At 44.5% G+C, this 1,107,387-nt stretch overlaps 16 protein-coding genes and 3 long non-coding RNA genes across 44 annotated transcripts; 7 read left to right on the top strand and 12 right to left on the bottom strand.

The window, feature by feature from the left end:
* Window positions 1–2,307: 2,307 nt before the first annotated feature.
* cdc27 (cell division cycle 27) lies at window positions 2,308–85,396 on the bottom strand. Its single transcript, XM_069905237.1, has 19 exons — window positions 85,223–85,396; window positions 76,203–76,278; window positions 70,460–70,607; window positions 68,922–69,047; window positions 63,529–63,626; window positions 63,282–63,436; window positions 58,100–58,317; window positions 57,141–57,252; window positions 56,884–56,999; window positions 53,877–53,985; window positions 45,980–46,184; window positions 44,972–45,144; window positions 37,483–37,635; window positions 33,583–33,791; window positions 23,941–24,058; window positions 15,679–15,807; window positions 15,345–15,419; window positions 5,267–5,447; window positions 2,308–3,255 (listed from the first exon to the last, which is right to left on the bottom strand). The coding sequence occupies exons 1-19, from the start codon at window positions 85,247–85,249 to the stop codon at window positions 3,164–3,166; spliced, it is 2,520 nt and encodes an 839-aa protein (XP_069761338.1). The 5' UTR covers window positions 85,250–85,396; the 3' UTR covers window positions 2,308–3,163.
* Window positions 85,397–97,581: 12,185 nt separating this feature from the next.
* Window positions 97,582–253,388, top strand: kansl1b (KAT8 regulatory NSL complex subunit 1b). 3 transcript variants are annotated; one of them, XM_069905226.1, is made up of 17 exons: window positions 97,582–97,831; window positions 98,852–98,965; window positions 148,546–149,902; window positions 178,464–178,605; window positions 181,153–181,311; window positions 186,478–186,587; window positions 198,341–198,536; window positions 218,263–218,428; window positions 227,746–227,928; window positions 229,610–229,756; window positions 233,747–233,895; window positions 241,848–241,969; window positions 244,602–244,668; window positions 244,760–244,878; window positions 246,449–246,671; window positions 249,281–249,446; window positions 252,215–253,388. In XM_069905226.1, the coding sequence occupies exons 3-17, from the start codon at window positions 148,620–148,622 to the stop codon at window positions 252,319–252,321; spliced, it is 3,339 nt and encodes a 1,112-aa protein (XP_069761327.1). In that variant the 5' UTR covers window positions 97,582–97,831; window positions 98,852–98,965; window positions 148,546–148,619; the 3' UTR covers window positions 252,322–253,388. The 3 variants fall into 3 exon arrangements, with proteins under 3 accessions (XP_069761327.1, XP_069761330.1, XP_069761329.1); XM_069905229.1 differs by having other exon boundaries at window positions 252,137–252,308; XM_069905228.1 differs by lacking the exons at window positions 97,582–97,831; window positions 98,852–98,965 and adding an exon at window positions 133,363–133,452.
* Window positions 253,389–263,393: 10,005 nt separating this feature from the next.
* Window positions 263,394–335,006, bottom strand: maptb (microtubule-associated protein tau b). Its single transcript, XM_069905245.1, has 11 exons — window positions 334,779–335,006; window positions 316,353–316,421; window positions 312,036–312,071; window positions 297,984–298,051; window positions 297,630–297,812; window positions 296,504–296,630; window positions 295,123–295,397; window positions 289,316–289,408; window positions 284,865–284,946; window positions 280,220–280,332; window positions 263,394–279,346 (listed from the first exon to the last, which is right to left on the bottom strand). The coding sequence occupies exons 1-11, from the start codon at window positions 334,873–334,875 to the stop codon at window positions 279,131–279,133; spliced, it is 1,359 nt and encodes a 452-aa protein (XP_069761346.1). The 5' UTR covers window positions 334,876–335,006; the 3' UTR covers window positions 263,394–279,130.
* A 447-nt stretch (window positions 335,007–335,453) lies between these two features.
* On the top strand, window positions 335,454–441,311 carry LOC138746797 (uncharacterized). 4 transcript variants are annotated; one of them, XR_011347122.1, is made up of 7 exons: window positions 335,454–335,614; window positions 346,654–346,767; window positions 361,043–361,187; window positions 392,747–392,922; window positions 418,372–418,568; window positions 421,164–421,363; window positions 439,999–441,311. It is a non-coding gene; the product is annotated as an uncharacterized lncRNA (long non-coding RNA). The 4 variants fall into 4 exon arrangements; XR_011347124.1 differs by lacking the exon at window positions 418,372–418,568 and adding an exon at window positions 420,954–421,089 and having other exon boundaries at window positions 335,455–335,614; XR_011347123.1 differs by lacking the exon at window positions 418,372–418,568 and adding an exon at window positions 420,950–421,089 and having other exon boundaries at window positions 335,455–335,614.
* LOC138746798 (uncharacterized) lies at window positions 349,431–356,433 on the bottom strand. Its single transcript, XR_011347125.1, has 2 exons — window positions 356,242–356,433; window positions 349,431–350,458 (listed from the first exon to the last, which is right to left on the bottom strand). It is a non-coding gene; the product is annotated as an uncharacterized lncRNA (long non-coding RNA).
* On the bottom strand, window positions 388,075–400,316 carry myl4 (myosin, light chain 4, alkali; atrial, embryonic). The gene is made up of 7 exons (XM_069905255.1): window positions 400,157–400,316; window positions 398,288–398,315; window positions 397,216–397,365; window positions 396,696–396,869; window positions 394,714–394,791; window positions 392,705–392,746; window positions 388,075–388,328 (listed from the first exon to the last, which is right to left on the bottom strand). The coding sequence occupies exons 1-6, from the start codon at window positions 400,268–400,270 to the stop codon at window positions 392,718–392,720; spliced, it is 573 nt and encodes a 190-aa protein (XP_069761356.1). The 5' UTR covers window positions 400,271–400,316; the 3' UTR covers window positions 388,075–388,328; window positions 392,705–392,717.
* strada (STE20 related adaptor alpha) lies at window positions 407,376–451,322 on the bottom strand. Of its 4 annotated transcripts, none has more exons than XM_069905246.1 (13): window positions 451,223–451,322; window positions 448,808–448,863; window positions 447,802–447,859; window positions 441,021–441,049; window positions 438,764–438,866; window positions 434,942–435,063; window positions 433,656–433,764; window positions 422,396–422,519; window positions 419,174–419,345; window positions 417,581–417,685; window positions 413,831–414,072; window positions 408,646–408,688; window positions 407,376–408,120 (listed from the first exon to the last, which is right to left on the bottom strand). In XM_069905246.1, the coding sequence occupies exons 2-13, from the start codon at window positions 448,817–448,819 to the stop codon at window positions 407,968–407,970; spliced, it is 1,272 nt and encodes a 423-aa protein (XP_069761347.1). In that variant the 5' UTR covers window positions 448,820–448,863; window positions 451,223–451,322; the 3' UTR covers window positions 407,376–407,967. The 4 variants fall into 4 exon arrangements, with proteins under 4 accessions (XP_069761347.1, XP_069761350.1, XP_069761348.1 ...); XM_069905247.1 differs by lacking the exon at window positions 407,376–408,120 and adding an exon at window positions 408,127–408,484; XM_069905249.1 differs by lacking the exon at window positions 408,646–408,688 and having other exon boundaries at window positions 408,032–408,120.
* An 86-nt stretch (window positions 451,323–451,408) lies between these two features.
* On the top strand, window positions 451,409–576,205 carry ddx42 (DEAD (Asp-Glu-Ala-Asp) box helicase 42). 5 transcript variants are annotated; one of them, XM_069905234.1, is made up of 20 exons: window positions 451,584–451,803; window positions 453,072–453,299; window positions 462,126–462,285; window positions 471,718–471,779; window positions 473,483–473,519; window positions 476,235–476,381; window positions 477,591–477,695; window positions 481,274–481,393; window positions 483,658–483,834; window positions 488,132–488,260; window positions 489,691–489,790; window positions 491,203–491,250; window positions 493,003–493,100; window positions 496,206–496,482; window positions 499,499–499,600; window positions 501,093–501,217; window positions 501,777–501,887; window positions 502,981–503,079; window positions 550,011–550,080; window positions 576,036–576,205. In XM_069905234.1, the coding sequence occupies exons 2-20, from the start codon at window positions 453,079–453,081 to the stop codon at window positions 576,188–576,190; spliced, it is 2,343 nt and encodes a 780-aa protein (XP_069761335.1). In that variant the 5' UTR covers window positions 451,584–451,803; window positions 453,072–453,078; the 3' UTR covers window positions 576,191–576,205. The 5 variants fall into 5 exon arrangements, with proteins under 5 accessions (XP_069761332.1, XP_069761335.1, XP_069761336.1 ...); XM_069905231.1 differs by lacking the exons at window positions 451,584–451,803; window positions 550,011–550,080; window positions 576,036–576,205 and adding exons at window positions 451,409–451,568; window positions 505,482–506,976; XM_069905235.1 differs by lacking the exons at window positions 550,011–550,080; window positions 576,036–576,205 and adding an exon at window positions 531,884–532,961 and having other exon boundaries at window positions 451,586–451,803.
* LOC138746791 (parathyroid hormone/parathyroid hormone-related peptide receptor-like) lies at window positions 521,578–544,175 on the bottom strand. Of its 6 annotated transcripts, none has more exons than XM_069905238.1 (13): window positions 543,802–544,175; window positions 541,829–541,939; window positions 540,556–540,677; window positions 539,639–539,733; window positions 537,502–537,682; window positions 536,870–537,023; window positions 536,458–536,518; window positions 534,439–534,505; window positions 533,917–534,011; window positions 533,468–533,609; window positions 533,012–533,047; window positions 527,242–527,283; window positions 521,578–521,964 (listed from the first exon to the last, which is right to left on the bottom strand). In XM_069905238.1, exons 1-13 carry the CDS (start codon window positions 543,872–543,874, stop codon window positions 521,641–521,643), a joined length of 1,503 nt encoding a protein of 500 aa, XP_069761339.1. In that variant the 5' UTR covers window positions 543,875–544,175; the 3' UTR covers window positions 521,578–521,640. The 6 variants fall into 6 exon arrangements, with proteins under 6 accessions (XP_069761339.1, XP_069761344.1, XP_069761340.1 ...); XM_069905243.1 differs by lacking the exon at window positions 543,802–544,175 and adding an exon at window positions 542,890–543,155; XM_069905239.1 differs by lacking the exon at window positions 533,012–533,047.
* Window positions 576,206–580,417: 4,212 nt separating the features above from the next.
* LOC138746794 (aquaporin-5-like) lies at window positions 580,418–613,431 on the top strand. 4 transcript variants are annotated; one of them, XM_069905251.1, is made up of 5 exons: window positions 580,418–580,925; window positions 589,912–590,073; window positions 590,745–590,861; window positions 608,634–608,765; window positions 612,168–613,431. In XM_069905251.1, the coding sequence occupies exons 1-5, from the start codon at window positions 580,560–580,562 to the stop codon at window positions 612,168–612,170; spliced, it is 780 nt and encodes a 259-aa protein (XP_069761352.1). In that variant the 5' UTR covers window positions 580,418–580,559; the 3' UTR covers window positions 612,171–613,431. The 4 variants fall into 4 exon arrangements, with proteins under 4 accessions (XP_069761352.1, XP_069761355.1, XP_069761354.1 ...); XM_069905254.1 differs by lacking the exon at window positions 608,634–608,765; XM_069905253.1 differs by lacking the exon at window positions 612,168–613,431 and having other exon boundaries at window positions 590,781–590,861; window positions 608,634–611,554.
* Window positions 613,432–616,259: 2,828 nt separating this feature from the next.
* kcnh6a (potassium voltage-gated channel, subfamily H (eag-related), member 6a) lies at window positions 616,260–679,217 on the bottom strand. Its single transcript, XM_069905236.1, has 12 exons — window positions 678,972–679,217; window positions 676,855–677,069; window positions 643,960–644,385; window positions 635,378–635,777; window positions 630,800–630,999; window positions 628,592–628,844; window positions 624,509–624,702; window positions 623,723–623,822; window positions 620,761–621,003; window positions 619,147–619,330; window positions 617,890–618,091; window positions 616,260–617,464 (listed from the first exon to the last, which is right to left on the bottom strand). The coding sequence occupies exons 1-12, from the start codon at window positions 679,129–679,131 to the stop codon at window positions 617,195–617,197; spliced, it is 2,847 nt and encodes a 948-aa protein (XP_069761337.1). The 5' UTR covers window positions 679,132–679,217; the 3' UTR covers window positions 616,260–617,194.
* An 86-nt stretch (window positions 679,218–679,303) lies between these two features.
* On the bottom strand, window positions 679,304–723,019 carry LOC138746796 (voltage-gated inwardly rectifying potassium channel KCNH6). Its single transcript, XM_069905256.1, has 5 exons — window positions 722,744–723,019; window positions 696,359–696,589; window positions 692,671–692,721; window positions 680,987–681,141; window positions 679,304–679,387 (listed from the first exon to the last, which is right to left on the bottom strand). Exons 1-4 carry the CDS (start codon window positions 722,817–722,819, stop codon window positions 681,053–681,055), a joined length of 447 nt encoding a protein of 148 aa, XP_069761357.1. The 5' UTR covers window positions 722,820–723,019; the 3' UTR covers window positions 679,304–679,387; window positions 680,987–681,052.
* On the top strand, window positions 706,673–733,092 carry LOC138746799 (uncharacterized). The gene is made up of 3 exons (XR_011347126.1): window positions 706,673–706,841; window positions 716,355–716,482; window positions 732,778–733,092. It is a non-coding gene; the product is annotated as an uncharacterized lncRNA (long non-coding RNA).
* A 16,556-nt stretch (window positions 733,093–749,648) lies between these two features.
* On the bottom strand, window positions 749,649–772,080 carry gfap (glial fibrillary acidic protein). 2 transcript variants are annotated; one of them, XM_069906638.1, is made up of 10 exons: window positions 771,961–772,080; window positions 767,991–768,401; window positions 764,170–764,230; window positions 760,815–760,910; window positions 760,185–760,346; window positions 756,975–757,100; window positions 755,176–755,396; window positions 754,422–754,465; window positions 750,754–750,839; window positions 749,649–749,850 (listed from the first exon to the last, which is right to left on the bottom strand). In XM_069906638.1, exons 1-10 carry the CDS (start codon window positions 772,041–772,043, stop codon window positions 749,809–749,811), a joined length of 1,332 nt encoding a protein of 443 aa, XP_069762739.1. In that variant the 5' UTR covers window positions 772,044–772,080; the 3' UTR covers window positions 749,649–749,808. The 2 variants fall into 2 exon arrangements, with proteins under 2 accessions (XP_069762739.1, XP_069762740.1); XM_069906639.1 differs by lacking the exon at window positions 750,754–750,839 and having other exon boundaries at window positions 749,795–749,850.
* A 74,406-nt stretch (window positions 772,081–846,486) lies between these two features.
* Window positions 846,487–849,579, top strand: c1ql1l2 (complement component 1, q subcomponent-like 1-like 2). Its single transcript, XM_069906633.1, has 2 exons — window positions 846,487–847,047; window positions 849,400–849,579. Exons 1-2 carry the CDS (start codon window positions 846,493–846,495, stop codon window positions 849,577–849,579), a joined length of 735 nt encoding a protein of 244 aa, XP_069762734.1. The 5' UTR covers window positions 846,487–846,492.
* A 74,379-nt stretch (window positions 849,580–923,958) lies between these two features.
* Window positions 923,959–948,543, bottom strand: dcakd (dephospho-CoA kinase domain containing). 3 transcript variants are annotated; one of them, XM_069905194.1, is made up of 5 exons: window positions 947,948–948,543; window positions 939,436–939,551; window positions 934,385–934,588; window positions 927,458–927,545; window positions 923,959–925,215 (listed from the first exon to the last, which is right to left on the bottom strand). In XM_069905194.1, exons 2-5 carry the CDS (start codon window positions 939,545–939,547, stop codon window positions 924,930–924,932), a joined length of 690 nt encoding a protein of 229 aa, XP_069761295.1. In that variant the 5' UTR covers window positions 939,548–939,551; window positions 947,948–948,543; the 3' UTR covers window positions 923,959–924,929. The 3 variants fall into 3 exon arrangements, with proteins under 3 accessions (XP_069761295.1, XP_069761294.1, XP_069761296.1); XM_069905193.1 differs by having other exon boundaries at window positions 948,247–948,543; XM_069905195.1 differs by having other exon boundaries at window positions 948,300–948,543.
* LOC138746774 (glycylpeptide N-tetradecanoyltransferase 1-like) lies at window positions 948,096–1,005,462 on the top strand. Its single transcript, XM_069905192.1, has 12 exons — window positions 948,096–948,772; window positions 976,903–977,005; window positions 978,881–979,025; window positions 982,411–982,529; window positions 985,245–985,336; window positions 990,240–990,356; window positions 992,445–992,615; window positions 993,573–993,681; window positions 995,054–995,224; window positions 998,275–998,442; window positions 1,002,412–1,002,549; window positions 1,003,915–1,005,462. The coding sequence occupies exons 1-12, from the start codon at window positions 948,675–948,677 to the stop codon at window positions 1,003,933–1,003,935; spliced, it is 1,452 nt and encodes a 483-aa protein (XP_069761293.1). The 5' UTR covers window positions 948,096–948,674; the 3' UTR covers window positions 1,003,936–1,005,462.
* A 12,132-nt stretch (window positions 1,005,463–1,017,594) lies between these two features.
* Window positions 1,017,595–1,062,506, bottom strand: LOC138746769 (1-phosphatidylinositol 4,5-bisphosphate phosphodiesterase delta-3-like). 3 transcript variants are annotated; one of them, XM_069905169.1, is made up of 15 exons: window positions 1,062,097–1,062,502; window positions 1,054,505–1,054,654; window positions 1,053,953–1,054,181; window positions 1,050,526–1,050,655; window positions 1,046,036–1,046,261; window positions 1,042,253–1,042,454; window positions 1,036,518–1,036,662; window positions 1,035,894–1,036,046; window positions 1,032,811–1,032,942; window positions 1,031,118–1,031,262; window positions 1,030,088–1,030,204; window positions 1,028,182–1,028,360; window positions 1,022,475–1,022,610; window positions 1,020,851–1,021,000; window positions 1,017,595–1,020,329 (listed from the first exon to the last, which is right to left on the bottom strand). In XM_069905169.1, exons 1-15 carry the CDS (start codon window positions 1,062,455–1,062,457, stop codon window positions 1,020,214–1,020,216), a joined length of 2,571 nt encoding a protein of 856 aa, XP_069761270.1. In that variant the 5' UTR covers window positions 1,062,458–1,062,502; the 3' UTR covers window positions 1,017,595–1,020,213. The 3 variants fall into 3 exon arrangements, with proteins under 3 accessions (XP_069761270.1, XP_069761272.1, XP_069761271.1); XM_069905171.1 differs by having other exon boundaries at window positions 1,062,093–1,062,268; XM_069905170.1 differs by lacking the exon at window positions 1,032,811–1,032,942 and having other exon boundaries at window positions 1,062,097–1,062,506.
* A 13,370-nt stretch (window positions 1,062,507–1,075,876) lies between these two features.
* On the bottom strand, window positions 1,075,877–1,106,407 carry dcaf7 (ddb1 and cul4 associated factor 7). Its single transcript, XM_069905167.1, has 6 exons — window positions 1,105,934–1,106,407; window positions 1,102,126–1,102,237; window positions 1,097,546–1,097,664; window positions 1,092,739–1,092,948; window positions 1,084,400–1,084,517; window positions 1,075,877–1,082,451 (listed from the first exon to the last, which is right to left on the bottom strand). Exons 1-6 carry the CDS (start codon window positions 1,106,228–1,106,230, stop codon window positions 1,082,279–1,082,281), a joined length of 1,029 nt encoding a protein of 342 aa, XP_069761268.1. The 5' UTR covers window positions 1,106,231–1,106,407; the 3' UTR covers window positions 1,075,877–1,082,278.
* Between the last annotated feature and the right edge of the window lie 980 nt (window positions 1,106,408–1,107,387).

Below are 1,107,387 nucleotides of genomic sequence, written 5' to 3'. Positions count from 1 at the left end.
GCCGGTGACTTATCAATCCAGCACTTTCTCTTTCTTAACCTCAACATGCTCCAGAACGTATACTGACCTTACATTGACCAAGGTCCCTCAAACTGGTGAATACTAAAGAAAGTATTCATTTAGGACCTCCCTGACCTCCTCTTCCTCCAAGTACATAACATCTTTTATCTGCTCCTTGATGTCCCGAGGGCTATTGGAGGTCCTATGGACAACTCCCAGCACAGTGATAGCTCCCTTTCCTATTTCTGACTTCCAACCCCTGACTCAGTGGACCCTCTCTCTAAAACATGTGAGACTATCCCTCACCAGTTTTGCTACTCTCCCACTCCCTTCTCTTACCTCCCATATTGTTTCTGCCTTGCACCAGCCAGGCCTCTATCACAACCACGTCATTGTAATTCAACATACTGATCCATATTTGAAGTTCATCTCCCTTGTACCTAATACCTCTTGCATTGATTTAAACACATTTATGCTTTCTCCACTGCCTGTCCCTCCTCACAATGTGACGACATAGTGCATCAACCTTTCCACCCTCTTCTAGTCTCTGCCCTATCATTTGTTTCCCATCCCCCTGCCAAGCTAGTTTAAACCCTCCCCAAAAGCTCCAGCAAACCTACCCACCAGGATATTGGTGCCCTTCCAGTTCAGATGCAACCTGTCCTGAACAGAATGATCCCGAAACCTTGCTCCTTGCACTAATTATACAGCCTCACATCCATCTGCCCCATCATTCTATTCTATTCTTACTCTCACTGGCAAGTGGTACAGGCAGCTGTCCTGAGATTGACACCCTTGAGGTCCTGTTTTTCAGCTCCCTATATTCTTTCTCCAGGACCTCATCCATTTTCTTACCTATATTGTTGATACCAATATGTACCACGACTTCTGGCTGCTCACCTTCCCTTTGCAGGACACCACGTACCTGATCTGAGACGTCCCTGGACCCTGGCACCTGGGAGGCAACAAACCATCTCTTTCATGTCCATAGAGTCTCCTGTCTGTCCCTCTAACTATTAAAGACCCTCTCAACACCGCTGTCCTTTTCTCCCTCCTTCCCCTTCTGAGTCACAGGGCCAGGCTCCGTCCCAGAAATCTGGTCACTGTGGCTTTGCCCTGCTAGATTGTGTCGTTTCTTCCCCCCCCCCCCCCCAAAATGTATTCATCATTAAGGGTCCTGCCTGCTTGCTTGTTTTTCCCTTCCCTCTCCCGAGTCACCCAGCTGCTGGCCTCCTGCAGCTTTGGTGTGACTGCCTCCCAGTTGGTCCAATCTATAAACTCATTGAGCTGCAGCTCCACTTCCCAAACATCCCGACGCACGTCTTGCAGACGTAGCTGCTAGGGAGATGGGATATCCCTGAATTCCCACATCTCATGACGTACATGCCATTCTGACTGATGAACTTCGGCTCTAATTCAAGGTCAAAGAAAACAAACTCTCCAGTATCTTGCCTTGATTTCCACCTCTTATTGCTGAAGCCTCAACTCCCCACTATCTCTGGCCCACTCACTCCTGCAATAACCATCCTGCTCTTGCTCTAACTCCTGTTCACTGAGAAAGCTGGAGGAGTAGGACCAAAGGGGCTCATCTGTGCTGCCATCTGCTGCTTTCTGAGAAACATCAATAACATTTATTCGGCACCATGAATACATCTCCATGTAACTGAACAGTAGGTGCACCAAATAAATGTGACAATTAAATGTAAAATTTTTAAATTCAGAGATGCAGGAACATTAACAGGCCCTTCCAGCCCATGAGCCCACACTGCTCAAATACATCAATTAACCCATAGTACATTTTAGCGAGTGGGAGCAAAGAGGAGCCCCCGGGGAAAACCCACGCAGTCGTGGGGATTATGTACAAACTCCTTACAGACACTGGAATTTGAACCCATCACTGGCGCTGGAACCACGTCGTGCTAACCATGCCGCCTGAAAGGCAAAAGGAAAGAGGGAGTCTGGGGACAATTCTGCTTGGACTGAGAAAGTCTGTTGACCTGAAGATGGCAAATGGCCAACACCCACATGTGAGCAGACATGGAAACAGCCTCAAGTCTGGCTCCAATACACAGTTAATGAATGGGTGAGATAAAAGACAGATAATGTCCCGTGGTGACTCGACAAGGAAAACAGCAGCTTGCCCAGAACTCATCCTTGCAGGCTTGTGTCTTTATCACCCATTCCCATTTTCCACACCATCATGTTTGGTGTTACCAGCATCAGGCAGATTTGATGGACTTACTATGGAATAATTCTACAATTTCTGCTTGTTGACGAGGCAGCAAAAGCATCAGCAACATCAGCTGCTACAAGGTTTTCAAAGTATTTTATTTTGGATTTTTTTCACATCATTAAACTGAGTTGCAAATATATTAACCAAAAGACTTTTTCTAAGACTGTACAAATATCTGAAATTAAAAAGGGATAAGCCACAGAAAATATTCACTTAAGACACCATGTTACAGTTTTAAATGAAAATTGAAATTAAAAAATAGACCAGATTCCACCCCCCCACGTGCACATCCACACAGACAGACCCATTCGCTCATGCCTCTGCTGTCTGCACAAAGCGGTGGGAGGCTCCTGGTTTCAGGGAGACCGTCATCAGCAGGTGCCTTTTGACAGAAAGGCTGCACTGCTCGCTGGTGAAACAGACAGGAGAGGGGGAAGACTCCATTCGCAGCAAATGAATGCCCCAAGGCCGTCTATGAGCCACCGCGAGCATGATGGCTGCTATTTGGACCACCTGTACCTTCTGCTGGTTAATCACTGAGGTCACACCAGCCACTGGACTTTCTCTCCTTACCCCCCTTGCATGATGCGAAGAACAGCAGCAGAATTGTGTTTTGTTTGTGACAGTCACATTTTGCAGAAGTAGTAGAGGGAGAGGGAAGTATGCAAGTTCACATTCACATCATTTATAACAATTACATTTAAAAACAAAAGCCCCCTGTTCAACACAAATATCGCTGAGGCTGGAAACGAAAAGTTCTTGAGGATGGGTTTCCTTGGGACCCAGTGGTAGGTCTCTCCAGCCCTACGTTTACATGTTGGCAAACTGCATCAGACCAAATGCTCAAAGCAGAAGTACAGAGAGAATGAGAGGGGGAAGGCAGGGAGTAGCAGCTCTCGCTCCAGAACCATGGCTTGGCCGCCATGGCATTTACAAATTGAAGCTCTCGTCACTCTCGGCTGCATGTAGCTGGGTGTCATCAGCATCAGTCATACTGCTCTCCTGCGATTCATCTGTTCCAGCTGCAAAAACACCAGCCTTGCAGTTATTTACAAAGCCTGCAATCGTTTAGACACACAAACAAACAAGCCTGAATCGAGAGCAGGAAGAAAAGCTGAAACAGAAAGGTGGAATGCCCTTCAAATAAAGGCCAAATAACCAAAGAGCAATTTCATAAGGTGAAAGGAAACGTGAAGGACAGGTGTCCTGACACAAACCTGCTCCGATGATCGCCTCATCACCTTTCCCTGCACCTTGGGGACCTCTCCACTTCCTGCCGCTCCCACCTTGAGGGAGAGAGTTCCCCAGGGAGAAATCTTCATCCCATCTCCATCTTAACTTGGTAAACCCTTTCTTGGAAATCAGAAGTTAATCAGGAGCCACACAGAGCAGCCTATCTGGCACCAATGTGAAGACAGTTGCTGAAAGCAGTGAGCTATTGACACGAGGAGCCTTTTGTGGATGATAACAAGCATTGCTACATGTTCCCCTCAGCACGAGTTAAACCTCGGAAATCAATGACTCCACATGGCAGCAGTAATGTGGGCTTTACCATTCACTTTCCTTTCACCTTGATTCCACTGCTGATCAACTCCGGTCCTGTGTTTCAAAGGTGCTTCACATTGCTGTCCCACACTTTAAGATCTAGTCCCGAATCATCCCGATCAGGGTCTGTCTCTGTACTTGCTACATCAAGCTGTCTTGCACAGAGAAAGCCTAACCATTAATGTAACAATGATGTTTGACATACATCTCTTTTCCCCCCCCCTCCCCCACCCCCGCCACTTCCAAGCTTGCATCAAATGGGTTCAGACGCACTTTACATCTTCACACCTTGGGACGGACAGATAGACCATGCAGAGTTGGTAATATATTTAACAGGTTCATCCATCATGCCAGAATTGGTGGATCAAATGAACAGTGAGGAAAGCAGTCAAGATTGAGACCAACTGGGAAAGTGGGCCAAGGAACAGATTTTAACTCTGTCAAGTTAAACTAGAGCAGACTACACAGGATGACAAGAGTGTCAGAGAAGAGAGTTGACAGGGATACGAGCCCAATTCAGGCAAACAGGACGAACTCAGGTCGAGACTTCTTGCTATGGCTGTTGGGGCCCCAGGTCCTGTGTTCATGCTTTGCCCCACAGTCAGGCAGCCCCACTGATTAATACAATTCCCACTGTCCATTCACTACTCATTAATTATCCAACTAATCCTGCCGTGAAAATATTCAATGCCTCGGCTTCCTTTGTCCTGTGAGGAAGAATGTTGTAGGAGCTTCTCATTCTTCCAAAATATTTCACAATTTTAAAAGGGTCTCCTTTTTTCTTGAAAGAAAAATTGTTCCAAATCCATCCTGGGTTATCCCTTCTCACTCCTGAAGTTCCAGGAGGCCAGGTTACCCTGTGCAACCTTCCCTCGTAACATAAAGACCCACTTCAAGGCCTGGTTCTGGAATGCTCTGAATTGCTTTAAACAGAAACATCTGTCCTTAAATGAGACCAATGACAACACCCTGTCCTGCATTCTATTCTCCAGCAATAATGGAGAACATTTATGCCCCAGCTAACATTTCTTCCTATCTCAATTCCATCCTTTCTTCCCTGATCCACTCCCTTCATGACCCTGTGGTCTATTCACTCGTCCCAACAGGATCACATTTCCCATTGTGAGCCTGAGAGCACTCCCTTGGACACAGGTCCAGCAGGTTCCCTCCACCCACACACCATCTGTCACGCATCTCAACCTCTCCTCCTTGAATGATTTCTCCAGATCAAAGGGAACTTGCACAAGCTAACCCAAGATAAATTTAAAAAGACTCAAAGTAGAATATCAAATGGCATCTCAGGCACCAGTGCCTCTGATGCTGGAGAGGAGCTATGGTCAATTACTGAATAATGACAGCCACAGAAAGGCTTCTGGATAGAGCAACTCGTTCTGCTGCAGTGACGACAATGGACATTAAAATGCAGGATATATTAATTTTTTGTCTGCTTGTGATTATGCATTTAGAGCAGGCATTCACAACACTGACCTGTGTCATACTGGTAACCCTCACTGTGTTGTCCGTCATGTGTCACAGGCTCCTCATCATCTGGTAAATAACGCTTGTCAATCGCCTCTTTGATCTGGTTGTTAGCTCCCTTTGGGTCAAGATCCATGGCCCAGGAGAAATTCATCAAGGCCAGGTGTGTCTGCCCTAATTTCTTGTAAACCTGAGGATTAAAAATAGCAGTTTTGCTTTTAAGATGAGAAAAAAATGTTACTATTGTCCAAATACTTTTCTTGGGTTAGAAACGCTGGTCTACCTTCATCTTTGTGGTGTTAAGCAGGATACCAACAGAAATATGAAGGCAAAATAAAACTAAATGACACAGTACCCGAACAAATTTTTTTTTTAATTTTTAAATTTTTTTATTTTTCACACCGTAAATCACATTAGCCATGATATACACTATTTCTTTTTCACACATGTACAGTGACTTTTTCTCCCCCCCCCCCCCCCTTTCCTCCCAAGCCACCCCCCCACCCCCACCTCTCATCCATTTTAGGTATACAATCTAGGTTGCATTAAGCCAGTCAGACAATGTTGTCATTCAACAAAATTACACCAGAAATTCTACTGAGACCATTCTTTTCTTTCCTTCTCCTTCCATCAACTTAGGTAATGTTTGTCCCCAGTAGGTTTTCGCTATTGTATTTAATGTAAGGCTCCTATACTTGTTCGAATATTTCAATATTATTTCTTAACCTATATGTTATTTTTTCTAATGGAATACATTTATTCATTTAAATTTAGTAGTTTCTTCCTTTTTAATTTGGTTATGTATTCCATTAATATTTAAAGACATATAGTTCAGCGTAGCCCTTTTATATTTTGTTTATCTTCTCTTTCCGTTTTTCCATCATTACCTTTCCTCCTTTTCCATTTCTGTTTTCTTATTTTCAACTCTTTATAAGACAACATTCCTACAACATCCAACATTTTCCTTATTCTCCTATTTCTATCTTATTTATCCCCAATCTCCCCTTCACCTCCTGAGTTGTCCTTTATCCCTTGTCAGACAACCACATCTCCCCTCTCCATTTGGATTTGCGAATCCACTCGCAAGCGTCAACTGATTTTGCAGTGACCGCTATTTCCCCCCACCCCGCCTCCCCTAGAAAAGATTTCACTTTTCATATGTCACAAAGGTCACTCTTTTAATTCCCTCCTTATTCTCTCTATTCCATTACCTTCCCTTATTAATTCTTGTCTATACTATCTATATTTTCCTCTAAGTACAGATACATTCATGTATGCTCATTGTCTCTATTCACTCTTATACCTCTTTACCCGCATACATATCAATCGTGATCATTTTTACTCTCATTACCCGTCTTCATCCCTCAGTCTATTTTTGTCTTTACCCACATACATATCAATCGTGATCATTTTAACTCTCATTACCCATCTTCCTCCCTCAGTCTATTTTTGTAATTGTTCTGCAAATTTTCGTGCTTCTTCTGGATCCGAGAATAGTCTGTTTTGTTGTCCTGGAATAAATATTTTCAATACCGCTGGATGCTTTAGTATAAATTTATACCCTTTCTTCCATAAAATCGCCTTTGCTGTATTGAACTCTTTTCTCTTCTTTAGGAGTTCAAAACTTATATCTGGATAAATGAAGATTTTTTGTCCTTTATACTCCAGTGGTTTGTTGCCCTCTCTTACTTTTTCCATTGTCTTCTCCAGTACCTTTTCTCTTGTAGTATATCTTAGGAATTTTACTACAATAGATCTTGGTTTTTGTTGTGGTTGTGGTTTAGAGGCCAATACTCTATGTGCCCTTTCTATTTCCATTTCTTGCTGTAGTTCTGGACATCCTAGGGTCTTAGGGATCCACTCTTTTATAAACTCCCTCATATTCTTGCCTTCTTCATCTTCCTTAAGGCCCACTATCTTTATGTTATTTCTTCTGCTATAATTTTCCATTGTATCTATTTTTTGAGCTAGTAGTTCTTGTGTCTCTTTAGTTTTTTTATTAGATTCCTCCAATTTCTTTTTTAAGTCTTCTACCTCCATTTCTGCTGCTACTGCCCGCTCTTCCATCTTGTCCATTTTCTTTCCCATTTCTGTTAAGGTCATCTCCATTTTATTTATTTTCTCTTCTGTGTTGTTTATGCTTTTTCTTAAATCCTTAAATTCCTGTGTTTGCCATTCTTTAAATGTCTCCATGTATCCTTTAATAAGAGCAAGTATATCCTTTATCTTGCCTTTCTTTTCTTCTTCTATTTCCCTGTACTCTTCCTCTTCCTCTTCTTCTTCCTCTGGGTTGGCCATCTGTTGTTTCTTTGTTGCCCTTTCCTCCTCTTCTTTCTTGTTTCCATTGTCTTCTGTGGTCTCTTCTTGCTGCAGGTGTTCTGCAGCTGTCGTTGCCGGCTGTGGAGATCGACTCCCCAGCTGGTCCCCCCTCCCGTCGGTGTGTTTTTTTCATTCGCATCGCGCACTTTTACTCGGCTCTGCGAGCCATTTTTGTAGTCCATTATTTACCGACCTGAGGGAGCGGGTTTCTCTCTCCGCAGCGGGCCTCTTCGGACAGGTAAGGCCTACACCTTTTTCCTCCTTTGTCTTCTCACCGTTGCTTTCGATTTTTCTTTTTTTGTCGCCATCTTCTTTCCACCTTTATACTCACTTTTCTGTAACTTTTATTTCTGTGCCTTTGTGTTTTCCTTTGTTTTTCCCGACTTTTCTGGAGAGGGCTGGAGTTCACCGTCCGGCCACTACTCCATCACGTGACTCCTCCCGTACCCGAACAAAATTAAAGAAACTTTTCCATTACCAATGTTTACACTTTAGTCAACAGGAAGTGAAAAGGAATTGCATCATGCAGAATTTAAAATAAAATCAAGGATTTCAATTATCCACATGAATGCAGGGAAAAGAATAGTTAAGAACTTTAGACCATTCCTGGCCAGTAAGCAAGGGTTAGCACCAGAAGGAGAAGGGAATCACCTTGCTGCAAACAGAGACTCAACAAGGGCAAGACTGGCAACTTAATGTTCCCAGCACAGAGGCAAAGTGGTGGGGGGGGGGGCAATGAGATAGCCAAGAGGAAGACACCTTCCAATATCGTTCAAGGAGACCATCACTGCAGCATCAAGGGAGGATTCCGCCCACCAGACCCATGCCCATTTGTATTCCCCCAACTTACACATTGAGCCCATAGCCTCTGTGTCTGAATGGTTCAAGGGCTTGTCTGGTCAATTCTCAAATGCTGCCAGAATCTCTGCTTCCACCACTCTCTCCAGCAGTGGAGGAACCAGGCACTCACTACTCTCTGGGCATCCTTCAATCCTCTTTCAATCTCTTCTCTTTCTCCACCTCCACCCCCCCCCCCGCCCCACCCCATGAAGCCCAAATCTCAGTCCTTTTGGCTCCCTTTGATGGTGGCGGAAGATTGCCGCCATCTTCCCGATCTGCACTCGTAAATTTTGAGTCCAAAATGAGACTGTAGGGGTAGAGTTTAGAAATAATATGGGGTGACCAACTTGTTGTGAGTACAGGGCCCTCAACAGTTGGCTGCAGACAGAAAAGTAGATACTTAGGCAATTCACAAGGGGCTTCAATAGGAGAAGATTTCAACTTTTCTGTCATTGATTAGGGCCACCTTAATGTGAAAGAATTGGATGGGGTAGAGTAAAGTGCAGCAGGGTTAGTTAGAGCAGCAAGACAAGTGTCACAGTTGGCACAATGCCTTCACAGCGTCAACAACCAGGTAAGGAGTTGTATCTGCGTGGTTTTCCTCTGGGTGCCCCAGAGGGTTAGAAGATTAATTGGTCACATTGAGTAGCACGACCTCATGGGTGGTAAGGGCCCGATACCATGCTGCATCACAGTCAGCCCAACAAGGGGGATCATCCCACGGATGAAGAGTCAGCAGAAGAGCACTGTTGAGAGAGTGGCCAAAACTAAGTATCAAGGTAGTTACAGAAAGGAATAAGGGGTGCCCCAAAATTTGAGTTGGGGGGGGGGGGGAATGGTGGGTGGGTGCCAATTTCTACTGATACCGTCAGAAATAGACTGGGAATAGGCAAATCCTCATTCTGGATGCAAGAGTCTTTTCAAGTCAAATGGAGAGAGTTTGGGGCCAACACATTCCTATCAAGGAATGATGTAGTAGAGAGATGGAAGTCTTTTAAAGATCAGATTTTGAGAGTGCAAAAGCTTTATGTTCCTGTTAGGTTAAAACGAGGGGCAAAAGGTTGGAGAGAGCCGTGGTTTTCAAGGAATATTGGAAACTTGGTTCGAAGAAAAAGGGAGGCATACATTAGATATAAGAAGCATGGAGTTAAGGAGATGTTTAAACGATACACTGAATGCAAGAGGAATCTTAAGAGAGGAATTAAGAAAGCTAAAAGAAGGTACGAGGAAACTATGGCAAGCAGGGTGAAAACTAATCCAAAAGAGTTCTACAAATATGTTAATGGTAAAAGGAAAGCTAGAGACAAAATTGGTCCCTTAGAGAATCAGAGCGGAAAACTGTGTGTGGAGCCTAGAGAAATGGGGGGGATATTGAACAGTTTCTTTTCTTCGGTATTCACTAAGGAGAAGGATATTGGGAGATGTGAGATAAAAAAAAGCAAATTGGGTAAATATGGGGAATATAGAGATTACAAAAGATTAGTTTTAGGGCTTTTGAAGAATATAAAGGTGGATAAGTCTCCGGGACCAGACGGGATCTTCCCCAGGTCATTGAGAGAAGTGAAGGAGGAAATAGCAGAGGCTCTGGCGGTAATTTTCCAAATGTCATTAGATATGGGGATAGTGCCGGAGGATTGGCGCATTGCGCATGTGGTTCCGTTATTTAAAAAGGGTTCAAGGAGGAAGCCTGGCAACTATCGGCCTGTAAGTTTGACGTCTGTGGTAGGTAAATTAATGGAGAAAATTCTTAGAGATAGTACTTATAAACATCTGGATAGACAGGGTCTGATCAGGAGCACTCAACATGGATTTGTGGGAGGAAGGTCATGTTTGACCAATCTGATTGAATTTTTTGAAGAGGTGACTAGGAATGTGGATGAGGGTAGCGCAGTGGATGTTGTCTATATGGACTTCAGTAAGGCCTTCGATAAGGTACCAGATGGAAGGTTAGTTAAGAAGGTGCAGTCTTTAGGTATAAATTTTGAGATAGTCAAATGGATTGAACATTGGCTGAAAGGGAGAGGCCAGAGAGTGGTAGTGGATAATTGTCTGTCAGGTTGGAGGCCGGTGACCAGTGGTGTGCCTCAAGGATCTGTATTGGGCCCATTGTTGTTCGTTATATACTTTAATGATCTAGATGATGGGGTGGTAAATTGGATTAGTAAATATGCAGACGATACTAAGATAGGTGGAATAGTGGATAATGAAGAAGGTTTTCAAGGATTGCAGAGGGATTTGGGCTGCTTAAAAAAGTGGGCTGAAAAATGGCAGATGGAATTTAATGCTGATAAGTGTGAGGTGCTTCATTTTGGTAAGAAGAATCAGAACAGGACATACGTGGTAAATGGGAGAGCATTGATGAATACAGAAGAGCAGAAAGATTTAGGAGTAACGGTACATCGTTCCCTGAAGGTAGAAACTCACGTGAATAGGGTGGTGAAGAAGGCTTTTAGTATGCTGGCCTTTATCAATCATTGCGTGGAATATAAGAGTTTGGAGGTGATGTTGAGACTGTATAAGACGTTGGTGCGGCCTAATTTGGAGTTCTGTGTGCAGTTCTGGTCGCCTAATTATAGGAAGGATATAAACAGAGTGGAGAGAGTGCAGAGAAGGTTTACCAGAATGTTACCTGGGTTTAAGTATTTAGAGTATAGGGAGAGATTGGACAGATTAGGTTTTTATTCTTTGGAGCGTAGAAGGTTGAGAGGGGATTTGATAGAAGTATTTAAGATTATGAAAGGGATAGACAGAGTGGATGTGGATAGACTATTTCTGTTAAGAGGAGGAAAGATTAAAACAAGAGGACATGAGTTAAGAATTAAAGGGCAGAGGTTTAGAGGTAACATGAGGGGGAACTTCTTTACTCAGAGAGTGGTAGACGTGTGGAATGAGCTTCCGGGAGAAATAGTGGCGGCGGAGTCAATTGTATTATTTAAGAAAAGGTTGGACAGGTATATGGATGAGAAGAAGATGGAGGGTTATGGGCATTGTGCAGGGAGGTGGGACTAGAGAGGGGTGTTTGGTTCGGTGCAGACTAGAAGGGCCTAATGGCCTGTTTCCGTGCTGTAAATTGTTATGTTTTTATTATATGTTAAGGTGAAGGAAGGACTGACTGACAGTCCAGGGAACCCTGAACATCAAAGATGGAGAATTTAACAAAGAAGAATCCAGAAGACACGAGAGTATAAGGGGAGGGATAAAGAAAGTAGGAGGGAGAGGGAAGCCATAACATATTAGTGGCAGATAAGCAAGTGCCTGGACATTTCACAAGTACAGGTATTACTAAAAGAGTAACCAATGGGGTCTAAAGGTGGTGCCAGAGGTGGTAACAATCTGAAATTCATACCTTTCATTTGTGTTCATTAGGAGAAAGATGTGATAGTTGGCAATTTGAATTGGGAGAATGAATTTTCAGAACACACCAATATTAAGACGCACCATATCCTGACAAGGAGGGGATGAATTAGTCTGGCAGAGGGTGTGATTACAGGTAGTACTGTCGCAGGTGAGAAAGCAGAGGCAAATTTAGATGTTAAAGTGAATGAGTTCAGTACACAGTTCCAGTAACTAAGACAGTGTGGGAGTCAGAGACTGGACAGCATTTACCAAGAAGCCTGGCAGGCAAGGTGGACAAACTCTAAATCTGGAGGGCATAGATCAATGAGAGAAGGGAAAGCTTTAAAGAGGAACATTTTTACACAGAAGGTGACAAGTTTATAGAATGAGCAGCCAGAGGAATATAAACATGGAATATTTCAGCACAGTACAGGCCCTTCAGCCCATGATGTGCCAACCAATATCAATCTACTCAACCATCTAAACCTTCCCCACCTCACGCACATAACCCTCTATTTTCCTTGCATCCACGTGTCTGTCCGTCACCACCTCTGGCAATGCATACCAGGCACCCACTACTCTGTAAAAATAAAAAAAACCCTGACATCTCTCCTAAACTTTACTCCCCTCTCACCTCCACATGTCTTCTCGTGTTCGTTACACTCACCCTGAGAAAAAGGTGTGACTGTCCACCCTATCTGGGTCTCTCAGAATTTTACATCTACAAGTCACCTCTCATTCTTTTTCACTCCAAAGCGAAAAGTTCTGTTAACCTTGCCTCATAAGACACATTCTCCAACCCAGGCCACATCCTGATAAATCTCCTCTGCACCCTCCCCAAAGCTTCCACATTCTTCCTGTAATGAGGCAACCAGAACTGAACAAAATACCCCCAAGTGTGGTCAAAATGGTCTTTTATAAAGCTGCAATATTACCTCATGGCTCTTGAACTCAATCCCCTGACTAATGAATGCCAGCGTCCCAGAATGGTCGAGGTGGGGAGAATCAAGGTTTAAAATACAGTTATTATGGATACAGGGTTCAGAGGAACAAGGGTCAAGACCAAGCAATGGGACTGTCTTATGTGGGCTACTTGGTCAAATGAGTGGGCCGACAGTCCCATTTCCATACGGTGACTCTGGTCAGACCACAACTGGAATATTGTGTGCAGTTCTGGTTGCCACTCGATGGGAAGGATGTAAATGGACTGGAGAGAGTGTGGAGGATTTTCACCACTATGTTACCTGGATGAAATGATCCAATTACGAGGAGAGACTACAGACATTAGGTGTGTTTCCCTTGAAGCAGCGCAGGATGATAGAGGTAGACAAATGTTTCTCCCATGCAGAAAAGTGCCAAAGGCCAAAGGTGAGGAGAGGGAGCTCAGAATCAGAATTTATTGTCATGAACAAGTCATAAAATTCTGTTTTGTGGCAGCATCACAGGGCAAACATTCATATTATAACCATCTTATGACATTTCACTATAAATAAAAATAAATAGTCGTGCCTGAAAAGTAAGGCAGTGTCTTTGGCTCATTGATTATTCAGGAATCTGATGCCAGCAGGGAAGAAGCTGTTGCTGTGCCATTGAGTGCTCGACTTTAGGCTCCCATACCATTTTTCCCCAATGGTAGCAGAGTGAAGAGGGCATGGCCTAGGTAGTGGTGTGTTTGAGGATTGAGGTTGGTTTTTCTTAAAGACACCACCTCATATAGATGTCCTCGGTGAAGTGAAGTCTGGTGCCTGTGATGTGGCAGGCCGAGTTGACAACCCTCTGGAGTTTATTCTTGTTCTGAGAGTTGGCGCCTTCATAATAGACAGTGATGCATCCAGCCAGAATGCTCTCTACAGTACACCTGTAGAAGTTTTCAAGAGTTTTTGGTGACATACCAAATCTCCTCAGACACCTCACAAAGTATTGCCAATGGCCGTATGTATGAATTACTGTTTTTGAGTTGATCCAACACTGGAGTGGAGAGCCTGTGATATTGCATCTGCTGTTGAGTGATTGTGACGATTGGGGAATTGCAGTGGGTCCAGATCTTTGCTTAGGTAGGTTTTAATTCTGGTCATGACCAGCCTCCCAAAGCATTTCATTACAGTAGAAGTTAGTGCTACTGGGTGATCGTCGTTGAGGCAGCTCACTCTACTCTTCTTGGGTTCCAGGATGATTGATGCCCCTCTCACCATTACTTTCTAGTTTTGGGGTCACCCATGAGGAAAAATGCTGACTTGATCTATGCCCCTCATGATATGCACCTCCATAAAGCTCCTCCTCCAGCCTCCTATGCTCCAGGGAAAAAGTAATGGTAATGCCTAATAAGGAAACAAAACCACCCGAGACAAAAAAATCTTGTGCCTTGATGACATGTTGAATAAAATAATTGGGAACAAAAATGATAATGAGTTTACAATGTTCAGATGCACCAGCATTTTTATTACTGCAGCTCAGTACTTTGTTTAAAAACAAAAGCATAAATTAAACTAGATTCAAATATGAGAATAAACACAAAAGATGGTAGATAATAAATATTCAGTCTCCTTAGTACATAAAAAGTGACTTGCAACAGTCCTCTCGTGGTGTCCGAGGAGTTCCTGATTAGTGTAACAAGGGGAGGTTCAAGAGCTAAAAGGTGTTAGACAATTCTGCAGGCCACATGAACACATAAATTGAAAGGATGCAAGAAAACAGAAAGATATACAAAGGTGAGAGACTGCAAAAATAGAACACTGGAAGAGCTCAGCGGATCATGCAGCATCTATGTATGCAGAAGAAGCATGTCGACATTTTGGGCATCTGCCTATTGTCCTCCCTCCAACTGGTTCCACCTAGCACCTTCTAGCCTCTGACCCACCCTGCTTTATACTGTTATTCTGGCATTCTATTCTTCCCTTTCAGTCCTGATAAAGGATCCAGGCCCAAAATGTCAAGCGTTTTTAGGGTAGTGGTTACCGTGACCCTATTACAGCTCCAAAAACTGGGTTCAAATCCAGCATTGTCTGTAAAGAGTCGTTCTCTCCTTGTCTGTGTGGGTTTCCTCCAGGTGCTCCTGTTTCCTCCCACATTACAAAAACGTACAGCGTTAATAGGTTAATTGGTCTTACAGGTGTATTTGGGAAGTGCAGGCTCATGTGCCAGAAGAGGAGGTGGTGGTGCTGAGAGGGAGGGCGATGGTGGCGCTGGGGTGGGGGAGGGCGGTGGCAGCGCTGAGTGGGAGGACGGTGACGCCAGTCAACATGGCCACGGAGGCCAGCTATCCCAAGAACGCCTTGTCGTTGTTTATGTTGCTCACTACGGTCACCCAAATCTGGGCAGAAAATTACTGCACTGGCTTCTTCATTAAACATTGCAGCAGACTGAATAATAACAAGACTGAATGTTCCGAACATCCCCTTTTCTTTCAATGCCCCCTTGGATCTTTCCACTGCCCATGGGGAGCAGCAGCACCCACTTTGGGAATCACTAATCTAAGTCATTGTAGCAAATGAAGATTGCTTCTCAAAATCACAAACAACTATTTCCATCACAGACACAGAAGTACTGGTTGTCAGGACTGCCGTTGTATGCTGATGGGAATCAAATATCTTACCTTTCCTATTAGAAAATAAACCAGTGACTCTTTGGGAACGATTTGCTTCAGTTCTTCAAGCTCCTGCAAAGCTGCCTGATGAAAACAAGACGATAGACATCAGTGGGTATTGAAGCCATGACTACTGTGCACAAGAGTGAAGACAAGACTGCAAATGCTGGATCCTAGAACAGTGGCTGGAGGAACATTGGGCCAGGCAGCATTTGTGGAATCAAAGAAGACATGGTTTTGACCCGAAACATGGAATGTTGTTCCCCTCCCTGCAAGCTGCCTGACCCAGAGTCCACGAACCATTGGTTCTGCAGTGCCATGCACAACACCCAACAGCACTTACCTTGTACTTCTCATTTGCAAACAAAATTGAGGCGCGGTGGAATTTGCATAAGGGGTTTTTTGGATCTATACTTATGGCTTTATTTAGTGTTTCAAGGGCACTCTCGGATTTCTTTAATGCATGTTGGACCTGGAAAATAAACCACATGACCATCAATTAGCTTCATAAACCAATAATCAGCAACAAATCAGGTTCAGAATGCTAAACATTTCCATTGAAAACCAGCATCCATCAGTCAGCCTTTTTCAACAGGAACCACCACCTCGTTCCACAATCTGACCACAGGCAAACAGTCCAGATAAAGGGTCCATGACCGACCAATTCTGCTGTTAATGGGGCTGCCATCATCTCAGCCTATGTAATTGCTCATCATATTCAAAAGGTTTTATGACACTGGGGTCCAGAATAAATGTAACATCTTCCTTTAAAAGTGAATGTGTAATAGCTCCATTTTTCAATCCTAAAAACAAACTGCTGGAGTGATGTGCCAGATAATGAAGAGATCAAAGGCAGTATATAGTTAAACACATATCATGGCTTCAAGTAGCGAATCGAGCTGGACATTTCTGTCTGGGGTGCCAGCTCTTATTACAGAAGTAACACTTGCCAGATGTTTTTCCCTTCATTCCCCTTGGGGTTCCAGCACTCATGGGTGTTTTCTGTTTCCAGAATTTCACTGGATTGCATAGCATGGAGGTACTCACGGGATCAGACAGCATTTCCCTCTTAAACATACTCCAACACTTCCTGTACTTATCAAGGGACTTCCCTTGCATTAAAGTAAGCATAGTTGAGCTAACCAATCTCCCGCACTCCCCAACCTGCCCTGTCCACTCGATTTACTAATCTACTCCATACCTTCCACACTTTCAAGTCAATCTTCCCATCTGCCACATTGCGATGAGTTTTCCACTTTGCTAAATTAGTTTAAATCCTCCCAAGCTGCACGAGCAATACTCTCAGAATGAGTGAAAGGTCCCACCAATCCCAGAAGCGATTTTAATCATCCAAGTACCTGAAGCCTTTTCTCCTGCACCAGCAGGTCAGCCACACATTAATCTGCCTGTCCAGAATATCACATGTGGACCAATCCCAGGTTGATAACCTAAGGAGTCCTTCTTTTCCTCCCTCTCCTACCCATGTCGTTGGTATCCACATGGTTTGTGATGAATGGCTGTTCTCCCTTCCCTTTCTGCACCTGATCTTGGTAACAGGAAGGAAACAGATCATTCTGGAAAAACACAAAAATACTGGAGGAACTCAGTAGTTCACGTAGAACCCATAGGAGGTAAAGATAAATAAACAATATTTCAGGCCTAAGCCCTTCTTTGTAGATATATAAACAATGTTTTTTGTATTTTCTCTACAATAACAGCGTCTGCAAACTTGCATGTTTCACTGCATTCGGTTGCTCCATTGTGAAATCTCTTCAAGGGATGCCTACCCTGAAGAAGTTCTCCTCTTTTTACTGCTCCCCCTCTGTACTCCACACTGCTCCTAAGCTATGGCCTTTTTCCTGTTGGCTTGTGCTTCTCTGTCAGCCTTTTCATTCAGGCACCTGCCTTCTTGTTGCACATACCTTGAAGAGCTGAGGCCTGAAATGTCAGTTATATATCTTTACCTCCTATAGACACTGAAGGACCAGCTAGTTCCTCCAGCATTTTGGTGTTTTTCACAATCACAGCATCTGCAGACTTTTGTGTTTCAGACCATTCTAGATTCTGACGAAGCAACAGTGATGGCCGCCTGTTCCCTTCAAAACCCTCTGGTGTGAAGAATCGACATGGCACAAGTGGTGGATATCAAGCCCACACTGGCAGTCTGTAGAGCAATTTATTCACTCCCAATAAACTACTAGTCATTGAGCTATAAGGCACAGAATCCTGCCCTCAACCAAGAAGTAAAGCCAACCATAAAGCTCTTGTAAACATTTCCATCAGCTCTCCACTGATTCTCCCACCAACCAGCACCCTGGCAATATACAGTGGCTGACCACACAGCTCAAAATTGAGTAGGAAACCAGAACCCCAACCAGTTCCAGAAAACATGTACATTCCACATAAGATTGAACCTGGGTCACTGAAACAGGGAGAAACATAATAGGATGCAGATGCTGTGATTGTAGAAAACACACCAAAATGCTGGAGAAACTCAGCTGGTCTCAGAATTCAAACAATAGGGGAGGAATCCAGACCAACAAAAGGTGTTATAAGGAACTAGGTGGAATTTATCACGTCTATGAGAAGAGCCAGGGAATGGAGAGACGATAGGGGAAGAACAGGGTTGGGTGGGTGGTTTTAACTAAAGCCAGAGAAGTCTATATTAATGGAAGGTGCCCAGTTGGAAGATGAGGAGTTGTTCCTCCAATTTGCGGGTGGTCTCAGTCTGGCAGTACACGAGACCATGGAGAGACATGTTGGTGAGGGAATGGGATGGAGAGTCAAAACGGTGGACACTGGAAGATCTTCACTATTATGGCGGACAGGCCCAAGGTGCTCAAAGTGAACTCCCAGTCTGCGTCCAGTCTCTCTGATGTAGAGGAGACCACAGCGGGAGAACCGGATACAGTAGATGACCCCTGCAGATTCACAAGAGAAGTGTTGTTTCACTTGGAAGGATTATTTTGGGCCCGACTGTCTGGATGCCTCCCCCATTGTTTCTCCATTTTCTATTTTTTTTCTTGAAGAAGGGCTCAGGCCCGAAATGTTGGCAACATCTTGGTTTCCTATAGATATTGAAAAGACCAGCTGAGAGCCTCCAGCATTTTGGTGTGTTCACTGAAACACAGAGTCCTTGAAATCTCTCAAATGCCATCCAATTCCTTTCAACAAAGAACAGTATAGCACAGGAAGAGGCCATTCAGCCCACAGGATGGTTTCCAACTGAACTGGAGGGGGACTATAACATCCTTGCAGGTAGGTTTGCTTGTGCTGCGCTGTGGGGGGGGTGGAGGGGGAGGTTTGATCTAGATTGGCAGGGGATGGGAACTAGAGTGTTAGAGTAAATAGTGAGGTGGAGGAGGATAAAGGTTATGCGAGGGAAGTCAAAGGTTTGTATCTGATAGAAATATTCTCAGGTGTATTTATTTCAATACAAGGAATATTGTCAGAAAGGCAGACACGCTTAGGGCATGGATTAGTACGTGGGATTACCACATTATTGCTATTAGTAAGACTTGGTTGCAGGACTGGCAGCTCAATGTTCCAGGGTTCTGTTGTTTCAGATGTGATAGAGGAGGAGGGATGAAAGGGGGAGGAGTGGCATTGCTAGTCAGAGAAAATATCACAGCTGTGCTTAGACAGGACAGCCCTGATGGCTTGTCTACAGAGGCCATATGGGTAGAGCTGAGGAACGGGAAAAGAGTGATCACACTGATAGGATTGTATTATAGACCGCCCAATAGAATTGAAAGAGCAAATCTGTAGAGAGATAGTAGAAACAGAAAGTTGTGATAGTAGGAGATTTTAACTTTCCACATATTGACTGGGACTCCTGTACTGTAAAAGGGGTGAATGGCTTGGAGTTTGTCAAAGGTGTTCAGGAAAGTTTTCTAAATCAATATATAGAGGTACTCGATGCAATACTTGATCTCCTATTAGGGAACTAGACAGTGGTATGTGTAGGCGAACATTTTTGGTCCAGCAACCATAATATCATGAGTTTCAAGTTGATTATGAATAAGGATAAGGTCTGGTCCTTGAGATTCCAAATTGGAGAAAGGTCAATTTTGTGGAAATGAGGAAGTATCTAGGAAGAGTAGATTGGGATAAGTTGTTATCTGGCAAGGATGTGCTCAGTAAGTGGAAGGCCTTCAAAATGCAGATTTTGCATGTTCCTGTCAGGATTAACGGCAAAATTAACAGGCAGAGTGAACCTGGTAAAGAGGAAGAGAGATGTGTATAGCAGGTATAGGTAACTCAGAGCAAATGAGGTACTATGAGAAAATGTAAGAAAATATTTAAGGAGGAAATCAGGAAGGAAAAAGATGAGGTTGCTTTGGCAGATAATGTGAAGGTAAACCCGAAGGGTTTCCACAAGTATGTTAAGAGTAAAAGGATATCTCAGGGACAAAATTGGTCCCCGAGAAGATCAGAGTGGTCGTCTATGTGTGGAGCCTAACGAGATGGGTTTTTTTTGTATCAGTATTTTCTCAGGAAACTGGAATGGTGTATAAGGAAGGAAGGGAAACAAGCAGTAGTGACATGGAACATATAGATTAAAGAGGAGGAGGTGCTTGCTGCCTTACAGCCAATAAAGGTAGATAAATTCCCCAGGCCTAACATGATATTCCTTTGGACCTTGAGGGAGACTAGTGTAGAAGTTGCAGGGGCCCTGTCAGAAATATTTAAAATGTCCTTAGCCACAGGTGAGGTTTTGGTGTTGTTCCATTGTTTAAAAAAGTAGTGGGTAAATTATTGGAGGATGTTCTGAGAGAAAGGATATACAAGTATTTGGACAGCCAAAGGCTAATTAAGGATAAGTAGCATGGTTTTGTGTAGGGTAGATAATTATTAATGAATCTTAGTGTTTTTCGAGGAGATTACCAAGAAAGTAGATGAAGGACAGGCTGTGAATGTTGTCTACATGGACTTCAGTAAGGGCTTTGACAAGGTCCTATATGGGATGTTTGTTCAGCAAGTTCAGACACTAGATATCCATGGAGAAGATGTAAACGAGATTCAAAATTTGCTGAATGGGAGAAGATAGTGTGTGATAGTGGATAATTGCTTCTCAGACTGGAGACCTGTGATTAGTGCTATGCCTCAGAGATCGGTGGTGGGACCATTGTTGTCTATATCAAAGATCTGGATGATAATGTGGGAAATTAGATCAGCAAGTCTGCTGATGACACTAAATCTCCTTTCACACTGGCACCTGTCACAGTAATTGATGGCCAAACTACCAGTTAAGGACCCAGTGTGAAAGCTCTCTAATCGGCTTAGTAGTAGAATCATATGTAGGTAGGTAGTATCATCCCCGGCATCTTATTATGCCTGTGTGCCGATTAGCCCAGAGTGAAAGGGACATAGGGTCTCCTGGGATACAGTAGTGACATGTTGATTTTTTTGCACGTGTGTAAGAATGTGAAAGAAACAAAGATTAAAAAGGTATGAACTTTGCCGACCTACATAAACCTTTATAAACGTCTAAAGGACCATGGGAAAGTCGCAGCAGGAAAGAGTGATTGTGGATCTGCCCTCCCAGAATTCTGTGTGGCAAGAGAATTCCCTCCAAGAGTGCTGCATGAGTGCTATGTGCATGCAGCCTTTTCCCTGCCACATGGAATTCTGGGAGAGAATGTTTCCCATGGTCTTTATAAATTGTGTGATATTTCCACTAGAACTTTCCCACGGTCTTTATAAATTGTGTGGCTATACTTTCCCACAGTATTTTATAAAATTATAAAGGTTTATATTGGTCGGCTCAACAACAGGGGCTGAAGGGCTCGTACTGTGTTACACATAAAGCTAAATTATATTATAATGAGGCATGATTAATTTTGTTCAAATACGAGATCATAGTACATTGATCAGGATTTAGGGCAGATCCACCATCGCTCAATACATCATTCAGATGTCACTGGTGGAGGATAGAATCCCCTATCCCTGGGGATGCCTTGTGATGAGTGTGAAAGGACATAGAGAACTGGTTAACAGCTGACCAATGAGAAAGGCAAAAACGGCTTCCTTAACTGGTTCACTGAACAGCCAATCTATTGGTTAGCCAGTGTGAAAAGGGCTTAAAATTGGAGGCGTTGTGGACAGTGAGGAAGGCTTTCAAAGTTTGCAGAGGAATCTGGACCAACTGGAAAAATGGGCCAGAAAATGGCAGATGGAATTCTATGCAGACAATTGTGAGGTGTTGCAGTTAGGAAGGAAAAAACCAAGGTAGAATATACATAGTAAATGGTAGGGCAATAAGGAGTGAGGAGGAACAAAGGGATCTGGGAATACAGATACATAATTCCCTGAAAGTGGTGTTACATGTAGAGAGGGTTGTAAAGAAAGCTTTTGGCATCTTGATCTTCATAAACCAAAGTATTGAGTACATGAATTGGGATGTTATGGTGAGATTGTACAAGACATTGGTGAAGCCAAATTTGGAGCATTTTGTGCAGTTGTGGTTGCCTAACTACAGGATGGATATCAGTAAGATCAAGAGAGCGCAGAGAAGATTCACTAGGATGTTGCCGGGACTTCAGGAGTTGAGTTTCAGGGAAAGGTTAAGCAGGTTGAGACTTTATTCCTTGGAGCGTAAAAGAATGAGGGGAGATATAATAGAGGTATACAAAATTATGAGAGGTTTCAACAAAGTAAATATGAGTAGGCTCTTTCCATTTAGATTGGGAGAGATAAGTACAAGAGGACATGGCTTTAGGGTGAAAAGTTTAGGGGGAACATTTGGTTTTGAAAATTTTATTTTTAATTTGTATCAATACGTACATATAATTCTTCATCATATACAATGTAATAAAAATGATACAAAATTATATATATATTTTTTATTTTTATTCCCCTCCACCTTTTCCCACAAAGAAAAAGAAAGAAAAAAGAAAAAAAAACACCTGAATTTATTTATCATTCACTATCATATATTCTATCCTGTACATATTAATTGGGAGGAGTTGGAGGTTATGGACGATGTGGATGAACTCTTACTGACAAAATCCATATATGGTTTCCAAATCATGTAAAAATTCTCAAGTTGATTCCTTAAATTATAAGTAATCTTTTTACAATGGTATACAATTTTGAATTTCCATATGCCACCTATCCAACCTTATAAAATGATCTGTCTTCCATGTTACTGCCATACATTTCCGTGCCATCGCTATTGCTACACTCAAAATTTTTTGTTGATATTTGTCTAACTTCAATTTAGTATCAGTGTTACATAAATCACCAAGCAAAAATATTCTGGGATCTTTTGGTATCTGTATCTTCATAATTTGTCCCAATAATATATTCGTCTTTCCAAAATTTTTCCACTTTTTTCATAAGACCAAACTGCATGTTATAAGGTTCCTGTTTCTTTGTTACATCTGAAACATTTGTCAGAACAATTTGAATTGAGTCCATGTAATTTATACGGAGTGTAGTATAATTGGTGTGTAAAAAAAATTATATTGTACCACTTGATATCTAACATTCATTGTATTGGTTACATTCTGGCACAACCTTGACCAGGCCTCATCATGAATTTGTATATTTAAATCTTTTTCCCTTTCCATTTTACTTAAATAGTTCCTTTTTCAGCATTGTGTCTTGTAATTGTATATATACATATTAGTAATAAATTTCTCAATAAATGTAAAAATTATTAAATTCTCAAATTGGCTCTGTTCCGGAAGTCTAAAAAACTAAGGAAACAAGTGTGGAACAAGCTGCCATCTGACATGGTAAATGCGGCTCATTCTTACATTTTAACAATAAATTGGATAGATACTTGGATGGGAGAGGTTTGGAAGGTTATGGAATGGGTGCAGGTCAGTGTGATTAGTGGAATGATGTTTTGGCACAGACTAGAAGGGCTGAATGGCTAGTTTTCTATGGTTTCTAGGAGGGGTCCCAGAACAGATGTTTGTGAAACCCTATTACTCAGTGAACGCCAGGCAGCACACGTTCACCTACTCGGACTCTCTGCTTTCTGCAGGCAAGCTGATTCTGAATTCACACAGACATCCCGTGCCTCATGACTTTCTGAACGAATCTATCATGAGGAACCCTGTCAAATGCCTTACTAAAATTCATAATGACCGCATCTAGCACCCTACCTTCATCAATTTCTCTTGTCACTTTCTCAAAAGACTCAATTAGGCTTGTGAGGCATGACCTGCCCTTCACAAAACCACGCTGACAATCCCTGAGAAGTCTCTGCTTCCCTAAATGCTTGTAAATCCTGACCTTATGAATCCTCTCCAATAGTTTGTACACCACTGACATAAGACTCACTGGTCTATAATTCCCAGGATTCTCCCCCTCAACTTTTTTTCAAAACAAGGAGACTACATTTGTCATTCTACAATGCCTCCCCTGTGGCCAGGGAGGATGCAAAGATCATTGCCATCACCCAACAATTCTTTGTGATCCTATTTTTGCCAAAACAATTGTATAAATTCCACCAATGTTTTCTTGGTGTGGTCAACAATGTTCTAATTGAATAGGTCAATGTTATAAGACTAGCTTCAAAACAGCACAAGGTGGCAGTACAATAGTTAGGAGAACTTACACAAACAAGATACTTTGTTTTATGTTTACTTACCACACCGATGTGACACAACAACACAGAACTTTGGGGGTTGATATTAAGAGCCTTTCTGAAATGAATTTCTGCCAGGTTGAACTTCTCCTGTTTGTAGTAGATCATCCCCAAACCATACCTGCAAGGAAACAAGAGTTCACTGGTTCAGAGGACATAACTGAGTTGGAAAACAGCTCCTGGGTTTGTTGTTCATTTACTCTGTACAAGTTTATGGTTTTAAAAGTTTGGCTAACCTGAACTGCACAATTAGTGGTTAAAGCCCTCAACGCTCAATCTCATTTCAAAACCAGTGATCATCTCTTCATTCAGGCAAGTGAAAGAAACTGGACGTTGAAGGCAACACTTCTAATTTCACTTGGTACCCAGCACCAGCAACCAGGGTCCAAATAGATAGAAATAGATTCAGATTTATTGTCAAGAGTAGATGCATGACAACACATATAACCCTGAGATTCCTTTTTCCTGCGGGCACGGCTAAATTAGCACTAATTGATAGTGCAAAAAATAAACGGTACACCGCATAAACAGAATCAAATAAAAGAACTATAAACAGATAACGAATGCAAACACTGACTGTGCAATGCAGAGAGTACAAATAAAATCAACCAATAAAGTGCACAAGTAAGAATCCTGAAATAAGTCTCTGATCGACTTTGTCGTTGAGGAGTCTGATGGTGGAGAGGTAGCAGCTGTTCCTGAACCTGTGGTGTGATTCTTGTAGCACCTAGACCTCTTTCCTGATAGCAGCAACAAGAACAGAGGGTGTGCTGGGTGATGTGTGTCCTTGCCGATTGTTGTTGCTCTCCGACAGCAGTGTTCCCTGTAGATGTACTCGATGGTGGGGAGTGTTTGCCTGCGATGTCCTGGGCTGTGTCCACTACTTTTTGGTGGTCTTTACACCCAGGGGTATTGGTGTCCCCATACCAGACCTTGATGCAGCCGATCAGCACACTTTCCACCATGTGTCTGTAGAAATTTGCCAGAGTTTCTCATGTCATACTGAACCTCCACAACCTCCTGCGTAAGTAGAAGTGCTGACATGCTTTCTTCACGATGACATTGGTGTGTAGGGTCCAGGAAAGGTCCTCTAAGGTAGTGACTCCTAAGAACCCAAATTTGCTCACCTTCTCCACCTCTGATTCCCCAATGATCACTGGATTGTAAACCTCTTCCCTGGCTGATGCATCCTGTCAGTATGCTTTTGAAGGTTGTTGATGGACAGGGGAAACATGCCAACCTTCCAGCCATCAATGTGCTTTCTTGATCATCGCATCAACATCACATTATTGAAGATATTTATTGGAGAGTCAGAGTCTGACTGCATGGAAACTGGCTCAGCTTGTCCATGCCAAACAACTCTCTTGTTTTAGTTCCACTTTCCCACATTGAGCCTATTTCTCTCCAATCCCCTCCTGTCCATATGATCCAAATGTTTTGTTAAAGGAAGCAGGCATCTGTATTGTAGAGGGTCATAGCTTGTCACGTGACACCACTGCCCATTACCTGGTTGGAAGACATACCACCTGCCAATCAAGGTTTGGCCCCACCCCACCCATCAGTGCATTCCTGACCATTGACCTCTTTAAGTACCCTTGTACTTGGCCTTAGGCCATTGGCTTTTGTAATCAATTTGATCTTGCTGGCACCGAGCCATTGGACCCTTATAGATTACCTGGGCTGCACTCCCCAGTCCTCCAGTACTATAAAGGGCACCATGTGTTGCTTGCCTCATCCTCTTTGGTGTCTCCGAGAGACCACCTTGGTTCACTCTAGAGCACACATGTCAAACTCAGGCCCGCGGGCCAAATTTGCCCATGATATAATTATATTTGGCCCACAAGATCATATCAAATATGTATTAGAGCTGGTCCGCTGGCCGCCGCCCCAGTATAGCGCATGCACAGGTAATACTACAAATCCCAGAATGCTTTGCAAATGCATTGGCGCCGGCCCGTCAGCTCGTTAATCGTCCCCACCTCCTCTCTTTACTTTCATCAGCATCTGCGACGTGTCGCCCAACTCACACGGAATAAACCCCTTACGAAAAATGGCCAAACGAAAGACAGAAACCAGGACCTTTCAAGACAGGTGGGAGGGAGACGATATGTTCATCATTTTAAAAGACAAACCTGTTTGTCATTGAAGCAAGTTGTTATTTTTTTGACTTGTTGGCTTGTGAAAAAAAAAACATTTAAATGGAGCTTATGCTTCTTCTGGAAAGAGTTTAACCAAAACCATTATTGAACATTTATTTTAACAAGAAAAAGTTTAACGTTACATATGTTGAAAGAAGAGAAAACATGCAGATGTTGTTGAAAATTTTCAATAAATATTTAGTTTGGCCCACGACTTAGTCCAAGTTTTTAATTTTGGCCCTCTCTGAATTTGAGTCTGACACCCCTGCTCTAGAGTGAGTACCATGAAACAACGCTGGAGAACTTCTTGGCAAGGTAAAGGGTTGGGAGCTTCTTAGTTAAGTGTCCTGCACTCACAACAGCGACCCTGCCTCTACTGCTGTCTGGCAGCTCATTCCATGTGCCAACCACCCTGAATGAAGAATTGTCCCCTCACCCCCTTTTAAATCCCAGCCCCTCACCTTAAAGTCAGATTCCCTGCACTCCAAGATTCAGATCGTCACGTCTCACCTGATCTATGGCCTCATTATTTGATAAACATCAGTAAAACACTCAGAAAATCAGGCCCAGTTTTTCCAGTTTCTCATGATAACTAAACTTGCCAAATCCCTGCAACAACTTTGTAAACTTCTTAGAACCACAGAAAATTACAGCATGGAAACAGGCCTCTTTGGCCCTTCGAGTCAGTGTCGAACCATTTTTTTTCTTAGTCCCACAGACCTGCATCGAGTCCAAAGTCCTGCTTACCCCTCCAATCACTTGATATAGATATCCCAAATATCTCTTAAATGTTAAAATTGAACCTGCATTCACCACTTCAGCTAGAAGCTCATTCCAAACCCCAACCACTCCCTGTGTGAAGAAGTTCCCCCTAAACATTTCCCCTTTCACCCTTAACCATATCCTCTGGTTTGTATCTCACCTACTTTCAGTGGAAATGGCCTTTCTAAATTTACTCTGTCTATCCTCCTCATAATTGTAAATACCTCATAACATAACAATTTACAGCACGGAAACAGGCCATTAGGCCCTTCTCGTCCGCACCGAACCAAACACCCCTCTCTAGTCCCACCTCCCTGCACAATGCCCATAACCCTCCATCTTCTTCTCATCCATATACCTGTCCAACCTTTTCTTAAATAATACAATTGACTCCGCCGCCACTATTTCTCCCGGAAGCTCATTCCACACGTCTACCACTCTCTGAGTAAAGAAGTTCCCCCTCATGTTACCTCTAAACCTCTGCCCCTTAATTCTTAACTCATGTCCTCTTGTTTTAATCTTTCCTCCTCTTAACGGAAATAGTCTATCCACATCCACTCTGTCTATCCCTTTCATAATCTTAAATACTTCTATCAAATCCCCTCTCAACCTTCTACGCTCCAAAGAATAAAGACCTAATCTGTCCAATCTCTCCCTATACTCTAGATGCTTAAACCCAGGTAACATTCTGGTAAACCTTCTCTGCACTCTCTCCACTCTGTTTATATCCTTCCTATAATTAGGCGACCAGAACTGCACACAGAACTCCAAATGAGGCCGCACCAACGTCTTATACAGTCTCAACATCACCTCCCAACTCCTATATTCCATGCAATGATTGATAAAGGCCAGCATACTAAAAGCCTTCTTCACCACCCTATTCACGTGAGTTTCTACCTTCAGGGAACGATGTACCGTTACTCCTAAATCTTTCTGCTCTTCTGTATTCATCAATGCTCTCCCATTTACCACGTTTGTCCTGTTCTGATTCTTCTTACCAAAATGAAGCACCTCACACTTATCAGCATTAAATTCCATCTGCCATTTTTCAGCCCACTTTTCTAAGCAGCCCAAATCCCTCTGCAATCCTTGAAAACCTTCTTCATTATCCACTATTCCACCTATCTTAGTATCGTCTGCATATTTACTAATCCAATTTACCACCCCATCATCTAGATCATTAATGTATATAACGAACAACAATGGGCCCAATACAGATCCTTGAAGCACACCACTGGTCACCGGCCTCCAACCTGACAGACAATTATCCACTACCACTCTCTGGCCTCTCCCTTTCAGCCAATGTTCAATCCATTTGACTATCTTAAAATTTATACCTAAAGACTGCACCTTCTTAACTAACCTTCCATGTGGTACCTTATCGAAGGCCTTACTGAAGTCCATATAGACAACATCCACTGCTCTACCCTCATCCACATTCCTAGTCACCTCTTCAAAAAATTCAATCAGATTGGTCAAACATATACGTGCTCTCATAAAAAAAAATACGTGCTCTCATTTCCAAAAAAGGGTTATATATCAGGCTTGTATCGTATTTTGTTGGAATGTGAAAGTAAAATAGATTGGGATAAAGATAAAATGAAATGGGAAAAAGATTTAAGCTTAACAATAACTGAAGAAGATTGGTCTGAAATTTGTCGTAACAGTGTTCGAAAATTGATCAATGCTAGATTGGCGATGATCAATTATAGTTTTGTACATCAATTATATTTAACACCCGAAAAATTTTAAAAAATTGGTTTTAGTAAGTCAGATCTTTGTTTTCGTTGTGATCAGATTTCTGGTACTTTTTTACATGCTGTTTGGTTGTGTGATCGGTTACAACAATTTTGGAAAGGTATTCAATCTGTATTTAATAATCTATATAATCTTCATATTGTATTAGACCCTGATATATTTTTATTAGGGAATATGCAACCGTTGATTGATTTAGAATTAGATAATTACCAGATTTCTTTTATTTATTTAGCGTTGGCAGTGGCTAAGAAATGTACAGTGATTACTTGGAAGAATAGAAATGTATTGTCTTTAGATAGGTGGTATTTAGAGATGAAGTTTTGTTTGGTCATGGAAAAAATATCATTTTCTATACAAGATAAGATGTCTTTTTATGAGTTAAAGTGGACTCCAGTTATTGATTATATACAATGTAAATAAGTTTGAATTAATTTTTTTCCATTTTTTTTATTTTTATTTTTAAAAACTTTTTATTTATATATATATTTTTTTCTATACATACGTTTTTTTTTCTTTCCTTTTTTTAGTTTTTTTTATTAGTTGGCTTTTATTCGTTTTAAGTTTTTTTTTGTTTGTTTTTGTTTTTTTATATATAGTTTTATATAATAAAAATTTTGTGGACTAATAATTAATACTTAATTAATATTTTTTTAATATATATTGATTTTCTTTTTAAGATTTTTAAAAAATTTTTTTTTCTCTTATTATAGTAACTATTAATTCTTCACTCTTTATTGTGGGGGTGGGGAGGGGGGGTTTAAGGGTTAAAAATAGTTTCTTTTCTTTTAGTCTTAGTTTTTAGTTGTCAGGGGGAGATTTTGAGATTGGTATTGTATTAATTATGTTACTTTGTATTTGTATTACTTCATTTTGTATTTTTTTTTGAATGTGAATTACTGACTTTCTTTATATGTTAAAATTAATAAATAAAGTTTCAAAAAAAAAAAAAAAAATTGGTCAAACATGACCTTCCTCCCATAAATCCATGTTGAGTGCTCCTGATCAGACCCTGTCTATCCAGATGTTTATAAGTACTATCTCTAAAAATTTTCTCCATTAATTTACCTACCACAGACGTCAAACTTACAGGCCGATAGTTGCCAGGCTTCCTCCTTAAACCCTTTTTAAATAACGGAACCACATGCGCAATGCGCCAATCCTCCGGCACTATCCCCATATCGATCAAATCTCTCCTCATTCTTCTACATCCCAGAGAATAAAGTCTTAACCAGTTTAAATTTTCCTTGTAACTCAGTTCCACAAGTCCGGGCAACATCCTAGTAAATCTTCTCTGCACTCTTTCTAAAATTTCACCAACATTTGTAACAGCTGCATTGCGAGGACCTAGCTTTTATCCTCCATTACCTTGAATATTCTCCGTGCTGGTGGCTCATCAACAACTGAAAGAGAGTTGTCAGGAAAACACAGGCAAAACCAGGACCCTGAACAGGGATTGCATGTTTAGCAACTGCCCAAACAAATGGTTCTTTAGCCAACACATATTCCAAAATGTTTTCTCTCACCTTTCCTTGCATTGCTATTTCAAGAGTCTTGTTGGTTTTCTCAGTGACTTTGTTATAACTACAAATTAGTTTCTGTATTTGATAGCTGATAGAATATTTGTTGGAATTCATGCTAAAATAGTTTTCAGAATGGTGCAATTCCCCCATTTTTAATAGGATATCATTTCTTATGTAAGGAAGACTGCCAAGTTCTACAGGGAGCAGAGTATTGTGGTGTGTGGAAACAATCTCCACTCTTAATTCCCTTGTAGTGATTCACCTTCCCAAATGCAATATCCTGGTTTAACATCCAACTTCCCACTTTTCTGCCCTACTGATCAGTTCATATTATACTATTAAACTTAAAAGCTTTCCTCCTTGATATCAACCATTGATGAAATGGAAAATTTAGACTTTGCAAATGCTGAACTGACATTGCTCAAAACACATGATCCAGGGATTGGACCAAACATATTTGGAATGCAAGTTATTTTCCTGTCTTTACAGCTCAACTCCCATACTTCAAGTCCTATGATAAGGCCTCAATTTCATTAAACAATATTTCCTCCATTTCTATCCAATATTTAATCTCTAATTTCCTGTGAAAGTCATCCCACACCTCACCCATCACCATCAGCAGCTGCTTTCCCAATCCATTCTCAGAACAATTGTTGCTACTTTAGTCAATGCAAACTTACTATCCTCCTTTAACATGTGGAGCTCCTTACCACTGGAGGCTGCTGGGATGTTCTTTAGATATATAGAGTTAGTTGTGGCTTGATTGGTGAAAGGGTTGAATGGGAATGGAAAGACAACAAGAAGAGGGGACTGAAGATGCATAGCTAGCCATGAATGTATTGTATTATGGAACACGCTCAAAGGGCTGAATGGCCTATTCTCGAGGTTTCCATGAAATTCATTGTGCCATTTTTCTTGAAAAACATTGGCTAATTTGTTAGTTCTTACTAATTTACACTTTCCCTTCAGATTTATAAAGTTGTTATCAAAGTTTGCATCTTTTATGCCTGTCATAACTATAATATTCCAAAAGACTCTACACTTGAAGTAGTCACTGTTGCAAAGTAGGAAATGTGACAGCCAATTTCTCTGCAACTGCCAGATAATGCTGAATGATCCAAATGGCTGCCACACCACTCAATAGGAGTCTTTGGCTTAGCTCATCGTCCTCAAGTTCTGTGCAGTGGACATTCCAAGCAAGGCTGCCGCTGCAGAGATTCACCTGCAGCAAGTGGAACAGCAAGGGGAGGATCAAATCGATTCATTGCCCTGCTGGCCACAGAATGTGTCCATCAGCTTCAGGACTTGGCCAGTGTCAGGACTACCGAGATCCTCCTGGTGATGGACAATGAAGTCCCCATCCATCACAAGTTCCATGCCCTTGTAACATAGTGCTTCTTCCCAATGCTAATCAACATGGAACATTAGGGCGAAGGGAGCACAGCTGTTGGTGATCAGGAGGTGATTTCCTTGCTCACATTTAGTGGCCAGAAATAGTGCCACGAGTACACCCTGGATGCACATGTCATTGTGTCACCTCCTGGTGGTACCCAAAGTAGAATGGTTCAATTCCACAAGAATGCCCAACTTATCTATGGACAGCGTTCAAACTTGAACCAACAATGTAATGTTCCAAGGACAAGTTGAGATTAAATAGGGTCAACGGCAGATTGATGAAACATGCAAATGTAATGGTTTGATTGAAACAAAAACAAGTAGTTCATTCAGATGGCAGCGAACAATCACCAGAACGTTGCTGTGGGTTCAAAAATCACAGGTTGGCTCCTCCAGAAAGGCCAGTAGTTCAGCAATTATCTTCCCTTCAGGAACCCGTGGCATTCCTTCTATTATTAATTAATAATAGTAGTTCTATTGTGTTGCATTAGGTGATTAAGGAACTTTGTCCTTTTAAAATGCTTTTTTAAAAATTATTAAGAGAAAGCCGGAATGTGTTTGAATACTGCAAGAAACCAAACTTTTTTTCTATTGCCTCTTCCAGTTGTGTAAATAAAAAGCAGATTATTTAACGGGGATCAAGAAGTGTGGACTTCATTAAAATTCACTGAGTAACATCCAAGGCATGGGATTGCATCCAAAAAGATTCATTGTGCAGTTCATGATTCCCTTAACCGTGCATTTCTGCAAACAAGAGGTTACAGGTGCTGGAATGTGAAGCAAATAAAACAACCTGCTCGAGGAGCACAGCAGATCAAGCAGCATTCGTGGGAGAAAAACAACGGTCGGCATTTTGGGTTGAAACCTTTCTCCAAGACAGTAATAAACTACTTGACTTTCAGGTAACCCAGATCTCCCATGAGAGAAACCAAACTATCCCTTTCAAAGTGCTTCCACAATGCAGCTTCATCTCAGAAACAACTCCCCCTAAATCTGTAAAACTGTAACTGTGATCTAAATCTACCTTAAACACATTGTGCCCTATACATGGGGAAGTAATTGAACACTGGACCCTGAAATAAAGGATTCCAAGAGGTAAAACAGGCATCAGAGGCCAGCTCCAATTATTGTAAAAGGGCCTTGAGAAATTGTACAGTATGCTTCACATTACTTGAAACACAAACCAGAAAGGAATAAGTGACTATTTTACACGTTTACAAACAAAGCAAGTCTGAATGGAAAGATAGAACAAAAACTATAAACATAAAATATGGAGGATAACTCTATCTCACTGATGTGGTAATTCCCAAAATAAGCTATAAAAAATATAACATTATTAGATGGGAGGACTTTAAAAAGGAAATCTGTTTTTGCAGGTTAAAGCATGCAGAGGTACAAAATAAAATTGCTGTCAGCAGCAAAACAATGAACAAATTAGAGTTCTCTAAGACAAATATAAAGAAAACCATGTTCATTGCAAGTGGGTGGAATATATTACCAAGAGAGTTAAAACTCTGGTCAGAAAGTTATACTTTAATTAATCAAATTATCCAAACCAGTGTGTGGTATGGTGAGTGTGGCAATTAGTGCAATGCTATTACAGCACCAACGACCAGAGTTTGAATCACCATCACATTAACCACATGAGTTTCCTCTGGGGTCCCGGTTTCCTCCCACTTCCAAAAATGTGCAGGATTAGTGGGTTAATTTGGATGGCACAGGCTCGTGGACTGGAAAGGTCTGTTATCTCTAAATTATTCTTAAAATAAACAGGTCCATATTAAAGCTAAATTTAACTGAAAAATGTTTATTATTTAAGTTGGTAAACCAAGAGATGCCTTTCAATGTATCAAACTATTTGTTGCAAAATATTTTTGCCCATTTTATCATTGTTTCAATCAAAACTTTAAAATACTAAACTATCATTAAACATGTGGCACACGTGATTTCAGTCAGGATGAGAGACACAAGTCTGACCCAAAGCAGGAAAGCTTTCTCCGCTATTGACAGCGTTACCTGTTGTGTGAAACCAAAACCCACTGTACTCCCAGACATCACCCATTTGTGCTTACCATGCATTGTAGTGCTGAGAGTTTACACGAATCGCATTCCTGAAACAGGCTAGTGCTTTGTCCAACTCTTCCGTCAACACAAATTCGTGACCAAGCAGCGTGTATGCATAAGCAAAGTTTGGATCTACTTGAATAGCTCTCTGGAAGAACTTGATGGCTATATCGTGCTCTCGCTGTAAACTGAAGCAGTTCCCAGCCGCACACCAAGCCTGTTAGGAGGAAGAGAAAAGTTCAGCCCAACACTGGCAGCAATTAGTCCATTAAGATGTATGATAATACACACAAAAAACCAACAAGCTGGCAAAGAAATGAAATCTTTACCTACTGGAGCAATACACCCAAGTGCTGGAGGATCTCAGCTGGTTTTTGGGATTTTCTTTCAGCTGGTTATGCAGCCACCCCGGAAAGCAATCGACAGTCAATGTTTCAGGTCTGAGCCCCTCTTCAGGAATGTCAGGACAATGAGGGAGAGCAAGAGGATCGAAGTACAGGCTTATAGTGAATGGTTGCTACCGGTGAGAGGGGGAAGAAAGGAAAGGGGCTGAGAGAGATGCTAAAGATAGGAGGAAGGGAAGGATGGAGGAAAGTAGGTGTGAGAAAGAGACAAAGGAGTCGGGGGGTGAGGGGGTTACCGGAAATTGGTTGGAGACTGCCAAGACAGAGTACCATAAGATAAAGGAGCAGATGTAGGCCATTCAGCCCACTCTGCCATTCCATCAAGAGCTGATAGTCCCCTCCTTTCTCCCCATAATCTTTGATTCCCTGACTATTCAGATAGCTATCAATCTCTGCCAATAAATACATCTACCAACTTGACCTCCACAGCTGCCTGCCCATGGTATCAGATTTACCATTCTCTGACTAAAGAAATTCCACTAAATCGGTTTTAAATGGGCTCTCTTCAATCCTGAAGTTCTGCCCTCCTGTGCTCGACTCCCCTACCACGGGAAACTATTTTGCCACGTCTCCTCTGTCCAGGCCTTTCAACTTGTCAAATGCTTTTAAGAGGACCCCTTACATTCTTCTGAACGCTAAGGAGTACAGTCCAAGAGTGTCAAATATTCCTCATATGCTGGTCTCTTCACTCCAGGAATCGATCTTGTGACTCTTCTTTGAACCTGCTTAATGCCAGCATATCCTTTCTTAAAAAAAAGTGCCCAGACTTGTACCCTGTGCTCCGTGAGGCCTCATCAATGCCAAATAAAATCTATTTTGTTCAACTGTGAATAATGTAAGCATTGATAAAATTATTATAGGAGAAAAGAAGGAAAAAGAATTGTAAACCACTTTTTTTATATAAAAAGAAATTTTATAACTTCATTGAAAATAATTTATAATTTAATCTTTTCTATCCTCAAAGACCTCCACCACCCAGATGACACCCTCTTTACTCTGCTACCATCAGGAAAAAGGTTCAGGAGCCTGAAGCTGAGCACTTAGCGGCACAAGCACAGCTTCTTCCCCTCTGCCATCAGATTCCTGAATAATCAATGAATCAAAGACACTGCCTGACTTTTGTGTGTGTACTATTATTAATTTTTTTTATTATTGTGAGATGTTTTATAATATAAATATTTGCAATATGATGCTACCGCAAAACACCGAATTTTGTGACTTGTTTATGACAATAAATTCTGATTCTGAGTTGAACAATTTATACTCAGCACATCACTCAGTGTCTTTAGGTAGCAAAGGGATATCACCAATTTTTCATGCCTGAGCCCTTTGTCAAGGCACAAGAAGAAAGCTGGCAGGTGCCTGAGTAAAAAAATGAGGGGAGAGCACAGGCCAACAGGCAAGAGGGCAGGAGGATAGAAGAAAAAGCTGAGAAGTGACGGGGAGGGGGCGTTGCTCTCTCAATGGAGAGAGAAGGGGTGGAAAGTTGGAGGAATGGTGAGAGACAGAGAGACAAAATAAATTGATACTAATACCGTCTGGTTGGAGAGTGCCCAGATGGAATATTAGGTGTTCCTCCAATGTGCTAGTTGCCTCGTTTTGGCAGTGCATGAGGCCAAGGACACACATATTGATGTGGGAATAGGCTGCGAAGTGGAAACAGTTGGCCACTGGGAGATCCCCATTACTGCAGCAGACAGACCTTCGCGTTGTCACATTGTGCATCTGATCATTTTGAGGTTTTCCAAATTAACAACTCTTTTAATAGAGTATACCTCCATGTGTTGAGGAGCATAAACCGACCAGTTATGTAAGATGGTCAGCTTAAAATCCAATTGGAAATTCGGAAGGAATTTCTTCACCTTGCTGTGCATGTCACAAAACACCATGCAAAGTAGCAAAATTATCATGGGTTTCTCAGTCTATGATAAGTGAAATAAATTAACAGCCAAAGCAAACTGAAGGTTGTTTGACAGTGGAAACAAAGAATAAACAAAGGGCTTATGAGAATAAACAGTCACAGAACTGGAAAATTTAAAGAACTAAAAGCTGAAATCTCCTAGACCAAATAAATGATCTCTCCTAAACATTTTAAAAGAGGCAGCTGGAGAGATTGTGGAACTTGAGAAGATCAATAACATTGCCACAAAGTCTAAAGAGGTTCCAATAGATGAGAAGATAGAAAATTTAAGATTTACATTCAAGGCAGAATATAGGCTCCTATAAACTTTATTTCAATTGTTTGAAAAATTCTCAGCAGTTCCATTAAGATAACTGTGTTAGTGTTCAGGAAATATCCAGGTAACAGATCTGACATATGGAAATCAACTGGTGCACAGTGGAAAGCCACTCCATCTGGAAAAAAAACCTTTTACCATTACCCTCTGCTTCTATTATGAAGCTAATTTTCTCCCCATTCGGTTGTCTCATCATGGATCCCATGTGATCGAACCTTCCAGAGCAACCTACCGTGCAGAATCTTGCAAAAAATCTGTATGTACAATATTTAGAGCTCTGCCATCAGGAAGTAAAAAGGCTGAAACAGTAAGTAATGAGGAAGGCAAGCTGCATGCTGGCACGAGTATCAACATTTTGAATTTTGAAGAGACAGCTCCTGGAGTATGGCATGCAGTTTTGGTCTCTTTGATCAAGGAGGAAGTTACCCTGGATATGTAGAGATGGTGAAACTTGAGAAGATCAATAACAAAAACAAAATGATCCAGATTACAGTGCTGACATTGCCATCTCCTCTCCAGCCACTCAAAGGAGTTCAACTTCAGGATAAGAGGTCAACCAACATGGCATAAGTGCAGAAGAAACTTCTTCACTCAAGGTCACTGAATCTTTAGAATTCTTCACCATAAAATGGCATGAATGTTGGACTGTATTCAAGGATGAGATCAATATATCGATCACATTATCTAGGGATTAGATGGGAATGTGGATTTCTGAATAGAGATCAACAATGATCTTTTCCATCGGGTTCAAATTCATTATCATCCTACTGTACATATACAGCATTTCTATGGACTGCAATGCACACACATACATAGCACATGAACACATTCATACATTGAGATTTAATACCAAATCAATGTATGCAAGTATGTAGGAATGATCAACTTGATTACAGTCCACTGCTCACAAGGGCATCATAATTTGCGCAGCTGTTAGTGCAACTCTATTACATCACCAGTGACCCAGGTCCCAATCCAGCACTGACTGTAAGAAGTTTGTATGTTATCCCCGTAATCACATGGGTTTCCTGAGTGCTCTGGCTTCATCCCGTCCTCCAAAATTGCCAGGAGTTTGTTGGTTAATTGGAGTATTTTGTACTGTGCTGTATGTTTTTTTTAAAAATCTCACAGCCTGCTGAATAAAAACTATTTCCCACCTTGGCAGTCATGATTTTAATGCTCTTATATCTCCTTCCTGATGGTAGGACATCAAAACCTGAAAAAACCTCCAAAGAAATGCCCATGAAGAAATTGTAAAACAACTCACTTCTGGTGTATTTTTATCCATCTCAGTCAGATCCTTAGAGAGGAGAGAGAGTGACACATCCTTCTGCAGATGCCACAATGTGGTGGAATAAATCTCCATGCCTTCCACTCGATAGCTTTCGATACGCCTAACCTCTGAAAATATCCTCTCTGCCTAGAACAAGAAACATTTTTGATTTAGAGTGAAGCTAATAAGGTAATGAATCGATTGAATCAATCGAGTGACGAAGGTTAAGATTCGAGAGATAACAAGGGCTGGATAAGTGTGGCTCAGAAGGAGCTGATCTTCGGCTCCTGCTGGCTCGCTAATAACATGGGACTCTTCGCTGGATGTTAAATGCAACTATGAAATTACATCACTGCTTTAAAAGTAACACAGGAGGCTGCAGATGGAGGAATCTGAAGGTAAGCACCATGTGCTGGAGGAATGCAATGGGTGGAGAAAACGATCAACTTTCAAGCTGAAACTCTTCAAGAGCTGATGAAGAGTTTGCCTCAAAACAAACAATTATTTTCCCCCACTGAATCTGCTCGATCTGCTGAGTTCCTCCAGTAGATGGTGGCTGAGTGATTTTAACAAGTTTTTCAAGGCTAAACCTCACTCGAGCTGCATTTCTTAAAAAAAACCTGTGTGATAAAAGCTCGAGTAAAATTCTGTCAATTCTTTTTTCTTCAACTGAGCTTGTTGGAAGGAAAGGGAAGTGGCAAGGTGACAAAATACGAATTTACTTAGAAAGTAAAAGCAATGCTCGAGAAACTCAGTAAGTAGGTGTATTTTATGTAGCAAAGCTAACCAACGTTTTGGGTTGGAGCCCTTCATCAAGGTAGAGTAAAATGTAGGCAGGTGTCTGATTCGGAGGCTGCCTACACTTTGTTCATACCTTGATCAAGCCCACAATGTTGGTTATGTATCATTATCATTGCTATATAAAGTACATTGACCTGCTGAGTTTGGAAGTCTGCAGTCACCATGGTTGAAGTAAAAATACAATGCTGGAGAAACTCAGCAGGTCAAACACTGTTCTTTGTAGCATGGTCGCAAAGGCAGGAGATAATAGGTAAAGAAGGGAGGGAGGGCACAGCAGCAAGCAAGGGGAGAAGGGATGGCAAGATGAATAGAGAGGGAAGGGATAGAGAGCTGACAGGAGGAAGGGAAGGGAGGGGGAAAGGAGAGCAGGTTAGCAGAAACTGGAAAAGTTGATGTTAATGCTATCCAGCTGGAGAGTGCCCAGACAGAAAATCAGGGGGTGTTCCTCCAATTTAAGGGTGGTCTTGGTGGGATAGTACATGAGACCATGAACAGACATGTGAGTATGGGAATGGGTCACAGAACTGAAATGGTTGGCCACTAGGAGGTCCCCGTCACTAATGCGTAGAGAGCAAGTGTGCTCAGTGAAGTGATCTCCCAGTCTGAGCCCAGTCTCTCCAATGTAGAGACGACCACAAAGGGAGCACCGGATACAATAAATGCAGATCTACTGTGTTACTGTGTCTGCAGACTTCTACGTTTTACTCCAATTTAATTAGAAATATTACTTAAATTCAAGACAAATTATTGTTCTTTCTGAAAAATCACAATCTACAAATCCATTTAGACATTCAATTGTTGAACTAGAATAAGACTGAATTAGCTGCATATCAAAATGAAGGATCATTTTCATCTGCAATCTTTGCAGTCAGTTTGAAATGCTGCATGACAAACCCAAGGACTGCAAAGAAGGGAAATTTGAGCTAATAATTAGAAGCTGGTCAGCCATTCTCCATGGAGGGAAATAGACAGTCAACATTTCTCCACATCTTTGCTCAACAAATGGTTTCCACATTGAGTGGAAAAATGGGACTTCCGTTTAAGGTGTGATATGGAGTAGATGTCTCTATCACAGCTCCATACCATCAGTATTCTTTTTCCCATTTCCGTTTTAAAATTTTTTTTTCGAAGTGGTGTCGAATTGCATATTCTCTGTTTGAGATAGATACAAGAACTGGAAAGATTGGTAAAAGCAGAAAAAATGGAAAGAAACAAGAAACTCTGGCTAATCCACAGCAAACCCAATTGCTGAGGGCTCCTCCGAAGTACTTAAGCAAACCAAAGAATTCATCGATGCAGGATTTAAACGTCTAGATGATAGGCTTTTGGCAGTGGAAAATAGACTTGTACCTCGGTATTTGACCTCGGTAGAATCTACTTTAAAGAATCTGAACAATTGGGTCTGCCACCTGGAAGACAACAATGAGAGACTAATGGCAAGAATTATCGATTTGCGACAGAACCTGCGTATTACATACTTGGCTGAAGATATTGAAACTAGTATGCTTACTACATTTTTCTCTGATTTGTTGGTAATGGTGTTTGGGGATGAGATGTTTCAGACACCACTGGAGCTTAACAGAGCGCATAGTTCATTATTGCCCAAGCCTAAATTGGGGCAAAAACCACACTCAGTGGTTATACACCTACACTGCTTTCAAACGAAGGAACTGTTCATCTGTGAAGCCCATTGTAAAGATGCACTGGCAAACAATTTAGATTTGGGGAAGATTACCCTCCCGGTCATGAAGCAACAGGCCATCTACAGGGAAGTTATGACAGAGTTATACAAGCATGGGTATAAGCCTTCACTGATGTTCCCAGCACATCTTTGCATCTCTCTTCCCAGTCGTTACAAGAAATGGTTTTATTCAATGAAGGATGCCCAGGAGTATATTTATAAACTTCCTGTTCCAATTCCTTAATGACATTCTCTCTTTTTTCTGTTGAATGGCTGTTTTGCACCGATGATTAAATTTTAATATTAAACATTCATTCATTTGTTTTTAAGGCTTTCACAGGGAAAGCATTGATATTGCAAGCTGATTTAATTTGGAGTGGTTGAGGAAAAAGAATTTGACACACTTTGTATTTACGGTTAAGATTGTTCTATCTAAATGGGATAGTAATATTTTTAATACCTTGAAACATATGAGAAGTGTTTCTTTTTTTTGACATTTATTGTGATTTAGACTAAACACAGCTTCTTTTGGTCTGGTATGAACAGTTACGAGGGTAATATTAATTATTTTGCTTTAGAGAAGGAATATCTAATTGCTACTGGAAGATAGTGGGTTTCTAGAATTAATAAGTGCACTGTTGGTCTATTCGGCAGCCTTAGGGGGTGGGACGGGAAAAGAAAAGGGGCGAGTTCATGGATCTTCTGCATTGCCATGGTACCTTTTTTTTTTGGGTTCCAGCTTAGGAAGGTGTTCTCTCTGGTTTAATAAGGTCTTCAGCTGCCTGGAGATCGTTATTCATACGATACAAACTCAGCTCTACACATGTGAAATGGAATCTCTGAAATTAGTTTTACTGTTAGTATTTACTTTTTATAACTGAATGACCATGGCTAATCCTATTAAGTTCCAGAGTTAGAATGTGAAAGGCCTAAATCAGAGGTTTTCAAACTGCCCCCAAAACTCGCATTCCACTTTAAGTAATCTTTTTGCCAAAACTGTGCTCTGTGATCAGTAAGGGATTGTTTAAGGTGGTATGTGAGTGGAAAGAAAAAGGTTTGAAAACCAGTTTTAATTGTCCCTAATTGACTCGTTATGTGCATGGTTTCATAACTCCAAAGGAAATGGGCCAATGACAATTTTTCTCAACCAAAATATTTCAGTAACAATTGGTTCAAGAGAAGTGGTTCTCAACCTTCTCTTTCCACTCACATACCACCTTAAATAATCCCTTACGAAGCACAGAGCACTTAAAGCAGAGGAAATGCTTAAGGTGGAGTACGAGTTTAGGGGGGCAATGTGAAAACCACTATCCTAAATCATCCAGTAAAACAAAGGAAAATGGCTTCACATTTAAAACTTAAAGCTGCGATTATATATATATAAATTTTTTTTTATTTTCTTTTGTTTGTTTTTTTTTTTACACAGGAGACACATATGCGTGGCAGTGCTATTTCGTACCTGATGTTGTGGTGGAAAGTGCAGCAATATCATTTTTCCTTTCAAGCTAAATCTAGAGGGGTATCAATCCTTATTAATCAGAATATTCCTTTTAGTATACATAATGTTACTTTGGATTCTAACAGTCGTTATTGTTTCAAGGAAATTACTTGATAAAATGGTGGTTTTCGCAAATGTTTATACTCCCAATGTTGATGATCCGGGAGTTTTTGGAAAAAAATTTCTATTTCCTTGCCAGATTTAAGTTTATATTCACTTATTCTAGGCAGGGATTTCAACTGCTGGTTGGACCCATCCTAGATCATTCATCTTCTAACCCGGCTACATTAAACAAATCTGTCTCATTGATACATTATTTTCGATCAGATTATGGCATTTCAGATGTCCGGCTTTTTTTTTTAAATCCTACTAATGGAAAGTATTCTTTCCCCCTCCCAAGTTCATCACACTTACTCATGTATTGATTACTTTTTTTTAAAAAAGCGATAATCTTTTAATTCCATGAACTCACTCTTGTGAATACCACAGTATTGTAATATCTGATCAAGCCCCTGTTCAATATCAATGATTCTTCCGAATTTTACTCAAGGTAAAAATACACTTGTGCTTTAATTCAATATTATTATCAGATAAGGATAAACATCAGATAAACAGGGTAAGATTCCAGATTCATTTAATGAGGCTTGCATATCTTTAATTGTGAAGAAAGGTAAAGACACAACTGAATGGTCTTCCTATCAACCGATTTATTTACTGAATGTTGATGCTAAAATTTTGGCTAAAACTTTAGCCAATAGGATGGAATGTATTTTAATGTCAGTTATTTCTGAAGATCAGACAGGGTTTATTAAAAACCGATATTCCTATTTTAATACATTCCGCTTAATGAATATTATATACTTGCCCTCTGGGAAAACACCTGAATGTATTCGTTCTTTAGATGCAAAAAAAGCTTTTGATCAAATAGAATGGGCATATAGATTTACAACCCTTGAGATTTTTTATTTTGGTTCAGATTTGTCATGATCGTATTGAATGGCGGAACAGGCTCGATGGGCCATTTTTGGCCTACTCCTGTTCCTACTTCCTATGTTCCTATTTTATTACATGGGTTAAATTATCGAACTTACGACCATTCACCACAATTCTTACTAATCTCAGCCTTTTAATTTGCAACGTTGCACTCATCAAGAATGCCTGTTAAGTCATTTATTTGATCTGGTGATTGAACCATTGGCAATTGTATTTCGTGAGTGTTAGGATAACTTAAAGATACGGAGAAAAGGGATTGAACACAAGGTCTCCCTTTATGCAGAAGATTTTTACTTTTCGTTTCTGATCCAGTTGCCTCCCTCCCCCATATGATTCATTACTTTCACAATTCAGTCAATTTTCAGGGTATAAACTGAACGTGCATAAAAGTGAACTTCTTCCATTGAGTTCTTCTGCAGCATTGTATGATGGTTCTCCTTTTAAGATAGGTAAATTGACTTTTAACTATCTTGGTATTACAATTACAAAGAATCATAAACATCTTTTTTTAAGGAGAATTATCTTAAACAAGTGAAGCATTCTTTGACCCAATGGTCACATATGTCTACAATTTTAGTTGGCTGTATAAATTCCATTAAAATGAATATTTTACCTAAATTTTTATATCTTTGTCCAATCTGTTCCAATTTTTGATCCTAAATCACTTTTTGACTTATTTGACTCAGCTACATGGTATTACATATAGAAGGGTAAACACCCTTGCCTTAATAAAGTTCTTCTACAGAGATCTAAGAGATGGTGGTATGGCTCTGCCTAACTTTAGATCTTACTATTGGGCGGTCATTATATGAAGTCTTATGTTTTGGTCCTGTTTTCCTAATCATTGTGACCGCCCATTACCAGTATCAATGGAGCTGAATTCTCCCCAAAACTTTTCTAATTTAGCACTCTGGACTCTTCTTTGTCTTTGGTTCAGGGTCAGACTGCTTCTTTTGCCTCCCTTTTGATGAGGCATGCAATTTTACTACTCATGATCAGTGGTTACTTGACAACATGTCTTCTTTGAATATGGAAAAGGTTAGTCATTTAAGCTGCTTTCAGGTGCTCGGACGCAGATAATGTGCCAGCAGATGTGGCTGGGAAAGTGCAGCTGGGACGTTCAGGTGGCCGCGGAGAAGATGCCTTTCTGTCACCTGAACGTGCCAGCGAAAAGAGAGCTGGGTCTGAGCGAACATCAGCTCCTATGGACTGCGGCCGTAGACCCACTGCTACTTTCAGATGCAACGGGGGGGATTCTCAGAGCCGGAGATTATACCTACAGGAGGAGGATTAGGTAAATGCTCCTCCTTGCCGGCTTCCCCACTTTCAGGTGGCCACCCAAAAGCCACATTGGAGTACAATAGGTGGCATTACATTGCGGTATTTTGGCCATCTGAAAGTGCCTTTAGTTAATAATTCAGATACAAGATTTCAGACATTATGGGAGTCATTTATGACTCATTTCCTTAATTTATAATTTCACTTCAATGTACTGGTAATTACAATGTCTGACTCGTATCTTTTCCATTTTCACATTTTTTTTTTTTTACATGCGTTTTTCTTTTATTACTAATCAGATATAGCATTTGGCAACACTGTTAGGCAGCGGGTTCAGTTTTTCTCCTCTTTATTTTATTCTTCCTTACTTCATTTTTTTCTTTATACTTTTTGTTATTAGCTTTTTAATATAAAAATATACACCACTTGGAATACAAATTATGGATATGATTTACAACATTTATACTTTTGATATATTGAATATTTTATTAATTTTTTGTAACCATCCTTATAATTTCATTGAATTGTATTATTCGTACAAGTTCTTCATTAAAATCAATAAAAATATTTTTAAAAGATAGATAGTGGAAAAATGAAAAGGAATCTTTGGCAAATACCCACAACACAGATGTTCTTAAAGGTTGCAATAAGTTTTATTCTTGAAATACCATCCATCATTCTGGTTAATAATGCATGAGAATGATGTGATTCCAATTTAGCAATGGAGCATCATGGCCTGGTTAATAATTTGAGTGCTCAGAAATGCAGAAAATGATAAAAGGTGGCAAAACTACCCATCCATCATAGCACCAACCTCCCATCCAATTGAGACACATGAGATGTTGATTCAAAAACCAGTCAACATCACAAAAGATCCCCATCACAATCACATTACGACAGGCAGTATGGAAGCCTGTACTCTGATACTTCTCTGTTGTAGAACAATATTTTTCTTCCCCATTCTTGAACCTCCCTGTCCTCCCATAACCTTAAACTACTCATCAATTGGCCAAAGACCTATTGAAAAGCCACCATTTCCTACATATTTGTGAATATTTGTCTACCCTTTAAAATCTATCATCTCTTTACCATCCTGTTGTTGGTACAAACTGGTGTGACTGCAACAAGAATTTCAATGAATCTGCATATTGCACAACAAAAGATCCCCATCACAATCACATTACGACAGGCATATGACAACAAACACTCTCTGAATTCAGCCAGCCACTTACCTGCATATATTCGGCCAGCTCAAAATGAGCTCTTCCTATTTGACACAGTACCCAACCAGTATTGTAGTGATGTGAAGGCAACTGACTCAGGATACCGATTGCTTCCTTACAGCTGTAAGAACAAAGTGCCAAATATCCTTTGCCCATCTCACGCAGAAGGTTCATCAGTCCATCTGATAGTGTAAAATACATTTTTTTTTTAAAAAAGGATATTTTATTGGATCACTGGAAACCCATCCAGCCCCACTGCATTGAAAATCACAACACAACCATGCCAACAGAGTTACTTGAGTAGAAACCTGAATAACCCTAACCCTTCCCAAACACATCGCCAATACATCCAACACAAAGATCAAATGTAATGAATTGAATTTGGACAACAGAATCAGATGAATTTGTACCAGAATTGCTACTTGCTACTTGTGCTTTGACAATGTAAATCCTCAACAATAAAAAGCCCTCCATACCTATTCTATAGTTTGCTTTTGACTTCAGCATCACTTTCAAAAAAAGCTTAAAAAAAACTGCACATCATGTCTTGAAATACACTCAGTGACTGAGCCACCAACATCCCTCTGGTGATAAATTCTGAAGAGTCACTGTTCTTTGTAAGAAGAAATTAAACTGTCAATCCCTTTTTTTGAGTTTGTGTAGCTGCATTGGACATGTAATCATTTGTTTCTGTAAGGCTGATCAATATCAAGAGATTCATTAAATCAGGAACAGGTAGTTGAGGGACTGCCATACGACTGATCCTTATCTAGTGATAGGTTGCACAAATTTAAATGACCATAAATCAAAGGATTAAAGACATCACATCGCCAGATTGAACAACATTCTTATTGTGTACAAGGAGGCATTTGGCCTCTCGTGCCGATCAGCTCTTCAATCAACCCTATTCCATCATTTCCCTGTAATCCATTTCCTCATGCACAGATTGAATCGCCACTGCCCACCTACACAATGAGAAATTCATTACCAGCAGTGCTCTCCTGATATAAAGCTTACCTGCAGCTGCCTTCTGGATGTTAAAGGCCTGTACTTGTGGCGTGATGGAGGAGATTTTGCCTTCAGGAATGACAGAGTCCAGCTTGCTGATTTCTAGGCTGTCGTTGAGATTTGGCTGTGTGATGCCTCCTTTACTGCTTTTGTTTTTTGGCTTTCTGTTGGGAATTTTAGGTGGAAACTTCATCTTCAGCTTCTTGCTATTCTCCTGTTTTAAGGCAAACACACATCTCAGGACACACGTTGGAAGTTGAAATCCACCACATAAATTAACAGAAGTAATAAAACCTCTGATTTAACTACCATTATAAATTCCATTCAAGATGATGAAAGCTGAAATTACAAAGCTGGCAGTACCTAATGTATTGGGGGTCGGGAGTGGGGTGGGGGGGGTGGGGTTGGGCAGAGGAGGTGGCAGATCTGATAAAGATGATCCAGGATAGAAGTAAGAAATAATCTTGACAAAGAAAATAAAGAAACAGAATCCATTGGGATGAAGAACAGAAATCAAGGGACTAAAAATACCAGTAGCACTAGATGACGGGCCCCATTCAAGCAACTGTACTGTTCAAGAGAATAAGAGGTTAAAAATAAAACAGCTTTGCCACACAAAAGGTTTTTCATTAACCATGGGAGACTTGAATGTTCACATCTTCAAGCACATCAAATTAACAAAGACAGGAGCACCCATTCACAATAATGTCTCAGAACAAAATGTAGCAAATCCAAACAATATATTTTACGTTCATCATATGCAATAACACACAATTAACAAGTCAATTCATAGGAAAAGAACATACAAAGAGAAATGGGGAAAACCTAATGTTTGTTATTCTCAGATTAAATCTGGCTCTAACTTTGGGTACAAAACATCAAACTTATTTCAAGGCAATTATACTGTGGTGAAGAAACAACCATTAGATGCAGAAAAATGCAAAACTAAAAAAAATACAAAAACAGGACAAGCAGAATCTGAAGAGAAACAGAGTCAAGGACATGAGAGCACAACTTCAGGATATTTCAGAAAAGAGGGTTAAGCAAAGAAATGAACAAAGTGTCTCTAGTTGTATCAGATGATACAGTTGTGCTGTTCCATGGTTCCAGCAACCTTTGATTGTCCTGACCCTAGACATGGTTTGGAGCTTGTACATTAATCCTGATGACCAGATGTTCAGCTTCCTCCCACATCCCATTGGTTAACTGGCTGGTGTAAAAATGCAATTGATGGAAATGCTGTGCCAAACTTCCACAGACTCAAGGAGCCAAATGATCACAAAGTCCAAAAATAGTAATTAAAGGATGTATGGTAAAAGTAATACAAATACCACAAACATAATGAAAATATAAAAAACTACAGATGGGAGAAAGCTGAAATGAAAACACTGGAAACACTCAACAGATCAGGTAATATCTGTGGAAAGACACTGTTAACACTTCAGGTTTGGGACCTGCAGCATTTTCAATCCATAAACAATTGGGGGAACTCACTGGGTCAAACAACATCCATGGGTAGTAATGGTCAGTCAACGTTTGAACACTTCATCAAGACCATAACAGACAAGACAACCTTGCCAGTCAAAGATGTCTTCCTACCAGACAGACTCAATATCTACGCACAGTTCAAAGAGAAGAGGCTGACTCCGAAGAAAGCTCCATGTCCCCCTGATGAATGGGCCCGCTGCAGAGCTGCAGAAGAGGTGAGGAAAAATCTATCCAAGATGAACCCTCACAAGGAAGTGGGACCAGACATCATACCTGGTTGGGTACTGAAGGACAGTGCAGATCAACTGACAGAGGTCCTTATGGACAAAATTAAACATCATTGCAACAGTCCGTCGATCCCATGGGTTTCAAGACAGCCACCATCATCCCAGTAACAAAGAGGTTGTCAGCAACAGGTCTCATTGACCAGGACCCAGTGGCACTGACTGCCACCATTATGAAATGCTTTGAACATCTGTTGGTCAGAAAGTCCAGAATCCAATTACAGAGGGATGAGTTGTTACCAAGATGACAAAGTTTGGAGGGAATCACAGTATTGAATGTTGAATTAAAGTCAATGAACAGCATTCTGACATAAGAATTGGAGCTGTCCAAGTGGGTCAAGGCAGAGTAAAGTGTTGTGGCATCCTCAGTCAACCTGTTGGTACAGTAGGCAAATTGATGAGAGTCCAGTGTGGAACTATTTTATTTAAAATGGAAAGATTCTAACCATCACTTTGACTCAAATTATGTCATGTTTAAGTTTAGAAAAGTTAGGAGTGTACATTTGATACTTCTGTTAAATTTGAAGAGCATTGGTGACCTTTTATAAATTATTTCCACATGACTTAGTCAGTACAACTATTTTCCCTTCCAAATGATATTTAATTTTATTTCTTTTCCCTTTGTTGGTGAAGACTGGATGATTAATTTTTATTAATAAATTTAAATTCTCAGGATAGGCTGCCCAGTATTTTTCTCTTTTTTTGAGATTAGGTGGGGGGTTTTTATATAATACATTTGTTTCAGTTTTTGAAGATTTCAGTTTGAGATGAGAACATATTTGTTAATTGTCGTGTAACACAATGTTATATACCAGCGTGTCATGTAGTGATACTTTTCCCTTGATGATGTACTCCCATTCTCATGTATTGCTTACCTATAATATAATTAATAAAAAGATTGAAAGAGTCCAAGGCAAATGGAAAACAGAGCTCCAGATGTGATAAAACCCATCTCTCAAAGCACTTTGCACTGATGGGCTGAGTGCAACTGGATAGAAGTCATTCAGACTCATGTGGAGGGACCCTTCAGCACTAGCACAATGATGTCAACCTTGAAACTCAGCCTGGGCCAGGGACAGATTGAAAATGTCCTGGAAGACACCATCCAATTGCTCTGCAGACTCCAAACACACGGCCAGGTATAGCACCTGGACCAGCTGCCTTCCGTACATTCACCCTACTCAGGAGAGGAAGCACAGTAGGAGGCAGTTTATAGTTTGTAATTATCTGTATGCCATGTCACATGTACAAGGGGTATGAAGAGTTGAAATGCTCTTTGGGGTATTATACACACCCACACACCACACACCCCACACCCCACACCCCACACCCACACCCACACCCACACCCACACCCACACCCACGTATGTATTTGTAATTAAACAATTCACATGCAAATAAAGGGTATTTGTGTACAAATTAAAGGGTATTTGTGTACATTTTGGTTTGACCATGGAGCAATTACAGGAATTTTTATACATAGTCCCTTCATTTCAGGGCACCATAATATTTGGAACATAGTAATGGAATGTACATTGAAGTTGTCATCTTTAGTACTTTGTGGCATATCCCTTTCATGCAATGACTGCTTGAATTCAGTGATTCATAGACCTCCAGGTGCTGAGCATCTTCTCTGGAGATGCTCTGCCAGGCCTCTACTGTGGCTATCTTCAGTTCCTGCTGGTTTTGGGGACTGGTCCCCTCAAGTTTTCTCTTCAGTATATAGAAGGCATGCTTAATTTGATTTAGATTGGGTGACCGACTTGGTCATTCAAAAATTTTTCAATTTTTAGCTTTGAAACACTCCTTTTTGGAACAAGATTGTTACTTCATCCTTCCTCATTGCTCAAAAGCCAATGTACCTGTTCTTGAGTTTGGTCCTCAACATCATGCAAAGAATGCACTTGAGGCATTCTTCTACAGCACCAGTACTCACTTGGTTTGCCCAATCTATATTGTATAAGTCATCCATAATTACAGTCATACCCTGATTTCATGCATCTGTAAAGAATTATGGGAAGGGGCCTTCTGCTGCAGTAAGTAGGCAGTAAGTTAAGCAGTCCACAGCTGCAGAGAATAGCATGACTAGAAGGGGATGGCATATCAGAAAGCTGCTGGGAAGGTTACAATAGTAAATCACAGAAACTGCAAAGGACAAAGTCGACAAAAATGTTAGATTGCCAAAGTAAAAAAACATTTAAAACGACATTCAAAATTGCGCATAGGCTCCTATCTAAAGGACTATAGAAGCTGAGCAAGAATACTGTGTACTTTGAGTGAGGTTCCGTGCAGGGTACGAGTTACATTGTTTATGCTTTCTTTGTTATCCTACTCCCACTAGCGTAATACAATAAAGAAGTGATTGTATGTTCTTTGGTTCTGCTGCCGTTTGTTTTATTAGAGCACAGGTCAACTTAAACATTGGTGAAATTGGCAGGATCTCGTTGGGGCACCTGGGAACCTCCAGACTGAATAAGTGACAGACTGCGTTTGGGAGGCCGAAGGGAGAAGTAAAGGTGCCTTCAGATGGAGTAGTGGCTGGTCGAATGGAACCAGCCCTCTCCAGAGAAAAGAAAAATAAAAGTTTGAAAAAAGAGCTCAATAAACATAAAATACAGGAAGAGAAAGAGAAAGTTACAGAGAAGAAACAGAAGATGGCACCCAAAAGAGAAAAAGTAAGAATAAAAGAGAAAAGGGAAGAAGGAAAATCACTGGAGAAGAAAGAAGAAGGCCTTACCTGCACGTCGGAGCAGAGAGCCACTGTGGAGAAGAGGGGCCGAGCTCCGATGTTGGTGAGTCCACAGAGGAGTGGTGTCCTCCTGACCGGCATACTTCAAAAATGGCTCTCAGAGCCAAGAAGAGGTGTGCAACTGCGCAGTGTGCAAGTAAAAGAAAAGGTTAACGTCGGTGGAGGAGGACTCAGCTGAGGAGCAGCCAGCTGAGAGACGCCCAGTATCGGGGCGTTCGGCTGGGGGAAGCAAACAAGAAAGAAGAAGAGTGGTGAGAAAGAGAATGAAGGGCGGGAAGATGATGAGCGGCAACGGGTCAACCGGCGGCCGGGGGGCCCAGCAGCGGATCGACCGGTGGCCGGGGGGCCCAGCAGCAAGATTCCTGACATGAGCCAAGAGGGACCGTATCACCCCTATTCTGGCCTCCCTTCACTGGCTGCCAGAATGGCTCAGAATACATTTTAAAGTTCTCCAGTTTGTTTACAAACCCATTAATAGACTAGCCCCTCCTACATCACCGATCTCCTAACACTCTATTCCACCTCTCAGATTTAGGGCGCTTGGCTGTTCTGCGCTCAAATCGCAAACTCAGGGGAGATCGCACCTTTGCGATAGCAGCTCCCAAACTGTGGAACAATATTTCTCCTTCCATCAAATCAGCCCCTTCCTTGAACTCTTAAATCCCAGTTGAAGTTGTATTTTTTACTGCAAGTGTTTTGAAGTGACTGTTACCATGTTGTATGTACAATTTGGAACTTCTGGTACTTATTTTATACAGCAATTTAAATAGCTGTTTAAGTTGACATGTAATTTATGATCCGTACAGCACTTTGGTCAATGCGAGTTGTTTAAATGTGATATATATGTAAATATAAACTAAACTACACTACAAAGAAGGGGTGCACCCAAGAATTGGGAGGTTTCAAAAGCTGAATGTGAATAGGATGATAACCAAGAAAAGAATCACAGAAATATTGAGGCTCCCGAGCAGTGCCAATTGATCAATATAATGGCTAAATATCATAAGAACGATAATGACTCCAGGGACCTGATGTCAGACATGGAGACCCTATTCTTGCAGAATGATGAGGAATCAGAAAATTCTTTGTGGGCAAGACCACTCCCATATCCATCTCAGCTGTCACAACCCCACCACAGCCACCAGCCCCCCAAGACCCAGTACAAATATCCAGGCCCTGCCTCTCGCTAGTTCTGATGAAGGAGGAGTAGCTGAACGTGTAAAAACGAAGCCCAGATCTACCAGAAGGTTGTAATGTGACTGAAATAAAGAGGGCCTCTGCTTCACTAGAGCTTTGTAGAATTAAATTGGCAGATTAAGTAAGATCCAAGGTTGACAACTGATTCAACCTAAAAGCCAATTCATGCAGCACCTTTACAGCTATTGGACATTAAAGCATCAGTCAATAAATGATGTTCCACTCCTTCAGCAGTTACAGTCCCATTTGCAGACTCAGCAAAATTCAGAACAAAGAGAATAGGAAGAGAAAAATTGTGCACTAAAAGAGCAGCTGAAATCAGGGCAGCATTACTGAGAAAGAGCACAGCACGTAGCTAATGTAGCAAACTTCGACAGATATGTTGTGCAAAATGTGTGGACTGACTGCATTTTGTCTTGGTAGGGGGCACTAATAGACCTGAGCAGAAAGCCCTGCAAAAGGTAGTGGACACAGCTCAGTACATCACAGGCAAAACGCTCCCCACCAATGAGAAAACCTGCCACCAGGGAGCAGCAACAATTATCAAGGATTCACACCACCCAGGACATGCTGTTCTCGCTGCTGCCATCAGGAAAGAGGTAGGAGGTGCCGCAAAATTTGTACCACCAGGTTTAGGAACAGTTACTACCGCCCACAATGAGACATCGAAACAGCCAAACTCAGGCTCATTTAAGCATTCTGACTTTGCACATTAATTATTACCAAATACTTTTTGCATAGTTTGTTTAAATTTCTCTCTTTGTTTGCAGATCTTTTCTTGAGTACAATTTTTTGCAATAAGCAGAAATTCTGCCTGGCCCACAAGAAAAAAAGAATCTCAGGGTTGGACACGAAGCCATGTGTATACTCTGACAATATATCTGAATGATGAACTCCTAGTTAAATGTCATCTCCTCTTATCAGTCCAAATGTTCGGGATTTTATGAAGGCCCCAAAACAACACATTTTGCTTCTTAGTGTTTCTTCGCTCCAGCCCTATTGCTTCTGTATTCCCAAATATTGCAGCTCCGAGATGCTATGCTCACATCCAAACATGTTCGCAACCCACTCATGCAACCTCTCCAGATTTTAACCACCGAGTGGTTAAACTGTCTCCCTTCACCTGAGCTCCTCTTGTTGTGAACATCTCTGGCATGCCCAAACCTTTCCCCTCATCAATGTGGTCAACTTTCTATACCTCATTGAAGTACCCCTTCAGTCTTTTCCACTCCAAGATAAACAACCTCTTGTAATGTAATGCATCAGGCATTGTTTCAACACATTACAAAACCTACCCTTAAGGACACCAATTTAGATGAGTATCTAAATTAGTGACAAATTATGCCAAGAGTAACAAGTTAGGATTAATAACGTGTGAGAGTTAAGGATCCTCTAGATCACAACATAATCCATGCAGTTTGTAGACAAACACCTTGGGAACCAATATCAGTGCCTTCAACTTAAATAAAGGCAATTACAAAGAAGGAAGTGTTTTCTGGTGTTGGCTGGGTAAATGAATAAAAAGGGAAAGATCAGAAGATGAGAAGTGGATGGACTTCTTCATATAGGAGATACAATTCACAATTACCTCAATATTTTCCTCAGTGAACTGCTTGGCATGATCAATCTGCTGGAGAGACCCACGGATGGTCAAGTGAAGATGAGAAGACACCTGGCTCATTATACTCAGCAGAAATTTGTCTCAATGAGAAAGAGGGAACAATGAGGAAAAAAAAAGAACCAGCCATGATTAGTATAAGGAGGAAATCAAGAAAAATACCAAAGTAAAGTCTAAAGTGTACACAATGACGAAAGTTAGTGGCAGACCAGGGAACAGAGAGTTGGGAACCAGCAGAGGATTAAAATTAACAAGGGAGAACATTGATCAAAACTATATACTGGCAAGATGCATTTAAAATGAACAACATGGTTTCTATGGATTTATAAAGGAAAAAGTAAATGTAGGACCCCTAAAGAGAAGTTTGAGGCAGAGAAGAGGCCCCAAAGAAGGAAACATTAGCTTCATTTCCATTGCCCTGTGAATGTTTCTAGTACATTTTATGACAGATGTTTCTCAAATTAACATAAAATGCTGCACGTACATCAAGAACCCAAATGAGATTCAGTGAAAGACCTATTACTGTGTTTCTGAAAATAACTGATATTCACATCCTGTGGAGTCTCTCACCTTTGTAGTTGAACTAGCACTTGTAAAGAGCCTGGAACTTCGGCGTGGCGGTACATTACCAGGTGCGTTGGTGGGGGCTGTGCTTGTTGGAAATAGTACCTGTGCTGCACTGAACCAGATCAAGAGAAACAACCATTAAGTTCAACAGCAATTAAGCCGCTCAGGATAGCATTAAAATGGTTCTCTAATTTAGCAAAAACCTTGCTAACGAAATTGTGTTTGGTTCCCAATGCTTGAAAGCACAACACCTCAACCAGAAACAAATGCACAGCTTGGAATGACGGTTGTAATTGTGAACATGGCATAATTATGCCATATAGTGCTTATCGCCGCAACAACTATCGTCCCCGGAACAACTATCGTCCCCGGAACAACTTTCGTCCCCGGAACAACTTTCGTCCCCGGAACAACTTTCGTCCCCGGAACAACTTTCGTCCCCGGAACAACTTTCGTCCCCGGAACAACTTTCGTCCCCGGAACAACTTTCGTCCCCGGAACAACTTTCGTCCCCGGAACAACTTTCGTCCCCGGAACAACTTTCGTCCCCGGAACAACTTTCGTCCCCGGAACAACTTTCGTCCCCGGAACAACTTTCGTCCCCGGAACAACTTTCGTCCCCGGAACAACTTTCGTCCCCGGAACAACTTTCGTCCCCGGAACAACTTTCGTCCCCGGAACAACTTTCGTCCCCGGAACAACTTTCGTCCCCGGAACAACTTTCGCCCCCGGAACAACTTTCGCCCCCGGAACAACTTTCGCCCCCGGAACAACTTTCGCCCCCGGAACAACTTTCGCCCCCGGAACAACTTTCGCCCCCGGAACAACTTTCGCCCCCGGAACAACTTTCGCCCCCGGAACAACTTTCGCCCCCGGAACAACTTTCGCCCCCGGAACAACTTTCGCCCCCGGAACAACTTTCGCCCCCGGAACAACTTTCGCCCCCGGAACAACTTTCGCCCCCGGAACAACTTTCGCCCCCGGAACAACTTTCGCCCCCGGAACAACTTTCGCCCCCGGAACAACTTTCGCCCCCGGAACAACTTTCGCCCCCGGAACAACTTTCGCCCCCGGAACAACTTTCGCCCCCGGAACAACTTTCGCCCCCGGAACAACTTTCGCCCCCGGAACAACTTTCGCCCCCGGAACAACTTTCGCCCCCGGAACAACTTTCGCCCCCGGAACAACTTTCGCCCCCGGAACAACTTTCGCCCCCGGAACAACTTTCGCCCCCGGAACAACTTTCGCCCCCGGAACAACTTTCGCCCCCGGAACAACTTTCGTCCCCGGAACAACTTTAGTCCCTGGAACAACTTTAGTATTGGCACTCAATTGATGGCTCCGAGAAAATGCTCACATTTTGCTGGTGCCAGTTCTGTCAGTTCAGCCAAGGCCAGAGTTCAATGTGCGATTTCAATGAATTAAATTATTATTTCACTTGTACCAAAATACAATGAGAAGCTTGGCTTCCATGCTGTCAGGCACATCAACCCATATTAATGGTATCTCACAAAATAACAATTAACCACAGGTCAAGCGCGGACCAGTTTAAAGTTGTATTCACCAACTTTTGTAATGCCCAGTACAAGTTTACTGTCAGATTATAGCTAGTACAGATAGAAGCTTTTTTTCTTAGCAAGCAGTCTAACATCCAGGCAGCTATGTCAAATGCACAAATTCTGAGTATGGAGCTACAATGGAAAGATCATCAGTACCAAGGAAGGGTAGCATCATAGTATTGTTATGGAGTTCATTCAGGAGCCTGACAGTGGAGGGAAGAAATTGTCTTTAAGCCTTCTCTTTTTTTGGGGGGGAGGAGGGAGAAGAGAGCATGTCTGGAGTGTGATTCAACTAAAGGATTTCATGAGAAATTATTTTATACATGTCCAGGAACTGCATTTCAACCACTCAATCTCACATAGGCCAAGGGGGTTGGTCTCTTCATTTTATTTCCCATTGTTTAGGGTGCCTTATCCAAGAAGAGATAAAATTCAGAGACCAGAGCAAATATAGACTGCGCTGACTCCAGGAATACTGCTGATTTGAGAAGTGACAGAGGGGCATTGTAACAAATGCCTCAGCCCTAAGCACCAGAATCCCAGTTTCAATCCTGACACGTAGTTCTGTTATGTAGTCATATTTTCCAATATCCCTGTGGCTTTCCTCCATAAAGGAATGTTGGTAGGTTAAATGTGGCAACTACAAACTATCTATGATAAGAGGTAAATTACCTGAAGAATCAAAATGAAACTAATGGATGTGCTGAGAGAACAAGTTGCAGAAGCCCAAATGGGATTTTTTTTTTAAATTTTTTTTTTTCACACTATAAACCACATTGATCAAGATACATACATTTTTCTTTTCAAATATATACAGTGTCGTTTTCTACCCCCCCCCTCCCTTCCCACCCTCCCTACCTCCCCTCCCATTCATTTAAAGTTCAGAATCTAAGATACATTAAACCCGTCAAACAATGTTGTCACTCAATAAAAATAAACAAGAAATTCCACTGCCCAAATGGGATTACTGTATTTTCTCTCCTGGAGTGCAACACTGGTCCAAACAATTCAATTGTTATTTTTTTTCCCACCCTGTTTCTTTCCATGAAAATTGAGTAGGCCAAGCAGACAATTTCTTGACTTTGGAGGAATGGGAGCTATAATTGAAACATGCATGCCTTTCTGTTTCCTAGCTGATGAGCCTTGAACTTGGGTTCACAGTCTCAGAACAAGGGGATCGGCCATTTCAGATTGAGATATGGACAAAATTCTTCATACAAATGAAAGTGAATTTTTGAAATTTTCTATCCTGGAGGGCTGTGAAAGTTGAATCAATGTCAATCATTCAAAGATTTCTGGACATGGGAATAGTACAGGAGAGGGGCACAGATGAAGAAAATCAACAACAATATCAACAAGTGCTTGAACAAGCTGGGAAAGGATGAATGGCCAAAAGCAACTGCTATTTCTTTTATTCTTATAAATCCATCACTATATAGCTGCATGCCAACCTGGTCTGTGGGCCTGAAGTCTGTGTCTGAGTCAGAGGAATTGGAGTTACATCACGGCTATTTCCACTTTGCGTGAAGACAGACTTGGTTCCTCCTTGCGTTATGCGTGCTATAGACTTTTGAGTTATGAAGGGAGAAGATACATAAGAATTACATTTTAGTTATAGCTACAGACACAAGCAATATACTTTGCAAAACAAAACATTTTAATTCTCTTCCTCCTTTCATCCAAGAATGATTTAAATTTGCATCTTTACCTTTTTTGTGGGACCCCCTGTGGTGGATGAATCAATTACAGAAGAATTTGTATAGTTTGGCAAAAAGGAACCATCGCCTGGGCTTGGGGTCTCCAAGGGCAAGACTCCAAAGCTGAAAAAAAAAGTAAAATTGAGTCATCATTTGGTTATAGAAGGGCTTCATCTCAATAAGTGCCTGCAACAAGCAAAGCATACCTTACACTGCAACTTCCAATAACAAGCCTTCCCGTCCATCGGCAGGATTACACGACTCAAGCCTTCACTTGCTGAGAACATTGCTCATTGAACAAAGTGATAGATTTTATAAAGCAGGATGAATGGCCAAGGTAGTTTAGCACAACAGAGAGAAGGAAAATAAAATGGGTTGTGATCAATTTCTTAGCACACTTCCAACTATGCCAGACACATGGTTTGAGACACTCAATCGTGGGCAGAATATCACTATCTTCAATTGATGCAGTTTTAGCAGGAGAGGGCAATGTAAAGGGATATGTCAATTGAAGAAAAATAAATTATCTGAAAGATTCAAGGCAACTAATTAAACTCTATATCACTTGACCCAGACATAGATTACTAAAACAACTGCACAAATGAATAGGCTGGTGAAAGCTTATGGGATGTTAACCATCATCAACTATTGCATAGAATACGTGAGCAGGGATGTCATGTAACAATACAAACCACTAGTTAGGCCTCAGCTGGAGTATTGTGTGCACCAAAGGAAAGACATGACTGTGCTAGAGAGAAGGCAAAGGGGATTCACCAGGATGTTACCTGGATTGGAGCATTTCTGTCATGAAAAAGTTGGGACATGAAGCCAAGTAGATGCATGCCAGCCCAAAGAGCTGTGCATTATCCCTAGAATCAACAAGATCAAATACATCTGGAATAAGGCAATAAGAGTGAACACATGAACACAAGAGCATGGTTTAGAGGCAGCGCAATTACAAAAACTTTACCTTGGTGTCAGGGGACTGAGAGCTCCAGGACCACCAAGCAAGCTCCTTCCAGACTTGGGTTTGTTTACTTGCTGCTTGGACAATACTGATGTTGCAGAACCAAGTGGCAGGGCATCAGGAGAAATAACAGATGGATCAATTAATGATACTGAAGAATCTGTCATCATGGAGGAATATTTTGAGTTGGCTGAAGATTCAAGATTTAATCGGTTCAATTCCTACAAAAAAAGGTAGATTTTGAATAACTAGTAGCTGTGTGAGATCAAGTGCCAGAAGGTCTGTTACCGTGCTGCCTCACTAAGGAAAACTGGTCGGGGTAAAGTACAAGTTATCAGTACACAAATAAAGTGGCCTTAGAAGATTGTTAACATGACCACATTTCCACATGTTACTGAATTATCAAACTAAAATGTCTTGGTCTGAAACTAAGTAGTGAAGGGAATGTTTGACTGGATGTTGATCCTGTGGAGTATGGAAGCAGTTGAAGCAGTTTCATTGCCAAGTACATGACGTATAAACCGCAACACTGTGGGCAAGGGGAAAAAGAAATTTAAAAAAAACAAAGTCATGAGAAAGTGTCTGAAGAGACAAAGTTCCACATGACACAAAAGAAATACCAAACACTAAAATGCAATTTAAGGTCAGAAAGGAACCTCCTAAATTACGCATGCTTGATTAGCTGGCCATACAGTTATTTCCATACAGTGACATGCACGTTGAAGACATTGAGTGGAACAATCGGAGGTTATACAGTTGGCAATAAAAAGCAATTTTCCAGACCAATTGCAAGTACTCTGTACCTATCAAACTAGAGTTTGAAAATGCAATCAGGTAGAATGGCAGCAAATAAGATATTTACCAATCATTGCACTGTTAATTAAAAAACAACTTCAGTAGTATTTCCTATTACAAGCTCAATAACATGAACACTTGTGTAATAGAAACAAGATTGGTTGATATTCAATCAACAATAAATAAATTGGGCTTGAACCCAATTAATCTGGGAGGCTGCTTGTGGCAACTCCAGGTGAATAGTTCACGAGTGACAGGGAGGCAGTCATACCCTGCATGCAGGAGGCAGGCAGCAGTGTGACCATCACAAGATGGAATAGGCCATCAGTTCAGGGTATCCGTGGCCATTCCCCTTAAAAACTTGTACTTTTTTCAATACTGTTGAGGGGACAAGCTTACCAGGGATGTTGCAGCAGCCAAGTCTCCAGCACAAGGGTTTGGCTCTGATTCAGAAGGGATGGGGAGAGGAGGAGATCAAGAGTCAATGGCCATTCATTGATTAGGGGGATGAGGCAGGATGGAGTGATGTTGCTAATCACCTGCAGAAGGGAGGATGTGTAGGGATCATCTATCAAGTCATTGTGGGTGGTGGTCAGAAACAAGGCAGCAGCAACCATTCTGTTGGGAATATTCAGTAGGAAATAAAATAGACACTAGGACACCGAGCAGTTAAGGAGTCCAATTTTGCAACGGTGAAAAATAACAGGGTTCTCATGGGAGACTTCTTTCCTTTACATTAGGCCTTTTCAAACTGCGATGTAAAATGGGGTTAACTGGGCAATTTACCCGGTTAGTATCCCAGATCCCAGTTACACAGCAATTAGAAAAGGTCCAACACAGTCAACGTCATTGAAATCCAATCAGTTCCTGGACCTACCACAGAGGTAGTCACGGAACCCAGTTAAACTTACCTAGGTCATATCCACAGGGGATATGAGCAGGAAAATGGCCAACCCACTTATTCCGGTGATGTTGTGTGTGTGTGTGTGTGTGTGTGTGTGTGTGAGAATATATTAAACTGAGAAAAAAAAACCAATGGCTGCATGCATAAACAATTTGGTAAGATCAGCAAAGTAGTTGGTGAGCAAGAGAAAAAACCCATGCCCTGCTGACAGATCTGGCAAAAGCCGAGGAAGATGCTCGATATGGAATTGAAAATTACTTGATTTACAACTTCTACATGCCATGTTAACATACTTCCAACTTAACGTCCTTTTCAAGATATAACCAGTCAATCAGAATGGAACTCTGATGCATGTAGGGGAATAACTGTACAATGTTGGAAAGTGTATGGTCACGCACTTTGGTAGGAGGAATAAAAGTGCAGACTTCTGGGCTGGGGAGAAAATTCAAAATTTGGAGGTGCAAAGGGACTTGGGAGTTCTCATGCAGGATATCCAAAAGGTTAACCTCTAGGCTGAGGCAGTGGTGAAGAAGGCGAATGCAATATTGGTGCTCCTATCTAGAGAAATACCTAGAGCAGGGATGTGATGTTGAGGCTTTACAAGGCACTGGTGAGGTCTCACTTGGGATTACAGGGTACAGTTTGGCACTCTTTATTTAAGAAATGTATACTAGCATTGAAGAGGATTCAGAGAAGATTCACAATATTGATTCCTGGAATTAAGAGATTAGCATATGAAGAACGTTTGACAGCTCTTGGATTGTACTCCTTGGAGTTCAGATTTGGGGGTGGGGGGGGTGGAGGGGCGGACCTTGATGAAAACATTTCAAATATTGAAAACCCTAGACAGAGAAGACTTGACAAAGTTGTTTCCCCATGAGGACAAGAGGACAACCCACTTACAACAGGGATGTGGAGGAATTTCTTTAGCCAGAGAATTTTGAACCTCTGGAATTTGCTCCCTCAGGCAGCTGTGTTGTTGGGTGTATTTAAGGCAAAGATGGATAAGTATTTAAATAGTCAGGTAACAATGGTTCAGAAGGCGGCAGGGGAGCAGGGCTGAGTAGGAGAATGGATTCGTTCATGATGGAATGGCAGAGCTGACTCAATGGGCCGAGTGGCCTCCTTCTGCTCCTATATCTGATGGACTTGTTAAACCAACGCATCGATTTCTGGGTTATGATCACCATCATTGAAAATGATTTTCACTCACCAGAACACCATCAGTTTCCCCTCCAAGCCTCATACCATCTGACTTAGAAGTACATGATTGTTTCTTCACCATCCCTTGAAATTCCCACACCAAAAGCATTAATGATACATCTCAACTGGAAGATCTGTAGCACTCAGTGAAACTGTTTACCAGCCCCTTCATGGTGAATTAAAAGCAGGCAATGAACAATGAGATTAGTCGGCAATGTCAAGATTCGGAAAAATAAATCTATCAAACATTTTGAATCTATTTTGCAAGTCTTTTGCCTCTCAGTGTCTTGATGTTCTTTTCTGAACACATGGATTTTTATTGCACAAAGTTTCGAGGTAAGGTTTTAGGTCTATTTAACCCAGTGGTGTGCGTGTGTGTTCCTTCCACACTCACTGTAGTGCATACACCAGAAGAAAACCAATTTATTTAGCAATATGAAGGGGTAAATTACATCTCACTTGTAACTACATTGTCTTCACAATTTTCACACTACATTGCCTACACTTTTTTGTTTGACTGCAGAATAAAATATGGCTGCAGCACAGCAATGTCCCGGTGGTCTGTCACTATCCCGAGCAGTCACCTGATGGATAGCGCAAGTTGAGCAATACAGGCTGAGTCTGCCAGAAACTTTTGGACCGCCCCCTTTTTTCTCACCATCACCAGCAGGGCCAGCACTGCCCACTTTGGGAATGACTGATTTAACCCAACTTTTATTCTTCAATTCTGCTCCACCTAAAATAAACACCAGTGCTTGGTATGTTATTTTTAGGGATTTTGCTAACTCATGGGTTAGGGTTAGGATTAGTTATACGTTAGCTATATATGCCCAGATTGCTTCCCTCCTCGATCCCAATTACACAGGACAACAGGACGAACAGCACTGAAGAGAGAACAGCAGAGACAAGAGACAAAACTAGGAGGACGGATACATTTTATTGGGAAGAATGACAAAAAGGGTAATTGTAACAAAACACATGGAATAGAAAAACTCCACTGTAATGTGCAGCCTTGAGGAGATTGAGAAAGCAAATTTAAAAGCATTAAAGCTTGTACAGTATTCAGTTTACCAAAGCCAGAACGGTTATTGCAACTCTGTTATAGCACCAGTGACCTGGGGTCGAATCCGGCACTATCTATAAGAAGTTTGTACATTCTCTTGTGTCTGCGTGGGTTTCCTCTGGGTGCTCCGGTTTCCTCCCACCCGTCAAAATGTACAGGTAGTCGTAGGTTAATTGGGTGTATTTGGGCAGCATGGGCTTGAGGGCCAGAAGGGCCTGTTATCGTGCTGTATGTCTGAATTAAAAAATTAAAATATTTTAAAAGATATGGTCATGACGAATTTTTCAAACATTGATCACACGGAGTGCAAACATTAGGAAGCAAAAGCAGACCATTTCATACTAATGCTACAAGACTGAGCAATACTTCACAATCACCTGTCTGTATTAAATTTTCCTTCACTTTCAACATTTAGAAATGCACCTGAATAACTACAAATATAAATTTAGAAGAACACAGGCAGCAAGATCCTACAAATGGCAATGTCGTGCATTTTGCTGTCAAGCAGGAAACAGTTCAGCTCTGCTCTTCAAAAAGTTCCACAAGACTCCACAATTCATTCCATAGAGATATTTGAACATCACATTGTAAACCTCTCCAGCGTTATCTCAGTACTCTGATGCTTTGTGCAAATTGGAGGAACAACATCTTGGATTCTGTCTGGACACTCTCCAAACTGATGACATTAACATTAATTACTGTTAGCCCCCTCTTCAGAGACTCTCCATTTCCCTATCTCTCTGTCTCCTTTCCTTCTCCTATCAGAGTTCCCCCTCTCCAACTTAGCATTTTTTCCCCCCGCTTCTACCCTCCCACCAGGATCATTCTATGACCTCTTACCTATTAGCCTGCCCCTTCCTCTTCTTGCCTCCTTCCCCCCAGCCTACCTGCTTTACTGATACTGACCAAGGAGTCAGGCCTAAAATGTTGATTATCCTTCACTTCCTATGGAAGCTGCACGATCTGCTGAAATTCACCAGCACATTTGTGTTCTTCCCAGAATAGGTGTCAAAGTTTCTCATTTTACTTCAAACCATAATGTTAAGGGAGCATGACAACAAAATCTCTCTCAAATATCCAAGCCCACTACGATGATGAAGTTTACCATTTCCTCACTTGTTAACATTCACTCGGAAGAAGAGCAAGGATTTGAAACAGAACAGATGAGCTTTAATGATGAAGTTGCAGCTGTTTCAAAGAATGAATGAAATTAAACTCACAATAGTGTCTTGTGGTGTTTCCATTAGAACAGTGTCGGGTTGTCTGTGTTGAACACCATGATTTAAAACCAATGGCATACATACAGTTGGTTGATAACTATTAAAATTCTGAAGAGATGTTAATCTAAACGTCTGTTCAGGATCTGGTTTTTCACCTAAAAAGGAAAAAGTGAAGACAAAATTCAATTTTTAACTTTCCCCCACCCCCAAAAAAAAAATTGAAGAAAATAACAGGTTATCTGCTTACCGATTTCACACAAAGATTCAAAAGGGGACCAAAGAAAGGGATTTAGACTAAGGCTTTTTTGGTAACAGTCTGCTCCTTTGGCCATTCGATCTGTTTTACTGCAAATAAAAAATTTTGCAATAGTGAGATAACAACACCTGATGAATGGAATAATCACACTCATAATTGAAATAGATTTTCTTGTTCAAATCATCACAATTAAAATTGTAGACTGTCACTATAAATCAGTCGTAGAGATCCAGGCAGATTTTTTCAACCCTTTTCCACAAGAACACGGTAATTTTCTGCATGCAACAAGAACAACAGCAGGGAAGGAACCAACAAATTCTGCAGAAATGGACTGAAACTAACACCATAATCACAACTTTGCTAGCAATTTAGGGCTTTCATAACAAAGCAGCATAGAGAAGTTATTGGCTAGCTACTTTGGTTTGATGCAATAATATGTCCCAAACTATTATTTTTATTTGAGAAACACAAACTTTTCACATGCTGGAATTTTCAGGTCAGCAGATCAAGCAGCATCCATGGAGAGAGATTTCAGGTCCGGATTCTCTAATTAAGACTAAAAAGTAGGGAGAGGAGATATCAAGAATAGAAAGATGGGAATGGCTGGGAAGGGAGCAAAAGGTATTTGGGTACAGCAAAAGTATCACTAGTGAAAGATCTGGAAAGAAACATTTCCATCAGACAGATGCAGCATGGATGGATTCAGGAAGGGAACGTCATGTTTAATGAGTTTCCTGGAGTTCTTTGAGGATATAATGAGCCCAATGGGTAGAGGGGAACAAGTGGATGGTGTGCACTTTGATTTCCAGAAGATGTTCCATAAAGACTTCCACATCAGATCAGGGTAAATTGACTCAAAGGTAATACATTAGCATGGATAGAGGATTGGTTAAACAATAAAAGATTAGAATAAATAGGCATTTCTTTGGTTGCTAATCAGTATTAATGAAGTTCAAATCCAGCACTGTCTGTAAGGAGTTTGTATGTTCTCCCCATGTCTGCATGGGTTTCCTCCTACCATTCAAAAACATAAGAGAGTTGTAGGTCAATTGGGAGTAATTGCATGACATGGGCTCATGGATCAAAAAGGGCCTGTTACCGTGCTGCGTTAATTTAACTTAATTTTTTTTCAATAAAATTTTGCGTGCACATTTTTGCAATCTGATAAAGTTTTTTCCAAAGACAATTGTTAAGGGCAGAACCACCTGGAAGGTGAAAGCACACGAGAACTGGGGATTTGGCGCACTGGATTCAAAACTGGCTTCATGGAATGAGGCAGCGCGTCATATGCTTCTCCGTTTGGAGGTCTGTAACCAGTGGTGTGCTGTAGGGATTGATACAGTGTCCACTTTTACTTGTCATCTATATTAACAAGTTTGATGGCAATGCAGCGAACTTGGTAAAGAATTTTTTAAAAAATTAAATTTAGACATACAGCACAGTAACAGGCCATTTCGCCCCAGGAGCCCGTGCCTCCCAATTAATCTACAACCCCCAGTACGTTTTGAACGGAAGGAAGAAACCAAAGCCCTTGGGGAAAACTTACACAGACATAGGGAGAGTGAATCAACACCTTGCAAACAGCGCGGGATTCAAACCCAGATCCCAACTGCTGGCGCTGTATCGGTGTTTTGCTAACCGCTACACCAACCATGATGAAGATGACATCAAAATTTATGACACAATGGACAGTAAAGAAGGACATTAAATTTTATAACAGGATGTAGATCAGTTAGATGTGTGGCCAAGGATAGGCAAATGGAATTTAACACATGGATGAGGGATGCCCTTGGGGAAGACTTGGTAAATGGCAGCGCCCTGGAGAGTATGGTAAAACAAAGAGACGTTGGGGTACACTGGAAAGGTGGATAAGGCGGTGAAGGCAGCATTTAGTACATTGGCCTTCATTGGGTAGAGCCAGAACACAAAACTAAGGACCTCATGATTCAGTGTTCAAGGTGTTGGCGAGTTCACACTTCAAGTACTGTGTGCAGTTCTGATCACCCAGACGTAGGAAGGACATAAATAAACTAGACAGAGTGTCGAGATGATTCACCAGGATGTTGTCAGGACTGGAAGGGTTGAGAGGTTAGACAGGGTGGATCTTTATTCCCTCAAGTGAAAAAGGTCAAGGGGTGATCTCACAGGTTTATATCATGAAGGGCATGGATGAAGTGAATGCTCACATAAATTTAATTTTAAAAAGTTAAAAATTATTTTTCCCCCAGAACAGACAATTCTGGAAATAGATGGCATTGGTTTAAAGCAAGATGGGGGTGGTAGGAAGAAGAGAATATATAAGAGGGAACTTATTTCACCCAGATAATGGCCTACTCATGGAATGAACTGACAGAGGGACTGTAGAAGGAGACACAACAACACAAAAAAGACATTTGGCCAAATCTGAATGAAATGACTAGCCCAGAATCCCAACATGGTCAGTAGGGATAAGGAGGGCCAAAGGGCCTATTCAGTATGTCTGTAACTGGAAATCAAGTTAGTTTGTCATTAAATGACTGTGGTCGAGTAAATTATTTAACTCATTGACGTGACTAATGGGCCAATCAAAGCAGATTCTGCCAAGGGCATATTGTTAATTTAAATACAGCAAGCAAAAGGCCAATTATTCAAATATATCTCAATTCGGAGTACAGTCCCTGTTCTATGAGCTACACTGTATTTATCTTCATCAATACTGCATTTGTCCAATTAACTTTGTTTTTGTGGCAGAGGGAAAATTTATCAGCTTGTACCAATTATTTTAAAAACTTGGGCAGTCTGAAGCTGTCACATAGGATGTTTCAACAAAGTTTACAATTGATTAAAAGATCTGCAATGTAAAAAAAAAAAAAATCCTCTCCCTCAACAGTGAACCAGTGTACTTCTGGGATGAAGTTGAACTTGTACCAAAACAAGACAGGTTGAAGTTTGAAATTGAACATCAGACTCTTCATCATCAAAATCCTTGGAAATGGAAATTCTCAGAGCATATACGGGAAACAAATACCAGCTGTACTGCAAATTAGCCCATTTGCTGCACAACATTCTTCAATATTCACCAATAACCGTTACTTTGAAATTCCAAAAAGACCAGCAAATTAAATTCCAATTATTTAGTCTCGCTGTCAGGTTAAGAGCACAAGAATGAAAGTCGGAGTCAATCGTTCATCCTCTTGTCCTTGCCCCACATTTTGGCCATCAGTGGACTATTGCCTCACTTTCTTGCACCATTCCTTTATTCATTGAATAACCCAAATGTCTCTTCATATGTCCTGAATCAGAGTCTTGACCCAAAATGTCGACTAGCCTTTTGCCTCTTAAGATGCTGCGTGAACTACTGACTTTCTCTAAGTTTTTGTTCTCCATTACAACACATGCAATTTTTTTTTGTCTCCCCAAGTAATAGACATTATTTTGAATTTTAAATTTACTTAATGCACTGAATTAAAATTCCCCAGTTGAAAATGGTAGGATTGGAACTTGGTCACCTCAATCTCGACCTTTGGGATGCAGATGCAGTGAAGTTAACATTATAGCACCATGCTCCAATTTAATATGCCTCTTATCTTTTCAAAAAAAATTGGCAACACGAAGTTACGCTGAACGATGCAATACACAAACATGCTGGAGAAACTCAGAAGGTCATGCAGCAGCCACAGGAAGTAAAGGTAATCAATGTTTTGGGCCTGAGCCCTTCCATCAGGAATTTGGAAAAGCACCTGAATAAAAAGCTGTGGGGGGGGGGGGGGGGAAAGGAGAGAGGAGGGAGGAAAAGAAAGGAGGGAGAGGTGAAAGATGAATACAGGTGGGAGGGTAGAATAGAAGGGCACTGCGAAGTGATAGGGATAGAGGGCTAAGAAAAACAGCTCTCTGATAGCAGAAAGAGAAGGAAGTGGCAAGTTGGAGAAAAGACAAAGGGAGAGGGAAATTGAGAAGTCAATACTAATGTCATCTGGGTGGAGACAGCAGAGTCAGAATACAAGGTGTTGTTCCTCCAGTTTGTTTGTGGCCTCATTTTGACAGAACACAATGCCATGGATAGACATGCCAGTGCAGCAATGTGTGTGAAATTAAAATGCTTGGCCACAGGAAAGTTATCATTGTTGCTGTGAACAGTGAAGGAACTCAACAAAATTATCCCCCAGTATGTTTCATCTCCATGACAAACAGTAGGCTGCATCGGGAGTACTGAATGCAGTAAGTGACTCTTAGAGATTCGCAGGTGAAATGTCACTTCACTTGGACCCCAAATAGTGGTGAGGGAGAAGATGCAAGTGTTGCACTTTCTGCAATCACAGGGAATAGATACCAAGGGGCTGATTGGTGGGAAGGGATGAGTTGATGAGGGTGCGGTCTCAACAGAAAGTGGAGGGGAGGGGAGGGAAAAATGTGTGTGATGGTAGAATCCCATTGTAGATGGGAAAATTGCAGAGAATAAAATGTTGGATGAGGAGGCTGGGTGGCTGGTAGGTGAGGACAAGGAGAACCATGTCCTTGTTGCATCTACAACAGAGGGGGCCCAGGGAGATGTGCAGAAAATGGAGAATATGTGGGTGAGGGCTGAGTTAATGGCAGTAGAGGGAAAGCCATGTTTTCTGAAGAAAGAGGACATCTCAGCCTAGGGAAATCCTCACCCTGATCTGAAATTCACTTGGTCCATCTCTGGCAACTCCCTTCCCTTTCTCAATCTCTGTTATCATTATTGGAGACAAACTATTTTTAGACTCCACTATCTCGCATAGTTACTTTGACGACACCTTTTCCCATCCTGTATCATCTAAGGATTCTATTCCTTTCTCCAAATTCCTCCATAACCTCATGTACTGTCAAATCAAGCCCACCTGCAAAATGAAGGAACAGCACCTTCTATTCCATCTTGATAATCTCCAAGCAGACAGCATTAATATCAATTTCTCTGATTTCTGTTAACCCTTTTGCCCAGTCTCTTTTTCCCTATCCTGGTCTCCTTTCCTCTCACTCCCCACCTCCTCCCTTCCTTTTCCTATAAGAGAGTGACACTTCTTAGTCCTCTGTCCTCTCCCCCCCCACAATTATCAGTTTCTTATTATTCTTCTCTTCCATCTGTATCCACCTGTTACCTCTTATCTGTTAGCCTGTGCTTCTCCATCTTCCTCTTTCCCTCACCAATCATTTTATTCGGGTATCTACCCGATTTTCCAAATTCCTGATGAATTGCTCAGGCCTATGGATTCTGTGTGACCAGCTCAGTTTCTCCAGCTCATTTGTGGAGTGCATCTGTACATTTTCTTATTTAACCCCATTAAGATGGGCTATATCTTGTCAGCGAGACTTTCAGGATCTTAAATTCGTCCTTGATTTCCAGGTCAAAAGCAGTCAATATTTACAATCCAATACAGACTTACCAGTATACATGTCCTAATAAAGACAATGTAAAACAAGCAGAATCTCCAAACTCTGTAACAATGTCATCATGGCTTTTCGGTTTGTTTAGTATTCCACCAGCTAAAATCTGTTCTCCCTCAGCTAATCTGGAGAAACAAGAAGCAGTTATTTTTTGAGCCCACACTCTTCTTCAGGCCCAAAACGTTGATCATCTATCTTTACCTCCTATGGACCATGCCATTTTTGGGTTTTTACTGCAATCACAGTGTCTGCAGACTTAAAAATAGTTTTCTTTATGGGCTTCAAGTTATTTCATTGCCCGACTTCCAATTGATTAATGAAAATCCAGCCCACAAATCATTTTATTGAGAAACAATAACCTACCTGCACGGTCTTTTCTTTTACAGACTGCACAACCAGCCATCACCCACTTTAAGCACAACAAAAACATGCATCCTCCTTCAATAATTTAGGTTAAAAAGCAAAATAAATCAGAACATTTACAGTAAACTCAGGTTTTATTTTAGGGAATTAACTTTTAGTGCTTGGTTCCACTGCCAAAACCCACTGAATACAAATGAACTGGTCAATTACCTCTACTGTAACATGTCATACAAACCCTCCTCAATTAACAAAAATGAACATCTGTCTGGTCAATTCAACCAGAGAATGGCACACCAGGTCAAGGTTAAAATAGACTGGATCAAAGCTTACTGAAAGAATGACAAGTAACCTTTTCCAAGATAACTTGAAGGGCAAAGAATAATTATCTTTCAGAACTGGAGATTGCTCCATCATTCCTTGTCACAAGATTGGCAGAAATAGCTAAGTCAAGGCAAGAAATTCCAACTTCTAGGTCCACATGAAGCAAACATTCAATGCAGCAAGAACAGAAAAATTAAAGTCAGCAAAATTCCAATGCCCCTTATTAGACAAACTAACAGTGTTTGAATGACAAAATTGAGATTTAAATATTAATATGATATTTCAACACCTTTGAAAGACATAACAAAATTCCAAAAAAAAAGTCTTTCAAAAGAAAGGCAGCACTGCCTGAGGAGAATCTGGGAGTGGGGAAGGGGCGGGGAGAGAAAGAGAGAAAATTCTCTTTTGCTTCTCTTTCTCTGACTGACTGTGAGGGGCATCAGGCAATTTCTTTTTGATGGCGAATCTTTGTCTGTCTTACAGTAGACTAAAGGAAATTTTGTGTAATATTACATTTTCTGTTTTATTACACAACAATTAAAGAATCTTGAATTCATGCTTACACATTCCATATGGTGGTGGTGCAATTTCATCCATTCGCCTGACCCATAGCAATTTCTGGGCAACCTGCCAAGAATATTACCTTGATTTGAGGTGATCAAGCCACATCTGGACAATCAGTCAACCATGTTATGTCAGACATCCCTAAAAAACCTCACTATTCTCAATGGAACAGGGAACCAAGTAAGTGAAGTAACTGCTTCCATCTGAAGGGGAATGGAGTTCCAAAACAAGGATCGCACATTCACTGCTGTCGAGAATTGGATGCAAGAATATGCAAACTTTTACTTACTTGCTGATATCTACACAACATCTGGCAAGAAGATATTTGCACTGAGGGGTCGTGCAACTATGAGTTTTCAAAAGCCGGTAAGCTTTGTATGCTTTCCCTGAGCGATAGTAACAAGTTGCCAAGAGAAACAGAGCCTCTTCAGAACAAACTGCAGAAAAAAAAAAGCCATTTTCACAATTGCTGGAAACAAAATTACAATCACAAGATGATGAAGATGAGAAAAAGTATTTTACCTTTTATGGACACCATTTAAAAACCCTGCTAGATAGAATCATATAGCTTTTTGGTGAACACACCTACAGGAGCTAATGGCAAGTTTTTAATTCTCAATATAGGATTAAAAATGTGGTGCTGCAAGAGCTGCTGTAACGGTAAATCCGCCACTGGTGTGGACCTGGGAGAGCGAGAAAAGAATGCTTCTCTGTGGATACTGTCTGGTCATTACACCGACACCCTCATACAGATTTTAAACTGCATGTAGAAGCAGTCAGCAAAGCATTACTTTGTTTAAAACAAATGGCCATACCCAAGATGGCACCACTCATGCTTGGCAGCAGACCACGAGGGTTGGGGGCTTTTGTGGAGCAGTGGACCAGCATATGGGATCAGAGTAGGAGAACATTTTCTTCCCTTCCTGCATTCTGGAGATATGACTGACTAGTGTCTATGCTGAACCATCGTTTGATGCTTATTTAAAACAGGTTAGGTTTCCATTTTGCCTATGACCAAGGAGGCCTTTCAGTCCACTGTGTCTATGCCAGTTTACCAAGCAATCACATTTCCTCTCATTTTCCCTGTAATTTATTCTCCCCATATTCCCATCAATCCATCATGGATATACACACAGCTAATCAGCTGTGGGAGGAACTTAGAGGAAATCCAGGCAGTCACATGGAGAACATAATCAACACCAGAGCAGGATGGAAGTTGTGAGGTAGCAGTTCTATCAGCTATGACGGTAGGCCACCAAGTTGAGGGAATCTTTTCAGTTAAAGAGGGGCAACAGAGACACTATACTGAAAAGTGTCTACAAGTTAAAAAAAGTGACTAAGATGATGAACTGAGTAAAGGGAAGTCCAGAAGACATTACGAATTCAAGCTCCTAAAAAAATACTATTTGCAATAAACTTTTCTACAAACACAAAATTTAGGATTGTATGGATTTCATTGAGAATTTGCTGGGGATTATTTTTAAAAAAACACTTGATCAGCAGCATACAGACGCATGGTGGACATGCTGTTCTTTAGTATCTCTAAATGTGATCTGGGTGTAGAAATCAAGAGGGTTGTTGAGTTACAAAATACGCAAGCATCAGGACATAATAACGTACTGCTGCTTCATGAAAATTTATGAGAGATTGGGCAGGTGACTAAAAGGTGAACAGTGCATGCAAACAATCACTTTTGGAAAACTATGCAAGTGGAGAGAGAAAAAAGACAAACAGGCATTCCAATACATTTCCCCAAGAGTAGACAAGGTGCTCAAGTAAAGGATGTTATAAATTAGGAAGAGAATGTGAAAAGTCTTCATGAAAATATTGACATTCTGAATGTGTGGACAAGAACAAGGCATCATCTGGGGGAAAGGTCATCAACTTTTGTGAATAAAAACATTAATCAGCATTTATGAAACAATGAAGGATTTTATTGTTCAATATCATCACGGTGTACGACACTCGTAAACTTCTCCAAATGCCCAAATCACCACGGTGTACGACACTCGTAAACTTCTCCAAATGCCCAAATCACTACGGTGTACGACACTCGTAAACTTCTCCAAATGCCCAAATCACCACAAAGTATGGCACTCAAAGTTCTCCAGATGCCCAAATTACGAGTGTACAACCCTTGTAAATTTTTCTGAATGCCAATAAGCCAGACAGCTAGCAACTGAAAAACCAAATGGTACTTTGGCATTGTTAACAGAAGGAAAACAATTTGAATGGGTCTTACTAAGGCCATATCAACAGCATTGTTCAGAGTGCAGCTCTTTTTAGCAAAAAGAACTTTTAAAATCACAGAACAAAAAAATGCAGCAAAGACCTACTGGACTGGTGGAAGGGGCAGCAGATTTGTCACGCAGGGAGAAATCCAGTAGACTGAAACAATTTTCTCTACAGCTTAACAAAATTTCCTCTCCATTCTTACCAAACAATAAGTCCAAGTTTTTTTAAAAAATCTACCATGATCCTGATGAAAAATGGAGCACATTTGTCAAGGACCATATCTTACTCCTATTTTTTCTTTAAAGGTGACAGAGTAAATGGAGGTTCCATCAGGCAAATGATAACTCAGCAAAAGTCAACCCTGTACAAGAGGATAGCGAGAATACTGGATAGTTTTAGTCTCATCACGTAACAAACTTTTTGCCAAGAATGCAGAAGTGACCCAGTTGTAGAATTCACTGTTGAAGGCATTTCAAGTTGACAATTTTGTTACATGTTTAGTATCCACATCTTAAAGCAACATTAGTATAAATTACAACATAAAAAGTTTAAGACGAATAAGACAATTCCCTTCAAAGAGGTTCAAATTTGGATTAGATTAGATAACCTTTATTGTCATTGCACAAGTACAACAAAATTGAGCACACATCCCAATGGTGCACACATACATCAAACAATAAAATATAAAATCAACAAAACAAAATTCAATGTTTGGCAGTTTTCAGTTCACATATAGCTCTGGGTAAAAATTGTTTTTAAGTGTTTGTCTGTGATTTAATGGATCTAAAACATCTACCGGAGGGCAGCAGTTCAAACAGATGATGACCAGGGTGGTAAGGGTTCTTCAGAATTTTGGCTGCTCGACTGAGGCAACAAGATCTGTACAACTCCTCCAAAGAGGGCAGTGCGCAGCCGATAATCTTTTGGGCTGTACTGATAACCCACTGAAAGTCCTTCTTGTCTGTTGCTGTGCAGCATACTCTCGATGGAGCAATGATAAAAGGACACCAGCAGTTTCACCTGGAGCCTGGAGTTTGACCTTCTTAAGAATCCCCAGGGAATGGAGTTGTTGCTGTGCCCTTTTAACTATTGCGATGGTAATGGTAGTCCAAAAGATCTTCAGCAAAGTGCATTCCCAGAAACTTGAAAGCAGTGACCCTTTCCACACAGTCCCCATCGATATATAATGGGTCTGGAACTGCACTGTTCCTCCTGAAGTCTATTATAAGTTCTTTTGCTTTTGAGGAGTTCAAGATGAGATTGTTCTCTGAACATCACACTGTCAGTCTTTGGACTTCATCCCTGTAGGCCATTTCATCTCCTCTTGAAACAAGTCCAACTACAGTTATATCATCTGCAAACTTGATGATGGTGTTGGTAGAATAAGAGTATCATGGGTATAAAGAGAGCAGAGGATAGGACTCAATACAGACCCTTGTGGGGAGCCAGTACTAAGTAAAAGGGTAGAGGAGCGGTGAGTGCCAATTTTAACAATCTGGGGGAAGATCGTTAGAAAGTCCTTAATCCAGAGACAAATAGATTTGGAAAAACCTAATTTAGCAAGTTTTGTAACCAGTCTCTTCAGGATTACGGTGTTAAAGGCAGAACCTGAAGTCTATAAAAAGCATCCTCACATAGCTCCCCTGTTCTAGGTGGGTTAGTGCAGTGTGAAGAGCAGAGGCAATGGCATCACTGTAGGCAAACTGATAATGGATCAAAGGAATTCAGGAGGCTGGCTTTTATATGTTGCAAGACCAACCTCTCAAAGCATGGTAGTCATTGAGGCCACTGATGACATTCTTCTTCAGCAGTGGGATGAAAGTGGCAGATTTCAGGCAAAGTGGGATGATGGATTGAGACAGGAATAGATTGAATATCTTTGTGAAGACCTTCGAGAGCTGGCATGCACACTCCTTCAAAACCCTCCTGTCACGCCATCAGGGTTGGCGACTTTCCATGGATTCACTGCTTTGAGCATCCGTCTCACATCATACTCTTGCACAGTGAGGACGTGGTTGTTAAAACACTGAGGAGGGTATAGTGTTAGTTTTTACTGCCTTCACTTCAAATCGAGCACAAATTAAGATCCTCGTCCAGCATGGCATCACCGCCAACAGTCATACCACTGCTGGTTTTGTAATTGGTGAGATGCTGGATGCCCTTCCACACTCGCCGTGGGTCTTTATTGATAAAGTGCTCCTCGATTCTCCTTTTATAAGCCACTTTAGCATCCTTGATGCCTCCTTTCAGGTTGGCTCTAGCAGCACTATATAGTGCTCTATCGCCAGACCTGAAGACAGTGTTACGATCCTCAAGAAGAGTTTTGACTTCCTTTGCATTCTAGGGCTTCTGGTTGGAATACAGCCAAATACATTTGTTGACAGTGACAATGTCAACACAGTTCTATATATAACAGAGTACAGCTGATGTGTGGTCCTCCAAATCCTGATCTGCAAAAATGTCCCAGTTCGTCCTTTCAAACCAATCCTGTAGCTGCAAGGAAGATCCTTCCAGCCATGTCTTAAGAATCCTTATATTGGGTTGAGCTTTCCTTCTAAGGGGAGTGTATGCTGGAATTAAGAATACAAGTTATCCGACTGGCCCAAGTGTGGTAACAGTATTGACCTAAAGCCATTCTTGAGATTTGAATAGACTTTATCTTGTGTTTTCCATCCGGTAGCATATTTAATATCGCTGTTCATATTTCAGGAGGACTGCCTTTAAATCTGCATGATTAAAATCTCCAGTGAGAATGTGGGCTGATTTGGGGTAAGAGCTCTGTTGGAGGGATGGTTGTGAGTCAGTGGGCCATAATTTTAAACTGTACACAGCTATATGATGCTAGAAAACAATTCTTTACCCAGTGAAAACCTCTGGGGCATGCTGCCAGCTTGTGCAGTCAACATCACAATATTTGAATTTCTTCAACTCAATGTTGGAACTGTTCTTCACAGGGATAGCCTTCAACTCTTGCATGAGCTTTACACAAACCAGAATCACAAGGATAAGAGCAATTGCCGGAGCTTGCTCAAATGAGCTCATTTTTATTAAAGAAAACAATTAAAAATTTTCCACCACCTCACCAAATCGACTCAAACTTCAGTTGGTTTTGCATCTTTCCTAGGAGATCAGGCAAATCCCCAATGCTAATTCAACCATGGAATATATTATTTAGCTTTTATCACATTCAACATGTGTCCTTAAACAATGATCTCTCCCATCAGAGAGCAGCAGCAATCATCAAGGATCCATACTACCCAAGACAAGCTCTGTTCTTGCTGCAGCCATCAGAAATGATGGACAGATGCCACAGGACTCATACTCCAGGTTCATGAATAGTTGTTACCCCTCAATCATCAGACTCCTGAACAACAAACTCAGAGACTCATTTAAGATTTGGTCAGTATTTATTACTGATTATTTTTCAGTATCAATTTTTTAAATACATTTCTTCCTTCTTGAGTACAGTTATCGATAATTAAAAATTCTACCTGGTCAGCTGGAAAAAGAATCTCAGGACTGTATGTGATGTCATGTTTATACTCTGACAATAAATTTGCAATTTGAACTTTGAACACAGGAGGTCTCTCCAGGAAACAAAAAATTCTCAGCACACAGCTCCTGCTAATGCACTGCTGTAACTAGCTAATTCTGTGTATAGCAAATAGATGGAAGACTGGAGCTCAGCTGAAAGACAGCAGAGAAAAGGTACAATCATGTTACCTTAACTTTCAGTTGCTTGTTCAGCCTTGAATGATATCATTCACGCAGTCACATCAAGGCTGTTTCCAACATACCTTCAGCATAGAGTCTTTCGGCAAGGAAGACAGCATCCCGATAAGCATAATGGTTAAGTGCATGCCAAATAGCAGCCTGTTGATAAAAGACAAAGTTATTATTAATTATGAAGATTCAACAACAAATTTTCTCATTGAAAATACAAAGCACTGATTTTTAGCTTCATGTCTTAGATTTATTATCAATCTTTTATTTACTTTTAAAAAATTTAGATATACAGCAGGGTAACAGGCCATTTTGGTCCATGATCCCATGCTGCCCAATCATATCCAATTGACCTACAAACCCCGGTACATTTTGGAGGGTGGGAGAAAACCAGAGCCCTTGGGGAAAACCCACGCAGATACAGGGAGAACGTACAAACTCCTCAGACAGCGTGAAAATCGAGCCCCGGTCCAGATCTCTGGTGCCATATCAGCATTGCACAAACCGCTCCACTAACCCTGCCACTCATTTCAAGCCCATTATGCAAGAAATAGGAAAGTATCCAGAGACAGCAGCACAGTAACAGGACCCAAATCCCATGTCGACTACACATCTATGCTACATATTGGTCTGAAGCCTTCTGTGTCTTGTCTGTTGCTTGTCGAGATGTATTTTACATGTTGTGAGAATACCTATCTGCCTTCACCACTTCAGGCTGTGCACTCCAGTTTCTAACCAATGAGCTCAGAAATTGTTCTTCAGATCCTCTCTAAACATCCTACCACAGGTGGAAATGTGCCTTAGGATTGCCAAGAAAATACATTCTTTTCACTTACACTTTTAATCTTGTACCTTCTCAAAATGTACCATACCTCTCAGGTCATCCCTCAGCTACATCTACACCGGAGAAAAACAAACCCAGCCTGTCCTATCCTTCCTTACAACTGAAATGGTCAAATCCAGACAACATCCTGAATCCCCATCCACAGCCTTCCCAATTCAATCACATCTTTTCCATAGTGTGATGACTAAAGCCATTGTTCATGTATTTCACAAACAATGGGTTTGGGATACCACTGGTCACAAACTTCTCATCAGAAAGCATCCCTTCATCACCTTCCTGGACCACCTATTACCAAGCTAATGTTAGATTCAATTTGCCAGTTTGCCTTGAATACAAAGGCCTTGTAATCTTAATGAAGGTCACAATGAATTTCATTAAACAACATGTATTGCAATGCTGCACTCACCAATATACTTATTTAGCTGAAAAATACAAATTTGAGAGGTAAGATTTCCAACAACAGAATCGTGCTAAACATCTCCAATCAATCCCTGATTTTCCCAAGGTTAAATAAATTTATTCCTCAATAATGTCCTGAGAACGGATAGAAGATTCTCTGCCCCTGCAGTCACCAGAGACCGACTTCTCCTTTGCTGCTCTTCTTGAGCATTTATTGGCCTCCAGTCTCACTCACATCCAACAAAACCTGCCAGGGTCCCAGTCATCTATCCTCACCCGTCATGTCCCCTGGGATGTATCCACTTGGATTTATTCTAAAATGTACAACACCTCCACCTTTTTAATTGTATCACACTAAAGCACAATAAATAATTCGGAACTAAGCTCCTTTTAAACTTCTGTAATTTATGGACAGATTTTACTGGGTAAGTGTAAAATCCAGATTACATAAAAGGAGATGGATCAATGCATTCATGTCCAAAACAGTAAACACTCCCATCAACACAAACCTCAGAATGGAGCCACATTGATAGTGGGACCCTGTAATAACACGATGGTTCAGCTCCACAAAAAAACCATTTAAAAATCCGATCACGAGAAAAGCAGGGTCATGCTAAATTGGGGTCAAGAAACTCATTGCCCGAAGAGGGCGCACAAAATCAGTGAACCAGTGCAGACTCGAAAGGCCAACATGGCCTGTTTCCGCTCCGTAAATGGTTATATGGTTAAAACAGCATTTTCAAAAAAAAAATGAAGGACACATGAACAATACGTGTATATGCAATCATTTTTTTTATTTCTTACCATCATCATTTTATTTCTTTAAAAAAAAAGCAATCCTTGCCTGAACGCAGCAGGTCACTGGCAGCGAGCGAAATCCAAGCTACTTCTGAGCTGGAGGATTTTTATGTGGTCCACGTCCTGGGTCTCCAACCCACATAGGCCGGCCTCGAGGTACCAATGGCTTCAGGCACCTGTGGAGGTGGGAATAGAGGCTCCTCATTGTCATCCTCCTGAGATTTGGGAACCGGTGTGATGGTAACTTTACGGATGATCTCAGAGCCCATCAGATGCTCACATGTCGGGCATTCGTCATCGGCAGAGTACTGCTGGTGTAAATCCTCTTTGCTAATTTGAAACAGCTTCTGTGCTTCACCCACCCTTTCATCTGTGAAGCCGCAGAATTCTTGCTCATCTTCATCTTCCTTGATGGATTTTCGTGATGAAAAGGTTGCACCCAGACCTTTCTCACTGCATTTTTCCCATACGAGGAGTTGACTGCTGCCCAGCCCTTCCCACCTAAGTGCCAAACTTCTTTAACGTTCATGCTTTTCAGATAGTCTTCCAACGTTGTTGATTTGTCTACAATACTACGAGTTAATTCACGACTGTAATTCTGCTTGAACACAAAGATGATCCTCTGATCTAGGAGCTGGATTTTAGATATAGTGTTCTTTGGGAAGTAAGAAACTCAGATCTTTCCATTGCTAGCTTTGAACTGTGAGGTTTCTCCGTTGATCAGCTGGTTAAATTTCTCTGTTTGAGCTTTGAGTATAGGCCTGGAAACTGGAAGACTTCTGAGCATGCTTGAACAAACCACTTGAACAGGGAGTCATTGAGGCTTCTCAACTTTCCAAACCAACACACGCATCTCATTTTCCTGAGATTTCCAACCATGAAATGTTGATTCAGGTATGCAGAGGTCACGTGCTACTTGGGTTTAACTTTTATTCTTGATCACGTAAAGTGCATGAAGCTTATTTTTTCACTGAAAAAGATTTTCATCTTCTAACGGTGCATGAAAACAATTTCAATTCCGGAAGAGGTTAAAAACAAAAGGCACGCTGGCTGATCACATTGTATCCGCGTTTGCAGTAAATAAGGTCATGTTAAATTGGAGTTCCACTGTACTTCAAAGTCTCACACTTGGGTTTTGCTAAACAAGACTTCATATGAATGACGTTTCTGATCTTGGAGGAAGTTTATTTTAAAATTTTTTGTAATTAATTTTAATTGAGCTTGCAATTTTATTTTTAAAATAATCACTGGAATAGATTTTTAAAATTTGGTAATTTGCACAAGTTCTCTTCTCTGTCCTGAATTTAGATTCACTGGCCCAAAGCTGTCCTGTAGAATGGACAATAGCAGGGCCTTCAAGGAGCAGAGGTCCCAACCCAAAATACATATCAGAATAAAAAGAAATTACCTTTATTGACCTCTTATTTCACTACCCTACAAACCAAATCCTAACCTGGTGTCAAGCACTTTCAGTAAGACAGGGCTTCACCCGCAGAGTCCAGCAACATAAGGTGACAGATTGGGCCTTCCAAAGGTCTCATTACGCAGCTTTGCCAGCATATTTGAAGTCGAGGAATTTCACCATATGGAAAAGGTTCAACCCCCTGGTTTTGCCTGGCTAATGAGGGAACAGTACAACTCAATAATTTTGATTATTTGCTTGAATTCAAAATCTCCATCCCTTAGCAATGCAACAACACGATGTTACAGAAGAATGCAAGATAATGGGCTTCCCGAGCTTCCTCTTCTATTTAACTGTGTGGGTTTCTTCTGGGTGCTCTGGTTTCCTCCCACCTTTCAAAACATAGCAGGATGATAGGTCAATTGAGTGTAATTTTTGTGTGCCACGGCATCGAAGAGCCTGTTACCATGCTGCATGTCTAAGTTCATCAAGATGATGGCTGAACTTCTGACTCAGCACCATTTTCTAGCCTTAACCTCTCACCTCAATTCCCTTGATGCCCAGAAATCTATTAACCTCTGCTCAAAATGAACACAATAACAGAACATCATCATCCCTTCGTGGAAGAGAATTCCAAAGGTTAATCACATTCTGAAATTTCTCCTTGTTTCAGCTGTAAATGACTTTCACCTTATTCTAAGCTCATTGTAACAATACTATCCGATCTCTAAGAATTAGTTCGTGTTAAAGTCACCTCACATTCTTCTCAACTCCGGAGAATAGTCTATTCAATCTTTAGTCTTGACAGATCTCTCATCTCAGGATGACATTTGGTGAAACTTCATAGCACCTACAAAACACCACATATTCCTTTTTCCCTCCAGAATACAGAATAAAACTGCTTGCAAAAACCCAGTGAGGGAGCAGTCTCAATGCGGCCATGGCCAGTATTTACATTTTTATAACCAAGGTATAAACAAATTATAATTTTACAAGAAAACTAATTTATTGTATTAAAAAAATTCCATTTTCCCTGGCCACAAACGAGGCCAAATTGAAGACTCAAGAAGAGATGAAAAGGTTTTCTTTTAAAACTGCTCAAAAACCAGGGTCAGAGAAAGAGGAGACAATGTATTTGTTAATAACCTCTGCAGCAAATTAAAGCAAAGGTTGGAGGCAGGGATGTTCCTGAGAAATGAGATAACCTGCAGGACACTTGTTCGGAGCCCAGAGGACCCATAAATCCAGTTGCAATAGATGTTCACCAAGACAAATGGTTACTTAAACGAAAGTTGATTTTAATTATCTTTAAACTTTAACACTTTAACATCATTATTAACTTATTTTACCTAACTTAACCCCCTTCTAATTCTAAGCGTATGTGTGTGTAAGTTCAGAAAAGTTATTTGATTCACAGTCCAATCTTACTTCTCATTCCTCCAAGTTCACTGGTTGTAGGTAATTCTTGTACCGTGCACAGAATTTAACAGGTATAAAGTTCACCAACCAGGTTTTGGTGCTCAAAAGGTAAATGGTTACTGCTCAGGAAAGTTCTTGTCTGTTTTCAGAGAGAGATGTGCTGTTCCAGGACATCCACAACCGTTGTACTTCCATCAGCCACTTCAGTGTCTTGCTGATGAAACTTGCCCCCTCAGGGTTCTCCAGATGATAACCTCTCTTTCAGGTCACCACAGAGTTCCTTTTTGTTTCCCTTATTCCAAGTGAAACATTAGACAGCCAGTCCTCTCCTCTTGCATGAACCACAAGGGCTGTGACTAGGCCATCTTCCACACTGGGGCTTCTTGCCAGCTTTTCCTGTTTCAGTTCCAGCTGCTCTTGCTGGGTGAAACACAGCTTCTCTCTCTCTCTCTCTCACAAACTGAGACTGAGAGAAAGCCTATTTGACTCTCTCTGCTTACAAAACCACATGACCCTCTTACAACAGCAAAACTCTCCTGCAGACAATAGCGGCTCCAGCCTGCTCTTTCAACTGTTGCTTTGATAAACAATAATCCATTAGTGACATGTCTGGAGCACTCTTAAAAACTCTTGCAAAAAACGTGTGAGAAGCCACTATGTCTCCAGTATTTCAAATAAAATCTGTTTTAAAGTGTTTGCATATGACCTACTCTAATAAACCTTTCCCAATTTATCTCCCAAAAACATTTCTATATACTCTGTCACACACTCCACTTCACACAGCAGCTCCAATGCAAAAGACGCTGCTACTGATTCCATTCTGAGGTAAACCCAGGAACAATCACAGAAGAGAGGACCTCAAGTTCAGAACCAAGTTCAAGTTTATTATCATCTGACTGCACATACAAAACCCAGACAAAATACCATTTCTCTGGACTACAATAAACAAACAGAGAGTAAATACATTTTAGATACATTTGAAATAAATTTATGCAAATATTAAGGAATGATTTACTCAATTACAGGATACTGTCCATCAATTTAACAGCCTGCAGGAAGAAGCTGTTTCCCAGTGCTGATTTTGATGCTCCTGTACCTCCTTCCTGATGGTAGTGGGTCAAAGATACTGTGTGCTGAATGGAAAAAAATCTTTTTTAACTCTTTAAGCCCTATTTAACTAATGCTCCTGGTAAATGTCCTTAAAGGAAAGGGAGATCCCAGTAATTTTCTCGGCCATTTAGATGATCCTCTGCATTGACTTCTGAACTGATAGTTTGTCACTACTGTCCTACACAATGATGCAGCCAGATAGGACACTCTCATTATGTTCCTGTAAAATGTTGCAAAGATGGTCTATGGAGCCGGATGAGATAAGGTGTCGAAAGATTCACAGGGCAGCTCTGTGATCCACAGTCTACAGGAAGAGAATAGCTCAGAAACATCCTTCCAGCTGGACATTTTGAGAATCTGCAAATCCTTCTGTGACAGTCTGTGTGACAGATAAGCCAGATAGCACAGTCTCCCAGAATGTCCAGTCTTCCATATTGGAGATTTTAGAGAGCAAGTGAGAGAGCTGGACCATACCAGCCAGGCAGGAGCTTACAAGTTTAATCTTCACATTTCCCAGATAACAGGTTACAGGTCAAGTTGTACACAAAAGTGCTCAAAATGTTGGTTACCCTTTCTCTGGCACTTTTATGTTTTGCACTCAACCCCAGCATCTGCAGATTCTTAAAAGACAGAGTCAGATTGGATGAGCCTGGATTTGCTGGAAGCATCAAACATTATGCTTCTATTTAGCAGCATGTCATACCGATGAGTAAGAGTGCCATCCCCCTTCATCAACAAGAAAAATAGAGGGCTTCAAGGTAGAAAGGGTTTAATTTATTTTTGGTAGGTCTATATGGCTTGGCACAACATTGTGGGCCAAAAGGACTGTTTTGTGCTGTGGTGTTCTATGTCTTAAAAAGGGGAGAAGGCAGCCATCAGGAATTGGTGAAGCATATTAATATTTACTGCATATGAGAAGATCCTGTCCAAGATTATTGGCAAGCAAGTTGTCTATCTGGAAGAGGGGAGCCAATCCAAGCAGGAAAATGCCTGACAGTGTTGTGCTGCTCACAGATACAAAGGCTCAAATCCAGATCAGTGTGGACCAGGAAAATATCACACACATACATGATGGGCATTCTCTGGGCTCTGGGGAGAGCACAAGGAATTGCATACAATCTCTCCGCACAGACCTCAGGTGCACAGTCAAAGTTAATGGGTGTGAAACCAAAAGCTTTCCCGTCAAATCTGTAGTAAGGCAAGGCTTCCAACTCTATCTTGTTTGTGAGGTGCATGAACCTCTTGCTGAATCCATCAAGGATATGGGCACAAGGGAGATGATAATGTCCGACAGTCAGGGTACTTAGATCAAAGACTCACTGCACATGGACTGATCGTCTGCCTGAAGATCAATCAGCACCTGCAACCAGTTTGAGCTGCCAGAGTCAACCACTGAGCAAAGCCATATTTTTCCAAATTTTAATTTAGATAGACAACACAATGCACCAATTAACCAACCCTCCCCATACATTTTTGAAGGCTGGGAGGAAATCTGAGCACTCAGAGGAAACCCACGCAAACACAGGGAGAACCTGCAGACAGGACCAGATTTGAACCCAGGTTGCTGGCACTGTAATAGCATTGTCCTAACTGCTATGCTCACCATAAAACCATAAAACACTACAGCATTGAAACAGGCTGTTTGGGCCTTCTAGTCTGTGCCAAACTATTATTCTGTCTAGTCCCATTGACCAACACCCTGCCCCTCTCGTCCATGTACTTGTCCAAATCTTTCTTAAAATATTAAAATTGCGCCTGCATTTACAAATTCAGCTGGCTATGAAGGCCTTCCTGATTGCCTGTTGCTCCTGTATGCAACTCATTTACTGGGATAGTTTAAACCCAATTTGAAAATAAAAACTATTTTTCTCTCATCTGCCAAAGTGAATCCTCAATTTCTTTTGATGCAATGTACTTCACGTCTTATTTTCTTGTTCATCCACAACTCCCAACATCCTCCATCTTGTCTCTTTGTGCCCTCAATCCAACTCTCACTCAAAATTAGTTTGGTGTGGTCAGTAAACCTCAAAATGTCACACTTGTCTCCCTTGGCAAAATTGTGGGCTAAGATTGTGAACAGGCAGAATCAAAACAACCCACAAGTCACCTGTTCCTTTGCTTTTTCTGCCAATCATCTCCAAACTCAGCCATAAGAGAAAAAACACAATGCTAAGGAAACACAGCAGGTCAAACATTGGACTTTGTGTAGCAAGGATAAAGATACATAACCAACATTTCTGGCTTGAGCCCTTCATCACAGGATGAGCAAAATGGAGGCAGGTGTCCAGAGAAAATTAGCAGACTAGTTCAGCACAGACAAGAGGGCCAAAGGACCCGTTTCTCTGCTGTAGTTTGTCTCGATGTTCAGTTCCAACGAGAACTTCAGTTCTTCTGGTCCATCCACGTAACCAATGTCTCCAATCAGTGGAATCTCACTCTCTTGAAAGGCAATCAATTGACGCAACTCCAGTTGTGACACGTTAACATGACCAGGCAAACCTGATGGGGAATGGGCATGCAGATTCTTCAAGAGACAGCAACAGCTTTCAATTCAGGGACAGCCTCAATTCTGCCAAAGACCTGGGTGCAGATTAAATGGACACTTGACTGCAGGGAACAATGCTGAAGGGATGGTAAGAAAGGAACAAGACAGCAGGGAGAGGTGAGGAGGTCGAATTTGACATTGGAAGGCACCGTGAAGCAGACGTGCCACCTCCACGTTTGCCGGATTGGAAACTTCATGTGAATGAACGGGCTTCTGAAGCGGAGGCAAGTCCACAATCGCCGTAAATCATGTCAGTGTGGCTGCTTTGCACGAACGAAGGCGAATTCAGGGCCAGGGGGGCGAGGGGCGAGAGGCCTTCCCTCCCCCCAACTCAGCAGCGGGGGCCACTCGGGGTGGAAGGAGGCATCCGTCCTCGGCTCCCCCCGCCGCGCTCCGAGGGACCCCGTCCCGTCCGGTCCCCGGGGCTGCCCAGCTCCTGTTTCCCCCCGCCTCCAGCTCGGCACCAGCCCCGGGCGGCGGGTCCAGGCCCGGGCCCCGTGTGGAAGGAGCGGCCGCGGCCTGTGAACAGGAACGGGGCCGGCCCCAGACGGGCCGCGAGCGCCCCAACAAAGTTTACCTGAACGGGCTCCTGCAACACCGTCATGGTCAATGAATCTCAGTCAGGTCAGGACAGGTGCCGCCGCTCGCCTTCTCATCCCAAGCCAGGAGGCCCGAGCCGGTTCAAATTTAAACCGCTGCTCGAGCCCAACGGCCGGCAGCACGACAGCGACCAGAGCCGGAAAGCGCCGAGCGCGGCCGGGAAGCGCCGAGCGCGGCCGGGAAGCGCCGAGCGCGGCCGGGAAGCGCCGAGCGCGGCCGGGAAGCGCCGAGCGCGGCCGGGAAGCGCCGAGCGCGGCCGGGAAGCGCCGAGCGCGGCCGGGAAGGCTGTTGGTGCGGAAGTTGCAGCTCAACCCTCACCCACACCTCCTCCCTCAGCAGCGGCCGGGGCCCCAAACAGTCCTTCCAGGTGAAGCAACAATTCACTTATGAATCTGCAGGGATCGTCTACTGTATCCGGTGCTCCCGCTGTGGTCTCCTCGACATCGGAGAGATGGACGCAGACTGGGAGATCACTTATGTGAGCACCTCGGCTCTGTCCGCTGCTCAAGCGAGGATCTCCCAGTGCCCACCCATTTCAAGTCCCCATCCCATTCCCTTGTTGACATGTCCGTCTATTGTCTCATGAACTGCCAGCTGAGACGACCTGCAAATTGGAGGAACAATACCTTGTCTTCCAACTGGGCACTCTCCAACCGGAGAGGCTTCTCTGCCTTTCATAAAAACCACCCACCCCCTTGCTTCCCCTCACCTCTCTTCCGTCTCCTTTTGCACAGACGTGTTCAATTCCACTTTGGCTCGACCCTTATCACATCCAATTAACACCTTTGGTTGGTCTCCATTCCTCACCTATCGTTTGAATTCTAAGACTTTCTGATGTATCCTAGTTCTGCCTTTTCTGATTTTTTTTTCCTTGAAAAAGGGCTGAGGCCTGAAAGGTTGGTCATCTACCTTTGTCTCCTATAGATGCTGAATAAGCCAACTGAGTTCCTCCAGCATTTCAGTGTTTTTACAACAATCACAGCATCTGCAGTCTATCATATTTCCCTCCATCCTCTGCAGTGGTGTGCAAGTCCAATATTAGGAAGCGGGTAGAAAGCACTCATTGCTTTGGCAGCGGTGGTTATGAAAAAGTGACGACCGATCATGTGAGAGAGTTGTGTGAGCATGGGGAGGGAGGAAGGAGGTGGTGGCACCAGAAGCAGTGTGTGTCATACACTCAGACACTTTGTATGTTCAGAGCAATTCTGAAGCTGCACCCAACAGCTCTGTGAAAAAGTGGGTGTAGTTTCTAGTTCAAGGGAGAAGGTACTCGGTAAGCTGAATGATCCAAGGGTGTCCCAGTCCAGATAGATTGCACCCTTGGCTTCTGAAAAAGATAGTGATCGGGATTGTGGAAACGTTAGTAATGATATTTTAGGGATCAGTGGATTCTGTAGTGGGGTCATGTACTCTCCAGTCAAACATGGAGAATCTGTTCCACTTCCTCACCAAGCAGAGACATTGCTGTGCTGGCCCCAGGTTCGGCCAGGATATCAGAATGCCAGGAACATGAGACAATGAACCCTGTCTCATCAACGATGATGAGACTGTGTTCCCTCCTGCCGTCCCAGCAATGATGAGTGGGGTGATGCCTCCCCCTCCAGAAATCTGCAACCATGTTCTTGGTCTTGGTGATGTTGAGAGCAAGACTGTTGTTCTAGCATCACCCAGCCAGATTCTTGATCTCCAAAATGCATTATGACCCATTGTTATCCATTATTCACCCAACAACAGAAGCGTTAGCACCTTTATCTCACTTGTCAGATTGAAGCGGTCAAGGCCACTGGTCACCATAATGTTAACCTTCTACTGGAACGCGCAACTCTTCCTCCACTGTATTAAGGATTATATTGGTGCTGCCTCATGCACCTGTGATGAGCTCATCAACTTCATTCACTTTGCTGCCAACTTTCACCCTGACCTCAAATTCACTTGGTCCATCTCCAGCAACACACTCTTTCTTGATCCCTTTGTCTCCATCTCTGAAGACAAGCTTTCTTAAGATATTTTTCACAAACCCACAAATTCCCACAACTATCTGACTACAGTTCACACCCAATTCCCTGCAAGGATTCTAATCCTTTCAATTTATCCATTGTATTTTTTCCCATTATGAGGTCTTCCTGTCCAGATCATCCGAAATGTCTTCCTTCTTCCAAAAACATGGCTTCCCTTCCACCACCAACAATTCAGCCCTTACCCGCATCTCCTCCATTCCCTGCTCATCTTCCCTGGCTCCATCTCCCAGATGCAACAAAAACAGGATTCCCCTTGTTCTCACTTATCACCCTACCAGCGTCCTCATCCAAGACATTATCCTCTATAGTTTCTGCCACATACAACATGATCCCAGCATGAGACACTTAACTCTGCTCTCTGCCTTCCTTAGGGACCTCTCCCTCTGTGACTCCACCGTCCACTCAATCACCCACTTGGTACACGTGCCACACATGCCCACATCTCTTCCCTCACCACCATTAGGGGTCCCAAACAATCCTTCCAAATTAAGCAACACTTCATTTGTGTATCCATAGAAGTCATCTGGTACTCTTGTTGTGGCCTTCTCTACATCAGAGAGTCTGGGCACAGACTAGGAGAATGCTCTGTCTGCATCTGACAGGGATCTCCCAGTGGCCAACCACTTCAATTCTGCGCCCCACCCCACACTGACATGTCTGTCGATGGCCTCAAATACGGTCAAACCAAAGCCACCTAAATTGGAGGAGCAACGCATAATTTTCCATCTCGGCATGCTTCATCCATAAGGTTGAACGTTGACTCCTCCGGTTTCTGCAAGCCTGGTCCTTGTTCTTCCTCTCACTTCTCCATCCCTCTGTCTTCTTTCCTCCAGCTCTCCAACCCCATCTTTCCCTCTCCATTCTCAGAGCCATCCCCCTCCCCCTGTTTGTTGGTGTGCCCACCCTCCTTGATCTATAACCTCCTTTCGGTGAGACTGTGTTCCTCCCCCAGCCCCCGACCATTTTGTTTGGGTGCTTGCCCACATTTTGATGATAGGCTCAAGCCCAAAATGTTAGTGATGTATCTTTATCTTTACTATATAAAGTACATAGCTTCACCTCATGAGTTTCTCCAGCATTCTTATGTTTTAATTACAAGCAAATGGGACTCGTTTAGGTAGAGGACCTGGTTGGGCTGAAGGGCTATTTCCATGCAAAATAACTCTACATAGTTGAGGACTGTAAACCTGTGTTGACCAACTTGCCAATGTATTCACAGATATCTTCAATATCTCACTCTGGCAGGGCATGGTATCCACCTGCTTCATACAGGTCACAATCAAGCCTGTACCCAAGAAGTGTGTGGTAACCTGCCCAAATGACTGTCGACCAATGAATTTCACATCTACGGCGATGGTGTTTTGAGAAGCTGCAGTTGGAAGAACAGAAGGCATATGAACAGGAGTAGGCTATCTGGCCCATTGAGCCTGCTCCACCATTTAATGAGATCACGACTGTACTGGTGATAGACTCATTTCCAGCAACATGCTTTCTCCCAACATCCTTTAATTCCCCTACTATCCAACCTTGTCTCTGATTTATTGGGCAGAGAATTCCATAGGTTCACCACCATCTGTGAAAAGCAGTTCCTCCTCATCTCTGACCTAAATCTACTCCTCTGGATCTTGAGGCTATGTCCCCTAGTTTTTCTTACCTATCACAATCTTATCTTTCATAATTTTATATATTTCTATAATATCCCCTCTCATTCTTCTGAATTCCAGTGAGTACAGGCCCAGACAACTCAATCTCTCCTTACAGGCCAACCCCCTCATCTCTGGAATCAATCTAGTGAACCTCCTCTGCAGTAATGTCTTCCTTAAGTCAGGAGACCAGAACTGCACACAGTACTCCAAATGTAGCCTCACTGATATCCTATACAGTTGTGGCATAACCTCCCCGCTCCTAAACTCAATATCAATGAAGGCCAATACTCCATTTGCCTTCCAGATAATCTGCTGCACCTGCAAACTAACCTTCTGCGATTCATGCAGAAGCTCTCCCAAGTTCTTCTGCGTGGCAGCATGTGGCAATCGGTTGTCATTGTAATAATCTGATCTTCCATTTTTCCTTACAAAGTGGATAACCTCACATTTGCCACTCCATCTGCCAGACTTTTGCCCACTCATTTAACCTATATATATCTCTCTGCAGACTCTCCATATCCTCTGCACAATTTGATTTTCCACTCAATTTAGTGTCATCAGCAAACTTAAATACACGACACACAGTCCCCTCTTCCAGATTAATGTATATTGTAAACAGTTACAGACCCAGTACCAACCCCTATGGCACCCTGCTCACCACCGATTGCCAACCAGAAAAACACCCGTGTACCCCAACTCTCTGCTTTCCATTGATTAACCAATCCTCACTCCATGCAACCTTTATCTTATGGATAAGCCTTTTATGTGGCACCTTTTCAAATGCCTTCTGGAAATCCAAGTAAATAACATCCACTTGCAGTGCAGGATCAATGGGTGGCCAGACACAAGCATCAGAGGTAAGGACACCTTACCCAGTGGCATAAAGGTCAAGAGGACATGCAGGACGTTGACGGGCAGAGAATGATGAGTGGCATGAGGAGAATTATGCCATCAAGAGGGATCAGTGTAGTGGGAGTCACGTGATGCAGTAGTGGCCGGTAGGGGAATTCCAGCCCTCTCCAGAAAAGTTTTAAAAAAAGGTAGAGAAAAAACAAAATCACTAACACAGAAACCATAACAAATTGAAAGTGAAAGTGTGGAGAAAATGGCAGTAAAGAAAGAAAAACGAAAAATAACGGGAAGAAAAGAAGAAGGAAGGAACGTTGGAAGAGGAAGGTGAAGGCCTTACCGGTACGAGGAAGCCCGCCGTGGAGAGAGAAGCCCGCTCCCTGAGGTCAGTGGAAACCCCAAACTCAGGACTACAAAGATGGCTCACGGAGCCAAACAAAAGTGCGCAACTGCGCATGCGCGAATCCTCGCCCATGCGCGATGCACAAGACAAAAACAACACTGACGGGAGGGTGAACCAGCTGAGGAGTAAATCTCCACAGCCGAAACAGACAAGTATAACACGACAGCAAGACTCTCAACAGGAAAACATAGAAAATAACGGGAACAAGAAGAAAGAGAATGAAAATAGGAAATCAAAGAAACAACAGATGACAACCCAGAGGAAGAAGACCAACACCAAGACACTTTTAATAAAAATAAGAAGAACAAAAATACCCAACAAAATAAAATAAACAACCCAACAAGAAAATCAGAAGAGATAGAGGTAAAAGACACAGATGCTGGAGTGGATTCAGAAGAAGAGGAGGGAGAACACAGAGAAATGGAAGATGAAGGGAAGGGCAAGTACATGGATTTTTTTTTAAAAGAATATATGGAAACAGTAAAAGAATGGCAGTCACAAGAATTCAGTGAAATAAAAAGAAGAATAAAAAGTACTGAAGAAAAAGTGAATAGATTAGAGATGATCATGACAGATATAGGAAAAAGAGTAGACAAGGTGGAAGAACGAGAAACAGCCATAGAAATGGAAGTAGATGACTTAAAAAAGAAATTAGAAGAATCTAATAAAAAAGTTAAAGAAACACAGGAGCTGTTAGCTCAGAGGATAGATATAATGGAAAATTATAATAGAAGAAACAATATAAGGATAGTGGGCCTTAAGGAAGATGAAGAAGGCAAAAATATGAAAGAATTTATAAAAGAATGGATCCCCAGGGTCCTGGGAAGACCAGAATTACAGGAAGAAATGGAAATAGAAAGGGCACACAGAACATTAGCCCCTAAACCACAACCACAACAAAAACCAAGATCCATTCTAGTAAAATTCCTAAGACATACAACAAGAGAAAATATATTGGAGAAGGCAATGAAAAAAATAAGAGAAGACAAAAAACCACTGGAATACAAGGGTCAAATTTTTTTTTTCTATCTAGATACAAGTTTTGAACTCCTGAAGAAGAGGAAGGAGTTTAATGCAACAAAAACGACCCTATGGAAAAAAGGTTATAAATTTGAGTTAAAATACCCAGCGGTACTTAAAATAGTTATTCTGGGGCAGCAAAGCAAACTATTCTCGGATCCGGAAAAAGCACGAAAATTTGCAGAACAACTACAAAACAGACAGAGAGATGAAGAGATGTAACAAGAACAAAAATGACAACAAACTATATATATTTTTAAAAAATAGAGTATAAGTAAGAACTAAGAAGGTAAAGAAAGGAAGTAAGGAGGGAATTAAGAGAGTGAGCTTTGTTATATATGAAGATTAAAATCTTTTCTGGGGAGGGCTGGGTGGGGAAGAATAACAGTCACTGCGAAATCAGTTGACGCTTGCGAGCGGATTTGCAAATCCAAATGGAGAGGGGAGATGTCGTTGCCCAACAAGGGACAAAGGGCAACTCAGAAAGGGGAGGGACTATTGGGGTTAAAGGAATTTTAGATATGAGAATAGTGGAAATATTTTATGTTTTAGAAATGTTGTCTTATAATGTGTTCAAAAAAAGAAAGCAGAAATGGATAAGAAGGGAAGGTGGTGATGAGGAAACGGAAAGGAAAGATAAACAAAGTATGAAATGACTATGTTGAACTATATGGCTTTAAATATTAATGGAATACATAACCAAATCAAAAGGAAGAAACTTAAATTTACTGAAAAAATAAAAAAATTGATATAGCATTCGTACAAGAAACACATCTAACTGAAATGGAACACAAGAAATTAAAGAGAGATTGGATAGGACATGTAACAGCAGCATCATATAATTCAAAAGCCAGAGGAGTAGCTATATTAATCAATAAAAATGTACCAATCAAAATAGAAGAAATAATAGATCCAGCAGGGAGATATGTAATGATAAAATGTCAGATATATTCAGAATTTTGGAATTTACTCAATGTATACTCACCTAATGAAGAAGATCAAAAATTTATGCAAGATATCTTTTTGAAGATAGCAGATACGCAAGGGAACATACTAATAGGAGGGGATTTTAACCTTAATTTGGACTCAAACATGGATGAAACTGGAAAAAAAAATAACAGAAAGAACAAAGTAACCAAATTTATAATTAAATCGATGCAAGAAATGCAACTTTTGGATATATGGAGGAAACAACACCCAAAGGAAAAGGAATATTCATATTATTCGGGTAGACGCAAAACATACTCAAGGATAGACCTATTCCTGTTATCAGCCCACATTCAACGGAGAGTTAGGAAAATGGAATATAAAGCTAGACTATTATCGGATCACTCACCCCTGTTATTGGCAATAGAGCTAGAGGATATCCCATCAAGAATGTATAGATGGAATTAAACTCCATGCTACTTAAAAGACAGGATTTTAGAGAATTCATTGAACGACAAATTAAAATGTACTTTGAAATAAATATGGAATCAGTGAAAGATAAGTTTATACTATGGGACACAATGAAAGCGTTCATCAGAGGGCAAATAATAAGTTATGTAACTAAGATGAAGAAGGACTACAATCGGGAAACAAAACAGTTGGAAAGGGAAATAACAAATACAGAAAAAGAATTAGCAATAAAGGAAGATACAACTAAAAGAAGAGAATTGGCAGACAAAAAAATAAAATATGAAACACTATAAACATATAAGGTGGAGAAGAACATAATGAAGACAAAACAGAAATATTATGAGCTAGGAGAAAAAAACGCACAAAATTCTAGCGTGGCAGCTTAAGACAGAACAAACTAAAAGAATGGTATTGGCATTAAGGAAAAAGGACGAACAAATTACATATAATCCAACGGAGATCAATGAAAACTTCAGGGAATACGACGAACAACTATATTAAACTGAAAACGAAGGGAAAGAAGACAAAATAGATGAATTTCTAACTAAAATTGAACTACCAAAATTACAAACAGAGGAGAAAAATAAATTAATAAAACCATTTGAAATAGAAGAATTACAGGAGATATTAAAAAAACTACCGAACAATAAAACACCAGGATAGGATAGATTCCCAATAGAATTCTATAAAACATTTAAAGACTTATTAATTCCTCCCCTCGTGGAAGTAATCAACCAGATTGATAAAACACAAAACATACCAGATTCATGCAAAACAGCAATAATTACAGTAATACCAAAGACAGGGAAAGATCCACTAGCACCAGCATCATATAGACCAACATCTCTACTTAACACAGATTATAAGATAATAGCTAAACTATTAGCAAACAGATTGGCCGACTATGTACCAAAAATAGTAAATCTAGACCAAACTTTTAATATCTCCTGTAATTCTTCTATTTCAAATGGTTAGTGATAGGAAGGTTAAACTGTATTAAAATGAACATTTTCCCAAGGATACAATACCTATTTCAGTCATTACCAATTCACCTAACAGAGAAATTCTTCAAGGAGCTAAAGAAAATAATAAGGAAATTCTTATGGAAAGGGGGGGAAACCGAGGATAGCACTAGATAAATTAACAGAATCATACAAACAAGGAGGCTTACAACTACCAAACTTTAAGAATTATTATAGAGCCGCACAATTAAAATACCTATCAGATTTTTATCAAACAAGGGAAAAACCAGATTGGACCAGATTAGAACTAGATAAAATAGGGGAGAAGATACCTGAACATATACTATATAAATGGGATGAAAAATTGGTGCAACGTAGGAATTCACCGGTATTGCATCATCTGCTCAACATTTGGAAGAAGATTCACGTAGAAAGGAATAAAACAAATTACCAACTACCAAAACTAATATTGACGCAAAATCAACTAATCCCTTTCACAATAGATAACCTTTCCTTCAGAGAATGGGAGAGAAAAGGGATCAAAAGAAAATTGTTTTTTGGGAAATAAATTATTATCCTTTGAACAAATGAAGGATAAATATAATATAACTCACGATACAATGTTTGCATACCGCCAACTGAAAACCTACTTGAAGGACAAATTGGGAAACAGTCTGAGGTTACCAGAAGGAAGCAATTTTGAAAATGTGATTACAGACACAATGATAATTTAAAAATTTATAACAAACATGTACATCAAACTGCAAGAAAAGGAGAACGAGGAAACAAACGGTAAACCTAAACAAAAATGGGAACAAGATCTAAACATAAAGATAAAGAATGAAACAAGGGAAAAGCTATGCTTCGGAACTATGTGAAATACAATAAACACGAGGTTACGCATGATACAATATAACTGGATACACAGGCTATACATCACACCTCAAAAGTTAAATAAATGGGACCCAACAGTATCAGACAGATGTTTTCGCTGTAAAAAGGAAATGGCAACAACAATTCATGCAATTTGGACAAGTGAGAAAGTGAAAAAAATTTGGGAAGATCTAAACCAGATATTAAATAAAATCACAAAAAGCAATATACCAAAAAACCCAGAGATCTTCCTCCTAAGTAATATAAGAAATAAAGAATTTGGACTCGATTTGGATGGAGCACAAAAAAGATTTGTTATGATAGCCCTAGCTGTAGCAAAAAAATGTATTATGTCAACCTGGAAATTAGAAGACAACTTGAGAATACAACAATAGTACATAGAAATGAATAAATGTATTCCATTAGAAAAAATAACATATAATTTAAGAAATAACATCACAATATTCAAACAAATATGGGAGCCATACATGAAATACAATATAGAAATCCTACCATGGACTTCCACCACCTAAAATGACAGAAGGAGAAGACAACGAAAAGAACTGACTCAGTAAAATTTCTTGTTTATTTTTATTAAGTGACAACATTGTTTAACGGGTTTAATGTATCTTATGGATTGAACTTCAAATAAATGGGAAAGGGGGTGAGGGAGGGAGGGAAGGGAGGGGGGAAAAAGGGGGAGAAAATGGCGCTGCATATATTCAAGAGAAAAAATGTCTGTATGTATCTTGGTCAATATGGTTTATAGTGTGAAAAATAAATAAAAAAAGAGGGATCAGTGTTATCATCTGAATGAAGTGAGTTTGCAGGGTGCTTGTCAAACAAGACCTGCCTCTGCTGAATCCATGTTGTTTCTGTCTGATGGATCCAATTTGCGCCAGATGCCTCACTTTTTCTTCTTTAATGATAACATCAAGTATTTTCCCAATTACAGATGTTAAACTAAGTGGCCTATAGTTATCTGCCTTTATCCCACATCTTTTTTGAAGAGTGACATGACATTCACCATCTTCCAATCTGCTGGGACCTGCCCAGAGTCCAGAGAATTTTGGTAAATTATCACCAAAATGCCAACTGTAACTTCTGCCATTTCTTTCAGTACTCTGGTCCTAATGGACCAGGGGACTTATCTATCTTTAGGCCCACTAGTTTGCTTAGCACCCTTCTTTAGTGATCATTATAGTATCCAGGTCTCTTCCATTTGTATGAGAAATTCTATCATACTGTGATCACTCTTTCCAAGAGGATCCCTATCTACAGGATCGCTAATTTCACCTGTCTCATTGCACAGGACCAGATCCAAGACAGCATATTCCTTTGTAGGTTCAGTAACATGCTGTTCAAGAACGCCATGATGTGTGCATTCTATGAATTCCTCCTCTAGGTTGCCTCGACCAACTTGATTCACCCAGTCGATGTGCATGTTAAAGTTCCCCATGATAACTGATGTTCCAATTTTACACGGCTCCGATATTCATTGGTTTATAGCCTGGGCCACTGTCATCTTATTATTGGCCTAGAGACAATTCCCACTAGTGATTTTTTTCCCTTTACTATTCCTAATCACTACCCAGATGAATTCAACATTTTGCTCCTATATCCCACCCATCCTCTTTTTAATTTAGTATGTTCCAATTTGATAAGATGAGTTTCTTGTAGAGACTATATCTGCCTTTAATTTTTTTTTAGGTGTGCCAAGACCTGCCTCTTCTTCAACAGTCAGTATTTCCTATAAATATTAAAACTAATACATTTTAATGTTTTATCTATATTGATTTTTTAAACAAATGTTGTTTAACAAAAGAAAACCCTTTTGATTGTTTAAATAATACAGTGATCTTTTCCCTTTAACATACACATATGATGTCCCTCCCGTCAGTGACATAAACAGGAATCCTTGAAAGCCCACAGAATCTCTCGAGGAAGAAGAACCCCTTGCTTTAGTGCCATCTTTTGTAGATACTCCTCTCCCGGGCACCATTCTCCCCCTTAGAAAGGCTTCCACCTTGCTACTACTTTTCCCAAGTTTTCACTCTTTTCTGAGCTCTCCATTAACATTTCAATAAAGTTTACTTTTCAGCAATAAATACAAGATGATTAAAAAAAAATAACTTTTACTTAGTCCCATTGTAAACATTCTTCACAGTTTTCCTCTTTGGCAAACTTAGCCTTTTCATAAACCTCGCAGGAAGTCTTCCACCTCGTTCTTAGGCTTGAATAATCACCAGTTACCTTCTGTTATTTTAACCCTCAGAGTTGCAGGGTGTATCATTGGATATTTCCAGTTTTTGGAAAGCAATTGTCTTTTAACATCATCAAACTCCTTCCTTTGCTTCATCAAAGTAGGACTAAAATCTTGAAAAAATAGCACTTTTTCATGGTCAATCTCGGGTGGACCATTATTTTCCAGTTCCACACCCTGACAGGATGCTTTCAATGGGGTACCTGTGGAAGTCGTTGAGGCTCCTGAAGATGTAGTGGCTCTGGTGAATGATCTCAGGCATTGCATTGACGTGATGTTTATCCTGAAGGTATCTCTATCTTGGCATCACTGATGTGGACCAGGGAGTTAGCTTTGTCCCTTCTCTGGAAGGCTTCATCCAGCTTCTTGGTGTTGCTGATATGGAGGGAGAGGTTGCTGTCTTGACACCAAGCCTCTGGTCCCTCTCTATTCCATACTCTTTCTCATTGTTAGAGATCCTGCCTACTATGTTGGTATGATCTGTGAATTAATTGATTGATTTGGAGAGGTTTGGGCACACAGTCATGGGGGTGCAGGGAGTACAGTAGGGCCTCCCATTCCTCTCCTCACTCCCACTCAGTTTTTCACTGATCCTCTCTCCGTCTGTAATTCATATTGTTCTCTCTCCCTCGACCACAAGCACATTCACCCCCCCCCCCCCCCCCCCCCCAATCTGTCTGTATTGCACTCTCCCTCTTCCCCTCACTCTACTTCCCCCTGCAGATCCCACCCGTTCTCTTTCTGTCAGGTCTTTCACCCTCTGCTTATCTCACGTGGCCTTCTGCACTCTCTCCCCCCTCACTCTGCCCATCACCCTGACAGTGTCCGGGGCTCTGCTTCCTGAGTGACAGCAGCTGAGCCAATGGGGGCAGCCCCTGTGGCCAATGAGCGGTCGAGGGCGATGTTTCCGGCGGCGCGGTGCTCGGGGGTTCGGCCGGGCTGGGCTGAATGGAGGCGCTCAGTGGGCGAGAGCCCTGGTTCAACCTAACTCCGGCCCCGACGGCCTGTCCCGCCGCGGGGCTGGCCGCTTTTAGCGGCCGCGTCTGGCTGCAGATGAGGTGGCTGCTCTAGCAAAGCGGCTCGGCCTGTCCTGGAGGGGGGCCTGTCCGCTTCGCCCGTCCTAGGCTGGGGGCTGATCGCAGGGAAACAGACAGGTTGGTTGGGGCTGGACCTAGGACTGGGTGCTGGGGGGAGATGAAAGGTGGTGGAAGAGGAGGTCAGTGGGAGAGGTGAGGGGAGGAGGAGGGATGGTAGGGAGGAGGTGGAGGGACGGGTGGGAGAGGAGAAAAGGAGGGGGTTAGGGAGATGTCGTGGGGAACTAGTAGGATGAGGTGGAGGAGAGGGGTAGGGTGGTAAGGGGGGATAAGAATGAGACAGAAAGAGGGAGGGGTGGAGGAGTGAGGGAGAGGGAGGGTGAAGAGGAAAAGGTAATATGTTGATAGAGTTGGGATTTGAGGGGGATCGTAGGAGAGGAGTGGAGAGTGAAAGATGGGTAGATGTGGGAGAGGATGAAGGGAAGGTGGAGAGAGAGTGGGAATGATTGAAAGTGGGGAGAGAGGAAGTGAAGAAACTGGGAGGTGTTGGAGGCAAGAATGAGAAGGGAAAGGGGAAAGAGATGGTGGAAAAGATGAAGGGAGCAAGAGAAGGGGTGGAGGAAGAAATGGTGAAGTGGAGAATGGGATAGATGGAGGTGGAGGGAGAGAGGTTGGGAAAGAGAAGGAGTGAGGATGTCAAGGAGAGAGGGAGAGGCATGATGAATGGGAGGGAGGACAGTTGGGGAGGGAGAGGCGGATTGTTTGATGGGAAGGGTGGAGAGTGAAATGGAGGAGAGACAGTGGAAAGGTGGAGGGAGAGCTGAGTTAGAGGGAAGTAGTTCAAGGGTGGCAGATGGAGGATGATGGATGGAAGTGAATGGAAGAAGAGGTGGGTGTATTGAGTTCCGATGAGTAGGCTGCGTTGGGAATGAGAGGATTAAGGAAGAATGTGTATTGTGAGAAGGGGAGGGAGGGGAAGATGAGAGGGAATGGGGAGAGAGGAATGGGTTGAGAGAATAGGAAAGAGGTGGAGTGTGGGGAGGCAAAGGGGAACCTTAATTGAGAATGATTAGCAGAAGAGATCTCCTGATGATGGTTGTTACTTGTGTGCATTTGATTTGAGAATGTCCTCTCTCACAGGTACCAGAGAAAAACATGGAAGAGGGAAGTCTTTGTTGTGGTGTGCAGTGGATCATTGTGCGTCTGAACTGCTGGAGTGCAGGATCAATGGGTGGCCAGACACAAGCATTAGAGGTAAGGACACCTTACCCAGTGGCATAAAGGTCAAGAACCAGAGGACATGCAGGACGTTGACGGGCAGAGAATGATGAGTGGCGTGAGGAGAATTATGCCATCGAGGGATCAGTGTTATCATCTGAATGAAGTGAGTTTGCAGGGTGCGAATGAGAAGGCAGGGGATCAGGATGCAAACTTTTTTCTGAAGAGCTGGAATATGCAACAAGGGCTGTTGGTCTTCCTTCATGCTGGAACCTCTCTTTTTAATTTTTGGCGAACGTAGGTGTTTGTGGATCAGGTGGGTGAGAGAAGCTGAGTTAGTCTTGATCTTCATGAATGGGACAGCAGGCTCGATGGGCCAGACAACTGACCCTCATCTTCTAATGACTGCTTCAACCAGGTGCCACAGAAGCTCAGTCTCAGTTGACAGCAAGTTGAGAGTGAAGTCTGAGTTGTTGCAGGCAAAGGTGAGGTTTCAGAAGCAAATGATATGGACAGATGATGTCACATGATGATCCAACTGGAGCAGCTTCATTTGGTTGCAAGGGATAGAACCAGTGGCCTTCAGGTCGATTTGTGATGAAGACCTGTGCTGTCAATATTCATTTGGAGGATGTATCCACTGATGGCTTTTGGATGAGTAACTGTGTGGTGAGGGCAGAATGGAGGTAGTGGTCACTTTGAACTGGCGGGGATTTTGGGATTTAATCCGGACAAGACAAGTGAAGTTTATTGTACAAGTGCAACCCGACAAAACAGTGTTTTCTGGTCCTCAGTGCAAAACACACAGACAAACAATCAGATGCAGAACAAGTATTCATCTATATAAATAAATAAATGTTGTTTCATGAATATGAGAATCTTGGATGGTTAAAATGAGCAGTTCCTTTGGTCGTTCAGCATTCTCACAGCCCGTGGGAAGAAGCTGTTCATCAACCTGGTGGTGCTGGCTCTGGTTCTCCTATATCTCTTCCCTCGATGGGAGCAGCTGAAAGATGCTGTGTGCTGGTGGAAAGGGTCCTCAATGATTTTGTGCACCCTATTTCAGACAACGATCCCAGTAGATCACATTGATGGAGGGGAGAGAGACTCCAGTGATCCTCTCTGTCACTCTTATGGTCCTATGAATTGACCTCCAATCCATTTCTCTGCAGCAACTGTATCACACTGTGATGCAACTGGCCAGGATGTTTTCAATAGAACTCCTATAGAAGGTTGACATAATGGTGGCTGGTAGCCTTGCCCACTTCAGTCTTCTCAGGAAGTGCAGATGCTGTTGTGCCTTCCTGACAAGTGAGGAGATGTTGTGTATCAACAAAAGGTCACTAGTTATGTGAACTCCAAGGAACTTGGTGCTCTTCACTATAGAATGTTGATGTGTGGTGGAGGTTGGTTGTTCCTGGTCCTCCTGAAATCCACAATCATCTTCATTTTGTCTACATTAAGACTCAGGTTGTTACACTTCCACCATTTCACGAGATTTTCCACTTCTCTATAGTGTGACTCATCATTGTTGCTGATGAGGTCAACTACTGTTGTGTCATCTGCAAACTTGATGACGCTGTTGGAGCTGGATCTGGCGATGCAGTTGTGTGAACAGGAACAGGACAGACTGTGGCCTTTCCATTAGGAAGTCCAGGATTTAATTACAAAGAGGGGTGTTGAATCCCAGTGAGAACAGCTTCTCCACCAGCCTCTAGGGAATGATCGTATTAAACACCAAGCTAGTCAATGAACAGCAGTCTTGTGTATGAGCCGTTGATCTCCAGGTGAGTCAGGACAGAGTGAAGCCTATAGCATTGTCTGTGGAACGGTTTCTTCTAAAGGCTGATTGAATGGGTCCAGCATCTCTGGAAGGTGTGCTTTGATGCACTCCATCACTAGACACTCAAAGCATTTCATAATGATGGAGGCCAGTGCCACATGGTGAAAGTCATTAAGGCCTGGTATTGTCACCCACGTGTGACAAATGTGAGGTGATGCACTTCTTCACCCACAGAGCGGTGGAAGTGTGGAACGAGCTGCCAGGTGAAGTGGCGAATATGGAGTCAGTTTTATCATTTAAGAAAATTATGGACAGGCAAATGGATAGGAGGAGTATGAAGGGATATTGGCTGGGTACAGACCAGTTGGACCAGGCTGAATAATAGTTTGGCACAGATTGGTAGGGAGGAAGAGTCTATTTCGATGTTGCACTTTGTGAGATCAAATACAAGGGGAATGTATACAGTTAATGGCCAAACTCTTCAAGCCAGGTGTCCAGTCTCATGGCTTCTTGGAAGCAGCCAAACAAATACATGGGGTGGTATAAGCCCTGTTGGCTTCATTGCGTGGGGCATTGAGGAGGTCAAGTTGAGCTCAAAGTTTGGTTAGGCCACACTTGAAATTCTGTGTGCAATTCTGGTCACCCCATTCCAGGAAAGATGTGGAGGCTTTACAAAGTCCACAGAAGAGGTTTCCCTGCTTATTGCCTGGTTTAGAGGGGATGGGTTATGGGGAGAGGTTGGACGAACTTGGGTTATTTTCCCTTCCACAAAAGCATGTTAGATGATCATTCTGGGCTAATCCTATTTGCTAATCAGGGGGAGAGACACAGGTGCACTCAGATAGCACCTAAGGGAGGGCTCAACGAGTGAGACAGTGTGGAGAGAGATCAGAAATAAAATTTGTGCAAAAAGCATCAGAGTAGTCATCATGTGAGACTTTAATTTCCTCACTATTGACAGGGACATCCTTGGTGGCAGGGGCTTAAACGGGACAGAATTGAAGTGTGTTCAGGAGGGGTTGTTGAAGAGCCAAGGCAGGACAGGGGCCAGACGAGGTTTTGGGAATAGTGATCTCCCCCATTTAGTGACGCTCCACACATAGTTGATCAATTTTCTCCATCATTCTCCTCTTACTCAATATCGTTGTAGAAACCTTTCAGATTTACCAACCTCTCCCCATAACTCATACCCTCTAAACCAGGCAACATCCTGGTGAACCTCCAATCCTTCTAGTAATAAGGTGAATAATATTCCAAGTACAGCCTCATCATGACCTCCTTATTTTTAAACTCAATGTCCCACCAATGAAGCCAATAATGTGATTGTGGATAAGGATCAGCTTGGGTCTTGTAGAAATGTATTAAATTAGGGAAGGTTCCTCATAGTAGGCTGATCCAGAAGGTGCAGATCCATGGGATCCAAAGTCAATTAATGGTTTTCATTTCGAATTAGCTGGTCCAATTAAGACAGGGTTGTTGTGAAAAGTGTTATTCTGACTGAAAGCCCATGACCAGTGGTTTTCTGCAGGGATTGGTATTGGGACCCCTGCTGTTTCTGATATGTATAAATTACTTGAATGAAAATGTAGGTGGGTGGGGAAGTTTGCAGGTGATATTGAGACTCATGGAGTTGTGGAGGAACTCAGTCAATAAATACAACAGGATATGGGCAGAGAAACTATAGATGAAGTTTAATCCAGACAAGTACAAGTTGTTGCACTTTAGGAGGTCAAATGTCAGGGGAATGTATGCAGTTAGTGGTAGAGCTCTTAAAAGTGTTGATTTTCAGAGGAATCTAGTGGTCCAGGTTCATAGCTTCTTTAAAGAGGTCACACAAGAATATAATGTGGTAAAGATGGATAGATTGGCTTCATTGGTGGGACATTGAGTTTAAAAATAAGGAGGTCATGATGAGGCTGTACTTGGAATATTGTTCACCTTATTACTAGAAGGATGGGAAGACTTTGGAGGTTCACCAGGATGTTCCCTGGTTTAGAGGGTATGAGTTATGGGGAGAGGTTGGTAAATCTGAAAGGTTTCTACAACGATATTGAGTAAGAGGAGAATGATGGAGAAAATTGATCAACTATGTGTGGAGCGTCACTAAATGGGGGAGATCTTAAACAGAATTTTTTCCGTCAGTATTTTACTCAGGAAATTGACATAGTGAATACGTATGGAAGGGAAACAAATAGAAGTGTCATGAAACATGGAAATTAAGGAAGAGGAGGAGGTGATTGCTGTTTTACAGCGAACAAATCCCCTGGGCCGGACATGATATTCCCTTGGACCTTGAGGGAGACAAGTGTTGAAATTGCAGGGGCCTGACAGATATATTCAAAATGTCCTCAGCAATGGGAGAAGAGCCAGCGGATTCAAGAGTAGCTCGTGTTGTCCCGCTGTTTAAGAAAAGCTCCAAGAATAAACCAGTTAAGTATAGGCCAGTGAGCCTTACATCAGTAGTAGGTAATTTATTGGAAGGAGTTCTAAGAGATAGGATATATAGGTATTTGGACTGCCATGGGTTGATTAAGGACAGTCAGCATGGCTTTGAGCATGGTAGGTGATGTTTAACAAATCTTGTAGGGTTTTTCATGGAAGTTAACAAGAAGGTAGATGCTGTGGTTGTTGTTTACATGGACTTTAGTAAGGCCTTCAACAAGGTCCCACATGGGAGGTTAGTCCATGGAGAGGTTGTAAACTGGATTTGAAATTGGCTGTGTGGGAGAAAACAGAGTGGTAGTGGATGCTTGCTTCTAAGACTGAAGGCCTGTGGCAAGTGATGTGCCTCAGGGATCTGTGTTGGGACCAATGTTGTTTGCTGTCGATATCAATGATTTGGATGATAATGTGGTAAATTGGATCAGCAAGTTTGCTGATGACATAAAGATAGGAGGTGCTGTGGACAGTGAAGAAGATTTTCAAAGCTTGCAGAGGGATCTGGACCAACTGGGAGAATAGGCCAATAAATGGATGATGGAGTTTAATGCAGACAAGCGTGAGGTGATGCATTTTGGAAGGGAAACAAGGAAGGATGTACACTGTAAATGGCAGGGCACTGAGAAGTGTGGAGGAGCAAAGAGTCCTGGGGATACAGGTACATTGTTCCCTGAAAGTGGCATCAGAGGTGGTCAGGGTTGTAAAGAAAGCTTTTGGCATCTTGGCCTTTATAAATCAAAGTACTGAGTATCGAGTTATGATGTAATGGTGAAGTTGGAAGAGACATTGGTGAGGCCAAATTTGAAGTATTGTGTGCAGTTCTGGTCGCCTAGCCACAGGAAGGATGTCAATAAGATTGAAAGAGTGCAGAGAAGATTTACTAGGATGTTGCCAGAGTTGAGTTACAGGAAAAGATTAAACAGGTAAGGCTTTATTCCTAGGAACGAAGAAGAATGAGGGGAGATTTGATAGAGGTTTACAAAATTATGAGAGGTATAGACAGAGAAAATGCAAGTTGGCTTTTTCCACTTAAAATACCAGATATAAGAGGATGTGGCTTTAGGGTGAAATGGTAAATGTTTAGAAGGAACATTAGGGAGAACTTCTTTACTGAGAGAGTGGTTGGAGTCTGGAATGAGTTGCCATCTGACGTTGTGAATGCGGGTTCAATCGTGTGTTTTAAGAGTAAATTGGATGGATACGTGGATGGGAGAGATCTGCAGGGTCTGGAGCAGGTTATTGGGATGAGTTGAACAATGGTTTGCACAGACTAGAAAGGCTGAATGGCTTGTTTTTATTTGTGCTGCAGCGTTCTATGCTTCTAAACTTGGGGGTTGTTTTCTTTGGATTGTCAGAGTCTGAGCTGAGACTTGATGAAGATTTATAAAAGAACAGGCTGCAAGGGGTAGAGTAAGCTTAAAGAATCGTACTTTAAAAGACTTCTAGATAGAAAGGTATATGGAGGGATACCTTTCATGTGCAAGCAGCAACATTTTGGCTTGATTTGAACATCATTTTCAGCACAGACACACAGGCTGATCCACCTGTTTCTGTACTGTTACATGAGTATATAATGATGAGACTATATTTGGAGTACTGTTGGCAGTTCTGGTTAACCACATTCAGAAGGATGTTGTTAAGCAGGAAATGTTACAAAACAGATTCACAAGGATGTTACCTGGGACTGGAAGGGTTAAATTACAAGGAGATGTTGCTTTTTAAACATTTTTTCACACTGAACCATATCAATCAAAATACATACAAACATTTCCCTCTTAAATATACGCAGTGGCATTTTCTCCCCTTTTGTCCCCTACCTTCCCTCCCCTCTTCCCACCCCCCTCCAAACCCATTCAACATATACAATAAAACCATTAAACAATGTCATCACACAATGAAAATAAACAAGAAAAATGTGTCATATACTTTTCCACACTGGATCAAGTCATTTTGTCGTCTTATCATTTTAGGGGGTGGAGGTCCGAGGCGAGCCCTCTCTGTTATGTTCCATGTATGGCTGCCAAATTTGCTCAAATAATGTGACTTTATTTTTTAAATTATATGTTATTTTTTCCAATGGAATACATGTATTAATTTCTATGTACCATTGCTGTACTCTCAGGCTCTCTTCTGATTTCCAAGTTGACATTATACATTTTTTTGCTACAGCTAAGGCTATCATAATAAATCTTTTTTGTGCTTCATCCAGTTTGAGGCCTAATTCTTTACTTCTTATATTACTTAGAAAGAAGATCTCTGGATTTTTTGGTATGTTGTTTTTTGTGATTTTATTTTATTTAATATCTAATTTAGATCTTCCCAAAACTTTTTCACTTTCTCACATGCCCAAATTGCATGTACTGTCGTTCGCATTTCCTTCTTACAGCGAAAACATCTATCTGATACTGTTGGGTCCCATTCTTTTAACTTTTGGGGCGTGATATATAACCTGTGTAACCAATTATACTGTATCATGCATTACCTTGTTTATTATATTCTTCATAGTTGAAGAATTATATTATATTCTTCATAGTTCCAGAGCATAACTTATCCCATGTTTCATTTTTTATCTTTGTTTAAATCTTTTTCCCACTTTTGTTTGGGTTTATAGCTGATTTCCTCATTTTCCTTTTCTTGCAGCTAATAATCATTATCATTGCGTCTGTAATCACATATTCAAAGCTGCTTCCTTCTGGTAATTTCAGTGTGTTTCCCAATTTATCCTTTAAGTAGGCTTTCAGTTGATGATATGCAAACATTGTAGCATGAGTTATTCCATATTTGTACTTCATTTGTTCAAATGTTAATAAATTATTTCCCAAAAAACAATTTTCTATTCTTTTAATTCCTTTTCTCTCCAATTTTCTAAAGGAAAGATTTTGCGTCAATAGTAATTTTGATATTTGGTCATTTGTTTTTTCCTTTCTAAGTGAATCTTCTTCCATATATTGAGTAAATGATGCAATACTGGTGAGCTTTTATATCATACCAGCTTTTCATCCCACTTATAAAGTATATGTTCTGATACCTTCTCCCCTATTTTATCTAGCTCTATCTTAGTCCAATCTGGTTTTTCCCTTGTTTGATAAAAATCTGATAATTTGATTAATTGTGCTGCTCAATAATTTTTAAAGTTTTGTATCTGCAAACCACCTTGGTTGTACCTCTCTGTTAAGTTATCTAATGCTATCCTCGGTTTCCCCCCTTTCCATAAAACTTTCCTTATTATTCTCTTTAGTTCATTAAAGAATTTCTCAGTTAAGGGAATTGGTAACGATTGAAATAAGTATTATATCCTTGGGAAGACATTCATTTTAATGCAATTTACCCTCCCTATCAACGTTAGCGGTAATTCTTTCCAATGTTCTAAGTTTTCCTGCAATTTCTTTATTAGTGGCTGATAATTTAATTTGTACAAGTGGCTTAAATTATCTAATCTAATACCTAGGTATCGGATTGCTTGTGTTTGCCATTTAAATGGTGATTCTTTTTTAAATTCTATATAATCCGTATTATTCATTGGCATCACCTCACTTTTATTTGCGTTGATCTTCTACCCCAATATTTCTCCATATTCCTTCAATTTCTTATGTAGTTCTTTTATTGATATTTCTGGTTCTGTTAAGTATACTATGATGTCATCTGCAAATAAACTGATTTTATACTCCTTTATTTTTATCCCTTTTATTTTATTTTCTGTTCTTATCAGTTCTGCCAATGGTTCTATTGCTAAAGCGAACAGTGAGGGAGATAGTGGACATCCCTGCCTAGTTGACCTACTTAATTTAAATTGTTTCGATACATATCCATTTACTGTTACGTTCGCCAATGGTCCATTAAATAATGCTTTAATCTAATTAATATATTTTTCTGGTAGATTGAACCTCTGTAATACTTTGAATAAATAATTCCATTCTACCCTGTCAAAGGCATTTTCTGCGTCTAAAGCAACAGCCACTGTTGGCTTCTTATTTCCTTGAACTGCATGAATTAGATTAATAAATTTACAGACATTATCCGCTGTTCGTCTCTTCTTAATAAATTCAGTTTGATCTTGTTTTACTATTTTTGGTACACAGTCAGCCAATCTCTTTGCTAATAATTTTGCTATTATCTTATAATCTGAATTAAGTAGAGATATTGGTCTATATGATGCTGGTGTTCGTGGATCCTTCCCCATCTTTGGTATTACTGTAATTATTGCTGTCTTACATGAATCTGGCAAGTTTTGTGTTTCTTCTATCTGGTTCATTACTTCCAGGAGAGGAGAAATTAATAACTCTTTAAATGTTTTATAGAATTCTATTGGGAATCCATCCTCTCCAGGCGTTTTATTGTTCGGCAGCTTTTTTAATATATCTTGGACTACTTCTATTTCAAATGGTTTTATCAGTTTGTTTTGCTCCTCTTCTTGCAATTTCGGCATTCAATTTTAGCTAAGAACTCTTATATTTTATCATCTTTCCCCTCGTTTTCAGTTTGGTATAATTGTTCATAAAATTCCTTAAAGTTCTCATTAATCTCCATTGGATTATATGTAATTTGTTTGTCTTTTTTCCTCGATGCCAATACAGTTCTTTTAGCTTGTTCTGTTTTAAATTGCCAGGCTAATATTTTGTGTGTTGGGCAAAGTTAAGGTAAATAGTTAGCGGTCTTTTTCTCAGGGTACTGGAGTCCAAACTGAGTGGGCATTGGTTTCTGGTGAGAGGAAAAAGATTTAAGAGACCCAAGGGTCACCTTTTATCCTGATGGTTGTGGGTATGTGGAACAAGCTGCAAGAGGAAGTGGTGAACTGGGTATAATTAAGACATTTAAAAGGCATTTGGACAGGTACATGTAGCATTAGGATAGGTATGGATTAGAGCAGTGGTTCTCAACCTTTTCCTTTCCACTCACATACTACTTTAAGTAATCCCTATGCTCTGTGATTTGTCAGGGATTGCTTAAGGTGGTATGTGGGTGGAAAGAAAATTTTTTAAAACCACTGTTTTAATTGTCCCTAATTGACTCGTTATGTCCAGTTTCATAACTCCAAAGGAAATGGGCCAATGGCAATTTTTCTCAAGCAAAATATTTCAGAAACAATTGGGTCTCGAGCAGTGGTTCTCAGCCTTCCTTTCCACTCACAGACAACTTAAGCAACCCCTTACTAATCACAGAACGGATGACATAGGAATTTCTTAAAGTGGTATGTGAGTGGAAATAAAAAGGTTGAGAACCATGCGTTAGAGGGTAGGATAACCTGGGTCGGCATGGAAAAATTGGGCCAAATGACTTGTTTTCCTGCTGTCCAGCTCCACAACTGTCTGTGTGAGTGATTTGGAGATACTCGTCGTGATATTCATGGAGATGGGTAGCACAGCGGTTAGTGTTTGTGTCTCATCTTTAGGACCTGGGTACTTGGTGCTGACCAGTGTTTTTACAGTCGCCCTGTAACCTGGTGAATTTCCTTGAGGTTCATTCACTGGTGTGAACACCCCTTTCTTGCAAATAATATCAGTAGGAATTGAAAGTAAAGGTGATAAGCATGAGGAGAGGGAATAAGTTGCGGGGGGATGCTGGGAAATAGAGATTGAACTGGTGTTGTTGTTGTTCATCCTTCATAGTTGAAGATGACCATGATTTCAAAATCAAACGGGAGATTGGTGGCTGTGGGTCCAGAAGTGACTGGTGAGACCAATCTGGGCCCCGAAGGCTTGCCCACATGTGGGACACAAGTAGGTGGGTGCCGCCGTGGCAGTGGATGCTGCTCGGGCGTTGCGCACAGCACGCTTTCGTTGCACCTCGGTGATGCGCCTGACTTCAGCTGTACGGGCTCCTGTGGTGATCTTGCTGTGCCAAGCTGGATGGTCGAGTGCAAAAATGCCTCCCTCGTATAGATGTCAACACCCAGACCTTTGAAGGATGCTTTGAGACAATCTTTATAACGTTTCTTCTGCCCTCCCGTCTGAGCACTTGACACAGTTCTCCGTAAAGCAGCTGCTAAGGGAATCGGCTGTCTGGCATTCTGACCACATGTCCAGCCCACCTGGCCTCAGCAGGAGGGTAAAGACGCTACAGAGCCCAGCTTGTTCCAGGATTTCCGTGTCGGGGACTTTATCCTGCCACCTGATGTGCAGAAGTCTGCGGAGACAGCTCAGGTGAAAATGGTTGAGCTGTTTGGCGTGTCTGCTGTAGACAATCCAGGTCTCACTGGCGTAAAGGAGGATGGTAAGGACCACTGCACAGTCGACCTTCAGCTTGGTGGTAAGGTTGAGTCCTCTCCACTCCCAGACGTTCTCACAGAGTCTCCCAAAGGCGGCGCTGGCTTTGACAATCCTGTTGTTGACCTCAGCGTCTATGTTCACTGCGCGAGAGAGTTTGCTGCCCAGGTAGGTGAAGTTGTCGACTGCCTAGAGGTTCTGGCTCTTTACTGAGATGCGCGGCTCCTGGTATGGCTCTTCTGGGGCAGGCTGGTACATAACCAGTCTTTTTGGTGCTGATAGTGAGACCAAAGTTGTCGCAGGCATGTGAGAAGCTGTCCATTTCATGCTGCGTCTTCTGCTCTGTGCTGGTGGTGAGTGCACAGTCATCAGCACACAAGAAGTCTCTGATGACCGTCTCTTGCACCCGGTTGAACAACTTGCCATCAGTCCTGTAACTGACATGGATTCCTTCTTTGTAGTTACAGAAGGCATCTATCAGTATGACAGAGAATATCATACTGAACAGATTCGGGGCGAGAACGCAGCCTTGTTTGACGCCATCTGTCATTGGAAAGGCCTCCGACTTGTTGCCGTCATTCAGAACTTTCACCGTCATATCGTCATGGAACGGCTGGACAATTGTGATGAACTTGCTGGGTCAGCCAAACTTCTCCATGATCTTCAACAAGCCTTCTCTGGTGACTGTATCAAAAGCCTTGGTTGGATCGACAAAGGTCATGTAGAGGTCGCTATCTTGCTCCTGGCACTTTTCCTGGAGTTGGTGCGCAGCAAAAATCATGTCCGTGGTCCCACATTCAGCACAGAAGCCGTACTGGCTTTCTGGGAACAAATCTTGCTCAAGATGTTGGAGAAGGTGGTTGAGCAGGACGCGGGCCAGAATCTTCCCCGCAATGGACAAAAGGGAGCTGCCTCACTGGTTGTCACAAGACTGGCGGTTGCCTTTCCTCTTGAAGATGTGCACTTTGTTGGCATCTTTCAGCTGTTGCAGGACCTGCCCTTTTTCCACATGGACTGAAAGAGTACAGTCAGCTTTTGTATCAAGACAGGGTCTCCTTCTCTGTATTCCTCAGCAGGAATTGAATCGGGTCCTAGCACTTTGCCACAGGAGAGTTGCTTCACTGCCTTCTTGACTTCATCTACTGTGGGGAGGTTGTTGTTGATCTCTACCTGGGGCAGACGGGCGATGGCCTCGTCATTGATGCTGGCAGAGTGGTTAAGGAATTTGTTAAAGTGCTCAGCCCACCACTCCAGAATCTGCTTTTTTCTCTGTCAGCAGCTACGTCTCATCTGCGTTGAGAAGGGGTGAGGATCCGGAGGACTGGGGTCCGTATACAGCCTTAAATGCATCGTACAAGTTCTTTATGTCGTGGCTGTCTGCCTATCCCTGGATTTCATCGGCCTTCTTGCTGAACCAGCTGTCCTGCATCTCAAAGTTTTTTCTGCACCTTTCTTCTTGCGTTGGCAAAGGCATCTTTCTTGGCTAGTGACATGGGGTCATTCTGATGCGCTCTATACTGTTGATGTTTCTCTGTTAGTAATGCCTGTATTTCTTCACTATTCTCATCGAACAAGTCTAGGTTTCTTCAGGTTGTTGGTCTGAGATGTTTGAGGACAGTAGTGTAGACAGCGTCTCTGAAGGCCGTCCACTGTTTCTCAACGCTGGTACCATCTTACTGTGATGTGTCTGATAGTCTGCCTTCAAGGTCATCAGCGAATTCTTCTACAACCCTGCTATTTTTCAGCTTGGAGGCATTCAGCCTCTTTGCAGTCTTCTGCCCTTTGAGTCTTCTCATGAGCAGAATGCGAAGCCTGAACTTGGACACAATGAGGCGGTGGTCGGTCCAGCAGTTGTCACCACACATGGCTCCCTGTACCTCTTCCTGGTGATGACATAATCAATAAGATGCCAGTGCCTTGAGCTTGGGTGCATCCACGTCGTCTTCTTGCGGGTGGGTAGGTGGAACAGGGTGTTGGTGATGACAAGGTCTTGTGTGGCACATGTCTTGAGAAGCAGAAGGCCATTGCTGTTACACTTGCCAGTGCCGTGTCTTCCAATGGTCCCTTCGCAGATTTAACTACCTCCATTGGTATAACCTGGTTTGCTTGGAATGTACCATTAACCTTCCCATCACCCACACAAAACAAACAAAAAAGCACAAGGTTCTTCTGAATGCCAGCTTAATCAGTCTGATTACGGCAAGAGAGAGTGCAGAAGCTGGAATCTGGATCAACAAATAAAACTGCTGGAGGAACTGTGGATCAAGCAGCATCAGAGGAGGGGTGTCAACGTTTTAGGTCAAGTGTGTACATCAGGATTGAGAGTAGAATGAATAGTATAAAGAGGAGGGTGGTGGCAAGTTGGTGGAGTGAGGATGGGAGGAGTGGTGGAATTGGGAGACAGGCAAGGTGGATGAGGCAAGAGGAACAAATGGTGAAGAGTCAGGTCGGGAGGGTAAGGATGGAGAAGGAGGCTGGAGGATGGCAAGTGGAATCTCTTGGAAGTTCTCAACCTGAAATGTTGATAATTCATTTCACTTTATAGATGATGATTGGCCCACTGAGTTCCTCCAGCAGTTTTCATTCTATTTGATGTAATCCTATTGTTTTTGGCAAATGGTGCACAAATCTGTCAGCTCAATCTATTGCCGTACAGATAATTTGTTTTCTGAATTTGTGATTGGAAGAAAAACTGCACAGATTGAGAAGCAAAATCTGCTTTGAGATGCTGACTGTATAATCCATCTCCTTTTCATCTTCTCAACAACAGAAAGCTTTCTCCATTCTAAAGGTCTGAAGACCTGACAGGTTAATGTTCGTTCCACAAACGCTGCCTCATCTGCTGAGTATTCTCAGCATTTTCTTTGAAGCTTCCAGCAAATGCATTTAAAAAAAAATTCTAATACCTGTTTTACTTTGCACTAGACAGGAATAAATAAATGTATTTCATCTGTACGCTCTTTAAATGATGGATTTTGCTGATCCATTATCAACCTATTACATTACCCAATCTGGTGAATAAAGCACACCTCAGAAGTTTACTTTATTGAGACTCAGAATCAATAAAGTAAACTTCAAACCCGAGTCTCAGAATCAGCTCTTTCACTCTCATTTTATTGAAGAATTCTATCATGTTATGATTGCTTGACCCCAAGCAATCTGCTCAAAATTGTCAATTCATCCTATCTCTGCAGAAAAACTGGTTCAGGATTGTCTATTCTTGAGTTGGGTCCTCATCATATTAGATCACAATGCTCTGAGGCACCCACCCGCCCTCATCTCCTTAGGTTTGCCCAATCTTCTGTCGTTCAAGTCATCCAGAATTCCAGTACCCTGATTTAATGCATCTCTAATTTCTAGTTTCTATCACCACTAATGTCTAGGGGACTGTAATATCATTGGATCCTTAATGTATTGGTCCAAAATGATAGTGCTAGCTTTAAGAGGATTTGAATACAATCTCACAGCCATTGTCAGATCCAAGTGAGCAGTGGGGCATGGCATTGGGAGGTTACAACAGAGAGGTGATGTGTCATGGCCATGGAGATTGTGGCAGAAAGGTACGAGTTGTGATAAACTGTCACGATAATCGTTAAGTGCTCCACATTTGTACGTGACCTTGTGTCTGATATTTTACAGTGCTGTTCAGGTTCTTGCCACTTGATGGAGCTGGGTACATGGTGCTCATATCTGTCTTGGTTTATAGTTTTGTGAACTATGTTAGGCAGCCACTTGTAATTTTAGATGTGGACAGGATGCTAAAAAGACCGGTTGAGTTCCTACAATCACAGCGTTGCAGACTTTTGTGTTTCACACAGGATGGAATCCATCTGGCTGGCGTCTGCTGTATGGCTGTCCTTGCTTGTAAGTGTGAGGTGCCAGTGTTTCACTGAACTCCAGTCACCTCTATGTTGGTCACATCTATTTTGTAGCTTTCTGCCACCTTTGAGAAAATAGGGTAGGTTTCAGAAAAACCAGAGGGATTTTTTTCAACAATCTTACAGTAAAACCCCTGGTTTTTGGAATTTAAGCAACCAGCAAAAAATCCTTATCATGAGGCAGCGGATAAGTTTTAATTTGACATTGTAAGAGTAAGTCTCAAGCAACAGGAAACAGGTGCTGGATAACAGGCCTTTACGGTATTAAAAGTGGTTGTAGCTTTTTTCTTGAAATTCCAGATTATTACAGAAATTTAAATTCCACAGCTGCTGTGGTGAGATTTGAACTCTAGCTTCTGGATTGTTAATCTAGAAATTTACTGTCTCCCTGGGTAAGAGAAGAATTTTTGTTCATGTGAATCACGTTTTCCATGCAGATGTGCTTCTTTATGCAGAACAGCTCAACGCATCATTTATTTATTTATTTTAATTCCAATTTTAAAAATTTGTGGGCCAGAAGGGCCTGTTGCTGTCCTGTGTGTCTAAATTTTTTTTTAAATGGTTTTTTTTTTCCCCTCTGATTCTTTGCCTTACTTTCAGTTTCCATGCATGGAAGACATAGCTTTGTTGGGATTGTGCACGATGGAATATTGCAGCTGTCTTGCATTTGTGGAGTTGTACTCTTCCTTGAATGGAAGGTTTGTGGTAAATATTATGATGTTTGTTGGGGGACTTAAATTGGGACACTTTCACTAAGGGGCATTGACTGGTTACTTTTACAACAAGAAATTTCCATAAAAATGGCTTTTATCAGGCACTCCCAACTTTGAACAATGTACTCCACAGTTCCTCCATAGTTTGCATTTTGGTCGATTCCAGCAACTGTAGTCTCTTGCTTTGAAATTGGCCACTCTTGAACCCCCTGCTCTTCCAATGCAGTGCTGTTCCAGCAACACCCACCAAACACAAGGCTACTTGGGCTTTTAGTTGACTGAGCTTTAGAAATTCAGTCTGAGTGTCAGTTCACCATCCACTGATGTGAAATTACTCCAAGTCAACAGCTGGGAGTGTTGATAAGGGACGATGAGTAAAACATCTTTGAAAAATATAATTATCTTTGACGTTCAGAGTCATCATCTTGTGGTTTCAGTTGAATTCTTTTTTGTGAACCTGAGTTTGATTTTATGTTGTCTTGTCAGTGACAAGCATTGTGGGCTGTTGGATACCATTTGAAATTTGTGAGTCAACCCAATTCTCTCTGTATAATGTCTGGTAGTTACAACATTTGTGAAGGAGGATTTGTGCTTAGTTCAGTTTGAAGCTGCATGAAGCCTGAGCAAACGAGGCAATTTCACTCGGGAGAGGTAAGAACCCAGGAACTTGAAGTCAGCCATTAGACTCCTTGGTGAGAAACAACTTGTATGTGCCAAAACCATATGCTTTGATTTCCACTGATCTCCAAAATTCTTTTGATTACTCACTTGAACATATTCAATGACTCAGCCATTTGCTCGGTCCCTTCAATTCTGTTCTCTTGTGCAATCCTCACTTCCACCATTCTTCTGCTTAGATCCTGAGTGATTTGTTGCCAGAACCTCATTTTGCTCTCCACTGGAAGACACAATGGAAGTTGATCTTTCCTCATCAGTTCATTATCCCCTATTATGTCTTGAATGTTAAAATGACCTTGATAATATGTTCTGCGTAAGGAAGCATCTTTGTCTGGAAATGTCATTAATCATGACGTGCTGCATTGAATAACAATTTGAACTGGTTGGAAAAAAATGCCAGCTTTTTTCACACATGGTTTTCACACCCCACTCCCCATCACACACAGGAAAACCATGATTTGCCTTGACATCATTAAAATTGTATTGCCTGCCCATTCCTCCCAACCAACTTGCAATATTTCTATTTGAGTGCTCTTGAGTCAAGAGACTATCATCATTGCGGCAATAAACAGGACCCAATCCATCCCCCTATGGAACTTGGCTCCCATTTCTCCTGAATAAAACAAATGAATCTCATGCTCCTTTGTTTCTGAATCCTTCCTTCAATTCTTGCTAACAAAATTGTGCTTTGTCTTTGACTCCATTTCAACAATTCTGGATTTATGGATGAGGCTGAGCAGGTGCTGGAGATGATCAGTGGGAGAGTAGGTTTGTGGCAGTGATAATGTTCAGTTAATATTGATGAACTCAATAAATATAAATAGAATTAGGTTCTAAAATGGGCCCACATCCATTCTTCTAAACTGAGAAAGTGATAAAACTGTCTTCTGGAAACTTTTCCTTGAAGATAAAACAATGCCAGAGCAATGGGGCACATTCAAGAAGGCATTTCTCAGTAGGATTCCATAAAAGCTACAGGGAGTTCCAAATTTTGGTCCCTTGATAATAAAGATGCATTGTGCATACAATAAGAGTAAAAAGAAAAGAAACTCTGGAGTTTAATACTGCAGAAAGCCTGAGTGAAATTGGAATAGTAATGATTTTATTGCATCAAAATTCTTACTTTCTATAGCTGAACAGGTATGGTAAAAAAAAAACTTATGACAATTGAATTAAAAAGAGACAAAATATGGAAGGGATAGATAATCGGTATTATTCAGGTGTAAAAACATAACTTACAATAGTTCAAAGTCCTTTTATGGTGTCAGAGAGTAACCGGGGAGATTCAAGTGCCTGGCAGCTGTTGGAAAGAAACTGTTCTTGAACCGAGAGGTCCTGGTCTTCTGTACCTGGGCACAGGGAAGGGAAAAAGAAAAGGCATGAAAAAATATGAGCAAATAAAAGAAAATACACAAGTGATTAGCATTCTGATGATCCATATGAGTTGAGCTCAAGAGTATTCACCCAAACCTGTTTCCTTCACATCTGTCCTGGCCTCCTCTTCCCCCCTCCACCATCGGATGCAACAAGGGAAGAATTCCCCTTGTCATAACATACACATTCTCCACAATTTCTTCCACCAACAACATGATCCCACCTGCAGACACATCTTCCCCGCCCCTCCTCAATTTCCAAAGGGATCACTCCCTCTGTGACTCCCTTGTCTACTCATCCCTTCCCACCAATTGCCCCCTCAGTAACTACCCCTGTGACTACAAAGAAGAAGGTCTTTTACACTTACACCTCCTTCAGCACTATTTGGGGATCCGAATATTCAGAAGTGAAGCAAAACTTAACATTCTGTGAGTAAGTTAGAGGCTCCAGGACAGTATGTTGCCTGCCAGAGTCAGGGATGTTTCTGATCGTGTTCACAGCATTTTGGAGGAGGAGGGTGAGCAACTAGATGTCATGGACAACATGGGCACCAATGACATAGATAGGAGTAGTGATGAGGTTTTGGTTTCTAGATCATTGGGTTCTCTTCTGGGGAAGGTCTGACCTGTACAAAAAGACTGCACCTGAACTGGAAAGGGACTATTGTTCTGCTGGGCAGGTTGCTAGAGCTGTTGGGGAGGGTTTAAACTAGTTTGAAGAGGGGCTGGGAACCAGAATGTGAGTGCAGAGAATAGGGCAGAAGGCCAAAAGCATGATGATCTATGTTCTGAGTTTGTGAGGAAGGGCAGGCATAAATGTAGCCAGTTAGAGGGGTTGAAATGTGTCAGGGATAGTATCACAGGTATAGAAAGGGAGGACATTGCAGAAGGAGGGCACACTGAGTTGGTGTGGGTGGAAGTCAGAAATAGGAAGGGAGCAATCACTGTGATGGGAGTAGTCTATAGAATCCCAAAAGGCCCCCAGGATCCTGAGGAGCAGATGAGCAGGCAGATTTTGGAATGGTGCAGAAATATAGGGTTGTAGTTATGGGTGATTTCAACTTCCCTAATAATTACTGTCACCTCCTGACTGCAAAGGATAGATGGGGCTGAATTTGTCAGGTGTGTCCAAGAAGGATTCCTGACACAGTATGTGGACAGGCCGATGAGAAGAGAGGGCATAGTGGATCTAATTCTGGATAATGAACCTGGTCAGGTGGCGGATGTCTCGGTGGGGGACATTTTGGTGAAAGTGACCACAACTCCCTGAGTTTTAGCATAGCTACGAAAAAGGATGAAAGCAGACAACATGGGAAAGTGTTCAGTTGGGGAAGGGATGAGGCAGGAACTAGCGAGAAACAGATGTTCAAGGGTGAAAGCACAGAACTCCTATACTAGGTTCAGGATAGGTTTGTCCCACTGGGACAAGGAAAAGATGATGGGAAATGACAAAACATGTGAGGAAACTGGTCAAGAGGAAGATGGAAGCCTACATTAGATATAATAAGCAGGAAGGGCTCATGAGAAGTATATGGTAGCCAGGAAGGAGCTCAAGAAAGGATTTAGGAGAGCTCAAGGGGCACGAGAAGGTCTTGGCGTGTGGGATTAAGAACCCCAAGGCGTTTTATGCTTATGTGAAGAACAGGATGACGAGAATGAAGGTGGGGCCACTAAACGATAAAATAGGCAACATGCCTGGAGGGGGAGGAGGTTGGGGAGGTCCTGAATTAATACTTTGGTTCAGTATTCACAGAGAAAAGGTTCTTGATCAGGGCGACGTCGGAATAGAACAGGTTTGTGTGCTGGACAATGTGGCGGTTAAGGAAGAGGAAGTGTTGGATCCTCTTTAAAAACATCGATATATCCTCGGTTGCTGTGGGAAGTGAGAGAAGAGGTAGTTGGAGCAGTAGCTATGATCTTTGAGTCCTCTTTGGTCACAGTGGAGGTGCCAGAGGATTGGAAAATGGCAAATCTAGTCCCCTTGTTTAAAAAAGGGAATAGGAAGAATTCTGGGAATTATAGTGAGTCTAACATCAGTGGAGTGTAAACTGTTGGAGAGGATTCTTAAGGTCAGGATCTGTGAGCATTTGGAGAAGTCCAGTCTACTCAAGGATAGTCAGCATGGCTCATGCCTCACAAGCCTACTTGAGCTTTTTGAGGAGGTAACAAAAGAAATTGATGAGGGTCGGGCAGTAGATGTGGTTGACATGGATTTTAGCAAGTCATTTACCAAGATCCCCATGAGAGATGATCAGAAAGTCATGAGGTCCATGGAACCTTGGTTGTGTGGATAAATGGTTTGCAGGTAGAAAGCAGAGTAGTAGTGGATGAAAAGTATTCTTTCTTTTACAAATCTTTTTATTAATCATATTACAGGTAAATAATACATGAGGAGAATAGGATTACCATCAAAAAATGGAAAAATATCACTGAGACATATTGTATTACACCACAATTAACGAAAGTTATCCCCTCAAACTAAAATCTTTTTAAAAAATCAATTTTTTTTTAATATATAAGACCCTATTCCACCTAATAAATGACCTGGATGAAGAGGCAGAAAGATAGGTCAGTAAATTTGTGGACGACACGAAGGTTGGAGGAGTTATGGAGCTGAACGTTGTCGAAGGTTACAAGTGGATATGGACAGGATGCAGAGTTGGACAGAATTGTGACAGATGGAGTTCAATCTGGATAAGTATGAGGTTATGCATTTTGGAAGGACAAACCAGTAGACTGAGTACAGGGTTAATAGTTGATTATTTAAGAGAGTGGGTGAATGGAGGGACCCTGGGTTCATCCCTCGAGGGAGCCACACAGGTAACGCCTATGGGATACTGAACTTCATTAATAGGGGTGTTTTGAGTTCAAGAATAGAGAGGTCATGTTGCATCTCTACAAATCTCTGGTGAGACCAAACTTAAAATATTGAGTTCAGTTCTGGTCACTTCATTATCGGAAGGATGTTGAAGCTATGGAGAGGGTGCAGAGATTTACCAGGATGTCACCTGGATTGGGTACAAACAAGGGGGCTTACAGCTACCAAACTTTAAGAATTATTATAGAGCAGCCCAATTAAGATACCTATCAGATTTTTATCAAACAAGGGAAAACCAGATTGGATCAGATTAGAACTAGATAAAATAGGGGAGAAGATACCGAACATAAACTATATAAATGGGATGAAAAGTTGGTGCAACATAGGAATTCACCAGTACTGCACCATCTGCTCAACATTTGGAAGAAGATTCACGTAGAAAGGAATAAAATCAACTACCAAAATTAATATTGACGCAAAATCAACAAATCCCTTTCACAATAGATAACCTTTCCTTCAGAGAATGGGAGAGAAAAGGGATCAAAAGAATAGAAAATTGTTTTTTGGGAAATAAATTATTATCTTTTGAACAAATGAAGGACAAATATGGTATAACTCACGGTACAATGTTTGCATACCACCAACTGAAAACCTACTTGAAGGACAAATTGGGAAACAGTCTGAGGTTACCAGAAGGAAGCAATTTTGAATATGTGATTACAGACACAATGATAATTAAAAGATTTATAACAAACATGTACATCAAACTACAAGAAAAGAAGAACGAGAAAACAAGCTGTAAACCTAAACAAAAATGGGAACAAGATCTAAACATAAAGATAAAGAATGAAACAAGGGAAAAGCTATGTTCTAGAACTATGAGAAATACAATAAACACGAGGTTATGCAAGATACAATATAATTGGTTACACAAGCTATACATCACGCCCCAAAAGTTAAATAAATGGGACCCAACAGTATCAGACAGATGTTTTCGCTGTAAGAAGGAAACGGGAACAACAATTCATGCAATTTGAGCATGTGAGAAAGTGGAAAAATTTTGGGAAGATCTAAACCAGGTATTAAATAAAATCACAAAAAGCAACATACCAAAAAATCAAGAGATCTTTCTTCTAAGTAATATAAGAAGTAAAGAACTTGGACTCAATTTGGATGGAGCACAAAAAAGATTTATTATGATAGCCTTAGCTGTAGGAAAAAAATGTATTATGTAAACCTGGGAATTAGAAGATAGCCTGAGAATACAGCAATGGTACATAGAAATGGATAAATGTATTCCATTGGAAAAAATAACAGAAGAAATAACATCACAGTATTCAAACAAATTTGGGAACCGTACATGGAACACAATAGAGAAGTCCTACCTCCACCACCTAAAATGACAGGAGAAGAAGACGAAATGAACTGACCCAGTATGTAAAAGTAGATGACACAAATTTCTTGTTTATTTTCATTGTGTGACTACTTTGTTTAACAGGTTTAATGTATCATATAGGTTGAACGTTGAGTGAGTGGGGAGGGTGAGGGAGAGAGGGAAGGGAGGGGGGAAAAGGGGAGAAAATGACACTGTGTATATTCAAGAGGGAAATTTCTGTGTGCATTTTGGTCAGTATGGTTCATAGTGTGAAAAATAAAAAATAAAAAAAAAAGGATGTCACCTGGATTGAAAAATAAGTCTTATGAGGCAAGGTTAGCAGAGATGAAACTTTTCTCTTTGGATTGTAGAAGGATGAGAAGAGACTTCAGAATCATAATCATAATTTATTGTCCTGAACAAGTCATGAAATACGGTGTTTGCTGCAGCTTCATAGTCCAAACATTCATATTATAGGTACATGATCCTTTATCCAGACATCTAAAATCCAGAAAGCTCCAAAATCCAGCAAGTGGGGACCGGCGGTCAGGGGAGGCAGCCGGGGGAGTCTGCCGGCGGCCGAGGGACCGGCGGTCAGGGGAGGTGGCCGGGTGGCTGAGCGACCGTGGTCGGGGGAGGTGGCTGGAAGGGGGTGGGGGTGGATACGGCAGCACAATTAGGGTGGGCTTTCCGAAATCTGGAAAAATCCGAAATTCGGAACACACTGTCCCCCAAGGATTCCAGATAAAGGATCGTGTACCTGTATAGACATCTTACAACATTATATATATATATTAAAAAAAAAACACACAAAAAGTTGAGTGCTTGTCTTTAGGCTCCTGTACGTTTTTCCCGATGGTAGCAGAATGAAGAGGGTATGGCCTGGGTGGTGGGGGTCTTTGAGGACACCGCCTCATGTAGATGTCCTTAATGGAGTGAAGTCTGGTGCCTGTGATGTTGCAGGCTGAGTTAACAACCCACTGGAGTTCATTCTTGTCCTGAGATTTGGCGCCTCCATACCAGGCAGTGATGCAACTAGTTCTTGACCCATTCCACTACTAAGTCCTCGATGAGGATTGGGTCTTGTTCCCCTGACTTCCCCCTGAAGTACACATTCCTTGGTTTTGCTGACATTGAGCACAAGGTTGTGGTCGTTACACCGTTAAACGAGCTGATCTATCTCCCTCCTGCACACTTCCTCGTTGCCATTTGTGATTTTTGCCAACAACTGTAGTGTCATCAGCAAACTTGTAGATGGCATTGGAATTGTGCCTGGCCACGCTGTCATGATGAGTAGATCAGTGGGCTAAGCACACATCCTTGAGATGTGCCTGTGTTGATGATCAGTGAGGAAGAGATGTTGTTTCCAATTCGTACTGTCATGATGAGTAGAGCAGTGGGCTAAGCACACATCCTTGAGATGTTCCTGTGTTGATGATCAGTGAGGAAGAGATGTTGTTTCCAATTCGTACTGACTGTGGTCTTCTGATGAGAAAGTCAAGGATCCAGTTGCAGAGGGGGATATGGAGGCCCAGAGCTTGTAGCTTTTTTTCCAATATTGAGGGAATTATGTAGTGGATGAAGAGCAGCCTGTTCCTGTTTTCAAGGTGATCCAGAGTTGAGTGGAGAGCCAGCAATATTGCATCTGGTGTTGAGTGGTTGTGACGATAGGCAAATTTCCAGATCTTTGCTTAGGTAAGTGTTAATTCTGGCCATGACGAGCATCTCAAAGCATTTCATCACAGTTGAGTTTAGTACTACTGGACGATAGTCATTAGGCCCTTTCAAGCTGCTGTGTAAAATTGAGTTAACTAGGCAATTTGCCTGGTTAGCACCCCACTCAAGTGGCAGACTGAAAGGGTCTGACCCGGTCAGCGTGGTCCAAATTCAACTGGTCCTCTGACCTACCTCCAAGGTAGTCAGAAAACTCAGTTAAACTTAACTAGGTCGTGTCCACTGGCAGCTTGAACAGGAAAATGGCTGACCCAGTTACTCCTGTGATGTCAGCGCTTGCGTGCTGGCATCACAGGGAAACCCCTGGCTGAAGTGCTTTCCATGATTGGGGGGAGAGAGGGGTCACTGCTGTGGGGGTCGGGGTGGAGGGGGCTACATTTAGGGGGAGTGAGGTTGCTGCCATAGGGGGAGAGGACACTGGTGGGGGGGTGGATTGAGTGGTGGCTGCTGCTGAGGAGGAGGGGAGTGGGGGGGGGGCAGCAATCTGCCACTTCTGCGAATGCCACAGCTCAATGTTTGCAGCAGCAGGACTTTGATGGGGGGAGGGATGCTATTGATGGGGTGGGTGTTGATTGATGGTGGAGGTGGCGACTGACAGGGGGGAGGGTAATTGACGATGGGTGGTGACTAATGGGGGGGTGACTGACAGCTGGTGGGGGGGTGCTGGGGAGGGTGGAGACTTACCATTAGTTCCCATGAGTGCGTGATGTGTCACTTACCGCATCATCGTGGGGGCGGGATACCCCTTAAATTGCCGTGTTGGTGATTTAATGGGTGGGTCGATCCCCTTCCAGCTTAAAAGATGCTGGAATCACCTTTGCCCCAGCAATTGCACCTGGGTCCCAGGAGGGCTTAAAAGTGCCTATTGAGGCAGCTCACACTCTTCTTGGGCACCGGGATGATTGATGCCCTTTTGAAGCAGGTGGGAACCTCTGACTGCAGCAGTGAGAGGTTGAAAATCTCCGTAAACACTAAGCTAGTTGGTTGGCGCAGACTTTCAGTACCTGCCAAGTACGCCGTCAGGACCTGACATCTTGCAAGGGTTCACCCTCTTGAATGATATTCTAACATTGCCCTCAGAGACAGATATCACAGGGTCCTCGGCCTTTCCAGGGATTCTAGTAGGCACTGTTTGGTTCTTCTCAAAGAGGGCAATAAAAAGTGTTCAGATCCTCAGGTAATGAAGCATCACAGCCATCTATAATGTTTGCCCTCACTTTGTAGGCTGTAGTGGCCTGTACTCCCTGCCATTGCTGGCGTGTATCTAGCTTCCTCCAGAATTGCCACTTTGCTTCAGAGATGACCTTCCGCAGGTTGTACCTGGACTTCTTATAAAAAATCTCAATCCCTGGCCTTAAACGCCCTTATTGTTGCCGTTAGCAGTTGCTGATTCATCCAGGGCTTCTGGTTGGGAAACACACTTGTCTGTGCAGGTCTTGATGAAATCGGTGACACCTGTTGCAAGTCTAAGGATGAGTTCTTGAAAAAGTTCCATTTCACCGATTCAAAGCAGTCCTGCAGATGCTTCTCTGCCTCCCTTGACCTCACTTTCACCATCTTCACCATTGGTTCTGTGGTCTTCAGTGTCTGTTTGTGCACCGGGAGCAGAAGTACAGCCAGGTGATCAGACTTGCTGAGTTGAGGTTGCGGGATGTCTCAGTATACTTTTTTCATGGTGGTGTAGGAGTGGCCAAGTGTGTTGGATCCCATGGACTCACATGTGACAGGTTGGTGGTAGTTTGTCAGTCTTCTTCAGGTTGGCCTGATTGAAGTTCCTCAGAATGATAGGGTTGGCATCAGGATGTGTTGTCTCATGGCTATTATTTATAGTGCTCAGTCCCTTCAGAGCCAGCCTGACATTAGCCTGGGGCAGAATGCACACTGCATCCAGGATGATGGTGGTGAACTCCCTCGGCAGGTAGAAAGTCATCTTAATCAAGGGCTAAAAGATTCTGAGAGGCATAGATAAGGTGGACAGCCAGCACCTGTTTCCCAGGGCAGGAACAGCAAAGACCAGACATGTCAAAGTGAAGGGTTGTATGTGTCTGGAATTGCCTTGTCAGAGATGGTGGTGGAAGCTGAAACATTAGGGGCATGTGAGAGACTCTTCAACAAGCATATGGATGGAAGAAAAATTAGGGAGGGTTCAGAACTTAAAAAAAAAGAAATATATGGGTCAGCACAACATTGAGGGCTGAAGGACCTGTACTGTGTTCTTTGTTTTATGTGTAAACCTGTAGGGATCATTCACTGCATCTGGTGCTCCCAATGAAGCCTCCTCTACTTCAGGGAGACTGGTTGCACACTGGGAAATTGTTTTGCTGACCACCATCTGATGCAACAGCCCAAGTAGCCAACTTCAATTCCACACTCCACTGCCACACTCACATGCCTGTACATGGCCTCGTGTTAAGGCCACCCGTAAATCTTCCTTCTCCAACCAAAAGCATCAATATCAACCTCTCCAATCTCCTCTCACCCTCTCCCTTCATCCCATCTTATCCCTCATTCCTCTTACTCCCTTTCTCAGCTCACCACCCACAACTCTTCCTTCTGTCAGAGAACGTTTCTTAGCTTTCTGTCCTTCTACCTATCACCTCTAATTTCAAGGAAACAGCCACAAAGAATAGTGCAGGTTCTTCGGACCATGAATTTGTGCTGACTAATGTAAACCTTTTGCACAATTATCTAACCCATCCCTACATCACACACATGACCCTCTTTCATACATCCATGTGCCTATCTAAGTCTTTTAAGATCCCAATTGTATCATCCTCCAACACTGCACCTGGCAATGCATTGCAGGTATTTAGTTTTGTTTCCTTGGGAAAAGGTGTTGGTTATCTACCTTGTGTAGCCACTTTATCTTTTATACCTCTATTAAGCCACCTCATCCTTCCTCACACCAAAAAGAAAAGTCCTAGTTCCATCAACCTTGCCTCCAATCCAGGCAATATCCTGGAAAATCACCTCTGCACCCTCTCTGAAACTTCTTCATCCTTCTTGTAATGAGGAACAGAAATCATCAATTGCTCTCAAGATTCTGTTTCAATGAGTTTACCTCCAATTCTCCAAATTACTGGAGAATGTGCAAAATAATGACTCTGATACAAAAGTATTAATTCTTCTCTCATCTTCTCAAATGCAAGTCTTGAGAGCTGATCTGATAGAGGTCTTTGAAAATGTGGAAGGGTAACATTGGACATGGAGATAGTTTTCACTTGCATATAAGACCAAGTTTGGAATTGTGAAAGCATTGAAGGCAGTTCCTTTGTGAATCTCTGTAAGAGCAATCCATTCAGCCCAATCCCTTGCTCTTTTTCCACAAGGTCTGTAATTTGGTTCCACAGAGAAGGGTTGTTCAGCACGTTAATATGCTGCTTACAAGTCATGAGCTGATTAAGCAAAGTGAGATGACCTATTTGACGTTTCTGGATAAACATAGTTGCAAATATTTCAGCTGTGCCTTCAAGTTCAAATTATTATCATCTGACTGCATACAAAGAACCTGATTAAACTGTTTTTTGGACCACGGTGCACAAACATGTAAACAATGATCACACAAAAATAATATATAATTTAAATAAATTGTATATATATTTTGGTATCATTTGCTCAATGACAAGATGTTCATCCATCTCACAGCCTGTGCAAAGAAACTATTTCCCAGCCTGGCAGTTCTGAATTTTTGGTACTCCTGTACCTTCTTCCTGATGGTAGCGGGTCAAACATACTGTGTGCTAGACAACCAAGATCTTCTATAATTCTTTGTGTCCTATTTAAGCAATAAATGTTGTCAATTGAGGGTACTGAAGGACTGAGCAGGCCAATTAACAGATGTCTTCACTGACATCGTCAACATTCGCTGCAGCAGTCCATCCCAATACCCAATAGGGCGAAATTAGCAGGTCTCCATGCCGCCCTGTGGCACAGATCTTCACCATTATGAAATCCTTTGAGCATCTGGTGATGGATAGATCAAAGCACACCTCCCAGAGATGCTGGACCCATTCAATCAGCCTTTAGAAGAAACCGTTCCACAGACAATGCTATAGCCTTGTCGCTTCACTCTGTCCTGGCTCACCTGGAGATCAACGGCTCATACGCAAGACTGCTGTTCATTGACAAGCTTGGTGTTTAATACGATCATTCCCGAGAGGCTGGTGGAGAAGCTGTTCTCACTGGGATTCATCATCCCTCTTTGTAATTGAATCCTGGACTTCCTAATGGAAAGGCCACAGTCTGTCCTGTTCCTGTTCACACAATCAACCCACAACTACATCGCCAAATCCAGCTCCAACTGTGTATTCAAGTTTGCAGATGGCCTCATTTGCATTAACGATGAGTCACACTACAGAGAAGTGGAAAATCTCATGAAGTGGTTCACGAATAACAATCTGAGTCTCAACATGGACAAGACAAAGGAGATGATCGTGGATTTCAGGAGGACCAGGAATGACCACCCTCCACTGCACATCAAATCTAAGATACTTGCTGCTATCCTTCCCTCTATTTCCCAGACTTCTCTGTTTAGTGGCATCTGCATATTTTGAAATGGTGCTTTGTGTGTGTGGCCCGAGCCAGGGAACAGGAATGTGTCAGGGCCTTAGCTCTAGACTCTGAGCTGGAGGTAGGATCAGGAACATGGGTATGTTTGCTCCAGGAGATTGTGCGTTTTCTGCTCAATTTCAATCTCTGGATTCACTGGAAAATGTATTATCCAACAATGTAACATGTAAAAATAAAGTGAAATGAAATTGTGATACAAAATGACATCCAATTATCCAGAAAATGTTCAGTCTGTCACTGAAGTCCTGCTGGTGTTAGATTATTGGAGTAGGTGATTATTGGAGTAGATGATGAAAATGATCTTTTGTTACATTCGTTGTACAATGTACAGATCTACTGAAATTCTTTCTGGTGCAGCTGAACAGATATTTTGTGAAAAAACAGCCACAATAATATACATAATTTGAATTAAAAAGGGACAATGAATACAATAGATAAATAGTGCAGACAGTCCTTTTGTGGGGTTGGAGTAGTCCATGGTTGGTGTAACAAGGGAGCCTGATATTGGTGCTGGAAAGAAAATGTTCTTGAACATAGAGGATTGGTCTTCAGGTTTCTTTGCCTTCTGCTCAAAGTACTTTGCAATTCTACTATTCGAGATGGGAAGTGGACAGGAATTGTTTGGTGCCACCAACTTTGGACTGGTGAGAAGGAACAAAAAAAGATAATGCTGTCTGACGACCTGCTTGGTGAGTTGGGTTGGGGCGGTGGGTGGTGAAATGTAAGTACCAAGATAAAATTGGCTCCAAAGTCCCCATCCTTTCTCCTCTGATTAAATACCTGTCAGTTCACAAGGACAGAGTATTCATATAAATTGTCCTTGGAAACACTACCACCCAGTGGAAAGGTGACTTCAGCTGAAATGGACTCACAAATCTGGAAGAGTCGATTTTGTAGCAGTGAAATCAAAAGAGAAATCAGGAAAGCAATGATGGGCATGAAAAATGTGCAAATCAAACAAATGAAAATCCAAATATGCTTGAACGCTACATAAAGTAAAAGAGGTTAATGGTAGATATACTTGGGGACTGAAAAGGTAGCGTTTGAGTGTAGCACAGCATGCAGGCAAGGTTCTCAAGAAATGCTTTATCACTGTCATCAAGAGAGGGGAGGATGTTAATATAATTAAGAAGAATGTGTGTTGAACATGACAAGCATTCTATAAGAGGAGGTATGACTTAGTCCAGCATCATTATCGAAAAATATTCCAAGAAAGGGAAGAAAGTGTAGAGGCTCGGAGTACATTTGTTTAATCTCCACTGTTGACAGAATTGGAGACAAATCGTGTTTACCTTTGGTTGAAAACGGAGGAAGGAATAGAGTAATTACAGAAATATGAATACTGATGAAAGTTGCGCCTGCCCTTCAGAATATTCCAGATTTTCTGTTTTGAGCTCCTGCTTTCGGTTGAGTTTCAAGTCTATGTTTGGAGCAAATCTGTTTGCTTTTTAATTTCAACCTCAGTTGCTGAAATACCCTTTTGTTTTTATTGATAAGCTTGATAGCATATGAAAGTGAATCAACTTTACAGAGTACTGATGACACTGCAGTTGGAGTGCAGAGAATCATTTTGATCTCTGTACTGAAGAATGTGCTCGCATTGGAGGCAGCACAGAGAAGATATTCCTACCCTGAGGAAAAAAGACTGTGACTATTGACCTTGTCTCTGCTCCTGGTGATTTAAAAAAAAAAGCAGTTCCCTGTTAGCCTCCAGAAAGAAATGTCCCAGCCTGTTCAGCCTCCCTTTGTAATTCAAGCCCACCTGTCCAAGTACCACGTATGAGAATCTTTTCTGCATATTTTCCTGGTTAGTCATCTTCCCCATAGCTGGGTGATCAAAACTGTGTACAGTACTCTGTGAGATATCACTAATGCCTTGTGAAAATAACTTTAATATGGTTTGAGATTGCAGGGGGAAAATTGAGGGGAAATTTCTTCATGCAAAGGGTGGTTGGGATGTGGAATAAGCTTCCAGCAGAGGTGGTTGAAGGAAGGACGTTATTTACATTTAAGGAAAGACTGGATAATTACATGGAGGGGAGAGGATTGGAGGGGTATGGACCAGGTGCTGGTCAGTGGGACTAGGAGGGTGGGGATTTGTTCCGGCATGGACTAGTATTGCCAAACTGGCCTGTTCTGAGCTGAAAATGGTGATATAGTCAGAGGAGGTGGGTGAGGCATCAGTATTTACCAAGGAGAATGACATGGAAGATAGTGAGCATTGTATGGAGAATGTGTTGATGCATTTGGATGAAGAAGGTGCTGAGTCTTTTGAAAAGCATTAAGATGGATGAGTCCTTGGGCTTGGTGGAATATATCCAAAGTTATGAAGGAGGCAAGTGAGATTACCAATTCAGAATCCAAATGAGAGATCGTTGTGTCCTCACTAACAACAGGCAATGCCCTGGAGGACTGAAGCCAATGTATCTTTATTCATAAAGGAAAATAGGGATAATTCAGGATTGTAGGCCAATTTACCTCATCAGAGGGAGGAAGATAATGGGGACAATACTTGAGGATAGGATTTGTGCACATTTGGAAAGACATAGACAGATTAGGGGAAGTCAACGTGGTTTTATGAGGGCAGTTCATGCAAATTAGATAATTTTTTGAGGAGGTGACGAAGATGCAGAATTGGGCAGAAAAGTTGCAGATGAATTCAATCTGGATAAGTGTGAGGTGATGCATTTTGGAAGGTCAAACCAGAAGGCTGAGTACAGGGTTAATGGTTGATTACTTAAGAGTGTGGATGAACAGAGGGACCTTGGGGTTCAAATTCATACATCTCTCAAAGTTGTCGCACAGGTTGATAGCATTGTTCAGATGGCTTATGGTTTGTTGGGCTTCATTAATATGGGGATTGAATTCAAGAGGTCATTTTACAACTCTACAAATCTCTGGTGAGGGCACATTTGGGAGTATTGTTTTATGATCTGGTCACCTCATTATAGGAAGGATCGGACTGTAAGATCCTGCAGAGGATAATGAAAAAGATCATTGGGAGCTCTCTTCCTACCATGAAGGACATTTACAACACAATGCAGGTGTAAGGCAATAAATATTGTGAAGGACTCCACCTACCCCTCAACTAAAACTGTTTTCCCTTCTCCCATCTGGTAGGAGGTACTGCAGCACTCAGGCCCTTGCATCCAGATTGAGCAACAGCATTTTTCCCCAAGCCATCAGACTCTTGAACTCCCAGAACATTTGGGGATAGGGTACTGTCGACTGCTATTGTATGTCTTAATATTTTAAATGTGAGGAACTTCTGTTCTAACATATTTATGTAAATATGCTTCATGCTCCTGGAGAAAAGCTATCTCATCTTTACCGTGCGAGCATTGTATAAAGGGCGCAGAAGAGATTTACCTGGATTGGAAAATAAGACTTGTGAGGCAAGGTTAGCAGTGAATGGACTTTTCTCTTTGGAGCGAAGAAGGATGAGAGGAGATTAATAGAGGTCTATAAGATTTAGAGGCATGGACAGAGTGGACAGCCAGTGCCTTTTTCCCAGGGCAGGAACAGCAAACACCAGAGGAGATATGTACCAAGTGAAGGGAGGGAGTTTAGGAGAGACATCAGGGGTACATTTTTTTAAACAGTGTGTTGAAATTTTTTGATTAAGTGTTTTGCAGGAGAATATCAACCAGGTTTTGTGTTTGAGATTATTATTAAAGAATTCTTGGTTTGTGAAGATGCCTCCTTTGGAAATATATTGTTGCAGGCCTTCAAAATGTATGATATTTGAATGGTGATCAGCAAATTTTACAAGTCACTGGTCTATGATGAGGCCCAACCAGTGTGTAAATGGCCCTTGCCCACTTCACCTTCAGGTGTTGCAGTAAGTTTGTGTATGTTCTCTGCTCATGGTTGTGCTGTGTTTAAAACCTCTAGCACCTCCTTTTCTGTGTAGACTATGTTCAAGATATTGTTATTTACTTTTGAGTTCCCTAGCCTTCATGTCCTTCCCCACTATAAATACAGATGAGAAATACTTGTTTAGTATCTCACCCTATGTCACCACAGTGTGGATCTGTTTTTTTCCTTAGATCCTCATTTGTCTTTAATATAACTGACATATACCTCCTTTTCCTTGACCTTGAAAGGGGACCTGAGGAGCCACCTGTGGGTCAAGGGAATGAGCTACCAGTGAATGTGGAAGAGGAGGTTACAATTACAATGTTTAAAAGACATTTGGACAGTTGTATGGATCGGGAAGATTCAGAGGGACATGAATCAGAAAAAAGCCAATGAGCCTGGCTTGGATGGACAGTTTGGTTGGCCTCTATGAGTGGGGTCAAAGGGCCAGTTTCATGCTGTGACCTCTCTGAAATCACCCATCTTTCCATGATTTGCACAATACAATGGTGATGTCATCTCAAGGACTGTAGCTCCACAACCAATGCTATCACTGACTGATGCAGTAAAATTGCTAAACTTGGTTCACTCACTGCTCAAGTACTGCTCACCAAACTGCCTGGCAGCTCTGCCTTTCAGGGCTGATAACAAGCCAGTCATAGTAAAGGACATTGAGGCCCTTCTTCCAGACTTCTTTGTATCCTTTTGCTATTTTGAGTGCTTCATTCAAGGGTTGTTTAATTTGGAGGAGCACTGATTCATCAAGTGGTAATTGTTTTCTCTTGTTTAATGAGGTATGAGATTTTGTGTAGTCTGAAGGGAGTCGGTCACTCTTGAGGAGATTGCCTCATGACACTGTTCCCTTGAGTGAATATCTGCTGCTTGTGGATTGTAATATGACATTGTGAGAAATGTTTCCGTACGCTTGATAATCAGAACATTTTTAAGCAACATTTTCGACAGTGGTCCCCTGATGTTTGTGTGGAAGACTTGGTGAAATTATTTGTGCTGCGAGTTATGTTGTCATATCTGAATTTGTTACCTCAGTCGAAAAGTCTGATTGGATTTTGATCTGTCACTGAAGAAACAACAGGGTGGCTTACTCAGCCTCCTCAAAGACATTTAAATTTCAATTACCACTGATGTGGATAATGTTTGAGAACCAAAGCAAATCTCTTGCTGACATTTTGTGGTTTTCAAAATGAAAAAAATACTGTTGAAGCTCATGTTCTGGCAGATGGCCCATGAAAGCAGCAAGAAAAGGAAGTTGCTGTGAGAGAAGTAAAACATGAAAGTCTGCAGATACTGTGGTTGAAGTAAAAGCACAATGAATCGATGAACTGGAACATATTCAAGAACTCATCCGTAGACTTGAATGAATATGCAACACGTGTCACTGACCATCAAGACCTGTGTGGACGAGTGTGTGCCCATGGGCACATACCAGGTTCCCCCTCAACCAGAAGCCCTGGATGAATCAGAGTTCACAACCTGCTGAGAGCAAGAACAAGGATGTTTTAGGGCAGGAATCTAGATCTCTTCAAGAAGTCTGGGTGTGACCTGTGGAAGGCCATCTCTGAAGCAAAGTGGCAATTCCGGAGGTAGCTCGAGACCGATAGATGTCAGCTTTGGCAGAAAGTGCAGGCCATTACAGCCTACAAAGCAAGGGAGAACACTATAGAAGGCTGTGATGCTGAACACCTTCTCTGCCAGCTTTTTAGAAGCAAATTGTGCCTACTAGAATCCCTGCAAAGACTGAGGACCCTGTGATATCGGTCTCTGAAGATGACATCAGAACATCATTCAAGAGGATGAACCCTTTCAAGGCATCAGGCCCTGACTGTGTACCTAGCAAGGTACTGAAAATCTGCGAGCCAGAGTGTTCATGCACATGTTCAACCTCTCATTGCTGCACTGAAAGGTTCCCACCTACTTCAAAAGGGCATCAATCATCTTGGTGTCCAAGAATAATAGTGTGAGCTGCCTCAATGATTATCACCCAGTAGCACTAACTTAGTATACACTGTTATTGTAAGATGAATGTTTGCACTATGATGCTGTCACAAAACACCGAATTTCGTGACTTGTTTATGACAATAAATTCTGCCAACGTTGGGGAAACCCAGCAGGTCAAACAGTGGACTTTGAGGCAAACGTTTCAGGCTTGAGCCCCTCATCAAGCCGAAACATTGGCTCTGTATCTTTAGCGCTACTTTATAAAGGTGACCGAGTGACCTGCCCGGCTGCTCCAGCATCGTGCTGTGTGCAGACCCCCTTTCCTTGCCTCACGTCTTGATGTGGTTGGTGAAGGGCCCGACACCTTGTCCTGCATCTGGACCGTTGCGATAGAAAGGCCACGTCCGTCCGGCTGAGTTTCCCCGGCCCGGCCTTCTCGCGTTTCACTGGGAAACAGGCTGCCGAAGGCTTGTGCCGCCGACATGGGCCTTGAAGACAACTCTTCACGTGGGCTCATTTACCTCGCAAAATTCGGAGCCCTGACCGGCTTCCCCGGTGTTGATCACTTTAGACCGAGGGAAGGCGACGGCTTGTCCTGGGGTCCGCCTCGCCGGAGTGTGTGCGCGCCTGCGCGGTCCTCCAAGGCGCCAAGCTGCGTCTCGGCCAATGGTCGCAGGCTGGTGCGGCCGCGGGGGCGGTCGGGATCTGTGGTCCAGACTCCGGAGTGTGTGGGGTGACGCAGTCAGTGAGCAGCGTGGGTTGGCGGCGCGGCGCCAGCTGGGAGGGTGCGGCGTGCGCTCTGCTGCCCCGCAGCGGCCGGGCGGGGCGGCGCGGCCGCGGCTCTCGCTGCATTGTTGTCGGGGGAAAGGCTGCACCCTGTCAGCGAGCAGCGCCAGGCCCGGCCGCCATCTTACTGCGCTGCTGTGAGCGAGCAGCGCCGTCGGGCGGAAGTCCGAGGCCTGCAACCGCCTTGTGTCAGCCTGCCGGGATTAGCGCGGCGCGGCGCGGCGGCTCCAGGACGCGGCTCCGGCAGTGGCGAGGGGCGCGCTCCGTCATTCCCCGTGAGGCGGCGGAGCGGCAGGTGCGCGAAGCTGTCGCGGCGGCGGAGGCCGAGGCCCAAGACGGGCCCGGGCCGCATCACGTGCGGTGAGTGGGGGCTCGGGCTGGCGGCGGTCGGGGGTGGGGGGGGGGGGGGGTCCGGCTCTCACGTGGCGGCCGCTCGCGCCCCGCGCCGTGGCGTAGCTGAGGGACCCGGGTTGCCCGGCCGTTCCGGTGTTGGCAGCCGATTGCATCATGCGGCGGGGCGGGCGCGTGACGGCGCCGCGGGGGCGGAGGGGGGTTCCCGGCGCGGGGTCTCGGGGCAGACAGGGGGCTGCTGTGCCCTTGCACCATGTGCTGGGCGCGGGGCTGCTGTGCCCTTGCACCATGTGCTGGCCGCCCCTGGGTGTGAACGCCCCGGCAGCCGAGCCCGCGCCGCCTGCTTGCCCTTTGGAAGGTGGTTTTGTTTTCGGCTTCCTTTGTGTTGTGAGCGCCCGGGGATGGGGGGCCGCTGAGCCCGGGCACCTTCTTCATGGCCGCCCATGAGCACAATTCCCCGGTGGTTTCTTCCTTATGGGGGTTCCAGGCCATCCTGCTCAAGAAACATGCAGCCAGGTCCACACAGGACTCCCACCCATATTGTCTTTCAGCTTGAGATTTCAAAGAAAACTTCCAGTCCAATATTGAGACGAGTAAAACACGAAAGTCTGCAGACACCGTGGTTGTGGTAAAAACACAATGCTGGAGAGACTCAGCAGGAAAAGGGTGTCTTTTAATTAGTAAAGATACAGAACGAACTGATAGAGATCCGACTTGGGCGCCAGCCTATATTGATGAAGGGTTCAATCCTGAAACCTAAAGTACAGCCCCTTTGGTCCTCAATGTTGTGCCAACCCATATATTCTTTTAAAAAGAATTAAACCCCCACCTTGTAGTCCTCTTATTTTTCTTCCAACTGTGTGCCTAAGAGTCTCTTAAATGCCCCTAATATTTCTGTCTCCACCCCTATCCCTGGCAAGGCATTCCAGGCATCCACAACTCTCCATGTTTCCCTTAAGCTTTCCTCTGTTCACTTTGTACATTTGTCCTCTGGTGTTTGATATTCCTGCCCTGGGAAACAGGTGCTGGCTGTCCACCGTATCTGTGCCTCTCAGAATCTTCTTCAAAAAGTCCCAGCTCTGCTAACTGCCTCATCAAATTTATTTTCCAATCCAGGCAACATCCTGGTAAATCTCCTTTCTATAGCTTCCGTATCCTTCCTATAACAAGGTGACCAGAACTGAACACAATACTCTTAAGTGTGGTCTTACCAGAGTCAAACTCAGTCCTCCATTATTGAATTTAAATAACAGGCTATTTTGGCCCTCAAGACCATGCTGTTCAATTTACAACTAATTCACCACGCCCCCTTGTAGATTTGAGAGGAAACTGGAGCCCTGGGGAAAACCCACAGGGAGATCATTTAAACTCCTCACAGAGAGTGCAGGATTTGAACCACAGTCCCCGATCGCTGGTGCTGTAAAGATGTTGCACTAACCACTACGCCAACTGTGCTGCCCAACATCCCATAGGCCTTCTTAACTATCCTATCAACCTGCGTAGCGACCTTGAAGGATGTATGGATTTGGACTCCAAGGTCCCTCTGTCCCTCCACTTGATCTTTGCTGTATAATGTACAGCGTTTGACCTGTTGAGTTTCTCCAGCATTGTGTTTTTATTTTAAGTGAAATAATTGCCTGATCTTTTTTTTTGTTTGGTACCACGGTGTCTGACTTCAGTCAGGAAATTAACATTTAAACATTTACATGCTGCTACTTTACTCAATAATAAGCTTAAAAAGTGGGCTTGAAGATGTTTGTAAATTTTAGAGGGAAAGGTATGATGTTGGTTCACTTCTCAGCCATTCTTTTACAGAATTTCCATTCTTTGTTAATGATAGTTTGGAGTGCTATTGTAATTCAATTATCATCCATTCGTTTTCTGATTTCCCCAGTTTCAAATGTACGTGATAGAAATATTGTATCAGCCAAACATCTTAGAGTTTGCAGTCAGCTGTTTGCAATTGTTCAAACAGCTCATTTGTTGAATTTGTTTGTAATGCCATCTAACAGGCAACATAGTTGTGTCATGTCAAAATAGCTTTTTTAGTATTGTGGCATCAGAATTTATTGTCATGAGCATCTCACAAAATTCACTGGTGGGGCAGCATGACAGTGCAAACATTGACATAAGGCACCGGACAAATTAAATAAGAATAGTACAAGAAGAAAATGTTAAAGTAAGGCTGTGGTCTTTGACCAGGAATCTGATTGCAGTGGGGAAGAAGCTGTTGCGCTGCTGAGTACTTGTCTTCAGGCTCCTGTTCTTTTCCCCCGATAATAGCAGTGAAGAGGGCATGGCCTTTAGGATAGAGGCTGCTTTCTTAAGACACCACCTCTTGTCGATGTCCTCGAAGTGAAGGCTGGTGCCCGTGATGTTGCAGGCCGAATAAACACTCCCAAAAAATTCTTTTGCCCTGAGAGTTGCCTCATCTGTACCAGACAGTGATGCAACTGACCAGAATGTTCTCCACGGTACACGTTAGAACTTTTTGAGAGTCTTTGGTGGCATATCAAATCCCCTCAGACACCTCACGGAGAATAGCCACTGGGAAGCCACCTTCACAATTGCATCGACATGGAGGCTCAAGGACAGATCTATCGATGTTTTTGAACAAGTTGTGCAAGGCAACTGCTTCATTTATATTGAATGTAATTTTTGATGTACCATTTTTTTTTCCTATCAATCTTCTAAATAGCTATTAATCCTTGGCTTTTCATCCTTGTTTTAAACTGCTTGAAATATTTTTCTTTGGGAAGTTTCTTTTGATAACATTTTTCCTAAATCGGTACTGGAAACTTTAATTATTGCTTCGGTAGAATGATTAGATGAGTTGTGAATACTTTTGCTATTGCTTTTTAATCTCAAGAAGAAATCTGAATAAGCAGTTAGCAATGAGTGAATTTTGTTGGGGAAAATTGGAATATTTACTACAAATAAATGTCATTCATATTGAAATTGGTATTGTAGTCGTTTGTTGGAATTGGTTCTTGGGGCTTAGTTTTGATTCATTGTTTTGCACAGAGCAGGAGAATATCAACCAGGTTTTGTGTTTGTGATTGTTATAAAATAATTCTTGTTTTATGAAGATGCCTCCTTTGGAAATATGTTGTTGCAGGCCTTCAAAATGGTATATGATATTTGAATGGTGATCAGCAAAGTTTACAGGTCACCCGGTCTGCGATGAGGCCCAACCAATGTGTGAACGAAGTGAAACAGTTTAATTTTCAAATGAGATGGCCCCTTGCCTTCAGGTGCTGCAGTAAGTTTGTGCATGTTCTCTGCTCATGCTTTTTGGTTGTGCTGTTGTTTAAAGGCAACTAGCAGAACTTTATCAATATTAATCAATTTAGTTGCACAGACTAATCCAGTTGGGGTCAATAATTTATTACAGAGAAATCTGGACATGTGTTCAACTCTTTCTCTTCCCCCCCCCCCCCAATTCATTGGTTCACTGGCTATTTCTTCAGAGCAATGAGAGAAGCTTTTAAATGCCCAAGTTTAAAATTATGCAGCTATGTTGACTTTGGTGTTAGGCAGATGAGAGAGACTCTTGAAAAACATTCGGTATAACTTGAGCAAGTTTTTTCTTGTCACATTGAGAGAATAATAAAGCACAAGTTGACTGATTAGCATTTCCACTATTCCATCAGTTCATGGTCGATCCAATTTTCCCCACATCTCTGCCACTTTATCCGATTGTCCCTTACAGCCCTTATGTTTCAGATATGACTCTTCATCTTAAATATATTCAAAGACTTGGTCTTCACAGCCAGAGGGAGTAGTGAATTCCAAGAAACTCCTCAGACTCTGACCTCAATAGACAACCACCCTCTGAAACTGTCCCATTGATAATAGGAGACATCCTCTGGCATTTACCCTGTCACCCTCCCCTCCCCTAAATCTTGCATATTTCTGTAAGATTAACTCTCATTCTTCTTACCCTAAAGAGGTTCAACCTTTCTGTACATCAGTTCCTTCACAGGAATCAACCATATGAACCTTCTCTGCTCTAACTTTAATGTGGAAACCATAGCAGCGCACAATGTTAGAGGAATGGAGACCAAAAGTGCACATGGTATTTCTCTTATCAACGCCTTACAAACTTGCATCAAATCTTTGCTTCTTTTAATGAAGGCTAATAAATTGTCCAATTACTTGTTAAATTATTAATTGTTCCTGGATGGTAGCCTTTTCATTGCTTGTGCTAATATCCCAAATTTTCATTGTACCTTCCAAGGTAGATAACTTCTCAACTTAATCTGTTGTCTTGATCTCAGAATTTGCTATTCTGCCAGTCTTTATTTCATCCATTTATTTGGGTTGACTGCACAGACCCCCATCCATCACTTGAGATGATGCTGTATTAAGTGGTTGTCAATAAAAAATGTGAGGAGAGTTGATAGTCTTATTGTTGTCTTTGGAGTCCATTTAACTTCCGAAATCTGAAATTTTGATTGTTTGGGATTAATTGCATTCATAATTTGCATTAATGTGTAAATTTGTGAAGGGTTGAGTTAGTCCCTGATAGAGAAATGATCAGTATTTCAGGATTCCATTTGATGAGAATGAGACACAATACCATGTGAAATTAATACTGTGAAGCATTGTTACACCTGTGCAGATCAAAACTTAAATGAAGGTCCCAGATCATACCTGCAATGTACTGTCATCATTTCTGCATGTACCGGGCGCTGTGTTTGTTCATTGATTTACGGGATTAATGAAGGGGTGGGAGGGGATTGCAAGAAACCATAAAGTTGTCTCTTTATTGATGTTTTCTGTGAATGTCAGCTGTGCACACAATGCTCACCGAAAACATTTTAATCTATTTTGTCCTTTGGAATATACCCTAATTAAATTTCATGTTTTAAGATTTAACCTTAATTTCATGGTCTCATTGTGTGACACTTTGCCACCTGGCCATTTACCAGAATGCCTTTTTTTTGTGTATATGCCCAAGTCTCAAGACTAAACTGGTTAAATAATTTAGTTTGAATATTCCACACTTCAAATGTAAATGCACTATGTGCTTTCACAAATTTGCTGGTGATGTACGCACTAAAAACATTAAACAAGAAAGGAAAAGGCCTCAATTGGCTCATGGGATTGGAATCAGACAAAACTTGGCCCCTTGTGATATATTCATCATCTGCAAATTGTGGCTTTTTATTTTGGTTTGCTTGTTAACCAGCGTGCTACTTTGGACACTGACCAGGACATTTCCATGATAGCAGTGCTTATTTCACAATTTAGTGCTTGCTAAACTGAAGAACATGCCTTGTAGCTTAGTCATCACTTCATGAAACAGGCCCCTTCACTCCTCGTCTGTGCTGAACCTTTTCTTTTACTTAGTCCCGCTAACCTGTCTATAGTCCTCCATATCTCTCCCATCCATGTGCTTGTCCAAATGCTTCTTAAATGTTAAAATTGAGCCTGCATTCTCCACTTTCGCTGGCAACCCATTTCTCGCTCACACAACTCTGTGTAAAGTTCTCCCTTGCGTTCGCACTAAACTTTTCCCATTTCACTCTTAACCCATTTCTTCTGGTTTGTATCTCATCTGCCCTCAGTGTAAAAAGTCTGTCAACAATTACTCTGTCTATCCCTCTCATAATTTTAAATGCCTCTATCAAATCTCCCTCGTTCTTCTACCCTACAGGGAATAAAGTCCAAACCTGTTTAACATTTCACTGTAACTCAGTTCCTGGCAACATCCTAGTAAATCTTCTCTGCACTCTCTATCTTATTGATATCTTTCCTATAGTTGGGTGACCAAAACTGCATACAATTCTCCAAATTTGGCCTCACCAATGTCTTGCACAAGTGTACCATAACATTCCAGGTCCTGTACTCTGATTTATGAAGGCCAATGTGCCAAAAGCTCTCTTTACAACCCTATCCACCTGTGACGCATAATTCAGGGAATTATGTATCTGCATTCCCAGGTCCCTCTATTCTACCACACTCTTCAGTGCCCAGACATTCATTGTGTACTCCTTTTGGTTTGTCCTTCCAAAATACAACAGCTCAAACTTGTTTCCATTAAATTCCATCTGCCATTTTTTAGCCCATATTCCAGCTGGTTGAGGTCCCTTTGCAAATTGAAAAGTTTCTTTGTTGTCCACTCAGCCTCCAATTTTCGTGTCATCTGCAAACTTGCTCATCAAATTTATCACATTATAATCCAGATAATTGATATAGATGGCAGACAACAATGGTCCCTGCACTGATCCCTAAGGCCCATCACTAGTCACAGGCCTCCAGTCTGAGAAGCATCATCAGAAACTCTGGTATCTCCTGACCTGCCATTGTTGAATTCAGTTCATTACTTCACCATGAATACCTAGTGTCTGAACCCTCCTGACTAACCTCTCATGTGAACAATATCCACAGCCTTTCCTTCGTCAACTTTCATGTTAGCCTTCTCAAATAAAAACTATAAGATGGGTTAAACATGACCGACCATGCACAAAGCCATATAACCATATCACCATATACAGCACAAAACAGGCCAGTTTGGCCCTACTAGTCCATGCCAGAACAAATCCCCACCCTCGTCCCACTGACCAGCACCTGGTCCATACTCCTCCAATTCTCTCCCCTCCATGTAATTATCCAGTCTTTCCTTAAATGTAAATAATATCCTTGCTTCAACCACCTCCGCTGGAAGCTTATTCCACATTGCAACCACCCTTTGCGTGAAGAAATTTCCCCTCATAATTTTCCCCCTGCAATCTCAAACCATGGCCTCTGGTTTGAATATCCCCCACTCTTAATTAAAAAAGCACATCCACGTTGACTCTCTCTGTCCCTTTTAAAATCTTGAACTCACTTGCTGGCTATTCAAATAATTGTATATTTGATCTCTTCGAACGCCATCCAATAATTTGCCTGCTACTGATGTCACTCTCAGCGGCCTATAATTTCCAGGGATACTTTTGAAGCCTTTTTTGAACCAGTGGCTAAGGACATTTTAAATATTTCTGCCAGAGCCCCTGCAATTTCTTCACTAGCCTCCCTCAAGGTATGAGGGAATATATTTCCAGTCCTGGGGATTTATCCACCCTTATTGCTTTAAGACAGCAATAACTTCCTTCTCTTTAATCTCTATCGGTTCCATGATTTCTGTTTTCCTTACTTCCTGCAACTCTGTGCCCATTTTTTGAATGAATGCTGATGGGAAAAAAACATTACAGATCTCCCCCATCGCTTTTGGTCTCATACAAAGCCGACCACTCTGATCTTCAAGTGGACTGATTTTGTCCCTGACGATCCTTTTGCTCTTAATATACCTGTAGAAACCATGAGGATTTTCCTTCACATTGCCTTTTTTTTTAGCTCCCTGATTTCTTTCTTTATACTCCACAAGAACCTCATTTCCTCCATGTTGCCTATGCCTGCTATGCACCTCTCTTTTCTTCCAAACCTGTAACCCCAATATCCTTCAAAAACCAAGGTTCCTCTGCCTGCTAACCTTGCCTTTAATCCTGACAGGAACACACAAACTCTGTTCTCTCAAAATTTCATCTTTGAAGGATCTCCACTTACCTCACACACTCTTGCCAACTCTACCCAATCCACACATTCCAGATCCTTTCTCATTTCATCAAAGATGGTCTTTATCTAATTTAGAATCTTAACCCAAGGCCCAGACCTATCCTTCTCCTTAATTAACTTTAAATTAATGGTATCATGATCACTGGACCTAAAATGTTCCTCTTGTCTTGTTCCCTAAAAGGAGATCCAGTATTGAATTCTCTCTAGTTGGTACCTCTATACATTGATTTAGAAAAATTTCCTGACACGTTTGACAAACTCCAAGCCATCCAGCCCTTTTACAGTATGGGAGTCCTAGTCAATATGTGGAAATTAAAATTTCCTACTGTCACCACATTATGTTTCCTGCAACTGTCTGCTACCTTTCTTCAGATATGCTCTTCCAATTCTTGTTGACTAATGGGCAGTCTATACCTTTCCCGTTCCTCAGCTCCACCTATATGGCCTCCAGATGAGCCCCCTGGTCTGTCCTGTGAGCAATGCTGTGATATTTTCCCTGATGAGCAATGCCACTCCTCCCCTTTCGTCCCCCATTCTATCACGTCTAAAGCAGCAGAAGCCTGGAACATTGAGCTGCCAAGTCCTGCTCCTCCTGTAACCAAGTTTCACTCATGTCCACAGTGTCATAATTCCACATGCCAATCCATGCTTTCAGCTCATCTGCCTTTTGTATAATACTTATTGCATTGAAATTGATACACTTTAGAATATTTCCACCATGTACAATCCATTGACTTCTCAAGGTTCATGCAATTTTCGCATAATCTTTTCCCTCCTATCTGATCTGGCACTCTGGTTTCCATCCCCATGCAAATCTAGTTTAAACTCACTGGAGGAGCTCAAGCAAATCTTCCTGCAAAGATATTAGTCCCCCTCCAGTTCAGATGCAAACTGTCCAGTCAGAATAGGTTCCATCTTCCCTGGAAGAGAATCCAATGATCCTGAAGCCCTCCCTCCTGCGCCATGTCTTTTAAGCTGCATTATTCCCCTATTTCTAAGACCACTAACACGTGGCGCAGGTAGCAATCCTGAGATTACTACCCTGGAGGTTCTGTCCTTCAACCTAGCGCCTAACTCGCTGAACTCTCTTTGAAGGACTCCTCACCACGTCATTGGTCCCTATATCGACTATGATATCTGGCTGCTCATCCTGAGAATGACATGAACTCGATCTGATATATCTCGGTATATCGGGTACCAGAGGCAACAAACCATCCAGGATTTTCAATCATTTTCACCAGAGGTTCCCTGCACTGCCTGCCTGCTCCCATTCCCTCTCAGGACTGCCTCCTAGTTTCTGACCCCACACTGGCCCCAATCCTCTCAGTACCATAACATTGGCCTGTTTGAAACTTGCGTCTCCTTTGATCTCTGCTTTGTAGGCTTCTGTCTGATGATTCATTACCCAAACATAATGAAACCTGATAAATTATTTTGTATTCTTGAGTTTGCATCCATGGAAAATGGGCAGTGGTGATCTTCCATAATTTTCCATATAGCACTCGTCAAGAAAATTGATTTCATTTAAATTCCTTGAGGGTGAACTTTGTTCCCAACCTCTAATTTTGGATGGTGGCCTGTGAAGTCTGCGATGGCTAGTTTCTCTCACCTAGAAGGCTGTATCGTGAAGGATTGTCTATATTTGCCCATGTTTAGAATTTATTTCTCTGATCTGCTGTATTCATATCTGCTTAAAACCAACCAAAAATGTTTTTGTGACCAAAAAAGAATACAATTATTGTACAACTTACTGAAAGAGAAGGGATAGAACAGTACAGCTTGGCCCTTGATGTTGTTACCGACTCATGTAAATCTTTTCCATGATCAATCTAATCCTTTCCTCCCTTACGGCCCATCACCCTCCATTTTTCTTACATCCATCAACCTGCATGTCCTATTGTATAATTTGCCACCGCCACCCCTAGCAATGCATTCCAGGCACTCATCAGTCTCAGTGTAAAAGAAAACCTACTTCTAACCTCTCTCTTCAGCTTAATTGATGTGTTAGCCATTGCAGCCCTGGGGAAAAAGGTGCCAGTTATCCACACTGGTCTGTATCTCCCAGTCAAGTGCACCTCTTGTGTTGCCTCTCATCTTCTGTCGCTCCAAATATATAAACTTGGTCCTCCATACTTTGAGTACTGCCATTACCTCAAACTCCACCTTTAAGTTTGACCTTCCAAAGTGCATCACTTTACACTTATCTGGAATGACCTTCATCCGATACTTTTCCCCTCAACTCTAAATCCAATTTGTATGCTGTTTTAACATATGACACTATCCACAGAACCTCCAACTTTTGTGTCTTCTGCAAACTTAGAAACCCACCCCTCAGGTTCAAGTTTATTATCATCTGACTGCACATGTACATCTACTCCCACCTTTTTCCTTCTGTGGACAAGCCAGTTCTGGATCCACAAAGCCATTTCCATGGATCCTATACTCTGTGACTTTCTGGGTGATCCTACTGTGGGGAACTTTGTCAAACACCAACTAAAATCCATGTGCATCACACCCACTGTTCATCATCAGTTTGTATATTTGCCACCTCAATTAGGCTCCTGAGACACAACCTGCCCCTCACAAAGCTATGTTGACGATCCTGAATAAGACTATGCTTAGCCAGATGCTTGTAAACCTTGTCCCTAAGAATCATCTCCAGTAACCCTAACCCACCACTGACATAAGCAAGAGAGAGGTGGGGTGGTGGTAAGGGAAACTGGAGCTCTATGCCATCTGGTTCGAGGGTTCCCAGGCAGAATTTGATACGACGTTTTCCAATTTATAGGTGGCCTCAGTTTGGCAGTGGTCAGAGCTACCTCCTCTCTGATTAATTCTGTTTTTCTCTCCTGTCTTCCTGTCCATGTCCAGCCATGACCTAGTGGCCTATGCTCCTCCCCTGCCTTTTTATTCAGGCACCGCCTGCTTTCTTTGCTCATGCCTTAACAAAGGGCTCAGGCCTGAAATATTAGTCCTATTTCTTTACCTCCTATGAGTTTCTGCAGGACTTTTGTGTATCACAGCTTTTGCAGACTCCCTTGTTTCGCTGCTATCTAACATTTGGAATACTGTGTTCAATTCTGGTTGCGCCATTACATGAAGGATGCAGAGGCGATGGAAAGAAGAGGTTGACCAGAGTGTTGCCTGGTTTAGAGGGTATGAATTATGGGGAGAGGTTGGACAACTTGGGGTGTTTTCTCGAGCATAAGAGACTGAGGGGCAACTAGATGGACATTTATAAAATTATTAGGGCCGTTGATAAGGTGGATAGAATCTTTTCCATAAGATAACAATATCACACTGGAGGACATCCGTTGAAGGTGATGGGTCGAAGTTTCAGGGAAATGTGCAAGACATTTTTTACTTACTCAGAGAAGTAGATGCTTCGCATGGACTGTCAAGTGTAATGGTGGTAACAGATACAACAGCAGCATTTTTTCAGCTTCTAGATTTGCGAGTATGAAGGGATCTTTATCATATGCAAGCAGCACAGTTTTAGTTTGATTAGGATGTTTTTTGGTGCAGATGTGGATCATGAGGACCCATTCATGTGCAATACTATTCTATTTGTACAGATGAGTGGTTGAACTGTAGGAGTGTGTGCTGTTGTATCTCAAGGATTTGCTTTGTTTTGAAGCCTGTGGTTCTTGCTGACAATATCTGTGCTGAGTTTCCACTTGAATGTGGCCTATCTTATTGCACTTTAGCAACAGAAGTTCTTTGACAGCTTGATGTTCTTTGCATTAAGCAGTTCCATATTTTCTTCACCCTGTATCTTTGACTTCCTGTTGTTGCTGCATTTGCTGTACTTTCCTGCTTTTCATACAGAAGCAGTTTTCCAAAATGATCAGGTAGCTTGGAGCAAGCCTATCTAAGAGCAGGCAAGTCATTTGGTGTATTTAAGACAGAGGTTAATATGTTCTTGATGAGCTGGGGAGAAGGCTGGGCAATGGGAAAATGGATCAGCTCATTTTTTAAATGGTGAGGCAGACTCGATGGGTTGAATAGCTTATTTCTGCTCCTCTGTCTTACGGTCTTGTCTGTGGGCATGAAGTTGGTAACTAAGAATAGCCTAAGTAAGGACACAAATCAATGCAGTGCATTGTCTAGTCTTGGAAGGTTGAGTAATATTGATTAGATTGTTTTGATTTAGAGACACTGCATAGCAACAGGCCCTTCTGACCCATGAGACTAGGCCACCCAACTATTGATTGGAACAATTCCACTAACATTTAAAAAAACAATTGTTGATATTTTCTATTTTGGTTTGGAAATACTGAGTCCTAATGATTGATGGAACACAGAAATTTGATTTGTGTTGTGGCTTTGAACTCTTGAGTGGTGGATTCTGGCATGTGGAGAGAATAAAAATGATATTTATACAAAGAAGTGTTTGGTGGCTGTCATGGACACATCAGGCCAAAGGGGCTGCTTCCATGCTGCAGAATTCGATGAGTTGACATGTCGCATTTTCAAATTAAGTTGTGATGCAAATTCTTTTCCTGTTTGATAAGGGAGCCTTGGTTGTTTTCTCCCATTTGGACATAACTATTGTTTCAAAAAAAATGTGACCAGCTGCCTGTGGAACCTTCAGTTTCAGCCATTGCTGTTCTTGTTTCTGAATGTCTTGCGGCAGCTTCCGAAGTACATAAAGCACACGGCATGTGAAGAGAAAAGATAATATGAAAGAAATAATAAAAAAATAATTTTAATGGTCACGATGGGGAAAAAATGTGTTGAGTCATAGAGCAGGTAGATTTTTGTCCACAAATAGCATTATGGTTGGGGTGGTGTGGGGAGATTCAGGAGCCAATTGGCTGTTCAGGGGAGGGGAGGGGAGAGTCAAGAAGTGCTGCACTTTAGGTTTCTGTACCCCTGCCTGAAGGTAGCAGGGAGAAGAGAACATGGCCAATGCTATTGGGGGATAGGATGCTTTCATGATGGTCGTCTTTTTGAACCAGTGCCTGACGTCGATGTATTCAGTGTATGGGAAGTTGATCCCAATGATGGACAGGGTTGTATCTGCCACTTTCTGCAGCTTTCTGTGTCCCTGAACATTCAAGTTTCCAAACCAGACTTTGATGCAAACAAACATTCTACTTTTCACAGTATGTCCGTGTAAGTTTAATAGAACTTATCAGACAACAACTAATACATTTTTCTTTTAGATTCTTTTAGATTCTAGGGATGTCTGAACTCTTATCAGCAAATTTTTCCCCTCTGGGAAACATTTCAGACCTCTGCTCCATAATGCCTCTTTGTCAGCAAATGGTGAATGGCTCCATCCATTCCTGATGAGAAAGAGTTCAGAGGGACATGACCAAAAGCAGACAAATGGCACCAGCCCAGAATGCCAACCAGGTTGGCATGGATGACTAGGGTTGGTGCCTATGCCATGCTGTATGATTGCAAGAATGTATCATCAAACCAGCAGATGTTATTTTTGGATTGCTTGGTTTCCAGGTTAATTATTGGTATACCATGATGCTGTCCAATTTTTATAAAATACTGTAGATTTTTTGAGTTAATTTATTTGCAAATTCCACATGCTTTTTTTCGTTGATTTATGGGTTTCTGACTGGGTAATTTTGAAGGGGCTCTTCAGATTGTGTCTCAATTTGGCTATGTGACATTTCAAGGCAGGAATGTTTCTGCTGTATACATGTATAAGGCTTCCTGGAAGATACTTGATGCCCTAGCATTGGGGCCCTAATCAGTTATTTTTGGCAAGCCACACCATTTGAAGTCGGCCATGAGGTTCCATGAATGGTTTCTCTGATCCAGGGTTTGCCGCAGAAATGGCTATCAGGCAAGCAGAAAATTATTGAAAGAATGCCAAAGAACTTAAATAAATGCAACAACCTCATGGGAGTTTCTGGCCCATGAAAGCTCATGAAGAAGGAGCATGAAGGATGTTTTTAAGAATCTCAAGGCAATGCATTGGGAGCACATGACCTCACAAACTGCCCACAACTTGCCCCAATTGGAAGAAAGTCTGCAATTCGAACATTGGTCACATTTATCGCATATGAACACAAGAAAATAAAGAACGGAGACAGGTTACCCTTGATCTCGAGGGACTTGAGTAGATTCTTTGAAGTGGCATTAGTCAAACTGTTGCCTCACAGCTCCAGCAGCCTGGGGCTGTCTGTACAGTGCTTGCACATTCTCACTATGACTCTTTGTGTCCTGAACAGATTAACAGGAAGCAGAGCCCTTGGTGTGCCATAGCCAAAAAAAGGCAGAATGGTTACTGTAGAGATAGAGTGCTTGGTCCACTGTCATCATGTATTTAACAATTTTGATGAGAATGAAGGAAGCATGATTTGTGTTTGCAAAAGAGACCAAAATTGATGGTAGAGTGAACACTAAATGTGATCATCTAAGATTTCAGCAAGATCTGATCAACTGGAGAATTGGGCCAAGGAATGGTATATGAAATTTAACTCACAACTGTAAAGTGTGTTTTGGGATGTTGAACCAGGGTAGGATGTACACGGTGAATGATGGCCCTGGGGAGTGTTATACAACAGGTATATTTCCCTCAAAGTGGTGACTCGTGATGGCAAGATGGTGAAGAAAATGTATGGCTTGTTTGCCATCAGTGGACAGGCCATTGAATACAAGAATTGGAAGGACTTGTCATAGCTGCAAAAGATGTTGGTGAGACCGAACTGAGAATTTTGTGTGCAGATGATGCAGAAAAGGTTCCCAGAACTGGAACAGGATTGACAGGTGGAGGAATCTAAAACTTAGACCGTATAGGTTTAGGGTGAGAGGGGAAAAATACAAGAGGGACTTGAGGGGCAAGTTTTCTCAAACAGGTTGATGGGGATGTGGCGTGAGATGTCAGAGGAAGTGATAGAAGCGGGTAAAGAGAATAGATATGGAATATAGAGAACGTGCCAGCTCAGTAAAGGCCTTTCCTTACCTCATACTGATAATCCTCTTTTACTTCCATCCATGTGCTTGTCTAAAATTCTTTATTGTACTATCCTCCAACACCACCCACGACGATGCCTTCCACGCACTCATCTCTCTGTGTGTGAAAAAACCCAAAACACCCACCTCTGACATCTGCCCGAACCTTTATTGCACTAATCTTAAATAGATATCTGGTCATTTTACTATTGTTGCCCCAAGAGGAAAGAGAGATTTGGGCTAAATACCTCAGTAATACACTTTGGCAGCAAAGATGAGTGGCCAATGCATCTGTTTCTTTGCTGGGACTCAGTTTTTGTTTTAAAGATCTTGTTAAAATATGGAGGACTATAATGAACTTCAATCAAAATATTTGGATATAGATGGTGATTGGTCCTGCAAGAAATAAGTGTTTGCTCCTTATCTGAAGGGGAGAGTCTCACACCGAAGCTCACCATAATCCATGCTGCTTGTACGGTTTTCATTGCAGTAATATAAATAATATGAAGTATTTCAAGTTTTGAATTTAAGGTGTGTGTGAAAATTATTAGATTGCCACAACTCCTATCACACTAAATGCTTTGTGTTTGGATTATAAGTTGTTCTTTTTTTTTCTTTTAGGCTAGTGCTGGGAGAGACGAGTGGAACTGGCCTCAGCTGTCGGAGAGGCCAGTGTGTCTGTGCCCCAGCGCTGCATGGCTGCGATGGCGCCCGCTCTCACAGAAGCAGCTACTGAAGCTCACCATAGGTTCAAACTGGCAACACCATCCTCATCCCTTTCTCCCTCGGGCACAACTGATACTGACAGCAGCAACGCCATTAATAACGGCGCCAAAAGGAAAGCTTTTGCAGAGGACCGTAGTCTGGATTTCCGCAATAACTCCAAAAAGGAAGATCAGTGCAAGTTGTTGCCTCCACGTTGCTGCCTTGATGGAGGACCTCGTCAATCACCAGCCTCGGAATCAGTGAAACTTCAAAGCTCTTTAAGCAAGCACGGAGTTATCAAGTCTCGTCCTGTGTTGTCACAGTCTCTACTGGAAGCTGGTGTGCTTGGGTCAGATCTGATGGATGGACAGATGACTGTAGAATTTACTCCTAAACTTGTTAAAACAATGAATGCAGGGAACAGTCATCCATCACTGCCCCCTTCCCCAGAACCACCAGTTAATGGCCGAGCCAAGAAATCTGGCAATGCACATTCAGATTATGATTTGAACGTCACAAAGTTTGGGAGAAAAACAACTGGCATTGGATTTAGTCAAGCTGAAGATTTCAGCAAATTGGCATCCATTATGTCAAGTAAAGTCACAACAAAGGAAGTGGCGGGGGAACAAAGGAAATTAAAGCACACGAGAACTGTGGAAGATTTACACAAATCAGAGTTGGAAGAAAATGGTATTACAAATACAAAGGTTACTTCCTCTCCAGAGGTCGATGCTGGAATTTCTGGAAGTACTGATAGTGTCAGGGATCTTTCTTCTTCCAAGATCAACACCTTTAAGATTCTTGATACTGAGGTTCACAGTCGGACTTTACTGGCTCAGGCCAGGCAAAGTGAAATCCGAAGAAGAGCCTCCCGGCTTAGGAAACGACTGGAAGTTGTTCAAGTGAAGCAGGTGGAGCGTCATGTTCAGCAGCAACTGGGAGGATTTGTGGAGAAAACTGTGCAACATCTTCCATCTTTCGATTGTCTGAAGCGTCAGGATGGGTCTCTACAAAATAACTTAGCTTATGGCTGTAAATCTACTTCCATTTCTTGGAAAGGGGGCAAGAGCACTTCAGAATTATTAGAAAATTTCTTTAAGAGCAGTTCAGTGACAAAGGGGCTAGAAAAGTTCATTTCGAGCTCTGACTCTAAGCTACGATTCAGTGAGAATGCTTTTGATTCTGATGTGACGGAGAGCAGCTCTGGCGAGGAGTCTGATGTTGAAGAGGAATCAAAAACCAAAGTGGAAACAAAGGAATATCTTGCACCTTTGTGAGTACAGTTTGAAGTATTTTTGGTTCACAGGAGAGATCTTTGAAGAAATTATTTTATTTACACTGTCAAAACTTTGTCCAAAATTGAAACAGGGCACCAAAATCCCAGAGTTTGGCACCTTGTGCAGTATTTTAAGCCAGAATACAGGTCCCTAACCTTTTATCTGGGATTCCGAACACAGGTGCTTTTTCAGTCATGAAAATGCCCAACTGTCTCGCTCCTAGCCCCTTGGCTGTCCGTCGGTCGCCTCACCCCTAGCCGTTCGTCAGTCCCCCTCTCCTTACAACTCCCGGCGTGGCAGCGAGGGCGCAGTGCTGCCGAGCTCAGAGTTCACTTGCGGCCAGTTGCCTCCGTGAGTAAACGGGCTCAGGACCAAGAGTCGCCTTTCCTTGAAGGTAAGAGAGGATGGGGATGGCTGCGACGGGGGTCTGAGCCAGTTTTATTTTGAAGTTTTACTTTATTTATCGAAATTCATTTAACACCCCCGCAATCCCCTGTTTTATGTGATTTTGAAACATCGCATTTGCTGAAAGGGATCATCGTTTTAAAATGATGCTGAAATCCCGAAGATTCTGAACAATGACAGGTGTTCAGTCTCGATCCCTGGATAAAAGATTAGGCACCTGTAGTAGAAAGCAGGAGCAATGAGAATTAAAACAAGGAACACAAAAAGTTAAATGGGTATTAACTAAAGCTTTTTGCTGTTCTCTGGAATTGCAATATATGTAGGGAGGTTTTGTTGCATGCTGAGAAATTTGTTTTTGGTTGACCTCCACTGCAAAACATTTTGATGTGCGTCACCATTAGTTTATGGTGGACCAGAGGAGGGGGATTGTCTTGCAATGAAGTAGCTCAGCCCTGATGCTTGTAATGTGCCCAGGTGAAAAGTTTGCCTTTGGGATCCAATCAATGAAACAGTTCTGCAGACAAATCCATTAATGAGTACGATCTTGGTTGTTGCATTGGCCACATTTGCCTATTAAAGTTCAAAAATCAAAATAAAGCAAATGTTTTAGACTACCTTAAAACAAGATTCTTAGGCAGTCTGCCTATTCCTGTATCACTGAGATTCAACAGTTCCATTTGAACTTGTCCAGGACTGTATATGAATTTTTAAGTGAACCACAAGGGGAATGTTTTTGAGATTGGTGAATTATATTGGAGAGGTTTAGCACATGTATTTTTTTTATAATTCGTTGTTTGCAAAGGATCTTTGGCTGTTTTAAATGTAGACCTGGAGCACAGTAACAGGCGCTTCTGGCCAATGAGCCCATGCTCCCAAATACATCAATTAACCTCACCCCCCAACCCCGCCCCATGCATTTTTGAAGGGTGGCAAGAAACCAGAGCTCCCGGAGGAAACCCATGCAGACACGGGGAGAATGTACAAAAACTTCTTACAGAGAGTGCTGGATGTTTTAAATAACTTGAATCATTCAAGGCATGTGAATTTTTCTCAAGGGCAACTGGGGATGAAAGTAGCAGGGTGGGGACTCTGATTTAAGGGGGAGAATGGCACTGGGAGAGGAGGGTTTTTAAAAAATGGCGTTAAAGGGAGGGGTTCTTCAGAAAGTTTTGTGGGCTTTTTTCACAGGCTTCCGGGTTTTACTGCTTATGTCACAGACAGAGCTAGGGATGTGTGGTTTTTTTAAAGGTGAAATGTGTATGTTTCTGAAAAGGGAAATATTTCTTGAAAAGGAAATAGTGCAGTATTATTTAAAAAGTCAGAAAGATTTTATTGTCATACAATATATGTTTGAAAAATTATATGGATAAAACACTAAAGTTTATTAATAATAACGGGTTAATCGGGGCGGTGAAAAGGAAAAGGGACTTGCATACTTAAAGAAATTTAAAGTAGATATAATCTTTCTACAGGAAATGCATCTTATTAAATTGGAATGCTATAAATAGAAAAGAACATGGGTAAGACAAATAATATAGTCTTCTTTTGGTTCAAAGGCAAGAGGAGTAGTGATTCTAATTAATAAAAATACACCTTAATAGAAGGCACATCAGTTGACCAAGCCGGAAGGCATGTAATTGCATATTGTAAAATTTATGGAGAAGCATGGACACTTATGAATATCTATACCCCAAATTATGACAATGAAGCCTTTATGAAGGATTTCTTTGAAACACCAGAGGGAAGATAAAATATATTGGTTGGAGGAGATTTTAATTTTTGCGAGGACCCAAAATTAGATAAGTTTGCAAGAACAGTAACAAAGGCGAAAGCGGCAAAAACCACAATTTCATATATGAAGGATCTAATTGATACATGGAGACATTTAAATCCCAGAGAGAGAGAGAGAGAGAGAGAGAGAGACTATTCTTTTACTCAAGGGTGCACGATTCATATACAAGGATTGATTTATTTTTAATGTCTGCCCAGCTTTATTTTTAATGTCTGCCCAGCTAAAAAGTAGAGTGATAAAAACAGAATACCTAGCGAGGCTTTTGTTAGACCATTCACCACTAGCATTAACTATTGCAATAATGGAAAAGCAAGAAAATATATACAGATGGTGTCTAAATGTCACATTACTTAAAAGAACAGACTTCAGTGAGTTTATTAAGAGACAAATATTTTGTGAAATATCTTCTAATAATAGCTTTTTGATATGGGACACTCGCAAAGCATACTTGAAGGGACAAATTATATCCTATGCAGAAAATCTTGAGAGAATATACTGCAGAAGTAAACAGTTTGGAAAAAGATATTACAGAATTAGAGAAAAAAATCAAAGAACAGGACTACAAGAAGAATACAGTCAACTGGAGAATAAAAAGTTACGATACAAATATTACAAACATAAAACAGAAAAGGCTATATTAAAACCTAAAAAGAATAAGTTAGACGAATGGGGGACGTAAAGTCTTGGCAATGTTAAAACGGGAGTCATCAAGAATAATAAACACTATAAAAACAGACAGATACTCTAATATATTAACAAAATGAAATTAATGATATCTTTGGACAATATCACACAAAATTCTTCAAATAATAATTACTAGGAGATGAGAATGAAATAGAAGAATGTCTGTCGAATGTTAAATTTATAAAACTAGAAGAGAGAGAAAAGGTTGAACTAGACACCCACTTCACAAAAAATTGAAAAAGCCCTGAATACCCTACAGGCTAATAAATCACTGGGGGAGGATGGATTCCCACCCGAGTTTTACAGACAATTCAAAGAATTACTAATGCCCCTATTAGTGGATGTTCTGGACCAAGCAGTAGAGACACAGACCCTCCCGGAATTATTCTCAAATGCTATTATTACAGTACTACCAAAAAAAAGGATCTATTAAAACCTCTGTCATATAAAACAATTTCCCTGTTAAATGCTGATTATAAGATTCTAGCAAAAACATTGGCTAATAGATTAGGACAATATCTGCCAAAACTGATACATACAGACCAGGTAGGATTTGTTAAAGGAAGATATTCCTCAAATAGTTATTTAATATAAAACATATGACTAAATTAGAGTGCAATCCAAGTATTATAGTCTCCCTGGACATGGAAAAAGCATTTGACCATTTGGAATGGTCCTTTCTATTTAAAACATTGGAAAAATTTGGTATAGGCAGAACATTTATAAGATGTATCATAACCCACAAGTTAAAATTATAACCAATAGCCAGATGTCAGCGGTGTTTCCCTTGAGTAGATTGAGTAAACAGGGATGCGTTTTTTATTTAGTGATTGAACTGCTAGCAGAGATAATAAGATAGGATCCAGATATAAAGGGCTTCAAAGTTGGACAAGAAGAATACAAAATTAGTCTATTTGCTGATAATGTGTCATAGTACCTATAAGACCCGGTTAAATCTTTGGAAAAATTACATTAGAAAAATATGGAAGAGTATCAAATCACTAAAAAAGACATCTAATACATATGATCGGAATGTGACAGGAAATTAATGAAAATAAGAAGAGATATCAATAAAAGTCCCACTGTGTAAAAATCTGTTATTGCATATGAACATAGGCAATAGAATATTTAATTCGTAGTATGACAGAGGAATAAGATATATTAAGGACACTCTTATTTCCTTCGAACAACTAAAACATAAATACGGAGTGGCCAATGAGACCCTTCTATTGTTTTCTCCAGCTAAGATGGTTCCCAAGAGAGAGATGGGCACCAACATTGACCCCACCTGAAACTAGTGAAACGGAATGAACAGTATGGTTGGGAAATACACCTAAATTTATAACAAAAATGTATCATGCTCTCCAAAGTGAAAGTGCAAAACCAGGTTTACAGAGGTCAAGGGAAAGATGGGAATTGGACTTGGGTGTAGTAATCTCAGAGCTGGTTAGATTGGTGTAAGGACAGTATGACATCACTTACAAATGCAAGATATGGACTAGTTCAGTTTAATTTTCTGCACCAATTATATCTTATTCCACAGAAGTTATAGATCAAAAGCAGAAATTTCAGAGATGTGTTTCAGATGTGGAGCTGAAATAGGAACTTTTCTACATGCTACGTGGTCGTGCGTGAAGGTGAGGCCATTTTGACAAGATATTGCAGAAAAATTAACCAGAATAATGAGTGGCCTTTGCGGGTGACCCAGAGCTATATCTACTAGATAATTTTATTGAAATAAACAACAAATTGAATAAATATCAAATCTCATTTATAAAAATATCACTGGCGGTAGCAAAAAAAATGTATTGGATTGGAAGTCCAACTTCCCTCTACTTCTAGCATGGTGGATTGCGGAAATGAACAGCTGCATACCCGTGGGAAAAAAAATCACATATAATTTAAAAAAAAATAAATGGAACACTTTTGTAAAGATCTGGCAGTCATACCTGACCACATAGGGACCCAAATACAGTTACAGAAAGGAATATAAATGCTGATATTATACACAGTCAAAAGTGATTTCCCCAACTGTATTCTATATATTTAAAAGATTTGTAAGCCCTGACAGTGTGTAGATCTGTATGTATAGAAGGAGGGAGAGAGAGAATGTTTTGTTTTAGTGTTTCCCCATCCCCAGTTGCCCTTAAGAATGTGGGGATGTGCTTCTTCGTTGAACCGCTGCATTGTGGTGAGGCTGTACCATCGACACAGTGAGGGAGTTCCAGGTTTTGACCCAGCAGCCATGAAGGATCGGCGATATATTTGTCAGAAAGGATGTTATGTGACTTGGAGGGTAACTTCCAGTGGCAGAATTTCCCATGCTTTTGACACCTTTATCCTTCTGAGATTATTGGTTTTGAAGTTGATTAACCAGGTGTCTTGGTGAGTTGATGGTGTCCTTCCTGTATTTTGTACAAGTGGCTACTGTGCATTGGTCTTGGATGGGGTGTCTGTCACTCGAGCTGCTGTGTCCTATGTAGTGTCAAGGTTTTTGTGTTGTTGAAGGTACAGTAATCTAGGCATTCCATTACACTTCTGACTTGAGCTTGTTCGATGGTGGATGTGATTGGGAGTTAGATGATTCTCTCACCATCGGATTCCGACCATCTGACCTCTGGTCGCCCCATTGAATGTATGGCTATTTCAGTTCAGTGGTAATCCCCCAGATTAAAGAAGTTGGATCTCTGGATTACACATGTTGCATGCTGGTGAGTGCAGAGTTAAAAGTGATGTAGATGAATGAGTGGCTACGGGGTTGATATAGAATGGAGGGTTTTCGATTCTTAGGAAATTGGGACCAGTTCTGGGAAAGATGGGACATAAATCAGGTCCATTGAGATTGACAATTGCTGAAAACAATATCCTTGCAGGTAGATTCAGTTTTGTTATTATAACAGAACATTTCACCACAGTACAGACCTTTGGCCCAAGGTGTTGTGCCGACCCAGGTAAACCTACTCCATAATAATCAATTTTTTTCCTATATCACGCATGCAAACCTTTTTTTAACTGAGCCTATCTGTCTTTTTAATGTACCAATTGTTCCAATCTCCACCACCACCAGTGCACTCTGAGTAAAAACACTTCTCTGACAGCTCCCTTAAATTTTCCTCCACTCACCTCCTCCGATATTTTCTCTTGTTACCCCGGGAAAACGGTGCTGACTCTCCTCTCTTAAGATCCTCAATCATGTATCCCTCTATTCATTCACGTCTCATCCTTTGTCACTCTAAAGAGAAAAGGTTTAGAGTTTTATAGAGCTCCAAGATTACCTCATGCCTCTTGAATGCTACTCCCTGACAAATGAAAGTCAACACAGCATTCAACTTGGAAACCACCCTATATTGAGTGGTTATTGGGGATAGTTTAACATAGCTTGGCAGGGAATGGAAAACTTAAAGAAGATTATGAAGCCCTGAAAATTTGTGTTTGAAAGGCAGAAGTTCAGCAGTAGACAAAGGAAGCTGGCTTAATTTAATACAGTGAAATTCTTGTTATCCAGAATCTACAGGGATCGTGAATGTCAAATACGCAAATTTTCTGGTTGACTGAGACTCCCTCTCATAATGCCTAACGAATACACCATCCAACAGAGTACAAAATGTGAAATAATTTGAAAAAATGCAGTATTTTAGTCTTTAATTATGTAAAGTTCACTTTAATCAAGTAATTCCCATGACTTAAAAAAATTAAATTTAATTTCGAACCCCGATCGTAGTGGCTGTAACAGTGTTGCACTAACCATGCCACCACCATAATTAACCCCCCCCCTCCCAATTTTACAGATAAAGCCTTACTTAATAAGATTCTAATAAAGACTTACTAGGCAGAGATTGGGAGATGCTTTTGGAGAGTCGCCTGTATTGGGAAGAGTTGTGGCCATCGTGTGACAGCACTGCCCCCCTACCTGGTAGGAGGACACACCAACTGCCAATCGAGGTTTGGATCCTCCCCACCCATTAGTGCATAACTTGCTGTTGGTACCATGTAAATTACTTGGACTCTCCAGCCTACCTGGACTTGGCTGTGGGCCATTGGCAGTTGTAATTGGATTAAGCATCCTGGCACCAAGCCATTTCATCCTGCTGAACTTTCTTGGTCTTCCAAGAAAGTGGAAGCAGCTAAACGGTTTCTTGATTGTTGTGTAGATATATTTGTCCCAGGTCAGATGAATCAAGATTCCTTTTTTAAATTAAAAAAAATTAGACATACAACACAATAACGGGCCATTTTGGCCCACGAGTCTGTGCTGCCCAATTTACACCCAATTAACCTACACCCCTGGTACGTTTCAAACGGTGGGAGGAAACCGGGGCCCCTAGGGAAAACCCACGCAGACATAGGGAAAATGTACAAACTCCTTGCAGACAGCAAGGGATTTGAACCCCAGTCCTGATCACTGCCACTGTAAAGGTGTGCTAACTGCTACACCAACCGTGACTCAGTACAGAATATGTAATATTACATGAAATTGCCTCTACGTGCCATAAGGCAAGGAATCTCCATTTGTGTAGCCTGGCACCTCTTACAGTGGAAGAGAAAGAAGCAAACGAGTGTCTCTTCAGAGACACCCAATGTCCGTGCATTCAGCTCCAGCAGTCTCTACAGCCACACAGACTCCTGTTTGATCCATTGGTAACCTGAGCTCCAGATCCAAACCTCCTACACGATCAGACAGCCTTCAGCGCCCAAGGCCCTTTTCCCCTCAGCACCCTCTCGATTCCTGGCTCCGCTACCTGATTCCAGTCAGTCAGTCTCCAGCAGCCTGCAGCCCATGTGATTCCCTGACTGCAAATGTCCCTCAGCCACTGAGTTCCTCGCTGGTCCACTGCTGTGATTTTGGTTCTGTAGAGTCATCTCCTCTGCTTCTCCACAGGGGATGGGGAGGGGTGTTCTCCCCATTGCTGGTGCTCCCCCAGAGTCTGCAACCCCTCATGTGAGATTTATTCCTATTTACTCTTTCGATGGCGGCCATCAATGTGGATAGAGGTACAGACTCTGCCCCATCTTCTGAAGTTCCTTTGTCTTATTGACATTGGGCTGAGGGACCAAACCACAGGGCTGTCAGCATCATTGTCATTTGTGGTGTCATCAGTAAATTCAAAGATGGTTTTGGAAAGGTATTTAGCTGTACAGTTCTCTCTGGTTATAGTATACTGGTGGGCATCCTTAGGTAGGGGTGTGTAAGACCAGTGGGCAGAGATTTAATATAGAATGAAGGCATCTGAAAGAGTTTTTTTAAAGACTGGTTGGAGTCTGGACAATACCCCCAAAGTAGTAGAAGCAGTGTAGATTGGTGACATCTCTGCCTTGTTGCTACTTATGAACATGAGCACCTCTCAAGGTTGTGCTCTTGGTCCCTTGCTCCATTCCCCATACACGTTTGGCTTCACTGAAATGAATGATTTTGCTGACAACACTCCTGTTGTTGGCTGAATTACAGGAAATGAGTCAGAACACAGGATGGAGGTGGAGAATCTGGTTGGGTGGTGGCTCAATAACAGTCTTGCTCTCGATATCGAGAAGGTATAGGATCAAGGATCGTGGGAGGAAGAGGAGGCCTGGGGACCACGCACCTGTTTGCATTGGTGGAATGGGGGTGGCGATGGTTGCTAATTTCAAGTTCCTAGGAGTGCACATGTCTGGGAGCTCTCCTGGAGCCAGCACATTGAGGGCACACCAATACGTCTACCTCCTGAGAAGTCTGAGGAGGTTTGACATGTCAAACCTATGTCGGTTCAATGTAGAAAGCTTCATAAAATTGCAAATACTGCAGCCATCGTGGCTCTGACCCTACATCCATAATGACCTACATGTGAGGCCCTGCCTCAGGAAGGCATCCAACATCATAGCAGACCCCTGTTACCGTGGTTATAATCACTTCTCGCTGCTCTGTTCAGGCAGAAGGTACAGAATCCAGCCCAGCACCTCCAGGTCCAAGAACAGTTTTTCCAATGTTAATCAGGTTCTTGAACCTGCCCTCGCTACCCAAATCATAACTGACTCCAGTACCCACAAAAACATCTGACTGCATAAATGAAACTCCCCTGTTACTTTGCTTGCATGAACTGTAACTGTGAATCTGTATTATCTATAATATTTATTATTTTTCTGCACTGGGTAATGTAATGTAGTATTTTAGCAGATGTGCAGCAAAGTCATGATTTCAGTGACTATGTACCATGCTAGTGTGTTTAACAAATTCACGATCATTAAAGATTTAAGAAGTACCTTGACAGTGTTTTGGGGGGGTGGGGTGGTTGGGGAGAGATTAAGATTATTACTGTGGTAAAGATGAAGATTCTTTAAAAGAGGTGCTTAAAAGAAAAAATAGCCACAGCTCTGACATTAGAGTCCAGCCATCCACGTTTCTGGGCATACACTCCAAAAACTTACAAGTTGTCCACTTCAGTGCCATTTGGCCCTGTCAAACTGCCATGTAAAATGGGGTTAACTGGGAAATTTGCACTGTTAGCACCCAGGTACATGGCGATTTGAAAGGGTCTAACCGGGTCCCTGACCTATCTCAGAGGTGGTCAGGGGACCCAGTAAAATATACCCAGGCATCCTGCTCCAGTGGTTTGAAAAGGGAAATGGCTGGCCTGGTCATTCTGGTGATGTCAGTGCTTCTGTGCCTGAGTCATGGAAACCCCTGACTGAGGTGCTGTTGCTATGAAGGTGGGGTATGTGATCTGGGGGTGGGGGGGGGGAGAGTGGTCACTGCCGCGATCAGGAGTAGAGCAGGGGTAGCAAACCACCCCCCCCCCTCCCATTGGCAGCAGTGGCATGTCACTGGGGTTGGGGGTGGGGGGGGGAGACACTGACAGCTGACTCTTCCTGTGAATGCATGATGCATCACTCACTGCATCATTGCGGGAGCGGCATCCCCCTTAAATTGCTGGGTTGGTGATTTAGCAGGAAGGTCTGTGTGTGATTTGAAAGGTGCATCCCTCACCCATGACCCAGGTCCCAGGAGGAGGACTGAGGTGCTGCAATTTGAAATCACCTGCAAATGTAGATGGAGTTGATTGAAGCAATACTTGGCCTCACAGTGTGAATGTATAAGGAACATAGTAGGGGGCTGAATACACAGCCTTGCAGGACACTGGTTTTAAGGATTATTTTGGAGGAAGTATTTGTTGCCTATTCTGACTGTTGGGGCTCAACAGATCAGGAAGCCAAGGATCCAGTTGCAAAGGGAGAGCTGAAGCCCAGATTAAGGTATTTGGAGATGATCTTGACATACAAAATTCTTCAGGTGGTGAAGGCAGAGCTATTGTCAATAAACAGGTCCATCATTGGTGCCAGGATTATTCAGCATTTGGGGGATGCAAGTGGTTATTTCTCTCCCAGAGAATGATTGGAATGTGAAACACAACTTGCAATGGTGATGGGGGGTGGGGGTGGGGGGGGGGTAAATTTATCTGATTTAAGTATCTAGATCAGTATCAGTTGGCTTTGAGATGAACACTGCAGTTTTGTTTTTGCATCCATGTATTGAAAAGAAATACTTTGCATCTGTTTTTCAAATTAGATTTTCCCTTGGCTGCTCTCCTCCCCATTATCAAACAACGTTCTGGGAAATGTCCTCTGCACCCATCTTCAGTGCAGTAATGGCCTTCCAACATATTCTCAACTACATGACCAATGCTTTACATAATCTTCATTCTTCACTCCTATCAACCTGTGCTGCTACCTTCAGAAATCCTTGCATCAAGGCACCAAGCTTCCACAGTACTTCAAAGGGTCTTGCTGAATTGTCCATACCCTACTCTTGAGTCCTTACACTGAGCAACACGGGCACCCCTATCTGTGTGGTTAATTTCCTGCTTTTCATAGGGTTCAGTCCTTTTGAAGCAGGTGGGACCTCAGACCACAACAGCAAGAGGTGGTGTTGTCAGGGCATCCCTCAGTACACACTCTTGCAGCTTGGCGTGTGCCAGTCGCAGTATCTCGCATCTCACTGCTGGAAAACCAAGGTTTGGGCAGACTCCTGAGGTCTTTCCCCATTTGGCGATCTTCTCATACGACTGAATGTCAATATTAACGTACGCCCCTCGGAGCAGTCTGTAAATCAGAATCTTCTTGTGCTTCTTTTGGAGTTGAACTGTGTCGAGGAGCTTGCATCCTTCCACACACTCTTAGCAAATGCACAGCCTGCTCAGAGGTGGGAGACTGGCTCCTCCCTGTCATAGTCACCTTGCAGTGAAGTAGAAACAGCAAGTGTAGAGAGAAAATGGCTCCAAGCAGGTATGTTTATATGAGCCATTCTCAATTTTTTTGGCTATGGTCCCCTTGGAACTCTGCTCAAAGTTTATGGACCCCCTTCCCTGTGAAGCAGTCAAGTTTAGTTGGTTTCTGTGCTTCTCTCCTCCCCTCTATACACGGTCTGCCCTTATTAAGGATTTCAGTCCATGACTCCCCCCCCACTTTAAATGTGCTCTGTACCCTGGGGTGGAGGGGGAGGAGAGCATAGGGCCCCTGTTGAGATTGGCTAGTTTATTCCCCTTTAACAATGTCTCTGGTCACTTGGTCCACTTCAAACAGTGCAGTGCTCTGAAGGACTAGCTTTGGTTGTCACAGCAACCTTTTGTTCTTGCACATGGAGACAGCTCTTCATTTAACCCCTTCAGTGGACAGCCGGAAACTATTTTCCAATGATCTGTAGGTGAGGGGCAAGAATAAGGAGAGATTGTTCAGAAGACTACTGGATAGAATTTGAAAATTATTGCACCAGAGAGAAAACTTAGTGTCTTGTGTGGTACATAATGCAAAGAAACAAGATTATTATCTGAGGTAAACAAGAAGTCACAGGACAGATGCTGCAAAACTGGAGCACCACAAAGTGCTGGAGGGACTCAGCAGGTCAGGCAGCCCCCATGGAAAGCAAAAGACTGTCAGCCTTTATGACCTCAGTAAAAGCAAGAACTGAGCTGATGCCAAATAAAAGGGTGGGGGAGGGAGGAGCATAGGCTGGCAGGGGGGGGTGGGTGAATACAGATGTGGGGGAGGGGGGAGAAAAGAAAGCTACGGGTTGATTCATATCTGAGAAGCAGGAGGGACTCAGCAGGTCAGGCAATATTTAAGCCTTTCCAGCTTCTCATTGTTTGCCCAAGAGTTCAGCATCCTTCTATTAATGTCTGACGTACACATCCAGCATTGTGGACTTTTAATTTGAGCCATGCACAACTTAAAAAATGGATCTGCCGTTTTACCGTGAAACTCTCAAGTCTGCAGATGCAGTGATTGTATTAAAAACCCAAATATGCTGGAGGATCTCAGCTGGTCCTGCAGCATTGAAAGGAGGTAAAGATATAAATGCCTGGATGCTGTGAGACCCAAGTTCCTCCAGCATTTTTGTGTCTTTTTACTTTTATCATTTTACATCTCACTTGTTCAGTGGGCTAATTCAGCCCAATGCCGCCCCTCCCAGGGAACACATTAAAGTTAAACTCTTGCTTTCTTTTCACCTCACATAACATGAATATTTTTTATTAGTACGTAGGAGAGAAGTACAGAAGAAATGAAACTTTTTTTGAATATTCGATTTAAATTTCCATCCAGATACAGAAAATATCCCTTGTACATTTCACATCAATAATACGTAGTATTATATATCCCTCCCTTCCCCGAGAAACTAACTAAACTTGAATGCTTCACAGGGAAAGGCCCATAAGCTTTGAGCAGAGTCCTGTGGTGGGAGAGGGCAGAGCTAAAAAAGGGTTGCAAATGGCTGATCTGATCTTTTTGATTCACATTTGCTGCATAGAATTGGCCCAAAAAGTTGTATGGTTTAAATCATTTATCATCATTTGGAGTTTTTTGGAGGAAGGTGGTTGACATTGTTGGAAGTTATTCTTCCCAAGTCCAAAATATTCCTGCCTGAGTTTCTCTAGCGGTCCAATCATATTTCGCTGTTACAGTTGTCTATAATTTGATCACTCAAGGGGGATGTATAATTATTGCCCGAGATTCAAATTCCAGCTGGCCCTCATTGGTAAATGAAGCAGTCTTGTCTGTGTGTACCAAGAGTTGCGCTCAGTGGGTCCAGACCTGTGGTAGGCCAAACTTGGGAATGGATTTCTTTCCCTGAACAATATCAATGAATCAGATGGGTGTTTATCACAATTATCTGTTACTTAACCTGTCCTTAAACTCAATCACACACTCATATCATTATTAGCCAGAGCATCTAAGGTTATGGGGAAATGGACGTTCATGATGGTGGGGCAGACTCGATGGACTGAATAGGCTATTTCTGCCTTATGGTCTTATAAATTGCATGTGATCCAGTTGCTTAATGAGACCATTGATGCTGAGACGAGAATGAATCTCTCTATGACAGCAGGAGAATTTAAATTCAAGCAATTAAATACAAAAATTCAAGAAATGGTCGTCTCAGTACTTGAATTTGGTATAATTCATAAAAACTCAGTCTGTTTTCCTGGGTCGACAATCTGTTGTAATCTGCTTGAGCCAATATTCAGTTTTTAATTGCCTCCAGTTCTTGATGGATAATTAATGCCAGCATTACAATCAGTGACCTTTCAATGACATCACCATTGTTGAGGCCTTCACCATCAAAAATAAACTAACCATAGGTGTACATTGGGCACAAAAGCAGTCAGAGGTTAGGTATTCTTTTCTGATGGGCTTGTCTCCTAATTTTCAAAAGTCCTTGCAACATATTGAAAGTATCAAGTGATTGGTGCCATTTTTCTGGATGAGTATGCTCAATGGCAAAGCAATCTGCTGATGGCACCCTGACAACCATTTCTCTTAAAATTTAGCTGTAGGGAATGTTACCAATGAAAGTCTCCAGAAACTGTGATTGAAGGAAACTCAGCAGCTCCAACAGTGTTCTTTATCTAGCAAAGATAAAGGGATCTAACCAACGTTTCGGGCTTGAGTTCTTCATCAAGGTATGAACAAAACATGAAAGTCTGCAGATAACGTAAGACAAAGCTGAAGAAATTCAGCAGGTAAAATTGTTTACTTTATATAGCAACAATCAAGGTGCATAACTCACGTTTTGGGTTTGATCAAGGAATAAGTAAAATATAGGCCGGCACCTGCCTACATTTAGCTCATTCCTTGATGAAGGGCTCAAGCCTGAAACATTGGTTATGTATCTTTACGTTTGCTATATAAAGTAAACTGTCTGAGTTTCTCCAGCTTTGTGTTTTCATTTGAATGCCACCTACTAAGTTCATTTCAATTTGCTATAATGACGGAACCTCTCAAACTAGTAACTGCTCTCATCCAAAAGAACAAAGGTGAGAGGTGTTCAAGAATACGATCTCTCCAAGATGAACATCATTCTGAGCAGAAAATGTATGCTCCTTCCTTCAATGGTCTCAGATTTAGATCATAGAACTGCAGTGCAGGGCATAAAGCTTTTTATTATTCCTCAGGTAGCACTGGTGATCTGCCATATGGTTCAAGATGTATGTCTTCCTTTTCAACCATCAATTTCTATCTTCCAACCTCAAACTTGTTCTAATATCTTTTGTATTGGATTTTGTGAGAATTGAATATTCTCTTGCTACAATCACTTTTATGACTGGCTAACAATATATTTTAGTGTTAAGAATACAGGATAACCTTTCAGATTGCCAGCAGTGGGGATTAGAATGACAAGATTGCTGGTTTGTGAGGGTTGATCTCCTTTTCTCTGGTTGCTTAATGTCCCTTTTCATCATCCCAGAGTTGAGGTTAGTGATTCAAACATTCTCCATTCCTATTCCAGCAGCATTTTCTCAAATATGACAGCCAAACCCTGAGTGCTAAATTGATTTTCAAACTGTTATGAATGTTAATTTGGGAGGGCATGGTTTCAGAGAACTTTAGTCTGAGTTCTGGAGAATTTTAGTCTGAATTCTGCTTCAGGGGTGGGTAACAATGTAAGAGCATCATGTAGGTACTGTCATATCAGAGTTCCTGCCTTCTTTAATAAATCAGGATGCCAGTCTGCTCAGGTGGTTGTCAAAGATTCAATGGTAATTTTGTCACAGCCGATGGTTCTATCGCCGCAGTCATCCCACGTTCAGAAGCATCTGATGACAAAAACTTATTGTTGAACTGCTGTGGAGGTTGACACAAATAATGTGCACATATTTTCTTTGCAACTTAGGGATTTGAAGAGGTTGAGGTTGTGAAATCTGTTATGAGAATTCTAGTTTCTTTGTGATTTCAGCCTGTCAAAGAAGCCCAAGTGGTTTTGTTCATTTCCAGTAACTGGGTTCTTAAGGACTATTCAGGCTGAAGTGTAAACTGCTAAATTAAATGTAATCCCGTGATAATGTTTTGTTCATATTTTTTGCAAAGATGTTAACTGAAGTATCTTTAGTAAGGGTTAAGAGGTATTGAAGAATTTGAGTCATCCAGGTGTCAGACTAGCAGAGAGTAGAGAATTTGTGGCAATGTAATTTTCATCTTTTACAGAAGAAATAAAAACTATTTAGTTTTCATTATATAAAAAAGTTCTCCTTGTGTTTTCTGCAAAGTGAACTTGGTCTGTAAAAAGTTTTCAAGTCTCCTGAGTGTGTGTTGAGAGTGCAGGTGACTGTGTTTCCTCGCTGTGATGTACTGTTCAAAGATCAAATCTGAAATTTGTCCATGAATATTTCAATCAAAGTTGGGTCAATTAAACCAAAATGCTATCTCTAATGAAGGACAATGAGACATAGGAGTCTGCAGATGCTGGAAACTGAAGCAAAAGACAATCTTCTGGAGAAACTCAGCAGGTTGAGCAACATTAGTTGGGGTAAAAGAATTGTTGATGTTTTGGGCCAGAACCCTTCATGGAGGCATTGAATGGATTTGGCCTGAAACATCAACCACTCTTTCCCTCCCATTCATGCTGCTTGACCCGCGGATTTCCTCTAGCAGATTCCCTTTCACCAATAAGGAACACAAACTGTAATAAATGTTTTGTAATTCAGGAAGATCTGTTGTTCCACATCAGTTAGCATTAAATTCAGTTGGCCAGAAGTTTACTCAAGGTCTGGTATGAAAGTAGGAGTGCTCTCAAATTTGGTTGTGCAGTTTTGAACTAGAGTACAAGAACGGTCCAAGAAATCTGATCTTGTGTGAGAATAAAATTGTTTTTTACAGTTTCTTCCAGAAGCCAAAGCTGACCAACAAATAGTGCATTAACTTCAGCACTCTTGAGAGCTCCATTCAGGATGCATTTTGGTGGTTCACCTGTTTAAATTCAAACAGCTGATGTGGGATTTTTGCCATATGATCATATGTGCCATCAGAATACATCTAGTGCTGTGGGAAAGTTCGAAATGCATGAACTGGGGACAGTGTCAGGAGACCCAAGAAAGCATTACAGTGTAGAAGTAAATCAAGACCAGTGTACAGATTTCTTTCTGCTTTCATTCTTGTTGGACCATGTGGTGAACTGGGGATAGCTTGAGTTGTTGTGAAATTAAGATCACACTCAATTTTGTCCTCTGCTTTGAAGATTTTGAATGGAATAAAATGATGTACAGTGGTATGTAATAACGATGGGTTTTCTTTCAATATTATGCATCAGATTTTAGTATTGCCTGTCTCATCATCCATAATTATAACCAAAATTTATTTCCTCAGCATTCTAATTGAATATCAAACACAAGAAATCAGAGCAGGAGCCCATATATTCAAGAAGGTTATGGCTGATCTAGCCATGTGTACAGCTCCACTTGTCTGTTTCCATTATCCCCGATTCCCTCCTATGCAAAAATATAGGTGTATCTTGGAATGCATTTAACAAGGCAGTTGCTCACTTCTTCCTTGCAAAGAGAATTCTACAGATTCTCCATTCTCGGAGAGAAGAGATCCTTCTCCTGTCTTAAATCTACTCTTACGAATCTTGAGGCTGTGTCACCAAGTTTTAGTCTCACCTGCCAGTATCCTCCTTGCTTCTCATCTATTCATTATATGTTTCTGCAAGATTTCTCTACCCACCCACCCACCCCGCCCCCCACACTGCTAAACACCAATGAATGTATTCCCAGGGTATTCAATAGTTCCTCATAGTAACCCCCCTCACTTCAGTAATCAACCAAGTGAACGTCCTGTACACTGCCTCCAAAGTCAGTCTATCCTTTCTCAAATGAGTAGACCACTGTTGAAGTGTCTCACTAGTTTGTCCTGTGGACGAAGTGTCTCACCAGTGTCCTGTGGACGAAGTGTCTCACCAGTGTCCTGTGGACGAAGTGTCTCACCAGTGTCCTGTGGACGAACAGCAGAGCATCCAAAAAACAGGAATCTGGAGGAACTCCAGCGACCATAGTTTTTTTTGGGTTTTTTTTGGTGTTTCATCCTTACATCTAAATCCAGTCCCTCAAATGAAAGCTTGGTAACCTGTTGCCGTACCTGCCAAATAATATTTTGCAATTCATATACAAGCACTCTCATGCAGCAATTTTCTACCATTCAAATAATCAAATTGACTAATTTTCATGGCAAAGTCTATAACTGCACATTTACTGACGTTGTACTCGATCTGGCAGACCCTTGTCCACTCATTTAACCTATCTATATCTCCGCAGATTCTGAATCCTTGACACACTTGGCTTTTCTGCTCAATTTGGCATCAAGTGAATGCTTTTGAGAAAGTGATTTCCAGTCAAACCCACCTTTTGTGCTCACCTCTGAATTTACTGCCCCAGAGTTCACTGTCCATGGAAAGATTTTGCAGCCATGATTGGCATTAAGGAAATACCAGGTTGATTCTGGAAGCAGCTGGGTTAGTTTATGAGGAGAGATTGAGTAGCCTTAGACTATAGTCATTGGTTCAGAAGCATTGCGGAGAGGGGGGGTCCTTATTGAAATGTATACAATTACAAAAGGATTGAGCCTGAAGCAGGGAGGTTCAGATTTATTGTCAGAGTACATTCATGACATCACCTCCATCCCTGAGATTTTTCCTGCGAGCCAGACTGAATTTCCTCTTATTAGCAGTGCAAAAAACTGAACTCCAGAAAAGACATATTTACAAAAGAGGGTGTAAACAAAGAAGGGAGTACAAAAAAAAGTGCAATACAGAGAATAAATATTCAATAATAAACAGTGTGCAAAGTAAAAGTCCTTCTCAATGAATCTCTGATTGAGTTTGTCTAGGAGTCTGATGGTGGAGGAGTAGCAACTATGCCTGAACATAGTTGCCTGATGAATCCATACTTGTTGTTCAGGTTGTAATGAATCTGTGTTAATACTAATATTTAGGTTAATGTTATATTACTTATAAATATGTCATAAATATGTCAACAGCTGACGTGGACATTTACCCCCTCCATAAATCTTCGTCCGAGAAGCCAAGCCAAAGAAAAAAAAAGAAGAAATGTCTTAGTTTAGTTGTGGGTTGGTTACATGGTACACACGCAGGCCACAGTACATTTACATAGAACCATTGGACTCAGAGAAGAGAGTTCATTCTCGGAGTCACACTGTCTAGAAAGACAGAACTAATGGATCTGAAGTGGGTCTTAATTATTCAAGAACAATGGAGTGTTTGCTTTCTTAAAGACTGAAGTATCTAAGCACTCAATAAGAACTGCTGAAGGAAACCATCTGTTTTTTAAAACCAAACCACTTAAGCCTCTTGAACAGAGATGAGGTCAAAGGTTGTTTGTTATAGATATGGAGTGGTTTTGAAAAAGGCCAGAAGTTTGGTAGAACTAAAACTAATAGTCAAGTGGTTTCCAAAAAATTGGACTGATCCCATTGACAGTGTAACTGCAACATGATTTGGAGAAATCTATGATCAAATTCAGACATTTTTGGAGACATAGGAGCCGGAACCTTGTGTAAGACAGGGTTGAATAACAGTAACCAGAATAGGTGCTGTTATGTGTTATTTCTGAGAAAAGGGGGTCACAGAATAAGCAGATTTCAAAAGAGAAGCTACTTCAAACTGTCTCTTTAAGATAAAACGGGTGATAATATTGATAAGATAATGGCAGTTTCGTTGGGAAAACAGATTCCAAAGTCTTCATTCAATGGAAGATTTGATCCTGGGAAGACAGGATTGATGGCTCAGAAGGTGGTCACTTCTGCTTGAAGAATATCTTTCAAGGACAAAACCGAAAAAAATCAAGTTTAAAGAGGCCTGAAGATATGAATTTTAGAGTTAAGTTAAGAGATAAGTAAGAAATGTTACAATTAATAGTTTAATAAAAACTATTATTTTGAATTTACCACTGTCTGGTGAATTTTTCATTGCTGTTCTTTTAGTGCTAACAAAGTCCCTTTAGTGCCAAACAAAATTTAAAAGGGTTGTTAGTTCGTAACAAGGTGTTTCAGGGCTAGTGAGATGACATCTGTCGTAGATCTGTTGCTGCGGTTGGGAAATTGGAACGGATCGATGTTGCCACTCAGGCAGGAGCTAATATGCTTCGACACTAGCCCCTCAAAACACTTCACTGGTGCCACTGGTCAGTAGTTTCCACTGGCAGAACAAGGGGATATCAAGTCAAGATTCAAGGGAGTTGATTTATTTAAAATGGCCATGAGGAGGAGTGACTTTTCCCAGAGAGCAGTAAATCTGCGCAATTCTCGGCCCAAGAAAGCAGAAGAGGCTGTCTCATTAAATCAGAATTTATTGTCATGAACAAGTCATAAAATTCAGTGTTTTGCAGCAGCTTCACAGAGCGAATGTTCATATTGTGAACCATCTTATAACATTAATATATTAAAATAACCGTGCACATAAAGTCAGGCCGTGTCATTCGGGAATCTGATGGCAGCGGGGAAGAAGCTGTCGCTGAGCTGCTGAGTGCTCGTCTTTAGGCTCCTGGACCTCCTTCCCAATGGTAGCAGAGCGGACGAGGGCATGGCCTGGATGATGAGGGTCTTTGAGGAGAGCAGCTGCTATTTTTTTAATATATTTAAGTCACAAATACCATTGGACAACTTTTTCAAAATGTTTGCTTCCTGAAAAAAAAATTAGCGATTAAGATAGACAACTTCAAGTTGAACACAAAGATAATTTCAGATGTGCTGTATCACATAGAAAGTTGTAGAGATACTGGGACTGAAAATTCCCTGGACTTCTGAGTCTCTTCTCTGAGGGAGGAGATTAACCTATCAAGAGCCTTTGATCTGAGACATTAGAATGATTCTGCCCTATGGCATCAGTTTAACTATCCTCATTACATCAAATCAAACCATACAATTCTCAGTTGCACACATTTTAACAAGATAGGCTTTAAAGAAAGGCTTTTTTAATTCATTAAAATTGTGCTTAACTCTGAAGACTGCCTTTCATCTATTTGATTCCTCTCCAAAGCTTGTTAAATGGCATTTTTTCACAGAAACTTCAGAATTCTTCTGAAAAAAATTGGCATACTTACCTCCGTCCGGTGTGTCCCATGTGGTCATTTACATGGGCACTTTTACACAGCCTTCCTGTGTGTGAAGTTTGTTGGAAGTGTAACGTATTCATTAGGCCTGTTTCTTATGGAGTGGATGCAGTCATTCTACACTGTAGCCACTCTGTAAAAATGTGTCGGGGTCCCAGTGGAAAAATATCGGGATGGAATTTACATAATAAATTCTGTCTTGACATTTTTACACTGGCACTGGAGCAGAAAATTTCCTGTGTAAAAGTGCCTGATGTGTTCCAGCAGGATATCATCTAAATAATGGGCGATTGACACCTCTGGAGTGTTAATTGCGGGAGATTAACAGATAGTGGGACTATGGAATGTGCTTTGTCTCAGGTCCCATGTCAATGTGAATTGCTCTTGTAAATTGGAATATAGAATACTACACTCACGTGGTGGCTGCGTGTGCGCACTATATGAAAATATTTTTCCCAATTTATGGTTTCTGTGTGTTTATGAAGTGAAAAAATACGGCAATTCTGGCTTCTTGGACCCAACTTAAGTTCTCCAAGGAATTATTGTTGCAGCACAGCGTTGCATCAATCAGAGCTGTTGCTTCAGTGGCATCAATCAGAATTCAAATCCGACCTCTGTTGACTGTGTGGAGCCTGATTCTGTGTACTGATCAATGCTCTCATCTCATAGTTGTGTGGTTCTTTGCATTAACCTACCATTGCTCTTGTGCTTTCTCACCTGTTGTTGTCTGCTCTGCCCACTGCACTTGCTTGTTTTTTAACATGTGATCTAACTTCCCACCTCATACATTATCACATTATTAGATTATTACAGGCTGGGGTATACTTGTGAAAATTATTCAAGATTATTTATATGTTTCTTTTATATTACATTTTTGTGTATGGTTATTATGTGCTGTGTACAAAATGTATTATGCATACAGGTATGTGCACTGTGGTCTGGAAGAATACTGTTACAAATATTTACATTCAGATGATAAACTTGAACGTGATCATTCAAGTTCCACCCTCACCCCACCTTACTTGTTTAAATCCCCTTAATAGAACAAGCAAACCTCCCTGTCAGGGTATTGGTCTTGATCCAGTTTAGATCCTACTCATTCTTCTTGTATAGAATGTCTTCTTGGTCCCCTTGGTAAAGCCTCTTTAAGAAAGCCTCTGTATTTAGACCTTAGGATCAAATGACCCCCTTTCAACTTGGACCAACTGTGTCTTGCCCCATTTTATTTGTGGAATTCCTTACTGCATTTGTTCAAATCTAGTTCTTCCTAGTCACAGACTTAACAATTCTTCTGCATTTGATGTTGGCTTTTAGAACCATAGAACACTACAGCACAGAAAACAGGCCATGCGACCTTTCTGGTCTGGGCCGAAACATCAATCCATTAGTCTCTCACTTTGTTGTTTAATCTTCTGCAGAGCAGACTTGACGGTCCAGTTGGCCTACTTCTGCTCTATAACTCTTGATCTCAAATGAGATCATCCAAAATTGCTTCCTGTGAATTGGAGACAGGAGTTTGCAGATAGTGTAATTTAAGCAAAAATAATTTGCTGGAGGATCTCATCATAGGGTAAGGGGAGAATGTTGACATTTTGGATCAAAGCCCATCATCGACTGATTGTGGAATGGGGGATGAGGGATAGCCAGTACAAGTTGGAGAGAGAGAAAGGAATGAGATTACTAAACTGGGGAGGGCTGATGAACATATGGAGAGGAAGAAGGTTGGAGTTGGAGGACAGAGGAAAGTGATTGATTGGTGCCAGATAATGGGGATCCGGTGAAATGAGGTAGATAGATCCAGGAGGAGGAAGGAGATGTAAATGGGAGTGGTGGGGTGGGAAAGGGGACAAAAAAAAGAGGTGGGATTGGAAAGATGAGCAGAGGTAGATAAAGGAGTAACATATGGTGCGGGTTCAAAATCTCATCTCTCATCTTCTTCTTGCCCTTTCAGCATAACTTCTCTACCTCACATTTCAACCATCAAATCACTTCCACTTTGCTTCCATGAGGACCCATCTGATCCTGTTCTTGTTGGTTCCCTTAGATCGAATTTGCCTGTCAGATTCCAGCACTGTTGGTCTTTTTTCCCAATTATCACCCTCCACCTGCTGTTTTATCTTCATCCTCCCTGGTTTGATCACCCACTCTTTTTCTCTTTCTCTATGTACTTATTGGATGCTCTTCACTCAGCTTCTCTGCTTGCTGAGCTTGTCCAGCTCTGAATTTAAAGTTATAATATTCAAAACCCTCCATTTCTCACAATCCCTTTTGGACTTTGAAACAACTTGTTGTGGGGCGAGGCATGATGGTGTGAACGAAGGATGCCATTTGGAACCTGCCTGCAAGGTTTTTTATTTATGGCTTCAAGGAAAGGGAAGCCACAGACAACTGGAAAAACAGCTATGAAAGAAATCAGAAAATAGGGGAAAGTTGGCCCTACCTTGATGTCAGAGCCTCGGGGTGAAGTTTCTCTTCCTCCTCGAGCGACAAGAGCAGCAACAGCATGAGTTCAGATGACATCAGTGTCACTTCTCCGGTCAGCTGAAGAAGGTGGCGCTGGAGTCCAGAAGAGGATTATCGAACGACAAAGACTTCAAAAACCGTGTGCATGCACGAAAGTTCGCACATGCACAGAACGAATCAAACACCAAAATTATGGGGAACTGGTAAAGCTGCTCTCAGTAGCGCTACTTCGCAAGATCTGCCTCCTAGAATCGGAGGCAGAATTAGAAGATCCTTTGTCAACATTGTGATATAGAAAGTCAAGAAGAAGAACATCAAGATAAAGAAGAGGATGAAGATCAAGAAATGAAAACCATGCAGATAAAGGCAGCTGAAGCTAGGGGACAAGCTATTGGCAGACAATTGATGAATCAATTACAGGCAATGAGTGAGAAGATGGATATGCAGTTTGTGTCTGTAAGGCATAATGTTAATACTCAATTTGAATGTTAAAGGAGAGATGAAGAATATTAAGGAAGAAATGAAAAGATATTAGTGATTGAGAAAGTTGAAGAAAATTTTCAAGAATACCATGATGAAGTGGAACAACGTAAAGATGTGGTTAATAAATTGGAAGATTCACTTACAGTGTGGAGTGTTGAGAAGAAAGAACTTTTACAAAAAATTAGAAAATCATAGTCGAAGAAATAATGCAAAGATTGTTGGGCTGATAGAAGATTGTGAAGGTTTCAATCCTATATAGTTTTTTTTTTCAAAAATGGATTCCAGTCATTCTGGGATCTGATAATTTTCCAAATGGAATTGAATTGGATAGAGCACATAGGTCTCATAGAAAGAAGCCATTACCTGGACAGACACCATGCTCTGTCCTGATTAGATGTTTGCTTTATCAAGATAAAGAGAGAATATTGAGAGCAGCTGTCTCGAATGCTCGCTAATATCAAAGCCAATTGATAGTGGATAATAAAGTATTCTTCTATGCAGATCTAAGTACGGTGATGGTGAAAAGAAGAAATGAATTTAACCCAGCTAAATCAATTTTGTGAAAGAAAGGATACAAGTTTTCTTTTTGTCATCCTACTACACTTAAGGTGTTTTTGGGAAATAATCAAGAGCAAGATTTTTTGAAAATGAAATGAAAGCTTTGGAATTTTCTAATTCTCCAAGTAATATAAAGGTTCAACAAGTTGATGTACAAACTACAAATATTCAACAACCTGAGAAGACACAAGCTGCAGAGAGAGTTGACACAAGAATTGGAAGATCTTGATGAAGAACAAATCAAAGAGTCCTTGAAACAGCTGCCTAGACCTAAAAATGAATTGTTTTTTTAAAATTTACATAATGATTGTTCCTTTGTGGGGGGGGGGGGGGGGGGATGGCAGAGGGATTTTTCCTTCTTCCCAAGCTATTATGTGCCACGATGGCGAGTGCCACTTCCTGCACAATAGAGGAAGGTCGTTCTTGTCTCTTATTATAGTACTTTTTTGTTTTTCTTAAAGTTTTGTTTTCTTTAATTTCTTCGTTTGGATGGACATGTCAAGTGTAGTTAACAGTTTTAAAATGTGGGAGGCCCAAGAGGAGAGGCAAAGGGAGTCTCGAATTTTTGGGAAATAGATTAATGGTTAAAGGGTACTAAATTTTGTAAGTTTTAATATAAATAGGCTTAATAATTAAGAGAAAGAGGGGTTTAGCTTAATTGAAGAAATTTAAAGTTGATAGTGCTTTTCTCCAGGAGACCCATTTAACAGAAAAGGAGCATCAGATATTAAAAAGAGATTGGGTGGGTCAAGTGGTAGCTTTAACATATAATTCTAAAGCAAGAGGTGTGGCAATTTTGTTTTTAGAAATCATTACCTGTGCAAATTCAAAGGGTGATTTCTGATCCTGTGGGGAGAATTGTCCTGGTCCTTTGCCAAATTTATTCTGAAACGTGGAACTTATGAATATTTATTCACCAAATGTCGATGATGAAGGATTTATTCAGAATACTTCTATGTTTTTAGCTGAAGCGCATGAAAAATTATTGAAAGGAGGGGATTTTAATTGTTGTCTTTATCCAGTTTTGGACAAAATGACAAGATCAGTTATTTGAGCTAAAGCATCAAAGATAACTTTGAGTGTAATGAAATAGTTGAATTTGATAGACATTTGGCAAAGATTAAATCCTAAAGAAAGGGATTATTCTTTTTATTCACATTGGCATGATTCTTATTCTAGAATAGACTTATTTTTTTATATCGACCCAATTACAAGGAACAGTTATGAAAGTAGATTATAAGGCTAGAATTTTATTTTATCTGTTTTTAATGACATGTTTGGTTCCTGAGAAGGAGCACTCAGTTTACAGGATGAAGAGGGGGGATTTTTCTGATTTTATAATAAGAAAACAAATTCAAGAATTTTTAGAAATAAACTATTTCAGTAGTTAATAAATTTTCCGTTTGGTACGCATTGAAGGCATACTTGAGAGGTCAGATAGTAAGTTTTACGGTGAAAATTAAAGATTATGTGAAAGAGGTTGATCAATTAGAAACAGAAATAGAGGACTTGGAGAAGGATTTAAAAAGAAAGATTTCAGATGAGAAAAAAGAAATTAATAAAGAAAAAACTTTATTATAATGAAATTCAGACTTATTGAACAGAAAAATTAATTGTGAGAACTAAACAGAGGTATTATGAATTAGGAGAAAGGGCCCACAATGTTCCAGCCTGGCAGTTAAAAACAGAACAAACTTCTAGAATAATTAAAGCTATTAGAAAAAGCCAGAAGATAATTACTTATAATCCCCAAGAAATTAATGACTCATTTATAGGTTTTTATTCTAATTTATATAAATATGTATCTAGTGGAGGTGAAGTTAAAATTAAGAATTTTTATGTCAGATAAATATACCTAGTTTGAAATATCGAGATCAAAGAGATTTCGATGCTCCTTTTACGGCAAGAGAAGTCAGTGAAGCACTTAGTTCGTTGCAAAATGGTAGGTCACCTGGGGAGGATGGTTTTCCACCTGAGTTTTTAAAATTAAGTTTAAGGATCTTTTAATACCTCCTTTTATGGAGATGTTAAAACAAGTGGTGGAATATCATTCCTTAGCGAGTCTTTTTGAACTAGAATAATTACAGTTAAACCAAAGAAAGATAAGAAACCGTTAAATCCGACGTCTGATTGACTGATATCATTATTGAATATGGATTATAAAACTGTTGCAAAAATGTTTGCAAATAGATTAGCTAAATATTTACCAAATTTAATTCATATAATAGACCAAAAAGGATTTGTCAAAACATGATAATCTGCTGATTATGTTGCACGGTTGATTGGATTAATTAATTTAGTTCAAAAAAGAGGTGATAAAAGTGTGGCAATAGCTTAGGATGTAGAAAAGGCTTTTGATTGATTAGAATGGGATTTTTAAAATAAAGTATTAGAGAAGTTTGGCTTTGGGTTGACATTTATAAATTAGGTTAAATCCCTATATAAAAATCCTTGTGCAAGGATGATGACTAATGGACGTTTCAACTTTTCAATTAACTAGATCGAGTCATCAAGGTTGTCCTTTATCACCTGCCTTGTTTATTTTAACAATAGAACCCATAGTGGAGCTTATAAGGCAAGATACTAAGATTAAAAGTATAAAGGTTAATCAAGAGAAATATAAAATTAATTTATTTGCTGCTGATGTCTTGGTTTATGTTGCTATAAATTCTTTGTCTTAATTGCTTGTAAGATTGGAAGAATATAGGGAAATTTCTGTATATAAAATTAATTGGGAGTAAAGCGAAATTGTGTCCCTAGTTAAGGGTGATTATACAAATTGTAAAATGGTCACGAAATTTAGGTGGCCAAATGCTGATATTAAATATTTAGGTATTCGGGTTGATAATAACTTTAAAAATCTATATAAATTAAACTAGTTACCTTAAAATTGTTGAAGATTTGACCAAGTGGAATACCCTACCTGTTACTTTAGTAGGTAGGGTAAATAGTGTTACGATGAATATTTTCCTTCGAGTTCAATATATTTTTCAGTCGATCCCCATCTCAATTCCTCAAAAAAATCTTAAGGATTTAAAATGCGAGTGTTAGGAAAGGAAAAATGGCAAAGGTTTCTTTGGAAAAATTTACTTGGATGTTTGATTTGAGGGGCTTGTAACTTCCCCCTTTTTAAGAATTGTTATAAAGATGCTTAATTGAGATTTATAAATGTATTGTTTAGTTTAGATAAAAATTCCTGTTTGGATTAATATAGAGAAGTAAAATAGGAGAAATAAACTCAAGATTTTATCTATGAATGGAATTCTAAATTTTTGGTAGGAAACACCAATTTTTGAAACATTTAATTGAATTATGGAATAATATTGATAATGAAGTAAGTATGAAGGGCTCAGTTTCACAAAAAATGCCCCTTGGTCAAAACAGACTCATTCTATTCTCTATAGATAATCAATTTTTGAGGACTTGGATGTGGATGGGTATTGAGAGGATAGAGGATTGTTTTGAGGCTGGGAGATTTATAACATTTGAATGAATGAAGAATAAATTTAATGTGCCAAATAATACTTATTTCTGTTATTATATAATTAAGACTTTTTTGGCTGATAAAATAGGTCTGAGTTTAATGTTACCTAGTCAGAGTGAATTGGAATTGCTGATTTCTAGTAGTAAATAAATAAATTTATTTCTGAAATGCATCATTTATTTCAAAGGAAAGCCCCCAAATTAGGGATGCATAAATCAAGATAAAGATGGGAAGTAGATTTAAATAGACAATTAAGTGAAAAAGATCACTTAATAATAAAAAGAATAATTTGACAAAAATTATAAATGTTTTGCATCAGTTATTCAACTCCACAAAAATTAAACAGATTGAATCCTGCTATATCAGATTTATGTTTACGGTGTGGACGTGAGATTGGAACTTTTTTGCATCCTACGTGGCAGTGTCCTAAAGTTGAATATTTCTGCTTGGGAGTCGGTTGCTTTTTGGAGTGGATTACAGGGGTCAAGTTCCCAGAGGATCCAATGTTATTCTTATTGAGGTTATAAGACCCAAATTAAAATTATCTATGTATCAATTGAATTTGTGCAAATTGCTTTACCAGTTGCTAGGAAATGTATCGCAATAGAAGTCAGATCTAGATTTCGATATGGAAAGATAGCGAGCAGAACTTTGTAGCTGAATACCATTAGAGAAGGTTACTTGTAGTTTATGAAATAGATATCATGCATTTTGGAAAATATGGCGCCCATATTTACAAAATGCGGGTTGGTAAATTTGATAGACTCTCTGAAGACCTCATCACTTGGTAACCTCCAGTATTAGACTTTGATATAAATGCTCTATTCCCTTGGCATTCTCCAGTCCTTCTCTCTTTATTTTCTTTTTCTTTCTTTTCTATTTTTAGGGGTTTTTGGGGGTGGGAGGAAGGGAGATGGAAGGGGAGGGGGAATTTTTTTTCTCCCCTGTATAACTTTTTGAAATAATTTTTGAATTTAATGAAATGTAATTATTATTGTGGTTTAAAATTTATAAATAAAATATTTAAAAAAGGTGCTTGTTGCTTTTGGTTCTTTGTCTGGCTCAAAATGCTGAAATTGCATATATCCATCCACTTTACAACATTTGAGGCATTCCCAAAAAGCTAACTTTTCACCAGATGTCTGGTCACATAGTTTAACCTCTTATTGGGCTGTTTAATGTCATCTTTATGTTGACATCCTAGTCTCGTGCTTTGGGATATTTTAATGTGTTACAATTTGTATCTGTAAGGTTTGTGTTTTTCTGAGTTCTTGTTGCCTTGTTTCTGATATGGTGTTTGGACATGAACATTTGTTTTTCACTTGCAGGCGGCAGTGCTCAGAATGGCGGTGGGCAATCGAACGGGCTGCTATTATAAGCCGCTGGAATTGGCTACAGGCTCATGTATCAGATTTAGAATACCGCATCCGCCAACAGACAGAGGTTTACAGGCAAATTCGTGCCAATAAGGTTAGTGCAGCAGTAAGCCAGTTACATGTGTGCAGTCTTTCAGCCATCGTTTTAACTTCCATAGTCCACAAATGTGTCTGCATTTACATGTTGAGCATTTTATCAGATGTAAAACTGTCTTGCTCTGTAAGGAAGGACTGGATTGATGTGGTGCATTTTTGCTGTGGATTAATTGGAAAATAGTTGTACAGGTACTTAATCTTTTATCTGAAATCCTTTGGACCAGACACTTAATGGATTTTGTGTCTCCCCGCCACTGTGCCGCTCTTTCCCTGCTCGCCCACATGAATGGCATTGCAGGTCTCTCCCGTTCACCCGCCCAAGTCACGCTGTATCCCCACTCTCTCCCCGTTCACCCGCCTGAGCCATGCTGCCGCTCTTTCCCTGCTTGTCTTCCCAGGCTATGCTGCCGTTTTCTGCCCGAGCCTCTCCTGTTAAATATCCTTTCAGCGGGTTTGCTGAAATTTTGCAGGAGGACAATCCCTGTATTTTTAAGTATAACTGGCTCAAGCTAACCTAAACACCTGAAAATATACTGTATATGCAGTTTAAAAAAAAAATGTTTTGTTTGGAGAAGGGCCAAAAGCAGCAAACAAAAAAATTGAATCTGACATCAGTCTATTTGGCTGATTTCATCGAGGAAAAGTGATTTTGTGAAAATGGGTTGGAATGTAACTGCACAGAAGCGAGTGTTTGAACGGGAAGTTTGCTTTATGTGGATGGCCACATGGGGCAATGGGTTGCAGTCGACCTCTTCCCAAATGTAATTGGGCAAATGCATGATGCGTCAGTGGGAAGCACTTGGGAGGGGTTTCAAATTGCCACATGCATTAAACCAATGCAATAATAGAGGTTGATTTGCAAGTGGACCAGCATATGTTCATACTTTGTGCAAAAGTGCAGTAGGGATGTACAGTAAGATGATGGAAAAGTGCACAGTTATATCCATTGGTATGGGGTAAAGGCTATTCCATTGTGAAGTCTATTTGAGGGAAGCCTGCCCTGAAATAGTTCTCCTTCTGTGTTTAAAGAGAGTTCTGTGAGAGGCCACGTGTTCTTCCTGGCTGTGTGTTTTCTCAGCCAGCTTGATTCACGTGGTTCCAGCTCCGTTTCAAGGGTTCCGAGTTTAGCCCCACAAGGATCTCAGGTACCCACACTGCAATGGCAGCTGCGCACTTTGCTTCCCTCATCAAATTCTATGGATCACCCTTGCCTGTATGTGCAGATACTCCACTCGACCACAGCTCCAGACCTCACTTGCCGTGACCTGCCACTGACCACTCCTAGGTGTGAGATAGGTTAAGGTTTAGATTGATGAGTAGGCGCACATTGTGGGCCGAAGTATCTCTACTGTTCTGCAATGCTCCATGTCCCTGCCTCCACCGCTTTGTCTGGCAGTTCATTCCATATGCCCACCACCCTCTGAGTGAAGAACGTTTCCTGTGTGTCCCTTCTAAATTCCACCACTCTCCTTATAGATATGCCTTTCATCCTGTATTCTCCTGGAAACAGACTCACTATTCACTTTACCAATGCCCCTCATGATTTTTAGAGCTCAGTAAGATCCCCTGTCAGCCTCCTTTGCTCAAAGAAAAACAGGCCTAACTTTTCCAGTCTCTTCCAATAACCTAACTACCCTATTCCAGGCACCAACTTTGTAATCCTCTTCTGTACTCTTTCCAATTTTCTAACATCCTTCTTACAGTCAGGAGACCAAACCGACACAAAATATTCCAAGTGTGGCATCACCAACTTGTACAGCTTCAACATGATGTCCCAACTTTGTATTCAATGTCTTGACTGAAGAAAGACAGCTTCCCAAACATTCCATTCAATGCTCTTTATACCTGCGCTGTCATCTTTAATGAGCTGGGTACGTGTGCTGCAGGTCCCTTTGCTCCATAATACTCTTTGGGGCCCGGGTGTTAATAGAATAAGTCCTGCCCTGCTTATATATTCCAAAGTGGAGCACATCGTACTTCTTCAAATTGAATTGCCCTCGTCATTCCTCAGTTCAGTTTCCCAATGGGTTTAGATCCCACTGCAAACTTGGGTCACCTTCAATGTCTACCGTAGCACACATTTACAAGGCAAAACTTGCCTTGTCACAAACATCCTTGTTCAAATCATTGATGCATGTTCAAAAAAAGCAAGTTCCTAGCACCGAATCCTGAGGCACTCCACTGGTCAAGGTCCTCCATTCAGAATAACTGCTCTCTACAACCACTCTCCTGTCACTGAGCTAAGATTTTATCTTATTGACCAGCTGGCCTCCTATCCCATGTTCTATCCCATGATTCCTATCTCCAATCCCTAACCTTCCTTATCAAATTCTATGTGGGATCTTATCAAATACTTTACTAAAATCAATATAAATAACATTAACTGCTATGTCCTCAACGATCCTATTTATAACCTAAAAAAATTAAATCCAGTTCATGATGCACAATTTTCCATTCAAATCTATGTTTGATCTCCTTAATTTTTAATTTTTCTCTTTGTTTGTGATCTTGATCAAGTAACATTGAATTGATGTATTTCTTACAGGGTTTGGTTGTGCTTGCTGATGTTCCACACTTGGAAGACTGCTGCCCAGATCGAGCAGATTGTCCATCTCTAGGTGAATTGAAAGCTAATGCGACTGTAAGCGCTCTTGAGATGACATCGAATGAACATTCTTCATTACCCAGAATTGTTGGTAAACAGGTAGGATTTGACCACCGTAATGTTGCTATTACTCCAGATCTCCCAGCAGTGTGCTGAGCGATGTCCACTTTTTGGACAAGTCCCAAGATGTTTGAAGCAAGCTACCATTAGAATAAAAGCTGTATGTGAATATTGGTAAGAACTTCAACAATTGCAGGTAGGACTTGCACAGTAAATGAAAGGGTATTGGAAAGTGTTGTAATATGGACACCATGGAGCAAAAGTACATATAGTTCCTTGAAAATGGTGACACCGACAGGCAGGGTGGCGAAGAAGGGATTTGCCACGCTTGCTTTCATCATTCAGAGCTTCAAGTTCAGGAGTTGGGATGTGTTATAACTGGACGAGACATTGATGAGACCACACTTCAATGTATGGAGTCTGGTTGCTTAGCTAAAGATGGATGTTATTTAGCTGGAAAGATGCTGAAAGATTCACAAGGATGTCACTGGGACTGGAACGATTGTTAGGATAGGCTGGGGGTTTTTCCTGGGCACAGGAGGTTGAGGGGCATCCTTGTATTGAAGTTAACAAAATGATGATAAGATAAATTAACAGAGTCTTTTCCCCAAAATAGTGGAGTCTGAAGTTAGTGGGCAGAGATTTAATGAGAGAAGGGAAAGATTTAAAGGGGTCCTGAGGGGCACCTTCTTCCCACACAGTGTGGTAGGTATTTGAAATGAGTTACCAGAGGAGGTGGGAATACTATAATTACAACATTTCAACAAGTGCATGAATATGAGAAGTTCAGAGGATATGGACTAAATACAAACTCAGGTTGGCAATGGTCAACATGAACACATTGGGCTCAGTGGCCTGTTGCTGAACTATAGAACTTTGACTCTAAATAGAATGTACCTTTGTACCTGCAAACTATTATCTGCTCCAGTTACTCTCACAATGGATGAAAGATTGCAGATGCTGGAACAAGACCATTACTGCAGGAACTGAATGGGTTGAGCAACATCATTGAGAGAAAATTCATGGTCAGTGTTTTGGGTTTGAACCTTTTGTCAAGACCCAGTCTTGGGTTTGAATCGGAAATATTTGCCGTTCCTTTTCTCCCACTGACGCCGTTTGAAGTGCTGAGTTGTTGCAGTTTTTGTTTCTGCTGTAAATCTGGCGTGCTCAGGACTTGAGTGGTGCAGGACCGGCAGATTTTTTAGATGATTACATGTCATTTCTATTAATACTCGAACATACTTCTAATTCATTTTTCTAAAATGTTACCGTGTACACATATGCCAGCGTGTACGATGATCCTATAAAATTAAACATCTTGCTTCAAAATCGGGACGACTTATACGCCGGATCTAAAATCTGAACCTTGGCAGCAAAGTCTCCACACCACTGCCATCTTCCTCCTCCCCCTCTGTATCATATCCCCATCCCGCTGGCTCTAACGTAAGTGTCCTGGTCAGGCCCTTGGCGTGCCTTCCTCACGCTGACAACCTGGTTCACCTCCACATAATTGTCCCAGCTAGGCCCTCGGCACACATTCCATGTACTGACAAGCCAACTCACGTCCACACAGACGTCCCGGCCAGGCCCTCAGCGCACGTTCCACATGCTGACAGGCCGACTCACCTCCACACAGATGTCCTGGCCAGGCCCTCAGCGCACGTTCCCCGTGCTGACAACCCGGCTCACCTCCACACTGGTGTCCCAGCCAGGCCCTCGGCGCACGTTCCACGTGCTGACAGGCTGACTCACCTCCGCACGGGGGTCCCGGTTGGGCTCTTGGTGCACCTTCCTTGCTCTGACAACCTGACGACTCGCATCCCTGCAAATGGCGATAGCGGAAAGAACGCGCGTGCATTGAGGGGAATTGCCCGTTTTGCAAAGAAGTCTCAGTGCACCCCCACGGGTCCATCCACCCAGTCCAACTGCCATTGGCTATGTACAGGCTTTCAACGGTTATAGGAGCCGATGGTGGTTTATCTGCTGATAAAATTAGCATATTAAAATGTGAGCACATTTAAATATATTAATTAAAATTAGCATTATTAAAATATTGTGACAGCATCACTCCATTGGTCAATGGTGAATGCCAGACGGGGGCGGGGGGGGTGGGGGTCAAAATCTATGTTTTAGATGGAAAATCTGGGGGTGGTTGTTGTATACCTGGGTCGTCCTATACACATGAATAAACGGGACCACTGCTAGAAGTTTGCGAGTAAACCCTGTGAGTTTTCATTGGTGAGCCGGATGCTGGACAAACAGGATTTCTCAAAAATTGAACAGCGCATATCTCAGCTTTACTCTAGTCCATTGTTTGACGATTATGTGTTTACTCTTTCTTGCCAGTTGCTAGACTTGTAAGAAAATTGTGTGCTGTCCCTTATTGTACTTCCCTTAATTTTAACCTGTGGAAAACAAATCCAACTTTTCAGGATTAATCTTGTTGAGCTTAAAATGGGAAGAGCATCATTGGTCAATGGATCTCAGCTGCTTTCAGGTTAACTCTTCATCTCTGTGCTGTGATGAGGCACAGAGGTTTGTCTTGAAAGAAGAAAGTCTGCAGATGCCAGGGTCGAGTGCAAATCACAAACATGAAGCCCAGCTGAGTTTCTCCCAACACGTTTTGTATATTTTATTTCTTGCATCGTAGCTAAATATTCAGCAGTTTGCATCAGTGAAACTTTTGTGAATGTTGATGTCAGTCATTTATGAAGCACAACACTGAAAATGTAAAGGTCACCTTGTATTGAAGCATCCTTAAGGTTAAACAGCATGTGGTAACTGATGACAAAACTGTTGGAAACCGAGATCCTTCTTGTAAACTATAATCCATTTGCTCATGTTATCTCTCCCCAAACTTACAGAGAAGGTGAGTTCGAAGAGGTTTGTGCAATAGTCACTGGGGGGCATGTGCACAGTGAGAGAGGAGGTCAGGGAAATGGAAAGGGTTGGGTGATGGGGTTAAGTGAGCAGTAAAAGTTAAAGAAAGCAGCTGCCTGCGAGACGATCGGTGCCTTAGATCTTCGGCAGCACTCCTTTTTTTGAATATTTTATTTAAAAATTTTCTATACATGTACTAGTCAAAGATTAATAAAGAAAACAAAACTACAAAGTACATTCTTCTTCTTTGGCTTTGCTTCGCGGACGAAGATTTATGGAGGGGTAATGTCCACGTCAGCTGCAGGCTCGTTTGCGGCTGACAAGTCCGATGCGGGACAGGCAGACACGGTTGCAGCGGTTGCAAGGGAAAATTGGTGGGTTGGGGTTGGGTGTTTTTCCTCCTTTGTCTTTTGTCAGTGAGGAGGGCTCTGCGGTCTTCTTCAAAGGAGTTTGCTGCCCGCCGAACTGTGAGGCGCCATGATGCATGGTTTGAGGCGAGATCAGCCCACTGGCGGTGGTCAATGGGGCAGGCACTAAGAGATTTCTTTAGGCAGTCCTTGTACCTCTTCTTTGGTGCACCTCTGTCACGGTGGCCAGTGGAGAGCTCGCCATAGAACATGATCTTGGGAAGGCGATGGTCCTCCATTCTGGAGACGTGACCTACCCAGCGCAGTTGGATCTTCAGCAGCGTGGATTCGATGCTGTCGGCCTCTGCCATCTCGAGTACTTCGATGTTAGGGATGAAGTCGCTCCAATGAATGTTGAGGATGGAGTGGAGACGACGCTGGCGGAAGCGTTCTAGGAGCCGTCGGTGATGCCGGCAGAGGACCCATGATTCGGAGCCGAACAGGAGTGTGGGTATGACAATGGCTCTGTATACGCTTATCTTTGTGAGGTTTTTCAGTTGGTTGTTTTTCCAGACTCTTTTGTGTAGTCTTCCAAAGGTGCTATTTGCCTTGGCGAGACTGTTGTCTATCTCATTGTCAATCCTTGCATCCGATGAAATGGTGCAGCCGAGATAGGTAAACTGGTTGACCGTTTTGAGTTTTGTGTGCCCGATGGCGTGAAGCAAGGCTGCGTTCTCGCACCAACCCTCTTTTCAATCTTCTTCAGCATGATGCTGAAACAAGCCAGGAAAGACCTCAACAATGAAGACGCTGTGTACATCCGGAACCGCACAGATGGCAGTCTCTTCAATCTGAGGCGCCTGCAAGCTCACACCAAGACACAAGAGCAACTTGTCCGTGAACTACTCTTTGCAGACGATGCCTCTTTAGTTGGCCATTCAGAACCAGCTCTTCAGCGCTTGACGTCCTGTTTTGTGGAAACTGCCAAAATGTTTGGCCTGGAAGTCAGCCTGAAGAAAACTGAGGTCCTCCATCAGCCAGCTCCCCAGCATGACTACCGGCCCCCCCACAAAGTACATATATGACGTATATATCCCCCAAACCCCCCACCCTCAAAATAATTAATGTAAAAGGTACAATATAATTATGTAAAGTAAAAGAGGAAGAGAAGACTCTTTCAGGATTGTTCAGAGGCATTGTTGGGCAGCCTATTTAAGTTTGCAGGCTGATGGGATTGAGACACAGATGCCCCGTGATCTAATTAAAGAGTAAATGAAGCCTGAGGGACTTGTGCTGATCCTGTTTGTTGTAGAAGTGGAAATAAATAATCTTGTTGCAAAAGGTTTGCTCGATTTGGAATAAAGTATTTGTAAGGGTGGCAGAGTGCACGAGCTATAAAGAGAAGTTGATCAGGCTCGGGTTTTGTTCCTTGGAGCGGTGGATGATGGGTGATCTGATACAAAATGATCAGAGGAACAGATCGGGTGAAAGCATCAGTGTTTTGCCATAGTTGGGGAAATCAGTAACCAGAGGACATGGGTTTAAAGTGAGGAGGGGAAGAGGTTTAACAGGAACCTGAGGTAATTTTTTTTAAAACCCAGAGGGTGGTGGGAGTATGGAATGGGCTACGAAGGTGGTTGGGTCTGGGACTACTGCAACATTTAAGAAAAAAATTGGACAGGTATATAGAATGGATTTGGAGGCATATGGGTCAAATTGCAGGCAGATGGGATTTGTGTGGATGGAGCATTTTGTTTGGTATGGGCAAGCTGCCTGAAGAGCCTGTTTCATGCTGTACAACCGTAACAAAGCCATTTTTGTAGAAGCAACAATCCATGCTTGAGAAGAACAGAATTCTTCAGAGTTGAAATTAATGAATGTAATTTGTGAATTTCTATAACAGCTTAATGAATTCCAAAAAGTGCTATGTTATGTGGAAGTGGTGCAGCAAATATGGATGCATATGTTTGTTTTCCAGGTGATTACCCCAGTTAATCCTGTAGAAAATGTGATGCCTTCTGCGCCAACGGAATCTGCCCCAACAAAAGCCTGTGGTCACTCTCGGCCTGTCAATGGAGTCATCAACAGGTAACATATTCAGTATTGGCATGAAAATTGTTCCAGGGCACATTTGCTATCTGGAGCAGAGTGGCACTGGAAAGAGGATGTCTAAAATATTAGTCATTGTGGTCAATGTGAATTTATTATTCATACTAAATTATGATTATTGGGAAGGAAGCATAAACATGAAGCAAGAACAGTGAAGCGAATAGTGTGTGTATACAGGTGTCTAGCAGCAATTTGTCTTGCGTTGCACGGCATGGTTAGCATAGCGATTAGTGTGAAGCCATTCAAATCTGGCACTGTCTGTAAGGAGTTTGTGGATTCTCCTCATGACTTGCTCGGGGTTTTCCTAGGTGCTCCGCTTTCCTCCCACTCTCCACAATATACAGGGTTGCAGGTTAATTGGGTGAAATTGCAGGGCACGGGTTTCAAGGGCCGGAATCGGTTTCTACAATGTTGTAAATAAAAACGGGGGGGACAGGAAGCAATTACTCTCAAATGAGTTGTTGGCGTAGTGGTGTATATGTGATTCGCAATTCTGCCATATAGTCTGATGATTCTCCACCTGGGCAACATCTGCGTCTGGGCTGATAATTACATTAATCCTGCACAAGTGCTAAGCAATGTTGGTGTCTGACAAAAGAACCTTCAGCTCTCACCCCCAAATGTTCAAAGGCATTTCCATAACTGAATATCCTGGGGATTATAATCGAAAAGAATAGCCCTCCAAGCCACACACCATCCTAACTCCCAAATATCTCAATGTTCTTTCACCACTGAATCGATGTTCTGGAACTCCCTACCAAATAATATTGAGAACTCAAAAAGGATTGTGGAGGTTCAAGAAAGTAGCCCACCAGCTCAAGGACAACTGGGATAGGAAATTAAATGCTGGTTCAGCCTGCAAATTCCACATGCCTTGAATAAATTAAAAATGAGCACAAAAGTACTCTTTTAGAAGGGATGTAATGATGTTGGAGAAAGTACAGAGAGGATTTACCAGGATGATTCCTGGAATGCAAGGGCTAACATATAAAGAACATTTGTCGGCTCTTGGACTGTATTCATTGGAGTAGGGAAGAATGAGACGGGATCTCATTGAAGCATAAACGCTGAAAGGATTGGACAGAGTAGATGTGAATAAGATGTTTCCCTTGGTGGGTGAATCCAGGACAATAGGGGAGTCTTAGAATTAGAAGGTACCCATTTAAAACAGATAAGGAGAAATTGCTTTCGCCAGAGGGTCGAGGATTTGTGGAATTTGTTGCCACATACAGTTGTGGAGGCCCGATCATTGGGGGAGTTTAGGGAGGAGATTGATAGGTATCTAATTAGTCAGGGTATCAAGGAATATGGGGAAAAGGCCAAAATTTGGAAGTTGATGTGAGAACAGTTCAGCCCAGGGTGGAGTTGCAAAGCAGACTTGATGGACAAAATGGCCTACTTCTGTTCATTTACCTTGTGATCCAAAGCCTTAAGAGTCATCCAACATGAGCTATACTAGGGGGTGGAAGATTTGCAACCCAGCAAAATATCCAAGTATTTCTCATAGGAGTAAAATCATCCCCAATTCCTTTCTGTTAATATTTGGTCTTGAGGGTCAGTTTCTACTGTTGAAAGTCTAAGCTAGGTCCAAGCCAGTGTTAATTAGCCCCTTACCCCACTCCCTCAATCTTATCCAGTTATTTTTATCTTCTATTTTCTCTTTGTATTTCTGTAACTTCATAAATTTATGAAATTGGAGTAGGATTAGTAATTGTGGCAATATTCTTTTGCCCTGTATGTAAGTTTGTATGAGTTATCTTGTAATTATTGTATTTAATAATGAAGTCAAAACAAAATTCCTGTACAAATTGGAGGGATTTGCAGATGCTGGTATTGGAAAACCATGTTGCAGCCAGTTGCTTGCCCAGCGTGTGGACAAACTGCCCCTGAATATTATTGTATCTTGATACTTGGCCCTCTTTTTTTCTTCTGATTAATAGTTTAGCTCCACAGTACCTATAATGGTGAAATTACTGATGTTGCATGGGGTCATTGTGTAACTTATAATTTCTTTGTCCTTAAGGTAGTGTAACTTTGCTCCTTTATGTGCAGATGGAAATTTAATCTTTTGAGAAACTAAAATGGTAAAATCCTGCCTGATATAACTGCGTGGAAGAAAGGAGTTAATTTTACATACAGGCAGCAAGTTGGTCATGAATAAATGCTAGTTCTTTTTAAAAATAAAACTTCAATTTCAAATATACTCCCTCCTTATGAACCTGATTTGACTAATTTAATTGAAGCCACCCACACCATGTTCCAAATATAAAAATATTTTAAGAACAGCTTGTCCACATGCTGGGCAAGCAACTGACTGAATCATGGACTCTTCTGATGCACAGCATAGAGGGTTGTAGCCTTAGTGGAGGTAGGGAGAAATGAGATTGTCATGGAATACAGTTGAATAGGTCAACATATTGTGGGCTGAAGGGCCTGTACAGCGCTGTAATATTTTACGTTGAAGTTGAAATTGAACATGAACTGGAGGAATGAGAGATCTTTGAGAATGAGAATTTTGACATCTCTCATTCCTCTAAACACTTGAATACTGTCCCCAGCACCTTGAATGTCTCCTCGTACTGTAATCCTGTTGTCTGGATCCACTCTAGAGAGGGTATGAAAAGGATTCACCAGAATGTCACCAGCACCTTTACTTCCTCCAAAGCCTGAGGAAATTTGGCATGTTGTCTGCATCTCTTAATAACTTTCACAGACACACCATTGAAAGCATCCTAGCAGGGGCATCACTGCATGGTACGGGAACTGTACCATGACAGCAAGAAACTGCAGAGTGCTGTGAATGTGGCTGAGGCCATCATTCGCATCTCCTTGTACTTCATCCACTTCATCTCTAACTCCCAGGGAATGATCACACACTACTAGATTGAAGAACATTTTCTTTCCCACTGTTATCAGATTCCTGAATGAAACCCAAAATGATAAAATTATGTCACCGTTGCTCTGTACCAACTGATTTCTCTCTCCCTCCAACTGTCTTATTGTGCTATGTACAATGTTTTAACTGGTCTGCTCACAAGACGACTTTTATCTCTGTATCTTGATGCATATGATCATGAACTTGATCTTGAGTGAAGTTAACATTATACATTTTAAAATTTGGATTGAAACAAAATAAGAAATTACAGATCAGAATCAGGATTTATTGTCATGAACAAGTCATGAAATTCAGAGTTTGTGGCAGCGTCACAGGGCAAACATTCATTTTATAACCATCTTAAAGTTATCACACTAACTGTGCATTAAAAGTGAGGCCGTGTCTTTGGTTCGTTGATCATTCAGGAATCTGATGGCAGTGGGGAAGAAGCTGTCCTTGTGCAGTTGAGTGCTTATCCTCAGGCTCCTGTACCTTTTCCCTGATGGTAGCAGAGTGAAGAGGGCATGGCCTGGGTGGTGAGGGTGTTTGAGGATAGAGGTTGCTTTTTTTTAAGGCATCACCTCGATGGAGTGAAGTCTGGTGCCTGTGATGTCACAGGCCGAGTTAACAACCCTCTGGAGTTTATTCTTTTCCAGGCAGTGATGCAACCAGCCAGAATGCTCTCCATGGTACACCTGTACACGTTTACAGGAGTCTTCGGTGACGTACCGATCCTCCTCAGACACCTCACAAAGTGTATCTGTTGGCGCCTTCTTCATGATTGCATCAACATGGAGGCTCCAGGACTGATCCTGGGAGATGTTGACACTACCCCACCCCCCCCCCCCCCCAGGAATTTGAAGTTCTTAACCCTCTCCACTACTGAGCCCTTGATGAGGACTGGGTCGTGTTCCCCTGACTCCCTCCTGAAGTCCACAATCATCTCCTTAGTTTTGCTAACATTGAGCACAAAGTTGTTGTCATTACACTATTCAACGAGCTGATCCATCTCCCTCCTGTTCGCTTCCTCGTTGCCATTTGTGATTCTGCCGACAACTGTGGTGTCATTGGCAAGTTTGTGGATGGCATTGGAATTGTGCCTGGCCACACAGTCGTGGGTGTATAATGGGTAGAGCAGTGGGCTAAGCACCATCCTTGGGGTTACGCCTGTGTTGATAATCAGTGAGGAGGAGATGCTGTTTCCAATTCGCACTGATTCTGGTCTTTCGATTGGTGTCTTATCAGCAAACTGCTGAAGCCTCTTGTTCTCAAAGAGCATTTAGTAAACGTGATAAAGCAGAGTCAACATATTCCATAGTTTTGAGGAGGAAATTAAGTTTGACAAATGTGTTCACGTTTTGGATATGGACACCTCAAAAAATAATTTTTGAAAAGGGCTCTTGGTTCAGGAGAATTGCTTAAAGATCAGTAAACTGGGAATGAGAATAAATGGGTCATTTATAGGTTGGCAGATTGTTACTAGTCAGATGTTACAGGAGTTGATACTGGACTTCTGTGCTCGGAGTTTGTATCAAAATCTTGTTTCGTGCTTTATGCAAAATTAGATGAAGAAAATGGAATTGTGAGCAAATGCAGACACTAAAAGGAACGGATGGGTTAAGTGAAAGAGCAACTAGGTAAGATCAAGTATAATTTGCCACAAGTAATACAAAAATGATCAACTGGTCAGAAGCTAGATAATGTTTTTATGCAGAAGGTTTGAGTAAATATAATTTTTTGCAAAATTGGAGGGATTTGGTAGGACTGCATCTGAACTTCCCACTTAAGTTAAAAAGGCAGCACAACAAAGATTTCCCAGATGATTTTTGGGAAGGGGTAAGGTGTTGGACTTTTCCCACGAGGATGGATAAAGCCTACTGTGTGTCTGTTCTTTGTGTACAATAAGGTGTGATATCATTGAAATAAAATGATGTTCAAAGCTAGACAAGTTGATTGATATTTGCATTATCTGGGTTGTCTAGAAAGAGCATCACGTTCTCAAATTAATGGCTATTTAAATCATGAGAAATGTTTTTATCTAGAGAGCAGTGGATCTGTGTTATTTTCTCTCCGAGGGGCCTGTGGAGGTTTAGTTGCTGAAAGCATTCAAGGCAAATGGCTAGAATTTTTGGTAATTTGGGCAATCTATGAGTATAGCATTAGTGGAGTCGAGCAGTGCTGAAGTGAAAGATCAGCTTTGGTTGTAATGAATGAACAGTAGATTCGGCCCGAGGGGCTGAATGACCTGCTGTTTGTGATCTGGGTGTGCTGGTTGACGAGATACAAAAGATAAACACAGCAGTGTGACTTGATACATGGCCTTCATTGCAAAAGTAAAAACATAGTCTTTATGAAGTTGTTAATTTTGATCGCCATAGCAAATGGTTACGTAGCTTTGAAGTAAATGGAAAATAAAATGATGAGATTAGTTCTTGGGATGAGTCGAGAAATGGGAGTCGATCATCTGTCTCTTGGAGCCTGCTCTGCCTTCTTCAAGATCACAACTTGCCTTTTCCTCAGCTCCATCTTCTTGATTCCCTTATACCCAGAAAATTTGCATATCTCTGTTTTGAGGAACTCTCACTCCGAGCCAGAAAGTTCCAAAAGTTTGCTATATTCTTATTGAAGACATTTCTCCTATGTGTCCAAAATGGCCTTAAATTCAGTGCCATTATAGAAAAACAGACCTTTAAGGTCAGCCTGTCCCTATTGGAAAGCTAATCTCACTTGTCTGGACTAAACCCATATCCATCTACCTGTTTCCTATGTGTGTACATGTCCAAAAGCCTTTTAAATGTTGTAATTGTACCTGCCTCTAGCACTTTCTCTGGTTTTGTTTCGATGACATATCTCATTCCTCCAGTTTAAGTTTGCAGGTGACACAAAGGTTGGAGTTGTTGCGGATAGTGTAAAAGATTGTCTTGGGTTACAACAGGATAATGGACAGGTTGCAGAGTTGGGTGGAGAAGTGGAAAATGGAGTTCAATCCAGGTAAGTGTGAAATGATGCACTTTAGAAGGTCGAACTTGAAGGTGGACTAAGTAGTTAACGGCAGGATTCTTAACAGTGGAGAGGAGCAGAGAGTCCGAGAGGGTCCAAGATGCTGCACTTGTTGATAGAGTAGTTAGAAAAGATGAATATTGCGCTGGCCTTCATTAGTTGGGAGATTGAGTTCAATAGCCCTGAGGTAATGTTGCAGCTCTTTAAAACACTGCTTGGATCACATTTGATACTGCGTTCAGTTCTGGTCAACTCATGACAAGAAGGGTGTAGAAGGGATTAACCAGGATGTTGCATGAATTGGAGAACATGTCTTATGAGCTGCAGTTTTTCTCTTTGGAGTAACAAGGGATAATAGGTGACAATAGATGACTATAAGATTACATCGGACAGCAATTTTTTCCAACAGTTTGCTTCCTGAAAAAATTGGGGATTATGTCAGGCAACTTTTAACTGAACACAAATCTAAGTTCAGATTTGCTGTAGGAAGTTGGAGAAACATGAAATTAACTCTTATTGAATTTAGCATGTTTAATTGTATAATATACCTTTGAACCAAGCTCTCGGGTTGACTGCGCATGTTGCACAACAAATGCAAGGAGCCTAGGGTTTGTGTCGCTCACCAATTTTACAACTGAAGTGGAGCTCATAGGTTTTCTTAATAAGTGCAGTCACGCTGTGTCTTTGAGCCGTAAGTGTAGACTCGCCACAAATGTACCAGAATGTTGCAACATTTATGAGACTTTTCTGCTATATTGATTCTTCCTAAAGACCATAAATGCCATTGTTAAGTTCGCTCACTCTGCTATTGCCTGAAGAATGTACACATCAACATTCGTTCAATCTATATTGAATCAACATTCACTCTATATTCAATCAACATTTGTTCGTGCAACCTTTTTTCTCCACTTACACACCACCTTAAGTAATCCCTTACCAACCATTGTGGTTAGCAATGGATTACTTAAGTGGTAGGAATGAAAAAAAGGTTGAGAACCACTGATCTATATCAATGTAATGCACAGCATGAGCTGCTTTTATAGCCTGTCTGCATTTATCCTGACTAAGCATGCCCAGGCCTAAGACAACATTTGTATGGCACCTACACTGAGCATATGCCCAGGCCTTGACTGACCAAAACAGCTTGCTTTGTGTACAATATACTAGTAGACTTAAAATATGACAGGAAATCACAAAATAGGTTATTTCTAAAAAACATTATGTGATAGGAAGATTCTAAGGTGGTTTTCAAGATCAGCAGCTCAAAATCCATAAAATATACTCAAAAGTGTTCAGGAAACAAAATCTTTGTTGTCCAGTGTTATGAGGGGTAAAGTAGGGTGGACAGCCAGCCCCCTTTACCCAGGGCGATAAAAGCAAATATTAGAGGACCGTTTAAGATGAGTGGAAGAAAGTTTTTTTAACATGGAGAGTGGTGGGTGCCTGGAATGCTTTGCTGGGGGGTGGTGATAGAGGCTGGTGCACTGGAGACATTCAAAGACTCCTCAGTATATGGATGTAAGAAAAATGGAGGGTTATGGGGGCTCAAGAAAAATTAGATTGTCATGGAATGAGGCCACATGGGTCGGCACAACATAGTCAACTGAAGAGCCTATACTATGCTGTCAGGTTTTATGTTGAAGCTGGACATGAACTGGAGGAATTAGAGATTTTTATTTGAGAATGAGATTTTTGAGATTTCTCGTTCTTATGAACTCTTGAATACAGTCCATAGTACATGGAATATCACCTTGTACAGTAATCTTGACACGTGGATCCACTCTGGAAAGGGTTCGAAATGGATTCACCAGGACTGTTCTAAGGAGAGGGTGAAAAGTCTGGGGCTATTTTCCTTGAAGCACAGGAGGTTGAAAGGTGACCTTGTGCAAGTGTGTGGAAACATGGAGGACGTGCATAGTTTTCCCCAAGGTAGGGGAGCCCAAAACTAGAGGGCACAAGTTGAAGGGGTGAGGAAGATTTAAAAGGGTTTTAAAGGGTTCCTTTTTTCACACAGGGTGATGTGTATATGGAATGATTTGCCCGAGAAAGTAGAGGAAGGCTCTTTTATGCCATCAAAAAGACTTGAATAGATATGTGGTTGGGAAAGGGTTAAAGGGATGTAGGCCAAGTGCAGGCAAATGAGATTTGCTCATATTGGTAATTTAGTCGGCATGGGTTGGAGGGATTGTTTCTGTGCCATATATCTCTAACGTTAGTGGATCTTTGAACTCCTATTGCCTATGTAAGGAAATTAAAACTGTTCAATAATCCAGGAATAGTTTTACCAAGGCCCTTTACAATTGCAAAATAAATTTCTTACTCCTGAGCTCAACCAAATATTGAGGTCTAGCAACGTACTATTGCAAATACACGCTGGCATTCAGAGTCTTAGCTTTAAATATCCACATTACCCCATTACACACCATTTAACAAATTCAGGTGAATGACCTTCACTTTTCCATTGATTTCCCACTCAGCTTGTCCATCTACCTCCCCTCTATTCACCATCCATCTTAGTTTTGTGTCATTTGCAAACCTTTGATTTCCTAAGCCAAATTGGTGATATGGATTGTCAGCAGTTGGTACCCAAGCACAGATCCCAGCCGCTCTCAGCCTCTTACCTCGAGAAGGATTGGTTTATTCCCACACTTTGTTGTCTGTCTGATGACTGATTAGCTGTCCGTGGTACTCCTGTTCCATGTGCAACAACCTTATGGAGACCTTATCAAAAACCTACAACTTCAAATAAAATTCAAAAACTCTTAAATTCAAAGATTATACGCGAAGACTTTGACCAACAATGACCATGTTTACATTCAGAATCAGAATTTATTGTCATGAACAAGTCACGAAATTTGTTGTTCAAGTGCCCACATCTGTTACTTTCATTTCCTTCATGCCATGGGAATTCAAGTGCTCATCTTGATGCATCTTAAATGTGAGAGTATCTATCTCCACCACACAGCAGTGTTCCAGATTGTCACCTCTGAATGAAATTCTTTTCCCCTTTGATCCCCTCTCACCTTACCCCACACCTTGAACTCATGGTAGATGACTCAAGTTCTATCCCCCACCTCTCTCCCTACCATCTACTCCAAGAAAAACAAATCCAGGTATCAGGCAACAGCTTGTTAAAGCTTCTCCGCTCCCATCCTTCCTGTATTGCATGACCAGAAATAAATAATACATTCCAACTGAAGTTGTCCCATGATCTCCATGCTCGTGTATTCTTTGAAGGCCTGCGTCCCATATGCTGGCGTCATCTCATCCTCTGTTGGCACCTTTAGGGTTCTGTGCACTTAAATGTGGCAGCCTTGGAATAGCTCATTTCTGGCAATGCCCTGAAAAACTCAATAGTTTTATCGGACACTTTTAAACTTTCAGAAATCCTTATTGACCATGCTCAATCTTATTATTTTCAAGCTCTTTTATTGCTTTGTTCGTTTTAAGACTTCCCCACCACTGACAAGCTCAGGTCATGGTGCCCATGAAGTTTTCGGAGGGGTTGCTAGACTAAGGGCTGAGAGGTTAATTCCTCTTGATACCTAATCTAGTCCAAGGAGAATAGCCTTGGATTATGAGGTTGGCAATTTAGATCTATGATGAAACATTTCTCCAATAATGATTTGTAAATCTTTGGAAGTCATTGAGCACAAAACTGCAGATGATGTACATATGGAATGAGAGGCTCATGTAATTGGTAGCGCCAGGCTCAATTATGCTATCCAAAAGACATTTAGCCAGGTACATGGATGAGAAATGGGAAGAGGGATGTGGGTAAACCGTAGACAAATGGGATGAGCTGAGAAGGGCAGCTTGGCAAGGGTGAGTCTGACTGGACGACCTGTTTTCAAGCTGTGTAGCCTTATGACACTGCACTGGAATGTGACATTCATTGGTTTTTCTCTCTCCATTCACGGCTTCACCAGTTGTCGTCTTGCAGCATTTCTATTGTTTTGGAATTCACTACGTCAACTGAGGGACAGAGTCTCAGAGCAGAATTTAAACCTGATGAAAATAAATTGCTTGAATTCCTTATTCTACGCAACCACCTCCACCTTATTCGAGGGGGAGATGAATGTGTAGCTGTGGACCATTTTCAGGTTGAGATGGATTGTTTTTTAGAGTCTAAAGGAACTTAGGTTATATGGTTAAGGCACATTATCTTACTGAAAGACAGAACAAGGAATCAGATAATCTGTGTCATGTTTGTAATCAAATGGTTGGTGTTTGTGGTTCCTCTTTGAACGTAGCACTGAGATTAGGCAAGGGCTGTGGGGAATTGAATGTGACTGTTTCTTTCCATAGTGCAGCCTCTTTTTGGGTACTCTAGTGCAATACTGTGTTAGATTTGCTACCTGAGCAACTCCATCCGTTTTATTAAAATAGTGATACTAATTATGTCTGGATTGTGGTGAAATGTTTTCTTTAAATATTTTTTAAAGAAAATGTTATATTTTGTCATCTTTTCCCTGGTATGGAGTTTCCTTCCAATGTCCAATACTTAACATTTAATTAGTTCTCATTGACTGACATGATGATCTTGGGCCTCTTTGAAAAGTGGACTGGGAATGAAACTCCTTTTATGTTAAAGATGAAGAGGTGATGTTTTGCAGGTGGGGTGTTGGCTAATGTAAGCAGATTGCTTAGCTGATCACGGATTTAAAGTGAGCTCCACTTCGCACACTTGGAGTGTTTTGTGGTTGTAGTGGCCACAAGAGGAAGGTGAACTGCAGAGATGTGGCCTGGACTGGACTTCTGTTTTGGGGAGGTTGGGCTTGTTTTCTCGTACGTGGTTATTGAAAGGGTGGAATTTCTCGTTCCACTTGCTATTTGACGAAATGCAATGTTGAAATCGTGGAAATAGGTCTGCCAGCAGCGTAATCATGACTTGAGCTTTTGCTCAGTGCTGTGCAGCTGAGAAAATATTTCAGAAGATTTTTTCTGACGTATTTTGGATGACTGAATTTATCAGAGAACTAATCATTTTCTGAAAAACAACCCATTAGCAACAGCAAACCACATGTATCAATGTTGAAACAACAACAAACAACAAGGGAAGGCTTTTTAAGCATTAAAATAATGTTTAATTCTCACCCAAAAAAATGCTGGCCACTGCCGAACCCCAACACATCCCCACCGCTGCCGCTGATCCCAGGAGAGGCTTCCCGGGCTGGTGGAACAATGACAAATTGTGGGCTAGTTCCAGCAGGGGCTGTTCCAACTTCGCATCCTGGTTCTCGATGTTGAAGCCCAACACAGACCCAGTCTTTGTCTGCGTGCACTCCCCCTCTTGACCGCCGCTGCCAATCGCCAACACTTCCCCACCAAGTTCTTCGCTCCCGCCTGGGAGCCCGAGGTCCCCGCTCCTACCCTGGAGGCCGCTCTCTTGATGACGCTGGGACAAGGGATTCTTCCGACCACTTGCAGCTGGGAGACGGGCACGCAGTTTGGGAGGAAGAGTTGGAGAGAAAAGTCAATCGGGGAAGGTAAAGAAGAACTGGAAAGAGAGAGAGGAGGGAGTTACCTGAAACGAGGATAATCATTGTTTTAATTTCATGTCAAGTGAATTTTTTTTCAACCTGTGAGGTCAGTTCGACTCTGAAAAAATTTGGATAACTGAGGATTTCAGATTTTTTCAGATCACCTCATTTATCTGAAAATTTTCGGAGGCGAACAGATGTCATTTCTGGGTTCAAAAGAATTGCAGATAAATGAGGATTTTGGATAATCAGAGTTGACCTATTAAAGTTGTCCGTTGTTCATGGCACAGATGATTGGTTAGGTGATAGTCTGTTTTAATTTTTAGTGGAAGCAAGCTCTTAACATCTCTTGTACTGTGTGCTTCCCCTTGCAGTGTGCACAGCTTGCTTCCTGACAACAATGCAGCGGATAACTCTGATGGTGAAGAGCGTCTCAACAAAAAGCAGAGGTTGAATGCATTGCCTGTGCCTCTCAATGCTACCTGCACTGCAGCACGAGTTCGTCCAGTACTAACTTGTAAAAAACGGAGGCTGCTCAGACCAAGTGATATTCAGCCACTCAACCAGAAGGTGAGTACAAAATAAAGCTGATAAAAGCTGCAACTTTCTTCAGTTCAATACTTCAGTCAATAGACTAACATTTAATCTTGCGATGGAGCATCTGTGGAGAGAGGGAGAGAGACAAATACTTGACATTCAGAATGCATGAGGTGGAAGTTTAGATTGTTGAGCAGGTTTATATGGGATGGCACAACATCATGGGCCGAAGAGTCTGTTCTGTGCTGTAATGTTCTATGTTGAAGCAAGTTCAGGGATCTGATGAAAGCCCAAGGCTGCGGTGGAAGACCTGGTATTTGGTGACGATAAAAGAATAAGCAGAGCAAAGGTGAGCGTCAGGGCAGAGTTGGCGTCAGAGAGATCTAATCGGGGGGCATTAGGTTACCGTTTTGGCGGGGGGGGGGGGGGTAGGGGGGTTGCCACAAACTTCCTTTTGATAACTCATTCAATGGGAGAGTGGTGCCATATCTGCCATGGACCTCCTCCGTCCTCTGTGTTGTCACACTTTTCCCTCCCTCCTGCATTTCAGACAAACGCATGTGCTTATAGCATGTGGAGACAACCATGTGATTCATTTTGGTGACACCCTTCCGATGGCGTCACCTGGTGCGGTCCACAACCTCCTAGTGACAGTGCTGTGGGTGAATGGGAGGCACAAGAACTAATTTGGGGGGAATGGGGATCGAATGCCACCCCCCCCCCCCCCCCCCCATGATGCCGAGTCTGCCACAGGGTCTTCTTCCCAGCTAGGAATGTCCAGCTGAGTCACAGTCAAAGGGCAATAAAGTGTGGAAACAAGCACTTGGGCCCAACTTGTCCATGTCAATCAGATTGTCCAGTTCTGTTTGTCAGCATGAGGCCCATTTCACTCCAAACTTTTCCCATCCACATTCTTGTCAAAATGCCTTTAAAATCATAACTGTACTGTGGTGGGAGAATAAAGGTTCCAAGAATGGCATTCCTGGAAATGTGTTTAATACCAAACAGTGAACTTTATTTAAACATAAAACAAAGAGACAACAGCAGACACACACCCACATGCACCAATAATGCTCTGATGGAAGTTAACTGAACAACACCAATGTTATGTCCAGAGTTCAAACAAATGACCTACCACCCGGCAAACAGGCACAGCACACCGATTAACAAGGTGAGAACCATAGAACATTACAGCAAAGAAACAGACCCCTTAGCCCTTCTAGTTTGTGCTAAACTTTTTCTGCCTCGTCCCACTGAGCTGCACCCAGCCCATAGCCTCCATGTACCTGTGCAAATTCTTATTAAATGTTAAAATTAAACCTGTATTTGCCACCTCAGCTCATTCCACATTCCCCCTCGTTTCCCTCTAAATGTTTCCCCTTTCGCTTTTCACCCATGTCCTCTGGTTTGTATCTCACCTACCCTCAGTGGAAAAAAGCCTATCAGCATTAACTCAGCATTAACTGTCTATCCCCCTCATAATTTTAAATACCTCTAAGAAATCTTTCCACAAGTTACAACTAACAAGATACAACAGTCTCTCCCAGGTGCACACCACAATTAGCCCCTGCATTCATTGGTACACACCTTATAATTAGTCCTCCAGCATCGCTCACAACCCGGAGTGGAGCTTGGGATGGTTTTAAAGTGGAAAAAAAAGAGTGAACTTGCCCATGTGCAGTGTTTTATACTGGAGCTGGCTAGGGGGACAACCCAAGTTGGTCCAAGTGATCTTGGGTGAAGAGGAGGACCACTGGAAGGTGACTTCTTCAAGAAACATAGGTTCCCTTCTCCTGTCGTTGATGCCTGCATCTCCTCCATTTCATGCACTTGTACTCTCACATTCCCACACAGTCTTTCTTAGCCTCTTCCTTTGCTGGGGTGGGGTAAATATAAACATGAGAGACAGCCAGCACATTTCTTCTGGCAGCCTTGAACCCAGTGACATGGACTTAGATTTTCCAAGATCTGGCTACCCCTACCTCTATCTGGTTCCACTGTATTAATTTCTTCTTCACCAATTTCTTTTCTACTTCTCCAGCCCTACCCCCCACCAGATGGCCTCTCCCCTTCATCACTCCCACATGTCCATTATCCTATCATCTCTTAGCAACTCCCCAGCTTCCCTCCCCCGCTTCTCCCCCCCCCCCCCCCCCCCCACTTGTATTTCCCAATTCCACTTTCCATTTCTCTCCAAGGGCACTGCCTCGCCTGCTGAGTTCTTCCACCTTCTCTTCACTCAAGGTTTCAGCAAAATTCCTTTATTTTCATAATCTTAATTACATAATATTTTTCAACTTCTGTTTGCCGTAAAGGCACAAAGAGTTAACCCTAGCCCAGACCCCACCAATAGGAGAAATAGAAGCAAAGGTGAGTCCCTTCAGAGACTCTTCGTTTCTGTGACTCGCCCCCTGTGCTCCTGCAGCCACGCGATCTCCTTTCTGATCCATTGGTCAAGTCAGTCATTTATTGTTCATGCCATGCTCGCGCAGTAAAGATGAGATAGGTGAACCCAAAGTTCCAGATCCGAACCACTGATACAATTAGGAAGCTGCCCATTCAGAGCCAGCTCTTCAGCGCTTGACGTCCTGTTTTGCGGAAACTGACAAAATGTTTGGCCTGGAAGTCAGCCTGAAGAAAACTGAGGTCCTCCATCAGCCAGCTCCCCACCATGACTACCAGCCCCCCCACATCTCCATCGGGCGCACAAAACCCAAAACGGTCAACCAGTTTACCTATCTCGGCTGCACCATTTCATCAGATGCAAGGATAGACAACAAGATAGACAACAGACTCGCCAAGGCAAATAGCGCCTTTGAAAAAGACTACACAAAAGAGTCTGGAAAAACAACCAACTGAAAAACCTCACAAAGATAAGCGTATACAGAGCTGTTGTCATACCCACACTCCTGTTCGGCTCCGAATCATGGGTCCTCTACCGGCATCACCTACGGCTCCTAGAACGCTTCCACCAGCGTTGTCTCCGCTCCATCCTCAACATTCATTGGAGCGCTTTCATCCCTAACGTCGAAGTACTCAAGATGGCAGAGGTCGACAGCATCGAGTCCACGCTGCTGAAGATCCAGCTGCGCTGGGTGGGTCACGTCTCCAGAATGGAGGACCATCGCCTTCCCAAGATCGTGTTCTATGGCGAGCTCTCCACTGGCCACCATGACAGGTGCACCAAAGAAAAGGTACAAGGACTGCCTAAAAAAATCTCTTGGTGCCTGCCACATTGACCACCGGCAGTGGGCTGATCTCGCCTCAAACCGTGCATCTTGGCGCCTCACAGTTCGGCGGGCAGCAACCTCCTTTGAAGAAGACTGCAGAGCCCACCTCACTGACAAAAGGCAAAGGAGGAAAAACCCAACACCCAACCCCAACCCACCAATTTTCCCCTGCAACCGTGTCTGCCTGTCCCGCATCGGACTTGTCAGCCACAAACGAGCCTGCAGCTGACGTGGACATTTACCCCCTCCATAAATCTTCGTCCGCGAAGCCAAGCCAAAGAAGAAGACCCAAGGTCCTTCAGGAACCATCAGCACCCTCACAAGTCCTGGTCCTAACCCCCACGCGCCATCTTCAGCCACCCAAAGTCTCATTCATGTGAGTCCATGCAGCCACCGAGTTCTTCCTTGGTCACTTTCTCTGTAGGATTCTTTCTCAGGTTTCTCCCTTTCCTTCTTGGCACAGGGGTGTTCTCTTGCTCTGATGCACTACACTGATCTGCTGCTCCTTCCCAAGCCCTCAACCAACATTTTCAGTTTTAGTGTTTCTTTAACAGCCTTAAATCCACATTGAGGTTCCACTGTTTCCATTTTGCCTTTTAATGGCTCCCATTCTCACTTTTCTCTTGAATCTCCGAACCCTCTCCTCCCCACAGCCCTAACCCCAGTGGTCTCCTCCCCTCCCTGGTTCTCCACCTCGCGCACTTCTGCCCTGAACCATCACCTTGGGCAGTCTTGATAAAGAGTCCCAACCTGAAACGTTAACTGACCATTTCTTTCCATGAATGTTGCCTGAGATGCTGAATCCATGTAGATAATGTTTACCACCCTCATCAATTTTCTTGATCACTTCTTCAAAGAAAACCTCTGAATTCTTGAAGCACGATATCCCATCCACAAAGCCTTGCTGAAAATCTGTATTCAGTCGTTTCCTTTCCAAACGTTGGTATATCCTGTCTCTCGGACTCCCCTCAAATAACTTTCCCAGTTCTGAGTAAAAATTGCAGGCTAGAAACATATTTGTGATTTGAATTGTTTACTACCATGTACCAAGATGTAGTGTAAAACTTGGTTTTCCTTGTTCTGCCGGCAGTCTTTTATTTAGACATACAGCGCGGTAACAGGCCATTTTGGCCCAGGAGCCTGTGCTCCCAATTAACCTACAACCCTGGTACATTTCAAACGGTGGGAGGAAACTAGACCCCCAGAAAAAACCCATGGAAAGAAGGTGCAAACTCGTAGACAGATCAGGGTTCGAACCATGGTCCTGATCGCTGGCACTGTAATGGCGTTGCACTTCTTTTTTTTTTCTTCTTCTTCTTTGGCTTGGCTTCGCGGACGAAGATTTATGGAGGGGGTAAAAAGTCCACGTCAGCTGCAGGCTCGTTTGTGGCTGACCAGTCCGATGCGGGACAGGCAGACACGATTGCAGCGGTTGCAAGGGAAAATTGGTTGGTTGGGGTTGGGTGTTGGGTTTTTCCTCCTTTGCCTTTTGTCAGTGAGGACTACCACTATGCCAACCATGCCGCCCAGCAAGTCCGAGAACAAAGTTAGTACAAGACAGAGAAAAGTACAGTTAGGACAGTGCAAGGGCATCCATTTCTACCAATGAAAAGTTCATTCAAGAGTCTGACATTAGCAAAAAAGGGACTGCCCTCAATCTGGAGGTTCTAGTTTTCAAGTTCGTGTATCAGGAGGGGGAGAAGAGTGGGATGGGTCCTTTAATTTGTTGGCAGCTTTCCTGAGGTAGTGGAAGTAAAGATGGTCTGAACTGTGCTAAGAGCATTCTGCAGTTTTCGAGCAGTTCCCAGACCAAGCTGGAAAGGGAGGGACGTGGAACTGAGTCCATACCAGATCAACGGTGATCTTATTGATGGTGGAACAGGCTCGATGAGCCAGATGAATGACCCCTCCTTCTCTTTCATATGTTCTTGTAGCAGGAGTGAAAGCTAAATCCCTGATACTTGTATTAATCTTGTTTTCATGGACTCCTGAACAATATGTAGCTGTACATATTTTCATAACAGCACAGTACAGGGTCAAACTGTTTCTATTCCTTATGCATTTTGATCGCACCTCAACCTCCAGCACTAGAGAAAACCCAAGTTTGTCCAACCTCTCCTTGAAGCTCGTACCATCTAATCCAGGCTAAATCCTGGTAAATTTTCTCTGATCCCTTTGCAAACTTCTGCATTCTTCCTGTCATGGGACCAGAATTGCACACAAATCTTTGTACGGCCTAACTCAAGTTTTATTTAGCGGCCACGTGACTCCCTTGCTATTATATTCCATGCCCTGATCAATGGAGGCAAATGTATCATATGGTGTCTTTACCACTCCATCTACTTTGTGTAAGACATTTTAAGGACTGATGGACTTGGATCTCCTGATCTTCCACGAGGGACCCCGAAGTCTGAGGCATTCCCAGCCAACTCTGAATCAACAACGGTGTTGCTTTCCTGAGTGGAATAGTGGCATTTTTCATTGCACTACATTTAATTTGAAATCTGGCTGAGGAGATGGCTTAGTATTGAGTTTACATGGAGCACATATCCCTCAAGATGTTGAAGTTCCTTTGTTTGAAAGAAGTAACTTTAAAGTGACTGATTTGAAGTTTTCTATATTTGAGGGTTTACCAAATGAAACATTATTTCTGGAAAAGGCGTCAAATCTAAGTCATTTTAAATCTCAAGTCAAATAGAGAAGACTAAAGGAGAACTTGCTGAGAGCAGTTGAATTGTAATGTAAATTGTATGACAGGAATGTAGAAGCATCTTAAATCAGTACTGCCCAAGGAGGAATTCTTGTGGAGGACATAGAATGGAAGCTGTGGTGGTTGGGGCATTTATGATATTTGGGATAATCTGCACATCCTTGGTTGTATTTGAAATTGCTGTAATAAAAGCAGAAATGCTGGAAGCACTCAGCAGGTCAAAGCATTTCCGTGGGACAGTTTCCAATATTTTATGCTGTTTTTCCAGTATCTTTCCTGATTTCTTTACATTGGGAAATGCCATTTTCCTTAACCACTGCAGTTCAGGTACCTTAATTATCATGAAGGAAATTTCAGGATTTTAACCACTGAGGGTAGGTGAGAAACAGACCAGAGGACATGGGTTAAGGGTGAAAGGGGAAATATTTAAAGGGAACATTAAGAGGAACGCCTTCACGCAGAGAGTGGTGGGCATGTGGAATGAGCTGCCAGCTGAATTGGTAAATGCAGGCTCAATTTTGACTGAGGAAATATTTGAACAGGCACTTGGAAGGGAAGGCCATGGTTCAGGTGCAGGTCAGTGGGACTGGGCAGAATAATAGGTTGGCACAAGACTAGAAGGGCCAAATGGAGTGATTCTATGCTGTGGTGCCATATGGTTCTAATATCTGAACAAAAAGATTGTCAGAATTTTTTGGAAATTGAAGTTTTTGGAATGCCTGGCTTCAGCAAGACACAATGAGCTGATGGCAATTTGCAGCTTGGAGACTTGGATAACATTTGCACTGAAGTGCATGCCAATGAACAACCAAATCAAATGACAGAGTTTAATCACATATCCTTAATATTCAAATACATTACCAACACCTCCCACCGTTAATATCCTCCAGTTCAGCATTCTGAGCACTTCACCAACATCTCTTCAGTTGTGCCTTTATACGTCGAAGCCAAATGGACACAATTTGGATGCCAGTCAAATGCAACCTTACTCGTTCATGTAATACTTGGACTCAAGCCACCCATCTGAGTCCCACTCACTGTCCATCACATTCTTCACTGGGCTCCCTGAATCCAAAGTGAAGGTTGGTCTCTTGCTGAAAGTGTGGTTGTTGCCATCTTTTGTTTCTGTGGCTGGCTTTGAGGTTCTTCACTGCCACCCATGGTTCTCCCTTGCCTTGGCTTGCTGATGGAGGGTCAGTTATACTCCTGTTATGGCCTTCCGGACACTTCACTTGGCTTGATAAATTGGAGACATGTAAGATGGCCACTGCTTGTCACTTTGAGGGATAATGAGTTTTAAAAGCAGATTGGTACAGGAAACCACCAGAGCAGACTAGCACAGGCTCGCTGGTCGTAATCCTCATGCCAGGCTGCGGGCATCTTGGATCCAGGTATCAGGTCCAGGATGGTGAGTTTGGGACCAGGTCCCAAGAAGAGCCTGGATTCACCACACATCTGTATAGGGGGTCAAGCGACTGCAGCAGTTATAGGAGTGCAGGGGATGACAGCGTCTGAGCAGGGAGCGGGAGCAGAAGACCTTTTCTTCTCGACATTATGCTGCAGTCCTCCGCAGAGTAATGAAAAGAAAACATATTTTGTGTATTTTATTTACGTGACAATGGAATTTTGACTGTTCATCCCAGAATGTTAGTCTGTGAATGAAACTGCCAGTAGCACGTTGCATTTTTGAGACAATTAGAATAATACTTAAATGGAAGCGAGTTCACAAGAATGTTTTATTGGGACCACTAGTTGAATTATAAGGAGAGGCTGGAAAGGCTGGGACTTTTCTGCTTGGAGCACAGAAAGCAAAGGGAAACCTTTATGGAGATTTATAAATTAATGAGGCGTAGATATAGCCTTTTTACCTCCGAGTTGGGTCATTTAAAACTGTTGGCCATAGATTTTGGGTAGGGCGATATTTTTCAAAGGGTTGTGAGGATGCCTTCATATCCAGTGGATGGGTAGCTAGAAAAAGCTGCCCAACAACAGCAGGAATGGTTTAGATGGGTACACAAATAGGTAGATATCGAGGGATATGGGCTGATTGCAGGCAAATTTGGCCAACTTGGTGGGCCTAGATAAGTTAGGTCATTTACCATGGTGCAAAGTTCTTGAGGTCATGGGGAGCCTGGGTATTGTTATTTGGAGTAGATATGACTGCGGAAAATAGATATATCCAAATGTTTTTTTTAAATATATTTTTGATTTTCCAAAGGCTTGTGTAAATCCAGTAAACAAGTTATTACCTTCTCTTCCCACATACCCTAAATTATACAAGTACCAAAAACCAGAACCACGCAAATACCGACAAAGACAACAATTCTCCTCAAAGCTGGAAGACCTTGGGTGTTAAATAAAAACAAGTCGGGGTAAAAACACATCGTCTGCGCTGCATTCCCCATTTCATACTGTTAATCCTCTACCCGTTGGGACAGATTGTTTCTTCTCTTATTCGGGGGGAGGGGGGTATGAATTATATCTCTTCCGTAAATTGTACGTGATTTTCTCCAGGGAATGCAACTCTGTGTTTCCATATTCCATCATGCGATATTTAGCTGGGGGTCAGACTTCCATGTCACTGTTAGATGCATCCTGGTTCTTGACAAGGCGACCTTCACAAACTGAATTTGGTGTGGACAGTCAAAACTGTATACCTCCAATGTCCCCTAGAAGGTACAACTCCGGATCCTGTGGAAAATCCACCTTGGTAATTTTTTTTCAGAGTGTCCCCAAGGTCCCGTGAGCAAGTTTCTGATACATCCCGTGAGAGATGCTAGACACCTTACCATTCCACAAAAAGTTTCTGATACATCCCGTGAGAGATGCTAGACACCTTACCATTCCACAAAATGTTTCTGACACATCCCGTGAGAGACGCTAGACACCTTACCATTCCACAAAACGTTTCTGACACATCCCGTGAGCAAGTTTCTGATGCATCCCGTGAGAGATGCTAGACACCTTACCATTCCACAAAATGTTTCTGACACATCCCGTGAGAGACGCTAGACACCTTACCATTCCACAAAACGTTTCTGATACATCCCGTGAGAGATGCTAGACACCTTACCATTCTACAAAATGTTTCTGACACATCCCGTGAGAGACGCTAGACACCTTACCATTCCACAAAAAGTTTCTAACACATCCCGTGAGAGATGCTAGACACCTTACCATTCCACAAAATGTTTCTGACACATCCTGTGAGAGACGCTAGACACCTTACCATTCCACAAAACGTTTCTGATACATCCCGTGAGAGATGCTAGACACCTTACTATTCTACAAAATGTTTCTGACACATCCCGTGAGAGACGCTAGACACCTTACCATTCCACAAAATGTTTCTAACACATCCCGTGAGAGATGCTAGACACCTTACCATTCCATAAAATGTTTCTGACACATCCCGTGAGAGACGCTAGACACCTTTCCATTCCACAAAAAGTTTCTGACACATCCCATGAGCACTTGAACGAAGCATTTGGGCAATGTTTGAAAAATATATTGTAAGAAATGTTATGGGCAGAGTTTTCCATCTAGCCAGGTCCTCCTCAATCTTCCAGAGTAATATATATATATATATATATATATATATTGTGTAGGTCTTTATCCCTAGATACAAACTGGTTGATTTTGTGTTCCACCTGGCCCACCTTGAACCTATTTATGTCTGGATCCTGCCAAATGGTTTCCACCAGCGGTTCAAGAGCTGGAGACAGTGGGCAGCCCTGCCTACTAGATCGACTCAGGAGGAACACTGGAAACACCTACCTGTTTGTGATGGTTTTAGTCTGGGGTTTAAAATACAATGTCCTTACCCAATTGATAAATGTTTGACCCAGACCAAGTTTCTCCAGTGTCTTAAACAGAAAATCCCACTCCAATCTATCAAAGGCCTTCTCCGCATCCAAGGATATGGCAATCTCGGGTCCTACCCCGACTACGACTATGCCAGGTGTATAATATTGACCAATCTAGCTGATTGCCTCTTTTGAACAAATCCAGCCTGATCCGGGTTTGTTAATTTCAGCAAATGTTTTGCCAACCTATTGGCCAATGAATATGTCCAAATGTTAATGAGATTTCGATAGCGCAAATGAGTTATATCCAATGGAAAAAGTGAGTACCAAGAGGATACAGATTTATGGTAATTGGTAAAAGAAGCAGATAAGTGAGTAGAATTGATGTGAACTGTCAGAAGTGAATTGAGTAATTCTTTTTTTAAAATTTTTTATTTTTCACACTATAAGCCACATTGATCAAGACACATACATTTTTCTTTTCAAATATATAGTGTCATTTTCTCCCCCCCCTCCTCCCATCCCACCCTCCCTACCTCCCCTCCCATTCATTTAAAGTTCAGAATCTAATATACATTAAACCCGTCAAACAATGTTGTCACTCAATAAAAATAAACAAGAAATTCCACTGAGTCAGTTCTTTTCATTCTCTTCTCCTTCTGTCATTTTAGGTGGTAGGTGTCCACGGTAGGTTTTCTCTATTGTGTTTCATGTATGGCTCCCATATTTGTTCAAATATTGTAATATTATTTCTTAAATTATATGTTATTTTTTCTAATGGAATACATTTATTCATTTCAATATACCAATGTTGTATTCTCAAGTTATCTTCTAATTTCCAGGCTGACATTATACATTTTTTTGCTACGGCTAAGGCTATCTTAACAAATCTTTTTTGTGCACCATCCAAATCGTCCAAATTCTTTGTTTTTTATGTTACTTAGGAGGATAATCTCTGGGTTTTTTTGATATATTGCTTTCTGTGATTTTATTTAATATCTGGTTTAGATCTTCCCAAAACTTTTTCACTTTTTCACACGTCCAGATTGCATGAATTGTTCCCATTTCTTTTTTACAACGAAAACATCTGACAGATACTGTTGGGTCCCATTTATTTAACTTTTGAGGTGTAATGTATAGCCTGTGTATCCAGTTATATTGTATCATACGTAACCTCATGTTTATTGTATTTCTCATCGTTCCTGAGCATAACTTCTCCCATGTTTCATTCTTTATCTTTATGTTTAGATCTTGTTCCCATTTTTGTTTAGTTTTACCATTTGTTTCCTCATTCTCCTTTTCTTGTAGTTTAATATACATGTTTGTTATAAATTTTTTCATTATCATTGTGTCTGTAATCACATATTCAAAATTACTTCCCTCTGGTAACCTCAGACTGCTTCCCAATTTGTCCTTCAAGTAGGATTTCAGTTGGTAGTATGCCAACACTGTATCGTGAGTTATGTTATATTTATCCTTCATTTGTTCAAAGGATAATAATTTATTTCCTGAAAAGCAATTTTCTATTCTTTTGATCCCTTTTTTCTCCCATTCTCTAAAGGAAAGGTTATCTATTGTAAAAGGGATTAGCTGATTTTGCGTCAGTATTAGTTTTGGTAGTTGGTAATTTGTTTTATTCCTTTCTACATGAATCTTCTTCCAAATATTGAGCAGATGATGTAATACTGGAGAATTCCTACGTTGTACCAATTTTTCATCCCATTTATATAATATATGTTCAGGTATCTTCTCCCCTATTTTATCTAGTTCTAATCTCGTCCAATCTGGCTTTTCCCTTGTTTGATAAAAATCTGATAGGTATCTTAATTGTGCGACTCTATAATAATTTTTAAAGTTTGGCAGTTGTAAGCCTCCTTGTTTATACCATTCTGTTAATTTATCTAGTGCTATCCTCGGTTTCCCCCCTTTCCATAAAAATTTCCTTATTATTTTCTTTAACTCCTTGAAGAATTTCTCCGTCAAGTGTATTGGCAATGCCTGAAATAGGTATAGTATCCTTGGGAAAATGTTCATTTTAATACAGTTTATCCTTCCTATTAGTGTTAGTGGTAAGTCTTTCCAATGCTCTAAGTCGTCTTGTAATTTTTTCATTAGTGGATAATAATTGAGTTTGTATAGATGGCCGAGTAATTCTTTAAAACAAAAGTAGAGTGATGGTGGCTTTCTGCCTTGGAAAGCCCTTCTCAGATACCCAGGGATTGGTGTCTAAAACGAAAAAGTTGTTGTACAAATTTGTCAAGCAACAGATGGAAGCAGACAATCCCTGCTGGATTGGAGTCATCTGTGCTGGTGGCACAGATTCCAAGGGGGAGCAAGCTTTGGAACCCACACTGAGCCCAGTTCACAAGAAGTCTCATAGAATCAGGTCAAACCAGGGTGAGGGAAAGCCTGATCACTACTTACTGTTCTCCCTGAGCTGATGCATGTCTTCTCCATGGCGACAATACTTGAAAGAATCACTGAATGTACTCTGGACGGGGGCTTTTTGTGTCCATCACCGAGGCGGGCTTGGTAACTCCGTCATAGACTGAGTCAGTCAAATCCTGGCGATGACAGTTCCCAGGCTGCAGCAGCTAGTGAAGAATAAGCCTATTTGACCTCATACTCTGATCCACGAACCAGATGCACTGTGCTGACTAGCACTGGTAAAAGGGACCATTGGAATCTTTGTCCTGTCTTCATGCTGGTTCATCTCCATGATGCGTTGCACTTTTCTTTTTCTTTGGCTTGGCTTCGCGGACGAAGATTTATGGAGGGGGTAAAAAAGTCCACGTCAGCTGCAGGCTCGTTTGTGGCTGACCAGTCCGATGCGGGACAGGCAGACACGATTGCAGCGGTTGCAAGGGAAAATTGGTTGGTTGGGGTTGGGTGTTGGGTTTTTCCTCCTTTGCCTTTTGTCAGTGAGGTGGGCTCTGCGGTCTTCTTCAAAGGAGGCTGCTGCCCGCCAAACTGTGAGGCGCCAAGATGCACGGTTTGAGGCGTTATCAGCCCACTGGCGGTGGTCAATGTGGCAGGCACCAAGAGATTTCTTTAGGCAGTCCTTGTACCTTTTCTTTGGTGCACCTCTGTCACGGTGGCCAGTGGAGAGCTCGCCATATAATACGATCTTGGGAAGGCGATGGTCCTCCATTCTGGAGACGTGACCCATCCAGCGCAGCTGGATCTTCAGCAGCGTGGACTCGATGCTGTCGACCTCTGCCATCTCGAGTACCTCGACGTTAGGGGTGTGAGCGCTCCAATGGATGTTGAGGATGGAGCGGAGACAACGCTGGTGGAAGCGTTCTAGGAGCCGTAGGTGGTGCCGGTAGAGGACCCATGATTCGGAGCCGAACAGGAGTGTGGGTATGACAACGGCTCTGTATACGCTTATCTTTGTGAGGTTTTTCAGTTGGTTGTTTTTCCAGACTCTTTTGTGTAGTCTTCCAAAGGCGCTATTTGCCTTGGCGAGTCTGTTGTCTATCTCATTGTCGATCCTTGCATCTGATGAAATGGTGCAGCCGAGATAGGTAAACTGGTTGACCGTTTTGAGTTTTGTGTGCCCGATGGAGATGTGGGGGGGCTGGTAGTCATGGTGGGGAGCTGGCTGATGGAGGACCTCAGTTTTCTTCAGGCTGACTTCCAGGCCAAACATTTTGGCAGTTTCCGCAAAGCAGGACGTCAAGCGCTGAAGAGCTGGCTCTGAATGGGCAACTAAAGCGGCATCATCTGCAAAGAGTAGTTCACGGACAAGTTTCTCTTGTGTCTTGGTGTGAGCTTGCAGGCGCCTCAGATTGAAGAGACTGCCATCCGTGCGGTGCCGGATGTAAACAGCGTCTTCATTGTTGGGGTCTTTCATGGCTTGGTTCAGCATCATGCTGAAGAAGATTGAAAAGAGGGTTGGTGCGAGAACACAGCCTTGCTTCACGCCATTGTTAATGGAGAAGGGTTCAGAGAGCTCATTGCTGTATCTGACCCGACCTTGTTGGTTTTCGTGCAGTTGGATAATCATGTTGAGGAACTTTGGGGGACATCCGATGCGCTCTAGTATTTGCCAAAGCCCTTTCCTGCTCACGGTGTCGAAGGCTTTGGTGAGGTCAACAAAGGTGATGTAGAGTCCTTTGTTTTGTTCTCTGCACTTTTCTTGGAGCTGTCTGAGGGCAAAGACCATGTCAGTGGTTCCTCTGTTTGCGCGAAAGCCGCACTGTGATTCTGGGAGAATATTCTCAGCGACACTAGGTATTATTCTATTTAGTAGAATCCTAGCGAAGATTTTGCCTGCAATGGAGAGCAACGTGATTCCCCTGTAGTTTGAGCAGTCTGATTTCTCGCCTTTGTTTTTGTACAGGGTGATGATGGTGGCATCACGAAGATCCTGAGGCAGTTTACCTTGGTCCCAACAAAGCTTGAAAAACTCATGCAGTTTGGCATGCAGAGTTTTGCCGCCAGCCTTCCAGACTTCTGGGGGGATTCCATCCATACCTGCTGCTTTGCCACTTTTCAGTTGTTCGATTGCCTTATATGTCTCATCCAGGGTGGGAACCTCATCCAGCTCTAGCCTTAGGGGCGTTGCACTACAGACATGCTAAATGGAATAGATTGGAAAGATCTGGCCTTTTAAGAGGGCTGTGATCCATCAGCCCTGGAGGAATGTACACCATCGCAATTGGTAACCTTTCCATCCGGCACATCTGTCGCTGTACCAAGCCAGGCCACCAAGCTGGTCCATTGAGGAGCAACCCTGAACAGCATGTGAAGCAGGTCTCAAGAGGAATCAATGATAGTTCTGTGATCTTGCACGTTATTATGAATTGTGGTTGACAATGAAACAAGTGATGGGCGGTGGGTCCCATTCTCGACAATGCTGGTCCTCAGCCTGTTTGCACACACTGTGTTTTAAGAGAGCAGTAGTTAATGCAGCGCAGGTACCTCACATCCTGGTGGGGGCCAAACTGGGAGGCTTGGAACCGAGCTGGAATCCAGGTGGCAGCAGAGACAAGAAGCCAGGAAGGACATGTGGCTGTGGAAGTGAGTCTGGGTGTGCACATGGTGGTTGTGCTTGAGAGCAGTAGGGGATGCAGCTGGGGAGTAGCGAGAGAGGCTCTCACAGAACTCCTTCAAAGATTGGAGAATTGCGCAGAGTAGGTATCCTTCAAATAGATTTCACACTAGAACAACTGCATGCACTCCACTCAGTCTGTCTGTGCCACGGTTGGGTTCTAGGCCCTGTCACTTACAGCTATTCCACAAATGGCCTTGTATTATAAAGTCAGAAATAGGTTTGTTTGCCAATTGGCATTTTTACACAGAAACTGGAATTATTCTGGAAAGAAATTAGCATACTTTCCTCCAGTGTATCCCGATGTGGTCGTTTACACGGGTAATTTTACGCAGCCTTCCTGTGTTGTGAGTTTGTTGGAGGGGGAGCATCGTATTCATTAGGCATGTTTTTAATTGAGGGGCATGGTGACTGTCTCACCTTCTTCACCCATCTACAAGGCACTAGGCAGGAGTGTGATGGGATTTGCTGCACTTGCCTCAATGAATGGTGGTTGAACAATTCCATCCAGCATCAAGCTGTCCACTTGATCAGTACCCCACCCACCACCGTTCACAGAATACACTGCAACCTCTTCCCAACTCTGACAGCTCCTCTGTATCCTGTTGCACCAAAAAGAGCAGCAGGTCAAATGATGACAAAATTGGGATTTTTTTTCCTTCAAAATATTGGACTTGATCATTGCTGGATCTGCATCCCAGACATCCTACCCAACAAGTAAAACATGAAAATCTGCAGATACAGTGGTTGAAGTAAAAACATAATCCTGGAGAAACTCATCAGGTCAAACAGTGTCCTTTATACAGCAAAGATAATGATATAGATCCAACGTTTCGGGCTTGAGGGAAGGGCTCAATTCCAAATCATTGGTATGTATCTTTATCTTTTTCAAAGGATCAAGCCCAAAACAGTTATGTATCTTTGTCTTTGCTATTTAACATACATTATTTGACCTACTGAGTTTCTCCAGCGTTGTGTTTTTCATCCTACCTAATGACATTGTTGGAAGTAGCAGTACACTACCATTTCCAAGGCAGTTAGGGCTGGCTGTATCAGAAATACAGAGGAGCATGACTGATGGGAGAATTGGAAGCCTGCAGCCAGGCATGAGGATTGCTGGTTCGATGGTGGATATCGTCAGTGCATTCAAAAAGTTAGATTTATAGGTGCAGTGCTTAGTTAATACAGATAACGTGGATAGAGGAAGAATGTGAGAAGCAAGTGTTGGGTTTAAATAAGGTAAGTTGTTTGATAATGTCTACTGCCTCTCCAGTTTACTGCAGTACATAAATGTGCTGGAGAAACTCAGCAGATCACGCAGTACTTCTTGGAAGTAAAAGGCCTGGTCAAGGGATGAGCAAAAGACCCAAGTTCCTGAATAAAAAAGTTAGGTGTGGGGAGAGGAGAGAAGGGGGGCAGAGGCAGAGGGAGGAGTGTTAATAGTAAAGAGGTTGTAGGTGGATACAGGTGGGAGGGTAGGAGAAAAGGCTGAGGCGACTGGGAGAGGAAAGGAAAATGCATGGGGAGCTGGAGGTAAGGAGACAGAGGGATAATGAAAAAGTGACTCGGGAGAGGTTTAACAGAGATTTGGGGTCCCATCAATCCTTCCAAGTGAAGCAACATCACATATGAATCTGCAGGGATCATCTACAGCATCCGATATTCCCGCTGTGGTCTCCTCTACAGCAGAGAGACTGGGAGATCATTTCGTGGAACACCTCTGCTCTGTCCACTGCAATGGCGATGATCTCCCAGTGTCCACCCATTTCAATTCCCCATCCGATTCTCTTTCTGACATGTCCGTCCATGGCCTCATCCACTGCCAGACTGAGACCACTCGCAAGTTGAGGAAGAACACCTCGTCTTCTGTCTGGGCTCCTCCAACAGGGTGTATTAACAATTGACTTCTCTGGTTTCTGTTTAACACCACCCCTCCCCCCCCCCCCCACCCAACTTTTTTCTTCTCAGAATCAGAATTTAATGTCATGACATGCAGTGTTTTGCGACAGCGTCATAGAGCAAACATTCACATTATAACCATCTTCTGACATTACTAGAAAAAGTAAAAATTATAGTGCACGAAAACTCCGGCCGTGTCTGTGGTTCATTAGTTATTCAGGAATCTGATGGCACTGGGGAAGAAGCTGTCCTTGTGCTCTGAGTGCTCTTCATTAGGCTCCTGTACCTTTTCCCTGATGGTAGCAGTGAAGACCCCACCCAGCGCTGGGTGGGTCACGTCTCCAGAATGGAGGACCATCGCCTTCCCAAGATCGTGTTATATGGCGAGCTCTCCACTGGCCACCGTGACAGAGGTGCACCAAAGAAAAGGTACAAGGACTGCCTAAAGAAATCTCTTGGTGCCTGCCACATTGACCACCGCCAGTGGGCTGATATCGCCTCAAACCGTGCATCTCGGCGCCTCACAGTTTGGCGGGCAGCAACCTCCTTTGAAGAAGACCGCAGAGCCCACCTCACTGACAAAAGGCAAAGGAGGAAAAACCCAACACCCAACCCCAACCAACCATTTTTCCCCTGCAGCCGCTGAAACCGTGTCTGCCTGTCCCGCATCGGACTGGTCAGCCACAAACGAGCCTGCAGCTGACGTGGACTTTTACCCCCTCCATAAATCTTCGTCCGCGAAGCAAAGCCAAAGAAGACAAAGAGCAGTGAAGAGGGCATGGCCTGGGTAGTGGGGGTCTTTGAGGATAGAGGCTGCTTTTTTAAGACACCGCCTCATTTCGAATTTACACCTTTTGTCTGTTGGTCTGTACTCCTCCCCCTCCCATTCTTCCCCCCATCTTTCCCCAACCTTTATATCAGATGCCCTGTCATGTTTTCCTTATACTTTGAAGGGCTCAGGCCTGAAACGTCTGCAATGTCTCTCTTCCTTCTGCTGTGAGACCGACTGAGTTTCTCCACCATTTCTGTGTTTTTACATTTACCTTCAGGGTGTCGTGCATGAGGATTCCCAGGTCTCTGCACCTGGGAATTTTCAATTTTCTCCCCATTTAGAAAATAGTCTGCCAAATTATTTTTTCTATCAAAGTGCACGTCTCTGGACTTTGTTAGGTCTGCTTTGTTCATGAATGAGTGAGACAAACACCAGGCTGAGTCGAAATCAGGGTTCTTTGTTCTTTATTACCGGATTGTAACACTTGCGACCAACCATGTTAGTCGGAGAATGCATTCTGCCGTTATCAGCAAAATGGTGATTTTTTATACCCTTGGATATGTGCTTAGAACATCATCATATCATTACTTGTCCAATGACTAAAACTGTTGCTATCCTTTCCCTGCTAGCTTCCTGCCTCTCAATCCATCAATGTCTCTCTTATCTTGTAAGTACAAGGATACATTCACATCTTGTTACAGCCCTGTACATTCCCATCTCATGATGTTTTACCTAACAGGAGTACAAGGACACCTCCCCTTCTTGTTACTGCCCTGTACAGGGTAACTCCCCTACACATTCCCATCTCATGATGTTTTACCTTACAATTTTCCAACATTGTATTTCATTTACCACTCTCTGCCCATTCTCCTAATCTGTCTAAGTCCTTCTGCAGCCTCCCTGTTCCTCAGCACTACTGCTCTTCATAATCATCTGTAAACTTGGCCACAAAATATTGATATACAACGTAATTAAAAGTGGCCCTAACACCGACCCCCTGTGGAACACCACTTGCAAATGGCAACCAACCTGAATATGACCTCTGCTTCCTGCCAATCAGCCAATGCTCTACCCAGATTATTTTATTTATACCATGGGCTCTTATCTTGTTAAGTAGCCTCATGTGGCACCTTGTCAAAGGCCTTCTGAAAATCCAAATACGTAACATTCACTGCCTCTCCCTTATTCAGGCTTCTTTTCACTTCAAAGAGTTCCAATATATTTGTCAAACGAGATTTTCCTTTTTGGAAACTATGCTGGCTTTGGCCTATCCTGTCGTGTGTCTCCATCACCTCATCCTCAATTGGTCCATTGTCTTCCCAACCACTGATGTCTGGCTTTCCTTTCCTTTCTTGAATAGTGGGGTGACATTTGTGATTTTCCAGTCCTCTGGAACTGTGCCAGATCTATTGATTCTTGAAAGATCATTACCAATACCTCCACAAGCTCTACAGCTCCTTCTTTCAGAACCAGAGGGTGAAATCCACCTGGTCCAAGAGACTTGCTGTATCTACCCTTACACCATTCAGATTTCTGAGCATCTTCTCTCTTGTCACAGTAATTGCACTCACTGATCCTCTCGGAATCTAGCACACAGCAAAATGCCCATGGAGATGCTCTGCCATGTCCGTGTCTCCCATTATTATTTCTCCAGTGTCACGAGGGGCAAAAAAACATGTCTGGAGCAGAATCTTCTGCAGTAGGAAATGCTAATGCAAAAGATTGATGTAACTTGTAGAGTTTTAATTGTCATTTCATGGTGACAGAGTAAATAACATGAAACATTGCCCACTGTTCTCTCTCCTCCCCCTTTCCTGCTGCATTTGGCCTTGTGCACCTTCCTCTTTCCTGAGCTGGTGGTGGAGCACTGTTGCATCTTCAGTGCCAACTTGGGAGAGGCAAATGTGCTTGTGCCGTGGAAGATAATGTGCATGGTCAGTAATCAACTGAGAACTGGGTATGCATTTCCAGATAAATATTGTACTCATGAAGAAGCATCATACAGGCAGCTTCCTCATGGATAACAGAAATTAACCTGCAAAGAATTAAAGAAACATTCCCCAAAAATGAGATGTGGGACTGAAATTCACTCTCAGAATTTGTGAGAAAAAAATTCAAGTCAATCGTTTTAAACATGCATTTCTTGAGGGTTTGATCGTCAAAAGAGAATCACGATCACAGTCTTCTCAAAACATTCTGCCTCCAACACCACCCCACCCTTCCCAAATAAGGTTGCCTGCTTCTGCTGTCATGCTCCACTGATTCTTTTACCTTTACCTGTTGCAGAACCAACATCCTCTTCCTGTGAAGTGTAATTGTAATGTTCCAACATCGTGCATGATGTGTGGCTCCAAGAACTCAGAGTCGCGTGAAAACCAGTACAACATGCCCGTGTCAGAGAGGCTTGCATTGTTAGATGCTTGTCTACACCCAATCCTGTCATTCTGGGATGGTAAGTTTTTTGAAAACGACAGCTCTACTTGTATGTTGGGTGCAGATAAACGTTTCAGTTATTTATTTACTGAAATCCTCAGCATCATAATCTGGGTCTGAGACGGTTGTGATTTTTCAGCTGCTACTGTCCCACACCCATTTTGGCTGTAGTACATGTATCGGACATAGTGTTTCAATTAGTGAATATAATTCTGTTGCATCTTTTCCAGATGTATGGTAATACAACAGCAAGTTCCTGTTTGTGTGCACTTACTTTATCAACTTTCCAATTGCAAAACATAATTGCCAGCTGATTGTAAATTGTTTTTTGCTATTGCACTTTAAATTATAGACAGAACAGGCCTCCAGCCCAACTCAACCATACTGCCCAAATTGGTATTCTAGGCTAGTCCAGTTTACCTGCATTTCCCTTCAACTCCATAACTCTGACAAAATGTCTTTTGAACTTTGCAATAGTGCCGTGCTTTCGGCAGGGAGGATGATTAAAATCCATTTGGCCAAGATCCCATGCCTTTTGACTTTCTGAATGTGCCTATCATGGGGAACCTTGTCAGCCACCTTACTGAAATTCATACACTGCACACCATATCACACATTCATCAATTTATTTTGTCATCTCGAAAAAACTCAGTTAGACTCATGAGGCACAACCTGCCCCTCACAAAAACAATGGTGACTATTCCTAAGAAGGCTATGCCTTTCCAAATGTTTGTAAATCCTTTCTGGTCGATAAATACCCAGGATTCTCCCTCTTACGTTTTTTAAACAAGGAGACTACATTTGCCATTCTCCAATTCTCTGACATTTCTCCTGTGCCCAGGGAGGACCCAAAGGTAATTGCCAACATCCCATTAGTCTCTTCCAGTTGATGCCTAGGCCCTTCATTAGGTACAAACAAACAGGTGAATAAAAAGGTGGGTGAATGGGGAAGAGGTAGGAGGGAGGAGCACAGGCTAACAGGTGGGTCCAGATGGGAGGATGGAAGAGAAAAGGGCAGTATCTCCGATAGAAGGAAAGGAAGGGGGTGGGAAGCAGGAGAAAGGGAAATAAAGGAAAGAGTTTGGGGAAGGTCACGTGGCATCCATTGAGAATAAAGGGTATGGAAGATGGGCACATGGGTTAGGTCAACTGGATAAAAATTGGCAGGGATCGGAGTAAGAGAATGGGTGAGAGGGCAGTTTTTCGGACTACATGACCATGACCAAGGGAGTGCCTCGTGGTTCAGGGCTTTTTGTAATATTCATAAATGATTTAGATAAGGATATTTGTGGCAAGGTGAGTTTACTGATAACTCAAAAACTTGGTGGACAGTGAAGAAGGTTACCTGGCTTTGCAACAAGATCTAGTTCAGTTGGGATCTGTGCTAAGGAATGATATTGCAGTTCAATTTGAACAGGAGATTCTGTGGAAGGCATCAAGACTCTCAAATAGTATGTTGCCTCAGTCAGAGATGTCAATGAGCAAGTCCTTAGAATTCTTGGGGGTGGGGGGGTGGGGGGGGAAGGTGAGCAGCCAGATGTTGTGGTACATCGATATGAAAAGGGATGAGGTCCTGAAGGGTGAATATAGGGAGTTAGGAAGGAAGGTAAAGAACAGGACCTCAGGGGGGATAATCTATGGATACACAGAAGTGCAGGAGAAACTCAGCAGGTTGTGCACCAGCTATAGGAAGCAAAGATCTATCACCATCATTCCACCTTGAGCCCTTCAGCAAGGTTTAAGAAAAAGCAGGCAAGCAATTTGTGGGTTAATGCAGATGGGAGGGTAAAAGAGAAAATGGCTGAGGTGATGGGGGAGGGGCTATCTCTGATAGGAGAGGCAAGGGAAGCAAGTGGGGAGCTGGAGATAAAGAGACGGGGATAAGGAAAGTGAGATTTGTGAGAGGGGTTTGATGGAAATCAGAGAAGTCAACGTTGATGCTGCCTCGTTAGAGCATTCTCAGGCAGAATACAAGGTGTTGTTCCTCCAATTGACACGTAGTCTCGATTTGGCTGTGCACGGGGCCATGGTCGATGTGTCACTGTGAGAACGAAGTGTGGAATTGAAATGGTTGGCCACTGGGTGGTCCCCTTTATTTGAATAGGCAGAGGGAAGGTGCTTAACAAAACACCACTGCCAAACCAAGGACGCCCACAAATCGGAGGAACAGCATCTAATATTCTGTCAGGGCACTCTCCATCCAGATGGCGTCAATGTTAACTTCTCCTGTTTCTATTAGGCCCCTCCCCTGTCTGTCTCTCTTTTCCTATACCCCTGACTCCTTTCCTCTAGCTCCCCACCTCCTTCCCTCTCCTTTCAGGAAGCTATCCCCTCCCTTCTGTTTCTCAGCTTTTTTCTCTTCCAGCCTCTACCTCCATCCTCCGCTTCCTTCCTTCCCCAACCTGTTTATTCCCAACCTGTTTATTCAGGCACCTGTTTGCTTTTTGCTGTATTACACTACAGTCACAGTGTCTGCAGATTTACCTGTTTAACACAAAATAAATTACACACCAGAGAGTTTTAGTTCATTGGTGGTCCAGCTGCTGGGCAATATCCTGACAGACAGGATTTACAAGCATTTAGAGAAGCATAATCTGATTAGGAATAGGGGTAGGTCGTATCAGACAAGCCTAATTGAATTCTTTGAAGAAAATGAAGTATACAGTAATTGGGTCTCTCTCAGTGAGGCTATCAGACTATTAGATAGGGACTTGAAACTGAGAAAAATGGAGGGTTGTGAAGTCGGAATTCTAGGCAGTTGTTAGAGTAGGCTGTAGATTTCTATGTTCTATGTAAGTGCATTTGGATAAATCAAACCAGCACAGGACTTAACTCTGTTAACGGTAGAGCCTAAAATGTGTTGTAGAGCTGAAGGACCGAGGGATGCAGATGGCAGCACAGGTAGTCAGAGCAGTGAAGAGTGTTTGGGATGCTTGCCTTCACATGTCGGGCACTGATTATGTATTGAGACAATATGTTGAAGTTAATCAGTGGATCCAAGCTCTGGGGGCGCTACGGCACTTAAGAAGACAACAAATGTAACATTGTTCTGAAAGAGAGGTGGATAAGAGTCTGATAGCTGCATCAACTTAGCATCATCCATTTGTGAAAATGCCTCAAAATATCCTTCAGGTAGAATTAATGCAACATTTAAAAAAAAATATTTATGTTTTCACACAAGCTTGTACAGCCATACACATTGTTGATGCCACCATTGGCAACTTGCAAATGTACATACATTCCATTCTCATTATTGACTGTACACACAGCCTTCTGTCTTTTCCAGCACCCCCCCCCCCCCCCAATATAGGACAGCTCATCCCAACTTCGACCAACAACAAACAAAAACTTTCTACACCAGGGAAATTAATAATTAGGGAACAGGGATTGTCACGGTTCAGTGGGCAGCCATTGAGCCAATATACATTCCTGACTTTCCTTGATCAGGATGAGTGCAGGGGAGAGGACGCCACAGCAGGGAACGGGGGTATCAATCACCGCCATATGCCTACATGGCGCATGTATGGCTGCCAGATCATTCAAGAGGTGTCATATTTGTTTTTCAAGTTACGTTATTTTCTCCAGGGAAACGCAACTCCACATTTCCATGTTCCATCGTTCAATACTGCGATTAGTGTCAGATTTCCAAGTTGCTGCAATGTACTTCCTGGCCACTCCCAATGCTATTAACACAAATTGGGATTGAAATTTGGACAGCCTCGTTGTAAGTCTCTAGTCTGTTATGTTTCCAACAGGAACAACCTTGGGTCCTGCAGGAATCATTTACCTATGATTTTTCTCTAGGGCTTGGCCTACATCTACACAGAAGGGATTCATCTTGGTACATGGCCAGGTTGCGTGCGTGAACGTCCCCGTCGTAATGCCGCATCTGAAACATTGGTTGACTGTGGTCATACTTTTATGGAATAAGTCGGACCAACATCTCTCATCAATTACAGTACCCAAGTCCGACTCCCATCTTTCTCTCAATCTGTGGAGTTTCAGTTTGGGTCCATCCGACTAGAGCAGGAAATACATTGCAGAAATGAATTTCTTTCCACTCCCCCTTCAAATCATGGTCTCTATGGCACTGTGCTGAGGTCGGGCCATACTTGGACCCAATACCTCCTATAAAAAAGATCTGATTTGAAGATAGCAGTGGAATGTCTGATTTGACAAGTTATATTTATTTTTGAGCTGCTCACATGACATTAATTGCCCCTGCTCATAACAGTCTTCTATGTATCTTATGCCATTATGGCACCAGGTTTCCAAGTTCTTGTTACCTACTGTTAATGGTATTAATTTATTGGGAGTCAGGGGCATTTTTGGGGACACCCCCACTTTGATGTTCAGATATTGGTTAATTTTGTTCCAGATATTAATCACTTGTTTTAAAATGGGGCTGCCCTTCTTTCCTCACAGCAATTCAGCATCCCATTTATAAATAAAGTCCTCTGCTATCCTCTCACCCGCTAGGAGCAGATCAATTTGTGCCCAGGATGGTACACCTCCTCCCTGGAAGAGAGAGGCGATGTATCTCAACTGGGCTGCTCATAGTATTATTTAAAGTCTGGCGTTCTCAGTCCACCCAGACTATAGTCCCATGTTAATTTTTCCATAGAGACCCCTGCCATCTTACCATTCCAGAGAAATATTCTAACCTTGTATAGCAGCTGTTTGAAGACACCCAGGGCAACAGCACAGGCAATGTCTGGAAAAGATACTGGAATCTTGGCAACACATTCATTTTGATGCTGTAAATCCTTTCCACTAATGTTATGGGCAGGGGCATCCATTTGTTTAAGTCCTCCTTGACTCTCTCCAGCAAGGGGGCGTAATTTAACTTGTATAAATTGTTCAAGTTGCCATCAATATTAGCTCCCAGGTATTTGATCCCCTCCTGTGACCACTTTAAATTGCTATTTTCTTTAAGTTGGCTAAAATTTCCCTCGGTGATTGGCATCACCTCACTTTTTCCCCATTGATCTTGTACCCGGAGAGTTTCCCATAGTCCTCCAATACCACGTGCAGTTGAGGCAAAGAAGTCGCAGGGTCTGTCAGATATATCAGCACGTCATCAACAAATAAGTTGATTTTGTGCTCCTCCTGGCCCAGTCTATAACCTTTAATGTCTGGATCCTGGCGAATGGCCTCATCCAGTGGTTCCACTGCTAGAACAAAGAGAACCGGTGACAGCACGCACCCTTGTCTACTAGATCTGATAAGTGGGAAAGCTGAAGAGATTTGTCCATTGGTCACAACCTTTGCCTTGGGCGCATGGTATAGCGCCCTAATCCAATTTCGAAAAGTTGGCCCTCGCTCCACCTTTTCAAGTACCTTAAATAAAAATTTCCACTTCTCTGCATCCAGGGAGACAGCCAATCCCTTCTCATTTCCAGTTTGTGCCAGGTGCATTACATTCAACAGTCTGCCAATGTTATGCGCTGCTTGTCTCTCCTGCATAAAGCCTGCCTAGTCTTTATTTATTAATTTCAGTAAATGCAATGCCAATCTGTTTGCCAGAGCCTTGGCAAGGATCTTATAATCAGCATTCAGCAGGGAGATTGGTCTATAAGAGGAGGGCAAAAGGGGATCTTTACTTTTCTTCAAGATCAATTGCCGTTGTGAAAGATTCCGGGAGGGTTCGTTCTTTCCTTGCCTGGTCTATCATCGCCATATACAGAGGCATTAGTAAGTCCTTAAATTCTCAATAAAACTTGGGTGGGAATCCGTCCTCTCCTGGAGACTTGCCAGTTTGTAGCGCGCTCAATGCTTTACCCAGCTCTTCCGCTGTAAGAGGAAAATCTAGTCCCGCCTGCTCCTCCAGTCTTAAATTTGGGGGATCCAATCTGGCCAGAAACTGTCCATTTGCTTAGGATTCCCAGCCAATTCAGATTTGTACAGTCCTTCATAAAATTCTCTCAAGGTCTCATTAATTGCCATTGGTTCATACGTGATCTGATTACTCCCTGTTTGTATTGTATTGATTGTTCTTAAGGCTTGTTCTGCCCTTCTGTTCTCTTTCCCCCAACTCTTAATACTTTTGCCTCAACCTCACCTTCTCCATACTATACATCTGAAGCTTATTATATTCCAATTTCTTGTTTGTAAGAGCTCTATAGTGGTCCTTTGAGCCCGATTTCTGAAAATCCTTCTCTAATTGGGTAATGTCCTTTTCCAATTCATCCACCTCCCTCATATAAGGTTTCTTGACAACTTTGTATACCCAATTATCTGGCCCCTCAAGTATGCTTTAAGGGTGTCCAACTGAAGGAATTTATCTGGAAAAGAGGGGCAGTTGTCGGCTTTTATGAAACTACAGAGTGTTAAAATGCCACCTATGTGCTATGTCCTGCTTATCTGGCATTTCTATGGTCAACCAGGGGGAAAATGGTCCAAGAGGAGCCTTGCCCAATACTCCATGATCCTACCCTCTATATGGGCTGAAGCCAGAAGGATGTCTATTATAGAGTAGGAGTCATGTTGCTTAGAGTACAACCAGTAATCTCCCTCTTGGATGCTTTTTCCGCCACGCATCTATCAGATTCAGCTCTGTCATGCAGTCAATGGTGGCTTTCGCCGCTCTAGTCCTAGTTATTCTTTTTGTGGTTTTATCCAGCACAGGATCCAGACATAGGTTAAAGTTGCCCCCTTTTAGAATATTTTCATTTGCCTCCGTCAATTGAAGAGAAATGTCCTGTATAAATTTTTCACCATTATAATTGGGGGGTGTAGACATTCACTAGGGTTCAGGGTTCTGAATATATCTGACATTGCACCATAACTATTTTGTCTGTATTCACCCTCTGCACCTGCACTGGAACTCTTCCCCACTAGAATTGCTATCCCCCTTGCCTTTGAGTGGAATGAGGAGGATGTGACCTGACCCACCTCTCTATCCCCATTTTATCTTCTGATGCTCCCACTCTGTTAAATGCATCTCTTGGAGGAAGGCCAGATCTATCCCATCTTTTAATTGTGTGCCAAGTCCATTTTTCGTTTCCCCGTTCCGTTTAATCCATTCACATTCGTTTCCCCGTTCCGTTTAATCCATTCACATTAAAAGTAGCACACTTTACACTTTTAGCCATTACACCCGGGTTCCCTTCCTAAATGTTTTCCCCCATCTCCACTGCCAAACCCCCCCCCCCCCGGTAACCCCAGCCTCTTGCCATCTGCCTGTTGCTCCACTCCATCTGAGCTACAACAAGTCCTGGGGAAGAAAAAATACGCCATAGACCCATTCGCCCACAACATACATTCCCACTCACAACCATTCTCCTCAAAACAATAAAAGGGAACACACACCGGACATAAATCCCAGCCGCCCTCCATTCACTCCTTGCCATGCAGTCACCACGACTCTCCATCTTCATCCTCACCTCTCTCCACTCAACCAGTCCCAGACCATTACATTTAACATCTTTTATCTTTTTTTGATATCAGAAAACAGCCAAGACCCAATTCTCTATATAACACAAAAATCTAAGTCCTCCCAGTCCATCTGTTTTGATAATTTTTAAATCTTATTGTCCCTTTTACTCTTTTCCACTTGGTCGGCCATTTCGTGCTGGCAGGGTATTTATAGACTGATATGCTTTCACTTTTTCTGTAAAAAAAATTTCTGTTCCCCTCTGGCAACATAATTTTCAAGGTACCGGGGTGTCGCAGGACACAATCATAGCCCTTCTGCTTTACCGATTGCTTAACCAGTTCAAAGTCTTTCTGTTTCTTGAGCAGAGCTGCACTAATATCTGGATAAAAAAACACTCAACCCCCTGTACTCCAGAGGGGCTCCCCTCGACCCCCTGTACTCCAGAGGGGCTCCCCTCGACCCCCTGTACTCCAGAGGGGCTCCCCTCGACCCCATGTACTCCAGAGGGGTTCCAGTTTGAATTGCCCCTTTTGCCGCCGTCTCTAATATTTTTTCACGATCTTGAAAATATTTTAACTTTATAAGAATTGATCGAGGCCTTTGTCCCAGTCCTGTCTAAGGGATTGGGGCTATGAAGGCTCTTTCTATTTTAATGGGGTTCCCAGCGTCTACTTTCCGAGTACTTCGTGGATCCATTTAGTTAGGAACTCCCCCCACCCCGTGTCTTTCAATCCCCCACTAATTTAATGTTGCAGTGTTTTGTGAAATTCTCCAGTAAGTCCAACTTCCCCCAAACCTCATCTCTTTCTTTGGGGAGACCTTTAATTTCTTGCTCCATTGTAATTGCAATTCTATCCTCTCCTGCTCCCAATCTCTCCTCTGCCTCTGTCACCCTGCCTGTTATATTCACCGGCGCCCCCTCCATCCTGTCTAATCTTTCTGAAATGTCTCTGGCCCTTCTGTCCACTACCTTCTCCACCTATTTTCCATTTTGGTCATCTGTAAAATGTCTCTTAAGGAGGGCTGCACCATCTCCACTAGGATTAAATAAGGGGTGAATTCTTGATCCGTTTCCATCATTAATTAACCACATTTCAGATTTTTAGTTCTGTTAATGTTATTTGTAACTAAGCTATATTTCATCAGATGGCCTGGTTGCTTCTGTTGGTCTCAAGCATCTCAAACTGATGAAAGAACCATCATTCAAATCAACCAAGTTCGAATCATTCTATTCAACCTCTGGGGCTACTTTTTCTTAAAACTATTTAGGATCTCATCTTCAGCTGAAAAAGACCTGATAGTTTACTGCTGCAAAATAAATGACGGCCACCATAACTGGACAAGTTGTGCCAACTGTTACTGTGTTGTGTGACACTATGGACAATTGACCCAGATTTTCTCTTCTCCACATCAAGTCAAATAACATGCAGCCAAATAAATTGTCATGCAGATTTCAACTTGTGTGCAATTCTGAAAAGTTCGAAGTGCATCACACAAGGAAAGTTGAGGTTACTTCTGCAGAACAGTGCATTTCAGATTTTTGTTTCAAGATTGGTTCCACTAATGTTTCTAAACTGGTTTCTCTTTCTCAACTTGTCTTTTGATATTGGAGGGTTAGGGGTGGCGCACAATTTAAGTTGTCATGTGGCATTTCTGGCATGCTGGTTTCCTTCATTTTAATTGGTGATTGTTCTTTCATATAGCGTTTTCTCAAGCATGTTTGAAATGCAGTTACAGCTTATGAGGGCTCCCTTAATAATCTCCAAAGGGGTTATAATGCATGCACATAAGTCCATTTTCCAATTGGAATGTTCGTCCTGCCTTGCTTGTGCGGAGATCAGGCATCATTACCTGATACTCCCACCTGCTGGAAGGACAGATCATTGCACAACCAAGGAGCTCTGAGCAGACTGAGCATTGGAAGGAGGTGAATATATTTTGTTTTGCTCTCTCCTCAGATGTCCCACTGAACATGCACTTGCAACCTGTTCTGAAAGCTTTTTCACAGAATAAATCACTGGATAAAAACAAAGTTTCCAAAAGGCTCTTGCTGAAACACAAAGGCTTATCGATGGCTAGTCTGTCGGATCCATCCCGGAGAGTACAGCAAAAACTGACCAACTCCATCCTCGCATCAGCTAGTAAGTATCAGGATCAGTGCTGACTGACTGCTTGAGGCACAGTTTTGCAGAAATTAAGCCAAGATTTGTAATGGTAACAGATAAAAATCTTATAAATTAAAAAAAATAAGACATACAGCCTGGTAACAGGCCCTTCTGGCCCATGAGCCCCCCCCCCCTGCCGCCCAATTACACCAACTTGACCTCTGTATGGTTTTGGAGGTGGAAGGAAATGAGCACCTGGAGGAAACCCATGTGCACGTGGGGAGAATGTACAAACTCCTTAAAGACAGCGCTGGATTTGAATTCAAATCGCTGACCCTGCTATTAACACTAGGGTTAGTAAAAGAAAAGGTACAAGGACTGCCTAAAGAAATCTCTTGGTGCCTGCCACATTGACCACCGCCAGTGGGCTAATAACGCCTCAAACCGTGCATCTTGGCGCCTCACAGTTTGGTGGGCAGCAGCCTCCTTTGAAGAAGACCGCAGAGCCCACCTCACTGACAAAAGGCAAAGGAGGAAAAACCCAACACCCAACCCCAACCAACCAATTTTCCCTTGCAACCGCTGCAATCGTGTCTGCCTGTCCCGCATCGGACTGGTCAGCCACAAACGAGCCTGCAGCTGACGTGGACTCTTTACCCCCTCCATAAATCTTCGTCCGCGAAGCCAAGCCAAAGAGTAATACCATGGAATTGTTAACTTCAAAAATAAAATAGCAAGGCTGGACTATGAACTTTGGCAGTTTATTGCAGTTCTAGCTTTCAATCATTTCTGTTTCTCACTGAGGAAAGCTGAGTGCAGCAATTTCACTTCAAAGTTGAATTCCTCATTATTTTGTTGCTAATTTGTTGTTTTAAAATATCCATTCACTCACTACCTTTCTACTTAAAATTTGTGGTGGTTATGTACCCCATTAAAGATCAACTTCTTTTTCTTTTGGTCTTTTTAAAATTCAAGATTCCTTCATTGTCATGTAATAGTATAGAATGTGTAATATTACACTAAATTGGTGGTGCCTGTCATAAGGCAAGGAAAGAGTCGCCATTTGTGTTGCCCAGTGTCCCTTTCAGTAAGAGAGAAAGAGAAGCAAAAAAAGTATTCAGAGTGTCTGTGGATTGGCCAACAGTGCAACAACAACCTCTGCTGCCGCGCAGACTTCAGTTCAATCCACAGCACCCCGAGCTTGAGATCCAAACCTCCAATCTGATCATGAAGCCTTCAATGCCCAGGCCCTTTGGGAACCCATCTTGCCCTCAGCCCCTCTCAATCCTGATTCTGATCCCCAGAATCCATGAACCAATTTTCACCAGCCTGTAGCCTGTGCAAGTTCCCCAACTGCAAGTCACCCACAGCCTGTGTGAATCCTTCAGTTGCTGAGCCATGATCACCATCCTGTCGCTTCCTTTCATGTTTCTCCTCAACGGTTTTAATCTGCAGCCAGATTTCAGGTCCTGCCCTCTGTGGCTATGTAAAAGCAGGGATTCCATGTGCACTCCACTCATTTGTGTTGCATAGGAGACCTATTAATTTTTGTCTGAACCAGTTTGAATCTGTGATGTTGCTGACAGACCATGTGATTAAATTGAAGATTGATCCCATTGAACTTGTAGTTGATTTGCAATGTCTGACAGTCCCTGCCTATTACTAGCAATGAGCACTAAAGCGTACCTGTTGACTTCTCACATGTGCTTCATTGCAGAGTACGTTCACAGCAAGAATCGTTCAGAGAAGACACTGAAGCAGCATTTTGATGATTTGCTGTCTGTCTCAAAGTTTGAGAATGCTAACTTACAAGAGCGATTTCTAAACAGAAGGAGGCAGCGTGAAGCTTCAGAAGTCATGGAAGGTGTGTGCTGGGTCTGAACCAACCATCAAATTCATGGCAATGAGTCAAAGAAAGATACAGCCAGTTAATTAAATTTTTAAGTAGTGATTTCTATACTTCCTTCTGCAGAAATGGGATCACTGGGATCAGTTCGAGGAGATAGGTCCCATCTTGCGAGATTAGTGACATTAGAGCAGAGACTCTGGCACTTCTGGAGAACTCTGCTATTACCAATGTTGAAGTTGGGATGCTTGTCAATCTTGAGAGTGTTAATATAAACTGTGTATAGTGAGCAGAAGCCAGGATGTTTGCAGATTGTGTCTTGCCAGACATTGACTCTGGCTTCTGTAACATGCCTGCATCAGAGCAGTAAACACTCTGGGAACCATGCATCTTATTTACATATTTCTCAGACTATCCGTTCTCAGCATTTCTCATTTCTCTGGCATCTGGAATAAAGTTTGAGAATCATTATTTATCATACTTTCTTGGAGAAAAACCAAGATTGGTTGAAGGTAAAAATATTACCACTTGTGTTTTCCATTTTATAAAAGATAAACAGTTTGTAACTAACCTGCAGTGTTGGTGTTCACTCAACAGTTGTCAAGCATTTTGCGTTCAAGATTGAATGAGTTATTTTGTTGTGTCCTATTCATTTTTGCAAAAATATGTTGTTGATCAGTACGTCTGATGCCTTGCTTGAACATAGTGACATTTGGTTAAGAAGCTGAAAATTGTCTGAGTGAGGCACATCACCTTCCATATAAGAGAGATACTGAATGAACATTTGCATTTGTTTTTGCTGGAGAGTGTTGCCAAACATGGTGGGAGGTAGTTGTAGTTTTGGTTTGGATAGAAATGTGGATGGTAATAACAGAGTTATCTGTCTTCAACATGCCAGTCACTGGAAAACTGAAAAAAGGAAGGATGGCCATTGTGAAGGCTGCAGCCATTATTTCCCAATTATGTTTTTTTTAATTTAGAGAGTTACAGGCTCTTCTGGCCCATGAGCCCGTGCCGCCCAAATACCCCAATTAACCTACAAACCCGGGATGTTTTGAAGGGTGGGAGGAAACCGGAGGAATCCCACGCAGACACGGGGAGAACTCCTTGCAGACAGTGTGGGATTTGAACCTGGGTCGATTGCGCTTCAATGGCATTGTGCTAACAGCTACACTGACCACTACACTGTCTAACCATGTCTGGTTGCATATGTCGCATAATGTTGGAGGATTGCAAAAAGTTCTTCTTGAAACAAAATTACAAAGTAGTAAACCCAGCAATGACATGTAGTAAACCCAGCAGTCGTAAACCCAGCAATGACATGACAGCATGCATGAAAGGACACTGTTTGACCTGTTGAGCTTTTCCAGCATCTTGTGTTCTTTTAATTCAACCACAGTGTCAACAGAATTTTGTGATTTACTACTGGAAAAAGCTTGGCAAATACATATTCATGCTTTTCCAAGTGCACCTATTTATGTATCAAGTGTATGTTAAGGAGTTTGGTAACGTACTTTGTTTCAGAGACTAAGAGTTGAACGTTATGCATTTGGTGTTTGTAGACTTCAGAATTTTGAATCACATTTGTCAAAGTAATATGTAATAAATATTAAAATCGAATAGTAGCAACAAGGAACAAAAGTAGCAAGTAACTGGAGTTGTATACAAGGACCACAATATATGAGTGACCTCGACATGAGTGCAAGGGCTGCAGGTGCAGTGACTTGAGTCATGTACTGAGGGAGCAGAACAGGCTTAAGAAGGACATAAGCAGCTGAAACAATCACATGGCATGTTTCCATAAAGACTGCATGTCATGAGGAGAGAGAGCAGGTGGGTACCAGTCAGTGTGGTTCTGCAGGGTAACCCTTATCGTTTATTTGAATTGTTGTAGCATTTACTAAATTGTTTAGTCATTGGTAATTATGATCTACAATGTGAGGTTAATGTTTTGACAAATATTTGCTGCATTACACTTTCCTGAACCAAACTTGAGCAGAACAGTGCTAAGTGGGGGGGGAGTTAAGGTAATATCGTGAATGAGTTATGTAAAGAAAAGGTCCACGGAGGAATGGGAGATAGCTCGGGAAGTGGGGGGGGGGGCCAAGGTTCAAGACAGATGGATGATATAATTGAGGTCATTCCCACGTGCTGAAAGTCAGGATCAAACTTGGGTGTCTGGACCTGTGAGACAACGCTCTTAACCACTGTGCCCAATGCATAATTAGATTTGTACAGCACAGAGGCAGGCCTTCTGGCTCACCTTTTACCCTATCTTCACTATTCCCATTTGCACACATTGGAACTTGTCTACATAAGTGTCTATAAACGCCTCTGAAACATCGAGATTGTCTCTGGACCAGCACACCCCTTGACAGCTTATTCAAGATATCCACCACTGTAAAAATAAAATAAAAACAATGAATTTTTTAGGTCCTCTTTAAATCAATTTTGGATCTAATTAGCCTGCTTGACACGTTTCCCCTGATTTCCGCATTAAACCTATGCCCTCTAGTTTTAGACATTCTCTGGCCAAGCTTCTCACAGATTCATATACCTCTATAATCTCAGTTTCTCTTGCTCCAGGGAAAACAGGCCCAATTTTTTTCAGTCTCTCCTGTGCCTCAAGCCTTCTAGTCCAGCAACATACTTGTGAATCTTTTCTGCACCTTCTACATCGCATCTTTCTTGTAGCATGGCAACTAGAACTGAATTCGATGCTCTAAGTGCAGTCAAACTGATGTTTTGACCGACTGTAATATGACGTAGTCAATGCTTTGGCCAAATTCAGGCAAACATGCTACATGTTCTTCACCATCCTGTCTGTCTATATTGTCTCTAGGGAACCTCGGTCTCTCTGTTCAACAGTGCACTCCAGGGCCCTGCCATTAACTGTCTACCTTGCACTGTGAACTGTCCAAAATGCTTCACCTCATAGTTGTCTAAATTTATTTCCATGTTATTTTGTCCACTCTCCCAGTTCATCGGGATCATAGAAAATAGAAGTCCATTCAGTCCTTTGCGATTCCACTACCATTCAATACGATCATGGCTGATCATATGACTTAGAACCATAGAACACTATAGAACAGAAAACAGGCCATTCATCCCTTCTAGTCTGTGCCAAAAACACCAGAGCGCTCGGTCCACTGACCTGCACCTGGTCCATGACCCTCTAGACCTCTCCCATCCATGTATCTATCCAATTTATTTTTAAAACTTGAGTTATACTCGCATTGACTGTGTCAGATGGCAGCTCGTTCCATACTGCCACCACTCTCTGAGTGAAGAAGTTCCCCCTAAACCTTTCACGTTAAAGCCATGTCATCTTAAATTTACCTCTCTTAATCTCAGTGGAAAGAGCCTACTCGTTTTTACTCGGTCTATACCCCTCATAATTTTGTAAATCTCCCCTCATTCTTCTTCACTCCAAGGAATAAAGTCCTAACCTATTTAATCTTTCCCTGTAACTCAGTTCCTGAAGACCCAGAAACATCCTAGTAAATCTTCTCTGCACATTAGTGCATACCTTTGATCTCTTTTAAAAATATTTAACAAACTGGCCTAGACAACCTTATGTGGCAGGGAGTTTCACAAATTCACAGCACTAAGTGAAGAAGTTTCTCCTCATCTCTGTCCTAAATGGCTCGCTCGTTTCCTGTGGTCCCATCCATGGACTACCACGTTCATCCTAAGAGGACCTACTCTCTTCCTTGCTACTCTTTTATTCTTAATACTTGCACAATATTTTTGGATTCTCCTATATTTACAACCATATCTCTTTCCATAATTCGATGTCCGTGGTTTGGTGGGTACAAAAGGAATTTACTAAAATGATTCCAACAACGAGTCACTTCAGTGTTGAGTAATAACTAAAGATTATTGAATTGTTAACTTTTGTTTCTCTACAGTTGCTATCTAACCACCAGAGTATGTCCAATAATTTATCTCAGATTTGCGACGTACATCAAGATTTGCTTTTTTTGATCTAAATATTTTCTCTTGCAGTTCGGCAGGTCCTTTCGGATGTGGGGAGCCCTTATGGTTCCACAGTTAGCTGTCACACGTCCGGCCACAGCCCACTGCTGCGACAGTTATCTTCAACAGAGAGCTCTGCGCCAAGCATGACCAATGCTCACACTATGGCATCCACTTTGGTAAGAAACTTTTGTCGGGGAAAAATTGCAAGACCAAGGATTTCTTCCAGTGAAAGCTTATGGTCAAGGTACTTCGTGTTGGGATTGAGAGTAGAATATTTCCAGGTTGGATGAAGCATTCAGAGAGGCCTGCACATTGCACACACATTGGATGTAAAGTAGGCTTAATGATGAGGCCTAAAGTGATGGTGGAGTATTTTCCTGACTGGAAGTCTGTGCTGTGCCTTTTGTCATATTTACTCTGGTCATTTGAATGTGAATATTGGAGATATATGATCAGTAATTTGCAGACATGAAAATTGACATCTAGAGGGCAAGGATGGTAGCAAGAAAGTCCGGCAAAGCATGACAAATGGCATTTAATCCAGACAAACGTGAGATGATGCATTTTGGGAGGGCGAGCGACGGTGGATCACACACAGTAAATGGTAAGGCCCAAGAGAAAATCCACAACTGGAGTGGCCTTGGTTGCAAATCCATTAACCCCTGAAAGTTGCAGCTCGGGTGGAGAGGACGGTGAAGATGGCCAGCCAGTGATGGCATTGAACATAACAGCTGCGACCTCCATATGGTTAAGCCATCGTTGGAGCACTGTGGACGGTTGTGTACACCACCCTGTCAGAAGGAAGAATCACCAAAATGCTGTTGGGAATAGAGCAGTTTAGTTATGAGGAGAGATTGACTGGGCTGGATTTGTTCCTTGGAGCATTTGAGGCTGAAGGGTAACCTGAGAGGACTACAAAATTAGAAGTGGGGGAGGGGGGGGTAGGTAAAATTGTGGTACTGATACTAGGATAGGGGGCCATACCTTTAAGGTGACAGGGAGATTAGATGGGATCTAACATTGTGATCCCAGAGTCCGTTGCAACAACTTGTGTGGAGAAGCTTCAGTACAAGGAGATCCGAACACCGAGGTATTGGTTTAAAGTGCTTGTGCAGTTGTATTAAGTTAAGGAGGATTGTGAGAGGAAAAGTAGACGAGGATGGCTGTGGCGTTTGTGAGCAATTTTGGTTCTCAGCTCAATGTCAGTAGAATTGACATTGAGCATAGTTTTTGCACTAGTGATAAGTGGAAATTATGCCTGGCCTGCAGGAGAAAGAAAGAATCTTTGGGTTGTCAAGCATGTCCTCTGACAATAAATCTGAACTTTGACTAATCCTAATTTAAATTTAAGTGATTAAATGTCTCAATAATGGTCAGAATTACCAAAGCCCTTCAGAGGAGGAAATTGGAACCCTTGTGCTCGAGCCCAGCTCACTCTTAGCTGCTGCCTCAGTTGAAGGTTAATTAGGGATTGCCAGTAAAGTTATTACCTTGTAAATGAAGTTCGAAAATAAATATCTCAACATGGATCTGTTCAGCTGATCCTCATCGTATATAAATAGAACTTGGATTTGTACTTGTGGTGTGCAGTACTGTGTTGAGATTGAAGCCACCCCCTGGTGCTGGAAAGATGTGGCTCCCACTTGTTGCACCACTGGGCCCATCCGTCTGTGCTGATTCCAGGACTTGGTGTTGATGGTCTTGCTGTGGGAATTGAAGTGGATGGAGGTGCAGAGACGTCGTACTAACCCATAGTCTCACCTGCAACTTTACATTCAAATTTATTTTTCCCAATTGTTTGACCCCAGTGAATATTTTAACTTTCTGTATTTGTGCAACTCTGACCAACAGCCCAAGTGGATTTTCTTTTTTTTTTCTTTCTTTGGCTTGGCTTCGCAGACGAAGATTTATGGAGGGGTAATGTCCACGTCAGCTGCAGGCTCGTTTGTGGCTGACAAGTCCGATGCGGGACAGGCAGACACAGTTGCCGCGGTTGCATGGGAAAATTGGTGGGTTGGGGTTGGGTGTTGGGTTTTTCCTCCTTTGTCTTTTGTCAGTGAGGAGGGCTCTGCGGTCTTCTTCAAAGGAGGTTGCTGCCCGCCGAACTGTGAGGCGCCAAGATGCACGGTTTGAGGCGAGATCAGCCCACTTGCGGTGGTCAATGGGGCAGGCACTAAGAGATTTCTTTAGGCAATCCTTGTACCTCTTCTTTGGTGCACCTCTGTCACGGTGGCCAGTGGAGAGCTCGCCATATAACACGATCTTGGGAAGGCGATGGTCCTCCATTCTGGAGACGTGACCTACCCAGCACAGTTGGATCTTCAGCAGCGTGGATTCGATGCTGTCGACCTCTGCCATCTCGAGTACTTTGATGTTAGGGATGAAGTCGCTCCAATGAATGTTGAGGATGGAGCGGAGACAATGCTGGTGGAAGCATTCTAGGAGCCGTAGGTGATGCCGGTAGAGGACCCATGATTCAGAGCCGAACAGGAGTGTGGGTATGACAACGGCTCTGTGTACGCTTATCTTTGTGAGGTTTTTCAGTTGGTTGTTTTTCCAGACTCTTTTGTGTAGTCTTCCAAAGGCGCTATTTGCCTTGGTGAGTCTGTTGTCTATCTCGTTGTCGATCCTTGCATCCGATGAAATGGTGCAGCCGAGATAGGTAAACTGGTTGACCATTTTGAGTTTTGTGTGCCCGATGGAGATGTGGGGGGGCTGGTAGTCATGGTGGGGAGCTGGCTGATGGAGGACCTCAGTTTTCTTCAGGCTGACTTCCAGGCCAAACATTTTGGCAGTTTCCGCAAAACAGGACGTCAAGCGCTGAAGAGCTGGCTCTGAATGGGCAACTAAAGCGGCATCGTCTGCAAAGAGTAGTTCACGGACAAGTTGCCCTTGTGTCTTGGTGTGAGCTTGCAGGTGCCTCAGATTGAAGAGACTGGCATCTGTGCTGCTCCTTCCTGAAAGTGTTCACCTGGTGTGATGTCATCTGTCACCAATCCTCACTTTGTTCCATTTATCTCAGTGTTTGAAATCCGAGACTTGCTTCTCGATATGGGAACAGTCTTGCTCCTTGTCCACATAACCTACCTCACATCAGTAACTTGCCCCAAATCTGTAATCTTCTTCCGTAGACTGGTCATTAGTTCCGTGTAATTGGAATAATGCTGAAGAGCTAACTAGCACAAAATTTGAGTTTCAAGACTCTGAACTCTCAATCTAAATGGAATGTGGCCCATAAGGCTAAGTGAATGGGCAGGGATTTGGCATATGAATACCACATGAAAAAAATGTGAAATCATCCACTTCCTGTGGAAAAAGAGAAGTATTTTCTAAATCATGAAAGATTGAAATCTATCAGCATGCTGAAGAAACTGTTCTTCCACTCAAATCGCTGAAAGTTAACATGAGGATAAAGCAAGCAGGAAGGCAAATGATTTTTAATTGCAAGCTCCATCCTCAACATTCATTGGAGCGCTTTCATCCCTAACGTCGAAGTACTCGAGATGGCAGAGGTCGACAGCATCGAGTCCACGCTGCTGAAGATCCAGCTGCGCTGGGTGGGTCACGTCTCCAGAATGGAGGACCATCGCCTTCCCAAGATCGTGTTATATGGCGAGCTCTCCACCGGCCACTGTGACAGAGGTGCACCAAAGAAAAGGTACAAGGACTGCCTAAAAAAATCTCTTGGTGCCTGCCACATTGACCACCGCCAGTGGGCTGATATCGCCTCAAACCGTGCATCTTGGCGCTTCACAGTTCGGCGGGCAGCAACCTCCTTTGAAGAAGACCGCAGAGCACACCTCACTGACAAAAGGCAAAGGAGGAAAAACCCAACACCCAACCCCAACCCACCAATTTTCCCATGCAACCGCGGCAACTGTGTCTGCCTGTCCCGCATCAGACTTGTCAGCCACAAACGAGCCTGCAGCTGACGTGGACATTTACCCCCTCCATAAATCTTCGTCCGTGAAGCCAAGCCAAAGAATAGCAAAGGAACAGGTCTTTCCACCCAAGAGCCCACGCTGCCCAAATACACCCATGTCACCAATTTGTAAACTATTGCTGGTTGTAGAATGAATGTGTTTTAAGGTGATTATTTATTGAACTGATGAGACAATTCAGGGTCGGCTCTGGAGAATAGAGCATATAGAACATTACAACACAGTACAGGCCCTTCTGCCCTCGATGTTGTGCCGACCCATACTTCTCTTCCTTTTTCAAAAAAAAGAGTACTAAACCCTCCCTAACCCGTCCCAAAAGCCACCTTAACTCTCCCTAACAACCTGTGCCACGACCTTGAGGGATGTAAGGATTTGAACCCCAAGGTCCCTCTGTTCATCCACGCTCCTAAGTAACCGACCATTAACCCTGGACTCAATTCTTGTTTGTCAAACTGCATCATCTCACACTTACCCAGATTGAAATCCATCTGCCACTTTTCTGTCCAACTCTGCATCCTGTCTATATTTTCTTGTAACCTTCGACAGCCTTTAGCTCCATCCACAATTCCTCCAACCTTTGTGTCGTTTGCAAACTTACTGACCCATCCTTCTGCCTGGCTCATCGTCCAGGTCATTTATAAAATCACAAAGAGCAGGGGACCCTGTGACACTCCACTAGTCACTGACCTCCAGGCAGAATACTTTCCTTCCACTACTACTCTCTGCTTTCTTCCTACAAGCCAATTTTTTATCCACACACCCAAGGTTCCACTGATCCCGTGACTCCTGACTTTCTGGATGAGTCTCTCATGGGGACCTTGTCAAATGCTTTGCTAATATCCTTGTCGAACACATCTACCACCCAACCCTCATCAATTTCTTTTGTTACCTCCCCAAAAAACTCAAGTAGACTTATGAGGTATAACTTTACCTTCACAAAGCCGTGCTGACTATCCTTGAGTAGACCAGACTTCTCCAAATGCTCACAGATCCTGTCCTTAAGAATCCTCTCCATTGGTTTACACCCCACTTGACATGAGACTCACTGGTCTATAATTCCCAGGATTCTCCCTATTACCTGTTTTAAACAAGGGGACTACTTTGCCATTCTCCAATCCTCTGGTAGGTCCTGTGGCCAAAGAGGATTCAAAGATTATAGCTACTGCTCCAGCTACCTCTTCTCTCACTTCCCACAGCAGCCTGGGAGAGATCGCGACAGGCCCCGGGAACTCATCAATCTCTGTGTTTTTAAGAGGATCCAACACTTCTGCTTCCTTAACCTCCACATTGTCCAACACACAAACCTGTTCTATTCTGACGTCGCCCTCATCAAGATCCTTTTCTCTTATGAATACTGATGCAATATATCAACTTTCTACTGAGAGAATGAGGGTTCACAAAATCACTTCTAAGGCCTGTGTGATGTCCTTTTGATTAGGTAAAGTTGAGCCATTTGAGAAGTGATTTCATCAAATCATGAAAATTCTTTTGAGGCTTGTAATGTTTCGAACTAGAAGTCACAATCTCAATTTGGTCCTTCAGGCCTGGGATAGAAAGTATTTAATCAGATAGAATCTTTCAAATTATCACTTGAAGACAACAGTGGACAGTCATCGTGTGTTCAAGACCAACTCATCCATGCTGACAGTTGCCCATCTGAGCTAGTCTTACTTGCCTATGTTTGACCACATCTCTCTAAATTTTCTTAATCATGTTCCTCTCTAAATGTCTTTTAAATGTTGTAATGTACCAGCCTGTTCCATTTCCTCTTCACCTCATTACATATTATTACCTACTGTTCAGAAAACGTTGGCCTTGGGTCTGCTTTAAATGTCCCCTTCTCGCCTGAAACCTCGGCCCTCTAGATTTAGACTTCCCTATGTTGGGAAAAGACTAACCGTTCACCTTTTGAGTACCCCTTGTATGTACCTCTATAAGGTCACTTTCTAGCCTCTACCTTTCCAGAAAAAAAGCCCAGTCTCTCTAACCCCAGCCTTCCAGTCCTGCTAACATCCTTTTCTGACCCTTTTCCAGCTGGAATAAATAAAGATTTAAAAAGTGCAATGTACAGATGCAATGAAAGTCCTGATTACTGCAGCTTCCCAGATACATAAAATGTGAATTTATCCACAAATAACACAAAACGTAATATATAACTAAGAGAAAAAACAAATATTCACAGTTGGCTGGTAGTGAAAAAATGTACTTATAGAAATCCTATCGCTTGCTGGCCAACTTGATCGGCACAAATCTCAGCAACATCTCGTGCAGTTGTAACATGATGCCCCAACTCTTGTACTCATTGATAAAGACAACATGACAAACACCATGTTCACCACCATGTCTACTTCTGTGGGCATTTCAAGAAGATGTATTCTTGTACCCAAGTTCTCTTCCAAGATCCTGCCCTTTATCGTGCAACTCCTGTCTTTGTTTAACTTAAGTCCTTAATGAAAAGCGGGATGAGGCCATTTGTCCCATCGAGTCTGCCCCACCATTCAATAATAGCTAATTTACTATCCTTTTCAACCCCATTCTCTTGCCTTCTCCCTCTAAACCTTGATTGACTTCCTGATCAAGAATTTGTCTACCTGCCTTAAATATACTCAATGACAGCCTTCACGGTCATCTCCCCCAACGAATCCCACAAATTCACCACCCTCTAGGTGAAGCACTTCTAAAGAAACATTTCTGTGTTCTGAGGCTGTGCCCTCTGGTCTCAGACTCCCCCACCTTTGGAAACATCCTCTCCACACCCACTCTATCCAGTCCTTTTGGCATTCAATAGACTTCATTGACATCTCTCACTCTTCTACACTTCAGTGGGTACAGTCCCCAATCCATCAATCACCCCTCATATGAGAAACGTAAAACAAGAAAGTCTGCAGGTGCTGTGATTATAGTGTTCTACACACACGTGCTGGAGAAACGCACAGGTTATGCAGCATTCTTAGTAAGTAAAGGGTAACCAGTATTTCTGTCCTGAGCTGTTGAGTATAACCAAAAGCAAGGCGCTTTCCAACCAAACGGCATTAACATTGACTTATCCAATTTCCGTAACCCTCTCCCCAAAGTTTCTCTTTCCCTCATCCCTCTGTCTCCTTTCCTGTAGCTCCACACCCCCTCCCCTTTCTCCCATCAGAGTGTTACCCTCGATCCTTTTTCCCCATCAGCTTTTCTCTCTTCCATCCTTGTATCATTCGCAAACTTGGCCACAAAGCCATCAATTCCATCATCCAAATCAGTTCCATGTAGTGGGCAAAGAAGCAGTTCAGCACCGAGCCCCGTGGAACCTCACTTCACACTTGTCCAAGTTAAATTCCATCTGCTAATGCATGTCCCTCGAACCCAGTTAATTGAGATGCTGTGGTAATTTTGGGTAATCTTCACTATCCACCATACACCCAATTCTAGTGTCGTTGTAAACTCACAATCAATGCCATATACATTCTCATCCAAATCTTTATGGACGACAAGTAAACATTGCTCGAGCTCCCTGGCCCAGACATCTTTCTTTGCTTCAGCACAGTGTGGAAGGCTATCAAGGAATACAACGGAATATAAATCAGTTACAGATTAGGCGGAGAAATTGCAGATTTTAATCTAAATGCAAGGGGGATGTATACAGCTAATGGCAGGGATGAGCATCACCTTTGGAATTTAACCAGTCCAGATACACAAAGTTGGAGCCTAAATATTTTGTGACAGATGACTTGCATTCTGACACCCCAGTGCAAAGGCAGAGGTCCGATGGAATCGTGTGGTTGCAGTGGGTCTGGGAAGAAATCAGTAGCATTCAACTGAAAGCTGCATCATCGATTCTGTAAGAGTGAAAAGCAGTTGGGTTTTTGATGACTTTTGCTTGGTTCCCAAGGTCAGAAAGCTGATGTTGTGAAAAAATTGTGGATTGTTCATGGACACAATCCTCCTTTGAAGTTCAACTACTTGTTTGGATCAATGGAGTTAACACGAGTAATGGAGGAAGCTTCAGGTGTTATCAAGAGTAAAGAAGATCTTCCCCAACCTCGTCAAAAGTACCGAAGTTAACCTGCCCATCTGTCTTTGTAGTGAATTGAATTCAAAGTCTTACAGTCCCCACATTGGAATTTACCTTACTATTGTACAGCAAAATGGATCTCGGCATCTCTGATACCCTGTAATGATCACCTTTAAATTTCTTTTTGCAGCAAGCAATCAGGAAACGAAGGGGGGAAAGTTCCTTTGACATAAACAACATTGTGATCCCTATGTCTGTTGCCGCAACAACTCGTGTGGAGAAGCTTCAGTACAAGGAGATCTTAACACCGAGGTATTTGTTTAAAGTGCGTGTGGACAGTTGTATTAAGTTAAGGAGGATTGTGAGAGGAAAAGTAGACGAGGATGGCTGTGGCGTTTGTGCTTCTTGGCCTTTTGACTAAGATTAAATGTAGAATTAATCTTGGGCTGATCAACTCGATCTCAGGTCCCGTACCTACAAGAACGAAGAAAAAGGCTTCAGATGTTTCAAAGGGGACAGGGAAGGAGGTAAAAGAAACGGAGGAGTGGCATTGCTGATTATGGCTGCAGAAAAGGGGGAAGTACTGGAGGGATTGGGTGGAAGTCAGGAACAGGAAGTGTTTCTCAAATTGATTAGCACCATCTGAGAGGGAAGGTTTTGGATGGTGTGGAATTTATGTACTTGACCTGGTATTGGGCCATGATCCAGGTCAGGTGTAAGTGGACAAACCTTTCGGAGAAAGTGATCACAACTCCCTCTCCTTTACCATAATGCTGGATTAGGTCAGGAATAGACAATTTGGGCAAACTTTTAATTGGAGTAGGGGAAAATATGATGCTGTTAGGCAGAAGCTTGGGAGTAAATGTACTCAGGAAAATGTACGGCAGAAATGTGGCAAATGTTCAGAGATAGGCTCTGCACAAGTATATTCCATTGAGGCAGGGAAAGATTGGTACAGTGAAAGAACCAAGGTGATAAGGGATGTAGAAAATCCAGTTACAAAGAAAGGGAAAGCATACAAGAAGTTTGTAGGAACTGATAGAGCTCTGGAGAATTATAAGATCGCCAGGAAATAAGAGAGATAGAATGGGCCATGAGAAGGCCTTGGCAAGTAAGATTAATGTAAAGCCCAAGGTGTTGTAAAAGTATGAGATCAAGGGTTATAGCATCAATGGGGGGGGGGGGGGGGGAGGGTGGGAGGGATAGTGGAAACGTGTATGGAGTCAGAAGAGCTAGCAAATGAATACTTTGCTTCAGTATTCACCAGAGAAAAGCAGCTGTGAGGATGAAAAGGTGACCCGATAGAAAAGTGCAAGATGATGAGAGGGGTTCATCGTGTGGTTGGTCAGAGGCTGAAATGGCTAATACAAGGGGACATGAGAGTTAGTACAGGGGGGAATGTATGTTTTTCACATATGGTGGTGGGTGAACTGCAGCAGTACAGAGATTCACCACACCACCAGCTGCAGGAGTCCAGGAGCAGGGCTGCAGTTCACTACAGCTGTGGACAAAAGGGCTCAGGACGATGGTATGTAAGGTTTGCGAACTTTTGACTCCAAAATTACAATGGAGATTAAATTTGCAACACTAAACATGGGAAGTGTGAAACGCACTACACAGTGCGGCCAACCCCTGCGATACTTTCCCAAGGTTGAGGCACAGGAACTATGTGGATGGCCTGGTACAATGGGAAACCGGATGGCTCTTCCAGTGTCCTGATGGAAGTGGTTAAAAAGGCAAAGTTGTGCACCCTTTCAGCAACCCTGCTGGTGGAGCACAGCTGGGGAAGGGGTCCAGAGGTGAAAGGATAAAGGTGTTGGAGGTGAAATTATTGGGAGGGGAAAGGAAGAAATGTTAGAGGGAGCAGGAAATTTCTGATCAGGGGTAGGTAAAGAAGACATGGAATCAATTGTGGTGGGGGGGGGGGGCATTCCCTAAAATTAGAAAAATTAATGTTCATGCCGTTAGATTTGAGGCCGTCTGGGACAAACATCATGTGTTGGCCTCACCTTGACAAGGACTGAAGCTGAGGGCAGATGCATCACTGCAGGAATTATTGGGGGCGGGGGGGTTGAAAGGTTTGGTGACAGGAAGCTGAAGCTTAAACTCAGAAACAGAACACCTGCAGTGCTCTGTTTGTGTGTCTAAATTGGAGCTTCCTGTAAACCTTTCAGTATGAACAATATTCTTCTGATTTTAGGTATCGCCCCATCCTCATGGTTTCTCCCTCCACCTGCCTCTCCATCTCTCATGTCCCCAGCTTCTTTCCCACTTTCTATACGAAAAATCACCTCGTCTTGATAAAGAACCCAACCTGAAGTGTTGACTGACTATTTCTCCCTGTGGATGCAGGCTGACCTGCTAAGTTCCTCTAGCCCTACTTTGCTCAAGATTCCAGCGTGTGCAGCTTTTGTGTTTCTCTTTTGCACAAATGAATGAAGGCACAAAGGCTGTGGGCAAATTAGTTCCTTCAAATAACACAATGGCTCCCTCTGCAGTCACATCTTTAAATTTGAGCTGTTGCATTCTGTTCCTCTTAGTTATTGCTGGATTTGACTGGATTTTTTCCGTCAGATTCGTGGCACATTGGACAGTTTTGATCCTTTTGGGGCCATTTTGTGTAACTGCAGAAGTTAATGTTTGAAATGCCTGTGTGAGAAAAGTTTGGTGACTGATGGGGGTTTGGAGGTGGAGGAGAAGGGGCTAGAATACGATGGCATGGTTCCCAGTGCTGGTATGCTGCCATGTGAAGGCGTATCATGAATAACGAGGATTGTTTTGCACAAGTTACTTGGAGGCAGTGCGTAGGTGCCATCTGAAGGTGGTTCCGAGTGGCACAGCCGGATGGTGAGGGTAACTGCTGTTCTGGTTATGTATAATTCATTTATTTCCCCAAAGATGAGCTGCCTTCTTCCGTAGTAACTGTTTTCTTTTCATCTTCCAGTTGGCGTGTGATGAATTTAAAAGCTGATGATTCAAATCACAGGTTGAGTGAAGAAGAGCATGAAGAGGTAATGCTGTGGAGTTAATTTACAGAGGAAGCCTTGTCCTGTTAATGCAGTAGAATGGCATTTTAATAACATGGAAACATTGCATTTGCAGCTGGAGGACCTTTCGGATGTAGCGTTCGGTTCCCGACATGCAAAATACGAGGAGTTTGAACGTGCCCGGTGGACGACATGGTTAGCCTCTCCAGTCAGTGCCCAAAGACGTGGAAGCAGGTATTGATCAGGATCAGCCAGAGTTCCAATTCCTGATTAACTTGTTTTTATGGTGTGGAGGAATGCCTTTGCTACCTGGGCATGGGATTGTGCACCCAACTATATGCCTGCTGCTGTCAGCCTTTAGCAGGCTCACGCCGAGGTGTCCATGTGTAACTCACTCCCAGGTTGTCTGCTTATAGACCAGTAACTCACTCCCAGGGTGTCCGCGGGTAGAACACTAACTCTCCTGTGGTGTCCGACCAGTAAATCACTCCCGAGGTGTCTGTCTTTAGACCAGCAACTCACTCCCAGGATGTCCGCGGGTAGAACAGTAACTCTCCTGTGGTGTCTGTCTATAGACCAGTAACTCGCTCCCGAGGTGTCCGTCTGTAGACCAGTAACTCGCTCCCGAGGTGTCCCGTCTGTCGACCAGTAACTCACTCCCAGGATGTCCGCGGGTAGAACAGTAACTCTCCTGTGGTGTCTGTCTATAGACCAGTAACTCGCTCCCGAGGTGTCCGTCTGTAGACCAGTAACTCGCTCCCGAGGTGTCCCGTCTGTCGACCAGTAACTCACTCCCAGGATGTCCGCGGGTAAAACAGTAACTCTCTCCTGTGGTATCTGTCTGTAGACCAGTAACTCACTCCTGAAGTGATAGGGTATAGGAGTGAGAGTTGGAGAAGGACGGGTGAATTTGGAGCACACGGAAACCCACATGGTCACGGGGAGAACATGCATTCTGCTCAGCGACAGCTCAGGGTTGGGATTACACAAGCTGTAAGGCAACAGAACAATCTGCTGCAGCACTTTCACCCAGCACTCCTGGACCCATTTTCATTCCTGTCTGCTTCCCCTTCTATACCTTGTCTAGTTTTAATGTTGAAATGTTTTATCACCAACTTGAGCCAAGGTCTTGCTGATGTCAGCTGAGCTATCCCTTTAAAAAGCTGTTCTGAGCAACTCATGAAGCTACATACAGTCATCTGCAGACACCGTGACTGAAGTAAAAACACAAAGCTGGAGAAACTTAGCTGCAAACAGTGTACTTAATTCAAGATTTGATTTATTATCATAGTAATAAAACAGGGTCGTATTGCATGAAGTTATTCTGCCTGCTGCAAAGGAGATGGATTTGCCACTGCAGGAATTGGCTAAAGTGCCTTTTACAGTCTGGGAAAGAGAAGCAAAAGAGAGTCGTTTCCCCCCCTCCCCCCAGAGTCACCGAGTGTCCGTAGGTTCAAATTGTGTACTTTATGTAGCAAAGATAGATACAGAACCAACGTTTTGGCCTTGAGCCCTTCATCGAGGTATGAGCAAAATGTCAGCAATGCTCACACCTTGAAGAAGGGCTCAAGCCCGAAACATTGGTTCTGTATCTTTACCTTTGCTCTATAAAGGACAGTTTGACCTGCTGAGTGGTGTTTTTAATCTACATTCACTAGCTACTGATCCTGTACTCCAATATCTTTAACATTTAAATTATTTTGTTTCCTTGTGTTTGATTTTTTGGATTTTTCTCTATTCCGCAGATGAGGAAGATGGAAATATCTTTGTTGTGTCTAGTAACTGATTTTTTTATAATTTGCAGATCTTACAAATCAACAGATGAACAGTTGATCCCTCACCCTGCTTCTCCTGATGTCAGCTATCACGGTCTTGGAGATTTAACCCTTTCAGGGTCACCTTGCAGTCCTTTTGCACCACCTGTCAATCCAGACGTGCATTATTTCCCCCTTTCTCAAGAAAATATTGGACGGATTTCAAATGAGGATACGCGCTGCTCCACCCCAGATATTGGTCACGAAGAACAGGTGAGATTTGACAGTTGAATCGAGAATAAAACAGTTTGCTTAATAATCTGAGATAACAAGGTCTGAAAGCAATAAAGGGGCAGCATATTGATAGGGTAAATTGTTCACGTCTCCAAAGTCTCAGGTGGAAGATGCTCTGCCCATTGAAGAAGAGTGAATGTTGGCCTGGGTGCAAAGACAAATGCCCGGTGCCTCTTTTAATTGAAACAAAGTGCGTCCCATCTGAAAGATGGTGAGATTCACTGTACTACAGACCTTCAGTAATGCAGAGCGCTCATTAATTTGCCAAGCTTAGAGAAATTCCAATAGAAATAGACTTCATTTCTCCATCGACTCGCAACATTTCCCTGAGGAACTTTGCCACACATAGATCAGGTGTTCAATGTACTGTGCCTATGCCAAGTACAACTCATGAAATGCAGCCCAGGAGGTAGGTTGGTGAGGCATGATTGGAGGTTTCTACATTTAGCTGGCCCTGGTGAAAGCTAGCTGACTGAAGGATATGAAATGTGATGCCTTTATTTAAGACAGTTACTTGAAGGACAGTGAAACTAATGTCAGTGGTAGGGAATTGTGAAAATGTTTCTGATTGTCTGGTTAGATCTATGCTAGAAAAGGCAGGGATAATCATATATGATCATCATGGATTTGTTTCAGGGAGATCATTTCTGACCAAATAAATTTTTCCAGAGGTAGAAAAGATGTAGTTGCTGTGAATTTTTGTGAGGTCTTCGCCTTGTTTTCCTTTTGGAAATGGTTCCAATTTGGCAAAATTGGCTTGGTGGTGATGACGGAGGATTATTTTTGTGTTTGGAAGTCGGTGACCTCAAGGATCAGTGCTGGATCCCTTACTGTTTGCTATATGCATCAACAATTTTGGATATGAATCTAGGGGGTATGATTGGTAAGGTGTCAATGACGTCAATCGGCAGTGTTGTTGATCGTGAGGATAGTCTTTGGCTCCAGGGAATTTTGATCAGTTGGTAAGGAGGACAGTGAATTGGCAGAGGCATTCAATCCTGTTAAGTGTTGAATGTTGCAATTTGGAAAGACTAGCAAGAGTACGAATTCAGTGTATAATAGAGACTGTATTGAGATATGAAGGACCTTGATGCAGATCCAAGGCTCCCTTAAGATGAAAGCACATGTAGTTAACATGGTTAGAGGTTGTATGGGATACTTGCCATCAACTGGCAAAGCAGAGAATATGTGCAGCTCGGTATTCCACCTGGAATACCGTGCATCCCTTGAACCGACACTGTCGGAAGACTGTGGAGAGAGTGCATGGAGATGGGGCAATTGGATAAGTAGATTGGATTAGGTGATAGAGAGATTGGATAGGCTGAACTTGTTTATTTTGGAGCAGAGGAAGCTGAGCGGAGAGTTAATTAAAATGTACAAAATTATAAATGCCAAATGATGAGGAAGGAGAAGGTAAAGGGGAATCAGGTTTAGAGCAGAGTTGAGGAAGATTTATTTTCATCCAGGGTACAGTTGCAATCTTGAACACACAGCCTGAGAACATAATGAATGTAAAAACTTCCACAACAAGATTCATTCTGATGAGAATCCACAGGCATGGAAAGCTGAATACTCATTCTACACCCACGACTGCGTGGCCAGGCACAATTCCAATGCCATCTTCAAGCTTGTCAACGACACCACAGTTGTTGGGAAAATCACAAACGGCGATGCGGAACCGCACAGGAGGGAGATAGAGCAGCTCGTTGAATGGTGTAATGACAACAACCTTGTGCTCAATGTCTGCAAAACCAAGGAGATAATTGAGGAAGTCAGGGGAACATGATCCAGTCCTCATCAAGGGCTCAGTAGTGGAGAGGGTCAAGAACTTCAAATTCCTGGGTGTCAGCATCTCCGAGGATCTGTCCTGGAGCCTCCATGTTGATGCAATCACGAAGAAGGTGCCAACGGCTCTACTTTGTGAGATGTTTGAGGAGACTGAGTATGTCATCAAAGACTCTTGTAAATTTCTACAGTTGTACCGTGGAGAACATTCTGGCTGGTTGCATCACTGTCTGGTACGGGGATGCCAATGCACAGGGCAGGAAAAAAAAACTCCAGAGGGTTGTTAACTCAGCCTGCGATATCACAGGCACCAGACTTCACTCCATCCAGGACATCTACATGAGGCTGTGTCTTAAAAAAGCAGTCTCTATTCTCAAGGACTCCCATCACCCAGGCCACACCCTCTTCACTCTGGAAGAAAGGTACAGGAGCCAAAAGACGAGCACTCAGCAGCTCAAGGACAGCTTCTTCCCCACTGCCATCAGATTCCTGAATGATAAGACACTGCCTCACTTTTTGTGCATACTATTTTTATTTTTTATATATTGTTGAAAGATGATTCATAATATGTTGCCGCAAAACACTGAATTTCGTGAATTGTTCATGATGATAAATTCTGATTCTGAGAGTGATACAGGTGGTAAAAACTGGGCAGATCAAATCACGTACTCTATATCGCAAAGATAACCAACAGTTTGGTCTGAGCCCTTCATCAAGGTCTGAACAAAACGTTGGCAGGTGTGCGATTGTGAAATAGTGGAGACATTTTTTGTTAGCAGTAATAACTGTCCCTGCTTTTGCAGAGTATTCACCCATGGGAGAAGCGGACATTCCCACTGACGTGTGATCCGGGGACAGAACACGAGAGTCGGGCTGCAACTGGCCACAGACAAACCAGAAACAGTCGTCGATCATCCGGTGGTAGTAACCGAGGCAGCAGGGAGTTGGAGAGTGGTGGACTGGCCACAGGTCAGAGTGATGACAAGCAGAGGCGTCCTCCACCTCCGCGGCTCACACACAGATAAAACAACAGTGGCAGATACACTTGACGTTTGATATTCAAACATCACCCAAACAAAATTCACAGTTTTAGTGAATTTAGAGTCCATTTTAGATGACTTCAGTTAAATTTCTGTCACCAACCTAAGTTATTCCAACAGATTAGTTTGAATAAAATTCTAGGGTAAAAGCTGATTGATTCTTTGGCTGTTGAGCCTTATTAATAAACCAAAACTAAGTTTAAGAAATCCATGTAGTTGCAAATTATTGATCCTTCAAATCAACAATATTCAACATTCAAAAGCAGTCCATTTCACCAGTTTTGTTTTGGTTTTGCTGTCTTACTGAGGCCAAGACAACTACATCAACTCTGTGGTCCTGGTGCAGCTTCACCCAAAGCGTTTCCTTGAATCAAAACTCTTGGTGGTTTGATTTTAATTTTTATTGGTCTTGCTGGGTTGATGTAGAAAGTTCATGGGCCCTGATTCAATTGAGTGGTTGAAAGGAGATTTTGTGTATATTTTGGGGAGTTCCCTGTTTCCTGTATCTTGGTTTATAACTACAATGGAGTGATGGCCAGAGATTCAGTGAGGCCTTGTCGATTGGAAAGAGGGCCTTGAGCTACTAGTGAAATTCCAATGAGTCCATGGGCTGGGAGGGGGCTGAAGCAGTGAACAATGTGCAGATAACAACTCCATAAAATTAACTTGAAACAACTCAGAATCTTCAGGTAGCTTCATCTCCTTCAATTTCTGAGGGAGATTACGGTTCCTGTCAGGAGCCATGATAAACAAGAGGTAAAATGAAGGGTACATTGCAATATTTGATCTGAATCACTCATGAAAAGTTGCTCTGTTTGTTGAAATGATTGAAGATTGAGCATTGTCCACATATTGCTGCATTACCCATGAATCCTTGGGCAGCTGTTCCTCCCCTCAGGATCTGCAGTTACTGTGACACATCAAGAACATAGGTCCAGCAACTTGCATGACAACATTTTTCATGTCCACTCAAAGCAATGTCTGATTTGAGAGAGAATTCAATTGTTGTAAATCGTGGTTCCCCTTCAGGGCTATGATAGAAAAGTAATTGCAGAACAAATTAGGCCAGGCAGCACCCTACAATGGCATTTCCATCACTCCACTAAAAGTTTCTGCAGGCCCCTTTCATGTCTTTATCATCAAGTACTTCAACCTCCATCAACATCTCCAAAGACGTCAGTAGCAGTGAATTGACAGTGGTACACAATGATGAAGCTGACTGATGTCTCATTTGCCAGGATGATCAGAGATTGCTTCATACCTTTTCAGAATTGGTGCAACTTCTTGCCCTGATGTGGTTACAGTCTGTGACAGGGTTTGAAATTGATAGGAGCAGTGTCCTTCATTCATCTGTGGTACAGGTGCCCAAATGCCAGTTGTGGGCTCCCTCACCTGGTGGAGCGGCTGCACCATGAGTGGGTGCCCTCCGGTTGAGAGGCTGGGTTGCCGTACCTTGATCCCATGGTTATTTTGGGGGGTGGGGGAGAGAGGCAGAGTATGCTTCCTGATCGTGGTTTTGTCCACATCCAGGTGCAGGTGGCTTATAGAGTGGGCTGCTGATGGAGTTGAATGAAGGGAAACCTGCCGGTGATAGCATGGCATCTGATTCAGGCATCATTTGACCCTGTGAATGACCTTCACTCATCACCAACATTGAGAATTCCCCAGACATATGACCACTTTTAAACATGTACTCAAAGCTCTTTCTTGTTGAAACTGGAAAAGATTAAAGGTGGAGGATTTATGTTGGGTTAGGGAGGTTTCCAAAGCAAAAGTAAACTGTGGAGGAGCCTGATAAGATCTGTAGTTTGCCAAAGAAGACTTTTCAGAAATGGGTCTTATCAGGATGAGTACGATTCGAAAAGAAAATCCTAATTACTGCTTCGTTTTCTGGAACGTTCAAGCATTTTGTTTTCAAACTGTTTTGCAAGTGGTGTGTTACATGTGGGTGTGTTTTATGCACAAATTAAACTGAACAACAAAGGTTTTGCTTCCTGAACACTTGAATGTACTTTATGGATTTTTGGCTGTTGATCACGAAAATTGTCTTCAAATTTTCATATTACGTACCTTTTTTTAGATATAATTTTTTTGTGACTTCCTGTCATATTTTAAGTCTACTTCAGGCATTAAAACCATGAATTGCAACGTCATTCAAAATTCATTTTCTGCATTCGCCCTTGGACGTCTTCCCTGCTGATCCTGTTGCCGTCAGTGATGAACATGGTGAAAAGTTTCACCAGGACATTGCGAAAATGCTGGCCGACTATTGTTGGGCACTGATACGAGAGGCATCAGATGCTGAGTACAAACTAAAATCAGCGGCAAAACATTTTTAGATCAGTCGAACTAATGCAATGTGTCAGTGTCATTATACGATTAAACAATATAAGTTAGTTTCTCGAATTTTCCACATGATACAGCAAACCTTCAGCTTGAAGTCATCAACCACAATCTCCAATTTTTTTTTCAGGAAGCAAACCTTTTGGAAAAAATTTGTTGTCCAGTGTCATTAATTTGATTATTTAATTCGGGCGAATGGGTATGTAGATTTGAACAGAGACTCTAAATCAGTATTAACCTATATTTAGGTTTTAACTAATGTTCCTCTTTTGTCAGCACTTAGCATTCTGTGAATGCACAACATAGGAAACAGCTTGGTATAAAGCATAACAGATTATCTGATTCACTCCAAAGCAAACTTATTACCTGGCCAGAACTGCACCCTTTTGAGGAACAGCATGAAAGTACAAGCCATATTGTTTCAGTATATTTGCCTTCCATCCTGGAGCCTTGGAACTTGATGCCGAGATCTGTAACGGAATCAGCATAATCAAGAATAAATTGTCCCAGTACACTTCAGACCAATGTACTCTCGTGGTGTGGGATTAAATCTACTGCCCAGCTGTCACCCTCTAATTAATTCCGCCTTCAAATCAGCCTGATGAGTATTGGCTCACGTTCGAACAGTTGAGTTTTGATTAAATCCGACTGTCCTGTACTGCCACTCCAGCTGTTCTTTGGTTACGTTTGTTGATTCATTAATGCTTGTTTTTTTCTTGTACATTGGCAAGAACTACTGGCCATTTTGCTGCTGTGAAAGTAGGGTTCAGCAATAATTCTGTTAAGTTGTACAATCATTTCCTCAGTCTGCTCTCTGCTATTTAAGGAGCATAAAAGGGCCAATGGATAAAGGCCTTTTCTCTACATCTGTTCCGGAAATGTTGAGAGTAAATGTTAGCAGAGCTGAAATGTCATATGAAGAGGAAATATGTCTGTGAGGGTCCATCTGAGACTTCATTCCCATCACGTTGTTTTCAAGCTTACAGTCAGTACCACTGCCGATGGTTTGAGCATGTCGGTAGACCACTGTCTGGTGCCTGCTTGTCCTCTCATAAGGTTTTGCAGAATCTGTTGGAGAAGCCTTGAGTTCAATTTCTATTTCAAAAATTAATGATATTTTGTGTTTGTGCTACAGATACAACGGGGCCAGGTCCACTCAGTCTCTGTGACCCAATCACGCTAATAATTGTTCAGTTAAACCCATTTCCATGTGGTGTCGAAAGCTTTGTTAGCCTTGTGCCTGTCTTTGTATATTTCCACCTTGGGCATTGAAAAGTGATCTTTTTATATTCATTAAATGAAAATTGTAGCTGACTGCTTTGATTGTAGTTTCCTCACTGTTGTAAAAAAAATTCTATTTTGTACATTTTCTTTTGGAAAGCTGTTATGGAGGTATGGGCTGTCATTGTCCTCATTGTATAGAATGTTGTTCTCCATTCAGGAAAGCAGTACTTGATGACTTAACCAACCCAAATGTTAAGCACAATTTGTGCTTATAAAAATAAAATTTTAAAAATAGTTCACAGACTTTCGAGATTTCTCGTCGTGTTCATTCTTGACTGTGACTGCTCAGGAACTTTAGGAAGAAAATTTTATACAGGGCCTCCATAATGTTTGGGACAAAGACACATTCTTTTCCTTTATTTGACCCAATGCTCCACAGTTTTACATTTGTAATTAAACAATTCACTTGATTAAAGGGCACTTTCTAGATTTTATTCAAGGTTATTTGTGTACATTTTGGTTTGACCCTGTAGAAATTACAGCACTTTTTATACATCGTTCCCCTCATTTCAGGGCACCATCATGTTTGGGACTTTTGGCTTCATAGGCGTTTGAGAGTATTCAAGTCTGTTTAATTGCTTCATTGGTGCAGTTAGAAGAGAGCTGGGCTGCTTCTACACTTTTTATCACCTTTGGACAACCAGAGTAGTTCCAGTACATGTGAAAGAAGCCATGGAGGCTGAAAAAACAGAATAAAACCGTAGGAGAGGCCGCCCAAACCTTGGGATGACCAAAATCTGCAGATTTGAACATCATTAAAAAGAAAGAGTGTATTGGGAAATCGCAAAAGGACTGGTCTCCACTGCTGATGAGTTCTCATCACAACGAAGAAAAACCTCCAAACATGTGTCCCAAAAGATCAGGAACACTCTTCAGGAGGCAGGTCTGGATGTGGCAATGACTCTTGTCTGCAGAAGACTTCATAAACAGAAATCCAAAGGCTACACCACAAGATGCAAACCACTGGTTAGCCACAGAAACTGGATGGCCAGATTACAGTCTGCCAAGAAATATTTAAAAGAACCTGTAGAATTCTGGAAAAAAATATCTTGTGGACAGATGAGATCAAGATCAACCTGATGGTAAAGCGAAGTGTGAAGGAACTGCCCAAGAAACAAAGCATACCACCTCATCCATGAAACATGGTGGTGGGCATTTATAGTTGCCACAGGTACTGACTTACATATCTTCATTGGTGATACAACTGCTGATGGTAGCAAAATGAATTCTGAGCTGCACAGAAACATCTGCTCAAGTTCAAACAAATGCCTCCAACCTCATTGGACGGTGCTTCATCCTACAGTAAGACAATGATCCCAAACATACTGCTAAAACAACAAAGGAGTTTTTCAAAGCTAAAAACTGGAAAATTCTTGAATGGTTAAGTCAGTCACTCAAGCTAAATCCAATTGAGTGAGCCTTCCATATGCTGAAGAGGAAAACTTCAGTCCCAGAAACAAGCCGAAGATGGCGGCAGTAGAGGCCTGGCAGGGCATCACCAGAGAAGATACAGTACCTGGTGAATGTCTATGAATCACAGTCTTCAAGCAGTCATTGCATGCAAGGGATAAGCGACAAAGTATTAAGTATGACTAATATGTAAACCATTGTAACGTCCCAAATGCTACAGTGCCCTGAAATGAGGGAACTATATAAAAAGTGCTGTAATTTCTACAGGGTCAAACCAAAATGTACACAAATAACCTTGAATAAAATCTGGAATGTGCACTTGAATCACATGAATGGTGATTGCAAATTTAAAACTGTGGAGCCCACGGTCCTAAACATGGAGAACACTAATTCATCCTGATCAAGGCCACACCAATAATCAACTAATCTATATTTTAATGTCCTGGGAACAGAAATGTTGGTCCAGGTACCAGAATTCTTGTATGAGACTACAGACTGTAATCTGGAGCAAAAAAAATCTTTGCGGGTCACACAGCATCTATAGAGGCAAAGGGATGGTTGGCACTTTGGGTCAAGATTCTGCATGAGGAAAGAGTGACAGAGTAGAAAGAGGATTTAAAAAATTGAGAGGATGGGTAGAACCAAGTGCAGAGAGAGATGGAGCCAGGAGCTGAGATATGGTGAGTGATAGAAGCAGATAAGGAGACGACAAAAAAAAATATGAAATTATCCCACCAAGATGCTACCTCCAGCTTCTGCCCCCTACCCCTCACACCTCTGCTTTCGGAAGGAGACTGAAAGAAATGGCAAAAGTTATAATAAAGGTGATTGAGATTTTACCAAAACTTTCTGCACCCTGGGCAGGTCCTGGCACATTGGAAGACAAAAATTTCACACCACTGTTTAAAAAAGGATGTCGGCGAAAGGCAGATAATGAGAGGTCCATTTGCTAAACATCTGAATAAAAATTGTTCTATCATTGCAGACACAGCATGGATTCAGGAAGGAGAGTCATGTTTAACTCAAGTTGTTTGAGGATATAACTAACACAGTAAAGAGAGGGGAATAGTACACAACTTTCCAGGTGTTCAATAAGGTGCTGCTTAAAAGACATAAGTAAGAAAAGGATGCATTGAATTAGGGGAAATGTGTCAGCATAGATGATGGATGGTTCACTGGCAGAAGCAGAGTTGGGATAAATGGGTGTTTCTCTGGTTGGTAATTGGTGGTGAGCAGAGTGCTGCAGGGGTCGGTGCTGAACCCTCAATTGTTCACGATGTACGTTATTGATCTGGAAGGGGGCAGAGTGTAGCGTATCTATGTTTGCTGAAGAGACTAAGTGGAAAAGCAAATTATATGGAGACTGCAGGGAGATAGATTGAGTGGGCAAGGGTCTGGCAGATGGAGTACAATTTTGGAAAATGTGGGGTTATCCACTTTGGAACAGTTGATCAGATTAGTATTTAAATGGTGTAAGATCACAGCGTTCTGTTGTGCGGAGAAACCTGGGAGTGCTTGTGCATGAAGCAGAAAAGGCTGGTTTGTAGGTGCAGCCGGCTATCAAGAAGGTAAATGGGGCGTTGGCCTTCATTGCTTGAAGAATTTAAGAGTAGGGAGGTTCTGCTGCAACTGTGCAGGGCATTGGTGAGACCACCCCTGGAGAACTGTGCAGTTCTGGTCTGACTGGAGAAAAGATGTACAAGCTTTGGAGATGATGCAGAGGAGGTTCACCAGTTGATTCCAGAGATGAGGGGATTATCCTGTGAGGAGAGATTGAGTCATCTGGGACAATTGAAATTCAGAAGAATGAGAGGATTTTGTCAAAAATTATGAAAGGGTTAGATAAGATAGTCAGGAAAGCTGTTTCCATTGGCAGGTCAGGCTAGAACTAGGGGAAATAGTGTCAAGATTTAGGTAGATTTAGGGCGGAGATGAAAAGAAACTGCTTCTCCCAGAGTGGTGAAACAGGAATTCTCTGCCCAAGAAAGCAGTAGAGGATGCCTCATTAAATGTTTTTAAGGCACATTTGAATAAGATTTTGCATAGATGGAGAATTAAGGATTATTGGGGGGGGGGGGGGGTGGGTAGAGCTGAGACTACGGCCAGATCAGCTGTGATCATGTTGAATGGAGGAACAATTCAATATACTGATTTAGTAAATCATTTGCACACCTTCCATGAATTGCTTCTCCACACTATTGCTGCTCATTTGATGCACAAATTCCTTTGCAGAATTTAATTTTTTAAAATTTAGACAATGTTTCAGCCCATGAGCCCGAGCTGCCCAATTAACCTACAATCCCTGGTACGTTTTGAAGGGTGGGAGGAAACCAGAGTCCCCGGGGAAAACCCACAGACACAGGGAGAATGTACAAACTCCGTCCAGTCCTGGTCACTGGCACTGGAACAGTGTTGCGCTAACTGTGCCGCCCCAATTGTTTCCGAAGAATATTTTGATAACATTTGATAAATTAATAATGCTTTTTCTGTTAGTTGTAAGAGTTGTGGTCATTCCAAAACTCAAGAATTTTGGACAAAACAACCAAAATACATCAACATCAATAGAAGTTTCAGAAATAAATATTATTAATTGCAAATAAAAGATGATAATGCACAAATAATGAGTAGAGTGGTTATTCCTCCTGTGGGACCATCTGGAACTAAAGGTAAGTGTTTAAAAATAGTGCCACCAATTCAACCCAGCTTTTCTCAAGGGTTGAGAATCTAGAACTCTCCCAGAGTACAGTGCACAATCTTTGAATATTTTGAGGTGGAACTATTGTAGATAACCGAGGAGATGAAAGGTTACAGTTACGATGATCAAGTCATCCACGATCTTATTAACACCACAGCTGAGGGGACAGATGTGAATGGAGATCATGCTTGACATGTTGAGATCACAACAGGAAGAACAGAACAGACATTTATATAGCAGTGATTACTTTGAGCTTCATGGTGTTTATCGTGTAGATGTGGCTTTGAGTGGTCAATGTAAGGAAGAAATAAATAGATCTCTGGATAACTAGTTTCATGTGTCTCATAGCAAAGCATGATATTTTTCAAATGCAGCTTCCAATGTTGCATTCCACATTGGCTCCATCTGAAGATGGCTTGAATTTTCTCGACGTGGAACACGTCTGAAAGCTGCTTCATGGTAAGTTGTCATAGGACTACAATCAGTGCTTCTTGTTTAGAATATAGAGCAATCTAACCCATTTCTCACACCCATAACCCTCAATTTTCTTACATCCATGTACCTGTTGAAGAGTCTCTTAAATGTCCCTATTGTACCAGCCTCCACCCCTGGTGATATGTAAAAACCTACCTGTAATGTCTCCTCTAAACTCCTCCCCTCACAGGTTTCTCTTTGACTTGGTTCTTGTTTGCCAGTTCTTTGTGAAATTCCAGTAAGTCTTCACTCCTGGTTGTCTTCATTGGATGCTTGGCAAAGTCATGTTGGAGACTATCAGAATTCTGAGTTGGTGCATACGACCAACGTATTGTTTGAGGTTGTGATTGTAATGTTTCAATATCTCTAGACTGGTGCATTGGGAATCCTCCATCAGCATGGATGTGCCTCTCTATGCCCAATGGGCAGCTAGCTTTAAAGATGGCAAGAGCATTTCTGACTATGGGCAGTAACAATGATACTCAGGAGAACCAATTGTGATACATGTGTCAGCCATTCCAGTTCTGTCACCTGGAAGTTCAGGGGGTTTGTTGACAGTCCATCTCACACATAGGGACTTTCACTGAAGGGAGAGAGAAACTAGAACACAGGGGAGTGGGCCATTCAGCCAAATATAATGTAGCTCAACACAATGGTGGACTGATTCTCACCACCTTGTTCCAGCTCTCTAGAAACCTAGGAGAGCTTCAGTCTCCACAGTCCTCTGGTGAGGACTCCGCAGCCTCTCTCCCAACTGAGTGGAGCTTCTCAAAAGGACTACATTTCTTAACCCATTTCCTAAGACCATGAGCCCTGCCTCTAGATACCATTTTCTCTTCTCGACTCCCAACTTGGAGAAACGTCCTACCTGTCTCCAGCCTGTTGAGCCCTGTAAGTTTATGTGTTTCAAGAAGATTGCCTTCAGTTCTTTGAAAATTCCATTGCAGTTTTTGTGTTTCTTAAGTGAAACTCTGCTCATTTGATTGAATGCAAGATAGTCCTGGCATCAGTGAGAAGAATCTGGCTTAGTTCACTTTTGGTAAGGATGATATCTGCAGACAATGCTTCTGTGGTTATGGGCTTGCTAGTTGAAATTCCACATGATGAAGACCAACGTCCACGTTTGGAGGAAGAGTGCTATTGTCCATCAATTAGATTGTCCCACTGCTGAAAGACTTGTCATTGAGGATCTCTTCAGAGTCCTGGGCTTCCCTCAATGATCATTTACATTTCTAGTTGGTTTTGGCATGTGGGAGAAGACCAGGCCATCTACATTACCTCGAAGCCCACAGATGTATCTTGTCCTGTGAGCTGGCCTTATGTTCACATTGGACACTTGTTGAGATCTGGGGAATGGTCTCACCACTGTGTATCTACACTTGTCACACCACTGCAGTGACTCTGATGCAGATTTAAACACATATGAAAGGTTCCACCAACCCGAGTCATTCCAGTGTGTGTCACACTTTTAGAAGCTTCACTGAGCACAACCTGTCTTCCTGCATCCTCAATGCCAACTGATAAAGAGTCATGGAGTTGTACTGTTTGGCACATTGGCCAATGTCTGTTTTGACCAAGTTATCCCCATTTGTCTGCAATTGGTCCAGATATCTCAAAACTTTTTCAATCCATGTATCTGTCCAAAAGCCTTTAAAATGTGGTAATTGTCTCAGCTCTGCCACTTCACAGACTCACCACCTCATGATTTTATATTCCTCTGTCAAGCCACCCTTCAGCCTCTTATGCTGAAGGCAGGAAGATGAGCTGCACCTGAACAAGACAGGAGAATGTTGGGGAGTTTCACTATAGCTACTCAGCATGGTCAAGCCTTGATGGTGGGGGTAAAGTCCACAGCATGAGTGCATCTTGAGAAGGTTAAGCAAGTTCAGCAGGTGCACAGCTGAGAGGGACTTCACTGCATGTATTTACTCCAATGCAAGAGGCCTGTGTGATGAGCAATGAGCTCAGGTGTGGATAAATACATGGGACCTGGACATCATAGCTGTTACAAAAATATAGTTGAGAGGGACAGAATTTGAACCTCAATCTTATGGGGTCAGACCTACAGGTGCAATGAAGTGGGGTAAAGTGTTGTGTTATAGGTTAGGGAGAATATCACACAAGTACTTTGAGAGGATACTATTGGCAGATTGGGTCTGCATTGTTAGGATTGTGCCATGGATCCCCAAATCATCTGCAAATGCAGACATAGTTGCAGAGAGCTGCAAGAATAAGGGTACTAAATGTGGGGGGCTTACCATTCCAAATATCATCTGGGACTGCCTTTGTTCCAGGGGATTTGATAGCAGTGTTTAGGAGAGTTTTCACAGGTAAGATATGGATGGCTCTCATAGAGGAGGGGCAGCATTAGACTTCCCCTTGGAAACAGAGACAGGTCAAGGGACTGAAGTATCAGTGGAGGAGCCCTTGGGGACCAGTGACCATAATTCTAGTTTTTAAATAGCTATGGAAGATGATTGGTCTGGTCCACAAGTTATAGTCATAAATTGAGACAATTTGGAAGGTCAAATGTGAAAGTAAAGTACGTTCAATGGTAGGATACTTAACAGTGTGGAAGAGGAGGGAACTTGGGGTTCAAATGCATACATCTCTCAAGGCTTCCACACAGATTGAGAGGATAGTTAAGACATCCTAAGGGATGTTGGACTTCATTAGGAGATTGAATTCAGGAGTTGTGAGGTGATGTTTCAGCTCTAAATCTCTGATGAAACCACACTTAGAGTATCCACAAACTTATTTACCATGTGAACTACATTGTCATCCAAGTCATGAATGTAGATGAAAAACAACTGTGAACGGGTATCCAATCTGAGTAACAACCCTCCCCTCCTATCCCGGCTCCCAGCATCAAACTAATTCTGTATCCAATGGGCCAAATCTCTATGGATCCCATGGGATTTGACCTTCCAGATTCACCTACCATGCAGGATAAAGGCATTGCTAAAGTCCATGTACAAAATGTCCACTGCCCTGTCTTGAATAATTTTCTTGGTAACCTCATTAGACCTGGACTTTCCAAGAGCTGAGAGGTACATGTCCTCCAGCCACTTTTCCACCACAGATGTTGGCCTCACTGTCTTCTTGTACCCCTGACTTGTCCTTCTCAAATAAAGGCATATTAACCACCCTGAGTGGGGAGAGAGAGAGGTGAGGTGATCAAGAGATGGGCAGGTGGAAAGTTTAAAGTTCAGATTTCTTGTCAGAGTACATACATGGCAACACCTCCTACCCTGAGAATCTTCTTCCTGTGGGCCAGGCAAAATTTCTACTTATCGATAGTGCAAAAACTGTGCTCAAGGAAAGATACCTATTCAAAAGAGAGAATTGTAAAGAAAGAAATGTAAATAAATTTGACTGTGCAATATAGAAAATAAATATTCAGTCATAAATAATGTGCAAAATAAGAGTCTTAAACAAGTCTCTGGTTGATTTTGCAATTTAGGAGTCTGATGGTGGAGGGTAACACCTGTTCCTCAACCTGGCGGTGCTAGTCCTGTGGCACCTAATTTCCTGATAGCAACAGCAAAAACAGAGCAAGTCCTGGGTGATGTGGATCCTCGTGATTGCTCCTGCTGCTCTCCGACACCAGTGTTCTACGTAATGTTCTCGATGATGGGGAGAGTTTTACCTGTGATGTCCTGGACTGTGTCCACTACTTTTTATGAGGCTTTCCACTCAGAGCTATTGGTGCCTCCATAGCAGACTGCAATGCAGCTGGTCAGCACACTTTCCCCCACACTTCTGTATAAATTTACTATGGTTTTTTATGTCATACCAAACCTCCACAAATTCCTGAGAAAGTCAAGGCACTGATGTGTTTTCTTCATGACAGTGTTGGGTCCAGGAAAGGTCCTCTGAGATACTGACTCCCAGGAGCTTAAATTTGCTCACCCTCTCCACCTTTGATATCCCAATGATCACTAGATTGTACACCTCTGGTTTTCCCTTCCTAAAATTCCACACTCAGTTATTACACTCAGTGTAATAACACTGCCCTGTTGTGCTTCAGTACTGATGGAGATTGTGGAGATGTTCTTACCAATCCTCACTGATTGTGGTCTGGAGGTGGGGAAATCCAGGATCCAATTACACAGTGGGATGTTGAGGCCAGGTCTTGGAGTTTGCTGATCAGTTTGAGGGGATGATGGTGTTGAATACTGAACTGTAGTCGATAAAGAGCATCCTAATGTTTGCATCTTTGCTGTCCAGGTGTTCCAGGGTTTTATGTGGAGCCAGTGAAATGGTATCTGCTGTGTTACTGTGGTAGGTGAATTGGACTGGATCCATGTTGCCGCTCAGACAGAAGTTGATATGCTTCAACACCAGCCTTTCAAAGCACTTCATCACTGTGGATGTGAGGGCCACTGGTCAGCAGTCATTTTGTCAGGTTTCCACACACTTTTGGGAACAGGTACAATTGAAGCCTGTTTGAAACAGATGGGTACCATGCCCTGCTGGAGTGAGATGTTGAAGATATCTGTGAAAGGGAGGAGAGGGAGGTGGGGGTTAGAGATAGAGATGGGTGGTGGGGGGGAAGAGAGGTAAGAAGAAACAGAGGCAGGAGTCAGCCATCTGACCCACCAAGCCTGCTCTGGCCATGGACTCAGATCCTCCTACCCACCTTTTCCCCCATAACCTTTAATTTATCCTACTATGCAAATCTAGTTAGGTCTTAAATACATTCAGTGAGATAGCCTTTCTTCATCATTGGGGAGAGGTTCACCACTTCCACCTCTGTCTTTAATTCTACTCCCCTGAATCGAGCCTATGACCCCTTGTTCTTGCCTCACCTACCAGTGGAAACAACCCTCCTGCTTTGACCTTATCTTTTCCTTTCGTTAATTTATATGTCTCTCTCTGTCAGGATAGTTGGAATGAATATGTGGCTTGAGTCGTGGTGTAGGGTGGAGGACTAATTCTGGGATCATACTGGATGGGCAGGACTGTGATTAATGCCCTGGGGGTGGGGGAGGGAAGTGTTTACTACTGCTGAGGGGCAAAGGAGTTAAGGGTTATGGGGATAAGGCTGGAAAGGGGTACTGATGGTAGTGATCAGCCATGATCTGTAAAATGGCGGTGCTGGCTCGATGGGCCGAAGGGCCTACTCCAGCTCCTATTGTCTATTGATAGCAGGGGGATTGGGATTCAGGCAGAAAGACAGAGGGATGCAGAGACCAAAACAAAAGGTAGAAAAGAGGAAAAAGTATAAATGGAGAACAAAATGCAAAGGCACGAGGATTACTGGATTCTGAAAGTACAATGAGTATCAGGGGCACTTTACCTGAATACCCAGTTTTCAAAACAAGGCCAGTGAACTTGTGGCACAAATCAGTACCCGGGGTAAGATCTAGTGGAAGCAGGGTAGAAATGCTAAGGAATTAAATGACCAAGGAAAGCAGGTGAAGGATTGGCAGGAAGGAGGGGTAGGATAAGATCAGAATGATAGTGAGAGACAATATTTGGTCAAAGTGCTGCATGACCACTTTTTCACGACCGCCTCAGTTACGTCACCTGCTCCACCTCTTCCTGCTGAATCCCTCTCTGGAGTACTTTCTGCCCTCGAGACAACACTTCCAATCTTAAATCAGACAGCCCAGGCCCACCATTACTGAGAGGCTACCTGCACAAAGGGTGAGAGATGGACACAGGTTCAAGAGTTTTATAACACAGACTTTATTTCCAAACTTTTACAGCAACAATTATGAATGTAAACCAACGATTCAAAGTTACATCATTGAGCAGGTCACAGACAAGAAGCATGGCCACTGAACATTAGCAAAGATACTGCCACTGGGGGTTAAAGTACCATCTCACACCCCGAGGAGAAAACTTCAAGATACAACAAACACTATTACATTACTGTTTTCCTTTTGGCACTGAATGATCTGAACTCAGAAAGCTACATGGAATTAGGGGAAGATCCTTCAGAGCATCAGCTGTCCCAAATTCTCAGCCCTTTTCAGGAATCTTGCAACCTAACTGTTGTTACATAAAATTCCATTGATCCTGCCCTCAGTCCAAGTGGAACACACCCCACACGTCACTGCCTGGGAAATGAGTTGATCGAAATCACAGTCCACAATGATAATACTTGCTACCCGATCAGGACACGGTTTGTCCCTCCATTGCACATAACTTGGTCCAACTGATGCAGCCTGCAGGACTCAGGAATGGGTCACTGACTGACTGACTGGGCATTGAGGAGGAAATAGCAAAGGTCGTTGCAGTCTGTGGCCAAGTCTAGATAGAATGTGATCAGGTCAACGTGACTTCTCTGAGGTTCCACCACAAGTTCAGGGGATTCTGACTGGAAAATTAGGACCAGGAGCTGGTGGTTGTCACTCACAGCAGATGAGATCATGACTGATCTTTTACTACCTGCCTGCACTGATCCCATGCCCTTAATCCCCTTCAGATCCCCAAAACCTACTTGAGGGTCAGTGTCCCAGTATTCACCACTCCCTGGGTGACACAGTGTCTTCCTGTCTCAGGCCTGATTGGCTGAAATGGGACCTGTGCTCTGCTGGAGAAAACCCTGAGCCCTGTGATGTCTGCATGTGTCTAAATTCCAGGGTGCCCGGGTCCCGTCTGTTGACAGGTCCATCCCACAGCCCAGGATCACCTGTATTCTGTCACAACCCCTTCTCTGCTGGAGAACAGACCTGGTCACAGTATCCAACACATGGTAATATTACTTTTTTTTTCATTTTAAATTTATTGTCCTTTCTTCTGTACTTGTTTTAATTATTCTGAAATGGCTGTTAGTGTGTTTCATTTATCTGGGAAGCTGCAGCAAATAAGATCTTCTTTGCACAGTAAGAACCCCAGGTATCCATCAGCTATGGAGATTAGTACATGCCAGATGAGTGTATTTTCTGGTTGCTTGAGAACATGTGCTGTGTGATTGGCAAAGTTACCATTTGGGGAGCCAATTTTAAACCTAATGTTTTACCTATTTATTTTTTGCAATTTTTTTTGCTGGTTGCTTGAGGCTGTATAACAGCCTTATGGCTGTATAACAGCCATATGGCTGTATAACAGCCTTTTTTTGCTGGTTGCTTGAGGCTGTATAACAGCCTTATGTGCATGACAATAAACTTCATTCCTTTATTCTTCACCACCTTGGCTTCCTCCCCAAAATGTTTATCATCCACCAGTACATCAGTCTCTCCAGCACTACTAAGTTCAGAGTTGAGCAAAGGTGCAAATCCTGTCACACAGAACCTCACCCACTTAAAGAAACCTTTAGTGCAGGAGGAGGAAGGAAATGAAACAGTTTGGTTGGAGGGATATTACAGATAGTGCGTAAACCCCAATGTATTCCTACCTCTTCCTTAGAGTCAGATATTTGAGAACACGTTCCACTGACAGACACGGGCTGCACAGGGAGGGCAGAGCAAGTCTCCCAGAATCTCCAAAGACGGTTTCACTCAATTCTGGATACTTCTCATTATTTCTTCCCAGGCTGTTCTATTTCAGCTGTGTGAGAAAGGAATCCACTCGACCTGGGCTTGAGGGCTGTTACCCCAGCCTTAATGGACATGGACAGAGAAAAGCAAGAAGAACATGATGTCCTGCTCATGGGAAGTTTCCCAGAGAAATCCTTCAGTCTTAATTGCAGCCAATACAACTTAAACTCAGGAAGGGCAAAATGTAACAGGGCAGTGAGCAGCAGCATCAATGTGCAGTGTGCAGCGGATGGTCAGCAAATCGATAGAAGGGAGAACTGGGATGAGTCAACGAAAAAGGATCTTGAGGAATATGTAGAGTGGGTCCATGGGACAAGCTAGGTTGATCTTACAGAAAGTCTGCAGACACTGTGATTGTAGTTCACTACATGACCAGCTAAGTTCCTGCAGTACTTTTGTGCTCTTATAAAGAGCTGGGGTAGGTTTGATGAACTGAGTGGCTCCCATCCACATAACCAGTCTGTGATTCTGTGACACTCTTATATTGAGGTCAATGGGCAGCAAGATAAGGACACAGCAATACCAGCTGACTGACACAAGGGAGAGAGAAAAGAACATGCAGGGTCAGTGAGATCTCGAGATGCAATTCCAACCAGCATGTCTTTGGGATGTGGATTGAAACTGGATTGATTCCAGGGAGTGAACTTGTTGATGGTAACATTCGTCTGCAGCAGGACACGAGGAGATGCAAGAGTACAGCTCAGTAGGTTTCACCATAACAGACTGAGGAATGAAAACAGAAGTTCATGGACAGGGAATACAAGGCCCAGACATCAGTGGGCAGTGACATCAGTAATGAGGAGGCCAAGGGACAGAGATAATAAAGAAATAAAGGCCATGTTGTTACCCTCAGTTTAAGATGGAGGAAGAGGTAAACCATATAGTTAAAGACTAGTTAGGTCATTCGTCTGAGTGCTTCTGGTACCATGTAACCCAATATTACCTGTCGCATGGTCAGGTGGTCAGTGACTAAACCGGCTCCCCCATCAGGCTGGCCTGGTGCAGAGAGTGGCTAGACATCCTGCAGGATGAAAAACAAGACCTGTCAAAAGGCAGATGAACCCTCTTGTAAGGTCAACAGCCATCTGGTAAACACGTGTCGTGAAGTACAGAAAGGGGATCCCTTGCATCGAAGCTTGGTCTAGCCATTCTCTGCAACAGAACTTCCCCCAGACCTCATCATGCTGCTGGATCCGGGAGGGGACGTCGAGAGGGTGGGTCTGGACCTGTGCAATCTCCTACTCACCTAAAATCCATTCACGCACATGCTGTTCTGAGGAGTGGGGTATCCTCATATCAAACCCCACAAACAGATTGAAAGGAACCATCCTCATCCTATGGGATGAAAGGCCAGTTTAACTACAGCAGTGGCAAATTATTGGATTTTTTTTGGAAGAACAGATAAATTGGGGGAAGTTCAAGGCAGCAGAGGATATGGAGACCTCTGGTGGAGGTCAGTGTGACTAGGGAGAACCTGCCCAGGGACAGAGAGAGAGGGGACCAGAGCTGGTTACTGACTGAAAGATGATTTCCCCAGTACTCTTCACTGAAATGTGTAACTTAATTTGTCTGTTACGGCCAAGTTAATGCTGCAATCATCAGAATTAATCTCATTACCTGTTCTAGCTTTCTCTGAATGTCTTTGGTGAATCAACAGCGACGCTGGAATGTGGCAACTCTTTGTGAGCTGCCTGAAACTAAGGTTTTCACTGTACCTCTGTACAAGGAACAATAAACAGTTCAATCTCCATGGACTTTAGGGAGGCTGAGAAGGTCCCACATGGGAAGCAAATCATAAAGTTCAGCCCATAGGAATGCAGCAGACAGGACCAACTGGCTCTATGGCAGAGAATGAAGGACAAAGGTTGAGGCAAGATCATAAAGACGACTCGGCCAATCGAGCATGCTGTGCCATTCCATGAGATCGCAGCAGGTCTGCCAGGACTCAGCTCTACTTACCACCCATTCCCCATAACCCTTAATTCCCTGATTATCCAAAAAATATAACTGTGTCTTAAATACCCATTATCCAAAAATCTAACTGTGTCTTAAATACCTTTAATGAGGCAGCCTCCACTGCTTCCTTGGGCAGAGAATACCATTGCTAGATGGGTGTTGTTCTGAAGGGAAAGCTCGTGCTTTGTGGGCATGGTACCAGGTACCTTGCCATTTGTACAGTCTGGTCACCACACTAAGGGAAGGATGTGATTGCACTGGAGAGGGTGTAGAGGAGATTCACCAGGCTATTGCCTGGGACAGACTGTGCCAGGGTCAAATACTGGGGATGCTGGGCATATTTTCCAGCATGATGAGGAGGGGAGAAGGGTTGAACCTGATCGAGGGAAGCAGAACTATGGAGGACCCAGACAGAGTAGATAACAGGAAACTTCTCCCCAGAGCAGAGGTGGGGAAAATAGAGGCCGTGGGCCTTGGGAGCATGGCAAGTGGTTTTGAGGGAAGGCTGGAATCTGGAGGGAGGTTTGGGGCAGGATGCAAAGACACTCACAACATGGGAGAAGTATCTGGGCAAACACTGGAATTGTCAAGGCAGAGAAAGATCCAGATCAAGTGCTGTTAATGGTTGATGCTCAGCATGGATGTGATGTCCAGAGATTCTGGCTCTGTGGTGGTTGGAAACAAAATGCTGGAAGGAGTTCTAGGCATGATGCCACTGACAGGACTGATGTCGTTGGACATGGCTGGTTGTCACTGGAAAGTGGAAGAATGGATGAGAGGCAAACAGTAAAACCCATAAGTGGCGGAACCAAAACACGAAGAGTCTGAAAGGCTGCAAGGGACATAGGGACACAGAGCAGGGTCAACAGGCAATGATACGCCAAACAGTGAAGTCAAAGGCAACAAAGGCAAAAGTGAGATAAGTGGCAGCAGGAACAGTGGGAAGTGAACAGACAGAGATAAACACCAAATACACATTTGAACAATGAGATCAATGAGAGATGAGATGTCCTTGGGCACAGAGGTCTAGCGACAGAGATGTCCATGGTGAAGACATCCACAGACACTGATGTCATTGTCAGAGAACCCATAGATGTGAATTGGACTGAGAATGTGTGATGGGCAGATAACTGGGTCAGAGGGTGGAAGGACAATGTCACCAGATAGAGCAGGATTACTGGACAATGATGAGGGAAGGTGAAATGGACCCTGGAGATGAACACAAAGTCAAAGACAGGCGGAGGGAGGTGCTGCTCCCTCATTCGCGTAACCCAGCTTCTCCCCGATCTTTGAGCAGTCTGTAGGTATCTTGTACATTTCCAATGTGACCATGAGGGTCTCCCCGTGAATGACTATTCCCTTGTAAATGGATTCTGTCTGAAGTCAATGGATAGTAATCTAAACCGCCATGTTATCTGAGAACGATGGACACGTGGACAGAGATAAGTCAGAGTGCCTCAGTAGGGCAGCCACAACTCTAGTGACACGAGTTTGATCCTGACCTCACCTGCCGAGAGGGTTGCAGACTCCAAGGGTGTAGCGGGCTGCCATAGGGCACCAGTAACAGGAAGAACAACCCCCACTGAGAAGGAGAAGTAAAGGAGACAACCCCAAGGACAGAGACCATGATGGAGGACCAACAAGAGGCTCAGTGGCTGAAGGACATACGCAAGCGGCAAGCTGTTGGCGACTCTTGGGCGAGGAACCCACAAAGGCTGCGGGCCAGTGGAAATGAGGTCAAAGGGCTGCTGGAGAATGGCTCATCAGAACCAGGTATCAGAACAGAGATTTGAAAGGATGCTGTGGGCAAGGAGGGCTCCCAAAGGGCCCTGGGAACTGAAAGCTTCCTCATTGTGTCGGAGGTTTCGATCTGGGCCTGGGCTACCAATGGTTTGATCTGGAGTCTTGTGTGGCTGCAGAGTCTGTGGGAGCGCTGGAGGCAAATCCACAGATACTCGGTTACTTTGAGAGGATTCTCTTTTGCTTCTCTCTGACTGTAAGGGGTGCCGGACAATGCTAATGGTGAACCTTTGTCTGCCTTATAGCAGACCAAAGACAATTTCATGTAATATTACATGACAGTAAATAATAATTTTATCTATGCCATCATTCCTGATTTTGTATACAGTTCCTCTAACACATCTCCCTTCATTGTCTAAGGCTCTAAGGAATAAAGTCAGTCCTCACTTGTTTAACCTTTTTCTGTAACTCAGAGAATACAGTTTATGAAAACCTTCTTCACAAACAGGGACACCTGAATAGGGAGATCAAAAGGATGGGAAGACAGAGACAATTACTGAGGCAGTGATGCACTCTCACAGCTCAATGTTTAATCAACCTTGGCGTGGATTTGTACCTGCTCCCTGCGACTGCCCTGGTTTCCTCTGTCTGACAGGCAGGCAGGCAGGCATGGAGACTGGCTATGGTAGATTGCCTGTAGTTTGTAGACTGATTGGCACACGGGAGGGTGCAAGTTGCAGACAAATGAGGGGGGAGAATTGGATTGTTGGACACACCATAAGATAGAGGGGGATGAGGTCCCTTTTAGTGTGGTCACTAAAAGCACATGGTGGTAAGTCTGGAACCAGAGTTACAAGGGGTTGATATTCATACTGAGCTGTAAAGAAACATGTTGAAGCAATGAGGGAACTTCCAGAAGCTCTGATCCTGAGGCTGGGGATATGATTAATGTGGGGGTCGAGGGTAGAGGGGAGCTGAGGCCACTCTGATAAACCACCATCGTAGCCAGATGAACCAACATCCACGTATCTCCCTGTCCACATATCTCCCCAGCCCCCACCATTGAGAAGCAGAGAGTATGCTTTTTTCTGGTCAGCACAGTTACCCAGTGGTGCGCTGGCATCCATCTTGTTTGTCATATTTCTTAACAACTTGAATGTGAATGTAAGAGGAACCATCCATAAGTCTGTTAATGACTCAAAAAATGGCAATGTTTTGGATAGTGATAAAAAGTGTCCAAGGTTGTAGCAGGATGGAGATCAAATGAGACATTGGCAGATGGAATTTAATCCCAGGAAGTGGAAGATGATGCATTTTTTGGATCCCATATTGGGGTAGGCCACATCGGGTAAATTGGAGGATGCTCAGGAAGATCCCTAGAAGAAGCAAAGCAGGGAGATAGGGAAGTGCCAAACGGATTGGGCGCACTTGCATTCATAGATTATGATATTGTTGCAAGAGTTGGGACATTACAAAACGTTACAAAGAGTTGCAACTTTACAAAATGCTGGTTATTGTGTGCAGTTCTGCTCACCAGTGAGATATTGCAGAGTGAAGAGGGTGCAAAGGAGATTCACTTGGATTGGAACCTTTCAGTGACATGGAGAGATCTGACAGGCTGGGTTCCTGAGTGAAGGAGTCAGAGGGGTGATCTGGCAGAGGTGTATAACACAATAAGAGGCACAAGTAGGGTAGATGGTCAGAATCTGTTTCCCACAGCAGGAGTATCAGAAACAAGAGGGTGCAGGTTCAAGGTGAGAGGAAGGAGTTAGAAAAGGGATTTGAGGGGATTTACTTTTTTGTTAATATCTAGAAACCTCTGGCCACACGAGATGGTGGAATCATACCAAATTCCTACTCTGAAGAGACATTGAGAAGATACTTCAATGTGCAAGGGTGAAAGGATATGAACAATGTGGTCAAATGAGATTGGTGCAGATGAAGCAAAACCTCAGCATGAAAAATGTTTCTGTGCTCAATGACCCTTTTAGCGGGAACAGTAACAAAAGGGAGACCTTATCTGGTTGTTAAGAGATCACAGGGTTTTGAGATGTGGGTGATCGGGGTATCCTGGTACAAGATAGCAAAAGGTGCAGCAAACAATTAAGAAAGCTAACTAAATCTTCTCGTGTATGTACTGCACTGAGTGAAGTGAACCCAAGTCGAGAGATTGAGCTATGGAAATGGTGCAACTGCATCTGTGAAGACATCCTCAACACTGTTCTCTTCATTTAAGGAAGGATGCAAAAGCTGTTGAAGTGGTTCAGAGGAGGTTCACCAAAATGATTCCTGGAGTAGGGAGGTTGAGCAAGGCAAAACAGGCCAGGCTGGTGTTTTCTGGCCAGGAAAGTGATAGGAGATTTGACAAGGTGGTTATGGAGAGGATCAAGGATCATTGTCACATTTTTAAAATGTAGTTTAACAATAAAATGTTGCCCACTTCAGACAAAGTGGAGGCAAATGATCCCCTCTCAGATGCTCAGAGTCTTTGAAACACTCCCAAAGAATGGTGGGGCAGAGCCTCTCCCCTGCTCCCGTCTTTATATTTTCAGGACAAGTGAAGAAAGAAACAGAGCTCACAGTTCAAGGAGATGACCTTGTGTGAGAACTGGTCAGGATGCAGATATGTTTCAGTGAAGATGGACACAGAGAACTTAAGTCTTTGATGTTATTGAGATTGGGAGAACTTGGTGGCATGCGCAGAGGGGCCGGTGACAAAGTGCAGAGGCACAATAAATGGGAGCAACTGAGAGGAAAATGAGATCCCCCATACAGTGAAACAGGAGATGGGGTAGCACGGACAGGGAGATGAAGAGACGAGAGGATGAGGAGACACGAGGACAGTAACCATTCACCTTCTCTCTGCCCCTCCTGATTTTGTAAACTATGTTAACTGTCAGCTTCTGCAGCTCCAGGCAAGAGACCCAGCCTCTCCGCCATTCCAACACCATGCTCGTGAATCGAGTTTGCACTCTCTCCAGTTTATACACCCTCCTGATGGCTGCATGATCACAACTACATTCTCACCAATGTTTCGTGCAGTTGTTATGGGACATCCCAGCTCCTCGACTCAACCCCAAATTAAGACAACCAATGGGACAAACAGCCTCTTCAACTCCACAGCCCATAAACTTTGTGTCCTTCCATCTCCAACAGTGTGACCAACAGACAGCACAGACTGATCATCACAGGTTGGGGAAGGGGAGAGGAGGGGAAGAGGGAATGAAATCCCTGTGTGGCACACATGGGTGCAGTAAAAGCACAGAAATGCTGAAGGAACATAGCTGGTCTTGCAGATTCCTTTGAAGATAAAGATATATTACTGATGTTTTGGGCCTGAGCCCTCCTTCAAGCTATGAGCAAAAAGCAGGTAAGCGTCTGAGTAAAAAGGCCAGGATGGAGGGAAGAATAGGGAGGGAGAAGAGGCCTGAGAATCTTTGTCTTTACCTCCTATGGATGCTGCAAAACCATGATATAGGAGCAGAAATAGGCCATTCAGCCCATCAAGTCTGCTCCACCATTCAATCATTAGCTGATCCATTTCCCCACTCTCCAGCCTTCTCCCCATAAACTTGGCTAATCAAGAACCTATCAATTTCTTCCTTAAATACACCCAATAAATGACCTGGCCTCCACAACCACCTGTGGCAACAAATTTGACAGATTTACCGCCCCCTGACCGAAGAAATTCCTCCACATCTCTGTTCTAAGTGGGTGCCCTTCAATCCTGAAATTGTCTCAGGCTCATCCAAGACTCTTCCACCATGGGAAACAGCCTTTCTACATCTACTCTGTCTATGCCTTTCAACATTCAAAATTCCCCCCTCATTCTCCCAAATTCCAACAAGTATAGGCCAATAGCTGTCAAAGATTTCTCATCCTCCTCTGAGCCCTCTCCAATACCAGTACATTTTTATCTTAAATGAGGAGGCCAAAACAGGCTCACAACACTCCAAGTGAGGTCTCACCAGTGCCTTAAAAAGCCTTAATATCATGTCCACGCTCTTACATTTTAAGACATAGAATACCACAGCACAGAACAGGCCCTGTGGCCCACAATGTTGTGCCAAGCCATATATACCTACCAAAAAAAAATTAAACCCTTTCTACCTTGAAGCTCTCTATTTTTCTCTCTTCCATGTGCCTGTCTAAGAATCTCTTAAATGACCCTATTGTTCCAGCCTCCATCACCACCCCTGGCAATGCATTTCAGGCACCAAAAACTCTTGTGCAAAAAAACTTCTCCCTGATGTCTCCCCTAAACTTTTCTCCCTTCAGTTTGTGCAGACGTCCTTTGATGTTTAATACTCCTGCCATGGGAAAAAAGTGCTGGCTGTCCACCCTTTCTATGCCTCTTAGAATCTTGTAGACCTCTATCCTCATCTCTCATCCTTCTTCACTCCAAAGAGAAAAGTCCCAGCTCTGCTAACCTTGGCTCATGACATATGTTCCAATCCAAGCAATATCATGGTGGATCTCCTCTGCACACTCTCTATAGCTTCCACATCTTTCGGAAGTGCCCAGAAATGATACAATATTCTAAGTATGGTCTCATCAGAAATTTATACAATTCCCCCAAGAATGAAGACCAACATCCCATAGGACTTCTTAGTTGTCCTATTAACCTGTGCGGCATCTTTGAGAGATCTAGATTTGGTCCCAAAGGTCCCTCTGTTCATCGACACAAGTATCTACCATTCACCACGTACTTTGCCTTTAAGTTTTACCTTCCAAAATGCATACCTGTTGAGTTTATCCAGCATTTCTGTGTTATCACAATCACAACATCTGCAGACTTTGGTGTTTCACAGAATACGTGGATGTCCTTGGCTGGCACAATTTCAACTGTATCGCAAGTATTGGAGTAAGTGGCAAAGGGGTATATAACTGTTGTTTGTCATCTCTATCAATGATCTGGATGATAATGTGGTAAACTGGATCAGCAAGTTTGCAGATGACATGTAGATTGGTGGTGTAGTGGATAGTGAGGAAGGTTTTCAAAGCTTGCAGAGGGATCTGAACCAGCTGGAAAATGGGCTGAAAAATGCCAGATGGAATTTAATGCAGACAAGTATGGTTTTGCACTTTGGGAGGATATACACAGTAAATGGTAGGACTCTGAGGAAAGTGTCTAGGATCTAGAAATGCACATACATAATTCCCTCAAAGTAGTGTCACAATTGGATTGGGTTGTAAAGAGAGTGCTTGGCACATCAGCCTTCATAAATCAAAGTATTGAGCTTAGGAGTTGATATGTTATCGTGAAGTAGTTTAAGAAATTGGTGAGGTCAAATTTGGAGTATTGTGTGCAGTTTTGGTCATCTAACTATAGGAAAGATACAGGATTGAAAGAGTGCAGAGATTTACAAGGATGTTGCCCAGACTTTAGGAATTGAGTTACAGGGAAAGGTTAAACAGAGTAATAGATCAGCAAAGACTAGAAGGGCCAATGGGTCTGTTTCTGTGCTGTACTGTTCTATGTTCTAAATAAGATTAATCATGAATGAGAATGACAGACATTTGGACACAGAGCACAAAAAGCAGGATCATGAACAGAGAGTTGGATGTGGAAATGAGTCCCATGGCCAGTTAGACTCACAGGGAAATCACACACAGGGAGACTCATCAGAATGAGATCAACTAGAAAATTGAGGCCCAACTACTGTGAAAGCACTAGTTAGTAAGAACAATGAAAAGTGAGTTAGTCATTGAGACCATTGGATAACAAACGAGAGATCAGCAGGCAGGCAAAGAACAGTGAGGCCAAAGAAGAATCAAATCAAATCAAATCAAATGCAAGGTCAATATGAGGTGCACCAAACCACAGAGAAATCAACTCACCAACATCCGTGAAATCAAAAATGGTCATGTCAGTGGACATTGAGATCATTGGTCAATGAGAACCAACAATCGCAAGGAAATACAACAATAACTGACAGTGAGACCAAGGGTGAATGGGATCTATTGTCAGTCAGTCAAAGATGGTGACACCAAGGTAAATCAAAGGCAAGAGAAAAAGGATTGAAATCAATTGGCAGTGAAAGGAATGATCAGGACAACGGACAGTCAGTGCCTGACAGTGAGACCAATGGATAATGTCACCAATCATCAGAGGGAACAACGGTGAACTCAATGGAGAGTGAGAACCAGCATAGAATATCATACACAATGATGTGCTGACCTATGTAAATGTACTCCACCCACAACAATCTAACCCTTCCCTGCCTCATACCCATAACCTTCAATTTTTCTTACACCCATGTGCCAGTCTAAGAGTCTTTTGAATGTCCCTTTTGTACCAGCCTCCACCACCACCTCCAGCAATGCAATCAAGGGGAGATTCAGTAAGAATTAGATCAATGCTAGTGAAATTGATGGACGTGGACACCAATGTACACTGAAATCAAAGAATATGTAGATGAGATCTGTGCTGTCTGGGCAATGGGTAACAATGGGCAACAGAGAACATATGGGCTTGTGGAATCAGTGGGGAGTGGGAGCTTGGGCTTCAGGATCGATGCACAGTGGTCAAAGTGATGGAAGATTAAAGTGATGGGAGAATCAATGGCTACTTGGATCAAGGGGAAATGGACAGTGATATCACTGAGGGCAAGAACACACAAAATCAATTGGAGGCAACCAACAGACTGCTAAATCGGTGAATGAGATCAATAGGTGGCAAGGCCAATGAGCAGCTACCTCACTGTGTTGTGGAATGGGCATGAAGATCAATAGAGTGGGAAGTCAATGAGGGAGATCAATGGGAAATAAACTCAATCAATGACTTGCTCAATAGACCACATGACCTACAGAGAGTGATAAATGGGAGCAGTTATTGTGCAGCAGTCAATTAGCAAGATCAAAGGGGAAGAAAATTGGCCAAGATTTCAAGGGCCAGCAGTGAGCAAGGAAAGATCAATGGGCAAAGGTCAATTTGTATCTAGAACAATAACTAGTGAGACCAACAGTTTAGTGGGCAGTGAAATCCAGCCACCACAGTGAGACATCAGCAGGCAATGGAATCAAAGATCATTCAATGGATTTGTTTCATGATCAATGAACAAGATAATGGGCCTTAAGAGCAATGGGCAGTGATCAACAGAATAATGAGAAGAGATCAAAGGTAAGTAGGATGACTGGGCAGCAAAGAGCTAATGAGATTGTGAATGGTGAGATCGAGGAATGGGATCGTTGGCAGGGTGATTAATGGTGGTGTGATTACAAGGCAGTACATGATGAGGCAGCAATGTGGTCAATTGCCAAAGGTCACAGTTAAGGCAGTGTTACCAAAAAGTATAGGGGAGCAGGTCCACAAGGCAACAAACCATCCGGTGCACTTTCTGACAGCAAGGCCCAATGAGTGGAGCCATTCACGGACAACAAGCTGGCTGGGCTTCACCAGGGCAGGGGCAAAGGAGGAATGTTAAGACCCAAGAGCATACTAACTACAGTTATGTATTCAGGACCTCATGGGAAGTCAAGCTCCATACCTGCTTGCTCTTCTTCACCCCCTCCCCATGCATGATATGACCCCCCTCTTCACTGGTAAACACCAATCTAGGTCCTGTCTGTCTGTCTGCATAATCTCAACACTTCATTTCGCTCACATCAAAATTCACCCATGTGACCAAATTGAAACAGAATTAATCTCTAACCCTGAAAATAGCAGGAAAATGAAGTTCTGGGAAAGATGGGGTCATTGGTCTAGAATCTCCATCCCTGGCCAACCTCTGCTCCAGGGTTTATAGACTGCCCATGGAAAAGACAGTCAGATACTTCCAGCTTCTCCACAGTAACCAGAATTGGAATGGCACCAAAGGGGTAGGTAGTCATGGCAAATCTGTGCTCCAGTGGTTTAGATCAGCCATTCCTACCAGGGGCACTACAATCCCCAGGGGCCACAGCACATTGAAGTAAAAGCTTTGTTTTCTTTCACCTCACGTAACATAAATATTTCCATTTTTAAAATATAATTAATGACAGAGAAGTATAAAAGAAACCAAAACTTGGCTGGTTCACAGGGAAGTTGGCCATAGCTGAAAAAAGGTTGAGAATGGCTGGTTTAGATATTCCTGTGGTGACTTAAGAATTGGTAGAACACTGATTCCCAATGTTGGACAATGAGAATTAGCATTCTCACTCTGAGCCTTCACTTTTATATTTGGAAGTGCATTTTCACACATTATAGTAAACTAATTCATCTAAATGGTGAAACAATAGCAAACACAGAATTGTTGGAGGAACTCAGCAGGTCAGACAGCATCCAAGGGTAGAAATGGTCAGTCAATATTTCTGGCAGAGACCCTCACCAAGACCAAGATAAAAATCTTTAACATGCAGAAGATTTAAGAGAATGTTGCCAAGACTTGAGGCCTGAGCTACAGGGAGAGGTTGAGCAGGCTGGGGCTTTATACCTTGGAGCTCACAAGGATGAGGGGTGATCTCAAAATCATGACTGGAATAGATCGGGTGAACATAGAGAGTTTTTGCCCAGAGTCGGGGAAATCAGTAACCAGAGGACATAAGTTAAGGTGAGGGGAGAAATTTAACAGGAACATGAGGAGTAATGTTTTTTTTTTACAGATGGTGAAGGGTGATGGAATGGACTGGCAGAAGAAGTGGTTGAGGTAGGAGCTATTGCAATGTTTAAGAGCCATTTGGATGGATTCGTCGACAGGATGGGTTTAGAGCAGTGGTTCTCAACCCTTTTCTTTCCACTCACATACCACTTTAAGTGATCCCTATGTCATTGGTACTCTGTGATTAGTAAGGGATTGCTTAAGATTGTATGAGAGTGGAAAGAAAAGTTTGAAAATCACTGTTTTAATCGTTCCTAATTGATTTGTTATTTGCATGGTTTCAGCACTCCAAAGGAAATGGGCCAATGACAATTTTTCTCAAGCAAAAGATTTCAGTAACAATTGGGTCTGGAGCGTGATTCTCAACCTTCCCTTCCCACTGATGCCGTCTGACCTGCTAAGTTCCTCCAGTGATTCTTTGTTCAAGATTTCATGTTTCTCTTAATGGTTAAAGCCCAACTTGGCTCTAGGAGCAGAGGGGGCTTCCACTAACTGAGCATCAGGGCCCTCCCTGGGACCAGTGACAGGAGCTGGGTCTTTGGGTGGCATGGTTTGCATAGTGGTTAGCGCAACGCTATTACAGTGCCAGTGACGCAGATTCAAATCCACCACTGTCTGTAACGAGTTTGTACGTTCTCCCTATGACTGCGCTGATTTCTTCTGGGTGCTCTGGTTTCCTCCCATGTTTCAGAGTTGTATGGGATTAGTAGGTTCATTGGTCACATGGACGAAATTTGGCAGAATAGGCTTATGGGCCAGAATGGACCATTACCCTGCTGTAACTCTAAATTAACAAAGTAAATTGAAATCTCAAATTCTACCACATTCCACATGACTTCCTAGTCCAAGCGAATGACCTGAATGAGTTCACCTAAGCAGATCGCCAAGGAGCAGCTGCAGAGAGGTCTACTGGGCTAGAGCATCAAAGTCAGTAGTTGTGCTGAGCTCAAAACTCTGTACAAGGAAGACTGAGTTCCTAACAGACCAACTCATGCAATGTCATGGAGCTGCACAGTTATCCGAGTGGGAACATACAGTACTTCCCCCTGTCCAGCTTTCAGGGCTGATAGCCTTTGTGGTGAGTAAGTGTTTCCTGAACTACCTCTCAACAGCTTGCTTTGGATCCTAACATAATGCCCATACTCCAATGGAAACAGATCTATTCCTTTACTCATCAGAGATGTTTCAGTTAGATCACCTACTCTTCCTTATCGCAGGTAGTACAAGTTTGGTCTTTGTGAGTTCTCACAATTGAACCATTTTACCCTCACTACCACTCTGGTGAACCTCTGAGGTCCTTCCAGCCTCAGTGTAGCCACAGTGTTAGACAGGACGCAAGCTCTGAGAGTTCTGACCTATGGGTTTCAGGCCCTTGACATAAAGGCCACCATTTCCCTGGAAAAAAATTAAAATTTGTTTTGAACCAGTCATTACCCTTCAGCCATTTCTGTATCTTAGCCACTAATCGCTAAATAAAGAGCATGCTATTTCTAAAGTGTTCCAGTTTTCAAAAAGCCTAAAGAATGCAGGTCAGAATGAACACACAATGACAACTAATTGGCCAGAAAGGCAAGCTAACCGAGACATAGTGTACGAAAGATCACACAACAGCTCGGTATAAACACTTGCTTCAAGATGACAGTCACAAGCCCTGCTTGGCCAGTGAGGCCGAGACCTGGTCAGCGAGCGTGGCAAGCTGCGGGGACTCCATCATGTTGATACTGCCGGTCGAAGAGACGTTGCTGAGTCGGCAGGGCGATCCCTCATTAGAGGGTGTAGGGGACTTGTAGACGATCTCTGCACCGTGATCTGTGCGAGCTTTAGCCGACTCACGAAAAGTCAGCTTGTGAGATTCAATCTGGGACAGAGGAAAACGGCATCAGACTGAGGCCAAACGCAAGAGAAGGCACGCTTTGCAGAAGAATAAGTTGCATGTTCTCCTTGTGACTGTGTGGGTTTCCTCCCACAGCCTGAACACATGCTGGTTGTTGTGACAATCGCCCTCTGTGAATATAGGTGTGAGAACTAGGAGGTTCCAGGGAATAAGCTGAGAAATGGCTTTGATGGGATGGTTTTGGAATCATTGTTAGGATGGTCAGAATGTTCCCATGTCATCAGGAAATCTATGAATCACACCTCCCGCTGCCCCTCCACTTTCTCTTGTCTGTTTCCTGAACCTCAACTTGGAACCTATGTTTCTGTAACTTCCAGTTTCCCTGTAATCCACATCTTGAATTTAACCTGGACCTCCCCAGAAACCTCAGGCCAATTGACACTGACCTGCATTCGGTGTGATCCTAGCTCATCCTCTATTCCAATCCCATTCCTGTTGGATTCACATACTCTTGTGTTTAGAAACTTAATCTACTCCATCAGCTACCCTCTGTGTGAAGAATTCCAGATGTTCAGAGTGGAGACATTTCTCTGAGGTCTTTTCCCCTCTGTGTCCCAGACAGTGATGCCTGTTTCCAGACCTCCTGCCCTTGGGACCATCCCTTCACCTCCTGCTTGTCCAGTCTGGCTAGTTTTGTAAGTTTCAGTTAAATCCCCTAAACTCCAGTGAACACAGGGCTGATCGACTCCAAACTCTCCTCCTGCTGTCCCGGGTAATGGTTAGATCCTACCATCTCAGCATGTGGAATGCACTGTATTGTGAGTGGTATTATCTAATTGACCAGCGCCTTTCTCTTTAGATGACATTCATGGACCTGGCACTAAGGGTGCTTCTCACCTTCTTAGTACCCCCTCCTGGGGTGTGACTGATGTTACCCATCGACCCAATCTTGGACTGGGCTTTATCTTTGAAGTCCACTTTCTGTGACTTGATCTCCACGTTGCCTCCGCCTGTGGGAGGAGAAATTCAGAGTTGCCAGTTCAGTCTGTGACACCTTCGTTCAGAATACTACTCAACCCGTGTACCCCTCACAGACAGTTCCTTATCTTGTCACCCATGACTCCTCTCTCTGCCTCTGTTCCTCTCTGCAGGAAGTACTTGCATTCTATGTCTCTAACATTCTCCTGCACCTCTTGTTCTCTGTGAGTTACCTCTCCAATTCCCCCCTTTCTGCAGCTTGGAAGGGGAGAGGTTCACACTCACACCTTAATTCTCCATCAAACACATGGTCCAGGTTGTTGTAATGTCTGCTGCCTCCCCTCCTTCAGATACATCCTTCTCCTGCTTTCCCACCCTTCTGCTTGTCTGCTCCTTGCTTTCAAATTCTCTCTTATGGCTCTAACTTGCTCCATCTGCATCAATCTCTGTGCTCTCATATTCCTATTCTCTCACATATGTAGAAGCGCAGATAGAACATTAGAGAAGGGCATTCGATTGTTTGAGTCTGCTCCACCATGGAAAAAATGGCATCACTGCCACTGGAGCGGACTCCAAAGGATTCAACTGCCTGGTCCTAATGCCAGCTTTAAATAGCTGGTTAAAGAAGCCAATATGTTTGTAAGTAAAATCCTGCAACCAAGAGGTCTGTATCCAAGATTGCGACATCTGTGCTTGGCAGCGACCATGAGGGGTTGCAGACTCCGAGGTAGCAGCGGACCAGCACAGGGCACCAGAAACACCCCCTGTTGAGAAGGAGAAGCATGGATGGTGACCGCGGCAGCAGACCAGCGAGGAACTCAGCTGTGGGACCAACATAGGCTACAGGCAACATGGTCATGGAGCTATGGAGACTGACTCATGGGAACCAGGCATCAGAGCCAAGATTCAAGAGGGTGCTGAGGGCAAGAAGGGATCCCGAAGGGCCTCAGGCATTGAAGGCTTCCTGATCATGTCGGGTTTGGACCTTGAGCCCAGGTTGCTGAAAGCTGGCGATGAATCCAGTCACTCCACGACTCTGAAGGGACTCTCTTGTGCCTCTTGCGGTAAGGACGCCAGGCTACACTATGGCGACTCTGCCTTGCGGCAGGCAGAATGCAATTTTGTGCAATATTACATGACTTCAGTGATAGGGAAAGTTATGGAGGGTATTCTTAGAGATGATGTGTATAAATATCTGGATAGTCAGGGATTGATCAGGAGCACCTAGCATGGGTTTGTGAAGGGGAAGTCATATTTGACGAACCTTGTTGAGTTTTTTGAAGAAGTGACAAGAAAGGTGGATGAAAGTAGGGCAGTTGAAGTAGTCTATCTGGATTTTAGTAAAGTTTTTGATAAGGTTCCACATGAAAGGTTAGTAAGGAAGGTTCAGTCACTAGGGATTAATAGAGAAATAGTAAGATGAGTTCAGAGGTGTCTAGAGGAGAGACAGCAGAGGGTCATGGTGGACAAATGTCTGTCAGGATGGAAGCCTGTGATGAGCAGCGTGCTTCAAGGATAGGTACTAGATCCCATTGTTCATAATTTATAATAATGATTTGGATGATGGGGTGGTTAACTGGGTAAGTAAATGTGCAAACGATACGAAAATAGAGGGAGTGGTGGATAACATGAAAGGTTTTCAGGGATTATAGAGGGATTTGGTTTGTCTGGAAAATTGGGCTGAAAGATGGCAGATGGAATCTAATGTAGAGAAGTGTGAGGTGCTTCATTTCAGAAAAAATAATCAGAATTGGACATATGTAGTAAAGAGGAGGACATTGGGGAATGCACAAGAACAAAGAGATCTTGGAGTTATGGTGCAGGATTTCTTGAAGGTGGATTCCCATGTTGACAATCTGGTTAAGAAGGCATTTTGTATGTTAGCCTTCATAAATCATAGCATAGAGCAGGAGTGTCAAACTCAAATTCACAGAGGGCCAAAATTAAAAACTTGGACTAAGTCGAGGGCCGAACTAAATATTTATTGAAAATTTTCAACAACATTTGCATGTTTTCTCTTCTTTCAACATATGTAATGTTAAACTTTAGGATATAACTTTAGGAGGATAATGTTACAGGTCAGGAGTAGGTAGCTCAAGTTCACCCTTTGCTTGACCTGAGGGAAACATATTTGGTCCCTGTGGAGATGTAGTCAGCATTCACAGGCTGTGTCCATTTTGGCCTGCATCAGGACTCAGCATTTCCTGCTCACTCCTCAGGCTCTAGGCCTTTATTCACCCTCGACCCACCATCCCTCTACCTGACCAGTCCTTTACCCAACCTCTATTCACCCCTCACTCCTCTCGCTCTGCCTCTACCCACCTCATCCTATGCACACCCCTCTACTGCCTCTCCCCTCAACCTGTTCCTCCCTCTACCCATCTCTCACCCTCTAATCACCCCTCCCCTACTCGCCCTGCCCCTCCCCTTTTACTTCTTCCCTATCCACCCCTCTTTCTACTCATCCCTCCCTCTAACTGCCCCTTGCACCACCATAACTTCCCCTGCCCATTACTCCTCACCTACACCCTCTGCCCACCCATGCTTACCCACCCACTCAGGCCCAGCGCGCTGCCGATCAGCCTTTGCGGACAGCCACCATCTCTCTCTTCACGTGCAGGGCCGAACCAGCCGTCCTGGGGTCCGCACGGGTGCAAGCACTGAAGGCCGTGGCGACCGGGAGAAGTGCGCTCGCACTGTGGAAGGCCGTCCGGTGCCAGTCGCGCGGGGCTCGCGCAGCCCGGGGGCCGTGCGCAGCCTGCCATGCCCGTCGCGCCGACAGGAAATCACAGGCGCTCACCCATCCGCCGCACCGCTCGACAGGTGGGAGAAGTGACTGGTTGTGCAGGGAGCCTTCCAACTGGCTTGCCGACTGATGACATCGACTGACTTCTCGTTACAATTTCTCGTGTTACAATGGGGAAGGATGTGCAATGAAGTGGGAGGATGGTGGGGGTGACATTACCAAAAAACAGTATCGGCCCGCAGGGCGGGCCACCTCTAATACATTTTTGGAATGATCTTGCGGGCCAAATATAATTATATCGTGGGCCAAATTTGGCCCGCGGCCAGAGTTTGACATGTGTGGCATAGAGTATAGGAGCTGGGAAGTGATGCTGCGACTGTTTAAGATGTTGGTGAGGCCAGGTTTGAAGTATTGTGTTCAGTTCTGGTCTCCAAATTATAGGCAGGATATAGATAAGGTGAAGAGGGTGCAGAGATTTACCAGGATGTTGCCTGGCTTAAAATACCTAGAGTACAGAGAAAGATTGGAGGTTAGGACTTTATTCATTGGAACGTAGATGGTTGAGAGGGGATTTGATGGAGGTGTTTAAAATTATGAAGGGAATAGCTAGACTAGATGCAAGTAGACTCTTCCCCCTGAGAGCAGGGGAGGTTGAAACAAGTTGAGGGTAAGGGGGAAAATTTTTAGGAGAAACATTAGAGGATGCTTCTTCACTCAGAGAGCAGTGGCTGAATGGAATAATCTTCTGGAGGAAATAGTTGAGGCAGAATCAATTCTTTCATTTAAGAGGAGGCTGGATATATACATGGATAGGAGGAGGTTGAAGGGTTTTGGGCGGAGAATAGGAGGGGGGATCTAGTGGAGTTGTTTTGAGTATACCGTCGTGGACTTGAAGGGCCGAAATGGCCTGTTTCCATGCCATAAAAACTGTTATATATGGTTATATGGAATCTTGGATATTCAACATGATCATGGCAGATCATGCATATGCAGTGCCCTCTCCCTGCAATAGACCTGGTATTTCCCTTTCCCTTCTCAAGATTTATCTGCTTACACTCTGATCTATCAGCCTATTCTCGCTCTCCTTTTTTCTACACTGCTTTCTCTGTCTCCTTACTAGCATGTCCCTCTGCTCTGTGTGGAGGGCTATTGTCAGGGTGCTGTTCAATTGGATGAGGCAGAATAGTGATTCAGCACAGACTAGATGGGCCAAAGGGCCTATTTTGGTGCTGTAGTGATCTATGGCTCTTGGATAGGGCCCTCTCCCTCTCTCTAAGACACGTGATAGCGATATGTAGAATGGAAACAGGCCTTTGAGCCCAGTTCCTCCATGCTGACTAAGTTGCCACCTGCCTAGTCCTATTTGCCTGCATTCAGCCCACATCCCTCTTAACCTTTCCCATCCATACACCTGTCTCAAAGTCTTCAAATGTATGCATCTGCTCTCTCCCCCTCAGTTTGATGTTCTTCTGCTCTGTCCCCATTCCACACGTGTCTGTTCTCTCTGCCCATCTCAATGTTCCCAATTTGGGAACAAAACAGAAGAGGAGATTATTTATTAAATACTGAGAGATCTGCCTGCCTGAGATGCTGCTATGTGTCTCTTCCCCTCCTTCCACCCCTCTCTTGCTCCCTTCTTTCCCTTCATCTCCCTCCCTCTCTCCTTCTTTCCCTTCATCTCCCTCCCTCTCTCCTTCCGTCCCTCTCTTGATCTATCCTTTCCTCTCCTTCTCCCACCTTTCCCTCCCTCCACTACTCTCTCTTTCTCCACCCCTCCCTTCCACATCATTTTAAATCATTTTACAGAAGGCAGCTCACCTGGTTTGTGACGGATATTATCCTTTGATCCACATTTTGAGGATACATGAGTTAGATCAATCTTCTTGTTCGTTATTTGTACCTGAAACATTCAACAAGAGGAAAGGTTACTGATTAGAGGTGCCGTGGCTAGAGGATTTTTAACCATAGTGGCTTGGTGGAAACAGAGTGGGAAAGAGGACAAACATTTCAGAGTGTAGCAAGAAGGAGTCTCACCCCAAGACAAGGGTGAATGGGATGAAGAGGGAATCTGGGACAGAAACCACATCCAATGTCAGATAAAGGCAATTCCCCACCAACACTGGGAGACCCCTTGATATCTGGAACAAGAGGGAGGTGGCCTACAGTGTCTGAGAGATGTGGGGGTGGGTGGGAAAGGAGGATCCCAGCACCTTAGAGACAGAGGTAGGGAGATCCCATTGACTGGGAGATAAGGGTAGGGATCCCATCATCTGGGACTTGGGGCAGGTGATCCCAGGGACTGAGAGAAGGAACAGGGAGATTTCAGGGTCTGAGATATGGTGGCAGAGCGAGGGAGGAGATCCAGCATCTTAGAAATGGGGGGCTGTGGGGATCCCATCTTCTGGAAATGAGAAAAGGAGATAGTCCGACTTCTGCGAGAAGGGCACAGTGGGGATACCAGTATCTAGGAGATGGACATGCCATGAAGGGGGTGACAAGAGTTTCAATGCCAGGGAGATGGGAATCCCAGCATCTGGGAAAAAAAGGCGGGGAAGATCCTGGCATCTGAGATAAGGTGCAGTGGGGGGGGGGGGGGGGGGGGGGGTTGGTTCTCAGTGCCTGGGAGACAGGGGAAGGGGATCCCAAAATCTGGAAGACAGGGGTGGAGTTTAATCTTGGACTCTATGAGATGGGGGGGGAAGATGCTTTAGACAGTCAAGGACCAATTAGGGATAGACACAGGGCTTTATGCGTGGTAGGTCGTGTTTAATTAATCTTATAGAGTTTTCTCGCAGGCTACCGGGAAAGATGATGAAGGAAAGGCTGTGGATGTTGTCTACATGGACGTTAGTAAGGCCTTTGACAAGGTCCCACATGGGAGGTTAGTCAGGAAGTTCAGTTGCTTAGTGTTCATGGTGAGGTGGTAAACTGGATTGGATAGTGGTTTTACAGGAGAAACTAGAGAGTGTTAGTGGATAATTGCCTCTCTGACCAGAGACCAGTGACTCGTGGTCTACCTTAGGGATCAGTGCTGGATTCACTGTTGTTTGTTGTCTATATCAATGATCTGATGATAATGTGGTAAATTGGATCAGCAAGTTTGCAAATGACACAAGTTTTGAGGCGTTGTGGACAGTGAGGAAGGCTTTCAAAGCTAGCAGAGGGACCTGGACCAGCTTGAAAAAGGGGCTGAAAAATGGCAGATGAAATTTAATGCAGAAGTCTGAGGTGTTGCATTTTGGAAAGACAAACCAAGAAGACATATACGTTAAATGGTAGGGCACTGAGGTGTGTGATAGAACAGATGGATCTGAGAATACAGATACATAATTCCTTGAAAGTGGCATCACAGGTGGATAGGGTTGTAAAGAGAACTTTTGGTATATTGGCCTTCATAAATCAATGTATTGAGTACAGGAGTTGGAACGTTATGGTGATGTGCAAAAGACAGTGGTGAGGCCAAATTTGGAGCATTGTGTACGGTTTTTGTCACTTAACTAGAGGAAAGATATCAATAAGATAGAAAGAGTGCAGAGAAGATTTACTAGAATGTTGCCCAGACTTCAGAAACTGAGGTCCAGGGAAAGTTTAGGATTTTATTCCCTGGAGAGAAGAAGAATGAGGAGAGATTTGATTGAGGTATACAAAATTATGGTGGGTAAAGGTAGGAAATGCAAGAAGGCTTTTTCCATTGAGATTAAGAGAGATAAAAATGATAGGACATGGGTTAAAAGTGAAAAATGGAAAATTTTAGGAGGAGCATGAGGGAAACTTCTTCACACTATAAGAGTGGTCGGAGTGTGGAATGAGCTGCCAGCTGAAGTGGTGACTGCAGAATCAATTTTGAGATTTAAGAAAAATTTGGCCAGGTACATGGATGGGAGGGCTATGGAAGGATAATGGTCTGGATACAGATCAGTGGGACTGGGCAGAATAATAGCTTGGTACAGACTAGTAAAGCCGAAGAGTCTGTTTCTGTGGTTCTTTGGTGTCAATGTGGGAATCTCACATACTGTAAAAGAGGGAATTCATGGAGACAGGTGGCCAAAACCCCCAATGTCAAGCCACATATTATGCCCATATGCAGCTGTTGGGAGGCCACTTGAAAGCACAGGAGGCGCATGCGAGGCGAACTTTGTAACCCACCTCCGAGAGGGATAATTGACGGAGCACTGAGGTCCCCCATACTGATCCCGCTTCCCTGCTCTCTCCCCACATCCCTGTATCAGTCCCCACACTGTGGGGCGGCCAGTGCGGGCTGTCAGCGCAGGGGCGGCCCACGCGGGACATCCCCACATTGATCCCACTGCCCTATATCAGTCCCCATCCCAACCCTGACAGCCTGAAGGGACAGAAGCTGGTATGCACTCTGAGGTGCCTCCCATGAAGCTGTCCCTTTCAGATGGCCAGCGCTGCACTTTCAGCACTGCCACCTGAATGACCATCCCACAGGTCTGAATTTGCTTCTGCAGGCACATTCTTGGCTGAGAATGCACCTTAAGAAGCCTAAAGATTTCACAGTGGGACAGAGATAGAGGACACCTGGTGGTGAGGGAAATTCATGTGTTTTCAGAAAAAGAACCTCAAACACGGGGATAAACAGGAACTTGCACAACACAAACAGAAAGACATAAGGGGGTAGTCATTAATTTGCCACATGAGTGTATTTGGGCGGTGTGGGCTCATGGGCTGGAAGGGCCTGTTCCCATGCTGCAACTGTAAATTAAAACAAAATGGAACTTGCAACGGGACAAAGAGGGGATGTCACCCAGGATCAAATGGATAACACACAAAATTGGAGGAGGTATCCCAGAATCAGAGACAAAATGGGAATCCACATTACATGGATGGGGCAAAAGAGCATCTTGTTTACTGTGATAAAGCTGGATTGTTCCACATTGGGACATAACGAGAACCTCATACTGTGGGTCAAGCACTGGGACAAAGGGGATCTCTAGCAGAGGAACATCACAAGGTATGTAAGCAGTGCATGACTGAACATTTCCAATGTTCTTGGATAGACAGGGAGAGGTGATACAGTGGGATAAGGAGGCGATGTCCCATTCTGGAACAATGTACAACCCCTCTAAGATCAAGAGGGAATTTCATCCATCAGGATAAAGAAAGCATTCCACTTATGATGTCAGAAGGACTCATTCTCACAGGGGCAAAGGGTAAGTCTCTGACACGGGAAGGAATTATAACCTCACAACAGAGAATAAAGAATATCCGACACCTGGACAGTGGGGACGGAACAAAGAAGGAACACCAAGTCTGTTGCAGATGATCTTACTGAATGGGATTCCCAGATGGAAGGACACAGTAAGGACAAAGCTGTAAGTCAGTGCCAGTGGAAGATTAACCGTTAAACTGAGTAAGCTTAAGTCAAGGGGTCCAGGAAGGAGAGGAGCCTTAGAGCAAATAAAATAGTTTAATTGATATTTCAATAATTTTGCATATATTTTATCTGCATCTGGAATATTACAAATATTATTTTGTTTTCTAAATTAGGTTCAAATGTATATACATTTAGAAGTAATACTTTTAGAACTTTGTATTGCTGCCATGAGATTGTGTTTATCATGATGACGTTATTTCGTCATGAGTTTGCATTAACATATGCGTATACTGGTTAAAGACAGGGAGTGGCCTGTTGGAACATGAATGCCAGTATTGTGAAAGACTAGGCTTTTTTGAAGGAAGTTATAGAAATAGCCAAGGTCATCGGGATGCGACCATTATCCTCATTACAAGGACTCAAGGTATTGGATATGTAAACAGCTTGATTACTCGACAATACCATAACCATAACCAGTCAGAAAATGATTGTGAAAGCACTTTTATGAAAGAGTTGTTGCTACAATTAAATTTCTTGCTTCTACATGTAATACATTATACATAGTACAACAATATAGGTTATTTAATGTAACATCGTCACTTTATTCTATTCAATGAAGGGTGGGGCAGGGGGGGCAAGGTCAGGGAGAGCCCTACTAAAGCTCAGCCAATGGGCCCAGGTCCGCCACCGGTCAGCACTGTTGAAGACAGTAGGTTCAAGGTGCTGGGAGGCTCGACTTATCCTGGGAATTGGGTGAACTCAGCCAGGTAGAATGCATAACATTCTGAAAGAATTTGCTGCAATGAGAACATGATGAATCACACTCAGGAAACAAGGAGGATTTTGTGGATCTAGTCAAGTGGGGAGCAATACTCCATAGAATGTTGCACACAATATGATACTCAGGCAAGTCCTGCCAACCCTTACGTACATTTCCACCTCCTGGAACATGTCTGATCTTGTCCTTGGAGCCGCACTTTGATTGCACTGTACTGTAATCTTCCTTCTTGTGTACAATTTGCACCTGCATAATTACATTCAGAAACAAACTCTGCAATTATTGTCCAGTGTTGAATCCACAACTCATCAGTACATCAGACATGCAGCATGCAGAGTTAGAGTATGACAGGCTAACTCCCAGGTCCCACAGGCATCACTCAGACATAGTCTCGACTATCCTTGATAGAGTGCAGATTCTGTCTCTAGGAGAAATATAGGTTGGGTGACTGCAAAGAGTCTTTTGCCTAGAGTAGGGGAATCAGTAACCAGAGGACATAGGTTTCTGTTTGGTTGGGTGGGGGGTGGTGAGATTTAGGAGAAAAATTAAGGAGAACCTAAGGAGAAATGTTTTTACACAGATGGCAGTGGTGTATAGAACAGGCTGGCAGAGGAGATGCTGAGGCAGATACTATTGCAATGTTTAAGAAAATGTTGGACAGATACATGGATAGGATGGGTTTAGAGGGATATGTGAGGCACAGCACGATTCCAGTACCACTGACCCAGGTTCTAATCGAGCACTATCTGTAAGGAATTTGTTCATTCTCCCCATGTCTGCATAGGATTCCTTCAGGGGCTCCTCCCACCCTCCAAAATGTGCAGAGGTTGTAGATGAATTGGTAGATTTAGGCAGCACGGGATCTTGGGCAGGAAGAGCGTATTATTGTGCTGTTTATCGAAATTTTAAAAATTAAATTAAAAATTAAAAATTACATTAAAAAAATCAAAATGCAGGCAGGTCGGCCTAATGTAGGTGGAACATTTTGATTGGCATAGGCAGGTTTGGCCAAAGGGTCTGTTTCCACTCTGCATGACTCTAGCCAGTGGCCAATGTGGAACCCTGTGGCAGCACATTGCAAAATCCCAGATCTGAGATCAGGGTCTCAGGGTCCATGAGAGTGAGTGAGTGAGTGAGTGAGCGAGTGAGTGAGCGAGTGAGTGAGTGAGTGAGCGAGAGAGAGAGAGTGTGCAAAATGTTTACAGCCCATGGGATGCAAGGCAATATGCGCTTTGGATCCAAAATGGTGATAGGGGACAGAGGGTACTGGTGGAACTTGAGAGTGGAAGCAAATAACCAGTGATGTACCCTTGCTTCTTGCTATAAACATGAAAGAATTAGATGTGATTCTTGCAGGTAGAATTGATAAGCTTGAGGATGTGATAATTGGTGGTGTTGATGGAAAGGAGGGGAACCTCGAGAGTCAGACTACAGAATGAGATTGTTCAGTGGTAAGATTTACCTCTGGTGTACCTGGTCACGTGGTAAATTAGGCAGGACAACGGTAGATTGTTTAATCTTAACAAGTGCAAATTGGATATTTTGACAAGTCCCACAATGAACTTGCACAATGGGTTGGCACAACATCGAAGGCCGAAGGGCCTGTACTGTGCTGTAATGTTCTATGTAATGAACAGCAAATCCCAAGAAGTATTGAGAAACAAAGGAATCTGTGTACAGCAAGATTCAAGAACCTCTCAAACATCCATCTCTCATTACACGAATCATGGACAGCTGACACCACAAAAGGACTGAATGCACTGTTGAAACACCACTTCTTTTCTTGCGCTATGATTACTGTGAATATTTATTAGCCATCTTTTATATTTATTAACTCTTTTTCAATTTAATCTATACTGTTGATTTTTTTTTTTAAAAAAACAGTACTGTACCTGTTCAGCTGCAGCAAGTAGGAATTTTGGTGTACATATACACAGTACCATGTATATGACAATAAATATTATCATTATCAAAAATTGTTGAAGGTGGCAACACAGGTAGGGGAAGATAAAGTATGTGGGATGTTTCTTTTTGTTCGTCAGAGCATAGAATACGAGAACATATCTTGACAGAACTTTATAAAATACTGGCCTCTGTGGGAGTTCTGCATGCAGTTCTGGTCATTGCCCTACAGAAAAGGAACCTGAGAGTCTTCCTGCAGGATACCCTAAAGTTGAAAGAAGTAAAACACGAAAATCCATAGGCACCATGGTTGAAATAAAAACACAATGCTGGAGAACTCAGCAGGTCAAACAGTGTCCTTTATATCACAAAGTGTACTTTTACCTGCTTGACCTGCTGAGTTTCTCCAGCGTTGTGTTTTTACCCTAAAGGTGAACATCTGGGTTGAGTCGGTGGTGAAGAAGGCAAATCTGGCTTTCATATCTCGAGGAATAGGATACAAGAGCAGGGATGTAATGTTGAGGTTTTACAAGGCACTGGTGAGGCCTCATGGAGTACGGGGAACAGATTAAGGCTTCTTTTTTAAGGAAGGATGTGCTGGCATTGGTGAGAGTTCAGAGAAGATTTACAAGAATGACTTCTGGAATGAAGGGATCAGCATATGAGGAAAGTTTGATGGCTCTTGGACTGTATTCCTTGGAATTTAGAATAATGAGGGGGGAACTCCTAAGCATTTTGAATGTTGCAAGGCCCAGACAGGGTAGATGTGACAAAGTTGTTTTCTGTGGTAGAGAGATCAAGGACAAGAGGACATAACTTCAGAATTGAAAGGCTCCCATATAAAACAGAGATGTGGAGGAATTTCTTTAGCCAGAGGGTAGTGAGCCTCTGGAACTTTCTACCTCGGGCAGCTGTGGAAGGCAGGACATTGAGTGTACTTATGGTAGTGATTGATAAGAATCTGAATAGTCAGGATATCAAAGGTTATGGGGAAAAGGCAGGGAGTGGGGCTGAGTGGGAGAATGGATTAGCTCATGGTGGAATGGACTCAATGGGCCAAAAGGCCTACATCTTATGGTCTTAGAAAAGAGGTGACTGTACTGGAGAGGTTGCAGAGATCCCCAGAATGTTGCCTGGGCTAAGAGTGTTTCAGATAAAGCAAACTGGATATACTTCATTGGAACACAGGAGGGTCTGACAGAGGTGCCAATATTCAGGGTGGAAAACTGGAACTTCCTGGCAAGGGAAGTGGTGGAAGCACTCATGGAACACTATAAATCAGAAAACAGGCCATTAGGTCCTTTTAGTCTGTGCCAAAATATTATTCCGCTAGTCCCACTGACCTGCACCTGGTCCATAACCCTCCAGACCTCTCCCATCCATATATCTATATAATTTATTTTTAAAACAAGATTGAGCCCACATTTACCACATCAGATGGCAGCTCGTTCAAGACTCCCACCACTCTCTGAGTGAAGAAGGGCTCCCCCTAAACCTTTCCCCTTTCACCCTAAAGCCACATCCTCTCATATTTATCTCTCCTAATCTGTGGAAAAAGCCTACTCGCATTTACTCTGTCTACACCCCTCATCATTTTGTAAACCTCTATCAAATCTCCCCTCATTCTTTACACTCAAGGAATAAAATCCTAACATTTTTAATCTTTCCCTGTAACTCAACTCCTGTAGTCCTGGCAACATCCTAGTAAATCTTCTTTGCACTCTTTCAACCTTACTGATATCCTTCCTGTAATTTGGTGACCGGAACTGCACACAATACTCCAAATTTGCCCTCACCAATGCCTTATACAACCTCACCCTAACATCCCAACTCCTCTACTCAATACACGGCATCATGGCAGTGATCTTTCAGCAACACCTCTATGTGTGAACAGGCAGGGAGTAGATGCTGGCAGATGGGTTAGTTTCAAATGGCATCACGGTTGGTTCAAACATGATGGGCTGAATGGCCTGCCCTGTGATGTTCTGTTCTATATCATGTCTGCTTCCACCACTTCCCTCTGCACCACGTTCCAGCACCCATTACTATGTGTTTAAAAAAAATAACCTGCTTGGCAAGCCCCCTTCAAACTTTCCCCCTCTCACCTTAAAGTTTGGCCCTCTAGTATTTGACATTCCAAACTGGGTAAAAAGTCTCCGATTCTGCACCTGACTCCTCAATTTCTAATTATAGATGCAGTTGCTTCAGCAGCTTCCTACTTAGGTTTGTCTATCCTCTCCTGAATCCAGGCAACCTCCTGGGGAACCTCCCCTGCACCCTCCCCAAAGCCCCCACATCCTCCCTCTGATGAGCAACCAGAACATTGAGCATAGAAAAGCACAGTATGGGAAAAGTCCATTCAGCCCACATCTGTGCTAAACATGATGTTCAAATCAAACTAAAACTCTGCTGCTTGCACCTGATCCATTTCCCTCCATCCCCTTGGTATTTGTCTGTCTGGAATACTGCTTCCACCATTCCAGGCACCACCACTCTCTGGTAAACATTTGCTCCGTCATGTTCTAAAGTTAGAACCTTCTGGGTGGATTTCGGCAAATTTTTAAAATAGATGATTGGTACTGCATTTCCATAAAATCCAGACTTATTTTTGTTATGAATAAAGAAGAAATAAGACCTAAATTAAAATGATCATTTTATCTAGTGAAATTTATTAAAATTAATGGTGGCAAGGAAGTGTACGGCAGTGACTTGGAAATCGGATGCACATTTAGGTATAGAAAGATGGAACACACAAAGTTGCATACCTTGGAAGAAAATTACATATAATTTAAAGAAATAAATGTTTTATTTTCTTACAAATTTGGAGCCCATATATCCAAAGTTTAGGGATAAATATGTAAAAATGTATTTCCGGCCTCTTAAGACCTTCTTCCCGAAAAAGGTTATATAAATACTATAAGATCCCAGTGTATGAGCCGATCCTTTGCGCAATCCAGAATAATATTACAACATTTTCTTTTCATTTCTTTTTTCTTTAATTTTTTTTCATATAACTATACATTATATCTATTTCTCTTATTATATGGTTTTTAGTGGGGGGGTAAACCATCATATATTCATTGTAATTTTAAATGTAATCAAAAATTTTATTTACGTGAAAGTATATAATTACATGGATGGACATTTTTAAATATTCAAAAAAAGATGCTTTTAGCCCACAACTTCACCTGAACTCAGTGCAAAGTCATCTGCCAACAACATACTTTCATTTGGCGTAGAAACATTTTGCAACTTAACTGCAATGATCCACTGGCATTGCCACACCATCATCACAAACTCTATTCCACACCCACTGTGTCAAAAGTCAGGATATGACCCAGCCTGCTCACTCCCAGTGTCAAAGGTCACCCTATCAATACCTCTCATGATTTTATAAACCTCCATCAGGTCTCCCCTCGCCCTCCAACACCCCAGAGAAGACAACCCAGGTTTATCCAACCTCTCACCATAACTCATCCCCTCTAAACCAGGCCACATTCTGGTAAACCTCTTCTGTCCCTTTCCCAAAGCCTCCACATCGTTCCTGTAATGGGGTGACCAGAATTACACACAGTATTCCACATGTGGTCTGACCAAAGTTTTATATAACTCAACATAACCTCCTTACTTTTACACTCAGTGTCCCACCCAATGAAGCCTAGCATTCCATGCACCTTCTTTACCACCTGATCTACTTGTGTGGCCACTTTCAATGAGCAATGGACCCCTGATTTCTCTGCACATCAATGCCATTAACTGTGTACATTCCCCTCACATGGGTTTCTTGATTATCATAGCGATTAACAACACTATTACAGCATCAGCGTTCAAATACCTGCAGCCATCAGGCTCCTGAATTATCCCCACAACAATTCTCTTTTGTTTATGGCTAATAGATTTCAATGTAATCCTACAATCTGTAAATTGTGTTCTTTACACAGCTGTATAAATGATAGATACCCTACTCGTCTGTTTGCAGAAGACCCTATCCCACTGTACTAGGTATTTTGTAACAAAGCTGAGCTTGAACCTAGACCATTTGAAAGCTAAGCAGGTACCTTGCCCCCACCAGGGGTGTGCTTGATATTCTCTGTAGATCCAATCTTTGATTTGATGTTTTTCAGATCAGGCATGGGTGCAGAGACAGGGGCCAGACGTGCCTTAGCAGCTGCTGGGGACTTGGGGGGGGTGCGTACCACTGCCACCTTCTTTACATCCTTGGCTGAGCTGGAGGAGGGCTGCGAAGGAGTATGCGAGCGGCTGCTGGGTGTGCCAGGAGCTCCTGGGCTGCTGCATCCACTCCCACTGCCTCCTGGCTTGGCTGGAGAGTCCCCTAAGAAACAAGGGGAAAGTCCACATCACAGGCTCTGCCTGAATCATCCCCTCAATAAGACCACTGAATGGTCAGCCAGCCCACAACTTCAACTGAACTCAGTGGAGTCATCCGCCAACAACATATTTTCCTTTGGCGTAGAAACATTCTGCAACTTAACTGCAATGATCCACTGGCATTGCCAGACCATCATCACAAACTCTATTCCACACCCACTGTGTCAAAAGTCAAGATATGACCCAGCCTGTTCATTCCCAGTATCAAAGGTCAGGAAGTGACTCAGGCTGCCTGCTCAGTGTCAAACGTCAGGGCATGACCCAGCCTGTCCAATCTGTGTCAAAGGTCAGGGTGTGACCCAGCCTGCCCAATCTATGCCAAAAGTCAGGATGTGACCCAGCCTGGTCACTCCCAGTATCAAAGGTCAGGGTGTCTCCTAGGCTGTCTGCTCAGTGTCAAAGGTCAGGGTGTGACCCAGCCTGCTCAATCTATGCCAAACGTCAGGATGTGACCCAGCCTGTTCACTCCCAGTGTCAAAGGTCAGGGCATGACCCAGCTTGCCCAATCTGTGTCAAAGGTCAGGGCGTGACCCAGCTTGCCCACTCCCAGTGACAAAGGTCAGGGTGTGACACAGCCTGCCCATTCCCAGTGTCAAAGGCCAGGGTGTAACCTAGTCTACACACTCAGTGTCAAAGGTCAGGGTGTAACCTAGTCTACACACTCAGTGTCAAAGGTCAGGGTGTGACTCAGCCTGCCTGTTCAGTGTCAAAGGTCAAGGTGTGACCCAGCCTATCCGCTCCCAATATCAAAGAGCTCATCGAAAGAACCAAAGACTTGTTGATCCAAACCAAGGCTTTTATTAGCAAAAGACCGGAGCTCTTCACAGATGGCCGACCAGTTCGGAATGATCCGACCTGGCTAGGGACACAACCCTTTAAGGCCCAGACAATAGGTGTGGCTTAGCTCTCAGCCAATCGCTGTAAGCAGTCTAGATACAGTAACTATATACACTATGTACATTGGTGATAGATCTGTACTATCACAGGTGTGACTCAGCCTGCCCATTCCTGGTGCCAGTGATTTTCCTGGCCAGTGTTACTGCCTCTCACCTGCTGCCCGCCGGTGGTCTGGTGAGTGACCAGGGTCCCTCTGAGTGCTGGCAGGTCTGGCGGTGGGTCTTGACCCCCTTGCTGCTGGCAGCCGGGTCCTGCTGGCCTCTGGCCTGGCATCACGAGGCTGGGAGACACGGCACATTCAGGTCAGGTGGAATAGGCACTGCACCATCCCTCAGCAGCCCCCGGCCTCCTCCACTTCTCCACACAGCATGGGCCACGAGAACAGGTTTGCCCCAACCCTGGCACAACCTACACCCTGAGGTGGAACAACACTGCAAACTGCCCATTCAGCAGGGGAACCAGGTGATGGGGAGAGGATGAGGAGTGAGGGTAAGGGGCGGGAAGGTGAGGGGGATAATGTCATGTAATGAGGGTGAGAGGTGGGGAGTGAGGGTGAGGACTAGAGAGGTGAAGGGTGGGGAGAAAAGTTGAGGAGGGGTAAGGAACAGGGAGAGGGGTTGAGGAGGGGTGAGGGGTTTAGGAGGGGTGATGGGCTTGGGGAGAGGGGTTGAGGAGGTGAGGGGCAGGCAGAGGGTTTGAGGAGGGGTGAGGCATTTAGGATGGGTGAGGGGCAGGGGAAAGGGGTTGAGAAGGGGTGAGGGGAGGAGGAAGGGTGAGGGAAATGGGAGAAGGGTTGAGGGGAGTGGGGCAGGGAGATGGGTTTGAGGAGGGGAGAGGGTAGCATAGAGGGGCTGAGGAGGGAAGAGGTGTTGGGGTGGGTGAGGGGCAAGGGAGAGGTGTTGAGGAGGGGGGTGGGGCAGGGAGAGGGGTTGAGGAGGGGAGAGGGCAGCGTAGAACTGAGGAGGGGAGAGGGTTTGAGGAGGGGAGAGGGGCAGGGGACAAGTACAGTGCTGGAGTGGTGAGGGTAAGGTTGGGTTGCTGCTCCATTCTCCATGATGACAGATTGTTAACGAGAAGTTACACAGGCCAGGAGTCGAGTTTGTGTTCCTGCAGCAACTTGCAATGAGAGATGGTCTAAACATGGAGGCAATGAAGTGATTCTATCTGCCATGCACATTCCCAGCAACACAGAGACGTGAGAAGCTGAAGCAGATGAGCCGGTGTTTGCCAGATCGCTGTCACGGGACCTTTGTCGGGTCAAGCCTTGGTTTGACCTTACCTTTGTTGTGGGCACCTCAGCTCCCGTGCCACCGAGGTTTATCGAGGACAGATGTCTGTTTGGGCTGGCCACTGGGCGAACAGATGTGCTGGCACGGGTACTGGGAGCTTTAGTGGCCCTCTCAGAGCTGGCAGCAGCCTTGGGCTTAGCTGTTGAGGATTTTGCAGATGTAGATGTGAAGACCTTTACACGCAAATAAAATTCAAAATGGCAACACAAAATACGAATTTCATGAACCAAATAAAATGATGATTAAAAGATGCATAACTACAAAACAGGAAGTGAGACATTTGGATGTGGGGCCTGCTGGCAGGAGGGGAAGAATCAGCCCCGGGAGCACGACCTGATTCTCACCTGCATCTTGCCCTGATCAGGGGCTGCCGTGACCATGGCTCCTCCCTCCCTTGTGATGGACTCTGGAGCTGGAAACAGGAACAAACAGTGGGTTCTCACCAAGTCAAGAGGGAACCAATGAGCTGACTCAATGGTGATTTATGGTAGGTGGATTCAGTGGTGAAGAAGGAGTACGGGCCTTCAGCCACCGAGGCACAGAATTCATGTGCAGGGATGTGATGGTAAAAGCGGGTTGGATACAAGTCCTCCCCTCCGCACATTCCCCCTCCATATGCCATCACCCTCTTTCCTCGGTATACCCTCCCCTCTGCACGCCCTATTCCCTCCACATGTCTCCTGAGTTTTAGCAGACTCACTCCCTTCTATCAGGTCTGGTGAAGGGTTCCCATCAGAAATGCCAACTGCTTCCCTTTCCACAATCAATGGCTGACCTGGTTAGTTTTGCCAGCATTCAGCAATTTCTGTTTATCTGTCATGTTGGCTTGGTGTTTCTTCTCCCAACTGCACACATTTACCTTGCTGGCAAATCCCTCCACATAACCTTTGGAATCCTCTACCCCGGAAGTCATGTTTAAAAAAGATATTAGGGAGATTCCAGGGAATTACAGACCAGTGAGTCTTACATCAGTAGTGGGCAAACTATTGGAAAGGATTCTTAAGGACAGGATTTACAAGCATTTGGAGAAGCACCGTTTTCTCAGGGATAGTCAGCGTGGTTTTGTGCCCCACGAGCCGAATTGAGCTTTTTGAGGAAGAAACAAAATAAATTGATGAAGGTATGGCAGTAGAGTGGAATATATCAATTTTATAAGACATTTGGCAAGAATCCCCCATGGGAAACTCATTCAGAAAATCATGGTATCAGCCATATATGAAATATGACAGAAAATACCAGCTTTGGACCTCCATCTCCTAAAGGGATAAGAAGATAAACATGATTGGACTTAAATATGTAAAAGTGGACGACACAACTTTTCCTTGTTTTTTTCCTGAGTGGATTTTGTTTTCTTGTATTTTGTATGTTTAATATTTATTGGTTTTTGAGGGAGATGGGAAGGGAGGGGAGGGGGAGAAAAAAGAAAAAGTCACTGTGTATATTTAATGAAGAACATTTGTATATATTATTGTTGATATGGTTCATAGTACAATAAATAAAAAGTTACAAAAAAAAGTTATGGGATCAATAAAACCTGGCTGTGTGGATTCAAAATTGGCTTGTCTGTAGAAAATAGAGAGTAATATAGTGTTCAGATAAAATTTTGCCTGGAGAATAGTAACTATTGAAGTTCGCATGAATTGTTTTGGACCCCTGCTCTTTGTGATCTTTATAAATGATCTGGATAAAGATGTAAAGGGATGGGTCAGTAAGTTCGTGCATGATACAAAGGTTGGAAGTGTTGTCGATAGCGCCATAGATTACAAATGGATATAAACAAGATGCAGAGTTGGGTGGAAAAGTAGCAGATGGAGTTCAATCCGGATAAGTGTGTGATGCATTTTAGTAGGTCAAATGTGAAGGCTGAGTACAGGGTTAATGATAGGATATTTAACAGTGTGGAAGAACAGAGGGACATTGGGGTCCAAATTCATATATCTCTCAAGGTTTTTGCGCAGGTTGATAGAATAGTCAAGAAGGCCTACACTGGGTTTCATAAGTTGAGGAATTGAGTTCAGGAATCGTGAGGTAATGCTGCAGCTTTGTGAATCTCTGGTGAGACCACACTTAGAATATTGTGTTCAGTTCATTACAGGAAAGATGTGGGAAGCTATAGAGAGGGTTCAGAGATTTACCAGAATGTTTGCCTGGATTGGAAAATAAGTCTCATGAGGCAAGGTTAGCGGGCTTTTCTCTTTGGAGCATAAAAGGATCAGAGGAGAATAGAGGTCTACAGGATTTGAGAGGCATAGATAGGGTGGACTGCCAGCACCTTTCTCCCAGGGAAGGATCACAAACACCAGAGGACAAATGTATGAAGGGAGGGAAGTTTAGGAGAGACATTAGGGGTAAGTTGTTTTTTTTTCCACACAGAGTTGTGGGTGCCTGAAATGCCTTGCCAGGGATGGTGGTGGAGGCTGAAACAGGAGCATTTTAGGAACTCTTAGACAGGCAAATGGATTAAACAAAAATAGAGGGTTATGAGGTAGGGAGGGTTTTATTTATATATATATATAAAACTGACAAAAGGCAAAGGAGGAAAAACCCAACACCCAACCCCAACCAACCAATTTTCCCCTGCAACCGCTGCAACCGTGTCTGCCTGTCCCGCATCGGACTTGTCAGCCACAAACGAGCCTGCAGCTGACGTGGACTTTTTACCCCCTCCATAAATCTTCGTCCGCGAAGCCAAGCCAAAGATATATATATATATAGGTCAGCACAACATCATGGGCCAAAGGGTCTGTCCTGTGCTGTAATGTTCCATGTTCTAAGTTCACCTATCACGTGGATACAGAACAGATGCACTGAAGACATGAGGGACAAGTGGTAGTGAGGTTGACGATTACTCATGAACTCAGTGAAGGTGGAGGTGAAGATGTTTGCAGATGACATTAAGATTGGAGGTGTTGTGGACAGTTAAGGCCGTTTTCAGAGGGATCTGGATCAAATGGAAAATGGGATGAAAAATGGGAGATGGAATTTATTGCAGACAAGTGTGAGGTGTTGTATTTTGGAAGGACATACTCAATAAATGGTAGGGCACTGAGGAGAGGGGTAGAATAGAGGGATCTAGGAATACAGATACACAATTCTCTGAAAGTCACAGGTGGATAGGGTTATCAAGAGAGCTTTTGGCACATTGGCCTTCATAAATCAAAGTATTCGAATTGAAATGTCATGGTGATGTGTAGAAGACATTGCTGAGCCCAAATTTGGAGTGTTGTGTACAGTTTTGGTCAACTAATGACAGGAAAGATATCAATAAGATAGAAAGAGTGCAGAAAAGATTTACTAGGATGTTGCCCGGACTTCACAAACTGAGTTACAAGGAAAGGTTAAACAGGTTAGGACTTTATTCCATGGAGCATAGAAGAATGAGACATTTGATAGAGGTATTTAAAATTATGAGGGGGATAGACAGAGTAAATAATATGCTCTCAGAATGCCCAAATTTAGAGAGATTTTGGAAAGATTTTTCAAACTCTATCAACAATTTTCAAGATTAACTTGGAATCCTATCCGTTAATTGCTGTTTGGTTTTTCTCACGACTCAGATGAACCTCTATCGGCATCTTAGGAAAAAGTCTTAGCTTTTACTACATTGATAGCCAGATGAACTATTTTATTGATGCATCCCCTACTCATACACATATGATGGCTATATGATGTAATTTAGAGAAAATTTTCTATAATATTAAAGAAAAATTACAATTTATGAAGTTATGGGGCCTTAACTTTAATTCAGTTAAAAAAAATTTAACTGGAAAAATCAATAATTATGATACATTCCAGAAATTCTTTGTCCGTTCTCTGGGAGTCACCAATGATTCCACTTCATTATTCATTTCTTTGATTCGAAGGGAGAGATTAATTCGTTTAGTCCATTAGATTTTAGTTTCTTTCTTTTTTTAAATGTTCATTTTTTTAAATATGTCTAATAAATGGGTCTGACATGGTTGCATTCATTATATTTATCACTAGATTAAGTTATAAGTAACTGTTAATATAGTTATGAATATTTTCATATTTATCCATTATTTTTTCTCCCTTCTGTATGTATTTACTTGAAAACAATTGATCCATTATGCAATCATCATTTATTATTTATGCTTATATGTTAAACTCAATTTAAAAAAGAGACAGAGTAAATGTAGACAGGTTTTTCCACCAAGGGTGAGTGAGATACAAACCAGAGGTCATGGGTTAAGAGTGAAATGGGAAAAATTTAGGGGAACACGAGGGGGAATTTCTTCACACAGAGAGTGGTGGAAGTGTGGAACGCACCGCCAGCTGAGGTGGTGAATACAGCTCAATTTTAACATTTAAGAGTAATTTGGACAGGAACATGGATGGGAGAGGTATAGATGGACATGGACTGGGGGCAGGTCAGTGGGACTATGAAAAAATAATGGTTCAGCACAGACTAGAAGGGCCAAGAGGCCTGTTTCTGTGCTGTAATGTTTTATGGTTCTAAACAGCATCTTGAGGAGCTGAATGGCCTGCTCCTGCTATCTCTCATTATCTCACCAGACCATTCACTCCCTGCTACTCAGTATGTTTGTGGGCTGGAGTCATTAACTCACCACAGCAGCCGTAGAGATGAAGGAGAAGTCAACAGAGTGGAGATGTCTGAGGAAGCTCTCCGGAGCACAAGCAGTCAGAGGTATGGCTCCTTATCCTATTGCCATGGCCCAGTGAGCTGTCACAACACCCCTCACTAACTCCACCCTCCTTTCTCTGTGTAGGTCTCCCTCACACCTCTTCACTCAGTGACCCACTGAACCCCCCCCTCCCTGTTCAGGTCCACCTTCCCACCTTGGTTCAGTGATCCATTGAAACCACCCCCCCTCCTTTGCTAAGGAGCCTTCTCAACCCTTTGCTGCAGTGACTCATAATATCCCCCCTGCACAGGTTTCCCTCCCATCCTCATGCTGCAGTGACCCAGTGAACCCCTCTCACCCCTTCACTTCTCTGACCCCGTCCCCATTGATGCACTGACCTACTCACCTCCTTGCTGCAGTGATCCAATGATACCCCAACCCCTCTGCAGAGGTTCCTCTCAACTCCTCACTGCACTGATCCCTCCGCCCTTCACAGGAATCTTCGAGATATCTTCCTTTCAACTCCCAACCACCTTCATGGTGCAGTGACCTAGTGACCTCCCACTCTGCTCAGGTCCCTCTCCCACCCTAGTGCAGTGACCCATTGTTCCCTGTTTCTGCTCACTCCCTTGACCAAGCTGCTGAACCCAGTGACCTCCAACTGCTCGGGAAGATGTGTGCCCCTCTCCCCTGTATGCCACCACAACCAGCCCAACCTCCCAAAATGTGCATCTCCACTGCAGATACCAAGCCTGGAGCTGAAGGAATGAGAGTCCAGAATGAACATGCAATGTCTGACACAGATGAAATTAGGACATGATTTACTGAAATCCCCCTGTGGCTAATTAACCCAGGAGGAGAAATAATCTGCCTGTGGCCATCAGGGGAAGCTGCAGATAGTATTTTAATTTAATAATTTAGAGGCACAGCATGATCACAGACCCTTTCAGCCATGAGCCTGCCAACATTTTTGGAATGTACAAGGAAACCCACCAAGTCATGGAGAGAACATACAAACTCCTTACAGTCAGTGCAGGATTTGAACACAGGTTACTGGTACTGTAATAGCTTTTAGATTTATTACAGGAAATGCTTAGAATGCTGAAAAAATTAACAGTAGCCCTTGGTTTGGGAATATTTAAGGATTCAGCAAAATAAATTGAGAAAGTGGAAAGCAAAGGAGAAAACAAGCAGTTGCTGGAAGCTAGAACAAAAATGAGCTGCTGGAAGGATTCAGTGGCCTAGGCAGCAGCAGTGGGGGAAGGATACAACTCAAGACCTCATCTTGCTGCCGCAGATGTAACCTGAACCAGCATTCTTCCACTGGCTTGTTTTCTGCTACAAGTAAAACTTCTTGATGAAAGGTGACTTAACAGAGGTTTATAAGATTCTGAGGGGCGACAGTAGAAAATACCAGAGAACATCTAGTTAAGGTTAAGTGAAGAAAAGTTTCAGGGGTGTTTTTTTTAAAACAGAGAGCAGTGGTTCCCTGGAATTCATTGCCAAGGATCATGGTGAAGACTGGTATAATAGGGATATTTCAAAGACTCTTAGACAAGCACATGGACAAAGGAGAAATCGGGGGGGTTAAGGGTATGAGAAAGGGAATGATTAGATTGTTGTGGAGTAATAGGTCAGCACAACATCGTGGGCCAAAGGACCTGTATTGTGCTGGAATATTTCATGTTCTCAGTAGGAAATGTGAATTAAGTGGCCCAGATCTTCGCCTGAGGTACTAAAGGAAAGAGCATCATTAACTCAAGAGGGCTTATCCCAAATAACAAGGAAGAAGGAATTATATTGGCAGTAAGGAGATGATACAGAATCTATTCACATTCTCTAGTTTGTTGAATTGCAACAAGACCTGTGGAGACCTTGAGCTATTCCACAACGACCCTCTTCAACCCCACCTGCCTATTTTCATGTATTCATTCTATCTCTCTCTGGGACAGGCTAATTCAAGTATCTGCCAAATAAACGTTCTGCTGCAGAGAGTAAACGTCCCCCTGAAGTTATTGTTAGCAATTCCTCCTTCAGAATGTAGCTGCACAAAGGACATCATCCAGAAAGGTGTGAAGTGGACGAGTATTCAAATTTAATGTAAACATATAAATATTCTCAGGTTTAGCTCTAGTCACTACTTCAGGGATCTCATCTATGGCCAGACTATTACATTAACTGCCCGCCTGGGTTAGCTGCAATACACAGATATGCTCTGGAGGAACTCAGCAGGTCATGCAACGTCCACAGGAAGTAAAAGGTAACCAATGTTTCGGGCCTGAGCCCTTCATCAGATATGAGAAAAAACAGGCAAGCGTCTGAATAATGGGCAAGTCAAAAGAGAGAATGCCACCATCTGGAAAGCGGTTATGCTTTCCCTCCGGTCCAAAGGTCTCCCCATCTCTCGCTGGCAAGATGTGCTCACTAGTGCCCTGCACTCCATCCACTCCCTCCTATGCACCACGACCAATGCCATGAAAGGTTGTTCTCTTTCCCGAGGAAATCTGAGTCAGGTATGACCATACCGGCATGGCTCACGGTTCCCGGTCTAGTCCTTTTACGATGCCACGTCTGGTACTCTAAGAACGACCCCTTGGTTGACCGAGTGACTCTGCTCCATGCGAACCCGTATTATGCCTACGTTGGGTACCCGGACGGACGGGAGGACACAGTCTCGGTAAGGGACCTAGCCCAAGCCAGATCAGGCGTGACAATGCCTTTCACCCAATTCCTTCTCCCCAGGTCATGTGCTTGAACAGAGGGACCAGCACCACCCCACCAGCTCAGGCCAGACTGTCGACAATGCTGTTGGGGAATTGAGCGAAGCAGTAGCCGCACCCTACGGGCCTGCCGGCGACACGACTCTGGCGATCCCAATCCCGGTAGTCACGCCGGATGGTCAGACCCCCTGACCGGTACAGCCCCTAACCTCCATTCACCCTGGGATCGGTTCTCAAAGAAGGGGTGAATGTGATAGTACAGATTCTATCACCAATGTGTATATGTACACATATGTAGGATGACTGTGATTGGCTGAGAGTGTAGCCACACCTACTGGCAGGTCTTAAAGGATTGCTCCTAGCCAGTCCAGGTCATTGTGGACTGGTCAATCTACTTGTGATATGCTCCAGTCTTTTAGTTAATAAAAACCTTGGTTTGGATCAACAAGTCTTTGGTTCTTTCGACGTGCATTACAGGGGGGAGTGGAGATGAAGAAGAGGAGAGGAGGGAGGAGTGCAGGCTAACAGGTAAGAAAGAGATCACAGCTAAATATAGGTAGGAGTGTTGATGAGAAAAAACCTGAGAAGCAATGGGGGAGAGGGTAACTGTGATAAGCGAGGGAAGGGGGTGGGAGTAGGTGGAAAGGATGCAGAGGGGCAGAGGAGCAAGGTAAAAGAGAGTCTCTGAAGAGGGGGTGAACAGAAATTGGTGGTCGATGTTAATGTTATCTGGTTGGAGAGTGCCCAGAGGAATACAAAGCTTTGTTCCTCTGATTCACGGATGGCCTTGATTTGGCAGTTCATGAGGCCAGGAACAGACATGTTGGTGTGGGAATGGGCTGTGGAACTAAAGAGATTGGCAATTTTGCACCCAGTGTTTGATCAGACGATGGAGCAGTTGGTGAAAAGGTAGGTCAGAAACTATTGTAATAAAACAGAAATGTAATTATTAATCAAAATTGTCTTTGGTCTGCTATAAGGCAAAGATTCATCATTAGTATAAGCATTGCGTGGTGCCCCTTACGTTCAGAGAAAGAGAAGCAAGAGTCCCCTCAGAGTTACCGAGTGCCCTCTGCCACAGCCACACAAGGCTCCAGTTCACTTCAAACCATTATCATCTTGAACCCAGATCCAAACCCCTGACAAGATGAGGAAACCTTCAGCACCCAGGGCCCTTTGTGTGCCCTCCTTGCTCTCAGTACCCTCTCATTTTACAGTTCTGATACCTGCTTCTCATGAGCCAGGCTCCAGCAGCTCACAGCCTGTGGGGGTTCCTCGCCTGCAAGTCATCAGCAACTTGCCACCTGTGTGAATCCTTCATCCACCAAGCCCCTTGCTGGTCCTCCATCATGGTCACTGACCTTAGGGTTGTCTGCTCTGTTTCTCCTTCTCAATGAGGTGGGTGGGGGGTGGTGTCTTTCCCAATACTAGTGCCCTACGCCAGTCAACTGCTCTCCCTGAGTCCACAACCCCTTGAGGCCACTGTTGAAAATAGGTGTTGCCATCTTGGGCTCAGTTCCCGTGGTCACAGGGTTTTAAATATGCTATCATCAGCTTGCTTAACAAGCTGTTTAAAGCCCGTAAGGAGCCATTACCAGTAGGACTGGGCAGACGGTCCCCACAGGGGAAGCTCTGCGTCCACACTTCCTGCTCTCCCCGAGTCTGCACTAACGGCAGCGCTGCCGTTTCAGCAGCTCTGGCAGGACCACTATATATTTTTCCTGCTCTGTGTAAGGAAGGACAGGCAGAGGGTGGAGGTTAAATGGAGTCAGTTGGATGGGTGGAAATGTGTGTAGTTTAACGTGAGAAGTATTAAAAACAAGGCCAATAAACCTAGAGCATGGATCAGTACATGGAATTACAACGCTGCAGCCATTACAGAAACTTGGCTGTCACAAGGATAGGATTGGCTGATGCAGGTACCAGAGTTTAGGTGTTTCAAAAGGGAGAAGGAAGGTGATTATAAAGGGGGAGGAGTGGCATTGCTAATTGGGAATAGTATCACAGCTGCAGAAAAGGAGAACATTGTGGAGGGATTGTGCACTGAGTCACTTTGGGTGGAAGTCAGAAATAGGAAGGGAGCCACACTCTATTGGGAGTAGTCTAATGGCCCCCAGAAATCACCAGGACATTGAGGAGCAGGTAAAAAGGCAAATTTTGGAAAAGTGGTAAAAAAAATCTCCCACTTCATCACTGACCCTCATCACTTCTGGTCACTCCCTCCCACAGTGTCTAATCTCATTGTTTCCCAAACCCACATAGCTCACTTCGACCTCCTATCGAAGTGCCCTGCTTGGTAGACACATTGTCTCTGCATGCTCCTGCTCCAGCGAACTGGCATCATCTTACTTCGACTCTATTTTGTCCACCAGTCCTTGTACACTTCCATCTCCCATAAAGGAGGACTCCAGGCTCTCCACTTCTTCCTCATAACAGACCTACCAGTCCCTCTCCATCACCCTCCTCCATCTGGCAGTACTTGTCCTCAACCTCTATGTCCCAGCTATGGCTGCCTTTGATCGGTTATGTGGATTAATGCTGCAAGCCTACTCAGGAAGGCTCCTCAATCCTTCCTCAGTTACATCGATGACTACATTGTTGCTGCCTCCTGCACCCAAGATGAGCTCATCAATTTTATTCACTTTGCTGCCATCTTCCACCCTGGCCTTATTCACTTGGCCCATCTCTGGCAACTCTGTCCCTTTTCTTGATCTATCTGTCTCCACTTTGGGAAACACTCTCAATAGTTTCTACAAAACCACCAAGTCTCCTGGTTACCTCAACTGTGCCTCTTCACACCCGGTCTTCTATAAGGATCCTACTCCTTTCTCTCAATTTCTCCGTCTCAGTCTCATCTGCTCCCAGGATGAGGTCATCCAATCCAGGATATAGGAGATGTCCTCCTTCTTCAGAACACATGGCTTCTCCTCTACTGTCATTAACTCAGCCATCATCTGCATCACCTCTATTTCTTGCACATCTACTCTGTCCCCTTCTCCGCCCAAGATGTAACAAGGACAGGGTTTCCTCATCACTTCATCAGCCTCCACATCCAACATCTCATCTTGATGCAATTTCTGCCACCTACAACAGGACACATCTTTTCTTCCCTATGCACTTTGTTTTGTAGGGCTCACTCCCTTCGAGTCTCCCTCATCCATTCATCTCTTGCCACTAATTCTGTAGGGGTCATTTACTGCATCCAGTGCTCCTGATGAGGCCTCCTCTATATTGGGAAGACTGGATGCAGAGTGGGAGATCGTTTCATGGACCACTTTCACTGTCTGCTGCAACTATTTCAAATCCATACACCATTCCCACTCTGACACATCCATGGCCTTGTTTACTGCCAAACCGAGGAGACCCACTAATTGGAGGAGCAACATCTTATATTTCATCTCTGCAGTCTCCAACCAGAATGGCATCAATATTGACTTCTTCAATTTCTGTTAACCTGTTTCCCTTTTCTCTTTCTTTCTGTATCCCTGTCACATTTCCTCCAGCTCTCACCCCCTTCCTTTCCCTCTCCTATCAGAGATCTTAGTCCCCTGCCCTCTCCCTCTTTCATTTTCAGCTTCCTTCTCTTCTGCCCTCCCACCTGTACCTATGGCTTCTTATCTATTAGCTTTTGCTCCTCTTCTTTCTCCTCCCCCACCCCTCCCCCCACCATTTTATTCTGGCACCTTCCTGATATTCAACTTCTGATAAAGGGCTCAGGCCCAAAATGTCAACTGCCATTTACTTCTTATGGCTGCTGTGTGACCTGCTAATTTTCTCTAGAACTTTTGTGCACTGAAAAATAACAGTTTGTTGTCATGGGAGACTTCAAGTTCCTAATTATTAACTTGCATCTCTTTACTGCAAAAAGTTCAGATGGGGCAGAATTTGTCAGGTGCGTTCAAGAAGGATTCCTGAAACAACATGTGGACAAATCGATGATAGGAGAGGACACACTGGATTTAGTATAGTACTGGATAATGAACCTGAATAGGTACAGACCTTTCAGTGGGGGAGCATTTCAGTGACACTGACCATAACATTCTGTCCTTCAGCATAAGGACAGGAGCAAACGATATGTAGAAGTGTTTAATTGGAGGAGAAACAATTTTGGTGGCATGGGGCAGGATGAGGGAGAGTAAATTTGGGAACAGATTTTTATTGGGAAATACACAGCAGAAATGTGGAGAAATTCAGGAAGCACTTGCTCAGAGTTCTGAATAGGTTTGTCTTAATGAATCTGGGAAAGGATGCTAGGATAAAGGAACCATGCTGACAAGAGAGGTGGAACAGTAAGTCGAGAAGAAGAATGAAGCATACTTAAGGTTTAGGGATAAAAATATTAATCAGGCAAGGCTCTTAAGAATTGTAAGGTTACCAGGAAGGAAGAAGGGACAGAGCTAGAAAGAGATAGGAGAAGATCTTGGCAAGTCAGATTAAGGAAACCCCCAAAGCATTCAACACATATGTGAAGAGCAGGACTGCTAAGGGATAAGGGAGGAATTGTACCTGGAGGTGGAGGCAGTCAGAGAGGTCCAAAATGAATACTTTGCCTCAATGTCACAAGGGAGAAGAACCTTGGTAAATGTGAAGTCAATGTAGAACAAGGTTACATGCTGGATCTTCTTAAAAACATTTGGATTGATAAGACTCCAGGACCGAATGGGATATATCCCAGGTTACTGCAGGAAGTGAGGAAAGAGATTGCTGGGGTGTTGATCTTTACATCCTCCCTGGCCACTGAGGAGAAACCGGAGGAGTGAATAATGGCAAATGTGGTCCCATTGCTGAAGAGAAGTAATATGGAGGATCCTAGTGATAGAGCTGTTAGTATTACATCAGTGGTAGGGAAACTACTAGGAGAATTTCAAGGAATAGGATTTCTCAAGTACAAGTTTATTGTCATCTGATTGCACAGTACATCCTGATGAAACAGTGTGGGTCATCGGTGCAGACACACAACCAGACATAACGCACATACAGACAACAATATACAGTATGCACAGATCAAATATACATAATAAATAAATATTGTTTAGTGGATATTAGCATTTTCAATGGTCGGTGTGAGCAGTTCCTTTGGTCATTCAGCATTCTCACTGCCTGCAGGAAGAGCATGTGGAAAAGCATAGTCAGGGATAGTAGTCAGCATGGTTTTGTTAAGGGTAGGTCGTGCCTCACGAGTCCAATGAGTTTATCAAGAAAATGACTAAAGAAATTGATGACATTAGGGCAGTAGGTGTGGTGCATATGGGGTTTAGTAAGGCTTTTGACATGGAACATATTCTGCCTCGCGGTTGGTGACTATTGGTGTCCTCAAAGATCTATTGTCAGAACCCTGCTCTTTGTGATCCTTATAAATGATTTGGATGAAGAAGTAGAAGGGTGGGTTGGCATGTTTGTAAATGACACAAAGTTTGGACATGTTGTGGATAATGTAGACGGTTGTCATAGGTCACAACAGGAATATAAACAGGATGTAGAGTTGGGCAAAGAATTGGCAGATGCAGTTTGATCCGGATAAATGTGAAGTGATGCACCTTGGAAGGTTGAACTTGAAGGCAGAATACATGGTTAATGGCAGTGTGAAGGAACAGAGAAATCTTGGGGCCCAAATCCATAGATCTCTCAAAGGGTGGCTAAGAAAGCAAATGATATGTTGGTCATCATTAATCATGGGATTTAGTTCAAGAGCTGTGATTTAATATTGCAGCTCTATAAAACTCTTGATAAACTACATGTGGAGTATTGTGTTCAGTTCTGGTCACCTCATTACAGGAAGAATGTGGAAGTTTTGGAGAGGGTGCAGAGGAGATTTACCAGGATGTTGCCTGCATTGGAGAAAATGTCATGAGGAAAGGTTGACAGATCTAGGGCTTTTCTTTATAGAGCAATGAAAAATAAAAGGCAACAATCGAGATTTTTCAGATTATGAGCAGCATAGATAGAATGGACAGCCAGTACCTTATTCCCTGGGCAGCAATAGCCAATACCAGAGGACATCTGTTTAAGGTGAGTGGATGGAGGAAAGTTTAGAAGAGACGTTATTGATTTTTTTAATATATAAACCGAGTTGTGGGTGCCTAAAGTATTTTTCAAAACTTAGACATACAGCATGGTAACAGGCCATTTCAGCCTATGTGTCCATGCCGCACAATTTACACCCAATTAACCTACACCCCTGATGTACTTTGAATGGTAGGAGGAAACCGGAGCCCCTAGGGAAAATCCATGCAGACACAGGAAGAATAAACAAACTCCTTACAGACAGCGCGAGTTCAAACCCTAGTTCCAATCGCTGAGCTGTAAAGGCATTGCGCTAACTGCTACGCCCACCGTGCTGCCTATAATGAATTGCCAGGGGTGGTGGAGGAGGATGGTACAATAGGGACATTTAAAAGACTCTTGGATTGGCACGTGGATGCAGAAAAATATAAGGTTATGGGTACGAGGTAGGGAAGGTTAGATTGATGTTGGGTAGGCACATTGTAGACTGAAGGGCCTATACCATTGCCCTCAGCGCTCCCAGAGTTGTACTGGCTGATATCCTAATGGGATACCAATGGGACTCCTCTCCAAGCCCTGGGGATGTTTGCTTTTGTTCAGAGCCTTGTCTTCTTCTACAGAATGAATACAAGTAACCAGAGAGGTCATCAGACACCTTAGTTTATCCATTGCCTCACATATGAGCGGGACTGTCATTGCTGGGAGATCCCAGGTCATTCTTGGAGATTGGCAGCACCACAGCATTCCATGCTTTATGGAACGTGAACGCAACTCTGAGATACACAGCTCCAAGCTATAGAGCTCCACGGCGCACATCTCCATGGCACGCATCTCAGCAACAACAGAGCTAAGTGACATAGCTCCATACTTGACACGAATGTAAAGTCAAAGCTCAACATACTCTCCCACTGCTCACTGATAGCACCCAGTGTGAACTTTAACTCCCAGCGCCATTTACTGACCCTGCACTTGGGGCTGATTTTGTGGATAGCAGCCTACATGAACTTTAATCCCATGTACCACTTGCTGACCCTACAGTGTGTGGAGTGCATGATGGGAGTAATCTTACCTGCAGCAGGTTGATGGGTCACCATTTCCAAGGAGCCTGTTGCAAGGGGAGCAGAAGCCATCCATTTTCAAACATGGAACAGGGCAGGATATCAGCCAGGCATGAGGAGACATTAAGCACAGAGAGAAAAATCATTCAGACAATGAACATTGAGGCAATTTTGCCCTCTTTAATATTTGTGCTCCGCAGGAAAGACAGATAATTATTGTGCATTGCCAAATGTTTGCGAAGGAGTGATGTGCCCCATCAGAAATCACATGGTCGTTCTGGCGAAGGAATCCCAAAGCATTGTTGGTGAGAATGGTCCAGCAGCAATGTAGGGGTGGCAATGAGACTGTAAACAGCAAGGAGGGGAATTTGCAGGTGGTGGTGTTCCCATATGCCTGCTGTCCCTGTCCTGCTGGGGGTAGAGATAGCAGACTTGGTAAGTACAGGAGTACCGGGGCGAGGAGAGGCAGCCACCATGAACAAAGAGGAGAGAGAAAGAATGTCTCCTGGACCACCTCAAGCTTCCTGAAAACCGCTGGAACTTCACACCATATCTGCTGTTCACTGTCCCTCTAGGGAATGCCTGGAACTCGACTTGGAGACATCCCAGGCACCTAGCAGGCAACATACCATCAGGGAGTCTCAATCTCGTTCACAGCTGACATGGCTTCCAGCCGATGGCAAGCTGTGGGGAGTCACCTGGCACAGGATCCCCAGCTTCTGATCTGCTCTGCAGTTCACGTATTTATATGGCTGGTCTTGTAGCATCTGGTCAATGGGCCCAGAAAATAAGGGACCCGGGAGAGGAACAGGTAAAGTTAATAGGCATGGGAAACACTGGTTTTTGAGGGATACTAGAAAGAAAGAAGTGTATAGCAGGTATAGGCAACAATAAGCTAATGAGTTACTTGAATAATATATTAAAAAGAAAAAACTTATGGAAATCAGGTGGGTCAAAAAGAAGGTACAAGGTTGCTTTGAGTAGACTGCATGAAGGAAAATCCTAAGGACTTCTACAGATATATGAAGAGCAAAAAGATAGCAATGGGCAAAATTGGTCCTCTTGAAAAATCAAAGTGGTTGGCTATGTATGGAGCCAAAAGATATTTGGGAGATCTTTGCATCTGTATTTAATCAGGAGATGGGCACAGAGTTGATAGAAGGAAGACAAACAAGTAGTGTGGGCATGGAACCAATACACATTAAAGAGTTGGAGGTGCTTATTGTCTTGAGGCAAATAAGGATGGATAAAAATCCCCAGGGCTTGAGAAAGGCTCGAATAGGAATAACAGGGTTCCTGGCAGATATATTTAAAATGTCCTTAGCCAGAGGTGTCAGAGGATTGGAGGATAACATATAACATTACATAACAATTACAGCACGGAAACAGGCCATTAGGCCCTTCTAGTCCGCACCGAACCAAACACCCCTCTCTAGTCCCACCTCCCTGCACAATGCCCATAACCCTCCATCTTCTTCTCATCCATATACCTGTCCAACCTTTTCTTAAATAATACAATTGACTCCGCCGCCACTATTTCTCCCGGAAGCTCATTCCACACGGCTACCACTCTCTGAGTAAAGAAGTTCCCCCTCATGTTACGTCTAAACCTCTGCCCCTTAATTCTTAACTCATGTCCTCTTGTTTTAATCTTTCCTCCTCTTAACGGAAATAGTCTATCCACATCCACTCTGTCTATCCCTTTCATAATCCTAAATACTTCTATCAAATCCCCTCTCAACCTTCTACGCTCCAAAGAATAAAGACCTAATCTGCCCAATCTCTCCCTATACTCTAGATGCTTAAACCCAGGTAACATTCTGGTAAACCTTCTCTGCACTCTCTCCACTCTGTTTATATCCTTCCTATAGCTCATGTTAATCCATTATTTTAAAAAGAGTCTATGAATAATCCTGCAAATCATAGGCCAATGAGCCTGATGTCATTAGTAGTATTGGAAGGTGTTCTAATAGATTGGATATGCAAGTATTTTGTAGGTCAGGAACTGATTAGGAATAGTAAATATGGCTTTGTGCATGGTAGGTCCTGTTTAACCAATCTTGCTTTTCGAGAAGTTACCAGGAAAGTTGATGAAGGAAAGGCTGTGGATATTGTCTACATGGACTTTAGTAAGGCCTTTGACAAGTTCCCACATGGGAGGTTAGTCAGGAAGGTTCAGACACTTTGTACTCTTGGTGTAGTAGTAAATTGGAGTCAACAATGGCTGGACGGGAGAAGCCAGGGAGTAGTGGTGGATGATTGCCCTCAGACTGGAGGCCTGTGATTAGTAATATGCCTTAGGAATCCATGTTGGGACCATTGTTGTTTGTCATCTATATCAATGATAAAATGGTAAATTGGATCAGCTATTTACATATGACAGAGAGATTGGAGGCATTGTGGACAGCAAAGAAGGCTTTCAAAGATTGCAGAGCGATCCACATCAGCTGGAAAAATGGGCTGCAAAATAGCAAATGGAATTTAATGCAGACAAGGGAGAGATGTGGCATTTTGGAATGAAAAACCAAGGTAGGACATGCATGGTAAATGGTAGGGCATTGAGGAGTGTGGCAGAACAGAGCAATCTGGAATTTCAGATGCATAATTCCCAGAAAGTGGTGTGACTAGTAGATGGGGTTGTAATGAGAGCTTTTGGCACATTGGCTTTCATACATCATTGAGAATAGGAGTTGGGATTTTTTGGTAAACCTCTACAAGACATTGGTGAGGCCAAATTTGAGGATATTTGATAGAGAAATACATAATTATGATGGGTATAGAGTAAAAGCAAGCAGGTTTTTTTACACTGAGTTTGGGTGAGACAAAAACTAGAGGACATGAGTTAAGGGTGAAAGGGGGAGATGTTTAAAAGAAATATTAGCCAGAACTATTTCACACAAAGAGGAGTGGAAGCATGGAGTGATCTGACAGCACAGTTGGTAAATGCAGGATAAATTTTGACAATGAAGAAAAATATGGACAGATAAAGGGGTAGGAGGGGTAGGAAGGGATATGGTCTGGGTGCAGGTCAGTGAAACTCTGCAGAGTGATAGTTTGGCAAGACTAGGAAGGCCAAATGGCCTGTTCCTGTGCTGTAGTGCTCGATGGTTATATTTCAGGTAGAAAACTTTTAATCAGAAGTAGGAAAGAATAAACTAGTTTTGAGTTCCTGAGGTGGAGGGGAGGGACAGATTGGAAGAAGGAGGTATCTTTGATAGAGTTAGGACAGGATATCATGCAGATAATCAGTGGTCAACATACCCTGGCTGGTAGATTAATCAGGATAGTTAGAGAGAGAATATAGACACCACGCTTCCAAAGTTCAGCAGGTTGAGGCAAAGGTGGTGGGGAGGGTCAAAGATTCAAGGAACAAAAAAGGCAATTCTGTCATAGGCAGAGAAACAGGTTGTCTAAACCGGAAAACTCAAGAAGGCTGTAATATACCCTGTCAAAATTTGCTGCATGCAGGCTTCTTTTAACAGGAGGGCACAGACAGAACAGAATAGGAAATTAAAGGAGAAGGTGACCAGAAGCTTGTTTGCTCCTACATAGCTGTTCCTCAAAGTGATTGCCCTAACTGGAGTTGGGTTCTCCAGGGTAGAAGAGACCACACTAGACAGAGAATACAGGAAGCAAGAGCAGAAGGGGTGCAGCTGCACCACAGCGTAGTCAAACCTCCTGATCCGTGGGCTATCAGAGAGCAGACTGCTCAATAGATCACAGAAGAAACACAGTCAAGCTGTACCAAGGGTGCAGAATGCAGGCAACAGTGGGAAACATTGCTGTTCTTGGATTTTCACTGTGAACAGTGAGATATTCCACCAGTACACCAAGGGATATAGAGTGTAAGAAATTTCCTTCTCTCCCCCACCCCCCCCCCCCCACCCCAACCCCACATTTCCATTTAGGTGCCTGTCTGATTTTCAGCACTCCCGATGAAGGGCACAGGCCTGAAACGGTGACTGCCTTTAACTTCCTATGGATGCTGTATGACCTGCTGAGTTCCTACAGCATGTTTGTACACTGCACTAGACCCCAGCAACTGCAGACTTTCTTCTTTAGCTCTTTGGTTGGATTCACTGACTGTGTTGCATTGAAAGGAATCTGTGGAAAGTGTAATTTAGAGTGGACATGTTTATCAAAGTCCATGAGATGTTACATTGCAATCAATAAAATGGATGTAACCTTATTCTGATCACTGCCTTAGGGCAACATTCACACTTTATTTATCTTCTGAAGTAACCAGTGGTTCCAGGCTGGCGTGGCCTCTGCAGTTCTGTGCACCATACAAGAGAACAATGCCAAGACTGAACTTGATTAGCACCTACCCTCTGATGATGGTGAAGTCTTCGCTTCAGATGCATCTGAGACCGGTTCGTCTGAGACAGGAGAGGAATCTGGAAGGTGAGTGCAGAAACAGCTGTAAGTTTTGCTGGAATTGACTGGAACTTCTCAAACAGCATCACCGACTCATCCCGAGTTTGCAAACCAGGATGAATCTCAGTTATGTGCCTTTGACAGGTCAGTGTAACTAACTGTAGTAATCGAGCATCATAAACACTGGGCAGCTTTAAACCACAATGATTATCCAATTAAATCCACAGTGCAATGGAAGATCCAATTTAATTCTTAAGTGAGGGAAGATCATTTAATATTTTAAAATTTAGAGTCACAGCATGGTTACAGGCCCATGAGCTTGCCCCGCCCAAATATACATGACCAATCAACCCACTGTCCCTGTATGTCTTTGGAACATGGGAAAATCCAGAGCACTCAGAAAAATCCCATACGGATATGGGAAAACCGTATAAACACCCTCCAGACAGCGCTGGATTCGAACCTGGGTCGCTGGTCCTGTAGTAGTGCTGCACCAACTGCTACACTAATCATGCAGTCCCCACGGCTAACTGTGACACTCATTATGTTGCATTTCTCCCAGAGGATTTGGAATCTTTAACATTACCCACCTTGTAAAGTTTCCTGTGACAAGATTCTGAACAGGACCTTTATTTTGTGAATCTGAGATCTTATATTTGAAACCAGATTACACCCCCATTGTGTGAACTTTAACCCCAACACATGGTTACACCCCCAGTGTGAAGACTGACCCTGACATATAATTACAACCTACTGTATGATCCTCAACGCTCGTCACACCCATCATAATTACACCCATACTCTATGAAGTGTAACCACTGATGTGATTTTACACCCACTTTGTGAAACTTAACCTCTGACAATTACACCCCCATTGCATGACCCTTTACACTGACACATGATTATGCACCCATTGTGTGAACATCAACCCGACAAACCATTACACCCCAATGTATGAACATTAATTTTGACATAATTAGAAGTATAGTCGACATTTTCCTTATGCTAATATATCCTAATTTCAGAGTATCATCTTCCAAAGTGTGAGCTGCGATATCCCAAATTTCTATCTCTTTAATTCAACAAATCAAACTCTGTGGCTGTTACTTTATGTAGTTTTAATTCATTGATAGAATGGATAAACATTTTGCATTGCTTCACATTATTCATAACAATGAATAACAAAGCATTTACTGCATAATGATACAAAGATATATAGAAATAAAAAGTTTATGATGATACAAAATCTTAAACAAATACAAAAATTCTAAGAAAAATTTCTCATGCTCACGCTTCCTTCACATCTTGTAGAATGAGAGGCAAGCCATTAGCCGAGGCAGATATTACACATAGTCTCTATGGCAACACTACAAACAATAGTTCTCTTAAAGACATGGGCACAAAATTAATTAAGAATCAAAAACACAGGTTTTAACCTTGACAAGAAGGTACCCATTTAAAACAGAGATGAGAAGAAATTTCTTTAGCCAGAGGGTCATTGATTTGTGGAATTCGTTGCCACACACAGCTGTGGAAGCCTGATCATTGGGGGAGTTTAAGGAGGAGGTTGATAGGTATCTAATTAGTCAGGCCATATGGGGAAAAGGCCGGAATTTGGAACGAGATGTGAGAATGGTTTAACTCAGTTGTGAAGCAGACTCGATGGGCTGAATGGCTACTTCTGTTCCTTTATCTTGTGATCTCATGATATAATTCCAAATTAATGCATGATACTTAATCCTCGACACATGATTACACTCCTACTGTGTGAAACTTTATCTTTAGGCACATGATTACACACCCTTTAACCAGGCCCGTCTGAAGAAAACCATGCCCAATTACCACCAGCATATAACCTGCTGTACCAGAGGTCCCAGCATACTTCATCACTGCTACACCAAGATAAAGAAAGCCTATCATACTTTCCTGAGACCACGTTTTGGCAAGTCAGATCACCTGGTGGGGTTCTTTCTGCCTGCATGCAGACCCTAAAGAGAGGCTCTAGAGATCAGGGCAGCTAGAAGGTGATCCTGGGAGACTGAAGAACGGTTACAGGACTGCCTGAAGTCAGCAGATTGGGCAGTGTTCAAGAACTCAGCTGAGGATCTGAATGATTACACCACAGGCACTACAGACTTTATCAAAAGCAAATTGTTCAGGTTTTCACAACCAGAAGCCCTGAATGAACAATGAAATCCAGAATCTGTTGAGAGCCAGATCACAGGTATTTAAGTCCGGAGATCCAGAACACTATACAAGAAGTACAGCCTATGAAAAGCCATCTTCCAGGCAAAGTGAAGTTTCCAAACGAGAATGGAAACAACAAAGGATATCCAACACCTGAGGCAAGGTCCAAATCTTCTACAAAACCTAATCTGGTGCAGTAGGAGACACCCAAACTTCACTCCGAGGTGAACTTAATGCCTTCTACACCCAATGTAACCACCAAAACAAAGAAGAACCACTGGGTACCAGCAAACCCCCCCCTCCACCACCCATGTCCCCTAATGATCCTCAACTGTCAGAATCCGAAGATGATATGCAGGCTGCCTTCAGGAGAGTGAATCCAAGGAAAGCACCTGGTCCAGATGATGTACCCAGCTGAGTACTGGAAACCTGTACCACCCAACTGGCCAGTGTATTCATGGATATCTTTATTCTGACAGGGTGTGGTACCCACCTGTTTCAATTGCTCTGGTACCCAAGAAGAGTGTGGTAGTAACCTGCCTAAATGACTTCTGACCAGTGGCAAAAGCACAGAAACGCAGGAGGAACTGAGCAGGTCTCACAATGTCCACATGAGGTAAAGATACACAACCAAAGTTTTTGGCTTGAGCCCTTCCTCAAGGTATGAGGAAAAATCAGGCATGTGCTTGAATAGGGAGAAGGGAGTGAGTCCAAGGTCATGCAGCTTGAGAGCAGGAGGTAGTGCAGATGGGAAGCAGTGAGAGACTCTCACAGAACTCCCTGAAGAGAGGAGAACTTCAGGGTAGGCATCCCGCAAAGAGATTTCACAGTGGAGCAACTGAATGGAGTGAAACAAGAATATCTACAGATGCAGTGATTGTAGTAAAAAACACAAAAATACTGAAGAAACGCAGCAATATAGAAATAAGGATAGATAGCCAACACTTCAGGCTCCTGAATGTTCCCCACAACAATGCTCTTGTCCTATCCTTGCTTGTGATAATTGTTCTTCCTTTCCATTGTAATCCTATACTCTGCAATTGTGCACTTTACACGGCTGTGTGAATGTTGGAGATAATATTATGGACTGCTCGCAGGAGCACTTGGTCTGTTGTGACAAATAAACTTTATTGTCTTTGCTGTGGAGACAAAGAGCAGCTGTACTGCGGAATCTTCTCCACTGTGAACTGAAGACCTTTAATGAGGATTTGATTCCATGCATCAACCTACTCGAACACTGAGCCTTTTGTGTATTGGTGGTGAAAATAACCTTGGCTGCTTCTCATCCACATGTAGCTGAGTAACAGGACACATTTCTAGTGTGAGGGAAGCCTTTGCTCCATCCGGTTGTGGTCCCATCCTCGTCGATAGGTCATCATTCATTTCATATCTCTCAATCAGAGCTCTTTGTACTTGCCAGAGTCTAGGCAAGGCTGGGTCGGAGATGCCCACTCGCTGTGAATTCCTGCTGCAGCTTTTCTCTTGTTTCCCTTTAACCTCCTGCCAATGTAGCCCGCCCATCAGTGGAACAATCCGACACAGTACTGATGTTGCCACGGGCAACACTGAGTCATGGAGCTGTAGCAGCACAGATACAGCCGCTCTAGCCATTTGTCCATGCCAGTCGAGGACCCGTCCCATCTGCCTGCACGGCCCGTCCCTCTAACCTTTTCCTGTCCCCACACCTGTCCAAATATCCACTAAGGATTATAAAGATACCCACTTCATCTGGCAGCTCATTCCAGGTGTGAAACCCTATCACCCATGTTCCCTTTAACTCTCTCCCATCTCCCATTAAACATGTGCCCCCAATCCTGGGGAACAGACAGTGATCATCCACCTTTTATGGTTATTACTCAGCCTTATACTCTCAAAGGAATAAAGCCCCAGCTTATCCAGTCTATTCTCTAACTAGTCCACCAGTGCTGGTGAATCTCCACTGCACCACCCCCAGCCCAACCACATCCCCTTCCACCACTGCACAGGAGCATACCTGCACACAATATTTCTGGTGTGGTCCCACCAATGTCCTGCATGGCTGTAGCCTAACATCCTGACCCCTGCAGCCAGTTTGATGCAGCAAGCTGTCCACACACCTTCACCACCTACTCTACCCAGCTGCTGCTTCCTGGGAAGCATGTCCATGTGTGCCCAGGACCCTGTCCACAACACTCTCCGATTTGGGTCAGCTCGCACAGCCCGTGGTAGGTTCCCAGTTGGTGTAGATTATGGGGTATGCTTGGACAACATTCATCACTGCTCTCCACAACACCAATAAAGCTTTCACTCTCTGTCCCGATTATGTCACCTTGATGCTGTAACACAGTCACACTGCATGTCACATATACAACATGGGCACACAGCCACACTGTGTCATGTCTGTAACATGGACCCACAGCACCATACTTGCAACACTAACACGCAGTCACACCACATGACTGTAACACAGACACACAGCCATACTAGGTCCATTTTCATATGGCACTTCATTTAACCCTTGCTTGGGTTTGTGAAATCATTGTGGAATAGCCACTTCACTGTCCTTTTGGGAAAAAAGGACAGATTCATCGTGTGGAAGATTCCAAAATCTCCATGTAAATCGTTTGTATGAAGAAACATTGCTCTGAAAAGAACTCTACAAAAGATATTTGTGAGCTTTAAAGAGGTCTGATGACCTGATATTTCAAAATACTTCATTATTGCTTTTGAGCAACAATTTAAAGAAATATGTTGCATTTGAACAGCAGTAAAGACTGCAAGCTCACACCAAGACACAAGAGCAACTTGTCCGTGAACTACTCTTTGCAGACGATGCCGCTTTAGTTGCCCATTCAGAGCCAGCTCTTCAGCGCTTGACGTCCTGCTTTGCGGAAACTGCCAAAATGTTTGGCCTGGAAGTCAGCCTGAAGAAAACTGAGGTCCTCCATCAGCCAGCTCCCCACCATGACTACCAGCCCCCCCACATCTCCATCGGGCACACAAAACTCAAAACGGTCAACCAGTTTACCTATCTCGGCTGCACCATTTCATCAGATGCAAGGATCGACAATGAGATAGACAACAGACTCGCCAAGGCAAATAGCGCCTTTGGAAGACTACACAAAAGAGTCTGGAAAAACAACCAACTGAAAAACCTCACAAAGATAAGCGTATACAGAGCCGTTGTCATACCCACACTCCTGTTCGGCTCCGAATCATGGGTCCTCTACCGGCACCACCTACGGCTCCTAGAACGCTTCCACCAGCGTTGTCTCCACTCCATCCTCAACATCCATTGGAGCGCTTTCATCCCTAACGTCGAAGTACTCGAGATGGCAGAGGTCGACAGCATCGAGTCCACGCTGCTGAAGATCCAGCTGCGCTGGATGGGTCACGTCTCCAGAATGGAGGACCATCGCCTTCCCAAGATCGTGTTATATGGCGAGCTCTCCACTGGCCACCGTGACAGAGGTGCACCAAAGAAAAGGTACAAGGACTGCCTAAAGAAATCTCTTGGTGCCTGCCACATTGACCACCGCCAGTGGGCTGATAACGCCTCAAACCGTGCATCTTGGCGCCTCACAGTTTGGCGGGCAGCAACCTCCTTTGAAGAAGACCGCAGAGCCCACCTCACTGACAAAAGGCAAAGGAGGAAAAACCCAACACCCAACCCCAACCAACCAATTTTCCCCTGCAACCGTGTCTGCCTGTCCCGCATCGGACTTGTCAGCCACAAACGAGCCTGCAGCTGACGTGGACTTTTTACCCCCTCCATAAATCTTCGTCCGCGAAGCCAAGCCAAAGAAGAAAGACTGAGTTTCAACACAAAAGCTTTCTGAGATTGAACTTTAAAATCATCTCTTCAGAATCAAGCTTAAACTGTAATGGTTTGGATTTTAACATACACACACATTTGCACATAATGGGGTTGAGTTTAAAGTTAAGCAAGAAATGTAATGATATTAATAATAAATAATAAAAATGATTGTTTTAAAAACATTGTCTTGGTTATTAACCCTGCTGCTGGTTTAGTTCATAACAGTCACACTCCATGTCACATCTGTAACACAAACACACAGTCACACTGTGTCATGTCTGTAACACAGGCACATGATCACATTGTGTCACATCTGTGCAGTCACACCGTATGGCACTTCTGTAATATGGACACACCATGTCACATCCATAACATGACATGCAATCCTTCAATTTGCGGATGGCCTCGGCTTGCCAGTGCACGAGACCATGGACACACACATCGGTGTGGGAATGGTGAATGGAATTTAATGGGTGGCCGCTGGGAGGGGGATCCCCATTATTGCAGCAGATAGAGCAAAGGTGCTCAATACAAAGAGCACAAGGACCCTCCAGCCTGCTCTGCCATTCAACAAGTTGACTTGATCATGGCTACAAATACACTGCTTCTGCCATTTCCCAAGCCACAAGACCATGAAACACAGGAGTGAAATTGAGCTATTCAGCACGTCTGCTCCACCATTCCATAATGGTTGATATACTATCATTTCTACTGCCTTCTCGCCCTAATTCTTGATTCCCTTCCTAATGAAGAACCTATCTACCTTCATCCTAAATATCTCTAATGACTTGGATTCCATAGCTGCCCATGACAACAAATTCCACAGATTCACCACCTGCTGGGTAAAGAAATTTCACCTCATCTCTGTATTCTGAGGCTGTGTCCTCTGGTCCTAGATTCCCCCACCACAGGAAACATCTCCACAATCACATCCAGGCCTTCCAATATTCAACAGGTTTCAATGAGAGCCCCCTCATCCAGTGAATACAGTCCCAGAGCCTTTAAATTCTCCTCATATGAAAACCCTTTCATTCCAGGGGTCATTCTTGTGAACCTCCTCTTGACTCTCTCTAAAAATAATGAGTCCAAAACTGCTCACAATACTCGGCGGTGGTGGTGGATGGAGGCTGACAGAAAAGGTCCCTATTATTTCATCTATATTTTTATATTTTTAATTTAGAGAAATAGCATGGGAGCAGCCATGCCTAATTATCACCCTATGATCAATTAACCTACTAACCACGCAAGTATTTGAAATATGGGAGGAAACCAGAGGACCTGGAAGAAACCCATGTGATCATAGGGAGAATGTACTAACTCCTTACAGATAGCAGTGGATTTGAACCTGGGTCACTGGCGCTATAATAACGTTGCACTAACCACATTAACTGCGCCATCCTTCTGCCAGTCAGCTAATCTTTTATCCATGCTAATATCTTTCCCATAATACCATGGGCTCTTTATCTTGTGTAGCAGCCTCAGGTGTTGCACCTTATCATAGGCCTTGTGAAAATCCATGGAACCCACATCCACTGGCTTTCCTTTATCTCTCCTTCCTGTTATTTCCTCAAAGAATATCTTGACCTTTAATATGTATTTTTATGTACTGTTTTTTTTAATTTGGAATTTCAATAATATTGAAAAAGAATTCCAACAAGTTGGTCAGGCGAGATTTTCCCTGAAGGAAACCATACTAACTTCATCCTATCTTACCATGTGCTTCCAAGTGTCCGAAACCTCATCCTTGATAATAGATTCTAACATCTTGCTAATCACTGCAGCCAGTCTAGCCGACCTACAATTTCCTGTCCTTTGCCTCTCTCCCACCTTAAAGAGAGGAGTGACACTTGCAACTTTCCAATCCTCCAAAACCATGCCAGTGATTTATGAAGATCACTACTAAAGCCTCCAATCTCTTCAACTACCTCTTCAAGAATCCTGGGGTGCAGACCATCTGGTCCAAGTGATTTATGCTCCTTCAGACTTCCCATTTCCCCAGCACCTTCTCCTTAGTAATAGCGACTACACCAATTCTGCCCCGAGATACTCTTGAATGTCTGGCATCTCTCACAGTGAAAACCATCACAAAATACTTACTGTGTTCCTCTGCCATTTAATTGGCCCCCATTACTATCTCCCAGGATCATTTTTCAGTGGCCTAATGTTCACCTTCATCTCTCATTTGCTCTTTTATAACTTTAAAAACTTTTCACATCCTCTTAAGTTACCTTTGTATTTCTTTTCTCTCCTTACTGCTTTTTGAGTTGCCTTCTGATGGCTTTTAAAAGTTCCCATTCTAATTCCCACTTATTTTGTTATATTCATATTTGCTTTGACTTCCCTTGTCAGCAACAGCTGCCTCACCCTCCCTATAGAACACTTCTTCATCCTTGGGATGAATTTGTCCTGTGACCTTTGAGTTGAGATCAGAAACACCAACTCTCGGTTTTGAATATACTCAATGATTCTATCTGCACACCTCTGAGGTCCAAAAGCCAAGAACTTCACTACCCTCTAATAGAAGAAATTCCTCACCTCCAACCGAAATGAAGGATCCCTGTTTTGTATCTATGTTCCATTTGTATTCTCTGTCAACAGGAGGGGATGGTGAAAAAAATTGTTTCCCAACATTCACAATACTAGGCTCCCCCCCCACACTGTGGGGGGGGGGGGTGGTCACAAAACACTCATCAACAATCTGGATGATGGTAAATCCAAAGCACTCTATTTATATTCAAAGAAAAAGAAGGTCCCATTTGGGACATCAAGGTCAATCTGAAGGTGTAGGAAAGGTCCCAAATGAATACTGCTCATTGCTATTCACAAAAGGAGCACTTTGAGGTTGGAGAATTCAGTGAAGGAGCAGGTGGAGATGGAGTGTAGATGTCCAAAACAAGGATGTATTCCTAGCTTTAAGGCTGATAAACCCCCAGGACTGGATGGGATTTACCCCAGGTTGATGGGGGAGGCAAGGGAACAGATTTCAGGGGTTCCTACATTTTTGCAGACCACAAGTGGGATACCAGATATTTGGAGGACAGCAAATGTTCTTCAGAAATGATGGAAGGGAAAAGCCTGGTAATGAAAGAACCGGCAAAGGCAGGTGCTTGTTAATGGCTGATTAATTGTTACCAATAAAAGAATAAGGAATTTAAAAGGGGTGACCACTGGGGGAGTGGATTTTAAGGGAAAAAGGCAATGGTGAGAGTTCAGGAGTCTTTATTTTTATCATTGTACAGTCTGAGAAATGGAAATGGCAGCTAGGGGCAGTGATATGCTCCTCTTGCAGGATGTGGGAAAACAGGGCCATCACAAGGGCAAAAATGAAGTGAAGTGGATCCAGCTGCAGCTCCTCACAGACCGAGATAGGAACTGGAGTTGGATGAACTCTGGATCATTCAGGAGGCAGAAGAGTTATAGGGAGGGAAATCATTTTAATTGTGGTAGGGGAAAATTTTATTCTATTAGTCAGGGAATGTATTCAGGGAGGGAGGGGAGGTTGGGGAGTACAGCAGAAATGTGGCTAATGTTTGGAGAACATTTGCACGGAGCTCAAGTATATTCCATTGAGGCAGGGAAAGGATGATAAGGTGAAAGAACCAGTGTGAACAAGGGATGTAGTTAATCTAGTTAAGTAAAGCTTGCAAGAGGTTTAAGAAGATAGGATTTTTAGATCTCCAGGGAATTATTAGATTGCCAGGAAAGACTTAATAACTTAGGAGAGCTAGAAGGGACCATTAGAGATTAGTAGCATTAAGGAGCATTCTAAAAGTATGCGAATAACAAGAGGATGAATTGTGTGAGGATCAGTTCCCCATGCAAGGCTCATTCAGAAAGTAAGGAGGCATGGAATCCAAGGAGGCCTTGCTTTGTGGATACAGAATTGGCTTGCCCAGAGAAGGTAGAGGGCAGTTGTTGATGGTTTGCATTCTGCGAGGCTGGTGACCAGTGGTGTTCCACAGCGATCTGTTCTAGGACCCCTCCTCTTTGTCATTTTTATAAATGACCTGGATGAGGAAGTGGAAGGTTGGGTTGGTAAGTTTACAGATGACATAAAGGTTAGTGGTGTTGTGGATAGTCTGGAAGGTTGCCAGAGGTTACTGAGGGACATTGATAGGATGCAAGCTGGACTGAGAAAAGGCAAATGGAGTTTAACCTTGAAGTGGTTCATTTCAGTAGGTCAAATTTGAAGGCAGAATACAATATTAATGGAAGTACTGTGAACAGAGTAGAAGAATTGAGAAATCTTGGGGTTACCATCTACAGGAAACTCAAAGCTGCTGCACAGGTTGATAGTGTTATTGAAAAGGCATACCATGTGTGCGTCTTCATTTAAACATGGGTTTGAGTTCAGGATCCATGAGGTAATTTTACAGCTGTACAAGACTTTGGAATAATGTGTTCAGTTCTGGTCACCTCACTGCAGGAAGTACATGGATGCTACAGAGAGGGTGAAGAGGAGATTTACACAAGGATATTACCTGGATTGGAAAGCATATCTTGAGGATAGGATAAATGAACTTCATCTTTTCTTGCAGTGATGGAAGATGAGGAGTGCCTTGATAGACATGCACAAGATGATGAGAGGCACCGATTGTGTGGATGGTCAGAGGCTTTTTTCCAGGGCTGAAATGCCACAAGGGGGCATAGTTTTAAGGTCCTTAGGAGTAAATACAGGGGGGATGTAAATACAGAACAGCTACCCACAGAATGGTGGGTGCATGGAATGCACTACTAGTAACGGTGGTGGAGGCAGGTACAATAGGATCTTTTAAGATTATTAGATAGGTACATGGAACTGAGAAAAATTGAGGGTTATGAAATAGGGAAATTCTAGGCAGTTGGAGTAAATTTTTCTGTCAGCACAACACTGTGGGATGTATATTTTTATGCTCTATGTAAAGATCTGTGAGCCTAACACCAGGTGTATTAAGCTACTGGGAAAAAATTCAGAGGAAAGAGGATAAATAATCACTTGGAAAAACAGGGGCTAAATGTGATTGTCAGGGCAGATTCTGCCTAACCAATTTGACTGATCCTTGAAGATAGCAATCTGTTAGGATACTGAATACAGAAGTACAGATGTTTTGTTCCAGCTTTATTAACATTGGGCAGACCTCAGCTGGAGAACTGTGTGCAGTTCTGGCCACCACGCTGTAGGGAGGCATGCAGAGAAAAAGCAGCAAGACATTGCCTGGTAGGGAATATTTCAGTTGTGAGGAGACTGAAGGATATAGGTCTGTTCTTGAGGGGAAGAAATAAGTAGACTGAAGTAAACATTTTCCCACATCAGCAGGTGGCATGGTTAGGACACACCACTATTGCAGCATCTGTGACCCTGGTTTGACTACAATGTTGTCTGCAAGGAATTTCTACGTCCTCCCTGCGACCTTTGTGGGTTTTAACTAGGTGCTTCGGTTTCCTCCCACCCATCAAAAACGTACTTAGGCAGTAGGGCTTGTACTGCACTGAATCTCTACATTATAAATTATTGGAGGAGGATAAAACTAGAGGAATTAGGAATTTAGGGCAAGTGGTGGGGGTGGGGTGGGGAAGAAGAGATTCAAAGGGAACATAAGGGACATTCCTCACCCAGAGAGTGGCAAGTACTTGGTATACACTCCCTGAGAATGGCTGAAGCTGGGTCATCGACGGCATTCAAGTTTCTGGAGGAGTATTTGAATTGTTTGGGTACGGAGAACAGTGGACCATCGAACATAAAAACATTACAGCACAGTATCACAACATTGTGCCATCTGACATGAACCTGCTCCACATTAATCTTTCCCTTCCCTCCCTCACAGCCCACAAACCTCCTACATCTATTTTTCTTGCATCCATGTGCCTATCAAAGAGTGCTAAATGTCTCTATTTTACCGGCCTCCAGTACAACCCCAGTAATGCATTCCAGGCATCCACTACTCTGTGTATAAAACAAAACTACCTCTTACTTTTCTCCTAAACTTACTTTCACTCACCTTAAACCAATGGTTCTCAACCTTTTTCTTTCCACTCACATACCACTTTAACTATTCTCTATGCCATAGGTGTTCTGTGATTAGTAAGGGATTGGTTAAGGTAGTATGTGAATGGAAAGGAAAAGGTTAAAAACCACTGTTTTAATTGTCCCTAATTGATTCGTTATGTGCATGGTTTCAAAACTCCAAAGGAAATGGGCAATGACAATTTTTTTCAAGCAAAATGTTTTAGTGACAATGGGTCTAGAGCAGTGATTCTAAACCTTCCCTTCCCACTCACATACCACCTTAAGCGATCCCTTACTAATCAGAGCACCAATGGCATAAGGAATACTTAAATTGGTATGGTAGGTTGAAAACCACTGCCTTAAACAGATATCCTCTTGCATTGGCCATTGCTTTCCCAGAAATAAGAGTCTAGCTGTCTACTCATGTCTCTTATGATCTTGTACGTCCTCCATCATTCCAAAAATATCTGAGCTTGATCAAACTTTCCTCATCAGACATTTTCTTCGATCCAGGCAGGGCAACATCCTGGTAAATCTCCTATGTACTCTCTTTAAGGTTCCACATCTTTCCTGTAATGAAGTGACTAGAACTGAATGTAAAAGTCAGAGTTTTGTAGAGCTATAATATTACTTCACAGCTCTCGAACCCAATCTCCTGACTGGTTCTCTGAAAAAACTGTTTATCTGAAATAGGCCCAGTCCCAACTATTTTGATCATCAGAATTGTATTGTACTGTTGCATTGATCTTACCATGAATCTAAAGGATGTCATAGCGAAAGGGTGGTTGTGGGGACAAGCTCCCACTGCTGCACAAATGCTCTTCATGACGTGCAACTCAAACAGCCTCTGACAACCAAGTCCAACTCCTAGTCTTCATGTGTGGCACAGTTCATGCCCAGCAGAGCTGTTCTCACTAACAGAAGAAGGGGCAAAGGTGTGCCACTGGCACCTTGAAACCAGTTGCTTTGGGCTGATGGGGCTCATTAGCCACGGATGTAACTCATCTAAGAGAGGGAAAACTCTGATTTCAAACCTCCACTGCCTTGTGGCTATACCCACTCATGAGAAAGGCTTTGGGAGTAAACCCGAGGAAAAATACAGAATTGGAGTCCTGAAGGCAGCTGACTGTTGTCCTCAGCTCCAGCTTGGCAACTCCTGCAAAGCTGCTGGCACCCAACTGTATCATCCTTTGGACCTAACATTACCATGGAAAGGGGGTTCCTATTGCATTTGCAACAGACTGATCTCCATATCAACTCAGTCCTGGCTTGTGCCCTGGAGAGGCCACTCCACAGTAATTACCAGAGGCACAATGGTCAACCACAACTGACAGAGGCCAAAAAAGAGGAACTATGAATCTCATCCCATTAAGATCAAGACCTTTAATTTTTCTTTTCACCATTTTACCCGATTCCTTACACTCTAAGCATCATTCACCAGATTGCAACACATTTTCCATTGACCACAAATGACAGACAAGCATTTGTCCCAAGGAATCTGCAACATACCAACCCCAGCAGAGATTGCAACCAGATAAAGCTCCTTCCCATTTTAACCTCTTGCTATACTATTGCTCCACGCTCTCGACAAATCCTTGCTGGAATCAAATTCATCTATCTAGAGCAGGGGTCTCCAAACTTTTTAGACTGTTGACCCTTTCAGGACTATGTTGTCTCTCATCAACCCCCAGGTATGGAATCCCAGCAAGGGTTGGGAGGGGGGTGCTGATTAGAGTGGGCAGACATCCAGTTTTAGGCTGGACAGTCCAGCTTATGACCCCTCTGTTCTCCATCCAATGCAACCTCGAGCCCGATGTTAATTTGTCCACCATTTGGGGTATAGGCCCTACACCCCCAAATGGAGGGCAAATTAAGGGCAGAAAGGGCACTTATCTGGTGAATACAGTGTCCCGGGGTCTGCAGGGTGTGCACAGCCGGCTGGTTTATGTGCAATGGGGGGGAAGCTTGATGACGGGACATGAAGGTTCATGGTAAGTAAGCCTCCCCAACTCTCTGTGCTGGACAGTTGGGGGGTGTGGAGGTGCTTTTTTAAATTGACTCCTAATGCCCCCCCCCCCATCCTCCTGGTGTTATCAATCCACTTTTGACCCTTTGGATAGTTCCATTGACCCATGGGGGTCGATATTGACCACTTTGAAGACCCCCAATCTAGAGGAAAATGTTCAATCATTGTTGCTTCCTCTCCCGTACCAGGGTTGTCCCCTCAGTCTGAGCAGCACACAGAAGTGTACATTCAATGCCCAAGCTCCAGTCCTCAGTGAACTGTACCAAAAAATTAGCCTTACATTTAACTTCAACAAACAAACATCCTCTACAAACCTATTTGCTGCTCAGTACCAGATGATCCCAGTCAAGAACAAGCTTTTGGAAATCCTGGCCTGCCTCCCACTCTCAGGACTTGCCTCTTGTGAAGGAAGCACCAATGGTGAATGGCTTCATCTGACGGAGTAATAAAGGTTGGAAGATCCAAGCCTCAACCCCAGCACAACATTGGGCAGCAGTGATCTCTGTCCTGCCATGAAATTCATAGACTTCACAGCACCAATATTTCACCCTCAAGATCCTTCAAATCCACTGCAGGTAGAGAACCCCCATCAAGGCCAACACCCCCAGCAGAGAGATCTTCAGGATACTCAGTTCATATTGAAAGAGGGACACTTTCCCACGTTTCACAGCAAGAGATTACAAGGTGGGCAGAGAAAACAATTCCAAGATGATCTCAAAGTCAACTTGAAAATGTGAAACATCCTCAGTTGGGATGCTGAATCCAAAGAAGCAATCAACAAGAAAGCCTGAAAAGTCCTTCTACAGCTATAGGCACATGGAATTGAAGATACAAGAGGCTGCACAGGCTGGAATTGGAGATACAAGAGGCTGCACAGGCTGGAATTGGAGATATAAGAGGCTGCACAGGCTGGAATTGGAGATACAAGAGGCTGCACAGGCTGGAATCTGGAGCAAAGAATAATCTGCTGGAGGAACTCAGGAGGTTGAGCAACATCCATGGGAGGAAGAGAATTTAATTGTCTATGTTTTGGTTCATATCCCTGCAACAAGATAAGAGTGTAGAGGGGTGCTGGCTAATAGAATAAGCACCATGTGGGAGGAATTAGACAGGAGCTTGTTGGGGATAAGAGCTGGTGGCAGACAAGGGGAGAGGGAGGCAAGATAAAAATGGGGTTAAGGTGAAAGTTCAGTTGTACAGGGTGCGTTAGGTTGGGGGGAGGGGTGATATGTGGAGATAAGTGACTGGTGCTGGAATCTTGCAAGTGGAAAAGGTGATAAGGGAGCTGAGGGGAGAAACAAAGAACACATTGGACCAAATGGGGAAGAGGGGGAACCTGTGAGTGAAATTTGGGTAGAGGATGATGGAGAGGGACCAAAATGGAAGGGAGGAAGGGTGGGAGTGGCGAAGAACAGAACTCCCACTTGAAGTTCCTGTCTTACTCTCCTCCCTCCAAACAAGATAGGGATCCTTCTGTCCTCACCTTATACCCAACAGGCTCCACATTCAGCACTTCATCCTGTCATTTCCACCAGCTGCAAGTAGATCCCAGCAGCAGACACATCCACCCCACTCTTTTACTTCTCTTTCCTTGACTCCCTACTCCTCTCATCCCTCCCCACCCACCTCTCTGTGACTCCCTGCTCTGCCCTCCCAACTCACCTCTCCGTGATACTCATCCTCTCATCCCTCCCCACCTCTCTGATTCCATCATCCTCTCATCCCTCCCCACCCACCTCTCTGGTTCCCTCATCCTTTCATCCCTCCCCTCCCACCTCTGATTCCCTCATCTCATCCCTCCCCCCCCCCCATCTTTCTGTGATCCCCTCATGGTCTCATCCTTCTCCACCCAGCTCTCTATAACCCTTTCATCCTTCCCTACCTACCTCTTTGTGATCCTCTCATCCCTCCCCACCAACCTCTCTGAGATCCTCTCATCTCTCCCCACCAACCTCTCTGTGACCCTCTCATCCCTCCCCGATCACCTCTCTGTGATCCCCAGTACTTTCCCTTGCAATTGCAGGAGGTACAACATGTGCTCCTTCACCACCTCTCTCACCACTACCCAGGGTCCCAAACAGCCCTAGTGCTTGAAGCAAAGATTCACCTGCACCTCCTCCAGCGTCATTGACTGCACGCACTGCTCCCAAATACAGACTCGGGGACCATGTCAGAGCATCTACGCTTGGTCTGCAATGGTCACCCTGAGCTCCCAGTCAGTGCCATTTCAGCTCTCCTTTCCATTTCCATCTCAGCCTGTTTGATGGGCCTTCTCCACTGCAAGACTAGGGCCCAACGCAAACTCGACGAACAACACCTTGTAATCCACCTGAGCAGTCGAAAACCCAATGGGATGAACATTAAATTTTTCAGTTTTAGGTAATGTCCCTTCTCTCTTCTTCTGAGCCACTGCCAATCTCCCCTTCCCACCATTTTCTTCCCCTTTCCCACATACTTCCTACCCAGCCTCTTCCCCTATTCTTATCCCCGTTTCATCCTTCTCCATTCTCATTTCACCTACAGGATTTTGCTCTCCATCCCATTCTGTTCTGTCTAATCAAGGTGTTCTTAGTCTCTCCCCAAGAGCTCCCATTGGCACATTTTCTACTTGGATTTGGGTATGAGCAGTCTTAGTCTCCACTTATCACTCCCCCCACTCCAGCTGACCCCTACATAACTCTATATGAATTACTCATCTTCTTCCAATTCACCCTATACCTCTTTCTGTTTCTCCAATTCCCAACTGACCCCGCCTCAACCTGTCCTCATTGTACTAGGGATCTCCCAGCCTCAAAGGGGTCTGACCTATGTCGACTGTACTTTCCCCCTGCCCTTCTTTCCAATTCTCATCCCTCCCCTCCCTTCACCTAGCCATCCCTCCTCCCCTTGATTGCTGCTGTCTCCTCCCTCCCTTCGCCTACTGAAATTTTTCCATACCTTGATAAAGGGTTCAAGCCCAAAACGTTGTTTATCATTTTTATCTTTGCTATATAAAGGACAGTTTGACCTGCTGAGTTTCTCCAGCATTGTACTTTTACTTCAACCACAGTGACTACAGATTTTCATGTCTTACTTCACCCCTTCCTCCCACTGATGCTGCTTGACCTGCTGAGTTCCCCTAGTCACCCATCCCCAAAAGATCTAACTCCAATGAACATCCCTTCTAGTCCTTCTGCCTGCCCTGTTAATGACCCTGTGATCCAGGTCACCCCAATGATGCTTCCATTGGACCAAATCTGACGTTCTGTGGATATGTACCAAGAAGCCTCACTTTAAATTCCAACCTCGGGATCCACAGAAATGCTGTCAGACAATATGAAAACAGCTCAGACACACTGTACTTCAACCCCATCCCCACCACTGCAGCACCCCTTCAAGAAGCAAGCATCACTTGCATCAGTGTGTGGGTTGCACTGCTGGCTGCAGAGACCCCACCTGCAGGGCTAACTGAGGGTACCTGCAAGAAATCTCAAGTCAGTGGGCGAACCCCGCCACTGAACACCTCCATAATGTAGTCCTGTGTACATGGTGAGTGAATCCAAACCCTCAGGAACTGAGTGACCCCACCCACCTCCACCGGTCGTTGTCAAAGACAGGCACGGTACGGCCCTTCGAGGATCGCCGCTCATTCGCACTCATCCTTCCCTGATTCCAGTGTTGAATGTCATCATGTCCCCACACTCCAACAACGGGCAGTTTCTAGCAATGACACCACCTCCCCCACCCCCCCCCCCACCCATTCCCGGTCTCCGAGACTGGGCGGTCCCGGGGAAAGCACACAGTGACATAGGGAATGAGGATGCCTGGGTCGGAGACGGCACTGGGCACACCCACGGGATGCGCCGGGCTTCAGGCAAGGGGGGGAACCGAGCCGAGGGGACGGGGGGCGGGGGGCGTGGGGGCCGGGCCAGGGACTGCGGCGGCGGCGCCGGGGACAATGGGCTGATGGAGGGAGCCTCACCCAGCCGCAGCAGCTGAGAGAGAAGGGCGAGGCGGCCGCTTAACCCGTCTCTCGCCGGACCGGGTCGCCCCATCCAGCTCCATCCGCCGCTTTGTCCCCGCTCCGCCCGCGGGTGGGCGCTCCCTCCTCCCTCGCCGCCCGCGAAGTGGGGCGCTCCCTCAATGCGGCGCCTTGTCTGCCAGCGGCAGCGGGCAGGGGTGCGAGGACGGACGTGGGGTCGCGGGAGGAGGGTCCGGGGGTGACTGTGCGGGATCGGGGTGGAGAGGGAGCGGGGGAGTCGGCGGGAGGGACCGTGGGAACGGTGGGCGAAGGATCGCAGGGGGTGACAGAGCGGGATCGGGGGGCGGCGGGAACGGGGAGCGAGCCCGGGGATCGGGGCGGTCGATGAGCGGCTCCATGATGCTGGAATATTCGTACTGACCTTTCGTCGGCTGCTCGGCACGGGGTGCGGTCCCGCCCGCGATCCCCGCCGCTCCATTGTCCGTGTGCGGTGTCTCGGCACCAGGCGGCTGCTCCATGGTGGCCCGGCGGTGAAGGTGTGGGCGGGCGGGCGGCTGCGGGCGGACAGAGTCACCACCGCGCGGCTCCCAGGCGCAGCGCTCCGCCAATGACGGCCCACCGCTTCGCAGGGCTGCGGCGCGGGCTCGCCGCGCACGTGCCCCTCCTCCCGCCACCCCGCGCGCAGCCACCTCGCACGTGCCCCTCCTCCCGCCACCCCGCGCGCAGCCACCTCGCACGTGCCCCTCCTCCCGCCACCCCGCGCGCAGCCCCCTTCGCCTCCGCCACTCCAACCGTCACCCCGCGCGCAGCCTCCTTCGCCTCAGCCACTCCAACCGCCACCCCGCGCGAAGCCCCGAGCAGACAAGACCGCCTCACACCGGGTCCCTCTATCCTCCTCCCCCCTGACTCCCTCCCCCCTGACTCCCTCCCCCCTGACTCCCTCCCCCCTGACCCCCTCCCCCCTGACCCCCTCCCCCTGACCCCCTCCCCCTGACCCCTGACCCCCTCCCCCCTGACCCCCTCCCCCCTGACCCCCTCCCCCCTGACCCCCTCCCCCCTGACCCCCTCCCCCCTGACCCCCTCCCCCCTGACCCCCTCCCCCCTGACCCCATGACCCCCTCCCCCCTGACCTTAATTCCCCCCCCCCATCTGGGGGCCCAGCTCTCCTGCCTGAAGACGCCCTTCACTGGGGAGGCGAGGCTCTAGCCTGGACTGGCAGCGGTGCCCGCTCCTTAACGAGATCGGGGACTTTCTGTGGTAAGTCACCTGTCCCCCACCACACAGCGGAAAGACTACAACCATGACCGCTGGGCTCTGTCCTCGGAGCCGGGAGAACGGGTGTAAACCTGGAATACCTTCTATAGGCATACATGTGGCCTTTCGGTCCCACCTGACCTTGCAGTCCAATGTTCCCACCAGTCCTAATCCCATTTATCTGCAACTGTCCCCTTTCCTGTATCTGGCCAAATGTCTTTTCAACACTGAAACCCTGGAATAGCCCCCACCTCAACCACTTCCTCCGGCAGCAAGCTCCACACCCTCTGAACAAAGAATGTGATCCTTTAAATATCTCCCTTCCCTGGGTAAAAGGAATGGAGATTATTTACCTTATCTATACTCCTCATGATTTTTATAAACCACTACAAGGTCCCACATCCAACAGGGAAAAAGTTATCTCTGACCAGCTTTTCTTTCAACTCAAGCCTCCGGTCCTGGTAACATCCTCATGAATATTTTTCGCATACTTTCCAAGTGAATGGAGCTGGGTGACCAGACAGCAGACGGTATTCCAAACATCGTCTCATTACTGTCTTTACAGCCATAGCACTACATCCCAACTCTTGCACTCATTGCTATCCGACGAAGGCAAATGTACCAAACACCTGCTTCACCACCTGTCTACCTGTGATGAACAGCATGAACTTGTACCCCACACTCTCTGATCTACACTCCCTCCAGTGACCTTTACTGTTAAGTCTTACCATTGCTTAACTTTCCAAAATGTATCACTTTACACTTGTCTGAGTTAAACTCCGTCTGCCTTTCCTTGGCCCACCTCACCAGTAATTTCAGATAACCTTCTTTGCTGTCCACTACACCACCATTATTGGTGATATCCACAAACTTACCATGCCAATACATTCTCATACTAGGTTTTAATATAGATGATAAACACCAGTGGACCCAGTACCAATCCGTGTGACTATTGGCCACAATCCATCAATCGAAGCAACGATGCTCCATTACTACCCTCTGATTCCTATCACTGAGCCATTTGTATATCCAATTGTACATGCCAGCTGACTTTCCAGACCACCCTACCACGTGGGAAATTGTCAAAGGTCTTGCTGAAGTCCATATTGATAACATCTACCACCCTGCCCTCATCAACCATCTTGGTTGTGACTTCAAAACTTCAGTCAGATTTGTGAGACATGATTCCCCATGTGCAAAACTTAACAAATGCAGGAAGATCCTGGCTCTCAGAATCCCTTCCAGTAACTCCCACCAATGATGATATGGGCATGATTAATCTGCAGGAGAAACTCATCAGCTCAATAAGCATCTGACGGCAAGGTTAGTGTAGTGGTCAGCACCATGCTGTAACAGCGACCTGGGTTTGAATCTGCCACTGTCTGTACAGAGTTTGTATGTTCTCCCTATGACTGAGTGTGTTTCCTCCAGGTGCTCCGGTTTCCCCCCACATTCCAAAGATGTACTGGGTTATTAGGTTAATTGGTGTGATGTGGGTATAATTGAATTGCATGGCCGAAGGGTCTGTTTCTGTGCTGTATTGCTTAATAAATTTTTTTTAATCAATGGGAGGAAAAGAATGGTTGACGTTTCGAGCAGAAATTCTTTGTTGAGACTGGGGAAATATAGACAAAAGGCCTGTGTCAAGAAGACAAAGTGTGAGGGTTGGGACAATGGCCCTGTGGGATCGGTGAACCATTACAAAATGAGGCAGAGGGCTGGCAGATGTCAGGCTCGGAGAGAGAGAGGCGAGACAAACCCAGGGTGAGGGGAGGAAGATGAGTTACACAGTGGATGATTGGACACAAAGTAATCAGAAGTAGATTTAAGTACAAGTCTACCCTCTTTACAGATCTCCAGTCCTAGATGAAATTGCAATGATCTGAGAACCAGAATCCCTCCCTCCTGCTCCAACTCCTCAGTCCTAGCCTTCTCTTCCTACCTTGCTAGTGCATGGTACCGGGAGTAATGCAGAGATCACACTCCCTTGATTTTCTGCTTTATCATCTCTCTCTCATTCCCTGTACTCACTCCTTAGGACCTCATCCCCTTTTCCTCCCATGTCATTGAAACCACTGTGGACAATGTCCTCCACCAGCTCACATTCATTGTTGTAACACTCACACACAACCTCTCGGGCTGCTTAACCCTGGCACCTGGGAGTCAGCACACTATAGTTCACAGCTACAAAATCTCCTGTCCCCCCGACCTTGGTCTCCATCCTCCCCTGCTCCCTGCTGTGCATCACAGGTAGTTGTTGTCCCTCAAACCTGTCAGATGCTCTCCAAACTCCTGACAGCATTCAAAATGATATACTTGTCATTGAGGGGAATGGCCTCAGGGAATCCTGTGGCCCCTGCACACTCTCTCTCCTGCTCCAGGTGGTCACCTTTGGTGTGGCCACCTCACTGAGATCATGACCCTCCCAGCTGCCTGCCTCGTCCTTGGTGAACACAACTGCCCACCAACCCATTCATGTGGTCTGAGAGCATTTGTCATTGCCACAGAGTGTGTAGAACTGTACCTCAGTGAGGGTGCATGTGGTTTTGTTCATCAATGAGAACATGTGGAACTGTTCCCCAGTAAGGGTGTGTTTGGAACTGGACCTCAGGGAGGATGTGTATGGAACTGTTCCTCAGTAAGGGTGTGTGGAACTGTACCCCAGTGATGGTATGTGTGGAACTGTATGTCCAACACTCTCTCCCATTACTTCATCCCTTCTCTTCCTGCATTTGTGAAATATTTATCCACCCTCCACTTTAATACTTCTAATGATCAGCTTCCACTCCCTCCTGGACACAATTCCAGAGATTCACCACTTCTGTTTGTACATATTCTTACATTGTTCAGTTTTAACTGAATGTCTGTTTATCTTAGTGTTATGCTCCTATACCTAAAGCCTTCCCAGCAATGCAAATATCTGAATGTCTCTCCTGTCAGGTGTCCTTTGGATCTTATGTATTCAAATAAGATCATCCCTCATTTATCCTATTCCAAGGAATCCAGACCCAAATTATTCAGCCTCATTTGGTGGAACAACTCCATCACCCTGGAATTAGCCTGATCACTCTCTATTGTCCTCCCTTCAATGTTCCTATATCTTTTTTAAGTAAGATGGCCAAACCCTGCACAGTTTTCCAGCCAAAGCCTCACCAATTCCCTGAACAATTGCATCATTCCTTCCTATATTTCAGCTCCAAACGCTTTGGAAGGCACACCAACATGCCATTTTGCCTTCTGTCTACTTGTTGGACATACCTGCCAGCTTTGTGTGATTCAGGCACCAGGGCACCTCAATCCCTCTCAATTTTACTTCCTCACAATCTCTATTTTGATGATAACCTGTCTTTTGATTCCTCTTCCCAAAATGCGTGCCTCACACTGTCCCACATCCAACTCCGGTTGTTAGTCTTTTGCACACTCACTCAATTCATCCATACCCTGGTGCTGACTGTTAGGTCATCGGCACAACTATTTTCATATCATCAGAAAATGTAGAAATCTTGCAAACTGTTCCTTCCTGCATCATCAATGTAAACTGAACATTTTTGTCTGAGAACTGATCACTGGGGTACTCCTCTCATCACCTACTTCCAGTCTGAAATGGGCCCATTTTTTCCATCTCTCTGCTTTCTATGTGACATCAGTTTTCAATCCAATCCAACACACCTCCCCCAATACCTTGTGCTGACAATCAATGCAACAGCTTTTGATGTAGCACCTTGTCAAATGCCTTCTGGAAATCAAAATACACTACATTTGCAGACCCTCCTCCTGTATCAACTCTCTGGTATATTAATTTTTTAAGTTTAGACTACAACACGGTTTACAAGCTCTTCCAACCCATGAGCCCAAATACCCCAATTCACCTACAACCCCCGTATGTTCTTTTTGAAGGTTGAGAAAAAACCAAGCACCCAGAGGAAACTCGCACGGACACGGGGAGAATGTACAAACATCTTACAGACAGCACTGGACTTGAACCCAGGTCACTGGCACTGTAATAGTGCTGTGCTAACTGCTACGCTAACTGTGCACCTTGCTATCCTAACCAAAGAATTCAATGAAATGTGTCAAACATGATTTCTGTTCCACAAAACCACATTGACTAGGTTTAATTATATTCAGCTTTCCACAAAGATGAGCTATTTCTATTTCATAAAGTGACTCTAACATAACACCAGTGATAGGTGTTAAACTGGCAGACCTCTTTTTGTTTTCTATCTACCATTCTCCTTTTCTAAACAAGGGATTCACCTGGGCTCTTTTCCAATCTTCAGGTCCCTCCCAGAGTTAACAAGCTATGAAAATTGTCAACCAATAGGTCTACTATCTCTGCAACCACTTCCCTTAAATCCCTAGCATGTAGTTCACTCCATCCTAGTAACTTGCCTTGTACATTCTACCAATTTGAAATGAACTCATCTGATATATTTTCCTGTGTTTTTATACTTCAGGAATGCTTTTACTCCTTTTCATGAGTTATTTAATCTTCAATGGCTGGATGTTAAAAAAGTCCCAGTCCTCAGCTCAGGTCTATCACTGGCCCATGTCACTTTGTTTGCAATGTTTTGGCTGTGCTTTGGAGACCAGCTGCTTGAATATTAACCACAGTTTCACTAAGGACTTGTCTCTTAGCTTGTTCACCCAGTTCGTCCCTCACACCATCATAATTAGCCTTATTTCAATAAAAGACACTGGTTGTCAATAAATCCTTTGAAATACGATTGTGTTGTGCTCACTAACCACCCTCCCCACCCTCTCCAGGGGAACTTAACTCACAAGATCCCTTGTTAATCTTTCCTCATTATGTTAAAACAAACCAGAAATTGCCAGTTTCAGGACTGGCTTCACAATGTCCTGCTCTGAGAATCAATGCCTGACTCATTTCTCGGATTTTTCTTCCACAACACCCTTGCCAGTTTGCTTTCTCCAATCAAAATGTTGATTAAAATCTCCTAAGATTATTGCTGTTCCCTGATATTTCCCCATATATTGAGGGTCCATAGTCTACAGAGGTCTATTGAGCTCTCCATTCTATAGGGACTCCAGTCTACAGGGTCTCTATCTGGGTCTAATGGGTTTCTAGTCTAGAGGGGTTTCTGTCGGGGATGAAGGGATCTCCAGTCTATCGGGATCTCTAGACTACTTCCATCCATCTCTTCCTTCTGCTACTTTCAACATGAACTGTTCCACTGCCTTGTGCCATGACTCTGCTCTGTATTTTCCTTGGACAGCCCACCTTCTCTCACCTTCGCAACAATGAACAGCATACAACCTGGAATATTGAGCAACGAGCAACCACATTTCTGTAATAGCCACTGCGTCATACTCACATGTTGTGGCAATGCTATCAACTCATCTATCTTGTTTCAAATACAATATTTATTCAAATAAAGAACATTAGTTTAACATTTTTAAATCATTTACAACTCCGAATTGACTGATTTACAAATTTTGGTTTTAATCTTCTGTCTTATCTATCACACTATAACTCTCAGTTTTCCCCTCACAATCTGAGTAACTGAACCATAGAACATTACAGCACTGAAACAGGCCCTTCGGCCCTTCTAGTCTGTGCTGCACTTTTGCTCTGCCAGGTCTCACTGACCTACACCCTGTCCATATCCCTCCATACCCCTCCCATCCATGTACAAATTTTTCTTAAATGTTAAAATTGAGCCCACATTCACCACTTCAGTTGACAGCTCATTCCACACTCCTACCACCAGAAGGAGTGAAGAGGTTCCCCTAATATTCCCCTTAAAATACTTTTCCTTTCACCCTTAACCTATGTCCTTTGGTTTGCATCTCACCTACCCTCAGTGGAAAAAGTATATCTGCATTTACTCTGTCTATCTCCCTCATAATTTTAAACACCTCCATCAAATCTCCCCTCATTCTTCCAAACTCCAGGGAATAAAGTCCTAATCTGTTTAACCTTTCCCTGTAACTCAGTTCTTGAAATCCAGACTCATTAAGTATCCATTCATGAAATCTTTCATATTTGGACCCCTTTCCTATTCCATAGTTTAAACACCTACCCACAGCCCCAGATATCTGATTGGCTGGGACATCATGGTTCAGGTGAAGCCCATGCCAATAAAACAGCTCCTCCTTTCCCCAGCTCTGGTGTTCGTGTCCTGGGAATTGGAACCTGTTGCTCCACTCCAACCTCTGAGACACACATTTACTTCTCTATTCTATTTACCCATTGCTTTTGGTCCAGTCATTAACCAGGAGAGAAATTAAAATGGAGACACAAAAGAGACTGCAAAAGCTGGAATCTGGATCAACAGACCCTCTGTTGAAGGAACTCAACCCACTGAGTAGATTAATGGGAGAGAGAGAAAAAATTTTTTTTAATCAATTCAGAGGAATTGAGAGAAAGGATTAGAATCCTTAAAAAGTTAATCTTTTGCCTCTGCCATATCTGCTCCCAGGATGAGGACTTCCAGTCCAGGACATCTGAGATATCCTTCAGAACATGTGGCTTCCCCTCTTCTGCCACGAACTTGGCCCTCACATGCATCCTCTCTATTTTCCGCACATTTGCCCTCGCGTTCTTCACCCCTAGACACGAGGACAGGAATCCCCTTGTCCTCACCTACCTCTTCACCAGCCACCAACTTTTCCTCTGCAATTTACGCCACCTACTATGTGATCCCACCACAAACACATTTTCCCTTCTTCTCCCCTCTCCATTTTCAGAGGTACCACTCCCTCCGGGATTCCCTTGTTCACTCCTCCCTCACCACTGATCATCCCCTCAGTACCTACACTTGGCCCCACACCTCCTCCCTCAACCATCATTCCAGGACCCAAGCAGTCCTTTTAAGTGAAGCAGCTCCCCATGAATCTGCAGGGGTCAACTGCATCTGATGCTCCCACTGTGGTCTCCTCTACATCAGAGAGACTGGGCACAGACTGGAAGATCGCTTCATTGAGCACCTCAGCTCTGTCTGCCGCAATAGCGTGGATCTCCCAGTGGCCATCCATTTCAATTCTATATCCCATTCCCTTGCTGACATGTCTGTCCATGGTTTTATGTACTGCCAGACTGAGATCTCCCACAAATCGGAGGAACAGCACCTCATCTTTCGACTGGCCACCCTCCAAATGGATGGCATTAACATCGACCTCTGCTTTCTGTTAGCCTCTTTCCCCAATCTCCCTCTTTCCCCAACCCTTGTCTCCTTCCTTCCATCTCGCCAGCCCCTTCCTTCTCATATCAAAGAGCTACTCTTCTTGTCCCTCTCCCATCTCCCACAATTCCTCTCAGCTTCTTTCTCTTCTACCCTTCTATCCACCTATTACATCTTACCTGTTGACCTTTGCTCCTCTCCTTGTCTCTTCTTACCTACTCTCCTCTCTTCCCCCACCATTTGTCTGTTGTTCCTGATTCACACACTGCCAGTAATAGGGGTACAGTCTCACATACTGTGTTGGGGTACAGTCATACACATTGACACTGGGGTACAGACCCACACACTGGGTATAGTCCCACACACCATCACTCACTAGGGTTAAGTCCCACAGCATCGCTGGGGTACAGTAAAACACACTGTCACTGGGGTACAGTCAAACACACCATCACTCACTGGGGTACAATCCCACATTCTTGTCATTCACTGGGATATAGTCCCACACACTCACTGGGTACAATCCTACACACTGGGGTGCAGTCCCACACTTTGTCACTCATTGGGGATAATCCCATATTTCCTATCTGATTGAGCATTAGCTGATTGGGTTTTCTCAGCTTTGACCATTTTACACCTTCCACCTTTCAGAGCATTTCCCTGACGCCCCAGTTATGTAAGAATAGGGCATTCTTGCTGGCAAGGTCCATCTCAGTACTGCTGAGTTCTTGCTCCCACCTGTCCCCTCATGGCCTTTATCTTAACCTGAGGCTCTGACAAGGGACCACCCCCCCCCCACCCACCCCCTCCAGCTCTGCCGCTGTGCTGCTGCTGGCAGCTTTCCCAGTGCTGATCATCGCTCTGCCCAAGGCTTCAATAACAAATACTTGGAGTGCACAACAGGTAGTACTCACTCTGGGAAGGCTTGGAGAGGAGTCCTGTGGGGCAAGGGTTGCAGGAGGAGAAGGCCGCAGTCTTGGTCAGTGTGGGGTGGCAGTGCAGGGACGTGTCATGGCCGAGCTGTGCCAAGTATTAAGTAAGTGTCTATTCTCGGCGGCCTCTGATTACACAGAAGCTACTGTCAGCTTGTATGACAGGAGGGAGCAGTCGGCAAGGGGGTGTGTGCTCTGGTGGAGGCAGGCGATGGGTGATCGCCAAGGTTCAGGCCTCCATTGGAAGGAGAGAAATGGAAGGTCCTGTCCCTCGGCTGAGCTGCTGCCTTCAGTACCCTCTGCATGATCTCCAGCACTTTTGTGTTCTGCACTGGATCCCAGCATCTGCAGACTCCTTGTTTATCTCATAGACTGCAAGAGTTGGGTGTTATGTTGTGCTGTGTATGGTTCTGGTCACCACAGCATAGGAAGGATGTGATAGCAATTGAGAGAGTGGAGATGAAATAACCAAGAAGTCTGCAATGAAATTTATAAGGAGATGATTGGACTTGCTGGGCTTATTCTCATTAGAACGTGGGAGGCTGAGGGGTGAGCTAATAATGGGTTATAAAATTATGAAAGGTATAGAAAAGTACAGGTGCTTCAGCCCACAATGTTGTGCCAACTTTTATAAACCTCTACATCCACTTAACCTTTTCCTCCCTCATTGTCCATCACCTTCCATTTGTTATTGTGAATTAGATGCACAACAGTTGTCAACTGTGTTTGCCGTAAAGGCACACACTGTTGCTCCAACCAATGTGAGAAAGAGAAGTAAAAGGGGGTCCCTTCAGAGACAGTGAGTGTTCATTGGATCCCCCTCCTGCGCTCCCACAATTTTGCAGCTACACACCCCCCTGTACATCCAGCAGTGAGCCCCCAAGTCCTGGTTTCCAGCCCCCGATATGATCAGGAAGCTCTCAGCCCTTCAGAAGCACTGCTCACCATCAGCACCCTCACGGACCCCAGACGCGATACCTGGTTCACAAAAGCCAAACTACAGCAGCTCATGGCCTGTTCTGCTGTCGTGGTCTCCTTTTCTGATGGGTCCTCTCCCAGCCAAGCATGGGCACCTCCATCCTGAGCATGGACCCCCATGGGCTATAGACAGTAGGCCAATTGGCCCGTCGAGCCAGCACTGCCATTTATCGGATCATGGCTGATCTTTCTCTTTCAATAACTAATCCCAGCCTTATCCCCATAACCCTTAACTCCCCTGCCCACAAGAGCCTTATCCAACTCTATCTTAAATCTATCCAGCAAATCTGCCTCCACTACCCTCTGGGCAATGCATTGCACAGATCCACAACTCCCTGGGTAAAAAAATTTCTCCTCATTATTGTCTTAAATGACCTTCCCTGTATTCTTAAACTATGCCTTCTAGTCCTTGTCTCCCCCATCATTGGGAACATGTACTCTTATTTCACCCTGTCAAGCCCTTTGATAATCCTAAATACCTCAATCATGTCTCCCCTCATTCTTCTAAACTCCATCGCATATAATCCCAGTCTTTCTAACCTAACTGCGTATGACAATCCTGCCATCCCGGGAACTAACCTTGTAAATCTGCGCTGCACTCCCTCTATAGCAAATATGTCCTTTCTTAAATATGGGAACCAGAGCTGGACACAATACTCCAGGTGAGGTCTCACCAGGGCCCTGTACAACTGCAGGAGGGCTTCTCTACTCCTATACTCCAATCCCCTCTTTCTGAAAGCCAACATACTGTTCGCCTTCTTCACCACTTGCTGAACCTGCATGCTAGTTTTCAATGACTGGTCCCTTTGCATTACCCCACTCCCCAGCTTAACTCCATTTAAATAATACTCTGCTCTTTTGTTTCTGCCTCCAAAATGGACATCCTCGCATTTACTCTCATTAAACTTCATCTGCCATTTTCTGCCCACTCCCCAACCTGTCCAAGTCCCCCTGAAATTTCCTGACATCCTCCTCGCACTTCACACTATCACCCAGTTTAGTGTCAATTGCGACTTTATTAGTTATTAATCCCCTCATCCAAATCATTTACATAAATTATAAACAACTGAGGACCCAACACTGATCCCTGCGGGATCCCATTCATTACATTCTGCCATCCAGAAAATGACCCGTTTATCCCAACCCTTTCTTTCCTATTTCTCAACCACTTTCAGTCTTTTGAGCAGGCCGTTTGAAGCCTGTATGGGACTGCTGGGGTAACGACCAGCCAGTAGGTCCCCATGGAGGAATGTCATATCTCCAATCCCCAGGTCAGCGTAACGACCATGAAGTAGGACCCGGCAGAGGAGCATTGTATCCCTACACCCCAGGTCAGCATAGCGACCAGGTAGGAGGATCCTGCGGAGGAGCATCGTGTCCACTCCCCTGGGTCCATCGGGGTAACAAATGGACAGAAAGACCCCCACGGAGGAGCACTGTGGGGTTGATATGACCAGGCAGTAGGACTCCACGGAGGAGCGTGTCTTCTCCTCCAGGTCCATCAGGGTAACAAATGGGCAGAAAGACCCCACAGAGGAGCACTATGTACTCAGTTCCCTGGGTCTGTTGGGGTAATGATTAGGCAGGAGGACCCCACGGAGGAGCACTGTAACCCCAATTCCATCTGGATAACAACCGGGCAGTAGGACCCTGCGGAACAGAACTGTCCCTGCTTCCCGCAGGTCCCATCCAGCAGCAATGCTGCCAATTTTCTCGATGGGGTGGGTGTATGGAATAAGCCTCCACTGGCAATAAGAGTGGGTACAATTACAATGTTTGGACAGGTACTCGAAGAGAAGTAGATGGACACAAGCCCCCATGCAGGTCAATGGTTTTAATTAGATAGACACAACGAACAGCATGAATGAGAAAGGCCGAAGGGACTGTCTCTGCCATACCATATGGGAGTTAATAAACATTTGGCAGCTTTAAGTGATTGGGAGAGGCTTACTGTGTCCGAGTCTGAAGTCTGTGATTGTTTCTGCTTCAGATCCACAGCCTCAACCACACACACGTCCCTCTACAATGGAGAGGGGGACTGAGAGCAAGAAAAGCAAAGGACATGCATTGAAGCAGAAGAAGATAGAGGAAGACAAGTGTGGAGGTGAGACAGGGAAAATTTGTTATGTAACGCAAGAAGCTTGGCAGTGAAAACAGATGAGCTCAGGGCATGGATCAGACCAGAACAGTGGGATGTTGTAGCCATAACAAAAATGTGATGAAGGAGGACCAGGACTGGTAGCTCAATGGCACCTAATTGTCTGAATACACTTGAGATTGTCTGATTCCGGAATCAAAGCAGGCTCAGGATTGGTCAGTACTTGGAGGGGAGACTGCCTAGGAACGCTAGGTGCTGTAGGTCTCTGTGAGGGACAAAATGGTACTCTCTTGTCTGCCTTACAGTAGACGAAAGTTAAAGAATTTCATGTATGTTACATTCTAAATGTAGAATTACATGACAATAATGGAACCTTTACCTTTTACCTTTATGTTCCAGGGCATCAGAGTTACTGGTATGATGGGAACAGTAGGAAGGGAGGTGGGGGTGGGGTGCAATATTAGTCAAGGAAAATATTACAGTAATCTTTAGAGAACCTATTGCCAGAGAACTATCATGTGAGGCAGTGTGGTAGGAATCAGGAGCCAAGAAGGAGTGGTCACCTTGATGGGTATCGATAGTCACCAGGGCCTAGAAGATCAAACACAGACAGAGAGATTGCTGAGGTCTGTAAAAGTAGAAAAGCTGTAATTCAACTTCCCCAACGTTGATAGGGAATGCCATCATGTTGGGGGTGGGATAGGGTGAACTTTATTCAGTGTCCAGTAACTGAACACTGGGGAATGAACAGGCCGGGTAACCCTCTATTAGCTGTAATATAGTCATAGAAAAGGATAACACTGGTCTTCACATTAGAATCCAAAATTGGGGCAAGGCTTGTCTTATGATAATTGGGCAGGAGTTAGCAATAGTTAACTGGATGCAAATGTTAGAGAGTAAAAGCATGACTGTCCAATACCAGAGGACATCTGTTTAAGGTGAGTGGAGGAAAGTTTAAGATGTCAGGGGTGTTTTTTTTAGACAGAGTGTGGTGGATGCCTGGAATGCATTGCCAGGGGTGGTGGTGGTAGAGGCTGGAACAATAGGGGCATTGTAAGAAAAATAGAGGTTTATGGGTGTGAGGAAGGGAAGAGTAAGATTGAAGTGGAATATGGGGATTTGCAAAGGTCAGCTCAACATCGTGGGCCAAAGGGCCAGTACTTTAATGCAATGTCAATGTCCCATTTAATCGATTTTGAGAGAAACTGTTGTGATATCAGAGTTTCTGTAAATATATACAGGACAAAGACGGTGAAGGTAAATGTTGGACTTCTAGAGAATGAGATTGATGAATTAATATCGAAACCAAGAAACTGCTGATAGGTTAAATCATATTTTTGGTACTAGCCTTCACTGTGGAGGTCACTGCAAATATCCCCAAGATAACAGACTGGCAACTTTCAAATAACAGGGAGGAACTTGTAGAGGGAGAGAGTCTTGAGGGTAAAAAGTGGACGTCAAAAAGGTCTGAGGTTTTAATACGTGACTGCATTGGAAACAGACCATTTACAATATCACTGGCTTTCCACTCAGTCCTGGATCACCTAGAATACAGCAACACATACATCAAGCTACTCTTCATCGATTACAGCTCAGCTTTCAACACCATCATATCCTCAAGGCTGATCAACAAGCTCCAAACCCTGGGCCTCTCCACTCCCCTCTACAACTGGACTTCCTCATCAGAAGACCGCAGTCAGTACAGATCAGGAACAACGGCTCCTCCTCACTGACCACACAGGTGCTCCTCAAGAATGCGGGCTTAGCCCACGGCTCTCTCTACATCCATGACTGTGTGACCAGGCACAATTCAAATGCCATCTACAAATTTGCCAATGACACCACGGTCATTGGAAGAATCACAGACGGCAATGAGGAAATGTACAGGAGGGAGATAGTTCATTGAGTGGCTCCACAACAACAACAACCTTGCACTAGAGATAGTTGTGCACTCGGCCTGCACCAGTATGAGCATCAGTCTCCACTCCATCGAAGACATCTACTTGAGGCGGTGACTTTAAAAAAAGCAGCCTCTATCCTCAAGGTCCTCCATCACCTAGGCCATGCCCTCTTCTCTCTACTACTATCAGGAAAAAGATACAGGAGCCTAAAAACAAGCACTCAGCGGCCCAAGGACAGCTTCTTCCCCTCTATTTAGCCACCAAATTCCTAAATGGACAATGAACCACAGACACTACTTCACTTTCTCTTATTTTTGCACTAATCTATATTTATTTTTAGATGTAATTTTATAGCAATATTTGCACTATCATGGACATGTTCATGAAATAAATTTTGATTCTGATTCTGATTAGATCAACTTTTTAGTAGCTCACTAAATCCCAGGAGGATCCCAGATAATTGGAATACAACTAATGTATTCAAATAAATACGATCCAAGAGGGGCTTGACAGGATAGATGTTGAGATACTTCCAGTGGTGGGAGGGTCACAAATGAGGAGACAGAGCTTCAAAATAATGGGCAGCAATTAAAAACTGGGGCAAAGAAATGTCTTCTTTGGGGCTGAGTTGGTAAACCCATGGAACTCTGTCTCTGAAGGTAACGGAGGACAGATCACTGGGTATATTTAAGATGGAGATGGATAAATATTTGAAAGATTATGGAACTGAGAATAATGAGAAGCGACGCAGGATCAGTCACCATCATGTTCAAGATCAAGTTCAAGTTTATTACCGTCTAACTGTGCACTCAACCAAACCAGACAGTGTTTCTCTGGACCACGGTGTACACACACTCTCAATACACAACACATAATAATCACATATATATTATTTTGTATAATACAAAATAAATATTTCAGAATACTTAACTCATTTTTATTTAAAAGAAACCGGACAGGATTCTGTTCATCAATCTCACAGCCTACGGGTAGAAGCTGGCAGTCCTGATTTTGATGCTTCTGTACCTCCTTACTGATGGTAGTGGGTCACAGATACTGAGTGCTGGATGGAAAGGGTCCTCACAAATTCTTTGGGCCCTATTTAAATAATACTCCTGGTGAATGTCATCAATAGTGGAAAGGGAAACCCCAGTGATCTTCTCAGCCTTCTTGATGATCCTCCGGATTAGCTTCCAGTCTGCTGCTTCGTAGCTAACATTCCATACATTGATGCAGCCAGGCAGGACATGTGGAATGGTGGGAAAGAATTGTAGTTTCTTCCTTCCACTTCTTGTGTTCTTGAATCATGAGGCTCAGATAAATATCAACCAGGTGCTGTTAAATGGGATGAGAATGGATTGATGGTCAGCAAGGAGCAGATGGGGTGAAGGGCTTGTTTCTGTGTTGATGCTTCGATGTCTGTACAGGAGCATTTCCTCCATGCTAACACAGTGTGCCTTTGACCCATGTCCATGCTCCGACTCTCACCGGGCCAGTACTGGAGCAGAGAACCAGACAGGATTCAGGGCTGGGCTGTATACCCCTGCTGGTCCCAGCACCACCCAGCCCCTCCAAACTGGGTCCTGGTAAGATGATGCTGATCTCATGTAGGATTCAGGGTGTCCCGACTTTGCCAACCCCCTCTAGCTGCTCTTCAGTTCTCCACCATTGGTAGCCCCTTCTAGCCTTTCCTGCAGAAAGCCACGAGCCAATGTCTGCTGCAACTTCTGGACTCTTCCTCTGCAGACCACACATCCCTCCCACATCGCAGTTGGGATGATCCTGGGGCTGGAGGGCTTGAGTCACAAGGAGAGATACGATTAGCGTAGCGGTTAGCACGATGCTATTACAGCGCCAGTGACCTTGGTTTGAACCCTGCAATGTCTGTTTGTACATTCTCCCTGTGTCTGCATGGGTTTTCACCGGGCACTCTGGTTTCCTCCCACCCTTCAAAAGGGAATAGTAGGTTCATTGATTTGGGCGGCATGAGTTTGTGGGCTGGAAGACCCTGTCACCGTGTTGCTAAATTAAAAATTATATTAAATAAGGAAAGACTGGACAGTTGGACATTTAGTGATTGAGGCTGAAGGGGCCCTTATGGAGATTAATCATGAAAGGCATCGGCAAGGTGGACGGTCATAGTCCTTTCCCAGGGTCAAGGACCCTAAACAAGGGAGCAGAGGTTTAGGGTAAGACGGAAAATTTAATGGGGAGCTGAGGGACATCTTCACAGAGGCTGGTGGGTTCATGGACTGAGTTTTCAGAAGTACTGGTGGAGGCGGGGGAGTTATGTCTACATCGGGACAGGTATGTGGTAGGGCGAGTTTAGAGGGATGCAGGCATTTAGGAGAATGGGATTAGCTGGGGGCAATGTGGTCGGGGGAATTGGCCGAAGGGCTGTTTCCGTGCAAAAAAATGGTCAACAAGCATAGCTCTCCATCGGCCCCCAGCCCAGCCTGACTCACAGCCCAGAATGCTGTCAGCAGTCCTATCTCCATGTGGGTCCCGCAGGTCAGGGGTGGGGAGGGACATCTCTTCCTCACCCCATCGCTCTCCGGGGCTGAGGGAGCAGGGCTGAGGCAGGCTGACTGCGGCAGCACCATGGACTCATGGATGAACTCACCGTCGACTGGAGCCATGGTCCTGAAGCCTGTGGCTCCGGAGATGCTACTCTCCAGCTCAGAGAGAATACAGTTAGCATGGTTGGTAAGAGAGTGGATGACAGTGTTTAATTTTTTTTTAATTTAAATTTAGACAAACATCACAGTAACAGACCCTTCGGACCCACAAGCCCGGCTGCCCAATTGCACCCAATTAACATCCAACCCCATATATTTTGAAGGGTGGGAGGAAACAGGAGCTCCTGAGGAAAACTCACACAGACATGGGGAGAATGCACAAGTTCCTTACAGACAGCGTGGGATTCAAACACCGGATCCGGGACACCCCCCCGAGTGGTGGTGTCATACAATATACAATAATCCCCACTGTCCTCCCCACACTGCAGTCACATAATCTTCACTGCCCAGCAGATCGGATGGCTGCTATTTCAGAATCATGGGTGCTGCTGTCACAGCATGGTGTCAGTACAGGAAGAAGAGAGATCCTACATGCAGCCTCAATCCATGCTCCAATCACAATTCCAGATACAGACTTGACCCCCGTTCCCAGACACAGCCCCACTCTCCAGACACAGACACGGCCCCACTCTCCAGAATAGACACAGTCCCAGAGCTCAATCACAGACACAATTCCAAATGTAGATACCATCTCAGTCTTTAAACACAGACTCAGGTTCCAAAAACAGACATGGGCTTAGCCTCCAAAAAAACTAATTGTGATGGTACATCACTGGCCTACTGCAGTGGGCAACCTCTGTACCTGCAGAAGAGCACGTGGACAAGACAACACCTGGCTGGCTGTTAATCAGCCGACCTGAATGGATCAAGCCCCACCCAGTTAGCTGTCAATCACCCTCTGGGATATAAGCCAGAGCTGGCCCTTTGAAGACAAGTCTCGGAGCTTGCAACAGCACTTCTCACAGCTAGCTCTGTGGAAGTTTATGTCGAATAAAGCCTGTTGAACAGACTTTATGTTTTGTGTGTTTGCTTCTGACTGACAGCGCACCACAATTTATTCGACATAAAATTTTAAAGCTGCTAAGGAAAAGCTCCTGAGCGTTGGGAGCCTCAAAATCAACCCACATCACCTGGAAGCACAAACAAGCTTCGAGATCTGGAAGCATACGGTCGAATCGATCATCGAGGCACACGCCGACAGCATCCTGGACTCCGACCAAAAGAGGCTCCAGGCTTCGACCCCAGGCTTCCTCAGGCCTCCGCGTGGTCAGCTCATTCAGCTGCTATGGCCCTAGACCAGACTGGGGATGAAAACATTGCTACTGCGGGTGCCCAGCGCCCTTGTAAGTACTGTGGATCCCAGTGTGGGTTTGATCGCCGATCGCGCCAAAACTGCCCGGCCAGAAACCAGTACTCTTCAAGATGTGGCAAGAAAGGCCTCTTTGCCAAAGCATGGCTCTCAAAGCCCGCCGGCAGCTCAATGGCCCTCTACAACCTGCTCCCATTCCATCATGAACCCATCACATGCGATTGCCGGCTGATGCCATTGCCCCCGCAGCCACTTCCAGCCTCCCCAACCCCGGCGGCCCAACTTCCAGCCTCGCCGGCAACGATTGCTGCGTGTGCGACATGCACCCGGACCAGCCCTCGCTCTCATCAGCATTGCCTCCTGAAGACTACAACAATGTCACATCTGGTCTACAGAATGATGTCACTTCCTCCGCCTGTGATGACATCACCCTCACCGTCAGCTGGCGGCGTGACATCACTTCCCCCAGTGCATCTAGCACAGCCGGGGAAGATGGCCAGCCATGCCTCGCCCTCCCAAGCGGCACTGCCATTTTGGGCCGGTCAGGCACCGCCACCACTGCCACCCAGGCCTCCAACGAAGACAAGACCAATGACGTGGTCAACACAGGCGCTGAATAGGCCACCCTACCGATGCACCCCATGCCTCTAGATGCTGCTAACTGCTGCACACCGAGATGGTCCTAACGGCCACCACCCTGACCAGGAACATCTCCCACGACCTCGGGCACTCCATGATGGACGTCAAAATCAACGGGCAGGAAATAGAAGACAGGACGTCTCTCCCAGCATGGCTCATGTCCCCGGAACCGGTGCTCATGCGTAGACACGTGCGGGGACACAAGGACGAACCCCTGGTTGAGCAGGTGTTCCTCCTACACACGAACCACAATTACGCCTATTTTAGGTTTAGCAGTGACAGGGAGGACACTGTCTCAACCAGGGACCTGGCACCAGCGGGAGCACTCACCACAGCAACCTCCAGCCCAGGACCACACCGGCCTGACACACACCCCTGACCCCAGACAGCTATGGAGCACTCAAGACCTCCTTGGGCACCAAGGACTGACTACAACCATGGGGGTTGAACCTGCCCCCCCCCCCGCCCATCCAATGCAACACACACACACCTCAACCCTGGCCACACCATGCCAACAGCTGTGGCCCCAGCCCCCGCATATTCCTACCGACCAGTGACCAGGAGCCAGTCCTATGACAGTCGCAGATACTCTGCCGGACCGTCTCAATCTGTAAATAATGTGTATATGTTTTGGGGCTCTGGGTCGACCACGGACTGCAACCTCCCCCCCGGAACAATTTTTAAAAAGGGGGTGAATGTCGTGGTACACCACTGGCCTACTGCAGAGGGCAACCTCTGTACCTGCAGAAGAGCACGGGGACAAGACAACACCTGGCCGGCTGTCAATCAACCAACCTGAATGGACCATGCCCTATCCAGTCGGCTGTCAATCACCCTCCGGGATATAAGCCAGAACTGGCCCTTCGAAGACAGTCTCAGAGCTTGCAACAGCACTCCTCACAGCTAGCTCTGTGGAAGTTTATGTCGAATAAAGCCTGTTGACTTTATGTTTTGTGTGTTTGCTTCTGTTCGATAGCGCACCAGCCTATAATTACAGACACAATTGTAGAACGTATAACCATAGAAAACAGGAACAGTCCTTCAGCTCACCATATTTGTGCTGACCATGAAGACAAATCAAATGGTTCCCACCTGACCCATATTCCTCTATTCTCTGCTGGTTACGTGTCTGCCTGAGTGCTTTGCAAACTTCATAATCTATGTTCTTGTTGCACATAGGGGGCAGCACAGTTGATGTAGTGGTTAGCGCAATGCTATTACAGCACCAGCGACCGGATTCCACGCTGTCTGTAAGGAACTTGTACGTTCTCCCCATGTCTGTGTGGGTTTTCCTCAGGAGCTCTGGTTTCCTCCCACCCTTCAAAATATATGGGGTTGCAGGTTAATTGGGTGGCTGGGCTTGTGGGTCCAAAGGGTCTGTTACTGTGATGTATGTCTAAATTTAAATTAAAAAAAAATTAAACACTGCCATCCACTCTCTTACCAACCATGCTAACTGTATTCTCATCCAGTTACTAATATAGATGACAAACAACGGTGGGTCCAGCTCCGATCCTGTGGCTTACAATGTGAAACGTCACCCTCCATCACTGTCTCTGACTCCCACCACCAATGGTCTATCCCATTGGTCACATCACCCTGGATTCCATGTGATTTTACCTGCATCAGCCTACTGTGCCACTTTGGATCCTGTTGGGCCAATAACCCACTGTTGCAAGGTAGCAGCAGCCAGATCCATGGCTCTGTGGGTGGCTTTGATGCACAGGAGGGCAGGAGAACGAGTGGCAGAGATGAGTGGTGGGGGCTTCCATGGTGAGAGGAATAGACAGAAGTTTCCGTGGATGCAAATAGGGCTCCCAGTGTTGTGTTTCCCCACCCCCCCCCCCCCCCCAGCCACCACGTACAAAGGTCAGGGAAGTGTCGGAGCAGCTGCAGGGCTTTCTGAAAGGGGATGGCAAACAGCCATTTGTGGTGATGGATGTACCAAGGATATGGGATAAAGCAAGTTGAGTTCCTACCAACCAAATCCAGGGAGTTAGGAGAATTAAAAACTAGGAGCTCAAAGATGGTCATTTCAGGATTCCAACTAGTTCCACATGCAAGTAGAGTTTAAAAAAAGCAGGATTGTCAGGATGGATGACGAAAGTCTGCAGACGCTGTGATTGTTGTCAAAACACAGTCGGTCTCGCAGCATCCATAGAAGGTAAAGATATCTTTAGCTGAGATCAGCTGAGTCAGGATGAATGGCTGGCTTGAACAGGAGGGTAGGTTTCAGATTCCTGGGGCAATGAGACCAGTACAAACCAAACCATTTACACCTGGGCAGGACTGGGATCAGTGTCCTGGGGGGTTGTTTGCTGGTTCTGTTGGGGAGGGATTAAACTAAAAGGCTGGGGGAAAGAAACCTGTACAGAAGGACAGAGGGAAATAGAACAGAGACAGAAATTAAATGTTAGGAAGGAGAAAAGTCAAAGTATAGGGGAGATAATCAATTACAAGATACAGAAAGAGCCACATTGCAACTTGATCGTAAAAGTCGATGAGTACAAGGGGAATTTATCTAAATGCCCGTAACATTCAAAACAAGGTCTGTGAGCTTGTGGCTCAAATCAGTACAAAGAGTTTACGATTCAGTGACCATTACAGAAACATGGCTGCAGGGTGGAGATGTTAAGGAATTAAATATCCAGGAGTTTCAGGCTACTTAGAAGGATAGGCCGGAAGCAAAGAGTGGTGGAGCAGCTCATAATTAAAATTGTGATCAGGGCAATAGAGAGAGATGATACAAGATATAAAGAGCAGAATGATTAATCTATCTGGATGGACATTAGGAATAATAATAAGTAACCAGAGAACACAGAAAATTATAGCTCAGTACAGGCCCTATATAAATCAACACAACAATATAAACCTTCCTTACCACCCACACATAACCTTTTATTTTTCTTGCATCCGTGTGCCTGTCTAAGAGTCTTTAAGGTGTCCCTATTGTACCAGTCTCCACCACCTTACAATGCATTCCAGGTATCCATCACTCTCTGTGTTAAAAAAACTTAAATCTGACATTTCTACTAAACATTCTTCCACTCACCTTAACAGGTGTCCTCTGGTGTTTACTATTGTCACCCCGGGAAACAGGTGCCAGCTGTTCACCCTATCGATGTAGACCTCTATCAAGTCACCTCTCACCTTTCTTCACTCCAAAGAGAAAAGCCCTAACTCTGTTAACCCTGTCACTGGTGGAAATTGTCTGCAGGCCACCAAATAATAACCTCACAGTGGCACAGGCAATAAACAAAGAAATCTCTGATGCGTGTGAGGATGAAATAGCAGTTGTCATGGGCAACTTTACCCTACTTATTGATTGGTCAAATCAAGTCAGCCATGACTGCCTTGAGGAGGAGTTCAAAGAATGCATCCACAATAGTTTTCCTGATTAGTGTGTTACTGAATCTACAAGGGAACACATTATCTTGGATCTGGTTCTGTGTAATGAGAAAAATAAAATTAACAGACAAATAAAATTAATGATCTTGTAGTTAGAGATCCTCTAAGAAAGAGCCCTCACTACATGATTGAATTTCCAATACAGATGAAGGATGAGAAAGTAAGATCCAAAACCAGTGTGTTATACCTAAACAAAGGTGATTACAAAGGGATGAAAGAAGAGATAGCTGATGTCGACTGGGATCATCAGTCTTTATAGTGGGACAGTTGAGAATTTTCAAAGAGATATTTCACAGAGTTCAACAAAAGTACATTGCAATTAAAAACAAGGACAGTGAGGGTGGGGAAAGCCAGCCATGTATAACTAAGGAAATACAGGAGGGCATCAAATGAAAAGGTAATGCATTCAAGTGGCCAAGAGTAATGGGAAACTGAGAAACCTTTAAAAAGCAGCAAAAAAACACAAAGTAAGCAATAAAGAAAAGGTAGATTATGAAATTAAATTAGCATGGACTGTAAAACAGATAATAAAAGTTTATTTTTATTGATATAAAGTGGAAAAGAGTGGCCAAAATAAACATGGTCCCTTAGAAAATGAAAAGGGGGAATTAATAACGGGAAATGACCAAAGTCCTGAACAACTATTTTGTGTCAGTCTTCACAGTGAAGGACATGGCTAAAAGCCACAGAGACATGTTCTGGATGCATGTGAGGCGAGAATCTCGATACAGTGGCTATCAGTGAAGATGAGGTGCTGAACAAATTTGTGAATCCAAAGGGAGGCAAGGTCCTGATGGAATGTATGCTAGAGACTGAAAGAGATGGCAGAAGTTAAAGCAGAAACATCGTTGATAGTTTTTCAAAAATCTCACAATCTAGACAGGTCCTGACAGATTGGATGTCAGCAAATATAACGCTGCTCCTTGAAAATGGAGGTAGATGAAAGGCAGGTAACTACAGGCCAGTTAGTTTAACATCTGTAATTGGAAAATGTTTAAAGCTAATACTAAAGAAGACATAGACATCTGAATAGAAATTGTATCATCAAGCAGTAGCAGCATGGATTTAGGAATAGCAGGTCATGTTTAACTAACTTACTGGAGTCCTATGAGTTTAACATGAGTGCAGTGGACAGGAGAAGCAGCTGGATGTGGTGTACTTGGGTTTCCAGAAGGTGTTTGATAAAGTGCCGCACAAAAGAGATGGCAGGCCAGCAAGCTCGAGGTTAGGAGATCATCATGGCACGCAGTGACTATGCTTGCATGTCATCGGAGTATCGAGCAAAGCCCAGCAGCACAGCATGTGACAGGCTTTACACCAACAGGGGTGACAAGCACAGTGTGAATCAGGGAAAGCACCAAAATGTGAATGGGAAATTATCCGAGAGCATGGGACCGAGACCAGGGATCCAAGGCAATGGGACTGACATCAGGGGTCCAAGGCAATGGGACTGACACGAAGGGTCAAAGGCAATGGGTCCGAGAGCATGGATCTGAGTACAGATGGGTTTCACTGGAGCCTCGTCCCAGTCCCAGAACAGAGAACTGTTTCTCCACTTTATCCACCGGTGAAGGCATTCCCATGAACACACCCTTTGGCTGGGTCTGAGGCACAGATCGTGGCTGAGGAAGAATTACTCAGGGTGGGGGTAAGGGTCCCTCTGCAGATTGACTCATATCAAGGGATATATTCCACAGGGAAAGTAATGGAGGTCAACCCTTGTCAGAATGAAGCATGAATCTACATTCCCCATCATCCACAGAGATCTGGAGCAGAGGAACAAACAAACCAGTCCCAGGCAGACTGAAAATTTGACTGGGACCAAACAGTGATGGGTTAAATACTCTGGCAATCTTGATCAGGTGGACACCACAGTGAGGCTAACACCCTTTGACTGATGATAGGACAAGTTATGAACTTACCAGAACATAGAACACCTCAGCACAGTACAGGCCCTTTGGTCCTTGATGTTGTGCCAACCCAAATATTTTTAAAAATGTACTAAACCCTTCCTACCCTGTAACCCTCTATTTTAATTCCATCCATGTGTCTAAGAGTCTCTTAAATGCCTCTAATGTTTCAGCCTCCACCACCATCCCCGGCAATGCATTCCAGGCACCCACAACTCTCTGTGTGAAAAACTTACCCCTGATATCACAAGAACTGGAGGGGAGCGGGTTTGCAATAGAAGAGGGAGCATTTTGAGGTAGATCTGAGAGCTGGCTAAGTGACAATGAAGTTGTTGATTGACAGAGGATCGATTGAGGATCAGAGGGAGATGGTCAATTGACAGGATCAAGGACTGGGGAACAGAGGGAATCAGTGGACTCATTACTGAAGTAGAAATGTTGAAGGACAGGATGGAATGACTGGACCACCCCTGCCAGGTTCCTGTAGCAGGAGACACACTTGCCCCAGCGGACATGAACTGGATAGTCAGATGGAAACATTGGGCACAGAGATTGAGGAAAGAATGAACCATTACCATCCTTCTATACACAGGGTTTATATTTTTCAGTCTACAGCAGAACACAGGACGAGCACATCCCAAAATAAGAACAGGGTAAACCACACGGAGGGACCCAGCCCCAGCATGTGGAGGGGAAATCTCATTTCTCCATCTGGGTCAGGGATACTGATGTAAAAATGGATCAGATTAACATCATGTATGCAGTCAATTGTAGTCCCATTACTGTCAGTTTTCCAGGTGGAATAGATGGGCCAAAGTGTCTGTCTCTGTGCTGTAGTGCTCAATGGAAATGGGAACAGGTACATCCGGTCAATTGGACTGTCGGCAGCAACAAGGATATTGGTGACCACCATTTCTTCACTACAGCACCACGACTGCAGAAACTCCTTCCCACATGATGAGGAGGCGAGGTGGTGGATGGTTGTGGGGTGGTAGTAACCCCAAGTGAGGAAAGAATAACCCCTGGAGACACAGGAGAGACTGCAGTTGTTGGGATCTGGAGCTAAACACAATCAGTGGGTCAAGCAGGATCTGTTGGGGAGAAAAACCCTTGTTCTCCCTACCCTGACAACCAGGTGATATTTGTCTCTCCGGGCTGAACATCCTAGAATGGTGCTCCAAATCACAAGGGAACTGTTCCAACATCTGCAAATGGAAAGAGCACATGGAACTAGAAGAGGATTAGAAAAGAGCAGGATATTCAAGATTACTTTATTGTGATGTAATAAAACAGAAAATGTGATATTACATGAAATTGCATTTAGTCAGAGAGATTCATCCATTAGCAGAAATTGCTTCACCACTCCTTATAGTCAGAAAGAGAAGCAAAAGAGAGTTCCTCCCAAAAACTCTGAGTGTAAATGGATTCACCTCCAGCTCTCCCACAGCCACACAGACTCCAGTCCAAACCATCAGCAACCTGAGCTCCAGACCCAAACCTTCAAGATCAGGAAGCCTCCAGCACCCTTGGCTCCCTCTTGCACCCCAGTTCCGATACTTCAGCCAGACTCCAGTAGTTCACAGCCTGGTGTGAATCCTTCAGCTACAGTCGTCAGCAGCCCGCAGTAGTTCACAGCAGTCCTCGCTTTGAGTCACCGACAGCTCTCTGCCTTTAGGTTCTTCACCTACAGAGCCACTCGCTGAACCACCGCCATGGTCACCGGCCCACAGAAGAGCCTCCCCATCTCCAGACCTCTGCTCCCTCAGTTAATACTGCAGACATAGCAGCTCTGAGGGTGCAGATAGAACAGCTTAAAGAGAAGGTAACATGGAGTTCAAGATGCCAGAACATTCAGGAAGACAGGAGGAAATAATACAAGTGTTCCTGAGGGAGTTCCCGAAAGAGATGTATGCTGCCTACTCCAAATTAATGTTGTTCCAGGTACAGGAGGAATTCTGCAGTTAGCCAATCACCAAATTTCTAACTGAGTATCGACGCAACTGAAACACTGGAGCTAGAAAACTACTACCATCGTTGACTATAGCCCAGTGGACCATGTATGTCAGGATTCCCAGAGGACAGATGAGCCTTTGTTCTAAACCAAGTTGGAGAGCAGAAACACGGAGTAGGATAACCATACACAATGCTCCAGACCGTTCTTTTATCATTGACAAGAAGCCAAAGGGCAATAGATTCAATGGATGCCATCAAATAGGCAATCATGGGGGCTACCCAGAGGTCAGGAACTTAGACATACAGTACGGTAACAGGCCCTTTTGCCCATGAGCCTATGCCATCCAATTGACCCAGTATGCTTTGAATGATGGGAGGAAACCGGAGTACCCGAAGAGAACATACAAACTCCTTACAGATAGCATGGGATTCGAACCCCAATCACAATTGCTGGTGCTGTAACAGTGTTGTGCTTATGTCTACACTAACTGTGCTACAATAGAATCCAGTTGTGGATTTACAAACTATAACAACTTGTATGCTCTTGATTCGTGCAAAGTCTGATGCCCACTTTACCACCAGGAAAATCCCCTGTCGCCACCTCAGCGGAACAGACCACGGGAATGGCTGGACATCCTCCTGGTCCACAGTGTGATGACTCAGGGTCTCAGCAGTCCCCTCACCATCGACGAGAAGGAACTACTAGATGATGGGTTAAAGATGTAAGGTGAGTTGTTTAAAGGGAACATGAGGTGGGAGTTCACACAGAAAATGTTGGGGGTATGGAACGAGCTGTCAGGTGAAGTGGTGAATGAAGGTTCAATTTTGACATTTAAGAAAAATGAAGACAGGTACATAGATGGGAGAGGTGAGGAGGCTGGGTGAAGGTCAATGGAACCAGGCAGAATAATAGTTTGGCATAGACTAGAAGGGTCGAAGGGCCTGTTTTCTGTGCTATCATGTCCTGTGTTTCAATATTGGAAAATAAATTTGGTCACGCTGGTTGGAGGTAAGGGAGATAATGCAACAAACGATGGGAGGAGGTGGTTTAGATGGTGTTATTCAGTTGATTTTCTTGGACATGAGGACAGCAGGGGAATGAAAGAAGGAATCTTCAGAAATGCTCAAAGAAAACTGGGAAAGATTGGAACATGGTCAACCTGAGAGCTGGAAAAGGATGATGGGGAATGAATCCAGAAAAAGGTATCTTAAAGGTTCCATATGAAGAGGCAGTGCAGTGATTAGTATGGAGGAGAGTTCAGTGCTGATACTGCAATTAGTCGGCAATTAAAATATGAGAAGTAAGGTCATAGGATCAGCAAAGATGTAAAGGCAGGAAAAACAGATCCATAAATCCTCGAGGATATGCAAACAGTTGAAGGCAAGGAAGATCTGTCCAGCATAGATCAAAAAACAAATGGTCACGATCCAGAGATCGAGAAGAAAAAATAGGAATTAATTTTTTTTAAATTTAGACATACAGCATAGTAACAGGCCCTTCTGGCCCTTGAGCCCATGCTGCCCAGTTACAAGATTGAAGATTCAATTTATTGTCATGTAATAAAAAGTGTCATATTACACAGAATTACCTTTTGCCTGCTGTAAGGCAAACTGATTCGCCATCAGTAGAAATTGCCTGAAGTGCCTCTTACAGTCAGAGAAAAAGAAGCAAAAGAAAGGCCCCCCCCCACCAAGTCACCGTGGATTTGCCTCCAGTGTTATTGCAGCATATCCAAACCATTGGCAGCCCAAACTCAAAATCCAAACCTCTGACACGATCAGGAATCCTTCAGCTCCCTTGGCACCCTCTCACATCCCGGTTCTGATACCTGGTACCCCTTTAGCCAATCTTGACCCAGTGTCCAGCAGCCTGCAGCCTGCCAGGGTTCTTCGCCACAAGTCAGCAACAGTCTGCAACCTGTGTGGGTCCATCAGCTGCAGAATCCCTCACTGGCTCACTGCTGTGGTCATCATTCCATGGGCCCTCTCCTCAAATGGGGGTTGGTCTCTATTTTCAGATGCCCTGCGCCAGTCCTCCAATTCCCAAGAGTTGGCAACCCCTCATGGCTTCTGCCAATTATAGACACCTCCATCTTATGCGCAGACCCCGTGGATGCAGGATTTCAAATAAAAATACTGTCAGCTCCTTTAACGGGCTGTTCAAAGCCTGTATGGAGCAGATGGCAGTCAGACTGGGTGGTTGGACCTCACGGGAATGCTGTGTCTCCACTCCCCTTTCTGCCAGGTCCACACCAGTAGCAGCACTGCCTTTTCCAAAATTGACCTACAACCCCTGGTACATTTTGAATGGTGGGAGGAAACTGGAGTCCCTGGGGAAAACCCATGCGGACACGGGAAGAACATATAAACTCCTTACAGACAGCGTGGGATTTGAACCCAGGTCACTAGCACTATAGCAGCATTACACTAACCACGACACTAACCGTACTGAATCATTGGAAAGTTGCAAAATCAGAGTACAGTATAACTGTGCCAGGATAAAGTGATGTGGTTGGGAGCTCGCCATAATGTATGTGCCATCTTGTAATGGACCCCAAGTGAAAGCAGCAACTCTTTTTTTTTAATTTTTTTTATTTTTCACACTATAACCCACTTTCATCAAGATAAATACATTTTCCTTTTCAAATATATATAGTGTCATTTTCTCCCCCCCTCTCTCTTCCCATCCCACCCTCCCTACCTCCCCTCCCATTCATTTAAAGTTCAGAATCTAAGATACATTAAACCCGTCAAACAATGTTGTCACTCAATAAATATAAACAAGAAATTCCACTGAGTCAATTCTTTTCATTCCCTTCTCCTTCTGTCATTTTAGGTGGTAGATGTCCACGGTAGGTTTTCTCTATTGTGTTTCATGTATGGCTCCCATATTTGTTCAAATATTGTAATATTATTTCTTAAATTATATGTTATTTTTTCTAATGGAATACATTTATTCATTTCTATATACCATTGTTGTATTCTCAAGTTATCTTCCAATTTCCAGGCTGACATAATACATTTTTTTGCTACAGCTAGGGCTATCCTAACAAATCTTTTTTGTGCACCATCCAAATCAAGTCCAAATTCTTTGTTTTTTATGTTATTTAGGAGGAAGATCTCTGGGTTTTTTGGTATATTGCTTTTTGTGATTTTATTTAATATCTGGTTTAGATCTTCCCAAAATTTTTTCACTTTCTCACATGTCCAGATTGCATGAATTGTTGCTCCCATTTCCTTTTTACAGTGAAAACATCTGTCAGATACTGTTGGGTCCCATTTATTTAACTTTTGAGGTGTAATATATAGCCTGTGTATCCAGTTATATTGTATCATACGTAACCTCGTATTTATTATATTTCTCGTAGTTCCTGAGCATAACTTCTCCCATGTTTCCTTCTTTATCTTTATGTTTAGATCTTGTTCCCATTTTTGTTTAGTTTTACCATTTGTTTCCTCATTCTTCTTTTCTTGCACTTTAATATACATGTTTGTTATAAATTTTTTGATTATCATTGTGTCTGTAATCACATATTCAAAATTACTTCCCTCTGGTAACCTCAGACTGCTTCCCAATTTGTCCTTCAAGTAGGATTTCAGTTGGTAGTATGCCAACACTGTATCGTGAGTTATATTATATTTATCCTTCATTTGTTCAAAGGATAATAATTTATTTCCTGAAAAGCAATTTTCTATTCTTTTGATCCCTTTTTCTCCCATTCTCTAAAGGAAAGGTTATCTATTGTAAAAGGGATTAGCTGATTTTGCATCAGTATTAGTTTTGGTAGTTGGTAATTTGTTTTATTCCTTTCTACATGAATTTTCTTCCAAATATTGAGCAGATGATGTAATACTGGAGAATTCCTACATTGTACCAATTTTTCTTCCCATATGTTCGGGTATCTTCTCCCCTATTTTATCTAATTCTAATCTAGTCCAATCTGGTTTTTCCCTTGTTTGATAAAAATCTGATAGGTATCTTAATTGTGCGGCTCTATAATAATTTTTTAAGTTTGGCAGTTGTAAGCCTCCTTGTTTATACCATTCTGTTAATTTATCTAGTGCTATCCTCGGTTTCCCCCCGTTTCAATAAAAATTTCCTTATTATTTTCTTTAACTCCTTGAAGAATTTCTCCATCAAGTGTATTGGCAATGCCTGAAATAGGTATTGTATCCTTGGGAAAATTTTCATTTTAATACAGTTTATCCTTCCTATTAGTGTTAGTGGTAAGTCTTTCCAATGCTCTAAGTCGTCCTGTAATTTTTTTCATTAGTGGATAATAATTGAGTTTATATAGATGGCCGAGGTTTTTATTTATTTGTATACCTAGGTATCGTATTGCTTGCATTTGCCATCTGAATGGTGATTCTTTCTTAAATTTTGAGAAATCTGCATTATTCATTGGCATTGCTTCACTTTTATTTGTGTTAATCTTGTATCCCGACATTTCTCCATATTCCTTCAATTTCTTATGTAATTCTTTTATTGATATTTCTGGTTCTGTTAAGTATACTATAATGTCATCTGCAAATAAACTGATTTTATATTCCTTGTCTTTTATTTTTATCCCTTTTATTTTATTTTCTGTTCTTATCAATTCTGCTAGTGGTTCTATGGCTAACGCGAATAATAAGGGCGATAGTGGGCATCCCTGCCTTGTTGATCTGCTTAAGTTAAATTGCTTTGATATATATCCATTTACTGTCACTTTCGCCAATGGCCCCTTATATAATGCTTTAATCCAATTAATATATTTCTCTGGTAAACTGAATTTTTGTAGTACTTTGAATAAATAATTCCATTCTACTCTGTCAAAGGCCTTCTCTGCGTCTAAAGCAACCGCTACTGTTGGAGCTTTATTTCCTTCTACTGCATGAATTAAGTTAATAAATTTACAAATATTGTCTGTTGTTCGTCTTTTTTTAATAAATCCAGTTTGGTCTAGATTTACTATTTTTGGTACATATTCGGCTAATCTGTTTGCTAATAGTTTAGCTATTATCTTATAATCTGTGTTAAGTAAAGAAACTGGTCTATATGACGCTGGTGCGAGTGGATCTTTCCCTGTCTTTGGTATTACTGTAATTATTGCTGTTTTACATGAATCTGGTAAGCTTTGTGTTTTATCAATCTGGTTGATTACTTCCAGGAGGGGAGGAATTAATAAATCTTTAAATGTTTTATAGAATTCTATTGGGAATCCATCCTCTCCTGGTGTTTTATTATTCGGTAGTTTTTTTATTATCTCTTGTATTTCTACAATTTCAAATGGTTCTGTTAATTTATTTTGTTCCTCTATTTGTAATTTCGGTAGTTCAATTTTAGTTAAAAATTCATCTATTTTGTCTTCTTTCCCTTCGTTTTCAGTTTGGTATAATTGTTCGTAGAATTCTCTGAAGTTTTCATTAATCTCCATTGGATTATATATGATTTGTTTGTCTTTTTTCCTTGATGCCAATACCATTCTCTTAGTTTGTTCTGTCTTAAGCTGCCACGCTAGAATTTTGTGCATTTTTTCTCCTAGTTCATAATATTTCTGTTTTGTCTTCATTATGTTCTTCTCCACCTTATATGTTTGTAGTGTTCCATATTTTATTTTTTTATCTGCCAATTCTCTTCTTTTAGTTGTGTCTTCCTTCATTGCTAATTCTTTTTCTATATTTGCTATTTCCCTTTCCAACTGCTCTGTTTCCTGATTATAGTCCTTCTTCATCTTGGTTACATAACTTATTATTTGCCCTCTGATGAATGCTTTCATTGCGTCCCATAGTATAAACTTATCTTTCACTGATTCCGTATATATTTCAAAGTACATTTTAATTTGTCTTTCAATTAATTCTCTAAAATCCTGCCTTTTAAGTAGCATGGAGTTTAATCTCCATCTATACATTCTTGGAGGGATGTCCTCTAACTCTATTGTCAATATCAGGGGTGAGTGGTCCGATAATATTCTAGCTTTATATTCTGTTTTTCTTACTCTGTCTTGCATGCAAGCTGATAACAGGAATAGGTCTATTCTTGAGTATGTTTTATGTCTACCTGAATAATATGAGTATTCCTTTTCCTTTGGGTGTTGTTTTCTCCATATATCCAAAAGTTGCATTTCTTCCATCGATTTAATTATAAATTTGGTTACTTTGTTCTTTCTGTTAATTTTTTTCCCAGTTTTATCTATGTTTGAATCCAAATTAAGGTTGAAATCCCCTCCTATTAGTATGTTCCCTTGCATGTCAGCTATCTTCAAAAAAATATCTTGCATAAATTTTTGATCTTCTTCGTTAGGTGAATATACATTGAGTAAATTCAAAAACTCCGAATATATCTGACATTTTATCATTACATATCTCCCTGCTGGATTTATTATTTCCTCTTCTATTTTAATTGGTACATTTTTACTGATTAATATAGCTACCCCTCTAGCTTTTGAATTCTGTGACGCTGCTGTTACATGTCCTATCCAATCTCTCTTTAAGTTCTTGTGCTCCATTTCAGTTAAATGTGTTTCTTGCATGAATGCTATATCAATTTTTTCATTTTTCAGTAAATTTAGCAGTTTCTTCCTTTTGATTTGGTTATGTATTCCGTTAATATTTAAAGTCATATAATTCAACATAGCCATTTCATACTTTGTTTATCTTTCCTTTCTGTTTCCTCATCATCACCTTTCCTTCTTATCCATTTCTGCTTTCTTGTTTTGAACACTTTATAAGACAACATTTCTAAAACATCAAACATTTCCCTTATTCCCCTATCTAAAATTTCTTTAACCCCACTATCTCCTCCCCTTCCTGAGTTGCCCTTTATCCCTTGTAGGGCAACCACATCTCTCCTCTCCATTTGGATTTGCGAATTCACTCGCAAGCGTCAACTGATTTCGCATGTCTTCATCTCTCTGTCTGTTTTGTAGTTGCTCTGCAAATTTTTGTGCTTCCTCTGGATCTGAAAATAGTCTGTTTTGCTGCCCTGGAATAACTATTTTAAGTACCACTGGGTACTTTAGAAATTTATATCCTTTTTTCCATAGGATCGCTTTTGCTGTATTAAACTCCTTTCTCTTCTTCATGAGTTCAAAACTTATATCTGGATAGAAAAAAATTTTTTGACCTTTGTATTCCAGTGGTTTTTTGTCTTCTCTTATTTTCCTCATTGCTTTCTCCAATATATTTTCTCTTGTTGTATATCTTAGGAATTTTACTAAAATGGATCTTGGTTTCTGTGGTTTAGGGGCTAATGTTCTATGTGCCCTTTCTATTTCCATTTCTTCCTGTAATTCTGGTCTTCCTAGGACCCTGGGGATCCAATCTTTTATAAATTCTCTCATATTCTTGCCTTCTTCATCTTCCTTAAGGCCCACTATCTTTATATTGTTTCTTCTATTATAATTTTCCATTATATCTTTCTTCTGAGCTAACAGCTCTTGTGTCTCTTTAACTTTTTTATCAGATTCTTCTAATTTCTTTTTTAAGTCCTCTACTTCCATTTCTACGGCTGTTTCTGGTTCTTCTACCTTGTCCACTCTTTTTCCTATATCTGACATGACCATCTCTAATCTATTCATTTTTTCTTCTGTACTTTTAATTCTTCTTTTTATTTCACTAAATTCTTGTGATTGCCATTCTTTTACTGATTCCATATATTCTTTAAAAATATATATATCCATTGTCTTGCCTTTCCCTTCTTCTTCCATTTCTCAATGTTCTTCTTCTTCTTCTTCCTCTGGGTTGGTCATCTGTTGTTTCCTTGATCTCTTTTTACTCTCTTCTTTCTTGTTCTCGTTGTTTTCTATGTTCTCTTCTTGTTGTTGTGTTGTAGCTGTCATTCTCAGCTGTGGAGATCGACTCCTCAGCTGGTCCCCCCTCCCGTCAGTGCTTTTTTTGTCATGCGCATCGCGCATGCGCGACTCCGGTTGCGCACTTTTGCTTGGCTCCGCAAGCCATTTTTGTAGTCCCGAGCTCGGGACTTCGACTGACCTGAGGGAGCGGGCTTCTCTCTCCGCGGCAGGGCTCCTCGGACAGGTAAGGCCTTCACCTTCTTCTTCCGATGTCTTTTCTTCTTCTCTTCTTCCCGTTGCTTTCGACTTTTCTTTCTTCGCTGCCTTTACTTTCACTTTATTTTAATTTTTATGTTTGTGCCTTTGTGTTTTCTGTGTTTTTTTTTAAACTTTTCCGGAGTGGGCTGGAGTTCCCCGACCGGCCAATACTCCATCACGTGACTCCTCCCTGTGAAAGCAGCAACTCAGTCCCACCAACATGAAATGCCTTCATCCAACTCACCCAGGACGTTCCCTGGCCCCTGTCAGCCCCCCTTATTCCCTGTTTCAAGATCTCTCCTGTTTCCTTTATATTCCTTAAGGGCCCTGTCTGATTTCAGTTCTCTTAACCATACATGCATAGTATCCTGTTGGGCAGATAGAGGCATCTTACACACACAAATACACCACACAAAAACAGACCACACAAACAAACCATACACACACACACACATAGACATGTACTCACACATGTGCACACACACAAATTTGTAGACACACACATGCACAGACAAATATATACACATGCGCACACACGAGTGCAGACACACACATGCTCAGACACATACACAGACACGCACGGTAGCATCTTCTACACATTGTGCCCTCTTTTGCTCTTTTATTCTTTAATCATATTTACATGCATACATCAACCCTTTGTGGTGCGCTGAAGTAGCAGCGAGCAAGCACAAACTCAAAAGACTGTACAACTGGCTTTATTGCAGTAAAAGTCTGAACACCAGTTCAAGCCTCGGTGGCTCCTTGTGTGACTGGCTCAGGAGGGGCCGGTTCAGGTTTATATTCAGGTCAGCTGATTGACATACAGCCAGCTGGAGTCAGCTCTTTAAGTGTTCTTTCTGCAAGTACAGAGATCGCCCCCTGCAGTAGGCTGGTGGTCATATCACCGGGTCACGTCTCCAGAATGGAGGACCATCGCCTTCCCAAGATCGTGTTATATGGCGAGCTCTCCACTGGCCACCGTGACAGAGGTGCACCAAAGAAAAGGTACAAGGACTGCCTAAAGAAATCTCTTGGTGCCTGCCACATTGACCACCGCCAGTGGGCTGATATCGCCTCAAACCGTGCATCTTGGCGCCTCACAGTTTGGCGGGCAGCAACCTCCTTTGAAGAAGACCGCAGAGCCCACCTCACTGACAAAAGGCAAAGGAGGAAAAACCCAACACCCAACCCCAACCAACCAATTTTCCCCTGCAGCCGCTGCAACCGTGTCTGCCTGTCCCGCATCGGATTTGTCAGCCACAAACGAGCCTGCAGCTGACGTGGACTTTTACCCCCTCCATAAATCTTCGTCCGCGAAGCCAAGCCAAAGAAAGAAAAAAAATGACTAACACAACACAGTAGCTTCACACAGATATTGTTGCACTTTACACTCACATTGGAACCCCTTATATGTGTCTTCCATATGCAGAGAAGTGTCTGCAGTACTGAGTGTCATCTTGCACATCAGATAGCCTCACATTGCACCTTCCCTCACTGCTTTTCATACACAGACAAGAGAACACAGAGCAGTCCACCACAGGAGGCACCATGTCTGAGCTGACCTTGAAGACACGTGACCTAATTCCATCTGCCTGCACGTGGTCTATGTCCTTCCATTCTCAGCTGATTCGTGTGCCTCTTAAATGTTGCTAGAATTTCTGCTTCTACCACTTTCCACACCTAAGCTACCACTATTCTGTGTCAAAAAATTGTCTCCTTTAAACATTTCCCTTCTCACCTCAAACTCATCTTTCTAGTATTTCATATTTCCACCCAGAGAGAGAGACCTGCCAACTCTTATGATGGCTTTCAGCATGTAGACTAATTTTCCCTGCAGACTCTGAAGCTTCAGAGAAAACAATCCAGTCCAAAGTCTCCACATCTTCCTGTTGAGTGGTGACAGAACTGCACACAGTACTTTAAATGTGACCCAACCAAAGCTTTGTACAGCTGCAACGTGACTTTCCCACTTCATACTCAGTGCCCGACCAATGAAGGCAAGGCTGCCTTTCACCTTCTCTGTCATCCAATCCACTTATGTTGCCATTTTCAGGGAATTCTGACTTTTTCCAAAAATAGACTATTCATGATAAATTATTTATAAGCTCCTCCCCTACACACACACACACACACATACAAGCACAGGTACACATGCGCGCGCGCGCACACACACACACAAACAAACAAGTACAAGTCCACACACACTGTGGACTCTAACATACAGACATATGATTTACATAAATGCAGACTTCAAGTGAACAGTCTAACAGGTTAATTCTAATACGGTTGAAAAGCAAGGGTACAATTACAGAATGTAGAGTTACAGTGAAACAAAGATCAATGTGTCCCAGGTTCACTCAGGAACAGGATGACTGTGGGGAAGATACAACCTTTAGTCTTGTTGGTATACTATTTTGCGTTCTTGAACCTTCCTCCCAATGCATGTGATGGATCCTTCAGTATAACCATATACAGCACAGAACAGGCCAGTTTGACCCTACTAGTCCAGTATACTATTTTGCACTCTTGAACCTTCCTCCCAATGCATGTGATGGATCCTTCAGTATAACCATATACAGCACAGAACAGGCCAGTTTGACCCTACTAGTCCATGCCGGAACAAATCCCCACCCTCCTAGTCCCACTGACCAGCACCTGATCCATACCCCTCCAATCCTCTCCCTTCCATGTAATTATCCAGTCTTTCCTTAAATGTAAATAACGTCCTTGCTTCAACCACCTCTGCTGGAAGCTTATTCCACATCCCAACCACCCTTTGCGTGAAGAAATTTCCCCTCATGTTCCCCTTATAATTTTCACCCTGCAATCTCAAACCATGGCCTCTGGTTTGAATATCCCCCACTCTTAACTGAAAAAGCCTATCCACGTTAACTCTCTCTGTCCCTTTTAAAATCTTGAACACCTCCATCAAATCCCCCCTCAATCTTCTACGCTCCAGAAAAAAAAGCCCCAGGCTGCTCAACCTTTCTCTGTAACTCAAACCCTGACATCCTGTCAACATTCTCGTGAACCTTCTCTGCACTCTCTCTATTTTGTTTATATCCTTCCTATAATTTGGTGACCAAAACTGAACACGGTATTCCAAACTTGGCCTCACCAATGCTTTGTAAAATTTCATCATAACATCCCAACTCTTGAATTCAATACTCCGATTTATGAAGGCCAACATTCCAAATGCCTTCTTCACCACTCAATCTACCTGAGTATCAACTTTGAGGGTTACCACAACTCCTAAATCCCTTTGTTGCTCTGCACTCCTCAATTGTCTACCTTTCAATGTATATGACCTATTTAGATTTTCCTTTCCAAAATGTAACACTTCACACTTACCTGTATTAAATTCCATCAGCCATTTCTCAGCCCATTCCTCTAGCTTTCCTTTATCTCTTTTTAAGCTACGGTAATCTTCCTCACTGTCCACAATACCACCAATCATCTGCTATATGTGTACTATCATCTGCAAACTTACTTATCCAGATCGTTAATATATATAACAAACAATAGTGGACCCAGGACCGACCCCTGAGGAACTCCACTAGTCACCGGCCTCCAATTTGACAAACAATTTTCTACCAGTACTCTCTGACACCTCCCATCCAACCATAGCTGAATCAATTTCCCTACCTCCTTATTTATACTTAATGCCTCCACCTTTTTTCCTAACCTCCTGTGGGGAACTTTGTCAAAAGCTTTACTAAAGTCTAAATAGACAACATCCACAGCCTTCCCTTCATCAATCTTTTTTGTAACCCCCTCGAAAAACTCTATAAGGTTTGTTAAGCATGATCTACCCCTGACAAAACCATGGTGACTACTACCTATCAATCCCTGTTCTTCCAAATATTTGTAAATGCCATCCCTCAAAACACTTTCCATCAACTTACCCACCACAGACGTCAGACTCACAGGTATTAATTTCCAGGCTTACATTTGGACCTTTTCTTAAACAGTGGAACAACATGAGCCACTCTCCAATCCTCTGGCACTACCCCTGTGACCAGTGACATCCTAAATTTCTCTGTTAATGGCCCCACTATCTGTACACTAGTCTCCCTGAGTGTCCTTGGGAATACATTGTCTAGACCCAGAGATTTGTCTACATATAAAGAAGTAAAAATACTTCTTTGGTTATCCTTATATGATTCATGACCTCCCCACTATTTTTCTTTACTTCAACTGGTACAATATTTTTTTCCCTAGTGAATACCAAGGAAAAGAAATCATTTAAAGTTTCCCCCATCTCATCTGACTTTTCACATAGCCTACCCTCCCTATCTATAAGGGGTCCAATTCTATCCCTCACTAATCTTTTACTTTTAATGTACCTAAAGAAACCCTTTGGATTTATTCTTACTCTGCCTGCCAAAGCCTCTTCGTGCCTCTTTTTGGCCTTTCTAATTTCTTTCTTAAGATTTTTTCTACATTCCTTGTAGTCCTCTTTCAATTTCTCATCACCTTGCTGTTTATACCTCTTGTACACCTCCCTCTTTCTCCTAACCAAATTTCTAATATTCCTCGAAAACCAAGGCTCCCTATGACTTCCAGCCTTTCCTTTGATCCTCACTGGGACATATCTACTCTGTACTCTCAAAATTTCTTCTTTGAATATTCTCCATTTTTCATTTACATCCTTTCCTGAAAAAATCATGTCCCACTCAATACTCCCCAAAGCCATTCTCATTCCTTCAAAATTTGCTTTTCTCCAATCCAGAACCTCAACTTTAGGCCCTTCTTTGCTCTTCCTTAAAACTACCCTAAAACTAATAGAGTTGTGATCACTAGACCCAATTTGTTCTCCAACATTATCCTCAGACACCTGACCTATCTCATTCCCTAACAGGAGATCCAGTATTACACTGTTCCGAGTCGGTTCCTCTACGTATTGATTAAGAAAACTATCTTGCACACATTTGACAAACTCTAGCCCATCCAGCCCTCTTACTGTATGGGTATCCCAATCAATGTGAGGGAAGTTAAAATCTCCCATGATCACTACCTTGTGTTTATTACACATATATGCTATCTCCTTACAAATTTGTTCTTCCAATTTTCTTGGCCCATTTGGTGGTCTATAATACACTCCCTATTAGTACCCTCATGCCTCCTCCACCCCTCAATTCCACCCAAACAGCCTCACTGGATGATCCCTCCAAACCATCCTGCCACCTCACAGCAGTAATGTCCTCCTTAACAAGCAGAGCAACTCCTCCCCCTTTTTTTTTTACCCCCTGTTCTATCACATCTAAAACATTTGTATTCTGGAATATTTAGTTGCCAGTCCTGACCCTCCTGTAACCAGGTCTCACTAATTGCCACAACATCATGATTCAAAGTGCCAATCCATGCTCTAAGCTCATCTACCTTGTTCACTATGCTTCTTGCATTAAAGTACAAGCATTTCAGAGAATGACCCTCACATATATTCCCTATTCTTTTACCTTAACCTCCATCCTTCCTTTGTTATCTTTATCATTCTTAACTAGGTGGCCATGCACCCTAGACACTGCTCGCAAACTCTGCTCCCCACCCCTCTGCCAAACTAGTTTAAAACCCACCCCCACAACTCTAGCAAATCTGCTTGCCAGGATATTGGTCCCCCTCCAGTTCAAGTGGAGCCCATCCCTTTTGTACAGGTCCGACTTTCCCCAGAAGAGATCCCAATGATCCATTACGTATCTCCCTGCTGGATCTATTATTTTCTCCTCTATTTTGATTGGTACATTTTTATTGATTAATATAGCTACACCTCTGGCTTTTGAGTTATATGATGCTGCCATTATGTGGCCTACCCAGTCTCTCTTTAATTTCTTGTGTTCTACTTCAGTTAGATGCGTTTCCTGCATGAATGCTATATCTATTTTTTTCTTTTTTCAGTAAATTTAATAGCCTCTTCCTTTTGATTTGGTTATGTATTCAGTTAATATTTATAGTCATATAGTTCAGCATGGCCATTTCATACTTTATTTATATCTCATTTCTGCTTCCTCACCACCACCTTTCCTCTTTTCCCCATTTCCATTTCTCAGTTTTCTTTTTTTGAACGCACTGTATGACAACAGTTCTAAAACATAAAATATTTCAACCATTCCCACATCTAAAATTCCCTTAACCCCAAGTGTTCCCCCCCTCCTTCTCTGATTCGCCCATTGTCCCTTGCCGGGCAACCACAACTCCCCTCTCCATTTGGACTGCGAACCCGTTCACTAGTGTCAACTGATTTCACAGTGACTGTTATTCTCTCCAATCCAACCCCCTCCAGAAAAGACTTTTATCTTCACATTACAACAAAGCTCCCCCTTTTTTCTTCTCTTTTTCTTCTTCTTATCTATTTATTTATTTATTTATTATTTTTAACCCCTCCTCTTTTCCCCCCTTTCTCCCTTACTTCCCTTTTCTTCCCTCCTTTAGTTCTTACTTATACATTATTTTTACTTCTTTATATGTAGTTTATCATCGTTCTTTGTTCTTGTTACATCTCTTCATCTCTCTTTCTGTCTTACGGGTGTTCTGCAAATTCTCGTGCCTTCTCCGGATCCGAGAACAGTCTGTTTTGCTGCCCCGGGATAACTATTTTAAGCACCACTGGATATCTTAACATAAATTAATAGCCTTTCTTCCATAGGATCGATTTTGCTGCGTTAAACTCCTTCCTCTTCTTCAGGAGCTCAAAATTTATGTCTGGGGAGAAAAAAAATTTTTGACCTTTGTATTCCAGTGGTTTTTTTTTGTCTTCTCTCATTTTATTCATTGCCTTCTCCAATATATTTTCTCTTGTGTATCTCAGGAATTTTACTAAAATGGATCTTGGTTTTTGTTGTGATTGTGGTTTCAGGGCTAATGTTCTGTGTGCTCTTTCTATTTCCATTCCTTGCTGAATTTCTGGCATTCCCAAGACTTTTGGGATCCATTCTTTTATAAATTCTTTCATATCTTTGCCTTCTTCATCTTCCTTAAGGCCCACTATCTTTATATTGTTTCGCCTACTATAGTTTTCCATTATATCCATCTTGTGAGCTTACAATTCCTATGTTTCTTTAACTTTTTTGTCACTTACTTCCAATTTTCTTTTTAAGTCGTTCACTTCCATTTCTTCCGCCATTACACATTCTTCCACATTTTCTAATCTTTTCCCTATGTCTGTTATGATCAGCTCTATTCTACTCACTTTTTCTTCTGTACTTTTCATTTTTCTTTTCATTTCACTAAATTCTAGTGTCAGCCATTCTTTTAATACTTTGATTTGTTCTTGAAATTTTTTTTTATCTATGTACTGTCCATTCATTTTATCTCCTATTCCTCTGTGCAGAGCTTGGTGTTCTTCTTCTTCTTTGTCTGCTCTTGGGTTTGTGTCTTCTATTTCTCTTTCTTGTTGAGCTGCTTGTCTCAGTTTGTTGGGTATTTTTTTTTCCATGGTGTCTTGATGTTGGACCTCTTCTTCTGGGTTGGTTATCTGTTGTGTCTCAAGTTTCCTTTTTTCTTTCTCACCCCTTCAGTTCCTGTTGTTTTCTTTATCTTCCAGCTGGGAGCCCTGCTGTCGGTGTTGTCCTTGTCGTGCACATCGCGTACTCCTGTTTGGCTCCGTGAGCCATTTTTGCAGTCCTGCGGTTAGTGGGTCGTGACCCTGCGGGGTCTCCACTAACCTCGGGGAGCGGGCTCCTCTTTCCACGGCAGGTCCCTGCTTTTTCATGCAGGTAAGGCCTTCACCTTTCTCTTCCAGCGTCTTTCTTTCTTCTTTTCTTCCCGTTGTTTTTGGCTTTTCTTTCTTAGGTGCCATTTTCTCCACACCTTTATTTTTTATTTGTTGTGATTTGTGTGTCTGGGGCTTTGCTTTTTCTTCACTTTTTTCCTTCTTTTCTGGAGAGGGCTGGTATTCTCCTACTAGCCACTACTCCATCACCTGACTCTTTGAATCTTGACTTGGACAAATACATTGATAGATGGGTTTAGAAGGATATGGGACAGTGTGGGGAGGGACATTTTGGTCGGCATGGGCAGATTGAGCCAAAGGGCCTGTTTCCATGCTATACGACTTGATGACTATGGTTCCACCACCCCAGTATCACCTAGTTATCAAGCACAAGTGAAGGTTAATTGATCTCTGTCAGGCCTCCAGCAATCTAGGACGCACCCCATCCTGTCAGGACAGCCTACCCGGTCCTTTTTCAGCATGACTTGTTCTAGAAATATTCTCCTCTTTCTGCAACCTTCAGGAGGATGAATTGTTGGAAAGTGTATGGCCTGGATGGGGTACCTGGTCGGGTCCTTAAAACTTGTGTCAACCAATTGGCTGGACGTTTTCAAGTTCTCGTTACTAGACTTTGGGTGGCTGCAGAGGGTGCGGAAGCTCTGGAGGCAAATCTACGGACACTTGGTGAGTGTTCAGAGGTCCCCACCTGCTTCAAAATGGCTTCCATCATTCAGGTGTCGAAGAAGAGCAGGATGGCCTGCCTCTTGGACTATCAGCAGGTGGCATTGACCTCAACCATGATGAAGTGCTTCAAAAGGTTGGTAATGGAGTGAATCAACTCCTGTCTTAGGAAGGATCTGGACCCACTTCTATGCTCACCAAGTCAAACTGTAGGCACTGTCTCGCTGGCCCTCTATTCTGTGCTGGATCACTGGGACCACAAGAACACCTACATCAGCCTGATGGTCATTGACTACAGCTTGACATTCAACACCATTATACCTGCAAAACCCATAATCAAACTGATGGATCTGGGACTCTGTCCATCCCTCGGCAACTGGATCCTCGACCTCCTCAACGGCAGACCCCAATCAGTACCATCACCTACATCACCTCTTCCTCGCTGACTATCAGCACAGGGGCACACCAAGACTACCTGCTTCATCCCCCTGCTCTATTCCCTCTACACACATGACTACGTAGCCAAGTTCAGCTCCAACTCAACTAATGTCATTGATGACACCACTGTTGGCTGAATTATGGAAATTAATGATGAGTCTGATTTCAGGATAGAAATTGAGAATTCAGTTGGGTGGTACCAGAACAACAATCTTGTTCTCACCATCACCAAAACCAAGGGAGACATCGTTGATTTTAGGAAGCAGAGCCTGAAGGACCACACACCCATCTGCATTGATGGGACGGAGGTGGAGAGGATCAATACCTTTAAACTCCTGTGAGTCCATATCTCAGAAAACCTCTCCTGGAGCCAGCACATCGAGGCAACCGTGAGGACGATGCACCCACTCCTCTACTTTCTCAGGATTCTGAGGAGATTTGGCATGTTGCCAGATACTCTGTCAAACTTCCACAGGTGTACTGAGGACAGTGAACTTACTGGATGCATCACAGCCTGGTTTGGGAATTCCAGTGCCCCAGGAACACAGAGGCTGCACAAGGTAACAAACACAGCCAGGTCCATCACAGGCTCTAACCTCCCATCCACTACAGGCATCTAAGTGAGGCATAGGTACCCAGCATCATAAAGGACCCCCATGATCCTGGTTACATCCTCTTCTCACTGCTATCTTTGGGGAGAAAGTACCGAAGCCTAAAGACCAACATCTCAAGGTTCAAGTCCAAACACACCAATGCTGGAGGAAATCAGCCAGTCTCTCAGCCGGTCTCTCAGTATCCATAGGACATTTTGGGCCTGAGCCCGTTTTCAACTTTGAAGAAGGGTTCAGATCTGAAAGATTAGTTATATATCTTTACCTCCTATGGACGTGGCTGAGTTCTTCCAGCGTTTTTGTTTTTGTATTCCGATCACAACATCTGCAGACTTTTGTATTTTATGTCTAGGTTCAAGAACAGTTCCTTTCCAATAGCTGTCAGGACCCCTCTGACACCCCAAAAGGACTGTCTATACTATTGCATGTCACTGTTTTTGCACGAAGATTTACTGTGAATATTGTCTTTTCAATTCCATTAAGTTTATGATTTTTTTTACATAAATAACTTCAGCTGCAGCAAATGAGAAATTTGGTGCCAATGGGGCAATTGTGCAGAGTCTATGATAATGAACTCATTCATATCGTCATGAGACAGATGATTAATAATCTGAACTCACCTTGGTCCCACAGCTCCACACACCAGTGAAGCCCCCTCTTCTCCGAGTCAATGCACATGCTCGCACACACGTTGTGGCCCACTACCATCACATAGTGGGATCCTGCACACAAAAGACATTCGGTGACAAAGGCACAGTAGCGACTTGCAGACATAGAGTAACTCCTGTGTACAGTAATGATCACTTGCTCACACAGAGCATCCCTTGGCCTCCAACATATAAAGCATGGCTTCATATAGAAGCTGATAACAGAACATAAAACATCTCACATACCCATAGTGGCCTGCCTCTGCCTCTCTCTCACACACACGCTCAAATGCACACACACTATGGCTTCTTCGACAAAATTGCCTCTTAAACTCAAATTGTGACCTCCTACACACTCACAACTTACACTCACAAAGTAGCTACTTACACAAAGCATCTTCTTCAACATGTGGTTATCTCTTACACACCTATTGTGGCCTTGTACTATTACCACCACTACTACTACACACAGCAACACAGCAATCCTTTGCAGAAATTTTTTCACAGGGAAGATTCATCAAGAATTTACCAGGACTGGCAAGCTTGAATTGTAAGTAGAGGTTCGACATGGAGTGTTGGAGGTGGAGGGGGGACTTTCTAGAATAGTGGTTCTCAACCTTTTTTTTCCACTCACACACCACCTTAAGTAATCCTTTCTAACTACAGAGCACCTATGACATCCTATCTGGTATGTGAGAGAGACAAAAATGTTGAGAACCAATGTTGCAGAGATTTGTTTAATTTTTAAATTAGACACACAGTATAACAGGTCCTTCTGGCCCATGAGCCCCTGCCGCCCAACTACCCCAATTAACTTACCAACCCCATACATTTTGAAGGGTTGGAAGAAACCCAAGCAGACATGGAGAAAACGTACAAACTTCTTAGAGACAGTATGAGATTTGAACCTGTGATGCTGACACTGTAATAGCGATGCACTAACAGTCATGCTAACCATTTTGTAAAATCACTAGAGGCATAGTTCAAGCAAATAGTCATTATATTTGTTACCAGAGTAGGAGAATGTAAAACTGAGAGGTATACATTGAAGGTGAGAGGGGAAAGATTTAAAAGGGGCCTGAGGGGCACCTTCATCACACAGAGGGTGGTGGGTGTGTGGAACAAGCTGCCAGAGCAAGTGGTAGGAGGCAGGCATAATTGTAATTTTCAATAGGTTCAGAACACAGCAAATAGGATGAGCTCAGTCAGTATGGATGAGTTGGGCTGAAAGGCCTATATCTGAGCTGTAGAACTCACTCTATACACTAGCCATTTACACATATGGTGATGTTTATTCTCAAAGCAACTACTGACATACGCTTAATATTCTGATGCACACATACAGAAACATTTATACAGAATGGTTAGTTTTGTGGTTACCATAACGCTGTTACAGTGCCAGCGAGTCAGGTTAGAATCTGGTGCTGTCTGAAAGGAGTTTGCACATTCTCCCCCGTGACTGCATGAGTTTCCTCCGTGTGCTCCAGTTTCCTCTCACACTCCAAAAACATACTGAGTTTGTAAGTTAATTGGGTGTAACTGTGCGATGCAGGCTGTGGCCCTGTTACTGTGCTGTACGTCTAAGTTTTACAGAATTTAAATGTGAGGCATCAGATTCCACACAAGACAGAAATTTACATGCCATTATTGTGCATTTTAGTTTGATGTTGTACGACTGGATTAATACTGGGAGCTGTGTCATCCAAATCTCCTTCCCCTTCCTTTGATTTCTCTCTGTGTCACTCTGAAGTCTCAGCTGCCCTTGCGCTTTGTGGAGCGACAAAGACCAACCTGACATGGAGCCTGTAGGGGACTCCCCATACATGTAGCACAGGCAGGAGAGCAGAGTGCGCCCTAGCCCAGAGTGCAAGGGTTGTTCAGAGGCTGCAGCAAGAGGAAGGATATCCCTCTGTCCACACAAGGTGGCAGTATGGGTCAAAGCATCGCTCTGCTCCTGGCGGTCACACTGTTGTCCACAGTGCTGTCCTGACAAAGAAATCAACATACCCGGCAGGAATCTCTGGCAAGGGTTGCTCCTCCAGTTTTGACCCCTGAAGATCAGTTGTTAATTTGCTGTAATGACTGACCAAGTTCTTTGATTTTCCACAATGTGTTACTGCCCTGTTTCCTATCCGCACTCTTCCCCCCAGGGTCCGCACCCTCCCTTCCAGAGTCCACACCCTCCCCCCCCCCACCCCGTCCCCAGTGTTCATACTCTTCCCCCCCCCCACCCCCCAAGTATTTGCATTGGGTTTAGATGGATCAGATGGATTTAGAGAAAAGGATGACTTTAGAGGGATGAGATAGGTTTTGAGGGGTGGGATGGGTTTAGAGGGATAAGAGGGTTTAGAGGGATGGGATGGGTTTAGAGGAATGGGATGGGTTTAGAGGGATTGGATGGGTTTAGAGGGATATGTGCCAAATGCAGGCAGGTGCGATTAGTATGGGTATGAGCCCTATTAACCTGGTGAGGGGACATATTATCCCATTGAGGGGGCCACAAAATGCCTTAGATGGGAGACTGAACATCCGGGACCTGGTTCGGGACTCTCCAGCCGGGTGTCACGTTGAGTTTGCCCTAGATCTGGATCTCACTATTTTTTTGCAGCCCACATTGGAGCTGGGGTCGAAGCTTCAGCCTCTTTCCCACTGTGGGCTCTGGCCTTCTGATGAGGGCTCAGTGCATGGGCAGGTGTGGGGATTGGATCAGCTCAAACTTCTGCACTCTTCATGTCCCCAACCCAGCTTGAAGCTGCAATTTGCCTTCCAGCAGCTCGGGAAAGATGTGCAGAATGATTGCCCCATCTCTCAAGAAGTCAGACCCATAAATGGAGAACTTCTTATGGTCTGTAGTCAGAGACTTGTGGACTTATATAGAGTGTGCATCCTGGAGAGTCCGGGGAATGCTGAATGTTGCTGGAGCTGGTGATATTTAGTCTGAGCCGGTCCCACAGAGGCCTGGAAACTGGATCAACCCAAGCAGCTTTCAAAGGGCTTTAAATAGGCCCAGGGTCCTGAGGGACAGGGGATGATAACCTGCTTCTGGAGAGCAGCCTGGGTAACCTCAGCACCCAGAACCAAAGCTGGTCTGTCAGTGGGATTCAGGTGGTAAGGAGAATCCTGTCACTGCCTGTTACAGACCCCTCCCCTCATAGACCCCTCTCCTCATATACCCTTCAATTACATGGTCCCCTCCGATCACATGGACTCCAATCATAGACCCTCTACACAGACCCCTCCAATCACACAGACCCCTCCAATCACACAGACCCCTCTAATCATTTGGACCTTCCACACAGACCCGTCCAATCACAAGGACTCTCTGATCATACGGACCCCTCCGATCACACAGACCCCTCCCCATGCATGGATTCCCCCCTCCCCAAATCATCTGTTCTTCACCCCCCCCCCCACCCCACCCGAGTCAGGATGCCTGTCCCTGCTGTTCCTGGCTGTTCTATTCTTGTCGTCAGAGGTGCTGGGCATAGTGAAGATACGCTGTTTTTGGACCTACTGGTGGATCGATGGCGTGTCAGGGGACCACCTCTAATTAGATGAATGTTGACGTTTCAAATAACACAGCAGTGGATACACAGACTGGTCCCCAAACGAAGGCCGTGATCACTACATAATGACCCTAATTTAGCTGTTTAATGTGCCAGCTTTGCTTGATTTAAAATTAGCTTAAGTAGACTCATGGAGGAAGGCAGACTACATGGAAGTGGAGCCTACGGGAGGCTTTGCCACTGGCTGGGAGATGCGAGGACTGGACAGGTTTCCAGAACCAGTAACCAATCTCTCTCCAGACCCTGACCAGACCTGAGGGAATTCTGGGCCAGAGGTTAGGCCTGTTTTTTTGTTAGTCATGTGAGGCAATCCATGCCACAAGCCTCCATAGGCAAGGTTCCTCAACTCTTCCTCCGCTACATCAACAATGATATTGGTGCTGCCTCATCTATGATAATCTTGGCAACTTTACCTACTTTGCTGCCAACTTCCATCCTGACCTCAAATTCACTTGGCCCATCTCTGGCAATGGAGTGAAACATGAAAGTCTGCAGATGCTGTGATTGTAGTAAAAACGCAGAAATGCTGGAGGAACTCAGCCAGTCTCACAGCGTCCATGGGAGCTTGGAAGGTCTGAAACGTCAGTAATATATCTTTACCTCCTATGGACACTGCAAGACTGGCTGACTTCCTCCAGCATTTCTGTCTTTTTAATTACCATTTCTGGCAACACTCATCCTTCCCGATATCTCCATCTTGACAGACATCTTTTATAAATCTACCAATTTCTTCAGTTACCTCAGCTACACCTCTTCACACCTCAACTTCGTAAAGATTTATTTCAGATGGCACTACCAAACCGAGGCTGCCGGCAAATTGGCGGAACATCACCTTGTATTCTGTCTTGGCAGTTTCCAACCAGATGGCATTGATATCAACCTCCAAATTCCATTAACCCCGTACCCTGGACTCTCTTTCTCAACCCCTCTGTCTCCCTTCCTCCCTCTCCTAGAGGAGAGCAACCCTTCTTAGCCCTCTATCCTACCCCATCACTTCTCAGCTTCTTTCTCTTCTTCCTCATTCCACCTGTAACCATCGATTACACTGGACAATTTTTTTCAAAAGGTTGGCTTCTTGAAAAGAAATTGGGGATTATGATAGAAAACTTCAAGCTGAACCCAAAGATATTTCAGATTTACTGTATCATGTAGAAAGTTTGAGAAACATTAAATTAACTGTTATTGAATTTATCATGTTTAATCGCATAATGATGCTGATGCATTGCATGAGTTCAACTGTCCTAAAAATGTTTTGCCGCTGATTTTAGTTTGTACTCAGCATCTGATGCCTCTTGTGTCAGTGTCCAACAATAGTCGGCCAGCATTGATGGATTCCATTTGCCCTGATAACCCTTTTCCACAGTTGCAATTTTCTGTGGTACAAAGATATTGTTGAAAATGTCAAAAAGGCATCAGATACCCCTGTGGGTAACAGTGATAGGAGAAAGAGGAAGCATTTATGCTTCTCTATAGCACAAAGCCGAGCTGTTGGAGAAATTGGACAGCAGTGTGAATGTGATATGTCTTATAGAAGAGTACGGTGTTGGAACGACCACCTTCTATCACCTGAGAATTAGGATAAACTGTTGAAGTTCTATTCTGAAAGTGATGAACAGAAGTCAGTGAAAGATAGAAAAACTACATAAAGCTAAAAGTGAGATCTCAATCTTGTGTTGATGGAGTGAATCCGTCAGCATCACATTCAACGCATGCCACTTCATGGTTTGCTGATCATTAAACAAGAAAAGATCTATCACGATGAACTGAAAATTGAAGGAAACTGAATTGGGGTTGAATAAATTTAAGACAAGGCATTCAATTTTTAAAGATTTGTGGTGATAAACCATCTGCTGACCACGAAGAAGCGGAGAAATTCATTGATAAGTTTGCCAAGATCATCTGAAATTCATCTCCACCTAAAAATGCCATGTTTGAATGTTTGTTGTTGTTTAACAGCTGCTACAGGGATGCTACTGTGATGCTTAGTTACCCTAAACACATTATTCCAAAATCCAAAATCTGAAACACTTCGGGTCCCATGCATTTTAGATAATGAACTGAGAAGTGATAGAAGGTGAAGAGCAGTAGGTCTCGGGCCTGAAACGTCATCTGCCTTTTGTTTCCTACAGATGCTGTGTGACCTGCTGAGCTTCTCCAGCATGTTTGTGTATTGCACTAGACTCCAGCATCAACATTTCCCTTTAATTTTTAGTAGTCAGTGTGCGCAGAAATCTAACATTGTGCAAGTTTTTTTCCTGTGACAAAACTATGTGTGCCCTGAGTGCAAATGTAAACTGAATTGCTTCAAGATGATTTTTGGCATAGCCTATCTCTCATGGCAAATAAAACTGTATTGGCATTTTTAAAATCTAATGCTGGGATGATTGCATTCTACAAAGTAATGTATTTAGTTAAGATTTTATTCCATTCTTTGAACTACTTTGTTCAGTTTATTCGGTTTATTTTGGGTAGCTAACCTTTTGTGCGCATGTTAATTTCTTTAGGTGCAAAACCTGTGTGTGCGCACACGCACACAGCTTAGAGGGACCAGTGTGCAGCATGTGCAGATTGTCTTGTTGAACTGCGTACCTCTTGGGTCAAGAGTGGTGAGGAAGGAGCATCAGATGACTGGTTGACTAAGAAGATGAGGGATGGTGGAAGGTGTGACCAAGTGAGCTTACCACTTGGGAGTGGGGAGCACTCTTCTGGGTCACTGTCAGGTACACACCTCTGGTGAATCCCCAGGAAGCCCATGGGCCAGTTGGCAATATCCGGGGCGTTGTGGAGAGGGGTGAGGCTATGTCCGCAGGCAGGGACCAGGGGGCTGGGCTGGGAGGGCTGAGGTGAGGTGGGAAAGGCTGTAGCCATCCAGCTTGCATTGACAGAAACTATGAAGGGCACTTGCTCCGTGGTCTTCGGACGGGAGACGGGGTGGGGATCTGTGGACTCCCAGGACAGAGGCAAGGTTAGCCAAAGGCCAGGAAGGGGGAAGGTGGAGGTGATGCTTATCCCAATTACTTTAAACATAGACCCCTCATACTACCTCATTTTGCTCTTTATCGCGTGAATGGTTTATTTTTAAGATTTTATAGTTAAAAATTATAATTTATAGCAATCTTGCACCTATAATGTACAATCCTGCTGCTGCAAACCAACACTTTTTGTGACCCATTCATGACAATAAACCTGATGTGGTTCTACTTCCTCTGTGTAAGCCCTTCATAACAGTTCTCTGCTCAGCTGTTTGCCTTCACCCTCCTCTGTTCCAGGCAGAACAATCTGAACCTCCTGGCCAAATCCTGGTCAATCCCTGCACCCTCTTGGCTTAAGTCACCTCTGCCCAGTAACATGGTCACTGTGGAACACCTGACCAATGAACCACATCTCCTCTTCAATTTGTTTATTTCACAGCACCTTTTAGCATCTGTCGACCTGTACTCCATCAGCCAGGGTCCACTGAGCCGCCACCACACAAAATCCTTCCATTCATTGCCCCTCCACACCTGCATGAGCTGCCCCACTGACCAGACCACCATTTCATTCCTCCCTGATAAGTGGATTTGGAACCCCTGTAACGTTTTCACCACATCTCCCACATTTAACTCAGTCACTGATAGGAAGGAAAGGAGCTCCAAGCCCTATGGAACCTTCTGGTAATTGCTTTCCAATCACAGAAACCTCCGTCAATCACCCCCCCCACCCCCCACCCTTTGCTTCCTTCCACTGAGACAAATTTACATCCAATTTGCCACTTCCCCACCCCTCACCCCAGGAACTATTACTTTCTTTGATGTTGTCAGCTTTGCTAAAACTAACCTAGATTTTATCTAGTACTCCACCCTCAATGACCCTCCTCACAATATGCAATCGCGCTTGTCAGCCCTGACCTTCCCTATCAGCTCAGCACCTTCCAACCGGCTGATGTTGATTATCACTTGGGCACAGATGAGACCATGATGGGAGGGTGGATGACAGTGTGGGCTTTGGAGAGTAGGGTTGTCACTGGGCTCAAACAGATCATGGACGATGGACAGGAGTAGAATCTGTTTGCTGGGCTTGGCATAGGAGTCACTGACCACTGTTGGGGAGAATAGATGCTGACTAGTGTTAGGGGGATGATGACCACTGTTTGGGGAAATGGATGCTGACCAGTTACAGGGGACACTGACCACTGCAGGCTGGATGGATGTTGACCAGTGCCAGGGGATGGATACTGATCACTGCTGGGTGGGATAGGCACTGATCACTGCCAGGGGTACACTGGCGTGGGCAGAGCATTGATAATTTGAATGGACAGGGTGTGAATGGTGGACGCTGGTATTAGTGGTGGTAATGTCATTGACAGTGATCATCAAGAGTGAAGGTAGTCAGGAGATGCAGCCTCGGGGAGGTGAGGAGAGGGAAGACAGTGAGAGGGGGAGATGGTGGGGAAAGGGGGGAGACAGTGGGGTAGAGGGGGGAGATGGTGGGGGAGAGACAGGGGGAGACAGTGGGAGGGGGGAAAGCACAAACTTGGACCTGCAGATGATGGAAGACATAGAAGGAAGCAGCAATATTTGTAACTGCAGCAAGTGTCCGAAGGGCCAGAGCTCGATTTTATGTTCAGGGAATATTTTTCAATATTTATTGGTGAGCGCGGTTTTGCTATTGACTCAATCATGTCACACTGCCAGTCCAGCAGTGAGTTGTATGTGACTGGAAGGCTGAGGTTACTTTCTTAGACTGAGGGCAGACCATGTTGAGGTGTGTAGAATCATTGCGAGACGGGACCAGGCAGAGTGGGCAGGGCCAGACCTGGGGAGGGGGTGGGGGCTGAGGAGTAGGGAGTAGACCATGGTTGGGTTCAGACCAGGGTCGAGGCCAGGCAGAAAAGTGGGGCCAAACCAGGGGGCAGACCGGAAGATGGGGTCAGACCCTGGGGTATGGAAAGTAGACCAGGCTCGGGGCCAGACAAGGGGCAAAGACAGGCAGGAAGGTGGGGCCAAACCAGAGGCAGGGCCAGGCCAGTGGGTGGTGCCAGGCTGGGGGCAGGGTCAGTCTGGGAGGCAGGGCCAAGACTGGACCAGACCAGGAGTAGGGCCAGGCTCGGGGATCAGGGCCAGGCTGGGGACTGACTGGGAGGTGGAGAAGGCTGGGGCAGGGCCAGACAGGGTGGTGGTGCCAGATAGGGAGGCAGGGCCAGGGTCAGACTGGGGGGTGGGGCCAGGCAGGGCTGGGAAAGAGCGGGGAACTGGGATGTCACCTCCCAGCACAGATCCACAGGTTCATTTTGCTGATTCTGCAACAGAAACCATCTGAAATATGTAAAAAAAATTGTTGCTGCTCTAGCGAGACCACACTTGGAGTATTGTGTTCCGTTCTGGCCACCTCATTACAGGAGGGATGTGGAACCCATGGAGAGGCTGCAGAGGAGATTTACCATGATGTTGCCTGGATTGGAACACATGTCTTGTGAGGCAAGGTTAGCAGAGCTGGAGAGGTGCATAAGATTATGAGGGGTTTTTATGAGGGCAATTTAGATAGAGAGATAATCAGCACCTTTTTCCCTAGAAAACAATAACAAGTACCAGAGTGTATCTGTTCAAGGTGAAGTGAGGAAAGTTTGGGGGTACTTTTGTTTGTTTTTTTTTTAAATGCAGAGAGCAGTGCAGGGAGTGAAGGAGAAGGCTGGTACAATAGGGACATTTGAGGGAGTGGCACAACATTGAGGGCCAAAGGGCCTGTTCTATTCTCTGTTGTTCTATAGTATTAGAGCAACACTGCAGGGTTGCAAATAACCCCAGGTCTGACCACAGTCCCCAAGGAGCTGCACTGTGTCTGCCGAGGTGCAGGGTGTGGTGGTTTAATCCACCAGGGGCACTCCCATGGCCTTTGGCTGTCCATTGTACACACCCTCCCACTTTCACAGAAAGGAAAAAACTGAGAATAAAAAGTTGTTCTTGTTGAATTTAATTTCTGATATAAATTCATAAATTAAGATACAACTTGTTGGATTGTTGGAGATAGACTGAGAGAGATGATACACGTGCAGACTCGAGGCAGCACACACTGTGAGAGCGGAGAGATTCAGGGCCAACTTCAGGCCTGCCCATAGGTAGGTGAAGGTGTTCTCGCTGAGTGGTAGCACTGGCTGTTGGAGGAGAGAGTGGCTGCTCAGGTCTTCAGCATCACCTGCACCATATGCTCACTAGAGAGAGAGGAGGGAGGTGAGTGAGAGTGAGAGAAAGGGAGGAGGAGTGAGAGCACGCAAGGGGGTGAGACGACGGAGGGGGGGGTGAGACGGAGGGGGGGTGAGACGGAGGGGGGGGTGAGACGGAGGGGGGGGTGAGACGGAGGGGGGGGTGAGACGGAGGGGGGGGTGAGACGGAGGGGGGGGTGAGACGGAGGGGGGGGTGAGACGGAGGGGGGGTGAGACGGAGGGGGGTGAGACGGAGGGGGGGTGAGACGGAGGGGGGGTGAGACGGAGGGGGGGTGAGACGGAGGGGGGGGTGAGACGGAGGGGGGGTGAGACGGAGGGGGTGAGACGGAGGGGTGAGACGGAGGGGGGTGAGACGGAGGGGGGTGAGACGGAGGGGGGTGAGACGAAGGGGGGGTGAGACGGAGGGGGGTGAGACGGAGGGGGGGTGAGACGGAGGGGGGGTGAGACGGAGGGGGGGTGAGACGGGGGGGGGTGAGACGGAGGGGGGGTGAGACGGAGGGGGGGTGAGACGGAGGGGGGGTGAGACGGAGGGGGGGTGAGACGGAGGGGGGGGTGAGACGGAGGGGGGGGTGAGACGGAGGGGGGGTGAGACGGAGGGGGGGTGAGACGGAGGGGGTGAGACGGGGGGGGTGAGACGGAGGGGGGTGAGACGGAGGGGGGTGAGACGGAGGGGGGGTGAGACGGGGGGGGGGTGAGACGGAGGGGGTGAGACGGAGGGGGGTGAGACGGAGGGGGGTGAGACGGAGGGGGGTGAGACTGGGGGGTAGATAGTGGGAGACAATAGTGGGGAGACAGGGGGGTGGGGCAGACAGAGAGACCAGTATTTAGAAGCATGGCACACAAGGCATCAAGTCATCAGTCTATGGGACATGCACAAATCCATGCCAGAATGTCACAGCCTTGAGTTGTCCATAGAACGCAGGAGGTGTTTTACATTGGTGTGAAATGTTGCAGAGCGATGGGGGTGTGGTCCTACATACAATTGGCATCACTGGGTGGCATTGTTACCATAGCGGTTAGTGCAACACTATTACAGTGCCAGCGACCTGGGTTCGAATCCCCCACTGTCTGTAAGGAGTTTGTACGTTCTCCCCGTGTCTTCGTGTGTTTTCCCAGGGGCTCCAATTTCCTCCAAAATGTACTAGGGATTGTGATTGGGCAGCATTGGCTCGTGGGCCGGTGGTAAACCACTACATATATATGCTTGGATGTACTAGGACACACTCTTGCTAACTGTGCCTGAAGCTCTCCTACTGTCCCTAAATGTCCTCAGTTCAGGACAATTGACCAGCATAGACCATTCTGTAGTCAATAAAAGCCAATTAGTTTCTCGATAACTTCTAGTCTTTGAAGTTATTCATGGTTCAAAAGGGCCTGTTACTGTGCTGTATTTTATGTCTAAATTTAAATTTAAAAATGTTAAGAGGTGGTGCTGAGCAAACAAGTGGGTCTGGAGGTAGTTAAGTCCCTTGGTCCTGATGGAATGAACCCAGAGTACTGAAAGAAATGGTGCAAGTTACACTCATTTACCAAAGTTCTCTTGACTCTGGGCAGCTCCCAAAAGATTGGAAGACAGTTAATGTCACACCACTGTTTAAAAAAGGCTGTAAGCAAAAGGACGTTAGCTTAAGCATACATTTTTAGACATACAGCACGGTAACAGGCTCTTTCAGCTCACAAGCCCATATCACCCAATTACATCCAATTAATATTTTTTTTAAAAAACAGTGGAGGAAACCAGAGCACCCAGAGGAAAACCCATGTAAACACAGGGAGAACATATGGAGGACAGTGCGAGATTGGAACCCTGGTTCCGATTGCTGGTGTTGTATCTGGTGACTTAACTACCTCCAGACCCGCTTGTTTTCTCAGCACCACTTCTTAACATTTTAAAATTTAGACATAAAATATAGCACAGTAACAACTGCTACGCCAACCATGCCATGTCTATAGGAAAATACTTGAAACCATCATTAAGCAAGATGGGTAGAAATTGTTCAAACAGGCAGACTCAGCGTGGATTCAGGAAGGACACATCATGTTTGACAAATTTTCTGGAGAATATAACATAGTGGTTAGAGGGGAACAGACGGATGTTGTGCACTCGGATTTGTAGAAGGCATTCGATAAGGTGCCACATAAAAGACAAGTCCCTCTAAATCTTTCTTACCCGGTACCTGCCCAGATGTCTTTGAAATATACATAATTGCCCCTGTTTTCACCATGTCCTCTGGAACCTACAACTCGCCAACTGAAAACATTCCCCTTCAGCTCCCTTATACATTTTTTTTCGTCTCACCTTGGACCGCAGGCCATTAGTTTTAGAAACTCTCCCTGGGGAAATGCACTGAAGGATGGCCTATGTTTTTCCTTCTAATGATGAGAATTGGAAAAGAGTCAGGTTCCGATGTGGACCCAGGAGATGGCACGGATTTGCTGATTGCCTGCAGGATCTGAGAGAGAAGTGTGTGGATCCTCTCCTCTTCCACACCATCCACTGTAGTCTTGACCTGAACAGCAGTGGCACCAGGGGGCTCTCCTAGGAGATCACTACCTTTCAGGGACGGGAACTGCTGAGTGAACTTTCCCGCAGGAAACCCGTAACAGTAAGCAGATGAATCTACTTGGCTCCAGGAGTGGAGAGGAGAGATGTCCATGAGACCCCTAGTTCCACTTCTAACCGGATGGTGAATGCATCTTCCCAGCTGGAGATGCTGTTGGTCCGCAACTTGTGACGGCTGTTTGTTCCACCTCACTGTGTATCTGCACAGGATCACCTCACCAGTGGGGAACCGGGGGGGGGGGGGGCCAGATCACCCCACCAGTTGGGAACCCTCGGAGTGAGAGAGTTGCTCGGCTCCTCTGATTGGTGGACGACTGCAGGAAAAGATGAGCATCTGGATGTTTCACTGCTGGACACTTCCTGCATTTCAAGGCCTTCCTATGACTGGTGCCATGCTGGGACCCTTGGTGTGGGTGGTAGGTCAGGCCGCTTAGCACGTGGGTGGGTCCATGTACTGGCACTATCACAGCTAGCTGTTGTAGAATGGCCATTCTGGAACATTCCGTCACTTCTGGGCCAGCAGGAAAGCTTCCTCTCAGTGAGGCTCTGGGCAAGACTCACATCAAGTCTTCTCCATCAGGAAAAGAAGAGGGGGTTGGCCAAGGGGAAGGGGTCTGAGTGGGAGGTGTTTGCCTGTGGCAGATGAACGGAGAGAAGTGGTATTGAGGAACCTGAAGCTCAAGGGGTCCTGAGGAAAATCAGAGAGGACACTGGTGCAGATACTGTACAAAGTGAACCATCTCCCTCCACCTACTCAGGAATATCCTTAAGTGAAGTGGAGATGCTCTCCGACAACACCTCCCGAGGGGAATGGTACTGGGTTTGCTCCTTTGACAGGGTCCACCCCACGAGGATGTGCACAGTTTTGAGGGAAAACCCAAAGATTCTAGAAGCTCTCGCGATGTTGGTGGAGTTGACCAGGACCTTACACCAGATGCAGATAGGAGGTCCTGGGATGGGCAAACCTCCTCATGGCAGTGTTGGATATCCTGGGAAAATCAGGTGCCCTCTCATGGCACAGGGCAGTCAAACTCCTGCAGCCAGAAGGTCACTGGTCCAGCTGACAGGCAGTCAAGAGTTCTGTCTGGGCCAACTGCCTGCATTTATTGTGGGGTCTGGCTCAAGCCAGATTGCCACTCGAGAAAGAGTGCATGGTGCCAACAGCCTCCTTGGTGATGCTGGAGACTGCTGCGGGGCTGGTCTTAAAGATAACTGCGTCTTAATATGAAATGTTGGTTGCATGAATGTGGAATTAAATTGGAGAATTATGAAATATTGTGATATTTAATATTTTAACAATGTAATATATTTACTTTGGCCAAAAATAAAAGGTCACAGGTTAGACACAGAGTGACACTGTCACTGTCCTGTCACACAAACCCAGAGTAGGTTAGACACAGAGGGACCCTCCCTCCGCATTGTCCCGCCCCACAGAGGGACCCTCCCTCTGCAACCGTCCCACCCCACAGAGGGACCCTCCCTCCGCACCGTCCCGCCCCACAGAGGGACCCTCCCTCCGCACCGTCCCGCCCCACAGAGGGACCCTCCCTCCGCACCGTCCCGCCCCACAGTGGGACCCTCCCTCCGCACCGTCCCACAGTGGGACCCTCCTTCCGCACCATCCCACAGTGGGACCCTCCTTCCGCACCGCCCCACAGTGGGACCCTCCCTCTGCTCTGTTCCATCCCACAGTGGGACCCTCCCTCCACGTGCTTTGAGTTGCAAAGGCTGTATCCAATCACATTCCAACATGACCATGCAGCATCCACAACATGTAAAGCAATTTGATTGTTTAACTCACCAGTTTGAAGATTTCATCCTGATAATATGTGCTTTGCAAAAGCTGGGAATGTGAAGAAGAAGATTACCACAGCTGAGTTGTCAAGGTTTCAAGCTACTCGTGAGGACTATACGAGTCTGGGCTGGGAGAAAGTCAGGGCTGTGTTCTGACTAGTCCATCCATCTCAGACACGGATTCCACAGCTAACTGAGGGTGCTCTCGGCTCAAATGATTCGATGGTGAGTGAGGGAGGGAGGTGAGGGCCATACTGTGTGGAAGGGGAGTGATGGAGGGATTGGGAAGTGGAGGGGAGTGTGATGTGGGAGAGGTATTGAGGTAGGTGAGAGAGGGACTGTATGAAGGGGGAATGGAGGGAGGGGGGGTGGAATGGAGGGAGGGGGGTGGAATGGAGGGAGGGGGGTGGAATGGAGGGAGGGGGGTGGAATGGAGGAGGGGGGTGGAATGGAGGGAGGGGGGTGGAATGGAGGGAGGGGGGGTGGAATGGAGCGAGGGGGGGTGGAATGGAGGGAGGGGGGGTGGAATGGAGGGAGGGGGGGTGGAATGGAGGGAGGGGGGGTGGAATGGAGGGAGGGGGGGTGGAATGGAGGGAGGGGGGGTGGAATGGAGGGAGGGGGGGGTGGAATGGAGGGAGGGGGGTGGAATGGAGGGAGGGGGGGTGGAATGGAGGGAGGGGGGTGGAATGGAGGGAGGGGGGGTGGAATGGAGGGAGGGGGGGTGGAATGGAGGGAGGGGGGGGTGGAATGGAGGGAGGGGGGGGGTGGAATGGAGGGAGGGGGGTGGAATGGAGGGAGTGGGGGTGGAATGGAGGGAGGGGGGGTGGAATGGAGGGAGGGGGTGGAATGGAGGGAGGGGGGGTGGAATGGAGGGAGGGGGGGTGGAATGGAGGGAGGGGGGGTGGAATGGAGGGAGGGGGGGTGGAATGGAGGGAGGGGGGGTGAATGGAGGAGGGGGGGTGGAATGGAGGGAGGGGGGGTGGAATGGAGGGAGGGGGGTGGAATGGAGGGAGGGGGGTGGAATGGAGGGAGGGGGGGGTGGAATGGAGGGAGGGGGGTGGAATGGAGGGAGGGGGGTGGAATGGAGGGAGGGGGTGGAATGGAGGGAGGGGGGGTGGAATGGAGGGAGGGGGGGTGGAATGGAGGGGGGGGGGGTGGAATGGAGGGAGGGGGGGTGGAATGGAGGGAGGGGGGTGGAATGGAGGAGGGGGGGTGGAATGGAGGGAGGGGGGGTGGAATGGAGGGAGGGGGGGTGGAATGGAGGGAGGGGGGGTGGAATGGAGGGAGGGGGGGTGGAATGGAGGGAGGGGGGTGGAATGGAGGGAGGGGGGGTGGAATGGAGGGAGGTGGGGGTGGAATGGAGGGAGGTGGGGGTGGAATGGTGGGAGGTGGGGTGGAATGGAGGAGGTGGGGGTGGATGGGGGTGTGGGGTGGAATGGAGGGAGGTGGGGGTGGATGGAGGGAGGTGGGGGTGGAATGGAGGGAGGTGGGGTGGAATGGGGGAGGTGGGGGTGGATGGAGGGAGGTGGGGGTGGAATGGAGGGAGGTGGGGGTGGATTGAGGGTGGTGGGGGTGGATGGAGGGTGGTGGGGGGTGGAATGGAGGGTGGTGGGGGTGGAATGGGGGAGGTGGGGGTGGAATGGAGGGAGGTGGGGGTTGGATGGTGGGGTGGGGGTGGATGGGGTGGTGGGGTGGTTGGAGGGTGGTGGGGGGAATGGAGGGTGGTGGGTGGTTGGAGGTGGTGGGGTGGATGGAGGGTGGTGGGGTGGAATGGAGGGAGGTGGGGGTGGAATGGGGGTGGGGGTGGTTGGGGAGGTGGGGGTGGAATGGTGGGAGGTGGGGGGTTGGAGGGAGGTGGGGGTGGAATGGAGGGAGGTGGGGGTGGAAAGGAGGGAGGTGGGGGTGGAAAGGAGGGAGGTGGGGGTGGAAAGGAGGGTGAGTGGGGTGTAGGGGGGAGGCACCTCAACTACCTCTTGCTGAGATTTGGGAGGAGGCGATGTCTGGTGCTGGGCGTACCTTCATAGTTGATGCATCCATTGGAGTCCTCATGACCTGCCAACAATTGCTCCACCTCACTCTCCAACATCTTCTCCCCTGTGGAGCAAAGAGCTCATTAGCTGTGGAGTTTGGACTCGTTCTTCTCTGCTACGGGTGTCCAGAAGGGACGCTGCTCTCCGATATAATACACTGGACAACCTCCTCAGCAATCTGAGATGAAGGTCTTCACTTCGAGAAGCAGTTCACTGATACACACCATCACACTTCAGTGGGAGGGAGCTGTTCTGATAGAACTGGCTCCACCTGATGGGAATCCATAATAAGGGCTGCTGATGGAGTTTTAAACTAAATATTGTAGTAGGGGTGTGGGTTTAACAGATGAGAAAAGTCTGGATAAAGTTAAAGGGAAGGAGGACAATATAGGAAGGGAGGTGAACGTGGGACTGAAGGTGCTGTGTTTAAATACACGCCGTGTTCAAAACAAGATGTACAGTCAGCATGGCTTCCTCGGGCAATCTTGCCTGATGAATCTTGTAATTCTTTGAGGAAGGGATGAGGAGGACAGAAAAAGGAGAGCCAGTGGATGTTGTTGACCTGGATTTTCAGATGGCCTTTGACAAGGAGCTGCATGAGGCTGCTACACAAGATTGGAGCCCATGGTGTTCCGGGGAAAGATACGTGTGGATAAAAGATTGGCTGATGGGCAGAAGGCAAAGACTGGGAATAATGCTGGTAACCAGTAGTGTTCCATAATTTTTCATGTTGTATGGAAATGATTTAGATGATAGAATTGATAGCTTTAAAGCAGAGATTAATAGGTTCTTGACATGTGTCAAAGGTTATGAGAAGAAGGCAGGAGAATGGGGTTGAAAGGGAAATATAGGTCAGCCATTATTTGAATGGGCCAAATGGCCCAATTTTGCTCCCCTGTCCTTACAATGGTTCTCAACCTTTTTTCTTTCTATTCAAATACCAATTTAAGTATTCCCTATGCCATTGTTGCTCTGTGATTAGTAAGGGATTGCCTAAGGTGATATGTGAGTGGGAAGGGAAGGTTGAGAATCACTGCTCTAGACCCAATTGTTACTAAAATATTTTATGAGAAAAATTGTCATTGGCCCATTTCCTTTGGAGTTATGAAACCCTGCACATAACAAGTCAATTAGGGACAATTAAAACAGTGGTTTTCAAACTTTTTCTTTTAACTCACATACCACCTTAAGCAATTCCTTACTAATCACAGAATATCTATGGCACAGGGAATACTCAAAGTGGTATATCAGTGGAAAGAAAAAGGTTGAGAAGCACTGGAAGAGATAAGAGGAACTCAAGGATTAAACACAATACTCTGGCTGAGGCTGGCCCAGACTATTTTTAATATGGACTCCGTGCCTTTGTAATCTATACCTCCAGCGATAGATAAATCTTCTTCTCTGCAGCTCAGAGATAGTATTTCTTATTCACCTTTCTCAACCTGTCCAACACGCAATGAGTTGTGCACACTTTTCCAAGTCTCTGTTCCTACACCCATTTTACAAGTGTCCTTTGTTCAACATTGCCTCTCCACACCCTTCCACTCAAAAAGCATTACTTGTCATTTCTTACATTAAACTGCATCTGCCATGTGTCTGTCCATCCCACACACCAATTCTGTTTGATCACCGATTTCCTCACAGTTCACCACTCTGCCAAGAGTTGTGTGGCACATTATTGAAAGCCACGGGGGAATCCATACACATTACCCTCATTGACCACGTCAGAAATTCCACCCATTTGGTGAAACAATCGGTGGGGCTGGGTGTGGGGGTGAGGGGATGGGTGTGGGAGCTGGGTGTAGGGTGAGAAAGGTGGAGATGGAGATGAATGCAGGGGTAAAGAGGGCATGAGTGAGTGGATGCAGAGGTGAGGGGGGTGGGTAAGGGGGAATGAGGGATCCTCGACCAACACCTGACTGCTCGGCAACACTTCTGCTTCATGGCTCCCCCCGACCCCACACTCACCCAGTGTGAGAAGCACATGGCGAAGCTCAGCTCCCATCACCGTCCCGTTGCCCTCCTTGTCGAAGACTTTCAAACCCTCTACAAAATCCTCAAGGGTGCCCTGGTCCTTGCTTCTTGAGATGTGTTGCAACATTGGCAGAAAGGTCTCAAAGTCCAGCATCTTCTGGTTCATCTCTGTGAAGAGGAAAGCAGACCATCATGCTGAGTCAGACACCAGGCTGGTGTGGCTGGGAGTGTGGGGGGTGGGGGAAAAGAGGGGTTGTAGAGGGTTCATGGGTCAGACATTTCCTGCACCAACATTCACAACTGCGTGTCCACGCAAAGTATTGTGTGCATTTTCTTTTCCACCTCAATGGTCACAGGCACCTGGATACGTCTGCCCGCATGGGTCATCATTTATCCCCATGCACGTCCCTTCCCAATCCCATCACTGGAGATGGCAGAGGGGGTCACCCCTCCCTCTTCAATACTAGAATTGGAAGGTCAGGGTTGGCAGTGTGGCACTGTCCCCAAGACTGACCTTCTGGTACAGGTTTGCCAAGCAGCTTCATGACCTCAGCATTGGTAGGATTCTGCCCCAGAGCCCGCATGACATCACCGCACTGGGCGTAGGTGATCTTCATCTCACATGACGGGGTCCGGTCAAACAGGGCAAAGGCCTCCTTGAATTCTGGAAATGAAGATATGTAGGGAACATTAGAACAATGACAGAACTGGGCTTGGGAATATGGGGAGGGGAACCAAGCAGGGGAATGGGGACAGAGTGTGGGAACAGGGACAGATTGAGAGTTTTGGGGGGACCAGGAACAGGGACGGGGTGAGGAAAAGCAGACAGGGATAGGTTAATGGGTATGGTGACGTGAACAACCAACCACAATGGGACAGGGAAGGCAGGAGAGTATAGACAGTCACGAGCAAACTGTTCACTTCAGGGGAACAGACCTGGCTACACAAACAACAGTGAATAAAGAGGAAATATGTAGCATAATCAAGGAGGTAGGTCATGGTTAGATGTGCCCAGATCAGGGACAATTCTGGAGGGCAGGGCCAGGGTCAGTGCCTGATGTCACAGTCAGAGCCCTGGTCAGGGTCAGTTCCTGAGGTTAGGGTCAGAGACCTGGATGGGGTCAGACCTTGGGAGGGGTCACTGCCAGGGTCAGTTTTTGAGGTCATGGTTAGTGCCGGGGTCACTCCCTGAGATCAGGGCCAGAATTGAAGTTTAGGTCAGTTTCTGAGGGCAGGGTCAGGGATGATATCCAGAGCTGGAGAAGAATCTGGGTAAGTCAATGAAGTTAGGGTCAGAGCCCTGGTCAGGGCCAGGATTAGGGTTGCCAGTCCCTAAGATCAGAGTTGGGGTTAGGGTCAGTCCCTAAGATCAGAGTTGGGGTTAAGGTCAGTCCCTAAGGTCAAAGTTGGGGGTTAAGGTCAGTCCCTAAGGTCAGAGTTGGGGGTTAAGGTCAGTCCCTGGGGTGTTGGGGGTCAGGATCAGTAGAAGCTCTCTGCTTTCCCCAGAAAGTTATGAGAAGCCTGAGAACAGGATGACACCAACAGAAGAGGTGGGAATACTACCTCACACAAAGATATCAACTCACCTTCGATCTGGTCATTGCTGAATTCAATCTGAAACAGAAGAAGGTACTGTTAGTGACTGCAGCTGGGGGTGGAGGGAATGTCACAGGGCTGTTGGACTGGGTCCTGTTGAAGGTCAGGAGCCCCATCTGATCAGACAGTCTCAGAACAATGAAGAGGGTCCTGACATACAAATTTCACATGCACCACAATGGAAGTGTTTTGTCACCAGACATTATGGTCACAGTACGACATCAGGTGAGTCCTTCTCCCCATTCGTTGAAGCCCTGGCTGATCTGTGACCATCCCCCTCTCCATACCGCTGAACACTCTGGTATGATTGAGTGGAGGATTCTTCATCCTGTGCGTGTGGTCTGATTGTAAATTCCAAGCCTGCCCCTCATCAGCTCTACAGCCAGTGGAAGTGATTCGCCCTTATCAATGCTCCTCCAAAGTTTAAATCAAATTCCTTCTCAATTTTCAACATTGTCTAAATTTGCCCTTCACCCTTCCTTGAACCAAAATACCTTTGCTAAGCATATATTCCAGGTCAAGCTGAAGCACAGCATCGTACCAATTCGACCGAGAAATAACTTCTGAACAGTGTTTCTGGCTGCATCTATTCACATCAACTCACCTTTGCTTTCTTTGAAATCCATTTTCCGTAGTTTTGCAAACGGATCTAATAGACGAGGTGCTCTTTCTAATTCTATTCATTAACACTGCCTCTGTCCCCCTGCCTCTCCCTGCACAGTCCTTCATTTGTTCACATGTGCACATTGTGCACTGTCAATAAATGGTCATTCGGCCTGGCCTGCAGGGAAAGGAATCTCAGGGTTGTACATGATGTCAATAATGTTCTCACGATAAATCTGAAATCTAAAAGGAGCTTCCATTGTTGTCACGTTTAGAATGTAACATACATACACATTCAGCGCCCCTCACGGAAATGTACAGCACCAGGTGTTCCCAGGCGGGGAACCCTCCAAATACTGATCAGCCCTGAGGCTGTTGAGCTTCCCCGGCATCAGACAATCTCAGATGTATCCAGGCTATGAAGTCCTGTACCCACAACTTCACCAGAACGCTCTCGTTTACCCCGATCTTGCCCAAAGCACCAGCAATGTGAAGGAGGAGCCTTCCTTCCTTGGAGCCTTCACCTGTCCTTTCTTATTTCCTCCACCGCTGCCCAGTGAACCATTTTGCTTCTGATATTGCAGCGGAAGGAGAATGCTCGGCAGCTACCCCACCCGGAGAGGAGAGTAGAGCGAGCAAAGCATAATGAACGTCCAACACAGGGTTCACCGCAACCCGAGGGCTGGGTCTTGTTTTGGGGAGATGTGAAGGCTCCGGAGAGAGTGCAGAAAGGGGGCAGGGACTCCAGTTCAGAGGAGTCGGGGCTCTCCCTGGATCAAGGAGGTTGCGATTACATCTGGGGAAAGAGATTAATGTAAGAGGGGTAGTGATGGAGCTGATGGAAACGATGAAGATCTAGGATTAACGGAATGAAGGGACGCCGCAGATGGACGGGAGCGGCTTCTGAGGGGAGCAGGGGAAGGTTTGCGGGCATTGGTCTGATGGTCCCGTCCCGTCACCCTGAGTTCCTTCCGCCAGATCCATGCGGACTAGGACGGTCAGGGGGCTGCGGTTCTGCTCGGGTTACCGCGCCGCCGCCGCCGACCGGGACTCGCTGGCCAGCTGGACCCGGCTCTGCACCTCTGCAATGCGGGCAGGCGGGCAGGTGGCCGGCCGAAGCCCGCGGGCGGGTCGGGTTTCCCGTGGATGGTGCGGGCGCCGCAGTCGGGACAATAGCGAAGTGGTCACCCATCGCCCGGCCGGGGATTAGCGGACCGACATCCCGTCCCGGTGGGCTCAGTGCGTGAACAACTCACCCTGACGCTCTTGGGGTCGAAGGCCGGCTCCTTCGGAGGCTCAGGTTCTGCGGGAGGGGCAGCGGGCGCGGCCGCCTTGGCGGCATCCTTCTTCGGTTCTTTCTTGGGAGCCATTGCGGGGACGGAGCGGAATCTGGTCGCTGCAGCGGCAGATGCAGCCGCCAGCCTTTTATACGGGCGCGGAGCAACGGCTTGTGCCTAAAGATGGAAGCGCTGCTCAGCCCCCGGGGACTGGGGTTGGCGCTCTCCCCCCTCCCCGCCCCAGGGAAACCGGGACTGGCGCGCTCCTCTGCCCTCCCCTTCCCCGACTCGGGGACAGGCGCTCTCCCTCTGCCCCAGTGCCCACACCGGTGATTCCGAGTGAGCGCAGCCCCACCGAGGAGGAGCATGAGCACTGAGGCGGCAACGCCTTGCGCAATGAACAGACGAGCTGGAGAAAAGCCTGACCCAGAGTTGGAAGGAGCAAAGTGGTCGGAGGGCTCCGTGGATCAGGCAGCGGAGCCGGGCTGGACTCGCTCCACGTGTCCGCAGGTCAATCACTGGGCTGTGTTTATTTACCCGGCCCCCGCTCTCCATGCCCAACCGTCCCCTGCACGGCGTCTCTTAACTACCAATCCCTGGGTCCCCCGTCCCACAGCCCAGGCAGGGGTACTGAAGGAGGACCTCTCAGCAAGGAGGATGATGGTGGAGTTTCAGCAAGGAAGATGGTGGATAGGCTTAAGAATTAGTTAAGAGGAGCCACAGGAGAGGTTAGTTTCATTTGGATGGAGCCCGGTTAGTGATATATCTTTACTTCCCGTGGACGCTGCGAGACCTGCTGAGTTCCGCTAGCATTGGGGTCTGTTTTCACTTTAATCACAGCGATTCCCCATAGTGTATTCCAAAAATGGGATCAACCTTATCGTTAGTCAGTTCAAACGCAGCTGCAAGGACAGTTCGAGATAAGACAACTATGGGGAATGGAATTGGCAGCTCATCTGACACGTTTAGATAAGACAAATCATGTTTGATACAATTGTGTTGATTCTTTTGAATGAGGCGAAATGCCAGGTCAGCAGATAATTAGGAGGTGTAGAAATGCGAAAGCAAGGGAGGACTGACACTGTAAAACGGAGGGCACTGAGGAGTGCGGTGGAACAGAGGGATCTGGGAATACAGATACATCATTCCCTGAAAGTGGCGTCACGTGATTCAACATTCAATTTAGTGTCATAGTCATAAAACAGTGTCTTACTACATGATTTTTTTTTTGCCTGCTGCAAGGCAGACACACTAAGCCACCGGCAGGAACTGGCTAAGTGCCTCTCACAGACAAAGTCAGACAGAGAAGCAAAAGAGAGCCACCAAGTGTCCTTGGATTCGCCTCCAGAGTCCAGGCCAAACCTCTGCCAACCTGAACTCCGGATCCAGACCTCTGACACAGTCAAGAATCCTTCCGTTCCTTCCGCACCTCCTTGCATCCTGGTTCCGATACCTCGTCCCCCAGTTCGCAGCCCGGCACGAGTCTCCCGATAGCAATCTCCAGCAGCCCACAGCTTCCGCAGGTTCCTCGTCTCAAGACGCCAGCAGCCCACCGCATGCACTGATCCTTCAGCCAGAGCCTCCTCACTGGTCTGCCACCATGGTCAACATCCCGTGGGTCATCTCCTCTGCTTCTCCCTCTCAGATGGGGGGGGGGGTGATCTTCCCAACTCGTGCCCTGCTCTGCTTCCCTCGAGCCACAAGGCTACTGCCGGTTAATAGGTGCCGCCATCTTGGGTGCAAACTCGCAGTTGCAGGATTCCAAACAAAACCACCGTTTGCTCCCTCAATGGGCCTGTGCGGAGCCAACGGCAGTCGACTAGGCGGCTGGGCCCTGTAGGAGTGGTGCATCTCCAATCCCGCGGGTGGATAGATTTAAAAAGAGCTTTTGGCACGTTGGCCTTCATAAATCAAAGCATTGAATACAGAGTTGGGATGTTAGGGTAAAGTGAGACAAGACACTGGTGAGGCCAAATTTGGAGTAATGTGTGCAGTTTTGGTCACAGAAGTACAAAAAGATATCTGTAAGTTAGAAAGAGAGTGGAGGCAATTTAGGAGGACAGAGCCAGACTTTGGGCACTGAGTAACAGGGAAAAGTTAAACAGGTTAGGACTTTATTCATTGGGATGTAGAATGAAAGATGTGAGAGGTATACAAAATTAAATGCAAGTAGGCCTTTTCCACTGAGGTAACCGGAGATACAAACAGAGGACTTCGTTTAAAGGTGAAAGCTTATGGGGAAGATTAAAAGGAACTTCTTTACAGAGAGTAGTGGGAGTGTGGAACAAGCCGTCAGCTGAAATGGTGAATGCAAGTTTAATTTGAACATTTAAGAAAAGTTTGGACAGGTACATGGATGGGAGGGGTATGGATGGATGTGGATTAGATGCAGATCAGTGGGACGAGGCAGAATAGTTCGGCACAGACTAAGACCAGTTTTTGAACTGCAATGTTCTATGGTTTCTAACTCAGAGCCCAGGGAGGGTCCATGAAGTTCTTGGCTTGAGAGGTCCAGGTCTGTTAATTGTTGGAAATAAACTGTTCTTGAACTAGAGGAGCTAGTCTTCAGGTTTCTGTACCTTCTGCCCAAAGTTAGAGGTGGAGAAGTAGCTGTGACCAGGGTGATGAGGGTCCTTTATAATGTTGGTTACCTTCTAGAGGCATCACCTCCATGGATGCATTAAATGGATGGGAGGTTGGAGCCTATGATGGACTTGGACTTTTGCTACTTTCTGCAGTCTTCTGGGTTCCTGGGCACCTAAACTTCCACACCAGGTTGTGGTGCGACCAGTGTCTTCCACAAGTACCTTCCACAGTGCACTTGTAGAGTTTGATAGACTATCCAATGATATGCCAGATCTCTCCAAACTCCTGAGAAAGTACAGGTGTTGATGTCCTTTCATGGTTGTCTCGATGTGCTAGCTCCTCTTCTGAAATAGAATCATTGATACTTGGTACTAACCCTCTCCATGTCAGTCCCATCAATGCCGACAGTGGTCCCTCATCCTCTCCAGTGTAAAATCGACCATAAGGTCTTTGTTCTTGGTGATGTTATGGACAGGATTGTTCTGGCACCATCCATCAGGTTCTCCATCTCCACCCTGTATTCGGACTCATCATTTTGTTATTTGGCCAACACTTGTGGAGTCATCAGTGAATATTTGCATATTAAGTGGAAGCCAATCTTGGCAACAACAATGAATTCAGTCTTATTTATACTTTCAGAGTGGAAAGTGTATAAATAAGACTTCATAATAATATGAAGGCACTTTTCATATGAAACCATAAAAGCTAGGAGCAGAATTAGGCCTTTTGACCCTCAAGTCTGTTTTGCCATTCGAATCACAGCTGTATTTTCCCTCTCAATCTCATTCTCCTGCCATCTCTACATAACATTCGACATCCTCACTGATCAAGAACCTATCAACCTCCACTTTAAATCTACCCAATGACTTGGCCTCCACAACCATCTGTGGTAATGAATTTCACAGATTCACCACCCTCTGGTTAAATAGGTTTCTCATCTTGGTTCCTTTTATTTGGAGGCTATGCTCTTTGGTCCTTGACTCTCTCACCACATCCTCCCTATCCAGGTCTTTACATATTTGGTAGGATTTTAATGACATTCCCCCCCTCCCCCATCCATGTGAACTGCAGTAGGTACAAGCCCAGAGCCATCAAACATTCCTCACATTAATCCCTATCACCCCCAAAATAATCCTCGCACTTACTCTGGACCCCCTCCAACACCAGCCCACACGATATGTGGCACAAAACTGCTCACAATACAGTTAGTGTCCCAGGAGTCATCTGACAGCAACCATTGTAAGGATTGTTCCTTGGTCTGTCTGACTTCCAACATCTACACCAGGTATCCCAGAGTAGTGATAATCCCATAGACAAACAAGAAAAGATTTAACAGGAACCCGAGTGGTAACTTTTTTCTTTGGACACAAAAAGGGAGGGATGTATGGAATGGATTGCTGGGAGGAAGAGACTGAGACAGGTGTTTAAGAGGTATTTGGACAGATACACGGATAGGATGGGTTTAGAGGGATATGGGCCAGATGCAGGCAAGTAGGACAAGTGTGGGTGGGACATTTTGGTCTGCATAGTTAGCTTGGGTCAAAAGGCCCATTTCCACACAGTATGACTGTGACAAAATGTACCCTTTGGGACTTGGAAGACCACTTCACAGATAACATGTCATCGGAGTCTGATATCTCAGAAGACCAAGAACTTGTGTGATGTGAACCAATGTGAAAAGTGTTGGGCTTCTCTCCAAGTGTGCAGTCAGAGGGAATGGGCCATAGTCACTGCCAATCATTGCCCTGCTTTACTGGGAACCCCTGTGCCATCCCCTACCCCTTCCCCAGTATGGCTCCGAGCCCGTGGTGAATAGTTGTGCCGACTGAATAACCTACTCTAACAATTGCCCAGAAGTTCCCCATTGTATAAACCTAATTTTTTCTCAGTTCCATGTACTTATCCTTCTCTTAACAGAAGCACATTCCATGCACCTACCACTCTTGTGTAAAAAAAACCTCTTACTCCTTCTCCCCCTCCCCCCATAATTACTTCCAAGCACCTTAAAACTATACCCCTGGTGTTAGCCCTTTCAATCCTGGGAAAAAGCTCCGGCCATCCATACAATCAATACCTCTCATCATCAGGTTACCCCCATCCTTTGTTGCTCCAAGGAGAAAGGATCAAGTTCACTCAACCTCTCCTCAAAAAGCATGTTCTCCAATCCAGACAGCATCCTTCTAAATCTCCTCTTCATCCTCTCTGTAGCATCCATATCTTTCCTGCAGTGAGGTGACCACAATGGAACACAATATTCCAAGTGGGGTCTAACTCAGGTCTTGTACAGCAGCAAGATTACCTCCTGGCTCTTGAACTTGATCCCATGGTTAGTGAAGGACAAAACCCATACAACTTTTAACCACACTATCAATCTGGCAGCAGCTTTGAGTTTCCTGTGGACACAGACCCCAAGATCTCTCTGTTCTACTCTGTTCACAGTCCTCCTATTAACATTGCATTCTGTCTACAAAAATGAACCACTTCATACTTTTCTGCACATGATCTTAGCCAAGGCCAAGAACCAACACTTCACACTTTTCTGGGTTAAACTCCATCTATCACTTTTCAGTCAAGCTCTGCTTCCTATCAATGTCCCTCTGTAACCTCTGGCAACCCACCACTATCTACAACACCACCAACCTTCCTGTCATCTGCAAAGTTACTAACCCAGGACAGGGTCCCAGAACAGATCCCTGAGAACACCACTGTTCTCCGACCTCCAAGTAAAAATTAAAATCATCTTCAACCACCTTCTCTGGGCACCAATCCACAATGCAAGGCATTTTCCTTACTTTCTGAATGAGCCTTGTATGGGGAACCTTATCAAATGCTGGTGAAACCCATATTCACCACATCACTGCTCTCCCTTCCATCAGTGTGCTTTGTTACATCCTCAGTTCATTCATGCTCATGAGACATGACCTGTCCAACACCTCTATAAATCTCAGATCTTCTCCAACAGTTTGCCCACCTCTGAAGTAAGCCTCACTGGTCTATAATTTCCTGGGTAATCTCCACTCCCTTTCTTGAACAGTGGAGCAACATTTGCAACCCTCCAATCCTCTGGAACTTCCCCTGACCCTAGTGACAATCATTGCCAGTACCTCAGCAATCTCCTTCCTCATTTCACACAGGAACTTTAGGTAAATCTCGTCTGGTCCACAATGGTATGGACATTCCAGTAAAAGAGTATGTCTGTGTGCCGTGGACATGCATTGCTGCTGTTCAGACCAGCAAAATTCCTGTGAGGCTTAGTGAGGTGGGCAAGCTCGCACTATCCAACAAGGCTCAGTCAGATGGACATGAGACAATGAGATGCATTATGATGATGGCTCAACACATTCTCAATGCATCAACTGACTAGGAGACAAACTCACTGGAGGATTATCATCAACACTGCGGTGCAAGGCCATGACCTGCAGCATTAAAACAGCAAACATTCTTGCATAGTACAGGCCGTGCAGCCCATGCTGTTGTGCCAACCTAAGTAATCAACAATCTAACCTTTCCCTACATCACATCCATAACCCTCCAGATTTCTTGCATGCATATGCCTACCTGAGAGACTTATGAATGTCCCTATTGTGCCATGACAATCTATTAAAGGCACCCATCAATCTAAAAAAAGAACTTACCTCTACATCAGGTATATTGGATGCAGACTCGGAGATCATTTTATTGAGCACGACCCATTGAAGACTTCAATTCCACATCCCATTGCTATCGTGACATGTACTTCCATTCAAAGACTCTTGGAAATTGGAGGAACACCATCTTGAATTTCTTCTCAGCCGTCTCCAACCAGATGCCATCAGTGTCAACTTCTCCATTATCTGCCTCCCCTGGTCCTTCTCTTTCCCTCACCCTGACTTCCTGTGCCCAGCTCCTCACCCTATTCTTTTCCTTCTCTGCCCTCTTGCCTCTTACTTGTTATCCTGTGCTCCTTGGCCTTCTTTCCTCCTCTACCCACCTAGAAGGCATCTACCATTTTTTTCAGATTCCCAATGAAGGGCTCAGGCCCGAAACGCCGACTGCCCTTTAGTTCCCGTGGATGCTGCGAAACCTGCCGAGTTTGCTGTGTTTTGCTCTATCACACCTGTAACACCTGGACCATTAAGCTGCCAGACTTGCCCCTGTGCCCCATTATCTATGATCCTCTTGGCCTCCCTGATGATCCAGAGCCTGTCCAACCTTAGGTCCAACTCCCCAACTGTGGCAGTGAGGTGTTGAAGCTGGGCACACCGTGCAGATGTGGACACTCAGGCACAGGAAGTCTCCTTGGTGCCCAACACCCTGCAGTGAAACATAACTCTGCCCTGACCGAAATGTTGAAAGACCCTTGCCTGTAACTCTGCTCTGTCTGCTCGCCAAAGCCTTAGCACTTACCCCTCAGGCACTGCTGCTCCGTTCTATTTACAATCCTTTAATTGGATGCTGTGATCAGAATTGAGCCCCATTCCTCTCTGGACTCTCAGTTGTCATCCAGCTCTGTTGCAAGAGCAACAAATCCACCGTTCATGGCCAAAGAAGGTCTTGGGTGAGCCAAGGGGAAGCACCCGATTTCCCTAGTTTCACGACAACACAAAAGCTACATACATGGTGTTTCACGCACTTGTAATCAAATGAAACTTTAATATTGATTGACTCTGAATAAATAACAATTCAGGTACAAAGGGATTTCACATGGGATAATAAAACTGAACATTCCATGCTCAGTGTGACAGAAGGGATGAAGCAATGCATTCCAGAGCAGTGGCTCTTTTATCAAAGTGGATGAGAGGTGGGAGGACAGTATCTCTGTGAGAACTGTGCCTGTGAACTCAGGGTAAACCATGGGAAAGATGCTTCTATACTCACAAGAATAGGAGGAGGGTACCTCCTATTCCCAGGAGGTGAGTATAATCACTCTGTCCACAGGGGGATGTGAGCACAGTGCATTCTCGTATTAGCTGCTGGTACAATGGCAGAAGGGCGATTGTTTTGATCTGAAATCTCAAGTATTCAAGTAAATCAATGTGCAGGTGGTAGTCCCTCGCCCACCCGAGCTGGTGTGATGTGCACCCTCATCAGTTAGCTTCCATCAGTGCCACACGTCACTGATTCCTGCCAATGCGGGTAAACCAACAAAACTGCCATTTTACATAAAAAAATACAAATAAGGACCATCAGTATCTCCAGACCCAAACTGAGCAAAGGGTCTACTTTCAGAAGTCCCAGTCATCCACCTCCAGCTGTTCCAGGCTGGACACAAGCCCAGTCATCCCTCGAAACTCATGCGGGTGAGCACCTTCCAGCTCTGTCATGGGAGCGACTGGTCGGAGCAGATCAGGAAGCACTTCCACCACTCGGAGCTTCAGCTTGAAGAACAGAAAGCGAGTCAATGATGTGCCAGTTCAAGTGGAGTTTAATGATTTGACATGCTGGGTGGCTGAGAACCCGGTTAAATCACTTCCACAATCCCTCTCCCTCTCGATCTTTCACCCTGAAACCCCTTCACTGACTGTATGTAGCACCTACAGAGGACTCAAAAAGTCAGGAGTTTCTGTACTTTTGATACCGTTTTACAGTGCATTTAAAAAAGTAGCTGGAGATTCCATGGGCCCAGGAAAGAGGTCCAACCAATCACCTACTGAAATAAGTGAGAACTTTGTAAGTTCTCCCCTACTCTCTGTCATCCCTTGTTCCCATCTCCAACAATGTCTTCACCAGCCTCTTGTTTTACTGCCCAAGAGAAAACAATGAGTAGATCATCAAAAGAGGAGAGAAGTATGTTATTCAACACAGTTAAAAAACAGTTTGTTTGTTCAGAGATAGTGGGCCTGGCCTTCTGAATAACTAGAAAACAGTTTCTTTTACCAATTACCTTGAAACCACGTACATACCTGCTTGACAAATGAATGATTGAGTAATGCACTGGCAGAGGGTCTATAAAGAACAAAGAGAATTGTCAGGAGCAAAGAGCAGGCAACACAAAGAGGATGGTCTGTGGTCACATTGACAAAATGCCCTCATGATGGTGCAGCTGTTAAGTGTCACACCAGGTCAGAGTTAAGAAATAGAAACATCACCATGTCTACTCTGCCATTCAACACAATTGGCAGCAGATTTTTGTGTCAGCATCATTTTCCTGAACTAATTCATGCTCCTTGAGTCATAGTCGATGTACCACTTCCTTGTCATTGGACACTTGAGGGTACTTACTCTTGAAATCTCTTTGCACTCTCCTCACAGACCACAATGCCAAGGTCTTGTGAATGACCTGCAAACCCATATTTATAATGATAGCTCTTATCCAAGCCACAGATGTGAATTGTGGGGAGCTCGGGCCTCTACACTGATCCACACCAGTCACTGTCTCAAAAAATGACTTGTTTATTTTGAGTCATTCCTCAATCCATGCCATGTCTTATCCCAATTGCTGTGCACTTTTTATGCCACAATGTTGGGTGGCAGCTGACAAAAGGCCTCATGGAAGTCCAGGTACATCACATCTACAGCTCCACCCTTACCCACACTGCACATGACAATCAAAACACATTCCACCAGATTGGCCTTTCACAAATCCACGTTGCCCAGACATATTATTTTCCAAGTGCCCTGTAACCAATTCCACAATAAAACCCAGCATTTCATCCATTTCTGAGGTCAGGCTGACTTATCTAAACCTCTGAATCTTCTCTCTCCACCTTTTCTGAAATAGTTACGGTTACATTTGCAACTTCCTATTTGTGCGGAACATTTTTGAATCTGGAATTTTAGAAGATGACACCCCGGGCACCCATTTCCTGCAGAAGCACCAGCTGCAAAACCTGAGGGTGCGGGTCATTAGGTCCTGGGAATTCATCACATTCCACAACTATTAATTTCACCACAGCATTTTTTTTAAATTAATGCTCATTTCTTTAACCTTATTTACCATAGATCTGAAGCCTTATACGTTTTCAGGAAGCGTTGCTCTATCTCCTTCCACGTAGAACAGGCAAACATTTATTTAATTTATTCCCCATTTCATGATTCTCAGATGTAACTTCTGCTAATTCTGTAAGCACCCATATTAACATAGCTTTTTTTCCCTCTCTTTTAGAAATAGTCATTTATTTTTCCTACTGTATTGTTCTCCTATTCTGTACCATTGACCTTCCTTCAACAGGTCTAACATTTGTAGGGAAAGTTACTGGAAAACATTCTGTGGGAAGGGTTAATGATCACCTGGAAAGTGGAGACTGAGAAGAGATGGCCCAGCAGGGCTCTGTTGAGGACAGACCTTGTCCGACCAATCTGACTGAATAGTTCACTTTGTTTAAAAACCTGATGTCAGTTTGAACTTAAGTAATTTTTATATAATTTTTATATAATTTTTTTTTAACCACATCATGATCACTGTTCCCTAAATATCTAACTTCCAGATCAAAAACAACCTCCAATTACACAAGATCTAAAACAATCCTGCTGTACCATTGCCCCAACCTTGGGATTTAGATAACCACCTCTTATACTGTCCAGCAACTGACCCATAAAATCCTTCTCTGTATCTCAATGAGCTCCTTAAACTGGGTCATCTTTAAATCTAATTATGAACTCTACTACAAGCAGCTTGGTTACAAGGAGGGCACTTGCAGGGATAAATGGTGACAAGGCTGAATTTGTGCACAGACAGTACAGGGGATCAACTTAGAGCATAGATCAGCACGTGGGGGGAGTAGCATTACTGGTCAGGGATAGTAAAAGCAGGAGAGTCTAGAATCTAGAACGCTGCAGAGGAAGGGTCCACTGAGTTGGTGTAGGTGGAAGTCAGAAATAGGAAGGGAGCAATCACTGTGCTGGGAGTAGTCTATAGAATCCCAAATGGCCCTCAGGACCCCGAGGAGCAGATGAGCAAGCAGATTTTGGAACGGTGCAGGAAATACAGGGTTGTAGCTATGGGTGATTTCAACTTCCCTAATAATTACTGTCACCTCCTGACTGCAAAGGATAGATGGGGCTGAATTTGTCAGGTGTGTAGAAGAAGGATTCCTGGCACAGTATGCGGACAGGCCGATGAGAAGAGAGGGCATAGTGGATCGAATTCTGGATAATGAACCTGGTCAGGTGGTGGAAGTCTCGGTGGGGGGCATTTTGGTGAAAGTGACCACAACTTCCTGAGCTTTAGCATAGCTACGAAAAAGGATGAAAGCAGACAACATGGGAAAGTGTTTAATTGGGGAAGGGATGAGGCAGGAACTAGCAAGAGTAAATTAGAAACAGATGTTCAAGGGTGAAAGCACAGAACTAATGTGGAGGAAGTTGAGGAACCTCCTATACTAGGTTCAGGATAGGTTTGTCCCACTGGGACAAGGAAAAGATGATGGGAAATGAAAAAAACAGGTGAGGAAACTGGTCAAGAGGAAGATGGAAGCCTACATTAGATATAGGAAGCAGGAAGGGCTCATGAGAAGTATATGGTAGCCAGGAAGAAGCTCAAGAAAGGATTTAGGAGAGCTCAAGGGGGCATGAGAAGGCCTTGGCATGTGGGATTAAGAACCCCAAGGTGCTTTATGTGTATGTGAAGAACAGGATGACGAGAATGAAGGTGGAGCCACTTAAGGATAAAAGAGGCAACATGCCTGGAGGCAGAGGAGGTTGGGGAGGTCCTGAATGAATACTTTGGTTCAGTATTCACAACAGAAAAGGATCTTGATCAGGGTGAGGTCAGAATAGAACAGGTTTGTGTGCTGGTCAATGTGGGGGTTAAGGAAGAGGAAGTGTTGGATCTTAAAAACATCAAGATTGACGAGTCCCCAGGGCCGGATGCGATATACCCTTGGCTGCTGTGGGAAGTAAGAGAAGAGGTAGCTGGAGCAGTAGCCATGATCTTTGAGTACTCTTTGGTCACAGCGGAGGTGCCAGAGGATTGGAAAATGGCAAATGTAGTCCCCTTGTTTAAAAAAGGGAATCCTGGGAATTATAAACCAGTGAGTCTTACGTCAGTGGTGTGTAAACTATTGGAGAGGATTTTTAAGAACAGGATCATTAACCCTGTACTCAGCCTTCCATTTTGACCTTCTAAAATGCATCACCTCACACTTATCCTCTTATAACCTTGTACAACCTTCAGCTCCATCCAACCCTTCATATCATCTGCAAACTTACTGACCCATCCTTCTGCCTCTTCATCCAGGGGTTCCAGAACAAATCCTATGAGCATTTGGAGAAGTCCAGTCTACCCAAGGATAGTCAGCATGGCTTTGTGAAGGGAAGGTCGTGCCTCACGAGTCTAATTGAGTTTTTGAGGAGATAACAAAATAAATTGATGAGGGTTGGGTGGTAGATGTGGTTGACGTGGAATTTGACAAGGTCCCCATGAGAGACTCATTCAGAAAGTCAGGAGTCACGGGATCAGTGGAACCTTGGGTGTGTGGATTAAAAAATTGGCAGAAAGTAGTAGTGGAAGGAAAGTATTCTGCCTGGAGGCCAGTGACTAGTGGAGTGAGAGAAGGATTTGTTCTGGGACCCCAGTCTTTGTGATTTTTATAAACGACCTGGATGAAGAGGCAGAAGGATGGGTCAGTAAGTTTGCAGATGATATGAAGGGTTGGAGGATTTGTGGATAGAGCTGAAGGTTGTACAAGGTTATAAGAGGATATAGACAGGATGCAGAACTGGGCAGAGAAGTGGCAGATGGAGTTCAATCTGGATACATGTGAGGTGATGCATTTTAGAAGGTCAAACGAAGGCTGAGAACAGGGTTAATGGTCGGTTGCTTTAGAAAGTGGATGAACAGAGGGACCTTGGGGTTCAAATCCATGCATCCATCAATGTCACTGCACAGGCTGATAGGATAGTTAAAAAGGTCGATGGGATGCTGGGCTTCATTAATAGGGGGATTGAATTCAGGAGTAGAGAGGTCATGTTACTATACAAATCTCTGGTGAGACCACACTTGAGTATTCTGTTCAGTTCTGGTCAGCTCATTATAGGAAGGATGTGGAAGCTTTGGAGAGAGTGCAGAGGAGATTTATAAGGATGATGTCTGGATTGGAAAATAAGTTTGATAAAGCAAGGTTAGCAGAGTTGGGACTTTTCATTTTGTAGCGTAGAAGGATGAGAGGAAATTTAATAGAGGATGACAAGATTCTGAGAGACATAGACAGGGTGGACAGCCAGCTCCTGTTTCTCAAGGCAAACACCAGAGGACATATGTACAAAGTGAAGAGAGGGAAGTTTAGGGAAGACATCAGGGGGAAGGATTTATTTATTTTTTAAACAGAGTTGTAGATGCCTGGAATGCCTTGCCAGGGATGGTGGAGGAGGCTGGAATATTTAGGGGTATTTAAGAGACTTGTGGATGGAAGGTAGGGATGGTATAATACTTTAAAAAAAAAGGAATATATGGGTCAGCACAACATTGAGGGTTGAAGGGCCTGTACTGTGCTATAGTGCTCTATGTTATTACCTTGGCCCACGATTTGTTGAGAGCAGCCAATTTAACAGTAGTCCCCAAGACTGGCAGCCTGTTGCTTGGTTAGGCGAGCCACACCAGAGGCATTAAGATTTTTGCATTGAAGGAAAGGTGTGACTGACCATCACTTAACCTTTCAGATGTGTTAAAATCTAGCTTCAACTGATGACAAGTTTTCTCTCCACTGCTCTTCCCCCCCCCGCCCCCCCATAGATTCCATTTGACCTGTGGATATATCCAACTTTCTCCTGGATTTCATACTTCTAATACCTGCTGTATTGTGTCTCAGTTCCAGGATGTTCACCCTTTACACTCCTTTCCTCACTCCCCTCTTTATATTTATACCCCTCCAAAGACAGCAGCCACGATCAGTGTCTTCCCAGCTTCTTCAGTCAGTACAAGTCTGCACCCTATTTCCTTTGCCTTTTCCATCCCTCTCCTTTCCCACATTTTTTCATTTTTTCCTCATTTTATTAAATATTTACCTGAAACATCAACCATTTTCTCACCACAGAGGTGGTTCTAGATTCTAGACTCTCCTGCTTTTGAGATGGTAAGGTGGATTCTTCTCAATTGAACACCATCCAACCTGGAGCTAACTGACAGTAGCGCTTTTACAGAGAACATACCTCTGCTCAGGCTCCCGCTGCAAGCACAATTCCACAAAGTTGTGGAAAAGCCTGGAGAATGTCCTGTTGTATGGGTGCTGCACTTGTTCCCCATTAGATGTTCGCATGCCACAAGTGGCAGAGCTCTCTACAATACCCGAATCCACTGCTGACTGAGAGCTGGTCATCAAGAGTTCCTCCTCGGGTATTGTTGTGGTGTCTAGTAGGCAGGGCACTGTACCATTCAGCTTCTCCAACAGCATCTGAATACACCAGATCCACAATGGAATTAGAATATATTTTGCCATCTAAATCTTGCAAATAAATTGAAACTGGTCATGCTCAGATGGCACAAAGGAGCTCATTAATTGTTAGTCTACAGCACGTGGACAGACAACTTTGTTGCAGAAAATAATGGCCACAGGAACATTGGCTACAGCTCAACTCCTATACTCAATTTATGAAGGCCAATATGCCAAAAACTCGCTATATGGCCTTTCCACTGTGAATGATGTAACCGTATCCCCAGATCCTTCTGTTCTATCCCACTCCTCAGTGCCCTACCCTTTACTGTGGATGTCCTACCTTGGTTTGTCCTTCCAAGGTTCATTAAATTCCATCTGCAATTTTGCAGACCATTTTTCAGCCGTTCCAGATTCTGCCGCAAGCCTTGCTCACTGTCCACTACCCTTCCAATCTTTGTCATCAGTAAACTTGATCAAATTTGCCACATTTATCATCCACATCATTGATATTAGATGACAATGGTCCCAGCAACGATCCCTGAGGCAACACCACTAGTCACAGGCCTCCAGTCTGAGAGGCATCATCCACCTCCATTCTCTGGCTTCTCCTGCAAAGCCAATGTCTAATCCAATTTACTTCTTCATCCTGAATATTGGCGCCTGAACTTTCTTGACCACCCTACCATGTGGGACTTTGTCAAAGGCCTTATTGAAGTCCTGTAGACAACATCCACAACCTGACCTTCATCAACTTTCTTGGTAACTCCTCAAAAAAGCTTGCTAAACCTTAAATATGACCTACCTTGCGCATAGCCATATAGATTATTCCTAATCAGTCCCTGTCTATCCAATCTTTTGGAACAGCTTCCACTAATTTAATCCACTGCTGATGTCAGGCTCACTGACCTATAATTTCCCGGATTATTTTTAGCGCCTTTGTTAAATGGAACAACATTAGCTGTCCTATAGTCCTCCGGCACCTCACCTGTGGCCAAGGATATTTTAAATACAGTATATCTGTTAGGGATCCTGCAATTTCTCTACTAGCTTCCCTCAAGGACCAAGGAAATATCTTGGATTTATTCACCATTATTTTGCACAAGACAACAAACAGCTTCTCTTTAATCTGTACAGGTTCCATGACCCCACTTCTACAGACTCTGTGTCTGTCTCCTGATTAAATACAGATGCAAAAACCCATTTTAGATCTCTGATCTCCTTTGGCTCTATATGAACAGCTGACCTCTCTGATCTCCAAGAGGACCAATTTTCTCCTTTGCTATGATTTTATTCTTGATAGATCAGTAGCCCTTAGGACATTCCTTCACGGTGTTTGCCAAAGCAACCTCTTTTTTTTTGCCTTCCTGATTTGCCCCCTTTAAGTTTTTCTTTTATTTTATACTCCTCAAGTACTTCATTTGCTCCTTGTTGCCTACATCCAAGAACATCACCTTGTTTTTATGCCACCCACTACAGTCCATGCAGAGGAAGTGAAAGGCATGCCAAGCTCTTCTTCACCCCTGAAGGGCTAAGGGCTGAAACGTTGGATACTTTTTACTTCCCATGATTGCTGCATGATCTGCTGAGTTTCTTCAGCACCTCTGTGCACTGCCCTACGCCCCAGCACCTGCAGATGTTCTTGTTTACCATCAGTCTGCATCATCTCCACTGTTCAAAGTTCCCCAATATCTGTCAGGTTGAAGTGTTGTGCTGCACGGCCCAAAGGTCCACAACACTGTTCTGACTCAAGAACCTTTCAAAGGAGAGTCCTGTCTGGCTGCATCATTGTGTGGAACGGCAGCTGTAAGCATCGGATTGGAAGTCTATACAGAGGATCACTGAAACAGTCGACAAGATCAATGGGATCTCCCTTTCCTCCACTGACAACATTTCTTGGAAGCATTACTTAAACAGGGCTCAAGAAAGACCCTTTCCATCCAGTTCACTGTGTCTTTAACCCATCAGAAAGGGGGTACAAGAGAGCTGCTTTTTGAACAACAGTTTTATTATATTCATTTAAATTAAATTTAAGAGCAGCAGATACAGAAATGCCAACTGTAATGTGAGCATATAGTTAACTGTTGATATTACTACTGTAATATCAACAGTTAACTACACAATACAGCTGAACAGTTTATTTTGATGGAAAATGATTTTTTTTAATGGCACAGGGGCTTTCTGGTCGAAAAACACCATTTTTCCTGTAGTGGAACTGGTTGAAAACTGTTGGCTTTAACATTGTTTGACCCATGACTCCTTATATTTTTTGTAAGTGGCCTGAAATCGAAAGAGTTTGTCCACTCCTGGTGTAAATGATTATTTATGTGATCATTATGAACTGTGCATTTATGCTTCTTTCTTTGGCTTGGCTTCACGGACAAAGATTTATGGAGGGGTAATGTCCACGTCAGCTGCAGGCTTGTTTGTGGCTGACAAGTCTGATGCGGGACAGGCAGACACGGTTGCAGCGGTTGCAAGGGAAAATTGGTGGGTTGGGGTTGGGTGTTGGGTTTTTCCTCCTTTGTCTTTTGTCAGTGAGGTGGGCTCTGCGATCTTCTTCAAAGGAGGTTGCTGCCCGCCGAACTGTGAGGCGCCAAGATGCACGGTTAGAGGCGAGATCAGCCCACTGGCGGTGGTCAATGTGGCAGTCCTTGTACCTCTTCTTTGGTGCACCTCTGTCTCGGTGGCCAGTGGAGAGCTCACCATATAACACGATCTTGGGAAGGCGATGGTCCTCCATTCTGGAGACGTGACCTACCCAGCACAATTTGATCTTCAGCAGCGTGGATTCAATGCTGTCGGCCTCAGATGCTATTGAACTTGCATTCTACAGATCTGGTTGAATACTTCGCCAGCCTCCCGATTGTGCTGATCACTGCTCCACCTGCTGGACACTGAGCCAAGACTCCCAAAGCCCCACAGAGGTGTTCCTCCTCTCAACTTGTCTGGACTACACTAATCTTTCAGTGTTCATATGCCACACTCCATTCGAGTTTTCCGAGGTGCCTCTTCTTATTCCATCACTTTAATCCTTTCTTGCCTTCCCTGTTCCCCAGAAATAACTGCATTATCAGCTCCCACACATCACATCTCTTCAGCATGAACACATTTCTCCTACTCATTTTGCACATATTTCAATTTATTCTCATTAGTTCTCATTCACCTAATCCCACTATTATTAGTTTCAATTGCAGTATAAACCCCATGAATACAATTTACTTCATCTCTCAGAGCTTGGGAAGGAATTATTAAATCCAATTCTGTTGCAAGCCCTGTTGTCCATAACTGACAAATAACACACCACTGTCAGAAAACACCGTGCTTAACTATATACAATTAAAAGTGAAGACAATAAGTGTTTTGAGATGAATTAAGTGTACATCAAAACTTTTAACAGTTCTCCACATGATAATTTAACCACTCTTCATCTTTCTCTACATCTACTGGAGAAATAGGAGTTCAAGGTTTTACAATAATCACTGGTGAACAGGAATGTGATGCAGTAAGCATTCCATTGCGGCTGTACCTGAGTTGCAGGCATATTTTTGAAGGGAACATGTCCATTAGCCAGCTCACAAGCAGTGATTCCCAGGCTGTAAATATCAGATTTGGCATCATAACCCTGGAGATTCTGCAGGAAACAAAAACAAAACTGTTAAGAGTATTTTAGTTACCATTTGCAAACAAAGAGTGGTGGATATGGGGAACAGGCTGCCAGAGGAGGTGGTTGAGGCAGCTACTATTGCAACGTCTAAGAAACAGTTAGATGGTTACAAGGATAGGATGGGTTTAGAGGGATATGGGCCTAACACAGGCAGGTGGGACCAGGACATTTTGGTTGGCATGGGCAGCTTGGGCTGAAGCAAAGGACCCGTTTCCACACTCTGACTATCATATTAATAAACCACTAAAAGCCAGTGCTCAAACAGTTGACCATCAGTTAACTGTCACACAGCAGAACCGACTCATTCAATAGAGACCTCAAGCCGAGATTGCTGATAAATAAACATTCATGTTAAAAGAACAGCAAGTTATTGTGGGTAACAGGACAATGGTGGTTATACCATGCTTACATTTCCAAAAAGCATTTGACAAATGCTGCATCAAAGATTATTGCAGAAAATAAAACTTAATGCTGCAAAAGCAAATATTCTGGATTGGACGGAATAGTTGGCTAACAGGAAATACAGGGTAGGTACAGGTGCGGACTCGAAAGGCCAACATGGCCTGTTTCCGCTCCGTAAATGGTTATATGGTTAGGGTTATATGGTTAGGGTTATATGGTTACACGCGTGTCTTTCTCCATGTGTGCCACAGGAACTGTGCTGTGCTGTAACATTTTACAATTCACATAAATGACCTGGATGAATGCAGAAAAGTACATGGGAATGTTGTTGTGAAGCACAAGGAAATTATGAGGGCAAATTGAAAGATCTGGTAAATGGAATATAATCTGGGAAAGTGCATTCTGGACATAATCCATTCTGGCAGGAAAAATGAAAGCAGCATTTTAGGTAAATGTTTTTTGAGTTCTGAAATGCAACGGGATATGGATGTCCGAGACGATACTGTATTTTTTGCCATACAAGTTCAACAAATATGTGGTCATATAGTGTCAGGTCCTTGTGCACCCAAAACTCTCACTTGCTTAACAGGTACTTGAGGGAAAAAAAACTACAAAAATATATGTAATTGAATTAAAGAGACAATAAATACAAACATTTTTCGAGTGGAACAACGTTATTTTCTGGAGAAGCGTTGGCTTGCACCCATGACTGTTTGGAGCAATGAGAGAGTTTGACTGAAATGAACAAATTCCTGAGGGTTTTTGATTAGGTGCATGTAGAACCAAACTTTCCTGATTTACCTAAAACTAGCAGCCACTGTAATATGAAAAGGCCTTTTATCCCCTCTGAAGGTGGTGCCTTTGGAACTCCCTTTCTCAGAGGGCTGTGGAAGCAAAATCTTTGAATACTTTAAAGGAAGAGGCAGAGAGATTCTTGCCAAATCAATGAGTGAAAATCCATTGTGGTGAGAGGAATGCAGAGTGGGCCTGACAATGAGCAAAGGGAGAGAAGGCCTACTCCTGTTCCTCATCTGTATGTAGACGTCATCTTACCTGTTGTAACAACTCAGGGCTCAGCCACGGCAAGATTTTAACACTGAACTTTGGGAAGTCGTGGATCACCCGTAACCGCTGCCCATGACTAATCATACTGATCGTACTGCGAAGTCCTGACAAATAAACCTGACCTTCCGATGATATGAGAATGTGACTTGCTTGAACGCTCCTGAAAAGAACAAGATACGCTGCAATTACTTAGAGACTAGAGAGGCTAAAGGGGTTAGAAATTGTTCTGCAGCAGAGGAGGTGGAGGGAGATTTAACAAAGGTGTGCAACTTATGACAGTTTAAAAAAAAGAGTAAATTCAAGAAAAGAGAGCAATTTTATAGTAAATGGAGCATAGCCAAGGTGAGAATGATCTTTCCTGTTACAGGTGGCGATCTGTGGAACTTCTAGCACAGCCCCAAAGAGCCAGTTTGATCCTGTGTCTGAACCTAACCATCTGTTAACAAGTCATCTTTCCTCAACTAGTTGCAACTACCTTGTGCAACGTAATTGAGGGATCTTTTGTCACATCAAGGTGCCACCCAAGAGCATGCGCTTTCTGGACCTGCAAATGCTGAAATGGGGAATCCTTGTGGGTACTCATCATCATTTCCTGCACATGTTCGGCACCACATTGTACCTAATTCTGAGGTAACTTTTCACCTCCTTGCTTATCAAGTGGTTACTTCTGCCTAAAAGATATTCAAAGACTCTTGTCAAACAAGAAAATCTGCAGATGCTGCAATCTAGTGCAATATACAAACGTGCTGGAGAAACTCAGCAGGTCATGCAGCATCCACAGGAAGTAAAATCTGACCAATGTTTTGGTCCTGGGCTGTTTGTAACTACCCTTTGTGTTGGTGGAATTGCCTCGACGACAAGATCCAATTCATGAAGTTTGCCTGGCTGTTTGGATGGGATTGTCGTGTATTTGGATTTGCACATCAACTGAAACAGTACAACCTTGAAGCGTGGCTTACACTGTGTGAAGGGAGGCCAACTTAATCGTTCAGAACTAAGAACGGCCAGAGTGCCAGCTGCAGGATCCAAGTCAGCTTTCTCTTATGATCCAATCCAGCACAGAATTCCAACAAGTACGATGTGATGTACTTTGGAAAAGGAAACAATAAATGGCAAACCCTCTGGAGCATAGATTTACAGAGGGTCCTTGAGTGTAAGTGCAGAGCTCCCTGAAATTGCCACAAAAGTTAATAAAGTGGTGGAGAGGTATACATCATGCTTGCCTTCATCAGTTGGGGCATGGAAAAGTTGTCAAGTCACATTGCAACTGTACAAAACTTTAGTTTGGCTACGTTTGGAGTAGTGTGTACGGTTCAAGTTGCTGCAGAAAGAATGTGGAAGTTTTGGTGAGGGTGCAGGAGAGGTTCAATAGGATGTTGTTTGGATTGCATTCGTGATATAGGAAAGGTTGGAAAACTTGGATGGTTTACTTTGGTACATCTGAGGCCAAGTGACAACCAAAATAAAGTACGTATAAGCAGAGGCGTAGAAATAGATAATTTTCCAGGGTTCAAATGCATCTGCTTCAGATGAAAGGGGTAAAGTTATAAGGCAAGTTTTTAAAACAAAATGTACACAGAAGGCGAAGCCAGCGGAGATGGTAGAAACAGATCCAATGGCAATATTTGAGAAGCATTTGGACAGGAAGGGAATAGAAGGACAGGTCATTGTTCAAGCAGATGGGATTGGTTTAGAATGGCATCACAGAAGTTGTGGGCTGAAGGGTCTGTTCCTGTGCTGAAATGGTCTGTTTTTTGTGATAAGCCAGAACCTCAGCCTTTTTTGGCAGTGAATCTATGGGTCGCACAACAACAAGAGCCCAAGGGCCTATACCGCGCTGTCTTGTCCTATGCACCTCTCACTGGGAAGGAACATTTCAGATTCAATTAAAAGTCATCAACCAGGTATGTTAACATTCGTTTTCTCCACAGTTACTAACTTCTGCAAAAGGATTTATCATTTTCTCTTTTATTTTCAGTTTGCAACATTTTTTCTAAAAAGCTTGTGGGAAAATCACATTGAGATGATAAAAGGGCACATGGCCAACTTTGCTGACCAAGGCAATAGCTCTGATCTGCACAGGAAGGAGTGCTCTAAATGAGGCTGCAAGGACAATCACCATATTGTATCATGGAATTAAAGAGGAGAATCTGCAGATGCTGGGACTTCCCTGTTCAGGTACTGCATGTGATATTATGGGTTATTTTAACTTATTCTACTCATAGGTGGGGAAGACGAGCAGCTTTGTGCACTGCACAGCTCTCCCCATATAACATGGGCATCGCTGCTCTATGGTTAAAGCTGAGAAGAAAGTTCAAACCCAGTCCTGCTTGGACATTAGGCTCCCCTTGTCCGGTTTTACTATCTTCTGGGGAACGGCATGGGCATGGAATCATTCTATTGCAGCACACAATAGAACCAGCAATCAACCTATTCCAGGTCAAATTAGAACAACTATTGGCATTTGCAGATGGAGACACAAACTGTCTCAGCACCCAGAGGTGGAAAAAGGATAAGAGCACAAAGTTAATGAGATGAGGTTGAGTGGACATTCGGAGTTAGGGTGAATGTTAACACAGGTAAAGAGTGAGTGGCTGTTGGAAGGCAATGCTCGTTGGTTCCCCACCAATGGTGGAGGGATACAGAGTGCTCCACTGCTCTCAATTGAAGGGTGCCAATCATGAAGAAATCTTCAATAAGCGGAAGCTGGTTAAGGGGGAAGGAAGATTCGAGGATTTGGGGCACCAAAGGTCACGGGAAACTGGTTTGTTCAAATTTTAATAAGGTTTATAAGAACTCAGATTGTGCAGTTCTTGGGCTTTGCAAAGGAAAAAGATAAAGTGGAGGTGGACAGGGCTACTTCCAGGGATCTGGAAGTAGGTATATGAAGGGCTATTTCTATCAGAGATCATTACATTTAAAGGTGATTTGGCAAAGATAATGGGACCAGATAACAAGGCACCACCAACAGTTTCATTCCATTTCATTATTTGTAATGCTCAATGCTAGTTTTGCATAGAATTTGAGTTATGCTGTGGACATGTAGGTTAATTAGGGTGTAATTGGATGTCATGGGCTTAAACAGCCGGAGTCAACTTCTACCGTATCTTTAAATAAATTTTTAAAAAATTGTTTGTTTAAAGAGCACCTTTGCAAAAGCAAGATTCAGTCAACTCCTTTCTGACTGCGGTCTGATCCCGAATACATTACCTGTGCACGTATCCCATTCTGTGAATATAAACCAAAGCCTTCAGCACCCCTTGTAGGATGTAGGCAATTGTGGGCTCATTCAGACCATCTGTAAAATGGGTGTTCATCAGATCTTTTGCAGAACCTAGTAATTAGACATAAAATTATTAAAATCCATTTAAAATTTAAATGACCTGCACATAACAGAGATAAAAATCTATCAGAACCAACTAGTCTGAAACTGATGTTTACACAGGAACAGAGGTATTATCAAGCAACATTTGATACCAAGCCACAAGCAAATATTACAGCAGATGGTGAAAAGTTCAAAGAGTGAATTCTGGTTTGGGAACACGAGTAATATAAAGATCCAACTGCTAGAAATGTGACTAAATTAGGTTCTTGGGAGTCACTATTTTGGAGGATCTTTCCTGGATCCAACATACTAATGGCATCATGAAGAAAGCAAGTTAGCGTCTCTACTTCCTCAGGAGTTTGCGGAGGTTTAGTACGACACCAGAAACCCTGCCAAATTTCTGCAGAAGTGTGGTGGAAAGTGTGCTGACCGGCTGCATCACAGACTGGTATGGGGACACCAATATCCCTGAGAGTAAAACTCTGCAAAAGGTAGTAGACGTAGCCCAGAACATCACAGGCACTGTTGAGAATATTACAGGGAATGCTACTGTTGGAGAGCAGCAGAAATCATCAAGGATCCACACCACCCAGCACACGCACCGTTTTCACTGCCACTATCAGGAAAGAGGTAGCGGTGCCACAAGACTCGCACCATCAGGTTCAGGAACAGTTGCTATCGCTCCACCATCAGACTCCTCAACAACAAACTCAATCAGGGATTCATTTAAGGACCCTTACTTTGCTGTGTACCATTTTCTTTGGACTTTCAATAACCATATAACAATTACAGCACAGAAACAGGCCAACTTGGCCCTTCTAGTCCATGTAGAACTCTTTCTCCCACCTAACCCCACTGACCTACACTCAACTCATTCCCTTCCTGTCCATATACATAATCAACTTCTCCTTAATGCCAATATTGAGCCTGCCTTCACCTCTTCGTCTGGAAGCTCGTTCCACACACCCACCCCTCTCTGAGTAAAGAAGTCCCCCCTCATGTTTCTCTAAACTTTTGTCCCCTAATTCTCATGTCCTCTTGTTTGTATCTCCCCCTTCCTTAAACGAAAAACCCTCTCCATGTCAACTCTATCTATATCCCTAATAATTTTAAATACCTCAATCAAATCCCCTCTCAACTGTTAGAAATGTGACTAAATTAAGTTCTTGGGAGTCAAAGAATAAAGACCTAACTTATTTAACCTTTCCCTATAACTTCGACCCTGTAACCCCAGCAACATTCTAGTAAATCTTCTCTGCACTCTCTCCAATTTGTTGATATCTTTCCTATACTTTGGTGACCAAAGCTGTACACAATACTCCAAGTTTGGCCTCACCAATGCCTTGTACAATTTTAACATAACATCCCAGCTCCTAGACTCAATGCTCTGATTTATAAAGGCCTACATACCATAAGCTTTCTTCACCACCCTATCCACGTGACTTCACCTTCAGGGAACTATGTACCATTATTCCTAGATCCCTATGTTCTACTGCACTCTTTAATGCCCGACCATTCACAATGTATGTTCTATTTTGATGAGCCCTACCCAAATGTTACACCTCACACTTATCTGCATTAAACTCCATTTGCCATCTTTCAGCCCAATCTTCTAACTGGCCTAAATCCCTCTGCAAGCTTTGAAACCCTTCTTCACCTCCACAGCTCAACCTATCTTAGATATCCGCATACTTACAAATCCAATTTACCATCCTATCATTCAGATCATTAATGCATATAACAAATAGTAATGAACCCAATACTGAACCCTGAGGCACTCCACTAGTTACTGGCTTCCAATCTGACAAACAGTTATCTGCCACTACTCTTTGGCATCTCCCATTTAACCATTGTTGGATCCATTTTACGACCTCAATGTTAATATCCTAACTAACCTTCCCTGAGGAACATTATCAAAGGCTTTACTAAACTCCATATATGCAACATTCACTGCTTTACCCTCACCAACTTTCCTAGTAACCTCAAAAAATTTGATAACGTTTTTCAAACATGATCTTTCCCTTGCAAATCCATGTTGACTGTTCCTAATCAAACCCTGCCTATCCAAATATCTACCATCTCTAAGAATATCTTCCATCAACTTACCCACCACTGACGTCAAACTTACAGGCCTATCATTATGAGATTTACTCCTAGAACCTTTTTTAAACAATGGAACTACATGAGCCACCCTCTAATCTTCCGGCACCATTCCCGTTACTAATGACATTTTAAATATCTCCGTCAAAGCCCGACTATTTCTACACTAACCTCCCTCAAGGTCCTAGGGAATATCTTGTCAGGATCTGGAGACTTATCCACCTTCATTTTCCTTAAAAGTGCAAGTACTTCCTCTTCTTTAATCACCATAATTTCCATAATTTCCCTGCTTATTTCCCTTACTTTACACAGATCAATATCCTTCTCCTTAGTAAATACTGAAGGAAAAAAAACTGTTCAAAATCTCCCCCATCTCCTTTGGCTCCATGCATAGCCAAACACTCTCTTCCTCTGGGGTACCAACTTTATTCCTCACTATCCTTTTGCTCCTAATATATCTGTAGTCACCTTTTGGATTTATTTTCACCTTACTTGACTAAGTAACCTCATATCTTCTCTTAACCTTTCTAATTTCCTTCTTAAGATTCTTTTTACATTCTTTATGTTCCTCTAACATCTCATTTACTTCATGCTGTCTAGACTTTTTCTACACCTCTCTCTTTTTCCAATAACCCTTGAAAACCAAGGTTTTCTAAAACTTTTAACCTTTCCTTTTATCCTAACAGGAACACATAATCTCTGTACTCATAACATTTCACCTCTGAATGTCCTCCAATCTTCCCATAAAACCTTCCAAATCCATTCTCATCCTCAAAATGAGCCTTTCTCCAATCAAAAATCTCAAACCTGGGCCCAGACCTATCTTTCTCCATAATCATTTTGAAACCAATAGTATTGTGATCACTGGACCCAAAGTGCTCCCGAATGCACACCTCTGTCACCTGATCCATCTCATTTCCTAATGGCAGATCCAACACTGCCCCTTCTCTAGTTGCTACCTCTATATATTGATGTAGAAAACTATATGGCAACATATCTTACAAGATATCCAATCTCCTCCATAGAACCTTCGATCTATACCCCTAACAATAGAATCACCTATCACAATTCCATGCTTCCTCTTATCCCTTCCCTTCTTAGTCATAGGACCATACACCATGCCAGAGACCTGATCACTACAACTTGTCCCTGGTGCATCGATCCCCTCAACAGTAGCCAAAGTGGGGAGTCACATGATGGAGTAGTGGCCGGTCGGGTAAAACCAGCCGTCTCCAGAAAAGAAGAAAAAAAGTTAAGAAAAGACAAAGTTCAATAAATACAAAATATAAGAAATAAAAGATAAAGTTGCAGAAAAGAGAAAGAAAATAGCACTTAAGAAGGAAAAAGTAAAAACAATGGGGAAAAATGAAAAGACACCGGAAAAGAAAGGAGAAGGCCTTACCTGCACGAAGGAACAGGGAGCTGTGATGGAGAAGAGTGTCTGATCTCCAAGATTGGTGACAGCCCTGTGGAGTCGTGACCCCCCAACCGATGGACTGCAAAAATGGCTCTCTGAGTTAAATAAAAGCGCGCAGTGCGCAATCTAAGGTAAAGGAAAACACCAACGAGAGGGGGGCTCAGCCGAGGAGCGGGCAACCATGGCGCAACCAGCTGAGGGATGCCCGACACCAGGGCTCTCAGCTGGAAGATGAGGAAAGTGGCAGGAGAGGGAGTGAAGTACCAAGTGAGAAAGAAAGCCGACGGTGAACAGAAAGAGGAGCAGCAGCAGGAGGCTCGACAGATGAGCAGCTCAGAAGAAGAGGACCAACAGCAAGAGGCCAAGCAAGAAGAGACTTGACAAAGTGAGACAAGCTACTCATCAGAAGAGACACAGATACAAAGAAGAAAAGAAGAAGACACAAACACAGGTACAGACACAGAAGAAGAGGAAGAAGAAGACCAAGATCTTCACAGAGAGATAGAAGGTAAACAGATCGACAGAATATAGATAAAGCTTTTTTTGAAGAACAAATGAGAGCATTAAAAGAATGGTTGTCATTAGAATTTAGTGCAATTAAAATAAAAATGAAAAGAACAGAAGATAAAATGCAAAGATTAGAGCTGGTCATGACAGAAATAGGGAAAAGAGTAGAAAATGTGGAAGAATGAAAAACGGCTGTAGAAATGGAAGTAAACGACTGAAGAGGTAAATTGGAAGAAAGTGATAAAAAAATTAAAGAGACACAAGAGTTGTTAGCTCAGAAAATTGATATGTTGGAAAATTATAATAGACGAAATAACATAAAAATAGTGGGCCTAAAGGAAGATGAAGAAGGCACATATATGAAGGAATTTATAAAAGAATGAATCTAGAAAGTCCTGGGAATGACAGAAATGCAGGAAGGAATGGAAATAGAAAGGACACATCAGAACACTAGCTCTGAAACCACAGACACATCAAAAACCAAGATTCATTTTAGTAAAATTTTTGAGATATACGACAAGAGAAAATATACTGGAGCAGGCAAGAAATAAAATTAGAGAAGACAATAAACCATTGGAATACAAGGGTCAAAAGATTTTTTTTTACCCAGACATAAGTTTTGAACTCTTAAAGAAGAAGAAGGAGTTTAATACAGCAAAATCGATCCTATGGAAAAAAAATTTATAAATTCATGTTAAGACATTCAGCTGTGCTTAAAATATTTATCCCCGGGGAGCAAAACAGATTGTTCTTGGATCCGGAGGACAGGAGAGATGAAGAGATGTAATAAGAATGAAGAATGGCGATAAAATATATATATTAAGATGTAAAAACAATGTATATGTAAAGAACTAAAAAAGGGAGAGAAGGGAAGGGGGGGGAGAGAAGGGAAGGGGGGGTTGGGGGGGGGAGAGAATAACCATCACTGTGAAATCAGTTGACGCTTGCGAGTAGAATTGCAATCCAAATGGAAAGGGGAGTTGTGGTTGCCCGGCAAGGGATAAGGGGCAACTCAGAGTGGGGGGGATATTTGGGGTTAAGGGAATATTGGATGTGGGAGTTGTTGGAATATTTTATGTTTTAAATGAGTTGTCATACATTGAGTTTAAAAAGAGAAAATAGAGATGAAAATAGAAAATAGAAAAAAGGTGGATGGTGGTGATGAGGAAACGGAAATGAGGTGTAAACAGGATATGAGATGGCCACGTTGAACTATATGACTATAAACATTAATGGAATACATAACCAAATTAAAAGGAAGAGGCTATTAAATTTACTGAAAAAAGAAAAAATAGATATAGCATCTGTGCAGGAAACGCATTTAACTAAAGTGGAACATAACAAATTAAAGAGAGATTGGGTAGGACACATAGCGGCAGCATGCATATAATTCAAAAACTAGAGGTTTAGCTATATTAATTAATAAAAATGTACCAATCAAAATAGAGGAGGAAATAATAGATCCAGCAGGGAGGTATGTAATGATAAAGTGTCAGATATATTCAGAATTTTGGATTTGCTCAATATATGTGCACCTAATGAGGAGGATCAAAAGTTTATGTAAGATTTTTTTTGAAGATTGTAGATACACAAGGAAATATATTTATAGGAGGGGATTTTAACCTTAATTTGGATCCAATGTTGGATAAAACTGGACAAAAGACAAGCAAAAAGAATAAAATGGCCAAATTTATGGTTAAATCAATGCAGGAAATGAAACTTATGGATATATGGAGGAGGCAGCACCCAAGAGAGAAGGAATACTCATATTATTCAAGTAGGCATAAAACATACTCAAGGATTTATATATTCAAGGGAGAGTTAGGAAAACTGAATATAAAGCTAGATTGCTATCTGATAATTCACCCCTGTTATTAGTAATAGAATTGGAGGACATCCCACCAAGAACATATAGATGGAGGTTAAACTCCATGCTACTTAAAAGGCAGGAATTTAGAGAGTTTATTGAATGCCAAATTAAAACATATTTTCAAATAAATACGGAATAGTGAAAGACAAATTTATATTATGGGACGCAATGAAAGCCTTCATTAGAGGGCAGATAATAAGTTATGTAACTAAGATGAAAAAGAACTACAATCAGGAAATAGAACAGTTGGAAAGGGAGATAGTAAGTACAGAAAAGGAACTAGTAAAAAGGGATGATACAACAAAAAGGAGAGAATTGGCAGACAAAAAAATAAAATACAAAACATTACAAACATACAAGGTGGAGAAGAACATAATGAAAATAAAGCAAAAGTATTACAAACTGGGAGAAAAAAAACACATAAAATATTAGCCAGGCAACTTAAAACAGAACAAGCTAAAAGAACTGTATTGGCATCAAGGAAAAAGGACAAACAAATTACATATAATCCCACGGAGATTAATGAGAACTTTAAGGAATTTTATGAACAATTAGACCAAACTGAAAACGAGGGGAAAATTATAAAATGGAAGAGATTTTAGCTAAAATTGAACTGCTGAAATTGCAAGAAGAGGAACAAAACAAACTGATAAAACCAGTTGAAAGAGAGGAAGTACAGGATATATTAAAAAAGCTGCCAAACAATAAAATGCCTGGAGAGGATGGATTCCCAATAGAATTCTATAAAATATTTAAAGAGTTATTAATTCCTCCTCTCCTGGAAGTAATGAACCAGATAGAAGAAACACAAAACTTGCCAGATTCATGTAAGACAGCAATAATTACAATAATACCAAAGACGGGGAAGGATCCACGAACACCAGCATCATATAGACCAATATCTCTACTTAATTCAAATAAGATAATAGCGAAATTATTAGCAAAGAAATTGGCCGACTGTGTACCAAAAATAGTAAAACAAGATCAAACCGGATTTATTAAGAAAAGATGAACAGCAGATAATGTCGGTAAACTTATTAATCTAATTCATGCAGTTCAAGGAAATAAGAAGCCAACAGCAGCTGTTGCTTTAGACACAGAAAAAGCCTTTGACAGAGTAGAATGGAATTATTTATTTAAAGTATTACAGAGGTTCAATCTACCAGAAAAATATATTAATTGGAGTAAAGCATTATATAATGGACCATTGGCGAAGGTAACAGTAAATGGATATATATCGAACCAATTTAAATTAAGTAGGTCAACTAGACAGGGGTGTCCTTTATCCCCCTCATTGTTCGCTTTAGCAATCGAACCATTGGCAGAACTGATAAGAACAGAAAATAAAAGGGATAAAAATAAAGGAGAAGGAGTATAAAAAATCAGTTTATTTGCAGATGACATCATCGTATACTTAACAGAACCAGAAATATCAATAAAAGAACTACATAAGAAATTGAAGGAGTATGGAGAAATATTGGGGTAGAAGATCAACGCAAATAAAAGTGAGGTGATGCCAATGAGTAACGCGGATTATACAGAATTTAAAAAAGAATCACCACTTAAATGGCAAACACAAGCAATCCGATACCTAGGTATTAGGTTAGATAATAATTTAAGCCACCTATACAAACTAAATTATCAGCCACTAATAAAGAAATTGCAGGAAGACTTAGAACATTGGAAAGAATTACCGCTAACGTTGATAGGGAGGGTAAATTGCATTAAAATTAATGTCTTCCCAAGGATACAATATTTATTTCAATCATTGCCAATTCCCTTAACAGAGAAATTCTTTAATGAACTAAAGAGAATAATAAGGAAAATCTTGTGGAAAGGCGGGGGGGGGGGGGGGGGAAACCAAGGATAGCGTTAGATAAATTAACAGAGAGGTGCAACCAAGGTGGTTTGCAGTTACCAAACTTAAAAAATTATTATAGAGCAGCACAATTAAGATATTTATCAGATTTTTACCAGACGAGGGAAAAACCAGACTGGACTAAGATAGAACTAGATAAAATAGGGGAGAAGGAACCGGAACATATACTTTATAAGTGGGATGAAAAGCTGGTGCGATATAAAAGCTCACCAGTATTGCGTCATTGACTTAATATATAGAAAATCCATTTAGAAAGGAAAAAAAACAAATACAATAGATAACCTTTCCTTCAGAGAATGGGAGAGAAAAGGAATCAAAAGAATAGAAAATTGTTTTTTGGGAAATAATTTATTAACATTTGAACAGTTGAAGTACAAATATGGTATAATGTTTGCATATATCATCAAATGAAAGCTTATTTAAAGGATAAATTGGGGAACAGACTGAGATTACCAGAAGGAAGCAGGTTTGAATATATGACATGGAAAAAGTTATGTTCTGGAACCATACTCTTGGAGCAGGCTGTAGTGATAGAAGGGTGAATCCAAGTGTGTGCCAGCAGGTGCAGGTTGTTGAGTGAATGTGAAGTTAGAGCACCAGTGGCTGAGTTTTGGATGACCTCGGGATAATGGGTGGGAGAAGCTGTGAAGGTGGTCAGGATGCAAGCTGGAGTCAAATAATGGCACAGAAGTATAAATAATCTGCCTTGTGACAAATTCATCTCTGAGTCAAATAGAACACCAAAGTTGAAAATAGTTTGGCAAAAAATAATGTCAACATTACATAAGCCTCATAAAGAGGGGAGGAAAAAGGTCTAAGCCAGATGTGAAAATGTAAACATGATTTCCAAACTACAATGTACTATAGAAACACAAAAGCTGAGGTGATGGACTCTGGAGGAACCCACTGGGTCAGAGATCATCCATGGTTAGAAATGGTCAGTCAACATTTCAGGTATGGACCCTTCATCAAGACTACAATCCCACATAAATGGGGAAAAGTGAGAGAGGGGCCCAGAGTGAAAGGTGGAGGGAGAAACCACTGGGTTGAGTGGGAGTAGCTAAAGACAAGATGAAAACAATGGAACTGGACAAGGGTTTACATGAAATAGGAAAAATCAAGGTTTATAACATTGGGTTTAAGGCTGTCCAAGAAGAATAAGGATTGGTTGTTCCTCACCCCTGACAATGGATGAGGTCTAGGACATATCTATGTAGGAATAGTTGGGAGCTTAGATCCACAAATAGAGCATAGCTGTTTGGCAAAGTGGTCACCTAATCTGTGTTTGGTCTCACTGATAAAGAGGAGGCCACACTGGGTTCATCAAATGCAGATTAGGTTACACCAAGTGCACGGAATACACTTGCCTCACCTGGAATACACAAAAGTGCTGGAGAAATTCAGCAGGCCACTCAATATCTTTTGGAAGCAAGGCATACATACACCCAACGTTTTGGGCTGAAGCCCTTGATGAAGGGTTAGGGATAGGATTCTTAAGAATCACTAATAAAGTTTGGAAAATTTGTTTCCAAATTTATTTAATTTGGGTTACTCCCAAAACATATGAATCAGTGAAGCTTCAAAGATTTTTACATTTATCACATAGTGGATCAATATCAGAATAAAAACGAGATAATTTAACTTTAGACGTGTATTCTATGCACCACCTTAAATTGTAACAGAGAATGTCGTGCACAAAATGAAGATTCGTTAACCAAATTAAGAGTGGTGTCAAGTGCTCATCTGAAAATGATATATTCAAATCCTGTTCCCATTCATTCTTGATCCTGTTATCTACAAATCTACTGAGGCCGTTCTTAAGTCCATCAAATTATTGTAAATAATTGAGATCAAATCACCATGGGAAAACTTCAAATCAAAAAGTAAATCAAGAAAATTTATTTTGGGAATTCAAGGAAAATCAGAAAGTTTGGACTGAACAAAATGCCTAATTTGCAAGTATCTAAAAGGATGTCTATTAGGAAGTTTAAATTTTGCTGTCAATTGTTTGAAAGAAGCAAAATTATCTTGAATAAAAAGATCCTTGAAACTTTTTATCCCTAATCTGTTCCACTCCTTAAGACCTGTGCCTAACAAGGAAGGCTGGCAAGAGAAAAAACTATGATATCCAAAACATTTCCCAAATTGTGCCCATATTCTCAACCTATGTCTTGTTATCGGATTATTTATTAATTTAGAAAAGGAAAATGGTAAAGAAGAACCTAAAATTGCCAACATAGATGAGTTGTTAGAAAAATTAAGTTTAATTTCTACCCAGGAAGAGTGATCAACTAAAGCATCAAAACTAAAGTAACAATAAGTTACACATATTGACTGCCCAGTCACGAAATCTGAAATTTGGAAGTGATAATCCCCTATTCCTTTTAGTGTCTTTATTCTGACACCTTCCTGTTCTTTGCTTTTTCCTTGAAGAAGGACTCAGGGCCAAAATTTTGATGATATATCTTTACCTCCTATGGATGCTGTGAGAGTGGCTGAGTCCCTCCTGTATTTCTGTGTTTTTACTACAATCACATCAACGTAGACTTTTGGGTTCACTCTGGACAAAGTGGAAGAATAGGTCAGCAAGTTTGCAGATGATACAGGTTGAAGGTGTTGTGGATAATGTGGAAGGCTGTCATAGGTGACAAAGTTGGATGGAAAAGTGGTAAATGAAGAGATCAATTTGGATAATTGTGAAATTATGCATTTTAGAAGGTTGAACCTAACAATGGAGTACATGGTTATTAGCACGATTCTTAATAGAGTGGGAGCTTGGGATCTAAACCCATAGATCTCTTAAGGTTGCCATGCAGCAGGTTAATAGTGTAGTTAAGAAGGTCTATGTTATGTTGGTCTTCACTAAGTTCAAGAGATACAAGGTGATGTTGCAGCTCTATAAAACTCTGGTTAGATCACACTTGGGGCATTGTGTTCAGTTCTGGTCAACTCATTATAGGATGTGGAAGGTTTGGAGATGGTTCAGAGAAGATTTAGCAGGATGTTGCCTGGATTGGAGAACATGCCTTTTTAGGCAAGGTTAACTGAGCTAGGGCTTTTTTCTCCAGAGCGACGAAGGATGAGAGGTTATTTAATAGAGGTCAACAATATTATGATAGGTAGGGTGGACAGCCAGCACTCTATTCCTGAGGCAACAGTAGAGGACATCTGTATGAGGTGAGACATCAGCTCTGGGTTGTACTCCCACCTTATTTCCCCCTTGATGAGTGTAATATTTTTCTTGGATCTTAGTCTTGATAAAGAGTCCAGACCTAAAACGCTGACTGATCATTCTGGATGCTATCTGAGCCGAGCACTTCCAGCAGACCTTGGTTTCTCTAGTCATTGACAGGACTGATGTGCGACACTTACCATAAGCCATGAACGGTGTCACTATCCACACTTCATTGTTGGCTATCAACGTGGCTTTATATGGCAATATATTGGGATGATGAAACAACTTGGATATGTGGAGCTCACCCTGGTGAAGCAGAATCAGAGTTAGTTACCCATAATGTTTTGCAGTTGGATGAGTTAACAGAGGCAGATTGAATCAATGCACCATTCCATGCTTCAGTGGTGCAACTTTATGCTAAAAACATCATTCAATGTCACTCCCAGCAAATTAACAGCTCATAATGGAGACTCGAGAGAGAGTGCAGATGGTGGGATCTGAAACAAAAATCTGCTCGAGGAACTCAGCTGGTCAAGCTGCATCGATTAGGGAGAGGGGAAAGGGTTCTAGTGTTTCAAATCAGAACACAAAGGCAGAATCTCAGACACCGTTCACATGGTTGGCAAAACCACCACTGGTCAAATGGGAAAAAAAGGAAGGGAAAAATGCACAACCCAGAGTTCTTGGACAGATGTGCACTTTTCGCATTGAGTTAACCGTGACATAGTCAACTTCACAGCCCAAACGATGCCCAACATTAAATTCCATCCACGAAGCTATCATCTCATGAAGAAAGAACACAAACTGTTTTCCAGATGTTTCTGCTCAGTTTTTTTTAAAATCGTTTCTTTTGAGAAATAAGTTGCAACAAATTTCAAAGTGAGGCCACCTGTTCCCTCTCAGCAGTCTCCAAGCAGATGGCATCAATATTCATTTCTCCAATTCATCCCCACCCCGTCTCTTTCCTTTATTTCTGTCTCCCCTCCTCCAGCTCCTCACCCCTTCCCTCTCCGATTAGACTTCTTTCTTAGCCCTCTGGTCTGTAATTCCTCAGCTTCTTTCTCTTCTCTGCCCCCATTTGAATCCATCTCTTACCTCTGACTGGTTGGCCCATTGCTCCCCCAACCTTTTGAATTCAGGTGTCTGTCTGATTTTAAACATTCCAGAAGAAAGATCAAGGCCCGTAATGTTGGCTGCCGTTTACTTCCCATCGATGTTACGTGACCTACTGAGTTTCTCCAACACTTTTTGTGTACTGCATTCGACCCTATATCTGCAAATGTTCTTGTTTACTAGGCATTATGAAGGTTTTTTTTTAAAGTCTTGTGATCCTTCCAAAAGCAAGGCAAAATCTTTCAAGTTATGTCAAATTCATTGTTCAAATTTCAACTACCTACTGCAAGTATAACAGATAAATGGTCCTCTGAAATCAATAAGTTCATAACAGATCACGCTGTCTAAGTCCACGTATTCTCACTTTTACCTGTAATAAAGCAAGCATCTCATTGGTGCAGTTGTCCAAATTAATTCTCCGAACTGCCACCTGCTGACCAGTTCGTTTGTACCTCCCCAAGGTTACAGTCATGATGTCATCAAAACCTTTACCTGGACAAGACACATTTTTATTAAAATCTGAGTTGGTGCAGAATTACATGAGTACTTGTGCTTCTCAAGTACATCTATCCAATTTCAACACCATGCTCTGCTCCATTTGCTTTGGCAATGTCCAAGTGATGGGTATTTAAGGTTTCCTGATATTTCATGCCATGGATGACTTCATCTTTATCTTAACAACCCAGTCACCACGGATTCAAGGCCAATCTCCAATTCAAATGCGTAAATGAAGCTAACCCTCCCAGAGCGAATCAGGCTATGCTTTGACTTGCCCGTACCAGTGGATGAAATCAATTGGAGGACCTTCATTTCAAAAGGAATTGAATACAAGAACACAGATGTGATGTGGAGGCTTTCTAAGGCACTGGTGAGGTGGAGTATTACGAGCAGATTTGGGCACCTCATTTAAGAAAGGATGTGCTGATATTGGAGAGGGTTTAGAGGAGGATCACATGGATGATTCCAGAAATGAAAGGGTTATTATATGAGGAATGTTTGACAACTCTTGGCCTATACACTTTGGAATTTAGGAGAATGAGGTGGGGGGGGGGGGGGGGGAGGGGGAAGAAATCTCATTAAAATATTTCAAATGTTGAAAGGCATGGAGCAAGGTTGTTTCCCATAGTCTCGGACAAGTGGGCATAACTTCAAGATTGAAAGGTGTCCACAGAACAGAGATGTGGAGGAATTTCTTTAGCTGGACGGTGATAAATCTGTGGAATTTGTTGCCACGTATGGTTGTGGAGGTCAAGTCATTAGGTGTATTTAATGAGGAGATAGGTTCTTGATTCGCTAAGTCATCAAAGGTTATGAGGAGAAGGCTGGGAATTGGGGTTGAGTGGAATAATGGATCAGCTCATGATTGAATGGGCTGAATGGCCTATTTCTGCTCCGATATCTGACGATTTTATTGTTTTGAGTATGATTGAGCAGGTGCCTAGGTTTAATTCTGACCTATATTTTAGATGTGATGAAGTGCAGACGATGGCCAGGAGGAAGAAAACTGAAGAAACAGCATTGCTCTGAAACTTTGTGCACAAAAATAAAAACTCCTCCAAAACACTCCTCCAAAACACTCCTCCAAAACACTCCTCCAAAACACTCCTCCAAAACACTCCTCCAAAACACTCCTCCAAAACACTCCTCCAAAACACTCCTCCAAAACACTCCTCCAAAACACTCCTCCAAAACACTCCTCCAAAACACTCCTCCAAAACACTCCTCCAAAACACTCCTCCAAAACACTCCTCCAAAACACTCCTCCAAAACACTCCTCCAAAACACTCCTCCAAAACACTCCTCCAAAACACTCCTCCAAAACACTCCTCCAAAACACTCCTCCAAAACACTCCTCCAAAACACTCCTCCAAAACACTCCTCCAAAACACTCCTCCAAAACACTCCTCCAAAACACTGCTTGGAAAAGTTATCAAAGTTGTGGAGACACAACTCTTGACTCATTTTTTTAATATGAACATTTAGTCACCACCAGTAAAATAAAAAAAACCTTGTCAAACAGAAGCAAAAATTTTAAAAAGTCCTAACAAATTAGCTAGTACTATTTACAGCAGAAGAAAATCTGTCAGAATCTAGGATGGAACAAAATAGTTCTCCAAAATACTCACATTTACCAAAGGAACATTTTGGGAGAATTTTGCCTGATCATAAAAGATGAGCTTGAGAGCTGACTCTGCTCTACGTTGTCTTCATGATACTCTAGCTCCATGGACAGGGCGTCGGAAACTTTGAAATGGAGTTCCATCTGGACAAACCCTGGAATTATACGGGTCTAGGGAGTGTAACCAAGTTGCATTGTAATCCATCATGGAAATTCCATCATTTTGTTTGGAGATTGACTACAACTCAGTTTTAACTGTTCTGGAAAGTGCAAGTATCATGTTGTAGCTTCTTCCCAACCCAGGGCGAAACCTGAATCAGGAGCTAACTGCTGTTTTTTTACTTCTACCACAAAAGGACACCCACAACAACGTTCAGACCACTGTTGCTTCCCATCAGCTATCAGTCGTTCTTTTCATTGTTACTTCAACATTGATACATCAAAATGTAGGAATTTCCTGCCCAAAATAATTGAATACATTTTCTAGCACAAAAAAAACAGCCCACTCACCTTAAAAGAATGACAATAGTGTTTAGATTCCCCATTCCACAGGAGTTTCCTCCAACCTTATTTCAAGTTGCCTTCATGTCTTACCCCTCTATGTTCCTTTCTTCCCCCATGCCCTTTCCCTACTTTATATAACATTGGTTAGGCCACAGCTAGAATACTGCATACAGTTCTGGTCACTGCACTATAGGATGCAATTATATTGGAGAGGGTGCAAAGAGATTAATTCAGACATTAGGAAGGGTGGATCGTTCCAGATTAGTATAAGCTCGGTTTGTTTTCCTTGAAACATAAGAGGCTGAGTGGGGACTGGATAGAGGTACATAAAATGAAGAGAGAGTAGAGAGTGAGAATCTTTTTCCCATAAGAACATCTAAAACCATCAGGCATAGATTAAAGGTGAGGAGTAAGGGGGTTAAATAGGATTTGATCATTATTTTTCCACTTGGGTGATGGCCGCAATCGGAATGCAATGTCTGAGCACTTGAATCCCCAAGGCAAAGAAGACAGCAGACTGGTAAATGGGGTAAGTGTGGATGAGCATTTGACGGTCAGCACGGACAAGATAGACTGAAAAGCTGCTTCTGTGCTCTATGGCTCTTTAACTGATGACCAAACAGCTCAGAACGTTTTTACACATGAAAACGAAATGGCTACATATACCCTCTCAACTTCTTCATAACACAAACTCCAATGGGAAAACCCAGTTCAGTCTTTGCAGGAACCCTTCACTGCATTGTTTTAAGACTTTTAACTACATACTCAAGTTAATTGGAGATGGATACAAAATAAAAGGGAGATTCTGGTGACAGTCACTGACCTGAAATATAAACTCTGTTCCTCACTACACAGATAACACATCACCTGAATTTAATGTTGTGATAATTGGGTGGGCTTTACTGAGTTTCATCTTGCTGAGAGGTTATTTATAACTTTTATTGTTCACATTTGTTATATGATGTTCAATTATCTCTCTGTGATACAGTTCATCTCTTTTTTTTCTTCTTCTTTGGCTTGGCTTCGCGGACGAAGATTTATGGAGGGGTAAATGTCCATGTCTGCTGCAGGTTCGTTTGTGGCTGACAAGTCCGATGCGGGACAGGCAGACACGGTTGCAGCGGTTGCAGGGGAAAATTGGTTGATTGGGGTTGGGTGTTGGGTTTTTCCTCCTTTGTCTTTTGTCAGTGAGGTGGGCTCTGCGGTCTTCTTCAAAGGAGGCTGCTGCCCGCCGAACTGTGAGGCGCCAAGATGCACGGTTGGAGGCGAGATCAGCCCACTGTCAGTGGTCAATGGGGCAGGCACCAAGAGATTTCTTTAAGCAGTTAATTACTTAATTATATTAATTAATACAATTAATCTATTTACTGTTGAATACCCATAAGATTTTAAAGCTTGTAGACTTTGACTTAAACTCTGAAATGCAGCATCTGTGAATTTGCTGATGAACATTCCTCCCAATCGCCTGAATCCCTCGGTGAAACCCAGGGAATGCCATACTTTCTGAATGAATAATTTAAATCATTTGCAGTAAATCTGCTAGTTTCATACTCCGCTCGGGTACTTTACCTATTGCAGTCAGCAGCTCGTACGAGCCACTGTCTGCTGGGAAGGTGCTCATGGCGTCCCAGTTCTGGGGAAGTGCAATATTTTCCGAAGAGTGTTCATCTGTCTAAGGGCAAGAAAAGAAACAGGATATCAGGGATACCAATTGGTGAATTCCAATCTATTGACCAATATGGCTCACTCACAGAAGTATATTCCATTCACGTAGACAGCTTCATAATATTGATTACCTTTGGAAATCTAAGACAAGAATGATTCTAAATGTTAATTGGTGGAGCTAAGAACGAACAATGAAAGAACCTGTCCAGGTGCAGTGAGCCTCAAAGGCAAACATTTCATCAAATGTATTACAGAAGGTCATGAAGACAGATCATACAGTTAGAAAGGTTTGAGACCAAAGGAACTGAGGGTTGCGGCAAGATAGTGGTTTGTAAACACACTCATTTTCTGAATGTAATGGTCTTCATATTGCTGAAATTCACCAGTTCTCATTTTAAAAACAATACAGAACTACGGAACAATACAGCACATTTAGCCCATCTTGTCCATACCAAAGTGTTATTGCACTTTATGTAATATCTAAAATGTTATGAGGATTTTTTTTAACATTCACTGGAATTGATAATTGGGTCCTGGTGTTAAACACCAAAGTCACCTGGATGTCCACAGCTGCCAAGTCCTGCCCAATCATCCAATTTGGTTTCATTCCAAACTTTACAAGGGCAGCTCTTGTATTCTGCAACTGTTTATTGATAATGGAACATTACTGAATACAGAGTTCCCAGATTGAGGATCATTTTAGTAAACTCATGCTCAGAAGTTAAAACATCACACCTTGAAATGTTGAAAGGCTCAAGGGGGCAAACAATTCTCTTCTGTTCCACATTCTTGTGTTCTCCCATTGACACTGCATTACCTTGCTTTCTGGGCAATATAAACAGGTCATTTATCAATTGAATTTTACTGTTTGAATACCTAATGCTCATCTCCAACAGATCTATTGGCTTTCCCACTCACTTCCAGTATTTTGATGAAAGCTGCACTTTTCTGTTCAGCATCAGTTTCATTCATTAAACAGCAAGGGGTAAAGAAGTTCAATTCCATGTATTAAAGGATCATTGTCCAAGTGAAAGGGTTAAATAAGAGTTAAGCAAGACAATGTCTCTATTCTATCAAATCCTTCCATTATGTCAACATCCCTCCTAAAATTAATTTCATCTTTTTTTTTATCCTGGCAGGCAAACACTCTGCTCTCAGATGTTCAAACCCTGTCTCCAAGCCGACCACCCTGTTGCACACATCTTTAACCCACAAAGTTTGAAAGTGTCTGTTTCAGCACAGCAAATTAAAACTTTTTCATCCATGATAAAGAAAGTGAACCAAGGGAACAAGCGAACGCCTTGCATGCACAGGAGTGACAAGGTGTCAACAGTGGGCTCAGTTACATTACTCAGTTACATTACTCACGACAGAATAGCCAAACAACTGACCACAGCAAGGCCAAGACAGAGCTTAATGACATCAAGCGAAGCAGGCTATGTCACGAGCATTGTATAAAGAATAGGCCTATCTCTGAGTGACTGAAATGTATTAAGAGCGACTTACTTGAGACACAGTTCACTTTGAAAGCAACTTCTGCAACCACCACCCAAAACATCCATTTCTAAACGCATTCTTTCAAAAACATATTTTCTAAAAACTGTGGGTCAGTAAATTATGTTCATCTCCAGATCAGCACAGGGCCACAAATGCAGTGCTAACAAGGAGTGCTGCACTATCACATGCCAACTTCTGAAGGGAACATCGAACTAAGCCTACTCTCACAGTTAAGATGATGAAAAAAGAGAAAAATAAAATCAGAGACTCACGGTTACTTGCCTTTATTAACCAAGGCATAGAATGCAAGAGCAGGAAGGATTTGGCATGGAATAGGGGAGGGTGTTTCACTTTTACTTCTGCAATCTGGTGTCCTACATCTTGTTCACAATTTAATCTCTTCTCTATCTGAGAAACCCTCAAAACACAGAACGGTTCCTGGATTTGTCGCCAGGTCTGTAAGTCTTCAATTACCTGCCACTTTTGGCACGTAGAAACAAATTTGCCCCATGCAGGAACAAAAAAGGAAGCTGCTTTGAAACACAAACAGCAAAGTAAAATGCCTGACATGCAGGAGGTCAAACTTGAGAGGTTTCCTGGGTCAGAGCCACATAACACACTGCACAAGGGTTCACATGCAATCCCTCTGGTGACGTGTACTCACCTTCCTGTGGTATTCCGCTCGAGGCCGCTCTGAAGCAAAGAAACTAAAAGTTGATTTTTTTTTTGTATTTGGACAAAACAACTGACAGCCAAGTCTGTAAACCAATCTAAGTCACAGCCACGTGATCCAACAATTACAGATTGTTCAAAGCAATAAAACTGCCCTTTTTGCAAAAATTATGCTATTGTAAGAATGAGATTTAGGCATCAAATTGGTTTAAAAGCTAAAATAGCCTTCTCATTTAAATCGCCACAAAAATTAAAAAATAAATATCACGTGATCATCACAGAATGGTTTTGTAACTTTATTCTACAGGATGTGAAGAAATCACCAAAAAGCGAATAATTGGAAAATATAGTATACATTGCTTCCCTTTCATATAATATAAATGCAACAATAAAAAGATTAGCTGCAGAACGGCAGTGTACATCTAAGGTAATCACATCACACAGGGCAAGAGAAAAACTTGCATGACTTTTGGATCGAAAGATTTATTTTACAATGAGGATTCATTAAAGAAAGGAGAGTGCAAGAGGATAAAGCCCAGAACAGCAAGGATCAGAGATGATTGTATTGACCCAAAAAAGCCAGCTGCAAAGAAATTGAAATGTATGGATGACAAATTAATTACTTGAGAAGAAAAGATTATTGAAGACAGCTAAAATTCCCAGTGATCTTCACCCAACTTCATCTGTCAGTCTCCTTAACTACAGGTATCTAAGCCTTCGAGTGAAAATAATAAAACCCGTGGCAAGTTTCTGGCAACACCCAAAATTATAAAATAGGTGTAGACCCTACATCTCTTCAACTGTGATTTATTAAATGCTAAGATTTTTTAAATTTCCGGCCCATGAAACTATGCCACCCAATTATATCCAAATGACCTACCATACGTTTTGGAGAGTGGGAAGAAAGCGGAACATCCGGGGAGAACGTACAAACTCCTTACAGACAGTGCCAGGTTCAAACCCGGGATATTGTAATCACATTGCGCTAACCACCAACATCAATGTTAATATGCTTAAGGTATTGCTTCTGCTCTTTGCCTAATCCCCTGCAGTCAAAATATCCCCCCTGACCCCTAATATATCTCATGACTCAGGGACCCATGTTGAGAAAATGCCAAAGATTCACATAGAAAGTTATCTCACCTCAAAACTAAATGGTCAGTTCTTTGAAATTACATAGGAAATAAATAAAAAAATTGCACTTTGTTGTTTTTCTGGGGAACAAAAAACTGCAGCCACTGGAAATCTGGAATAAAAACAAAGGTGCTAGAAACACCCAGGCAGTATCTGTGGACAGAGGAACAGTCAATGGGGTGGAGAGAGGGGCCTCAATAATCTTTCATGAAAAAATTCTGAAAAGTGGGAGAGGTTGGATAAAATACAGGAAATTTCTTTTCAAAGAGGTAGCATAAAAATAAGAGCCCATGGTATAACAGGAAACATACTAGAGAGGGTAGAACGTTGGTTGATTGGCCGTAGACAGATTCGGAATACAGGGATCATATTCCGGACGGTTGCCAGTCAATAGTGGTGTTCTGCAGGAGTCAGTATTAGGGCCGTTTCTTTTTATGTTGCATATCAATAGTTTAGATCTGCCATTCTAATCCTTATTTTAGCTATAGTTCCTACAACTCTGTTCAAAGTTTATCGGCCCTCTTCCCTGTGAAGCAGTTTTTTTTAAATAGAAAAATTATTTATAAATTTAAAACCAAAAAAATTCAAGACATTAATTCCTATAAATCAACTTCTAATACTAATACATGTGATGTGTGTGTGTATATTATGTACATATGAAATAGAAAAAAGAGAATTAAGAAGAACCGTCCCAAACCTCCTAAATTATACTTCCATGTTAATTTCTCCAAGGAAACCCTCACCAATTTCCTTTGCAATAAAAATTTCCTTATGCAAGCACTTCAAAAATTTTGGGGAATTGATTGAAAAGATATTGTATTTTAGGAAAGATATTGATCTCAACACAAGTAACTCTATCTATTAAAGTTATTGGTAACATTCCATCTTTCCAAGTCTTCTTTTATTTTCTTCAATAATGGTAAGTAATTTAATTTAAATAAATGTTTTAACTCTGCCTCCACCCATATACCCAAATATTTTATTCCTGCATCTGACCATCAAAAATCAATAACACTTTAACATTGTAATATAATCCCCATTAATTAAAGGCAAAAATTTGCTTTTGTCCCAATTAATTTTATAACCTGAAACTTCTCCATATTCTTTTAATCTTAATTGAGTTGGCATAAAGAATGTAACGGATCTGTTAAATAAATCAAACATTGTCTGCAAATACATTTATTTCATATTCTTCTTGATTCACCTTAATAACTTAGAATCCTGTCTTATTAATTCAGCCAGGTTCATTGTCACCTGCTTTGTTTATTTTAGCAATGGACAACCTTGCCAACTTGACTTCATTAACCAAAAAGATTCTGAAACTTGAACATTAGTCACTGCATTTGCACTGGGTTTCTTATATAATGTTTTAACCCAATTTATTAATATTGATCCTAACCCATATTTTTCCATACCTTTGAAGAGGAAATCCTATTCTAATCTATCAAATGCCATTTCTACATCTAAAGTACAGTCACATTCAAATTTCCCCTCTTTTGAGCTAAATGTGTTAAACTAATCAATCATACCACATTATCTGCAGATTTCTGATTTTTAACAAATCCAGCTTGATCAATATAGTTAAGTACTTTGCCAATCTATTTGCTAATATTTTAGCAACTATCTTGTAATCAGCATTAATAATGAAATTGGTCTATAGATTGCCAGTTTCGATGAGTCTCTATCTTTCTTTGGTATTAAAGTAATAAATGCAGTTGAAAAGGAATCCAGCAGGGAATGTATCTTCATCACTTGATTTAACACTTCCATAAATGGAGGTAACAAAAGATCTTTAAATTTCTTTTTAAAAAAACTACAGGAAACCCATCTTCCCCTGGAGATTTATTACTTTGTAATGAGTTCATTACTTCACTAACCTCCCTTGCCGTTAAAGAACTCAAATCTCTTTGCTCTTGAGCTTTTAAATTAGTAAATTTTTACTTAAATAAATTTACCTAATCTTATTCCTGTCCTGAACTGACTCCAACTGATATAATTCAGAATAAAAATCTTTAAATGAATCATTAATTTCTTTTACTCACTGCATTAATTGTTCGAGATGACTGTTCTGCTTTTAATTGCCATGCAAGAATCATATGAGCTACTTTTCCTAATTCATAATATGTTTTGTCCTCCGAATTAATTTTTCAGTTCTATATGTCTGAATGGTCTAGGAGTCTTTTTATTAATTAATTGCCTTTTCTTTTCTTCAGATTTACTTTGCAAATCCTTTTACAACTTTCCTACCTTTGTTGATTTATCCAATAGTGGGCCAAGACAACAATTAAAAATCGCCCCCTATTAATACCTTTTCATGTGATTCTGCTAAATATAAAAATATATCATATAAAATCCTCATCATCTACATTTGGTGTATATTCATAAGTGTCCACATTTCAGAATAAATTTGACAGTGAATCAAGTCATATCTCCGCCACGTCTTGAATTTTCACTGGTAAATTTTTTTTAATTATAATTGTTTTAGAATTAAAAGATGAAGCCACCACTTCACCAACCTATTCCCTTTTTAATTTTAAATGTTCTTTGTTAAATTTTCTCTTGCAAAAATCCACTATCTACCTTCATCTTTTTCATGTTTTTCCTTAAATTTTACTGTTTAGTCCATTAACATTAAAACTAAGAAAATTTAATGTCTAATTCCCAGCCATTATCTTAATTTCAATTCTCTTTCAATCCCGTTCTCCCAGGTCTCGTCCATCAAATCAAGCTGACTCCTGTGGTCATTTCTGTCCCAAATAAAAAAGATAAAGAGAAAAGAAAAATTTAAAATTAACATATCAAAAATTACAATTACTTCCAACAAAAAATCAACTCCCCTCAAAAAATGATGTAAAAAAAACAGCACTACTCCCCTCTAAGAAAACATCTGCCCCCACCAGGGGAAAAATTACAAAGTTCATGGAAAAAGTCTGTTCCCCCACTGCCTCAAGTTCAGCATTTACTTGAGCATCATTAATTATAACTGTTTCACTCTAGTCACTCTCTGTAGAAGTTGCATCGGCTTGGCTCTCTTTGGTGTTTGCTGTATTTGCAACAGTTCCCTTTTTTGTTCTTGTTGAGGACTTGAACATTCCGCTCTCACTTGATGATCTTCCTTAAATGGAGGACGTGATTCCTCAAAAGCTCTTGCATTTCTTTCCTCCACAAAGAATCTAGGTCAACTATTCTCCAAAAACACTTTTAATGTAACTGGATGTCTAAAAGCAGACTTGTAACCTTTTTTCCCCCAAAGCAGCGCCTTCACTGAATTAAATTATTTTCTTCTATCCATCACCACCTTACTCAAATCCACATAAAATAAAATTCTATTTCCTTCAATAATCATAGGTCCAGCATTCTGTTTTGCTTTATGGACCACTATTCTTAATTTTTTTTATCCGAATAATGTAAACATTTAACTAATATCAACTCTCTGAACTTTTTTTTTTAATTTTACTGACTAAAGGGACATTTTTGTATTCTGAGGCTGTGCTCTCTGGTCCCTGACTCTCTCACCACAGGGAAAATCCTCTCCACATCCATTCCATCTAGGCCTTTCAGAATTCAATAGGTTTCAATGAAATCCCACCACATTCGTTTCAATTTGATTTGAGTACAATCCCAGAGCCTCAGTAATTGATGTTAGAACTTTATACAAAGGAATGTGACTTACATGAGAGACAGATAAAAAATACTGCAAGTACATTACTGAGAAAAAAAACAGAAAAAGAAAATTAAGCAACTCCTTAAATCACATGCGTCAAACCAAGGAAGTCAATTTTCCTTTGAACATAGAACAATGCAGCACAGTACAGGCCCTTCAGTCCTTGATGTTGTGCTGACCCATATTTCCCCTTTCTAAAAAAAGTAAATAAACCCACCCCACCCCATAACTCTCTATTTTTCTTTCATCCATGTGCCCAAGAGTCTCTTAAATGTTTCAGCCTCCACCACCATCCCCGGAAAGGCATTCCAGACACCCACAACTCTCCATGTGTAAAAAGAAAACACCCCTGATGTCTCTCCTAAACTTCCCTTTCTTCACTTTGTACATATGTTCTCTGGTGTTTGCTGATCCTGCCCTGGGAAACAGGTACTGGCTGTCCACCCTATCTATGCCTTTCATAATCTTGTAGACCTCTATTAAGTCTCCTCTCATCCTTCTACACTCCAAAGAGAAAAGTCCCAGCTCCGCTGACCTTGTCTCACAAGTCTTGCTTTCAAATTCACGCAACATCCTTGTAAATCTCCGCTGCACCCTCTCCATGGCTTCCACATCCTTCCTATAATGAGGTGATTAGAACTGAACACAAAACTCTAAGTGTGGTCTTGCCAGAGATTTGCAACATGACCTTTCTACTCCTGAATTCAACCCCCCCTATTAATGAATCCCAACATCCCCTAGACCTTCTTAACTCTTATCAACTTGTGTGGTGACTTTGAGGGATTTGCATTCCATGGTCACACTCTTAAGTAACCGAACATTAACCCTGTACTCAGCCTTCTGGTTTGTCCTTCCAAAATGCATCACCTCACACTTATCCAGATTAAAATCCATCTGCCACTTCACTGCCTAACTCTGCATCCTGTCTATATCCTCTTGTAACCTTTGACAACCTTCAGCTCCATCCACAACTCCTCCAACCTTCATGTCATCCACAAACTTACTGACCTATCCCTCCATCTTTTCATCCAGGTCACTTATAAAAATCACCTGGATAATTTGGTAAGTGGGTAATGGAAATAGGAATATCATGCAAATCTATGCAGGTTATTTTAAACTGCAAAATGATATTGAGGTAGAGGACTGACTGGCTGCAAGATTAAAACACCATTAAAGAGTAAAAAAACAATTGTGAAATAGTCTCCAGCAGATACAAGCTTCCTTTGCAACAGAGACTAAAATAAGCACAAAAAGAGATAAATTTAATCTTAAACCAAATCAATAGCATGTACACAGAATACAATATTTTATGATAGCCATATCAATAAGACAAATAAAAATTTCAACATATAGGAACTCCTCAGAAAACATCAATCTAGACATGCCAAGGTCAGAAAACGCATGGAAGTATTTTGGCTTGAGGTCCAGAGCCACCCTTGGTGTACCAACACTGCTAGACTCTTTAACACATCTCTGGTGGATGATAGAAGTAAAACATGAAAGTCTGCAGACACTGTGAAGTAAAAACACAATGCTGGAGAAACTCAGCTGGTCAAACAGTGTATTTTATGTAGCAAAGATAAACATAACTCAAGCCCAAAAATATGGGCTATGTATCTTTATCTTTGCTACATAAAGTACACTGTTTGACCTGCTGTGTCTCCCCAGCATTGGGTTTTATTCCTATGGATGATGTTGCATTATCTCACTATTAATTAGTTATAGGGACTTTGTAACCAAACAAATATGGAGTAAATGTGCACCTTAAATAAATGAAGGAGACATCAGAATCATCATCTCCAACCAATTCTTAGCATAGTACTACGACATGAAGAATGGAGATGTGTAAGAAGTGATGGAGAGAAGCATTCAAATGAAGTGTCATTGTTCATTTGGTGCAACAAAACAAAACCATATCCCAATACCCATCTCAGTTTGCTGAAATGCAAATTCGCAGGGAACAAAAATAGCTTACCACCAAACAGTCCCACGTCCTGTAGGCTCTCGACACTCAGCTTTTCAGACACCCACCGCTAGGCCCGCAATTCCAAAACAGAGACAAATGGAAATAAAGAACCACTATTAACAGTTTTGCCACACTCCTCTGTGGTCTTCTTCAAGGCTTTCCTGCACTAAAAAAGACAATTACATCAGAAACCGATCAGCAGCACAAAATGTCCAAATAAAGAGCCCACGGGGCGATTGATAAGGTACATCATAACAGGAAAATTCCCACCGCGGAGGTGGAAAAACCTGCTTCTAGTCAGGGTCAGAGAGATAGTGAAGATTGCACCATCCTCCCCACTAGGCAAGGCAGGGTTCCCCAAATTTGAGGAATAGGTCCAAGTCTTGACCAACGAAGAAAGTCAATTGAGCTTCAGAATCTGGAGGACTTTGTGTCAAAGTAAAGCACACGGGGACTGACAGTGTGGATTTTCTATTCTTACTTTTCATTATTAAATGGCATATAACATTTGTGAATTGTTGCTCTCTGTGTAGAATCGGGCAGAACTCATTTGCTTGTGTGGAGGTAGGCATTCAATGGAGAAATGCTCTCCCTCTTGTTTAATAAAGAACTTTGTTCATTTGGATCACTAACAAATTTGAAGTGTCTCAGGTTTGCAGTCCAGGAGACTTGTCAGCTCTCAGTCACCTTAAAACTTCTCTTCACAAAATCTGATCACAGAAAACTGGAGTCCAGGTCTTTAACTCATTGAAAGTGGCCACACAAGTAGATCAGGTGCTAAGGAAGGATGAAGTCTTTTACCCAGGGCAAGGAAGTGCAGATCTTGAGGGCACAGGTTCTAGATGAGAGGATACGACACCAAAGGCAGAGTGAGAGAGAGGACTAACAAAATCGATAGTTATCATGGTTGACTTTGTCCAAAAGAACCCATTTCTGTGCTGAACAATTCTATGAAAGCAAGTGTTAAGAGTACTGAAACCTCTCAAATACACAAATTGAATTAAATTGGACTTACCAAAAATGACATGGAAAAGCTGGATTATCACTAAATAGGCACTTCCATTAGGAGATCTAGTTCAAAACAGAACATAATTGTAAATACTTCAGGAAGAAAATGTACCATTACACCATGCCAGAAGATATATCAGCCAGGCTTCAACATTATGGAGTGAAACACAAAAATCTGCAGATGCTGTGATTGCAGTAAAAATTGGAAACGTCATAAATATATCTTTACCGTCTATGGACTATGTGAAGCTGGCGGAGTTCCTCCAGCATTTCTGTGTTTCAGTATTCAGGGGTGGCCAACTTTTTTATTTTGACATACAGCACAGTAACAGGCAATTTCGGCCGACAAGTACAAGAGGTGTAGGTTTATTGGGCGGCACGGGCTCATGGACCGAAATGGATGGTTACCTTGCTGTATGTCTAAATTCAAAATTTGGCCATCCCAGTAGAGATTATTGCTCCTTTTCTATTCTGTAATCAAAATGAGTTAGCCTCAGACGTCGCCTTTAAACTTTCCCCTTTCACTTAAAACTGCAACCTCGAAATCCCACTTCTATAACTATTTTTCTCCAACTCAACCTAAACTAGTCAGACAAAGCCTTTTCAAAAATGGATACAAAACCAGGTACTAGGGTTTAAATAAAAGTGGAAAGATAGTGCAGAGATGAATAGGAAGTCATGTATAATTCATAAATCCAAAAGGTCAGATAGGACAAATGCAGGACAATCTAAAATAGATTTGAATTGTGTATGAAAGTTCAGCAGGGTTATCACTGAACCTTGGATATTTTAAAAAATGATCTTGCTAACGTGGTGAAATTTTGTGTTGTGCACAAATATACTCGAAAAGACTTGTTCAATTTAAACTTCTTTTTTATATTAATAGTGGCTTTGCTATTTCACCAGGAACCCATCATCTTAATTATCAATGATGTACCTCATAAGATCATTACATTTCCATTGGTAACAATCTTCTTGAGCACGGACAATCTTACTACATTTTTTAAATTCAAAAATTGTGCTCTTAATTCCAATGTCAAAATTATTAATGTAAACAGTGAAATGATCACTGTGGAAGCACCATGACAGTGTAACACTGATAATCCCCTAACTGAACTGTAGGAAATCTTATTTGTTTGGCACTTGGATCACCGTGTGACCCTGTTTCCCACACTCCCATTAAACTCAGGAGGCTCCATTTCCAGCACTTCTGTTAAATTCACTGTGGTCCGATTTCCCACATTCATTTTCAACTCCAGGGATCACTGGAAATGTTATTAAACAATGAAATTGGCAGATGCTGGGGCCATCATATTGATGCAATCATGTGGGCTCATCTGAAACAATATTTGTTAGGAGTTTGAAGAGATTTGGTACGTCACCAAAGACTCTTGCAAATTTTTACAGATGTACCTTAAAGAGTATTCTCATTGGCTGTGTCACTGTCCAGTATAGAAGTGCCAATGTGCAGGACAGGAGTACAGAGGGTTGTCTATGGGCATTAATCTTCACTCCATTAGGGACAGTGCCTCAAGTAAACAGCCTCTATCATCAAGGAGTCTCATGACTCAGGCCATGCCCTCTTCTCACTGTTGCCATCAGGAAGGAGGTACAGCAGCCTGAAGATGAACATCCAACAGTTCAGAAACAGCTTCTTCCCCCTCATCTTAGATATCAGAGCAGACAACACATCCATGGACTTTCTCTCTTTTTTGCATCTGTTATTTTCTGTTTAATCTCCAACTTATAGAATTATAATTCATAGAAATTTTGCACCTTGTTCTGCGCAATAGTAGCCGCAAAACAACAAATTTCGTGGCACGTTCATGACAATAAGCATATAGTAACGGTTCTATTATTATCATGTAACCTGCATGAAATTCTTTAACCTTGGTCCACCGTAAGGCAGACAGGGCGTCTCTACTTTGTCCAGCGCCCCTCACAGAAACCTACAAGCAGGTGTTCCCAGCGGTGTCCTCTCCAAGGACTGACCAGGCAGCTCAGACACAAGACAATCTCAGACGTATTCAGGCCACTGTCCACTTCACCAGGATTGACTTTAATTCCACGCTATTAAACCTGCTATGTTGGGATCATGTGTGACACACCAACGAGCTGGAGAGACTCCAGCCGGGGATGGCCTCGGTCGGAAATAGGACTGCATGTTGCACGCACGACAAGAATGAATTGAGCGTGTTGGACATGAGGAGGAGCAGCGCCCGATGCTGCTTGGAGTCGAGTGCCAGTGAGGGGAGGCCCCTTTAAGCCTTCGCTGCCCCAGTGTTGGCCACTGTCAAGGGCAACTCTTCATTCCCCCACGAAACGAGCCTGCCACGATTACCGGCCCGAGATGGTCGGCGGGGCCGTGGGTGGAGGAGGCCTAGAGCCGGCACTGTATCCTCACCCGCAACCCCTCACTCACCTCACTCCACCTCGGCCAGCACTCCTACCCGGGCGGGGATATCCGCCGGATATCCCGCCTCTCACCGTCCGACAGGTACACTCCTACTGACTGACGTGGAGAGCGAGTTGGCGAATGCCCATCCTGGTCTGTGATTGGAGGGTTCAGGAGTCAGTCTTGCTCCCCCCCCCCCCCCCGGTGACGTTAACGTCGCCATCCATTCGGCCGGTTGTTTTCCTCTTGACGGACAACAACAAGCAACTGGCCCTCGCGGTTGAACACGCGAGCAGCGACGCTCAGGCGGCGCCCGCTGGGCTCGATGCCCTTTCACGTTGTTTAATCGCGGCACGAGGCAGTGGGGGAGCGTGTAAGTGGGCAGTGAGAGGGGGAACCCAAGCCCAAGTCCAGTCGGGATCGCGCCGGCGACGGGGCGGGAGAGCGCGCGCGCGCGTGTGGGGCGGTCAGTGCGCAGGCGCGGAGAGCAGGCGGTCGGCCAAGTCGGCGAAGGGGGGAGTGCAGTGGGACTGACGAACAAGTGGACGTGGGGCCTCGGCCCAGCCTGGCCTCGCCTCCCTTACCTCAGCAGTTCGGGCCTCGACCGGGTAAGGTTCACCACTCGGCGCTGTGGTTACGCAATTGTCCGGCTTCACGGCTCTGCGCCTCACCAAGGCCTAGTGGCGTTGGATGGCCTCCCGCCCCCCCCCTTTCCCCTCCCTCCCGCCCCTCCCCCCTTTCCCCTCCCTCCCGCCCCTCCCCCCTTTCCCCTCCCTCCCGCCCCTCCCCCCTTTCCCCTCCCTCCCGCCCCTCCCCCCTTTCCCCTCCCTCCCGCCCCTCCCCCCTTTCCCCTCCCTCCCGCCCCTCCCCCCTTTCCCCTCCCTCCCGCCCCTCCCCCCTTTCCCCTCCCTCCCGCCCCTCCCCCTTTCCCCTCCCTCCGCCCCTCCCCCCTTTCCCCTCCCTCCCGCCCCTTTCCCCTCCCTCCCGCCCCTCCCCCCTTTCCCCTCCCTCCCGCCCCCTCCCCCCTTTCCCCTCCCTCCCGCCCCTCCCCCCTTTCCCCTCCCTCCCGCCCCTCCCCCCTTTCCCCCGCCCCCCCCTTTCCCCTTTCCCCCGCCCCCCCCTTTCCCCTCCCTCCCTCCCCTTTCCCCTCCCTCCCTCCCTCCCTCCCCTTTCCCCTCCCTCCCTCCCGCCCCCCCCTTTCCCCTCCCTCCCTCCCGCCCCCCCCCTTTCCCCTCCCTCCCTCCCGCCCCCCCCTTTCCCCTCCCGCCCCCCCCCCTTTTCCCTCCCTCCCGCCCCCCCCTTTCCCCTCCCTCCAAGATAAATCAAATGACCCGTGTCAATCCTGTTCCCTTGTTTAGCAGTAATCACATTTCTTAAGTATTCAACAAAAAAAAGCAAAAGATCTATAAAAGTTAAAGGTAAATGCCATCCAGTTGGATCACTTGCAAACAAAATCCTCATGTTTGTAACTAAACTCAGAGTCAAGGTGGCTCTGGTAAGGAACATTGATATATTAGTGCTCCTGCTGCTGTAGATTCTATTAACATTTAGGATAGTTTTCTAAAATAACTTGTCGTATTTCTCTTGTAACAATACAGTTTTATTATTCGTTATCAGATTTCCTTGTGATGTATTGAATTGTTTAGTTCTTTACAGATTTTCATTCGGGTGAGCATCTGTTATCACTTTATTTGTGCATGGCATTTATTTCCTTTTTCTCATTTGAATGGTATTATTGATTTTCTCATTCATTAAACCAGGATATCATGAAACAGCAAGGGGATTATTAAAAGGATCTTTTTATGCATATCATTGTAAAATGAATATTTGGATTGAAGGTTTGAGTTCCAATAATTATTGCTTTATGTTTATGCAGCTAAACAATGAATTGGAACAAAGGAGGTGGTGGTGCGAAGAGGGGCTTTGGGTTTGGTGGATTTGCGATTACACCTGGGAAGAAGGAGGAACCAAAGCTCCCCAAGGCAGCACACTCTGTATTCGGTTCACTGGGCCAGTCAGGAGGTTATGGGAAAATTCAACCTGCTCAAACACCTTGCTTCTATAAAGTAGGATCTAAGCGGCCAAACTTTGATGAAGAAAATGCGTAAGTATTCTTAGGGGCTGTTTATAGCTTGTATTCAGAGGGGGAAATGTGAAAAAAATAACTTTTACTTCTAGATGCTAAATATCTCCAGCAAATTTGTTTCATTCTCTTATTGGGAGTGCTGTGGGTCCAAAACCTGTGCCTTGATGTGCTTAAAGCGTGAAATGAAAATATTGTCAGATTGTGGGGCAGTCTCAAACTGGAGTTTTGTCCAAGAACATCTGCACAGTCAGGAAGCCAAGTGGTGAATTTCTGCTTGGATATTTTATTTTCATGTTAAAATGAACCCACAAGCTAGACAGCTGGTCAGCCCTTAAATTGTACAGCAATTAAATCACAGTTGCAGAGAGAGTTCAATTAGAATAGAGGAAAAGCAGAATTGCTAGTTAGGTTTATTCAGTTTTAATGAATTCATGGACTCCTGTGTGAGACCGGCAACCTGAGGCGCATGTGGCAGGGTGCACAAGCGATGACAGGCTAAGTTAACCCTGCAGGTCAGCGAAAATGATGCCTCCTTTTCTGAAAGGTTGAATACCTTCCATGCTTGATATGATAAGAAAGCCTCATCTCCATCTGAAGAACAGCCACCTTGCATACCTGTAGGTGAGGTGAAGATCCTATCTAGGTCAAACCCATGCAAAGCAGCAGGACCAGACAAAGTACCTGGTTGGGTGCTGAAGGGCTGTGTGGACCATCTGATCGTGGTCCCAATAGACATCTTCAACATCTCACTTCAACAGTCCACTGTCCCTGCAGTATTCAAGGTATCCAGCTTCATCTGAGAGAGTGACAGTAAGTGGATTAATTGACTAGTGCCACTGGGCTGATGGGTGGCACTGACCTCTTCTATCATGAAGTGCTTTGAGCAACTAGAAATGGAATGAGCAACATTAGACCCATTCCAATTTGCTAACTGTCCAAACTGGTCCACAAATGATGCAATACTCTTGACCCACCTAGAGAATGATGCCTCATGCACCAGGTTGTTGTTCATCATAATTGTACCTAAGAGGCTATTGGATAAACTATTGTCACTGGGACTCAACACCTCTCTCTGCAACTGGAGGAGGGAAAAGATGATGAAAATTACATGCATCGTTAGAGGTCAATGGGTTGTACATGGTGGAAGTTTTCTAAAGTGCATCTATTTCAATGCAAGGAGTATTGTAAGAAAGGCAGACGAGCTTTGAATGTGGATTGGCATGTGGAATAATGACATTGTGGCCATTAGTGAAACTTGGCTGCATGATGGGCAGGACTAGCAGCTCAATGTTTGGGCCTTCCTTTGCTTTAGATGCAATTGAAAGGGTTAGGAGTGGCAATGCTTGTCGTGGAAAACACCACAGCTGTGCTCAAGCAAGACAGACCAGAGGGCTCATCTACTGAGGCTATATGGATGGATCTGAGGAATGAGAAAGGAATGATCACATTTACGAGGTTGTATTAGAGACCGCTAAATAGTCAACGAGAATTGGAGGAGCATATCTGTAGAGATAGCGGACTGCTGCAGGAAACATTTGATTGGGATGATAGGGTATTTTTCCACATATTGACTGTGACTCCTTTATTGTAAAAGGGTTGGATGGCAGTTGGTGGGCTGTCAGAGGGGCATCGCAATATGTCACTGCTGGAGGAGAGGAATTCCCCCCCCCCCCTTAAAATTCCAGGTTCCCAATGAACTAGGTAAATCGTGGTGCAGTGGGAAAGGCTCCCCGTCCCCAGTGTACCATGTCTAGTAAGTTTACCCGCTTCCTAGGAGGGTTGGAGGTCTGAAAGGGGCTTGTTTGTGGATGGTTCATCAGAGGTTGGCCTCATTGGCAACAGTGATGGACTTAAAGGAAAATGGTCAGCTCGTAAATGGTGCGAGAATAGCAACCTGAGTCTCAACATGGACAAGTCAAAGGAAATTATTCTGGACTTCAGGGTGAATTATGCATCCAATACACATCGATGATTCCTTGTGGGGAGAATGAAGAGCACAAAGTTCTTTGGTATGCATACAAAAGACAGACTATTCTGTTCTCTCATCACCTCATTCATCATTTTACAGGAGCACCATTGAGTGTCCTGTAGGGCTACATCATGGTGTGGGACAGTAGCTGCAAAGTATTAATCAGGAAGTCAATACAGAGGATTGTCAAAACAGATTAGATCATTGGGGTCTCCCCTTGCCTCTATTGATGACGTTTACCAGAAGCATTGCTTAAAATAGGGCTCAAAGAATTGTAGAGGACCATTTCCATTCAGCACACAGTATTGATGAATAGTATCCTGTAACCGGGTAAATAATCCCAAAATAGATATTTATTTTCAAATTATATATTTATATGTGTGATTACTTTGTGCTGTATGCATGTTCATCCACACCGTTGTTCGGAGAAACTGTTTCGTCTAGTTATAGTCATCATGTCAAATCAGATGATAATAAACTTCAAGATCTTAAATTCTTCATGGATAAGGTGAGACAAGGTGTATATCAATAGCTTGAGAGAGTAAATAAAAATGTAAATGTATAGAATTTAAAAGGCTCCATATGCAGACCAACAAGTGCTTCATTGAAGATATTTGGGTGCCTTACATGTCCAACTAGAAGGATGGAATTGAAGCTGCACAGAGCATTGATTTGGCCTAATTTGTAAACATTGTCTGAAATTTTTCTGCTTTGGAATATCTTGGTCTCAGGAAAGGGTACAGCCTGTATCTGATTTTTTATATATAAAAAAAAATACAAAAGAGATGGTTGTTGACTTCAGGAGGGGTGGGGGGAGACTACATTCTGCTGACCATTGACAGCTGACCATTGACAGTTCTACCATTTAGGTCATCAAGAGTATCAAGTTCCTTGGTGTCCACTTGGCAGAGAATCTCACTATTCTCTTACACCAGCTCCATAGACAAGAAAGCCCAGCAGTGCCTCTACTTCCTGCGAAGGTTGAGGATAGTTTATCTCCCATCCTCCACCCTCACTACATTCTATAGAGGATGTTTTGAGAGCATCCTGTGCAATTGCATCACCGCCTGGTTTGAAAGCTTGACCTCTGATCGCAAGACCCTGCAGAGGAGAATGAAGTCAGTGGAAAAGATCATAGGCTCTCTTCCTACCATGGAGGACATCTACAACACATGATGCAGGTGAAAGGCAATAAACATTGTAAAGGACTCCACACACCCCTCACATAACCTGTTTGACCTGCTGCCCTCTGAAAGGAGGTACCGAAGCTTTCAGGTTGCATCCACATTGGGTTACAGTTTCTCCCCCCCCAAGGCATCAAGCTCCTGAATTCCCAGAAAATATATAGGTAGTGTACCGTGGACATTTACTGTATACGTCTTAATAATTTTGTTTTTAACTTCTAACTTGTATATATTTATGTAAATATGGTCCTGGAGAAATGCTATCTTGTCTTTATTGTGCAAGCATGGTATGAACGATAAATAAGTGTGACTTGGAAAGAAATTAAACTGATGAGGTGGACATTGGACTAAAACTTAGAAAGTCCTAGCAAATGCTGTTCCTGGAGGGGTGGCTTCAAGCTCAGAAGATGATCCACAGATGATTGAGATTTAATTGCTTCAAGTGTACAATTTTAGTCATGTTTGTCATTAAAGACCTTTTAAATATATAAATGGTGGGGAGCTGGCTGATGGAGGACCTCAGTTTTCTTCAGGCTGACTTCCAGGCCAAACATTTTGGCAGTTTCCGCAAAACAGGACGTCAAGCGCTGAAGAGCTGGCTCTGAATGGGCAACTAAAGTGGCATCGTCTGCAAAGAGTAGTTCGCGGACAAGTTGCTCTTGTGTCTTGGTGTGAGCTTGCAGGCATCTCAGATTAAAGAGACTGCCATCCGTGCGGTACCGGATGTAAACAGCATCTTCATTGTTGTGGACTTTCATGGCTTGTCTCAGCATCATGCTGAAGAAGATTGAAAAGAGGGTTGGTGCGAGAACACAGCCTTGCTTCACGCCATTGTTAATGGAGAAGGGTTCAGAGAGCTCATTGATGACTACCAGCCCCCCCACACAAAACTCAAAACGGTCAACCAGTTTACCTATCTCGGCTGCACCATTTCATCGAATGCAGGGATCAACAACGAGATAGACAACAGACTCGCCAAGGCAAATAGCGCCTTTGGAAAACGACACAAAAGAGTCTGGAAAAACAACCAACTGAAAAACCTCACAAAGATTAGCGTATACAGAGCCGTTGTCATACCCACACTCCTGTTCGGCTCCGAATCATGGTTCCTTTACCGGCATCACCTACGGCTCCTAGAACGCTTCCACCTCCATTGTCTCCACTCCATCCTCAACATTCATTGGAGCGACTTCATCTCCAACATCGAAGTACTCGAGATGGCAGAGGCCGACAGCATCAAATCCACACTGCTGAAGATCAAACTGCGCTGGGTAGGTCACGTCTCCAGAATGGAGGACCATCGCCTTCCCAAGATCGTGTTATATGGCGAGCTCTCCACTGGCCACCGAGACAGAGGTGCACCAAAGAAGAGGTACAAGGACTGCCTAAAGAAAGCTCTTGGTGCCTGCCACATTGACCATCGCCAGTGGGCTGATGTCACCTCAAACCGTGCATCTTGGCGCCTCACAGTTCGGTGGGCAGCAACCTCCTTTGAAGAAGACCGCAGAGCCCACCTCACTGACAAAAGACAAAAGGAGGAAAAACCCAACACCCAACCCCAACCCACCAATTTTCCGCTGCAACCGTGTCTGCCTGTCTCGCATCGGACTTGTCAGCCACAAACGAGCCTGCAGCTGACGTGGACATTACCCCTCCATAAATCTTCGTCCGCGAAGCCGAGCCAAAGGAGAAAAAGATATATAAATGTATACATATTATTTTCTATTTTATTATTATCTCAATTAATTCAGCAAGACTGGGAAAACCTGACTTCCTCTTTGAAATCCGTGCTGGCCATTCCATTATAATTTTGACTGGTATATTCAATGCATTTTTAAATAAAGTTTCATCAGTACTGTTGCTGCCTGATGAAAAGTTTCATTCTTTTTCTGGACTTTGTTCTGTCTCCTTTTGTATAATTAGAATTGTGCAATGTCAGATGGATGTTCCTATATTTACAAATGTTTAGAATATATCCAGAAAAGTAAAATAAAACATTTTAAATTAATATATTTAGACAATACAGCACAGTAATGGGCCATTTTAGCACACGAACCCATGCCTAATTACACCCAATTGATCTACAAACCCCAATATGTTTTGAATGGTGGGAAAAAACTGGAGCACCCAGAGGAAACCCACACAGACATGGAAGAGCATACAAACCCCTTACAGTCAGTGCTGAATTTGTTACCCTACTGCCCATTTGTCTTTTTTAAAAAATGTTTATTATTTAATAGAGATGAGAAATTCCCATCTTGGACCCATAATTTGCTTATGGTCACTTGCCATTACATCATTGCTAACTGCTGCCTGATGGGTAGCCCTTAGAGATTAATGTTTCCGGTCTGTTCTGCGAATTCTGGGGTGCTTCGTAAGGCCAGTGTGGGTATTCTTCCATATATTGGGTAGGAGGTTAATAGGGTGGTGGGTCGATGGAAGTTTGAGAGGTCATCCACACATTACACTGGACCTCTGTACTTTTATTACAAAGTTTAGCAAATACTGTTTGACTTTGGGTGGTCATGTGACAGAGACCCAAGAGTCAATTAGACATCTTCAAGGAGGTTTGAGGACATCCTTGAATCTTTTCCTCGATCAGCCTGGTAACCTCTGCACACTGTCTGTTATTTGGAGTCTTGGGTTGAGCAGCCAAGCAAAGTGATCTGTCAACTGTGTCTGTAGGGCCCCATTGCTGGGGATATTAACCTGGAAACAGTGCTGTGGTCAGTTGATTAGTCGGACTGCTGTGATGATTTTTTTCGGTGCATAGAGGTGCTTTACTGTGTCTCGTCGAAGACTCAAAAGGATATGGGAGAGTCGAGATTACTGCTTCCTTGTATTGTCTCAATCTGCAAATGTCCTTTTCCTCAAGTAAAGACTTACTAAAACCATGGTGAACTTTATCATTAGTATCTGCCTATGCAGAGATCTGGAAAGTGGTCAATATTTTCCTTCAGGCATAGGTTGAGATGGAATCATACTGAGGCAGATAAGGTGAATGGTGGCATCTGCTTCCTAGAATGGGAGAATTGAAGATAAATATAAGGTGAGAGGGTGGAATTTGGAATGGACACATAGGGACACATAGACACTTCATCAAAGTGCGGAGGGCATATGGAACCAGCTGCCAAAATGATGGAGGCATGTACATTTACTTTCATGACACTTGAAAATCTCCATGTAATGGAGGAGTTTGGGCCTAATGCTGACAAGTGAAACTCAGGCCTGACACATGAGTGCCTTCCTGTGGATGTTGCGTGTTTACCTGAGTTTCCCCAGCATTTCTCAGGCCTGGAATATTGACTGTTTTTTACTTCTGGTGCATGCCGCATGATTTAAGTATCTTCAGCGCTTTTGTGTATTGCACAAATGGGACCACGGCAAAAGGGTACGTTCTGCATGGACAAGCTGGGCCTGTAATATCATCATCATAGATTTAAACAACTTTCCATTAACTCTGAAGGTTAGCTTCATTCCCCTGGGAAATTTGTTGGATGTGAGATGCAACATGATGGCAAGAAAAAGTGTTGGGGCTTGTTACACCATTGTTTGAAACCAGTCTTCACTGAGAAAGGTTTTGTTGCAAACTCATTTGTTAATATTGTAGTTTGCATTCTATTATGGAACAAGTTTAAGGTGGAGATGATTATGGTAACGCAGAGACTTCAATACTTGCTCCAATCAAGTAAAAACATTCCTATGGAATAACAAAGTGCCTAGAATTACATTGGAAAAACTAACGTGGAATTACAAATTGGGGAGCTGACTTCCAGATTTTAAAAAATATTATCTGGCTGCACAGGCAAGATTTTTGGCATCTTTCTTTGAAGAGAATTCACCGAATTGAGTTCATATATGGGGCTACATTCAATGAATGAAGAAATAGCTAAAGACCTTATGTGAAGCCTTAAATCAATAAAAAATAAGACAAGCAATCCTATTTTGGTACATATGGTAAAAATATGGCAGGAAATTGATGAATGTATTGAGAGAAAAGTGGGTATTTCACTGAGCTCGGTTATGCAATAATGAAAAGGTACTTATGAGTACCTTATAAGTTACAGAATGGTTACAAAAGGGTATGTGTTGTATCGCAGATTATTACAAAGATGGTGTTTTGATGTAATTTGAACATATAAGACAGACCTATGGTATACCTAATGGAACCTTTCTATGTTTTCTCCAACTGAGAGCTTTCTTGAGGGAAAGATGGGGTCAGGCATTGATTTCTCCGGGAGTTAGTGAAATGGAATGGACACTCTGGATGGGTAATAACCCAAATTTATTACTAGAATGTATTTTGCTCTTCAGTTAGAAAGTGTTAAACCTGGTCAGCAGAGATCGAGGGAAAGGTGGGAGTCCGATTTAGGTGTTGCAATGTCAGAACGATCCTGGACTGAGTGGTGCTTGGTTAGTGTAACTTCAATTATTAATGCAAGATGTGGGTTGGTTCAATATAGTTTTTTTTTACCTTGTATCTCACTCCACAGATGTTGCACAAATCTAAGAAACATCAGAATTGTGCTTTCAGTGTGAAATAGAAGAAGGAACATTCTTTCATGCAACCTGGTCATGTGTGAAAGTCAGACATTTTTGGCAAGAAATTTCTGAAATACTAACAAGAATTACATGGGTAACCTTCCCAGGGGGATCCGGACTTGATTTATTAGGCACTTTTATAGATCTCACACAGTTTCAAATTTTGTTCAAATTTAATTGGCAGTGGCCAAAATGTGCATTGCAGTCACGTGGAAGTCGGACTCCCCAACTACCTTAGCGAGATGGATAGTTGTATACCAATGGAAAAAATAACATACAACTTAAGGAACAAGTCTTTTTTTGAAAATATGGCGACCATAGTTCAACTTCAGTAACGCTGCTAAAATCAAAAGTGAATTCTCCCAAAATTCTGAGGTTAATTTAAACAGTGAGCTCTGACGGTGCACTAAAGAATATTTAATAAAGGGTGGGGGAGGAATAAAAAAGGGAAGAGTTAAGGTTTTTTGGGAATGTGTCTGTATTTTTTTGAAATTTAATAATTGTTAATTTTATTTTTATGAACAATAAAAAATAAAATATTCAAATAAAGAATTTTTCTTCATCTATTTTAAATTGTCGCCCTTTTATCCTGAAGTTGTGCCCTCTTGTGCTACTCTTCCCTACCGTGGGAAACATCCTTGCCAAATCTACTCTTGTTTAGCCCTTTCAAAATTCAAAATGCATCATTGAGGTCCTCCTCATCCTTCTGCACTCCAACGAGTACAATCCAAGAGCCGACAAATGTCCCTCATATGCTAACCCTTTCATTCCTGATATAATTTCAGTAAATCTTCTCTGAACCCTCTCCGACGCCAGCACGTCTTTTCTCAGATATGGTGCTCCATGTGAGGTCTCACCAGGTTTTATTGAGTCAACATTGCATCCCTGCTCTTGTATGCTATTTCCTCTAAATGAATGTCAACATTGCATTCACTTTCTTCACCACTGACTCAACCTAGAGGTGAACTCTCCTCAACAAATTTAATTTTCGATTTCCTTGCCTTCTAATCTCGTAACAAAGGATTTAGAAATGTATCTTTTCTTCAGTTTAATTTAATCAGTTGAAATGTTTCTATCATGTTCTGTTTCATCCATTTTTTTATTGCTGCCTGTAGCTAGAAATCTTTACATGTTGATTGGGTCTTCCAGGTATTTTGAAGATGACGATGAGGAAGACAGTTCAACTAATGTTGACTTGCCGTACATACCTGCAGAAAATTCTCCAACTCGACAACAGTTCTCCAGTCAAGCTGAGGACTCTGAAGACAGTGAAGAGGACCCTTTGGATGCATACATGGCTGAAGTGGAGGTAATTTGAAATTCCAAGTCGATCAGTTTGCTTAAATTGGATTGTGGTGATTGATATTTAAAACATGTACTTGAATACTTCCAGAAACTGCTGCTTTGTCAGGATTTCCCACAAGCTCAGACCAACATTTATGCTATTGCAATACATTCCCATTTGTCAGAACCCTTAAATGAGAAAGTTAATTTCGAATCTGATAGAATATTCAGCTGTGGGATATGGAGAACAGAATTATTTCATGGTGAAGCCGAATGTGTGTTATTTTGTTCAGTCCACATTGTGATTTTAAAAGAAAAATTTCAAATACAAGAAGCATAATGAACAAGGTAGATGAGCTGAGAGCATGGATAGATACTTGGGGTCACGATATTGTGGCAATTAGTGAGACCTGGCTACAGGAGGTGCAGGACTGGCAACTTAATATTCCAGGATACATTTGTTTTAGATGTGATAGATCAAGGGGTAAAAAAGGAGGAGGAGTTGCTCTGCTTGTTAAGGAGGACATTACTGCCGTGAGGTGGCGGGATGGTATGGAGGGATCGACCAGTGAGGCTATTTGGGTGGAATTGAGGGGTGGAGGAGGCAAGAGGGTGCTAATAGGGGTGTATTACAGACCACCAAATGGGCCAAGAAAATTAGAGGAACAAATTTGTAGGGAGATAACGTATATGTGTGAAAATCAAGGTAGTGATCATGGGAGATTTTAACTTCCCACACATTGATTGGGATACCCATACGGTTAGAGGGCTGGATGGGCTGGAGTTCGTTAAATGTGTTCAGGATTGTTTTCTAAATCAGTTAGTAGAAGAACCGACTCGGGACGGTGTAATACTGGATCTCCTGTTAGGGAACGAGCTAGGTCAGGTAGTGGACATTAATGTTGGAGAACCAATTGGGTCTAGTGATCATAATTCTGTTAGTTTTAGGGTAGTTTTAGGGAAGAGCAAGGAGAGGCCTAAAGTTGAGGTTCTGGATTGGAAAAGAGCAAATTTTGAAGGAATAAGAAGGGATTTGGGGAGTATTGAGTGGGACAGGATATTTTCAGGTAAGGATGTTAATGAAAAATGGAGGATATTCAAAAAAGAAATTTTGAGGGTACAGAGTAGTTATGTCCCAGTGTGGATCAAAGGAAAGGCTGGAAGTCATAGGGAGGCTTGGTTTTCGAGGAATATTGGAAATTTGGTTAGGAGAAAATGGGGGGTGTACAAGAGGTATAAAGAGCAGGGAGCTGAGAAGTTGAAGGAGGACTACAAGGAGTGTAGAAGGAATCTTAAGAAAGAAATTAGAAAGGCCAAAAAAAGGCATGAAGAGGCTTTGGCTGACAGAGTAAAAATAAATCCAAAGGGTTTCTATAAGTACATTAAAAGTAAAAGATTAGTGAGAGATAAAATTGGACCCCTTGTAGATAGCGAGGGTAGGCTGAGTGAGAAGTCTGAGGAAATGGGGGAAATTTTGAATGATTTCTTTGCCTCGGTATTCACTAGGGAAAAAAATGTTGAACCAGTTGAAGTAAAGAAAAATAGTGGGGAGGTCATGAAGCATATAGGGATAACCGAGGAGGTAGTGATGGCTGTGTTAAAAAAGATAAAGGTGGATAAATCTCCCGGAACGGACAAAATATTCCCTAGGACACTCAGGGAGGCTAGTGGACAGTTAGTAGGCCCATTAACAGAGATATTTAGGATGTCACTGGCCACGGGGGTGGTACCAAAGGATTGGAGGGTGGTACCAAAGGATTGGAGGGTGGTACCAAAGGATTGGAGGGTGGTACCAAAGGATTGGAGGGTGGTACCAAAGGATTGGAGGGTGGTACCAAAGGATTGGAGGGTGGTACCAAAGGATTGGAGGGTGGTACCAAAGGATTGGAGGGTGGTACCAAAGGATTGGAGGGTGGTACCAAAGGATTGGAGGGTGGTACCAAAGGATTGGAGGGTGGTACCAAAGGATTGGAGGGTGGTACCAAAGGATTGGAGGGTGGTACCAAAGGATTGGAGGGTGGTACCAAAGGATTGGAGGGTGGTACCAAAGGATTGGAGGGTGGTACCAAAGGATTGGAGGGTGGTACCAAAGGATTGGAGGGTGGTACCAAAGGATTGGAGGGTGGTACCAAAGGATTGGAGGGTGGTACCAAAGGATTGGAGGGTGGTACCAAAGGATTGGAGGGTGGTACCAAAGGATTGGAGGGTGGTACCAAAGGATTGGAGGGTGGTACCAAAGGATTGGAGGGTGGTACCAAAGGATTGGAGGGTGGTACCAAAGGATTGGAGGGTGGTACCAAAGGATTGGAGGGTGGTACCAAAGGATTGGAGGGTGGTACCAAAGGATTGGAGGGTGGTACCAAAGGATTGGAGGGTGGTACCAAAGGATTGGAGGGTGGTACCAAAGGATTGGAGGGTGGTACCAAAGGATTGGAGGGTGGTACCAAAGGATTGGAGGGTGGTACCAAAGGATTGGAGGGTGGTACCAAAGGATTGGAGGGTGGTACCAAAGGATTGGAGGGTGGTACCAAAGGATTGGAGGGTGGTACCAAAGGATTGGAGGGTGGTACCAAAGGATTGGAGGGTGGTACCAAAGGATTGGAGGGTGGTACCAAAGGATTGGAGGGTGGTACCAAAGGATTGGAGGGTGGTACCAAAGGATTGGAGGGTGGTACCAAAGGATTGGAGGGTGGTACCAAAGGATTGGAGGGTGGTACCAAAGGATTGGAGGGTGGTACCAAAGGATTGGAGGGTGGTACCAAAGGATTGGAGGGTGGTACCAAAGGATTGGAGGGTGGTACCAAAGGATTGGAGGGTGGTACCAAAGGATTGGAGGGTGGTACCAAAGGATTGGAGGGTGGTACCAAAGGATTGGAGGGTGGTACCAAAGGATTGGAGGGTGGTACCAAAGGATTGGAGGGTGGTACCAAAGGATTGGAGGGTGGTACCAAAGGATTGGAGGGTGGTACCAAAGGATTGGAGGGTGGTACCAAAGGATTGGAGGGTGGTACCAAAGGATTGGAGGGTGGTACCAAAGGATTGGAGGGTGGTACCAAAGGATTGGAGGGTGGTACCAAAGGATTGGAGGGTGGTACCAAAGGATTGGAGGGTGGTACCAAAGGATTGGAGGGTGGTACCAAAGGATTGGAGGGTGGTACCAAAGGATTGGAGGGTGGTACCAAAGGATTGGAGGGTGGTACCAAAGGATTGGAGGGTGGTACCAAAGGATTGGAGGGTGGTACCAAAGGATTGGAGGGTGGTACCAAAGGATTGGAGGGTGGTACCAAAGGATTGGAGGGTGGTACCAAAGGATTGGAGGGTGGTACCAAAGGATTGGAGGGTGGTACCAAAGGATTGGAGGGTGGTACCAAAGGATTGGAGGGTGGTACCAAAGGATTGGAGGGTGGTACCAAAGGATTGGGGGGTGGTACCAAAGGATTGGGGGGTGGTACCAAAGGATTGGGGGGTGGTACCAAAGGATTGGGGGGTGGTACCAAAGGATTGGGGGGTGGTACCAAAGGATTGGGGGGTGGTACCAAAGGATTGGGGGGTGGTACCAAAGGATTGGGGGGTGGTACCAAAGGATTGGGGGGTGGTACCAAAGGATTGGGGGGTGGTACCAAAGGATTGGGGGGTGGTACCAAAGGATTGGGGGGTGGTACCAAAGGATTGGGGGGTGGTACCAAAGGATTGGAGGGTGGTACCAAAGGATTGGAGGGTGGTACCAAAGGATTGGAGGGTGGTACCAAAGGATTGGAGGGTGGTACCAAAGGATTGGAGGGTGGTACCAAAGGATTGGAGGGTGGTACCAAAGGATTGGAGGGTGGTACCAAAGGATTGGAGGGTGGTACCAAAGGATTGGAGGGTGGTACCAAAGGATTGGAGGGTGGTACCAAAGGATTGGAGGGTGGTACCAAAGGATTGGAGGGTGGTACCAAAGGATTGGAGGGTGGTACCAAAGGATTGGAGGGTGGTACCAAAGGATTGGAGGGTGGTACCAAAGGATTGGAGGGTGGTACCAAAGGATTGGAGGGTGGTACCAAAGGATTGGAGGGTGGTACCAAAGGATTGGAGGGTGGTACCAAAGGATTGGAGGGTGGTACCAAAGGATTGGAGGGTGGTACCAAAGGATTGGAGGGTGGTACCAAAGGATTGGAGGGTGGTACCAAAGGATTGGAGGGTGGTACCAAAGGATTGGAGGGTGGTACCAAAGGATTGGAGGGTGGTACCAAAGGATTGGAGGGTGGTACCAAAGGATTGGAGGGTGGTACCAAAGGATTGGAGGGTGGTACCAAAGGATTGGAGGGTGGTACCAAAGGATTGGAGGGTGGTACCAAAGGATTGGAGGGTGGTACCAAAGGATTGGAGGGTGGTACCAAAGGATTGGAGGGTGGTACCAAAGGATTGGAGGGTGGTACCAAAGGATTGGAGGGTGGTACCAAAGGATTGGAGGGTGGTACCAAAGGATTGGAGGGTGGTACCAAAGGATTGGAGGGTGGTACCAAAGGATTGGAGGGTGGTACCAAAGGATTGGAGGGTGGTACCAAAGGATTGGAGGGTGGTACCAAAGGATTGGAGGGTGGTACCAAAGGATTGGAGGGTGGTACCAAAGGATTGGAGGGTGGTACCAAAGGATTGGAGGGTGGTACCAAAGGATTGGAGGGTGGTACCAAAGGATTGGAGGGTGGTACCAAAGGATTGGAGGGTGGTACCAAAGGATTGGAGGGTGGTACCAAAGGATTGGAGGGTGGTACCAAAGGATTGGAGGGTGGTACCAAAGGATTGGAGGGTGGTACCAAAGGATTGGAGGGTGGTACCAAAGGATTGGAGGGTGGTACCAAAGGATTGGAGGGTGGTACCAAAGGATTGGAGGGTGGTACCAAAGGATTGGAGGGTGGTACCAAAGGATTGGAGGGTGGTACCAAAGGATTGGAGGGTGGTACCAAAGGATTGGAGGGTGGTACCAAAGGATTGGAGGGTGGTACCAAAGGATTGGAGGGTGGTACCAAAGGATTGGAGGGTGGTACCAAAGGATTGGAGGGTGGTACCAAAGGATTGGAGGGTGGTACCAAAGGATTGGAGGGTGGTACCAAAGGATTGGAGGGTGGTACCAAAGGATTGGAGGGTGGTACCAAAGGATTGGAGGGTGGTACCAAAGGATTGGAGGGTGGTACCAAAGGATTGGAGGGTGGCGCATGTGGTTCCTCTGTTTAAGAAAGGGTCCAAATGCAAACCTGGGAATTATAGGCCTGTAAGTCTGACGTCTGTGGTGTGCAAGTTGATGGAAAGTGTTCTGAGGGATGCTTTTATAAATTTTTGGAGGTACAGGGATTGATAGGGAGTAATCAGCATGGTTTTGTCAGGGGTAGATCATGCTTGACAAACCTGATTGAGTTCTTCGAGGGGGTTACAAAAAAGGTTGATGAAGGGAAAGCTGTGGATGTTGTCTATTTGGACTTTAGTAAAGCTTTTGACAAAGTTCCCCACAGGAGGTTAGGAAAAAAGGTGGAGGCATTAGGTATAAATAAGGAGGTAGTGAAATGGATTCAGCAGTGGTTGGATGGGAGGTGTCAGAGAGTAGTGGTAGAAAATTGTTTGTCCAATTGGAGGCCGGTGACTAGTGGAGTTCCTCAGGGTTTGGTCCTGGGTCCACTATTATTTGTTATATATATTAACGATCTGGATGTAGGGGTGGAGAATTGGATAAGCAAGTTTGCGGATGATACAAAGATTGGTGGTGTTGTGGACAGTGAGGTAGATTACCGTAGATTAAAAGGTGATTTAGGAAGGCTGGAGGTGTGGGCTGAGAAATGGCTGATGGAATTTAATACAGATAAATGTGAGGTGCTACATTTTGGAAAGGCAAATTTAAATAGGTCATATACATTGAATGGTAGACAATTGAGGAGTGCAGAGCAACAAAGGGATTTAGGATTTATGGTAAATAGTACCCTCAAGGCTGATACTCGGGTAGATGGTGTGGTGAAGAAGGCATTTGGAATGTTGGCCTTCATAAATCGGAGTATTGAATTCAAGAGTAGGGAGGTTATGATGAAATTGTACAAGGCATTGGTGAGGCCAAATTTGGAGTACTGTGTACAGTTTTGGTCACCAAATTATAGGAAAGATATAAACAAAATAGAGAGAGTGCAGAGAAGGTTCACGAGAATGTTGACAGGATTTCAGGGTCTGAGTTCCAGGGAAAGGTTGTGCAGACTGGGGCTTTTTTCTCTGGAGCGTAGAAGATTGAGAGCGGACTTGATCGAGGTGTTTAAGATTTTAAAAGGGACAGACAGAGTAAATGTGGATAGGCTTTTTCAATTAAGAAAGGGGGAAATTCAAACTAGAGGACATGGTTTAAGATTGAAGGGGGAAAGTTATAAGGGGAACATGAGGGGAAATTTCTTTACGCAGAGGGTGGTGGGGATGTGGAATGAGCTTCCGGCAGACGTGGTCGAGGCGGGATCATGGGTTACATTTAAGGAAAGATTGGATCGTTACATGGATAGGAGGGGACTAGAGGGGTATGGACCGGGTGCTGGTCAGTGGGACTAGGAGGGTGGGGATTTGCTACGGCATGGACTAGTAGGGCCGAACTGGCCTGTTCTGTGCTGTAAGTGGTTATATGGTTATATTAGTTAAAAGGTATCATCAGTAAGTTTGCAGAATGAGATGACCAAAAGAATTGTGGTATTCTGGACAGTGAAAAGCTGGTAAGTTGGGCAGGGAAACAGAAGTGCTGGAGAAACTCAGTAAGTCATGCAACATCCATAGAAATCAAAAGGCAGTTGATATTCTAGGCCAGCAGAGAGAATTTAATCCTGATAAGTGCAAAGTGATGCTTTTTTGTGAGATTAGGTAAGGGAAGGTTACACACAAGGAACAGAGAGACTTTGGTGTACATCCAAAGATTCCAAGGGGATCAGCAGATATGAACAGGGTGACATTGTTGTGATCATGTACTTACCTTCGTTGGAGTGGTGCCGGTCGCCGGAGACATAATCAATGTGACGCACAGGAGTAACGGCATGCGTGCACTGGTGTGTTAAGGGTCAATATACAGATGATGGATCTCACACACAGGAGGAGGAGAGTGAGAGCATCAGGATTACCCATGTGGCAGTGAACCAATGAGAAGGTCAGAGGGGTTTGGCTGGGTGGTGCTGAGGGAGTTGGTAGAATGTAATGTGTCTGAAAGTTGACTTCATGGTCTGCTGAAAGAAACGATTGAGTGTATTCTTTATTTGTTTGTAAACTGGGGTAAATCAGTACCCTTACAGCATGCAGTACATTTAAATTTAGACATTAAAGATGTTCACAGGCCTTTTCGGCTCACGAGCCCATGCTGCCCAATTAACCTACAACTCCAGGTAAATTTTGAATGGTGAGAAGAAATGGGAGCACCCAGAAGAAACCCACGCAGACACGGGTAGAATGTACAAACTCCTTACAGATAGTGCCGCATTCAAACTCTGGTCACTGGTGCTGTAACAGCATTGCACTAACCATTACGCTAACTGAGCTGCCCACAGTATATTGGCTTTCATTAGCTAGAGCACAGAAGGTAGCTGCATGGAGGTTATGGAAGAGCTTGATAAAACATTGGTGAGGTCAAAGAGAGGATAAGGGGTATTGGATCCTAAATATCTCTGTTAATGGCCCCACTAACTGTCCATTAGCCTCCCTGAGTGTCCTAGGGAATATTTTGTCCGGTCCGGGAGATTTATCCACCTTTATCTTTTTTAACACAGCCATCACTACCTCCTCGGTTATCCCTATATGCTTCATGATCTCCCCACTATTTTTCTTTACTTCAACTGGTTCAACATTTTTTTTCCCTAGTGAATACCGAGGCAAAGAAATCATTCAAAATTTAGTGTATAATGTGAACATTATGGGTCTCTGTGTCAATCCTTATGGTACACCAGTTGTTGCAAGGTTCCAGTAACAAAAGCAACCCTTCATCTGTCTCCTATTAATTACCAGGCTGATTTTAGATCCATTTTGCTAAATTGCCTTGGATTGTGTGGGCTTCAATCTATGGACCAGCCTTTTCTATGGGACATTGTCAAATACCTTGCTGATGTTCATGTCAATGGCACTATCCATAAAGTCTTCACCTATGTTCTTAGCTATAATCTTTGGAAAAACTCGATCAAATTAATGAGGCAGGATTTCCTGCCACTAAAATCAAGCTGATTGTCCCTGATCAATTCCTGCCTTTCTTGGTGGAGATTGATCCTATCTCTCATAATTTTTCCCAATAACTTCACGATTGCTGACATTGACCTTACTGGCCTATCCCAGGTATACTACTTGAATGGAAGAACTGCATTTGTTCCCCAGCCATTTCTATCTTTGTCTCCCAGAGTAACCTGGGTTATATCTCATCAGAGGCCACCAGAATTTATTGTCATAAACATGTCACAAAAATATATTTTGTGGCAGGATTACAGTGCAAATATTGCAATAAATAACACTTTTTTTAAAAAGTGCAAAAGAAGAGAAAGTCGAAAGTCTGGGGTTCATTGTCCTTTCATAAATCTGATGGTGGAGGGGAGGAAGCTGTTTTTGTACCACAGGGTGTTTGTCTTCAGTTCATGTACCTCCTTTGTAATGGTAGCATTGTGAAGAGGGCATGGTCCTTGAAAATAGAGGCTGCTTTCTTAAGCTGCTTGTTATCGATGTTCACGATGAAGTGATGACGAATGCCCGTGATGGCGCTGGCCAAGTTCACAGCCCTCTAGTTTTTTTCTTGTCCTGTGCATTGGCACCGCCATACCAGACAGTGATGCAACCAGTCAGAATGCTTGCCACAGTACACCCGTAGAAATTGGCAAGAATCTTTGGTGACATATCAAATCTCCTCAAACTCCTCATGAAGTCTAGTAGTTGGCCATGGACCAAGTGGCTTTGGTAGGAATGAATTCTTAATGATTGGCATAGATATTGTGGGCTGAAGGACCTGTTTCTTTGCTGTGACTATAAAATATTTGAACATGTTCTTAAGAAATCAGATTTTACTTCCATTTGCTGATGTTTTCCAATGTTCTATTTTTACGTACTACTGAGGATCTTAGTGGTTTTGATTTATTTTCTTGAAATGGGTGCAAAAAACCTAAATGACAGTTAAGTGCGAAAACATTCTGAATGCAATGTTTACATGATATTGTTTTCATTTTTCCTGCGCTGAGTTAGTGTTGTGGGAGTTCAGCTGTTCTCCACATTTCGTAAAGATAATTGTCATCTGACATGCAGTCAAGCCATTTGGGTAAGGTACCCAACAGTGACCGACATCCGGGAATGAGACGACAAAAGAGTTAACATGTCTGGATTTAGGGAGAATTTTGGCAAAGATAATCAACGCCATCTGAAATTGATCAATGTCACAGATACATAATGGCCAGAATGGGAACAGTTGTGATTTCCATTGAGCTACCGTGTTTTTGTTTTCTAGGACCAAGCAGCAAAAGATATAAAAAGACTTGATGAAAAGGAATGTGAGAAGAAAAATGCCAAGTAAGAACCATTTCTATTCTAAGTTGTAATCTTGCCCAAGCTCATTTATATTTACATTACTGCAGTAATCGAACTTAACAATTCACTTATCAGGCCTAATCTATTGACCTCAATTCCCTGACTGGAAAAAGTAAAGCTTGACAAACTTGATGATCATTTTCCAGCCCAAGAGAAAGTGACCAAACAATTGAAATCAGAAGGAAAACAAAATATTTTGTAAATACTTTTAAAGATCAAGTTCACTTCTCTGCATAAGAACTGATGAGAAAGCTTTGTGGACCAGCATAAACTTGATTGGCTGAATGACCTTTTGTGTTGTAATGCAGTTATTCAAGTCACTAATGTGCCCTTGATCCACAGGGGTGCCCTTGGAATTTTGTGGGGGGAAAAAAAAATCAAAATTTTAAATCGAAAGTCACAAATATTTTGCAACGATATCTGAATTTTTCACAAATTTCAATGTAAAACGATCTACATGGCAACAGACGGGAGACAGCGATTTAGCTGCAGGATTATTGGTGATATTATTTAATATCTTGATTGAATCAGCCACGAGTGATGATCTGCGCAACCAATTATGGAACTTCAGTCCCTCAGTCTTAAATGTGCTAACAAGAGGTAAAGAAGTGTCAACTTAAAGCTTTTCCAGATAAAGTAAAGTGTAAAGTAAAAACTCCCTGCTCAAATGAGCAACAAACAAATTACTGGAGGAACCACTGTCTCAGTCCGGATGCAGGGTCTTGACCCAAATCTCTTGCTACAGATGCTGCTTGGGCCTTCTGATTCCACCAGCAGTTTATTTTTTCTAGTTTGGGCTTAAGTCAGAAAGCTAAGACAGTGAAAAGTAAAACATGAAAGTCTGCAGACACCGTGGTTGAAGTAAAAGCACAATGCTGGAGAAACTCAGCAGGTCAAACAGGTTATACAGCAAAGATAAAGATACAGAATCAACTCTTCATCAAGGTATGAGCAAAATGTAGGTAGGTGCCCAAATCAGCCTGCTGAGTTTCCCCAACATTGTGTTTTTACTAAGACAGTGAAAAGATGTTTGCAGTCAAAGATTATCATGTTTACTATTCCCTCAAACATTTTTTCGTACTAATGCTGGTTTAACCATGTAGGAAGGGTACTTGAAAATACTGTCTATTAGGAAAAATGTAAGTAAGTGTTGACATGCAAAATTAAGATTGACTTGAGGTAGAAAGCACGTGATCTTAAATGGGATCACTTGAAGAAATAATGTTATAGCTGCCAAGATCTGGAGTTGACTGAAAATAGAGGAACCCTACATGATAGTTGTTTTGATTGGAGCATAATTATGAAATCCATGTTATATGTTGCATCTGCAGCTAATCTTTCCAGTTGTAGATGTTTTTTGAAGGATACTGTGCATTACCTTGATGGCATGTTTGCATTGAGCAAAAGAAATATAGCCTGCTGGATTTTGTGAATCTATTTATTATATAATTAAAATCAGTTTATCCTGAAAGATATCACATGTCATAAGAAGTTTTGTGAACACAAAAGACAGTTTTAGATTTTGTCTCTAATTTTAAAACAGCAACAGAATGTGTAAAAGATTTTCAAGAAAGTAGGGACCATCTAGGTGTGTTCACACTGTGATCATTTCATGCTTTGCTGCATTCACGCTGGGTCTGTTTTGAACACTTGTAGGGAGTTGGTTTTTCCCTTTGTTTTTGCAGGGGTATAAGGGATGACATTGAAGAAGAAGATGACCATGTGAGTTCTTGTCCAGTCTTTCTTGAATATACAAAAAGAAAATAATAATACAAATTGTTGTGTATCCACTGTCGCCTTTAGTTTGGATCAATTCTTGGTATAAAGCTACAACTTTATGATGTAACCTGCCTCACTTTATCTCATTGTGTAGTGAGGTTTTTCTATTATTTGCATCTGTATGATGGAATGGATTCTGCTATCTGGCTGTTTCCTGGATCACATTTGCAGGATGACTGCCTTGCAGCCAGAGCATTAAATTGGCCAGGAAGGGGGAACAGAGTAGTTTTCATGCTAACTCTGCCCAGAATTGGCCTATTCTTCAAACATTAGTTTCAATCTGCTAGAATTATAGTTATCAGTGTACTTACTACCTTCCACTGAGAATTTTGACCATGCTACAAATCCTCTTGAAAAGGAATCCTTTGCCTTGTGAAAATGTTCATTATATTAACTTTTAACCATATCTGTGACTTGGTTTTAACTCTAGGCTGCAGTGGAAGGAAAAATCCTGTATACACTATGTAAAATGAATGAAATTGAATTGGGAATTCTCACAGGTTTTCACAAAAATACTGTTCTTCACAAGATTGAATGTTTGCAGATTAAAAACAATGAGCTAATCTAAGCATCATTCTTAATATTTTGGAGGAGTCAATGTGACTTTTGTGATTTTTTTCCCCCCCCCTGCTGCTTTTCAAGTTTAATGAGTGAATGATGTATCTCTCAATAGCAGTTTTTATAGAGCTTTTGGTGTTTTGTGTATACAGATAAAATTAAAGGTATAGAATACTCCAGCTGCATATATTTAAGACAATAATTTTGTACCAGGTCTTGATAGTGCTTTTCAAGTGAAACTGGTAGAAATTCTTGATTGGCTGGTTTGTATCTCTCCTTAGAAGAATAAATTTCAAACCAATCCCGTGCACAGAAGAAAGCAAAAAGAAGTTAACATGAAAGAATGGGAGAGGAGGGTGAATGGTGAAGTGTAGAAGGGGGATGGTGAGCGAATGAGGTAAGAGTTGAGGAGTGAGAGGTGAATGAAGCCAAAATGGTGAACAAAAGGAGTTGGATGAAAAGATGGGCTAAAGTCGAGTGGGAAAAGCAAGCTGCAAAAAGAATATCTGAAAGATTACTAAAGAACAGAAAAGAAGCTGAGGTGAGCTTTGGAACTGGGAGTGAGGGGAATAAGGGAAGGGGGTGGGGAGAGAGAGGATGGTTCAGACTGCGGAAGGGCTGGTGGTTTGGGTAACTAGTTGGAGAGAAATGGTGGTGAAGTATAACTGTGATAGGAGGGAATGAAAAGTTTAGGAGAGACTAATGAGGAAGACGAGGTAGGGGCACTGGAGGGAGAGAAATATTGAAGTAGTGGAACTCAAGGTAGTGAATATGCAGAAGCTTGTGAGACAGATGGGTAAGCAGAGAGAAGGACAAATAGTCAGAAAGTGAAGAGAAAGGAAAATATTCTGAATGAAAGGACATGGGAGATGAATGAGAGATACAAATTAATGTATTTAGGACAGGAGTGGGAAATGTGGCAAAAACAAAGGAAGATGATCAGAGAGCTATAACAATTAGTGGTTTAAAAAACCCTTTAAACAAAAAATAGAAATAGTCCATGTAGTGGCTTAAGTTGGGAGAAAATGTGACTGCTTGACTGTGACATAAACTAAAATCACTATTTGTAGTATAAACCGAATGAGAAAAATTTTGTCCTATTAAATTGTTAACACCACTAGGATCCAAAGTACTGAATGATGTCAGTTGACGGCCAGTGCACTTCTGAGCTTTGGGCTCAATTCCTAGCTTGTTTTCATAAAGCTCTGCAGTATTTGCTATAACTTAGCGTAGTAGTTAGCGCAATGACGTTACAGCACCAGTGATTGGGACCGCAGTTCAAATCCTGCGCTGTCTATAAGGAGTTTGTTAGTTCTCTCCGTGTCTGCGTGGGTTTGCTCTGGGTGCTTCAGTTTCCTCTCACCCTTTAAAACATACCGTGGGTTGTTGGTCAGTAGGGTGTAATTGCGGGGCACGGGTCATGGGCCAAAGGGCTGTTACTGTGCTGTATGCTTAAATTTAAATTGATCAATGGGTATTTTTGCACAGATATTTTTCTGTTATCTGTCAGCATACCAGAGAGTTAACAATTCTCTAACCAGGACAGTATGAACAGAGGGGGAAATGATACACTGATGCTGATCTTCCATGATCTGACCAGTTCTTTTTATATCTCGTTACTCTATCTCCATGATTTTCTGATTTGCGAGGAGCAATAAAATCCAGGAACAAAATCTCTTTGAAGGGAGAATGGATGAAGTCATTTTGTGGGTGAAAATGAATTAGCAAGGAGATAAATAGAGGACGCAATGAGTGTCAAGAAGAAGGAAGGAATCTGTGTCCAGGGCACAAATGTGATACTCAGGAAATCAGGCACTAATAGTGTGGGATTCTCTGTATGTGATGTGGATTTAGAGAATGCAGGTTGATCACCAAATTATGCTGAGGTCAGCACTTCAAATTAAATTCAGTGCAAGTCCCTTTCAAATTCTTTTTATTTAGTTCCTTGATATTGTGTTGGATATTCTCAGTCATATTGAACTATTTAGCAAAAAATACTTTTTTTTTAAAAATGTTGATGGAGGTCTGTCAAAAGTTCAGTGTAATGAGCAGTGCTGCATTCTCTCCCCAGTTTGACTTGTGCATTACATTTGTGTGCAGGAAGCCTATTTTCGGTACATGGCTGAAAATCCTAATGCTGGTGTACTCCAAGAGGAGGAGGATGAAGTTGACTATGATAGTGAGGGCAATCCCGTACCTCCACAGAAGAAAGTGATTGATCCACTGCCTCCCATTGACCACAGTGAGGTAAGGAGAAATCTGAAGAGATTCCAAGCAAGGTAGAGTTTGATCATCAGGGTGAATTGAAGGTGACCATTTTGGACACAAGTCTCTGCTTAGTGCCCTTTTATTTAATGTGTAGTTTTATTTCTTTTTACTTATTATGTTTTTGAAATCATCTGAATGGAGCATACTGGGAAATGTATTTGTGGATGGATTTAGTATTTTCAAAGTCTCTGGGCTTCCTGGAGAATGCTGCTTATTGTCTCAGCAAAATGTCCAACGTTCCTAGAGTCTGGAGCAATATGGTAACTTACTGACAGCCGTTGTCATGAAAAATTGAATTAATTTTTTTAAAATGCCGTATATTTCGGCGTACAAGTCGAGTCGTGAAACCCTAAAAAATTTCTCAAAAGCAGGGGGTGGGGTTCGACTTGTACACCAGATATACTTTTTAGACCTTAAGTTCACCAAAAAAATAAACAGATTGATGTCAATTTGGTGTATGTCGATGCTGGAAGCACCTCCCCACTGCCGGCGCTGCCACTCCCCAACGCGTCCTCACTGCTGGGCACCACCATAACTGCTTCGACCTGGGACCCTGAGGGCACCATTGCTGATCCTGCTTGGTAGTCCAAGGTTCCTGCTCCCGCCAGGGGCACAATTTCGGCACTCCAGCTCTGTGGGCCATCGCTGCTGCTGCCCGGTAGGCTGAGTTTTTTTTAACTTATTGCTTGCAATTGGGAGGCCCAGACAGCCTGAAAAATTGAGGTCGACTTGTACGCCGAAATATTTGGAAATGTTCTTTACAGAATTGACCACTCGGACCCAATCCCAGAACTGAAAACTGATTGAAACGACAAAAAAAACTCGTACCTAAAAACGTACTTCAGGTAAAAAAAAAAAACCCTTTAATTTGGATTTAATTCATCCAGATTGCCAAGGCCAGTGATGTAATTATTTTTGAATGAAGTATATTGTAAAGTTTGGGATGGTTTTTCCTTGATCAGAGCTAGAAGGGCACATCTTCCAAGTATGCTACATCCTTCTTGCTTACAATGTTGCCATATTGAGTCAGTATATAATATCATTGCATGTATTTACAGAACTGCATACCATAACATTAAGGAAAAAAGAAAATATTTAACGTAGATAAATGCTTCACAAATTTTGCTCATTTACATTTAACTTTTTAAAATGACCAAGATGAAACCAATAACTTATGGTTCTGTTTAGATTGAGTACGAACCATTTGAAAAGAATTTCTACATTGAACACGAAGACTTGGCAAAGCTTTCACTCATACCCCTGGCTGATCTTCGGCAGAAACTGAATTTGAGAGTAAGTCTGATCTTTCCTCTACCAACATTTTTTGTTTGCATTTTTGTGTTGATGGGAGTTGTGGAATTCAGTAGCAGAAACTTTTTAATTAAAAATTTCAGTTTTAGTTTCAAAACAAAATTATTGCCAATTTGTACAGCTGAACTTCAGTTTGACGTGATGATCAAAATGCAAGTTTGCTTGAACAAGTTTGGTCGTATCTGAAATTTTACACTTCTAAATCATCCAATGACCCTGTTCGTAATGCATTTGAAATCATTGTTTTTGACATTTTGTAGAAATTAACTCTTCAGAAAAGGCCTATTTATTGCATAATAAAATGAAGTTGTGAGCTGAAAAAAGCTGTCTGCTTTGGTGAAAGTATGGTAACCTACTTTGAAAAAGAACCACTTGACAAAAGAACAATTTTTTCTGGAACAGCAAGACTATTCGAAGAGATGATATTCTTGGGGGTATCATCCAGTGAAGCTATAAGGGGAGAACTTGGAAATAAGAAGGGATGGTCATTGTGATGGGATGATATTCTTGGAGGAGCAGATGTGTGTGAGGAGATCACAGCTGTAAAAATAAATTATTAATACTGGGAGATATCTGCTTTCCTTTCATCATGGGGAGAGTGGAAAGTACAAAGTTCCTTGGTGTACATATAATGTATTATCTCTCCTGGACCAACAACACTTCCTCATCAGTCAGAAAGACGCAGCAGTGCATACATTTCCTCAGGAGGTTGTGGTGGGCAAGGCTACCAGCTTCCTTCTTGACAGCATTTTACAGGAGCACCATTGAGGGGGTCCTGTCTGGCTACATCATGGTGTGGTTTAATAGCTGCAAATATCGGACTGGAAAGTCTATACAAATGATCATTGCAACATCTATGAAGATCACTGGGGTCTCTTCATCTATTGACCAACATTCATCTGGAGCATTGCTTAAAAGGGCCTGAAAGAAATATTGAGGACCACAGTATCTTTGACTGACTGCCATCAGGAGGAGACACAAGAGATTCAAAATCAGGACTGCTAGGCTTGGAAATTGCTTCTTCCCACAGGCTGTGAGATTGGTGAGTGGTATCCTCTAACCATAGGTTCTTATAAATGAAATGAGTAAATTATTCAAAATTATTTGCCTATATTTACATTATATCTTGTGTGATTATTATGTGCTCTGTATTGTGTGTGCACTATGGTCTGGAGAAAAGGTGTTTCGTCTGTTTATATATGTACAGTCAGATGATAATTAACTTGAAATTAATATTGCCTGATCCAAAGGGTTGGACAGAATTGAATACATAAGTGTGTGCAAGAAAGCTACTCGAATCAATATATTGAAGGCTCTGCCAGAGAGAGCGCAACCTTCTCAGGAATGAGATCAGGCAAGTGACTGAAGTGTCAATGGGGGAGGATAATTCTATCTGTATTTATCTCGGCAGTCCCTAGGCTATGAACGTCTGACTTACGGACAACTTGTACTTATAAATGGACTATATGTGACTTCAGCTGTTCATTGGCTTGAGGAAGAATGCTGTCTGCCATTTTAAGTCAGATCTTGATTATTTACTCTTGTCACCATGCCTCCAATGTGTAAATCTGATGCAAAAAAAACAGCTCTGTACAAACCTCCCTTGATGCCAACTTCAAGAAATTTGACTGATGTTAAATAAGAACTGTATATACCTGTTCCAACTTATCTACAAATTTCACTTAAAGACAGGAACAGGACTGCCTGTACCTATAGAAACTCTTGGGATGTTTCTTCACCCTTCTTGAAAATTCATCAACTCTTAAGGCTTTTCTGATTTCTCTCTTCACTGTGCATCTACATTTATCTGTTTCTATTCTGGGTGAAGGTCAATGGAACCAGGCAGAATAATAGTTTAGTGCAGACTGGATGGTTCTCTGATTCTTATACTCATCCAGGGGTTCATCACTCTTCACTCTGGAGAAGGTTACGACAGTCAAGAACTTGAAGCAAATGGGTCACGAAAAAGTACCAGGAGGAAGTATTGAGGCCTTAACGTGCATGAGGGTGGACATATCCCCAGAGCTTGACTGTGTATCTTTGGTCCTTGCAAGAAGCTGTGTAAGCAATTGCAAAGACCTTTACATTTGGCCTCAAGTGCCACAACACTGGAGCGTGGCTGATGTCATAATGTTGTTTTTAAAAGGGCAAGAACAAGCTAGGAACTACCATCAGTTGTGAAAGGTTGCTGGGGGGGAGGGGGTAGGATTTTGGGGGACAGGATCTATCAGCTTTTGGATAGTCAGGGAATGATTGCATCGTTGGCCTGATTGAAATCCCCTACAAACTCTTGTAGTGGGTACAATTCAATTCAGTTCAGGTTTATTGTCATATGTACCGAGGTACAGGCAGATAGTTTGTTTTACCAGCAGCCCAACGTGGTACAAAGTGATCAATTCATAATGAGCAGAGGGCATGTTGGGTTACTGGCATGGCATTCATTCAGAAGTCTGAATAAACTCTCCTTCTGACTGGTGAGTGAGATCTCAAGCTTGTCAATCTTCATGATGGGAGGAGGATGAAGAGACTGGCTGGGCTGGGATGACTCAATATGTCGGCTGATTTTCCAAGGCTGTGGAAAATGTTGATGGAGGTGAGGGGGTTTCGGGTGAATATGGTGAGCTGCATTCACAACACTCTGAAGGTAAACAGATCATGATGGGGCTGAGGAACTCAGCAGGTCATGCAATATCTATTGGAAGTAAAGGCTGACTTATGTTTTTGATCTGAACCTTTAGTCTCTTCCCACATCATTTAGACGTGCTAGTATGTTAATTTGGCAATAAGTGTAGGTGAATGGAAACAGAAGGGATGTCTGTGAAACAAATTAACAGGGGGAATGGAACTAATGAGATCAGCTGATTAGCTGAATTATATGAAGCACAGGATTATTTTTCTGTTTCAGATGCACTCATGTTTCTACATTTCCTTCGATCTTTTCACCCATCGCAGACACTCATTTTCCTTGTCACGTGTTGTCCTCCTATTTCCATCGATGCCTCCACTCTTCACCAACACCATGGGGACAATTTGCCTCAAACAGTTAATTTATAAATCTTTGGGATGTGGAGAGAAACCGGGGCAGATCTGAAGGCAACCTACCTAGTCACAGGAAGAACATGCGAGATGCATACTCGTGGCACAAGAAGCCAGAAATGAACCCTCTGGAGCTGACCTTTTACCCCAACCTGACCGCTGTACTGAACCAATGCCAAGTTTATAGAAGGAGTTTAGGCAGTAACTATTATATTGTAATGTCACTGGAAGATTATGGGAAAATTGACAGCAACTAGTGGCAATCCAGATCTTCTTAACTTAATTTTGTTGATAACTACATGTTTGCAAAATACCTTTGTTTAATTTGTTGCATCCACCTCATTTCTTTTGCTACCATTGTTTTTTGCATATTTGCATTTCCGAAGTTATTGTGTGTGATAGTAAAAATATAAGTGAGAAAAGGCTTGACAGATTGTTTTCATTCTGGGGTATTTACCTGAATTTCTTGAGAGTAAAATGTAATTTGACGAGTATTTAACAGAATTGGTTGCTTTTCTCTGCAGGTCTCCGGTGCTGACCCTCCCAAACCTTGCAGCAGCTTTGCTCATTTTGGCTTTGACGAGCAGCTGATGCACCAGATCCGAAAGTCAGAATACACACAGCCTACGCCGATACAGTGTCAGGTAAGAGACTGGAACTCACTCGCGTTCTCCTCTTTTCCACACTGCCAGTGCATATGTTCATATTTTCAATTTAACCAGCATACAAGTTGGGACCCCCCCCCCACCCCACCCTTTTTCACCCTCATTTTAAAGGTTTTATGATGTATCCAGCATACAAGTTGACCCACAATTTTCTGGCTGGCTGAGGTGCCCCATTGACCGGCGTATAAGTCGATCTCCAAAGCTCGCGATGACTGAGATGGGCCGTGGGCATATACGTCAACCCCCATAGATCGTGCAGATTGATCTGTTGGGCGTTGGCATGGACGGTCCATCGACACAACACAGCCCACGCAAGGAAAATAGAAGCAAGCTTTAAGTTGGAAGTGATAAAATGCCCAAGAAAATGAACAATTTTGTGCTGCAAGAAAATTTGATGTATGAGAAGTTGTATAAGAGATTGGAGGAAGAAAGAAGAGACTTTATAAAAAAATTTTTAAAAATGCCAAAAAGGCAATGTTCTTTGAGAAAAGGAACCACTTGTTGGCCAGAATTGGAAAATCACATTGCAGAATGGGTACATGAACAGAGGCAAGATTGCTACAAAGTCACCTGAAATAAAATAAGAACATTTGCACTGCAGTGGGCCAAGTCTCACCCAGACCTCTGTGATGATTTTGAGGCTACAGTTGCCTGGGGCAATTGTTTCTTGAACAGGAAAAATCGGGTACTACGCCAAAAAATAAAAGTTGCCAGAAATATCAAAAGACCTTGATCATAAAGTTGTACATTTTCACCAGTTTATTATACGGAACTGGCAGAAACATCAGTTTGCATTGGCCAAGATCAGAAACATGGCTGACACCCCCATGAATTTTGACATGATAGGCAATAGAATAGTGGAATGGAAAGGTGTGCAAGCCAGAAGTGCAGGACCAGGTTTACGGTGGTGTTATTGTGCATGGCTGACAGGACAAAAGTTAAGACCCATAATCATTTTCAAGCACAAAATTAAACTGAAAATGAAATTCCCAGCAGGTATTTTAGTACATTTTCATGAAAAAGGATGGATGGATGAAAATGGTGTCAAACTATGAGTAGACAATATGTGGAATAGGCAGTTTACACCACGAATGGAGTTTGTTGGTCTGGGATATGTTTCGTAGCCACTAAACTGAAAACACTAAAAATAGATTAACACTACATAATACTTACATGATGGTTGTCCCAGGTGGTTTGATGACTATATTACCACCTCTCAATGTCTGCTTGAACAAGAAATTCAAAGACCATGTGCGTGAGGAATGTCGAGTGCAGAAAAGTCGTTCACAAAAAGCGGGGCAATGCATGCTGCATCACTGCGTGCTCAAGGCATGGGACAATGTAAAAGCAGAGACTGAAAAATCATTTGAAAAGTGCGGAATCTCTTGTGCAATTGATGGCACAGAAGATGATTTATTGTGGGACACTGACAATGAAGCTGAGAGCCATATGGTGACTGTTTAAAGTATGGATGTATTTGCTGTCATCTCTGCTTCAGACTATGATAACAAGAGTGATTTTGAAGGGTTCTAAATGTGTTGTTTTCAATAAAATTCTCAATGAAAATCTGTTACACTCAGGGTACCGTAATTCTCTGGAGTGAATTATATGCCAATATGTACGGTACCGTAATTCTCTGGAGTGAATTATATGCCAATATGTACGGTACCGTAATTCTCTGGAGTGAATTATATGCCAATATATACGGTACTGTAATTCTCTGGAGTGAATTATATGCCAATACATATATGGTACCGTAATTCTCTGGAGTGAATTATATGCCAATATATACGGTACCGTAATTCTCTGGAGTGACAGAACCATACAAACTTATGAAGGGTACAGATAGGTTGGGTGAAACATAACTGGAGGATGTGGTTATGGGTGAAATATTTCAGGGGAACATTAGGGGGAACTTCTTCACTGAAAGGGAGATAAGAGCGTGGAACAAGCTTCCAGCAGAGGTTAGCAGTTATCTTTTAATCAAGATGAGTATTTCTTCCTGTTAGACTTTCAGGAAATGATCATCGTCGCCACTGCTTTTTTTTGCTGAAAAAAATATTCCCAGCTTCATTCAAATTCTTGTATTTAAATTTGCATCCTCATGCAAACACCTCTTTTCCAAGGGAAAGGGTCATTCACATTCATCTTGTGTCAGCCTCTTGAGTTTCTGTAAAGTGATGGTGATGTCAAAGGAAATAATGTCACCATATTCATGTGTTCATGTGTTTGTTTGGATCTAGGGTGTTCCCATTGCACTCAGCGGCAGAGACATGATTGGAATTGCCAAAACTGGAAGCGGTAAGACTGCGGCCTTTATCTGGCCAATGTTGATTCACATCATGGATCAGAAGGAGCTGGAACCTGGGGATGGTCCAATTGGGGTAATCGTCTGCCCAACTAGAGAACTCTGTCAACAGGTACTAGAAATTATGTAGTCGCAGAAAGTAGTTAGATGAATAAACCACTGCTAATCAATACAGCATGGACGGGAATCTGAGCAAATGGCTGTTGGAGATTCTGGACCGTTGCAGCTTGTGGTTCTTGAAGTTAAATTAATGTGTGTCTGATGAAAAGTCTAGTTTATTGTCATCTGATTGTACAAGCACAACTCGACGAAACAGTGTTCTCCAATCCTCGATGCAAAACACGCAGACACACAACCAGGCATAATACACATGCAGACAAACAATACATACACAGAATGAAATAGTTATTGTTTAATAAATAGAGCCTTGGAGGGTTAGTGTGAGCAGTTCATTTGGTCATTCATCAGACTCACTCCCCATGGAAAGCAGCTGTTCTCAATCTGGTGATACTGGCTCTGATATTTCTGTATCTCTTTCCGGACGGGAACAGCTGAAAGATGTTGTGTGCAGAGTGGAGGGGGTCCTCGAAGATCTTGTGCACCTTCTTCAGACATCAATCCCAGTAGATCACGTCAATGGGGGGAGATCTTCGGGATTCTCTCTGCCACTCTTATGGTCCTATTGACTGACCTCTGATCCAATGCTCTACAGCAACTCTAATGCAGCTGGCCAGTAGTCTTGCCCGCTTCAGTCTTCTCAGAAAGTGTTGTCACTGTTGCACTTTCCTGACGAGTGAGGAGATGTGTGTCCAGGCTGAAATACTCATTTTTATTGCTCCTTCAGATATTATAGAATTTTCTGTTTTGATTTTTTTTAATTTACCTGATTTTGACGTGCCTTATCATTTACTCCTACACAGGCCATTCTGAATTTTAAGATGTCAAACACTTGCTTTACTTGTTTGGAGTTACAATGCTGAACTTGTTTGTGATTATTATTCATGTGAGACAGAACGTCAGTCTTTCAAGCTGCTCTGTTACTATATCCTGATTAATGATGGTCATCAAAGCTTCATGCAAGGGAAATTGAGCCTCGTGAACATGGCTGAGGTTTTTGAAGAGGTAATCAAGAAGATTGATGAGGGCAGAGTGGTAGATGTTGCCACACATGGACTTTTGACAAGGTTCCACAGGTCGACTAGTTTGTAAGGGATCCGGGGTGAGCAGGGCAGTTAAATGCAGAATAGACTTGATCATAGGCGAAGGACTTTCCCAGCTGGGAGATTGTGACCAGTGGTGTGCTACAGGGATCGGTGTTGGATCTGCTGCTGTTTCCCATCTACCTTTATGATTTGGTTGACAATGTAGTTGGCATCATCAGTATTTATGGAAGGCATCAAATGTGGTGGTAGAGTGGACACTGAAGAAGGTTATCTGAGATTACAACAGGTTCGAGATCAACTGGGAAAGTGGGCAAGGGAAGGGCAGATGGAGTTTAACTCAGACTGGCACATGATGCTGTACTTTGCTAGATTAAACCAGGGTAGGACTTGTATTGTGAATAGTAGGACCCCAGAGAGTGTTATAGAACAAAGAAACTTGGGAGTACAAGTATATGATTCTATGAAGGTGGTAACACGTAGTCAGGGCAGCGAAGAAGCTTTTGGCATGCTTACCTTTGTCAGTCGGGATTGAGTACAGGTGCAGGGGTGTCATGTTGGTGAGACCACACGAGAGTGTTCTGGTCACCTAGCTGTAGGAAAGAAATCGTTTATCTGGCGCAGAAAAGGTTTACAAGGACATTGATGAGTCTTCATTTGAATTGTAAGGAGAAGCAGATTAGGCTTGGACTTTTCTCTCAGGAGGCTGACGGGGCACCTTATTAAGGTTTATAAAATCATAGAATTCAACAATCCTTTATTGTCGTACATTTCTGATTATCCAAGATGCTTGGGTCCAGGTATTTTTCAGTTAACTGGATTTTTCAGATAACTGAGAAATTGCTTTAAGTAGTCCAGTAGCATCAGCAGAAAACTTGTATCAGCTGTAAAACAACAAGAAAAAACAATGGAAAGAAAAGAATGGACTCAGTAGAATTTCTGGTGTAATTTTGTTGAATGACAACATTGTCTGGCTGGCTTAATGCAACCTAGATTGTATACCTAAAATGGATGAGAGGGGGGGGTGGGGGGGTGGTTTGGGAGGAAAGGCGGGGGGGGGGGGGAGAGAAAAAGTCACTGTATATGTGTGAAGAAGAAAAAGTGTATATCATGGCTAATGTGATTTATGGTGTGAAAAATAAAAAATTAAATAAAAAAAAAAGAAAAAACAATGGAAGGTTTTTCAAGCATGAAATAGTGTTTCATTCTTTCCAAAAAAACTTGATCTCTACTGACAAAATAAGATAAATGCATAAATTTAAGAAAATATAATTTTTTTCAACTTTCAAAATTTCAGATAACTGAGAATTTTGGTGGTTGTTTTCCGATCATTGGAAACTGTAAGAAAGAGAAACAAAAGGAAGTCCCTCCAGAGACCCCGATCATTTTGTATATGCACTTCCCAGCGCTGCTGCAGCCACGCAGCCTCCTGTGTGATTTATTGGTGAAGCAGAGCTCCCAGATCCCAACTGCTGATATAATCAGGAAGATCTCAGTTCTGGAGCCTGCTTCCTCTCAGCACCCTCTTGAATCCTGGTCACAATACCTGGTTCCCACAAACCAGTCTTCAGCAGCCCACCGCCAGTGTGCTCCATCAGCCACCAAGCCCTTCGCTGGTCACCTTCCCTGAAGGGTGGTATCCCAGGCTTCTCCTCCTCAGTAGGAGGTGTTCTGCTGCTCTGGTGCCCTGTGCCAGTCTGCTGATCCCCTCTCACTCGCAATCCTTCATGACCTACTGCCAAACATGGGTTCCACCATCTCGGATACAGAGCTCCGTGTTTTCAAAGATGTTAGAATAAACACAAGCCCCTTTTACGGGTTGTTTAAAGCCTGTATAAGGCAATTGACATCATAATTGGGCAATAGGACCCTGTGGAGGACTTTTTCCCAGGGTTAGGGAATCTAAACCAGAAGGCATATGGTGAGTGGGGAAAGATTTAAAAGGAACCCAAAGTGCAGTTTTTCTCAGAGGTTGGTATCGAGAATGAGCTGCCAGAGGAAATGGAGAGGGCAGCATAATTAGCCTAGCAGTTAGAGTAGCTCCGTTACAGGGCCAGCGATCATGACTGGCCTAGCGGTTAGAGCAGCTCCGTTACAGCGCCAGCGATCATGACTGGCCTAGCGGTTAGAGCAGCTCCGTTACAGCGCCAGCGATCATGACTGGCCTAGCGGTTAGAGCAGCTCCGTTACAGGGCCAGCGATCATGACTGGCCTAGCGGTTAGAGCAGCTCTGTTACAGCGCCAGCGATCATGACTGGCCTAGCGGTTAGAGCAGCTCCGTTACAGGGCCACCGATCATGACTGGCCTAGCGGTTAGAGAGCACTGTTACAGCGCCAGCGATCATGACTGGCCTAGCAGTTAGAGCAGCTCCGTTACAGCGCCAGCAATCATGACTGGCCTAGCGGTTAGAGCAGCTCCGTTACAGGGCCACCGATCATGACTGGCCTAGCGGTTAGAGAGCACCGTTACAGCGCCAGCAATCATGACTGGCCTAGCGGTTAGAGCAGCTCCGTTACAGCGCCAGCGATCATGACTGGCCTAGCGGTTAGAGCAACTCCGTTACAGCGCCAGCGATCATGACTGGCCTAGCGGTTAGAGCAGCTCCGTTACAGCGCCAGCGATCGTGACTGGGATTCAAATCCCATACTGCCTGTAAGGACTTTGTACATTTTCACGTGTCTGCATGGGTTTTCCCCGGGGATTCTGGTTTCCTCCCACCATTCAAAATGTACCAGGGGTTGTCGATTAATTGGGTGTAATTGGGCGGCACAAACTCATGGGCCGAAAGGGCCTGTTACCATGCTGTATGTCTAAATTAAATGGAGACATTTATACTGTTCAAAAGTCATTGATACCGGTATATGGATAGCAAAGGTTTCTCAGGTAGTTGTGTGGTCACCAGGAAACAGCAGGATTCCCTCCAGCCATTCTCCTCGTCAACAGGTCTATTGCATTGACCAACCAGTGGGCAGCAGCTTGGTCAGTGGCTGTCTTACCCTGCTGGGGAAAACATCTGGGTTATGACTACTATTAATGCCTTTCAACGTTGGCTAAATAAAATTTGCAGGTTATCCAATCACATATTTGTCCTTTCACCAAGTTATTTTTAAGCTATTTGACCACACGTGTAGCAGATGTCATCGCACTCATTCCAGAATTTGTTACTAGTGTATGCTCTTATCATGATGTGAGTTGCTGAAGATTTCCTTGTGTGTTGGCACTAAACTCGTTTACTTCCTTTCACATAGATTCATTCAGAATGTCGGAAATTTGGAAAAGCATACAACTTGCGGTCAGTGGCTGTGTACGGTGGAGGAAGCATGTGGGAACAGGCAAAAGCTCTTCAAGAAGGGGCAGAAATCGTTGTGTGTACACCGGTCAGTATATTTAAAAAGAACCCTTTTACCATATGTTATTGCTCAGTGGTAAATCCTGGAATTTGCTGTGGCTCAAAGTGATTCATGCACTTGTAGAGTGTGCCCTAGAAATAATTTGTATTTCTGCAGTAGACATTTCAGACAGTTTTCATTCTGGGAAGTACTTTTTAGGTGTTGTCCTTTATATAATTTGTACAATTTTAATTTGGGTCATTTGTTCCCAGCAACACACACGGCATTGAGATAAATGACCAGATGATCTGCTTTTGAAGCACCTTTCAAGGGATAAATTTTGAACACTTGGCTATTGTGTGAAACAGTTGAATGGGGATATCTCTAGAAGCATCTGAAATAGGCTGCCAGATATTTCACACTCAAAGAAAAAGGGCTTTAACTTTTATTTCAATCTTACAAAGAGACTGGATTTTCAAACAATATTTTCCTCAGGATTACTATCTACTCTGAGCTGCCTGTGCTTTAGTGCCGAATTGAGAGTTGTAATTTCATTTGAAACACTGGTAGCTGTATGCTCACTGACTAAATACCCTACAAGACATTTTTAATTCATTTAATTGAAATATACTTTTGATGAGAACATCAGTGCAGTTCAGGCTCTTCAGTTCACAATGTTGTGCCGACCTATATAAATCTACTGCACAACAATCTAATTTCTCTCTACCTCGCATGCATAACATTCCCTTTTTTCTTACACCTGTGTGCCTACTGAAGACTATTTTGAATGTCCCGATTGTACCAGCCCCCGCCACCATTTCCAGTAATACATTCTAGGCTCCCACCACTCTGGGTAGAAAATACACCTTTGACTTCTCCCTTGAACTTTCCTCCACTCACTTTAAATCAATGTCCTCTGGTATTTACTGTTATCGTCCTGGGAAAAAGATGTTGGCTCTCCACCCTATTTAAACCTCTCATAATCTTATGCATTTGTCTATTAAGTCACCTTTCATCCTTCATCGCTCCAAAGAGAAAAGCTCTGCCTCTATTAACCTTGCTTCATTTGACATGCTCTCCAATCCAGACAACATCCTGATAAATCTCATCTGTACCCTCTGCAAAGCTTCCATATCCTTCCTGGAATGAGGTGACCAGAACTGAGCATAATACCCCAAGTGTGGTCAACTCAGGCTTTGATAGAGCTGTGACTTTACCTCGTAGCTCTTAAATTCATCCCTCAGCTAATAAAGGGCAGCACATCCTACACCTTCGATATCTTTCTGGTTTGCTATATGATGCTTGAAATCTATTCAGTATGAGCATTCCAGGGAAAGAAATTGCTGCAGAATAATTCTGTTCCTCTGGGTCATATTGATATGAAATGTCCTTTAGCAATGTAATTTGTGTTGTTAAATTAGAGATCAGATTGTTATGGCTAAGGTCCAGGCTTCTCACTTCTTACATTCCCCTTCCAGGGCCGGTTAATAGACCATGTGAAAAAGAAAGCTACTAATCTGCAGAGAGTGACCTATTTAGTATTTGATGAAGCTGACAGAATGTTCGACATGGGCTTTGGTAAGGCATTTCCATGTTCAAAAATGTCAAACGTTTTTGTTTTGATTGTTTCTTGTAAATACCCTGGTCATTTATATATCATCTTTTAAAAAAAGTAAAGCAGACCAAGGAACTTGACAGGTGCTTTATCACATTAGGTTTCATACCAATACTGAGGCAGATTTACTTCAATACAAGAGGACTTGCTTGAATAGTATGCAAAACAAATCTTTTTACTTTGTCAGTGTACTTGGTCATAATTCAATTGATTCTAAAAAGGAGTGGAAAGGTTTAGGGATGAATTCAGGAACCTCTTCTTGCTAAAAGAAGGCAAGACTATGGTAGGGCAATCAAATGTGCCATTGATTCAGATCCAAAATTACCAGAACAAGGATATCTCAAGAGGGCTGGAGAAAATGACTGGAATATGTAGTGCTGTGGCCATGGGGTTTTGAAAATGAACTATTTTAAAATACGAAGATTCTTCAAATAGGAAACAACTTATGAATACCTGGAAGGTAGAAAGTAGACAACGTGCTGTATCATTCTTTGATTTTTGCATTCTTAATTCTTCCATTTCTTCCACAACCAATGTCAGATGTGTAACATGTGTACTTTACCTAAATATGCATTTATAAAGGTATGCACTGCTTAATACCTGTTCGGGCAACATCCGACCATATATTCGTCCGTGGTCCCATAATTATTCAGTTACTGTGAGCTAGTCCGCAGCAATTTATAAAAAGCATTCGATAGGTATAGGAAATTGTATGCTGTATATCTAAACTGATCCGACTTCCCTACTCTCTCCCCACAGCCCTGTATCAGTCCCAACTAATCCCACTGCCTCGCTCTCTCCCCATAACCCCTTGTCAGTCCCCACACTGATCCCTCTCCCCTCAGCCCCACATCAGTCCCCTCCCCGCACTGATCCCTCCCTCCACAGCCCCGCCTCGGTCCCCGCACTGATCCTTCTCCCCATAGCCCTGTGTCAGTCCCCATGTTCTCACCATGGCCCTGTGTCAGTCCCCACGGCCCCATATCGGTCCCTATGCTCTCCCCACGGCCCCATATCGGTCCCCATGCTCTCCCCACAGCCCCTTGTCGGTCCCCACATTCTCCCCACGGCCCCATATCAGTCCCCGCGCCCTCCTCACAGCCCCGTGTCAGCCCCCACACTCTCCCCTACTTACAAATAAAAAGTTTACAGGTACTCCACAGTATCCCATATAACTTTGCTAAGTATATAATATGGTGTTCACACAACGTCCACATCACATAATGCCCAATTTTACAGAACGTATCAGGGATGTTAAGCAGCACATACCTGTATATAAAAATATTTACTTTTGGATTCTCACACACACATTCTGGAGTGACTTGGTACCGATGGGTAAAGGACATGATCTAAAATTTGATGTTGTTTCTTGCAGAATATCAGGTCCGATCCATAGCAAATCAGGTCCGTCCAGACAGACAGAGTAAGTGTTGGTGCTTTGTTCTATTTCTATTTTCAAAACCACTCTGAGTTCAAATAAAGAAACAACTGCAGATTGTGGAATCCTGAGCAAACAACGAGAAGCTAGAGTGACTCAGCAGGTTGGACAGCATCCATGGGTAGAAGTGGTCAGTTTCAGGCCACGGCTCTTTATCTCTGCATTCTGAACATTTATTTCCCAGCCTGGAAAGGGAATGATCTTCAGAGGCTGGATATGAGTCATCTCTGCTGAGGCTCTATAGTTGTGCTTCCATGTTAGTTTTGCTTCCATTTCAGTGGTGGATGTTGCAAGTGAGAGCATGAACCTCACCATAATCTCAGCTGCAATGCTTGTCCACCTATTGAAGGTCCTGCATGCTGGTGGTGGAGGGTTGGATTATTATATAGCCATGATGTAGCAAAATGTGACCTATCACACTGGATTAGATCACCACCAATTGCAGCGGCCATCATGTGCTAATATTTAAAAGTGATGAACAATGTTCCTGGAAAACTTAAGAAGCTGAAATGTGTTCTCTCTTCCAGTGGATTTAATTGTTTACAAGCTAAACTTTACATCGTCTCCTTTCTGCGGTAGATCTGTTGCCAAATTTGTTGATGCAATCATTCAATGTTTCACTTATAAAAGTGAAACAAGATCTATAGTGAGGCATAAATCAGAAACAAAGGCTGGTGATTGGTTTTACCTAATGCAGTGGGTTGACTCTGCTATCTTCCATGACCCTGCAAGTTTTTTTAGATCTTTCAAAATAACTCTAGTTCGAAAAGGCAGCTCAATAGCATCTCTTTGGGATGATGGACTATTCATGATGATCTTTCCAGGCACAAAAAAGTTGGGAAAAATAGGACTATTATTGCAGCTGAGATTTGTGTTGTTGGAGATGCTGCACCATGTCACTGCGTAATATCCAGATAACTAGAAACAGCTGGACCTTTATTTAACATCTTTCTCCTACATCTTGACATTTTTGGTTGGGTTGTAGCTGACAGGGAGTTATTTAAGATTGAAGTATAGATATAATAATTTTGCAAGAAACATGAAGACATTTGTAGGTGATGTAGAAAATTTAATTAAATCCACTGAAATCTTTACTAGCTTCATCAATCTATTGAGTTGCCTGTTGAATATTTACCTTTGAATTTTCTGTAAGAAACTAGTCACTGCTGCATGTCCTGAAGTTGTTTCTTTGCAATTTGTGGGTGAATTTTAGATTTCTGGTAAATAGAGCTGCTCATTTCAGCTTGGCACCTCATTCTTTCCTCAAAAACGAAATTGCAATGTGGCAAATGGCTCATTGACTGCAGCATTTTTCCCACCATCCAGATGAAGCCCTGGTTCACTTGCACATACACCACAGAGCATAGTTCCACATATGAACAGGCCCTTCAGCCCGCCATGTCTGTGCCAACCTAAACTAACCCCATCTGCACCAGGTATCTGCAAGGTCCAAAGCCTTCTACTTGCTACCTGTTTGTGTTTGTACAAATGTTTGGAGTCATAGAGTGCAGAACAGGCCCTTCTGACCAGCGTCCATTTGCCCGCATTAGGCCCACATCCTACTAATCCAGTGGTTATCAACTCGCATACCACTTTAAGTAATCCCTTACTAACCACAGAGCACCTATGGCATCGGATGTTTTTAATTTTTTTTTCTCTCTTTCCCAGTGCAGCCGAATATATATTTTTTATCTTAATTGTTGAAGAATTCTCTTAAATGTGAAATCTGTATTCTAGCTATGCTATTCAGTGCAACTTTCCGAAAGAAGATAGAGAGGCTGGCTCGAGATATCCTCACTGACCCTATCAGAGTTGTACAAGGAGACATAGGAGAGGTAATATGACTGAAGAACTGTTAGCTTTTAACTCTTAATAAACATGATAACATATGAGAAACTCCTCACTGTAATTGCATAAATACAAAAGAAAGGTAATTATTTGAATTGATGGATTGAAAAGTTCCACCAGCTGATTTCTACATGAAGTCACAGGGCAGTGGATAACTCCTCCTCAGAAGGTTGATAGAGGTGACAAACCATAGTCCCTGTGTTTGATCTGCACACTGTATTGGCCGTCACAATATCCCCAATAATATTAATGTGGATTGTTTCTAAGGGGAGTTACTTAAACCGACTTTTGTAGGATGTTTTACTCCATACTTTCTCAGTGCAGATTACAATAGAGTTCTGGCAGCTTTGATCACCTTTTTTTTAATGAGGTGCCTTGTACCAAAATAACCGAGACATTTATCATCCTTACTTTGCACCCTTGGTGTAGATGCCCACTTCGGAAACTCAGATGATGTCACTCTGCTCTGTGAATGATTTTTGTAGGATAACACTATCAGTCTTCAGAGGGAAAAGGCCATCTACTGGAGGAACTCATTTGGTCAGGTAGCATCTGTAGAGGGACAGAGAAATAGTCAAGATGCTGTCTCAGGACTGAGCACATAAAGGGGAGATAGCTGGTTCAAAGTGGTGAGGCAGGAGGTGGCAAATGATGGGTAATCCAGTAATGGAGGGATAGCTGAATGAAGGCTGGCAAGTGGAGTAAAAGACAGAAGCTGAAGGGGTGGGAGGTAAAAATAATTAATAGGAGATAGCTAGTTTGAATGAGATGAGAGTGGATTTGGCTGGGATAAATTGAAAGTAAAAGCTCATGGAGAGGCTTTTCATACTGGTGCAATGGCTTCCCCTCCACCCGTTAACGAAGCCTTCAACTGCATCTGATCCATTATCCACACCTCTCATCTCAACCCCTCTGGAACATAACTAGGATAGATTTTGTCTCATTGTTGCTTCCACATGAACACCACCTGCGTTCAGCAGGTAATTCTCTGTGATCTTTGCACGGTCAGAGAGATTCCACCTTGACAACTACCCCTCTCCTATCCTTGGGTTCAGTCCTTTTGTGACTCCCAGGCCCATTTTTCTTGTCCCACCGAGCACTCTTCTTCTTCCAGCACTTCCCTTTGGAATCTTAGGTAAATGTATCCCATTCATAATATTACCTTTTCTGGCTTGAGAAACCAAAGGAAGGTTGGATTACTGTTTTGTGGATCGTGCACATGTGGTCTACAGGTGACCATGCATCCTGCCTCTTGAATTCTCCATCCCACTCCCATTCTAACCCACTGGCCTCCTGCACCATTCCCAAGTTGGTTGAATGTTAAGAAGATAAATCATCAAAATCAGAAGGGATGTAAAGGTTCTGGGGGGAGTACAGGAGGAAATTGTGGGGCTGTTGACCATGGTTTTCCTAGTTCTCTAATGCGAGGGTGATCCAAGAACGATGTGTTGGAAGGAGCGGAGCAAATATTACTTTGGTGTCTAAACAAAGGGAGTAAGGATCAGCCCAGCAATTACGGTCCAAACAGTTTCATTTTAGTGCTAGGAGAGCATTTGGAAATGGAGATCTGGATCAGGATTAATGGAAAATGGATGAACTGAGACAATCCAGAAAAGATTCGATAGGAAGTACCAGTTGGGATGGATTTTTGAAGGTGAAGAATAGATGTGGCTAATGTGGTTTCGGAGGAGCATATGGTCCAACGTAAAAGGCTCATCAGCAGGCATTGAGAAGCTTCAGGCGTAAGAGGGACATTCATAGCCTGTGTATGAAGTTGGTGAATTAATAGACAACGGAGGGTGGCAGTGAATGGTTGTTTCCAGAGTGGACAAGGGTGAATAATGGAGCTCCCAGGGGCCATTTGGATTATGAACTGTATGAATGACCTAGACTTAGGAGTACAAGCTCTAATCTAAATTAGTGGATGATTCAAAACTTGACACTATTGTGAACTGCAAAGGATAATGATAGATTTCATTGGGATCGCTAACAAATGGCAGATGAAGTGAGATAATACAATTTGGTAGGAAGAATGAGGAGAAGAATCTGGAAGAAAAGGTGTTGAGCTAAAATGTGTGCAGATGCTGGGGGACATGGAATATGGGTCTGCAAGACATTGTAAATGACAGAGCAGGTTCAGAAAATGGCAAGCACAATTCTGAATTCTATTTGTGGAGGCCTGAAATTTAAAAGCAGGGTAGTTGCACTAAACCTTTACAAAACGCTGGTCTAATTTCAACTCATGCACGGTATTTAATTCTAATTGCCACATTTTTCGGAAGGTGTTTGGACATGGGTTAAGGTATTACAGTTACAAGGATAGACCAGAGAACCTGTTTTCTTTCTAGAAGAGAAGGCTAAGGGGATAATTGATAAAGTATATAAAATAATGAGATATGGCTTGAGTGGGTGGTGAAAGGTGCTATTCCTATTGGTGGAGGGGTCACAAATAGAGGTCACCTTTACAAAGCAGAGAGAAAATTGAGAGTGACAGGAGAAGAAACCTTCATGCCGTGTCAGGAGTACGTTACCTTGCATGTGATGGAGGAAAATTCCATTGTGACTTTTCAGAGGAAATTGGGTAAACAATGAAGAAAAATGTCAGGTCATAGAGACATTTAGTCATGTTCAGTTCAGATGGACCAGTGTTTTATAAAGACTATCAGTAAGTATGACTTCCCTGCTTTTCTACGTCATGTCTCAAAAGATGAGCCTCAGAATTATGTTTACCTTGTTCAATATTTCCTCAGCCTACACTATCACTTTCCATGCCTTGCACACCCATTTTTGGTCTGTACAACTGCACAACACTCGCCTTTTTATTTATTTTGCTGCCCTCTAATTCATGTATCTATTATCTTTGTCCACGATTTCTCTTAAGAGAAATTGGTTCTCGTCCCTCCTATCGTGCCTCTCGTCGTTTTACCCCAACTAAATCCTGGTTCCAAGAAATATCTCCATCAGCTTCCTGTTCTCTGTGAGCTCGTGGCTGGCATTGGGGTTTTCAGCTCTGGGAGTCCTAGCACTCGATCTTCAATGTTGAGTATCATGTCCGTTGTCGAACCTTTAACCCACCTTAACATTTGTTTTAGGCAAACGAGGATATAACTCAGATTGTGGAGATTTTTGCAGCTGGTCCCGATAAGTGGGTTTGGCTCACCAGACGGCTGGTGGAGCTGACATCCAGAGGCAGCGTACTCATCTTTGTGACCAAGAAAGCAAACAGTGATGAGCTTGCTGCTAATTTAAACCAGGAGGGTTATACTGTTGGCCTGTTGCATGGAGATATGGATCAGAGTGAAAGAAACAAAGTAATCTCTGACTTCAAGAAAAAGTCGATTCCCATTCTGGTGGCAACAGATGTAGCAGGTGAGCACCATTCCATTCCCATTCAGAAAAAAAGTGAATTCATTCTACAGATCCTGGGAAATTATTTGAAGCATTGGCAGTTTGGAGCCAGGGTGGGGAAAGTGATAGGTGTGTGGCGGAAGTCAGAGCTAGAACTGAGGGGGAATATGTTTAGATGAATAACACAGTTGGGAATGTAGCTCAGTGTTGGGGCTTAAGTCCATTTGGAGTACCTAACTAGGTATGTGGCTGTATTAATTGACAACAACAGGCCTGGTGTGTGACTGGGCTTGAGCAGGAGACGCGCGCACGCACCAATGTGTGTGTCAACATGAATACCGATGCAGCAAAGCCTGCTCTCCAGTGCCCTTGGGCTACTGTTGACACTGGATAAGACAGAAAACCAAAACATTTACAATAAATGTCAGAGCAGTAATAAATTCACTCTTTAATGTATTTACAATTGCATAGTTTTTTAGTTTCCATCTTCACAACCTTGGTCCAAACCTGAAACTAACAGTGAATTCCAAAGATGAGGGAATTGTGCCTTTGACACTAAGGCACCATTTGTTTAAGTATGGTGTCAAGAAGCTACCGCAAACTAAAGTCGATGGACATCAAAGGGAAAACACTTGGAGGTTGGAATCGTTCCTCTATAAAGGAAAATACTTGTACTTATTGTTCATAATCAACCTAGGCTCAAGTTCTTCAGCGCCCAATGATCTTAAAAGGTTCTGTCAATGACCTCCCTGCCATTATAAGGTCAGAAATGGGACATTAGCTGATGTTTGCACAATATTCAATTCTTTTTACGTCCTCAGCTAATGAAGCAGTCCACACACACCTAGTTGCAGGAAGACATGATAACCAAATAACTTTAGGGCCACAGAAGTGCTTAGCAATGACCATCTTTTGATAGGAGAAAGTCTCGCCATTTTCCATTGACATTGACCCTCCACCAACATTCTGGGGATTGGAGAGATCACACTGAACAGGTCTTCAACTGGACCAGTCGTATAAATGCGGTGATCACAAGAGCAGGCTAATTGGAGTCTGGGTAATCTGTAAATGATTCTTGCCCTTGCAGTGCTTGCCACCATCTTCTTGCTACAAGGCAGCACTGTAATGTAGTGCTGTGCACTTGCCTGAATGAAAGCAGCACTATCAATAGTCAAGAACCTCAGTGTATCCAGAAGAAAGAAGGCCTCTACATATCTCCATCACCTCCATCCTCCTGCTATCAGCACACATTGGTTGCAGTGTGTCCTGGAAACTTCCCAACCCCACGACTATCACTAAAATAGTGAAGGGCAGCAGGTGCTTGGGATTACCACCACTGCTGATTTCCCTCCAGGTTGCACACCATCCTGACTTGAAACTAAACCTGTTCTTTCTCTGATGAGGAGTCTAAATTTCAGAGTTTTCCTCCACCTTCACTGAGAGAGCTTCACCAGGGGGCTATGGAAGTGCTGTTAGTTTCTCTGGGTAATTAGGGACAGGAATTAATACTTTTCCAATGATACGTACCACCCACAGAAGGGGTTTAAAACATACACAGAAGAAATCTATTTGCTTTATTGTCATTTTGCTGAATGCAGTGGAAGTAGAAACTGATGGGATTCAGACATGGAGTTCCAAGAAACAGCGTGGTATTTAGGGATGGCATCACGTTCACAAGCTCCATTGGAGAGGAAAGGGAATGTACAGAGAGAATAGTGTAAAGGTTGAAGGAATGGCTGAAGTTGTGTGAAGAAGAGGTGGGGTTTCGTTCTCAAAGAAAGAGAACAATAACTAAGAGGAAAGATCAGTAGTTTAGAAAAGACTTGGGGGAGCAGGTGGCAGACAGAAAGAAAGGGGAAGGGAGGCAGCAAAAGATCATTTTGAGGCACAGCTCCATAACAGGCCTTTCGGGCCCACAAGCCTGTGCTGCCCCAATAACCTACAAACCCCGTACATTTTGAAGGGTGGGAGGAAACCCACGCAGACACAGGGAGAACGACAAGCTCCTTACAGAGAGCACCACATTCATACTTGGATTGCTGCGCTGTAACAATGTGGTGCTCACCACACCGCCCTCGGGTATAAATCCTGATGACTGAGTCCATGGCTGCGTCTCATTTGTTGGAGATGAAGTGCTCCTGTGCGACTATAATAAAGAAAATGTGGTTAGCTTTGCATTTGAGGGTGACGGGAAGAGGGTGCAACTGATGAATTGTGCATTCCAGACACAATTGTAGGTGAACAGCCCATCTTATCCTCCATATCTATCCAAATATGCACCTTTTGCACTGAAGGGAATGCAGATGAGGCTGTACTCTGGGATCGGCCAGCAAAAAGCAATGGACCATTTGAAGGATAAAAGAGACGGTGGGTTTTCGCCAGGAGATTTGTATTTTTATTTCATCTTTTACAATGTTGGGAAATCTCAGAGCATCTTGCAACAATTAGTTACTTTTGAAGTCCAGTTACTATTGTAAGACACTTGTGCAAAGTGGTATGACCCAGTAACATTTCTTCACATCATTGATGGGGTTAATAATGTTCAGGCCACTGGGGCTAAGTCCATTGGTAGTCATCTTTGAAATGGTGCCAGGATAGTTAGTTGTCTGAACCTAGCATTCCCTCCACTGCATTGCAGCATCAACCTGGATATCTGACCTGCAATCTTTCACATAGCCAGACTACTACCAGCAGGTTCGAGACAGATTCTGGGAACTAGAGCACCAAAGATGAAGGTGAGGGTAAGATTGAGTACTGGGAGATAGTTGCAGTAACCCTGAAATTCAACTGAGTTAAATGCTTGCTAAACTTTGAAGCCCAGAATTAATTAATGCCTTCAGGAAATTCATGAAATGGTGCTAAGAAGTTTATTGATCAGAATCATTTATGCAACATTGAAGTGCACCACTTTTCCTTGAATTGAAGCTAAGATTGGCAATTTCTCTAGAGCACAAACATAATGTTTGTTAAAAGATCAGTTTAATTTTCAAATTTTGACGTTGAACTTGCATTAATAGGTTTGTTGCATTTGTTACAGCACGTGGTTTGGATATTCCATCCATCAAGGCAGTGATTAACTATGATGTGGCTCGTGATATTGACACACACACTCACAGAATTGGACGAACTGGCAGAGCAGGTAAAGGGTGTGCAAAAAATAATCCAGGAAAAATTCCACAATTAAGTGCTTTGGTGTGTTGTGTAGGAATGGTCAGGACAGATGTATGGAATTCTCTGTTGAATCTATCCACTGGATTTAAGTTTTTGCTTAAATTTAACAATATCCTTTGTTGTACTTCATCCAGGAATTAGTGATCATCTTCAGATAAATTTGGCATCATTGTTCTGAGTTGTGGAGGTTTTGATTTGCTATTTTGCATTTCACATCAGCTTGCCAGCTTTGCAAGTTTGATTAATAAGCTGCAGGGAGCACGAGTCTGCTGAAGCTGTTCCTAATTTCTCCACATTCCAGTTTGGGATATTAAAGACACATCTTTTCAGGTGATGTGGTAAGATGAAATGAGAGTTCATTTCATCGTTCACAAGAACAAAGTACAGATGTACCAACCACAGCTGTGGCAGACAGAAAAGATGTTAGATTGGTATCAGGTTCACCTGAATCTAAACTTTAGATTCTAATGGGTAGCATTGATTGCTCCATTCAAGAATTATCTCGGGTGGTGACTACCATATATGCTGATGTATAAGACAACTCTAATATAAGACGATCCCCTGAATTTCCACCTAAATGTAGGTTTTGAGCTGTACTCACTACCCCCAATAGTCCTTTACCAGCCAACACACTGACCAGTGGAGTGATTCTGTCAAAATATTTTAAAAGCAAGTTACCCAATAAAGGTTTAAATGTTATTAAACTACCGTTGGCTCCTTTAAGAGACTATTTAAAGCCTATACAGAGCCAAAGGCAGTTGGACTGGGCGGATGGACCCAACAGGGGAGCGCTGAGACTTCTCTGTTAAGGTTCAGATTTTATACTTGGCGTACAAGACAACCCCTGGTTTTGGGGTTACATTTTTAAAGTTCAAGTCCCATTTTATACACTGTGTACCAAGGAAATGAGATAAAGTCAAAACACAGCCTTAAAGAAAATATTGCACCAAGGGTCATAGTCCCTAGAATCAAGTCAATGATTCTAAAGTCACATTTTAAATCTACACTGTGCCCAAAATGATCAAACTATATTTATCTCTTCTACGGGGCTGTGTAGATCAGCCATTCTCGATAGGGGCCCTATGCCCTCCTGGGGACCACAGCACTTTTAAGTAAAAGCCTTGTTTTTCACCTTGTAGCATAATTTTTTTTTGTCATATATTCGGAAGGAGAGAAGTACGGAACAAACCAAAACTTGAAGGGGGGCCCATAAACTTTGAACAGAGTCCTAAGGGGTCCATAGCCAAAAGAGGTTGAGAATGGCTGGTGCAGATCATGGTGATTGGAACATTAACTAGATTGCTTTGGAAGTTCGAAGAACCTGTACATTTTTCATGAAGCTGATAATTTAGATGAAAAGAAAATAGCATTTTCCACCTTACATTTTGTGCTCCTTTAATGAGTGTTTAGACTTGGTAGATTTTAACCTTTTCATGGTTTGTTCTGTTTTCCCTTTCCAGGAGAGAAAGGAGTGGCATATACATTAATGACCACCAAAGACAGTAATTTTGCTGGGGATCTTGTTCGCAATTTGGAAGGAGCTAATCAGTATGTTTCCAAAGAACTGTTGGAACTGGCTATGCAGGTAAATACAAGAAGAAACTTGGCCATTGCTAAAAAATGTTCAAGTCTCTGCTTGACTAACTCATTTTACAAGGTTTGTTATGAAAGATTCAAGGACTGTGTTCCTCACTGTCCCATCCAATGCCCACATCTTGGATTAGGCTTTCCAAGTCTCATTTTATTGTACTCATTGAACGGAACCCACAATTTCCCTGGCCGATTGGAAAATAAAACTTTTTGTTCTTTTCATTATTTTTTGATAACGGTGATTTTGCTTGCTTTTTCTATTGTTTGGCAGTAAATGGTGAAAATTGAAGTTTACTTGCATCTCCTTTAACTGTGTCCTCTACATTTCTTGTAGGGCTTGTAGCTTTTGATACACGCATTTAGTTAACTGATTTTCATCACTGGGCTTCAATCTCTAACTGAATGTTCATCAGCTGATTTCTTTCATTTCTTCCCTCTTGAAGTCAGTCACATTGCAGTTCCTTGAAAGGAAAGCCAAGCATAGACTCTCTGGTTGGATACTTTGCATTAGTGGAAATGTTTAACTCTTCCTGTTTACTAATTCTTCTTATCAGAACCCGTGGTTCCGAAAGTCCCGTTACAAAGCTGGGAAAGGAAAAAGAATGAATATTGGAGGAGGAGGATTAGGCTACAGAGAGCGACCAGGACTTGGCGCGGATATGTCAGTGAGTAAATAATGGTTTGGGGTGTTCTCGGCATTGGTACACACTGATGCATTCGGTAAAAGCATCACTTTTGAAGTTTCATTCATTCTAGTAGTGTACAAATCTGAGAGCTTGTCATGATGACGGTAATTACTCTTTTATTCTGCTGAAGAAAAGACAATTACACTTTAGATCGGCTTCTTCAATTACACAGTTCAAGAAAACCACATTTTAACCTTTGCCTAGATGGATATTTTCTATTGAATCTTGTTAAAAGGGGGATCCACTTTTGAATCTCGTCCTTTTGAGGGTAGGATCCAGTCCTGTTAGAGATTGTTCTATGTAGGACCCAATGGTTAAAGGTAATCCGTCATAGGATCCATTCCTGTTGGAGGTGATCCGCCCTAGGATCCATTCCTGTTGGAGATGATCCACCCTAAGATCCATTCCTGTTGTAGATGATCCATCCTAGGATCCATTCCTGTTAGAGATGATCAGCCCTAGGATCCATTCCCGTTGGAGGTGTCTGCTGTTGGATCCATTCCTGTTGGAGGTGATATTCCCAAGGATCCATTCCAATTGGAAGTGATCTGCCCTAGGATCCATTCCTGTTGGAGGTGTCTGCCCTTGGATCCATTCCTGTTGGAGGTGTCTGCCCTTGGATCCATTCCTGTTGGAGGTGTCTGCCCTTGGATCCATTCCTGTTCGAGGTGATCCACTGCCAGGTCCAGTCGTGTTGGAGGTGATCCGCTGTAGGATCCAGAGGTGAGGATCTGAAGGATCCAATCAAATTGGGCAGGAACGATGACATCCCTGCTGAGTATTTTTTGTTCAGAGAAATCAATAAATATAGCTAAGGGACATGAGAGAAGTAAATTCATGAAGGGGTCAAGGACCAGCCTTAATCTTACTGAACTTCAGAACAGGCATTGGGAGCTCTCAATTCCTGCTTAGAATATATTTCTGACCCTATGTTCTATCCAGTTAGGATGAGGGGAATCTTGCAAACTTCCGTTGAGTGACTCTCATCAGTAATGTGACTTTTTATTGACTGTTGGTTTAAATCTTGTGCCTGGTTTACGATAACCAAACTAGTGTTGGATTGTCTCTTCAGGACCGATCAACGAGCAATGTGCTGTCTAATTATGAAGCATACAAACCATCCACTGGCGCAATGGGTGACAGAATGTCAGCCATGAAAGCAGCATTCCAGGTAAAGCCCTAGTTTTGTGTTGACGCCAATTTTATAAAGTTGGGTATGGTTAGCATAGAGGTTAGTACAACGCTATTACAGCGCCAGCAACCTGGGTTCAAATCGACAATGTCTAAAAGGAGTCTGTATGGGAGCTTGGGTTTCCTCCCACCCTTCAAAAATATACAGGGTTTGTAGGTTAATCAGGGTATTTGGGTGGCATGAACCCGTGGGCAAGGAAAGCCTGTTACTGTCCTATGTTGAAATTTCATTGCTGTTTCTTGACATTTTAAGGAACTCTGGAGGTTCTGATGATTATAAAAATGATCTTTAATATTTTTTGCAAGAAGAGCACTTTGAGTGCCTGACTAATTAGCTACTCAGCCCATCTTCCCCTGTGGTACTCAGATCTTCACATGTTCTGTCCAATGTAAGAAAGGCACTAGAAACCAAAGAGGGTAGGGGATGATGATGAGTTGAGTGGGTGGGGAAAAGGGGAGATGGTTAAGAAGGGAGAGGGGACACACTGCTTGAAATTGGAAAATTCAGTGTTAACGCTATTCGGCTTGGGGCATGCCCTGTCAGTTAGCTACTCTTTCTCACCCATGGCACCTTTCCCTCCCAGCCCTCCATCCATTCTCGTCCCTTTCTCCCTTTGGTTCCTTCCTCTTCTGCCCCAATTTCCACCTTTGGATCCGTTCTCTCTCTAACCCATCCCCAACTCCCATTCAGTTTTGTCCATCTGGTCTCAATATTCCACTGTTGTCATACCTTCTCAAAAGATTCCAGCATTGACAGCCTTTGTCCTGACTATCACCCTGTATGGCTCATCTTCCTCCACCTCACCCCTTTGTTTCTCTCTCCCTCTATTTGGCATCAATCAGTCAACTGTCTCTGTTCATCATTCTTCAGGTTTTCCTGGTCCACCAATCTTCTACTGAATCCTTTCCTACCTCCTATTTTGTCCTCACACCAGCTTTCTCTTCTCCACGGTGTCAGTCATGAAGGGTTCCAGTCTGCAACATTGACCATTCTCTTTCTCCCATTGATGATGTAATGCTTGACCCACTGAGTTCCTCCAATACAGTGTGTTGCTGAAGAGGGCTGGTGCTTCCTCTGTCTTCACCCAACATGGGTAGAAACACTGGAGAGCAAAATAGCTCTTTGGAGATCACAAAACCTCCATTTCCTGATCTGCCAATAATAAGACCTTTCAAGTGGCTCGTTTGTTTTGCAATTCTGATTGTTCTGAAGATGTTGTTATTTATCTGCCTATGTGCATAGTCCTTCATCCCCTTGCCCATCTCTGAGGTTACAAGAATGAATCCTACCTTCAGTAAGAGGTAATAGGATTCCTCTCCTCGTTCAATAGAGTTGAAATAGAAAATTCCACTAATTAAGTAACAATTGAACTTAATTAGTAAGTGGTCTGCATTCTCCTTAATCAACTTTGATAGGTTGCTAAAGTCTTACTTCCAGGTTTTTCAAATGAAGACTATCCAATGTGATGACATTCTGTTTGATCATATAAGCACCTCTCAGTGAGTACAAATTGGCAATCAAAGACTTGTCCATAGTTCCTTCCATGTGCTTGATCCTAGGCACCCAAATCATTGTTCCTCAGTCGTTGTGCTGGCCAAGATCTATTAGACCTGGCCCTGTGCATGGCTCTGCCTGCCAAAAAACTGGGCACTACCAGCTAGCAAATTAGACATGTGAATGACTGATGACTGACATTATATCAGTCACCAAACATTGAAATAGAGTCATTAGGAGTCTGCAGATGCTAGAATCAGAAGCGAAAGACAAGCTGCTGGAGTAACTCAGCAAGTTGAACAGCATCTGTTGGGGGGGTGGGGGGAGGAATGGATGACATTTAGGTTTAGGATGTCAAACATCGACAGTTCTTTCCATGCCCCCCTCAAAAACTAATGCTGCTCAGTCTGCTAAGTTCCACCAGCAGTTTGGTTTTTGAATTGAACTTAAATAGAATGTACAACTGGATGTGTGTAGCAGACCTCTGCCACCATGTGCCTATAATATTTCATTGCTGCTTCTCAACTTGCCTCATTTTAATTGATCTTGAAATCGTGAAGGTGGCAATTGGGTTGTTTCTGTGAATGCTATCTGGCCGCAGGAATTTGAATCAACATGGCAGCTTCCTTGAAAACTACCAGTATCACATTTTGTGTTTAACTTGTTCTAAGCCCAGTCCAAAAACTTGACTTCCACCTTTGTCCTTCAATGTGATGCTAGGACAGGCGCAGACCTTCTAATGCATGTTGCCATGTGCAGTGGCACCCCATTGGAGTTCAGTCCACAGATGCACTGTTGTTGCGAAGCTTTGTAGCGACAGTGTTACGGCTGATGTTTGGACTTGTAAAACACCCATCACTGATGTTACACTTGTTTCCTTCCACCAGTCACAATACAAGTCGCACTTTGTTGCAGCCACTGGAAGTGCTCCGAAGATCACGGGCTCTGCCGCTGGTACTAGTAACTGGACCAGTGCTGGCAGCCTCAGCATTATCCCTACGTGCCCTCTCGGCAATCAGATCAGCAACAAACTCCCAGTCCCCAACAACAACAGTGGCACTACTGGACGGAACAAAGAGAACAACAGTCGTTCTGCTGAGATCAAAATCAGTCTCCCTGTTGATAACAGTCCTAGTCGCTCTGAAGGTAGTGGTCGGCATGGTGACAGTTTTGGTCGGTCTGGCGATGGTTTGGGTCGGCCCAGCGATGGCTTTAGTAGGCCCAGCGATGGCTTTAGTCGGCCCGGCGATGGCTTTAGTCGGCCCGGCGATGGCTTTAGTAGGCCCGGCGACGGCTTGGGGCGCCACGGCGACGGCTTGGGGCGCCACGGGGACGGCTTGGGGCGCCACGGGGACGGCTTGGGGCGCCACGGGGACGGCTTGGGGCGCCACGGGGATAGCAGCAGCCGTCACAGTGATTCCAGCAGCCGTCATTCTGTCAGTAAGTACAGCGATCGGGGTGGTGACGGCAGGCATGGTGATCGGAGTAGTGAGAGACACGGTGATCGAGGCAATGATCGAAGTGGAGAGAGGCACATTGACCGCAGTGACCGGCACAGTGATCGGCGTGGCGACAGCAGGCACGGCGATAGGCATGCAGAAAGCCGCTGCGAAAGCCGACATGGCGAGGCCAGAAGCAGCAGTCTGAACCGGAACAGCGGGGAGACGGGACGTGTTGATGTGACTGGCAATGGTGGTGCGAGTGGGAACAGCAGCGAGAGCAGGAATGGAGACAGCAGAAGCAGCAGTCGGAACAATCCCGCTGAGAACGATGGCTTCGCTGTGCCAGAACCACCCCCCAGAAAGAAGAGAAGCAGGTGGGACAACTAAATTCCAGAGGTGTGTGCCACCCCCCCCCACCCCACCCCCCGCATATCCTGTAAACAAGATGCTTACACTTCAAAGTCCTGTTAGAAACGGTGCATAGTTTTATCTGCATAACCATTGAAACAAAAAGGGACATTACTGAATGGAATCATTTAGAGTAGTGAGCTGTGTATCTTGTATGTTAGTGCTGGTTTCCGAAACAGGAAATACTTTAAAGTTTTGGTCAGCGGGAATTTGTTCAGGTTGTCAGATCCTTTCAGTACATTTGTTTTTGCCTTTGCTCTGCACTCTTTGTGAAACAGTAAAGTCATCTCAAAGATTTCTGAAATCGTAACATCTGACTTTTTGCTGACTAGTTTTGTGATATTCAGCTGTGTTGGGTTGCAATTGCCACTGGCAGGAAGAGGTGATGAAAGGGAAGCATTCCTTTACCGTTTCCCCAGGCTGAGATCAGCAGTCACTCTCTTCACTCTGATCTTCATCACCAAGTCCTACTATTGTGTTTGAAAAGTTGGTTCCTTTTATATTCAAATAAAAGATACTTTTAAACATGAAATATCTCAAGACTGTGAGTGTGATTGAACTGATTCACACAGGAATCGGCATGTGCAGGTGTGCTGTCATGCATTGTGTTCTCTTTACTCTAAAAATGGAGAAAAAATGCTGATAAGAGTGTGGAAACGTTGAAATAGGCTACTTGATGCTCCTGAGGTCACATTTGAATTTAAAAGAGACTGTTGTTCTCTTTTCATATAACTATGTGGTACCTAGTAGCTAACTACTGAGTCACTCACAGAATTTAACCTGGGATGCATAAATAAAGGTTCAATGGTTCCTTTTATTGTCACAAGTTATTGACTTGTCAGAATGCTTTATAAAGATGGTGACGATATGTACCAGCTTCACCTTAAATAGTGTGCCTGAGATTCCCACTGCCCTCCAGATGGAAAAAAAATTCTTGGTCCTTCAAAACTTCATTTCACTGTAAATGTATGCATTCTCACCCTGACATGTGTCCTGGGGAAAAGCTTTGAGCCCTCTATCCTTTCCATGCCCATTGTAGATGTGTCAGCCTTCTCTGCTCCAAGGAGGCTCTCCACTTAACTGAATTCCACCTCCGTGTCCTGGAATTCTGTCTTCTGCCTAATAAATGCTCAAGCATCCCCTATCATGCCTTCACTCTCTTACCTACCTTGCTGCCATCTTCAGGGATCCTTGTACACCAAAGTCCCTGAGACCCTACCATTCATGGTAAATGTCCTATCAGTAAATCCCCCATAATACATCCTTCTTATCAGGATTAAATTCCACCTGTCTTTGCCCTGCCCAATTTACCATGTGATGAAAATCATTCTGTGGCCTTAAATAAACTCGCTTCATTATGAACACAGTTTTTTCTGTGTCATCTGCAAATCGTTGATCAATGTTCTCCATGCTCCTGGTTCCAGGTGTGTGCGTGACCATGTTGGTAGGAATGATTACAATACTTTTAGGGACAAAGTCTGGGCTTCACAGCTGAGATGTACCTCACTTGTGTTGTATCCTAACTAGGATAGATTCAGAACAGGTTAAACAGTTCAAAACTGCATTCAAGAAAGAAGAAACAGAATTACATTGAGCAGGGCACACACACACACACACACACACACACACACACACACACACACACACACACAGTATTTTTATGTATATTTTACAAACTAGGCACCCCCCTCCCCACACGCATTATATGCATGTGCATGCTATATGATAATATTTTTACATGTTGAAAGGTGTACAATTTATAGCAAGTGTGGAAAAGGTGCAGCGGCAATTTATAGTGGGTGTGGGAATGTTCTATCCAGCTTGAGAATATAATAGCGGCAATGAAAGAACAGGCACAATTTATAGTGAGCGTGGGAAATTTTGATCTTGGGAATATTTCTTTGTACTGAATGCCATGATAAACAGGACATTCCGGCCAGGGCACTGCACCTGTTAATGTTAATTACCCAGACCCCTCCCTGAGGGAGGGAGGAAGGAGATTAACATATGAAGTGCCTCTCATTTGAGACCATATTAGAATTAAAATTGTGCTTAACTCTGAAGTCTGTCTTTAATTGATTCCTCTCCAAAGCTTGTCAATGTGTTGCAGCAGGGATATCAGCTCTATAATGGGTGAGTGACACCTCTGGAGGAAGTTGTGTGTTAATTATGGGAGATTAACTGTGACAGATGCTACAAATTGCTTTTGTCAGTCAGAATTTAGATGACTACACCTGTGCAGTGTATGTGTACGTGAGTTGCATGAAAATATTTTTATACAATTTGATTTTCTGTGTATTATATGATTGAAAATTTTGTGTGTGTTTACACACATATATACCCACACTATTTCCACTCCTATATATATATATATATATATATCTATATGAAACTTACTGAGGAGTATTCAGGAACAAAGTGACCTCGTATTCATCTCAAAGTGCCTGGTGGTGGCAGCACAGTCTGTAACCTCATACCTGGGGACTGCTTCTCATTCCACCATTATTAGTAAGACAGAATAGTAAATGGCATCATTTGTAAAACAGAATAATTAACTAACCTGCAACCCTATGACCAATTGTTAGTAGAAACTGTGGATATCCATTTGGTAGGAATAGTATTAAGAGGTTACATGGCCAATATTAAAACAAGTTTAAAGAGGGTGAGCAGCCAGAAGTCATGGTCCACATTGATACCAACAACATGGGCAGAAACAGAGACGAGTCCTGCAAAGGTGGAAAGTTTCAAAGCAGGAGAATCTGGGTGGCGCAGATAGCCGAATGGTATGACAACTCTATTAACCCGGGTTTGAATCCAGCACTGTCTATACAGAGTTTGTACCTCCTCCCTGGGTCTGCATGCATTTCCTCCAAGCGCTCTGGTTTCCTTTCATGTTCCAAAAGCATCCGGGGTTGGTAGGTTAATTGGGTAGAATTGGGTAGTACATTTTAATGGCCAGAATCAGCCTCTACCATGTTGTGAATAAATAGAACATGTGGTTGTAATCTCAGGAGTTCTCCCCTTGCCATATGATAAAGAGGAAGGTAACAGGGCTGAATGTGTGGCTAAAGAGCTGGAGCTCTCTTCCAGGGCAGGTCAGACCTGTACAAGAAGGTCCACCAGCACCTTTTTCCTGGGGTGCCAATAGCAAACACCAAAGGACATCTGCTTCAGGTAAGGGGAGGAAAGTTTAGGGGTGACGTAGGTGGTATTATTTCCACGACGAGTGGTGGGTTCCTGAGTTGCTTTGCCAGGGGTGGTGGAAGCTGGGTCAGGCACATGGATGGAAGAAAAATAAGAGGGATTTGGTGTGAGGTAGGGAAGGACTAGATTGTTGTGGAGTAGGTTTACATAGGTGATTGTGGGCTGAAGGGCTTGTACCCTGTTGGAATGTTCTATAGATACATTGCACTGAAACTGAGGGGGGTACTGATCCATTCTCGGGAAAGGGTTTAAACCACTGTGATTGGGTGGGGCTGGGGGGTTTGGAGGGTGAGAACAAAAGTAGTCGATCAGCAACTGGAGAGATTGAGGCGAAGGTGGGGTTCAGTCCAATAAAAAGTACGGGCAAGGCCTGGTTAATGAGTATAGTGGGACTGATTATCTAAAATGTCTTTAATGCAAGCAGGTAGAGTGGATGAGCTTAGAATCTGCACTTCTGTTCACTCCTGTGACGGCATTTTACTCCATTCAGTGGTCCACTGTTAAATCCCTGAGAGAGATGCGTACGCTGAAGGAGTTCGGTGAGCGTCTCTCACTGCTCGCCGTCTGCTGGAGATGCATTGAAGAAGTGGGGGGGTTCAGTTTATATATCTACCTTCTTTGGATGCTGTGTGACCTGCTGAGTTCCCCCAGCATTTCTGTGTTTTTTACTACAATCACGGTGTCTGCAGACTTTTGTGTTTCACTTAATACATGGAACTGCATTGCGGTGCCATTGCAGAGATATGGTTGAGAGAAGGGCAAGTTGGGCTTTAGATGTTTTGGACACAGTAGAAATGTAAGAGTCTGGGAAGTTGCACTGCTGATTAAACCATGCAGAGCATAGTTTAATTTGACATTGTATTTGGCTCAGACATGATGGGCTGAAGGGCCTGTTCTGGGAATCATTGAATATTCAAGGCATAAGAACACTGGAAACAGGAGCAAGAGTCAGTCATCTGGTCTGTCAAGCCTGCTGTACCATCAATAAAATTATATGATCAGGCAGTGTACTCAGCTGCTTTTCCCCCATAGTCCTAAATTCCCCTACTTTGCAAAAATCTATCTTAAACTGTGCCTTAAGTATAATCAACGAGGCATCTTTTACTGCTTCATTGGGCAGAGAATTCTACAGATTCACTACTCTCTAAGAGAAGCCGTTCCTTCTCATCTCCGTTCTAAATTTACTCTTCCAAATCTTGAGGCTGTGTCACCTTGTTCTTGTCTCACCTACCAGTGGAAACAATTTTCCTGCCTCTATCTTATCTGTCCATTTAATAATTGTTTCTGTAAGATCCCCTTTCATTCTTCTGAATTCCTGCGAGTATAGACCCTCCTCGGAGCCTAACTTCCCCCCTCATCGCCGAAATAAACCAAAGTCTGCAGGCACTGTGATTGTAGTAAAAACACAGAGAAATGCTGGAGAAACTCACCTGGTCTCTCAGCGTCCATAGGAGGTAAAAATATATAACTGATGTTTCAGGCCTGAGGCCTTCCTCAAGGTATAAGTAAAGAACAGGAAGGTGTCAGAATAAAGACAAGACTGGCATAGGGAGGAGTCCAGAGGATCTGCTCAGAGGAGAGGAGAATTAATTTGGCTCTATGAAAGGAGACGGAGGGAAAGGGAAGGTGGCAGGGGGCGGGTTAATGGAAACCAGAGAAATCAATGTTAATGTCATCTGGGTGGAGGGTCCCCAAACATAAGATGAATTTGCGAGTCTTCTCAGTCAGACCATGGACAGACGTGTCAGCAAGAGAATGGGATGGAGAATTAAAATGGGTGGCCACCAGGGGTGGAGATCCACATTATTGTGGTGGATAGAGCCAAGGTGCTCTACAAATCAACCTGGTGACCCTCCTCTGCATGTGGCCTCACCTGTATCCTATACAATTGCAGCAGAACCTCCCTGCTCTTAAATTCAACCCCTCCAGCAATGAAAGACAATGTCCCATTTCACTTGATTACATGTTGCACCTGCTTACCAACATGTGATTCATGTACAAGCCCTCCCAAGTGTCTCTGCACAACAGCAGGCCATGATTTTTAACTATTTAAATAATGTAGTAGATGACCTCACATTTACAAACATTGAACTCCATCTGCCAGACCCTTCCCCACCCATCCTATCGATCTCTGCTTTTGCATTCGTCTGTGCCATCAGCAAACTTGGGTATGCTACACTCGGACCCCTCTACAAATCATTAACGTACATTGTGAACAGTTGCAGGCCCAGCACTGACTCCTATAGCTCTCCAATTACCACTGATATCCAACCAGAGAAACACCTATCCCAAATCTTTGCCTTCAGTTGGTTAACCAATCCTCTATCTGTGCAAATACATTACTCCCAACTCCATGCATCTTTGTCTTTTATGTGACAGTTTATCCAACCCTTTGTAGAATTCCATTTATCCAACATCCACCTGTTCCCTTCTATCCTCTGCGCTCATTATATTCTCAAGAAACTCCAGTAAATTTGTCAAACATGATCCACCCTTGTATCTGTGTCTGCATGATGGTTCAACTACTAACGATTTCAAGCATTTTCCTGACTACAGATAGTAAGAACATAGAACCTGGGGCAGCGCAGTTAACGCAACACTAACGGTGCCAGCAATGGGACCTGGGTTCGAATCCTGCACTGTCCCTAAGGAGTTTGTTCTCTCTCCCCCCCCCCCCCCGTGTCTGTGTGGGTTTTCTCTGGGGGGCTCCAGTTTCCTCCCACTGTTCAAAGTGTACCAGGGGTGTAGGTTAATTGGGTGTAATTGGGCAGCCCAAGCTCATGGGCCAAAAGGACCTGTTACTGTGCTCTACGTCTAAATTTAAATATTTTAAAAATTACTGACAGGTTCCTGCCTGGTTTTGCTCATCCCTTGAAGAAGAGCACTGAAACATCAGTGATTATCTTTTCTTCCTGCGGACACTGAGAGACCTGCTGAGTTCCTCCAGCATTTGTGTTTTTACTACAGTCACAGTGTCTGCAGACTTTTGTGCTTCACTCCTATTGACATAGCAATTCCATGGTCTTGGCCTATCAACTTGCAGCCATCAATCCTTTCATGTGTACAGGCCATTTCTAATACATTGGTGTTTTTGTCATTCTAATTTGAAGTTGTATTTTAGTAAGTGCGTAATTGCAGATCAACCTCACAAAGATAAGCGTATACAGAGCCGTTGTCATACCCATGCTCCTGTTCGGCTCCGAATCATGGGTCCTCTACCGGCATCACCTACGGCTCCTAGAACGCAGGAGTTGTCTCCGCTCCATCCTCAACACTCATTGGAGCGCTTTCATCCCTAACGTCGAAGTACTCGAGATGGCAGAGGTCGACAGCATCGAGTCCACGCTGCTGAAGATCCAGCTGCGCTGGATGGGTCACGTCTCCAGAATGGAGGACCATCGCCTTCCCAAGATCGTGTTATATGGCGAGCTCTCCACTGGCCACCGTGACAGAGGTGCACCAAAGAAAAGGTACAAGAACTGCCTAAAGAAATCTCTTGGTGCCTGCCACATTGACCACCGCCAGTGGGCTGATATCGCCTCAAACCGTGAATCTTGGCGCCTCACAGTTCGGCGGGCAGCAACCTCCTTTGAAGAAGACCGCAGAGCCCACCTCACTGACAAAAGGCAAAGGAGGAAAACCCCAACACCCAACCCCAACCAACCAATTTTCCCCTGCAACTGTGTCTGCCTGTCCCGCATCGGATTTGTCAGCCACAAACGAGCCTGCAGCTGACGTGGACATTTACCCCCTCCATAAATCTTCGTCCGCGAAGCCAAGCCAAAGAAAAATTGCAGATCAAACCCAAAACCCAGGATTCCAGTCTTGAGCATAGCAGATTGCATCAGCTGAGAAAATCCAATGAATTTGCTGCAGGCACTATGGATTCCTGCAAGGATTGGCAACTGCGCACGAGGTCTGTGATGGAAAATATCAAAACATGCAGTTTAGTTGTGACTATACATGTCAGCATGGCTTTACAGAGCTCCACAGCTTTAACGCTCTGAAAATCTATTCAGATAGCTTATGGCCTTGAACTTTTATCTCTGTCAAATTAGGTGGAATAAGAGATTAATATAAAATCACTGAATTTTAATGTTATTACCATAGAACACTACAACACAGAAACAGGCCCTTCAGCCCATCTGATCTGTGCCAAACTGTTACATTGCCTTGAGGCCATATCCCTCCATATATGTCCCATCCATGTACCTGGCAAAAATTTTCTTAAATGTCAAAATTGAGCCCGCATCCACGCCTCCACTGGCAGCTTGTTCCACACTCCCACTACTTTGTGTGAAGGTATTCCTTTTAAACATTTAATCTTTCACCCTTAACCCATGTCCTTGCATTCTTGTCTCACCTAACTTCAGTAGAAAAAGCCTGTTTACATCTATACCCTTCATAATTTTGTTTTCCTTTATCAAATCTCCTCTCATTCTCTGATGCTCCAGAGAATAAAGTCGTAATGTATTCAACCTTTCCCTGTAACTCAGTTCTACAAGTCCCAGCAACATCCCAGTAAATCTTCTCTGCACTCTTTCAATCTTATTGATAATTTTCCTGTCATTTGGCAACAAAAACTGCACACAATACTGCAAATTTTGCCTCGATTTATGAAGGCAAATGTGCCAAAAGCTCTCTTTACGACTCTTTCACTTTCAGGGAATTCTACTGCACACTGAAGTGCCCTACTGTTAACCGTGTATGTCCTTCCTTGGTTTGTCCTTCCAAAGTGGAACACCTCACACTTGTCTGCATTAAATTCCATCTGCTATTTTTCAGCCTGTCCAGATCCATCTACAAGCTTTGAAAGCCTTCCTCACTGACCACAATGCCCCCAGTCTTTGTTTCATCTGCAAACTTGGTGATCCAATTTACCACATTATTATCCAGATCATTGATATGAATGACAAACAACAATGGTCCCAGCACTGGCCCCTGAGGCAAACCACTTGTCATGGGCCTTCATTTAGAAAGGCAATCATCTACCACTCTTTGGCTTATTCCATAAAGGCAATGTCCAATTTATTACCTCAGCATGAATACCAACTGACTGAACCTTTCTGACTAACCTCTCATGTGGGACCTTGTCAAAGGCCTTATTAAAGTCCATGTAAACCACATCCACATCCTTCATCAACTTTTCTGGTAACCTCCTCAAAAAAATCTATAAGATTTGTTAAACACAACCTACCATGCACAAAGCCATGTTGACTCTCCCTAATCAGTGTCTGGCTCTCCAAATAATTGTATTTGCTGCAGGCACTATGGACTCATGCAAGGATTGGCAACTGCACATGAGGTCTGTGATGGAAAATATCAAAACATGCAATTTAGTTGTGACTATACATGTCAGCATGGCATACAATCTCTTCGAACACCTTCCAATAATTTAACTACGACTGATGTCAGGCTCACCGGCCTATAATTTCCAGGGTTACTTTTAGAGCCTTTGTTAAACAACGGAACAACGCGAGCTACCCTCCAATCCTCCAGTACCACATCCGTGGCTAAATATTTCTGCTAGGCCCCTGCAATTTCTACATTAGCCTCCCTCAAGGTCGGAGACAATATCTTGTCAGGCCCTGGGGATTTATCTACCGTTATTTGCTTTAAGACAGCAAGCACTTTCTCCTCTTTAATCTGTATAGATTCCATGACCTCACTGCTTCTTTTCCTCATTTCCAGACTCCTGAGTAAATACAGATGCTTTTTGTCCATTTAACATCAACCCCATCTCTGGCTCCATACAAAGCCAACCACTCGAATCTTCAAGACTGCCAATTTTGTCCCTTGCTGTCCTTTTGCTCAATTTACCTGTAGAAGCCCTAAGGATTTTTATCTGCCAAAGCAACCTCGTGTCTTTCAGCCCATTGAGTTCCTCGTTTTTTTCTTGGCTCATGTACCTTGTTTGCTCATTGTGGCCTGTACCTTCATGCTCAGATCTGCAATATCCCTCGAAAACTTATGCCTGTTAATTTTGCTTTTAATTCTGACAGAAATATATAAACTCTCCCAAACCATGCTTTCTAGATCCTTTCTTGTTCCCTCAAAATTGGCCTTTTTCTAACTTAGAATATCAACCAGAGGACCAGACTATCCTTATCCATAATTATCTTGAAACTAATGGTATGTTGATCACTGACCCAAATAGTTCCCCAACACAGACTTCCGTTACCCGACCTGTTTCATTCCCTTATAGGATTTCCAGTATTTCTCTGGGACCTCTCGCTGAGAAACTTTCGTCAACACATTTGACAGACTCTAAGCCATCCAGCCTTTTTAAAGTATAGGGGTCTGTCAATATGTGGAAAGTTAAAATCACCTACTATGCTGTTTCCCTGCTTGATGTGAATTCTAATCTCACTGCAGCTCCAACCATGTTCTGCCTGATTTTGAAGTACTTGAGGCTAAGTGTGGCCTCAGGACTTGAGTTTAGACTGAGGTGAAGATGATGTAGCATCTGATACCAAGTGAAAGCAGACTGAAAGCGTTTCTGGTGGAGCATGTTCTGGACTGCATTGCAATGGATCTACCCCAGACTCGAAATATTTCTGAAGCACTGTCTGTTTAGTGACAGGACTGCTGTGAAGCCCACGATATCAGGTCACGTGACATTAGACTGCAAACTAACAGAGTTCTCTTCCTGCAGGAGCTGCCTGACCTGTCAGTAGTGAGTTCCAGCTTCTCTTTTTATTCAAGGTTTCCTGTAACTGCAGTTCTTTTTTCCAATTTTCTTTACGTTTAAATTAAATGCATTATTTTGAATTTAATTCACTCCAACTTCTTTACCATGAAGACCAGTTTTGAACAAGTCTGCTCCATTACATCACCGTCAGTGACCTGTGTTCGAATCTGGCGCTGTCTGTAAGGAGTTTGTACATTCTCCCCGTGTCTGTGTGGATTTTCCCCGGGATGCTCGGGTTTCTTCCCACCCTTCAAAACGTATTGGGGGTTGTACGTCAAATGAGTGACATTGGGCAGCATGGCCTCGTGGGTTGGAAGGGCCTATTACCCTGCTGTTTGTCTAAATGTAATTTAAAAATCTTTCTGTGCGACCCTCTGCCTGCCTCTGTTCACTGCACTGGTCTCCCTGCTGTAGTACAACCCTTTTCTTTTTTGAGTATTTTATTTAATATTTTTCAATATATGTAGTTATTATTATAATGATACAGATTACCCCTCCGTTAATCTTCGTCCACCAAGCCAAAGAAAGATACAGATATCAAGAAACAAATTAAAATCCCTCCCAACTACCCCCTCATAAAAACAATGTTTAAAAGAATATAACTGTATAGATATTTTAAAAAAAAAAGGAAAGGGAAACAAAGAAAGTCTTTGGATTGCAGAGAAAGATGTTATCCAGCAGGTGTATCTAGATCTATCATAAATAATCGTTGGAGAATTTTGCAGGTCTTGAGGCATAGGAAGGACATCATTACAAATTTAATCCCATTATTCAGGTATATGGGTGCCAAATTTGTAAAAAATATAGTATTTATTCCTCAAATTATGTAATTTTTTTCTAAAGGAATACAACTTTGAATTTCTGCGTGCCATGTTAGCATAGCCAGAGATATATATCAGATTTCCTTGCAACTGTTGATGCTAATTTAAGAAATTCCAATTGTAGGTTGATAATTTTAGTTTAGGTCTTGTACCTTCAGTATTCCCTAATAAAAATAAATCAGGACTTTGCAGAAATACAATTCCTATAATTTGTTCCAAAAAATTATGTAAATCTGCCCAAAAGGGCTTTACTTTAGGACAAGACCACGTTGAATGTATAAAGATCCTATGTCTTCACCACATCTAAAATATTGATCCAATAAATCTGATTTCAATCTGTCCAACTTCTATGGTGTAAGATATAATTGATGTAAAAAGTTGTATTGGACTAGTATATATCTTGCATTAATAGCATTAGTCATACAATCCCTACACAAATTCACCCATATTCACTCATCAATTATAATATTTAAATCTGATTCCCATCTTTGTCTACATCTAAAAAATCTTGATTTGAAAGTTCCTGCTTGTAATAATGAATATATCAAAGAAGAAAATGTTTTAACAATTCCTCTCCTAATAAGAAGTTCTACTTCAGTACAACCAGGTAACAGCATAATTGGTCCAAGCATGTCCCTCAAATATGGTCTTAATTGAAAGTAAAAAAGAGTTTTATGTGGAATGGTATATTTATTCCTCAATTGCTCAAATGACATTAATTGACTCCTTTCATAACAATCTTCTACATTAACAATCCCTTTATGAAACCATATGTTCAAGAACTGATTATCTCTTGAGAGAGCGACAAGAGGATTTTGGATCAGTGGCATTTTAGGCAATATAGATCCTCTTTCACCAATACAGGTATCATAATTTATTCCAAATATTAAGCAAGTGTTTCAATAATGTTTTCTCCTTGTCAGCAATCATCAATTTTGATTCCCACTTGTATAAAAATTCTTCTTAGGTTCCCTCTCTCCTATTTTATTCAATTCTATATTAACCCATGCCGATGATTTTACTTTCAAAGAAAGAAGCCTCTCTTGTGTCGCTCGATAATAATTTCTAAAGTTAGGAAGCTGTAGACTTTCCAGTTCATATCTCCATGTTTACTTTTCCAAAGAAATTTCTTTATATGTTTATTTAATTCTTGAAAAAAATTTAAGGTATTAAGATAGGTAATGATTGAAAAAAATATTGTATTCTTGAAAATATGTTCATCTTTAAACAAGTCACCCTTCCAACTAAAGTTATCGGTAAATTAATCCATTTTTTTAAAAAGTCTTCCTGAATCTTTTTCAGTAATGATAACTAATTCAATTTATACAAGTTCTTCAAATTACTATCCATATGTATACCTAAATATTTAATGCTCTCTTTTGGCCATTTAAACTGAGTGTTGCTTTGACATTGAGTATAGTCTCCTTCCGTTAATGGCATAATTTCACTTTTATCCCAATTTATTTCATAACGCAAAACTTTTCCATATTCTTCCAATTGAGCATATAATCTTCGTAAAGATGGCTCCGCGGGTCAGTCAAATATATTAAAAGTCATGTGCAAATAAACTAATTTCATGTTCCTCCTGGCCCACCCTAAAACCTAAATTTGTAAATCAGACCGAATTGCTTGGGCAAGTGGTTCTATGGCTAAAGTAAATAAAGCTGGGGGTAAAGGACATTCTTGTCTACTTGATCTTGTCAATTAAAATGGTGTAGATACTTGATCATTATTTACTATTTTAGCTTTGGGACTATAATACAACACACTAATCCAATTTTTAAAATTCGATCCAAATCCAAACCTCTCTAACACTTTATAAACAAAAAGTCCTATTCTCATTTATCAAATGCCTTTTCTGCACTGAAACACTCAAATCACCCCATTTTGGGGCTAAATGAATTATACTAAGCAATCTGGCTAAATTTTCTGAGGATATTTTCTTTTTTAACAAAACCTGTCTGATCCATATCTATTAATTTAGGTAACAATTTATTTTCTATTTGCCAAATTTTTTGCAACAGTTTTATAATCCACATTTAATAATGACATAGGTCTATAAGAAGGATTTAAAGGATCTCTATTCTTTTTAGGAATCACAGTCATTATTGCCATTGAGAATGATTCTGGAAGAATACAAGTTTCTGAAGCCTCTTCTAATACTTGCTTAAATATAGGAATTAATAAATCCTTAAATTCTTTATAAAATTCAGATGGAAAACCATCTTCTGGAAATTTATTACTTTGTAAGGAAGCCATAGCTTCCTTAACCTCTATCTAATGGGGCATTAGTTTGTTCTTCCAAACTTAAAATAGGCAATATTATCTGAGATAAATAATGATCTGTTTTACTTTCATTTCCTAAAGACTCCAAAGTGTATAATTTTGAATAAAAATTCTGAAAAGATTCATTTATTTCTTGAGGCTTAAAATGTCCACATTTCTGAAAATATTTGATAATGTACCATTACATATCTCCCTGCAGAGTCTGAAATAATCTTTTGGATTTTAATCAAAAGATTCTTTTTTTAATCAGAATTGCCATCCCTGTTGCTTTAGAGTTAAATGAAAATTACATGTCCTACCCGATCCCTTTTTAATTTCAAATGTTCTTTTTCAGTTAAATGTGTTTCTTGAAGGAAAGCTGCATCATCTCCCAATTTCTTAATATATGTTAATGCTTTATTTCTTTTATCAACCCATTTAACCCACTACCATTAAAATTGACAAACTTAATCACATTACTCATCAACCAAACATTGTCAATCCCCCTCTGTCGCCTCCTCCCACAAATTTCAAAATCCAATAAATATACCATGTACCAGGACACACCCTGTCCAGCAATCAAAAATACAGAAAAATATATATGGTTACATACTTCTACCTATAACAATGTAAAAGGAATCCTCCCGAAAAGTGTTGTCTCATACAACACTAACCCTCAATTTTACGGGTTGTGAATAAGGTCACAAATACACACATATTCCCGCAGCAAGCAACACCTCCCACTCCTCCCACTAACCTCTTGGTATATTTAATATATAAGATTTAATCACTTCATTCGTTAAAATTAATCATTATATTAATTAACCACAATTAAAATATCTTCCCAGAAAACAAAAGGAAGAAAAAAAGAGAATATTTCTTCCATCCCAGCTGTAAAATTGGGATAAAAAGAAAAAATTGTTCATTACATCGTCACAACTGCTCCCAAAACTGCACCTTGAGAAGACCCCGAGCATGTTCTCCCAAAACAAAGATCTTCATGGTCACTGGATATCGAAGAACAAATTTATAACCTTTATCATAAAGAATTTTTTTAACTAGAATAAATTCTTCTCAAAAGATCTTCACTCAAATCAGGGTAGAATAAAATTCTATCCCCTTCCCAGAACAGAGGACCTTGTTGTTCCCTCGCTCCTTTCACAGCAAGACTTAAAATTTTCTCTCTATCTTGATAGCACAAAATGTTTATTAATATAGAATGGGGTTTTTGATTAGGGAGAAGTTTTGGCCTCAGAGTCCTATGGGCTCTCTCAATTTCAATTACATTTTCAAAATTCCCCTCTTCCAAAGCTTTAGGACTCCAACCTTGAAAGAAGCGAACCTCATCTCTGTACCTTCTATTCCTTCTGAGAGGCCTAAATATTGTTTTTTCTACTAAAATTCTCCAAAACATCCTCTATCTGAAAGCTTTTCATTTACCGTAATTAAACCAGGTGTATTTCCTCGTTAGATACCCTGTCTTCAACAAGCTGTACATCATCCTGCACTCTTGCAGTAGTTTCCTCCATTTTCTCCAACTTAATTTTATTTACATCAAATTAGTTTCTGCTTTCATTTCTCTAGTTTCACTCTTCAAAACCTTCAATCCTTCTAATTTCCCCTTTCATTCTGTGCTGCATTATCATTATAACTTCACTTTTAGTCTGTGGAGTAATTTTAATTTTTTCAATTACCTCCTCTTCCTGTATTCTTCCCCAACTTTTCAACAAGCACTTGCTGCTCTCCCAGTAACACTTTAGGCTTGGTTGCACCGCGCGTGCAAGATTTCTCGTTCATGTACGATTCACTTCCTGGTTCCTCACCAATGCCATCTCTTCGTTATAATGGATGAGGGACACCAGCTGAAGTCCCCTCCAAAGAATCACAAGATCGGGAGGCAGCACGAAATCTAGGTCCCTGCTTCATCATTGAGGTAGGTCTCACACCGTTGGGTTCCAGACTCATTGCATTACTTTTTCTTTTTATGGAGGCATTCTAAGAATAAAGAGGTTTAAATGTATTTTTAAAATATTTTTAGAACTTAGAACTTTTTAAACTAATTTTCCAATGGAGTCAGGAGCCTATGTGTTGATCCTACGGCATCACGTGGCATCTCCCAATACAATCTGTTTCAACAGGACAACACCACTGCTGGAAATACAATGTTCCTTTTATTCAGCGAAGAGAGGGTGAAAGGATGAGTGCACCGTTCTGTTCACAGGACTGTTTCCCACTGGTGGTTTAGTGGGGGCTCTCTGCTCTCCACCTTCCTCTCGCTGCCGACCGGGCTGGCAGAAGGGAGGCACATGTCTGAGGGCGCAGTGCTGGCAGAGTGGCCGGGCAGTTTGAGGAAGGAGTGATGAGCCAGTGCACATTGCCTGGTGTTGGTATGCGTTCGTGCGGCATTGGTGCTGCTGACGCTGTTGGTCACGTGCGAGGCCACAACCCCATAAGGCCAACTAATGCCCGTTCGTGTCCGCTGCTTCAAATTCAGCCGTACGTTCCGTCTCAACCAGGTCTTCTTTATCTCTCCCTGAACCTGCAGGGAGCCCAGAACAAAATTTCCAGTTAAAGAGTAGTGATTTCAAATACTGGAAGTATTCAGCGGATCAGATAGTGCCTGTGGAGAAAAAGATTTGGGGAATCAAACCACACTGATGGTGCCAATGTGGAGGGGAAGGCTCAACAATGATGTATCACAATGGGAGTGAAACACAAAAGTCTTCAGACGATTGTAGTAAAAACATGAAATGCTGGAGAAATTCAATATTTCAGCATCCATAGGAGACAAAGATATATTGCCAATGTTTTTGGCTGAGCCCTCCCTCAAGGAATGAACAAAAGACTGGAAATCTCAGAATTCAGACGGTTCCCACTGGGTATGATCAAGGGAGAGGTGAGAATTGATCATGTCTGTGTGAAAGGAGATGGGGAAAAGAGAGACAGAGCTGGGGGAAGGTGATGGGAGAAGTTGGGGGGGTGGGGTTTAAACGAAAGCCAGAGAAGTCGATATTCATGCCATCTGGTTGGAGGGTGCCCAGATAGAAGATGAGGTGATGTTCCTCCAATTTGTGGGTAGTCATGAGACATATTTTTATCAAAATGGGAGAACAGGGTTATGATGTCATCGTGGCAGAGGTCTGATCTCATTCTCATGGGGAAACTGGTGTCAGTTTGAAATGATTTGCTTGATGGGGTCAACATGAAGGAGCAATGTGTTCTGATGTCACTGTGAAAGAGAAACAGGTGAATATAAAGAGGTGACCAAGATGCGATGACCTTGTGGAGGGGTTATGATGATCTTTTATTGGGCAATGATCTACAAAGAGCCAGTGCATTGAGATGTCCTTGGTAAAGAGTGGTGGGGAATGACAAGGTGGTCACGGAAGGGGTAAGGATGTGGTGACCACATTGGAAAGGAATGGATTGGAGAGATGAAGGACACTGATATCATGGTGTGTGAACAACTAATCAGGTTAGAGTGGGATTGTGAAGTTTCCTGGGTTCTGGTGAAGGGTGATCAAGGTAAAGCTGACTCTTTGAAGGGGAAACTGGTTATGATGTCATCAGGACAACAGCAGAAGAGGAGAGGATGTGTCTAGTGGTGGGATCACATAGGTAGCAGAAATTTTGGGGAATAATATGTTGGATACGAAGGTTGGTGGGGTGGTAGGTGAGGACATGGGAAATCGTGTCTTGGAGCAGAAGGGGCCAAGGCAGATGTGTGGGAAATGTATGTGGATGAGGGTTGAGTTGATTGCAGTAAAGGGAAAGCCTCATTTTCTGAAGAAGGTGGACTCACTGGTCTATAATTCCCAGGATCTCCCTATTACCTTTTAAACAAGGGGACCACATTTACCATTCTTCAATCCTCTGGTAGCTTCCCTGTGGCTAGGGAAGATGCAAAGATTATTGCAATTTTTTCCCTCATTTCTTGTAGTAACCTGGGGTATACTTCGTCTGGTCCCAGGGATTTAGCAATCTTAATGTTTTTAAGAATGCCCAACTATTCCTCTTTCTTAATCTCAATATGGTCCAACACACAAGCCTCTTCTACACTGACCAAGGTCCCTCTCCCCAATGATAGTCATTTAGGACCTCTCTGCTCTCAGGCATATGTTGCCTCCTTTATCCTGGTGAGAAGCAGCCCGATCTTTTCACTTTCATCATCCGTCTGTTCTTCATGTAAGTATTAAATTCCTCTGCCCACCTGCCCAACTAATCAAGATCCTGCTGTAGCTGTTGGCAACTGTCTTCACTCTACAATACCAGACAATTCAGTGTCATTTACGAACTTGCTGTTAATACCATGTACGTTTTCATCTGAGTCATTTATATTCATATGACAAACTGCAATGGACCCAGCACTGAACCCTGCGACACAACTCTAGTCACAGACCTCCAGTCCGTAATCAATCTTCCTCCGCATTGCTTCTTGGTCTTTTGGCTAAGATCAAGTGTAAAAATCTTCCACCATCACCCTCTGCTTTCTCCCATGAAGCCAAGTTCCTCTCCATTCTGCTGTCTCACCTTGGATCCCACACAATCTAACCCTTTCCGAACCTTACTGAATGCCTTGGTGAAATCCACATATACGTCTACAGCTCTTCCTCCATCAATAAAACAAGAAATGTGTGAAAGACTGAACATTTTTCAACACATTCACAAAACGTACAGGGGGAGTAGGTTAATTGGCTGGTACAGTCTTATGACCCAAAATAGTCTGTTACAGAGCTGCCCAATTTTTTCAAAATTTCAACAAAATGGCAAAACTAATTTGCTTGGAAGCAGAAATAGAACTAAATAAAGTGGGGAAGAATTAAAAGATTGAAATACTGAACTAATATTTTTATGGGTCAAAAGAAGAAATGACATCGAAGAGCAAGGAAAGAGAAATCAAGTTTGATAAATCCAAAAGAGTACTTTGAGAATGACATTGGCAAATGAATGAAGCATCATGTATGGTATGTCTGAATTTTCAAGAGGTCTGATTACATCCCCTTCAGAAGATTGTAAACATGGTAAAGGAGATATTTTCTGGTTTGAATGAGTGAGGTTTTGAGAGAATATGCAAATGGTCTCAGCCTTTCAGCACAATTCTGTCTCCAGCATGCACTGACATTTTTATAATTTCAGATCATGATTTTGCTTCTGCCATTGACATCCCTTCTGGAATGACTTCACTTAACTCATTGACCCCCTTGATCATTCTGTTCTACCAATCTTTCTGTCAATGCTTTCCAAATTTTCACCGTTCCTTTTTTCTCTCAAAGCATTTCCCCTTTTCTTCATCTTAAAACCTAATCATCTTTTACTTGGTCTTTGACCTGAAATATTAACTTTGTTTCTCTCTGCAGATGCTGTCTGGTCCACTGAGTATTTCCAGAACATTCTGACAAGAATTTCTCATTAAAATGAAACCACGGTCCCTAAATACAGTTAGGGTGTGTTAGTGTCACAACACGCAGCCTGTCACAATTAGTTTCTGACTGGCACTTCAGGAGTGAGGCATCATTCCCTCAGTGAAATGCTCCTGTGCCACAACTTGTGTTCATCGAGCACTTTTCCTGCACTATGTAAGGGATAAAGGAAAGAAGTAGGGAACAGATAATCCTAGACTGGGCATTGTGCAATGAAGCAGGATTAACTAGCCCCCTTGGGAAAGTGTGATCACAACATGATGGATTTTTTTTCATTGGGTGGACAGTGACACTTAATTTGAGACTTGGGAAATTGAAAGAAAGATAAGCCAGCTGATGCAAGGAGTGACTTGGCTGGGATCGCTGGCAAGGTGCACTTGGTGGGAGATAGACAATGACAGGTCTGGAGGAACTTCAAAACTGTATGTCCATGTTTGCCATAAAAATAAATCTGGGAAATTGGGGATAGCATTAACCAAAGAAGGAACATATAAAATGGCAAAGCAAAGCTGAGGACTGGGAGAAATTTGGAATTCAGCAGAGGACAAAATTTCTTATTAGAGTTCGAGGGAACATAATAAAATGGCTGCAAAATATAAAGAGAAAGAGACGAGTTGAAACAAAAGTTAGTCCCTCTCAGTCCGAATCACAGGGAGTCAATACGGGGAACAAGGAAATGGTGTAGCAATGGAATAGATTCTTTGATTCTTATTATGGGTGATACACATAACATTCTGAGAATACCCCAGGTTTGAGGAACCAACGTAGAGGAGGAATTGGCGGAAATTGTTAGCGGCCATGAAATTGTAAGTAAATTGATGGCATTGAAAGTCCATAAATCCCTAGGTCCCAACAGTCTGTCCCAGAGTGCTCAAGGAGGTGGCCTTGGAAATGATGGTGATGGGGAATTATCTTGCGACCTTCTCCACACTGGGCCAGTTCCTAGGATTGGAGGAATATGCTAATATGATGCTACTTTGCACAAAAGAGGGAGAGGGAAACCAGGGAATTATTGTTCTGTTCGCCTGAGTTCAGGGGGAGGGAAAACGCTGGAGTCCATTATGACGGATGTAATTTCCGTGCATTTGGAGACCAATGACGGGGTTCATCCAGGAACGTGTGGACGCATAAAAGGAACTCACACGACACATTTTCTAAAATATTTTGAGGATGTAACCAGTCGAGTGGACAATGGTGAACCAGTTGATGTGGTGTATTTCGACTTTCAAAGGGCTTTTGATAAGAGATTAGTGTGGAAAATTATAGAGCATGTTATGGTCAGTAATGGACTGATGTGGGTGGAAAACTGGTTGGCAGGCAGGAAGCAGAGTGGGAATAAATTGGCTGGCTGGACTACGACCAGTTCAGTGGTGGGACCCCTCCCCATGCTGCCCCCACCACCAAGCATTTACATTGATGATGTAGATAAAGGAATTCAGTCAGTGAAGGTGGGAATGCAAGTATTACAGGCAGTGAAGTTTCTCATCTCAATCCTCACTGGCTTCCCCTTTACCTATAGACCCTTGTTTTGGACCTCCCAGTACCCTTTCCAGTGAGAGGTTTTGAATGTAGAAGTAGGGAGGTCTGACTGCATTTGTATGGGGCCTTACTTAGTGAGACTGTACCTGAAGTAATATGTACAGCTTTGATCTGAGGAAGGACATTCTTGCTATTGGGGTGCACCAGAATGATTTCTGGGGTGACAGGGCTGATGGATAAAGAAAGATTGCACAGACCAGAATTATTCTCACTGGGATTTAGAAGATTTAGGGATGAGTCAAGAGTTTACAGGTAAAGGGGAAGCTATTGAGGATTGAGATGAGGAGAAACCTCACTCAGAGTTGTAAACTTGTAGAACTCTCCTCCACAGAATGTGGTCGAGGCCAGTTCACTGAACACGTTCAAAGAGGAGTTGGATGTAGTCCTATTGGCTAAAGGAATCTAGGGTCTGGAGAGAAAGCAGGAATGGCATTGTGGAGTTTCTCCTGCCCCATTTTCTCTGTGCTTTACATGGTGTAATATCTCAGTCCTTCAGAAAGTGAACACCAAACAAAACCTTGACTCTGAGCCTGAGGATGATATTACATATATTACATCAGGAGATGAGAATGGAGCCTGGACAGAGAAACAAATTCTTGGTGAAGCTCAACACAAGTTCCTCCGTGTAGTCAAAGAGGAGGTGGAGAGGTTGGAATTCTGGAGGAAGGAATTTCAGTGGAGAACTGTGGAAAGGTTAGTTGTACAATGGTGGGGAGATTGCAGACCAGAAGGTTTCAGAACTGGAGGAGGGTACACAAATCAAGGGATGGCACATGAAAACAAAATTACGAGATTTCCAAATCCAGAGCATGAGAGTTCTGGGGTGAAGTTTCTTTTCAGTTGGTCTAGTAGCTTACCTCACCATTGCAGAAGCAGTAGATGAATGCAACAAAAAAGCCCTGTTTGGGGAAAAAGTAAAATTAGTTTCATCTCAGAAACAGAAGATCCAAGAAGAGGTCACTGACCAACACCTGCATTCTCTTCTCTTTCAGGGAACAATTTAGTTTATTCAACTTCCTGTCTCCATGTCACAACTTTTTCTTCATTGAATTGCATATGCAAGGCCAAATCTAAAATATTTATCCACCATGCCTCAAGCTCAGCACTCCAAACTCAATGTACAGAAGGCTTTTCCTCACCTGACTACTGGCAGTCCTTTTGCCAATCACAATACATCTGGTTGTTATCCCCTCCAACTATGCTTTGTTCATCTGCTTCATCCGACTGACACTTCAAGGCCCTCAATGCGTTATCCTCTGATCGCAGCGTCAATGTCTTTGAAGGCCTTTGGGAAACATGGGAGCCTCCTCTCATTGGAGATGGTCATTGCTGGTATTTGGTGAGTGAATGATACCCACCAGCACGTTGCCTGAAATATATCCAGGATGACCTTCTGCTCGGATGGGAGAATGAGGAGTTCACGGATGTGAGCTACGAGGAGGCAGGAAGCTGGGTGATTCAGGAGATGGAAAGCAAAAGCAAGCAGGCAGGTAATGCAGGGCACCCCTGTGGCTGTTCCCCTCAATAATACGTACATCACTGTTGGGGATGGGGGGGGGGGGGAATGACCTACTGAGAGAAAGCTGCAGTGACTGGGTATCTGACTCTGAGCCTGACCCTGTGGCTCAGAGGGAAGGAGGGAGAAAAGGGGAGTGGTAGTAATAGGGGATTTGATCGTAAGAAGAGAAGACAAGATTTGAGGGTGTGAGAGAGATACCCAGATGGTTTGTTATCTCTCAGGTGCCAGGGTAAGGGATGTCTCAGATCAGGTCTATGGCATTCTGAAAAGGGAGGGTAAGCAGTCAGAAGTCAGGGTACATATTGATATCAACGACATAGGTAGTAAAAGGGACGAGGTCCTGAAGAGAGAATACAGGGAGCTGAAAAACAGGACCTCAAGGGCAGTATCAGATTTGTTGCCTGTGCCATGTGCCAGTGAGAGTAAGAACAGGATGATGGGGCAGATGAATGCATGGCTCTATAATTGGTGCAGGGAGCAGGGTTTTGGGTTTCTGGATCATTCTGGGGAATGAACGATATGTTCAAAAAAACAGATACATCTGAACTTGAGGGGACCGATATCCTGGTGGTTTGCTGGAGCTGTTGGGCAGGGTTTCAACTAGTTTGACAGGGATAGGAGTCGGAGTGAGAGGATAGGTGATACACAAGTAGATGCAACTGTGCAGTGATTGAGGAGGGACAGGCAGTTGAGAGGCAAAATTGCAGACATTAATCATTAAACGTGGTACCATGGAGACAAAATTGGGGTAGGTGATGAATACAGGACTGAAGGTCTAATGCACACATAAGAGCAACTGAAACTCGGCAGGTATAAAACATTGTGGGCATCATTGAATCGTGGCTGAAAGAAGATCATAGCTGGGAGCTCATTATCTAAGGATACACAGTGAATCCAAATGTACATAGCATAATTGTCATAAGTTCTCACATCTCCTCTTACTTACCCCTTGAACAGGACTTCACTAAGAAACATCAAGCCACCATAGGGATCTGGGTTGTAGAGGGAATCTAAGATTGTGGGCACATTGAAAGAGGCATCATGGACAGATAGGGTGGTCAAAAAACAGTTGTATAAAATGTTGGTACGGCCCCATTTGGAGTGCATTGTTCAGTTTCGGTCACTGCTGCAAGAAAAATGACAAGCTGGAGAGATTGCAGAGAACATTTACCAGGATGCCCAGAGCCACAGGGAGAGGTTGAGTGGGCTGGGGCTTTATTCCCTAGTGCGCTGGAGGATAAGAGGTGATCTCACTGAGGGATACAAAATCATGAGAGGAATAGATCAGGTAAATGCATAGAGTCTTGCCCAGAGTAGGGGTATCGGTAACCAGAGGACTTAAGGTGAGGGTGGAGAGATTTAATAGGAGCTTGGAGGTAATGTGCTTTTACACAGAGGGTGGTGGATGTATGGAGGAGGTGGTTGAGGCAGGTACCATTGGAAAGTAAGAAAAAATTGGATGGATACATGGAGAGGATGGGTTTGGAAGGTATCAGGTAAGCAGGAAGGACTCATGTTGGTTGGACATTTTGGTCACTGTGGGAAGGTTGGGCTGAGGGGTGATCCTGTCCCTCAGAATCCCCTCCAGTAACCCATCCACTTATCAGACAGTGATTTGCTGGCTTGTCCTTGCAGCCTTGATAAATAAAGGCAAAACATATGCCACCCTCCAATCTTCTGACACCTCACCCGTGTTCACCAGTGACACAAACATCTCTGCTAGGGCTCCAACAGTCTCTTCCCTAGGTTCCTACAATGTCCCGGGATACATTTGTTCAGGTCGTGGGGATTCCTTACGTAAAACAGAGACATCCAGCTCCACCTCCTGTATTGTGCCCTCTCTTCACTACATTGCTATTTACTTCCTTGAGTTCCCAAGCCTTCATGTCTTTCACCATCCTTCCATAGGAGGATATCTTTAAGGGGCCCTTCTCTTTCCCTCATTACTATTTTATCCACATGGTTAACATAATGGTTGACACAATGCCTTTACAGCGCCAGTGACCTGAGGATTATGAAGGTAAATTAGCATAAAATATAAAAACATAGCAAAAAAAATGTATAAATATATAAAACAGAAGAGGGTGGCCAGAGTCAATGTAGGTCCCTTGGAAGATGAGAAAAGAAGATTGATATTGAGTAATGAGGAAATGGCTGAGGCATTGAACAGATATTGTGTCAGTCTTCACAGCGGAAGACACGCCCAGCATGACGAAGGGTGGTGATAGGGATGCGAAGGCCTCAATAAAATAAATGTTACAAAAGAGATAGTGATGAAACTAATGGGACTGAAGTGGACAAATAACCTGGTCCTGATGGGACGCATCCCAGGGTACTGAGGGAAATGGTGGGAATTATACTTGATGCGTTGGTCGTCATTTACCAAAAATCTTTGGATTCTGGGTATATCCCGGCAGATTGGAAGACAGCAAATGTCACGCTACCTTTTAAAAAGGGATGTAGGCAGAAGATGGGTAACTATCGACCAGTTAGCTTAATGTCTGTAGTCGGATAAATGCTTGAAGATGTCATTAAGGTTGAAACAGCGAGACATTTAGAACCAAGGGGTTCCATCAGCCAGATGCAACATGGATTCAGAAAGAGCAGGTTGTTTGAAAAACTTGCTGGAGTTCTTTGAGGAAATAATGCGTGCGGTAGATGGAGGGGAACAGGTTGATGTTGTATATTTGGATTTCAAGAATGAGTTTGATAAGGTGCCACACAAGAGACTTATCAATAAGATCTAGATGAATGGAGTCGGGAAAGTATATTGGCATGGATTGAGGATTGGTTAACTGACAGGAGGCAGAGAGTCAGGATAAATGGGTGTTTTTCTGATTGGCAGACAGTGGGAAGTTGGGGGGCTGCAGGGGTGGGTGCTGGGCCCACAGCTGTTCATCATTTACACTGATGATGTGGAAGAGGTTTGAATGTAGTGGAGCCAAGTTTGCAGATGATACTAAACTGAGTGGAAAAAACAAATTGTACAGTAGATGTGAAGAGGCTGCAGAAGGATATAGTTAAGTTAGGTGAATGGGAAAAGGTCTGGCAGATAGAGTACAACATGCAAGGTCATCCACTTTGGTGGAAAAAGTAGAAGAACAGATTATTATTTAAATAGGGAAAGACTGCAGCATGCTGTCATGCAGAAGGACTTGGGAGGGCTTGTGCATGAATCACATAAAGTTGGGTTGCAGGTACAACAGGTTATGAAGAAGGGAAATGGAATATTGGCCTTCATCACTAGAGGAATTGAATTCAAGATCTGGGAGGTCATGTTGCAACTGTACTGGTGTGGCTGCACCTGGAGAACTGTGCGCAGTTCTGGCCTCCATACTTGAGGAAGGATATTCTGGCCTTGAGGTTCACCAGGTTGATCCTGGAGATGAGGGGGTTGACCTACGAGGAGAGACTAAATCACCTGGGATTATACTCATTTGAATTCAGAAGAATGAGAGGAGATCTTATAGAAACATATAAAATATGAAAAGAATAGATAAGGTAGAGCAAGAAAATTTTCACTGGTAGGTGAGTCCAGAACCAGGGGACACAACCTCATTATTCAGGGGAGTAGATTTAAGATGGAAATGAGGAAAAACTTTTTCCCAGAGAGTGGAATTCTCTGCCCAGGGAAGCAGTTGAGGCTACTTCATTAAACACATTTAAGGTTCAGTTAGATTTTTACATCAAAAAGGAATTAAGGGATATGGGGAAAAGGCAGGGAGGTGGAGTTGAGTCAATGATCAGATCAGCCTTGATCTTACTGTGGCAGAGCAGGCTCGATGGACGGATGGCCGACTCCTGCTCCTATTTCTTATGTTCAATGCTCATGGCAACTCTTAGATCGCCTTACGGCTGACAAAAAATGAAGTTAATCATGTATTCTACATTTTTATGTATTAATACATGACAATAAAAGGAACCTTGATATTCTAGTCCTGTCAAAATTAATGCTAACATTGTATTTGTCTTCCTTACAGATGATTCAAGTTAACCTTAGGGAATCCTGAACAAAGACTTTCAAGTTCCTTTGGACCTCCAGTTTCTAAATTCTGAGAATATTCAGTCTTTATTCCTTCTCCCAAAGTGTGTGACCTTATACTACCCTAAGCTGTATTCCATGGCCTTTTTTACCTATTCTCCCAACCTGTCCAAATCCCCATGCTTCCTCCACCTCTCTTTGTAATATCCACAAACTTGGTCACAAAGCCAATCAATCCTGTTATCTAAACACTGACCCCTATGAAACGCCACCAGTCACCGGCAGCCAGGAGATGCACCCTTTATTCCCACTCTGTCTTCTGCCCATCAGCCAATCTTTCAGCTTCCCAAGCACCTTCTTCTCTGTATCAGTGACTCCACTCACGTCTTTTCCCTATTCGAATTTATGGTATGTCATTGGTGTCATCCACAGTGAGGACTGATGCAAAATATCTATTCAGTTCATTCGTCATTTCTTTGTTCCCCATTCCCACTTCTCCAGGGTCATTTTCCACTCTTGCCTCTCTTTATATATCTGAAAATACTTTTGGTGCCCTCTTTTATATTATTGGCTAGCTTACCTTCATATTTCATCTTTTCTAAAAGTTATCCAATCCTCTGGTTTCCCACTTATTTTTGTAATACCGCATGTCCTCTCTCTTGCTTTTCTGCTGTCTTCGACTTCCCTCGTTGGCCTCACCTTCCCTTCAAAATGTTTCTTCTCTTTCAGATGAAATGATCCTGCATCTTTCCAATCATTCCCAGAAGCTCCTGCTATTGCTGCTTCCCCATCTTCCCTGCTAGGGTCCTCTTCCAATGTCATTGGCCATATCCTCTCATACCTCTGTAGTTACCTTTACTCAACTGTAACACCGACGTGTCAAATTTCAGCTTCTATTATTATGTGATCACTGCCTCCTAAAGATTCCTTAACCTTAAGCTCCCAAATCCGGCTCATTGCACAGCACTGTCCAGAATTGCCTTTTCCCTTGGGGGCTCATTCACAAGGTCAGCGAGTTTTGGAAAATCAACAAATGTGTTCACTATCTTGCCAATAAATTCTTTTAATGATCTCGAGTTTATTGTCATACACATTGTACCATGTACCGATGATCCAAAATTCTTACCTGCTGCAGCCGAACAGGTACTTTGTTTAAAAAATACTGCAAAAACAACAAAAAGACTACAATATACTTACAGTAATTGAATTAAAATTAGTAAATAAATAGAAAAAGGGCCAATCTTCCGTGTGGCACCTTCTCATGGTCTCCCTGATGTAGACTACATTAGCTATACTGCCCCATTGACAAATCTTGTCCCATTCCTGAAAAACTCAATCCAATTAACCAGACAGGATTGTCACTTAATTGTGAGTCCATTTCAGAGTGAAATTGTTTGTGTCTTTGTATGAGCATGTGTGTTTGGCCATTCAAATACGTATCTAAGAATGTGTGTTGAGTGTGAGTGTCAGTATTGGCCAGTATCTGGATATTTCTGTGTGAATACGTGAGTATCAGTATATCACTATGTGTGTGTGTACGTGTACGTGTCTCTATGTCTGTGTGTGTGGAAGACAACCCTACCTGAGAGGAGTTGAAGAGCATCTCGTAATGCATCTGGATCTGCCAAAGGGTCCCAGACACATCAGTGTACGGCATGGCCATGAACACCACGTAATGGACGCCAAACAGTGGCATAAGGACAAGGGTCGACTTCAACAGCTTTCTGTGGGAAAGGCACAGCAGAGTCAATGTCAGGATGATCACGGGTGGCAGAGTGGGGAGTACAGGCATTAACATCACTCCCTGATAAAGACCAGGTGATAGTCAATGTTCAGGGATGGCATCGGTACCCACTAATGATCATGGCCTTTGTCAAAATGACCAGTTACTGGTGCTCAGCCAATGGTCATTGGCCTTGATCAATGGTCTTTTACCATCACAGGTATGATGGGCGGAATGGCCTTTCACTGCTGTATGACCTTTACTCAACCCAGGACTGATGGGCAGAAGACTGCTTGACCATGGCTCACCTGTATTGATGCCGAGGGCGCAGCTTTCCTGCATTTGTCTCCCACAGCTTTGAAGCCAAAACACGGACAATGTTCACAAAGAGGAAGAAGTTCACCTGAAGAAAGCAGCAACGGTTATAGTTCCACAGTTCCCTGGACCATGGCTCTGGACTGGTGTTGGTAAAACTCCCAGGACCAGAAATCAAAAGCTCCCAGCAGTCAGACCCATGCATGTAACAACAGCTATAGATCTATGTCCCATTCCCAATAGGAGACTACACCAGATTCCTATCCCAGCAGGAGTTGGCACCAGTGGATGTCAATCCCATCCCAGTAGGAATCAGTCCTCATTGTGTCCTATTCCAGCCTACAATCAGGACCAATAGATCCTCCCAGTGAAGCTCGGGAGAAGACGCTGTGGGGCTTACAAGGATGGGAGTACCCGTTAGCTGCTGACGGTCACTACACTGGGTGGAGTTGTTGTGCTCCTGCCAGATGATGCTCTGATTTGGCATTGGCTGCCCACATGGACCCATCACTCACCACAATGGCAGCAAGAATAGGAACTTGGTAAATCCACTTCACATTTCCAGCACTCAGGTCCCAGCACCTGACAGGAGGAAAAGCGGAGAGAATATTCCAGATGGTCAGGCAGTAGCTTCAACAGACACCAATGTCCAGCTGACACGGATCCAGCTGTTCCCCACAACTCTTTGTACAGCTGTGTCTGCATAGCAAGATCCCACAAACAGCCAGCTGATCATACCCAGTTGTTAATCAGGATGGGGCCAAGGTACCATGAGGGCATATGTCCCTACCGTCCCAATCGATTCACTCTTCTTTGGATGTGGAATGGTGGGTACAGAAGGACTGAGGGACCTCAGTCCTTCAGCCAATCGTCAATGGCAGAAAGTTCTGGAAGTCAACATAGAGACAGAGCAGTAAAACAAGCCCGTAGCCCAATCTTCCGGTTTATGTAGGTCAGCACATCATCATGGGCTGAAGGGCCTGGACTGTTCTGAAATGTTTTACATTCATGAATTATCCATACTCCATTAGCCAGAGAACTTTACAGCATGGAAACGGGCCCTTTGGCCCATCTTCTCCATGCCAACCAACGTGTCTTCCTACGTTAGTCCCATTTGCCCCTTATCCCTATTTCTGTAAATGTTTAAGTGTCTCGGAAACTTAGTGAATGCCCCTGTTGTGTCTGACAGCTCATTCTCAATACCCTCTGTGAATTCTGTCCACCCACCACCCTCTGGGTAAAATGTATCTCAGTAAGGATCTGAGGCTATGATGTTCTCAACAACTCCTTCAGAGTTCCAGTGACTTCCTCACTTGCCTCCCATTGACATCTCCAGAAATAGAGAGTGCAGTTTAATGCATGTCTAGGAGCTGGTGCAGGAGGGAGGGCTTCTGATATTGAGCTCTCTTCCAGGGCAGGAGAGATGGGTTACACTAAAACTGGAGGAGAACGACTCTCCTCATGGGAGGGTGCACTGGTGCTGCTCAAGAGGGTTCCAACTAGGGTGCTGGGAATTGGGAAGCAGGACAGTGAGTAAAGGATCTGAGGGGATGGAAGATTTTGGGCCAAGCCCACCTGAGAGAAAGGACTCCTTACAGACAGCGTGGGAATCGAACCCCAGTCTTGGTGCTGTAACAGCATCGCACTACCTGCTACACCAACTGTGCCACCCCTAATCCCAAGGCATGTTATACTTGTATTAAAAGCAAGAGGATGCTGAGGGAGAGGATAGGACCCCTTGATGACCAAAGAGGGATGTTATGCCTGGAGACAGAAGAAGTAAGTAGGGGATGACGTGGACGATGATGGAGAATATAAAACGGTGGTTGCTCCTGTGCTGGGGCATTCTGAGATCAAGAAAAGGTGGTGTTGGGTCTTTGATGGGCTAAATCTCCAGTTACAGAAGATCACTGAGACGTTGATGAAGATCAATACAGGCAGTGTCAGAGGACTGGAGAGTGGCAAATGCAGTACCTTTGTTCATGAAGGGAATATAGCCCATTGAACCTCACATCAGTGGTGGGGAAACTTGCAGAAGATACTTAGGGATAGGATTTTGGTGCATTTGGAAAGGGGTGGTTAGATTAGGGGCAATCAGCCTGGCTTTGTGAGGGGCAGGTCAGGTCTTACCAACTTGATTGAGTTTTTTGAGGTGACGTGGGTTTGATGAGAGGATGGGATACTCACAGTAGGGTGCTCTAGAAAGTTAGATCACGTGGGATCCAAGGGGAGACAGCAGAATGAAAAGAAAATGGTTTCATGGTGGAAAGCAGAGGATGATGGTGGAAGCCGGGAACCCCGCCACTGGATCACCAGGCCCCACCCACTGAGTCACCAAGTCCTGCCCACCAGGTCATTCTGGCCCTCTGCCCACTGGGATCCCCACCAACCAGGTTACTGCCCCTGCCCACCACTCCAGGCCCCGCCCACTAGCCCCTGACCAGCACTGATGAGCTGCTTTAGCTGTAGGACTGTGCCATGTGTCCTGACTAGCTCAGCCCTTGGGGGGGGGGGGGGGGCACAGGGATACGTACTGTGTGTCTGCCAGCGATGCTCTGGTGCTTCCCCATGTAGCCACCACCAGCGCCGGGATCCCTAAACAAGAAGACAAATAAATGCCTGAGGATCAGGTTTCCACGTTCCAGCCCCACACTCACCTCTCTGTTCCTAAACGTGCCCTGTCAGTCTCCAACAGGCTCATCTTGCCCTTGTGAGACACAGTGCATATCCCCCTCTCCCCACCCTCCTTCCCTGCTCACCAGGTATATCCACACCTTGGCAACTCCTCCAGGGCTGGAGGCCTCTCATCATGACCCTCCCTCTAACCAGTGCCTCCCTTTGCAGTGGATGTAGTCCCTTGAATTCTTCTGTGACCCTGTATTTGGGAACCACACCCTCACGTCCACGAGCCTGTTGACTGCTTGATCAGAGAAAAACAATCCTTACCCCAGCCAATCAGCGTCAACGCCCAGAGATACCTCTTGTCAGACAGGAAAGCCATGAACATGAGGCTGTGGAGGTAAAGGCCCTCCACTAGGATCCAGTAGTGATTGGTAGCGAGAAAGTACAGGAACAAGGTCACCACCACCTTACATCCAGCCTGGGAGGGAGAACAGTTACAAGATAAGGACCTGCCCAGACCCGGGGACACCAGACCATTCCCCACCAAGCCCCAAAAACAGTGGCTGCAAAGCCAGATCTTCAGGCCACTTGCACCCCCCAACTGTATCTGGAACCCACCCCCATGCCATCCCCACCTGTACCTGCAACCAACCTCCATCTTGTCTTCACCTGTGCCTGAAACTTGTCCCCATCCCTGCCTGAAACCAACCCCCACCCTTTCTCCACGCCACCCCTGCCTCAATCGAATCACTCTCCCCTGCCCGAACAGCCTGGCACCATGGCATGGACTTCTCCTCCACAAGGTAAGGCAGCCAAGTCCTCCCTTATTTTCCAGTGCTGTTCATAGAGACAGACCCTCAGTCAGTCCATGATACATGTCCGGATCCTCTCGATGGGATGTAAAGCCCTCAGAGGCCTCCAGCTTTCTAATAGGAGTGTACTGCCTGTGTACTCACAAACTGCTTGTCCCTGAGGAGAGGTGAGGCATCACCCACTAAATCTTCAACACGTAGCTCTGGCCCATCCACTGCCGAGTCAGAGTAGACGACAGAGTCCTTGACGAAGATGCTGACAGCTCGGCACATGAAGGAGGTGAAGAGGTGCATGTGGATGTAATTTCTGGTGCAGTGCAGGCGCCTGACGTGGGATGGGAAGTGACAGGATCAGATGGCCATGCCACAGTAACCACCACCCCTTCCCTCCCCTCCCACTGCCCTTATCTATCGGAACCTGCTCCCAGTGCAGTGAACCCTCATGAGGGGAGTGAGCCAGGGGAACATCTTGGTGAGCGAAACAAGGATTGGAGGTAGCAGCCCCTGAGGTCACTGTGGACAGGCTGTATGAGAGCAGAGGCAGGGACAGTCGGGCACTATCTTGAGGGCGACTATGAGGGATTGGGTGAGTGTTGAGATTTATTATTAATACAAGGATGGGGAGTGATCAGCTGAGCTTTATTTTTCTCTTTCCTGGTCGAAGGGACGTGGTCAATTTAAACTGATACCCTCTGTCTGCACATTGTCCACATAACTCCATTCCTCAATGGCTCACTTGTTATCTAAATGACTTTGAATTATTGTCAATGCATCTCCATCCATTCCCCCGGCAGCCCATTGCCGGCATTCACCTTCTCTGCCTGGTCAATCTCCATGCCTTCCCACCCAAGTCTCGGTGTAAATGCCCTATGAATGCATAGAACATAGAAAACTACAGCCAGTACAGGGCCTTCAGCCCTCGATGTTGTGCCAGCCCATATAGTCCTACCAAAAAAAGTACTAAACCCACCCTACTCTGAACCCTCTATTTTTCCTCCATCCAATGTGCCTAAGAGTCTCTTAAATGTCCCTAATGTTTCAGCCTCCACCACAGCAAGGTATTCCAGGCACCCACAACTCTGTGTAAAAAATAATCTACCCCTGATGTCTCTCCTAAACCTCCCTCCTTTTACTTTGTACACATGTCCTCTGGCGTTTGCTATTCCTACCCTGGGAAAAAGGCACTGGCTGTCCACCTATCTACACCTCTCATAATCTTGTAGACCTCTATTAAGTCTCCTCTCATCCTTCTATGCTCCAAATAAGATTTATTTTCCAATCCAGGCAACATACTGATACATATCCTCTGCGCCCTCTCAAAACTCCAAGTGTGGTCTCACAGGAGATTCCCTCTCTACTCTAACTCAATCGCCCTATTAATGAAGCCCTACATCACATTGGCCTTCTTAACTATCCTATCAACCTGTGTGGCGACCTTGAGAGATGTATGGATTTGAACCCCAAGGTCCCTCTGTTCACCACACTCCTAAGTAACCCTATACTCTGGTTTGTCCTTCCAAAATGCATCAGCTCCCACTTATCCAGATTGAACTGTGTCTGCCACTTCTCCACCCAACTCTGGATCCTGTCTATACAGTATCCTTTTGTCACCCACAAAGCCTTCAGCACTGTCCACAACTCCTCCAACCTTCAATGAGTGATGGTATCATCTCCAACACCTCCTCTGGCAGTTACCCAGATACCACCTACTCCCTGTGTAACCACTTGCCTCTCCTGTGCCCTGGGAAACTCCCCGCCTCTTCTTCCTTACCCTGCCGATGATGCTTCAGGGAAGATAGTGAATGCTGTTCCTTCATTTAGGAAAGGTGTCAGGGCAAAGCCATGGAGCTGCAGGTGGTTGAGAGGATATGGAGAATTGTGTGCAATGCTGGCCCCTCTTTACAGGAAGGAGTTCGAAGTGAGGATGAAGGTTTGTGAGAAGGGGTGAGAGGAAGGGATGAATGGCCTCAGACCATGAGTGGGTTTCTGAGCTGATCAAGAGCTCACGCATCTCCCCAGATACATGGGGTTTGACATGGTTCCACAGCTGAGGAAGAGAATGATGTGACCCATCTACCCCCTTCCCACATACTGACTCGGGTGTGAGGCAGTGACCCACCCATCCCCTCCCCACATACTGACTCGGGTGTGAGGCAGTGACCCACTCCCCACATACTGACTCAGGTGTGGGGCAGTGACCCACCCATCCCCTCCCCACATACTGACTCGGGTGAGGGGCAGTGACCCATCCCCTTCCCACATACTGACTCGGGTTGCTCACTTGAAGCAGCTGAGTATGGCGACGGCAGCCAGCAGCGAGGCCAGTGAGATGGAATAGCCCACCGTGTACATCAGGTTCAGGCGCTCAAACACTTCCTGAGGAGAGGACAGGGAAATGGTCCAACATCTAGTTCTGCAGCATCACATGACAGTGGGGAGACCCAGAACCTCCCGCCTTAGCATCACCCCCAGCCTGACAGGGGTTCCCACACACACAGATCCTATCCAGGAGCAGTGTGATGTGGGTTCATTCCAACCCCAGCCATGATAACCTATTCCCCACCCCCACACTCCTGCCACAATGACCCAAGGGTTCACCAGTGACTGGGGTTTAGTTAGTACCTCCTTGTAGAGAGTTGTCCGTTGTGGGTTGAGGGGTTCAGAAGTAGTCCATCACTGGTCAAGGGGGTCGGGAATTGTCCGGGAGTTGTCCATCATGGGTTGAGGGGGTCGGGTGTTGTCTGTCACAGGTCGAGGAGGTTGTGAGTTGTCTGATGTGGGTTGAGGGGGTTGGGAGTTGTTTGTTGCTGGTCGAGGGGGTTGGCAGTTATCCGTCACGGGTCAAAGGGGTCGGGATTTGTCTGTCACTGGTCGAGGGGGTTGGGAGTTGTCCAACGCGGGTTGAGGGGGTCAGAAGTTGTCCGTTGCAGGTTGAGAGGGTCAGAAGTTCTCCATCACGGGTCGAGGGGGTCAGGAGTTGTCTGTTGCTGGTCGAGGGGTAGGGAGTTATCCGTCGCAGGTTGTGAGGGTCGCGAGTTGTCCGTCACTGGTCGAGGGGAGGGCCGCGATTTGTGATGGGAGGGTTGAGAATTTTCCACCTCACGGTCGGGGGGGTGGTCAGGAGTTGTGCTCCTAATGATCGGGAGGTGAGGTTGGGAGTTGCCCTGCTCTGGTCAGTCAGAGGGGGGAGTTCTCCACCTTCTGGTGCCACAGGCTACCCCTCAGGAACTGAGTGCACTCGGTGTAGTTTGCCCAGGTTCTGTTCATGCTTGGCACCAGCTCCCAATCACCATGGCGACTGCACCGGCGATATGCACGTCCTGCCAAAGAGAGACGTCAGTATTACTGCAGAGGCTACACAATGCACAAGTCGGCACTCACACAGACTGTGCTCAGAGCAAGAGAGTGAGCAGGGTAGTGTACAAGTATGCTCAAGAGCAAGCACAGAGTGTGATCGAGTATGTACAGATCTAGAACAGATCTTAGGGTGAGTAAAGGGTTTGTGATGAGTTGGTAAGGATTATACACAGACTGAGCACAGAGTGAGTGTAAATGAGTGAGAGAACTGATGTGAAACATGAAAGTGAGCTGAATGAGAATGTCAGTGTGACAAGTGTGATCTGGTGTGAGTGTGATCACTAGAAGCAGGAAGGAAGTTACCAGCCTGGGCATTGCAAGTGTGGCAATGATGTGAGCACAGTTGGAATAAATCAAAGTATCGAGTGCACGAGTTGGGATGTTATGTTGAAATTGTATAAGACATTGGAGAGGCCAAATGTGGAGCATTGTGTGCAGTTCTAACTTCAAGAAGGGTATCAGTAAGATTGAAAGAGTGCAGAGAAGATTGCCAAGGATGTTGCCCAGACTTCAGGGACTGAGTTATGGGGCAAGGTTAAACAGATTAGGTCTTTATTCCCTGGATCATAGAAGAATGAGGGGAGATTTGATAGAGGTATATTTAAAATTATGAGGGGAATAAACAGAGTAAATCTATGTTGGCTTTTTCCACTGAGGGCAGGTAAGATACAAACCAGAGGACATGGGTTAAGGGTGAAAGGGGAAACATTGAAAGGGAACATTCACAGAGAGTGGTGGGAGTGTGGAACAAACTGCCAGTGAATGTGGGCTCAATTTTAACATTTATGAAGAATTCGGGCAGTTTCATGGATGGGAAGGGTATGGAAGGCTACAGACTAGATGCAGGTCAGTGGGACTGGGCAGAAAACTGGATCAGCACAGACTAGAAGGGCCTGTTCCTGTGCATAATGTTCAGTGGTACTATGGTGTGAGTATATCGCTGTGAGGTTGGTGAGATCACGACCAGTGTGAGCAAGTCCACTGGTGAACATTGAGAGTGTAGTGTGAGCACTGTGTGCTTCAGTGTGAGAATGGCCAACATGTACGTGTTGTTACCCTCTGTGGGAGAGTGCACGCGTGTCCATTGTGAGGCAGAGAGGCTGTGACTGGTCACCTTTGTGGTTGAAGTCATGGATGTACTGAGGGCAGGAGACGGCGACGCTATGGTTGGCTGTGGCCCAGGGCCAACACACGATGCCATCCCACTCAGACTGGCAGGCAGCTCCTGCAGAAACATAGCAGGGAAAATCAGAGATCCCCGATGCACACAATGAGGGTTACACCTGGAAAAAAAACAGGGCACTGGGGTGGTGAAGAGGTGATTGGCCATGTCCAGTGTGAGGAGAGAGGGGGCGAGACAGAGTGGACAAAGTCACGGGAGAATAGATCGGGTGGACTCTTCCACCGCAGTAAAGCTATCAAAATATCTGTGCCAGCATAGGTGGCGTGGTTAGCACAACGCTGTTACAGTGCCAGTGAGCTGGGTTTGAATCCGGGAATGTCTGTATACATTCTCCCCATACACCTTGCCTTTTTAACTGCTTCCTGTGCCCATGTACCTGCTTTCAGTGACTGTTGAACACAGGCATCCAGTGCACTCCATTCATCCATGTTCCCAAACCATCACCAACCTCTACCCTTCATTTCTTCCCACAGTCTGGACAACTTCACATTTATTCCTGTTGAACACCACCCGCCACATCTTTGCCCATGCACTCAACTTATTGGAATCACTTTGAAGCCTGTGTCTCATCTTCAGAATTTCCAACCTCACACAGTTTCACATCATGAGTCGTGTGGGAAGGGCAGCATAGTTAGCATTGGGTTTAGTGCCACATTCTTACAGCGCTGGTGACCAGGGTTCGAATCAGGCACTGTCTGCAAGGAGTTTGTACATTTTCCCCATTTACCCCTCCCCCCCTCCAAAATGCACGGGGTTAATTGGTCACGAGGGAATAAGGAAGGACTGTATCTGAGAAATATTCTACGTGGTTCCCTCACCCAAATCATTGCCTGATGTTGTCAATAGGTAGAGAACAGCCCAGATCCCTGGGACTCCACAAATCTCCCACTGCCTGTCAAACATTTATTCCTTCTGTTTCTGTCCATGAGTCATGTCTCTGTGTCTGCCAGGATCTAATCCCAATCTAACACACTTTCATTTTGCCCACTAACCTCTGTATTGGGACTTCACAAGCCTGGTGAACGTTCAAGTAGGCCTGTTTCTGCCATCTCAGGGATGAACTTATCTGCTCACGTTTGAAGACTAGACTACCAGGTGGCAGGAGAGCATTCCTATCACTGACATCTCTGCGGAATGGTCGCTAGGGCTTTTGTAGATTGTTGGGTTCATCTTCCAGTGTTCTGGTCACTATAACAATGGATCGAGGGTCTCAGTTCGAGTCGGCGTTGTTCCGAGCCTTCACTGATCTTCTGGGTAATACCCATATTCGCACTACAGCTTACCAACATCCTCATTGAGCGTTTCCGTCGACAAATTAAACCAGCATTGACAACATATTGTGATGCATCATCTTAGCTGCTGTTAAAGCTGATCTTGGATGTTCAGCTGCAGAGCTAGTTATATGGCTCTATGTCTGTGGTTCTCAGCCTTTCTCTTTCCACGTACCACTTTAAGTATTCCCTATGCCATTGGTGATCTGTGATTAATAATGGATTGCTTAAGGGGACGTGTGGATGGAAAGAAAAAGGTTGAAAACCACTGTTTTAATCGTACCAAATTGGCTTGTTATGTGCAGGGTTTCATATTTCTAAAGGAAATGGGCCAATGACAATTTTTCTCAAGCAAAATATTTCAGTAACAATTGGGTCTGGAGCAGTGATTCTCAACCTTCCCTTCCCACTCACATCCCACATTAAACAATCCCTTACTAATCACAGAGCACCGATGGCAGAGGGAATACTTATAGTAGGATGTGAGTGGGAAGAAGGTGGTTGAGAACCACTGCTCTGTGTTAACCTTCCCAGGCGAGTTTGTGAACCTGTGTCCAGGCACAATATTCTATGATCCGGCTAGTTATATTGATCACCTTTGAGAAAACATGAGATTAATGCGGCAGGCATTACCTGCGGTGTATGTGCTGAATGATTTACAGAACCGAACTCGTGTTCCTTCAGAGTGATGATGTTCATAAAACATTTCAGCCCGTTTACGACAGTCCTTTTCAGGTCTCACAAGACCACCTGAAGACTTTTGTGATCAACAGGAATGGAAAAGCTGACATGGTTTCCATTGACAGTTGAAGTCGGTGTATATCGACGGTCCATGTCTGCATCAGAATAAAGTCAGAGGACCAGCTGCACCATTACCAGTCGGACCATGCATTGCCTGTCTTGCACTGTTAGCCCTCCGCATCATCCCACAGTGGGACAGTTCCAATCAGTCCCCTCTTTGCATGGCTCGGAGGCTGGGGGTGGGGGGTTGCTGTTGTGGTCATGTACTTAACTTTGTCGGGAGTGGTGCCAGCCACCGCTGATGATGTAAACAATGTGACTCACAGGGGTAACAGTGCTCATGTGCAGGTGCGTTAAACTTCAGTATATGGGTGATGGATCTCTGATGCGGGAGGAGGAAAGAGGGTGTCAGGATCACCCATGTGGCAGTGAGCCAATGAGAAGGTGAGGAGTTTCGCTGGGTGGTGTTTGGGGAGTTGCGGTGAATAATAAAAAGAAAGTTGACTTCACGGTGTGCTCGAGGAAAGGAGTGAGTGTATTCTTTGTAAGCTATGGTAAATCAGTCCTGTTATAGACCCTTTTCATTGGTCATCTTATGTTTCTATTGGTTACATCAGAATCAGGATTTATTGTCATGAACAAGTCATAAAATTTAGTGTTTTGCAGGAGCATCATGGTACAAATGTTCAATTATAACCATCTTACAACATTACTGTAAAAATAACAGTGCACGAAAAGTAGGGCAGTGTCTTTAGTTCATTGATCATTCAGGAATCTGCTGGAAGCGGTGAAGAAGCTGTCCTTGTGCTGCTGAGTGCTTGTCTTTAGGCTGATGGTAGCAGAATGAAGAGGGCATAGCCTGGGTGGTGGGGGTCTTTGAGGATAGAGGCTGCTTTTTTAAGACACCGCCTCATGTAGATGTTCTCGATGGAGTGAAGTCTGGTGCTTGTAATGTCACAGGCTGAGTTAACAACCGTCTGGAGTTTACTCTTGTCCTGAGAGTTGGCGCCTCCATACCAGGGAGTGATGCAACCAGCCAGAATGCTCTCCACGGTCCACCTGTAGAAGTTTATGAGAGTCTTTGGTGACTTACAGAATCTCCTCAGACACTTCACAAATTATAGCCACTGGTGATCCTTCTTTGTGATGGCATCAATGTGGAGGCTCCAGGACAGATCCTCGGGGATATTAACACCCAGGAATTTGAAATTCTTGACCCTCTTTACTCCTGAGCCCTCGATGAGGACTTGGTCGTGTTCCCCTGACTGCCTCCTGAAGTCCACAATCGTCTCCTTGGTTTTGCAGATGTTGAGCGCAAGGTTGTTGTCATTAGATCATTCATGAGCTGATCCATCTCCCTCCTGGACGCTTCCTCCTTGCTGGTTGTGATTCTTCCGACAACTGTGGTGTCATCAACAAACTTGTAGATGCCATTGAAATTGGGCCTGGCCACACAGTCACGGGTGTATAATGAGTAGACTAGTGGGCTAAGGGGTACGCCTGAGTTCGTAGCTTCTTGACCAGCATCTTTATAAAACTCCAACCTAGGTCATATACATTGAAAGGTAGACAATTGAGGAGTGCAGAGCAACAAAGGGATTTAGGAGTTGTGGTAACCCTCAAAGTTGATACTCAGATAGATTGAGTGGAGAAGAAGGGATTTGGAATGTTGGCCTTCATAAATCGGAGTATTGAATTCAAGAGTTGGGATGTTATGATGAAATTGTACAAAGCATTGGTGAGGCCAAGTTTGGAATACCGTGTGCAGTTTTGGTCACCAAATTATAGGAAGGATATAAACAAAATAGAGAGAGTGCAGAGAAGGTTCACGAGAATCTTGACAAGATGTCAGGGTTTGAGTTACAGAGAAAGGTTGAGCAGCCTGGGGCTTTTTTTCTCTGGAGCGTAGAAGATTGAAGGGGGATTTGATGGAGGTGTTCAAGATTTTAAAAGGGACAGAGAGAATCAACGTGGATAGGCTTTTTCAATTAAGAGTGGGGGATATTCAAACCAGAGGCCATGGTTTGAGATTGCAGGGTGAAAATTATAAGGGGAACATGAGGGGAAATTTCTTCACGCCAAGCGTGGTTGGGATGTGGAATAAGCTTCCGGCAGAGGTGGTTGAAGCAAGGACGTTATTTACATTTAAGGAAAGACTGGATAATTACATGGAAGGGAGAGGATTGGAGGGGTATGGACTAGGTGCTGGTCAGTGGGACTAGGAGGGTGGGGATTTGTTCCGGCATGCACTAGTAGGGCCAAACTGGCCTGTTCTGTGCTGTATATGGTTATATGGTAACATGTGATTTCCCTTATTGACTTTGTTCAATTGAACTGATATTTACTGTGTCTCCTTGCACAACCTCTATGGATGTCTACACTCGTCATAATCTTATAGACCACCATTGCAGGAAATCAACTCATCGATCGTCATTCCAAAGAGAAAAGCCTCAACCCTGTGAATCTTGCTTCATGAGACATGTTCCCCAATTCAGACAACATTCTGGTAAATCTCCTCTCCACTGTCTCCAAAGCATCTACATCCTTCCTGTAGTGAGGTGACCAGAACTGAACACAATACTCCACGTGTTGTCCAACTGGAGTTTTATAGAGCAACACGACCTCACGGCTCTTGAACACAACCTCATTGTAACCCACCGCACCCTTCTACACTTTCCACAACATCTTTGACCTTAGTATCATCTGGAAACTTACTGACCCACCCCTCCACTCCTTCATCCAAACCATTTATAAAAATCAGGGGTCCCAGAACAGATTCCATGTAGGATACATCCCATCCACTGACACCTTCTGCTTCCTGTAGACAAGCCATGGTCAAGGCCAAGGTCAAATGTTTCTGTGCTCTATGACTCTACTTGAATTTGATATTCATCATCAGTTTCTGCTCAACTTCTATTTTGTGCTTTCCTTATTCATCGCCAGGTCCATATTCATTGAGTCTTGGAACCACATAGTACAGAAACAGGTCGTTTGGTCGACTGAGTTCATGATGGCCATTAACTGCCCACTTACATTAATTCTACATTAATTCCTTTTTTTTTTACATTTTCCCACATTCCCATCAATGCTGCCACTCACTGGCACACCTGTGCCATGCCCCTCCTTTTTTTTAAATTTTTTATTTTTCACACCATAAACCACATTGTCCATGATACATACATTTTCCTTTTCAAATATATACAGTGTCATTTTCTCCCCCCCTCCCTCCTCCCATCCCACCCTCCCTACCTCCCCCCCCATCCATTTAAAGTACAAATCTAAGATACATTAAACCAGTCAAACAATGTTGTCATTCAATAAAAATAAACAAGAAATTCCACTGAGTCAATTCTTTTCATTTCCTTCTCCTTTCACTAATTTAGGTGGTGAATGACCCCGGTAGGTTTTCTCTATTGTGTTTCATGTATGGCTCCCATATTTGTTCAAATATTTAAATATTATTTCTTAAACTATATGTTATTTTTTCTAATGGAATACATTTATTCATTTCTATATACCATTGTTGTATTTTCAAATTATCTTCCGATTTCCAGGTTGACATAATACATTTTTTTGCTACGGCTAGAGCTATCTTAACAAATCTTTTTTGTGCATCCTCCAAATCAATTCCAAATTCTTTGTTTTTTATGTTACTTAGGAGGAAGATCTCTGGGTTTTTTGGTATCTTGTTTTCTGTAATTTTATTTAATATCTGGTTTAGATCTTCCCAAAATTTTTCTACTTTCTCACATGTCCAGATTGCATGAATTGTTGTTCCCATTTTTTTTTAACATCGAAAACATCTGTCAGATACTGTTGGGTCCCATTTATTTAACTTTTGAGGTGTAATGTATAGCCTGTGTATCCAGTTATATTGTATCATACGTAACCTCATATTTATTGTATTTCTCATCATTCCAGAACATAACTTCTCCCATGTTTCCTTTTTTATCTTTATATTTAAATCTTGTTCCCATTTTTGTTTAGTTTTACTATTTGTTTCCTCATTCTCCTTTTCTTGCAGTTTAATATACATATTTGTTATAAATCTTTTGATTATCATTGTATCTGTAATCACATATTCAAAATTACTTCCCTCTGGTAACCTCAGACTGTTTCCTAATTTATCCTTCAAGTAGGATCTCAATTGGTAATATGCCAGCACTGTATCTTGAGTTATATTGTATTTATCTTTCATTTGTTCAAAGGATAATAATCTATTTCCTGAAAAACAATTTTCTATTCTTTTGATCCCTTTTTTCTCCTATTCTCTAAAGGAAAGGTTAACTATTGTAAAAGGGAGTAACTGATTTTGCGTCAATATTAGTTTTGGTAATTGGTAATTTGTTTTATTCCTTTCTACATGAATCTTCTTCCAAATATTGAGCAGATGATGTAATACTGGAGAACTCCTACGTTGTACCAATTTTTCATCCCATTTATATAATATGTGTTCAGGTATCTTTTCCCCTATTTTATCTAGTTCTAATCTCGTCCAATCTGGCTTTTCCCTTGTTTGGTAAAAATCTGATAGGTATTTTAATTGTGTGGCTCTATAATAATTTTTAAAGTTTGGCAGTTGTAAGCCTCCTTGTTTATACCATTGTTAATTTATCTAGTGCTATCCTCGGTTTCCCCCCTTTCCATAAAAATTTCCTTATTATTTTCTTTAACTCCTTGAAGAATTTCTCTGTCAAGTGTATTGGCAATGTCTGAAATAGGTATAATATCCTTGGGAAAATGTTCATTTTAATACAGTTTATTCTTCCTATTAGTGTTAATGGTAAATCTTTCCAATGCTCTAAATCGCCCTGTAATTTTTTCATTAGTGGATAATAATTGAGTTTATATAGATGGCCGAGGTTTTTATTTATTTGTATACCTAGGTATCTTATTGCTTGTATTTGCCATCTGAATGGTGATTCCTTCTTAAATTTTGAGAAATCCGCATTATTCATTGGCATTGCTTCACTTTTATTTACGTTAATCTTGTAACCCGACACTTCTCCATATTCCTTCAATTTCTTATATAATTCTTTTATTGATAGTTCTGGTTCTGTTAAGTATACTATAACATCATCCGCAAATAAACTGATTTTATATTCTTTGTCTTTTATTTTTATCCCTTTTATATTATTTTCTGTTCTTATCAATTCTGCTAGTGGTTCTATAGCTAACGCGAACAATAAGGGTGATAGTGGGCATCCCTGCCTTGTTGATCTGCTTAAGTTAAATTGCTTTGATATATATCCATTTACTGTCACTTTCGCCAATGGCCCCTTATATAATGCTTTAATCCAATTAATATACTTCTCTGGTAAACTGAATTTTTGCAATACTTTGAATAAATAATTCCATTCTACTCTGTCAAAGGCCTTCTCTGCGTCTAAAGCAACTGCTACTGTTGGCGCTTTACTCCTTTCTACTGCATGCATTAAGTTAATAAATTTACAAATATTGTCTGTTGTGCGTCTTTTTTTAATAAATCCAGTTTCGTCTAGATTTACCATTTTAGGTACATAATCTGCTAATCTGTTTGCTAATAGTTTAGCTATTATCTTATAATCTGTGTTAAGTAATGATATTGGTCTATATGACGCTGGTGCGAGTGGATCTTTCCCTTGCTTTAGTATTACTGTAATTATTGCTGTTTTCCATGCCCCTCCTCAACTTATTCTGCTCACATGCTGCTCTGATCCCAACATTGTTCCTTAATCACTTGTTGTTGTCCATCTGCAACAAATCGCCAATCTACCACAGCCATCCCACTCTTTACAGTTCTGTATCTTTATCTGCTAGGTAAAGAACACTGTTGGACCAGCTGAGTTTCTCTAGTTTTGTGTTTTTAACCCTTCCCTTGTTCACCTTTAGAATCCAGCTTGTCCTCCTGCCACGGTGAAGAACTTGATCGTCATGTTCCCTTCTCCCTGAATTGCCTCTTTTCTCATTGGCTCATGGTTGCACTGGTCTACAGTTCCGATTCCACATTTAGTTAATGTTAACTGGCTTTCAAAGACTTGAATTTGTGGAACTTTACCTGCTTTCTGCGCTGGTCTTGTTCTCAAATTTCTCTCACAATCTTCCTTTGCCTCAAACAACAGGTAGATCTGCTCCTCCTTCGTGATGACATCATCAGTATCCACCTGTCAGGAACAAGGACCATGAACCCAGGTAAATTCCTATGGCTCCACTCACTTGTACCCATGGTTTCCCTGTTTAGAGACTCCATCCTCCTGATCGCTCGCTCGGACCCTCTATCCCTGCACCATTTGTCGAGGAACAGCTGCCCCTCCACCAATAGACTCTGAAACAGCAGCTCATTTAAGGGTTCTTGCTTGCACTTTATTTATCACTGAATATTTTTTTTCTGTATTGCTTGCATTTGTTTGTTTTTGAATACATCTTTATTCTTGAGCACAGTTTACAGTTATCAATAAGTGGTAATTCTGTGTCGCCCGCAGGAGAAATAATCTCAGGGTAGAATGTGATGTCATGTGTGTACTCTGACAATAAATCTGAACCTTTGACCTCTTTGCCAGGTCTAAACCAGAACCGTCACTCTCCAGATGTTGCCCCGACCGCCACTTTCTGTTTGGTTCTCACTCTAAGCTCACCTCCCATGACCCCAAACCCAACCACTCCATTCATCCCTACTCCTGCCTCAGGTTATGCCACTGCCATTTTTTTGTATCCATTCTCTGCAGGAAATTGGCAAAAAACCATGGCCCCGCAAAAGAAATCTCGTCACGATAAATGGTGTGGAAAAGAGCTGACTGATGATGCGCATCATCTGACTTTTTCCCTGGTGTTCCTGACCTCACCTTGCTCTTCACTTCTACCCACCTTTCTCTTCGTCCATCGCTCGATGAACAGGGAACAGAGCCACTGCCCCTGACACCGAGTCACCACTCCACCCACAACTGGCTCAGTCACTCACCTGCCTAGAATCAGCTCAGGAATGAGAGAGAGAGAGAGAGAGAGAGAGAGAGAAAAACAGAACATAGTCCCCACTGGGCCAGCAGGTGCCTGACATGCCTTTGCACTGTCACCTTCCCATAATCATTCTTCATTTATTAAGTGTCAACATTACAAGTTATTCAACTGGGATTGGGTCCATGGACACTTTGGTGGAGATCACGGTGTGCGTGTCATCATGAGGGAAGTGTGAGGAGAACATGTTTCCAGCTAGGGAGGTTGATGCTGTTCCCTGCATTTCTCTTGGAGCTGTGTGCAGATCCTCCACCCTGCCTCAAATCAGAGGTCTTGTGTCAGCTCCGTATAGTACTTGTGTCCAACAGGTATCCCTTGTTAAAAGACGCACATCATCTCACAGACTAGTTTCCAGCCTATCCCTCACTCACACACAGAGATGAGAGGAGACTGGTGGCTGTCTTTCTCTCCTGCTCAATGAAACCAGAGTTTCTATAATTAATTTTATCAACACCCCTGCTCCTAGCCACATTTGAAAATCAAGGCAGTTAAAATTTCACACTTCAACTCAACCTTCCTTCAGAGCTGCCCACCTCTGCTGCAGAAGTAACAGGAGTGAGAGAAAACCACAGAAAGGCCAGGCAGTGGCTGAGGGGGCGGGTCACAACCACACTCCAGTCTTTCAGTCGTCCCACACAACAGCACCAAATAAAACATACTTGTGAACTATGAAGGCAGATATTTCACAGCCCACCTCAACTTGGAAAGGTGCCCATCAGTGACAACAGAGAAGACCAGAACACAGGCGATCTTGTCCACCCACTGGTGTAAATGCCTGTTTTGTGGCTGTTGTATGTAACACCCTGCTGCTCACCTGAAGGAATATCCATAGTATCAAGCAGTATGTTCCTGCTGGAACAGGACTTTGCATCTGTCTCTGCACTTTCAGACAACCTCACTCAGAGAGAAGCAACCCTAACTGTGAGCCCTCGCTGGGTTGAATGCCAAGGAGGTCAAGCTGGGACTTGGAATACACAAAGGCCCCCCAATACCTCGACAACAAGGTCTTGGTCCTATCGAACCTGAAAACATACAGCACAGTAACAGGCCCTTCAGCCTATCTAGCCTGTGCCAAACGATTATTCTGCCCATGTGTTCAGGAAACTTTCCTCCAGAAGTGTACACGTAGGAGAGGGCAACGCGTAATCTAGTCGAGAAATTGGGAAGGGCAAGCGGATGAAGTGTTTGTGCACGAGCTTTTGGGGACCAGCAATTATTGTTCTGTTAGTTTTAAGGCAGTTCTGTAGAGAGACAGGGCAGGACCATCGGTTAAAATTCAGAATTGGTGGAAGAACAACTTTGAAGGTAATAACCCAGGAACTGGTTCAAGGTGACAGGAATAGGAAGTAAATTGACAGGAAAATGGGACATTTTTTAAAATGTGTGAAGAGTTGAAGACATGCACATTACTGTTGGAGTGAAGGGTCAGGCAGGCAAGCGTCAGGAAGCTTGGATGATGAGGGAGATTGAGGCTCTGGTGAAGATCAAGAAGGGGACACAGAGCAGGTTTGAGGAGCTGGGATCGAGTGTGAACCCGGAGGAGTTTCAGGGACTGAGGAGCAAGCTAATAAGGGAAATCAGAAGGCAGAAAGGCAGCAGACGATAACTCTGGTAGATAATGATAAGGATAATCCCATGAATTTTTATGTACATAAAGGGAAAAGGGCTAGCCAGAGAGAGAAAAAAAAGACCTCTCTGGAATCAATCTGGTCGACTCTGTGTGAAGCCACAGGAGACAGGAAAGGTCCTCTGGTTTTACTGTGGAGAGAGACATGAGGATGGGTGAACAGGGCAGTCAATGGGAGTGTGTTGAGAACAGTCAGTATTACTGTGGAAGGTACTAATGTGTGAAAGATAGACAAATCTCCTGGGTCTGAGCAGATATACCGGAGAACTCTGTGGGAAGCTGCAGAGGTGCCCTGGCTGAGATTTCTGAGTCGTCATTAAGTACAGGTGAGATGCTGGAAGACAGGAGGGTGGTAAATGTTGAGCCTCGAAGAAGGGCTGCAGGGAAAAGCCTTGGATCTACATTGAGCCCAATGTCTGTTGGCAGGATTGGTACTAGAGCAAGTCTTAACGGGGGCATTAGAACCAAGCCATGAAAGACCCCAACAATGAAGACGCTGTTTACATCCGGTACCGCACGGATGGCAGTCTCTTCAATCTGAGGCGCCTGCACGCTCACACCAAGACACAAGAGAAACTTGTCCGTGAACTACTCTTTGCAGACGATGCCGCTTTAGTTGCCCATTCAGAGCCAGCTCTTCAGCGCTTGACGTCCTGCTTTGCGGAAACTTCCAAAATGTTTGGCCTGGAAGTCAGCCTGAAGAAAACTGAAGTCCTCCATCAGCCAGCTCCCCACCATGACTACCAGCCCCCCCACATCTCCATCGGGCACACAAAACTCAAAACGGTCAACCAGTTTACCTATCTCGGCTGCACCATTTCATCAGATGCAAGGATCGACAATGAGATAGACAACAGACTCGCCAAGGCAAATAGCGCCTTTGGAAGACTACACAAAAGAGTCTGGAAAAACAACCAACTGAAAAACCTCACAAAGATAAGCGTATACAGAGCCGTTGTCATACCCACACTCCTATTCGGCTCCGAATCATGGGTCCTCTACCGGCATCACCTACGGCTCCTAGAACGCTTCCACCAGCGTTGTCTCCGCTCCATCCTCAACATCCATTGGAGCGCTTTCATCCCTAACGTCGAAGTACTCGAGATGGCAGAGGTCGACAGCATCGAGTCCACGCTGCTGAAGATCCAGCTGCGCTGGGTGGGTCACGTCTCCAGAATGGAGGACCATCGCCTTCCCAAGATCATGTTATATGGCGAGCTCTCCACTGGCCACCATGACAGAGGTACACCAAAGAAGAGGTACAAGGACTGCCTAAAGAAATCTCTTGGTGCCTGCCACATTGACCACCGCCAGTGGGCTGATATCGCCTCAAACCGTGCATCTTGGCGCCTCACAGTTTGACGGGCAGCAACCTCCTTTGAAGAAGACCGCAGAGCCCACCTCACTGACAAAAGGCAAAGGAGGAAAAACCCAACACCCAACCCCAACCAACCAATTTTCCCCTGCAGCCGCTGCAACCGTGTCTGCCTGTCCCGCATCGGACTTGTCAGCCACAAACGAGCCTGCAGCTGACGTGGACTTTTACACCCTCCATAAATCTTCGTCCGCGAAGCCAAGCCAAAGAAAGAAAGAATAGTAACTACAGGGGCACAATCTGACCTTTCAAAACCCAGTTAGCAGTGGTCGTGGTGCTGCCCTGCACATGACTGTGAGCTCCTTTCCAGCATTGGTATCTGATTTTGGAGCATGTGCCCTGGTCTCCTTCAGGAGCTTTTGGGCATCCGCAGAGTCCCAGATCTGTTTGAGGAGTATGCTTCACGGAGTATGTCGAAGGGTTTCTATGACCCCCCCATTAGTGTGTGGACGTTGCGATAAACAGTCCTAGAAGCAAGACTTCCTTCTTTCTCTACATTGATATTCAAGTTCAGTTCATTATCATCTGTATATATACAACCATACAACCAGATGTAACAGTGTTTCTCCAGACCACGGTGCTCACAGACAGACAGACAGACAGACAGACAGACACACACACACACACACACACACACACACACACACACACACACACACACACACACACACACACACACACACACACACACACATACAAAAACTATATGAAATACAGAGCTGCCAGCTGCCTACCTGCCCACCATGAACCTCATTCCTGCACCTCCCCACAGGTAGTAGGTAGGAAGGCAGTGCAGGGGAACAGTGTCCGGTTTAACAGGCCCTCAGTACCACAGGTGGACCCTTCCTACCCTGTGCTCCTCACCCATGGCCTCCAGAGATTTTTCCTGCTTTGTATCGTCAACCTTGCCAGATGCATTGTGGGCAATAGGCATGTGTGTTTCCCTGGTGCTGGCACTGGCAGATCTGTAGAAAGGGATTAAGGGTAATGAAGATGGCCATTAATCCTGCTTTGATGCTAGACGTTAATGGTGCTAGGCTGTGGGGGAGCAATGGCTGCGAGCAGGAGGGGGGAGTCACAATACCACGTTTGGACAGGCAAATCCTGTAAAGGTTCCCCTTGGCACTGACCCTCTCTGTCGGTAAATCACTGGAGAGTGTTCTGAGGGAGAAGGTGTGCATGCACATAGATGGACAAGGCCAATTAGGGATTAGTCAGCACGGTTTTGTAACTGGGAGGTGGAAACTCACAAATCTGATTGTTTTTTGAAGATATGACAAAGAAGGTTGATGAGGGCAGAGTTGTAGATGTGGTATTTAGATGTGGTTTCAACAAGGCATGAGAAAGTTCTGCACAGTAGGCTGCCCTGAAGGCAAGATCGTTTAGGATCCCAGGCGAGAGCAGAACGGATAGAAAATGGGAGAAAGTAGAGGTTGATGGGGGGTGGGGGGGAGGTTGTTTTTCGGACTGGAGGCCTGTTACACAGGGTTTGGTGCTGGGTCCATTTCTGTTTGTAATTGATATAAATGATTCAGATGAAAATGTAGCAAGTTCACAATGATATGAAAGTGTCTGGTATTGTCGAGAGTGAAAACGGTTGCCACAGATTACAGCAAGATCTTGATCGATTGGGCAGGTGGACAGAGGGCTGGTCGATGGAGTTTAATACAGAGAAATGTGTTACATTTTGACTAATCTGAGTATTTGGATAAAAATAGTGGTCAAATCACAGCATGGAAACAGGTCCCTTGGCCCAACCTGCCCACACCAACCAAAATGCCCTCCCCACGCTCATCCCATCTGCCTGCATTTGGCCTATATCCTTCTGAACCCCTCCTGTCAATGCGTTAATTTAAATATTGCAATGGTACCTGCCTCAGCCCCCCTCCTCCGGCAGCCCGTTCCACACACCCACCATCCTCAGTATAAAATACTTACCCCCAGGCTCTTGTTAAATCTCTCCCCCTTCCCCTTAAACCTATGACCTCTGGCTGCTCATTCCCCAACTCTCTGCATCAACCTGATGTACACGATGTTGTTCAGCTCCATGATATCACCCCTCATCCTTATGCTTCACTTATTTTCCCATCTCTGACATTCCTCCCCCCAACCCTTCTCAGTACTCTCCCCCTCTACCTGCCTCTCCACAACTCTCACCTTCTGACCCTTACCCTATCACCTTCTAATCCCTCCCCGGCTTCCTCCCCTCTTTATATATATCATCTCACTTTTAAAAAAATCTTATTCTTGATGAAGGTCCCTGGCCTGAAACGTTCCCATCGATCTGCCGATGGGCCCACGAATTGCGTTGTTTAAGATTCCAGCTTCTGTAGCTTTGGTGTTTCTTCGAGCAGTGGTGTTGTGCACATGGACTTTAGCAAAGTCCTGGGAAAAGGTGTCCCATTCATGGCTGATCCAGAATGCACAGATGCAAGGGAACCAGACCGGGTGGAAAGTTTGGATTTGGAATTGGCTGATCTGTAGAAAGGGTTGTGGCTGGAGATCAGTGAAAAGGTAGGTGTGGGTTAGTAATTTTGCAGATAATATAAAAATTAGTGGAATTATGTAAAGGACAACCAAAGTTGAGGAAAAGGTACAGTTTGGATTTGGAATTGGCTGATCTGTAGAAAGGGTGCTCTGTGGCTGGAGATCAGTGACCAGTGCTGTTCCGCAGGGATTGGCCTGGGACCCCTGTTGTTTGTGATGGACTTCGATGAAAAGGTAGGTATGGGTTAGTAATTTTGCAGATGATATAAATTAGTGGAGTTGTGTAAAGGACAACCAAAGATGAGGAAAAGGTACAGCTTACAGAACAGTGCAGCACAGCACAGACCTTTCAACTGGTAATGTGGTGCCCACCTATGTAAACCTACTTCACATCAATTTAATCCTTCCCTCCCTCACACCCATAATCTATTTTTCTTGCATTCATCTTTCGAATGTCTCTATTGTACCAGCTTCCACTACCACCCCTGGCAATGACCCCCCCCCCCAATTCTGTAAAAAAGACTTGCCTCTGACCTCTCCCCTTTCCTCCATCACCTTATTTAAACCAATATTGTTGCACTGGGAACAGGTGCTGGCTGTCCACCCTGTCTATGCCCCTCACATCAAGGTCAAGACAGCACGGTTAGCGCGACCCTGTTACAGCACCAATGACCTGGGCTCGAATCCGGTGCTGCCTGTCGGGATTTTGTTCATTCTCCCTGTGTCTGTCTGGGTTTCCTCTGGGCTCTGGTTTCCTCCCACTGTTCAAAATGTACATGGATTGTAGGTATATTGGGGTATTTGGGCAACACTGACTCGTGAACCATGCTGTATGTCTAAAAAACAAAATTAAAATCAAGCTACTTTCCCCAGCTTCAAGCTGCGTGGTTATTGGGTGCTCTGATTGGGTTCCTCATTGATCCATAACTTCAGCCCTCGGGTGTTGACTGCAGGATTGGGGTCACTGCTTGTGGCCCATGAATTCTCCTTGTTATCAGGAAAGTGATTTACTACACATTCCATGCACCCGTTTTATTGATATCTGATATGGGAACAATCCATCCTCATTTATTGGAATTACATTTTACAACGGACATTGTGTCACAACAAACTAAACTGAATGAGGGTTTTTTAAAGGACCAAAGAGTCTCTTTCCGTGCTGTAGTGTTCAATAAAGTAGAAGAGAAAAGCCATCATTATAAAAAGTCCCTCTCTATGGAGGATATTGCAGTGATGGGCTTGAAGGAAGATGTGAAGGCTTTGGGGAGGGTGCAGATGAAATTCACTAAAATTATACCAGGTCTCTAATTGTGTGAAGACCCTGGAGATGTTAGGGTTTTTCTCAGTTGGGTGAGGGAAGGGGAAGAGGGGGGGGAAGGGGAAATGGAGAAGGGAGAGGAGAGGAGAGGTTTGCAAGTAAAATCCTGCCACCATAAGGTCTGTTCCCAAGATGGTGGCACCTGTACTTGGCAGGAGCCATGAAGAGGAGACCGGCACAGGGAGAACACCCCCGTTGAGAAGGAGAAGCAGAGATGACCCTGTAGGACTACGACCACAGTGGCAGACCAGCAAGAGGCTTAGCAGCAGAAGGACACACACAGGCTGAGGGCTGTGGGAGACTAGCTCGTGGGATACTGAGGCAAGAAAGGCTCCCAAAGAGCTGAGTGTTGGAGGTTTGGATCTGGAGCTGATGGATCGAACAGGAATCTGTGTGGCTGGAGCAGCCGTGGGAGCGCTGGAGGCGAATCCACGGACACTCGGTGTCTCTGAAGGGACCCCCTAGTGCTTCTCTTTCTCTGGTATTATAAGGGGTGCCGGGTGACACTGGAAGCAACTCTTCAGCAGGGGTATTCTGTATTTTAATGGATTACTACATGACAATAAAATGAACCTTGGAACCGGAGGATGGTCTGAGAACAATTTGGATTGCACTATGCTTGGATAGTACAGAGCTTCAGACTGAATGGCCTCTTTTCCAACTGGGATCATTTATTCTATCATTCAGCGATTTGGTGTGGGCTGTTTTTAATAAACCTGGACTGTTTGCCATTTGGACTGAAGGACTCATTTCTTCTCCTTTCCTCTTGAAAACACGTACAGTTGCCCCCATCTGAGGGTCTCACACCAAGATGGAAATGGCTGGAGGATAGAACTAGGCTCGGCAACCAGCTGGCAGGAATGACAGTGGCGACCCCATTCCCCTCTCTGGGGGTGGGGACGGATACTCACCAGGGCACAGGCGGGGCCGAGCAGAGCGCAGCACAGCACGATCCCAAAGCAGCGGACGGCCAGGTCCACCATGGCCGCGGCGAAAGTTACACGGCTGGGCGGCCAGGGTCCGCGGGCGAAGCGCTGGGGAAGAGCACACTCTTGTTCAGAGACCGACAGCCCGAGCTCAGCAGTAACCGCACCGAGCTCAAAGCACACGGAGGAGTCGCGGCGGAACCACGTTACTGAACTGAAGCCCACCAGATGGGCTCATGCAACGGGAATCTTACCCGGCCGAGGTCCCCACCGATCGGCATTGGAGCCAACAGCCTCCCGGCTCCCGGTCGAGTGCCGACCGTCGTTCCCTCCTTTTTCACCCTCTCCTCACTCCCTCCTTCACTCCCCTCGCCCCTCCACTCCCCTCTCCTCCCTCCACTCCCCTCTCCTCCCTCCACTCCCCTCTCCTCCCTCCACTCCCCTCTCCTCCCTCCACTCCCCTCCCCTCCCTCCACTCCCCTCCCCTCCCTCCACTCCCCTCCCTCCACTCCCCTCCCCTCCCTCCACTCCCCTCCCCTCCCTCCACTCCCCTCCCCTCCCTCCACTCCCCTCCCCTCCCCTCCCTCCACTCCCCTCCCCTCCCCTCCCTCCACTCCCCTCTCCCTCCCTCCTCTGTCTCCGACGCCACCTCCTTCTCCCCAATCTCCGGCCGCTCTTTTTCCTTGACCCTCCCTCCCTTCTCTCTCTCCCGGACGCTCCCTCGCTCTACCCGACGCTCCCTCCTCTCCCCCCCCCCCCCCGCTGCTCTTTCCCTTGGACGCTCCCTCCGTCCCGGGCACAGCAAGTACCTGCGCCTTGGGAGTGTGATGGTCCAGATGCGGAGATGCGCTGGGAAGGAGCGGGACAGGTCACACTCACAGCACGTGTGCTGGTTAACACCTCAGTACCAAGTCTGAGCTGGAATCACAGGCAGCCACGCTGATGGCGCGGTGGAACGAGCAGAGGTCTCGACGCCGACTTCCAGCGGAGCAGAGCCCGTTATAATCATGTCCCCGGGACGGAAGAGCATCAATCCATGCCCCAGTCCCACACAACACAAGGGCATTAAAGAGTTCTCTAAAAGGAGGAGAAGAGACTTGATACAGGTCTACAAGATTATGAGAGGCATAGATAGGGTGGACAGCCAGCGCCGTTCCCCAAGGCAACGGAGGGGAGGAAATTTTGGAGAGCTATCAAAGTATTTTACGTAGAGAGTTGTGGGTGCCTGGCCTGGAATGCATTGCTTAGATGGGTGCCAGACGCTGGTACAATAGAGACATTTAAAAGACTCTCCCTCTGGGTGTGAGGGAGGGAAGGATTAGATAGTGGAGTTGGTTAAGAAGGTCAGCACCACATTGTGGGCTGAAGGGCCTGAACTGAGCTGTAATGATTTAGGTTCTAACATGTACAGTATAATGACAGTGAATTCCGTATAATGTGCAGAGATGTACAAGATGGAAAGAGTATTTAGATGTAAAAGGTGGGTCATAGACATTCACAGTTACAGTTGGTGCAAGATAAACAGCGGTGTTTCAATACTGCTGACACATCTTTCTGTGTGTCCGAGCATTTTATGATTTGGGTCATTGGGGTAAGGTTCAAGAGCTTGATAGGCATTGGAATAAAACTGTTCTTAAACCACAAGGAGGTGGACTTCAGGCTCCTTCTGCCGAAAGGGAGAAGTGAGAAGAGGTTGGGACCAGGAGATTGGGGGTCCTTTATCATGTCAGCTGCTATCTTGAGGCAGGTCCTCAGTGGGCACCCATCTAAGCAATGCATTCCAGGCCAGGCACCCACAACTCTCTTTGTAAAATACTTTGATAGCTCTCCAAAATTTCCTCCCCTCCGATATTTGCTCCTGTTGCCTTGGGGAACAGGCGCTGGCTGTCCACCCTATCTATGCCTCTCATAATCTTATAGACCTATATCAAGTCTCTTCTCCTCCTTTTAGAGAACTCTTTAATGCCCTTGTGTTGTGTGGGACTGGTCTGCAGTGGGTGGGAGGTTGGAGCTTGTGATGGACCTGGCTGTATTTGCTACCTTCTACGGTCTTTTGTGTTCCTGCGCTCTCAAATTCTCAGACCAGGTTGTGATGCAACCAGTCAATGTTCTTTCCACGTGTCTGATAGAGTGTTCAACATTCCAAATCTCCTCATTCTTCTTAGGAAGTAGAGGCATTGGAGTGTCTTCTTCATAGTGGCCTCAATGGACTGGCTCCAGGAAAGGTCCTCCAATATATGGACTCCCAGGAACTCAAAGGTATCAACCCTCTCCACCTCAGTCCAATGAATCCTGTATCTCAGCCGAAAGATGCTGTGTGCAGGTTGGAAGGGGTCTTCAATGATTTTGCCCATCCTCTTCAGGCAATGATCCAATAGATCACGTTGATTGGTGGGAGGGGTAAAGGGAGACACCAGTGATCCTCTCTGCCACTCTTGTAGTCCTGTGGATCGACCTCCAATCCATTTCTCTGCAGCAACCATTCCGCACTGTGTTGCAGCTGGCCAGGACACTCTCGTTAGAACCCCTGTAGAAGACTGACATGGTGGTGGCCGGTGGCCTTGCCCGTGTCAGTCTTCTCAGGATGTGCAGTCGCTGTTGCACCTTCCTGGCAAGTGAGGGAATGTGTATAATGAGTGATTGTACATTCACACAGGATATAAGATCAGAGCAGTAGGTGGCCCCTGGGCTGTTCATAGAACATAGAACATTACAGCACAGTACAGGCCCTTTGGCTCTTGATATCTATATATTCCAACCCAAAAAAAAAAGAAACCCTGCCTACCCCGTGACCCTCTATTTTTCCTCCAACCATGTGCCTGTCTAAGAGTCTCTTAAATGACCCTAATGTTCCAGGCATAGGGGACCTGGGCTCCCTTCTCACGCCTTCTCTGCCACTCAGGCTGACCTGCTGCATGCTATCAACTACATTCTCCTCCACGTGCTTTACATCTCTTCATTCCCCACAGTCCAAGATGAATCTCTGTCCTGAGCATAGGTAATGACTGCATTAGGTGGTGAACTCCAAATTCTAAGTTTCTCGACTCAGACCAAAGAGCTCGGATCTCATTCTGAGCCTTTGTCTCCCAGTTCTGGATGAATTACCCTCTCAGGTGTTTTTCAATAAGAACATCTCTCATTTTCTTAATCAATCTCTTGAACTGTTGCCGTGTTATCTAAGGCAAGTAATTCCTTGCTTTTAAAAAGTGACCAGACAGTATATAAACAACATGAACATTGAAGGGCTGGATGAATTCAGCAGGCCAGACAGTATCCATGGGTAGAAATGGTCAGTCCTCATTTTGTTAAGGCTTGACCAAGATGAGTGAGTGTTGATGAAGGGTCACAGCCCAAAACATTGACTAACCATTTCTACCCTTGATACTCCCTGACACATTGAGTCCCTGCAGCAGCTCATGGCTTGCTGGTGGTTCCAGAGCCTGCAGTCCTTGTCCTTCAGTTTGTAAACACTTAGAGTGTTCTCACCAAAGTCTGGATGGGAGGGGTATGGTCTGAGTGTAGGTCAGTGGGACTAGGCAGAATAACAGTTTGGCACAGACTAGATGGGCCAAAGGGCCTGTTTGGGCACTGTAGTGTTCTATGATTGTATAACATTCAACATCATTTCTAGGGAACCCACACCCCTTGTGTTCTTTCCCACTTCTCCCAGTCCATCCAGGTTTATTCTTCCTTTTTTCACCTTTTCCACTCCCCATAACTTATCTGTTACCCTCCCCACCTCAGTCCATTTGCCCATCACCCCTCCCTATCCACCTTTCCCCACCTGCTTCTCCCTCCCACATCTGGTTCCATTATCACATAGCCACTGCCGATGGTCAGGCCAACCAACTAGCGGGTGAACCCACAGAGAGTCGGGGGTGGGGCTTGTCCCGAGAGACCACGCAGATCCACTGGTGGGCCTGTTTGCCTACTCTCTCCCTACAGCTTGTTTCATGGCTACCAGCACAATAACGGGCCAAAATAATGTGGCCCATAGCCCTGACATCCACCACCAGGAAGTGGTTTGAGAGGCTGGTCACGGCTCACATCAACTCCAGCCTCGACCCACTTCAATCTGTCCACGGGCTGTATTGTTGCAGACACCATTTCCCTGACGCTGGTCCTGGGACACCTGCACACCAAGGACACTAATCCAAGATGGTCAGGTGTTTGCAGCTCACAAAATGCACACTTGCTGTGTGTATCACAGTGTGGGATGGGAGCTGCTCTGCTTGAGATTGGAGGAAGCTACAGAAGGTGGTGAATGAAGCTCAGAGCTCCACACAAACATCTCTCCTCTACAGGGGACTCCATCTACACCTCCCACTGCCAACGTACTAAAGGACCAATCGCACCCTCGACACATGCTCTTCTCCCTCCTCCCACTGGGGAAAAGGGTGAGGAGTGTGAACGTTTGTACCAATGGTCTTAAATGTTGAATTTAGATGTACAACACGGTAACGAGCCTTTTCACCCCACGAGCCCGTGCCACCCAATTAATCTACAAACCCGGTGCGTCTCAGAGGGTGGGGGGCTGCTGCCAGCATTTTCCAGCATGCACCGTCTCTTGTGTCTCCACCCAACCATCTCCATTGTCCACCCAGTATTTCTGCTTTGCTCATCTTGCCACCAAAGTGGATAATCTCAGCATCCTCTCATCTGTGTGATTCCTGCCAACTCACTTCACCCGGCTCTGTGTCAAACCCACAACTCATCCCCCACTTCTGTTTGTACTGTGAGCAAACTACCTGAACATGTCCATCTAGGTCACAGCAATAGCTGTGAGATAAGCAGCGATGTCCTCAGTACTGATGCCTGAGGCATGCCTGGTTGGAGCTTGCTAATGTGAAAAAGCCCCAGAGTTCCTCTCTGCTTTTTTTCATTTTTATTTTTAATTTAAATGTAGACATACAGTGTGGTAACAGGCCCTTTTGGGCCATGAGTCCGTGCTGCCCAGTTAACCTACAACCCCTGGTACATTTCTGAACGATGAGAGGAAACCGGAGCCCCCAGGGAAAACCCACACAGACACGGGGAGAGCATACAAACTCCTTACAGACAGTGTGGGATTCGAACCCAAGTCTGGTCCCGATCGCTGGCGCTGTAAAGGCGTTGAGCTAACTGCTATGCCAACTGTACTGTCCAATGCTGTCTGTCTAATCTCAGGAGCCCTAACTGAATATTTTCTTCGGAAAAAATCCACTACATCAAGCACATTCCTTCCCTCCATCCAGTTAGATCTTCAAAATTAGCATGTTTTCCTTTCACAAAACCCTGTCAACTCTACCCAATCATACCACACTGACATTTTCTAAACTCTGGATTTCGCTACTTTAGCCAGCCAGTAATGTGAAACTGAGACCGGCTTTCCAGAAGCCGGTTAACTTTCCAGAATCAGTGAGGATGATAAGTGATGGAGCCACTGACACCCAGCCTCTTGTCCAAGAATGTATGTGTGTGTGTGTGTGTGGGGGGGGGGGGGGGGGGGGGTGGGGGGGAGGGGGGGGGAGGGATCCTTTCTCCAGTAAAAGCTCTTCAATGTCTTCTTCTCCATATCAGCTGCTTTTTGCTCCATAGTCTTTGACTGAAAACATATATCACAATTTATCAATTCTTCTATCCCCAGAATTAATTCTGTTCCTCAGCTTCCAGGAGACCAGCATCTACTTTTGCTGTCCCTTCCCTTTCTCATTCTCACCCCAGGTGAACACAAAACCTCCGTCTCCTCCATCTTAGTCGCTGCCACACGTGCACAGCAGGTCCCATCACTCTGGCTCCACACTCAGCCCCGCCACACCTGGACAACAAGGACACCCATGTCAGACTACCTTTCATGGATGAGAGCCCCACCGTCAACAGCATGGTGCTACATCAATTCAGCCCACACTCCGTGAACCTGGACTTCCAATCCTGCACACAAGACAGTGGGGATTGGTGACATCACCTCCTCCAGCATCACCTTCAACACCAAGGGTCTGCAAGACTGTGCACAGGCCCCAACTACTCTCCCTCTCTATCCACTACGGTATGGCCATACCCTCTCCAACTCCATCTACAAGTTAACGGATGGCACCACCGTCACTGGCAGAAAGTCTAATAATGATAAGCCACAATTTCAGAGTGACCCAGAGGCTTGGTTCCAGGTCAACAAACTCCCCCTCAGAGAGAGAAGGCCGAGGAGCTGGTTGTAACCTTCCATAAGAGGAGTGGAGCTCACTGCCCTCTCCACAATATCAGTGCTGAGAATGGAGACAGTGAACATCTCCAATGTTCTGATCTCACTGTGTCCACACAATGGCACCACAGAAGCCTGAGGAAATTTGGCATGTCACCACATTTTGTCCCTCAACAACTCCAGAGGGTTGTGAACGTGACTCAAACCCTCACATACACTCCTGTCCATTCCATCGACTCCATCCCACCCCCTCCCCTCCATTAACTCCATCACACACACCCTCCCCACTATCAACATCCCACCTCCTCCCTTCCATGACACACACCCTTCGATTCCATCACACACCCCCTCCCCATCATCAACTCCATCCCACCCCTCCATCGACTCCATCACACACACAGCCTTCCATCAACTCCATCACACACCCACTCCCCATTATCAACTTCATCCCACCCCCTCCCCTCCATCACACATCCCCTTCAATTCCATCAACTCCATCCCATCCCCTCCATTCCATCAATTCCATCCCACCCTCATCCTTCCATTGACTCGATTCCACCCCCTCCCCTCCATCAACTCAATCCCACCTCCTCCAGTCCATCGACTGCATCCCACCCCCTCCCCTCCGACTCTTTCTCTCTCTCTCACACACACACACACACACACACACACACACCCTCCCCTACATTGACTTCATCTACAACTCTTGCGATCTTGGGTAAGCAGACCACATATGAGAAAACTCATCCCACCCTGGCCACCCTCACTTCAGGAAGATGTTTTACAAACTGAGGGTCCACCCAACTGTCTTCATTTATGGGACAGTGTGAAGAGGGTTAGTACCAACAAGTTCCGGGGAATGACATTGTGCTGGCTCCAGGAAAGTATCTTCACTTCGAAGCATGTCAACGGCCAAAGTCTCTGCTTCCTAAGAAATCTGAGAGATTTTGCAAATCGTCCTAGGCTGTATCAACAGGTGCAGAGTGGAAAATGTACTTGCTGGTTCTATCACCAGCCTGATTTGAAAACCTGAGTGTCCAGCAATGCAGAAGGATGCAGAAAGTGGGAAATGCTGGCCAAGACTATCAGAGTTTCTGATCTTCCATCCACGTGAGGCGCTGCCTCAAGAAGGGTCCCATCACCCTGGTCACCACCTCTTCTCACTGCTACCTCCAGGCAGAAGGTTCAGAAGCTTGAAGACCAACACATCCAGGTTCAAGGAACCGTTTTTATCTAACAGCTCTCAGACTCTTGAACCTGTTTTTTAAAAATGATACAACACAATAGACAGGACGCCCCTTCCAGTCATTGAGAAAGGAAAGGGGAGAGAGGGAGATGGAGAGAGAAATGGAGAGAGGGTGTGGGCAAGGGAACATTTTGGCCATCCCTTCTGCACCAACCACCATTTTTACAGTAACCCTGCCCTTGCTCATTTATTCTTCCAACATTCCTATCAACTCGAGGCCCTTTCTCCCTCCATCTCACCACATTCTGCCACTCTGATCCTTGAAGCAACATCGACACAGCGAGGTCAACAGGGCCGCACAGTTAGTGTGGTAGTTAGTGTAACACTATTACCGCACCAGCGACCCGAGTTCAAATCTGGTGCGGAGTTTGTACATTCTCCTCGTGTCTGCGTGTGTTTCCACCCACCAGATGCTCCAGTTCCCTCCTACCTTTCAAAATGTAGGTCAATTGGGTATTTGGGTGGCACTGGGTCATCGGCCGGAAGGCCTTCTTACCGTGCTGTACGTCTGAATTAAATGAATTCTCGTGACATCTAGAATAAAATCGGTTAATGAACATCCCCTCCCCTCCACATGGAATATTTGTAAATGTTATTCAAGAGCTGATGCCTCAGGCTATTTATCGATCCTCCAACATCCATTATTTAGCCCTGGCCCATTGGTTTCCAAGCTAACATCTGTGGTGCAGCCGCTGCTGGGATCATTGCTTCCATGGACTCACTCAAACAACCTGCACCCACCAGGGCTCAGAGCCTTTATTTTTCTCACCCTTTTTTAAAGGAAACATGAGATATGCATTGAAATATGCTCTAATCTCACCTTCAGAGGTTGAATTAATCCTTGCAGAGATAAGCAGAATCACAACAGAACAGCAGACCAACACGGGGTTAAAGAGATGAATCAACATCTGTGTCTCATCTCCTGTGGCCACAGGGCATCCAAGAGGGGTGCAACGCTTGGAAATGTGTCCAGTTTGAATGTATGCCAACCAATTAATGATAAGGCCAAAAGCTGAATTAAATAAGCAAATAATTTACTTTAACGATTAAGCCGAATCTGGAGATGCTAGAAATCTGGAACAAAATGCAGGAAATTCTTGACAGGCCAAGCAGTATCCAATCGGAGAGAAATTGAGTCACCATTTCAGGTCCTTCACCTTGGCATGAGCTTTTCCTGTCCTGATGAACTATGGCTCGACCTGCACTGTTGTCTCCCCACTGATGGTGCTGGGCCTGGTGAACTGGTGGGGTTTGTTTAGAGGTAGATGTTGCTGCAGTGGCAGACAGAACTTTCAGCCTTCAACCCTCTCTCGAGGGATTTCCAATGCCCTGCTGGAGCACTGCCATCTTGGGAGCAGTCCTGCAGGCACCTTCTCCCTCCTCCCTTCCATCACTCATCTGTGGTCTGTCAGCTGTGGCTCAGTCACACTCCTGGCCTCGGTCAGTGTAATGAGGGTTCAGTTCCCAGGGCATAGACTGGAGCAGAAACATCTAGCATGGGGGTTGCTGGAGTAGTAGAGAGGGATGTTTGTGCATGAGTAATGACACATGTACATATGTGTGTGTCTTTGGGTATGCATGTGTATGCGAGTGTATGTATTTCTATGTATGTGCATGGGTGTGTGTGTATGCGTGTCTGTGTGCTGTTATGTGTGTTTGTATATGTGTGGGTGTGTGTGTGCACACATGTGTGTATATGACTGCGTGTGTGTTTGAATGCGAGTGTAACACCTCACACTTGTCAGAGTTAAATTCCTTGACCCTCCTTCCCAACTGGTTTAGATCGTCATACACTTGGATATCCTTCCTCACTCCAATATTGCGTCATTGCCACCCAGATCATTAATAAAATGACAAACATCAGTGGTCCCAGTACCGACCCCTGCACCACACCACTGGACACAATCAGAAAAACATCCCTCCTCCTTCCACGAAGTCAGTTTCGAATCTAACAGCCTTCCTCCCCTTGGATCCAATGCGGTTTAACCGTCCAGGCCACCCTGCCATGTGGGACTTTGTCAAAGGCCTGGCTAAAGTTCACATGTACAGCATTCACTGACTGCCCTCATCAATGCACTTGGAAACCTCTTTATCTGCCATGTGAATCCACACTGACCACCTCCAATCTGTCCCTGCCTTTCCAACACTGATAGATTCTCTCCCTCAGAATCCCCTCCAGCAACATTCCAACAGCTGACATTAAGTTCACCAGCCTGTAGTTCCCTGGTTTGGCCTTGCTGCCCTTGTTAAATAACGACACAACATTAGCCCCCACCCCCCCCTCAAATCTTCTGGCCCATCCCCTGAGCAGAATAATATACATATCTCAGTGAGGGCCTCTGCAATTTCTTCCCCACAAGGTGAGAGGGCAAACTTCATCACGCCCTGGGGATTTTTGTTTTAAAAATACAGCATGGTAACAAGCCCTTCTGGTCCATGAGCCAAGGAGATGGGTGGAAGAGAGTGGCTGATGACATTTAATCTGGAGAAGGGTGAGGGGATACACTTTTAAAGATCAAACTTGAAGAGAGTACGTGGTTAATGGTGGGATTCTGAGCCAGTTTAGAAGCTGCAGGGTCTGCTGGTCTTCATTAGTCAAGTGATTCAGGTCAAGGGCTGTGAAGTAAAGTTACAGCTCTATAAAACTCTGGTTAGATCGCATCTGGAGCATTTATGTTCAGTTCTGGTCATCGTATTATTTATAGAGGGTGCAGAGATTTACTAGGATGCTGGAGACATCAGAGGTAGGTTTTTCACAGAGAGTTGGGGGTGGATGGCTGGGGTGGTGGTGGAGGCTGGAACAATAAGGACATTCAGAAGACTCTCAAGCCCCTTTTACACAGCCACTTCAAGGTGGGAATATTGTGTCTTTATTGTGGCACACCTGTGTAAAAGGTATGAACACGGAATGGGTGGGGGGGGGGGTCATTGTAGTCGGGATCAGTGGCGGAAGGCCCTTTTACCATGATGTATGTCTAAGTTTAAATGTAAAATTCTCACCTCGCTCTCATCTTCAGGCAGAAGGTACAGAAAACACCTCCGGTTATTTTTCCCGCAGTCTCTTGAGCTTCCCTGAACCGGAACCACCACTTCATGGCCAACCAAGATCTATGCACTCAACTGAGCCAGCACCATTTCTGCATTAACAGCCAACTGCAAATATTTATTTGTTTACTTATTTTTTTCTCTTCCTTTTATATCCATAGAACTCTAGAACACTACAGAAACAGGCCCTTTGGCCCATCTAGTCTTTGCTGGACTATTATTCTGCCTAGTCCCATTGACTTACATCTGGACACATCCCTTCACACCTCTCCCATCCATGTACTTATCCAAGCTTTTCTTAAATGCCAAAATCGAGCCCATATTCACCACTTCAGCTGCCAGAAGATCCATTATTTCTCTCAATGCCATTTCTGTCCTCTGCGCAAGACTTTCACGACATGGCACTCATGTATATGACAACAAACTATTTAATTCCTCCATCCTTTCAGATTTTGTCACCTGCTCAGTTCTTTAGTTGGCTTGGTGTTTGCGAACACCTCTCAAAGATGAAGGCCTGTGATCCTGACATTCTCAAGACACGATCCCACTCCCTGCCTGCTTCTGCAATAAATCAGTGAAACTTAAATTAACCCCAGTTCCTGCAATTGTGGATTCTAGATTGAAGAGGCAAATATATTATTTTTACTGTGCTGGTAATCAAGGTATTTACCAGCACTGCCTTGTATTTTTAAGTTCTGCTGAGATTTTATCACTGAACATTCATTTGATGCCTCAGGATTTATTATTCAATTCTTACGCAGTTTAATGGAGGTCGAGATAAAACATAGAAAACAATTTCCGCTGTTTTGTGACCGCAATCTACCACATCAGTTAACAACAGGGGTCAAACTCGGGGTAATCAGCTTGGCCTGGAACTTCAGCCGCTGAGTTGAAGTGGTGGAGCAGCTATGCCTGCACTGTTGTCAAAGGTTGTCACTGGATCCCAGCCATTAAAGGTGTGACAGCACACTGGGTGCAGAGCAGGGGCAAGCATCAGCCCCACCAGCAACATGGACCATGTGAAGCCTAGAAGGACCAAGTTAGTCCCATTTCCCTCTAAACCTTCCCTATCCTGTCTCGATTTCTTGTCAACATCACAATGATATCCCTGCTCTGGCACTTCCTCTAGCAGCTCATTCCACAGACCCCCCAGTTCCCTTTGAAATATTTCCCCTCTCACCATCAGTCTGTGCCCTCTAGTTTTAGATTCCCTGGCTCTGGGAAAAGGACTATAACTATTTCCCTCATGATGATGTAAACCTCTGAAAGCTCCTTCGCCAGCCTCCTGCACACCAGGGAAAATGGCCCCAGCCTATCCTTGTAACTTAAGCTGGCAAATCCTGGCAAAATTCTTGTGACTCTCTTCTGCACCGTTCCCAGCTGAATGATAGCTCACTACGCACCTGTCTTCACTGATGGGGACAGAGGTGGAGAGAGTTAGTACCTTCAAGTTCCTGGGAGTCCAAGTATTGGAGGACCTCTCCTGCAGACAGCACATTGAGGTAACCATGAAGAAAACACACCAACATCCCTTTCTGAGCAGTCTTGGGAGATCTGGCATGCATTCAAATACTCTGCCAACCCTCAACAGGTGCACCGTGGAACCTGGGTATTTAAGTGCCCAGGAATGCAGAAAGCTGCAGAAAATAACAACCCCAGCGAAGTTCATCACAGGCTCTGACCTCCAGGCCATTAAAAACATTGATGAGAGGCGCTTCCTCAAGAAGTCAGCCAACATAAAGGACCCCCATCAGCCTGGACGCAACCTGCCTGAGATGGTAGGGTGCATGGGGATGGTAGGGTGTAGGGTGTCGCCTGAAGACCAGCGCCCCCAGATTCAAGTGCAATTTCTGTCCAACAGGTTCTTGTGCCTCCCCACATTAACCTGACCCAAACCATAAACTTCCCCAAGGTCACTAAGGCATCTTTTTTCTTGTACTAACTACAACTCTGATTAGTTATCCAGTCATCATTTCATATTTATTTTCTCTTTGTCTGTCTTGGCACATTGTGGTAACTTGATTTACACTTTAATAGTTTTTTTTTAAAATTTTTTATTTTTCACACCATAAATCACATTAACCATGGTACACACTTTTTCCTTTTCACACATATACAGTGCCATTTTCTCCCCCCCCCCCCCCCCACTCCCTCCTCCCAACCCACCCTCCCCACCCCCCCCTCCCGTCCATTTAAGGTATACAATCTAGGATACATTTAACCAGTCAGACAATGTTGTCATTCAACAAAAATACACCAGAAATTCTACTGAGTCCATTCTTTTCATTTCCTTCTCCTTCCATCAACTTAGGTAATGATTGTCCCCGGTAGGTTTTCGCTATTGTGTTTCATGTATGGCTCCCATATTTGTTCAAATATTTCAATATTATTTCTTAAACTATATGTTATTTTTTCTAATGGAATACATTTATTCATTTCTATATACCATTGTTGTATTTTCAAATTATCTTCCGATTTCCAGGTTGACATAATACATTTTTTTGCTACGGCTAGAGCTATCTTAACAAATCTTTTTTGTGCATCCTCCAAATCAATTCCAAATTCTTTGTTTTTTATGTTACTTAGGAGGAAGATCTCTGGATTTTTTGGTATATTGTTTTCTGTAATTTTATTTAATATCTGGTTTAGATCTTCCCAAAATTTTTCTACTTTCTCACATGTCCAGATTGCATGAATTGTTGTTCCCATTTCTTTTTTTACATCGAAAACATCTGTCAGATACTGTTGGGTCCCATTTATTTAACTTTTGAGGTGTAATGTATAGCCTGTGTATCCAGTTATATTGTATCATACGTAACCTCATATTTATTGTATTTCTCATGTTCCAGAACATAACTTCTCCCATGTTTCCTTTTTTATCTTTATATTTAAATCTTGTTCCCATTTTTGTTTAGTTTTACCATTTGTTTCCTCATTCTCCTTTTCTTGCAGTTTAATATACATATTTGTTATAAATCTTTTGATTATCATTGTATCTGTAATCACATATTCAAGTTTACTTCCCTCTGGTAAACTCAAACTGATTCCTAATTTATCCTTCAAGTAGGATCTCAATTGGTAATATGCCAGCGCTGTATCTTGAGTTATATTGTACTTATCTTTCATTTGTTCAAAGGATAAGAATCTATTTCCTGAAAAACAATTTTCTATTCTTTTAATCCCTTTTTTTTCCCATTCTCTAAAGGAAAGGTTATCTATTGTAAAAGGGAGTAACTTGTTTTGCATCAATATTAGTTTTGGTAATTGATAATTTGTTTTATTTCTTTCTACATGAATCTTCTTCCAAATATTGAGGAGATGATGTAATACTGGAGAACTTCTATGTTGTACCAATTTTTCATCCCATTTATATAATATGTGTTCAGGTATCTTTTCCCCTATTTTATCTAATTCTAATCTCGTCCAATCTGGCTTTTCCCTTGTTTGATAAAAATCTGATAGGTATCTTAATTGTGCGGCTCTATAATAATTTTTAAAGTTTGGCAGTTGTAAGCCTCCTTGTTTATTCTTCTTTGGCTTGGCTTCGCGGACGAAGATTTATGGAGGGGGTAAAAAGTCCACGTCAGCTGCAGGCTCGTTTGTGGCTGACAAGTCCGATGCGGGACAGGCAGACACGATTGCAGCGGTTGCAAGGGAAAATTGGTTGGTTGGGGTTGGGTGTTGGGTTTTTACTCCTTTGCCTTTTGTCAGTGAGGTGGGCTCTGCGGTCTTCTTCAAAGGAGGTTGCTGCCCGCCAAACTGTGAGGCGCCAAGATGCACGGTTTGAGGCGTTATCAGCCCACTGGCGGTGGTCAATGTGGCAGGCACCAAGAGATTTCTTTAGGCAGTCCTTGTACCTTTTCTTTGGTGCACCTCTGTCACGGTGGCCAGTGGAGAGCTCGCCATATAACACGATCTAGGGAAGGCAATGGTCATCCATTCTGGAGACGTGACCCATCCAGCGCAGCTGGATCTTCAGCAGCGTGGACTCGATGCTGTCGACCTCTGCCATCTCGAGTACTTCGACGTTAGGGGTGTAAGCGCTCCAATGGATGTTGAGGATGGAGCGGAGACAACGCTGGTGGAAGCGTTCTAGGAGCCGTAGGTGGTGCCGGTAGAGGACCCATGATTCGGAGCCGAACAGGAGTGTGGGTATGACAACGGCTCTGTATACGCTTATCTTTGTGAGGTTTTTCAGTTGGTTGTTTTTCCAGACTCTTTTGTGTAGTCTTCCAAAGGCGCTATTTGCCTTGGCGAGTCTGTTGTCTATCTCATTCTGTTAATTTATCTAGTTACACTTTAATAGTTGATGTCTCTACATACCCCTTGTACAAGGTTCAGAGTTATTCTCAGAGGACACACCTGACATCACACACCACCCTGAGATTCTTTGTCTACTTGTCAGTAACTGTACTCAACAAAAAAAATTGTATACAAGAGAAATATAAACAAACTGCAATACAGAGAGAAAAATATACATATTCAGTAATAAATAATGTGCACAGTAAAGACTTTAATTGCGATCCCACCAATGTTTTGTACAGTCCCAACCCCTGTACTTAGTGCCCTGACATTTCTTCCCCACCCTGTCTACCTACGTCACCACTTTCAGGGAACCATGTAGCTGCATTCCTACGTCTCTGTTCTATAATACTCTCCAGGGTCCTACCGTTCACCTCACACTTGACCAAGTTAAACTCCATCTTCCATTCCTTTCCCCACTTCACTTTCCCAGTTCATCCAGATCCTGTTGTCCACTCCACCACCAATCTTGGTGTCATCCACAAACCATGCCAACTGCATTGTCATCCAAGTCCTTTGGGTGGCACAGTTAGCCCAGCGGTTGGCACAATACTATTCCAGTGCCACGGCCTGGGTTTGAATCCAGCGCAGAGAGGGGGAATATTGTGAACGGTTCAAGAGGACAGTGAGACTCTAGCCAGCTCCAGAACTCACACTGGTTGACCTGGTTATCAAAGCAAAGATTTCAGTTCATAATTAAGCAGCAATGTTTGAGAATATTGAGTTTATTGAATCTTCTTTGGCTTGGCTTCGCGGACGAAGATTTACGGAGGGGGTAAATGTCCACGTCAGCTGCAGGCTCGTTGGCGGCTGACAAGTCCAATGCGGGACAGGCAGACACGGTTGCAGCGGTTGCCTGGTCTTTTGCCCAGACACAAATAGTAACTGAATTCAACATGAAAACCTCACTTTCTTTCAGTGTGAACATCCCATGGTGAGAGATGGGGCCTCTCCATGCTGCTGATCCAGACAGCTCTTGGCCAGATAGGACACAGCCAGTGTTCAGACATCAGCTCATTCATCTCGTTGTACATGATAGGGAGAAAGTGCTGGTGAATTCCTCTCCTGGCTACGTCCAGGTCAGGGATGCCTCCAGATTCACATTCCTATTCTGCTGACATGGTGCGGTGGTTTGCTCATAGTTCTCTCACATCCACGTTGGAGGGTCACAGGTTCAAGCCCTGTTGAACACTGAGTGTACATTCTCCACTCATTAGTAATTAAGCAGGCATTAACTCAATCAACTGCTAACAACTTGTCAATTGCCCGATGGTTGTTCAGGAACGATATAAGCAAACTAGCTGTGTTGATGGAGTTGGTGAGTCTCTGGCAGATTACTCATGTAGGACAGTTGTCATTTGGTCATATTCTCTGCTGACTCTGTTCCACAACTCAGCTCTTCCTCAGGATATGCGATCCAGAGAATCAGGGAAGGTTGACATCCAGAAGAATTTCTTTCACCCTGTTCTGCTTGTCACACGGAGGAAAGTTATTGACGACTCACACGTCCTATCAGTGAAGGATTGAAGGTTGGCACTGAAGGTCAGCTTGTGTTGATCCAGGGATTCCTGGGAGGAATGGAATTTCTCCACCAGTCCAGCTGTTAACCCTCAGCACAACTCTGAGCCTTACTGATCACTCCTGCACTGGTCTGGCACTGTGTTTATGGCAGTCAAGTCAACTCGTTTATTGTACTCCGACTGCACCTGTACAACCCAACAAAACAATGTTCTCTGGTCCTTGGTGCAAAGCATGCAGATACACAATCACAGTTGGAGTAGTCGTTAGCACAACGCCATTACAGCACCAGCGATCCGGACCGAGGTTGGAATCCAGCGCTGTCTGTAAGTTTGTACATTCTCCCCATATCTGCATGGGTTTCCTCCGGGGACTCCGATTTCCTCTCGCAGCTTTCAGATTAATTGGGTGTAATTGGGCATTATGGGCTTGTGGGGTAAAAAGGCCTGTTACCATGCTGTATGTCTAAATTTTAATATAACACACACATACAAACAAACAAACAATACATATGCAGGACAAGTATTCATAGATACAAATACATAAATAAATATTGCTTCATGCATATAAGATTCTTGGATGGTCAGTGTGAGCAGGTCCTTTGGATGTTCAGCATTCTCACTGCCCGTGGGAAGAAGCTGTTCCTCAGCCTGGTGGTGCTGGTTCTGATCCTCCTGAATCTCTTCCCCGACGGGAGCTGCTGTGTGCAGGTGGATGGGGTCCTCGATGATTTTGTGCGCCTTCTTCAGACAATGATCCAGGTAGATGACGTTGATAGTGGGGGTGGGGGAGGGTGACTCCAGTGATCCTCTCTGCCACTCATGGTTCTGTGAATTGACCGATCCATTTCTCTGCCATATTTGCTGTCTCCATTCTGCATAAACAATTCCAGAATGTATGGAATTTTGAAATGATGAAAAGTGGAACACTGCCATGACCTCTATGTTGACATTACACAAAGCTCTGGATTTATAGACTTTCTGTCTCATCAACTTTCCAATATTATACTTCTACTGATACAAATTTCCTTAATTTCTTGCTTGACCTTTGATTCTTTAATATTCATAGCAGCTTTTTATGGCTGGGTTACTCAGTTCCACTTCTACTTCTGCTCAAGGTCACAGCGAACTAGCCGTAAATAAAAACTGGAGGCACTCAACACGTCAGGCAGCATCTGTTGAGCAAGAAGCAAGACCAGGTGAGGAGCCAAGTGTGTCCCAAATTGGAGAGAGGTTGGGGAAGAGTGTGTTCAGTGCTATTGTGGAGTTGTAGCCCTTAGCAGGAACTGCCTACCTGGGTACAAAAGGACAGCTGTGCCCCCCCCTCCCCCGTGCTTCCTATTTATTCCCAGTTCCCAGCACCAACTCAGCCTTTCATGTTCCACAGGATGACACAGACTTTAATTTTAGAGATACAGCACGGTAACAGGTCCTTCCAGCCCATGAGCCCCTGCTATCCAAATACACCCACATGACTAATTAACCTACTACCCTGTATGTCTGGAATATGGGAGGAAACTGGAACATCCGGGGAAAACCCAGGGAGAACATACAAACTCCTTCCAGCCAGTGAGGGATTTGAACCTGGGTCACTGGTGCTGTAACTGCTACACTAACCATGCCACTCTTACCATTAGACAGGACTCAGGTCAGGTCTGGATAATGTTGAGCAATATTGGATGGGATGGGTGCCTCTCACTACCTGACCAAATAGTTCTGGTGCCACAAAGACAACTGTCAACCTTCAAATAAATCCACAATTGGGAGTATTTTGTTCAGTACTGGTCACCTTAACAGGATGTTGATGAAGAGGGTGCGGAGGAGATTTACCAGGACTTTGCCTGGTTTGGACATGTCATATGAAGCAAGCTTGGTCGATCTAGAACTTTTCCCCTTGGATGAGAGGTGAAGCCTAATGGCCAGAATGTGCCTGGGATTGTCTGATCTCCAAAGCTAAGCAGGCTCAGGCCTGGCCAGTACTTGAAGGGGAGACTGCCTGGGAACACCGGTTTCTGTGAGGGACACTGGACAAAGTGGTGGCCCTGTCTGCCTCTTGGAGGACAAAAGTTAAAGAATTTCATGTATGTTACATTCTAAATGTAGTATTACATGGCAATAATGGAACCTTTTACCTTCACTGAATAGAGGTGTATAGGATTATAAGGAGCTGAGACGGGATGGACACCCAGCACCAAAGGATATCTACTTAAGGTGAATGGAGGAAAGGGGAGATGTCAGAGGTAGATTTTTACTGAGAGTGGTGGGTGCTTGGAATGCATTGTTAGAGCTGGAGGTGGAGGCTGGTTCAATAGGGGACATTCAAAACTCAAGCATTTGGATGTAAGAAAAATATGGTTGAGAGGTCGGGAAAAATAGAGGGTTATGGTTGTGAGGTAGGAAAAAATTAGATTGTTGTGGAGTGGGCTGACATAGGTCATCACATCATGGGCTGAAAAGCCTACACTGTGCTATAATGTTCTGTGTTCTATGTAAATCCACTACTGGTTCTTCCGACTGATTACCAAGAGCTCTAACTGTGCTTTAGACGAGAAGATTCCAACAGGCCACCAGCCTCTGTCATTTAATGTTTCGTTATCTTTGTTCTATAAAGGAAACTGAGTTTCTCCAGCATCAAGTTTTTACTTCAACCACGGTGTCTACATCATTTGATATCATCTGTCTTCAGACCTTAACCTCTCTCCTGCAATTTGACGAGGACCTATGTGGTTCACCTGCACCACAGGCGGGTTGGCAATCACAGCTGTAATTTATGCCAACTCAGTTTCAGTTTCCTGATAACAGCCAGTCCTAAGTCTGACCCTCAGCACCAGCTGATCTGAACATATGACATTAAATACATCAGGATGTCAACACCTGCAACCTAATGCAGCCCAGATGAAGATGTTGCTGATGTTGTTCAACAGTGTCTGCTCAGCCTTAATCGAACTGGGCAGACAGGTTGTTCCTCACCCAGTGGTGGGCCGTTCCCCACGGTGACGAAACTTTCTCCTGGTGACGGGACTCTTCAAATTCACTTCCATCTGACTGTACATATATAATTCGATTAAACAGCATTTCTCTGGAACACGATGCACACACATAATAATTACATATATACATCAACATACAACATAAATATATATAAATATTCTGGGGTGATTTACTTGGTTACAGGAGGTTGTTCATCAATCTCACAGACTGCAGGAAGAAGCTTTTTTCCAGCCTGGCCGTCCTGATTTTGATGCTCCTCTACCTCCTTACTGATGGTGGTGGGTCAAAGATACTGAGTGTTGGGTGGAAAGAGTCCTCGATAATTCTTTGAGCCTTATTTAAGGAACACTCTTGGTGAATGTTGTTGAGGGAGGAAAGGGAAACCCGAGTGATCTTCTCATCTGTTTTGATGGTCCTCTATATTGACTTTCAGTCCAATGCTTTGCAGCTACCATTCCGCAGTGATGCAGTCAGATAGGACCCTCGCAATTGTGCTCCTGTGAAATGTTGTCAAGAGGGTGGCCAGTAGCCTTGCTACCCCCTGAGGCAGTGGAGACACTGCTGTGCCTTCCTGACTAATGAGATGGTGCCAAGAGCCAGGATAGGTCATTCGTTTTATGCACACCCAGGAACTTTGTACTCTACAACAGAAGCATTGGTGTGTAATGGAGAAAGGTTGACCTTCGTCTTCCTGAAATCCACAATCAATTCCTTTGTCTTGTCCATGTTGAGACTCAGGTTGTTGTTCTCACACTGTTTCATTAGCTTCTCAACCTCATCTTTGGCGACATCTTTGGGGACTTCAGGAAGGGAAAACCAGAGGTTATCCAGTTATCATTGGGAATTAGTGTTAGTTAGAGAGGCTGAACAAATTTAAATTCTTAGGGTTTACTATCTCAGAGGACTTTTCCTGGACCCAACACACCAATGGCATCGTGAAGAAAATTCGTCAGCTCCTCTACTTCCTCAGGAGTTTGTGGAGGTTTGGCATGAAATCAAAAATCATGGCAAACTTCCAAAGATGTGAAAGTGTGCTGACTGGCTGCATCATGGCATATATGGGGATACCAAAGCCCCTGAGTGTAAAGCTCTGCAAAAGGAAGTGGACATAGCCCAGGACATCACAGGCAAAACCTTCCCCACCATCGAGAACATCTATGGGGAACACTGCCGTCGGAGAGCAGCAGAATCATAAAGGATCTGCATCACCCAGCACCCGCTCTGTTCTTGCTGCTGCCATCAGGAAAGAGGTCTAGGTGCCACAAGACTCGCCCCAGCAGGTTCAGGAACAGCTGCTACCCCTCCACCATCAGACTCCTCAACCACAAACTCAATCAGGGACTCATTTAAGGACTTTCTCTGCTCTCTTTCTATTATTGAATATTTTTGTTCATGTTTCCCTCTTTTGATTACGTATCTTTTCTTGAGTAACAGTTTTTTGCATTACTGATAAGTGGGAATTCTGTCACGCCCACAGGAAAATGAATCTTAGGGTTGTATGTGATGTCATGTATGTTCTCTGATCATAAATCTGACCTTTGATCATCGCACACTTGATAATTCCGTTTGAACAGAATGTGCAGCCTGAATGGTAATGGGCTGAGTATGTAGCCCTGATAGGTGCCAGTGTGATGGGACCGGAGATCTTGCTTTCCACAGACAGACTTTCCACAAATAAGTCCAGAATCCATGTGTAGAGATGAATGTAGAGTCCCAGCCTCTGAGATGTGATTGTGCTGCATGTTGAGCTTAAGGTGGGTCAGGACGGAGTGGAGGGTCAAGGCTACAGCATTATTTGTTGATGGAAGGCAAACTGGAACAGGTCCAATGTTGCTGGAAGGGCAGGGAGTGGGGAACCACCAGCACCAGGTCCCAGGAGGTAGGGATCTAGCTCCAATGTCCTGTGGAAAGTTTTGTGCAGAAAGGGAGGTGGGAGGCTGGCTGTGGAAAATCCCCAGAGCTGCCCAGACAGAGAGGGAGGGGGAGAGTGTGGGGGAGAGGAAGGGAGGAGGATGGGGGGGGGGGAGGGTGATGGGCTGTACCTGTAGATGAGGAGGGAGGGGATGGGGGATGAGGAGAGAAGAGTTGGGGGAGGGAGGGGATGAGGGGCTGTACCTGTCAATGAAGGGGAGAGGGGATGGGATGAGAGGGTGGAGTTTGGGGTGGATGAAGGGGATGTCCCTGTGGGTGAGGGGGAGAGCCTGGTAGGCTCCAGTCCAGTCCAGCCCAACCCAACCCAGTTTGGTCTGGTTCACCGGTGGGCTCTGGGACCCGTAGTTGGGGAGGGGGGGCGGGGTGGAGTTGGGGGGATGGGGGGGTAGAGTTGGGGGGATGGGGGGGTAGAGTTGGGGGGATGGAGTTGGGGGGGGGATGGAGTTGGGGGGGGGATGAGGGGGTGGAGTTGGGGGGGGATGAGGGGGTGGAGTTGGGGGGGGGTGGGGGGGGGATGAGGGGGTGGAGTTGGGGGGGGGGATGAGGGGGTGGAGTTGGGGGGGGGGATGAGGGGGTGGAGTTGGGGGATTGTACCTGTAGATGAGGAAGAGAGTCTGGTCCAGTCCGCTCTGGCCCTGATCCAGTCCGGTCCCCCCGGCCCGCTCCGCTCTGGCCCTGATCCAGTCCGCTCCGCTCTGGCCCTGATCCAGTCCGGCCCCATGCAGCGCCCCCCGCCGCCCCCTGACTCCCTGTGGCGGGCCCTCCCCGCCGAGCTGCTGGGTTCCGCCGTGCTCGTGTTCTGCGGCCTGGCCGCAGCGCTGCCCTGGCCGGAGCGCCCGCCCGCTGCCCTGTCCGTGGCCCTGGCCTTCGGCCTGTCCGTGGCCGCCGCCTCGCTGCTGACCCGGCCGCTGGGAGCCGGCCACCTGAACCCCGCCGTGAGCCTGGCGTTGCTGCTCGGCCTCCGCACCCGGCCGCTGCGGGCCCTTCTCTCCGCCCTGATGCAGGGCGCGGGTGCGGTGGCGGCGAGCGCGCTCCTGTACGTGCTCACGCCCGCGAGGGCGCGCGGCCAGCTGGGGCTCAACAAGGTAGGGTGGCGGGGGTTCGGGGTAGAGGGAAGGGGATGGGGTAGGGTGTGGGGGGTGTGGGTGGTGGGGGAGAGGGAAAAGAATGGTAGTGGGAAGGGGGATGGGTGGTAGGGTACGGAGGTGGTAGGGTACGGAGGAGGTAGGGTGCAGGCGTGGTAGGGTGTGGGGGTAGAGGCAAGGGGATATGGTAGTGGGAAGGGGGATGGGTGGTAGGGTATGGAGGTGGTAGGGTACGGAGGTGGTAGGGTACGGAGGAGGTAGGGTACGGAGGAGGTAGGGTACGGAGGAGGTAGGGTACGGAGGAGGTAGGGTACGGAGGAGGTAGGGTACGGAGGAGGTAGGGTGCAGGCGTGGTAGGGTGTGGGGGTAGAGGCAAGGGGATATGGTAGTGGGAAGGGGGATGGGTGGTAGGGTATGGAGGTGGTAGGGTACGGAGGTGGTAGGGTACGGAGGAGGTAGGGTACGGAGGAGGTAGGGTACGGAGGAGGTAGGGTACGGAGGAGGTAGGGTACGGAGGAGGTAGGGTACGGAGGAGGTAGGGTGCAGGCGTGGTAGGGTGTGGGGGTAGAGGCAAGGGGATATGGTAGTGGGAAGGGGGATGGGTGGTGGGAAGGGCGTATGGGTGGTAGAGTGCGGGGGTGGAGGGAAGGGGGTATGGTTGGTAGGGTACGGAGGTGGTAGAGTGCAGGGTGTGGTAGGGTGTGGGGGGATGGGTGGTAGGGGGTGGTGGGGAAGGGTGGTGGGGTAGAGGGAAAGGGATGTGATCGTGGGACGGGGGATGGGTGGTGGGAATGGGAGGAGTGGGTGGGGAGGTGAAGAAAGGGTGAGACAGGAATGGTGTTGGTGAAGGATGCGTTGAGGGAAGTTGGATGGGGAACTAGAAGAGAAATACTTTGTGAAAACGCCTCAATATTAAGTGTATTTTTCCAAAGGGCTTGATGAAGGATCTAAGCCAGGATGGTTAGTAAGGTGTTAGCGATGGAGTGGTTGGGTGAGCTTCATACCGGAGGAAGGTTGTGAGTGACGTTCTGGGTCAGTACCGGAGAGCACTGCCGCGCTGTAAATTAAAAGATTATGCGGTTGAACTTGGGCATGATTGCCTAGGGCAGCATTTTGACACTTGTCAGTGTAGCATTTGGAAGTTCGGTAAAGCAGAAGGAGGAGAGAAGGGCGAAGGGAAGACGGGCAGATGAAAACAGACAAGTGTGAGGTGATGCATTCGGACAGAAAGAACGCAAGGCACTAATGGTTGAACAGACCAGTCCTTGGTGAACTGTGAATAAATTCTGAATGTGGCAGGGCTTGTTCGCTATGGTTATTGGAGCAGATGGAGACCCATAATTCGGGCAGGGAAAATATCACAGTTGTACTCAGACAGGACAGAGCAGAGGGATCGTCTTCTGAGGCTATATGGGTGGAGCTGAGGAATGGTAAAGAGATGAACACACTTATGGGGTTGTATTATAGACCCCTAAATAGTCATCAAGAATTGGAGGAGCAAATTTGAGGAGAGAGAGAGAGCAGACAGCTGCAGGAAACATACGGTTGTGATCGTCTGAGATTTTAACTTTCCCTCATATTGACTGGGACCCCTTTACTGTAAGAGGGCTGGATGGCTTGGGGTTTGTCAAATGTGTTCAGGAAAATTTTATCAATCAATATATAGAGGTACCAACAAGAGAGAGTGGCAGCACTGGATTTCCTATTGGCAGGGGTGCAGGGCTAAATTTTTAGGTGCCAGAGTTTAGCAACAAGGAGGCCCCCTGACGTGCTGCAGTGGTGCTCTGGTGGGTTCCAACACCACAGCACCCCTGCCTTTTGGTACATGAGACAAGTCACTTGATAGAAGTGTGTGTAGGGGAAATTTTGGGTCCAGTGATCATAATGCCATTAGTTTCAAGATAATTGTGGAGAAGGACAGGTCTGGGCCTCGGGTTGAGATTCTAAATTGGAGAAAGGCCAATTTTTGAAATGAGAAATGTGTGGATTGGGACAGGTGTTTTCGGGCAAGGACGTGTGAAATAAGTGGAGGACCTTCACAGGTGACATTTTGAGAGTACAGAGTTTATGTGTACCTACCAGGATTTAAAGCAAAGTTAGCAGGTATAGGGAACTTTGGTTTTCGAGGGATCTTGTGGATCTGGTTCAAAAGAAGAGAGAGGTGTATTACAGGTATAGGCAATATGGAGCAAAACAGGCACTTAATCAGAATTTAAAAATGCAAGAAAAAACTTTGGAAAGAAATCAGGAAGGCAAAAAAAAGATATGAGGTTGCTTTGGCAGACAATTTGAAGGAAAATCCTCAGGATTTCTACAGGTATATTAAGAGCAAAAGGATCGTAATGAGCAAAGTTGGTTGCCTTGAAGATCAGAGTGGTCGGCTTTGTATGGAATAAAAAGGAAATGGGGGAGATCTGAAATGTTTTTGTTTGCATCTGTATTTACTCAGGAAATGGGCACAGAGTCACGGGAAGTAAGGAAAACGAGCAGTGAGGTCATGGAACGTACAGATTAAAGAGGAGGAAGCGCTTGCTGTCTTGCAGCAAATAAGTGGATAACTCCCCAGGACTTGACAAGATATTTCCTCCAACCTTGAGTGAAGCTGGAGTAGAAATTGCAGGGGCTCTGGCAGGTATACTGTATTTAACATGTCCTTAGCCACAGGTGTGATGCTGGAGGATTGGTGGGTAGCTCATGTTGTTTAAAGATGACCCTGGAAATCAGTAGTAAGTTATTAGAAGGTGTTCTAAGAGATTAGATATACAATTATTTGGATAGACAGAAACTGATTAGGGAGAGTCAACATGGCTTTGTATGTGTTAGGCTGTATTTAACCAATTCTATAGAATTTTTTGAGGAGGTTACCAAGAAAGTTGATGAAGGAAAGGCTGTGGACGTTGTCTACATGGACTTTAGTAAGACCTTTGACAAGGTCCCGCATGGGGGTTTAGTCAGAAAGGTTCAGACATTCAGTGTTCATGGTAATGTAGTGAACTGGATTCAACAATGGCTGGACGGGAGAAGCCAGGGAGTAGTGGTGGATGATGCTTCTTAGACTGGAGGCCTGTGACTAGTGGTGTGCCTCAGGGATTGGTGCTGGGACCCTTGTTATTTGTCATCTATATCAATGATCTGGATGAGAATGTGGTCAATTGGATTAGCAAGTTTTCAGCTGACACTAAGACTGGAGGCATTTTGGACAGCGAGGAAGGTTCTCAAAGCTTGCAGAGAGATCTGGACCAGCTGGAAAAATGGGCTGAGAAATGGCAGATGGAGTTTAATGCAGACAAGTGTGAGGTTTTGCATTTTGGAAGGACAAACCAAGAAAGGACGGTCACGGTAAATGGTCGGGAAACATCATCAGTGTGTGGAAATTGAGAAAGTGAAGTTGAATAAGAAAATCTGCAGACACTGGGGTGGAGTGCAGTATATAAATGTGCAGAGAAACTCAGCAGGTCTTGTAGAATCCACATGAAGTGTTAGTTTATGCTTTATCCCCCGCCCCTTCCTCTCTCCCTCCCTCTCCCCCTACTATTATTCAGGTTTCTCTCCATTCCTGAACAGGCTCATGCCCGAACTTTCTCTGGGTGGTGCGTGACCTGCTGAGTTTCTCAAGACCTTCAGTGTTCTGTACTTCTCAGTGAAGTGACGGAGCAGCGCTGTCCATATGTGGCTTTCACTACCCCGTTGCAGATCCCTTTGTGGACCCCATGCTGGATCTCAGAAATGATGTGAGAGCAAGTGTCCTGGACTTCAGGCTCCCCAGTGAAACTGGTCAGTGGTTGTCACTGATTGGGCTCGTCCCTGGCACAGAGGAACATGGCTGTGGTTGTTGGCGTGTTTCATTCCAGCCCCAGTCTCCACCTGTTTTCAACCCTCTTCAGCTTTTTCACTAGTGACCCTTTTAGAAATTTGTCACCAGAATCTCTTTTCTATCTTGTGTGGAAGGTCTGTGCTACAGAGTTCTATTTCCTTCCTACAGTTCACAGGCCTTACACCGTCTCACCTTGTACAATATTACACCTTCCCACCTCTTTTGTGTTATTCCACGGAACCATTAAACATGACAGGCCCTTCGGCCCATTAAGTCTGTGTGGGACTATTATTCTACCCAGTCCTACTGACCTGCACCTGAATCATTACCCTCCACACCCCTACCTATCCAAGTACCTTCCAAATTTTTTCTTAAATGTTAAAATCAAGCCTGCATTCACCACCTCAGCTCCCCCTTTTATCTCCACTGTAAATTTTCTAGGAGGTTACTTTGCTGTTCCTGTGCCTGTCCTCATTTCGATAAAGGACTAGCATCAAATTGTCCAAATCATTCAGCTGTGTATTGAAGATCAGTCTGTAAATAGTTTCAGTGAACACCCCTTCTGACTGTGATATCTTTCTGGTGTAAATAAAAATGCTGGAGAAATTCAGCAGGTCTAACAGTGAACTTTATGTAGCAAAGATACATCAAAGTTTCGAGTATGGAAAATTTTGGCAGGAGTTTGAAGGAAAAGGTAAGGAGAGAGGGGTGGGGGGGGGGGGGGGAAGGAATCATGGACCCAAAAATAGGAGATAATAGGTGGAGAAGGGAGGGAGGGCAGAGTAGAAAGCAGGGGAGGAGAGATGGCTCTGGGAATAGAGAGGGAGAGCTAAGGGGAAAGGGAAGGGAGGATGAATGGAGAGAAGGTTAGCAGAAACTGGAGAAGTCGATGTTAATGGCATCTGACAGCAAAGGGCCCAGACTTTTAGGTGAGTTGGTCAGTGAGCTACAGGCAATGTACTTATTTGAAGCTCACTTGTTTTTGGAGTCATTATTTCACCAGTTAATATTGTTTGATAACGAGGAGAACCTGGTGCTGATTTGTGGGTGGCAGGCTTGTGCTCAGCAGCACTGGCTGGCACCACAGTTCCCCCTGCTGGACCATATCAGTCCATTCTTTGGGATGTGGTCATTTCTGGGGATACAGTAACAAGGTGGCAGAGAGATGCCTTGAAATCATCCAGTCCTTCCAGTAAAGGTAAACTCACAGCGCCATCGAGGAGTGGGTTCCACGATTTACACAATGAAGGATCAGTGATTACTGGGGTAAAAATGCAGGTCAAACCATTTACTTTATAGTAAAAATTCAGCTGGTCTTTTCAGCGTCCGTAGGAGACAAAGATATATTGCTGATGTTTCGGCATGAGCCCTACTAAGGAATAAATCAGAAGCAGGAAATCTCAGAAAGTCTCAGAACACAGACAGTGCCGGCTGGGGGATGAATCCAGTCCAACAAAAGTGTTAATGGGATATGAGAATGGACCAGGTAAGAATTTGCCATGTCTGTGTGAAAGGAGCGAGAAGGGAGAGACAGAGCTGGGGGAAGGCGATGGGGGAAGAATGGAGGGCGGGGGGGGGGGGGTTTAGCGAAAACCAGAGAAGTCAATATTAATGTCATCTGGTAGGAGGGAGCCCAGTTGGAAGACAAGGTGTTGTTCCTCCAATTTGCTAGTGGTCTCAGACTGACAGTGCATGAGACCATGGACAGACATGTCAGCGAGAGAATGGGATGGGGAATTGAAGTTGGTGACCACTGGGAGATCCTCGCTATTGCAGTGGACAGAGCTGAAGGTGCTTGTTTCACTTGGTCTACTTTATAGAGCAAAAATAAAGATGCATAACCAATGTTTCGGGCGAATGCCTACATTTTGCTCGTCCCTTGACGAAAGGGCTGAAGCCTGAAATGTTGGTTCTGTATCTTTATCTTTGCTACATAAAGGACACTGACCTGCTGAATTTCCCCAGCTTTGTGTTTTTACTTCAATTGCGAGGTCTGCAGATATGTGTTTTACCACAGTGATTAGTGGGGTCTCCTTTTCTTCCACTGACACTCAAAGAATTATTGAGGGCCCCTACCATCCAGCACCCACTACCTTCAGGAAGGAGGTACAGGAACATCAAAATCCGGACTGCCAGGCTGGAAACAGCTTCTTCCTGAAGGCTGTGAGATTGAGGAATCCAAAAATATTAATATATATATTTATTTTAAATTTGCCTTCCTTACTGCTGCCTTGATCTGCATTAACCTTTAATAAATCCTGAACTGGGACTCCCAAGTCCCTTTGGACATCTGCTTTTTGCATTCTCCCCATTTAGGAATAGTCCACCCCTTTATTCCTTCCACCGAAGTGCAGGACTCTACTCTATCTACCACTTCTTTGCCCATTCTCCCATCCTGTTCAAGACCATCTGTAGACTCCCTGCTACCCAACATGACCTGCCCCTCCACCAAGCTTCATATCATCTACAAACTTGGTCACAAAGCCATCCATTCCATCACTGGTTCCCCAAAACTGACCCTGTGGAACACCAGCTTCTCACTAAAGTTTACAATACTGTTTGCTCTCTTTTGCTTTAACACTGTCTTTGACCTCCCTTGTCAGCCACGGCTGCCTCACCCTCTCTTTACCTTCTCCTTCTTTGGGATGAAACATTCTTACATTTTCTGAATTATTCTAGAAACCTCTGCTATTGATGCTCCACCATCTTCCCTGCTGTGATCCCCCTCCAACCACCTTTGGCCAGCTTCTCTTTCTCTGTCCTCAACTGTAACACTGACACATTCGATTTCAACTTCTATCACATTGTTTCCATTGCCTTCTGAGAGTTCCTTTACCTCAAGTTCCCCAATCAAATCCAGTTCATTGCCCAAGCCCAGAATTGCCATTTCCCACCGAGGCTGACCACGAACTGCTCTAAACGTCCATCTCATTGGAATTCCATAAATTCCTTCTGTTGGGACCCATCATCACCTGATTTTCCCAGTCTGCCTGCATGTTGAAGTCCCCACGACCACTATAATATTGCCTTTCTGACGTGCTTCCTCTAACTCCTGCTGTAAGTTGTACCCCACCTCCTGGCTGCTATTTGGAGGCCTCTATGTAACTCCCATCAGGGTCCTTTACCCGTGCAGTTTCTCAACTCTCCCCACAAGGATTCAACCTCCTCTGATCCAATGTCCCTTTTGCTAAGGAGATGGAACCTAGGCTGAATTGGCTTGCCTGCTGAAAGCAGAGGGTAGTTGTAGATGTAGCGTATTCTCCCTTGAGGTTAATGCCCAGTGGCATACCACAGGAATCTGTTCTGAGACTCCTGCTCTTTGTGATTTTTATAAATGACTTGGAAGTGGAGGGGTGGATCAGTAAGTTTGCAGATGACACCAAAGTTGGAGTTGTTGTTAATGGTTGTCACGTTACCACAGGATGAGAGATAGGCGGAGAAGTGGCAGATGGAGTTCAATCCAGATGTGTGAAGTGATGCATTTTGGAAGGTTGAATTGGAAGACGGACACCGCGATTAATGCCAGGATTCTTAACAACGTGGAAGGACACAGAGATCTTGGCTCCAAATCCAGGGATTCATCAAGGTGCCACTCAGCCTGATAGATTAGTTAAGAAGGCACATGATATGCTGACCTTTAATAATAGTGGGATTGAGTTCAAGAGCTGTGAGCTAATGTTTGTAGCTCCAAAAAACTAGTTAAACCACATTTGGGAGTATTGTGTTCTGTTCTGGTCACCACATTACATTACAGGAGGGATGTGGATGGAGAGGATGCAGAGGAGATTTACCAGGATGTTGTTTGAATTGGAGAACATGCTGTTTGAAGCAAAGGTGACAGAGCTGAAGGTGTTTTCTTTGGAGTGATGAGACATGAGAGGTGACTTTAATAGAGTTCTACAAGATTATGAGGGGCTTAAATTGAGTGGACAGCTAGCAGCTGTTTCCTGGGGGGACAGTAGCAAATACCATAGGATGTCTGCTTAAGCTGAATGGAGAAAGGTTGAGGGGAGACATCCCACTTGTTACACAGAGGGTTGGTGCTTTGCCAGGGAGGTGGTGGAGGCTGTGAAGAGGGACATTTAAGACTCTTGGATTGTCACATGGGTGTAAGAAAATGTGGGGGTGATGGGTGTGAGGGGGGGAAATAGATTATTGTGGAGGAGGTTGTCACAGCCTGAAAGGCTGAAGAGCCTGCAACATGTGGTTATGTTCTATATGTATCCCTGGTTCATAATATTCAGCAGACATTTGTCTCAACAACAGAGACAAATGAGAAAGAGGAGCATGCAAGAGTCAGATTTTGTGGACCAATATTTAGGGTAAAGTTTTGGGGTTGACTGTTACACTCACGCTACTTTTGTCTGCATCATTCAGGGGGTCGGGAGCTCGGATGGGGGGAGGGGATTAACTTTTACATGGTATAATGCAGTAAGTACCTTTTAATTCACTCTGCTTTTCCACCTTCCCAGTGAAGGGCTCGACTGCATTTTACTTCCTCTGGATGCTGTGTGACCTCCCAACACTGCAGGCTGTTGATTTTTACAAACCTTGTCTGGGAAATGGGCTGTGGATCAATTGGAACTTGCAGAGAAAGTGGAGAGTGAGATGCAGTCACACCCTGGCCTGCCTACCCAACACTTATGGACCTTGTCAGGGAGGGAGCTTATCCCAGCCAGTTGATGGTCAGGCTGTGGTGGGATGAAAGGAATCGGGGATGTGTGCAAAGGCCAGATCAGGTGGGTGATGGAGATGTTCCACAGGTTGGGAGCAGTACCCCTGGGGCAAGGTTTGAACACATGGATTTTGATTACAGCATTTCAATTGTTGGAGATGAAGAGGTAGCAGTTCTTGTTCAACCATTAAAATATACTGGGATGCCTTGCCTTGTTCCAATTTGTGATTTAAAGCTGCAATTTGCTTGTGAGTTTTTGACAGTCCTGGGATCTCCACAGCTGTTGAATCACATCCTGAAGACGGGATGTTTCAGTGACCAAGTCCCTGTGCGTTGGGCTGGAGGATCTTTAGGGGTATCTGAGCTGTGGAGATGTAATCACTGGTCCACACTGGGTTCACCAATGTCCCAAGTGGCATGTTTATGGGGGTTGGGAAGAAAGGACGTTGAAGCCACCTTGCTTGCAGCAGTTTAATTAGGATCCCTTTGCCCCACAGCCTTCAGCAGGAGTGACACAGATCCAGGCCTTGGGGATTGAAGTCATCGTCACCTTCCAACTTGTGCTGTGTGTTTTTGTCATCTCATCCAAGGAGAACAACTTTGAGGGATCTGCACCAGTGGCCCTCGGAGCCTCTGTCACCCTCGGTCACTTGGTAGCGGTGAGAACGATGTCAGTGTGTGATTGTTGCCAGCACTTTTGCCTCAGTTCCAGATCCCAGCCCAACAGGTGTTGAGCAGAGCTGCAGCCTCCAGCCCCTCAAGGAGGTGTGGGGGGGGTCCCTGACCAATGGAGGAAGGGAGGTCCACAGGGAGAGGTCCTGCCCAACAGGAAGGGCTGTGCCCTGGGAACCCTGTCCCACCAGTAAGCACTTGCACACCAGAGGGATGGCTGATCAATTCCACCTGGGCCGAATTCTGAGCCAATGTGCATTTTCCCTCTCAAGTGAAGTTCTGAGTGTTCAATACCTTGATTACCTGGGAAAACCAATGCACACAGTGGGTGATGATGCCTTCCCCGTGATGGTTCCGTACCCTGGTAATGGGAGCGTCCCCTGCAATGGGGTCTTCACCAAAGGGGTTGAACAGTGGCTCAGACACAGCATCACCATTGGGGATAAGCAATAGTCTCCGGCCTTGGAGCTGAAGCCCTAATCCCAGAAAAAGAATAAACCAAAACAAGGTTTTTCCATTATTCTGTTTATTTCTCTTGCTGGTCAGCACACGCTCACTGTGACCTGTCTCCCACTTCCCCTTCCCCTTCCCCATCCTCTTCCCTCACCTAAGCCCCATCTCCTGCAACCTCTCCCCCAACCCCTGTGTGCTTGCACAGAGGGCCCAGCAGACTGACTGCGCTGCCTGTCCACAGATTCCTTACACTGGATGTAGCATGAATCCTGCTCGATCCCTGGGACCTGCTGTTGTAACATCAAACTTCAGTCAGCACTGGGTGAGTTAAGTTCTTCACCCTGACACCTCACGGAACATCACATGACAAGTTGTAGCAACCACCAATATGCAGAGTTGAGTGGACACTGGAGTTTGTTAGTCAGAATCTGGGTACGTGAAGGTTGAGGCATTATCGTAAGATGGTTGATTGGAGTTTAGGATCCATATGTGTTGGGAAGGTGGGTGTTGAGGACTGTGTGGTGGGGAAGTTGATGGAGATGTGGGACTGTGATGGAGGTTGGAAGTGTGTGGGGAATGTAGAGTATATTGGAATGTGTAGCAGCTTTGAGAGTATGTTGGGGAGGCACAGGACAGTTGAGATTTGGGAGTGTGTGGGGAACGCGAGGGGGACTTGGGAGGGGAAAGCGAGGGGGATTTGGGAGCGAGTGGGTGGGGAATGTGATGGGGCTAGGGAATATGTGGGAGATTTGGGAGCATGGGGTAGCGGATGGGGGACTTGGGAGCCAGGGTGAAACGCGAGGAGGACTTGGGAGCTGGGATGGATCGTAAGGGGGACTTGGGAGTGGGTGGTGAATGTGATGGGTGACATGAGGGGGACTTGGGAGTAGGTAGGGGATGCAAGGGGAATTTGGGAGCGGGGGTGGAAGGCGAGGGGGACTTGGGAGCATGTGGGGAAAGTGTGGGAGATTTGGGAGCAGGTGGGGAACGCGAGGGGGATGGGATTGTATTGAGTTTTGGGAGTAGGTGGGCAATGTTATGGGGGATGGGAGCGGGTGGGGAATGTGATGGGGGACGCGAGGTGGACTTGTGAGTGGGGAGAATGTGAAGGAGAATTGGGAACATGTGGGGAATGTATGGGGACTTGGGAGCAGATGGGGGATGCGAGGGGGAATGGGTGTGGAATGTGATGGGGGCTGGGGAATGTGTGGGAGACCTGGGTGCGAGTGGGGAACGCGAATGGGATTTGTGAGTGCGGGGGAACACAATGGGGCTTGGGAGCCAGGGGGGAACGCGAGGGGGACTCGGAAGTTGGGGGACGGGAGTGGAATTTGATGGGCGTTGGGGAATGTAATGGGGGCTGGGGATTGTGAAGGAGACACGGAAGTGAGGGGACGATGCGGGAGGGGGACGTGGAAGAGATTTGTGAGCACGGGAGACGACGCGAAGGGGACTTGGGAGTGGAATTTGATGGGCGCTGGGGACGCAAGGGAGAATGCAAAGAAGAATTGGGAATGTGGGGCATGTATTGGGATTTGGGAGTAGGTGAGGAATGTGATGGGGCTGAGGATTGCGAGGGAAACTCGGGAGCAGGTGGGGAACGTGAAAGAGATTTGTGAGCGTGGGGGACTCGGGAGCAAGAGGAACATGAAAGAGATTTGGGAGCGGATGAGGAAACGTGGGGGACGACACGAGGGGGAATTGGTAGCGGGAAGATGACGGAGCGGGTGGGGAACATGAAAGAGATTTGTGAGGGCGGGGGGCTTGGGAGCCGGGGGGGTGGCGAGGGGGACTCGGGAGTGGCAGGGATCACGGGAGAGGGGGAGACAGGGGAATGCGAAGGAGAATTAGGAACATGTGGGGAATGTATTGGGTTTTGGGAGTGGTTGAGGAACGATAGGGGGTGGGGACTTGGGAGCAGGAGGACACGCGGAATGGATTCGGGAGCAAGGGGAATGTGAGGGGGACTCAGGAGCGGGTGAGGACTTGGGAACAGGTGGGGATGCAAGGTGGACATGGGAATGGGTGTGGAATTTGATGGGCATTGGGGAATGTGATGGGTGCTGGAGGACATGAGGAGATTGCAAAGAAGAATTGGGAATGTGGGGCATGTATTAGGATTTGGGAGCATGGGGAATGTGGGGGGATTTAATTGGCTTTTAGGAGTGGGTGAGGAATGTGAAGGGGACAGGAGCAGGAGGACATGCGGAGAGGATTCGGGAGCAAGGGGAATGTTAGGGGGCCTCAAGAGCGGTGAGGGATTTGTGGGACATTTGGGAGCTGGTGGGGGGTGTGAAAGAGATTTGTGGGAGCGGGTGAGGAAACGCAAGGGGGACTTGGGAGTGGGTGTTGAACACGAGGGGAACTTGAGTGTGGGTGGGGAATGTGATGGGGCTGGGGATTGCGAGGGGGACTTGGGAGCAGGGGGAACGCGAGTGGGGCGTGGGTGGGGAACGTGAAAGAGATTGTGAGCACGGGGGAAAGCGAAGGAGAATTAGGGACATGGGAATGAATTGGGTTTTGGGAATGGTTGAGGAATGATGGGGGTTGGGGATTGTGAAGGGGACTTGGGAGCAGGAGGACACATGGGGGACTTGGGAGTGTGTGTGGGGATTGTATTGGGAATTGGGAGCGGGTGAGGGACGCGATGGGGGCTGGGGAATGTGGGAGACTTGGGAGTGTGTGGGGATTGCATTGGGAATAGGTGGGCAATTTGATGGGCGCTGGGGACGCGGGTGTGTGTGGGGAATCTATTGGGTTTTGGGAATGGATGAGGAATGATGGGGCGTGGGACTTGGGAGCGGCAGGGATCATGGGTGTGTGTGGGGGACTTAGGAGCATGAAGACATGTGGGGGGAGATTCGGGAGCAAGGGGAACGCGAGGAGGACTCGGGAGTGGATGGGGATTACGAGGGAGACTTGAGGGAAATTAGGGAGTGGGGAATGTATTGGGTTATGCGAGTGGGTGAGGAATGTGATGGGGTACATGAGGGGGACTTTGGAGCAGGTGGGGGACGTGGCAGTGGTTGGGGACACGGGAATGTGTGGGAAATTTGAGAGTAGATGGGCAATGTGATGGGTGCTGGAGGACGTGAGGTGGACTTGGGAATGGGTGGGGAATGGAAGCATGTGGGGAGTGCGTGAGGAATGTGCTGGGGGTGCGTGAAAGAGATTGTGCGCGAACGACTTGGGGAATGTGATGGGCACTGTGGACTGTAGGGTATTTGGGAGCGGGAGTAGGGGAGAATGCAAAGAATTGGGAACGTGGGGCATGTATTGGGATTTGGGAGCATGGGGAATGTGTGGGAGATTTGGGTGCAGTTGGGGGACTTGGGAGTGTGTGAGGTTTTAATTGGATTTTAGGATTGAGTGAAGAATGTGATGGGGTACGTGCAGGGGACTTAGGAGCAAGGGGAACGCGAGGAGGACTCGGGTGAGGGACGTGTAGGAGATTTGGGAGAGGGTGGGGAATGTGTGGGGATTGTTTTGGGAGTAGTTGAGTAATGATGGGAGATTTGCGAGTGGGTGGGGTACGTGAGGGGGACTTGGGAGCGGGTGGGGACACATGGGAAACTTGAGAGGGACGGGGGAACGTATTGGGTTTTGGGAATGGTTAAGGAATGATAGGGGCTGGGAACTGTGAAGGGGACTTGGGAGCAGGACATGCGGAGTGGACTCAGGAGCAGGTGAGGAAACGCAAGGGGGACTTTGGAGCGGGGAGAATGCAAAGAAGAATTTGAAACGTGGGGCATGTATTGTGATTTTGGAGCATGGGGAATGTATTTGGCTTTGGGAGTAGGTGGGCAATGTAATGGGCGCTGGGGGATGCGAGATGTACATGGGAGTGGGTTGGGCATGTATTGGGATTTGGGAGCATGGGGAATGTGTGGGAGATTTGGGAGTGGGTGAGGATGGGGCTAGGGATCACGAGGGGGACTCGGGAGCGGTTGGGGGGATGTGGGAAAGCGAAGGAGAATTGGGGACATGGGAATGGTTGAGGAATGATGGGCGCTGGGGACGTGAAGGGGACTTGGGAGCGGAGGGAAACGTAAAAGATTTGTGAGCAAGGGGGACGTGATGGGGAATGTTTTGGGATATGAAAGCATGTGGGGAGTGGGTGAGAATACAAAGAAGAAATGGGAACGTGGGGCATGTATTGGGATTTGGAAGCATGGGGAATGTGTTGGAGATTTGGGTGCAGTTGGGGGACTTGGGAGTGCGTGGGGATTTAATTGGGTTTAAGTAGTGGGTGAGGAATGTGAAGGGGACTTAGGAGCAGGAGGACATGCGGAAGGGATTCGGGAGCAAGGGGGACTTGGGAGTGGATGTTGAGGGGAACTTGGGTGTGGTGGGGAATGTGATGGGGCTAGGGATTGCGAGGGGGATTTGGGAGCAGGGGGAACGCGAGTGGGACGTGGGTGGGAACGTGAAAGATTTGTGAGCACGGGGGAAAGTGAAGGAAAACCATGTAGGGGACATGGGAATGAATTGGGTTTTGAGAAAAGTTGAGGAATGATGGGGGTTGGGGATTGTGAGGGGGACTTGGGAGCGGGTGGGGGACGCGATGGGGGCAATGTGGGAGACTTGTGAGTGTGTGGGCAATGTGATGGGCGCTGGGGAAGCGGGAGTGTGTGGGGAATCTATTGGGTTTTGGGAGTGGATGAGGAATGATGGGGCGTGGGATTTGGGAGCGGCGGGGATCACGGGTGTGTGTGGGGAACGTGAAGGGGACTTAGGAGCATGAGGACACGTGGAGGGGGGATTCGGGAGCAAGGGGAATGCGAGTCGGACTTGGGAGCGGTTGAGGGACGTGTGGGAGATCTGGGTGTGGGTGGGGATTGCGAGGGGGACTTGAGGGAAATTTGGGAGTGTGGGAAATGTATTGGGTTATGCGAGTGGGTGAGGAATGTGATGGGGTGCATGAGGGGGACTTGGCATTGGTTGGGGACACAGGAATGTGTGGGAAATTTGAGAGTAGATGGGCAATGTGATGGGTGCTGGAGGACGCAAGGTGGGCTTGGGAATGGGAATGGGTAGGGAATGTTTTGGGATATGGAAGCATGTGGGGAGTGTGTGAGGAATGTGCTGGGGCTCGCGAGGGGGACTTGGGAGCAGGTGCGTGAAAGTGATTTGTGTGCGCGGATGACTTGGGGAATGTGATGGGCACTGTGGACTGCGTAGGAGATTTTGGAGCGGGTGGGGAGTGGGACAGGAGTGGGGGAGAATGCAAAGAATTGGGAACGTGGGGCACGTATTGTGATTTGGGAGCATGGGGAATGTGTGGGAGATTTGGGTGCAGTTGGGGGACTTGGGAGTGTGTGGGGATTTAATTGGGTTTTAGGAGTGGATGAGGAATGTGATGGGGTACGTGAAGGGGACTTAGGAGCAAGGGGAACGTGAGGAGGACTCGGGTGATGGACGTGTAGGAGATCTGGGAGAAGGTGGGGATTGTTTTGGGAGTAGTTGAGCAATGATGGGAGATTTGGGAGTGGGTGGGGTACGTGAGGGGGACTTGGGAGCAGGTGGGGACACATGGGTTTGGGGGAATCTTGAGGGGGACGGGGGAATGTATTGGGTTTTGGGAATGGTTGAGGAATGATGGGGGCTGGATTTGAGGGGGACTGGGGATTGTGAGGGGGACTTGGGAGTGTGTGTGGGGATTGTATTGGGATTTGGGAGTGGGTGGGGAATGTGATGGGGTACGTGAGGTGGACTTGGGAATGGGAAAGAGATTTGTGAGTGTGGGGGACTTGGTGTGGAATTTGATGGGCGCTGTGGACGTGTGGGGGACTTGGGAGCGGTGGGAAACGTAAAAGATTTGTGAGCAAGGGGGACGTGTTGGGGGCTGGGGAATGGGTGGGAGATTTGGGTGCAGTTTTGGGACTTGGGAGGTTTTAATTGGGTTTTAGGATTGAGTGAGGAATGTGATGGGGTACGTGAAGGGGACTTAGGAGCAAGGGGAACGCGAGGAGGACTCGGGTGAGGGACGTGTAGGAGATTTGGGAGAGGGTGGGGAATGTGTGGGGATTGTTTTGGGAGTAGTTGAGTAATGATGGGAGATTTGCGAGTGGGTGGGGTACGTGAGGGGGACTTGGGAGCGGGTGGGGACACATGGGAAAATTGAGAGGGACGGGGGAACGTATTGGGTTTTGGGAATGGTTGAGGAATGATAGGGGCTGGGGACTGTGAGGGGGAATTGGGAGCAGGACATGCGGAGTGGACTCAGGAGCAGGTGAGGAAACGCGAGGGGAACTTGGGAGCGGGGAGAATGCAAAGAAGAATTTGAAACGTGGGGAATGTATTTGGCTTTGGGAGTAGGTGGGCAATGTGATGGGCGCTGGGGGACGCGAGATGTACGTGGGAGTGTGTTGGGCATGTATTGGGATTTGGGAGCATGGGGAATGTGTGGGAGATTTGGGAGTGGGTGAGGATGGGGCTAGGGATCACGAGGGGGACTCGGGAGCGGTTGGGGGGATGCGGAAAAGCGAAGGAGAATTGGGGACATGGGAATGGTTGAGGAATGATGGGCGCTGGGGACGTGAGGGGGACTTGGGAGCGGAGGGAAACGTAAAAGATTTGTGAGCAAGGGGGACGTGATGGGGAATGTTTTGGGATATGGAAGCATGTGGGGAGTGGGTGAGAATTGGGTGCAGTTGGGGGACTTGGAAGTGCGTGGGGATTTAATTGGGTTTAAGTAGTGGGTGAGGAATGTGAAGGGGACTTAAGAGCAGGAGGACATGCGGAAGGGATTCGGGAGCAAGGGGGACTTGGGAGTGGATGTTGAGGGGAACTTGGGTGTGGTGGGGAATGTGATGGGGCTAGGGATTGCGAGGGGGATTTGGGAGCAGGGGGAACGCGAGTGGGACGTGGGTGGGAACGTGAAAGAGATTTGTGAGCACGGGGGAAAGAGAAGGAAACCCATGTAGGGGACATGGGAATGAATTGGGTTTTGAGAAAAGTTGAGGAATGTTGGGGGTTGGGGATTGTGAGGGGGACTTGGGAGCGGGTGGGGGACGCGATGGGGGCAATGTGGGAGACTTGTGAGTGTGTGGGCAATGTGATGGGCGCTGGGGAAGCGGGAGTGTGTGGGGAATCTATTGGGTTTTGGGAGTGGATGAGGAATGATGGGGCATGGGATTTGGGAGCGGCGGGGATCACGGGTGTGTGTGGGGAACGTGAAGGGGACTTAGGAGCATGAGGACACGTGGAGGGGGGATTCGGGAGCAAGGGGAATGCGAGGAGGACTCGGGAGCGGGTGAGGGACGTGTGGGAGATCTGGGTGTGGGTGGGGATTGCGAGGGGGACTTGAGGGAAATTTGGGAGTGTGGGAAATGTATTGGGTTATGCGAGTGGGTGAGGAATGTGATGGGGTGCATGAGGGGGACTTGGCATTGGTTGGGGACACAGGAATGTGTGGGAAATTTGAGAGTAGATGGGCAATGTGATGGGTGCTGGAGGACGCAAGGTGGACTTGGGAATGGGAATGGGTAGGGAATGTTTTGGGATATGGAAGCATGTGGGGAGTGTGTGAGGAATGTGCTGGGGCTCGCGAGGGGGACTTGGGAGCAGGTGCGTGAAAGTGATTTGTGTGCGCGGATGACTTGGGGAATGTGATGGGCACTGTGGACTGCGTAGGAGATTTGGGAGCGGGTGGGGAGTGGGGGAGAATGCAAAGAATTGGGAACGTGGGGCACGTATTGTGATTTGGGAGCATGGGGAATGTGTGGGAGATTTGGGTGCAGTTGGGGGACTTGGGAGTGTGTGGGGATTTAATTGGGTTTTCGGAGTGGGTGAGGAATGTGATGGGGTACGTGAAGGGGAGTTAGGAGCAAGGGGAACGTGAGGAGGACTCGGGTGAGGGACGTGTAGGAGATCTGGGAGAGGGTGGGGATTGTTTTGGGAGTAGTTGAGCAATGATGGGAGATTTGGGAGTGGGTGGGGTACGTGAGGGGGACTTGGGAGCAGGTGGGGACACATGGGATTGGGGGAATCTTGAGGGGGACGGGGGAATGTATTGGGTTTTGGGAATGGTTGAGGAATGATGGGGGCTGGGGATTGTGAGGGGGACTTGGGAATATGTGTGGGGATTGTATTGGGATTTGGGAGTGGGTGGGGAATGTGATGGGGTACGTGAGGTGGACTTGGGAATGGGAAAGAGATTTGTGAGTGTGGGGGACTTGGTGTGGAATTTGATGGGCGCTGTGGACGTGTGGGGGACTTGGGAGCAGGTGGGAGACTTGGGAGTGTGTGTGGAATTTGATGGGTGCTGGAGGATTCGAGTTGGGTGGGGAATGTATTGGGATTTGGAAGCATGTTGGGAGTGCATGAGAAATGGGCTGGGGATGGCCAGGGGGACTCGGGAGCGGGTGGGGAACGTGAGGGGGACTTGGGATCGGGGGAGAATGCAAAGAAGAATTGGGAACGTGGGGCACGTATTGGGATTTGGGAGTGGGTGAGGAATGTGATGGGGTACGTGAGTGGGACTTGGGAGCAGGGGGATAACGGGAGCGTGAGGGGGACTTGGGAATGGGAAAGAGATCTGTGAGCGTGGGGGACGGTGTGGAATTTGATGGGCGCTGGGGTATGTGTGGGAGATTTAAGAGTAGGTTGGCAACCTGATGGGCGCTGGGAACACAAGGGGAACTTGGGAGTGGGTGGAGAACACGAGGGGGACTTGGAAGCAGGGGATAATGCAAAGAAGAATTGGGAATGTGTTGGAGAGGAATGTGATGGGGCTAGGGAATGAGAGGAGACTTGGAGCGGTTGGGGACGCGATGGGGATGGAGAATTGGGGCCATCTGGGAAATGTATTGGGTTTTGGGAGTGGTTGAGGAATGATGGGGGCTGGGGACAGTGAGGGGGACTTGGGAGCAGGAGGACAAGCGGAATGCGAGGGGGACTCGGGTGAGGGATGTGATGGGCGCTGTGGAAAGTGTGGGAGAAGGTGGGGGGACACGAGGGGCATTTGGGAGTGGGTGGGGAATGCGAGGGGGACTTGGGAGCGGGGGAGAATGCAAAGAAGAATTGGGAACGTGGGGCATGTATTGGGATTTGGGTGCGGGACTTTGGAGTGAGTGGGGATTTAATTGGGTTTTGTGAGTGGGTGAGGAACGTGATGGGGTACGTAAGGGGGACATGAAAGAAATTTGGGAGTGGGGGATTTTATTGTGTGGGTGAGGAATGATGGGGCGTGGGACTTGGGGATCACGGGTGTGTGTGGGGAACGTGAAGGGGACTTAGGAGCATGAAGACACGTGGAGGACTCGGGAGCGGGTGAGGGACTGTGGGTGGGGATTGCGAGTGAGTGAGGAATGTGATGGGACGCGAGGGGGACTCGGCAGCGATTGGGGACACGGGAATGGGTGGGGAATGTGCTGGGGTTCACGAGGGGGACTTGGGAGCTGGCGAGGGTGCGTGAATGACTTGGGGAATGTGATGGGCACTGTGGACGGTGTGGCAGATTTGGGTGCAGTTGGAGGACTTGGGAGTGTGTGGGGATTTAATTGGGTTTTAGGAGTGGGTGAGGAATGTGATGGGGTACCTGAGGAGGACTCAGGTGAGGGACGTGTAGGAGATCTGGGAGAGGGTGGGGATTGTTTTGGGAGTAGTTGTGCAATGATGGGAGATTTGGGAGTGGGTGGGGTACGTGAGGGGGACTTGGGAGCAGGTGGGGACACATGGGAAACGGGTGTGGGTGAGGAATGTGATGGGGACTCGGGAGCGGCAGGGATCATGGGATTGGGGGAATGTATTGGGTTTTGGGAATGGTTGAGGAATGATAGGGGCTGGGGACTTGGGAGCTGGTGGGGGGGGGGCGTGAAAGAGGTTTGTGGGAGCGAGTGAGGAAATGCGAGGGGGATTTGGGAGCGGGGGAGAATGCAAAGAAGAATTTGAAACGTGGGGCATTTATTGGGCTTTGGGAGTAGGTGGGCACTGTGGAACGCGAGATGTACATGGGAGTGGGTTGGGCATGTATTGGGATTTGGGAGCATGGGGAATGTGTGGGAAATTTGGGAGTGGGTGAGGATGGGGCTGGGGATCACGAGGGGGACTCGGGAGCAGGTGGGGAACGTGAAAGAGATTTGTGAGCAAGGGGGACTTGGGAGCGGTTGGGGGGGATGCGGGAAAGTGAAGGAGAATTGGGGACATGGGAATGGTTGAGGAATGACGGGGGCTGGAGATTGTGAGGGGGACTTGGAAGTGTGTGTGGGGAATGTGATGGGGTACGTGAGGTGTACTTGGGAACGGGAAAGAGATTTGTGAGTGTGGGGGACTTGGTGTGGAATTTGATGGGCGCTGGGGACGTGAGGGGGACTTGGGAGTGTATGGGGATTTTATTGGGTTTTGGGTGGGGGACTTGGGAGTGGAGGGAAACGTAAAAGATTTGTGAGCAAGGGGGACGTGATGGGGGCTGGGGAATGTGTGCGAGACATGGGAGTGGGTGTGGAATTTGATGGGCATTGGGGAATGTGTGGGGAATATGATGGGTGCTGGAGGATTCGAGTTGGGTGGGGAATGTTTTGGGATATGGAAGCATGTGGGGAGTGGGTGGGAAATGTGAGGGGGACTTAGGAGTGGGGGAGAATGCAAAGAAGAATTGGGAACGTGGGACATGTATTGGGATTTAGAAGCATGTGGGGAGTGCGTAAGGAATGTGCTGGGGCTCGCGAGGGGGACTGGTGGAGGTGTGTGAAAGAGATTTGTGTGCGCGGATGACTTGGGGAATGTGATGGGCACTGTGGATTGTGTAGGAGATTTGGGAGTGGGGGAGAATGCAAAGAATTGGGAACGTGGGGCACATATTGGGATTTGGGAGCATGGGGAATGTGTGGGAGATTTGGGTGCAGTTGGGGGGACTTGGGAGTGTGTGGGGATTTAATTGGGTTTTAGGAGTGGGTGAGGAATGTGATGGGGTACGTGAAGGGGACTTAGGAGCAAGGGGAACGTGAGGAGGACTCGGGTGAGGGACATGTAGGAGATCTGGGAGAGGGTGGGGATTGTGTGGGACATCTGGGAGTGGGTGGGGACTGTGAGGGGACTTGGGAGCAGGACTCGCAGAGGGGATTCGGGAACAAGGGGAATGTGATGGGGGCGTGAAAGAGGTTTGTGGGAGCGAATGAGGAAATGCGAAGGGGACTTGGGAGCGGGGGAGAATGCAAAGAAGAATTTGAAACGTGGGGCATGTATTGGGATTTGGGAGCTAGGGGAACGTGTGGGAGATTTGGGAACTAGGGGGGAATGCGAGGGGGGTGTGATGGGGGCTGGGGAATGTGTGAGGATTGTATTGGGCTTTGGGAGTAGGTGGGTGATGGGCGCTGGGGGACGCGAGGTGTACATGGGAGTGGGTTGGGCATGTATTGGGATTTGGGAGCATGGGGAATGTGTGGGAGATTTGGGAGTGAGTGTGGATGGGGCTGGGGTTCACGAGGGGGACTCGGAAGTGGGAGGGAAACGTGAAAGAGATTTGTGAGCAAGGGCGACTTGGGAGCGGTTCGGGGGATGCGGGAAAGCGAAGAAGAATTGGGACATGGGAATGGTTGAGGAATTATGGGGGCTGGGGATTGTGAGGGGGTACGTGAGGTGGACTTGGGAATGGGAAAGAGATTTGTGAGCGTGGAGGACGGTGTGGAATTTGATGGGCGCTGGGGTATGTGTGGGAGATTTAAGAGTAGGTTGGCAATCTGATGGGCGCTGGGAACACAAGGGGAACTTGGGTGTGGGTGGGGAATGTATTGGGATTTGGGAGTGGGTGGAGAACGCGAGGGGGACTTGGAAGCAGGGGATAATGCAAAGAAGAATTGGGAATGTGTGGGAGATTTGGGAGTGGGTGAGGAATGTGATGGGGCTGGGGAATGTGAGGAGACTTGGGAGCAGGAGGACAAGCGGAATGTGAGGGGGACTCGGGTGAGGGGTGTGATGGGCGCTGTGGAAAGTGTGGGAGAAGGTGGGGGGACACGAGGGGTAATTGGGAGTGGGTGGGGAATGTGAGGGGGACTTGAGCGGGGGAGAATGCAAAGAAGAATTGGGAACGTGGGGCATGTATTGGGATTTGGGTGCGGGACTTTGGAGTGAGTGGGGATTTAATTGGGTTTTGTGAGTGGGTGAGTAATGTGATGGGGTACGTAAGGGGGACATGAAAGAAATTTGGGAGTGGGTGAGGAATGTGATGGGGACTTGGGAGCAGGAGGGACGCGATGGGGCTTGGGCGCAGGTGTGGGATGCAAGGGGGGCTGGGAATGTGTGGGAGACTTGGGAAGCGGGGGAGAATGCAAAGAAGAATTGGGAACGTGGGGCACGTATTGGGATTTGGAAGCATGGGGAATATGTGGGAGATTTGGGAGTGGGTGAGGAATGTGATGCAGAGGTGATCGCCAGGGAGGCTCGGGAGGGGTGGGGAATGTGAGGGGGGCTGGGGGACGTGAAAGAGATTTGGGAGCGCGTGGGGGAAACTTGAAGGGAACGTGGGGAATGTATTGGGTTTTGGGAGTGGTTGAGGAATGATGGGGGGCTTGGGAGCAGGAGGAAACGCGAGGGGGACTTGGTAGCGGGTGTGGAATGTGTGAGAGAATTAGGAGCAGGTGAGGAAACATGGGGACAACGCGAGGGGGACTTGGGAACATTGTGGGGAATGTATTGGGATTTAGGAGTGGGTGGAGTATGTGATGGGGCTGGGGAACGTATGGGGACATGATGGGTGCTGTGGACTGTGGGAGATTTGGGAGTGGGTGGGAAACACGAGGGGGACTTGGAAGCAGGGGAGAATGCAAAAAAGAATTGGGAACGTGGGACACGTATTGAGATTTGGGAGCATGGGGAATATGTGGGAGATTTGGGTGCAGGTGGGGAACTTGGGAGTGTGTGGGGATTTAATTGGGTTTTGGGAGTGGGTGAGGAATGTGATGGGGTATGTGAGGGGGACTTTTGAGCAGGTGGGGAACGCGAGGGGACTCAGGAATGGGTGGGGAACGGGAAAGAGATTTGCGAGAGTGGGGGACTGGGTGTGGAATTTGATGGGCACTGGGGAACGTGTGGGGTATTTGGGAGTGGGTGGGAACATGAGGGGGACTTGCGAGTGGGGGAGAAGGCAAAGAAGAATTGGGAACGTGAGGCATGTATGGCAATTTTGGAAATGTGTGGGAGATTTGGGAGTGGGACGTGAAAAAGATTTATGAGCATGGGGGACTTGGGAGCAGGGTGAAATGTGAGGGGGACGTGATGGGGGCTGGGGAATGTGTGGGAGACGCGGGACTTGTGAGCGGGGAGAATGCGAAGGAGATTTGTGAGCAGGGTACGACACGGGTGGGACTCGGGAGATGTGAAAGAGGTTTGTGAGCGGGATCTGGGAGTTTGTTGGGTATATGATGAAGATTTGCAACTGTTGGGATTTTGAGAGTGTCAGAATGTGTTGAGATTATGGGGGATGTGTTGGGATATTGGGTGTGTTGTGACTGTAGAGGGTGTTTGGGATATTGGGAGTGTGGACTGTGTAGGGACAGAAGGATGGTGACAGGAGTACCAACCTGGGTGCAGCCTTCCTCTGACTACACTCTGTGCTTATCTGTTCCTCATCTCATCAACCCTGCTCCAGAATTACACCTGCCCAGTCCTGATGACAGGTTCAGACTGGAAACGTTGAGCACACTCTCTCCCACTGATGTTGCTGGTGTACCGAGTTACTCCAGCAGTGTGTTTAGCTCCAGAATTCAAAATCGTATTTCCGACACCTCTTCAAGTAACGTAGTTTAAACTGATCGACGAGAGGTCTCTTCACATATGAATTCCCATAAACAGTTTTTTTCAAACTGTTTGAAGATCTGCCAGTGAACATTCCAGAAATGTTCTGGCTTCCACTGCTCAACTCATGGTTGTTGTGCAAGGCGCGTGTGTAAAAAGCAGGGTATGTCACAGATATAACAGGAAGGTGACAGGCAGAAGGCACTTTCATGTAATATTACCCCTCCTGTACTCTTACGTACATTTAAGAAATGTTGAATAATGTGCAGGTGAGTTAACCAAAGTTTCATTTTGCTGGACTCCTCTCTGTTCTCTTCCCCATATTCTTTCCTCCAGCTCTCCTACCCCCCCCCCAACCCCATTTGCTGGGGTGCCCTCCCTCCCTTATCCACCTGCCTGTTGACCTATGCCCACCATTTTGCACATACCTTGATCGAGCCCAGAAAGTTGGTTATGTCTTTTTGCTCTATAAAGTATCCTGTTTGATCTGCTGAGTTTCTCCAGCATTGTGGTTTTACTCCCATTTTGACCAAGTCTAGTTCCAGTTTGTCCCTGATGCAGGATCTTGATTGGAAAAGTCAGCGGTTTCTTTCCCTGCACGTTTGCTGTTCGATCTGCTAAGTTCCTCTGGACTCTGTTCCTCCACTGACTGGGAACTCCTTGAACTCAATCTGTCAGCCTGCACTGGCCGTTGGTTCTGTCCTTGCTCCTCGGGAGAATGAACGAGGAACAGATTGGAGGCAGTATCTGACAATGCATATCTTAGTTGCCCAACACCAAGCATGTTGGTCAACAGCTGTTTCCTGCAACTTCAGCTTCATATCCCAAGGAATGCTACATCACAGATAAACAGGCCACTCGGCCCCTCCAGTCTGGACCAACCACTCTTCAGTAAGTCCCAATAACTTGCTCCTACTCCATGACCCTCCAGACCTCTCCCATCCATGTATCCATCCAATTTATTCTTAAAATTTGAGATCAAGTATACACCCACCATATCAGATGGCCGCTCATTCCACACTCCCACCACTCTCTGAGTAAAGTTCCCCCTAAAGCCATGACCTCTCGTATTTATCTCTCCCAATCTCAGTAGAAAGAGCCTATTCACGTTTATTCTGTCTGTACCCCTCAAATCTCCCCATATTCTTCGTTCCAAGGAATGAAGTCTGAACCTGTTTAATCTTTCCCTGTAACTCCTGAAAACCCAGCAACATCCTGGTAAATCTCTGCATTCTTTTAATCTTACTGACATCTTTCCTGTAGCTAGGTGACTAGAACTGCACACAATACTCCAAATTTGGCCTCACCAATGTCTTACACAATCTCACCACACCATCCTAACCCTGATACTCAATACTCAAAAGCTTTCTTTACAACCCTGACCACCTGTGATGCCACTTTCAGGGAACAATGTACCTGTATCCCCAGGTCTCTTTGCTCCTCCGCACTTCTCAGTGCCCTTCCATTTACAGTGTACATCCTTCCAAAATGCATCCCCTCACACTTGTCTGCATTAAACTCCACCATCCATTTATTGGCCTATTCTCCCAGTTGGTCCAGATCCCTCTGCAAGCTTTAAAAATCTTCTTCACTGTCCACTACGCCTCCTATCTTTATGTCATCAGCAAACTTTCTGATCCAATTTACCATGTTATCATCCAGATCATTGATATAGACAACAATGGTCCCAACAGAGCCATGAGTACATCACTAGACACAGGCCTTCAGTCTGAGAAGCAAGCATCCTCTGCAACTCTGTTTTCTCCCACATAGCCAATTTCAAATCCAGTTTACAACCTCTCCATGGATACCTAGTGGCTTAACCTTCTGAACAAACCTCCTATGTGGGACCTTGTCAAAGGGTTTACTAAAATCCATGTAAACAACAACCACAACCTTCCCTTCAACTACCTTCTTGATTACCTCCTTGAAAAACTCTACAAGATTCATTAAACATGCACATGCATTACCAAGCACAAAGCCATGCTGACTGTCCTTGATCAGCCCATGGCTGTCCAAATACCTGTATATCCTATCTCTCAGAACTCCTTCCAATAATTTACCTACTACTGATGTCATGCTCACTGGCCTATAGTTAACTGGTTTACTCTGGGAGCCTTTCTTAAACAGCAGGAAAACATGAGCCACTCTTCAATCCTCTGACACCTCTCCCGTGGCCAAGGACATTTTGAATATAACCATCAAGGCCCTGCAATTTCTACACTTGTCTCCCTCAAGGTCTGAGGGAATGTCCTATCTGGCCCAGGGGATTTGTCTACCTTTATCCACTGTAAGGCAGCAAGCACCTCCTCCTCCTTAATCTCCATGACCCTTCTGTTTGTTTCCCTTCCATCCTTATGCACTCTTGCCAGTTTCCTGAGTAAATACTGATGCAAAAAAACTGTTTAAGATCGGCCCCATTTCGTGAGGCTCCACATATAGACAACCACTTTTGTCCCTCATTATCCTCTTAGTCTTAATATACTTGCAGAAACCCTTGGGGTCTACCTTTGCACTATCTGCCAAAGCCCTCTCATGCCTTCTTTTTGCCTTCCTGCTTTCCTTCTTTACTGCAGTACAATTCCGATTACCGAAAATGGTCGGGACTGGGCCTATGTCAGATAAACGTTTTTTTTTTCCAGAGAACTGGGCATTTTTTAAAAACAGCCCAGTAGCAACAGCAAATCACTTATAACAGCATTCAAACAAGAAGGGAAGGCTTTTAAAGCATTATGTCTGATTCTCACCAAAAAAAATGCTGGTTGCCACCAATCACCGACACTGCCCCACTGAGGTCCTGCTCGTGCCGGACGCCCGAGGTCCCTGGTCAGTTCAGCTCCAAAAAGATTTCAGATAAACGAGGATTTCAGTTTTGTTTGGGATATCCTCATTTATCTGAAATTTAAAAAGTGGATAATTGAGGATTTAGGAGAATCCGATTCCAGATAATCTGGATTCTCTTAGATTTTCCATACTCTGCAAGTACCTCAGTTGCCTATACTGACCAGTTATGAACCTCTCTCTTCTTCTTAATCATATCACTAATATCCCTTGAAAACTAAGGTTCCCTTTGTCTGTTAATTTTGCTTTAATCCTGGTAGGAACATACAAACTCTGCACCATCAAAAGCCCTTGAAGGCCTTTCACTTGCCGGACATGTCCTTGCCAGAAAACAGCTTCTTCCAATTGACTCCTCCAAGATCCTTTCTCCAATTTGGAGCCTCAACTTTGAGGACCAGACCTATCCATAAGTAACGAACCTAATGAGAATATAGTCACTGGACCCAAAATGCTCCCCTACACAGACCTCTGCCACCTGACCTCCCTGGTTCCCTAATAGGAGATCAAGTATTACATCCTCTATTGTTTGTACCTCTACATATAGATGTAGAGAACTTCCCTGTACACATTTGACAAACTCCAAGCCATCCAGCCCTTTTACAGTATGGGAGTCCCAGTCAATATGTGGAAAGTTTAAAATCTCTGACTACGACAACTTTCTGTTTCTTACACTGGTCTGCTATTTCCCGACAGATTCGCGCCTCCAATTCTCTCAGTTTATTGGGTGATCTATAATATTAGCCCATTAGTGTACTCACACCTTTCCCATTCCTTAGTTCACCTGTATGGCCTCTGTAGGCGAGTCCACAGTGCTGTCCTGTCTAACAACTGTGATATTTTCCCTGACGAGCAATGCTACTCCTCCCCCTTTCATCCTCCACCCTCTATCATGTCTGAAACAAGAACCCGGAACATTGAGCTACCAGTCCTGCCCCTCCAGCAACCAAGTCTCACTAATAGCATTAGCACCCTAATCCCATGTGCACATCCACGCCCTAATCTCATCTGCTTTACGGACAATACTCCTCGCATTGAAATAGATCACTTCTATCATGTACAAACCTCTGACTGTCCTCCACCTCACTATCTGGTCTATCTCTCTGGTTCCCCTCACCCGCTAATCTAGTTTAAACCCTCCCCCCCACCCCAGAGCAGCACTAGCAAACCTTCCTGAAGGATGCTAAGTGTTTCTCTCCCCCCCCCCCCCCCGCATTTGTAAACCCTGCCTCCCGAATGATCTGAAGTTCACCCAGATCCAGCTCCCTAACTCAGTCCCCTTCAGATAAACAAGAATACCTGCAGATGCTGGGGTCAAATGCAACACACAGACGTGCTGGAGAAATTCGGCAGGTCACACAGCATCCTTAGAAAGGAAAGGTTCCCAATGTTTCAGGCCTGAGCCCTTTGTTCCTCACCTTGGGGGAGCTCACCCAGAGGGAAAGATTCTCACTTCTCACCTGCTGGCTGAGGGCACAGGATGTTTTGGAAATTAAAATGTATATATTTTTAATCAATGCAGATCTTCTGGGTGGGACCCCTGCTCGGGGGGGTCTTGGCTGCGATTGTGTACAATTTTGTGCTGGTGCCAAAGATGATCTGGAGTGGAGACTGCCTCAGCAGGCTGAAGACAGACTCTCAGCTGGAACACAAGGTGGAGTCACAACCCTAGGCACGTGCTGGCCTCCAGCACTTCCCCTGGTGTCCAGCACATGAAGGATGTGCCTTATATTCATTTTATTAGAATAGAATGTGCTTAAAATCAAAAAAATTATGCATTTAAATTGCAATGGCAGAATGATTAGAACACAGCACAGTACAGGGCCTTCTGCCCTCGATATTCCTTCCTTATAAAAATACTAAACCTTCCCTACCCCATAACCCTCTTCCATCCATGTGTCTGTCCAAGAGGCTCTTAAATGCCCTCAATATTTCAGCCTCCACCACCATCCCCAGCAATGTATTCTAGACACCCATAACTCTCTGTGTAAATAAACTGACCCCTGATGTCTCCCCTAAACTTCCCTCCCTTCTCTTTGTGCAGGTGTCCTCTGGTGTTTGCTGATCCTGTCCTGCCCTGGGAAACAGGTGCTGGCTGTCCACCCTGTCACCCCCTTATAATCTTGAAGACCTCTTTCAATCTCCTCTCATCCTTCATCGCTCCAACGTGAAAAGTCCCAGTTCTGTTAACTTTGCCCTCATAAAACAGTTTACAATCCAGGCAACATCTTGGTAAATCTCTCCACAGCTTCCACATCCTTCCCCTAATGAGGTGATCAGAACTGAACACGATACTCATGTGTGGTCTCACCAGAGATTTGTAAACTTGCAACATGACCTCTCAGCCCCTGAACTGAATCCCCCGACTAATGAAGCCCAGCATCCCATAGGCCTTCTTAACTATCTTATCAACCTGTGCAGTGAAATTGATGGATGTACACCCCCAAGGTCCTTCTGTTCCTCCACATTGTTAAGTAACCAACCATTAACCTTGTACTCAGCCATCTGGTTTGTCCTTCCAAAATACATCACCTCACACTTTCCTGTTTATATCCTCTTGTAACCTTCAACAACCACAATTTCTCCAACCTTCGTATCATCTGCAAACTTACTGGCCCATCCTCCTGCCTCTTCATCCAAGTCATTTATAAAAATCACTAAGAGCAGGGGCACCTGCGGCCCCCCTGCTAGTCACTGACCTCCAGGCAGAATACTTTCTTTCCCTAAGCCAATTTTTTTATCCACACGTCCAAGGTTCCACTGATCCGGTGTCTCCTGATTTTCTGGATGAGTCTCTCATGGGACCTTGTCAAATGCCTTGATGAAATCCATGTCAATCACATCTACCACCCGGCCCTCATCAATTTCTTTTGTTACCTCCTCAAAAAAACTCAATTAGACTCGTGAACATGACCTTCCCTTCACAAAGCCATGCTGACTATCCTTGAGTAGACTGGGCTTCTCGAAATGCTCACAGATCCTGTCCTTAAGAATCCTCTCCAATAATTTACACCCCACTGACGTAAGACTCACTGGTCTATAATTCCCAGGATTCTCTCTCTTACCTTTTTTAAACAAGGGGACGACATTTGCCATTCTCCAGTCCTCCGGCACCTTCCCTGCAGCCAAAGAAAACTCAAAGATTATAACTACTGCCCCAGCTACCTCTTCTCCCCTTCCCACAGCAGTTTGGGGTATATTATGTTCAGCCCCGGGGAATTATCAATCTTGATGTTTTTAAGAAGATTCAACACTTTCTTAATCTCCCCATTGTCCAGCACACAGGCCTGTTCTTCTCCGACCTCGCCCTGATCAAGGTCCTTTTTCTTGTGAATACTGAACCAAAATGTTCCTCCATGTCCAGTCACAAGTTGCCTCCTTTATCCTTTAGCAGTCCCATCTTCATTCCTGTCATCCTTCTGTTCTTCACATAAGCATAGAACGCCTTGGGATTCTCTTTAATCCCACATGCCAAGGCCTTCTCATGCCCACTTTGAGCTCTCCTAAATCTTTTCTTGAGCTCCCTCCTGACTACAATATACTTCTCATGAGCCCTTCCTGTTTCCTGCTTCCTCTATCTAATGTTCGCTTCCTTCTTCCTCTTCACGCTGCCTGACCTGTTTCATCAGCCATGGTTCCCTTTTCCCACCATCTTTTCCTTGTCCCAATGGGACAAACCTATCCTGAACCCTGTACATGTGGTCCCTAAACATCCGCCACATGGCTTCTGTGCTTTCACTTTTGAACATCTGTTTCCAATTTATTCTCACTAGTTCCTGCCTCATCCCTTCATAATTAGCCCCTCCCCAGTTAAGCACTCTCCCTAACTGTGATGAAGCTAAAGGAGTTGTGGTCACTCACCAAAATGCCTCCCCACCGAGAGGTCCACCACCTGACCAGGTTCATTCCCCAGAACCAGATCCAGTGTGGCCTCTCCTCTCAACGGCTGGTCCACAGACTGCGTCAAGAATCCTTGTACACACCTGACAAATTCAGCCCCATCTATCCCTCTTGTAGTCAGTAGATTCTGGAGGTGTATTTACCCAAACGCAGGAGGACCAAGAGCATCACTTTCTCATGCATTCTGTAATCTGAAATAAAACATTACATTGAGCATCGGGTTGAGCCAGTTGTTAACAGATGATCCATACAGAATTGTAAGGCAGGAGGAGAAATTCAAGCAAGTTTACTCTGTGGACATGCAGAGAGTGGTTTGTGAACTGATTCAATCACTCAGTCAACGTTCTGGCATGATGGTACAGTGCCATTACTGCAAGGTTGCACAAACCTGTGCAACAGCTATGAGGACTGGATATATAATGGTCTCGGTTTCAGGCAGTGGCTGCAGTTGCCTTGGAGTCTCATTAGATCCCCAGTCCATAATCACCGTGTGGCCCTTCACTTCAAAACAATGCTATTACAGTATCAGCAACTTGGCTTCAATTCGGAGCGGTCTCTTACGGGTTTGTATGTTCTTCGTCTGGCTGCACTGGTTTCCACCCTCCCTTCAAAAACATACAGGGGTTGTAGGTTAATGGGGATATTTGGTTGGTACGGGCGTGTTACTGTGCTGTACCCTTGTAAACTCAAACAGTTGTTTACAGCCTGATAGATTTGCATACCATCTTCACCTCACCCGAACCTGTTCCTCCACACACACACACACTTTGTGGCCATGGTCACCTGGTCTAGAATTAACATCCCGTTCTGAGAAGGACAACCAGTATGATTTTGGGATGTAAGTGGAAACCAGAGTCACACAGCGTGGAAACTCTTCCATGCTCTCGAACAAGTTCCATCAGCCTACATTTCGCTAATTTTATTCCCGATCCATGTCCACGTCTAAAAGTCTTTCAAGTATCATAATTATATCTGCCTGCACCACTTCACTCCATCTACTCACCTCTCCCTGCCCTCGCCTTTCCCTACACTCACCATCCTTCATTCTCCTGCACTCAAAGGAATAAAGCCCCAGCCTGCTCAACCTTGTAACTTAGGCAACATCCTCGTAAATCTCCGCACCCTCCAGTTTAGCAATATCTTTTCTGCACCACAGTGACCTCGAGTGAACACGGTGATACAAACGGGGCCACACCAATGTCTTATCCAACTGCAACATGACCTGAATCAAGGAAGTCTGCAGACGCTGTGATTGTAGTAAATACAGAAGTGCTGGAGAAACTCATCAGGTCCCGTAGCATCCGGAGGAGGCAAAGATATCTAACCGACATTTCAGGCCTGAGTAATATGACCTCCCAACTTCTAAACTCAAGATACTGACCAATGAAGGCCCACGTGTCTAGATCCTTTTGACCACCCTATCTTCCTGTGACACCACTTTCAAAGTCCTATTTACCTGTAACCATATAACAATAACAGTATGGAAACAGGCCCCTCTCGTCCGCACCAATTTAAGTGAACTCCACTAATCCCACTTACCTGCTCCCTCTCCATAACCCACCAGTCCACTCACATCCATGCACTCATCCAACCTTCTCTTAAATGACAAAATTGACCCTGCTGCAACCATCTCTTCCAGAAGGTTATTCCACTCAGCCACCACTCTCTGAGTGAATAAACTTCCTCTTATGTTACTTCGAAAGTTCTGCCTCCAACCCTTAACTTATGACCTCTCATTCCAATCTCTCCTACCCTCAAGGGGAAGAGCCTATTCACATCTACTCTATCTATCCCCTTCATTATTTTAAATACCTCTATCAAATTCCCCCTCAACTTTCTATGCTCAATCTTTGTATTCTAAATACTGCAATCCAGGCAACATTTTAGTAAATCTCTGGATCCTCTCTACCTTATTGATATCATATAACCATATAACAGTTTATGGCATGGAAATAGACCATCTCGGCCCTTCAAGTCCATGCCGGATATTAAATAAAATAACAGAAAACAATATACCAAAGAATCCAGAGATCTTTCTCCTAAGTAACATAAAAAATAAAGAATTTGGAATTGACTTGGAAGATGCACAAAAAAGATTTGTCAAGATAGCCCTAGCCGTAGCAAAAAAATGTATTATGTCAACCTGGAAATTGGAAGATAATTTGAAAATACAACAATGGTATATAGAAATGAATAAATGTATTCCATTAGAAAAAATAACATATAGTTTAAGAAATAATATTGAAATATTCGAACAAGTATGGGAGCCTTACATTAAATACAATAGCGAAAACCTACCGGGAACAAACATTACCTAAGTTGATGGAAGGAGAAGAAAAGAAAAGAATGGACTCAGTAGAATTTCTGGTGTATTTTTGTTGAATGACAACATTGTCTAACTGAATTAATGCAACCTAGATTGTATACCTAAAATGGATGAGAGGGGGGGGGTGGGGGGGTGGCTTGGGAGGAGGGAGGGGGGAGGGAGAAAAAGTCACTGTAAATGTGTGGAAAAGAAAAAGTGTATATCATGGCTATTGTGATTTATGGTGTGAAAAATAAAAAATTTAAAAAAAAAAGTCCATGCCGGTTCACTCAAACATCTCCGGTAGATCCCCATGCCTATTCTCTGCCCATAACCCTCAAACCCCCTCCTATCCATGTATATATTCATCCTCCTCTTAAATGAAAGAATTGACTACCTCAACTATTTCCTCCAGAAGATTATTCCATTCAGCCACTCTGAGTGAAGAAGCATCCTCTAGTGTTTCTCCTAAAATTTTGACCCCTTACCTTCAACTTGTGTCCTCTTGTTTCAACCTCCCCTGCTCTCAGGGGAAAAAGTCTACTTGCATCTAGTCTAGCTATTCTCTTCCTAAAATTTGGGGACCAGAACTGCACACAATATTCCAAACTTGGCCTCACCAATGCCTTGAACAGTCGCAACATCACCTCCCAGCTCCTATATTCTATGCTATGATTTATAAAGGCCAGCATACCAAAAGCCTTCTTCACCACCCTATCTACATGAGAATCCACTTTGAAAGAATAATGAACTGTTATTCCAAGATCCCTCTGTATTCCTCAATGCCCTCCCCTTCACTGCATACATCCTATTTTGATTATTCTTTCCACCTCACACTTATCGATATTAAACTCCATCTGCCACCTTTCAGCCCACTCTTCTAAGCAGTCCAAATCCTTCTGCAGTCCCCAAAAACCATGCTCACTATCTACAACTCCCCCTATTTTTGTATTGTCTGCATATTTACTCAGCCAATTCACCACCCCATCATCCAAATCATTAATATAAATGATGAACAACAAAGGACCCAACACCAATCCCTGAGGCACACCACTTGTCACTGACCTCCATCCTGACAGACAAGTATCCACCATGACTCTCTGGTGTCTGTCTTCTAGCACCGTTGAACCCATTTACTACCTCAACATTTATCCCAAGTGACTGAAGCTTCCTCACCAACCTTCCATATGGAACTTTATCGAAAGCCTTACTGAAATCCAGATAGATGACATCTACTGCTCTACCTTCTTCAACCTTTCTAGTCACTTCCTCAAAAAATTCAACATTTGTCAAACAAGACCTTCCCCTCACAAACCCATGTGTATCCCTGATCAATCCCTGCCCCTATACATATTATCCCTAGGAATACTTTCCATTTGTTTACCCACCACTGACGTCAAAACTTACTGGTCGATAATTGCTGGGCCTTCACCTGGAGCCCTTTTTAAACCGAGGAACCACGTTTGCAACACGCCAATCCCATGGCACCACACCTTTCTCTAGTGACTGTTGAAAAATCACTGTCAGAGCCTCTGCTATTTCCTCCCTGACTTCCCTCAAGGTCCTGGAGAAATTCCTGTCAGGATCTGGAGACTTATCCACCTTTATATGTCTCAGAAGTTCCAGCACCCCCTCTTTCCTATCCTTTGGATTTACTTTCACCCTGTCCGCTAGAGCCACTTTGTACTTTCTTTTCGCTATCCTAGTTTTCTTCTTAAGCTTCTTTCTACAATCTATGTAATTTCCCAGCATCTCGTCCATACTTTACTTCCTGGATTTAGTTAATGTAGCCCCCCGCTCCGCCGTTCTGACTACCAATAAATATCTGGAGTTGTTAGCTGATTTTAAAAAATCTGAGGAGACACAGAATGAGAGTGATAGCCCACATAAGTCCCATCTTCAAGGCACTTTGGATAACATGTTCAGTTGGCTAAACATCATTGATCTTGGCAGATATGGGTCAGCCATTCTCAACAAAAGCCCTCCCAGGGGCCACAGCACATTTAAGTAAAGGCCTTTTTTCTTTTCACTTCACAAAACAAATAATTTTTGTTTTTTATGCAGTTGGGAGAAGTATAGAAAAAACCAAAACTTCACTGCTTCACAGTGAAGGGGGCCCATAAACTCTTGAGCAGGGTCCTGGGTGAAGCCTTGGCCAAAAAATGGCTGATCTTGGTGTGATATTGCAACGATATCTCGTGTACTCACAGGATCCTGGAAAGAACCAGTCCATTCCAATCACAGCTCCTATGGATGACCCAGTACCCAGTCTCACCAGTAAATGGACAGTCACTTGCATCAAAATACAAAAGCTAATTTCCCAGCAATAAGCGATTTTTCGGGATACTTGCCTTCTTTAACTGGTGTAGAGCAGGAAGGCCCTCGTAAAACTTTGGTTAGGCCACACTCCTGGACAGTTCTGGTCGTCACACTATGGGAAGGACGTGCTGCCCTGGAGATTGTGCAGAGGGGATTCATCAGGATCATTTCTGGGATGGAACATTTTCGTTTTGAGGAGAGACTAGATAGGCTTCATTTAATTGGGAGTGGAGGAGGTGGATGGGAGAAACTGATGGGGATGTGTGAAATTATGAGGGGCTCAGACAGGCTAGATGCTCTGAATCTGATCCCCACACCAGAGAGGTCTGAACCAGACGATTAGGTGTAAGCTAAAAGGTAGATGGAGAGGAGTTCAGACAGCCCGGCTGGGTCACACCACTGAAGGGGTGGTGGAGGCAGGTACTCTGACAACAGATGATTGGCGTGGGCACAGGGGGCCAACGTGGATCACGTGCAAGGGATGTTTATCAGTCAGAACAATGTGTGATTGTCCCTTCAAGCCCCGAGTTTCCCCATCTCTGAAAGATGGATCTCCTGCCTCAGGATACTCAGAACCCACCAATTCTTCCGCTGAAGTTCCAATGACAACAACCTTGCTCAGACTGTAAGATTACTGTTTATTATATATTCCTGATGCATATAATGTCATCTTGAACGAGGTTGCTGGGCCAATCAGATTATCGCCCTTATCTTGGTTTGGAAAAATCAGCATTCACTCTTATTTCAGTAAATGAGTCCCAACACCGTCTCCAGATTGTGGGTGGTGAGGACAGCAGGAGTTGATCTGAAATGGGCAGGATTTGGGTAGGTCGGTCAGTTCACTGGCTGGGACCAGCATACACTGTGGGGAAGGAGGCATCAATGTGGGACACATGACCACTGCAAACACATGGGGAAACAATCTATCAAACCTAGGCTTTGGTGTGAATGGAACCGAAGGTTGGAGGGGAGTGCAGACGTGGCTAGTGATGAGCGAAGACGGCTCCGATGGAGCCTATGCAGTTGGATGGGTCACCTAGTACCAGTGCAATGGGAAAGAATGCCGGGCAGAGGCAGAGTCCTCAGCCAACCCCCTCACACATTCCTGTGTTTGTATTATTCTCAGCTCCCGTCAGCAGATACCATCAATATCGGGACCAATAATTATCTCCTGTGTCTCACTGCACATGCTTGAGATCTCCATTATAATGCAGCAATGTCCAGTCTAACCCATTCAATAACATTTCCTCTCAGAAGACAGGCCCGAGGTGCAGTTGTGGACAATGTTGCGGACATATTCTGAGAATTCTGCATGGTTCTTTTCCTGTGAGTGATAAATACCTTAAAAAAATAAAGTGATATAAATAAGTCAACCAGACTTGCTTCATTTCCTTCTCGTCTCGTCTAGTTCCTACACCGTCCAATCTGTGTTGGTGTCGAAGAGCATCTCTGTGACACGATCTGCCTGTTCTCCCATACGTCCAGATCAGCGCCAACATGGTGTGCTTAGTAAATGGAGGGGAGACTGATGGAATTTCCTGAAACTCCTGACAGAGTCCCTAACTGCCTGGAAGGACTGGGTCAGACCTGTGCTTCTGAATGTCTGTGCATGCAGCAGATGTATCCAGGTGCTCCGGGAGGGAGGGAAAGCGGACCGCACGGAAGCAGGTGGGCGAAGGGATGGGGCTGGGGTGCTGTGTGCTCAAGGCAGGGCGAGCTGGGGTCACAGGGAGAGGGTGGAGACCGACAGGTTGACTCAGCTGGACTTCACTGGACAAGGAATTCGGCGATTTCACCTGGCCTCGCTCAGACTTGGAATAGCATGGACTCTGGGGGAAGAAGCAGAATTCAACAGGGTTATTGTGATAGACACATCCAACAGCCTTGTGTGCAGATGCAAGGCACAGAGGCTGAACAACAAGCCCCTGAGAAACATGCTCCTCATGACCTTTTCAATTCAACACTTCTTTCTTGTCTGTCATGTGACGACAGTTAAAGCACCTTATTGGGTAATGAGGTCTCCTCACTATCCACCCGACTTGGGAAACTCCACAATGGCGTCCAAAGGCAGGGGCTTGGGGTTCTGTACAGAAGTGGAACTCCATTGGGATATCTGCCAGATATGGAGCATTGGCATCAATGCCTCCATCACAGTGCAGGTAAACATCATTACTGCCCTTTCCCAACTAATGAGACCACATGGACCCTGTTGGCCATCAAATGAGAGATGATTTAAGATCAAGATGTGACCTACCTCCAGAACAGGTGTTTCAAGTGGAGAGGTAGATGAAGCAGAGGGAGCAAGCCTGTGTTCCACTGAGAGGGGGGAGTACACATCTATGGGGTGAGACGCTGGGGAGACAGCGCTGTAGGCCGGTGGCACTGGAGCTGGCACTGTCTGTCGCTGTAGCAGCTGCAAGATAACATTGATGTCGGCTGTCATCCTGGTCTCCAACCTGTGGATACATTGAAGTGATATGGTAAGCCGGGGCCCTGGCCTGTCTGGTGAATGGCCAGGTTAAGTCAGGCAGAGTTACAGGCAAGTCCAGATCTTGACTGGTTCTTTGCTATTTTACTTCTGGAGGACGCAGCCAGACCCCCACATTCGTCCGCCTCATTAGCTGAACTGCACCCTCTACCTCCTCACACTGTCAAGAGTACCTACATCCACGAGACCAAACAGATGGGCCGAGCACTTCACTGAACTCCTATACTCTGTGTGTGGGTCTAAATGTGAGATTCCTGTCGCCAGCCTTGTCAACTTCCCCAACCATTTCGACAGTGACATGTCTGTCCTCGACCTCAACCCTTCTCAGGGTAACCTTGAGGAACAACATGGGTGGCCCAGTTAGCGTTCTGCCTTTACAGCATCAGAGACCGGGATAGGAGTTTAAATCCCACGCTGTCTCTAAGGAGTTTGTACGTTCTCCCTATGTCTGCACGGGTCTTCCCAGGGGTCTCCGGTTTCCTCCCACCATTTGAAATGTACTGGGGGGTGCAGGTTAATTGGGTTTAAACTGGGCAGCACGGATTCGTGGCCAAAATGGCCTGTTACCGCGCTGTATGTGTACATTAAAATGTTCCTCCTGGACGCCTTCTAATTGACAGTATCCCCACCCCATCTGGGCTTCACTGAATCCATTCCTTCCTGACCTACTCCTGGCTTTTGCTTTTCTCTCAAACCTTCCTCCCCATGGACTCTCCTTCAACCTGTTTCCCCCTCCCACCCCTATCAGCAGTTTCCACCCCCTCTATCTTTTCTTCCCCTTAATATACTTGATACTCCCTTCCCTACTTTAGTCTCGATGAAGGGTCCAGCCGAAACACTGACTGACCCGAGCACCTGCCCTTCTGACACCCTCCATTTGTAGGAGACACACAGCCCAGTAAAAAACGAGGAATAGAATTCCTTCTACCGCTTGTTACTGTGCAGAGGGAAAGATGAGTGGTCTCCTATGGCACACCAGAGCTGCTGAGGCTGGTTCCAGACCAACTGCCCCGAAGTGCTCACCTGTTGAGCTGAGCGTGAAGCATCTCTAGTCGGGATTCCACCTCCAGCCTGGCTCGCTCCTCCGTGCTGGACGCCATTTCCAGATTGGCATGAGCTGACAATGACCGTCTGTGTGACTCCAGGCACTCCATGCCCTGTCGCTCACTCCAGAAGCTGAACATGTTGGACACACTAGTGTATTTACCTGGTGAGAGGAAGAGGAGAAGGCTGTTCAAACAAACTGCACAGAAAATTCTCAACCTGACAGCCACACAAAGGGATCGGCGGATGTGATTCAAGTCTGAAAGCTGGTTGAAGTTTACAGATGCCACCACTTCAATTCACCTTGCTGTCATTAACTAGTTCTGGTTGTTACCCAATCACTCACCATGTTCTACGTTGGCAGGTTAAATAAAAACACAAAAATGAGCAGAAATTGGTCATCAGGCCTGACGGGCCTGTTCCACTATGGCCGTGGACTCAGCTCCACCTACCCGCCCGTTCCCATTTCCCTATCTATCCAACTGTCTAAAGATGCTGACTGAAGCAGCCTCTGCTTCTTTGGGCAGGGAATTCCACAGTCTCACTGCCCTGCCAGGGAATTCCACGGTCTCACTGCCGCGCCAGGGTATTTCAGTCAGATCTCGCTGTGCTGTCAAGGAGTGGGACAAGGTGAAGAGGAGATGAGATCCTGGCAAAACCTAAACCAGGCATCAGGATACTGGTAGACACTTAGCTGACAGGATCTCTGGTCCCTCTGCTCACCATGGACAGGGAACTAACTGAGTGCTAATTAGCTGGCCTGGATGTTTGCTTTGGAGGCCAGCACGTAGCTGGGCTGTTTCCCATGGTCCGTTGGAAGGTAGTGTGACTGTACTGGAACAGTGTGGCAAGAGGCATGGAGAGTTGTGGAACATGGGCTGTTGTTGGGTTACACAGCCTTTCCTGTTACCAACACTCCCCCATCTGTGTAAGGCTGCAACAGAAATGGAGTAGGCTGAGAAGGGCTGGGGAGAGAGTCGAGGGTAGCTCTCTGATAGGAGAAGGGAGGGAGGGGGTTGGAAACTGGAGGAAAGGAAGGAAGGATAAAGCCCTAAAACATCGGTGAGCCTCAACTTCCCATAGATGCTGCGTGACCTGCTGAGTTTCTCCAGCAAGTTTGTGTATGGCACTCAATCCCAGTGTCTGATGAGTCATTTTATTATCCTTTCTGAGTACACTTTAAATTGCTAAATTTTTGAAAACTACAGCACGGTTCCAGCCATTTAAACATGTGTCAAGTTAACCAACAACCCCTGGTAGGTTTTGAAGGGCAGGAGGACACCAGAACCCCTGGAGGAGACCAACATAGACATGGGGAGAGCCATCAAACTCCTTACAGACAGACTGGAATCTGAATCCCGGTCTCTGGTGCAGTAATAGTGTCAGGCTAACCATGCTGCCACTGCCCCAGTGTGTTCTGTGCCACCGCCCCAGTGTGTTCTGTGCCACCGCCCCAGTGTGTTCTGTCTTCACTGAGCTGATTGGCCAACACCAATGAGGTCACGTGGACCCTGTTGTATATCAGGTGAGTGGTGATTTAGGATTGAGGTGTGACCTACTGACCAGACCCCTGAAGAACCAAGGCTGACCTACCTGAGAAGGGATTGGACTCATTGCCTTTGCTTCGATTCTGCAGGTGGCCCATGTTGGGGGGAAGGACCTTCCCAGGTGTCGCGGTCAGCCTGTTCACCTCCGTGATGCTGCAGCTTGAAGCCTTGAGGTTCTCGTTGCTGGACTGTGAGCATGGCGTCACCATGCTGTAGTCCCTCGGTGCTCGGCTCTGCTGTCTTGTCAGAACCACGTGGTCACTGCTGGGCCTTCCTGCTCCCTTCACATCTGAAATACAACAAACACTCCATTCAGCAGCCCACTGAGAGGTGAGAAACAGGCTCCCCTCCCGCACCATGCCCTCCCATCCACAGAGAACTGTCTTCCACATCTCCCTGGGTGGGGCGGGGGTGGGGGGGGGTGGAAGATGGGAGCAGATCGAGGGATTGTTGGAAGGGACTACTGCACTGGAGGGAGGGTGTTGGCCGGGACGATCGGGCAGCAGGTCACTGTCACCATGACATGAATTGCCATAATTTGTTGACTGTTACAAAGTAGATGTTATTAACCAAACTCCCTGGGAATGGGAACCAACCACAGCCGACTCCAGCCCCAAACTAAGCAACTGCCTCAGGGCAACCCACACCCACCAAGGGTTTGCCCCGTACATACACAACCCATAAGAAAATGAGATTTTTCTTGTGACCTCCAACTGGATTGGTTCTGAAGAGGTCCCTTTCCCTGTGGTGTGATCTTTCAGTCCCACAATGTCCAGTAACAGGAAGTTAGACTCTCAACATCTAGTGACAGGGTATGACAGAGTCTCAACTTTCTGTGACTGAATGTTACAGACTTATGATGTCCAGTAACACTCTATGCCCTGTTTCAGGGTATTACACTATCTCCATGTCCAGTGATGGAACATTGGGTGGTACCCACAACACTATTACAGCACCTGAGGCCTGGGTTGGAATCTGGCGCTGTCTGTAAGGAGTTTGTACATTCTCCCTGTGTCTGTGTGGGCTTCTCTGGGGGGGGGGGCTCTGGTTTTCTCCCACCCACCGAAACATACTAGGGTTGTAGGTTAATTGGGCAGCATGGGCTCGTGGGGCACAAGGGCTGTTACCAGGCTGTATGTCTACATGTAAACTGTGGTAAAGATTCAAAATGATGTTATGTGGACTGGAGAGTGTGAACTACCAGTAGAGACAGGATTGACTGGGTCTGTTTTCCTTGGGCCAAGGGAGGGACATCACCATGGGAGGCATAAATAGGGCAGCAAGTGGGAGCCTGATTCCCATGGTGGGAGAGCAGGAGATCAAAAGGAGAACTCAGGAATCCAGCTTTTCATGCTGAAAGTCCTTGGTGTCTGGTATAAGCAGTCAGACAAGGTGAAATCAGGAACAATATTCCGAGGCATCTGGACACGGTCGTGAATGAGTCGGGCTTGGAGGGATAAATACAGGCATGGGGCTAGGACACAGGGGATGATGGTCAGCATTGACCCAGTGGAATGAATGGTCTGTTCCTTTGCTGAACCACTTTACGTCTATACAACTCGGTCTGGGAAGTATGTTAGGGACGCAGATCTCTGACTGCTTGACACCGACGTCTGCTGGGCCTGCAGCGAGTGCACAGTTACAGAGGACCCTTTCCATCCAGCACATGGTATCCGAGACTCACTACCATCAGGAAGGAGGTACAGGAGGATAAAAATCAGGACAGCCAGGCTGGGAAACAGCTTGTCCCCGCAGGCTGGAAGATTGATTCCTGTAACCAAGTGAATTTAATTTTTAAATTAGAAATGAGACACTGTAACAGGTAATTTTGGCCCCACGAGTCTACGCCATCCAATTACACCCCATTAACCTACACCCTGGTGCATTTTGGAGGGTGGGAAGAATCCAGAGCTCCTGAAGGAAACCCATGAAGACATGGGTTCCTTACAGATAGCGCAGGATTCAAACCCGGATCCCGATCATTCACACTGAAACAGCGTGGTGCTAACTGCTACGTTCTCCGTGCTGGTTTATATATACATTTATATTTTTATATATTTAATTTAAATTATAATCTCATGTATTTACGTGATGGCTATGTGCTGTGTGTTGTGTGAGTGTACCGTGCTCCAGAGAAACACAGCTTCATCGGGTTATATGTGTACAGTTAGATGTTAATAAAGCTCTGAGAAAGGAACAGGCAGGTAAACAGAACGTTTGAGCAGACAATAAACATATTCATTTAGGTCTAACTTCCCTGGTTTTCAAGATTAAGATCCTTTTCTTGTCATGTAATATTACATGAAATTTCACTTTGCCTGCCGTGAGGCGGACAGATTCACCATCAGCAGAAATCACCTGGTGCCTCTTACAGTCAGAGAAAGAGAAGCAAAAAAGAGTCCTTTTAGAGTCACCGAGTATCTGTGGATTCGTCTCCCACAGCCCCCGACACCTTGGTGCCAACCGTTGGCAACCCGAGCTCCAGATCCAAACCCCTGATAAAATCAGGAAGCCTTCAACTCCCTCAGCCCCCTTTCATATCCCAGTTCCAATACCTCATGTCCCAGTGTCAGCCAGTCTCCAGCATCCAGTGTGGTGCAAATCCTTTGACTGCGTTGCCCACAGCCCACAGCCTACACTGTCCCCATCACTTAGAAATACACATCAATTTTAACCTTGACCCAAAACATTAAGGGTACATCCATTCTTTGGATGCTGCATGACCTGCTGAGTTTCTCCAGCATGCGTATGCGCTGTTCTGAACCTCAGCACCTATGGATTGTCTTGTTACCAGCAGATTAGGACCGTGTAGTATTTATAGGGTATTTGTAGGGTACTTGTAGGTATGAGGTGCTCTATGATCATTGGTCAGATTCCCCTATCAACAGACAGGCTCAGGGAACCACAGAGTGGGGCAGGGAGGTCACCAACCTACAAGGTGTCCCATCCTTCTCACAGGGAGGGTAGACTGCCAGAACTGAGAAGGGTGTGAAGTACTGCAGACTCACCAATGTCACTCCTGTTCCGGAAGCAGAGCTTGTTCTGGTGAAGTTGTCTGTGCCCACAGTCAGACTCCTCACCCGGGGGTGTGCGAAGGATTCTGTCCGTCTGTTAAATACAACACAAGTGGCAATAATTAATTAGCAGCGATACAGAATCCAGGTGCATGAGTCTAATGTTGTCGATCTCCACTGGACCAAGAGTCAGAGAGGTCCAGGGAGATGTTGACGGCTTCACGCTCGACCTGCCCTTGGCGGGAGACGCTGGACCTGCCCTTGGCGGGAGACGCTGGACCTGCCCTTGGTGGGAGACGCTGGACCTGCCCTTGGTGGGAGACGCTGGACCTGCCCTTGGTGGGAGACGCTGGACCTGCCCTTGGTGGGAGACGCTGGACCTGCCTTTAGTGGAACGTGTTAGGAGGCACGTCCTGATCCAGTGTGAAGCCATGAGGTGAGGTTGGGCCAACGTGTAGGGGATTGGGTACAGGGCCACACCACAGTGAGCAAAAGATGGGCAGAAAGGAACGGTGGCCCTTAGAGAGGTAGATGGGAGTGGTTGGATTATGTATGAAGGTGGAGGCTCACTCAGGCATATCTTGCAAAGACAGACACACACACAAACAACTGTGTACCTGCATGCACAAATGCTTATGTGTACAGACACAAATGTTCACTCTCTGTACACATCAATCACATTCACCATGGTCTCCCCTGCAGTATAGCAGCACCATATTATGGGGAAATCTGTCCCATTCACTTGCACTCGATCATAGAATTCACAGGGTTGAAACTCACATCTCTAAGGTTGAAAGTGATCTCCAAATTTGTCCAGAAGTTGCTGGAGAAATCGGGATACATGTCCAGGACCTCCAGCAAGTCCTCCCGTACAATACGGTGTAAATCGCAGTAGGTAAGTGCCCTCACATCGCCATTGGACTTTCCTGGCCTGGCATAAAGGCTGATGGGCTCTCCAAAGGTGTCGTTCTTTCCTACATCCCCAAAGGAACACAGGCATTAGCCGCACAACGATGGGAGACAGGACACACCAGGCTGCTGCCAATTACACCATCCACAGGCCATGCCTCAACACGCAGCACAGCTCTGAAAGGCTCAGGATGGAGCCATTTGTGTTCAGACATTCTAGTGGGTGGCAAGGTCAGGGGGGGGGGAACAGGCAGAACAGGGTTGATGGCAAAAACACATCAGCCATGATTCGAATGGTGGATCAGACTTGATGGACCAAATGACCTTGTTCTGCTCCCTCGTTTTATGGAGAATTGATAAAGGGAATAGAGGAATCTAAATGGTCCATCAGCGTTCATTTGGAATGAGAGGTTGTTATACTGGACCAGTGAAAACCATGGGGGACGGCACCAGAGAGAGTCATTGGGGGTGGGGTCAGTCCAGGAACCAGCGGACACTGACAAGGCCTATCGACACCGGTAGTGGCAGAGGGCGTCCCAGGGAGGAGTAATGAGGTGAAAGTGGGAGCAGAGATCAGGTGGTGGACAGCGTTAGGTGAACATGCCTGGACTTCCTGCACGTGCTGCAGGGAGCAGTCCCGGATGTTTCAGAGAAACACTGTTACTACTGGAATCACACTGCTCCTGGCTCTGTCTGCCCTTCCTTCAGGACACCTCACGCACTGTCCCACCAGAGGAAACTGGCTCAAATCCCATTCCAGATCCAGGCTTACACGCGGTGATGGCTCTGTAAATGTTGCAGTGTTGGAAGCGTCTCCCTGCGGACACCCCCCTTTGCCTCTGGGCAAGTACAACATATCCAATAGTGCCATACCAAAGGGGATCTCCCTCATATCCTGGCCTGCCCCTCTCTTGAAATAGGTACGAACACAGAGTGCTGGAAACACTCAGCCGGTCAAACAGCATCCGTGGAGAGAGAATCAGGTGATCATTGTTCGGAACTGGCAACACTCTGCTTCCAACTCTCATCGACTGTCCCTTCCTTTCCCTGAAACCCTACACCTCCACTGTGCTTTACTTGCAATGAGATGGGTAGCTGGACTGGTTGCAAAATGAACTTCTTCCCTTCACCTTGGTACATGTGACAACAAATCTGAACATGAGATCCATGCTTGGTTTCTCCAGTGTAAAGGATACTGCGTTGTAAGTCATAAATGTAGAACATCTCACTGCAAGTACAAGTGGGCCACTGTTTCACCAGGGAGGACCGTTTGGGCTCCTGGTCGGCGGGACAAGGGGTCAAAGGGCAGATATGTCATCTCCTCTGGGAAGGGGGTCAGGAGGGCAAAGGCTGTAGTTATAGGGAGAGATTAGATAGGCTGCAGAGGAGGGAGGGGAGACTAACCTTGGTCTATCTGAGATACGGAGAAATAGGTTGAGAGCTCTGTTCAACTGTGGGAGAGGGAAAGTCCTGCTTAAAGCCACGAAGACATCTCCGAGAACTGGCATGGAAAATCAGGAGGGCAATTTGTTGGGCCTGTGCTCAATGAGGTAGCACTGGACTGTCAGATGATCCTGGTGTGAGATGGGGTGTACCTCGATGGTTGGAACCAGGAAACTGTCAATGTGAATCAGAGGGGTTCCTGATGTGCAAAAGGATTCGACCTGGAGGGAAACAGTCAACAGAGGAAGGTTGAGGGTAGGCTGGGCACGATGGTTCTACCAGAGCAGCCCTATCTGTGTTGCTGGGCTGGAGGCTGTGGCATGATCTCCTGACAAGAATGTAGAACTGTGGACCACAGTGTCTTTGAGACAGAGGGGCTCAGACTGGAGGTCAAGAGCTTTCTTCTTTCCTTCCTGGCATCTGGGACCCCAAACCATACTTCCAGATCCTTCGGTTTTTCCTGTTGAGGGAGTGTGTGTTGTTCTTATGCTGGTCTTTTCTACACTGGAGAAACTTAGATTGGGTGGGGGCTCTCCAACACCTGCCAGTCGTTGCCTTTGGGCTCCTGCACGTGACCACTCCATTGAGGTCCAACGTGAGCTCAAGGAGCCGTGGGTCAGCCAGGCACCTTGCGGTGATGGGGTCTCTTCCCGCTGGAACCTGCTCTATCCCTTCGAATGCACGGTCATCGGCTCATCTTCTCTCTCTCTCCTTGGAAACTGTCAGATCTGCTGGACATTTTTGCCTGTGTCGTCCACTCCCGATTTCCACCACCTTCTGATTCCTGCCCCCCACCCCTGGTTCCTGTACCCCCCTTCCCCACACTGGTTTCCTGTACCCCCTTCACTTCACTTGGCTCCTGTACCTGCCCCCCTCCCTCCTGTCGGGTTCCAGCACAGACTCTGCTGCCCCTATTTACCTCCCCCCTATTTATCAAGTGTCAGACGGACACTTTGGGTGGCACGGGCTCGTGGGCCGAAAGGATCTGTTACTGGGCTGTATGAAGCTACGACCTTCAGACCATCTCAGAGGCACCAAATGTGTCCATGTGGCCTGCATTCCCATGGCCTCCATCCACCACCGACATCCTACCCACTCTCACCACCCAACTCGCTCTCTGTGCCTCCCAATGAAAGGTTTCCTGCAGATGCATGCACCCCTCCCTCGCAGACACTGATACCTCTCCCCCTGGACGGAGCCCTCCCCCTGGACGGAGCCCTCCCCCTGGACGGAGCCCTCCCCCTGGACGGAGCCCTCCCCCTGGACGGAGCCCTCCCCCTGGACGGAGCCCTCCCCCTGGACGGAGCCCTCCCCCTGGACGGAGCCCTCCCCCTGGACGGAGCCCTCCCCCTGGACGGAGCCCTCCCCCTGGACGGAGCCCTCCCCCTGGACGGAGCCCTCCCCCTGGACGGAGCCCTCCCCCTGGACGGAGCCCTCCCCCTGGACGGAGCCCTCCCCCTGGACGGAGCCCTCCCCCTGGACGGAGCCCTCCCCCTGGACGGAGCCCTCCCCCTGGACGGAGCCCTCCCCCTGGACGGAGCCCTCCCCCTGGACGGAGCCCTCCCCCTGGACGGAGCCCTCCCCCTGGACGGAGCCCTCCCCCTGGACGGAGCCCTCCCCCTGGACGGAGCCCTCCCCCTGGACGGAGCCCTCCCCCTGGACGGAGCCCTCCCCCTGGACGGAGCCCTCCCCCTGGACGGAGCCCTCCCCCTGGACGGAGCCCTCCCCCTGGACGGAGCCCTCCCCCTGGACGGAGCCCTCCCCCTGGACGGAGCCCTCCCCCTGGACGGAGCCCTCCCCCTGGACGGAGCCCTCCCCCTGGACGGAGCCCTCCCCCTGGACGGAGCCCTCCCCCTGGACGGAGCCCTCCCCCTGGACGGAGCCCTCCCCCTGGACGGAGCCCTCCCCCTGGACGGAGCCCTCCCCCTGGACGGAGCCCTCCCCCTGGACGGAGCCCTCCCCCTGGACGGAGCCCTCCCCCTGGACGGAGCCCTCCCCCTGGACGGAGCCCTCCCCCTGGACGGAGCCCTCCCCCTGGACGGAGCCCTCCCCCTGGACGGAGCCCTCCCCCTGGACGGAGCCCTCCCCCTGGACGGAGCCCTCCCCCTGGACGGAGCCCTCCCCCTGGACGGAGCCCTCCCCCTGGACGGAGCCCTCCCCCTGGACGGAGCCCTCCCCCTGGACGGAGCCCTCCCCCTGGACGGAGCCCTCCCCCTGGACGGAGCCCTCCCCCTGGACGGAGCCCTCCCCCTGGACGGAGCCCTCCCCCTGGACGGAGCCCTCCCCCTGGACGGAGCCCTCCCCCTGGACGGAGCCCTCCCCCTGGACGGAGCCCTCCCCCTGGACGGAGCCCTCCCCCAGACAGACGCCCCTCCCTCGCAGACACTGACACCTCTCCCCCTGGACGGAGCCCTCCACCAGACACGGACGCCCCTCCCCCAGACACGGATGCATCTCACCCAGACACGGATGCCCCTCCGCAAGACACAGCCAGAACAGATGAGAACGCACCCAGGATGGCGACCACCACATCATTGCGCAGGATCTCAATGGAGCCTCGGGATATGAAGTAGAGCGCAGTGAGGACGTCCCCATAGTGCACCAACGTATCACCGGGAGGAGCATGGGTGGTCTTGAACTTCATGGCCAGAGCTCGCAGGCAGCCAGGGCTGGCTCTGCTGAAGGCCCTGCAGTTCTGCAGCAGACTTCGGTTCAAGTGCAGGCAGATATCGGCCTGTAGGCACTCAGGAAAACCCTTCAACACCTGGGCGGAGAGAAGGTAACATCATTTCCATAACTTCCAGAACATTCCCTGCTTGTCACTCAATCCCTTTCTCAAATCTGTTTGTTAGGAGTTTGTACGTTCTCCCCATGCCTACGTGGCTTTTCCCCGGGGGGCTCCGGTTTCCTCCCACCCTCCAAAATGTACTGGGGTTGTAGGTTAATTGGGGAATTTGGGTGGCACGGGCTCGTGGGCTGAAAGGATCTGTTACTGGGCTGTATGTCTACGACATTTAATAGAATGCAGCACACGATGAGGCCCTTGAACAGGACATCCAAATCAAACTAAGACTCTGCTGCCCACACCTGATCCATATCCCCCAATCCCCTTCATAGTCATGTGTCTGTCCAAAAGCTACTTAAACACCACTAGTGGATCTCTTCTATCTCTAACCCCAGCAGCCCGTTCCAGGCACCCACCACTCCGTGTCAAATATTTTCCCCACACATCTACCTTGAACTCCCACCCCCTCACCTTAAACACACAACTCCAACGGGTGGTGCTTTAACCCTGGGGAAAAGATCCAGACTGACCATCACGTCTCTCATGACTTTATAAATGTCCATTGGGTCTCTCCTCAACCTCTAATGCCCCAGAGAAAACAACCCATTCAACCAACCTCTCCCCATAACTCATCCCATTTAAACCCAGGCCACATCCCGGTAAGCCTCTTCTATCCCCTTCTCAAAACCTCCACATCCTTCCTGTAGTGGGGTGCCCAGTATTCAGTGTGTATCTGAACCAAGTTTGATACCTCTGCAGCAGGACCACCTTTCTTTGGCACTCAGTGCCTTGTCCGATGAAGCCCAGCATAACATGTGCCTTCCTCACCACCCAATCTATTTGTGTGGCCACTTTCAATGAGCTGTGGGCCTGGACCCCAGGTCCCTTGGCACATCACTGCTTCTCAGAGTCCTGCCATTAACTGGGCACCTTCCCTTACATTTGACCTGACAAAGTGCAGCATCACACACTTGTCCAGATTAAACTCCATCTGCCATTTCTGAAAGTGAGATGTATCCTGTTGTATTCTCTACACTCTCCACAATTCTACCAGTCTTTGTATCATCTACAAACCACCAACCTTTTCATCCAAGTCATTTCTATACTGTACATCACAAATAACAGTTGCCCCAACACTGATCTCCAATCAACACCTTTCCACCAATAGCCAGAAGATTTTGTATCCAGACTATCCACTCACCGCGGATCCCAGGCACCTGCACCACCTGAATTGGCCCATCCGCGATGGACCTTCCCAAAGACTTCAAGGTCCATGCAGACAACATCCACTCCCCTCCTCTCATCAACCATCTCCGTCTCCTCCCAAAACTCAGTCGTGTTGGTAAGACATGACCTGCCCCTCACAAATCTATGCTGACTGCCTCTGATCTGATCATGACTTTCTAAATCCCAGCCCTAAGTATTGTTCCTAAAGTTTCCCTCCCACGAGCCTCACATTTTCTTTCCGTCCTGTAAAAAATTCGATACTCTCCAGTCCCTGGGACCTCTGCCTGTCAGTCTGACTCAGGTTCAGAATCTGATCCCATTAATTCAACTCCCATGTCCATAGCAATGGGGCAGAGACCCCCAACCCTGCCCTGTCACTCCCCCTTAATACACTGGGACTGCAGCCTATTCCCCAGGCAGGGGGGCAGGGACGCTGTACCCCAGGGGAGTGGTGGGGTGATGTGGGAAATGTTGCCACCACTGGGACCCTGTGCCTGGAGACTGGGGGACGTTGAACACCACCCCCCCCCCCCAATCCCAGATATTCTATATGCAGCCACTGTGACCCAGAGACTTCCCACGCCCCCAGTCTCAGGGCCATCGCCAGAGCCCACCATCTCCAGAGTCCGTCCCCGCAGTGCCCGCTGGGATCAGTGCCCACTGGTGGCCTGTTCCACCAGCTCCGGACGGCAGCCACTGCTACTCACTGCATTCATGTCGATGCCGTTGGTGTACGACCAGGCGTGCTGGAAGTATTCCTCCAGTCTCTGGCGCAGTGGGTTGGGAATCTGGTGGAAGCGGATAAACTCCTTCACCCGGAGCATCTGGGTGTGGTAACGGGCAGTGCCTGAGTACAGTCGCTGGATGATGGCCGACACATTCCCAAAGATACTGGCATACATAAGAGCTGAGGGCAGGTCAACACAAAAGCATCAGTAAGGAGCTCGGCACAGCCTCTCAGTCTCGCCTCTATGTTGGACTAAGGTTACACATCAGCGCCTGTTTAACCTCGGGTCATTCCTCCTGCCTCTCTTCTCCTCGAACACCCACATCCAGCACAAACCAGGATCAGTCACCTCCCCGTTAGCCCCATGAATATTTTTGTGGAATCAGACAGGTGCTTAATCACATCAGCATGCGATGTACGGTCAGCGCAGCAGTCAGTGCAATGTTGTTACAGCGCTAGTGACTGGTGTTTGAATCCTGCGCTGCCTGTAAGGAGTTTGTACCTTCTCCCCGTGTCTGCATGAGTTTTTCCCAGGTTCCTCCCACCCTTCAAAACGTACCAGGGGGTTGTAGGTTAATTGGGCGGTACAAACTCGTGGACCGGAAAGATCTTTTACTGTGCAGTATAAATAAATCTAAAAACAATTCACGTAATGTCCATTTACTCAAATTGGAGATCTGAGTTCAAACCATGACTCTTGTGAACAGTCTCAGGGAAAATCCGAGCACACTGCACTCTTACTTGGCTTCCCTTTTTGTTATTTAGACATACAGCACGGTAACAGGCCCTGTCGGCCCAAGAGTCCGTTCCACCCAATTAAACTACACCCCCCCATATGTTTTGATCAGTGGAAAGAAACTGGAGCCCCCGGATAAAACCCACGTAGACACGGGGAGAATGTACAAACTCCTTACAGACAGCGCGGGATTCGAACCCAGGTCGCTGGCACTGTAAGAATGTTGTGCTGACCGTTACACACTAACTGCACCACTCTTAAAGGGAACTCCACTATCACTGGGAGACTGGATGGGGCACCTTCAGAACTCGGTACAGGCTGCTAGGGCGTCTGACCTGGAATTCCTGACTGCGGTGACTTCCCAGTCCGGCAGAGCGCTTCCAGGGAAGTTCCAGCGACGGGAGCGTCTGCCACACCAGGGTTACTCATCACTGCCAATAAAGAATCTGACTTCCCCGTAAGTTGTCTGCCGTGACCAGTGTGCTCAGGGGCATTTATAATGGCAGCTGATTTAGAAGTTGCCTCTCCCTTTCAGTGGCTGCCAGCGACACAACAGGATTCACCACAGCAGCTGTGGGCCAAAGGGCCTGCACTATGTTAGAATGTTCTACTTGTAATCCAGAGAGATTGTATCAGACATTGGTGAGACTGTACTTGGACGGCCAGATGCAATGCTGGTCCCTCAGCTTCAGGAAGGTCGTTGTGAAACTGGAATGGGTGTGGAAGGATCAGGAGGGCGCTGCCGGACTGGAAGGTTTAAGTTCACGGGGAGTCAGGGACATTTGGAGGCTGAGGTGGGACCTTGGGGAGATTTATAAACTCCACGAGGAGTTTATAGAAGCCTTTTCTCCTCCCAAGCAGGGGTGTCTAAAACTAACGAGCATAGATTTAAGGTGAGAGGAACATAGAGTGAGGGGAGATTTGATAGAGATATGCAGAATTATAATGGATAAAACAAGGTTTTACGGCTGAGGTTAGGTGAGGTAAAAACCAGAGGGCAAGGGTCAAGGGTGAAATGGGAAAGATTCAGGAAAAACTAGGGGGAACTTCTCACACACACACACACACACACACACACACACACACACACACACACACACACACACACACCCACCCACCCCTTTGGCTTTTTGTAAACAAACAGCTGCACAAACAGACTTTGCAAAGTATGAGAACTCTGTTACAGCAAGAAGCACTACCTTAATCAGCTTGTCTCGCTATCAAGACATTCTCCTTGTAGCTTACAAATCATGCATTTTGATCTCTTCAGATGCCGAGGTACCTAGAACATTTGAACAGACTGCTCCACAGGGTACATATTCCTTAGAATTCTCTTGGGATTCATTAATCAGGGTCGTGTCCAATTGTTTTTACTACCTTACCAAATGAGGAGGTCTTTATCAACTCTAGCTGAACGGAACAGAACACAGCTATCTTCCATCTTCCAGTCAGCATTTTAAAACTTACATTCTCTCAGAGAGCGGTGGGAGTTTGGAATGAGCTGCTAGCTGAATTGGTGAACGTGGGCTCAATTTAAGAAATATTTGGACAGGTTCATGGTCTATGAAGAGCTATGATCCAGGTGCAGTGATTGGGACAAGGGAGAATAATAGTTTGGCACAGACTAGAAGGGCCGAAGGGCTGTTCCTGTGTTCTATGGGAAAGACACAACCAGACGTAACACAAATACAGACAAGAAATAGTATTCATCTATACAAATAAATATTGTTTCATGAATACTAGAGTCTCGGAGGGTCAGTGTGAACAGTTCCTTTGGTCATTCACCATTCTCACTGCCTGTGGAAAGAAGTTATTCCTCAGCCTGGTGGTGCTTGCTCTGATCCTCCTAGATCTCTTCCCCGACAGAATCAGCTGAGAGATGCTGTATGCGAGGTGGAAGGGGAACACGTCAATAGGAACAGGGGATGATACATCATCCCATACTCCCTGACGTAGAATTGTGTCTGGTACACCAGCAACCTCAGTTGAATATCTGGAGTGACGTAAATGACCCAGAAATGATTCTGTAATTCACTCAGGAAAGGCATTGATTTTAATTGCTCACGGTTGGAACATGAAGGGTTGTCTAAAGCGTTTCAGGCAGACAAATTTTACTCAAACATAACATTATACAGCAGTGTAGCGCGACAGCTTCATTAAGTTCGAGGCTTTCTTTTGCAATGTATTTCTTGGATTCCACTGGCCCTTGTTAAGGTCCCTGATACAATCAAACACCAACACCACTTCAGCAGTTGATAAATTGGAGCCAACAAATGGAATTTATCAGTTGGTCTCAGAGGGACAGGTAGTGTAAGAATCATAAGTTTGTGGTCACCGAACTACAGGAAAGGTATCAGTAAGATAGAAAGAGAGCAGAGAAGATTTACTAGGCTGTTGCCTGGACTTCAGGAATGGAGTTAAACAGTTGAGGACTTTATTCCCTGGAGGGTAGAAAAATGAGGGGAGATTTAATAAAGGGATTTACAATTATGAGGGGGACAGAGTAAATGTAGGTCGTCTTTTTCCACTGAGGGCAATTGAGATACAAACCAGAGGACATGGGTTAAGGGTGAAAGGGGAAAAGTTTTTTTGGGGGGGGATCTTCTTCACACAGAGAGTGGAGGGAATGTGGAACGAGCCGTCAGCTGAACATGTGAATATAGGCTCGAATTTAACATTTAAGAAAAGTTTGGACAGGTACATGCATGGGAGAGGTATGGAGGGCGATGGATTGGGTGCAGGTCAGTGGGACTAGGCAGAATGAGAAGGCCAAAGGGCCTGTTTTCTGTGCTGTATGGTTCCCTATGTCACAGACGCAGAATTGGGCTCCCTCCACACTGCCTCAGCAAATCAACCACATCAGACACTAGAGAGGGTGCAGATGGAGGTTTATTCTGCCCCTGTGAGTGTGTGGCAAGACCGTGTGGAGGGACATTGGGAGGCTGAGAGGGGATCTTGTGGAGATTTATAAAGTCGAAGGGTTTAGAGAAAGTAAACTGTCACAGACCCCCCCCCCCCACCACCACCACCACCACCCCCAAACTAGAGATTACTGATTGAAGGTGAGAGAAGCAGAGATTTGATCTTCGTTCAACCTCCACAGTCACCACTCTGGGAGTACATGGTAGGAGAGTACAGACGGAAAAAGTAGAAACTCGGCGGCTCCATATTCAGTGGGGGGTGGGGGGTGGGGGGGCGTGTCTTGCCCCCCCCCGGGAAACTCGGACCCCCGGAGAAACTCATCTGGCCAAACAAGGCCCTTTCTAGAGCAAAGATAAAGATACAGAACCAATGCTTCAGGCTTAAGCCCTTCATGAAGCATGAGCAAAATGTAAACAGACGTTCAAAACAGGCCCCTGCCTACATTTTACTCAAGCCTTGATCAAGCCCAAAATGTTGGTTATGTGTCCATTACTGTGATTATCGTACAGTACTACCCCCAGTATCAGGCACCTATGAGGATTGGTAAATGCCAGATAAGTGTATTTTCTAGTTACTTGAGACTCACTCTTACAAAGCCTAACTCATACACCAGCATTAAGAATAAACAGCTTAAAAGGCAGAAATAATACACTGAACTTAGAACCATAGAACATTACAGCACATAAACAGGCCCCTTCGGCTCTTCTAGTATGTGCCAAACCATTTTTCTGACTAGACCCAAAGGACACAGTTTGACCTGCTGAGTTTCTCCAGCATTTTTTTTTACTTCAACCACAGTGTCTGTGGACGTTCGTGTTTTACAGTGTATTTAGCCTGCACTCTGGGAGTGTGGAAAGAGGTGTTCTTATCTCTGGCACCAAGTAAAGCAAGCACACTTACAGCCAATCAACATGACGCAGATGGAGAAGATCTTCTCAGAGTTGGTGTTGGGAGAGACGTTCCCAAATCCCACACTGGTCAAGCTGCTGAAGGTGAAGTAGAGAGCTGTCACATACTTGTCCTTAATGGAGGGACCGGACGAGACGTCGCTGTCATTGTATCGTTTCCCAATCTGGTCGCCCAGGTTGTCCAGCCAGCCTATCTTGTGGACCATGTAAGGTCTCTCCACGTTGCCTATGGCATACCAGATGCACGCCAGCCAGTGGGCGATGAGGGCAAAGGTGCACATGAGCAGGAAAAGCACAGCGGCTCCATATTCAGAGTAGCGGTCCAGCTTGCGGGCAACCCGCACCAGGCGCAGAAGGCGCGCCGTCTTCAGGAGGCCAATCAGAGTGGTGGTCTGGAACACAAAGGTCACGTCTCATCGGCAAGAACCAATATCACAGCCTGCAATACCGAGCGAGACTGAGGGGGAAGGAAATGAACTGGGAGAGTCAGAACATAGAACACTAAAGCATAGGCCCTTCAGTCCACAATCAGGTGCTGACCCGACAATCCAAACCTTCCCCACCACACACCAGAGGATGATTCCGGATGAGAGCGGCAGAGGGACACTGGTCACACGAGGACCGTTTGACAGCTCTTGCCCTGGACTTGTTGGAATTTAGGATCTCATTGAAGTATTTTGAATGTTGAAAGGTGTGGACAGAGTTGATGTAGAAAGGTTGTTTTTGGTGGTTGGGGGTGGAACACATTCTTGGGGTGGAGGGAATAATGGGGGGGTAGGGGTGGGGTTGAGAACCACTGTCTGGGGGGTGGGGGGGATGAGAATGGGGGTGGGAACCATTGTCTGGGGGGTGGGGGTGAGAATGGAACACACCATCTGGGGGAGTAGGGGGAAACACTGGAGGGTGGGGGAGGGTGACAGTGTAACACACTGCCTGAGGTGGGGGGGGGGTGAGAGTGGAACACACCATCTGGGGGAGTAGGGGGAAACACTGGAGGGTGGGGGAGGGTGACAGTGTAACACACTGCCTGAGGTGGGGGGGGGGGGTGAGAGTGGAACACACCATCTGGGGGAGTAGGGGGAAACACTGGAGGGTGGGGGAGGGTAACAGTGTAACACTCTGCCTGAGGTGGGGGGGTGAAAGGGAAACTTTGTCTGACACGGGGAGAGTCAGTGACCCTCCCCACAGTTCAGTGGACTGTACTCTTAAGTGTTGGCTATGGTGATCGGGGGGCTGGGACAGAAAGTTGACTGAGGGGGCTGCTTTGTGCCATGAGGCCTCCCCCACATGGAGCTGGACATGAGATGTCGGGGATTTTAACTCCCTAGTCTCCTGCACTGTGAACTCCAGAGCCCACTCTAGGTGGGCGCTATCACTGAGCTCTGTAAATCCCCCAACTGCATCCCCCCCTCTACAACCTGTACCTTCTGGGGTTAATTCTCCATGTCACCCCCCCCCCCCCCCCCCCCCCCACCGTCCCACACTTTATGACCTATCTGCATGCCAAACCCTTCAGGTATCCTGTCCCAACTCTCTGTCCCATGCGGTACACACTTTGTCCCAGCCTCACTAACTGTCTTCCCCACACTGAACACCTCTCGCTGCTCAATGAGAGGTGAGCATCCCTCGACATCAGGGATGGCCAACCTTTAATTTTTAATGTAGAAATATAGCACAGTAACAGGCCATCTCGGCCCACGAGTCCACGCCACCCAATCAACCTACAGACCTGGTAGGTGCTTGTGGGCTGAGATGGCCTGTTACCCTGCTGTCTACATTAAAAGGTTGGCCACCTCCTCTACTTACCCCGTAACGCTCCCAGGTAAAGAGGGCAAGTTCCCTCTTTGTCCACACCCCTTTCAGAAGATGAGGTAGACTCTGCCAGAATATACAGAATGTGGTTCAGGAAGTCTAACAGCAGGAACCTGATCACTAATGCCATATTCACCAGTCTTCTGTGCCTTCCAGCACCGATTCCTGGCAGCTCGCGTTTCTTCTGAGGCCGCAGATTCTCTGCCACCAAACACTCTCAATGAAGTAGACCTGCTACCCTGGACTCCACTGAGAGGGAGCAAGGAATTCCTGGTCCTGCACACAGTATACAGGAGGCCCCGAACTGGTGGGGGCCCATCCCCAAGGCCAGGATTGTGGGCAAAGGGTGCATTCCAGTACCAGGGTAACAAGCAAGCCCATCTCCAGCATTCCCACCCACTCCCCTCCTGACAGAGACACTATCTAGAGCAGTGGTTTCAAAGGTGGGATGTGGGTGGGAAGAAAAAGCTTGAAAACCACCTATTTTAATCGTACCTCAGTTACTCGTTATGTGCACGGTTTCAGAACTCCAAAGGAAATGGGCCAATGGTAATTTTTCTTAAGCAAAAGATTTCAGTAACAATTGGGACTGGAGCAGTAATTCTCAACCTTTCCTTCCCACCCACATCCCACCTTCAACAACCCCATACTAATCACAGAGCACCGATGGCAGAGGGATTACTTAACGTGGGATGTGAGTGGAAAGAGAAAGGTTGGGAACCACTGGTCTAGATCAAACCTCCCTTCCTCCTAAAGATACACATCCCTGTTGAGGGGGGCGGGGTCACTCTCTCTCCATCAGAAAAGGGAGGGAGACGTGGAGGGAGAGAAAAAGCATCCAGAGAGATGATGAAGAAATAGGACCATTAAGGAATGAAAAGTGATGCAAGGGGGAGAAGGAAGACAAGGTCAAGGGAGGAGCGTGCCAGAGTGAGGACAGCGAGAAGGGCAGGATGAAGGAGGATTGAGGCGAGAGGGAGGAAGAGGCCAAGAACAGGGAGGAGAGGAAAAACTCTGGGCTGGGCAGGGAGGCAGGATGTGGACACAAGGTGAAAGGTTTCAGCAGGTCGTGTTGGCAGGGGGCTGCTACCCCATGAGAACGCTGCCGGGGTGGGCGAACACAGGCCGTGACGGGGATTGGAATAGGGAGGTGGCAGCTCAACTTGCTGAACCCATACATTGCTTCTGTAAAGGAAGCATTAGGCTATCTGCCCTCGGCTCAGGCACTCCACTGGAACCGATTAGTGAACTGACATCAAAGCCTGTGACACAGTTACTGTTGAACTCAGCCAATCTATTGCCATGGTGACTGTCTGGTGGGAGATGATTTGATGAGGACCCAGCCACTCTCTCCAGCTTATTAATCTGGCAAATCTGTTTCGGATAATCAGCCACAGCCAACGATTTCAGTGCAGGAGTCGGTTGTCTTGGTTCATTACAGGGCTGTGGTGGACAAAGGTGGCCAAACTGTGCACACTGGCATAAAGCAGTCTCACAATATACCGACACTCAGGTAGATATCAGTGTCTCCCATCACCCCCACACTGGCCAGCAATGCTCAGTTCCTCTCTCTTACAACAGTACCAACACATCTCACAATCATGCTTTGTTCCATTTCTGTACAGCTGCCCCTTTCCCTCTCTCAGGGGGAGATCTGTCCACTGATTGGTGTCCCTCTGCCTCTCTCTCAGGGGGAGATCTGTAGACTGACCAGTGTCCCTCTGCCCCTCTCTCAGGGGGATATCTGTACACTGACCAGTGTCCATCTGTCCCTCTCTCAGGGGGAGATCTGAACACTGTCTAGTGTCTCTCTATTCCTCTCTCTCAGGGGGCGATCTGTACACTGACCAGTGTCCCTCTGCCCCTCTCTCAGGGGGAGATCTGCAGACTGACCAGTGTCCCTCTGCCCCTCTCTCAGGGGGAGATCTGTAGACTGACCAGTGTTGCTCTGCCCCTCTCTCAGGTGGATATCTGTACACTGACCGGTGTCCCTCTGTCCCTCTCTCAGGGGGGAGATCTGAACACTGACTAGTGTCTCTCTATCCCTCTCTCTCAGGAGGAGATCTGTATACTGACCAGTGTCCCTCTGCCTCTCTCTCAAGGGGGGGGATCTGTACACTGATTGGTGTCCCTCTGCCTCTCTCTCAGGGGGAGATCTGTAGACTGACCAGTGTCCCTCTGCCCCTCTCTCAGGGGGAGATCTGTAGACTGACCAGTGTCGCTCTGCCCCTCTCTCAGGTGGATATCTGTACACTGACCGGTGTACCTCTGTCCCTCTCTCAGGGGGGAGATCTGAACACTGACTAGTGTCTCTCTATCCCTCTCTCTCAGGAGGAGATCTGTATACTGACCAGTGTCCCTCTGCCTCTCTCTCAGGGGGGATCTGTACACTGATTGGTGTCCCTCTGCCTCTCTCTCAGAGGGAGATCTGTAGACTGACCAGTGTCCGTCTGCCCCTCTCTCAGGGGGATATCTGTACACTGACCAGTGTCCCTCTGCCCCTCTCTCAGGGGGAGATCTGAACACTGACTAGTGTCTCTCTATCCCTCTCTCTCAGGGAGAGATCTGTACACTGACCAGTGTCCCTCTGCCCCTCTCTCAGTGGGAGATCTGAACACTGACTAGTGTCTCTCTATCCCTCTCTCTCAGGGGGAGATCTGTACACTGATCAGTGTCCCTCTGCCTCTCTCTCAGGGGAAGATCTGTACCCTGACTGGTGTCTTGGCCTCTGACTCAGGGGGATATCATACGATAAAGAAACAGAAGTAGTCCATTTGGCCCATTGTGGCTGTTCTGCAATTCCACCCTGAGCTAAACCATTCTCACATCTAGTTCCAAATTCCCTTATCCCTTGAAACCTTGACTAATTAATTCCTCTCAATCTCCTCCCAATGATCCGGCCTCCACAGATGTGTGTGGCAACGATTCCACAAATCCACAACCCTCTGGTTAAAGCAATTTCTCCTCATCTCTGTTTTAAATGGGTACTTTCTCATTCTAAGACCATGCCCTCTTGACCTGGATTCACCCACCAAGGGAAACATTTTGTTCACTTCTACTCTGTCCAATCCTTTCACCATTCCAAATGTTTCTATGAGATCCCCTCTCATTCCTCTCTACTCCAATGAATACAGTCCAAGAGCCAACAAACGTTCTTTATATGTTAGCCTTTGCATTCCAGGAATCATCCTGGTAAATCTTCTCTGTATTTTCTCCAACATCATTACATCCCTTCTAAGATAAGGGGCCCAAAGCTGCACATGAGGTCTCACCAGTGCCCCATGGAGCCACATCAACACTTCTTTACTCTTATACACTGTTCCTCTTGAAATTAATGTCTGAATAGCATTCACTTTCTTTACTGCCAATCCAATTTGGAGGTTATCCTTTAAGTTTTCTTTCACAATGACCCCCAAACCCCTTTGCACTTCCAAATTTTGAATTTTCTCCCCAAACAAATAATCTGCCTGTTTATTTCCTTTTCCAAAATGTACAACGGTTTATTTCTTAACATTGGATCTCATCTGCCATTTCTTTGCCCTCTCTCCTAAACTGTCCAAGTCTCTCTGCAACCTTTCAATTTCCCCAACACTTCCTACTCCACCACCTAACTTTTTTTTTCTTTTTTTATATTTCCCCCCCCGCCCCCACCACCTAACTTGATAACATCTGCAAACTTCGCCACAAAACCATTCACTCCATAATCTAAGTCATCGATATACGTTGTACAAAGAAGTGGCCCCAACATCGACCCCTGTGGAACACCACTAGTAACCGGCAACCGACCAGAACAGGATCCCTTTATTCCCAACCTTTGCCATCAGCCAATGCTCCACCCAATCTAATATCTTTCATGGAATTCCATTGGCTCTCATCTTATTATGCAGACTCTTATGTGGCACCTTATCAAAGGCCTTTTGAAAATCCAAATGAACAACATCCACAGCCTCTTCCTTGTCCATCCAACTTGAGATTTCCTCAAAAAATTCAATAGGTTGGTCAGGCAGGATCTTCCCTTCATGAACCCTGGCTGGCTTGGACCGATCATGTCATGCACCTGAGGTATTTCATAACCTCTTCCTTGAGGATCAACTCCAATAACTTTCCAAACACCAACATCAGATCAATAAGCCTGTAATTTCCTTTTTTCTGTTTTCCTCCTTTCTTAAACAGTGGAACTACATTTGCGACCTTCCAGTCCTCTGGAACCATGCCAGAGTCCATTGATTTCTGCAGAATCATGTCCAATGCCTCCACAATGTCCAAAGCCAACTCCTTCAGAACCCGTGGGTGCATCTCATCCAGTCCAGGAGACACATCTACCGTCAGTCCATTCGGCTTATTAAGCACCATCTCTCCAGTAATCCTGACTGTACTTAATTCTACTCCCCGAGACCTCTGACCATCAAGTATATGGCTACCGCCTTCCTCAGTTAAAAACTCATTTGGTTCCTCTGCCATCACTTTGTGACCCCCACTATAATTTCTCCAGCATAATTTTCCAATCGGCCCTCTATATCCTTTTGGATGTTATTTGCCAATTCCCTTTCATAATTCATCTTTTTTTCCTAATGACTTTCTTTGTCTTTTTATGTGTTTTTAAAAGTTTCCCACTAATTTTCCCTTCCTTATCTGCCCTCCCTTTTGTTTTTATTTTCACCATAACCTCTCATTACCCTCATTTGTGCCATTTTTTTCATTTATAATTTTATAATTTTCCTTTTTCTTGTATTATCCTGTACTGTCTTTCTTTCTTGTAGAAAGATTGTCCAATTCTGCTCTGCCATCGAGTTTACTTCTCCAGTCAATTTGGGCCAGTTCCTCTCTCTGTAATTTTCTCTATTCCACCGAAATATAGACTTACCTGAGATCAGCTTCTCCTTTTCAAATTTGAAACTGAACTCTATCACATTATGATCCCTACTCCCTGAGGGCTAATTCCCTAATTTCCTCAGGTTCATTACTCATCACCCAATCCAGAACCGCTGATCCCCTGCTGGGCTTATCGACAAGCCGCTCCGAAAGGCCAACCCGTAGGCATTCTCCAAACTCTCTATCCTGACATCCAGAACCTTCCTGACTTCCCCAATCCCCTTTCATGTTAAAATCCCTACAATCTTTTTGACATTTTCCTTCTGACATGCTTTTTATATTTCCAGGTGTAATGTCGTCCACCTCCCGGCTACTGTTTGGGGGCCTGGATATAACTCCCAATAAGGTCCTTTTACCCTCGTCATTTCTTCACTCACGATTCTACCCCTTCTGACCTATGTCCCCTTCTTTCTAGTGATTTAAAATCATTGCCTCCCATCAAGGCCACCCCCAACCCCCCCCCACCCTCTACCTACCTGGCTATCTTTCCTCTACACTGAGTACCCTTGGACATTCAGCTCCCAATCATATCCATCATTAAGCCATATCTCAGTGATGGCCACAGAGTCGTATCTTTCAATGTGTAACTGTCCAGCAAAGTGCTCTACTCTGTTCCTGACGCTCCGTGCATTCATACACTTCCCTTCTACCAGTATCTGTTACCGATTTTGCATCAAGTGATCCTGTCTTTTCACCTGCCTGTCCTTTTAGTTTTTGCTGCACGTTATTTTTGACTGGCTTAACTCCCCGATTCCCTTCAACCCTAATCTCTACACTCACATTGATTCCCAACCCTCCACCAAACTAGTTTAACCCCTCCCCAACCACTCCAGTAAACCTGCCCTACCTGACTCCATTATCTAAATTTAATTAAAGGATTTAAACTACCTCACCTGGCCTTACTTCTCTGGCCACCCACCCATCCGAGCCCCTGATGCCCCGAACACAGATCCTCAACCTGGCTGCCCGTTCGTCCCAGCTCCCGACACCTCAAATGATGCGGGTACTTAACACGATCAAAAGTAAGGTAATAGTCAACGGTCTAAATTTTACCCTAAAAACTGGTCCACAAAATTCGACTATTACATACGGTGGGTGATCTTTTTCATTATTGAAACTAATGCGAATTAGCAGTTTAAAAACTACTTACATGAATAAATATTATATACATGTATTTCTTAATATTTATATAAAATGAACATGTAGATGGATGTAATATTTTTTCACGTCTTGTGACTGACATCTGAAGTTTATCGTGTGGGGGGGTGGTTTACATTACACAAGTTTGTCCGGCCCTGGTCTGACCACATTCAGCACCTCTCCAGCACAACCCTGAACGGTTACCTCAGCATCTGACGCTGCCTGTTCTGCTGGCTACTTCTAGTTTGTTCTGCCTTTGCTGTGCAAAGTACATCAGGTCAAGCTCTTCACACATCAGGACAGAATTAACGGGAGAAAGAGGAAGCATGAGACAGTAAATCACACCTCCTAGATCCACAGTGCAATCGTGTTCCCAGAAGAAAAGGAGAGATAAAATGTAGGGCAGGGGAGGAGGTGAGGGGGGTGGTGGGACAAGTGTATTGAGAGGAGTGATGAGTGGGAAGGGTTGCAGAGACAGAGGACTGAGGGGGATGGAGAGAGAATGTCAGTCTTTCATGGCCCACATGTTTCCACATGAAGAAAGTGGGCACCCGTGGGTTTTGCACATCCATGTAGGAGGTTGTACATAATTGGGTAAGGAAGTGTGTGTGCATATTTAACGTGTGCCTGCCTCTGTCAGTGAGTTTACGGGTATGCATTTAATTCTGCTGTTCTTCGCGTCTGGTCTAACCCTGGACACAACCGTTTTGATTCACGCCTACTGGGGACATGACAGTAGTCTCACTTTACCTCATCAGAACCAGACCTGAAGATGAGCAGGTCGAAGGGAATGGCAGCCACAATATCGATGAGGAACCAACCCTTGAAGTAGTGGATGGCTATCTTGGCAGGGTGGCTCACCACCTCGTCGTTCTCGTTGACGTAGGTGGTGCGGAAGTTGATGATGATGTCGATAATGAACATGATGTCAACGATGAGGTCGACGATGGCCAGGGGGTTGCAAGAGTAGCCACACTCCCACCGCTTCTCCTCTTCCTGGTCATTGAGGAGGAAGGCAGCAGAGTAGGGCGTGAAGATGGCGGTGTATATCACCAACAGCAGGATCAGCCAGTCCCAGACCGCCTTGAAGGGGCTGTAGTGAAGGATGGTCCACTTGTGAATGCGAGGGGCTTGCAACTTATACTCTGGCAGCACATCTGCCCCCAGCGACAGGACCTGGAACAAAAACAAGGACAGGTCACCACGAGTTGTGACCTCAGCCAACTCGCAGGCTGAGTCTGTGGTGAAGAAGGCATTCGTTTCAAGAGGAATCGAATACAAGGGCAGGGATGTGATGTTGTTTTATCAGGCACTGGTGAAACTTCACCTGGAGTATAGTGGGCTCCTTGTTTAAGGATGTGCTGATGTTAGAGGCAATTCAGAGATTCACAAGTATGATTCCAGAAATGAAAGGGTTATCATATGAAGGTTCGGGTTAGGTTCAAACGCTCTTGGCCTTGCGTTGGAATTTAGGAGAATGAGGAGAGCCTCGTTGAAACATTTCGATTGTTGAAAAGCATGGACAGAGTAGATGTAGAAAGGATGTTCCCCAATGTGGGAGGGTCTAGGACAAGAGGGCACAACTTCAGGATTAAGAGCGTCAGCTTAGAACAGAGATGTGGAGGAATTTCTTCAGCCAGAGGGCAGTGAATCTCTGGAATTTGTTGCCACAGGCAGTTGTGGAGGCGAGTCATTGGGTGTATTTAAGGAAGGGATTGATTGGTTTTCAATTAGCCAGGGCATCAAAGGTTTTGGGGAGAAGGCTGGGCAGTGGGGGCCGAGTGAGGAAATGGATTAAATGGTGGGACAGACTTGATGGGCTGAATGGCCTATTTCTCCTCCTATGTCTTATAGTTTATAAAAGCTGGTGGGGTTTCGTCGTCAAGGCTTTCCATGAGATACTGTAACTTGTATGATCATTATCGATGAATCAATCAGGTGAAAGAAAATGTTCCAGGGGAGGAATTTGGGGAATGGGACTAACACTGATTCACTGGACAAATGGCCTCCTGTATCACTAGAAATAATATTTTGCATCAGTTTTTGCAGTAGAAGACACTATAAATATTGCATTAACAAAATTAAATGCCATTGCCTTCACTGGAGGATCTGTATTAGAAGCTCCGGCACAAAAGGCTGGTAAGTCCCCTGCACCTGGTGGTTTGCATCCTCAAATCCAGAAGGGGCTTCACAGACATTGGTTGTAATCTTATCAGACACTGGAAAAGTCCCGGAGGACTGGAAATCTGCCAATGTAATATCCTTATTCAAAAAGGATGGAGGTAAAAAAAAATAGGTAACAATAGACCAGCTGGCTGCACGCCTAGTGTTGGAAAAATGTAAGCATCAATTATTGAGGAGAACCTGAAAGTGATAACCTGATCCAGTAGAAACAGCATGGCATCACCAGGCAGGAGTGGGACACAGAGTCCCCACGGAACGATAGACCGATGGACATTCACCCCTCGTGCAATTCACAAATCACCACCAAAAATTCAAAGTCACACCATCAAAATTTACAAGGGAAAAGTAACCCAATAAACGCAAAAAGCCAAAGAAGCAACTGATTTTGTCAACTTTTGTCGAGGGTTAGTGTTCTGGAAAACTATGGTCTGGATGGGTTACTGGGAAGTGTCCCCTTTCTCATGCAGGGGGTTGGTGTAAGGGAAGAGAATGCTGGAGAAAATATACCCTTCCCACAGTCAGAAAGGGAAACAGGACAGGGAACCAAGAAACAACAGACTAATTAAATGTGCTCTTCTCCAAGAAGGGCTGAGAACATCTTGCAGAATGTACGAGATCACCGGGTTTCGAGAGAGGGAGGCCTGAATTAAATCAGTTGAAGTGCGGACAACACATTCAGGAAATTAACAGGATTGAATGCCAGTAAATCTCAGGGCCTAATCTACCGAGCGGAGGACGTAAGGAAGCAGCCTTAGAAATAATATAACAATTATAGTAATAAAGCTGGTTGTTCAAAATTCTGTAGGAAGCTGGAACCATTCCAATGGATTGGACAGTAGCTAATGAAAGGCTGTTGTACAATAAAGGATGTAGAGATCAAGGTGAAGTACAAAAGTCTGCAGGCGTGATCATACTAAGAACACAGAGATGCTCACGGTGTCCACAGGAGGTAAAGATGTATCACCAACATTTCAGGCCTGAGCCCTCAAACAAGGAGGAGCAATAAATGAGTCTTTCTCTGAGTGACCTTGACCAAGGGCTCAGGCCCAAAACGTCGAGAATATATTTTCATCTCTGTAGACGCTGTGAGACCAGCCGAGTTCCTCCAGCATCTCTCTGCTTTTATTATAGATCAGGTTGCCTGACATGAGTGTGGGCAAAATGCCAGTCCACAATTTAAGATGCATCGGCAGAGCATCAGATTAAAATCAACTTGGATCCACAAGGGGGAAATCTCATTTGACAAATTTACTGAAAGCTTTGAGGATGTAAATAGCAGTGTTGCTAAGGGAGATTTCCAGAAAAACTTTGACAAGGACCACATGGGAGATTAACAGCATAATTAAAGCCTGTGTGATTGGGATCAGGGGTGAGTGCCTGATGGGGTGGGGAGCAGGGTGGACAACAGAAACAAAGCGGAGCAGTAAATGTGTCTTTCTTGGAGTGACTAGCAGTGACCAGAGGGATTCCAAGTGCACACAAAATACACCAATGAGCAGGGAATTCAAGGTAATGACCCCAGGGTTGCAGACAGCACTAGGGGAGGGCAACACCGAGGGGGATGTGGGGATGCAGGATGATTTGGACCAGTTGAGGGGCTGGGCAGGTGCAGAACCATGTGGGGAAGTGCGAGGCTTTGAGGGTGGAGTATACTCCGAATGGCGATATGGGGAAAGGGAAGGTGCAAGGGGGTGCCTTTGTACACCAGCCCCTGCCGGTAACGGCGGAGTAGTGAGAGGAATAGCATGCAGGAGCAGGGACATCTTGCTGCAGCTCTTCAGAGGTGAGACTGGACCAAGCATTGAGCCCAGGCTTGATTTGAGCAAGGATGTTCTCACTCTGAAGGGATCAGTGAAGGTTCACCAGAGTGACTCGTGGGAAGCAGCAGTGATGTACAAGGAGAGATTGATTCAAACCATAGAAAACTACAGGACAAAGGCCCTTCACCCCATCTAGTCTGTGCCAAACTATTTTTCAGCTCATCTCACGACCTGCACCCGGTCCATAGCCCTTCATTCCTCTCCCATTCATGTACCTGTCCAAACTTTTCTGGAATATCAAAATTACCCTTGGATTCACCATTTCAGCTGGCAACTCGCTCCACACTCTCTCTGCGTGAAGTCGCCCTAGTATTCCCTTCAAACATTTCTCCTTTCATCCTTAACCCATGTCCTCTCATTCTCACCCCACACAAATTCAGGGGATGAAAGTCAACTTGCATTTATTCTATATCACTCAAAATTTTATACTGTCAAATTTCCCCCAATCTCTGATGCTCCAGGGAATAAAGTCCTAACCTGTGTAACCTTTCCCTGTGACTCACTTGCTCAAATCCCAGCAACATCCTAGAAAGATTTCTCTGTGCTCTTTTACTTGAAGAGGCTGTAATAACTAGACCAGGGGTTCTCAACCTCTTTTATCCTAGACCCACTTTAATTTTTCAAAAAAGCATACGCCCCAACATTAGAGGAAAAAGTTATATACCCAGAAGAAGTTTTAATTAAATCATTAATGCAAGTGCAGTTATGGTCAGGAATATACTGGACACATTTCATATTCATCTTCTAGAGGTTGACCTTCTTAAACACACATTTAACAATAGTCGTCACTTCAGTGGGAACCTCACCCATGACGCTGGCTTCAATTTTTCTGATTCGAGGGACTATTTTGTTAGTTTCAACTTTAAATCTCCATGTTTTGTCATTTCCAGTCAGTTTCTCTTAGCTTGTAGCAAATCACTAACAGCTCTGAAACCACATTCTCCTAAACAAGACGATGGAAAACCCATCAATAGTTCCCTTGCTAAAGTAGTCGAGTTAGACGGCCACATCCTGGTTCCTTTCACCTTGAACAGAGTTTTCACAGATTCATCAAGTTATAACTCAGATAATTCCTCTTGGTTTTGCACTGGGATTTCAGATAAATCCACCGGCCATGGTCGAGTTAAACCATCGCCTTTAAATCACAAAATCCATCACTGAAGTCAGTAACCAACATTTTCAAATGGTCACCAGTGATGTTTTTAACAGGATTAGCTACTTCACGCTTATTCAACCAATAGAATTGACTGAAATTTCTCATTGAGGTCATCTGGAATCCTTGTCGCTAATGAGATAAATGGGATGGATGATAATGAGACCGATAAAAAAAATTAAAATCATAATGTTAACCAAGGATTAAAACAGTCAAAACAAGAGAAACATTGGAAGATCAAAAACACATAACATGAAAATAAAAGGAGAAAGTGATTTTCCTTGGAAGTTCCCATAAATTGTACAAGGCATTGGTGAGGCCAAATTTGGAGTACTGTGTACAGTTTTGGTCACCAAATTATAGGAAAGATATAAACAAAATAGAGAGAGTGCAGAGAAGGTTCACGAGAATGTTGACAGGATTTCAAGGTTTGAGTTATAGGGAAAGGTTGTGCAGACTAGGGCTTTTTTCTCTGGAGCGTAGAAGATTGAGGGGGGACTTGATAGAGGTGTTTAAGATTTTAAAAGGGACAGACAGAGTCAATGTGGATAGGCTTTTTCAATTAAGAGTGGGGGAGATTCAAACTAGAGGGCATGGTTTAAGATTGAAGGGGGAAAATTATAAGGGGAACTTGAGGGGAAATTTCTTTATGCAAAGGGTGGTAGGGATGTGGAATGAGCTTCAGGCAGACGTGGTCGAGGCGGGATCATGGGTTACATTTAAGGAAAGACTGGATAGTTCCATGGAGAGGAGAGGACTGGAGGGGTATGGACTGGGCACTGGTCAGTGGGACTAGGAGGGTGGGGATTTGTTACGGCATGGACTAGTAGGGCCGAACTGGCCTGTTCTGGGCTGTAAGTGGTTATATGTACGGTTATATATAACTGTTTTGGACTAAGTGTTGCCAAGACAAGTCACATCTTTCACACCAACATAACAAGTTTATTTTTTCAAACCAACTTTTTAATTATTTCCCAAAATATTCTAAGCCCCACTAAAATAGTCTAAGCCCCACGCCCCATCAAAATATTCGCATCTTGTGGAACTCCTATAATTCCAACCGGACTGGACAGGGGAGATGTTCCTGATGACAAGGAGGCCAGGGCAAGCCAAGGGTGATGAGGGTGGAGGTAAGCCCAGCAAACCTCAACTATAGAGCGCATCTGAAGCCAGGTTGTTAAGGAAAATAATGAGATGTTGTTCTTGGGGCGAGAGGGCTCAGAAATGTGGGGGGAATTCAGGAGTGGAGGGTGATCCATCACAATCCTATTGAATAGCGAAACAGGTTTGAAGGACAGGGGTTTCGGTTTCCATAATCAAAGAGGCTATTCGATCGGTCAGTTAACCCCTCTGATCCTATTCTACCCACCCCCCCCCCAACCCCCCGCCAGCCCTCCGCTGTTTCCCAGCAACATGCTCTCTCCCCCTCATCAGGGTAGTTTCCAGCAGCTGGAAGCCCTCTGCACTGGCACGTCTTTGGAATGCAGGGAGGAACTGAAGCAGAGGGAGGAAATGTGTGGGGCCACATGGAGAACGTACAAACCGCGCAGGCAGTCAGAAGCCAAACCGTGAGGCAGCAACACTACCTGGTACAGAACTGTGACCCCCCTCCCCCCCAAACCCTTCCTCCGTTGGCTCGCCCAGTTGGTCTCCAACCTTGTAGCTAATGAGCAACGGTGCTCAATGGTCTTCAGTGTCTGTTTGTGTGCCGGGAGCAGAAGTACAGCCAGGCGATCAGACTTGCTGAATTGAGGTCGCGGGATGTCTCAGTCTGCGTTTTTCATGGTGGTGGAGGAGTGGCCAAATGTGTTGGGTCCCATGGACTCGCATGTGACAGGTTGGTGGTAGTTTGTCAGGTTGGCCTGATTGAAGTTCCCCACAATGATAGGGAAGGCATCAGGATGTGTTGTCTCGGGGGGGAGTCACGTGATGGAGTAGAAAACCCAAAGGCACTAACACGAAAATTAAAATAAAGTGAAAGTAAAGGTGGGAAGAAAATGGCAACGAAGAAAGAAAAGTCGAAAGCAACGGGAAGAAGAGAAGAAGAAAAGACATCGGAAGAAGAAGGTGAAGGCCTTACCTGTCCAAGGAGGCCGCTCCCTCAGGTCAGTCGAAGTCCCGAGCTCGGGACTGCAAAAATGGCTCGCGGAGCCAAGCAAAAGTGCGCAACCATGCATGCGCGACTCCTCGCGCATGTGCGATGCGCAAGACAAAAAAAACACTTGACGGGAGGGGGGACCAGCTGAAGACTTGATCTCCACAGCTGAGAATGACAGCCACAACACAACAACAAGAGGAGAACATAGAAAATAATGAGAACAAGAAAGAAGAGAGTAAAAAGAAATCAAAGAAACAACAGATGACCAACCCAGAGGAAGAAGAAGAGGAAGAACACAGAGAAATGGAACACACTCATCCATGGGGATTGGAGTGTTCTACCTTCAACTGGAAACAGCCGACTTTCTGCTGTCCCTTTTCTACTTGTTTTATCTGCACACTGGTGTCAGCAAACGCCAGGAATATGAATATGGGTTGAGCCAATTAATCCCCGGCATGAAATAGAAAAAATGGCAAGTCAATGGATATATTTTTTTTTAAAGAATATATGGAATCAGTAAAAGAATGGCAATCACAAGAATTTAGTGAAATAAAAAGTACAGAAGAAAAAATTAATAGATTAGAGATGGTCATGTCAGATATAGGAAAAAGAGTGGACAAGGTGGAAGAACGAGAAACAGCCGTAGAAATGGAAGTAGAGGACTTAAAAAAGAAATTAGAAGAATCTAATAAAAAAGTTAAAGAGACACAAGAGCTGTTAGCTCAGAAGATAGATATAATGGAAAATTATAATAGAAGAAATAATATAAAGATAGTCGGCCTTAAGGAAGATGAAGAAGGCAAGAATATGAGAGAATTTATAAAAGAATGGATCCCCAGGGTCCTAGGAAGACCAGAATTACAGGAAGAAATGGAAATAGAAAGGGCACATAGAACATTAGCCCCTAAACCACAACCACAACAAAAACCAAGATCCATTTTAGTAAAATTCCTAAGATATACAACAAGAGAAAATATATTGGAGAAAGCAATGAAGAAAATAAGAGAAGACAAAAAGCCACTGGAATACAAAGGTCAAAATTTTTTTTTCTATCCAGATATAAGTTTTGAACTCCCGAAGAAGAGGAAGGACTTTAATACAGCGAAAGCGATCCTATGGAAAAAAGGATATAAATTTATGCTAAAGTACCCAGCGGTACTTAAAATAGTTATTCCAGGGCAGCAAAACAGACTATTCTCGGATCCGGAGGAAGCACGAAAATTTGCAGAACAACTACAAAGCAGACAGAGAGATGAAGACATGTTACGAGAGCAAAAATGACCACGAACTATATGTATGTGTGTATATGGGTATATATATATTTATGTGTGTATGTATATATGTGTGTACATGAGTGTATGTGTATTTAAAAGAAAATATATAGGGTATAGATAAGAATTAATAAGGGAAAGAAAGGGAAGAGAGGAAGTAAGGAGGGAATTAAGAGAGTGACCTTTGATGTATATGAAAATTAAAATCTTTTCCGGGGGGGGGGGGGCTGGGTGGGGAGGAGTTACGATCACTACGAAATCAGTTGACGCTTGCGAGTGAATTCGTAAATCCAAATGGAGAGGGGAGATGTGGTTGCCCGACAATGGATAAAGGGCAACTCAGGAAGGGGAGGGGATAGTGGGGTTAAATAAATTTTAGATAGGAGAATAAGAAAAATGTTTGATGTTTTAGAAATGTTGTCTTATAAAGTGTTCAAAAAAAGAAAGCAGAAATGGATAAGAAGGAAAGGTGATGATGGAGAAACGGAAAGGGAAGATAAACAAAGTATGAAATGGCTACGCTGAACTATATGACTTTAAATATTAACGGAATACATAACCAAATCAAAAGGAAGAAACTGCTAAATTTACTGAAAAAAGAAAAAATTGATATAGCATTCGTGCAAGAAACACACTTAACTGAAGTGGAGCACAAGAAATTAAAGAGAGATTGGATAGGACATGTAACAGCAGCGTCATATAATTCAAAAGCTAGAGGAGTAGCTATATTAATCAGTAAAAATGTACCAATTAAAATAGAAGTGGAAATAATAGATCCAGCAGGGAGATATGTAATGATAAAATGTCAGATATATTCAGAGTTTTGGAATTTACTCAATGTATATTCTCCTAATGAAGAAGATCAAAAATTTATACAAGATATTTTTTTGAAGATAGCAGACACGCAAGGGAACATACTAATAGGAGGGGATTTCAACCTTAATTAGGATTCAAACATGGATAAAACTGGGAAAAAAATTAACAGAAAGAACAAAGTAACCAACTTTATAATTAAATCGATGCAAGAAATGCAACTTTTGTATATATGGAGGAAACAACACCCAAAGGAAAAGGAATATTCATATTATTCGGGTAGACATAAAACATACTCAAGAATAGACCTATTCCTGTTACCAGCTCGCATGCAAGACAGAATTAAGAAAACAGAATATAAAGCTAGAATATTATCGGACCACTCACCCCTGATATTGACAATAGAGTTAGAGGACATCCCTCCAAGAATGTATAGATGGAGTTTAAACTCCATGCTACTTAAAAGGCAGGATAACATAACATAACATAACAATTACAGCACGGAAACAGGCCATTAGGCCCTTCTAGTCCGCACCGAACCAAACACCCCTTTCTAATCCCACCTCCCTGCACAATGCCCATAACCCTCCATCTTCTTCTCATCCATATACCTGTCCAACCTTTTCTTAAATAATACAATTGACTCCGCCGCCACTATTTCTCCCGGAAGATCATTCCACACAGCTACCACTCTCTGAGTAAAGAAGTTCCCCCTCATGTTACCTCTAAACCTCTGCCCCTTAATTCTTAACTCATGTCCTCTTGTTTTAAACTTTCCTCCTCTTAACGGAAATAGTCTATCCACATCCATTCTGTCTATCCCTTTCATAATCTTAAATACTTCTATCAAATCCCCTCTCAACCTTCTACGCTCCAAAGAATAAAGACCCAATCTGTCCAATCTCTCCCCATACTCCAGATGCTTAAACCCAGGCAACATTCTGGTAAACCTTCTCTGCACTCTCTCCACTCTGTTTATATCCTTCCTATAATTAGGCGACCAGAACTGCACACAGAACTCCAAATTAGGCCGCACCAACGTCTTATACAATCTCAACATCACCTCCCAACTCCTATATTCCATGCAATGATTGATAAAGGCCAGCATACTAAAAGCCTTCTTCACCACCCTATTCACGTGAGTTTCTACCTTCAGGGAACGATGTACCGTTACTCCTAAATCTTTCTGCTCTTCTGTATTCCTCAATGCTCTCCCATTTACCACATATGTCCTATTCTGATTCTTCTTACCAAAATGAAGCACCTCACACTTATCAGCATTAAATTCCATCTGCCATTTTTCAGCCCATTTTTCTAAGCAGCCCAAATCCCTCTGCAATCCTTGAAAACCTTCTTCATTATCCACTATTCCACCTATCTTAGTATCGTCTGCATATTTACTAATCCAATTCACCACCCCATCATCTAGATCATTAATGTATATAACGAACAACAATGGGCCCAATACAGATCCTTGAGGCACACCACTGGTCACCGGCCTCCAACCTGACAGACAATTATCCACTACCACTCTCTGGCCTCTCCCTTTCAGCCAATGTTCAATCCATTTGACTATCTCAAAATTTATACCTAAAGACTGCACCTTCCTAACTAACCTTCCATGTGGTACCTTATCGAAGGCCTTACTGAAGTCCATATAGACAACATCCACTGCACTACCCTCATCCACATTCCTAGTCACCTCTTCAAAAAATTCAATCAGATTGGTCAAACATGACCTTCCTCCCACAAATCCATGTTGAGTGCTCCTGATCAGACCTTGTCTATCCAGATGTTTATAAGTACTATCTCTAAGAATTTTCTCCATTAATTTACCTACCACAGACGTCAAACTTACAGGCCGATAGTTGCCAGGCTTCCTCCTTGAACCCTTTTTAAATAACAGAACCACATGCGCAATGCGCCAATCCTCCGGCACTATCCCCATATCTAATGACATTTGAAAAATTACCGCCAGAGCCTCTGCTATTTCCTCCTTCACTTCTCTCAATGTCCTGGGGAAGATCCCGTCTGGTCCCGGAGACTTATCCACCTTTATATTCTTCAAAAGCCTTAAAACTACACCTTTTGTAATCTCTATATTCCCCATATTTACCCAATTTGCTTTTTTTATCCCACATCTCCCAATATCCTTCTCCTTAGTGAATACCGAAGAAAAGAAACTGTTCAATATCTCCCCCATTCCACACACAGGTTTCCACTCTGATTTTCTAAAGGACCAATTTTGTCTCTAGCTTTCCTCTTACCATTAACATATTTGTAGAACTCTTTTGGATTAGTTTTCACCCTGCTTGCCATAGTTTTCTCGTACCTTCTTTTAGCTTTCCTAATTCCTCTCTTAAGATTCCTCTTACATTCAATGTATCTTTCAAACATCTCCTTAACTCCATGCTTCTTATATCTAATGTACGCCTCCCTTTTTCTTCGAACCAAGTTTCCAATATTCCTTGAAAACCACGGCTCTCTCAAACCTTTTGCCCCTCCTTTTAACCTAACAGGAACATAAAGCTTTTGCACTCTCAAAATCTGATCTTTAAAAGACTTCCATCTCTCTACTACATCCTGCCCATAAAACAAATTGTCCCAATGCACACCCTGCAAGTCCTTTCGCATCTCCTCAAATCTAGCTTTTCCCCAATCAAAAACCTCAATCCTTGGCCCTGATTTCTCTCTTTCCATAATGACATTGAAGCTGATGGTATTATGATCACTGGACCCGAAGTGCTCGCCAACACTAACCTCCGTCACTTGACCCATCCCATTTGCCAACAGTAGATCTAACACTGCTCCTTCTCTGGTCGGTTTAGAGAATTCATTGAAAGACAAATTAAAATGTACTTTGAAATAAATATGGAATCAGTGAAAGATAAGTTTATACTATGGGACACAATGAAAGCGTTCATCAGAGGGCAAATAATAAGTTATGTAACTAAGATGAAGAAGGACTACAATCAGGAAACAGAGCAGTTGGAAAGGGAAATAGCAAATATAGAAAAAGAATTAGCAATGAAGGAAGACAAAACTAAAAGAAGAGAATTGGCAGATTAAAAAAATAAAATATGAAACATTACAAACATACAAGGTGGAGAAGAACATAAAGAAGACAAAACAGAAATATTATGAACTAGGAGAAAAAATGCACAAAATTCTAGCGTGGCAGCTTAAGACAGAACAAACTAAGAGAATGGTATTGGCATCAAGGAAAAAAGACAAGCAAATCACATATAATCCAACGGAGATTAATGAAAACTTCAGAGAATTCTACGAACAATTATACCAAACTGAAAACGAAGGGAAAGAAGACAAAATAGATGAATTTTTAACTAAAATTGAACTACCGAAATTACAAATAGAGGAACAAAATAAATTAACAGAACCATTTGAAATAGTAGAAATACAAGAGATAATAAAAAAACTACCAAATAATAAAACACCAGGAGAGGATGGATTCCCAATAGAATTCTATAAAACATTTAAAGATTTATTAATTTCTCCCCTCCTGGAAGTAATCAACCAGATTGATAAAACACAAAGCTTACCAGATTCATGCAAAACAGCAATAATTACAGTAATACTAAAGTCAGGGAAAGATCCACTCGCACCAGCGTCATATAGACCAATATCTTTAGTTAACACAGATTATAAGATAATAGCTAAACTATTAGCAAACAGATTGGCCGACTATGTACCAAAAATAGTAAATCTAGACCAAACTGGATTTATTAAAAGACGAACAACAGACAATATTTGTAAATTTATTAACTTAATTCATGCAGTAGAAGGAAATAAAGCTCCAACAGTAGCGGTGGCTTTAGACGCAGAGAAGGCCTTTGACAGAGTAGAATGGAATTATTTATTCAAAGTACTACAAAAATTTAGCTTACCAGAGAAATATATTAATTGGATTAAAGCATTATATAAGGGGCCATTTGCGAAAGTGACAGTAAATGGATATATATCAAAGCAATTTAACTTAAGCAGATCAACAAGGCAGGGATGCCCACTATCTCCCTTATTGTTCGCGTTAGCCATAGAACCACTAGCAGAACTGATAAGAACAGAAAATAAAATAAAAAGGATAAAAATAAAAGACAAGGAATATAAAATCAGTTTATTTGCGGATGATGTTATAGTATACTTAACAGAACCAGAAATATCAATAAAAGAATTACATAAGAAATTGAAGGAATATGGAGAAGTGTCGGGATACAAGATTAACGCAAATAAAAGTGAAGCAATGCCAATGAATAATGCGGATTTCTCAAAATTTAAGAAAGAATCACCATTCAGATGGCAAATGGAAGCAATGTGATACCTAGGTATACAAATAAATAAAAACCTCGGCCATCTATATAAACTCAATTATTATCCACTAATGAAAAAATTACAGGACGACTTAGAGCATTGGAAAGACTTACCACTAACACAAATAGGAAGGATAAACTGTATTAAAATGAACATTTTCGCAAGGATACAATACCTATTTCAGGCATTGCCAATACACTTGTCACAGAAATTCTTTTTATTTTAAATTTTTTATTTTTCACACCATAAACCACATTGACCATGTGGTACATACATTTTCCTTTTCAAATATATACAGTGCCATTTTCTCCATCCCCTCCCATCCCACCCTCCCTACCCCCCCCCCATCCATTTAAAGTACAAAATCTAAGATACATTAAACCAGTCAAACAATGTTGTCATTCAATAAAAATAAACAAGAAATTCCACTGAGTCAATTCTTTTCATTTCCTTCTCCTTTCGTTAATTTAGGTAGTGAATGTCCCCGGTAGGTTTTCTCTATTGTGTTTCATGTAAGGCTCCCATATTTGTTCAAATATTTCAATATTATTTCTTAAACTATATGTTATTTTTTCTAATGGAATACATTTATTCATTTCTATATACCATTGTTGTATTTTCAAATTATCTTCCAATTTCCAGGTTGACATAATACATTTTTTTGCTACGGCTAGAGCGATCTTAACAAATCTTTTTTGTGCACCATCCAAATCAATTCCAAATTCTTTGTTTTTTATGTTATTTAGGAGGAAGATCTCTGGATTTTTTGGTATATTGTTTTCTGTAATTTTATTTAATATTTGGTTTAGATCTTCCCAAAATTTTTCTACTTTCTCACATGTCCAGATTGCATGAATTGTTGTTCCCATTTCTTTTTTACAACGAAAACATCTGTCAGATACTGTTGGGTCCCATTTATTTAACTTTTGAGGTGTAATGTATAGCCTGTGTATCCAGTTATATTGTATCATACGTAACCTCGTATTTATTGTATTTCTCATCGTTCCAGAACATAACTTCTCCCATGTTTCCTTTTTTATCTTTATATTTAAATCTTGTTCCCATTTTTGTTTAGTTTTACTATTTGTTTCCTCGTTCTCCTTTTCTTGCAGTTTAATGTACATATTTGTTATAAATCTTTTGATTGTCATTGTATCTGTAATCATATATTCAAAGTTACTTCCCTCTGGTAACCTCAGACTGCTTCCTAATTTGTCCTTCAAATAGGATCTCAATTGGTAATATGCCAGCACTTTATCTTGAGTTATATTATTTTTATCTTTCATTTGTTCAAAGGATAAGAATCTATTTCCTGAAAAACAATTTTCTATTTTTTTGATCCCTTTTTTCTCCCATTCTCTAAAGGAAAGGTTATCTATTGTAAAAGGGAGTAACTTATTTTGCATCAATATTAGTTTTGGTAATTGGTAATTTGTTTTATTCCTTTCTACATGAATCTTTTTCCAAATATTGAGTAGATGATGTAATACTGGAGAACTCCTACGTTGTACCAATTTTTCATCCCATTTATATAATATGTGTTCAGGTATCTTTTTCCCTATTTTATCTAATTCTAATCTAGTCCAATCTGGCTTTTCCCTTGTTTGATAAAAATCTGATAGGTGTCTTAATTGTGCGGCTCTATAATAATTTTTAAAGTTTGGCAGTTGTAAGCCTCCTTGTTTATACCATTCTGTTAATTTATCTAGTGCTATCCTCGGTTTCCCCCCGTTTCAATAAAAATTTCCTTATTATTTTCTTTAACTCCTTGAAGAATTTCTCCGTCAAGTGTATTGGCAATGCCTGAAATAGGTATTGTATCCTTGGGAAAATTTTCATTTTAATACAGTTTATCCTTCCTATTAGTGTTAGTGGTAAGTCTTTCCAATGCTCTAAGTCATCCTGTAATTTTTTTCATTAGTGGATAATAATTGGCCGAGGTTTTTATTTATTTGTATACCTAGGTATCACATTGCTTGCATTTGCCATCTGAATGGTGATTCTTTCTTAAATTTTGAGAAATCCGCATTATTCATTGGCATTGCTTCACTTTTATTTGTGTTAATCTTGTATCCCGACACTTCTCCATATTCCTTCAATTTCTTATGTAATTCTTTTATTGATATTTCTGGTTCTGTTAAGTATACGATAACATCATCCGCAAATAAACTGATTTTATATTTCTTGTCTTTTATTTTTATCCTTTTTATTTTATTTTCTGTTCTTATCAATTCTGCTAGTGGTTCTATGGCTAACGCGAACAATAAGGGAGATAGTGGGCATCCCTGCCTTGTTGATCTGCTTAAATTAAAATTGCTTTGATATATATCCATTTACTGTCACTTTCGCCAATGGCCCCTTATATAATGCTTTAATCCAATTAATATATTTCTCTGGTAAACTGAATTTTTGTAGTACTTTGAATAAATAATTCCATTCTACTCTGTCAAAGGCCTTCTGACAGAGAAATTCTTCAAGGAGTTAAAGAAAATAATAAGGAAATTTTTATGGAAAGGGGAGAAACCAAGGATAGCACGAGATAAATTAACAGAATGGTATAAACAATGAGGCTTACAACTGCCAAACTTTAAAAATTATTATAGAGCCGCACAACTAAGATACCTATCAGATTTTTATCAAACAAAGGAAAAGCCAGATTGGACTAGATTAGAACTAGATAAAATAGGGGAGAAGATACCTGAACATATATTATATAAATGGGATGAAAAATTGGTACAACGTAGGAATTCTCCAGTATTACATCATCTGCTCAATATTTGGAAAAAGATTCATGTAGAAAGGAATAAAACAAATTACCAACTACCAAAACTAATACTGACGCAAAATCAGCTAATCCCTTTTACAATAGATAACCTTTCCTTTAGAGAATGGGAGAAAAAAGGGATCAAAAGAATAGAAAATTACTGTTCGGGAAATAAATTATTATCCTTTGAACAAATGAAGGATAAATATAATATAACTCAAGATACAGTGTTGGCATATTACCAACTGAGATCCTACTTGAAGGACAAATTGGGAAGCAGTCTGAGGTTACCAGAGGGAAGTAATTTTGAATATGTGATTACAGACACAATGATAATCAAAAAATTTATAACAAACATGTATATTAAACTACAAGAAAAGGAGAATGAGGAAACAAATGGTAAAACTAAACAAAAATGGGAATAAGATCTAAACATAAAGATAAAGAAAGAAACATGGGAGAAGTTATGCTCAGGAACTATGAGAAATACAATAAATACGAGGTTACGTATGATACAATATAACTGGATACACAGGCTATATATTACACCTGAAAAGTTAAATAAATGGGACCCAACAGTATCTGACAGATGTTTTCGCTGTAAAAAGGAAATGGGAACAACAATTCATGCAATCTGGACATGTGAAAAAGTGAAAAAATTTTGGGAAGATCTAAACCAGATATTAAATAAAATCACAAAAAGCAATATACCAAAAAACCCAGAGATCTTCCTCCTAAATAACATAAAAAACAAAGAATTTGGACTTGATTTGGATGGAGCACAAAAAAGATTTGTTAGGATAGCCCTAGCTGTCGCAAAAAAATGTATTATGTCAACCTGGAAATTGGAAGATAACTTGAGAATACAACAATGGTATATTGAAATGAATAAATGTATTCCATTAGAAAAAATAACATATAATTTAAGAAATAATATTACAATATTTGAACAAATATGGGAGCCATACATGAAACACAATAGAGAAAACCTACTGGGGACATCTACCACCTAAAATGACAGAAGGAGAAGAGAATGAAAAGAACTGACTCAGTGGAATTTCTTGTTTATTTTTATTGAGTGACAACATTGTTTGACGGGTTTAATGTATCTTAGATTCTGAACTTTAAATGAATGGGAGGGGAGGTAGGGAGGGTGGGATGGGAAGGGGGGGGAAAAACGACACTGTATATATTTGAAAAGGAAAATGTATGTATCTTGATCAAAGTGGGTTATAGTGTGAAAAATAAAAAAATTTAAAAAAAGGATGTGTTGTCTCATGGCATTATTTATAGTGCTCAGTCCCTTCAGAGCCAGCCTGACATTAGCCTGGGGCAGAATGCACACTGCATCCAGGATGATGGTGGTGAACTCCTTGGCTTCAAGTTGACCTTCTATATGAGGATTCTCAGGTCCCTTTTCAATTTTCTCCCCATGTAAAAAAAATATTCTACCTGTTTATTTCTTCTGCCAAGAGGTAGAAACCTGGTTCCTTCTATACTGTGGCTAGCAGCATTGGGCTGAATGGCCTGTTTCCATGCTGTATGTCTATATTGGATCACCATTCCCTATTCACTGTTTATTTACAACCTAGACTGAAAAATAAAATCAGCATCTTCATTCTGAAAGGTTTACCTTTTCGGTGGAAACAGATCAACTTCCTCTGTCCTTTGTGTGAATCAGAGATCGGATCATTATTAAACAGAGAATGTGTGTGCACCAAAGTAGAGAGAGAAAAACTGAATTTGGTGATAGAGATAACGTGTGTTCTCCTAACACCCAAGAGGAGGCATCAAATGAAACTGATTTTTCTATGTACTGTTCAAAGCTATTTTTAAGACTCTCCTCTGTCTGGTCTCCCAAGCAGGTGAGGTATGGATAGCTCCTATTCCCACCGAGCCCATAATGACGAGAGAGGGTCTCCATCCCACCAGTTCTGGCTGGCCCATCACTCCACACAGACTCATACAAACCCCCACCCCAACGTCAGCAAGGCAGTTGCCCGGTCTCTACCAAGGGGAGGATGTGGAGGGGTTGGAGCACTGACTGAGGTGGGAGGGATGCGTGGGGGAGGGTAGGGGTTGCAGGACTCACCGCTGTGGGGGCTGGGATGGGGAGGCTCATGACAGATCACTGGGACGGTGGATGTGGGAGGAGTTCCATGACTGACCAATGAAGGTCCCATGACCAAAGTAGGGCCTGGGGTGGCGAGGGGGTCTCAGGACTGACCGATGTTGGGGGGAGGGGGGAAAGCATGGATACTGAACCACCTCTAGGCCATGATATGATGTCACCTGAGAAATTTATCCGGTGTTGGCTCAGCACTGACACACGCTCCCTGTGACCACACTGGGGATTCTACCCAGCAGTGCAGCAGGAGGGCATCAGTATTGATGGCACTGTCCTGCAGATGAGACATTAAACCCATGCTCTGCCTACCCCTCAGGATTGTGGGTTGGAGGCAAAGCTCGGTCAGGATGCTCTGGCCAATGAGGTTGGCTTGTGATCGTGTGAAATTTAATGCAGACTGTTCACATAAATATTCTTCAAGCAACAAAAGAGAAAAGGGATCCAAATGTTGTAGGAAACATGTGGACCAGCAGCCAGTGACACATGGGACTGCACATGTTCTGAACCACTGCCCTCCAGACAGATTAACCAATCCCACAATGTGTGTGGATCAGATCCAAGCCCACAACACCAAGCAGGGACCATGGTGGAGTGTGGGCACCAGAGCTCCCAAAACAACCCCATCCTCAGAGACGGGGGCCAGTGTGGGGGGGTCTTCCTTCTATTTTCAGGACAAGACAAATGATATGAGTGAACATGCAAACGTGCTGGAGAAATTCTGCAGGTCCCGCAGCCTCCATAGGAAGGACAGGCCTGGGCCTTTGTCAGGTACAAGTAAGAATAGGCAGTGTGCAGATAAAAAGGTGGAAGGTGAGGGGAGGAGGAGGGAGGAAGGGACCAGAGGACAACCACAGACTATTAGAGCTCAGGCCCTAAACCTTGGTCACCCTTTACTCGCTACGGAAGCTGCATTACCCGCTGCATTTCTCCAGCACGTCTGTGTGTTGTACTCACACCCAGCAACAGTGGGCTGATGGGATACCCTCCAGTTCCCCAACAACCTCAGCCCCATCACGGACAAAGACCTTAAACATATGGTGGGGAGGTGGGGCTGAGGATATGGAAAGGCTGCAGGGGGACTTGGATAGATTAGAATGGGCAAAGAGGTGGTAGATTAAATACAGTTTTGGGAGGGGGATGATCAAGCACTTTGGTAGAAGAAATCGACGCGTGGACTATTTAGATGGGGAGAAAATTCAAAATTCTAATGTGCAAATGGACCTGTAGCCATCGTGCAGGACCCCCTGAGGTTAACTCCAGGTTGAGTTGGGGGTGAAGAAGCCAAATGCAGTGTTGGTGTTTGTTTCTAGAGGGGCTGTGTACAAGTGCAGGGATGTGATGTTGAGACTCTGTTGGGAGCTGGTGAGACCTCACGTGGAGACTGTGCAGTTTGGGGCTCCTAATTTGCAAAAAGATGTGCTGACGTTGGAGAGGATTCAGAGAAGATTCACTAGAATGATCCCAGGATGTAAGCGTTAGTATATGAGGAGCGTTTGTCAGCTCTTGGACTGCACTCAGAGTACAGAAGGGTGAGGGGGGCCTCGTAGAAGCATTTCAAATACTGGACAGAGTAGATGTGGCTAAGATCTGGGAGAATCGGACAGGAGGGCTCAACTTCAGGGTAAAAGCGCGTAAATTTAAAACAGAGTTGCAGATAAAATTCTTTCGCCAGAGGGTTGTGAGTCTGTGGAACTTGTTGCCACAGGTGGCTGTGAAAGTGAGGTCATTTGGTGTATTTGAGGCAGAGATTGACAGGGATTTGATCAGTCAGGGCAACAAGGGTTACGGGGAGAAGGCTGGGGAGTGGGGCTGAGTGGAAGGATTTATCAGCTCATGATTAGAATGGCAGGGCAGACTCAATGGGCCTAGTGATGTGGGTAGCACACAATCGGGTCATCCCCCAATTATCCTCCCAAGAACAGTGGGAGGCCCTGGGCATAGCAGTGGGTCCATGCTTGGAAAGGGAGTCCCCTGTGGGACCCTATGCAAGACAGTATTGGTGGGGAATGGTTTGCAGCTGCATGGAGAGAAGGCCGGGCGGGGGGCGAGAGCGGGGAGAAGGCCGGGCGGGGGGGCGAGAGCGGGGAGAAGGCCGGGCGGGGGGGCGAGAGTGGGGAGAAGGCCGGGCGGGGGGCGAGAGCGGGGAGAAGGCCGGGCGGGGTGCGAGAGTGGGGAGAAGGCCGGGCGGGGGGCTAGAACGGTGTGAAGGCCGGGCAGGCACGGGGTGATATGTGAGAAAGGGGACAAGGGCGACATGATGTGGGTAGAGTGATTCTCAAACGGTCTCTTGCCTCCTGGCTACCAGGGTCAGAAATGTCTGAGAGTGGTTCCATGATATTGTGGACGTGGAGGGTGAACAGTCAGAAGTGTCGGGACACAATGATGCTGTTACAAGGTGGATGAGGTCAGGCAACATAAATCTATGGAGCGAGGCATCCAATTAAAGTGCTGACTAAAGATTAGTGATGTAATCTCTGGATTATTTCTAGTGTCACATATCAAAGAGCAGAGAGGGGGAAGGATGAATGTTAGGTTGAAGGAACTATGGGGAAGGAGGGATTTCTCCATCACTGGGACATTTCTGGGGAAGGTGGGACCTGTGCAAGATGGTTGAGTTGCATCTGAACTAGAATCCTTGCAATGACATTTGAACATGGAACATCCCAGCACAGTAGAGGCCCTTCGGCCCATAATGTTGCACTGACCTAGGTCAACCTACTCCACATCCATAACCATCTATTTTTCTTACATCCATGTGCCTAAAAGTATTGAGTGTCCCTATTACGTTTACCAGCCTCCACCACCAACCCCGGCAATGCACTGCAGGCCCCCACCACTCTGTAAAAACACCTGAACTTTCCTACACTCCCCTTAAACAGACATCCTCTGGTATTTGCAATTGTCGTCCCAGGACACCAGTGTTGGCTATTCACCCTATCTGAAACCCTCATCACCTGCTACAGCTCTATTAGGTCACCTCTCGAGAGTTTTGTTGCAACGTTTACACAAGGACATCAATGGCAACTTTGTGGCCAGCCGTGGAAGCTCTGACCACCAGCTCTGTGCTAGAGGAAGTAGCCACCTTGTCTGCTGACTGTCATTGGCTGAAGCCGTTCTGTCTGCCTTGATTGAAGGAGGAAGGAATGCCACCTCCCAGAATTCCCACTCATCCATGAAGTGATTTGTTAAAAGTCCTGTTTCTTCCCAGAGATTAATTAAACTAATTGGTAATCTGGTCATGGACTGAGATCCAGAGCCAATCGTAATGAGGCATCACTGTGTTCAAACACTAATACTCTGGGTCAGTGCCCAACAGCTCCAACACACTCAGGTAATTGGCTAATGCTCCTATACAGCACTCCCCCCACCTCTGCTCACTTCACAGCAAGTCCTTCATCAGGTGACAGCATTATGGTGATTACATTATGCAATTAGCTAATTAGAGTAAAACCTTGCCTCACATTGTGTCCACCTCCAAGATATCCATCCTTTTGATGAGTGGAACCAGATGATGTTTCTGGGTCAGGATGAGGTGATGTTTGGCTGCTTCACCCATCAGCTGATGGGTTTGACATCAAGTGGCCCTCAGTGTCCACTCTGCCATCCTAGCCAGTACAGTTTGGGTGAGATCTGGGGAGAACTCCTCGGGTCTCCCAGGGCAGTGACAAAATTGGTTGGACAATCAAGCTCCCTCGACACAAACCCATCCAACTTTCCCAGGATAGAAGATACAGTGAGGAGCGGGTGAAACCTCCTCGACATGGACTCATCAAAGTAGCCAGTTCAGGTTACATCAATGCCCCTCTCCTCTGGTCTCTGAGTTCAGCCAGTGAAACGATGCTAGAAGTTGCTGGGGAGGGAGGGGGGGTCCTCAGTGGCACATAGAAACAGCTGATATGCCAGACCCATCGACAGTTTCATGGTGACAGACGAACAACATTGAGACATGTTCAGAGAGAAGGGGATGCAGCAGGAACAGAATCAGAAAGAAGTAATGAGATGGCATGGAGCGGCAGTGGGTAAGGAGAGACTTTGTGGAGTCAGCCAACTAAATCACGTCTCACCTAATGTCTCGTCTTGGCTCTAATAGCAGGGCTTCCACTAATTGAAGGACAGGATGGGTGTTGGGGACTAGGGTGTCAGAGTGTCTGTTTCTATCGACTGGAGGGTCAGGATGGGTGCTGGGGTGTCAGGGTGATGGGGTATTGATGTTTCTACCAACTGGAGGCTCAGGATGGGTGTTGAGTGCTGGGGTCAGTTGGAGGGAGTCATTGTTTGCAACCAGGGTCCAGGGTCCAATGGAATGATTGAGACTTCCTCTCGAGGAGCCATTCTCAACCTTGTTTTGCCTGCGGCTCTCTCTCTGTTCAAAGTTTATAGGCCCCCCCTCCCTGTGAAGCTGTCAAGTTTTGTTGGCTTCTTCCATGCTTCCCTCCTACCAACAAACCAAATCTATTCATGATTTAAGTTGTGGCCCCCTTTAAATGTGCCATTTCCCCCTCCCCCACTGGGGTGAGGGGTGGGAGAGAATATGGACCTTGTTTGAGAATGGCTGGTCTAGTGGTTCCCAGTACAGGGCAGGGCCAGGAAAACTAATTGATCCAGGAACACCCAATGATGGATGGGCACAGGACGATGTGGTCCAGGTTCCCCAGGAGGTGGGGGGGGGGGGGTGAGGCTGATGGAATCCAGGTGTATCTAATGCAGTAGCATCAGCCAGGCCATTGTCACCATGACTAGGTCCGAGGGTCTGCAGGGAAGGGGATTCCATGACAAGGGACACAGATAAGCATTTCTATAGCTGCAAGGGAAACACCAGGATGGTGCATTGCCTTCCTGATGCCAAGGTCTAGGATGTCTCTGATCGGGTACAGGCAATGCTGAGAGGGGAGGGGGAACACACAGAGATTGTGATCTGCATTGACATGGACATGGCCCCATACAATGTGTTCAGGGAGTAAGGTAGCATTAAAAATCAGGGCATCCGACCAAGGGTTGTAATATCAGGATCACTAACTGTGTTGTGAGGCAAGAAACAGGAAGATGGTGCAGTTTAATGTAGGGCTCAGGATCTGGTGCAGGTGGGAGATATTTGGTTTATTGCCTATTATCCATGGCAGGTAGGATCTGTACAAAAGGGTCGGATTATACCTGAACTGGAGGGGGATCTGTATCCTCGTGGGGAGGTTCACTAGTGGCACTGGGGAGGGTTTAAACTCAAGTGATAGGGGCGGGAACCTGGGCAGCACGTGGAGGAGTTGAGGGGATGGCAGCTGCTGGGGCAAGCAAGTCTGACAGGAAGGGACAGGTGAATGTTCACAGCGAGGCTGAGGGACTGAAACAAGGAGTATTGTGGGGCAGGTGGATGGAGAGAGCCTGGATCGGTGCTTAGAATTATGATGTAGTCACAGCTGGTCAGCCTCTGGAGCTGAAGGGGCATTTACACTCATTCCCTTACCAGGTGCCTGACAAAGTCACAGCTGGTCAGCCTCTGGAACTGAAGGGGCATTTACACATGTTCCCTTACCAGGTGCCTGACAGAGTCACAGCTGGTCAGCCTCTGGAACTGAAGGGGCATTTACACACACTCCCTTACCAGGTGGCTGACAGAGTCACAGCTGGTCAGCCTCTGGAGCTGAAGGGGCATTTACACTCATTCCCTTACCAGGTGCCTGACAAAGTCACAGCTGGTCAGCCTCTGGAACTGAAGGGGCATTTACACACGCTCCCTTACCAGGTGCCTGACAGAGTCACAGCTGGTCAGCCTCTGGAACTGAAGGGGCATTTACACACGCTCCCTTACCAGGTGGCTGACAGAATCACAGCTGGTCAGCCTCTGGAGCTGAAGGGGCATTTACACACGCTCCCTTACCAGGTGCCTGACAGAATCACAGCTGGTCAGCCTCTGGAGCTGAAGGGGCATTTACACACACTCCCTTACCAGGTGGCTGACAGAATCACAGCTGGTCAGCCTCTGGAGCTGAAGGGGCATTTACACACACTCCCTTACCAGGTGGCTTCATACTGTATCAGGAGCTGTCAGTTCAGGGATTATTGATCAAATGATCTTATTCCTGAGCTCTGAACAAAACCAGATTCAGCACACACACCAGGATCACCTGTGGAGGGGACAAATGGTACATTTTCTTTGCAAATTGTTTTTCAATGTAATGTTTTTTCAATTTATTTTCATTACAGTAGAAGCTGATTCTGGCCATTTAAACCTATGCTGTCCAATTACACCCAATTTAACCTAAAAAAACCCCAGTACATCCTGAAGGGAGGGAGGAAAACCCACACAGCCCCAGGGAGAATGTACAAACTCCTTAAAGATAGCACGGGATTGAAACCCAGGTCACTGGCGATACCAAGTTTTGAATGTCTTGCCGTTTTGTTGGCTGCACCTTATTCTCTGAGGTTGCTCAAACCTCCGTTCACTGCCTGTAACTGTTTCTCTGGGTGACATGATGGAATTTGGAGGTTTGGTGGTTGTCCGCAAACCCCCCTCTTCCCCCCCCCCCCCCCCCAGGCCAGGTTTTGTTCCTCCCACAGTAATGTGGCAGGCACCAACCTCACCCTCAGCATCATCCCAGCCCCTGGCCTGAATTGCAGGGCTCAGGATCATCCTGACCCTGCAGCCTGTGTGCCTGCTGTCCTCCCTGACCCTGCAGCCTGTGTGCCTGCTGTCCTCCCTGACCCTGCAGCCTGTGTGCCTGCTGTCCACCCTGACCCTGCAGCCCGTGTGCCTGTTGTCCACCCTGACCCTGCAGCCCGTGTGCTGTTGTCCACCCTGACCCTGCAGCCCGTGTGCTGTTGTCCACCCTGACCCTGCAGCCCGTGTGCCGTTGTCCTCCCTGACCCTGCAGCCTGTGGTCCACCCTGACCCTGCAGCCCGTGTGCCGTTGTCCTCCCTGACCCTGCAACCTGTGGTCCACCCTGATTTACTGCACCTGGTGAACCCACTGTGGCCTCCTCTACATTGGTGAGACCAGACACAGATTGAGCGGCCACTTAGCTGAACACAAATGCTCCAAGTGTGGGTGTGAACGAGCTTGCAGACACCAACTATTTTCACTCCCCAACCTTTCCCTCGTGGACAGAACTGCCCTCATTCTCACTGTCAGGGTGAGGACAGACACGAACTTCAATAACAACATCATATTTCTTTCTCCTGGACAGCCTGAAATCTAGTGGCATCAACATTGGATTTTCCTCATGTTAGGCAACTCTCACCCCATCTGATTCCACTGTTTCCATTCTCTCAACTCCTGGACAATATTTCCTTCAATATCCCCCCCCCTTCCACCCCACCCACGGGCAGTGAAAATGCTGAACAACCAGAGGAAATGTTCACATGAACCATCTGACTCTCAAATGTACAAACCAATCTTTAATTATTTATTGAACAGATGAAATCCTTGTCCTGCATGTGTCCTGTTTGTCTGTGTGTGTGTGTTATGTCTGGGTGAGTGTCTGCGTGTTTTGCACTGAGGACCGGAGAATGCTGTTTCGTCGGGTTGTATTTGCACAATCAGATAATGAACTCAATGCAATTTCTTTTCCCAGTGATCTCCCCCTTTACGTCTTGCTGCCTCTCACACCTTTGGTACAATACCCTTTCACCTTTTAGCCCCTCTCCACCTCCTTTCACCCCTTTACATATGCAACATCACCCCATTTACCTTCCGTCTCAGTAAAGGGTCCAGACCCAAACCACTGCCTGCCCATTTCTACCCACGGATGCTGCCTGACACACGGACCCACCAGCAGCTCACGGGTAGTCCAAGGTTCCAGCATCTACAGTCTTTGTGCTTCTGTTAGCTCTGAATCTGCCTCAAGTGGTCCAGTGTTTCACCATCCACAGGAGATAGGAAGCAGAGAAATGCTAGGCAGATGCAGGCAAACAATGGTGCCTTGCCCATCACCCACCCACCCTCCCCCCCCCACTAAAATAATCTCTTAACGTGAGGCAATGTCCAGACCAGACAGTGACATTACCCCAATGTGATATAACATCAGGGCAGCAGGCAAAGACTCCCCCGCCTCTCTCCTCCTCCTCCCCCTCCTCTCACTTTCCTTCCATTCCCCATGCGCCCCTCCTCTTCTCCACCCCTGCCCCTTCCTCCCTCTGGAGGACCCCTGATGTGCCCTTCCCTCACAGCCTGACACATTGAGCCACCAACAATTGCCCCAGTACATCACCCAGCTCTCAGGGCCATAGATGCTATATCAGAACTACACAGGGAGAGGGAGGTGGTTGCCACAATACCAGCAGCCAGGGTCAAATCCCGCGCTGTAAGGGTTTGTACCTTCCTCCCTGTGTCTGTAAGGGTTTCCTCCCACCCTTCAAAATGAATGGGATTGTGGTGTAGTTGGCTGGCACAGGCTCGAGGGCTGTATGTGTGAATTTACTGCAGCCCTGTACAACATGGATCAGCTCTCTCGGCAGGTGGCTTGTCTGCGATATTTCAGCCTCCAGTACTGTGGTTGAAAACAGTGTCAGGCATGATGGATGGCGAGGGACATCGTGCTGGGTACGAGGGGGACACCCAGCCCCAAAGGCTCTGACGTGGGACCCTGGACTCTTGGGGAGAGACGAGGCCACTTGGGAATGTGGGGGTGGGGGGGGGAGGGGTCAGCACGGTTACCATAGCAGTTAGTGCAACCCTATCACAGGGCCAGCGACCGGGGTTGAATCCGGTGCTGTCGTTAAGGTGTTCATATTTTCTCCCCGTATCTGGGTGGGTTACCCCGGGTGGTCAGATTTACTCCCACCCTTCAAAAATGTACCGGGGGGGAGGAGTTGTGATGTCACCGAGTGGTACAGGCTTTAATGGCCAGAATTAGCTTGAAATAAAATCTTTAACATTTAAGATATAAAACATGTCAATTTAAAACTGTGGGCTGATGTGAGCCATTGCCAAGGAAAGCCGAGGTGACGAAGGACCGCACAGCTGGGTCTGGCAGCCCACAACCGCGAACACGCTGCACATTTTCCCTGCATGCAGGAACTGCTGTCTACCCGACGGACCTGGCCACAACTCCCCCAGCTCTGGACCAGCGGCAGCCCAGCTCCCTCACACAACAACATCCCCAACCACCCGCTCCATACTCACAGGCTTCAACTTCTGCTTCAGACTCATGGCGAGTGTGGGGATCGCAGCAGCAGGCGGGGATGTGCCCAGCTTTGACAGCAAGCCTGCACATCAGTGCCCAGCAGTCAGCGAGCTGGTGCCATGACGACAGCTCACTCATTGTTTTTTCTCTCTATTGATAGTGCGAAGATTCTGACATACAATCTTAGATCAGCTGCTAAAGTGTCAACACTTCAACTCTACACAATCCCTCCCTCCACAGAGCTGTGAGGCACCACATTATGTAGCCAATCCTGCCCGTGCGCAGCTTGTACTGAGCTTCAGAGAGCAACTCTTACAACACAATGCTGTTACAGCACCAGTGACCCAGGTTCAAACCCACCGCTGTCTGTAAGGAGTTTGCATGCTCTCCTCATGACTTTTTCGGTTTCCTCTGCCTTCCTTTCACGTTCCAGACACATGGGGGTTGGTAGGTTAATTGATCACAGGGGTGTATTTCGTGGAGTGGGCATGTTGAGTCTGTAAGCAGTGTTCAGACTCATACAGTGTGGAAACAGGCCCTTCGGCCCACTGAGACGATACCAGCCAACACACACTCACAGCCATCCCAGTTTATTCTGCTCTCATTCCCTTCATCCTCCCCTCAATATGAGCACTCACCTAAACACAAGGATCAATTTACAGTGGCCAAATAACTGAGCTCCCCACGTCTCTGGGAATGAAGGAAGCTCCATCGAGGACGGTTACAAGAGGCGGTGTTTCTATCCTCAGAGACCTCCCAACCCACCCCCACCCAGGCCCTGCCCTCGTCACTCTGCTACCATCGGGGAAAGGGAGCCTGAAGACGAGCACTCAGTGACACAAGGACGGCTTCCTCTCCGCCATCAGATTCATGAACGATCAATGGACCAAAGACTTTTTTTCTCTTATTGCTCTATACTTTTTAAAAAGTGTATTTTCGGAAATGTAAACGACAGACATTTTTATGTCTGTATTGCACAATAACACAGCTGCAGAACAGCAAATCTTCTGTGTGTTCACGATGATAAATCCCAGTGAAAGCTGGGTGCCAGGAGTGGTGTGAGGCAACTTATGTGCTAACTACACCGCTCCACTCAGTAACACACCTGTTGTAACATCACATACACAGTACCGCACAACCCACGTTGTACACACCCTGCTGCACAAAACGTACCGCATTCCCTCTCCACACAACCCATACCGTACACACCCTGATGCACACTATGTACCGCATACTCCCTCCACACAACCCATGCTGTGTACCCTCTGCCGTGCACACGGTAACAGGCCCTTCTAGCCCTTGAGGCTGTGCCGCCCAATTATACCACAACTCCTGGTACGTTATGAAGGGTGGGAGGAAACTGGAGCTCCAGACACAGGGTGGATGTACAAACTCCTCACAGCCAGCGTGGGATTCGAACCCTAGTCGGTGGCGCTGGAACATCATTGCATTAACCGGGCCCCCCAAACATTTCTCATGTCTCCAAGGCTGACTACAACTACACAGCACAGGTTTAAAGTGTGAGGGGAAAGATGGGGCAACTCTTTCACACAGAGGGTGATGGGTGTATGGAACTGGTGGTTGTGTGGAACTGACCAAAGTAACTGATGGGCACATGGAACGGCGGGCATGAGGAACGAGCTGTTAGAGGAAGCTGTGGATGAGAGGAGAATTACACATCGAGAAGACAGCATGGTTAGCGTAGAGGTTAGCGTGACGCAGTTCCAGTGCCAGCGACCTGGGTTAGAATCCCATGCTATCTGTAAGGATCTCCCTGAGACCTGTGTGGGATTCTCCCGGGGCTCTGATTTCCTCCCACGTTCGTAGGTGAATTGGGTGTAACTGGGCAGCACGGGCTCATGGGCTGCCTTGTTAAACAAAACATTTAAAGATATTTGGACAGGTACATGGATGGGAAAAGGGTGTGAGGGTTATGGACAGGGAGCGGGTAGGTGGGACTAGAGGAAATCACTTAAATCGGTGTGGACAGAGGGGCTGTGATGGCCTTTTACTGTACTGTTATATGGTCCATCCTGTCCAGATATGAGACAGGGAGACAGACGTAAACAGGAAGGACGTGGCCCGCGGACCTTACCCAGATAGGGAAGGAACCGGGACAGAGACAAACCCTCAGCCCTCACTGTGCTTCTGTTTTACAGGCTCGTGCCTACCTTGCCTGGTGGACGTTGTCCCGGTCAAGAATGAGGAAGGGGCAGTTGCCATATTCATCATGAACTTTGAGGAACTGAGGGGCACCTCGCACAAGACGACCAAAGGGAGGAACCACCAGCTGCCCCCATTAAATACAGCATCGTCAGACACCTTGGTCAGCATGAGTGTGTTGGGCTGAACGGCTTTCTTCCCTCATGTACAAAGCAACAGTTCTAAAGGAACTGCTCACACTAACTGTCCAAGACTCTCACCCTCCTGAAACTATTTATTTGAATAGATGAAATACTTGTCCTGCACGTGTACTGAGTGTCTTACGTCTGGTTGTGTGTCTCAAGGACCAGAGAACGTTGTTTTGTCGAGTAGTACTTGAACAATAAGCGCGACTTGACAATTCAGAATCTGACGAATTGGATTTTTTTAGAGAAGGCTTGGCCGGACTGGGCAGGGGGAATGGCTGACAGAGGACAGCTGAGAGACAGGGCCACACAGGGAAACAGTGCATGGTAACAGGCCCTTCCAGCCCTTCCAGCCTACAAGCCTGAGCCACCCAAATTAATCTACTGTGGTTTGCCATCATTTCTAATCCTGTGCTGGCGTGGCATTGGCTGCTGTGGGAGAGGGGCATGAGCACAGGCTGAGAACAGCCCTCCGGCACTGCCAGGAAATCACACTCACGCTAATATCCAGGGATTTAGCGCTTGAAACAATCCAACTAATTGACAGGCCATTGCTTCTCCAGCTAAGTGACAGATGGTGTCTGGTGAGGATTATCACCTCTATCACAATGGGGAACAAGACACAACCCATTAAAAAGGTAAAGCTGCAGGCTCTGGGGTCGAGCAGTACTCCAACGTGCTGGAGAAACTCAGCAGGTCGTCCAGCGTCCGTAGGGAGCAAAGGGTGACCAACATCAGGTCACAAAACCAGGCAGGTGTCTGAATAAAAGGTGGGGATGGGGAGGAGGAAGGGGTAGGAGAGGAGAGAAGTGATGGGAGAGAATGGCTCTCTGACAGGAAGGGGGATGAGGGTGTGGGAGCGGTAGAGATGGAGACAGAGGAGTAGGGAAGGTTAACTGAAATTGGAGGTCGATGTTAGTGCCAAAATGTTGGTTATCCTTTACTTCCCAAGGATGTTGCATGACGTGTTTGTGGCAACCTAGAGCAACAATGTTTGGTGCCCGAGAAACAAAAACAGCAGATGTTGCAAAATCTTGAGCAAATAATCAGGGTGGCAATGTTAGTGCAACGGTGAGCAGTGGTCAGTGCAGCGTTCTTCCAACACCAACGACCCAGGCTCGAATCCCACGCAGTTTATAGATCCACCTCATGTCAGTGTGGTGTTTAGCCAGGGGCTCCCTTCACAACGTACTGGAAGTTGGAGCTTGTGGAGTGGAAGGGCCTGTTACTGTGCTAAATTTAAATATGGACTGGGCGGTTGGGGGGGGCTCGGGCAGGTCAAGCAGCAGCTGTCAGCGTGGGGTTTAGCCGGGGCCCGGACCACATGATCAGTGTGGAGCCGGGCCAGGGCCTGGACAACGAGATGGAAACCTGTTCGGTTTGATGTGCCTGATCCCCTCAGAGCCAGGAACACAAGGTTCAACCGGAGTTGGTGATTTAGCAGGAATGTAGTGTCCAGTCTACAAGATGGTTGGTGGTTACCACGGCATCAGGGAATGCCACACATACCCCCTCTACACACATCAGGTTATAGCTCCTCTACCCTGTCTTCCCCCAGGTCTCGGGTAGGCTGCACGTCCATCCTGTAGGGAGCTGGGCACATTTCAACACTACAGCACAGTTCAGGCCCTTTGGCCCCTTGATGTTGTGCCAACCCATTTATTACTTTAAAAAGTATCCTGTGACCCTCTTATTTTACTTCCATCCACGTGCCCATCTAATGTTCCAGCCTCCACCACCATCTCCAGCAAGGCTTTCCAGGCCCCCACAACTCTCCATGTAAAAGACTCCCCCCTGACTCCCCTAAACTGCCCTCCCTTCACTTTGTACACATATCCTCTGGTGTTTGATACTCCTGCCCTGGGGAGAAGAGGCTGGTTGTACACCCCTATAATTCAGGAGGCAGGTAGCTGGGTGACTGCCAGGAGAGGGAAGGGGGAGATACAGACAGCGAAGAGGACCCCCTGGTGAACAGTGCGTCGGCCTTCATTAGACGGGCAATTGAGTTCAAGAGCCAAGAGGACACACTTGGGAACATTGTGTTCAGTTCTGGCCACCTCATTCTAGGAAGAGAGTGAAGAGGGTGCAGAGGAGATTCACCAGGGTGCTTGTCACCTTGACTGGAGAACATGTCTTATGAAGCAAGGTTGCCAGAGCCGGGACTTTTCTCTTAGAATGATGAAGGATGAGAGGAGACTCATGAGAGGAACACGAGGCTTAGATGGGGTGGACAGCCAACATGTTTATCCTGGGGCAATAACAGCGATCACCAAAGGGAATGCAGCACTGAAATCTACAGTCCAATGCAGGCCCTCAGGCCTACAGAGATGTGCCAACCTAATAACCTACTCTGACACTGCCTTGAGTTTTCATACTGTAAACACATCATCTTTCTTAAAGTCAACCATCTCCAGCTTCGCGAAGGTCCTTTTCTCTGGTGAATACTCATCAAGGACCTTTGCTGCTTCCTGCAGCCTCACTTTCACGCTGATGGGCCTTGTCCTCCTTCACAAAACTTATTCTTCACAGAGACATGGTTACGGACCCTGTTGACCTGCAGAAGATGCAAGACTCCTAGGTTTTCTTCGCTGCCTGAATCAAATGGGGAAACATTCGGGCCTTTGGTAGATCCGTGAAAGGTGGTCTCCCTGCCAGAGATGAGACCATTCATGGTGGAGCACCACGCATCTCCTCTAGCTCGAAATCTCCCACTGAGGAGTCCTGACCGGCGAACAGGCAGGAGCTGGAGATCGACTGGGATACTGGTCTGCTCAGACAGGGCCCTCGTTATCAACCAACGCATCACTGTGATTCCACACCACGTCTTTGCCATAAGGATCCAGAAGAAGCTAATAGACATCGTCTGAGGAAACTGGACACACTGGGTCTCTGCTGCAGTCCTGAGGCTTGGTGTGCACCAAGGGGGTCACTTTCCACCTGCAGAGCCTCCACGATGGCACGTATCGGCACTGAACTTTCAATACCAAGCACACTGCCTCCAGCTCCCAGCTGCAAACATCAGTCCAGGCACTCTGTGTGAGTGGTCTGTATTTTACTGAGACCTGATCAGGGTCTGCTTTGTGGTTTCCTACAGACAGAGAGCTCCTCGGCCAGAGGTGGGTGATGCTTTGAGGAGAGAGGAAGCTGATCCCAACCTGTCTCTACCGCACTACACGGCCAGAATTACCCATCGGGTCCAGGCCCCAAGTCTCTCACACTCCATGTGTTGTCTCAAGCAGATGCCCTTTGTGTCACTATGGACCCGCTGCACTCAGGATCCCTTCCCCCTGCACTGTGATTCACTTGGTACACTGGGAACTTGACATCTAAGTGGGGTGGGGGGTCTTGCCTCCAGCGATGACAATGCCACAGCAGGTTGTGCTTTCACACAGCCAGAAGGCATTTCGTGAGTTAACTTGGCTGGGTTAACCCACCAAGTGTCAGATCCCAGATGAATTTAACTCACCCTGCCAGGTTGGGACATTACACTCCACACGATTACCAGAAACGGACCCGCTAAACCCACACGGAAATGGTGGTGTGGAAAGGGCTAATGAGGGGTGCTGCCTGGCAGGGTAGGGTGGTTCTGGGCGGGGGGGGGTGGGGCCGATGAGGACTCGTACCTGTGTGACTTTCTCCGTGACGTTCTGAGTTCTCTCCTTCACTTTGCTGGGTGCAATGATCTCAATCTCAGTGGCTGAAGGTGTGAAGATGATGTCAGGGTTGAAGTCCACGAAGTTGAGGGTGATTTGTGGGATTTTGCTGATGGCTCGATACTTCATCAGGTCAGAGTCGGATGTGGAGTTCAGTAGGTTTGGTTTAAAGTTCTTTGATCCTCCTTCAGAAAGCAGAAAGATCATTAAGGCTCCACTCCAGACAACGTCGAATCATGGTTCAGTGACCAGCTGAAGTACCCAGCGCTGTGGGGGAACAGAGGACAGGACCCAGACAGACCACAGGGGCCCTCAGAACTGGAGGGATGGTCCGTCACTGTCCCGATGATCAGCTGTAGAAAGAAGTCAGTGGTAATCTCTGGCCCAAAGGTGTCCTCCTCAGCACAGATCTTCACCTGAACAACATCCACTGTCTGGCAACTTGCAGCCCAATGTGACCCACCTGTCCCACCCCAGCCCAGTGCATTCAGGAGGACCTGTCTCACCATCTCCAGGAGCTAGGCCCTCCCAACCCAGAGCGGACCACTGACACCTCGAGGTCTCTGAACCAACTCCAGCCTCTCACCTGTGGGCCGTTCTATTGCCTAACACATCAGCTGGATGAAGTCAGCAGGTCACGCATCGTCTGTAGGAAGTGCAAGGTACCCAGCATGGGCCTTTCGTCAGGAATGAAGAAAGGATGGGTGCACCCTGACTAACAGGGTGTGGGAAGGAGCAGGTGGACCGTAGACTGAATGGTTGATGTTTCAGGTTGGACATACACGTCTTAACGCAGGAATCAAAGTCATACAGCGTGGAAACAGGCCCTTCAGCCTAACTGCCCATGCTGATTACAATGTCCCACCCACACTCAAGCATACGCTTGGCCCCATCCCTCTAAACCCATATTATCTGTGTCCTCCTCCTGTACCTCAGGGAGCAGTTGTGGGGAGCATCGCACAGAGCAATTCCACATAGTGGCTTCCCCAATTTGCAGGAGTATGTATACACACCGGGACACAAAGGCAGCAACCCCCTCTCGTAACATTTAAGGGAACTGCTCCCCATATTGGCTGCTCTCCAGCCCCACCCTCCTGCCTCTGTCCAGAAATTTGCTCAGCATCCTGCTGCCTGCCCCGTTTCTGGGTGTTCCTGGGGAGGAAGTGTCCACGAACTCACTGGAGTCGTCTGGGACCGGTGGTCAATACAGGGGATGGACAGCTGTGAACCTTGAACTGGTTGAAGATGCTGGAGCACACATCAGGACGAGCAGCGTCCATGAGGAAGGAAGAGTCAAAGTTCCAGGCCAAGGGGCCATGTGTCATAACTGGGAAACAGGGTCTTAGTTCCGGATTCCCAAGCATCTACAGTTTTGGCTCCAGTTTGGTTGAAGTTTTGAATTTATTTCTGTTGCTTTTAATTGTTATTTTAAAACAAACACCCACAGCCACCTCAGAAAATTAAAGCTCCCTCCACACCATTCCCATCACACACTCCTGGGGTCAGATGCAGAGTAAAGCTTCCTCCGCACCATCACATCACACACTCCTGGGGTCAGACACAGAGTGAAGCTCCCTCTGCACCGTCCCATAACACACTCCAGGGTCAGACACAGAGAAGCTCCCTCTGCATTGTTCCGTCACACTCACGGGGTCAAACACAGAGTGAAGCTCCCTCTGGAACAATAAACGTTCTGCTGGAGAGCTGGGCACTGGTCGGAGAAGACTCGTTTGACGTTCGGGCTGGAACCCTTCCAGCATTCTATGTTCCTTCCACACTGTCCTATCCCTCCTGGGACATCACAGGCAGGGCACGGCTGCTCCATTCTGCCCTCACTACCTACCTGCCCTGGCCCCATGAGCTGTTCGGACCATCCCCACAACTGAGGACGTGCTCCAAGCCTCAGTACACGTGCGCGTGTCGGTCGACATGTGAAGCCAGACTTGTACCTCCGTTTAACATAGAAACATAGAAGATAGGAGCTGGAGTAGGTCATTCGGCCCTTCGAGCTTGCTCCGCCATTCAATTTAGTTTGGACTGGGGCTGAGTCTGGGGGTGGGAGGAGGAACGACGTTGTCCATTCTCACCTGGCACTGCTTTCTTCTCCTTGAACTTCTTCTCAAACTTGTTTCGCATCACGTCGATGTTGTCGACCGAAGAGGCACGTCGAATGCTGTGGCAGCTGTCGGCAGACTGGACTGGCATCAGATTGGTGTTGGTGCAGCGCAGCTCCGATCCTGCCTGCATTCCAGTTCCAGATTGGTGTCAGGTCCACGCACCGGTGACTTGTCGAGGAGGTCCGCAAGCGATTCCCACTCGGCTGCCACAGTGTGGACACAGTTGTCACCGTGGGAGGCACACATCTCCTGCATGGCCAGCGAGTCTCCGTCGGAGGGTGACTGCCGATCCACCTCTGCATCAAAGCCCTGCCTGGCCAGGGACTGCTGGCTCAGGGTCACAGTCCGCAGAGATGGGAGCTTCAGTTTGAACACCTTCCCCCGGCCTGCGGAGAGAGACGAGAGGTTCAGCACCAGGCTGGCACACAAGGGGAACTCAGCTGGTCATACAGCATCCAAAGCAAAACCAGGGAGGGGTTGGAATAAAAAGGGAGGGGGAGGGACGGGGAGGGGGGGGGATGGGGAGGGGGACGGGGAGGGGGGGGGACGGGGAGGGGGGGACGGGGAGGGGGGACGGGGAGGGGGGGACGGGGAGGGGGGGACGGGGAGGGGGGGACGGGGAGGGGGGGACGGGGAGGGGGGGACGGGGAGGGGGGACGGGGAGGGGGGGACGGGGAGGGGGGGACGGGGAGGGGGGGACGGGGAGGGGGGGACGGGGAGGGGGGGACGGGGAGGGGGGGACGGGGAGGGGGGGACGGGAGGGGGGGACGGGGAGGGGGGGACGGGGAGGGGGGGGACGGGGAGGGGGGGACGGGGAGGGGGGGACGGGGAGGGGGGGACGGGGAGGGGGGGACGGGAGGGGGGGACGGGGAGGGGGGACGGGGAGGGGGGGACGGGGAGGGGGGGACGGGGAGGGGGGGACGGGGAGGGGGGGACGGGGAGGGGGGGACGGGGAGGGGGGGACGGGGAGGGGGGGGACGGGGAGGGGGGGGACGGGGAGGGGGGGACGGGGAGGGGGGGACGGGGAGGGGGGGACGGGGAGGGGGGGACGGGGAGGGGGGGACGGGGAGGGGGGGACGGGGAGGGGGGGACGGGGAGGGGGGGACGGGGAGGGGGGGACGGGGAGGGGGGACGGGGAGGGGGGGACGGGGAGGGGGGGACGGGGAGGGGGGGACGGGGAGGGGGGGACGGGGAGGGGGGGACGGGGAGGGGGGGACGGGGAGGGGGGACGGGGAGGGGGGGACGGGGAGGGGGGGACGGGGAGGGGGGGACGGGGAGGGGGGACGGGGAGGGGGGGACGGGGAGGGGGGGACGGGGAGGGGGGGACGGGGAGGGGGGGACGGGGAGGGGGGGACGGGGAGGGGGGGACGGGGAGGGGGGACGGGGAGGGGGGGACGGGGAGGGGGGACGGGGAGGGGGGGACGGGGAGGGGGGGACGGGGAGGGGGGGACGGGGAGGGGGGGACGGGGAGGGGGGGACGGGGAGGGGGGGGACGGGGAGGGGGGGGACGGGGAGGGGGGGACGGGGAGGGGGGGACGGGGAGGGGGGGACGGGGAGGGGGGGGACGGGGAGGGGGGGGGACGGGGAGGGGGGGACGGGGAGGGGGGGACGGGAGGGGGGGACGGGGAGGGGGGACGGGGAGGGGGGGACGGGGAGGGGGGGACGGGGAGGGGGGGACGGGGAGGGGGGGACGGGGAGAGGGGGACGGGGAGGGGGGGACGGGGAGGGGGGGACGGGGAGGGGGGGACGGGGAGGGGGGGACGGGGAGGGGGAGAGGGGGAGGGGGAGGGGGGGACGGGGAGGGGGGACGGGGAGGGGGGACGGGGAGGGGGAGGGGGAGGGAGAGGGGGACCGCCCTCCCCTTTCACTGACACTGAAGACACTGGGTCCCTGAAGCAGCTGCTCCTCCGCCTGTTCCTGGGCCGACCCTGCCCCCCTGTGGACTGTACCAGAATTGCCATGCACCACCCCCCTGTGGTCCGTACCAGAAGTGCCGCGGTCTGGGGGCAGCCGGTGGTTTCTCCCTCTGGTCGTCTTGTGCGAGGTGCCCCTCAGTTCCTCAAGTTCATGATGAACATGGCAACTGCCCCTTCCTCATTCTTGACCGGGACAACGTCCACCAGGCAAGGTAGGCACGAGCCTGCAAAACAGAAGCACAGTAAGGGCTGAGGGTTTGTCTCTGATCCGGTTCCTTCCCGATCTGGGTAAGTCCGGGGGCCACGTTCTTCCTATTTACGTCTGTCTCCCTGTCTCATATCTGGACAGGATGGACCATATAACAGTACAGTAAAAGGCCATCACGGCCCCTCTGTCCACACCGATTTAAGTGATTTCCTCTAGTCCCACTTACCCGCTCCCTCTCCATCACCCTCCAATCCCCTCCCAACCATGCACTCATACAACCTTCTCTTAAATGATTCTTCCCGCTGTGTCCTAATCGATCTGGTCAGACCTGCGTCCACAACCCCCACATTCCCTGATGTCCCTGATTACTCCTCACACTCAGGCCTGACGACAAAGTCAGACTCCACACTCATCACTACAGCCCCCATGACACCATGAGGCTGCTCTCCTCTGCTCAATTCAGGACAGGACCTTCAGCCCAACTATCTGCTGACCCAGTTCACAGTCTGGGCAAGTCCCATATCCTTCTCAACCCGCCCGGATATGGATCTCCCTCAGGTGAAAAGGTGGCCCTTCAGGCACCTTTTCAACCTCTCCCCTTCAACCAACCAACTCTAGTTCCAGAATCCTCCACCTTGGGAATAAAATCTGAGCCTTTACTTTAGCCAGGCACCTTGTTGTACATCAGACACAAGAACAGAATCAAGCCTTTCAACCCATCAAATTTGCTCCACTATTCAAATCGTGGCCAATCTACTTCTCCTCTCAACCCCCTTCTACTGCCTCCTCCCTGCAACCTTCAGCACCCGCAAAACTCCACATTAACCCTACCCAGTGACTTGGCCTCCACTGCCATCTGTCACAACCAATTCTACAGATTCACCGCCCTCTCTCTGGCTGAAGAAATGTTTCCTCATCTCTGTTCTAAAGGGACACCCCTTTAATCGGAGGCTGTGCCCTGGTCCTAGACTCTTCCACCACTGGAAACATCTCCCTGTCCAGCCCTTTCAATATTCAGTAGGTTTCAATGAGACATTATTCCCTTCCCCCCCCAATCCTTCTAGACTCCTAGCAAGTACAGGCCCGGATCCATCAAATGCTCTTCAGAGCCTCTCATCTCTGGGAATTAACAGGAACTAGTTATGAACTATTTATTTTTTGAAATGTCACTTCAATCCATCTAATTAATAGACAGTTGATCATAGTGTTAAGTAAACAGCCGTCGATCAGGATGGAATAAGAGGGGATGCAGGTCACTGCAGAGAGACAGCAGCACTAACCCATTCATATGACAGACCGCTTCCACATCCAGCCAACCCAGTCCCTATAGTCGCCCTCACCCACCGGGCATCACCCCATGGAAAATAAAAACACAACGTTGGGGAGCTCAGCAGGTTAAACCGCGCCTGCCTACATTTTGCTCGTGCCTTGATGAAGGGCATTGTATTATTCTTTTCTTTGGCTTGGCTTCGCGGACGAAGATTTATGGAGGGGGTAAAAAAGTCCACGTCAGCTGCAGGCTCGTTTGTGGCTGACCAGTCCGATGCGGGACAGGCAGACACGATTGCAGCGGTTGCAAGGGAAAATTGGTTGGTTGGGGTTGGGTGTTGGGTTTTTCCTCCTTTGCCTTTTGTCAGTGAGGTGGGCTCTGCGGTCTTCTTCAAAGGAGGCTGCTGCCCGCCAAACTGTGAGGCGCCAAGATGCACGGTTTGAGGCGTTATCAGCCCACTGGCGGTGGTATATATGGTGAAGATAATCAACGTTTTGGGCTGAGCCCTTCATCAAGATACAAGCAAAATGTAGTCAGGCCCTGAACCCAACGGAATGATGCCTTCCTGTTTACTGCTTGTGGTGTTACACCACTGGCCTACTGCAGGGAGCATGGGGACAACACTTGGCTGGCTGTCAATCAGCTGAACGGAATAGACCAAGCCCCACCCTGTTGGGTGTCAATCACCCTCTGGGATACAAGCCAGAGCTGGCCTTCAAAGACATTCTCAGAGTTTACAGCAGCTCTCCTCACAGTGGGCTCTGTGGAAGTTTATGTTGAATAAAGCCTGTTGTATAGTCTTTTGGTTTTGTGTGTTTGCTTCTGACCAACAGCTCACCACACTGCTCATACCTTGAGAAAGGCTCAAGTTCGGAACATGGATAAATATATCATTACCTCTGATGAACGCTCTAGCATTTTGTGTTTCTCGCCACAATCGACACATCTGGAGACTGTGTTTCACTACAGAGGGTTGTGAACTTGGCCAGTACCATCATGGGGTCCAGTCTTCACTCCATCGAGGACATCTACAAGAGGCGCTACCTCTATCATCAAAGGCCTCACCACCCAGCCCGTGCCCCCTTCACTCTGCTACCACCAGGAAGGAGGTCCAGGAGCCTGACGAGCACCCAACGGTACAGAAACACCATCTTTCCCTCCACTATCAGGTTTCTGAACAGATGAGGGCCTCACTTCCTCTTCTTCTGCACTAATTTATTTATTTCCAAAATGTAATTTACTGTAATTTTTGTAAAGCTGCCACAAAACATGATAAATTCCAAATCGGGCGCCCACCTACATGTTTCACAAACCTCGATCAAACCCAAAGCATTGGTTCTGTAACTTTGCTCTATAAAGTTTTCTGTTTGACCCACTCTGTGTTTACTCCGAGACTCACTTTATCTTGAAAAAAACTCAGCCAGTTCACACTGAACACTGAGACCATTTATTAAAATGTCTTTTACACGCTAGCAAGATGTTTGCTCTGCCCTGGATCTCAACCTCTTGGTTTCTAAACTTCTAAAATATCAAGTTGAAGCTTCCAGACAGCTCAGTAATAAACAAAGTTACCAATGGTCACTCTGTTATAACACAGGCACTGGCTCCAGTCCCGATTTTTTTTTGAGGAAAATATCTTTTCTTAAAAGAAATTTTAGCACCTCATTTGTAATAGAGAATGTGATTTATGCCATAGATGGAGGAGGTTAGTTTGTAACAGTCACTCTCAAAGCCGTCTGTTCGTCACGGAACACTTCATTGTGAATGGGTGATGAAGAGGGGCCGCAGGCTGATTTGTGGTGATGGGTCTTCACCCAGTGCTATGGACCACTGTTACCTGGGTAAGGTGGTGCGAGGCTCACTGCTAACCCCAACCCAGTACTAATCGACAGTCACTTCAATTTTGTTTGTGGCGAAAACCAAATGTCCAACAGTTCAGCAGTGGTAACCTTCTGCTATCCCTTTCTCCAGATAACCCATCAATGTCCACACAACCATAAGACAAAGGAGCAGAAATAGGCCATTCAGCCCATCAAGTCCCTTCCACCATTCCTTCATGGTTGATCCATTCTCCCACTTAGCCCCACTCTCCTACCTTCTCCCCAGACTATTCACATACCAATCAATCTCTGCCTTAAATATACCCAATGACCTGGCCGCCACAGCCACCTGTGGCAGCTAGTTTCAGATATTCACCCCTCCCTGGCTAAAGAAGTCCCTCCACATCTGTTTCAAATGGGAGCCCTTCACTCCTGACATTGTGCCTTCTTGTCTGCGACTCGCCCACCACAGGAAACAACTTTGCCACATCTACTCTGTCCAGGTCTTTCAACAGGTGAAATGCTTCTGTGAGGTTCCCCCCCTCATTCTTCCAAACTCCAAGGAGTCCAATGCGAGAGCTGTCAAAGTTCATCATCTGCCGATTATGTTGCACCCAGTTCCTCGGGCTACAGAACCCGATCATAGTGACATTCGCTCACTGAGGAGAATCACGGAGACCTGCTGAAATCTCGGAGTGGGTTGAAACTCTGTGCAGGTCACCGTTTGAGTGGCAACTGTTGGGAAGTCTGCCCTCTGCAACCAATGTGATCATCCAAAGGAACAAGCAGTTATCCCGGCACCTGAGTGAATGGTTCCACTTCCCCTGGTCACCAGGGGACCGTGCTGGGAGGGGTATCAGAACATAGAACTCAGTACAGTACAGGCCATTCAGCCCACAATGTTGTGCAGACCAATATAAACCCCAATTAAATATTAAACCTTTGCTATCCCATAACTCTCTAATTTTCTTCCATCTATGTGCCTGTTTAAGAGTCCTTTAAATTCCAGCCTCCACCACCATCCCTGGCAAGGCATTACAGGCCCCCACAACTCTGCGTAAAAAACTTTACCCCTGATGTCTCCCGAACTTCCCTCCCTTCACTTTGTACACATCCTCTGGTGTCAGCTGTGCCTGGCCTGGGAAACAGGTTCTGGTCCACTTCAACTGATGCCTCTCAGAATCTTGTCAACCCTCATATATTAAGTCTCCTCTCATCCTTCTTCACTCCAAAGAGAAAGTCCCAGCTCGACTAACCTTGCCTCCTCAGACATGTTTTTCATTCCAGGCAACATCCTGGTGATCTCCTCTGCCCCCTCTCCACAGCTTTCACATGAGGAGACCAGAACTGAACACAATGCTCCAAGTGTGGTCTAACCCGAGTTTTATAGAGCTGCAACTTTAAATCACGGCTCTTGAACTGAATCCCCAGAATGATGAAGGCCGGCACACTGCTGTATTAGGACACAGCCCAGGCATGACCGCACCAGCTGATGCACCGAATTATGATTGACAAACAAGGACAAAGAGCCAACCCTTGACCACAGTTTCCCTGACGCTGGAGTGGACAGAAGTCCCAATGTAGCACTCACACTGGTCCCTGTCCAGGATAGTTAGTGATTGGCAATACACGCAGCTCTTACCCGTGAGAGAAACCAGGAGGCACACCCCCACAACACAGAGAGTGCATTAGGCAAGGTCCAACCTCCCTGCTTCACCTCCTCCATCAGCAGTGCTGGAGAAACAGCAGGTCATGGAGCAAGTTAGAGCCAGTGAACACTTAGGGCCCTTTGACAAGTGCTGAGGAGCAGGTAGGTGCCTGAATAGAATGGTGGGGAGAAGAGGAAGGGGAGGAATGCAGGCCAACAGGCAAGAGGGTTCAAGTGGGAGTTAGGAGAAGAAGCTGAGAAGTGAGAGGGGGAGAAGCCAGATGGCTGATTGGAGGAAGGGAGACAGAGGGGTGAGTTCCATCTGTTCCTTTCCCCATTCCACCCTGCCGATAAGGCACGATTCCTCTGGACCCACGTTGAGTGGAGAACCTAGTTATTCAGTGTGCATGTGCTTCACACATCCTGTCACGACTTATCTTGCACCTTGGTGGGTACGTCAATGCTTCCAGCACCGGGAGAGATGCTATTGGCAGACCAGCGAAGCGTGTGTCCCCAAGAGCAGATGTTGCTCTCACTGGCTCAAAGGTACAAACCTCAGCATTAAACAAGCAGTGCACTCACATCTGCAGAACACACCTCTTCAGTCACCGGCGCACTCACCTCCAGTCACCAACCTCCTGGATCACAATAAGCAACAACCTTCAACATCCTGGATGTGTTCAAGAAAATTGGTGGGGAGGTTGGGCAGGGGGTGGGGGGAGCAAAGAGGGGAGAATGAAAGAGGAGGCAAGGAGCAAAAACATGGAAGGGAGTTTAATTCAGACAAGTGTGAGGTGTTTCATTTTGAAGGGATGCACACGATAAATGGTCAGGCACTGAGGTGTGCGGTAGAACAGAGGGACCTGGGAATACAGATACATAATTCCCTGAAAGTGGTGTCACAGAGAGATAGGATTGTAACGAGAGCTTTTGGTATATTGGCCTTCATAAATCAAACTCCTATACTCAAGAGTTGGGATGCTATGGTAAAGTTGTGTAAGACATTGGTGAGACCAAATTTGGAGTATTGTGTGCAGTTTTGGTCACCCAACTACAGAAAAGATCAATAAGATAGAAAGAGTGCAGAGAACTAGTAGGGCAAAACTGGCCTGTTCTGTGCTGTCTATGGTTATATGGTCAGATATATTCAGAACTCTGGAATTTGGTCAATATATGCACCTAAAGATTTACTAGAATGTTGCCCCGACTTGAGGAATGACAGGGGTGACAGGGGAAGGTTAAACAGGTTAGGACTTTATTCCCTGGGGGGTAGAAGAATGAGGAGAGATTTGATAGAGGGATTTACAATTTTTGAGGGGGACAGTCAGAGTAAATGTAGTTTGGCTTTTTCCACTGAGGGAAGGTGAGATACAAACCAGAGGACATGGGTGAAGAAGGGTGAAAGGGTAAAAGTTTAGGGGGACGTGAGGGGGAATTTCTTCACACAGAGAGTGGTGGGAGTGTGGAAGTGGTAAATGTGCTGTAATTGTTCTACGGAGGGCGGCCTCGAGCCAGTGGGGATGACCTTGAGCCAGAGGGAACTAGCTCGTCGTCAGGCCGTCGTCTCTCCAATCACTAATTTCATTCCCTTCACAGCACAGCCATGACACCTCGACAACTCCCACAAGTGAGTATCCCCACCTGGTTTTCAATTCCTCCTTTCCTCAACCCCAGTCCACTCCTTTCCACTTCCATCCAGGGGACCTCACAGGATCTCCCTCACTGTGTATGCACCCCATTCTCCGTCTCCAAGGAGTCTTCCCTGAACCCTGAGGGGGATCGTTTCCACAGACAGTGAAACAAGCTACATCAGGAACTACCCTACATCCATTCCATCAGCACCTTTTCTTGGCCGACAATAGCAAACACCAGAGGAGAGTTCAGGGGAGATGTCAGAGCTGCTTTTTTAAAAGGGGATCTAGAAGGTGCAGCGAGGGGCAGTGGTGGAGGCTGAAACAATAGGAACATTCAAAAGGCTCTTAGTCAGGCACATGGATGGAAGAAAAATAGATGATGGGTGTGAGGGAAGGGAATACTACATTGTTGTTGTATGCACAACATTGTGGGCCAAAGGGCCTGTACTTTTCTGTGATCTTCTATGTTCTATTCTCCACACACACACAACTCAAAAATTTTCACCACCTTATTCTCATTTCCACATTGTCCGTCTTCACCCTTCCCAAAACCTTTCTCTTCAACCCAGCTCCATCTCTTCAGATAAGTTAGGAACCAGAACCCCAAACATCTCATCCCCTCCCACCTTGCTTCCTGCAAGGACTCCAGTCCATCTCTGCCACGTCTGCTCCAATAACAAGACTTTCCACACCAGTTCTTCTGAGACATTCCCTTCTTGTAACCATGGCTCCTTTCCACCTCATGCACAGGGTTGTCGACCACATCTCCTGCATTTCCTGTACACCTGCTCACTCCCCTCTCCTCCATGAACAAGGAGAGGGTTTCCTTTCTCTGCATATTCCAGTCTTCTATTCTTCATTTTACAGATCATCCTTTGTAAATCCCCCAGGCACATCTCTCCCTTCCTTTCAACGTTCTGGAAGCACCGCTCCCTCTCGTCTCCCTCTACAGTTTTCACCATCCTTGCCCCTTTTTGAACTTTCCCAGGTAACCACATGTCCTCTCACTTCTTCCTTACCCACCACCATCCAGTCTTCCCGACGAAGCATCCATCTCCCAGTGAATCCTCCAACATAGTGTATGACCTTTGGTGTCCATATAATGCAGCTTCCTCTGCTCTGTCAGAGATGTCACAGGCAGACAGGACATTGGCCCAAAGCATAGGTAGTAGATCTTTCCCTCCTCTGGAGGCAGCAGGGCCGCTGAGTTCCTCCAGCTTTTGTTTTTACTGCAATCACAGTGTCTGCAAACCTTTGAGCTTCTCTGATCTTCACTGAACTCTTTTCGTATTTTCTCTTAAAACCTCCCAATGTGGCCTTGCCACTGCCCTGTATAACTGAAGCACAACCTCTCGACTTTAATCCCATTCACTTCACCATAAACATGGGGCGGGATGGGTAATGTAGCGGTCAGCACCACGCTGTTACAGCACCAGCGATTGGGGCTCGAATCTGGCACTGGCTGTAAGGAGTTTGAACGCTTTCTGTGTCCCCGGGGGCTCCGGTTCTCTCCCAACCAAAACAAACTGGGGGTTGTAGGTTAATTGGGTGTAATTGGGCACCCGGGATCATGGGCTGAAAGGGCCTGTTAACGTGCTGTACATCTAAAATTTACATTTATTCTGTAAGATTGTAACCGCAGCAGATATTCCAGCCCTTGCCTGATAATTAACAACAATTTGTCTTTGTATACAACTCTTTCAAATTAAAACATTGTTAAACACCATCACAGCATCAGATTTGCTCTCGGCACTGACCCAAGAAGAGGATGTTTGGGCAGAAAACCCAAATTTCTGTCAGAATGGTAGGTGTTAAAAAAAAAATCATGTGATAGGGAGGTGGAGGGAGAGGGCTAGCTGAAGGTGGGTGAGAGACAGATTGGCTCAGTTCCAGCACTGATATAGCACTGTGCTTGTGAGCTGTCTGTTCAACCTCAGACACAGGGCAATGATGAACCTCCCAGACTCACTGCCAACAAATCCTGCAGAAAAGAGCAGTCATTTAAAACAGACTTTCTCCAAAAACTCTTGTTGAGCTGAAGTGTGGTGTTGACTATATGATGCAATTAACACTGAGAAAACTACAGGCTTGGCATCCCGAGGCCAGGGTAAAAGTGCAGAGGCACCACACAATTTCACTCCAATGCACAGCGCCAGTGTCTGCAGAAGCTCAAACACACAGACCCATCCCACAGCATTCCTTAGAGGCCTGGATAGCTGTTTTCCTAAGATCCTGTGCACCAACTGACAATATACTCCCCCACTCAACACAGCCACACTTAACTCTTTGTTCATCAGTCTTCAGCCAGGGCCACAGCCCTGACTAGTTGCAGTCACCCAAAGAAGGGGAGAAAGAAACAATCCACTTAGACTCCCAACCGCAAAAGTGCTGGATGGGTTCAAGTTTGTCAAATGTGTTCAGGAAAGTTTTCTAAATCAATTTCTCAAGATCTCAACAAGTGAGAGTGCATCACTGGATCTCCCATTGGCGATCGAGACAGGACAGGTGACAGAAGAATATGCAGGGGAACATTTTGGGTCCAATGATCAGAATGTCATTTGTTTCCAGATAATTATGGAGAAGGATGGAGACTTTGAAGGATGGAGACTTTCGTCTGATCTTTGCTGAGATTATGATGAAGTTGTATGTTGTGAAGACAAATTTGGAGTATTGCGTGCAGTTTTATTTAGACATACAGCACAGTAACAGACCCTTTCAGCCATGAGCTCATGCCCCCCAATTACACCCAATTGACCAAAAACCCCTTTACTTTTTGGAGGGTGGGAGGATACTGGCATAACCAGAGAAAACCCACATAGCAGACACGGGAAGAACACACGAACTCCTTACAGAGAGCACCAGATTCAAACTCAGTCATTGGCGTTGTTACAGAACCATGCTGCCTGTGGACACCGAACTACAGGAAGGATATCAGTAAGATGGAGAGTGCAGAGAAGATTTACTAGGATGTTGCCCGAACTTCAGTTCCAGGGGGAAGGTTAAACAGGTTCAGACTTTATTCCCTGGAGGGTAGAAGAATGAGGGGAGATTTGATAGAGGTATTTAAAATTATGAGGGGGAGAGACAGAGTAAATGTAGACAGGCTTTTTCCACTGAGGGTCGGTGAGATACAAACCAGAGGACATGGGTTAAGAGTGAAAGGGGAAAAATTTAGGGGGAACTTGTTCACACAGAGAGTTGGGGGAGCTGCCAGCTGAGGTGGTGAATGCGGGCTCAATTTTAAGAGGAATTTGAATGGGTACATGGATGGGAGGAGTATGGAGGGACATGGAATGGTGCAGAAAAATAGTTTGGAATTGACTAGAAGGGCTAAAGGGCCTGTTTCTGTGCTGTGGTTCAATTTATCCTGAGTGAATTCCTGAGGACAACGATGGAGACTCATTTCATGCAACAGAGCACAGAAACCAGCCCATCCGGCCCACCTGCCCGTGTTGTCAAAATCTGCATTTAACCAACAAACCCCGTATGTTTTGAAGGGTGGAAGGAAACCAGAGGAAATGCCTGCTGACATGGGGAGAACGTACAAACTCCTTTCAGACAGTGTGGATTCGTATTGGGGTTGTTGGTCCTGTTAACTGTGCTGATTGTTTGACAATATTGGAATATCGAACAGGCTGCTCAGCCCATGTGTGTGTGTACTCCACTTTAGAACACCTTAAGCTGCTTATTCCTTGAAGAAGTCCTCAAGCACGGAACTTCAGCAATATATCTACGATAACACGGCGAGATGGGTGTGCTCCTTCAGCATTTCACAGCGTCAGGTGCCCCTCGTGTTTCCCTGTTTGTTTCTTCCGTTCGGCTCTCAAACCGACTACGTAAAAAACAAATATTTTACAACAAAGGTCTGTGGCCCCCCCCACGGTAGGTGGGGGGGGGATTGGCCACCCCCACGGTAGGTGGGGGGGGATTGGCCCCCACGGTAGGTGGGGGGGATTGGCCCCCACGGTAGGTGGGGGGGGATTGGCCCCCACGGTAGGTGGAGGGGGGATTGGCCCCCACGGTAGGTGGGGGGGGGATTGGCCCCCACGGTAGGTGGGGGGGATTGGCCCCCACGGTAGGTGGGGGGGATTGGCCCCCACGGTAGGTGGGGGGGATTGGCCCCCACGGTAGGTGGGGGGGGATTGGCCCCCACGGTAGGTGGAGGGGGGATTGGCCCCCACGGTAGGTGGGGGGGGATTGGCCCCCACGGTAGGTGGGGGGGATTGGCCCCCACGGTAGGTGGGGGGGATTGGCCCCCACGGTAGGTGGGGGGGATTGGCCCCCACGGTAGGTGGGGGGGGGATTGGCCCCCACGGTAGGTGGGGGGGGGATTGGCCCCCACGGTAGGTGGGGGGGGGATTGGCCCCCACGGTAGGTGGGGGGGGGACTGGCCCCCACGGTAGGTGGGGGGGGACTGGCCCCCACGGTAGGTGGGGGGGGATTGGCCCCCACGGTAGGTGGGGGGGATTGGCCCCCACGGTAGGTGGGGGGGATTGGCCCCCACGGTAGGTGGGGGGGGATTGGCCCCCACGGTAAGTGGGGGGGGATTGGCCCCCACGGTAGGTGGGGGGGGATTGGCCCCCACGGTAGGTGGGGGGGGATTGGCCCCCACGGTAGGTGGGGGGGGATTGGCCCCCACGGTAGGTGGGGGGATTGGCCCCCACGGTAGGTGGGGGGGATTGGCCCCCACGGTAGGTGGGGGGGGATTGGCCCCCACGGTAGGTGGGGGGGGATTGGCCCCCACGGTAGGTGGGGGGGGATTGGCCCCCACGGTAGGTGGGGGGGGATTGGCCCCCACGGTAGGTGGGGGGGGATTGGCCCCCACGGTAGGTGGGGGGGGATTGGCCCCCACGGTAGGTGGGGGGGGATTGGCCCCCACGGTAGGTGGGGGGGGATTGGCCCCCACGGTAGGTGGGGGGGGATTGGCCCCCACGGTAGGTGGGGGGGGATTGGCCCCCACGGTAGGTGGGGGGGGATTGGCCCCCACGGTAGGTGGGGGGGGATTGGCCCCCACGGTAGGTGGGGGGGGATTGGCCCACACGGTAGGTGGGGGGGGATTGGCCCCCACGGTAGGTGGGGGGGGATTGGCCCCCAAGGTAGGTGGGGGGGGATTGGCCCCCAAGGTAGGTGGGGGCGGAATTGGTCCGCATTGAGAATGGCCACTCTATTGTACCTGCTCTCCTTTGTCTATCTCCTTTAGCCGGTTCTTGGTCCCCATCAGTCTCTGGATAAAAAAAAATTGCTTTGTACATCTTTAAACTCACTGGACACCACCCCCCCCTCACCCTGGCACCCAAAACATGTCCTCTTTCTAGATTTTCCCCTGGGAGAAAGATTTGGATTGTCCTCCCTATCAACACCTCACATGATGTTATAAACCTCCATCAGCTTCCCTCAGGCTCCGACACCCCAGTGAAAACAACCAAGGTTTGTCCATCCTTTCCCCATAACTCATACCCTCTAAACCAGGCCACATCCTGATCAACCTCTCCTATCCACGTCCTTCCTGTGATACGGTGACCAGAACAGTCCAAGTGTAGCCTGACCAAACGTTGTGCTTCGCTGCAGCACACCCTCCTTACTTTTACACTCATTGCCCCACCTAATGAAGCTAAGCATTCCAAACATCATCCTCATCAGCCGATCGACGATGCCCGCTTCACTGAGCTTGGGATCCGGAGGCCCAGATCTCTCTTCCCCAGGTTTTGTAAAGAGCCCTGCCTGTAGCTGTAAACTCTACCCCTACATTTGATCCGTAGAAGTGCACGCCTCACACTCACCCAGATGAAGTTCTCCAGCCACGTCATCACTGATCTATGTCCTGCTGCATCCTTTAATAGCCCCCTACACTGTCCACCACTCACTCATCTTCCTGTCATTTGCAAGTTCACTAACCCACAATTTCATTTCTGTATATTACGAACTACATGGGTGTCAACACCAATTGCGGCAGAATGCCACGGTCACAAACCTCCAACCTTGCTTTCTACGGACCTGCCAATTTATAAACAGAACCATCTGATGCCAAGCATGAAATCCCTGCATTACCTTCGAGTGGTCCTACCTCGAGTGGCCCTCCATTACCCTTGAGTGCTTCTACCTTCCCTCCTGTTTGTAATGCAAGTATAAAATGCCTTGGAAGTCATATACACCAAGGACAGCCCATGGTCCATTTTGGCCTTCCCAATACTCTGATTGAGCTCTTTCCTGCAAACCTCGCATTCCTCCAGGTGCCCACCTGGTTCTAACTTGCTCAAACGAACATCTTTTCTTTCTATTCTCCATGAAGTTCACAACCTCTCTCATCATCGAAGTTTCCCTTCCCTTGCTGTGCTGGTCCCAGACTGTGATCAGTTGGATCTAATACAACTCCCACATCAGATAACAGCTGCTCCCAATCGACTCCCTGGTGCCTGTGGGTTGTCATCATTTACTCACTCACAATTTCATCCTTTCCTGCAAGTTCCAGACTGAACCTTGTGCATCACCCTCTCCAATTCTCCACTGATCCAGGCTCCCTGTTCACCTGCCTTGTCCACAGTACTCACAGCACTGAAACAAACATCCTCAGCCCCACTGCGTTCATTAACCTGTCCCTTCCTGTCTGCATGAGAAGAACTGAAGAATTTGCCAGTAAATTGTAGGAATCTAACTGGAACTAACTAAAGTGACTGGAGCAGCTACAACACAACTTGGAAGCCACTTCTGGGATGAATCAGATGTGGAGAAAACTCAGCAACTAGAAAAAATTGGATAGTCTGGTCCCACATGGCAGGGTGATCTGGATGGTTAAATCATTGGGGATCCAAGGGGAGGCAGCCCATTAGGAGGAGGAGGGAAGTTTTTCTGATTGTGTCCAGTGGTGTGGTGCAGGGGTCAGTACTGGGACCACTGCTGTTTGTCATTTTATTAATGATCTGGGTGGCAATGATGCAATATTGGAGGGGTGGTGGACAGTGAGGAAGGATATCCAAGTGTACGGCAGGATCTAAACCAGTTGGGAAGGAGGGTCAAGGAATTTAACTCTGACAAGTGTGAAGTGTTGCACTTTAGTGAGTCAAACCAGGGGCAGGACTTGCACAGTGAATGTCAGGGCGCTGGGGAGTGTGGTGGAACAGAGGCCTGGGGTACAGTTGCAGAATCCACGAGGGTAGGAAGGTGGGGAGTGGGTGGAACAGAGGCCTGGGGAACAGACCCGGGTTCAAATCCCATGCTGTAAGGAGTTTGCACCTTTTCCCCATGTCTGTGAGGGTTTCCTCTGGGTGCAATATTACCTCCAACATACAGCCTGTCGGTGAATTTGGGTGTGATTGGGCAGCACAGGTTTAAACAGCCAGAATCGGCTTCTACAGGGTTGCAAATAACATTTAAAATTTTAAAAGTTTAAGCCTGCGCTTCATGGAAACATTGTTTTTATTCTATCAACACGTCATCCTTTTAAATCACGATCAACTTTGCCCTCCGGGAGAAAGTGGCTTCTTTGACCACCTCTCCATGAGAGGGTTTGTTTGCTGGTTCCAGGCAGAAGGGACGGAGGAATATCCGCCATCCATCACAGGGTTATATTTTACATTGCAGCATCTGCCAATTTTGGTTTTCACTCCTAGGAGGTTAATGTTGACAAGACTGGTCTCCTGCTTCCCCACCCAGCTGCCAAATTATCATCTACATGCTTCTTCCTGGAGACAACAGAGTGTGCTGGAGACCGCCTTCGACGATGACATACACTCATACAGCCGTACTGTGCCTTGGTCTCAAGGACAGAGCAACCATGGATCCAGGGTAAAACACACAAACGCGCTAGAGAATCCTACAAGGGCATGCAACATCCATCAATAGTGACTTACACGCATTGAAACCCTTCTCAAGACCCACGAAAATCTATACTTTTATCCAGTTCTGAATAAAGAAGTGGGCCATTGCCTCCTGTACCACTACATCAGTTTAATTCCCCATCCCAATCTGGTACACGCTCTCCTGTACCACTACATCAGTTTAATCCTCCTTCCCAATCTGGGCCACGCTCTCTTGTACCACTACATCAGTTTAATTCCTCATCTCATTCTGGGCCTCACTCTCCTCTACCGCTACATCAGATCCCCAATGAGGAGCAGCACCCAACTCCCCAGATTCCCTGTCAAATTACAGGTTTAAATTGAGACCTACAGCACGGTAACTGGCCCTTCTGGCCCATGCTGCCCAATTACACCCAATATTCCCAACCCCGGTACGTTTCGAATGGTGGGAGGAATACCAGAACGTTTGGATGAAAACCCATGCGGACACGGGGCAGATGTACTAACTCCTGAAAGCCAGCGGCAGATTCGAACCCCAGTCCCGGCTGCTAGCACTGTATCAGTGTTACGCTAACTGCTGTACTAACCAAACCACACTTGGGATCTTGCTTTGCCTGTCTACCTGACCTGGCCAGTTCTGTAGGTTCTCCAACTGTGACATTTGTCATCTCTCTTTGCATAGCTGTCTGAGCTTGGCACCTTCCACAGCTCTGCACTTCACACCTTTTCCGTCCCTTTGTGTTCTCAACCTAATGGTCCCTATTAACCTACTGGCCACACGACTTCACCAACCGCTTATTTACATAGCACCCTTAGGAGATATTCCCTTCACCTTGTCTATCCCTCCCAACCATCTTTCTCACTTCCCTGGTTCTGACGAAGGGTCTTCCACCTGACAACAGGCACTGACTGACCTGCTGAGGACCTTCCGGCTAGAAATCGGACTTTCAGCAACACTCACATTTCAGAAAGACGTTATGTTTGTCGCACCGAACAAGAGACTAGGTGTACCGGCCCCCTGCCACCACCAACCTGGTCATCCCTGCCCACACCACATGTGCTCACCATCCTTCCTGTAGTACAGCAGCTCCACCTTCACCTCTTCGGACCCGAGCAGAGCCTCCGCCAGCTGTGCCATGGCGCTTTCCAGGGTAGCTGGTCCAGTCAGGAAGTCACAGGTGCCAGGCTTCTGCATAATCTCCACCCTGGAGTAGCCGAACATTTCACAAAAGCCATCGTTGCAAAAGATAATGGCGCAGTTTTTCATTCGAACATTGGTGATGAGAAACTTCCGATCTAGGAGAGGATGAACAAGAATCAACTTATCCTTCTATCAAAGCCATCACCTCCTGCCTAGTCAGGATTATCAGCTCCCTTGACTGCCAGGAACCGAACGTTAATCCAGCCTGGATTAAACTTCAAATAAGATGGGAGAAAAGTCAAAGGAGCTTTAAAATAAATTTGTTTAATAACCGAACAAAGTCTTAAAACTGGGGAAGAAAGCTCCAACTAAAATGCAATTGTGGAGAAACTTGGCTGTTTCACCAGTGTCGTGTAATTAGCAAAGATACAGAACAGCCTTGTTTTACTTCAGTCATGGTGTCTGCAGACTTTCGAGTTTTACTCAAGAAAGCTCCAACTGACTGGGTCCAGAAAGGGACACACAACGGTACGACATTCAGGATGTAAAGAACCAGAGGTACAATCTACTTGTGCGGCCGCTCTTAATGAGCAGTGGGGCCCCAAATCCCTCTGCCCTGCCATTCATTCCCCTGACATTTAACCTCTCAAAGTTCCACACCTCAGACCATACGTGTGACAGAGAAGATCACTGGAGTCTCCCAGCCCACCCCCAACGACGTGATCTACCTGGATTGTTGTCTGTAGAGGGTGGGCAAAATCAATAAGGACTCCTTCCACCTGCACACAGCATCTTTCAGCTGCTCCCGTCGGAGAAGAGATACAGGAGGATCAGAGCCAGCACCTCCAGGCTGAGGAACAGCTTCTTCCCACGGGCAGCGAGAATGCTGAACGACCAAAGGAACTGCTCACACTAACCCTCCGAGACTCTCATATTCATGAAACAACATTTATTTATTTGAATAGATAAATATTTGTCGTGCGATATGTCTGGTTGTGTCTTGGTCTTTTGCACCAAGGACCAGAGAAAGCAGTTTCATCGGGTTGTACTTTTGCAGTCAGATGGCAATAAACTCGACTTGTCTGAATTAAACTCCATTGGTCCAAAACATGGAATCCACGTGCCCATTCTCCCCTCAGTCTTCTTTAGTAATTCAGCAGCTGTAACTGCACCAGCCACTTCACCTTAGCACAAACCTTCCCTTTCCTGCTCTCGAACATTCCCCTGCCCCTCTGTATAAACGAGGAATAATTTAATTTTTTTCTGTAATCTAGAGATGCAGCACAGAAACAGGCCCACGAGCCTGTGCCGCCCAAATAAACCCAGTGACCAATTACCCTACTAACTCCATTGGAACGTGGGAGGGAACCGGAGCACCCGGCAGAAACTCACGCAGGTCACAGGGAGAACAGGCAAACCCCTTACAGACAGCGATGGGTCTGAACCGGGTCACTGCCGGGGAGAACGGACAAACCCCTTACAGACAGCGGTGGATTCGAACCGGGTCGCTGCCGGGGAGAACGGGCAAACCCCTTACAGACAGCGATGGGTCTGAACCGGGTCACTGCCGGGGAGAACGGACAAACCCCTTACAGACAGCGGTGGATTCGAACCGGGTCGCTGCCGGGGAGAACGGGCAAACCCCTTACAGACAGCGATGGGTCTGAACCGGGTCACTGCTGGGGAGAACGGACATACCCCTTACAGACAGCGGTGGATTCGAACCGGGTCGCTGCCGGGGAGAACGGAAAAACCCCTTACAGACAGCGGTGGATTCGAACCGGGTCACTGCCGGGGAGAACGGACAAACCCCTTACAGACAGCGGTGGATTCGAACCGGGTCGCTGCCGGGGAGAACGGGCAAACCCCTTACAGACAGCGATGGGTCTGAACCGGGTCACTGCCGGGGAGAACGGACAAACCCCTTACAGACAGCGGTGGATTCGAACCGGGTCGCTGCCGGGGAGAACAGACAAACCCCTTACAGACAGCGATGGGTCTGAACCGGGTCACTGCTGGGGAGAACGGACAAACCCCTTACAGACAGCGGTGGATTCGAACCGGGTCGCTGCCGGGGAGAACGGACAAACCCCTTACAGACAGCGGTGGATTCGATCCGGGTCACTGCCGGGGTGAACGGACAAACCCCTTACAGACAGCGATGTGTCTGAACCGGGTCACTGCCGGGGAGAACGGACAAACCCCTTACAGACAGCGGTGGATTCGAACCGGGTCGCTGCCGGGGAGAACGGGCAAACCCCTTACAGACAGCGATGGGTCTGAACCGGGTCACTGCCGGGGAGAACGGACAAACCCCTTACAGACAGCGGTGGATTCGAACCGGGTCGCTGCCGGGGAGAACGGACAAACCCCTTACAGACAGCGGTGGATTCGAACCGGATCGCTGCCGGGGAGAACGGACAAATCCCTTACAGACAGCGGTGGATTCAAACCGGGTCACTGCCGGGGAGAACGGACAAACTCCTTACAGACAGCGGTGGATTCGAACCGGGTCGCTGCCGGGGAGAACGGACAAACCCCTTACAGACAGCGGTGGATTCGAACCGGGTCACTGCCGGGGAGAAGAGACAAACCCCTTACAGACAGTGGTGGATTCGAACCGGGTCTCTGCCGGGGAGAACAGACAAACCCCTTACAGACAGCGGTGGATTCGAACCGGGTCGCTGCCGGGGAGAACGGACAAACCCCTTACAGACAGCGGTGGATTCGAACCGGGTCGCTGCCGGGGAGAACAGACAAACCCCTTACAGACAGTGTGGGAATTCGAACCGGGTCGCTGCCGGGGAGAATGGACAAACCCCTTACAGACAGCAGTGGATTCGAACCGGGTCGCTGCCGGGGAGAACGGACAAACCCCTTACAGATAGCGGTGGATTCGAACCGGGTCGCTGCCGGGGAGAACGGGCAAACCCCTTACAGACAGCGGTGGATTCGAACTGGGTCGCTGCAGGGGAGAACAGTCAAACCCCTTACAGACAGCAGTGGATTCGAACTGGGTCGCAGCCGGGGAGAACATACAAATCCCTTAGACAGTGGTGGATTCAAACCGGGTCGCTACTGGTGTAATAACTGTTACACCAAAAATGATCCATTTTCAGTTCCAAAGGGAGATGAATGGTTTCTACCTGATCAATATTGCCCAATCTGTTGAGAATTTCCAGAATTTTGTTTCACACACTGTTAATCTTAAAGCATCAATTACATGGAGAGGACTGGAGGGGTATGGCTCGGGTGCTGGTCAGTGAGACTAGGAGGATGGGGATTTGTTACGGCATGGACTAGTAGGGCCGAACTGGCCTGTTCTGTGCTGTAAGTGGTTATATGGTTATATATGTTTACATGTGTTCACCCGGTCTAGTTCTCTCCTTATTTGTACCCCTCAAACTCCTGCTCTCCAAGGAATAAAGCCCCAACTCAACCTCTCCTGTAGCTCAGACGCCCGAGTCCTGGCAACATCCTCATAAATCTTCTCTAGGAGGAGTCACGTGATGGAGTAGTGGCCGGACGGTGAACTCCAGCCCTCTCCAGAAAAGTCGGGAAAAACAAGAGAAAACACAAAGGCACAGAAATAAAAGTTACAGAAAAGTGAGTATAAAGGTGGAAAGAAGATGGCGACAAAAAAAGAAAAGTCGAAAGCAACGGTAAGAAGAGAGGAAGAGAAGACAAAGGAGGAAAAAGGTGAAGGCCTTACCTGTCCGAAGTGGCCCGCTGCGGAGAGAGAAACCCGCTCCCTCAGGTCGGTAAATAATGGACTACAAAAATGGCTCGCAGAGCCGAGTAAAAGTGCGCAACCGCGCATGCGTGAAACTTCACGCATGCGCGATGCGAATGAAAAAAAACACACCGACGGGAGGGGGGACCAGCTGGGGAGTCGATCTCCACAGCCGGCAACGACAGCTGCAGAACACCTGCAGCAAGAAGAGACCACAGAAGACAATAGAAACAAGAAAGAAGAGGAGGAAAGGGCACCAAAGAAACAACAGATGGTCAACCCAGAGGAAGAAGAAGAGGAAGAGTATGGTGAAATAGAAGAAGAAAAGAAAGGCAAGGTAAAGGATATACTTGCTCTTATTAAAGGATACATGGAGTCATTTAAAGAATGGCAAACACAGGAATTTAAGGATTTAAGAAAAAGAATAAACAACACAGAAGAGAAAATAAATAAAATGGAGATGACCTTAACAGAAATGGGAAAGAAAATGGACAAGATGGAAGAGCGGGCAGTAGCAGCAGAAATGGAGGTAGAAGACTTAAAAAAGAAATTGGAGGAATCTAATAAAAAAACTAAAGAGACACAAGAACTACTAGCTCAAAAAATAGATACAATGGAAAACCATAACAGAAGAAATAACATAAAGATAGTGGGCCTTAAGGAAGATGAAGAAGGCAAGAATATGAGGGAGTTTATAAAAGAGTGGATCCCTAAGACCCTAGGATGTCCAGAACTACAGCAAGAATTGGAAATAGAAAGGGCACAGAGTATTGGCCTCTAAACCACAACCACAACAAAAACCAAGATCTATTGTAGTAAAATTCCTAAGATATACTACAAGAGAAAAGGTACTGGAGAAGACAATGGAAAAAGTAAGAGAGGGCAACAAACCACTGGAGTATAAAGGGCAAAAAATCTTCATTTATCCAGATATAAGTTTTGAACTCCTAAAGAAGAGAAAAGAGTTCAATACAGCAAAGGCGATTTTATGGAAGAAAGGGTATAAATTTATACTAAAGCATCCAGCGGTATTGAAAATATTTATTCCAGGACAACAAAACAGACTATTCTCGGATCCAGAAGAAGCACGAAAATTTGCAGAACAATTACAAAAATAGACTGAGGGAGGAAGACGGGTAATGAGAGTAAAAATGATCACGATTGATATGTATGTGGGTAAAGACAAAAATAGACTGAGGGATGAAGACGGGTAATGAGAGTAAAAATGATCACGATTGATATGTATGCGGGTAAAGAGGTATAAGAGTGAATAGAGACAATGAGCATACATGAATGTATCTGTACTTAGAGGAAAATATAGATAGTATAGACAAGAATTAATAAGGGAAGGTAATGGAATAGAGAGAATAAGGAGGGAATTAAAAGAGTGACCTTTGTGACATATGAAAAGTGAAATCTTTTCTGGGGGAGGCGGGGTGGGGGGAAATAGCGGTCACTGCAAAATCAGTTGACGCTTGCGAGTGGATTCGCAAATCCAAATGGAGAGGGGAGATGTGGTTGTCCGACAAGGGATAAAGGACAACTCAGGAGGTGAAGGGGAGATTGGGGATAAATAAGATAGAAATAGGAGAATAAGGAAAATGTTGGATGTTGTAGGAATGTTGTCTTATAAAGAGTTGAAAATAAGAAAACAGAAATGGAAAAGGAGGAAAGGTAATGATGGAAAAACGGAAAGAGAAGATAAACAAAATATAAAAGGGCTACGCTGAACTATATGTCTTTAAATATTAATGGAATACATAACCAAATTAAAAGGAAGAAAACTACCAAATTTAAATGAATAAATGTATTCCATTAGAAAAAATAACATATAGGTTAAGAAATAATATTGAAATATTCGAACAAGTATAGGAGCCTTACATTAAATACAATAGCGAAAACCTACCGGGGACAAACATTACCTAAGTTGATGGAAGGAGAAGGAAAGAAAAGAATGGACTCAGTAGAATTTCTGGTGTAATTTTGTTGAATGACAACATTGTCTGACTGGCTTAATGCAACCTAGATTGTATACCTAAAATGGATGAGAGGGGGGGGGTGGGGGGTGGTTTGGGAGGAAAGGGGGGGGGGGGGAGAAAAAGTCACTGTATATGTGTGAAAAGGAAGTAGTGTATATCATGGCTAATGTGATTTATGGTGTGAAAAATAAAAATATTAATAAAAAAAAAAATAAATCTTCTCTAAACCCTCTCCAGCTTGAAGTTGTTCCAGTACCAGAGTAACCAAAACAAGATTGGCCTCATGGGATGTGATCCTTGCCCTCGGGGGGAATAATTTATTTCTGCATTTACTGTCATCTGCAACAGTGAGTGCGATATGTAGGCTCCAATTTTTATTTTCTTTTGGGGGGCGGGGGGGTGGACTGCATTTGCCATGCTGTTTACAAAACAACACTGGAGCCCACAGGAAAGTGAAATCCAGTTTCTGAGCAAAGAGTCATGCAGACAGAGTTTCGAAGCTACGTCTGTCAGACCTGGATGGGGGCAGGGATTACAAAGGCCTTCAGGGTGACGCACCCTCAGGCCCCCATACCGCTGCTACTGCCAAATTCCTTATTCCAATAAGGATGTGGATGCTTTGGAAGAGAGGCAAAGATTTACCAGGATGTTGCCTGGATTGGAGAACGTGTCTAATGAAGCCAAGCTGACAGAGCTTTTCTCTTTGGAACGACAGAGGATGAGAGGCAATTAGAAGTGTGTAAGATTATGAGGGCAGAGATAGGGTGCACAACCAGTGCCTTTCTCCTGGTGCAACAGCAGAAAGGACCAGAGGTGAGTGAGAGGCAAGTTTTTATTGACAGACAGAGAGTGGCGGGGGCCTGGAATGCATCTCCAGGGGTGGTGGAGGAGGCTGGTACAATAGGGACACTTAGGCAGCCTCAGGGACGCAAGAAAAATAAAGGGTAATGGGTGTGAGGGAGGGAACAATTAGATTGTTATGGAATAGGTTTACATAGGCCAGCACAACCTTGTGGGCCGAATGGCCTGCACTGTGCTAGAATGTTCTATAGCATTTGTTCATGGATTTTTTTAAATTTAATTTTTCACACTATGAACCATACTGACCAAAATACACACAAACATTTCCCTCTTGAATATACACAGTGTCATTTTCTCCCCTTTTCCCCCCCTCCCTCCTGTTCATGGATTTTTGAGTATAGGAATAAAGATACTACAATTGTGAAGAGCCCTCGTGAGCCTTCGCCTGGAGAGTTCACCCAAGCAAATCTGTCGCACAGGGAGTGTGGAGCAGAATTACTTCTGTCGGAGGACTGCTTAAGGCACTTATTCACACATCTCATGATATGTGGCTGCTGTGGAAACTGTTCCAAAACTTCAGTTGGAACTGGAGAGCAAGTTTGTCCTGAAGAAGGGTTGCACCATCACAAGGAGGAGGGATTTCATCGAACCATGAAATTCCAACCAACCTCGACAGTAAGGACATTGCCCCAAACTGAGGGAATGGGATTTGGACCTGGTGTTCGTGCCAGAGCAAGGGTGAGCTGTTTTTGGCGAGATTGGGAGATATTTCTTCACTCAGAGGGTGAATTCTTGGAATTCTCAAGCCCAGAGAGTTGTGCAGGTTGAGTCTTCAGAAGAGACTGATAGATTTCTGGAAATTACAGGAAATTGGAAACTCTGCTGGAAAATAAATCTGAGCCCGGTGACCAGTTGCGACCTCGGTGAGTGATTGAGGCTCAAGGGCTGGCTGCCCGAGTGTAGGCATCAGCTCTTAGAATCCCCTCCTCATGGTGACATGTCCCACTGTTGGACTTTGGTGAATTGCTGAAAATAGTCCCTCAATGTGTTGCACGTAAACTGGAACGTGTTCCTCTTTGCATAGGTGGAGACCCTCCTGAGACTTGAGTGTTGGAATTTCCACAGTGTCCACATCTCCCGAGTTGTGTTGCTGTGTTAAGATGTTAAATGGAGTCCAGTTGAAGATTTCTTTCCCCAAAGAGGTTCTCCTCTGGTAGAAAGAGACACTTTCTAGTTGATAGATGCAACTTCAACTACACTAAAAGATCTAACTTTTTAAAAAAAATATAAAGCACGGTAACAGGCCCTTCTGACCCATGACCTCATGCCGCCCAATTGACCTATGCTTTGAAGGGTGGGAGGAAACCGGAGCCCCCAGGGAAAGTCCATGCAGACATGGAGAGAACGTACAAACTCTTCAGACCATGCAGGATTGGAACCCTGGTCCCGGACGCAGGCGCTGTAATAGCGTTGCACTGGCCGCTGCGCTAACCTTGGGCCCTGCACCAGGTAAGCTCAAAATCTCCGTCCGTCGAGCTTTGCTTTGAGGTTTGCCTGGAAGTTTCCTCTCGCTTCGTCTGACTGCAGTTTTCCAACATTGAACCTCTTTCTGGGGGCTTTATTGTTCCTGGGCTTTGGCTTGAAGTGAAGGTTGAGCTTGCAGCGAACCAGCCGGTGGTCAGTGTGGCATTCCGCGCTAGGCATGACCCTGGTGTGGAGCACATCTCGTTTGTCACTTTCTCGCACCAGGACGTAGTCCAGGAGGTGCCAGTGTTTGGATCGGGGATGCATCCAGGTGGTCTTAAGGCTGTCCCTCTGCTGAAAAAGGGTGTTTGTAATGACAAGCCGCTGTTCTGCGCAGAGCTCCAACAGGAGGCGCCCATTGTCGTTGCAATTCGTTGCAATTTAAAAGAATTCCTTTTATTACGGAGGGTAGAGCTCGTTCCTGATCTTCTCGAAGTGGCCCACACTCATTAAATGTGAAGCTATTTGGTAAGATGGGCGTGTTTGATGCCCCCCTCTACAAAGCATCATCCTATTTCCCAGTACCCACACACATTATAAACTACCACCTCCAAACCCCTTCATTTCATGGAGTCCGACTGCACAAAACCTGCAGTCCACACCGGGATTTCTGTGGTGAAGCAGAAGGATTATAATCAGAGGTGAGAAGTGACACCCTGCAATGACCTGGTAATTGTTCCTTCCAACACATTGCCAGCCTTCCTGACAACAAGATCCCTTCCAGTTTGGCAACCACTTTGTAAACCATGTCTTGTTATCTTTAAGCCCGAGTTTCTCATTGCCACTTAATATCCCTCTTTACCTCCCATTCTGTTCTAATCAAACAAAGCCAGTTTGAAAAGCAGAGGCTCATCTTTCAGCCGGGCACCTCACGTGGTTGGCAAAAATTCCACCATTCCCAGGTAAGCCTCATTCACAATTCACTTCTATCTGTATCCCATTGCCCTCTGCCTTCACTTTAATGTCTCCCAAATTCCACCCGAGCCTTGGTGTTTGCCTCCTTCCCCTGCACCAACACAACACCTGCTGCATCAGCAGGTTTTACTGTCATATTCTTCCCGAGGCCGTGAGAAGGGTTCTGCCATGAGCAGCCTGGTAAGTCAACTGTAACATTCATGCAGCCATCCAAAGTGGGAGAGAAAGAACACAGAGCGAGAATGAGCAAGGGCAGCACGAGAGCACTGTAGTGGGCTCGTTCAGAAGCCTGATGGATGCAGGATCAAAACTGTCTTCAAGCCTGCTGCTTCACCATTTCCCAGCCTTGATGGGAGAAGGGAGAGTGTGAGCAGGGCATGATGAGCTGCCTTTTTCTGGCAGTGGACGATGTGGAGGGGCAACGTAAGAGGGGGAAATTTATGCTTGGAGCTGCATTCACCACCTCTGCAGCTTCCGATCTTGAGCAGAGCAGCTTCTGTATCTCGCTGAGATGCATCCAGCCAGACCGCATCCGACGGTGCACCTGTGGAAGTTGAGTGATGTGGGGGGGGGGGAACATGGCAAACTTCCTTTGTCTTCTAAACATTAGAAGGGTTGATGCAATTTTTTCACCAACACAATGGTCCAGATCAGGTCACTGGTAGCATTTAGTCCAGAGCACTTAAAACTATCAACTGCCTCTACTTCAGTGCTATTGATAACAGGAGGGTAGGCCCTGCCCCTCTTTTCCTACATTCTCTGATCAGCTCCTTTGTCTGACTTTGGCACCAGGCCACTCGTCTCAATCTCCTTCATGTATTCAGTCTCACATTTGCTGAATGTCGTATTGTCAGCAGTTTGAAGATGGGGTTGGAGAAGGTTTGTTCTGTGGTGGGTGTACAGGGAGCATAGTCAGGGGCAGAGCACATCCCTGAGGAGTGGTGATGCTAAATACGATCATCAAGAAGCTTCACTGACTGCAGTCTGTTAAACAACAAGTCAGAGGGAACACAGAGGCCAAGATCCCAAAGTATGTGGATGAGTTTGCTGGGGACTGTGGTATTGAAGGCAGACGTCGACCAACACGGGTACGCAGGTGTCCCAGGGCCAGCGCCAGGGAGATGGAGTCTGCTACGATCAGCCAGTGGGCACATTGAAGTGGGTCGAGGCTGGAGTTGATGTGAGCCGTGACCAGCCTCTCAAAGCACTTCCTGCTGGTGGATGTCATGGCCACAGGTTGTAATCATTTAGGCCCATTATTGTGTCATTCTTCAGTGCTGGTGTGGTGCTGGCCTGTTGAATAGAGAGTAACGTCATCTGTGAATGGGCCTGCCAGTGGATCTGTGTAGTCTCTCTGGAAACGTCCCAAGACTCGGGATGGGTCGGTCGCTGTTCACGTGTTCATTCTCTAGAAGGGTGACCTGACCAGCAGCAGTGGCCATGCGTACATGAGAGGTGGGTGTCACTGCCTGAGCCCTGTTCAAACCGAGCCATTGACTCGCATTGAACTGCTCCACTCTGCTCAGCTTTGCTTTATACTGTGATCTCATGCACACCCTGCCACTGTCACCGAGAGGCTGTGATGCTCCCACGGGACTAGAGCCTGGTTTACTTTGGATGAAAGGTTGTTCACCTGACACAGGGCTACCACTGGAAACATTTACCCACCATTTCCCAACCCTGCACACATCATCTTCTGGAGTTACAGCAACCCAAGCAGTGGGCACTAAGGAGGGGGTAGAGGCTGCCTGATAATTAACTCTAGCCTCACACTTCATTACCAACTCTCATCAAAAATACAACTGCTGGAAATGGTCTGGTGTCTGACAAAGATTCAGAGAAGACCTGAATTGGTTGATGGCTTTCCTTCCATAGATGGTGCCCGACCAGTTGACAATTTTTAAAATCTTATAACTGTTTTATATTTATGACCAAGGTTATTCAAACCATGAAGGCCACTCTGGCTCTCACGAGAAATTCTATCAATCCATCGCACCCCCCTCACCTTTGTTTCCCTGTAACTTATTTTCTGTTGTACAACCAACACCTAATTCCACAAGGGCCGGTTTACCGTGACTTTCTCATCAACCGGTCAGAACACCTTAGGGACATGGAGCCTTTGATCACAGGAAGGATGTGTAAACTGCAAGCAGATAGCAGAGGTCAGGGTCACCCTGGGGCAGGGGTCACTGTGGTGATACACCACTAGCCTACTGCAGGGGGAAATCTCTGAGGCTGCAGGAAGATCACTGGAGGACAGACCACACCTGGCCTCTGTCAATCAGCCGACCTGAATAGACCCAACTCCAACCGGCCAACTGTCAATCAACTGCCTGGGATATAATCCTGAGCCGGCCCCTCCTGCCAGTCACTCAGGAGCCACCAATACAGCTACCACTGTAGCAGAGACTTTTAACTGAATAAAGCCTGTTGTAGTCTTTCTCGAGTTTTATGTTTGCCTCCTGCTGCAGCCATGCACAGTCACCCTGGGGCAGGGGCAACGGGACAGGTCAGGGTGCATCCGAGGTCCCAGGAGGGATTCAGTTGCAGCCTCCCACACCCCTGGACCACCGACAATTCCACAAAATGAATGAATTTGTATTTCAATTGTCAAAAATCACAGCTCAAATTCCAGACCCTTAATAGAAGCGTCTTTTAAATTAGATCATTGATTCTGCAGGAGCCACCGACTTCACTGCATTCCCTGCAGCTGCAACGTTCTCACCCCTGCAGCCAGTACTTTGATTAAATTTAGAATTTTTTCCTTCTTTCTGTCTGGCTCAATCAATTTTAAATCCATTATTTATCTCTCCACCCCAAGATAATAATTACAGTTCCTGGTTTCTTTCACTAAACGTTGTTAAAGAGAATTCTGCACATGGTTATAACTGCACAGGAGGGGACAGCCCTTTGAATTCAAACAACCCCATCTTATTTGAAAATCTAATTTAAACATACAGCACAGTAACAGGCCCTTCTGGCGCTTGAGCTTATGCTGCCCAGTTACACCATATAACCATACTAACCCCCATTTTGGAGGGTGAGAGGAAACTGACGCAGACACGGGAGATTGGTCAAACTCCTTACAGACAGCGCCAGGTTCGAACCCAGGTCACTGGCGCTGTGATAGTGTTGCGCTGACTGTGTTCCCACACACAAATCCCAGAGGACAGCACATTAATTGATTCAGGCACCATTCCAATGGATTTTGAAATCATTCACAGTCCCCCCTTTTCCGCTCTCACAGAGAGAGAGGTGGGGGGGGGAGAAGAGAGAGAGAGAACAAACCTTTCTTCCTCACAATGCTGGAGAAACTCAGCAGGTAAAGATACACAGCAAGGTTTTGGATTGTGCCCTTCATCAAGGAACGGGCAAGTGTAGACAGGTGCCCGAGTGACAAACTCTTGGTTATGTATCTCTGCTGTACACAGAACACTGTTTGATCTTTCTATTCAGGCTCCCATCTGTTTTTACTGATCCATGACCAAGGGCTCAAGTCAGAAATGTTGGTTCTGCATCTTTATCACTGTTCGACCTGCTGAGTTTCCCCAGAATCATGTTTTTACTTCGACCATGGTGTCTGCAAACTTTTCTGTTTTAATTAATTTCTTCCTCACATCCCCCTGTACCCCCCCCCCCCCCCCACCCTTCAGCTCCATTTCCCACACTCCAAACTATACCGGTCTTGGTTGGTAACAAGGTTATGATAGAACCACTGTCGAGCTGTAGCCCTGTCTGTGTGAATGTGCTGTATGGGTGGCCTGTCACTCCTCCCCTCAGAATCCCCGTAAAAGCTGCTATGCCCAATCCCCTCCCTCGGTACCTGCCTTGGAACATTTTAGTCATTACATAGATCTAGAAAAGATTGGATACCCAAACCTGACCATTGAGCATAAACCGAAGGGTTTAAACAAAAATTACCTTAATTTCTCAGGTTCTGGTCTAAGATTCATCACATCTGCTGTTTCACTGCATTCCTCTTTGATCAACAGCCACCCCAGATTTGAACCCCCACCCTTCCCTCTTCAGGGACGCAGAGCTTCTCCACAGGGTCCCATTTCTTGGTCATTACACAGACAGCCCTGTACAGGGCCTAAACAGCCTGTTAAAAGGGCCAGTGGTTTTTTAAATATATTTAGAAAGCCAGAGGTCCCGGCTCAAGGTGGCAGCATTATGCTTGGCAGCAGTCGAGGGGCATGGGCTCCGGGAAATCAGCAGACCGGAGCCACGTACCAGAACAGGAGGAGGACCCAAGGAGAAAGTGACCGTGGCGGAGGGGTTCAGCAGCTGAAGGAGCCACACACCACGTGGGCTTCTGGAGACCGCATTGTGGGAACCAGGTATCAGGACTGGGTTTCGAGTGGGTGCTGAGAGCATGGCCGGGCCGGGCCTTGGGCGCTGACAGCTCCTTGATCCTATTGGAGGTTTGGATCCGGGGCTCGGCTTCATCACTGGAACCGACAGGAAGCCGTGCGTCTGCAGAGGCTGGGGCAGGGCAGGAAGCAAATCCACAGACACTCAGCATCTCTGAATGGACCCTTCTCTTATTGTTGGGGGCACCGGGCGATGCTAGAGGGGCCTCTTGTGCCTTTACCACAAGCAAATGTTGACGGATTTTGTGCATTAGTAGAGTTTGTGTTTTAATACATGACAATCAAGGAATCTTGATCTTGGGAAAAAAAAATTTAAATTTAAATTTTAGATACAGCACAGTAACAGGCCCGTTCAGCCCACAAGCCCGTACCACCCCATTAGGGTGGGATGAAACCAGAGGCCCTGAAGAAAACCCATGCAGACATGGGGAGAATGTACAAACTCCTTACAGACAGTGCGGGTCACTGGCACTGTAACAGCATTGTGCTAACCGCTGCGCTGACCATGCTGACCAAGAAGAGGCAGACACGGGGAGAACAGCCCCAGAGAGGGGAACAACAGCCTCTATAAAGTGGTGATAACTGTAGATCCTTGTCAGACTGAGACAATGCAGCATATGCAGAGGGAAGATGTATGTCTGCCACTTCCTCAGGCTGAAGTCTCTACACTTACCACCTGCTCAGTTTTCACAGGTCAGGTTACAAAGAACTTCAGACAAACTGCAGCTGGCGAACCTGCTCAGATAGAATCTGTCAGTCAAGGCACTGATCAACCAGTCAAAACATTTCATCTCAGATATCCGGAGGGCTGAACTCTGCTGCCGGGGGCCTTCGTGCCCACTCAGCTGTGGGCACATCCATAACCAGTTCCCACAGCTTATGCTCTGTTCCACTAGTGATGAGTTTATTGTCACACACACTGTACAATGTACATACGTGCACCAACATTCTTACTGGCCCCCCATCCCCGATCCTGGTGCAAAAATAGGATACAATCCTTTTGTAGTGTCAGAGAAGATCAGTGTAACGAGGGGCAGTTCAAGAGCCTGACGGCTGTTGGAAAAAAATGTTCTTGAACCTAGAGATGGTGGTCTTCAGGCTTCTGTACCATCTGCCCAAAGAGGTTATTGCCTGGGAGTTGGGGGTCCTTATGTTGACTGCCTTCTCCAGGTAGCTCCCTTTCCATGGATGGGGGATCAAAGCCTGTGATGGACCTGGATGCGTTTACTATCCGGTGTTCCTGAGCGCTTGAATTCCCAAACTTGGCTGTGATGCAACCTGACTATGCTGGCCACAGAGCACAAGCGGAGGTTTGATAGAGTATCAAACTTGGGCCTTGTAAAGGACAAAGCCAGACACAGCCTGGTGCAATTTCCCTGAGAATGAAGCCCCTTCTGTTTGATCTGAATACTGATCTAACTCACTTTTGACTGCACCATTTTGATTACTTGCCCATACGGATATTAGTCAAGGTTCCTGCTCAGAGGTAGGTTTAGATTCCATGGCCAACTTGTGTTCTGCAAATCACTCTAGCATCATGCAGTGTTAGAGCAGAAACCTTGACTTCCCCCCTTAATGACCAAGGGAGATGACCTTGTGTCCAAGCCAACATGAACCTCCCAACCAACATTCTGATGATCAGACTTCCTACTCATTGCTTCACTCTCCTTGGAACCCACTCTGGGTGAACTGTAGACCAAGTACCCACGGTTCCTATTCTGACGAGGGGGGGGTTGGTCATTGGGTACATCAGCGTCACAGTCCAGATCCTCCTGCCCACCGCAGGCACGGTGGTTCTGATACCAACTTCTCCAATTTATCCTCAGTAGTTTCCTCAGAAATCCTCTGGCATCTGAGCGCCTCGCCACTGAGGAGGGGTCGCTTCGTGGCAGAGCACGATGTGCTGATGGTGCAGGGCCACTGATTCAGCAGATGGATGTAAGAACAGTAAAACTGAACCTTAGGACAGCCCTCCCCACCACCCCCAGGACTCTGCTCAGAGTTTATGGTCCCCCTTCCCTGGGAAGCAGCCAGTTGTGGTTCCTTCCTTACTTCTCTCCTACTGACTACATAAAAAATATTTACGTTGGGCAAGGTGAAAAGAAAACAATCTTTTCTCTTTGCTGGGAATTTACTCTTTGGAGCGAAGGAAGAGGAGAGGGGGCTTGGAGGTTGACAAGATTCTGAGATTTAGACAGGGTTACAGTACCTGACAGTAAGAGAAGGGTTCATTCAGAGATCCCGAGTGTCCGTGGATTTGCCTCCTGCCCTGCCCCAGCCTCTGCAGAAGCACAGGCTCCTGTTGGGTCCAGTGGTGAACCCAAACCTCAAATAGGATCAGGGAGCTATCAGTGCCCAAGGCCCAGCCTGGCCTTGCTCTCAACACCCATTCGAAACCCAGTCAACATGACGGCCAGCACCCATTTCCCAGGGCTGGAACATCAAACACCAGGGGACGTGTGTACAAAGTGAAGGCAGGGAAGTTTAGTGGACATGTCAGGGGTACATGCTTCTTTAACATATGGAGTTGAGGATGCCTGCAACACATTGTCGAGGAAGGTGATGGTAGTATTATTGCCACATAATACTACATTTCGAACAACATACATGAAATTCTTTAATTTTGGTCAACAGCAAGGCAGACAGGGTGTTGCCACTTTGTCCAACACCCCTCACAGAGACCTATAGCACCTGGTGTTCCCAGGCAGGGTCCCCTCCAAGGACTGACCAGGCCTGAGCCTGCTTAGCTTAGGTGTTTTCAGGCCCTTAGATGTTGTTGTGGAGGCTGAAACATTGGGGGATCAGACTCTTAGTCAGGCACATGGAAGGAAGTGAAACAGAGGGTTTTGCAGTAGGGAGGGTTTAGATTTTTTGTAGGTATAGAAGGGTCAGTACGATATTGTGGGCAGAAGGGCCTCCACGGTAACACTGGCTACATTCAGTGGATTCTGTTGTTGGTGTACAACATTGATACAACCATGATACAGATCTGTCCCTGAACTAGTAGATATTGAACTGTTACTGGCTAATAGACATGCAGGCGGGTGGGTCTCATGGGCCAAGTCCCCCATGACTGTCTAAGAGATGTGGTGGGTCTGAAACTGCACACCACCAAACTATCTTAAAAATAGCCAAGCTGATGGCTTTATGAAAGGCAAGTTCTGTTTGACATGGCTGACAAGACCCATCATTCCATGTTTGCTGGCAAACATTTGTGCCTGGCTCAGATGCATTTCCACACAATTCTCTTCAGATGACAAGATGGCCAGAGGAAAAATTGTAAAGGGCCGGAGATGAGCTCTGAAGGGAAGTGTGGCTGGGTTCAGGTGTATCACTAAACACTGCATTGCAGAATTGGCTTCAGGCCCATTAGCAGATTACCCTGGAGACCAGGTGCTGGTGGGTAGAAGTCTGTCATTGCAAAACACAAACACGATCCTGACTGCTGTGGAGAAGTGGCTGTCACAGACCCATTACAACCCCAACATTTCTCCCTGATGGAGATACTTGCACAGTGGGTGCCAAAGTGCCACTGCATAATATCAGGTAAAACTCCATTGAGAGATGGATCAAACCCAGCAAATATCTCTGTAACACAGAGGATGTAACAAAGATGATAAAACATCCAGCAGGTGCTTCTGACCTGCAGAATGCCCCAGTATTTTCTTTCATTCGACGAGGTATGTCTGTCAGTCCAGAATGGGATTACTTCAGTGTTACAGAATTATGCTATTATACATCTTTCTGTTACATTATATTTTAGAGAGGTACCTTATGGGTTTGAAACAGGGAAACACACACAACACACACCATGTTGGAGAGACACTGTATCTGCTATGTCCAGCTGTGAACAGAGAAATAAAACTAACGTACATTGTTTCATACAAATACTTAAGACAATGAATGTTTACTCAGAAAGACATCTGGTTGAACAGAGAACTATTTACTTCATGAAGTGGTTTCTGGAGAATTGAAACCTAACAATCATGTAGTGATCAAAGCAGCATTTTAAGTGTTCAACCAATTTTCATCTGAGGTCAGAAATGTAGTAACATTCTGTGATAAAGGACTGTTATTGAGTTCTCCTTGTCCAGCGGCTTTGGAAAAAGATGGCTACTTCGATTGTCTCTCTTTGTTAAGGGAGAGCAGTGCTACTGTGGTCATCGTAATGGTCATTTCACCCAAAACCCTTACTTGGGTTTGTGGAGTCATTATGGAAAGTTCCATAACCTCCATGCAAGAGAGGGGAATTGTAAAAACATTCGTATGAAGAAACATTTCTCTGAAAGCAACTCAACAAGACTTTTTGAGTTTTGAGAAGTCTGATGGACTTGGCACCTCACCTACTCCATAATTACTTTTGAACAACAGTTGAAAGATTCTGAGTTTCAACACAAAAGGTTTCTAAGACTGAACTTTGAAAATGACTTTTCAGAATCGTGTCTGAACTGTAATGGTTTGAGATCTGACCCTCCAACACACACACAAAAAATTTGTGCATAGTGTTAAGTTTAGAGTTAAGAAAATATTGTTAATAGTTATGAATAAAAATTATTGTTTTGAAGATACCATTGTCTTGGTGAATTTCTATTGCTGCTGGTCTCGGTTGAAACTCTAATCCAGCAACATTCTAATCTCTGACTCAAACATTAGTTCCTAAAGTTACTTCAGTCTTAGATGAGAAATTATAAATGGGGAATAATAAAATGTCCAAATTTGAAAATCGTTAATCTCAAAGTTAATGGTCTAAGGAGTTTAAAGTAATTACAGTATTTGACAATGTGGTGGTCTAATTAGTGGGACTGAAAGCCCAATACACCAACATGCTGCAGAAACACAGAATCTGTAGGATGCAAAAAGGAACCAACATTTTGGGTTTGAGTCCTTCGTTGGGATCAGGGAAAACAGAATAAAAGGGTTGGGGCAGGAGAGGAGCACAGGTAGGAGGTGGATATAGGTGGGAGGGTAGTGGGAAAGAGCAGAGATAGGGAGTGAGGGCTAAGGGTTGCTCTCTGACAGGAGTAGTAGGAAGGGAAGGGGTGGGGAGCTGGAGGAAGAGAGACAGGGGGTAGGAAAAGAGAGAGACACAAGGAGGGGGTCTAAAAGCCCACTTGATGGCTTGTACTGACAGAATCTGAAACAAGTCACTACAGAAGTAATAAATGGGTGTCTGAACTTCCTACATTCTGGAATGATTTACATCCTATTTATGAAAAAAGACCATGAACTCTGGATATTACTATCAGGAAAGAGGACATTTAACTCAAACGTGTGAGAGAAATCCTGAAAAATTCTCGTCACTTTTAATGATGATGCGAGAAAGTTAGAAAGTTAGGATGAGAAACATCGTTCCCATCGCATCTCGTAGAAATGCAGAAAGAGATTGGGGAAAGTATGAAAGAAGAGAGGAAACTGGAGAAGACAAGGAACATGAGGCCAGGCATGACTTTGAGAACAATTGTATGTGACCTTGGTCTCCACCAGTAAGGCAGGCAACCCTTGCCTTGTCATCAGTGCAGATTCACCGCATTGGTCCCAACAGAGTGAAACTATTCCGTTCGGACGGAGCAGCAGAATAGTCCTGACGTTCAGAAGGACGAGGTGTCCCTGATGTAAACAATGTGCAGAGAGAGGCATATCGACAGGCTGCTTAAAAGACTGATTTAAGAAGGGTGGGCAGAGAGTCAGGAAAAAAAATCCTTGGAACTTCCTGCGTCAAGTCCCGTGCATGCTCAGCTGTCCAAACCAAGCACCTTTTAGGATGAAAACTAAAAAAGTTATCAATTTAGGCCTATTAATTACATCCTACCAAGTTCCTTATTAAAATATTTCCAACTACACAGCTGCTGTGTAGGGATCTGTGTGCTTCAATATTCAATCCATTTTCTCCAACCTTAATGATTCTAATTACAGTCCACAAACATGCTGGAGAAACTCAGCAGGTCATGCAGAGTCCACAGAAGCTCAGTCGACGTTTCTGGCCCAAGCCCTTGATGAGGTGGTGCTGATAATCAAGCAGACATTCACATACAAAGGTGGGGAGGGGGAGGAAGGGGAAGAGCACAGGCCAACAGATAACATGGGAGGAGAAAGAAGCCAAGATGCGCACTTCTAATTGCTAATCTTTTGAAATAAGAACCCATCCCTTCAATTTATTCCTAGGGTGCTTCACCAGATGTTCTAGCACATCACTGTACAACAAGCCTGTCCCTGGAGGGAACAGGCTGCTGAGGCAACACCACTGACTTCACATCAGTTATTCTGAACCAGTAAACTCTTCAGGGATGAACATAGGCCAAATTAGTTCCAGACCTGTTACAAAAACACGACTACCTGCTAAACATGGAACACAACCGTGCTGGAGAAACCTAGCAGGTCATGCAGCGTCCACAGGAAATCAAGGGTAACCAATGTTTCAGGCCTGGGCCCTTTGACGGGAATAAGCTTGAATAAAGAGGTTGGGGAGTGAGGGGGGGGGGGGTGGGGTGGAAAGAGAAGAGGAGGGAGGAAGGGGCTGCAGCACAGGCCAACAGGCAAGAGATCCCCTCCCCTTTTCATTGAGACTCAGCCCGTTGTTTTCTTATTCCCGATGAAGGGCCTAGGCCTGGAACGTTGGGCTCCTCGACTTCCTGTAGATGCTGAGTGACCTGCTGAATTTCTCCTGCACCCTGGTCGAACCTATCACTGAATAACACTGGGTCCAAAACATTTCTGATGATGGAGGTGAGGAATTTAACTCTGAATTTGAGTTTCCTGTATCCAAAACAGTCAGTTTAAATGGCAATATTATAAACTGAGCTCTTGTTCTGTTACAGTGACCATGTGGAAATGCACTGACACTGCAAGGAGTTTTCAATCATGTACTTACATTTCTGCAAGGAGTTTGAACGCTCTTGGCATGTTTCCTCCGGTTGCTCCGCTTTCCTCCCACCTTTAAAACGTACCACAAGTTGTAGGTCATTTGGGTAACTAGGTGGCAATGGGCTCATGGGCCCAAAGTAATAACACAAGAAATGCTGGAGGAACTCAGCCGGACTGACAGTGACCATAGGGGGAAAGGGTAAGTTACTGGTGATTCGGGCCTGGGGCCTGGGCCCTCCCATTACCGGCGATTAGAGCTTGGCCCTCCCTCCTGTTACCAGTGGTTTGGGCCTAGGCCCTTCCTCGCCTGAACGGCCTGTTACCATGCTGTATGTCTGCACAACCCTGGGAGAACCCAGACTGCAAGGTCTATTTGCACACAGCTTGTGCTGGGAGAGGCAGAAAAGCATCAGCTTATGTTCTTGATCACAATCTTCCCCGTGCCTGCCATTGACATGCAACATGATCAGGCTCAATACTCGAAAGGCTTGTATCAAACCACCCTTGGCAAGTGGCCCCACAGGAGCTCCTGTTTCCCAAAATGGACTGCTCAGAGAGGCTGCAGCTGGTGGCCTCTCCCTTAGCCACCACGCCAGCCTCTTCCTTGGCCATCCAAGATGTGGAAATGCCTACCTACCAGGGCCCGGAACTCGTCGGGAAGAAGATAGCTCCACGACTCACACCTGGCAGTGAAGCAGCTTGTCAAAGCTCAGTGGCAAGTCAGGGCCACATCAGGAGGGTTTGATCAGATTTTATTGTCACAGACTCAAGTCCAATCCAGAACAGGAAAGTGCAGGAGAAACTCAGCAGGTGACAGCATGCAGAAGCAGTTGACATTTCTGGCCAGAGCCCTTCCTCAGGAGTACTGAAGGCAGCACGGTTAGTGTAGTGGTGAGTGCAATGCTGTTACAGCGCCAGCGACCCAGGTTCGTGTCTGGCACTGCCTGCAAGGAGTTTGTACCTTCTACCCATCTGAGTTAAAAACTTACCAGGGCTGCAGGTAAATTGGGTGTAATCGGGCAGCACAAATTCGTGTGCCAAAAGGGACTGTTACCAAGCTGCATGATTAAGTTTAAAATCTTCTTAAAACAAACCTTTAAATTTAATATCAGGGTCTTTCTTCCTTCTCCTATCAGAGAGCCACCCTTCTTACCGCTCTGCCCCCATCATTCTGTTCCACCCTCCCACCTCTGACCTGTTACCATCTCCCCCCCCCCCCCCCCCCCCCCTCCACCTCTATTCGGGCATCTGTCTGAGCTGCAGTTCTCCTGACGAAGGGCTCAGGCCCGAAACATTGACTGCTCTTTCCTGCCCAGGGATGCTGCGTGGCCTGCTGAGTTCCTCCAGTGTGTTAGTGTAGTGCAGTGGACCCCAGCAGCTGCGGATTCTCCTATTTTCCCAAACAGATGCTCCAAAACTCTTACCTGCTGTAGCCTCACAAGATCAACCAACTACAACTGTAAAATTAATGCCAAGACAGAAAACCAGATCATAAATATTTAAGGATTAGGTGAACAAGTGTTCAGTCAGGGGACAGGCCTTTCCAGACCACGAGCCCGTGCCACTCAAATAGCCCAATTTACCTACAAACCTTGTATGTTTTGAACGCTGGGAGGAAACTGGAGCACTCAGAGGAAACCCAAACAGACATGGGGAGAATGTACAAACTCCTTACAGACAGCGCCAGATTCGAGCCCCGGTCACCAGCGCTGGTACAGCAAGGTTTCAGCCAGATCGCTGTGGTGTTTCCAATACCCACTAGAGAGGTTTTATTTTTTCCAAAGCATGTGGACGACACTGGATTCAGGGCCATACACATGCATTCTGAGAGGTCTAAGTGGGAGGGATCTGGGGAGCACTGCAGAGCAGAGGGAACCTTGGAGCGCAGGTACAGAGAACGTTGAAGAAGGTATCACAGGTCGATAAGGTGACCATAAAAGTGTATTGAGAACAAAGTTGGGAGCTCATGTTGCAGATGTACAAGATGTTGGTGAGGCCCCATTTGGAGCACTGTTCAGTTTTGGTTACTCTGGTACTGGAACAACTTCAAGCTGGAGAGGATTTAGAGAAGATTTATGAGGATGTTGCCAGGACTTGGGCGTCTGAGCTACATGAGAGGTTGAGTTGGGGCTTTATTCCTTGGAGTTTGAGGGGTACAAATAAGGAGAAAACTAGGCCGGGTGAACACACGTAATCCTATATAACCACTTACAGCACAGAACAGGCCAGTTCGGCCCTACTAATCCATGCCGTAACAAATCCACACCCTCCTAGTCCCACTGACCAGCACCCAGTCCATACCCCTCCAGTCCTCTCCTCTCCATGTAACTATCCAGTCTTTCCTTAAATGTAACCAATGATCCCGCCTCGACCATGACTGTCGGAAGCTCATTCCACATCCCTACCACCCTTTGCGTAAAGAAATTTCCCCTCATGTTCCCCTTACAATTTTCCCCCTTCAATCTTAAACCATGTCCTCTAGTTTGAATCTCCCCCACTCTTAATTGAAAAAGCCTATCCACGTTTACTCTGTCTGTCCCTTTTAAAATCTTGAACACCTCTATCAAGTCCCCTCTCAATCTTCTACGCTCCAGAGAAAAAAGCCCCAGGCTGCTCAACCTTTCCCTGTAACTCAGACCCTGAAATCCTGTCAACATTCTCGTGAACCTTCTCTGCACTCTCTCTATTTTGTTTATATCTTTCCTATAATTTGGTGACCAAAACTGTACACAGTACTCGAAATTTGGCCTCACCAATGCCTTGTACAATTTCATCATAACCTCCCTACTCTTGAATTCAATACTCCGATTTATGAAGGCCAACATTCCAAATGCCTTCTTCACCACACCATCTACCTGAGTATCAGCCTTGAGGGTACTATTTACCATCACTCCTAAATCCCTTTGTTGCTCTGCACATCTCAATAGCCTACCATTTAATGCATATGACACAGAAAGTCTTCCACCCACTTCCGACTTAGAGAACCTTCTTTGCCTGTTCCTGATGCAAGGACCCATTTAAAAATGAATCCAATGCACTACACACAAGTGCTGGAAGAACACAGCATCCATCAGAAGTAAAAGGCTGGCTGGTGCAATTTTGATGCACTGAATGGCCTTTGTGCGATAAAGAAATATGAGATGCTGGAAGGCCTGGATTGTATAATTCCCAAAAATGGTAGAATTAAAGGAGGGGATAAAGGAGGGGAAATGCAGGCAGGTTTTTGCACTGAGATAAGAACTAGAGGAGGGGAGGTTTAAAGGGACCGTTGGGGATTTTCACACAGAGAGTGGTGAGTGAGGCTGTGGAATGAGCTGCCAGCTGAGGTGGGGACTGCAGGTTCAATTTCAACATTTAAGAGAAATTTGGACACCTACTTAGATGGGGGGAGTATGAGGCTATGGGTCCAGGTGCAGAATAATAGTTTGGTATGGACTAGATGGGCCAAAGGGCCTGTTTGTGTGCTGTAGTGTTCTATGGTTCTATCAAGAGAGTCCTAGTCCATCCAACATTTCCTTATAATTCCAACCTCCTGTCCTGGCAACACCCTGAAATATTTTCTGCACCCTTGCCAGTCCTGTAATTGGACTGTCAGAAGTGAGCATCAATGCTCCAAAAGAGGCCTCACCGACTTGTGCATAAGGCCATAAGCGATTGGAGCTGAATTCGGACATTCAGCTCATCGAGTTTGCTCCACCATTTAAGTTGTAGCTGATCTATTCTTCCTTTTAATCCCATTCTCCTGCTTTTTCCCCATAACCCTCAACTCCCTTACTAATCAAGGTCCACTTTAACTCTACACAACGACCTGGCCTCCACAGCCATCTGTGGCAACAAATTCCACAGATTCACCACCCTCGTCTCTGATCTAAAGGGACGTCCCTTAATTCTGAGGCTGTGCTTTCTGGTCTGGAAACATCATCTCCATGTCCACTCTGTCAATATTCATTAGCTTCAGTGAGACACACTCCCCATCCTTCTAAACTCCAGCAAGTAGTCATATGTTAACTCTACCTTGAAGGGTCAAACCCAAAACATTAATATCTTTGTGAACTGTTTGACCTGCTGAGTTTCTCCAACAGAGAGTCTGCTTTTTAACCTTCTCATCCCTGGGATCATTGTCATGAAGCTCCTCTGGACCCTCCAACACATCCTTCCTTAGAATGGGGGCCCAAAACTGCTCACAACACACCCAATATGGGCGATTAAAGCCTCAGCATTCCTGTTGCAACATCATGGTCTAACTCTTGTTCTCAATACCCTTACTGATGAAGACTAGTAGGCTTTATCACCCCCCCCCCCCCATATACCTATATTCCCCCCCCCCCCTTTCGGGGAACCATTATATTTCCATGCCTTGGGCGCTCTGTTCCACAAGATTTTCCAAGGCCTTGATTTTAACTGTTCCGGTTTAATGTAACCAAAGAAAAACATCTCACACTTGCTAGATTTAAATTCCATCAGCCATTCCTTGGTTTACTTCCCAGTTAATCTCAATCCTTTTGGAAACTTAGACAACCTTCCTCACTCTCCACTACACCACCAATTTTGGTGTTATCCACAAACATACGCAGCATGTTTACCAGATAGTCATCCAGATCGTTAATACAGATGTCACAGCAGTGGACCCAGCACCAATCCCTGCAGGTCTGTGTTCCAACTCCTGCCACCAACCCCCTGAATCATTAATTTTGTCACTTAAAACTTGTTCTTGTTCTCCTTGTTCTTGCACTCGTTTCTGGATGACTGGCCTAGAATTCAGGACTGATTAGTGTGGTATTGCTATCTGGGAGACTGTAACTTCAGATATTAAATGCTTCAAAGAAATCCCATGCACTCATTCCACACCTCCTCAGCCAAGTCGATTTTTCAGTCAACATTAATCATCTATCGGACAGCCTGACCTACTGGGTTCCTCCAGCAGTTCTTTGTTTACTCAAGATTCCAGCATCTGCAGTATTTCTCCATTTTACAACATTAATTAACTGCCTCATAACAGCAGCTATAGTTCATGAGGAGTTTGAGGAGAGTCAGTAAGTCACTGTACTACGAACAGCTTTCCGGCTGTATGGAGGTGCCAGAAAAAAACAGCAGAGGGTTGTAAACTTGGCCTCACAGGCACCAGGACTTCACTCCATCCAGGACATTTACACGAGGTGGTGCCTTGAAAAAAAAATCAGCTTCTATCCTCAGAGACTGAACCCCACCACCAGGCCACACCCTCTTCACTCTGCTACCATCAGGGAAAAGGTACAGTAGCCTGAAGACGAGCACTCAGCGGCACAAGGACAGCTTCTTCCCCACTGCCATCAGATTCCTGACGGACAATGAACCCCAGACATAGCCTCACCTTCTCCTATTTTCTCGCGCAAAATGTAATTTATAGCGATATTTGCAAAACAACAAATGTCATGACAATAAATTCTGGCTGTGAAATGTCCTCCTTCACCGACTGAGGCTGTCCATTCTCCATCCAACCCTTGCAGCTGCTTTGGGTGCTGGTCTGTGTTACACAAAGACACCTCTGCATTATTTACTGAAACATCACTTTTTCTGCACTAATTACAAATATGAATATTTATCTATACTTTAAGATCCATTATCTATGGAATTCATTGCTGTGGTGCAGACATTGAGGATATTGAAGGCAGGGAATCAAGGGGAGGATGGGGTTAAAATGATAGTAAATCAAAATGGATGGGCAGAAAGGCCTGAGCCCCATTGCTTTGTCTTCTGCTCTTTTCCACCTTGACGGATTGATGTAGTTTAACGTTGCTGTGTCCCCCACCTGGATGTGAGGCGGCGGCGGCGGCGGGCGGGCGGACCTCTCTGCATCTCATGTTCCTCACGCACACAAAGCAGCATTTTCGAAGCGATCTCGGCTCGGTGGGTCCAGCGCCCGCCTGGACGTCCTGGGACACCGGCTCCTCGGGGTCATCCAGGAGTGTGCGGCTCGCACCCAGCCCAGGGTAGCGTTCCTGCGGGACCAGGGTGAGCTCCATTCCTGCCCCCCCCCCCCCCACCCGCAACATGGAGAAAGGGGAACAGGGTCCCCGGGACCGCTCGGTCCGACCCACGCCCTCCTCCCCCCGCGTCCGGACCGAGCCCGAGCCCTGCACTCACTCTGGACCTCGAACTTGCGGATGATGGTGTCCAGGTAGGTGTTCTGCGGCGCGACGTGGCCCCGGCGGACCGGCATCGTGTCGGCGAGCCGGCCAGTGCTCTCGGCGCTTCAGCCCCGGATCGCGGCCCCGTCCCGCGGCTCCATCGCCGCCGCCCTCGGCTCGTCCTCTCTCCTTGCAGCCGGCTCCGTTACCACGGCACAGGGCTCCCGGCAAAGCCCTGCCCCAACAGTCGCCGGCTGCAGGCCGGTCCCGGCAGCGGCTCGGTGCGGCAGCGGCTCGGTGCGGCGGGGCTCGGTGCGGCGGGGCTCGGTGCGGCGGGGCTCGGTGCGGCGGGGCTCGGTGCGGCGGGGACCGGTGCGGCGGGGACCGGTGCGGCGGGGACCGGTGCGGCGGGGACCGGTGCGGCGGGGACCGGTGCGGCGGGGACCGGTGCGGCGGGGCTCGTTGCGGGGACGGGTACGAGGACCGGTGCGACGGGGCTCGTTGCGGGGACGGGTACGAGGACCGGTGCGACGGGGCTCGTTGCGGGGACGGGTACGAGGACCGGTGCGACGGGGCTCGTTGCGGGGACGGGTACGAGGACCGGTGCGACGGGGCTCGTTGCGGGGACGAGTGCGAGAGAACTCGGTCCGAGGACTGGTTCAGGGACCGGTTCGGGGAGGGGGGGGGGCTCGGTGTAAAATTTCGGTACAGGGACGGTATGAGGACCAGGGCTTGGTGCGGCGACGCGCAGCGCAGACGGCGCTCCAACCTCCAACATGTGCCTAGACCCGCCCGCTCGCCCCCGTGGGGGGGGGGGGGCGTCCGTGACGAAGGCAGATGGATGACTGGTGGAACTCGTGCTGAATTCCGAGTGCATGATCTCGGGGGGGGGGGGGGGGGGTGAGGAAGTGACCGAGGTCACGCCGACTCCGGCAATGACCTTAACGAGGAGGAACATCTCTCTCTCTTCCCCCCTTCTCCCCCCACCCCCGGTTGACAGGCCGGTGGTCCCCGTCTCCTCCTCCCCATTTCCCCCCACCTCAGGAATCAGTTCTTCAGAACCTGTTAGTGAAGGCCGCTCCACTTTCCTTCTTCCAAACGGCTAGTTTGAAGGGGGAGGTTGGAATGTGTCCAAATTTATACGTTTAAAAATAAGTGGGTCCCCTGCAGACACGGGCGTCGCGGAGCCGATCTCCCCGGCTCAGCATGGAACAGAACAGGGTCCCAGGGCAAGGTCCAACCAGCTGGTTCTCAGACCCCTACACGGAGCTACACCAAACATTCTCGGCTTCTGCCACAGGGACTGAACACGAGTAAAGTTCTGTCCAACTCGGGAGGGTTTGGTGCAAAAATGCAACCGGTTACACCTCCGTCAATACACTTTAAAAATAAATAAATGAGGGGAAGAGCGAGGCCGAGTCTGCGGGTCCCTGTCCGGCCAGAAACCTGACGGCGGAGGGGGAGAAAATGCGTGGGCTTCTGAAAGGTCCGGGTGCCGAGAGAACAGGGGCGCAGTCAGTCAAAGTCCCTTAATACAGTCGCAAAATGTTGATCCTTCCAACTGGGGTTCAGTTCGTATCGAAAACCGAGACTATTCTATCAAATTGTTCATTAAACAAACACCGAAGGACTCGAGACCCGCAGCTGGCCCGCCTCTTGGACGGGGTGTTGCAGGAGTCATGGTTGGGAAATACTCACCAGACCGAGCAGCATCTGTGGAAAGAGAAGCAGAGACGATGGTTTGTACAGTGTCCTTATGCACAGACATCGAGTCGTTGCAGCCAAACTTGGTAAAAACAACTACAAAAACACAGACCCCACCCCAGTAGGGGAATTGGAAACCAGAGGACTTGGGTTTAAGGCAGGGTGGGGTGGGGAGAGATTTAACAGGAACCCGAGGGAAAACCTTTTCAGACAAAGAGTGGCTGCAGGGGTAGGTGGTTGAGGCAGGTGCTATTGCAATGCTGAAGAAACATTTAGACAGATACATGGAGTGGACAGAGCCACCATCCTGAACCTTTTATAGGATCTGCTCAAAGTTTATTGTCCCGCCCCATGAACCAGTCAAATTTAGTTGGTTTCTTCTGAACTTCTCTCCAACCTACTGCATAAAAATATTTTACAATTTCATCTTCTGCACCCCCCCCCCCAAATGTGTTACAGTCCCCAAGGTGGGTTGGGGAGGGGGTCTTACAGCCCCTGTTGAGAATGGCTGCTTTGGAGCGCTGTGGCCCAAAGGCAGCCAGGTGGGACAGGTGTGGGTGGGATGTTTTGGTTGGCAGGGACCAGTTGGGCTGAAGGGCCTGTTTCCACACAGTGTGATTCTAACTGCAATAATATACTTATTCAATTAAACCGAGACAGTAAATATAAAAACCAGATAATTATTCACAGTTGCACAAAAGTGATTGAGTGAGAGTATAGTGGACAGTCATTTTGTGGAGAAGTCCCTGAGGAAGCTGCTGGAAAATAAACTATTCTCAAACTGAGAGGTGCTGAAGGGAGCAGCGAGCGAGGTGGTGACCAAGGGGATGAATGATGTTGGCTGCCTTCATCAGAACAAATGCAGGAAAACAGAAGAGGGATGGGACAAAGGGCTGAGGCCTGGGTTTCCATGGGGATACACTGTTGAAGTATTGGTTGACAGGTTAATGAGAGAGGGGGAAGTGGAAGCACCAATATGATAGGAAGTGGGGTCTGTTAATAACCAAGCCCTGTATTTGAACAGATATTTTGCTGTCATTTATTAACTTTGCTGCAGCTGACAGCCTTCTAATTCAGAAAATGTTTGCATCCAAGCCTCCTTTCAAAAAACTAAACGTAAAGACGTGAGTGCTTTGGCAGTTCCACCTCTGAGCTACACTGTCACTTTCAGACAAGGCATTGAACCAAATTTTGACCTCAGGCAGAGATTGTGGTCAATAATTGGGTGGTCAAGCTCAGAGCCAAATGGCCAGGTTCCATGTAATGCAACCATCCAGGGGATGTAGCAACTGGGGAAAGCATTGCTGGAGCAAAGCCCAGGTCAAAGCATTGAGTACGGGAATTGGGATGTTATGGTCAAAATTCAGATTTATTGTCAGAGTACATACTGTACCCAACATCACATACAACCCTGAGATGCTTTTTCCTGCGGGCCAGGCAGAATTTCTTTTTATCGGTAAGGCAAAAAAAACTGTACTCAAGAAAAGATCTGTAGACAAAAGAGTGAAATGTAAACAAAGAATGAAGTACAAACTGCAATAAGGAAAATAAATATTCCGTAATAGATAATGTGCAGTGGGCCCTTAAATGAGTCCCTGGTTGAGTTCGTTGTCGAGGAGTCTGATGGTGGAGGGGGAGCAGCTGTTCCTGAACCTGGTGGTGAGATTCTTGTTTCCTGATGCCAGGAGCAAGAACAGAGAGTGTGCTGGGTGATGTGGATCCTTGATGATCTGCTGCTCTCAACGGCAGCATTCCCTGCAGATGTTCTCGATGGTGGAGAAGGTCATCTATCTACAGGAAAGATACTAATAAGATGGAAAGAGTATAGAGAAGATTGACAAGGATGTTGCCAGAACTTGAGGAGCTGGGTTACAGGGGAAGATTAAACAGGTTAGGTTTTTATTCCCTTGAGTGTAGAAGAATGAGGGGAGATTTGATAGAGGTTTTTAAAATTATAAGGGGATAGACAGAGTAAATGTGAGCAGGCTTAGGTTAGTGAAACAAGAAATAGAGGACATGGATTAAGGGTGAGAGAGAATCTCAAGGCTGAATATGATGTCATGTATATATTCTGACAATAAATCCAAATATGAAAAGTGAGATGTTTAAAGGGAAACTGCTTTACGCAGAAAGTGGAGTGAGTGTGGAACCAGCTGAAGTGGGCTCAAATTTGGACAGGTACATGGATGGGAGAGGTCCAGGTCAATGGGAATAGGGAGAACAATAGTTTGGCACAGACTAGATGGGTTGAAGGGCCTAGTTCTGTTCTGTCGTGTTCTATGGTTCCAAGTAATGCTAGCAGGAAGAGGAAAAAAAATGGCCAATAAAAAAGAAGGGTGACTACAACAGTACTGACCAGTTCTGACAGAGAGCAAGTTGGATACAAAAGAGGCTACAGATGCTGGAAAATGGGACAGCAATTCAATCGGCAGGTGTGGAGGGAAATGGACAGCTGATGGAGGGATCAGCAGGTCGATCAGCATGTGGAGGGAAACGGACAACTGATGGAAGGATCGCAGGTCAGTCTACATGTGGAGGGAAATGGACTGCTGTTGGAGGGATCGGCAGGTCATTCGGCATGTGGAGGGAAATGGACAGCTGATGGAGGGATCGACAGGTCGGTCGGCATGTGTGGAGGGAAATGGACGGTTGATGGAGGGATCAACAGATCGGTCGGCATGTGTGGAGGGAAATGGACAGCTGATGCTTCAGCTCGACATCCTTCATCTGGACATTGTATTACTGCTGGTATGAAATTGATGCTCATTCCTCAAACATTTTTTAAATTAAAATTTAGACATGCAGCACTGTAACAGGCCAATTCATTCCACAAGTCGGTGCTCCCCAATTTACACCCATTTTAACCTGGAGGAAGCCACACAGAAACAGGGAGAACGTAGAAACTCCTTACAGACAGCGCAGGATTTGAACCCTGGGCTGATCCCGATCACTGACGGTGTAAGGTCATTGTGCTATACCAGTTTCACTTATTTTTTTTAAACAAACTGCCAGTTTTAAAGAGTGGAGTGTGCCTAAATTTACACATTTAAAAAAAGCCATATTGCATGTTGTGCTTTTGAAGCATTACATCGAGGAATGGAAAGCTTCTCAGTGTATTTACAATGACAGCATCAAATGTGACAGTGCACAGGGGTCAGTGTAAACTAGCCAGGGTCAAGCCAGACAGTTAAACATCAACTTCTCCAGTTTCCATTAACCCCCCCCCCAATCTTTGTCCTCCTGTCTCCTTCCCTCTCATTCTCTCTCTTCCCTTTCCCCTCTGCCTCCTATCACAGAGCCAAAATCAATTCTTTCCTCTCATCATATCCAATTAACACCTTTTGTCTGTTGGTCTGGACTCCTCCCCCTCCCAGTCTTCCCCCTTTCTCTCCCCAGTCTAATTTAGATGCCCGCCTGGTTTCTGTTTATAACTTGAAGGGCTCAGGCCCGAAACATCGGTGATCTATCTTTACCCCCCCCCCCGATGCGCTGCGTTCCTCCAGCATTTCAGGCAAGGTCCTGATCTACATGCTTATCTTGACCCTCATTATAGCAGGGCACTGACAGAGGTCAGAGTGGGAGTAGAATTGTCAGTTACCATGGCAGGGAGGAAGTGCCTCAGAGGTGCGCCTGTGGAGAGAACACGGCACTCTGATGGGAATGGTCACGGGGCACTCTGATGGGAATGGTCACGGGGCACTCTGATGGGAATGGTCACGGGGCACTCTGATGGGAATGGTCACGGGGCACTCTGATGGGAATGGTCACGGGGCACTCTGATGGGAATGGTCACGGGGCACTCTGATGGGAATGGTCACGGGGCACTCTGATGGGAATGGTCACGGGGCACTCTGATGGGAATGGTCACGGGGCACTCTGATGGGAATGGTCACGGGGCACTCTGATGGGAATGGTCACGGGGCACTCTGATGGGAATGGTCACGGGGCACTCTGATGGGAATGGTCACGGGGCACTCTGATGGGAATGGTCACGGGGCACTCTGATGGGAATGGTCACGGGGCACTCTGATGGGAATGGTCACGGGGCACTCTGATGGGAATGGTCACGGGGCACTCTGATGGGAATGGTCACGGGGCACTCTGATGGGAATGGTCACGGGGCACTCTGATGGGAATGGTCACGGGGCACTCTGATGGGAATGGTCACGGGGCACTCTGATGGGAATGGTCACGGGGCACTCTGATGGGAATGGTCACGGGGCACTCTGATGGGAATGGTCACGGGGCACTCTGATGGGAATGGTCACGGGGCACTCTGATGGGAATGGTCACGGGGCACTCTGATGGGAATGGTCACGGGGCACTCTGATGGGAATGGTCACGGGGCACTCTGATGGGAATGGTCACGGGGCACTCTGATGGGAATGGTCACGGGGCACTCTGATGGGAATGGTCACGGGGCACTCTGATGGGAATGGTCACGGGGCACTCTGATGGGAATGGTCACGGGGCACTCTGATGGGAATGGTCACGGGGCACTCTGATGGGAATGGTCACGGGGCACTCTGATGGGAATGGTCACGGGGCACTCTGATGGGAATGGTCACGGGGCACTCTGATGGGAATGGTCACGGGGCACTCTGATGGGAATGGTCACGGGGCACTCTGATGGGAATGGTCACGGGGCACTCTGATGGGAATGGTCACGGGGCACTCTGATGGGAATGGTCACGGGGCACTCTGATGGGAATGGTCACGGGGCACTCTGATGGGAATGGTCACGGGGCACTCTGATGGGAATGGTCACGGGGCACTCTGATGGGAATGGTCACGGGGCACTCTGATGGGAATGGTCACGGGGCACTCTGATGGGAATGGTCACGGGGCACTCTGATGGGAATGGTCACGGGGCACTCTGATGGGAATGGTCACGGGGCACTCTGATGGGAATGGTCACGGGGCACTCTGATGGGAATGGTCACGGGGCACTCTGATGGGAATGGTCACGGGGCACTCTGATGGGAATGGTCACGGGGCACTCTGATGGGAATGGTCACGGGGCACTCTGATGGGAATGGTCACGGGGCACTCTGATGGGAATGGTCACGGGGCACTCTGATGGGAATGGTCACGGGGCACTCTGATGGGAATGGTCACGGGGCACTCTGATGGGAATGGTCACGGGGCACTCTGATGGGAATGGTCACGGGGCACTCTGATGGGAATGGTCACGGGGCACTCTGATGGGAATGGTCACGGGGCACTCTGATGGGAATGGTCACGGGGCACTCTGATGGGAATGGTCACGGGGCACTCTGATGGGAATGGTCACGGGGCACTCTGATGGGAATGGTCACGGGGCACTCTGATGGGAATGGTCACGGGGCACTCTGATGGGAATGGTCACGGGGCACTCTGATGGGAATGGTCACGGGGCACTCTGATGGGAATGGTCACGGGGCACTCTGATGGGAATGGTCACGGGGCACTCTGATGGGAATGGTCACGGGGCACTCTGATGGGAATGGTCACGGGGCACTCTGATGGGAATGGTCACGGGGCACTCTGATGGGAATGGTCACGGGGCACTCTGATGGGAATGGTCACGGGGCACTCTGATGGGAATGGTCACGGGGCACTCTGATGGGAATGGTCACGGGGCACTCTGTTGGGAATGGTCACGGGGCACTCTGATGGGAATGGTCACGGGGCACTCTGATGGGAATGGTCACGGGGCACTCTGATGGGAATGGTCACGGGGCACTCTGATGGGAATGGTCACGGGGCACTCTGATGGGAATGGTCACGGGGCACTCTGCTCTCCCTGCCCCTTCCCCTTATAACCATATACAGAACAGAACAGGCCAGTTTGGCCCTACTAGTCCATGCCGGAACAAATCCCCACCCTCCTCGTCCCACTGACCAGCACCTAGTCCATACCCCTCCAATCCTCTCCCCTCCATGTAATTATCCAGTTTTTCCTTAAATGTAAATAACATCCTTGCTTCTACCACCTCTGCTGGAAGCTTATTCCACATCCCAACCACCCTTTGTGTTCCCCTTATAATTTTCCCCCTGCAATCTCAAACCATGGCCTCTGGTTGGAATATCCCCCACCCTTAATTAAAAAAGCCTATCCACGTTGACTCTCTCTGTCCCTTTTAAAATCTTGAACACCTCCATCAAATCCCCCCTCAATCTTCTACGCTCCAGAGAAAAAAGCCCCAGGCTGCTCAACCTTTCTCTGTAACTCAAACCTTGACATCCTGTCAACATTCTCGTGAACCTTCTCTGCACTCTCTCTATTTTGTTTGTATCCTTCCTATAATTTGGTGACCAAAACTGCACAAGGTATTCCAGACTTGGCCTCACCAATGCTTTGTACAATTTCATCATAACATCCCAACTCTTGAATTCAATACTCCGATTTATGAAGGCCAACATTCTAAAATGCCTTCTTCACCACTCTATCTACCTGAGTATCAGCCTTGAGGATACTGTTTACCATAACTCCTAAATCCCTCTGTTGCTCTGCATTCCTCAATTATCTACCTTTCAATGTATATGACCTATTTAGATTTTCCTTTCCAAAATGTAACACTTCACACTTACCTGTATTAAATTCCATCAGTCATTTCTCAGCCCACTCCTCTAGCTTTCCTTTATCTCTTTTTAAACTACGGTAATCTTCCTCACTGACTACAATACCACCAATCTTTGTATCATCTACAAACTTACTTATCCAATTTACCACCCCTTCTTCCAGATTGCCTCCCTAAAACTCCTCTCCATCACTGCCCCCGCCTCCCTAAAACTCACTTCTCTCCATCACTGCCCCTGCCTCCCAGATGATCTGAAGTTCACCTGGAACTTTAGTTCCCTAACTCAGTTTATCAGGAGCTGTAACTGGATGCACCTGTTACATGTTTAATCATCAGTTGTGTTGTCCCTGACTTCACACAGTTGAAACACTGGGTGGCCCTAACATCTGCCCCCATTATTCAATTCCTCAGTTAATTTGCTTAATTAAAGAAAGTTGCCTCTCTTACCTGACTGGGAGCAAATTCCTCTACTCAATGAAGCCCACACCCCATCACTGGCTGCTTTAACAGCTGGCCCTCTTTTTATGTCCCTCCCTATTATCTCAGTTGCTCCCTGGCCCTAATCAATTAACTCAACTGCAGCCTCCTGACTCCAACTCTAAAAACAGCAAGGGCAGAGTTCCTGACCTTTTCCAGCCTCCCTCGCAGCTGTGCCAACATCACACGCCTGCACAGTCTGACCTCTCCTTTCCCAGCTTTAACAAAATAATTAAATAAATAGAGGTGCCGACTCACAGCACAAACCCACAGACCCTCCTTGCAGCCTCCTGAAGAAGGTGAATGCAATATTGGCGTTCATTTCAAGGGGAATACAATATCAAAGCAGGGATGTGATGCTGAGACTTTGTTGGGCCCTGGTGATCCCTCACTTGAGCATTGTGAGCAGCTTTGGCCTCCTCATTTAAGAAAGGATGTGCTGACATTGGAGAGGGTTCAGCAGAGGTTCACAAGGATGATTCTGGGAATAAAAGGGTCGTCATATGAGGAGTATTTGACAGCTCTCTGCCTGTACTCATTGGAATTTAGGAGACTGGTGGGGAGGTGGGGGGAATCTCTGAAACATTTCAAAAGTTGAAAAGTGTGGGCAGAGTAGATGTAGAAAGGTTGTTTCCCATGGTCAGAGAGTCTAGGACAAGAGGCTGCATCTTCGGGATTGAAGAGTGTCAGCTTAGAACAGAGATGTGGAGGAATTTCTTCAGAGGGCGGTGAATTTGTGGAATTTGTTACCACAGGGTGGTTGTGGAGGCCGGGTGAATTTAAGGCATAGATGGGTAGGTTCTTGATTAGCCAGGGATTCAAAGGTTATGGGGAGAAGGCCAGGCAGTGGGGCTGAGAGGGAGAATGGATCAGCTCATGATTAAATGGTGGGGTAGACTCAATGGGCTGAATGGCCTATTTCTGCTCCTATGCCTTACAGCCTTGTTTGCTTATTTTCTAGCCAAAATATAATTCCTCACCACAAAACAGCCAATCACATGTCCTTCAGAAAAGAAAACCTATAACCTGCTTTCACTTTGAAATCTCTTTGTCTCTCCGAAAGAGTGAATAGACTCTGGATCTGAAACGCCAGCAACTGAAACCCCACTGGGAGCTTTCCCTGATCCAAACACAAACTGGCTAAACCTTCTCACTAACCCATGTCACGAGATCCCTCACTGACTAGAGCACTGAACTACAGATTGATCTTTGAGACACTTCAGAGAGTTAAGTCAAAACCAGGACTTGCATTTTTCTCTCATCTTTCTTCACCTTCAATAATTTTGACGCACTTTTCATTCAACAGAGCCAAGGTCATTGAACAGACGTTGAGCACCAGAGATGGAAGTCTCCTTCAGCACCGCAGCAGAGAAACTAGTAACACTGGCAAAGAGGACCACAGGTTGTCACCTCGTGCTAGTATTTTGGGAATGGGCGAAACTGCCTGAAGAACATGTGGCTAATGGAATGGCACATCAAGGAGTTCTGGAGAAACTGGGACCTGTGCAAACTGGGTGGGTTGCATCTAAATCTAAACAGGTCCAATGTCCTTGCAGGGAGGTTGGGGCCCCAATGGAGATTTATTAAATCTTCACTGGCCACGAGCAAGGTGCCAGATGATTAGAAGACAACAAATATGGTTCTGTTCTTCAAAAAGGGCAGCAAGGGTTTCTCAAATTGATTAAATCTAATGTCATAGGCAGGGAAATTATTTGTGAGGGGAGGAGGTGGCCAGGGCAAAAATCTGAAGGGCGGGAATGGCCAGGAGATTCGTCCTGAACAATTTTTCACAGCAGTTACAAAATATATTGATGAGGGCATTGGGGTTGATGTAATCACATGGAGTTGCAGGTGTCTGACCAGGTCCTTTTGTGGGTGACAGTTACAGGTCACTACATTAGGCAGATAGAAGAGATTTAGTGCTGACAAACTTGAGGTCTGGAGGATCACTGCCGAAGCTGCTGTGATGGCAGGGCTGCGCTGGTGTGCACTGGGAGAGCAGGGTGCGGAGACACAGTGCTCTCGCGGGGTCCAACTGCACAGTCTGACTGTTGTCAGCTCTGGACTGGCTTTAAGCGGCTTGTTAAAGGAAGCAACACGTGGTTTTATTTAAAATCCCACCACTGCAGGGTTTGGACCCAAGAAGGCAGAGCCTGTGATTAGCAGCCTCCATGAGGGGTTTCAGACTTTGGGTAAGTGGAGGACTGGTGCAGGGCACCAGAAAGTGGGGAGACCACCCCCATCTGATAAAGAGAAGCAGAGGAGGTGACCCACGGGATAGTGAGCATGGCAGCCAACCAGTGAGGGGTTCTGTGGCTGGAGGACCCACATAGGCAGCAGGCTATTGATGACTCGAGGTGAGGAACTCACGGAGGCTGCAGGCTGCTGGTCAAAGGACTTGCACCAGGTGTGGACTGCTGAAGGAATGGCTCAAGACTGGGTGAAGAGATACCAGGTATCGGAACAGTGATGTGAAATGGTGCCAAGGGCACTGAAAGGTTCCTAATGGTATCGGAGGTTCGGACTTGGAGCTCGGGTTGCCTTACAGCAGACAAAAGCAGTTTTGTGTAATATGAATCAATGTGGATAGGACCTACATAGTGAATGGTAGAGCCCAAAGAAATACTGAACACAAAGACCTTGATGTACAAGTACATGATCTCTTCAGGTGGCAACACAGATCAATGGGGCAGAGAAGGCAGCACATTGGATACTTGTATTCCCTGCCCTGGACAATGGAGAAATGAGAAGGGAGGTTGCAGACAGCTTCATAAAGCATTGGTTGGACTGAATGTTTAATTTCCCTGCCATTCTTGAGCTCCCTGATTTCGCTTCTCCTGCCTCCAGCTATGAGAGACCCTCATTCGTTCTTGCCCATTCTTGCACAGCTGAAGAAACTCCAACAGTTCCTTGATGTTTCTTGCCACTTGCTCCCAGGTTCTATATTAACACTTTATGTTAAATCCTGAAATGTTCTCAACTTTCAGGCTTACTGCTTATTTTTGGCAACTTTTCCTTTGATTGAACATTGTTTAGCTTCTCTCAATAGCCACGGGTGATTCATTCTCCTTTTCTTTGCCTTAAATGGGATATATTATTTGGAAACTATATATGGAGTCTTTGAAAATTGGCCATTTCAAGTTTGCTGTCATGTTTTTCAAAGTACCCTATATGACTATCAGCTGCTTTACTCAGTTCAAGACACTGGTGTCAGATTTAAACCTTAAGCCTTTATTTTAAAAAATGCCATCATTCCCTAATCACCAGTTGCTAAAATCCCTTGACGACTGGATCTTCAATGAATGTTTTACATTGTGCAATCCTGAATTGTACGTCACACAGGAACCTGGCTATTGGTGCTGGAGATGAGTGATCCCCACAGAAGGGCTTCATGGACGATTCCTCAGAACACTGCCTTCAGCTGCTTCTTTCCATCAGGAGGCCAGAGGTTGGATGGCTTCACACCATTTGAACCTCATGAGCAAACAAAGCCCTCGTTTGTGCATCTACACTGACGCCAATTAATAATCTCTAGTCTGCACTGCCAACGTTACTTCTCAGTCAAATCTCTTGGTCCATCTCTAGCAACACTCTCCCCTTTCTCAATCTCTCTGTCTCCATCTCAGGAGACAAACTCTCGACAGACATTTTCTACAAACCCAACAACTTCCAGGACGACACCTCTTCACACCCAGTCTCCGCCCCTGCCCTCTTGGGTCCGCAGCAGCGGCAGGGCTGCCGTTACAGTAACCCCGGCTCTGGCACCATCTCATTGTTTGTCTTCTACTATCCTTGACCAGAGCTATGCTAAATGTTAGAGTTGTGGTCATTGTCCCCCACCTAGAGGTCTGTCACCTGTCTGAATCGAGCTCCCGCCAACATTTTGTCCACACCTTGAAGACCGAAACATTGGTCATGTGTCTTCATCTATATAAAGGACACTGTTTGACATGCTGAGTTTTTCCAGCACTGTGTTTTTACTTCAACCACGGGGTCTGCAGACATTTGCCTTTTACTCTGATGTTGTACAGGTTATTTTTAAATGTTGGAGAAAAATTACTTGCCTTTTTCTTTGCTGTTTAACTTTCCCAGTTGCTTTTCTCTGACCTTGCTACATGCTCCAGTGTAACTATTCTTATCATAAAGAGATCCCCTTGCTTATATCATTCTTTCTTCACCCCACTGGGAGAAAAGATAAAGGACATTCCGCATGGAAGATTGTGCCTCACGGTGGAGATGAAGGTCATCTGCGGAGCAGAAATTGTTTATCAGCACAGAGGTGGGAGACACTGGGGAATGACCAGACTGCAGGAGGGTAAAGGAACAGCAAGCTGATCTGAATGGAGTGTAGAACAATGTTACAAGTTAGCCGAATGCTTCGGGAATGGAGGGGACCTGTACAAGAGAGATGGGAGGGGAACCAATATTCTGGTGGGGAGGTTTTCTAAATTCTTCCAGGAAGCTTTAAACCAGTGTGGCAAGCATCCAAGATGGAGAGAGAGCAAGCGTATGGAAAGGTTAAGGAGAGCAAGGAAGGTAAAGGACATGTGTTGAAGGAGAAGAGGATGCAGGAGGACATGTGGAGTTGAGACAGAGAAACTTTGTTGTTTATTTAATGGATGAAGCCTGGCGGGGAAGTCACGTGGTGACATGGGGAGAGTAGCGGCAACATCACAGAGGTCCAGAGAAGGTAGAACAAAGTACAAGAAAAACAGTCAGGAAAAACCCCAGGTGCTACAGGCAGCACAGGAAGAGAGAAGAAAACATGGGGAAGAAAAATAAAAGACCTCCACCCCCACAGAAGGAAACTGCGGTTCCAACATCATGGGATGTCGGGGAGCAGTGACTTTGTGGCGTGGAAATTGGCGGGGCCTACTCAAGGCTGCTGAGGGAAGAAATCACTGTTGCTTACCTTGAAAGGAGAAGCATCCAGAGGCAACAAGAAGCCTGCAAACCATGGAGAGTCCAATGGGACGTCGTGATGATGGGAGAAGGTCAGAAGTGGCAGCAATGACGAGGTGAGTGGAGGTGAGGCTGGTAAAAGTGCGGGTGTTTGTGGGCCAGCAGCAGGTGGGAGCAGACATGCAGGCAGCGTAAAGACAAGGAGCCTGCAAACTACAGAGACTCCAGCGGGCCATCACGGTGACCGGGGTCGGAGGTGGCGGCAGCAGCGGTGACGAGGTGGGCAGCAGCGAGACCGTTAAAGGGAGGGAGCAGAGTTACAGGCAGCATCAGGAAACTGACCCGACCTGTGGCTCAAACGGAGCCCTGCAGGCAGCAGGCAAAACAAGGAGGCAGTGGGAGTGAGGCATTGTGTGCAAGGTCAAGGAGCAGGAGCCCCTGGAGCCACCTCGAGGGGAAGGAGGAGAGTGACCGGGAAGTTGGACCGTCTCCGCGGTGTTGCCGGGAGGGGATAAAAATTCCTCCTGAAAGTGAAGGAGGTGTTGAAGTTTGCAAACTCCCTGGAAGCCATGCGGGAAGATGTCCAAACAGGACAATATCAGACAAGAGGGGTTCTGGCTGTATACATGGATACAATATTGTAAAAAGTCAAGTTTATTTGGTTTTGTTCAAAGTAATGGTTGGAAGGTTAATGATGTTTAAATGTTGGGAGCTCAGAGATGTGGTAGGAGGGGTGGAGACTAGATAGGTGCTGTGGGCATGCCTCGGTTTGTGGAGTAATTGGCACCAACACTACGGAAGGAAGGAAGATTAAAGGGGGGGTTTATATATTGTATTGATTTGCGGGAGTCTGCGTCAAAAGTTGGTGAAGGGAAAAAGTGGTGGAAGATACAAGTCAATGGAAAATGGACGGGGGGGGGTGGGGGTAAGGATATGGGGACAACCCTGAGATAATGGACAAGGAAATTAAATTTTAGTTTCAATGTCAATGGGATTAACGGGCCGATGAAGAGAAAAAGGCCTTGGCACACCTTAAAAAATGCAAGTGGACATAATGTTTCTACAAGAGACTCACCTTACACAGTTAAAACACATAAAGGCAAAGAGGGGGTGGGTGGGTCAAGTAAAAGCTTCCTCTTTTACTTCCAGAGCCCAGGCAGTGGCTATCCTGAAATGGAAGAATGTTCCAGTGGGGGTCCGGGAGGTGGGATCCGACCTGGCAAGGACATTTGTGATGATGCATTGTCAAATTATACTCGAATCCTGGACTCTGATGAATGTATTTGCCCCAAATTTGGATGATGAAATTTTTTAAGGGAAGTTTTCGGGGTATATTTGGATAAATGTGAGAAAATGCTTTTGATGAATAGGGATTATGGCCAGTTCAAATGGCCACAAGAAGGCATTAAATATTTGGGGATTAACATAGTTAAAGATTTACATAACATATAAATGTAACTATATATCCCTTTGCTCCAGAGGATTGAGGAGGACCTGGTCAGGTGGAGGACTCTGCCCATAACGTTGATGGGCAGAGTTAACTGTGTCAAAGTGAAGGTGATGCCAAGGTTCCAATATCTTTTCCAGTTGTTGCCCATTTCATTGCCTCGGGGTTTTTTTAAAAAAAGCGCTTAACGAGTGTGTCAGAAGTTTCTATGGAATGAGAAAGTGGCTAGAATCTCCATGGAAAAGTTAACATGGAACTACAAATTTGTGGGGGGGGGGGGTGGTTTAAAATTACCCTATTTTAAGAAGTATTACTGGGGATCCCAGGCAAGGTTTGTTGCCTCACTGTTTGAGGAAAGGCCCCCCTCAACCGGGCACAAATTGAATTACACCTGGTAGACGAAGGGATAGCCTAAGAATTTATATATAAATGGGACACCAAATTACTCTCAAAGAAAATGGGTAGCCCCATCCTAAAGCATGTACTTCAGTCATGGAAAAGAGCAAAACAATGTATTGGATGGAAGGTGGGGATATCCCTCAAAACACCCTTGACTCTGGGTAATAAGATCATGGACTCGTGGTGCCAGAAAGGGACAGTTTATGTCATTTGAGCAGTTGAGAAAGATTATGATTTGTCCAACAAAACATTGTTCTGCTATCTGCAAATAAGGTATTTTCAAGGGAAAAATTGGGACTAGTTATGGCCCTACCTAAATGTAGCGACATGGAGGTTCTAATTCAACAGGAGAATGTGTGGAACTTTATTTCTAAGATGTATTACATATTCCAAAGTGAGGGCCTGAAGCCAGGCTTACATAGGTGGAGGGAGAGATGGGAGTCAGATTTGGGTACAACAATCAGTGAAGAGTAAGACCTGTGTCTGGACAGTGTGACGGGGGTTGTCAATGCCAGATACAGGTTGGTGCAGTACAATTTCCTGCACTAATTGTACCTCACACCGCAAAAATCAAAATGGAAATTTCAGAGATGAGCTTTAGATGTGATGTGGAGGTAGGAATTTTCATATACTCCATCTGGCTGTGTTACAAGGGTGAGACCCTTCTGGGAAGGCCTGGGGGACATTCTGAAAAATATTACAAAGGTGGATTTTCCCCAGGATCCGGAGTTGTACCTCCTGGGGGATATTGGAGGTGTACAATTTAGACTGACCAAACACCAAATTCCGTTCATGAAGGTTGCCCTGCAGTAGCCAGGAAGTATCTAGCAGTTTCGTGGAAGTCCGACTCCCAGCTATATACCACATGATGGAATGTGGAAGTGCATAGTTGCATTCCCCTGGAGAAAATCACCTACAATCCAAGGAGGAAACACAACACATTCATTGGAGTGTGGCAATCTTATTTGAGATATATCGGTACCCGACTAGACCTACCCCTTTCTAAGAATAGAAATACTGAAATAATAGGTCCCCAGAAGGAAAAGGAGTGTAACTGATGAAACAGAATATGGTGCAGGCAACAGGCCTTCCTGTTTAGGGTTGGTTGATGTGAATTACTGTATTAACACAAGTTATTTGATGGTATGTTACATTATCTGTGGGGAGGGGTTGTGAAAGGGGTAGGGGAGGGGATTAATACAGACTGTACATATGCAGGAATGTTGGGAAATTAAATGATTTGTTGAGTTTTGTGAGTCTTTGAAATCATAAATAAAACATTTAAAGAAGCCTGGTGGGGAAAGCTGACGAGCTCAGAGTGAGGATCGGTGCAGAATAGTGGGATGTTGTAGCCATAACAGGGATGTGGTGATGAGGACCAGGACTGTTAGCTCAATGTTCCAGGGCATCGGAGTTACTGGTGTGATGGGACGACTGCCCAAGGTGAGGGGTTTAGGGTGTGATAAGGAAGGTCCAGGATTGTCCCAGTTCGGTAAAAGGCCGGAACAGCAAGGTAACACAACCAAGATTAACATGAGATATGGAGGCAGAGATTAGAGAGAAATAGGAGGCCCCTATCAGATACAGGCAGACAGCTTGAGGGAAACAAAAGGAATGTTGGAGTAGAATGTTTGATAAGGCCCCACATGGTAGATTGGTATGGAAGGGTACTATGCACGGGAAAGGGAACCAATTAGCCAATTGGACACAAAATTGGCTCAGTGGTAGACTATGACCAGGGGAATGCTTCAAGGTTCCATACTGGGTCTCTTCCTTTATGTGATATTCATAAACGATTTGGACAAGGATGTTTGTGGCAAGGTGAGTCCATTTGTAGATGACGGGAAAATATGTGCTAGAGTGAACAGTGAAGAAGGTTTCCTTGGTTTGCAATGGGACCGAGACCAGATGGGGAACCTAGCTAACAAAGGGCAGATGCAGTTCAAATTTGGGAAATCAAACCAGGGCAAGGCCCTAAAGAGTGTTGTGGAGTAGAGGGGCCAAGGGGTGCAGGTACAGAGCTCATTGGAGGGTAGCAGTGAAGAGTGTGTTTGGGACCCTTGCCCTCATTGTTCAGGCCACCGAATACAAATGTTGGGCTGTCATGTTGAAGTTATACAAGATAGACTGTAATTATGCTCCAAAGAGAAAACCCAGTTCTGCTAACCTTGCCTCATAAGACAACATCCCGGTAAATCTCTCCACTCTCTGCACAAATTCCACATCCTTCCTGTAATGAAGTGACCAGAACCCAACACAATATTCTCAGTGTGGTCTCACCAGAGATTTATAGAGCTGCAGAAAGGGTGATGGGGCCACAACCTCTTCTCTCTGCTCCCTTCAGGCAGAAGGTGCAGGACCCTGAAGACCAGCACCTCCAGGTTCAGGAACAGTTCCTTCCCCCCCCCCCACCCCAACAGCTATCAGGCTCTTGAACCTCCCCTTGGCACACTAACCCTAACCATAAACTACTCCAGGATCACCAAAATGTCCATCTGCACTCTGGAAACATAACGTTTTTACCTAACTGCAACTGTATATAGCCTCTCTTTTACATCTATTATCTTTTGACTCATGGCATTTAAATCACGCCATTGTAGTTGGTGGATTTTAAGTTGGTTGCAGTAAGAAAGTGTTTTGGTGCATTTGCACGTTGTAAATGACAACAAATTCTCATTGTCATCAGAAGAAAGGAAATGGGTTAGGGGAAACGGGCAGAATTCTGAATGGACCAGTTCCTTGGTGGTAAAGCAACGTATTGGGAGCTGTGGTCAGGAGGTCTGGTCATTCTTTCACTGTTCAGCAGGGCACTGTGTTGTGAGTCTGAATGTAACACGTGGGCAGGGGGTTTGAAGGGTACATTTATAAAAGTTGAATTAATGTGTCTAATTGTGGTCTATAATTGAGGAAACCGAGGAGAAGAATGATATGTGTAGCCAGCGTGAATGGTTCAAACTCAGTCAACTATGACAGGACATTGAGAAATTTGGAAGGAGGTTGTTTCACAGGTTGTAGCTTAAAAAGATGGGCAGATAATGGGAGAGGGTGAAACAATGCTGGAGGAACTCAGCAGGTAACGCAGCATCCAGCGGGAGCAAAGCATAACCAATGTTTTGGGCCTGGGCCCTTCGTCAGGTACAAGGAAAAAAAGAGGCCTGATTAAAAAGGTGAGGGGAGGAGGAGGAGGAGGGGGCAGGTGAGTACAGGGGGAGAGGGAAGGAGGACTCATCCCAGCATTTGCAGATTTTCCTCTTTAATGAGAGACAAGAAGGATGTTGGTTGATGGACTGTGAAAGGGGAGCCAACTCAGACTATTAAATGCTTGATTCTGATGGCATTCTGAGACAATGGTGAGTTAATTTTAATTCTCTGTGTACAGAGATATTTTAAATGTTGGTTTGGGAAACATTCAAAATTTGCTGTTGACTGAAGTGTAGGAAGGGTTGAAATTGGCAAGTGTCACGGAAGACCAGAAGTTATTGGAATGAGTGGATAAGAGTCAGATTGCATTCAGCATTTAACAAGTGGATTTCCTCACACACAGAACAAGTGAAGCCCACAATCAGTAGTTGGAGAGTGAAATGGAACATATGACGTCTGTGTAATGATGCAGTACAAAAGATAGAGGCATGAGTGAAATCTTAGTTACATTACTGCGTACACTTTTAGTCTTGTTTAATTAGGGATGCACTTGTGTTTGAGGCAGTTTTTATTTGCTTTAGACCATGCCACCCAATTACAAAGTGACCAATTAACCTACTCATCCTGTACGTCTTTGAAACATGGGAAGGAACCGGAGCATCCGGAGAGTGGGGGGGTGGGGGAGAAGGTACAAACTCCTTATAGGCAGCAGAAGATTCCAACAAGTTGTTGGTGCTGCAGTTGTGTTGTGCTTATACCCAGTGCTCGGAAAGGATCCAGTTTGGAGGGAAAATGGGAAATCAGGTCTTTAATATTGAGATCTATATGGTGTAAAATAAACGTATCTATTCACGGGTACCTGCGCGGGTGCCAGCCAGGCCTGCCTTTCTGTTGACTACATGGAGCAATCCATGCCCGTACATGCTAGGTTCCTCAACTCTTCCTATGTTCCATTGACAACGACTTTGGTGCTGCCTCATGCACCTGTAATGAGCTCATTGATTTCATCCACTTTGCTGTCAACTTCCTGACCTCAAATTCACTTGGCTCCATCTCTGGCAATATTCTGCACTTTCTTGATCTCTCTGTCTCCATCTCGGGAGACAAATATTTTTATTGAGTTTGACATATTAATCCTATGTACAAAGTCTAATGTAGCAAAAATCACATCATAAAATATCACAAATTAATATCAATGTAATTCGATCCATCCATATTTGTTGATTAAACATGATTTCTAAAAAATAATTCTAGAGACTGAACGTGTTGCGATATAGCGAACCTTGGTCATTACACAGAGTAATATCTGTCCTATGTGATAATATGGTGTAGGACAACCAGAATTAAACTGGCACATCATCGGTTAATCTAAAAAAATATAAAAAGAAAAAAGGAAAAAAACACAAAAAAAAACTACAACTAGATCTAATCAACCCCCTCCTCAAATCCAGGTTACCATATGGGAAAAAATTAAAGATACGGATTGAATCGTGAACTTCAGAAATCAGACGGAGAATCTCTAGAGCACACATGTCAAACTCTGGCCCGCGGGCCAAATTTGGCCCGCGATATAATTATATTTGGCCCGCAAGATCATTTCAAAAATGTATTAGAGGTGGCCCGCCCTGCAGCGAGAGCCGATGCTGTTTTTTAATAATGTCACCCCCACCATCCTCCCCCTTCATTGCACATCCTTCCCCATTGTAACACGAGAAATTGTAACACGAGAAGACTGCCGATGTCATCAGCGGGCAAGCCAGTTGGAAGACTCCCCGCACAACCAGTCACTTCTCCCACCTGTCGAGCGGTGCGGCGGATGGGCGAGCGCCTGTGTTTTCCTGTCGGCGCGATGGGTATGGCAGGCTGCGCACGGCCCCTGGGCAGCGTGAGCCCCGCGTGACTGGCACCGGACGGCCCTTCCACAGCGCGAGCGCACTTCTCCCGGTTGCCACGGCCTTCAGCGCTTGCACCCGCACGGACCCCAGGGAAGCTGGTTCGGCCCTACACGTGAAGAGAGAGATGGTGGCTGTCCGCAAAGGCTGATCGGCAGCGCGCTGGGCCTGAGTGGGTGGGTAAGCAGGGGTGGGCAGAGGGTGTAGGTGAGGAGTAATGGGCAGGGGAAGTTATGGTGGTGCGAGGGGCAGTTAGAGGGAGGGATGAGTAGAAGGAGGGGTGGATAGGGAAGAGGTAAAAGGGGAGGGGCAGGGCGAGTAGGGGAGGGGTGATTAGAGGGTGAGAGACGGGTAGAGGGAGGAACAGGTTGAGGGGAGAGGCAGTAGAGGGGCATGTATAGGATGGGGTGCGTAGAGGCAGAGCTAGTGGAGTGAGGGGTGAGTAGAGGTTGGGTAAAGGACTGGTCAGGTAGAGGGATGGTGGGTCGAGGGTGAGCAGGAAATGCTGAGTCCTGATGCAGGCCAAAATGGACACAGCCTGTGAATGCTGACTACATCTCCACAGGGACCAAATAGGTTTCCCTCAGGTCAAGCAAAGGGTGAACTTGAGCTACCTACTCCTGACCTGTAACATTATCCTCCTAAAGTTATATCCTAAAGTTTAACATTACATATGTTGAAAGAAGAGAAAACATGCAGATGTTGTTGAAAATTTTCAATAAATATTTAGTTTGGCCCTTGACTTAGTCCAAGTTTTTAATTTTGGCCCTCTGTGAATTTGAGTCTACACCCCTGCTCTAGAGCATGTAGACCACTTAAATCTGCTGATCATGATCATCTATGAACAGGCTCCACATCTTTTCAAACTGAACTCTCTATCTATAACGCTGTATCTAATTTTCTCCAAGCTTCAATAGGACATAACATTATATAGCCACTGTGTACGAGTAGGTGAAGGTTCATCTTTCCATTTCAGTAAAACTGCTCGTCTGGCTAGCAACCTGCTAAAATTTTGTCCTGGGTTGCAGACACAAGTCTGTCCAGTTCACGAGAAAACCCAAACATGGCAATTAAAGGGCATGGTTGTATTTTGATTTTTAAAATCATTGGTAAAGATTGAAAAATGTTTTCCCAAAATCTTCCTAAATTGGGGCACTCCCAAAACATATGGAAGCAAGTTAGGCATTTTGTACAATCAAAATTACATGGTTTTCCTTGAATTGCAAATTCAAATATTCTTGATACATTTTTTAGTTTACAGTTTGTTCACGGTGGATGAATATCATGTATTTATAACAATTTATAAGATTAGCCTCAATGGCTGGGATTAAGAATGACTGGGAGCGTGATCTCAATATAACATTCTCAGATGAAGATAGGTTCTCTGCTGTTAGTTTGATTTATGGTTCCTAATTTTGTGCAAGGCCTTGTTTATTACAGTTTAAGGTAGACCTTAGAACTCACACCATCCAAACTCAAATTATCTCGTTTTTAAGCAGATATTGATCCATGTTTTGGGAGACAAAGTCTCGACAGATGTTTTCTACAAATTGACCAACTCCCACAGATACCACGACTTCACCTCTTCCCACCCTGTCCCCTGTAAGGATTCCATTCTTTCTATCATTTCCTCTGCTGCATCTGTTCCCAAGATGGTCTTCCATTCCACAACATCCGAGATGTCCTCCTTCAAAAAAATGTGGCTCCCCTCTACTGCCATCAACTCCGCCCCTACCCGCATCTCCTCCATGACTCACACATCAGCCTTGGCCCCCTCCACCCCAAGACGCAACAAGAACAGGATTTCCCTTGTTCTCACCTACCACGCCACCAACTTACACATCAATTACAATGTGATCCCACCACTAGACACATCCTCACCTCCGCTCTGATTTCATGCTGATTGCTCCCTCTGTGACTGTCTCGTCCACTCATTCCTTAATCTTACCAAACCCTCTCCCCCATGGAGTGCCTACCCCTGTGACTGCTTGCACCACACCTCCTTCCTCGTCACCATTTGGGGCCCCGAATCTGCAGGGGTCGTCTTCTGCATCCAGTGCTCCCACTATGGTCTCCTCTACATCAGACTGCTTCGTTGAGCACCTTCGTTCTGTCCATTGACTCAGCAAGAACTTCTCAGTGGCCAACCATTTTCATTCCATACACCTTTCCCACCCCCAACATGGCCTCATGCACCACCAAACCAAGACCACCCACAATTGAGAGGAATACCTTGTATTCTGTCTGGCTTTCTCCAACCAAACAGCATTAATATTGACTATGTGTTTGTTTGACAACAGGAGTGTTGTTGAGCAGAGGGACCTGGGGGAGATGTTGTGGTGCAGAGGGACCCGGGGGAGATGTTGTGGAGCAGAGGGCCCCGGGGGAGATGTTGTGGAGCAGAGGGACCCGGAGGAGTGTTGTGGAGCAGAAGGACACAGTGGGGGTGGGGGGGAAGGAATAGATGTTGAGTAGAGGGACCTGGGAGTACAGGCATATGTTACTTTGAAAGTAGTATTAGCACATTGACCTTTGCCAGTCAAAGTTCTGAGTACAAAGTTGAGAGCTCGCGTTACAGGACGTTGGTGAGGCTCCATCTGGAGTATTGTCACTGTGCTAAGGAAATTTGTTGTCAAGCTGGTGAGAGTGTAGAGGAGATTTACAAGGAGCTGCAGGGAGAGGTTGAGCTGGGGCTTTATTCTTTGGAGCACAGGAGAATGAGGAGAGATCTCACAGAGGGGAATAGATTGGGTGAACGAACACAAGAGTCTTTTGCCCAGGGTTGGGGAATCGGTGACCAGAGGACATGGGTTTAAGGTGGGGGGGGGTTGATATAACATTTAAGAATGTTATCTATTTATTTATTTAAAGAGAGGGTGGTAGGTGCATGGAACGGGCTGCCAGAGGATGTGGTTGAGACATGTTTTAGAAAAACAGACAGACATGGATGGCATGGATTGCAACCAATCTCAACAATTTTTAGCTATGGCCCCTTCCTTGTGATGCAGTCATGCTTAGTTGGTTTCTACCGCACTTCTCTCCTATCGACTATATATGATTTCAGTCCTTGGCCCCCACTTAGATATGCTTTGGTCCCCAGTGGGGGTCGGGGGTGCATATGGACCCCATAGAGAGTGGTGGCTTTGAGGGAGGTGAGCAAAATGTGGGCAGGTGGGACTAGTATGGGCAAGCATTTGGGTTAGCATAGGCAGGTTGGGCCAAAGGGCCTGTTTCCACACTGTGTGGCTCTTGTGGGGTCACTCAGGACAATTCGGTAAATTGTTAAAAGTAGAGGTTGGAGACACTGAGAACATCAGGATCAGGAAGTGGGTGGGAGTCTGGGACGTGAGAAAGGACAATTGAAAATTTCAAACTGATGGAGAGTTTTGCCGGCAAATATACTCTGGATTATGGAGTTGGGGATTGACAGAGTTGTTAAGGAAATCAGCCACAATCCCACTGTATGGGCAAAAGATCCAAGGGGCTGGTGTCCCAGTCCTGTATTCATGGAAGTGTATTGGTCGTCCTTTGGTTCGAAGCAGACACGTTGTTGTGCAGTTTATCTGTGGACACCAAGGTGACTCTGCAGTCCCTAGCTGGAAGTGCAGAGTCTAGCGCAATGGGGGCACTGGAGTCCATTGTAATAACAGTGCCTGCTGCTTTGCGACGCTGTTCATGGGCTTCCACCAGTTTTTGGCAGCACCCATCTTCGAAACTGGTGTAGGCTTCATCGCATGGGTTCACCAACGGGACCTGTCAGCAGCTGCAGCTTCCTGTTCTCTTGGCAGGATGCCACAGTAGTGTAGGGTTTCCTTCACAGCATCTTTAGAGCAGCTGGCGAGGCAGTGACATTCCCACCCACCGCATCTAGGCTCCGATGATCAGGGACTTGATGTTGGTGGACTTCGCGTGACCCAAGACCTCCAGATTGGGGACACAGTCTCACCAATGGATGCCAAGAATGGAACGGAGGGCACACTTACTTCATGGAAGTGCAGCATGAAATAAACAAGGGGATAAATATTCCTCTGAGGAAAAAGATATCCACGAGATTTATAAGAAATCAAAGCAGGAGTCAGCCATCTGTCACGTCGAGCTTTCTCCATCACTCAACAAGATCATATCTTATCTGGCTGTGAACTCATTTGCTCATAATTCTTAATTTTCCAACTGTGCAAAAATCTAATTCTCTCTTAAATACATTCAGTGAGGCAGCTCCTACTGGTTCTCTGGGCAGTTTCATTCTCTCTGGGAGAAGCAGTTCTCCTGAATCTTGACGCTATGCCCCAGTTCAGCTCACCAAACTGACAAAGCAGAGCCTGCTCAACATGTTTCCATTCGCCTCATGTTTAGAATCACACCATGGTGTAATTGAGAGGTGAACAGATCCAGAAGCCTCCACACAGAGAGGATGGGCATCATTTCACTGAGATGACCTTCACCAGAATGTTAACATTCTCTCCACATCCCTCTTCTACCTTCTGGTTTAGATTTTCAGGCCCTTTATTACTTCCTCCTTATCAGCATTACATCCCAGTGCACCATGGCAGCACAGTGAGCCACATCTGAGCCCGAACTTGACGGTTGTCCGAGCAGACGTCCCATGATGTGGGGTTTTCTCAGGGGCTCTGATAGTCTCCCAGTTGGCCACTGCAAGTTACCTCAAAACTAAAAACAAATCAAAAGGGAAGTCAATGGGGATACGAGAGAAGTTGCTGGAATTTCAGGAAGGAAGAGACAGGAACGAGTGATAAGAGATGGCTGAGCTGAGGGCTGGCATGGAACTGATGGGCTAAATGTACTCCTGTGTCAGAGTGGATAATTGAGGAGTAGCAGAGAGTTGGGAAGGGGAGACTGGGGTCAAGGGGGGTTGACGAGTGACTCAAAACATTGACCATTGTTTCTCTGCCACTGATGTCACTTGACCGCTGGAGTTCTTCCAGCAGAATGGGTTTTGCTGCATATTCCAGTCTCCTGTGCCTCTCCAGAGCCTGATGGGAATGGCCTGTAGGCCACTGGTTTAGCGTTTGATCATCTGGGGGTTCTGTCTGACAGATTCTGATAGAACCCCACATGCCCCCAGTAAAGCTGAGTAGAGTGCGAAGATTATCCTGTCATCTCTCCCATCCTCACGGCTTGGATCAGGAGTCTTAACAGTGCTAATAGGAGCAAACCTATTCATGATTTAAACAGAGACCAACACAGACAAGTGGCACCAAAGGCCACTATCCCAATCATTACACCTTCTGTGGATACCATCCATTTTATACAGGGGTGTGAAGAGTGATTTTAGGTCAGACAGGGACACATCCTCCTGAAGGATAGATAAGCAGATAGAAATCAGATATGCAAATGTTGGGCTGGGAACCCTAGGTGAGAGGCTGGGTATCTGTAAACGCCCCCCAGTTTTGGACAGAGGTCTCTCTGTCTTCATATGTGGTGGTCACTCCTTTGTCACAGTTTCACCAACCACTTCAAATTGTTGTTGATAATGTAAAGGGGAAGTTTCAGGAATTGCAGCGACTCCTGGAATCCGAGTCAGCGTTTGCTCGATCACACAGCAAACATCAGCTCTCCACTGATTTCATGTCATTTTATTGTTATATTTGCATTAGAAAAGCAATCAGATGTTTTGGCAGGGATCCGGTGTGTGAAGTTAATGCCAATAGTTAGACAGTTCAAGGGGTTTCTTTTGTTATCAGTAAAACAAGTGCTGCTGTATTCAGAGATCAGGCAGTGTTAACAACATTTGTTGGAATCAATTCTATTCTATTCTATTCCTCCTGCTGTACCTGGCAATGGGTCTGTGTTAGTGATGTCACAGGCTGTGCATATCGAACTCCCCCAGCCGGAAAGTCCCAGTCTGGTGTCTGGGCTTTGGTGATGTGCTGTGTACAGGGGTCAGGCACATCATGACTTGCTGTCTAGGTACAGGCTGTTGTCTCAGGCTCCACCTGAAGATTGCAGCAAGGACATAGCCTCTGGGAAAACGGGAAGGTCATAAATAAAGAAAAAACACTGGAAATCCAAGATTAAAGCTGTCAATGAGTCATTTTGGAGAACGTTGGAGCTTAAAGTCCAGGATATTCAAAAGAACTGTGAAAGCAACAGCTGCACATGGGGAGTCAAGGAACAAAACCCCCACCCTCTGAGCACAGGGAATGGGGATGGAGACTCCATATACTCATCCCATGGGGATCTGAGAGACAGAGACCCAAAACATGGGAAGCAGAGGGATGAAGCCCTTCCCCAGGCACAGAGAGAGGGACAGACACCCCCCCACCCCAGGCTTAGAGAGGACAGACACCCCTCCCACCACCCCCCGGGCACAAAGAGAGGGACAGATCCCCCCCCCCCCAGGCACAGAGAAGAGAGGGACAGACCCCCCCACCCCATATTGCCAGGTGCTAGCATGTCACATAGTCCCAAGATCCTCTTCCCTCCCACCTGACGAGTGGTGGTGGTAGTGCAGGTCTACTCTAGGTACGCAGTGAACTAGTGGGGGCTCTGCACAAACCGGTGGTTCTGCTGGGACAGAGCATCCATTTGCATCCATTTACGCCACTTCCTTCCGGTCCACACTCGACTCATTAATTATCTGTGGGCAGAGAAAGGGAAAGGTCAGGGGCAGGCTGCACGAATTTCAACTCAGCCTCCTGAAGACGTTCAAACACAGAGTAATTTTAACATTCATAAAGCCTCCTAGTGAGGCCATAACATCAGACAAACCAGGCTGATCGAATGAAGGAAGATGATCACAGCTTGGAGAGCCACTGCCACCTTGAACCAGGTTACAGTGGGCACAGGGCAACATCCAAGAGAAAAGATTCCAAAACTTTGTCTGCTCTGCTGGTGATACCCATGGCCAGCTTTAGAGCAAGAGTTGGTGTGATGTGAATACTAAATCCACAAGTCACTCAGAGACATAATTACCTGTTAAGGGTGGCCCAGTGACCGTAGTGGTCAGCACAGCGTTCCTACAGTCTTGATGACTCAGGTTTAAATCCTGTGCTGTCTGTAAAGCGTTCATACATTCTCCCCAGTGTCTGTGTGGGGTTCCTCTGGGGGCTCTAGTTTTCTCCCACCCCTCAAAACGTTCAAGTGAAAATAGTCAGGAAGCTGAATAAAAAGGTGGAGGTGGTGGAGGAGAGGAGGGAGGAAGGGGTAGGGAAAGGAGAAGAGGGAAGAAGGGGCAGGGGGAGGAAGAGAGGGAAGAAGGGGCAGGAGGAGAGGGAGGATCACAGGCCAACAGGTAGGAGGTCATTGGTGGATACGGGTGGGAGGGTAGAAGAGAAAAACACTGAGAGGTGATTGGGGAGAGGGTGGCTCTCTAGTGTTACCCCTTACTTCTTGTGGACGCTGTGTGACCTGCTGAGTTTGTCCGATTAACCAGTACATTTTTTTAACTGTGAGACTGGAAGACACCACCAGGCATAGCACCGGGAATACACAGGGCAGTCCCAGACCATGTCACATCCTCACATCACATTTGTCTACACACCTGCCCATCTCGCATCTCCACCGTTTTTATCACAATGTTCCTTCTTGCTTGAACATCAGTGGATCCTTTAGATTCCAAGTTAGTTTCTAAGGTGACAGAGCACAGATCATTAAATGTCAGTGAACATCTCAGGGAAAGATCACAAACATGGTCCAGAGACTGCTCAGAGCAAGAGAAGGAGATGGCCTGATCTTCGAAGGGACCAATCTATCCTGTGCTCTTCCAGCCCAGGGAATGGATGGTGGTCCAGTGTGTGGAAACTCAGTCTGACAGCAGGGAACCAGACCCTTCTGCCCACCATGACTATGCTGGCCTTACCCATCCACATTAATACCATTTGCCCACATTTTGATCATTCTCTCTCTGTCTACTCAAGTTGCAGTCAAAATGCCTCGGACATAGTGGCTGAACCAGATTCCACCACATCCTCTAGCAACAAGGTTCAGATATTAACCATCTCCTTTCAATCTCCTTCCTCTCATCATAAATCTATGCCCTCTTGTTTTGATAGCCCTACACCTTCTATGGTGCCTAATGATACCCAAGATAATCTTTGACTTCAGGAGTGGGGTAAGAGTCCACATTAATGGTGCTAAAGTTGAATGTGTTGATAGTTTCGAGCTCTAAGGAATAAACATCTCCCATGACCTGACCTGGGAATAAGCACATTGATGCAATGGTCAAAATGCCACCAACACCTCGACATTCTCAGAAGACCAAGACTGCTCAACCTGCCCCTCAACAACTACAAGTGCACAGTGAAAGTCAACCTGCTGGACACATCACTGTGTGGGCTGGGACATGCTCTGCTCAAGATCAAAGTAAGTTGCAGAAGTTGGTGAATGAAAACTTCCCTCCCCTCCACAGACTCCATCTACATCTCCTGCCCAATGTTCATCAGATCCATATTTTGTTCTCGCCTTGGATTATCTTCCTCCCCATCAAGACCACCACTTTTGGGGTTCTCCACAAGTTTACTAATTGTATCTCCAATATCCACATCGAAGTTGTTAATATACATAACAATCCGAGGTCCTGGAGAACACCATGAATCGGACCAAATCAGTAAACGTTCCTTCTGCCTCCCATCCCCAAGTCAGTTTCAGGTCCAATTAGCCTTCTCCCTCAGGGTCCTGCTTTCATCTTGCAACCCAGAACAGATCTCATCCACACTTGGGGATTTATCCAAATGATGTCCGACTTCTCCACTTTTGTATTACTGACACGGTCCAGCCTACCAACATGTCCATCCCTGAACTCAACGTCCTACAGGTCCTTTCCCTTGGCCAATGTGGAGGAGAAACATTCATTCAGGACACCCTCTGGCTCTGCATATACCCCTTTTGGTCCCTAAGGGGACCTGTCCTATCCCTTGCTACCCTCATGCTCTTTATATACTTCTTGATGACTTAGGACTCTCAACTTTACCTGACAAGAATATTTCCTGGGCTCTCTTTGCCATTTTAATTTCTTTCAACATCTTCATCACACCCCCTTTTTCTAGGCCCATTTTCTTTTAGATAACTGCATAAAAACCTGTATTCCTTCATTCAGCCCTTCCCAATCTGTCTAGGAGCCTATTAGCCACTGAGTTCCAGTCTCCAATTGTTCCCCTCTTGCAGTGGGGGAAAAGCAGTGCACTAGCCCCTCAGCCAGCCTTCGTTCTGTTAACTGAGAACCTGGGCACCCAATACCCCTCTCCCAATCATGAGGATTGGTAAGTGCGAGGAGTAACTAGCCTTTGTATTTAACCCTTGCTGGAGAAGATGTGATGGTTCACTGCAAGTCCAGACGTACAGTTTCTACCTACAACCTGGGTTGGAAAGCAATCAAAAAAACTGCAGACTGCCTCCAATATCAAGTCCCCCCAATTCCTCCAAGCTGTACAAACATAAAAACTGGAGGATCTCAGCCAGTCTCACAGCATTTCTAGGGGATAATGATATATTACCGCCATTTGGGCCTGAGGCCTTCTTCAAGGTGGCATCTTAATTAGAGAGAAAGGGGGAAGAATGGGGTGTGGGGTGGGGAGGGGAGTCCAGACCAACAATTAGAAGGTGTTAACTGGATATAAGAGGAAAGGGATAAATTATTTTCACTCCGTGACAGGAGGCGCGAAGAGAGAGAGAGTGAGAGGGAAAGAGGAGAGGAAGAAGGGGGTGGGGGTTCTTTCATGGAAACTGACATTAATGCCATCCAGTGGGAGGGAGCCCAGTTGGAAGATGAGGTGTTGTTTCTACAATATGCGAGTGGTCTCAGCCTGGCAGTACATGAGACCATGGATAAACATGTCAGCAAGGGAATGGGATGGGAAATTGAAATGGGAGGCCACTGGGAGATCATCGCTATAGCAGCAGACAGACTCGAGGTGCTCCACAAATAATCTCTCGGACCACATCCAGTCTCTCCGACATAGAGGAGACCACAGTGGGAACACCGGATGCAGTAGATCACACATGTCAAACTCTGGCCCGCGGGCCAAATTTGGCCCGTGATATAATTATATTTGGCCCGCAAGATCATATTAAATATATATTAGAGTTGGCCCGCTGGCCGCCGTGCCAGTATAGCGCATGCACAGTAATACAACAAATCCCAGAATGCATTGGCGTCAGCCTGCTAATCGCCCCCACCTCCTCTGTTTATGTTGCAGGGTCTCACCGTGGACTCTGGTTTTGGGGCCTGGCCGGTGTCAAGGGAAACCAAGGCCACTTCCCAGCGCCCGGAACCGGAGGCCTCGGGCCTGACCTCACCAGGACCGTTGCCCACTCCCCCTCCCTGCCGTAGGCCGATCCGCGACTCACGGTGACAGGGCCGCTGATCCGCCAAGATGCCACCCTGCAGCGAGAGCCGATGCCCCCGCACTATCGTTGTCCAACCCGATCGCCCGCAAACCCCGCCCTCCCGCACACAGGCCTGAGTAAGTATTATGAACTTTAATCTCAGGATAAAACGATCTTCCAATAGTTTCATGTCACAGTGATAAATATATTCCTGGTTAAAAATGGTCCTGCACCTGGATACAAGCTCATTAGGCATAAAACTTGAAAAGTGTGTAAATCAAAGGATATCTGTACCAATGGAAAAAGGGTATGGCAAATAACCCTGCTAGAGTTCATGCCCACAATCAGCCACCCATTTGATTGTTTCAGGAATCATGTTATTCTCCCACATTCTCAATAGCCCTCAGATTTTACTATTCGACAGCACACTAGCAACATTTGACAAATCCTCTATAGAGAAATATTATTTATTGAATATTTGATTTCTCATTTGTTAATGCTTCTGGAAAGAGTTTATCCAAAACTATTATTAAACATTTATTTTAATAAGAAAAAGTTTAACATTACATATGTTGAAAGAAGAGAAAACATGCAGATGTTGTTGAAAATTTTCAATAAATATTTAGTTCGGCTCTCGACTTAGTCCAAGTTTTTAATTTTGGCCCTCCATGAATTTGAGTTTGACACCCCTGCAGTAGATGATCCCTGCAGATTCACAAATGAAGTGTTGCTTCACTTAGAAGGACTGTTTGGGGCTCCGAATGGTGGTGAGGGAGGAGGTGTGGGCTCAAGTGGAGCATCTCCTGTGGTAATGGGAGGTCCCTCGGATGATTAGTGGGGAGGGAGGAGTGAACAAGGAGGGAGCGGTTTGCAGTATGCACTTACCTCGTATCTGGAGAGTGGAGAAACTCTGGACAGGCATCATAATTCTGTAAACAAAGAAACATTGAGCCTTCAGATAGAATGACCTCTCCATCACAGAGTTCCTGCACACTAAGAAGAACATTTCTCTAGGTTTGCAGGGAGGTGGTGGGTATTGTCATGGGACTAACATCCCAGGAGCACCTGTGTCTCTGGTAATCACTTAGGGCTGAACCACACCCCATGCCAGTGGGAACAGCCACCTCACTCCAGTTAGTGGATCCCTGGCTCGGAGGTGCACACGGGCACACTGGAGGCCACATTGCCCTGGGCGTCCCTCTGACCCCAATGCAGCAGCAGATCCAGTGGTAACTCCCCAGAGATAGTGAACCAAAGAGGCTGATGTAACTTGGTCCAATCTTTACACCAGCCCATATGTGAGAGAGTCTGAGAGACCAATTTGTATTTTCTCAAAATAGAATATCTATCAAGTCTTGGTAAATGTAGTCAACAGTGAAATCCTGGTTCCAACAACCTGGAGCAGTGAGACCTGCAATGGAGGGGGACAAAGAAGTGGGTCTGTGAGGGGTTGATTCTTGAAAATAAAAAGTGCCACGTAAACTAAAATGTGTTTCTGAAAATTATCTTTGGTGAAGAATCAGAATTTGTGTCAGTATATTAGAGGGTGCTGGAGGAACATTGGACAAACCAGGGCGCGGCAGCCTGGTCAATGATAGGCACAAGGACAAAGGGTTGATCGAGAGTCCCGTGGCCTTACCGGTTCTCCTCGCCTTCCAGCAGCTTCCTGTAGGTGGCTATCTCAATGTCCAGGGCCAGTTTGACATTGAGCAGGTCCTGATATGCCTGCAGATGCCGGGCCATCTCCTCCTTCAGGGTCTGGATGTCGGTCTCCATGCGGCTTATCGAGTCCTGGTAATTCATCGTCTCAAAGTTGAAGTGCTCCTCTGTCTCACGTAACTGCCGTTCCAGTGACTCATTCTGTCAAAGCCAAATGCAGAATTACATCCAGATCCCAGCAAAATGCTCCACAAAGCAGCCAAAGGGCCGACCTCCACTAACACTCTAATGTTATCCATCTCGCCACTGCCCCCAGTTTCTCGCCAATGCTCCCGGCTTCTCACAACTGTACCCAACTTCTCACCACCGCTCCTGGCTTCTCGCCACCCCACCCCCACCCCAGCTTCTCGCTCTCCATAAAATTCTAGCAAATGCAACACATTCTACAGCTGTTAAACTTGAGATGCAAGTAATGATGTTTATCTGCAGGTGGTTGGATCTGCTACAAATATGCTGGAAAAACTCAGCAGGTCACAGCAGCATTCATAGGAAGCCAACGTTTTGGGCTGAGTTTTCTCCAGCCCGGTTGAGTATTATTCATGAATGTTCATACTGATCGAATCCTAAAGGTTCCCTCCTATTACTGAAATATTTGAAAAAATCAGTCCACAAAGAAAGCTTCCCGACACCTGTCATAGCCAGTTGTCCTGTCCAGGTGCTGGAAATAGAGTGATACTCCCTCAGTGTTGCACCAAATTCCCACAGCACGAGAAACGTATATACTACGCCTGGACAGTGCTATGCTTTAGTTAGGCCTTTTCTCCTTGAAGTGACGGAGGAGGAGGGGTGACCTGATTGAGGTGTACAAGATGATGAGAAGTGTTGATCGTGTGGACGGCCAGAGCCTTTTTCCAGGGCTGAAATGACTAACACCAGAAGCCATAGATTTAAGGTGATTGGGAGTAAGTCCAGGGGGGATTTAAGAGGCAGGTTTTCCCACAGAGAGTGGTGGGTGCAGGGGATGTGCTGCCGGCAACGGTGGTGGAGGTAGGGACAATATTATTGTTTAAGAAATGATTAGATAGGTCCATGGAACTGAGAAAAATGGAAGGTTATGCAATGGGGAAATTCTGGGCAGTTACAGTGGGTTGGTAGGTCGACACAACACTGGGCTGAAGAACCTGTGCAGTGCTGGAGAATATTTTGTTCTGATCATTGGTCTGTATGGATAAGTTGGGCCGAATGACCTGTTTCCACTTGTGTGAGTGCACTGGCAACCGATACCGGCAGATGTGTGTGACACAAGAGATAGTTTCAGTGCCTGGAGCTGTCATTCTGTCCAATGAGAAAATAAATTATCCCACTTTTAAACAAAAACATTGATTTTTTTTTGGATGTCCTCAGAACGGACCTGGTCACCTGGAGAGGATCCTCTGTCCTGTTCTCCAGGGAGAACTCACCTCAACGTTATGGTTAACAAAGCGAAGACCTTTCTCCTTGGAGAGATGAAAGGTGACTTAATAGAGGTTATGAGGGGCCTAGATAGGGTGGACAGCCAGCATCTCTTTCCCAGGGCAGTAACAGCAAAGACCAGAGGGCATCTCTTTAAGGTGAGTGGAGGGAAGTTTAGGGGAGATAGCAAAGGTGCGCGCGCGCGCACACGCGCAGAGGAATGGAAGGTCACAGGTGTGTGGGAGGGAAGGGTTTGCTTGTTCTGGAGTAGTTTTTCTGGGCCAACACCACGTCGTGGGCTGAAGGGCCTGTGATGTTCTAACTCACCGTGCCCTTTAGACCTTCCAGGTCACAGGTCAGAGACTGGATCTGCCGGCGGTAGTCATTTGCCTCCTGCTTGGCCTGGCGCAGTGCTTCTGTCTGGCGAGTGGCAACGTTGGTCAGGTCGGAGAACTGCACACAGACATTAGGGGTGAACGTCACAGCAGTCACCAGAGGGCGCGGACGGGGGACTAAGGCAGAGAGGGATTCCCCTCTCAGCAAAACCCATGCATTACAGGAGGCAGATCGACAATGGAGGGAGCAGGGGAGAAAAGCATTGAACAGCGTCAACACAGAGGCAGACATTTAGACACCAGAAGATTCAAGTGTGATGGGGAACGAACAGGATGGAAGGTAGAATGGCCAACTCCTGCCCCTGGTGACATACTTCCTGTGCAGCACTCACCATCCACCAAACAAATTTGCAAAGTATTCAGAATCAAAACGTTGGCTTGGTTTTGGACATTGATCTTCAGCATGAGCCCCACGTGCAGACCCCCAATGAACTGAGCCCCACGGGCAGACCCCCAATGAACTGAGCCCCACGTGCAGACCCCCAATGAACTGAGCCCCACGGGCAGACCCCCAATGAACTGAGCCCCACGGGCAGACCCCCAATGAACCGAGCCCCACGGGCAGACCCCCAATGAACCGAGCCCCACGGGCAGACCCCCAATGAACTGAGCCCCACGGGCAGACCCCCAATGAACCGAGCCCCACGTGCAGACCCCCAATGAACTGAGCCCCACGGGCAGACCCCCAGCGAACCGAGCCCCACGGGCAGACCCCCAATGAACCGAGCCCCACGGGCAGACCCCCAATGAACCGAGCCCCACGGGCAGACCCCCAATGAACTGAGCCCCACGGGCAGACCCCCAATGAACCGAGCCCCACGTGCAGACCCCCAATGAACTGAGCCCCACGGGCAGACCCCCAGCGAACCGAGCCCCACGGGCAGACCCCCAGCGAACCGAGCCCCACGGGCAGACCCCCAGCGAACCGAGCCCCACGGGCAGACCCCCAGCGAACCGAGCCCCACGGGCAGACCCCCAGCGAACCGAGCCCCACGGGCAGACCCCCAGCGAACCGAGCCCCACGGGCAGACCCCCAGCGAACCGAGCCCCACGGGCAGACCCCCAGCGAACCGAGCCCCACGGGCGGACCCCCAGCGAACCGAGCCCCAGGCGCGGACGCCCAGCGCGAGCCCCAGGCGCGGACGCCCAGCGCGAGCCCCAGGCGCGGACGCCCAGCGCGAGCCCCACTGGCAGACCCCCCAGCGCGGTGACCCCCCAAGACGGACACTACATGCTGACCCGTGCCGTTGGTGCTCCTTTAACTGCAAGTGTCTGGAATGCAGCCAGTGTGCGGTCTAGTTGGCAGGAGTTTCACAACTGGGCTCTTGATCCTCGTGGCCGCAGCTCGAAGTCACATTCACCATCAGTACTGAGGCTGAGGATCAAGTATCCGTTTGCCCACAATCACAATAAAACAACAACCTTAACAATAAAACAGACTATTCTGAAAGATATTCTACCCTTTGGTGACGAATCCCTTTGAGCAATCTCTCATTGTTTTGAACTCTAATCTCTCCTCATGTGGCAAGCTTTGCATTCCTGGAACCACTTTCGTGACACTTCATTGCACTCCCACTGAGACAAGTACATCCTTTCTCAAGCAAGATTAAGACTGTGGACAATTCTCCAGGTGCAGTCAAAAACAACTGCAGCAAGACATCCCTGCTTCTATCAAGCTTCATCGTAATCACATGCCAGCGTACTCTCTGTGCATGTATCAGCCAGCTCTTCCTGCATGTTCGCCATCAATATACATGTGCAAGGGGCCACAGGTGATCGACATCATCCCACACTCACCACTTCAATGCTGTTCAGTGCGCCAAAGTGGAGAACACCATATCTTGTCCTTCACTGATGTGTATCACCTGCAATCTATCTGCTACATTCTCCCCATTCGGCTTGTCCATCAGCTCAAAGTCTCCCTGCATTTTTCTCCGTACTCCCCTACCACGTGAAACAACTTTGCCACATCGACTCTGTCCAGGCCTTTCAACATGTGAAATGATTTTATGAGTTCTCCCCTCATTCTTCTGAACTCCAAGGAATACAGTCCAAGAACCATCTAGTTTAGCATCTACAGCACCCCTGGAAGTATGACTTAATTCCTTGGCCAAGTTGAATTGGAGCTTTATAAGGCACAGGTGAGACCTCATGGAGCACAGGGTACAATTTTGGGCTTCTTATCTAAGGAAGGATGTGCTGGGATTGGAGAGAGTTCAGAGAAGATTTCCAAGAATGATTCCAGGAATGAAGGGATCAGCATCAGGAACATTCCAAAAACTCAAACTTTTAAAATTCACTGGGCTCGCGTCCATACAAGCACCATGGATGTACAGCAGCAGAAAGGTACGTCATTAAATATTAGATTCATTTGTACAAAATAACCTCTGCTTTCATTTGTACAATGTTCATTTTTAAACATAATTTCAAGCATTACACATTTTTTTGCAGAGAACTTTTACGTTTACATTTTTGTTGTTGACTTTATTTTTCGTTAAAACAGCTCGTGTTGGTAAACGCTGCATTTGCTAATGAATAAACGATCCAAATTTACGTGTTCATCTCTTCTTTATTCCTCCTTAAATCTGAATTTTAAATGTTCTGCCTGATAATCTGACCGACCCAATCCTCTATTTTCGGACCTGCTGTATTAAGCTCTCAAGACTCCCTTGTCACCTTCCAGGACATTCAAATGTTCTTCATGCTCATCTTCCCAACTTTTTTTCCTCCAGCATCCATCTTTACCCTGACTCCCTATCATCTCTCCCACCAGACCCTTCTTTCCAACATTTCTTCCTGTGCTCCCTCCCCCACCCCCATCACTCCGGCAGGAGGTGATGTGGATGGTTCTCGTGTCCTGCTTGTGTGGCATTTCTGGGCCATCAGATACTTCCCCACATCTGAAACTTTAGACCCTGCTACCCATTGGGTTTGACACAGCCCTACTTCAAAGCAATGAAGAATTGGTGATTATTTGCTCTTTGCTGCGAAATTCTGGCTCACACAGGTTGAGTCTTAAAACACTTACCACACGTCCATGTAAAACACTACAGGAAGTGGTTGTGGAAGCTCTTTTATGAACATTGTCCCTTCCTTTCCAGAGGGGAGGCTGGAATGTGATCACCGCACTCATCACACTCACCTTGGCCTTGTACCATTCTTCAGTCTCCTGCATGTTCTTGCTGGCAACAGATTCGTACTGAGTGCGAATGTCCTTGAGGGCAGCAGTAAGGTCAGGCTTGGAGACATCCACCTCAACATGGACCTGCTGTAGCTGCAGCTGTTCCTGCAGTTCCCAAATTTCCTGAAGGACCAAGACAAGGAAATGGATCAGACAGTGCAGGGGCCTCTGATTATCCCAACCAGGGTCCAGCTCTACGATGGCATTACCCTTGACTTCTCTGGTCCCCTTCTCTTCCCCATTCCTCTCTCCTTTCCTCTAGCTCTCAACTCCCTTCCCTCTGCATTCATAGTGCCATCCCTCCTGCCCCTGTTTGCTGCTGTGCTCTCCCTCCCTCATCCATATTGCCTGTGGGGCTGTACCCCACCCCTGCCCCTCCTGCCCTGGCAACAGTTTGCTCATACCATGATGAAGGGCTTGAACCCCAAACGTTGGTTGTATATCATTATCTTTCCTACATAAATTATGTGGGGTGACCTGCTGAGTTTCTCCAGTGTTGCATTTTTACCTCAATTGTGGCGCCTGCAGAATTTTGTGTTTTACACGAGTGCCATGATCGGGGTTCAGGTCCAACGTGGGTCGTCTGCTTACCTCATCGTGAACTTTCTTCAGGAAGTTAATCTCGTCCTGCAAGGAATCGATTTTCCGCTCCAGATCAATACGAATTAAAGAGGCATCATCAATATCCTGAGGGAATGAGCACAGAGTCAGGTAGGACCACAACCATCAATAACAAGCTCCAGGAACTGCCTCCTGGACCCAGGTCTTTCAGGGAGAGAGGGTATCCTGAAAGGAATAGGAGGGTGTCAGAGAGGATCGAGAGGACAGGGTTTCCATTTTATCATCGTCAGCGATTTGCCAACTAACAGCATCGAGGTTCTACACTTTCCATTCACCACCAACCTCAGCAGGGCCAATCTCCCAGGATGGAGATGACCAAGAAATTCTGATCATTTTGTAGATTTGGGACAGAACCTTTTATCAAGACCAAGATAAAATTGAAAAATTACATATAGAAACAACCAGCCTCCACTACACATCAACAACTCTTTTTTTAAAATTTTTTTTATTTTTCACACCATAAACCACACTGACCAAGATACATACATTTTCCTTTTCAAATATATACAGTGTCATTTTCTCCCCCCCCCCCTCCTCCCATCCCACCCTCCCTACCTCCCCCCCCCCATCCATTTAAAGTACAAGATCTAAGACACATTAAACCCATCAAACAATGTTGTCATTCAATAAAAATAAACAAGAAATTCCACTGAGTCAATTCTTTTCATTTCCTTCTCCTTTCGTTAATTTAGGTGGTAGATGTCTCCGGTAGGTTTTCTCTATTGTTTTTCATGTATGGCTCCCATATTTGTTCAAATATTTCAATATTATTTCTTAAATTATATGTTATTTTTTCTAATGGAATACACACATCAACAACTCTGTAGTGGAGAGAGTGGAAACACCAGAGTCCTTGGAGTTCACTTAACCAGTGACCTGTCGTGGACACTCAACATCTCCTCACTTGTCAGGAAGGCGCAACAGCGACTGCACTTCCTGAGAAGATTGAAGTGGACAAGGCTACCGGCTACCATCATGTCAACCTTCTACAAGAGCTTTATCGAGAGTGTTTTGGCTGGCTGCCTCACAGTGTGGGTATGGTTGCTGCAGAGAACAGGATTGGAGGTTGATACACAAGACCACAAGAGTGGCAGAGAGGATCACTGGAGTCTCCCTTCACCCCTCCCACCAATCAACATGATCTATTGGATCGTTGCCTGAAGAAGGTGGGCAAAATCATTGAGGACCCCTTCCAACCTGCACACAGCATCTTTCAGCTGCTCCCGTCGGGGAAGAGATACAGGAAGATCAGGGCCAGCACCACCAAGCTGAGGATCAGCTTCTTCCCAATGGCAGTGAGAATGTTGAACGATCAAAAGAACTGCTCACACTGACCATCAGAAACTCTGGTATTTATGAATCAATATTTATTTATTTGTACAGATGAAATACTTGTCCTGCATATATATTGTTTGTCTTGTGTGTTAAGCTTGGTCGTGTGTCTGGGTATTTTGTTCCAAGGACCGGAGAACACTGTCTTGTTGGGTTGTAATTGTACAATCAAATGGCAATAACTTTAATTTGAAGCTGTGGGCAGCAGTATTTGAGTAGGGCATTGTATAATCCCATCTGACAGAGGAAGTCAGTAACAGCCATGGTTAGTGGCTGGTACCGCTCCCTACATTTCTCCAGGAGTTGTCAGATGGGGTAGACCACTGTTCCCCTGGATGGATGGAATACACACTGATTTGGGAAGCAGTTTCAACCAGGTGGTTGAGGACCCACTGGCAGAACCCTCTATAGGAAAGGTTTGTAACTCTGGCCTCTCAAATACTTCTCATAATTTTGTCCTCCTCTATCAATTTCCTCTGCTCCAGATCCAGTTTCTCCTGATAAGTAGAATATGCCTTCCTCAGCATCTCCTCTGCAGTCACATCCTTCTATAGTGTGACAACCAGAACTGCACCCAATATTCTAATGGTGGCCTAGTGACTGCTTTATCTAATTGGACTGAGCCCTCCCTGGGTTATGCCCCAGGAAATCAAGGTAAGAATACTGTCTGCTACTTTTCCACCAAAGTTAAAGATGCAACCAGACAGTCTCTGGGTCACGTGGAAACAAGTCACTCAGACACCATGCTCAACCCGATCAATGGACACTTGTCCATATCGATCCCATCTTCCTGTTCTCGACCTGTAGCCTGCCATGACATCGTGATTCAAGTTACTTCCATGTAATAGGGCATCCAGTTATCTGTACTTGCACCTTCAGGGCTCTTTGAATTTGTACACAGATGTCCCCCTAATGTTTTTGGGAACATGCTGCTTACTGTGTATGGCCTTCCCTTATCAGGTCACCCTAAAATGTATCACCTTACACTTCGCAAAACTGAAGTCCACATGTAATTGCCCTGCCCAATGACCCATCTCATTCTGTAGCCCGACTGCCCAATGACCCATCTCATTCTGTAGCCCGACTGTCCAATGACCCATCTCATTCTGTAGCCCGACTGCCCAATGACCCATCTCATTCTGTAGCCCAACTACCTTCTACTACACTTCTCAGAACTGAAGTGTAGCCCGACTACCAGCTGTTCTTCAAAAGATGCAACCAGTCTCTGGGTCACGTGGAAACAGGTCACTCAGACACCATGCTCAACCCGATCAATGGACACTTATCCATATCGATCCCATCTTCCTGTTCTCAACCTGTAGCCTGCCATGCCATCGTGATTCAAGTTACTTCCATGTAATAGGGCATCCAGTTTTCCAAATTTTGACCATTTGATGACAGCAGAGGACAAGTGGGCTGGAATGGATGGCCCTGGGCATCATTTATTTTTTTTAAAAGTTTAATTTTAATTTTTATTTAATTCAACACATTTTAAAATTTATTTTAATTCTTTAACTAAGTTAACTTATTTTTAAAATTATTTTAATTTATATTTTTATTTAATTTAGACATACAGCCCACAAGCCCATGCCGCCTAATTACACCCAATTAACCAACACCCCCCCCCCCACCCTGTACGTTTTAGAGGGTGGGAGGAACTGGAGCCCTTGGAGGAACCCACACAGACATGGGGAGAAGCTACAAACTCCATACAGACAGTGCGAGATTCGAGCCTTGTCCACTGACATTGTAACAGCGTTGCGCTAACCGCAACACTAACTGTGCTGCACCATTAGGGGAGGCATTCCAGAAAGGGAAAGCTGCAACCAAATAATTCTCCGCTCCAGGCACCAATAAATAACCCAGGACATTATTTCCATCAATGCCTGCCGATTAGGACTCCTCTCTACCACCAGTCCAGCCTATTCCCAGAGAGTGCTCAGTGGTGCACGGTTTTACCCGTGGACTCCTTCTCTCTGGCATGGCGTCTCACCTGTTTGTATATGGCCAGGTTGTTCTCAGCTTCTGTGTGCAGATTGATCTCATCCTGTAACCTGTAGAACAGAATTTGAGGGAAGTGACTCTGTGCAATCAGTTAACAAGCGAAGAGACTGGTGAAGATTACAAAGGTCCAGGCATTCAGAGTAGAGAGCAATAGCTCTGAATGCATGCAGCAATCCCTCACAAGATGCCTACAGTGTCAATAAGCTAGTTTCCGAGAGTTACTGACCCAGAGTTGGTCAGAAACTACCCATTGCATGATCAGTTTTAAAATTCCTATTTAAATCCACCTCCTTTCCATGCATTGATCCCATGGAACAGGTTAACTGGATGGCGAGAGCCATTCATACAAACTCTCAACAGGTTTTATCCTCACCCATGCAGACCCTGTGTTGCTTGTTCTGATCAATGGGATGACCAACTCACTGGTCCATTACCACTGGGACTCGTTGAAGTAAGGAGTGAACTGCAGAGGTAATAGAAAGTTTGCGCTGACCTCAAGCTCCATCATTGAGTGTGATTCTCCTGTAAGCACAAACCTGTAACAGACAACCAGTCGGTCAGATCCCCATTAGGGGCAGCATGGTTGTGCATGGGGTGTCTCAACGCTATTACAGCGCCAGAGACCCAGGTTCGAATCCAGTGCTGTCTGTAAGGAGTTTGTATGTTCTTCTCGTGACCATGTGGGTTTCCTCTGGATGCTTTGGTTTCCTCCCACATTCCAAAACATACAGGGTTTCCGGGTTAATTGGTCACATGGGTGTTTCTGGGCAGCACAGGGCTCATGGGCTGGAAGGGCTTGTTACTGGGCTACATCTCTATATTAAAATTAAAATTAAAATTGTAAACATTTATTGTCAAAGTAGAAGTAGCAGGATAGCTTGGATGAATCATGGCTTAAGTAATGGTGCAAAGGGAGGGATAACAATTCCTGGGGCATTGGAACCAGTTCTGGGGGCAATGAGACCAGTACAAACCAAACCATCTACACCTGGGCAGGACTGGGATCAGTGTCCTGGGGGTTGCTTCCTGGTTCTGTTGGGGAGAGATTAAACTAAAGGGCTGGGGGAAAGAAACCTGTACAGAAGGACAGAGGGAAATAGAACAGAGACAGAAGTTAAATGTTAGGAAGGAGAAAAGTCAAAGTATAGGGGAGATAATCAATTACAAGAGACAGAAAGAGCCACATTGTAACTTGATCGTAAAAGTCAATGAGTACAAGGGGAGTTTATCTAAATGCCCGTACCATTCAAAACAAGGTCTGTGAGCTTGTGGCACAAATCAGTACAAAGAGGTTATGATTCAGTGACCATTACAGAAACGTGGCTGCAGGGTGGAGATGGGGAGTTGGTGGAGAATGAAATGGTTTCTGGTAATATGGAGGGAAAGGCAGGAAGGTAGGGGAGGTGGGGCAGCTCTGAATTAAGGATGAGATCAGGGTGACAATGAGAGATGGATGATACAAGGTCTCAGGAGCAGAAGGTTGAATCCATCTGGGAAGAGATTAGGCACAGTAAGGGGAAGACATCATTGATAGGAATCGTCTAAGGCCACCACACACTCACTGGGGCCCAGGCAGTAAACAAGACATAGGTGACCTATAAGGATGGAATAGCAGTTATCATGGGGAACCTTAACCTGTGTTTTGATTGGTTAAATCAAGTTGGTTGAGACTGTATTGAGGAGGAGTTTATAGAATTCATCTATGTGAGCTGTCCTGTCCAGCATGTTACTGAACCTACAAAGAAACAGGCTATCTCTGCCCAAGGAAGCAGGAAACACTGCCTCATCAAGTCTATTAATAAATGTTAACTTAGACATTCACCACAGTAAAAGGCTCTTTTGGCCCACGAGCCCTTGCCACCCAATTAAACTACAACCCCTGGTGAGAGGAAACCGGAGCCCCTGGTGAAAACACAGAGTGGGTACCAGTACTGTCTGCTGGGGGTGGTGATAAAGGCTGGTACAATTGGGATATTAAAGAGACAGTCACATGGACGTAAGAAAAATAGAGGATTATGAGGTAGAAGGTGGTCAGCACAACATTGTGGACTGAAGGCTTGTCTGTGCAGTAATGTTCCACTTTGCCATGCAACTTGACACGGTTATTAAGGAGGGTACGTGGCAAACTGCCTTCATTATCTGAACGTTGTCGATGTTTTCGACTTCAGGAGGGCCTGGGGGGGCGGGGGGGAACCTCGGTCCACTGACCATTGACAGCTCCACCATTGAAGTTGTCAAGAGTACCAAGATCTTCGGTGTGCACCTGGCAGAGAATCTCACCTGATCCCTTACACCAGCTCCAGAGCCAAGAAAGCTCAGCAACGACTCTACTTCCTGCAAAGGCTGAGGAAAGTTCATCTCCCACTCTCCATCCTCACTACATTCTGCAGAGCAGTGTTGGAGCCAGAACGAATGTTGGGGGGGTGGTATGGTGCAATTCTCATAAACTCACTCAGCAGGGGTGGGGGGACTATTAACATCATCCACCGCTCTCTGATGTAGGTGCCTTGAGCACTGCTTTTATGGTGGAGTGGGGCGGGTCTGGCGAGCGATGGCCGCGACCAAATTGGGGGGGTGCACAGTACATTGTTTGTGGGGAGAGGGGATGCCTGTGGATGTCACAGTCTGAGCAACTGCATCACTGTTTGGTTTGGAAGCTTTACCTCCTCGGACCGTGAGACCCTGCAGAGGAGAGTGAAGTCATCGGAAAAGATCGTTGGGGGTTCTCTTCCTACCATGAAGGATGCAGGCAAAAAGCAATAAACATTGTGCAGGACCCCACACACCCCTCACATAAACTGTTCTCCCTTCTACCCTCTGGTAGGAGGTACTGCAGCACTCAGGCCCTTACGTCCAGATTGGGTAACAGCATTTTCCCCTCAAGCCATCAGATTCAGATTCCTGAACTCCCAAAGAATTTGGGAATAGAGTATTGTGGACATTTACTGTATTTTAACCTCTATTTTAACTCCGTGGTCTTGGAGAAACGCTATCTCGTCTTTACCGTGAGATGCATGGTATGAATGACAAATAAAGGTGACTTGACTTGACTTGATTAGTTGGGAGAATGAGTTCAAGAGGCATGAGGAAATGTTGAAGCTTCTATAAAACTCTGGCGAGACCACACTTGGAATACTGTGTTCGTCTCTGGTCGCCTCGTTACTGGAAGGATGTGGAAGGTTTCAGAGAAGGTGCAGAGGAGATTTCTGAGGATGCTGCCTGGATTGGAGAACACATCTCATGAGGAAAAGTTGAGTGAGATTGAAGCTTATCTCTTTGGAGCAAAAGAGGATGAGAGGAGACTTAATAGAGATTATGGAGTCTTGGATAGGGTGGACAGCCAGGATCCTCTGTCCCAGGCTGGCAATGGCCAATACCAAAGGATATCTGTTTAAAGTGAATGTTCAGGGGAGACATCAGAGGTTGGTTTACCTTATACAAGGAGTGGTGGGTGGGTGTCTGCAATGCATTGCTGTGGGTGGGGGTAAAGCCTGTTGGGAACATTTAAATAACTCTTTGATGGGCACATAAATACAAGAAAAAAATACGAGGGTTCTAGACTGTAGGGGAGGAAAGGGTTAGATTGATAGTGGAGTTGATTTATTTGGGTCAGCACAACATTGTGGGCTGAAGAGCCTGTACTGTGCTGTATGACTAATGTTATTGCAAGTTTCCAAATACACAATCAGACCTTTGGTTTATTGCCAGCACCTCCGCGTTTGGAACCCAGCACCCACCCGTGCTCCAGATCTCTGGGGGAATAAAGTCCTCCCCAAATGGGTCACTGAAGGCAAGCATGTGAGCCCATACCTTTGCTTCAGCTTGCTGTGGTCTTCCAGCAGGTTGTCCCTCTGAATCTCCAGGCGAGCCCTGGAACTGTCCAGCTGGTCCATCTGATGCCGCAGTTCCCGGATCTCGTCCAGATACACCTCCCCCAGCCGGCTGGGCTCCTTCCCCTTGATCTGGTTGAGCTCAGTGACCAGGACTTTGTTCTGGTTCTCCAGGAAGCGCACCTTCTCGATGTAACTGGCAAACCGATCGTTCAGTTGCATCATCTCAAACTTCTCGTTGGTCCGAGTCTCCTTGAACTCTGCATTGAGGGCATCTGACAGGGCGAAGTTGAGCTTCTCCTGGTACACCCCTGTGACTTTAGCTGGGTAGTTAACATGTTTCATCGAAACCATGGGGCTTCTGGAGGAGACTGGCAAAACGGACCTGCTCCTGCTCCAGAAGGTAAAAATGAACAAAGTTTGCTTCATTTTAACTTCGCTCCCCATCTCCCCCTTTCTCTGATCTTTCCCAGTTAACTACCTTCATTCCCAACAGTGGTCTGACTGACTGCCAACAAATCTTTCCACTGAGGAAACAACCTTGCAGGGCTGCATGGTTAGCACCCACTACTATGGGCAAGCGACCCTGCTTCAAATCTGGCACTGTCAGCAAGGACTTTGTCCGTTCTCCCCATGACCTGCTTAGGATTTCAGTGGGTGCTCCGCTTTCCTCCCACCCTCCAAAAAATGTCTAGGGTTGGTGGTTTAATTGGGCAGCAGGGGTTTCAATGGCCAGAATCGGCTGTAAATACATCTTAAAATCTACAATTTCTATGTTGAACAAGAAAAAGAGTACTGAGGCCATAGACCATCATGGGAAGCATCATGAGGTCTGGTTCAGTCATACTGGCAGTGAGCTATCTGAGCTGAAGGTTACAGCTCCTGGATGAGATCTGGATCTATGGGGTTAACCCCATCTGACCTATTGTTGATGTAAAGCACAGGCTGGAATCTATGATTGGTCTCCACTTCACAAAGAGGGACAACTCCCCTGTCATTGATGTTATAAATGGCAGTTTCAGAACCCAACACCAGCCATCCGTCCATCATTAGTCACACATTCCACCCAGACCCAGGACCAGGCCACATTGGACTGAGTGACCCAGGACCAGGCCACATCAGACGGAGTGACTCAGGACCAGGCCACATTGGATGGAGTGACCCAGGATTCAGGTCTAGGCCATATTGGATAGAGTAATGCAGCACAGAAACAGGCCATTCTGCCCATTGAGCATGTACTGACCATTGTCCAGTTATTTTCACGATTTCCCATCAGCCCTCTCAGATTCTAACACTTACCGATGCACTGAGGAAAAATTAAAAGTGGCCAATTATCCTATCATCTCGCACATCCTTGTGACAGACACAAAACACATGGTCACAGGGAGAATGTGCAAACTCGACACAGACAAGTCTGGAGGTCAGGATCAAACCAGCTTCACTCAAGCTGCAGGCAGTAAACCTACCAGAGGCACCACAATCTATTCCATTCCCAGTGTTCACAGAGACTTCTATTGTGTTCAAACTCTGTTGTACATCACCCAACTATGAGCAATATTTCCTGTGATCTTTACAAGATAAATTAGCAAAGGTTGAAGTTCACAGGAGTTCACAGAACAGGGGAGGAGATGAATTGTCACAGGGACTGTGCAGACAGATGTGGACGGACGACTGCAGATAGCAGTGTCTCAACTCGTACAATAACTCTTCTTCACCTGACACCAGCCATTGTCAGTTCTCGAACATCAGTGATTGCAGTCTCAAATCACAACATAATCAATTAGAGTGTCAAACTCAAAAAGGTATCTGGAATCAAATCAGCCCACGGGAACGACAGAGATGCACTCAGAAAAGGGAACATCATCTGATGGAATACATCTACACTGCAGCAGCTCTCCCAGTGGGCCGTACAGTCTCTGTAAGAGGATAAACCTCCCTTCCAGTGGGACGTACATTCTCTGTAATGGGGTAAAAAAATACCCTCCCAGTGGGGTGAACAGTGTAATGGGGTAACCCCCAGTGGGCTGTACAGTCTCTGTAAGAGGATAAACCTCCCTTTCAGTAGGACGTACAGTCTCTGTAATGGGGTAACCCCCAGTGGGATGTACATTCTCTGTAATGGGGTAAAAAATACCCTCCTAGTGGGGGGAACAGTGTAATGGGGTAACCTCCAGTGGGATGTACAGTCTCTGTAATGGGGTAAACTCCCCCCTCCTAGTGGGGTATACAGTGTAATGAGGTATACCCTCCCCCAGTGGGACATACAATGCAAGTCCCCCACTCCCCCCTCACCACCCAGTGTCTACTAGAAATAGTGTATTTCTGTATTAGAAATTTGCCAGAGTTCTCGGTGTTGTACCAAACCTCTGCAAACTCAAGGAAGTTGAGGCGTTGACATGCTTGCTTCATCATGCCATTGGTGTGTTGGGTCCAGGAAAAATCCTCCGAGAGAGTGGTTCCCAAGAACCTAAATTTGTTCACCCTCTCCAACTCTGTTCCCCAATAATCACTGGATTGTAAACCTCTGGCTTTCCTCTCCCAAAGTCAACAATCAACTCTTTAGTTTTGGTGACATTGAGTGCAAGGTTGTTGTTGCACCATTCAGCCAAGTTTTCAACCTCCCTCCTATCCACTGACTCATTCCCTTCCTTCATACAACCAACCGTGGTATCGTCAGCAAATTTGTAGATGATGTTACAATCGTACCAAGCCACACAGTCGCAGGTGTAAAGCTAGTAGAGCTGGGGCTAAGGACACAGCCCTATGGTGCTCTGGTACTGATGGAACCCACCAATACACACACTCTCCACACTCCCACCCACTCCCCCACACTCAGACACCAATACACACACACACACCCATACACACCCACCCTCCCACTCTTACGCACACCCACTTCTCCATTCACCCATCCCCACGCACCCACCCTTGTGCACACACATACACACACTCACCCACTCACACACACTCACTCCCACCCATTCTTATACACCCACTATTAAACACCCACCCTTACGCGCACACCCCCACACTTACACCCACCCCAACCCTTACACATCCACACAGCCATCCTTACCCCACACATACCCCCAGCCCTTTACAACCCACCTTACACACCCACACCCTTACACCCACCATAACATACACATCACACCCACCCAAACTCTTACATATTCACCCCTACCCTTTCACATTCACACACCCTTACACACACAAATCCATACCTACACATACCCCACCCCTTTACAACCCACCTTACACACCCCCACCCTTACACAGACACCCACCATAATTTACACATCACACCCAACCCCACCCTTACACATCCTTACCCACACCTACCCCCACCCACCATACACACCCACCCCTTTACACCCCACCACCCGCCATACACACCCACTCCTACACACCCTTACATACATGCCCACACATACTCCCACCCCTTTACACTCCACCCTACACCCCCCAGCTCCATTCACACCCACCCTACACACCATAACACACATATTACACAACCACTATCCCACCCCCTTACACACACACACCCACACATATCCCCACCACCTTGCTCACCCTTACACACCCACACACACACACACCAGCCGAACACACACCCACCCATACACACATCCTTACACATCCACGCATCCATCCTTACCCACACTCACACATAGCCCCACCCTACCCCTCATACACCTCACCCCTCACACCCCCACATCCTTTCACACCCATTACACAACCATTCGACCCCCATTGCACACCCACCCACCGTGCCTGCGTCGATCCCTCCGCTGACGCCGGGTTTGCCGGCGAGCCCCAGCACTGTACCGATGGGCCGAGGCGCCGGCGGGAGGTGCCGGCCGGGGTACGGGGTCGGATGGGCGCCGAGGACGGGGTGGCTGCGCTGAGAGCCCGGTCGGACGCCGCTCAACCGGCAGGAAGGCTGGTACCTCTTGGTGAAACTGGATCTGCTCCCAGGAGGAGCGCTGGCGCTGAGGCCCCCGAACCCCCTCATGTAGACAGAGGTGCTCATGCTCCCCCCTGTCCGGCCGGCAACTGCGGGAGACGCGGAGCGCACAGCCTGGGGCAGCCGCTTATATAGACAGGCCGGCACAGGCAGGGCTCCCTCGGCTCGCTCCACCCCACACAGGCTCGTCCCCACCCACAACTCCTTCCACTGACAAAGGAGGTTTCAAAAAGTCCAGTCAACTGGGAGGTAGAGGGACAAGAGGGGGAGCAGACTAGGGTGGGTGGGTTCTGGGCTCTGGAAGGCGGCTGAGCAGAAGGAACAAGCCCGTTCGCCTGATGGAAAATCGGCGAGGAACCCCCTCCCCCCAATATATAGGATCTCCTGATGTAGGAACCCCTGATATAGGAATCCCACCAGTGATATAGGGACCCCACCAGTGATATAGGGACCCCACCAGTGATAATAGCAACCCCACCAATGATATAGGAACCCCACCAGTGATATAGGAACCCCACCAATGATATAGGGACCCCATCAGTGATATAGGGACCCCACCAGTGATATAGGAACCCCACCAGTGATATAGGGACCCCACCAGTGATATAGGAACCCCACCAGTGATACAGGGACCCCATCAGTGATACAGGGACCCCATCAGTGATATAGGGACCCCACCAGTGATATAGGGACCCCACCAATGATATAGGGACCCCACCAATGATATAGGGACCCCACCAGTGATATAGGGACCCCATCAGTGATAATAGGACGGGAGAAGCCAGAGAGTCGTGGTGGATAATTGCTTCATAGACTGGAGATCTGTGACTAGTGGTGCCTCAGGGTTTGGTGGTGGGACCATTGTTGTTTGTCATCTATATCAATGATCTGGATGAGAATGTGGTAAAATGGATCAGCAAGTTTGGAGCTGGTGTGGACAGCGAGGGAAGGTTTTCAAAGCTTGCAGAGGGATCTGGACCAGATGGAAAACTGCAGATGGAGTTTAATGCAGACAAGTGTGAGATGTTGCATTTTGGAAGGACAACCAAGAAAGGACGGACACGGTAAATCATCAGGGCACCAAGGGGTGTGGTAGTACTGAGGGATCTGGGAATATATACACAATTCCCTGAAATTGGCATCACAAGTGGACAGGGTTTTAAAGAGAGCTTTTGGCACATTGGTGTTCATAAATCAAAGTATTGAGTACAGGAGCTAGGATGTTATGGAAGAATTGTGTAAGAGATTGGTGAGGCCACATTTGGAGTATTGTGTGCAGTTTTGGTCACCTACAGGAAAGATATTAATAAGATAGAAAGAGGGCAGAGAAGATTTACTAGGATGTTGCCCGGACTTCAGGAATGGAGTTCCAGGGAAAGGTTAAATAGGTGAGGACTTTATTTCATGGAGGGTAGAAGAATGAGGGGAGATTTGATAGAGGGATTTAAAATTAGGAGGGGGAGAGACAGAGTAAATGTAGACAGGCTTTTTCCACTGAGGGTCGGTGAGATACAAACCAGAGGACATAGGTTAAAAGTGAAAGGGGAAAAGTTTAGGGGGAATTTGTTCACACAGAGAGTGGTAGGGGTGTGGATGTAAGAAGAATTTGGACAGGTACATGGATGGACTGGGTACAGGTCAGTGGGAATAGGTATAAAAATGGTTTGGCTCAGACTAGAGGGGCCGAAGGGGCCTGTTTCTGTGCTGTAATGTTTTATGGTTCTATTTAATCATACAGCATGGTATCAGATCTTTCCGACCCACTAGTTCCTGCCGCCCAAATACTCCCAATTGACCTAAATTCCTGTGTGGTTTAGAAGGGTGGGAGGAAACTGGAGCACCCACAAAAACCCATACAGACATGGTGAGAACATACAAACTCCTTACAGACAGCATGGGATTCAAAACCCGGTCCCGGTCGCTGGCACTGTCACAGCATTGCACTAACTGCTACACTAACTGTGCTGCCCCGATCTAACAGTGTCACAGACCACATCTAATGGTCAAGCAGAGACCGTGCCTAAAGAAGATGTTTCACTCGATCTGCCAGAGGGTTAATGATTTCGAACCTCAGTGGTGGTGAAGATATGGGATAATTAACACTGCTCACTGTGAAATGCTCTTTCTTCATATTTAGCCTGTGAATTATTTCCACTGGCCCGCAGATCGCTGAGCAGTCTCGCTAACAAAGATGCCAACAATGCCTTTGTTCTCAGATCCCAAGCTGTAGACTAAAAGATATCTTTTCCCAACATCTCCTGGCCATCATTTTTAACTTGACCCCTCTGACCCAGCTTCTTCTTGAATCTCACACATTTAGTTCCTTGGCAGCTCCGGTATGGGAACCACTTTACGGGAATAATTAGTGGAAATGCACACAGAAAGGTTGTTTACTACTGCAGTGAGAACCATTTCCCCAGAACATCAGCATAACAAGGCCTTGCACGTTGGAATTACTTTTAATGTGCCTGCAGTTTGACACTATAAATCTCCCAGAGCCCTGGAGCAGCCCACACCTCCTCTATCTGAGTGTCCACCTGAGCCCAGCAGGAAGTGGAGGTGGGTCACTAGCTGGATGGGGCTGCTCAAAGAGCTTTCTCCAGGGGACATGTTCATGAATCAACTGGAGACTTCCACACCAGTTGGTCTCTGATCCACCACCGGCCTTTATCACCAAGCTCCAGTAGGAGCTGATGGAATTCTGAGGCAAGATCAAGATTCCTTTATTGTCTTGAAGTACTAAACATGTAATATTATATGTAATTGCCCTCTCCCTGCTGTAAGGCAAAGAGTGATGCCCAGCTCCCCTTACAGTACAAGAGAAAAAGGAGCAAAAGAGAGTCCCTTCAGAGTCGCCGAGGATTCGCCTTTAATACACCCAATGACCTAGTCTCCATAACTGTCTGTGTCAACAAATTCCACAGATTTATCACCCTCTTGAATCCTGGGTCTGATACCTGGTTCCCATGAGCCAGTTCCAGCACCCTGCAGACTGTGCAAGTCGCCAACTGTCCACAGCCTGTGTGGGTCTTTCAGATGCTGAGCTCCTTGGGGGCCCGCTGCTGTGGTCACCATCTTGTCATGTCATCTCCTATGTTTCTCCTTCTCAACAGGGTGAGGGGGGATGTTCTCCCTGTTTTTGGTGTCTGCTACTCTCCACGGAACCTGCAACCCCCCTCATGGTACACAGCCCAGCACAGGGATTGCCAACTTGGGCACATAGTTCACGATCGCAGGATTAAAAAAACACTGTCAGCTCCTTTAACAGGCCGTTTAAAGCTTGTTCAGAGCCGTTGACATTAAGACCAGGTGGTGTGATGCTGTGGAGCAGCACTATATCTCCACTCCCTGCTCTCCTCCGTCTACACCAGCAGCATCATTGCTGTCACAGCAGTTCTGGTACCATTTTCAAAATGATTGGACAGGGTGGGCTTGTTTTCTTTGGAACAGCTGAGAATGAGGGAGATCTACAATTATGAGGGGCTAGGAAACCGTGGGGCAAGGATTAAAAGAAATTGGTGGAATAACTAGTAAGATGATGAGGAAAAGGTTTTACACAGAGAATGGAGAATGTCTGAGACTCGCTACCTGGAACTCTCACCACATTTAAACAATGCTTGGAGAGCCATGACCTTCAGGGACACACAACCCGCGTTGGGAAGAGGAATAAGGCCAGGGATCACTTTACAGAACATATGTAGAACACAGAACTGTACAGCATAGGAACAGGCCCTTCGGCCCACCTGTCTGTCCTGAATATGAAGCCCAAATCAAGCTAAATCTCTGCCACTTGCATCTGATCCATATCTCTCTGTCCTCCATCATTTGTCTGTCTGGAAGCCTCTTACACCCTGCTGTTGCGTCTGCCTTCACCATTACCCCTGGCAGCCCATTCCAGACACCCACCACTCTCCATGTAAAATATTTGCCTGCAAACCTCCCTAAAACTTCCCCACCCCTCACCCTAAGTGCACGCCCTCCAGAGTGTGACACTTTTACCCTGGGGAAAAGATCTGGACTGTCCACCCTATGAACGCCTCTCATGATTTTATAAACCTCCATCAGGTCTCCCCTCAGCCTCCGATGCCCTGAGGAAACAACTCTCCACACTCCAAGTGTGGCCTCACCAAAGTTTGAGATCTCTGCAATGTGACCTCCTACTTTTATACTCAGTACCCTGCGCAATGAAGCCTAGCATTCCACCCGCCTTCCCTACCATCGTCTACTTGTGCAACCACTTTCTCAACAAGCGCAGACACAACTGACCTCTTCCCACATCATAAATGTTGGATTGGATTCTGTGATTATACCTCTGTGACAGATTATTACCAATCTGATCTAACTTTGATGCTGGGGTGAGGTGAAGATTTTAATGAGGCTCCAGAGATCTGTGCTTGGATACTTCACCTCGTTAAAAGTGCCTGAAAAATGCAAGGGATTGTTTTGGTTGTAAAACAATTAGAGTGAACCGGTGCGGACTCGAAAGGCCAACATGGCCTGTTTCCGCTCCGTAAATGGTGATATGGTTATATAGGTCACCCTCTTCAGTCTTTCCAAGAAACGAGAGCAGTGCCAGTGTACAAGAGGATTAAAAATATTCTGTGGCCAGGAGCGAGATAGACCTGGCAGGCCACACTCTACATGTCAAAGCCAATGGTGGGAAACCGTTAGAGACAATCGCCCAAGTCAAAATGGATTGGCTTTTGGAACACTTTGACTTCAATAAATCACAGCTTGACTGGGGCTGAGAAAAGCAAATTCATGTTTCACTTAAACACAGAAAGTCAGCAGACTCTGTGATTGAAGTTTAATGCACAAAAGTGCTGGAGAAACTCAGCAGGTCAAAGGACTCAAGCTTGAAACAGCCAGATATCTTTACTTCCGATGGGTGCTGCGTGACCTGCTGAACTCCTCCAGCTCTTTCTGTTTCAACTTCATGTTTCACTGATTTGATTGTGCACTTGGATGAAGTAATGAAACAGATGTGTGCATTTGGCTGCAGGGACTTTGACGATGAGATTTGAGAAGGTAGTACAGGATAAACCAAGAGCAAAGCCGATGCCCATTAGATTAAAACAAAAGGAACAACAGACAATAAGTAACGGTGCTGGAGAAACTCTGCAGGTCAAGCAGTATCAATGGGAAATAAAGGGTCACCAGCATTTTGGGTCTGAGACCTTCATCAGCAAAAAGCAGGTGGGAGGAAAGGAGAGGAGGGAGGAAGGGCAGGGGGAGGAGCACAGGGCACAGGGTAACAGGTCAGAGGTCATAGGTGGATACAGGTGGGAGGGCAGAAGAGAAGGAAGCTGAGATGACAGGTAGCTCTCTGATAGGAGAGGGAAGGGAAGAGGGTGGGGAACTGGAGGAAAGGAGACAGCGGAGAGAGAAACAGGAGAAGGGATTAATGGAAGTTGGAGAAATCAATGTTGATATCGTCTGGTTGGAGGTTGTCCAGATGGAAGATGAGGAGAATGTTCATGGAACAATGTGGAATGGCCACTGGTTAAAGGCCAGGGCACAGAGGGTGGTGATGAGTGGTGTGGACCATTCCCTATCTGCCTGTGACACCACGTTGAGGGCATGATGTATCTGTCCGGATGGGTGGCATCACCTGCAGCACATTGAACTGTGAGGAAGCATGCACGGAAATGGGAGAAATCTTGCAGAAATTATTAATTAACAGAGAATAAAGAGAAGAACCGGCCTCCTTCAATTGTGTGAAATCTTTCGTATCCCCGTAAACAAGTAGACAAGGTAAACAGGAACACTTACTGACAGAAGAGGTCACCCTCAATCTGGCACTTAAATGTCTTAACTTGGATCGCGTGTTCAAGTTCAAAATCCTTTGTAGTTCTGACCATTCAATCTTGCCAACACCTTTGTGAAGTCCCAGTGCTTTTTTCGGGGCCTCAGAATCTGGGCTGATGATCCCCAATTGTCGACGAAACCTCCAACGTGACCTCATCATTACTTTCATGCTCCGTGAATTCATATGTGAAATTATGTGTTCCACATGTAAGTGATGTCGTGATCACTACCTCCCCTCTCCAACTTTGTCAAGTGGTCCTCTTCACTCACCACCACCCTCTGTGCCCTGACCTTGAACCAATTGGTCTCCCCTGCTGCTCTGGATCAGCTGGTAACTCACACAACAATCAATCGGAATGGGCTCAAGCTTCAATGCAGGCACATGGCGACCCGTCCCAACCCATCCCCATTCCCTCCAGTTCTGTCGCTCTCTTCCCTTGTCTCTCAGACTCCTTTACCCTGCACTGCATTCACAGAGCCAACTGCATCCCCCCCCCACCAATCAATGCTCACCTTTCCTCCCTCCTGTCCTCCTCCCCATGTACAATTAACACCTTCTGTTGGTCTGTCCTCCTCCCCCTGCCCTTTTAATTCAGGCACCTACCTGCTTCTTACGCATTCCTTGAGGAAGGGCTCAGGCCTGAAATGTCGGGAATATATCTTTACCTCCTCTGGTCACTGTGAGTCCAGCCAAGTTCCTCCAGAATCTCTGTGTTTTTACCACAATCACAACATTTGCAGACTTCCATGTTTCAGTTCATGGACATAACAGCCAGGCTGAGACAGTGCAGTATAGTGGGGTTGTTGGAGATGCCTACTTTGAGAAGATTTGTACATCCTGGTTCACTCTCTCATTTGAACAAAATGTTCAAAGTTCAGATTGATGGTCAGAGTACATTCACAACTTCAGGATTGAAGGGCACCCACCTAGAACAGAGATGCTGAGGAATTTCTTCAGCCAGAGGGCTGTGGAATTTGTTGCCACAGGTGGTTGTGGAGGCCAGGTCATTGGGTGTATTTAAGGAAGAGATTGATCAGTTCTTGACTAGCCAGGGCATCAAAGGTTATGAGGAGACTGCCGGGTAGTGTGGCTGAGAGGGGAAATGGATCAGCTCGTGATTAAGTGGGGCTGAGTGGGGAAATGGATCAGTTTGTGATTAAGTGGTGAGGCAAATTCAATGGGCTGAATGGCCTATTTCTGTTCCTATGTCTTATGACATCACGTACAACCCTGAGATTCTTCTTCCTATGGACAAGGCAGAATTTCTACATATCAGTAACAGTAAACTGAATACAAAAGAAGAGATGTCACATTGTTATTACAGAAGTTTTCTCTGTTTCCCTGCTAATACGTATTCTTCGGCCAACCCCACTGAAGTCTGTTGTTTGATGGGGTACTTTATGCACACATTGTCAAAGTCATGTCAACCAGTTTGAATTGTCTGGAGTTCATGAAATTTGTGTTTCTTCTTTTGCCAGGAATAGGCTGTGTTCCTGTTCAAAACCATGTCATTGTTAATGAGACAAGCCTGACTTTGTGCCGCCAAACCTGGCAACCTCTCCTGCTGCCCTTTCAATGGTGCCTGCCACCAATCCCATGCTGTCACACCCCCAGCCCCACTGAATTCTTCTGCTGTCGCAAGGAGCTAGCATAGTAACCTTTACACTTCAGCCACCACCAATTTTAGCAAGAAAATGATGAGCTTAATTTGACTCACAACTGTATCACTTTGTAGCCTAAAAAACTTTTTTGTTTGTTCCAAATAGATCTGTGAGCCAAGCACAGATCACTTACAGCCTTCTAATTAAAGAAAGCCTCAGTAACTGCAGTGATTCCTGTCCGGGGCACACTGAGCTTCGTTGATAACAGAAGACCATAGAATTCTACAGGAGCTCTATCAAGAGTATCCCGGCCGACTACATCACAGTGTGGTACGGTTGCTGCAGAGAAATGGATCAGAGGTCAATCCACAGGACCATAAGGGTGGAGTCTCCCTTCACCCTTCCCACCAATCAATGTGATCTACCAGGATCGTTGCCTGAAAAGGGCACGCAAAATCATTGAGGACCCCTTCCATCTGCACACAGCATCTTTCAGCTGCTCCTGTTAGGGAAGAGATACAGGAGGATCAGAGCCAGCACCTCCAGGCTGAGGAACAGTTTCTTCCCACGGGCAGCAAGAATGCTGAACGACCAAAGGAGCTGCTCAAGCTGACCATCCGAGACTCTCATATTCATGAAACCATATTTATTTATATGGATGTCCTGAATGTGTATAGTTTGTCTGGATGTGTGTTATGTCTGGTTGTATGTCTGTGTGTTTTGCACTGAGGACCGGAAAACACTGCTTTGTTGAGTTATACAATCAGATAACAAAAATTTGACGAGAATCACAGGACACTACAGGATTGAAACAGGCACTTTGGCCCATCTCATCCATGCCAAACTATTTTTCTATTGACCAGCACCCAGTCCATAACCCTCCCATCCATGTACCAATCCAACTGGGTCTTAAATGTTGACATTGAATCTGCATCCACCATCTCCACTGGCAACTTGTTCCACATGCTCCTTCTCACATCCGCGTTATTTTTGGTGGGAGATTCCATTCTTCAAGGAGGCTTTGAGAACATTCCTGAACCTTGTTTTCTGTCACCCTGATTACCTGGTGTCACAATGAACAATGGGATAGAGAGTCTGCTTTGCAAAACTGGTGTTGGCTGTGCTACTGAGATGGTCTACCCCATGGAGCTGTATGTCACTGTGGTCTTAGTGCTGGACACGTTAGCTTGGGAGAGGACTCTCTCACTGGTTCACTAATCTTGCCACTAAATTTGACATACAGCATGGTAACAAGTGCTTCTGACCTACAACCCCGTATATTTTGAATGGTGGGAGGAAACCAGAGTACCCAGAGGTAACTCACGCAGACACAGGAGAACGTACAAACTTCTTACCGACAGCACCGGATTTGAACTCGGATTGCTGGCACAGTTATAGCATTGCCCTAACCTGCTCCCACCGACCATCCAAGACTCTCATATTTACAAAACAATGTTCATTTATCTACTTGCATAGATGAAATACTTGTCCTGCATGTTTATATGGTTTGTCTGGGTGTGTGTCTGCGTGTTTTGCACCGAGGACCGGAGAATGCTGTTTCGTCAGGTAGTACTTGCCTAACCACTACACTAACTGCGCCGCCCATCTGAAGGATTGGCTGATGTGCAGAAGTGGCATCTCTCCATTGCTTTGGGGTGCCTGCTGTGGGTGTTAGTCAAGTGGATCATAATCTTTGTGCCAGGTTTGAGGATTGGTTCATCACCATTTCCTCAGATGGCCGAAGGCTGTGCTGGTGCCCTGAAGGCAGGGGTGAACCAGCATCGGTGTTTATCTTTGCCAAGAGGATGCTTCTGAGGTATGGATGTAGACCTCCTTGTCGAGGGTCTCCTCATGTCAGGGAGGGGTTCTGCAAAGAGGTTAGGCTGACAACTTTGCAAGTTACATGTTAGTTTTATTCTCTTCAGAGAACTGATATACAACGTCCTGGAACTCTATATCAATTTGTTCACATCTGCTGCTCATAGCTGAGCTCAGCTTGACTTGGTTCTTCAGTCAAGGTGATGTCAAACAGCTTCCAATGTGTTGCCTGGCTCAGCTCTACTCAAGAGGGAAATGTACTGGAGATGTGTTGCAGCACTGAGGCAAGGATAACCGGGGAAATTGCTGGGTGATAGTGCAACCTTCTATGACACCAGCCCACACAGAGAAGGGTCTACATTTTGGTTAACTCACAGTTTGCATGCCAGATGGAAAATGAGGGCTCACTATCAACATCGCAGTTTCAGAAAGTATCCCCAAGCTCTCTTGCAGATGATCTGAAGATTGGAGATGTAGGAGGTTGTTGGAGGTTACAACAGGATATAGACTGGATGTAGAGTTGGGTGGAGAAGTGAGATGCAGGTTGAATTTGAAGACAGAGTGTGTGTTAATGGTAGGATTCTTAACAGTGTGGAAGGACAGAGGGATCTTGGGGTCCAGGTCCAAAGACCCCTCAAGGTTGCTGCAAAGTAAAGGGAGTCACGTGATGGAGTAGTGGCCGGTCAGGGAAATCCAGCCCTCTCCGGAAAAGTGAAAAAAAAGACAGTGAAAAAACAAAGGCACAAACACAAAAACCAAAATAAAGTGAAAGTAAAGGAGTGGATAAAATGGCAGCGAAGAAAGAAAACCAAAAGCAACGGGAAGAAGAGAAGAAGAAAAGAAGTCGGAAGAAGAAGGTGAAGGCCTTACCTGTACGAGGAGGCCCGCCGTGGAGAGAGAAGCCCGCTCCCTAAGGTCAGTCGTAGCCCCGAACTCGGGACTACAAAAATGGCTCACGGAGCCAAACAAAAGTGCGCAACCGCGCAAGACAAAAATTACACTGACGGGGGGGGGGGGGGGGGGGGGGGTGGGAACCAGCTGGGGAGTCGATCTCCACTGCTGAAATTGCCAACCACAACAAAGTAGTGAGAGGAAAACAGAAAATAACGAGAACAAGAAAGAAGAGAGTAAAAAGAAATCAAAGAAACAACAGATGACTAACCCAGAGGAAGAAGACCAGCAGCAAGACACTTCTAATAAAAATAAGAAGACCAAAAATACCCAACAAAATAAAACAAACAAACCAACAAGAAAACCAGAAGAGACAGAGGTAAAAGACACAGATGCTGGAGTGGACCCAGAAGAAGAAGAGGGAGAACACAGAGAAATGGAAGAAGAAGGGAAAGGCAAGACAATGGATATTTTTTTTTAAAGAATATATGGAATCAGTAAAAGAATGGCAATCACAAGAATTCAGTGAAATAAAAAGAAGAGTAAAAAGTACAGAAGAAAAAGTGAACAGATTAGAGATGATCATGACAGATATAGGAAAAAGAGTGGACAAGGTGGAAGAACGAGAAACAGCCATAGAAATGTAAGTAGATGACTTAAAAAAGAAATTAGAAGAATCTAATAAAAAAGTTAAAGAAACACAGGAGCTGTTAGCTCAGAAGATAGATATAATAGAAAATTATAATAGAAGAAACAATATAAAGATAGTGGGCCTTAAGGAAGATGAAAAAGGCAAGAATATGAGAGAATTTATAAAAGATTGGATCCCCAGGGTCCTAGGAAGACCAGAATTACAGGAATAAATGGAAATAGAAAGGGCACACAGAACATTAGCCCCTAAACCACAACCACAACAAAAACCAAGATCCATTCTAGTAAAATTCCTAAGATATACAACAAGAGAAAATATATTGGAGAAAGCAATGAGGAAAATAAGAGAAGACAAAAAACCACTGGAATACAAAGGTCAAAAATTTTTTTTCTATCCAGATATAAGTTTTGAACTCCTGAAGAAGAGGAAGGTGTTTAATACAGCAAAAACGACCCTATGGAAAAAAGGTTATAAATTTATGCTAAAGTACCCAGCGGTACTTAAAATAGTTAATAGGGCAGAAAAACAGACTATTCTTGGATCCGGAGGAAGCACGAAAATTTGCAGAACAACTACAAAACAGACAGAGAGATGAAGACATGTAACGAGAACAAAAATGACCACAAACTATATGTATATGTGTGTATGTAGATATATAAAAAAAATAGAGTATAGGTAAGAACTAAGAAGGGAAAGAAAGGGAAGAAAGGAAGTATAGGGGGAATTAAGAGAGAGTTATATATGAAGATTAAAATCTTTTCTAGGGGGGGCTGGGAGGGGAAGAATTACAGTCACTGCGAAATCAGTTGACGCTTGCGAATGAATTCGCAAATCCAAATGGAGAGGGGAGATGTGGTTGCCCGACAAGGGACAAAGGGCAACTCAGGAAGGGGAGGGGAGAGTGGGGTTAAAGGAATTTTAGATAGGAGAATAATGGAAATATTTTATGTTTTAGAAATGTTGTCTTATAATGTGTTCAAAAAAAGAAAGCAGAAATGGATAAGAAGGAAAGGTGATGAAAGGAAACGGAAAGGAAAGATAAACAAAGGCTATGAAATGGCTATGTTGAACTATATCTTTAAATATTAATGGAATACATAACCAAATCAAAAGGAAGAAACTGTTAAATTTACTGAAAAAAGAAAAAATTGATATAGCATTCGTACAAGAAACACACTTAACTGAAGTGGAACACAAGAAATTAAAGAGAGATTGGATAGGACATGTAACAGCAGCGTCGTATAATTCAAAAGCTAGAGGAGTAGCTATATTAATCAGTAAAAATGTACTAATCAAAATAGAAGAGGAAATAATAGATCCAGCAGGGAGATATGTAATGATAAAATGTCAGATATATTCGGAGTTTTGGAATTTACTCAATGTATATTCACCTAATGAAGAAGATCAAAAATTTATGCAAGATATCTTTTTGAAGATAGCAGACACGCAAGGGAACATACTAATAGGAGGGGATTTCAACCTTAATTTGGATTCAAACATGGATAAAACTGGAAAAAAAATGAACAGAGAGAACAAAGTAACCAAATTTATAATTAAATTGATGCATGAAATGCAACTTTTGGATATATGGAGGAAACAACACCCAAAGGAAAAGGAATATTCATATTATTCGGGTAGACATAAAACATACTCAAGAATAGACCTATTCCTGTTATCAGCTCGCATGCAAGAGAGAGTTAGGAAAACAGAATATAAAGCTAGAATATTATCGGACCACTCACCCCTGTTATTGACAATAGAGTTAGAGGACATCCCACCAAGAATGTATAGATGGAGATTAAACTCCATGCTACTTAAAAGGCAGGATTTTAGAGAATTCATTGAATGACAAATTAAAATGTACTTTGAAATAAATATGGAATCAGTGAAAGATAAGTTTATACTATGGGACGCAATGAAAGCGTTCATCAGAGGGCAAATAATAAGTTATGTAACTAAGATGAAGAAGGACTACAATCAGGAAACAGAGCAGTTGGAAAGGGAAATAGCAAATATAGAAAAAGAATTAGCAATGAAGGAAGACACAACTAAAAGAAGAGAATTGGCAGATAAAAAAATAAAATATGAAACACTACAAACATATAAGGTGGAGAAGAACATAAAGAAGACAAAACAGAAATATTATGAACTAGGAGAAAAAAAGCACAAAATCCTAGCGTGGCAGCTTAAGACAGAACAAACTAAGAGAATGGTATTGGCATTAAGGAAAAAAGACAAGCAAATCACATATAATCCAACGGAGATTAATGAAAACTTCAGAGAATTCTACGAACAATTATACCAAACTGAAAACGAAGGGAAAGAAGACAAAATAGATGAATTTTTAACTAAAATTGAACTACCGAAATTACAAATAGAGGAACAAAATAAATTAACAGAACCATTTGAAATAGTAGAAATACAAGAGATAATAAAAAAACTACCAAATAATAAAACACCAGGAGAGGATGGATTCCCAATAGAATTCTATAAATTTCTCCCCTCCTGGAAGTAATCAACCAGATTGATAAAACACAAAGCTTACCAGATTCATGCAAAACAGCAATAATTACAGTAATATCAAAGACAGGGAAAGATCCACTCGCACCAGGATCATATAGACCAATATCATTACTTAACACAGATTATAAGATAATAGCTAAACTATTAGCAAACAGATTAGCTGACTATGTACCAAAAATAGTAAATCTATACCAAACTGGATTTATTAAAAAAAGTCGAACAACAGACAATATCTGTAAATTTATTAACTTAATTCATGCAGTAGAAGGGAGTAAAGCGCCAACAGTAGCAGTTGCTTTAGACGCAGAGAAAGCCTTTGACAGAGTAGAATGGAATTATTTATTCAAAGTACTACAAATATTCAGCTTACCAGAGAAATATATTAATTGGATTAAAGCATTAAAGGGGCCATTGGCGAAAGTGACAGTAAATGGATATATATCAAAACAATTTAACTTAAGCAGATCAACAAGGCAGGGATGCCCACTATCTCCCTTAATGTTTGCGTTAGCCATAGAACTGATAAGAACAGAAAATAAAATAAAAGTGATAAAAATAAAAGACAAGGAATATAAAATCAGTCTATTTGCAGATGACGTTATAATATACTTAGCACAACCAGAAATATCAATAAAAGAATTACATAGGAAATTGAAGGAATATGGAGAAGTGTCAGGTTATAAGATTAACGTAAATAAAAGTGAAGCAATGCCAATGAATAATGCGGATTTCTCAAAATTTAAGAAAGAATCACCATTCAGATGGCAAACGCAAGCAATGCGATACCTAGGTATACAAATAAATAAAAACCTCGGCCATCTATATAAACTCAATTATTATCCACTAATGAAAAAATTACAGGACGATTTAGAGCATTGGAAAGATTTACCACTAACACTAATAGGAAGGATAAACTGTATTAAAATGAACATTTTTCCAAGGTTATTATACTTATTTCAGGCATTGCCAATACAACTGACAGAGAAATTCTTCAATGAGTTAAAGAAAATAATAAGGAAATTTTTATGGAGAGGGGGGAAACCGAGGATAGCACTAGATAAATTAACAGAATGGTATAAACAATGAGGCTTACAACTACCAAACTTTAAAAATTATTATAGAGCCGCACAATTAAGATACCTATCAAATTTTTATCAAACAAGGGAAAAGCCAGATTGGACTAGATTAGAAGTAGATAAAATAGGGGAGAAGATACCTGAACATATATTATATAAATGGGATGAAAAATTGGTACAACATAGGAATTCTCCATTATTGCATCATCTGCTCAGCATTTGGAAGAAGATTCATGTAGAAAGGAATAAAACAAATTACCAACTACCAAAACTAATACTGATGCAAAATCAGCTAATCCCTTTTACAATAGATAACCCTTCCTTTAGAGAATGGGAGAAAAAAGGGATCAAAAGAATAGAAAATTGTTTTTCGGGAAATAAATTATTATCCTTTGAACAAATGAAGGATAAATATAATATAACTCACGATACAATGTTGGCATACTACCAACTGAAATCCTACTTGAAGGACAAATTGGGAAACAGTCTGAGGTTACCAGAGGGAAGTAATTTTGAATATATGATTACAGACACAATGATAATCAAAACATTTGTAACAAACATGTATATTAAACTACAAGAAAAGGAGAACGAGGAAACAAATGGTAAAACTAAACAAAAATGGGAACAAGATCTAAACATAAAGATAAAGAATGAAACATGGGAGAAGTTATGCTCTGGAACTATGAGAAATACAATAAACACGAGGTTACATATGATACAATATAACTGGATACACAGGCTATACATTATACCTCAAAAGTTAAATAAATGGGACCCAACAGTATCAGACAGATGTTTTCGCTGTAAAAAGGAAATGGGAACAACAATTCATGCAATTTGGACATGTGAGAAAGTGAAAAAATTTTGGGAAGATCTAAACCAGATATTAAATAAAATCACAAAAAGCAATATACCAAAAAACCCAGAGATCTTCCTCCTAAGTAATATAAAAAACAAAGAATTTGGACTCGATTTGGATGGAGCACAAAAAAGATTTGTTATGATAGCCCTAGCTGTAGCAAAAAAATGTATTATGTCAACCTGGAAATTAGAAGATAACTTGAGAATACAACAGTGGTATATAGAAATGAATAAATGTATTCCATTAGAAAAAATAACCTATAATTTAAGAAATAACATTACAATATTTGAACAAATATGGGAACCATACATGAAACACAATAGAGAAAACCTACCGTGGACATCTACCACCTAAAATGACAGAAGTAAAGATAATGAAAAGAACTGACTCAGTGAAATTTCTTGTTTATTTTTATTGAGTGACAACATTGTTTGACGGGTTTAATGTATCTTATATTCTGAACTTTAAATAAATGGGAGGGGAGGTGAGGGAGGGAGGGAGGGAGGAGGGAAGGGGGGGGAGAAAACGACATTGTATATATTTAAGAAGGAAAATGTATGTATCTTGATCAATATGGTTTATAGTGTGAAAAATCAAAAATTAAAAAAAAAGGTTGCTGCAAAGTAGATAGTGGTTAAGGGCATCTGGGGTGTTGGCCTTTAGATGGGGTATGGAGTTCAAGAGCCAGGGTAATGACTTTGGTTAGATCATACTTAGGATATTGCATTCAGTTCTGGTGGCTTCGTTACAGGAATGATGTAGGAGGTTTAGAGACGGTGCAGAGGAGATTTGCCAACATGTTTTTGCTTATTTCTTGAAGAAGGGCTCAGGCCTGAAACATCACTAATATATCTTTACTCCTGTGAGACCGGCCGAGTTCCTCCAGCATTTATATGTGTTTTTACTACAATTGCAGTGTCTGCAGACCTTGGTGTTTCACTTTAGCAGGATGTTCCCTGGATTGGAGAAAATGTGGTTTGAAGAAAAGTTAACAGAGTTAGGGGATTCCTCTCCGGACCCATGAAGGATAAGAGGTGACTAATACAAGTACATAAAACAGTGAGGGGCAGAGATAGGGTGGACAGCTGGCTCCTTTCTTCCTGGGACAATCACAGCAAATGCCAGAGGTGTGGAAGAAAGTTTAGGGGAGATATCAGAGATGAGGTTTCTTACACACAGAGTGGCAGGGGCCTGGATGCATTGCCAGCGGTGGTGGTGGATTCTGGTGCAATAGGGACATTTAAGAAATTCTTAGACAGGGATATGGGTCTTCAGAAAATAGAGGGTAATGGGTGTGAGATAGCAAAGGATTAGATTGTTGTGGAGTAGGTTGGCACAACATGGTGGCCAAAGGGACTGCATTGTGCTGGAATGTTCTATGTTTTCTCTATCTCGATGATGCTGAAGGCTTTCATGAACTCCAGAGACCCTTGGGTCCTGAGACTGATGCTGCTCCATGCATTTCTCTTTCTCTTGGAGTCTGTCCCATTTCATCCTGCCTGCCATGGGTTAAATTATTGGCTTCTGTAAACAACGGGCAATACTGCAGGACACTGCATTTTTATCCCAATGAATAGAAGGGTTCAGAATGTGATTGAAACTGAGGATTACAGGCTCACTGCTCCTTCACTCCCGGTCAAATGAGACGGAGTTGCTGACACCGCAATATACATAAAGCGAACTCCCATGCAATGAAACAACATTGTCCCTCAGTTCCCAGTGGCAGCCAAATGACTAACGGTCCATCAGCCACAAGTTTGTCAGCTCGCTGCCTCCACACAAACATTGGGTAATAGCTATTCAATACTGTTCTTTCAATTCCACACACAAAAGCAGATTTTGGTCATGTGAATCCTGAAGAACAGCGTGGCCACATCAAGCTGTCGGGGTTTAACAAATGTTGTGTCTGGGGTGGACACTGATTGCTCCCATCTCAGCACCCACTCTTCCACCTCTGCTTCCTTCAGTCACTGGCCTTTCCCACAGAGCTCTAACTCCACTGAGCAATCAGGTGAGAGCAGTTTGGAAGCTTGAGGGTCATTTTTGACACTTTGAGAAACTACAGTAGCACATTTCTAACTATTACATTGTGAGGAACAAAGGGTAAATGATGAAGTTACGTTGTGTTCACTGGGTGTGTATTCCCAAGAAGTAAGAGAACTCCCTCCTGCATCACCATACAGAAATAAAATTGGTATGAGGAGAACAGGAGGAAATTCAGATTAAGGTTGAAGGGAGTTTGAAGTTCCCTGCCTTAGAATGCCAAGCTGATAGGGCTCTTAAACCCAAGGGTGATTGGTATTTGTGAGGTGAAGGTAAATGCTCAAAACATCCAACATGGAAAATTGCCATTTAATCCAAGCTGATGTCAGTGTTAACATTCGGCAGAATTAGAGCAGCAGTTAGCACAATGCAGTTACAGTGCCAACAACCCGGGTTCGAATCCTGTGCTGTCTGTAAGGAGTTTGTATGTTCTCCCAGAGTCTGCAGGGGTTTGCTCCAGGGCATTCAGTTTCCTCCCACCATTCAAATCATACCAGAGGTTGTATGTTAATTGAGTGCAATTGGGCAGCATGGGTTCATGGGCTAGAAGGCCCTGTAACTGTACTGTATGTCTAAAATTCCAACATTGTACAGGATGTGCTTGAGAGACCCAGCAGGAGATGAACATATGTGGCAGGGAAAGAGAAGTACTATCTCAGGACGAGAAACGAGTTTCAAGTCTCCGAGAAATGGTGACAGCAGAGTATGTAGAGTAGATTCAATAACAGGAGAGATGGCATTGGCCTGCACACACCCCCGCCCACCCATATTTGGACATCTGCCTGATTTTCAACACTCCTGAAGAAGGGCTCAGGGCCGTAATGTCAAGTGCCTATTGCGTTCCATCAATGTTGTGCAACCTGCTGTTTTTCCAGCACTTTGCATATTATAGGAGTGTTACTTGAGCAAGGTAAAGGTGTTTGTTGTTGAGAAAGTAAAGGAACAAAAAATTTAAACTGGAAGAGGCATTATTAGACGTTAATGCACCCACCCCTTCTCCCATGTTCCTCAGTGCCCCTGCAAAGGACTGCTATTTCAACATGACATATTTCTGGCCATATCCTATGTGGTCAGGATCACCATGTTTGCATCAAATGAATGTGTTCAAAGGAAAAGGGCACAATATTGTCCTCTCTCGTGAGTACATTCTCTCCGTGTCAGTGTGGGTTTTCCCCGGGGACTCCAATTTCTTCCATTGCCTATATTGTGTATGTATGTTCTCCCCAGAGGCATGTGGGTTTCCTCTAGGTGCTCCAATTTCCTCCCTCACTCCAAAGATGCCGGGGTTAGAAGGTGAATTGGGCACACGGGTGTAATTGGGCAGTGTGTGCTCATGAGCCCGAAAAGCCTGTTCTGTGCTGTAGTTAATAAAGTATCTGAGATATTAAAAGACTCATCCCAGCCCAGCCACACTTTCTTCACCTCCTCCAGTCAGGAAGAATATCCACAACTGTGACATCAGGCACCCCCAGGTTCAAGGATAGTTTCTTCTCTGCTGTTACCAGGCTCCTGAATGATCCCCAAAACAGTAAAATAATGTTGCCTTTGCTCCCTACCAACTGATCCCTCGCCTTAACCGTCCTGCTCTCCATATTCTTTCTCTGTAGATTATACACTACTCATACACTACTGCTGGGGCTGGGTGTGTACTAGCAAAGATCTAATAGCAATCCATTAGCTTTTTATAAATTATTCACCAGACACTGATACACCTGCCATCAATCCCCAGTCCTTCAAAATAAAGGGAGACAATGCAGGATCTTAAAAACTTCCTATCGTTTTCCATGATTGTTTCACAAAACTCCCCGGGTTCTGTGTTTCGAAGTTCATCTGGTGTTTCGATGGTGTTCAGCTGATTCTACAGAGGTGGTGGGGTAACTGGCATTGACCCAAGACTCCAACTCCACCCAGAGAGCAGTGAACACTGCGCCCATTGCCTTATGTGTTTGGATAAAAGGCTCACTGAGGTGCAGCGAAGTACTGATGTTCCATTACTTCCCTCTGACAAAGCAGAGGCAGATCTCAAACCCGATTCACCTCACTGAACTCATTGTGGAAAAGGCGCCCACTTAAATTACAATAACAATCCAAACTTGTCTGATGGCACCACTGCTCGTCCCATGGATCAAAGCAACTGGGTATAAAAATAAATTAAATCTGCTGACGAATGAAGAGGGAAAGGGAAGGTCTTGGTTGTTATTCCACACACATTGAGAAGGCTTTCAGCTACCCTGTCACGATGCCTGTTTTCTTCTGAGAAAGGGATAGATCAGAGGGCCCTGCCTCACTTTGAAATGAGTTTCAGTCTTCACACATTGGAAGGAATAATTTTCAAATAACAGCAAAAAACAAGCTAAAGGCTGGCGTGAGGGGAATTCACACAGCAGTAGTTTTTGGAAGCTGTGTATGTGTGCCTGTACAACAGTCCAAGGTGGAGAGAGTCACGGGGATTCTTTCAGTCTGCTTCTTATGTTAACCATGGGCGGTGAGCAGCAGTGAAATCCCTACAACACAAACTGCAGGCGTTTGCAGTTTGCACAGGGATGGGGTTGTGATTCAGAAACACCAGCTCTATCACCAGTCTGGGGAAGCATGATCCACCGACTCCTCGGACAGAGATCACCATCCCAACATTTTGAGAGTGGAATCGATTCTTGTCCAATTCGGCCGGTTTCTTGTTTTGGGATATTTTCTCAGGATATTGGAATGATCTGAAGGCAGCAAACATTGCTTTTCCCTGTCTGGTGTCTTGCTGCACTGATTCACCAGGCAAGAAGTGAGCGACTTGGTGAGATGTTAAAGCAGTCATGAAACAGGTATAGGAGTTCCACAGAAAACAATGCAGACGCTGGGAGTGTTGTGCTGGAGAAACTCAGCAGATCACACAGCATCTATAGAATGTTTCAGGGCTGAGCCCTTCTTCAAGGTATGAGGAGAAAGCAGGCAGGCGCCAGAATATAAAGGTGGGGTGGGGGGGGGGGTGGTGAGACAGGAGAAGAGGGAGAAGCACAGGCTAATAGGCGAGAGGTCATAGGTGGATACAGGTGGGAGGGTAGAAAAGTGATGGGGAGGAGGTAGCTCTCTGACAGGAGAGGGAAGGGACGGAGTTGGGGAAGCTGGAGGAAAGGAGAGAGGGAAGCGGGGGTGAACAGAAATTGGTGGTCGATGTTAATGTTATCTGGTTGGAGAGTGCCCAGAAGGAATACAAGACATTGTTTCTCTGATTCGCGGGTGGCCTCGATTTGGCAGTTCATGAAGCCAAGGACAGACATATTGGTGTGGGAATGGGGTGGGGAACTAAAATTGTTGACTACTGGGAGGTCTCCGATATTGCAGTGGACAGAGCAAAGGCGTACAACGAAGCAATCTCCCAGTCAGTGTCTACTCTCCAGTGTAGAGCAGACCGCAACGTGAGCACCAGATGTAGTAGATTACTCCTGTTGCTTCACTTGGCTGGCACTACATTAACCCAATTCACCTCAAACCCGATTCACCTCATCAGTGAGGTGGAAATGGCGCCCACTTAATTAAAATAACAATCCAAACTTGTCTGATGGCATCACTGCTAGTCCCATCGATCAAGGACCTTTCCAAGCTGGGAAAGGCCCTTGGAGTCTGTGGCGAATTTACTCTTGTCACTGATCAGAAATCTGTAGCCTACATGTTCAGTACTAAACACAAAAGTAAAATCAAGAATGATAAGATGGCACGCTGGCGAATAGAACTCTCAACTTATAATTATGAGATCTAGTACAGACCGGGCAAGTTAAATGATCCCTCTAATGCATTGTCACAATCTGCTGCTGGTGCTCAGCTGGAGGGGCTAAGTGCCATCCAGGAGTCACGAGATTCTTTCACTTCATAAGGGCTAACAACCTTCTTTACTCTCTGGAAGAAGTCAAGAAACTGACTAAAAGCTGTCCTGTTTGCACAGAATGCAAACTGCAATTCTTCAAAGCTCTGAAGGCCACTCTCATCAAGGCAACCCGATCTTTTGAGAGGATTAGCTTAGATTTTAAAGGGCCGTTACCTTCCAACAACAAAAATGTATATTTCCTTACTGTAAATGACGAATATTCCAGGTTTCCTTTTGCGATACCCTGCCCTGATGTCTCGTCAGCGTCTGTCATTAAGTTACTTGACAGAATTTTCAGCATTTTTTGTTTTCCCAATTACATTCGTACCGATAGAGGCTCAGCATTCATGAGCGCTGAACTGCGGCGAACCCTGCTACGAAAGGGGATTGCCACCAGCCATACCATGAGCTACAACCCGCAGGGCAATAGGCAGGTTGAAAGGGCTAATGCTACAGTCTGGAAAACTGTTAATCTTCCTTTAAAAACACATTGTTACCCTGTTACCCGGTGGCAGGAGATGCTGCTTGAGGCGCTATATTCTATTCGGTCATACACCTGGTATGAATGTATATTTGCCTTTCCTAGGAAATCAGGAACTATAATGGACTGGCCAGCATGTTTATCTGAGCCTGGAACCGTGCTGCTGAAGAGCCACACTTGGGCACGTAAAACAGACCCTCTAGTCCAACCAGTTCAACTACTACATACTAACACCAACTACGCTCATGTTAAATTCCCAGACGGAAGTACTGACACTGCACCCCTAAGAGATCTGGCCTTGCCTGGTTCACCCCTTCCTCGCACACCTACTCAGAGTGAGCCTGAGGTTGGACTCACCCCCCCCACCCCCCAGCCTATGACCCCTAGTAAGCTTTCAGATGGCCATGCTGAGGCTCCACTGCCTCACGCTGGTGATTCTGGAGTGGGTCCAGAAGCCAGTCCTTCCCACACTACAGACCCAGGCCATGTACCAGTTCCCAAGGTTGCACAGGCCCACCTGTTTTGAGACAAAGCACCAGAATTCGTAAACAACCTCATGGGCTGACATATTCATAAAACATCTCATTATTTTTCGACTGCTTGCTAGATACTGGTGTATTTTGGCTGTTAGAGTATCTCAAGGCCAAACATGGTACCCATGTATCGCTTGCTTCAGTCTTTCCTAGCAGCTGTCCTTTTGATTTTAACCTTTCTTCAGCCAGGGGGAGACTGTGGTGAATGTCTGCCAAGCTGTCTGTCTCCCCTCTGGCGAGCCTTGCTGTACTACCATTGGCTGTGCATTATCTCTACTGTTAAGGACACTCCCCTTGGATATAACTGTATATGCACCTATTGTCTTTTATTATTGTACCATGAGTTTCTGCTAATAAAAGCCATGATTATTGTTTGACCACATCGTCTTTGTCTACTTCATCAACTGGCACTTCAGAGTCGACTTGTATCTTTTGAAAAGACCTGACTGTATTAAAAGTCTTGCTGCAAATTAATGAATGATTCCACTCCCAAAGTCTGGCAGAATTAATAAAGTAAAGATCCAGCCATTCGCAATAAGGGTTTTATACACCCCCACCCTGGGGGACACAGCACAGTTAAGTAAAAGCCTTGCTTTCTTTACACCTCGTAACACCAACATTTTGCATGTTTTTTTACACAGTTGGTAGGAGAGGTATACGGAAGAAACCAAAACTTGACTGCTTGACAGGGAAGGGGACCCATAAACTCTGAGCAGACTGCTAAGGGGACCATGGCTAAAAGAAAGGTTGAGAGTGGCTGGATTAAAGCATCAATATTTCACAAAAAATATAGGAATGTCCAACGTTCCACCTCCTTTCACAGAGATCCCACTAAATGACCCATGTTTAAAGCCAGGTTAGGCCTTTCACACTGAACCAAGAAAAGCTGGGTCACGGTGAACTTTTACACAGGGACCCAGCATCCTGGTGCAAAAGGAGGCAGGACCTGCAGCATTACAGCGTCGGCGTCCTGGGAAGGCGGGACCTGCAGCATTACAGCGTCAGCGTCTTGGGAAGGCAGGACCTGCAGCATTACAGCGTTGGCGTCCTGAAAAGGCGGGAAAGCCTTTCACCTTGGAGCTGATATTACCTATCATATGGGTAAGTACCAAGATGAAAATGACCTCCCCATCCCGGTTTCGGCACATTCACACAGGTGAATGAAGCAATTAATTACCATCATTCAAGGGCAGTGGAAAAGGGCCACGTGTGCGGCCTTTTCCAGCTGTCCGATAAAGATTGATGCTTCCCAGATGTGAGAAGGGGTAAAACATAGGATTCTGTTGACACCGGTGGTTAAGCAAAAAAACGCACAAAATACTGGAGAAACTCAGCAGGTCAAACAGTGCCTTTATCTAGCAAAGGTGAAGATATATCACCAACGTTTCAGGCTTGAGCCCTTCATCAAGGTGTGGGGGAACATGTGAGATGTCCGAAGAAAAGGGGGGGAGGGGAGTGGTGAGGTGGGAGATGGAGATGCGAGAATGTAGTTTTGTTGACTGGGCTCTCTTGTGACAACCCCTGCTCGTTCAAACTGTTGGCATGGGACATGTATAATGTGCAACACTCAGTCAGAGAAGTTTGGAATGTAAAATCCTCACTTTGATCTAAATCACTGACTGTACAGGAGGACCAGCTTCCCAGGACCCTGCCTGTGAGGACAGGCTGGGTTTAAAGAGACACTCCCCTCTGTCCAGGCCTGCTGCAGTGTTGACCACTGCTACCCGAGCCTCCGCACTAGGGCGTTTCAGTGTGAGAGGGCAACAGACCAGCCACCGGAGGCACAGACACAGACAGGGACTTCAGACAGGAGGTGTGGAAGGACCTGCAGACCCAACCTGCCCTCCCAGGAGACAGGTACCTGCATCCTGCAGTAGCAATGGATGTGGGACTATTTTGTACAAGGTTTGCTGTACAAGGAGGGTGGCTTATTTGAGAGGGTTCAGAGAAGATTTACTAAAATGATACCAGGAATAAAAGGGTTAGTGTATGAAAACCAGTGGTCAGCTCTTGGACTTGCTGGAGTATAGAAGAATGAGAGGGGATCTCATCGAGGCCTTTTGAATGCTGAAAGGCCTGGACAGTGTAGATGTGGCAAGAATGTTTTCCACAGTCGGGGAGACTTGGACAAGAGTCCACAATTTCAGGATAAAAGGGCATCCATTTAAAACAGGTGTGAGTTTGTGTAGCTTGTTTCCATGGGCGGCTGTGGAAGTGAGGTCGTTGGGTGTATTTAAGGCAAAGATTGACAAGTAATTCATTAGTCAGGAAATCAAGGGCTATGGGGAGAAAGCCAGGGAGTGGGGCTGAGTGGGAGTCAATGTGACAGTGAAATTGTCAAGTAATTAAAAAGGTAATGTAATATTACATGAAATTTCCTTTACTTTACCTTGAGGCAGACAAAGATCTGCCATCAGCAGAAATTGCCTGTACCCCTTACAGTCAGAGGAGAAGCAGAGAAGGTGACTTGCTGCCTTGACGTCAAGGTAATATCTTCAAACTACAACCAGTAGGGGTGGCTCAGTTGTGTAATGGTTAGCAAAAGTCTACAACAGCGTCAGCACCACTGGGATTCAAATACCGCGCTGTCTGTAAGGAGTTTGTACGTTCCCTCCATGTCTGTGTGGGTTTCCTCCCACATTGCAAAGACGTACGGGCCTAGAAGGCCACACGGGTGAAATTGGGTGGCACAGGCTGTGGGCTCTAGAACCTGTTATTATGTCTGTTTGCTGTGCAAAGGCTGCAGTATACTGCAGGGACCAGCAGAGGGAGCATTGGGGCTGTGGAATGACTGAGCCAGCTCTGGGTATTGGTATGAAACTAGATGGAGCTGAGTAGGTGGAATAAAGTTTGGATCCCTCCCAACTGGAGCTGTGCAAAGGACATGTCAGCGGACTCGGTTTGAAGCAGCAGCTCACTGAGACCGGCTCTGAAACACCCCTCTCCCAGCTGGTGACTTGAAGTGCACCTCCCTGATACCTTGATGAAGGGCTCAAGCCCAAAACATTGATTATAGTAAATTTAAAATAAATTTAGACAAACAGGGGCCTTTTGGCCCATAAGCCTGTGCTGTTTCAAATGGTGGGAGGAAACCGGAGGCCCCAGGAAAAACCCACGCAGACACAGGGAGAACATACAAACTCCTTACAGACAGCATCAGATTCGAACCCTAGCGCTGTAATAGCATTGTTCTAACTACTTTGCTAACCATGTCGCTGTATGTATCCATCTTTGCTGTATAATGTACACTGTTTCTCCAGCATTGTGTTGTTACTGTTTTAGCTTGCAGTACACCTCCCTGACACACTTGGCAGCTGGAATCTACCGGTGATTCCAGACAAGGATTGAAGACGCCTCCAGCACAAAGAAGATACTTGGCCCATTGTACCCACGCCAGCCAAGAATGGACCATGCTGGTTTGCAGCGTCACCCTTGAAGGGTTCAATCTACTTGATAAATGTGGATGACAAAGAGGTTCTTCTTTCACCCACTGCCTGCAGGACTTCCCTCTTTACTGAGGGAAGGAGGCCCTCCCTGTTTACTCTCTTTACTGAGGGAAGGAGACCCTCCGTGTTTACTCTCTTTACTGAGGGAAGGAGACACTCCCTGTTTACTCTCTTTACTGAGGGAAGGAGGCCCTCCCTGTTTACTCTCTTTACTGAGGGAAGGAGACCCTCCCTGTTTACTCTCTTTACTGAGGGAAGGAGACACTCCCTGTTTACTCACTTCACTGAGGGAAGGAGACCCTCTCTGTTTACTCTCTTTACTGAGGGAAGGAGACCCTCTCTGTTTACTCTCTTCACTGAGGGAAGGAGGCCCTCCCTGTTTACCCTCTTTACTGAGGGAAGGAGACCCTCTCTGTTTACTCTCTTCACTGAGGGAAAGAGACCCTCCCTGTTTACTCACTTCACTGAGGGAAGGAGGCCCTCCCTGTTTACCCTCTTTACTGAGGGAAGGAGACCCTCTCTGTTTACTCTCTTCACTGAGGGAAGGAGGCCCTCCCTGTTTACCCTCTTTACTGAGGGAAGGAGACCCTCTCTGTTTACCCTCTTTACTGAGGGAAGGAGACCCTCTCTGTTTACTCTCTTCACTGAGGGAAAGAGACCCTCCCTGTTTACTCACTTCACTGAGGGAAAGAGACCCTCTCTGTTTACTCTCTTTACTGAGGGAAGGAGGCCCTCCCTGTTTACTTTCTTTACTGAGGGAAGGAGACCCTCTCTGTTTACTTTCTTCACTGAGGGAAGGAGGCCCTCCCTGTTTACCCTCTTTACTGAGGGAAGGAGACCCTCCCTGTTTGCTCTCTTTACTGAGGGAAGGAGACCCTCCCTGTTTGCTCTCTTTACTGAGGGAAGGAGACACTCCCTGTTTACCCTCTTTACTGAGGGAAGGAGACCCTCCCTGTTTGCTCTCTTTACTGAGGGAAGGAGACCCTCCCTGTTTACCCTCTTTACTGAGGGAAGGAGACCCTCCCTGTTTGCTCTCTTTACTGAGGGAAGGAGACCCTCCCTGTTTACCCTCTTTACTGAGGGAAGGAGACCCTCCCTGTTTGCTCCCTTTACTGAGGGAAGGAGACCCTCCCTGTTTGCTCTCTTTACTGAGGGAAGGAGGCCCTCCCTATTTACTCTCTTTACTGAGAGAAGGAGACACTCCCTGTTTACTCTCTTTACTGAGGGAAGGAGACCCTCCCTGTTTACTCTCTTTACTGAGGGAAGGAGACACTCCCTGTTTACTCACTTCACTGAGGGAAGGAGGCCCTCCCTGTTTACCCTCTTTACTGAGGGAAGGAGACCCTCTCTGTTTACTCTCTTCACTGAGGGAAGGAGGCCCTCCCTGTTTACCCTCTTTACTGAGGGAAGGAGACCCTCTCTGTTTACTCTCTTTACTGAGGGAAGGAGGCCCTCCCTGTTTACTTTCTTTACTGAGGGAAGGAGACCCTCTCTGTTTACTTTCTTCACTGAGGGAAGGAGGCCCTCCCTGTTTACCCTCTTTACTGAGAGAAGGAGACCCTCCCTGTTTGCTCTCTTTACTGAGGGAAGGAGGCCCTCCCTATTTACTCTCTTTACTGAGAGAAGGAGACACTCCCTGTTTACTCTCTTTACTGAGGGAAGGAGACCCTCCCTGTTTACTCTCTTTACTGAGGGAAGGAGACACTCCCTGTTTACTCACTTCACTGAGGGAAGGAGGCCCTCCCTGTTTACCCTCTTTACTGTGGGAAGGAGACCCTCTCTGTTTACTCTCTTCACTGAGGGAAGGAGGCCCTCCCTGTTTACCCTCTTTACTGAGGGAAGGAGACCCTCTCTGTTTACTCTCTTTACTGAGGGAAGGAGGCCCTCCCTGTTTACTTTCTTTACTGAGGGAAGGAGACCCTCTCTGTTTACTTTCTTCACTGAGGGAAGGAGGCCCTCCCTGTTTACCCTCTTTACTGAGAGAAGGAGACCCTCCCTGTTTGCTCTCTTTACTGAGGGAAGGAGACCCTCCCTGTTTACCCTCTTTACTGAGGGAAGGAGACCCTCCCTGTTTGCTCCCTTTACTGAGGGAAGGAGATCCTCCCTGTTTGCTCTCTTCACTCCTCTCACAGATTTACACACCCACAAGAAAATCTCCTTTCTTCCAAAGAACTCATCCCCATTTTTGTTCTCATGGCAATCCTCCAGCTCTAAACATTCTAGCAAGTCCCATTGCACCCACTGCTGTGATGTGGTGACCATAATTGAGCATGGTGCTCCAGAGTGGCTTGTAATTATCACATCACCCCCCCTGCTCTTGCATTCCATGGCTGTCCTCTAAAACCAGTCCATTCAGTGGTATTACTCTGGAAGTTTTTCATTTATTTATTCAATTCCTTTATGGTCAGATCTGCAAAATACACAAGTGTGTTTTCCTGTGAGGACTCACACACAGATTTGCCCCAGTCCAGCACCTCGGCTGGGATGGGCCCCGCTGCCGGGAAAAGGACCCCTGCCAGGACGAGGACTCCTACACTGGGCATAACTCTGTGTTCACCCAATCTATTCCCCCCATGATTCTGTACCCCTCTGTGAGATCACCCCTCATCCTCCTGCACTCCAAGGAATAAAGCCCCAGCTCAACCTCTCCCTGTACATCAGGCAGCCCCCCTCCCCCCGGGTCCTGGCAAATATCCTTGTAAATCTTCTCTTCACCCTCTCCAGCTTGACAACATCCTTCCTTGAAAGATGATCCATCTAATCGAGACAACAAATGTGTGTAACTGTGCACACCACCATCCCCCCGTTCCTCTGCCTCCTGCTCAGAGCTCACAGAGGGCTGCAGGTAGCCAGGAAGCCCACACACCCATGAGATAGTACCGCAACCCCACACTCTCACCGTGACCCATTTGTCCATACTCAGAGAGACAGCCGCACCGCAGGGCTAGGACTCATGGGCAGGAAGAGAAGGGGTGGCAGTGCACAGAGTGGCTGACCTTGCTGAGGGAGACATCTCCTCAAGGAATTCCAGAGCATCATGAGAGAAGGTGATGGGAGAGGAGGAGCGAATACAAGGAACTCCTCCAGTCAATATCTCTCTTTCTCATTCTTCCTTCTCTTTCCTCTCTCCCACACTCCTTCCTCAGAGCCCCACCCCTTTCCCTCCCTTCTCCTATCGCAGAGCATCTGTCTCACCTCTTAGCTCCCTCCCCCATCACCTCTCTGCTCTCCTTCCCCCTCCCACCTGCAGCCCGTGCTCCTCTTCCCCCCCCGCCCCCATCCTTTTATTCGAGTGTCTGCCCAGATCTTCCCGGTCACGATAGGTCCGGCCTGAAACGTCGACTGTCTCTCGCCTTCCACAAATGCTATCTGACCCACTGAGTTCCTCCAGCACGTTGTGGGTTGGCCGAGTTCTCCAGCACCTGCAGACTTCTTCCTTACCCCACAATGGTGGGCAGAGGAGGGGTGGACAGAGGGGTGGTATCGGTTCCTGGGGAGGTTGGACCTGGGTTACAGCCAGTGGGACTGACATCTCACAGTGTGTTTGCTGCTGAGTTGGACTTCAAATGACCCTGGAATGGGGAGGGGTATTTAAGCTGCAAGTTAGAGAAGATCAGAATAGACAAAACATAGCCAAAAGACAAAATTCAGAGCTTGTTATTTAAATGGCACAAAATCAATGAACGAAAAGCACAGATGGAGATAACTGGATATGGTCTGATGGAAATTGTAACAGGGAAATCTAAATGTGGGACACCAGAGGATCTGCCAGGGGATCTCAACAGGTCAAGCAGCATCAGTGGAGAAGAATGGTCTCGACGTTTCGGGCTGGAAACTTTCAAGTCGAGTTTATTGTCATCTGACTGCCCAAGTACAACCCAATGAAACAATGGTCTCTGGTCCTCAGTGCAAAACACGCAGACACACAACCAGACAATAGACACATACAAGACTTTATCTGGACAAATAAATAAATAATGTTTTAGACATATGAGAGTCTCGGAGGGTTAGTGTGAGCGGTTTCTTTGGTTGTTCAACATTCTCGCTGCCCGTGGGAAGAAGCTGTTCCTCAGCCTGGCGGTGCTGGCTCTGATCCTCCTGTATCTCTTTTCCAACGGGAACAGCTGAAAGATGCTGTGTGCAAGTGAAAGGGATCCTCAATAATTTTGTTCACCCTCTTCAGACAGCGATCCCAGTAGATCATGTCAATGGGAGGGAGGGAGACTCCAGTGATCATCACTGCCACTCTTATGGTCCTGTGGATTGACCTCCGATCCATTTCTCTGCAGCAACCGTATTGCAGTTCCTCAAGACAGAGAGTGTGTGATGAGGGAGAGGTGGTGTGAGATAAAATCCAGCAGGAGATGGGGGTGGAAGGAGATGAATGGAACCGATGATTTGGGGAGGTAGGTAGAATTTGGTTCCATCACCTTCCATCTCCCCATTGGATTCCTCCACTTTCCTCTCTCTCCCCTCCCCCACTCTGGTTTTTTCTGGTCTCTCCTTCCCAGATCCCAGCACAGGCAGCCTTTGCCTCCAATCACCCACTCTCCCCTGTGAGACTCATCTTCCCCCACCTTGCCCCTGGGGGTTCCTTGCCTCTCTCCCCCATCCTGTCCTCTTTACTCTGGCTCCCCTCCTCTACACTCCCAATGACGAGTTTTGGCTCCAAATGTAAACCATTCCTTTTCTCCCACTGATGCTGCTCCTCCTGCCGATCATATGTTGCTCTGAATCCCAGCATCGGGTGTCTCCTGGGTATTGCAGGCACGTGCAACTTCTCGGAAGAGCAGGAAAAACTCTCTCTCCACCTTCTCGCCAGATTATTTGTCTGTGACTGAAATGGCCCCCAATTATCATTCTGCTGATTTTCCTGTCCTATTTCTTCCTCCATTTGCCAACAGTACTCTGGGACTCTTGGCCACTCAGGCCGCGGGCTGCTGCACACTGGCTTGAAACCGGCTGAAGGGGTATCAGGTATTGGAACTGGGATACAAGAGGGTGCCAAGAGCACTGAAGGGTTCTGATCGTGTCAGAGGTTGGGATCTGGAGCTCAGGCTGCCGATGGTTTAGACTGGACTGTGTGGCTGCGGAAGTACAGGAGGCAAATCCATGGACACTCAGTGACTCTGGGGGGGGGGGGTGGGGGGGGTGGGGAAGAGAAGAGACTCTCTTTGACTTTTGACCGTAAGAGGCGCTTCAGGCAATTTCTGCTGATGCCGAATCTGTCCGTCTTACAGCAGACAAAACAAAATTTACTGTCTTTATTACACGACAATCAATCGATTCCTGAATAGTTTATTGGCTGAAAGAGCACAGTTGTCTGAATCGACAGCAAAACCTCGTCCCATCACACTGAGCACTGGTGCACCTCAGGGCCGTGTGCTCAGCCCACGACTGTTCACCCTGCTGACACACAGCTGTACTGCCAGATTCAGTTCTAAAAGAATCATCGAGTTTGCGGATGATACAACAGTAGATGGCTTCGTTGGCAATAATGATGAGTCGGCTTACAGAGAGGAGGATCAGGAGGGCAAAGTTACCAGCCACCACTTTGACAATATTTTACAGAAGTACAATTGAGACCGTCCTGTCTGGCTGCATCATTGTGAGGGACGGTGGCTGCAAAGTCAATCCAGTGGATCATCAGAACAGCCAAGAAGATCACTGGGGTCTCCCCTTCCTCTATCAATGACATTCACCAGAAGTGTTGCTTAAACAGGGGTTAAAGAATTAATGTGGACCCTTTCCACCCAGCACTCGTTTTGACCCACCACCATCAGGAAGGAGGGTCAGGAGCATCAAAACAGGGTTGCCAGGCTTGGAAATAGCTTCTCCCTGTAGGCTGGGAGATTGATGGACAGTGTCCTGTAATAGAGTAAATCAGCCCAGAATATTTACATAATGTATTTACGTATTGTTTATGTGTGTGCATCATGGTCTGGAGAAACGTTGTTTCATCTGCACAATTGAATGATGATAAATTTGAACTTGAAATTGTTCCTTGCCTCAGTCCAAATGAATTTTGTTGCTAATTTGGTTCTAGTTATTTCCTTATCATCTACCTCCAAATAGTGCTCTAACTCAGACATGGAAGGCCCATTCTAATCTCACTACGACAAAGTGGAATCCACATCCACCTTGATCGTTATTGCCCAGAATGATTTCCCCAATTCAGCACACTCCTCTCTAAAGCAGAAATCCCAATTCCCGCTGCCAAACAAGGCATGCAAACCACGTGTCAATCACACCAATCGCTTCAGGGCCACGTTGATTAACACAGTAACAGGTCTGGTATAATTTCCCAAACTGTCTCATCACGTTCATTTTATTGACTTGAAATTAGTATCTTTCCTTTAATCAGCTAATTGATCCAGAATAATTGTGGTCGATGTTAATGAACTATCGTCACAGTCTTGTTCAGTGGGAAGCTCTCGTGCTGCAGATAATGATGTTTTCTGGTGAACTGGCTTCACGTCAGTGACTTTCCACAAATCTGATCATGCATTTGACAGAATTGAGTTGAGATGACGTGTGGAAAAATCTCGAAATGCTGAAACAATGGACTTGAAGCTGACTGTTGCACAAGTTATTTTGTGATTTTTTTTAAAATATAAGATTAGGTTGACATTCTCACCTAGATGCAAACATTAGGAGCTGAAAACTGTCCTCACTTTGGTTCCCAGAAGCAACATTTGGTGAATGGTCAGCCAAAACAGAAACACACCACATGCAGATGATAGAGAGCACCCTGTGATGGAGAGAATTGCACTCTGCTGGAGGAGCAGGATGAGCAGCATTGGGCAGGAACCCTTCATGGAGACTGTCCCAGATTGGAGCCATCTCAAAGCATGGGGTGACCATGGCCCAGGTTCAAAGGAAGTTCATTGTCCGGGAACAATACCCTGTCTCCAGGAAGCACTGGTACAGGTGTAATCGGAATTCCGTGTCTGGTATTGGGTGGACACAGAGCCCTGTACAAGTGAGAAGCTAACTTAAGAATTCCTGTCGCTAGGAACCAGACTACTAGGTACACAGAAAGAGCCCATTGTCAATGCAGCCATGAAGAAGGCTCACCAGTGGCTATACTTTGAGGAGTTGGAGGAGGTTTGGTATATCACCAAAGACTCTTGCAAATTTCTACAAGTATACTGTGGAGAGCATTCTGACCAGTTACTTCACTGTCTGGTATTGAGGTGCCAATGTACAGGACAAAAAAAAACTCCAGAAGGTTGTGAACTTGGCCAGCAACTTCACGGGCACCAGTCTTCACTCCACTGAGGATATCTACAAGAGGTGGCGCCTTAAGGAAGTTGCCTCTATCATCAAGGACGGCTTCTTCCCCTCTGCCATCAGATTCCTGAATGGACAATGAACCACAGACACTGCCTCACTTTCTCCTATTTTACTGCACTATTTGTTTTTGAAATGTAATTTATCACAATATTTTCCACTGTAATGCTGCCGCAAAATAACAAATCTCGTGACATGCTCAAGAGAATAATTTCCAATAAATAAATCTGGGAGGGGCAAAGGCAACAGCGTGGTGTGGTGCTAATGTAGGGACAGATGCAGCTTGTACAGAGAGCAGCGTGGGGTAATGCAATCCCAGGTCTTGGTAGTGCTTTATGTAGGGACAGTGTGGGTGATACTGACCCAGCTTGCCTGAGTGGCCTGACTCAAGGAGAAGGGTGGGATGTCCCATGGCCTTCAACAGAATTGGGCTTAGTCAGTGGGGTTCTCAATATTGTCCTGCATTCTTTGTAATGTTTGATAATGGCATAAACTCAAGTTTGCAGTGGAAGGAAGAAGAAAGTTGAGTGTTGGGAGTAAGCAAAAAGGTTTTGAGCTGTGTATGGATGGCAAGAAAACAAAGTGCAGCTGGACGAGAGAAGCAACAAGTGAGTTTCGAGTTTCAGAGAGAATAGGGAAGGACGACCAAGGCAAAGGGAGTGAGAGACTTAGGGCATGAGTAAAGGCACAATGCTGGAGAAACTCAGCTGGTCAAAGTGTGTCCTTTATGTTGTATTGGTCGTCCTTTGGTTCGAAGCAGACCCGTTGTTGTGCAGTTCATCTGTGGTCACCAAGGTGACTCTGCAGTCCCTGTCTGGAAGCGCAGTCCAGCTCAATGGGGGCACTGGAGTCAGTTGTTGTAATAACAGTGCCTGCTGCTCTGCGACGCCGTTCACAGCCTTCCACCAGTTTTTGGCAGTGCCCGTCTTCAAAACTGGTGTAGGCTTCTTCGCACAGGTTCACCGACGGGACCAGTCAGCAGCTGCAGCTTCCAGTTCTCTTGGCTGGATGCCAAAGTCATGTAGGGTTTTCTTCACAGCATCTTTATAGCGCTTGCGTGGACAACCTTGAGGTATCCTTCAGCCTTCAGCTCACTATAGAGCACCTGGTGAGGCATCTGGTGGTCGTCCATTCTGATGGCATGTCCCACCCACCGCATCTGGGCTCTGATGATTAATGACTCAGTGCTGATGGATTTAGTGTGACCCAAAACATCCAGGTTGGAGACATGGTCACACCAACGGATGCCAAGGAGGAATGGAGGGTCCTCATGTGGAATTTCTCCAGTTGTGTGATGTGACGTCGGTAGAGAGTCCGGGTCTCACATCCGTATAGGAGAGAAGGGATGATCACAGCTCTGTTGACTTTCAGCTTTGTGGAGATGTAGATGTTGTGTTAATTGAGTGCTCTGGTATGTAGCCTCCTCAGAGCGTAGCTGGCCTTGCTGATACTGGAGTCAATTTCTTTGTCCAAAGACCCATCGCCCAAGATGATGCTCCCCAAGTATTTGAAGCTGTTTATCTTTGTCAGCTGTCCTCAACAGTGATTTTGGTTCTATGGTGTTGGTGTTTGGCACAGATTAATGGAGAACTTCAGTCTTGTTCAGGCTGATGGTCAGGCCAAAGAGCGTAGCAGCATCTGAGAATCTGTTCAACATTAACTGTCGATCACTATCTTTGTGTGCCAACAACACAGTCATCAGCAAAAAAGGGTTTCTTGAATGACTGCATAGAGGCACTTCACCTGTGAGTTCAAGTGGTGAAGATCGAAGAGAGAGCCGTCCATTTGGCACCTGACGTATACTCCCTCCTCCAGATCTTGGACAGCATGTGACAACATGCAAGTGAAGAACAGATTGAACAAGACTGGGGCTTGTATACAGCCCTGCCTCACCTCATTAGAAATGGCATATGCATCTGATGTGTCACCACTGCAGAGGGTCTGTCCTGTCATTCCATCATGGACCAGCTGAACCATTTTTACAAATTTCCTTGGGCATCCATAACATCTCAGGATGATCCCGGAGCCTCCCTGTTTGCAGTGTCAAAACCTTTGTCAGGATAATGAAGACAGTAAAGAGGCTTGTTCTGGTCAATGCACTTCTGAACTTGTCTCACGGCAAATATCACGTCCACTGGACTCAGTTCTGGCTGAAAGCCACACTGTGTCTCCAAGTGATTCCTTTCTGAGACAGTGACAAGTCTGCTCAGGAGGATGCGGGCAAAAATCTTGTCTGTGATGGACAGCAGTGAGAGCCCCTGTTGTTTCCACATTGATTTGCTTTCTTTATTTTTTAGAGAGCCACGATGAGGGTATCGCAGAAGTTGTTAGGCATCTTCTCTCTGATCCAGATGTCTTCCAGGATGTTCTGGAATGCCTGTAACGTGTTTGGAAATAGAGCTTTGTAGATCTCGGCAGGAAGACCATCCTGCCCTGTGGCTTTATTTGAATTAATCTGAGAGATTGCTCGGTCTAGGTCATCCAGGACTAGCTGCGGAGGGATCGGCTGAAAGACATCAGGACCATCTGTGGACAGCCTGTTGAGTAGGTTGGGAAAGTGTTCAGTCCAGCGGATTTTCAGTTCTTCCTGCCCTTTGATCAGGCTTTTTTTTTTTAATTTTCATACTATGAACCATACTGACCAAAATACACACACACATTTCCCTCTTGAATATACACAGTGTCATTTTCTCCCCCTTTCCCCCCTCTTTGATCAGGCTTGATCCGTCTGATGACAGCATCCTGATTTAGAAGAACCATAAACTGACTTTATGGTGCATGTCTGCCCAGCCTTTCTCTGCCACCCCTCCTCCCTCATTTCTCAGTTCTGCCTATATTTTTGGCTGCAGATGTTGGAACTGGTCTTTGAGACAGACGATAGGTCACTCTGCCAGTCTGCACAGGCCCTGTTCTTGGCCCTAAGAACTGCTGAAATGGTCTCATGGTTTTCATCGAGCCAATCTTGATGCCCTCGGGTTTTCGTTCTGAGTATAGTTGTAGTAGTCTGCATGACGACATCTCTGAACTGTGACCACTTTTCAGAACAGGTTCCCATGAGCGGTGAATTGCTGGAGAGATTATCATTAAGTACATCTTGCTACACATGGATCCACATCTCCTCCTTCAGCACCATTCAGGGCCCAAACAGTCCTTCCAAATGAAGCAACAGTTCACTTGTGAATCTGCAGAGGTCATCTACTGCATCTTTTGCTCCTACTGTAGCCTCCTCTACATTGGACAGACGAGACTCAGACTGGGAGATCGCTTCACTAACCACCTCCGCTCTGTCCACTGCAATAGCATGGATCACCCAGTGGCCACCATCGCTGACGTGCAGGAGCGTATCTAGGGTATGGCAGGAATGGCATGTGCCTTGGGCACCACTTGAAGGGGAACCACTAAACCAACACTAGCCCCAGTCAGCGCTGCCACCACATTTCCCCCCAACTCCCCCCCCCCCCCCCCACCACCATGGCAGCCACCAAGGACAGCTCTCATGAGACTGCATTGGCCACCCCTGCCAGAGATACTATTTTGCATAGATACGCCCCTGCCAACATGTCTGTCCATGGACTGAGACCACCCACAAATTGGATTAACAAAACCTCAGCTTCTGTCTGGGCACCCTCCAACTGGATGGCATTAATGTCAACTTCTCAGCCTCTGTTTAAACCCCCCTCCTCCTTCCCTCATATCCCTCTCCCCCCCTACCCCACCCCTCAAACCCCCTGCTGTGTCCTTTTACAGAGCCAAAATCCTCTTTTCATATCCAGTTAACACCTGCTGTTGGTCTTGTCTCCTCCCCCAGTCTTCAGCCTTTATTCTGACACCTTCCTGCCTTTTGCTTGTACCTTGAAGAAGGGCTCAGGCTCGAAATGTCAGTAATACATCTTTACCTCCTATGGATGCTGAGAGACTGGCTGAGTCCCTCCAGCATTTCTGTGTTTTGATATAGAAGGGAGAGTGGGCCACAGACTGAATCTTGAAATAGGTTTTTATGCCATCAGTAGGAGAGAAGTTTGGAGAAAACAACTAAATGTGACTGCTTCACAGGGAAGGGGCCCATAAACTTTGAGCAGAATTGTAAGGGGGATGTAGCCAAAAAAACTATAGAGAATGGCTGGTCTACACCATAGGCCTGGATCCCTGACTTAGTCGAACAATCATGAATACATGACAAGGCCTTCGTGGTCAGAGATCCCTGGAGCTGTGGGCCTGACTGCCTGTGTTGAGATTCATTTTATGGAACACAACATCTTCATCCCTGCTCTGTGCTATGTTGTCATCTTTCTCCGCCCTGCTTCTTATCTGCTTATGTTGAATCGTAAACATTGTAAGCCAGCGATGTAAAATTGCACCTGCTGAGAAAATATTATGGTGGTAGGTGAATTGCAATGGGTCCAGGTCTTTACTTAGATATCAGTTAATTCTGGCCATGACCAACCTCTCAAAGCATTTAATCTCAGTGGACGTATAATACAGATGGAGAGCTTGGACTGGAAGAGGCCATTGCAGAGTGCAGATGCTAGCCAGTGCACCAGGAATGAGGAACAGTAGGTGATGGCCAACAGACAGAGGTAGACAGCATGAAGAGTCAGTGGCCAGATGTGAGTGGAATCCAGTGGCTGGCCTGAGGACCTTCCAGCCAGAGGTCGCAGGGTGCAACCTGACATCAGCATCTGGCACATCGCGGTGAGGGCTTAGAGCTGAGAGCTCCACGTCCGCACAGGCATGGGCTGTAATCTCACACTCTCTCTCTCTCCACACACACACACACACACACACACACACACACACACACACACACACACACACACACACACACACACACACACACACACCTTTCCCCCTCCCCCCTTGGGGACAGTGTAAATGATGCATGTTGGCATAGTCTGGATGACTCTCTGAGAGTGAGTGGTGGGGGGGGGGGGGTTTGATTGATCGCTGTTTCCATGTCAGGGATGAGAATGTGGGGCTCGCTAATTTGGTGGCAGAACTGTTATGAAGAGTACTACCTGTTGTGGCAGGTTGAAGTTTTCTGCTCTGTCCATTTCTCTGAAGGTCCCAATGAACCAATTGTTTGCTGTGCAAGGGACAGTGTTAATGAAGTGTCTGTCTACCTTGTTGGTGGGATGAAGTCCAGACCAAAGCCCCCCTCATTAGCAGTGGGATGGTCGTTGCCTTGGGATACCAGCTATGCACTATCCTCATTACAGATAAAGTCACGTCACGCATATTCACGAACGGGTCCAAGCCTCAGCTCTGCAGAAGCAGCTTTCTGCTAGCCTTGGTGCCTGAACTCAACTGGAGTGAGAGGATCTCTGGCTGACACAGCTTCTGCAGGCAACACCACTCATTAGAGAGCCTACACCTCCTGCTGTGACGTGTACAATGGCTCTCCTCTCCTCAGCTTTCCTGACACTGCTCCTCCACACATTCATTTCATGTAGGAATCTAAAGGGGACAACCCAGCTGTGGCCCTCTGCACTCCCTTCTGCAATTGGACCCTTGACTTCCTCATCAGAAGACTGCAGTCAGTACAGATAGGGAACAACGGCTCCTCAACAATCAATACAGGCGCATCCCAAGGACGTGTGTGTAGCCCACTGCTCTACTCTCTCTACATCCATGGCCAGGCCCAATTCAAATGCCATCTAGAAATTTACCAATGACACCACAGTCATTCGCAGAATTGCAGCTGGCAATAAGGAAGTGTATAGAAGTGAAACAGATCAGCAGGTTGAATGGTGTCACAACAACCACCTTGCACTCAACATTAGCAAAACTAGGGAACTGATGTAGACTTCAGGAAGGGAAAAATCAGGAGAACACAACCCAGTCCTCATCGAGGAGTCAGCAGTGGAGAGGGTAAAGAATTTCAAATTCCTGGGTGTCAACATCTTTGAAGATCTGTCCTGGGGCCTCCACGTTGAAGTAATCATGAAGAAGTCGTTGCCAGCAGCTAGACTTTGAGGAGATTGGGTATATCACCAAAGACTTGCATATTTCTACAGGTATTACCATGGAGAACATTCTGACTGGTTGCCTGAAGAAAGCAGCTTCTATCCTCAAAGACCCCCACCACCCAGGCCATGCCCTCTGCTACCATCGGGAAGGAGATACAGGACCCTGAAGACACACTGAACATTACAAAAACAGCTTCTTCTGCTCAGCCATCAGAATTCTGAATGGACAATGAACCACAGACAGAGCCTCACTTTTTCTAATTTTCTGTACTAATTGCTTATTTTTAAAAAAATCTTGTATTGACAGAATTGTAAAATTATTGTAATTTTGCACCTAGTTCTGTACAACACCTGCTGCCACAAAGCAACAAATTTCTTGACACATGTTCATGACAATAATAAACCTGATTCTGTTTCCAGGGTAGTGACTGAAACCTGAACATTGGGTCATTTCCTCCAGTTCCCCACCCCCTCCCCTTCCTTATCCAGTCAGTCAGCTCCCCTCCTTAGCCGTCCCCATTTCACCTCTCAGCTCCTTTCTCTTCCATCTCTATCCACACATGACCTGTTAGCCTATGCTGCCCCCTCCCCTTCCTCCCTCTCTCCCCCCACCCCTTCCTCCCTCTCTCCCCCCACCTCTTCCTCACCCCCACCCCTTCCTCCCTCTTACCCCCCACCCCTTCCTCCCTCTTACCCTCCACACCTTCCTCCCTCTTACCCCCCCCACCCTTTCCTCTCTACTTTCTGAATCAGAATTTATTGTCTTGAACAAGTCACAAAATTGGTATTTTATGGCTCCTCTTCCTCCCCCCTTCCTCTCTCCTCTTTGCCCCCCCAACCTCCTTCCAGTCTACTCTCCTCCCCCCCCCCTTTCATCTCGACTCTCTTCTCCCCCCACCTTTTATTTGGATGTCCACCTATTTTTCCAGGTTCCTGACTGGGCTCAGGCCTGAAATGCCAATGGCCTTTTGCTTCCTGTAGATGCTGTGTGACCTGCTGAGTTTCTCCAGCACTTTGGTGTGCTGCACTGGGCCTATCCAGTTGGTGTTGACGGTGATGTCTATCAGTGTGAATACAAACTGTGCTCTGGGGAAACCCTTCAATAATCTGGTTGGACTCGACGACTGTCAGATGATAGCATAATCCTTGCTGGTGCACCATTTTAGCAAGCCTAGTCTTCACCTACCATCTGAGACCACTGATCTAACTGGTAAAGAAGGACCTCAGTTGTCACAACCCAACCAAGCAGGAGAGAATCCAAGGTCACTGGCAACCTCCCCCTCCCTGAGGTAAAGGCATGAAGGTGACTCAAGCATCAGAGCCCCTGCTAATGAGATCGGTACCATCAGCCTCACTGCTAATTATCACAGCCCTTTTCGAAGAGGATGTCTCACCCCCGGAGAGCCGGATAATGAGGGCGATCACAGCCAGGGCTCTTTCTAATGAGAGCACCTCATCCACAGGACTTATTTCAAAGAGGAAGTTGCTAAACAGGCTGCTTTTCAGCAACAGGGATTTGTTGCACAAGAAGTTTGGATGAATTTTCAGAATCTGGAAACTGCTTTCAATTCCTTGATGATTTTTTGGCATCTTTTACATTGCTGTTGAAAGCTAAGTTTCAACTCTGACCCAGGTCGTGTCTGGCCAGCAGCGTGATGAGCTTGGGTGCTACAGGATGGAAATGTGGGACCCTCCCAGGCTTTTTGTCCTATTTAGAGGTACAGCAACCATCCCTTCTGGCCCACAAGCCCAAATACACCTGTGTTACCAATTAATCTTCTAGCAGTGAATGGAAAGTGGGAGGAAACTGGAGTACCTGCACAAAACCCAGGTGAATACAAGGACAATGTACAAACTCCTTACACACAACAGCGGATTTCAACTGGCCTAACCTAGCCCTTTAAACATGGTCAAATCAGGTGCTGCAGGAACTCAGCAGGTCAAGCCGTCCCAGAGAGGTAAAGGGAACTGGTGACGCTTTAGGTCGAAACCCTTTACCGAGCCTTCTACATATACAGGGCAACAGGCCCTTCCAGCTCACAAGCCCGTGCCACCCACATATCCCATTTAACCTCTGACACCTGCACATTTTTGAAGGGTGGGAGGAAACTGGAACACTCAGAGGAAACCCACACAGAAGAGTGTACAAACTCCTTACAGACAGTGCGGGATTCAAACCCAGGTAGCTGGCACAGTAATGGCGTGGCACTAACTGCTGCGCTAGCTTCTACATTAACTGTGCAGCCCATTTCATTCATGATCTGTGTGCATGCCAATAGTGGGCAAGGCATCCAAAGGACCTTGGGCACAGACAGCTTCTAATCACATTAGGGGTTGGGAACCAGGAGCCATGAGGGTGATGGATGCCTGGATCTCGGTTTCACCTCTGGGCCGGACAGGAGGCCAAGTGGCTCTGGAGGTGACAGGGATGCAGGAGGCAGCAACATTGGAGGAAGTGGGAATCCACAGACACTCAATGTCTCAGAAGGACTCTTTTTGGCTTTCTCTTTCTTGCCCCGTTTCTGATGTTGCATGGTTATATTGTCGAGCTGCACATGTGATGCTGCTTGGAACACCTTACAGGGCAAACAAAAGGAAAGCTTTGTTGTGCATTTTGTGCACATGGCAAGAAATGGAATCTGGAATTTGAATCTTGAAACTTGAATCATGAATTCTTAATAAAAGGTTTCAGCCCAATTGTCAACAACTCCCTCTTCCCCTCCCTCTTTCTCTCTCTCTCTCTCTCTCTCTCTCTCCCCCCCCCCCCCCCCCCACCCCCACCCCAATGCTGCTTGGCCCACTGAGTTCCACCAGCTAATTGTTCTTGCCTCAATTCCCACACTTTCTTATGTCTCCTGTCTGCCCCAAGCTACTGGAGGTCCCCAGCAAACTTGGGAGGCAGGCTGCAGGAGTTGCCATCTCTGGCACCAGCTTCCCGACTCTTCTGACCCATTTGGATGCAAATAAATCAGCCTGGTGCTGGGCTAGGCAGCATGGGTTAACAGTGAGAGGGAGAATGCTGAAAGGAGATTTGCTAGAACAGTGTTCTCCTCCCCCTCATTAGAGAGTGGGAGGTGCTGGTTAACACAGGTACAATAGCAACGTTTTAAAGGCTGTTAGTCTGACATGAACAAGCAGTGAATAGGGCTCAAAGAATGACAGAGGATCCGTTCCACCCAGAACACAGCATCTTTGACCTACTACCATCAGGAAGGAGGTACTGGAGCATCAAAATCAGGACAGCCAGGCTGGGAAATAGCTTCTACCCGTTGGCTGTGAGATTGATGAATGCTTTCCTGTAACCAAATAAATCATCCTAATATATTTTAAATTATATTTTATGAATACATGTGATTATTGTGCATGTATTGTGTGTCTGTATGTGCACTGTGGTCTGGAGAAACACTATTTCATGGGTTGTGTATAAGACCACAAGATATAGCCATTCAGCCCATCGAGTCTGTCCCACCATTCCATCATGGGCTGATCCACTCTCCCCCCGTCAGCCCCACTCCCCTGCCTTCTCCCCATAACCTTTGATACCCTGACTATTCAGGTACTTATCAATATCTACTTTAAATTGTAATACTCCCAACAACATGGCCTCCATAATCAGATGTAATAAACTTGAACTGGATTTCTAGGCTGTTGGATTGGTTTTGTGGTTGGTCTAGACCTGGGGGCCAAATGCTTGTTTCCGTGCTGCTCTCTGGCAACCAATGGTAGGGTTAGCTAAGCTCCCTCTGTTGTTCACCACATGGAGTTGCTGACTCATGTCCTTCTTTAATATCGCTTAATGCCTCGGGTAACAAAAATCAACATTAAGTTGAAAGGCAAAGATTGAACTAGTATCAGCTGATCCAAACCTTTATCACTCACTGTGTCTGGAAGGGTTTCTGAATCAATCTTGAAAAGCCAGACAATAACATGGGCTCTCAGTCCCCAACTTCCCAGCAAAGGAAAGGTGATTTTTCTCGTAGCACCATCACTTCACATCACAAGCAAAGAAAATAGCAGGTGCACCATTGACACTTCCACTAATCTTGGTCCTGAATGGTTCATTCCTTTTTGTATCGACACCCCAGTGATGGGAAATATAATTCCTGCATCTTTCCTACTCATGCCCCTCATTCTTCTAAACGCTGGAGAGTACAAGGCCAACCTGTTTATATAGGAGCAACCCCCAGCCCAGGAATCAATCTGCATGCTCTCTCAATCACAAGCATCTCCTTCCTCAAGTAGGGACGCAAGATCACAAGCACCATCTCACCTGCATCCTGTGTAATTAATTTCTCTGCTTTTGCATCAAAGGCCTACCTACCGCTGCCTTCTCCACTGCTGTGCCCGTTTGTTTACTTGTAGTGATTTATGCTCAAGGGCTCTGAATGCCAACACTTTTCAATCTCTCACTATTTTTAGACAGCACAGTTAGGGTAACGCTGTTATAGCCCAATCAGCCCAGGTTCGAATCCTGCGCTGTCTGTAGTGTCTACGTGGGTTTTCCCCGGGGGCTCCAGTTTCCTGCCACCCTTCAAAAATGTACGGGTATTCAAGTCAAGTTTATCGTCATCTGATTGATTGTTCAAGTACAACCTGACAAAACAACAAAATATATGTTCAGGACAAGCATTTCATCTGTGATGATACGCTGCGGTACATGACTCGGCCAACAGGTGGCCTGAGACTCGGCACCCGGCCTAATGACATCTGACCACCAGGTGGGCCCAGAGTATAAAGCAGAGGTCCCAACCGTGTGCTCTCCCCCGGGACAACTGTAAGCACAGCGAGCAGCCAACTAGATATTTATGAGAGTGGAATAAAGCTATGTTGCCTCAAACAGTATTAGGCCTGTGCTTTCCTTTGATGCAGCCTGCCACATCATCTATACAAGTAAATATTGTTTTGTAAATATGAGAGTCCCAGATAGTTAGTGTGAGCAGTTCCTTTGGTCATTCAGCAATCTCAATGCCCGTGAGAGGTAGGTTAATTGGGGGATTTGTATGGCATGGGCTTATGGGCCTGTTACCATGCTGTACATTTAAAGTTAAATTTAAAAACACTCTGCTTTTCTACAATGGTGAAAGACCTTCTCAACCTTACATAGCTTCTACCATATCCAAGCCCGATCACTTTGTCAACCCACATCTCTGACTATCAACTGTAAAATTTGATACGAAACATTTAATCCTCGATATTAATCATAGATTAAGATTGTGGACAGCTGGGGGCCCAGCATTAACCCCGACTGGTCACAGATTCATAGAGAATTATATATCATGGAAACAGTCCCTGAGGCCCAAGTTGTCCGCTTGAGTTATTCCTGTTTGCCTGCATTTGACTCATATCCCTCTGAACCTTTCAAACCATTCCATCCAAATGTTTTTTTAAAATAAATGCCATGGTCCACACCCCTACCTCATCCTCTGGAGGCTCATTACACACACCCACCAGGTGTCCTAAAGGTCCCTTTTAAATCTTTCCCCCTCTCCTTATATTGATGTTCTCTAGTTTTAACCTCCCCACCCAGAGGAAAGTCTATAACTACTCATCTATGCCCCTCATGAATTTATAAACTCTAGTCACCACCTCACAACTCAACAATTTCTATTCCTTGAACCACGAGGTCCAAGCTTTGAAAACGTGACTAGCCAGGGTGAATTGAAAAATGCTGATTGGTTGCGAGGTTCACAATACTGAACAGAGTGTTTGTACTGATTTTGAGGGTGCAACATTATCTGAATATTGGGAAGCATAGTTTTCGGTGATAATTGATTCAAGATCTTGCTGCTGCCAGAAAATTCCTTTGGGAATTGGAATCAGGGCTCCAACACAAAGAGCACTCAGTGTTAAGGCACACAGTTTGTGTGGGCTCAGGTGACAGGATGGGACAGGGCGGGATGGGACAATGATGGCACAAGGGTGGGACAGGGCAGAGTGGGACAGGATAGAGCGGGACAGGACAGGACTGTGATGGCTTGAGGGTGGGACAGGGCGGAGTGGGATGGGATAGGGCGGGACTGGACAGTGATGGCACAAGGGTGGGATGGGGCGGAGTGGAATGGGATAGGGCGGGACTGGACAGTGATGGCATGAGGGTGGGACAGGGTGGAATGGAATGGGATAGGATGGGACTGGACAGTGATGGCACGAGAGTGGGACGGGGCACAGTGGAACAGAACAGTCATGGCATGAGGGTGGGAGGTTGGGACAGGACAGCGAGCAGGGTGTGTGTATGTGTGTGTCTAAGCAGTGTGTGTGTAAGAGAGTGCATTTGTGTGCGCACTTGTGTGTGGGTGCATGTCGGTATGTTTGTTCAAGTTATATTGAAGGGCAGAGGTCTAAAATGTTGATTATACATCTTTACCTCCTATGGACACTGCAGGACTGGCAGAGCTCCTCCAGCATCTGTGTTTTTACTACAATCACAGCGACTGCAAACTTTCATGTTTCACATATTCAAGTTAAACTTCATCATCATCTGACTGTACATTTACAATCAGATAAAACGGTGTTTCTCCGGCCCACAGTACACACACAGACGCACACAATAATAATCACATATGTACATAGATATGATTTAAAATAAATATACAAAATATTTTGGATATTAGAACATTATCCATAATATTCGGTGTGTATCTATGCATTTGTGTCTCTGCGTACATGTGTATGTGCGTGGTGGGGGGGGTGGGGGGTGTCTGGAAATAATGATCCCATGTGTATGCTTGTAAACGTTCAGATGTGTATGTGTCCAGGTCTTGCCCTGGACATACACATGTGCATCTGTGCAAGTTTCAGGGTTATCCTGGCTGTGGTGCCTCCTGTGGCGTTGCTGCATCATGAGCTATACTCGGTGAAGTGTGACACTGGGCAGTAACCTAGTGTGAGGCTGAGCTTATGAGACAAGGCGGCTGAACGTCAAAACTAAAACTAGGAAGCAGGCTTCAGTCATTGCAGAGGCTGGCTGATGGTGGGAGGAAGAGGGAATGCCTGGGGAGACGTAATCCACAGAAGCAATGCTCATGGACGTGTCTCTGGGACAGGACTGCATTGTTACCCATCTGCATGGGCTCATCATGCCTTCAGCTGTTTTCTTGATCTGACAAAATCCTTGAGTGTATGAAGATTCAAAGAGACATGGTTGAGAAGGACAAGAGCCATTGCTTTGTACAACCACAATACATGATGTCAGTGGTCGGATTGCATTGCATTTAAGTTTCACTAAAGAGACAGAATTATGCTGAGTCTCAGGAAGGATCTTAATGGAATTGTTCAATGAACATGGGGATTTGACCCTTTTGTAACCCTAACACTTATAGACAGCACAGAATTCGACCTTTGCGTCGCTGGCTATATTCCAGCCCTATTAGTCATCTCGAAATGTAATACTTCACACTTATCAGGGATAAATTCTCGATTAAGTCACTGGGCAAGATGGTCAGCACAACACTATTAGAGCCCCCGTGACCCAGGTTTGAATCGTCCGCTGTCAGGAGTTTGTACATTCTCACCGTATCTATGTGGTTTTCCTTCAGGAGTGACATTTTCCTTCCATCCTCTAAAAACATATCGGGTCAGTGGGTTAATTGGTCTTGGGGTGTATTTGAGCAGCAGGGGCTTGAGGGTCAGAAAAGCCAGTATCTCCAAATTAAAATTAAATTCATTTCCTTCTTCCAAACTTCCCAATTCATCAGTGTAGCCCTGTAGCCAAAGACTTGCCCTCCTTACTATCAACACCATCTGTAAACCTGATGGTGTAAACCAGATATGCATCACACAGAGCCCCCCTGAACCCGCTCTGATAACTGCCGTACACTGCTGACCCCAGCCTTCCATCACAAAAACTATCCTCTATCCTCACCCTCTGTCCCATCAACAAGCCAATTTCAGATCCAATTTGTCAAAGACCCCCTGGATTCCATGGGTTCTCATCTCTTGGACCAGTCTCCGAAGTCTTACAGAAATCCAAATAGATCACATTATCCGTATCAACCTCTGACGCATCTGACAAGATTTCTGATTCTATAAATGTAAGAGATAACCTGCTGGTCTGCTCGCAGAAGAACCCTTCTCTCTGTGCCAGGTACTTTGTAATAAATAAACTTAAAACTTAAATCTTCCTATGTAAACTCTAATCTAATAATTCACTCCTCCAGTTAGCTAAAGTGTTACACTTTAGTTTTGTTTAAATTCCTCAAGCAAATCAGAATTATTTATTTAAATATTTGGTTTTTCTTATCTAGACTCATAACCTTTAATGTAATTTCCTCAGCCAAGTTACCTTTCATATCACTGTAATTAGCTTTGTTCAAATTTCAGCCTTTATTTCAGGCTCCCTCACGTCTCCCTTGAACTTAATCTGATATTTATCATCTGATGACTGCTTTTCCCCAGAGGTCCCATTGTTATGACTAATTAGTCCTGTTCCATTGCACAACACAACATTTAAACAATTATCCACTACCTACTTTCTTCATTGACATGTACTCATCCTTCGAGCGGTTCTCGTCAAGTATGCTTGTCTAGTCATCGTGGACATCGAAGCCTCCTGGATCATTGGATTACCCTTGTTCTGTCTTTCTCTAATTCCCTTCACGACTGTGTAATGATTTCTAGAGGGGCTGCGAGTTTTCACCATCTCCTTTGTTAATTTGTCGCTTTATCCCATTGGAGGATTCTTTCTCCAATTTCTCTAAACTTGGATCCCACATCTCCAATCTCTTTCCCCATTACATACAACCATACAACACCAAGACAGGCCCTTCAGCCCACAGGTCTACGCTGAACTAAACTCTGCTGCTTCCACCTGACCCATATCCCTTCCTCCCTCCATAGTCACGTGTCTGCCTCCACCACACTCCTGGCAGCCCATTCCAAGCACCCACACATCTCCCTTCAACTTCCTCACTCTCACCTTAAATAAATGTCCTCTAACAAATGTGTGACCGGTTGACCCTGGTATAATGATTCTAATGTCCACCCTATCAACTTCTAGTTTGTTATCATCTGACTGTACATACACAGCCCGTCAGAACAGCATCTCTCCAGCCCACACAAAGATACACACTCCAGAAAGCCCACATAAATAATCAAAATCAACATTATAAATATTTGGGATGATATACCCAGTTACAGGACATTGTTTACTAGTCTCACACCCTGTGGGAAGAAGCTGGTCCCCAGCCTGGCAGTGGTGATTTTGATACTCCAGTACCTCCTTCCTGAAGGCAATGCATTATCATAGTCTCACATGATTTTATAAACCTCCATCAGGTCTTCCCTCAGCCTCTGATGCCCCAGAGAAAACAACATCGGTTTGTCCAACCTCTCCCCATAACACACCCCCTCTAAACCTGGTAAACCTCTTCTGTCCCCTTTCCAAAGCTTCCACATCCTTCCTATAATGGGGCAACCAGATTTACACACAGTATTCCATGTGCAGCCTGACCAAAGTTTGATATTGCTGAATGCAACTTCAGACAAAATTCTGATGGGTATTGATGGAGAAAGCTTTTTCCATTGAAGTTAGAAGAGAGAAAAACTAGAGAACATGGGTTAAGGATAAAAGGAGAAATGTTTAAAGGAAACTTCTTCACCCAGAGAGTGGTGGGAGTGTGGAACAAGCTGCCAGCTGAATTGGTAAAGACGGGCTCAATTTTGACATTGGACAGGTAAATGGTCAGGAGAGGCATGGAGAAATGATGGAGAAGCCAGTCAGTGGGACGGCAGAATAATAGTTTAGACTAGAGGGCTGAAGGGTTTCTGTGCTGTAATGTTCTATGGTTCTTTACAATTATCCTCAGTGCCCCACCCTATGATGCCAAGCATACAACATGTCTTCTTTACCATGCCATCTACTTGCATGGCCACTTTTCACAAGCTGTGGACCTATAATTCGCCCCCCCCCCCCATCCATCTGCACAACATTACCTTGAAGACTCCTGCATTTACCCAACATTTAATCTCCCAAAGTGCAACACCTCACACTTGCCTGGATTAAACCACCTGCCATTTCTTTGCCCATATCTGTAACTGATCTAACCCATCCACTGAGTTTTTCATCCAAGTCACTGATATCTACCATACCAACTGTCTCCGTGAACACTACAACTCACAGGCCTCCAGACCAAATGACACCCTTCCACCATTACCCTCTGTCTTCTATGGACCAACCAACTCTTTACCCAGATTGTCAACTCACTGCAGATCCCCTGCATCTGCACCTTCTGGATCAGCTGACCATGAGGAACCTTGTCAAAAGCCTTACTGAAGGTCATCTAGACAACATCCACTGCTCTACCCCATCAACTACCTTTGTCACCTCCTTAAAAATGCAATCAAATTGGTTAGACATGATCTGCTCCAAACATGTTGACTGGCCCAAATCTGACCATGACTTTCCAAATATGCATAGATCCTATAGTAAATTAGCTTTCTCAGTTTCCCTACCATTGCTGTAAGGCTCACTAGCCTCTAATTTCCTGGATTATCCTTTTATCCCTTCTTGAACAAAGATACAACATCAGCCACTCTTCAGTCCTCTGGGACCTCTCCTATCACTAGTGAGGCTGCAAAGATCTTGGTCAAAGCTCCACCAATCTCTTTACTTGCCTCTTTCAATAACCGGGGATATATCCCTTCAGGCCTAAGGGACTTGTTGACTTTGCAGTTCCTGCAGCAATTAGTGCATCTGTCAGCTCTTGCCCTTTGTGAAGCATCCGTTTCACTGTGGTAGATGGCAAGTTACCTCCTATCCCAATCCTTAAGAGAGCAACCCAGGTTCCAGTGCAATGCAAGGGAACAGCAGTCTGCACTGTGGCAAGCAAGATGCTTCATTATATTAAACCAAAGCTTTAAGTTGCCAAAAGAGAGCCAATGGCAAGTCTTACCATCTCGATCGCTTCACTAAAATAGAGCCTGATTTGTGAGTTCTTGCCATCCATAAATTGCCTGCTGAATTTTGAAATGCATGAATAACCATTCCTCAGTAATATACTGCATTCACAATAAATGCTCTGGGGCATCTTGAGAATCTGAAAGGCAGTATATAAATCTAAGTAATTCTTCCTACATTTTTTCTCTGGAAGAACTTAGGACCATAAGACATAGGAGCAGAAATAGGCTATTCAGCCCATTGAGTCTGCCCCACCCCACCATTTAATCATGAGCTGATCCATTTCCCCTCTCAGCCCCACTGCCTGGCCTTCTCCCCATAACCTTTGATGCCCTGTCTAATCAAGAACCTGTTAATCTCTGCTTTAAATACACCCAATGACCCAGCCTCCATAACCGCCTGTGGCAACAACTTCCACAGATTCACCCCTCTCTGACTAAAGAAATTCCTCTGCATCTCTGTTCTAAGCTGACACCCTTCAATCCTGGTGCTGTGCCCTCTACAACTTCTGCTTGGTGTTTAATATGATCATTCCCCAAGAGAATGGTGGAGAAGCTGTCCTTGCTAGGACTCGTACCTCTCTCTGTAACTGGATCCTGGACTTTCTAATGGAAAAATCAGTCTTTCCAGGTCAGTAGCAGAACATTGGTGCACCTCAGGGCTGTGTGCTCAGCCCACTCTGATTCACACTACTGACCCATGACTGCCTTGCCAGCTGCAGATTGCAAATAACACAAAAGTAGTTGGTCTCATCACCAACAATGCACTACAGGGAAGTGGTGGAAAAAGCTTGTGAAAGGGAGAGAGTAACAACCTGAGACTCAACGTGAACAAGACGAAGGAAATTATTGTGGACTCAGTGGCGGACTAACTACCACCGGGCCTTAGGCTGAGCTTTTGTAAGCACCCCCTGCAATGTTAAATCTAAGGAAAATAGCAAGCACTGAAATTGTGCCCCGCTCATTAAAACAAACTTACTTCAACCCTTCACACCCAACCATTCCTCACCACACCATCCACTTCACCTTCCCTACCTGACCTCTCCACTGTAGAAAACTAAAATAGTCATGTTGTGTTGGATATATTGGAAAATAATTTTCACCTTAAAAATCACGAGTCCCTTCAATTAAAAACCCTCTGCCTACTTCAAGGGTCAGCATTCGTTGAATGGAGGCAGTGAGCAGCGTTGCCTGGGCTGGAGAGGAGCGGCCAAAGTTAATGGTGTTGAGTGACTGTCACTGTGCCCATGGGCACCCACCTGACCTTCGGTGGAAATGGTGACTCTCAGCTCCGAGCTGAGAGAAGCAGGAAGATGCCAAAGCCCATGCTCAAACTCATCCTTCAGTGAACATGCTCCTCAGCCTTGGCTCCAACAGGCCGGGGTAGGCCAAGGGGAGGGTTCAGAGTCTCTCTGCTCCTCAATGGCCTAACATTTACTGAGAACATCCTACCCTGATTCACCCTTCCAAAGTGCAACACCTCATTAAATTCCAACAGCTATTTACTGCCCCAATTTCCCAGCTGATCTAGATCCCTCTGCAAGCTTTGAAAATTGTGGTGAAACCACTATTGTACTTATTGGTATATGTAAAGGACATGACCTTTTCTGTTTGACCCTACTCTCACTGGCCGGCTCGTGACTCCTCCCCTTTCTCCCCCATAAAGGCTGTCATGCCACAAGCCTGTCCCCAGTTTGAGTCTGGGTCAGTGTGGGCAAGCACCACAAGGGAGCTGTCCATCTCTTGCTAATAAAACCCACTAGTTCCAATTCTGTCTTTGTGCAATTGATCGTGCATCAAAAATCTTCCTCACAGTCCTGCACCTCCTATCTTTGTGTTATCAGCAAACTTGATGATCCAATTCCCCACTTTATTATCTAGGTCATTAATACAGATAAACAACAATGGTCCCAACATCGATCCCCGAGGCATACAATTTGACACACGCCTCCAAGTTTGAGAAGCCACCAGCCACCATCTGCATGTATGTGTGGGTTATGTCGGGTTGTGTATTTTGTACCAAAGACCAGAGAACACTGTTTCATCATGTTGTAAACTAAACTCTCGTCCTAGACTCTGACCATGGGGAACAACTTTTTACATCTACTCTGTCCACGCCTTTCAACATTCAAAATGTTTCAATGAGATCCACACCTCATTCTCCTAAATTCCAACGAGTACAAGCCAAGAGCTGTCAAATGCTCCTCAAATGATAAATCCTTTTATTCCCGGAGTCATCCTTGTGAACCTCCTTTGAACCCTTTCAAACATCAGCATTTCTTTTCTTAAATGAAGAGCCCAAAACTGCTGAAAGTACCCCAAGTGTGAGGGATCAAGATGGCAGGGACTCCCTCTTGGTGAAATCATCGTCAATTTGCCTTGTTCTCTCTCCTTGGGGCCTTGCTGTGGCGTTCCAGGCCTTTGTACATCTCTCCACTGAGAGCTCATTGCTTCAGCGGTGTCCTTACAGGACTGTGGAAATATGGAACTATCCTCCCCAAACAGCCAGAGACACAATGCAAGCTGAGGGTGCCAAGGCAGAGACAAGTTAAGTTTTATGAAGCAAGAACATCGATATAATTCGTCTGTAATCTGAATGAGTGATGGAAGGCACTAAAGAGACAGAATGGCCTGGACATAATCCTTCATTCTTTGTTATAGCATTCCTGCCAAACTAGCTGATCTTACCGTGGAGCTCGTTCCTCCAGGACCTCACGAGAACATGATTGCTCTTCTCATTATATCCTTGTTAAAAACATTTGACAGGTAAGTTCCTTGAATAAAGTTGACTTTTCTTCATATCAGAGCCATCCAACCACCTCAGTGTTGTTTCCACAGAGTTACCCGGAGCAGATGTTCCTCATTTTGACAGCTTACTGTTGCTGAACAAGGTCAGTAACTCTTCACTCATTATTTTTTAATTAACATGTTTATTCAGAGATCCCTGTTGAGGCCCACAGCATGCGTGTAATGAACTTCTGCTCAAGGGTGACTCACATTGTAAAGGCGACAGCAGTAACAGGAGAACAGGCCAGAGCTGGTGCACGGTGTGACATTTCCGACTCACACCACGTCTCCACCATGCCGATTCATCTCACGGTGAGGGGGGAAATGACACCTGGGGCCCTCCCTCTCAGATCGACTAGTAAAGCAGCAGACAAGGCAATGGGAAGGAAAAACCGGGACCTGGGGGTCTGAGGAAATGGTGAGACTCAGACAGAAGAAGTGAGAGGCAGACGGACTGCAGTGTCAGACCGAACGGGGGAGAGGGTCACCCCCTATCCTTTACACATCCTGAACATTTGAAGTGCAGCCAACAACTTCCCTCAGCCAGTGACCAGTGTGATTGGCATTGGGATTCACCGAAAGCACAATCTGAATCTCCACTCAGTGAAACATGAATGTTTGCAGACGCTGTGATTGTAATAAACACAGAAATGCTGGAGGACCTCAACTGGTCTAACAGCATCCTAGCCAGAGCCCTTTCAAAGTACGAGCAAAGAACATGCAGACATGTCTGTCTCATGGGATAAACATCGCCTGCTCCAGTTTTTGTTAAACTCTCTTTCCCCCCCACCCACTTCTTCCCCCATTTACATGGGCCTTTTTTCCCCTCTCTCTTTCCCCCCCACCCCCTTCTTCCCCCATTTATATGGGCCTTTTTCCCCTCCCTCTCCCTCTCCCCTCTCTCTCCCCCTCCTCTCCCTCCCCCCTCTCTCTCCCCCCTCCCTCTCCCCTCTCCCCCATCTCCCACCTCTCTCTCTCCCCCTTCTCTCTCCCCCACCTCCCTCGCCCCCCTCTCCTCTCCCTCTCCCCCCTCTCTCTCCTCCCTCTCTCTCCCTCCGCAGGGCACCTGTAGAAGTTTTCAGGAGTCTTTGGTGACATTCTGAATCTCCTCAAATATACCCCCCCCTGCTCAAATATGGCTTGGAGTGCAGAAGAGATTCACCAGGATGTTGCCTGGATTGTTTAGTTATGGGGAGCAGCTGGATAGTCTGGAGTGACGGAGGCTGATGGTCAGGGTGACCTGAGAGAAGTGTGCAAAATAATAAGATGCATAGCTAGGATCAACAGTCAGAATCTTTCTTTCCTCATGGCAAACCCATCAAAAATAGGAGGAGGCAGGTTTAAGATGAAATGTTCAAAACGTACAGGGCTTAGGAGTTCATTGGTGTATTTGAGGGGCAAGGGCTTGTGGGCCAGAAGGACCTGTTTCTGGGCTGTATGTTTAAATTAAATTTAAACTGAGAAGAAGGAAGTTTAAAAGCAAACTTACATGGATGTTTGTATCTGAAACCTGCTGCCAAAGGAGGTGGTGAAATTAGTTGCAATCAATACATGTAAGAGACATTGTCATAGACACTTAGAAAAGGACAGCACAGAAGGAGATGAACCTAGTGCAGGCAAATGGGATCAAATATAGATGGACAAACAGGAAAGCAGGAACATGGTGGGACGAAGGACCATCATCTGTGCATCCCACTATGACTGAGAAGCACTGCTGGATATTTTTACAAGTTATCAGAAAGAGGTGCATGGTGAATGTAATATGTATTCATAAGGGACAATAGGACACATCCTAGAAACTGTGGATCAGACAGCTCTCGGGCAGCAAGGTTATTGCAACACAACGCCAGTGATCGGGTTAGAATCCGGCACTGACCTTAAGGAGTTTGTTCGTTCTCCCAGTGTCTGCATGGGTTTCTTCCCAGTACTCAAATTTCCTTCCACCCTTAACAACATATGGGAGTTGTAGGTTAATTGGGGAATTCTGATAGTACAGGTTCATCGGACGGAAGGGACTGTTACCAAGCTGGCTATCTAAATCTAATTTAAAATTTAATATTGGTGGCAGGAATGCCAAATATAATTAAGTTCAACTCATCAATATGAGGTGGGACATCTTGGTAGGAAGGAGAGAGGTCACGTGTCACTTGGAAAATGCAAGTCTAGATGGGTTGGGGATCAGTGTTTTGTTTGGAACGGTAGGGAAATTCCATTCTCACTACAGACACCAAGAAAGGTAGGCTGGCCTTAACCTGCAAGGGTGGAAACCAGATTCAACCAGGACTAGAGGGTTGCGTTCAAAGGAAGGTTGGAGAGTTTGGGGCATTTGAGAGAGCTAGAGACTGAGCAGAGGCTTTATGAGGGACATGGGTAAGGAGAATACCTTCCCAAGGGTAGGGCAGTCTAAAACTAGAGGGCATCAATTTCAGGACAGAAAGGAAAGATTTAAAAAGGGACCTTAGAGTCAAATCTTCCACACAAAGGTGGTTTGAAACGAGATGCCAGAGAAAACCTTAGAGGCAAGTACAATTACAACATTTAAATGGATAGGAAAGGTTTGAAGGGATCATGAGCCAAACCCACACAGGCATCACGATCAGCATGGATGAGTTGGGCTGAAGGGCCCGCTTCCTGTTGTAACATTTCTGGACTGGAATTTAATTCCATTAATCCAATTCCACACTCCTTTATGCACCCAGATTGATTACAGTTAGATGCAAATACATCACTAAAGGTTGTGTCAGCCATATCCAAGATCATACAAAAGGCACCAAGGTTGGAGGTTATGTCAAAGAAGATAAACATTTAAAAATTGGGAACCTTGATTTGCCAATAGCTGTGGTGCTGCAGGCAGTTCTGGGTGTCAAATTATTAAAGGATACAGAGGCCCTGGAGAGAGTGGAGATTTCCAAGGATGAGGCCAGAAAATGCAGTGCCAACGACCAGGGTTCAAGTCTGGCACTGTCTGTAAGGAGTTTCCACGTTCTTCCCATGACCTGCATGGATTTTCCCAGGGAGCTTGATTCCTCCCACCCTCCCAAAATGTCTAGGGTTTGTAGGTTAAACTGGGTGGCACGGGTTTCATGGGTCAGAATAGCCTGCTCCCGTGCTACATTGTTAAAACTTTTTTTTAAAAATGGGCAGACATATTTTCATAATAGACAAACAGGCAGGTTTGCTTTTCACTTGTGAAAAATTGGTTGCAGTGAGAGCATTCTGGCTGGTTGTATCACTGTCTGGTACGGAGTTGCCAATGCTCAGGACAAGAAAAAACTCGAGAGCACCAGACTTCACTCCCTCGAGACAGTATCTTAAGAAATCAGCCTCTGTCCTTGAGGCTCCACCACCCAGGCCATGCCCTCTTCACTCTGCTACCATCAAGAAGGAGGTTCAGGAACCTGAAGACCAACAACCAGCAGCACAAGGACAAGTCTTTCCCCGCTGCCGTCGGATTCCTGAACAGACAATGCACCCCAGACGTGGCCTCACTTTGTCTTTTCATTGCACTATTTATTTATTTTTTGAAATGCAATATTTAGCAATATTTGCACTGTGTGATGCTACCATAATACAACAAATTTGATGACGTTACTGACAATAAATTCTAATCCTGAGCCAATAGCAATATGTATCGTAAAGGGTTCTACTGGAATGGATGCAGGTGCAAAAAAAAATAGAATACAGAACATTGAAGAGTGCAGCACATGAAAAGGCCATTTGGCTCACAATCTCTGTACTTACCGTGATGAGAAATTAAATCACGTGTCTGCCTGCAGTTCGTTCGTCCTTCCTTCCTTCACCCTAACAAGCCTGTTATTTACCACCTGTCCAAAATCTACCCACTTATCTGCTCCTCGTTGTTCCAGTGGCTATTGGAGGGTCTGTGAAATCCTTCCAATGAAGTGATTGCTCCCCTCCTGTTTGTGACTTCCATCCATATTGACTCTGTATACAGTCTCCTGTATACTGCATCCTGCAGCTGTGACACTATCCCTGATTAGCAATGCCACTTTGCCCCTCTTTTACCCCTCTCTCTCCTTATCCCTTTTGTAACATCTACACCTTGAAACATGAAGCAGTCAATCCTATCCTTGTGACAACCAAGTCTCTGTCACATCATTTTGAGCCTAAACTATATTCCAAAGTTGGGGAAGTTAGTACTGTAATCAAGGAGGAGGGGAGAGTTGAGAATGGGGGTGGGCTCTTCCATATGTTGATTTTACATTTCTTCAGACCAAAACGTTGACCATTCTACCCGCCCCCGCCCCCCCCCCCCAATTATTGACACTGCTGAACTGAGCTAAAGTTCACTTTGAGCTGTCATGGAAAAAATGGACCTAATGGCCTTTCATGCTGTACATTCCATAATTGATCTGACCTGTGCTGTCCCATCCCTGGGAGTTATTAAGCTTTGGACTGTGTCTAAACAGGAGTGTTTGACAGAACAATGGGATTCCAGAATGTGCCTAAACAGTGTCTCACGGCGCTGGGAATGCTCCACGTAGCAGAGATTGGCAGTAGCCTGGAGACCTGCACTAAGACCCTGGTTTGACTTTGTTCCAAAGTGACACCCAATGACCATTTGTTTCCACAGGAGTCTCATTTGCAATGTGAGCATTTATTTCTGAATGCATGTTCATCCCTGGCGACTTTTCCAACCTTCCTCTCCTGCAAGAATCAAACATGTTTTCACATGTGAACCTGGACAGACATGACCCTGTAAATACTGACTGTATTTTGACCTGTCAGCAGCCATAGATGCCCCGGTCCTAAAGCCAATAGCTCTGTACAGGCTAACATCCTACGACCGTGCGTTCTGTGCCCGAAATGGTGGCACCTGTGCTGAGCAGTGTACCACAAGGAGTTGTGGACTCCAGGGAAGCAACAGATCAGCGCAGGGCACCCCAGTTGAAAAGGAGAAGCATAGGAGACGACACTACAGGACAGTGACCAGGGCAGCTGACCAGTGAGGGGCTCAGCAGCCGAAGGACCCTCACAGGCTGCGGTCTCACGGGAATCAGGATTCGAGAAGGGCTTCCTGATAGCATTGGACATTTGGATAGGGAGCTCAGGTCGCAGACGCTGCGAGAGTGAATCCACAGACACTCTCAATGCCTCTGAAGGGACTCTCTTGTGCTTCTCTTTCTCCTACTGTTAGGGATGCCGGGCAAGGCTCATGGCAACTCTTTGACTGCCTTATGGAAGACAGAAGCTGAAGTATATCTTGTACGTTCCATTTTAATGTATTATTACATGACCATAAAAGGAACCTTTGAACAGAAGCATACCCCCATGTGTTCACATACATGGAAGGATGGGCATATTTCCTCATGTAAAACTGCACACAAACGCAGACGTGAGGGACTGCAGGTGATGGAATCTGGAGCATGATTCAATCTGCTGGAGGAACTCAATGGGTTGACAGCATCAGTGGGAGAAACGGAATGGTCGATGATTCAGGTTGTACCTTTCATGTGGACTGGGAGTGCAGAGGGGAGATAGTCCATATAATGTGGAAGGGGTTGGACAGGGGCCCAGAGGGGATTGGTGAACCAGAGAGGGTGAAGGATGACAGGCAGATGGGAAGGTAGAAGCAGTTGATTGGCAAGTGCCAGTCAGAGAGGCGAGAGAAGCAATGGGGCTAGATGGAGGAAGATGGGCTCAGAGTGATGTTGGAGATGGTAAGTGGAGACAAAGGCTGCCTACGTCCTTCTCATCTGACACGCATAACCAATACCCACCAGCAGTCCTTCCGTTCACCCCTGCCATACTCAATCACCTCAGGCTGTTTCCCACAATCCCTACCATCCTGTCTGGTCTGCCTTACAAACCCCTTGACTTTTCTCACTCACAAACTCTCCCTGAACCTGCCTCAGACCTACTGCTTCTGTTACACTTTCTACCATTGTGGATACCATGAAGGAGGCCCTGTGTCCTCATAAGCCTGTGGTTTTATCTACACACCCTTTGGGAGCAGACTGCTTGCTCCACCAACCCTTTACTCTTTCCACCTGTGATACCACTTTCAGTGACCATCAGTTTCAGATGAATTTTCAACTAGCTATATGAGGAAAAAGCCATTGGAGTTGACATCTGAACCAGATGTGAGACCCTTATCTCCAAATGAGACAGACAGCAAGGAATGTCGGTTCACCCAATGGTGGGAAATCTGTGCAACCTGTTGCCACAGACAGCTGCGGAGGCCAGGTTATTGGTAGATTTTAGTAGAGGTTGGTGGGTTCTTGGTGAGTAAGGATGTCAAACGTTACATGGAGAAGCCAAGAGGATGGGATTGAGAGGGAAAACATCAGCCAAGATTTGAAAGGCAGAGCAGATTCGATGGGCAGAATGGTCTCATTCTGCTCCTTAGTCTTTGAATTTTAAATTTTAATGATTACAGCTCGGTAGAAGGACCTTCCAGCCCATGAAATTCATGCTGCCCAAATATCTCTATGCTTCGGAGGTTGTAAATACACAATTTTGTGGATTTCTCCACACCTAAAGTATTGAGGTAACTGTTGAGATTGCATTTGATCACCTGTCATTATCTTTGTTCCTGTTAGATATTAAACCAACATAATTTGATTTTTAAGAGGTTTTTCATCCAGGCTCTCTCCTGGAAGTCTGCTTGAGCTGAATCAAGGCCTGGTTAATTTGGAGTGCTGGGATCTGATTGGCATTTTCAACCACCTGCAAAATTCACATGGAGACTTTCTCCTGCTATTGTTCCTCTCTGCTCTCTCACAGCAGCCAAAGGAAGCTTCAATTGGGGTTGTGGCCACACACAAGCAGCTCCAGTTCTGACTCTTTATTTCAGCAAAAGTACATCAAAATGCTGGAGGAACTCAGCCGGTCTTTCAGCGTCCATAGGAGACCAAGATATATTGCTGACATTTCAGGCCTGAGTCCTGCTTCAAGGAGTAAGAAGAATGAGGTAGAAGCAGGGAATCTCAGAATAGAGACAGTGCTGGTTGGGGGAGGAGTTCAGACCAACAAAAGGTGTTAATTGGATACGATAAGGGGAAAAGGTGAGAATTGGTCATGTCTGTGTGAAAGGAAACGGTAAAGGGAAACAGAGCTTTGTTTCCTATGGACGCCGTGGGACCTGCTGAGTTCCTCCAGCATTTCTGCATTTTTTTTGACAATCACAGTGTCTGCAGACTTTCATGTTTCACTCTTTATTTCAGAACCCATGCCTTTTCCAGGAAATTGTTTTCAGTGGTAATGAGGAAGGAGACATGAAGGTCCCCACCGTCTCACCCCCGATGGGTTCTAACTCCTCTGCAGTGGGCCACATCAAGCCCCCATCCTCTTGTGGCTGCCAGTATTAGCCAACATGCCCACCCTACAAGGCCAGGCCCATACCAGCCAGCCTCACCTCCATGAGAATCCCACTTCCCGGAAAAATGGTGTAGGATTGTTCCCTGAACACCTCCAGGGAATCTGAAACCATGGTTTTTTTTTAAGACAAGGTTGGAAAGAATTTTTTAGAATTTAGATATAGAAAATGGTAGACTAATTTACCAGTACGAGTTCTCTGATTCAGGAGAATTATTGTTACCACAAAATGGTATCCTGAAGGATGACTTGTGCTAAAATCAAGGTGTATAAATACTGTAATCATCCAGGCATCTTGGCAATGCAGCAGTTGATGCTGTTTCTGTTAAGTTCCGATTCTCTCACACCTCAAGACGTGCTGGTAGGTTAATCGATGAATGTAAATGACCCCTTAGTGCAGACTCATGGAAAAACAATCGAAGGGGATTTGATAAGCAGTGCGAGTGAATAAGCAGCACCGCGACAGAAAAATGAGGAGAGGAGAAATGGCATTGATGGAATTAGTCTGCAGGGACCCTGAATGGACCCAAGTGGCTGATGGGTTCCTCTCTAATTACCTCTAATTTCCATGACAATTAGATATAGGAGCTTCAGCCGTTCCCTTTGCTATAAAATGTGGGTGGCAGGATTAGTCGAGGGGTTAGTGTAACACTGTTACAGCGCCAGCGACCCGGGTTCAACCCCATTGTTGTCTGTAAGGAGTTTGTACGTTCTTCTCATGTCTGAGTGGGTTTCCTGCAGGTGCTCCAGTTTCCTCCCACGTTCCATGGAAGTACAGGGTTAGTAGGTTAATTGGTCACATGGGTGTAATTGGGCGGTGTGGACTTGTGGGCCATTTACCAAAACATATACACATTGGAGCAGCCACATTTATATTGTCACATGAACAATCACAACTTGGGGGAACATATTTAATCCTGAACTGGTACCCTGTAATGCATCAGAATCACACATTGCACTGTAAGAAACCAGCCATTTATTTCCCCTAATCTTTAACCTGGAGGTTTCCAACCACTATTTTTCAGTAATATGTATAATCCAGAAATTATAATCACTCTTTTACTGTGCCTGGCCCATTCCAGGGAGAGTTAAGGATTCCCTCACCATAATAAAACCAGTCTCAGAGTATGAAACTCGGTCTCGTCAGAAGCCATACAATACAGGACTTATTTCACAAGTTTTTATGATATTCATTCTGTAAGCTTTAACATTATACAGGGGAGCAGATTTAGGACAGGGGTGAGGAGGAACTGCTTCTCCCAGAGGGTGCTGAATCTGTGGAATTTGCTGCCCATTGAAGCATTGGAGGTGACCTCAGGGAATATATTTAAGACAAGGTCGGATATATTTTTTACAAAGTTGGGAAATTAGGGGATATGGGGAAAAGGGAGGTGGGAGGAGATGAGCCGATCGTCAGATCAGCCATGACCTCAGTGAATGGGGGAGCAGGCTTGACAGGCTGGATGGCCAACTCCTGCTCCTATATCATATGATGTTATTAGAAAAATATCACAGAAATGCCACAGAAACTCAGCCAGTCTCACAGTGTCTTTAGCAGGTAGAGATACTGTCCTCCTCCTATGGACACTGAGACCAACTGGGCCTCCCCAGCATTTCTGTGTCTTTACCACAATCACAGCATCTGCAGACTTTCATGTTTCACTTGAATCATTATTATATATTTAACACCTAAACAAGAGACTCTAACTTATATTTTGCTAGCTATCTATTTCACCATGCCCCATAAAGGTGCTATTACTTGAAGGATTTTGACATGCTTTTATCAATCCCTTAATTTTATTTTATAATTTTAAAAAAAGGTTTTCAAGGAATTTAATCACTATTTCACCATGGTTCACTCTGACCTTACCTCTATCAACCAGTGCACACACTCAGGCCAAGCTGATAAACGAACTGCGAGAAAGATATAACAAGCAACGTTATCCAAGGTTCAGATACACGATCAAGTCTTCATCGAGGTATCAGGCAGTGGAAACAACTTCAGATCTTTGGGTTTCCACATCCCTGAAGATCATATCGATGCAATCATGAAGAAGACTTGCCAGTGGCTAGACTTCATTAGGAGTTTGAGGAGATTTAGTATGTCACCAAAGACTCTTGCCAATTCCTACAGGTGACAGTGGAGAGCATTCTGACCGGTGGCATCACTGCCTGGTATGGAGGTGCCAATGAGCAGGACAGGAAAAGGCTGCAGAGAGTTGTGAACTTGGCCTGCGCCATCACAGGCACCAGACTTCACTCCATCGAGGATATCTAGAACAGGCGGTGACTTAAGAAATCAGCCTTTATCCTCATGGAGCCCCACCCCCAGACTGCTTCCATCAGGAAGGAGGTACAAGAGCCTGAAGACGAACACCCAATGGTACAAAAACAGCATCTTCCCCACTGCTGTCAGATTTCTGAATGGACAATGAACCCCAGACACGACCTCACTTTCTCTTCTTTGGCACTAATTTATTTATTTTTAAATGTAATTTATTGCAATATTTGCACCTGTGAGGCTGCTGGAAAACAACAAATCTCACAATGTGTTCATGACAATAGATTCTGGTTCTGGTTTTGTTTGAGATGTGCATCTGTCCACCAGTGGGATCCAGTAAGCTCTGGTATGCTGTATGATCAACCATCTTTTATTCCTGGCTCGTTTGTTGCAGGAAAGACATGGAAGTGGAGAGCAGATCCGGTGAATCCAGTTTCTCAGACAACTTCTTCACGGTTCACCATTGCGATGACACAAATGACCAGCATTTGTTTAAAATGTGCGACCAGTCTCCCAGGATGAGTTCATCCTGCAGCAGTAGGACAGGACAAGATGCAATGAGGCCAGGGATCTCAAGTGTATCCTTATCTCACAGACACTTGCCTGGGTGAATTCGATATCTGCCTTGGCTGTGACTACAAACTCTGGCTTGGAATTATTAGCTAGAAGGGATGCACACTCACTGATGAACATCTGCCCCGGATAGGTGGACAGAAATCTATTTGCAAGGCATTTGATGCTGGGAGCAAAGTGTTCCTGGTTTTAGACACTTCAGGGGGAAAAGGAGACAGTAAATTTAAATTTAGATTTTAATTTTTAATTTAAAAAAATTTTGGACATTAAGCACAGCAACAGGCCATTTCAGCCCACAAGCCCATGCACCCAATTACATCCAATTAGCCTACAACCCCCAGTACGTTTCGAATGGTGGGAGGCAACTGGAGTGCCCGGGGAAAACCCTCGCAGACACAGGGAGAAAGTACCATTTCCTTACTGACAGTGCAGGACTCGAACCCCAGTTCCAATCGCTGGTTCTGTAACAGCGTTCCACTAATCACAATGTCAGCTGTGTCACGTTTAGTATTGCTGTGAAACAAGAAAGTCTGCAGACGCTGGGGTTGAGTGCTACACACAAACTTGGTGGAGAAATTCAGCAGGTCACACAGCATCCAGAGGATGTAAAGGGTACTTCCCTAGCACCTGCTCTGTTCTCGCTGCTACCATTAGGAAAGAGGTCTATGTGTCACAAGATTCGCACCACCAGTTTCAGAAACAGCTGCTCCCCCTCCACCATCAGACTCCTCAACAACAAACTCAATCAGGGGCTCATTTTAGGACACTTACTTGTGCAATTTATTGATTTTTTTCCCTCTCTATTGCAGTTTGTTTACATTTCTTTATTTGTTTACATGTGTACGTATCTTCTTGAACACAGTGTTTTACAATAATTACCACTAATTCTGCCTCTTCTGCAAGAAAAAGAACCTCAGGGTTGTATGTGAAGTGATGTATGCACTTTGACAATAAATCTGAACGTTGTAGGTAACTTTATATGGGTAACCAACGTTTCGGGCCTGGGGTGAGGAGTGTGGGTTACCCTATGGATGCTGTGTAACCTGCTGAGTTTCTCCAGCATTGAAGAGTGATATAGTGGTTACAGAACTTGGCTTGGGAGATGATGGGGAAGAATTATAAGGTGAGGAAATAAACAAAGAGCAGAAAAGTGGAGCTTGTTGAAAGACCTCTGATGAGTGGTTGTCATGTAGAGCATGGTATAAAGCAGAAAGTTCTGGAAAAACAACCAACTGAAAAACCTCACAAAGATAAGCGTATACAGAGCCGTTGTCATACCCACACTCCTGTTCGGCTCCGAATCATGGGTCCTCTACCGGCACCACCTACGGCTCCTAGAATGCTTCCACCAGCGTTGTCTCCGCTCCATCCTCAACATCCATTGGAGCGCTCACACCCCTAACGTCGAGGTACTCGAGATGGCAGAGGTCGACAGCATCGAGTCCACGCTGCTGAAGATCCAGCTGCGCTGGATGGGTCACGTCTCCAGAATGGAGGACCATCGCCTTCCCAAGATCGTATTATATGGCGAGCTCTCCACTGGCCACCGTGACAGAGGTGCACCAAAGAAAAGGTACAAGGACTGCCTAAAGAAATCTCTTGGTGCCTGCCACATTGACCACCGCCAGTGGGCTGATAACGCCTCAAACCGTGCATCTTGGCGCCTCACAGTTTGGCGGGCAGCAGCCTCCTTTGAAGAAGACCGCAGAGCCCACCTCACTGACAAAAGGCAAAGGAGGAAAAACCCAACACCCAACCCCAACCAACCAATTTTCCCTTGCAACCGCTGCAATCGTGTCTGCCTGTCCCGCATCGGACTGGTCAGCCACAAACGAGCCTGCAGCTGACGTGGACTTTTTTTACCCCCTCCATAAATCTTCGTCCGCGAAGCCAAGCCAAAGAAGAAGAAGAAGAATGGTACATGAGGCTGGCCTTTAAACTATACAGAAACTGGGCAAATCACATTCAAGATCAGATTAGGATTTCAAATTGGCTTCCTTGAACTTTTCCTTAATGACTTGATTGTTTTATTGTTTTATTTAAGGCCAAAAAAAGGCACGAAGAGGCTTTGGCAGACAGAGTAAAAATAAATCCAAAGGGTTTCTATAGGTACATTAAAAGTAAAAGATTAGTGAGGGATAAAATTGGACCCCTTATAGATAGCGAGGGTAGGCTGAGTGAGAAGTCAGAGGAAATGGGGGAAATTTTGAATGATTTCACTAGGGAAAAAAATATTGAACCAGTTGAAGTAGAGAAAAATAGTGGGGAGGTCATGAAGCATATAAGGATAACTGAGGAGGTAGTGATGGCTGTGTGAAAAAGATAAAGGTTATACCAAAAAACCCAGAGATCTTCCTCCTAACTAACATAAAAAACAAAGAATTTGGACTAGATTTGGATGGTGCACAAAAAAGATTTGTTAGGATAGCCCTAGCTGTAGCAAAAAAATATATTATGTCAGCCTGGAAATTAGAAGATAACTTGAGAATACAACAATGGTATATAGAAATGAATAAATGTATTCCATTAGAAAAAATAACATATAATTTAAGAAATAATATTACAATATTTGAACAAATATGGGAGCCATACATGAAACATAATAGAGAAAACCTACCGAGGACATTGACCACCTAAAATGACAGAAGGAGAAGGGAATGAAAAGAATTGACTCAGTGGAATTTCTTGTTTGTTTTTATTGAGTGACAACATTGTTTGACGGGTTTAATGTATCCTATTTTCTGAACTTTAAATGAATGGGAGGGGAGGAGGGAGGAGGGGGGAGAAAATGACACTGTATATGTTCAAGAGGGAAAATGTATGTATCTTGATCAATGTGGTTTATAGTGTGAAAAATAAAAAAATTTAAAAAAAAAAAGAAAAAGATAAAGGTGGATAAATCTCCGGGACTGGACAAAATATTCCCAAGGACACTCAGGGAGGCTTGTGGACAGATAGTGGGGCCATTAACAGAGATATTTAGGATGTCACTGGCCACGGGCGTAGTGCCAAAGGATTGGAGGGTTGCACATGTGGTTCCACTGTTTAAGGAAGAGTCCAAATGTAAACCTGGGAATTATAGGCCCGTGCGTCTGTGGTGGGTAAGTTGATGGAAAGTGTTCTGAGGGATGGTATTTACAAATATTTGGAGGTACAGGGATTGATAGGGAGTAATCAGCATGGTTTTGTCAGGGGTAGATCATGCTTGACAAACTGATTGAGTTTTTCGAGGGGGTTACAAAAAAGGTTAATGAAGGGAAAGCTGTGGATGTTGTCTATTTAGACTTTAGTAAAGCTTTTGACAAAGTTCCCCACAGGAGGTTAGGAAAAAAGGTGGAGGCATTAGGTATAAATAAGGAGCTAGTGAAATGGATTCAGCAAAGGTTGGATGGGAGGTGTCAGAGAGTAGTGGTAGAAAATTGTTTGTCCAATTGGAGGCCGGTGACTAGTGGAGTTCCTCAGGGATCGGTCCTGGGTCCACTATTGTTTGTTATATATATTAATGATCTGGAAGTAGGGGTGGAGAATTGGATAAGCAAGTTTGCGGAAGATACAAAGATTGGTGGTGTTGTGGACAGTGAGGAAAATTACCGTCGATTAAAAGGTGATTTAGGAAGGCTGGAGGTGTGGGCTGAGAAATGGCTGATGGAATTTAATACAGATAAGTGTGAGTTGTTACATTTTGGAAAGGCAAATCTAAATAGGACATATGCATTAAATGGTAGGCCATTGAGATGTGCAGAGCAACAAAGGGATTTAGGAGTGATGGTAAATAGTACCCTCAAGGCTGATACTCAGGTAGATGGTGTGGTGAAGAAGGCATTTGGAATGTTGGCCTTCATAAATCGGAGTATTGAATTCAAGAGTAGGGAGGTTATGATGAAATTGTACAAGGCATTGGTGAGGCCAAATTTCGAGTACCGTGTACAGTTTTGGTCACCAAATTATAGGAAAGATATAAACAAAATAGAGAGAGTGCAGAGAAGGTTCACGAGAATGTTGAGAGGATTTCAGGGTCTGAGTTACAGGGAAAGGTTGTGCAGACTGGGGCTTTTTTCTCTGGAGCGTAGAAGATTGAGAGGGGACTTTATAGAGGTTTTTAAGATTTTAAAAGGGACAGACAGAGTAAATGTGGATAGGCTTTTTCAATTAAGGGGGAGATTGAAACTAGAGGACATGGTTTAAGATTGAAGGGTGAAAATTATAAGGGGAACATGAGGGGAAATTTCTTTACGCAAAGGGTGGTAGGGATGTGGAATGAGCTTCCGGCAGACGTGGTCGAGGCAGGATCATGGGTTACATTTAAGGAAAGACTGGATAGTTACATGGAGAGGAGAGGACTGGAGGGGTATGGACCGGGTGCTGGTCAGTGGGACTAGGAGGGTGGGGATTTGTTACGGCATGGACTAGTAGGGCCGAACTGGCCTGTTCTGGGCTGTAAGTGGTTATATGGTTATATGGTTATATCAATAGAGGATGAGCAAATGTAGGTTCTTGGGAGTCACCACCTCGGAAAATCTTTCCTGGAACCAACACACCAATGGCATCACGAAGAAAGCCTCTACTTCCTCAGGAGTTTGCGGAGGAGCTAGTGGAGTTGTTCAAGTTAAGGGCCAACATGGCCTACTTCCGTGCTGTAAATGGTTATATGGTTATATGTTATATGGTAAAACTAAAGTGTAAAGGATGAATATAAATGAGGTGGATTTCTACATGTTGAGAAACAGGCATGGGAAGAGATTATACTAATCTAGTTTCATGTGACGATCATCTGGAAGAGGCTCAGGGAAGAGCAAGCATAATAAGAAAGAATTTTACACTGAGTTTGAAAATGAATGAAACTGGGGGTATTAATCTACAGAACAGGATCCATATGAAGCTGATTTGATTGGGCTAGATTGATGCCAATTAAACAACATATATAGAAGAATGAGGGGAGATTTGAGGTATGCAAAACGATGAGGGGGATAGACAGAGGAAATGTAGATCGGCTTTTTCCATTGATGTTCACAGAGTGATACAAACCAGAGAACATGGGTTAAGGATAAAGGGGAAAGAGGAGTTTAAGTGGAACATTCGGCCAATCAGGGGAACTTTGTCCATAAGAAGTAAAAGGTAACCAATATTTCAGGCCTGGGCCCTTCATCAGATATAAGTTGAGGTACATGTACTGGGTTTAAATGAGGCAGCCTCTACTGTTTCCTTGAGAAGAGAATTCCACAAATTCACCACTCTCTGGAAAATCTCCATTGGAAATCTATTGCACCGAATCCAGACACTATGTCCACTAGTTCCCATCCCCCCCATCAGTGGGCGTTCCTCCTCAATGTGACAGGTAGGGGGCTCTGGTTGGAAAATGATGGAGGTCAGTTGGGAATGAGGATGTTACAGGGCTCAGTTACAAGGCGAAAACTGGGAGCTACTTTCCACAACCAGTGACCTCCCAGCAGCCAACCCTTTCAATACTGAGCCACACTCCCAGTCTCACATTTCTATCCATGGTCTTATGTATGGTCCCACCCAGACCACCCACAGATTGGAGGAACAACACCTTAGTTTCTGTCTGGGAGCCCTCCAACCAGATGGCATTAACATTGACCTCTACTATCTGCTAAACTTGCTCACCTTTTCTTTCCCCTCCCCCTTTCCTGACTTTCCAATTCTTCCCCCTTACACACCCAGCCATTCCCCCATCCCCCTTCCTTTCTCCACCTATCGTCTCCTGCTTTTGCCACCCCCCACCTTTTTGTTTGGATGCCTGCCGCAATTCTCTTTGACAAAGGGCTCAAGCCCGAAATGTCATTCTGTACATAAAGGACACTGTTTGATCTACAGAGCTTCTCCAGTATTTTGTGTTTTTACCTCAGTTACAATGACGAAGCAAGAATATCATAGTCTCTTGGTTATACACCGTATCGTTTAAGTAATTTAAACAATCATGTTTTCTAAAACACTCATGATTCCCTCATTCCACAATAATTGAGTAATCAACTCGAGCCTGAATCAATTTTCGGTCCTGAAGCAGAGATTCGACCCCAAACATCCACTCTCTAATTTGCCCCGCTGACTTCCTCCAGCAGTTTATTCATGATTTTTTTTAATTTAGAGATTTCCCACAGTAACAGCCCCTTCTGGGTCCACGAGCCCTGTGCTGCCAAAATACACCCACATAACAATATAACCATGCCAAACACCTTCTCCCACCTAGTCCCATTGACCCCGCACCCACCCCATAACTCTCCACATCCCTCTCATCCACATACCTATCCAACTTCTCTTTAAATATTAAAATTGAGCCAACATCTACCACTTCGGCCGGAAGCTCATTCCACACTCCCTCCACCTCTGAGTGAAAAAATTCCCCTTTGTGTTTCCCCTAAAGTTTTCCCCCTTCAATCTCAATCCATGTCCTCTTGCTTGAATCTCCCCCACACTCTATCTGTCCCCCTCATAATTTTAAACACCTCTATTAAATCACGCTTCAATCTTTTACGCTCCAGGGAATAAAGTCCTAGGCTGTTTAACCTTTCCCTGGAACTCAATCCCTGAAACCCGGGCAACGTTCTTGTAAACCTCTGCACTATTTCTATTTTATTGATATCCTTCCTATAATTTGGCGACCAAAACTACACACAATGTTTCACATTTGGCCTCACCTATGCCCTATACAACTTCAACATTAAGAAAGGTTTGGGAGAATACACAAGGCCAGCAGGGCTAGAGGATAATGAAATTAATTGAAAGCAATGGCATTTGCTGTCACATTGATCTTTGATACCATCACTTTCTGGTACCATTCCTGAACTCTTCTTCAGATAAGCCAAGACAGTGCATGTTAGCAGACTGCTTAATCGTGGTTGGAGTTGAAAGCATTACATCAAATGTCAATGCCTTTAGCAGAGAGAGGGAGCCAATTGGAAAGACCAAATAAAATGAGCACATTTAATCTTACTCAAGAGCAACTCCATTTTTCAAGAACTGATTATTGTCCAAAGTGATGAGAACTAGGAATATATGTACCTGCATACCCCAGAAATAGCCAGCAAGTAGCCAACAAGTGCCAATGAGGAGAGGGATGGGATAGAATTAGTGGAAAGTGTGGCAATAATAAAGAAGTCAGATCATGAATGTTTTGATTGTGGAGAGTCTAACAGTTCCTGTGTTCAGACATTGAACTGTATTAATATTCTGTTTGTTGATGCTGTTTAATCCCCATCACATCTCCCAGTGGTCACTTTAGACCAATAAATAATATGAAAATCAATGAGAGAGGGATGAGCCAGTGGATGGTGATAAATGCATAAAAGAATTGACCTTGTGCTAAACTGAGCTGGGCTCAAGAAGCCAGAATCTATGAAACAGTGTGATCAAGACAGTAAGAAAAGAAAGGAGTGACTTGATGGTTGGAGGTGACAGTGATGAATAATTGGAGGACTTCAAACACTTTTCCATCTCAAGGGAAACGGTGCCTAATTCCACGTGCAGTAGATGTCATTTTAAGCACCTGATTTTGCCTTTGTTAACATTGAAAGGTTATTGCTATCAAACTCAGGGTGTTGCCCCTGGGATCTTTCTGTGTGAAAACTGGTTGCTGTTTACCCCCTACCATTTCAATAACTACAGTCAAGAAGTACCTCACTGTCCGGGACCCCAAAGCCTGGGAGAGGATGTTTCCATTTTACTTGTAGCATCGAGTGCAGCCACAGTTCCTTCATTCATCTGGTGATATCTGTAAGGAGTTTGTATGTTCTCCTCATGTATGTGTGGGTTTAATTAAGAGCATAAATAGGAGCAGGAGTTGGCCATTCAGCCTGTCGAGCCTGCTCCACCATTCAATGTGATTTTGGTTGATCTGACAATCGATTCATCTCCACCTACCTGCCTTTTCCCATATCCCTTAATTTCCCGACTATGAAAAAAATCTATCCAACCTTGTCTTAAATATATTTACTGAGGTCGCTTCCACTGCTTCAATGGGTGGCGAATTCCACAGATTCACCGCTCTCTAGTAAAAGCAGTTCCTCATCTCTGCCCTAAATTAACTACCCTGAATCTTGAGGCCATGTCCCCTAGTTCTGGTCACCCCCACCAATGGAAACAATTTACCTACCTCTATCTTAACTATGCCTTTCATAATTTTATATGTTTCCATAAGATCCCCTCTCATTCTTCTAAATTCCAGTGAGTACAGTCCCAGACGACTCAATCTCTCCTTATAAGATAACCCCTTCATCTCTGGAATCAACCTTGTAAACCTCCTCTGCACTGTCTCCAAAGCCAGTATATCCTTCCTCAAGTAAAATTACATTGATGAAGGGGTAAAGCATGAAATGTTGGTTAAGTATCTTACATAAATACACTATTTGATCAGCTAAGTGACTCCAGCATTGTGTTTCCTCACATACTCCAGATGTATCACCAAAGTCTCATCTAACTTTTGCCATTTCTTTCAGTACTGCGTAGTATGGGCTTGTGGCCCTGAAGCACCTGTCACTGTGCCAGACATCTACATTTTTTAATTAAAATTTTTAATTTCATTAAAAGATTAAAAATTCCTCCACTTACTCAGCCAGCAATCAACCCAAAACTCTGGAACTCCCTCCAGGAACCTGCCTACCCCTTGTGCTACTTCATAATTGTTGATGTGGCCCACCACCACACCATCAAATGTTCATGATAATGATCTAGTGAATGTCAAAGGTGCCCACATAAATGGGAGTTGCCCTTGACATGGAACTCTTCCAGCTATCCTTTAACTACAATTCTTTTACCAGGATATTATCTGGACTGGAGAATGCATCACAAGGTTGACGGAGCACAGGCTTTCCTGTTTGGAGTGATGAAGGATGAGAGGTGACTTAGCAGAGGTATACGAGATTATAAGGGACTTACACAGGGTGGACAACTTTTTTCCTGAGGCGACAATAGAAAATATCGTCGGCATTGCCATGGGTGGCAGTGGAACACCCCTAACGTCGAGGTACTCGAGATGGCAGAGGTCGACAGCATCGAGTCCACGCTGCTGAAGATCCAGCTGCGCTGGATGGGTCACGTCTCCAGAATGGAGGACCATCGCCTTCCCAAGATCGTATTATATGGCGAGCTCTCCACTGGCCACCGTGACAGAGGTGCACCAAAGAAAAGGTACAAGGACTGCCTAAAGAAATCTCTTGGTGCCTGCCACATTGACCACCGCCAGTGGGCTGATAACGCCTCAAACCGTGCATCTTGGCGCCTCACAGTTTGGCGGGCAGCAGCCTCCTTTGAAGAAGACCGCAGAGCCAACCTCACTGACAAAAGGCAAAGGAGGAAAAACCCAACACCCAACCCCAACCAACCAATTTTCCCTTGCAACCGCTGCAATCGTGTCTGCCTGTCCCGCATCGGACTGGTCAGCCACAAACGAGCCTGCAGCTGACGTGGACTTTTTACCCCCTCCATAAATCTTCGTCCGCGAAGCCAAGCCAAAGGAAAGAAAAAAAGAAGTATGGGCTTGTGGCCCTGAAGCACCTGTCACTGTGCCAGACATCTACATTTTTTAATTAAAATTTTTAATTTCATTAAAAGATTAAAAATTCCTCCACTTACTCAGCCAGCAATCAACCCAAAACTCTGGAACTCCCTCCAGGAACCTGCCTACCCCTTGTGCTACTTCATAATTGTTGATGTGGCCCACCACCACACCATCAAATGTTCATGATAATGATCTAGTGAATGTCAAAGGTGCCCACATAAATGGGAGTTGCCCTTGACATGGAACTCTTCCAGCTATCCTTTAACTACAATTCTTTTACCAGGATATTATCTGGACTGGAGAATGCATCACAAGGTTGACGGAGCGCAGGCTTTCCTGTTTGGAGTGATGAAGGATGAGAGGTGACTTAGCAGAGGTATACGAGATTATAAGGGACTTACACAGGGTGGACAACTTTTTTCCTGAGGCGACAATAGAAAATATCGTCGGCATTGCCATGGGTGGCAGTGGAGCCTTGTACAACAGGGGCATTCAAAAGACTCTTAGACCGGCACATGGATGCAAGAAAAGTAGAGGGTTATGGGTGCGAGGGAGGGAAGGTTTAGATTGTTGTGGAGTAGGTTTACATAGGTCGGCACAACATTGTGGGCTGAGGGACCTGTACTGTACAGTGTCTAAGGAAGTCATGTTTCAGCTATATAAATCTTTGGTTGGGTTACACTTAGAGTATTATTTGCATTTCTGATCATTACAAGGGAGGACGTGGAGGTTTTGGAAAGAGGGTTACCAGGATGCGGTCTGGATACAAGGGTGGGAACTACAGGAAAGACTCAATATGAGACATAGGAGCAAAAATTGGCCATTCAGCCCACCATTCAATCATGAGCTCATTCATTGGCCATTCAGCCCACCATTCAATCATGAGCTCATTCATTGGCCATTCAGCCCACCATTCAATCATGAGCTCATTCATTGGCCATTCAGCCCACCATTCAATCATGAGCTCATTCATTGGCCATTCAGCCCACCATTCAATCATGAGCTCATTCATTGGCCATTCAGCCCACCATTCAATCATGAGCTCATTCATTTCCCCACTTAGCCCACTCTCCGGCCTTCTCCCCATAACCTTTGATCAAGAGCCTACTGACCTCTTCCCTAAATACACCCAATGGCCTCCATAACCTCCTATGGCAACAAATTCCTCAGATTTACCATTCTCTTTCTTCCTCTGGTTGAAGAAATTCCTCCACATTTCTATTCTTAAGCCGGTGCCCTTCAATCCTGAAATTGTGCCCTCTTGTCCTAGAGTCTCCCACCGTGGGAAACAGCCTTTCTATATCTACTCTGTCCATACCTTTCAACATTTTAAATATTTCAATGAAACAGAGATTGTTACCTCTGGAGTGTAGTAGTCTGAGGGGAGACCTCTATCAGACATTGATAGCGCGGTCAGACCAAATCTTTACCAGGATCAAAATAACATATACTCTTGGGCATGGAAAGGGGGCATTTGAAAAGGATGTGTGGGGCAAACTTCTTTTACACAGAGAGTGGTGGGTGTCTGCAAAGGGCTGCCAGGGGTAATGGTGGAAGCAGATAAAGCAGGAGAGTTGAGGGGTGGAGAGATGCGGGGGGGGGGGGGGGAATATATGGAACAGGTGCACGCAGCAGATCCTTCCTTAGTTGACACCATGCTGGGCGCAGACGTGGGCCGAAGGGCCTGTTCCTGTGCTGCTCTAGTTCCACCTTCAGTGCTCCACCTTCCTCAGACCTCGAAAAACAAGGGGAAAGGAAGCTGGAATTGGCAGAAACCCAGCCATACTTGGCGGGCCAGGCAGGAGCAGTGGAGACAGATGAAGTCAGCGCTTCAGCTTTGATCCGAATCTGATTGGGACCGTTTCTGATGTCGGGTTTTTGATCAGAAACCGGAGTCTTCCTCCACAGTGGCGTTCCCTGTGTGCGCCCTCGCTGCTGCGAGCCAGAGAGCGCGCAACTCTCCCTCCCTGTTACAGTCACGGGCGGCTACCCAGGCGCACGGAGCCGGTGGCTGGGTCAGACTGTGGAAGCAGCTCACATCTCTGGGCTGAGCGTTCATTTGCAATCGCGGCCAGCCCGGGGCCACGGGAGCTCTGGTGCATATATAAGGGAGACCGAGCGGCACTCCCACTCACAGCCCGCTGCCCTCCACACACTCTCCGTCCCAGTGCGCGGAAAGCAGCAAGATTTCGCCCGCCAGGAGACCGGCCGACAGATCGCAGCCCGGCATCCAGGTCGGCCGCCGCTCGCTGGTGGCGGGGGCCGTCGGGGTGGCCATGGTGCTGATCTTGGTCGTACTCATCCCGGTGCTGGTGAGCTGGCTGAGCGCAGCCGCCCACTACCAGATGCTGGGCACCTGCCGCATGGTGTGCGACCCCTACCTGGGCGCACCGGCTAGCGCCAGCCCAGAGCTGGAAGCGCTGAGCGAGCAGCACTTGGCCCCCTCCTCTACCATGCTGCAGGGAGCCCCAGGCAAGCCGGGACGTCCCGGGAAGCCAGGGCCCCCCGGGGAGCCGGGACTCCCCGGCCCGAGGGGGCCGGCCGGAGAGAAGGGGGAGGCGGGCAAGCCTGGAGCCGGTCCGGGGGCCATCAGCGCAGCCACCTACAGCACCGTGCCCCGGGTGGCGTTCTACGCTGGCCTGAAGAACCCGCACGAAGGCTACGAGATCCTCAAGTTCGACGACGTGGTGACCAACCTGGGCAACCACTACGATGGCTCCAGCGGCAAGTTCACCTGCTCCATCCCCGGGACCTACTTCTTCACCTACCACGTCCTGATGCGGGGCGGAGACGGCACCAGCATGTGGGCAGATCTCTGCAAGAACGGCCAGGTGAGGGGGCAGGGGTTGAGGCTGGAGGGGAGGGGAAGGAGAGAGGCACGGGGAAGGGGAAGGGACGTGGGAAGGAGGCGGGGGGAAGACAGAGAGAGAGAAGGGTAGTGGAGAGGTGAGGGACGGGGAGAGGGAAGGCGAGGAGAAGGGAGGTAAGGGAGAGGGACGGGGAGAGGAAGAGAAGGGAGGGTGGGTAGGGGGACAAGAAGGACGGGAGAAGGGGAGGGCCACGGGGAGAGGAGGAGAGTGGGAAGGGGGACGGGGAGAGGGGAGGGTGAGGAGGGTGGGTAGGGGGACGGGAAGAGGGGAGGGTGGGTAGGGGGACGGGGAGAGCCACAGGGAGAGGGGAGAGTGGGGAGGGGACGGGGAGAGGAGAGTGGGTAGGGAGAGGAGGAGAGGGAAGGGTAGGTAGGGAGACGAGGAGAGGGGAGGGTGGGTAGGGAGAGGAGCAGAGGGAAGGGTAGGTAGGGAGACAAGGAGAGGGGAGGGTGGGTAGGGAGACGAGGAGAGGGGAGGTAGGGTACGGAGACGAGGAGAGGGGAGGTAGGGTAGGGAGACGAGGAGAGGGGAGGTAGGGTAGGGAGACGAGGAGAGGGGAGGTAGGGTAGGGAGACGAGGAGATAGGGTAGCGGGTCGGGGAAGGGGAGGGCCACAATCAGAGAAGGAGAGGGGAGCGGGACAGGGAAGGGGAGTGCCACCGGGAGATGGGGAGAAGGGAAAGGGGACGGAGATAGATGGAGAGGGGAGAGGAACGAGAAGAGGAAGGTGTGAAGGTTGTCGAGGAGGAGACCAGCTGTTGGGACATTGCTTGGTGGTCCCCCAGCCCCCTCCTCACCCTTCGTTGTTTTTGATTCCTTGTCAGTCTGCCTGCGTGCCCCCAATACCTCTCGGAGGGACCCCTGCCCCTCGCAGTGAAGTGCCGCAGGCCAGCTCCGATCCCGCTGCCGTGCGGGTAGACTCAGCTCCCGAATTTCCCTCCCCACATCCCTATGTCACCCCCCCCCCCCTCCAGTAGCCGGAAATCTGCGGAACCTCTCCTTCCCCGGCGCAATCTCTGCCCCCCCCCCCTCAGAACCCCCATGCCGAGGCTTGCTCCGTGCCTTTACCCGGGCTCCCGTCTGGAATGAAGTGCCTCGTTGGTCCCGAAGCGCGGGACGTATTCTTCCTGCTGTCATTTCCAAATGGAACTCTGGAAATTCCCAACTTGTCAGGCAGCATCTGTGGAGATGGAACCCCCGCCAACGTCCCTGCATGTTTGCCCCAGTTTTCGCTATTGTCGTTTTATAGAACCTAATAGTACAGTTTAGGCTCTTCAGCCCACAATGTGATGGCGACCCATATAAACCTGCTCCACATCAAATTAACCCTTCCCTCCCTCACAGCTCAGTAACCCAGTTTTCTTCCATCCGTGCGGCTAATGAGTCTCTTAAATGCCCCTATTGCACCAGCCCTCCCCGCAATACATTCCAGGTCCCCATAACTAAATAAAACGTATCCCTGACTTGGCTCCCACCTTAAACATGTCCTCTAGTATTTGCCATTCCTAACCCAGGAAAAAAAGCCCCTCATAATCATATAGACTTCCTCCATCGCCCCAAAGAGAAAGGCCGCTATTCTGTCAACCTTCCCTCGTGTGACACGTTCTCCAGTCCAGACAGCCTTCGGGTGTATTATCTCTTCAGCCTCTAAACTCCCACGCCCCAGAAGGGTTCAAATCTAGATTTATTACAATATATTTCAGATTCCAGCCTTTGCGCTTTATTTTCTGTTTGTCCTCAACCTTCCCTCAGTCTGACTCGCAGACTCTGTAAACATCCCCTCGGTTAGATTTTCCCACCGATCATCTACAGATTTTGTTTGCTCTCCACTTTTCCACCCAGTTCCGAATCTGCCCCAGACCTCAAGAGACCTGGGCTACGGGTCCGTAGTGATTGTGCCTAACACCCCGTTTAGCCTGCCTGTCTGCCCCGGTCCGTTCTGTCCTGCTCTAACGCCCTGTCTGCCTTGGTCCGTCTGCCCCGGTCCGTTCAGTCTCACTCCAACGCCCTGTCTGCCCGGGTCCGTTCTGTCCCGCTCCAACGCCCCGTCTGCCCGGATCCGTTCTGTCCCGCTCCAACGCCCCGTCTGCCCGGGTCCGTTCTGTCCCGCTCCAACGCCCTGTCTGCCCGGGTCAGATCTGTCACGCTCTAACGCCCTGTCTGCCCCGGTTCGTTCTGTCCCGCTCTAACGCCCTGTCTGTCCCGGTCCGTTCTGTCCCGCTCTTACGCCCTGTCTGCCCGGGGCCGATCTGTCCCGCTCTAACGCCCTGTCTTCCGGTCCGATCTGTCCCTCTCTAACGCTCTGTCTGCCCAGGTCCGCTCCAGTTCCATCGCCCAGGACGCCGACCAGAACTACGACTACGCCAGTAACAGCGTGATCCTGCACCTTGACGCGGGAGATGAAGTTTACATCAAGCTGGACGGCGGCAAAGCTCACGGCGGTAACAACAACAAGTACAGCACCTTCTCGGGCTTTATCATTTACACTGACTGAGCCGGCCGCAGGACCCACTGCCCTTTCCCGTCGCCGACAGACCGAGCAGAAGCTCCCAGTCCCCTCCCCGCCCTCCAGGCCGCGGCCACTATCCGGCTCCTGTTCGGGACCTTCAGCTGCAGACATAGGGCCGCGGGCCCTAATGTTGGATCATTCTCAGCTCGGCCCCTCATTCTTCCGCAGCCCCGGGCGGAGACCGGGCAGAAGCGGACGCTCACCCGAGGGGCTCGGGAACCCCCAACCAGAGGAGCAGACGGCGGGGGAAGGAGGCAACCTGGGCCTGCTTCACATAACCGGAGCTTGGACGGAGGGAGGTGTTTCCACTCCTGGAAGCTGTGGGCGGCCATTCCCCTGAGGCTCGGGGGAATAGGAGAGTTAAGGGTGGACCAGGGCAACAGCCGGGCCAACGAAGCCGCGGCCAGTAGCGCTGCGCGGGGCATGGGGCTCAGCGCTGTTGGCGGCGTCTCCACAGAACCGTTCCAAATGTTGAGCGAGGTTTGGCCATAACCAGGGGCTCCGAACCTCTCCCTCCTCCAGCCCCCACCCTCAGTGCAGCCGTGGCGGGGATGGTTCTTTACAATCAAACCAATGTGCCCCTTCCCCAGGCTGAGGACAGACCCCACCCGGGTTACGAACCCCATTTCTGGAAAAAGAAACCACCCGGCGGGATGGGGGAGGGTTTGCCAACTGATGCGGGGAACGAGACAATTCACGTCCCTTCTCTCTCCAGATTCCGGGACACTCCAACAAGCACAGTCACTCGCTCCCTCTCGTGTCGGTTCCCCTCACAGTTGCACACCTCTGTTACCCCGATTCGGGTTGAGAAAAGTTCTCAGGGACGGGAACCTGCGTAAACCGGGGGCTGCCTGTGTTCACCGGTGAACTCCAGCTCATGAACTAACCAGGGGAACGCGGGGTAACACAGCAATTCATCCGACACCGGTAACAGCTGAGAGTCTTCTCCCCCCCACCCCATCCCCCCAACCACCGTCCCTTGTCAACAGCCTGGGAAGAAGTCGGGGCCACGGCTCGGCTGACCCAGTGGTTTGGGAAGAGAGAGTGGGTTGCCTCCCCAGTCTGAGCGCTTCCCACTCGAGGCGCTGAGCCTGCGTCTTCTCCAAGGAGACGTTAAGACTGTTTTCCTTCCCCCCCACCCCCCCCCCCCACCTGAAGCTGGGGATTCTGATGTCAGGAGGTTAACTGATACCTCGATCCTGGGGATACTGCCCCGGTAGGTGCAAGTATCCCTGCTCAGGGGCTTGAAGGGTTTTGCGTTTTACACTGAGTGTGAGGCGACTGCTGTCAAGAATAATTGTCTCCCACGTGTAGGAGGTCAGATTAAGTCTTCAAATTTGGTGCCAGGTTTGGGGTTAATCTCTGAACATGGTTTCTTCATTGGAGTGGTGGTGAATTCCATGTTCCCTCAGCAACGTTTTCCAAACTCGGGAGGGAGGATGGTCGCAGTGGTTCTCAAACTTTGACTTTCCACTCACTTCAAGTAATCTCTGTGCCAATAGGTGCTCTGTGATTAGGAAGGGATTGCTTAATGTGGGATGTGGGTGCAAAGAAAAAATTTGAAAGCCACTGTTTTAATCGTCCCTAATTGACTCGTTATGTGCACGGTTTCATAACTCCAAAGGAAATGGGCCAATGACAATTTTTCTCAAGCAAAATATTTCAGAAACAATTGGGACAAGAGCAGTGATTCTCAACCTCCCTTCCCACTCACATCCCATCTTAAACAATCCCTTACCAATCACAGAGCACCGATGGCAGAGGGTGAAAAACCACTGGTCAATAATGTTTGGTTTGCAAACGTAGAGTGAAGTGCCCGTTTCTCAGATGTTTCAGCCACCTCGTTCAATAGAAGAAACAGGGCGAAGGAAGTTTAACCTTTATTTAACCTTTCTCAACCTTTATTTCCCACTCCTATACCACAGGGCCAACGAAATCCCTTACTAACCACAGAGGGTCTATTCATTGACGCGTATGTAAGTGGGAAATAGAGGTTGAGGACCACTGGATTAGATCCAATGTCATGGGAAGGTAGTTGGATGTGAAGGACAATATTGCAGGAAGAATGATAAAGAGGAGGCACACAGCCATGAGCCAGCATTGCATGAGCCCAACATGCCACAAGGTGTACCTGAACACCCACCCACTGCATGCGAGTGTGGTCAAACCTGTGTCCCACTGACCTTACTTGTTGGACACTTCAGCTCCGCTCCTCTTCACAGGGTCCATCCTGCTTCCAGGTATTATTGCTGCTGAAGATCCCTGTGACCAATGGGAAGAGGCAGAAGCAATGATTGACCAATAGGAATGTCCTGGGGCGAGACGGGATCTCGTAGTCAGGAACCACAGGACTTAACCTTAGCCGGAAGTGGGGGCGGGAGGCAGGAACTCTGGACACAAAGATTTCTTACCTTCTGCTGAAAAAGTGAAAACATGATGGTAATCTGATTCTAAAATGGAAACTGCTGGAAGCCCTCAGAGGTCAGTCAGTCAGCATCTGTGGAAAGAAAGAATAATCATTTCAGCCTTTCAGAGGATCTACTGAGTATTTCCAGCATTTCTGTTTTTGATAGTTGGCTAACGCCATTTACCCTGTGCAGCCTTTGATTGACAAATGCATGACTCCACTCCAGACTGATCACAGAGAAAGGCCAATTATTCTGATCTTATCACCAAACATTGGTTCTTTGGTGTTCAACAGTCTTGGTTTCTTAAGATGTGCCACCATAACCTTTTCTAAATGGCCAGGGAGTCCACATATGAGAATTATGGGCTTTTGCAACTTGTCTCAGCCATCAAATCCTGTGGACGATCAGGAGAAATAAATAATCTCATGGAAACCATAAAACAGTGAAGCCCAGAAGTGGGCCATTTGGCCCATCTATTCCATTGATTCCATTGCCACTCACCATCCAAACCATAGCCCTCCATACCTCTCCCATCCAGGTACTCATCCAATCTTTACTTAAATGTTGAAATCAAACCCACATCCACCACCTTCACTGGCAATTTGTTCCACACTCTCATCATTCCCTTCCACCCCCCTGAGAATAGAGGTTCCCCCAAATGTTCCCCTTAAATATTTTACCTTTCACCCTTAACCCATATCCTCTCGTTCTTGCTTCACCCACCCTTGGGGGAAAAAAAAACCTGTTTGGACTTACTCTATCTGTACCCTCATTATTATGTATAAATCTATCAAATCTCCTCTCATTCTCCAATGCACCAGGGAATAAAGTGAACAGTTCTTTAGAGACACTGAACAGAAACAGATTAATTTGTGGGAATTGGTACTGAATATGTCGATTAGATTTAATGTGCCATGAATTGAACTAAGGTTTAAAAATCTGACGTGTGACCAACTAGCCTCAGGGGTGAAAACCTATTCAACCTTTCCATACAACTCAGCTCTACAAGTCTGGGCAACATCCTTGTAAATCTTCTCTGCACTCTTTTAATTTTGATATCTTCCCTGGAGTTAGGTGACCAAAACTGCACATGGTACTCTAAATTTGGCCTCACCAATGCCTTCTACATCTTCAACACTTTGTTTTAAGTGATAAAAACTCTCTTTACCACCTGCAGGTATTATTTCAACTTTACACACCTTGCTCTGGGGCATGGAACTTACCAAAGGCTGCCATAGTGCCTGAAACTTCACACCCTCTCATAATGAACTAGTCCTGCACAAGTGGAATTCTCCTGCATTTAATGGGTAATTCTCACGACAGGCAATGTCTTTCCATTCAGTCCAGCACACCTCTTATTACTTCAGTTCCCCACACAATGCTCAGTGCATCAAAAATGCCTTGCACCATTGTGGTCGTGCTGAAGGCACTCATGTTGTTAGGTAAGGATTTCCAGTATTTTTAGCTAAAGATAATGAATCTTCATCATGTTAATCCAGTTTGCACCATTGACACTAGTTTGCCACATGTCAGACTTTAAAACTTTCATTCATCTGTTTCTGCTCACTTTAAATCAGTTCCTTGAGGAACAGTTCACTCCACCAGTATTGGCCCAGTCATGAAGCTTGTCTCATTCCAGCCTGGTTTGCTTCTCCAAATTATTTGAGTTAATCACAAATGAATGATCTTTTTTTCACCTTATTTTCTTCCCACTTTTTATATATTTTTAAATTTAGAGATACAACCCATTAAACAGGCCCTTCCAGCCCATGAGGAATGCTGCCCAATTACACCTCAGTGACCAATTCACCTTCTAGCCCTGTACGTGTTTGGAACCTGGGAGCAAATAGAACACCCACTTGGACATGGTGAGAACGCACGAAACCCTTACAGACAGCTGCAGATTTGACCTGGGTCTCTGGCGCTGTGATAGTGTTGTGCTAACCGCTAGGCTAACCATACTGCCCCTGTACACTACTGCAGTTCATACCTTGGATCTGTTTTACACACTTGGGGCAGTGGCAGTTCCTAACAAATCACCCCTGGTCCTCAATCAATTGCCATCTTCAAACTTTGATTCATTTTCTCACAACTCAGTTCAGTTTCTCAGTGCACTGCACAAAACTGCTGGAGAAACTCAGCAGGTCATGCAGTACGCAGTCAATGTTTTGGCTTTGATGAAGGGAATCTCTGTGTACTGCACTCGACCCTAGCCTTTCAGAATTTCCTGTTTACCTTCCATTTCTCATTCTTGTCCAGTTCTGCACACATTGGTCCAGTCTATTACATTGTCATCCTTCCCCCCAGCCTGACTAATTATCCAATACTGTTTGTAAGGAGTTCACAAGTTCTCCCAATGATCAGTGTGGGTTTTCCCCAGGTGCTCTGGTTTCCATATTACCATATAACCACTTACAGCACAGAACAGGCCAATTTGGCCCTACTCGTCCATGCCGTAACAAGTCCCCACCCTCCTAGTCCCACTGACCAGCACCCGGTCCATACCCCTCCAGTCCTCTCCTCTCCATGGAACCATCCAGTCTTTCCTTAAATGTAACCAATGATCCCACCTCAACCATGTCTGCTGGAAGCTCATTCTGTATCCCTACAACCCTTTGTGTAAAGAAATTTCCCCTCATGTTCCCCTTATAATTTTCCCTCTTCAATCTTAAACCATGCCCTCTAGTTTGAATCTCTCCCACTCTTAATCGAAAAAGCCTATCCACATTTACTCTGTCTGTCCCTTTTAAAATCTTAAACACCTCTATCAAGTCCCCCCTCAATCTTCTACGCTCCAGAGAAAAAAGCCCTAGTCTGCACAACCTTTCCCTGGATCTCAAACCTTGAAATCCTGTCAAAATTCTCGTGAACCTTCTCTGTACTCTCTCTATTTTGTTTATATCTTTCCTATAATTTGGTGACCAAAACTGTACACAGTACTCGAAATTTGGCCTCACCAATGCCTTGTACAATTTCATCATAACCTCCCTACTCTTGAATTCAATACTCCGATTTATGAAGGCCAACATTCCAAATGCCCTCTTCATCACACCATCTACCTGAGTATCAGCCTTGAGGGTACTATTTACCACAACTCCTAAATCCCTTTGTTGCTCTGCACATCTCAATGGCCTACCATTTAATGCATATGACCTATTTAGATTTGCTGAACATATCCTCCAAATATGTTCGGGGTTGGTAGGTTAATTGGGTGTAATTGAATGATTTAGGTTTCAATGGCCAGAAATTGTTTCTTCTGTGCTGTAAATAAATGTTAACTTATTTTATCAGCTTTTGATCCATTTCACCACACATCACTCCAGCTCCTGCAAAATATCCGCAACTCGTCTTCAAACCTTGAACATTTCTTTCCATTTTAGCCAACCTGACCACCAAAGTCCACATCTTAAAATCTCTCTTTGCCTCACACCTTCCACCTACTCCTCACACATTATGGAAGCCAAGTTTAAATTGAGCACAAGGACACCACAGTGCAACAGAATTACGGAGCAGGAGATTTCCCTCTTAGAATTTGAAAGGTAATGGGTGAAAACTTAGCAAATCTCTGAGGAATCATCAAGCAAAGTTTGTTTCCTGCACTAATTATTTTTTACATTAGGAATTTCACACATCCCCAGAGTATGGAAATCAGTGCCCAAAGGACATAGGTTTAAGATGAGGGGGAGAGATATAAATGTGGGTAACTTTTGTACACAGAAGTTCCTGGGTATGTGGAACGGGCTGCTGGAGGAGGTGGTTGAGGCAGGTACTATTGCAAGATTTGAAAAAAAATTGGATGGATACCGAGATAGGATGGATTTAGAGGGGTATGAACCAAACTCAGGTAGGTGAGACCAGCATTGGTGGGGGGGGGGGAAATCAGCAAGGTCTGTTTCCAAGCTGTGTGACTTTTTAACTCTATGACATTATTCCACTCTTTCAGCAAGTTGTAGAAGGGAAACTGGGGACTCGTTCACTTTGTGTTTATTGTTAGTAATTTACTGGAACTCATGGTTTTGGATTGAATGAGAGGAAAGCAAAGGAAAGGTTGGAAAACAGAAGGTCAGATATCACAAACAGACTGAATTGTTTGGTGCGGAATATCAAGGAAAGAATGCATATGGATGTGAATTATATGAACTTTGATAAAAACAACTACCGACCATGGTTTTGTTAAAATTAAAGCTCATGATATTGGTTAGTTATTGGGAATTGTAGGAGGATGATAAATGGCGTGTTTACAATTGGTGGCATGTAACTGGTGATCTCCAGCACATCATCTTGGTGCTTCCATGATTGTCCTGATCAGTTTGTGCTTCCTAATGGGATTCAATATCATAAGGGGTTAATGGTGGTCTGCAATGTCAGCCTACACTGCTTAAGGAGAGTGGCAGATCTTTTTGAGAACATCTTTGGTGAAGTAAGTCCTAACATGTCTCACTGGGAGCTCAAGGAGAATTACTCCTTGAATGCTGGGGCAGATTTGGCTCCACTCTTCCATCTCCTCACCCTCCTTCTCCTTCTCCTCACCCTCCTTCTCCTCCTCCTCTCTCTCATCCTGGTCTGCAGCCATATCTGGGCATGTGCAGAAGACCAGAGTCAGAAACATTACTTCAGCACATCATGGCCCAATATCAATTCCACCTTGAGCTGAATGTAGGAAATGTTGGTCACAGGAAAGCAACACCAAAGGAAGATCCACCAGTGACCCCTGGCTGAATTTGTAAATTCTCCTATTGAAGAGCATGTCTGGGGTTCCGCGCTGTTGCCATATACTGTGTGAGATTAAGGGAGGGCATTAGCTCGAGTTAAGAGCTCAAAATGATAACTCTGGTATCAAGTCATGATCTGCCTGCACAATACACTTTATATATTTACTATTTATTTATTGTCATGTAAGAAAACAGAAATATATAACACAAAATTGCCTTTAGTCTGCCATAAGGCAAACATTTGCCATTAGCATTGCCTGGTGTCCCTTGCAGTCAGTGAAAGAGAAGCAAAAGAAAATCCCCTCAGAGTCACCGAGTGAATGTGGTTTTGCCTCCAAAGCTCCTGGAGCCTCTGCAGTTGCACAAGACTCCAGTTCAGTTCAAACCATCGACATCTGAACCCAGATCCAAACCAAAATGAAGAGGAAGCCTTCAGTGCCCAGGGCCCTTTGGAAGCCCTTCCTGCCCTCAGCACCCTCTCAAATCCATGTTCTAATACCTGGTTCTCATGAGCCAGTCTCCAGCAGCCCACAGCCTGTGTGGGTCCTTTGACCTCAAGCTGCCAGCGGCCCGCAGCCTGTGTGGGTCCTTTGACCTCAAGCCACCAGCGGCCCGCAGCCTGTGTGGGTCCTTTGGCCTCAAGCCGCCAGCGGCTCGCAGCCTGTGTGGGTCCTTTGACCTCAAGCCGCAAGCAGCCCGCAGCCTGTGTGGGTCCTTTGACCTCAAGCCACCAGCGGCCCACAGCCTGTGTGGGTCCTTTGGCCTCAAGCTGCCAGCGGCCCGCAGCCTGTGTGGGTCCTTTGACCTTAAGACACCCACAGCTCTTCTCCAGTATGTGTCCATCTCTCCATCTATTTAATCAGGATATTTATGTTGAAACTCCCTCTTTAAAACAGGTTCAGGGGTCAAATTGATAGTCTATTGAGATTCTGGTGGAAATAACTTAAAAAAAATTGAATAGTAAGATTTCCCAATTAAAATGAATTCTGATGATAGAACATTTTATTTCTGGGGCTTTTAACTGATTTTGTTTAAACCATATATCCTGCCTGCACACTCTGGGTAGTGTCCTTCTGTACATGGTAACTAAATGACGGTATACACAGTTGAAACAATGAACATTCCCTGGGCAATGGAATGCAAAGCCTAGGTTGGAATAGGAAGGGGAAAAGGAGATAACTGGGATATAAATGGTGGCCTCAGGCAGCGCTGCCACTTCAACCAAAAGGCCAAGTTGTATCCACTATAAGCACAGGATTATTGGGGTGGAGGGAGGGTTGGGGGCTATTAAACATTGACCACAAGCTACAGTGAGGTGCAATAAACATTCCTGAGCTGAGAATGAGTTTGATGAACAAAGGTCAGTTCTTAAATTGCCATACTGAATGGTTTACCCATCAGTATCTTTCTATCCAATATTTATTTGTCTGCTACGTATATCCTTAGTGTCACGTGTGTATCTATCCAATCCACCTCATGGCCATTTTCTACACCAATGCAGGATATTGGACATTTTAGCTCTGGTTATTGGATCAGCTGCAGTGACCTCTACTGAGACATCAAAGTGTAATGTCGTCTTCAGTTCAAAGAAATTATACTGACATGTTGTTACGTGAATTTTAAATGTTGCAGAGTGGTTTTATCATTAAAGGGAAGTTATTTATAGTTTCATGTTTGTGTAAGTTATTAAATTCTCTTATTTCTTGTCAGAACATAAACCAAAAATCACATGGGCATCAACAAAATATTAACAAAAGTCTGAAAAAAAAGATTGATGAGAAGTTTGGCCAAAGCACAGTGCCTTTGTAAAACTCAGTGGCTCCATGTCTTAAAGAGATCAGTTAGAAGGAGGGGGCTGGAAGAAAGACATTTCAGATCCACATGGGCTTTCCTTCTGGGGATGTTTGCAGAGGAGATTTACCAGGATGTTGCCTGGATTAGAGAACACGTCAACTGAAGCAAGATTGACAGAGCTGGGGCTTTTCTCTTTGGAGAAAAGGGATGAGAGGTGAATTTGAGGTCTACAAGAGGCACAGATAGGGTGGACAGCCAGCACCTTTTCCCCAGGGCAACAATAGCAAATACCAGAGGATGTCTGTTTAAGGTTTAGGGGAGATATCAGATGTAGGTTTCTTTACACAGAGTGGTGGGTGCCTTGCCAGGATGGTGGTGGAAGCTGGTGCAATAGGAACATTTAAAAGACATTTACAATGGCTGGCACAACATCGTGGGCTGAAAGGTCTGTACTATGCACTGATGTTTTACATACAATTAAAAAAAACTGCAGATGCTGTAAATGTGAAATAAAAGCAGAAAACACAAAGCTGGAGAAACTCAACAGGTTGTACAGTGTACATTGTGTAGCAAAGATAAAGATATCTGACAGTTTGGGCTTGAGCCCTTCATCAAGATATAAGCAAAATATAGGCAGGCATCCAAACAAAATGATTGGGGGTAGGGGCAGGGGAAGGAGTATAGACCCAAAGGCAGGAGGTAATAGGTGGATAAGGGAGGGAGGGCACACCAGCAAACAGGTGCAGGAGAGATGGCTCTATGAATGGAGAGGGGAGGGGGTGGAGGGGGTGTTAGAGCTGAGGGAAAGAAGATAAAGGGAAAGGGGGGGGAGGAAGAACAGAGAGTAGGCTAGCAGAGACCAGAGAATTCAATGCTGATGCCATCTGGTTGGAGGACGCCCAGACAGAAAATTAAGTGTTGCTCCTCCAATTTACAGGTGGTCCCACCAATACCGTTACAAGTCCTAGATAATTTTCCACACTGTATGGCTCTACGACTCTATAATGGGAAAAGATAGATCATTCCCAATAAATTTCCAGCCATGTGAACTGCTGGAAATGTTAGTGTAGCAGTGATTAGGGCTTTGTGTACACTGATCCTGGAAGTGCCATGCGGAGGCGCAGAAAGTCATGAACAAGCTGGTGAAATTTTAGCTAGTGCATCTAGAGGACTGGAACGTGAATTATAAGATGTGTTACAGTGAGATAAGGCCCTGGTTAGAACATTCTCAGAACCGTTCTGGGCAATGCATTGGTCTTTGAGAAGATGGGTAACACAGATTAGGTTGAATACATGTACTCATTTATTGCAGGAATTTGTGATGCTCCCCAATGGTGAGTTCTCAACAAACGTTCTACCTGAGAGATGACAGTAAAATATTCAAGATTCTATTACTGTCATGTAATAAAAAAAGATATTTCACAAAAGTGCCTTTAATCAGCAGAAATTTCCAGGCACCCCTTACAGTCAGATAAAAAGAAGGAAAAGTCAGTCCCCCACCCCCCTCAAGTCACTAAGTATCCATGGATTCCACTCCAGCAATTCCGCAGCCTCTGCAGCCACACAGAGTCCAGACTAAATGATTGGCAATCTGAGCTCCAGATCCAAACCTCTGACACGATCAGGAAGTCTTCAGCACTCTTGGCATCTTCTCACATCGTGGTTCTGAAACTTGGTACCTCTTCAGCCAGCGTTGAGCCAGTCTCCAGAAATCCGCAGCCTGTTGTAAGTTCTTTGACTGCTGTCACCAGCAGCTCCCAGCCTGTGTGGGTTCCTCGCCTCGAGTTGCCAACAGCCCATCACCTGTGCGTTCTTCAGCTTAATAACACTTAAAACAGAGGCTGTGACACTGTGTAGATATAAATAATGAGAGAGGAACTGGAACAAAGAATATTGATGAATTGCACATCAATAGGGAAGTGAATAGAGAAGATTTTGAGTGCCAAATGAAGAATGCTCTAACTTCAGAATGGTTATATCATGAAGAACATACCACGAAATAATATCGAATAGAAAGGATAAAAACAATGTTATTATGTTCAGGGGGTCATCACCGTCATTGAAGAAAATGTTGGAAATGAGTGTGTGTGATGAAATTGAGTAGATCAGCGTGATGAATGATATTTCTGAGGTGATGATGAGTTTATTGTCATACACATTGGACAATGCACTGCCATTCTTTCCTGCTGCAGCCAAAAAAATGACAAAAACAACTGAAAAAAAAAACTACAATTAAAAAGAGACAATAAATATTTTTTAAAAAGATGATAAATTTTCTCAAAAGTGGCTTGCAATCATGCAGACAGATGTTGAGACATGATTAGTGTCCAAGGGGTGGGCGTGGGGAGGGGGAAAGGGCAAGATTTAAGAGTCTGATAGCTGTTGGAAGGAAACTGCACTTGAACCTGAAGATGCTGGTCTTCAAACTTGTGTACCTTCTGCCCAAAGGCAGCAGCAAGAAGAGGTTGTGACCAGGGTGATGAGGATCCTTTATGACATTGGCTGCCTTCTTGAGGCAGCATCTGACATAGATGTCTTCAGTGGATGGGTGGTCAGAGCCTGTGATGGACCTGGCTGTGTTTGCTATGTTCCACTGCTTTGTGTTCCTGGGCACTCAAATTCTCAAACTACTGTGCAACAAGTCAGCATACTTTCCACAGTGTACTTGCAGATGTTTGATAGAGTATCTAACGGCATGCCAAGTCTCTTCAGAGTCCTTAGGAAGTAGAGGCATCGGTGTGCCTTCTTCACAGTTGCCTCGATGTACTGGCTCCAGAGAGGACATGAAATATGGACTCCCAGGACCTTGAAGATTCTAACCCTCTCCACCTCCATCCCATCAATTTGGATAGGTGTGTGATCCCTCTGACTCTCCTTCCTAAAGTCCACATTCAGCTCCTAAGTCTTGGTGCAATAGAACATAGAACACTACAGCGCATTACAGGCCCTTCAGCCCTCGATGTTGTGTCGACCCATATCTTCCTTAAAAAAATTACTAAACCCTCCCTAACCTGTAACCCTTTGGTGACTGTTATTCTGTCATCACCTAACCAGGGTCTCCAGCTCCATTCTATGTTTGCAAATATTCTTTAGCTTCATTAATTATAGAAAAGGATGAGTCTGGTCCTCATGTTGGGATTCTAAGTTGGAAGAAGGCAAATTTTGTGGAAATGAGAAAGGATCTAGGAAGAGGGGATTGGGATATGTTGTTTTCTGGCAAGGGTGTGTCCAGTAAGTGCATGGCCTTCAAGGGTGAGATCTTGACATTGCAGAGCTTGCATGTTCTTGTTAGGATTAAAGGCAAAATTACCAAGCATAGGGAACCCTGGTTTTCAAGCGATATTGGAAATATTGAAGAAGAGGGAGGTGTATAGCAAGCATCGTTCGAGTTCAGAAGAATGAGAGGAGATCTTATAGAAACATATAGGATTATGAAGGGTATGGATAGGATAGATGTAGGAAGGTTTTTTGAGCTGGCCGGGAAAAACTAAAATGAGAGGACACAGTCTCAAGATTCGGGGGAGTAGATTTAGGACAGAGATGAGGAAAAATAGTTTTTCCCAGAGAGTAGTGAATGTTTGGATTTCTCTAACCAGGGAAGTGGTTGAGGCTGCCTCATTAAACATATTTAAAATTCGGTTAGTTAAATTTTTACATGATAGAGGAATTAGGGGAGATGGGGAGAAGGCAGGTAGGTGGAGTTAGGTCATAAATTAGATCAGCCATGATCGTATTGAATGGCGGAGCAGGCTCGATGGGCCATTTTTGGCCTATTCCTGTTCCTACTTCCTATGTTTCTATTGGTAACAAGGAGCTAATGAGATACTTGAAAAAGCAAGAAAATACTTGAGAGAAATCAGGAAGGCAAAAAGAAGACATGAGAGGGCTTTGGCAGATAATGTGAAGGTAAACCCAAAGGGTTTCTACAAGTATATTAAGAATAAATGGGAGGGAGTCACGTGATGGAGTAGTGGCCGGTCAGGGAATTCCAGCCCTCTCCGGAAAAGTTGAAAAAAAATGAACAAAACACAAAGGTACAAGAGTAAAAATTAAAACAAAGTAAAAATAAAGGTGAGAAGAAAATGGCAGCGAAGAGAGAAAAGTCAAAAACAACGGGAAGAAGAGAAGATGAAAGATCGTCGGAAGAAGAAGGTGAAGGCCTTACCTGTCTGAGGAGGCCCACCGCGGAGAGAGAAGCCCGCTCCCTCAGGTCAGTGGAGGTCCCGGCCTCGGGACTACAAAAATGGCTCACGGAGCCGAGTAAAAGTGCGCAACCGTGCATGAAAAAAAAACACACTGACGGGAGGGGGGAACAGCTGCGGAGTCGATCTCCACAGCTGAGAGAGACACCTGCAGCACAGCAGCAGGTGCAGAACACAGACAATAACGAGAACAAGAAAGAAGAGGGTAAAAAGAAAACAAGGAAACAACAGATGGTCAACCCAGAGGAAGAAGAAGAAGAAGAACAGAAAGAAGTGGAAGAAGAAGAGAAAGGCAAGACAATGGATATATCTTTTTTTAAAGAATATATGGAATCAGTGAAAGAATGGCAATTACAAGAATTTAATGAGATAAAAAGAAGAATTAAGAGTGCAGAAGAAAAAATGAATAAAATAGAAATGGTCATATCAGAGATAGGAAAAAGAGTGGATAATGTGGAAAAACGAGAAACAATTGTAGAAATGGAAGTCGAGGACTTAAAAGAGAAATTAGAAGAATCTAATAAAAAAGTTAAAGAGGCACATGAGCTGTTAGCTCAGAAGATAGATATAATAGAAAACTATAATAGAAGAAATAATATAAAGATAGTGGGCCTTAAGGAAGATGAAGAAGGCAAGAATATGAGAGAATTTATAAAATTGGATCCCTAGGGTCCTAGGAAGACCAGAATTACAGGAAGAAGTGGAAATAGAGAGGGCACATAGAACATTAGCCCCGAAACCACAACTGCAGCAAAAATCAAGATCCGTTTTAGTAAAATTTTTAAGATATACAACAAGAGAAAATATATTGGAGAAAGCAATGAAGAAAATAAGAGAAGACAAAAAGCCACTGGAATACAAAGGTCAAAACATTTTTTTCTATCCAGACATAAGTTTTGAACTCCTGAAGAAGAGGAAGGAGTTCAATACAGCAAAAACGATCTTATGGAAAAAAGGATATAAATTTATGTTAAAGTACCCAGTGGTACTTAAAATAGTTATTCCAGGGCAACAAAACAGACTATTCTCGGATCCAGAGGAAGCACGAAAATTTGCAGAACAACTACAAAACAAGCAGAGAGATGAAGACATGTAATGAGAGTAAAAATGACCATGAACTATATGTATGTGCGTATATGGGTATATATACCCACCGCCAGTGGGCTGATATCGCCTCAAACCGTGCATCTTGGCGCCTCACAGTTCGGCGGGCAGCAACCTCCTTTGAAGAAGACCGCAGAGCCCACCTCACTGGCAAAAAGCAAAGGAGGAAAATCCCAACACCCAACCCCAACCAACCAATTTTCCCCTGCAACCGCTGCCTATCCCGCATCGGACTTGTCAGCCACAAACGAGCCTGCAGCTGACGTGAACATTTACCCCCTCCATAAATCTTCGTCCGCGAAGCCAAGCCAAAGAGAGAGAAGAGATATATTATATATAGATGTGTATGTATATATGTGTATACATGAGTGTATCCGTATTTAGAGGAAAATATATAGAGTATAGATAAGAATTAATAAGGGAATGAAAGGGAATAGAGGGAATAAGGAGGGAATTAAAAGAGTGACCTTTGTTATATATGAAAATTGAAATCTTTTACGGGGGTGCTGGGTGGGGAGGAGTTACGGTCACTGCAAAATCAGTTGACGCTTGTGAGTGAATTCGCAAATCCAAATGGAGAGGGGAGATGTGGTTGCCTGGCAAGGGATAAAGGGCAACTCAGGAGGGGGAGGGGAAAATGGGGTTAAAGAAGTTTTAAATAGGAGAATAAGGAAAATGTTTGATGTTTTAGAAATGTTGTCTTATAAAGTGTTCAAAACAAGAGAGCAGAAATGGATAAGAAGGAAAGGTGATGATGGAGAAACGGAAAGGGAAGATAAACAAAGTATGAAATGGCTACGTTGAACTATATGACTTTAAATATTAACGGAATACATAACCAAATCAAAAGGAAGAAACTGCTAAATTTACTGAAAAAAGAAAAAATTGATATAGCATTTGTGCAAGAAACACATTTAACTGAATTGGAGCACAAGAAATTAAAGAGAGATTGGGTAGGACATGTAACAGCAGCGTCGTATAATTCAAAAGCAAGAGGAGTAGTTATATTAATCAGTAAAAATATACCAATTAAAATAGAAGAGGAAATAATAGATCCAGCAGGGAGATATGTAATGATAAAATGTAAGGTGTATTCGGAGTTTTGGAATCTACTCAATGTATATTCACCTAACGAAGAAGATCAAAAATTTATGCAAGATATTTTTTTGAAGATAGCAGATACGCAAGGGAACATATTAATAGGAGGGGATTTCAACCTTAATTTGGATTCAAATATGGATAAAACTGGGGAAAAAATGAACAGAAAGAACAAAATAACCAAATTTATAATTAAATCGATGCAAGAAATGCAACTTTTGGATATATGGAGGAAACAACACCCAAAGGAAAAGGAATATTCATATTATTCGGGTAGACATAAAACATACTCAAGAATAGACCTATTTCTGTTATCAGCTCGTATGCAAGATAGAGTAAGAAAAACAGAATATAAAGCTAGAATATTATCGGACCATTCACCCTTGATATTGACAATAGAGTTAGAGGACATCCCTCCAAGAATGTATAGATGGAGATTAAACTCCATGCTACTTAAAAGGCAGGATTTTAGAGAATTAATTGAAAGACAAATTAAAATGTACTTTGAAATAAATACAGAATCAGTGAAAGATAAGTTTATGCTATGGGATGCAATGAAAGCGTTCATTAGAGGGCAAATAATAAGTTATGTAACCAAGATGAAGAAGGACTCCAATCAGGAAACAGAGCAGTTGGAAAGGGAATTAGTAAATATAGAAAAAGAATTAGCAATGAAGGAAGATACAACTAAAAGAAGAGAATTGGCAGATTAAAAAAAATGAAACACTACAAACATACAAGGTGGAGAAGAACATAATGAAGACAAAACAGAAATATTATGAACTAGGGGAAAAAATGCATAAAATTCTAGCATGGCAGCTTAAGACAGAACAAGCTAAGAAAATGGTATTGGCATCAAGGAAAAAAGACAAACAAATCACATATAATCCAACGGAGATTAATGAAAACTTTAGAGAATTCTATGAACAATTATACCAAACTGAAAACGAAGGGAAAGAAGGCAAAATAGATGAATTTTTAACTAAAATTGAACTACCAAAATTACAAATAGAGGAACAAAATAAATTAACAGAACCATTTGAAATAGTAGAAATACAAGAGATAATAAAAAAACTACCAAATAATAAAACACCAGGAGAGGATGGATTCCCAATAGAATTCTATAAAACATTTAAAGATGTATTAATTCCTCCCCTCCTGGAAGTAATCAACTAGATTGACAAAACACAAAGCTTACCAGATTCATGTAAAACAGCAATAATTACAGTAATACCAAAGCAAGGGAAAGATCCACTTGCACCAGCGTCATATAGACCAATATCATTACTTAACACAGATTATAAAATAATAGCTAAACTATTAGCAAACAGATTAGCAGATTATGTACCTAAAATGGTAAATCTAGACCAAACTGGATTTATTAAAAAAAGATGGACAACAGACAATATTTGTAAATTTATTAACTTAATTCATGCAGTAGAAGGGAGTAAAGCGCCAACAGTAGCAATTGCTTTAGACGCAGAGAAGGCCTTTGACAGAATAAAATGGAATTATTTATTCAAAGTATTGCAAAAATTCAGTCTACCAGAGAAGTATATTAATTGGATTAAAGCATTATATAAGGGGCCATTGGCGAAAGTGACAGTAAATGGATATATATCAAAGCAATTTAACTTAAGCAGATCAACAAGGCAGGGATGCCCACTATCGCCCTTATTGTTCGCGTTAGCTATAGAACCACTAGCAGAATTGATAAGAACAGATAATAAAATAAAAGGGATAAAAATAAAAGACAAGGAATATAAAATCAGTTTATTTGCAGATGATGTTATAGTATACTTAACAGAACCAGAACTATCAATAAAAGAATTATATCAGAAATTGAAGGAATATGGAGAAGTGTCAAGTTACAAGATTAAAGTAAATAAAAATGAAGCAATGCCTATGAATAATGCGGATTTCTCAAAATTTAAGAAGGAATCACCATTCAGATGGCAAATGCAAGCAATAAGATACCTAGATATACAAATAAATAAAAATCTCAGCCATCTATATAAACTCAATTATTATCCACTAATGAAAAAATTACAGGGCGATTTAGAGCATTGGAAAGATTTACCACTAACACTAATAGGAAGGATAAACTGTATTAAAATGAACATTTTCCCAAGGATACTATACCTATTTCAGGCATTGCCAATACACTTGACAGAGAAATTCTTCAAGGAGTTAAAGTAAATAATAAGGACATTTTTATGGAAAGGGGGTAAACCGAGGATAGCACTAGATAAATTAACAGTATGGTATAAACAAGGAGGCTTACAACTGCCAAACTTTAAAAATTATTATAGAGCCGCACAATTAAGATACCTATCAGATTTTTATCAAACAAGGGAAAAGCCAGATTGGACTAGATTAGAACTAGATAAAATAGGGGAAAAGATACCTGAACACATATTATATAAATGGGATGAAAAATTGGTATAACGTAGGAGTTCTCTAGTATTACATCATCTGCTCAATATTTGGAAGAAGATTCATGTAGAAAGGAATAAAACAAATTACCAATTACCAAAACTAATAATGACGCAAAATCAGTTACTCCCTTTTAAAATAGATAAGAGAATGGGAGAAAAAAGGGATCAAAAGAATAGAAAATTATTTTTCAGGAAATAGATTATTATCCTTTGAACAAATGAAGGATAAATATAATATAACTCAAGATACAGTGTTGGCATATTACCAATTGAGATCCTACTTGAAGGACAAATTAGGAAGTAGTCTGAGGTTACCAGAGGGAAGTAACTTTGAATATGTGATTACAGATACAATGACAATCAAAAGATTTATAACAAATATGTATATCAAACTGCAAGAAAAGAAGAATGAGGAAAGAAATGGTAAAACTGAACAAAAATGGGAACAAGATTTAAATATAAAGATAAAGAAGGAAACATGGGAGAAGTTATGCTCTGGAACGATGAGAAATACAATAAATACGAGGTTACGTATGATACAATATAACTGGATACACAGGCTATACATTACACCTCAAAAGTTAAATAAATGGGACCCAACAGTATCTGACAGATGTTTTCATTGTAAAAAAGAAATGGGAACAACAATTCATGCAATCTGGACATGTGAGAAAGTAGAAAGATTTTGGGAAGATCTAAACCAGATATTAAATAAAATTACAGAAAACAATATACCAAAAAACCCAGAGATCTTCCTCCTAAGTAACATAAAAAATAAAGAATTTGGACTTGATTTGGATGGTGAACAAAAAAGATTTGTTAAGATAGCTCTAGCCGTAGCAAAAAAATGTATTATGTCAACCTGGAAATTGGCAGATAATTTGAGAATACAACAATGGTATGTAGAAATGAATAAATGTATTCCATTAGAAAAAATAACATATAATTTAAGAAATAATATTGAAATATTTGAACAAAAATGGGAGCCATACATGAAACACAATAGAGAAAACCTACCGGGGACATCTACCACCTAAATTAACGAAAGGAGAAGGAAATGAAAAGAATTGACTCAGTGGAATTTCTTGTTTATTTTTATTGAATGACAACATTGTTTGACTGGTTTAATGTGTCTTAGATTTTGTACTTTAAATGAATGGGGGGGGGAGGTAGGGAGGGTGGGATGGGAGGAGGGAGGAGGGGGAGAAAATGACGCTGTATATATTTGAAAAGGAAAATGTATGTATCTTGGTCAGTGTGGTTTATGGTGTGAAAAATAAAAAAATAAAAAAAACAAAACAATCCACACGTAAATAAAACAATTTTGTCATTGGAAAGAAAAAGAATAAATGGATAGTAAGAGACAAAATTGGTCCCCTAGAGGATCAGTGTAGTCAACTACGTGTGGAGGCTCACAAAATGGGGAGATCTTAAACAGTTTTTTTGCAACAGTATTTACTCATGAAATTTGGCATAGTGTATACGGAAGGAAGGGAAACAAGCAGAAGGGACATGGAACATATGGAGATTAAGGAGGAGGAGGTGCTTGCTGCCTTACAGAAAATATAAATTTCCTGGGCCAGACATGATATTCCCTCGGACCTTGAGGGAGATGAGTTTTGAAATTACAGGGCCCTGACGGATATATTTAAAATGTCCTTTGCCATGGGAGAGGTGCAGAGGATTGGAGAGTGGCTCATGTTGTCCTGCTGTTTAAGAAAGACCCCCAGAATAAACCAGGTAACTATAGGCCAATGAGACTAATGTCAGTAGTAGGTAAATTATTGGAAGGAATTCTGAGAGATAGGATATACAGGTATTTGGATGCCATGAGCTAATTAATGACAGTCAGCATAGCTTTGTGCATGGTAGGTCATGTTTAACAAATCTTGTAGAGTTTTTCGAGGAAGTTACCAAGAAGGTAGATGAAGGAAAGGCTGTGGATGTTGTTTACATGGATTTAGTAAGGGCTTTGATAAGGTCCCACATGGGAGGTTAGTTCAGAAGGTTAAGGGACTAGGTATCCATGGAGAGGTTGTAAACTGGATTCAAAATTGGCTGTGTGGGAGAAAACAGAATGGTGGTGGATGTTTGCTTCTCAGATTAGAGAACTGTGATGAGTGATGTGCCTCAGGGATCTGTGTTGGGACCATTTTTGTTTGTTGTCTATATCAATGATCTGGATGATAATGTGGTAAATTGGATCAGCAAGTTTGCTGATGACATAAAGATAGGAGGCGTAGTGGGCAGCGAGGAAGATTTTCAAAGTTTTCAGAGGGATCTGGACCAACTGGCAGAATGGGCCAAAAAATGGAAGAAGGAGTTTAATGCAGACAAGTGTGAGGTGATGCATTTTGGAAGAGCAAACCAAGGTAGAACATATACAGTAAATGGTTGGGCACTGAGGAGTGCGGAGGAGCAAAGAGACCTGGGAATACAAATAAATTGTTCCCTGAAGGTGGTATCGCAGGTGGACAGGGTTGTAAAGAAAAATTTTGGCGTCTTGGCCTTTATAAATCAAAGTATTGAGTACAGGAGTTGGGATGTTATGCTGAAGATTTTTAAGACATTGGTGAGGCCAAATTTGAAGAATTGTGTGCAGTTCTGTGTGCCTAATTACAGGAAGGATATCAATAAAATTGAGAGAGTGCAGAGAAGATTTGCTAGGATGTTGCTGGGTCTTCAGGAGTTGAGTTACAGGGAAAGATTAAACAGGTTAGGACTTTATTCCTTGGAGCATAGTAGAATGAGGGAAGATTAGATAAAGTTTACAAGTATACCTCTAGATTTTGAGAGGTATAGACAGAATGGATGCAAATAGGCTTTTCCCACTTAGACTGGGGGAAGATAAATACAAGTGGTAAGCTGAAAGTGGAGAAGTTTAGAGGGAACATCAGGGGGAAGTTCTTCACTCCATATGATGTGGTGAATGCGGGCTCAATTGTGTGTTTTAAGAGTAAATTGGATAGATATATGGACGATGGATGGGAGAGACATGGAGGGTTATGAAATGGGAGCAGGTCAATGGGAGATGATGGTCAGGACAAACTAGAGGGGCCAAATGACCCATTTTCTGTGCTGTAGCATTCTATAGCTCTATGATGTAGCCTCTGGGTATGAGGTAGGAAAGGATTTGATCAGTGGTTTGCAACCTTTTTTCCATTCACATACCACTTAAGTAATCCCTTACTAACCACAGAGCACCTACAGCATCTTATGCCAAATGTGCTCTGTGGTTAGTAGGGGATTACTTAAGGTGGTATGTGATTGGGAAAAAAAGATTGAGAACCAATGGATTAGATTGTTTTGGGATAGGTTTAGATAGATCAGCACATCGTCGTGGCCAAAGAGCCTGTACTGTGCTATAATGTTCTGTGTGTTATATTCTGTGTTCTCTGCTCTATAAAATGGACAATGATCCCCTTCATTTGGCCAGGCACCTTGATGAAGGCCCCAGGCCCAAAACATTGGTTACTCTGGACTTCCTCTGGATGCTGAGAGATCTGCTGAGTTTCTCCAACATGTTTGTGTATTGCACTAAAATCTCAGTGTCTTCAGACTTCATTTGTTAGTGTTGAGAGGCAAACAGTTTCAGGATTGGCTGTGGTCTGCAAGGGTTGGTTTTAGGGGGATTTCTGGACTTTGTAAACCCTTTGTTCCAGGCTGCAATCACCCTTCATGCTCTGGTTCGGCCTGAGAGTTGAGAGGCATTCTGGGAGACCACAGAGCAGCCCTGCCGAATACTAGAGAAGGCAAGCATCCCATGGGGGTGGGTGGGGGATGCTGGGCAGTGGGGGGGGGACAGCAACTGTAGGGGGAGGCAAGGGAAGATGGACAGTGGGGGGTGCCCATGGAAGCTAGGCAGGGACAAGGCAGTGTGGGGTGTCCATGGAAGCCAGACAGGGACAAAGCAATGGGGGGGGGGGTTGCCCATAGAAACCAAGCAGGGGCAAGGCAGTGGGGGTACCCATGGAAGCTGGGCAAGAAGTGGCAGTGGTAGGGGTGCCCATGGAAGTTGGGCAGGGGTGGGAGTGAGGTTGCCCATGATATCCAGGCAATGGGTGGAAGTGGGGGTTGCCCATGGAAGCTGGGCATTGGGGATGTCAGTGGGGATGTCCATGGAAATTTTGTGGGGGTGGGGCCCCATGGAAGCTGGCCACAGGCGAGGCAGCTAACTATCAAGGCCATCGTCTTTGCAAAACCATCAGGGCAGCCTGTGACACTGGGTCACCAGCTTCTCCTCCAAAGCCCCACAATCCAGCCCCAGGAGGTGGCTGTATCAGAGGAGATGGCGGGTTCAAGGGCACTCAAGTCTTTGAGGGGATTCTGCTTCTTTTTCTTGTCTCAGTCGAGGCACTGAGCTTGTGGCATCCCTGTGGGTGAGCGCACAGGACAAGCACAGGAAGACATGGGTTGTGCATTTTGTGTACCTGACAATAAACAGAATCTTGAATCTCAGTTACCTTCTGAATGTTTTAAGTTCATTGTTGATATTATTTAATTCAAACTTTCAAAGTGGTTATGAACTTTGATGTTGATTGGAGATGTCAGTAACTTCCACATAAGTGATATCAGAGTATATTTAGCAATCATGCTGAAAGGACATATTGTGGGCAACATGGAGTTATCAGGTAGACTGTGCTGGGCCTTTGTACTAAAGCCGATGGAAGATTTTAGATTTATTGTCAGAGTACATACATAACATCACATATAACCCTGAAATTCTTTTTCCTGAGGACGTGGAATCCATGTAATAAAACAGAAAATGTGATATTACACAAAATTTCCCTTTGTCTATCGTGAGGCAGACAAAGATTCGCCATCAGCAAAAATTGTCCAGCACCCTTACAGACAAAGAAAGAGAGTCCCCTCCCCACCCCAGAGTCATTACTGTCCCTGGATTCACCTCCAGGACTTCTGCAGCCTCCACAGCCATCACTCCAAAACACTGGCAATCCGAGCTCCAGATGCAAACTTCTGACATGATCAGGAAGCCTCCTGCTCCCTCTTGCATCCTGGTTCCGATAACTGGTACCCCTTCAGCCAGTCTTGAGTCAGTCTCCAGCAGACTACAGCATAGTGTGATCTGCAACCAAGCTTCCAATTCCAGCTCTCCCTATCATGAGGATCTCCCCCCTTCTGCCTGAGTAATGTCACTGTCTCCGGTCTGTCTCACCTCAAGTGATGCAGAAACCTCACCCGCACATCGTTGTTCCCAACCTCTTCAGGACAGCCTTCACAGAATGGAGGTCACTGAATTTTCTGATGCTCATATCTACATTCACTCTTCATCCTCAATGTGCTGTTTGCCTTAAAAATGGCCATCTTTCTTCTCAAAGCCTTCACAATCCTCACCATCGACCTGAAATCTCCAGCTCTCCAGTCCTACCCCAAATTTCCTTTCTTGGATACTTTTCCTTCCCCAACTTCCAGCTTCAATTGTCCAATTGTGAAAGAGCCCCATAAATCTTACCACATCCCCACTGTTAATATCTTCATTAAAATGAATCTCCTCTCCCTAGTTTAACCACTCCTCAATGACTTTCTTTGTCCAAGTAGTTGGTATGAATGTTTGGCTACAACTCACTCATCTGGTCTTGGCTCAGGATCTGTCACCTGATTAGAGGATTCATGTTCACCAAATAACTAAAAACTTGGATGGAGCTCGGTGGTGCCAGATCAACTGTCTTGCTCCCAAGACCATGGAGGTTATTGCTGACCTTAGGAAGTACAGGTTGAGGAACAACACTCCTGTCCGCATTGATGGGATGGTGACAGAGAGGGTTAGTACCTTCACTTCCTGGGAGTCCATGTTTCAGAAGGCTCCACATATTCAAAGTTCAGATTTATTCTCAGAGTACTTACACGACATCACATACAACCCTGAGATTCTTTCTCCTGTGAGCCAGGCAGAGTTTCTACTTATCAGTAGTGCAAAAAACTGTACTCAAGAAAATATATATATACTGAAGGGAGAAATGTAAACAAAGAAGAAAGTGCAAACTTACTGTCTGTGGAAATACAGATAAAAGAAAATTTCAGTAATAAATCAAAAAACGCAAATCAGATTTGTGAGACATGATCTGCCACATACTGATCATGGCTTTCAGATAGACACCTGAACATGAAGAGAATAGGAGGATATGATCATATTGATTATATGCAAGCAGCAGAGTTTTAATTTAATTTGAGCATCATGGCCAGCACACCCATGTGGGCTGAAGGGCCTGTTCCTATCTGTACTGTTCCATGTTCAATATAACATGCTTCAAATATGGAAAGCTGTTAAAAGTTTTGTTCTTCCCTGTTGGCTGGTCAGGCCAGAACTGACCAGAATGATTGGTCCGATCTGTGGTGGGTGAGTTAGTGTGTCCTGTTCGATGAGAATAGATTTCACGTGAATTGAGCTCAATTACACCATCTGCCTCCATGGGATGCATCCAGAGACAAAACAACTCTGCTAGAGGAACTTACAGGTCCATAAGGAGCAGAAATAGACCATTCAGCTATCTAGTCTACCCCTCCATTCAATCATGAGCCGATCCATTTCCCCACTCTGCCCCACTGCCTGGCCTTCACCCCATAACCTTTGATGCCCTGACTAAACAAGAACCTATTAACCTCTCCCTTAAATACACCCAATGACTTGGCCTCCACAGCTGCCTGAGGCAACAAATTCCACAGATTCACCACCCTCTGGTTGAAGAAATTCCTACACATCTCTGTTCTAAGTGGACACCCTTCAATCCTGAAGTTGTGCCCTATGGGTCGAGCAGCATCAGTGGGAAGAGCTCAATGTTTTGGCCGGATCCTATCCTCAAGACTGAGTGTAGAGGAGAGAGATCTTCTTGATGAAAGTCTCTAGCTCTCAATGTTAACCATTGTCCCGCTGATGTTGCTCGACCCCCTGAGTTCCCCCAGCAGAGTGTGTTAATGTCTGCAGTGTCCGGTGTCTCTGCATAAATGAAAGCATTGAAATATCAAGGCCTGCTGAAATCTATAAAGAAAAATCCAACGATTTTTAAAACATGAAAAAGTAGATAATTTGAAGATGGTCGAATACAAACTGAACTCTTTGACTGACATTTAAAGCATATGATATCAACTGCATCAGAAGGAATCAGATTTGACAGCCACAGGTTATTCTGTGAAAGAATCTGGCTTCTTCAAGAACTCTTTCAACACAACCCACAGGGAATTTCTTCTCAGTGTGTCTCAGAGAGACAGTAGCTTCCAGATAACAGACACCACCTTTTTAAAACACAAGGAAACCAAGCCACTATTTTATTTTTTCACAGTATTTGGTTATAAAGCAAAATAAACAGATTGGGAAGTTTCTCTCTTGCCACTTTTCCACTCCGTGATCATCGAGGGATGGATAACGGCTTCACTGGAAGATTCCATCAGTGAGATGGGAGGAATTCGGCATCATCTGAAAATACAAACTGCAGTCCTTCCTTAGGGATGGACAGTCAGAGTCACTGGAGGTGAACAGTAGAATCTGGGAAGATTGGATGGGAATGTGCACAGAAAATACTGGGAGTTGGGTAGGTAGAATGTCAAATCAAGTTTATTGTCATTTGATTGTACAAGTACAACCTGAAAAAAAGTGTTCTCCGGTCTTTGGTGCAAAACACACAGACACACAGCCAAACCAAACATAACACACAAACAGACTAACAATACATATTGAGGACAAGCATTTTTTAAATCTATGCAAATAAATAAATATTGTTTAGTGAGTTTGAGGGTCTCGGATGATCAGTGTGAGCAGTTCCTTTGGTCGTTCAGCATTCTCACTGCCCGTGGGAAGAAAGTGTTCCTCAGCCTGGTGGTGCTGGCTCTGATCCTCCTGGATCTCTTCCTCGATGGGAGCAGCTGAAAGATGCTGTGTGCAGGATGGAAGGAGTGCTCCATGATTTTGTGCGCCCTCTTCAGTGGATAGCTGATGGTCAGTGCGGATTCAATGGGCTGAAGGGCCTACTTCCATGCTGTACATCACATGGAAAATGTAGTCACACATCATGAATGAGGTATCAGTTAAAAAGGTTGGAGGTATTTGTAATGCACGTCAAAAGAACCAAAGACTTGTTGATCCAAACCAAGGCTTTTATTAACTAAAAGATTGGAGCATATCACAAGTAGGTCGACCAGTCCGGAATGACCTGGTCTGGCTAGGAGCAATCCTTTAAGACCTGCCAGTAGGTGTGGCTACACTCTCAGCCAATCACAGTCACCCTACACTACCATCTGTACATATACACATTGGTGATAGAATCTGTACTAACACAGTATTGTGGATAGGGTAGAAGGTTGTTATAGGTACAATAGGATATAGACAAGATGCAGAGTTGGTTGGACAAGCGGCAGATGGAGTTAAATCCAGATAAGTTGGAAGTAATGTATTTGGAAGGTCTATCTTGAAGGTGGAGTACATTGTTAACTGTGGCAGAATACTTAACAGTGTGGAGGAACAGGAGGATCTTGGAGTGTAGCTACCTCAAGTTGGTAGGGTAGTGAAGAAGCCTTATGTTGTGCCAGCCTTCATTAGTCAGGTGATTGAGTTCAAGAGCTGTAAGGTAATAATGCAGTTGGTAAATCTCTGGTTAGACCATACTTGGATTACTGTGTTCTGTTCTGGTCACCTCATTATAGGAAGGATGCATCTTCTGTAGAGAAGGTGCAGAGGAGATTCAGCAGGGTGTTGCCTGGATTGGAGCAAATTACTTATGAAGCAAAGTTGACAGAGCTAGGGGTTTTCGCTTTGGTGCAACAAAGGATAAGGTGATTTACTGGAGATAGTAAAGATTAATCAGACTTAGAGAGGGTGAACAGCCAACACATTTTTCCCAGGACAACAATGGCAAATACCTGGTTTGTAGGGGAGTGGTTGAATTTGGAAGAGTCAATGGGAATGTGGGGAAAATAGAACTTTAGTGGAGAAATGGAATTGGTATATGAGGCAGCATGGTTTTGATGGGCTGAGTGGCCTTCTAGAGTGTAAGGAAATATGGAAAATGCCATGGTTTTAACATAAAAAAAAAACACTGTATTTGCATGTTTCTCAAAGCTGCAAATGGAACTAATGCCATCCCAACTGAGCCTGTAGTTGCCATGCCCAGCATTGGACAGCCAAAGCAGGCACTCTAATCCCATTGCTATGAAGGGGAGAAGTTACTGAATGTTTATAGCAAAAGGTTCAGGATGTCTTCCAAACATCCTAGACAAAGTGTAACATCCTGGCTCCTGGTAAGTGCAGGGGGAGTACTTGGTGTCAAGAGCACACAGAAACTCAGGGTGAATGGTGGAATGAGCATATCACCTCACAAGCAGCACACACACCCACACAAGAAGCCACCTCCGGACCCACCCTCAGCAGTGTCTGTGGCTCCCACTCTGGGGCCACCAGACACATGGCAGTGGGGTGGAAGCAACTCATCACCATCCCTGAGGACCGGCTGATAGGAATGAAGATTCTAACGTGGGGCTGAGAGGGAAGAGGGAGATGAGTTGAATTTTCTGCTGCCTCCACAGTCTTAATTTAATTTAGAGATACCAGAGAGTAACAGGCCCTTTCGGCCCACGAGCCTGTGCCACCCAAATACACCCAGGTGATCGAGTAACCTGCCACCCCTGAATTTGGAATGTCTGGAGTAAACTGGAACATCCATAGGAAAACCATGTAGACACGGGAGAATATACAAACTCCTTACAGACAGTGCCAAATTCAAACCCTAGTTGCTAGTACTGTAGTAGTGTTGGACTAACCACTACGCGAACTGTGCAACCTCATCAGATCTCTCGCCGCTGGCCAACGTCCTGCTTGGCAGGGTTGGCCCTCCACCCACTCCAGCCTCAGTCCTCAGGATTCTGCTCAGCGTTGTCATTTCCACAGTTACACACATGTTGTTCAGTCTAATGCATCGTTCCCAGAGATCAACGGCAATGCAAAGGAGCCACTGAGCACAGCCCTGCCTTCAATATCAAACAAATGCTGCATGCGCATGTTTCTCAAAGCAGCAACTCGATTCCTGTGGAGATAAATCCTTGTCTCGATTACCAACCAAAACTTTAAAACCTCACTGCAGTTCTTCATCTTTTTCCAAATTTCATGGCATAAACTTTTCACGCCTGATAGGGTTAATTTCTCCTCAAGCCTTTTTCTTTATCTGATTAGAGTTGAATTGACTGACCTTTCTTCCCTCCAGAGACATAGCCCGTCTTTACACTGTAACACTTGCCAGTGGAGCTGCAGTCAACAGCAATTAATATCTTTGTGGTAATTGAAAGGTACAAAAAAAATTACAGATGCTTAATGTCTGAGATTTTTAAAAAAACATGAATGTTGTTTATTTAATATCCATGCAGCTTTGCAAATTCGCTGTATCTGAAAATTTTTGTCATCACAGTTCTGCTTGGCATCTCCTGAAAACCTCATTGCCCTCCCCCTGACCATTATTCAGTGTTCCAACTGAAGACACCTCAGGCTGATCTTCAATGGCCACTGAAATGAAGATGTGACTTGGGTTTAATTTACTGATGTGTGTGATTCAGACTTGTTAGTATGTTTCAAACCACTTTGCACACATCAGTTCCTGCTGGCATTGTACAAACAGTTTGTTGTCTCCCTGCATTAGAATCAGAATTCATTGTGCAACATGTCACGAAATTTGCTGTCTCCATAACTACCCAGGCACACTTGCATGGGCCCCCAACACGGTCTCATCTTTATTTACATTCTGATTTACACTCACAATTATCCAGTACTTATTCCAGTGAGCAGCAGAACCAGTGCCTTGAGGAATAAGAGCTGAAATGTGATTGGCTCTTTGGAGACACAGCAGCCAATAAGAGGAGAGTTGGTGAGGAAGAGAGGCAATGATAGAGAACATGCTGAGGTTTTGGCCATGAAGCGGATAGAGACTCAGGGGCAGGCGGATGGGGGCTCAGGGGCAGGCGGATGGGGGCTCAGGGGCAGGCGGATGGGGGCTCAGGGGCAGGCGGATGGGGGCTCAGGGGCAGGCGGATGGGGGCTCAGGGGCAGGCAGGTGAGCACAGCTCAGTGGGAATGTTTGTTGGGGCAGAGAGTTGCTCCTCCTGCAAGATGTGGGGAAACTCCCAGCGTCTCTGGGACATCCGCTGCGGGAAATACATCCTGCTGCAGTTCCTCAATGAGGTGTGAAAGAATTGGAGCTGGAGTTGGATGAACTCAGGATTATAATAGAGGCAGAGAAGGTCATAGACTGCAGGTATACTGATGTGGTCACACCTAAGGTAGAGGCTGTAGGAGATGGGTGACCAGAGAATATAGTACATTAGAGCACAGTACAGGCCCTGCGGCCCACAATGTTGTGCCAATCTCTGCGTTTACTCCACAACAATCAAAACGTTCCCATCTTCACATCCATAACCTTTTATTTTTCTTACATCCATGTGCCTATCTAAGAATCTTTTGAATATCCCCATTGAACCAGTCTCCACCACCACCCTGGCAATGCATTACAGGCACCCACCACTCTCTGTAAAAAAAAAACTTACCCCTGACATCTCCCCTCAATGTTCCTCCACGCATCTTAAACTGATGTCCTCTGGTATTGGCCACTGCTGCCCTGGGAAAAGATGTTGGCTGCCCACCTTATTTATGCCCCTCATGATCTTATTATACCTCTAGTAATTCACCTCTCATCCTTCATCGATCCCAAGGGTAAAGCCCAAGATCTGTCAACCTTCCGCAAGGAAGCCAGTGCAGAGCTCCCCTGTGGCCATCCCTTCAGTACCTAGTGCTTTAGATGCTGCTGTGTGAGGTGGGGGTTGATCTATCTGAAGGTAGCAGCAGAGGCCAGGTCATTGGCACCATGACAGACGGGCTCCAAGGCTGAGTGAGGAAGGAAGGAGTCAGAACAAGACAGGGCAGCACGCTTAGTACAGCAGTTAGCACAACGCTGTTACAGCACCAGCGGCTCAGGTTCGAATCCCGCACGGTCTGTAAGGAGTTTGGATATTCTCCCTGTGTCTGTGTGGGTTTCTTCCAGGTGTTCCAGTTTCCTGCCACCCTCCAAAGACATATGGGGTTAGTAGGTTCATTTGGGTGCAATTGGGTGGCACATTACATCGGATGAATGAAATTTAAAAAATTTAAAAGAATAATAGGGGAAGGAGACTCTGTGGACAGCAGCAGAGATAGTGTTACTGTGGCTGCAAGGGAGATTCCAGGATAAGGCATCAGGGTCTAGGATATATCTGAGCAGGTGTATGTCATTCTGAGAGGGGAGTAAGAGCAGCCATAGGTCATGGTCCTTATTGATACCAATGATACAAGTAGGAAGGGATATGCAGTCATTCAGAATGAGTTCAGACAGCAAGGTTGTATTAAAAAGCAGGACTTCCAGGGCTGTAATCTTGAGATCATGGCACATGCTAGTGAAACAAGAAACAGGAAGATAGAGCAATCTAATGTGTGGCTACGGGACTGGTGCAGGATGGAGGGATTCAGATATTTAGATAATTTGGTTCTTTCAAGTCATTGGGATCTGTACTAGAGGGACAGGTTATACCTGAACTGGAGGGGGACCCAGTATCCTCGTGGGAAGGTTCACTAATGGTACTGGGGAGGATTTAAACTTGAATGGAGGGGTGGGAACCTGGGTATTATGTGGAGGAGTTGAGGGGATGGCAGATGCTGGGCCAAGCAAGTCTGACAGAAAGGGACAGGTGAATGTTCACAGCGAGATTGAGGTGCTGAAGCAAGGAGTATTGTGGGGCAGATAGATGGACAGAGCCTGGACTGGTGCTTGGAATTATGATCAAGGTTTAAGGTTTCTTTTATTGCCACATAATAATTCATAAAAATGCAATATACATGATATACTTCAACTTTTGTCTGCTGTAAGGGAAACAAAGAGTCACTGTGAACAATGCCCAGTGCCCCTAACAATAGAAGGAGAAGCAAAAGAGCATCATGGATGTAAACCAAAGTACCCAAATGGTTGTACTCATACGCTGTCAGAGATTCTGGCATCCAGTCTTCGATGTGTATATTAATTGCTCTAATGTGTCTGATGACACCATTAATTTCCACTCCAGAAACCCAAGCGCTATTTGGTTATGCCCAGCATGTAATGTTATTAACTTCATGAGCTCATTTTTTGACTCATCAAGTGACCATACAAGAATGATTAACCTGAGTAATTCTTTTGAAAACCTTGCATCCTTGAGTGCATTGAATGGATCCAAGAGAATTTAAGATCATCCAGCATAATTTGTGCTGGTTATTTCCCTAAAAGAAGCCTGTAAAAAACTGCTTCTGGGTGGACTCGTGAAACAGAAACCAAAGCAGTGAGAAAACCTCCCTGACTGGAATGTGTCAGGGCAAAGGATGGCTGGGCCACTGTTAGGAAAAATGGCAAGAGTAACACCCCTGTTTATGGCGATCCCCAGCCCTCCCCTCCCAATGGCACCAACCGTCAATATGCTGAGGGACAATCCAACACTCACATAAAACTCAAAGCACTAAAAAGAACAGGACTCGCAAGGATACTAATAATAGTAACGGGACTAAAATTACTGTCATCAACCGCCTCAGTATCAAAGGAAAATCAGCTGTGTTTCATTCATTTATCAAAACCGAAAATCCAGGCATTCTAATTGGGACTGAATCTTCGCTCAATCCCTCAATCAAATCTTCTGAGATATTCCCTCCTCACCTCCAAATTTTTAGAAAGGACAGAAACTCCCAAGAAGGTGATTTTTTAAAAAAATCCCGTGCTTCAAAAGAACCGACTTGGGTAGCGACTCAGAGTAAATTTAGTGCCAAGTTACATGTCATGGCCAACCTGATACAAAGTCTGGGCTTCTCCTTGACCTTGACTCAAGTCTCTCCAAAATAAATGCTTTGTCATCGGGGGAGGGAGGGGCGGGCGGGGTGATTTTAATGTCTCAGCCATAGATTGGTCTGACAGCAAACAAAGCAAACCAAAAGGTGCTCTCCAAGAAGTCCTGACTGATCTGATCCAGAACAATCACCTGTCCCAGAAAGTCACTTTTCCTACCAGATGTGATGATACAAATGGCACTGAACACACCTTAGACTTATTACTCACTACTCATCCAGACTTAATTTCAGAGATCTCATCTAGTGCTGGAATTAGTGATCCACTTTATCATCCAAGCAAAGGTGCATACAAAGACTAAAATCCCTTCTAAACCACCCACAGAGTAACACTATGTCTCCATCCCCTGCTCTCCTGGGTCTGTTACATCAGCTCTGGCAGTGGCTGTCATTTCTTTTGATGATGGTTATGATGTGTATGATGTTGTGGCTGTATGGAGACATGGCTGCAAGAGGGAAAGGACTGGCTGTTCAATGTTCCTGGGCTTCAATGTTTTAGACGGGATAGAAGGAGGTAAAAGAGAAGGAGGCACAGTATTTCTGATCAGGGAGAGGATCATAGCTCCACTCAGAGAGGATACAATGGTGGCTACACATACTGAGGCAGTGTCGGTAAAGGTCAGAATTAACAAAGGCATAGACAGGGTGGACGACCAGCACTTTTTACCCTGGGCAATAGTAGCAAACACCAGTGGACATCTGTATAAGGGTGGTGGTGGAGGTTGGAACAATAGGGATATTTAAGGAGGCGTATACATGCAAGTTAAAACAAAATAGAGGGTTATGGGTGAGAGGAAGCCAAGGTTTAGTTTGTTGAGTAGGAATATATTGGTTGGCACAATATTGTGGGCCAAAGGACCTGTACTGTCCTGTAATGTTCTATGTTCAACCTTATTATCATCTGACTGTACATGTATAAGCAGGATGAAGCAGAGTTTCTCAGGACCAGATAGACACACACAATACACATAATAATCACCTATAGGCACAAAGGTACAATTTAAAATAAATATATATAAATATTTGGAATTATTTCACGGTTACAAGAAACCATTCATCATTGTCACAGCCAGTGGGAAGAAGCTATTTCTCTGCCTGGCTGTCCTGATTTTGATGCTGCTCTACCTGATGCTCGTGTGTCCCTTCCAGTCACACATCAATGAACATTTCATGCCACTACTGACCTGTCAAACCCATCAGCGGCAACTCGGCCCCTTCCCTTCTTTGAATGTACAAAGGCAGAGTTGCATTCGGCAGAACACCAATGTTTTCTGAAATCTACCTTCCCCATCGATCACACCCAGTTACACTGCCATGTCAGCTGGTCATTCTTCAACCACCCACAGCCACAAATTACAGAGCAGGATTGCACCCTGTCATTGATTGATAACGTGCCAAATTATATGTCAACATTTTTATCATTAATATTTATATTTTTGCACTCAAGACTGGGAATAGATTGTTTTCTCTTTTAGCAGTCAGATACAGCAGAAGTTTTTTTTTTATTTAATCCCTGCTATATCTTTTGGAATAGTTGAGAGGGAACTTTATTCTACAATTATCCCCTGATGTTGAACAAGGAAGTCTGCAGTTGCTAGGGCCGAGTGTAACATACAACCATCCTGGAGAAACTCAACAGGTCATGCAGCATCCATGGGAAGTAAAGGGTCACCAATGTTTCAGGCCTGGGCCTTCATCAGGAATAATAAAAAATAACAGACAGACACTTGAAGAAAAAGGTGGGGGGGGGGGGAAGAGGGAGGAGGAGACAAGAGGAAGGATGTGGCTGTGTTGAAAGTCTAATGAAACAATTGTAAGTGATTTTTCAGATATATTGTCAGAGTACATGCATGACATCACGTACAACCCTGAGATTCCTTTTTCCTGCGGGCACAACAGAATTCATCTTGTAGATGCAATAAGGGATTCATGGCACTGGATAGAGAGAGATTTATTCTCTATTATAAACCCCATATTGCGTCACCCTGGACGTGTTTGATAGGATTGTTTAGAAAAGGTCTTTTGCTAAAGAAAAAGTGTATATCATGGCTATTGTGATTTATGGTGTGAAAAATAAAAAATTTAAAAAAAAAAATAAAAAAATAAATAAATAAATAAATAAATAAATAAAAGAACACAATTAGCCATAAAAAAAAAAAAAAAAAAAAAGAAAAGGTCTTTTGCTCTCCACTGGGCTCCATGCATCACCAGCAGTGAGACCACACAATATAGGAGATTGCCACAGGAGGGACAAGGGCTGGCATCGAAAGGACACACTCAACAGGCTGGTTAGGAGTAATGCATTGAGTGTGTGGACATGCCATTGGTTGACTACAATGGGTATAAGGCTATCCTTAACCAATCCCATTCCACACAATGCAGAAAGACTAATCTTGGATCCAGGTGCATTTTTCCTCTGCCTGTGCTACTTAACGTCAGCTCAAATCAACTCTCCTAAAGAGCTACTCCTTGTGCAGTCTTTGAGCAAGGATAATTATTTAATACAATTTATTCACAGTACTTTTTGCAATTTGTTATAACAATTTATAGAATCAGAAATTAAAATTGTTCTGATCTCTGTAGCAATCGCTGAAACTGAAAAGTGTTGCAAAGCTGTCCCCTCAATAGTGATGACACAATTAGGACAATTAGGCTGTTGTTAGTAAGCAGGTACTGCATGTAATTAAGAAAGCCAACATTGGCCTTCATTGCAAGAGGATCAAGTATTAAAAAGTTGGTTTTGAAATATTATAGGATGCTGATGAGACCACACTTGGAGGACCGTGTACAGTTTTAGTCTTCGGTATGGAAGGGCATACTTCAGGCAGGGCTGAGAAGATTCATTGGGTTGATTCTGGTATTGAGTGGTTGAGGTATGAAGAAAGGTTGAGTTAACTGGGCCCATGGCTGTTGGAGTTTGGCAGAACGAGAGCTGATTTTATTGAAACACAACATTGTGAAGGGGGTTAGGGTGAAGGCAGAAGGAATGTTTCTCTAAGTGGTGGTATCTAGAACTAGGGGACATAGTTTAAAATTAAGGCAGAGGTGATGCATTTTTCTCTCTCTAAAGGTCATGAATCTTTGGTATTTTCTAACCCAGAGAGCTAAGGAATCAGAGTGGTTTAGTTTACTCAAGGTGGGAAATTAGGAAGTTCAAGGGCAAGAGGCATTGATGCCAAGGCTAAATCAACTATAATTTCAGTGAAAGGTGTAGTGGCTGGACAAGCTGATTGGTCAACTCCTAGCCCTGTTTTCTATGTCCTTGTGTTCTCAGTGATGTGACTGCTGGTAAGGTCTTTGCCTTCTCAGACCATTTAAGGTCTTGGAATTTTATAATGCTGGAATCCATAATTGGATTGTTCTGTCCTTTTTGAGATTCTATCCAAATATGAAATGACCACTGGGCAAGGATCAATGGATTAGAAAACGGTCATCCAATCAATGGGATCGACACAACCGAATCAAGCCAAACACCTACCTCTGGTCATTGGCTGAGATCTTCTGCTGAATGCCCAGAGCCTTCAGACAGTTTAATCTTCTCCACAGCATCCTCCCCATTTCCTGCACTGCAGACCAATTCATTCCATATTCAATTTTCGTTTGTTCTATTTCTCTGCAAAAGTGAAATTTCAGAATTGTCCCAAACATCAGGCCAAAAAACTAGGAAAAAACTTTACTCTGACATAAAAGTCATATCAGACTGGAAACTAAGTACATTTGGAATCTGGAGAATGGTAGAGCAAGCATTTCAGCCTCACGTAAGTTTAACCTCTGCAAGTTAACTCATTCATTGGTAAAAGAATTATTTCAGCCAGTGAGCAGAGCCTTTTTATGCTGCTTGATTTTTTTTTAACAGCAGAGACCTTGTCAATTTAACAAAGGAAGATAGGAACAATAGAGGCCACTCTGCTCTTAGTTATTCTACATTTGATTCAATCACAGCTGAGCTTTCTGCATCACTTTCCAACAAAATTCCACTAATACCCTTCTAGCGACACCATCCAATTCAATGAGATTTTTTGGTAGACTATTCCCCTTCTGTGATGGACACCTGAGCAACACTCCAAACCCAGCTCCAAATGGAAGACTGTGGCTTCACGTCTGTATTTCTCCTGGTTGTTCACTAGTTTTGCTCAATTTACTCAGCAATGCTTGAGACACTGCAAACAGCTCAATTAGAGGCATTCATCGAAATCACTCTCAGACACTAATGCTACAAAAATGAACTGGGTATAAACATGCATCAAAGCAGCACTGTGGGGGAGACATCCTGCCCAAGGGCACAGGGCTCAATCCAATGCATTGCTAAATCACCTGTTTAAGAATGTTGGTTGAGGGGTAATGGGCCAGGACACTAGTGAGATCACCTATGTTCTTTTTAGAATAGTGACATGCAATCCCTTAGGTCTTCCTAAGAAGGCACAATGTGTTTCAGATTAATGCATCAAAAATAGTGATATCCTCAACAGTTCTGCACAACCTTAACACAGCCTTTGAGCATTAGCATGGATTAAATCCATGTTTCCTCTTGCAGATCATCATTAATTCCTTTCTGCACACAATTGGTTGTCACAATGTTACAGTGACATGAGGCTCTTTTCCCATTCTCTTTTCCACGGTAAAATACCTATTCGAAATGTGTCCACCTCCTGATCTGCAGAGCTATTTGGGATGAATTGGGTGTGAGTTGCATGTAGGAATTAGAAAGGGACAGAAGTTCTTTGGGGTTAAACTGCATTGCTGATTCACCTCTTTGCATAAAAGAAAGAAGCAGGATAAGATCATATTGCCCATTGATTTTGCTCTGCCATTCAATGAGAACATGGCTGATCTGGCCGTGGATTCAGCTCCACTTACCCATCCATTCCCATTGCCCTCTATCAGCTCCAATTCAGAATACAGGATGGTTGGGTGGTGCCAGAACAACTATCTTGCTCTCATCGTCACCAAGAGCAAGAAGCTGATTGTTGATTTTAAGAGAGAGGCGGAGAGACCATGTACCTGTTTGCATTGATGGGACAAAGGTGGAGAGTGTGGGAACCTTTAAGTTCCTGGAAGTTCTTATTTCAAAATAAGAGATTTGGCATGTTGTTGAATACTCTATCAAACTTCAACAGGTGCTCCATGGAAAGGACACTGACTGGCTGTATCACTAGTTTGGGAATTTGTGTGTCCAGGAATACAGAAAGTAGTGGAATATAGCAAACACAGCCATGTCCATCACAGTCTCTAACCTCCCATCCGTGACAGGCATATGTGAGGCATTACCTCAAGAAGGACCCTCATGAGGAGTCACGTGATGGAGTAGTGGCCGGTCGGGGAACTCCAGCCCTCTCCGGAAAAGTTAAAAAAAAGACAGTGAAAAAACAAAGGCACAAACACAAAAACCAAAATAAAGTGAAAGTAAAGGTGTGGAGAAAATGGAAGCAAAGAAAGAAAAGCCAAAAGCAACGGGAAGAAGAGAAGAAGAAAAGACGTCGGAAGAAGAAGGTGAAGGCCTTACCTGTGCGAGGAGGCCCGCCGTGGAGAGAGAAGCCCGCTCCCTAAGGTCAGTTGAAGCCCCGAACTCGGGACTACAAAAATGGCTCACGGAGCCAAACAAAAGTGCGCAACCGCGCATGCGCGAGGAGTCTCGCATGCGCAGATGCGCAAGACAAAAATAACACTGAAAGGAGGGGGGACCAGCTGAGGAGTCGATCTCCACAGCTGAAATTGCCAACCACAACAAAGCAGCAAGAGGAAAACACAGAAAATAATGAGAACAAGAAAGAAGAGAGTAAAAAGAAATCAAAGAAACAACAGATGACCAACCCAGAGGAAGAAGACCAGCATCAAGACACTTCTAGTAAAAATAAGAAGACCAAAAATACCCAACAAAATAAAACAAACAAACCAACAAGAAAACCAGAAGAGACAGAGGTAAAGGACACAGATCCTGGAGTGGACTCAGAAGAAGAAGAGGAAGAACACAGAGAAATGGAAGAAGAAGGGAAAGGCAAGACAATGGATATTTTTTTTTAAAGAATATATGGAATCAGTAAAAGAATGGCAATCACAAGAATTCAGTGAAATAAAAAGAAGAGTAAAAAGTACAGAAGAAAAAATGAATACATTAGAGATGATCATGTCAGATATAGGAAAAAGAGTGGACAAGGTGAAAGAACGAGAAACAGCCATAGAAATGGAAGTAGATGACTTAAAAAATAAATTAGAAGAATCTGATAAAAAAGTTAAAGAGACACAAGAGCTGTTAGCTCAGAAGATAGATATAATGGAAAATTATAAGAAACAATATAAAGATAGTGGGCCTTAAGGAAGATGAAGAAGGCAAGAATATGAGAGAATTTATAAAAGAATGGATCCCCAGGGTCCTAGGAAGACCAGAATTACAGGAATAAATGGAAATAGAAAGGGCACACAGAACATTAGCCCCTAAACCACAACCATAACAAAAATCAAGATCCATTCTAGTAAAATTCCTAAGATATACAACAAGAGAAAATATATTGGAGAAAGCAATGAGGAAAATAAGAGAAGACAAAAAACCACTGGAATACAAAGGTCAAAAAAATTATTTCTATCCAGATATGAGTTTTGAACTCCTGAAGAAGAGGAAGGTGTTTAATACAGCAAAAACGATCCTATGGAAAAAAGGATATAAATTTATGCTAAAGTATCCAGCGGTACTTAAAATAGTTATTCCAGGGCAGCAAAACAGACTATTCTTGGATCTGGAGGAAGCACGAAAATTTGCAGAACAACTACAAAACAGACAGAGAGATGAAGATATGTAACGAGAACAAAAATGACCACAAACTATATGTATGTGTGTATGTATATATAAAAAAAAAATAGAGTATAGGTAAGAACTAAGAAGGGAAAGAAAGGGAAGAAAGGAAGTATAGGGGGAATTAAGAGTGTGACCTTTGTTATATATGAAGATTAAAATCTTTTCTGGGGGGGGGCTGGGTGGGGAAGAATAACAGTCACTGCGAAAACAGTTGACAAACAGTTCGCAAATCCAAATGGAGAGGGGAGATGTGGTTGCCCGACAAGGGACAAAGGGCAACTCAGGAAGGGGAGGGGATAGTGGGGTTAAAGGAATTTTAGATAGGAGAATAATGGAAATATTTTATGTTTTAGAAATGTTGTCTTATAATGTGTTCAAAAAAAAAAAGCAGAAATGGATAAGAAGGAAATGTGATGATGAGGAAACGGAAAGGAAAGATAAACAAAGTATGAAATGGCTATGTTGAACTATATGACTTTAAATATTAATGGAATACATAACCAAATAAAAAGGAAGAAACTGCTAAATTTACTGAAAAAAGATAAAATTGATATAGCATTCGTACAAGAAACACACTTAACTGAAGTGGAACACAAGAAATTAAAGAGAGATTGGATAGGACATGTAACAGCAGCGTCATATAATTCAAAAGCTAGAGGAGTAGCTATATTAATCAGTAAAAATGTACCAATCAAAATAGAAGAGGAAATAATAGATCCAGCAGGGAGATATGTAATGATAAAATGTCAGATATATTCGGAGTTTTGGAATTTACTCAATGTATATTCACCTAACGAAGAAGATCAAAAATTTATGCAAGATATCTTTTTGAAGATAGCAGACACGCAAGGGAACATATTAATAGGAGGGAATTTCAACCTTAATTTGGATTCAAACATGGATAAAACTGGGAAAAAAATTAACAGAAAGAACAAAGTAACCAAATTTATAATTAAATCGATGCAAGAAATGCAACTTTTGGATATATGGAGGAAACAACACCCAAAGGAAAAGGAATATTCATATTATTCAGGTAGACATAAAACATACTCAAGAGAGAGTTAGGAAAACGGAATATAAAGCTAGACTATTATCGGACAACTCACCCCTGTTATTGTCAATAGAGTTAGAGGACATCCCACCAAGAATGTATAGATCGACATTAAACTCCATGCTACTTAAAAGGCAGGATTTTAGAGGATTAATTGAATGACAAATTAAAATGTACTTTGAAATAAATACGGAATCAGTGAAAGATAAGTTTATACTATGGGACGCAATGAAAGCGTTCATCAGAGGGCAAATAATAAGTTATGTAACTAAGATGAAGAAGGACTACAATCAGGAAACAGAGCAGTTGGAAAGGGAAATAGCAAATATAGAAAAAGAATTAGCAATGAAGGAAGACAAAACTAAAAGAGAATTGGCAGATTAAAAAAATAAAATATGAAACACTACAAACATATAAGGTGGAGAAGAACATAATGAAGACAAAACAGAAATATTATGAACTAGGAGAAAAAACGCACAAAATTCTAGCGTGGCAGCTTAAGACAGAACAAACTAAGAGAATGGTATTGGCATTAAGGAAAAAAGACAAGCAAATCACATATAATCCAACGGAGATTAATAAAAACTTCAGAGAATTCTATGAACAATTATATCAAACTGAAAACGAAGGGAAAGAAGACAAAATAGATGAATTTTTAACTAAAATTGAACTACCGAAATTACAAACAGAGGAACAAAATAAATTAACAAAACCATTTGAAATAGAAGAAATACGGGAGATAATAAAAAAACTACCGAATAATAAAACACCAGGAGAGGATGGATTCCCAATAGAATTCTATAAAATATTTAAAGATTTATTAATTCCTCCCCTTCTGGAAGTAATCAACCAGATTGATAAAACACAAAGCTTACCAGATTCATGCAAAACAGCAATAATTACAGTAATACCAAAGACAGGGAAAGATCCACTTGCACCAGCGTCATATAGACCAATATCTTTACTTAACACAGATTATAAGATAATAGCTAAACTATTAACAAACAGATTAGCCGACTATGTACCAAAAATAGTAAATCTAGACCAAACTGGATTTATTAAAAAAAGACGAACAACAGACAATATCTGTAAATTTATTAACTTAATTCATGCAGTAGAAGGAAATAAAGCTCCAACAGTAGCGGTTGCTTTAGACGCAGAGAAGGCCTTTGACAGAGTAGAATGGAATTATTTATTCAAAGTACTACAAAAATTCAGCTTACCAGAGAAATATATTAATTGGATTAAAGCATTATATAAGGGGCCATTGGTGAAAGTGACAGTAAATGGATATATATCAAAACAATTTAACTTAAGCAGATCAACAAGGCAGGGATGCCCACTATCTCCCTTATTGTTTGCGTTAGCCATAGAACCACTAGCAGAACTGATAAGAGCAGAAAATAAAATAAAAGGAATAAAAATAAAAGACAAGGAATATAAAATCAGTCTATTTGCAGATGACGTTATAGTATACCTAGCAGAACCACAAATATCAATAGAAGAATTACATAGGAAATTGAAGGAATATGGAGAAGTGTTGGGGTACAAGATTAACGCAAATAAAAGTCAAGCAATGCCAATGAATAATGTGGATTTCTCAAAATTTAAGAAAGAATCACCATTCAGATGGCAAATGCAAGCAATGTGATACCTAGGTATACAAATAAATAAAAACCTCGGCTATCTATATAAACTCAATTATTATCCACTAATGAAAAAATTACAAGACGACTTAGAGCATTGGAAAAACTTACCACTAACACTGATAGGAAGGATAAACTGTATTAAAATGAACATTTTCCCAAGGATACAATACCTATTTCAGACATTACCAATACGCCTAACAGAGAAATTCTTCAAGGAGTTAAAGAAAATAACAAGGAAATTTTTATGGAAAGGGGGGAAACCGAGGATAGCACTAGATAAATTAACAGAATGGTATAAACAAGGAGGCTTACAACTACCAAACTTTAAAAATTATTATAGAGCCGCACAATTAAGATACCCATCAGATTTTTAACAAACAAGGGAAAAGCCAGATTGGACTAGATTAGAACTAGATAAAATAGGGGAGAAGATACCTGAACATATATTATATAAATTGGATGAAAAATTGGTACAACGTAGGAATTCTCCAGTATTGCATCATCTGTTCAACATTTGGAAGACGATTCATGTAGAAAGGAATAAAACAAATTACCAACTACCAAAACTAATACTGACGCAATATCAGCTAATCCCTTTTACAATAGATAACCTTTCCTTTAGAGAATGGGAAAAAAAAGGGATCAAAAGAATAGAAAATTGCTTTTTTGGAAATAAATTATTATCCTTTGAACAAATGAAGAATAAATATAATATAACTCACGATACAGTGTTGGCATACTACCAATTGAAATCCTACTTGAAGGACAAATTGGGAAGCAGTCTGAGGTTACCAGAGGGAAGTAATTTTGAATATGTGATTACAGACACAATGATAATCAAAAGATTTGTAACAAACATGTATATTAAACTACAAGAAAAGGAGAATGAAGAAACAAATGGTAAAACTAAACAAAAATGGGAACAAGATCTAAACATAAAGATAAAGAATGAAACATGGGAGAAGTTATGCTCCGGAACTATGAGAAATACAATAAACATGAGGTTACGTATGATACAATATAACTGGATACACAGGCTATACATTATACCTCAAAAGTTAAATAAATGGGACCCAACAGTATCTGACAGATGTTTTCGATGTAAAAAGGAAATGGGAACAACAATTCATGCAATTTGGACATGTGAGAAAGTGAAAAAATTTTGGGAAGATCTAAACCAGATATTAAATAAAATCACAAAAAGCAATATACCAAAAAAAACCAGAGATCTTCCTCCTAAGTAACATAAAAAACAAAGAATTTGGACTCGATTTGGATGGAGCACAAAAAAGATTTGTTATGATAGCCCTAGCTGTAGCAAAAAAATGTATTATGTCAACCTGGAAATTAGAAGATAACTTGAGAATACAACAATGGTACATAGAAATGAATAACTGTATTCCATTAGAAAAAATAACCTATAATTTAAGAAATAACATTACAATATTTGAACAAATATGGGAGCCATACATGAAACACAATAGAGAAAACCTACCGTGGACATCTACCACCTAAAATGACAGAAGGAGAATAGAATGAAAAGAACTGACTCAGTGGAATTTCTTGTTTATTTTTATTGAGTGAGAACATTGTTTGATGGGTTTAATGTATCTTATATTCTGAACTTTAAATAAATGGGAGGGGAGGTAAGGGAGGGAGGGAGGGGAGGAGGGAAGGGGGGGAGAAAACGACACTGTATATATTTAAGAAGGAAAATGTATGTATCTCGATCAATATGGTTTATAGTGTGAAAAATTTTTAAAAATTTTTTAAAAAAAGGACCCTCATCACCCTGGTCACAACCTCTTCTTACTGCTGCCTTCGGGCAGAGGTACAAAAACACAACTCAGCACTGATCCTCGAGGCACACCACTGGCCACAGGCCTCAACAGGGAAAGCTACTCCCCTCGGTCTCCCTCTACTGAGAGTTTTCAATCCAACAGGCCAGCTCACCTTGAATTCCAAGTGATTTAACCTTCCAGATGAACATGCCATGCAGGATCTTGTCAAAAGTTTTGTAGAGGCTACAAAGACAAAATCCACTACACTGCCTTCATCAAACAGGTGGTAGAGTTAACGTAGCAGTTAGTGCAAAACTATTAAAGCACCAGCGACCCGAATTCGAATCACACGCTGTCTGTAAGGAGTTTGTACGTTCTCCCCATGGGTTTCCTCTGGGTGCTCTGGTTTCCTCCCACCGTTCAAAATGTACAGGGTTTGTAGATTAATTGGGTGTATTTGGATGGCACGAGCTTGTGGGCTGGAAGGGCCTGTTTCTGTGCTGTATGTCTACATTTAAAAATTTAATCCTCTTGGTCACCTCTTTGAAAGAATATCAGATTTATGATTAATTAGTGAAACAGCTCATAGATAGACTGGTTCTCAGGGCCAAGAAAGGTTATTTGAATCTTGGTCAAGGAGCTGAGATGGTGGCAGGAAACAAAGGGAATGAGTTCCTTGAAAATCTGCGTTATTCAGTGCGAGACATCAGGCAGGGAGCAGAATGAAATGAAGGATCACAGAAAGGCAGCATGGGCACCCATTTATTTTTACATATTTGGAGGATACAGCACAACAGAAGGTCTTTCTGACCGACAAGCCCGTGCTCCAATTAACCTGCCAACCCTGTACATTTTTGAGGATGGGAGGAAACTGGAGCACCCGGAGGAAACCCACATGGTCACAGGGAGAATATAAAGCTCCTTTCAGACAGGAGCAGATTCGAACCTGGGTCGCTGGTGCTGTAATAGCGTTGCATTAACCGCTGCGCTAACCAAACCATCCTATAGAACCTGACATTTTTTAATATATCAGCACATGTTGAGATAAGGAATGATGTAACAGATTGTTCTTTAGGATATGCCAGGGCTAAGTTGAAAATTTGACCGCCAATTCTCTTGATGTGCCAGGAATCAGTCCCAACAGAGACAGTCCTACTCAAAGGAGGAAATTATTGCCAGTCACCTCAAAGCTCTAACAGATCAAGAAAGAAGAATCTAATTTGGCAATCATATTGATTTTGCAAAGCACCAATTAATGAAGGTCACATCCACCTCCTCCAAAGACCCTCCTGTATTGCCCAGGTAGATGAAACCAAACAATTCATCCAGCCCAGCCACAGGATTTCCCAGTCATGGCTTCTTCCTGCACTTGTGATGCCTGGCACCAGAGAAGATTGACCCCATTTCTTCTTGTCGCTGATCTAGAGTAATTACACTGATTACTGTTTTGTGCTGTAATGTTCTATGGTTATTTCTAGCTTAGATTTTGGATACATATTCCTCTTGAGAGATATTACATCTTAATATACATGAAGGGTGAAGATTGAATCCTGTCATGCATAATGTTGATTTAGTTCTCCAAGTTGATGGCATGTGCAGGTTTGCAAACACAGTCCTTGCAGTCAGCAACCAAAACAACATTGACCTAAGATCAAAGAGGATCACAAAACAAGCTCCCAAAGCATCATGAGCCCTGCTGACTAGGAGGAGAAACATAGCAACGATATGCATTCAGTTGTGTTATTGCGGAAATTCAATGCATTCTTAATCCTATTTGTGTGGGAAGGGAAATGTCCATTGGTTTCAAAGAGCAATGAAATTGGACACAGGCTGAAGACAGGAAGGATTGTTATTAAAACACACGTAAGTGGATTGTAACAGGGATAACATACTCTCAATCACACAACTCAGTATAATCAGTCACTGCCAATTCTAGCAATTGTGTACAGAGTTATAACAACCAAGGATTACAATACGCTGCCTGCTGTACCTTGTCTAATGTGGGCACGGCTCCAATGCTATCTAACAACCCTAATTCCTGTGCAGTGCACACCTTACCAACAACTCCTCCGGCGTTGACCACAGTTCATGACCTTAAGTGGAGCAGGGTTTATCTAAGGGCAGAAGAGCAAAAGAGGAAGAGCTACTGCATGCGATGAACTTTATATTACAGTAAGATTGAGTGTCCGGCCCAGGTAATCACAGGGTAATTTAAAAGGGCCAATGGTCAGGTGTGTGCTAAGGGTAGGTGGAGTGGAACCTTGATTGGCAGGTGATGCGACTTCCGACTAGGTTCCAGTCAGAGAGGTTGCATGACCCTCCACATTCCATGCTACACCACCCCCCCCCCATCTTTTCCTTCATCAGACAGATTAGCATTAATATTTTTGACCTTGTAATGAACTATTGGTCATACATTTGTATCCGCTTGCCAGTTCTGTAACCTTGACCTCTTCCATCACACCATAAACTCTCTTCCCTCATCTTAGAGATATATAGTTACAGAGTCATATTGCTTGGAAATAGGCCATTCAGCCCAAGCAACCAAAACTGGTCTGCATCTTGAAGGGTAGCCTCTGTACATGAAGTCTTCTGGGAACAATAGTCATCAACACATCCACACCTGGCTCCCAAAGAGTGTTTCTGATCTGTCAGCCAGGTGATTTGGGGATTTTTCTTCAATTACATCAGCAGTGCAGGTGTTCTTTTGAATACCAGTCTCTTTGCAACTACTGAGCTCACCAGTAGGCTCTTTCTTCTTAATGTCATCTTCCAAACAGTTGATTTTGGTCATCCTAAGGTTTAGGTGACATCTGTTATGTTTTATTCTGGTTTTTCAGCCTCATAATGGCTTCTTTAACTATCAATGGAACAACTCTGGTCCTCATGCACCAATGAAGCAATTAAACATATCTAACTGCTCGCAAACACCTGTGAAACTAACTATCGAAACATTATGGTCCCCCGAAATGAGGGACTATGTATAAAAAGTGCTGTAATTTTATATGGTAAAACCAAATTATATACAAATAACCTTGAATAAAATCTGGAAAGTGCAGTTTGATCATGTGTGAATTGTTTGATTACAAATTTAAAACTATGGAGCACAAGGACAAATAAAGGGAAAAAAATGTCTTTGTCCCAAACATTATGGAGGGTGCTGTAAATACACACCATGTACAGAACATGGTAGATCAGCTTAAAGCACAATTCAAAATTGGCAGGTACAACATTGTGGGTGTAATGGAGACGTGGCTGAAGGAGGATCACAGCTGGGAATGAAACACCCAAGTAAAAACCCCTCACTGGAGGAAGTCAGCAGGTCAAACGGTCCTTTATGTAGCAAAGATAAAGCTACAGAACAAAAGTTTTGGGCTTGAGCCCTTCAAGGTACGAACAAAATGTAGCTGGGTGCTTGATTCAGACGCCTGCCTACATTTTGCTTGTATCTTGATCAAGCTTGAAACATTTCAGGCTTGAGCCCTTCATCAAAGTAAATGTTGGCAATGTATCTTTTTCTGCCATATATCTTGATCCTATTTGACCTGGTAAGTTTCTCCAGTGTTGCATTTTTACTTCAACCACAGTGTCTGTAAAATTTTGTGTTTTACTAATGAAACGTCCAAGGATGCACACCCCATCGGAAAGACAGGCAGGTGGGCAGAGAGGTTGGGGGGGGGGAGGGGTGTGTGCTCTGTTGGTTTAAAAAAAAAAGTGAAATCAAATCTTTAGCAAAAGGGACATTGGAACAGAGGATATAGAATCCTTGTGGGGAGAGTTGAGAAACTGCAAGAGTAAAAAGACCCTGACAGGAGCCTAGAGGTAAGGTACAAATCACTACAAGATTTAGGGAAGGCACGTTAGAAAGACCATGCTGCAGCAGTCATGGGGAACATCAACATGTAGGTAGACTGGGAAAATCAGGTCGGCACTGAATCCCAATGGAATGACTTCGTGGAATGCTTTTCAGAGCTTTTTGTGGATGAGCCCCCAATTCTGGACAGTGCTGTGCAATGAGCCGGATTTGGGAGCTTAAGATTAAGGAATCTTTAGGAGGCAGTGATCACATAATGATAGAATTCACCCTGCAGTCTGAGAGACAGGAGCTGAATTGGACGCGTCGGTGTTACAGTTGAGTAAAGGTAACTACAGAGGTATGAGAGAGGATCTGGCCAAAGTACATCGGAAGGGGGCCCTAGCAGGGAAGATGGAGGAGCAGCAATGGCAGGGGTTTCTGGGGATGATTGAAAAGATGCAGGATCATCTCATCTGAAAGAGAAGAAGCATTCTGAAGGGAGGGAAGTCAAAGACAGCAGAAAAGTAAAAGAGAGAACATATGGTATTGCAAAAATTAGTGGGAAACCAGAGGATTAGTCAACTTTTCAAATCCAACAGAAGACAACTAAAAAGCATTAGGGGAGAAGTGGTGGAGGCAGGCTTGATAAGGAGAAGTTGGATATGTACATGGATGGGAAAGGAATGGAGGGTTATGGGTTGAGTGTAGGTCATTGGGGTTAGGTGAGAGAAAGTGTTCCACATGGACTAGAAGGGCCAAGTTGGCCTCTTTCCATGCTTTAATTGTTACATGGTTAAGATGGGATATGAAGGTAAACTAGCCAGGAACATAAAAGAGGACACCAAAGTTTTTACAGATAGATAGAGAGCAAGAGTGGGCATCAGACCATGGGAAAATGACGCCGGAGAGTGGGAATGGGGAACCAAGAAATGGCAAATGGACTGAACAGATATTTTGCATCAGTCCTCACTGTGGATGATACCAGTGACGTGCTGGAAATTTGTCAGAGTCAGGAGGCAAACGTGAGTGCAGTTGCTGAGACTGAGGAGAAGGTGATTGAGTAGCTGAAGGTTGATGTCACCTGGACCAGATGAAGAACACCCCAGGGTCTGAAAGGGGGAGCACATGGTGGTGAACACATTAGTGTTTTCTTTCAGGGATCACGAGAGTCAGGAATGTTCCAGAGGACTGGAAGATTTTGAAAGTCATTTCACTCAGAAAGCAGAGTCCCAAAAGGACTTAATTCATTGAGAGGACAGGATTATAAAAGCAAAGACATTACAAGGCATTGGTCAGACTGCATTTGGAGGATTGAGGATTTTGGATCCCATATCTAAGGAAGGATGTGGTGGAGAGGGTCCAGGGGAATTTACGAGAATGATCCTAGGGATGAGATGGTTAACATATGAGGAGTGTTTGATGGCTCTAGGACTGTATTTGCTGGAGTTTTGAGGATCTGCTTTGCAGACAGGGCAGACAGGACAAGGTTTGCAGGCAGGGTGCTCTCTGTCACAACAGTACTTTTCAGCTTCAGATTTTTATTTCTTGATTGGCAGGTCTTCAGAGGGCTGATCTTTGAGGACTCAGAAGAAAAATGTCTTGCAATATGTTTATTATACAAAAGGAAAATTGGAGATGCACAAAGAGTGCTATCAGATCCTGGCAGCATCATCCCCTGATGCATTTGTGGCTGTGCTCTGAATTCCAACTCTCTGCCGGCTGGCGAGACTGACAGGTGAACACATGCACCGCATTGCTAACACTAATTCCCTGAAGTTCAAGAAAAGTCAGATCTTGACTTTTCCTTTCTCTTTAAGTTGCCCGATGACAGAGTGCAGAGTAAACACAATTGGAAATAATGGGCATTTAACCCTTTGGGGCACAGATTATGACCACATTATCCATTTCGGTTCTGTAAAGAAGCAAATATTGAAGAGCCTGGCACAGTATGGAAGCTACTGCTGGACCTAAGTCAGGTGTCATCACATGGCCTCCTGTCGCCTCCACTCCCACCGCCATATTGCTGCTTGACCCCAGGTCACTTCCATACACCTTCCCATTTGCAAGGTAATAAATCTTCAATACTTGATTGGATGATTTTAACTGCCCTTTAAAAATCCATTGACGCTTTCCAATAACTGATGATAAGAGTGCAAAGAGAATGAAGAAACATCTTCTTCACATCAGGACCTTTTTTCCTGGTTGTTGCGATGCACCAGAAATGAGTCTTTAAGTTCCCAAGAGTTACCTACCCCTAGCTGCCATACTGAGTGCATGGTGTAGTCATGACATTGTCAATCACCACTAGTTTAAACTGAAGGGCAGGCAGATCAGTTTCAATGGCAAAGGAGGTGGTTAAGACCGTCTCATGTTGCAAAAGGTCTCTCTCCTGTGACACAACTGTGATAAACAGTTCACCAGCAAATCTATGGATATTGACAGCATTATTATTTCTGGGATGGAACCATAGTCTTTTGAGTCAACATTCCCACTTCCTTCCGATGGAAGGGAGGTTGAAGCAGCAGGAGACGGTTAAGCCCAGGACACAGCCCTGAGGAACTCCTGCCATGATGTCCAGCAGTTTAAATCGACTTCCAAAACAAAATGTAGCTTCATATTAATTCTAATTCCAACCATTAGGAAGTTTTTCCTCACTTTTGTTATCCTAGACTCTTTCATGGTTAAATTCATCAATGGATTTTATGGGATTTAAATATTTAATGGTCTCTAGTTTCAAGAATGGTCAAAACTACTGGGACACCACAAAAAGGACTGTCAGCTCTGTTGTAACGCCACTTTCCAGTAACTGTGAATATTTATTATCTATCTTTTGTATTTATTATTTCTGTTTAATTTAATTTAATGTAAAATATTGCATATTTTTAAACAAAGTACCTGTTCGGCTGCAACAAGTAAGAACTTTGCTGCATGTCCACATTGTACCACGTAATATGACAATAAACTCATGACCATTGGAATCACAGGTAGAGAGAGTCTCTCTCACTGCACCCCCCCCCCCCCTCTGTTCTCAAGCTCTGTGACAAAATGATCACCCAGACTTGCTCCCACATCCACATATACTTCCTGGTGACTTGTCTCCGCCACGATCTTGTGAGAAACAACATTTATATTCTCTCGGTACTCTCCAACCAATCATCAATATCGACATCTTCAACGTTCGTTAACCCCCCTCCCCCGGTCTCTATCTTTCCCTCTCCCTCTGTCTCCCTTCCTCCAGCTCCCACCCCTTTCCTTTCCTCTATCAGAGAGCTACCCTTCTTAGCCCTCTCCCCATCACTTCTCAGCCTGGCCCACAAGAAAAAAGTATCTCAGGGTTGTCAGAACTCTGATAACAAATCTGAGCCTTGAATCTCTCTTCTACCCTCCCACCTGTATCCACCCGTTCCCTCCCCCCACACCTTTTTATTCTGGTGTTTACCTGATTTTTGGCACTCCTGAAGAAGGGCTCAGGTCTGAAACATTGACTGCCTTTTACTTCCTATGGATGCTGTGTGACCTGCTGAGTTTCTCCAGCACATTTGTGTGCGGCAACTAGACCCCAGTATTAGCAGAGTTTAAATAAAATTTGCTGCCCAATTAACTCCTAATTAACCTACAACCCCCCGCCCCTCCCCCTGTGCATTTCGAGTCCCGGGGAAAACCCACACAGACATGGAAAGAACGTAAAAATTCCTTACAGACAGTGTGGGATTTGAACCCCAGTCCCAATCGCTGGTGCTGTAACAGTGTGGCTCTAACCACTATGCCAACCATGCTGCCCTTCCTGTGGTGGCCGAAGACCTATTTGTTTCCTGTGTGACCTATATAGTTTGGGAAATTTAGTAAAAACACAATGCTGGAAAAACTCATCAGGTCAAACAGCATACTTTATATAGCAAAGATATAGATAGGTTCATAACCCCAAACATTTTGGGCTGGAGCCCTTCATCAAGGTATAGAATTTTGTTTCTCATTGCTAGGGATCAAATAAAAATGAATTGGAACACAGGAAGGAGACTGAAGGTCTGGATGCATGGTGCAAAGATAACAACCCTTGCTCAATGGCAATAAAATGAAGGAGATCGACTTGAGGAGAGGGGCAGCAACCACACCCCTGTCCACATCAATGGCATTGAAGTTGAAAGAGTAGACAGCTTACAGATCTTAAGAATAGATATCTTCAGTGACTGGACCTGGTTAAGAAAACGCAACAACCCCTTGACTTTCTCAGAAGACTCAGGAAGTTTGGCACATCCCCTTTTCCCTCAACAACTTCTGCAGGTGTACCACTGAAAGCAGACTTGCTGGATACATCACAAGAGCTTCTCTGCTCAAGATCTGAAGAAACTGCAGAAGGTAGTTAATGCAGCTCAGAGCATCACACAACTTCCCTCCCCTCCATGACTCAGTCTGTATCTCCTGCTGCCTAGGAAAGGTAGCTAACACACTGAAGAACCCATTGCACCCCGGATACACTGTCTTCACCCTCCTCCCATCGGAGAGAAGGCTCAAGAGTGTGAAAACACTCACCAACAGGCTTAAAGACGGTATCTTCCCTACAACCATCAGGCTCCTGAATGAACCCCAACCAGTGCTCTCAAGCTGCCTTTCCATTACCACTCTATACTTTGTAAATTTCACTCTTTACACAGCTGTATGAATATTAGAGATAATTTGCCAGTCCATTTGCAGAAGAACATTTTTCTTTGCAGCAGGTTTTTGTGACAAATAGCCATTCCTTGATCAGCCATTCTCAACTTGGTTTTGGCTATGGCCTCCTAAGGACTGTGCTGGAAGTTTATGGGCCCCCTTCTCTGGGAAGCAGTCATTCATTTGGTTTTCTCCATACTTTGCTCCTACCAACGACATGAAAACATAAAAAATATTTAGGATTTCAGTCCGTATTCCCCCCCCCCCAACAAAATGCGCTGTGACCCTTGGGAGGTCTGTATGGGCTCCATTGAGAATGGCTGCTCTAGAGCATAGGAGGTGGAGGAGAGGGAATGTATTGAGGTTTTTGACATCATAAGGGGCATGATACAATGAATGCTCACAGTCTTTCCCCAGGGCAGATGATTCTAGAACTCGAGGGCAAAGGTTTAAAGAGAGAGATTTCAGAGGGACCAGGGGGGCAACGTTTTCACTTAGAGGGTGGTCTGTATCTGCAACAGCAAAAGCAATGGAAGTGGGTACAATTACAACATTCACATGGCATTTGAACAGATTTATGGATAGAAAGGGCTCAGAAAGATATGGGCCAAATGCAGGCAAGTGGAACTAAACCAAAATGCTAACTTGGGCAGCATAGATGTGTTGGTGAAGGGCCTGTTCTGTGCTGAATGATTCTAAAACTCTATTACTGGGTCTAAACTCTGAATTCCCTCCCCACCAGCTCTATGCAAATGCTTTCAGTAGAAAGAGCAGGGTGTTTTAGGAACATAGCTCATTGTATTCTGAAGGGTAACTACAGTTTCATATGATAAATACCAGGCATGACAACAAACCCATATTCCTCATAACTTTATGAACAAGTCTTTGACTGATGATATTTCTTGCAGTTTGATGCATATTGCTGAGCTCGGCAAGTATTACTTGCTGTCCTTTTCTACATTTACTGTTGTCACTGCCTGATGGCTGGCAGTTAGCTTAGTGGTTAATGTCACAGCGCCAGCGACCCAGGTTCAAATCTGCCACTGTCTGCAAGGAGCTTGTACGTTCTCCCCATGCCTTGTGTGGGTTTCCTCCCACCCTCCAAAAACATATGGGATTGGTAGATTAATTGGAGTGTAATTAGGCAGTACAGGTTTCAATGGTTGAAATTGGCTTCTACAGTGTTGTAAATAAATTTTAATTTGTCTTAAATTTAAAATGAGAGCTGCCCATGTCAGGAAATGGAAGGAGAAAAGAACCCAAGCCATTCCCTGGAATAGACAACGTGGTCTTGTCAAACTGTGGAGCCACCAAACTGCTCTGAAGATTTCCAAGTGCTACATTTACAGTTATCATTGCCGCATAAGTTTACACTAATCAGGGTCTGCTCCAACACCACAATGGGACTGTGCACTTTGGCCAATTTCCTCTTTTTGTACTTGAATAACTGTGAATATTTATTTTTTAAATATATTGTCTCTTTTTAATTCAATTAAGTGTACTCTTGGAGATTCTGAAGTTATTTTATTTTACAAGTACCTGTTCAGTTGCAGCAAGTAAGATTTTTGGCCCATTTGTACATAGTACAATGTGGGTAACAATAAACTCGATCATTATTATAATTTATAGAGTTCAGAAAAGAACTCAGTGCTGTGCTTTTCAGTACAAATAATGTTGACACTTGCTGGTGGAGGTAATGTACTCCATGAACTCTGGTAAACCCTGGTAATGCACTGCATGAACTCTGGCAAACCCTGGTAACACACTGCACTAACTCTGGTAAACCCTGGTAATGCACTGCATGAACTCTGGCAAACCCTGGTAATGCACTGCATGAACTCTGGCAAACCCTGGTAACACACTGCACTAACTCTGGCAAACCCTGGTAACACACTGCACTAACTCTGGCAAACCCTGGTAATGCACTACACTAACTCTGGTAAACCCTGGTAATGCACTGCATGAACTCTGGCAAACCCTGGTAACACACTGCACTAACTCTGGTAAACCCTGGTAATGCACTGCACGAACTCTGGTAACACACTGCATTAACTCTGGCAAACCCTGGTAACGCACTACACTAACTCTGGTAAATGTTGATACCACACTGCACTAACTTTGGTACACCCTGGTAATGCACTGCAGTAACTCTGTTAAACCCTGGTAACACACTACACTAACTCTGGTACAGCCTGGTAACACACTGATAGGCTTTGGCCCACATTAATATACTCAGCTAACCATTAAGATTACAAGATATAGGAACAGAAGTAGGCCATTCAGCCCATCAAGTCTGCTCCACCATTCCATCATGAGCTGATCGATTCTCCCACTCAGCCCAACTCCCCTGCCTTCTTCCCATAACCTTTAATACCCTGACTATTCAGATACGTATCAATTGCCACCTGAAATACACCCAACAACCTGGCCTCCACAATTTCACTAACCTCTGGCAAATAAATTCCTCCGCATCTGTTTTAAATAGGCATCCTTCAATCCTGAAGTTGTGCCCTTTTGTCCTGGACTCTCCAACCACTCCCCTCCCCTAACACTGATGTTCAGATAACACAGGGCATGAGCAGTGTCCTCCAGATGACATTCTATGTTATGAATCTTCAATCCAAGGTCTATTAAAACACTCCCTGAATTTTTGAAAATTAAAACACTGCAGATATTAAAAATCTGAAATAAAAACCAGAAATTCTTGGAAATATTCCACAGGATAGACTGCATCTGTAGGAAGTTAACCAAGTTAACATTTCAAGTCAATGACTTTCATCAGAACCTTAAGATTTTAATACTATATCTTTCTCCACAGATGCTGCCTGAAATGTTGAATATTTCCACCAGTTTCTGCTTTCACTCAGGAGTTTTGCATTTCCTTTTTCCATTTCTGTCTGCCCTTCCGAACATATCACTTTACCACAGACTTCCAATTTTTCCAATGCTCCTAACTGACAGAAATCCCAGGCCTGAAACGTTGGTCACCCTTTGCTTCCTGGAGACGCTGCATGACCTGTTGAGTTTCTCCAGCTTGTTTGTGTTAATTAATTTAAGATGGTGATTAAACATTTGGGACTTTATCAGAAGTGCACCTTTAAGCAACTGTCTGTTCTTGCTGTTGAACTTTCAGTGATTGCCGTGTGAAGTACAAGGAAGTAAAACATCTCGGACTTCAATATGAAATAGGACTTGTCTTGTTAAATGAGCCTGTTTTATATTCGCCGTGCTAACTTGTCCTGTCAGGGTGAACAGTATCAGATTCTGAGCACAGACAATAAATATTTAGCAGCTGAGAGTGAGCAGCTTGGATCGATTCTTGTCAGGAGAGGCTGCATTGCAAAGTAGAATCAGTGTCTGAGAAATGGGGAGGTAATTTGGCGGCTTCTGTTTAGCTTGACCTGTGTACACAGTGGTTTTATTTGCACATGCATCTAAACTGCAGTGCCAGGTATCAAACTAGTTTGATAAAGATTTGGCAGGAAGTCTGAGCACTGAGACAGACTTTATATTACTCCCTGGTCCCCTTCAGCTGGAAATTCTCCAAGCTGCTGGCAGAATGCTGGAAAATTAGAAATCATCCCAAACATTAATCACATCTGTGCTGACTCAATGGGTGTTTCTTACAGAGGGAAGTCAGAAACCAATACAAAGATTAATTGCAAAAGATGAACAAACAGCCCATTTTAATCAGGGGCTGAGAGAGGACCCTCATCACTTCTGACACATCCAGCCCAAATTCTATCATTGTCTTTCTACAGGAATGAGACTCATAAAATACATATTGTGAACCAGAATGTAATGGTGAACCAAGGAGGACATTGCTGCATCAGAACTTGAACAGACTAGCTAGGTAGAGGATGGGATGAACCACCACAGAAAAGGAACTGGCAGAGAGGCTGATAATGTGCCCATCTACTACCAATGCACTCTTCCATATTACACCATCGCACCATAGACCAGTGGCCTCCGAGTTCATACTATCAATCAATCAGTTACATTAATCCCACTTTTTATCTACTCCATCTATTCATCGTCTCCCTCCAGATGTAACTTCTTCTTGATGCACCAGGGAAAATTTACAGTTACCAGATACCTACCCACCCATTGTCAGGAGAAGTTTAACGTCACCTGGTCGTACAAGTACAACCCAATGAAACAATATTCTCGGTCCCTAAATTCAGACATATAGCACGGCAACAGGCCATTTCGGCCCATTTGTCAATATCGCCCAATTTATACCCACTTAATCTACACCCCAGTGTGTTTCAAATGGTGGGAGGAAACCAATGTCTCCAGGGAAAACCCATGCAGAGATGGGGAGAACGTACAAACTCATTACAGACAGCGTGGGATTCTAACCCTGGTTCCAATCACTGGTGCTGTAACAATGACATGCGAAACTCTAAGCTAACGCAAAACATGCAGGCACACAACCAGACATAACACACAGAGAAGAAGAATACATACACAAGACAAGTATCTCACCGATACAACTAAATATTTATGAGAGTCTCACATGTTTAGTGTGAGCAGTTCCTTTGGTCATTCAGCATTCTCACTGCCAGTATGACACTGACCAACTGCCATGTAACATATTGTCATATTATAACAATATAGTAACCAAGCCATGAAAGACCTCAACAATGAAGACGCTGTTTACATCCGGTACCACACGGATGGCAGTCTCTTCAATCTGAGGCGCCTGCAAGCTCACACCAAGACACAAGAGCAACTTGTCCGTGAACTACTCTTTGCAGACGATGCTGCTTTAGTTGCCCATTCAGAGCCAGCTCTTCAGTGCTTGGCGTCCTGTTTTGCGGAAACTGCCAAAATGTTTGGCCTGGAAGTCAGCCTGAAGAAAACTGAGGTCCTCCCCACCATGACTACCAGCCCCTCCACATCTCCATCGGGCACGCAAAACTCAAAACGGTCAACCAGTTTACCTATCTCGGCTGCACCATTTCATCGGATGCAAGGATCGACAACGAGATAGACAACAGACTCGCCAAGGCAAATAGCGCCTTTGGAAGACTACACAAGAGTCTGGAAAAACAATCAACTGAAAAACCTCACAAAGATTAGCGTATACAGAGCCATTGTCATACCCACACTCCTGTTCGGCTCCGAATCATGGGTCCTCTACCGGCATCACCTACGGCTCCTAGAACGCTTCCACCAGCGTTGTCTCCGCTCCATCCTCAACATTCATTGGAGCGACTTCATCCCTAACATCGAAGTACTCGAGATGGCAGAGGCCGACGGCATCGAATCCACGCTGCTGAAGATCCAACTGTGCTGGGTAGGTCACGTCTCCAGAATGGAGGACCATCGCCTTCCCAAGATCGTGTTATATGGCGAGCTCTCCACTGGCCACCGTGACAGAGGTGCACCAAAGAAGAGGTACAAGGACTGCCTAAAGAAATCTCTTGGTGCCTGCCACATTGACCACCGCCAGTGGGCTGATATCGCCTCAAACCGTGCATCTTGGGGCCTCACAGTTCGGCGGGCAGCAACCTCCTTTGAAGAAGACCGCAGAGCCCACCTCACTGACAAAAGACAAAGGAGGAAAAACCCAACACCCAACCCCAACCCACCAATTTTCCATTGCAACTGCTGCAACCGTGTCTGCCTGTCCCGCATCGGACTTTTCAGCCACAAACGAGCCTGCAGCTGACGTGGACATTTACCCCTCCATAAATCTTCGTCCGCGAAGCCAAGCCAAAGAAAAGTGTACAGTATCAAGCTAACAGGCACAGCGCTATTACAATTCCAGCAATTGGGTTCAAATACATCCCATGATCCAAAGGGTTTAGGTTAATTGGTCACATCGGAGTATTTGGGTGATGTTGGCTCATGGGCTGGATGGACCTGTTACCATGCTGTACCTCTAAATTTAAAATTAAATTAATACTATGTCATACAATATTACATTTTACCACTTGAATTGCCTTGTTATAAATTTGGACACACAGCATGGTAACAGGTCCTTTCAGACCACAAGACTGTGCCGCCCAATTGACCCACAAGTCAGTACATTTTGAATAGTGGGAAGAAACCCAGGGAAAACCCATGAAGACATAGACAGAACATAAAAAAAACTCCTGATTCTGTGGTAATCTCAGAAAACCGTCATAACTGTCCACTATCACAACAGCTTTAGTGTGCCCACACACTTACCATTGCCATTCAAGTCGTTGATGACATATAGATGACAAATAACAGTGGACCCAGCACCAGACCATTGGTTACAGGCCTCTAATCTGAGTTACAACCCTCCACTCCTACCATAAAGCTGTATCCAATTGTACAGCTCACCCTGAATCCCATGGGATCTGACCTTCCAGACTAGCACTATGGAGGACCTTGTCGTAGGCCTTGCTGAAGTCCATGTAGATAATATTCAGCACCTTATTTTAATCAATCCTCTTCATCTCATTCTCAACAATCAAATTTGCGAGACATGATCTCCTATGCACAAAGCAATGCTGACAGGCCCTAATCATATCTTGCCTTTCCGAATGCTGATAGACCATCCCTCAGAATAACTTCCAGTAATCTACCCATCATTAATGCTCGGCTCATCGGCCTATCGTTCCCTAGTTCATCCTTAAAGCACTTCTTAAATAAAAGCACATTAGCCACCTTTCCATCTCCCAGTACCTCACCCATGGTGAAAGATGATGAAAGTTTCTCTGCCAGAGCCCCTGCAATTTCCTTCCTTACTTCCCACAATGTCCTAGAACTCACTTGATCAGGCCCCAGGGACTTATTTACCTTTAAGTCCTCCAATACCACCTCTTTTGTAAAACAGATGTGTTCAGAGAGATCACTATCTATTTCCCTAGTTTCCATGATCTTCTCCACACTAAACACATATTGTATGCAAGATATTCATTCACGATCTTGTCCATCTCCTCTAGCTCCACACATAGATGACCACATTGAGGGGATCTATTCACTAATTACCCTTTTGCTAGTGATGTATTTGTAGAATCTCTTACGATTCTCCTTTACCCCATCCTCCAAAGCCATCTCATGACCTCTCTTTGGCCACCTGATTTCCCTCTTTCGTGAACTATTTAATCTCTTATACTCTCTTAAAGGAGCTGATTTGTTCCAGCTGTCTATACTTGGCATGGCTTCCTTTGTCCTCACTAGAATCTCAGTGTCCCTCATCATGACCAATAGGAGCAGAAATAGGCCATTCAGCCCATTGAGTCTGCCCTGCCATTTCATCGTGAGCTGATCCATTTCACCACTCAGCCCTACTGCCCAGCCTTCTTCCCAGGGTTCTATCCATGCCAGCCTCTCCTTTCATCGAACAGTAACAGGCTTCCCCTGAACTCTCACTAGCTCACTTTTATAAACCTCCAACTTGACAGATGTCACTTTTCCTGCAAATGATATCTCATAATCAACTTTATTATGCCATCAAAATGAGACTTTGCCCACTGTAGGGCTTTTACTTGAGCACAGTCTAACCTTTTCTATAAATATTTTAGAAGTAACGTTGCAAGCAGAGGCCAGATGGAACTAGTCTCCCAAAATGACTGACTCTAGAATTGCAAGTGACGAATACACCATGATTCAGAGATGTCCCTGAGACTTGATTTTGATGCATCCCCATGCAAAATCCATCATCTTGAAATATACATAACCCTCAGGTCATGGACATCCTTGCACTTTCACTTCCAAAACACTGACAGCAAGCGAGTAAAATTGTGCTTAAATTGAGATGGAAGAACTTAGCATGACCTCCCAGGTCAAGAAACTGCAATCATTTCTGCTCGCTCTCAGATCTCTAAACACTTTGAATCACAACTGGGCCAAAGTCAGCAAGACCAATCCCTGCAGCATCAAGAAAACAGCACTTGTATCTACTGAATAGAGATATTCTCAGGACCATGAAAATGGCGAGTTGCTGTTTTGAGTATCACATACGAACCACACAGAAAATTCTTCTGATTGTGTAAGGCCATAAAATCTGTAGATGCTGTGGGGGAAGCCACGGGTACCCCTATGGGTTCCAGCTATGCCTGGCCTTTGTTGGCTATGTGGAGCAATCAAGCTACAAGCCGACACAGGCAAAGCTCTTGGGCTCTCCCTCCACCTCATTAAAGTCTATTATGGTGCTGACTCATGCACCCATGATGAGCTCGTCAGCTTTATCCATTTTGCAGCCAACTTTCACCCCAGCCTCACTTGGTCCATCTCTGGCAACATTCTTCCCTTTCTTGATCTGCCTCCATCTTGGGAGACATTTTCTATAAACCACCAATTACCAGTTACCTCAACTGCACCTCTTCACACCCTGTCTACTGTAAGGATTCTATCCCTTCCTTGCTCAACTACACCTTTTCATACCCTGTCTACTGTAAGGATTCTATCCCTTCCTTACTCAACTGCACCTCTTCACACCCTGTCTACTGTAAGGATTCTATCCCTTCCTTGCTCAACTACACCTTTTCATACCCTGTCTACTGTAAGGATTCTATCCCTTCCTTACTCAACTGCACCTCTTCACACCCTGTCTACTGTAAGGATTCTATCCCTTCCTTGCTCAACTGCACCTCTTCACACCCTGTCCACTGTAAGGATTCTATCCCTTCCTTGCTCAACTACACCTTTTCATACCCTGTCTACTGTAAGGATTCTATCCCTTCCTTGCTCAACTGCACCTCTTCACACCCTGTCTACTGTAAGGATTCTATCCCTTCCTTGCTCAACTACACCTTTTCATACCCTGTCTACTGTAAGGATTCTATCCCTTCCTTACTCAACTGCACCTCTTCACACCCTGTCTACTGTAAGGATTCTATCCCTTCCTTGCTCAACTGCACCTCTTCACACCCTGTCTACTGTAAGGATTCTATCCCTTCCTTGCTCAACTACACCTTTTCATACCCTGTCTACTGTAAGGATTCTATCCCTTCCTTGCTCAACTGCACCTCTTCACACCCTGTCTACTGTAAGGATTCTATCCCTTCCTTGCTCAACTGCACCTCTTCACACCCTGTCTACTGTAAGGATTCTATCCCTTCCTTGTTCAACTGCACCTCTTCACACCCTGTCTACTGTAAGGATTCTATCCCTTCCTTGCTCAACTGCACCTCTTCACACCCTGTCTACTGTAAGGATTCTATCCCTTGCTTGCTCAACTGCACCTCTTCACACCCTGTCTACTGTAAGAATTCTATCCCTTCCTTGCTCAACTGCACCTCTTCACACCCTGTCTACTGTAAGGATTCTATCCCTTCCTTGCTCAACTGCACCTCTTCACACCCTGTCTACTGTAAGGATTCTATCCCTTGCTTGCTCAACTGCACCTCTTCACACCCTGTCTACTGTAAGGATTCTATCCCTTCCTTGCTCAACTGCACCTCTTCACACCCTGTCTACTGTAAGGATTCTATCCCTTCCTTGCTCAACTGCACCTCTTCACACCCTGTCTACTGTAAGGATTCTATCCCTTCCTTGCTCAACTGCACCTCTTCACACCCTGTCTACTGTAAGGATTCTATCCCTTCCTTGCTCAACTGCACCTCTTCACACCCTGTCTACTGTAAGGATTCTATCCCTTCCTTGCTCAACTGCACCTCTTCACACCCTGTCTACTGTAAGGATTCTATCCCTTCCTTGCTCAACTGCACCTCTTCACACCCTGTCTACTGTAAGGATTCTATCCCTTCCTTGCTCAACTGCACCTCTTCACACCCTGTCTACTGTAAGGATTCTATCCCTTCCTTGCTCAACTGCACCTCTTCACACCCTGTCTACTGTAAGGATTCTATCCCTTCCTTGCTCAACTGCACCTCTTCACACCCTGTCTACTGTAAGGATTCTATCCCTTCCTTGCTCAACTGCACCTCTTCACACCCTGTCTACTGTAAGGATTCTATCCCTTCCTTGCTCAACTGCACCTTTCCACACCCTGTCTACTGTAAGGATTCTATCCCTTCCTTGCTCAACTGCACCTTTCCACACCCTATCTACTGTAAGGATTCTATCCCTTCCTTGCTCAACTGCACCTCTTCACACCCTGTCTACTGTAAGGATTCTATCCCTTCCTTGCTCAACTGCATTTCTTCACACCCTGTCTACTGTAAGGATTCTATCCCTTCCTTGCTCAACTGCACCTCTTCACACCCTGTCTACTGTAAGGATTCTATCCCTTCCTTGCTCAACTACACCTTTTCATACCCTGTCTACTGTAAGGATTCTATCCCTTCCTTACTCAACTGCACCTCTTCACACCCTGTCTACTGTAAGGATTCTATCCCTTCCTTGCTCAACTGCACCTCTTCACACCCTGTCTACTGTAAGGATTCTATCCCTTCCTTGCTCAACTGCACCTCTTCACACCCTGTCTACTGTAAGGATTCTATCCCTTCCTTGCTCAACTGCACCTCTTCACACCCTGTCTACTGTAAGGATTCTATCCCTTCCTTGCTCAACTGCACCTCTTCACACCCTGTCTACTGTAAGGATTCTATCCCTTCCTTGCTCAACTGCACCTCTTCACACCCTGTCTACTGTAAGGATTCTATCCCTTCCTTGCTCAACTGCACCTTTCCACACCCTGTCTACTGTAAGGATTCTATCCCTTCCTTGCTCAACTGCACCTCTTCACACCCTGTCTACTGTAAGGATTCTATCCCTTCCTTGCTCAACTGCACCTCTTCACACCCTGTCTACTGTAAGGATTCTATCCCTTCCTTGCTCAACTGCACCTTTCCACACCCTGTCTACTGTAAGGATTCTATCCCTTCCTTGCTCAACTGCACCTCTTCACACCCTGTCTACTGTAAGGATTCTATCCCTTCCTTGCTCAACTGCATTTCTTCACACCCTGTCTACTGTAAGGATTCTATCCCTTCCTTGCTCAACTGCACCTCTTCACACCCTGTCTACTGTAAGGATTCTATCCCTTCCTTGCTCAACTGCACCTCTTCACACCCTGTCTACTGTAAGGATTCTATCCCTTCCTTGCTCAACTGCACCTCTTCACACCCTGTCTACTGTAAGGATTCTATCCCTTCCTTGCTCAACTGCACCTCTTCACACCCTGTCTACTGTAAGGATTCTATCCCTTCCTTGCTCAACTGCACCCCTTCACACCCTGTCTACTGTAAGGATTCTATCCCTTCCTTGTAATTCCTCCCTTAGTGCATTTGTTCCTTGGACAAGGTCTTTCATGCAAGACCTGCTGAGATGTTCTTCTTCAAAAAATTGTGGCTTCCCCTCCACTACCATCAACTCAGTCTTCACCCGCATATCCTCCATTTCCTGCACATCTGCCCTGGCTCCCTCCACCCCCAGACACAAGGTCAGTATTCCCCTCACCGTCACCTGCCACCCCATCAGCATCTGCAACCAATACGTCATCCTGCGCAACTTCTGCCATCTACAACATGATCCCACCACCAAAAACATCGTCCCCTCCTTCCTGCTCTACCTTCTGTGACTCCCTCGTCTACTCATCCCTTCGCACTAATCGCCCCTTTGGTAACCCTGTGACCGCAGGAAGTGCTACACATGCGCCCACACCTCCTCCCTTGCCACCATTCGGGCCCCAAAACAGTCCTTCCAAATGAAACAAAACTTCACTTGTGAATCTTCAGCGGTCATCTACTGCATCCAGTTCTCCCATTGTATTCCTCCAGCACTTTTGTATATTTGAGACGGTGAGGCTGTATTATGGCAGAAAGTGAGATCCTGCCCTTTCAATAATCATAGGTTTAACCCTGACAGGATGGCTCACCATCCTCAGAGACACGCTGCGTGCTTGGTTTAATAAAATGGATCAGCTGTTGATAAATCAAGCCGATAGTCTCTAGAGTTTCAGAGGAATAAATCCCTCAGAAATGTGTCTTGCATTGCGTTGTGCAAGTGTTTGATGTTTGGGTTACCATAGTGTAGGTTTTTTAGCAGTTAAATAGCCTTGCTCATGAGGGTGGGAATGGGCAGGAGAGGGTAAGAAAAATAAAATGGTCCCATTGAACAGGGACATGCTGCTCTCTCACTCTTATTTATAATGAAGGTCAGATGGAAGGGAGTGGACTTCACATTTTCTAAATGACCTTTATTAAACACTGACAGCAAGAATATTTCATGAACCTTAAACAGCTCAGAAAAGATTTCTTTTTCAGTTTAGTTGCTTTAAGCCATGGACAGAGACATTATCAGAGAAATCAAGGAACCGAACACCAATTATCTCTGAACAGCTTTGATCCTGACTGCGTGATGTGCCTTCCACAGACACAGCGCCACCAAATGTTAATGAAATTACAAAGGGCAATCGTTGAGGCTTCAGATTCTGAAGGGCGAGCAAGCCAAAACATTAGGTTTGTTTTTCTCTCTGCTGATACCACCAACTTACTTTTCAGAATTTTCTGCTTTTCCTTCATATTTCCAGTAGCTATCGAATTTTATCTTCATGTGGTTATTCTTCCAATGTGTCTGGTGTGACAAGACAAAAACTTTGTCAAGTCTTGCTCAGGTTCCATGATCAGCCAGCTTCAGATACTCTGTCCAAGAAAAGTTCTCTCTCAATCTCCTGCATTCTCTGATAACAGCTCTTCCTGGATCAAGGATTGAATCTGAATTTATTCTCATGAACACATCATGAAAGTTACAGGTGCAAAATTGCTATTAACTATAGTTTAAAAATAAATAAATTAGTACAAGAGAAAAGGTGAGGTAGTATTTGTAGTTCATTCATTCAAAGATCTGATAGCAGAGGGGAAGAAGCTGTTTTTGCACTGTAAGGTGTTCATTCTCAGTCTCCTTTACCTCTTTCCTGATGGTAGCAGTGAGGAGGGCATGGCCTGGGTGGTGGGGGTCCTTGAGGATAGAGGTTGTTTTCTTATCGACATCCTTGATGGAGCAGAGACTGGTGCCCGTGATGACACTGGCTGAGTTCACACTCTGCAGTCTTTTCCTGTCCTGTGCATTGGCATCTCCACACCCGACAGTCCGAATGCTCTCCGCATACACGCGGTGGCATACCGAATACCCTTAAAGTCCGAAAGAAGTATACCTGCTGGTGAACCTTCATGATTGCATCAACATGAAGATCAAGATTGGTACTGGCAAACACATAATCAGCAAGTACTTTGATCACCTTATTAATTAAATCTACCGAGGACAAGAGTCTTATTGGGATAGGTTAGCATTACTTTTGAGAGCACAAACCCAGATAGCTCTACTTCTCAGAACTGAATAATTGATTGGCTTATACAACCAGGGTATTAAAGGGAAAATAAGAATCTACAGCCAGTGATATCAACATTTCTAAAGGTCAGATAGCCAATTGTCAGACTTAGGGCAGTTTGATGAACAGAAATTCACTGTGATAGAATTCAGTCACTACTCAAAATTTCAGCAACAGAATGAAATTCACTCTCTCACAGAATTTATTTCAACTAATTTCTTGACACATTCACAGCTGAAACTTTGTTATGGAAAATTGTGATATGTCCCATTTTCTATGAAGTCAGCCCCAACCTGCAACACAGGGTTCGCCTGTAGTATGCTGCAGGCTGGTCACAGACTTTTTTTTAAAATTTTTTATTTTTCACACCATAAATCACATTAACCATGGTACACACTTTTTCCTTTTCACACATATACAGTGCCATTTTCTCCCCCCCCCCTCCTCCCATCCCACCCTCCCCACCCCCCCTCCCGTCCATTTAAGGTATACAATCTAGGATACATTAAACCAGTCAGACAATGTTGTCATTCAATAAAAATACACCAGAAATTCTACTGAGTCCATTCTTTTCATTTCCTTTTCCTTCCGTTAACTTAGGTAATGATTGTCCCCGGTAGGTTTTCGCTATTGTATTTAGTGTAAGGCTCCCATATTTGTCCGAATATTTCAATATTATTTCTTAAACTATATGTTATTTTTTCTAATGGAATACATTTATTCATTTCTACATACCATTGTTGTATTTTCAAATTATCTTCCAATTTCCAGGTTAATACATTTTTTTGCTACGGCTAGAGCTATCTTAACAAATCTTTTTTGTGCATCCTCCAAATCAATTCCAAATTCTTTGTTTTTTATGTTACTTAGGAGGAAGATCTCTGGATTCTTTGGTATATTGTTTTCTGTTATTTTATTTAATATCTGATTTAGATCTTCCCAAAATTTTTTTACTTTCTCACATGTGGCTGGTCACAGACTTAATGGAAAAACAGTGCCTCTCCCAGTATACTCAATGAGCTCACCTCCATTCTTGTTCTTCTGTAAGGTGGGCTCTTAGCTGAAGACAGTCTTGATAGTTAAAGGGTCTAAAACAAAATGCTGGACTCTTGCCAGGAGGACTCAATGCTGGAGTGAAACAAGAAAGTCTGCAGATGCTGGGGTCGAGTGTAAAACACACAGGTGCTGGAGAAATTCAGCAGGTCTCACAGTATCTATAGGAAGTAAAGGGTAACCAACATTTCAGGCCTGGGCTCTTTGTCAGGTGTGCCAGATGGTTGGTACATTTGTATATTACTCAATGCTGGAGTTGATTGCTTCCCTATTCCCCCCTTACAAACACAGGTACAGGTCCTCCCCAAATTACAAATGCTCAACCTACGGACACCCCGTACCTACGAACAAATGCTTGGGAACCCATTGGGTAGGATGGGGCTGGGTTTGCCAGTTGCTGTAGGCATTTTCTGCTGGCAGAATGGGCATTTTTGAGTTGCCTTCTCTCTTGCCGTTACCCAAGCCATGACAATCAGGGGAAAAGTTGAGATTCACCAAGTCAGAGACTGGTTGGCAGCCACCCCACCCGGCTAGCTCATTCTCCCATCACGACTTCTGTGACCCTCTCCCACATACTGGTTTTGTTCATTTTTGACTTGTGAATAGTTGGGGTGACAAAATAAATTCTCTGGAATCGTACCCAATGCAACTTGGGGAATGTCTGTATTCAGAAGCAGATGTCCTTTCTAATACTAGCACTGATACTCTCACAGAGGACCACCTTGTATTCTACTGGGGCTTGAGTCAGTCCGAACAAAATTCCATCACTCCAGGATTGGGAATGTGCAATATAACTGCAGCATGCTGATTCTAGGGGGGCCACGAGAGTTACCGATATCCCAGGATTCACCCACTCTTGCTGGTGAAACCAATTTCCTGGGATGGGGCTCCTCATCCAACAGGTGATGAACATTCCTCATGTATTTTTTAATCCTGCCCACTGTGTCTCACTTTCCAATCCAATAAAGGCTCAAATTGTACATCTATAATATCAGAGTGTGATGCAGGTTGGAGCTGTCCATGAAGGTCCAGTCCACTGGTAAGAAATGAGATTTGACGGTTGATGGGAGAGTAAGAATTAAATAGAAAAGTACGGAGGCGATACTTCCATATAGGACATTACTAAGACCACACCCAGAATATTATGTACAGCACTGAACTCCTTATTTAAAGACGTTACAATAAAGACACTGCCTCATAGGACCACAGATATAGGAACGATTCCCATTTCTCTCTGTATAGTTCATACATTCTTCCCATGATCCCAATGCCAAGGGGCCCTTCTGTTTGCTCTAGTGCCTCCCACATTTCAGAGACATGGGTTAGATTACGTGGCCACTGTAAATTGTCCATGGTGAGTAGGTAAGTGGTTGAATCAGTCTATGAGAACATGGAAAGAATAAAAGGTGATTAGTGCTAGGCCATATTCATCTTTTTATGACATTTATTTATTGGAAACAGCACAAAGAGTTTTCTCTGCTGATTTGTGGAATGGGTGGATTACTTTATTGGTGGGCTTAAACTAGATTTGCAGGGGGGTGGGAACCAGAGTGCCAGAGCAGGTAGGAGTGGAGGAGGGAAAAAGATGATGTGGAAAAATTCAATGGGTTATATGTGGTTGAAACCTTCTCAGGCGCATCTATTTCAATGTAAGGAGTGTTGTAGCAAAGGCAGATGAGCTTAGAGTGTGGATTGGCACATGGAATTGTGACATTCTACCTATGGAAGCTCCAATAGCTCAGTGGTTAGAGCACTGGTCTAACCACTGGTGAGTTCATTCCTCACTGGAGCCTCATTTCTGGGAGGGGCACTTTACAAAGTGCTGACTGTCTTCCTTACGGTTGACAAAGTTAAAGAATTTAATGTATGTCACATTCTAAATGTATTACATGGCAATAATGGAACCTTTAGTTTTATTAGTGAAACTTGCTTGCAAGAGGGGCAGGACTGGCAGCTCAATATTCTGAACTTCTGTTGCTTGACACGATAGCATGAGGGAATGAAAGAGGCAAGAGCATTGCTCGTCAGGGAAAATATCACAGCTGTGCTCAGGCAGGACAGACCAGGGGGCTTGTCTATTGAGGCTATATGGGTGGAGCTGAGAAATGGGAAAGACATGACCACACTCATTGAGTTGTATTATAGACCCCCCATAGACAAAAATTGAGCAGCCAATCTTTAGAGAGATAGCAGGATGCAAGAAACATGAGATTTTAATTTTCCACATATTGACTGGGACTTTCACACTGTAAAAGGGCTGGATGGCTTGGAGTTTGTCGAAGGTGTTCAGGAAAGTTTTCTAAATCAATATATAGAGGTACTAAAAAGAGAGGATGCAATACTTGATCTCCTATTAGGGAACCAGGAAGATCAGGTGACAGAAGACTGTGTAGGCAAACATTTTGGGTCTAGTGACCATAATGTCATTAGTTTCAAGTTAACTGTGGATAAGGATAGGTCTGGACCTCAAGTTGAGATTCTAAATTGCACAAAGGCCAGTTTTGTAGAAATGAGAAAGGATGTCGGAAGAATAGACTGGGATAAGTTGGTTTCTGGCAAGGATGCACTCAGTGAGTGGAAGGCCTTCAAAGGTGAAATTTTGAGAGTGCAGGGTTTGAACGATCCTGTCAGGATTAAAGGCAAAGTTAACAGGCATAGGGAACCTTGGTTTTCAAGGGATATTAGCAATCTGGTAAAGAGGAAGAGAGAGATGTAGAGCAGGTATAGCAACATGAAGCAAATGAGGTACTAGAAGAGTATAGAAAATGTAAGATAATTCTTAAAGAAATCAGGAAGGCAAAGAAACACGAGATTGCTTTGGTAGATAATGTGAAGGTAAACTCGAAAGGTTTTTACAAGTATGTTAAAATAGCTGCCTTACAGCAAATAAAGGTAGATTAATCCCCTGGGCCTGACAATGATATTCCCTTGGACCTTGAGGTAGATGAGTGTAGAAATTGCAGGGGCTCTGGCAGAAATATTTAAAATGTCCTTAGCCACGGGAACAGTGTCGAGGAGGATCAGAGGATAGTTCATCTTGTTGCATTGTTTAAAAAAGATGCCAAAAGTAAACCAGGAAATTACAGGCTGGTGAGCCTGATCTCAGTAGTGGGTAAATTATTGGAGGGTGTTCTGAGAGAACAGATATACAAGTATTTGGACAGCCAAGGGCAGATTAAGGATAGCACAGCTTTGTACGTGGTAGTTCATGTAAATCAGTTTTTTTGAGGGGGTTACCAAGAAAGTAGATGAAGGAAAGGCTGTGGATATGGCCTATATAGACTTTATTAAAGCCTCTGACAAGGTCCCACATTGGAGGTTAGTTCAGAAGGTTCAGACACTAGGTATCCATGCAGAGGTTGTAAAATGGATTTAAAATTGGAAGAATGGGAGAGTAGTAGTGGATGGTTGCTTCTCAGACTGGAAGCTTATAGTGTGCCTTGGGGATCGGTGCTGGAACCATTGTTGTTTGTTGTCTATATCAATGATCTGGATGGTAATGTGGGAAATTGGGTCAGCAAGTTTGCAGATTACACCAAAGATTGGAGATGTTGTGGACAGCGAGGAAGGCTTTTAAAGCTTGAAGAGGGATCTCGACCAGCTAGAAAAATGGGTCAAGAAAATGGCAGATGGAATTTAATGCAGACAATTGAGAGATTTTGTATTTTGGAAGGATAAACCAAGGTAGGACATACATAGTAAATGGTAGGGTACTGAGGAGTGCAGAGGAACAAAGGGATTTGGGAATACAGATACACAATTCCCTGAAAGTGGCATCACAGGTTGTAAAGAAAGCAGGAGTTAGAATATTATGGTGAGGTTGTATAAGACATTGGTGAGGCCAAATTTGGAGTTTTGTGTGCAGTTCTGGTCGCCAAACTACAGGATGGATATCAGTAAGATCAAAAGAGTGCAGAGATTTACTGGGATGTTGCTGGGTCTTCAGGAATTGACTTGCAGGACAAGATTAAACAGGTTGGGACTTTATTCCTTAGAGTATAGATTTGATAGAGGTTTACAAAATTATGAGGTGAATAGAGAGTAAATATGTGTAGGCCCTTTCCACATTTTTTAAGTTTTAAGAATAAATTGGATAGATACATGGATAGGAGAGGTCTGGAGGGTCATGGAATGGGTTCAGGTATGACGAGTGGAATGATGTTTCACCAGAGACTAGAAGGGCTGAATGGCTTGTTTTCTATGGTTCTAGGTGAATTGATTGAAATTCAAGATCCTGAATGGTTTTTACAGCGTAGATATGGCGAGCGTGGTTCCTCTTGTGCGAGAATCTAGAACTAGGAGTCACTGTTTAAAATTAAGGGGTCAGCCATTCAAGTCAGAGGTGAGGTGAATTTGTTTCTCTCAGGGGTAATTATTTTTCAGAACTCTCTTCTTCAATGGAAGTAGAACTTCTCAATATTTTCCCAGGCACATGTAGACAGTTGATAAGTAAGGGGTGAGGTGTTGTGGATGGATGGGAATGCAGAGTTCAGATTACAATCAATTCAGCCATGAACTGACAAAGTGGCAGAGCAGGCTGCAGAAGATGAAGCTCAGAACTATAGGGAAGATGTGCAAACTGTCCATACCTCAGGCACACTCCAGTGGGCAAGAGAAATATAATAGTTAATAAGTGCAGTTAAGGGGACTGCAGCAATGACAGAGCCCCAAAGGCTGCAATGCTTCCCAGTTGCTAAGATTAAGGTCTCGACATGTGGGCCAGAGAGGAACATAATCCATGCATCCCTCAAGGTCACCTCACAGGTTAATAGGATATTTAAGAAGGCCTGTAGGATGCTGGGCTTCATTAATAGGGGAATTAAGTTCAGGAGTTGAGAGGTCGGTGTATATTATTTTGCTATTTTAGTTATAGAACGAAGGGAATAATGGTGAAAGTTATAAATTGAATTGTACAATTTTTAATGAGGCATGAATTTTGTTTGTGGTTTATGCTCCATTTGTTGAAGATATAGATTTTGTTGTAGATGTGTTTTTATTATTCGGATATCTGAATTTTAACGTAATGATTGGGGATATTTAAATGTGGTATTGGAGCTTTTATTGGATAACTATTTAAGAGTAAAAGGGAAAAATGGTGGAAGAGTACTAAAATTGAATTGTACAATGCTTAATGAGGTTTGAATTTTGTTTTAAGATGGTGGTTTATGTGACTAATATGATGATAGATGTGAAGTTAGTTGATATTTGGTGAAGGTTTATCTCTATAAAGTTTTTTTTTCATCTTTTTTTCATGTTACAATTTTTTTTAAGAATTGATTATTGTTTAAGAATTTTTGATAGATAATGTTACTAACTTTACTAATTTTTTATATTAAGTTTGAGTTAAATATATGTTTCATCTTAACTCCGTTTGTTAAATATATGCATTTAAGTTTGATTTAAATATGTTTTTAAGTCCGATATTTTAGTATTAATTACTTTTCTTTTTGTTAGTATTTTAATCAGTTATGTTTTTGTTTTTTTTTGTAAGTGGGTTTCTTTTCTCACATATATTATTAACTTTATTAATCCTTCACTCTATTTTGGGGGGGAAAGGGGGGGTTGGACTAATTTGAGTTGGGTTATTAATGTGTAATAATTATTGGGGAGGGTATAGTTTATTTAGATTACTGATATTGTATTGTAATTTTATTATTTTATTCTTAATTTTTTTAATGTAATCCTATATGTTATTCATGTTATAAAATATTAAATAAAGTTTAAAAAAATAGAGTTGAGAGGTCATGTTGCAACTCTACAAATCTCTGGTGAGACCACATGAAGTATGGTGTTCACTTCTAGTCACCTCATTACAGGAAGGATGTGGAAGCTAAGGAGAGAGCACAGAGAAGATTTACCAGGATGTTGCCTGGATTGGAAAACAAGTCCTATGAGGCAAGGTTAGCAGAGCTGGGACTTACCTCTGAAGCGTAGAAGGTTGAGAGGTCTACAAGATTACGAGAGGCATAGATAATGAGGACAGCCAGTGCGTGTTTCCCAGGGCAGGAATAGCAAACACCAGAGGCCATCAGTACAAAGTGAAGGGAGGAAGTTTAGAGGAGACATCAGGGGTTAAGTTTTTTAAAAATAAATAGAGTTGTGGGTGCCTGGAATACCTTGCCAGGGATGGTGGTGGAGGCCAAAACAATAGGGGCACTTAATGGATAGAAAAAAAGAGGGTTACAGGGTGGGAGGGTTTAAGAATTTTTTTTAAAATATATGGGTCAGCACAACATTGAGGGCTGAAAGGCCTGTAATGTGCTGTAGTGTTCGATGTTATAATGGGATCCAATTGCCATTGCATATATAGACACAAAAACTGGGAAGGGTTAGCAAATGGGGTTTTGCTGAGCAACAAGTAGTCAGAGACAAAACATAGTGACCTCCTAATTATTACCCGAGCCACCTGGGAAAGGGGAAATAAGCCAAATGAAGAAAAGACTAGGATCGAAGGATTGGTGTAGGAGGAAATATTTAAAATTCATGAGGCATTGCTCAGTACTGGGGCATAAAGAAGTTGTTTTAAAAATAAAATTTGCCCTGAAAGACCAGGCAATGACATGCAGACACAGTCAAATGACAGAAAATGTCACATCGCATCACTAAACAGGATTTGGAAATTATAGCCATACTGGCAGAAAATGCAGAAGACAGATTATTAAAGATCTATGATGGTAAAAACATAAAATCAGCAAAGAAAAAAATTATTTCAAGAAAGTAGCCAGCCTCAAAGACAATTTTCACACTAACTCAAAGGCCGGGCAATTCCAGTTTATTTAGAAATGTCAGACATCATTTACAAAGACAAATCCAAGGAAAGCAACTCAAATACTAGTTTCCTATTTGAGTAATTACACACAACGCACAGATGGAAGATTTATCCATGTCTTTATATGCTCGCAGCATCTCGAGGCTTAAGCGAGATGGATAAAAGTGAACTTTCATGACACCAATGTTTGATTTTGATTTCTGTTATTTATCCTACAAGTAGGAATAGAGCTAACACGGAATTGGCAAGGGGATTCATCTTCCCCAAAGGTGATGCTCCATTCTTACTTGTTGGATGCCAGAGACGAGTGCAACAATACAGGACATGGACTTTGGCCTGTGAATTAGTTTTTTAAAAATCCGATCTTCCCACAAATATTGAAAATAATTAATACAATCCGATTTCTACTGTGAAAGAAGCCTATTTTAGTTTATAAATATTATTTTTAGTAAAGGCTTTGTGGGTTTGGAAATAGGGAAAGACACTGACACATCACACATTTAGGTTCGCAGATAAGAAAGGTCTTTCAGAAACAAAGTCAAGCAGAGGCTTATCATTGTTCAGTTAAAAGCAATAAATTCAGTGTTGACTGTTCGCCACTGAAACCTGAAACAATGAAGTTTACTCAGAAAGCCATTGGTCAAACAGAAGACCCTCTGTTTATTGGCTGTGTAGACAAATCGGAGGTGTTTGCTCATAAACTTTTGGAAGAGTTGAACTGCAAACAAAACCAGTATTGATCAAAGCAAGTTATGTGATTAAAGACATTTGAAAAGCTTCATTTTAAGTATTCAACCAGATGCATTTGGAATCAGAAATGCAGCAATATTCTGTGAGATGGACATGGTTGTTGCTTCTCCTTTTCCAGGGAGAGCAATGATGCTGTGGCTATTGGAATGGTCACTTGTGACTGACTCAATTCTGGGTAAAAGAAAGCAAGATCATTCTTGTTTCTGGATCGTAACCATTTCAATGATTATTCCGACTTGTGGCTGAGTTTGTGAAACCATTGTGAAAATCACATTTCCGTAACCTCCATGCAAGAGAGGGAAATTGAAAATAAAAGACATTTGGATGAAGAAATATTTCTCTGAAAACAACTACAACAATTCATGAGTTTTGAGAACTTTTGAACAATCATTTAAAGACCAAGTTTCAACACAAAAGATTTGTAAGACTGAACTTTAAAAATGACGTTTCAGAATGTGCGCACACATACACACACTTGATTAGTGGGGCTAAGAAAGAAGAGTTGTGTTATTAATAAAAATTCCTTTTGAAGATACCATTGTCTTGGCGAATTTCTATTGCTGCTGGTTTATGTTGTAACAGAAAAACAAAATCTTCTCATGGAAAAGCTACTGAACAAGTGATCAGTAATTTTTTTTTAAAGATTTTAACTTTAATGATACAGCATGGTAGAAGGTCCTTCCGGACTATGAAACTTGTACCGCCCAATTAGCCGACCAACTCCAAATGTTTTGGAGTGTGTGAGGAAACCAAAGCACCTGGAGGAAACTCACGCAGGTCAATGGGGAGAACATACAAACTCTTTACAGTGTCATATTCTAACCCAGTCATTGGCGCTGTAACAGTGTTAAACTAAATCAATTTAACAAATTTCACTTGCCAGTTTTTAAAAAAATGTTTAGGTCAACTCTTATGGGATGACAGGATGGTGGAAATAATCACTGAAGTAATTTGGTGCAGCAAGCTTCACCAATGAGAAATGCAATGACATCCTACCATCTTCCACAATGTCTACTCATCATTGGTGCGGAGTAGCACAGAAGTAGGATGGCAACACTGGAGAGCGAGGACACCAGAGTTACAGCACTGCTTGAATGGAAATCTGCTCCTTAACGAACTGTAATACTGGTTAAAGAGACATCAACCCCACTGCAGCTGCAATAAGAATGCCAATGCTTTTGGAAATATGGATGGAGAAACTAGTCTGAGGCAAAATCAGGCAGAGGATTTTATTTACTTTTTCCATTTAGAGATACAGCACAGTAACAGGTACATCTGCGCCACCCAATTATATTCATTATGCCACTCAATAACATGTCATCCAATCTGCGTCAACTTAAATTTGAAAAGTTGTAAAAAAAAAACCCAAAATCGTAGATTGGCAGCCTATTTTGCACTTGTGCCATCACTAGAGGTCAATATTGCATCGTGTTTTCTTGATGTCATAAACCAGACAGCAAAACCAATAGAGCAGTTATTGGAATAAGAAATCAATAGATATCATTCCAAAGGACAACATGTGGCAAATTCATTGTAAGTGGTTGCTGGTGCATTATGCTTGCCCAGGAGATTGAATAAGTCACTGGACCCATGCTCAGTAGCACAACATTTAATTCTTTCCCTGATCCCAAATCTACTCCTAATACCTCAGCCTATAAATAAGACTGGAGTTAAACAAGAAAGTCTGCAGATCCTGTGCTCAAGTGCAGTTCACACAGCATCCATAAAGGGTAACTAACGTATCAGACCTGTACCTTTCTACAGGCATATCCTTTGCTTCCTAGGGATGCTGGGTGACCTGCCAAGTTTCTTCCGCTGCTTTGCGTATTGCAAAAATACGAATGTACAAGTTCACTCACCTCTCCTGCTCAAATAAAGCTCGAGCATGGTTTAATGCTACAGCTTTCTCAAAGCACTGGAAATCGCATCACTTGATTGGTACATTTCAGCTGTGAGAAGCTAGCAAACAGAATGCCTATTGATCATTTGTACAGTCATTTCTTCAATTTCAGAGATACAGAAGGGAGAGATAATGACAATCACTGAAAGGGAAATGGGTTGAAATGAAGATTGCTCAGCAGCCGGAGCAGCACTCACACTCCATCTAATACTCCCAATTTACACAGGGCCTTTCTTGAGGTAAAACAAAGTATTTGTTCTGACTTAATCTTGATTTTCAGCAAACCTTAAAAAATATATCTTTTTATCAACATGTACAAAAGGCCTCCAAATCCAGTGAGGGTGATCACAGCTAGAAACCTTACTGCTAAAAAGTCCATGGAGTCTTCTAGCTGAGAGTGTAGTTTGCAGACCTGCCGGTATGTACTGGCAGAATCTCCAGAGTTATCGATCACGTGGCTGGCCAGTTTTCGCTTTTGTTCCAAAGGCATCTGCATACTAATGCGCTGCTCCGCCTCTGCTTGGGTCAAGTTATTTCTCTTCATCAACCGAGTCAATTGGGCTTGAGGGTCACTATGGCACAACAGACACAATTACTTCTGTGTAACACACGCAAGTAGCACACTCGTACAAGATATGTCTAATGAAAGGTTGAATGAGAAGATGAAGATTTGGCTTTTTTTGCAACAATCTGCAGGATGAAGGTTCACTGGAGTAATTTTCAGAGAATAAATGCAAATGGAAAAGATCCTGGATGGCTATGGAGAAATTAGCACATGGCTAATTGAAAAAGATTTAAAAGAGTAAATATTATACTATGCTACAAATTCTAACCCCTTCCTTTCTGAAGTTATCTGGTAGGTTCATAAAATTTCACTACCATTATAAGAAACCACAAATTCACAAAACAAGATCCAAATGATCTTATAAATTATGAAAATAATTAATAGAAGAACCCAATAAACTCAGAAAATTTAAATCCATTACAACAGAAGAACATCTAATTTTTTCCAAAAGTTAGACATGCTATCATCAGTATCGAAAGACTAACAATCAGGGAAGCAGAAGAGATGACGTGGGATTGAGACCTAGTTAAATTCAAATCAGTTGTCTTAGGTGATCCAAAAAGGGCAACAATAGGATTATGTATCAGATTCACACTGAAAACTAAAGACAAGGTACGACAGGTATCCTCCCAAAAAAAATGGAAAGAGAGGAACAAGACCTTCTTCAGTCTTATACGGTCACATTACGAGGAAATGTTAAGAGTAAATTTAGCCAATTGAACTTTAGAAAAGTAAACTCAATGTATTAACTTAAATTGTAAAAGCGAATGTCAGGCACACAATGAAGACGAATTTATCAAAAATGAAAGTTGAAGATCTTGCTAACCTTCAAGTCTAAATGGTTATCTGCTAAGGTATAGACAATAGGACAGGCTTTGCCTAGTCAGTCATAAAAGATATAAATTCTTTTGGTATTTGAGGTAAAAATATAAAGCACAAAGAAACTTCTTATTCCTGTTCATTATGCAGCTTTCGAGCCTCCATGTCCAATTTCTTTCATGAGAAAATCAGAACAAAGCTAAGCTTTTCAACACTTAACAATACGAAGCAATATTTATTTTTTGTATATATGAATACTTGCCCTGCATATGTATTGCTTGCCTGTATGTGTGTTATGCCTGGTTGTGTGTCTGCATGTTTTGCACCGAGGACCGGAGAACACTTTTGTTGAGTTGTACTTGTGCAATCAAATGATAATAAACGACTTACATGGAGATTAGGGTTGAGGAATTACTGAATAACCAATGATTCCCACAGTATTGTACGATTCAGCTCTATTAGGAAGTGATAAATCCAAAGAGAAAGAGAAAAGGCATCTTTTTACCCCTTGAGGCAAGATTTCCCTGCCGAAGCATTTCCTTGGTCTCTATTCACCACTCTTGGTTGATGAAGAAAGGAGCCAGCACAAAATAAACTACCAACCTTTGTAGAAAAATGGTCTGAACAATTTCATCCCTGTCCTCCCAAAATGAAAATGGAGATACAAGAGACTAATTTCCCATACAATACTGTACCTGAAGACAATTTTGCAGGTAAAAATCTGCAAGATAGAAGAACACACCAACCACATTAGCCTCTTCTCATCGACTCAGAACTAAAACTGGGTTTAACTGCTCTTATTTGCAGTTACAATAACAATGACACCAAGGCAAGGAACAGCAAAGTGAACATATCCAGCTGGTTTGTGGAACTGGGGTTCATCAGGAATTCAACAGTCCCCAAATCCACAATTAACCATGACCATAATGTGGACACCTTGGTCCATTCCACCCCAATCATGGCAGGGAGCTGCTTTATATCCAGCTGCATCAGACTGCCGACTGTCCAGTTCCCTCTATGGATGCTCACTGTCCTTCAGAGTTCCTCCAGCAGTTCTCTTTTCACATTATGCTAATGGTTTCTACTATTCCAAATTAAGAAAAAAAGAAATGATGGAAAAATTCAGCAAGTCACGAAATAGACACAGAACTAACATTTCAGGTTGAAGGATCTTCTGCTCTAATGAAGGACCTTTGACCTTGTGCATTAACACTGCTTCTTTTTCTATTGCTACTATCCACAACCTGCAGATTTTTCCAGCATTTTTATTTTCATTTTATATTTCCAGCATCTGGCCTTTTTTAATTTCCATTTTTTTTCTGGACCCTTTGCTTGATTTTGCCAGTTATCAGGTGTGGTCCTGCTCGCCATGAAGTTCACGGCTTCCTTTGATGTTGAGCCAATGTGCTTACAGATTGACGTAAACTTACCAGTACACAACAACAGTATGTTTCATAAATTTAGTCACTTTTTTTGTCTCAAACAAGAGAGGGACATCAAGAATGACATATCGATACCCTGCAGAGATAAAAGAAACAGTTACACTCTTGCACTGTACCAAAGTGACTATTTGTCAACCACATGTATTCACATTCCTATGAATGAAGTCAAAATTTCTTAGCAAATAAATAGGAAACCGGTTAAAGTACGGCCTTTTCCACATCCGAATTCTAGGTTCAATACCAACTTTAGTTAATGGGTCACTAAACCTTCTCACTGTCCATACTCACAACTACTGTATTGACAACTCAATACTACTGAGCACTCCTGCTGCTAAATCATCCCATTTGGAGAAGTTATGGATATTTTGGAAATGAAGTATTACCCGTTGAAGTGGAAATGCTGTTCTGAGGAAATATTACAAAAAACCAAATGCAGGTGCTTTGTAACATTGGGAATATTTCACCTTCTGGGTTGCAGAATGGTGCCATATTGAGCAAATATGACGACATTTGCATAGCACCTTTCACAATTTTAGTTTCCTTCGAAGTTTAAGGTTTCATCAAATTCTATAGCACAGAAATAAGCCATTTGTCTCAACTTATCCATACTAACCAAGCTAGTCCCATTTGCTGGATTTGGCCCACATCCTTCTCCACCTTTTCTACCCATGTACATTACAAATGACTTCACTTTTACCATTTCCCCAATCAAATAAACAATGGGACTTTTTGATCTTGTTCTGAAATTGGAAAAGCAGCATCCAATTTAAGTGTAGTAAATTTCCACAAAACTGACTTTAGTGGTAAAATATGCAGACACCGTGGTTGAAGTAAAGCACAAGACTGGAGAAACTCAGCAGGTCAAACAGAGTCCTTTATATATCAAAGATAAAGATACAGAACCAACGCTTTGGGTTTGAGCCCTTCATTAAGGAAATAGCAAAATGTCGCAGGTGCCCAGGACTCGGTCACCCACCTACATTTTTTATTCCTTGATGAAGGGCTCAATCCCAAAATGCAGGTTCTGTACCTTTATCTTTGCTATATAAAGGACTCTGTTTGACCTGTTGAGTAACACTTAGGGTTACTAAAAAATATTTGCAAATCAGGCATTTTCTTCAATCTCAAATGCCTGGTTTTCTTAGGGCATCAGATATGAATGTTGTGGATATGCTTTTTAATTTACAACCTTTGAGTAAAGGTTTAAAATCCTTCATACATAATGAAATAGCTGACCTACGGCATGCCCTGATATTTAAAACTAAAAATGCTTGGGAACAGGTTTAAATTTGTCCACATCAGAAGGAATCTGGGATTCAATTTTTAGGTTAGTCAATACCATGTCGTCATGTGCCTGCCATTGTTTATTACAATTTAAGGCTGTCCACAGCCATATTCCAAAGCCAAATTACCTTGTATTTATCTGAAGGTAAAACTCATGTTGTGATAAATGCAAGAGAGATGACGCCTCTTGAATTCACAAGTTTTCATCCTGTCCTAGTCTTGAAAAGTACTGGAAGAGAGTTTTTCCAAACTTTATCTTTAATCTTGGATACAAAGTCAGAATCAAATCCTTTGGTAGCGCTTTTCAGTACAACGGGAGAAGATGAGGTTTTGTTGACCCCATTTGTCTTCTACTTCTCTTTTGGCCAGACTTGCTGTACTACTCAGGTGGAAGGGCGCCGTCCTACCCACTCATCCTCAGTGGTTGAAGATATTATGTTCTGTTTAAGTTCAGAAAAGATTCAATATTTAATTAATAATTCTAGTAATATGGTCCCCACAACATTTGGGACCATTTTTGAATTATCACCACAATCTTTAGATATATTTTATAATCTGAGTTTTGTTAGCTTCTTTTCCATTCACTTTTAGGAGTGAAGTTTAATCTTTCTTTCTACTGTGCAATGTGGTTGGGGGGTGGGTTTTGATTAACATTTGGTTATTTGTCTTTGTATATTATATTTACTCTTGTTATGTAATTATGGATGTGATGCAATATGCGGATTTGTGTAATTTCTCATTTACACTTTGCATTCCATATAAATTAATTATTGACTTCGGTTTTTTTAAAAGTATTATTTAAGAAAAGGTTGGACAGGTATATGGATGAGAAGAAGATGGAGGGTTATGGGCATTGTGCAGGGAGGTGGGACTAGAAAGGGGTGTTTGGTTCAGTGCGGACTAGAAGGGCCTAATGGCCTGTTTCCGTGCTATAATTGTTATGTTATGTTATGTATAAAATCAATAAAAATATTTTAAGAAGAAAGTAATGCTTCCTGAAGAACTGCAAGGACACAAATCTCCCTCAAAAATAGCATTCTAAGAATTTTTACAGCCATGGAGCAGACCAGAACTTGGTTAATTTTTCATCTTAAAATTGTGTAGTGTGGGCAGTGAAAAGGGGTGGTTGGGTCCAAATATGCTGATTTGAGTCAGTCCATGGTAAACAGATCAGAAAGCGGTGTGTTCAAATCACATTGGGGTCACCAATTGTGGCGTCTGCTGCAACATAGTTAGTCAGAAAAATCTGTTTATTCAAACTTGCTTCTCTTTTTAAGTCACTTCTGGCCCAGACACCTGGGACCGGGTGTGACATCATAACATCCTTCCGACACTCACAAAAGCATGGGGCTTAAAGTGGAGAAAACAGGAGCCCTGCACCATCTTATGGGTGCATACCTAACTGCCCCATGCACTGTGATTTGGCCTGCAGTGTCACACAACCGTTCAGCTGGCTGCACCAGCAGCGATCAGGCCCGTGGCATTTCGCGGGCATTCAGCCAGCTGCATAAATGGCGATTAGACCTGTGGCATTGCGTGGCCGTTTGGCCAGCTGCATGGGCAGCCACTTGGCTTGCTACAGTAGCAATATATTTGACCTTCAACGTAGATTTACGCTCATATCTCCGGAGTGACACTCATATCCACCACCTTCTGATTTGAAGGCAAAAGTGCTATGAAATCTGCTACAGCTGATAACACAGTACAAGGTGTTCTTTACTCTTAGTACAACACTTGATTCAGTGCAATGTGTGCAACTGAAAAGAAACAGGTCATTCCTGCAAAATATGCAAGGGTAGATCTAGGTCAGATGATAGCAAGTTTTCCCCACCACTATCAGAGAACTCATGGGACAGGCTCTCAATCACACTTTCCCAGAATGCCATGAAAGAGCATACAGATTTATGGCTGTGTTTAATGTATGCATTGAAATTTGCAGTCATCAGTGGTGATCTGTACAAAAAGGACGGGTTGCATTTGAACCCCAGGGGGACCAGGATTCTGGCAGAGACGTTTGTTAGGGTTACTCAGGAGACTTTAAACTAGAATGGCGGGAGGGAGGGAACCAAAAGAAGGAGAACAGCAAGGAGAAGGTTAGAGTGCAATCAGAGAAAGCTTGTAGACAGTGTTTGAGGGGGAAAGGCAGGTAATAGAAAAGGGGGATGCTCGATATGAAGATGGACAGAGGTTGATTGCAAAAGATCATAAGAGAGGTGTTGGTAAAGATAGGGGCCTACAGGAAGTAAAAAGTGGGAAATCTCTAAAATCCATATATTTTAATGCTAGGAGCATTGTACGGAAGGTGGATGAACTGAAGGTATGGACTGACACTTGGAAGAATGACATGGTAGCGATTAGTGAAACATGGTTACAGGAGGGATGTGATTGGCAGTTAAATATTCCTGGATATAATTGCTTTAGGTGTGATGGAACTGGGGGGGGCAAGAGGGGGTGGGGTTGCACTACTTGTTAGAGAAAATATTACAGCGGTGCTTAGGTGCAATAGAATAGAAGGCTCATCCAGGGAGGCTATTTGGGTGGAAATGAGGTATGGGAAAGGGGAAGTTAAAATTATAGGGGTGTATTTATAGACCACTGAATGGGGAACGCGAATTAAAGGAACAAATTAGTAGGGAGATAGCAGATATTTGTAATAAGCACAGGGTAGTGATTGTGGGGGATTTTAATTTTCCGAATATTGATTGGGAAACCCATTCCGTGAAAGGGCTGGACGGGTTGGAGTTTGTAAAATGTGTGCAGGATAGCTTTTTACATCAATACGTGGAGGTACCAACTAGAGAGGGAGCTGTGTTGGATTTACTATTGGAGAATGAGATGGGTCAGGTATTTACTGTTGGGGAATGAGATGGGTCAGGTGACAGAGGTATGTGTGGGGGAGCACTTCGGGTCCAGTGATCATGGTGCCATTAGCTTCAAGGTAATTATGGAAAAGGATAGGTCTGGGCCCAGAGTTGAGGTTTTTGAGTGGGGAAAAGCTAAGTTTGAGGAGATGTGAAAGGAGGGGTTGATTGGGACAATTTTTCTGGGAAGGATGTAATAGAGAAATGGAGAGATTTTAAGAATATAAAATCTTTATAAACCTGTTAGGTTGAAAGGCAAGGTCAAAAGTTTGAGAGAGCCATGGCTCTCAAGGGATATTGGAAACTTGGTTCGAAAAAAAGAGGGAGTACTACAATAAATATAAGAAACAGGGAAAAAAGGAGATGTTTGGGTACTATATTGAATGTAAAAAGAATCTTAAGAAAGAAATTAGAAAAGCTAGAAGAATGTATGAGGTGGCTATAGCAAGCAGGGTGGAAATAAATCCAAAAGGTTTCTATAAATATGTAAATATCAAAAGTAAAGTGAGAGATAAAATTGGTCCAATAGAGAATCAGAAAGGACAAATGTGTGTGGAGCCAAAAGAGATGGGGGAGGTCTTGAACAATTTATTTTCCTCAGTATTTACTGAGGAGAAAGATATTGAACTGTGCAGGGTAAAGGAAGCAAAGGGGGTAATATATGGAGACTATAGTGTTTAAGAAAGAGTTAATACTGGAGTTTTTGAAACATAAAGGTGGATAAGTCTCCAGGTCCTGACAGGATTTTCCCCAGGACCTTGAGAAGTTACTGAGGAAATAGTGGAGACTCTGGCAGTGATTTTTCAAATGTCATTAGAGACGGATTGGTGTGTTGTACATGTGGTTCCTTTGTTTGAAAAGGATTTGAGGAGCAAGCCTAGCAATTATCGGCCTGTACGTTTGACATCTGTAGTAGGTAAATTGATGGAAAGCGTTCTTAGAGATAGTATATATAAGTATATAGAGGGACAGGGTCTGATCAGGGACATTCAACACGGATTTGTGCGTAGAAGGTCGTGTTTGACCAATCTTGTTGAATTTTTTTGAAGAGGTGACTAGGAATGTTGATGAAGATAGAGCAGTGGATGTTGTCTATTATGGATTTCAGTAAGGCCTTCAATAAGGTTCCACATGGGAGGTTAGTTAGGAAGGCTAAGTCCCTGGGTATTGATTTGGAGATAGTCAAATGGATTCAACAGTAGCCAGAGAGTAGTAGTAGATAATTGTTTGTCAGGATGGAGGCCAGTGACAAGCGGTGTACCTCAGGATTCGGTATTGGGACCATTGCTGTTTGTCATATATATTAATGATATGGAGGATGGGGTGGTAAATTGGATTAGTAAATATGCAGATGATACTAAAATAGGGGGAATTGTGGATGATGAAGAGGGTTTTCAAAGATTGCAGAGGATTTAAACTGCTTAGAGGAGTGGGCAGAAAGATGGCAGATGGGAGTTTAATGCTGAGGTCCTTCACTTTGGAAAGAATAATCAAAGCAAGACATGTGTGGTAAATGGAAAGGCGTTGAAGAATCCAGTGGAACAGAAAGATCTAGGAATAACGGTGCATTGTTCCCTGAAGAAAGAAGCGCATGTGGATAGGGTGGTGAAGAATGCCTTTAGTATGCTTGCCTATATAAATCAATGCATAGAATATAGGAGTTGGGAAGTAATGATGAAACTGTACAAGGCATTGGTGAGGCCAAATTTAGAGAACAGTGTGCAGTTCTGGTCACCGATTCATCAGAAGGATATTAACAAGATAGAGAGAGTGCCGAGAAGATTTACAAAAATGTTGCCTGGGTTTTAGCATCTGGAATACAAGGAAAGATTGAGCAAATTAGGTTTTTATTCCTTGAAACAAAGAAGGCTGAGAGGGGATTTGATAGAGGTGTTTAAGATAATGAGAGGGATAGATAGAGTTGATGTGGAAAGTCTTTTCCTATTGAGAGTAGGAGAGATGGATCCAAGAGGTTATGGGTTGAGAGTTGACGGGCAAAGGTTTAGGAGTAACATGAGGGGAAACTTCTTTACTCAAAGAGTGGTTACTGTGTGGAATGGGCTTCTGGGAAAGGTGGTGGAGGCAGTGTCAATTTTGTCATTTAAGAAAGAGTTGGATGAGTATATGGAGGGGAGGGGGATGGAGGGATATGGGCAGAGTGCTGGTAGGTGGGATGAGAGGAGGGTACTTGGATCAGTGCAGACTAGCAGGGCCAAATTGACCTGTTTCGGTGCTGTAATGGTGAGATGGTTATATCATATTGGGATAGCAATCACCCTACACTGCTTCAGCAGTGGGTGTCTGGAATGCATTGCCAGGTGTGGTGATGGAGGCTGGTACAATAAGGCCATTTAAAAGAATCTGAGACAGAGTCATGGATGCAAGAGAAATAGAGGGTTATGGGTAGGAGGCTTAGATTGTTGAGTTAGTTTATAAAGATTGCTTCAACATTGTGGGTCAAAGGGCCTATACTGTGCTATGATGTTCTATGTTCTGATGGCCAAAAGAAGAATGCTAGAGAAGAATGTTCCAGCCAATACATTTTCCTTCATAGGCTTTAGCTTCTGTCATCTCTTCTAAGATCACATGGCTACAGGCCATCATGATATGTACGGGAGGTTTTCCTGCCTTACACTTTCTAGCTTTCACAAGAATGAACAGCAACTAAAACACCAACATATTTAGATACTTCCATAAATGATAGCTTTTGAACTCTTGCAGCACAAGTTTAACACAAAGCAAAATGTTGCATGCAGTTTACCCCCCTTACCTCGTACAAAGTATTTGAAGACTTGTCTGAGCATGGCTTTGTGGATGGCTGGATGAGTGATGGAATTCAGGAGCTGCTGCTTCTCTCGACTGGAAAAGATGATGCTGCCCAGCTTCTCCCTGTTGATGGCGCCATCCTCCAGCAGGATCTCCTCACCAAAGGAATCCACTATTGCCCAGTACACAGGCGAGTCCATTGCAACAACTTACAGGAAAAAAAATACAGGGTACTAATTCGTCATCTTATGGTGTCATTTTCATTTACATACACAAACAACCCTAATTGGATATAGTTAGTGTTTAAAAAAAATCAACAGCAGATATCCTTAATTTATCTTTAGTTGATCCTAATAACACCTATTCATTTCTCCCACTGTGTTTATCAAGTTTTCCTTCATCACAATCACTTTCACCTCAAGATTCTGTATTCAAATCCCTCAATGAAGAAGGAAACTTCTCTGAATTCGCTGTCAGTGATAGTGTCATACTAATGAATCCTTCATCCTGGTATCACTCATATCTGTGATGTTTACCACATCAACCTCTCCATAATTTATAGGCCTCTCTTCCAGTCATCCCTTTGAGAATAGCACTCAGCTCATTAATCTTTTCTGAAAGATTAAAATTCATTTGCATCATCTCTGGTGCCTCTCCATCCATTGGATATCAATATGGGGACCAAAAACATATGCAGTGCTTCATCAAATCAAAATAAGATGTTGAACATCCTTAGCTTTACAATTGTCACTTTGCAAATAAACTAAAAATGCTTTGCATGCACTCATTAACCTGCTTTGCATGCAACTCCTAACACCTTGCCTGGCTGAAACAGCAAAGACCAATGCCTCTATCAAGGACTTTCTGCATCTCTGGAAATTAATCCTGTATCAGGGAGTGAGACAAATAAGAGAAATACTTGAAAATAAAACTGTCCATCTTATAAATTAATAATGAATTACTTCACATCTCCCTCGACTTTTTCCCCCAATACTGTTCAAGATTTATTATGAAAACGTAGAATGCTTGATTTAAAGCTGTTGCTACCATCACATTCAAGGCAAATGGTGATGTGTATTAGAGGAAGATAAATAGGAACACGGGGAGAAGATTTATTTGAAAGATGAGATGAAGTAGGTTCAGGATTAAGGAACAGCAATACAAGGTGGTCGAATAGTCCATGAGTGAGTGGAGAATTTCCATGTAAATGAATAAATTTGAAAAAAGTGGCAAGAATATATCTGGAGTCATTTTTTTTCTTAGCTCAGCAAGTTCAGTATTTCTGAACTGAAAAATAATTTAGAAGCTCTCTTTCGGAAATTTCCAGAATGGAACACACAACACTGTTCAGTACTTGATGTGAAGTGAACTTGTAGGAAACTTCCAAACCAAAAATCACAATAGCCTTGGGGACTGTAGACTTGTTAGCTACACCACGATGATCTCATGCACATTCTACCAAGTTACACAAACACATTTCCCTGGAATTCCCTTTGGATTTACTGGTGACTACTTTAAATTTATGATCTTTATTCTCTCTCCAGAAATGAAACATCTCTACACCAACCCTAACAAATACCTGCATCTGTTCTCAACTTGCTTATTACAATCTGCTAAGAGGCCATTGTCCATATCAGCAGAACAATTCCATGTCCAATTCCCCCTTCTATTCATCCACAACTTATTTTTTCCTCAAGTGCTCATGTTGTGTGGAAGGGAAACAAGTTTGATGGGATCAAAGAGCAATGAGTCTGGACACAAGAATGATCTTTATTAAAACACATGCAAGGGTTGACAACAGGGATAACACACATTAATACTCTATCACACAACTCAGTATAATCAGTCACATCAGACTCAACACTACTGATACTAGCAACTGCTTACACTTGTACAAGCACAGTACAACCCAGTCACGTCAGATGGAATTATCGATACTAGCAACTGTTTATACAGACTTAACACAACCAAGGACGTTTCCCACTGTTCCTTGTCAAACATGGACAAGGTTCAGATGTTAACCACAATATTAATATACAACAGCCCTGATCCCTACTTAGTGTACACTTTAATAATGATGCCTCCAGCAATTTCTACAGTTCGCGACCTGAAGTGAAGCAGGCTTCATCTCAGGGCCGAAGAGTAAAATAGGAAGAGTAGCCCCACATGGTACAGTAAGCTGGAGGGTCCAGCTCAGGTAATCGCTAGGTAATTCATGGGGCCAATGGTCAGGTGTGCACGAATGGGAGAGCAGAGTCCAACCTTGATGGGGAGGTGCTGCGACTTCCAATTAGGGTCATGCGACAGACAAGATTCTCCACACTGCAGCCCATCAACTCTCTTGCATCTTTTGTCACTTGTATGCTTTAGAAATAATATGTCAAAGCTAAATAGCACATCAGCACTCGGGATGTGGGGAGGAAACCAGAGCATCCAGAGAACTCACACTTTCATGAGTACTCCCCACAAATCAGGCCAGTGATTAGAAGTAAACTAGGTTGCTAGAGCTGGGAGGTAGCAATTGCTGCACCATTGTGCTATCCTTTGTAATAATTTCAAATATCTCAAATGACCCACTCTTACTGTTCTTTCAAAAGAGTCCCACCTTTTCTTGTTTCAGACACTATCCCTTTTTTTTTTAAAATGCATTTTACTCAGTGCTCTATCCTCTTAGAGTCCAAGGAAACAGACCCAGCTTGTTCATGCCAAATAATGCGCCGTCTTACTTTCATCCCACATTAGGCCCAGAACCCTCCAATCCTCTCCCTCCCATGGAGTTATTCAAATGCTTTTAAAGGAAGCTTTACCACTTTGGCAGCTTGTTTCATGTGCCCACCCCCTCACATCCCCTCTCATCTTGGATTCCCCTATTCTAGGAAGGAGACAGTATTATTCACCCTATCAATGCCCCTCATTATTTTGTAGATCTTAATAAGATCCCCTCCCAAGCCACATTTTTCCAGTCTCTCACAACTCCATTTCCATAATCCTGCCAATAACTTCGTAAACCTCTTCTGTACCCTTTCCAACTTCATAATGTCCTTCAGTGACCAAAACAACACCCAATATTCCAAGTGTGGCATCACCAATGTCTTGTACTGTAACTTCAACACTTGTATTCATTCCTCCAACCGATGAAGACAAGCATCCCCAACATTACATTTGCTGCTCTGTCTACCTGTGCTGACATCTTTAATCAGATGGGTACCTGCGCTGCAGGTCCCTCTGTTCCATAACACTGTTTAAGGCCCTGGAGTTTCAATTTGCCACCACGGATATCAGACAAGCTAGCTTGCAAGGATGACCATCGATAAAACACTGTTGAGGTAAGCACAATCCAGACTATTGTACAATTGTACTATTGTACATTCTCAACAGGGGGCATCCGGCCCCCTCTGGTGGGGGGGGGGGCCACAGCACACTTAAAGGGACAGAATGAAAGCACAAAATATTTTTTACGTTTTTTTATGCAGTTGGTGGGAGAGAAGTACAGAAGAAACCAATTAAACTTGACTGCTTCACAGGGAAGCGGCTCATAGAGCCTTAAGGGGGCTTTGGCCAAAAAAAGGTGAGAATGGCTGCTTTTAGCACCCTCTTCAATGTCACATAATATTTCCATGGCAAATGCAGCATAGGTTTGCTTACAATAATCTCTCAACTCTCTCATTAAACATTTGTAGGGTATGAACAGTTTAAATCGCAGGTAAATTTCCCTCTATTCTACCCCCAAAGAGGTAAATAAAGCAGGTTACTATTCTAAAATATCTTCAGGAGCCACCAAGGCAAGAAAAAAGATGGTATATAAAAAAAAATTCTGCCGCAGAAACTTAGATGAAAAAGACTTGTGAACGTGTTAAGACTAAACCCTTCAAGATGCTTCTTGAGGAAGAGTTTGGGTTCAACACAAGGACAATTCTTTTTCTCACTACTGCTGCTCAATCTGCTGAGTTCCTTCAGCAAAGTGTTTGTGTTTCAGATTCTAGCATCTGCAGTCTCATGTCTCCTGTCTCTAGAGACATGCAATTCAATGGCATGTACACATTTGTTTGCACAAAACTAATCAAATTTCTTGCCTTATGGGATTTCATTACTATTCGTGGTTCATTATTGATTATTAATCTGTTACAATTCCTTATCAACTAAAAGCACCAGTTTTGATATTATACGATCTGTGCTTCAGTTAGATTGGTATTAAATTCAAACCAAGAATTCAATTTCAACCTGTTTAATATATCAGGGTAAAGCAACTTCTATAAAGAGAAAAACTTACCCGTGCATTTTGCATGAATGTGGGAAGGTTGTAATTTTAAAATACAGTACGTTTCTGATCAACCGAAAACTGATCAACTGAAATTCCGAATATCAGAAAGTTTTTTTGGGGTGAGACATGGCATCACAATTTGAAAAAATATTTACCCACTGTACTCAGGTGGGGCTATAGGGAATCAGTTTTACAAGGGAGACATTTGTCCACGTTACACATTGAAGGAAAGGAGAGGACCGATTATTTATAAATTGTCATTTTTTTTGCCATGAGTTACTGCAACTTTGTGCTAAACTACATTGTGCCATTCTCAGAATTTAAATTGAAAACCGCGCTCTCTCCCCGCCCGCCCGCCGGCGCTCTCGCCCCGCCCGCCGGCCCTCTCGGCCCGCCCACCTGCCCTCTCGCCCCGCCTACCCGCCCTCTCGCCCCACCCGCCCTCTCGCTCCGCCCGCCCACGCTCTCGCCCCACCTGCCCGCCCGAGCTGTTCCCTCTATCAAATACCCTTTTAACGGTCACTGAAATTCTGCTGGAGGACAATCCCTATGAAAACTCCTACCATTTACAGGTCAGGTGAGACCTTGGGCTCCTGGGCAGGATTGGGGATGATGGTGGGAAGTGTCGGGGATCAGCGACAGCCGAGAGACGTATTCTCCTGATGCTACTGGGTCGAATAGCCTAAAACTCTATTTAACTGAGATAGGCCCAGTTTTCAAGGATTTTGGATAATTGGAAACTTACTGTATTAAATCTTCACATACCAGGATCTCTTGAATTAATGAAAACTTACTCTGCCTTGCGATCTGATCAGAATCTATGACAGGACATCCCAGTTCACGAAACACAGCAGCAACTGTGCTCTTTCCCGATGCAATCCCACCGGTGAGGCCAACCAGGAACATTGTTCTGAAATGAAAGCAGGAGTACTATGATGTATGGAGAGTACAAGGATGCTCATCCACATGCTCCACAAGGTTGACAAATTAAATAACTGCACTCAAAAAAAGTGATGGAACGTGGCTGTTACTGGCAAGGCCAACATTTATTGCTCTTTGCAAGATGATGCTTTAAACATAGTCCTTGTGGCGAAAGTACTCCCAGTGTGACTGGCGAGATTTAATAGAGCATTGCACGACAGTTCAGGCCCTTCACTCAATGACATTGTGCCGACCCACATAAACCTATTCCACAACGATCTCATCTTTGGTTGTGCTAGTGTCTTTTGAAGGTCTCCTGTGTATTCCCCAACCAATGGATCGCCTATAACTAATGCACTTTTCCCTCCTCCCACCATTCTAAATGAACAGGGGTGTAGGTTAATTGGTGTATTTGGGGTGGGGTGGGCACAGACTCATGGATCAGAAGGGTCTGTCGATAGCAGATACGCAAGGGAACATACTAATAGGAGGGAATTTTAACCTTAATTTGGACTCAAACATGGATAAAACTGGAAAAAAAACTAACAGAAAGAACAAAGTAACCAAATTTATAATTAAATCGATGGAAGAAATGCAACTTTTGGATATATGGAGGAAACAACACCTAAAGGAAAAGGAAAATTCATATTATTCAGGTAGACATAAAACATACTCAAGAATAGACCTATTCCTGTTATCAGCCCACATTCAAGGGAGAGTTAGGAAAACGGAATATAAAGCTAGACTATTATCGGACCACTCACCCCTGTTATTGTCAATAGAGCTAGAGGACATCCCACCAAGAATGTATAGATGGACATTAAACTCCATGCTACTTAAAAGACAGGATTTTAGAGAATTAATTGAACGACAAACTAAAATGTACTTTGAAATAAATATGGAATCAGTGAAAGACAAATTTATATTATGGGACGCAATGAAAGCGTTCATTAGAGGACAAATAATAAGTTATGTAACTAAGATGAAGAAGGACTACAATCGGGAAACAGAGCAGTTGGAAAGGGAAATAGCAAATATAGAAAAATTAGCAATAAAGGAAGATACAACTAAAAGAAGAGAATTGGCAGTTTTAAAAAAATATGAAACACTACAAACATATAAGGTGGAGAAGAACATAATGAAGACAAAACAGAAATATTATGAGCTAGGAGAAAAAAAACGCACAAAATTCTAGCGTGGCAGCTCAAGACAGAACAAACTAAAAGAATGGCATTGGCATTAAGGAAAAAGGACAAACAAATTACATATAATCCAACGGAGATCAATGAAAACTTCAAGGAATTCTACGAGCAAACTGAAAACAAAGGGAAGGAAGACAAAATAGATGAATTTCTAACTAAAATTGAACTACCGAAATTACAAACAGAGGAGCAAAATAAATTAATAAAACCATTTGAAATATAAAAATTACAGGAGATATTAAAAAAACTACCGAATAATAAAACAACAGGAGAGGATGGCTTCCCAATAGAATTCTATAAAACATTTAAAGACTTATTAATTCCTCCCCTCCTGGAAGTAATCAACCAGATTGATAAAACACAAAGCATACCAGATTCATGCAAAACAGCAATAATTACAGTAATACCAAAGACAGGGAACGATCCACTTGCACCAGCGTCATATAGACCAATATCTCTACTTAACACAGGTTATAAGATAATAGCTAAACTATTAGCAAACAGATTGGCCGACTATGTACCAAAAATAGTAAATCTAGACCAAACTGGATTTATTAAAAAAAGACGAACAACAGACAATATCTGTAAATTTATTAACTTAATTCATGCAGTAGAAGGAAATAAAACTCCAACAGTAGTGGTTGCTTTAGACGCAGAGAAGGCCTTTGACAGAGTACAATAGAATTATTTATTCAAAGTACTACAAAAATTCAGCCTACCAGAGAAATATATTAATTGGATTAAAGCATTATATAAGGGGCCATTGGCAAAAGTGACAGTAAATGGATATATATCAAAACAATTTAACTTAAGCAGATCAACAAGGCAGGGATGTCCACTATCTCCCTCACTGTTTGCGTTAGCTATAGAACCACTAGCAGAACTGATAAGAACAGAAAATAAAATAAGAGGGACAAAAATAAAAGAGAAGGAATATAAAATCAGTCTATTTGCAGATGACGTTATAATATACTTAACAGAACCGGAAATATCAATAAAAGAATTACATAGGAAATTGAAGGAATATGGAGAAGTGTCAGGGTACAAGATCAACGAAAATAAAAGTGAAGCAATGCCAATGAATAATGCGGATTTCACAAAGTTTAAGAAAGAATCGCCATTTAGATGGCAAACACAAGCAATGCGATACCTAGGTATACAACTAAATAAAAACCTCTGCCATCTATATAAACTCAATTACCATCCATTAATGAAAAAATTACAAGACGATTTAGAGCATTGGAAAGACTTACCACTAACACTGATAGGAAGGATAAACTGTATTAAAATGAACATTTTCCCAAGGATAGAATACCTATTTCAGTCATTACCAATACACCTAACAGAGAAATTCTTCAAGGAGTTAAAGAAAATAATAAGGAAATTCTTATGGAAAGGATAAAAAAAACCGAGGATAGCACTAGATAAATTAACAGAATGGTACAAACAAGGAGGCTTACAACTACCAAACTTTAAGAATTATTATAGAACCGCACGGTTAAATGCCTGTCCGATTTTTGTTGAACGGGGTAGGAACCAGATTGGACCAGATTAGAACTAGATGAAGTGGGGGAGAAGATACCTGAACATATACTATATAAATGGGATGAAAAATTGGTGCAACGTAGGAATTCACCGGTATTGCATCATCTGCTCAACATTTGGAGGAAGATTCATGTAGAAAGGAATAAAACAAATTACCAACTACCAGGACTAATATTGACGCAAAATCAGCTAATCCCTTTTACAATAGATAACCTTTCCTTTTAGAGAATGGTAGAGAAAAGGGATCAAAGGAATAGGTGGTTGTTTTTCGGGAAATATATTATTATCCTTTGAACAAATGAAGGATAAATATAATATAACTCACGATACAGTGTTTGCATGCTACCAACTGGGAACCTACTTGGAGGACAAATTGGGAGGCGGTCTAGGAAGCAATTTTGGGTGTGTGATTACAGACACAATGATAATTAAAAGATTTGTAACAGGCATGTACATCAAACTGCAAGAAAAGGAGAACGAGGAAACAAACGGTAAACCTAAACAAAAATGGAATAAGATCTAAACATAAAGAATGAAACATGGGAGAAGCTGTGCTCCGGAACTATGAGAAATACAATAAACACGAGGTTACGCATGATACAATATAACTGGATACACAGGCTATACATCACACCTCAAAAGTTAAATAAATGGGACCCAACAGTATCAGACAGATGTTTTCGCTGTAAAAAGGAAACGGGAACAACAATTCATGCAATTTGGACGTGAGAAAGTGAAAAAATTTTGGGAAGATCTAAACCAGATATTAAATAAAATCACAAAAAGCAATATACCAAAAAAACCCAGAGATCTTCCTCCTAAGTAATATAAAAAACAAAGAATTTGGACTCGATTTGGATGGAGCACAAAAAAGATTTGTTATGATAACCCTAGCTGTAGCAAAAAAATGTATTATAGTCAACCTGGAAATTAGAAGACAACATTGTACAACAATGGTACATAGAAATGAGTAAATGTATTCCATTAGAAAAAATAACCTATAATTTAAGAAATAACATTACAATATTCAAACAAATATGGGAGCCATACATGAAACACAATAGAGAAATCCTACCATGGACATCTACCACCTAAAATGACAGAAGGAGAAGACAACGAAAAGAATTGACTCAGTAAAATTTCTTGTTTATTTTTATTAAGTGACAACATTGTTTAATGGGTTTAATGTATCTTATAGATTGAACTTTAAATAAATGGGGAAGGGGGTGAGGGAGGGAGGGGAGGGGGGGAAAAGGGGGAGAAAACGACACTGTATATATTTAAGAAAAATGTCTGTATGTATCTTGGTCAATATGGTTTATAGTGTGAAAAATAAAAAAAAATTTAAAAAAAGATCAGAAGGGTCCGTTACCCCGCTGTACATCCAAATTTTTAAATTATAGACGGCAGTTAGCACAACACTGTTACAGTGCCATTACGTTCTCCCCCTGTCTGCATGGGTTTCCTCCAGGTGCTCTGGTTTCTTCCCATCCTTCAAAATGTACCAGGGATTGCATGTTAATTGGGGTACTTGGATGGGGAGGGGTGGGGGGGTGTTAAAACAGAAATGAGAAAAGTTGATGTGAATGCCATTCAGTTGGTGGGTGCCCAGACAGAAGAGATGTTGTTCCTTCAATTTGCAGGTGATCTCTGTCTGGTCACCTTCTTTCACAAGATGCACCTGTGCAACATACACAAGATGGCCTATTACCTCAAGCGATGGGCATACCACCTTTTAAACTATTTTAGGTCTATAAATAGGAATTGTATCATCATGCTGGCCATAACCACTGGAAAAACAAACTATTCTACTTCCTTAGAATGGTCAGCAAGAACAGAATGCAGCTTGGGCAAGATTAGCAAGACAATGTCAGATGAATTCCAAAAGCAGAATTCTCCTGTTTTAAACTATTCGGGAGACTGCAGCTGACAACACTGTCAATGCAATTTGACTTCCCAAAGCAGTTTAGGGCTCCTGCACCAGTTAGAAGCTGAGCTGAAGTCATGAAGTGTTCATGCCTGAAATTCTTTCTCCAACTGATGCTGCCCCACCCGCTGAGCTCCTCCTACAGATGGTGTTTTGCTCCAGATTCCAGCAGCTCATGTGTCCTGGTATAGTGCACCACCAATTCTAATTCATAGGCCTTGTGGTTGTTTTTTCTGTCATTGAAACCAGCTAAATTCTGAAATGCAAACCTGCAAGCTGTGCAGTGTAACTTTGTCCTTTGCATCGGTTTCATTGTCCATCACCCTTCAGGTGAGCAGGTCAGTGTCTCTTTCCCGCATTTCTTTTGGACCACTGTCTTCACTAAATCTTTGGTTCACTTTTCCCAGATGCATTTGTCTACATTTATTCACCATTCCCAATAGCTGGATAAGTCGTGTTCAAAGATTTGGATCCAGTAATCATGAAGGAACCCCAATATATTTCCAAGTCAGGATGGCGTGGAACTTGGACAGTCACCTGCTAATGGTGATATCTAACCCTATTGGCAGAGTGTTTGAAGGCAAATTTTCAGAGGATCTCAGAGTTAGATGATCATCTCCATCTCCCCACGAGTTGATGAGTAATGTAAACACGTGCTACAATTCAACACGCATCCCAGAAATCTACATGTATGTTAAATGGTCTCTTTGCCTCGTGAGTATGCTTCTGAGCCAGGATTCTGATAAAATACTCCATATGCAACAGCTACATGCTGCTGTGACAAAATCTCAACAATAGATGCAGTTGAGAATAGCACTGATTTAGCCTATTTTCTGCACCTGTACTGATTAGCACATTTTTGGCGCATTGATATGCATCCATCTTTGCAACTTAAATATACAATTTTTCTACTGTCCTCAGATGAATTCAGAGTAATACTGCACGATAGTTGACAACTGCATCAAAAATATTTTTCAATTTTTAACTTTATGCATTTATTGAGGTTATCTAATGAAAGAAGGTAGGAGCCTTCAATTACCTATGCGATGGAATTATTCACATCAGAGTATTTTGCACGTCACTGTTTTAACTACCAATGTTGTAACTTCCCAAAATAAGTCAGTGACCATGAACAGCATCAAAATTCCTTCTGATCTAACTGATGCCGACAAAAAACAAGGATGAATATTAAAAATAAAAGACCAAAGTCTGCAGTCACTGTGGTTGAAGTGAAAACACAAGGGCTGGAGACACTTAGCAGGTCAAATAGTGTTCTTTATGTGGCAAAGATAAAGATACATAACCAAAATTTTGGCTTTGAGCCCTTCATCAAGGTATGACAAAATCGAGGCAGGTGCCTGTCAGATTCTGAGAAGCATACATAAGATGGACAGCTAGCAACTTTTTCCCTGGGCAGGGGAAAGTAAACACCAAAGAAAATCTGCACAAATTAAAGGGAGGAAAGTTTAGGTTTTAAAAAAATAGAGTTGTGGCTGCCTGGAATGCCTTGCCAGGGATGGTGGTGGAGGCTGGAACATTGGGGACATTCAAAAAACCCCAAGACAGGCACATGGATGAAAGAAAAATAGAGGGTTACAAGATGGGGGGGGGGTTAGTTTTTATTTGGGAGGAAAATACATGTTTGGCACAACATTGAAATAATATAATAAGAAGTGTTTTACTTCTTAAATTCATGTAGTATCAGGTGTAATGGACATGACAAGACAAATAGGGTGAGGTCATAAGTGCAGGGGTACAAATAGTGACAGGTCCATTCACTAATGCACAAAACAGGCACCAGGGGATAAACATGTCTGATACAATAGGCCAAGGATTACATTTTGCTCATACCTTGATGAAGAGCTCAAGCCAGAAACATTGGTTATGTATGAAACACGAAAGTCTGCAGATGCCGTGACTGTAGTTAAAAACACACCAAAATGCTGGAGGAACTCAGCCATAGGAGACAAAGATATATTGTTAACGTTTCAGGCCTGAGCCCCTTTAAAGAATAAGCAAAGAATAAGGTGTCAGTGCTGCGCAATTGCTCAGCAAAAGGAGGTGTAAGGTGCTCCTTCTGTTCGATAGCCTGCACATCACCCTTAGGGATTGCAGAAAATGGATTTTGTTTAAAAAAAACACAAGCAGATTCTACAAATTGGAATTAAAACACTAGCAGATAAATCTGTCATCAATGGCCAGGGTTACCCATCCAGTACGGACATTGCAACCGAAGAAGGCAACAGGAAACCACTTCAGTATTTTTCCCTTGTAAAATCATGAACTCAACATTGACTTTGTCTCAGCTCAAAGATGGAGCCTTCACCGAAGGAGTAACAACTACAATTCAGGGGGTCAGAGATCGTAACAGATGGAGAAATGTGATTGCCTATGCCGAACTGCAAGGCACCTGAATGATGAAGCAAAAACAAGAAATCTCAGAATAGAGACAGTGCTGCTGGGGGAGGAATCCAGACCAACAAAAGGAGTTAATTGGATATGATAAGGGAAAAGGTGAAAATTGATGACGTCTGTGTGAAAGGAGACAGGGAAAAGTGAGACAGAGTGGGGCAGGGTTAAATGAAAGCCAGATAAGTCAATGTCAATGCCATCTGGTTAGCGGGTCACCATTCAGTGGATGAGATGTTGTTCCTCCAATTTATGGGTGGATTCAGTTTGGCAGTACATGAGACCATGGACAGACATTATCAGCAAAACAGGGAATTGAAATGGATGGCCACCTGGAGATCCACGCTATTCTGGCAGACAGTCTCTCTGATGTGGAGGAGACCACAGCAGAAGCACTGGGTGCAGTTGATGACCCCTGCAGGTTCACAGTGAAACGTTACTTCACTTGAAAGGGCCCCAAATGGTAATTAGGGAGGAGGTGTAGGCAGAAGTTGAGCATCTCCTGCAGTCACTGGGTAAGTACCAAGGGGACAATTGGTGAGGAATAGATGAGGAAGTCACAGAGGGAGCAGTCCCTGTAGAAGGCAGAGAGGAGAATACATGTCCAGTGCTGGGATGACCTTGGTATTGTATCTTTATCTTTGTTACATAAAGTACCCTGTTTGACCTGCTGAGTTTCCCCAGCATTGGGTTTTTACTTCAACCACAAAGTGAGCAGATTTTCATGTTTTTAATTACTCCAGGGATGTTTGTTCATTTACATTTAATTGGTAAATTGGTGTAGTATCAGATGTAATGGACATTACAGGACAAATAGGGTGAGGTCATTCATGCAGGGGTACAAATATTGGTAGGTCCATTCACCAATGCACAAAACAGGCACCAGGGGTTAAACATGTCAGACGCAATAGGCCAAGTTACATTTGGTCATACCTTGAAGAAGAGTTCAAGCCTGAAACTTTGGTTAAGATTCTTTGCCATACAAGAATATAAAAAATAGGAGCAGGAGTTAACCATCCAGCCTGATCCGCCATTCAATGAGATCATCACCCTATATCCCTTAATTCCCTAAAAATCTACCCAACCTGCCTCCGCTGCGTCAATGGGTAGAGAATTCCAGATGCACGACCCTCTGGGAAAAGCAGTTCCTCCTCATCTCTGTCCTACCCTGAATCTTGAGGCTATGTCTCCTAGTTCTAGTCTCCCCCACCAATGGGAACAACTTATCTACCCCAATTTTATCTAAGTTTTATCCGTATAAATTAGACTTTGACTTGCTGAGTTTCTTCAGCATTGTTTTACCTTCCATCCCCTGAAATGTTGGTTCTGTATCTATAGACACTGTACTGTTTGAACTGGGGAGTTTCTCCAGCTTTGTGCTTCTACTTTTGTTTAAAGGGTCACGACATCGAATTTCGAGGCCTGCTCATGACGACATTCGGATTCGGACGCTCAGGTTGGAGCTGAGGCTGACTGCAGAGGGACAGGTCCTGCCCCGGGACAGCCGCCCTCAGGCCTCGTCTCCGCCTTCACAGCGGGGGGAAGCGACTCCTCAGCGTTCGCCCCCGGCCAGGGGGAAAGACCCGGCCGCCACTACTCACTTTCACGGGGCTGCCGGCCCCTCGTTAACCAGCCCGATCGATCCCTACCGTACCCCGCAACATCGCGCTCCACCAGTGGCTGGCTGGCGGCGGGCAGCCAATAGATGCGGCTGTTACTCCGGCCCTGGCAGCCGGTTGCCCGGGACAGGAGAGGGGGACCCGAAACCGTGAAGTCCGTCGTCGCGCTCGACAGCACCCGGGATTAGGAGTTCATATTCCATCCGTTCGCTCAATGTCCCGGGACAACGTGAGCCGAGGTACAATTGCTCTGCCACGGCACTGAACTACAAATCCCAGTATTCCCTCTGCAGGTGCTCAAATCCGACCAATCGGCGAACCGATTCATTCGTGGTCGGGAGAAGAAGGTTCCAGCCAATAGGCAACCGCGTTGCTGCGCGAGTCGACTTTGTCGTGGTTCCTCCCGAATCATGGCAGACGATGATGAGACAGCAACAAAAGAAGCTGAAGAGCACGATGTCTGCGGCAGCGACTGTGAGAACGAAGAGGACGACGCCCATAGTAAAGAGTACGTTGAAGTCCCGCTGGTTGCCACCCATTTAATCGCAGCCGGCTCCCGGCGAAACGATACTGCACGCCTCGCCGTGTAACCCCGCGGCGCCAGTCCCGCCTGCCTCCCCGGCTATTGGCCGATTCGTATGATTGGCAGGTATGGTGGGCGGGATCGCTGGAGCTGATTGCTTTGTGGTCACGTCTATCAATGCATGGAACTTCCGCCATCGGGCTCGTTAGTGGAAAGGCGTGGGTTTTACCATGGAGTTCTTTAGGATGTAACCTGACTGCAAGCAGCCGGTTTAATTTATTCATGCATAGTCCAGGGGCTTCATTTAAAAGTAAAATGTTCTTTTATTACTGTTCAGTTTCGGGAGAAGGGAATAAAAGCGTCCATTTGTCCAGGTCTTGACATCGTCCCAGTCCTTCAGAATGAACGGTGGTTTTGAATTAGAATTTGGATGAAAACTTGTCAAGTTTCAAACAGATGTCACTGCTTTAATATCTTCAGTAGCCATAAATAAAATGTTAAGAGACATACCATGCCTTTCAGATAGAGATGTAGAATGTTTTTATTTCAATCAATATAGATTGCTAAGGCCTGCTTAATGCAAATCAAATCCAACATATTCATGAGCACGCAGTATTTCTTGCAATAAACTTAGAAGCAGACAAACCTTTTTCAAAGGTAAGCTATAAGGAAACGATTAACAAGAGCTGATGTAGTTCCATTAGACTGAGACAAACGAAGTTGTATTGAAAGAGAAAGTAAAATGCCAGGAAAGAAAAAATATTGAACCAGTTGAAGTAAAGAAAAATAGTGGGGAGGTCATGAAGCATATAGGGATAACTGAGGAGGTAGTGATGGCTGTTGAAAAAGATAAAGGTGGATAAATCTCCGGGACCAGACAAAATATTCCCAAGGACACTCAGGGAGGCTTGTGGACAGATAGTGGGGCCATTAACAGAGATATTTAGGATGTCACTGGTCACGGGGATAGTGCCAAAGGATTGGAGGGTGGCGCATGTGGTTCCGCTGTTTAAGAAAGGGTCCAAATGTAAACCTGGGAAATATAGGCCCGAACTTGAAAGGCCAACATGGCCTGTTTCCGCTCCGTAAATGGTTAAATGGTTATATGGTGAGTCTGACGTCTGTGATGGGTAAGTTGATGGAAAGTGTTCTGAGGGATGGTATTTACAAATTTTTGGAGGTACAGGGATTGATAGGGAGTAATCAGCAGGGTTTTGTCAGGGGTAGATCATGCTTGACAAACCTGATTGAGTTTTTCGAGGGGTTACAAAAAAGGTTGATGAAGGGAAAGCTGTGGATGTTGTCTATTTAGACTTTAGTAAAGCTTTTGACAAAGTTCCCCACAGGAGGTTAGGAAAAAAGGTGGAGACATTAGGTACAAATAAGGAGCTAGTGAAATGGATTCAGCAAAGGTTGGATGGGAGGTGTCAGAGAGTAGTGGTAGAAAATTGTTTGTCCAATTGGAGGCCGGTGACTAGTGGAGTTCCTCAGGGATTGGTCCTGGGTCCACTGTTGTTTGTTATATATATTAATGATCTGGAAGTAGGGGTGGAAAATTGGATAAGCAAGTTTGCGGATGATACAAAGATTGGTGGTGTTGTGGACAGTGAGGAAGATTACCGTAAATTAAAAGGTGATTTAGGAAGGCTGGGCTGAGAAATGGCTGATGGAATTTAATACAGATAAGTGTAAGGTGTTACATTTTGGAAAGGCAAATCTAAATAGGTCATATGCATTAAATGGTAGGCCATTGAGATGTGCAGAGCAACAAAGGGATTTAGGAGTGATGGTAAATAGTACCCTCAAGGCTGATACTTAGGTAGATGGTGTGGTGAAGAAGGCATTTGGAATGTTGGCCTTCATAAATCGGAGTATTGAATTCAAGAGTAGGGAGGTTATGATGAAATTGTACAAGGCATTGGTGAGGCCAAATTTGGAGTACTGTGTACAGTTTTGTTCACCAAATTATAGGAAAGATATAAACAAAATAGAGAGAGTACAGAGAAGGTTCACGAGAATGTTGACAGGATTTCAAGGTTTGAGTTACAGGGAAAGGTTGTGCAGACTAGGGCTTTTTTCTCTGGAGCGTAGAAGATTGAGGGGGGACTTGATCGAGGCTTTTAAGATTTTAAAAGGGACAGACAGAGTAAACGTGGATAGGCTTTTTCAATTAAGAGTGGGGGAGATTCAAACTAGAGGGCATGGTTTAAGATTGAAGGGGGAAAATTATAAGGGGAAGATGAGGGGAAATTTCTTTATGCAAAGGGTGGTAGGGATTTGGAATGAGCTTCCAGCAGACGTGGTTGAGGCGGGATCATTGGTTACATTTAAGGAAAGACTGGATAGTTACATGGAGAGGAGAGGACTGGAGGGGAATGGACCGGGTGCTGGTCAGTGGGACTAGGAGGGTGGGGATTTGTTACGGCATGGACTAGTGGGGCCGAACTGGCCTGTTCTGTGCTGTAAGTGGTTATATGGTTATATAAAAGTCTGTCTTTGTTGAATGAAATGCATAAATAGCCTGGAAAGTTGTGAAAAATACAGTCTTGAGTTGATGAGGAGCTCAAAGAAATTAAAGCAGCAGCAGTGAACAGATTAATTTGACTGGCAAACCAAAAATTCTCAGGGCCTGCATCTTTTGAAGGAGGTGCCATTAAAAACGTCATATTCAAAAATGTCCTGGTTTTTGTAAATGTGAAAGGAGAGAGAAATGAAACTGGGAATTGTAGGCCTGTCATCAGCGGAAGGGAAAAGAGTATCCATTGTTAATGAAGCTGTAACAAAGTACTCAAGAAACTAGGATTAGACAGAATCGGTATGTGTTTGTGAAAGGGGCATTATGGTTGACAGATTTGTTGGATCTGGCTGAGTAGATGAGAAATCGGTGATCCAGTGATATGGATCTTCAGAGGGCCTTCAGTAAAGTGGCTCACAGGTCATTATTAAACTTAACTTCGAGCACGTGGGGTTGGAGATGGCTAACAGAGAGTAGGAATAAAGGGTCATGTTTGTGCATTATATCCAAGTGTGTTGATGATTAAAAAGTTCATGCTCTATGAGGAGGATGCAAAGTATCTTCCAACAGGTATAGATGAGCTAATTAGATTAGTAAGGATGTGGCAGATAGAATGTAGCACAGAAAATGCAAGGTCCTCTACCTATATAACAAAAAAAAGTGCATTTTTTTAATGGTATGAAATTGAAGGGCACCGTTGTCCAGGGGATCTTTGGATCCTTTTATACAAATAACTGAAAGTGATTGTGTAGGAACAGCAGGAAGTTAGGTTGTGTTTGTCTTTATTGTTAAGGGATTTGAGTACAGGAGCTAAGATGTTTTTAAAATTACAAAGGGGTAAGGTGAGACTATATCTGGAAAAGGTTTGGTCCCCCTTCCCAAGGAGGGATATAATTTAGAATTGAGAGAGAGTGTACAGAAAGTTCAACAGAGTGGCTTCTGAGATGGTAGGAATGTATAAGGAAAATTTAAGCAGACTGGGCTTTAGAGGCAAGTTTAGAAGAATGAAAAGAGATTTCATTGAAATGTACAAAATTCATAAAAGGCTTGAAGCAGTAGGTTTGGAGATTCCCCTGACCAGGTAAACTGAACTGTGATTACAGTCTCAAGATAAAGGATTGGACATTCAGGTCTGAAATGAGAACATGAGAAGAAATGTCATCACCAAAAGGAGGTGAATCATTAATATTCTTTGCATAAGAGGAATCCAGAAATATGAATCAAGAAGTAAGACGTTCACAATCAACTATCGGCAGAGCATATTGAATGGTGCAGGAATGAGGGACTGAGGGGTGGAGCGATCCTATTCCATAATTTTTATATCTCATTGGAAAGACAGCATTTATTCCTTCACTGATGTTCTTGGACTATGTCCTCTTGTCCTTTGATTGGAGATGAAGTCAAACCTCCCTGATTCTGTAATATATTACATACAACTGAGCTTTGATATGTTACTGAAATGGCTGCTGTGCCATCTCACAACCACTTTTGAACCACTGAACTGAATGCAGCGAGATAGCAGCTGAACTAACTGCACCACTGTGCTGCTCCCTTTATTGAATTTGTCCTACTCCCTGTCGACATGGGGATGTATTTGCTGATTGAAACTGTTGGTGGGTTTTCTGATTACTAATTTCAATCTGTTGAAGGAACATAACATTCTGAAATAAATATTGGAGAGGGGCAGGTGTTGGTGGTCTTGTACTTGACAAACTTGCCCAATGCTTGCCACCAAGACTCTGGAGACCAACTGTGTGTAAATTTTCACCAGTATGTTGATTTGAACTGAGTAAACCAGTAAACCAGCAATGCTTTAAGCATGTTTTGTGCAAAGCTCAAACTTGGAATCTAGCATGGTGAGGTATTGTATTAAAGCACCTCATGAGGAAAGAATGATTCAAGATTCAACTTATTGTCATGTAATAAAGACAGTCCATTATTAAATGGAATTTGTTTTCGTCTGCTCTAAGACAGACAGATTCACCATCGGCAGAAATTACCTGGTCTCTCTTATGGTCAGAGAAAGAGAATCAAAAGAGAGTCCCCCCCCCCCCCCCCCCAAAGTGAACAAGTGTCCGTGGATTCCCCTCCAACGCTCCTGCAGTCCCAACAGTGACGCAGAGTTCAGTCCAAACCATCAGCAGCCCAAGCTCCAGATCTGAACCTCCAACAAGATCAGGAACCCTTCAGGGCCTTCTCACATCCTAGTTCTGATACCTGGTTCTCCTTCAGCCAGTCTTGATCCATTTTCCAGTAGCCCACAGTCTGCGTGGGTTCTTCACCTTGAGTCACCAACAGTCTGCTGCCTATGTGTTCTTCAGCCTCAGAGCCACTTTCTTGTTTGCTGCTGTGGTCACTGCTCTGTGGGTTGTCACCTCTGCTTTTCTCAAACGGAGGAGGGGGGGTTAGTCTCCACATTTTCTAGTCCCCTGCGCCAGTCCTCCCCGTTTAAAGCCTGCACAGAGCTGACAGCAGTCGGACTGGGCTGTTGGACCCCATGGAAGCGCTGTGACTCTGCTCCCCACTCTCTTGACAGAAGAATTGAAATGCACTATGTCAGTGACAGCAACCAAGAATGGTTTGCTCTCTTGATATGAGGAATATGAATGATAAAGATTGGTAATACACTGGCATTCGTTTGAAAAAACCAGAAAATCAAATCAATTACAATTAATAACTCTGCATTACATTTGAAACTATTGTGTAGTCAAATGTTTAAAAAATCTCATTTATTAGCACCTTTTTCCCCAAGCATTTTGCAACTGTTGGTTTGTAAACATAAAAACTGCTTTTTTTTGAAAACAATGCTACAAACAATAGAAATCTAAAATAAAAATTTTAGAATTGATGGACATGCTCAGCAGATCAGAGATTGATTGTGCAGAAGGTGCACAGTTTGTGTTTCAGGCCTGATATCTTCAGAACAGAGAAATGAGAAGCAAAACAAGTTAAAATGAAAGAAAGACAGAAGAAAAAGCCAATTAAAGGGGGAAGAGAAGTAACCGAATGTCAACAAAACCAAGGAGGTGATTGTTGACTTCTGGAAGGGCAAACCAGATGGGTACGATCCATTGATCACTGCGGCATCAGAGGTGGAGAGGTTCTTGGGAGTCACTATCTCGGAAGACCTTTCCTGGTTCCAACACACCAATGGCATCGTGAAGATAGCACGTCATCGCCTCTACTTCTTCAGGAATTTGCAGAGGTTTGATATGACATCAGAAACCCTGGAAAATTTCTACTTCTACAGATGTGTGCTGGAAAGTGTGCTGACCGGCTGCATCAAGGTCTGGGATGGGGACATCAATACCCTTGAGCCTAAAGCCTTGCAAAAAATAGTGGACATAGCCCCAGTCATCACAGGCAAAACTCTTCCCACCATCGAGAACATCTACAGGGAACGCTACTATTGGAGAGCAGCAGCAATCATCAAGGATCCACACCACCCAGCACATGCTCCGTTCTCACTGTCGCTATCAGGAAAGAGGTATCGGTGCCACAAGACTCGCACCACCAGGTTCAGGAACAGCTGCTACCCGTCCACCATCAGACTCCTCAACAACAAACTCAATCGGGGCCTCATTTAAGGACTCTTACTTGTACACTTTGTTTTTTTTCTCTCTGTATTTGCACAGTCAGTTTGTTTACATTTCTTTATTTGTTTACGTGTGTATGTTGAGTACAGTTTATTTGCACTACCAATAAGTGGTAATTCTGCCTGCCCTGCAGGAAAAATAATTTCTGGATTGTATGTGATGTCATGTATGTACTCTGACAATAAATCTAAAATTCTTCAGTAGAGGAGGAAGCTCTCAACTTTCCATCCTCAACAGTAGCGGAGCCCAGCACATGAATATAATTGCTGAAGGATTTACAGCCATGTTTATCCGGAGATAAATATCAGCTGCTTCACAAGATCCCCATCATCGCAGAAACCAGCTAATTCAGTTCACTCCAGGTGATATCAAATCGCTGGGAACACTGATATGGGAAAGGCTCAAAGAGCAAACAATGTAGCTACAATTTATGGTCTGTTCTAGTAAAGCAACAGCTTTTGTAATCTTATGACAATGTGGAGAATGATTCAGAAATGTCCTAGTGACAAAAAGCAGGCCATATCCAATTTGCCTTCTTACAGGCTCTTGCTCACTGATACTTTACTAGGTTTCACGAGGTCATTTGGATAAAGTCAACATGGATTAATGAAAAAGGAAAGGATTTGTATTTTTAAAAACTGGAATGCTTTGCAGGGTGTAGTGCGAAATAGATAAGGAAAACTTTGTATGACTTGTGCAGTATCACTGGGATCCACACTATATATATATATTAATTATTTGAATGAGGGAACCAAATGTGGTCTTTTTAAATTGGCTGATGACACAAAACTAAATGGGATTGATAGTTATTTGGAAGATGCTTCAGGATAATTTGAGGATGAGTGAGTGCAGATGTAGTAATTGTGAGGTCAGATGTAAATTATCTACATTATAATTAACAGAAAGATAAAGTGTGATTATGTTGAAGAATGTTACTTAAAGCAAACATTCAGGTATTGAAAGTGAATACAAAAAATAAATAGTAGGTTGGCTTTTGTTGTGAGAGATTATGAATACTGGAGCAAAAATTCCTTGCTGCAATTGTCCTAGTGAGACTACACCTGCAATATAGTGTGAAGTTCAGACTCAGACTCCTTCCCTAAGAGAGGGACTTTCCCATAGAGGGACTGCAGCAAATCTGATCAAACTGATTCCTAAAATCGCAGGACATCGATTGAATCGATTAGGCCTTTGAAACGTAAAAATAAAGAGATGGGATCTATTTTGAATAGATTTTTAGACAAAGGCATCAAAGGGTATGGAGATGAAGCAGAATATGGTATAAATATGGAGCTTCAACCAGGATTATACTGAATGGTGATGTAGGCCTGATAGCTTTCTATTTTGCACGGGTACATGGATGGGAGAGGGTATGGAGGGCTATGGACTAGATGGAGGTCAGTGGGACCAGACAAAAATAATGGTTTGGTACAGATTAAAGGGGGCTGTTTCTATGCTGTAATGTTCTGTGGTTCTCTGTGGCTTCTATGACAACATTATAGCCTTGTTCTTAATGGTCACAAGTGCTGAATTCTTGAGGCAAGGTGAGAGTTAACAGCCTTTCCCATCAAGGCATCATTTGTGTGTAGCCTTATGGAAAGGTCTATAAAACTCTGGTTAGATCATGCTTGGAGGATCGTAAAAACAATGCTGGAGAAACTCAACAGGTCAAACTGTACTTTATATAGCAAAGATAAAGATACGTAACTAACATTTCAGGTTTGAGCCCTTGATCAAGGTTTGAGTAGTCAGGCACCAGAATTTGTGAATTGATGAAGAACACAAGCCCTAAATGTCAGTTATGTATCTTTATCTTTGCCTCATGAAGTACACTGTTTGACCTGCTGAGTTTCCTCGGAATTGTGTTTTTGCTTCAACTGCAGACTTTTGCGTATTACACTTGGAGTATTGTGTTCAGTTCTGGTCACCTTATTACAGAAAGGATGTGCAGGTAGATGCTTTGGAGAGGGTGCAGAGGAGAATTGCCTGAATTGAAGAGCCTGTGATATGAAGCAATGTTGACAGAACTTGGGCTTTCTTCTTTTAAATTTAGATGTACAGCATGGTAACAGGCCCACAAGCCCATGCTGCCCTTACAACTCCCATACGTTTTTGAAAGGTGGGAGGAAACCGGAGCCCCCGGAGGAAATCCACGTAGACACAGGGAGAACATACAAATAAGACAGCGCCAGATTCAAACCCTGGTCGCTGGCGCTGTAACAGCGTTGCACTAATTGCTACGCTAACTGTGCTGCCCAATGAAGAGTGAGAGGTGATAATAGTGTTAAGAGCTCAGAGGGCTCTTCAAAATGAACAGCTACAGAAATTCATCAAGACAATGGTTACTTAAACAAAAATGTTTTTAATTTTCTTTATACATAATAATAAGATTAATATTTAACTTGTTACTGTTAACCTAACTTAACCCCCTTCTAATTCTAAGTGCACGTGTATGTAATATTTGTGTTCAGGAAAGTTCTTTGTTTCACTGTCCAATCATTCACTTTTCACTTCTCCAAGTTCACTGGGATCAGGCAATTTTTATACTGTGCACAGAATGTAACATTTATGATCTTCACCAGGCTCTGGTGCTCTAATTTAAATTATTAGTGCTCAGGGAGATTTTTGTTGGTTTTAGAGAGAGAGATTCATTGTTGGAAAAACACAAACTGATCTTCAACGTCTTGCCAAAGAAACTTCCCCCTCGTGGGTTTTTCCAAATGATAACCTCTTCTTCCACGTTACCACAAAGAGTGCTTCTTTTTCCCCTATTTCAGGAGAAACAGATTAACCAGCCACATCCTCTTGTAATTGTCTACAAGGGTTTAAAAATAGGCTGAACTCAGAACTCAAAACCCATCTTCAAATGGGGTCTTTACCAAGTCTCCCAATTTTGTAGCCTTCACCACAAATAAATCTGCTGCAGTAAAAATTCTCTCTCTCTCTCTCTCTCTCTCTCTCTCTCTCTCTCTCTCTCTCTCTCTCTCTCTCTTTCTCTCTCTTTCTCTCTTTCTCTCTTTCTCTCTCTTTCTCTCTCTTTCTCTCTCTCTCTCTTCTCTTTCTCTCTCTCCTCTTCTCTCTCTCTGTCTCTGTGTGTGTTTGCAAAGCCACATGACTCCTCTTAGAATAGCAACCTTCAACTAGTAATTTAACTTCTGGCATCAGTCTTAATAGCAACAGATTTTCAGTTCAAACATGTTGTTCCTTTAAAGACATAGTGCATTTCAATTCTACAACATCAGTCCAGTTAACACCTACTTGTGAAGTCTCCACAGGCACTCTTCATGGTTTCTGTAAAGTCACTGGTAGACATGGAGTTCACACTTGGACATAGCTCTTGCATTTCAAATGAGTTTTTTTTGTGAAATATTAACGTTTCTTGAGGAATGTAAACTAATAACTAAACTCCCACAATCTAACCTTATCCCTTAAAATATATTTTATTCCATAATTGTATTAACTTATTCTGTAACAATAGAGGTATACAAGATTATGAGGAATCCTTTTTCCTGGGGCAACAATACCAAATCCAAGAAGACATCTGTTTAAAGCAGTGTTCTCTACCTTTTTCTTTCCACTCACATACCACTTTAAGCAATTTCAACACATTCTGCAGTTCCTTCAAATAAACTGGTTAGGTACGAGTCAGTTAGGGATGATTAAAACAGTGGTTTTCAACCTTTTTCCATTCACACACCATCTTAAGCAATCCCTTACTAATCACAGAGCACCTATGTGGTATATGAGTGGAAAGGTGGAGAACCACTGGTTTAAGGTGAACAGAGGAAAGTTTAGGGGAGCTGTCAGAAGTTAATTTTTTTACTCAGAGAATGGTGGGTGCCTGGAATGTATTGCCGGGGGTGGTGGTGGAGGCTAGTTCACCAGGGACATTCAGAAGATTTAGACAGGCACTTGGATATTAAAAAAAATAGAGGTTTATTAGTGTGAGGAAAGGTAAAATAGATCGTTGTTGAGTAAATTTACATAGGTCAGCACAACATCGTGGGCTGAAGGGCCTCTACTATCCTGTAATATATGTTCAGATTTCAAAATTGAAGCTAGTATGAATAGAGTCATGCACATGAAACAGGAAGATGAATGTAAATAGGGATTAGTCACCTTGCCCACATACATTGGTGTTGGAGTTCTAGACCATTCACCACAATTCCATTATCATCTTTTTAACCTCTTGTTGGCCTGATGATTGCACAACTGTTACTATTCACTCACTGGGAAGGAGGCATTGATGGCCAAAACTTCTCAATGGAGGTTTATGAACAAGAATTAAGGGTGCTACTGTGCTGTGGAAGGCTCACAGCGCAGTTCCTGCTTTAACATCCCTTTGTAAAGAATTCAATGGAAAGTTACCCGAGGTTTTGGGGAGAATGGCTGCTGACAGACTGATCCTACTTCTTTGACGATGCTGTTAGTGTCTTAGAGAAAATCGAAGTAAGGGATAGCAGGAGGAATTCTTGATCGTAGAATCTTGTGGCGGAAAACACAGCTGTCAATGGTGGACAATGGGATTTGAAGACATGAAGTGATTTGAAATTAAGGTGTGTTTTTAAAATGTAAGGACTTAGTTAATAGAAGCAAATTCAGAGATGAAATGTGAATGGATCTTGGTTCAAGTTTGGATTTCTGCATTTTTGGAGTAATGAATGGTCTCAAATTTCTGGAGGGCAAGTTTGGAATATTCAAATCTAATGATGCAAAAGAAGAATTCACTAACTGAGAAGCTTTTATAACCTTGGGTTCTTAGTACTTCAAAATTAATGAAGTCGTTTTGAAATGTCACAGCTGTGGGGAAATGCTTAAGACAATTTATACCTCAAACTTTTATAAACAGTAATGTTATAACAACCAGATGATTAACTTGGATCTGAGAGCCTGCAGGTTCCATTAAGCGTAGTTTAAAGCCATCCATGCTGGTTAGCGTTGACTAGCTTTGTCAAAAGACACATTTGACTATCCATTCCCCTCCTTAGTTTGGTCTGTAAAAGTTGGCACATGTTGAAGGATTTGTTACAGCAATGGTTCTCAACCTTTTTCTTCACTAACATGCCACTTTAAGTAATCTCAATGCCATAGGTGCTCTGTAATTAGTAAGGGATTGCTTAAGATGATATGTGGGTGGAAAGACAAAGTTTGAAAACCACTGTTTTAATCGTTATGTGCACAGTTTCATAACTCGAAAGGAAATGGGCCAATGACAATTTTTCTCAAGCAAAATATTTCAGTAATAATTGGGTTGAGAGCAGTGATTCTCAACCTTCCCTTCCCACTCACATCTCAGCTGAAGCAATCGCTCACTAATCACAGAACACAGCTGGCATAGGGATTGTTTAAGGTGGTAGGTGAGTGGAAAGAAAATGGTTGAGAACCACCGTGTTCGAGGTGTGTTGGCTGTTATGAGAACTCTTACTGAACAGCGCTTTTGACGATGTCAGCTTATTTGAAGGGATATGCTGAAAATACCCTGGTGTATATTTTTGCCACATGTTTAAGCCAACTGCCTCAAATGCATTTAAAATCAATTTTCAAAAGCAAAGTCCATTCTGATGAAAAGTTTTGAACCTGAAATGTTAACTCTGTGTTTGCTGCATGATCTATTGAGTGCTGAGGTGGAGTGATGAGAGATAAAATGTTACCAAAGTCTGGTTCTGTACATATCCCTGGGATCCACAAGGTATATACTGTTGATGTATGACAACGGACTACTGGACAGGTGGATGGAAGGCTTTTGCGGAAGAACTTTGGGGGCCCAGGTTTCTCGCTTTGTAGCTCTTGAATTATATGTTTCTGGTGAAATTGACAAAATATCGATGTCTTGGATTCTGCAAGAAATGCAAGTTGAATTAAAACCATGACATTCATGCAGGAACTGCAGATGGACTGCTTGGCCTCGCCTAATTTAAAAAAATTATCAATCTCGGTCTTGAAAACTCCATTTGTGCCCAGATATCTGAACTTACTGGAGAGAAGAAATTTCCATATTACCTCTACCTCCATTTGTAGCAATGTAGCTTGGTTTTTCCTCCTTGGCTTCACTTTGACTTCGAGATTATGTATCCTCATTCTTGAATCACCTACAAGAATAGGAAGTAAAACAGGCAAGTCTGTAGACACTGTGGTTGAAGTAAAATGTCTGATGCCCGCTGGCATTTTTCCATACCTTGATGAAGGGCTCAAGCCTGAATCGTCAGTTCTGTATCTTTTCTTTGCTGAGTTTCTAACATTTAAAGTCTTTTGGATCTCTGTCCTTCTAAGTCAAGGTTATACAAGTCAGCTCCTGCTCCATTTTATTGTAATGTACTGCCGTACAGTGAGAAAGTATGTTTTGTGAGCAGTCCAGGTATTCAACCTATACACTAAAAAAAGGCAGAACTACAAGGTTACAGAAAAAGATCACCTGGAACAGCGAAAGCAGTTATTTTATGAGTGTGATGTTAATTCAGGGATCTGACAAATGGTAGGTAATCTCATACGAAGCAATCTTCTTCCCAAAACGAGGAATCTTTTAATATGCTGGGCCGTTTTTCTGATCTTGGGTGGAGCATGCATGTGATTCCTGTACCACATGGTGATGCATTCTGACAAGCCACTTTCATTGGTGCATATGTAGAAGTTGTTGTGGTACGCCGGTCATTTATCATAATCTGTCCTTCTTGGTGAACACTGAAAACCTTGATGTTTCTGTACACATCTCCTCGAAGGTAAAGATATCACGCCCAAAATTGAATTTACCACTTCAGTCCAGATCATCACAGAATGGAAAAAAAATAATTGTAGGTGCTGTAAATCTGAAAGAAGAATAAAATGCTAGAAGCACTAAATGGGTCTGGCATCACCTGCAGAAGGAGAGACCGAGTTAACATTTGTTAACCATGTTAGTTTCCAGCAGAAGAAAAGATTGGAAAGATGGATAAAACAAAGGAAATATTTGGTAAGGTGATGCTTTAATGTGACGGAAACACAAGTTGTTTCCCTGTGCTGGGCTGTAGAATGTGTCTGGTAGGCTAGCCTAAAGCCAAAATCACAGATCAATAACTGGGAGAAATGGCCAGTACTGATACAGACAGAAAGAAAGTGAAAGTTAACAGAATTTGGAGAATTTGATATTTTCTGAAAGGTTGCAGTGTTCAGATGCAAGATGAAGTGTTGTTCTTCACGTTTTTATTGGGCCTTGGTGTAACAATGCAGCAGATCATGGGGAGAAGGACAAGCAGAAGCCCAGGGTTTCACACATTCTGGATTCCTTCCAAAGTGGATGACGTCCTGACGTATACCAACATTGTACTCCACTCACTTACCTTTTCTATCTCTACATTCTCTGCATCCTCTGCTCAGTTTGCTTTTCCATTCAATTTAGTGTCATCAGCAAACTTTGACACGCTACTCTTGGTCTCCTCATCCAATCATAATGTTCATCATGAACAGTTGCAGGCCCAGCACCAGCCCTGTTGCACTCTGCTCATTGCCATTTATTCCAACTCTCTCTCTTCTATTACTTAACCGATCCTTTACCCATCCTAATACATTGCATCCTTGTTTTATAGATAAGTCTTTTATGCGAGACCTTCTTGAATGCCTTCTGGAAACTCAAAATATCTACTATCGACCTGTCCCCCTCCATCCAACTTGTATTCTCAAAGAACTCCAGTAAATTTGTCAAATATGACTGTTCTTCCTGACTCTATGCTACGTCTGCCTGATGGATCATTTTCTATTCAGATGTCTCATTATTTCTTTCTTAATGACAGCTTCAAGCATTTTCCCAATTACATTAATCTAATTGGTGTAGATCAGTGGTTCCCAACCTTTTTCTTCCCACTCACATACCACTTTAAGTATTCTCTATGTCATTGGTGCTCTGTGATTAGTAAGGGATTGCTTAAGGTGGGATGTGGGTGAGAAGAGAAGGTTGAGAACCACTGCTCTAGACCCAATTGTTACCAAAATATTTTCCTTGAGAAAAATTGTCATTGGCCCATTTCTTTGGAGTTATGAAACAGTGCACATAACGAGTCAATTAGGCACGATTAAAACAGTGGTTTTCAAATCCTTTACTAATCACAAAGCACCTATGGCATAGGGATTACTTAAAGTGGTATGTGAGTTGGAAGAAAAAGTTTGGGAACCACTGGTGTAGAGATACCTGCCTTTTGCCAACATCCTTTTCTAAACAGTGGCATGACATGCTTGTTGGATTGTTACTTTTCCCTCTACCCTTGGATATTTCAGATGCACAAGCTTTTAGTTTGATGCCTTCCTTTTGTTTCTTTATGTATCTAAGACTACCTCTCTCACACCCTTTCTGACCTTGCCTTTCACTGGAATATACATTTGTTGAGCACTGTTGGAAAAATCTCTAGTAAGTCTTCCACTGTTCATCAACTGACCCACTAGCATGCATTGGCCAATTCCTCCCTCATCTCATGGTAGCCTCCCTCGTGAAGGCATAATACACTTGTTTTAGATCAAAAGTATTGCACCCTCTCTGCATGAAAAATTCAATGAAAAAGTGATCATTCTTTCTAACTGCAAAATCATTTCTTTTACCTGCTTTTTTAACACAGGACCAGATGTCAGGTGACATGTTTCCTGGTAGGTTCAGTTGAAGAATTCTATGAAGTTTGTCAAGGATAATTTGCGTGAGAATATTTTGCAAACAAGTTGGTGGAAGTAGATGTGATAGCAACGTTTAAGCGATTGTAATGAGATGTAAGCAGATTAGTGGAAATTGGTGCCATGGTCATTAGCTGGAGGACCTGTTCCTGTGCTGTATTGTGTGTTCTGTGTTCTAATTGGCTAAGATCTTAGTAAATGGTAGAGCAGACTTGAGGTTCCAAGTGCTCCACCCCTCCTCATTTCTATGTTCATGTACATCCAGAAACTGTTCAAGCTATGGTTTCAGTGTGACAATCAAATTTTTGTTCAACGAGTTGATGGAAGAGCCCTCCCAGTTTGGGCAGTAGCTCCCACATCTTGGTGAGGATGCCAAGTTCTTAGGAGGGAGAAACTTTGAGTGACTAGATTGGTGCCCAGGTTGGTAATAGGTGATCCATTCTTGTGTTTAAGCATAGTTAATTTGATACAACTGAATTACACTTCGGAGTTGGGCGCCTGACAGTTCTGATCCAAAGTTTATGATTGTACTCCATAAAATCCCAGATTCATTTCTTATCTGAATCTTCACTACTTGTTTTGACCATCTTGACTCGTCCTTGCATTCACCTATGATTCCTGGTTTCGTGGAACTAGAGAAATGCTCTCTTTTAACTTTTTGTGCCTAAAGTTGGTGATCTTCCACTTCTTGGCCACTGCTTGGACTTTCCGCTTGCAGCTTGCACTCCTCTGCACCGAGGACAAGCGAGCTGACCCTCCACAGCTGACAGGGCAGGCTCTGCCCTGAAAATACCCTGGTCAGCGGGCTGATCATCCCAGGCTCTGACAGGTTTTAAATATCATGAATAGACAGAAACATTTTAAATATTCAAATATATTTTAAAAGTTGCAAACAAAATAATTTAAAACATTGAAAGAAAAAGCAAGTTAAATGAGGCTAAACTAGACTGTTTAGAACTATTATTTGACCCAATAAAGTACTCTGGGTGGCATATCTATAATCAACCTGCCTCAGCTTTTCTGATCCTGATTTATTATCTCTAGGTCTGATTGTTTAAATATACTTCAGGCTGGCCTTTGTCTTCTTACCCTATCCCTGCTCACCCTCCCAATAAAAGATGATACTTTCCTTTGTACTCTCAGACCTATACTGGCTCTAGGTAAAGCTGAGCCTGGCTTTTAAAATCACCAGTTTGAAATCCTTCTGTTGTCTCACCCATCTGTATCTCAGTTCTTCAAATTCAGCTCTGCAATAACTATGCTCTCCTTTTGACTGCTCCATGGTTTTCAGCTGTTGTCCCTCAGATTTCCCTTCCTATTCTTAAAACACTTTATAGTTTGTTGGCATACATTGTTTGAAGATGATCCTGTGAAATGCAATTTAGTGGCTTAATTATGCTATAAGCTCCAGCAGCTCTTTGCGTTGTGACACAGAGCATGTGGTTGAAAGGTTGAAGATGCTGAGACATAGATTTCTGGGAAGAATGGACTTGAAGGGGGATTTAAATTTAAATTTAGACATGCAGCATGGTAGCAGTCCCTTTTGGCCCATGAGCCCGTGCTGCCCATTTACATCCAATTAGCCGACAATCCCCAGTGCGTTTTGAACGATGGGAGGAAACTGGAGTCCCCTGGGAAAACCAACACAGACACAGGGAGAACATACAAATTCCTTATGGACAGTGAGGGATTTGAACCAAGGTCCCAATCATTATACTGTAAAGGCATTGCGCTAACCTTAATGCCCAATTGTTGTAGAAAGGGTGTTACCTCTAGTAGTGTAGCCGCCGCTACAATTGGTGACCCCGACAGATTCAAATGTCTTTGAACCCAACATGAATGACCCTTCAATCAACACTATAGCCATCAAGCTTCCTGACTTCTGGGTTCAGGAGCCGGAGTCCTGGTTCAGCCACGCAGAGGCTCAGTTTCTACTCCACCAGATTTCATCAGATTCAACCAAGTTTTACCATGTGGTCACCGCCCTGGACCAGGCCACCGCCAAATGAGTGCTGCACCTCGTTCAGCACCCACCCATAAGTATGGGATAAGTACGGGACCATCAAGCGGGTGCTCACCGGCTCCCTCGGCCTCTCCAGGTGCCAGTGTGCCACTCGGATGCTGTGCCTCAATGCCTTGGGGGACAGAATTCCAATCGAGTTGATTGACGAGATCCTCGCGCTCATGGGCGATCACACCAACTGCCCACTCTTTGAGTGCATCTTCCTCGACCATCTTCCTGAAGATATCTGGCTGTTACTGTCCCAGGAGAGCTTCATCGACCCTAGGAAGGTCGCTCAAAAGGCTCAGGAGCTATGGCTCAAATATTTCCCAGAGGGCTCAGCAGTCCAGCAGGTTATGAGTCATGGCCATGACCACGCCAAGCCTTCCTCTAGCGCTGCGGTGGAACACCCAGCTCCTGCAGGGGCCTCAAAGAGCATAGCCAGAAGCAAGTCATCCGCTTCAGACCTCTACTTCTTCTACCAGCGCTGGGGAGCCAAGGCTCGGAAGTATCGTCAGCTCTGCTCATTCCAGGGAAACGAGCAGCCCGGCTGCTGTTGATGGCTGCAGTGGCTGGCCAAGAACACAGCCTTCTTTACCTGCGGGATTCATTCAGCGGCCGACGCTTCCTTATCAACACCGGGGCCCAGATCAGCGTCATCCCGGCCACAGCCATCGAATCCTGGAACCGGCCTCGAGGACCTCCCTTCCATGCAGCCAATTCGATGGAGCTCCGAACGTATGGAGACAAGACTGTCCACTTCCAGATTAGCCAGTATTAGTTCTCGTGGAGATTCACCGTTTTGTCCACCATCCTGGATGTCGACTTCCTCCTCCCCCACGGACTCCTGATCGACATTCGAGGTAGGTGACTGGTAGATGCCTGTACCTTCCAATCCGTTCGCCTCAACGCCTCCCGCACAGAGCAGCCACAGGTGGCCACGGTCAGCACGCCCAAGGACGAGTTTCAGCGTATCCTGGACGAGTTCCTGTCCCTCCTCAAGCCGCAGTTCTTTGCTGCCTCGGGGTGTTTCATTACATCCACACCCAAGGCCTGCTGGTCCACACCAAGGGACACCGGCACCCGCTGGATATGCTCCAGATAGCGAAGGAAGAGTTCACGCATCTGCAGGAGCTGGGGATCATTCGACACTCCGACAGTCCTTGGGCCTCACCACTCCACCTGGTTCCGAAAGCCTCCAGCAGCTGGCGCCCCTGCAGACATTATCGATGGCTTAACGACACGACAGTACCTGACTGTTACCTGATCCCTCACATCCAGGACTTTATGGCCAACCTGCATGGCGCGAGGGTATTCTCCAAGCTTGACCTGGTGCGCTGGTATCCACCAAATCCCGGTGCACCTTGAGGACATATCCAAAACAGCCATCATCACCCCCTTTGGCTTGTTCGAGTTCCTATGCATGCTGTTCAGGCTCAAGAACGCCGCCCAGACCTTCCAGCGCCTGTGGACACAGTGGGCAGGGATTTGAATTTTGTATTCATTTACTTGGACGACATCCTTGTCGCCAGTAGAGACCAGGCACAACACAAGTCTCACCTGCACACCCTCTTCTCCCAACTGGCCGAATTTGGCCTAATGATCAATCCAGCCCAAGTGCCAGTTCGGGAAAGAGTCCATGAAGTTCCTGGGCCAAACCATCACGGCCAAAGGAGCCACGCCTGCAAAGAAAGTTGCTGCAATCAGGGAGTTCCCACACCCGGACAACCTCAAGGGGCTACAGGAGTTTGCGGGTATGGTCAATTTCTATAACCGCATCATTCCAGGCGCTGCATGCATCATGCAGCCACTTTTCGCCCTCATCGTGGCCAAAGACAAGACACTTGCCTGGACTCCAGAGGTCAGCAGGGCATTCAAAGCCACAAAAGATGCCCTCGCAAAGATCACCCTACTTGTCCACCCACGCACCGATCTGAATATGGCGCTCTCCATCAATGCCTCTGCCACAGCCGTCAGCACCATCCTGGAGCAGCAGGTGAACGGACAGTGGAAACCACTGGTATTCTTTAGCCGACATCTTCGCCCGCCAGAGCGCAAGTATAACGCTTTCGATCGTGATTTGCTGGGCATATACCTGGCGGTGCGTCATTTCTGCTATTTCTTGGAGGGGAGGCTTTTCACCATTTTTACCGACCACAAACCCCTCACTCAGGCGCTCACTATGGCAAGAGATTCCTGGTAAGCCCGCCAACACTGTCACCTCTCCTTCGTGTTGGTGTTCACCACCGACATTCGGCACAAGGCGGGGAAAGACAACGTGGTCATTGACGCACTCTCACAACTGGCCATTTGCGAGCTGATACCCGGCCTCAACTTTGACCAGCTCGCCCGGGACCAGAAGTCCCAACAACGAGATGTGGGCCTTCAGGACTGCTGTCACAGGCTTGCGGATCCAGGACCTCCTGACTCCTCACGGTGAGGGCCCTGTCCTGTGCGATGTCTCCATGGGCACCCTGCGACCAATGGTTCCCCAGCAGTGGTGCAGGCAAGTCTTCCACCATATCCATGACCTTTCCCATCCTTCCATCAGGTCCACGGTCCGTATGGTGGCAGAACGTTTCTTCTGGCATGGGCTTGGGAAGCAGATTGTGGACTGGGCCAGAACCTGCACCCATTACCAGCTTTCCAAGGTACACAGGCACACCAGAGCACCCGTACAAGATTTTGAACACGTCCGGGAACAGTTCAGCTACATACATGTGGACATTGTCGGACCCTTACCTGTTTCCTGAGCTAACTGTTATCTTTTCACAGTGGTAGACCGCACCACTCATTGGTCCGAGACGATCCCGATGCCAGATGTCTCCATGGACTCCTGCTCCCGAGCGCTTTTGAATGTTGGGTTGCCCAGTTCAGCATCCCAAACCACCTCACCAGTGATCGTGGCGCCCGGTTCACCTCTGTGCTCTGGGCACAGCTCGCCAACAGGCTACATCACATCACGGCCAATCACCTACAGGCCAATGGGCTAGTTGAGCGATTGCACTGCCACCTTAAGTTGGCACTTATGGCCCACCTCACCTGCCCCGACTAGGTGGACGAGCTGCCTTGGGTGCTCTTGGGCATCCGCTCGACACCCAAAGAAGACCTACAGGCATCATCAGCCGAACTGGTCTATGGTGCACCGCTAGCCCTACCCAGTGAATTCGTCAACACACCTCACAACCCCCAGCAGTCACCGCACGGTCTGCTTCCCCACCTCCGGGCCCAGTTGGACTCCTTCACATCTCCACCGCCGCCCAGACACGGCACACGGGCCTCTTACGTCCCCAGCGAGTTGTACTCCGCAGATTACGTTTTTATCAGGCTGGGCCCGTCCACAGCACCTCTACAAAGACCATACGAAGGGCCGTACCTCATCCAGCATTCAGGATCCACTTTCACACTGGACATTGGTGTTAAGAGGGAACTGTTTACTGTGGACAGGTTAAAGCCAGCCCACCTCGACCCCACCGAACCAGTAGTTGTGGCCCAACCCAAGAAGCGCGGCCTCCCGGCAAAAAAAGGATATCGGCGCCGGTTCTGGGGGGGTGGCTGTGTGGCGGTACGCCATTAGGCAGGGGAACTGGACCTGCTTGTCACGCACGCGGCGGGGCAGACGGCCAAAATGGCGCCGTCGGGGATTTCCTCCTGACCTCGGCACTGGGCTCAGAACCCGCGCTTGGGGACCCACGTGACGCTCTGGTGACGTCGGGGGCCCCCAGTGCAGTTCTCAGCCAGGTCCGGGCTGGTAGTTTTAGACCAGCCAGGCAGCCAGCAATAAATCAGTTTTTGCTCACTGAACTCAACCCGTCTGGTTGTGCGATCCTTCAGTTAGCAGTAGAGCCACCGCTACAGGAACTTTATTGAATGACATGATAGTTTATCCCCAGGCTACCTTATTAATGAGTACTAAGATGTTCAGTGCACATTACTTGCCTGTAATAAAACTGCAATGACTATTTAATAAGCTCATTTGTTCAGGATATCAATTACTTTCCCCTTATTGATATAGTTTCCTGATGATTGTTAAGCAAGCTACTGACAATTGCTTTGTCAACGATAAAGCTTTTTGAGCTCTAAAATGAAGTACTGGTTGTCACAACTCGATCTCACTGCTGCCTTCAGGCAGAACATACAGAAGCCTGAGGTTCATCACCTCGAGGTTTAAGAACAGTGTCTATCCAACAGCTTTCAGGATCTTGAACCTCCCCATAACCCTAACAATAAACTAGATTTTACACTGGTAGATACAAGGCTATTAGTGTATACACTGGGATGTTATACAAGGAGGTGCTTTTGATCGTCAGCTTGGAATAGGTTTAAGGCAGATTGCAATGTCCTCCCAAAGCAGATTTCCATTATTTTACAAGTACGTTATGTAGGACTAGATGTTAATATCCCTTATTGAGTCTTGCTCCCTAGACTCTGCGGGGTGGCCAAGTGAGTGGTGGCATCTTCTGGGTTATCAAGTGAGTTCCCTCCTTCGTCAGTCTTTCACTGATAGACCAACGACACCCCCGGAGCAGTGAATCCAGGCATCCCGGGCTCACCCCCTAGATGCCCTTCACCTACTTGGGTGCCTAGGTGGAATCCTTTCTCGTCATCCAGAGCCATTGACTACCCTTTTCAGCAGCTCTGGAGAGATCTTTGACTGTCGGTTTCTCTTTTCTCACACTCCCAACTCCCAGAGTAGCCTTGATGTCAATGTGGCGACAAATCCTCTGCAGCCTTCAACCGGTCGGATGATGTACATCAAAGGAGGTACCACAATATGTCTGATGAAGGTCTCAAGCCCAAAACATCAGTTATGAATCATTGCCTTTGCCACGTAAAGGACACTGATCTCTTGGGCTTCTCCAGCATTTTGTGTTCTTACCAAAATAGGTCTGATTTTTCCAAATGTATGACCCAGGAATATATTAAGCATTTATCAAGCATTTGCACCATGCAACGCTGCTGTTTTAAATTCCCTGTACAACTTCTGTTACAATAGGGTAATGCCTCCATGCCCCAGCCCTGAAAGCCCAGTGACAGATCAAGGTTTTCTCTTGGTTTGTCCTTTTATTGATCCTTACTTTGTAGACTGTGATAGTTTGCAGGGAGCTGTCCGTGGTTCAGTTAATGTCACAAGTCCGATTTGAGCTACTGTAGGTGCGTTTACATTTAGGCACCCTGCCTCTTCTTTCCCTCCTAACTGACTCAAAGTGTACCCTTGTGTAGAAGAGCAACGACATGGCAAGTGGATGAATCAATGCTAGGAGAAAAGACATGCGTTTTGTAGCACTTTTTACCACTCAGAATGGTGAACACTGAACAAAATGTTCCACGCAGCATTTCATTGGACATTTCAGAAAATTTAAATGAGTTTGCTGTCTTAAACTACAGTCTGAATAAATGTTCCAAAAGGAAGTATTTATTCTGGAATTGTTCTCCTATTAGATATGTGTTCTCCATTGGAACCGTGTGGAAAGTTCCCAATCAGCATCCAGAAAACCTGCTAGTTTTTCACTCTTTTGTTCTCTTCTCTCATGTGATGCACTTTGATTTTGCTGTACAAATACTGGTGAAATAGTGAACCCTTTACTTATGAACCATTTTTAACTTCTGTACAACAACATGTAAGTTTTGGGTTTATTAGTATATCATCATTTGAAACCTTGAGATTCGATTAATCAGTGCTTTATGTAATGAATTTCTGAGCATGAGGTGAGGGTAAATTGTTGTAACTAGAAAGTCGCTTTGACATGATAATATAACATTCACACCGATGATCTATTTCATTGTTGACTACAAGCATTCTGCTGCTTGGGGGGGGGAAACTGTCCCTAGTGGGATAAAAAGTACTAGGGGAGTGTTGGTCAATTGGGTGGCACAGGCTCATGGGCCGAAAGGGCCTGTCTCCATACTGTACTTCTCAATTTATAATTGAATCCCAGACTTCTGTAATCTCCAGGAATTAAAATGTATCTGCTGGACAAAGCTGTGAGCAAATTTTGAGAAAGTGATGAATTCTCATTTTGAGAATCAGAGTTACGGAACACAGAAAGAGTTCTTTTGCCCCCTCGCGTCCATACCAACCAAGTTGCCAATGTGTGCAGTTATGTGTAATTGCTGATGATTCCTTGGAGCTTCTATTCTTGGAATTTTATTTCTGCTAGTGGGCTGTCTGGGAGCACAGAGGTTCCCTGCCCATCACTGCTGACTAAGCCTGGTCTCTGAATGGAGTGGCTTCATGTGGAAACTTCCAGTGAGCCTATGCCCACAGTATATTGATATTTAATGTTACTTATACAGAAAGTGGAAAAGCAAGTCCAGTTTTTCTAGTTGTATTAAGAATGGGAATTATAGTAATTAAGCTGGTTTGTTACAATAAAAAGATGGTATTTATTACCCGTGTAACCAGAGTTCTGCACGGGATTTGTAAAAGAGTTAATTTACGAAGGAAGTTGTTTGATCCGGTGGAAGTAAACCTGCAAAAGAAACTACAGCATTTTCAAATTAAAGCAGGGAAATATCTGTGGAAAATACAATGAGGAGGTGGAAGTTCATGCAAATAATAGTCTAACTCAATCATTTAGAATTGCCCTAATCGGCCTGGAAATAGTATCGTTACTTTGCTTGACTTTTAACTTGTCGACTGGTAATTCACAATCAAAGTAACAAAAAGTTGTTGTGCTAGAGCTTGTGACCAGAACAGATTTTCAAAACTATTGAATGTTATTCCTATTAATACCCTAATTCACCCTTTTAATCAGCTGTTTTCTTTAAGATGGTACACAGCATTATAGTTCTTCCTGCTACCGCGCTGAGTGGAATGGGAGAGTTGGAGCTGAACCTAGTGACAAATGAGAGGTTGGGAATTGAGGTACCAGGGAGTGGAAAGTGGATCCTTTATCTGATGAGCCAGATGCTGAACTGTTATTATTTCCAAATAGTCAGATGATAAATTGTCAGAGTTTTGCTCTGCATGAAAATGGAACCACAAATTTGGGGAATTAAAAAGCAATCCAAGCGTTCCTATTGGTGTTCCACCTAGCTAATGTGCAAAGGGCATTTTGCTCTCTTCCTCACCATTTTGTGCAAGGTTCCTTTGATGTGCATATGATGTAAAGATACTGCACTGTGCAGTAAAAAGAACTTCTCTTTGAAGTTCATGTTGGTTTAAGTTGCCTAGAAACTAGTAGCTCCAGCAACATATTTCTGTGAGGCACAGAATTCTAATTTCAATGAAAAATACTTGTGTTTGCAGACTTTCACTGCGGATCACAGTCCAGTTTTTATTCCGAGTCATTTGTAGTTGATATCCCAAACCACTGAGTTCCTGGTTGTGCCTGGTGTGCCTTCTAATGTGCAACGTCCAAATTTTCACGTACTTATGTGCCCAGTGCAGTCTTGGAGCCATTTCAACAGGAGTAGACGTACAGAGCCACCTTCTGCCAGATTTCAACTCTACAGGTTATTGTGGGAATATGTCAGCACCCAGTGAAATGGGTTCAAATCCAGCGCTATCTGAAAAGAGTTTGCACGTAATTCCTGTGACTTGCATGGGTTTCCTCCAGGCATACCCTTCAAAATGTATGGGGGTGTGTAAGTTAATTGGGCAGCATGGGTTCGTGGGCCGGAAGGGTCTCTTATTGTGCTGTATCTAAAAATGCACGCAGCCTCCTATATCACCATCACTCCAAAGCCCACATTCAGTAGCTGGGTGTTGCATGGAATTGAAGATGTTCGTCCTGAGGGTATTGTCTCAATATTCAGGTTTTCTCCACTATAAACTACCAAATGTATTTATTGCAACAGATCAATATGCAAGGGGAGAATGTTGCCAAAGTGTTCAAGATGGTGCAAGATTTACCATTTGGTAAATGTCCTAATCAGAACAACTCCCCCAGTGCCCATGCCAAACTGTGAAAATAAATAAATGTTTCAGTTGTTCCTGGTGTTCCCACCATTTAAACACTTTTGGATTTGAGATGGGGAATTGAGAATGTTGGTTTGTGCTGGGATTTTATCCTATTTTTCACAAGGGTAGTTTTGGGAGTCCATTTGAGCAATGTACTTCCAGATTCTGCCCCTCAAACGTCTTGGTCATTGGAGTAGAGATTTAAGATGTCAAATCCTGGAGTGAGCACTGGAGTCTACCAGGCTGTCCATGATGCCATGATTGGTCAATGGCTCGATGTGGTTCTTAACAGGTATTGCAAAGATTAGAATAATGGCCCTGATCCATGTTTCTTGAGGTGTAGTCATTCAGTGAGGCCGAACTTTTAATTTGTCTACGTTTGTTAATTTACGTGCCAAATAACAGCTCTTCCAATATTAGAACACTAAAGGTCCAGTAAAATTCTGCTTTAATTCACTGTCCTCTTATTTGGAAATCCTGATTGTTTGACATCTGGCTCACTGGGGCCCCATTTCCCATGCTCCCTTTAAGTGGAGACCTGGGTTCAGACCGCTCTTCAAGTGCCATCTGTGTGGAGTTTTGCATGTTCTTCCAGAGATCGTTTGGTTTCTTCTATGTGTTCCGTCATCCTTTCACATCCCTAAGATATGCAGGTTTCTTGGTTAATTGTCTGCTGTAAATTGCCACTAATGTGCAGGTGAGAGGTAGAATCTGGGTGGGCATGTTGGGAGAATAAAAGGAAATGGGATTTGTGTAAGTATGTGGGTAATGGCTGGTTTAATGGGAGAGGGTCATCTTCTATGCTAAAACAATTAGGGTTCTCACTAGCCCAGGGCACAATTTCTCAGACCCCCTTTAAACATAATGAAAATAGAAAGTACTGGAACACTTCAGGTCAGGAAAGTGGAAAAGTTGACATTTCAGTTCCCATGTCCTTCATTAAAGTTTATTGAATTTCTTCCTTGAAATAACAGATTAATTGAATGTTTATTATACTATCTTTAAAAATAAATTCGAAGTATTGACTTATTAATTGAATAGTATTCAATAGTCTGGAAAAAATTTCCAGTCAGCTCTCCCAAAGTCCCAAATACATTAGTGGAGTTTTACTGTAATTGAATTGTTAAAGCTAATTCGATTTGGGTTTCATGGATTATTGAACTCTAGCCTGACATCAGTGTCAGTCTGTAACTGGCCACAGTTACGCACTTTACAAATTAAAGTCATTAGATAATAATCCAGGATGATTTGATTGTGCCTCCCATACTCGCTCTGTCAGTGATCACCTTGCAGGGAAGTGTACAATGCAGGTCAGTTCTTTCTATAGCAAAGATAAAGATACAGAACTAACATTTCAGGCTTGAGTTCCTCATGCAGGTTTGATACCTTGATCAAGGGCTCAAGCCTGAAACATTGGTTCTGTATCTTTATCTTTGCTACATAAAGTACACTGACCTGCTGGGTTTCTCTAGCTTTGTTTTTACTTCAATCACAATGTCTAAAGACATTTGTGTTTTACTTCTAAGAAGCGTGTGCCACTTCTATGATGCCTTTACGTTTGGTTCTATAGGGAGTGGAAGGTTGTGTTCTGAAGAAACTCCAGAGTTTCTGAAATGTGCAGCCCCTCTGTGGAGGAACATGAATCTACAGCAGAGTACAGGCCCTTTGGTCATAGTATAGTGCCGACCTAATAACCTAGTCTAACTAATGTCTTAGAATTTCCCTACGGCATTTTTCCCTATCTATTGTACCTGTCTTAACCCCTGTTGCCAGCAGCACATTCCATGCACCAATTCTTCTCTGTGTGGAAAACCTACCTCTTGTATCCCCCTTATACTTACTCCCAAACACCTTAAATCTGTGCCTCTTCATGTTAGCCATTTAAGGCCTTGGGGAAAAATGCCACTGGCCGTCCATATCATCATCTTGTATATCTCTATCAGGTCAGCCCTCATCCTCTGTCGCTCCAAAGAGAAAAGAGAAAAGAACATTCACTCAATTTTGCCTTATCCTTGTAAATCTCCTCTGCTCATGAGAGCATGCAGCCAATGTTCATCAGACTGATTCCTCCATGAAGAAAGACTGGATGGGCTAGGGTTCAGTCATTGGAATTTAGAGTGGTTAGCGTAGGGGTGTCAGCACAGTTAGTGTAGGGAGGCATGGTTAGCGTAGCCGTTAGCACAATGTTATTTCAGCGCCAGTGATTTGGGTTTGAATCCGGAACTCTGTCAGGTGTTTGTGCCTTCTCCCCATGACCTTCATGAGTATCCTCCTAGTGCTGTGGTTTCCTCCCACCCTCCAAAGACGTAAAGGGTTTAAAGGTTAATTGGTATATTTTGGCAGCACGGGCTCATGGACCAGAAGGACCTGTTACCGTGCTGTATCTCTAAAATTTAAAAACAAAGAGATGGAATCTCATTGAAACATAAAATTCTGACAGGACTGGACAATTTAGTTGCAGGAGGAATGTTCCCAATGTTGGGGAAATCCAGAACAAAGATTCACAGTTTCAGCATAAGGGGAAAGCCATTTAGGACTGAGATGAGGAGAAGCTTCTTCACTCAGAGAGTTGTGAACTTGTGGAACTCCCTACTATAGAAAGTTGTTGAGCCCAGTTTGTTAAATAAATTCAGAAAGGCATTGAGTATAGCCCTGATGGCTAAGGGGTTCAAAGTGTGTGAAGCAAAGAAGGAATAGATAATGAAGTCGTGAGATCAGCTGTAGTCATATTGAATGATGGCCCAGGTTCGAAGGACTGACTCCTGTACCTATTTTGTATGATTCTATGAAGCCCATCGGCAAGATACTACTTTGTCAATTGTTGGAATCTAGCGAGGTAATTATGAATTAATACAGTACAACTCCAATTATCCAAAATGGACAAGACCGGGACTATTTTGGATAAACAGTTTTTTCAGAGAACTGGTCATTTTTAAAAAACAACCCAGTAGCAACAGCAAATCACTTGTAACAGTGTTTAAACAACAACAAACAACAAGGGAAGGCTTTTTAGGCATTAATGTTTAATTCTCACCCAAAATAAATGGCGGCCGTAACGCTGATCACCAATTCCTCCTCACCGAGGCCCTGCTCATGCCAGGAGCCCCAGGGTCTCGCTCCTGCCTGGGAGCTGGAGGTCCGCTGCTGCCGGCGCTGGGATCCTGAGGTCTGCTGGTGTTGAGAGCCTGATGTCCTTGGTCAGGTTGGCTCCGAAAACATTTTGGATAAATGAGGATTTCAGGAAAATCTGATTTTGAATAATCAGAATTGTACTGTTTGTGTATCAGTAAAATAGAATCACATTGCTTACATTTTTATCGTTGTCAAATTAGAAGTTTTCAAACAATTCTTCTGTTGTGTTTGAGTGCCCTCTGATGGTAACAACCATCTTGCACTAACACGAGTTCTTCTGTTCTTCAAAAACCACATCTGTCCAGCTGTCTGACTTTTTTTCCCTTTTTTAAATAGTAAGATCCCAGGAGATGAAACGGGAGCAAAAAAGAAGAAAAAGAAACCAAAACGGAAGAAGGAGAAAGGTGGTGGGAAGTTAGACATGGAAGATCAATCAAAGGTATGGTTTAGACTTTTAGATACACATGCAGCATGGTAACAGGCCCTTTCAGCCCTTGAGCCCATGCCATTCAATTACATCCAATTGAGCTGCAACCTGCTACGTTTTAACAGTGGGAGGAAACTGGAGTACCCGGAGGAAACTCACAGGGGCACAGGGAGAGCGTACAAACTCCTCATAGCGTGTGATTCGAACCCTGGTCATTCTTTTTTCCTCCACTGATGCTGCTTGACCTGATGGATTCTTGTGTGGTTTAAAGTTTACTGAACCATCTGGAAATCCATGTGTAGAACGGATTAAACCCCAGCAATTTAAAAGGGCTTTGCATGCTTTTTTTGTCTCTTATTAACACAGTACTGTTTTTTAACTTCCGGTCAATGCTAGTTGTATAATTGGCTGGTTTTACTGGTACAATGACAATAAAGTGAATCATCATCAATCCAAAAATTATCTTCCTTCCAGGTGATGAAATTTAATTTGACCTTAGTTTGGAGATTCCTGCCAACAAAAATATTTTCCATGGATCAACCCAGTTAAACCTGTCAGCCTCAAAATTTTCATTTCCACTTGGGGCTGGTCTGTTTAGCATTTCTTATAGCACAATCCTTCCACCACACCACAATCAAATGATCCTTTGTTGTACTCCTATTCCAACATTATCTTAATTTAGAATGGGAGAATTTCCTTTCAGTAATGGTGATTGAGGGGAAAACAATGTCCAGACCACTGATCAGCAATCACATAATCTAGGTTGGAGACATCTTCAGTAAATACTCAGTTGTATCCTGAAGCTCTTCTACAAACTGAGTGATCATCAACATTACTAATGTCCAAACAGAAACCCTGAATAATTTCCAGCCTGGTCCTCTTGGTCAATAATTTCTTGGGGGGTCTGCCATTCTTGAGATCGTTCTTGCCTTGTAAATTAATTTCTGAAAGCAATGTTAAATTTTCTTTCTGTGCCTCTCATGAATTTATACTTTTAAAATAAAGTCAAATTAAAATTAACCTTTTCATTCCAGCCATCTCATAAGCTTTTTTTTAATTGGCTCTCCATCCTCTATCCCTACAGAGAACAATTTGGCACTGCTTTCTGCCTCATATGGGAATCAAATTAAATCACTTTTGCTGCCAACTTCCATCCTGCCCTCACTTTCTCATGGTCAGTTTCTGACTCTTCCCTTTCTGTATTCCATCACCTCAATTTAAGGATCCAATCAAGCCGCAGTGTCCATTTCTAGCTCACAGACTGCAGCAGTTGTCTTGCAAAATTTCTTCCCTCGCTGCCTCCCAGAAGGAGCCCATTCCATTCTGTCCATTCCTCAGTCTCCATTGCATTTGCTCTTGATAACAGGATATTTAGAATCTATTGTTAAGAAGAAGAGGTACAGCAGCCTGAAGACAAACACCCAGTGGCACAAGGACAGCTTCTTCCCCACTGCCATCAGATTCATTGAATGGTCGATGAACTACAGGCACTGCCTTACATTCTCTTTTGCACTCATTTATTTTGCACTCAGGTTTGTCTATCCTCTCCCTGTAACTTGCCCTCCATTCCAGGCTGTATCCTGGTAAATCTCTTCAGTGTCCTTTCCAAGGATTCCATGTCCTTCCTGTATTAGGGTGACCAGAACTGCATGCAATACTCCCAACTGGGTTATAGCTCAGTCTTCACATCTTGAAAACTGATCCCATCATTTGTAATTATTCAGTCCGGGGTTTGTGTTCCAATCCTGTTGCTAACTGTTGAATTCATGAAAAGTCAGGCTGCCTGTAGGAACACTCTTCTCCAGTGCTGCACTTTGTCAGTGGGTGCTTTACTGAAAGAATTGAGAGCGAATCGGTTTTTATTTGGCGCTGAATGTTGTCTTTCAGGCAAACTCATTACCTGCGGAGAAGCTCCAGGAGATCCAGAAAGCCATTGAACTCTTTTCTGTTGGTCAAGGTCCAGCAAAGAGTATGGAGGAGGCGACCAAACGCAGCTACCAGTTCTGGGATACTCAGCCAGTGCCAAAGCTCGGTATGTATCAGCGTAATGTCCAAAAATGTTATAGTGACTATTATCTGAGTTGTACGTGATATAGGCAGCAAATCCATAGAATGGGGGATGGTTGATGACAATATTGACACACTTTAGTATTGGTTAAAAAAAAATTTAATATATGGAATCAACTCCATTTTTCCTCCTTAATACCATCACAGTGAAACTCTGTATGTTATCAACAGCCTACTGCAGGGCTGGAGCCATCCTTGGAAACGGATAAAGTTCGTGGATGTCAAATATAACACAGCATCAGGCTAAGGATGCTTGGCATCAATTCATGGGAGCTGAGTATTTTGGGTGGCAGAGTGGTGCAGCTAGTGGAGATGTGAACTCACAGCACCAATGACCCATTCAAGATTCTTTTATTGTCATGTCATAAAACAAGTGTAATATTACATTAAATTGCCTTTGGCCTGCCATACAACAGACAAATATTTGCCATTGGCAGAAATTGCCTGATGCCCCTTACAGTCAGAGAAAGAGAAACTCCGAGTCATTGAGTGTGTGTGGATTCATCTCCAGCTCTCCCGCTACCTCTGCAGCCACACAGACTTCAGTCCAAACCATTGGCAACCTGAGTTCCAGATCCAAACCTCTGATGTGATCTGACACCTGGTACCTCTTCTGCCAGTCTCCAGCCTGGTGTGAGTCCTCTGACCTCCAATCGTCTGCAGCCGCCATGGGTTCATTGCCTCAAATCATGAACAGCCTGCCGCCTGAATGTTCTTCACTGCAGAGCCCTCACTAGTCCACCGCCGTGATCACTGTCCCGTCGGGTCATCTCCTCTGCTTCTTCTCAAACAGGGCATGTTCTCCTCATTACTGTGCTCTGCACCAGTTCTCTGCTTCTCCGTAGTCTGCAACCCCTCATGGCTGCTTCAGAATACAGGTGCCCCCATCTTGGGCCCAGACCCCATGGTTGCGGGATTTTAAACCACTGTCAGCTCTTTTAACAAGCCATTTAAAGCCTGTATGGAGCCATTGGTAGTAGGACTAGGCAGTAGGACCCTGCTGAATGGCACTGTGTCTTTGCTTCCTGCTCTCTACGGGTCTACACCAGCACCAACGCTGCTATTTCTGCAACTCTGACAGCACTGCAATTTCTTATCAATCCTGACCTCCAGTGTTGTCTGCGTGGAGTTTGCATGTTCTTCCTATGAACAAGGTTTCCCCTTAAAGCTCCAGTTTTCTCTCCTGCACCCTAAAGGCATGGTTTGGTAGGTTAACTGACCACTCAATTCCCCCTAACGTGTAAGTGAGGAGCAGGAGCTAAGGGTGTTAATGGGAACATGCAGAGTATAAAACGGGATTAGTGAAATGATGGATGGGCAGTGTAGGTATGAATGGGATTCTGTTTCTCGTCGGTCAAAGGCAGGTGCAGTGAGAGGGAGAGGGTCATCCAAACAGTAGGTATCACTCCATAAGATAGAAAACGCTACCATCTATATCCTGAGCAACACATAAAATTGCTGAAAAATCTTAGCAGATCGCACACCATCTTCCTGTTTATCCAGATTCCTGACAAAGGGCTCATGCCAGAACTGTTGACTGCATTTACTTCCCATGAACACTGAGTGACCTGCTGAGTTTCACAAGCACCCCACTAGACCCCAGCATCTGCAGATCTATATCCTGACTTGTCCCAAGACTTGCCCAGTGTTTATGCTGGAACTTACTGACCTACATTTACTCTGTCTGGGGGTGTTTCACATTTCAAACTTCCATGGTTTTCAGATGGCTCCCTTTGTCCTTTTTATCTCTATAAACCCCAGGCCTTCAGTTGTGTACTGCTGTATCCTCTCTATCTGCTACCAATATCCTTGGCCAAAATCAATGCTTCTCATCTGTGGCAGCCTGGTAACCCTGTCCTGAGCCTATAAACAGTGGTAGAGTTCGATGAGGCCTGCTGATAGCATAATATGCAAATGTGCTGGAGAAATTCAACAGGGCACGCAGAATCCTTAGAAAGTTGAGGGTAAACATTTCAGCCCTGAGCCCTTCGGAAGCAGTCTGAAAAATGGCCCGTTTACTGTATCCGGCACTCCTGATGTAGTCTCCTCTACATTGGGGAGACTGGATGCAGTCTGGGAGATCGCTTCAAATTGTTTAATTTGTGTGGAATTAAAATGGTTGACCTCTGGGAGGTCCTTGCTGTGGCAGCAGACAGAGTGAAGATGCTGCAGCATCAGGGATCTCTCAGTGGGCAACCATTTTAATTCCACACATCACTTCCACACCGGCATGTCTGTCCATGGCCTAATGCACTGCCAGATCAAAGCCAATCACAAATTGGGGAACAGCATCTTGGCAGTCTCCAGCCAGATGGCATCCCTAACCCTAACCTGGATTCTCTCTTTCCCTCATCCCTCTATCTCCTTTCCTCCACCTCCATACCCCATTCCACACCTTCTCCTATCAGAGAACTGTCTTTTAAGCCTCTCCCCATCACTTCTCGGCTTTTTTTTTCTTTCCTACCCTCCCAACTGTGTCCACCCATTACCCCTTACCTGTTAGCCTGTATTCCTTCCCCCCCACACCTTTTCTTTCAGGCATTTGCCTGATTTTCAGCACCTCCTGATGAAGAGCTTGTTACTTCCTATGGATGGAGTGTTTCCCCAGCACATTGGTGAACTGTGCTCAACTCCAGTTCAGGTATCTGCAGATTCTCTTGGTGTGATCACAAGACATGTATGTCTTCACCCCATCACGAGAGGGCATGCCATCAATTATTGTGTTCACTGTAAGTAACCATTGAATCAGAATTTCTCTTCGATGTTCCCAAGCTAAATAACCCTGTGTCTGTAAATCTATTTCTCTGACCTTTTCCTGATTATGTTTGTTGTGTTTGGATGGGGTACATTTCCTGCCAAAGTCAGTCCTGTTGGCCAAATCCAACCGATTCCTTCGTGGATAATGAACCAATGTGCAATGCACAGAAATTCTGGAGGAAGTCAGCAGGCTGTGCAGCATCCATGCCCCGTGTCTTGCATCACAATGGTTTTATTTGCAGCTCTTCTGTTAGCAGACATTTTCATCAAATTGTACTTCACTTTGCAGATATTGAATGTGAGGAGACCTGAAAATACATTTCTTTTAGCGCATTGCGCTGATGACCTTTCTGTTCCTCATGCCTCGAACTCTTCGATGCCCTTCGTGATTTTGCTGATAGTCAATGTAGCTGGTGTCTTTTGTGGACACTGAGGTGAAGTTTGTGGTGATTCTTGTGCACCTGACCCTGCCTCTCATTGCTAGGCTTCCTCTGTAATATCAGATGGCTACTTTTAATCTCAAAGCTAGAGAAAGATTAGCTTGAGGACTAATGCTGAAAAATTAATTGTTTAAAGCTCTTGCGTTGTTGCAGGTGAAGTAGTGACTGTGCATGGCCCCATTGAGCCCGACAAGGCTAATATTCGACAAGAGCCCTACACTTTACCACAAGGATTTCTGTGGGATGCCCTGGATCTTGGGAATGCTGAAGTGGTGAGTCAATTGTTTTTGGAAGTGTTTGCAGTGTTTGTAATTACGTTTCTTGGTATATTGCAGTTTGATGCCCATGGCAGTCTAACATGGTGCTGTATGAGATATTTTAAAAAAGGCTCCATTTGACCTTTCATCTCTGGAACAAAGATCAAATCTATCACAGCAGATGGTTAAAGTCCTTGCCACCTACCAATTTGAAGCATTATATATTCTAAGAATGATATTTGTTTAAGCATTCTCAATCCAGTTTTATGGTCCCACATCATAAATCTGCTGCCTCTTTGGTACTAACTACCAGTAATACCAAGTTGCTAATTCCACACAGCATGGGAGATGTGTCCTTTAACAAAAAAGCAGAACATGGTTCTCCAAGCTGAATTTAGGGAGCTATGAGATAAATTTAAAAAAAATAAAACCTCTAATCTCAGTAATCTGGTTAGTGTAGGCATAGCAGAATAATTAGGATGAAATTGTGGCTTGAGCAGTGATGAAGGAGGGAGGGTTTCAAATTCCTGGGGTATTGGAACCTGTTCTGGGGGAGGTGAGACCTGTACAAACCAGATGGTCTACACCTGGGCAGGACCAGGATCAGTGTCCTGGGAAGGGCTGCTAGGTGCTTTACACTCATGTGGTAGGGGGTGGGAATCCATGCAAACGTCAGATGGAGGCAATGCAGACACCATTGCAGAAGTAAGGATAGAGAAATGCCAATTGCAGAAGATAAGATTACTAGATTCTAAAAGGACAATGAGTGCTAGGACATTTTACCTGAATGTCCGTAGAATTAAAAAAAAAAGGTCAACAAACTTGTGGTGTGGCCCTTACAGAAATGTGGATGCAGGTTGGAGATCATTCAGAATTAAATATCCATGGGTATCAAGTAATTCAAAGGATAAGCAGAAAGATCATTGAGGTGGGGTAATGCTCTTAATTAAGGATGAGATCACAGAGATTGTAAAAGACAATTGAAGATCTAAAGAGCAGAATGTTGATTGGGATTAGTAAGGAGGAAAAAGTCATTTGTGGGTATAACCATAACATTACAGTTGTGTTATGGACCAGGAAATATCTGGTGCATATAACAATGGTGTCTTAGGTTGTGCAAATCAAGTTGGTCGAGACATTCTTGAGGAAGCTCATTGAATGCATCCATGATAGCTTTATTGAACAGGATGTTACCAAACCTACAAAGTAACATGCTATCTCAGATCTGGCCCTGGGCAATGATACAAGAAAAATTAATGATCTTAGAGTTAGGGGTCCAATTTAATTTCTCATACAAATGGAGGGTGCAATAGCATGATCGAAAACCAATGCGTTTGGCCTTAACAAGGGAGATGTGATGAGGGAGTTGGACTGGCTATGTTGTAGGACAATGGAGGATTAATGGAAGACTTTCAAAGAGATTTTATCACAGTGTTAACCAAAGGTATATTCCAGTTAAAAACAAAGACAATTTTAACAAATTTACGGGAGTTCTTGGAGGATATAACAAGCATAGAGGACAAAACAAAACGGGGATGTTGTATACCGGGGTTTCCAGAAGGCGTTTCAAAAAGGCTTGGAGTTGGGGGTAATGTATTAGCATAGATAGAGGGTGGGTTAACCAATAAATGGCAGGGAGTTGGGATAAATGGGGGTTCCTCTGATTGTCGTCAGTGAAGCTGGCTCCACGACTGCTCACGATGTCCATTAATGAAGGAACTGAATGTACTGGATTTGCTGATGACACTAAAAACAAAATGCGGAGAGGATGTGGTGGGAAAAAGTAGTAAATTGGATTCTTATTTAAACCGTGAAAGATTACAGCGTGCTGTTGTGCAGAGGGATGTGGGAGGGCTTGATGAATTGTAAAAAGTTGGTTTTCAGGTGCAACAAGTAATCAACAAGGCAAATGGAATGTTGGCCTTCATTGCTAAAGAGTTGAATTTAAGAGCAGAGAGATTCTGCTGCAACTGTGCAGGGCACTGGTGAGGCCACCCCTGGAGTGCTGTGTGCGATTCTGGTCTCCTGACTTGAGGGAGGTTATATGGCTTTGGAGGCAGTGCAGAGGGACTGGGTTGATTCCAGAGATGAGGTGGTAAACATTATTTTATTTTGTAATAATGTTGTAAGATGGTTATAATATGAATGTTTGCTCTATGACGGTGCCGCAAAACACCGAATTTCAGGACTTGTTCCTGATTCTGAATCTGAATTTAGAGGAATGAGAGGGGATCTTATAAAACTTACCAAAAAAAGAATAGATAGATAAAGGCAGTAAAGTTTTGTTTTCTCACTGATCGATGAATTGGAAGTAGGGGTCAGAAGCCCAAGATTGAGGGGAATAGATTTATGGTGGAGATGAGGAAGAACTGCTTTTCCTGGAGAGTAGTGAATCTGTAGAATTCCCTGGCCAAGAATGCAGTGGAAATTGCTTCATTTTAAGACCATTAGATAGAATTCTGCAGAGGTTTTGGGGGTGAGAGCAGGTAGATGGAGCTGAGTCCAGGGGCACTTCAGCATGATCTTATTAAATGACAGAACAGATTTGACAGTCAGATGACCGACTCTACTTTTCATGTTCGTATATTCTACTACATGACCTATGACAATGTAAGTAGTTATCCCTGATATAAATGCGCCAGTTGTGTGACTGGGTTTCCCTTGTTGCATGTGATGTGTTCTGTTACTGGGAGAGGTGTGTTCTAACCATGTGTGTGTCTGAACATCCAGTTGAAGGAACTGTACACACTGCTGAATGAGAACTACGTGGAAGATGATGACAACATGTTTCGGTTCGACTACTCACCTGAATTCTTACTGTGGTAAGTGGAGCAATTAGTAATCAGTGTCTCACCAAAACTCTCACCAGTGCTCTCACTAACTAAGTGAGTTAATTTTTTGTACACATACAGCACAGTAACAGGCACTTCTGGCCCACAGGCTCATGCCCCCCAAATATACCAGTTAACCAAAGCTCCCATATGTTTTTGGAGGATGGGAGGAAAACAGAGCACCTGGAAGAAGCCCATGCAGACACTGGGCGAGGGTATAAACTCCTTAAGACAGTGGCGGATTCAAACCCAGGTTGCTGGTGCTCTAACCGTGCCACTGGTTAGTGTTTCAACCATTCTAACTCAACCGTTAGAATGGTTGAGTAGGGTAACATTGTTATTACCAGTCCTAATTTAGATAACATGGAGATGAGATGTAGAACTGTGAACATAAGGCAGCGTTCTTTACCCCAGCATTGACTGATATAGAGTGATCAAGATGAGGTAGTAGAAAATGCAAAGGATACAAAGCTATTGTGTTGAGGAGGTGGGTTGGACACATTGTGATGGTGACTAACCAATGTGACTGGAAGGAGAATTCTGCACAGTCTCTGTGGTTACTAATAGTAGGTCGAGTGAGCTCTAGTGTGAGGGAGAAAGATATCATAGCTCTCATTTCAGGAGATGGGTTATAACAGTGCATGGAAAAAGAATTGCTGGGGGAATTCAGCAGGTCAGGGTAGAAATGGTCAGTCAATGTTTCAGGTCAAGACCCTTTATCAAGACTAAGATAGGATAGATGAAAATAAAGAGGGAAAGAAGTTAAGGGAGGGGCCCAAAAATGATAAGTCAGAAGGTGTGAAAAATGGAGAGACAACCATTAGGAAGGAGGGAGAAAGAAAAGTTAGAGAGTGAGGTGGATGAAAAAAGATGGAAACAGTGGAACCAGATGGGGTGGGGATAACCAAAAATTAGAAAAATCAGTTTTGATGCCTTTAGCTTTCAGAATCAGAATTTATTGTCATAAACAAGTCATGAAATTCGGTGTTTAAGGAGGAATATAATGCGTTGTTTCTCAGGTTTACATATGGCTTCTCCCTGACCACAAATGAGGAACAGCCACGTCACTGTGGGAATTAGACCACAAATGCACCTTCCAGGTGAGGCAGAGCTTCACCTGCACGTCATCCAACCTGATCCACTGTATTCGGTGTACCCGCTGTGGTCTTCACTACATCAGTGAGACCAAGCACAAATTGGATGACCACTTTGCCGAACATCTATGCTCTGTGTTTGGCTCTAAACTTGAGTTTCCTGTAACCAACCATTTCAACTCCCCTGACCATTCCCACGGTGGCGTGTCTGTCCTCTGCCTCATCCACTGTCAGGGTGAGGACAGACATAAAGTTGAGGAACAACACATCATGTTCCTCATGGACTTGTTAAACCTAATGGCCTCAACATTGATTTTTCTAATTTTAGGTAACTCCCACCGCTGTCTGATTCCTGTTTCCATCTCTACCCACTCATGTAAAATAAAATTCTATCCTCTCTAAAACTTTTCCTCCTTCTGCCTCTACCTGTATCTCCACCTCTCATTCCTCCAGATATTCATTTAAGCTCAAGATTCCAGCATCTCTGGCCCTTGTGCTTCTATAACAGTGCATGGATTGAGTTTAAAATTCCAATTTTTAAAATATTTGGTTCTCTTCCCCATTGTAAGAAAGAAGTTGATTCTGTACCCTGCTCACATTTCAGTTAAAGAACATTAAGCAATTCAAAACCTAACTAAAGGAAAAATTATTACTTGCTATCTAGACACGTTAGCAAGAAAGGTCTATTCTAGCTGGTGTAATATTTTTATTCACCATATCCACTACCCTAAACAAATTTAAATTATCACTGAATATTTTTGATCTGGAATACTTGGTGTGTAGCCTGTAGAAAGAAAGACTAAATGCATGCTTCTATCAAGGACCCCCACCACCCAGCCCATGCCCTCTTCTCACTGCTACCATCAGGAAGAAGGTACAGGAGCCTGAGGGGAAACACCTAACAGTACAAAACCAGCTTCTTCCCCTCCGCCACCAGATTTCTGAACGGACAATGAGCCACAGACACTGGTTCATTTTCTTTTCTTTTACAGTTATTTATTTTTTTAAATGTAATTTATAGCAATTTTTGCACCTGTGATAATGCTGCCATAAAAGAATGACTTTTGTGCCACATATTCATGACATTAAATTCTAATTCTGACTTAGTACAGTTGTGTTAAAATTAACATGCAGGTTTAATGTTGAACGATTGTGTTGGAGGGTAATCCTGAACATCATTGTCCTCTCCTCCCTCCCTGGTTTAGCTGGCTAATGAAGGGGAAGGCAGTGACTGATGGCTTGGGTGCATATAGATAATGGGTGCATTTATCCAAGATTATTTTATTGCCATGTAATAAAACTGGAAAAGGGCAGAGGCAGGCTCGAAATTAGCATTTAAGGAGAAGTTGGATATGTATATGGACGGGAAAGGAATGGAGGGTCAAGGGGCGAGTGTAGGTCATTGGGGTTAGGTGAGAGAAAGTGTTCCACATGGACTAGAAGAGCCGAGTTGGCCTGTTTCTATGGTGTAAATATTATATGGTCATAAAATGTGATATTACACAAAATTTCCTTTAGTCAACCATAAGGCAGACAAAATTGCGTAGTGCCCCTTACAGCCAGAGAAAGAGAAGCAAAAGAGAGCCCCACCCCCACCCGCTCCCAGAGTTACTGAATGTCTGTGGCTTCGCCTGCAGCGCTCCCGCGGCCACACAAACTTCAGTCCAAACCATCAGCAACCCAAGCTCTAAATATACACTTCTAACACGATCACGAACACCCTTGGCACCTTATCACATCCCAGTTCCAATACCTGATACACCTGCAGCCAGTCTCCAGCAGTCCGCAGCCTGGTGCGAGTCCCTTGACTGCAGTCCCCCGCAGCCTGCGTGGATTCCTCACCTCAAGTCATGAACAGCCTGGCACCTGTGCATTCATCGGCCTCAGAGCTCCTCTTTGATTCATCCCCAAGGTCGCCTCCTCTGGTTCTCCTTCTCAAATGAGGGGTATTCTCCCATTTTCTGGTGCCCTGCCACCAGCCCACTGCTTCCCCAGAGTCTGCAACCTCTCGATCATAAGTGCTGCCATCTTGGGCCTAGGCCCCATGGTCACGGGATTTTAAAATAAACCACTGTTGGCTCATTCAACAGGCCATTTAAAGCTTTACAGAGCCGATGACAGTTGGACTGGGTGGTTGGATCCTGCAGGAAATGCTGAGATTCCGCTCCCCGCTGGTCCACAACAGCGGCAGCGCAGTCGGTACAACAGCACCAGCGGCGCCACCTTTCTTTTTGAAGTTCACTCCTTCACTTGGCTTCTCTGTGCTCATCATGTGTGGCCTAGAGGTTCTCAATATAAGCTTGAATGCTCCTTCTCCACCTTGAGCACCCTGGGCCAGGTTTTCTAGTAGTCTATTACACATCCATATCCCTTGATCTATTCCTCTGGCTGCCCAGTAACCCATAGGAGGAGCAGAGCAGATCACTGGAGTCTCCCTCCCACCCCCCCACTAATTAACGTGATCTACCAGGATCATTGTCTGAAGAGGGAGCATAAAATCATTGAGGACCTTTTCCATCCCGTATACAGCATCCTTCAGCTGTTCCTGTCGGGATACAGGAGTATCAAAGCCAACGCCACCAGGCTGAGAAACAAATTCTTCCCACTGGCAGTGAGAATGCTGAACAATCAAAGGAACTGCTCACACGAACCAGCCAAGACTCTCATTTGCACAAAGCAATATTTATTTATTTATTTGTATGGTTGAAATGATTGCCTGCTTGTGTACTAGTGTCTGTTTGTGTGTAATGTCTGTTTTGCACTGAGGACCAGAAAACGCTGTTTCGTCAGATTGTACTTGTGCAGTCAGATGGCAATAAACTTGACTTGAACCTCTCGCGATAGAGCTCAGAAGTGTCACAAGAAAATAAGAGTGCAGTTTAAAACACCTAGCCCCTCAAGCCTCAATGTGACTGAGGCTGATCTGCACTGACCACAACTCTTTCTGTGCCAGTTCCCCAAAGCCCTCAATGCTCTGATCTTTCAAGTCACATAAATACCTTGTATACTTCTAATAAAATAGGCTCCACAACCCTGCAGGGTAGAAAATTGCAGAAATTCAAATGATTCTATCCTTTGCTGTATCCATTACTCAAGAAGCTTCATCATATAGGATTCAAGTCTAGTTTATTGTCGTCTAACTTTACAGGTACAACTCTACAAAACAGTGTTTTCTGGTCCTAAATGCAAAACACGCGGACATACAACCACACATTATCATTATCATCTGAGATAAATTCCATACTTCCAATTTTTCCTTTTGTTGGATCCCATGAATAGCACTGGAGGAATGAGTCATTCTCAGTTCCTATCTGTCAGTCCACAAGTTGGTCTGGTAATAGTTCAAGTCAAGTTTATTGTCATCTGACAAGTGCAAGCCGGTGAAACAGCGTTCTCCGGTCCTCGGTGCACACTCGCAGACACACAACCAGACATAAAACAATACAAATGCAGGACAAGTATTTCATCAATACAAATAAATGAATATTGTTTTGTACAAATGAGAGTCTCAGCACAATAATGGATAAAAAATCAATGATCCAAAGAGACTGCCTTACTTTTTCGTGCACTATTTTATTTTTATTTATTGTTGTAAAAGAGGTTTATAGGAATGTTTGCTCTGTGACGCTGCCACAAAACACTGAATTTTGTGACTTGTTCATGACAATAATTCTGATTCTGGCAATCTGCTAATTTCTGTCCAAATGTGCACTTGCCTGCAGGTTGCATCCTGCATGAATTTATCACAGGTTGTGGATTCGCCAGTGAATAAATGTGTTGCTGTTTGGTCCTGTTTCTAGGGCTCTGCGTCCTCCTGGCTGGTTGCTCCAGTGGCATTGTGGTGTGCGGGTTGTCTCCAACAGGAAATTAGTGGGGTTCATCAGTGCCATTCCAGCTGATGTTCAGATTTATGACCAGTACGTAATCTTGTTTCTAATTTTTGGAACTACCAAATCTCCTGTAGTCAGTATTGTTCTCTTACTTTCCAAATACTCGTAGAGTTGTTTGATCAATTGTTTCAGCTTGAGCTGGTGGCAAAGGAACGGGGTGAAACACGAAACTCTGCAGATGCTGTGATTGTAGTAAAAATACAGAAATGCTGGAGGAAGTCAGCAGGTCTCGCAGCGTCCATAGGAGGTAAAGATGTATAACTGACGTTTTGGGCCTAAGCCCTTCCTCAAGGTATGAGAAAAACCAGGCAGCCCCTGAATGTCAGGGGGAGGAGTACAGACCAGCAGACAAAAGGTGGGCTGTGGAAGCAAGTCTGGGTGAGTACATGGTGGTAGAGCTTGAGAGCAGCAGGGAGTGCAGATGGGAAGCAGTGACAGACTCTCAGAACTCCCTTCACAGAGAGGAGGAGAACATCTTTAAGATGGGCATTCCTCGAAGAGATTTCACAGTGGAGAAATTGAATGGAGTGAAACACAAAATGCTGAGGTTTAATTTGTATAAATTTAGACATACAGAAGGTAACAGGCCCTTCCGACCCATGAGTCCATGCCGCCCAATTGACCTACAACCCCTGTATGTTTTGAAGGGTGGGAGGAAACTGGAGCCCCCGGAGAAAACCCACACAGACACGGGGAGAACGTACAAGCTCCTTACACTCAGCGCCAGATTCAAACCCCGGTTGCTGGCACCACAGTAGCATTGTGCTAACCGCTACACTAACTGTGCCGCCCCTGACGCCAAAGATCTCTTTTTATTTATCTGGAAGAAACAGCAGCTTGTCCAGGCATATAATAAGCTCCAAGGCAGCTGAAGGGTTAACTTCGTCTGTATGTCAAGTAATGCTGCTCAACTGAAAAGTGGAGTCGAACACTGAGTTGCCAAGAACAGATGCTGATGAAGCACCAAGTGGGGAAGGGGAAAAATATTCTAGTAAGTTGCAGTTCAACATGGATTGAATAAGTTAGTGAAGCAGCAGGGGGGATGTTCCACTTGAAGAGGTGTGTTCATCTGAAGGAAAGCCATTTGAAAATAATTATAGGGCTAGTTGTGTTGTTCCTTTCATTCAAACAGAAATGGAAGAAGAGGGAGAGATTATCTTGATGACTTTGAATCATACTGTTTCAGTCCAGGGGGCAGGGACCTCACTAGAAACTGCAAATTTGCAATTGCACGAGTCTGCACGCGGAGTTGACAGGCAATAACAGGTTCAACCAGAAGGGGAAGGTGTGGAGGGGAGGAGGGGAGAGGTTGTTTGCATTTTTTGAGACCAGTGATGTTAACTGATTGGAAAAGTAAAGGATCATAATCTGATGATGTCAAGAGGTTAATAAAATGAGGATTACAGAAAAACACATGTTGTGCAGACAAAGATTTGGTGGAAGTCAGCAGGTCAGACATGGGTAGAAAGAGTTGGTCAACATTTCCGGTCCAGACCCTTTACCAAGACTATGAAGGAGTTAATATGTACATAAAGGGGGAAAGAAGCTGGAAAGGGGCCTCAAGGAAATGAGACAGAAAGTGTGAGAGTTGGAGAGATTGGTAGAGGGAAAAACCACTGGGAAAGAAAAGAATGGGGAAAAAAAAGCCCAGGAGCAGGCTAAAAAGAGATGGAAACAGTGGAATCAGATGGGGGTAGGGATTGCCTAAAATTAGAAAAAAAAGCCATGTTCATGTCGTTGGGTTTAAGGCTGTCCAGGAGGTCTATGATGTTATTCCTCAGTTTTACGTTTGGCTTAACCCTGGTGATGGATGGGGCTGAGGACAGACATGTCACTGAGGGAATGGCTGGCTACAAGAAACTCATATTTGGACACACACAGGGTAGGTGTGGTCTCACTGATGTAGAAGAGGCCACTCTGGGTGCACTGCAGTAGACCCTGTTGGATAGTGTGCAGGTACAGTCTGACGCAGCATTTCAAGCACCAGGGACTTTGTAGCTGATTTTTTCTTTCCCTCCATAGCTGCTGTTCATTCTTATTTTTATGTTGCAGCTTTTAAGTTTTCTAGTATTTTTATTTTGTTTACAACTAAGCATTTTCTCCTCTTATCTCCAGTCAAAAGAAGATGGTGGAAATTAATTTTCTGTGTGTACATAAAAAGCTGCGATCTAAACGTGTGGCTCCAGTCTTGATCCGGGAGATCACCAGGAGAGTCAATCTTGAAGGCTGCTACCAGGCTGTGTATACTGCGGGTGTAGTGTTGCCTAAACCCGTGGGCACTTGCAGGTAAGGTGTGAGTTTGTACAGGTACTCTTGATCGCTGTGTTTGTTTCTTAGAATCAGCCTTTGCCAAAATAATAATAATTTTCCCAGGATAGGTTAGGACAGAAGAGCTCTTTCCACAATGTCCCAGCAAATCCTAAGGCAGTTGTTTACTTTTGCAACTTGGCACCGAGCATACTCTTTCCTACCCTGTGCTGACAGTGATCTTAAATGTAACTTGTAAAAGATTATCATGGGGGCTTACAAAGGTAATGCAATGCCAAAAAAAAATCCCATCTCCTTAATTTTATGCACGTCGTAGCAGAAGCCTAGAATAGAAAAATACCATTTAGTTCTTGGAGCCTGGCTCAATTGGATGAGGTACGAGATTATGGCTCCATGTGGTGGGAGGGACAGCGCATGTGGTCTTTGAGTGTGGCCGTGGCCGTGGATTTGAAGAGCAGCCTACGTAATCTCATAGAAATAATCTGAGCTAGGACTACCAACCATCTCCTGTTGCAGATGCTTGGCCATGTGCTTTCTGCGTTTCCTGGGATCTCTTTGGAACCTCTTCAATGGAGTTTGATTCAATTTGTCACAGGGCTTCCATTTTTGGCTGCCTGAGTTGTGCTTGTTGACCAACCTGTGAATCCATTTCTATTGTTTCTGCGTTGGTATCCAGTAACAAAATGTGGTACTGCAGTCACACAGCCTGACCCAGTGATCTCAAACTAGATGTCCTTCCTCTGTTCATGCTGGTGTGGCTAGTTGTAAAAGAATAACAGCTGTGAAAGGATGGCAAAGGTGTCACTTTGCAGAAGGATGATTTTAAAAACCCACGGTGTGGCTCTTGTGCACACATATTGGAATGGTTCAGGCACAATTGGTTTTTTTTGTTATTCAATGATGCACTTGGTTTACACAAAGCTGCTCATTCCACTATTGTTGACTAATTAGAAATTTCTATGATTTGTTGGCCAGGTACTGGCACAGGTCACTAAACCCTCGCAAACTAGTTGAGGTGAAATTCTCTCATCTGAGCAGAAACATGACTATGCAAAGAACCATGAAATTATATAGACTACCAGAGGTGAGCCTTACTGCTGTTTCAGTAAATCCTGTTTGTGGGCATGTATGTCTTGGGAGATGCATTTCATAACCTTCCTTTACAGTGCAGAAGCCTCTGTTTCTTCCCGGACTTTTATCTTCAAGTAAGCTAAGCAAATCCAGATAAACAGAAAATACTCAATCACATTTTTCTTCTTCTTATTTCCAATCAATTTCTGCTTATTACCCTTGGAAACACACAAGGGGCCAACACAGTAGCAACATGCACACCTTTGGGATGTGGGAGGAAACCAGAGCACCCAGTGGAAACTCATGTGGTCACTGGGAGAAAATCCAAGTTCCATGCAAGTATGTCTCTGGTGCTGTGTGACAGCAGCTCTACCAGCTGTGTGGTGGGGACACTCTCCTGCCTCAATACATTCACAAAGGAATGGCAGGCCTGGCCAGAAACTCCAGCCTGCCCTCCACTCAAGATTTCTGCATTATCACTAGGTCATTGCAGAGGAAAGGAGGTGCTAAGTGGTACCCTTTACTTGCTGTGGATGCTGCATGACCTGCTGAGTTTCTCCAGCATGTTTGTGCATTGCACTCGACCCCAGATTCTGCAGACTTGCTTGTCTAACTTCAGTTTTTGATATTTCTCATCTGACAGCAATGTTCTGCAGAATCAGGAATGTTATCCCAACTGTAACACTGGAACAGCACCAGCAATCAGAGCTGGGGTTCGAATCTAGCGTTAAATTTAAATTTAGGTATACAGCACAGCAGCAGGCCATTTCACCCCACAAGTTTGTGCCGCCCAATTTTACCCCCATTTAACCTACACCTTCAATACGTTTTGAACAGTAAGAGGAAACCAGAGTCCCCAGAGAAAACCCACCCAGACACGGGGAGAATGTACAAACTCCTTACAGACAGCATGGGATTCGAACTCCGGTCCGGTCCCTATCGCTGAGTCTGTAAAGGCATTGCACGAACCACTACGCCAACCTTGCCACCCTTAGTTTATAAAGAGTTTGTACATTCTCCTGTATCTGCATGGGTTCCTCCCACCGTTCAAAATGTACCGCAGGTTGTAGATCGATTGGGTACAGTTGGGTGACATGGGCTCATGGGCTGAAAGGGCCCGATAAGCTGTATGTCTAAATTTAATTTTTTTATTATTTCTTCAATTGTGAGCAATTTGGGTGCATAAAGACAAGATTGTTGGTACTGAGGAGACTGCTGCTGTGTGAGTGAGGTATACTGGAGGGACAGGGCTACCTCGACATTATTGATACTCCTTCCTTCCATCTGCCAGGATTTTGTGATTGTCTGACAATATGAGAAGCCCACGTGAGTTTTGTTTGAAATGACAAGGCTTTGACAGTAAACTTTATTTTCTGTTGTTTTAGACACCAAAAACACCGGGTCTTAGGCCGATGACGTGTAAAGATGTGAGGAGTGTGTGCAGACTGTTCAGAGAATACTTAAAGCAGTTCTATCTGACTCCAATAATGAATGAAGAGGAAGTCGCTCACTGGTTCTTGCCTCAGGAAAATATTATAGAGACTTATGTAGTAGAGGTAAATAATAATTCTCTGGTTTGGAGGACAATGCTGGCAACTGTTACCTCACTGGGATAATAACAAGGTGGCATGGTTAGTGTAACAGTTAGCACTATGCAGTTACAGTGCCAGCGACCCTGGTTAGAATTCTGCGCTGTCTGTAAGGAGTTTGTACGTTCTCCCTGTGTCTGCATGGGTTTTCCCCGGCGGCTCCAATTTCCTCCCACCCTTCAAAATGTACCGGGGGTTGTAGCTCAATTAATTGGGTGTAATTGGGCAGCATGGGCCTGTTACCATGCTGTATGTCTAAATTAAATTACTTCAGATAGGATTCCTGCTGCCCATCATTCATTGACACCTGCTCAATACCCACATAGAGCATACTAACAAAAATGATTCAACTTCAGCAGTGATGCCTCATGTTTGAAAGGCATGCTCGGACTCTGCAATGCCCAGACCATAACCTGCCTTGTTAGAACCTCTCCAATTGTCTGTCCTCCTCTGGCAAAGTGGAGTAACTGCTCTGATCAAAATAAAAATAAGCTAGCCTGAAAATGGCAAAATGCTGAATTATTTCTGAATCAGTGGTCTTTGACCTGCTGGCTCATGCCTCTTCCTCGGTCCATTTGCAGCAGATTACCCTATCTTGGTTCCATTCTCTCCCTGACTCTAGAGAGCTCACATATGACCATGGGTTAAACTCCTGACAGCAGCTTTCACATCACTGCATTTTCAGGACATGGCAGAAGCTTGGTCAGTTGTCATGTAGTGAATACCTCACAAATTGGCTATTGTTTCCCAACAGAATCTAGATTGCGCTGGATCTAGCCCATAGCCACTGACTGTTTACACCCATCCACAGGCGATTCCTTCTCGAATCTCGTCTGCCACTGACTGTTCACACCCATCCACAGGCGATTCCTTCTCGAATCTCGTCTACCACTGCCTGTTCACACCCATCCACAGGCGATTCCTTCTCGAATCTCGTCTACCACTGCCTGTTCACACCCATCCACAGGCGAATCCTTCTAGAATCTCATCTGCCACTGACTGTTCACACCCATCCACAGGCGATTCCTTCTCGAATCTCGTCTACCACTGCCTGTTCACACCCATCCACAGGCGATTCCTTATCGAATCTCGTCTACCACTGCCTGTTCACACCCATCCACAGGCGAATCCTTCTCGAATCTCGTCTGCCACTGACTGTTTACATCCATCCACAGGCGATTCCTTCTCGAATCTCGTCTACCACTGCCTGTTCACACCCATCCACAGGCGATTCCTTCTCGAATCTCGTCTGCCACTGCCTGTTCACACCCATCCACAGGCGATTCCTTCGAGAATCTCGTCTGCCACTGACTGTGCACACCCATCCACAGGCGATTCCTTCTCGAATCTCGTCTACCACTGCCTGTTCACACCCATCCACAGGCGATTCCTTCTCGAATCTCGTCTACCACTGCCTGTTCACACCCATCCACAGGCGATTCCTTCTCGAATCTCGTCTACCACTGCCTGTTCACACCCATCCACAGGCGATTCCTTCTCGAATCTCGTCTGCCACTGACTGTTCACACCCATCCACAGGCGATTCCTTCTCGAATCTCGTCTGCCATTGCCTGTTCACACCCATCCACAGGCGATTCCTTCTCGAATCTTGTCTACCACTGCCTGTTCACACCCATCCACAGGCGATTCCTTCTCGAATCTCGTCTGCCACTGCCTGTTCACACCCATCCACAGGCGATTCCTTCGAGAATCTCGTCTGCCACTGACTGTGCACACCCATCCACAGGCGATTCCTTCGAGAATCTCGTTTTACACTTAAAGCCTGTTGAAAGTACATTCTCTACCTGACTACAGAGAATGATCGGCTGAGTCAGCTTTCGAAAAGTAGAACAGACTGCATGCATAATTCAAGGCTTTCGGTTCCCTTGATTTGATATGGTTATCTCCTTAACCTGCACTCCACTCACCCTTTCTGTATCAAAGTTCAGATTTATTCTCCAAGTACATATGTCACGAACATCTCTGTGATTCTTTTTCCTGCGGGCCAGGCAGAATTTCTACTGTGTAATTTCTGTACATCGTTAAACTTGTATATGTCTTAATTTTACCTTGATGAAGGGCTGAAGCCCAAAACATTGCTATATAAAGAGCACTGTTTGATCTGCTGAGTTTCTTCTTGTTGTTGTTTTTACTTTTTATTCTAACCTTTCCCAGTTCTAATGGTCTCATTAACCCTCTGTGGAAGTTTGGTATCATATCAGAATCCCTGGCAATTTTTGATAGATGTGTGGTGGAAAATGTACTGTCAGACTGCATCATGGTCTGGTATGGGGACACAAATACCCCTGAGCGTAAAACCCTGCAAAAGGACATCACAGACGAAACCCTCCCCACCATAGAGAACATCTGCAGAGAACACTGCTGTCAGAGAGCAGCAGCAATCATTAAAGTCCCACACCACCCAGCACACACTCTATTCTCATTGCTACCATCAGAAAGAGGTCGAGGTGTCACAAGACCCGCACCACCAGGTACAGGAACAGCTGCTCCCCCTCCACCATCAGACTCCTCAACAACAAACTCAACCAGCGACTCATTTAAAGGACCCTTACTCTGCACTTTATTGAATTTTTAAAAATTCTCTCTGTATTGCACAGTCATTTTGTTTACAGTTCTTTATTTGTTTACATGTGTACATTGTGTACAGTTTTTTTGTTGCCCTATCAGTAAGTGGTCATTCTGCTCATCTACAGGGAAAAAGAATCTCAGGGTTGTATGTGATGCCATGTATGCACTCTGACAATAAACCTGAATCTGCTCCACCTCTGGTAAAAGACAGGAAGGACAGAGTACCATCTCTGGGAAAGGAAGGTGCTGTGTAAATTTTCTACTTGGTAAAAGATGCTGTTTAAGTAGGGTGGTAATTACACATGGCCTTACAATCACCAGCAGATGAATGAATGGTGAGCATCTGATAGTGATAGTTTCCAGGAAGGCTGGGAAAATGCAATTCTTTTTAATGCACAAGTGACTTGTTTTCTGTTTTATTCCTCCAGGGCCCTGAAGGAGAATTGACAGATTTCATCAGTTTTTACACACTTCCTTCCACCATCATGCACCACCCGGTCCACAAGAGCCTGAAAGCTGCTTATTCTTTTTATAATGTCCACACCAAGACTCCTCTTGTTGACCTCATGAACGATGGCCTCATCCTTGCAAAATCGGTACGTGACCCCTCTCTTAGTCCCTCTCCAAACAAAATCACCAACCGCTCCTTTTTGTAATGCAACTGAGATGAAGCAAAATCTTCACTCCAGACTCTGTCATTTCCAGAAACAGTATATAGTTAAATCCCTGTTATCAGCAGGCCTCAGCAAGTGGCAAAAAAATTGTGGAAAATAAATAGGTAAAAAATACAGGAGTTTAAAATTGGCGTGCCTTGCTGTTAGTTCACCAATGATGCAGCATTCAATCTCAAGCAACCAGAAAATTCACTCATCCAGCATTTATCTATTGCCATAGTTACCTGATACCAGGGATTTTACTACAGATGAATAGCTGTAATTAATTTATCTCACAGTACTTCTCTGTGCCTCTGACTTACAACCATGTCTGACATCTTCAATGCCATTATGAGAAGCATAATGCCAATGGGAATGTCATTATCAGAATTATTCAGTGGATCTTCACACTGTCCCCTATAAGGATTTCATTCCTTTCTCGCAATTTCTCCATCACTTTTGCTTCCAGGACAAGATCTTCCACGCGAGACCATCTGAGATGTTCTCCTCCTTCAAAAATTATGACTTCCCCTTTACCACCATCAAGTCAGTGCTCATCCGCATCTCCTCTATTACTCACACATCTGCCCTGGCCCCCTCCACACCCCTATACTCAACAAGGACACCATTCCCCTTGTCCTCACCTACCAGCAGCCTCCGCATCCAATACATCTTTCTCCGCCATTTCTGCCACCTACTACATGATCCCACTATCAAACACATCTTCCCTTCTCTGCTTTCCGTAGGGACTGCTGCCTCCATGACTCCTTCCTCATCAATCTCTCCCTTGACATCTTCCCCTGTGACCACAATAAATCCTTCACATGCCTCCCTCTCCACACCTCCTTCACAGCCATTCAGGGCCCCAAACAGTCCTTCCAAGTGAAGCAGTGCTTAACTTATGAATCTGCAGAAGTCATCTATTGCTCCTGTCGTGGGCTCCTCTTCATCAGAGAGACTAGGAGATCACTTTGTTGAGCACCTTCACTCTGTCCTCTGCAATAGAGTGGATCTCCCGGTGGCCACCCGTTTCAATCCCTGTCCCATTCCCTTGTTGACGTCTGTCCATGGTGTCATGTACTGCCACAAATTGGAGGAACAACACCTCGTATTGCGTCTGGGAACCATCCACCCAAATGCATTAGCATCAACTTCTCTGGTTAACATTAGGCCCCTGGCCATGTCTCTCCTTCCCCATCCCTCTTTCTCTTTTCCTCTATCTCTCTCTTTCCCTTTCCCTCTCTTTCCTTCAGCTATGCACTCATCCCCCCACCCCGATCAATTCTCACCTTTCCAGTCCGAGAAGAGTAGTGTGAGCTGCCTCAACGACTGGTCATGGCGAGATTTAACATGTACCTAAGCAAAGATCTGGACCTGCAGCAATTCACCTATCACCACAATGGCTCCACAGTAGACATAATATCGCTGGCTCTCCACTCAGCTCTGGATCACCTTGAAAACAGCAACTCGTACACACGGCTGCTCTTTATCCACTACAGCTCAGCCTTCAATACCATTATTCCCTCAGTATTGGTCAAGAGGCTACAAACACTGGGCCTCTGCAACTGGATCCTTGACTTCCTCACTGGAAGACCACATTCAGTATGAATTGGAAACAACGTCTCCTCCTCACTGATCATCAACACAGGCGCATCCCAAGGGTACATGCTTAGCCCACTGCTCTGCTCATTATACAATGACCGTGTGACCAGGCACAATTCCAGTGCCATCTACAAGTTTGCTGATGACATCACAGTTGTCGGCAGAATCACAAACAGTAATGAGGAAGCATCCAGGAGGGAGATGGATGAGCTCAGCATCAGCAAAACCAAGGAGATGATTGTGGATTTTAGGAGGAAGTCAGAGGAACACATCCCTGTCCTCATCAAGAGTTCAGTAGTGGAGAGGGTCAAGAACTTCAAATATCTGGGTGTCAACGTCTCCGAGGATCTGTCCTGGAGCCTCCATGTTGATGAAATCACAATGAAGGCTCGCCATTGGCTATACTTTGTGAGATGATTGAGGCAGTTCAGTATTTCACTGAAGACTCTCATAAACCTCTACAGGTGGACCGTGGAGAGCATTCTGGCTGGTTTCATCATAACATTCATTGGAGCAACTTCATCTCCAACATCGAAGTACTCGAGATGGCAGAGGCCGACAGCATCGAATCCACGCTGCTAAAGATCAAACTGTGCTGGGTAGGTCACGTATCCAGAATGGAGGACTATCGCCTTCCCAAGATCGTGTTATATGGCGAGCTCTCCACTGGCCACCGAGACAGAGGTGTACCAAAGAAGAGGTACAAGGACTGCCACTATCTCTTGGTGCCTGCCTCATTGACCACCGGCAGTGGGCTAATATCGCCTCAAACCGTGCATCTTGGCGCCTCACAGTTCGGCGGGCTGCAACCTCCTTTGAAGAAGACCGCAGAGCCCACCTCACTGACAAAAGGCAAAGGAGGAAAAACCCAACACCCAACCCCAACCAACCAATTTTCCCTTGCAACCGCTGCAACCGTGTCTGCCTGTCCCGCATCGGACTTGTCAGCCACAAACGAGCCTGCAGCTGACGTGGACATTACCCCTCCATAAATCTTCGTCCGCGAAGCCAAGCCAAAGAGAGAGAGTATGGAGGCGCCAACTCTCAGGACAAGAATAAACTCCAGAGGGTTGTTAACTCAGCCTGCAACAACACAGGGACCAGACTTCACTCCATCAAGGACATCCACATGAGGTGGAGTCTTACAAAAAATACCCTCTATCCTCAAAGACCCCCACCACCCAGGCCGTGCCCTCTTCACTCTGCTACCATCGGGGAAAAGGTACAGGAGTCTAAAGATGAGCACTCAGCGGCACAAGGACAGCTTCTTCCCGGCTCTCATCAGATTCCTGAATAATCATTGAACCAAAGACACGTCCTTATTCTTCGTGCACTGTTTTGTTTTTTAATTTATTGTTGTAAGGTAGTTTATATGAATGTTTTCACTGTGATGCTGTACAAAGGGTAATTGTTCCTCATCACAACTGAGACAGGGTTGCAGATCTTTACGGCACAGAAACGGGCCCTTAAAATAATTACCAACAATTTGCTTTTTAAATTCTCATTTCAATGTCGATCACCTCACATTTCCCACATTATGCTTTATTTCCAATTTCCTGCCTGCTCACTTAAATGTGGCATTTTACAGCAGAGAAAGAGGCCCATCGGCCCAGCTTGTCCATGCAGACCAAGTCATCCATCCAAGCAACTCCCATTTGCCTGTGGTGGCCAATATCCCTCTAAACCTTTCCTATCCATGTACTTATTTGTACGTCATTTAAACACTAAAATTACAGCCACATCTACCACTACTTGTTCATGGTAAAAGTACCCCTCAGATCCCTTTTCAATCTTTCTCCTCTCACTTTATATCTAGACCCCGTAGTTTTAGATTTGTCCTACCAATTTCAAGTTCATTGTCACATTACACCTGGTGAAGTGAGACGAGCTGATCTTGGCTTGAGTGGGAAGTTTACTAATGGATGTGCCTCATGCTTTGTCTGTTGTGGCTTTATTGGGTGGGATAGTAGTTTTGCTCTGATCCATCCTCTTTCATTCTAACATGGGATATCTGAAGTAGAAACATTTAATCCCAGCAACAACATCCTTTAAATATGGAAACATTTTAAAATCCACCTGTTAGCTAGATCTAAATCAGTGGTTCTCAACCTTTTCCTTTCCACTTTCAGTAATCCCTATGCCATTGGTGCTCTAGGATTAGTAAGGTGGTATGTGGGTGAGAAGGGAAGGTTGAGAATCTAAAGATTATCCTTTAATGTTGAAGTGTTTGGCCTGTGTGAAAGTGCAGGCCATCTTTTTCCTCAATCTGATCTCATTGTTTATTCTATCTTTTTCTTTCTCATTCAACAGAAAGGTTTTGATGTTTTCAATGCACTGGATCTAATGGAAAACAAGACCTTCCTAGAAAAGCTGAAATTTGGGATTGGAGACGGCAACTTGCAGTATTACCTGTACAATTGGAAGTGCCCCAGCATGCCTCCTGAAAAGGTAACGATGAGGGTTACCTCTCGCTTGCTGCTTATTGAATGGCAGTTCGCAGAGGAAGGTTCACTAAGGGTCAGGTTTTGGTCCACACTGCAAAATCCCTTCCCTTATCCAGATCAGCAATGCACAAACATGCTGGAGAGAAACACAACTTTTTCTTAAACAGCTGTCCTTTTATTCTTTCTGATGCTACTCCCCACTTTCATTGTTCAATTGATTGTTTGATTGGGTTTGACCTTGGCTTTACCACTTGTTGCTAACCCAGCAGTATAACTCCTGCACACTGCGTTTGACTTCATTGCAGCTCTACCTGATAATTAATTTAGAGATACAGCGTGATAACAGGCCTTTCTGGCCCATGGTGCATAAATACACCCATGTGACCAATCATTCAACTAATACCATATGTGTCTTTGGATAATGCCTCACCGACCCCTTTATGGGCTGTTTCAAACCACTTCTGCTCTCCCCATTCGGCCGAGAAGTCTCCATTTTTTTTTCTCCAAAGATCAATCTCACCTTTATTTCTTTTCCTTTCAGAGATGTATTGAATTTCCATCAATCAATTTGCACTGTATTTTACTCACCAGTTATTCTCTGTTGCTCTCCCTTCTATATCCCTCCCTTTGGAAGGATGGGTCAGTAAGTTTGCAGATGACATGAAGGTGTGAGGTGTCGTGGATAAGTGTCAAAGGTTACAACAAGATGTAGACAGGATGCAGAGTTGAGCAGAGAAGAGGTAGATGGAGTTCAATCTGATAAGTGTGAAGTGATGCTCTTTGGAAGGGCAAACTTACAGGCAGAGAACACGTTTAATGGCAGTGCGGAAGAACAGAAGGCCTTAGGGTCCAAATTCATAGATCTCTCAAGATTGCTATACAGTTTGATAGGGTAGAACCGTAGAATGCTACAATACAGAAAACCAGGCCATTCAGCCCTTGTAGTCTGAGCCAACCATCATTTCACTAGTCCCGCTAGTTAAGAAGGTTTATGTTATGCTGGCCTTCATTAGTCGGGGATTGAGTTCAGGAGTCGAGAGGTCATGTTGCAGCTCCATATAACTGGTGTGACTCCACCTGAAGTCGCCTCATTACTGGAAGGATGAGGAAGCTATGCATAGGGTGCAGAGGAGATTTATCAGGGTGGTGCCTGGATTGGAGAATGTGTCTTGCTCTTCTCAACCTGCACATTCCTGGCTGGTGAGGTGTCATCCACCCTTGCTGTCAGCCTCCTTTTCTCCTCTCCATCCCTCAGTCTGAAGGCAGCGCATGTCACTGCCCCACCCACCAAGACGCTACAATTTTGTGGCCAATGTGTAACCTTATAACCAGCAACCCTCAAGTGATGTTCAATATTCTTTCTCAACAGGTTGGGCTTGTGCTGCAATAAGTTGCTGTAAATGGAGCAGGAGACAGCTACCAATCAGCCATATCAGAGATGAATTCTGGCCTCCACAGCCCAGCCGAACCGGGAAGCTTATGTCAAAGGAAACCTGTGGTACATGAAGAGTTTACAAATGATAATACCCTATTACAGTATATTCATTGTCCAGCCCAGTTGTCGAAATCAAGAATATATGCATTAAAAATGATTTTAATAAACAAATTAGAACCAGTCAAATTGGAAAAGGCAGTGTCAAGAGCTCCGAAAGATTGTATTTCTCTGAGTTGGACCTTGGCCCAAAAAGCAACATCGACAAAAGCAGGGTTCTTGTTAAACAGTTTAAGAATCATTTAATTTCTTAATACATTAGCCTGGGTAATTAGTTATCAGCAGGCTGACAGTCTTTTCATGGAGCTTCTGGGTGATCTCATTCAGAGAGAATGCTTCAAACAGCATTTCCAATGCAGAGGCTTGTGCTCTGTGGTGGTGGTGGTGGGTGGGAAAGCAGTTTCAAATTTTAAAGCATTGGGATTCTCTGAAATTGCAGGATACCAAAAAGTATTTCCTTCACACACCTTACTTGTATATGTTTTCTGTTCAAAGTCTGGGAGCAGATGCTAAGTTAAACATGAAAAGAATAATTTGCTGGAATGAGAGGGGTTGAACTTTGAGGAAAAAAAAATGCAAACACAAAAGGCATTGTTTAATTTACAAAATAAAATATGTTGCGACATCTAAAATTGGCACTACTGTACTGTACAGGAGGAGTGCTCTTTCCTTGGTACAGCACTGCACCTCTTTCTGCACACTCTATGTATCTGCTGCTCCCCTTCTGCCTGGGTTGGCCCCTTTCTTTCATATGGTGAAGTGAAAGATTAAATTGATAACTCTGTACAATTCCAAAGGTTATCTGTACCATCACTGTCTTGCAGAAACAAGTAGTTTTCTAAATATGGACCTGGTTCACAATTGATAAAGTTTGGTGAATTTGTCTTAATGAATGAGGAATGTGTACCTTGATGATACCATACATTTCTAAACTGGATTGGTTTAATATATTCCACAGAATCTAAATTACTTTCCGTTTTTGAAATGACTTTGTTTTTTGACAGTTTTCTATTTTTGTTTGATTGTAAACCTTGTTCAGTGTTGTGTGCTGTATTTTATTTTCAATGGGTATGATGTTCCACAAGGCTCACAGACTGTGTTTAAAACAATGTCCATATTCAAGCATTTGTCCTTTTTCATTAGGAAGTGTTCTTCAGTTTGTACAACTCACTGAGCATGCATAATTGTAACAGATTTGACACTGTACACAAAGTCTGCCTTCCAAACCAAATTCTCATGACAGACTAATTGCATAGGGGACCTTTGTGAGCATCCTGGATAACTGGCATGCAGGCCTACCGGACACAGTTGTGAGTAGCCATGATGTTGGGCCAGTCCTGCAGAAGAATTAAGTATTCAAGAATTGCTACTAAATTTTGAGTTCTGCCAAACTTAAAAATTAAAGTCGGTTCTTAAAATCTGGAAGTGGAATCTGGTGGTTGTACAAGCCCAGCTGATTCACTGAGCCTTTCGAAGAGATGCTACAGCTCCCATCTCCTGTAAGTACTGTTTTATAATTGAATCCTATGACTTATCTTTATTACTTACTGACTCTTGACTGGTCTTCAGTGGCTGTTTGGGTCAACCCTGCATGTGATAATGCGCAGGGCATGTTGCTTGTGCCAGTGGCATCCATATCCTGTGAATAATTGAAGAAACCAAAGTTAACAACTGAAAAATTCCATCCTCAGTCATTAGCTTCTGGATCCTTTCCCTGCACTCTTCCTTCTGGGCTGCTTCAGTTTGTCCTGTTTGATAAAGTTGCCACTGACTTCCTGTGACATCTGAGTATTTCACATCATCCAAAGGTCACTTGTCCTTAGGACTTGGCTGTTTTAACCTTTCATAATACATACTGTTCCCCAGATTGGGTCAATGGGTAAACTAGAGTACAAACACCAGTACAAACCATCTGATGGTTGGGTATAAAACCAGTCCTTGAAAACCAGGGAGATGGAGTACATGAGCTTGTTGGTAATCCCTGAAAACCAGAAGAGTCCAAAGGGTTAAACGTTGATGATCAAATTGTTGAGTTACAGGCTTACAAAGAAAAGGGTCCTATGACACCACAGGAAATAATGTTGAAGCTGTTAATGTATTTATAACCCTGCTGTCTAAGTTGCACTGTTTAAATTTCTTCCATTAATGTTCTCCCTTCCTTACAGAGGAATAATGATTTTACCTTGGTAACTCTCAAAAGGAGAGAGCACATTTGCTCAGTGCCGTGATACCAAAGAGAGATCTGGGTAAAGTGAAATGTTCTAAAATGTGCCGAGGGCTGCATGAATCCAATGTCCTTGTTATTCTTGCACAGATTTGTTAGAAACGGCCAAAACTGTAAATGCTACCCAGCAATTCGCTGATAGGATCATGGCCTTGTCACTATTGGGCACGAATGTTAATAGACATGAGGTGTTGGTGCAGCTCATTACTAAAACCTGTTCACTTCCAGCATGCTGCAGCAAGGAGAGGGCAATCACCTTGCCAACAGCTAAGAGTCTGCCCTCATTGAGTTGGCAATATTCATGCCCAGTCCAGAATCCTGTCACACAAAAAAGCTTAAAAATCCAGACTGACACTTCAGTCTCGTACTGTTTGAAGGTCCTATCCCAGCAGAAGTAATCCCTGCTCACCATCAGCTCCCTTGGGTGGACTTTACTGTCCGTTGCACTATTTCAGAAAATGTATGGCCAGTGCTGAGCCAGGTTGTTAGATGGAAATATTGGGAGCATGTGGGGAATTGCATTTCAATGCTTCCTATGTTACAGCACTGATTACACATCAGAGTTACTCATTGGTTGTAAAGCATTGGGATGTTCTGAAAGGATGTGGAAGGTACCATATAAATGTAAGTCTTTTAAAAGTTTCTGAAATGTTGGTAATCTTTACTTTGGCATCAAATGTTAAAATCACAGCAAAAAGCTTTTTGTCAAAATCAATTGATAGTGGTTTTCAAATTCTCCAATGTGGACCTGATCCAGTAAATGGTCTTAAACAGCAAGATGTTTCACCACCTGCTGAATATTCAGTCACACAGCGTGGAAACAGGCCCTTCACCCCAACTTGCCTATGCTAACCAAAATGTCCCACCTGCCTGCACTTGGACCATATCCCTCCAAACCAGTGGTTCTCAACCTTTTTCTTTCCACTCACCTACCACCTTAAGCAATCCCTATGCCTTCGGTGCTCATTGATTAGTGAGCGATTGCTTAAGGTGGGAAGGGAAGGTTGAGAATCACTGCTCTAGACCCAATTATTACTGAAATATTTTGCCTGAGAAAAATTGTCATTGGCCCATTTCCTTTGGAGTTATGGATGAATTAGGGTCGATTAAAACAATGGTTTTCAAACATTTTCTTCCACCCACATATCACCTTAAGCAATCACAGAGCACCTATGGCATAGGAATTACTTAAAGTGGTATGTGAGTAGAGAGGAAAAGGTTGAGAACCACTGCTCTAAACCCATCCTTAACCATGTAACTGGTTTTTTTTTTCCTTAAACATTGCAATAGTACCTGACCCAGCCACCTCCTCCGGCAACCCATTCCAAACTCTCACCACTCTCTGTGTAAAAATAAACAGTTACCTCTCAGGTTCCTGTTAAATTTCTCCCACCCCCCACACCTCCCCTCATCTTAAAGCCTTGTCCTCTTTCCTTTCTCTGGGCAAAACCTCTGTGTTCACTCAATCACTTCCTCTCATGATTTTGTTCACCTTGATGAGATGACCCCTCATCCTCCTGAGCTCTAAGGAAGAAAACCCCAGCTCAACATCTCCCTGTAGTTTAGGCCCCCAAGTCCTGGCAACATCCTTGTAAATCTCTGCACCCTCTCCAGCATGACAACATCTTCCCTTCAGCAATGGTGACCCAAAATGGGGCCTTACCAATGTCTTAGAGAACTGCAATCTGACCTCTCAACTTTACCTCCTTTGCACTGCAACTTTACTTTCAATAAATGCTATGTGACCTGCTACGTTTAAACATTACTGCAAAGTACAGGCCTTTCACCCCATAATGTTGCGCTGACCTCTATAAACCTACTCAATAATCAGTCTTCTCAACCTCACACCCCAACTCTATTTTTCTTACATCCATGTGTCTAAGAGTCTTTTAAATATCCATATTGTACTAGCCTCCACCACTCTGTGTAACAAAAACAAACTTGCCCCTAACTTCTCTAAACTTTCTTCCCCTCTCCTTGTTATTTGCTACATATTCACCCTGGGAAACAGGTGCTGGCCGTCCATCCTATCTATGCCTCTCAATCTTGTAGACCTCTATTAAGTCACCTCTCATCCACCTTCATTCCAAAGAGAAAAGCCCCAGCTCTGTTGGTCTTGCCTCATAAGGGACATTCTCCAATCCAAGCAACATCCTGGTAAATCTCTTTACCCTTTCCAAAGCTTCCACATCCTTCCTGTAATGAAGCATCCAGGACAGAATGCAGTATTCCAAGTGTGGTCTAACCAGAGTTTTATTGAGCTGCAACATTACTTCGGCTCTTGAACTCAATCCCCAACTAATGAATGCCAGCGTCCCATAAGCCTTCTGAACTATCCTATTATCCTGTGCAGCAGATATCCTGCTATAACCCATGACAATGTTCAACTCTATCCACACCACCACCAACTTTCATGTCTGCAAACTTACTGACCTACCTTTCCATTTCTTCATCCAGGTCATTTATAAGACTATAAATCCATTTATAAGACTGAAGTTTCTCCAGCACTTTTGTTTATTGCCGTACAATCTCAGCATCTGCAGACATATTCTACAAACCCACCAACTCCCACAGTTACCTCGACTACACCTCTTCACACCCTGTTCCTTTCAATTCTTTGCCTCCATCGCATCTGCTTCCAGGATCTGAGATTGTGATAGTTCGACCCAGCTGTCAAGACCGAGACCAGCACAAGAACCATAGAGCAATACAAAAACCCTGATTACAATTTCACTCATGGGAATGAGTGGTATTAAGGTCAGGTAGACCAAGTCTCCTTGGAAATACCAGAATCTTATTCAAAGGTTCAACTGAAACAGTACAACATTTAAGACATATTCTTGCATACAAATTTGAGAGGCATCTCTTTGAATCCATGGTCACATTTGCATATCTCCTTTCTAAAGACAGGAAATAGCTGATGTCAGTCATTTATGTGTACATTTACAGTCATTAAAAGATATAATTACTTGCATAGGAAATTGCTTCTAATACGCTGTAATATATGAATTTTAGTCTTCAATTGGTCTCACAATAATCTTTAGCCATCAGGGTTAACAATGGGGAGAGAAACTTCCAGGCTGAGTAATATCCCTACATCAAAATTTAACTGGCCCCTTCAGTGTTGCTGTATGTGCTCTTTGGCGTAAAAACATGACTGACAGGTTGTAAGGTTCAATCAGTTGGCTGTTGCGAGGAGAGCCATTTTTGAATGCCCAACAATGTCAGTTAACACTTCTGTGTTTTTTTTTAATTTTTTTATTTTTCACACCATAAATCACATTCTTTTTCACACATATACAGTGACTTTTTCTCCCCCCCCCTTTCCTCCCAAACCACCCCCCCACCCCCCCCCCCCTCATCCATTTTAGGTATACAATCTAGGTTGCATTAAGCCAGTCAGACAATGTTGTCATTCAACAAAATTACACCAGAAATTCTACTGAGTCCATTCTTTTCTTTCCTTCTCCTTCCATCAACTTAGGTAATGTTTGTCCCCGGTAGGTTTTCGCTATTATATTTAATGTAAGGCTCCTATACTTGTTCGAATATTTCAATATTATTTTTTAACCTATATGTTATTTTTTCTAATGGAATACATTTATTCATTTAAATTTAGTAGTTTCTTCCTTTTAATTTGGTTATGTATTCCATTAATATTTAAAGACATATAGTTCAGCGTAGCCCTTTTATATTTTGTTTATCTTCTCTTTCCGTTTTTCAATCATTACCTTTCCTCCTTTTCCATTTCTGTTTTCTTATTTTCAACTCTTTATAAGACAACATTCCTACAACATCCAACATTTTCCTTATACTCCTATTTCTATCTTATTTATCCCCAATCTCCCCTTCACCTCCTGAGTTGTCCTTTATCCCTTGTCGGACAACCACATCTCCCCTCTCCATTTGGATTTGCGAATCCACTCGCAAGCGTCAACTGATTTTGCAGTGACCGCTCTTTTCCCCCACCCAGTCCCCCCCAGAAAAGATTTCACTTTTCATATGTCACAAAGGTCACTCTTTTAATTCCCTCCTTATTCTCTCTATTCCATTACCTTCCCTTATTAATTCTTGTCTATACTATCCATATTTTCCTCTAAGTACAGATACATTCATGTATGCTCATTGTCTCTATTCACTCTTATACCTCTTTACCCGCATACATATCAATCGTGATCATTTTTACTCTCATTACCCGTCTTCATCCCTCAGTCTATTTTTGTCTTTACCCACATACATATCAATCGTGATCATTTTAACTCTCATTACCCGTCTTCCTCCCTCAGTCTATTTTTGTAATTGTTCTGCAAATTTTCGTGCTTCTTCTGGATCCGAGAATAGTCTGTTTTGTTGTCCTGGAATAAATATTTTCAATACCGCTGGATGCTTTAGTATAAATTTATACCCTTTCTTCCATAAAATCGCCTTTGCTGTATTGAACTCTTTTCTCTTCTTTAGGAGTTCAAAACTTATATCTGGATAAATGAAGATTTTTTGCCCTTTATACTCCAGTGGTTTGTTGCCCTCTCTTACTTTTTCCATTGTCTTCTCCAGTACCTTTTCTCTTGTAGTATATCTTAGGAATTTTACTACAATAGATCTTGGTTTTTGTTGTGGTTGTGGTTTAGAGGCCAATACTCTATGTGCCCTTTCTATTTCCATTTCTTGCTGTAGTTCTGGACATCCTAGGGTCTTAGGGATCCACTCTTTTATAAACTCCCTCATATTCTTGCCTTCTTCATCTTCCTTAAGGCCCACTATCTTTATGTTATTTCTTCTGTTATGGTTTTCCATTGTATCTATTTTTTGAGCTAGTAGTTCTTGTGTCTCTTTAGTTTTTTTATTAGATTTCTCCAATTTCTTTTTTAAGTCTTCTACCTCCATTTCTGCTGCTACTGCCCGCTCTTCCATCTTGTCCATTTTCTTTCCCATTTCTGTTAAGGTCATCTCCATTTTATTTATTTTCTCTTCTGTGTTGTTTATTCTTTTTCTTAAATCCTTAAATTCCTGTGTTTGCCATTCTTTAAATGACTCCATGTATCCTTTAATAAGAGAAAGTATATCCTTTACCTTGCCTTTCTTTTCTTCTTCTATTTCCCTGTACTCTTCCTCTTCCTCTTCTTCTTCCTCTGGGTTGGCCATCTGTTGTTTCTTTGGTGCCCTTTCCTCCTCTTCTTTCTTGTTTCTATTGTCTTCTGTGGTCTCTTCTTGCTGCAGGTGTTCTGCAGCTGTCGTTGCCGGCTGTGGAGGTCGACTCCCCAGCTGGTCCCCCCTCCCGTCGGTGTGTTTTTTTTCATTCGCATCGCGCATGCGCGGTTGCGCACTTTTACTCGGCTCTGCGAGCCATTTTTGTAGTCCATTATTTACCGACCTGAGGGAGCGGGTTTCTCTCTCCGCAGCAGGCCTCTTCGGACAGGTAAGGCCTTCACCTTTTTCCTCCTTTGTCTTCTCTTCCTCTCTTCTTACCGTTGCTTTCGATTTTTCTTTTTTTGTCGCCATCTTCTTTCCACCTTTATACTCACTTTTCTGTAACTTTTATTTCTGTGCCTTTGTGTTTTCTTTTGTTTTTCCCGACTTTTCTGGAGAGGGCTGGAGTTCACCGTCCGGCCACTACTCCATCACGTGACTCCTCCGTTAACACTTCTGTGTTGAAAGGCATTATGGATTCTGTAAGTCTGCTGTAGTGCTGTTAAGCCAGTTTTGGGAAGAATTTTGGGCCATTAGTACCTTTGTAAACAGCTCAAAACAATGTACATTATAGTGGACTTTTGAATAATTTGAATAATGGCTGATGCTAAGCGAAAACTAGGCAAAGTCAACCCATGGCGGAAAGAAAGATTGTAAAAGACTCTACACATTCCGCACGTAAACTGTTCTCCCTTCTGCCATCTGGCAGAAGGTACAGTAGCACTCCCAGTACAGATGTGCATAGTGCGCCGTGGACTTTCAGTCTATACGCCTTAATACCTTAATATTGTAATGTGTTAACTGCTTTCCTAACGTATATCTATGTAAATATGGTCCTGGAGAAACACTATCTCTACTGTGCAAGCATGGGATGAACTTGAATTAGTTTAGTTCAGCCTGTCTGGAAGAAGCAGGGTTGGCCAGTCCACATACATGTGAAGTTTTTCCTAACAGGTTTTAAAGCTAGGGAATTCTGTATTTAATAAAATCAGAGGTGCTTTCCTCATAACTGTCATTTCTGGATTAGCATAGAAATACAAAGTTTAACAAGATGTCCTAAAAACGTGGCTACCCCACTAATTCCATCAGCTCAGCTCTCACCTGCATCTCTAGTTCCCACACATCTGCCTTGGCCTTGAGAAACACCAGGGTTAGGAATCGCTTTGTCCTGCTTACCTGATGAAGGGCTTAAGCCCAAACATTGGTTACCCTTTATTTCCTATACGTGCTGTTCACTACAGTCAGTGTCTGCAGACTTCTGTTTAATTCTATACTCAAAACAGAAATGGACCCAGCACCAAACCCTGTGACACACAACTAGTCACAGGCCTCCAGTCTGAAAACAACCTTCCACTGTCACCCTCTGCTTTCCACCATGAAGCCATTTTCTTTGCATTCTGCTGCCTCACCTTGGATCCCATGTGATCTAACCTTCCAGAACTGCCTACTGTGTGGGACTTCATCGAATGCCTTCCTGAAATCCACATATACAAAGTTTACAGCTCTGCCCTTGTCAACCTCCTTGGTCATATCTTCAAAAAATTCAATCGGACTTTTGAGACATCACCTTACACTTACAGAGCCATGCTGACTATCTCTAATCACCCCTTATCCATCCATGAGTTTGTATATAGAACGTTGACATCTACAGCACAGTACAGGCCCTTTGGCCCATAGTGTTGTGCTGACCTATTTACCTACTGCTTAGAACTTCCCTGCTGCATAACTCCATTTCTCTCAGTTCCATGTACCTATTTAATAATCTTTTGAAAGATCCTATTCCACCTGCTTCCACCGCCATTGCTGGAAGTCCATTCCAATGCATCCACCACTCTCTGTGTGAAAAACTTACATCTCCTCTATGTCCCTTTGTGTTAGCCATTTCAGCCCTGAAAAAAAGCCTCTGGCCTCCACACAATCAATGGCTAATCATCTTGTACACCTCTATCAAGTCATCCTTCATCTTCTGTTGCTTCAGGGAGAAAAGTCCAAGTTCACTCAACCTATCCTGATAGGGCATGATCTCCCATCTTTGCAAATCTCCTCAGCATCCACATGTTTCCTGTAATGAGGAGACTGGAAAGGAAGACAATATTCCCAGGTGGGTCTAACCAAGGTCATATATTGCAACATTACCTCACGGCTCTTGAACACCATCCCATGGTTAATGAAGGCCAACACACCATACATCTTTCTCAACAACATTATCAACCTGTGCAGCTGCTTTGAGTGCCCTCAGAATACTCTCCAGTGTATTGATGGCCAAGAAGTGAGCATTTGGTACCACTAGGAGAAAGCTGTTGCAGTCCACAGAAGAATCCTATCATTGGAATATCCCATCAAGCTCAGCGACCTGGTTCCAAAAACAAATAAATGCCTCTCGATCCTTGCTATCCATATTAGGGATAAAAGTGTGGGACTTAATAATAGTAATACCTAGAGTTAAATTGATTTTTAACTATTTTAAAAGGAAACATGGAATTAAGTATTGAATGAAGATCTACTGGGACCAAGGCCTGAAGAGGGCGCACAAAATCAGTGAACCGGTGCAGACTCAAAAGGCCAACATGGCCTGTTTCCGCTCCGTAAATGGTTATATGGTTATGGTTAAGAGCAGGAAGAGTTCAAAATGAACATCTCACTTTAATGAAAATTTAATTTATAACCTGAAAATTGACCAAATTGATAGTGAAGTGATAAAATAGATGGAATTGATTGGTCAGGATTTGATGTACATCTACATAAAGAGACACCTTATAGACACTTCCAGCTCTAGTGATTCCTGAGATATCAGATGAGACGATTGCCAAAAGGTCACTGCAAGCAGTTCTGAAGCCAAATTAAATAGTAATGGGCTTAAAGGGCAACCCCATCTGGTTCCATGATACAACCCAAAAGGTTTAGATTTAATTGAGTTAGTAAAAATTGAAGCTGTAGCAGATAAATATATCAATTTAATCCAGTTCATAAATTGGAGACCAAAATTAAATTTTTCTAACACACTAAATAAGTATTCCCAATCCACTCTATCAAAAGCTTTATGAGCATCTAAACAAGTAATACATTCAGAGGACAAAACTGTAGGGGAATATCTAACAAATGATAAATATTAAGTGTGAATAATGTCCCTTAATAAATCTAGTTTGATCTTTAGAGATAATAAAAGGCATAATTATTTTCTAACCTATAGGTGAAAATCTTGGACAGTAGAAGGTAAATTGGTCTGTAGAAGAAACAGTCTAATGGCAATAAGAGAGATTGAGGCTTCATAAAAAGTTTCTGGCAACTTCCCACAAACTAAAGACCAAATCCAAATAAGTTTTCAGAAAATGTTTCATAAAACTACTGGGAAGCTGTCAGGACCAGAGTCCTTACCAGTCTGCAAAGAGTTAATAGCTGCAGGAATCTCCTGTTCAGAGATAGGCTGTTCCAGCTTTATTTTACTTTCTGAAGAAACTGTAGGAATAGTCAACCTATCCAGAAATGCAGCATAGAAGTTTGGTCCTTGATCGAATCAGATCTGTAAAACTGGAAGAAAGTATTTATTTCTACTTTATCATTCATAATTTTACTGTTGTCTCTACAAATCTCAGTAATAAGCCTTTTAGCTGTATAATTTTTAGTTTGGCTAGCTAGAAGTTTTCCACTCTTTTCTCCTGCACATTAAAAGTTTGATTTACTTTTTAAAAGTTGGGTCTGTAAGAAGCAAGTCATGTTTAATTTTAAGTTCAACCCTTCTTTTTAAAAGCTTGGGTTTCAGGAGTCAAGGTCAATACATTTTAGCTGATTAGCCAAATCATCTCTCAAAATTAGCCTTTTTAATGTTAAGCATAAATGAAATGATTTGATCTCTGATAAAAGCTTTAATAGCATCCCAGATTACTAAAACAGAAATCTCCAGAGAGGAGTTTTTAACTAAAAAAAAAAGGCAATTTGTTCCTTTATAGGAACAAATCTCTGTTCAGTAAGTCCGGGATATTAATAGACAAAATCACTGGAGAGTGGTCAGCAATGAATATACTCTTAAAATTACAACGGTCAGCAGAAGAAATTAATTTTTGGTATATATGAATATGCATGGTAGACTGTAGGAAAAAAAAGAGAATTCCTGATCATCAGGATGGAGAAATCTCCGTACATCAATAGCACCAGATATTGCAGGGGAAAGAGATGAACAGTCAAGTACAGGGTCAAGCCAACAGTTTAAGTCACTGCTACTGTACACAAATCTGAAAGCTAACCTTGCGACAGGTTCCACTGGACAGGATACAAGTATCCTGTTCAAGTCCATTCATGGGGAGAAAGCAATCTGTTCCACTGACCTCTCACTCAACCACACTCTCACAGCTACCACCAAGCAGCTCAAACAATTAAACACATTTATGTGTCTCACACCCAAAGCCAATTAGAACTAGAAATCATCCATTGGATCTCTCTTCCCTGGTCTTGTTTCCACTGACGTCACTTTTGTAGTTATCACTGTTTCCCTACATGAATCCCATATCCCTTTACTCCCAAGTATTTCCATCTGTGTCTTGGATATTAGTAACAGCCTGTTGTGTACAGAATTCCCAAGATTCACCACCTCATATAGAGTCATTGGGTTATACAGCCCAATTCACCTGATGACCAAGAGGTCTTCCTCATCTAGTCCCATGTCCCTGCATTTAGCCCATATCCCCCGAATCTTTGCTATCCATGAACCTGGCCAAATGTATTTTAAATGTTGTACCCTCTGGCAGTCCTATCAATACACCCACCACCCTGAGACTGACCCCATTCTGAGACACATCCAGTGGAAGGAGATTTTTTTTATTTCAGTGATGCAACATGGTAGAAGCCCCATCTGGCCAATTAAACCTGTGGCCTAATTACACCCCTTAACCTAGCAACTCTGTATGTTTTGGACAGTGGTAAGAAAGTGAAGCACCCAGAGAACACCCACGCAGACACTTCTGATAGACAGCAGTGGATACGAACCGGGGGTCACTGGTGCTGCAATAGAATCGTGCTAACTCTAGGCTAACCCTGATCTCCAGCACTTTTGCATATTGTACCAGAACCTGGTGAATCCCTACATCTGCTCTGTCCAAACCTGTCGTTCTCTTTCAGTGAGAACAAGCCCCTCATTCATCTCATTGCCAACACGATATTACACAGCCAGATTTAAAGAAGGAATAATGACTTGCATTTAACAACACATTTCATTCGGTCAGTCTGACTCACTGCATTTAAAAGCCATGAAGAACGTCCGACCTTCCCAGTATGAAGCATCCACCATTTCTCGCTCACAGAGATGGTTTTACCTGCTGAGTTCCTCCAGCAGATTGTGTCTAGTCAGATTCCAGCATCTCCTCTGGTCTCCACATGGAACGGGCTGCCAGAGGAAGTGATAGAGGTGGGGACAATGGTAAAATTTAAAGCCATTTGGGCAGGTTCAGAGAAGCACTTTGGTCAGTATTTACAAATTGGGCCAAAGACCGTGCTTTTTTGTGCTAATGAATCAGTCATTAAAAGATCAAACTTGTGTTTAATTACTGAAAAGGGCTCCTGACCTGAAATGTTAGCGAACATTTCTACCATGGCTACTGCCTCTCCAATTTCTCAGTGTATACGGTTTAATTGCTGCTGGTTTAGAACATAGAACATTCCAGCACAGTACAGGTCCTTCGGCCCATGATGTGCCGACCTATGAAAACCTACTCCACAGCAATCGAACCCTTGCCTCCCTCACACCCATAACCCTTTTTCTTACATCCACGTGCCTTTCTCCTTCTGGTCATCCATCCCTTGGGATGAAGATGGTTCCTTTCAGTCAGTTTGTGGGGTTTGATATGAGGGTGCCCCACTTCTCAGAAAGGAACAGGTGAGTAGGGGTTGCACAGGTCTAGATCAACCCTCTTGACATTCCCTCCCAGATCCAGCAGCCTGGTGAGGTCCAAGATTGGGGGAAGTTCTGTTGCAGTGAATGGCCAGACCAAGCCCTTTCCACGCTTAACAGCATGTGTTTACTAGATGACTGTTGACCCTACGAGAGGGTTCGTCCACCCTCTGTAATAGCGTTGCACTAACTGCTACGCTGTGTCACACTAACCACTGTGCGAATATATAAAGCTGACAGGCATCACATACTAAGAAGCCAGAAGTCTTGTTAATGATGATTTATTTTACAAAGAACAGTGCTACGATCCAACAGTTCTAACATGGCTTGTACTATTTACATTAATATTTATATTGGTTTAATTAGTTAACATTTCTCCTCATTGCCTCAAGGTGACCCATTGTTCTTCCCATTTCTCATGGGGTTCCTGGTTTTTCTCAAAGCCACAGTGGCCATCCTACTGAAAGACCTGATACTTGATCCTTGCAGGGAGGTCTTCTATCCTCTCCTCAACCCACTTCGCAGCAGGGGTTGCTGAATCCGAGCCACTCACCGTATCCCCACCTCCAGGATCATCAAGTCCCAATGGGAAACCTAATTGCTCCAGTGGGGATCAACTGACAGCACTGAGTGAGAAGGCCCATTTACCTATCTAAACTGTATAACAGCTCTCCCACCAACCGAATCCCCAACTTCCAACCAGACTAAATGGTAGGGCAGAGGAGTGCGGTAAAACAGAGGGATCTGGGAATACCATGTACAGTTCCCTGAAAGTGGCGTCACAGGTGGACAGGGTTGTCAAGAGAGCTTTAAGCACATTGGCCTTCGTCAATCAAAGTCTTGAGTACAGGAGTTGGGATGTTATGGTAAAATTGTAGAAGACATTGGTGAGGCCAAATTTGGAGTATTGTGGTCACATAACTACGGGAAATATGTCAATAAGATAGAAGATTTACTAGGATGTTGCCTGGACTTCAGGAAAAGGGTAGACAGATTAGGACTTTATTCCCTGGAGGACAGAAGAACAAGGGGAGATTTGATAGAGGTTACATATAAAAGTGAATGTAAGCAGTTTATCCTTGAGGTTCTGAACCAGAGATTGTCCAGGGGAGTCTGAGCAGATGCACCATGGTAACAAAAGGAGGGGAACCACCCTTTAAATTTCCCCATATCGCTCAATAACCCCGATCTAACAATGACTACAATTGTAATAGTTTAATTTAATTTGGAGTTACAGGACAATAACAAGGCCCTTCCTCTTTACCTCAGGTTGTAGAGAAGGCATATGGTATATTGACAAAGATAAAGAGGTTGTGTTGCAGCGATATTAAACTTTGGTTAGGCTAAGTTTGAAATACTGTGTGTAAATCTGGTCACCCCATTACAGGAAGGATGTGGAGGCTTTGAGAAGGGCACAGAAGAGGTTTACCAGGATGTTGCCTAGATTTAAAGGGGATGAGTTATGGGGAGAGGTTGGTTGAATGGGTTGTTTTCTCTGGGGCATTAGAGGTTGAGGAGAGACCTGATGGACATTTATAAAGTCATGAGAGGCATTCATAGGGTGGACAGTCCCTGCTCCATGATCCAGGAGCCATTACGAGCACTTCCGAGACCACTGGGCAGGGAAGGCAAGAGGGGGCATCCGAGATGTCTCTGGTTGAGTAACCAAAGGCTTAAGCCAGAGGATTAGACATGGGAAAGCCTGGGGCTGGAAGCTGATGCAATGGGGACGGAGCCTTACCCTGACTGAGGCCAGCTCGCATGTCTCCACACCTTCACATGGGCCCCTTCGATCACGGAGAATCCTTGTTTGGTGCTGACTTTTAAGGCCCAATCTTTGGTTGTATTTAAAGCAGAGACTGATAGCTTCTTGATTAGCCAGGGAATCAAAAGTTATGGGGAGAAGGCCAGGCAGTGGGGCTGAATGGGAAAATGGTCATGATTAAATGGAGGGGCAGACTTGATGAGCTGAATAGACTCATTTTGCTCCAATATCTTGTCGTCTCATCTCTCTAGGTGGTTGCCTAACTGCTGGCAAATGTCCCTAACCTACCACCAGGCCTGATGGTCAAATGCACTGGAAGCTCCCACCTTGCACACCACAGCTTCTTCCCATCTGGCAGATTAGGGAAGGATGGGGGCAAGACACTCAGCAGGATGGAAACTAGCAGGAGTTTGGAAGTCAGACCCCATGCTAAGCCCAGGGGAATCAAGGATGGGGGCAAGACACTCAGCAGGATGGAAACTAGCAGGAGTTTGGAAGTCAGACCCCATGCTAAGCCCAGGGGAATCAAGGATGGGGGAGCCATGGAACCAGAGCAGACATACGGGCTGGGGGAGAGATCAGACGTACCATCAGGAGCCCCATTTAAATGTAGACATACAACGCGGTAACAGGCGCTTCCAGCCCATGCTGCCCAAATTAACCTACAGCCCCCATAAGGTTTTGAATGGTGGGAGGAAACCGGAGCCCCCAGAAGAAACCCACACAGACTTGGGGAGAATGTACAAACTCCTTACAGTCAGTGCAGGATTCGAACCTGAGTTGCTGGTACTGTAATAATGTTGCGTTAACCACTATACTAAGCAACCTGCCTGCAAGCAGCCTGGGACTTTCCACATCCCACCTACAAGACCATCGTGGGGAAGTTCTGATCGAGCCTCTGGAGGGGCGTGAAACACCCAGATATGGGGGGTGACCACTGTTAACTTCGAAAGGCAAAGTGGCGAGAGCTTTCAAACTCTGCATTGGCCTTGCCAACAGAACAAGGTCCACTGTTCAGACCGATCAATAGTTCCAACATTCTCCCTGTGTGGCTGGGTGACAACTCCCACTCGATGTGTGTTGGAAGGGACCATTCCACCTCCACTGCCCGTTCCTGGATCACTGCACTGACGCTAATCCATCGGGCTGTACGCTCTGGATCCTGACCCGCACAAAGAGGGTGGCGGGGGTGAGGGGAGCAGAGTCTCTGGCCAGCAGGTGGATGTGGCGGTAACCTGCAGAGACAAGCAGAACTTGTGTTGAAAGGGCGTTGAGCAGGGGGAAGGGGCGAGGGAAAGGGTTGAGGGAAAGGGTTGTGCCCCAGACCCCTCCTCCCACAAACCGTGGCACCCCTGGAGTTGGGGTGTCACGGTCGCGTACTTATGTGGGCCAGGAGCGGAGCCAGTCACCGCTGGTGACTTATCCGGGGTGATGCTCAAGAGAAGTGACACGCATGCGCGGGACAGAAGGAGTGTGTACTACATGACGGGCATGGTCACAGGAGTGTTGTGTTCACCCACATTGTGGAGAACTGATGAAAATGGCACAGGGAGGTGGGGGGGGGGGGGGTTGGTGAAGGCTTTTATGGAAAGAAATGTGGTAGTTTATGGAGAAGATGGTCAACGCCGTTTTGGGAGGTGAGGAGGTAGAGATATGAGGGTGTGGGGGTGTGAGAGGGTAGAGATGTGAGATGGGGTGAGGGGGGTGGGGTCAGGTGTATGTGTCCGTGTCCATGGAACAAGTCCGTGTTACTCACCTTCCTTCATGCTGGAGAAGGGGAGTGTGAACTGCCCGATGAAGTCGTTGCTGGAAGATGAATCATAATCCTCGACCACAAAGCGGATGAGGGCCAGCTCAGGAATGGTGACAGTGAACCGCAGCAACTCGTTCCACACTGGGTTAAAGCCTGCAATTCCGCAAAGGACATGGTCACCAGTCTCAGGTAAGTGAACAGAATCCAGCTTGCAAACCCCAGAACTGGCTGAGCTGCCGTCAGGATCAGTGGTTCCAACATCAGGTTGGGAGAGGTTCAGGATGAGTCTGTGATCTCGTTCAGGACACCGAGAGCAGATCTCACCAAAACACACACAATTCTTCCACATGCTGGCCCCCATTGGAGCCATGGGTCAGACACCCAAAAATAAAGGGCCTTTCAGGGCAGAGACAAAGTCTTCATGACCTGAGGCTGGGGCTGAGGGGGCAATGAATAGATGTTTGGATATCAGGTTAGTGGGTGATGTGGAAGATCACACACGAGCCCATTGAATGGAGAAACCAAATGGTTCTTACACAGAACAAATCCTCAGCACCTTTACCCCTCTCCCTGGAGTTTGGTCTTCCAGTCCCAGCCAGAGTCACAACTGACCATCAGTGTGACAAACGCCAGTCATGGTGCTGTTGTGCAGGGCCTTCTGCTTTGTTTAGCATCGGCCGCTCCCTGCTGAACTCGGCCGCTCCCAGCTGAACTCGGCCGCTCCCAGCTGAACTCGGCCGCTCCCAGCTGAACTCGGCCGCTCCCAGCTGAACTCGGCCGCTCCCAGCTGAACTCGGCCGCTCCCAGCTGAACTCGGCCGCTCCCAGCTGAACTCGGCCGCTCCCAGCTGAACTCGGCCGCTCCCAGCTGAACTCGGCCGCTCCCAGCTGAACTCGGCCGCTCCCAACTGAACTCGGCCGCTCCCAGCTGAACTCGGCCGCTCCCAGCTGAACTCGGCCGCTCCCAGCTGAAATCGGCCGCTCCCAGCTGAACTCTGACTGAGATGTGCTTCACTGGAAATCCTAAAAGATCTCATGGGTGAACAGGAAAGTGTTTGTTGAGACAGACACAATGCCCAGACCCACAGGTTTGCCACTCACTCGAGGGCAGAGGGCCTGGCCCTCGCGAACTGGGGAGGGGCGCTTGGCTCTTTGGGTCCAACTCTGCTGGACATAAACAGACTGTTCCAGTGATGAGGTTACAAAAATCTCCACAAGGTTCTTGCTCAACTCACAAACTATTAACTGCTGTCGGTAGAGAATAGTTAATAGCCCCAATGTTGAGATTCCTAGACACATGCTTTAGTATAAATCTCACTAGAAAGCTAATGGAGTTACATGAAGATAAAGGGCATGGGTGTTACATAGTCAGGATAATGTGACTGCTTAAGAATACATCCATCTCACTGTAGTATGCCACTGAGGCATATGTATATGTATAGGAGTGGATGTGAACAATTTCCTGACATGGTGGAAGGCATCAGTAAGTAAAGTTTCTTTTGTTATTTGAACCTGGCATTTCTAAGTTATTTAAGAAACCTCCCAAGTAACACAGAGACAAAACAATGAAGACCCTTCAGCCCATAAAGCCCAAACTACTGAGCTACACAAATCCTATGCTGTCCTACCGTTGTTTTCAATGTATCTCGTCTTTTTTGTGGCATTATCATCAGGAACACCGTGCACTTCCACACGCACCAGGGGATCCACGATGGAATTCTTTTTGTCCTTGTTCAATTTTGGGAGCTGCTGAGCCGTGATAACCTGAACACAAAAGACACAGAGGTCTGAGAAGTTGAAGGTTTGCAAGTGTGGGACAAGTGGTTGGGTGAGGCAGGGGAAAGGGAAGGCCCTTTCATGCTAGACCTCCACCTGGAGGCCAGCTACAAGTGCAGAGAGAAAACAAACTTACTTTTCATAGAGCAGCCCTTCATGTCGAGCAGCACCTTGTAGCGCCCTCCAGAGCCAATGGAGGCAGGGAAATGGGTGCTGTAGGGCTGCCCGTCATAAATACATGGTGGAGCAATGGCAGTCTTCCCTACCCATAATCCCCCATGCAGCTGGAACCACTGTGCTTCCCATACCAGCGGGCCCAAAGACTGGTGGCCCAGAGAGGTTGACACAGACTGCACCAGCCACCCCCTGATGGCCCCTGACCAGAGGGGGTCATGGAGGGAGCAGGTGAGTAGGTGGGAGAGCAAGAGGAGATGGGTCACTGGCTGACGGCATCATCACCCTGCCCCTAGCCAGTCACACAGCAGCTGTACATTCATGTGAAGTGGCGGAGATTATTCTTCCCCGAGAGGGAGTGTAGTCAGTGTCTTGGAGCCAGCCACAGTTGGAAGGCAAGTCTCCCAACATAAGGAGGAGAATCTCCACTTTACAGTCAGGCTTTTTCGCGGCATGAAAGGGCCTTTTGAGTGAGAGATAGAGACCGATTTGGCGTGGGACAGAGAGATTATGTTAGAACTGATTGACTATGCGCACTCAGCAAGACATGCACCACTGTTAGAGCCCCTCGTGTCAGTGAAGATGACCAAGTTATCCAGTGTGTGTGGGGAGAGGGGAGGAAGGAACAGCAAGATTCCTCCAGCTGTAATTTTAGCGATGTAGATTGTTCTCAAGACTGAATGAAGCTGCTGCTCACAACATCACCTGAACCTCCCTCCAACTCCACTGCCTCAGAAAGGCAGCCGACACACTGAATGAACTACCTCATGCCACACACACACTTTCTTCCCCCTCCTTTCATCGGGGAGAAGGCCCAAGAGTATGAAAGCACAGAATGACAGGCTTAAAAATGGTTTCTTCCCCTCAGCCATCAGGTCCTGAATGAACCCCATAGAAGTGCTTTCGTGTTGTCCTGGCTTGATATTAATTGATCACTGTAACACTACACTTTGACATTGTTCTTGCTTTCTACTTGGTACTGCTGCATACTTACTGGACTGCTCACAAAGCAAAAGGAGCCCTTCTCACTGCACCAGGTAGAATGGGACCATAAAATGAATAAAGTTCCCTGAAAGTCCTGATCACTACCTACCACCATCTCCCCCCAAGGCCCTCCAACCCCTCCAACATCAGCTCTCTCATCCCCCAAACCCCAGCACACCTCCAGTTCTTCCTCTGTTCCCACCTGCAACACAAGGCCTGAATGAGCCTGTTCATGGACTAAATGTGCACTGCCCTCTGGTTCCAAAATTCAATTCCATTTAAGCTCAAGGACAAATGTTTCCCCTTCAAATCGAGTCGACTGTAAAGTCTCTTAAAAATAATAATTGTAAAAGGGTTGGGCAAAATTTTTCCCAGCCTGTCAAATATAAAAGGGTTCAATAAAGTCTGAAAGGCACTGGGAGGTGACAATTCTACTTGGATTGACTCGAAGGGGAACGGTACCAGTTGAGTTTTTTTTTACTGAGGACAGATTCTAGTCACTGCTCTGCTTGGAGTAAACAGTCCAATTATTGTGTGGTGTGAAAGCCTGTTTGTTGGTTTGTGGAGGTTGGCGGGGGGGGGGGGGGGGGGGGGGTGGGGGTGGGAACATTGCTTTTGTATTGGACTCAAAGTCGAATTGGCTTACAATGAACAACCCTCTCATTGCCAGCGCTCTAATAAACTGGAGTGAAGGTCCAAATCTTTTTATGGGATGAGGTCAATACAAATTCTGCTACAACAGAAGGAGAAATGAAAATCAAAAACCAAATGCTGGAAAAATGAAATTAAAACAAAAGTTACTTTAACATTGCAGAGATTTTTTTTTAAATTTTAGACATACAGCACAGTAACAGGCCTTTTCAGCCCAATTACCCCCAACAGACCTACAACCATTGTACATTTTGAAGGGTGGGAGGAAAGTGGAGCACCTGGAGGAAGCCCACGCAGACACTGGGACAACATACAAACTCCTTACAGTCAGTGCTGGATTCGAACCCAGGTCGCTGGCGCTGTAAGACTGTTGCGCTAACTGCTGCACCAACCATGTTGGCCTGGAAGTTATTCCTCCTCTGACCAACTTGTCTGAGACCCTCAGTGTTTTAACAAAGCCCAAACATTGAGGAACAACTTTTTCTGTGTACTCTCTCTCCCCACCGCCCCCCCCCCACCCCCACCAAGTCCTCTGTAACCCATAAATCAGATGCTTTTATCAGTACTTTCTCACCATGGCAACTCAAGCCATCGGAGATGTTCCCTTTTTCCTGTCTCACCCTTTCTGCAATTTCACGTTGACTTGAGTATGACTTGAGTAAAACACTAACATCTGCAGACTCTGTGGTTGAAGTGTAAACACAACGCTGGAGAAACTCACCAGGTCAAAGAGTGTCTTTTATAGAGCAAAGGTAAAGATACAGAACCAATGTTTTGGGCTTGAGCCTTTCATCAAGGTTTGAGCAAAATGTGGGAAAGCACCTGAACTCGGTCAAGCCCGAACTTGATCAAGCCCAAAACGTTAACTTTGCTCTATAAAGGACACTGCTGAGTTCGTTGACCTGCTGAGTTTCTCCAGCGTCATGTTTTTACTTCATGCTAACTTGTTTCTCTCTTTCCCGGGTCTCACCAAAGGTTATCAACCTGAAATGGTAACCTGTTTCTTTCCCCACAGGCACTGCCTGACCTGTTGAGCATTTCTAGCATTTTCTCTTCTGTGTCATATTTTCAGCCCACAGTAAAACTTTGATTACACTGAGCACCCTTGTGGAAATCATACCATTTCGCATACCATTCACTGGGAGATGTTTTCCACTCTCTTTCTACTAATGAGGGCCCTTTTCCAGTGGCCCCTATAAATTCACCAGGACTCTGTCCATCCTCCATTGTTTCTATGCATTCTTTAAACTCACCAAGTCACTGAAGGATTTGTTATGACAGTGAAATACTTTTAAAAGTGAATTAGAAGTGGGTTTGGGTCAGAAAAATGGAAACACACCAAAATGCTGGAGGAACTCAGCCGGTCTTTTCAGTGTCCAGAGGAGACAAAGATACATCGTTGACGTTTTGGACCTGAGCCCTTCTTCAAGGAACACGCAGAATGAACCCGAAGCAGGAAACGTCCGAATTCAGATGGTGCTGGCTGGGGGAGGAGTCCAGACCAACAAAAGGGATCATTGGGTATGATCAGAGTTCTCCCGGTCTCCTTTTGCACAGACATGATAAATTCTCATCCCTCCCCTGATCATACTCAATTAACACATATTGGTCTGGACCCACCCCCAACCCCAACTGGCACTCTGAACTCTTGACATTTCCTTTTTTTTTGCTCATTCTGATTGAAGAAGGGCTCAGGCCTGAAACATCGGTGATATATCTTTTGCTTTTTATGGACCCTGAAAGACAGGCTGAATCCTCCAGCATTTCAGTGTGTGTTTACTAGTTATAGCATCTGCAGAATTTCATGTTTCTCCCAGTAAAAGGAGTGACATCCAATTGTCTGTAAAACCTGCGGGTGCCAGGCTATCGGCTTTACTTCCTGATCTTGTACTAACCATGTAATGTGCTGCAACGATCTGACTGCGACAACAGACAACGGTTTTTGTGCTCGAGTTCAGAGACCCTTGTTGATATGGAAGTTTCCACTTCAAACCGTGCAGACAGAATAATGTCCATGGATGCCCCAATGTTGTCCTCGAGCTTTCGTGTGAGGAGCGTTTGACGGCTCTCAATCTCATTGAAACATTTTGAATGTTGAAAGCCATGGCCGGAGCAGGTGTAGAAAGGTTTGTGGGAGAGTCAAGGATAAAAGGGTAGAACTTCAGGATTGAAGGGTGTCCGCTTAGAGATGCGGGGGAATTTCTACAGCCAAAGGGTAGTAAATCTGTGGAATTTCTTGCCACAGGCGGTTGTGGAGGTCGGGTCATTGGGTGTATTTAAGGCAGAGATTGATAGGTTCTTCATTAGCCAGGGCATTAAAGTTATGGGGAGAAGGCCGGGCAGTGGAGCTGAATGGAGTAATGGATCAGCTTGATTAAATGGCAGGGTGGACTCAATGGGCTGAACAGCCTATTTCTGCTCCTATGTCTTATTCTGTGCTCCAGGACAGAAGTTGATTAAAGAACTGGGGAACTACAAGCTGTTCCATTGTGATAACAGCCTCTCCAATCTCATGCCTTAGATCTCTGTCATAACACCCTTAAACACTCACTGTTCTCCCAGTCCCTTGCTAATATTCTTTCCTTAATCGCAGGTACCAAAGTCCCCTCAATGGGAAAAGATATATAGAAAATAGGAGCAGGAGGCCATTCAACTCTTCGAGCCAAGTCCATCGTTCAACATGATCATGGCAGATCACTTCTTCAGTATCCTATGTCAGCTTTAATAACCCTGGTCATGTGGGCACTGAGCCAGTCTTGAACGCTACAGTGTGGATGACAGTGATTTCAGGGAGGGTTGACCCACTGGTGATAAACAATCAGCAATTTGCTTTCAATTCTGCATGGCTTGTGATATCTGCTAGTGCAACACTACTTATTACAGTTGGGTTCCATCTCCAACATCTGAACCAGAGGCTACCCCCTCACCCCATCACTTCATCTTCACCTCAGGGATCCATACCCCTGGGGACATGCTTACAGTGGTCTTCAACTCCCCACACCCTGTTCCTCATTATCCATCTCTTAAATCTCACCAACTTGCCCCCAAGAATCAGTGCGTGAAGGATGGTTAACGCAGCGCTGTTACAGGGCCAGCGGCCAGGGTTTGAATCCAGCACTGTCTGTAAGGAGTTGGTATGCTCTCCCTGTGTCCTCGTAGATTCTCCCTGGATGCTCCAGTTTCTTACCACCATTCAAAAACAAATAGGGGTCGTGGATTCATTGGGATATTTGGGCAGCATGGGCTCATGGGCCAGAAGGGCCTGTTACTGTGCTGTACATCTAAATTTAATCCAACCTTCTTCAGCTAATAGTGCAAAAGTCAACAATCCTTGAATTTAAAAATTTGGATCTGACATTTTTGTCATGGGTTATTTCAGATTTTTATACAGAGGGTGGTGGGTGTATGGAACGGGCTACCTTCTGGAAGAGGGGAGTCAAGGCAGGTATTGGAGCAATGTGCATGAGCACTGGAGGAATACATGGAGAGGATGAATTTAGAGCAGTGGTTCTCAACCTTTCTCTTTCCACTCACATACCAATTTAAGTAATCCCTATGCCATCGGTGTTCTGTGATTAGTAAGGGATTACTTAAGGTGGAATGTGAGTGAAAAAGGTTGAGAACCACTGGTTTAGAGGGATCTAGGACAGGTGGGACATTTTGGTTAGCATGGGCAAGGGCCTGATTCCACATTGGGTGACCCCACGACTTCCCCTGAAACATTCACAGCTCTGGGTACAAGGAGCTTACTTCGATGGTCAGTTCCTTCCTGTCCAGGCCCAGCCCTTCAATGGGCTGAGCTGGGTCAAAATGAATGCTCCTGTCCCTCATGAAGATGGGCTTCAGGATGTAACCCGACCGACCATTCTGTCGAAACTTCCCTTTGTTCAGGTCCATCTCCATTCCTGGTTTCTGGAAATTCAGGGCCACTGCCGGGAATGAAGACACAATCATGAGAACACAGAGGTGGTGTTACATAGACACAGACCATCTCCAGTTATGTCTGAAGCCACATCCAGCTCTCCATCAACATCAAGGCATTGCTCAGCTTCTCCAGCCTGCCAATCAGGTGAGATCCCTCCAGCCAGAGCTTGTGCTCCCATTGGCCAGCCTGGTACCTCACAGATCCTTCTGAGCAGGGGAAGGTATAAACTGCAGCCCCTCAGTTTCACTTTCTCTTTGCCATGTGTTTGCAGGTAAGGGACTAGCAACCCCTTGAGCTAACCAGGGTATGGCTGTAGACAGAGCCAATACCGGTATCAGGGTATGGGAGAGTGTATACCCCCGTAGGTAGCCCATGTGTAGGTTACCCTGATAGTCGGAGTCCCTTTTCTCTCCAGGCATATTCCAGGGTCGGAAGCCAGTCACGTATCCCCCCCTCCTGGAACTGCCGATTGCAGGCTGCTCCTGGGTTTAGGTTCCAATTGCTTATAAATTGCTATTAATTATAAATTGTTGTTAATTGCTCCCGATCTGCCACCCTGTTGATGGGGAAGTGGCCTGTTTGTTTCTGTGTTAATAAACCATTCCCTGTGTCTGGACTCTTTTCCTTCTGAACCCCAAACAAATCTAAACACAGCAGATGGAATAAGAAACCTTTCATTGAATCCTTTAGGGACAAAACAACAAACTCTACAGATGATGTGATTGCAGTAAATATACAGAGATGCTGGAGGAGCTCGGCCCGTCTCACAGCGTCCATATGAGGTAAAGCTATATCATCGACATTTCGGGCCGGTGCCCTTCTTGTGTTGTAGCACAGGCAACAGTAGTTATCGTGCTGTCAGGGAGGTCTGGCCCACTAACAGTGAAGGATAAGGAAAATATTTCCAAATCGGAATGGGGTGTGACCTGGAATGGGGTTACATGTCCTCATGGGATTAGGTGACAGTGACCCCGTGTGTGTGTGTGTGTGTGTCCTGATGGGGCCATGGACGCGGGCTGTAGGGGACCCCCACACATCTGGACGTGACTTTAGACACTGGAAAGACTTTGGGGTATAGTGACCCCCACAGCTTGTACCTGCAAACACTGTATGCACATACTGCACATACACAGCTCACGCATTGCTCTCACACACGTCCTTGTGCACCTTGTAGACACCACCCTACACCCACATTTTGAGCTGAGACGTTGCCCAGCCTCCTACAGCAGGATATTGTGACCCACCACCTTGACGAGAATGTTACATGTAAACTATAGACCCTAGTTACAAGTCACGTTCTCCATGGAGGGGAAACGTGGCTAAAACCACGACCATCTCCAAAATGTTGACAAAGGGAAAACAAATGCATCCAAGTGGCTGTAGAGAGGATCGAGAGTGCCAAACTGTTACATCTGGACACTCAGGAGAGAACTGAATATTATTTAAGAGCTTGATGCTATGATGGGAAGGAAGTCAGGTTGAGAACATATTTCTGATGACTTAATTGGAATAGAGTGACTTTGGAAGTAGTGGGTGGACACGGAGAGGTGACACCCTTCGATGCACAGGGGCATTCAGTCAAGTCATTCACACTGGGCTGGAATTTGCTGAACTCTCATGTCTCTGCATTGCCAATCGTCTCCAGATCATCAGGGTTTCCTTGAGTAAAGGGTCATCGGCCATGCCAAGTGGCTCTCAGAAATAAGGTATGCGGGTGCGAGAGATCCTGACCTAGTTGACAGCCACCATTCCACATCTCCTGAGGGTTGAAATTGGAAGAATCGACTCGGGAACCCAGCGGGTAGACCTTGGAGAGCTGCAAAGTGTTGTGGGTGATGAAGCTGAAGGCTGGGAAAAGAGGAAAACAAATCTTCAGTGGAGCTCAGGACAGTGATTTGGGTAATATCTGACCCACACTGCTGACACATGCATTGCATTCTGACCAAAATGTGAGCATCTTGGTCAACTCACACTCCAGGGCTACAGATACTAAAGGGGGAAATTGTCTGTACAGTTCGCACCTGGACTCAGGTGTGCCTGATTAACCATAATCCCTTTTCATACTGTACACATGCAGCCAACCATCAACTACCTCGATGGCACATTCCTCACAAGTACTAACTGCATCTCAAACACAATGAATATTTTCCCAGCCAGGACATCACAGGCAAAACCCTCCCCACCATCGAGAACATCTACAGGGAATGCTGCTGTCAAGGATCCAAACCACCCAGCCCCTGTTCTGTTCTCGCTGCTGCCATCAGGAAAGAGGTATTGGTGCCAAAGACTCGCACCACCAGGTTTAGGAACAGCTGCTATCCCTCCACCATCAGACTCCTCAACAACCACCTCAATCAGGGACTCATTTAAGGGCTCTTACTTTTGCAATATTGATTTTTTTCCCTGTATTACACTATTTGTTTACACATACACATCTTCTGGAGTACATTTTTTTGCACCTACCAATAAGCGGTAATTCTCCCTGAACCACAGGACAAATCTCAGGGATGTACGTGATATTGTGTATGTACTCTGACAATAAATTTAAACTTTTAACTTCATCGAACATCAAATCAGTGATTGGGCAGGTATGGACTCTGGGTTCTCGAACCACTCTGGTTTCCATCCAACTCCAGACCTACAGTCACTAACTCAGCCTGGAAGGATCTAACAGCACAGTGGGAGGTGATTCAGCATCCTCAATCCAAGGGAATTCGGGGTGATAGACTCACGCTGAGAAAGATCGAGAAGTCACACTCACCATTTTCGGCCATCAACTTCTTGGCCTTGGTTTCGGAGAAGGAGGATGTCTCGTGGGCCACTTGCCGACTCCACGTTTGCTCAAAGCTCTGGAAGTGAGTGCTCTGACAATATATCACCAGGTCCGACAGCTCCCTCGTGAGCTTCTGCAACAGTAACAAAGCTTCATATGAACCCGGCATGGAGTTCAAGACCGGGGCTTATCACTAAGATGTCAGACCAACCCAATACTGAATTCAGGGGGAATAGAGTGTCTCTGGAATTCACTGGCGGGGAATGGTTGAGGTGAATAAACATGTTGATAAGCACCAGGTACACTAACAATGTGGGAGCAGACGTGTGTGTTCACAAACACTGACAAAGGCCTTGGACAAAATCCTTCACTGCACCATGAGTTGTGGTCACTGATTTATTTACAACACTTGATAGGAGTACAAATGAGAGTGCCCTGTCTGGCTGTACCACTGTGTGGGAAAGAAGCTACAAAGCATTGGACTGGGTCAATTCAGAGGATCATCAAAACAGCTGAGAAGATCTCTGGGGTCTCCCTTTCCTATATTGATGACTTTCATCAGAAGAGCTGCTTAAATAGGACACAAAGAATGATCAAGGACCCTTTCCACTCAGCATCTTTGACCCACTACCATCAGGAAGGAGGTACAGGAGCTTCAAAATCAGGACAGCCAGACTGGGAAATAGCTTCTCCCTGCCGGCTGTGAGATTGATGAACAGCCTTCTGTAACCTTAGGTCTCTTATTAATGAAAAGGAGTAAATTATACCTGAATATTTATACAAATAATTTATTTTGAGTGCGTATATTATGGTCTGGAGAAATGGTCTTTTGTCTGGTTATCTGCACAGTCTGTTGATAATAAACTTGAATGTGTGTTCTAGTTAAGAATGCTCATCACTTTGGAAAGATGTTTAAGGGTCTCTGTGCATTTACAATGACTAATGTGAGCCCCAGTGGTTCATTTTCTAGAGTTGTGGAGACTCAAGAAAACAGGTGCTTGAGTGCACCACATCCATGGTGACCCTATGTACTCATCATGGTCCTACCCTCCATCAGGCCTCTAAAGGTGCTCTGGGGTCAGCATATTGACAGGTTGCATCAGAGCCTGGTCCTGGTTTGGGAATTTGACACAGCCAGGTCCATCGCAGACTCCACCCTCCTGTCCATTATAGATGTCTATGTGAGGCGCTGTCTCAAGAAGGCAGCCAACATTCCCCCGGTTACAACCTCTTCTCACTACTCCCTTCGGGCAGAAGGTACAGATCCAGAAGTTCAGCGCCTCTATAGATTCAATAACAGTTCCCCCCCCCCCCCCCCCCCAGTTATCAGGTTCTTGACTCTTTCCCCCCCACCCTGGGACACGAATCACAGACTGCACACTATGTACTGGGATTATTTTGAATAGTTACAACCTATCTTAGATATTTATTGCCTTTTAATTGAATTAGTTTACTATTGCAGCTTTTGGTTCCCTGTCTAGCTGCCCCATGTTAGAATTTTGGGCACAGGCCACATTGTACAATGTATGTGGATCATAAACTCATCATCTTATCTTGTGTTAAGTTACATCTGGTTCAGAGCCTTTTGTGCCTTTGCAATTCTAAAGAACAGGACATCTTTTGCCAATGTAAGTGCCTCCTCTTCCTCCCCCCACAACCTCCACCCCATCCATTACTCTACCTTTTTGTTTTTCTTTTCATTTTTCGCATTCTCTTCTTCACATTCATCCGCCGCCTCCTCCTGCTGCTGCACTGCCGAGGGCCCACTGCTCTTCAATTTCTTCCCCTTTATCAGAATCTTCCCCTTGAGTTCCTTGTAAACAAACAACAGTGAATTGTTTCAGCTCCCAGAACGGCTGTTGCCCCGTGATTAAGAGCCCCTGGATTAGGGGGGGAGTGGGATTGGTACATAACTACCAGGAGCAAGAGCCCCTTGCAGCTGCTTCCCACCTGGGCAGTTCCCATCGCAACCTCCAACTCCATCTTCCTGTCCACCCCTGACACCTGTTCACCCCCCTGCTCCTACCTCTGCCTTACAAAGGCTCAGACTTTGGTTCCACTGCACTTTGAGGAAGAGAGACTTGCAAATGTGAGGAAAAGAATGGTCTCATCTGTCATGGATGAGTGATTAATTTCAAACAACGATCAGATTTTTAACAATGACTCCCACTTCCAGATTCTCCTAAAAGGGGATGCTCCGTCTCCTCGTCCCCACTGTCTGAACCCCTCAGGATCACGTCTCCATCAAGTGCTTTCTCACTCTCCAATCTTGTGGATGAAAGACAATCCTGTCCGATCTTTCCTCGTTAGATAACCAACTCAACCCAGCTTTCCTTCAGTAAATCTTCTCTGAACCATTTCACCACTTTCACATCCTTCTTTCAATAAAGTATCTTCACAGAGCTCCCAAAACAAAATACAAGCAGCGAGGTACCAGAGAGACCCAGCAGGTCAGGCAGCAAATGGACAGGCTGACACCCTGCTCAAGACACTGGCACCCACTTCCCTCCAAAGATGCTGCCTGTCGTGCTGGGTCGCTCCGGCAGTCCATTCTTTACTCCAGCAACTGCATCTTCGGTGTCTCCACAGATGTGGCCTCACTAATGCTCAATGTCAATGAAGATTTGTATTCAATTTCCCCCACAATAATATTTAATTTGGACAATACAGCACAGTAACAGGTCCTTTCGGCCCACAAGGCCGTGCGCCCAGTTTACACCCCATTAACCTACACCCCTTGTATGATTTGAACAGTGGGAGGAAACTGGAGCCCCCGGAGAAAACCCACCCAGACACAGGGAGACCATACAAACTCCTTCCAGACAGCATGGGATTCGAACCCCAGCCCTGTCCCAGTCACTGGTGCTGTAAAGGCTTTATGCTAACCGCCACACCATAGGGTAGCACAGTTAGCGCAGCATTTTACTGCACTGTTTTTACAGCACCAAAGGCCCAGGTTTAAATCCTGCGCTGTCCATAAGGAGCGTATGCTCTCTCTGTGACCTGCATGTGTTTCTTCCGGGGTCTCCGGTTTCCTCCCACCCTCCAAAAATGAACAGGGTTTGTGGGTAATTAGTGTATTTGGGCAGGACGAGGTCATGGGCTGAAAGGGCCTGTTACTGTGTGCTGTTCATCCAAAATAAAACAAACATCCCTCTAGCTTTCTGTAGCTCCACACGGGTTTTTACCACTTATGGGTCACGAGACCCATTCCCTCTGTACACCAGTCTCTGGAATTACCCTTCACTTAATATCCTGCTCTGAGAATGGGCCATTTTATGTTCTTTGTCTGTTCACTTAACCTATCCACATCACCGCCTTGCCTCCTCAGGTCTCCTTCCTTAGTTTTAAGCAGCTCGCCTGCAAGGTAGAACTGGGCTGTCTGATCTTCAATCCCTTCCGTTGGAAAAGCCGGGAAGTCCCTTCATACCCCCTCACGTGCACGATCACGTTGTAACTCAGCAATGATATACTGGCTGACAAAATAGAAGTCTCAAAGTTGCAAGTCCCCGATCAGGTTGAAACCTCAGGGAATGAGTGAGAAACTGCTTTCAGGTGAGATTTTGAACTGAATCACTGGCTGTCAGTTGGTGAGTCTCCATTTGGAGAGTTCTGTTCAGTTTCGGTCACCATGCTGCAGGAAAGATGTCTGGCTGGAGAGGGTGCGGAGGAGATCTACGAGGATGTTACCAGGACTCGGGGGTCTGAGCTACAGGAAAGATGGGGCTGGGGGTTTATTCCTTGGAGCGCAGGAGGATGAGGGTTGATCTCACAGAGGTGGACAAAATCATGGGGCGGGGGAATAGATCGGGTGAACGCAGAGAATCTTTTGCAAAGAGTTGGGGAATCAGTAACTGGAGGACATAGGTTTAAGGTGGAGGGAGATTTAACAGGAACCTGGTGGGGGGGGGGAGAACTCATTTTTGTTTTATATGTTTGGTGGGTGTATGGAACAGGCTGCCAGAGGAGGTAGTTGAGGCAGGTGCTATTGCAATGTAGAGAAACACTTGGGCAGATATGTGGATAGGATGGGTTTAGAGGGTTAGAGGCCAAACACAGGCGGGTGGGACGTGTGTGGGTGGGACATATTGGTCAGCCTGGGCAGGTTGGGTGAAGGACCCATTTTCACACTGTAGTTTTCATACATTGAACCACATTGACATCACCAGGAATGTCAGGATCTACAAGACTCTTTGTTCTGATGTTTTTTGTAGCTTGTTGGTCACAGAAGTAATGAACAGAGGAGGTCTGTTCACTAACTCTCAGCCAACAGTCACAATCCCTTCTTAAAGCAGAACATGCAGTTAAATACAATAAATATTTGGAAATATAACCCATGACCTTAATGTGTATGCACGTGTGCGCATGTACCCACATGCAATGCTTGAGTGTGCTTGTATGACTGTGTACAATTGTATTGTAACTCTGTGTGTAATTGTATTGTAACTCTGTGTGTGTGTGTGTGTGTGTGTGTGTGTGTGTGTGTGTGTGTGTGTGTGTGTGTGTGTGTGTGCGCGTGCGTGTTTGCGCGCGCGAGCCCCCCAGGGGCTGGAGCGAGTTGTTGATCATGAAAACCAGATTTTAATCTGATCTGTAAGTGTACATGACAGAGGGCAGTATTAATTTACCATTTATCGCGAATGTAAATAGTACATTTAGATGAAGTTCTGTGTTAGTTTGTGCTGTTTTGTCATGTTATTTGAAATTATTTTGTTAAAAAAGTTAATGCATGAGAGATGCAGCATTTGTGGGCCTTGTGTTTACCTCGGGGGAGGGGAGCTCCTTCGAGACGTTGCTATCGAGGGGAGCCGTGACCAGCATGTTGCTGAGAATTCCCTTCAGATGCCGGGCCATGACTGCCTGCTGCTCCTTGCCGCAGTGATTCTCCAGGGACAGGATGACTGGGTACGGAGAGACCTGCACAGAAGGGGATAGGACGCATCACTCAAATACAGGGATGTCCACTGAACATCATTAGATGTATCATCATGTAGCCAAGACGTGCAACATGTAACCATACAGACTCTGAATCTACAGCAGGTTATCACAGCTCAACGACCGCATCCCTCCCACCCCCACCCCGGTGCCCGCCCTCCTCAGTACAAACTGAAGGTGCGTGTTCTGATATCTCAAGACTAGAATGATTATATGAGCTCCAAGCATGAGGCACAGGAATGTCCTGGTGTGCCTGTCTATGCATGGACTGTCAAGATTACACACAGCAAGGATTCACCTGCCGTGGGACAATGCCCTCTGCACAACCATTGAACGTGGTCTCTATTGACTGACCCTCACTCACAGGGAGCATCAGGGTTTACCCAAGGTACAAAACCGTCGGAGACCATAACCGTCCTCTGGCCACACTGGGAGTGCCCTCCTTTGCCTTACCGTGAAGGCGTAATCACGGATGGTGGTGATGACATCCTTGAAGAGGATTTTGGAGGTGAGGGTGTATCCGTGGTAGATAATTGGCTCTCCATTTGGCCCCTCCCAGCAGTCCAGTTCCACACAGCGGCAGCCCCTCAGGAGAGCTCTGAAAAACATTGCATATGTGCATATTACACACACTGAATTCACATAGCTACCTCTGTCACCAGCTTTAAACCAGCTTGGAATGGTTCATTCCTGGGTTAACAGCCACAAATTACTTTTCATATCACTGATGCTCAATCATCTTGTTGTCCCCTCCACCTCTGCTCACCATTCCTCTGCCAACCCAAAGTGTCCGTCCACATGTACTTACACACCCATTTCTGATCACATCCCTCACTGCTCTGCACATTCAGATTAGGGCACTAGGATCACAAGGCTGAGGTGGATTGAGTAACTCAAATTAAGTTTATTATCATCCAATTGTACAAATATAATCCGACAAAACACCATTCTCAGGTCCTCGGTGCAAAACACCAACAGACAATACACTCTGCATTTTGGTATCAGATACATCATTGAGGAAGGATGTCCTGGGTTTGGAGCTGGTGCAGAGGAGACTCACCAGTTTGATTCCAGGGAATGAAGGTCTTAGCCCATGAGGGGAGATCGAGTTGTCTGAGATTGTACTCGCTGTAATTCTGGTCACTACAGAACGAAGGATGTGGTGGTACCGGAGAGCAGATTCACCAGGATGTTGCCTGGATTGAAGGACCTCAGTTACAGGGAGAGGTTAGAAAGATGGTCTTGTTTGCTCTGGAGCAAAGACGACTCAGAGTGACCTGATAGAGGTATTCAGGATTATGAGGCATAATTAAATGTTGTACATAGGTCAGGTCATTTTCCTGTGGCAGAGAAATCAAAAACGAGGAAGGGGTTTTAAACAGCATCTGAGGAGCATTTTTCTCTCTGTAGTGTGGTTGATCATTTTAAACGCTGCTGAAAAAGGTGGCGGAATCAGGACACAGTAACTACGTTTATAAATGATATTTAGACAGACACACAACAGACAAGGCAGAAAGGTGGATCATCAGGCACAACAGGCAAGGCAGAAAGGGGGATCATCAGATACAACAGGCAAGGCAGAAAGGGGGATCATCAGACACAACAGGCAAGGCAGAAAGGGGGATCATCAGACACAACAGGCAAGGCAGAAAGGGGGATCATCAGACACAACAGGCAAGGCAGAAAGGGGGATCATCAGACACAACAGGCAAGGCAGAAAGGGGGATCATCAGATACAACAGGCAAGGCAGAAAGGGGGATCATCAGACACAACAGGCAAGGCAGAAAGGGGGATCATCAGACACAACAGGCAAGGCAGAAAGGGGGATCATCAGACACAACAGGCAAGGCAGAAAGGGGGATCATCAGATACAACAGGCAAGGCAGAAAGGGGGATCATCAGACACAACAGGCAAGGCAGAAAGGGGGATCATCAGGCACAACAGGCAAGGCAGAAAGGGGGATCATCAGACACAACAGGCAAGGCAGAAAGGGGGATCATCAGACACAACAGGCAAGGCAGAAAGGGGGATCATCAGACACAACAGGCAAGGCAGAAAGGGGGATCATCAGACACAACAGGCAAGGCAGAAAGGGGGATCATCAGGCACAACAGGCAAGGCAGAAAGGGGGATCAACAGACACAACAGGCAAGGCAGAAAGGGGGATCAACAGGCACAACAGGCAAGGCAGAAAGGGGGATCATCAGACACAACAGGCAAGGCAGAAAGGGGGATCATCAGACACAACAGGCAAGGCAGAAAGGGGGATCATCAGACACAACAGGCAAGGCAGAAAGGGGGATCATCAGACACAACAGGCAAGGCAGAAAGGGGGATCAACAGACACAACAGGCAAGGCAGAAAGGGGGATCATCAGACACAACAGGCAAGGCAGAAAGGGGGATCATCAGACACAACAGGCAAGGCAGAAAGGGGGATCATCAGACACAACAGGCAAGGCAGAAAGGGGGATCATCAGATACAACAGGCAAGGCAGAAAGGGGGATCATCAGACACAACAGGCAAGGCAGAAAGGGGGATCATCAGGCACAACAGGCAAGGCAGAAAGGGGGATCATCAGACACAACAGGCAAGGCAAAAAGGGGGATCATCAGACACAACAGGCAAGGCAGAAAGGGGGATCATCAGACACAACAGGCAAGGCAGAAAGGGGGATCATCAGACACAACAGGCAAGGCAGAAAGGGGGATCATCAGGCACAACAGGCAAGGCAGAAAGGGGGATCAACAGACACAACAGGCAAGGCAGAAAGGGGGATCAACAGGCACAACAGGCAAGGCAGAAAGGGGGATCATCAGACACAACAGGCAAGACAGAAAGGGGGATCATCAGACACAACAGGCAAGGCAGAAAGGGGGATCATCAGACACAACAGGCAAGGCAGAAAGGGGGATCATCAGACACAACAGGCAAGGCAGAAAGGGGGATCATCAGACACAACAGGCAAGGCAGAAAGGGGGATCAACAGACACAACAGGCAAGGCAGAAAGGGGAATCATCAGACACAACAGGCAAGGCAGAAAGGGGGATCATCAGATACAACAGGCAAGGCAGAAAGGGGGATCATCAGATACAACAGGCAAGGCAGAAAGGGGGATCATCAGATACAACAGGCAAGGCAGAAAGGGGGATCAACGGATACAACAGGCAAGGCAGAAAGGGGGATCATCAGACACAACAGGCAAGGCAGAAAGGGGGATCATCAGACACAACAGGCAAGGCAGAAAGGGGGATCAACAGACACAACAGGCAAGGCAGAAAGGGGGATCAACGGATACAACAGGCAAGGCAGAAAGGGGGATCATCAGACACAACAGGCAAGGCAGAAAGGGGGATCATCAGACACAACAGGCAAGGCAGAAAGGGGGATCAACGGATACAACAGGCAAGGCAGAAAGGGGGATCATCAGACACAACAGGCAAGGCAGAAAGGGGGATCATCAGACACAACAGGCAAGGCAGAAAGGGGGATCAACAGACACAACAGGCAAGGCAGAAAGGGGGATCATCAGGCACAACAGGCAAGGCAGAAAGGGGGATCATCAGACACAACAGGCAAGGCAGAAAGGGGGATCAACAGACACAACAGGCAAGGCAGAAAGGTGGATCATCAGACACAACAGGCAAGGCAGAAAGGGGGATCAACGGATACAACAGGCAAGGCAGAAAGGTGGATCATCAGATACAACAGGCAAGGCAGAAAGGTGGATCATCAGATACAACAGGCAAGGCAGAAAGGGGGATCATCAGACACAACAGGCATGGCAGAAAGGGGGATCAACAGACACAACAGGCAAGGCAGAAAGGGGGATCAACGGAAACAGGCAAGGCAGAAAGGTGGATCATCAGATACAACAGGCAAGGCAGAAAGGGGGATCATCAGACACAACAGGCAAGGCAGAAAGGGGGATCATCAGATACAACAGGCAAGGCAGAAAGGGGGATCATCAGATACAACAGGCAAGGCAGAAAGGGGGATCATCAGATACAACAGGCAAGGCAGAAAGGGGGATCATCAGACACAACAGGCAAGGCAGAAAGGGGGATCAACAGACACAACAGGCAAGGCAGAAAGGGGGATCATCAGACACAACAGGCAAGGCAGAAAGGGGGATCAACAGACACAACAGGCAAGGCAGAAAGGGGGATCAACGGATACAACAGGCAAGGCAGAAAGGGGGATCATCGGACACAACAGGCAAGGCAGAAAGGGGGATCATCAGATACAACAGGCAAGGCAGAAAGGGGGATCATCAGACACAACAGGCGAGGCAGAAAGAGGGATCAACGGATACAACAGGCAAGGCAGAAAGGGGGATCATCAGATACAACAGGCAAGGCAGAAAGGGGGATCATCGGACACAACAGGCAAGGCAGAAAGGGGGATCATCAGATACAACAGGCAAGGCAGAAAGGGGGATCATCAGACACAACAGGCAAGGCAGAAAGGGGGATCAACGGATAAAACAGGCAAGGTAGAAAGGGGGATCATCAGATACAACAGGCAAGCCAGAAAGGGGGATCATCAGACACAACAGGCAAGGCAGAAAGGGGGATCATCAGATACAACAGGCAAGGCAGAAAGGGGGATCATCAGATACAACAGGCAAGGCAGAAAGGGGGATCATCAGATACAACAGGCAAGGCAGAAAGGGGGATCATCAGACACAACAGGCAAGGCAGAAAGGGGGATCAACAGACACAACAGGCAAGGCAGAAAGGGGGATCATCAGACACAACAGGCAAGGCAGAAAGGGGGATCATCAGATACAACAGGCAAGGCAAGGTGGATATAGATAAATATTTGCAAGGTTGAGGAATTGGGTTCATGGAGAACAGGAGCACCCCCCCCCTCCCCCCAGCACTGAGCTCCATCACTTTGCCTTTACTTCAGGTGTCTCTCCACCTGGTGACCTGCTCACCGCTGCCTTCACTCCTCACTCTGCCTCAGCTCATCGCCACACTTCTCTTTAATCTCACTGACTTGCCTCCTGAGAATCAGTGTGTGAAAGATTAGTGGGCAACATGATGAGTCCAACACCATTACAGTGCCAGCGACAAGGGTTCAAACCCAGCGCTGTCTGTACATTCTCCCCATGACCTGCGAGAGATCCGCCAAAATGTACAGGGGTGGTCGGTTAATTGGGTGGCACGGATTTCAACAGCCAGTGTGGGCTTTTACTGTGCTGTATCATTATAGAGTAATGCCCAGCAGCTGGTTAATGGTGCAGGTTGGTTGTTTACACTCTTATTGGAACAAGTTCATTTTCATCTGACTACATTTACAACCAGCTAAAACAGCATTTCTCCGGACCACCGTGCACACAAGCAATACACAGCCCTTAATAATCATATACAGTGTATATAAAGACATAATATAAATATTTTGGGATAATTTACTTGTTACAAAACACCATACATCAGTCTCACAGCCTGTGTGGAGGAATGGTTTCCCAGCCTGGCCCTCGGGATGTTGACGCTCCTGTTCCTTCTTTCTGAATCATGATTACAATTCCTTAAATCAAGGGTCTACAAAAGTCATGAGTTCTTAGGTAACCCCCACATTGCCCTTATTCCACACCAAAATCTAAATTTCTGGCATGTCTAACAATTAGCTGGGGAAAGGATGAGATCTACATGTGGAGGAAACACTGAAAGTGGTGGTGTAGGTTAATGACAAGAAAGGGGGAAATATAAAACTCAGAGGAAACATCTTTAATTTAAATTTACATATTCAGCACGGTAACAGGTCCTTTTGGCCCACGAGTCCGTGCCGCCCAATTGACCTACAACTTCCGGTACGTTTTGGAGGGTGAGAGGAAGCTGGAGCCCATGGAGAAAACCCACACAGACACGGGGAGAACGTAAAGACTCCTTACAGACAGCGCAGGATTTTAACCCTGGTCCCGATCGCTGGTGCTGTAATAGCGTCGTGCTGACTCCCATGCTAACCATGACGTTACTAGAGAACAGCAGGATTACTACATCAATGAGTAATCGAAGCAGTGCAAAGATGTATTGGGGGGGGGAGGGGTTGAATAAATAGATGAAAGAAGACCTTCTGAAGACATCTGATGAAGTAGTTTGTAGGGGGTCTGCTGGCATGAACCAGTTGTGAAATCTGCCTGGTTTCACTGTAATACATATCCTGTACTTCATAATTACCTGATGTATGCCTCAGTACTGCTTGGTCCTCCCAGCTGGTCCTCCATCAGATAGGTGTTGTGTGAAGTCGAAATGAAGTAGTGACTGAGAGGTTGGGTCATGTCCTGGTAAACCTTGTCATGGTCGGAGTCAAAAATGTTCCCTTCTGGAGACAGCAAGTACATCATGAACCCATCGAGGGTCAAGACCTGGTTCTGTTTCCCTGCAAACAGGAAACAATTTCCAGGTTATTGTTCTGGTGCCTGCCCACAGATTTGGCTAGCAGATGACACTGGACACCAAACGTTTTTCAAAAGGTTGGCTTCTTGAAAAAAACTTGAGATTACGATAGACAACTTCAAGCTGAACACAAAGATCATTTCAGGTTTGCTGTTTCATGTAGGATGTTGGAGAAACATTAAATGAACTTGTATTGAATTTAACATGTTTAATCACATAATGTACCTCTGAGCCAAGCTCTCGGATTGACTGCAGATGTTGCACACAAATACGAGGAGCCCAGGGTTTGTCTCGGTCACCAATTTTACAGAGCTCATAGACTTCCTTAATTAGTGCAGTCATGCTGCGTCTTTGAGCCTTAAGCATATACTGGCCACAAATGTAACAGCATGTATCGCAGCTGTTGCAACATTGACGAGACATTTCTGATGTATTAAACCTTCCTGAAGACAATATAAATACCATTGTTAAGTTCATTCACTATGTTATTGGCTGAAAAACATGTGCAACAACATGTGTTCAACCCATCAATGTAATGCACAGCATCTGTGTATGTGAGCTACTTTTATAGCCTGTCTGCATCTATCCTGACTAAGCATGCCTAGGCCTAAGACAACATTTGTATAGCACCTGCACTGAGCGTACATCCAGGCTTGGACTGACCAAAGCAGGTCACTTTGTGGGCAATATACTAGTAGACTTAAAATATGACAAAAATAACAAAATAGGTTATATCTAAAAAATGATATGTGATAGAAAAGGATCAAGATGACTTTCGTGATCAGCAGCTCGAAATCCATAAAATACACCCATGTGTTCGGGAAGGAAAATCTTTGTTGTTCAGTGTAATCGGAGTTTTACTGTGGGCTGAAAATATGACGCAGAAGAGAAAATGCTAGAAATGCTCAACAGGTCAAGCAGCACCTGTTGGGAAAGAAACAAGTTACCATTTCAGGTTGATAACCTTTGGTGAGACCTGGGAAAGAGAGAAACAGGACAATGTGAAGTAAAAACATGATGCTGGAGAAACTCAGCAGTGTACTTTGAATAGCAAAGACATATAACCAAAGTTTTGCACTTGACCCCCTCATCAACATATGAGCAAAATGTAGGCAGGCCTTCAGTTGTTAAATAGTGGAGACACCCCAATTGGACCTACAACCTCTGGTAAGTTTTGGAGGGTGGGGAGAAAGTGGGGCACCCAGAGGAAACTCACGTAGATATGGGAAGACCAGACAAACTCATTACAGACAGTGCCGGATTCGAACCTGGCACATTAGTTGCTGGCACTGTAAAAGTGTTGCGCTAACCGCTGCACTAACCATGCGGGCCTGGAAGAAGGGGTTACATTCGGTGTTATTCCTCCTCTGACCAACTTGTCTGAGACCCTCAGTATTTTGACAAAGCCCAATAAACTTTGAGGAATAACTTTTTCTGTGTTCTCTCTCTCTCTCTCCCCAAGTCCTCTGTAACCCATAAATCAGATGCTTTCATCAGTACTTTTTCACCATGGCAACTCAAGCTATCAGAGATGTTCCCTTTGTCCTGTCTCACCCTTTCTGTAACTTCATGCTGACTTGAGTAAAACACGAACATCTGCAGACTCTGTGGTTAAAGTGAAAACACGATGCTGGAGAAACTCACCATGTCAAATAGTGTCCTTGATAGAGCAAAGGTAAAGATACAGAACTAACGTTTCAGGCTTGAGCCTTTCATCAAGGTTTGAGCAAAATGTGGGCAAGCACCTGAACTCATTCAAGCTCAAACTTGATCAAGCCCAAAACGTTAACTTTGCTCTATAAAGGACACTGTTTGACCTGCTGAGTTTCTCCAGCGTTGTGTTTTTACTTCATGCTGACTTGTTTCTCTCTTTCCTGGGTCTCATCAAAGGCTATCAACTTGAAATGGTAACTTGTTTCTTTCCCCACAGGCACTGCCTGACCTGTTGAGTATTGTGCTCGTGCCTTGATGAAGGGCTCAAGCTTGAAACGTTGGTTCTGTATCTTTAGATTTGCTCTATAAAGTATACAGTTGGACCAGAGTTTCTCCAGCATTTGTTTTTACTCCATATTACTAATATTGAGGGAAATATTGTCGGGTCTTGCTGCTTCTCAGTATTCCAAACCCAACATTTCCAGGACTCTGGATCTCTGCGATAACTATGGAATATCCCAGACTGACAGCAGAAGAGAGTGTCCGTGAACATTGCAGTCATCTATTCCATTCTAAGTTTGGAAACTCAAAAGGCCATGATCCCTCAGCAATGGGATGTTGGACAGGATTGAGAAGCATGAAGAATCTATAGTAGGTCAAGTCAAGTTTATTGTCATCTGACTGGACAAGTACAACCTGATGAAACAGCGTTCTCCAGTCCTCGGTGCAAAACACGCAGACACACAACCAGACATAACACACACACACACACACAAACACACAAACACACACACACACACACACACACACACACACACACAATACATATGTAGGACAAGTATTTCATCTATACAAATAAATAAATGTTGTCTTGTGAATATGAGAGTCTCAGATGGTTAGTGTGAGCAGTTCCTTTGGTTGTTCAGTGTTCTCACTGTGGGAAGAAGCAGGACCTCAGCTATTCTTCACTCTGAACAGAACTGTGACCTCAGTAATGTATGGGAACCCTGCATCCCTGTGTCCAGCTATCCACCCACTGACACATTTTACCATCCCCAGTGGAAAGTCAGAGCAAACTTCTAACCTCCACCCCTTCCTTCCCACACAACTGAAACTCAAAGCTCAGACCTTCAATTCCCAGTATTCCAGGAGTATTCCTCCAATTAACCTGCCCAGTTCTTCCTCAAAATGAACAGAAAATGATTAGGAATAGATTGAATGGGATCAGCCAATTTGCAGTTCACCTCACGGCAGTACTCAGTAACATAACCCCACCGAGAAAGTGGAGTAGGACCCACAGTGGCCCTCAAACATATGCTTTATTCCTTGGAGTGAAGGAGGTTGAGGGGTGATCTCACAGAGGTGGACAAAATCTTGAGAGGAATAGATTAGATGAACGTCGAGAGTCTTTTGCCCAGAGTCAGGGAATCAGTAACCAGAGGACATAGGTTTATGGTGAGGTGGGAGGGGAGAGAGATACAATGGGAACCTGAGGGGTAACTGTTTTACCAAGAGGATGTTGGGTGTACGGAATGGGCTGCCAGAGGAGGTGGCTGAGGCAGGGACTATAGCAATGCTTTTAAAAATTTGGACAGATACTTGGATAGGATGGGTTTGGAGGGATGTGGGCAAAATGCAGGCAGGTGGGACAAGTGTGGGTGGGACATTTTGGTCAGTGTGAGCAGGCTAGGTCAAAGGGCCTGCTTCCATTCTGTGACTCTAAGAACAGTACTCTAGCAGTTAGCCCAGCTGTAAGGAGTTTGTACATTCTCCCCATATCTGAGTGGGTGTCCTCTGGGGGCTGTTTTCTCCCATTAGTGGGAGAAATTGGTCACGTGAGTTTATTTGGGCGGTGTGGGTTCATGGGCCGGAAGGGCCTGTACCTTGTTGAGTGTCTAACATAAAACCTACCGTTGTAGTACTGCCCATAGTTCTGCATGATGTTCAAACATTTTCCCTTTGTAACCATCTCCTTCTGTTCTTTCAAGAAAAGTTCGAGGCCATCAATGGTCATCTTCTGCTCAGTGCTGGAGAAATGCTGGAAAATCTGCTCCAGTTCTGGCCGCTGCATCAGTAACTTGCAGAACTCTTCAATCTCGTGCTCTTCCAGTTGATTTGTCTTCGACCTGTCACATTGCTGAAAGGATTGCCCACAGTTAAAGTGACGCACTGCAAATATTTGCTGCTCAGAACATAGCACACTACAGCACAGAAACAGGACCTTCGGCCCATCTAGTCTATGCCATTATTCCACCTGTCCCATTCACCTACACCCAGACCATAGACCTCCATACTTCTCCTGTCCACGTACCTATTAGGACTTTGAGCTGACAGTCCTGACCCTCTGACAACCACGTTTCACTAATAGCCACAATGTCATATTTCCATGAGCTGATCCTTACTTTAAGCTTGTTTGCCTTTCCTACAATACTCCTTAGCATAGAGATAGGTGCATCTCAGAAATCATTCACACCACGCACAACCGTTTGATTTCTATCTAACACTGAGACAAAATCCACTGCAATTGATTCAGAACAAGTTGCCTGATTTCTCAATTCACCAATTGCAGCAACGATGAAAAAGATGGGAAGGTCTCGGTGCCCAGACTGGTTACAAGCCCCAGGCTGGTGGCCTGACTGGGAAATCCAGGACACTTCCAAACCAGTGGATAATGGGCCTGGCCACCCTCTATGTAGATATGTTACTCCTCAGGTTCTTGTTAGCATGGATTTCCCAGTGCCCCTGCCCCCTCATTTCAATTCTCCATCCCATTCCCTTGTTGTCATGTCTAACAATGGTCTCATGTACAGCCAGACTGAGACCACCTGCAAATTGGAGGAACCACACCTCATCTTCTGACTAGGAACCTCCATCAGGATGGCATTAATAATGACCCCTGGAGCTCGTTAAAACCCCCCCCCCCACTTCCTTCCCCATCGTCTTCCCCCAGCTCCATCTCTCCCTTCCTGGTCTCCATTTGCACAGACATAATAAAATTCTTACCTTGTTCCTGATCATATCCAATTAACACCTTTTGTTGGGCTGGATTCCTCCTCAGCCAGCATTTCAGGGTGACACGCAGAGTCCCGGGGGGTTGAACACGCAGAGTCCCGGGGGGTTGAACACGCAGAGTCCCGGGGGGTTGAACACGCAGAGTCCCGGGGGGTTGAACACGCAGAGTCCCGGGGGGTTGAACACGCAGAGTCCCGGGGGGTTGAACACGCAGAGTCCCGGGGGGTTGAACACGCAGAGTCCCGGGGGGTTGAACACGCAGAGTCCCGGGGGGTTGAACACGCAGAGTCCCGGGGGGTTGAACACGCAGAGTCCCGGGGGGTTGAACACGCAGAGTCCCGGGGGGTTGAACACGCAGAGTCCCGGGGGGTTGAACACGCAGAGTCCCGGGGGGTTGAACACGCAGAGTCCCGGGGGGTTGAACACGCAGAGTCCCGGGGGGTTGAACACGCAGAGTCCCGGGGGGTTGAACACGCAGAGTCCCGGGGGGTTGAACACGCAGAGTCCCGGGGGGTTGAACACGCAGAGTCCCGGGGGGTTGAACACGCAGAGTCCCGGGGGGTTGAACACGCAGAGTCCCGGGGGGTTGAACACGCAGAGTCCCGGGGGGTTGAACACGCAGAGTCCCGGGGGGTTGAACACGCAGAGTCCCGGGGGGTTGAACACGCAGAGTCCCGGGGGGTTGAACACGCAGAGTCCCGGGGGGTTGAACACGCAGAGTCCCGGGGGGTTGAACACGCAGAGTCCCGGGGGGTTGAACACGCAGAGTCCCGGGGGGTTGAACACGCAGAGTCCCGGGGGGTTGAACACGCAGAGTCCCGGGGGGTTGAACACGCAGAGTCCCGGGGGGTTGAACACGCAGAGTCCCGGGGGGTTGAACACGCAGAGTCCCGGGGGGTTGAACACGCAGAGTCCCGGGGGGTTGAACACGCAGAGTCCCGGGGGGTTGGTGGCCATGTTCCAAGAACAGCAGGCCCCTCCATGGGTTTGAGTGCATTGTTAATAGTAACAACAGCCCAACAATATAAACACTAGTATGTTCAGATGCAGTTCTGTGTATAGTTTGTGCAGTTTCGTAATGTTGCTGAAGTAAAACATGGACGTCTGCAGTCACCGTGGTTGAAGCAAAAGCACGATGCTGGAGACACTCAGCAGGTCTCACAGTGACCTTTATAGAACAAAGATAAGAAATATTTTCCAAGACACCCGTAAATTGGAGACCACCTGATTTTCCGTCTGGCCACTCACTCTCCAGCCAGATGGCCTTAACGTGACTTTTCCGGTTCCTGCTAACCTGCTCTCCTTTCCCTCTTCCCTGTCAGCTCTCCACCCCCTGTCCTCTCTATTCACCCAGCCACCCCTCCTCCCCTTGCTGCCTGCCTCCCTTCTCCACTTTTCACCTCTGCCTTTGTGGCCTCCCCCTCCCCTTACATTTTTATTCAGATGCCTGCCGACATTTTTCCAGTCCTCGAGGAGGGGCTCAAGCCCAAAACATTGGGCATGTATCTATATGTAATAAAGTGCAACCGTTTGACCTGCTGAGTTTCTCCAGCATTGTGTTTTACTCATAATGTTGCTGTAGTTTGAATAGAATTTCGTACACCGATAACTGGGTCAGAGCTCCAGAGAATATCAAAGACCAACACAATGAAAGAAGTAAAACATGAACATCAGCAGACACCCAGTGGTTGAAGCCAGAGAAACTCAGTAGGACAACTCAGGAGAAATGTTGGTTATGTTTCCGCTATATAAAGTACACTGGGCTGCTGAGCTTCTCCAGCAAGGTGGCCTTACTACCAACACCACAAAAACCCCTCCCTTCCAAGGACTCAATCTATTTTTGGCTGCCTCACAGATGCAGCTAATGTAGTGAAGGGTCCAGCAACCCCGGACACATACTCTTCTCCCTACAACAGGCTCAAAGAGAGTTCCTTCCTTACAGCCATCGGGCTCCTGAATGAACCCCACAGCAGTACTCTCAGTGTCCCTCCCTCCCTTCTCAGCATGGTATGATGAAACACAACAGAAGAGAAATGGGTGAAACCCATTTTCTAGTCTGTGTTTCTCTCGAGCAGTCCCTCAGACAGATCTGAGGGCCCAGTAACGTAGCAGTGCACCACTATCGACCCATGAACTGCTCGTTTTGAACAGCATCTACAGATTAGAATTAAACCCTCATGCCATTTGCTGATAAATCCACCCACTGAGATCTGGCAGTAGCAATAATCTCCTGGTCAGAGACAAAGCAAGGTATTAAGAAGCATTAAACGATACATCACCAGCTCCTGGCTTCAAAGCCCGTTTAAAGGAACCTTAGATACAGATTTCTCCTGAAAAATAAATGGATATATTTTGCTAAATTTAGGCAAAAGCCCTCCCAGAACTTTGGTCACCTGCCTCTTTAATTTACTTCCAATCACCATGCAGTTTTGCACATCAGAGACATTGGTGAGGCCCCATTCGGAGCACAGTGCTCACCGTGCTGCAGGAAAAATGTCGTCAAGATGGAGAGGGCGCAGAGATTTATGAGGATGTTGCCAGGGCTCGGGGGCGAGGTGGAGCAGGCTGGAGCTTTATTCCTTGGAGGGCAGGGGGAATGAAGGGTACAAAATAATGAGAGGAATAGATCAGGTGAAGGCAGAGCCTTTTGCCCAGAGTAGGGGAATCGGATGCTAGAGGACACAGGTTTAAGGTGAGGGTGGAGAAATTTAACAGGAACTGGAGGGGAATTTTTTTTTTAAATAAGCACAGAGCGTGGTGGTGATATGAAACGGGCTGCCAGAGGAGGTGGATGAGCAGGGACTGACACCAAGTTTTTTTAAAAATAGGACAGATTTAGAGGGACATGGACCAAACGCAGGCAGGTGGGATGAGCGTGGGGGGTGGAGACATTTTGTTGGTGAGGGCAGGTTGGGCTAATGGACCTGTTTTCAGGCTGTGAGTCTACGACCAAACTAGGTGTAAAGGGTTGCTCAATGACCAGTACCTAAAACTACATGAATACAGCTTCAAAGCAATTATCTGGGCTTCATCTTGTTGGTATCTTTGTAGGTGCTTATTATTTGCTCAAACTGGCTGCTGCACTTCTAACAGACAAGGTGCGATGATCTATTCCTCTCATTATTTTGTACCCTTCATTCCCCCTGCCCTCCAAGAAATGCCTTGCTACCTGCAGGTTTTTGGCTTGTGCACAAGGACAACACAAAGTCTTTCTTCCGTGCTGACGAGCCAGGTGGAACCGTTAACCCTTCAGCTGACAACTGAATTCCCCTGTACGTCCAACCAGTCAGCCAACAGTTCACCTGTACGTGGGCTCCCCACAGCCATCCTTGGTTCCAATTTCACCAACACCTCTCACCATGGGAAGCATCCACACTCAAAAGCCTTACCTGAAAGAGAGAGTTGACATAATCATCGTTTACTTTCAGGTTGATCATTTTAAGCATATTTTTCATTTCCTTAAAGCTGATCTTGCTGTCGTTGTTTTTGTCAGCCTTTTGAAGGTGTTGGTGAATCAAGGTATCACCAGTTAAGGCAATAATTAAACTGGCAGCACTTTTCATGAGGCGTTTAGAAACACAAGGAACAGTGTCACACATCATGAAATTCAGTAGCATCATAGAGCAAACATTCATATTATAACCATCTTACAACATTAGTATAAAATAAAACAATAGCAGTGAACAAAAAGTAAGGCCGTGTCTTTGGTTCATTGATCATTCAGGAATCTGATGGCAGCAGGGAAGAAGCTGTCCTTGTGCACTGAGTGCTCGTCTTTTGCTCCTGTTGGTAGCAGAGTGAAGAGGGCGTGGCCTGAGAGGCTGGGGTCTAGAAGTTTACGAGAGTTTTCGGTGTCGTACCGAACCGACTCAGACACTTCACAAAGTATAGCTGCAGGCACCTTCTTAATCATTAAATCAACATGGAGGCTCCAGGATAGATCCTCGGAGATGTTGACACTCAGGAATTTGAAGTTCTTGACCCTCTCCACTACTGAGCCCTCGATGAGGACTGGGTTGGATATGGATACGGATCCAATTCCTTTCTATTAAATATTTAATTTAGATTAATTTGAATGTAGACGTACAGCAGGAAACAGGCCCTTCGCCCCTCCGATACCACAGTTAACCTACAATTCCCGTACATTTTGGAGTGTGCGGGGGGGGGGGGGGGAGAACCAGAGCACTCAGAGGAACCCCATGCAGACACGGGGAGAACGTACAAACTCCTTACAGCCAGCACGGGATTTGAACTCGGGTGGTTGGCGCTGTAACAGCGTTACACTAGCCGCCACGCTAACTGCCACCATGCCTTTGTAGACATTGCTGTGAAACAAATGCAATCCTGGGGTCACACGGGAGACTGCAGATGCTGAAATCTGGAGCCACACACATGTCCTGCAGGTGGACTTTGATGAAGGGTCAACAATCCATTTTCTACCATTAATCCAGAGTCCTCCAGCAGATTGTGTTCCAGTATATTCCTCATTTGTTACCATTAAACATTTCCAAACTTTTTTAGATTTGAACATCTCTTGTATCATGTGAATGTCAGTGAAGAATCAGCACCAGGAACATGGGTTCTTTAAGGGGTTTGTACCTTCTCCCTGGTCTTCACCTTCCTGCCCGAAGCGAGCAGAGAAGAGGCTTGGACCAGGGAATGGTGATAGCTGCCTTCTTGAGTCAGTGCCTCATGTCAATGTCTGCAATGGATGGTAGGTCAGAGCCTGTGATGGGTCTGGCTGTGTTTCCAATCTTATAACTGACCCAAATAGCCTTTTGACAAAATCTAAGCCCACTCCCATCACCTGATTGAAGCCTGATCTCAAGTGCTGCCTGCCCAGAGCATGCATTCTTGCCTTGCTCATTGCATTTTTGCAAATCCAGAAAGGTCTGCAGGCATCTTTGTGGACAGAGCCAGGGAACCTTGCCGCAGGATCAATTTAATGCATCAGTAAATAATTCTGTTGGCATCAATCAGAACATTTCTCCCACGTGCTGTTTTAATCACCCTGCACTGAACAGATTGATATTCAGCGGAAGTGGGTGGCTGTGGGGATCTGCCTTCTCTCTGGGACTCGGCTGAATGAATTCAGGGACATAGAGTCCAAGGTTGGGCGGGTGCTACTACCCTTGTAATGCACCTCTTCTCAAGCTGATGTTACCCCACCTTGCCTCTGCACAGCAATAGTTATTCTCCCAAGGTTGCTCTCCATAATCCATGTGGATTAAAGGGGCAGGGCTGAACAGCGGTGGAAACAGGTAGGAACTGGCCTTGCCCACACTGATCGAAACATCCTACCCATGCACGCACATCCCACCTGCCTGTGTTTGGCCCATATCCCTCTAAACCCGTCCTATCCATGCAGGTTTTTAAACATTGCACTAGCATCTGCCCCAACCATCTCCACACACACACATACCAACCTGTGTAAAAAAAAAAAAAAAAAAATCCCTTAGGTTCCTGTTAAATCTCTCCCTCCTCACCTTTAAACCCATGTCCTCCACTCTGGGAAAAAGACTGCATTCACACAATCTATTCCTCTCATAATTTTGTCCACCCTGCTCCCAAGACTGGATTTACTGACCTCAATGGACCTGACATTCAGAGTTGGAGTATCAAAGACCATTGGTCCAACATGGTGCATTTGCACGACTGAACAAGGATGAACGGTTTGGCCCTTTGTGATGGATTCGAGTCTTGGTGACACTGCACAAGGTGCGGGTGGGTTGCCTTGAAACAAGGCTGCATTGTAAAATATCCACAGAAATTAATCAGTGATGTTAAAAGAAACTCATGACTTTCTGCTTGACACAGGGATCATGGAACATAGAACATGACACTTCCACCCTAAATCATTTCTTGTTAACGTGGGTTGTACCCAGTTCGGAGGGTCAAAACTACAACCCAGCAAATCTGTGCTGGTCTTGAAGTATCTAGCCATTTTCCAACACTAACACCACAGTTCTCCCGGCCATGGTGTCTCAAATGTTTACCCAAATACTTTTTAAATCTCTGATGCCCCAAGTCCCATATTTCATCCACTCCATGTGTGAAAAAACATCTCCTCAAATCCCCTCCAAATCTGGTCCTATGCCATCTGGTTACAGACCCCTCAGCTCTGGACAAACATTTCTGACACTCTACCCTATCGACGTCCTCATGCCTTGGAAGACCTCAATCAGTTCCCTCACAGGCTACCTCCAACTCCAATGAAACAAACCCAGCCTAGTCTCTTCTCATAAGCATTTCATTCCACGCCACGTCCACGTGAGGTGGCATGACATCTGGTATTCATTCCGCGCCACGCCGCCTGGCGTTTGTTCCGCATCACGCCCACGTGAGGTAGAATTTCTCTTGCATTCACATCCCGATTGTTAATATATGAGGAGTTTGTATGTTCTCCCCATGTCTGCGTGGGTTTTCCCCAGGGGCTCCAGTTCCCTCCCACCATTTGAAATGCACTGGGAGTTGTAGTGAATTGGGCAGCATGGGCTTGTGGGCCAAAAGGTCCTGTATGTCTAAATCTTTTTTAAGATTAAATATATGAATTCCTTATAGGGAGTGCAGCTCAAACCCGGGTCGCTGACAATGAGTAACTGTCACTGAATAGTGTTATGGCAGCTTTTCCAAATAGATACCAAGCTGCAGTTGCAAGTTGCATTGATGGTCAAGATGAGTAAACTTGCCTCTAATTTCAGCTGACAAACCCAAGCCCCATGCCAGTGAGGGGGAGGTGGGTAGATCATAGCACACCCAGTGTACACGTACTTCCCAACAACTCATCCAAGTCCCTGCGCTCTTGCCAAAGGATATTGTTCAATCTTGTCCTGTTGGCTCATGGTGGCTACACGCCTGGTCAGTTTCTTCAGCCCCCGGACCCAGCACTTCCCTTCCTCCTCGGTGGCTGCCACCAGCTCCAAGCTGCTGCGGCTGCCTGCGAACACGATGGTGAAACATCGATTCTCCGAGAAGACGCTGCTGTGCTTGGTCATCACCTCCGACTGGTGCCCCTCTTGGACCTCCTGGATGTCCATCACCGAGACTGCAGAGGCAGAGGGAGGTCAGCTGCGGGCAAGTGTCCGAATGCCAACCAGGTCAAGGACCAACTGAGGGGGTGGGGGTTGGAAATCGGGAGGGTCCGCAGGGAACAGGCTGGTGCATCAGACTGGGCTGGCATGGATGAAGCTGCTCCTAGGGTGGAAACGTCACTCCGACCCTGGGGGAATCCCGTTCTAACCCCGGGGGAGAATGCCGGTCTCCGTCCCCCCTCCCCCCGTTGGGAACGCTGCACCACTCTCTGGGCTTTCCCGTGGGAAGGTTGGAGATCCCGGAGGACTGTCACAGTTGGGTAAATGCGATACTCACATGTGGGTGGCTTGTTCCTGGACTCGTACCAAATAGAGAGGCCGTCCTCCTGCAGCTTCATCTGCCGCTCCTTCTTCCACTTACTGGACTTGACCTTCATCACCCTGCTGCCCCTCAGCATGTACTTCACATCGTCATCTTCATGGAGGCCTGGGAGTGGCAGCGCAACAAAGCAGGAAAAATAATCAAGGAGATGAGTTGCTCCTTTCTGAAATATCAGGAGCAGGGCCAGATCCTGGCCCATAACACACAACTGCACAGAATCAGGCCCTTCAGCCCATCTAGCCCGTGCTGAACTATTCTGCTGCCTGATCCCAGGGAAAGAGCAATGCCATACCAGTAAAATTAATGCAACATGTTAAAAACCCAGCGAAACATGAAAGTCTGCAGACGCTGTGATTGTAATAAATAACAGCAAAAAGCTGGAGGAACTTGGCTGGTCTCACAGCACCCATGGGAGACAAAGATACATCACTGATGTTGCGGGCCTGAGCCCTTCCTAGAATACATCTCTGTCTCCTATGGACACCGAAAGACCGGCCGAGTTCCACCAGCATGTGCTTATTAGAAACCCATAACCAGATTGGCAGCCAGTATGTTGCCATTGTTATGTTACCAGATTTACACTAATTAATCTACTAAAGGTGGCCACACCCATGATGGTTTTTGCTCACACAGCCACCCCATTGAAAGTGTTGTATTGACAAAACGATGAACATGACAAACCTCCATACCTCAAAGCAACAGATTAACCCCAAGGTCTTGTTTCAAGTGTGGCTTGGCCTGAAAACCTTGGGTATTTCCAAATTGATCTGAGCAGAGGTTTGGGAGGAGCCACAAGGCAAAACAAACTGACGATGTAAAGAACAGGCAGTTTTAGAACATCACAGGCCATCTGGAAATATAATGGACAATCCTAGCATCCCCCAAAGTACTTGAACCACAGGGATAATCGAATTAAATCCACTGGGAACTTCAACCGATATCCGATTTATTGTCAGAGAATATATAGGATGTTACACACAACCCTGAGATTCCCTTTCCTGCGGGCCAGGCAGAATGAGCACTTATTGGTAGTGCAAAATAAAACTGTACTCAACATACACTTGTAAACAAATAAATAAATGTAAACAAATTGACTCTGCAATACAGAGAGAACTTTTTAAAAAATTCAATATAGTGCACGAGTAAGGGTTCTTAAATGAATCCCTGACTGAATTTGTCATTGAGGAATCTGATGGTGGAGGGGGAGCAGCTGTTCCTGAACCTGGTGGTGCGAGTCTTGTGGCACTGATACCTCTTTCCTGATGGTAGCAGCAACAACGGTGTGGGTACTGGGTAGTGTGGACCCTTGATTGCTGCTGCTCCCCGACAGTACCATTCCCTGTAGATGTTCTCATTAGTGGGGAGGGTTTTGCCTGTGATGTTCTGGGTTGTGTCCACTATCTTTTACAGGGCTTTATGGTCGGGGTATTGGTGTCCCTGTACCTGACGTGATGCAGCTGGTCAGCACACTCTCCACCGCATATCTGTAGAAATTTCCCAGGGCTTCTGATGTCATCCCAATCTCCAGCAGATAAAACACTTATTGATCTGTGACCTCTGGCACAAGGCTCACGAGCATCTGGCCACTGTTCGTTGCTAAGCAGCTACCTTTTGAGCTCCAGTAGCTTCCACTAAAGGGACAAATGACTGTCCTCCCTTCACTCTATGAAACAGCTCTGCTCCATATGACCACGAGCCCTCATTTCCCACAATCCATCTCCACTCCGGTGCTCCATGGGATTCCAGCAGGATGTACTGGAGAGAGGTTGAAGGAAAAGGAATCTTGCTCGCAGAGGTGCGAAGTTGGGCAAGAGTCTAGCAGCAGCACCGAGAAGGTAGTGATCTCCGGACTACCTCTGGGTCCCTCGTCAGGGGGACAGGAAGAGGATACATTGTGCGGCTAGAGAAAGGGAGATGGAAATGAACTGAGGATGGGAGCATGATTACTGGGCCATTGGGTCTAGTTCTGGGGAGACACTGGACCAGGACGGCGATGGTGGGAGGTTTTCATAACCTCCACGTTAATGATCAGTTTAACTCCACCCAGTGAGCATGAAGAGTCAGAATGCCGAATCCCCAACAATGGAAACACAAGGTACGGGAAACTGGAGCAAAAATTCCTGACCCAGAATCTCAATCCCAAATATTTTCCTCCACAGATGCTGCTGGACCCACCGAGATCCTCCAATAGCTTGGTTCTTGTTTAAACAGGAAAGTCTGCAGGCGCTGGGGTTGAGTGCAGGACACAAACACGGTGGAGAAACTCGTACCAGCGTTTTGTGCCTGAGCCCTTCGTCAGGTATCCCTTTCCTTCCTATGGATATCCCGTAACCTGCTGAAATTCTCCACATGATTGTGTTGAGTGATTTTTCTTTGGCCACATTCCCCTAAGGACTCTGCTCATAGTTTCTGGGGCCCCCTTCCCTGTGAAGCCGCCACGTTTAGTTGGTTTCCTCTGCACTTCCCTCTGACCAACCACATAATTTCAGTCTGTGCCCTCCCCCACCCCCCGGGGACATATGCAGCCCATTGAGAATGGCTGGTCTGAAGAAATCCTGGATATGTCTAGGGAATGAAGCTGGACAGGAGAACAGCTTTGTAGCAGCGGTCACTTAGAACAGGAGAAAGATAAACCAGGAGCCAATGTTCTGAGCTGGAACAAGGCCAATTCTACTCAACAGGGGAATGATAGACAACAAGCTCGTTGAAAGTGAAAGAGCCTCAATCTGTAAGCTTTTCAGAAGGAAAATGGAGGTTCCAGTAAAGGTGCCGGGGGGGGGGGGGGGGGGTGGTGGGAGATATTGAAGAGGGATGGGCGGAGTCAAAAAGAGAAACTCGTGGAAGGCACCAAGAACTCACGGTGCCTGGGACAATGCAGAAAGTGTGGGGGTGAAATTAAAAGAGGGAATTCAAAAATATCTGCAAATAAACAATGCTTAAAATGCAGGGAATATTCAGTAGGTCAGATAACAAGTGTGGAAAACGACATGGGTGGAACATTTCACATCAGTGCCAAGGGAAAGGCAGAAAGGCCGTCTGGTGTCGTTGCAGGGAAACAGGAGAAACTGGATGAACAGGTGGAGAGATGCTCTTCCTGGGGGCAGGTGTAAGTGAAGGAAGGTGGATGACAGCAGAGAGTGAAAACACCAAGTCCAGGCAGGACGAGAGCAGGCTGGTTTTGAAAACTGTTGCATTCAACAACAGGCCCCGTGGGCTGTACACTGCCTGCTACTGCTCAAGCTGGCTTTAGGTTTAGTTGGAACACGGAACAAGGAACCAGGGGCAGGGTTGGGGTATGAGACATCCCTGCTGACTGAACACGACATGCTCTGCCAAGGTTTCTCCTGATCAGAGACCATGTGGCACTAGTCACATGTTGGTCACATGGCTGCATTTGGACAGCACAGGCTCATGGGCCAGAAGGACCTGTCACATTAAACTACACCTTGAGAACCAGGTGCTCAATTGGAAACTCAACTGAATCACCTGGAATTAAACGGTAGGTGTCCTGTCTCTTCCAGATGTTTAAAGGGCAGAGGGGATGGTGGACGTGGGAGAGGAAAATCTTCCCCCTCATTCTTCTGCGCTCCAAGGAATAAAGCCCTACTCTGCTTAACCTCTCTCTGTAGCTCAGGCTCCAAAGTCGTGGCAACATCCTTGTAAATCTTCTCTTCACCCTCTCCAGCTTGACAGCATTGTTCCTGGAGCATGGTAACCAAACCTGAACACAGAGCTCTAAATGGGGCTTCACCAACATCTTATACAACGGCAACATTACCTCCCAACAACTACACTCAGTACTCTGACTGATGAAGGCCAATGTGCCAAAATCTTTTGGACCACTTTATGTCTGTGACCCCCATAAAGTTCTGATAATGTTTCCACTCCCCGACACGTGGCACACAAGAGCAGGGAGGCAGAACATAATGCAAATGTCGCCCCCACGCCTCCTGTCCTTTAGAAAGGCAGACAACGTACTGAAGGACCCCTCATCTCTCCCCCCTCAGAGGTTCAGGAGTGTAAAAGTGCACATCAACAGGCTTAAGTACACTTCCTTTCCTGCAGCCATCAGGCTCCTGAATGAACCCCACCACAGTGTTCTCCTGCACGTAGATGTTGTTGATTTGTAAGGGGATCAAGGGTAACAGGGAGAAGGCAGGAGAATGGGGTTGAAAAGGATAATAAATCAGCCATGATGGAGCAGATTCGATGGGCCAAATGGCCTAATTCTACCCCTATATTTGTGGCCTTATTACACGGACGTTGTACCCAGGGAACTGGGAAGAGCAGAGCTGTTGGCCCAGTATGAAAAGGTGGAGAAAGGAGGGGAGCAGAGCTTCAAGAGCCTCCTCCGTCACCCTTCACAAGCAGAGTACCAACCGCACTGATCATGCAGACTGCAGACCCAGACCAGACATCCAGGAGAACTCCATGGCTACAGACCCAGACCAGACGTCCGGGAGAACTCCATGGCCGCAGTCCCAGACCAGACATCCAGGAGAGCTCCATGGCCGCAGACCCAGACCAGACGTCCAGGAGAGTTCCGTGGCTGCAGACCCAGACCAGACGTCCAGGAGAGCTCCGTGGCTGCAGGCCAGACCAGACATCCGGGAGAGTTCCGTGGCCATAGACCCAGACCAGACATTCTGGAAAGCTCTGTGGCTGTACGGTCCTAAATCCTGATTAGGATTTCACTTTAAGGCTTCTGTGGTGCTGGCAGTAAGGACAGTACTACCGTGCTGTGACGGTGGAAACGCTGCTGCTGTGGCCCTTCTACACTAGTGGTAGCCCTGCTGCTGGTTGCTGACCCAGGAGGGGCAGGGCCTCGGCCTTTCAGAGCTTCCCTGCAGGGTCCTACTGCTTGGCCGTTCCTCCCAACGCAGTTTTAATCACCTGTAGAACAGGGTCAGCGGCAGCCTTGCTTCCACCGAGGACCAAGATGGTGGTGCCCACATTCAGCAGCCAGACATCGGGGGATGAGGGCACTGAGGAGGCAGTGGATCAGAGCGGGAGAAACCTCCCTCATCCCCACCTAGAATGGGAAGCTCTAGAGAAGCCTGCCAAGAAGGAGGACCATGGTAGGGGACCAGATCAGCCACGCCAGGCCAGAGGAAGGCATCCAGGGAAGTTACCGTCAGGCCTGTAGAGAGATCAGGGCTGACCCCTACCTGCTATGCCAGACTCCAGCTGGCCAAAGGACTCACACTAGGCCACGGGTTGCTGGTACTGGCTCCTGCGAACAAGGACTCGTGTCCATACCACAGCCAGCAGGCCTCGTGAGAGGACTCGATTCACAGAGGTCACATCGTCATCAGAATCAGAGGAGGGGGTGAGATCACGGACACTTCATGTCTCTGACAGGAATCCCTTTTGCTTTTGAAGCCAAACAAGAAAATCTGCAGACGCTGGGGTCAAGTACAATTCACAAGCGCAGCAGGTCACACAGCATCCATTAGCAGGAAAGGATGACCAACGTTTCGGGCCTGCACCCTTCATCAGATAGGACTCTCTTTTGTTATATAGAGCTTAGACGGGGTAAATGAGGTTGGGTGAGACAATAACCGGAGGACAAGGGCTAAGGGTGAAAGGGGAAAATGAGGAGGAACTTTTTCACACCAAGTGGTGGGGGTGTGGAACGAACTGCCAGCTGAGGTGGTGAATGCGGGCTCAATTTTGACATTTAAGAAATATTTGGATAGGAGGGGTGTGGAGGGATATGGTCTGAATGCAGGTCAATGGGTCTGAGCAGAATAGATGGGGTGTAGAGTTCATTCAAAGTCCTCAGAAGATCTCTAGCCTAAGAACGCTTTAAACTCACAATGTGAATTGCATGGGTGGCAATGTTCAAGACTCCTCTCCAAACGCATCAGCACCGAGTTTCGTCAACCTGACTGATGTACTCCATGATAACGTTTACACACCCAGGCCCTATTCCCAGACTTGGCAACAGAATAGAGAAAAACAGAAATGCTGAAGGAATTCATCAGGGCTCACAGTGTCCGCGTGAGGTAAAGATGTATTATCTATAAGTACATTCCCATGTCTGCAGGGGATTTCTTTGGAGGTTGTAGGTTCATTGGGTTGCACAGAGTTGTGGTCCAGAAGGACCTGCTACTGTGCTGATGTCTACATTTAAATTAAAGGAAAGAAAAGGGAGGGGTGCAGATCAACAAAGTGTAATGGTATGGAGATAGGACTGGAGAGGGGAGGGATGGGAATTGACCGGGGTGGGGGAAAGGGAACTAAAGAAGCTCTCGGGATAGATGGGGCACAGAGTGGCTCACAGGCCTGACCTATCCCTCCGTCCTTGATTAAACTGCTCCCAAAGACAGGAAACACTTAATTTGAATGTCAGCTTGTGTGCTGTTGACCCACAGTGGGTCAGTGGTCCTGAATGACACAATGAACACAAGACCCATTTCCCAATGGGCTGTAGAAATACTCAAGCCTTGTGTGTGATTGAACTCACAGCAACTTTCACTGACAGCAAAGCCATGATGAGAGGAAACAGGTTCTGCAGACCCTGTGATTTGGGTAAATGCACTAAATTGCTGGGGAAACTCGGCTCCTGCAGCTTCACCCACTTCCATTGAATGTATTACTCCAGCTGCCTGGGTCTGAGGGGCGGCGGGGGGGGGGGGGGGCGGACGACTGGGCCCGGGGGGCGGAGGGGTGGAACGACTGGGTCTGGGGGACGGAGGGGTGGGAACGACTGGGTTCGAGGGGAGGAGGGGGGGATCGGGTACGAGGGGTGGAGGGTGGGGGACCGGGTCGGGGTGGGGGACCGGGTCGGGGGGGGGGTGGGAGACCGGGTCGGGGGGGGGGTGGGAGACCGGGTCGGGGGGGGGGGTGGGAGACCGGGTCGGGGGGGGGGGGGTGGGAGACCGGGTCGGGGGGGGGTGGGGACCGGGTCGGGGGGGGGGGGTGTGGACCGGGTCGGGGGGGGGGGGTGGGGACCGGGTCGGGGAGGGGGGGTGGGGACCGGGTCGGGGAGGGGGGGTGGGGACCGGGTCGGGGAGGGGGGGTGGGGACCGGGTCGGGGAGGGGGGGTGGGGACCGGGTCGGGGAGGGGGGGGGGAGACCGGGTCGGGGGGTGGGGGGGAGACCGGGTCGGGGGGGGGGGTGTGGACCGGGTCGGGGGGGGGGGGGTGGGGACCGGGTCGGGGGGGGGGGGGAGACCGGGTCGGGGGGGGGGGGGAGACCGGGTCGGGGGGGGGGTGGGGACCGGGTCGGGGGGTGGGGGGGAGACCGGGTCGGGGGGGGGGTGGGGACCGGGTCGGGGGGGTGGGGACCGGGTCGGGGGGGTGGGGACCGGGTCGGGGGGGTGGGGACCGGGTCGGGGGGGTGGGGACCGGGTCGGGGGGGTGGGGACCGGGTCGGGGGGGTGGGGACCGGGTCGGGGGGGTGGGGGGGTGCTCCTCAGCTCCAAGCCCCGCAGCCTGCCGCAGGGATGAAGCTGTCACGGGGAAACGTGCCGGGAAGCCCCTTCTTTGCTCCACGGAGACGATCTCTCCCTCCCCGCTCCCGACACGACCGCTCTCACCGACTTTCTGGAAGGCTTTCAGGGCGATTCTGCCGACGTCTCCGTCCTGCTCCCGGGCCTCCGATCCTCGGGACCTGCTGCCGATCATAGTCCTTCTTCCCGCACCCCGGCGCCGGGGTCTGGGTCCTGCAGGCGGGGGTCTGGGCCGGGGCCGGGGGTCTGGGGGCCGGGGCCGGGGGTCTGGGGGCCGGGGCTGGGGGCCGCGTTGGCCGCTCCTTCCTCTCACTGAGTCGGAGCTGGGACTGACTCACTCGCCCAAACTGCCCCCGCCCGCTACTTCTAACCCGGCCGCTTTCGTTCGCCCAACTCTCTATAAGGAGGGGCCGGTCCCAGATGAGGAGAGGTTGGAATGAAAGTAATTTCATCCGGTCCCGTCTCCCCCCCCCCTCAACGCTCCCATTCACATTCACTGCTGCTCAGCTGAGGTCTCCCCTGGGCGGGGGTCGACCCAGGCGCTGGGGTCTCAAGATACAGTCCAGGCCCTTCAACCCACAATGTTGTGCTGACCTTTGTAACCCTGGCCTCCACCACCATCCCAGGCCCCCACCCCTCTGTTTCGAAAATCTCCCCTCCATCTTCCTTCCCTCACCTCAAACCAGATGCCCTCTGATATTCGCGCTGCCCCTCAGCATCTCCTACACTTCCATGGCCATCCCTCATCTTTGTTGCTCCAGAGAAAAGCTTTGTCAGCCTTGCAATGAGGGGAAATGTCCTCCCCTTGAGACCAGTAAATCTTTTTAAATTCTCAATGCGGGAAGGCTGAGGGTTCAGTCGTTGAGTTTCTACGAGGAGTGAAGTCTGCAGTCACTGCGGTTGGAGTCGAAGCGCAGAAATGCTGGGGGAATCGGCCGGACTCGCAGCGTCCACAAGAGGTAAAGACGAGTCGGGTCTGGTCAGTGCTGAAAGGCTCTGGGAACGTGACAACTTTCACCGCCAGATTCCAAGACCCTTTCTCTCCCGACGTTATCCGACAACACTGAATAGCAATGTTATTTCAAATGGTTTGGCTTCCTGAAAAAAATCGGGAATTATGATAGATGATTTCAAGCTGAACACAAAGATAATTTCAGGTTTCCTGGATCACGTCGAAAGTTGGAGAAACATTAAATCAACTTGTATTGAATTTAGCCTCTTTAATTGCATAATGATGTGGACACATTACATTAGTTCAAATGACCGAACGACAATTTTCATTTGTACTCGGCATCTGATGCCTCTCATGTCAGTGTCCAACAATAGTCAGCCAGCATTGATGAATTCCAGTTGCCCTGATCCCTCTTTTCCATGGTCACGACGTCCTGGTGAAACCTTTCACCGTGCTCGTCACTGACGGCACCAAGATCAGCAGGGATGAGGTCCGAGGGCGAACGCAGAAAATGGGTCGCACTTTGTAGTTTTGTCTGCTTGACAGAGTTAAAATATGACAAGAAATCACAAAAATAGGTTATATCTTTAAAAAAAAGGTACATGATAGAAAAACCTTAAAATGTTTTTCATGATCAGCAGCCAAAAATCCATAAAATAAATCCCAGAGTGTTCGGGAAGCAAAATTTTCATGGTCTGGTGTAATTTACCTCAACTTAACATTTTCTCTGGAAAAACTTTAGTTTTACTTCACACCACCTGTTATACCTTTGTGTGGGTTAAGTTGTCAGGGCTTTTGCACTCTCTGTCACTACACATGAAGATGAGGTTGTCAATATTTTCCCTGAGGTAGGGAAGTCTAGAACGAGATGCACAGGTTTAAGGTGAGGGTCAGAAACTTAAATAAGGTCTGAAGGGTAAGTGTCTCATGCTGTAGGGTGGTGGTGGCAGGTACTGTAGCAATATTTAAAGACCATTTGGACAGGTAATGGGTAGGAGATTTCTACAGATGTGTGGTGGAAAGTGTGCTGACCGACTGCATCACCTGGGGACACCAATACCCCTGAGTGTAAAGTCCTGCAGAAGGTAGTGGACACAGCCCAGAACATCACAAGAAAATCCCTCCCCACCATCAAGAATATCTACAGTCAGAGAGCAGCAGGAAATCATCAAGGACCCACCACACCCAGCACACGCTCTGTTCTCGCTGCTGTCATCAGGAAAAAGGGATCAGTGCCACAAGACTCGCACCACCAGGTTCAGGGACAGCTGCTCCCCCTCCACCATCAGACTCTTCAACAACCACCTCAGTCAGGGACTCATTTAAGGACTCATACTTTTGTACTTTATTGATTTTTTTTTCTCTGTATTGCAGTTTGTTTACATGTACACTAAGTCATGTTTTTTTTGCATTGCCAATAGTGGTAATTCTGCCTGGCTTACGGCAAAAAGGATCTCAGGGTTGTATGTGATGTATGTACTCTGACCATCAATCTGAATCTGAGAGGAGCAGAGGGATATGGATTGAATGTAAGTGGCTCGGTGTGGAATGACACTGCAGTCAGCATGGTTGAGCTGGGCTAAATGAGGTACTATATTTGACAGAGATCAATAGGTTTGTAAATGTTAAGGGAATGAAGGGGTAAGGCAAGGTACCAGCGCTGTGGTAATCAGCTGTGGTGGAAGAGGAGTGCGGAAATTCGTGCTCCTGTTTCTACTCAACATTTTGCTTCAATCCCTTATTAATACTTTTGATGTACTCAAAATTCATAAAACCTCTACCTAAGACCTTCCCACCTCCGGCACTTTGCCTTTGGTCCCACCGATCAAACACTAATTGTCACTTTAAGACAAGTTTATTGTCATCTGATTGTACAAGTACAACCCAACAAAGCAGCTTTCTCTGGTCCTCAGTGCAAAACACAGAGACACACAACCAGACATAATACACACACAGGACAAGTATTCATCTATACAGTTAAATAACTATTGTTTTGTGAATATGAGAGCCTCAGATGGTTAGTGTGAACAGTTCCTTTGACGTGTTTTCTTTCTCAGGGTATCTTCCACAAAGTTAAACAGCTTCAAAAACCGAGGAACTCCAGAACATGAGGTTTTGAGGGGAAAAATTTTTTCAGTGGAAGCTGGAGGAAAAAAAAAGATGATAATTGGCTAAAATAAAAGCAAAGGATAGATGTATTTTTAAAAAATAATTGGTTGCTTTAATCTGGAATAAACTGCCAGAATTGTTGTTGAGACAGATTCAATGATAACCTTCAAAATGGAATTGAGATCCAAACTGTAATTTTTTTTTTGTTTCAAAGCGAAAGGAATCTTTCATGTTCGTTTCTCTGGAGAAAAGGATTGGATTGTGCTGTGCAATTGGCCACAAAAATTAAATAAAATTGCTGAGGATTGTTGGAGCCAGTAAAGGATGGTTAGCAAGATGGGAAGAGAATTCAGAATAAGCCAGCTGAGATCTTTGAAAAGGAGTCAAATTTTCAACAAAAGACGTGAATTGGGTACATTACCAGCACCATGAGAAGGTAAATGGAGTGAGAGTTCACATAGAACATTACAATACAGAAAAAGGCCCTTCAGGCCTATTATGCCTAGTCCCTCTGACCAGCACCTGGACCTTAGCCCTCCACACCCCTCCCATCCATGTACCTGCCCAAATTTTTCTTAATGTAAAAAATTGAGCCCACATTCACCCTTAACTCATGTCCTCTGGTTTGTATCTCACCTGCCCTCAGTGAAAAAAGCCGACCTAAATTTACTCTGTCTGTCCCCCTCACAAATCGAAATACCTCTATTCCCAAATCTCCCCTCATTCTTGTAGGCTCCAGGGAATAAAGTTCTTTTAACCTTTCCCTGTAATTCAGTTCCTGAAGTCCAGGCAACATCCTAGTAAATCTTCTCTGCACTTTCTATCTTATTGAAATCTTTCCTGTAGTTCGGTGACCAAAACGATTCTCCACATTTGGCCTCATAGTTTCAACTTCACCACAACCTCCCAACTCCTATCCTCAAAACAGATCCAGATAAAATATTCTCCATGTTGTTAAAAAGAGCAAAGAAGTCAATTGCTGAGATTCTCACAACATTCCTCTGTGGTGGCTGAGGGAAGGACCATTGCATAAAAAGGGAGAATGTAGAAATCGTGGCCAATGCATTTACCTTCACTGGTGGACAGTGTAAATCTTCATTAAGGCACAGAGTAGCCTGGACATGTGGAGCAGTTAATCCTGCTGTCTCACGACTCAAGAGCCAGCATCAGTTCTGTGGTGCTGTCCCCAGCTGTTCCGGTTCCCTCATGCCTCCTAAGGATGTGCTGGTTTTGGAGGTGAATTGGCTGCTGGGAATTGCCCACTGAGCAGAAGAATCAACTTGTCAGGGAGGGAGTTGGCCCAGGGATCAACACAGAATAGAAATTTACAGATCAAGTGCTGGTCACTGGGAGTATTAGAGGGACATTTAATGCTTGGCACAGACAGGGCTTGCTTTTGTTCCACATGACTGTGTGAGTGTACACCCCCTCCCCAAGGGCAATAAGAGATGGGCAATGTGGTTAGCATTGCCCAGATTCCACAAAGTGAATCCAAACAGAACTTCAACCATGATAAAAAACTAGGTTTGAAAATTAAGGGTAGACTGATGCTAACAATATCCTTCTGCTGAAGACCACATCTTTGATGGTGGTCCCCATGGCTGATATGTCCGTGTTTGCAAAGCCCACCAGCTCCTGATGCTGCACAGGGGTCCAGGTCAGACTTCCCTCTGATGCTAACAATGAAGACAAGACCTCTTCCAGTTTGTGCTGAGAGTTAGGGCCAGGATGACTGGGTCTCAGCCCACTGTCTGAACCTTTCTTCAACAGCAACAAGAAGCAGGAGGGCCTCAGCGGGTCAGGCAGCATCTGTGGAGAGAGAGATGAACAGGCAACCTTGTGGCTCAGGACCCTTTCTCGAGGCCCTCCTCTTTCTTCAGCAACAGGTCGCTGGATTTTTATGTGCAGAGTCCACACCATTAAAAATGAACTTAGGCTGGAATCTATGTCCTTGCAATTTGTTACAATTCCACGACACAACTCACTCTCTCACATTCCACAAATGTTTTGGTTATTCCTCTAAACATGACAGACTGTAAAAGAATCCCATTAAGGACCAGGGACAGGACATACTGATATAAAACAGGACATATTGAGTCATCCGGCTCCCTGAAGTGTGAAGCACAGATAACATTTCAGCTCATCCATAAAGTTTGTCTCCCCAAAAGATTTATTCTGTTCCCCGAGCTACAGGCACTGCCAGACCTGCCAATTGTTCCAGGAATCTTTTATTTTAAACATACTGAAACCTAGTTAAATTAGTCTGAAGGCAGAGCAGATATTCAATGATTGAGTAGATTCAAGTCCTGGTCATATACAAATAATATACAATGTCATTAAAAAATGTAGAAACATAATGCGAGATTAATGCTTGGCCACAGAGGACCTCGTCAAGGTTTACACAAGAGAAATAGTATCAACTGACGAACTTGTGCTTGGAAAGTTCATTTGATTAAAGACTGTTCTAGTTCTCCTGTGGCTAACTGACCATGTTCCACCTTCCATGTAAACACATCCTCGCCCCATTCACCGTTCCCACTGACCTTGTTGGCATGTTTCATCCCGATTGTCACCAACTCAGTTTTAAAATGTTCATTATTGTGATGGAGTTTTTTCATGGTGTTGATCCTCTCAGTTCCCCACTTCCTCCAGCTCCCATGACCTTGACCCTTTCTGTTTCTCTTCCCCCGCCCACCCCCTCACCTGCTCTCTCCAGCCCACAGGAACATACCATTCCTCCAGTTCTGTCCTCTTGGGCACCCCATGTTCACTTCATCCTCCTTCTTCGGCCATAAATCTTTCTTTGTCTTTAAAGTGTTCCAGAAGGCTCCCCTGCCTGATGGGTTGTGATCACAGCTCCCACTCCCTCTGCAGTGTTACACACTGAAGTGTTTTGGTTCAAGGAGCCAGGCTGGATTGCTGTGTAGACACAACGTGATAGAGACCCAGTTCTTCTTAATGTGGAGGGGTGAAGTCTGATCTGTGAGATATTTGGACGTCACTACAAGCTGGAGACTCTCTTCAACTGGACACCATTAACATCAACTTCTCCAACTTCCCCCGAGTCCCTGTTTCCCTCTCCTGTCTTCTTTCTTCCAGCTCCCACCCCCTTCCCTCTCCTGTCAGAGCTGCCCTCCCATCTGTATCCACCTATGACCTCTTACCCATTAGCCTGTGCCCCTCCCCTCATCCCTCTGCACCATTTTATCCAAGTGCCGGCCTGCTTTCTCCTCATACCTTGTTGAAGGGCTCAAGGCTGAAATGTTGGTGACCCTTTACTTTCTATAGATGCTGTGTGACCGGCTGAGTTTCTCCAGCACGGTTGTTAGCTGTTCAAAGTGAAACCTGCTGGAGGGACTGAGAATGCTGCACAGAATTGCCTTTGCACAATGTGTGTCACTGAATGTGACGCGTGGGGTGCACATCTCTGCCTATGTCATGGTCTGTGTCACATGTTGTGGAGCAGTTCCCTTGCACTGTGGTTGGGTGGCACTGAATATAGTGGCTGGCGGGCACTGCTGTCTGGCTCCCAGCAGCTACCCTTTCCCGTCTGTTGGTGGAATTACTGCATTTACTTTAATTAAATGCAATTGCATCTGCTGCAAAGAGGCATGTCATTAATCGCCCCTGCCCACTGATGAGTAAGCTGAAAGATTAAAGCCAGTCTGAAAAGCATCCTCATTAAGTCACCCTCCTAGTTTCAGCGTTGAACCAATCACGAAGGGAGAATTTAACAACAAGGGCTCAGACCGGATACGTCAGAAAGAAATCTTTACCTCCAATGGCTGCTGAGTTCTTCCAGCGTTTCTGCTACAATTACAGCATCTGCAGACTTTCACCTTTCATTTAACATTGGCCCTGGTATTCACAGGCTGGATCTGATTCACCAGAGTGCGTTACAGACCCTCATTGTTGATGCTCAAATTGCAAACCCAACCCAAGACCGTGACACTTTGTGTTTGGTGTTATGATTCTCCAGCCGGAAAATACACAGTTCTTGTTCAGCCCCAAGTGACATATTCCCACAACACGGCATTTTCCTTCAGAGTTCAATTCACAGATCAGTCTTTGTTCCCTTGCTGGCTGCAGTACCCAAGGCAATTGGAACACCTCAATCTTTCTGTCTCCAGCCCATTCTTCATCTTTAAAGTGTTCCAGAAGGATCCCCTGCCAGATGGGTTGAGATCACAGCTCCCACTCCCTCCACAGTGTTACACACTGAAGTGTCTTGGTTCATGGAGTCAGCCTGGATTGCTGTTTAGACACAACGTAATAGAGACCCAGTTCTTCTTAATGTGGAGGGGTGAAGTCTGATCTGTGAGATATTTGGATGTGACTACATTTAACATTATGAGGGGGATAGACTCTGAACGATCAAGTCTTTAAAATTATCATTTATTTTCTGCATTTTATGTTATCGGACCTGATAATTTCTTAGTTGCAATTACTGTCCTAGAAATCTGTTCCATTTTTAGTTGCCATGCACTTTATAAGTCTGCACAGTATTGGCTTAATTTCTTCAACAATTTTCTCTTCTCATCTTTATGTACTTGAATTTCCTTCACCAGCTTCATTCTTTATTTATCTAATTGAACTACTTTCATATATTCTCTTTATTTTTGAAGTATAACTTATTATTTGACCTCTCAAATATGCCTTCATAGAATCCCATGATGTAAACTTACTCACAACTGAATCTTCATTACTATCTAGAAAAATGTTTATCTGTTGCCTCATATACAAAGTGGTATTTAACCTCCATCTATAACTTATCTTTTGTTCTTCCAAATGAAATAAACAAAATTAAAGGTGAATGATCTGATAAAACCCTCACTTGATATTCCACTCTTCGTCGTGAAATTGTGCAGAAATTAAAAACGTATGTATCCATGAATATGCTTTAAATCGAAAAGAAGAAAGAGAATAATCTCTTTCATTTGGGTGGATTTTTCTTCAAATATTCACTAAATCCATAGCTTTAATCAAATCTGTTACCATTTTGCTACCTTATTTTTCACTGTTTTATCTCCCAATTGATCTAATTTTGGGTCCAAAGCAAAACTAAAATCCCCTCCCAATATAACTTTTCCCTTGGCATTTCATAAATTCATGAAGGACATTGCATAAATTTGCCATCATCTACATTTGGTGCATGTACATTTATTAAGGTCCATTGTTGCAAATAAATCTTGCAATTTACCCTAATGTTTCTTCCTGCTACATCTATACTAATATCTGATATTTTAACTGGTAAATATTTATTAATTAATATTACTATGCCTCTAGCCTTAGCATTAAAAGATGATGCTATTACTGTCCCTACCCAATCTCTTTAATTTTTGATGTTCGTTTTCCATCAAATGTATCCTAGATTTTGTACTTTAAATGGACGGGAGGGGGGAGGTAGGGAGGGTGGGATGGGAGGAGGGAGGGGGGAGAAAATGGCACTGTATATATTTGAAAAGGAAAAAGTATGTATCATGGTTAATGTGGTTTATGGTGTGAAAAATAAAAAATTTTAAAAAAAAATGTGTTTCTTGTAAAAAAAGCTATGTCTGTTTTAATTTTTTTCATATAAACTAATAATTTTTTCTGCTTTATTTGATTCTGAATCCCATTAATATTAATACTAATAAAATTCAATTTATCAGCCATCTAAACTCTCATAAAATCCAATAACCATCCAATTTTCCATCTCCACTCCTCCTACATCCAAAATATGAACTAAATATTTCATAAATCAATCATTAAATTTAGGTGCATTAAAGAGAAAAAAGAAAGGAAACAAAGAAAATAACTGAAACCCCATTCCCCTCCCCCCATGTTATTAACAGTGTGTCTTTACACCCCTGATCTATAAGAGTTGTGATTGAAAACCACACCCACTCACTAGATTCAGCGGAGGCCAGGCTCATTCTCTCACCCAACTCCCCCAAAATTTTACTATCTCTTATTCCTCAAACTTACAATGATCAATTTAAAAAAAAAACAGATCTATTGGGTAGAAATTGTCCTCTCTAATATTCTCTCTCCTCCTAAACTTATATAATTTCATTATACATCCCCAACTGCAATCTTTCCACTTCCTCTCTCTTCAAATATCTCCCAGTTCTCATCTCATTTTCTCAGGCTACGAACCTGCAAACACTTTTACTTCATTGGGTTCCGTAAAAAAAATCTGTTTTTGCCCTCTGGAACAAAACCTTTTAACACTGCCTTAAAACAAAAGTGTAGCCTTTTTTCCAGAACACATTTTTTAACAGCATTAAATTCATTTCTTTTTTTAAACAAATCAAAACTTATATCAGGATAAAAGAAAACCTTATCATTATAAATCAATGGCGATTGTCTCTCCTTCGTTTGCTTTGCAGCCAGCTCCAAGATCTTCTCCCTCACTTCATAATGAAGCAACTTGACCAGAATTGAACGTGGCTTCTGATTTGGCTGTGGCTTAGGTCAAAATGCTTGATGAGCTTTTTCAATCTCAATATTTCCTTGAAATTCAGTTACCCCCAAAGTTTGCAGAATCCAACGTTATAAAAATCTCTTCATATCTTCCACTCCGTCACCTTCCTGAAGTCCACCAATTTCTATATTATTTCTTCTTCTAAAATTTTCTAACATATCAATTTTGAGTTAACTTTCTTCATTTGCTCTTTAACATGCTGAATTTCAAATTCATTACCTCACTTCAAATTTTTGCTCCATTTGAGACAACCTTCTTCGTAGAACCGTTATTTTCAATTTTAAACTTCTATTGTTAACTGTGACAAAGTTTGTTGGAAAGAATCCATAAACTTCTTCATTTCAGTTGTGGATATACAAGTCTCCTGTATATTTTTACCAAATTACAGCTATCTTCTCAGAACAGAAACAGAGAACACCAAGTCCTCCAGATCCATTGGCAGGGTAAGTGAACCAATGTCACTATCTCCTAAAGCAACATGCAAAGCACTGACCCTCCAGGTGGGAGGACTACATCTTTCACATGTCTGACACCAGACTCCCACTCCATGTTCCAAAGTAGAGATTCCAAGCAGGGCAGAGAAAATAATTCTCCTTGGAGCTGCAGAGGATGAGAGGTGACATGATGATGAGGCATTGATTGTGTGGAGAGATTTTCCCAGGGGCTGAAATGATGGTCACAAGAGAATACAAGCAGGTTTTTCCTGCAGAGAGTGTTGGGCGTGTGGAATTGACAGCTGGCAACGGAGGTAGAGGTGGATGTGTTTTTAATAGGTACATGGAGCTTAGAAAAATAGAAGGCTATAGGAAAGCTTAGTAATATAAGGTAGGGACATATTCGGCACGACTTTGTGGGCTGAAAGGCCTGAATGTCTAAATAGATCAACATGTAGTACAATGTTAGAACACGAGATGGCAGCACCTTACAGCTGCTGCAGTTTGCCCACCCCGCCACCGGATGGCGGTGTTGCCCTCAACATGTGGGTACTTGAAGATTCCTGACGCCAACACCAGATGGCAGTATTGTACCCAACATGTAGGCACTTGTAATTTGCTCACTCTGACACCAGATGGCGGTATTGTCCGGAACATGAGGGCATTGGCAATTTGCTCACTCTGACACCAGATGGCGGTATTGTCCCCAACATGAGGGCATTGACAATTTGCTCACCTTGCCACCAGATGGCGGTATTGTCCCCAACATGTGGGCACTTGCAATTTGCTCATTCTGACACCAGATGGCGGTATTGTCCCCAACATGTGGGCACTTGCAATTTGCTCATTCTGACACCAGATGGCGGTATTGTCCCCAACATGTGGGCACTTGCAATTTGCTCATTCTGACACCAGATGGCGGTATTGTCCCCAACATGAGGGCATTGACAATTTGCTCACCTTGCCACCAGATGGCGGTATTGTCTCCAACATGTGGGTACTTGCAATTTGCTCATTGTGACACCAGATGGCGGTATTGTCCCCAACATGTGGGCACTTGCAATTTGCTCATTCTGACACCAGATGGCGGTATTGTCCCCAACATGTGGGCACTTGCAATTTGCTCATTCAGACACCAGATGGCGGTATTGTCCCCAACATGAAGACACTTGCAATTTGCTCATTCGGACACCAGATGGCGGTATTGTTCCCAACAAGTAGTCACTTGCAGTTTGCGGACCCCGACACCAGATGGTAGTATTGTCCACATGTAGGCACTTGCAGTTTGCGGACTCAGACACCAGATGACGGTATTGTCCACATTTCTCGCTTCAAGCAGGACAGCAGGTCAGCAGGTCGTACCGCCGCACCCTCCCCGGGAACTTTCTCACCTTTTCTGCATCCTTTCCAGCCTGTCCCATGATTGCATTTTCTGTCTGTGAACATTAATGCTGTTTTGTCAGGTTGTATAATCAGATGATAATAAACTTGACCTGTTGTCACTTCCACTGAGCTGAGAATGAACCTACAGTGTGTCAGGGACTCCACTGGAAGTCCCAGCCATGTATGGCCAGGTGCAGCAGGCACCCACTCCGCTGTCCATCTGGTGGCAGGGTGAGCAATTTGCACAGATTGTTCCACACAACATCCACCTGCAGTGGAATGTCTACACGGACACCATCAAACCACAGTTTAGGAAATGAAGTTAAACAGGAATCACTGCAGATGCTAGGGTTGAGAACCGTGCACAAACATGCTGGAGGAACTCAGTAGGCCACGCAACATAAAAGGCAGTCAATGTTTTGGGCCTGAGCTGACATGTTCTTTTATTCCACATGCCATTCCCACACCTACAGCCCTGTGATGTGCCAAATCAAGGACCCCTGCAACACATCCAACCTTTGTATCATCTGCAAACTTGCAGACCTACCCTCCACATCTTCATGCAACATTTATAAAGATCACAAAGAACAGGGCTCCCAAAACAGATCCCTGCGGAACTCCACTGGTCACTGACCTCCAGGCAGAATGACATTCCATCTGCTTTCTGCAGCAAGCCAACTCAGAACCCAAGCTGCCAACGTTCCCTGGGTCCCACAACCCACCTCCTCCTGGAAGCAGATGTGACTGAAATTGAAAGTAGAATCCTTGCAGGAGGCAGGGTGTGAAGAAGTGTAGTTGAGGTTAGTGTGGGAATTAATGGGTTTATGAAAGATGCCGGCAGATAGTTTGTCTCCCAAAATGGAGACAGAGAGATCAAGAAAGAGGAGAGATCTAGCAGATGTGGACCAAGAGTAAATCTGATATCAGGGTGGAGGTGTGGCCACAAAATGGATGAAGTTGACGAACTCACCATGGATATAAGAGGGAGTGCCAATGTAGTCATCAATGTAACACAAAATAATGAGGCGCCTTGCCTGTGTAGGCATGTAGCATAGACTGCTCCACAGAGCCCACAAGACGACAGGCCAAGCTGGGCCCCATGGCCACCCCTTTGACTTGGGGCAAGTGGGATGAGCCAAAGAAGTTACTGGGAATGAGAACAAGTTCTGACAGTCAGAACTTCAGTTTTTGATTCATACAATAAAAATAAAAGCTCTAAAAAATGTAAATGCTGGAGAAATTGTAAACAAAGAATTTGGTGTAATGAGTAAAGAGCAGGCCTATTTTCTATCGGAAGAGAAAGTGGAGGTCCAAAGATCTTGGGAGTCCTTGTGCAGGATTCCCCAAGGTTAATATGCAGGTTGAGTCAGTAGTAAGGAAGACAAATGCAATTTTAGCATTCGTTTCAACAAGATGAGACTATAAAAGCAAGGATATTAAGCTAAGGGGATATTACAAGGGGTTGGTCAGAGCACAGAGTATTGTGAGCAGTTTTGGGCTCTGCATCCAAGGAAGGATATGCTGTATTGGAGAGGGGGTTCAGGGAGGTTTATGAGAATGATCAGTGGGATGAGAGGATTAATGTACAAGGACCATTTGATGGATTTGGGCCTGTACTTGCTGGAGTGTCTTTTTGGAATATACTGAATATTGAAAGAATTGGATAGTGGACAAGGAGATGATGTTTCCAGTAGCAGGGAGAGTAAGACTAGAGGGCAGAATAAAAGGATATCCCTTTAGAACAGGGATAGGAAGATTCTTCAGCCAGAGGGTGGTGAATCTGGGAATTCAGGAGCTCGGATGGTTGAGCAGCTGTGACTGGATAGCAAGTCTGCATTCAGGGCATCAGAAGCTTGGATGGGAGAGCAGTCGGGAACCTAGTTAAGAGTCCATGGGAGGGGTTGGGGAACTCTGGAGGGCAGGTGGCCCGGATCACGCTTGCACTCTACTAATTTCACTGCCCACCACACTTGCGCCATAATCATACCCACTAACACAACTGTGAGCACCAGCTCGTACAATTCCTGTCTCAGCCGACATTTCTTCAGGAGCTGCGCATTTTGTGTGTGGCTTGTGAACCGTGGCTTGGCCACCCATGGTGTATATAGATATATAAATCATCCATGTGCCTATGTAGTACAGATTCCCTTGAGTCCCTAACGCTCCAGGATAAATAACCTTTGCTTACAGCTAATACTTGCCAATGCAGCAAAGATTTGGTCAAGCACTGCAGATGCTGGCATCTTCAGCAAAGAATTGCTCGAGGAGCCCCCCAGAGCAGAGAGCATCCACCCAATCACAGAAATGTACACAGTGGGATTCAAAATCGTTGAATAAAACAGTCCACTGGAAATCAGCCACGGCCATTTTTACTTTAAATGGACACAGCAAATAATTGTGCCTGAACAAGTACTCACCATGGTCATCAGTGATGGAATTTGCTGCTTCTTCTCTGGAATACTTGGTCATTTTGTGAAAGTGGAAGAAAGATAACAGAAAAAGAGATAGAAGAGCAAACAACACTTGACACGCTTCAATATTTTTATTAAGAAAAAGTTAACATCTTCTATATATTCCAATGTAAACAAACATCCTAGAGATCTAAGAAAGCACTCAGCTATGCATTCAATAATTAACAGAAATCAGACAAAAAAAAAATCACAATATAAATACTAAAAGTGCCATTTACAGCATACAGAAGTGGACACGTAGAAATTTGCGGACATTTTAAATGAAAGAGGAATTGTTCCTTCATTGCAAGATGGAATCTACTTCCAATCAGAACTAGATTGTTGTTGAAATTAGATGTTGGGGATCAGCTGTAAGCATTGGGTCAACACTGAAACCCTCAGATAGCAAGGAAGAATTCAGTACAAACATACCTAGCTCGTATTGTTTAACAAGGTCAATATACAAGGAATTAAAATAAAGATCCCTGCCTCTCTCCCATGTACACATCTGAATAAACTAATATACAACAGCTAAGCTTAATCAGCTGTAACACATTAAAATGAAGAGGCCTTTAGAGTTACATCTAACTCTAGGGAAAAATGAACACAGGAGGAAAGGTGAATGGATTGGAGGTAACACAGATTATAACGTTACAACAGCAAGACAAGGAAAGGCTTAAGTTTACAGGTACAGTGCACGATGTGGAGTGGGAACGTCCAGGCTTGTGGTTGACTGCCTAAGTGCTATACTGACAGTGGAAGCCCAGTTGTGGGTGCTGAGACGTGAGCTGTTTGCGTCTGAAGCCAAGCACGTTCAATCTCCTCAAAACAAAAGCCCCCAACCACATCAAGGTGGGCAAGCAAATGGTAGTAGCCGTAACAGACTGAATATTACCCCCTCTAACAAACACTGCTTTGCCCTTCACACACGCACTAATACATTAAATACATCAACAGATTTAAAACTCAGGTCATGCTGGAAACTTGCCTGGAGCAGCTAATGAAAATTAATCGTGTAGGTCAGTAGTTCTCAACCTTTCCTCCCACACCCCCCCCCCCCACCCCGCTTTACCATCTTAAGTAATCCCTTACTAATCTATGCATCCTTAGGCATCAGTGCCCTGTGGTTAGTAAGTAGTAAGGGATTACTTAAGGTGGTATGTGAATGGAAAAAGGCTGAGAACCACTGGCCTGGTAGAAATTATATGGTAACCATCAGGCTGGAATCATCTCTAAAGGCCAGTAGCTCGAGGTAAAATATGCACTCACAATTCTGCAGCTGCTGCCTGGAAGAATGACCATAAAGGCATCAAGCCACTAGCAAAACAAATCTGCGATACTCCCACCTACCCACGAGCTGGGCTAGAATTCTTGTGATTGTTAGAGCAAGGTTCAACACTGTGCACAAACACAGCAGGCACATGGGCCAAGGCAGCAAATTAAAACTCTCCCTGTAAAGGAACAACTCATTAAAATAAACCCATGCAAATCAACTACACAGGTCAGTTTGTCAGTGGTTTAATCAACCAGTTGTTTAAGACTTTGTGGAAACATCTTTCTACAATGAAAGTCAGTGAAGATTGGAAATGAATTTTCCTATTCAGGTAGGAAGAGTCAATCTTCCACATGCCATTCTCCATTAAGATTAGATCAAGGTCAATTTAATGCCAATTTCTCATTTTGAATTTCTGTGCCATGGTCTCGCATTGGCACACACAGTGCACAAGTATTATGACCACATGATGCGCATCATACAGCAATGGTTCAACTAGCCAGCACTGGTCACTCAACTGACTTGGGCTTTCCAGTTTATATAGTTCAGTGCCGTTAGCCCCAGCGAGGGAAAGAAATAAATTCAGACTTGGAAAAGGAAACAAAACTGAGGTTTGATGTGCTTGGTGGTGGTGGAAGGGGGCCAGGAGGTGGGGTGTTTACAAATAGCTATGATGTGCAGTCTGCAATCTGTCAGCATCTTTGCAGCAATGCAGACCCAGCTTGTGACCTGCAGTTTGACTGCCCATACTGTGTGTGGCCTTAACATGTTCTGGTGGTGATCCACTGCATTTCCTCCTAACACCTGCCATATCCAAAATCTGCAGTCAGTGAGTTCATGAGGACACTGCACTTTGCCCATCGTATGTAGATGAGTGGTTAGAGAGCTGAAGCCGATGGCAATGTAGAGAATAAAATGTGCGAGCTCGGATCAGTGTAAAAACCAAATGGTTGATGGTCAGCATAGTCTCTGTGGGCAGAGGAGCCAGTTTCTGGCACTGTATCCCTCCACAACTACAAACTAAAGTATTAGAATACTCTTTTAAAAATGTTCAAATCAGCTTTGATTCTTGCATCTCTGCTCAGTAACCATGAGTATTTCACTCCTTACCCTACATCTCTCCAGAATTCCCTGTAGTATTATAACATATTTATAATGGATTATTCCATTTATCAGACTTCAAGATGACTGTAGTAAAGTTGCTGGTTTCTTCCTGAACAAATGCCAAACAGCTCTGAATTCCATTAAAATCACAATAGAAAAATGCCACAACACTGTACAAGATGAACCAAGTAGCATCTTCATGTCACACACGCTTACATATGTAACTGAATCTTCAAACTTGCATCCCCAATATTACAAAACCCTTCTCCCACCTTATCCCAGAGTCAATGTGAACCAAGCGGGAAGGTGTAGGCCTGGTAACCATAACTGTATGACAGTTTCATTCATACATTTTCCAAAAGGATTTTAATTTAACAAAAATCAGCATTTTCCTGACCGATTCCCTCCTTATTCAGGCCAGTATTACTCCAACTCATCTGCACTGCATCCAGAGAAGATAGCAAAGTTACCATGGGGCAAGGATTTTGGCAGACTGCTTTTTGTCTCTCTCAACCCAGGTGTCTTTTAGCTTTCATTACACAAAGGCAATCTTCAAAGCCATCAGCTTTTTGTCACTAACACATCCATGAACCAATTTATTTTTACATGGACTTCTCAGAACTGCAAGAGACTGATGCTCTTTAGCAAGGAAGGACTCGATGAGCATAGTCAGTGCTCCTTGTCATTTGGGATATGGTGATGTGAAACTTTGCAACAGCTGAGTGAGGAAAAGAGATTTAAAGTAAAAGCCTGGTCGTGGCATAGCTAGAATTCTGCCTCAACTAAAAAGAGTCCAGGGTCAAATCCGGTCTTGTTGTGTGGAGTTTGTACTTTCTCCCCATCAGCCCTCGTTCCCTCCCAACTCGCAAAGATGCGTGGGTTGCTACGTTAACTAGACATGATAAATTGGCTCTGGTGTGAGAGTGGTAGAAGGAAGGGGGCAGGGAGAGGGGTTGATGGGGAGTGGGCAGAAGAGGTTAGAGAAAGATTAGTGGAGCACCAAGATTGCTCAGTGAGGTAGCAAAGGGCTCAAGTGGCCTCCTGTGTCATAAAATATCAGAACTGCTGAGGCATTTACCAGGACGGGAACCTTTTGCCAACATCAAACAATTAAAGTGTTTTAAGAATGAAATGATTGGCAAAAAAAAACCCATTTCCCTCGGGTGTTTTTTCTGACTCGGGCAAAGAATTAATGGAAGAATTCATTAGGGACAGAGTGAAAACCTTGACAAAGAGTTCTGACACAAAGCCTTGACTGACCATTTCCACCCATGCATACTGCCTGACCTGATGAGTTCCTCAAATAATTCTGTCTGCTCGAGATTCCAGCACCTGCAATAACCTGTATGTCTCTACTTGCAGTTCTAAAATGGTCAGAGAAAGGGGATCAAACATTTTAAATAACTGGCTAACCAAGGTTTGAAGGGAGATTGCAGCACAAGGCTGAATGTCAAAGCTTTAGTTATGCCAACTTCACACGAGCTGGTCACTCTCTAAAGCCTGCCAGAGTTTGTACTCATCAGCATTATGCCAAGAATGAAATCAGAAAATACTGGAAACATTCAGGTCAGACAGCATCTGTGGAAAGATAATAGGGTTACCATTTCCTGCCTTTCCCAGTGTTCCCAGCATTCCTTATTTTCATTTCTGATTTTCCTCTTCTGCAGTTTTATTAACTTTCGAGTACAACTACTGAAAGGCATGAACTTGCACTTCAGCATTTTTCCCTTCAAATGGCAACAACTCCATTCCACTGACTGAATTGGAAACCCAATTGTTTAAGCAGGATCCCGTAGTCTATTTTACAGAGAAATCTGCCTCAGTCTGAAACCACCATAACGTTTCTGCAGTCAGGAAAATGAAAATGGGCCTGGATAGACTGAGCACAAATCGTTGGCTTTGCTCAGCTCACGCAATGCTGCAGTGTACAGGATGTTCATAAAATACACCAGAATCCAGGGAGGGTCATGTGAAGAGTTTAGCTATATTAAGTTTTCATGTGCTGACTCAAGCAAACCTCATTGCTCCATCTGCTGCCCTGGTAGAAAAGTCCAGTTACATTCCCTCTGGGAGAAGCATTCACTACACAAACAGAACCAGCTTCAGATCTAGATATAGAATGCCCCAAATCAGTAATTAGTAACTCAATTTCCAAAGTACGTTTTGCACCATACAAGGTAGAGGCATCTAGCATTTTACACCCAGTCTGACTGCACGACAAACAGAACACACTGTGCCCTTCCATTTTTTTTTAAAAAAAGATTACTATACCAGGTAAAAAAATGAACAGGAACGAGGCATCCACTGAATAAAGGATGTCAGGATGTCTCACTGCCAGTTCTTCCATGTCTGAGAACATGGGGTATTCCTCTCCCTCAATTTAATTAACTCGAGCTGTTTAATGTCTGCATGTACAGTGCACATCAATCCACAAGCCCACTCTTACCTCCCTCACTCTATACCCAGGCCAAGATGCAACATCAAGAATTCACAACTCCTGCTGCAGAACGACCCCATCAAACTCACAAATGCAAGTTACATTCTAGGTGATGACAAATTAGACCAACTGCATGAGTTGTGACAATGAATAAAGCTTTGCCGGGATTGCAGAGCCTAAAGCCACTAGTTTTTTTTAAATTGCTTTTTCAATTGTACTTCATCACAGTACCTCTTTTAGTCAATATCAAACACTGCTTCTCATTAGGGGGGTGCAAACAGAGCAGCTGAAAAGGTTGCATGTTAAGACCAGTTGCCTGACAATACACCATTTCCTAAAAGGACCGACTTTTAGCATGGACAATCAGCAGAAAGGCAGATTCAAGTGGCTGTCCGACATATTGCTGCATCTACTTGCAGTGAAGTTTAATTAATCGCCTCTCACTGAAGCACAACGTTAGAGCAGCGAATACCAAACATCCTTGTAATCACCAAACCCCTTCCACCCCAAAGTACAAAGCAGGTACAGTAAAAAAAAAGCTATGATCTTGAGGGAGAGTGAGAAGTTCTTGCATTCAGGATGCTAGACTTCAGCATGACTCGTACTGCACAGAACAGAACTGTGTTCCTCAGACTGGAATCACATGCTCCAAATTCAGCCCGTTTATATTAGAAAGCAAACAGAAGGGCAACAATCGCAACAGATTCCAAAAGTTGGCACACAGGATTTCAAAGTCCATTCATAGTTTCATAATTCTGTTATAGGAAAGTTGGTGGTGGCTTGGTGAATGGGTCATTGAAAAGGAAAGCTCATTTCACTTTTGATTAAACAAACTGGAGACATTTGATGCAACCAAATTAAAATGACAAGTGACTCTGGTGTCAGTCGTTGTAGTAAAAGTTCTCTTTCCTGCATCACATTATATAGTTTTGTCTCTACTTCAATGGCAAAACAATACCTTGTGGGCACCGCAAAAGCCAATAATGCCACAAGGCTAGACTTGGAGAGGCAAACCCACCAAAAGCACAATAATGCCCTGTAGACTTGTTTCATCCTACAAATGAGGGCTACGTACCAGGACCATTTCAAACATGTCCCTAAAACCTCGTACAACAAAATTCACGAGATATTCCAGAGGTGCTTCACTCCAATCTGGGAACTTCATTATGGGCCAAATTGGCTTCAAGCTGCCAAATTATTCCTGAAAAGAAGGATCCTAATCTTTTGAAGTCAAAAGAAAACCATTGTTACAAGCCCAGCTTGGAATATGGGAATACAGTCTCCATCTGGCACACAGCACATCATCTGATGTAGCGAATTAGGGAACAAGCTTGTTCCATAACTAGTTAAACCCAGACTGAGCTATTTCAGTCATAAAAATATGGTCATGTTATTAGTAACTCTTTAGAAAACATTTCTACTGTGATACATGTACATTACCAGAGGGTTAGCCGATCAAATGAAAATATGCTCTCCTAACTGGTTCAGTTATTTGCTTTAAGGTGAGGATGGGTTAAGGATCCAAAGAGTTGATTTGGACCCAGAAGCAGCCAATTGCACTCAGAATATACTAACAATCTGCACATTCTCAACTTTAACTCTTTTCTCCCATTCACACACAACAGCCCCCATCAGCCCTCCCTCATCTAGTGTCAGTCATCAGAACTAAACCCGCAAGATCTCCAGACAGTTGTTATAGCAGATGGCTATCCAGTCAGGCTGGGTTGATGCCCACTGGACGTTGTTGATCTCTCCCTCCGCTGTGTATGCCAAGATGGGATCTTCAATGGCACGTGGCATCTGCTGAATATCCCAAATAAGTGCCTGGTGGTCATCCGCTTCAAACAAAAAAGTGTTGATTTAGTTAAAAATAAGGGCATCAACCTTCAAAGTGTTAAAAGCAAGACACAACTCCGGTGACATTCTTATCACACCCTTTAGAATCATAGAAATCTCCCATTTTGTGGAGAATTCACATAACACTTCAAAGTACTTAAAGGAAATATTTACCTACGAATAAAGGTTCAAATCTGCTGATAGCCTAATTTTCTTCTCCATTTATGACACAGGAATGGACAGGGGCCAGGGAGATCTATCAAAACTCTACAGGAAGACTCAGTGCTGAAGGCCATGGCAGAGAGCTGAGGCTCATGGATGGCAACAAGAATCTACCAGTTGGTAAAAAAGATATTCAGGAAGACTTCCACTCCATTCCACAGGAAAGGAAACAAGTTCTGCCTCTTCAAATTCAGGCTGGAATGATGGAGTAGAAGTCACCAAATCTGCTGACTTAGGATCACTAGATTCAGTTTGTATATTGACATGGTAACAGTATTTCGGTTCACTAGCCAATTTCACCATGTTGAATATCCACAGACGAACGACCACGGACATTTACAGATAAGACTGAATGAGAGGAAACCAATCCATTGAGAATACTGGGTTAATGACTGGACACCTTCCCTTGAGAGGTGACAAGAAATTCCTTAGTGTGCTGAGAAATTTAAATTATAATATGAACAAGTTATGATAAATTTAAAGATCAATAGTTGCAAACAAAATTTAAACAAAGGGGCCAATCATATAAAAAGTCAGTTTAAAAAACCACAACAGTATGGGCTCAGTGGCTTCACTGCGGGAACACAGTGAACACTGGTCTTTAATAAATCTTGGGCAAGTACAGAGTGCAACAGCAACAAACGTCGACAGCACAAGAATTTAAAAGGATCCATTAACTAAAGGCAGGCGGGTTAAGTAATAGGAAATAGAAAAAAAAAGGAAATTATAACATCTTCCTAAAACACTGGACAAAGAAAAACCCAAGGGGTCAGATAAGAGTTGAGAAAACAAGTAAAAGGAAATAGAATTCAGATTTTATGGAAAGGATGAAAAAGTTACAAGTTATTGCTAAGTCTACATATCCTGGATTTCATCTGTACCTGGCTTTGATCACCTACTTACAGGAAAGATATCAATAAGATTCAGAATGCAGAGAAAATTTACAAGGATGTTGCTGGGACTTTGAGAGCAGTTATAGGGATTTTATTCCTGGAATGGTGGCAAATGAACAGATAGTGTGGTAGTCAAAGTTATAAGGAGTAGATGCAAGCAGGTTCCCTTTCTCCCCCAACCCTGCCAGAGGTTGGGTGAGACAAGAACAAGAGGACATTAGGAGGAACTTATTCACTCAAATGGCAGTAAGAGTGTGGAATGATCCTGCTAGTGGAAGTGATGGATGAGGGTTCACTTTTGATATTTAAGAAAAGTTCTGATGGGTACATGGATGGGAGAGGTGTGGGGGAGTTTGGTCTGGGTGCAGGTCAATGGGAATCAGTAGAAAAAACAACGTAGCATGGACAAGATGGGCCTGTTTCTTTGGTTGTAGTGTTCTATGGATATGAAATTTTGGTTTTAAATGGCAACAGAAGTTAATTTGACAATCTGATTAATGTCCTGAAAATAAAAATGAGAATCTTAAAAACTACAATGGGTATAATCTCCTTCTATCCTCAGCAAGTCATTAGATGACTCGATCTCTTCAAATCACAGACAGCAGTTACAACACCAACGATCAGGACCTGGGTTCAAATCCTGTGCTTCTGTAAGGAGTTTGTACATTCTCCCCGTGTCTACATGGGTTTTCTCCAGGGGCTCCGGTTCCCTCCTACCATTCAAAATGTACTGGGGGTTATAGATTATTTGGATGGCACGGGGTGAAATGACCTGTACCATGTGGCACGTCTAAATTTAATTTAAAATTTAAATTTAAAGGAACAAAGACCTTACCTGCAGTGCAGATGTGACAGGATGAGTGTGGAGCCCAGGCAATGCCATTCACACACGCTCGGTGATTATTTAATCGGGCCACAGGAGTGCAGGGTACTCGGACATCAAGAATCACCACCTGCAAATGACACGGAGATGCTTTCAGCTGAACAGATTCGAAGGAAAATCTGCTACAGCAAAAGTAAAGCAATTAGCACTTCACTGGACCTCCACTGCAATGCAAAACCAAGCAACTGCATCCGATTCCTCTCTATTTTTAACCATAATAGTTAAGATCCAGATGGGCCTTGTGCCATTGGAAACAATGGACATCAAGTGTTTTGATTTTGTTTTCTGAGATGGAAAATGTCAGAAGCTACACTGCCAGCCTCACATCATGGGAAACATCTTCCGCAATTTACTAATTGCTCAACTTAAAGGCTTCATCTAGAACAGAAAATTTTGATTACAGTTTTTATACCCGTTACCAACATCCAGAAGTTCATACAATTATCATCCACATTATCTGGGCAATGAACATGTCAGCATCTCCCAAATGCACCTTTGATTTGCTGCCACAGCAAAAAAAAGAAACGGGTTTCTCATTAAATATACACAGTGGCATTTTCTCCCTTCCCCCCCCCCTCCCTCACCCCTCCAAAACCAATAAATATTCAACATATACAATACAATAAAACCATTAAACAATGTCATCACACAATGAAAAATAAAGAAAAATGGGTCATCTCTGTGATGTTCCATGTACGGTTCCCAAATTTGTTCAAATAATGTGACTTTATTTTTTAAATTATATGTTATTTTTTCCAATGGAATACATTTATTCATTTCCATGGACCATTGCTGTACTCTCAGGCTCTCTTCCATTTTCCAAGTTGACATTATACATTTTTTTGCAACTGCTAAGACTATCAAAATAAATCTTTTTTTGCACTTTATCCAGTTTGAGGCCTAATTCTTTACTTATGTTGCTTAGAAGAAAGATCTCTGGATTTTTTGGTAAGTTTTTTTTTGTAATTTTATTTAATATCTGATTTAGTTCTTCCCAAAAAGTATTCACTTTCGTACGTGCCCAAATTGCATGTACTGTTGTTACCGTTTCCTTCTTACAGCGAAAACATCTATCTGATACTGTTGGGTCCCATTCTTTTAACTTTTAAGGAGTGATATATAACCTGTGTAACCAATTATACTGAATCATGTGTTTATTGTATTCTTCATAGTTCCGGAACATAACTTTTCCCATGCTTCATTTTTTATCTTTATGTTTAAATCCTTTTCCCACTTTTTTTAGGTTTACAGCTTATTTCATCATTTTCCTTATCTTGCAGCTTAATGTATATGTTTGTTATAAATCTTTTAATTATCATTGTGTCTGTAATCACATATTCAAAGCTGCTTCCTTCTGGTAATCTCAGTCTGTTTCCCAATTTATCCTTTAAATAAGCTTTCAATTGATGATATGCAAACATTGTACCGTGAGTTATTCCATATTTGTACTTCAACTGTTCAAATGTAAATAAATTATTTCCCAAAAAACAATTTTCTATTCTTTTGATTCCTTCTCTCTCCCATTCTCTAAAGGAAAGGTTATCTATTTTAAAAGGGATTAGTGGGTTTTGTGTCAAGAACAATTTTAGTATTTGATAATTCATTTTTTTTCCTTTCTAAGTGGATCTTCTTCCATATATTAAGTAAATGATGCAATACTGGTGAGCTTTTATATTGCACCAGCTTTACATCCCACTTACCTTCCGGTACATCCGGTACCTTCTCCCCTATTTTATCTAGTTCTATCTTAGTCCAGTCTGGTTTTTCCCTTGTCTGGTAAAAATCTGATAAATACCTTAATTGTGCTGCTCTATAATAATTTTTAAAGTTTGTTAACTGCAAACCACCTTGGTTATACACCTCTGTTAATTTATCCAACGCTACCCTTGGTTTCACCCTTTCCACAAGAATTTCCTTATTATTCTCTTTAGTTCATTAAAGAATTTCTCAGTTAAGGGAATTGGCAACGATTGAAATAAGTATTGTATCCTTGGGAAGACATTCATTTTAATACAATTTACCCTCCCTATCAACTTTAGCAGTAATTCTTTCCAATGCTCTAAGTCTTCCTGCAATTTCTTTATTAATGGCTGATAATTTAGTTTGTACAGGTGGCTAAAGTTATTATTTAACCTGATACCTAGGAATCGGATTGCTTGTGTTTGCCATTTAAATAGTGATTCTTTTTTTAAATTCTGTATAATCCGCGTTACTCATTTGCATCACCTCACTTTTATTTGCGTTTTGTACCCCGATATTTCTCCATACTCCTTCAATTTCTTATGTAGTTCTTTTATTGATATTTCTGGTTCTGTTAAGTATACTATGATGTCATCTGCAAATAAGTTGATTTTATACTCCTTCTCCTTTATTTTTATCCCTTTTATTTTCTGTTCTTATCAGTTCTGCCAATATTTCTATTGCTAAGGCAAACAATGAGGGGGATAATGGACATCCCTGTCTAGTTGACCTACTTAATTGAAATTGGTTTGATACATATCTATTTACTGTTACAGTTGCCAACGGTCCATTATATAATGCTTTAATCCAATCAATATATTTTTCTGGTAGACTGAACCTCTAATACTTTAAATAAATGCTTCCATTCTACTCTGTCACAGGCTTTTTCTGCGTCTAAAGCAACAGCCACTGTTGGCTTCTTATTTCCTTGAACTGCATGAATTAGATTAATAAGTTTATAGACATTATCCGCTGTTCATCTTTTCTTAATAAATCCAGTTTGATCTAGTTTTACTATTTTTGGTACACAATCGGCCAATCTGTTTGCTAATAGTTTCGCTTTTTTCTTATAATCTGAGTTAAGTAGAGTTATTGGTCGATATGATGCTGGTGCGAGTGGATCCTTCCCTGTCTTTGGTATTACTGTAATTATTGCTGTCTTGCATGATTCTGGCAAGTTTTGTGTTTCTTCTATCTGGTTCATTATTTCCAGGAGAGGAGGAATTAATAACTCTTTAAATGTTTTATAGAATTCTATTGGGAATCCATCCTCTCCTGGCATTTTATTGTTTGGCAGCTTTTTTTTTTAAATATACCCTGTACTTCCTCCATTTCAAATGGTTTTATCAGTTTGTTTTGTTCCTCTTCTTGCAATTTCAGCAGTTCAATTTTAGCTCGTTCTCAGTTTGGTCTAATTGTTCATAAAATTCCTTAAAGTTCTCATTAATCTCTGTTGGATTATATGTAATTTGTTTGTACTTTTTCCTTGATGCCAATACAGTTCTTTTAGCTTGTTCTGTTTTAAGTTGCCAGGCTAATATTTTGTGTGTTTTTTCTCCCAGTTCGTAAAACTTTTGCTTTATTTTCATTATGTTCTTCTCCACCTTGTATGTTTGTAATGTTCCGTATTTTATTTTTTTTTGTCTGCCAATTCTCTCCTTTTTGTTATATAACATAACATAACATATAACATAAAAATTACAGCACGGAAACAGGCCATTAGGCCCTTCTAGTCCGCACCAAACCAAACACTCCTCTCTAGTCCCACCTACCTGCACAATGACCATAACCCTCCACCTTCTTCTCATCCATATACCTGTCCAGCTTTTTCTTAAATAATAAAATGGACTCTGCCGCCACTATTTCTCCCGGAAGCTCGTTCCACACCGCTACCACTCTCTGAGTAAAGAAGTTCCCCCTCATGTTACCTCTAAACCTCTGCCCCTTAACTCTTAACTTATGTCCTCTTGTTTCAATCTCTCCTACTCTTAACGGAAATAGTCTATCCACATCCACTCTGTCTATCCCTTTCATAATCTTAAATACCTCTATCAAATCCCCTCTCAACCTTCTACGCTCCAAAGAATAAAGACCTAATCTGCCCAATCTCTCCCTGTAAAATCATCCTTTTTACTAGTTCCTTTTCTGTACTTACTACCTCCCTTTCCAACTGCTCTATTTCCCAACTGTAGTCCTTTTTAATCTTAGTTACATAACTTATTATCTGCCCTCTAATGAAGGCTTTCATTGCGTCCCATAATATAAATTTGTCTTTCACTATTCCATGTTTATTTCAAAATATGTTTTAATTTGGCGTTCAATAAACTCTCTAAATTCCTGCCTTTTAAGTATCATGGAGTTTAATATCCATCTACAGGTTCTTGGTGGGATGTCCTCCAGTTCTATTACTAATAACAGGGGTGAATGATTAGATAGTAGTCCAGCTTTATACTCAGTTTTCATAACTCTCCCTTGAATATGGGCCAACAACAAAAACATATCAATCCTTGAGTATGTTTTATGCCTTCTCGAATAATATGAGTATTCCTTCTCTCTTGGGTGCTGCCTCCTCCATATATCCATAAGTTTCATTTCCTGCATTGATTTAACCATAAATTTGGCCACTTTATTCTTTTTGCTTGTCTTTTGTCCAGTTTTATCCAACATTGGATCCAAATTAAGGTTAAAATCCCTTCCTTTCAATATATTTCCTTGTGTATCTACAATCTTAAAAAATATACCGCATAAACTTTTGATCCTCCTCATTAGGTGCATATATATTGAGCAAATTCCAAAATTCTGAATATATCTGACACTTTATCATTACATACCTCCCTGCTAGATCTATTATTTCCTCCTCTATTTTGATTGGTACATTTTTATTGATTAATATAGCGACACCTCTGGCTTTTGAATTATATGATGCTGCCGTTACGTGTCCTACCCAGTCTCTCTTTAATTTGTTATGTTCCACTTCAGTTAGATGAATTTCCTGCACAAATGCTCTATCTATTTTCTTCTTTTTTCAGTAAATTTAATATCCATTTTAATTTGGCTATGTATTCCATTAATGTTTATAGTCAGATAGTTCAACGTGGCCATCTCATATCCTGTTTACACCTCATTTCCACTTCCTCACAACCACTTTTCCCCATTTTCATCTCTCAGTTTTCCCTTTTCAAACTCAATGTTTGACAACATTTAAAACATAAAATACTCCAACAACTCCCACATCGAATATTAATCTTAACCCCAAATGCCACCCCCCCCCTCTGAGTTGCCCCTTATCCCTTGCCGGGCAACCACAACTCCCCTTTCCATTTGGATTGCGATCTTGTTCGCAAGCATCAACTGATTTCGCAATGATGGTTATTCTCTCCCCCCCAGAAAACTTTTTTTAAAAAAAAAACACATAACAAAGCTCTCCTTTTTCCGCCCTTACTTCCTTCTTTCCCTTCTCTTTTCCTTCTTTAGTTCTTTACATATACATTGTTTTTACATCTTTATATATACTTTATCGACATTCTTCATTCTTATTATATCTCTTCATCTCTCCTTCTGTCCTGCAGGCGTTCTGCAAATTCTCGTGCTTCCTCCGGATCTGAGAACAGTCTGTTTTGCTCCTCAGGGATAAATATTTTAAGCATAGCTGGATGTTTTAACATGAATTTAAAACCTTTTTTCCGTAGGATTGATTTTGCTGTATTAAACTCCTTCCTCCTCTTTAAGAGTTCAAAACTTATGCCTGGGTAAAAAAATACTTTTTGACCCTTGTATTCCAATGGTTTATTATCTTCTCTAATTTTATTCCTTGCCCGCTCCAGTATATTTTCTCTTGTCGTATATCTCAAAAATTTTACTAAGATAGATCTTGGATTTTGATGTGTCTGGTTTCGGAGCTAGTGTTCTCTGTGCCCTTTCTATTTCCATTTCTTCCTGAATTTCTGTCGTTCCCAGGACCTTCGGGATCCATCCTTTTATAAATTCTTTCATATCTGTGCCTTCTTCATCTTCCTTCAGGCCCACTATTTTTATGTTGTTTCGCCTACTATAATTTTCCAACATATCAATTTTCTGAGCAAACAACTCTTGTGTCTCTTTAATTTTTTTATAATTTTCTTCCAATTTTCCTCTTAAGTTGTTCACTTCCATTTCTACAGCCGTTTCTCGTTCTTACACATTTTCTACTGTTTTCCCTATTTCTGTCATGACTAGTTCTAATCTTTGCAGTTTATATTCAGTTCTTTTCATTTTTCTTTTAATTTCACTAAATTCTAATGACAACCATTCTTTTAGTGATCTCATTTGTTCTTCAAAAAAAGCTTTATCTATATTCTGTCCATCTGTTTTACCTTTTATTTCTCTGTGAAGATCTTGGTCTTCTTCCTCTTCTTCTGTGTCTGTATCTGTGTTTGTGTCGTCTTCTTCTCTTCTTTGTATCTGTGTCTCTTCTGACTTTCCTGATGAGTTGCTTGTCTCATTTTGTCGAGCCTCCTGCTGTTGGTCCTCTTGCCGTTCACCCCGTCGACTTTCTTTCTCACCTGGCACTTCACTCCCGCTCCTGCTGCCTTCCTCATCTTCCAGCTGAGAGCCCTGGTGTCGGGCGTCCCTCAGCTGGTCGCGCCGTGGTTGCCCGCTCCTTGGCTGAGCCCCCTCCCATCGGTGTTTTCTTTTACCTTAGATTGCGCACTGCTCATGCGCGACTCCTCGCACATGCGCACTTTTGTTTGGCTCAGAGAACCATTTTTGCAGTCCACCAGTCAGGGAGTCGCGACTCCACAGGGTCAACACCAACCTTGGAGAAAGGGCGTTCTTCGCCACCACAGCTCCCTGTTCCTTCATGCAGGTAAGGCCTTCTTTCTTTTCCGATGACTTTTCGTCTTCTTTTCCCTGTTGTTTTTACTTTTTCCTTCTTGGGTGCCATCTTCTTTCTCTTCTCTGCAACTTTATCTTTTATTTCTTATATTTTATATTTGTTGAACTTTGTCTTTTTTTTGACTTTTTTTTCTTCTTTTCTGGAGACGGCTGGTTTTACCCGACCGGCCACTACTCCATCACGTGACTCCAATGGGATTTTTTTTTGAAACTGCTTTGACAACATGAATAGGATCCATGTTGAAATTATTTTAAAAAATATATTTAACTGAATAGGTCTGGTTAAGTCTGCAATAAGCCCACATTACCAAAGAAACTGTTCAGGACTCTGCTAATTAGCTGGCTCACAGAAGTCTGACTTGAGAGGAAGTCTCTCCTAAAACAGTCAATATTCTGATATTAAAATCAAGAGCAATGGACAGGATGGCAGGAGCTGCCATTGGCTCCCTTTCAAATTAAGGTCTTGTTGGATTTCAAAGCACAAATTAACTACAACCTTTGTCAAAAGAAAATGCTCGTCTCAGCAATGACATTCATTTTCCAAACCCCAAGAGCCTGGCAAGTAATTCAAGTAAAACTGTGCTGAATTAGTGATTTGTAATTCTTGTGACATCCTATAATATTAGGAAGAGAGGTCTCAATAATTAAAACACAGGGGTCATCATGAGATTAAATACTTAACAGCTGGTTTATACATTGGCTTCAGATGTTAAATAATGGCAGCACATTACCAATAAAAGGTACATTTTATCCCATTCATGCTTTAATATTTATGCAGAAGTTGTAACTAATCAGAGCTTAGTTTTACTTACCTAATGCCCTTGAATCTTTAAACATCCATCTCTTGGGACAACAGATTGGAGATGCAGAAATCTGGAGAAGCTGATCAGTGACCAGATAACTTGTTTACAGTTTATCCCCATGGCCAGCCCCAGATCTACCCTAACAAAGACATTCTCTCCCCCTCCACAACCCTCCCTGCAGCTTCAAAAATCTCTCATCTACCTTACAGTTCTATCAAAGGGTGCACAACCTGAAACGTCAACTGTTTCTTTCCTTACGGATGCGGCCTGGCCTGCTGAGTACTTTCTGTTTGTCTTTTTCCTTCATCTATCGTTTTGGTTTGTCTTTACCCATTCAATTAAACGACCCCAGCCTGTTACAAGACAACATAGATCAGGAGGTTTCTAAAATCTTAAGGGACAGAGACAAGTTGGATGGTCACAATCTTTATCCCATGGTAGGGGAATTTATAACTAAAGGGCACAGATTTATAGCAAGAGGGAGATTTGAAAGAGGGAAATGAGGGACAATTTTCTACACAGAGGGCAATGGGTATATGGAACAACTGGTAAAAAAGGCCCCAGACAGGCGCAATTGCAATGTTTAATAGATTTTTATACAAGTTCGTGGATAGGAATGATTTAGAGGAATATGGGCCAAACACAAGCAAATGAAACTTCTAGGCTGTACAACATTGGCTTTAACTGCACTCATTGGATAGCCACCAGTACAATGCCTGCCTGACATTTCCCCTTCTCACAGATCACTCATTGACACACTGACACTTGGAATTAGGAACAGACCTGGTTTGCTGAATTCAGTCCTGCAATGGTCCTGAAAATGTTATAATTACTGCACCACTTATGCATGCACCCTTGCTTTTCTAGGCTCACCTCCATGCCATCCATTGCCATAGTGGCCAGATAATTAGGATCTTGCTTGTTCCAACACAGTCGAAGTAATGGATGGTGCTGGGGATCTTCATAAATGATGGTGCTGTGTTCCAGGTGTCTAAGGTCAAACATACGCACGGAGCCATCTGCACCCACGGATGCAAACATGTCCCTGCCACCTCCTGCCCTACTGAAAGCAATGTCATATACCTGCAGGAGGGAGAGAACAAGATTCAATGTGGTGGTCAACCATCAGCAGTTTCACAATTGAAGCCAATGAATTGATGCAAATTGAGAAAAAACATTTGAAAAGTCAAGAAAGGCCTTGCTTCAATTCCCAAAACCAGTGATCTTATTGACCTGAATCAAGGCATTGGTTAGTTTATTCTCTGAAGAAGGGCTCAAGCCTGAAAAATTGGCGTTATACATTTCCTGGAGGAAACAGTGACTAGTGTGGAAAAGGCTGTAAATAAGCAAAGGTCTGGACCCACTGCAATTCACTCATCATTCACAATTACTTCACACCAAATGGTGGCTCTCCACTCAGCTCTGGATCACCTTGAAAACAGCAACTCATACACATGGCTGCTCTTCATCCACTACAGCTCAGCCTTCATCATAATTTCGTCAGTGTTGGTCAAGAGGTTACCATCTCTGGGACTCGGCACCCCCTCCACCCATCCCTGGATCCTTGACTTTTTCATTGGAAGACCACAGTCAGTTTGAATTGGAAATGTCTTCTCCCTAATTATTGACACAGACACATTTCAAGGATCCATGCTTAGCCCACTGTTCTACTCTCTATGCCCCATGACTGTGTGGCCAGGCACAATTCAAATGTTATCTACAAACTTGCCGATGACACCACAGTTGTCGGCAGAATCACAAACGGCAAGGAAGCGTACAGGAGGGAGATAGATCAGCTGGTTGAGCGACGTCATGCCAATGACCTTGCACTCAACGTTAGCAAAACCAAGACGATTTTGGACTTCTGGAGGAAGTCAGGGGAACACGACCCAGTTCTCAGCAAGGGTTCAGTAGTAGAGGGTCAAGAACTTCAAATTTCTGGGTGTTAACATCTCTGAGGATCTGTTCTGAAGCCTCCATATTGATGCAATCACAAAGAAGGCTTGCCAGCAGTTATACTTTGTGTTTGAGGAGATTCAATATATCACTGAAGACTCTCGAAAACTTCCATGGACAGCATCTGGCTGGTTATATCACTGCCTGGCATGGAGGCACGAACTCTCAGGGCAAGAAAAACTCCAGAGGGTTGTTAACTCATCACATAACAAGCAACAGACTTCACTGCATCAAGGACATCTACAAGAGACAGGATCTTAAAAAAGAAGCCTCTATCCTCAGAGACCCCCACCACCCAGGCCATGCCCTCTTCACTCTGCTACCATCAGGGAAAAGGTACAGGAGCCTAAAGATGAGCACTCAGCGGCACAAGGACAGGTTCTTCCTTGCTGCCATCAGATTCCTGAATGATCCATGAACCCAAGACACCGTCTTTCTTTTTGTGCACTTTTTTTTTCTTCATTGTTGGAAGATGGCGTATAGGAATGTTTTCACTATTCATGCCGAATTTCGTGACTTGTTCATGGCAATAAATTCTGAATCTGAAATCGTAAGTTCTTATTCCATAATCATATTCTTAACATCTTAAATGATCCAAATTTATCAGAACATAATTTGGTTTAAACCAAATACTCTCTGCATCTTTAACGAATACTCAGTTTAAAAAGTTTACATCCCAGATATAAGTGATCATTCGTCATGTTATTTGCTGTGCCATGCAAGTGAGAATCTGATGAGGGAATGCTTGGCCATTATAGAATAACATACTATTATTAAAATAATTACTACAGTTAAAGTGCAATGACTTTGACAATAATTGTACGAGTTGCAAGAATAACCCTAGTTATGATCAACTTTGCACCAATATGACAGGACTCCCTTTAAATGCAGAACGACACCAGCAACATGACAATCTCATTACTCGTAATCTTCCCTCACAAAATAGGTCCATGAAAATATTTGAGAATTGCAGTATTCTAACCATGATGAACTAATTGAGCAGAACCAGAGTTGAAAACAGGCCCTATGCTCTTTACTGTTGATCTGCCTTCAGTTGAGTAGCATTATAACTGTGATGGATGAGATGGAGATTCATTATAACTGTGATGGATGAGATGGAGACTTCATTATAACTGTGATGGATGAGATGGAGACTTCATTATAACTGTGATGGATGAGATGGAGATTCATTATAACTGTGATGGATGAGATGGAGACTTCATTATAACTGTGATGGATGAGATGGAGATTCATTATAACTGTGATGGATGAGATGGAGACTTCATTATAACTGTGATGGATGAGATGGAGACTTCATTATAACTGTGATGGATGAGATGGAGACTTCATTATAACTGTGATGGATGAGATGGAGACTTCATTATAACTGTGATGGATGAGATGGAGATTCATTATAACTGTGATGGATGAGATGGAGACTTCATTATAACTGTGATGGATGAGATGGAGACTTCATTATAACTGTGATGGATGAGATGGAGACTTCATTATAACTGTGATGGATGAGATGGAGACTTCATTATAACTGTGATGGATGAGATGGAGACTTCATTATAACTGTGATGATGAGATGGAGATTCATTATAACTGTGATAGATGAGATGGAGATTCATTATAACTGTGATGGATGAGATGTAGACTTCATAATAACTGTGATGGATGAGATGGAGACTTCATTATAACTGTGATGGATGAGATGGAGACTTCATTATAACTGTGATGGATGAGATGGAGACTTCATTATAACTGTGATGGATGAGATGGAGATTCATTATAACTGTGATGGATGAGATGGAGACTTCATTATAACTGTGATGGATGAGATGGAGACTTCATTATAACTGTGATGGATGAGATGGAGACTTCATTATAACTGTGATGGATGAGATGGAGACTTCATTATAACTGTGATGGATGAGATGGAGACTTCATTATAACTGTGTTGGATGAGATGGAGACTTCATTATAACTGTGATGGATGAGATGGAGACTTCATTATAACTGTGATGGATGAGATGGAGACTTCATTATAACTGTGATGGATGAGATGGAGACTTCATTATAACTGTGATGGATGAGATGGAGACTTCATTATAACTGTGATGGATGAGATGGAGATTCATTATAACTGTGATGGATGAGATGGAGACTTCATTATAACTGTGATGGATGAGATGGACACTTCATTATAACTGTGATGGATGAGATGGAGATTCATTATAACTGTGATGGATGAGATGGAGACTTCATTATAACTGTGATGGATGAGATGGAGATTCATTATAACTGTGATGGATGAGATGGAGACTTCATTATAACTGTGATGGATGAGATGGAGATTCATTATAACTGTGATGGATGAGATGGAGATTCATTATAACTGTGATAGATGAGATGGAGATTCATTATAACTGTGATGGATGAGATGTAGACTTCATTATAACTGTGATGGATGAGATGGAGACTTCATTATAACTGTGATGGATGAGATGGAGACTTCATTATAACTGTGATGGATGAGATGGAGACTTCATTATAACTGTGATGGATGAGATGGAGATTCATTATAACTGTGATGGATGAGATGGAGACTTCATTATAACTGTGTTGGATGAGATGGAGACTTCATTATAACTGTGATGGATGAGATGGAGACTTCATTATAACTGTGATGGATGAGATGGAGACTTCATTATAACTGTGATGGATGAGATGGAGACTTCATTATAACTGTGTTGGATGAGATGGAGACTTCATTATAACTTTGATGGATGAGATGGAGACTTCATTATAACTGTGATGGATGAGATGGAGACTTCATTATAACTGTTATGGATGAGATGGAGACTTCATTATAACTGTGATGGATGAGATGGAGACTTCATTATAACTGTGATGGATGAGATGGAGGTTCATTATAACTGTGATGGATGAGATGGAGACTCATTATAACTGTGATGGATGAGATGGAGACTTCATTATAACTGTGATGGATGAGATGGAGACTTCATTATAACTGTGATGGATGAGATGGAGACTTCATTATAACTGTGATGGATGAGATGGGGATTCATTATAACTGTGATGGATGAGATGGGGATTCATTATAACTGTGATGGATGAGATGGAGACTTCATTATAACTGTGATGGATGAGATGGAGACTTCATTATAACTGTGATGGATGAGATGGAGATTCATTATAACTGTGATGGATGAGATGGAGATTCATTATAACTGTGATGGATGAGATGGAGATTCATTATAACTGTGATGGATGAGATGGAGATTCATTATAACTGTGATGGATGAGATGGAGACTTCATTATAACTGTGATGGATGAGATGGAGACTTCATTATAACTGTGATGGATGAGATGGAGACTTCATTATAACTGTGATGGATGAGATGGAGATTCATTATAACTGTGATGGATGAGATGGAGATTCATTATAACTGTGATGGATGGGATGGAGACTTCATTATAACTGTGATGGATGAGATGGAGATTCATTATAACTGTGATGGATGGGATGGAGACTTCATTATAACTGTGATGGATGAGATGGAGATTCATTATAACTGTGATGGATGAGATGGAGATTCATTATAACTGTGATGGATGAGATGGAGATTCATTATAACTGATGGATGAGATGGAGACTTCATTATAACTGTGATGGATGAGATGGAGATTCATTACCTCCTTATCATGAGCAATAAGCTGTGTTTTCACGTGACCAGAGACCAGATTGACTCTTCCAAGCACCTGACCTGTTTCCAAACCCCAGATTGTACAAGTGGTGTCGATGCTGGAAGTACCTGTGGAGAAAACAAGCAGAGGTCTGAAAAACAGGATGGAGTTGGTAATCTGAACAGTCTTTTTAAATAATTGCTCAATCCTTTTAAACCAGTACAGGCCCTTCAGCCCATATCATTGGGCTGACCGATATAATCCTTTTCTAGGATTGATCCAATCCTTCCCTCCTAAACAGACCATAATCCCCCACCTCTCCATTTTTTATTATATTCATGTCCCTATCACCACCCCCCTCCCCTCCAAATGCATTCCAGATACCCACTAGTTTGTGTAAATAAAAACAATCCTTGAAATCTTCACCCAATTTTACTATCCCAAGAAACATTAAATTGTCTCATTTATATAAAAATAAACTTTTCAGGGTTCCACACAAAATAGTTTGCATTTCATTCAACATAATTTATTTTAAATTACACCCTGGGGAGTTGAGAATGAATCATTTTGTTGGATTAATTTTATTCAATTACTTTTACAACCTTCGAAACATTATTCAGATCACTACTGAATTTTATCAGAAAAGTGAAAAATTCACCTTTTTCACACAATATAATCACTTTTAAATTTTTTCAATTCTAATGCTCTCACTGAAGACCTGGTCTTTGATGATATAGGACTAAGAATTCTTCTGACCCCTTGTGGCTGGGAGACAGCTGCACTCAGTTTGTAAACCAAACCGAGGGCGCAACTAAACCGGAGAACACAGTTCATTCCCTGGGCTGACATCAATGAGCAGCTAGATGGACTCCATGGTTCAGACAGCGTCTGAGGGCAGGGCAGGAGGCTACATCAAGTAAAAGGGGATGGATGATATTGCCAATATGTAAGGGGAAAGAAGGTGGTGAGGGCCATGAGGTGAGAGGGTGCAGGACAGGTAGGAGAGGTGGGGATACAGGAAAGAGAGTAATGATAATAGGAATAGGTAAAGAAGAAATGGAAAGAGCAGGGAGGGAGTTAACAGAAACGAGGACATTCAGCATTCATGCCCTTTGGTTTAAGGGCTGATCCTTGGACTTAATTTCTCCCCTTGCACTGCCTGACCCGCCTACTTCCTCCAGTTGCTCACTGATGCCTTGAGATTCCAGCCTGCTTCTCTGAGCCGACATCTAGCTGTTCAGCTAGATAACAGCAAAGATATGGGAAAAAAAAAATCAATACAAATGTTCCTCTGGCTCCAACTGGACAGAGAGGAAGTAAAAATCAGCAAGCATTAACTAGACAGCAGCGTAGAATGGAACACAAATATAAGGTCAACCAAGCTGTACAGAACATGAATACAAGGTCAACCATATTGTATGGAACAGGAATACATTGAGGTCTGCTAACCAGTTGAGAACAAGGAGAAAATATCTTTGTAAGAATTTTACAGGTTGGTTTCAGCCAAGCTAATGCAAGCTGTTTTGAATCTGCAGCAAAACTAGATATGTGGCTTTATACTATACCACATTCAAGTTATACTAGTGTATGGTGAATCCTTCTGCATTTCAATTACTAAACCAGGGTGCAATGCAACCAGTCAATATACTTTCCACAGTTCAGATTTATTGTCCGAGTACATACATGGCATCACATACAACCTCAAGATTCTTTTTCCTGCAGGGGAGGCAGATAGCGACTCCCAAGAACTTCAATTTGCTCACCCTTCCAACCTCTGATCCCCCAATCATCACTGGATTGTACATCTCTGGCTTTCCCTTACTGAAGTCAACAATCAGCTCCTTAGTTTTCGGTGACATTGAGTGTGAGGTTGTTGTTGGTGCACCATTCAGCCAAGTTTTCAATCTCCCTCCTCTATGCGGACTCACCATCTTGTTGGATTAATTTTATTCAATTACTTTTACAACCTTCGAGACATTATTCAGATCACTACTGAATTTTATCAGAAAAGTGAACCCACTCTCGTGGTTTCGTCAGTAAACTTGAGAATGCCTCTATCCTCAGAGACCCCCACCACCCAGGCCGTGCCCTCTTCACTCTGCTACCATCAGGGAAAAGGTACAGGAGCCTAAAGATGAGCACTCAGCGGCACAAGGACAGGTTCTTCCCTGCTGCCATTCAGACATAGGTGTAAAGTGAGTAGAGAGGGGGCTAAGAACACAGCCCTGTGGTGCTCCAGTACTGATGGAAATTGTGGCGATGTTCTTGCCAATTCTTACTGAGTGTGTTCTGGAGGTGAGGAAATCCATGATCAAATTATCCAGTGGGGTGTTGAGCTGGATAGGGTATTCACCTGTAGAAGCTGGATAGAATATTCACAAGCTGCCAAATCTCCTCAGGCTCCTAAGGAAATAATATAGGCATTGGTGTGCCTTCTTCACGGTTGCCTCAACAAGAACTCAGGTTGAACAGTATGCACTGCACTCACATTGGAAGAATTTCACACTAAAGCATCAAACTTTGGAGCAGCATTACAAAATGCTGCACATTTCAGCAAGCATCCTCTGAGACTTCAACGTCAAGTACAGGAAAAAACCCATCACATTGTAGTCCTTCCCGTTTTCTCCAGATGTTTTGCCCTCGTGACTATTCTTCAGTCTTTACTGTAAACATGAACTGATAATGAATCAAGTGGCAAATGAAGCGACTTGTAGACGAGGAATATCAGAATTGCAGCGAAGATCAAAGTGACTCTTCCCAAAATGTAATTACCATTGCATTACTTCAGATAAAGCACAATTAAACAAAAAATATCGGGATCCCCATTCTAACACATGGTTCACTGAGAACAGGTAACTGCAGAATTAATTTATGTGGACAGTATGGCGGTCCATGGCTCCAAGCCCACCAGACACTCAACATATTTTGCGAGTGAAACAACAAAAGCTGGTTAAAAACTGCAGAACAAAATCCAGATGTTGAAGATGAATTATGCCTGCTTTTCCATGGACAGAAGGTAGAGATTATCTGGATTTTAAAAGCACATGGACAGAATTGTGGCCTACCGATACAAGTTATGTAACTGATCTTTTCCAGTAAGTTGACCCAGAGGGTTAAGGACTGCATTCTAATACACTGCAGTTATGACCAGTCAAGACAAGAAAATGGGTTCTTCAAAGAATGTTGGAACCTAGACAAACACTAGAAACAATTTCACAGGAAGCAGAAAAACATGACTGTACCTCAAAAGTAGCAGAAGCACACTTACAAACAACTAGATTTTAAATGGTATTGTATATAATCAGGATATATAAAATTGTAGAAGTAAAATTTAATCACCTTGAAAAAAATAGCTTTTACTCTCATTCTGTTACCATTTTAAATAACTGTCATGCAGGACCTAGTGATGGGCAGCCATCACTACACAAGGCCTCTTGACCTTATAAAACCTGACCATCAATCAAGACCCATGGACAGAATCCTCAAATTGTGCAGCCTTCAGAAATTCACCTCTATCCTATATCTGCTACTTGACACCATGCAAGCCATGATCTTAATCAACAGGCCAGAGACTCAATTGTAGTCAGGCTATCAAATAAATTGATTCCACTCCAAACATCTTTACAATCTTTCTAAATGCAATATTGCTCTTCACAGCCACTAAATTCTCCACAGGAATGAACTAATCTACATCACTTCTACTCCGCAACCAATATCGCTCCAACCTCAGTTACAACAGTCCATGTAATGCACAAAAGTGTTGGACAAACTCAGCAGGTCACACAGCATCCATAGGAAGTAAAAAGCAATCGACGTTTGGGGCCTGAGCTATTCATCAAGAATGTGGAAAAACAGATGCCTGAATAAAAAGGTGGGGAGTGGGAAGATGAAGAGGGAAGGAGAGAAGAGGAAAGGAGCACAGACTAATAGGTGAGAGGTGGATATGTGAGAGGACAGTAGAGAAAGAAGTGATGGAAGACAGAAGGTTAAGGGGAGTTCTCTGATAGGAAGGGGATGGAATGCTGGAGGGTATGAGATAAAAAGGGTAGGGAGAGAAACCAGGGTAAGGGGCTAACGGAATTTGGAGAAATCGATATCAATGTCATCTGGGAAGGGATGAGTGGACAAGGGTGCATTCCTTCTGGAAAGCTGAGAAGGGAGGGGAGTGGAAGGTGTGTCTGGTGGTGGGGATTTCTGTTGATTTTTGTTCTGTCCTGAACAGGAGCCTGCCTACACTTCATCATACCTTGATAAAGAGCTCAAGCCCAAAAAGTTGGTTCTGCTTCTTTATCTTTATCCATAAAGTAGTGTTTCACCTGCTAAGTTTCTCCAGCATTATGTTTTTACTTCATGGTCTCTGCAGACCTCAAGGGAGTTCTGTTCACTCACAGCTACAGATCTCCCCTGGGCAATCATCTGTCTGCTCTGCAAGACTGTCTGGCATCACTACATAGGTTCTACCCAAAAACTGTGGAAAGACACCAACATTTGTCGATCAAGTTGCACAAAATTGAACCAGCCATCACCAAAATTTCCAGAAGATGTGTAATTAGCTGAAAGGCAGTACTTAGTGTGCAGCTCTTCCTTACCCAAGAGATTTGGATCCACTTCATTCCAGTCAAATGACGTCAGAGGTGCACAGAAGTCGGAGTTCTTGTTATTGTTTAGTAAGCATTCCAGACGGGTTTCGGTGTCGCTCACCTAGAACATTTAAGAAAATATTCATCACTTGCACAACTTGTCCCAATCTTATAATGCCATCACTCCTCTGTCTAACCCCCAAATCATCCTCGAGTCCAAGGCTCCTTCTGAATCAGAGACAGAATTGCCTCCAGTGAATTTTGAGCATCAGCAGGCAATTTGCTAACTGGAGAAATCACCATATCCAATGCTGGAATGAGGTCGAATCCAAAGTATGAACAAATATTGATAGATATATATATATATATATATATATATACACACATATATATATTTTTTTTAAAAAGCAGCCATTATAGAATCAAATCATGAGAACGACATCAGTGGAGGCTGATTGGCCAGTTAGATCTGCACCTCATCCCACTTTTCTCCACTAGTCCTGCCTCAATGCAAGGATGATATCTCTCCCTTTCAGGCTGAGCTCGACTCCTCCTCCTCCCATCTAATTTACCAAGTTAAAATCATGCCCCCTGGTTTTTAACCCATCCTGGGAATTAATTCTTCCCATTTTATACTCAGTTCAGTTTCTCTTAGGAAAGAAATCCCCAGATTACCCTACAGCTTTCAGTGCTGGCTACCTTCATAAATCTCTGCACCAAAATCAAATCACATCGTTCCTGTGATCAGAACTTCAAACAGTGGTTAAGCTTTAGTACGAATACCAAAATGTGCAGTTCCTTCTCTTGTACTGCATGCTTTGGCTACAAGAAATCAACTCTCATGGCTTGTTAACTACCCTTTTGACCTTTCCTGTTACCTCTGGTAATTTCTAGATATACAATCCAAGATCATCCTGTTCCTCCACATCGGTCCCTTTCTTCACTGGATTAAACACCACTCAACAATCTTCTGCCCATCTGATCGTGCCCTGGATTTTTTTCTGCAGTTGAAAGTTTTTTTAAACCTCTGAAATTTTGTTTCATGTGCAATCTTCTATTTAGGATTAAACCAGTGCTTCTCAACCTTATTTTCTCATACCCTTACTAACCACAGAGCACCTTTGCCATCACTTTCCAACTGATTTGTTCAGCAATTACTTTTTTGAGCACCCGACCACATTGGACTTTATTAAAATCCTGTCCAAGATCTAACAGACTGCCTCCATCAAACATGCTTTGCATTCCAAATTTGACATTAACAAAGTTCCCTTAGCAAGTCTTTGCTGACCATCCTTGATAAACCTTTTAAATGAAAGATAGCACACTTTTAATTACTGGATTGTCCCTCCTTACAACATATAACATTACAGCACAGCACAGGCCCTTTGGCCCACAATGTTGGGCTGACCCATATAAAAATACTAAATCTTTCCTACCTTGTAAACCCTCTATATTTCTTCCATCCATGAGACTCTTAGGAGTCTCTTAAATTCCCCTAACGTTTCAGCCTCCACCACCACCCCAGCAATGAATTCCAGGTGAGAATTAAACATTATTTTAATGCTTAAAAAGCCTTCCCTTGTTGTTTAAACATTGATATAAGTGATTTGCTTTTGCCACTGGGCTGTTTTTAAAAATTGACCAGTTCTCCCAAAAAAACTTTATCCGATATAGATCTAATCCTGAACACTTTGGATAATTGGAGTTGCACTGTTACATTCTAAATGTAGCATTACATGACAATAATGGAACGTTTATCTTCATTGACACACAAGGAATAACTGGATTGGTTAGGACTATATTCGTTGGGGTATAGGAGAATGAAGTTCACAGAAGTCTATAAAATAGTCTGAATAAAAAAAATCATTCACTGACCATTTCTCCCCATAAATACTGTCTGACTCAACAAGTTCCTCCAGCATCCCTCTGCTTCCTCTGGATACAGGGAGGACCTAGGTCACAGCCTCTGGACAAGGGGTATACCATGAAAAGCACTTCTTTGGCCAAAATGCAATGAACCAGAAGAATTCTCCACTACAGCAGGCAACAAGCATTAAATCTGGGTGGAAGATACAATTTGCAAAACTAAGCTCAAAGGGAATGAGGAAGTGAGTACAGGGTACTGAAGTGAACCATGATCCACAACAGCATAGTTAGTAAATTTCCTGCCTCACAGCTCCAGCTACAGAAAGCGATAAACGCTGGAGGAACTCAGCCATTCTCATTAGGAGGTAATGATATATTACTGATGTTTCAGACTTGAGTATAAGCAAAAAGCAGGCAGTCTGAATTAAAGACCGGGAGAGGGAGGAGTTCAGACCAACAGACAAAAGAGAAAAATGAGATTGTTTTTCGCTCTGTGAAAGGAGATAGGGCAAAGGGAAGAGAGTTACAGACAGAACTAGAGGAGACATGGAGATGAAGATTATGGGGGAAGAGAGGGTTTAACTGAAACCAGAGAAGTCAATGTTAATGCCATCTGGTTGGAGGATGCCATCAGAAGATGAAGTGTTGTTCCTCCAATTTGCAGGTGGTCTCAGTCTGGCAGTGCACGAGACCGTGAACAGATCTGTCAGCAAAGGAATGGGATGGAGAATTGAAGTGGGTGGCCACGGGAGATCGATTCGTTGAGCACCTTTGCTCTGTCCACTTTAACAACATGGATCTCCCAGTGGCCACCCACTTCAATTCTCCATTCCATTTCCTTGCTGACATCTGTTCATGGCCTACATTTCAGAGTTTGTGTCCACTCTCTCAAACGTAGGAGACCACAACGGGAGAACGGGGTGCAATGACTCCTGCTGATTCAGAAGTGAAATGCTGTTTCACTAGGAAGGACTGTTTTGGACCCCAAATGTTGGTGAGGGAAGAGGTGTGGGCACAAGTGGAGTCACAGGGATAGGTACCAAGAGGATGATTGGTGGGGAGGGAGGAGTTGACATGAGAGTCAGAAAGGGAGCAGTCCTCGCAGAAGGTGGAGAGAGAGGAGGGGAAGGAGATGGGATCACATGCAGTTTGGAGCTCCAGCAGAGTCTGTGATGTAAGCACGTTCTCACTGTAGTTTTCATTCGTTTATCCCCATTTCATATCAAAGATGAGTTAATTGGCTACTGTAAATCAACACCAGTGTGCAGGTGGAAGTGGAAGATGAAAAAATGTACTTCAGGGATAATTCATACAGGTCTGGAAACAAGCACAAGAGTTGAAATGGCCTCCAAATACACAAGTACCATCCAATGAAACAGAATTCTCTAGTCCTCAGTGCAAAACATAAAGACTCACAACCAGACAATAGACAGAAACAAAAAAGTGTTGAACCATCCTCAACTTTGTTCTTCACCTCTTTTCTCTCCACCTGCCCCCACCAGCCCTCTTCCCCACCAATCCCCCTCTCTCCCCCCACCCCCCTCTCTCCCCCCACCCCCCCTCTCTCCCCCCACCCCCCTCTCTCCCCCCACCCCCCCTCTCTCCCCCCACCCCCCTCTCTCCCCCCACCCCCCCTCTCTCCCCCCACCCCCCTCTCTCCCCCCACCCCCCTCTCTCTCCCCCACCCCCCTCTCTCCCCCCACCCCCCCTCTCTCCCCCCACCCCCCCTCTCTCCCCCCACCCCCCCTCTCTCCCCCCACCACCCCCACTCTCTCCCCACACCCACCCCCACTCTCTCCCCACCCCCACCCTCTCCCCACCCCCACCCTCTCCCCACCCCCACCCTCTCCCCACCACCCCCACTCTCTCTCCCCCCACCCCACCCCACCCCCTGTCTCCCTCCTGAGCACCTCCCCCCTCCCTAGGCGGCGGGGCCTCGGCCTGGCCTTACCCTCCAGACGCGCAGGTAGTCGCCGGAGGTGGCGAGCAGGTCGGGGTAGACGCCCTTGGTGTCAGGGATCCACATGATCTTGGTGGTGGGGTAGGGGTGGTCGAAGGTGTTGCGGGACATGAACTCGGAGCTGTCCTCGTCCAGGCCCACCACCTGCACCTTGTTGTTGTACTCCTCCACGAAGGAGCCGAGCGCCAGGCGGAAGCGCTTGTCGGGCCGCACGCTCCAGTTCATGGCGTACACCGTCCACGGCGCCTCATACTTGTAGATCTCCTTCCTCTTGCCGTGCATGCTCATCTTGGGAGGGGAGGCCTGCTCGACGCCCCACCTGCCCCGGCCCGGCCCGGCCTTCACCGTCAACCCGCTGCCGCCGCTCACAACAATAACCCGCTCAAACTCACAGCGGAAACCGGCCGGCGACTGACAGTGGTCGCAGCCAATCGCGGCGGCGCATTGGAGGGCGGGCCAGTGGGTGCCAAGATCGACGTCGGAGATAACCCAATCAAATGCAGGCGTTGGGTGGCCGGGCGGACCGTTGGCACGTTGCGACTGGTTTGAGCCTCAAGCGGATGGACAGGTCCAGTAGCCAATTACATCTGAACAGAAATAATTGGGGTTGGTCCGTTGGGTGAATGACAACGATTTGGAACAATGGCATGCAGCCTCGCTGTCAAACCCTTGCATCTGATTCGTCAATTTGCAAAATATATTCACGGACTATGAGATTCACCAATTAGATTTCAAGAAGATGGAGGCCAACGGAATGAATATGCATGAACGGGGCGGGTCTAGTGTGGGACCTTGAGATTTAATTGGTGACCAACATCTCAATAACGGACCGAAGATCGCCAATCATTTTGAAGAACCTGACAGCTGAGCACTCGTATTGGTTGGATCCTATTAATTGACAGAAACTGGAACCCATCAGATCCACAACTCCAGCACTGCCCGCAAATTGACCCTGGCAGAGGTGAAGAGCAGGTTGGAGGGGGTCCGGGCCGTGATCATCTGCACGCCCAGCTGTGCAAAAGACCCAGAGAGATCGTATTAGGTCCAAGCAATGGCCCTATGAATGGATAGACAGGATAAGAATGGAGAAGGGGCTTGCATTTCCACAGGAAAGTCTGCAGACGCTGGGGCTTGTCGTGCAATGCAGCAGGTCAAACGGTGTCCATTATGGAGCAAAGATAAAGGTGACCTTGATGAAGGGCTCAAGCCCGAATCGATGGTGATGTATCTTTATCTTTGCTACACAAGATGCCCTGTTTGACCTGCTGAGTTTCTCCAGCATCCTGGTTTCATCTAAATAATAAGGTGGGAGAAGGAGAGGCCATCAGGTCATACATGGAATCAGGTAGGAAGGTAGGAGAAAAAAGCGAGTGATGGGGGGAGAGGTTTAACGGAAACTGGAGGTCAACGTTAATGCCATCTGGCTGTTCTTTCAGTTTGTAGGT

Source organism: Narcine bancroftii, chromosome 12 (assembly GCF_036971445.1).
Source record: "Narcine bancroftii isolate sNarBan1 chromosome 12, sNarBan1.hap1, whole genome shotgun sequence".
Taxonomy (NCBI): domain Eukaryota; kingdom Metazoa; phylum Chordata; class Chondrichthyes; order Torpediniformes; family Narcinidae; genus Narcine; species Narcine bancroftii.
The sequence above is the reverse complement of the archived record's forward strand: the minus strand, read 5'-3'. Positions and strand labels throughout refer to the sequence as shown.

Coding starts and splice junctions, on each gene's coding strand:
- cdc27 (XM_069905237.1), bottom strand. CDS start 85,249: ATGACGGTGTTGCAGGAGCCCGTTCAG. Junction 69,048..70,459: donor TGTTGTGTAGATATCAGCAA/GTAAGTAAAAGT, acceptor TTGTTTCTCCAG/ATTAGCTGAGGGAGAACAGA. Junction 15,808..23,940: donor TGTTGTGTCACATCGGTGTG/GTAAGTAAACAT, acceptor TTTATTTTCCAG/GTCCAACATGCATTAAAGAA.
- kansl1b (XM_069905226.1), top strand. CDS start 148,620: ATGGCTGCGATGGCGCCCGCTCTCACAGAAGCAGCTACTGAAGCTCAC. Junction 181,312..186,477: donor CCAGAATTGTTGGTAAACAG/GTAGGATTTGAC, acceptor TTTGTTTTCCAG/GTGATTACCCCAGTTAATCC. Junction 244,669..244,759: donor GTGAAGAAGAGCATGAAGAG/GTAATGCTGTGG, acceptor TTGCATTTGCAG/CTGGAGGACCTTTCGGATGT.
- maptb (XM_069905245.1), bottom strand. CDS start 334,875: ATGGAGCAGCCGCCTGGTGCCGAGACACCGCACACGGACAATGGAGCG. Junction 296,631..297,629: donor CTGAGGTGCCCACAACAAAG/GTAAGGTCAAAC, acceptor CGTGTCTCCCAG/CCTCGTGATGCCAGGCCAGA. Junction 279,347..280,219: donor CAGGAGGGGGTACTAAGAAG/GTGAGAAGCACC, acceptor CCTCTGTCCCAG/ATTGAATCTCACAAGCTGAC.
- myl4 (XM_069905255.1), bottom strand. CDS start 400,270: ATGGCTCCCAAGAAAGAACCGAAGAAGGATGCCGCCAAGGCGGCCGCG. Junction 397,366..398,287: donor CAGCAATGACCAGATCGAAG/GTGAGTTGATAT, acceptor CTTCATTTCCAG/AATTCAAGGAGGCCTTTGCC. Junction 396,870..397,215: donor TGGCAAACCTGTACCAGAAG/GTCAGTCTTGGG, acceptor TCCTCTTCACAG/AGATGAACCAGAAGATGCTG.
- strada (XM_069905246.1), bottom strand. Junction 441,050..447,801: donor GGACGTGGGACTGTTTGGTG/GTAAGCTATTTT, acceptor TCTTTGCTTCAG/AGCGGCCTCGAGCGGAATAC. Junction 435,064..438,763: donor CGAGCTGCTGACTGCAATAG/GTAAAGTACCCG, acceptor TGTCTTGTCCAG/GTAAAGGTTTTGATGACATC.
- ddx42 (XM_069905231.1), top strand. CDS start 453,079: ATGAATTGGAACAAAGGAGGTGGTGGTGCGAAGAGGGGCTTTGGGTTT. Junction 489,791..491,202: donor AATGTTCGACATGGGCTTTG/GTAAGGCATTTC, acceptor TGTTTCTTGCAG/AATATCAGGTCCGATCCATA. Junction 491,251..493,002: donor GGTCCGTCCAGACAGACAGA/GTAAGTGTTGGT, acceptor TCTGTATTCTAG/CTATGCTATTCAGTGCAACT.
- LOC138746791 (XM_069905238.1), bottom strand. CDS start 543,874: ATGTTTTATGAACATCATCACTCTGAAGGAACACGAGTTCGGTTCTGT. Junction 536,519..536,869: donor GTTGACGCTGATTGGCTGGG/GTAAGGATTGTT, acceptor CTTCTTGTTTAG/GGATCCCGGCGCTGGTGGTG. Junction 521,965..527,241: donor ACTGCTTCTGCAATGGTGAG/GTAAGCTACTAG, acceptor GGCTCCCTGCAG/GTTCAGGGAGAGATAAAGAA.
- LOC138746794 (XM_069905250.1), top strand. CDS start 580,560: ATGCAGCGCCCCCCGCCGCCCCCTGACTCCCTGTGGCGGGCCCTCCCC. Junction 590,074..590,744: donor CCCTCGGTCACTTGGTAGCG/GTGAGAACGATG, acceptor GTGCTTGCACAG/AGGGCCCAGCAGACTGACTG. Junction 590,862..608,633: donor CAAACTTCAGTCAGCACTGG/GTGAGTTAAGTT, acceptor TAATCAATGCAG/ATCTTCTGGGTGGGACCCCT.
- kcnh6a (XM_069905236.1), bottom strand. CDS start 679,131: ATGCAGGCAGGATCGGAGCTGCGCTGCACCAACACCAATCTGATGCCA. Junction 628,845..630,799: donor ACGGCATCGACATGAATGCA/GTGAGTAGCAGT, acceptor CTCTCCGCCCAG/GTGTTGAAGGGTTTTCCTGA. Junction 624,703..628,591: donor TGTGGTGGTCGCCATCCTGG/GTGCGTTCTCAT, acceptor TTGGGGATGTAG/GAAAGAACGACACCTTTGGA.
- LOC138746796 (XM_069905256.1), bottom strand. CDS start 722,819: ATGCCGGTCCGCCGGGGCCACGTCGCGCCGCAGAACACCTACCTGGAC. Junction 696,590..722,743: donor CCGCAAGTTCGAGGTCCAGA/GTGAGTGCAGGG, acceptor ATCCTCTCCTAG/ATCGGAAGTTTCTCATCACC. Junction 692,722..696,358: donor GCTGTACTACAGGAAGGATG/GTGAGCACATGT, acceptor TTTTTTATCCAG/AGACTGATGGGGACCAAGAA.
- gfap (XM_069906638.1), bottom strand. CDS start 772,043: ATGAGCACCTCTGTCTACATGAGGGGGTTCGGGGGCCTCAGCGCCAGC. Junction 768,402..771,960: donor AGATCCAGTTTCACCAAGAG/GTACCAGCCTTC, acceptor CTTCTGGAGCAG/GAGCAGGTCCGTTTTGCCAG. Junction 764,231..767,990: donor CACAGCAAGCTGAAGCAAAG/GTATGGGCTCAC, acceptor TCTGTTCTACAG/GTTACAGGATGAGATCAATC.
- c1ql1l2 (XM_069906633.1), top strand. CDS start 846,493: ATGGTGCTGATCTTGGTCGTACTCATCCCGGTGCTGGTGAGCTGGCTG. Junction 847,048..849,399: donor ATCTCTGCAAGAACGGCCAG/GTGAGGGGGCAG, acceptor CTGTCTGCCCAG/GTCCGCTCCAGTTCCATCGC.
- dcakd (XM_069905194.1), bottom strand. CDS start 939,547: ATGTTCCTGGTTGGCCTCACCGGTGGGATTGCATCGGGAAAGAGCACA. Junction 934,589..939,435: donor TGATCAGATCGCAAGGCAGA/GTAAGTTTTCAT, acceptor TTTTCCTGTAAG/TTGTTGCAATGGACTCGCCT. Junction 925,216..927,457: donor CATACTGTTGTTGTGTACTG/GTAAGTTTACGT, acceptor GTTGTGCCATAG/TGACCCTCAAGCCCAATTGA.
- LOC138746774 (XM_069905192.1), top strand. CDS start 948,675: ATGGCAGACGATGATGAGACAGCAACAAAAGAAGCTGAAGAGCACGAT. Junction 982,530..985,244: donor ATCTTGGGAATGCTGAAGTG/GTGAGTCAATTG, acceptor CTGAACATCCAG/TTGAAGGAACTGTACACACT. Junction 990,357..992,444: donor GATGTTCAGATTTATGACCA/GTACGTAATCTT, acceptor TCTTATCTCCAG/TCAAAAGAAGATGGTGGAAA.
- LOC138746769 (XM_069905169.1), bottom strand. CDS start 1,062,457: ATGAAATTACTTTCATTCCAACCTCTCCTCATCTGGGACCGGCCCCTC. Junction 1,054,182..1,054,504: donor CAGGAACAAGCCACCCACAT/GTGAGTATCGCA, acceptor CTGCCTCTGCAG/TCTCGGTGATGGACATCCAG. Junction 1,028,361..1,030,087: donor GAATGGTGGCTGTCAACTAG/GTCAGGATCTCT, acceptor CATTCCCGGCAG/TGGCCCTGAATTTCCAGAAA.
- dcaf7 (XM_069905167.1), bottom strand. CDS start 1,106,230: ATGAGCATGCACGGCAAGAGGAAGGAGATCTACAAGTATGAGGCGCCG. Junction 1,092,949..1,097,545: donor TTATTGCTCATGATAAGGAG/GTAATGAATCTC, acceptor TCCCTCCTGCAG/GTATATGACATTGCTTTCAG. Junction 1,082,452..1,084,399: donor CTGTCACATCTGCACTGCAG/GTAAGGTCTTTG, acceptor TTTTGTTTGAAG/CGGATGACCACCAGGCACTT.